Raw genomic sequence first — 1,083,295 nt, forward strand, 5'->3', positions numbered from 1 at the left:
GTTGGAGCTGTGCATTTGGAGGTGTCTACTTGTTTAGTGATTGGTTGCCAGTTTTAACAACATTTATTCATTCACACCTGGTGGAGATGGATGCTGTTGTAATACAGAGCAGATTTAAGGTTCCTTTTAATAAACACATAATATAAGGAGACCTGAACTGGGGCTGCTACAGGGTCAAATATCCTGGATGGATCATGGATCATGACCATATGTATGGTTGTGTGGGGATATTTTAGTATTATTAACAAAGGCCAATGCATGGTAACTGAGAGATGTAAGAGATGCATGCATTCCTCCTGGCACATTTTCAGAGGGTACGATCTACACATGCCAGTATTACCATTTTTTAAACTTAAACATCAATAGACAAAAACACCCGCACGGATCTTCACTAAAAAAAAACAACATTTGAGAATTACAGTATTTGAATAAATGCTACAAACATGTTCACAAACATGAATCCGGAGCTTGTAAAATGCCCCTTAAAGGGAAAGTTTTGCCACCTTCTCTTGCCCAGTCTTTCGGTACCTGGCTGTATTCTTCCTTGCCCGTAACATAAACTGGAGTGTCTGCAGCTCCTCTGTGGCTCTGGGGTAGCTGGGACAGCAGCACTACAGCATTGTGGGTACTGGCCCAAGGACAGCACTGGCACAGATTCACTGCAGGTCTGGACTTCAAAGATAAGAGTTTGATTTTTCTCAACTACATTCTATACTGAGCATAGCAACACAATCAGACAACTTCTAGAACTCAGAGACTCTCTGCTAGGGAGGAATGTTAGGTATAATTTATAGCAGTCATGCACAGCAATCTGTTATTGACTAATTATTAATGGTTACAAAATGATGGCTGCAATCAATGCCACTCTGTTTTGCCCTCCCAGGCTCAGATAAAAGGAAAACAAAACTGAAATCACGATATGAAAATGCAGAATTAAAAACTATATTATCGCAGCTAGTCTCGGCCCTTCAATAAAACCTGAAATAAAAAAGACAGAATCGCAAACTTATCGCCAGGATGCAATTAACTGCCAGCAGGGTAGTCACTGTGCTCAGCAGAAAGTGGGCAGGGGAAAGTAGTCATGTTGCTGCCTCTCTCATTTGTCTAGACTTTCAGAGATTTTTTTCAGAGTATTTAGCACACTTATCAGCCCTGTGTAATAGTTGTTTATGGACTGCTCCCTCTGGGGGGAAAAGGGAAAGGTTCTTGAACTTGGAGGGGAACTGCAAACTGGGCTGCTGTGCTTCAAACACATCTGCACGTCTTCTTTCAGCAGGATACAACTTGGTAAGCAAAGTCAAATGCCGAGCTTACTAAAGCACAAACACAGCTAAGGGAACTCAAGGTTTAGAAAACGGCCAAGGACACCAAAACAACACACTGTTCAGACATTTTGCAACAGAGCAGTTTTTACACAGAGGAAAAGTACTGAATGTTTTCTTCAATTGTTAAATCCAATGGGATGCACCTTTTCCCCATCTTTGACATATGATTAATTACACACACAGTCCAGAAATCACAGACTCAGAAAGGGGCTGAACACTGTGGTCAGGTTGCCCTTGACGTGCCACGCTGAGCTGCTGGATGCCTGTCACTCTCATTGTCTTTAAAAGCCCTGCTCCTCCTCCAGTGGAAACACCATACAGCACCCCTGGAAACACTCCACTCCACCCTCTCCCCCCACACACTCCTCACTCCACCCTCTCCTCTCACACCAACCTGTCACCCCCACACACTCCTCACTCCACCCTGTCACTCCCCACTCCACCCCACACACAAACACCCCACATCAACCTGCCCCCCCACACACAAACACCCCACTGCACACCACACATAAACACCCATCTCCACCCTGTCACCCCCACACAGTCACCACTTCACCCCACAGACAAACACCCCACACCAACCTGTTAATTTATTAAAGGGTAACACTTTAATGGTCTCTACTGTGGTAGAACCATAATAATGTAATGAAAGCTTTTAGCACCTTCGTCCCTTAAAGAAAGCACATTTTGATGATTACGTAATAAAAAGCTATTCTTGCCAGCCAGATTAACATCTTAGTCTCCACCCTTATTGGCTCAAAGTTTACGTCTTTTATTGTAGCAGCTCAGGATCTCAAGACCTGGTCCAGCAACGTCATTCAAACATGCCTTCTGTTTGGACAAATTCTTTTTGATTAAATTCATGAGCTCATCTTTCCTTTTTCCGTTTTACAGGCCATTACATAATTATGAAGAGGTCTTTAAAAAAAGTTACAATAAAGTTAATAATTAAAGAAGTTACTTATTCTGTATTATTTTGATCTCCTGTGCATATATAACCAAGCCCTAAAAACAATTTTACTCTTTACTATTTGACTCTTTTCAAGTGGGATTTTAATATTGCATTTCTTGGCCTTCCTAGCTGGAAAGAAACTTTAATTCATGTTGCACCACGTTTCACAAATATGTTTGGCTTTAATTACAAACAACAGAAGTAATGAAACAGGGTGGGTTTTTGTTTTGCCTTTCCTGGTGCCATGCTTACTGAATTTGGCCCATATTCTTAAAGCAGCAGTTTCATTTGTTTAACGACAGCTGTGTTTACAGAGCTAGTAACATATTCCAGGGTGTTTTCCTTCTCTTTATTCCAGCAGCACAGACACAATAGTGTGGATCCCTTTCTGGACTGCTGGAACAGAATGAAGTCAGTTGGGAGTGAGGAGAGTTGCGTTACGGCGCCTCCAGCTATACTGTATTCTTTAGCATCTAGTTTCACTACACTGGCAAATGTTTATAGCCTCAGGATTTTGCTGTGGAGCAAAATGGGCAACGTGCCATCCAGCATTTGTGTGCAAAAGCCCCAGACTGAATACATGTGCTCATGTGCTGTAACTCTGATGTCCCCATCATAGAACATGCACAATAATGACTCCCGGAGCTCTGAACTACATTAGATCTGAATTCATACTCCAATATATACAGTACAAAGAAACCTCATCCCCCCAGAAAACACAACTCTTAATTAACAGATTTTTCAGTTTTTACTTCCTGCTGTCTGAACTGTTGGTATCTGGCATTCATGTAGGATACAGAGAGAGTAGTCGAATCCAAATCATATTCTCTTTCAATCTCAGTCCTGAGCAGGCAGTCTCACTGTTTTTTCTTAAAGCAGCTTCTTCAAGGCGATGGTATTCAGGATGGTCAGTCAGGCCGAGTGGTCATGAAGATAGTAGACTATGGATTTTTCCCAGCATTTGAAAGCTTAAACACTCATCATGGAGTAATTAACAGTCCATTGTCCCTAGTTTAGTTTCCCCCGACACATCCACACTCTAGAGCCAGAAGGACTATCTACATTGCTCAATGAAATTATCAAGGATGACTTTGCCCTTAAGATATGTGCAATATTTATGTTGAAGTGTCTGCAGATAGATTATACAGTCCAAACCCTGTTTCAATCCTTCTCTTGGGTGAGCTGCATGTCCTGTCTTTTGGGAGAAGCTAACCTGGATCCTTCCTGTTTTTCACAATGTTTCACAACCTCCCATGCCAAGCAGTGTGTATCTTGTAGGTTCCCTATGGATAAATGAGGGATTTTCTGTGACTTTGATTATTAAAGTGTCACCTGTCCTGCCAGTTTTAATTGAATCCAACTGTTTGCAGACACAAGAGACCCTTTGCCTACATTATCATATTTTGTGTACTTGGCTTGCAGTCTGGTACACACGCCAGCCATGTAGTTCCCAAAAGAAACACTTTGAAATGTCCTGGTTATTGAAGTAATGTCGCTTGCTGTTTTCAATAAGTAGTTTCATTTGACTAAAGCACAGCAAAAAATGTTTTTCTCTTCAGAGCATCACATTAATATTATTTCTCTTTTTATAAGCCAACACATGAGCACAAATCACCCAACAGTCTATACTAGTTTCAGCCAAGCTCTGCTGTCTTTACCCACCACTCAGCCCCACTCAATGCTTCTCTAGCTCTGAACCTCACTGCTCTTCCTGCTAAGACTTTACCTAGCCATAAAATAAAACTCCGTGAATATATCATAAAACACAACACAGACAGACATGTCACAATGGTGCTAAAGTGTTAATGCAGCCATGTTTGTGCCCTGTAAACCTTGTCCCCCTTGTCTCCATTGTCTCCTCTGTTGGCTGTTGTATGCGCAGGTTTTCCCAGCTTGGCCTCCCTTGTCCTCTCAGAGCTGCCGGTTGAGTTTCTGGGCCTGTCTCTCCTTGGCCTCGAAGGCGAACTTGGTGTCCTGAAGCTGGACGATGGTCTCCTTGGCCTCCCTCATCTCCTGGCTCAGCTGGCTGTACTTGTGGGCCAGCTCCTTGTTCTCCCTCCGCAGCTCCAGCACCACCTGGTTCAGCTCCTCGCTCTGCTTGCTGCAGCGCGTCTTCAGCTGCTCCACCTCCGACAGCATCACCTCCATGCTCTTCACCAGCGCTTCCAGTTTCTCCTTCGACATCCTGCCCCAGGGGTTTTCTGAGTGCCGGTTTTCTGCGTCGCTACTGAGCAACCTGGAGCCAAAGCCTGAGTTGCCTTTCTGTTTAACAGCTAAAGCTGTGCTCACATAACTCCCCCTAAGCCTTCCACAGCACGAGCTCCTTATCCCACTGCTCTAATCCACTTTAGGATGCTATATCAGGAGTTGCCCACTCAGATAAATCGAGGCACCTCAGATCACAGAGGTTGAGTGAAATAAGTACTACCTGCCTATCTCTTGCCGCTTGAGCTGCAATTTTGATCGATGGTGTAATTTGCTTCCCCTTCAGAAAATAACTTAAACTTGAACTTTATAGCCATATGTCACCAGTACATGTACTGGTTTAATGGAATTTTTACTTACAGAAAGTCTGTCGATTATTAAAAAAAAGTGTAAAACACAAAGTGCAGACAGCGCATCAAGACAATATACAAACAGTAGACAATGTACAAGTAAACAGTTTGAATGTAAACAATGCAGACATGTAAACAATGACTGCAGATGAGCAATAAATAAAATTACAATGAGGTAGATGGTGTAGCTGTGGTCCAAGGGGCATGGTCAAATGTGTTCGCCAATTGCACTGCTTGTGGGTAGAAGCTATTGAAGAATCTGGTGGTAAGTGTCCATATGCTCTTGTATCTCTTGCCTGAGGGCAGTGGGCTGAAGAGCTCATGCCTGGGGTGGTGACTGTCCTCTGTGCTGGCCAGAATTCTACCACTGCAGCGGTCCTCATAGAGCTGTTTAATCTGTGAGACCAGATTGATGTGTGACAACACCAGCTTCTCCAGGTATTTCATCAACACAGATGTTAATGCTACTGGGGGGTAATCATTCAGGCACGTTACTTTTGCCTTTTTGGGGAGTGGAACAATGGTGTTTTTTTTAAGCATTAGGGGACAATGGACTGTGACAGGGAGGAGTTAAAGAAGTCTGTAAACACTGTGGTCAGCTGGGATGCACATATCCTGAGGATGCAGGGTGGTATCCCATCAGGCCCTGCAACCTTACGGATTTTCACCCTGCTCAGAGTCTTCTGCTTGTCCTGTTCTGAGAGTTTCAGAACAAAGTTGCCCTGTACGCCTGAGGCCTTCTCAGCACTGTCGGTGTTCAGAGCATCAAAGTGGGCATAGAAATGGTTCAGCTCATCAGACAGTGATGTTTTGTTCGAATCAATCTCCCGGCTGCAGCACTTATAGCCTGTGATTGACTGTAATCCCTGCCACAGCCTCCAGATGTGGCATAATGAATATAATAATAATGAGGATGCATATGATATTATTCCCTGAAGCCATAAAAATGACATGAAAAAAACCCATGAAATAGGTTTTTTTCACCTTCCCTTTTTATACTCAACACTTTGGATCTGTAAGGTCATGTACATCAATATGAAACCTTTACTTTGCCTAGTAAGCTGCGACCAACACTTCATTCTGGTCGGCACTATCATTCTTTAACAAAAGAAGCTTAAATGATTAGCATTCTGTCAGTGGTCTGTCTCATCCAGGGCATTCATTTGTCAGGCTCATAATGTTCATGAAGAAGTAGCTTTACAGGAACCTATCCCTAGCTTCCCTGTGTTTCATCACGTTTCATCAGCAGCCCTGTCTTCGGATCTCATTCTGCCTGGGAGAGGTAATAGCATTTAATCATACGATTTGGCTCAGTAAAAAAGCTCAGCAGCCCTTACATTTAGATGCTTTATATTCTCTACTTATTGATCATCTTAGGTTCGTGTTTATGCTGACCCATGTGGTGTTCACATTAGGCTTAAATGGCTATGCTCCACAGCTTTTTAAAGAAAAAAAAGGAAGATTGCTATTTAATCAGCATCAACTCTTATTGGGCCTTCTTTCAAGACACTGATGGATGAAATCATTGAATCAATTTGCATAACAGTACAGTATTTACTTGTATGTTTTCTACCATATATCTCCACTCCAAAGCACTTTACAGGTAATAGGGACTCCCCTCCACCACCACCAGTGTGCAGAATCCACCTGGATGATGCGACGGCAGCCATAGTGCGCCAGAACACCCACCACACATCAGCTATCAGTGGGGAGGAGAGCAGAGTAATGAAGCCAATTCATAGATGGGGATTATTAGGAGACCATGATTGGTAAGGGCCAATGAGAAATTTGGCCAGGACGCCGGGGTTACACCCCTACTCTTTTCGAGAAACTCCCTGGGATTTTTAACAACTACAGAGAATCAGGACCTCCGTTTTACATCTCATCCAAAGGACGGTGCCTTTTTACAGTATAGTGTCCCCTTCACTATACTGGGGCATCAGGACCCACATAGACCGCAGGTGAGCACCCCCTGCTAGTCCCACTTACACCTCTTCCAGCAACCTTTTTTTCCCCAGGTCTCCCATCCAGGTACTGACCAGGCTCACACCTAATGAGCTTCAGTGGGCTGCCAGTTGGGAGTTGCAGGGCGATATGGCTGCTGGCTACTGCTGGAAGTTGTGAATTCCCCCACCCACTGGATTTCAACTTAATCCACCTCCCGCCTCTCAGATATAACAAAACACTTGGAAAGCTGCACTAATTGAGCAATGTGTAAACTTCCAGCCTGTTGAAGGTACGTGTCAAGTGAGGCTGAGAGTTTTTCTTAGAAGGAAAGTCTTATAGAAAAGCAAGCCTGTTTTACTGCAGCAATCCAATTTATTGGATCAGCGATCCAATTTATTGGCTAACAAATGGATGTAGCAAAAGCGTCTAGAACAAAGAACACTGCAAGGCGATGGGACTAATCACACTTTCTTTAATTGCAAAAAAAAAGATTGAAACTGTATCAAAATTCTAAACATCCTGTAGTTATAAATTAACAATTCGGAACAAGCAGTCTGAACAGAATCAGACCAGGATTATAAATCAGCAACTTCCTATTTACAGACCAGTGTTGGTATACAGAAAAATAATCAGAGCACGTGGGAATAGGTATAGTGTTTGTGAAGACTCTGTAGACACTCACTCAATGCTACTTCTTCCTGTGCTCTTGTAAATTCTGTTTGGTTACAGTCAGAAGATCCTTGAAATAGGACAGACAAATGGGATTTCGACACTGGGGAGAAGGCCCTCTTACCGTTTCTTTCCAAAGAAATCTTCCCTAGCAGATACTGCTAGGCACTGTGTACACTTCTCCTTTCTACCCTAAAAAGATTAGAACTATGTATCGACACAGCACCACACACCGATGGGGTAATAAGAGAAAAGGTGGATGTAAAGTATAGAAGAGGAAAGGGAACCAAATGTATGAAAAAAAATTAAAAGACTAAAGTGTAACATTAAAAATATCTACCAAAGTGAAGCCTTAGACAAAAGAAAACACATGACTTTCAAGTAGCCTCATACCAGTCAGGATGACATGTTAGGCAACTCATTTCTAAGCAATACATGTGCAGCTGCACATTTATTGAATCTTTGAATTGTGCAGTTTTCGAAACATTCAAACCAACTGTACTGCAAAATGACGTGCAGTGAATGAGTAAAAATACTGAACCTGAATGACACTGAACGATAGGTGTTTGAATTAAATGAAGTTGCAGAGCTATCATTGACGATACTGCCAGATTTGCTACGTCCAGTTATGCTCCAAGTGGTGCTCCAAGTAAGAATTAGCCACTGCCTTTCTCCTTATCTCCCCCTACAGGTCTGTGGGAGGCTAAAAAGAGGATACTGCATATTGCTAAAGTGAGGTGCAGGTCACACGCCTATTGATCATGACATGCTTGTAAGATTAAGAAGTTCTTATCTTTGATTAATAAATTACAGTCAGTGTTTCATTGAAAAATCACCCCAAGGTCACCTCAAGGTCTTGTTAGTTCCAGCTGAGCTATAAATCTCTCAGTTGAATATTACTCAGCTTGCTAAACTGAACAATTCTGGTGCTTTTAAACAAGAGGATATTTAAGAACTACTAAAATTCCTGCCAGCCCTGCAGATCACCGGCTGTCCAATTCTGAAGATCTTGATAAAATTAACATCCATCCTGCCAGCCATGTTCTTCCAATACCCTGCTCAAGAAAACAAATCTCAGTGTACTTGTCCATTCCTTGATTTATTTTATAGTATTCCTTTAAAAAACTGCCTCAGTTCATGGAGTGGATTAGTGTTAAAAGGGAGTGGAGTAGAAGTCAGGTGTTTGCACACCTAAGTACAGAATTCAGTACTGTGAAGCTGAAAAGCATCAATCTAAATGAACTATCTGAACAGAACCCAACAGCCTAAACATCCGCATAGTCACTATCTTACCTCACGAAGCTTAAAATGAGGAAAAGCAAATGACTGCAGAAATCCACCTGACTGGTAATTAAACACACACTGGCAGGATGGCCAAGGCAGTGGGTATAGGGATCAAGTGGTCAGCTCCAGCGCTTCACTGTGCAGAAATGACACACAGGCAATCACACAATTAACCACTGGTTTCAACCACGGAGACCCTGAAATAAGACACCAAGGCCAGCGACACAAAAGGAGCAAATGACAAGAAATAATTAAATGTCCCGGGAAATGTGATCAGAGAAAATGAGAGTGCTCAAACTACAGCTACTAAGCTGTAGTTAAGCATCTGGATATTGTAGGCTAATAAGAAAATACCAATGCATTTTATGCCTTTATGTCCAACCGTTAAGATATCGAACGGATATAAAATGATCTTACATATGCAGTCACACAAAAACCTTATTTTGGGTATTGGACGTGATAAAACAATTTCAAATTCCTTTCAAAAGAACAATTCTCACACTTTTTTAAACATGGCAGAGCAATCAGAAAAACCTCTCGGCTAGACATGTCCACTGTGAAACAGCTATTGAAACGGAATACAGAAATGTGATCGCAAGGTCATTTAAACTTTTTTTTCAGATTTCAGACCATTTGGGTCTGAGCTACTACACCAGCCCAACCAATTCAAGAGCTGTGCCTAGGAGTGAGATGAAATCTTTCTTAAAGCATTTTTGTACATATTGCCTTTGAGGGCAAGCGCATTTACAAAACCCTAAACATAATTTAGAATCAGGCAAGTGATGGAGGGCATTACATTGCAAGGTGATGATGAGGGCTTGAGATGGAAAGCCGTTAATCCATGCCCACCCTCCCTTCCATTCTTACCCGCCTCCCCCACCCCCCAAAAAAAGAATTCCTCCAGTCCAGTCCAGGAACAGACAAAAAAAAAATCTCAGAACCCCAAATGTCCCAGAAGTCCGCAGGAGACTGTGCAGAAGGCAGGGGGGTGAGGGCACCCATCCTGCTAGATGTAGAACTGGTGTAGTGCCAGCTGATCCATGAAAGGCCGCACCAGGTTGTCAGTAGCGAAGTAGAAGACCAGGCCAAAGGTGATGGAGATTGGCAGGGCTGGCAGGGCCTTCTTGAAGATGGCGAGGAGCAGCAACGTCAGGCACAAGCCCTGGGGAAGCAGGGATAATCCGTTATTCACTTCTGAAATGCCCAGCTGAAATCTTTCTCTTATGTTCAAGCGTAAGAACAGACAGGAATAGCCACTGCCAATGCTGCCGTTTCCCTGAAATCAGACTGAAACAGAAGAGGGACAACATCCCGCTGTCGGAAGTACAGAGGTGGACACAACACTGCTTTCTATAAAACAGAAAGTCTCAAAAGCTGAGGAATTATTGGATAACAAATGGCTAGAGCATCTACCCATGAACCTTAAAAAGAATGAAAACAGCTCCTTTAAAAAAAAGTAACTAGAACCTTTGTAAATAAAATGTTCTGCTTTTGGGATGAGCTCCTCCATTATAACAGAAAGTTTGAGTGCCATGTTATGTCGGATATTAATATTCATGTTCCCAGAATAAGCTGAAGAATATCTTGACCAAATATATATGCATAATATTTAAAACACAGTATGTAGTTTTATAGCACTGCACTGGCTGGGGATGGCAGAGGATTCTCTCTGTGATTTCAGAGATTTTACATAATCAATGACAACAAATACATTTCTAGCTATAGATAGCAACAGATATTTTTATGGAGCAAGACAGAATGCATTCTCAGAAAGCTTTTGACAAAGCTCCACACAAAGCATTCTTGCACTGAGAGCTGCAGGAATTCAAGATCATTTATACATTTGGATTAATGACTGTTAAATGGGCAGAAGACAGACAGTACTTATAACAGGAGCTCACTCTGACTGGAGTGAGGGCACTAGTGGAGTACTGCTACTATTCCCATTTTATACCACTGATTTAATCTCTGTTACAATAAGAAAAAGTGTCAGGCCTACAATGATACAAAAGTAGGTGGAGAAGCAAAAACTATTTCAACAATGCAAGTGATTCAGGGAGACAGACACTATTCAGGGCAGGCAAATAAACTATAATATGGATAATTGCAATGTTGTATGTGCAGGTAACAGGAATGTTAGATTTTAAATAGGATGGTGCTGAGACAAAAGAAACAATACACAAAGAAAAAAAATAGGAATTTATGTTGACTCATCACTTTGCTGAGGTCCACAGTGCAGTGAAGAAACAAAAGGCCAACAATATCCATATACAGACAACGCCTACCATTTAAAAAAAAGATGTTTAAAATGATACAATCCCACCAGTGAGCCTGGAAACGTGTTTTCAGTTCTGCTCACAACTTTACAAGACAAATAATCGATGCTCTACAGGCAGTACAACCAAGAGCAACACGACTTGCTCTTCAAGGCATGGAAATGACACATTTAGACAAGCCTGGAATGCGGAAGATTATTTGGAGTCTTGATTCAGCAAGGCAGGATTCACGAGCGAATCCACGGACTATCTCTCAGGATCCCAGCCACCGCGAGGACTGGTGAACACTAAAGTGGAAATGAAGGTTAGGGTAAAACGCACCAGCCCGGCACGAGGCGGGATACTCACGATCAGAATGGCCACGAAGCAGGCCAGCGTGGTGTTCCAGTCCCCGCTGGCCGTGGCTGAGGCCTTGCCCACCAGCACGCTGTAGAAGATGAAGTCCCCCAGGCCCAGCTTCACACCCCCTGGAAGACAAAGCGCGTCGGCGTCACCCAACCCCAGCTCTTTACCAGCACTCGGAGAACTCTCACATCCCAGCTTCTGCGGGGTACTTGTGTGCTCTGGCTAGGAAATATAGGAGAAGCCCAAAAGGCCTTTAAATGCCCACACATTAGAGCTTGAGAAATGAACCACTTCTTTTCCCAAAAGAAAGTAAGACGCTTTCCTAACAACGTTCAAGTCACCATCCCCATGAAGTTGGGAAGATGTAAAGGAAAGAAAATCCCCCCCCCCCCAAAAAATAAGATGAGGATACATTTCAAAGCAGGTAAAGGCAGTTGTGAACAAATTGCTTTGCAAGAAGCACTATTTGTATCCTTAGCCTGAGCAAGCAGCAAGTCCCACTGAAACAGGGAACCATAACAAACATTACAGCCTCTCAGCCTAATCATAGCCCAGGGAGGGGTTTTACCCAATATTTGGGCTTTTAAGTACAGACAGAGATAGGAGCCTAGTAATTTCCACAAATTAAGAGTTCTTAATCTTTTATTACCAACTGTCCTTTCTGTGCCAGGACTCCACCCCTCTGCATAAGGCTTTACATTCCACAGTTTGGGAATATGCAAGAGTGCACAGGCCCCTCAGAAGAACTCCAGCCCAGACCTGTGAGGAAGTCACTCCTTTCATTTGCAAGCTCATTTGATTCCTGTAAGTCACGGCACAGCTCTACACCTTCTGAACTAAAACAGGGAGTTTCATACCCAGGTGTGAACCAGGTACTCCACAGGTATACAGGTATCCCACAATGAAAACTAAAGGAAAAATAACTCAGTTTTCGATTAAAATAGTAGGATTTGTGGGGAAAAAAAGAAGCTCTGTAATTTATTACTTTTACTGGGGAATGCATTGAGATATCTTTGGATTAGAGAAACAGTCGTATTTTGTATGTTCTATGAGAGTTAAAATTTTCACTGGCTATTTCATAACAACATAACAAATTTGACCGAGGGATTGAATACACTCTTTGCTTAACTGAACTTCAATGAAATTGTTAAAACCCTATTTTGACCTGAACTGGAAAGAAAGTTTATTAACTCTCCATATCTAGGGATTTAAAGAAAAAATACTGAAAAAGAACATGGATTAATTATGACTTGTACATAAACAGCTGTCAATGTGGTGGACTATTTCAAGTATTTTGGGCACAGTGTTTTAGATTTTTTTTAATGAACTGATTTAACATTTCACAATAGCACTTACTACAGTATATGATACACCTAAACAAGCGATTATACCTCAGCACCCAACAGCACATGCTAACCTTGGTGCACTTCTGGCAGCATGCTGAACATATGACTGGAGAAGATCTAGCTAGCTCTCTCGGAGCAGAGATTTTTCTTCCACGAAGGAGAAACAAGTGTTTTTTAAAAACATCCAAACACTTGCAGCTCTTCTTAAATACTGCTGCATCCTGTCCTTGTCGGCAGATTCGTTTCTTCTGCATTAATGGTCCTTTTATGTAACACTTTCCTGTTACATTTTAAAATGTTTTGGCTAGCTGGACTGCAATATTCTTCAAGTTTAAGCTTAACCTGAGTGTGAAAGTGAGTGAAGAGGGAAGAGTGAAACTTTGAGGGAATCTATCTTTATTCAACTCATTTATTCTCCATGTCTTGAACCGTACGTTCATTAATATTTACAACCAAAGCAACGTACAGCCATCATAATAAAGAGAAGGTCTATCATAAAGTGTGTTTGACACATGCTAGACCTTCTAAGCTTCAGAGGAAAACTTGGGTTCTGTTTTAAGACAATGTTAATGAAGCTTAACATAAACAACAAAATTGTGTTTTTGTTTAAATTACATTTGATGCAGCCATGAATTTAGTAACAAGGATATTGGGAGATCTTCTTCAGTATCCATTGTTTATACAAATTAACTTACAGTTTACAACAGAAGTGAGGAGACTGATTTGTATTTTTAATTAGCTTTGTCTAGTGCAAGTTTTAAATCTTAAATCACGGCTGAAATCCAATACCTGAGAATAGTAACACTATAGATATGAGTTTCCATAAAAGCCCGACTATTGTCTGTAGGGGGTAAGTTATTTCAAGGTGTACTTATTACATTTATCACCCACTCTAGAATAAACTTAATCAGGTACTTCCAGGATTCTTTTTTGAAGGATTTTTTCCCCACAATTATTCTATTATAAATCCACACATTCTCAGGCTCAAGTCAAGTCTAAAAACCACGCTGCTGCACCCAGGAGAGAATGTACACAGGAAGTGCAGATGAACTCCTCCAACCTGCCCACCTTTGAGCTTCAGCGCCAAGGAAACCACAAGCCCAGAGGAATCTGGATGACTACATCCACCATTACCCTTGCCAACACTCTGCTACTTGCGCTCTGCTGCTTAAGGAATCCTGGCCACAGCGACTCGTGTCGGCTAGTCACCTGGCTCGAACCCTTGACACCTGCATTATAGTGCTCAACCTGCAGTTACTTCACCCCTCCTGAATGAAGAGGCCCATTGGCCCCAGTAAGGCAAGCCTAGCCTGCTGACTCCTGACAAGCCTCCACTATGTACACAGGCCTCCACCCAGGAACTGAGAAGGTGACCATTTTAATCCTGGGGTGAAGCTCTCACCTCGGATAGAATTCACTGACACACAGAAATACAGTTGAAAATTTACAGCCTGGTGGACAAAATGGTAGTCCAACAGTCACATTTAGGATGAAAAGGTGCATAACTGAGAAACAAATTCAAACACAATTAAGAAACACAAATGAGAACAGCACTAGGCACTTTCTGTACATGGGACGTGCCATCCCCTTCGTGGGAATACGACTCGGAAGTCCACTCAAAAAGGACCTGCTGTGCATAAGCCTGCATTGCTCCTGATGTGAAAGGGGCGTCTGACCAAACCACATGTGAATGCAAGCACGGGTCAGGGATGAGTTAATATTGTCACGGTAAGAAATGTGTGTAGCAGCAAAGTGAACCCATTGCTATCCCAGCATCACTTACTCTCCTCCGAATCATCGGTCTGGATGGCCGGCGGTCGGGCAGGTGGCATCTCCTGGGCATATCGACGGGACTCTTCAGTGGACTCCATGTGCCTCTGCGAGTCATCCTGGTTGCCCCTCCAGTTTGGGGAAAACCCCCCGTCGTCTTCATTCTCTTGATCCTGAGCAGGGGTTGCTGGGAGAAGAAGGGGAGCCATCATTACAAGTCAAACAGGACACCACAGTTAAAATAAATACAAGGCCAGATTCCAGGGCTCCTAAGCGCCACAGCCAGTAAAGGCTTATGCTGGGGGAACATATTAAGGCTTACAGTAGCGATACTGCCAACTTTAGCTTGCGCTCTGCCTGTGATCTAGATTCCCCAAGTACAACTGGCTGTGCCAGTGGTCTGAAGGCTCAAGGTGGTCTGAAGCTCAAGAACAGGTTGAGCTTGCATTGCAGTGCAACATGATACTTGATTCAATGATCTCTGAAAGTTGCAATCCCTCCAAAACGTCTCATCTGTTGTTCTGTCCCCAGACTTACAGTGCAGTAGAATGATGCTTGAAGGCAATAACAAAATAATGAAAGAAGGTGAATTTCAACACAGAACCCACATTCCATTTCCCTGTTCTATGCACTATTCTCCTTAGGGATATATTAGGTAGAAGCAAGTTTTGCAATCAGTAGCCGATATTTAATCCCAAAGCACTTTGGGATAAGTTATACTGCACCCCTGTATTGGACAAGGTTTATAGGATGGTTGATAAGATTAGCATCCACATGAACAGAATGTCCTCTTTCCTCTAAACAGGGTAAAAACATGACAGGAAACTGCAACACAGATTTCAAACTAGCTGAAGATTAACTGGAACCTGTGTAATTACCAAGAACATGGTGATGAGTACTCCTTTCAGACATGAGCCAAACAAGACCGTTTTTTGAAGATGAAGGTCATTTCTTAAAGAAGATTTTCAATTATAAATTAGATGAATCAGTAACTGCAAAGATCAACGTCACAGGCTGGAGAACTCAGCAGTATACGGACTTAATGATTCACAACAGAGAAAAGGCCTCTCTTTAGGATAATGTGAGATAAAGAATTTACATTTTCACTTGAATATTTCTAAGATAAAAATAAAAGTCAAGCATATCAAACAAACTCTTGCAAAAAAAATCTCAGTGTTTTAGCACTCTGACCATGCACAGCAGCTTTACCTTAGAAAATTGATATTTTGGTTTGAGGAAACATGCTTGTTATAAAATTGCTCCACTTGGAATTTCAGATTATGTTTTTTCCACATCTTGAAAGCGGCATTGAGAGCAAGGATAAGCAGGCAGACATTTCTACCACTTGGCCAGGTTCAGGCCACTCAGTGTTTAACACCACAGGCTACAAAGTTCCATACGAGACACTCAACAGATATTGGGAGGAGAATTGTGAGTGTGCACGCACAGGCTGTGTGAGCAAGACAACCCCGTCAACTAATCCTGCCCTCCCCTCGGTGGCACACAGCCAGTTGTACACCATCACGTGGGGATGACGGTGAGCCCAGTCCAAGTCTGCTGTTGGCATGACCCAGAATCGAACCCACGACCACAGAGCTCAACCTGTGATCGGTCAAAAGCAAGTAGAGGCCTCACAGCACCTGTTTAAACACCTCTTTCTGAGGTAACCTCAAATCGTATCAAAGGAGCAAATTGGTGATAAAAACAGGAAAAATAAAGTTGACCCCTTTTGGACAAAAAAAAAAAGAATGTGTAAAACTATTATGAAACAGGTTAAAAAAGATTTTTAACAGGAAATAAAAAGGGCTCCCATCAGCAGGCGACGCAGACTGTCTGTGTGTTCTAGACGATTCCCATCTGCTTCCTAATTTGTAATTTTCCCCAAGTCGGATTGTTCCACATCTATCCGCCACTAAACAGAAAGAACTATTCAGTCTGCTCCTCTGGCCCTCTTTGCTGTTCAGGTCTCTCTGGGAAAAACTATTTCAACAGTGGCCACAGTAACAAGGAGGTAGTGTTTTATTTAAAGGGGTTGACTGCGATCAAACAGGTAATCACATTTACCTGCATACCAGCCCTTAAAGCAATGACTCACCTTGGTCATCCAGTTCTGAGGAATTCGGTTCTTCCTTTTTCTTAGCCTGTGATTCACCATCTGCCATGCCCACCAGCCACACCATGGTCGCTGATTAGAAAATACAGTCAAATTGTCACTGCAGAGCTCTCTTAACAGTGCATGCTTAGTAAGTGCCACCTTGGCACTCCAAATTACAGCCAGGTGTAAAACCAACCCAGTACATTGCAGTTGAGGACCAGCTAAGAGAGCTTAAGAAATGTCTAAACCATTTATCTTTTCAATTAATTTATGCAGTAAGAATATTATCAATACTATGGCCTTTTTCTGAACAGTCTTTTAAAAAATGACTCAATTTTAATAACAGTAAGCCCTTTTAAGATAAACACTTGATCAGAAATTGCATTGTAGTTTCATTTTGAAAGCGGAACTGAAAATGTGACGATTTCACAGTGCTTGAGAAAATGATGTAATTTGTATGCATTATCAGCCCGTAGAAAGTGCAGTTTACCTTACTTAAGAAGTAGATAAGAAAATGTTCTAATATTTTCACCTAGGACTTGGCAGTGAGCCCCTAAATTTTTAAACTTTGGCACACATTTGCACCTGGAAATTAAATAGCTCAGAGCCTATCATATAAGTTAAGTTAAAAACATAATATACAGTTTATCATGTTAGACACTTTACTTTTCTGGTGGCTTGCACAAGTAATTCAGGTATAAATACGGCTTTAAATAGTGCAGCAGTGACCAAGTCTTCCTCTTTATCTGCTTCTCTTTAAACCCTGGCAAGTCATGTAATAAGTAGTGTTTATATCATTCAAAGAGTGAAGTGATCGGGAACACATTGACGCACTAATCTGCAAAACCAAACTCTCCTTAGCCTTTCAAGTACATGCCTGGGTAGACCCTCACCCTAATTGTGCCAAGCTTCACTGCTAGGGCATCACAAGCTATGAAGAAGCAGTATCTGATGGATCAAGTCTCATTTACCGATAAGAACTCTTTTTACTCTCACTTAAAGGTTGAGCGAACACCCATAAGGACATAAGAAAGGAAGAGGAAGAGAGCTGACCCATTTTTCCACCCTATGGATAAACAGTCAAACATGTATAAGTCATCTTGTCATGAGCTGTACAAACACTTCAGACCCAATCTGTTTTTGCCTGCATTATCTCAGTGAGTGGTTTCTCAAGTTCCACGTGGACACCCACTCACTGGTAATGTGATGCTAGAGCAGAAATCATGTATTCTGAGTCTACTGACCCCTCTTAGTAGCAATGTGCTTCACCGTAGCCCTCAAGACACAATAACACGCTCATATAACTACAGAACTGACCACAAGCAGTTAGCACAAGCAACCAGGGACACAGATGCGCACATGAAAACATATCTGAAAATGTTCTTTCCAAGAGTGGGCAGTCCCTTGTCCTTAATTTCAATGTCAGCTACAGTAGTATCTGCAATATTGTCAAGGATCTTTGTAAGTCATGGACAAGATATTCTTAAACAGATCTATTAATGAAGGAAACCAATATTATAGAGATTTGCATTTCTGGGCACCAAACAGCTTCTAAAAATAAGCTGTAAATTCAGGATGTGAGTCAGTCCTTCTGTGTATCTGTAGGTCTTATATAGGTCTATTCCTTTCAGCCATAACATAATACTTGATTTTTGCAAGGTATTTATTTTCGATCATTTGTGCTGTTGGCAAATGTGGCGCTAAGCTGTGTCGCTGAAAGCTCGAGAGGAGGAACTTGAGTAACACTCAAGTATTAGCGCGTGCTGTATCGACATAGCTAGGTACATAGGCTACGCATTTGACACAAACTAATTTTATTAAAACAGAAAATATGACAACCCGTCTCAAGTAACAATTAAGTAAATTAAAGATGAAAAATTTACTTAATTTACCTAATTATTCAATTTTTAATGCCCAATTTTTCAGTGCACACAACAAATCTCCAGGGTCATCTGGCGTACCACCTGGGGGCGCTCCGCGTACCACAGTTTGAGGACCACTGGCCTAGGCCTAAGCCTAAGCCTAACTCACAGGAGTAAATGAGGGCCGGGAAAATGGGTTCATTCCTCTCCTGCGCTGTCTCCACCAGCATTCTCAGGGGACCCTTTGGGCACAGCACTGCGATCAGGTCTGCGGATGGGGAGGGAGAAAGGGCAGAGTGAGCACAGAGTTAGCTTTTTCCACAGCTCCTCCTCAGAAGCACATCGGCACACTAAATCGCAAACCTCCCACTCTCCTCAGCCCTCTAAGTACGGGCCTGGGTAGACCCGTCACATTTTAAGAATTATTTTCCAAAGCACCCCTTATGTATTTCAATTTTACGGCAAAGTTCAGTAACGCTACAAAGAACTGAGGTGAGCTTTTAGAGGTTCACTAAACATTTCTGTAGAAAGAATAAAATCTTCCTGTTTCAATACCATGTCAGCGTATTCCAGACACAACCTACTGAAATAGAGGCTACCTTCACCAAAGGTTTTAGTTTTCAAGTCCCTAAAGAAAAATTCAAAATAAACTTTAGTACACCCCTCTCAACATAATACACATTCTACAATAGATTCTGTTTTCTGTGAACTCTTTATTCTTATGTACAGCCTGACCTCCTTAGTTTGGCACACAGGAAACATTTTTATGTGTAACCTTTTAGTGCACCTCAGCATTCATAATTATTTTAATTTAACTCTAAAGACTTCTTGGTTACATCAACATAATTTTGCTGTTCCCAGAGCTATTCCTGTTCCCTAAGAGTTTCTCCAAACCATGTAGCGTTATCTTATATAAACACGACAAAAACCTTGCCAAAACAAACAAAATCAAAGCAGATTATTAACATTTTCAGTTTTTTACACCATCTCCACTGCCACAGACCTCTGAAAAAAACAGGAATAACCATTTCTGAAAATGTATCAAGTTTGAATCACTGAACACTGATTAGGAAAAAGGCAGGGATGTTTTCATAGCCTGAACATAACCCCAAACACTCAATTAAGGGAAATGGGGAAAATAGAAAAAAAACCCTAATTGCAGACAAAACCTCTTCATTCAACCTCAAAGTGAGCCGCTGCTAACAGTATGAAGAGCATATTTACCTACCCATCTACACCAAAGAGCTGAAATGTGAATGTTAAGAAAGTTTTTACTAATGGCTATGAACATAAATCCTGTCAATGTGACAAGTTTGGGATTAACTGATTAGGGCTCTCAGAGAGATACACTGCCGATCCAATTGGTGATGCCTTGCCTGTCAGGCACTGTGGAGACTGCAGTTTCACATGAGTAATGGCCCTGCCCTTAGGCGTGTCCCAAGGCAGTATGGGAGTTGTGGCTGTTCATTTGTGGCACTTGGTACTAGCAATTCCAAACTGTTACAGAAAAACAAATGGCAATTCCAAATTAAAACAAAAAGTCAAAATTGGTTGACTTTGGTCAAAATTGGTTCAACTGGGCTATGACATTACTGTGCAGGGACCATCATGAACGGCAAGCTGAGCTCCAAGTGCAGGTGCTCACAGGGACTCGGAGGAGTTCGGGGGAGGTGAGGCGGACTTGCCGTGGAGGAGAAAAATATGCAGCTCAAAGGGAAAGTGGTGAGAAAAAAGCTCCCTGCCTAGTTAGTGCCCTACAGTGACTGAATAAAGAAAAGTAGTACTTCAGTTCAAGGAAGAGAAACCGAGTGTTAGCTCAATGTTGGAGCGCTGATCCAACCGGAGCTTGAGCTCAATTGGCTGATGAGGGTGCACCACGTTGATCAATTAAAGGGGCTGGGAGACGCATGTGAGTGAGTCTGCACGGGGTTAGACTCGAGCCAAGTCCCTGTGCGAACACCGGGACAAGAGCCGCTAAACAGCCCAGGCGTAACAATTCCTAAACCTTTGACCGCTGTGTGAAATTCAGGCTGAGTTGAGCTCAGCCCCGGCCTCTCACCATAGACGGAGATGACGGCCAGAATGAGCCACGCCGTCCACTCGGGGAGGTACTTGATGAAGACCAGGGCCATGAGGGCGCTGATCATGATGAGGTAGGCCTGCTGGAGCCGCAGGGGGCCCTTCCAGTGGATACAGATCATCCCCACCACCCCGAAATTCCAGATGATCACTGCCAGCGTGATGTAGTCCATGCCCACGTTGTAGGTTTTGAACACCTCGCTGCCGACGACACACAGAGCAGTCAGTGCAAGGCAGTCAATGCTTTTGGCTAACTAACCAATGGAGGTTAGGACAGGACTTGACTAAGGAGACCTGCTTTTTAACCGATTTGTTTCCTACAAATAATTGTTCTACACAGCGTCAACAAACAAGTTGAACATGTAGAACAAGCTTATGAAATTCTGGATTTTATTACCACTCTACTACGTTATCTGCTACAAACACAAGAAGGTTATTGGCCAGAACATTAATCACTTACATGCTTTGGAAACCCCAAATTATGTAGCCTAAGGCAGCCACATTCATTATAGAGGGAATGCCAGTACCAGCTTAAACCTTTTTAAAACATTTTTAAAGACAATAATTGAGGTTTCCCACCATTCTAATCAGTAAAATGCCCACTCATAATAATTGTGCTTTTGGTTCCCTTTCAGAAAAAAACCTGATTTACTGCACAATGCTAAAATTATTTAGTGGTGTTGTATAAAACTGAAAAGGAGAGGTGTTCTCAAACACAGAGGATGGCCATGTGTCAGAACAGCTTAGTTTGATCATTTCCAACTGTAGAATCTACAGAGGATAACATGGACAGACGCATGTTTTAAATGTAATTCAGGAATCAGAACGGTCAAATTTAGGGGAGAAAATGTCACCGAACCCGGCGTCCACAGTCTCATGACAGGAACACCCATTCTCATCTGCGGTCCTGCAGTAGCAGAAAAGGCACATTGTAGTTTACTGCAAGGAGGCAGAACCAGCTTACCCCAGGTAGATGAAAGAGAAGAAGAAAAGCAGCAGCAGGGAAGAGATGATGAGCCAGCCGTGGATCACCTGCACAGAGAGCACAACAGGCTGTGAGCAGACCACACTGCACACAGGAGACACTCAGGCACAGCCCTGTCTTCGCCTGCCAGACCACGACGAGCACGTGCAGAAACACATCACAAACAGAAAAAAGGTCATCGTTTGTGCTAAAGGTGAGTCTGTGTAATAAATGCGAATGTGTTCATAGACAGAATATGCACAATTTCTAACAATTTCGAACTTTGCTTTTTCATCATTAATAACTATCTTTATTGAAGACCAGCAGTAGAAACCCTCCTGTCCTCTGGGTTGAGAAACAGCCCTAACACCGGTCATTTTCTTTTTGATCCCTACACCCACGACACATCTTTCAGCTGCTGTTAAAATGCAATTCTAACATCCAGTCAATGATGCACAGAAATCATGTTGCGTTGAAAAGGTACAGCAATCCATTTTACTTCACAATATTTTTAAAGGAATTGTTCTCAGATTAGAGCTCATTTTAAAGTTCAAGACGACTTTGCAAAACAACATTCCTCCAAAATGCGGGAGACTTACAATTTTTTTTAATTGATACTGAAAGGCATGAAAAGACATGTTTTTTCTTTTGCTGCTCAATCCATTCTCAGTTTATACTGCTGAACCATGACCAGAAATTTCCTTTAATGGCAGTGTTAACAACCAGTATTACTGAGGCTTTAAATGCTTTTTAGCCGAAAACATTTCCTTTGGGTTTATCACCGCTTTGTGTGGGCTCCGTGAAATTGTCTAGTTTCTCTCTTAAGTGTTGTTCCTCTGACTGTGCCCTGCATTTTGAATGCCACTTGCACAGTGGGCTGGCCAGAAACACAGTAGTACATTCACAGTTTTTTTTTTTGTTTCTTTGTTCATTGGAAGGAGTTGGGAAAGGATTGTTTTTTTTATCCCAAACACTGGGAACAGAAAACACAACAATTCAGTGTCTTTTAAGTGTCTGTGTATCCTATAGCCTGGAGGTTACCTCTTCCTTTCCTGGCCGTTACAACAGCTGACTGTCTTCAGGAGCTCACAGGGTGTGGAGATCAGGCAGCTGAAATCCTTGTTTTACAGCCTCCAGTAGGGCATCTACAAGTTTGGGTGTGATCATTAAGGGCTCTGTTTAGCATCCAGAATGCCGTTTGTGTCCCAGGGTAGCAGAGAAAAAAGGAACAGACGGTGTTTCGATGCATATATTTTGGAGACAAATGTGTTGGTAAAATTCACCTTTCTCAGCTGGTTTGGCGGTTGTCTAATATACTCCATATGAGTGGAACTGCAATTTTTAAATCTTCCTTTGAAAATAAAGTCAGAGAGAACATTTAACCAAAATAAAGACCCACAGATGACTATTACAAAGACAAAGTGTTACCATCCCTGTGATGATAGAAGCTACCTACAAAGAAAGGCACAGGAACAGCTAAACCCTGTATAGAACTACAAAACTGATAAAGGTCACTTTTCTCAAAGGAAGATTTTAAAAACAATTAGATTTCTTGGTTAGTCTTACTCACTGAAAGATATTCATTATCTTTTTTTTAGTTTATCTGCAATGCCGACACTTGTCAAGAGATTTCTCAGAACATTCAGATAATAGAGAGGAACAGGCCACTCCACCTAAATTATTGGTTCACCACCTTATTGGGTACACATCCCCTGTGTAGCAAAGTCCTTGCTGGCAAGCTTCAGAAAGCAGGAGTCTCCCTCACCTTGTAGCAGCGGTACTTGTAGAGCACAACCAGCAGCAGGGTCATGACGACGATGACGCTGATCATGATGGCTGCATTGAGGATGGAGTTCAGAGCTCGCTGCCCCACTGTCTCCGTCTCCTCGGGGAAAGGGGTGTAGATTCTGGAAGGGTACAGACAGCACAGGGTTAATTTAGCTGCCTGATGAAAATAAAATGCAATGTCCATACAGTTCTCAGACAAAAATAAACTTATTGAACCTACAGACCTACTGATGAATTTGATTTCTTAATCAATTTTTTCATTTGACTAAAGCAGAAACCCATTTATTACCACATGCAAGTATAAAATAAGTAGATGATCTATAAAAGTCACCACATATTAATATGTCAAGGTTCAAGGTTTGTGATCATACAAATACTTCAAGTAGCAGAGATCAGATACAAAGTAAAGAGTACAGCTTTTAACATTCAACAGACCTCAAACCAGTTTTCATAAGTACTCACTGAGTGCCGAAAAAGAATTATATGCTTTTGGTAATATATTTTGCAGAAAAATAGATGTTAAAGGTTTTATTTTATGGTAAAATTAAAGACCATTCTTTACATGCAAGGTTTCACATTTCACTTTCTTGTAGTGTTTTGGCACAGTACTGTGAATGATTTATAATTTCAGATGCATCTATCTTGAGGACTATAATATACTCCATATTCGTGCACTGTTGTTGAACCCTCAGTAGTGCTGTTAACATCACTTCTGTGTGAGCCTGTCTCACTTGGACAACACAAACAAAAGTGAAGCTTCACGGGCTCACAAATCTGATATATGCAGGTCTAAATGCACACCTACCCGTGTCTTTTCAAATACTCCAGACTTGAGTCTCACGTTCAAGAAAACTGCTTGAAAGACTAAGCTTGGCCATGTGTATCATTGTGTGCAGGGCTAAATGCAACATGGCAGCGAAGCTCCCAAAAGTGGCTCTAACTATAATGGTGCTCATCAGAGTGAAGCTTGAGCTTGATTATTCAGATATTACTGGTTTGCATGTGGACTACATCATAATCCAGATTTGAATGAGACTGCCTGAGTAGCAGGACACTTTTGTCTGTGTCAGTGCTGCCAGGGTCAAAGGTGGTTAGCTAGTTATGATTTTTTCAACTGTGCCATCATGCCAAATCTCTGAAAGGTTATGGTGTTTTACCATTTAGGCCTTTCTTGGGTGACATCACATCTTTTCTTCATTCCTGTTTATGTTGTTACTGTGTTTTTGTCAGACTAGTTGCACTGTAAACAGCAAGACTTCCCATCGCGCAGTGCAGAAACAGATGGAAATTATATTGAAGTTATCTCACTGCACAAACAAGAAGATGCATAAATGTTGAGGAATTGTGAATTTTACACGTTTCATTTGGCACAGTTAATTGAAATACGAGACTAACTGCAGAACCTAACCTTAAGGTGCTTTGATGACATAAGATCAACACAAAGCCCAAACCATAATATGGAGTTTGCACGATAATAGAATGAATTTTGAAATGAATTTAAACCTTCAATTGCGTTACAAGCCGTTGCCTCCACCTAGTGGATCTCTGTTGGAACTACACCTTTTGTACGTGCAACAAGAGTGCATTCGTATGAGTGTAACTGCATAAGTAACAAAAATCTATTGCCTATCCCCACAAACCTTCACCCTCATCTGCATTCTGCGCCTGACCCAACGTTCCGGACAGCTCCCAAACAAAAGGAGACACAAACATCTGTATACACCAAAAGGCAGCATCACAACGTAGAGTGGTACCTCTGCACTACAGTGCCAAAGACCGGCTATTAGACTCCAATAATGCATTTCAGTAATAGCATTGTGCCTAAGGGAGAGTATGAAAACACCATGAGAAGAGTACACTGAATTTATTCACAGACAGAAAGTAATGGGCACTGCAGCAACACTAGTCCAAAGAGTATACCAGCCTGCTGGACCTTAAGTGTTTACGTTCCTTGCTGTTTAGCAAGAGCATGCCAGCTTGAGCAATAGGTGGATTTTGCACAAAAAAAAGTAATACTTCCTTCCTGCCCTGTCGAAAGTTTTTAAAAATACAACCAAAATAGGCTGCGTGACAAAAAAATCACAGCAGTTGCCATTAGGGGAAGTAAAATTATAATTTTGCCTGAAATCAACCAAACGGCCCATCTTACCAATTCACGTGAGACAGCGGAGCTACCTTCTGCACCATCCTCAACCAAACATGATCATGGCAAATGTGAGACATACACGAAGAGAAGGGATTTACTGCATTGTTGCTGATATACTTATTTTAAATATACAAGAAGTTTTGCATGTCCAGAGTTTTCATAAAAAAGGACATTTACAAGAAAAAAAGCTAAATGCATCCTGACTGCTCATCCCATGAGTCTGCAATATAATTGTTCCGAGTAGTAAATGACAATTAGGAGTCATCTGAAAAGGACTGGTATTGCCAGATACAGTAATCAGATGGAGTAGTGCCTGTTTTAAACACAGAGGAAAATAAATGTGTATATTGCTATGAATTAATACAGTGCTAGAAAAAGCAAGTGTGTCATTCTTGGGGGGAGCAGTGGCACTGTGGCTAAGGATCTGTGCCTGTGGCTGGAAGGTTGCCAGTTCAAATCCCGCGGCTGGCAGAGGAATCCTACTCCGTTGGGCCCTTAACCCCAGCTGCTCCACGAGCGCCGTACAAATGGCTGACCCTGTGCTCTGACCCCAAGCTTCTCTCTCTCCATCTGTGTGCCTGTGTGCCTCATGGAGAGCAAGCTGGGGTATGCGAAAAGACAAATTCCTAATGCAAGAAATTGTATATGGCTAATAAAGTGATCTTATCTTATCTTTAGTCTAAATTACTTAAGATTTCCAGACATTTTTCATCACCCATCAAAGAGATAAGTCTAACCACACTGCATTACATGTAGAGAGCTCTAAAAGTGACAAGAGCTCAACATTCCTGTAAGTGTTGTCTTGATTACACAGCAGCCATGCCAGCACCACAGGGGAAACTGATTCAAAATAGTTTCTAATCTGGTTCCCCATGATGAGAGTAAAACAGATCGCTGTCTTCTGATTTTGTACACTGGAAAATCAGAGAAATCTCCCTGTCCTGGGGTGTCTACATGTGACTTCAGAATGACTGTTTAACTCCTTAAGCAGCTCCTGCTAAATCAGCCAGACCCCAGCCTGCACCCACACGTCAGCATAAAAGTTCTCTAAGGCAGACCCCCCTACTCACAGCTGGCCGTCCTTCTGCGTGTAGAAGCTGACAGACTTGATGGTTGCTACCACCACCACCATGCAGAGGGTGACGGGCACGAACAGCATGATGACGTGCTTGGCCCCGTACTTCAGGGTCAGCTCTTCGTCTTCATCTTCCTCGCTCTCCACGGGCTGGGAGGGCCGCGAAGAGGGGGGCTGCCCGTTGAGCTCGGCTTCGCCCCCCTCGGTCCTCCAGCGCGGCTCTCCGCCCTCGCTCTGCTGGAAGAGAGCAGAGTCAGGGGGCATGAGGATCCACAGGGCTCCGTCCTGTCACACACACTGCCAGCTGAGCCAACAGGCAGCGCTCTCCTGTGGGACACCGGCGGCCCCCGAACCCCAATCCCGCTTCACACATGGATAAAAATATAAATACATGTTTAAATATTTAAATAATGTGACACACAAAACTCTTATTTTAATTCAAGATGGTACGCACTCAAGATCTACAGTTAGTGGGAGAGCAGGAGCTTTATTCAGAACTAGAGGCGCGTCCCGCCCTAACTACGTCATGGGCTATCAGCTACCAGCTAAAAGTAGCGCCATAACTAAACTAGCTTGGGAAAAAAGTTAGCCGTCGGAAAAATGGCGGGCACAAGCAGGCAGAGATAGGGACACATTTAGAAACTACTGCAGTGGGTGCGAAAAAGGAAGCAGAAGAGGGAGGATGCAAATGTGGCCCTTGAAGGGTCTTCGGAAAGGTTCGTTGTAAAAACCAGGAGCGAAGAAGAAACAGACACGGGTGGTGAGATCTCGACGCCGACAAGGATGCTGGCGTTGAGACACCTGAAAGCACGGATAGCATTAGCAACGACGACGATTAGTAGTTACGCTCGGTTTTGTATGTCTGTTTGTGCAGGCCAATTAGGGAGATATTTCATCACCTCAACGCTGCTCCCTGCCACCACTACTACACACAAGAACCCCCCCCCGCCCTGGGCCCCGCGACACCCATCCTGCCCTGGGACAGCCCTGCCTGTGGCACCCGGCACTGGCTCCATGTGCCTTTACAATACAGCTAATAAGACCAACAGTTCCTTGCATGCTCACATAATTCCATGGAATCTTACCATTTTTGTATTTTTTGGGTGAATTCTTACAAAGATTCAGACTCACAGGGTTAACAGGAATTGCTCACATTCAATTACCGATTATTGTATAGCGAGCTGCTGAATATGGCCAACAGCGGCTCCCCCCCCAACATAAATAAATAAATGAACTGATATATATATTCACATACACACACTTTTAAATTCTGTAAAACAAACTGATTGCCACTTCGCTAGCAGTTATCTTAATATCTTGAATGCTAATCTCAATATTTTGAATCCTAATATATAACATGAGGACTCTGGTTCAGCAACATCAGATGCAGGAAACATTTTAACAAGTTTCTTAACACATGAACTCAAACGTTTGTGAGTTTTCGTTCAAGGAATTTTGATCAACTCAGATCAGCCTCTATATTGCTGGAGCAAAGTGCCGATTCTGCACAGAGAAAGACACGCCAGAAAAAGTGCTGACAGAATGCGGTCAATCCAGACTGCAGACTACTGTGTCCTTGTAACAGCCTTGCTCATACGAGCACTTTAATCACGTGCCCAGAGGTGCAAAAATCAAAGTCAGGGTGGATCATAACAATTCAAGTTAAACGTCTCTTCTCAAGGCAAATGGACCTTACTAGCATCTTCTGAAGGAAATGAGATATAAATGGTCCTAATTAAGTCATGAAGATGGAAGGGGTTACCTTGACAGGTGTGCCCAGGACAAGAGTTAATTGTTATTTTGACCCATAAAACATTGCAACCATATACTCTTAACACACACCCTATCCTGGAGGAGTGTCTCTTTTATTAAGGATGTGGTGTGGCAGGATAATAGGAAAATATTATCTCAGGAGCTTCAGAACAGTTATGTTAACTACAAAGATCTTATCATTGGCTATGCATACTTTATGACTACAGAAGTTTACTTTGATTATTTAAATAACTTTAATCAGGGCGCAGCAGCAGCTGTAAAACTATTTCAGTCTTAGGTAAAAGGGGTATTTTTCCCAATAAATTAAATCAAACAGAAACTAAGCTGGGGCAAACAAATCACAAGACCCCCTAGGCTCACCAGTAATACAGAATGGATATGACTGAGGTCTTCATAGCATTAAATTAAATAAAGGAAGTTCTAAATCAGAAGACATGACCATAAAATTTGCAGAATGTGTTTCATATCAATCCCTGTTTTAATTCTAAAGGTTTTATGTTCTTAGCCGTGGAATAACCTTGAATAAGGTCTCCTGAAACCTTCAAGTGGAATTTTTAGACTCACTACAGCAAGAACTATAACTGTGTCACAGAAGGCATTCTTTCACATTAGGTCTTTGTTATATAACTAACCCTGTCCTTTGTATTATTTACTAATTATATTTAAGATATTACCTAGTCCTGTGCCTGATTGGCAATGATGATCTGCCTGGGTGAAGTCTGTTCTAAATACTGTAGCCTCCACACCCTTTTGCAAAAATATGGCAATAGCAATTAGAAAATCATACCCTCTACAAACCACTGTGCCTAAAATAAGACTTAATTAAAACGTAATTAAAAATCTTAAGACCTCAACGATAATTTATATTAATTGTAAATATAAGGTTCACACCATGCTCTTCATTAAATGTAATTATCTTATTTTATTCATGTGATGACTCACAGTGGGCTACAATTAACAAATAATCCAGTGATTGTGTTTAAAAAATACCCAATTCATTTTGAGTTGTGAATATTTCTTTCCTCCATCACATATTCACAAATTAAAATATTTGATGCAGCTCTGTTCTTGTCATGGCTTTTCAGAAGGAGTGAACAGTACCTGCTAGGACAGTATCTGGCTGGAGCAAAGACAATGTCTAAGAACAGTCCTAAATGCAGGGATATACTATAGACCTCTGTGACCTAATGCACTACAGTCCTCACCTCTATTCAGAACACAGTGCCACCTCCCAGCCCCTCTCCAGCTACACCGCAGTCTTCCAGCAGTGAGAAAACTCTCACATTCTCCCCCTCTCAGCCCAAACTACACTGCATTCTCCCTTAGGCCACACTGATTCCAAGACGAAGTCAAATCAACAACCCATGCTCTTCCCGGCTCTGTTTTATGTCCTACTACTGTAATAATTTTTATCATCACAAATTTATAGCAGGCCTATGGCAGCTGCTTTTATCCAGGGGAGTTACATAATCGGATTTGCACCATGGAATACGAATTTCATACGAAACCATAACCAAGTTGTAACTTGTGTGCATGAGCAATTCAGATAAAGCCTTCACTGGTGTTCTCTACCAATACATCCAACATTGTTATTAACACAGCTGAGTTTGGGTGAGAAGAAACCCAGCCTGTCATTTAGAACGACGAGAATATGAGAAAATTCAGAAACCTGATCACAACAGCTCCTGGTCAACTATACAATAGCAGCCGATATGAAGTGTTGCATGAGCTGATCCATCACATCAACTAATCTAATCAATTTAACATTCATTGACACCTTTAACTCTTTAACACTTGTTCATCTCTTCACACCCCTAAAGTTAAAAGGCTACTTTCTGTTCTTATACATTTAGATCTATCTGGACTGATAACTTACAAGCAAAATGGCTAAAATGGCAGTACAATATCACAGCAGAATTGTGTTTCTGTACAGAGGAGGAATGAGTGAAAAGAGTTATCACCATCAAATACAGACACACTTAAATGACAGTGTGATTATTAATCGTCAACAAAATATCAAGCTTTAGTGTGCAGCAATTCTAAAAAGCACGTTTCTATATTTGGTACGTTTCTTCAATTTGTTAATTATTTATGTTCTATAATCACCAGGACTGCATCATGTCTGGCCACCTTTCTGTGTCTCCTCAAGACCCACCTGTTCACAGCTCATTTCTGTATTTCTCATCTGTTATACACTGCATGGCTGAGTTAAATTTTAAATTCTAAATTTTCTGTATGCAGTATATAAAACTGACATAATGCAATTTTCCCTATTCAATAATTGTTTTAATAGATACCTTTGATAAACATGTCAGCTAAAATAACTATTTTTATTTACAGAGAATAAGCTGGATATTGAAGAATCTACTATATAACCCGAGGGAAATTTCTACATTCGTGTGCTTAAAGCTATGATCCCTACCACATTGTTCCGATGGCCATCCGTGAAGTCCTCTGAAAGCTGCTCATGCAGCACGCTCGCCAGATTTTCAGCCATCTGGAAAATCCTTTGCTTCCTCCCCACTCATACAAATCTCCGATCCCGGCACCTGACGGGAGAAAAACAGTTATTTCCCGAGGGTTTTGAGGCAGGAAAGGTACAAGGAAGCAGGAATATCCCTAATTTGCAAGCGCCTTCGTGTCTCACAGTTTGTATACATCGCAGACAAACCGTGCAAGGCACAAAGAAAGGTGTGCGGACAAAAAATATATGGGCGTACCTGCATTTCCATGGACGTGAAAGGAACAGACAAAGAGACAACAGGCGTCAAGTGCCTCAATGCATCTCGAAAGGTGAAATATTTGTGAGGCCTGGGTGATAAGTCTCATTTTAACATGCGTCTTGCTTACTGTTGTCCAGTAAGGTTTAGAAAATAAATATAATCAGGAATAAAACATAATTAATACTTGTGTTTGTTAAAGGAGGAAGTCCAAATCCGAGCAGCAAAGTGACTGTCCTATAGCATAAGAAAAGTAATTATTAATCGCATCGCTTACGACGGGGTAAATGATGAAGAGTCGGGATGGGACGAGGTAGAACATTTAAATTATCAGGCAAAACCTCAAGACATATAGGATCTATAGCACAGCACCAATGATGCTTCATAGATTTGCCCGATATGAAGATCTGGATTAGGGGGGAAAAAAAAAACTTGGTTCCTGGAAAACTCGTCTTCAAAAGGGAGGTAATCATTTCATAAATATGAAAATACTACGTGCTATTTAGCTAGATGAATTATGCTTATGGTAATATAAATCCAAACTTTATAAGCCGAACAAATGGTTTGTTTCGTTACATTACCGTCTTTCGGAAAAGACTCAAAGAAAATCAAATGCTAGCAAGACTATTGGAGTTACTCCGTCGGTATTCCTCGTCAATTCACACAATAATAATGAAACTAGGGAATTTTATGTCTGTTTGAGAGTATATTTCTTTTCTAACCTTTGATTAGTCGAACGTAGTAAGATTAATACCTTAAAGACTTTTTCTCTTCGGGATTCTTGAACTTTGGATGCGAATCACTTTATTTTCCCCTCTTGTGCTGCGGTTCTCCTGTTTTCTTTCTCACACACCTAACACTATTCAGGGAAGTCACAAACCATCCGGCTGCGACATTTCCGGTTTAGGTTGGAGAGGAAGTGTGTCATTGTGTAGTCTTTTAACCATATTTTTGTGTTCAGTATGTAGCTTCAGTATGCAGAGGTGTTGTACAGCAGTATGTTATTCGTTATTGGTTATTATGCTGCAGAACAACAAACAACTTACGTTAAATCCTCTTTGCAGTCCCGATAATTAATTACGATAATACGAGTAGAACGAGAAAGACTTGTATTTTGAACACGACAGTTAGTTCAGAAGCGTATTAAAACCAAAGAGAGAAATATGAAGTCGAAAGAAGAGAGAAATAAAGTACTCAAAATCGTGGCGGTATTTAACACAAGTTTCATATCTACATGCAGGGATGTTTGAATCCTTGCGCCACTGTGAATCTATCCTTCAAGGTAATAAAGACCGCAACGTGAAGATATTTCCTTAAAGTACAGACCTCTCACAACCTCTTCAGCTATCAATATTCTGGATTTATCATTTTGGAAAAAGTGACAATGCCATTTTGAGGATTGGGAGAATGCGAATAGGTTTATGGATGCCACAGCAGTTGGGTCTATATGACTATGAAATAACATGGATTTATCATTGACTAATTACTCCATTATAAGATAAGATAAGATCACCTTATTGGCCATATACAATTTCTTGTATTAGGAATTTGTCATTTTCACATACCCCAACTTGCTCTCCACGAGACACAAACAGGGAGAGAAGCTTGGGGTCAGAGCACAGGGTCAGCCATTTATACGGCACCCCTGGAGCAGTTGAGGTTAAGGGCCTTTGCTCAGGGGCCCAACAGAGTAGGATTACTCTGTCGGCCGCAGAATACAAACCGGCAACCTTCCAGCCACGGGTGAAGATCCTTAGCCACTAAGCCACCACACATTATAATAGCATTTATAATGCTATTATAAGTAATAGCATTTCTGACTCTCTTGGGACCCTGGCACGTAAATGCGATCGACACCTCCCAGAATAAAAGCTAAAGGCTACCATATGCCTAACGTATAGCCTTACAACATGATTTCAGTAATTTAAAAGGGCTACAGGTTAAAAAGGGATACATGGAAACTCAACATACTGTACAGTACATCTAGAAATATTTTGATTACTTTCATAAAGTCAAGTAATAAGTAATAATGGGAATACTTATTTTCATATGGTTCACATGTAAAAGCAAACCTTCACCTACTTGGCTGCTACAAATTGCAAACCAAGTTCTGAGTTGCAAGTTTTGTTATTAGAGGACTTGCTGGTTGTGCTTGAAGTCTGTCATAGGTGAGACAAAAATTGATTTAATTCAGACTTGCACTTTGGGCAAATAACCAAAAATTCTACTCAATTCCAATTAAAGCTTCCAGGAAACAGTTCGTAATACTAGCAATGCTCACCCCTGATCCTAGAGAATCACACCTGAAATGCCATCTTTAAAACTTTAGTGTCTAAAGGTGTGAGGCAAATAATGTGAACCACTTGATAATAAATCAAGTGGTATCATTCATAGTGTTACTTGGAAAGTGCCCCTTTATACTGATGGGGTTTTTTTCTGCAGAAATGGGAGTGAAGCATCTTGCTCAAGGATACAAACAGCAGTGTCTCATCCAGGGTTTGCAAAAATCTACTTCCAGTTTAACAACACTATTTCAGATCTATTCTGGGTAAATTGTGACTGAAACATCTGTACGGAAGACAACAGAACAAACGGGGCAGAGCACAAAGCCATTGGGGCAGAGATTTTGTTTCTTTAGAATTGGTTGTAATATTTTACAATCTTTTTCTTCTTAAAACAGACCTGTTTCATCTCATCTTTGCACCACATTGACTTGTTTCCTGTGAAATATAATCAAATCCATTAAACTAATATCTAGTTTACGAAAAGTTACTCTAATATTCCTCTATTTGGTGTTTTCATAATGAGACTAGGGCATTAGATTAATAGACTGGTCGGGCACAGCATTACAACGGAAATCAGCGTGTGGTATGGGATTTAAAACAGTACAGGAAATGAATTTTGCATCAGTATTTATTTTGGTTGTTTTGCTTTTTTTGCAGTTAAAGCGTGTAATTTAAAATTCTGAATTTCTCAAATATGAAACAATTCGTAAACCCCAACTCAAACTGAATCCTTTTACGATCTCAAACAAATACAGTTCCAATCTCTTTTATTATAACCCCAACCCACAATACATTGCTAGTTCCTTGGTTGTACTTCCGGTGGTGAAAGGTCCTGGCTTCTGCAGAAAGGAGGTAGAATCGCCGAGAAGCTCAATTCAGACGAAATCGTGTGTGCTAAGGTGTTTGGAAAAAAAATATGGTAAGGTGATTTATGGTGGGATGTTTTACATAAATCTAATCTTTCAAGATATTATTCAGTGAACGATTAGAGCGTTTCAATTTTTGTAATTTGTGATGTTCACGTTTTTTAAGGCCTACGCTGAAGGCTTTGTGCGGGATTATCTGATGGTAAAATCTGTAGCGCCTTGTGTTTGCAGCGTTAGCTTCCAGTTAACACGTAATTTTTGTCCCAACACATCAAAAGAGATTTACATAGGGTCGCTGTAAAAGCTATGCTGTAATCACTAAAATTATAACATTTTAAAAGCAGACAGTGATGCGTGTTTATCACTGTGGTTGAAATGGCCATTTATCGACCAGTAGTGGCTGTTTTAAACGGCCCAAGAGCAGAGGTCGTGGCTGTTAAACAAATATCTAAGATGGCCCTACTGGTGTCATTATTGTTTTTTTCCCTAGAAATAGAGTATTGAGAGAGTTTCTTGGCTTTTGGGTGAATTTCGAAGAAATCATGTTGGTACTTTGTAAAAACTGTAATATTCTGTAGCTCGATGTCTTGCCAGCTTGCCCCATCGTTTATTTCTCACTTTATATAGGTCTCCAAAGCTCTGTTTGTATACGCCAAGTTTAGAAAACAGAGATGTAAATTCTGATACAATTTAAAATTTTTCTGGGTTTTGTGGTCGAAAGATTACACTTAAATAAGGTCCGTCACATCTAGCTCAAGAAGTGCATTTCTAGAAGTATTTTATTGACCCGAGGATTTTATCCAGCGGCTTCTTAAAGAAATCCCCGGAGTCAGTAATGAGGTATATAAAAAGCTTAAGACACGGTCTTTGTTTAAAAAAAAAATTAAGCATCGTAAATTGGCAGCAACGGGTCATCGGTGTTTGCTGAACTTCATATTAAGTTATCGGTACGGTTTCCGAGTAACGAATAAAAACACAATCATAGTTAAACAATGGGTGCATAATGATATAACGATCAAAGGTCTATACGTTGATTTCTGTATTTCTTCCTTCTCATGAAGCTTATTATTGATACTGCTTGCAGTGGGATGTAATTGGAAGATCTGTGTTTTATTCCTAGTCTCACACAATTCTGCTGGTTCAGCCCACCAAGAGGCCTGAAGGCAGGACGTACGCTGATTACGAGTCTGTAAACGAGTGCTTGGAAGGTAAGTCACTAAAGGCAGACATTTGCACTAGCAATGGCCCATATCTAATTTAATTGTGGATTTCTTCCAGAACATCTGGAAGAATTCCCTGTAGCTGGTCTTACAGCACTTTCTCATCTGTGTTTTGGGGTGTGTTTAGTTCTGGTTTGGTATTTGTTTGGTAAGTACAATGTGGGGTTTTTGGAATGGGGGGAGGGGGATCCCAAATGGCTCAGATGTTAAAGGCTGTTGCGGGGCGTGCAGGTGGGGCTCTCTGATTTCAGTTTTGCGAAGTGCAGCAGGGGCTGTATCTTCGTCGGATTGTGATCGGGATTCTCCAAAGGCCGGGGCACAGTCGGTTCAGTGCCGCCATTAGTAGGGTTGGGATTAGTCGGAAAGGGTCCTTTTCACTCTTGGCAAAACTTGTCGGGCACTTGCCCACTTGGCTAATGCCATGATCAGCGTGCTACTCCACTAATCCGGACCGACCCACTGAGTCCATTAGAGCTGTGCATTGCATCTGCTAATAACCGTGTAAAAATGTATCTGCCAACTTACTTGGCTTAAGATGCACGTTTTATAATGGGACATTAGGCAATTGGAAAATTAGGCTCCACTGATCACAATTAATAGACTTGAATAACAGTGAAATTATTTGGCAGTACAATATTACCTATACAGTTATATTAACCATAAAGTAATATGCATTATTAACATGCCTCTATTAGAATCTTAGTAAGCATGTTGTTAAACTTGGTTCTTTGGATTCAAGATAGTATGTTTTAGTGGCGTACAAATAAGGAATAGATTTTTTTTGTGCTGTAGAATGTGAACAGGCTAGAAATTGATATGGCAAATGTTTAATGCAACATAAAATGCTCTCAACACAAAAGGGTAGTCAGAAAATTCAATACTGACGTATGTTTGATGATTCACTTCAGTGTTTTTTTTTAACACTTGGCATTCTATAGTAAACATGGGACAAACCAAAACTTCAAAATGTAACTGCACATGCATTACTATTTTTAATTTTTCCTAAACCAATGCCTTAAGGTGGAATTGGGCATATTTGTGCTTTGTTGCAATGTATGTTTCTCCTTCTCTTTTTACTTTAGCTATAGCCAGAACTTTTTGTCTAACCACAACATTTTCCTTTGCTAGTCAAAGGACCTGCTTTAGTCTCTAACTGCTATACCTTTGAAGGCTATTTGTGTGACAAACGTGTTTGTTAGTATTTGGACAGGCATTATTTTATGCTCTGTTATTCTGGTACAGTTTGCAGGATGTCTAAAAACTGTCCTAGTACACAACTTGGCTTGCGTTGCTCTGGATTTTTCACTGCCGCTTCATGCATCTCGCACATCACAGTCTCTTTTCTTCTGCATCAACTCTAGATGACATTGTTGCAATGCTAGTGTAGTATCAGACAGATGTGATTTTTTTGTGTTGGTATCTCACAGTGCTGTATTCTATAAACAAGTTCAGTAGAACTACAAGTCTGTGTAGTTGTTCATCACTAAAGTGTAAAAAAAATAACAGGTTTGCCATCTTGGAAAGTTTCAAGTGACAATTTTAGTGCTCAAAGATGACTCTGTGAAGACTGGTTTCTATTTAACATATGATCTTAAGAATTTAATTACACATCTTAAGGAATGTGATTGCATGTTTAGAAGTCTTAATCAGTTGATTATTGAAAGTTTCTGTTTAATCTGCATACCTGGGATTCCCCTAAACCACGATGCACAATTCTTCACCTCAAATCAGTGCTGGATCTCTGGCAGAGCTGTGGTGACTGTTAAAGTATGTTAAAGTAGGGGGTTCAGAGGAACCTACATTTCCTCATTCCATCATGTACCCTGCACTGTGACATTTATACATGACATTGCATGTATATGCATGATATACACCTAATGGAATACAATAGTAAGTTGAGTTTTGTAACATGTATTGTTCATATTCTATTGTTGTGTAAACATCGTGCCATAAAATCTACATCTGATATGACCGCATAGAAAATTTGATTTTAAAGTGCTGTCACCCCTGAAACAGTAGTGTGCTGTGAGATGTGAGCAGGTCTATATCTTGGACATGGCAAGTGGTTTTATCGAGTGTCTTTGTTCTTGTAGGAGTGTGCAAAATGTACGAGGAGCATCTGAAGAGGATGAATCCCAACAGTCCATCCATCACCTATGACATCAGCCAGCTGTTTGACTTCATCGATGAACTTGCTGATCTTAGCTGTCTTGTGTAAGTTTTTCTTTAAGCTTAGCATGTGGATGGGGCCAAACCTTTTGAAAAGGCTTTGAGGACATATGGCTGAAGTTTGTACACACCCTGAGATTTATTTCTGAGATGCAGATTCTGGTTTCATTCCAACATACCAATTTTTTATAAAAATTAAAGTTTGCATTTGCATACTTGATAACTATTTGAGAATATAAATCATTGATATAAATTGGGAAGAGTAGTATACCCATACACATATATGCATACTCTTGATAATCCAGCAATTGCATCGTCATAATGTAAACATTCACCTCTTATCTCTACTCAGTATCTCTTATCTCAGTAACTCGAAATGTAATAGAAGACTTCTCTGTAATTGTTTGCTTCAGTTTTTGTTACCATTTTATGGCGGTGGTACATTAACAATTTTCCAGTCAGTGGGTGCTAACTCCTGTCTTTAGTGGCTGCTGGAAGAGATTTCTAATGACCTACAAATAACTTTTGTAATAACCCTCATTTCCTTTGGTACAATTGGCAGCAAACCGTCAGGGCATGGAGATGTGTGTTAAATGCATCTTGTACCAGTAATTCTGCTTCTACTGTGCTAGTCCTTTTCAAGACCACTATTGTGGAGATTAGTGAGTTGAACACAGTGGTGAGGGTATGGGTTTCTAGTGATATGACAAGACTTGGCTATTGCAAGAATCTACATGCCATTGTGTTTTAGCTTCAAACATCTCTTTCCTTTGTCAGGTTTCGTGCGGACACTCAGACGTATCAGCCTTACAACAAGGACTGGATCAAGGAGAAGATCTACGTGCTACTGCGTCGCCAGGCTCAGCAGGCAGCCAAATAGTGTGGATGGGCATGGGTGTCTTACCGGGGGTGGGAGGTTGGGGTCAGGCAGCAGGGAGGGGGGCAGTGGAGACCATTTTTGTAAAATAGTAGATGAGATCTTGCTGAAACTTGGGATTTGGTTTTTTTTTAAAGATGGATGGGTAGGGGAATGCTGCTGTTTGTTTTTGCTATTTAAAAATATATTTTCACCCTCAAATTTTTTTCTTCAACTGCAACCTAAAACAAGAACGACCGAAAAGTTTCTGCTAGGAGATTGAATTGCGATCTCTTTTTCTTTTTCCGTGTAGGTTTTCACCAGATGGCGCCTATTAGAAATGCAGGTTCAGGGATTCCTTTGCAAGTCCTAATGTAATGTGTGCAGACAGCAAAGCCTTTATCATAATCTTCATGGTTCTGAAAGGAGGTAACGGTTTATCAGAGTGATGTCTGGGCTTAGTTGTACTGAGACGTTTTAGTAATGCTTGTTAAAGCGCAAATAGCTGTTCACCAGTGTTGTTAAGATAATTGGTCAGTAGGATTTCAGAATTGCAAAAGTTGCTCAAAATGCATTCTATTTGTTTCTTACTGATGGGCAATCATACCTTTCCTGTTTTTACTTGTACTAGTTTCGTAAAGTTACTGTGCTGGCATGGTAACTAGAGAGGACCATCCTCATGCTGATTGATTTCCACAGTATTGTGCACTTGGGAGCAGTCTCTGTCGTGTTGTTTCTTTGGGATATGAGTTTGAAGTTGTATTGGTCCCCAAGTAGACGGTGCCTGGGAACCTATCTGGATTAACAGTTAAATCATTAGGACAGGGTCGGGTGGGGTACTAGAAATGACCTAATAATTCACAACTTTTAAAGAAATGGCTAGGACATAAATCACAGGATAAGAGATGACTAGAGAGCAACTCTGTTTTACAGCTACAGGCTATTTGTTCTGGTCATTGGAGGAAAAGGTTCAAGGCTTCAAAAAACACATTCTGAAAAGGTTATCTGGTCAGGCTTGTAAGAACAAGAGGTGAAGTGAAAGGTCAGTTCAAGACTTGTTTTTTACTGTAATAAAACTCAGTAACTGGTGGCGGTAGGTCACTGTCCTAAAGTTAACATAATTAGAGCAGACAACTAACACTAAAATCTGCATTTAACCCGCTTAATTTAGATATGCATAAACATTCAAAATTGTGCCCTTGGTCATTTTATAAAATGACAGTGTGGTACAGATGACATCTTGTGAAATTTGCTGACATTTGAGCCCTGCCGAAAGTGTGAATTGAAGGATAAGTATCTATTTGGCTGTGCTCCCTGTGGAGCATTTTTCTGCTTATTTCGATTATCAGGTTTAATGAACGTGGAAGAGGATTTTATAGTGTATTGTTCCATATTCATTTGCGCCATTTGCTGAAGACCCTTCACAGAAAGTTTTTCAAATCACTTTGGAGGTTCATCTTTTGTTTAACCTTACTCTTGTAAACATTTGTCTCCTTGTTACCCAGTAGACCTTGTCAGCACCCATTAAAATGTTTCTTTTGTGTTTGACAAAATAAATACCTCTTTATCTGTTAATCCTTGTGGTTTGTGTGTGCTTAAATATGACTTAAATTTGATTACAGTATGTAGAGTCTTTTGTATCTCTTGGTATTAAGTAGTGGACTGACTAATCTGGTAAGGTGTTCATTATTTGTAGTCCTCAAACACCTAAAGATCACACCATATTTCCAACAAGGTAATAGGTTTAATTGACTTATTTCTTGTGTGTCAGTTGTTGTAAAACATCTCTAGCATGCTCAAAATGGATAGGTTTTGTACTTCTGTTTTGGTCACTTTGTTTCCAGTGGCTACTTGGCTGATCACTACTGTCAATTCTACTTGTCTGATGTGGTGAAGGGGGGTGGCACGGTGATGCAGTAGTTAGCATTGCTGCCTTGTAGTGCTGGGGCCCTGGGTTCAGTTCCTGGGGTGGTATTTGAATTGGGGTTTGTATGTCTCTACATGATTAATTGGCCCTGGTGTGTGTGTGCATGTCTTGTTTGCCCTGAAATGGACTGGCATCCGCTCTGGGCCATTGTCACCCTAGAAAGGATAAGTGGTTATCCACTTCATCCCAAGAGTACCCAAATCAAAGCCGATAAAGCAGTAGCCCGAATGGTTCAAATAAAGTCAATTGAAAATATACAAAACAAGAAGGTATTTTAAGAATGATTCAAGTTGTCTGCTTAAAGTGAGAATGATCTGCAAGTGTAGGTAAAAGGGGATTTTGGAACACCAGAGTAGTGAATATTGCAGTGGAAGCTCAACATCACAACAGCACATGGAAGCAAACTGTTCTGTGGGAGGAAAACAGCTGATGTATTAAGTGTGTATTTTATCTTTTTACCACAGAAGAAATACCATTCCTCAGGCTGAGAAAAGACCATGTTCTATTCTAAATACTTTCATATAAATGTGTTACAGATGCTTTATATACTTGAGATAAATCTCTCTTATTGTATTATATTATGTATTAAGATAAGATCACTTTATTAGCCATATGCAATTTCTTTTTGCGTACCCCAGGTTGCTCTCCATGCTTGGGGTCAGACAGGGGAAGCCATTTATACAGCACCCCTGGAGCAGCTGGGGTTAAGGGCCTTGCTCAGGGGCCCAAGGAGTAGGATTCCTCTGCCAGCCATGGGATTTGAACTGGCAACCTTCCAGCCACAGGTGCAGATCCTTAGCCACAGTTCCACCGCATCGCCCATTATTGCGATAATATTGAAACTAAATTGCTGTTTATTATAAAAAGCCACTGAAAAGTAAACTGGAAGAAAAATCTACATCACTCTCCTTTATTTACTCATCGGCTCTTAACAAAACTCTTCCAACAGTGTTATAAACTAATATACATGTAATTGTAAATCAGTATGCTTTGCTTGTTGTGAAGATCATAATAATTAGGTCTAAGCAAAGCTGTGCTTAGTTCTAGGAGTACCCCTATTTCTGCTGGAGTTTCTTACATTTTGGCCCTTAATTTACAGTGCTAATTGGTGGCTGTAACTGATCTGCTTTCTGGTTTAGACTTTTTTTCTGCACTCAGTCCTTCATTTCAAAATTACCCTAATTAATGTAATTATTTCCAACAACTTCAGCACACAGAGCCTTGTACGGCAAACCTTCAACTTGCAAATTAAGAAATTGCTTCTTTCTGACTAAACAGCTCTTAATAGGTGATCAAGAGATAATGAACAGACACAGGTAGGAATGACATTGTATCAGAAAACTCCCACGGTGAGTCAGTTTCCTTCTGCTTAAGTCCAATTGGTTATATTTCAGCTAACACATTCAAGTGACAGCGGTAATTAGCATAGGGTTGATTCCAATTACAAATCTGACTACTCTAAAGCAAAAACCAGAACATACGGGGGTTACCTAGTATCAGGACTAAAAACCACTGAAAAGGCGAATCATCTCTAAGGCAATAGGATTCCAGGGTATTATCAACATACTATAGATTTAGAAAAGGTAAGTCTTGATCAAGCAAGAGCAGTAATGGATATGTAGATTTTCAGAAAGTTCCTTATGAAAGATTAATTCTCAATTTGCAGGCCGAAGGCATGAGATTGGATTGAGAATAGTATAAGAGGTTCTCAATCAGATAAGAGGTGAATGCTCCAATTAGGGTAGTACCATAATTAATTGGAGCAGTAGAGAGATCTGTTAGGACCACTGCTCCTCCTAATTTATATCAATGACTTAGATTCTGGTTCAGTTAGTAAACTAGTTAATCATGCAGATAATATTGAAATAGGTTTTGCAAACACTGTAGAAGCTGTAAAGGAAATGCAGAATGGCTCAGACAAAGTTTGAGACTTAAATTTAAAATATGCAAGTGCAGAATGTTAAATGCAAGTAGTAAAAATGAACTATAAATAAAAGATGGGGAACACTGAGCTTTAAGAAGCTATTTATGAAAAAGACAGGTATTTGTTGACATAATTATTAAAATAGTATATTATATACTGAGTCAAAAATGTAGAAAAGGTGATATGTAAAAATTGTACTTTTGCGCTTGCAAAAAAAAAATTAGAATGCTCTGCACAATTGTGGTATCACATTACAAAAAATATATTACTGCTCTAGATTCAGCTTAAAGACGAGCAGCCAGATACACTCTCAGAATCAAAGGAATGTCCTTCATTGGGAGCTTAAAAATCCTGAAACTTCTACAGAGAAGACTAAGAATGAACACATTTCATGTATTTAAAATCCTCAAAGTATTGACAAAGTCATCCTTGCAGTATTCTTCAGAATCAACAGTTAAACATGAATCCAATAGTACATTTAAAACACAGACCAGTGGGCTTTTCTTTACACAAAGGGTTGTGGGAGTCTGCAACACGTTGCCCAGAATTTATGTTCAAGCAGCTACCCTGGTTTCTTACACGAAACAGCAACGTGGGATCCTCCAATCTATTATCTATTAGAAATTAAACTAATTGGATGGGCCATATGACCTCTTGTTATTTGTTACATTTATTATTGTCTCATGTTTGTAGCTGTGAGCTCAAATTCCTGGCTTGAAAACAATCCTGAAAAATCATTAAAAAAATAAAATGTCTTAGAAAACAAGGACAGAATTCCAATGTTTCCAAGCAGGTGTAGTCTGTCCAGATCTGTCCCACATGCCCGTCACCTGGCTGGCATCACACCTGACCCCTATCCTATCCCATCACCCCCTATCCTCCATATAGCCAGTTACTTGCCTGTGAACACAACCCCCAAACCTGCCTTCAGGGGTGAGTCCCAGTGACCCCGAAGTGTCATGGGAATCTAGTTTGGATCGTTTTTTGTCTGGCACCTCCCCTTTGACCAATTTGCCAAAGGTAACCATACCAGGCATGCAAAACTCCCGACAACATACCTCTGAGGCTCCCTGGGTCACTCTAGCCCCTCCACCTTGACAAGGTCATGACCCCCAGAGGGGATCCCCGGGGAGGAGCTAGAGACTGCTGCTGGGGAAAGAGAAGTCTGGTCTGCCCTGCTCAGCCCAACACCACCACGACCCTCGCCAGGAGCAAGCAGTAAGAAAATGAACTGAGATCAGAGTAAGCTACTATGTCCTAAGATGGTAAAAGAACCTGACATTTGCTTTGAGCAACAGCATCCATTTTTAATAAAAAAGAAAGGGCTAGGATCAAATTGTTGTGAGTGCTGAGAATAAAGTTGTAAAATGCCATTGGAAACCACTGAAATGTCACGGAAAAGGCATTGAGTTGGCCTAGAGGGAATGTGAAAACCCTGCCTTCTCTTTTTATTTGTTAAAATCGTTCTTTGAGGGCTGTTGAGTGACATTTTTCACTCAATCAAAGTAAAAGTGACTCTTGAGATTTTCAGAACTGAATGTCAATTATTTGTGAAGATTTTCCATATTTGTTTCTACTGATATACAATATGAAGGTTTCTCATGCCATGAACGTGTATTTTTTTAAATGCCACAACTCTGGCTAGCCCAAGCCATTTCATTGCCAAATCACTTTTTTACTAAAAGCTATATTCTGACAACACTAGCCACACAGCTGGAACAGTTAACAGAACGTGGATATCATTAACTGACAAAGTGCATTTCGATTTTCAGACATTTCACTTTAGAAGTACTGAAATGTAACTGTAAATATTAATGTTGGTTGTAACATTTACTAATGTCCATGTGACAATAATGAAATTACACATTTCAACATTTGTACAGTTGGTACAATGGATACACAGTTGAAAATTCTTTTTTTAAGCTCTGGCAAAACAGAGCTGACTAAACGATTGTATAAATAAAATACCAAAATTATTTCCCCATTTGTGATTTTGTGTTTAAAGTCAGAGACAAAAACTAACATCAGTGCCTAAAAAGTCAAACTTTCACTGGAATGTGCACACATTCCAAAAGATCTTCTACAACATATCTATAGATTGAAAATATTTCACTGGGGAGCTGCTTTTGTAGGCTTTGGCTGCAAAGGAACAAGTAAAGGTTAATTCCACGCTGAAAAATAGAAAGGAAAAATGCAACGTGTTCACCCTTGAGCCTTCCTCATGCATGGAAAATAATTAAGAGCCTTCTTCATTCATTTGTCTTAATCTTTCAGGGTGGAACTAACTTCCTTGTATCACACAATGCAGTAGAAGAAACTGAATAGCAGTTCTCCTTTGTCAATATACAGCCACCATTGTTGTATGTAATGATGTATTGAAAACAAATATGAATTTTATCATGCACAATTTAGTCTAGTCTACTGGTGGTCACATTTATGGGGACTCTTGGAAACATTATTTAAATAAGCTTTGGGAAAAATTAGAACAGACTATTGACTTGTAGTATATAGAATGGGTATTCATTATCTCAAGAGAAATTCCAACAAAGGATGAGAATTCCTGCAATTTAACCCCAAGCATTTAGGAATGGATCTGCCCTTCATTGTGAACACAGCAACATGTTGGTCTGCTCTCTGAATTCCATCCTAAAACATTAGTGGAGTATTTTGTCCATGTGGCTCTGTGTACAGTATTTGCCAGGATTTATTTCAGATTCTTGACATATTTCACCCTTTCTAGTTTCAAGCAATTTCATTTGTGGTCAAGTGACTTGGGAGGCCAGTGCATCAATGTTCCAGCCAGAGCTTTATTATTTAATTTAGAGTTTTTTGAGGTTGTGTGATAGAAGACATTGGATGAGACACTCTGCCCAGGAGTCTTTTCCTGAAGGAACAGCATCATTACAACAGCTGCAATGATGTTACTCCTTTACAAATGTTCCCTGTGTTTCTACAACATCCAGGCACCAGAACGTAGGAGCCTCTGATCTTCATGTCTGCCATCTCTGTGCTTTGGTGTTGAACATTTCTGCAATCTCTCCCTCGGTTTTCTTTTCACTTCCAGTCACAGTTACATTGAAGAATTGTTTGATCTCCAGAACTATTCTCCATTTCTTTTTTAACTGGTCTTCTTAGCTTTACACCTTTCCCTACTACAACAGTATCCTGCTTTTCTTCAGCATTTTCTTGGATATAGTGACATCAGATCTAGCATGAAGATTAACATCAAAAATGGTGTGTTATTCTGGAGTTGATTTAATTATTCTTGTTTTTCTTCTCTCTGTTCCATTTTTCTTGCTATTAAACCACAATTTATATTTATCTGTTCATTTACAGTCTTATTATGCAAAATTGACTTTTCTTGTATTTCCTGCAGAGAATTCTCTCCACTGTGGAGGGTAATTGAGATAATTATAGGTACATGATTTAATATCTTCTTTGAATACTTATCTACCCACCTTTTACGTCCCCTGTTTGGAAAGAAAATGCTGAAACATTTAATGCTTTGTTCTAAATTTGTACATGATCATTTTGACTCAGTTCTGAAAACTGACAGCTGCCTTCTGAGAGAGGAGTTTATAAGGTAAAACGGGGGGAGGGAAGTTTCACAGAGGTAATTGAGGTAACATACTGTATATTTAGATCTATCCACAGTAATATTTTCCTTGAAGAATAAACAAATGGCTTATGTATAATTGTACTGTTTCTGGTAAATTGTAAATTACGAAAATTGACCTGTTCTTAATAAACTGCACTGCATACATTATCTCATGTTTCTCAACAAGACAAGACATTTACGGACATATCCGTGTTAACTCGGTTACAGCACTGTTCCAACGCTTAGAAGTAGCAATTAAGAATTAAAAAAAGTCCAGTATCAATATTTTTGTTGACCTAGTGCCTGTAACCAGACGCCGGTAAACGATAACGTTTACGGTTTTTTTTTCCCAATTTCAAGTATAGTAATCTACCGTTGTTAAAACACTTCGACAGACATTATTTTTTGCACGGAGAATCCTGCTTTGGAAATACTGAGTAGCGTAGTTGCTAAGGGACAACTGACTAGTTTCGCAAAGCTGACATAAAATGATTTCCCAAGTATACTTTAATGTGTCCGAAGAGGCCGTACACATTTGTGAATTGCCTGGGTGAATGCGCAGGCATCTGGACGCTATCCAGTCGATGTCTTCGCTGAGCTACGTGCGGAGGAGAGATAAGACGGACACCATAGCGATGCAGCCACACAGCACCTCTGCACTGTGTGCCCAGTTTAACCTACAGCCGTAGTCCCGCCCATCCCTGCACTTTTAAACACCATCAACTTGTCAATCATCACAGCACTGGCCAATCGCTTAGTAGGGGAGACCCTTGTTGTTCTAAAGAGGTATTGATTTTCACACATGATGGAGCTCGCGGGAGATGCTTATTGATTCACCTATTTATACCTTTATCATTTTTAACCTGCCTTTGATTTTTTTTTGTAAAGCATATTTTACTAGGCACGTTCTTCTATTTTTTTTCTTCCTTGAATCGATTTCAGTCCTTTTCATACAAAATGCCTGCTAGGTATGGTGCATTTTGTACAATACTAATTATGGAAAATGTTAGCAATAGTGATGTTACATGATGTTGTAAAACAGTCACTGTCGTTTATCAATGTGTAGAGGGTGCTATACTTTGATGTGGCATTGTCTGGACGGTGGGGCTCTGATTTGTATATATATATGTTTCCGAGGGGAGTGGGGGGTTAAAACACTTAACGTACGTTACAGTATCCTTAAGAATCGGTAAAGAGAAAAAATCTGAAAATAGATCCAAGACGCTTCCTTTAATTGGGTTTGAAGTTGAATTAGCATAAGATAATAGTGCTCTGGCTTTTCTGTGAGCGGGTTTTTTTGAAGCGTTTGCTGCGTTTAATCTCTGGCAATGAAGGACGCGGCTGCACAGCCCATTTACTCGAGTTTTTTCCACCTTTGTGTTCTGAACTGATCTCTTCTCACTCTTGTTTCTCGCCACCCCCCACCCTTAGCATCTGAAAAGGCTGGTGCCTTTGAGTCGATGGCGCAGAGGCCCCACTGACAGGACAATAACCCACAAAGACGCGGTGAGTTGCTTTAAAAGTTAAAATACAAATTTAGCTGGAGCGGGAGTGAGAGAGAAAGTGGGGAGGGCACAGAGATGGGGAGATAGAGCGTCCTTTGTGATTGAGTAGGCTGCATCGAGCACATCTTTTTTTTTTATTCCTTCTTAATAAGACAGTTGCAAGGATCGTGCTGTTGCTGGTACGACAGACATTCTGCCTCACGAATTTTTTTGCTGTATTCCCCTTGCCTAAATTGCACGACCCCCTCCCCAGACTGCTGAAATGGACTGGAGTTGTCTTGCGGACTTGGTGTTCGTTCGGTCCTCCCTCCCCGATGCAGAATGTGCGATGCAGTCGGTTTCAGTGCAGACGCCGTTGCGGGTTGTAAATAAAAATAACAAAATGCGAGAGTCTGCTGTAGGGTAGGGAGGTCTGCCCGCTTCGAAGGACCTCCCCTGGAAAAAAAAACACAAGAGTGTTCGGAGGAGTTTGCTTGTTATAATTGGAAATGAGCTTCCGTTTTTTCACTTAATCAAGATGCTGATTAAATAGATGACTTGTCCTTGCCAGTAGTGGGAGGATAATTGTATTCCGGCTACTTTAAGCGTTTTGCGCTGCATTGAACTGGAGGTGTAGACCACTGTGTCAAAGCTGTTGACTCTTTGACACGAACAGACATATAAGCTGCACTCTTACATAGGCTCAATTGTTTATATACGCAAATGCCCCTACTTCTATTAGACACGTGTGTGTTTCATAATAGACAATTACACACAGGAACGGATCTTCTGAGCTCAGGTTATAAGGATGAGTTTAAAGTGTTGTTGTTCGCAGAATTAAATCAAATGGCGTATATGTGATATATCTGTAGTTGTTTTCATAAGGGGGGTGAGATAACCCTCATGCACCAACAAAGATGTCAGTTCGTTTTGCCTGGCACAAGCCAAACGCGGTGCGCCTCTGCATTGTTGAGAGAAAAGCGAGTGATAGGGTGGTCGATTTTTAAAAACACAAAATGCGTTATGTCGTGCTACAAACGGATTTTTATTGTTTTTCGAAATCTATTTTCCACTGACAACAAAGTAACAAGATGTCGGCGAAATGTGGGGACCCCGCAGCTGCAGTCTGTGGCGAGCTTTGGGGGGCGGGAGACACTTCCTTAAATGTTTAAACTTAAAAAAAAACCCGTCACGAGTGTTTGTTATATTCTTAAATGATCAACATCAGTACCGGCAGCGGCAGTTCAAAGGTGGGCTCAGAGTTCACATTATTCGGGCGAGATTGACAGAACTGTTTCTGATGCTGGTTGGTATATCAGCGTGCTGGAAGACGTGATACAGTGTCTGGTTTTAGATGCTGTCTGGGGCTGAGATGCAGCTGAGACCCCTGGCAAAATGAAACTGAAATCACAGTCGCCCAATGCTAATTGGCTGAATTTGCTAAAATGTAACGAGAGTCATTCTTCTTATCTTCTTGCTCGGCATCACTTATTATCGGACAGGTTTCCAGGTTAGTAAGATGTGGAATCATTTACAAACCGGCGTATCGGAGTGTCTTTGATAATGGACTCGAATACAGCTCAGTGTAATTTATTTCAAACGCGTATCCAATCCTCTGCGTCACACTGTTTTGTCGGCCCCATGAAACGCATGTGCTCGTTTTGTTGCTTGTTTATAATATCTTTTCATAGCTATCAAATCAAGGGAGCTTTTAGAGTAATTTATTCGAAGGAGAAGGGAACATACACAACAATTCTCCCTTGCAGATTGTTACAGTATTAAATTAAAGTAGAGAATTTTAATAATTTTCTGGAGTCGTCTTTGAAATCGAGTTGACCGTCAGGGTCATTCAGCATCATCCGAATCAGTAATCAAGTAATCCCACACAGAAAGCAGAGTACTTTTGTTTGATAAAGTTCCCAACGGTTGTTACTGTTATGTGTGGACAAGCAAAATGTTAGACATTTTTTTGGCATAGTTCTTTATAAATTGAGCCACGCACCCGTTATTGAACTTACGATGAAAGCCGAGGATTTGCAATCACAATTTAAGGCAGAGGAGGGCTAGCCTGGTCCTGGGGGGCCTGTGTGTCTTCAGTGTTTCATTCCATCTCAACTCTCAACAACCTGAATCAGCTCATTATTGGCTTAATTGGACCGATTTACAAAGCTTCTCCCAGCTCTTTGGGTGCTGCTGCTTTGAAGAGACCTAGAAACCCTGCAGGAACACTGGCCCTCCAGGACCAGGATAACTCAGCCTTACCCTAATGAAAGTTTTTACCTTCCTTTTCTCTGACATTGCGACAAAAATGTTTTATTTCTTGCCTTTCCCTTTTCTGTTTCAGAACAGAAAATATGAAAAATATTCCCCTTAGTCTACCTAAGAGAATAAAACACTTATATCTGCTTTTTTCCATGTTACTGATATTCAGTCTAGGTCCTTGGCCCTGTAGGGCTGTTGTGTTTTTTCTTTTTTATTACACCCCGGGTGTAAAATGATTTGAATCACTTAGTTCCCTCTCTTTCCATGTCTTAACTCGCTGACGATTAAGTCATAAGATGTGACTGAAAATAAAATATTCCCAGAGTCTTAAGAAGAAAATCGAAAAACTGTTTTTGTTTCTTTACAAGCTGAGAAGTGTTGATTCCCTCATTCTGCTAGATCTCCGTACAATATGACTCCAGTAACATGGTTTTTGGGAACCAGTTTGTCATATTCCATGGCTGCTCATATTGTTGAAGTGAATCACATGGTTTCCTCATCTAGATGTAAGGGCACTGAAAAACTACACATCTCTGGGAGAGGTGGTGATATCGACCTTAGCCTTCTAAAAAGAGAGCCTTTCTACATTTTTAGAAAGATTAATATCATATGGATTGAACACAGAATTAGATTTTAGATGTTTTATATAAGTGGGAGTTTGATTTATAAATGTAATCTTTCTAAAGTGATTTTAAATGAGCACTCAGTTTTGATCGTGTTTGTGCTTGAATCTTAAGTGAAACTTATATAATCAGATGGGTCTATTTATTCAGTATGGTTCTTCCAAATGAAAACAAGTTCTTACCTCTCACTGGGAACCAGTTGCTGATTGGGGAATTTCTATATAGAGTGGACCAAACATGTTTGTTCTAATGAAGGCTTTTGTGCTGAAACCTTGACAAGTTTTAAAATAATAACTGTATTTTGGAGTATCTAGTGGGGTGGCACAGTGGTGCAGTAGTTAGTATTGCTGCCTTTAATTCGTGACCTGGGGCACTATCTGCATATCATATATGTTCTCCCCATGTGTCTAAGGACATATTGGTAGGTTTAATTGGCTTCTGTGAAAAACTGGCCTTGGTGTGATTGTGTGCATGCCTGTGTTTGTGTCTGTGTGTGTTCTGTGATGGACTGGTGTCCCATCCAGGGTATATCCTGCCTTGCGCTCATTGCTTGCTGGGACAGGCTCTGTTCCTCCACGACCCTACATTGGATGAAGCGAGAAATTGGATGGATAGAGTATATAGGGTGCAACCAATTGACCTGATTTTTTAATCTGTGTAAGCATATCAGGTGTCTCCCTCAATGACCCACAAAAGTCTTCACATCCGACTACTCCATGTTATCACGTAGGTTTATTCTTGCTTTTTTGTTTTTGGCAGCAATTATACCAGTAACATTTTGAGTAACAACTGAAGTTCAGGGTCACGGTTGTTTGTCATGTTTGTTGTCTCATCAGTTTTGCAGCTTAACATGTCAGGGCCAAAAGTTGAAAGCAGAATGTTTAAGGCTACTATCAACATTTTAATAATTTCCTCAAAATCAAGCCAGATTCAGAATGAAAAAAAGACAGGTATGTTAAAAATTATGTTACTGGAACAGAGCTTTCTTGCAAATGTCTTTTGTTTCAGAAGAGTGAGCAGTTCTGAGCTACACTTCCAGTCATTTAAAAATGGCTGGTAATAGACTGATCAAGCGAATATTACCACAGGGTGTAAGAAAAGAAACTGTAACCTTGTCTCAGTCTGCACAGGGGCCATAATTTAAACCACAGAGGAAAGGTGCTTCTGTTTGTGGTTTACAAACGTGCAGAAAGGACTAATGTTGTTGTAAAAATGTTCTCCAGAAAAGTTTGAGGTATCTCTTACACTCTGAAAAAATGTTTCCTACTTTATAAAATATATTTCATACTCTTTATGGTGCATTTGAAAACAATCCATATTCCTCTAATAGCTCTTGCATAATGTTAAGGGCTATTATTTAAACAGTCCTATACCCCTGTGTGTTTAGGACGTATGGCTACTTAAAGAAGCAAAATGGATTTAGTGTGTTATCAACTGTATTGTAAGCCTGGTATTTTAAAATACCGACAATTGTTATTCAGTATCACCAAGATAAACCCAGGGGTTTGATTAAGTTGTATGTCTGCAGAAAAAAATCCATTGCTCAGTGCTCCAAGCAAAGATACAAATTTCCATTGGGGATCATTACATGAAATAATGCTGTTTCAAAATTTGATCCATATGTTGTAGAAATGGTGTTTTCCGGGCAAGGTAGAGCTGTAACAGTTGACAAATGTCTGTGTCGAACCTTTAGATAGCTCTAGAGAGTAGTAAAAATAGTGGAAGATTGTTTGAAACAAATCAGATTGTGGCTTGTGTAGTAGTTTCTAATGCATCAATGTATGAGAAGACTTGTTGAAGATTTTTTTAAATGAGCACAGTGTCTTCTGGGCTTCCACTGGACTAAAAACTCTGAAGGACAAATGAAAGAAGGGAATGCCACTGTAAAACAGTGGAAGAAATCAGTCCTTGTGTTATTTCACTTGATGGTTTTCACACAACTGCAGTAACACAGGAGAGGCTTAAAAGTAAACAAAAACTGGTAGTGGAAAGTGAACAAAATCATAGAAAAAAAGTTAAAAAAAGACTTCCACATAAACACTTGAAGAGACAAGGTAAGGCAGACAAAGCTTTCTCTATTACCTTGCTTTATTTAAACACTTCTGTTTTCCCACAATACTGTATGTCCTGGTCTGGTTTAAAATGAATGTCTTGCTTTTTTAGCTACAGGTAGGAATCCTATCAAATACAGCCAAGTTTCTTTTTGTTCTAACTATTTTGGCTATTTTTTTGGTTGTTATGTCTCTGAGTTCTATATTCGACCACGCTCTTGGCAACTGTTATGTTATGTTTTATATAGGCAAGTGAGGAATCATTTAGGAAGGTATAATTGTTGGGAAGACTACTGTAGGTCCGTTCTGAAACATAGTTAGGAAGTTGATAGATATCCCTGTTTTATTCGGAATCACCTGTCTCTTGTTTCTCACTTTTCCCTCTATTCATGTTTTTCCCTGTGGTTTTTGGAAAAAGACCTGGTACTGTCCTGACTGGCAGTGTAGACCGAGGGCTAAAGGAGAAGACCATGACGAGGAAGCCGATGCCATTGAGTTCACCACAGGGGGCACTGCGCTGTCCGTCACAAACCCCCTAAGGGCCCCCAGAGCCCAGCCCATGAAGTCCCTGCATGAGCTCAGCACGTCTGCTCTGGATGGGGCCCAGTCCATATGAAGTAGGTCATCCCTTCTGCTCTACTCAGGATTCTCAAACCAGGCACGAAGTCTGTGGAAGATTTTTTTAAATTATGTCTGATTGCAAGTCATTCATGAAATTATATCATAAAGCTAAAGTGGAAGAGGAATAGATGCCATCTTGCTCACACAACAAAGCAATTGCAGCCAGAAGTAATAGTAATCCGTCTTATGTACTTGAGAATAAATTGTGCGATGCTTGTGCAGTTGTTTTCATTTCAATCTGATTGGTGCTTTGCTGATTTCTCCCTGTGGAAGGCCTTGGTACCACGAATTTCTGCTGTGAAAAAGTTGTAACATAGCTTGAGCCTGATTTTCCCATCAAAATGTGTGTTGAAAACAACTGATATATTTAGCGGTGATAGACTGAACATTTTATTTTGAAGTACATATGACAGTTTATTTGTGTTATTCTTTTAAAACTGTTCAGCTGTGACTTGCCAGCACCTAAGGCAGCAAGAATATGTTTTGTGTGGAAGTTGTGTTTATTTACAATATGAATAATTTTGCTGCATATTGTGGCATAATATGTGGTGCAGAAATTACTTCCCTCTGGTTGCACAATAATGTACCTTCTCACTTCTCCTGTACTTTACCTGCCCTGTCTGAGTGGACTTGTCTGTTTCTTCTTATTGTCACCCTAATGTGCTTTCTGTGTTCCAATTTCCCTGTAGCAATTGGAGAGTGGCAATTACTTAAGGAGGGGTGAATGGTAGGGAGTCTGTGAGGCTGGAAGAGCAAAAACTGGTGTACCTAATCTTTTGGCCAAACAGTGTTTTTGAAGTTGAAACACTGGCTTCTTTCAATAAAGTGCTGGATGAGATCCTAACATCAATTATCTCCTGTGAGTCAGGTTAGATGGGCCAAAGTGGCTCCACAAATCTTTTTTCTTTGAATAAATGAACCTACGTTTACAATATGAAAAAGTGACATACTGTACTAACAAAGCGTTAACACCCACACACAAATTGCATTTAAATATTCGTCAAAAAGACAAATTTTTTCCGGGCCTCACTCTGTACTTCCATTTTTTTTTAATAGACTTGCTGACAGGTGTGGGGAAAGAGGTTCTCAGTGAGCTTTAGGAGATCAGTACTAGAATTCACTTGCTCTGTGAATTTCTGTCAGTTAACCAGACTCTTGTCTTGTTTCTTGTCCACTTCGTTCAGTTGACATGGATGATGAAGATGGCACCTGTTTGCTTGATGTTTTGTGGTGAGTAAACCTGCAGTTCACACAGCTTCTCTCATACCTCGACTCTGAGCCGCCTGCTCCTTTAAAGGATTTTCAGTTGTGCTCAAAATGTAATCCATGTAGACAAAAACAGATGACTTGATTTTGAAAGAGATTTTTTCAGATGGCATGCTGGCAAGTGGTTAGCTTGTCTCGCAGTGTTGGGGCCCTGGTTTCAGTTCCAGACCTGGGGTGCTGTCTGTGTGGAGTTTGTATGTTCTCCCCATGTTTGCATGGTTTCCTCTGAGTGCTCTGGTTTCCTTCCACAGTCCAAAACTGGTAGTGTGTGTGTGTGTCCTGTGATGGATTGACTTCCTGTCGAGGATGTATCCTGACTTGCGCCTGTTGTTTGCCAGGACAGGCTCCGACTCCCTGAATTGGGAAAAAGCAGTTAAAAAATGGTTGGATGGATCTAAGCGGATGTAAAACTGTGATTCCCTTTCATATTGCATTCACATATCCGTCCTAAAATTAAGAGCAAGAGTTTCAATAGTGTCATACTTTAGTATAAAAATTAAACTAACTCCATTCTTGCAAAATTGAAGGTTTTTATATGTTAGAACATGAAGTGCTGTGTTTGTGATTTAAATATACTTTACAATAATTTTCATTTAATTTTCGAATGATGCTGTGTTTTCTCCAAAATGATTCAAGGCATGCGATTGACTGAGTGTCTTTGCACTGTGGTGCATTTTCACTTTCCTTGATGCAATTAAACTCTGACTCTAAAGATGCCAACAGATTTGGCTTGGGAAGGTGGATTTTTACTGTAAAATACAGGTTAACTAAAGTAGCCTCTGAAAGAGGGTAAATTGTTAGACTGTGAAAAGAACCTGCAGGTTTTAGTGTTGCTGTTGAGCTTGGAGTATACCAGTTAAAGAAACAAGTCTGTTTCAACTGTTTCAAAAATGCTTTTGTAATTCACAGAGAGTGTCTTTGAGATTAACCTAGTAACACCAAGCTACTCATGTCTTTGTCTGCATTCTTTTGCCTGCAACCATTTCAGTCATTCTTCCTGCTGCTGTTTTCAGCTCTTCGTGTCCCTTTGTCTCATCTTTGTGGGCTTGTGTGCTAAAGTAATTTCTGAATGTTTCTGGCTTGCTTTTCAAATTCACCTCAGGTGTTGTATTTGGAAAGACAATATTCACATAATTCTTAGAAAATGCACAGCTAGACACACTACAACACTAAAGCTACACAGGGATAAGGCTGAACTTAAATACACCAGTGCTGATGTTCAAAGAACATGCCTGTTCTCTCTATCCTGTAAAGGACGCAATGGGCACTCACAGGTTAAGTGTACTGGAAGCTTAACAGAGTTTTATTGTGGACAGTTGGCACTTCATTGCGGAAACGTCTTGCAGGCAGCCGCGCTTAGCTAACCTGTCCTGCTCTGCTGATACATTACACATTACTATGCCGTTACTCTTCTGTGTCTTCTGTGTTCCCAGTGATCCCCAAGCCCTGAATGACTTCCTCCACGGAACCAATGAGGTAAATCTTCCTGTCACTCCAGACAACCTCTCTGTGTAGCGAAGCCGGGTGCACTATTTCAAAAGACCTATTAGCTCCTTGCCTGAGACATAAGCAGTCAGCCACTCGACATAATTTTGCACAGGAGCCTCAAGCAGGTGGAGGAAATATCTCTCGGAAGGGAACTGTGTTGTTTCTTTTGGAAGACTTTGCACTTTTTCACTCTAATTTGTAGAGCAGCACTGGATACGCGCATTGAGGAATGTCCTTGGTGAGGCAGCTGTATGGCAAAGATACAGCGCAAAGATGACAAAGAGATAAACATGTTCTCTCCTGAACTACTGAGGAGAGTTGTTTGACTTTTGCTGAATAAGTCCATTGTGTATGAATGGCTTCATTTGTGTGGTGTGTCTCACATCATCACAGAGGACATAGCTACTTGTATCAAAATGAAAAAGTGCTTATTTTTACAAAACACATGAATTCATGCCCTTATGGGTTTATACAAGTTTTGGTTTACAGCAAGGTAGGGTGGTCTTGCCATTAAAGATGAGGAGAAAGGGGGTGCACATTGTAAGCCATTAAAGCTGGAATGTGCATTGCAGAAATGTTTTGTACACTAGTGTGAGTTAATGGTCTCATGTTCACCTAAGAACAACATATCATTACTTACAACGTGTTATCCTCATTTGTTTTCTTATCCTTTGTTGACTTAGCAGGTATTTGCATCATTTTAATTTATTTATAGATAGATAAATGTGCAAATCTTGCAGCTGCATGTTTAGCAGTGAGCCCAGTCTGGGTCTTAGTGTCATGGCAGCAGTGACATTTAGGGAAATTATTTTGCTGCACAAAAAGGAGTAATTTAGAAAGATATGTTTGCATATTTATACAATTACACAAGAGTGCCAGTTGACAGTTGCACGATTTTGCAAAAGTGACATGGGACAGGAAAACAGTTTAATCCTGGAAAGTGAGTCATAATGAAGGGTAGGTACTATTCTGTTTTTTGACTGTTGTGAGACCTTAACAGCCCTTATATACATTTGTACACAAGTGAAGAATTCAGGTCCTAAAGGAAGACTGATCTGTTTAGAGGTATCAGGTCCCAATGTTCTTCAGTCACACAGTCCTTTGATAACTCTTAAATCCGTCTGTTAAGCTGACACAGCTCTTTCCGTTTTGGCAGCTGGAGAGTGGGGACCTGCTCATTAACCCCTCCGAATCTGACCCCTCCCTCTTTGCAGACAGCACAGTGAGTATTCAGGTGGCCCCGTGATCACATTCCCTGGGCCCCACTAATCAAGGCCACTTTCATCTTCAGCAGATGGTTTCCTTCTTGTCTCCCAGTCACATTTAGTTCAATCTTGGTCACTGCTCCAGTCAGTCTAGGAGAGATGAAAACAGTATACACTGTTGTTTGTGAGGTGATTTATAGGAACTTATGCAGGCGTCAGATGGTCATGGTGGGACAGCCCGTACTGAATATACGACAAAATCTTGGTTACTGGTGCTCAGAATGCCAGGAAATCCTAGCTGACACCATTCCATCTAACAGTAGTGGCATGATGTCTTCAGAGCTCTCACTGACCCTGTCCTCCCTGAGACCATTTAACTTGCAGTGCCAGGAGACTTGTAGGTTATTGCTGATTGCAGATGGAAGCATTCTAGAACTCTAGCACTCTGTATTTTCTAAGTGCCCCACAATTGCAATATGTAGGTTTTAATCAGTAGGACTGATTGGGAGAGATATGCCTTAAATTATTTCAATGATTTCATGGCCCGCTAAGTGATGTGGAGTTTTCTGACGAAGGAAAGAGGATCTGATGGTCAAACTCCCTTGTGTCTGTTGTTCCAGAGCCCGGTCTCCCTGCTGGCAGATGACCCCCCATCCCAAGATGCCCCACCTCCTGGCTGTGTGGACCTGTCCTTCCTGGAGGAGGCGCTGCTGGGGTCCCCTGAAGGGAGCCGGGCTCCAGTGGAGCAGGACAGGGAGCAGGATGGAGGGGTGTCAGGAGAGGCGGAGGAGGAGGAGGCCTGTGATATTCTGCGGCAGAGCTTGCAGGAGGCCGACATCACCGAGCAGACTCTGGCCCAGGAGGCGGGGCTGGCCCAGTCTGGCGAGTCCCTGCAGTACCCTGCAGGCACCCTGCTGTCCGCACCTCCTCACTTCCTGCCCAAGCCACTGACCGCCCAAAACCTGGTGCCAAAAGACACTCAAGTAGCTGTGGAGCCGCCCCAACCGTCTCTGCTAGCTGTGGGGCCTGGATGTCCTTCTCTGAAACCCACTGCCCCTCAGCTCATGGGTCTACTCCCAGGCACTGTCTTCCCTGCCCAGACCTCCGAGCCCTCCTTCTCCCTTAACCCAACTCAGGCGTCTGGCATGCTGATCCAGAAGGCCCTGCCCAGTGTGAATGGGCGTCCTCTCTTCACTGCCCCGGCGCTCAGAGCCAGTCCCACCCCTGGCATTCTGCTCCCCAGGGCCCCCCTGCCTATCCAGCCCAAGCTGCCAGTCAGTATCCAACCCCGACTGGTCCAGATCAGCCCCAAGCCCCCCGGCCAGAAGACTTCTCCAGGCTTAACTTTTGTTTCTGGAACATCCTCCCCTAATATCCTGCTGTCCACTGCCCCCAGTGCCAAGCAGCCACCCCCGCCCTCTCAGGGCTTGAGCAAGCCTCTCAGCCTGCAGCTGCTCAACCAGACGGGCAGCATTGTTATCCAGCAGCAGGGCATCTTCCCAGCACCCAACCAGTTCATCCTGCCAGGACAGCCCCCTGTTCATGGGCCCCAGCCGCCCAGCACAGCCCGCCAACTCCTGAGCACGGCAGGCCCTGCTGGTCAAGCAGTCAGACATGGACCCTCTGGTCAGCTGGTTGATGGTGCCCAGATTCTGACTTCACCTCCTGGGCAGCTGAATTTTAGCCCTGTATTCACGACACCCACTGGCCAGCTTGCTGTCAGACAGGGCACCATTCTCTCTGGACCTCTGCAACTGCAGCCTACCGCCCCTGCAATTTTTCAGATGCCAGCCCACCTAGCTGGGGCCTTTGCCTCTCAGGCCCCAGGTCAGAGAGGCACCCTCCTCCACAGCACCACCTTGGGGAACCAAATCACTGTTCTCAACAGTCAGGGGGTTTTGGGTCCAACTGTTAGTGTCCAGCACAATACACCTCCAGATCTGGCTTCAGTGTCCATTGTGAATGGCCCATCGGTAGTGCAAGGTCTACCCTTTGTGTCTCAAGGCCAGCGAGCAGCTCTTACAGGAGCTGAGGGCTCTTCCAGCCTTCAATCCCCTGCCCTGCTGCTCCCAGAGAGGCCCAGGGAGGAAGAAGGAGTCCAAGAAGTGGAAGGAGTCTCTTCTGAGGAGCAGCTAATTCACCTGCCTCAGGTCCGTATACAGATTGTTTCAGATAAATCTGGTCTCAGTAATAATTCTATTTAATTCATGACACTAAAGCTGTAGGCATGCCAGTTTTTGCTGGAAGATTGCTTATAATTTGCAGTAGATCCTAACAATCACATCCAGCCTAAGAGCACCTTGATCGCTCTTTGGAGGAAGTCCAGACCATTTCAAGGAAGAAATAGAGATATTTCAGGGCTCTGGGTACTGAGCAAATAGTATATTTATCACAGCATTACTTAAATTGAATTTTATAGTGAAACACTTGATTTGTTTGAGTTACTAGTACCTTTAATGGGGAAAAGTCAAGAAGTTGCTCTGCAGTTTCATCAGCGTGATGACTGTGTCTCTTAGACTCAAGAGCAAGAGCCAGCCCAACTCCAGCCAGCCGTTCCTGTTCAAGCCCAGGCCACGCCCCAGCCAGAGCTGCAGCTCCTCACCCCCATGGTTGTGCAGCCCCAGGTCGTGACCTCGCTCCCAGCCCACGCTGCCTTGCAGCTTCAGGACCAGCCCACGCTGCTCCGGAAGGACAGCCTGGCTCCAGAGCCTGAAAGCCAGCTCGGCCTGGAAGAGGGGCGCAGTGTCACCCCGCTGAAACAGCTCTTCGTCCATCATCTGCAGCAGGTGCCTTTTCATGCTGTGAAGAATATTTCGTGTTCTTTACACAGTGACTTTTTGCCTCTGCTCATTAGGCAGTAGGAAGCCCTGCGCAGTGAATAGAGGTTTGTGTAGAATCTGCAAAAGTGTGACCACCTTGTGACACTGACATGGCCATTGTTAGAAACAAAAAATAGGTAGCTCAAAACCTTTTTGGCTCTGTAGGATTACTGTATGCCATCTTCATTTGTTGATTGTCTTAATGTTGGAAAAAGAGCTTTGTGTTGATGCTCCCAGACCCAGAGAAAAGATAACTCTGTTGATCCTTTTGAGTTTTGACTCCTCTACCCTTTTTCTTTGATTAGTTTTACTAAGAAAATCAGTTTTGATTGATTTACCTAAGCAGCTGTTTTCATTAAATAGTAAAATACTTATTTTGATGCTGTGGACTTGAAACAGGTGCCGTACATTAGACAAAGGGGAGCTTGAAAGAAGAGTTGCAGATAGGTTGGAATAAAACTCACATTTGGTGGGGAGTGCATAGTGTTGAATTGAAGATCAGATGAAGTCTTAGCACCGTCACTGTGTTACAGAAAGTATTTTAGGGGATACAAGAAGTCACAGCTCAGTTCAGTGTATTTTTGAAATACTTTTATTACAAAGACCCTCTGGAGAGGTTTTTGTACTTTTGACATAGTCATGGAAAGTCTCCCGAGTTACCATAAATGTTGTGTTAGGAATAAGATTTTATCATATATAAATATGTGTTTCAACCTTAACACAGAATGCAGATTCCAAAGATTATTCAGCTGTTCAGAAAATGTAATTCATCTACAGGTGCCCTAGCCAGCTCAGCTAAAATTCAGAGTTTCATCAGGTGAATGTAACTGAATTTTACAGTATGTTAAACTTTAATGGCAAATTCTCATCCATGATATGTATCTGGTTTTAGTTACAGTAGCTGTCCATGATGCATATGTACTATGTTTGTCTTTTCTTTTTTTCTTGTTCTACATTATGATCTTGATCTTTATCTAAGATCCTATCTTGTCTTTATCACAGCCTTGCCCTTTTCCCCCCTGAAAACATCTCCTCTTCTTGTGGACACTGTAGCACTGCAATCATTACAATCAACCTAGCTAACAAGCCACAGGAAAGCTGAATGGGCTATTGATTGTGTTCTGATGTTTTTCTGCTGTAGTCCTAAGAACTCTATGCCTGTAGTGAAGCGATTCAGTTTGTCGTTCTGGTGATTTGTGATTGTTAAAGTTATTCCTGTGTCTTTCAACAGCAGGTTCTACAGTTGCCATCCCCACCTGCCACAAGCCACACCACAGGCTCTTCACCCGGTGCCCAGGCGGTCACCCTCCCATCCCCTCTGGGAAGTGCTGCTGCCCCCAGTGCTGCTGCCCCCAATGTGCACTTAACAGGGCAGGCTGTCGCCCTCTCCTCTCCATTAACCAATGCGACTCAGGCGACTCCACCTACAAACCCCGGGAGTGGACATACGGGAACTCTATGCTCCCCTCTGATAGGGCAGACCTCTCAGAGTGCACCCCCAGTGAGCTTCTCCTCACCGCCCAGTGGACAGACAGTGACACTAGCAGTGTCAGGACCCGGCCAGGGACAGGTGGTGCCGCCCTTGTCTCCAGTGCCCAGACCCCTGAAGGCAGCAACGCTTGGACGGGTCTTAACACCAGGGGGCGCTGTATCCTGTCCGTTACCCACTAGTCCACCCACGCAGCAGCCAGCATCCTTGTCCATACCAGGCAAGCCTACATCAGGGCTTCGGAGCCAGACGGACCCTGTGCCTCACCCCAGGATGATTAACAGTGAGTATCTACATGGCTGGGCAGTGGAGCCTGAAACCAAAGTCCATTAGGGACAGGAGTGTGAAATGATAGGAAAGACACTTGGCAGCGTAATGGACAAGAAGAAGTGTTAAGTCCATCTTCAAAAACTAGCATTTCCTTTGGCAGCGAATAGTAATGTTTAAATGTGACTTGACCTGACTGCTGAAGGTTGAGCTCTATGATCTGAAATCGCAATAGCAATCGAGCTGTATGACATTGGTGAGGGATGCACCACTCCTCCGTTCAGAGTCAGACCTCCTGCGCATCGCCAAAGAGTTGGCAGAAAGTTAAAAGGTCAATGGCTCAATGGGTGGGCATGTCTGAGGTGTCTTTTTCCCCGTGTGAGTACAATGTCCAAATCCAATTGTCTCCGTAAGTGGCAATTCTCACAATTCTCCATTTAAAGGAAAAGAATCTTGTATGTGAACGAACTTGTGTCACCGTCAGACAAATTTAAAATACTGACCCAGCAAAAGCAAACCTTTTCTGTTCAATCCAAGCCAGTTATTTCATTCAGTAAGTACTCAGGCTATGGGAAGTGGCATCCCCAGAGTAGTATTCCAGTAAGAGTAAAAACCCCACATGCCCTCGCAGTAATAGATGAATTCGTTTTAATGGCAGCTGCTGCTGCTGGTGCAACTCAGTGTTTTAAAAACGGTGTGGTAAGAAAGTCATTCTGCCGCAATGCCGTGCCATAACTGGTATTGTAGGGTTTTCAGTGTGAGACTATCAGCATGGATAAAGATAAGTTAATTATGTCAACAGAATGCAGAAAAACATAGACATTTCCTAAGATTCTAATGTTAGTGCTCAATATGCTTGGATGCTGGTTGCTAGAACCCAGTCAGTTCTGATTCAGCAAGAGAAGACAGTAATAGTAAAGTTCTGCTGTCAGGAGCCATGTAGAAGAAGGGTCAATTGTGTGTGGTGCTACTTGATGTGCTATCTCACAATGAATTTGCTTACAGGTAAAAAACTCCACGTGTCCGTGATGTGGTTGACCTATTTTTATCACTGTCTTCCGAGTTGTTGATTCACAGTCAAATGTATCTATTTTGTTTAATGAGAAAATTCAAATGGCCTTTCTTGACAGTCTTGATTCCCACCTGATATTTAGTTGGGTGGTTATTTCAAGAGATGCAAACATCAAGCACTGCTGACATTGTTTTTTGCAGGGCATAACTGTAAATACCCAGATTCTATTTTACAAAAAAATGTGTATAAGTTATAATAATGCAACTTCAGGTGGGTAGCTGCGTCAGCATGCGTAGGCTGCAAAGGAACAAGTAATAGGTTTATTCCATGCTGAAAAAAAGAAGAAAGAGAACACAATGTTTCGGCCGTGGAGCCTTCTTCAGGTGTGAGAGAGACAGGGCAGTAGGCAAAGGTAAAGTAGCCGGAGAACAAAGGTTGGGAGGAGGAGTGAGAGGCGGGAGCAGGGGACAGAAAGAGAGGCCAATCAAGAGGTGTGAAGTCAGAATGGGTGCAGAGAGGTGTGAAATGAAACTTCCAATGAATGGAGAAAATTTAAAAGAACAGTAGTCTGTCGTTAAGGGAAGGGAGAATGTGTGATCCTAGCTGCAGAATAATTTTGGTTTCGGTAGTCTTTCTGATGTATGAGTTCGGAAAACCGTCTTTGAGAACACAGACGGAGAGATTAGAGTGGTCGTGGCCGTCAGAGGTGAAATGAGAAACAATGGGCTTGGAGAGATCTTTAATCTTCACAGCTCTGACGTGTTCTCTGAAGCGGTCTCCGAGTCTCCTTCCTGTTTCTCCAATGTAGATGGCTGGGCATTTACTGCAAGAGATACAGTAAATAAGGTTGCTGGAGGTACAAGATGCTGTCTGGGTGATCCGGAATTGTCCTGAGGGGCCTTGAATGAGTGTGGTGGTGGCTGTGTACTTGCAGGTGATACAGCGAGCTCTGTTGCAAGGGATAGTGCCAGGTGTGGATGGTTGTTGAGGGCGGTCAAGGGAGCTGTGAACAAGGAGGTTACGCAGATTCATCTCATATTGCCGACCACCTAATCTGCGTAACCTCCTTGTTCACAGCTCCCTTGACCAGATTCCGGATCATCCAGACAGCATCTTGTACCTCCAGCAACCTTATTTACTGTATCTCTTGCAGTAAATGCCCAGCCATCTACATTGGAGAAACAGGAAGGAGACTCAGAGACTGCTTCAGAGAACACGTCAGGGCTGTGAAGATTAAAGATCTCTCCAAGCCCATTGTTTCTCATTTCACCTCTGACGGCCACGACCACTCTAATCTCTCCGTCTGTTTTCTCAAAGACGGTTTTCCGAACTCATACATCAGAAAGACCACCGAAACTAAAATTATTCTGCAGCTAGGATCACACATTCTCCCTTCCCTTAACGACAGACTACTGTTCTTTTAAATTTTCTCCATTCATTGGAAGTTTCATTTCACACCTCTCTGCACCCATTCTGACTTCTGACTTCTCACACCTCTTGATTGGCCTCTCTTTCTGTCCCCTGCTCCCGCCTCTCACTCCTCCTCCCTCCCAACCTTTGTTCTCCCGCTACTTTACCTTTGCCTACTGCCCTGTCTTTATCACACCTGAAGAAGGCTCCACGGCTGAAACGTTGTGTTCTCTTTCTTCTTTTTTTCAGCATGGAATAAACCTATTACTTATAATGCAACTTCTTTTGTTAAACACTTTAAATCTACAACATTGGCAGTGGTAAAAACATTTTTTGTTACATGCGCTATTTACTTTAAGAACCTGTGCCAGTCTTGTTTTGTATTTATGTGTTGTTGGTGACCAATTGTTCTTCTCTCATTCCTTTAGTAACTGGTTATTTCACTTTTCATATCCTCATTTATCTGCAGGTTATTCCTGTGCTCTATTCCATTATTGTACCTTGTAGGACAATCATAGTCACCAGAATTCAGATCTGGACAAATCCGACTGTTCTTTACTGTTCTATGGTATTAACCCCCTGCTATGGACTGACATCCCATCCAGGGTGTATCTTGCCTTGTGTCCAACCCTTGCTGGATGACCCTGTACTGGATTAGCAGATTAGACAATGATGGATGGATGTATAGATGGCACCAACCCTCTAGTGCTTTATAGAGAAGCTCTCTGAATGTGATTAACAAACCAAATAGGTCTTTCTTGAGGATGCTATGCAAACCTTAAGAATTACAAGAAAGCATTGTAAGTTGGGTTCGGTGTGTGCCTAGAGACAGTGATTGTCCTTCAGGGCAGAGCATCAAAACTCACAATGCCTATAAAGTAACTGCTTACATGAAAATGACTTGAAAATCAGGTCGCTTAGTTTCCAAAGGGCACTTTACTGGCTGGGCAGTCACCTGGAGGCAGTTGTCTGCTGCAATGCGATTTACTCTCCCACTGGGAAGAGACAAAATCCTGTTTTGGAATTCCTCAGGATATGGTACAATCTACCTTTTTCTCTATTACTTCTTAAAGGGATGCTGTGTGATGTTCAGTAGTCTGAGTGGTGCAGTGGTTAAGTGAAATGTATGAGGCTAGACCCTGGGTTTGAATGAGGCTCTTGGTCCATCTGGTCTGTTTGGTAGTTAGCAAACAAACTTAATTTGAAACTTTCTGCATTGATAGACTGATTTCAGGCAATGTGGAATTTAAGCATCTATGGAGTGATATTTCCTTTAGAGGTAAGCTGTGAGCCCTGTTATGTCTGAAAAAAGGGTTTTACTGGCAGGGTATGATCTCACTATGGTAATATATTAAACAAGGCATTGCAGAATTAGCTCTTTTGTACGCATAGTTCATTCTTTGTTCTTTCTATGTTGATACAGATGAGGGCATCTGCTCAATAGCTAATTTATGGACTTATTTGTGACAGACAGTAGTAGTTAATAGTAGAATTCTGATTCTTGGTGGTAAAATGTGCTTATTCTTTTCTGTTCATCTTCTGATGGACTGATATCTAATTTTCTTGTCTTCAAAAACATGACTTGCATTACCTCTGTCTCCCACACATACTTTGCTTCTTGAGTAGACTCGTAACCTTTTACAATCTTAATAACACAGAACAGAGCAAATCCATTTTTGAACATCAGTGTTCAGACATATGTAGCTCCACAGCAGCTTAGAGTGAGTCTCTGTTGTTACAGTTGTGACCTTGTGGGTTTCCCTGTCTTACACACCCCTCTCTGTCTCCTCTGACAGAGCCTGCCTCTGTGCTGGCTGTGGATGGGAAAGTGCTGACCTTGGGGCTCCGGCCTGCCTCCCCAAAAGTCCAGGGGCCTCCAGTTCAGGGGCCACTCATTCAGACACTGCTGCAGCCACAGGTGAGAAGGAAACCTGATTCTTCATCATACCCCCACATAAATTCACTATAACACCACACTGCTGACCCCCAGAAGTCAATATATTTATTGCATCTGGTCTTTAAACCTTTTAAAGAAACATAACATGAGAAATCTCCGGGGGCGTTTGCAATATCTGGCTATTTCAGTCTTTCTGTTCAAAATACATATATATGCTTTGCTTTTTGATTATGACTGTAATGCTGGCATCAGCAGTTGAGGTCAAGACTTACAGAGAATCTCACACATGAGAATTGTTAAGATAAGATAAGATCACTTTATTAACCATATACAATTTCTTGCATTAGGAATTTGTCTTTTTGCATACCCCAGCTTGCTCTCCCTGAGACACACAGACAGGAAGAGAAGCTTGAAGTCAGAGCACAGTGTCAGCCATTTATACAGCACCTCCTGAAGCAGTTGGGGTTAAGGGCTTTGTTCAGGGGCCCAATGGAGTAGGATTTCTCTGCCAGCCGTGGGATTTGAACCAGCAACCTTCTAGCCATAGGCACAGATCCTTAGCCACAGTGCCACCACTTCACCCAGAGATTTTGTAATAAACTCATCTCTTGGGCAGTTGGAGGCGTTCGTTATGTCCTATGTTTTTACTTATTAAAGTATTTCGATATTGCCACTGCTTGTTCTGAAGTCTGAAGGCATAATGTTGCTTCTGGTGATTTATGCTGGTAGCTCTGAACTCTTGTGATCAGACAGATAAGTAGAGGAAAAACACCTGTAACTTTCATAGTGTACAGGATTAATGTGTTAACATGTGTCCTGTCACTAAAAAAATGACTTGCATGCAGCTAATATTAATATTTCTTGAATTGCAAGCCCTGATTTTAACATGAACTATCACTGAAAGCTCATATATACTGTAGTTAAAATATGTCAGGTTGCCCAAGTTTCTGTCTTTCGATACTTACAGTACAAATGTTTTCACACCTATGTTATGCAAAGGGTGAAAAAAATTATGTTCATGATTCAAATACATGACTGGGCATTGTGTTAATATTTTCTGTTCTGAACTTAATGAGAAGTAGTCTCAGTTATAAAAAAAAGTACTAGACATGAAATTTTCTCTTTACAAAAATCACTTGGTGTGCTGAATATCAGCTGAGATTGGTAAGAAATGAAATGCTAATTGGACCACATGTGGGTATTTGGTCCATGGTGCTTACTGTATTAGCGACATATGTTGCTAAAATTATGCTTACATTCATTAGCAGGGGTTTAATCAGTTATGTGTACAGTGTACTTACTTGATCACTCTTTTTCAAACAGATGCTATTCTACTGATACACATGCCTATAATCACCAGTTACTTAAGTCATGTTATTACTACTTATACAACTGATAAAGTATATTTCTTATATATTTAATAATTAAAAAATTGTGCATCTTTGTATACACAGGGTTTACAAATCTCTTATTCTGTGAATAACCTAGACTGATACAGTGTCATGTTGTGAAACTTCGTAATTTGTATTTCAGTTTTCTTGCATTCCCTTGATTGATATTCTTAATAAATCACAATTTGAAAAAAATAACTATATTAATGTTTTGCACATGGTATTATCATATAAGCATCCCACTGTAGAAAGATTGGTTGTCTCTAGCAGCCATTAGCTTAGGTGAAATATTGCAGAACTAATTGAAAATATGCAGACCCTGCATGCAAATCTCACGAGAGTTGATAGAATATTAGCTAGCAAATTGAAAAATCATCCCTCCTTTACCCAGGTAAAGGTTGAACAGAGAGCTTATTTGTAACACCCCAAACAGACAAGGGCATTGTAGATAGATTGACCAGTTTAAGATTAAACTGTTTAAGACATATTTGTAACGCAATCTAAAGTATTTGGTAAAACAACGTGTTGAGAAACTATTGGTCATGGATTGGTCTGCACACATTGGACAACCTTTAAAGAAATGGGGTATCCCATTTTCATTGGGACTGTGCAGAGATAGGATCTGTGCATCATGATAAGATGTGTAGATGCTTAAATATGAGCTGTTAAATTTTAACCTGTCCATGTCTTTCTGTCAGCCACCAGTCCAGACAGGGTGCCTGGAGAGACCAGTGAATACTCTGCTCAGGAGACAAAGGTCAGAGTCCAAGGAGATCAGATTGGGGGGACTGACAAGGGTGTTTGAGAATTTTTGTCTAAACATCTAGGGTGATTCGTGGTAACATCATCAACTCTGTTACTCTTTAACTGCCTGTAATTAAACATACAGTTCTACACAAATCATGAAGTTATCATAGATAGGGAACAAGTAATTACATATCTAAAATTCCCATTATTTACCCTATTGTTTTGTTTTATCCCAAAACACAATCAAGATTTCTATGTTCAGTTCTTCTCAGCTTATTTACTTGCAAGAACACAATAACCATATAACTGTATTATTGTGAACCATACTGTATATGTATTAACTGAATGGAGTCTCTCAATAGACAGGCTGCTGTCAGTAACTGAAGGTGAAAGAAAGTGTTTTGCTGAAATCCTGAGTGATAAAATGTCCATACGCAGATATAAAAAAGTCGAATTTTTTATCACCATAGAAGAACCCCTAACCGGTAGCCGGAAAAGAATAATGGCATATTTGGGTTATTCTAATATTTTTCTCTAGCACTTTTTAAAAAAATATATAAAGCTAAGATAAGATAAAAATAAAATATTTGGGCATCTGAGAGGGTGATGTTATTCTGTAACATACTACTTCATGTTTAGTTTTACTGAAACCCTGATACTCTAGATACAGTGGTGTGAAAAAGTGTTTCACACCACTGTATCTGTAATGATTTCTTATTTTTTTGCTTGTTTGTCACACTGAAATGTTTCAGATCATCAAACAAATTGAAATATTAGACAAAGATAACACAAGTAAACACAAAATGCAGTTTTTAAATGAAGGTTTTTATTATTAAGGGGGGAAAAAATCCAAACCTACATGGCCCTGTGTGAAAAAGTGATTGCCCCCCCTGTTAAAACATAAATCAACTGTGGTTTATCACATCTTTGGAAAGCTGAGTTCAATTTCTCTAGCCACACCCAGGCCTGATTACTGCCACACCTGTTCTCAATCAAGAAATCACTTAAATAGGACCTGCCTGACAAAGTGAAGTAGACCAAAAGATCCTCAAAAGCTAGACATCATGCTGTGGTCCAAAGAAATTCAGGAACATCCAAGAGGTCCCAAACAAACCCACAACAACATCCAAAGAACTGCAGGCTTCACTTGCCTCAGTTAAGGTCAGTGTTCATGACTCCACCATAAGAAAGAGACTGGGCAAAAATGGCCTGCATGGCAGAGTTCCAAGACGAAAACCACTGCTGAGCAAAAAGAACATAAAACTCATCTCAGTTTTGCCAGAAAACATCTTGATGATCCCCAAGACTTTTGGGATAATACTCTGTGGACTGATGAGACAAAAGTTGAACTTTTTGGAAGGTGTGTGTCCCATTACATCTGGCGTAAAAGTAACGCAGCATTTCAGAAAAGGAACATCATACCAACAGTAAAATATGGGGGTGGTAGTGTGATGGTCTGGGGCTGTTTTGCTGCTTCAGGACCTGGAAGACTTGCTGTGGTAAATGTAACCATGAATTCTGCTGTCTACCAACAAATCCTGAAAGAGAATGTCCGGCCATCTGTTCCTGACCTCAAGCTGAAGCCCACTTGGGTTCTGCAGCAGGACGATGATCCAAAACACACCAGCAAGTCTGAATGGCTTAAGAAAAACAAAATGAAGACTTTGGAGTGGCCTAGTCAAAGTCCTGACCTGAATCCGATTGAGATGTTGTGGCATGACCTTAAAAAAGCGGTTAAGGCTCGAAAACCCTCCAATGTGGCTGAATTCCAACAATTCTGCAAAGATGAGTGGGCCAAAATTCCTCCCCAGTGCTGTAAAAGACTCATTGCCAGTTATCGCAAACGCTTGATTGCAGTTGTTGCTGCTAAGGGTGGCCCAACCAGTTATTAGGTTTAGGGGGCAATCACTTTTTCACACAGGGCCATGTAGGTTTGGATTTTTTTTCCCTTAATAATAAAAACCTTCATTTTAAAACTGCATTTTGTGTTTACTTGTGTTATCTTTGTCTAATATTTCAATTTGTTTGATGATCTGAAACATTTCAGTGTGACAAACATGCAAAAAAATAAGAAATCAGGAAGGGGACAAACACTTTTTCACACCACTGTATAAGGCCACAAAGTGGCATTCCAGTTGAAATGTAGCAGTTTGAGCAAAAGTTGAATGTTTGCAACCAGGTAAAAAGAATCACTACCAAAAAGAAATTTAGTAAAAAGTATTTTTTCTGCGACACTTCTGAAAATACCACTGAGAGCAGGCATAGGTCAAATGTACTGTGGTCAGCAGACAAAGTTGTTAGATTGGAGCCTCAGCTGGGTGCTTTCACTAGGCCCTGTCGTGTGTCTGTACCCCAGGTTCCAGCAGCAGATCTGCTCGGATCACAGCTCCGTGATGGACCCCGATGTCAGCACTCCCTTTGTCTCCCTGGAGGACAGCCTGAGCCGTTTGCTCCCCTATCACACCTGCGTGGGGGTGCTGCCTAGCACCGAGGACTTTTACAGAGGTGAGTCAGGGCTCGTATGGGCCTGTCATTGTTTTCCAGTGTGGAATCAGCTGTCGGTAGTCAAAAGACAGCGTTCCAGGAAATCTGTGTCGACTAGGGGCATCCTTTTGCATATCTAATAACCTCACTCTGAGGACCTGACTGAAGATGGATACCAACTTGCTATGACAACCAAGGACACTGACTTCTCTATTAATGAACCAAACTCATCTTTTGCTGAATAAGGTAGCTTTTAAAAAACGTTTCACATTTTGAGTCACCTATAACAATGTGTTAAAACATAGCAAAATAATGCAGTGGATCCAAGCCTTTCTTTAAAGTAGGCACTACCTTTAATTCTGGATTTCACTCATGGATGCTTTGTTGACACCCAAAACTGTTTTCAAACTCATTTTGTACGCACAAGTATGCTTGTAGGGGTAAAAACTGAAATGTTTATTTATGATAGCCATTTTTAGTTTCTCCGGGTGGGTGAGCCAACCTGTGTGCTACTTTCTTACACAGATTGAAAAGTATACTTTTTTTCACTAAGTGAAGGTCAGAAGTACGATTTAAATTGCTTTACTCTTTTTCATTTTACTATGAAATATCATATGAAACCTCATTTTGCTTTCATCTTTTTCCATATGACTTTTCCTCTCAGGCTTTGTATTCACAAGTAGCAGATAGATTAATAGAACTGCGTTGTTGTAGAAACTGCTTTGTGCAGCTTATCATTGACCGCAAGTGGTCCATGGACCACAGATTGGGAAACACTGACGTGGTGGACCAGCTGTTTAAAAGCTTATTTGTAGCTTATCTTACAACAGTGCCTACAAGGAACAGGCAAAGTACAATTCTGTTGTTCAGCACAATTCTGTTCTTAAACTCTCAAATTAAATGACCTCTAAAGGAACAGAAAGCATGAATTTGTGTGTCCTACGGGCATCATTTTGCAGAAACTAAAATAGTTCGTTGCAGAGAAGCTGTGGGCATATAATTCTTCATTTTCATTGAACATAAAATGTATGATTATCATTTCAAATAACTGGGACAGTTTTGCAGCAGATAAAAATATGTTAAGACTTAAGGATCAGCCACATATATCTTATGTGGTAGTTTGACCTAGCGAGATTGATGCAAACCTTCCAGATTAATATTTATACTAAGGTTACAGAAAAAAGCATGGGTAATGCTTATCTATGAATCTGCTCATTGTCTTATGAGCATTGTCTGTGTGATTTAAGGGTGGGATCACACAGGACTGACTTTGGAAAAATCATGCCCTGAGTGATTTTGGGATGAGCTACAGTATGTGCAGAGTCCCTTTTTCCTGAGGATCTGAGATCTGGTAATCCAGAGCTTCTGGAGTGGCCCAGTCAGTGCACGGCTGACTGAGGTCTTCTGAGGGCAGAAGTCGACCAGGGCTCCTTTGGGTTTCCGTGCCACAGAATCGCGATACCTACGATGTGTTAAGAGTGGCTCAAAGAGGGCAGATCACAAGACTGCCAAAACTTACTCATTCTCTACATGTGCAGGTGTGTGATTTGTTGTTGAGAAATGAAAAACACAATTGTCTACTCCATATTGGGTGGGTATGACAAAAAATAGAAATATGGTCTATCCATAAATTCTGGAAAAAAATCTTGTTCAACCTTAATATCTTCTAAACATAATGATATATCTTAACCAACCCTTTCCTTTGATATACAGTATAAACCATGTAATCAGAGTTCTTGATTACAGGATTTAGTCCAAATTTGCTGTGATGAGATTTTTTTCATTTAACACTTGGCCATGGTGTGCCCCCCCTAGCCACATTGCTCTGGGTGGTGGACCATGTGGCCCTGAGATCCCAGCCCTTGACCAGCGATCTCTCTTCTGTGTGCAGTGGACGAGCAGTTTGAAGTGGTGTCCAGTCTGCTGTTGAAACGCACTCAGGACATGCTCAACAAGTACCGGCAGCTGCTGCTTCAGGAGGCACAGGTAAGACAGCATCTGGAACATCTGGTGTTCATTCTCTGTTGGCTGATGCCTGCATCTAAGGTGACTTACATTAAGTCTACATAATGTAGATACATTAAGATCTACATAATTCTACACAGCAGCCCATCGTGGTTCTGAGTGTAGGTCAGAGAGGCACCAGAATGACTTTGCAATATCTGACAGAGGAGAAAGAGGTAAGTAGGAGTAGCTGACTCAGTGCTGAATCAGTATTTAAAAGAAAACATGAGAAAGGCTAGAAATGAGAGTTTCTCAGCTGATCTGAGGATCTCACCTAGCTGTTTCTTCAAGGAATCCAGGACATTGGCTTAAACAACAAGGCTGGGTAGCAGGTGATGCCTGAACAGCTGAGGCTTCAGGTGGCTGCTGTTGGCGGTTGAAAATGGTAAAGTCCTGTATGTTTATCTCTAGCAAAAGCACAAAATCATGAAGTGGAGTTGAGCAGGGACTGGTAGCAAGTGAAATGTTTGAATTATAGAAAGAGCATTTAAAATGGCAGGATGAATGCAGAGCAGAAAAATCCCAGTCACGTCTTCAGTCTCCTTTTCAAACTCTCTCTATATTCTTTCACCTCTTTTGTACATATGGACATGTAATCTTCATAATGGATTGGAGCTGTTGAGGCTGTTTTACCATTTGCCTGTCTGTCATTTAGAAAAGCATCTTTGCAAATGCTTTCTTATTCTAACTCCCTGGAACACGCTACTGCTGCTATAAGTTGAATGCACAGGTAATTTTGATCGAAAGTCAATGACTGAAAAAGTAAAAAGAGCACAGCCACCAGATGCTTGCCCTGCTGCTCTTGTAATTTAAATGTGCTACATCTGCTATTTGAACACTGACAGGAAACAGTTCTACACTATGAAGACCTGAGACAAGTAGCCTTCTGACCAAAACATCCTGAATGATCAAAATATTATAATGTACTGTCTGTTTTGACTGGTTCTTTTATTTTTTGGGGTCTCTGTGCAATGTCTGTAAGCCAATGTGTGCTCACTACACTGTCTTCTGTCTGCTCGGGCTATGTGCAGTCACTACACTGTGCTCTGTCTGCTCTGACTCTGTCTGCTTGGGCTCTGTGCACTCACTACACTGTGCTTTGCTCCTCGGGGTCTGTGCACACACTGCTCTGTGCTCTGCCTGCCCGGACTCTGTGCACTCACTGCACTTTGCTCTGCCTGCCCTGACTCTGTGCACTCACTGCACTGTGTTCTGTCTGCCCGGACTCTGTGCACTCACTGCACTTTGCTCTGCCTGCCCTGACTCTGTGCACTCACTGCATTGTGTTCTGTCTGCCCGGACCATGTGCACTCACTACACTGTGCTCTGCCTGCCCTGGCTCTTTGCACTCACTGCATTGTGTTCTGTCTGCCTTTCAGCAGGTGAGTCCATCGGCAGAGATGGTGATGCTGGAGCGCCTCTTCCTGCAAGATGAGAGGGCAGCACTGAGTGAGGAAAAGAGGATAGCCAAACTGGACCCAGGTGAGACCTGATTCGCTCTCTAATATTTTTGTGTGTACGGGGGCAGCAATCAACACAGATTTTTTTAAAATACCATTCATGTTTGTTGTAGTATTATTAGACTGGCTCTTTTTTGTTCCTCTCAGAAAATAGGAATTTATTCAGGGACAAGACATTATGCCCATCTCTTTAGCTTTGGAAACTCATGCTACAGTATACTTGGTGTGAAGAACATTATGAGATTTATTGTATCCTGTGCCTGAGTGACTCTTGACTATAAATAAACCTCTTGAAACCTCTGAAAGTCTGTGATGTCAGACAGATATGGGAGCTGGAGTTAGCTCCGCTGTTCAACAGAAGACTCGGTTTCTTCTTAATTATCAAAATAATCTGCAGCACTGTGGTTAATTGATCAATCAAGGATCAATGCAGTGCTAAACTAATAAGAAGGTTCAAAATCCTGTAATGGCCTGGAATGCTAAGGTTGAGGCAGAAAGACAGTCCAACTGTTAATGCATAATCTTCAATTGGTAGTTATGGGATGAAGATGTGCTGTCTCTCTAAACACTCTGTCTCAGGGCTTGATGTTGTGTTATGCTACTGATCAAATAAATGTGAAAAACTGTCCCTTCACAGTGTAATACAGAAGAAATTAGGGGACACATTTTTATGTACCAACTGGATTGAATCCCAAAGTTCTGCTCTCTTCGATTCTGAGAATCACCACAATGTGCCCAAAGAGCTGTTCAATGTGCTGGATATGTCTCACAAGATGAACAAAAAGCATGCAGCTGGTATATTTCAATTTGTGACCCCTGAGTTTGCTGGTTTTCATTTCAGTGCTGAGTGAATCTCAGGTGCTAACTGTGGCCTTTAATCAATTTGCTTGCTTAGACTTTTATGTAACTTGTTTCTGCACACAGCCTTGAGTTTCAAAGTTCCTGTCTTCAAGGGTACTGTTTCCACCTTAGCATACAGAGCTTCTCCTCTACTTTCTTGCCCTTACTTATGACTAAACAGCTCTTATTGGTGACCAATTCATGATGGTCAGAGACAGGTGAGAATGACACTGTATCCGGCACCATCAATGAGTGTTTCTTACCTTCTGTAGAGGTTCAGTTGGTTAAATTTCAGGGAATACCAGAATAAGGGGAATTCTGAAACTCAGAAATTGGTAGGTTGATATTAATTGCATATTCTGTTTGACCTTTAAAGAAATTAACACAAATTTTAAAATATGCCCCAGAAAAGAAACTGAAATCAATTCACTTGGGATGAAAAACTCAGTTGGAACAAAAAAAAAAGAGAGAGTGTTTCTTCAGGGTTGGGATGATGATGAATTTATGCCTCAAGAGGGCTTTCTTCGTTAGAGAGTGATTGTACCTTTTTTTAAAAGGATGTGGCTTAGATTTATGACTATGATTATGAAAAAAAGTTGATTTTGACTTACCATTAGGTTTAACTGGCCACTAGTTAAATTTGCTGTCATAGTAGGCATATCTTTAGAAGCTTTATAAGCTCAGCTTCTCCAGTGGTAAAGGTGTTTATTCAGAGTTCTGGTTGAGTCCTGTAACTTTGACTTTGCCAGTAGAGGAGCCTGGGCTGTGCCACACGTCACCTGTGACTGGCGTTTTCCCAGAAGGCCATGCAGACGTGTATTAGCGCCACAAGGAATTGGGTTGGCCAGGGCATCTTGGAGTGTTGAGTGTTTATCAGTGAGAGCTGCGTATGTCCCCCATTCACCAGGTGTTTAATCTGGTGTTGTGAATTATGAATGAAAATAGCAAATAGCTCAAAGTGCACATGTAAATGAAAGGAAGGCAAAACAATTTTGTACATGCCTGTTTCATTTTACAGCACGTTGTTTACACAGCCAGCATCCCAGCTGGAAGCTCAAAAATGCAAATTAGGTTTGCAAAAGTTGTTGCTAGTTTATCCTGGGATTGTTAATATTTTAAAACTTCTTTAACTTTTGTCTCTTCTGACCTGTTCTTGGTTCGACAGAATCCTTCATTGCCTCCCTGTACAAACCTGGGGTCCAGTCCAGGTCTCCAGCGGCCCAGTCTCCTCCCTTGAAGGGGAGCAGCTCGTCTCCACCGTGGGCGATGCTTTCCAATCGCCCCCCCGGCCTCAAGACCTACCGATCCAGTAGCCGAGGAGGCCTCAAACTGACCATTAAGCACGAGGCCGGCTCCAGGAAGGTGGTTCACAACTCTGCCTGTGAGTCCAGGGGTGAGGCTGTTTCCTGTGCCTCTGCTGTCCCTGCTGGGAAAAACCAGGAATGCGGGGAGCTTACCAATGGGAACTCATCCCGGGGCCTGGATTTTAGGGAATCCCCGCAGGGCGTGACCGAGTCCCCTTCGGGTGTCTCCAAACAAGAGCCTCAAACGTTCAGCGGCGGGTTCGCTGGGACACAGGCAGCCGAGAACCCGGGTGGCCCAGAGGAGTCGCCCCTCACCGACACCGAGCCGTGTCCACCGGCTGCCAAACGGGCGCGGCCCGGTCCCGCGGAGGAGCCCAGCACCTCGCCAGAGGACAGCGCGCTCAGCGAGCACCTCCAGAGCGCCATCGACAGCATCCTGGAGCTGCAGAGGCTGCAGGGACCCCTGGCCTCCGGGCCCCGCTGCCCAACCTCCCCCCAGGACAAGCAGGAAGCACGGGCGTCCTCCGCCCTGGAGGAGGCAGTCAACAGCATCCTGGATGAACAGGTGTAGCGTTTGTGCGTGAATGTGAGGGTACGGGCAGTGGGGGAGGGGGAGCGGGGGCAATTAGACAACGAATGAGTGAAAAGGAGATACAGTACTTGACAGCACCGAGTTAGCGATCTTGAAAGAAAACTTTTTCTATTTTGTTGGAAAAAAGCTTCTTGGACCTATAAATTATTCAAATATAAGAAGATATGTTTGAATTTCAGTGACGGTCAATCTTGTCCTATGCTTCAAGTAAATTATGTTCACAGGTTATTGCAGGTTGCCATGGTTGTTAATGTATATTGATGTCTGAAACATTCATTCTTTTCATATTTGGAAGGAGACCTTTTTTAAGTCCCAAATGAATAGACAAATTACAAAAAAGCAAATTTGCAAGAGGGGCGTCCTGCCATTCAATTAAGCACTGAATGATCCACTGTTCCAGAAACGTTTACTGCAGAATTTATTTAAAAGCTTTATTATGCTGTAATTACTGTAAAATATCACTCAAACAGCTTAGCTTCCCAATCAGTATGTTTTAATTTGACAGTTGAAAACTTGTCTTTTTTGGGAATTGAATGCAGAGACAGAAGTTTGGTGGCAGACGTTTTGAATCCCTATTTTAACAATTTCTACATGGCAACCACTTGCTTTTCAAAATTTTTAATGTTTTAAAATTATTTTTTATAAATGTTTTACCATTTCTTAAGGTTGTTTGGAATTAAATATCAACACAGCTCTTTCACTTATAGAACTTTTATATGTTCTCCTGAAAACAAATGCCAAAAAAGCACTTAATACACTACAAAAAAGTGGGACTATCCATGTAGCTAAGAGATTAATGCTTTCAGTATGGAATTCCCTCATTTGACTTTTCATCGGACGGCTCGGAGTGTAGGTCCAATTCAGTACAGGAATATTGCCATCATAGTGCATTGAATCTCACCACTCGGAGTCTGCACTTTGGAAAATGAGATAATGAAGTAACTAAAAAAAACTTTAACTGGGTCAAAAACCTGAGTCTACAATTACCTTTTGAACTCTAATTGATGTTAAATGTAAAGACGTTTAAATTATGTAAAAGTATTTTATTTCTAAGACAATACGGTTTTGGATCACAAGGGAAGTCCAGACTGTAATGCAAAATTTAAATGAAATTGAAGCAAATGATCAAAATTCCTTCCAGTGTTTGTAACTTGGTTCTTAGAGCAGCAGGTAGAGCACTTCACAACCATTTTCCTATGTGGAAAAAGGCCTGTTGTGACTTCTGTGACTTGGAATGACACTGATAGTTTGTCCTATTAATATAGGAGAAATCAACAGAGTGTGCATGAAAAAATGACCATATTTTATTATGCATCTGCTAAGAAACTGAAAGTTTCTTTACCATTCTGCTCCCAGTGTCAAATTGCTGATGTCACTGATGTTTGAATGCATTTATTTTGAATTTATCAGGCTTTTTTCATTTACTCTAAATGACAAAATGAAAATGTTTTGAAGTGCAGCTTTTCTTTCTTGTAGTTTTACTAAAACACTCTGCCTCTTTGAAGTCAGAGAAATGGTGGGGAATGTTTTGTGTTGATTTCATTTACAGTCAAGACTGTTCTAATGCATTTCGTGTTGTGTAGCAGGAATGTGGGGTGAATGTGCTAGTTTGTGGTGAATTGAGATCTGATGTCTGCTTATCTACTTTGATATATTTTTTTCCAGCTGCCAATCAGGGAGGAATATGAAATGGACCAGCCCTTTTTCCAAAAGTCACAGAGAGAAATGGAAATGAAGGAAATACACCAGTCTAGTTTTGTTATAATGTAAAATAATGTAATCTGCTTACATTAGGGGACAGTTTCAGTGACAACATCTAAAAAAATGTTTTAAATGGAAACCTACAAAAGGTGCCTCTGTGGTCTGTTTCTGAAGATACATTGGGAGCAGAGCTTCTTCCTATCTGCGGAGGAATTAATTAGGCAATATTTAAGAGTTTCATCCTTTCAGTAATGGTTGGGAACAGTCACTGTGGTGAAGGCGTAACAGTAGTGTAATGGCTGTTCTGTTGGTCTTTCCGTTGTAGACTTGAGCTCTGGAAGCAGTGAGACTGGAACTTCTGAATCAAACTGAAGAGCAGTGACTTGATTTTGCATACTGTAGGTGTGTGTGTTCCTGGGTGTTGAATGTGTGAATATTCAGGAGAGTGAAATGGACTTGGACCATTCCATTTCTGAGAAAACATATCAGCAGTGAGTAGATGTATACGATTTGTTTCAGTGCTGTGGAAATTAGGAAATTATGTTTGTTAATATGGCAGTTTAACTAGCTGTTAAGAGTCCAAAACAACAGACTCAAGTATAATTAATATATGAGGAACAGTCTTAACATTGAGGCATTTGAAAATTTAACAAAAGGTTTGCTTTAATTTAAGTGTTCTGCTTAATGCTAGTGGTTAAGCTGTTAATGACAAGAAAAGCTTTTGTCTCAGTTCTAGATTCCCATAACAGCTGTTTAACATTCATTACATTTACAGCTACTGTATTAAACGACACCAGCAAATAAGAAATCACAATTCTTGTTTTTTAGCACGGAGGAATTTTTAGAAAATTGTGAAAATTGTGAAATTGTAAAAAAAAAAGATACACAAAATGTAGTCACTTTTGAAATTTTAAAAAGGTAGAGGCTATCAATTACAGGTGTTATTTTCTGTTAAGGAGATGTTGAATTCAATATGATAAAATTAGCAATAACAAACTACAGAAAGTATTCCATGTTTAACACATTTAACACATGTTAAAGGCACTAGGATATTCCAAATGGGTGGAAAGGTGTGTATAGGAAACAGGAGACAAAAGATTGTACAAATATTGTCTGGCTGGATAAAGGTATATTCATATCTTTTCAAGAAGTGATGTAGTTTAGGGTTGGAGGTTGTGTGAGGTTAGTTTGTGACAATAAGGATAATGCGCTCATTAAATTTTTGTCCACCTTTGTATAACGGGAATGATATGGTTGGCTGTGTTGTTTCTGAAAAGGAGAAAGATATGTGTTTGGCATTTTACAGCCTGCTGCACAGAATTCAAGCGCACTTTCCATGAGAATCACAGGCCAGTTGGTCAGTGCTGCTTGTGAAAGTTAAAACTTTCAAGGTGAATGCTAAAGTGTAATTGTATTCATTTCCTCCAGAAAAAATCAGAAGTGAATTGTGTTTTTTGAAGTGACAAGTCAACACAAAAACACTGAAGGCTTTTGTCTGATAAAAACCTCTGTGCCAAAATCTCAAAAACTGTTTTGTGGTGGTGCAGGAGAGTAACCCACTTGAGACTTTCTTGTGAGGACTCCAGGTGTTCAAATATATTTTGGGTTGCAAAGAAAACAAGTCCTAGTGCACCTTCCAAGATTCAAATTCAATTTATACCCCTGAATTCGAGTTTGTGCTAAACAGTTTCAACAAAAGTTGAAATACAAGCAGGCCCTCTTAGTGTTAAACACTAAGTTAACAGGGCTGTATGTTAATTTATCCACTCAGTGGACAGATTTTTACTTTCTAGGGATGTGTGTCCAATGTCCACCTTAGCTCCAAGTATAAAACAGATATAATAAGAATTATTTTAATTGGTTGTCAAAAGAAGCAGTTTTCTGGCTCCAGTGATGTGTATGACATGATCCTGGAGGTTTGGTTTATAACTACAGGCCCACTTATGCCAAAGGCAGCTTTTGTTACTCACAGATCATCTCTGAAGAGACACGGTGAAATACCTGAATGGGCTTGGGAATGCAGCTAAGTTCACCCTGAAAGCTGACTGACATCACAGCAGCTCTATGGATTGTGCTTGTCATTGTAGATAATAATGTAAGATGTATTGCAATTCAAAAGGCATTCAACCAAAAATGTCTAATTAGTTGTTGATCATGTTTCAATTACTCATTCTTTAATGTTCTGTGTATCATCTGATCATCATGAGGTTAGGCTGCTTTTATGTTCTGCAAATCTTCTGATCGATAAGGACATAGATGGGGGGATTGTTTAGGAGAGTTCCAACCAGAAACCAATGATGGGTTCAGCCTTTTGTGATCCTGGATTGCACTAATGTAAAATAGGGAACTGTTTTAAACATAAGTATATCATCAGAAAAAAATGTCAGAATACCATGGCTTGTCCTGCTTTTACTGTGTGTGTGTCACAGTTATTTCAGACATAACTTTTGTTTTGCATCCCCAAATTGGGAATGCATTTGCAAAAGAGACCCATTTTTCATGCGTGTTTCGTAAGTGGTATTTTGCCGGGATGAAAACGGCAGTGCCAGTGTTGAGAGCAGTGCTGTACTGTTGTGACCCACACAGACCGTGTGCTGAGTTTTGGGGTGTCTGGGAGATGGGGTGGGGGTTGGTGGGGGGGGGTGGGGTGGGTTTCCTGCATGTTGAGCCATTTGCTTTGTGTTTTTATTTATTCATTTATTTTACTGTGAAAAAGAAAACATTACCTGGGAGCACAGCTCAGACACTGCGTTTTCATCTCAAAAATGTTTTGAGACTGACTGATTGTTCTGTTGCCAAAATCCTGGGGCCTTAATCACCAGAACCAGATTGTAACCATTGTTCTGGCATCAACCCAACTAAAGACTCTCCTTTGGCTATAGACACGGAAGTGTTTAATTTAAAAAAAAAATGTAAAAGAGAAAAAAAATCTTTTGTACACATTTTTTAACAGACTATTTATTAAATTGTGATTTTCTAAAAAAAAAAAGATGTCAAAGATGTTTAATGTTGCTGCTTATTTTTCTCCTTTTGAAAGCAACCTTCGTCGTTTTTTTCCTCCAGGTGTTTAAAGTTAGGTAAGGACAAGAAGAGTGATGGGACATTAGCTCTTCCTACACAAGAGAGCAACCCTGTTCATTTTAACCGATAAAGAGGTTTACCTGAGTGCTCCAACTCTGGATAAATGCATCTCTATAACAACTCAAATAGAAAACCAAATAGAAGCCTGCAATTATAATAAACAATGCAGCTGTTAAGTAGAAAATATCAAAAACAGAAGTGTTGTTTGAGAGAGGTTATAGGCTACTATAAGGTGTTAGTGGGGCCGGGGGGGGCGCTCACCCTGTGGTCCATGTGGGTCCTAATGCCCCAGTATAGTGACGGGGACACTATACTGTAAACAGGCGCCGTCCTTCGGATGAGATGTAAAACCGAGGTCCTGACTCTCTGTGGTCATTAAAAATCCCAGGGCGCTTCTCGAAAAGAGTAGGGGTGTAACCCTGGTGTCCTGGCCAAATTTCCAATTGGCCCTTACTAATCATGGCCTCCTAATAATCCCCCTCTATGAATTGGCTACATTACTCTGCTCTCCTCTCCACTGATAGCTGATGTATGGTGAGCGTTCTGGCGCACTATGGCTGCCGTCGCATCATCCAGGTGGATGCTGCACATTGGTGGTGGTGGAGGGGAGTCCCCATTACCTGTAAAGTGCTTTGAGTGGAGTGTCCAGAAAAGCGCTATATAAGTGTAAGCAATTATTATTATTATTATTATTATTATTACTAGGCCCAGGGGGTAGCTCCTGGACAGTCGCTGCTTCATCCAAAAAAAAAAACATTGGTCTTAAGATGAAACGGCTACCGATTTCAACTGCAGTCCTTGAGGGCCAGGACTCTCCTGTAGCGTCATTCTTCAGAACACAGCCTTTAAGCACTGTACTGTAAGTGATCCATCTGGTCTGGAAGAAGAAATACCATGTCTGTTGTGCTGCAAAATATGTTCATGACAGGATGGAGAGTTAAGACCTTGTAGTAACCCACAACTATAGGCTTTTGGAAATCCTTTTAAACCCCCCTACCTCCAAGCACCCTTTACACATCACACTAATTAACACAGGTCCGTCTTAGGTAGCAGTAATCACTTTATTGGCCATATACAATTTATTGCATTAGGAATTTGTCCTTTCGCATACCCCAACTTGCTCTCCATGAGACACGGAGAGAGAAAAGCTTGGGGTCAGAGCGCAGGGTCAGCACTTCAAAGGGCACCCCTGGAGCAGTTGGGGTTAAGGGCCTTGCTCAGGAGCCCAATGGAGTAGGTTTCCTCTGCTGGCCGCGGGATACAAACCAGCAACCTTCCAGCCACAGGCACAGATCCTTAGCAACAGAGCCACTGCACTGCCCCATGCAATTTCATTATATGAATTGGCAATACAATTTTTGCAAAGAACTAGAAACTCAAAAACTACTCCAAAACACTGGCAGTACATATATGGGTCAAAATGTTTTGTTCAGTGTACTACAATTAAATCAAAACTATTTCATGGTGTAAAGTTGTTAAAACCAGAGGTGAAATCCTGATGTACACAATCAAATCTGATGTGTTGTCCCACTCAGTCTTGTCTACAACCATGAGTTTCAGATGTTGCAAATGAATGTTTACCGAAATATAAAAGAACAAATGCAAATTAGACAAATTTTGGGCGCTAGTACTGTAGTCAATTCCAAAAGCGTAAAAAAAGAGGAAGCTTCGGCTTCAGTAAAAAAAAAAAAATCTGAAGTACAGAGCATACAACTCAGAACATAACTAATGCCTGCCAAGTTCTTATTTGCCTAACCCAAACCAAAGCAATCATGATTGACAAGTAATGCACAGAACACTTCAAACTGGCAAACAAGTACGCGATGGAAAGATAAGTCAAACTCCGCAACTTGCGCATCCTGGACAGGCTTGACATTACTGCAAACCCTTCAAGGGATTAACAGCTTTCATTCATCATTTGAATGGTAATGGGTTGAGCTGACTTACATTCATGAGGTAAAAGTCAATAAAGTGGTCTTTTCAGCCTACACTTAAAATGTATGTGCTGATAAGGGAGTCACCATTTTAACAGGAAACCACATCAGGCCCATTGCTGGATCTCTGTTAGTAAGCTCAACAGCCTGTTGTAATACACAAGTCTATTACTGGTACAGCTGACAACTTATGAGGGAGTTAGAGATTTTGAGTAGCATGGGATGCAAAACTTCAGCCCTATAACCCTTAGAAAAAAACCCTACTAACCTCTTCTAGAAAAGGAAGATATTAAATAAGTATAAAACAGTAAAGATGACTGTACAGGCTCACTACCTCTTATGCATGCTTGACATTTTTTAGTGAATAAAGAATTCCCCCCCCGACCCAGTATTTTATTTTCTGGAACTGACTACAAAGCTGGATGCAGCTGCATAAATTGCAAGTCGACTGTATATAAACTTTGGGAACAGTAACAATTCAGCAATAAGGGAAGCTTAAAATCAGCATCACACAGTAGTAGTTTCCAGCGTTAGACTAACCTAGTCTCAAGAACTACTTTTTTTTGTTTATAGATACTCATTTATAGATTTAGAAGGACAGCATTTGTTTAATAAGTTTGAACAGTAACAATTTAGCTGTATTGACACCAGATGCATCTATACATTTTCATTGGCTAATGATCCAGTCATTCTTGACCATATCATTGTCTTGCTTCCTTCATAATCATTGCAGAGGCTTTACTAGGCTGCCATGGTTAGGGACAGACCCAAATAGAAAATTAATCCGAACCACAGAAACTTCTGTCAAGCGATGAAGGCCCAATTAAAAGAAAGCTATGGCACACTTATCAATGACCAAGCTGTAGCCCACGGCTGGATAGAAGTCGTGATGCAGGCAAGTATCTGACCAAACACTTGCAATAACTAAAGAAAAGCAGCTGCACACAATAAAAAAAAAAATATATATACCTTTAATATTTTATTTATAATGGATTTTAGGTTGTTTAAGGAAACCCTGCAGCTTTCCATTACATCTTGATAAAGAAAGTGAAAAGCAACAAGTTTCTTAGTAAAAGGTTAGGGATGTTTAGTCATCGTAGCAGCTTGTGTAGTCTTTCAGGTTACATAGTGTCATAAGGCAGTTTATAATGGAGATCAAGTCACTCAAGTTACAAAAACATAAAAGAAAGTTGGCACTGCTTTATGGGTCTAGTTTTAAAAAATAAGCTATTGGCAGCTGTGAGCTTTAAAATCTTTTCTGAGTTTACAAACTGACAGCTGCAAGTCCTGTTTTCGTAAAAGCAGTTCCGGTAGATGCTAGAGACAACTGAATTCTCATTTCAAGGTCAAACCAGCTTAGATGTTCATAGGCTGTTTTGCAGTAACCTTTTCAAATCTTTGGAATCAACAGCAGTCTATAGCAACTACCAGAGCTTTCACTGGGCAACATCCAACCTTCTATTCAACTAACAGAGTGCTTAACATGGCTACCTTTTCAGAATATACAGATATCAAATGGAAAGAAGATTTCAGATTCTTGAGGGAAAAAGTTGCAGAACTATTGCATTCAGCAGCAAAAAGGGGACTGAGATGTGGGGCAATTCACTAGAAGTGCCACAAAATAGAAAAAGCTGAAAGAAACAACTAAAGCTGAACTATTGACCATTACAGCTCTAGACATCGTAAGGTCTTAGAATTCTGGTATGAGGAGACCATGCGATACCACCTTATTCTAGCTAGAACTGGTGCTAAAATAACACCTGCACCTGTACTCTGATGGCTACAAACCCACAGGAATTTGCATTACTCATTTATGCATGTAAAATTTAAAAAAGATTAAGTGCAGGTTTGAGCGTCAAGGAATACAAATCCTAAAATTCAGGGTTTTTCTTTAGCTACTGAATTTATCCTGCATTTAAATATTTAAAAAGAAAGGACCAGCAAAGTGCCAAAATTAAGAAAACTGAATTTGTCTAGTCATTGACATAAAAAGTGACCTGCATTCACAAAATGGTGTTGTTCAGCTTTGCGAAGTCTTAAATCTTAACTTCAGTTTATGGATCTTATGACTATTCTACAATGGCACATCAAAATCAGGGTTTACTGCTCCTGTACCTTTCGAGAGGGAAGAGACCAGTGAAAAGTGGTTGCAATGAGAACCCAGATCCACCCCAGGGCCAATACAAGCCCCAAGAAGGCTAAGCAATCTCATCCAGTCCCGTCACAAACCCCCAGGACCACCCTCCACAGCAGGTCCAATACTGCAAACTGGGTTTTAAGCTTCACAATGGAGTTCAGTGTTGAGGTTCGTCAGCTGAGCTGGATTACAAGGTTCTCTCCATACTTGCGCAACAGCTTGGTGTGGTTATGCTCAACAGACCACAGGGGAGGGAGGTAGCGTGGCTGCATAGAAGAGAGGAAGTGCTGCCGCCAGCATTTCTCCAGCTCCATCAGCCCTCGGAGCCCTTTGTGGGCATAGGCTTGGACCACCTTCAGGCCATGTGGGACATAGCTCTCATTGAAGATCCTGCACAGAACAAGCACAAAGTCAGGGGACTACCACACCAAGGAATATCCACTGCCAATTTAAAACCAACAGCCTCTCTTAAAAACACAGGAGGTTTTTCACTGGGTACTTTTGCCAACAATTGCCTTCAATTCTCTACTCATCCTCTTGATTCTGCAGCAGCCCAGTTGCACACATATGCTCGCTTGTAGCCCTCCATTTCACAGAGGCACAACTCCAGTCTTTGAAGGTGAAAAGCCAGCAGGTTCATCCACAGCAGAAGACCTTTGAGAAGTGTTTATCTTAATTGGACCAGTTTAATTGGGTCAATTGGGTTAACAAACCAAGGTTGAACACAAACCCAGAGACACTAGGGCCCTCCAGGACAGGATTTGTGCACCACTGGGCATATCTTCATGCCCAATACTTAGGGAGAACTTCTAAAGACATTTAATTGCCAGGAACTACTGCTGTATTGTTGTGCATTTGATAAAAAATGCAAAAGAACTTCGACTTATTAATGTACTTGCTCCATTACCTAGTTTCCAGGCTGGCGGCCTGCTTCAGCATGTCAGGTGTCACCTCCGTCGTGTTGAAGAAGGCCTTGATGACCGCCAGCAGCTCCTCCTGCCGGCTGTGGGGCAGGCTGTCGGCAGCGTTGAGCAGCGCTCGTGCCGCCGAGCGGACGTGCCGGCGGTCCGAGTCCTCCAGCAGCCGCACACCCTCCTCACAGCCCAGGGGGGCGCCATACTCCTCCGCCAGCTTCTGCTTCAGCTGGTTGTCATGGTAGTTGGAGGCCGCGTGGCAGGCAGTGCACAGCAGCAGGACATCGTGTGAGTTGTGGTCCTTCATCTCCGTGGGGAAGTGCCGGCGGTATTCGTGCGGGACTACATTTTTCCTGAGAGGTCAGAAATCGGCTTGATCACTCAGAAAATGAACAATAAATTACCCGACGAGAGCTCTCTAAAAACTAACGAAGATTTGACTGAACATTACTGCCCTTTAAGTTAAAACATGGAAAAACTGTCTAGGAAAGTAAATGTTGTGTAGGGGTTCCCAACTTAAGTGCATAAAAAAAAAACATGCAGGAGTGCTAAAGAGGCAACTTTTTTGCTCAGGTAAGTATTCAAGTAAAAATGACTGGAAGGAAAACAGACCTTGTTTCTGGGACCTAGAAGTTTACTGGTTAATAAGCAACCTAAACTGAATGAATATTTCATCTGGTAGAAAATGGGAAATTTATCAAGTATAATTCACAAGGTTTATCTATTGATAATTCAAATATTAAAACCACTGTTTTGATGCAAATTGAGAAATCCAAACAAAGAACATAACATCCAAGTTAAACTGAATTAAAAAATAAAATAACCTAGGAGCAGAGTCTTCACCACCTTACACACCTGATGTAAGAATCTGTCTTTCCACAAACCACACACAGATTTTCTTTTGCAGTGAGGTAATAGTCCTGCTGCGATTCAGGGCGTCCCGAGGGCTCAAACTTCAGTCTCACAATGAATGGCTCCTCACTCATTAGCTCTAAGACAAAAAAACAACTCTTGATTACCTCAACCTTGTTTTCAGGGTTCATTTTTTTAAAAACCAATCAGGTCTATCCATTTTCTGTGTTCCATCACATGTTCTTGTCATTGGAACAATCAGAAACCTACTAACCTGGAGTTTAGTAATGAAATTTGGGGGAGAAAGACATCAAACACGGGTTGATATTCCCTCCCACTGTAAGAAGACTTCTTCAGATACACCCTGCCACAATAAGGTCCCCCTGGAGCCCAAAAGGCATTGCAAACATCCAGGGTTACATACTTTTCCTTTTCATATACTATACTTGCTTGTCCCTCTATACAAAACACAAATTTAAGCGTTAGGAAATTGAGAGAGCAGACTGAATCCAGGACAGGATGGACTACATGGGACACTTGTGGCATGACTTTGAGATTGACTGAAGTGGCACCACAGTGGGGCTGCCTTGCAGTGCTGGGGCTCTGGGTTCAAATCCGGGCCTGGGGTGCCATCATCATGGATTTTACATGTTCTCCCCACATTCGTATGGGTTTCCCCTGGGTGTTTCTTCACACAGTCCAAAGACAAGATAGGTTAAATGGCTTCTTGGAAAAACGGCCCTCATCCAGGGTGTACCCTGCCTCATGCTCATTGTTTGCTGGGATAGGCTGTGGTTCCAACGGTGTTCTTGAATTGGAAGAGGTGATTAGAAAAGGGCTGCTGAATTCAAGAAATTAAGAGAGGATGTATCGTAGCTCATTTGAGCCTGCGAGGGCAATGATCATCTGGAGCTTGAAAGGAGTTCTCAGAAGACCCAGCAGGTTAGATAGATAATACTTTATTAATCCCATAGGTTGACCCTACTGCCTTGCTTCAGTCCACACCAGGCACCCAACAACCTTGTCTTCCTAGTCAGACTGGTGTGCCCCCTTATATCTAGCCAAGAAGATTCATGTCCAAGAATGCTGTAAACCTTAAGAACAAAGGAAATGCGTCCCTCTCTCTTAAATCTACAGTGCAAAGTGATAAACTGGTTTACTTTAGGAAGGCAACTCATTTTCAGTGCTGTAATCCATTTTTAGTTATAAGCAGAGTACACTGAATTGCTTTAAATCAAGATGCACAATATGATTAAAAGAGGACTACCTCCAATCCCCTTGTCGAGGTACCACTTGGCCTTCTTTTTGTCACAGGTACAGAGGGGTTGTCCATCCGGAGCGTGAAGGAAACAGTTATCATATAGTGGAGATTTCCTAAAAACAGCCATCACATAAAACAAGCGTGAATAGGAAGATTTAGAGTTTCATTTATCGGATACGTCATTACACTTTTTCTTAAGGCCACCACACTCACTTTAAAGATACCACCTCCTGTTTATTCAGATGTCTTAGGAGCGGCTCAGCAGACATCTTTCCGATGCCGCTCACTGCTGCTGGACAAATGCCTTTTGAATGAAGGGGGAGTCTCCATGGGGCATTTCTCCAGCAGCTGCAAGTAAAGTTATCTAGCTGACAGCCTCAAGCCAATGAGCCCTACAGGACTATGGGCACCAGGGTCTCAAAAGGGAAACATGGCTCGTTTTCTTGCATTATCTGCAATTTACCAACTTGAGAACAATTAAGTTCTTGCACAAAAGCATGGTAATTGAGTTGTCAAAAAACAACCATAAACATCTTTCAGAATAATGACAAAGCACAATTTACTGTAATTCTTTTAATAGTAAAATAGGTGTCAGACCCCAGTCCTCTCACTGCACTCGAATACACTCAAGAGTTAAAGCACTTGGACTACACCTTGCTCTTCCTCATAGTAATGTTTTAGTTTGCCATGCCAACTAGGTACAAAGATTTACTGTGAAAAACCAAGACACTTAAAACACAAAACCTTCTCCTCAAATCTATGATGTTCTTCTTTCCCTAGTCTTTAAAAGCCTAAAACATTTGGTGACGAGGCAGTGAAGCAGGTAAACGTCCAATCCTACCTGGCGGAGTAGCCCACCCCCAGCGGCTTGCGTCTGTTCTTGCGGGGGTCCGGCACTTGCTGGTCGCCGGAGCTCTGACTGTCCAGCGTAGCCCTCTTGCTCCTGCGCCTGCGCTCCCCAGGGCCCTCGGGGCCCTTCTCGTCTCCCTCGCCGCCTCTCCCTCGGAACGGCACGTCCACCAGGCCCTGGCACCTGGACACCAGCTGCTTGAAGCCTCTCTCTGGCATTGTGCCGTTTTGTGTCTCTGGGGAATTTAGCCCCAGCAGGTGGAAGAACAAAGCAACTGATACCTGGGCATCCCTGCCAGCGTATGTCACCTAGAACACAAGCGCAAGGGATAATCATTAACTCCTGGTTAAAAAGAGTGGGAGGCAAATCCCATCTGGATCTTTTTTTGTATTTAATGCAGTATAGAAACACTATTCATCAATTTCATCAAATGCAATAGGGATGTGGGAAAGCTGAAGCCTATCCCAACAAGCAACAGGCATAAGACTAGTGTATCACACAGCAAACTGGCACAAAATACACCAGTGTCCATTTTCTTAGGAGCTAATTAACCTGCTAGTAGGTATTTTAACTGGTGAAAGAAAGCAAAGCACTCAGGATGAAATCCATAGAAACACGGGAAGAACATACAAACTCCATGCAGACAGCACCCCAGGAATTGAAACTAGGGCCTCAACACTGTCCTAAGAAAAAAAAATAGTTCACTACCTGCTCCTGGGAGAGTTGCTCAGCTTCCCAGTCGCTACATCTCAGCTTCAGGGACTTATCCAGAGAGAAATTCAGAATATCTTGAGCTAAAGACTTCAGGCTCAAGCCATTATAGACTGTAACCTGTCTGTACAGCACATGTGAAGAAAAAGAATCACGTCAGAATGCCAGGAACTAGCCACAATTTTTACAAGCCAAAAGTCAAAAAAAGGAACGGAATGCGTGCATTCACATTCCTGATGTGGCATGTGGAGGAGCGTGGCTTTCCAGCCCACACCTCCACAGTGAGCTGCGCAATTATACTCAAGTGATAATGACCTTTGCCTCATGGCCAGGTAGCGCAGATCCACCGTGCAGTTCACCGCCACCCCATAATCCCTTGCCAGCTTCCCTGCGTCTTCGTAGCAGCCCACACCAACTTTCAAGGTGGTCGGGTCCTGCAAGACGTCCAGTAGTGTGCGGGGAACAGGTGGGGTGCTGCTGCGGAACTTGGGGAGCCTGATGAGAACGCAGAGGCCACTGTAAGTGGCCATTTGTAGCAAGGAGACTGGGGCCGCTTTCCCCTTCACCGACACCTTGGAGAGGCAGAACACAGCACATCGGGGGTAAAAAAAACAGGGGAAGGGTCAGAAGGCTTTTACACCACTATAATAAACATGTCCTTGCCAAGCCAAAGCGCCACATTACACACACAAAGTGCTAAAGAGCACAAACAGGCCAGATTATGGTTGGCAGGAGCATTGGCTAACAAAAGTGCATTAAAATAATTCTGAGTTTGACCATGCATTGTGGAGATGCATTTTCAGATAAGCTCACTGTACATGCAAGAGCACTGTGTGGAGTTTAGTTTTGAAAGGACTTTAACATTTTGCCTACAATGGATATGCTCCACTGAGGGACTTTTACACCGACAGTGCAACAGGACAGCTCTACGTCCAGACCACCTTCTGAAAAAGGAACAACCCTGTAAGATGCCCATTAACCAATCAAGTGCACAACAGCTGTTCCCCGGTGCTGGAATGTGCAGACGTGCCCCCCCCCACCAGCCACCACGCTCACGAATTCCGCAAGCCTGCGAAGCAACACGCACGTCGGCCTCTGGCTTCATTTCGCCCTGCTGCTGATGCTGCTCGGTTACCCATTCGCAGTCGAGGCCCAGCACGGGGTAGACCGACAGGTCTCTCTGCACAGCTGGCCAGACCATCTCCCACTCCTCGCACGAGGTCACCAGTGTCGGCTCCACCCCCAGCACCTGCTCGGGCAGGGGCAAGAGGGGCAATTCGGAGGCCTGGGGTTCCACCAAGCTATCCTGCTCGCTCAGCTCCGGCTGCCCCTGGTCTAGCTGTTGGGGGCTTGATCTTCTTCTGCGGGTCCTCACCACCTTCCAGATCACCAAGCCCCCCAAGGCAGCGCTCACCATGGTGGCCACAGCTATGGTCAGGGCGTTTTGCCTGGACATTTTTCTTCTTGGAGGGGGGGGTGGGGTGGGCCTTTTAAAAAAAAAAAAAGTATATCCACACACTCAAGGCTTCCAAGTCCAGTGAGAAAGCACAGAACAAGAGGAACAGATCTTGGCCTAAAGCAAAAGCAAGCCTTGTGTCTTGATGCGATCCCTTGGCTTGTAAGCAAAAACAATAAAGACTCCGTTATACAAGCCCAAGGACAAGAGAGTTGGGATTCCAAGGTAGTAAGCGAAGCGGATTCACACTCGGGAAAAGAAAGAAAACGTCGTCAATCCGGGCGAAAGGGAAACTGCCCCAGAAAGCCCAAACCCTCAGTGCCGCCGAAGCCAAATTCCAAATCCCACATCAGGCACAAGACCATCTTTAAATGAAATCAACCTCCATTCTGAAGCAAGTGATCTCTTCTCCCTGAAAAAAAGAGAGATTCAATCTTGTGTTGAGGAAATAAAACTGACACGAAAGTTACAGAAGCCACAAGGCACAAAGAAATGAACTGCAATGACAGATTTTACTATTCCATGCATTTCCAACAAACACTGCAAGTTGTCAAAAGACAATGAAAGAGACCAGCTCTTCAAAAACATGACAACATTCAAACCTACTTCACCACTTTAAAAAGAACCATCATTAATCGTAATAATGTTAACATTAAGGGTTACGTTTTACTCTGATGTATGTCACGCAGCAGCCCTCAGTCGCTTATTTCCAGAAAACGGTACATGGAGATTTGATGTAACCGCTTCACTAAGAAGTTATATTATTATTGAAATAAACTGCTGAGCTTTGAAAGGGAAAACAACAGAATGGCAAGACACTACACTGGTTTACAGTTTATAAGTTGCATTTTTCTATTTTTGGTAAACACCAAAAGAAAAAAATACGCAAAAAATTAAGCTATTACCCGAAATTCCAAAAAGACACGTTCATCACCGTTTGCTCAAGTGCTCCAAACGCGTGAAAGCTTGGCAAACGAGTTAACACAAGTGCAAATCCACGCAGCGCAGGTATTACAGCAGGCTTGTGCGCCTATTTCAAATCACACCTACAGTGATTGCCGTCGGAACACAGCCAAGACGCTTATTTTGAGGAGGGCACATTCACGGATAAAACAAGAATATGATTTGGTGCCATGTGCATTATTAACAAAGACAGCTAGTTGTTCGATGAAAAATAACCCTCGGCATCAAACTCAAGCGTGTGTAAAAAGCGTGAAAATAACAGCATTAAAAAGCGTACACAGATTCATGCAAACTAAACTCTAATTGCAAGTTACTGCCCTAACAAAAAAAAATCCCTAAACGACCAGACTTTTGGACTGTCACTTTTCACAACACCGACTTCGTAGTTTTACAAACATACACGACGAAATAAGAACCAGACAACTATTCAAAACGACAAGCCGCCTTTTATGTAATTCACTTGATATTAGCTTTGACGGGGAAGAATTTAATTTCTGTTCACTGCCTTTCTCAGCTCTCCAGTCTCCACGCGTTTCTCGTCGTACCTGCAAACACAGCAGCAACAACAACACCAGCCGACTCTTCCGGCTTCCCCTCCGTTGCCAAGCCGGTTTAAAGGAAGCTCCGGCCGGCACGCACCGCGGATAGCGCCCCCACGCACAGCCTTCCACGTGGGTCCACCAGCCCTGCTCCTGCACCGCTGGGTCTCCAGGCGAAACAGGCAACAGCTGCGGGAAAGGAGGACAGACTCTCGGGGAATAAAAAAGACTCTTTCAAACCGCGCAAGTGCTTGTGGGTGTTCACACAGCTATTTAAACAACGTTAAATGCTTAATGCCTTCTTGTCAGACGCTCATTAAGAAAACGAAACGTCTACTCATTACTACTCAGATAGACTATCTCAGAGGAGGTAGTGGATTATTCTTTTTAGGCGATGCATTATGACATAAATGAACAAATAACCAATTAATCTGGTTCCGATAAAGAACCATAAAACACGCAATCTCCACCAGTTTGAAATACACAGCAGAAAGTCTCAAATGATGTGACATATTCCCTGTCTGGGCCGAGTGCGAACTAATGAGCTATAAAACACCAGAACGTCACTACAGGCAGTTATGTTTATCAAGATGACTTAATGACCAGGTAACAAATCACCCGCCCCGCATTCGCTTGCAAATGATCTGGATATGCTGCCGCTAATGTGACTGTGGTGGCTATGACCATGTTCAGAAAACACAGTGTAAATGGTAAATGTCTTTGCACAATGCGTAAATCGGTAGCTAGGGACTTCAGGCACTGGAATTCTTCTTATTAATATGAATTAATAATAACATTTACAAATCTCAGGGGAGGTTAAGGTCACATTGACGTATGGACGGTAGTGTAAAGTGAACTCATAGTTGTTCAAGTTAGGAAATTGGGCCAAATACCTACTCTCTTTTATTTGAAAGTGCAAGATTTTGCAGTAAAAGTTATTTATTTTATTGCTAAGAACTGTGAGAATCTGAACCATTGCCATATAAAACATAAGCATATCTCTCATACAGAGAGGATGTCCATTAGATTTCATTTCTTCATTTTCATGTGTTTAATGTATTATTTTTTGCTGGTTTAAATTAATCTGGTAATACAGTCTGTCACAAAGGTTGTACTGATTTAAAATAGTGCAGGTGTGTGTTTAGGATCCAGTGAAGATTTGTTCAGCGGGAAGCTCTGCAGCCCTGAGGGAGTGTAATGTCCTGAGAGACAGCAGTGTAGGAGTAGGAACTGCACTTGCTCAATGTCACACTTACAGTCTGTGTACAGGACTTGACCACATTCCTGCCGAATATACCACCTCTCACAATATCTTAAGATTGCTTCACTGACAAACCCAAAATTTGGAAATTTCTCCATCTTCTTTTGGAATGTAACATTACATTTAATTGCAGCGTCATTTTACAACACGTATCTGTAGTGGATCATGATTTCACTTCTGTGCTGAGAAATTGGTATAATTTAATTGCTAAAGAACTGTGTTAGACCAAAATAAAGAATAGGTTCTGGAAGACTTGTTTTTTTCTGTGCATCTTTTGGGAAAAAGTGAAAAAAAAGCATTGTAGACAAAAACACAGTGCATATATGATTTTCTTATTTTAGGTGTTTCTGGGCAGAGCAGTGCTGGCTAAGGATCTGCACCTATGGCTGGAAGGTTGCTGGTTCAAATCCTGCGGCTGGCAGAGGAATCCTACTGCTTGGGCCCCTGAGCAAGGCCCTTAACTCCCCCCTGCTCCAGGGGTGCTGTACAATGGCTGACCCTGCTCTCTGACCCCAAGCTTCTCTCCCTGTCTGTGTGTCTCATGGAGAGCAAGGTGGGGTATGTAAAAAGATGAATTCCTAATGCTAGAAATTGTATATGGCCAATAAAGTGATCTTTTCTCAGCTGTGAGATAGGTTTGCTGGGAGAAGTAATTCATGTCAAATGGATAATAATAAGTACACCAGTTGGTGCAGTCACTGTTACAGAGAGGGCCTGTGGCCTGCTGTTCTTATCCAGGCAGAAAGGACTGAAAGCTGAGCATGAGTCCAAGGTCAAGAGACTGACATCTAGCAGACTTCAGAGTGAAAACGTTCCACAGCCACTGACAGAGATCTAGCCACCTGAGCCTCAGTTCAGAACTGTAGTCAACTGCATCAAGCATGGGCTACTGAAATCTTGGAGCTTCAGCAGAGGCTAACATTTCAGAGCAAGTTTTCCTGTATGGAATAGACATCACTCAGTCTGTCAAACCACACTCAGCACCTGATATCAGTCTTCAGTTGAGTGTAAATTCTCCATCAAGTGCGGGCTGTCAAATTTACAATGGCTTCTGAAGGGCATAAGTGCAGATTTAATCTATTCAAGGTAACAATGTTTGTGAATAGAATGGCTCAGCTTCCATCAAGTGTTCTGGTCAAGGGAAAGGTGAAATGATGAAAAGGACTGCCCCTACTATTTTGCACTTCCTAATGTAGATTAAATAACACCAGTGTCCTTCCCTTTTACACCAATGGCCTGTCTGCATACACATTATACACACCATTGCTTGGGAAGTGAAAAATGTCACCCAATGTTCGCCTGTGAAAAGTGTCACATGTCACTCTGGACACCTACCAAAATGACGTTGTGTAGTTAAAGTATTGCACGTGACAAGTTTTTTAGTGGACTTTGAAAGTGTTATTCAATATATTATCCTTCTCTCCTGGTTCTCAGAACAAATGGACTTGGCTGTTGTCCTGTCATTCCAATCTGTTTATAGTATGTGTCAATGGAATACGTTTAACTTAGAAAAAGTTTTCAGCATATTTTGTCCACTGTGATGTGTCCACAGTGTTATTTGTGAGACAGTCGTCATCAGACTACAACTGCGTCACAACCCCCAACAAACATTAGCCAAAGTGACTGATATCCTACAAGGCACTGGTGCCCAGCAGGGAGAGCTCTCCACCCTGAGACACAACACTGAACCGACTCCTTCTGTGCCTCCTCACTGCAGTTCATCATGCTCCTGTTTGTCGCCTCTCTGTTCCTCTCGCTGGCTCGTAAGTAGCGTACCTGTTGTTGCGCAGCTTCGGGGTTAAACATTTGTCTTGACAATGACACAAGATACAGCAGATTCTAACCCTACAAAAACTGAGATAATTTGTAATGTTTTCCTTTGGGCAGCAAACACAAGAAGTGTACAGTTTTACAGAAATGAAAAAAAAAAAGGAAAACAGATCCAATATGAACATTCTCACGTATGTGCCATATGCTGAAAAACATATGCATGCATGAAGCGCGGACATGTTACCAGGCTCCTAAATTAGTTCTTCTTTTCTTCCAGACACTTTGGCAAGGACATCTGTGTGGCAGGAGAAGTTTACAGTAGGACACAGTGGTGAAGCTGTTCATCTGGTGTGCAAACAGAACGCGACTGATGAGTACATGTACTGGTACAGGCAGGATCCCAAGGAGGGTCTGAGGCTGCTGCTCTTCTCCAGGTATGAAGGGATGGAAGCTAAGAATGAGTCTGAGGACAAGAGACTGTCAGCCAGCAGACCTGACAGAAAGAACTTCTTACTGACACTGACAGCCCTTCAGCTCAATGACTCCGCTGTCTATTACTGCGCTAGCAGTTTAGACACAGCACTACAGAGCCACGGAGCCTCAATTCAAAAACCTCTTGGACAGTTCTATCAGTTGAACAGCAGAGGGCAGTGCTTGTTGTGCAAACTTAAAAAATAACCCCAGTAGCATGTCCATATGATTTTCTTTGTTTTGCCTTCATAGATAGATATGATATAGATATAGACTCTGAGATCCTTTAAGAAATGACGTCTCAAAATCCTCACATTTGTAGCTTAATAGAAATCAGACTCCTGGTTTACTGCCATTCTAATGTTGTCAGCAATTCAGGCCATAAAGAGGCCTACAGAAGGCAGTTAACAGACAGTCACCAGACACTGGTGAGGCTTAAAGTCTGTAATAAAAAGTTCAGACCAGTCACTTTACGTTGCAGATCACACTGTATATGTTCACTGCCATTGTGTTTTTACAGGGGTTGGTAAAGTAACCTTGCTTTATTAACACCACATGTACTATAGGATGAACACTGTTATTGAACACATATACTGTTGAATTTAGTGAGGTTGTTAAATTATTAATTAATCAAACTTTGAGAACGAGTGATTGTTTTCCTGTTGTGTAGATCCTAGTTACCATTTTTGAGCACTGGTGGGTAGGTTCCATTCTTCCCTCGGGTCCTCATTGTTCTATGATGCACCTTCACTTGACAAAGTTCTCTGACAGTGTTTTCACCCTGAAAAGGTGTGATTTAAAGCAAAATTACATTAAAAAAACTGATACTTCGATTGAAATGTAAGTTCAATTAACAGGCAAAACAACTTTGGAGGAGGAATCTTGAGTGCCAGCGATAAATCTTCAACATTTTCTTTCTAAATATACAGTACAGTGTTTCTTTACCTCAGTTATAACAACTGAGGGAGTACATGATGAACTGAGTCCAGGTCACTTTCTAAGGGCTGACATTTTACTTATACAGTATTTATATTTACAGTTTATGGAACAATTCATGGAAATTGAAGGAGTTCAATTGAAGGAGATACTATTATCTTTATTGATAGCCACATAAATAAACTGCCCAGACTTGTAACAGATGCAGACTAGTTTTCCATTGGGACTCATCAGGGCAGTCTAACTTTGTTTCGATTATTGCCTTGATGCTGTTTTGTCCTTTGTTTAGTTCTGCTTCTAGCCTAGTGACAAATATCTGGGGATCTCCAACATTAGCAAAAACCTTTACCAGTTTAAATGTTACATTTTAGAAATGAGCAGTTAATATTATAGAATTACACTGCTTCTCTTTATTACCCACAGAATGCCCTCATGTAGTTATTTCGTTCTGTTCTCTCAGTTTATCTGTCCATCTATGTCAGGAGTTTCCAGCATTGGTCCTAGAGAGCCCCAGTCCTGCAGACTTGAAAGGTATCCAGCAAATTTCTGAAAACCTGCAAAAAGTTAACTGTGATCAAGTAAAGAAGTGATTTGTTCAATTAAATAAACTAGAGATGATCTGGAAAACGGTACCACCATCTGGAAAACGGTACCGGAGCATTCGGGCCCAGACTACTAGACTCAGAGACAGTTTTTACCCCCGCACTATCAAACTATTAAACTCCCAGCCTCTGTCCCCTACGATCTGAACCCTCACAGTGCCTTCTCTCTTTATCAAAACTCAAACACACATTGAAATCTACCTCTACCTCACATGTCAAGAAGCTCACTCCCCATAATTTTCTATCCCTTATTTCATTCTGTTGATGTTTGATTTTGCACATCTGATGGTGTTTTACACATTGCCTGTTGTCTCTGTCTATCTTTTCTTATACAATTGTATTGTTGTTGTTTTTGTACATCTTACCATCTGAGAGCTAGCTAAATACCATTTAGTTATACCATATACTTGTATATGAGTATAACGACAATAAACTTGAACTTGAAATGTAAAGAATAAGAATCATGCACAATCTGCACTAGATGGAAAATTGTAGATGTGATCCAGCCCAGTTTCACCTTCACTCACAACCAGTGAGAGTCAGCCTGCTGCAGCCCTGTGAGATTACCTCTCTTGGTTTGAGCGAGACAGCTGCCTGGAATCGAACACTGTTCATTGCTTGTCCTGCACAGCTTTCAGAGTCTGAGTGTTTTGCCTATCTGGGCCCAGCCCTGAAAGGAGGCGTGGAGCTGCTATCTTGCTTAGGGCAGAGCAGACTTACAGAAGCGCTGTTCTTCTAGGCTCTCAAGAAGAGGACCATGACATTCATTTTACTCCTCCTTTCGGTATTTATGCATTGTAAGTTCAAGTTCAAGTTCATTGTAAGTGGTAGGAAGCTAACTTTATCTCCTTTTATTAATCTTTGTGCTCATCTCATTTCATTTCATTTGTTTTTTTATTTTGTGTCACATTTGAATGGAATTCCTGACTCTTTACCACTTTTTCTTCAGATGTGTTTTCCTGGTGGACTTTTGTTGTTCCTGTCTCAGTCTCTTAATTTTCTTTCAATTTATTTTTTGCAGTGACACACTAAGCTGTGTTTTGTCTCCCTTTGTCCATTTTTGAGCTCCTGGTGTTTCTGCTGTGGAAGTTCTGTTAAATCACCTCGTCAGGTCCAGGTGCGATTCTCTAGTCTGTCCTTCAGTCTCCCTCCTCCATTGCACAGCCTGCTGGATCTCAAGCCAGTTTGATGTGCAGTGTGGAAAATTTCAGCAACCCTCAAATGTTGTAGTATAGGCAGAACTCTAGATCAGAACTCGAGTTCCAGGTTCTGGCCATTGGACCAGGCACACATGGGGACCCACCTTTTAAGCCAGACAACTGAATGGAAGTACCTAAAGTCTGGAAACAAAGGCTCTTGTTCAGGATAACAGTGGAGTCTACTACTGCTCATACACTGCACATGGCTGTTCTCACAAATGGAGCCCCACCACAGAAACCTCTGGAGAGCTCTGTTTTGAGCACAATGGTGACATAGCCCCTTGAAGGGGCTTTTATAAGAATGTCATTTTGCTTTAGCTGGTTCTTTAAGAAAAATCTTAAATTGTCTTTTGCCATGTTTTCTTTTACTTTGAAGGCGAAACGCAGCATGTGACAGCTGGGAGACAAAGCCATGGTTGCCATTTAGCACAATAAATAATTGTAAAGAGACTATGTGCTCCAATTACATCTGGAAATAATCAATGTTTTTCATGGAAAGCCCATCTTTTTTGTGCACATTCTCAAGACTCTAATTTTTCAGGAAGAATTGTCTGTCAAACAAGCTGTTGGCTTTACATCTCTTTTTCAGGTATTTCAACAGAAACTGTAATTGAGCAGAGCCCACGCTACATTGCCAAGTTACCAGGAGAGAAAGCTGAGATGAGCTGTACGCTCAGTGGGACCTCCACCCCCTTCCTCTACTGGTACAGACAGCATGGCAGTGGAGAGATGGAGTTCCTCTTTCTCTCCAGGAGCAAGGGGATGTTTGATGACTCTCCGGTGAAAGACTTTATACCAGAGAGAAAAGAAGACCTGTTCCTCAGCCTGCGCACAGACAGCCTGAGAGTGAACCACACTGCAGTGTATTACTGTGCCTGGAGTAGACACAGTGACTGAGGCACACAGGGCCCCTGAACAAAAACCTCATAGGAGCTTACAACTGGCTCCTGGAGCTGGCAGACTGTCATCAGCCTTGAAGTAGTAATATTGCAAGATGTAAAAATGAAAGCACTGCCATAAAACAGAAGTTTAAATATGTTGCACTCCACTATAGTCAGTGACTAACATTTCACTGTCCTTTTCATCCGCATTGTAAGAGCCATAAATAATATTCACATGATGTTCAACCAGATAGCAGTCAGTAGTGGTTTTGTAAGAATGTTACCCATAATTTGTAAAACAGGATATTTACTTTCAATGCGAACAAAACACCTACTTGCCAGATGGGTGTCAGCACTGCCCAACTAGATTTTAAATCTAAATAAAACTAAGGAATACATTGTAGATCTTTCAGAACTGAATTGCAATATTAAAAGGTATCTGAGAAACATTTTTGACACAGTATTTAAATATATATACAGTATAAGTGAAAACAATGTGATTGTGTGTCCTAAAATATTTAAATGTAAATGATGTGTGTGTGTGAGATCAACTTTTACATTTAAAATTCTTCATATCGCCTCTCTGTATGGACAGTGCATCTGTTGTAGAAATAAGTCCCCCTGCGCTGCTAAGTGGAAATGATTTCATTAACAAGGCCATCACAGGCAAGACAATCGATGAAACACTGGAGAGAGCCAAGTCTCCTCCTTCATCGTGAGGGGTGTGGACAGAGCAGAGAGGAAGAGCTCTGAGCTCATACAGGTCTAGACTCCCTCCCTGAGCTCCACAGCGCCCTGCTGCTGTCAGCGCTGAGTTCACACACACCTGTCTGGAGGACCATGCTGTCACACTGTGTGCTGGTGCTGCTGCTGCTGCTGCTGCTGAGGAGTGAGTGGACCGACAGCAACTCGCCGGAGGGGTCACAGGCCGCACGGTTTCAGCTGGGGTGCAGTCAGGAGTACTGTAGCTCCTAACAGGACTTTGAACACCTGAAGATTAAAATACAGTGATTTAGTTAGGATTTAAATGCAACATTCCAAGCTGCTGTATTGTTAGTGTCCCTATTGATAATTCTTACAGAGTGGTTTTCTAAGCTTTTCAAAAGAGGAAAAACATGCTCATCAGTATCTGGAAGAAATTGTTTTCATACAGTGTGTGTGCAAATGTAGGGATAATCAATGTTACTACAAGAAAATGAACAGAAAAGAAATACACTTATACTGTACATGTTCAATTTAATTTACATTTAAAAAAATGATTGCAGTAGGGAATTTTGCATAGAGGTTAGATCATTTTGCTTCATGGTAATTTCAAGCTCACTGTTTTCTACCCTGCTAACAGGTTTCTTTTTCCCAGGTTTCTTAGCGCAGACTGTAATTGAGCAGAGCCCACGCTACATTGCCAAGTTACCAGAAGAGAAAGCCGAGATGAGCTGTACTCTCAGTGGGACCTCCAGTCCCTATCTCTACTGGTACAGACAGCATGGCAGTGGAGAGATGGAGTTCCTCTTTCTCTCCAGGAGCAAGGGGATGTTTGATGACTCTCCGGTGAAAGACTTTATACCAGAGAGAAAAGAAGACCTGTTCCTCAGCCTGCGCACAGACAGCCTGAGAGTGAACCACACCGCAGTGTATTACTGTGCCTGGAGTAGACACAGTGACTGAGGCACACATGGCCCCTGAACAAAAACCTCACAGGAGCTTACAGCTGGCTCCTGGAGCTGGCAGACTGTCCCGAGTTTGTGTGAGGTACAAAATATAATGAGGCACTTCCCTTATTTCAATTAACTGAACTTCAAAACCACAAACCCAAAATCAACAAGTATATGAATCATACAGCTGTGTTTGAAAGTTTATTTAAATGTTACACCCTATTCATCCATCTATTTATTCATCCTATTCCAGGAGAGCCAGAGGTTATCCTGGCAACCAAGTGCAAGGTAGGGGATACCCTGAACAGGACACCAGTCCACTGCATGGCAGACAGATACAAACACGCATCCCCAGGGCCAGCTTTCACAGAAGCTAATTAACTTACCGGTATGTCTTTGGACTGCAGAAGAAAACTGGAACACCCAGAGGAAACACATACAAACAAGGAGAGAATGTCCAAACTCCGTGCAGACAGCACCCCAGGTCTGGAATTGAATCCAGGGCCCCAGTGCTGTGAGGCAGTAATGCTTACCACTGTGTCACCCTCATAAACATAATTCATTTTAATGCAAATTAGTTAGAGTTTGCATTAACGTTTGCAGCAGTCAAACATTAATTAGTTTCTGGGAAAATTGGCCCTGGTGTGAATGTGTGTGTGTGTGGTATCCCATCAAGAGTGTTTTCTGTTTTGCACCTGGTGCTTGCCAGGATAGGCCCTGTGACCCTGTGTTAGATGAAGTGTCTAGAAAATGAAGGAAAGGATACTGGGAAAGTACATTCTTGGTGAAATATTAAAAATACACATACATTAAAATATATATGTGCATGAATACCAATATCAATTTGTACCAGATTTAGACATAAATTAATATATTAACTGTAGTTTTATGTTTTGTTGTATTTAATTTCTGCACTCGTTACAAGTGACTCTCACTGTGCAGCTTTTTTAGGCATATCAGCCAGTGATCTTCTCACATCTTCTGGGTACATTACAAGATTGAAGATTGAACTGTCTAGGAACTATGTAATGAGTCATCAACCGATGAAGCATTGGAGAGGGCCAGGTCTCCTCCTTCATCGCGAGGGGTGTGGACAGAGCAGAGGGGAAAAGCTCTGAGCTCATACAGGTCTGGACTCCCTCCCTGAGCTCCACAGTGCCCTGCTGCTGTCAGCACTGAGCTCACACACACCTGACTGGAGAACCATGCTGTCACACTGTTTGCTGGTGCTGCTGCTGCTGCTGAGGAGTGAGTGGACTGACAGCAACTCGCTGGCGGGGTCACAGGTCGCAGGGTTTCAGCTGGGGTGCAGTTAGGAGTACTGTAGCTCCTAACAGGACTTTGAACACCTGAAGATTAAGTGATTTAGTTAGGCTTTGTTACACAGATGAGGCTTTTAAGGATTTTCCAAGTTATGTGTCTGTATTGGTAAACCTTACAAGGGTGGTTTTCTAAGCTTTTGAAACCAGAAAATGTTTTCACTGTTTTCTGAAAAAAAAAACAAACACAATTTTAAGCATGAAAATGTGGTATAAAATAATATTAGCAGAGATATGACAAATGACATGTTCTATATTTCTTACCTTAAACATACTTTTTAAGAGCAGGTGGAGGGCATTAGTGCAAAACAAACAATTCATGTTTGAAGTAAAAAATGTTCAGAAATACAACAGAAGTAAATGTTTGAAGAATGCCTAAGGTGTATTTCAGTTAAATCTGAGACAATGTTCCTAATGTTTTTTTTTGGCCCTTATGCAAAAGAGGGGATCATGACATTTTGGAGGAAACAACAATATTAATTTTACTGCTCGTCTTTCTAGTAAATGCTCATTCAGTCTAATCAGCTCTTGTTTTTCCATGGTAAATTCAGTCTGGCTGTTTCTACAGAGACCAATAGTTATTTTTCCCCAGGTATTTCAGCACAGACTGTGATTGAGCAGAGCCCACGCTACATTGCCAAGTTACCAGAAGAGAAAGCCGAGATGAGCTGTACTCTCAGTGGGACCTCCAACCCAGATCTCTACTGGTACAGACAGCATGGCAGTGGAGAGATGGAGTTCCTCTTTTGCTCCAGGGGCAAGGGGATGTTTGATGACTCTCCGGTGAAAGACTTTATACCAGAGAGAAAAGAAGACCTGTTCCTCAGCCTGCACACAGACAGCCTGAGAGTGAACCACACTGCAGTGTATTACTGTGCCTGGAGTAGACACAGTGACTGAGGCACACAGGGCCCCCGAACAAAAACCTCACAGGAGCATACAGCTGGCTCCTGGAGCTGGGCACGATGATGCTGTCTAAGTTACTCTTCATTGAAGAATAAGGGGGGTGGGGTTCCTAAAAATCCAGTGGCAGTTTTCGTTGTACATTGCAATATCTGTTCAAATACCATTACTGATTTTTTTTCATTGTTCGGCAATGACTGCTGTGTCTATCCTGACTGCAGTGTCCGGGACACCCCTATGCTTTGAAACATTGGAATTAACCTGGAATTGAGCATAACTGAAAAAGTAAAGCAATAATTAAAAAAAAATCTGCAGAAGGTTTTCATTTAAAAATATAAGAGATCACAGATCAGCTAAGGAGTACTTTTTCAAGCAATAGTTTGAAACAAACATAGGAATGCTCTGAGATGACAGTTACTGGTACTCAAACAATAGTTGCAGAGTGAAGTATGGTTGGGAGGGCTGGGTGTCAGGGGTGGAGTTTGGGTGCTCAGTGCTCAGTGACCCGAACGAGTATTTCTGCTCTGCTCCTTGAGCTCACACACACCTGACTGGAGGACCATGCTGTCACACTGTGTGCTGGTGCTGCTGCTGCTGAAGAGTGAGTGGACTGATGCCAACTCGCTGGCTAGGGTCATAGACCCTCCATCTTACAAAATTGAGTTTACACTGTTAGAAATGATCAACTAAATTCCTTGTGTTTCTTTCTAGCTCTACAAGTCTCAGACAAATGCAACAATTGATATCTTGGACTTAAGAATCCTTGCCATTCCTCGCTCTTTTTTTACTTTTTAGGAATAATATTCTAGAATGTTATTAAGATGATGATTTCATGTTATTTTTTCTGCAGTACAAGATATTTTAATGTAGAATTCTGATTTAAGCTCTACACTGTATACTGTCTACATGTCTGTAAGGTGGGGTAAGTGAAAGCGTATAATTTCTCTCTTTCAGGTGTGGATGCTATGTCTGTGCATCAGTTTCCTCTTTCATTGGTTCATAGGTCTGGCTCTCCAATGAACATAACCTGCTCCATTACAGACCACAGCAATCCCAATATGTACTGGTACAGGCAAGGCCCTGAACATGAGCTGAAGTTGCTTTTTTATTCTATTGGTACTGGACATGTAGATCCCATCAGACTAGACCGGTTTAGAGGAAGCAGACACAACAGCTCCCATTTCACTCTGGAGTCTACAGCTTTGGCAGTGGATGACTCTGCGGTGTATTTCTGTGCTGGGAGTGCCCACAGTGCCTGACACACATTGACTATCAGCACAAAAACCACACCTGCAGTCCTTCCCTGAGCCTTATCTTTCACCGTTGTTAATATAGGAGCATGTCAGCTAGAAGACAGTCATGGCGTTACAATGTTTTTAAGCATAATGCATTTACAGTACATGGTGAATTCCAGCGGAAAAGTATTTCTTAAAGGTATCCTAAAAGTTTAAAGTTGCATTTTGGGACTTGCTGAGCCCAATAACTTATTAGAGGACATATGCTTATTAATTTTATTTCTCCCAAGATGTAACATAAGAGCAAAAGAAAGATAACAAATGAGAGATGGCTATTGGCTCATTTCTGCTCATTGCTAGAAATTGATTGTCCATGAATCCTGTGTTGTTGTCCTTCATGGGCTTCAACAATCTGATTCCCACAGCCCTTTGCATAAAGAAGTACCTGCTGTTCTCAGTCTTAACTGCACCGTTGTTTTGCAGCTGGGGAGGTTTGAAAAATTATGATCTCCAACATTTTCTAAAAGAAGGTACAAACGTACAAGAAAGAATATGAGAAGGTTAAAGAGAAGTGAAATGATCTTTTCTTTAAAAAATGGTTTGGGAAAATAATCAGTTTTTCAAATCTTTCAGTTATCCAGTGGTTCCTGGCCAGAATGTGTTGGGTGGGAACACTGCACCCCAAAACACAGAACTGAACCCAGATTGCTCCCGCAAAGAACACATTGGTACATAAATTGACATGGAAATTAAACCATTGTATACTGATTTGAAATTATCAGCCAAGACAATACATTAATAATAATCTTACTGAGTGGGTGGGTAATGTATGCACACCTGAAATGTCTGCTTGTTAAAAAGCATGCCAGCTAACACATAATTATTAATAAACTCCAGTACATTTAAAATTGGAAACATTAGGGTGAGATTAGGTGCATCAAGCCATTCGTCTAGTGAGATCTGGCTTGAAAAACAGCTTCACAGTGAAAACAGTATCTCTACAAAGTCATGAGTGCATTTTCCTTCTCCATCTCCAGGTGTCTCTGCAGGTCCTCTCAGCAGCGATGTCACAGCTGGGTGAAAAGGAGGCGGATGTTCAGGTGTGAGGTCTTTGACGACCTCTTGCTCTTCCCCAGAGGTGATCACACCTTGTTATGTCACACCAGCTCTCTTCCTGATCCTCCTCTGGAGCTCCCAGCAGACACAGACTCTGACTCAGAGCTGAGAGACAAGTCCTTCGTGTGGCAGCAAGGCATCATGGGTCTCTTTCTCCTGCTGCTGCTGGTCAGGGGTGAGCTGTTACAGTGATTCTATTCATACATATTGACAGTGCTCATTACAGTTTTAGAAGACACTTGGCAAATATTAAGACCAAACAGATTTAGCTTTTTGAGAAACATGCTGAGCGGTACTTATTTCTAAGGTTTGGTACAGAACTCTATTTATTCCCTATATTTAAAAAATACATCTAAATAATAATTTATAAATAATTCTAAAAACAAATCAAGCAGAAGACAGTAGGCTCTAAAACAAGATAGATTTCTAATAGTACCTAAAGAGAGGTAGGACTATCTGAATCAGACTCAAGCATTGAGATTTTGGAATCGCCATGTCAGGAAAAACTTTTCAAGCATTTGCACTGACTCAATTATTTGCATAACAATGCAATTCAAATGAACTGTGCGTGAAATCAAGTAATGTGAATCCTGAGACAGCTTTTAAGGAGGAATGTCTTCCCTGACTAATCCCCAACCTGTTATTTTAAGTAATTGCTTTTTTTCTTTCTTCCAGGGGCTGTTTCTGTGACTGTACGGCAGTATCCTACAATAGAATTTGGAATACAAGGCAGTACTTTAAAAATAAACTGTGAGGTGACAGGGTCAGCTAGTCCTTCAATCTACTGGTTCAAGCAGCAGAGCCATAGTGATCTGAATCCTCTGTTTTATTCTGTTGCTTCTGGTAATGTAGATCCCCCCACACAGGGGCATTTCAGTGCAACCAGACCCAATGGCTCCCACTTCATTCTGGAGTCTACAGCCTTGACAGTGGATGACTCTGCAGTGTATTTCTGTGCTGGAAGCACTCACAGTGCCTGAAACACATTGACTGTCAGTACAAAAACCACACCTGCAGTCCTTCTACAAGCTCAGAGATAAACCATCATTAATTCAGAAGCACTGCAGATACAAAAGAGAGAATAGTCTTCAATAACTCAATAGTCAGTCTCTGCTGTTTTTGTTAGCACAATACAATTTATTTATTTTTACTTAGTGAAATGATTCATGGGAGAAGGAGAACTTAGCAACAGGTAGTTGACTGAACTCATTATTATGACCTGTTTCTCTCAGAAAACTGATCCAATAATTCACATTGAATTGAGAAGGACATTTGAGAGCATTTTTCATGTTCCTGTGGAAAGCTTTTTTACTGCTGCCTTAAGCCTGTTTTTAAATTCATCTGTTTTTAAAATCAAGACTTTCATGCACAAGGAGTTTCTTTGTACAAAGCCATGAGTTAATTTTCCTTCTCCATCGCCAGGTGTCTCTACAGGTACTCTCAGCAGCGAGGTCACAGCTGGGTGAAAAGGAGGCTGATGTTCAGGCGTGAGGTGGCCTCAGGCTCTCTGACACCCACCAGCTCTTCCCCAGAGGTGATCACACCTTGTTCTGTCACACCAGCTCTCTTCCTGATCCTCCTCTGGAGCTCCCAGCAGACACAGACTCTGACTCAGAGCTGAGAGACAAGTCCTTCGTGTGGCAGCAAGGCATCATGCGTCTCTTCCACCTGCTGCTGCTGGTCAGGGGTGAGTTGTAACAATCACAGAAGCTTTGTTTTTGCTGGTAGCTTCGATTCCATCAGTTTGAAAAAATAACCATAATAAAAAAGTAAAACAAGTGTGAATTATCAAGAATATTTCTTATTAATTTTTAATCTGCTCTTCATTGGTTGTCCACAATTTATCTCCCTTGTAAAAACAACAGTTTTTCCATATAAGAGTAGCAGCTTCAGACATTATTTAATATTTGTGATTGTTTGTCAGTGAAAAAGGCTACATGGTAATCAGACATTTCAATGCATGTTGGAAGAGCAAAACCAGTATATTTTTGTAGAATCTCTGCTCTTTAACCAATTAATTACATTTTCAGCATATGCACTTTCTTTTCTGTAAGAATGTAATCAACATTTTCTTTCTGAGCAGTGCAATAGGCTGTTTTTCCATGCAGCGTGCAGTCCCACCTTGTACTCTGGGCCTCTGGAACAGGCTCTGGGTCGCCACGACTCTCACCAGTAATATGTGGCTTTCTAATAATGGATGGAAGGATTGTAAAAGTATTAATTTTAGGATAATGGTGTAAGAGATAGACTTTTGCTGATCTCTACCCTGTTATTTGAATCAGCTGTCCTTTTTTTCCTTCCAGGTGCTGTGTCTGTGACAGTTTGGCAGTATCCTACAGTAATGTTTGAAAGACAGGGAAGTTCTTTAAAGCTAAACTGTGAGGTGACCGGATCTTCTAGCCCTTCAATCTACTGGTTCAGGCAGCACAGCTCTAGTTTGCTGAAGCCTCTGTTTTTCTCTTCTGCTCCTGGGACTGTAGAGCCCCCCACAGTGGACCAGTTCAGCTCAAGCAGGCAGAACTGGTCCCATTTCACTCTGGAGTCTACAGCTTTGGCAGTGGATGACTCTGCGGTGTATTTCTGTGCTGGGAGTGCCCACAGTGCCTGACACACATTGACTATCAGTACAAAAACCACACCTGCAGTCCTTCCCTGAGCCTTGTCTTCCACAGGAGCAGTTCAGCTCATTTTAATAAAATTAATGTTATTAAAGGGTGGCATGGTGGCACAGTGTTTAACACTGCTGGGGTGCTGGGTTCAATCCCTGGGATGATATCTTTGTGGAGTTTCTATGTCCACAGTGAGTGAAACACATTAAATCAGTAATTCTTTCAGTAACACCTTCTTTCAGGTGTCTCCTGGTTTTGAGCCAGCAGTGGAAACAGAATGAATTGGCAAATTATTATATTTATGGTACTACTTCAGAGGCTTGTTTTGTAAGACAGATTGACCTTATGCAGAGGTGTATTCTGTGCAAATGAGATGAGTTACATCTGAACTTGAGGCACATTGAGAAGCAACAGCCAGCTTTCTTTAATACATAACAGGCAGATCTGTAAAAATATCTTTTACCTTCTAAAGTAATATAGCACCACCACATGGAAAGTAATACCAGTGATGCACATATGCACTGCATCGCTCCACGTTTTGACATTTTTGGAAATAACAATTTTCTTTGAGCCCTGACACAATGGTGCATCGCCTGGCGGCATCGTGTTCAGATCTCTCCTAGGGAAAATTTCAATCCTGGCTTGAGAGACACTTGAGCTCTTGGCCATTAGCAGTAACCTTCTGTGTGATGGCATAGAATCTTTGGATTGTAGGGTTCTGATGTATTAGTGTGGCACTATCTACCTCGTGCCAAGACAATAACTGATGCGAATTGTGTTTATCTCTTGCCCATTGTTCACTCTAGGCTCTATACTATATACAGTACCAGAGCAAAGCACAAAGTGTATTTGATATATACAACAAGACAGGGATCATCATCACAGAGGAGCAGTCTCCATGTCACACCTAGTGCCAACCTGTGTCGCTTCAAAGACAGCCCCCTGCCTCGGGTCTTTCCTGTGTTGGAAGTTCCTCCATCACCTGGCCTTATTTATAAAACCTTCTAGAAACATTGAAAATAAAAAGTCATAGGCCAAAGATGTGGATTTTTTCAGGTGTGATACTGTCAGTATCACAGCGGCATGGGCACAGCATCCCGTAGAAAGTATTCACCCCCTGAAGCACAAAGTCATAACATTAATATTTTGTTCAAACTATAATTAATAATAATAATTGCTTACACTTATATAGCACTTTTCTTGACACCCCACTCAAAGCGCTTTACAGGTAATGGGGACTCCCCTCCACCACCACCAATGTGCAGCACCAACTTGGATAATGTATTTCAAATTCATTAAGATGTTAACTTTGCTGTGAGATTTTTAGGTGCTTGTAGCATGTGGCTCCAAGAGGCTCATGAGACTTTGGGCATGTCATGTCCATATCCCACATGTGCAGCTACCTGTTTTTTAGCTAGTTAATGACAAGTGTTTCTTACTCTGTTTTGCTTGGGATGGAGTGGGGTAGATTAGAATAACACATCTTTTTTTTTCATCTGTGTGGAGTTTGTATGTTCTCTCCGTGTTCATGTGGGTTTCCTCCGGATGCTCCAGTTTAATCCCACAGTCTAATAACGTTGCGAGTGTGTGTGTGTCCACCCTGTGATGGACTGGGGTCCTGTCCAAGGCCTATCCAACCTCACACCTGTTGCTGGCTACAGCTCTGGCTTGATTAAAGCAGATAGAAAGTGGATGGATGGATTAAACTGGTAATGTCTGGAATACAGGACTCAGCAAGTGCCTTTCCCCCTTGAGCCACAGGGGGGCTCTCTAATTTCACAGTTTCAACATGTCATGTGGAATTGCCTAAGTGTTCTTGAACTATGTATCTTTTATAACAGGGAGGGAACACAGGGTCATAAAGTGGAGGCTAGAGTATTTTATGCAAAGCATGTTGGTTTATTGAGTTTTACCTTCCCAGTGATGATGTTGTTTGGAATGTAAATGATAATTGTTATTATGCACTCTTAAAATGAAAAAAAAAAGATTAAGATATTATTGTGAAGAGTGTGTATCTTAAGGCAATAAGTTTTTTAACAGCTGAAAATATTAACAATAGTACTTCTACTTGTATATAAGATATATTTAAAAAATATGTATTATAGTACATTTAGAACAAAAGTATTTGATATGCAGCTATGAATGAAATATGTTTTGGATTTTTGGTGACATATGAAAAATATAATCAATATTCTTAATTTGATCTACCTAAAAGTAGATGGGCTGAATGGCCTGCTCTTCTATGTAACTCTTTCTGTTACAGTATATTCATGTTTTCACGTCTTTGTAATTTCATTTGCTCATCAGCAGGTGTCACTAAACACCTCCAGAATTTTACTTCAGTAGCTATCACAACTTACTGTGCTCAAAACGGAAGAGAAATTGATCTCTTTTGATCCTCAAAAATGCTACTCTTGAAAATAAAAAAAATATTTTGAGCGTCTGATGAAAAACATCGGAAACCAGAAATTGGTGACATTTTAGGTAAGAAGGTGAATGAGAATAACCGTGTATTAATAACTAAACACAGGATTCTTACTCACTACTTGAGGAAGGACACCAAAGAATTAAATACTCTAATTGCATACATCACTGTTACAGTTTACATGGGCAACTGGTAAGTCTTTAAAATAAGAGGCAAATGTACCAGCTCAGTCAGTCAGTTTATAAATATTGCATAGTCCATACCTGAGCTCAGAGGCTCATCTGGCTGTAGCCTAAGTCTTCATCCGCAGCATGAAGCAGACAGAGATGGGACACCAGTCCTTCCCAGGCTGACCCCAGCAAATCCTGGAACCTATTTACTTACTCTTACAACTGCAAGAGATGCTAACCTGTGTCTTTACATGCAAGAGCCCAGTGCCATAACTACTCCAAACTTCCCCCAATCTTATCAAAGCAGCTTTTTCTACATGTCATGAGGGACAATAACAGCCAAGAACTGGATGCTTTGTGACTGGGCATTTTAGGAAGGGCAGTTTTGGCTTCATCTGCTTGGTTAAAGGGCAGTAGGAAAAGGAGGCAAGATTGGGGATAGGGTGGAGGAGAGAGGTCGAGACAAATGCAGAAGCAGATGTTTGCGTATCGATATATATAGTTAATTTCTGAATTGATTATGATTAGAAACAGCTGAATGGAATTGACATTTCTCTTGAACTTCAGATAATATCTTCAGTTTAGCAGTCAGTCAGTCGGTAAAATCTCTAAAATTAATAACAAATTGACAAGTCGATTTATAAATATACCAGACTGTTGGAGCCCAGGACTCACCAACAACTCATTACCTAAAAAAAGAAGGAAAAGAAGATTGTACTTATAGAGAGAGGTTCAGTTTTGAACTGTAGAGCACAGTACAAGTTCTAGTAGCGATTATTCAGTAAATTTGTTTATGTTTAAAGAAATATTACTGAGGAATTTTAAGTATCTAAGATAGTCTATATGTCTTTCAGGCTGCCTGGGCTCATCCAGTTTGGGTTAGAACAGGAGTTCTCTGTGAGTCAACACACTAACAAAATGATAAAATATGTAATCTATTTATAATTGACTTATGAGCTGAAGATTTTTAAATTCGCTAGTTTTACAGGGTGACTGAGGACTGGTTAATGATGAGATGATAAATTTACTTATTGTTCAATAAGTACTGATTTTCCACCTAAACAGAAACATATGCTGTACTGTATATACAGTACAGTGTATGTGTGTGTAGACTATGTCTTGTTAAACAAAGTGAAGAAGCTCTTTACCATCCAAATTTCAGCTTTAAGACATTTCTTTATTATTTTAATTATTTGACATTTTGCATGCAATTATGATCTCTTTCAAAACAAAATTTATTTCCTTCATGCTTGTGGGTTTTACTGGCTATAAAGGAAGGGATTTAATTGGCTACACTTTTATTTACTTCATACAATACAATTGCTTAGGTTAATTTTCTCAGTTTATAGGGAAGTGAGTTTAATTCTTCTGGTAATTTTGTAATCTGGGTTTTTAGGATCTGTGCAAACATGGACAAATTTGCTTTTGCTCTGCCCTCCCCACCCCCTCCCCTTCCGATTCAGAAATGCCTTGTGACAAAAAGAACAATTAAGATCAAGAAGCCAACAGCTGCAGCTTCACAGATGTCTCCTAAATATTTCTAGGGCACTGCTCGGTGCAAGCCTAGCTTGTTTGTGCATTCTTTATCACCACATCCTGCGGCTGCCATTGTCCTCCCAGACTCTCTGCCACACGGAACATGAGCTGTGGTTTCACAGCCTACACGCGGAACGTCTATTTTCTCCTCATAAACACAGCAGTACCTCAGATCAAGCCACATCCTCTGCACTGCAAAACTCACAATGCAGAGTGAACTTGCAACTCTGCTGCTAAAGGTCAAATAACAAAGGTGTTTGTGTTTCTCTGTCTTCAACAGTCAGTTTCAACAATACTTTCTCCCCTTTTCAGATTATTATCGCTTCCTGGTGATCTAGTCATAATAAAACACACAAACAAGACAAGGCTGTTTACCATGTATATATCAGTGGTGGCAGGGGACTGTGTCATCTGACTTGATTTGAAGGATCTCAGTATATTACAGCTGACCAGAGAGCTTATGCACCCTTTTTTTCTGTAGCCTTTAATATACAGTACCTGCTTTACTCAATTCTGCCTTTAAGGCGATTTTGAATTTGCATTTTGCATTTTGGTTCCTCTGCAGTGTACATATAGCATTTTAGCCTTAAAAATACTGTTCGTTACAAATAACACAATGTTGTCATAAGAGTTTTCTGATTAGAAACTGATTTATCATTGCCCAGTTTCTGTGAATTGACTAGATTATTTTTGTTGACCAGGGCCACTCAAAGCCAGTGCCCTCTCAATCCACTCCACTGAAGTGTTTCGTAACAGTTCTTAATTTCCTATATCAATACACAATACTGTAAGTATCAGTATGAGTACAGTATATAAGATCAATACAGTTATAGAAGTGCAGGTTGTGAGGACTAGACCAGGACTAGTGACAGTTATTGACTGGCCCTGCTACAGCCTCTAGACCGTACCTTTAGAGTCTGTAATAGAGACACGCTACTGTCGGAAGAATTTCAGCACTTTGTTTTATCTGGGTGACGGTGTTGTGTTTCAGTAATTGATTAATCAATTTCTTTTTGAGCGCCACTGTTGTGGCAAGAGCGGAGTTCTGTGGCAGCTGTGATCTGTGATTAACCATGTTTCTGTTATAGGTAGTAAACAGAAGACTAGGGATAGCTCACGGACATAAAAGAAAGGACTGAAAAGTTAGAAGGGCATTTGGTACTGAAGGAAGATAAGTTTGTGGGTTTTGAGAGTAATTTTGTTTTTGTAATTAGTAATTTTACCCCCTTCATAATCTACCCTTAAGGTTTTAAATCATCACCTCAATTCCGTTTGCTCATTTTTACTGGGAAGTAAGGGAACGTTTCATAATTCTGTACACTCTGTTATACTGTATACTTTGCTGCTAATATTTAATACGTTTTTATATTTTTTTTGCAATATAAAAACACAAAACAGATACAATTATTTTGACAGATTTTTTTTATTTGAAAACCTTTAAAAAACAAAGCTGATTGAAAAGAAACAGATTTCAGCTACATAACACATTTCATTTGAACCTAATCATATATATGAGACAAATATGAGTCAATGATTTCCACTGACTCATATTTCTATATCATTTCATTGTCCCTGTCATTTCTATATTAGTTCTAACCGTAAAAAATATAATCAAAACAAGCAAGATGAAAGAAATAAGAACTTTCCACTAAGTTATCTGTTCAAAAACAGAGGTTAAAGAAGTGACACTGTTACAAACATAAGCAAGCCTCACAAAACATTACTGCTTTGAGTTAAATGAGGGGCACATGGTCTTAAAATAACATATCATGCAGAAGCCTATGCTTAATAACACATTTCACAGCATTGTAACACACGGTGAATGAAAGAGTAAAGGCAAGATGTGATTTTCCAGATTAAATATATTAATGATAAAAAGAATGTGTGGCTGAAAGAATTTCTCGCTATTCCCTGAGCACTGATGTATTCCCAATTGCTTGAAAGTAATTGTAAAAGCTTGGAGATATGTCTTACGTGTTTGTAACGGGGCTACAATGCTGTGTCTGAAGGTTATATAATCAAGATGCACCATTTACAGTGATTTAGTAAAATCCTTGCTAAAACGTTCTAAAAATCTTAACCAAATCACGTCTTTACAGAAACATTTGGAAGTGTTACAATATTTTAGTTAGCTGGGTAGGATCGGGGCTCTGCAAAAAATAGAAAAAAATAATCCATCTGCTATGTGCAATTTAATTAAATCGGATCATACTGGTATGAAATTTTGTGAATTACAAGTTTTAATTCAATCCAGGCTTTTACACAACTCCGAGTGTCAAAACAGTCATGTGAATTGTGTTTATTGCAGATATCACAAGGATTGTCCTATCAACAATACTCATAATAAAGTTTGGATCAGCTCTGATTTCTCTTTTCAAAGCAACAAAGGCAAAGGGGTCCCATTTCAAAAGCTTTTATCTGAATTCTTCCAATCTTGCAGTTTAGGCAAAGGTTTTCTCACATGTAAGCTGTAAGAATGAAAAAAAAACACAGTATTTCAATCTTAGTAACATTTTTGTTATACTATATATGTAGTGCAGAATTATGACATATGACCAAACATATACTGTCTGACTTTTTTCCAACGTTTAACAATTACAATGTACATATTAAAATACTGAACTAAACCTGCCACACAGTAATACTTAGCAACACCATTATCAGACATTGCACTACATATTTTTCATTATACTTCTTTGACTTTCAAACTTCACCCAAAGTTCATACTCCAGTCACCTGGGCCTGATTTAAAAATCCCTGCTGCCCTAAATATCAAAGAAAAAAATCAATAGTCGGCGAAGAATTATGTTAAGCTGCAGATTTTTAATGCCATAAAAATATTTTAGTTTTAATTCTGTGCTTTACCTTTAGTTTCCAGACAAGAACTGTGAGGAGAAGTCCGTAGAGAGTGCTCTTGCCGAGGAACAGCAGGTAGGTGAGGCGTGTCGACCTTAAAGTTTCTACAACTAAGCAGAGCAAAGCGTCGGACAACTCATGGCAAACCTGGGCTTGCAGAGAAACTGCCAGATAATGGAGAAACTATCCATTTGTATAGAACTGACAAAATAGTACATCATAGAGAGAATAATAGAATTCCAGTTAATACAGAATAAATGATGAATGTGAGCAGCAGTAGTAAATGTTCTTCTTTTCTTGTGGTTCAAACATTAAATGCAAAATGTTTCTGTCATTTTCAATGGTGTTACAACATCAGATTTCCCAGTTGAATGATTTTTGAATTCCCCTTTTCCCTGTGTCTGTGACATTATACTTCAATATCAAAAACCATGAAACACTTATACTTCTGTCTGGGGAAAACTATAGAATATTAATTCCCTATCAGTAATTTGAGTAGCATGGCTTAACTGAAGTTACTGAAGAATGAATAGGCTGCAAATACAAATAGTAGAAAGTGCATTTGGCTTTGTAATACAATTGGACTATACTGTTCTTTGAGCTTTATTTTTTAATGAGAGGGTGATAATTCACATTTAAAACACTGTAGCAAACAAAGCACCTACAAAAAGTGAAAGGTTAGATAACAGTTGAAAGAACAGCAGAATACAGTCCATCAAATGCAGTATATCGAGCTTACCTGCACCACAACCTGAAAGACAAAAAAAAAGCTATTTTACAAGCTAATTTGAAATCTTAGAAAAGGAAATATCATATAATACTTATCTGCACAGCAGTTATGATAAATAAATAACATCAAGGCATATACTGTATTTATATAAGCTTGGTATTAGCTTGCAAATCATTAGATACTGTATGATGAAAAAAATATTCTCTTTTGTTTTATGCACATTAACTTTTATATTTTGTTTTTTTTTACAGAGCTTTGAAAGCAGGTCTGTTGTTAGGTATGTAGCTACTGGACTGGTCCAGTAATCGAGAAATTGAAATCACCACATACATTATACTGTCAGTGGTCTGTACTGCTTTAATTATTATTATAATAGTAATTCAGAACTCTTGAGAGGAGAAACAGGCTCACCCTGAATATACTGGTAGTAGCCAGTAATGCAGAATGATAGTATCTACTGTAACTCTTCATGACTTCTAAATGGGACTATTTCTTTAAATACTACCTGCAACTGTTTTTTTATAGATTGAAAATAACCTAGCTGTAAAAAGTTTTGATGGCATGTGCTTGTGTTTTAAATATTTAACAAATTAATGTGTGGAGACAATACAAGCAGAATAAGATCATGGTGTCAAGCTGTTAAAAGTTTGAACGTTTTTGCGTGCGGTTGTAGATTGAAAACTCATTAATTAGATACAAAGCTAAAGTACCAAAGCTGTTACTTACACCCATCCCTATCTAAGCCTGTTCCAGCCTAGCGACACCTACCCTCCTTTCCCTTGATGGATATTTCTACTGGGGCACTTTCATTGAAGAAAGTGGTGACACAGGTGAAGTTTTTCTTTGGAGTGAACCACTCGAGCGCGCTGACTCTCAGCCGGCTGGTGATGCTGTACTTTCCCTCTTTGTCCTTGATTGCTGTATCATCTGTCTTAACCCAGTTTGTTCGGTCCTGTCCACTGACTTTCCAAGAAACAGTGATGTGTTTGGGATAGAAACCTGTGATCACACACACTAAGGTGGCTCTTCCTTTGTCTTTGATTTCCTTTTTCGAGGGCTGAAGGATTTTGACAGTGGGCCTAGTGATATTTTTGTCTGAGGGAGAGGAACAGGAGGTTACCTGACAGCCAGTACTGTTTGTTTGACTTACACGTTCTTAATTAATGATTGCACTTGACAGTGAAGATGCATTTTTTTAAACAAATTGAATGTACCCACTTTCATTGCTGCAATTCTAATGATAGCCCTATAATGAGTATGTTGCAGTTCTTAGTTCAATATTAAATTAAAACATAATGCAATTTATGCTTGAAAAACAGATTTGGAAAAGGTCTACTGACTTTGTCAAACCGCTGCGCTGAGACATTTAATCGCATTTCCGAAGTGCTAAACAATTTCAATAGGTTTAAATGAGTTTAGTGACCCACTAAACTCATTTATACAAATGTTGTTGTTGCTTTTAAAAAACAGAACTACTACAGTTTTGCTGCTTCAACCCAATTTCTCCACCGTGAACGCAGTTGCCCGTGGCCCAGATATGGGTTGTGTCACACACCTGTTCGCCACCAAAAGTAGCTTTATTGTCACACTGGCAGATCGGTGAATTTCAGCATTTGTGCTGGCATGAAACTAATGTTGCAGTATTTGTTTTGCATTTGTCGTAACTGATAATATTAATCTTTTACTGTGCGTTTTTCTAATTGCGAATGTTTTCTATTTATTTTTAACAAGAAAAAACACACATTGAAGTAGATAAATAACACAATAAATATTAACATCGATACTAGTAGACCGTTATTTTCTTCTAAGGTGATGTTTACTAGCTTATTTGTGTCTTGTCTGTAAAGCACAATAAACTATCGGGCTTGCATATTTACAGTTTTGAACTATACAGTAGTTTATATGAACTTCGTCCTAAATTAGACAGTACCAGTTTTATTTTTCAATCTAAAAAACATTGTTTTCGAACAGCAGCCTGCTGCATTTTCAAAATCTGAATCACTGAGGTACAAAAACAGTTACAGACGATTAGAGAAGTACCACGAACGACAGCAAAACGTTGTTTATCTCATCTGAACAATCCACCACAGACGTGTGCTACCCATGCGCTCTTAAATTATTCTCGACATTTATGAAAACTAGTAGACAGTTCCGTATTTACGGCAGCGTCTTGAATTTATCTCGGGATTTTGTATTATAATAGTAACAGTCATATAAAATCACATTACTTTAACTCGCAGTTTATTTTTATAATCATTGCACTTATGCCTGTTAATGTAAGATCATTTTTATGTACATTTTATAACGATAGAATATTACAGGGTCATATTCTATATTTTTATATTGTATGCTGCGCTCGGCTTCTGTACTGAATACTGTATTTCAGATCCTCTAAACGTCTTTTCAGTCATACAGTATCGATTTTTCGTTTTACATATTTCTGGGACTTTTTCCGCAAAGGCCTTACATTTTAGCCTGAATATGCGACCTAGTTTTATAAGTAAGAATTTGCAAACAAAACAAATTAAATATATTTGACTCACCTATGACAAATAGTTGTGTGCCATCGCCGAAGAAAACTGGATTGCCAGAGCACAGTGGTCTGAAACTAAACCAAATCTGTACACCCATTTCTGCAAGGCATGCTTATCTACAGGTGTTTATTTTGCAGAATTTGGGGTTTTCATAGATGAAGCAAAACTAACTCAAATGTATTTGTTATAAAGTGTTGAGTCTGTACTGTGAAACAATAAAATGCTGTAAGACGTGAATTTATTGAAAGGTTTTATACAATATAATTTGCAAACAGGTGACGCTTCAGGAGTTTGATTCTTTATAATTATACTCATTTTTTTAACTGAGTAATTAATAAGAAACTGCTTTCAGACAAATAGTGTGTATCTATACATACAGAGATAACATTTTCAGACTTTTTAAAAGCTGGATATCATACCTAGGACTATCAGTTTTGATCCTCTGCCGAAGTGCTGCTCATAGCCAGAGCACAGTTTCACAACTCATGCACAAAACCTCTCCAAATTCTATACCTAATCTCTGTCAAATACGATTATACATGAACAGGCAAAAATGCCTTTTTTTATTTTAAAGACAAAACAAAGCAAGGGAAGTTTATTGATGTAAAAGTGATCGTAAAATATGGTGGTTACTGTAGCCCTAGTCTATTTTTTCGTAAAATGAAATGTAATCAATGGGAATGTTCTTATCCAGTACTGTCAACTTGGTTCCTTCACCAAAGTACAAAGGTGAGGGGCCAGAACACAGTGACACAAGATGTGTTCAAAACCATAGCCTGTGCTATGCACACATATGCACACTGAAGTGTTGGTCCAGGTAAATGCTTTTGGCTCCAATAGTTTCTGAATCAACTCGCCTTCATGTCCTTTACTCTCTGAAGGTCTCAATCTCAGATAATCATTTGAACTTGAAAATCTCAAGAAGTGTTTAAAAAACATTTTTGTGAACGACAGATATTTCAAGACAAACGTAATATTGAAAATACCTTACCCAAAATGATTAACTTGGTTCCAGTACCAAAACTCAAAGGTGTATAACCTGAGCACAGCGATTCATGACATTACCAAAACTATCACAGCTGACTGCCGCTTTGTTTTCTAGCAAGTGGTTAAACTCACTGGGGGCTCTGCAACTGTCATGAGGCCCACAGAAGTCTAACTTGGTAAAGGACTCTCTGCATAAGCATGTATTCATGAACAACATGACCTAATGTTTAACAGGAGGTATGGGGAGGTGATTGCTGGACATACTGTAAGGCTCCTATATATTATGTATGGTATAATTGCATAAAGATTACAGTTAATCTTGGAATTTGACAACCAAATCAATCAAGTTAGCAGTATCAGTTCACCAGTTCATAATCTAGGCAACTCATGTCATTTGTTTTAGAAAGATACGTTTTGAAATCTTTAACATGTTGCCACAAACTGCTTTAAGACACTGCACACCATTCATGTGGAGAGCTCAGTGGCAGAGTTCACTTTCTGTCAACATGATTAACCACAACAAAAGATACATTTCTAAGTCACACTTTGGTCAAACAAAGAGTTCTGTCAGATATTGTACCAAGACTCCTGTAAAGTGAGACAAAAAGATATTTAAATTTTGTAATGTTGTAAATTAAATGTTGTAAATTAAAAAAAAAAAAATTCTGACAGATCTTAGAACTGAGATTTCAGGTACAATAATTTTCAGGTTATATGTGAATAGCTTTAATTTTGTCAATTTTAATAAATAATGTATAAAATAACATTCTGTTAGTGACATGCAGTAAGCTATCATGTTATTGATCTTATTGTCAGAAATTATTTTTAAATAGTTCTGCTTTTGCATAATAAGTCAGTAAAGCAAAAATAAATATTTCCCTACTTGCAAAAACTGAATCAAAATCCCAAGAACAAAAGTGCTGCATGAAAAGATTGTACTTGATGACAACAAATGTTATAAAAGGTGGTAATTAGGAAGTGCATTTATGAATGAGATTAAGGTTTTAACAAAAAACTCATAAACTGAACTGAATAGGAGTAGTTTTGACATGCATGTTTAGGAGGGATATACGGCAATCAGTACTGCTGTGGTGTCAAGATACATTGTTGGTGACTTGTTCAGTCACATTCCATTGTCCACTGTTTAATTAATGACCCTACATACTGTAAATCATACTTACAAACACCAAATTATGTTCCTTGTAAGTACAATCTCATGTTTCAGTCTATTATGTGCAAAGTATAAAGCACAGGTGTATGAGCACAGCTTTCAAAATTCCATTTAACATAATGTTTTCAGATAAATACCTTGTTAACAACAAGCCACTTCCTTCAATTGTCATTAGTGACAATTTTCCTATTTGTGTCATGTTAAACATATAAGTTTTTATTATTGTTAATTTTTGTGCACTGTATGCTAAGCATCAAAAGAAACAAGTAATAGGTTTATTCCATGCTGAAAATAGAAGAAGGAAAACACAACATTTCAGATGTGGAGCCTTCTTCGAGTATGACAGGTTCCACAGCCAAAACGTTTTGTTTCCTTTCTTCTCTTTTCATCATGGAATTAACCTATTACTTGTTCCTTTGCAGAATGCAGAATGACAGTGATAAACTGTAACATGGCACAACAACCAAATACAGCCTGTCGATGACAGAGCATGATACTGTATGAGCATTGAAGGGGAGGTCCAGGTGTAATGGTCAAAGCCAGACTGTCTCACTGCTACAAAACTCCACATGTAGTGGTTGATGGCAACCTGACTGTATACTGTTACATTGACCAAGTCCTTGGATCTCAATTGCCCAAGGACACCTGGGTACATTGACGTTGTTAAAAAGAGAGGCACAGGAGCATCCATGGCCATACTGGTACAGGATGCTGGCGATTATAGGAAATTGAAGGAGATCATCTTGGCCTAGGTGGGAGATTAATCATTGATAGCTATAGGGCAGATGCCTTTGCTCAGTGCCTGCTAGATGCCAGATGCTGAGGGGTGTACCCTATAGAACTTATACCAGTTTTATAAAAGTGCTCAAGGGGGTCGTCCTAGAGTAACTTACAAAAGAACTGTCCCTGTCCCTGCCTTAAAACTCTCACTGAGGCTGTTGAACTGGCAGAAAATCATTTATCTTAAAGGGTGGAGAGCTTGTAATTGTCTACCACAGTGGTTCTCTAACTGTGGTACGCATACCACTGATGGTACGGGGAGTGCCCCCAGGTGGTACGCCAGATGACCCTGGAAATTTGTTGTGTGCACTGAAAATTTGGGACTTAAAAATTGAATAATTAAAAATTATGTAAATGTTTCTGTGATTTACTTCGGTTTCAGAAAGCTTGAGACGGGTTTTTACGGAAGTGCATTGCTGCCAATAAGAAAACAATTCACCCCCTTATCTCGTAATTACGAGATATGTATCTCGTAATTAAGAGATATGTATCTTGTAATTACGAGATAACAATGCTTACGTCAACCTGTTATGTTGTGCACAGAACACATATAGAAGCTACAGTGAACTTGGCAGGCACTTTCGGTTTAATGATTGAGTCCAGCATTGCGGAATTTGTACAGAATTCGACTGGGGTTTAGTCATAATGAAATCTTGCAATTTTTAGCAAATATGAACAGAATCATTACAAGCATGAGGGCCAGTTTTGTGGGATTTGGAGATCAAAGCAATGATGGTTCCATTATGAACAGTTACACGTGCAATCACTTCCACTGCTTAAAACTGTAAGTCTGCACGTAGCGATATAGGTATTGTAACGGACACGGCCAACATTACAGGTTGTGCGAACTGGTTGCCAGCGTGGTGATGTCACCGCCCTTCCCTGTGAATAGCAGGGACCTTCAGCCGGCTGGTTCCCTGTTGAGTGATGCCAGAGACCCGGGTTTGAGCCCCAGCGTTGGAGGGCTGACCTGAGGCGGGAGCCATGAGGGCACAAACCCATGAGAACCCGAAAGCACTATAGTATTAAAGGAATAAATGAAAGGTTTATTCCATTGTGAAAAGAGAAGAAAAGAAAGACAACATTATGGCTGTGAGGCCTTCTGCCCTCCATCCAAGTGAAAAAAGGGACTTCCACGTTTTTTGAGATGTGCAAGCTACTACCAAAGGACCATCACCAACTACTCCGCAATCACTGCTCCCTTGTCTGAACGACCCAAAAAAGGGTACTCCAGATACAGTCTAGTAGATGGAGCAGCACTAAATCCATGTTCCAGACAATGATGACGATGGAGGACCTGCTGTGTTGGAACGCAATCATGTGCTGTCCAGACTTCTCCTTACAGTTTATTTTGCAGGGACTGGGAACAATGCTGTTTCAAAAGATCCGGGGAGTGGAATGACATGACAGGCTGTCTACCTCAACAGGAAGCTCTTTCCTCAGTGCTACAACCCTATCGAAAGTGATTGCCCAGATATCAAGTGGGAACCACAATACTACATGGCGCGACACCCCTTTACACTCATCGATCATGCTCTTCTGAGGTGGCTCCCTGTTGACAGGCGTGAGAAGATTAAATTCTGCAGACCAGGGCTCATGAGGCAGCCAGTATCTGAAAGATAGATTTTGGGACCATCTGAAGACAGACTGTTTCTGTGCCTCATTTTGTCTTTGTAATTATGAACATTTTGTTTCACTACATGAAAGAATAAGACAGTAATTGTGCTTGTACAACACTGGTGTGCTGTTGATTTTTACCAGTCTGTTACATATTTATTATTGTCAAGAGACCCTGCAAGGCAATTTGATGCTACTTTGGTTTTTGTAGTTTGCTATGGAAGATCTATCACTGTTCCCCCCCTGTCCCCACAGCAATACAGTATCATTCAAAAACTCACAAACGTGTCATTTCCTCTGCTGACATCACAGAGACGGCTTGTTTACACAAATCAGGGCATTCCTTCTCTTGAAGATAATGTAATACTCAACACTGACACGCTTTTCCTGTTTACCTGAATGATCTAGTCTGCGTTGGAGGCTTATGTACAATATTTGATAAGAGTCTCCACCTACAACTGTGTGTGTGTGTGTGTGTGTGTGTGTGTGTGTGTGTGTGTGGGCAAAATATTTTACACTCTTTGTAGGACATGCATTTTTAGTATTTTTCATAAAAAAACAAATTTTGGAATACCCCTTTGTTAATGATCTTTTTCACTTCCTGATAATCCATTATGATCAGTTCAAATACATCTTGGGAAAATCAAAAAAGTATTGTCACAATTAACTAAACATTCTCATAATTTACAAGATGAGCGCATCTGATGTTTGACGTTTGCTTGCCATTCTGTCTGCCTTAAAAATTAAGAAAGTAGTGTTCATTGAAAATCCACTAAAACCATCAAGTTTGAGTTCTTGAACAAAAACAGTAATTCTAGATTTTGTAGCAGATATTATATTGTGTGTTTCCCTGAACATTTGAAGGGTAATTCATGTGTCCTAGCATCCTAACAAAGCAACACATACAGTAAGCGTTTTTGTCTAAGTTTAATCATACCATATCATGTGATGTGGAACAAAGTTTTCTACAGATTCACATGCTCCTATTGGATTTCATTCCAGTTAGGCTCATCATACCTGGGCTCATCATTCATCTTTTTCATTAGTGATGTTATATTTGTATCATTGTGCGTTCATGAATAAGAAAGAATCAATGACCAACAAGAGCAGAGGAATTTGCTGACATAATATTTACATTTCCTTTTGTTATTGGAATTATATCCCTGTACTTTGGGCCTTTAATGACCATAAGAGGTCATTATACAGTACTTATTGACCAGTAGAGCTTTAGAGCTCCTTAGATTTACTTACCTTAAGAAGTAATACAAGGTGGCTGAAATGTAGTTCTATCTGGGTTCCTGCCTGATGTCCAACATATCCTCATGTTTTTGACTTTGCTCTAAGGTTTTTCCTTATTAACTTTAAATAAACATATGGCAAAATATCCGAGAAAGATTTATCGTCAGTACCAAAAAAATAGAAAAGTTACGTCATGTCGCCCCCTAGTATCATCTAAGAATATTGCAAAATTAGGTAAACCGGTAACTGCAAATACAGTACTCTCATGGGTATAATTATGTAACTTTCACATAATTATTTTTGCATGTTTGTAAAATACACAGAATAATGTGATGTGATTTGTTTACAGCTGCTGAATATACGTATACATATTTATTTCTAGTTTATTTTATAATGTGATCATATGTATGAATCAGAAATGAACTCGTGTTTGGGAAGATTTCTACATAATTAACACATTAGGTTTTCCGCAAATGCTTGTTATTGTGTATTTATTATAGTTTACAATACAATATTTTTAATACTTTAACCTTCTTTGTTAATGTTTCTTTTTTGTGTGAAAGAGTGATGCCATATAAGTGATCGCTTGTTCAATTCGTATCAGCAACGGAATTATCTTTTTTGTCTTTGGTGTATCAGTATTGCTTATATTTTCCTTATCAATGAATCACTGCTGGTGAACAGTCTGGGCGATTTCTAGGGGTTGAAGACTAAGTTATATCTGTGAAGATAATAAACTATATTCACTGTTTATGAACAGTACGTTAAATGCATGTCAAAAGAAAAAAAAGAAGCAATATACGAAGCATTTTCATTTTTTTTGGTGACAGAAAACGAAAACCAGCCATATCCAAGTTTCTTTTGCTGTAAGATAGTTCTGTGTTGCGTCATTCAGAAGACAAAAGACAGAAATAGACCCTATGAAAACCTTTGTTTCTGTTTCAAGGTCAGAGGTTGCTCCTTACACACCTGCGCTCACCAGTAACGGTTCTCTGGTTTCTGGCGGTTCTACAATCTCCGGATGTTAAGGTGTAACCGAGTCTCTTTGCGAGTGAAAACTCCGTCATGAGGAAACTATTCACGCGAGCACAATGGTGCGGTTGGAGCTGGCTCTTTGAGAGCACTTTTTGACAAACGCTCCTGCCATAATTAACTGAACACCTGAAAAAATAAACCACCACCACTTGACCACACAACAAAGCTGAAGGAAATAAAAGAAAGAAGAAAAACAATCACTATAGTCAACTGCAAAAAATAGTTTGTTTGAAACAGGCTTACATAATACTCCATAGTGCTTATGTTGTTATGTCTTTCATTTTCTAATAATGCTCTGATAAAGGTTTAACACTTGTGTGGATTTTTTCTTAACAGCACCACAAATGATGAATTGTTTATTTGTTGCAAAGTATTAATTATAAAAACAATACATAAAACATCCCTAATGAGACAGATGAAAATGCTTGAAGGCTTACAGGATGGTGAACAAAGTGACTGTTCCACTTGGTCATGTCTGGGCTACCAAAAAAGGGCTTTGACAAGAACAACAAACTTACTCTTTTTCCATATTTTGTGATCATAGAAAATTATGGGGAGTACTTATTTTCCACTGAAAGAAAATCACAAATTTTAGCTGATTACATGCCAACATACAGTAAATGTTGCAAATATAAGAATTATCACATCTGCAAAAACAAATTGCCGATTTCTGTTTGATCCTCCAAGTATTGCTGGTTGTTTCAAAAACTGTTAAAATGCTGCCTCTCTAATAACAAATCTCATAATGGCAGTAAGAAAAAATGTGGTTGATTTCTTCCTTAGTGAACACCTGTGTGAAATACACATTTAGTACATTAGTAATTTTACTTTTATTATCTATAAATTCACCACTATGCTATTAATGTCTTGGACACATTTGACTTATTTTAAAATGCATTTTTTATCCTAATATTTTTAGTCTGTCTTCTCTGTCTCATTGCCATACTGTAAGTCCCATTGTCAGCTTCACATTTGGATTTTACAGTTTCAAAGTATCCTTCAAAGCATACAATATTATGGTCACAGTTCCCTAATAGTTCTTTCATCTCTGGTTGCTTGTTTGTTTTCATTTGAATAAAATGAGAATAATACAATCATTTACTTTTATACAGTAGGTGCTCCTACAAAAGGATGAAAGCAGTTAGCAGTGTTTTTCATTTAAATGGAAGTTTGGGACAAGTTTAAATTCTAATCTCACACTTCCACTTTCCTACACATTCTGTACAGTATAAATATATCTCTTATATGATGACCATGTTTCTGGTGATTCCAATAACAGAATTGTCAGCAAATTGGAAGCTTCTATCTCATGCATTTGGGTTTCTACTGTAACTACCTGGTCTTTGTTTTGTTTTTCCTTTTGGGTTCTTTTTAAGACTTTACCCTCTCAGGTATCTTTCTTTTAGATTTTCTTTAGATTGAAGCATACATCTTTCAAGGTTATTTTAATTAGCAAAGAGTCCATTCTAGGGATGAATTTCTTTTAAGGTTTCTTGTTGTAATTGGTGGGATGGGTTAGAGAACATCTTAAATTTAAACCAACTGGCTTAACAGCATTTGAACAGAACTGAGTGAAGGGTTTGTTTTGTTATCTCAGTGTTTGGAGGTTTGCAGTGGAACTTCACAGATCTTTCTTATTTTTGTTCATCTTAATCTGTCTTGAAAGTAGTTCAGCAACCTTTTTTCATCTTCAATCCACAGAACACGTGTTTCATGACCTAGTTCTTGAACAACAGTCTACTTTCCACTCACTAATCTCACACAATCTTGATGAAAACAGAGATGGCAAACCACATCCTTTATCTTTTTTGTTCCTTGTATGTTACTGTTTACAAAAATGGTGTTTCAAGAGAAGTGTGAATACAGCATCACACACACATGGTTGTTAAGGCTGAACACATGTTGAATGATGCTGCTGAAAGAATCGGCCTTTGTTGGATCTGTAAACAATATTCTTGAGTTTACAGATGTTTTGGAGAAAAGCTTCCCTTTTCCATTTCTGTTTCTGATTTAATATGAGCTAGGATCTTTTACATGTGATTTGCCCCATCCCAACCTTCAATTCTAAAGTATTTTTGGGGGAGATTGTGGGATCTAGTCTTGCATGGCTTTTGTAGTGTGCCTGCTTAATTATGTTATTAAATTGTCTAAAAATAAGCAGCAGATGATAAGAGTTCTGGACTTGTAACTTCAAGTTTGTAGGTTCAAATCCCAGCTGAGACACTACTGTTGTATTCTTGAGTAAGGTGCTTCGCCCTCATTACTACAATAAAATACCTAGCTGTAAATGAATGAACATGTACATATCTTCAAAAAAGGCCAAACGAAGAGCATAGATATGCTGAAAAAAATGTTTACTATATAGCTGATAAATAGGTATAGCCTCCTTTCAGAAAATTTTAATTCCTATGTGGGAATTCAATTCTACCGTATCAAGCCTTATGTGACTACATACAAGAAAATTAGAAACATGCAATGAAAATTCACACATTCTTCTCTCAACAGTCTTTTAATGTCAGAAACACAATTTGGAAACTACTAAGGAATATAGATGATTCTGCATCTGTATACAGGTTTGAAAAAAGGATTTTCAAGAGACTTGTGAGAAAGAAAATGATTTTAATTCTCTATATAAAGAGAAGGTACAGAAAGGAAACAAATGGTTTTCACAAATTATATTTAACATTTTTTACAGAGTTAAAACAATGTATAACAACAGCAAATATCACTTCACTTAAGGATTAATCTAGATAATGTTTTCTTTTTGCCTTTCAACTTTCAGACACAGTTGAGTTAATTTTTCCTCTTCGTTTTTATATCCTACACAGGATATGAAATATCAGACAGCTGAAAAAGCGCATTGTAGATATTTGGATAATTATATAATTACAGCACAAAATAATAGAAGCATCAGACAGTACAAAACAACAATAACTGACAAACTTGTCAATATCCAGATTGTAGATTTGGCTTTATAAACAAATACATATATTGCCTTAATGATAACAGGAGAGGTGCCTTTACATTTACTACAGTTGTATGGTACTTCAGTTATGAAGGTTTACATTTACTTACAGTTGGATTAGTTTATTTTGAAGATTAATTTGATTGTTTGTCAAGTAATGTGCATTGTAACCACTAATAACATATTGCTTCATAAATTCCAAAATAAATGTCTTTATTGACAGAGTTGCAGAAAACAAATACTTTATTTTTAGGATTTATGACAGACACAGAGTTCATATAGGTAAAACACTCATGTGTAATTCAGGGTATTAAAAAATTCTTTAGTGCAGCAGTAATTCACTTATACACTTCTGCATACCTCATTGCAAGTGATACTGTTCCCTTATAATTTTTTGGAACAAAAGGAAACTGAAGTTATACGATTGGTAGAAGGTCATGTTAGTGCCAGTCCCTAATCCTATAGCACATCATCGTTACCAGAATGTAAAGGAAATATCCTTTTATAAGCAAATAGAAGTTTCACATCTCTTCTTATGTGACTGGTTTTACAATCCTTCAGTTGTAATGTTTTCCTGAATTTCTCTGTGGAATAAAAAACAAACAAATGTCATGAAGCCATAAAGTCTCCCTGTACCAAAACTGAGAGTTATTTCACAATAAAACATGATTCACTACAGTACCTGTGTCTCACATTACAACCTTTCCTCACCATACTATAGAAAATGATAAACTGACTTAAAGAAAAGTGATTTTCATCAGCATTTCCTTATTTGATCTGTTTTGGTATTCCTTTTTCACTGTATTCCTTGCTGTTGTTGCGTCTATTGATTCTTCTGTACCTGCTTTGTAGATTTTTGATTATATTTCTAAAAGTGGTATCCCTTTTATAATGTTTTAAATACTGTAACATTTCAGTACTGTTTACATCTATGTTCATCAAATATTTTCATATATTTAGAATTTCTATGTAACTCTAAATTATAAAGTAAAAAAAACACATAATCCTCTTTTGTCTACAGCTGGAGACTTCATGCGTGGTGAAGTGGCTAATTGAGCTGAAGAAAACTGGAGATGGACATGTGGCAAGAGTTCTTAATTTTCTGGATACTGGTTCTGTCTGTTCAGTTTCCTAAAGCTCTTTCAATGGTAATTTCTACTCATAGTACACAGGTGTTAAATCCGAGTTTAATCTGCTTATCTCACTGCACAACTTGCCGATTTCTAAGGAGAATGTCAATGTGTGTACAGTATATTGAATTTCAATATTTATAAACAGCGTAATTTCCACTGAATTTTACTAGGAAATTGATTGAAATAATCCCAGAACTGTATTAGAGCAAATGAACAGGAGACTTAATATGTATTAATTTTTGAGGAAAACAAAATGAAAGAGAGGGTGAATGCTCAATTCTAGTGTATGGAATGTTTTAGTTGAAATCAACAGTCTTTGTTTGTGTGGAAGTCTTACCTTTATTTTCCATGCTAGAACAGTCACAAACAGCCCATACATGACAGATTTGCCAAGGAAAATTACATAGTATGCGGATACATTTTTTGTGCTTCCCACGTAAGCATCTAAAACAAGATTGATAGAAGAAGTAACAATGAGCTATCAGAGATTAAAACAAAACATCCAAAAAACTCCAAATAGAACGTGATATTAAGAAATCTAAAATATATTTTGTGGATTTAAATATCCACAGAAAAGTATCAACATATTAAGCAGCTTCAGTGATTCATTTAAAAATACAGTAGATATTTCTAATTATGCAGAGAAACAAATCTAAACATGTATGTGAGGGTAATGATTTTCATGGTAATTAGGTGTTTGTGTAAGGGGTTGTCCATCCACAAATCAAATGCATTCTGGAAGCAGAAGAATTTTCTTGGGTTTAGTCATTTGCTCTATGAGAACTAATGTATCAACAACAGCCTTCGTTGAACTGCCATTGATATGGAGACCTAATAATGACACTCAGAATCTTATGCACCAAATTATCACTAAACCTTTATATCAATTAATTGTGTATTATCTAAAAATGCAAGGTAAAATAAAATGTTAGCCAAGATAATGCAGACTTTGTACATTACAGTGTTAAAAGTAGCTCTATACCATTAAAAGATGCTTTGAGTTATATTTAACCTTGGCTTCGTCCTTAAAGTAATGTGATACCATGCATGTTCATGCAGTCCTGACCAGTTGAGGAGAGATCAATGCACCTTATACTGTACCCCCGAGCAGCTGGAGAGGCTAGTAATAGGCTTTAAAAATCATAACAAAAACCTTTATTTCTGTTAATTAGGTTTTCTTTGTTAATTGAGGAAGGTCACATGGTCTTTTAGACACTAAATCATGGAATTCATGATTTGTTATTGATGCTTTGTTATTTAGAATAACATGTAATAAAATGTAAACTTACCTGCAGTGAGGCCACAACCTGCAATTCAGAAAAGAGTAAAGTGTATCAGAGACATGTCAATTAATCACTTCTAATTATTAACCCAAAACTCTAAAACATAGGATAAAGAGGGCCGTAAAGAAGGTCTTTAATACTTCATGGAAAGGATTTATTCAAAATACAGTCTGCATTCTGTTTGTTTTGCAAAGTTTTTTTTCTCCAAACAATGAGTAATCCAGATTTTTTTTTAATATCAACATAATAATATTAATGAAAATAAGTTAAACAGCCTCCTATTTTAAGCTTTATTTGTATTTTAAACCTTTCAGATAAACTATATTCAGAGGTCATGACTCTCTGTGGTCGTTAAAAATCCCAGGGCATTTCTTGTAAAGAGTAGGGGTGTAACCCTGGCGTCCTGGCCAAATTTTCCCATTGGCCCTTATCAATCATGGCCTCCTAATAATCCCCATCTATGAGTTGGCTTTATTACTCTGCTCTGCTCCCCACTAATAGCTGATGTGTGGTGAGCGTTCTGGTGCACTATGGCTGCCGTCACATCATCCAGGTGGGGCTGCACATTGGTGGTGGTGGAGGGGAGTCCCCATTACCTGTAAAGCACTTTGAGTGGAATGTCTAGAAAAGTGCTATGTAAGTGTAAGAAATTATTATAATTATTAATTATTATATTCAAGTTCATAACTTTTTGGTGCACCTGTAGACGGTGCTGGGCATGGGGGAGAACTATGAGAGAAAATGACAGTGCTCTTTTCTTGTTTGTTATATTACTGGATTGTTTTGGCCACCCCAAATTAAAAACAGATTTTATTTAAATAACACCATTTGCCATTCTCACACCTGTGCTGTTTACATCCAGCTCAAGTATGTTTCAGTTCTCCTGTACCTACCCTCTCCATTGATCTGCACTTCATTTTTCATATAGCCGGACCCATTGTAGAAGGAAGTGATGCAGGTGAATTTTTTCTTGGGGTTAAACCAATCTTTTTCTCTGACTCTCAGCCGGCTGGTGATGCTGTACTTCTTGTCGTTGCCCTTGATTGCTGCATCATCTGTCTTAACCCGTTTTGTTTGGTCCTGTCCATTGACTTTCCAAGAAACAGTGATGTGGTCAGGGTAGAAACCAGTGGCCACACACACTAGCGTGGCTTTTTTCTTCTTTTTGATCTCTTCTTTAGAGGGCTTAAGGATTTTGAGGTTCTTGGGTGATGTAACAGGAACACTTGGGTCTGTGAGAAATAAATTTTAGATTAGGGGAGAATAGCAATATATATTTATGTATCAGTGAAAAATTATAACTGACTTCACAATCGGTACCCATTTTGTCACTCAGTAGCAGTTTAAGTTCTTTGCTGCATAGTGTGACTGACTTGTGAAATATGAAATCCATATAATTGTTATTTTGATGTATTATTAAACTATAAAGACATTCCTAATCTCTCTTGCACTGTTAAAATACCTAGGCAATGTTCACTGATTTTTATATCTGCTTTCAGAAGCATTAAATTGGTTGAGAGCATAAAAAAACTTTCAAATATATTATTAATTTCTCCATCGGTTTTATAAAGACTACAATAAAAAATAAAATTATGAATCTGAATACAAACATTATGTTTTTATTATGTTCATATGAAGTTTTTAAATGATTATAGTTAAATTTATTTTGGACGTTTAGTAGCATTATCTTTTTTTAAAAATCGGTCTATAGGACTAGAGCATGATTGTATCTATAGGGGTGTCATAGCATGATACTTCAAAGACATTATGGGACACCTTTGAAATAGTTTTGCTAAACTATAAAATACAGTTGACATTTTCTAGGTCTAACTGTCTGTCGCAAGAGCTTAATGGAATTTTTGTCACCTACAAACTTTTATAATCCCCATACATTTTGTAGCTAGGAGAACAGTAAATCAACAAAATTAATACTGGATAATTCAGGTCAAAAGTTCTAGTAATTAATTAGTTATGTATTTTGGGTTCTACGTTTTTCAGAACTTAAAAAGTTTAAGTTTAGGCGATGTACCAAACATGCTACTCTTTGTAGCAAATAATGTAATTTGCATAAAGCTTTTCATTTCACTTTTAATTGTTGCTTTAATTTATCTAGTATATTTGACTTTTAATACACTCTATCTGTAACTTTCTTTGTATTGCAGATATGCATTTTCCTGGGAATGCAGTATATAAGTTTACATTAGTTTCATATACAGTATAGCACATTACACAGATATCTATGTATTTATTTTGAACTAAGTAAACCAGGATTATTGCACCCGGGAAATTGTCAAAGTAATTTTGTACACTTGAGCAAATTTAGGTTTGCCTTCACAAAAAGGGTGAATTATTATGCAACCATTATATTTTAGCTTTTGATTTGATTTTTTTATAATTGAGCTACTTTCACCCTAAGAAAGTGTTCATTTTGAGCAATTAAAATTTGATTACATTATTCTCTTTAAAAAGTGTTTAGTGCCTATTTCATTCAACAAAATGGGGTATCATTAAAAGGCTTTTTGAAGCGCTGTACATGCCAAATCTGAGTAATACTTCTTTTACTGTAGTTGCTATAGACATTCTTGGTGCTTTCTGAAATTAAGGAGAGAAAAATCATGTTTAGAGAATGGAAGTGCCCTGAAATTGGTTAGGAAAATTATTACAGTACAAAACCAAAACATCCAGTTAAATGTTTTTCAAATGATGACCACTGATACAAGTCAGATACTGTCTCAGTCATATATTGGGAAAGCTTTTAGAGGAACTGACTGAGATCAGACAAGAGACCGTATGTCTTTCTTGCTGCAATTCAAAACAATGAGTCCTTATAAAAAGAAGGCATTAGCCTCGCCACCCTATAACAAACACAACTGTTTTTTTAAATTATCACGAGTCAGAAATATTTTTATAAAACCGTACTTGGCTCTAGGTTTATCGAACTCCTGCTCAACTTTTAAGCTAACTCGATCTAGTGAAGTACCATTAGGATATAGGAAACCAATATTTATCGTTTCTATGACATTTTCTTACTTACCTAAAACAGTTAGTTTTGTTCCTGCACCAAAGTACTGAACATCTGCAGAGCACAGCCATTATATAGTGCATAAAAACCTTTGCTCTCCTCTGCAAAGATAGTGCTTCAAATGGCTGTACTAATGGTTATCCTAAGCAGTCACCATTCCTCACCAAGTCAAAATTAATAATTGTTCCTCATATTGCAATCTTTGCTTCACTCCCCAATGTGGGTAGGATCCAGCTCATTTGAAGTATAAACTACTTTCTAAAAGTTGCCTCTGTGTGAGTTAAATACCCAACCTGTTTTACATAAAGTATCATACCAGTACTGTTCATTTAAAATTTGATTAAACTCATTATTTTTTCAATGAAAATCTAAGTAGCCCAGCATCTGAGTACACAGTCTGTGTATGCAATTTTACCAGCATTGTCTCAAGCCTGTGATTAAAAAACATTCCAAAGCACAGGAATATTCCTGATATAACATAAAATAAGGCCAACCTTTTTAGTAAATTAAAATAATTACATACCCTGCTCGTCAGAGTTTTATCCCAAAATCAACAAATATTTTTTGAGTTACAAACTGCACATTGCTTAGACTTGTAATATTATTTTTACTGAACATAAAAGTTTCATTTAGGCAGCCACTGATTACCAGCATTGGTGAAAAAAGACACAACCATGCCTTTGGATGCCATCCAATAACTACTTTATGTTCTGTAATAATACTGTTTAATGTGACTGAGGTCTTAAATGAGAGCAGCCTTAATTTTTTCCAACCATTTGCTAAATGCTTCGGCAATTATGTAGTATTTTGCTTTCTTACCTAGTACAGTTAATTTTGTTCCTCCACCAAAGTGCAGGGGTGAAGTGTTGGAGCACAGCGCTCTACAACTTTTACAAAAATCCCATCTGCAGTTTTGCATACAATTTGAGAATTTATTTTACTGTTTTCTCTACAAGGGAACAGGTTTTCTCTACAGCTATAACTCTGTGGCAAAAGGTTGAAACAATGCTTTAGTTTAATTTTTTCTTCAACCACAAAGAAACTACAACATTACATAGAATGTTGCTTTTTTAGCCCAGATGAAAGATAAACACCTGCACTCAAATAAGTGCACACATTTCATTAGTCAAAAATAAAGAAGGAGGCCTCTTCAGATAAACATGCAATCTTTTCATTGTTTAAGATCTATAAGATAATGATCGGCATACTGATTAGCATTTTTTCATAAAATACCAAATACTAAGAAGTAAAACATCTTTAAAGCCAATCAAACAATATCTAAATTTAAAGTATACAGTATATAAGTTATATACAAACTTTAAAACATCATATATTCAGTGATTCAAGATTTTAATGATTAGTCTGCAAAGGTTCTTATTTTGAACTTTTTGAGCATCTGACATCATGTGTTATTTGCATAAACTCATTTATTAAATATTTTCTCCATTTAGAAAGGCTGTTTTTTAAATTCTAAAAACACAAATAAATGTAAGACTACATGTATGGTATGGTTATAAATTTAAGACCATACAATATGTCTATTAAATAGAGGTTACCGCAAAATCACAACAAAAAAGTGTAGGTTTTTAAAATTCTAATAATCTGCTGCTTTTATTTTCTATTACAATGTTGCATTATACAGTAAATGCTCTGCTGGTACTTTATGCAATGTGAAAATGTTTATGTCTGCATTAATATAGAAATAGAACTGGATTTCATCTTCTGGTTTGTGTCTGATCAAAGACTAATTTGTCAAAATTACTTACAGTCAGTGAATCAACACTAAGAACATTTGTGCCCTCTGGTAATGCTATTTACCAAGATTTCATATGGTGTAAATATATAGATTTACATATACTTTACTTACAGTGCATACACAAGAGAGTTAATAATAAATATATGAACAGAATATGTTTTTTATGAGATCCACATTAAACCCATCCCACTGGCCAAAGAGCAGCTAGACTACACTGATGAGCCGTTATAAATGTGAGACAGTTGTCTGTGGCAGTTTGCTTTGATTTCTGCTTTTGAGTTAAGTTTTCTAACATTAAGAGTTAATTAAAATTCATACTGTATGTCACTCATACACAATACTATACAGTATGTATGTTTATTTAAAATGAACCAAGAAGGATGACCAAGATCCTTCAGGTCCAAGTGCTGTACATCATAAAGTGAGGCTTGTTTACTGCTTTTGCCTTTTTACTTACCCAGAACTGTTAGCTTTGTTCCCTCTCCAAAGTACAGAGGGTAGCTGCCAGAGCACAATGCTAATATGCTGTTAGAAAACCGAGGAAGTGCCAGGCTATGCTAAAGCTACAGTATACTTTGAAGCCTATTGCATGAGTGACATTAACTCTCACTACTTATTAATATTTGATCATGTACAGTAGGGGCACCTAATGGAAATGATAATTTTGTGAAGTATTATGTGCATTTAATTCAGACTTTTGTCATACTTATCGCCATCCTGTTTTGTTTCTAATAATACTATATATTGAATTTTTTCATGTCATTTTGTGCCATTTCTGGATGTGATTAACTGTTGAGGCTATCTTTCATATTTTGAACTTGCCTAGATGGTCTTTCCTGGTTTTGCTTTTGAGTTTTATGTAATCCAGCTCTCAGATCGGAACCTGGTTTGTATTATAGATTAATGGTTTAAAATCACTTCTCCTAAAGCTAACAGCACATAATGGTTCCCTGCTTAGAAAATGCATTCTTACCTAGAACTGTGAGTTTGGTCCCTTCTCCAAAGTAAGCAGGTTCAGTATTCACATTGTTAAGCAGCTGCAGAAAAACTGCATTTACTCAGAAAATATAAAAGGATTCTGGGCTGTCTGCCAGAGCACCTTGAGTAGGCCTCAAAATACTTGAAATTAGATTACACTGCAAACACAGGGTTTACCAAAGAGCACAATCAAAATATTAATAAATGTTCCTTACTAGACCTTAATCCTGCATAATTCTATTATTATCACGATGCAGTGTTGACAATACTGTAGCAACTATGCATGCCATTAAACGCAGTACTATAGAAACTGATGTAGCCATGTGCTTTTCTTACTTCACAATGTTACATATATTTTAGAGAACCTATTATTCAGGATTCCCAGAAGTGCACTTGACGAAGTGCTCCCGAACACTAAAGAGTGGCTCAGAAGGCATCTTACCTAAAACAATCAGCTTTGTGCCGTTTCCGAAGTACTGTTCTCTGTTAGTACACTCTGTGCTTTACTAGTAGCAAAACCAGCAGCTGCAGGTGCAGAGTTGTGAAATAACTGTTGTGAAATAGGGCACAAGGGTGATTCTCTTCAGCACAGTAGGAGCATAGCTTCTCTCTTCTTTTACAAGCATCTAAACCAAATGCATTCATGCCTTTATAGATTAAAAAAAAACCCATGAGATTTGGTTTACCACTAGGCAGTGTCTGGTTTTACCATAAATTCTGTAAATATAAAGCAGTTTTTAAAGCCCTAATCAAACACCACTCTAGTTTAAAATGAATAACCAGCTAAAGTTCCACAGTGAACAAAGAGACACCGCTGCTGCAGTTGAAGACTTTAAATTTGATCCATCCAACATCTTCCAATCTGTGTATTTTTCTTAAAAAGATATAAAAACAGTTGTGCAGGTATATGTTTTCTAACACAAGGTGATAAAATCTCCATGGTCTTTTAAGTGCCTTTACGATCAAACTATAACCAAAATACAGAGCAAATGAATTTGCATCAGACTAAGCAAATAAGGCAGGGTCTTTATATGTAGTTTCTTAGTAGTGTAGACCAGAAAGTTATTTATTTTACATTTAAATGTAAAGGATCCTGTTTAGCCAAAAAGGGTTAATTTGACAACTATTTCAGCATTAATTTGCCTTAGAATAGGGATTATTATAACATAGCTGGTATAAGTACTTTAATTAAAAAACAGGTCATGGATTTAAACAAAAAAGGCACTATTTTAACTTATTTAAAACCAACTCTTTGTGGATTTTTAACTGATTATTTAAACTATACAGTATAACCTGAGTTAATACCTATTTTAGTGTAGTTTTCCAGTAAGCCATTAATCTCACATTTTCTTTGACATCAGATGTACTTCATTGTACCATATTTCCAGCATTGAGAAACTGACACCAACGTTCAGTTACAGTCCTATATAATTCCTGCTTATATCAGCTCCCTGTGTTGTTCCTACAGTGATTTAATTCTCTTGATAACTAATGACATAGGAGAACTCAAAAGAAGAGAAATGCCTGATTCCCGGTTAAACTCCACTGGGAAGGCATTCCTCGCTGTGGATAAGAAGGAATTTTGTTGTTTTCTTACCTAGAACAGTGAGTTTCGTTCCACTCCCGAAATAAGCAGGTTGATTGTTCACATTGCTTAGCAGCTGCCGAAAAACTGGTTTTACTCAGAGACCAGAAATGGGCTTTGGGCTCTCAGCCAGAAAACACTGAACAGGCATTTAGCACCTGCCAATTTACACTACTGCAGTACAGGGGGCATGAACCTCTGTACCAAACCTTAACAGGCCATTTCATTCTGGTGGCACTGAGTCTTTTCTTCTCAAATTGTCATGAACTTAATTAACTTGCATTGTGGAACTTGCCATTGCAGACACCTGTAAGGGTTGGTCTTCACCTTAGATGGATTCTGAGCCAAAGGAATGCTCAAAAGAATGTCAAAGACCACATGATAATTAACTTCTTATTTAAATCCTCGGTCTTATGCAGCCTCTATGTGATGCCACTACATTCATAATCCTTGTCACTACCCTTCCAAAACACATAGCAAATACATTGGTGTTCAGAACACATTACAAACTGTCTAAATTTGGAATACTGGGGCAAGCAGCCATTTGGCTTACTTGTGCTTAGACTTTTGCATATACTGTTGATCACAATTAATGTCTAAAAAATGTAAAACAAATAAAATGGAGCCATCACCTGTTTCTCTGGCCAGAGAACCTTGTCAATGTGCACTTGTAAATTTTTTCTAATTCAGTGTCCTAAGACATGTGAGGACAGCACAGTCTATACAGGCTATTTACAATCAGACCTATGAATAAAACTACACTGCAGATAGACTTAAAAAGAGTAACTGCTTTCTGATTATAGAGTATTACTGCATTTGTTTTCTTACCTAAAACCGTGAGCCTGGTGCCCTGTCCAAAGAAAGCTGGGTTGGTAGAGCACAGCGATAAAGCTTAGTGTTGAAAAGCTTGGCTTCACTCCCTGCCAGTGAAGCATGACTACTGACACAATCCCCACAGCCTAGTCGGACTTCCAAGATTACTTTGCAAGTTTTTGATAAAAAGATGTTTTCAATTATTTTCTAACATGAATGTTTTGCTAAGTAACAAATAATTAACTGATTTAATTAAGCATTATACTGTAGTTTCCCCTTTTCAACTGTTCGTAAGTAATAAGAGGATTTTTGGCACAGTTGTAGGTTGTTTATTGAATACATAAACAAATCTTCAGAGAACTGGATTGTTGAATGTTTGTTACATCTGTTTCAGGTCCTGTCTATCACTCATCTTAATAAATTTGGTGTATGAGACATGTAACTGAAAGTTTATGACAATAACTTACCAAGAACTGTTAGCTTGGTGCCTTCACCAAAATAAGCCTCCAGGCCAGCACAGTGTTGAGACATCCAAACAAAAATCTCAAAAAGAGTCTCATCTGTGAACTATTCTCCCATCCTCAAATCTGACTGGACTGCAGCCTTACTTGAAGGCATACATGTTTTTTTCATTGACAAAAAGTTATTATTCTATGAATTCGTATACAATCAATGATAAAAGATAACAGAAACTTTAAGGGCATTAGAGAGATTTTGAATCAGAATTCTCACCTAAAACTGTCAGTTTTGTTCCGTTGCCGAAGATAGCTGGATCGTAGTTCACACTGTTACAGAGCTACAGAAAAACAGCCTAGCCACAGAAACCAGACGAGCTTTGGAATAACTGAATAACTGCCAATATCTTACAGTGCTATTTCTCAAGCAGCTTTCTAATCTAGATTACAAACACTGGTGCACATTATCATCATATCTGATTATTCAAAGGCTATAAAAGCAATATTTAAAAAAAAGATTTATCATTCATTATTAACACAAAGATTTTTTTCTTTTTAGCAGAAACAGCATGTCTCTGGCCATCACTAGCATGTTTGACGTTTGAGTTAGAATCCTCTCAGGTTTTCATAACAGCTGTGTACATTCAAGCTATAATCATGAGTAAAGATTAAAAATATGTGTATCACCAAAGGATAGCTATGTCACTACAAGAGTCATTACAAGAGTAAACAAATACACTTTATGAGGAATAAAAGAAAGTGCCGACTGAATTAGTTGAAACTTTTCAGTTTTTAGAATTTCTATTATGAATTATTGTTAATACAGCATTTCTTGCCATCTAACTGATCAATCCAGCAAAGAGGGACATTATATTAAACTGTGTAGCATTTTTACTTTGATTCTAAATTTCTATCATCTCCTTACATCTACCTTAGCCATGATCACTGCCATTCACTTTTCCAACTGCTCATTAGATAAAATATAAATTCTATTTCATGTAATAATGTTCTACTGAAAGCACAGACACTTTTTACAGCTGCTTAGAATCTATTGCTGGACAAAACTCTTTACCAGGCTGACCAGCATTTACAAACAAAATACAAACTTTCTGCTCTTTCAATTGTCAGTCACAAATGGGGCACTGGAGTATCATAACAAGCTTCATTATAAAATCACCTTATTTTTTTGCTTTCTTACCTAGTACTGTGAGTCTGGTTCCATTTCCAAAATATGCTTGAGCGGCATTCACGCCGTTCACTTGCTTGATAAGAACTGGGTAGCTGAGGCTCTGGTGATCTGGGCTGATAGCCAAGCAACTTTTCATAGCTTAGAAATGTTCTGAACTACGTGATCAAAGCCCTGTTCCTTTCAAACTGTTTCCCCTGTTCACTTCATTGTGTCCCTGCTAAGTAATTTCTTTGAATGATTTATTGCAAACTCCAGTCTCCATCAATGAAGTGGACAAGAAGTACTACAATAATTTGATTGCCTTTCTAGGGAACAACAGCTCAATGATTTTGAAACGATCTGCAAAGTTATGTTTCTGTCATAATTCTACATGGTACAATTGTTCCATTCCTCCATCTGTGTATTCAACATGTTTTTCCTAACACAGATTTATTTCTGGTTTCATTCACCAAGCAGACAACTATATAGTGAAACTCCACACATATTTGTCTGTTACTTGAGTATTTGTAAATTTTTTCCCCTTTGTTAGCATCAGCACAAACAATAAAATAACCAGTTACATTCATTTTCTTACCTAAAACTGTTAATTTCGTCCCTGCACCGAAAGTTGGTGGAGAAGATGAGCACAGAGCAATAGGACTATTCCATAAACGTGGAAGTGAGTCAAGCTTCTTTTTACTGCTGTGCATTCATTTTCATTGATTAAACATTTGCATAGTTTAGTATCTTTAGAATTGTATTCTGGTTGTGTGTATGAGATGAAGAATAATCATGATAGTAATTGATTAATCCATGTTTAACCGCATCTTAGTATAACTGGTACGAATTTTAAAAGAAAACTTTCTCACCTAGAACTGTTAACTTGGTTCCATCTCCAAAGTATGCTTCTCTGCCTCCAGAGGCACAGCACTGAAGCCCATTGTTAAAATACAACAGCTGGAGTCTCCCAAAAACTTTTTTACAAGATGTTTGGGAAGTGTTGTTTTTCAAACTGAAAACTGACTAGTCATTTAATCTAAATGCAAACAGCAATTTCCCCAAATGTCCATTTTGAACTACAGTACATAGGATGCAATGTTTGCATTCAAATTATATCAGAAATTAACTTTTTCCCAAATTCACAAAATTAGCTTACAGTAAATTCAAAGATTTACTTACCAAGAACCGTTAATTTTGTGCCTGGCCCGAAATGATATTCTGTGTTTGCACATTGTTTTGTTGATGTAACAAAAAGCCTTGGAGTTTTGAAACTACAGTTTGTTGCAGCTTGTCGCTCAGGATGTATCAGAATTCATTTAAAAAAAAACATAGATTTACTTACCTAGAACTGTTAATTTAGTGCCTTGGCCAAAGTAGGCTTCATAATTAGCACAGTGCAAACTTCGTGTGTCAAAAAGTGCAAAAACATAGCTCATCTGCTTTTATAACTATCGGTAATGCAAAAATGAACTTTGAAATGAAAAAAATTTTTGTACTCTTTTACGATCCAATGATATACTGTCCAAAACCACCAACAGACCATTTTATTTATGTTTTCTAGTTTTCTTATATTTTGATATTGTATTTTTGTATTAATGTAAGGTATGTGACATTTCATAAACACCTTGGTGCTTTTTAGCAGGTACTTTAAAGTGTTCAAAAACCCTTCAGGTGATTTCACATCAGTTTTTCTGGCCCTTAGATTTAATATAGCGTGACAAGTCTGGAAACGTCTACATAATGTGTACCTATTCAGTCTACATAAAGTCACTATCACCAGGTACCACACCCTAAAATTCTAAAATAATTTATAATCCAAATGAAAATACAATGGATTTCTTACCTAAAACAGTCAATTTTGTCCCTTCACCGAAGTATGCTGGGGTGTTGTCACAGTATTATGAGACTGAGCATAAAAATCTCTTGCTCAATTATAGAAAGTTCTATCAAATTAATCAATTTATTGTTTGAACAAAAATAGCCTCGGTATGATAAATAAAATATATTTTAATTTCTGCCTTTCCATTTCAGTTCATAGAGCACGATAAGTGAATGACTGTGTGAATCAATGAGTCGACGAACATTTAATGTTTTCTAAGTTTTCAATATAAATTCTTGGTTTAAGTAAAGCCAGAGAGTTTTACTTACCTAAAACAGTTAGTTTAGTCCCATTTCCAAAGTACACTACATTTCCAGTGTCACACAAAGTAATTCTGTTACAAAAACAACCTATATTCATTTACCATCTCTAAGGAAACAGCTTTTCTTCTTTTTCATAGAAAATTGAAGATATGTCATTAATAATTATTTTATGATATCATCAAATAACCTATAATTATTGTTCCTGAAGTTTTCTCTTATGAATTTAAAAGTAAGTATTCCAGTAGCCAAAGCATCTTCTTCTCAGAGGAATTTGATATAAACATACTGTTGCTTTCGGACATTGGACCAAAAATTGAAAAAGATGGCAGTGAAAGTTAATATTTCCTTTGGCTTCCAGGGGTGTTCTGGCCACTTTCATCCCTCCTGACTCCATACAACTGCTCATACAATAGGTGTTGGCATTTTCACAGCAGCGCTTTTAGCTGGGAGGTTTTTGTACAGCCGGTCTATGGGAATGTATCACCGTGGCCCCCTGTCCCCACAGTGTTAGACTGTCACACAAAAACTCAGCTGCTCTCTGAGTCGACTTCCTCTGCCGGTGTCTGTCATGGAGCTGAGAGCACAGTGGGCTGATGGTTTCTATTTATACATCTCTGAAACAGCCCTCGCAAAGTCAGAAGTGCAGGTAATCTCTTTCCTTCCGGAAGGAAATGGGACGTCTCTCACCCAGAAATAATATAAAGCACGGCACTGTGCCATACCACTGACAAGTCTCTTTGGTAAAGGTGACTCAAGGGCATAGCAGGTTTTGAAATTCATGTTTGACAACCTAAGCGAATGATGTCTGTATTTACTGTATAAATCAAGATGAACCTAAGCTGACATGAAAATATTGTTTAAAAGATTATTTAAGCACTATGATCTTTACACCTTTGTCATATTTGTATTCTTTTGGGAACTGGATATTAGCAACCAAATTCTGTGAGTTACGTTTTTTTCTCTCTCATACTGTAGTTAGTTGTTGGCTTTCAAAGGAACTTTGTCATCATATCAAGAATTATCCAATTATTTTTGTTATTGAAGAAATAGGTTTCTATAAGTTTACATTGCTCACTTTTTCTCTATTTCCACATTTAAAAGTATAAAAAATACATCATCTGAATACCCAGCTTCAAACTGGTTTCTTTTTCTACGGTTGACACAGGCAAAAAGAAACAAGATCTGTATTCATCTGTCAATACAGGAATGAGAGTCTCTTCTTCGACATCCAAACTAGAACTTTAAGAGGCAAAGGTGACGAGTCAGTACTCGTCAGAGCACAGAATATTTTAAATTCCAAATATTGTAAAAGAATGACCAAATTCATTTGTATAACACTGATAACATTTAATGTGCACCAGTGTAAGAGAGATAGTAATTTTGTGGTTGCATATACTCAATATCATTTTAAGCTGTGATGTCATTAAGCAGACAGTTTTATCAATGAGTTTGGCCTGATGACCAATAATTTAACCGAGAGTTGTATACATTTCATTGGGAACAAGCAATGTTGTTTCAGATGTCACCAAGTCCAGTGTACTGTACCTCCCCACGTACTGCACATACAGTATTTGCCTAGGAATGCACTCAGATCACACAAACGTGTTGCAGAGATTGCAGGGAAAAGGTGATCATTAATGATTCATTTATGATGTTTATCAGAGCACAGTATCTGACAGTGTGAGTGCAATTAATGAGCACTTGAGCAATTTTCACAATTACTAAGAAAACATGAATTCTGTTTATGCTGCAGAAAGAGAGCCTTTTGAATCAGAATCAGAAAATGCACTGTAAATCCTGCAGGGGTCGATATTTGATAAGCTACCATAAGCTACTTTTTTACAACCAGTTCCTAATCATACACCTAAATGGTAGCTGTGCACCTGCCGTGCAGCCTTACATCATAATTGAGGTTCAGGAAACTGTGGTATCAAATGAGTACAAAATAGGAACGTTAATAAAAAAATATATATATACTGAAATATATATAATTAAACTCTGGAAATTATTATGGTAAAATTAAAATAACCCAAGTCTATCTTAATCAATATGGTTTGTCTTTTTTCTTTTTTTTTTGCAAAATTTGTTGTATTTTTAAAATATATGTTCTTTATGTTCTTACGGAATGTGAGAAAAATCACACAAAAGCTATAGATCAGGAGCTACAGCAGGAAAAAGGAAAAGGAAAAAACCCATGGGCAAAATGAATTTTCAAAACATATGATTTGAATTTTCAATACAAATACAAACTTCATTTGTAGTTCGTTATGTCCACTGATGATTTTGAAATCATTGAAGAACTTGCCATGCATGGGCACAATCTGCAATATTGCTCTGGAGAAAAAGTGATGACAGAAACTTCTTAGCATTAAAGCCCTTTTGAAAGGCTTGAGAACATTGACAATAAATCTTATCTCTGACCAATTTATCTGTTAAAGTAACCATAGCCCTAACCCTCACTTTGGGCTAATAAAGATTTGAATCTTTTTAGGCTAGAGGTGTTCACTTATCCACAAGGATCAGAGTAACAGTTATTGTGTACAAGATTGATTTCATTTGCAGCTGTGGCTGTATTTCCTTCTTGTTAATTCTTATATTTCATGTGAAGTTTGGGTTTAAGCTGAAACTGGTACTTTTTAAATCACTGAAGATTTTGCTCTTGCTATACAGACTATATAGGGTCTATAATACAGAATATATGGGGTATATTACACTTTAGAAAAAGTGGTGGAAGAACCTGGTAAGCATTAAAATCCTTTCTAGAAGATTTTTTGGATTGAGAAAAAAATCTTAATAAAGGGGTTATTTATGGTGAACACTAAAACTAAACCTAACACTTATCCAGGTTTTTAAACATTACTATACTTTATGTGTTTGCAGCTGTTGTTCTGCTTCATCCTTCTGAATGAAACATATCAACCTTTATTTCTAGTTTAAATTAATATATTGTTATGATATGTTTGACATCATTGAAGCAATGATGTATCATGATGTATCACAGTGGATGTATCTGCAATATAATTCTGTAGAATAGTAGTAGCTGCTTCAAGACGACCACCATCGTGCCAGTACCGAAAAAATCAGCCCCCACATGCCTAAACGACTACCGCCCTATTGCACTCACCCCCATCATAATGAAGTGCTTTGAAAAACTACTTATTCCACACATTAAAGCCAGCATTCCAAAAACACTGGATCCTCTCCAGTTTGCCTATCGCACAAACCGCTCCACAGAGGATGCAATCTCTATAGCTTTACACACCACACTAACCCACCTGGATAAAAGGAACACCTATACAAGAATGCTGTTCATTGACTTTAGCTCAGCATTTAACACCATCGTACCCATAAACCTTTCTACCAAACTCAGGGCTCTTGGTTTAGATACAACCCTCTGCAGCTGGATCCTAGACTTCCTCACCAGCAGACCCCAGACTGTCAGGATTGGCAACCTCACCTCCAACATACTCACCCTTAACACCGGTGCCCCTCAAGGCTGTCTGCTCAGCCCACTGCTTTACTCCCTGTTCACCCACGACTGTACTGCTAAGTTCAGCACAAACACCATCATCAAGTATGCTGACGAAACCACAGTCGTGGGCCTGATCACTGACAATGATGAGACTGCCTACAGGGAGGAGATAAAACAACTTGCAGACTGGTGCCGAACCAACAACCTATGTCTCAACATCAGCAAAACCAAAGAGCTGATTGTTGACTTCAGAAGACAAGGAAAAGTTCACTCCCCCATCTACATAGAAGGGTCTGCGGTGGAGATGGTGAATAACTTCAAATTCCTAGGCGTTCACATCTCTAAGGACCTTACATGGACACTGAACACCTCCAGTCTCATCAAGAAGGCACAACAGCGGCTGTACTTCCTGAGAAGGCTGAAGAAAATACACCTACATCCACTGATCCTCACCAACTTCTACAGATGTACGGTGGAGAGCATACTGACCACCTGCATCACAGTCTGGCACGGCAACTGCACCGCATCCGACCGTAAGGCACTACAGCGGGTGGTCAAAACTGCCCAACACATCATCGGCAGTGCCTTACCATCCATCCAGGAAATATACAACACCAGGAGTCTGAAAAAAGCCACCAAAATTATGTCTGACCCCACTCAACCAGGTCATAACTTGTTTATTCCCCTACCATCTGGCAGAAGGTTCCAGTCACTCCAGTCGCACACAACTAGACTCCAAAATAGCTTCTTCCCCAGAGCTGTCAAGTTGGTGACGACCCCACTCCCTTCCACCTTATTATGATCTCTCCTAACGTCCTCCTGTACCCACAACGACTATACTCCTACACCACCACACACACATGTAAGCCGAAATTGTACTGTCCCCTCGATAGCCCAGTAAAACTGTAACAGGCATAATAATATTTAATATTTATTAATTAACCATACTACTTTTAACCATACTATTTTTTGCACTGTTCCAAGAATTACCTTGCACTGTGTTTGTCCTGTTATATTTTCTCTGCGGAATTTTGCACAGTTTTGATTACTTGATTACATGTTATTTATGTTATGTTATTACATGTTACTGTTATTGCTATTGTGTAACTGTCTATTGTCTTATTTTCTGTCCTATTTATATACTGCACCTGAGTGACTAATGAGAAACACTTTTCATTATACTATGCACCTGTGTAAGTTTAATGACAATAAAGTTGAATTGAATTGAATTGAATTAGAAGAAGTGGTGATCGAACCCTTAAAGCATTAAAATCTCTAGCCCTAAACTTAACCCTAACCCAGGGCATATTAAAATAGGAATCTTTCCAAGCTGGAAATATCAGGGCAATAACTTTTACATAAGTTTAATCATATTTGCAGTTGTGGTTGTGTTTCCTACTTGTTAATTGAATATATTTAACCTGCTGTTCTGGTTTAAATTCACATTGATAATTTAAATAGCAATATTGCCATATAAATAAGTGGTCAAAGAACCTTTAACATTAAATCCATTCATACAGGCTTGTGCACAGTGTGAAAAATATCATAATGGAGGTGAAATTCATTGGGAAATGAACCCTAAACCTAAACCCCGGCATCCTGGCCAAATTTCCCATTGGCCCTTACCAATCATGGCCTCCTAATAATCCCCCTCTATGAATTGGCTACATTACTCTGCTCTCCTCCCCACTGATAGCTGATGTGTGGTGAGCGTTCTGGCGCACTATGGCTGCCGTCGCATCATCCAGGTGGATGCTGCACATTGGTGGTGGTGGAGGGGAGTCCCCATTATCTGTAAAGCTCTTTGAGTGGAGTGTCCAGAAAAGCGCTATATAAGTGTAAGCAATTATTATTATTATTATTATTATTATTATTATTATTATTATTAAACCAGGATCTTGTGAGACAGAAAACTTTCTTGATTTGGACTCATCTAGCTAAGGAATGTTATTTGAATTTGAAGCCATGTTTTCTCAATGCTAGTTACTGTAAGTATATTTCAGCTGTAGCTTGGGATTAATTTAAAACTGAAGCTTTTGACATAATTGAAGAAATTGGTATGGATGTGCACTACTGGTTTGCAAAACAAAGTATGTGTGTGACAAAGTTAGCATTTAAATACTTTTTAATTTTTGTGAAAGTTCTAACAAAATCAGAATCATTTCTTTACGGGGGCAACAGGAGGTTTTGAACAAATGACCTTTTCACATTATGGAAGCCGACTGTGGAATTCTAAATGAGAAGACATAATAAGATTAGCTTATATTTTTAAGCTACTAATTTGTCACCAAAAAACAAGCAAACTAAATGGCACCTCTGTGGTTTTGTAACTGCAACGTTTGTAGTGCAACTGATGAAGAACTGGTTCCATTATGCTGGCTGTGAGAGCTGTGGTTGAGTGTCAGTTGTTGCCCAGCTGTGAGGCTGGTCTGAGTCATTGTCCTTCTCTTGATGCACAGAAATACACTGCTGTGTCTGAGGACTCCAGGTTCTTGATTTCTAAAGAGGATTTTTTTATCTGAGGTCTGGCCATTGTAAATTTGGATTTGTTGAAAGCTGGTTCAGTGTCTGCAGTGCCTGTACCACTAGAATAAGTTATTAAAGACAGTTCTCCTCCTTGGCTCTGTTTATACCAGAAGATGAAGTAGTGAGTACTCTGATCATGTTCACAATGAAATGTTACAGATGCAGCCCCAGGATTACAGAACGTGATCACTGGTTTCTGGGTGATAGTGACTCCTTTTGAAAAACCTGTGAAGAAGAAAAGTATGGGTCAAGACATATACTGTAACATATATGAAAAGTCTATGTATTCCAATACAATACAAGTGTATACTGAATGTATATAAAATAAATGAAATGAAAATTTTATATAATAACTGCACATGTTGATGTATCTTGATTATTTAATACAATACTGTATTACAATGTAGTATTGTACATGATATTGTCCAAAATACATTAAAAGAGTTATTGATATAATGACATAAACTTACTTATAGTCAGGTGCAGTCCCCAGAGCAGGCAGAAGAGCCCCATCCTGTTCCAGCTGAAGACAATTCAGTCTGATGGACTAGTAAAACTGGCGAGATGTTGGCAGTGATGTCATCATGCCTGTTAGCCAATTGGAGCTTCAGACTTTTCAGCTTAATGAATAAAGACTGTGGGTGTGGCTGAGAGGACAGACCACCAGCTGTACGTGCAGACTTTGAATTCTGAACTTGCAGGATTATTTATGAATAAATACATAACATCCCATCTCAGCTGTCACGATTATAGTCCCTCCTCCTTAAGGGTGCTCCAGCCCTTTCACTTCAGACTTAATTCGGTGCACCTGACCCCTTTTCCCAGCCCACCTTAAAAGCTTGTGTTTTTGGATTCCCGCTATGGATTACTTTTGAATTGTTTGCCTCGGCCACACCTACGCCGTGCACCAGCGCACTTTGGACACGCCCCCCTGTTTTCAGCCCCGTATCCCTGCATGACTTTTTCCTAGTGTTTCCCACTTCTTCAGATTGTGTCGTCTGCATAGGGTCCGGAAAGAACTGTTCGTTACATCAGCTGTATTATTAAATAATGACACATTTAATGCATAAGAAAATTACACTTTCACTCTATGTTCTTGAAACAAGGAAGCCCCCGACAATAAAACTCTTCTGACTGCACTTTATAAGAGTTCATTGAAGGAAGAAGTGTAATTTTCTTATGTATTAAATGACTCATTAAAACAACATAAGAATAGTTACAAACGACGGGAGAACATTTGAGCCATCTAGCCTGTTTGGTTGTTAGTAGTTAATAGATCCAAGGATCAAGCTGTTTATTGATAGAAGCCAGAGAATCAGCTGGGCAACTTGCTCCAGACTCCCAAAACCCTTTGGGTAAAGAGTGTCTCCTGTTCTTGGTTTTAAATGCACTTCCATGTAGTTTCCACTTGTGCCATCAGTTTCATATTTCGCTACTCATTCTGGTATCTGGTTGTTCTTCTCTGGACTGATTCCAGAGCTATAATGTCTTTTCTGTTACATGGTGACCAAAATGTTACCACACATAGCACAGTGTAACACAAAATACACCACAAAATGCAGACTTCAGATGTTGGATCACAGAATATTTGCTTGGGGTTGTAGCGGCAAGGCTTATTAATAAGAAAGAATTAAGTGTTTCTGAGCTTTCCCAAATTAGGCCCCATTTCTCTGTTCATCTCTGTGGTGCAGCCACAGAGAGACTATTCATGCAAGCTGATTTAAGATGTTTTCTTTTGATAAGGACAGCTCCCAAAGGGGGATGCACTTAGCTAAGCTGGCTATCATGATCAATGGTCATCCATTGGTGCCTATCTGTCTAGGGAGTGCCAGTTGGACATCTGGACTGCATTCCTAAGTGTCAGGAGTAAGTGACTCATATCTCACCTTGATCAACCAATCAGGGACTGGTAGGGCCGAGTAACCCACGTGGGACTCTGATGCCCATGGAACTTTCAGCCAATCAGCGAGCTGAAGTTCCTCCAGGTAAAAACAGGCAACACAGAGAGCCTGTGAGATTCAGTAAGATTCTGGAGAGGATTCTGTGGACTTTCCTAAAGGGAATTCAAAGGAGAATTCCAGGGCAGGACGGCCCAGGAGCAGAAGGCTCCCAAGGGCAGGACATCCTCGCAGCGCGCATCCTGACCATCCTGAGACTCAGCCCGGACAACCACGGAACGGCCAGTGTGTCCGAGTGCCAGAACTTTCCTTTGTTCTAAGAGTCTAGAGTGGAGGTTGCCAGAGAGTAACCAACACCAGGCCTCGTGAACAGGTCGGAACTGTGGACAGCTGAATCACTATTCAGAACTAGCTCTTCATCAGGAACGAACCGGTCCTCTTCCTGACTTGCTGGGACCCACAGTCATCTTTTCTCCTGTGCACAAACTTTGCTAGTTAAAGCCAACAGTGAGCATCAGCAGCGCACCGTCGCAAGCCGCACAGCACAGCCTGGCACCGAGCCAGAGAGCGCGGATTGGACAGCAACAGCCTGCAACTGTTTCTTTGTGCCCGCAGGAGATCTGAATCCCCAGAAATTGGATGAGAATTCAACTTCAATGCATTACAGCTCGAGAATTCAATTGTTATCCCAACCAGTTGATATCAATTTAATTCCTAAGAGTTATGTACTTGTTTGAGTATCTAATGTAGAAGTTATAACCAAGTTCATTTACGAAACGGTCTTAATGAATGATATGCTGAACGTATGTCCTCTTGATATATGTAACTCTTTGTAACTGACTGAATATATACCTTTTGTATTCTGATAACCCTCTCGATAAGATCTGTTAGGTTTACATGCATATTCTATGTATTAATAAATGTATCCTCGTGTATTAGTACCTGTGTGTGCGTGTTGTTTGAGTTATGTCGCATGGTTGGACTCTAAAGCCATCAAAAGAATCAACTTTGTGATTTACTGCTACAATTAATAATTGTCTCAGTAAATGCCCAAACCCTACAGAACTGGTGCCTTCAGAGAGCCACTATGATTACATATTTGGCGTCCCTGAGCCGGTTTTCTTACAGGGTTAAGTCTGGGCTGTCAGGCTGGGTGATTCAACTGTTGAAAGTCATAAATGTCAGTCTGTGCAGTCCTGGGCTTGTGAACCAGCAAATTTACATTCAACACATTCAATTGGTAAAAGACAAGAAATTTAATAAAGGAAGGATGCTAACAGTGGAAACAACATGTGGGCCTTATAATGGAGATGTACTCTCAAGAAGTGTTTCTGTGAACCAATACAAATTTATACTTTTTGACTCTGTTGTTTACCCTTCAAAACAACAATCATATAGGATAGCAATTCGCTGTCCAGTGTACTCTGTTGCAGAGATTATTTTGAATTGACCGCTACAGTACATGGGCAGCATGGTGGTGCATTGGTTAGCAACCCACGGCCCTGGGTTCAATTCTGGAGCATGTATTTTCTCCCTGTGTTTGTGTGAGCTTCCTCTGGGTACACCGATTTTTTCAGACAGTCCTAAAACATACTGTTAGGTTGCATTTACCTTCAATAGCTTTTTAACTGGATCACAAACCTTGTTTGAGAAGGTTTATCGATATGTTGACAAGGAATCAAACCCAGGTCAGCTACTTGGAAGGAAAGTATGCTCACCACTATAACACCAACCCGGTCTAAACCTTAAAACATACTGTTAGGTTAAATTTGGCTGTGGTGTGAGTGTGTATGTCTCCGTATGACCTGCCATGGACTGGTGTCCTGTCCACGGTGTATTCTACCTTTTTGCCTATTGCTTGCTGGGATAGGCTCCAGTTCCCCTGCGACTCTGTACTTGAATACGTGATTGGACAATTGATGCCTGGATGCTACAGAACACGTGTTTGAAACTTTTAATCATTTTCTTTTAGCATATTTTGAAATAGAGCCGTGGTAGCTCAGACGGCAAGGGTGTCTAGCTCCTGACTGGAAGGTCCTGGGTTCAATCCCATGTTAGGACAAGTGATGTAACTTGCTCTAATTCCTTCCAGATGGCTCCCATTCCCCTCAGCTTGCCTTCCAAATGAATACTGGGGGTAATAGGGTGGTCAGAGTGTTATGCTGACCACATCACCTCCACTTCCAGTGTCAGATGGTCAAGAGCCCTTACCCTCCATTCCCCATTGGCCTTTATGGCCTGATAAGTGACCTGCCTACTTACTTCTACTTTGAAATTAGTTAAATATTTTATCTTGATGTATTCTTATTCATATGATAATAGAGTTTTACACACATGGTTTTATTAATTGTATTGTATTTAGTGTAACTGAATTTGTGTGTGAGTAGTCTTCTAAATTAGGATACCTTTGAAAATAACAATTTAGTTAATTCAGATACAGAAAATCAAAGGTTGCAGCTGTTCATTTTCAAACAATACACAACATTTGATTTTTGCACAAATCTTGCAAGTGAGAAAGATCTCCTTCCTCCACACTGGCTGAGAGAGCTGTGGTTGAGTGTCAGTTGTTGTTGAGCTCTGAGGCTGGTCTGAGTCACTGTGCTTTACTTGATGCACAGAAATACACTGCTGTGTCTGTGTGCTCCAGGCTTTTGATTTCTAAAGAAGATTTTGCAGTTTCTTTTCTGTTTATAACAAATCTGAGAGCATTAAAATTTTGTTCTTTTTCCACACTTCCGGTAGCAAATGAATACCCCATTAAAGACAATTCAGTTCCCTTGATTTTCTCTTGTTTGTACCAGAGTATATTGTAGATGCTGCTGCTCTCATATTCGCAGTGCAGTGTTATGGGGTCTCCAGGACTTCGCAGTGCATTTTCAGGTCTTTGTCTGACATTTATTCCATGAGAAAAATCTGGGGAAAAACACAAGATGGTTAGTGCTGAGAAAGTTGCTTTCACAGACAGCAAATCTTTACGTCACTCATGTCAAAAGGAAAGGGCACTTACTGATAATATAATGCATCCAACTGAGAAGACAGAAGAACACAATCATTTTTTTGTGCTGGAAGGGTGAAGATTAATAAACTCAAGTATCAATGGTGATGTTGTAGACATACAACAAGAGAAATCCAGAGCTTGATGTCATACAAGCTGTTGGCCAATGGGTTTTTTACACATCACAGTACTGTCAGTAAAGGTCACACTGATGGGATCTTTATGATGGCTGGGGGCCATCTCCTACACTACTCCCTCACTGTTTATAGAGTTCATACCATCTTGCAGTAATGGGTGAGTTTTTTACTATTCTGTAATTTGATGCATGCACTTCAGTGCCACTTGGAATTGGAATTGGATTAACTTTAAAAAAACATGAAATGGCAATGGCAAATGTTTATTGAGGAAGTCACACAGCAGCACTCAGAAGTTTGTAAATCCTATATTTACAAAGAAAGAAATGAGAAAGAAATTAAATTTTCAATTCTCAAATTCTTTTGAAACCTTTATTGGTTCTTTGTCATTTTTGGATTTTGTGAAAAACATCTTCATTTGCATATTTTATCATGTATCTCACTGTCGCAGACCAACGGTAAACTGTTTCAGTTATATCACAGACAGTTTATATTGACAATGTCAACTTTGCAATCTAATAGCACTTGTTTAAACGTTCTTATAAAATATACTGTTATCAGGCAAGGTGTGCCTACTTCACATTCAGTTGAATTATTACATGCATTCAGTTGCAATTTTTGTTTTCAATTTGATTAAATGTATGTAATTTTACATGTATTTAACATAACTTACTGTACTTATTCTGTATTAGTACTTAGAGTATAAATTTTGCATTTTGAAGTATATGAGTCTTCTTGCTGCAATCAGTGGATTTTGAATACTTCAGCTTACTAGGGACAAAAACATCCAAGAATTAGATGCTTTGTAAATATTTGGAATATTTAGTAGCAGCAGCCATATCACCCTGCAACTCACAACTGGCAACCCACTGAAGCTAAGCAGGTGTGACCTCCTGGGAAAAACTAAGGTTGCTGCTGGAAGAGGTGTTAGTGGGGCCAGCAGGGGGCGCTCACCCTGCGGCTCATGTGGGTCTTAATGCCCCAGTGTAATGATGGGGACACTATACTGTAAACAGGCGCCGTACTTCGGATAAGACGTAAAACCGAGGTCCTGACTCTCTGTGGTCATTAAAAAATCCCAGGGTGTTTCTCGAAAAGAGTAGTGGTGTACCCCGGCATCCTGGACAAATTTCCCCATTGGCCTTTATCAATCATGGCCTCCTAACAATCCCCCTAAATTGGTTTCATTCCTCTGCTCTCCTCCCCACTGATTGCTGATGTGTGGTGAGCGTTCTGGCGCACTATGGCTGGCTGTCGGTGGATGCTGCACATTGGTGGTGGTGGAAGGGAGTCCCCATTACCTGTAAAGCGCTTTGAGTGGAGTGTCCAGAAAAGTGCTATATAAGTGTAAGCTATTATTATTAATTATTAGTGAGATAGGTTTGGGTTAACCTGCCTGGTTAACGATTAGCCTTCTGGCCTTTAATCATTAATCTGGCCTGGAAGAAGAGGCTCAAACTACATTAGATGAAGATAGATAGATACTTTATTGATCCCTTGAGGGAAATTGCAGTGCAACAGCAGCTTAACACAGACAACACAGCCACAGTGTAATGAATGATACAATAATAATAATACAATACATACAATACAATCAGTACAGTGAGCGGTGCACTAAAAGAGTTACAGTCCAGGACACACAAAGAACAAACTAGAACAGAAAAATCGTATTGCACATATGAATATAAATATAGATATAAATATAAATGTATTGCACGGGTCCCTGGCATATATTGCACAAAAAACGGTTGTAAACAGGAAAAGAAAAAGAACAGATGTAGCAGTAGATGTGTAGATGTGTTCAGTCCAGAAATAGGTCACTGTCAATGTTGTCTCTGCCCAGACGCAAGGTGGATGCGCTGTACAGTCTTATGGCAGGAGGCAAGAATAACCTCCTGTAGCGCTCCCTTTCGCACTGTGGATGAATCATTCTATTGCTGAATTTCTACAAGCCTGTCATAGAGGGGATGGGAGATGTTGTCCATGATGGCCTCTAGTTTGGACACCATTCTCCTCTCAGCCACTACCTCCAAGGGGTCCAGGTCAGACCCAATGACAGAGCTTGCTCTCCTGATGAGCTTGTTCAGCCTTTTAGAATCCACTGCTCTAATCCCAGGGCCCCAGCATACCACTGCGTAGAAAATGGCGCTCGCTACCACCGACTGATAGAACATATGTAGCGTCTTACTACATACATTGAAGGACCTGAGCCTCCTCAAGAAGTAAAGTCGGCTCTGTCCCTTCTTATAGATGGCCTCAATGTTCTTAGACCATTCCAATCTATCGTCGATGTGCACTCCCAGGTACTTGTACAAGTCTACCATCTCCACGCCACTCCCATGGATGTAGACAGTAGTAGGTTTGATCTTTTTCCTCCTGAAATCTACCACCAGTTCCTTTGTCTTTGTTACATTCAGTTCCAAGTGGTTCTCCCCACACCACTCCACAAAGCTGCTGACCAGTCCTCTGTACTCCTCCTCCTGTCCACCCTTGATGCATCCCACAATTGCAGAGTCATCTGAGAACTTCTGAAGGTGGCATGACTTTGAGTTGTACTTAAAGTCCGAAGTATAGAGGGTGAATAGGAATGGAGAAAGAACCGTCCCCTGAGGAGCCCCTGTGTTATTCACTACCTGTTCAGACACACAGTTCTGAAGTCTCCCTGTCAGGTAGTCAGTGATCCACAAGGTCATGGAGGCATCGACTTGCATCTCCTCCAGCTTCCTCCTTAGAAGTAAGGGCTGGATGGTATTGAAGGCACCGGAGAAGTCGAAAAACATTATCCTTACGGTGTTGCCAGCCCTGTCCAGGTGTGAGTAGGCCCTTTGCAGCATGTAGATGATCGCATCCTCCACAGCAACATTTGGCTGGTAGGCGAACTGTAGGGTGTCCAGTGATGAGCTAACCATGGGTCTCAGGTGGGATAAAACCAGCCTCTCCATCTTCATGACATGAGAAGTCAGTGCAACTGGTCTGTAGTCGTTGAGGACAGAGGGGCGCCCTTTCTTTGGTACCGGGACCAGGCATGATGTCTTCCAGAGCACAGGGACTCTCTCCAACCGCAGGCTCAGGTTGAACAGTCGCTGGAGCACTCCACTCAGCTGATCAGCACAGGCCCTCAGAACTCTGGGACAGACGTTGTCTGGTCCTGTGGCCTTACCCTGGTGCAGCCTCTTCACCTCCTTCTTCACCTGGTCAGCCGTGATGGTCAGCCTGGCCTGGGGGATGGTGCTCCTAGCGCTGTCAGTGCTGCAGGTGTTAATGGTGGAGGCGTTGGAGAATGGCAGCTGTGGGGGATGGGGGGGTGAGTAGCTGTTGGGGGTTGTAGCTGTAGGCGGCCATGATTGTGGGGGTGTTGGGCAGTCGCAGCTGTGAAGGGTTAGGGAGCATGTGACTGTGGGGGGATGGGTGTTGAGCCACAGAGGACCCTGAATCAAACCTGTTAAAAAACTGGTTCAACTCATTGGCCATCTCAAGGTTCCCCTCCATTGCAACCCCAGCCTGTTTGAATCCAGTGATCTCTCTCATGCTGCTCCATACATCTCTCACCCTATTCCTTTGAAGCTTGTCCTCTACCTTCCTCCTATAGGCGTCCTTGCTCTCTCTTAACTTCTGCTTTAGTTCCCTCTGTACACGCTGTACATGAAGTGAACAATTGTGTAGATGCAAGGTAGAGATGGGGTGGAGGATGGTTGCTTGAGATGAATTTGAAGGAAGGTGTTTTGTGTTTCATATACAGTATAAACAACAGCTAATTTCTTTATTGATAGTGATAAGCAACAGCTGTATGGTTTTGACCTGTCATTGTAGTGCCACCCATACCGCCGTTAATAATTTCTTTCTGTTGACCTAAAGCAGAATTTGTAGGCCTTAATATTTCATTGACCCATATTTCAAAGTTGATAGTGTTCTTTGATAAACTATGTTCAACCAAACTAGCAACATTAGACAAATTACCTCCTCTCTTTTGTAACCTTTTCATATTTTTTTCAATTAATTTACAGTGCAGCTGGGGTGGATCATTTTCCCTTCCACATCATCTGAGAGCTGTGGTTGAGTGTCAGTTGTTGTTCAGCTGTGAGACTGGTCTCAGTCACTGTGCTTTACTTGATGCACAGAAATACACTGCTGTGTCTGTAGGCTCCAGCCTTTTGATTTCTAAAGAGGAGTTTCTTGTTTTAGGTCTGTGAATTGTAAATTTGGATTTGTCGAATGCTGGCTCTATATCTGCACTGCCTTCACCAGGGGAATACCCTATTAACTCCATTTGGCCATCGGAGTTTTGACTGTACCATGAGATTCTCAGGTGGGTGTCATCATCATGTTCACAGCGGAGGTTCCCAGAGTTATCGTCAGGCTTTCTAAGCATGATTGAAGGCTCCTGAATGACAGTGACTCCATCAGAAAAACCTGATAGAGATATACAGTACAGTAAGCACAGGTCATGAAACTGTATATTAACCAAAAATAGTGTTTATAATTTAATTTCATAATATTGTTTATTTAAGCATGTGTAGTACATATGAAAATATAGCATTGAAATTATTGCAGTAAATAGTATTATATTATTATTTACATGTAACATTACTTTCTCAAAAACAATATCTCTAAAGAATAATAGAATATAAATGTGTTTATCAAATAATCATGTAAAAACTCTTACTAATAGACAGATGCACTGCCAGGAGGAGATAGAGGAGTTCCATCCTGTTCCAGGTGATGACACTCAGTCTGAAGGACCTGCTTATCTCTCTTTGATGAGCAGGTCTATGCAGTGATGTCATCATCGATGGCAGCCAATTGGAGCTTCACACTCTTCAATACAGCCAATAAAGCCTGTGGGTGTGACGACAAGGAGGGGCTAGAACCCATGCTCAGTGTTATCCAGCTCATTACTTGGGATGTAGGTCTAATATTTTACCTGTCAAGTGTCTGTTCACTTAACAGCCAAAGATAAAGTTCTGTCACTGCAGAATGATATAAACAAGAAGTAATTTTGCAAATTAATTTACAGTCAGTTTAATTTTACCATTAAATATTTTAAAAATGATAGAGTAGACTTTGGTGAATCTTTTGTCTAACTTACAATGCAGAAGGCCACAAAGGTATCTATATTTCATATAATGTGATTTATTTGGCTGATGCCAAGGTGACTGGTACTTATACTGTTGGGTATTTTAGTAGAGCTATGTGAGATAAGTATCTTGTTCAAGTGCACAACTAGTGTCATAAGATGGTATCTGAGCCCACAATGTTCCTAGGTGGAACTCCACAATGGCCCCTGACAGTTGTGATTGACAGAGATTGAAACAAGTGAATTTTCCTAAGCTTCAGTCATTAGAAGGTCTCAGTATGATAGTGGAGTATTAATGAATGATTTCTATATTTCTAGTCTACAGAAGAAAGAGCTCCTTTCTTTCCACTCCCTGTGAGAGCTGTGGTTAAGTGTCAGTTGTTGTTCAGCTGTGAGGCTGGTCTGAGTCACTGTGCTCTACTTGATGCACAGAAATACACTGCTGTGTCTGCTGGGTCCAGATTCTTGATTTCTAAAGAGGAGCTTGTGATCTGAGGTCTGGTCATTATAAACTTTGATTTGTCAAAAGCTGGTTCAGTTTCTGCACTGCCTGTACCACTAGAAAAAGCTATTAAAGGCAACGCTCCTCTACTGTCTTGCCGATACCAGTACATTGAAAAATAGGTGCTATCATCATGTTCGCAGTCAAGTTTAACATAATCAGACCCATTTTTAATAAGACAGATTGCAGGTTTTTGTTTTACTGTAACTCCATCAGAATAACCTGTAAGAGAAAAGCGTGAATCAGTAAAGTCATAGTTCACCATATATAATTGCAATAGATAATATGGAGTCATAATAGGGTGCTGAAACATAGCAAATATAATTTCATACCAACATGCACTGAAATGTTTTATATTACACATGCAAATTATATATTACAAGGCAAGGAAGATTAACAACCTAGTTGGGATGGGATAACAGTGCTATCTTAAAAACAGTAATTACATGCTTATGAGTTCTTCATATAATGACGAACTAATGCTTACTAATGCTAAGTTGCAGTCCCCAGAGCAAGCAGAAGAGCCCCATCCTGTTCCAGACTGAATGTGATGGACTTGTTTGTCTCTTTTAGATGAGTAGCGCTAGACAGTGATGTCATCACATCAGTTAGCCAATGGCTTCAGCCTCTTCAGCTCAGCCAATGAGACCTGTGGGTGTGGCAGGGGGTCAGAACCACCAGCTCTGCCTGCAGTTATCTAGTTCTGTACCTTTGATAAAACAATTTGCTATGGGTGTGCTGCCCGTAAAATTGAGTTTCTTTACCTGTTTTCCAAACAATGAAAGATCGGCAAACCAGTGAATGTGTTTGAGACTTGGAAAAACTTTCTATCCATTCTGATGCCTTTATCACCTACATTGATGGCAATTATGGTGGTGCAGAATTGTGTTCATATGTTGCAGGGAGGGATGGAGTGTAGACAAGGGTGGAAGGGAAGAGAAAGGACAGTGAGAAGAAAGGACAGCAGTGGAGCAGACATCACTCTTTACAAGAAAGGACACAATCACAAAAGGGAAGAATGGCCCCTTTTCATCAACAGAAGTGTGAACCTATTTTCATTTACATCATAACATCAGAACAAACAACTATCTCTGTATTGGGTTTCCTGAGTCTTCAGAGACTTTCCCTGGTACACATTCTTTTGATTTCACTGCTACAAGCAGCTGGAGCATACCACAGGAGCATTTGAATTCACCACCTGCTTTTATTGAAAAGTATAAATGAGAGCTGAAGGAGATAGTGGGGAGATTTTAGTATTAGATAAATTCGTATTATACATTCTCTGGCTTTTATTCAGTTAATTGTGTGTTTAATGATCTATAAAAACCGTATATAATAAAATAAATTAAATAATTATACAGGTTTTCAAGGTCTGTTGGGCTCTTGGCAAGACTATGCCCCAAATGGGCCACTCACACATATATACTCAGGTAAATGAAGACAAACCAGTCACCATGGGCAGTATGTGTTTGTGCTGTAGAATGAAATTGAAACACCTGGAGAAAACTCACAAGGATAAGGCAGCAAATTTAGAAGCCTACAAACAGCAGTGTTTCTGTCAGTACAGACAAAGTTATTGACTATTCATCAGTTTTATTTGGCACAAATTAGCTTGTTATCTTCAAGCACAACAGCAATCAGACGTTTTCATTCGTCACTTGATTTATTTAAGCAGCACATTTTCTGTCTGCTTTGCATTTAATGTGGCAGAAAAGAGCTGTTTTCCTTCCAGTGGCTGTGAGCTTTGTGGCTGAGTGTCAGTTGTTGTTCAGCTGAGAGTCACATCTGAAGCACTGTGTCATACTCGATGCGCAGAAATACACTGCTGTATCTGCAGACTCCAGAGGCTGGATTTTCAAAGTGGACTTTTTGGTTTCATTCCTGTTCATTACAAATCTTGATGCTTTAAATTCTGGTTCCTCATTTATGATACCCACACCAACAGAATAGCCTATTAAAGATAACCCTCCTTCACCAACTTGCCGATACCAATAGATATTGTTAGTACTAGTAGCATCATATTCACACTGTAATTTTACAGTCTTTCCAGGATGTTCCAGCACTTTTTCAGGAGCCTGAGTGACATCATATGCGAAGGTTAAATCTGAAAAAATAAAATAAAGCAATAACATCAACATGCTGCTCTTATGACCTTAGTTTATATTGACACAGTAAACATTATAATAACATAATAAACACTGCATCAGGTACAACAATAGCTCAGACAGGAAAGGCACTTACTGGTTATATAGTGTATTAAACCGAACAGACAGAACAATGTGATCATGATTTCAGTTGATACAGACAGGAGCAGACTCACAGTTTCAGGTACACAATGCACACAGGACAAGCTGCACCACAAGTCTGGTCTTTATACTGTATTGACTGTGGACCAATTGGGACTTTACACACAGCACTGCAGGAGGGGAGAGGTGGGGTCTTCTAACTGTTACGAAGATAAGACTATAAGAAGTTTACAAACAAGAGGAGGGCATTTGAATCACTGTGTTAATTTTTTTCCCCTATTCATTTATAGATCTGAGGGTCTTAGAACTGTTTTTTTGTTCATTTTTTAAAATGTATTTACACAAGAACAGGTGATTTACTGGCAAAAATTAATTCTTAACTGAATCATTACTAAAATCTGGACAAATTCCATGCAATCTTAAAAATCATAATTATTGTAATTTCAATTCACACGTCAGATATAATATGTATTTTACTTGCAATTGTCATTGTATTATGCTTTTTTTAAATATCACTTTTCCTTTGTAACTGTTTCCTTTGCTGCGCGAGGATTCCTTGTCCAGCTGGAGAGCTTTGATAAGAAATAATTGGGAACTGAACATGACACTTAAGGCCTAGCTACTGTATAACTGAATGTCTACGTACATGCAAAAATCGGAGTTTGGTTGCAGAACAGTAAAGAGAAGTGCTTTTAACATGGACACCAGTTGACTCGAGACACAGAGGATTTATTGACTTGTTGTCATAAACTTGAGAAAGGGGTAGTTCCACTGGCTTTCCACAGCTCTTCCACTGGCTGTGAGATGTGTGGATGAGTGTCAGTTGCTGAACTTGTATGTTACTGTAGTTTGTGACAATTCTAGGTTAGGCCCTTAATTGCATTCTGTATAATGTTAGACTGAGAAAGAGCTCCTTTCTTTCCACTCCCTGTGAGAGCTGTGGTTGAGTGTCAGTTGTTGTTCAGCTGTGAGGCTGGTCTGAGTCACTGTGCTTCACTTGATGCACAGAAATACACTGCTGTGTCTGCTGGGTCCAGATTCTTGATTTCTAAAGAGGAGCTTGTGATCTGAGGTCTGGTCATTGTAAACTTTGATTTGTCAAAAGCTGGTTCAGTTTCTGCACTGCCTGTACCACTAGAAAAAGCTATTAAAGGCAATGCTCCTCTACTGTCTTGACGATACCAGTACATTCTGTAATGGTTGCCATCATCATGTTCACAGTCAAGTTTCACATAATCAGCCCCATTTTTTATAAAATGGATTGCAGGTGTTTGTTTTATTGTAACTCCATCAGAATAACCTGTAAGAGAAAAGGTGAATCAGCGAAGTCATAGTTCACCATATATACTTGTAATAGATTACTTGGAGTTACAACAGAGCACCAAAACATAGTAAATATAATTTCATACCAACAGGCACTGAAATACTTTCTATTTCACATGCAAATTATATATTACAATGCAAGGAAGATTAATACCCTGGTTGGGATGGGATTATATGGTCACATAATGCTATATAAAAAACAGTAATTACATGCTTATGAGTTCCTCATATAATGACTTATAAGCACTTACTAATGCTAAGGTGTAGTCCCCAGAGCAGGCAGAAGAGCCCCATCCTGTTCCAGCTGAAGAGACTCAATTTGATGGACCTGTTTGTCTCTTTCTGGTGAGCAGAGCTAGAAAGTGATGTCATCACATCAGTTAGCCAATGGCTTCAGCCTCTTCAGCTCAGCCTATGAGACCTGTGGGTGTGGCAGAGGGTCAGAACCACCAGCTCTGTACCTTTGATTAAACAATTTGCTATGGGTGTGCTGCCTATAAAACTGCGTTTCTTTACTTGTTTTCCAAAGAATGAAAGATCGGCAAACCAGTGAGTGTGTTTGAGACTTGGAAAAACTTTCTATCCAATCTGATGCCTTTGTCATCTACATTGAAAGCAATTACGGTGGTGCAGAATTGTGTTCATTCTCTTGGTTTTATTCAGTTAATTGTGTGTTAAGTTCATGTGAGCTAGAAAGATTCCATATGTTAACCTGGTTTTCAAGGTCTGTTGGGCTCTTGGTAAGATTACACCCTAAATGGGCCACTCACACATAAATACCAGGGGCAATTAAGAGAAGCCAGTCAACATAGGCAGTATGTATTTGGCCTGTGAGAAGAAATTGAAGCACCTGGAGAAAACCCAAAAGGACAGGGCATCTCAGGCTGAAATCAAACTCAGAGCACAAGAGCTGAGAGGCAGCAATGTTAACCATCAGGGCAAGCTAAGCTATTGACTATTAATCAGTTTTATTCTGCACAAATTGGTTTATTATCCTTTTACAGTACTGTTCTAAAACAAAATAGCAATCAAACAACATTTAATAGCACAATTGTAATAGCATTTGTCGTTTGATTTACTTAAGCAGCACATTTACGGTCTGCTTTTAGTGTGGCTGAGAAAGAGCCAGTGGCTGTGAGCTTTGTGGCTGAGTGTCAGTTGTTGTTCAGCTGAGAGTCAGATCTGAAGCACTGTGTCATACTCGATGCACAGAAATACACTGCTGTATCTGCAGACTCCAGAGGCTGGATTTTCAAAGTGGACTTTTTGGTTTCATTCCTGTTCATTACAAATCTTGATGCTTTAAATTCTGCTTCCTCATTTATGATCCCCACACCAACGGAATACCCTATTAAAGATAACCCTCCTTCACCAACTTGCCGATACCAATAGATATAGTTTGTTGTAGTACCATCATATTCACATTGTAATTTTACAGTTTTTCCAGGATGTTCCAGTACTTTTTCAGGAGTCTGAATGACATCATATGCAAAGGTAAGATCTGAAAAAATAAAATAAAGCAGTTATATCAACATGCTAGTCTTAGGAAAGTACTTTATATTCTTAAATTAAACATTACAATAACATCATAAACACTGCTTCAGCTACAACAAAAAGTCAGAAAGGAAAGACACTGCTGGTTATATAGTGTATTAAAAAGACAGAACAATGTGATCATGATTTCAGTCAATACAGACAGGAGCAGGCTCTCAATCTCAGGTACACAATGCACAAAGACAAGCTTCTACATTAATAAACGTTACAATGACATACTGTAAACACTGCTTCAGCTACAACAACAGTTCAGACAGGAAAGTCACTTACTGGTTATATAGTGTATAAAACCAAACAGACAGAACAACGTGATCATGATTTCAGTTGATACAGACAGGAGCAGACTCAGTCTCAGGTACACAATGCACACGGAACAAGCTGCACTGCAGGTCTGGTCTTTATACTATTTTGACTGTGGACCAAATGGCACTTTACACACAGCACTGCAGGAAGGGAGGGATCAAGTCTCCTAAGTGTTGAGAACTTAAGACTATAAAAAGCTTACAAACAAGAGGAGGCCATTTGAATCACTGTGTTCATTTTCTTTCTAGCCATTTATTGATCTGGGGGTCTTACAACAGAAGACATTTTTACATTCCACAACTTAAGATACTTTTTTATATTCAGTTTTATTTATTTAGGTGATTTTATTTATCTTAACACTGGCAAAAATTAATTCTTAACTGAATCATTTTTTCAAACTAAAATTTGGACAAACAATACTTAACTCCATGCAATGTTTAAAATAATCATTATTTTAATCTGTTCTAATCTGAAGCCACACATTACGATCATTTATATTTACATGTAACTGTTATTGCATTATGCTTTTTCTGCCATACTGGAAGTATGGAGACTAATAAACGGGACCAGCATTTGAAGCCATAATATTTTGTGAGTGGGAGAATTACTGTACTAACTCATAACAATTAATGATTATCCCAAATCTGAATTTATTTTTTTGCCACTAGCTGTGTAGCAGGCTTTCCAGGATTTCCAAGAATTTAAGACATTAAAGAATTGAATGTCCAAGAATTTTCAAGAATTGTATGCATACATCTAGGTTTTTTGTTGCTTAAAAACATGCCCTCAGTGTTTTATTTCTTAACATAAATGTTGAATGCCACAATATTTTACTAAACATTGATGATATCCCCCATGGAGATCAATAATAAGTTGTTTTTCCCAAATGCTTGATTTTCTTGAAATCCCTTAATGGCTCATTTTCTGCGTTTAACATTTTTAATGTTTTCACTTAAAATATCACTTTTCTTTTGTAACTGTTTCCTTTGATTGCTGAAGGATTCCTTGTCCAGACAGAGAGCTTTGCTAAGAAATAAGTAAGTGGGGATTGAACATGCCACTAAAAGCCCAGTTACTGTATGACTGAATGATACTGACATTTTATTATCTGAAAACTACATATACAGTATAAATTCAAAATGCTAGGTTGCAAAACAGTAAAGAGAATGGCTTTTAACATGGTTAAAAGCTGTCTCAAGACATGGAGGATTGATAAAAATCAATGACTTGCTGTCATGCACGTGGAAAAGGGGTGAATCTCTTCCACTGCCTGTGGGAGTTGTGGTTGAGTGTCAGTTGTTGTTCAGCTGTGAGACTGGTCTGAGGCACTGTGTGAGACTTGATGCACAGAAATACACTCCCTTGTCTGCAGACTCCAGACTCTGGATTTCCAAAGTGGACTTTTGAGCTTCTTTTCTATTCATTACAAATCTGGAAGCTTTAAAGTCTGCTTCCATGTCTGCAACTCCAGTAGCAACAGAATAGCCTATTAAAGATATGCCTGTTTCTCCAACATGTCGGTACCAGTAGATATAGGTGGTTCCAGTTATGTCGTGTTCACAGGACAGGTTTATAGCCCCCTTGGGTGTTATCAATATCTCTTTAGGAGTCTGATCAACATTGATTGCATGACACAAATCTGAAAGAAAAATAAAAAGCATCAGCTAATGATGAAAGGCACATAAAGAAAAATAAAATCCCCATCCTACAAACATTAAAGTTTTTACCAAACACTGATGTCTCTACAGTATGACAGGAAAAGCACTTACCAGTAATAAACTGCATTAAACTAAGCACACAGCATATAATGACCATCATTTTAACAGGTGCAGTGAGGAGCAGGCTCTTGATTCCCTGCAGATGATACTGGCATCTGTGTATCATGATTGAGGTTTTGATATTGTGAAAATTGAGCCATTTGGGCTTCTTTGTGCGAAGTCTATTTCATCTTGAGTGGGCGGATCTTCTTATTTTTAAAACTAGTCTACTAGTTCAGTGTAATGCTTAGTGCTCGTTTCCAGCCCAGATCTTAACCATTTACCAGATAGAGAATTTTATCCTGTTTTTTTTTTGCATCTATCTGAACATTACTCTTAGTTTGACCCTGCAGTTTTATTTAAAGCAAGACATAACTTACTGTAAAGCAATTGTTTTGAGCATGTTTTTCTTAGTACTAGTAAAAAAAGCCCCTATGTCAGTCCATGGTGAGAGGCAAGTTAGACACAGTAATTAAGTGAACTGTTGAGATTGGGGACCAAATACTTTTTATTTGGGGCTGGGTCAAAGTTAGTTTATAATCACTGTGTATCAGTCTTGTGCTGAAATATTTCTTTGAGACAACTGTGCAATGCAATCTTTTTAATACAAGATTTACTGTACATTTTGGCATCTTGCAACAACTTTGCTCCAGCTGTAAAGTTAGAGGGTAATCAGTAATAAAGTACATGTTGGCAACAAAAATAAGAAATGCAACTCCCCAGGCTTATTTGCCATAGTGCAAGTAATACTGGAAATGCGTGATAACTGCTCTCTAGTGCCTGTATTGACACACACAGATTGACAAAGTGACTGCTCCTGGATGACTGATTTTGTAACACCTGGTGAATGTTATCATGCATTTTCTTTTCAATTGGCTGTGAGAGTTGTGACTTGTTGTGCAGCTGTGAGGTAGGCCTGACATAGTGTGTGATACTTGACGCACAGAAATACACTGCCGCATCCTCCTCCTTGAGACCTTGTATTTCTAAAGAAGAGTTCTTGATTTCAGGTCTCAGCATTTTAAATCCTGATTCAAATGCCTTGTCGCTGTACACCATGTTAGGAGCATTGGAGTAACTAATTAAAAGTAAGCGCCGGTCTTCTCCCTGGCGGTACCAGTACATGTAGTCGTGGTTGTTGTCATCATGTTCGCAGTACAGGGTAACAGGATCCCCATTTCTTTTTATCACATTTTCAGGCCTCTGAGTGATTGTGACTGCATCTGAAAAAACTACACAAAAGATAAGGAAAAATGTGATATGGAAGCATGAGATTTCTGATCAGGAGAAACAAAACAGACTTCTTACGGTACAGTGTAGCAGGAGAGATGGTGTGAAAACAGAGCAACAGAAAATCCAAGCCACCAAAAACTGTCTTAAGCTCATTTTCTACAGCTGGGGAACTCTTACTTGAAATAAGAAGGATATGAAGGATTAACTGCAGCCAGGTACTCATCTCAGCAGCTCAGAAACTTAGATTATGCAACTGTAGTTCTCTTGCAGTAGCAGTTGCAGGATGTTACGTTAGAGGCACCACCTCCCTGTGACAATAAAAACACGTCAAAGATCTAAAAAACCAGCTCTGAGTAAACCATAAGCCAGATGATAAAGACATTACATGATGCCCATCAACTGACAACAGACTGTTTTAAATTCATTTTTGGCTAGCTGGGGAATACTTATTTGAAATAACAAGGATGTGAAGAATTTAATGTAGCCATGTACCCATTTCAAAACTGCCTTTTGCTGCCTAAGTCTGTGTTTGACTACTTCTTCTAAAATATATATTTCAAAGGACCTTGAAAGTTTATCTTAATGGTAATGTATTGCCTTGATGCGTGTATTAAGAAATTTCAGACCTGTCTTAAGCAAATTTGAATGCATTCACAAATACAATACAATACAAGCACTGCAACCTATTTTGTTAAGAAGTTTTTAGGATTTTTTTTTGTAATAAACAATAACAGTATTCCTTTTAAAATGGTTCATTATCTTCAGATAGCTTTGCCAAAAATGAAATGAAAAAAGAACTGTGGTTTTCCTGTCTGAGTATGAAGTTATTGCAGAGACAAGAGACTATATGAGGCACTGTGTATACTGGCTGCACAGAAGTATGTGCCGCTGTCTTCAGGTGTTGAATTGGAAATTGTCAAGGAGCCCTTTTGGGTTGTTTCTCTGTTCAGTTTGAACCTTGCTTTGAACTTGTCTTCATAGTTTGGATCCTGCAAGCTGTAACCATATCCAATCAGTTCCAGAGCTCCTTTGCTTTTGAGTTGTTGGTACCAGTACATAATAATATAGCTGCTGTCATCGTGTTGGCAATGAATGTCTACTTTCTGTTCTGATCTTCTGGACAGGAAAGGAGTCTGTTCAAATGTGATACCAACCACAGGACCTGTGGAAACAGAGAGACAAAGAGTAAGGCTGGCAAATGAGAAATAACCTACAATGTCATTTATAACTCGTTATAACCATTTATAACAGGTATTTATCATTTCTTATTAGAGTGCTAAATGTAAGGGTCTCAAAGATTTTATTTAAATCTATTCATCTATCTACATACTGAACTTTTTCAAATAGAAATGTTAACTTAGATATACAAAGCACATTTCTTACATGGAATCAGACTCAGAAATATAGTAAATCCTACTAGAGCTCTGAACATCTTGCCTCAGTGCTGGAGATAAATGAAGTCTTAATGCCATAGACTCAGTTTTCTTTAATGAGGATTGACAGCAAAGGTTGTCAAACACCAATAAGAGCAGATCTGTGGATAACATCATTTAAACCTCATCAGTATTTATTGGATTGTATCTCCCCCTGCTGGGTATATTCAGCCCAGGAATGGTACTAGGCCCATTTCAAAGTGAGAAAACGCATTACCAATTCAACTGTTTACATGAAAATGTCTGTGAAACACAGAAGTCTTTGTTTCTGCTTTCTGGAAACTCTGTGCTCATCTCACTACCCCCTTGTAATGTTTGGTAATACTGTTTTGCAGTTTTATTAATCATCATGTTATATGGGTAAATGATCCATTTTCTAACTGCATCTTCCAATTCTGGGGCACAGGGGAGCTTGAGCCTGTCCTGGCAGGCAACGGGCACAAGGCAGTGTACACCCTGGATTTACCCAGAAGTCAATTAACCTACCAGCATGTCTTTGGACTCTGGATGGAAACCACAGCACCCAACAAAACCCCACATTAACATGGGGAGAAAATACAGCACAAGCTCCCAGCAGATAGCACCCCAGGAAATGGACTCATAGCTCCAGCGCTAAGAGACAGCAATGCTAACCACCGTGCCACTGTTATACCCTACGTGTAAAATGTTAAAACTTTTATAACCACCACCTTAGCTTGAAGAGTAAACTGATTATTATATATTCATTACAGAATAAATATCAGGCAAAATACTGGACATCTATCCTTTTTTCAAAAGCTGTATAAAAAAATCAACTAAAATATACAGTATATTAATGCGTGAGACAAATAATAGACAGTCTAGTTAATATATTGAAAGTTGAACTGTTATAAATATGATAAACAGTTATACATTTTTAATGTATATAACATTAATAGTTTTAATGTATATATTATTTGTTTATTAAGAGAATGCAAAGCTTTGGAATGTCTAAGTGTGTCCGAGGTAAAGTGTTGTTATTACTATTAGATTATTAAAACTTCCTGAAAGTACAGTATAGGAACTTTAGATGTTTGAGAGATGGGGCTCAGCGTTAGTTGTTGTGCAGCTGTGAGGCAGGCCTGAGACAATGTGTGACACTCGATGCACAAAAATACACTGCCGCATCCTCCTCCTTGAGACTTTGTATTTCTAAAGAAGAGTTCTTGATTTCTGGTCTTAGCATTTTAAATCCCTTTTCAAAAGCCTTTTCATTGGCCACCATATTAGCACCATAAGAATACGCTATTAAAAGAAAACCCCCATCTTTTCCTCGGCGGTACCAGTAGATGTTATCATGGTTGTTGTCATCGTGTTCACAGTACAGTGTAACAGGATCCCCATTCGTTTTGATCACATTTTCAGGCCTCTGAGTGACTATGACTGCATCTGAAACAACTTAAGAGGAAAAAGGTGAAATGGATGGCTTAGAATTCTGACTAGAAGGAAATGAATACAAAAGAAGCAAACAAAACAATGAAGCCACTGAAAAAGATTATGCTTATTTTCTGCTAGTTTGGAAAATCTTACTTGTAATAATGTGGATATGAAGGAAACAAAAAAACAATGTGCCCATTTCTCCAGCCCAGCCACATATCCTGGTCCCTCAAGAGTGACAGGAGTACTCTCATAATCTTATGAAAGCAAATTAGAAGCACCACCCTCTCTGTGGTACGCCCCTGTGACACCAGCTGTAGGACAGTTCTCACATTTCTCTTGACTTGAGATACAGCTTAATTTTCCTTATCTATGCCTGTAACATCCTCGAGAGGTGCATCCAAGAAGGTCTGCTCTAGTAACGCTCTATCCTTGGGGAGTCCAACTCTTCTGGTTTTCCAGGTATTTCTTAACAACATGGAAAGGCTTCAACCCATCTAATTGAGCAAATAATGCATTAAATTAGGTAATTAAAGGCTTTGGTAGAAACAAAATATCTGGCCTTCCAGGACTAGAGTTGTGAGTTGCTGTTCTATCCTCATCACAGGAGAGACACAGGATTTTCAGGTTTTGTTCCATTTAAGTCCTTAATGACATAATTGACTCCATTCCATAATTTGATTAGGAATAACGTTGAGTTTAAGTCTTCATCTATTGAGGATGTGATCTTGCCTGTTTTAAGGCTATAAGGTTGTGCCTCTGAAGAACCGGGGTTGGTTTCCTCATTAAATGAAAAACAAAATTAATCCAGAAAAAAACAGTTTCTATTTTGAAGATAAGATTGTGCAGTCATTGTTATTGAAAAAAAAATGTGCATAGCTTAATATGAATCATAATATTAAATTATGGATAATATTAACCAAGTGGAAGTTGATCAGTATCACTTTTAAAATGTCTTGAAAGTTTTAAGAGCTTGATCTTCACTGATATCACTGCAGAGTTAATGCGCATGCTGAGAAACCCTATGAGAAATCTACCATCTTGGCTCAAAACACAGGCCTTGGGAGTGGCCTTGAGCCAGGATTGTCACCTGTTAACTCAGAGAACTGGGAGTTAAGGCACAGCTAGTCTGAATGGGTAATTAAAACTCAGATGGAGTGGAATTCCACATGAGGAAAGGGGCTGTTGGGATACTCTCTGTACGAAACTGACCATTACTTCTGGTCAATAAAGAGGGTTGTAAGACCAGCTAAGAAAAAAATCTGTATTTCAAGGTTTCAATCTGTATTTTGGTTCCAGCTAGGAAGGAGAGGTATAGTGAGAGCTCCTGAGAGTGCTCACTTCCAGTGGGTTGGCTAGTTTGCAGGCCTGGGGGACTCAGGGGGTCAGAAATGCTATAGAAAATAGTTTAGGCTATACTGAGGGTATTACAGGAGCTGTACAGACGGGCTGTGTGGCAGTTTACCAGGCTCAATGGGGCTGAAGTGTGCTGCTGAAGAATAGGGTAGGCTCCCTGAACAACAGCTGTCTCGAGGCATTAGGAACTGGAAATGTTGGACCCAACTAGGCAATGCAACAGTGTACTTTCTTCCTGTAGTGGAGGGAGAAGAGTTTAGATGTTACAGGTCCAGTCCAGACCTTCAGCAGACAGCTGGGTGGGAGTTGGTCACAGTGTGAGATGAGAAACCACAGACTGGCTGCTGCTGTCAGGGTCATGGGATTTAGTTACAGAGACATCCTGGTCAAACAGGATCAGCCAGGAAAGTATCTCTTTACCAATAACCACTAAGAACAGAGTTAGGTTTCAGTCTTTACTGGGTGAAATGGATTAATGCTGTCGAATACCCCAATGCCTGGTTAAGTTGGAATGATTTTAGTTAAAATTACAAGTGGCTGTCACAGACTGAATATGATTGTCCTGCTAAAGTAAGATGATTGGAAGTGTTGGTGAGATGATCTAGTCTCTTCTAGAACAAGGTAAAAAGCAAACACAGCCTTCCCTGAGAAGGGAACAATGATTAAGAGCTAGGATCCTGTAAGGAGTCTAAAAGACTTGGGCAGACCACTTAAAACATGAAATGCAAAGGTGACATGTTGGCACTGCCAGTACTTTGGCACTATGGGGCTGTCCGAAAAGCCCTCATCTTAAAAAAGTTTTGTGTAGCAATTGTTTGCAAATAGGTATAAAATCTCTGTGCATTCCTATCTGAATTCATGTACTGTATTGTCTATTCAAGTTATTTCTGTAAAGAAGAATATAGAAAAAAGAACTCTGTGGTTTTCCTGTCTGAGTATGAAGTTATTGCAGAGACAAGAGACTATATGAGGCACTGTGTATACTGGCTGCACAGAAGTATGTGCCGCTGTCTTCAAGTGTTGAATTGGAAATTGTCAAGGAGCCCTTTTGGGTTGTTTCTCTGTTCAGTTTGAACCTTGCTTTGAACTTATCTTCATAGTTTGGTTCCTGCAAGCTGTAACCATATCCAATCATTTCCAGAGCTCCTTTACTTTCCAGTTGCTGGTACCAGTACATATAGTTATAGCTGTTGTCATCATGTTCGCAGTGAATGTCTACTTTCTGTTCTGATCTACTGGACAGGAAAGGAGTCTGTTTAAATGTGATGCCAGCCACAGGACCTGTGGAAACAGAGAGAGGTTGGCAAAAGCCTACAGGTAAGGTTGCCATTATTGTAAATTAGAGAATGAATTTGTAAAAAGGCAATATTAGTCTGTAAACAAATGTTTCTAAACAATGCTATAACCGTTACAATAAAAATGGTATAAATAAGTATCCAAAGTAATTTGCACCCTATCTCTCATTCCTGTCAGAAAACATGTTTGAGATTCTTACGTGGGATGAGACTCAGTAATGCAGCAACTCCACACAGAGCTCTGACCATCTTGCCTCAGTTCTGGAGAGAAATGAAAATGCAGCCCTACTCTAGGCTCATGTTTCCGTAATGGGAAATGATGTTGCAGGTTGTCAAAACCCGTTTTCATCACTTCCACCAACTGTTGGGAGTGTATCTCCACCTGCTGGGTATATTTAGTCTACATAAGGTACTGGGCCATTTAAAACAAAATATAGAATGTTGTGAGTAGTTTGCTGTGGCTGCCTGGTGGTTAGTATGGTACTGCTGCCCTCTGAATCCTTGTGTCTTAGGTTTGATGCTAGACATCTGTGTGGAGTTTGGAAGATGTTCCAGGGTCTGCGTGGGCTTTCTTTGGGTACTCCAATGTCCTTCAACAATTTGAAGACTTGCTGTCCAGCTGAATGGGCATTGCGCATTTGCATTCTACATGCATGTGTGTCTGTGTGCTCTGTGGCAGAGTGACTTCCTGCCCAGGGTATTGTCCTGTATTGGTCTAGATTAGAGTCCAGCTCAGACTCTCATAGCACAAACCATTTACTGAAACTGGAAGGGTGGATTGATATTATACTATATTTGACTATTTTTAATGTTTTACAAATATGACAAAAATTAAAATTTGAGAATTTTAATAATATATGTTTTTTGTATCCATCCCAAGGACACCTCAGACTAACATGGCAAGAAATGTTAGAAATGTGCTATTTTAAGGGTTGTGAATAGAACCCAACACTATATCAACGCCCCAAGTTTAGTGTCTCCAGTGAACAGTGCTGTTCCTCAGATAGTGAGACACTGGGACTCAGAATCTGCAGGTCTCAGCTGTTTCCTGTCAAAGGGTATTGCTGCTGGAAGGAGCCTCCTCTGCTGGTATTTGACTCAGAGCTGAGCCCTCCTGTGTCACTGTGCTCACTGGCTGCACACAGATACACTGCGCTGTCTTCAGACTTCACACTCCCCACTGTCAAAGACCACTTCTTAGCCTCAGAACTGCTCACTTTGTATCCTGATCTGAAATCCTCTTCATAGGTTGGGTTGTTACCCTTTACGTACATGGCAATAAGAACAAGACCTTTGCCTTTCATTTGCCTGTACCAGTACATATATATATGATCGGTATCATTCTGGTAACAGTGCATCTCCACTGAACTGCTGGGATGACTTAACACATTCTGGGGCCACTGGGAAATCAAAGCATCGTTGCAGCCACCTGAAAAAGTAACCATAAAAACAAAAAACATTTTTAATATATGACACCCTATTAAATATAGGTGAAGGTGTTTGCCTTTGTTTTCCAGTACAGTATATGTGCAATATTTCACAATTAAAGCAGGTTGATTCTCACTTTTCCAATTTAATCTATCATTTAGGCTGTTTCATTATTTGCATTTCTCTCAATTATGCAGCCTGATGAAAATTCACCACTCTCTGAAAGAAAATACAACACACTGCTCCTCAATATGGTCTTCAGTGTCACATTGAGGACACGCTCGAATTTCATCTGCTCATTTTTGTAGCGCAGAGATGTGATGTAGAAGGTATACACAGCGTCTTACTCTGACAAATCCACACCACGACGAGAACAAGCCACACAGCAGCAGTCATCCTGTAACAGAGCCAGCAGGTCTGCGCGAGACAGCAGCCGCTCTTCCTCACTAGTGTACCATGAGGCCATGATCATGACATCAGAGAAGAGGCGGGGTTTATTACATGGGTTAAGGGAGTAAATAATGTAAAGTCATCTTACGGTAAATATATGCTCAGATTTAGTGTCATCGATGAGTTGATTCTTGTGAAAGAGAAAATGATCTTAATAGAATACCTATTAGAGCAAGACAAAGTTTGGCTTCCGCCAATCATCTTAGTTAATCACCATTAACTAAGGTTTATATATGAAACTACTGGACTACGGATCTTCCTTTCCCAGTGTTTGTTTCTAGGCATCCCTCCACCAGCTCCATCAACCTCATATTACTTAAAAGTACATAAATATAAGCAACACGGGAAAAATAAGCATGAAAAATCATTGTTAACGGCAACAGGTAAGTGGTTGTTGCTGAAATCATAAGTACTGATGGTTAACTGGCTTTGATCTTAGGATTGTTGTTTTTTTTTCCAAAACTGGATCATTGTATCATACCATTTAACTAACTCCATATCTGAACAATTGTCTCATTATATTCCTCCATGGTTCTGGCACAATGCACCACAGTTAAGTTACACAGAAAAGGCTTTCACGTCATTTTCCTTGAATTTGAAATATTTTAATATACTCATTTTTTGTGCCATTATATATTTAGATACTGTACTGTGAGGAACCTGTGGTTTAGCTATGTGCAGTAGGTAGATATTTGCTGTTGAACCACCTGTGAGGCTGTGGCTCAGCAGGGTTTCTGTAGAGGAAAGAGGTGATCTGCATCACCGTGTTTACTGACTGCACAGAAATACACAGCACTCTCTGCAGCTGTCACAGAAGAAATTTCTAAAGACCCATTGTTTTTTGCATCCCCAATTAATTTGAAGTTTGCTTTGAATTTCTCTTCAGGATAGGCTTGATCAGATATCATATATCCTACCAGCTCCAAAGCTTCTTTGCTTTCTCTTTGCTGGTACCAGAGCATGCGATTATAGTCAATGTTATTCATCTTATTCATGCAGTGGAGTTCAGCAGGGTCAGTAGCTCCAGAGTTCCTATACAGTGCAGGAGGAGACTGCTGGACATTGAGACAGTTTGAAGGATCTGAGAAAAGAGTTAAAGGCATTAATTAGTAAATGAGCAGAATTTGCAGATGTTTATGAGAACTAAATCAAAATAAATTCAAACTTAACTATATTTCACTTCACTCACCTGTGAGCCAGTGCAGTAACACAGTGACCCCAATGAAAACTCTGAGCATGTTGACACTTCAGTGCTGGAGAGAGAAGAGCAGCACAGCAGCCTTGACCTGGGCTGAGAGCTCTGAATGGGAGGGAGACTGGAAGTGACATCACAGTATTGGAGAGACAGTGAACTCATCATAACTGATACTGGAATTCATTAATTCTCTGTATCTCCTTTTTTACATACTGACAGCTATTTTTTATATCTCTTTAGATGAAACTAATGTAACGGTTTACTTCAGCACTTGTACTATAGACTGAAGTAAAACTCTACTGAAGTAGAGTTTCAGAGAGAATTTTTGGCAAACAATTTGAAAAGAGTTGGTCTTTGACGCATCTCCAGTTATGTTGAATTCTCTTATGAATTTATTTAGAGCATCTACTTGAAATAATTGCATATATTTTTGACAATCTACTACCAGTCCAAAGTGATGTTTTAAAAAATAAGTAAATGTGCAAAATCAATAACCCAACACTATCTCAAAGCTCCCAGCTCAGCGTCCCCAGTGAAAAGTGCTGTTCTTCAGCTAGTGAGACTCTGGAACTCAGAATCTGCAGGTCTCTTCAGGACTCAGCTGTTTCCTGTCACACAGAGGGTTTTGCTGCTGGAAGGAGCCTCCTCTGCTGGTATTTGACTCAGAGCTGAGCCCTCCTGTGTCACTGTGCTCACTGGCTGCACACAGATACACTGCGCTGTCTTCAGGCTTCACAATCTCCACTGTCAAAGACCACTTCTTAGCCTCAGAACTGCTCACTTTGTATCCTGATCTGAAATCCTCTTCATAGGTTGGGTTGTTTCCCTTTACATACATGGCGATAAGAACAAGACCTTGGTCTTTCATTTGTCTGTACCAGTACATATTTATAAAGTCTGTGTCATTCTGGTAACAGTGCATCTCCACTGAGCTGCTGGGATGACTTAACACATTCTGGAGCCACTGGGAAATCAGAACACCATCGCAGCTACCTGAAAAAGTAACCATGAAAACAAAAGCATTTTTAATATATGACACTCTATTAAATACAAGTTAAGTTGTTTGTACTTATTCTTTCCTTTGTGGTACACATTTTTAATACTTCACAATTAAAGCAGGATGATTCTCACTTTCACAATTTAATCTATCTTTTAGGCTGTTCCAGTGTTCTCACGTGTCTCAATTGTGCAGCATGATGAAAATTCATCACTCTGTGAAAAAAACTACAACACACTGCTCCTCCACATGGTCTTCAGTGTCAGATTGAGGCCACACTTGAATTCCATCTGTTCTTTTTTGTAGCTCAGATATGTGATGTATAAGGTATATACTGTACAGTATCTTACTCTGACAAATCCACACTACGATGACAACAATCCACACAGCAGCCGTCATCCTGCAACAGAGCCAGCAGGTCTGCGAGAGACAGCAGCCTCTCTTCCTCACTGTTGTACCATGAGGCCATGATCATGACATCAGAGGGGAGGCGGGGTTTATTAAAGCACGATACACCCTGAATGGGATGCCTGACCATCACAGGGCACACACATAAAAAGGCACATACTCACACCAGGGCCAATTTTCGCAGAAGCCAATTAACCAACCAGCATATTTTTGGACTGTGGGAGAAAATCTCAGCACCAAATGAATTAGAACATTCAACTCCACACAAATAGCACATGAGAAATTGAACTCAAGGCCCCAGTGGTGAGAGACAGCTATGCTAACCACTGCACCACCATGCCATCTGGGTGTCAATAATTTAAAGGAATGTAAATTAATATTATTAAATATATTTATTAGAAGGCCTGAGAGTAAGACAAACTATAGCTACCTGCATTAACTAAGTTTTATATACTGTATATAACAATGGACTACGGATCTTCCTTTCTCAGTGTTATTTTCTCTGCATACTTCACCAGCTCCATCAACCTTATATTATTTGAAAGTACTTAAATATGAGCAACACAGGTGAAAAATATGAAAATTCATTATTAAAGGCAGGAGGTAAATAGTTGTTGATGAAATCCTAATATGCATTAAGGGCTTTGAATTTAGGATTGGTACTTCTTAAAAAAAATTTGGGTCATTGTCTCATGGCTTTTACCCAACTCCTTATCCGAACAATTGTCTCAATATATTCTTCTATTGTTCTGGCACAACACACCACAATTAAGTTACATACAGAGGCTTTCATGCCATTTTCCTTGAGTCTGAAAGATTCTGATATTATTTTGTACCCCATTACTATGAGGAACCTGTGGTTTAGCAATGTTCAGTAGATACAATCGTTCCTGTGTAACCACCACCTGTGAGGCTGTGGCTCAACGGGGTTTCTGTAGAGGAAAGAGTTGATCTGCAGCACCGTGTTTACTGACTGCACAGAAATACACAGTGCTTTCTGCAGCTGTTACTGAGGAAATCTCTAAAGAGCCATTGTTTCTTGCATCTCCAGTTAATTTGAAAATTGCTTTAAAATTGCCTTCATGATAGGCTTGATAAGCCATCATATATCCTATCAGCTCCAAAGCTCTTTAGCCTTCTCTTTGGTGGTACCAGAGCATGTGATTGTAGTTAATATAATTAATCTTATTCATGCAGTTGAATTCAGCTGGGTGTGTAGCTGAGAAAAGAGTTTTGAAAACATCAGTTGAACTGAACACAGTGTGCCAATACTTCTATCAGTCCATTTTCTAACCGCTTCATCCAATTTTGGGTTGCAGGGAAGAAGGAGCCAATCCAGGTAAGCAACGGCACAAAGCAGGATACACCGCACTCCAGTGCAGCGCATACAGTACATAAACATTTACTACACACTCACACCAGGGCCAGATGTCCTGGAAGAAAATTCACAACAATTTAAACACAGGGAGAACATAGAAAACTCCATATACATACTGTATATGGCCATATATGGAAAAACATAAATTTAAGATAACATGGAAATATCACTTTTCCTAAATGGACTGAAATTCCTGCCCGAAAACACAGCCATGTGTTCAAAAATTGCCTATGTTTTTCGGGAAACCTTACCCTAACTCATACAGTACCTTATGGTTAGGATTAAGACGTTTCTCAAAGACGTTCCATAATGCTCCTCTGCTCTGAGTGGAAAATAACCTTCACTGAATCAAGATATAAGTGTGAAGCCAGCTCACCAAACCAAACAGAATGCATCAGTAATGGTGAAAGTTTATTTTTGAGACGTTCTGTGTTATGAGAAATTTTATGTTGAATGGTTTTCTCAATGAGCATGGTTTCAGGCTCAACTAGGCTAAGAGTCAGCAATACTAATGGAGAATTGCTTTCCTTTGTGAATATGCCTGTGCATTCAAAGCAAATGCAAGAGTCTGAACACAAGAATCACTATCTTTGAAGCCTTGGCTTTTAGGGCAAGTTGGACATCAGTCCCGTAAGGAATAATGCAGTATACTGAATATGGCCTCATATGGAAGAAAACAATTGTGAAGATAACATTGAAAAAACCTTTTCCTAAATGTAATTCCTGCAGGAAAACACAGCCATGAGGTGAAAAATTGCCTAAGTTTATTTGAAAACCTAACCCTAACCCTAGCTTTGGATTTGACATACAGCATAGGCATACAGTATATACAAGAAAAAAAATGTGCAGAGAACATTAAAATATCACATTTCCTAAATTTCACTTCTGTCCTAAAACACAGCCTCTATTTTTTTTAATAATACTAACCCTAACCCTAGCTAAGGGTTTGGGTAGTTAGGGTTAGGGATCAGATTTTCTTCAATGCAACCTAACACTCATTTAAGAAGAAAATATAACTCAGGACATCAAAATATTAGTCTGAAAAACTAAGCAGCCTTGTCACATCAAATTAAATGTATCAACTGTGGTACAATTTCTTTTCTTGAATGTAAGTATTCTGCTAATGGAAATTTTGTGTGGAATCATACATTCCATGAGCATGGTATAAGCGTTAAATAGGTTAAGAGCCAGGAAAAATAAATGCATTTATTCAATACCAAATGCAACAGATTAAGACATTTAACCACTTTCTTTCAATCTTTAGTTTTTTGGGGATTTTGACAACATCCCCATTTAGGGTAATGCAGTATATAGAGCTACTGTATGTATGCAAGAAAAAAAAAAGGAAAGAGAACATTAAAATATCACAATTCCCAAATTTCTCTTCTTTTTTTAAAAGAAAAATTGATACAAAATCTTCAAGGCAGTACAAAAAATGTACATTCACAAAATAGACATATTCAACCCATCACTTTTGCAAAATACTGATACAACACATACTGTAGGTCAGAAAAAAATATTTAGAAAACCATCTAAATCAGGTTCTTTTGAACACTTGCTTGTAGGGCAATTCAGACACCATTCTTTTTTGGGACAAAGCACTTTATACAGCCATATAGGTCAGAAAAAATGTTTATAAAACAAAGAAGGAACTATATTTCTAGGTATCCTTTCAGCCCTAAAACACAGCCATGCCATCAAAAACTGTCTACGTTGAATGGGAATAAAACCCTAACCCTAGCTTCGGGTTTTGCTAGTTAGGGTTAGGCTCAAATATCTCTCAAAGACAATTTTCTCAATATTCCACTCATTTGACTTGAAAATGTCCTTCTCTGAATCAAAATATTATTCTGAAAAGACAATAGAACACTGCCAAGACCAAACGAGTGTGTCAGGAGTGGTTCAATTAATTATTGAAAGGTATTCTTTCATTGGAAATTTCATTTTGAACAGAGTGCTGAATCAATGTATGTTTAGGCTTAAGTGGCCTAAAAGTCCAAAACAACTAATACATTTTGGCTTTATCTGTTAATATGCCTATTATTTCAAAGCCCATGGCAAGAGATTAAAAGTTAAATCAGGTTCTTTCGAACTGTTGCTTGTAGGGCAGTTCAGACACCATTCTTTTTTGGGACAAAGCACTTTATACAGCCATATAGGTCAGAAAAAAATGTTTAGAAAACATTGAAAGAACTATATTCCTAGGTATACTTTCAGCCCTAAAACACAGCTATGCCATCATAAACTGTCTACATTGAATGGGAATAAAACCCTAACCCTAGCTTCGGGTTTTGCTAGTTAGGGTTATCGCTCAAATATTTCTCAAAGACAATTTTCTCAATATTCCACTCATTTGACTTGAAGTTGTTCTTCTCTGAATCAAAATAATAGTCTGAAAAGACCATACAACACTGCCAAAACCAAAAGAGTGTGTCAGGAATGGTCAACATAATTTTTGAAAGGTATTGTTTCATTGGAAATTTTGTTTTGAACTGAGTGCTGAAAAAATGTACGCTTAGGTTTCAGTGGCCTAAAAGTCCAAAACAACTAATACATTTTGGCTTTATCTGTTAATATGGCTGTGATTTCAAAGCCCATGGTAAGAGATTAAAACTTCAATCAGGTTCTTTCGAACTGTTGCTTGTAGGGCAGTTCAGACACCATTCTTTTTTGGGACAAAGCACTTTATACAGCCATATAGGTCAGAAAAAAATGTTTAGAAAACATTGAAAGAACTATATTCCAACTGTAGGTATCCTTTCAGCCCTAAAACACAGCTATGCCATCAAAAACTGTCTACATTGAATGGGAATAAAACACTAACCCTAGCTTCGGGTTTTGCTAGTTAGGGTTAGGGCTCAAATATTTCTCAAAGACAATTTTCTCAATATTCCACTCATTTGACTTGAAAATGTCCTACTCTGAATCAAAATATTATTCTGATAAGACAATAGAAGAGTGCCAAGACCAAATGAGTGTGTCAGGAGTGGTCCAATTAATTATTGAAAGGTATTCTTTTATTGGAAATTTCATTTTGAACAGAGTGCTGAATCAATGTATGTTTAGGCTTAAGTGGTCTAAAAGTCCAAAACAACTAATACATTTTGGCTTCATCTGTTAAAATGCCTATTATTTCAAAGCCCATGGCAAGAGATTAAAAGTTAAATCAGGTTCTTTCGAACTGTTGCTTGTAGGGTAGTTCAGACACCATTCCTTTTTGGGGCAAAGCACTGTATACAGCTATATAGGTCAGAAAAAAATGTTTAGAAAACATAGAAGGAACTATATTCCTAGGTATCCTTTCAGCCCTAAAACACAGCTATGCCATCAAAAACTGTCTACATTGAATGGGAATAAAACCCTAACCCTAGCTTCGGGTTTTGCTAGTTAGGGTTATCGCTCAAATATTTCTCAAAGACAATTTTCTCAATATTCCACTCATTTGACTTGAAGTTGTTCTTCTCTGAATCAAAATAATAGTCTGAAAAGACCATACAACACTGCCAAAACCAAAAGAGTGTGTCAGGAATGGTCAACATAATTTTTGAAAGGTATTGTTTCATTGGAAATTTTGTTTTGAACAGAGTGCTGAAAAAATGTACGCTTAGGTTTCAGTGGCCTAAAAGTCCAAAACAACTTATACATTTTGGCTTTATCTGTTAATATGGCTGTGATTTCAAAGCCCATGGTAAGAGATTAAAACTTCAATCAGGTTCTTTCGAACTGTTGCTTGTAGGGCAGTTCAGACACCATTCTTTTTTGGGACAAAGCACTTTATACAGCCATATAGGTCAGAAAAAAATGTTTAGAAAACATTGAAAGAACTATATTCCTAGGTATCCTTTCAGCCCTAAAACACAGCCATGCCATCAAAAACTGCCTACATTGAATGGGAATAAAACCCTAACCCTAGCTTCGGGTTTTGCTAGTTAGGGTTATCGCTCAAATATTTCTCAAAGACAATTTTCTCAATATTCCACTCATTTGACTTGAAGTTGTTCTTCTCTGAATCAAAATAATAGTCTGAAAAGACCATACAACACTGCCAAAACCAAAAGAGTGTGTCAGGAATGGTCAACATAATTTTTGAAAGGTATTGTTTCATTGGAAATTTTGTTTTGAACAGAGTGCTGAAAAAATGTACGCTTAGGTTTCAGTGGCCTAAAAGTCCAAAACAACTTATACATTTTGGCTTTATCTGTTAATATGGCTGTGATTTCAAAGCCCATGGTAAGAGATTAAAACTTCAATCAGGTTCTTTCGAACTGTTGCTTGTAGGGCAGTTCAGACACCATTCTTTTTTGGGACAAAGCACTTTATACAGCCATATAGGTCAGAAAAAAATGTTTAGAAAACATTGAAAGAACTATATTCCAACTGTAGGTATCCTTTCAGCCCTAAAACAAAGCTATGCCATCAAAAACTGTCTACATTGAATGGGAATAAAACACTAACCCTAGCTTCGGGTTTTGCTAGTTAGGGTTAGGGCTCAAATATTTCTCAAAGACAATTTTCTCAATATTCCACTCATTTGACTTGAAAATGTCCTACTCTGAATCAAAATATTATTCTGATAAGACAATAGAAGAGTGCCAAGACCAAATGAGTGTGTCAGGAGTGGTCCAATTAATTATTGAAAGGTATTCTTTTATTGGAAATTTCATTTTGAACAGAGTGCTGAATCAATGTATGTTTAGGCTTAAGTGGTCTAAAAGTCCAAAACAACTAATACATTTTGGCTTTATCTGTTAAAATGCCTATTATTTCAAAGCCCATGGCAAGAGATTAAAAGTTAAATCAGGTTCTTTCGAACTGTTGCTTGTAGGGCAGTTCAGACACCATTCTTTTTTGGGACAAAGCACTTTATACAGCCATATAGGTCAGAAAAAAATGTTTAGAAAACATTGAAAGAACTATATTCCTAGGTATCCTTTCAGCCCTAAAACAAAGCTATGCCATCAAAAACTGTCTACATTGAATGGGAATAAAACCCTAACCCTAGCTTCGGGTTTTGCTAGTTAGGGTTAGCGCTCAAATATTTCTCAAATACAATTTTCTCAATATTCCACTCATTTGACTTGAAGTTGTTCGTCTCTGAATCAAAATAATAGTCTGAAAAAACCATACAACACTGCCAAAACCAAAAGAGTGTGTCAGGAATGGTCAACTTAATTTTTGAAAGGTATTCTTTCATTGGAAATTTTCTGTTGAATGGAGTGTTGAATCAATGTATGTTTAGGCTTAAGTGGCCTAAAAGTCCAAAACAACTAATACATTTTGGCTTTATCTGTTAATATGGCTGTGATTTCAAAGCCCATGGCAAGAGATTAAAACTTCAATCAGGTTCTTTCGAACTGTTGCTTGTAGGGTAGTTCAGACACCATTCCTTTTTGGGGCAAAGCACTGTATACAGCTATATAGGTCAGAAAAAAATGTTTAGAAAACATAGAAGGAACTATATTCCTAGGTATCCTTTCAGCCCTAAAACACAGCTATGCCATCAAAAACTGTCTACATTGAATGGGAATAAAACCCTAACCCTAGCTTCGGGTTTTGCTAGTTAGGGTTAGGGCTCAAATATTTCTCAAAGACAATTTTCTCAATATTCCACTCATTTGACTTGAAAATGTCCTTCTCTGAATCAATATATTATTCTGAAAAGACAAAAGAACACTGCCAAGACCAAAAGAGTGTGTCAGGAGTGGTCCAATTAATTATTGAAAGGTATTCTTTCATTGGAAATTTTCTGTTGAATGGAGTGTTGAATTAATGTACGCTTAGGTTTCAGTGGCCTAAAAGTCCAAAACAACTAATACATTTTGGCTTTATCTTTTAATATGGCTGTGATTTCAAAGCCCAGGGCAAGAGATTAAAAGTTAAATCAAGTTCTTTCAAACTGTTGCTTGTAGGGTAGTTCAGACACCATTCCTTTTTGGGGAAAAGCACTGTATACAGCCATATAGGTCAGAAAAAAATGTTTAGAACACAAAGAAAGAACTATATTCCTAGGTATCCTTTCAGCCCTAAAACACAGCCATGCCATCAAAAACTGTCTACTTTGAATGGGAATAAAACCCTAACCCTAGCTTCGGGTTTTGCTAGTTAGAGTTAGGGCTCAAATATTTCTCAAAGACAATTTTCTCAATATTCCACTCATTTGACTTGAAATTGTTTTTATCTGAATCGAAATATTATTCTGAAAAGACCATACAACACTGCCAAAACCAAAAGAGTGTGTCAGGAATGGTCAACTTAATTTTTGAAAGGTATTCTTTCATTGGAAATTTTCTGTTGAACGGAGTGTTGAATCAATGTACGTTTAGGCTTAAGTGGCCTAAAAGTCCAAAACAACTAATACATTTTGGCTTTATCTGTTAATATGGCTGTGATTTCAAAGCCCAGGGCAAGAGATTATAAATTAAATCAGGTTCTTTCGAACTGTAACTTGTAGAGTAGTTCAGACACCATTCCTTTTTGGGGCAAAGCACTGTATACAGCCATAGAGGTCAGAAAGAAATGTTAAGAAAACATAGAAAGAACTATATTCCTAGGTATCCTTTCAGCCCTAAAACACAGCCATGCCATCAAAAACTGTCTACGTTGAATGGGAATAAAACCCTAACTCTAGCATCGGGTTTTGCTAGTTAGGGTTAGGGCTCAAATATCTCTCAAAGACAATTTTCTCAATATTCCACTCATTTGACTTGAAAATGTTTTTATCTGAATCGAAATATTATTCTTAAAAGACCATACAACACTGCCAAAACCAAAAGAGTGTGTCAGGAATGGTCAACTTAATTTTTGAAAGGTATTCTTTCATTGGAAATTTTCTGTTGAATGGAGTGTTGAATTAATGTACGCTTAGGTTTCAGTGACCTAAAAGTCCAAAACAACTTATACATTTTGGCTTTATCTGTTAATATGCCTATGATTCCAAAGCCCTTGGCAAGAGATTAAAAGTTAAATCAGGTTCTCTCAAACTGTTACTTGTAGGGTAGTTCAGACACCATTCCTTTTTGGGGAAAAGCACTGTATACAGCCATATAGGTCAGAAAAAAATGTTTAGAACACAAAGAAAGAACTATATTCCTAGGTATCCTTTCAGCCCTAAAACACAACCATGCCATCAAAAACTGTCTACATTGAATGGGAATAAAACCCTAACCCTAGCTTCGGGTTTTGCTAGTTAGGGTTAGGGCTCAAATATTTCTCAAAGACAATTTTCTCAATATTCCACTCATTTGACTTGAAATTGTTTTTATCTGAATCGAAATATTATTCTGAAAAGACCATATAACACTGCCAAAACCAAAAGAGTGTGTCAGGAATGGTCAACTTAATTTTTGAAAGGTATTCTTTCATTGGAAATTTTCTGTTGAACGGAGTGTTGAATCAATGAACGTTTAGGCTTAAGTGGCCTAAAATTCCAAAACAACTAATACATTTTGGCTTTATCTGTTAATATGGCTGTGATTTCAAAGCCCAGGGCAAGAGATTATAAGTTAAATCAGGTTCTTTCGAACTGTAACTTGTAGAGTAGTTAAGACACCATTCCTTTTTGGGGCAAAGCACTGTATACAGCCATAGAGGTCAGAAAAAAATGTTTAGAAAACATAGAAAGAACTATATTCCTAGGTATTTTTTCAGCCCTAAAACACAGCCATGCTATCAAAAATTGTCTACATTGAATGGGAATAAAACCCCAACCCTAGCTTAGGGTTTTGCTAGATAGGGTTAGGGCTCAAATATCTCTCAAAGACAATTTTCTCACTATTCCGCTCATTTGACTTGAAAATGTCCTTCTCTGAATCGAAATATTTTTCTAAAAAGACAGTACAACACTGCCAAAACCAAAAGAGTGTGTCAGGAATGGTCAACTTAATTTTTGAAAGGTATTCTTTCATTGGAAATTTTCTGTTGAATGGAGTGTTGAATTAATGTACGCTTATGTTTCAGTGGCCTAAAAGTCCAAAACAACTTATACATTTTGGCTCTATCTGTTTATATGGCTGTGATTTCAAAGCCCATGGTAAGAGATTAAAACTTCAATCAGGTTCTTTCGAACTGTTGCTTGTAGGGTAGTTGAGACACCATTCTTTTTTGGGAAAAAACACTTTATACAGCCATATAGGTCAGAAAAAAATGTTTAGAAAACATTGAAAGTACTATATTCCAACTGTAGGTATCCTTTTAGCCCTAAAACACAGCTATGCCATCAAAAACTGTGTACATTGAATGGGAATAAAACCCTAACCCTAGCTTCGGGTTTTGCTAGTTAGGGTTAGGGCTCAAATATTTCTCAAAGACAATTTTCTCAATATTCCACTCATTTGACTTGAAAATGTCCTACTCTGAATCAAAATATTATTCTGATAAGACAATAGAAAAGTGCCAAGACCAAATGAGTGTGTCAGGAGTGGTCCAATTAATTATTGAAAGGTATTCTTTTATTGGAAATTTCATTTTGAACAGAGTGCTGAATCAATGTATGTTTAGGCTTAAGTGGTCTAAAAGTCCAAAACAACTAATACATTTTGGCTTTATCTGTTAATATGCCTATTATTTCAAAGCCCATGGCAAGAGATTAAAAGTTAAATCAGGTTCTTTCGAACTGTTGCTTGTAGGGCAGTTCAGACACCATTCTTTTTTGGGACAAAGCACTTTATACAGCCATATAGGTCAGAAAAAAATGTTTAGAAAACATTGAAAGAACTATATTCCTAGGTATCCTTTCAGCCCTAAAACACAGCTATGCCATCAAAAACTGTCTACATTGAATGGGAATAAAACCCTAACCCTAGCTTCGGGTTTTGCTAGTTAGGGTTAGCGCTCAAATATTTCTCAAATACAATTTTCTCAATATTCCACTCATTTGACTTGAAGTTGTTCGTCTCTGAATCAAAATAATAGTCTGAAAAAACCATACAACACTGCCAAAACCAAAAGAGTGTGTCAGGAATGGTCAACATAATTTTTGAAAGGTATTGTTTCATTGGAAATTTTGTTTTGAACAGAGTGCTGAAAAAATGTACGCTTAGGTTTCAGTGGCCTAAAAGTCCAAAACAACTTATACATTTTGGCTTTATCTGTTAATATGGCTGTGATTTCAAAGCCCATGGTAAGAGATTAAAACTTCAATCAGGTTCTTTCGAACTGTTGCTTGTAGGGCAGTTCAGACACCATTCTTTTTTGGGACAAAGCACTTTATACAGCCATATAGGTCAGAAAAAAATGTTTAGAAAACATTGAAAGAACTATATTCCTAGGTATCCTTTCAGCCCTAAAACACAGCCATGCCATCAAAAACTGCCTACATTGAATGGGAATAAAACCCTAACCCTAGCTTCGGGTTTTGCTAGTAAGGTTATCGCTCAAATATTTCTCAAAGACAATTTTCTCAATATTCCACTCATTTGACTTGAAGTTGTTCTTCTCTGAATCAAAATAATAGTCTGAAAAGACCATACAACACTGACAAAACCAAAAGAGTGTGTCAGGAATGGTCAACATAATTTTTGAAAGGTATTGTTTCATTGGAAATTTTGTTTTGAACAGAGTGCTGAAAAAATGTATGTTTAGGCTTAAGTGGCCAAAAAGTCCAAAACAACTTAGACATTTTGGCTTTATCTGTTAATATGCCCATGATTTCAAAGCCCTTGGCAAGAGTTTAAAACATCAATCAGGTTATTTTGAACTGTTGCTTGTACGGCAGTTCAGACACCATTCTTTTTTGGGACAAAGCACTTTATACAGCCATATAGGTCAGAAAAAAATGTTTAGAAAACATAGAAAGAACTATATTCCTAGGTATCCTTTCAGCCCTAAAACACAGCCATGCCATCAAAAACTGTCTACATTGAATGGGAATAAAACCCTAACCCTAGCTTCGGGTTTTGCTAGTTAGGGTTAGGGCTCAAATATTTCTCAAAGACAATTTTCTCAATATTCCACTCATTTGACTTGAAATTGTTCTTCTCTGAATCGAAATATTAGTCTGAAAAGACCATTCAACACTGCCAAAATCAAAAGAGTGTGTCAGGAATGGTCAACTTAATTTTTGAAAGGTATTCTTTCATTGGAGATTTTCTGTTGAATGGAGTGTTGAATTAATGTACGCTTAGGTTTCAGTGGCCTAAAAGTCCAAAACAACTTATACATTTTGGCTTTATCTGTTAATATGGTTGTGATTTCAAAGCCCAGGGCAAGAGATTAAAAGTTAAATCAGGTTCTTTCGAACTGTTGCTTGTAGGGTAGTTCAGACACCATTCCTTTTTGGGGAAAAGCACTGTATACAGCCATATAGGTCAGAAAAAAATGTTTAGAAAACATAGAAAGAACTATATTCCTAGGTATCCTTTCAGCCATGAAACACAGCCATGCCTTCAAAAACTGTCTACGTTGAATGGGAATAAAGCCTTAACCCTAGCTTCGGGTTTTGCTAGTTAGGTTTAGGGCTCAAATATCTCTCAAAGACAATTTTCTCAATATTCCGCTCATTTGACTTGAAAATGTCCTTCTCTGAATCAAAATATTATTCTGAAAAGACAATACAACACTGCCAAGACCAAACGAGTGTGTCAGGAGTGGTCCAATTAATTATTGAAAGGTATTCTTTCATTGAAAATTTTGTTTTGAACAGAGTGCTGAATCAATGTATGTTTAGGCTTAAGTGGCCTAAAAGTCCAAAACAACTAATACATTTTGGCTTTATCTGTTAATATGCCTATGATTTCAAAGCCCTTGGCAAGAGTTTAAAGCTTCAATCAGGTTCTTTGGAACTGTTACTTGTAGGGCAGTTCAGACACTATTCTTTTTTGGGACAAAGCACTGTATACAGCCATATAGGTCAGAAAAAAATGTTTAGAAAACATAGAAAGAACTATATTCCTAGATATCCTTTCAGCCCTAAAACACAGCCATGTCATCAAAAGCTGTCTACGTTGAATGGGAATAAAGCCTTAAACCTAGCTTCGGGTTTTGCTAGTTAGGGTTAGGGCTCAAATATCTCTCAAAGACAAATTTCTCAATATTCCGCTCATTTGACTTGAAAATGTCCTTCTCTGAATCGAAATATTATTCTGAAAAGACAATACAACACTACCAAGACCAAACGAATGTGTCAGGAGTGGTCCAATTAATTATTGAAAGGTATTCTTTCATTGGAAATTTTGTTTTGAACAGAGTGCTGAATCAATGTACGCTTAGGTTTCAGTGGCCTAAAATTCCAAAATAACTTAAACATTTTGGCTTTATCTTTTAATATGGCTGTGATTTCAAAGCCCAGGGCAAGAGATTAAAAGTTAAATCAGGTTCTTTCAAACTGTTGCTTGTAGGGTAGTTCAGACACCATTCCTTTTTGGGGAAAAGCACTGTATACAGCCATATAGGTCAGAAAAAAATGTTTAGAAAACATAGAAAGAACTATATTCCTAGGTATCCTTTCAGCCATAAAACACAGCCATGCCTTCAAAAACTGTCTACGTTGAATGGGAATAAAGCCCTAACCCTAGCTTCGGGTTTTGCTAGTTAGGGTTAGGGCTCAAATATTTCTCAAAGACAATTTTCTCAATATTCCACTCATTTGACTTGAAGTTGTTCGTCTCTGAATCAAAATAATAGTCTGAAAAAACCATACAACACTGCCAAAACCAAAAGAGTGTGAGAAGAATGGTCAACTTAATTTTTGAAAGGTATTCTTTCATTGGAAATTTTCTGTTGAATGGAGTGTTGAATCAATGTATGTTTAGGCTTAAGTGGCCTAAAAGTCCAAAACAACTTAGACATTTTGGCTTTATCTGTTAATATGCCCATGATTTCAAAGCCCTTGGCAAGAGTTTAAAACTTCAATCAGGTTATTTTGAACTGTTGCTTGTACGGCAGTTCAGACACCATTCTTTTTTGGGACAAAGCACTTTATACAGCCATATAGGTCAGAAAAAAATGTTTAGAAAACATAGAAAGAACTATATTCCTAGGTATCCTTTCAGCCCTAAAACACAGCCATGCCATCAAAAACTGTCTACATTGAATGGGAATAAAACCCTAACCCTAGCTTCGGGTTTTGCTAGTTAGGGTTAGGGCTCAAATATTTCTCAAAGACAATTTTCTCAATATTCCACTCATTTGACTTGAAAATGTTCTTCTATGAATCGAGATATTATTCTGAAAAGACAATACAACACTGCCAAGACCAAACGAGTGTGTCAGGAATGGTCAACTTAATTTTTGAAAGGTATTCTTTCATTGGAAATTTTCTGTTGAATGGAGTGTTGAATTAATGTACGCTTAGGTTTCAGTGGCCTAAAAGTCCAAAACAACTTATACATTTTGGCTTTATCTGTTAATATGGCTGTGATTTCAAAGCCCAGGGCAAGAGATTATAAGTTAAATCAGGTTCTTTCACACTGTTGCTTGTAGGGTAGTTCAGACACCATTCCTTTTTGGGGAAAAGCACTGTATACAGCCATATAGGTCAGAAAAAAATGTTTAGAACACATAGAAAGAATTATATTCCTAGGTATCCTTTCAGCCCTAAAACACAGCCATGCCATCAAAAACTGCCTACATTGAATGGGAATAAAACTCTAACCCTAGCTTCGGGTTTTGCTAGTTAGGGTTAGGGCTCAAATATTTCTCAAAGACAAATTTCTCAATATTCCACTCATTTGACTTGAAATTGTTTTTATCTGAATCGAAATATTATTCTGAAAAGACCATACAACACTGCCAAAACCAAAAGAGTGTTTCAGGAATAGTCAACTTAATTTTTGAACGGTATTCTTTCATTGGAAATTTTCTGTTGAATGGAGTGTTGAATTAATGTACGCTTAGGTTTCAGTGACCTAAAAGTCCAAAACAACTTATACATTTTGGCTTTATCTGTTAATATGGTTGTGATTTCAAAGCCCAGGGCAAGAGCTTAAAACTTCATTCAGGTTCTTTCGAACTGTTGCTTGTAGGGCAGTTCAGACGCCATTCTTTTTTGGACAAAGCACTGTATACAGCCATATAGGTCAGAAAAAAATGTTTAGAAAACATTGAAAGAACTATATTCCTAGGTATCCTTTCAGCCCTAAAACACAGCTATGCCATCAAAAACTGTCTACATTGAATGGGAATAAAACCCTAACCCTAGCTTCGGGTTTTGCTAGTTAGGGTTAGCGCTCAAATATTTCTCAAATACAATTTTCTCAATATTCCACTCATTTGACTTGAAGTTGTTCGTCTCTGAATCAAAATAATAGTCTGAAAAAACCATACAACACTGCCAAAACCAAAAGAGTGTGTCAGGAATGGTCAACATAATTTTTGAAAGGTATTGTTTCATTGGAAATTTTGTTTTGAACAGAGTGCTGAAAAAATGTACGCTTAGGTTTCAGTGGCCTAAAAGTCCAAAACAACTTATACATTTTGGCTTTATCTGTTAATATGGCTGTGATTTCAAAGCCCATGGTAAGAGATTAAAACTTCAATCAGGTTCTTTCGAACTGTTGCTTGTAGGGCAGTTCAGACACCATTCTTTTTTGGGACAAAGCACTTTATACAGCCATATAGGTCAGAAAAAAATGTTTAGAAAACATTGAAAGAACTATATTCCTAGGTATCCATTCAGCCCTAAAACACAGCCATGCCATCAAAAACTGCCTACATTGAATGGGAATAAAACCCTAACCCTAGCTTCGGGTTTTGCTAGTTAGGGTTATCGCTCAAATATTTCTCAAAGACAATTTTCTCAATATTCCACTCATTTGACTTGAAGTTGTTCTTCTCTGAATCAAAATAATAGTCTGAAAAGACCATACAACACTGCCAAAACCAAAAGAGTGTGTCAGGAATGGTCAACATAATTTTTGAAAGGTATTGTTTCATTGGAAATTTTGTTTTGAACAGAGTGCTGAAAAAATGTATGTTTAGGCTTAAGTGGCCTAAAAGTCCAAAACAACTTAGACATTTTGGCTTTATCTGTTAATATGCCCATGATTTCAAAGCCCTTGGCAAGAGTTTAAAACTTCAATCAGGTTATTTTGAACTGTTGCTTGTACGGCAGTTCAGACACCATTCTTTTTTGGGACAAAGCACTTTATATAGCCATATAGGTCAGAAAAAAATGGTTAGAAAACATAGAAAGAACTATATTCCTGGGTATCCTTTCAGCCCTAAAACACAGCCATGCCATCAAAAACTGTCTACATTGAATGGGAATAAAACCCTAACCCTAGCTTCGGGTTTTGCTAGTTAGGGTTAGGGCTCAAATATTTCTCAAAGACAATTTTCTCAATATTCCACTCATTTGACTTGAAATTGTTCTTCTCTGAATCGAAATATTAGTCTGAAAAGACCATTCAACACTGCCAAAATCAAAAGAGTGTGTCAGGAATGGTCAACTTAATTTTTGAAAGGTATTCTTTCATTGGAGATTTTCTGTTGAATGGAGTGTTGAATTAATGTACGCTTAGGTTTCAGTGGCCTAAAAGTCCAAAACAACTTATACATTTTGGCTTTATCTGTTAATATGGCTGTGATTTCAAAGCCCAGGGCAAGAGATTATAAGTTAAATCAGGTTCTTTCACACTGTTGCTTGTAGGGTAGTTCAGACACCATTCCTTTTTGGGGAAAAGCACTGTATACAGCCATATAGGTCAGAAAAAAATGTTTAGAACACATAGAAAGAATTATATTCCTAGGTATCCTTTCAGCCCTAAAACACAGCCATGCCATCAAAAACTGCCTACATTGAATGGGAATAAAACTCTAACCCTAGCTTCGGGTTTTGCTAGTTAGGGTTAGGGCTCAAATATTTCTCAAAGACAAATTTCTCAATATTCCACTCATTTGACTTGAAATTGTTTTTATCTGAATCGAAATATTATTCTGAAAAGACCATACAACACTGCCAAAACCAAAAGAGTGTTTCAGGAATAGTCAACTTAATTTTTGAACGGTATTCTTTCATTGGAAATTTTCTGTTGAATGGAGTGTTGAATTAATGTACGCTTAGGTTTCAGTGACCTAAAAGTCCAAAACAACTTATACATTTTGGCTTTATCTGTTAATATGGTTGTGATTTCAAAGCCCAGGGCAAGAGCTTAAAACTTCATTCAGGTTCTTTCGAACTGTTGCTTGTAGGGCAGTTCAGACGCCATTCTTTTTTGGACAAAGCACTGTATACAGCCATATAGGTCAGAAAAAAATGTTTAGAAAACATTGAAAGAACTATATTCCTAGGTATCCTTTCAGCCCTAAAACACAGCTATGCCATCAAAAACTGTCTACATTGAATGGGAATAAAACCCTAACCCTAGCTTCGGGTTTTGCTAGTTAGGGTTAGCGCTCAAATATTTCTCAAATACAATTTTCTCAATATTCCACTCATTTGACTTGAAGTTGTTCGTCTCTGAATCAAAATAATAGTCTGAAAAAACCATACAACACTGCCAAAACCAAAAGAGTGTGTCAGGAATGGTCAACATAATTTTTGAAAGGTATTGTTTCATTGGAAATTTTGTTTTGAACAGAGTGCTGAAAAAATGTACGCTTAGGTTTCAGTGGCCTAAAAGTCCAAAACAACTTATACATTTTGGCTTTATCTGTTAATATGGCTGTGATTTCAAAGCCCATGGTAAGAGATTAAAACTTCAATCAGGTTCTTTCGAACTGTTGCTTGTAGGGCAGTTCAGACACCATTCTTTTTTGGGACAAAGCACTTTATACAGCCATATAGGTCAGAAAAAAATGTTTAGAAAACATTGAAAGAACTATATTCCTAGGTATCCATTCAGCCCTAAAACACAGCCATGCCATCAAAAACTGCCTACATTGAATGGGAATAAAACCCTAACCCTAGCTTCGGGTTTTGCTAGTTAGGGTTATCGCTCAAATATTTCTCAAAGACAATTTTCTCAATATTCCACTCATTTGACTTGAAGTTGTTCTTCTCTGAATCAAAATAATAGTCTGAAAAGACCATACAACACTGCCAAAACCAAAAGAGTGTGTCAGGAATGGTCAACATAATTTTTGAAAGGTATTGTTTCATTGGAAATTTTGTTTTGAACAGAGTGCTGAAAAAATGTATGTTTAGGCTTAAGTGGCCTAAAAGTCCAAAACAACTTAGACATTTTGGCTTTATCTGTTAATATGCCCATGATTTCAAAGCCCTTGGCAAGAGTTTAAAACTTCAATCAGGTTATTTTGAACTGTTGCTTGTACGGCAGTTCAGACACCATTCTTTTTTGGGACAAAGCACTTTATACAGCCATATAGGTCAGAAAAAAATGGTTAGAAAACATAGAAAGAACTATATTCCTGGGTATCCTTTCAGCCCTAAAACACAGCCATGCCATCAAAAACTGTCTACATTGAATGGGAATAAAACCCTAACCCTAGCTTCGGGTTTTGCTAGTTAGGGTTAGGGCTCAAATATTTCTCAAAGACAATTTTCTCAATATTCCACTCATTTGACTTGAAATTGTTCTTCTCTGAATCGAAATATTAGTCTGAAAAGACCATTCAACACTGCCAAAATCAAAAGAGTGTGTCAGGAATGGTCAACTTAATTTTTGAAAGGTATTCTTTCATTGGAGATTTTCTGTTGAATGGAGTGTTGAATTAATGTACGCTTAGGTTTCAGTGGCCTAAAAGTCCAAAACAACTTATACATTTTGGCTTTATCTGTTAATATGGTTGTGATTTCAAAGCCCAGGGCAAGAGATTAAAAGTTAAATCAGGTTCTTTCGAACTGTTGCTTGTAGGGTAGTTCAGACACCATTCCTTTTTGGGGAAAAGCACTGTATACAGCCATATAGGTCAGAAAAAAATGTTTAGAAAACATAGAAAGAACTATATTCCTAGGTATCCTTTCAGCCATGAAACACAGCCATGCCTTCAAAAACTGTCTACGTTGAATGGGAATAAAGCCTTAACCCTAGCTTCGGGTTTTGCTAGTTAGGTTTAGGGCTCAAATATCTCTCAAAGACAATTTTCTCAATATTCCGCTCATTTGACTTGAAAATGTCCTTCTCTGAATCAAAATATTATTCTGAAAAGACAATACAACACTGCCAAGACCAAACGAGTGTGTCAGGAGTGGTCCAATTAATTATTGAAAGGTATTCTTTCATTGAAAATTTTGTTTTGAACAGAGTGCTGAATCAATGTATGTTTAGGCTTAAGTGGCCTAAAAGTCCAAAACAACTAATACATTTTGGCTTTATCTGTTAATATGCCTATGATTTCAAAGCCCTTGGCAAGAGTTTAAAGCTTCAATCAGGTTCTTTGGAACTGTTACTTGTAGGGCAGTTCAGACACTATTCTTTTTTGGGACAAAGCACTGTATACAGCCATATAGGTCAGAAAAAAATGTTTAGAAAACATAGAAAGAACTATATTCCTAGGTATCCTTTCAGCCCTAAAACACAGCCATGTCATCAAAAGCTGTCTACGTTGAATGGGAATAAAGCCTTAAACCTAGCTTTGGGTTTTGCTAGTTAGGGTTAGGGCTCAAATATCTCTCAAAGACAAATTTCTCAATATTCCGCTCATTTGACTTGAAAATGTCCTTCTCTGAATCGAAATATTATTCTGAAAAGACAATACAACACTACCAAGACCAAACGAATGTGTCAGGAGTGGTCCAATTAATTATTGAAAGGTATTCTTTCATTGGAAATTTTGTTTTGAACAGAGTGCTGAATCAATGTACGCTTAGGTTTCAGTGGCCTAAAAGTCCAAAATTACTTAAACATTTTGGCTTTATCTTTTAATATGGCTGTGATTTCAAAGCCCAGGGCAAGAGATTAAAAGTTAAATCAGGTTCTTTCAAACTGTTGCTTGTAGGGTAGTTCAGACACCATTCCTTTTTGGGGAAAAGCACTGTATACAGCCATATAGGTCAGAAAAAAATGTTTAGAAAACATAGAAAGAACTATATTCCTAGGTATCCTTTCAGCCATAAAACACAGCCATGCCTTCAAAAACTGTCTACGTTGAATGGGAATAAAGCCCTAACCCTAGCTTCGGGTTTTGCTAGTTAGGGTTAGGGCTCAAATATTTCTCAAAGACAATTTTCTCAATATTCCACTCATTTGACTTGAAGTTGTTCGTCTCTGAATCAAAATAATAGTCTGAAAAAAACATACAACACTGCCAAAACCAAAAGAGTGTGACAAGAATGGTCAACTTAATTTTTGAAAGGTATTCTTTCATTGGAAATTTTCTGTTGAATGGAGTGTTGAATCAATGTATGTTTAGGCTTAAGTGGCCTAAAAGTCCAAAACAACTTAGACATTTTGGCTTTATCTGTTAATATGCCCATGATTTCAAAGCCCTTGGCAAGAGTTTAAAACTTCAATCAGGTTATTTTGAACTGTTGCTTGTACGGCAGTTCAGACACCATTCTTTTTTGGGACAAAGCACTTTATACAGCCATATAGGTCAGAAAAAAATGTTTAGAAAACATAGAAAGAACTATATTCCTAGGTATCCTTTCAGCCCTAAAACACAGCCATGCCATCAAAAACTGTCTACATTGAATGGGAATAAAACCCTAACCCTAGCTTTGGGTTTTGCTAGTTAGGGTTAGGGCTCAAATATCTCTCAAAGACAATTTTCTCAATATTCCACTCATTTGACTTGAAAATGTTCTTCTATGAATCGAGATATTATTCTGAAAAGACAATACAACACTGCCAAGACCAAACGAGTGTGTCAGGAATGGTCAACTTAATTTTTGAAAGGTATTCTTTCATTGGAAATTTTCTGTTGAATGGAGTGTTGAATTAATGTACGCTTAGGTTTCAGTGGCCTAAAAGTCCAAAACAACTTATACATTTTGGCTTTATCTGTTAATATGGCTGTGATTTCAAAGCCCAGGGCAAGAGATTATAAGTTAAATCAGGTTCTTTCACACTGTTGCTTGTAGGGTAGTTCAGACACCATTCCTTTTTGGGGAAAAGCACTGTATACAGCCATATAGGTCAGAAAAAAATGTTTAGAACACATAGAAAGAATTATATTCCTAGGTATCCTTTCAGCCCTAAAACACAGCCATGCCATCAAAAACTGCCTACATTGAATGGGAATAAAACTCTAACCCTAGCTTCGGGTTTTGCTAGTTAGGGTTAGGGCTCAAATATTTCTCAAAGACAAATTTCTCAATATTCCACTCATTTGACTTGAAATTGTTTTTATCTGAATCGAAATATTATTCTGAAAAGACCATACAACACTGCCAAAACCAAAAGAGTGTTTCAGGAATAGTCAACTTAATTTTTGAACGGTATTCTTTCATTGGAAATTTTCTGTTGAATGGAGTGTTGAATTAATGTACGCTTAGGTTTCAGTGACCTAAAAGTCCAAAACAACTTATACATTTTGGCTTTATCTGTTAATATGGTTGTGATTTCAAAGCCCAGGGCAAGAGTTTAAAACTTCATTCAGGTTCTTTCGAACTGTTGCTTGTAGGGCAGTTCAGACGCCATTCTTTTTTGGACAAAGCACTGTATACAGCCATATAGGTCAGAAAAAAATGTTTAGAAAACATTGAAAGAACTATATTCCTAGGTATCCTTTCAGCCCTAAAACACAGCCATGCCATCAAAAACTGCCTACATTGAATGGGAATAAAACTCTAACCCCAGCTTCGGGTCTTGCTTGTTAGGGTTAGGGCTCAAATATTTCTCAAAGACAAATTTCTCAATATTCCACTCATTTGACTTGAAATTGTTTTTATCTGAATCGAAATATTATTCTGAAAAGACCATACAACACTGCCAAAACCAAAAGAGTGTGTCAGGAATGGTCAACTTAATTTTTTAAAGGTATTCTTTCATTGGAATTTTTCTGTTGAATGGAGTGTTGAATTAATGTATGCTTAGGTTTCAGTGGCCTAAAAGTCCAAAACAACTTATACATTTTGGCTTTATCTGTTAATATGCCTATGATTTCAAAGCCCTTGGCAAGAGTTTAAAGCTTCAATCAGGTTCTTTCGAACTGTTACTTGTAGGGCAGTTCAGACACCATTCTTTTTTGGGACAAAGCACTGTATACAGCCATATAGGTCAGAAAAAAATGTTTAGAAAACATAGAAAGAACTATATTCCTAGGTATCCTTTCAGCCCTAAAACACAGCCATGCCATCAAAAACTGTCTACATTGAATGGGAATAAAACCCTAACCCTAGCTTTGGGTTTTGCTAGTTAGGGTTAGGGCTCAAATATCTCTCAAAGACAATTTTCTCAATATTCCGCTCATTTGACTTGAAAATGTCCTTCTCTGAATCGAAATATTATTCTGAAAAGACAATACAACACTACCAAGACCAAATGAATGTGTCAGGAGTGGTCCAATTAAGTATTGAAAGGTATTCTTTCATTGGAAATTTTGTTTTGAACAGAGTGCTGAATCAATGTACGCTTAGGTTTCAGTGGCCTAAAAGTCCAAAACAACTTAAACATTTTGGCTTTATCTTATAATATGGCTGTGATTTCAAAGCCCAGGGCAAGAGATTAAAAGTTAAATCAGGTTCTTTCGAACTGTTGCTTGTAGGGTAGTTCAGACACCATTCCTTTTTAGGGAAAAGCACTGTATACAGCCATATAGGTCAGAAAAAAATGTTTAGAACACATAGAAAGAACTATATTCCTAGGTATCCTTTCAGCCCTAAAACACAGCCATGCCATCAAAAACTGTCTACGTTGAATGGGAATAAAACCCTAACCCTAGCTTTGGGTTTTGCTAGTTAGGGTTAGGGCTCAAATATCTCTCAAAGACAGTTTTCTCAATATTCCACTCATTTGACTTGAAATTGTTTTTATCTGAATCGAAATATTATTCTGAAAAGACCATACAACACTGCCAAGACCAAACGAGTGTGTCAGGAATGGTCAACTTAATTTTTGAAAGGTATTCTTTCATTGGAAATTTTCTGTTGAATGGAGTGTTGAATTAATGTATGCTTAGATTTCAGTGGCCTAAAAGTCCAAAACAACTTATACATTTTGGCTTTATCTGTTAATATGGATGTGATTTCAAAGCCCAGGGCAAGAGTTTAAAACTTCAATCAGGTTCTTTCTAACTGTTACTTGTAGGGCAGTTAAGACACCATTCTTTTTTGGGACAAAGCACTGTATACAGCCATAAAGGTCAGAAAAAAATGTTTAGAAAACATGGAAAGAACTAGATTCCTAGGTATCCTTTCAGCCCTAAAACACAGCCATGCCATCAAAAACTGTCTACATTGAATGGGAATAAAACCCTAACCCTGGCTTTGGGTTTTGCTAGTTAGGGTTAGGGCTCAAATATCTCTCAAAGACAATTTTCTCAATATTCCGCTCATTTGACTTGAAAATGTCCTTCTCTGAATCGAAATATTATTCTGAAAAGACAATACAACAGTACCAAGACCAAACGAATGTGTCAGGAGTGGTCCAATTAAGTATTGAAAGGTATTCTTTCATTGGAAATTTTGTTTTGAACAGAGTGCTGAATCAATGTACGCTTAGGTTTCAGTGGCCTAAAAGTCCAAAACAACTTATACATTTTGGCTTTATCTGTTAATATGGCTGTGATTTCAAAGCCCAGGGTAAGAGATTAAAAGTTAAATCAGGTTCTTTCAAACTGTTGCTTGTAGGGTAGTTCAGACACCATTCCTTTTTGGGGAAAAGCACTGTATACAGCCATATAGGTAAAAAAAAAATGTTTAGAAAACATAGAAAGAACTATATTCCTAGGTATCCTTTCAGCCATAAAACACAGCCATGTCATCAAAAACTGTCTACGTTGAATGGGAATAAAGCCCTAACCCTAGCTTCGGGTTTTGCTAGTTAGGGTTAGGGCTCAAATATCTCTCAAAGACAATTTTCTCAATATTCCACTCATTTGACTTGAAAATGTTCTTCTATGAATCGAAATATTATTCTGAAAAGACAATACAACACTGCAAAGACCAAATGAGTGTTTCAGGAATGGTCAACTTAATTTTTGAAAGGTATTCTTTCATTGGAAATTTTCTGATGAATGGAGTGTTGAATTAATGTACGCTTAGGTTTCAGTGGCCTAAAAGTCCAAAACAACTTATACATTTTGGCTTTATCTGTTAATATGGCTGTGATTTCAAAGCCCAGGGCAAGAGATTATAAGTTAAATCAGGTTCTTTCACACTGTTGCTTGTAGGGTAGTTCAGACACCATTCCTTTTTGGGGAAAAGCACTGTATACAGCCATATAGGTCAGAAAAAAATGTTTAGAACACATAGAAAGAACTATATTCCTAGGTATCCTTTCAGCCCTAAAACACAGCCATGCCATCAAAAACTGCCTACATTGAATGGGAATGAAACTCTAACCCTAGCTTCGGGTTTTGCTAGTTAGGGTTAGGGCTCAAATATTTCTCAAAGACAAATTTCTCAATATTCCACTCATTTGACTTGAAATTATTTTTATCTGAATCGAAATATTATTCTGAAAAGACCATACAACACTGCCAAAACCAAAAGAGTGTTTCAGGAATAGTCAACTTAATTTTTGAACGGTATTCTTTCATTGGAAATTTTCTGTTGAATGGAGTGTTGAATTAATGTACGCTTAGGTTTCAGTGACCTAAAAGTCCAAAACAACTTATACATTTTGGCTTTATCTGTTAATATGGTTGTGATTTCAAAGCCCAGGGCAAGAGTTTAAAACTTCATTCAGGTTCTTTCGAACTGTTGCTTGTAGGGCAGTTCAGACGCCATTCTTTTTTGGACAAAGCACTGTATACAGCCATACAGATGCAGCCATTCAAAATGCGCGGTAAAAACCCGCGGTACGGTAACCTACCCACAAGCCACCGCGGGGCACCGGAGCATACCGCAGGGCAAGTGATTGGCTGGCCAAAATGACCGACAGGGGCACTCGTGGTGCATTGGTTGGTAGTGCAAAGATTGAATCATTTAATGTCTTTACTGTGCACATTTTAATCCGCTTAGTTTTGAATATTTATATGGATTTTACCACTAAAGGGAAATTTTAGTAGCTGAGCATAAAAAGAAGAGGAGCATAACGCATCTGAAGGTCATAAACGATATTAATTTAAAACATTACTGTATGTATGTAAACTGTACTGTGTATGGCTGGTCTTGGTAGTTTAAAGAAAAAATACACACCAGTCTTCCATTTCTCCCTAAACATTTTAAGCATGAAAGTTTTATGAAACGGTACCCAAATATGCGATTGCTGTATAGAATGAATTTTAATTAAAAAAAAATATTTAACACGAACATTAAGCTGTTTACATCTTCCGCCTGAGAACAGTCACCCGTTGCTACCCAACGCAGAATGGTGATTGGCTGACACCATCTGACACCCCTCTGATTGGAGAAAAAAGACGTGCTGGTTTGCTATACCAGGAAGAGAATTTCTTTCAATTCTAAACGTGTATTTTAAAAGTTTAAGAAGTAAAAACCTTACAGCGTACACAGATTTCTAAACTGATCAGGATCGTTATCTTTGTCTTATGCATAATAATGTTCACCGCTCTGTCCAGCAAATTAATAATAAACTTTATTTTATATAGCGTTTTAAACGAATAAGTAATTAGATTGCTCATAAACCTAATCACTTGCTTTTTCTTTTTATTTAGGCTCAGATTACAACTATAGATCGAATTATTAATAACCATAATAACAACCAACCAACAAAAACAACCATATAAACATAATGGTGGTGCTGGACCTTCCAGTTTTATTTATTTATTTTTTAATCGCGTAACATAAACATATTACCGTATGCAAACTGTACTGTATACAATATGTACATGTATATTTAATGTCTTAACTGTGCCCGTTTAAGTATTGAATATTCATATCTAATTTTACCACTGAAGGGAAATCTTAACATAAACATACAGTATATGGCTGGTCTCGGTACTTTAAAGAAAAAAATACACACCGGTATTCCATTTCTCCCTAAACATTGTAAGCTTCGAAGTCTTTAACTAACGTGATACCGGAGTCAACAAGCATACTTTTAGAATTTGATTAAAAGGGAATATAATATGGAATCGCGTATCTCAAGAAATTAATAACGATATAATTATATTCATGTTGCAAAAGAACTGCAACGGACATAAAAACTCCCTTGCATGGTTTCATTACGACCAGAATCGGTCTTGAGATATTTTTAACTTGATTTACAGTATTTGAGAGGTATGTCTTAACACCGATACTACAGTGCTTAAGTACTGCTCACGTATATGTTTCTAGGTTTATATTATGCATTTCATACGGTCAAATTACTTTTGAGCAATAAGAAGCGAGAAACGGTATGCGTTTTACTTTCGTTTTGTGCTGGGACCCGTGGATTGATTAGAGATATCAAGTACATACAAGTCATTTTTTAAATGTTGTAGTTCGTCTTGAAAAAATGTTACGAGTACATCATCTATCAACAATTACACAGGTTCTGTTTCCATATTGCGGATTTTGGTTACGTAATATTATTTTCTAGATTTCACGTTGTGAATATGATGGGATGTCTGATGGGATGTTTCTAAAAATCCACCCTCTGTAAAACGTCTTCTCTAGTTGTCCTGCATATGTATTCGCTAATGAAGCTGTGTGTTCTGAGCCTAGATCTCTACATTTCTGTATGAACCAGCTTAGAGGGCTAAAGACAGCTTGTGTTTAAATTGAGTGTAAGGCAATTTATGCTTCTAAAGTCATGGTCAGCATTTATCTTTGTACTGTGTTGTAAACTTGTTCTGTGCCAAGTCACATTATTTTATAGCGTTTTTAAAGCGTTATCAAATACGGTGTTACTGTAGTTTACTGAGTCCCATGTCACATGGTCTGTGATTGAAACCTGTAAAACCGGTTTAATTCGTCACAGCCAGCACTCTTCAGGTGTGAGGGTCTTCTGCTCAGAATGAAACGCTAAAATGTTTGTGTATATTCTAATGGTAGTGGGGGCGGGGTGTGTGGGAATAAGTTTGGTTGAAACATTTTCTCTGAAAGCATTTTCTTCTTGTAACCGATCTTGTTACAGCATGTTACAGTTTACTATTATTAACCATATTAATTTTAAGTGCTTAATGTAAAATCTTGTAAAAATATATTTTCATTGTTCAAATATACATTAAGTCTGACTATCATATAATAAGTTAAATACAAAACTAAAGAAAAAATAGGGTTAAATATAATTCAAAATATTTTGCTAACAATGTTAACTGTTTATGAATAATAAAATGTATTAACTAAGGAGTAGGATGGCACAGTTGTTAGTATGTTTTTTGTTTTTTTTTAACCCAATCTCCGGGAAACCATTAGTACGATGGTGAATCGGAGATTCTCAACCCTTGCTGCGTACGACTGGAAAAGAATTCGTGATCGGATCAACGAAATGCTTCGTAGGAGGAGGCAGTCTTTTCCTCTTGTCTAACAGTCTGTCCACAAACAAAACATTCCTGTTAGACAAGAGGAATTGAAAAAAAAACAATGTTGTCAATGAAAACCGGTGTGTGTGTCTCTCCCTGCTGGATGTCCCTCTCACAAACTGCTGAATGAATAAAATAATTTTATTGAAAACGAGTTTGCGATTGTCTGGTCTTTAAATTCTGTAGATACGCGATTCCATATTATATTCCCTTTTAATCAAATTCTAAAAGTATGCTTGTTGACTCCGGTATCGCGTTAGTTAAAGACTTCGATGCTTAAAATGTTTAGGGAGAAATGGAATACTGGTGTGTATGTTTTCTTTAAAGTACCGAGACCAGCCATATACTGTATGTTTAAGTTCCAAAATTAATATCGTTTATGGGCTTCACACGCGTTGCAGTATGCTCAGGCACTAAGTAAAAGGAGATGCTTCGTATTGCTTGACTAATTTTAAAAACTAAGTTATAAATATAAAAATTGCAGGCGCTGCTCTGGTGCGTCGGCTCCTACACAGTGCCTGTCTGCCGTAAGCGTTACAATATACATACAGTACCCAACACTGCTTGTACCCATCTGTCATGTAAATAAAACACCTTGAATTGAATTGAATTGAGGGGAGAAGGGGGGGATACTAAAGCCAATACTGGCTCAATGGGCTTTGACGTGCTAATGCGTTAACGGTCCGGGTGTGGCAGGCTTCCAATGTCAACTCGACTCGATTAGAAGACAATGAACGTATTTTAGCCCTAAATGAATTAATAGCAAACATGGTTTACATAAAATACATTTTTCCAAGAAAGTTTATAATAATACGATCTATAGTTGAAATCTGAGCCTACTTTAAAAATAAAGGAAAAGCATTTTCAGAGAGCAATCACGCTGTGTTTATGAAGAAAAAGTGATTAGGTTTATGAGCAATCTAATTACCTATTCGCTTAAAATGCTATATAAAATAAAGTTTATTTAGAGATGAATGATCAGTGTCGCAGTTTAAATAATGTGAGTCAGGAAACTAACACAGCGCCACCGGATTTAATAACGCAATAAAAACGCTATAAAATAATGTGACACAGTACAGCACAGTACAACAATACTGACCATGACTTTAGAAGCATAAATTACCTTACACTCAATTTAAACACAAGCTGTCTTTCTGTATGAACCTCTAAGCTGGTTCATACAGAAAATGTAGAAATGCATTAGCCTGATCATGATTAAAAAACACATAATTAAACACGCGTTTGCGATTTAAATCAGAACACGATTTAAATCAATATAAATGTTTATATTGTAACGCATACTGTCCCGCCTCCATTTCTCTATAAAAATTTACTGTTGCACACACACACACAATAGAAGCAGGAACCACTGTCAGAAGGGAAGATATATTCAAAATATCGCAAATATCGATCATGTTGCGATATTTTGAAATATAAAAGTCAATTGATTGTCCATAATATCGCTTACCTATTTTTTCGAAGAAATGTTTGTTAAAATAAAAGTCCAGCACCAGCTGGATTCGAACACACAACCTACCAGTTGGTAGTCACGCACCTAGACCAGTAGGCTACAAGACAGCTTGCATGTTCAGGTAGGCGAAACAGCCTTACACAGTCCTGCCGCAGTACACGGATATAATCATACCGTTATTAAATTCTTTAGATACGCGATTCCATATTATATTCCCTTTTAATCAAATTCTAAAAGTATGCTTGTTGACTCCGGTATCACGTTAGTTAAAGACTTCGAAGCTTACAATGTTTAGGGAGAAATGGAATACCGGTGTGTATTTTTCCTTGTGATATTTTAAGCTCTAGTTGAATGATAGGTGTCGCATTTTAAATCATTTTCGTAGCTAGAAATTATGAAACGCCGTGTTAAAAGCAAGGAAGTTTTTATGCCCCGTTGAAGTAAAACAAAATGCCTGACAAAGTATGGCTTGGACAGATTCCAAGTGCTTGTACAAATGTGCTAAAGAAATTATACTTTGAGTATACAGCTTGTCCAAAGTCATCCATTATTAATACTATTAGTAATATCTTCAGTAAAGGCTTTGATGCATAAATATTTCTGATAAAGGTAGGTTGTGTACTTCTGTCCAACTGAGCAATCTTGCTTTCATAATATATACCAACATTTTAATGACTGATGATTAACATGCTGTAATACACAGTTCAAAATTAAAGGCTCAAATGCTGTACATGAGAGGTTAAGCTCCCCCTGGCGGTTTTACAAGGCGACGCCGGATAGTTAGTCACGTGACACACGTGAAATGCGTGATACCGCGTGATACTGTGACACGCCCACCGGGGTATGCCGCGAAATACCTCACCCATTTTGAATGGCTGCATCTGTATATGTCAGAAAAAAATGTTTAGAAAACATTGAAAGAACTATATTCCTAGGTATCCTTTCAGCCCTAAAACACAGCCATGCCATCAAAAACTGCCTACATTGAATGGGAATAAAACTCTAACCCCAGCTTCGGGTCTTGCTTGTTAGGGTTAGGGCTCAAATATTTCTCAAAGACAAATTTCTCAATATTCCACTCATTTGACTTGAAATTGTTTTTATCTGAATCGAAATATTATTCTGAAAAGACCATACAACACTGCCAAAACCAAAAGAGTGTGTCAGGAATGGTCAACTTAATTTTTGAAAGGTATTCTTTCATTGGAATTTTTCTGTTGAATGGAGTGTTGAATTAATGTATGCTTAGGTTTCAGTGGCCTAAAAGTCCAAAACAACTTATACATTTTGGCTTTATCTGTTAATATGCCTATGATTTCAAAGCCCTTGGCAAGAGTTTAAAGCTTCAATCAGGTTCTTTCGAACTGTTACTTGTAGGGCAGTTCAGACACCATTCTTTTTTGGGACAAAGCACTGTATACAGCCATATAGGTCAGAAAAAAATGTTTAGAAAACATAGAAAGAACTATATTCCTAGGTATCCTTTCAGCCCTAAAACACAGCCATGCCATCAAAAACTGTCTACATTGAATGGGAATAAAACCCTAACCCTAGCTTTGGGTTTTGCTAGTTAGGGTTAGGGCTCAAATATCTCTCAAAGACAATTTTCTCAATATTCCGCTCATTTGACTTGAAAATGTCCTTCTCTGAATCGAAATATTATTCTGAAAAGACAATACAACACTACCAAGACCAAATGAATGTGTCAGGAGTGGTCCAATTAAGTATTGAAAGGTATTCTTTCATTGGAAATTTTGTTTTGAACAGAGTGCTGAATCAATGTACGCTTAGGTTTCAGTGGCCTAAAAGTCCAAAACAACTTATACATTTTGGCTTTATCTGTTAATATGCCTATGATTTCAAAGCCCTTGGCAAGAGTTTAAAGCTTCAATCAGGTTCTTTCGAACTGTTGCTTGTAGGGCAGTTCAGACGCCATTCTTTTTTGGACAAAGCACTGTATACAGCCATATAGGTCAGAAAAAAATGTTTAGAAAACATTGAAAGAACTATATTCCTAGGTATCCTTTCAGCCCTAAAACACAGCCATGCCATCAAAAACTGCCTACATTGAATGGGAATAAAACTCTAACCCCAGCTTCGGGTCTTGCTTGTTAGGGTTAGGGCTCAAATATTTCTCAAAGACAAATTTCTCAATATTCCACTCATTTGACTTGAAATTGTTTTTATCTGAATCGAAATATTATTCTGAAAAGACCATACAACACTGCCAAAACCAAAAGAGTGTGTCAGGAATGGTCAACTTAATTTTTGAAAGGTATTCTTTCATTGGAATTTTTCTGTTGAATGGAGTGTTGAATTAATGTATGCTTAGGTTTCAGTGGCCTAAAAGTCCAAAACAACTTATACATTTTGGCTTTATCTGTTAATATGCCTATGATTTCAAAGCCCTTGGCAAGAGTTTAAAGCTTCAATCAGGTTCTTTCGAACTGTTACTTGTAGGGCAGTTCAGACACCATTCTTTTTTGGGACAAAGCACTGTATACAGCCATATAGGTCAGAAAAAAATGTTTAGAAAACATAGAAAGAACTATATTCCTAGGTATCCTTTCAGCCCTAAAACACAGCCATGCCATCAAAAACTGTCTACATTGAATGGGAATAAAACCCTAACCCTAGCTTTGGGTTTTGCTAGTTAGGGTTAGGGCTCAAATATCTCTCAAAGACAATTTTCTCAATATTCCGCTCATTTGACTTGAAAATGTCCTTCTCTGAATCGAAATATTATTCTGAAAAGACAATACAACACTACCAAGACCAAATGAATGTGTCAGGAGTGGTCCAATTAAGTATTGAAAGGTATTCTTTCATTGGAAATTTTGTTTTGAACAGAGTGCTGAATCAATGTACGCTTAGGTTTCAGTGGCCTAAAAGTCCAAAACAACTTAAACATTTTGGCTTTATCTTATAATATGGCTGTGATTTCAAAGCCCAGGGCAAGAGATTAAAAGTTAAATCAGGTTCTTTCGAACTGTTGCTTGTAGGGTAGTTCAGACACCATTCCTTTTTAGGGAAAAGCACTGTATACAGCCATATAGGTCAAAAAAAATGTTTAGAACACATAGAAAGAACTATATTCCTAGGTATCCTTTCAGCCCTAAAACACAGCCATGCCATCAAAAACTGTCTACGTTGAATGGGAATAAAACCCTAACCCTAGCTTTGGGTTTTGCTAGTTAGGGTTAGGGCTCAAATATCTCTCAAAGACAGTTTTCTCAATATTCCACTCATTTGACTTGAAATTGTTTTTATCTGAATCGAAATATTATTCTGAAAAGACCATACAACACTGCCAAGACCAAACGAGTGTGTCAGGAATGGTCAACTTAATTTTTGAAAGGTATTCTTTCATTGGAAATTTTCTGTTGAATGGAGTGTTGAATTAATGTATGCTTAGATTTCAGTGGCCTAAAAGTCCAAAACAACTTATACATTTTGGCTTTATCTGTTAATATGGATGTGATTTCAAAGCGCTTGGCAAGAGTTTAAAACTTCAATCAGGTTCTTTCTAACTGTTACTTGTAGGGCAGTTAAGACACCATTCTTTTTTGGGACAAAGCACTGTATACAGCCATAAAGGTCAGAAAAAAATGTTTAGAACACATAGAAAGAATTATATCCCTAGGTATCCTTTCAGCCCTAAAACACAGCCATGCCATCAAAAACTGCCTACATCGAATGGGAATAAAACTCTAACCCTAGCTTCGGGTTTTGCTAGTTAGGGTTAGGGCTCAAATATTTCTCAAAGACAAATTTCTCAATATTCCACTCATTTGACTTGAAATTGTTTTTATCTGAATCGAAATATTATTCTGAAAAGACCATACAACACTGCCAAAACCAAAAGAGTGTTTCAGGAATGGTCAACTGAATTTTTGAACGGTATTCTTTCATTGGAAATTTTCTGTTGAATGGAGTGTTGAATTAATGTACGCTTAGGTTTCAGTGACCTAAAAGTCCAAAACAACTTATACATTTTGGCTTTATCTGTTAATATGGTTGTGATTTCAAAGCCCAGGGCAAGAGTTTAAAACTTCATTCAGGTTCTTTCGAACTGTTGCTTGTAGGGCAGTTCAGACGCCATTCTTTTTTGGACAAAGCACTGTATACAGCCATATAGGTCAGAAAAAAATGTTTAGAAAACATAGAAAGAACTATATTCCTAGGTATCCTTTCAGCCCTAAAACACAGCCATGCCATCAAAAACTGTCTACATTGAATGGGAATAAAACCCTAACCCTAGCTTTGGGTTTTGCTAGTTAGGGTTAGGGCTCAAATATCTCTCAAAGACAATTTTCTCAATATTCCGCTCATTTGACTTGAAAATGTCCTTCTCTGAATCGAAATATTATTCTGAAAAGACAATACAACACTACCAAGACCAAATGAATGTGTCAGGAGTGGTCCAATTAAGTATTGAAAGGTATTCTTTCATTGGAAATTTTGTTTTGAACAGAGTGCTGAATCAATGTACGCTTAGGTTTCAGTGGCCTAAAAGTCCAAAACAACTTAAACATTTTGGCTTTATCTTATAATATGGCTGTGATTTCAAAGCCCAGGGCAAGAGATTAAAAGTTAAATCAGGTTCTTTCGAACTGTTGCTTGTAGGGTAGTTCAGACACCATTCCTTTTTAGGGAAAAGCACTGTATACAGCCATATAGGTCAAAAAAAATGTTTAGAACACATAGAAAGAACTATATTCCTAGGTATCCTTTCAGCCCTAAAACACAGCCATGCCATCAAAAACTGTCTACGTTGAATGGGAATAAAACCCTAACCCTAGCTTTGGGTTTTGCTAGTTAGGGTTAGGGCTCAAATATCTCTCAAAGACAGTTTTCTCAATATTCCACTCATTTGACTTGAAATTGTTTTTATCTGAATCGAAATATTATTCTGAAAAGACCATACAACACTGCCAAGACCAAACGAGTGTGTCAGGAATGGTCAACTTAATTTTTGAAAGGTATTCTTTCATTGGAAATTTTCTGTTGAATGGAGTGTTGAATTAATGTATGCTTAGATTTCAGTGGCCTAAAAGTCCAAAACAACTTATACATTTTGGCTTTATCTGTTAATATGGATGTGATTTCAAAGCGCTTGGCAAGAGTTTAAAACTTCAATCAGGTTCTTTCTAACTGTTACTTGTAGGGCAGTTAAGACACCATTCTTTTTTGGGACAAAGCACTGTATACAGCCATAAAGGTCAGAAAAAAATGTTTAGAACACATAGAAAGAATTATATCCCTAGGTATCCTTTCAGCCCTAAAACACAGCCATGCCATCAAAAACTGCCTACATCGAATGGGAATAAAACTCTAACCCTAGCTTCGGGTTTTGCTAGTTAGGGTTAGGGCTCAAATATTTCTCAAAGACAAATTTCTCAATATTCCACTCATTTGACTTGAAATTGTTTTTATCTGAATCGAAATATTATTCTGAAAAGACCATACAACACTGCCAAAACCAAAAGAGTGTTTCAGGAATGGTCAACTTAATTTTTGAACGGTATTCTTTCATTGGAAATTTTCTGTTGAATGGAGTGTTGAATTAATGTACGCTTAGGTTTCAGTGACCTAAAAGTCCAAAACAACTTATACATTTTGGCTTTATCTGTTAATATGGTTGTGATTTCAAAGCCCAGGGCAAGAGTTTAAAACTTCATTCAGGTTCTTTCGAACTGTTGCTTGTAGGGCAGTTCAGACGCCATTCTTTTTTGGACAAAGCACTGTATACAGCCATATAGGTCAGAAAAAAATGTTTAGAAAACATTCAAAGAACTATATTCCTAGGTATCCTTTCAGCCCTAAAACACAGCCATGCCATCAAAAACTGCCTACATTGAATGGGAATAAAACTCTAACCCTAGCTTCGGGTCTTGCTAGTTAGGGTTAGGACTCAAATATTTCTCAAAGACAAATTTCTCAATATTCCACTCATTTGACTTGAAATTGTTTTTATCTGAATCAAAATATTATTCTGAAAAGACAATACAACACTGCCAAGACCAAACGAGTGTGTCAGGAGTGGTCCAATTAGTTATTGAAAGGTATTCTTTCATTGGAATTTTTCCGTTGAATGGAGTGTTGAATTAATGGACGCTTAGGTTTCAGTGGCCTAAAAGTCCAAAACAACTTAAACATTTTGGCTTTATCTTTTAATATGGCTGTGATTTCAAAGCCCAGGGCAAGAAATTAAAAGTTAAATCAGGTTCTTTCAAACTGTTGCTTGTAGGGTAGTTCAGACACCATTCCTTTTTGGACAAAGCACTGTATACAGCCATATAGGTCAGAAAAAAATGTTTAGAAAACATTGAAAGAACTATATTCCTAGGTATCCTATCAGCCCTAAAACACAGCCATGCCATCAAAAACTGCCTACATTGAATGGGAATAAAACTCTAACCCTAGCTTCGGGTCTTGCTAGTTAGGGTTAGGGCTCAAATATTTCTCAAAGACAAATTTCTCAATATTCCACTTATTTGACTTGAAATTGTTTTTATCTGAATCAAAATATTATTCTGAAAAGACAATACAACACTGCCAAGACCAAACGAGTGTGTCAGGAGTGGTCCAATTAGTTATTGAAAGGTATTCTTTTATTGAAAATTTTGTTTTGAACAGAGTGCTGAATCAATGTATGTTTAGGCTTAAGTGGCCTAAAAGTCAAAAACAACTAATACATTTTGGCTTTATCTGTTAATATGCCTATGATTTCAAAGCCCTTGGCAAGAGTTTAAAGCTTCAATCAGGTTCTTTCGAACAGTTGCTTGTAGGGCAGTTCAGACACCATTCTTTTTTGGGACAACGCACTGTATACAGCCGTATAGGTCAGAAAAAAACGTTTAGAAAACATAGAAAGAACTATATTCCTAGGTATCCTTTCAGCCCTAAAACACAGCCATGCCATCAAAAACTGTCTACTTTGAATGGGAATAAAACCCTAACCCTAGCTTTGGGTTTTGCTAGTTAGGGTTATGGCTCAAATATTTCTCAAAGACAATTTTCTCAATATTCCACTTACTTGACTTGAGAATGTCCTTCTCTGAATCAAAATATTATTCGGAAACGACAATAGAACACTGCCAAGACCAAACGAGTGTGTCAGGAGTGGTCCAATTAATTATTGAAAGGTATTCTTTCATTGGAAATTTTCTGTTGAATGGAGTGCTGAATTAATGGACACTATGGCTTAAGTGGCCTAAAAGTCCAAAACAACTTAAACATTTTGGCTTTATCTTTTAATATGGCTGTGATTTCAAAGCCCAGGGCAAGAGATTTAAAGTTAAATCAGGTTCTTTCAAACTGTTGCTTGTAGGGTAGTTCAGACACCATTCTTTTTTGGGACAAAGCACTGTATACAGCCATAAAGGTCAGAAAAAAATGTTTAGAAAACATAGAAAGAACTATATTCCTAGGTATCCTTTCAGCCCTAAAACACAGCCATGCCATCAAAAACTGTCTACATTGAATGGGAATAAAACCCTAACCCTAGCTTTGAGTTTTGCTAGTTAGGGTTAGGGCTCAAATATCTCTCAAAGACAATTTTCTCAATATTCCGCTCATTTGACTTGAAAATGTCCTTCTCTGAATCGAAATATTATTCTGAAAAGACAATACAACAGTACCAAGACCAAACGAATGTGTCAGGCGTGGTCCAATTAATTATTGAAAGGTATTCTTTCATTGGAAATTTTCTTTTGAACAGAGTGCTGAATCAATGTAGGCTTAGGTTTCAGTGGCCTAAAAGTCCAAAACAACTTAAACATTTTGGCTTTATCTTTTAATATGGCTGTGATTTCAAAGCCCAGGGCAGGAGATTAAAAGTTAAATCAGGTTCTTTCAAACTGTTGCTTGTAGGGTAGTTCAGACACCATTCCTTTTTGGGGAAAAGCACTGTATACAGACATATAGGTCAGAAAGAAATGTTTAGAACACATAGAAAGAACTATATTCCTAGGTATCCTTTCAGCCCTAAAACACAGCCATGCCATCAAAAACTGTCTACGTTGAATGGTAATAAAACCCTAACCCTAGCTTTGGGTTTTGCTAGTTAGGGTTAGGGCTCAAACATCTCTCAAAGACAATTTTCTCAATATTCCGCTCATTTGACTTGAAAATGTCCTTCTCTGAATCGAAATATTATTCTGAAAAGACAATACAACACTACCAAGACCAAACGAATGTGTCAGGAGTGGTCCAATTAATTATTGAAAGGTATTCTTTCATTGGAAATTTTGTTTTGAACAGAGTGCTGAATCAATGTACGCTTATGTTTCAGTGGCCTAAAAGTCCAAAACAACTTAAACATTTTGGCTTTATCTTTTAATATGGCTGTGATTTCAAAGCCCAGGGCAAGAGATTAAAAGTTAAATCAGGTTCTTTCAAACTGTTGCTTGTAGGATAGTTCAGACACCATTCTTTTTTGGGGAAAAGCACTGAATACAGCCATATAGGTCAGAAAAAAATGTTTAGAACACATAGAAAGAACTATATTCCTAGGTATCCTTTCAGCCCTAAAACACAGCCATGCCATCAAAAACTGTCTACATTGAATGGGAATAAAACCCTAACCCTAGCTTTGGGTTTTGCTAGTTAGGTTTAGGGCTCAAATATCTCTCAAAGACAATTTTCTCAATATTCCACTCATTTGACTTGAAAATGTTCTTCTATGAATCGAAATATTATTCTGAAAAGACAATCCAACACTGCCAAGACCAAACGAGTGTGTCAGGAATGGTCAACTTAATTTTTGAAAGGTATTCTTTCATTGGAAATTTTCTGTTGAATGGAGTGTTGAATTAATGTACGCTTAGGTTTCAGTGGCCTAAAAGTCCAAAACAACTTAAACATTTTGGCTTTATCTTTTATATGGGTGTGATTTCAAAGCCCAGGGCAAGAGATTAAAAGTTAAATCAGGTTCTTTCAAACTGTTGCTTGTAGGGTAGTTCAGACACCATTCCTTTTTGGGGAAAAGCACTGTATACAGCCATATAGGTCAGAAAGAAATGTTTAGAACACATAGAAAGAACTATATTCCTAGGTATCCTTTCAGCCCTAAAACACAGCCATGCCATCAAAAACTGCCTACATTGAATGGGAATAAAACTCTAACCCTAGCTTCGGGTTTTGCTAGTTAGGGTTAGGGCTCAAATATTTCACAAAGACAATTTTCTCAGTATTCCACTCATTTGACTTGAAAATGTCCTTCTCTGAATCGAAATATTATTCTGAAAAGACAATACAACACTGCCAAGACCAAACGAGTGTGTCAGGAGTGGTCCAATTAATTTTTGAAAGGAATTCTTTCATTGGAAATTTTCTGTTGAATGGAGTGTTGAATGAATGTACGCTTAGGTTTAAGTGGCCTAAATGTCCAAAACAACTTATACATTTTGGCGTTATCTGTTAATATGGCTGTGATTTCAAAGCCCAGGGCAAGAGATTAAAAGTTAAATCAGGTTCTTTCACACTGTTGCTTGTAGGGTAGTTCAGACACCATTCCTTTTTGGGGAAAAGCACTGTATACAGCCATATAGGTCAGAAAAAAATGTTTAGAACACATAGAAAGAACTATATTCCTAGGTATCCTTTCAGCCCTAAAACACAGCCATGCCATCAAAAACTGCCTACATTGAATGGGAATAAAACTCTAACCCTAGCTTTGGGTTTTGCTAGTTAGGGTTAGGGCTCAAATATCTCTCAAAGACAATTTTCTCAATATTCCGCTCATTTGACTTGAAAATGTCCTTCTCTGAATCGAAATATTATTCTGAAAAGACCATACAACACTGCCAAAACCAAAAGAGTGTGTCAGGAATGGTCAACTTAATTTTTGAAAGGTATTCTTTCATTGGAATTTTTCTGTTGAATGGAGTGTTGAATTAATGTACGCTTAGGTTTCAGTGGCCTACAAGTCCAAAACAACTTATACAGTTTGGCTTTATCTGTTAATATGCCTATGATTTCAAAGCCCTTGGCAAGAGTTTAAAGCTTCAATCAGGTTCTTTCGAACTGTTACTTGTAGGGCAGTTCAGACACCATTCTTTTTTGGGACAAAGCACTGTATACAGCCATATAGGTCAGAAAAAAATGTTTAGAACACATAGAAAGAACTATATTCCTAGGTATCCTTTCAGCCCTAAAACACAGCCATGCCATCAAAAACTGTCTACTTTGAATGGGAATAAAACCCTAACCCTAGCTTTGGGTTTTGCTAGTTAGGGTTATGGCTCAAATATTTCTCAAAGACAAATTTCTCAATATTCCACTCATTTGACTTGAAATTGTTTTTATGTGAATCGAAATTTTATTCTGAAAAGACCATACAACACTGCCAAAACCAAAAGAGTGTGACAGGAATGGTCAACTTAATTTTTGAAAGGTATTCTTTCATTGGAATTTTTCTGTTGAATGGAGTGTTGAATTAATGGACGCTTAGGTTTCAGTGGCCTAAAAGTCCAAAACAACTTAAACATTTTGGCTTTATCTTTTAATATGGCTGTGATTTCAAAGCCCAGGGCAAGAGATTAAAAGTTAAATCAGGTTCTTTCAAACTGTTGCTTGTAGGATAGTTCAGACACCATTCTTTTTTGGGGAAAAGCACTGAATACAGCCATATAGGTCAGAAAAAAATGTTTAGAACACATAGAAAGAACTATATTCCTAGGTATCCTTTCAGCCCTAAAACACAGCCATGCCATCAAAAACTGTCTACATTGAATGGGAATAAAACCCTAACCCTAGCTTTGGGTTTTGCTAGTTAGGTTTAGGGCTCAAATATCTCTCAAAGACAATTTTCTCAATATTCCACTCATTTGACTTGAAAATGTTCTTCTATGAATCGAAATATTATTCTGAAAAGACAATCCAACACTGCCAAGACCAAACGAGTGTGTCAGGAATGGTCAACTTAATTTTTGAAAGGTATTCTTTCATTGGAAATTTTCTGTTGAATGGAGTGTTGAATTAATGTACGCTTAGGTTTCAGTGGCCTAAAAGTCCAAAACAACTTAAACATTTTGGCTTTATCTTTTATATGGGTGTGATTTCAAAGCCCAGGGCAAGAGATTAAAAGTTAAATCAGGTTCTTTCAAACTGTTGCTTGTAGGGTAGTTCAGACACCATTCCTTTTTGGGGAAAAGCACTGTATACAGCCATATAGGTCAGAAAGAAATGTTTAGAACACATAGAAAGAACTATATTCCTAGGTATCCTTTCAGCCCTAAAACACAGCCATGCCATCAAAAACTGCCTACATTGAATGGGAATAAAACTCTAACCCTAGCTTCGGGTTTTGCTAGTTAGGGTTAGGGCTCAAATATTTCACAAAGACAATTTTCTCAGTATTCCACTCATTTGACTTGAAAATGTCCTTCTCTGAATCGAAATATTATTCTGAAAAGACAATACAACACTGCCAAGACCAAACGAGTGTGTCAGGAGTGGTCCAATTAATTTTTGAAAGGAATTCTTTCATTGGAAATTTTCTGTTGAATGGAGTGTTGAATGAATGTACGCTTAGGTTTAAGTGGCCTAAATGTCCAAAACAACTTATACATTTTGGCGTTATCTGTTAATATGGCTGTGATTTCAAAGCCCAGGGCAAGAGATTAAAAGTTAAATCAGGTTCTTTCACACTGTTGCTTGTAGGGTAGTTCAGACACCATTCCTTTTTGGGGAAAAGCACTGTATACAGCCATATAGGTCAGAAAAAAATGTTTAGAACACATAGAAAGAACTATATTCCTAGGTATCCTTTCAGCCCTAAAACACAGCCATGCCATCAAAAACTGCCTACATTGAATGGGAATAAAACTCTAACCCTAGCTTTGGGTTTTGCTAGTTAGGGTTAGGGCTCAAATATCTCTCAAAGACAATTTTCTCAATATTCCGCTCATTTGACTTGAAAATGTCCTTCTCTGAATCGAAATATTATTCTGAAAAGACCATACAACACTGCCAAAACCAAAAGAGTGTGTCAGGAATGGTCAACTTAATTTTTGAAAGGTATTCTTTCATTGGAATTTTTCTGTTGAATGGAGTGTTGAATTAATGTACGCTTAGGTTTCAGTGGCCTACAAGTCCAAAACAACTTATACAGTTTGGCTTTATCTGTTAATATGCCTATGATTTCAAAGCCCTTGGCAAGAGTTTAAAGCTTCAATCAGGTTCTTTCGAACTGTTACTTGTAGGGCAGTTCAGACACCATTCTTTTTTGGGACAAAGCACTGTATACAGCCATATAGGTCAGAAAAAAATGTTTAGAACACATAGAAAGAACTATATTCCTAGGTATCCTTTCAGCCCTAAAACACAGCCATGCCATCAAAAACTGTCTACTTTGAATGGGAATAAAACCCTAACCCTAGCTTTGGGTTTTGCTAGTTAGGGTTATGGCTCAAATATTTCTCAAAGACAAATTTCTCAATATTCCACTCATTTGACTTGAAATTGTTTTTATGTGAATCGAAATTTTATTCTGAAAAGACCATACAACACTGCCAAAACCAAAAGAGTGTGACAGGAATGGTCAACTTAATTTTTGAAAGTTATTCTTTCATTGGAATTTTTCTGTTGAATGGAGTGTTGAATTAATGGACGCTTAGGTTTCAGTGGCCTAAAAGTCCAAAACAACTTAAACATTTTGGCTTTATCTTTTAATATGGCTGTGATTTCAAAGTCCAGGGCAAAAAATTAAAAGTTAAATCAGGTTCTTTCAAACTGTTGCTTGTAGGGTAGTTCAGACACCATTCATTTTTGGACAAAGCACTGTATACAGCCATATAGGTCAGAAAAAAATGTTTAGAAAACATTGAAAGAACTATATTCCTAGGTATCCTATCAGCCCTAAAACACAGCCATGCCATCAAAAACTGCCTACATTGAATGGGAATAAAACTCTAACCCTAGCTTCGGGTCTTGCTAGTTAGGGTTAGGGCTCAAATATTTCTCAAAGACAAATTTCTCAATATTCCACTCATTTGACTTGAAATTGTTTTTATCTGAATCAAAATATTATTCTGAAAAGACAATACAACACTGCCAAGACCAAACGAGTGTGTCAGGAGTGGTCCAATTAGTTATTGAAAGGTATTCTTTCATTGAAAATTTTGTTTTGAACAGAGTGCTGAATCAATGTATGTTTAGGCTTAAGTGGCCTAAAAGTCAAAAACAACTAATACATTTTGGCTTTATCTGTTAATATGCCTATGATTTCAAAGCCCTTGGCAAGAGTTTAAAGCTTCAATCAGGTTCTTTCGAACAGTTGCTTGTAGGGCAGTTCAGACACCATTCTTTTTTGGGACAACGCACTGTATACAGCCGTATAGGTCAGAAAAAAACGTTTAGAAAACATAGAAAGAACTATATTCCTAGGTATCCTTTCAGCCCCAAAACACAGCCATGCCATCAAAAACTGTCTGCTTTGAATGGGAATAAAACCCTAACCCTAGCTTTGGGTGTTGCTAGTTAGGGTTATGGCTCAAATATTTCTCAAAGACAATTTTCTCAATATTCCACTTACTTGACTTGAGAATGTCCTTCTCTGAATCAAAATATTATTCGGAAACGACAATAGAACACTGCCAAGACCAAACGAGTGTGTCAGGAGTGGTCCAATTAATTATTGAAAGGTATTCTTTCATTGGAAATTTTCTGTTGAATGGAGTGCTGAATTAATGGACACTATGGCTTAAGTGGCCTAAAAGTCCAAAACAACTTAAACATTTTGGCTTTATCTTTTAATATGGCTGTGATTTCAAAGCCCAGGGCAAGAGATTAAAAGTTAAATCAGGTTCTTTCAAACTGTTGCTTGTAGGATAGTTCAGACACCATTCTTTTTTGGGGAAAAGCACTGTATACAGCCATATAGGTCAGAAAAAAATGTTTAGAACACATAGAAAGAACTATATTCCTAGGTATCCTTTCAGCCCTAAAACACAGCCATACCATCAAAAACTGTCTACGTTGAATGGGAATAAAACCCTAACCCTAGCTTTGGGTTTTGCTAGTTAGGTTTAGGGCTCAAATATCTCTCAAAGACAATTTTCTCAATATTCCACTCATTTGACTTGAAAATGTTCTTCTATGAATCGAAATATTATTCTGAAAAGACAATCCAACACTGCCAAGACCAAACGAGTGTGTCAGGAACGGTCAACTTAATTTTTGAAAGGTATTCTTTCATTGGAAATTTTCTGTTGAATGGAGTGTTGAATTAATGTACGCTTAGGTTTCAGTGGCCTAAAAGTCCAAAACAACTTATACATTTTTGCTTTATCTGTTAATATGGCTGTGATTTCAATGCCCAGGGCAAGAGATTAAAAGTTAAATCAGGTTCTTTCGAACTGTTGCTTGTAGGGTAGTTTAGACACCATTCCTTTTTGGGGAAAAGCACTGTATACAGCCATATAGGTCAGAAAAAAAGTTTAGAAAACATAGAAGGAACTATATTCCTAGATATCCTTTCAGCCCTTAAACACAGCCATGCCATCATAAACTGTCTACATTGAATGGGAATAAAACCCTAACCCTAGCTTTGGGTTTTGCTAGTTAGGGTTAGGGCTCAAATATCTCTCAAAGACAATTTTCTCAATATTCCGCTCATTTGACTTGAAAATGTCCTTCTCTGAATCAAAATATTATTCTGAAAAGACAATACAACACTGCCAAGACCAAACGAGTGTGTCAGGAGTGGTCCAATTAGTTATTGAAAGGTATTCTTTCATTGAAAATTTTGTTTTGAACAGAGTGCTGAATCAATGTATGTTTAGGCTTAAGTGGCCTAAAAGTCCAAAACAACTAATACATTTTGGCTTTATCTGTTAATATGCCTATGATTTCAAAGCCCTTGGCAAGAGTTTAAAGCTTCAATCAGGTTCTTTCGAACAGTTGCTTGTAGGGCAGTTCAGACACCATTCTTTTTTGGGACAAAGCACTGTATACAGCCGTATAGGTCAGAAAAAAATGTTTAGAAAACATAGAAAGAACTATATTCCTAGGTATCCTTTCAGCCCTAAAACACAGCCATGCCATCAAAAACTGTCTACGTTGAATGGTAATAAAACCCTAACCCTAGCTTTGGGTTTTGCTAGTTAGGGTTAGGGCTCAAACATCTCTCAAAGACAATTTTCTCAATATTCCGCTCATTTTACTTGAAAATGTCCTTCTCTGAATCGAAATATTATTCTGAAAAGACAATACAACACTACCAAGACCAAACGAATGTGTCAGGAGTGGTCCAATTAATTATTGAAAGGTATTCTTTCATTGGAAATTTTGTTTTGAACAGAGTGCTGAATCAATGTACGCTTAGGTTTCAGTGGCCTAAAAGTCCAAAACAACTTAAACATTTTGGCTTTATCTTTTAATATGGCTGTGATTTCAAAGCCCAGGGCAAGAGATTAAAAGTTAAATCAGGTTCTTTCAAACTGTTGCTTGTAGGATAGTTCAGACACCATTCTTTTTTTGGGAAAAGCACTGTATACAGCCATATAGGTCAGAAAAAAATGTTTAGAACACATAGAAAGAACTATATTCCTAGGTATCCTTTCAGCCCTAAAACACAGCCATGCCATCAAAAACTGTCTACGTTGAATGGGAATAAAACCCTAACCCTAGCTTTGGGTTTTGCTAGTTAGGTTTAGGGCTCAAATATCTCTCAAAGACAATTTTCTCAATATTCCACTCATTTGACTTGAAAATGTTCTTCTATGAATCGAAATATTATTCTGAAAAGACAATCCAACACTGCCAAGACCAAACGAGTGTGTCAGGAACGGTCAACTTAATTTTTGAAAGGTATTCTTTCATTGGAAATTTTCTGTTGAATGGAGTGTTGAATTAATGTACGTTTAGGTTTCAGTGACCTAAACGTCCAAAACAACTTATACATTTTGGCTTTATCTGTTAATATGGCTGTGATTTCAAAGCCCAGGGCATGAGATTAAAAGTTAAATCAGGTTCTTTCAAACTGTTGCTTGTAGGTAGTTCAGACACCATTTCTTTTTGGGGAAAAGCACTTGTTTAGAAAACATAGAAAGAACTATATTCCTAGGTATCCTTTCAGCCATAAAACACAGCCATGCCATCAAAAACTGTCTACGTTGAATGGGAATAAAGCCTTAACCCTAGCTTCTCTTTGCCTCTTCTCCCCTTTATAATGCCGTCTCACTGTGGTTTCAGAAACGAAGATGTCCATCGAAGCCAACTGCTGTACAATGTCCCGTGTTGACTTCCCATTTCTTTTCATCCTCATTATTTGGTGTGAGAGAGTCTTCGTGATTTTGGTTATTGTCCGTCCCCTTACCAAAGCGATACAGTGGTGCAGCTTGAATTCTGTACCTATATATTGTATGGTATGGTACAGATAAAACTTACACCATACCGATGAGCTAATGCCAGGGAAAGACACTCCTATTTTATTTAAAACACAATACGCCAGGAAATGTGTCTGATGCATTAGCAAGTTAAAACAATTGGGTCGAAAACCTGGGCGTTACACCATTTCCTTTTTCTGATCACTCGCTTTCTGGATACACATCTCACCTGTCCTGTTCTTTGTTTTCCTGGTTTGCTGATTATGCCTGCTGCGGTCCACTCCTACCCTCACACCTAAAGAAAACTATTTTAAATTTCTTGGCGCAGTTCATTAACCCTTGTATGTGCTGTCCGCGCCCAAAATGCAATTTTAAGAAAGTCAAAAACCGTGCTCAAATGCAATTTTCAAAGTGCAATGAAATACAATATTGTTGTTGCTGCTGTTCTGGTTGTTTTTATCCCGTAAAGCGTTTTGAGAAGCCACCTTTAAAGGCGATATATGTTGTAGAACCGCTGATTCTTATGGAATGTGTTCCGCAGGAGATTCAAATTTTTATTTATTTTTTAATCGCGTATCTAAGGAAGTCTCAGTATAACTTTGTTCATGAACAAACAGTGGCATGTTACATTGTCATTGTTTTTTTAACAAGGCTCGCCAGCTAATTTGAATCGAAACCTGTCTTGCTAGCTTTTAAAGTCGTGCATGTGTAAACGACAATTGAAAAAGAGAAAAAAAGACCTGACTGACAAGCCGATACATACTCTTAGAGTTTGATTAATAGGGAATATAATACGAAAAAACCGTAAGGGACTTAAAAGCTAAAGGGGATGCTTCATATTGCTTGACTAATTATAAAAACTAAGTTATAAATGCAGACGCTCCCTCGGTGACGCGCCGGGTGTAAATATCAAAGTATACATTCCCAACAAGAATGGTACCCATCTGTCATGCAAATAAAACACCTTGAATTGAATTGAACTGAGGGAGATAGGGGGACAAATATACTGTAGACAGGCCTCAAGACAAATAAGATACTTATGGGTACGCAGGCATTCAAGACAGCAACATACAAAACGTTTGCACGTACTGAGTTAAGTTATTACTTGGTTTTCAAAGTGCAATGAAATACAATATTGTTGTTGCTGCTGTTCTGGTTGTTTTTATCCTGTAAAGCATTTTGAGAAGCCACCTTTAAAGGCGATATATGTTGTAGAACCGCTGATTCTTATGGAATGTGTTCCGCAGGAGATTCAAATTTTTATTTATTTTTTAATCGCGTATCTAAGGAAGTCTCAGTATAACTTTGTTCATGAACAAACAGTGGCATGTTACATTGTCATTGTTTTTTTTAACAAGGCTCGCCAGCTAATGTGAATCGAAACCTGTCTTGCTAGCTTTTAAAGTCGTGCATGTGTAAACGACAATTGAAAAAGAGAAAAAAAAGACCTGACTGACAAGCCGATACATACTCTTAGAGTTTGATTAATAGGGAATATAATACGAAAAAACCGTAAGGGACTTAAAAGCTAAAGGAGATGCTTCATATTGCTTGACTAATTATAAAAACTAAGTTATAAATGCAGACGCTCCCTCGGTGACGCGCCGGGTGTAAATATCAAAGTATACATTCCCAACAAGAATGGTACCCATCTGTCATGCAAATAAAACACCTTGAATTGAATTGAACTGAGGGAGATAGGGGGACAAATATACTGTAGACAGGCCTCAAGGCAAATAAGATACTTATGGGTACGCAGGCATTCAAGACAGCAACATACAAAACGTTTGCACGTACTGAGTTAAGTTATTACTTGGTTTTCAAAGTGCAATGAAATACAATATTGTTGTTGCTGCTGTTCTGGTTGTTTTTATCCTGTAAAGCATTTTGAGAAGCCACCTTTAAAGGCGATATATGTTGTAGAACCGCTGATTCTTATGGAATGTGTTCCGCAGGAGATTCAAATTTTTATTTATTTTTTAATCGCGTATCTAAGGAAGTCTCAGTATAACTTTGTTCATGAACAAACAGTGGCATGTTACATTGTCATTGTTTTTTTTAACAAGGCTCGCCAGCTAATGTGAATCGAAACCTGTCTTGCTAGCTTTTAAAGTCGTGCATGTGTAAACGACAATTGAAAAAGAGAAAAAAAGACCTGACTGACAAGCCGATACATACTCTTAGAGTTTGATTAATAGGGAATATAATACGAAAAAACCGTAAGGGACTTAAAAGCTAAAGGAGATGCTTCATATTGCTTGACTAATTATAAAAACTAAGTTATAAATGCAGACGCTCCCTCGGTGACCCGCCGGGTGTAAATATCAAAGTATACATTCCCAACAAGAATGGTACCCATCTGTCATGCAAATAAAACACCTTGAATTGAATTGAATTGAGGGAGATAGGGGGACAAATATACTGTAGACAGGCCTCAAGGCAAATAAGATACTTATGGGTACGCAGGCATTCAAGACAGCAACATACAAAACGTTTGCACGTACTGAGTTAAGTTATTACTTGGTTTTCAAAGTGCAATGAAATACAATATTGTTGTTGCTGCTGTTCTGGTCGTTTTTATCCCGTAAAGCGTTTTGAGAAGCCACCTTTAAAGGCGATATATGTTGTAGAACCGCTGATTCTTATGGAATGTGTTCCGCAGGAGATTCAAATTTTTATTTATTTTTTAATCGCGTATCTAAGGAAGTCTCAGTATAACTTTGTTCATGAACAAACAGTGGCATGTTACATTGTCATTGTTTTTTTTAACAAGGCTCGCCAGCTAATGTGAATCGAAACCTGTCTTGCTAGCTTTTAAAGTCGTGCATGTGTAAACGACAATTGAAAAAGAGAAAAAAAAGACCTGACTGACAAGCCGATACATACTCTTAGAGTTTGATTAATAGGGAATATAATACGAAAAAACCGTAAGGGACTTAAAAGCTAAAGGAGATGCTTCATATTGCTTGACTAATTATAAAAACTAAGTTATAAATGCAGACGCTCCCTCGGTGACGCGCCGGGTGTAAATATCAAAGTATACATTCCCAACAAGAATGGTACCCATCTGTCATGCAAATAAAACACCTTGAATTGAATTGAATTGAGGGAGATAGGGGGACAAATATACTGTAGACAGGCCTCAAGGCAAATAAGATACTTATGGGTACGCAGGCATTCAAGACAGCAACATACAAAACGTTTGCACGTACTGAGTTAAGTTATTACTTGGTTTTCAAAGTGCAATGAAATACAATATTGTTGTTGATGCTGTTCTGATCGTTTTTATCCCGTAAAGCGTTTTGAGAAGCCACCTTTAAAGGCGATATATGTTGTAGAACCGCTGATTCTTATGGAATGTGTTCCGCAGGAGATTCAAATTTTTATTTATTTTTTAATCGCGTATCTAAGGAAGTCTCAGTATAACTTTGTTCATGAACAAACAGTGGCATGTTACATTGTCATTGTTTTTTTTAACAAGGCTCGCCAGCTAATGTGAATCGAAACCTGTCTTGCTAGCTTTTAAAGTTGTGCATGTGTAAACGACAATTGAAATAGAGAAAAAAAGACCTGACTGACAAGATTTAATTAATGCAGATCAGTAAATCAAGGGACAGAACAACTATTGCGCCCGGGTCCTCAATGCGCTTTGACGTGCTAATGCGTTGGTTTAACAGTCCGGGTGTGGCAAGCCCCCAGTGTCTCCCGACTTCGGCAAAAGGCACCCGCCTTTCATTGGAAGACAATGAACACACTCTAGCCGTACATGTGAATATAGCATAAAAGACACCAAGGGATTGGGTGAGCTCCCATCACAAAAAAAAAAAACTGCGAACCTGCACTACAGCGACCATAGTACAGTATGGAGACCAAGACCTTTTACGGGACGAGACGGGGTGCTTCTGCCGCCCCAGCTTCCAAAGAGCGAAGGGTAAGCAAATACAGCAGACTTAATCTGAAATACGCGATTACAGCGCATATTACAAGGTATTATTGCCGTTTTGAATTTTAAATTCAATTATAATTATTTCTTCGTAGCCTGTTCTTCAAGAAAACACCGCACGGGCGAAGCGATCTACCACCAGGACAGTAAAAAAGAAAGCGGTAAGACGGAAAAAAAGAAAAGTTTATTTTGACTTCTGTTCCGCGACTGATGAATACTACTGTGTGACTGTATTTCTTACATGAATTATGTTATTTTGCCACAGGCCGTGGGTCTCTGCTCTCGGCCACTGGCCAGGGTGCCAACCTGTAGAAGCAGCACCTGTATGGAGACATTTCGGCAGCAGCGGGAGCAGTACGATGCATTACTGGGGAGGATTGGGAGGCTAGAGACACTCCTGAAAATGCAGAGGAAGGAGACAGTATGTTCCAGCAGTCAAACAGTTGAGCAGCTGTCTCCCGAAAAGTGCCTCTCCCCGCCGCGCAGGTTGCAATGCCTGGCGGAAGCTCTGCCCCCCGCAGAGCACACACCGCCTCAGGACACTCCATCCCGGCCTCTCAGTTCACAAACAATGTTGTCAATGAAAACCGGTGTGTGTGTCTCTCCCTGCTGGATGTCCCTCTCACAAACTGCTGAATGAATAAAATAATTTTATTGAAAACGAGTTTGCGATTGTCTGGTCTTTAAATTCTGGAGATACGCGATTCCATATTATATTCCCTTTTAATCAAATTCTAAAAGTATGCTTGTTGACTCCGGTATCGCATTAGTTAAAGACTTCGATGCTTAAAATGTTTAGGGAGAAATGGAATACTGGTGTGTATGTTTTCTTTAAAGTACCGAGACCAGCCATAACTGTATGTTTAAGTTCCAAAATTAATATCGTTTATGGGCTTCACACGCGTTGCAGTATGCTCAGGCACTAAGTAAAAGGAGATGCTTCGTATTGCTTGACTAATTTTAAAAACTAAGTTATAAATATAAAAATTGCAGGCGCTGCTCTGGTGCGTCGGCTCCTACACAGTGCCTGTCTGCCGTAAGCGTTACAATATACATACAGTACCCAACACTGCTTGTACCCATCTGTCATGCAAATAAAACACCTTGAATTGAATTGAATTGAGGGGAGAAGGGGGGGATACTAAAGCCAATACTGGCTCAATGGGCTTTGACGTGTTAATGCGTTGGTTTAACGGTCCGGGTGTGGCAGGCTTCCAATGTCAACTCGACTCGATTAGAAGACGATGAACGTATTTTAGCCCTAAATGAATTAATAGCAAACATGGTTTACATAAAATACATTATTCCAAGAAAGTTTATAATACGATCTATAGTTGAAATCTGAGCCTACTTTAAAAATAAAGGAAAAGCATTTTCAGAGATCAATCACGCTGTGTTTATGTAGAAAAAGTGATTAGGTTTATGAACAATCTAATTACCTATTCGCTTAAAACGCTATATAAAATAAAGTTTATTTAGAGATGAATGATCAGTGTCGCAGTTTAAATAATGTGAGTCAGGAAACTAACAAAGCGCCACCGGATTTAATAACGCAATAAAAACGCTATAAAATAATGTGACACAGTACAGCACAGTACAACAATACCATGACTTTAGAAGCATAAATTACCTTACACTCAATTTAAACACAAGCTGTCTTTCTGTATGAACCTCTAAGCTGGTTCATACAGAAAATGTAGAAATGCATTAGCCTGATCATGATTAAAAAACACATAATTAAACACGCGTTTGCGATTTAAATCAGAACACGATTTAAATCAATATAAATGTTTATATTGTAACGCATACTGTCCAGCCTCCATTTCTCTATAAAAATTTACTGTTGCACACACACACACAATAGAAGCAGGAACCGCTGTCAGAAGGGAAGATATGTTCAAAATATCGCAAATATCGATCATGTTGCGATATTTTGAAATATAAAAGTCAATTGATTGTCCATAATATCGCTTACCTATTTTTTCGAAGAAACGTTTGTTAAAATAAAAGTCCAGCACCATCTGGATTCGAACACACAACCTGCCAGTTGGTAGTCACGCACCTAGACCAGTAGGCTACAAGACAGCTCGCATGATCAGGCAGGCGAAACAGCCCTACACAGATCTGCCGCAGTACACGGATATAATCATACCGTTATTAAATTCTTTAGATACGCGATTCCATATTATATTCCCTTTTAATCAAATTCTAAAAGTATGCTTGTTGACTCCGGTATCACGTTAGTTAAAGACTTCGAAGCTTACAATGTTTAGGGAGAAATGGAATACCGGTGTGTATTTTTCCTTGTGATATTTTAAGCTCTAGTTGAATGATAGGTGTCGCATTTTAAATCATTTTCGTAGCTAGAAATTATGAAACGCCGTGTTAAAAGCAAGGAAGTTTTTATGCCCCGTTGAAGTAAAACAAAATGCCTGACAAAGTATGGCTTGGACAGATTCCAAGTGCTTGTACAAATGTGCTAAAGAAATTATACTTTGAGTATACAGCTTGTCCAAAGTCATCCATTATTAATACTATTAGTAATATCTTCAGTAAAGGCTTTGATGCATAAATATTTCTGATAAAGGTAGGTTGTGTACTTCTGTCCAACTGAGCAATCTTGCTTTCATAATATATACCAACATTTTAATGACTGATGATTAACATGCTGTAATACACAGTTCAAAATTAAAGGCTCAAATGCTGTACATGAGAGGTTAAGCTCCCCCTGGCGGTTTTACAAGGTGACGCCGGATAGTTAGTCACGTGACACACGAGAAACGCGTGATACCGCGTGATACTGTGACACGCCCACCGGGGTATGCCGCGAAATACCTCACCCATTTTGAATGGCTGCATCTGTACATTCAATGGGAATAAAACCCTAACCCTAGCTTTGGGTTTTGCTAGTTAGGGTTATGGCTCAAATATTTCTCAAAGACAATTTTCTCAATATTCCACTTACTTGACTTGAGAATGTCCTTCTCTGAATCAAAATATTATTCGGAAACGACAATAGAACACTGCCAAGACCAAACGAGTGTGTCAGGAGTGGTCCAATTAATTATTGAAAGGTATTCTTTCATTGGAAATTTTCTGTTGAATGGAGTGCTGAATTAATGGACACTATGGCTTAAGTGGCCTAAAAGTCCAAAACGACTTATACATTTTGGCTTTACCTGTTAATATGCCTGTGATTTCAAAGTCCATGGCAAGAGTTTAAAACTTCAATCAGGTTCTTTCAAACTGTTGCTTGTAGGGCAGTTCAGACGCCATTCTTTTTTGGGACAAAGCACTGTATACAGCCATATAGGTCAGAAAAAACTGTTTAGGACACATTGAAAGAATTATATTCCTAGGTATCCTTTCAGCCCTAAAACACAGCCATGCCATCTAAAACTGTCTACATTGAATAGGAATAAAACCCTAACCCTAGCTTCGGGTTTTGCTAGTTAGGGTTAGGGCTCAAATATTTCTCAAAGACAATTTTCTCAATATTCCACTCATTTGACTTGAAAATGTCCTTCTCTGAATCGAAATATTATTCTGAAAAGACAATACAACACTGCCAAGACCAAACGAGTGTGTCAGGAGTGGTCCAATTAATTTTTGAAAGGAATTCTTTCATTGGAAATTTTCTGTTGAATGGAGTGTTGAATGAATGTACGCTTAGGTTTAAGTGGCCTAAATGTCCAAAACAACTTATACATTTTGGCTTTATCTGTTAATATGCCTATGATTTCAAAGCCCTTGGCAAGAGTTTAAAGCTTCAGTCAGGTTCTTTCGAACAGTTGCTTGTAGGGCAGTTCAGACACCATTCTTTTTTGGGACAACGCACTGTATACAGCCGTATAGGTCAGAAAAAAACGTTTAGAAAACATAGAAAGAACTATATTCCTAGGTATCCTTTCAGCCCTAAAACACAGCCATGCCATCAAAAACTGTCTACTTTGAATGGGAATAAAACCCTAACCCTAGCTTTGGGTTTTGCTAGTTAGGGTTATGGCTCAAATATTTCTCAAAGACAATTTTCTCAATATTCCACTTACTTGACTTGAGAATGTCCTTCTCTGAATCAAAATATTATTCGGAAACGACAATAGAACACTGCCAAGACCAAACGAGTGTGTCAGGAGTGGTCCAATTAATTATTGAAAGGTATTCTTTCATTGGAAATTTTCTGTTGAATGGAGTGCTGAATTAATGGACACTATGGCTTAAGTGGCCTAAAAGTCCAAAACAACTTAAACATTTTGGCTTTATCTTTTAATATGGCTGTGATTTCAAAGCCCAGGGCAAGAGATTAAAAGTTAAATCAGGTTCTTTCAAACTGTTGCTTGTAGGGTAGTTCAGACACCATTCCTTTTTGGGGAAAAGCACTGTATACAGCCATATAGGTCAGAAAAAAATGTTTAGAACACATAGAAAGAACTATATTCCTAGGTATCCTTTCAGCCCTAAAACACAGCCATGCCATCAAAAACTGTCTACGTTGAATGGGAATAAAACCCTAACCCTAGCTTTGGGTTTTGCTAGATAGGGTTAGGGCTCAAATATCTCTCAAAGACAATTTTCTCAATATTCCACTCATTTGACTTGAAAATGTTCTTCTATGAATCGAAATATTATTCTGAAAAGACAATACAACACTGCCAAGACCAAACGAGTGTGTGAGGAATGGTCAACTTATTTTTTGAAAGGTATTCTTTCATTGGAAATTTTCTGTTGAATGGAGTGTTGAATTAATATACGCTTAGGTTTCAGTGGCCTAAAAGTCCAAAACAACTTATACATTTTGGCTTTATCTGTTAATATGGATGTGATTTCAATGCGCTTGGCAAGAGTTTAAAACTTCAATCAGGTTCTTTCGAACTGTTACTTGTAGGGCAGTTCAGACACCATTCTTTTTTGGGACAAAGCACTGTATACAGCCATAAAGGTCAGAAAAAAATGTTTAGAAAACATAGAAAGAACTATATTCCTAGGTATCCTTTCAGCCCTAAAACACAGCCATGCCATCAAAAACTGTCTACATTGAATGGGAATAAAACCCTAACCCTAGCTTTGAGTTTTGCTAGTTAGGGTTAGGGCTCAAATATCTCTCAAAGACTATTTTCTCAATATTCCACTCATTTGACTTGAAATTGTTTTTATCTGAATCGAAATATTATTCTGAAAAGACCATACAACACTGCCAAGACCAAACGAGTGTGTCAGGAATGGTCAACTTAGTTTTTGAAAGGTATTCTTTCATTGGAAATTTTCTGTTGAATGGAGTGTTGAATTAATGTATGCTTAGGTTTCAGTGGCCTAAAAGTCCAAAACAACTTATACATTTTGGCTTTATCTGTTAATATGGATGTGATTTCAAAGCGCTTGGCAAGAGTTTAAAACTTCAATCAGGTTCTTTCGAACTGTTACTTGTAGGGCAGTTCAGACACCATTCTTTTTTGGGACAAAGCACTGTATACAGCCATATAGGTCAGAAAAAAATGTTTAGAAAACATAGAAAGAACTATATTCCTAGGTATCCTTTCAGCCCTAAAACACAGCCATGCCATCAAAAACTGTCTACGTTGAATGGGAATAAAACCCTAACCCTCGCTTTGGGTTTTGCTAGTTAGGGTTAGGGCTCAAACATCTCTCAAAGACAATTTTCTCAATATTCCGCTCATTTGACTTGAAAATGTCCTTCTCTGAATCAAAATATTATTCTGAAAAGACAATACAACACTGCCAAGACCAAACGAGTGTGTCAGGAGTGGTCCAATTAGTTATTGAAAGGTATTCTTTCATTGAAAATTTTGTTTGGAACAGAGTGCTGAATCAATGTATGTTTAGGCTTAAGTGGCCTAAAAGTCCAAAACAACTAATACATTTTGGCTTTATCTGTTAATATGCCTATGATTTCAAAGCCCTTGGCAAGAGTTTAAAGCTTCAATCAGGTTCTTTCGAACAGTTGCTTGTAGGGCAGTTCAAACACCATTCTTTTTTGGGACAAAGCACTGTATACAGCCGTATAGGTCAGAAAAAAATGTTTAGAAAACATAGAAAGAACTATATTCCTAGGTATCCTTTCAGCCCTAAAACATAGCCATGCCATCAAAAACTGTCTACGTTGAATGGGAATAAAACCCTAACCCTAGCTTTGGGTTTTGCTAGTTAGGGTTAGGGCTCAAATATCTCTCAAAGACAATTTTCTCAATATTCCGCTCATTTGACTTGAAAATGTCCTTCTCTGAATCGAAATATTATTCTGAAAAGACAATACAACACAACCAAGACCAAACGAATGTGTCAGGAGTGGTCCAATTAATTATTGAAAGGTATTCTTTCATTGGAAATTTTGTTTTGAACAGAGTGCTGAATCAATGTACGCTTAGGTTTCAGTGGCCTAAAAGTCCAAAACAACTTAAACATTTTGGCTTTATCTTTTAATATGGCTGTGATTTCAAAGCCCAGGGCAAGAGATTAAAAGTTAAATCAGGTTCTTTCAAACTGTTGCTTGTAGGGTAGTTCAGACACCATTCCTTTTTGGGGAAAAGCACTGTATACAGCCATATAGGTCAGAAAGAAATGTTTAGAACACATAGAAAGAACTATATTCCTAGGTATCCTTTCAGCCCTAAAACACAGCCATGCCATCAAAAACTGTCTACTTTGAATGGGAATAAAACCCTAACCCTAGCTTCGGGTTTTGATAGTTAGGGTTAGGGCTCAAATATTTCTCAAAGACAATTTTCTCAATATTCCACTTACTTGACTTGAGAATGTCCTTCTCTGAATCAAAATATTATTCGGAAACGACAATAGAACACTGCCAAGACCAAACGAGTGTGTCAGGAGTGGTCCAATTAATTATTGAAAGGTATTCTTTCATTGGAAATTTTCTGTTGAATGGAGTGCTGAATTAATGGACACTATGGCTTAAGTGGCCTAAAAGTCCAAAACAACTTAAACATTTTGGCTTTATCTGTTAATATGGATGTGATTTCAATGCGCTTGGCAAGAGTTTAAAACTTCAATCAGGTTCTTTCGAACTGTTACTTGTAGGGCAGTTCAGACACCATTCTTTTTTGGGACAAAGCACTGTATACAGCCATAAAGGTCAGAAAAAAATGTTTAGAAAACATAGAAAGAACTATATTCCTAGGTATCCTTTCAGCCCTAAAACACAGCCATGCCATCAAAAACTGTCTACATTGAATGGGAATAAAACCCTAACCCTAGCTTTGAGTTTTGCTAGTTAGGGTTAGGGCTCAAATATCTCTCAAAGACTATTTTCTCAATATTCCACTCATTTGACTTGAAATTGTTTTTATCTGAATCGAAATATTATTCTGAAAAGACCATACAACACTGCCAAGACCAAACGAGTGTGTCAGGAATGGTCAACTTAGTTTTTGAAAGGTATTCTTTCATTGGAAATTTTCTGTTGAATGGAGTGTTGAATTAATGTATGCTTAGGTTTCAGTGGCCTAAAAGTCCAAAACAACTTATACATTTTGGCTTTATCTGTTAATATGGATGTGATTTCAAAGCGCTTGCCAAGAGTTTAAAACTTCAATCAGGTTCTTTCGAACTGTTACTTGTAGGGCAGTTCAGACACCATTCTTTTTTGGGACAAAGCACTGTATACAGCCATATAGGTCAGAAAAAAATGTTTAGAAAACATAGAAAGAACTATATTCCTAGGTATCCTTTCAGCCCTAAAACACAGCCATGCCATCAAAAACTGTCTACGTTGAATGGGAATAAAACCCTAACCCTCGCTTTGGGTTTTGCTAGTTAGGGTTAGGGCTCAAACATCTCTCAAAGACAATTTTCTCAATATTCCGCTCATTTGACTTGAAAATGTCCTTCTCTGAATCAAAATATTATTCTGAAAAGACAATACAACACTGCCAAGACCAAACGAGTGTGTCAGGAGTGGTCCAATTAGTTATTGAAAGGTATTCTTTCATTGAAAATTTTGTTTTGAACAGAGTGCTGAATCAATGTATGTTTAGGCTTAAGTGGCCTAAAAGTCCAAAACAACTAATACATTTTGGCTTTATCTGTTAATATGCCTATGATTTCAAAGCCCTTGGCAAGAGTTTAAAGCTTCAATCAGGTTCTTTCGAACAGTTGCTTGTAGGGCAGTTCAAACACCATTCTTTTTTGGGACAAAGCACTGTATACAGCCGTATAGGTCAGAAAAAAATGTTTAGAAAACATAGAAAGAACTATATTCCTAGGTATCCTTTCAGCCCTAAAACATAGCCATGCCATCAAAAACTGTCTACGTTGAATGGGAATAAAACCCTAACCCTAGCTTTGGGTTTTGCTAGTTAGGGTTAGGGCTCAAATATCTCTCAAAGACAATTTTCTCAATATTCCGCTCATTTGACTTGAAAATGTCCTTCTCTGAATCGAAATATTATTCTGAAAAGACAATACAACACAACCAAGACCAAACGAATGTGTCAGGAGTGGTCCAATTAATTATTGAAAGGTATTCTTTCATTGGAAATTTTGTTTTGAACAGAGTGCTGAATCAATGTACGCTTAGGTTTCAGTGGCCTAAAAGTCCAAAACAACTTAAACATTTTGGCTTTATCTTTTAATATGGCTGTGATTTCAAAGCCCAGGGCAAGAGATTAAAAGTTAAATCAGGTTCTTTCAAACTGTTGCTTGTAGGGTAGTTCAGACACCATTCCTTTTTGGGGAAAAGCACTGTATACAGCCATATAGGTCAGAAAGAAATGTTTAGAACACATAGAAAGAACTATATTCCTAGGTATCCTTTCAGCCCTAAAACACAGCAATGCCATCAAAAACTGCCTACATTGAATGGGAATAAAACTCTAACCCTAGCTTCGGGTTTTGATAGTTAGGGTTAGGGCTCAAATATTTCTCAAAGACAATTTTCTCAATATTCCACTCATTTGACTTGAAAATGTCCTTCTCTGAATCGAAATATTATTCTGAAAAGAGAATACAACACTGCCAAGACCAAACGAGTGTGTCAGGAGTGGTCCAATTAATTTTTGAAAGGAATTCTTTCATTGGAAATTTTCTGTTGAATGGAGTGTTGAATTAATGTACGCTTAGGTTTAAGTGGCCTAAATATCCAAAACAACTTATACATTTTGGCGTTATCTGTTAATATGGTTGTGATTTCAAAGCCCAGGGCAAGAGTTTAAAACTTCATTCAGGTTCTTTCGAACTGTTGCTTGTAGGGCAGTTCAGACACCATTCTTTTTTGGACAAAGCACTGTATACAGCCATATAGGTCAGAAAAAAATGTTTAGAACACATAGAAAGAACTATATTCCTAGGTATCCTTTCAGCCCTAAAACACAGCCATGCCATCAAAAACTGCCTACATTGAATGGGAATAAAACTCTAACCCTAGCTTCGGGTTTTGCTAGTTAGGGTTAGGGCTCAAATATTTCTCAAAGACAAATTTCTCAATATTCCACTCATTTGACTTGAAATTGTTTTTATCTGAATCGAAATATTATTCTGAAAAGACCATACAACACTGCCAAAACCAAAAGAGTGTTTCAGGAATGGTCAACTTAATTTTTGAAAGGTATTCTTTCATTGGAAATTTTCTGTTGAATGGAGTGTTGAATTAATGTATGCTTAGGTTTCAGTGGCCTAAAAGTCCAAAACAACTTATACATTTTGGCTTTATCTGTTAATATACCTATGATTTCAAAGCCCTTGGCAAGAGTTTAAAGCTTCAATCAGGTTCTTTCGAACTGTTACTTGTAGGGCAGTTCAGACACCATTCTTTTTTGGGACAAAGCACTGTATACAGCCATATAGGTCAGAAAAAAATGTTTAGAAAACATTGAAAGAACTATATTCCTAGGTATCCTATCAGCCCTAAAACACAGCCATGCCATCAAAAATTGCCTACATTGAATGGGAATAAAACTCTAACCCTAGCTTCGGGTCTTGCTAGTTAGGGTTAGGGCTCAAATATTTCTCAAAGACAAATTTCTCAATATTCCACTCATTTGACTTGAAATTGTTTTTATCTGAATCAAAATATTATTCTGAAAAGACAATACAACACTGCCAAGACCAAACGAGTGTGTCAGGAGTGGTCCAATTAGTTATTGAAAGGTATTCTTTCATTGAAAATTTTGTTTTGAACAGAGTGCTGAATCAATTTATGTTTAGGCTTAAGTGGCCTAAAAGTCCAAAACAACTAATACATTTTGGCTTTATCTGTTAATATGCCTATGATTTCAAAGCCCTTGGCAAGAGTTTAAAGCTTCAGTCAGGTTCTTTCGAACAGTTGCTTGTAGGGCAGTTCAGACACCATTCTTTTTTGGGACAACGCACTGTATACAGCCGTATAGGTCAGAAAAAAACGTTTAGAAAACATAGAAAGAACTATATTCCTAGGTATCCTTTCAGCCCTAAAACACAGCCATGCCATCAAAAACTGTCTACTTTGAATGGGAATAAAACCCTAACCCTAGCTTTGGGTTTTGCTAGTTAGGGTTATGGCTCAAATATTTCTCAAAGACAATTTTCTCAATATTCCACTTACTTGACTTGAGAATGTCCTTCTCTGAATCAAAATATTATTCGGAAACGACAATAGAACACTGCCAAGACCAAACGAGTGTGTCAGGAGTGGTCCAATTAATTATTGAAAGGTATTCTTTCATTGGAAATTTTCTGTTGAATGGAGTGCTGAATTAATGGACACTATGGCTTAAGTGGCCTAAAAGTCCAAAACAACTTAAACATTTTGGCTTTATCTTTTAATATGGCTGTGATTTCAAAGCCCAGGGCAAGAGATTAAAAGTTAAATCAGGTTCTTTCGAACTGTTGCTTGTAGGGTAGTTCAGACACCATTCCTTTTTGGGGAAAAGCACTGTATACAGCCATATAGGTCAGAAAAAAATGTTTAGAACACATAGAAAGAACTATATTCCTAGGTATCCTTTCAGCCCTAAAACACAGCCATGCCATCAAAAACTGTCTATGTTGAATGGGAATAAAACCCTAACCCTAGCTTTGGGTTTTGCTAGATAGGGTTAGGGCTCAAATATCTCTCAAAGACAATTTTCTCAATATTCCACTCATTTGACTTGAAAATGTTCTTCTATGAATCGAAATATTATTCTGAAAAGACAATACAACACTGCCAAGACCAAACGAGTGTGTGAGGAATGGTCAACTTATTTTTTGAAAGGTATTCTTTCATTGGAAATTTTCTGTTGAATGGAGTGTTGAATTAATATACGCTTAGGTTTCAGTGGCCTAAAAGTCCAAAACAACTTATACATTTTGGCTTTATCTGTTAATATGGATGTGATTTCAATGCGCTTGGCAAGAGTTTAAAACTTCAATCAGGTTCTTTCGAACTGTTACTTGTAGGGCAGTTCAGACACCATTCTTTTTTGGGACAAAGCACTGTATACAGCCATAAAGGTCAGAAAAAAATGTTTAGAAAACATAGAAAGAACTATATTCCTAGGTATCCTTTCAGCCCTAAAACACAGCCATGCCATCAAAAACTGTCTACATTGAATGGGAATAAAACCCTAACCCTAGCTTTGAGTTTTGCTAGTTAGGGTTAGGGCTCAAATATCTCTCAAAGACTATTTTCTCAATATTCCACTCATTTGACTTGAAATTGTTTTTATCTGAATCGAAATATTATTCTGAAAAGACCATACAACACTGCCAAGACCAAACGAGTGTGTCAGGAATGGTCAACTTAGTTTTTGAAAGGTATTCTTTCATTGGAAATTTTCTGTTGAATGGAGTGTTGAATTAATGTATGCTTAGGTTTCAGTGGCCTAAAAGTCCAAAACAACTTATACATTTTGGCTTTATCTGTTAATATGGATGTGATTTCAAAGCGCTTGCCAAGAGTTTAAAACTTCAATCAGGTTCTTTCGAACTGTTACTTGTAGGGCAGTTCAGACACCATTCTTTTTTGGGACAAAGCACTGTATACAGCCATATAGGTCAGAAAAAAATGTTTAGAAAACATAGAAAGAACTATATTCCTAGGTATCCTTTCAGCCCTAAAACACAGCCATGCCATCAAAAACTGTCTACGTTGAATGGGAATAAAACCCTAACCCTCGCTTTGGGTTTTGCTAGTTAGGGTTAGGGCTCAAACATCTCTCAAAGACAATTTTCTCAATATTCCGCTCATTTGACTTGAAAATGTCCTTCTCTGAATCAAAATATTATTCTGAAAAGACAATACAACACTGCCAAGACCAAACGAGTGTGTCAGGAGTGGTCCAATTAGTTATTGAAAGGTATTCTTTCATTGAAAATTTTGTTTTGAACAGAGTGCTGAATCAATGTATGTTTAGGCTTAAGTGGCCTAAAAGTCCAAAACAACTAATACATTTTGGCTTTATCTGTTAATATGCCTATGATTTCAAAGCCCTTGGCAAGAGTTTAAAGCTTCAATCAGGTTCTTTCGAACAGTTGCTTGTAGGGCAGTTCAAACACCATTCTTTTTTGGGACAAAGCACTGTATACAGCCGTATAGGTCAGAAAAAAATGTTTAGAAAACATAGAAAGAACTATATTCCTAGGTATCCTTTCAGCCCTAAAACATAGCCATGCCATCAAAAACTGTCTACGTTGAATGGGAATAAAACCCTAACCCTAGCTTTGGGTTTTGCTAGTTAGGGTTAGGGCTCAAATATCTCTCAAAGACAATTTTCTCAATATTCCGCTCATTTGACTTGAAAATGTCCTTCTCTGAATCGAAATATTATTCTGAAAAGACAATACAACACAACCAAGACCAAACGAATGTGTCAGGAGTGGTCCAATTAATTATTGAAAGGTATTCTTTCATTGGAAATTTTGTTTTGAACAGAGTGCTGAATCAATGTACGCTTAGGTTTCAGTGGCCTAAAAGTCCAAAACAACTTAAACATTTTGGCTTTATCTTTTAATATGGCTGTGATTTCAAAGCACAGGGCAAGAGATTAAAAGTTAAATCAGGTTCTTTCAAACTGTTGCTTGTAGGGTAGTTCAGACACCATTCTTTTTTGGGACAAAGCACTGTATACAGCCATATAGGTCAGAAAAAAATGTTTAGAAAACATTGAAAGAACTATATTCCTAGGTATCCTATCAGCCCTAAAACACAGCCATGCCATCAAAAATTGCCTACATTGAATGGGAATAAAACTCTAACCCTAGCTTCGGGTCTTGCTAGTTAGGGTTAGGGCTCAAATATTTCTCAAAGACAAATTTCTCAATATTCCACTCATTTGACTTGAAATTGTTTTTATCTGAATCAAAATATTATTCTGAAAAGACAATACAACACTGCCAAGACCAAACGAGTGTGTCAGGAGTGGTCCAATTAGTTATTGAAAGGTATTCTTTCATTGAAAATTTTGTTTTGAACAGAGTGCTGAATCAATTTATGTTTAGGCTTAAGTGGCCTAAAAGTCCAAAACAACTAATACATTTTGGCTTTATCTGTTAATATGCCTATGATTTCAAAGCCCTTGGCAAGAGTTTAAAGCTTCAGTCAGGTTCTTTCGAACAGTTGCTTGTAGGGCAGTTCAGACACCATTCTTTTTTGGGACAACGCACTGTATACAGCCGTATAGGTCAGAAAAAAACGTTTAGAAAACATAGAAAGAACTATATTCCTAGGTATCCTTTCAGCCCTAAAACACAGCCATGCCATCAAAAACTGTCTACTTTGAATGGGAATAAAACCCTAACCCTAGCTTTGGGTTTTGCTAGTTAGGGTTATGGCTCAAATATTTCTCAAAGACAATTTTCTCAATATTCCACTTACTTGACTTGAGAATGTCCTTCTCTGAATCAAAATATTATTCGGAAACGACAATAGAACACTGCCAAGACCAAACGAGTGTGTCAGGAGTGGTCCAATTAATTATTGAAAGGTATTCTTTCATTGGAAATTTTCTGTTGAATGGAGTGCTGAATTAATGGACACTATGGCTTAAGTGGCCTAAAAGTCCAAAACAACTTAAACATTTTGGCTTTATCTTTTAATATGGCTGTGATTTCAAAGCCCAGGGCAAGAGATTAAAAGTTAAATCAGGTTCTTTCAAACTGTTGCTTGTAGGGTAGTTCAGACACCATTCCTTTTTGGGGAAAAGCACTGTATACAGCCATATAGGTCAGAAAAAAATGTTTAGAACACATAGAAAGAACTATATTCCTAGGTATCCTTTCAGCCCTAAAACACAGCCATGCCATCAAAAACTGTCTACGTTGAATGGGAATAAAACCCTAACCCTAGCTTTGGGTTTTGCTAGATAGGGTTAGGGCTCAAATATCTCTCAAAGACAATTTTCTCAATATTCCACTCATTTGACTTGAAAATGTTCTTCTATGAATCGAAATATTATTCTGAAAAGACAATACAACACTGCCAAGACCAAACGAGTGTGTGAGGAATGGTCAACTTATTTTTTGAAAGGTATTCTTTCATTGGAAATTTTCTGTTGAATGGAGTGTTGAATTAATATACGCTTAGGTTTCAGTGGCCTAAAAGTCCAAAACAACTTATACATTTTGGCTTTATCTGTTAATATGGATGTGATTTCAATGCGCTTGGCAAGAGTTTAAAACTTCAATCAGGTTCTTTCGAACTGTTACTTGTAGGGCAGTTCAGACACCATTCTTTTTTGGGACAAAGCACTGTATACAGCCATAAAGGTCAGAAAAAAATGTTTAGAAAACATAGAAAGAACTATATTCCTAGGTATCCTTTCAGCCCTAAAACACAGCCATGCCATCAAAAACTGTCTACATTGAATGGGAATAAAACCCTAACCCTAGCTTTGAGTTTTGCTAGTTAGGGTTAGGGCTCAAATATCTCTCAAAGACTATTTTCTCAATATTCCACTCATTTGACTTGAAATTGTTTTTATCTGAATCGAAATATTATTCTGAAAAGACCATACAACACTGCCAAGACCAAACGAGTGTGTCAGGAGTGGTCCAATTAGTTATTGAAAGGTATTCTTTCATTGAAAATTTTGTTTTGAACAGAGTGCTGAATCAATGTATGTTTAGGCTTAAGTGGCCTAAAAGTCCAAAACAACTAATACATTTTGGCTTTATCTGTTAATATGCCTATGATTTCAAAGCCCTTGGCAAGAGTTTAAAGCTTCAATCAGGTTCTTTCGAACAGTTGCTTGTAGGGCAGTTCAAACACCATTCTTTTTTGGGACAAAGCACTGTATACAGCCGTATAGGTCAGAAAAAAATGTTTAGAAAACATAGAAAGAACTATATTCCTAGGTATCCTTTCAGCCCTAAAACATAGCCATGCCATCAAAAACTGTCTACGTTGAATGGGAATAAAACCCTAACCCTAGCTTTGGGTTTTGCTAGTTAGGGTTAGGGCTCAAATATCTCTCAAAGACAATTTTCTCAATATTCCGCTCATTTGACTTGAAAATGTCCTTCTCTGAATCGAAATATTATTCTGAAAAGACAATACAACACAACCAAGACCAAACGAATGTGTCAGGAGTGGTCCAATTAATTATTGAAAGGTATTCTTTCATTGGAAATTTTGTTTTGAACAGAGTGCTGAATCAATGTACGCTTAGGTTTCAGTGGCCTAAAAGTCCAAAACAACTTAAACATTTTGGCTTTATCTTTTAATATGGCTGTGATTTCAAAGCCCAGGGCAAGAGATTAAAAGTTAAATCAGGTTCTTTCAAACTGTTGCTTGTAGGGTAGTTCAGACACCATTCCTTTTTGGGGAAAAGCACTGTATACAGCCATATAGGTCAGAAAGAAATGTTTAGAACACATAGAAAGAACTATATTCCTAGGTATCCTTTCAGCCCTAAAACACAGCAATGCCATCAAAAACTGCCTACATTGAATGGGAATAAAACTCTAACCCTAGCTTCGGGTTTTGATAGTTAGGGTTAGGGCTCAAATATTTCTCAAAGACAATTTTCTCAATATTCCACTCATTTGACTTGAAAATGTCCTTCTCTGAATCGAAATATTATTCTGAAAAGACAATACAACACTGCCAAGACCAAACGAGTGTGTCAGGAGTGGTCCAATTAATTTTTGAAAGGAATTCTTTCATTGGAAATTTTCTGTTGAATGGAGTGTTGAATTAATGTACGCTTAGGTTTAAGTGGCCTAAATATCCAAAACAACTTATACATTTTGGCGTTATCTGTTAATATGGTTGTGATTTCAAAGCCCAGGGCAAGAGTTTAAAACTTCATTCAGGTTCTTTCGAACTGTTGCTTGTAGGGCAGTTCAGACGCCATTCTTTTTTGGACAAAGCACTGTATACAGCCATATAGGTCAGAAAAAAATGTTTAGAAAACATTGAAAGAACTATATTCCTAGGTATCCTTTCAGCCCTAAAACACAGCCATGCCATCAAAAACTGCCTACATTGAATGGGAATAAAACTCTAACCCTAGCTTCGGGTCTTGCTAGTTAGGGTTAGGGCTCAAATATTTCTCAAAGACAAATTTCTCAATATTCCACTCATTTGACTTGAAATTGTTTTTATCTGAATCGAAATATTATTCTGAAAAGACCATACAACACTGCCAAAACCAAAAGAGTGTGTCAGGAATGGTCAACTTAATTTTTGAAAGGTATTCTTTCATTGGAATTTTTCTGTTGAATGGAGTGTTGAATTAATGTACGCTTAGGTTTCAGTGGCCTAAAAGTCCAAAACAACTTATACATTTTGGCTTTATCTGTTAATATGCCTATGATTTCAAAGCCCTTGGCAAGAGTTTAAAGCTTCAATCAGGTTCTTTCGAACTGTTACTTGTAGGGCAGTTCAGACACCATTCTTTTTTGGGACAACGCACTGTATACAGCCGTATAGGTCAGAAAAAGATGTTTAGAACACATAGAAAGAACTATATTCCTAGGTATCCTTTCAGCCCTAAAACATAGCCATGCCATCAAAAACTGCCTACATTGAATGGGAATAAAACTCTAACCCTAGCTTCGGGTTTTGCTAGTTAGGGTTAGGGCTCAAATATTTCTTAAAGACAAATTTCTCAATATTCAACTCATTTGACTTGAAATTGTTTTTATCTGAATCGAAATATTTTTCTGAAAAGACCATACAACACTGCCAAAACCAAAAGAGTGTTTCAGGAATGGTCAACTTAATATTTGAACGGTATTCTTTCATTGGAAATTTTCTGTTGAATGGAGTGTTGAATTAATGTACGCTTAGGTTTCAGTGGCCTAAAAGTCCAAAACAACTTAAACATTTTGGCTTTATCTTTTAATATGGCTGTGATTTCAAAGCCCAGGGCAAGAAATTAAAAGTTAAATCAGGTTCTTTCAAACTGTTGCTTGTAGGTAGTTCAGACACCATTCCTTTTGGGGGAAAAGCACTGTATACAGCCATATAGGTCAGAAAAAAATGTTTAGAACACATAGAAAGAACTATATTCCTAGGTATCCTTTCAGCCATAAAACACAGCCATGCCATCAAAAACTGTCTACGTTGAATGGGAATAAAGCCCTAACCCTAGCTTCGGGTTTTGCTAGTTAGGGTTAGGGCTCAAATATCTCTCAAAGACAATTTTCTCAATATTCCGCTCATTTGACTTGAAAATGTCCTTCTCTGAATCAAAATATTATTCTGAAAAGACAATACAACACTGCCAAGACCAAACGAGTGTGTCAGGAGTGGTCCAATTAATTATTGAAAGGTATTCTTTCATTGAAAATTTTGTTTTGAACAGAGTACTGAATCAATGTATGTTTAGGCTTAAGTGGCCTAAAAGTCCAAAACAACTAATACATTTTGGCTTTATCTGTTAATATGCCTATGATTTCAAAGCCCTTGGCAAGAGTTTTAAGCTTCAATCAGGTTCTTTCAAACTGTTACTTGTAGGGCAGTTCAGACACCATTCTTTTTTGGGACAAAGCACTGTATACAGCCATATAGGTCAGAAAAAAATGTTTAGAACACATAGAAAGAACTATATTCCTAGGTATCCTTTCAGCCCTAAAACACAGCCATGCCATCAAAAACTGTCTACGTTGAATGGTAATAAAACCCTAACCCTAGCTTTGGGTTTTGCTAGTTAGGGTTAGGGCTCAAACATCTCTCAAAGACAATTTTCTCAATATTCCGCTCATTTGACTTGAAAATGTCCTTCTCTGAATCGAACTATTATTCTGAAAAGACAATACAACACTACCAAGACCAAACGAATGTGTCAGGAGTGGTCAACTTAATTTTTGAAAGGTATTCTTTCATTGGAAATTTTCTGTTGAATGGAGTGTTGAATTAATGTACGCTTAGGTTTCAGTGGCCTAAAAGTCCAAAACAACTTATACATTTTGGCTTTATCTGATAATATGGCTGTGATTTCAAAGCCCAGGGCAAGAGATTAAAAGTTAAATCAGGTTCTTTCGAACTGTTGCTTGTAGGGTAGTTCAGACACCATTCCTTTTTGGGGAAAAGCACTGTATACAGCCATATAGGTCAGAAAAAAAGTTTAGAAAACATAGAAGGAACTATATTCCTAGGTATCCTTTCAGCCCTTAAACACAGCCATGCCATCATAAACTGTCTACATTGAATGGGAATAAAACCCTAACCCTAGCTTTGGGTTTTGCTAGTTAGGTTTAGGGCTCAAATATCTCTCAAAGACAATTTTCTCAATATTCCGCTCATTTGACTTGAAAATGTCCTTATCTGAATCAAAATATTATTCTGAAAAGACAATACAACACTGCCAAGACCAAATGAATGTGTCAGGAGTGGTCCAATTAATTATTGAAAGGTATTCTTTCATTGGAAATTTTGTTTTGAACAGAGTGCTGAATCAATATACGCTTAGGTTTCAGTGGCCTAAATGTCCAAAACAACTAATACATTTTGGCTTCATCTGTTAATATGCCTGTGATTTCAAAGCCCATGGCAAGAGATTAAAAGTGAAATCATGTTCTTTCGAACTGTTACTTGTAGGGCAGTTCAGACACCATTCTTTTTTGGGACAAAGCACTGTATACAGCCATATAGGTCAGAAAAAAATGTTTAGGAAACATAGAAAGAACTATATTCCTAGGTATCCTTTCAGCCCTAAAACACAGCCATGCCATCAAAAACTGTCTACATTGAATGGGAAAAAAACCCTAACCCTAGCTTTGGGTTTTGCTAGTTAGGGTTAGGGCTCAAATATCTCTCAAAGACAATTTTCTCAATATTCCGCTCATTTGACTTGAAAATGTCCTTCTCTGAATCGAAATATTATTCTGAAAAGACAATACAACACAACCAAGACCAAACGAATGTGTCAGGAGTGGTCCAATTAATTATTGAAAGGTATTCTTTCATTGGAAATTTTGTTTTGAACAGAGTGCTGAATCAATGTACGCTTAGGTTTCAGTGGCCTAAAAGTCCAAAACAACTTAAACATTTTTGCTTTATCTTTTAATATGGCTGTGATTTCAAAGCCCAGGGCAAGAGATTAAAAGTTAAATCAGGTTCTTTCGAATTGTTTCTTGTAGGGTAGTTCAGACACCATTCCTTTTTGGGGAAAAGCACTGTATACAGCCATATAGGTCAGAAAAAAATGTTTAGAACACATAGAAAGAACTATATTCCTAGGTATCCTTTCAGCCCTAAAACACAGCCATGCCATCAAAAACTGTCTACGTTGAATGGGAATAAAACCCTAACCCTAGCTTTGGGTTTTGCTAGTCAGGGTTAGGGCTCAAATATCTCTCAAAGACAGTTTTCTCAATATTCCACTCATTTGACTTGAAATTGTTTTTATCTGAATCGAAATATTATTCTGAAAAGACCATACAACACTGCCAAGACCAAACGAGTGTGTCAGGAATGGTCAACTTAGTTTTTGAAAGGTATTCTTTCATTGGAAATTTTCTGTTGAATGGAGTGTTGAATTAATGTATGCTTAGGTTTCAGTGGCCTAAAAGTCCAAAACAACTTATACATTTTGGCTTTATCTGTTAATATGAATGTGATTTCAAAGCGCTTGGCAAGAGTTTAAAACTTCAATCAGGTTCTTTCGAACTGTTACTTGTAGGGCAGTTCAGACACCATTCTTTTTTGGGACAAAGCACTGTATACAGCCGTATAGGTCAGAAACAAATGTTTAGAAAACATAGAAAGAACTATATTCCTAGGTATCCTTTCAGCCCTAAAACACAGCCATGCCATCAAAAACTGTCTACGTTGAATGGGAATAAAACCCTAACCCTCGCTTTGGGTTTTGCTAGTTAGGGTTAGGGCTCAAACATCTCTCAAAGACAATTTTCTCAATATTCCGCTCATTTGACTTGAAAATGTCCTTCTCTGAATCAAAATATTATTCTGAAAAGACAATACAACACTGCCAAGACCAAACGAGTGTGTCAGGAGTGGTCCAATTAGTTATTGAAAGGTATTCTTTCATTGAAAATTTTGTTTTGAACAGAGTGCTGAATCAATGTATGTTTAGGCTTAAGTGGCCTAAAAGTCCAAAACAACTAATACATTTTGGCTTTATCTGTTAATATGCCTATGATTTCAAAGCCCTTGGCAAGAGTTTAAAGCTTCAATCAGGTTCTTTCGAACAGTTGCTTGTAGGGCAGTTCAAACACCATTCTTTTTTGGGACAAAGCACTGTATACAGCCGTATAGGTCAGAAAAAAATGTTTAGAAAACATAGAAAGAACTATATTCCTAGGTATCCTTTCAGCCCTAAAACATAGCCATGCCATCAAAAACTGTCTACGTTGAATGGGAATAAAACCCTAACCCTAGCTTTGGGTTTTGCTAGTTAGGGTTAGGGCTCAAATATCTCTCAAAGACAATTTTCTCAATATTCCGCTCATTTGACTTGAAAATGTCCTTCTCTGAATCGAAATATTATTCTGAAAAGACAATACAACACAACCAAGACCAAACGAATGTGTCAGGAGTGGTCCAATTAATTATTGAAAGGTATTCTTTCATTGGAAATTTTGTTTTGAACAGAGTGCTGAATCAATGTACGCTTAGGTTTCAGTGGCCTAAAAGTCCAAAACAACTTAAACATTTTGGCTTTATCTTTTAATATGGCTGTGATTTCAAAGCCCAGGGCAAGAGATTAAAAGTTAAATCAGGTTCTTTCAAACTGTTGCTTGTAGGGTAGTTCAGACACCATTCCTTTTTGGGGAAAAGCACTGTATACAGCCATATAGGTCAGAAAGAAATGTTTAGAACACATAGAAAGAACTATATTCCTAGGTATCCTTTCAGCCCTAAAACACAGCAATGCCATCAAAAACTGCCTACATTGAATGGGAATAAAACTCTAACCCTAGCTTCGGGTTTTGATAGTTAGGGTTAGGGCTCAAATATTTCTCAAAGACAATTTTCTCAATATTCCACTCATTTGACTTGAAAATGTCCTTCTCTGAATCGAAATATTATTCTGAAAAGACAATACAACACTGCCAAGACCAAACGAGTGTGTCAGGAGTGGTCCAATTAATTTTTGAAAGGAATTCTTTCATTGGAAATTTTCTGTTGAATGGAGTGTTGAATTAATGTACGCTTAGGTTTAAGTGGCCTAAATATCCAAAACAACTTATACATTTTGGCGTTATCTGTTAATATGGTTGTGATTTCAAAGCCCAGGGCAAGAGTTTAAAACTTCATTCAGGTTCTTTCGAACTGTTGCTTGTAGGGCAGTTCAGACGCCATTCTTTTTTGGACAAAGCACTGTATACAGCCATATAGGTCAGAAAAAAATGTTTAGAAAACATTGAAAGAACTATATTCCTAGGTATCCTTTCAGCCCTAAAACACAGCCATGCCATCAAAAACTGCCTACATTGAATGGGAATAAAACTCTAACCCTAGCTTCGGGTCTTGCTAGTTAGGGTTAGGGCTCAAATATTTCTCAAAGACAAATTTCTCAATATTCCACTCATTTGACTTGAAATTGTTTTTATCTGAATCGAAATATTATTCTGAAAAGACCATACAACACTGCCAAAACCAAAAGAGTGTGTCAGGAATGGTCAACTTAATTTTTGAAAGGTATTCTTTCATTGGAATTTTTCTGTTGAATGGAGTGTTGAATTAATGTACGCTTAGGTTTCAGTGGCCTAAAAGTCCAAAACAACTTATACATTTTGGCTTTATCTGTTAATATGCCTATGATTTCAAAGCCCTTGGCAAGAGTTTAAAGCTTCAATCAGGTTCTTTCGAACTGTTACTTGTAGGGCAGTTCAGACACCATTCTTTTTTGGGACAACGCACTGTATACAGCCGTATAGGTCAGAAAAAGATGTTTAGAACACATAGAAAGAACTATATTCCTAGGTATCCTTTCAGCCCTAAAACATAGCCATGCCATCAAAAACTGCCTACATTGAATGGGAATAAAACTCTAACCCTAGCTTCGGGTTTTGCTAGTTAGGGTTAGGGCTCAAATATTTCTTAAAGACAAATTTCTCAATATTCAACTCATTTGACTTGAAATTGTTTTTATCTGAATCGAAATATTTTTCTGAAAAGACCATACAACACTGCCAAAACCAAAAGAGTGTTTCAGGAATGGTCAACTTAATATTTGAACGGTATTCTTTCATTGGAAATTTTCTGTTGAATGGAGTGTTGAATTAATGTACGCTTAGGTTTCAGTGGCCTAAAAGTCCAAAACAACTTAAACATTTTGGCTTTATCTTTTAATATGGCTGTGATTTCAAAGCCCAGGGCAAGAAATTAAAAGTTAAATCAGGTTCTTTCAAACTGTTGCTTGTAGGTAGTTCAGACACCATTCCTTTTGGGGGAAAAGCACTGTATACAGCCATATAGGTCAGAAAAAAATGTTTAGAACACATAGAAAGAACTATATTCCTAGGTATCCTTTCAGCCATAAAACACAGCCATGCCATCAAAAACTGTCTACGTTGAATGGGAATAAAGCCCTAACCCTAGCTTCGGGTTTTGCTAGTTAGGGTTAGGGCTCAAATATCTCTCAAAGACAATTTTCTCAATATTCCGCTCATTTGACTTGAAAATGTCCTTCTCTGAATCAAAATATTATTCTGAAAAGACAATACAACACTGCCAAGACCAAACGAGTGTGTCAGGAGTGGTCCAATTAATTATTGAAAGGTATTCTTTCATTGAAAATTTTGTTTTGAACAGAGTACTGAATCAATGTATGTTTAGGCTTAAGTGGCCTAAAAGTCCAAAACAACTAATACATTTTGGCTTTATCTGTTAATATGCCTATGATTTCAAAGCCCTTGGCAAGAGTTTTAAGCTTCAATCAGGTTCTTTCAAACTGTTACTTGTAGGGCAGTTCAGACACCATTCTTTTTTGGGACAAAGCACTGTATACAGCCATATAGGTCAGAAAAAAATGTTTAGAACACATAGAAAGAACTATATTCCTAGGTATCCTTTCAGCCCTAAAACACAGCCATGCCATCAAAAACTGTCTACGTTGAATGGTAATAAAACCCTAACCCTAGCTTTGGGTTTTGCTAGTTAGGGTTAGGGCTCAAACATCTCTCAAAGACAATTTTCTCAATATTCCGCTCATTTGACTTGAAAATGTCCTTCTCTGAATCGAACTATTATTCTGAAAAGACAATACAACACTACCAAGACCAAACGAATGTGTCAGGAGTGGTCAACTTAATTTTTGAAAGGTATTCTTTCATTGGAAATTTTCTGTTGAATGGAGTGTTGAATTAATGTACGCTTAGGTTTCAGTGGCCTAAAAGTCCAAAACAACTTATACATTTTGGCTTTATCTGATAATATGGCTGTGATTTCAAAGCCCAGGGCAAGAGATTAAAAGTTAAATCAGGTTCTTTCGAACTGTTGCTTGTAGGGTAGTTCAGACACCATTCCTTTTTGGGGAAAAGCACTGTATACAGCCATATAGGTCAGAAAAAAAGTTTAGAAAACATAGAAGGAACTATATTCCTAGGTATCCTTTCAGCCCTTAAACACAGCCATGCCATCATAAACTGTCTACATTGAATGGGAATAAAACCCTAACCCTAGCTTTGGGTTTTGCTAGTTAGGTTTAGGGCTCAAATATCTCTCAAAGACAATTTTCTCAATATTCCGCTCATTTGACTTGAAAATGTCCTTATCTGAATCAAAATATTATTCTGAAAAGACAATACAACACTGCCAAGACCAAATGAATGTGTCAGGAGTGGTCCAATTAATTATTGAAAGGTATTCTTTCATTGGAAATTTTGTTTTGAACAGAGTGCTGAATCAATATACGCTTAGGTTTCAGTGGCCTAAATGTCCAAAACAACTAATACATTTTGGCTTCATCTGTTAATATGCCTGTGATTTCAAAGCCCATGGCAAGAGATTAAAAGTGAAATCATGTTCTTTCGAACTGTTACTTGTAGGGCAGTTCAGACACCATTCTTTTTTGGGACAAAGCACTGTATACAGCCATATAGGTCAGAAAAAAATGTTTAGGAAACATAGAAAGAACTATATTCCTAGGTATCCTTTCAGCCCTAAAACACAGCCATGCCATCAAAAACTGTCTACATTGAATGGGAAAAAAACCCTAACCCTAGCTTTGGGTTTTGCTAGTTAGGGTTAGGGCTCAAATATCTCTCAAAGACAATTTTCTCAATATTCCGCTCATTTGACTTGAAAATGTCCTTCTCTGAATCGAAATATTATTCTGAAAAGACAATACAACACAACCAAGACCAAACGAATGTGTCAGGAGTGGTCCAATTAATTATTGAAAGGTATTCTTTCATTGGAAATTTTGTTTTGAACAGAGTGCTGAATCAATGTACGCTTAGGTTTCAGTGGCCTAAAAGTCCAAAACAACTTAAACATTTTTGCTTTATCTTTTAATATGGCTGTGATTTCAAAGCCCAGGGCAAGAGATTAAAAGTTAAATCAGGTTCTTTCGAATTGTTTCTTGTAGGGTAGTTCAGACACCATTCCTTTTTGGGGAAAAGCACTGTATACAGCCATATAGGTCAGAAAAAAATGTTTAGAACACATAGAAAGAACTATATTCCTAGGTATCCTTTCAGCCCTAAAACACAGCCATGCCATCAAAAACTGTCTACGTTGAATGGGAATAAAACCCTAACCCTAGCTTTGGGTTTTGCTAGTCAGGGTTAGGGCTCAAATATCTCTCAAAGACAGTTTTCTCAATATTCCACTCATTTGACTTGAAATTGTTTTTATCTGAATCGAAATATTATTCTGAAAAGACCATACAACACTGCCAAGACCAAACGAGTGTGTCAGGAATGGTCAACTTAGTTTTTGAAAGGTATTCTTTCATTGGAAATTTTCTGTTGAATGGAGTGTTGAATTAATGTATGCTTAGGTTTCAGTGGCCTAAAAGTCCAAAACAACTTATACATTTTGGCTTTATCTGTTAATATGAATGTGATTTCAAAGCGCTTGGCAAGAGTTTAAAACTTCAATCAGGTTCTTTCGAACTGTTACTTGTAGGGCAGTTCAGACACCATTCTTTTTTGGGACAAAGCACTGTATACAGCCGTATAGGTCAGAAACAAATGTTTAGAAAACATAGAAAGAACTATATTCCTAGGTATCCTTTCAGCCCTAAAACACAGCCATGCCATCAAAAACTGTCTACGTTGAATGGGAATAAAACCCTAACCCTCGCTTTGGGTTTTACTAGTTAGGGTTAGGGCTCAAACATCTCTCAAAGACAATTTTCTCAATATTCCGCTCATTTGACTTGAAAATGTCCTTCTCTGAATCAAAATATTATTCTGAAAAGACAATACAACACTGCCAAGACCAAACGAGTGTGTCAGGAGTGGTCCAATTAGTTATTGAAAGGTATTCTTTCATTGAAAATTTTGTTTTGAACAGAGTGCTGAATCAATGTATGTTTAGGCTTAAGTGGCCTAAAAGTCCAAAACAACTAATACATTTTGGCTTTATCTGTTAATATGCCTATGATTTCAAAGCCCTTGGCAAGAGTTTAAAGCTTCAATCAGGTTCTTTCGAACAGTTGCTTGTAGGGCAGTTCAAACACCATTCTTTTTTGGGACAAAGCACTGTATACAGCCATATAGGTCAGAAAAAAATGTTTAGAAAACATAGAAAGAACTATATTCCTAGGTATCCTTTCAGCCCTAAAACATAGCCATGCCATCAAAAACTGTCTACGTTGAATGGTAATAAAACCCTAACCCTAGCTTTGGGTTTTGCTAGTTAGGGTTAGGGCTCATACATCTCTCAAAGACAATTTTCTCAATATTCCGCTCATTTGACTTAAAAATGTCCTTCTCTGAATCGAAATATTATTCTGAAAAGACAATACAACACTACCAAGACCAAACAAATGTGTCAGGAGTGGTCCAATTAATTATTGAAAGGTATTCTTTCATTGGAAATTTTGTTTTGAACAGAGTGCTGAATCAATGTACGCTTAGGTTTCAGTGGCCTAAAAGTCCAAAACAACTTAAACATTTTGGCTTTATCTTTTAATATGGCTGTGATTTCAAAGCCCAGGGCAAGAGATTAAAAGTTAAATCAGGTTCTTTCAAACTGTTGCTTGTAGGGTAGTTCAGACACCATTCCTTTTTGGGGAAAAGCACTGTATACAGCCATATAGGTCAGAAAAAAATGTTTAGAACACATAGAAAGAACTATATTCCTAGGTATCCTTTCAGCCCTAAAACACAGCCATGCCATCAAAAACTGTCTACGTTGAATGGGAATAAAACCCTAACCCTAGCTTTGGGTTTTGCTAGTTAGGGTTAGGGCTCAAATATCTCTCAAAGACAATTTTCTCAATATTCCGCTCATTTGACTTGAAAATGTCCTTCTCTGAATCGAAATATTATTCTGAAAAGACAATACAACACAACCAAGACCAAACGAATGTGTCAGGAGTGGTCCAATTAATTATTGAAAGGTATTCTTTCATTGGAAATTTTGTTTTGAACAGAGTGCTGAATCAATGTACGCTTAGGTTTCAGTGGCCTAAAAGTCCAAAACAACTTAAACATTTTGGCTTTATCTTTTAATATGGCTGTGATTTCAAAGCCCAGGGCAAGAGATTAAAAGTTAAATCAGGTTCTTTCAAACTGTTGCTTGTAGGGTAGTTCAGACACCATTCCTTTTGGGGAAAAGCACTGTATACAGCCATATAGGTCAGAAAAAAATGTTTAGAAAACATAGAAATAACTATATTCCTAGGTATCCTTTCAGCCCTAAAACACAGCCATGCCATCAAAAACTGTCTACGTTGAATGGGAATAAAACCCTAACCCTCGCTTTGGGTTTTGCTAGTTAGGGTTAGGGCTCAAACATCTCTCAAAGACAATTTTCTCAATTTTCCGCTCATTTGACTTGAAAATGTCCTTCTCTGAATCAAAATATTATTCTGAAAAGACAATACAACACTGCCAAGACCAAACGAGTGTGTCAGGAGTGGTCCAATTAGTTATTGAAAGGTATTCTTTCATTGAAAATTTTGTTTTGAACAGAGTGCTGAATCAATGTATGTTTAGGCTTAAGTGGCCTAAAAGTCCAAAACAACTAATACATTTTGGCTTTATCTGTTAATATGCCTATGATTTCAAAGCCCTTGGCAAGAGTTTAAAGCTTCAATCAGGTTCTTTCGAACAGTTGCTTGTAGGGCAGTTCAAACACCATTCTTTTTTGGGACAAAGCACTGTATACAGCCGTATAGGTCAGAAAAAAATGTTTAGAAAACATAGAAAGAACTATATTCCTAGGTATCCTTTCAGCCCTAAAACATAGCCATGCCATCAAAAACTGTCTACGTTGAATGGTAATAAAACCCTAACCCTAGCTTTGGGTTTTGCTAGTTAGGGTTAGGGCTGATACATCTCTCAAAGACAATTTTCTCAATATTCCGCTCATTTGACTTAAAAATGTCCTTCTCTGAATCGAAATATTATTCTGAAAAGACAATACAACACTACCAAGACCAAACGAATGTGTCAGGAGTGGTCCAATTAATTATTGAAAGGTATTCTTTCATTGGAAATTTTGTTTTGAACAGAGTGCTGAATCAATGTACGCTAAGGTTTCAGTGGCCTAAAAGTCCAAAACAACTTAAACATTTTGGCTTTATCTTTTAATATGGCTGTGATTTCAAAGCCCAGGGCAAGAGATTAAAAGTTAAATCAGGTTATTTCAAACTGTTGCTTGTAGGGTAGTTCAGACACCATTCCTTTTTGGGGAAAAGCACTGTATACAGCCATATAGGTCAGAAAAAAATGTTTAGAACCCATAGAAAGAACTATATTCCTAGGTATCCTTTCAGCCCTAAAACATAGCCATGCCATCAAAAACTGCCTACATTGAATGGAAATAAAACTCTAACCCTAGCTTCGGGTTTTGCTAGTTAGGGTTAGGGCTCAAATATTTCTCAAAGACAAATTTCTCAATATTCAACTCATTTGACTTGAAATTGTTTTTATCTGAATCGAAATATTTTTCTGAAAAGACCATACAACACTGCCAAAACCAAAAGAGTGTTTCAGGAATGGTCAACTTAATATTTGAACGGTATTCTTTCATTGGAAATTTTCTGTTGAATGGAGTGTTGAATTAATGTACGCTTAGGTTTCAGTGGCCTAAAAGTCCAAAACAACTTAAACATTTTGGCTTTATCTTTTAATATGGCTGTGATTTCAAAGCCCAGGGCAAGAAATTAAAAGTTAAATCAGGTTCTTTCAAACTGTTGCTTGTAGGTAGTTCAGACACCATTCCTTTTGGGGGAAAAGCACTGTATACAGCCATATAGGTCAGAAAAAAATGTTTAGAACACATAGAAAGAACTATATTCCTAGGTATCCTTTCATCCCTAAAACACAGCCATGCCATCAAAAACTGTCTACGTTGAATGGTAATAAAACCCTAACCCTAGCTTTGGGTTTTGCTAGTTAGGGTTAGGGCTCAAACATCTCTCAAAGACAATTTTCTCAATATTCCGCTCATTTGACTTGAAAATGTCCTTCTCTGAATCGAACTATTATTCTGAAAAGACAATACAACACTACCAAGACCAAACGAATGTGTCAGGAGTGGTCAACTTAATTTTTGAAAGGTATTCTTTCATTGGAAATTTTCTGTTGAATGGAGTGTTGAATTAATGTACGCTTAGGTTTCAGTGGCCTAAAAGTCCAAAACAACTTATACATTTTGGCTTTATCTGATAATATGGCTGTGATTTCAAAGCCCAGGGCAAGAGATTAAACGTTAAATCAGGTTCTTTCGAACTGTTGCTTGTAGGGTAGTTCAGACACCATTCCTTTTTGGGGAAAAGCACTGTATACAGCCATATAGGTCAGAAAAAAAGTTTAGAAAACATAGAAGGAACTATATTCCTAGGTATCCTTTCAGCCCTTAAACACAGCCATGCCATCATAAACTGTCTACATTGAATGGGAATAAAACCCTAACCCTAGCTTTGGGTTTTGCTAGTTAGGTTTAGGGCTCAAATATCTCTCAAAGACAATTTTCTCAATATTCCGCTCATTTGACTTGAAAATGTCCTTATCTGAATCAAAATATTATTCTGAAAAGACAATACAACACTGCCAAGACCAAACGAATGTGTCAGGAGTGGTCCAATTAATTATTGAAAGGTATTCTTTCATTGGAAATTTTGTTTTGAACAGAGTGCTGAATCAATATACGCTTAGGTTTCAGTGGCCTAAATGTCCAAAACAACTAATACATTTTGGCTTCATCTGTTAATATGCCTGTGATTTCAAAGCCCATGGCAAGAGATTAAAAGTGAAATCATGTTCTTTCGAATTGTTACTTGTAGGGCAGTTCAGACACCATTCTTTTTTGGGACAAAGCACTGTATACAGCCATATAGGTCAGAAAAAAATGTTTAGGAAACATAGAAAGAACTATATTCCTAGGTATCCTTTCAGCCCTAAAACACAGCCATGCCATCAAAAACTGTCTACATTGAATGGGAAAAAAACCCTAACCCTAGCTTTGGGTTTTGCTAGTTAGGGTTAGGGCTCAAATATCTCTCAAAGACAATTTTCTCAATATTCCGCTCATTTGACTTGAAAATGTCCTTCTCTGAATCGAAATATTATTCTGAAAAGACAATACAACACAACCAAGACCAAACGAATGTGTCAGGAGTGGTCCAATTAATTATTGAAAGGTATTCTTTCATTGGAAATTTTGTTTTGAACAGAGTGCTGAATCAATGTACGCTTAGGTTTCAGTGGCCTAAAAGTCCAAAACAACTTATACATTTTGGCTTTATCTGATAATATGGCTGTGATTTCAAAGCCCAGGGCAAGAGATTAAAAGTTAAATCAGGTTCTTTCGAACTGTTGCTTGTAGGGTAGTTCAGACACCATTCCTTTTTGGGGAAAAGCACTGTATACAGCCATATAGGTCAGAAAAAAAGTTTAGAAAACATAGAAGGAACTATATTCCTAGGTATCCTTTCAGCCCTTAAACACAGCCATGCCATCATAAACTGTCTACATTGAATGGGAATAAAACCCTAACCCTAGCTTTGGGTTTTGCTAGTTAGGTTTAGGGCTCAAATATCTCTCAAAGACAATTTTCTCAATATTCCGCTCATTTGACTTGAAAATGTCCTTATCTGAATCAAAATATTATTCTGAAAAGACAATACAACACTGCCAAGACCAAACGAATGTGTCAGGAGTGGTCCAATTAATTATTGAAAGGTATTCTTTCATTGGAAATTTTGTTTTGAACAGAGTGCTGAATCAATATACGCTTAGGTTTCAGTGGCCTAAATGTCCAAAACAACTAATACATTTTGGCTTCATCTGTTAATATGCCTGTGATTTCAAAGCCCATGGCAAGAGATTAAAAGTGAAATCATGTTCTTTCGAACTGTTACTTGTAGGGCAGTTCAGACACCATTCTTTTTTGGGACAAAGCACTGTATACAGCCATATAGGTCAGAAAAAAATGTTTAGAAAACATAGAAAGAACTATATTCCTAGGTATCCTTTCAGCCCTAAAACACAGCCATGCCATCAAAAACTGTCTACGTTGAATGGGAATAAAACCCTAACCCTAGCTTTGGGTTTTGCTAGTTAGGGTTAGGGCTCAAATATCTCTCAAAGACAATTTTCTCAATATTCCGCTCATTTGACTTGAAAATGTCCTTCTCTGAATCAAAATATTATTCTGAAAAGACAATACAACACTGCCAAGACCAAACGAATGTGTCAGGAGTGGTCCAATTAATTATTGAAAGGTATTTTTTCATTGGAAATTTTGTTTTGAACAGAGTGCTGAATCAATATACGCTTAGGTTTAAGTGGCCTAAATGTCCAAAACAACTAATACATTTTGGCTTCATCTGTTAATATGCCTGTGATTTCAAAGCCCATGGCAAGAGATTAAAAGTTAAATCAGGTTCTTTCGAACTGTTACTTGTAGGGCAGTTCAGACACCATTCTTTTTTGGGACAAAGCACTGTATACAGCCATATAGGTCAGAAAAAAATGTTTAGAAAACATAGAAAGAACTATATTCCTAGGTATCCTTTCAGCCCTAAAACACAGCCATGCCATCAAAAACTGTCTACATTGAATGGGAATAAAACCCTAACCCTAGCTTTGGGTTTTGCTAGTTAGGGTTAGGGCTCAATTATCTCTCAAATACAATTTTCTCAATATTCCGCTCATTTGACTTGAAAATGTCCTTCTCTGAATCGAAATATTATTCTGAAAAGACAATACAACACTGCCAAGACCAAACGAGTGTGTCAGGAATGGTCAACTTAATTTTTGAAAGGTATTCTTTCATTGGAAATTTTCTGTTGAATGGAGTGTTGAATTAATGTACGCTTAGGTTTCAGTGGCCTAAAAGTCCAAAACAACTTATACATTTTGGCTTTATCTGTTAATATGGCTGTGATTTCAAAGCCCAGGGCAAGAGATTAAAAGTTAAATCAGGTTCTTTCAAACTGTTGCTTGTAGGGTAGTTCAGACACCATTCTTTTTTGGGGAAAAGCACTGTATACAGCCATATAGGTCAGAAAAAAATGTTTAGAACACATAGAAAGAACTATATTCCTAGGTATCCTTTCAGCCCTAAAACACAGCCATGCCATCAAAAACTGTCTACGTTGAATGGGTATAAAACCCTAACCCTAGCTTTGGGTTTTGCTAGTTAGGGTTAGGGCTCAAATATCTCTCAAAGACAATTCTCTCAATATTCCACTCATTTGACTTCAAAATGTTCTTCTATGAATCGAAATATTATTCTGGATAGACAATACAACACTGCCAAGACCAAACGAGTGTGTCAGGAATGGTCAACTTGATTTTTGAAAGGAATTCTTTCATTGGAAATTTTCTGTTGAATGGAGTGTTGAATTAATGTACGCTTAGGTTTCAGTGGCCTAAAAGTCCAAAACAACTTATACATTTTGGCTTTATCTGTTAATATGGCTGTGATTTCAAAGCCCAGGGCAAGAGATTAAAAGTTAAATCAGGTTCTTTCAAACTGTTGCTTGTAGGGTGGTTCAGACACCATTCCTTTTTGGGGAAAAGCACTGTATACAGCCATATAGGTCAGAAAAAAATGTTTTAAACACATAGAAGGAACTATATTCCTAGGTATCCTTTCAGCCCTAAAACACAGCCATGCCATCAAAAACTGCCTACATTGAATGGGAATAAAACTCTAACCCTAGCTTCGGGTTTTGCTAGTTAGGGTTAGGGCTCAAATATTTCTCAAAGACAAATTTCTCAATATTCCACTCATTTGACTTGAAATTGTTTTTATCTGAATCGAAATATTATTCTGAAAAGACCATACAACACTGCCAAAACCAAAAGAGTGTTTCAGGAATGGTCAACTTAATTTTTGAACGGTATTTTTTCATTGGAAATTTTCTGTTGAATGGAGTGTTGAATTAATGTACGCTTAGGTTTCAGTGACCTAAAAGTCTAAAACAACTTATACATTTTGGCTTTATCTGTTAATATGGTTGTGATTTCAAAGCCCAGGGCAAGAGTTTAAAACTTCATTCAGGTTCTTTCGAACTGTTGCTTGTAGGGCAGTTCAGACGCCATTCTTTTTTGGGACAGAGCACTGTATACAGCCATATAGGTCAGAAAAAAATGTTTAGAAAACATAGAAAGAACTATATTCCTAGGTATCCTTTCAGCCCTAAAACACAGCCATGCCATCAAAAACTGTCTACATTGAATGGGAATAAAACCCTAACCCTAGCTTTGGGTTTTGCTAGTTAGGGTTAGGGCTCAAATATCTCTCAAAGACAATTTTATCAATATTCCGCTCATTTGACTTGAAAATGTCCTTCTCTGAATCAAAATATTATTCTGAAAAGACAATACAACACAACCAAGACCAAACGAATGTGTCAGGAGTGGTCCAATTAATTATTGAAAGGTATTCTTTCATTGGAAATTTTGTTTTGAACAGAGTGCTGAATCAATGTACGCTTAGGTTTCAGTGGCCTAAAAGTCTAAAACAACTTAAACATTTTGGCTTTAACTTTTAATATGGCTGTGATTTCAAAGCCCAGGGCAAGAGATTAAAAGTTAAATCAGGTTCTTTCAAACTGTTGCTTGTAGGGTAGTTCAGACACCATTCCTTTTTGGGGAAAAGCACTGTATACAGCCATATAGGTCAGAAAAAAATGTTTAGAACACATAGAAAGAACTATATTCCTAGGTATCCTTTCAGCCCTAAAACACAGCCATGCCATCAAAAAATGTCTACGTTGAATGGGAATAAAACCCTAACCCTAGCTTTGGGTTTTGCTAGTTAGGTTTAGGGCTCAAATATCTCTCAAAGACAATTTTCTCAATATTCCACTCATTTGACTTGAAATTGTTTTTATCTGAATCGAAATATTATTCTGAAAAGACCATACAACACTGCCAAAACCAAAAGAGTGTTTCAGGAATGGTCAACTTAATTTTTGAACGGTATTCTTTCATTGGAAATTTTCTGTTGAATGGAGTGTTGAATAAATGTTCGCTTAGGTTTCAGTGGCCTAAAAGTCCCAAACAACTTATACATTTTGGCTTTATCTGTTAATATGGCTATGATTTCAAAGCCCTTGGCAAGAGTTTAAAGCTTCAATCAGGTTCTTTCGAACTGATACTTGTAGGGCAGTTCAGACACCATTCTTTTTTGGGACAAAGCACTGTATACAGCCATATAGGTCAGAAAAAAATGTTTAGAAAACATAGAAAGAACTATATTCCTAGGTATCCTTTCAGCCCTAAAACACAGCCATGCCATGAAAAACTGTCTACATTGAATGGGAATAAAACCCTAACCCTAGCTTTGGGTTTTGCTAGTTAGGGTTAGGGCTCAAATATCTCTCAAAGACAATTTTATCAATATTCCGCTCATTTGACTTGAAAATGTCCTTCTCTGAATCAAAATATTATTCTGAAAAGACAATACAACACTACGAAGACCAAACGAATGTGTCAGGAGTGGTCCAATTAATTATTGAAAGGTATTCTTTCATTGGAAATTTTGTTTTGAACAGAGTGCTGAATCAATGTACGCTTAGGTTTCAGTGGCCTAAAAGTCTAAAACAACTTAAACATTTTGGCTTTATCTTTTAATATGGCTGTGATTTCAAAGCCCAGGGCAAGAGATTAAAAGTTAAATCAGGTTCTTTCAAACTGTTGCTTGTAGGGTAGTTCAGACACCATTCCTTTTTGGGGAAAAGCACTGTATACAGCCATATAGGTCAGAAAAAAATGTTTAGAACACATAGAAAGAACTATATTCCTAGGTATCCTTTCAGCCCTAAAACACAGCCATGCCATCAAAAAATGTCTACGTTGAATGGGAATAAAACCCTAACCCTAGCTTTGGGTTTTGCTAGTTAGGTTTAGGGCTCAAATATCTCTCAAAGACAATTTTCTCAATATTCCACTCATTTGACTTGAAATTGTTTTTATCTGAATCGAAATATTATTCTGAAAAGACCATACAACACTGCCAAAACCAAAAGAGTGTTTCAGGAATGGTCAACTTAATTTTTGAACGGTATTCTTTCATTGGAAATTTTCTGTTGAATGGAGTGTTGAATAAATGTTCGCTTAGGTTTCAGTGGCCTAAAAGTCCCAAACAACTTATACATTTTGGCTTTATCTGTTAATATGGCTATGATTTCAAAGCCCTTGGCAAGAGTTTAAAGCTTCAATCAGGTTCTTTCGAACTGATACTTGTAGGGCAGTTCAGACACCATTCTTTTTTGGGACAAAGCACTGTATACAGCCATATAGGTCAGAAAAAAATGTTTAGAAAACATAGAAAGAACTATATTCCTAGGTATCCTTTCAGCCCTAAAACACAGCCATGCCATCAAAAACTGTCTACATTGAATGGGAATAAAACCGTAACCCTAGCTTTGGGTTTTGCTAGTTAGGGTTAGGGCTCAAATATCTCTCAAAGACAATTTTCTCAATATTCCGCTCATTTGACTTGAAAATGTCCTTCTCTGAATCAAAATATTATTCTGAAAAGACAATGCAACACTACCAAGACCAAACGAATGTGTCAGGAGTGGTCCAATTAATTATTGAAAGGTATTCTTTCATTGGAAATTTTGTTTTGAACAGAGTGCTGAATCAATGTACGCTTAGGTTTCAGTGGCCTAAAAGTCCAAAACAACTTAAACATTTTGGCTTTATCTTTTAATATGGCTGTGATTTCAAAGCCCAGGGCAAGAGATTAAAAGTTAAATCAGGTTCTTTCAAACTGTTGCTTGTAAGGTAGTTCAGACACCATTCCTTTTTGGGGAAAAGCACTGTATACAGCCATATAGATCAGAAAAAAATGTTTAGAACACATAGAAAGAACTATATTCCTAGGTATCCTTTCAGCCCTAAAACACAGCCATGCCATCAAAAACTGTCTACGTTGAATGGGAATAAAACCCTAACCCTAGCTTTGGGTTTTGCTAGTTAGGTTTAGGGCTCAAATATCTCTCAAAGACAATTTTCTCAATATTCCACTCATTTGACTTGAAATTGTTTTTATCTGAATCGAAATATTATTCTGAAAAGACCATACAACACTGCCAAAACCAAAAGAGTGTTTCAGGAATGCTCAACTTAATTTTTGAACGGTATTCTTTCATTGGAAATTTTCTGTTGAATGGAGTGTTGAATAAATGTTCGCTTAGGTTTCAGTGGCCTAAAAGTCCAAAACAACTTATACATTTTGGCTTTATCTGTTAATATGGCTGTGATTTCAAAGCCCTTGGCAAGAGTTTAAAGCTTCAATCAGGTTCTTTCGAACTGTTACTTGTAAGGCAGTTCAGACACCATTCTTTTTTGGGACAAAGCACTGTATACAGCCATATAGGTCAGAAAAAAATGTTTAGAAAACATAGAAAGAACTATATTCCTAGGTATCCTTTCAGCCCTAAAACACAGCCATGCCATCAAAAACTGTCTACATTGAATGGGAATAAAACCCTAACCCTAGCTTTGGGTTTTGCTAGTTAGGGTTAGGGCTCAAATATCTCTCAAAGACAATTTTCTCAATATTCCGCTCATTTGACTTGAAAATGTCCTTCTCTGAATCGAAATATTTTTCTGAAAAGACAATGCAACACTACCAAGACCAAACGAATGTGTCAGGAGTGGTCCAATTAATTATTGAAAGGTATTCTTTCATTGGAAATTTTGTTTTGAACAGAGTGCTGAATCAATGTACGCTTAGGTTTCAGTGGCCTAAAAGTCCAAAACAACTTAAACATTTTGGCTTTATCTTTTAATATGGCTGTGATTTCAAAGCCCAGGGCAAGAGATTAAAAGTTAAATCAGGTTCTTTCAAACTGTTGCTTGTAGGGTAGTTCAGACACCATTCCTTTTTGGGGAAAAGCACTGTATACAGCCATATAAGTCAGAAAAAAATGTTTAGAACACATAGAAAGAACTATATTCCTAGGTATCCTTTCAGCCCTAAAACACAGCCATGCCATCAAAAACTGTCTACATTGAATGGGAATAAAACCCTAACCCTAGCTTTGGGTTTTGCTAGTTAGGGTTAGGGCTCAAATATCTCTCAAAGACAATTTTCTCAATATTCCGCTCATTTGACTTGAAAATGTCCTTCTCTGAATCGAAATATTATTCTGAAAAGACAATACAACACTACCAAGACCAAACGAATTTGTCAGGAGTGGTCCAATTAATTTTTGAAAGGTATTCTTTCATTGGAAATTTTCTGTTGAATGGAGTGTTGAATTAATGTACGCTTAAGTTTCAGTGACCTAAAAGTCCAAAACAACTTATACATTTTGGCTTTATCTGTTAATATGGCTGTGATTTCAAAGCCCAGGGCAAGAGATTAAAAGTTAAATCAGGTTCTTTCGAACTGTTGCTTGTAGGGTAGTTCAGACACCATTCCTTTTTGGGGAAAAGCACTGTATACAGCCATATAGGTCAGAAAAAAATGTTTAGAAAACATAGAAAGAACTATATTCCTAGGTATCCTTTCAGCCATAAAACACAGCCATGCCATCAAAAACTGTCTACGTTGAATGGGAATAAAGCCTTAACCCTAGCTTCTCTTTGCCTCCTCTCCCCTTTATAATGCCGTCTCACTGTGCTTTCAGAAACGAAGATGTCCATCGAAGCCAACTGCTGTACAATGTCCCGTGTTGACTTCCCATTTCTTTTCATCCTCATTATTTGGTGTGAGAGAGTCTTCGTGATTTTGGTCATTGTCCGTCCCCTTACCAAAGCGATACAGTGGTGCAGCTTGAATTCTGTACCTATATATTGTATGGTATGGTACAGATAAAACTTACACCATACCGATGAGCTAATGCCAGGGAAAGACACTCCTATTTTATTTAAAACACAATACGCCAGGAAATGTGTCTGATGCATTAGCAAGTTAAAACAATTGGGTCGAAAACCTGGGCGTTACACCATTTCCTTTTTCTGATCACTCGCTTTCTGGATACACATCTCACCTGTCCTGTTCTTTGTTTTCCTGGTTTGCTGATTATGCCTGCTGCGGTCCACTCCTACCCTCACACCTAAAGAAAACTATTTTAAATTTCTTGGCGCAGTTCATTAACCCTTGTATGTGCTGTCCGCGCCCAAAATGCAATTTTAAGAAAGTCAAAAACCGTGCTCAAATGCAATTTTCAAAGTGCAATGAAATACAATATTGTTGTTGCTGCTGTTCTGGTTGTTTTTATCCCGTAAAGCATTTTGAGAAGCCACCTTTAAAGGCGATATATGTTGTAGAACTGCTGATTCTTATGGAATGTGTTCCGCAGGAGATTCAAATTTTTATTTATTTTTTAACCGCGTATCTAAGGAAGTCTCAGTATAACTTTGTTCATGAACAAACAGTGGCATGTTACATTGTCATTGTTTTTTTTAACAAGGCTCGCCAGCTAATGTGAATCGAAACCTGTCTTGCTAGCTTTTAAAGTCGTGCATGTGTAAACGACAATTGAAAAAGAGAAAAAAAGACCTGACTGACAAGCCGATACATACTCTTAGAGTTTGATTAATAGGGAATATAATACGAAAAAACCGTAAGGGACTTAAAAGCTAAAGGAGATGCTTCATATTGCTTGACTAATTATAAAAACTAAGTTTTAAATGCAGACGCTCCCTCGGTGACGCGCCGGGTGTAAATATCAAAGTATACATTCCCAACAAGAATGGTACCCATCTGTCATGCAAATAAAACACCTTGAATTGAATTGAATTGAGGGAGATAGGGGGGCAAATATACTGTAGACAGGCCTCAAGGCAAATAAGATACTTATGGGTACGCAGGCATTCAAGACAGCAACATACAAAACGTTTGCACGTACTGAGTTAAGTAATTACTTGGTTTTCAAAGTGCAATGAAATACAATATTGTTGTTGCTGCTGTTCTGGTTGTTTTTATCCCGTAAAGCGTTTTGAGAAGCCACCTTTAAAGGCGATATATGTTGTAGAACCGCTGATTCTTATGGAATGTGTTCCGCAGGAGATTCAAATTTTTATTTATTTTTTAATCGCGTATCTAAGGAAGTCTCAGTATAACTTTGTTCATGAACAAACAGTGGCATGTTACATTGTCATTGTTTTTTTTAACAAGGCTCGCCAGCTAATGTGAAACCTGTCTTGCTAGCTTTTAAAGTCGTGCATGTGTAAACGACAATTGAAATAGAGAGAAAAAGACCTGACTGACAAGATTTAAGTAATGCAGATCAGTAAATCAAGGGACAAAACAACTATTGCGCCCGGGTCCTCAATGCGCTTTGACGTGCTAATGCGTTGGTTTAACAGTCCGGGTGTGGCAAGCCCCCAATGTCTCCCGACTTCGGCAAAAGGCACCCGCCTTTCATTGGAAGACAATGAACACACTCTAGCCGTACATGTGAATATAGCATAAAAGACACCAAGGGATTGGGTGAGCTCCCATCACAAAAAAAAAAACTGCGAACCTGCACTACAGCGACCATAGTACAGTATGGAGACCAAGACCTTTTACGGGAAGAGACGGGGTGCTTCTGCCGCCCCAGCTTCCAAAGAGCGAAGGGTAAGCAAATACAGCAGACTTAATCTGAAATACGCGATTACAGCGCATATTACAAGGTATTATTGCCGTTTTGAATTTTAAATTCAATTATAATTATTTCTTCGTAGCCTGTTCTTCAAGAAAACACCGCACGGGCGAAACGATCTACCACCAGGACAGTAAAAAAGAAAGCGGTAAGACGGAAATAAAGAAAAGTTTATTTTGACTTCTGTTCCGCGACTGATGAATACTACTGTGTGACTGTATTTCTTACATGAAATATGTTATTTTGTCACAGGCCGTGGGTCTCTGCTCTCGGCCACTGGCCAGGGTGCCAACCTGTAGAAGCAGCACCTGTATGGAGACATTTCGGCAGCAGCGGGAGCAGTACGATGCATTACTAGGGAGGATTGGGAGGCTAGAGACACTCCTGAAAATGCAGAGGAAGGAGACAGTATGTTCCAGCAGTCAAACAGTTGAGCAGCTGTCTCCCGAAAAGTGCCTCTCCCCGCCGCGCAGGTTGCAATGCCTGGCGGAAGCTCTGCCCCCCGCAGAGCACACACCGCCTCAGGACACTCCATCCCGGCCTCTCAGTTCACAAACAATGTTGTCAATGAAAACCGGTGTGTGTGTCTCTCCCTGCTGGATGTCCCTCTCACAAACTGCTGAATGAATAAAATAATTTTATTGAAAACGAGTTTGCGATTGTCTGGTCTTTAAATTCTGGAGATACGCGATTCCATATTATATTCCCTTTTAATCAAATTCTAAAAGTATGCTTGTTGACTCCGGTATCGAGCGTATTCGCATAAAAGCTTATAACTACCACTTTTTATACATGTTATTTCACACGTTAGTTAAAGACTTCGATGCTTAAAATGTTTAGGGAGAAATGGAATACTGGTGTGTATCTTTTCTTTAGTACCGATTTCTGGAATCTGACTGGCTGACACCCTTCTTTAGTGATACCATAATCTCTGTTATACGGTAAAGAAAGCGTAGATAAAAAAGCTTTGATTCTCATGTATCTGATACAAGTATCTTTTAATACAGTCTCTGCTGTGCTATTGAGGATCCTTGTGATATTTTGAGCTCTGGTTGAATGATAAGTTTTGCAGTTTAAATATTTTTCGTTGTTAGAAATTATGAAACGCTCTGTTAAAAGCAAGGGAGTTTTTATGTCCGTTACAGTAAAAGAAAATGCCTGACAAAGTAGGGCTTGGACAGATTCCAAGTGCTTGTACAAATGTGCTAAAGAAATGAGCAAAAAAAGTCATTTATTCCTTTATCATATTGGCTAGCTAATGTCCTGTCCTCGTTAGTTAGATCAACGAAATGCTGTGGTGTTAGTCAAACAGCCATATAGGTCAGAAAAAAATGTTCAGAAAACATTGAAAGAACTAATTCCTAAGTAACACAGCCATGCCATCAAAAACTGTCTACATTGTACTGGAATAAAACCCTAACCCAAGCTTCGGGTTTTGCTCGAATATTCTTCTGTCCATATCTTTGGAGTTGAAACATAGAAAACCTTCAAACCAAATGCATTTTGAAGACCACAACTTGTGAAATTGTTACAGCCTCCACATAAAACTATCAGTGAGCTAATTCTCTTTTTTTAAACCTCCGGTATTTCATTGATGCGTAATCACGCACTAACTGGAACCAGGGAGGACTGCTGCCCCCCCTCCAAAAACCCTTTTTTTTGCTTACAGTAGTAGTTCTCGCGTTAAGAAAGTTAGGTGTTAGCATAAACTATTAGTGAGAAGCTCTGGTGAAATTTCGCTGTGAACTGAAGAGTTAAAGTGTAAGGTGTCTCCTCTTTTTAACGGGAAGAGACGTGGTGCTTTAACAAGAGAGTGTTTACTTTTTGTCAATGAAAAAGTGTGTGTGTTTTTTTTTAATCCCTGGTGGAAATGGGCTTCCATAAGTATCAAGTAATAGGTTTATTCCATGCTGAAAAAAAGAAGAAAGAAAACACATTCCATAAGAATCAGAATATAGAATGTAATATAATATAAGAATATAAACGCTTTAAAGGTGGCTTCTCAAAGCGCTTTACAGCATAAAAACAACAATAACAACAACAACAACATTGTATTTCATTGCACTTTGACAGATCGTCTTTAAATCAATTGTTGATTTAAAGTTTGACAGTAAATGTTTATATTGTAACGCATACAGCCTCCATTGCTCTTGAGAGTCCGCTTACCAGCGCAGTGGCATCACCGCTCTTCCCTGGTTCTAGCAGGGACCAGGCTGAGCTGAGTGGAGATTCCCCTTTGGCTCAAGAGGCTGGGTCCCTGTTGAGTGATGCTGGAGGCCTGGGTTTGAGTCTGTGATGGTGGGGGGCTGTCCTGATATGGCAGTGGTGAGGGTGCCCATGTGAACCCAGTAGTGATACAATATCATTCTATCTAATTTTTTATTTCTTTATAAAAATTAAAAATCGTTTGCGCAGCCTAAGGGGGGGTCTGCTCTCATTGACAGCTGACACTCCTCCATACACTCAAGTGAAAAATTAATAACGCCAATGTAAATGTCGTATTTACAATTTGTTGATAATAAAATGTTAAGTTCTCTAAAGCTTTCTCAGTCAAGTATGATAGTTTAACCAGGGTGCTGTGTAAGCATGCGTAGGCAGCAAAAGATCAGCTAAACTGGGAAGATGTGACACCGAAGATATTATTAATAACCTTTTAAATCTGAAGGGAGATCTAAAGGGATCCCCACACAATATCAGAGGGAAAGACGTTGACTATTCATTGTTATTAAAAATGACTTAGATTCAAACATGTTGTGATATTTAGAAATATTAAAAAGTCAATTAATTGTCTATAATATTGGTATTTTATTTTTTCAAAGAAATGTTTGTTAAAAGAAAATTCATGGCGCTAGCTGGATTTTAACAGCCGACCTCCCACTTATCAGTCAGGCACTTAGACCATCACGCCACTAATACAGTCACGTGATGAGTGGTGACACAGCCCTACACATATCAATAGAGATTGTATGTGTACAGTATATACTGTACTTCTGTTTGTGTTGCATTACATGTTTATAATTATATCGTTATTAATTTCTTTAGATACGCGATTCCATATTATATTCCCTATTAATCAAATTCTAAAAGTATGCTTGTTTACTCCGGTATCGAGCGTATTCGCAGAAAAGCTTAAAACTACCACTTTTCTCACAGAGTACTGTATGCACATGTTATTTCACATGTTAGTTAAAGACTTTGATGATTAATATGTTTAGGGACAAATGGAATACTGGTGTGTATTTTTCTTTAAAGTACTGAGACCAGCCATATACAGTTTACATAATACTGTATGTTTATGTTCCAAAATTACTTTAAATAGGTTAAGAGTCAGGAAAACCCAATAAATATAAGCTATACCTGTAAAAATGCCAGTGCATTCATTGCCAAATGCAACAGATTAAGACATTTAACCACTTTCTTTCAATCTTTTGCTTTTTGGGGATTTAGACAACATCCCCATTTAGGGCAATGCAGTATATAGAGCCATATATGCAAGAAACAAAATGTCAAGAGAACATTAAAATATCACATTTCCTAAATTTCTCTTCTGTCCTAAAACACAGCCATACTGTACCATCAAACATCCTCTATGTTTTCTAATTATACTAACCCTAACCCTAGCTAAGGGTTTGGGTAGTTAGGGTTAGGGTTCAGATTTTCTACAATGCAACCTAACACTCATTTAAGCAGAAAATATAACTCAGGGCATCAAAATATTAGTCTAAAAAGACTTAGCAGCCTTGCCACAACAAATAAAATGTATCAACTGTGGTACAATTTTATTTTTTGACAAGTATTCTGCTGTTGGAAAGTTTGTGTGGAATAGCACTCTCCAACAGATTAAGACATTTAACCACTTTCTTTCAATCTTTTGCTTTTCGTGGATCTAGACAACATCCCTATTTAGGGCTGTTACGACCCCAAGTGTCTAGGGGTAAAGGGGTGTAACATTTAGGATAATTTTGGGATGCAGGTGGGTTCTGGTGAGGAACTAGGAATCGTGATAACAAAGGTGGGTGCAAAAGTGATGATCTGAAGTTGAATAAGCGACTGATAAGACACGATAACACACAGGGATAGGAACTAGAGTGGTACCAAAGAAAAGAAAATAAACAAAATGGAGCTGGCTAGGAAAGTGAGGGAAAGCTATCCTGACTACAAAAGAAAACCCAAGACACACAATCTTCACCGTCTTCAACACCCTAGCTAACCTCCATTGACTACCCATAACCATACAAGACAAATGGCATTCACCCGTACTAAACTAGTGTACCAATACAAAATCAACTAAGTGTGTAGAATGTACCCAACAACCTAAACTAACCTTATACACAAAAGTTCACACAAAAACACAAGTGAACCAGGAATACAAATAAGGGAAAACAAGAGTAATCAACAGGAACAGGGTACAAAAGAATACAAAAGCTGAACATATAACACGTTAGGGCAAGGTAATGGCAAAACAAGGATAAACACACAAACAAACGAAAGTACAAAAAAACTAACAGAAACCAACAAAAGAACAAAGCCAAGCTATACAAAAATCCAAGCCAAGCCAAGCCAAGCCAAGCAGGACCAAAGTCAAACAAAAGGTCTCTTCTTCCTGAAAACCTCAATTTTATATAGTAAATAAAATGAGTTCTGATTGGCTGAGAGGCTGATTGATGATGATGATGTCATACAGAACAGTGGTGTTGGTGGGCCAATGGGGGAGAGAGAACAATCAAAGGTCAGCATTGTGGAACATAATAAAAACACACAGACCACACACTAGGACGTAAAAAGGGCAATGCAGTATAAAGAGCCATACTGTTATCACTTTCTTTCAATCTTTTGCTTTTTGGGGATTTAGACAACATTCCCATTTAGGGCAATACAGTATATATAGGCATACATGCAAGAAAAAATTTGCAGAGAACATTAAAATATCACATTTCCTAAATTTCACTTCTATCCTAAAACACAGCCATGCCATCAAACAACCTCTATGTTTTCTAATAATACCACCTCAAACCCTAGCTAAGGGTTTGGGTCATTAAGGTTAGGGTTCAGATTTTCTTCTATGCAACCTAACACTCATTTAAGCAGAAAATATAACTCAGGGTATCCAAATCTTTGACTGAAAAGACGTAGCAGCCTTGCCACACCAAGCAGAATGTATCAACTGTGGTACAATTTCATTTTTTGACAAGAATTCTGTTATTGGTAATTTTGTGTCGAATCGTACTCTCTATGAGCATGGTATCAGCGTTAAATAGGTTAAGAGTCAGGAAAACCCAATAAATTTTAGCTACACCTGTTATAATGACAGTGCATTCAATGCCAAATGCAACAGAATAAGACATTTAACCACTTTCTTTCAATCTTTTGCTTTTTGGGGATTTAGACAACATCCCCATTTAGGGCAATGCAGTATATAGAACCATACTGTACGTTAGGGTTAGGGTTAAGTGTGTTTTCAACGACAATCCATAATCCTACACTGCTCTGAGTGGAAAATATCCTTTACTGAATCAAGATACAGTATTAGTCCCAAGCCTAACAAAACAGAATGCATCAGGAATCGTGAAAGTCTATTTTTGAAAAGTTCTGCGTTATGGGAAATTTCATGTTGAATGGTGTTCTCAGTGAGCACGGTTTCCAGGTAAACTACACTAAGAGTCAGGAATACTAACGGAGAATTGCTTTCCTTTGTTAATATACCTGTGCATTCAATGCAAATGCAAGAGTCTGAACCCAAGAATCTTTGTCTTTGAAGCCTTGGCTTTTAGGGCTAGTTGGACATCAGTCCCTTATGGAATAATGTAGTATACTGAATATGGCCTCATATGGAAGACAAAAAAAATGTCAAGATAACACTGAAAAAAACGTTTTTTAAATGTCAATTCCTGCAGGAAAAGACACCATGCAGTCAAAAATTGCCTATGTTTTGTTGGAAACCTAACCCTAACCCTAGTTTTAGATTTGACATACGTTAGGGTTAGGGTTAAGTGTTTTTTCAAAGACATTCCATTATCCTACACTGCTCTGAGCGGAAAATATCCTTTACTGAAACAAAACAGTCCCAAGTCACCTCAGCTAACAAAATAGAATGCATCACGACTGGTGAAAGTCTATTTTTCAGAACATCTGTGTTATGTTCTCAGTGAGCATGGTTTCCGGCTTAACTAGGCTAAGAGTCAGGAATACTAATGGAGTATTGCTTTCCTTTGTTAATATGCCTGTGCATTCAATGCAAATGAAAGAGTCTGAACACAAGAATCTCTGTCTTTGGAGCTTTGGCAAATTTGACACCAGTCCCTTATGGAATAATGCAGTATACTGAATATGGCCTAATATGGAAGAAAAAAAATGTGAAGATAACATTGAAAAAATGTTCTTTTCATTAATGGAATTTCTGCCAGAAAACATAGCCGTGCGATCAAAAATTCCCTACATTTTTTTGTAAACCTAACCTTAACCCTAGCTTTGGATTTGACATATGTTAGGATTAATACTTTACTCATTCATAATTGTCTACTGATCTGAATGGAAAATTGTGGCATGGTGCCTGTTTCTTTTCCCAACTGAATGTGAAATATTCCAATACTTTGGTCTACCCCTTCTCTATATTTGTGTATGTGATACATACATGAAATGTGAATAATACTCACCTTTTTCTCTTCCCTAAATCACAGCAGTAGTGTTGGAGTTGGAGTATTGTGTTGTTTTTGGCAAGATGACCACCTGTCATTCTTCTGTTTGTTGTTTCTTTCTCTGCCACATCAGCAGTACTTAAAACACTGCTGATCTTAAAGGGGAAGGTTACTGGTAGGCCCTCTATAATTTACTGATGTATGATTGTTTTGTTTTGTTTAAATGTATAAATACTGTCGCATGACTTTGTTAAGGTTTATAAGTTATTCTGGCTTTTTGATATGAACTTTATTTCTTTAAACATTGTCCACCTCTGTTAAAAAATATGAGCCCTTTTTAGACCCTTTAAGAGAGGATGGCCCTTGGCAAGGAGGAGCTATAAAAGGGATTGGGAGAGCTTAGTAGAGCCATGGTGACTTGGAGGGAAGGTGGGTTGACAGGTTGGTTTGTGAGGTTTGTGAGGTTTGTGAGGTTTGTGAGGTTTGTGAGGTTTGTGAGGTTTGTGAGGTTTGTGAGGTTTGTGAGGTTTGTGAGGTTTGTGAGGTTTGTGAGGTTTGTATCCAGTTTATTTTGAAGATTGTTGTTTTGTGAGTTTCTTGTCTTTTAAGCCAAACCTGGTTGCTTTGTCGGCGATGAACATATCCTTCACTGAATCAAGATATTAGTCCCAAGCCACCTCACCAAACCAAACAGGATACATCACTAATGGTAAAAGTCTATTTTTGAGAAGTACTTTGTTATGGGGAAATTTCATGTTGAATGATGTTCTTAATGAGCATGGTTTCAGGCTTAATAATAAGGAGTCAGAAATACTCAAGGTGTATTGGCTTCATATGTAAATATGCCTGTGCATTCAATGCAAATGCAAGAGTCTGAAAACAAGAATCATTTTCTTTGAAACGTTGGCTTTTAGGGCAAGTTGGACAACAGTCCATTATACTGTAGGACAATGCAGTCTACTGTACAGCGGTGCCCCTAGTCTAGAAGTGAACCCAAGGCCCCAGCACTGCAAGACAGCTGTGCTAAATATTGTGCTGCTGTACTGCCTCTCTATAAATACTTATCAAATCAGAGGGTTTTGCTGCTGGAAGGTGCCTCCTGTCCTGGTTTTTGACTCAGAGCTGAGCCCTCCTATGTCACTGTTCTCACTGGCTGCACACAGATACACTGTGCTGTCTTCAGACTTCAGACTTTCCACTGTCAAAGACAGTTTTTGGTTCCCAGAACTCCTTGTTAATTTTAAATCTGATTTGAATCCCTCCTCATAGGTTGCTGAAGCAGCATAGCTGGCAATCATTGTTGGCCCTTCACCTTCCAGTTGCCTGTACCAGTACATCCAGCTATAGTCGGTGTCGTTCTGGTAACAGTGCCTCTCCACAGCGTTGTTGGCTGGGCCAATGGGAAATCGGAACACCATCAAACCAGTCTGTCAAAACAGAATTTTATCATTTAAAACTTCAAAATTAATGTACAATAATTACTTTAATGTTAAATTCTAGAGTGCTTCTTTATTATTTTCTGGAATTATAGTTATCTTAAGCACAACTTATATTTGTTGCATATGTGGTGTTGCTAGGGGAAAACAGGTGTAAAAGAGATCTAACTCACACCCCACTGGTCTTCTTTGTTCTTCGTTGGTACATCTCTCCAAATCCGATCCGCAATCCGTTGCCAGTATCCTTAAACGATCCAAATTCCTAAATCCGTATGTCCACACTACTCTGCGCCGTATCCAAGCCATAATCCATAATCTTAGTCAAAACCGTATCCAATAGTCCGTTATTCTTTAATTCCTTTCCGTACACTCCTAAATCTCTCCTTCCTCCAAAACGCTTTCACCTTATCGGCTTCCGCGCCGGCTCATCGCTTCTGAGGCATTTATATCCTGTTTCCTAATGTCGTTCAGCTGTGTCTTCCTGTTTCGCTGCATAGGCTTTTCCTAATAGTGGGTCAGCTGGTTATCCTGGGTGGCCATCTTGCCCAGGTCTATATTGAGTATTTTCAGTGTTTCGTTCTGGAAATACCGGTTATGAATGACCCTTCCCCGGGTCCTCTTACATACCCTCCCCCTGAGATCAGCCCCGTCCTCAGGCGAGCTAGAAAAAACAGTGCATTCGGAAAAGGGCGTCTACATTTCCTTGTTTCCTTCCGGGTCTATATACCGTTTGGAATTGAAGCCTTTGCAGACTAAGACCCCATCGTGTAATTCTATCATTTTTATCCATATTTTGTAGCATCCATGTTAATGGTGCATGATCTGTGTATAATATAAATTGTCTTCCCAACAAATAATATCTCAAATAGCCTAGGGCTCATTTGATTGCTAGACATTCTTTCTCTATGGTAGAGTAGTGTTTTTCAGCCGGATTCAACTTACGGCTGATATATAGAATAGGATGCTCCAGTCCTTCAATTTCTTGTGAGAGTATGGCTCCAATTCCAGTGTCCGAAGCATCAGTTTGTACCATGAAAGGTTTATTGAAGTCTGGTACCCGTAAGACGGGTTGAGAAGAGAGGGTTGTCTTTAAGTTTCGGAAAGCCCTCTCTTCCAAGTTTGGTCCATTTTATTTTCTCCGGACAGCTAGTCTTCGTCAAGTCGTGCAGAGTAGCGGCAATGGAGGCAAACCCTGGAATGAAACGTCGATAGTAACTTGCCAGTCCCAAATATGTTCGGATTTGTTTCTTTGTAGCAGGTTTGGGCCAGTTCTTAATTAACTGCACCTTCTGATCTTGGGTCATGATCAATCCTCTCCCGATCGTATACCCCAGATAATTGGCTTCCCGAGCCCCCAGAAAACATTTATTTGGGTTGGCTGTTAATCCTGCTGCTCGCAACGCTCCAGTCACTGCTTCCAGGTGTTGTAGATGTTGTTCCCATGTCGTGCTATGGATCACGACGTCATCCAAGTAGGCGGCTGCAAAATCACGACAAGGTCTCAGTATTCGGTCCATTAGGCTTTGGAATGTTGCGGGAGCGCCATGCAAACCGAAGGGAAGGACCCTATACTGATATAGCCCCTCAGGTGTGGCAAAAGCGGTTTTGGCTTTGTCCTCTTCGGCCAGCGGTACTTGCCAATATCCCTTCGTAAGATCAAGGGTGCTGATGTATTGGGCGTTACCTAATCGCTCGATTAGTTCATCTATACGGGGCATGGGGTATGCATCAAACAGCGAGATCTCATTTAACCTTTTGAAATTGTTGCAAAATCTAATAGTTCCATCTGGCTTGGGGATCAGAACTATCGGGCTAGCCCACTCACTATGGGATTCCTCGATTATTCCCATCTCCAGCATTTTTCCCCACCTCTTCTTTAATCAATTTTCTTTTGGCTTCTTGTACTCGATACGGGGGTAGTCTTACCTTCTTCCCTGGTTCCGTGATAATCTTATGTCGTATAAGATGGGTTTGACCAGGTGTCCGGGGAAAAAACATCTTTGTTTTGGGTTAGGAATTCTTGTAATTCCTGTTTCTGAGCCGGAGCCAGGTCTCCCACGGCTACCGCACCCGTTTCTTCTTCCAGAGGGTCCAGGGAAAAGTGAGTGAGCAGAATTTCGGAACCATGCCATTTCTTCAGCAAATTGATGTGGTAGATTTGATGCTGCCGTCTCCTGTCATGTTGCTTGACCTTATAATTGACCGGCCCCACCTTTTCCACCACTTCATAAGGCCCCTGCCAGGATGCCAAGAATTTACACTCTGGGGTTGGAACTAAGACCAGTACTCTGTCCCCAGTCTGAAATTCCCTCGCAACCGCTCCCCTATTATAGATTTGTTGTTGTTGAGCCTGGGCCTTCTCCAGGTTTTCTTTCACTATGGGAACAATAACATTTATTCTTTCTCTCATCTGTTCCACATGCTCAATGATAATTTGTAAAGGGGAAGGTTGATGCGCCCACGATTCTTTGACCACGTCCAATAGGCCCTGTGGTTTCCGAGAATATAATAATTCAAATGGGGAAAATCCGGTCGAGGCCTGCGGTACTTCCCGAACTGCAAACATGAGATACGGGAGCAGCTGATCCCAATTTTTCCCATCCTTTTGCATAGTTTTCCTCAGCATGCTTTTCAGGGTCTTATTAAAATGTTCTACTAGACCGTCTGTTTGAGGGTGATAGACTGAGTTTCGGATCTGCTGTATACCCAGTAGCTTACATAAGTCTCGCATGACTTTAGACATGAAAGGAGTTCCTTGATCAGTTAAGATCTCTTTAGGAATTCTGACCCTAGCGAACAGTTGTACTAACTCCCTAGCTATGTTTTTGGCGGTGGCAGCTCTTAACGGAATGGCTTCGGGGTACTTTGTAGCATAGTCCACTATTACTAAAATATACTGGTGACCTTTGGTGGTTCTGATCAGGGGTCCCACCAAATCCATCCCAATCCGTTCAAAGGGGGTTTCAATAATTGGGAGGGGAATCAAAGGGTTTTTATAGTAGGGTTGTGGCATGCTTTTCTGATACTCGGGGCATTCCCAACAATACTTCTCGATGGCCTTGTAGATCCCTGGCCAAAAGAACCTAGAGAGGAGTCTCTTGGACGTCTTCTTTACCCCCAGGTGTCTTCCCAGGAGGTGGCTATGAGTCAAGTTGAGGAGCTTCATCTGGTAGGCCCGGGGAATAAGGAGTTGTTCCACTTCCTCATGTCCCTTCTGCTGCACCTGATAGAGGAGATTATTCTTTGTCATGAAATATGGGTAACTTGCTGTGCTAGGATCCATACACCACTTCCCATCAATTTTCCTGACATGTCCCCACGCATATCTCAAGTTTCTATCCTCTAATTGGGCCGTCTCAAACTTACCACGACGTTCAGGGGGTTCACAGTCCGGTAAATCCATATTTTCAAACTCATCTCCAAGTTCAGCTCCTCCTTCTTGTGGGATCGACTCATCAGGGTCGTCGTTAGGGGCGTCACCCTGGTCTTCAGGGTAGGGGATTGGTCTTCGCCTAGCTGTTTGGACAGTGTTCCAAATCTGGAGGAAGTGGGGACAGTCTCGTCCCAGTACGACAGGGTAAGGCAACTGCTCAACCACTCCTACCGTTGAACGGTAGGTCCCCTGTTCCGTAGAGATGCTCATTTCTACCGTCGGATAGACCTTGGTGTCCCCGTGTATGCAAGTAATAGGTATTCCCCCGGTTCTCTGGATCTCCAGTTCTCCCGGAAGTATTGTAGGGGTCACAGTACTGCCGGAGTCCAACAAGGCCTCGCCGGGTTCTCCCTCTATCTCGACTTTCGTAACATGGGGATCCTCGCAGGAGGTAGTTACATTTGGCTTCGTCTCTGGGTTCCACCTGCATGGGTTCGGACAGGCCAGGGCAAGAATGTCCTTCTTCCTGACAATTAAAACATAGTCAGGTTTCTTTCCATGGTCGGGGCCTTGAGTCTGACCTTTCCCAAAGGGGTTTCTTCAATTGTATAGGTCCACGATAATCACTAGACGTTATCGGCCGATACTTCATTTCGGTTTCCAGACTCTTGGGACTTCTTCTCTCCTCTTTCCGAAAGTCCCCCTTCTCCTCCCTAATCAGGGCATCTGTGGCATGGTGTCTGTCCACCAAGTCCACTGCCTGATCTAGTGTCTGGGGGTCCCCTTCACTAACTTTCCTTTTCAGGTGAACAGGCAGAATCCTCACAAAGTGATCCAACACCACCCTTTCTACCACCTGTCCTGGGTTTAATTCCTCTGGCTGGAGCCATTTCTTAGCCAGATGTACCAGGTCAAACATCTGAGACCTTGTGGGCTTGTCCATCTGGTATCTCCAATTGTGAAACCGGACTGCTCGTATCGCCATGGTTACCCCTAGTCTTGCTAATATCTCTTTTTGGGCTTCTCCAATTAAATAAGGGGCTACTCTCCTGGCCCATTGCTCTTTGGGCCATGCATTTCAAGATGCAGTTCTTTCAAAGGTGGTTAGATACGCTTCCACATCATCAAGCTCTGTCATCTTTTGTAGTGCAATTTGTTCACCCTGAACGGTGTCTCTCCCCGCTACTGGGGCCTGCCGGATTTCTTCCCCTAATTGGTGCAATTCTTCCCATACTAATTTTTGCTCCTCTATAATTCGTTCGTTAGTTTCGCTTTGAATTTGATTCGCCTCCCGTTGCGCTTGGATAGCTTCTTGTTGTCCTTTTAAAGCCTGAAATTGGGCGAGGGTGGCCTGGAACAATTGCTGTATTAATTGTTCCATGGTTATTCTCCACACATGCAAAGCGAAACCCACACACAAAAAAAAAAACTTGCTTTCTTCGATTCTCAAATCCGAGCGGGAGTTGCCCGCATCCTCCACCAATTGTGGTGTCGCCAGGGGAAAACAGGTGTAAAAGAGATCTAACTCACCCCACTGGTCTTCTTTGTTCTTCGTTGGTACATCTCTCCAAATCCGATCCACAATCCGTTGCCAGTATCCTTAAACGATCCAAATTCCTAAATCCATATGTCCACACTACTCTGCGCCGTATCCAAGCCGTAATCCATAATCTTAGTCAAAACCGTATCCAATAGTCCGTTATTCTTTAATTCTTTTCCGTACACTCCTAAATCTCTCCTTCTTCCAAAACGCTTTCACCTTATTGGCTTCCGCTCCGGCTCATCGCTTCTGGGGCATTTATATCCTGTTTCCTAATGTCGTTCAGCTGTGTCTCCCTGTTTTGCTGCATAGGCTTTTCCTAATAGCGGGTCAGCTGGTTATCCTGGGTGGCCATCTTGCCCAGGTCTATATCGAGTATTTTCAGTGTTTCGTTCTGGAAATACCGGTTATGAATGACCTTTCCCTGGGTCCTCTTACACATAGCATCAGTACAGGCTAAGAAATAAAAAGTGTTTGTCTTCAAGCAGCATGTTAGAGTATTAAGTTGGATCTTGAAAAATCACAAAATAGGTCAGTGCAGCTTGTCAAATGCACAGCTGCCATCTCCTGAAAAAGGAATTATCATGTCTATAGAGCCATTAAGCATATTTAAGATGTGAAGTCATACTCTGTAAGACCCATATTTCAGTAAACAACCACAGAAGCAATGGCATCTTGAGGCTTAGCTGAATGCAATAAGATAGGAACTGTCTGACTGACATACTGTACTGTAGCAGAGGAAGTGACATCACAGACACTTGCAAGGGGACTAAGGGGAACCATGGGCCAATTGAAACCAATTGGCTTCATCACTCTGTTCTCCTCCCCAATGATAGCTGGTGTGTAGTGAGTGTACTGGCGCACATTGGTGGTGGTGGAGGGGAGTCCCCAATACCTGTATAGCGTTTAGAGTGAAGTGTCCAGAAAAGCGCTAAGTGTAAGGAATTATTATTATTATTATTATTATTATTATTATTATTATTATTATTATTATTATTATTTATGTATTTTATTATTATTATTATTATTAAAATACCTTAGAAAGATGATTTATACAGTCTGACAACAGCACATCAGAAATAGACAAGCTTAATCTTCACAACTCCACATGTGAGCTTATATTGTTTTTAATGTCTTTTATGCATACAGAAATGGACAGTTACTATTTTCTAGGGAACAACTGCTAGGCATCATGTCATATATTTAAATGAGCAGCCAAATTCAAAGAAAATATTTTATACAAAAAGGAAACTGGGCCACATCTCTTCATATCCAGTTGTGTTACTGTGTAGGTTATGGTGGTTATGTTTGGAAACTGCACAACTCCATGTCTTGGCCATGTTTGCCTTTCTGTTTATCACTTCTGCTGATATTATAAAACAGATCATTATAAAGTCATGTTTTATAATATGTTATACCCTTCATTTGATTAGGGGCCATGGCTCACCTAAGGAGAGAGTTCAAAGTTTAAGTTTTTTATCACTCTTGCTAAATAGTAAATATATTGTAAGATATACTTTTAACAGGGCTGGAAGTTTTATATTTTCGTGTAATATGTGTTACCAGTACTCATCTCCTGCAGTTTTGTGATGGTGAAGCACAGAGTCTGGGAACAGATGTGCTGCAGTTTAATGTGTTGGAAGTTCAACAGAATAGTACAGAGCCTGGTATCTGTATCCAAGGATGTGTCAGTATATCATTGCATATCATTGGTGTGAAAGAGCAGATGCATCCTGTTACACTGATATAAGATACAGGAAAACTGTCATTTATAGATGACTGAAGGAAACAAGGAGGTTAAAAGCTTCCCCTGCACACTAAGAGGATGTGGTTCACAGCGATTTATTGTAGGGCGAAAAGCTGATGTACAGCACTGTGTTAACTGACAGCACAGAAATATACAGCACGGTGGGTGGCTGTTATTAAAGATATATGCAAGGCTCCAGTGTTAGTAGCATCACCAGAAAGGCTGAAATTTCCTTTAAACTGTTCTTCAGGGTATTGCTGTGCATAATTTAGATATCCAATGAGTTTTAAAGCACCATCTCCCATTTGCTGGTACCAGTACATGTAGTTATAGCTACTTTGAGGATTAATGCAATGGAGGTCAGCTTTGTCTCCAGGGCTTCTGAGCATCTCTACAGGGGTCTGCTGAACAGTAATACTGACTGAAGGACCTGGGCACAGAAAAATAAAACAAAATTAAAAACATATTTTAATAATTCACTGAATTAAATAAATCTTAATAATGACTTAAAATAGATCTTAAAAGTGGCTACCTGCAAAGAGCCAGTGCAGGAACACAGTGACCCAAATGAAAACTGTAAGCATCTTGACTCCTCAGTGCTGGAGAGAGAAGAGCAGCACAGCAGCCCTGACCTGGACTGAGGGCGCTGAGTGGGAGGGAGGACAGGAAGTGACATCATAATTATTGAATTATGACAGGTGACAACACAGGCCTGGAGAGAGAGTTACTCTCTCAGTGGAACTCAGGTGTCAGTGGAATATACAGTACCAGCACAGTACAAAATCCTGTACAATTTACTGTGGGTTTGATTTACATACTGCCCTCTACTGGGTCCTGTTGACAAAGACAGCTTACTTTTATGGTACTGTATATACAGTACAAGGAGTATATGTATATGTATGGTATACACAGTGCATGAAAAGAAACGCATTGTTCTGGTTTTGCATACATGTTTTCAGAAAATTATAGAAATTCTGGATATTGATTAAGTGTTTTTGGTGTCCTCTTGATTAATTCATCATTTATGATAGTTATACACGTAACTATATCATTAGCACTAGATCACCTCTTTATGCCATTGATATGCTGGAAGCTGGACTAGGTCACTGTAAGTGGACTCACCAGCAGTGGAGCGGCAGAGTCCACAATGATGAATCTAAGCTTTGTGTCGACCACCCTGAAGGATGTCAGTGAGCGTGGTGCAGACCTGCAGACCCAGATGTCCAGGTGTGATGACCTGGACAGGAGTGTTTAGTTATAGAACTCAATGTGACTGCATGATGCTACATTGATCAAGTCCTGAGATGTCACCTACTGCACTTCCTGTGGGCTCATCCTGACGTGACAACATTCCAGCAGGTTAATGCATGTCCTGATGCCACTTCTGTAACACTAGTTCATGGCTTCTAATGATTTAATTCCAGCCCAGAGAAGAGGTCATCTGCAATGCTTTGTTGACTGGGTTCAATCAGTTGATCGTCAATTACAATATCTTCAGCATTTGGATTTTATATTCTAATTGCCCCTATTGTTATTGTTGTTGTAAAATTTGATGCATAAAATAAAAACATTTATCTGATTGTATAACTATATGGATTTATACTGTATAAATGGTAATGGAGGTACTGTATTTAACAGAAAGCCATAAAAACAGAACTTTATGAAAGCAGTTTTCAAATAGACATTAATTTAATGTACAATTGCTTTGAATGCTAATAGTACATACAAACTTTTTCCATCTTTGACATAGAGTCAAATATTTGACTGTAGTGAAGCAGGGGCAGCACAAACGTGGATTGCGTGGGAAGGAAGACTGAAGTAAAACTCGTGACTCAGTAGTTATTTGTATTCGAAGATGTGTGTGTATATAAAAAAACACCCCCTGCGTGTTTCATTGTCTGCACTCTTGGGATAATCTAAACCATTGTTACTCAGTGACAATGTCTTTTGAAATTAGAATAAAAAATGTATTGAAAATGTTAATAGATCTATAACAGCAGAAAATATCTGTTTCAGTGCAAACAAATTATATTAAATTTAACTCTTGCAGGCAACAATATTAATGAAAGGAATTTTTCTTTATTAGAAATACAATTTGATGTATATGAATTTATCTCTTCTATCTCTGAAAAAAGGAGACAGACAAATGATGAAAAACAATTTTCTTATATTTGTGGTTACAAGCTGAAAATCAAATTTTAATTAATTCTGAATAGCTGCTCTTTTTTCTTTCAGGATGTTTTAAAGCAGGTGAAGACATTGTGTGGTGCACAGTGTGAGAGTTGTAACTCAGGGATTTTGCACAGAAATACTCAGCACTGTCTACTGCTTTTAATGAGGAAACTTTTAGGGTGGTGTTTTTACTCCAATCTCCACTCAAAGAGAATCTTTTGTCAGCATTGTCTTCAAGAGTTGGGCTTGTGGTGGAAACATAGCCAGTGAGCTTCAGAGAACTTTCTCCCCCTATTTGCTGGTACCACAAAGTGACATAGTAGCCTGTGATACTGTGGCTGCATTTGAGTTCAGCAGTTTCATCTGGGTGCATGAGCAATATGGGAGAGTTCTGCTGAACTTTTGTACTGAGTGAAGCACCTGCAAACAAACATGGGAGACTGCAGTTTAAATTAAAACAATTTGAGCAAAAAAGAGAAATTAAAGCTTGATATGTTAGGATTTAAATTAACAATGCTTGAATTGGACCCAAGGCATATTGTGTTGTGTACTCTTCCAGTTTGATCCAGTGGTTCTTACCTGTGAGCCAGTGCAGCAACACAGTGACTCCAATGACAACTCTGAGCATCTTGACTCCTCAGTGCTGGAGAGAGAAGAGCAGCACAGCAGCACTGACCTGGACTGAGGGCTCTGAGTGAGAGGGAGACAGGAAGTGACATCACAGTAATGGAGAATCAAGCAGCACATCATAACTGATGGTGGAGCACAACTGGCATTCATTAACTCACTGATTTTTCACTTACCTACCATCATATTTGTTTAGATGAAACTAATATGTCATTAGTTTCATATGTCAGTCCATACAGCCATACAAATCCAGAACACTGAAGTCTGACGTTCACAATCAAATCAGCTGTATACCTGCAGGGAGAACCTTTGGAAAACAATTTGAAAAAATATTATCTTTGTTGATTCTCCAGTTAAATTGAATTCCCTATTTATTTTCCACAGTATCTACTTTCTTTAATTATATTTACCTTTGACAATCTTTAAACTTCCAATCCAAAAAGAAGTAAGGTTGAGGCAAGTAAAGGAGAAAGAACCCTATTGGGATACTACCCTTCAAAACAGGAAGTCAATGGGATGGCAAAGTGGGGAATTGCTGTTTATGCAATATAAAAACAAAACAAAAATAAAGTTAAATAACATGTTATCCTGTGGATGAAGCAAACATCCATGCATACAGTTCAGTTATCCAAATGTACAGTACATGTTCTACATCTCTTCATCTCCATAATATACATTTGTATACAACATAATATAACATACATTTTAATTTACATAGGTGTAAATGTCACTCATTAGTTAGTATCTCGCATGGCCATGTTTATCATCAATGACTGCAAATTTCAAATTGCTATGTTCTAGAGTGGCAGCTGTCAGGTGATCCACATGCCACTCATCCATCTGTCTTATGCTATTGTTATAACATGTGAGCATCCTAAATGGGCTACATTATTGACATTGTTCTTGTCAATGATGACATGTCTCAGAAGTGCACGCATGGTGTTTATTTGGCATACTGTACAATGGAGTTTGCAAGATTTGAATTGAACACGATAGTGTTTCCTGTGTTTCATTACAGTTATCATTGAGTAATTGTAGCACCACTATTTACAGGGTGGAGACTATTGTCTTTATACTCTATATTTTTTAGTTCCTTGGTGTGTCTTCGTAAATGCAGAACAGTCTAGCACGTGATCCAGTGAATTCCTAGAATATGTACTGCATGGGCAATCTGAGGAATTTGAAATATCATTGAACACTTTGCTTTATCTCCAATTTTATTTTTAAAAATGTGTTGGCTTCTGGAACATTCAATTGATGAATCCCAAAAATGGATTGATTTGTTAATACATTCAGAAAATGTGTCACAGTCATTGACCTTTCAGGAACAATGTACTGTCTACCTATAAAGAGAAGACCAAAGGTGATATGATGGAAAATGGATTCTATCAACATTCACTGATAGAATTCTTACTATTACAATGGTTGGATTTAGAAATGAAATAGTCTTACATACTATTATCCAGCCATCCATTTTCTAACCACTTCTTCCATTTCAGCATCACAGGGGAACTGGAGCCAATCCCAGCAAGCAACAAGTGCAAGGCAGGGTACACCCTGGATGGGACTCCAGTCCAAGGTGGGCACACAGACACATACACTGTGGGAGGAAACTAGAGCACTTGGGAAAAATCCAGGCAATGATAATCATAAACATCGCTCTTATATGGTAATATGAAATTAAAAATAAAATAAAGCTATTTTGAAATATTAAAAAGCTCATCAGACTATCAGATTATTTTGAGTCTGGTGAAAGTAGTTGCATTCTGTAGTAGAGAAGCTGTGGCTTAGGAGGGTTTTTGTAGAGGGAAGAGTTGATATGTGTCATTGTGTTGACTGGCTGCACAGAAATACACAGCACTGTCTGCTGCTTTTATTGAGGCAACTTTTAAGGTGGTATCTTTTCTCCCATCTCCACTCAAAGTGAATCTTTTGTCGGTGTTATCTTCAAGAGTTGGGCTTGTGGTGGAAACATAGCCGATAAGTTTCAGAGATCTTCCTCCTCCTGTTTGCTGGTACCACAGTGTGGTGTAGTAGCTTGAGATACTGTGGCTGCAGTTAAGTTCTGCAGTTTCACCAGGATTCAGAAGCAGTACAGGTGGAATCTGCAGTACCTTATTGCTGACTGAGAGACCTGAAGACAGACAGAGGAGATGGCATTACAAATATCCTCAAAAGCATCAAATATAAAAAAGGAAGAAAGAAATCCTTTAGGATCTCAGTTACTGACTGTGGTACCTCGGAATTAAAATTACAATCATTAATAGAAAATCCATAGGAATTCGAAGAAAATAATTACCACAAACATTGTCTGATTATCATGAACATTGTTAAAATATTTTTTTAAAGCTCACTTTCCTTTATCACCCTTTCAGAGAGGTCCTTACCTGTGCGCCAGTGCAATAACACTGTGACACCAATGAAAACTCTGAGCATCTTGACTCCTCAGTGCTGGAAAGAGAAAAGGCAGAACAGCAGCCCTGACCTGGACTGAGGGCGCTGAGTGGGAGTGGGAGGAGAGAGGAAATTATATAATCATACTGTACTGACAAGTATACTATATATGGAAATTAGCTTGAAACATCATACTGTAAGTATTAAACATATTTAATTCACTCGACACTATAATTTCTTAGGGTACTTCACCCCCTGCTGGTTTCTGCTGTAACTGCATCTTAGCACTTGGTGAAAATTTGGAAAAACTGTAATAACAAGTAACATACCATACAGTCAGTATGTGGATCCCTCAATATTCCAAAGCCTCCAACTCAGTGTCCCTGTTTTTCTTCAGATAGTGAGACTCTGGGGCTCAGACTCTGTAGGTCTCTTCAGGACTCAGCTGTTTCCTGTCACACAGAGGGTTTTGCTGCTGGAAGGAGTCTCTTGTGCTGGTTGTTGACTCAGAGCTGAGCCCTCCTGTGTCACTGTGCTCACTGGCTGCACACAGATACACTGCGCTGTCTTCAGGCTTCACACTCTCCACTGTCAAAGACCACTTCTTAGTCTCAGAGCTGCTCACTTTGTATCCTGATTTGAAATCCTCTTCATACGTTGGGTTGTTACCCTTTACATACACTTATATAAGGACTGGACCCTCAATTCCCTCCTGCGTGTACCAGTACATCCAGCTATAGTCAGTGTCATTCTGGTAACAGTGCATCTCCACAGCTTTGTTGACAGAACTGACCACGACCTGGGCCACTGAGAAATCAGAACACCATCATAGCCATCTGTCAAAATACAATGTTTGAAAAATATAAATGAAAAAGACACCAGACCAAAAAAACTGCAAAAACAGAATGTTAACATTTTCACTTGTGGAATAAAAATAAAGTTTATATTTCATATAATATAACCGGGTTACTTCTTAATGTCCATCTTAAATATTTTTAGTATCTAATATTAAAAAATGAGAGTGGTGAAGAATCACAAAATGCCTGTGAGTAGAAAGCAACAGCTGGAACACAGTGACAGTGCAAGAGAACACCAATTCATCAATTGAGAGAGCACTCATTGTACATGATTCAGAATGTATTCTCCTAAAAGCCCATAAAATAGCTTTAATTTCTGTGAAATAATTAAGTAAATTGTATGTGATATCCTACAGTATAAAATCCACATCACAGCCAAGAAGAGCTGAATGCCTGGCATCTTCAGGAGCAAATGAATGTGGCAAGAAGGGAAATGATCTCTGTCTCTGAACGCAGCAGGACAGAACCCAATAATGAGTGAAAGACTGGGTGGACACAGGGGAGTGGCCAGTGAAATTCATACTGTTCGGAAACTCTAGGGTTATGAGCACACGACATGGAGATCATAACAGTTGTGTTTGGGTGTGCATTTTACTGTGCATTTATAATTTTCCCAGTTCCTAATTTGCTTTTAGTATTAACACAGATTATTTGTATTTTAAGTATGCAAATGATTACTGGGATCATATATTTGTAAATTTGACTGTGATCACGGTGCTCTCTTACTCATCCAACTGATTTTAATTTTAATAAAATCCAAACTATATCACAGGCTTGGGTCTCAAAGCTGACAAAAATCTTTTATAGATTTATTTGCTACTTAAATTAGTTATTGTCTAGAGAATATATGTGCTCAAGGTTGGCACAATGGTGCAGTGGTCAGTACTGCTACCTTGCAACTGTGCTGCCCTGGATTCAATTCCAAACCTGGAGTGTTATCTGTGTGCAGTTTGTATGTTGTCACCGTGTTTGTGTGGGCTTCCTCTGGGCACTCAGGTTTCTTCCCACAGTCCATAGACATTCTGGACTGGTAGGTTAATTAGCTTCTGGGAAATCTGGCCCTGGTGAGTGTAAATGTGTGTCTGTGTTTGTGTCTGTCTTCCCAGACACAGACTGATGTCATATCCAGGGCATATCCTGCCTTGTGACTTTTGTCTGCTGGGATAGACTGCAGCACCCCCCAGCCCTAAATTGCATCAAGTGGTAAGAAGATAGATGGATATGAACTCAATATAATACTCTATCCAGGTAACATGGTTGAACGTGCATTTAACATGTGGCTACCCAGATCTCATGATGTCATTCAGACGGTCAAAGAATTTGTGTATCCTGTTGTGCAAGACAATAGCAGAAATATCTTACTCTCACTTTATATTGAAATTCGTCATAATACAAGTCCAACTTGGATCTTTGTGGTTTGTGACAAAACACCAAACCCACCATGAAATTAGAAGCCACCACATGCTGGACCAGCTGTGATCTGTTACACTGGCATCTGAGTCAGTTAAACTGGCCTTTACAGAGGACCAGAGGAAATAAAGGAATAATAATTTACATTTTCTATAAATACAACTCAGAAGGGTTTTTGTAGAGGAAACAGGTTATCTGAAACACTGTGTTGACTGACAGCACAGAAATATACAGCGCTGTGTGCACCTGTTATTGAGGAATTGTGTAAAGAGCCATTGTTTTTTGCATCTCCAGAAAGAGCGAGATTTCCTTTAAACTCTTCTTCAAGATTTTCTTGTGTGTGACTTAGATATCCAATGAGTTTTAAAGCTCCATCTCCTGTTTGCTGGTACCAGTACATGTAGTAATAGCTACTTTGAGGATTAATGCAGTGGAGGTCAGCTTCATCTCCTGGGCTTCTGAGCATCTCCATGGGTGTCTGCTGAACAGTAATACTGAAAGAAGGACCTGGGCACAGAAAAATAAAACAACATTAAGAACAGTTAAAAATAAATTTTCTATTGTTTAATAATTCACAGAATTAAATAATCTCAGTGTTGAACTGCAATTATTAAGCGATTACCTGTGAGCCAGTGCAGTAACACAGTGACCCCAATGAAAATTCTGGACATCTTGACTCCTCAGTGCTGGAGAAAGAAAAGCAGCACAGCAGCCCTGACCTGGAATCAGGACTCTGAGTGGGAGGGAGGACAGGAAGTGACATCACAGAGAGGAAATGAGGTACAGTATAAGTGACAGTAGAACACACATGTACAATAAAATTCATTCAAATGCCATAATGATGATGATTTACTTACTTTACTCTACTGGGTTACAGTAAATTTACAGCATTTTTTGTTAAAAAAGGAACTTTTAACATACAATATAGACACATTTACCATATACAGTATACTGTATGCTAAAAATAAAAATGTTACTTTAAATAGCTAGCAATGACAAAACTGAAAAAGTCTGAAGTATACTCATAATCTTTATTGTCTCTTTGTATAAAATACAAAAAAGAAGGGAAAGATCACAGAACTGATCAGGATTTTAGCTAAGCATGTGTCCTTTCAAATATGGTAGTTTAAACAATGAAGTGTTTAATTTTTTCTAATTTGTTACCTAATTTCTGAATCAGGTTTATATGGAATTGTTATTACAAAACTCAAGTAGAATTCTTTTGCAGTATTTAACACCTGCACACTGCTACCAGTTGAAGTAACACAGGTGTTTCGATCTGTGATGTGGTGTGATAAGGCATCAGATAGGTAGTGCTGTGAGGCGGGTGGAGAATGGTTCTTCCATGCACACTGCTGAGCCTGGAGCTGTTTGCACAGGTATGGTGTAGGGCAGAGGTGATCTGCTGGAGTGCCCACTGTCACGACAGGACGTACGCAGAATCTGTTGTTTCTGCTGGGAAAGCTTTTATGTTGCTTCTTTTGCTTTCGTCCCCATTTAATGTGAATCTTTTGACTATATTGTTACATTATCTGAGGAACTGGTTTTATGGAGGAATGATAACATCAGAGGTCTTACACTCTCATCCACTGGTATCACAGCAAACCATGATAGTCATTAATAAACCAATATTTTAATTTTAGTTCAGCATTTTCAAGAAAACTATAGTGAAGCCTATATTTCCCTGGAAAATATTATTCAAGCTTTGCCATTTTTAAGGGGCATTTTAAAGATGCTAGGTTCCTACAATTCATGTAACAGTAATAATCTTGGTGAATACTTACGCCACAATTCAGGTTTGGTTTCTCCATTTTAGGGTGCAGTATTCTGCAGTGTTAGAGACAGTGCTAGAGTTGTGGCTCAGGAGTTTTTGTAGAGGGAAGTGTTGATCTGTATCACTGTGTTGACTGGCTGCACAGAAATACACAGCACTGTCTTCTGCTTTCAATGAGGAAACTTTTAAGGTAGTATCTTTTCCCCCATCTCCACTCAAAGAGAATCTTTTGTCAGTGTTGCCTTCAAGAGTTGGACTTGTGGTGGAAACATAGCCGATAAGTTTCAGAGATCTTCCTCCTCCAGTTTGCTGGTACCACAGTGTGGTGTAGTAGTCAGTGATACTGTGGCTGCAGTTGAGTTCAGCCGTTTCACCTGCATTCATAAAGAGTACTGGAGGGATCTGCTGAACTCTGCTGGTCACTACGGAATCTGGGAACAGAGCACATAAATGATTTTATAGCAGAAAAAAATATTGGATGTAGAAAAACAAGTCTCAAAATTGTATATTTTCTATTAACAGTGTTAAAAGGTTTCTGCCATGTCACTTTCTCTATGTTTTTCAGTGGTTCTTACCTGTGAGCCAGTGCAATAACACTGTGACCCCAATAAAAACTCCAAGCATCTTGACTCCTCAGTGCTGGAGAGAGAAGAGCAGCACAGCAGCCCCGACCTGGACTGAGGGCTCTGAGTGGGAGGGGGGACAGGAAGTGACATCAGATACCTCAAACATACAAATAAAAGTGATGTCAATATATGAAGAGTTTGAAAAAAATGCATTCATGTGAGTATAATGGATTTTTATGCTGAGTTCATTTCTTTAGCAGATTTCACTTCCTGCTGTTCTCTTCCTGTACGACCTTCAGTGATCAGCAAGGAGCATGTTAAACCACCGAGATTAGAGCTCTGCAGTGAAACAAATGCCAAAAAGGAAAGCTGTGGGAATCCAGAATCCCAGACCAGGGGTTCTCTCCCAGAGCTGAACAGACTGACCACATTAACGTTTTTAATCATTTTCAATTTGTGTTGAAAATAATTGCTTTGACAATTATGGAAAGGTACGTATCAATCAATATATCATTAGGATGATTCATATGTTTAGAATTGGTCAAATCTGTCAGATAATTCCATAATTGTGGATACCAATGCATACAGTACATGCTGTAAACACCAGTGAGACTGTCACTCACATAGGTTTCTGTAGAGAGATGAGATAATCTGTACCACTGTGCTCACTGACAGCACAGAAATATACAGCACTGTCTGCCGCTGTTGCAGAGAATATTTGAACTGTTTGTTGTGGCATCTCCTGACAGAGTAAAACCATTCTTGAAATCTTCTTCGGGGTTTGGCTGTGAGTCTTGTAGATACCCAATGAGTTTCAAATGTCCATTTCCTGCTTGCCGGTACCAGTACATTTAATGAAAGCTGCTGTCCTTATTAAAGCAGTGGAGTTCTGCTTTTACTCCAGGATTTTTAAACAGCCCAGGGGGGATCTGCTGAACAGAGCCACTGACCGAAAGACCTGTGTGAAGGTTAAAGCATTGCAGCATGAAAGACTAAAATCAAGAAATAAAATAAAATTGTTAAGGAATTTGAAGGGGGTCCTGTTTCTACTAAAGGAGTTCATTACCTATGAGCCAGTGCAGTAACACTGTGACTCCAATGAAAACTCTGAGCATCTTGACTCCTCAGGGCTGGAGAGAGAAGAGCAGCACAATAGCCCTGACCTAGACTGAGGGCTCTGAGAGGGAGGGGGATAGGAAGTGACATCATAGGAGGCAAACAAAACAAAAGTCAATGTCTACAGAACACTGTAACTTTTTATTCTTACCATATTGTCTTATTTTGCGTTTTGTTCTTGTGTGTCTAGTAAGTTTGTAGGTCTATGCATGTGTTCTTGAGACTGACACTGTATTTCTGCTCTTTGGATTTAAAAGAAATGCAATTTGCTTTCTTAAAAATCTTTATTAATTAAACATCATGAAATTTCTTCCATTGTATGGACATTCCCACATTGTTTGTCCACAGTTGCTGTTTTTTCGGGACATTTTTCCAGATTTCAGAAACAAGCAGGCTATACAGTATATTAATGTGTTCATTGGAAGTTTAGACGACTAAGAAACATTCAATCAGAAACAGTATTACACAGTCATTTGGGTATATTGTTCAATATGTACATCTTGGCCTTGCCAAACATATACTGTACGTTTGATAGTATTGTAATGCATACAGCCGACAGGTACTGTGTAAGAGCCGGCTTACCAGAGCGGTGATGTAACCGTCCTTCCCTGTAATAGCAGGACCACAGCCCCTGGGCTGTAGACAGATCTCTCTTTAGCTCACCGGGCTGGGTCCCTGTTGAGTGACACGGGAGTTCCGGGTTCGAGCCCCCGACGGTGCGGGGCCGACCTAATGCGGCAAGGACGCCCACCTGAACCCCGTTGCGTTACAGTATTTTATAATGTGAGCCTTTGAAATTTTCAAGCACAGTAAACAACCACAGAGAACAAAGATAAGTCTAAATCACCGCAGCACAGTTCTTTAGGTTTTGAATTGACCATTACTTATTCCTTTGCAGCCAACACATGATGATGCAGCTCCTCACTCAAATTTATTAAATCACTTCATGAATTTCTCCTTCCTTCAGTTAGAAGACTCAGAAATAAAGATGTTCTCAAAAACTTTTCAAGGTATTTTCAGTCAGTTTTAACATAAATTTAATAACCACTAGTCTTCTACAGGCTTGTCAGATCTACTGAAACACTAGTCACATCTGCTGATGTTGCTCTGCAGGGTTTCTGTAGAGGAAAGAGGTGATCTGTAGCACTGTGTTTACTGACTCCGCAGAAATACACAGCATTGTCTGCAGCTGTTACTGAAGACATTTCTAAAGAGCCATTTTTTTCTGCATCTCCACTTAATTTAAACTTTGCTTTAAATTTGTCTTCAGGATAACCTTGACGTGATATCATATATCCTATCAGCTCCAAAGCTCCTTTGCCTTCTCTTTGCTGGTACCACAGCATGCGATCGTAGTTGATATCATTCATCTTATTCATGCAGTGGAGTTCAGCAGGGTCAGTATCTCCAGAGTTCCTATACAGTGCAGGAGGAGACTGCTGGACATTGAGACAGTTTGATGGATCTGGAAAAAGAAAGAGAAGAGCTTTGAAGTTGTTATTTGTTTAAAAATACAACCTAAAAACAAGACTTTGGTGCTAGTACGTTCTGATCAGAATTATAAACTGAGATAAATATATCTCAGAATAGTCTTTCCATTTTAGAGATTGTCACCTGTGAGCCAGTGAAGCACTGTGAGGCCAATGAAAACTCTGATCATCTTGACTCCACAGTGCTGGAGAGAGAAGAGCAGCACAGCTGCCCTGACCTGGACTGAGGACTCTGAGTGGGAGGGGGGACAGGAAGTGACATCACAGTACTGGAGAGAAACAAAGAAATCAACACTGTCAGTGGAGCACCAGGGCACATTATTTAAAAGCATTGCCAGGTACCTTCTAGTTTTATACCCAAACATTCTGTCATTCTGCTCTTAAAAAAGTGACTTTATCTATTGAATTACTCATGAGCCCTTATACTGTGCATTAATTGTTTGTATAAATGGCTCCATAGTACTGTAGGTGTCTGAAAATATCTCTGTATAAAAACACCCACAGTTCTGTAACTATCTGTCAAATCCAAACCACTGACTACAACCACTAACTGACAACACAAACAGTGTAACTCCCAATTAACATTTCTGTAGATCTGTAAAAAAAGAAACACAGTTTCTCAAATAGTTCATTCTGTAACATACAGTTACGAATAATGTATTTCTGTTTTCCCAAAGAATAAGGCAATATTTGAAAAAACATGACAAATGATAGGATTGTCTTGACTAAAGCTTAATTGCATCTTTATATATTGTTTATATTATTATTGATGTTTATTTTTATATTTAAATAAAAGAGTAAATCTACAAAATAGGTTAAGACAAGCAAGGGAGATAAAACTATATTGTTCAGTTTTTGAAAAACTGTAGGTTACTAATTACAAAGTTTATAACTTGCTTTCCAAATAATTTAAATTTAATTCCATCTTTTTACAGTCTTCCACAGTAATTTCAGTCCAAACTTCAAGTGTAATTGTTTTAAAATAAAAAAACATTGTTTATTGCTGCTTTTACCTGTACAATTCAAATTGAACTCTTTTGCTACAGTATGTAACCCTCCTAAACTTGAAGTTTGCTCAGGCAGGTGTTCTATCATACATGATGCTGACATCTGTGCTTAGAAGGGTTTTTGTAGAGGGAAGAGTTGATCTGTGTCATTGTGTTGACTGGCTGCACAGAAATATACAGCAATGTCTGCTGCTTTTATTGAGGCAACTTTTAAGGTGGTGTTTTTACTCCCATCCCCACTCAAAGAGAATCTTTTGTCATTGTTTTCTTCCAGAGTCGGGTTTGCATAGTTAATGAAGCCAATGAGCTTCAGAGATTTTTCTTCTCCTGATTGTTGGTACCACAGTGTGGTGTAGTAGCTTGAGATACTGTGGCTGCAGTTAAATTCTGCAGTTTCACCAGAATTCAGAAACAGTGCAGAAGGAGTCTGCTGCACTTTATTACAGACTGTGCGATCTGCAGAAGACAGAGAAGAATTCATTTTTAAAAAGAACAAAGCAAATATAGAAAGAACAAAGAAATGAAAATGAGTCTGCTGAACTCCAGTACACATGGAGGAACCTGTTGACAAATAGGAAACAATTAATTCTAATTTACAAGAAAACAAAAGCAATTTGAAAAAGGGTTTAAAATATAATTTAAAACAGATAATATACAGTATTATTAACTGGTCTTGGATTATTATCACTCCATTTTGAGTCTAAACTCACCGTCATGGTATGTTCCATTTATTCTTACCTATGAGCCAGTGCAGTAACAGTGTGATCCCAATGAAAACTCTGATCATCTTGACACCTCAGTACTAGAGAGAGAAGAGCAGCACAGCAGCCCTGACCTGGATGGAGGGCTCTGAGTGGGAGGGGAGACAGAAACTGACATCATCACACTGCATTGTGCTGCATTTCACATGCTTTGGAAATTTCTCCCTCTGCTGGCCATGTCTGCTGTTTAGCATCCTGCCTACAGCAAATAAATAATGTGCAACTTTGTTAAATCTTCTCCAGATTGCAATAGAAAATTTGCAAAAGCTGTTTTGTAAACAAATTCTCTCATACTGCTTCCAAACCCCACAGATCAATGTTCCTGCCAATCTTAAGACAGCAAGACTCTCCAGGAACCCTCTTCAAGTCTCAGCTGTTTGCAGTCTTCACACTCTCCTCTGTCAAAGACCACTTTTTAGCCTCAGAGCTGCTCACATTGTATTCTGATTTGAAACCCTGTTCATAGGTCACTAGATGCTAAACTTGCAAAAATAGCCCTTCACCTTCCAGTTGCCTGTACCGGTACATCCAGATAGAGTTAGTCATTCTAGAAACAGTGCATCTACACAGTTTATCAGAAGTGGTCAGAGCCCTGGGCCACTGGAAAATAAGAGCACCATCACAGCCACCTTCAAAACAAGATGTTTGAATCTCATTCCTTTCTGCCTTAAGCATTAAAAGACTCCATCAGAGCTGAATTGCAAAAAAATAGAGGATTGCAGATCAGATGGAAAAATCCTAATGTCTGTCTTTCTCATTTATTATAACAACACTTTGGTCTGCATCTAATTTTATACTATACAACAAGCATAAATGCTTCGATTTCAATTAAAGTAAAACTTTGGTGAAGTGTTTAACATCAGTTTAAACTGTTGAAGTGGTCTTAGACAGGTGTTCTGCAGTACACAGTTGTGACATTGTGGCTCAGAAGGGTTTTGGTAGAGGGAAGAGTTCATCTGTGTCACTGTGTTAACTGGCTGCACAGAAATACACAGCACTGTCTTCTGCTTTTAATGAGGAAATTGCTAGTGTGGCGCTTTTACTCCCATCTCCCTTCAGTAAGTATCTGTTATCCTTATTTTCTTCATAAGATGGGTTTGTATAGGTAATGTAGCCAATGAGATTAAAAGATCCTAATTGTTGGTACCACAGTATGGTATTATAGTTTGAGATACTGTGGATGCAGTTGAGTTCAGCAGTTTCCCCAGGGCTCAGAAGCAGTGCAGGAGGAGTCTGCTGGACTTTACTACAGACTGTGGGATCTGCAGAAGACAGAAAATAATTCATTTTTTAAAAACAACATACCAAACATATAAAGAAACAAATGAAGACAATCCATCAATTCAGAATATGCTGTGACCCATATTAGTGCCTATTGGGGGTTCTTACCTGTGAGCCAGTGCAGTAAGACAGTGACTCCAATGAAAACTCTGAGCATATTGACTCCTCAGTGCTGGAGAGAGAAGAGCAGCACAGCAGCCCTGACCTGGACTGAGGGCTCTGAGTAGGAGGGGGGACAGGAAGTGACATCACAGCAGGCAAAACTGCCAATAAACAGTTAGATAAACTGCACTGGTGCACATACTGGTTTTATTTCCATAAATTTTGCTGGACTCCTCCATCTGCTGGGTACCATTATGGTCTCATAGAAAGTTATATTCTTATCTAAAATGATATTCTTCAAGAGTTCTGAAGCAAGCACTATACAGTATACAGGAAACTTGATACACAGAGCCATAAACTGTAAACACCCAGCTCCAGTTTTATATTCAGATTATAATACAGTATATCTAACTTGAAATATTTAGCAAAAGTCCCGCTAATAGATGGTCATTGTGCCATTGACAAGAATATTAGCAGACAAGACAAATTCACCATTCTAGAAACTTTCATTTACCATGGCACACCTCTTCCTGGACTTTCTGGACTTCTTTCACCAAGCTGCTCAGCTCTTCCTAGGCTGCACTCATGCAGGTAATGCTTGAGCTCTGCAGCTCAAGTCTCCCCTGGAGAGCCCATCCTTTCAGAGATGTCTGCCTTTGCTCATTGTGAATCAACCGAGCAAGAGGGGACAAGCCTATTCTCTGTCAACTTCTTCCTTCATTTCTTCTTGTGTTTTCTTGAGTTTTTTTCATTGCCTTCATGCCGATCTTGTCCAAATATAAAAAACTACGAAAAACACATTTGACTTTCTATAGAGCAGGTAGGTTTTTATTTTTAAAAATAGTGAAAAATCATTTCAAAATTAGTATTATAGGACTGGTCATTTTCTTTAAGATTTGACTAGACTGTCTTGCAGACTTAGATTACGGAACATTGTTCTATAAAAGAGAAGACTCAAACATGGGAATTTTATTTATTAATGTACGGTATATGATTGTCATTTTGCACTATATTCATCCAAGTACAGAATGTGTAATTGCTTTTAAAGTGGCTTAGTGTACCCAGCAAGTTATGTGCTTTCTCATAGTGAATTGCACATTCCCAAAATTCATGTGTTTAGAGAGTCTGAAGTCCTGTGTTAATGGTCTCCGGTCCTGCTACAGAAAGGCAGTTAGAGCGTCCTGCACTCACATTCAATTAAAAGACACCAGGATGAGACAGGGTGTCAGCCTCTTTGTCAAGTGATAAGGTGTCAGATACACAATGAGATCAAAAGCATCATTGTGACTGAACAGGTGTGATCTACTACATACAGTTTGATAAACTTTTATTCACTGTGCACTGAGGAAAACAAAGAAGGTTTACAGTACTGTATGTATACAGAACTGATTAATTTGCAAGAAAGGAGAAAAATGTCATGTTGTGGAAGTTTGTGTGTTTTCTTTCTATTTCAGTGAGAGTGAATTTCAAGAGAAAAAAAGGTTTGATCTACCAAAAGAGAGCTAGAGTTGCTACTGCAGTGAATTCACAGTCGTGCAGAGTTAGACCAACCAATATTTTGAAATGTCAAAATGTCGAAAATCCTCCCTCTACAATACCTTTACCCTTCTACTTATTGTTTTTTGCAGGCTTGTGCTGACTGTAATAAAACTAGAATGCTGAGTGAAGAGGCAAAATACTACCTGTCTCTCTCACAGTTTCAGTATGAAAGTTTGAATCTCACTCCATTCTGTCTGATAACATTGACAGACTCTATCAGAGCACAAAAGGAATTGGAATCAATATTTGTGTTAAAGTGCTTGACACAAAATGATGTGCAGAGTGAGGAATGAAGAGGCAAACAATGGATATGGAACTGAATTGTTCTGTCTGGAAAAACAGGTTTGAGGATCAGAAGAAGTAATCGCAAATCTTGTCATTTATCACTTATTATCACCACCCTTTGGTCTGCACCTAAGTTTATATTCTACTTTAAAAAATTGTGCTAATTTGTCATTCAAATAAAGGTGGAAATTTCATGAAATATGTATTTATTAACATCTGTATAAACTGTTGAAGTGGTATCAGGCAGGTGTTCTGTCGTACACAGTTGAGACATTGTGGCACAGAAGGGTTTTTGTAGAGGGAAGAGTTGATCTGTGTCAGTGTGTTGACTAGCTGCACAGTAAAACACAGCACTGCCTGCTGCTTTTATTGAGGAAATTGTTAGTGTGGCATGTTTGCTCCCATCTCCCTTCAGTAAGTATCTGTTATCCTTATTGTCTTCATAAAATGGGTTTGTGTAGGTAATGTAGCCAATGAGTTTAAACGATCCTGATTGCTGGTACCACAGTACAGTATCATAGCTTGAGATACTGTGGATGCAGTTGAGTTCAGCTGTTTCCTCAGGGTTCAGAAGCAGTGCAGGAGGAGTCTGCTGGACTTTATTACAGACTGTGAGATCTGCAGAAGACAGAGAAGAATTCATTTAAAAAAACAACAAACCAAATATATAAAGAAACAAATGAAGAAAATCCATCAATTCAGAACATGCTATAACCCATATTAGTACCTATTGTGGTTTCTTACCTGTGAGCCAGTGAAGTAAGACAGTGACCCCAATGAAAACTCTGAGCATCTTGACTCCTCAGTGCTGGAGAGAGAAGAGCAGCACAGCAGCCCTGACCTGGACTGAGGGCTCTGAGTGGGAGTGGGGACAGGACGTGACATCAGAATAATGCAGAATCAGGAAATATTGCTGAGAAAATGCACCTTAATGGACCACTTGTTTTTCATATACAGGTACTGTATGGATAAGCAAAGAAAACAAATTCACCATATGAAATTAGTTTATAAAACTAAACTAAATATTTGTGTGTTACAGTAAAATCGTCTTTTATTTATTTTATCTTCTTTATTTTATTTCTTATTCTTTTATGCATTTATGGGAAGTGGTGCATGTTACAGCAGTTGTGCACCAGCTTTCCTACAACACCTGAGAAAATTGTTAGATAAATCATATAAATTGTAGGTGGACCTCTCAATATAAAGAAAGACTCAGAACCCAAGCGTTGCATTACTCTTCAGGACTCAGCTGTTTCCTAACACAGAGGGTTTTTGCTGTTGGAAGGAGCCTCCTCTGCTGGTATTTGACTCAGAGCTGAGCCCTCCTGTGTCACTGTGCTCACTGGCTGCACACAGATACACTGCGCTGTCTTCAGGATTCACACTCTCCACTGTCAAAGACCACTTTTTAGCCTCAGAGCTGCTTACTTTGTATCCTGATTTGAAATCCTCTTCATAGGTTGCAGCACCAGCTGCATAACTTGCAATCATCTTTAGCCCTTCACTTTCCAGTTGCCTGTACCAGTACATCCAGGTATAGTCAGTGTCATTTTGGTAACAGTGCATCTCCACAGCTTTGTTGACAGAACTGACCACGACCCTGGGCCACTGAGAAATCAGAACACCATCACAGCTATCTGTCACAATACAATGTTTAAAAAACATAAATCAAAAACATACCAGTACAAAAAACAGCAAAAACATTATGTTAACATTCTCACTAGTACAGTAGATTAAAGAAATGTTCTGATTTCATATAATATAATATAATATAATAATATAAGCAGGTTTGTTCTTAATGCATTAAAATATTTTAGTACCTTACATAAAAAATGCACATGTGCATATCTATTGCTCTTGGAATAGAGTTAATTGACTTGAATGAGATCTGCTAGACAATAAGGTGAATGGTGAAGAATCACGTAATGCCTGTGCGTAGAAAGCAACAGCTTGAACAAAGTGACAGTGCAAGAGAACACCAATTCACCAACCGGGAGAGCACTCATTCTACATTATCCTAAATGATCTTAAAAATATATTTTAATTCTGTACAGTAATTAAGTAAATAATTATTTGATATTATTTCCTACAGTATAAAATCCACATCACAGTCAAGAAGAGCTGAATGCCTGGCATCTTCAGGAGCAAATGAATGCAGCAAGAAGGGAAATGATCTCTGTCTCTGACAACAGCAAGACAGAACCAATGATGAGTGAAAGACTGGGTGGACACAGGGGAGTGGCCAGTGAAATTCATACTGTTCAGAAACTCTAGGGTTATGAGCACACAACATGGAGATCATAACAGTTGTGTGGGTATTTGTGTGCATTTACAGTACATGATTTTACAATTTTCAAATTTGCTGTCTGTGTTAAAGCCGATTATTTGTATTTTAAGTTTGTAAATGATTACTGGCATCATATATTTGCAAATATGACTGTGATCAAGCTGCTTTCTTACTTATCTAAGAGTATTTAACTGGGTGTAAAGTATGAAACATAGCACTTAGGTGAATTTGTTTCTTAATGCTGGAACATTCAAGATTGCTAACTGACTTTATGCTGGATGTCCTTACAAATGCAGTGCAACCAATTTAAATTTTCCAAAAAGACATTCCATTCTATATGACAGACTAGGGTTCCAAAATAACAAAAAATCTTTCTCAATTTCTTTGCTAGTCATATGCATATACCGTACAGTATGTACTCGGTGCACTTCTCTAGGCAGGTGATCTGTGCTTTAACATGTGTTTAACATCTGCCTACTGAGATCTCACAATGTGTCTTTCAGAGGGTCAAAAAATGTGTGAATTCAGTTGTGCAAGTCAATAGCAGCAGAATACATGTTTTTTGTAGAGGAAATAGGTGATCTGCAATACTGTGTTGACTGACAGCACAGAAATACACAGCTCTGTGTGCACCTGTTATTGAGGAAATGTTTAAAGAGCAATTGTTTTTTGCATCTCCAGAAAGACTGAAATTCCCTTTATACACTTCTTCAAGATTTTCTTGTGCATCACTTAAATATCCAATAAGTTTTAAAGCTCCATCTCCTGTTTTCTGGTACCAGTACATGTAGTAATAGCTACTTTAAGGATTAATGCAGTGGAGGTCAGCTTTATGTCCAGGGCATCTGAGCATTTCAGTGATTGTCTGTTGAACAGTAACACTGGCAGAAGGACCTCGGCACAGAAAAAAAAATGACATTAAAAACAGGGGACAAAAAAAACACTTAAAAGAAATTCTTATTTTTTAAAATAATTCAGTGAATTAAATAGATCTCAGTAATGAGCATCTTTCCTTAAATGTGATTACCTGTGAACCAGTGCAGTAACACTGTGACCCCAATGAAAACTCTGAGCTTTTGACTCCTCAGTGCATGAGAAAGAAGAGCAGCACAGAAGCCCTGACCTGGACTGAGGGCTCTGATTGGGAGGGGAGACAGGAAATGACATCACCACACATTCATTTTCAGGAAGCGCTTATTTTGTGCAGCATTTCAAATACTTTGCAAATTTCTCCCTCTGCTGGCCATGTTCTCCGTTTAGCTTCCTGCCTACAGCAAATAAATAATGTGCAGCTTTGTAACATCTTCTCCAGAATGTAATAGAAAATTTGCAAAAGGTGTTTTTCAAACAATTTCTCCGATACCGTCTCCAGAGTCAAAACATCACTTGTTAATGTTCCTGCCAATCTTAAAACAGCAAGACTCTCCAGGAACCCTCTTCAGGTCTCAGCTGTCTGCAGGCTTCACACTCTCCTCTGTCAAAGACCACTTCTTAGCCTCAGAGCTGCTCACTTTGTATCCTGATTTGAAACCCGCTTCATAGTTTGCAGAACCAGCTGCATAACTTGCAATCATCTCTAGCCCTTCATCTTCCTATTGCCTGTACCAGTACATCCAGCTATAGTCAGAGTCATTCTGAAAACAGTGCATCTTCACAGCTTTGTTTGCTGAACTGACCACTACCCTGAGCCACTGAGAACTCAGAGTACCACCATAGCCATCTGTCAAAATAAGATTCTTATTTTTTTGCTAGCATTATTTTGGTTTGATAACTTCACATAACATAAGAAAACAAGAAAATGGGCAAAAAATATACCCCTTCCAAAATCAGGTTTACTACTAAACAGCATCAAGTCAAATCCCAGAGAACTGAAATAACACAATAATTTATGCACAGTAACCAGACTCCGTGTGTACCCTTCTTTAAACAAGGATAATGTGTTTTGTAGAGTAATAAATGAGATTCCTTACATTGTAAATCTCACATGAAAGCAAGGAGCCACAGAATGGGTGATATCTTGAGGGGCAACTGAACGCAGCAGAAGAGGAAATGAAATATCCCTCTGACACCAACATCAGACAATCAACAGTGAAAAAGCATGGGCATGGGTGTAGCTTGTAAAATGTGGTGGATTTTTACACAACAAACAACAATCTTCACAATTCCACCTCAACTATCACAATATATTAATTGGTTTTAACCAGATGATAGTGTTTTTACTTCATGGAGATCTGGACTGCTGTCTTGCAGTTCAAATTTTAAGTCATATGTTTTTCCCCATTCAACATAGAACAATCTCCTCTTAATACAGTATATCTAAATTCTACAATGTCATACAATATTACAGTCTTTTCAACACAATACTATGTAAGTGGACTACTCATTTATATTTTAAAATGCCACAACAGTTTCCATTTTGAGGGTCAAAAGAATTTGGTGTATGGCATCTCATACTGCTAGAGAGTAGAAGCATTCCAGGTTGGAAATAACATCTGATCTCAAGCCTTACATTGGTCCAAACTCCTGCCTCTGAGATACTTTTCCTTCCTGCTTTACTGTATGTGTTTTGTGGGGATTTCTTCACTCTAATAAATCTTGAATGAATGATATACTGTATGAGGTAAAATACTGCCTAAACCCCTCACAGATTTAGTACAAAAGCCTGAATCTCATTCCATTAGATCTGATAGTATTGAAAGACTTCATCAGAGCACAGAAGGAACTGGAATCAATATTTGCTTTGTGATAAATGTGTTAGAAACAACACAATGTGCAGAATAAGGAACAATGAAACAAACAACTGATGTGGAACTGAATTGCAAACAAATAAAGGATTTAATATCAGAAGGTGAAATCACAATGCCTGTCATATTTTATTTATTATCACAGCACCTTGGTCTGCTCCTAATTTTATACTATACAACAAGCATCAATGTTTATTTTAGATTCAATTTAAGTAAACATTTCGCGAAGTATTTAACATCTGTTTAAACTGTTGAAAGGGTCTCAGACAGGTGTTCTACTGTGCACAGTTGTGACATTGTGGCTCAGAAGGGTTTTTGTAGAGGGAAGAGTTGATCTGTGTCACTGTGTTAACTGGCTGCACAGTAATACACAGCCCTGTCTGCTGCTTTTATTGAGGAAATTGCTAGTGTGGCATTTTTACTCCCATCTCCCTTGAGTAAGTATTTGTTATCCTTATTGTCTTCATAAGTTGGGTTTGAGTAGCTAATGTAGCCAATGAGTTGAAGAGATCCCGATTGCTTGTACCAAAGTATAGTATCATAGTTTGAGATACTGTGGATGCAGTTGAGTTCAGCTGTTTCTTCAGGGTTCAGAAGCAGTGCAGGAGTCTGCTGGACTTTATTACAGAGTGTGGGATCTGCAGAAGACAGAAAATAATTCATTTTTAAAAAACAACATACCAAACATACAGTATAAAGAAACAAATGAAGAAAATCCATCAATTCAGAACATGCTGTGACCCATATTAGTGCCTATTGGGGGTTCTTACCTGTGAGCCAGTGCAGTAAGACAGTGACTCCAATGAAAACTCTGAGCATCTTGACTCCTCTATGCTGGAGAGAGAAGAGCAGCACAGCAGCCCTGACCTGGACTGAGGGCTCTGAGTGGGAGGTATGGCAGGAAGTGACATCACAGTACTGGAGAATCAGGAAATATTGCTGAGTAAATGCACCTTAATGGAACACTTGTTTCTCATATATACTGTAGTTTAGGAAAGAAAACCAATTCAGCACATGAAATTTGTTTACAAAACTAAACTAAATATCTGTGTGCTACAGCAAAATTGTCTATTTCTTTCATCCCCTGCTGAGCTGTTTCAACACTGCATTTACAGCAGCTATGTGCCAGTATTCAGGATAGCTACAGTATGTGCCAGCAGATAGGATTTTCACAAATAATGAACAAAAAACAAACTCTTTCTGTTGTTACTACAAGACAACATCAAGTTGAATGCAAAGAACTGTAGTAACACAATAATTTGTGTACTCTGTTTCAATCTCACATGACAGCAAGGAGCCACAGAATGGCTAGCATGTTGAGGGGCAACTGAACGAAGCAGAAGAGGTAATGAATATCCCTCTGACACCAACATCAGACAATCAACAGTGAAAAAGCATGGGCATGGGTGTAGCTTGTAAAACATGGTGGCTCAGAAATACACAACAAACAGCAATTTTCACAATCCCACCTCAAATATCACAATATATTAATTGGCTTTAACCAGATGATATTGTTTTTACTTCATGGAGATCTGGACTGCTGTCTTACAGTTACAAATTCTAAGTCATATATGTTTTTTTCCCCATTCAACATAGCACAATCTCCTCTTAATATGTCTAAATTCTACAATCTTTTACAATATTACAGTCTTTTCAACACAATACTATGTAAGTGGACTACTCATTTGTATTTTAAAATGGCACAACAGTTTCCATTTTGAGGGTCAAAAGAATTTGGTGTATGGCATCTCATACTGCTAGAGAGTAGAAGCATTCCAGGTTGGAAATACAGTAACATCTGATTTCAAGCCTTACATCGGTCTGATGAGAACTAGATGTGTTGTTGTAGTTAATTCACACAGTGGTAACCACCTGGGGCAAGCAATATTATACATCTCCAAACTCCTGCCTCTGAGACACTTTTCCTTCCTGCTTTGCTGTATGTGTTTTGTGAGCATGCGTTCACACTAATAAACCTTGAGTGCTGAGTGATGTATGACGTAAAATACTGCCTAACCCCCTCACAGGCTTAGTACAAAAGTCTGAATCTCATTCCATTAGGTCTGATAGCATTGAAAGACTCCATCAGAGCACAAAAGGAATTGGAATCAATATTTGCTTTGTGATAAATGTGCTGGACACAACACAATGTGCAGAACGAGGAAGAATGAGACAAACAACTTTTTTTAAAAAAATGAATCGCAAAAAATAGAGGATTGAATATCAAAAGGAGAAATCACAATGCCTGTTTTTTTCATTTATATTATTACAACCCTTTGGACTGTATCTACTTTTATACTATACTACAAGCATCAATGCTCATCTAAACAAGACATTTGGCGAAGTGTTTAACATCTGTTTAAACTGTTCAAGAGGGCTTAGGCAGGTGTTCTTCTGTACAGAGTTGTGACATTGTGGCTCAGTGGGGTTTTTGTAGAGAGCAGAGTTCTTCTGTGTCACTGTGTTAACTGGCTGCACAGAAATACACAGCACTGTCTTCTGCTTTTATTGAGGAAATTGCTAGTGTGGCGTTTTTGCTCCCATCTCCCTTTAATAAGAATCTGTTATCCTTGTTGTCTTCATATGATGGATCTGTGTATCTTATGTAGCCAATGAGTTGAAGAGAACCCGATTGCTTGTACCACAGTATGGTATAATAGTTTGAGATACTGTGGATGCAGCTGAGTTCAGCAGTTTCCTCAGGGCTCAGAAGCAGTGCAGGAGGAGTCTGCTGGACTTTACTACAGAATGTGGGATCTGCAAAAGACAGAGAAAAATTCATTTTTAAAAACAACACACCAAATATATGAAGAATCAAAGGAAGAAAATCCATCAATTCAGAACATGCTGTGATTAGTGTCTATTGAAGATTCTTACCTGTGAGCCAGTGCAGTAACACTGTGACCCCAATGAAAACTCCGAGCATCTTGACTCCTCTGTGCTGGAGAGAGAAGAGCAGCACAACAGCCCTGACCTGGACTGAGGGCTCTGAGTGGGAGGGGGATAGGAAGTGACATCATAGGAGGCAAACAAAAGTCAATGTCTACAGAACACTGCAACTTTTTATTCTTACCATATTGTCTTATTTTGCATTTTGTACCCCTTTGTTATGGTATTTTCTTTTGGACTTTTTAAAAACTTTAATTCCTTTTTACAGATACAGAATACTGTACTGTAAATACTAGGCATCTAATCTAGTCCTTTGTTTGGTCCTTTAGTATCTGGTGCTATAGCTGTGTAAGCCTCAAGACTACCTCATTGGGCTTGCAGGATTGCGGTGTGAGTTTGTTGTATACACCTCAAAAAGCATGAATATGTCTTTGAGATGTCAGATAACCGTGTAAGACTATGAGTTATCAATTTATCAGTTTATTTTTTATAAGACTATGAGTTATCGTACATAAACATAAAACATAGGGAAAATTAATATAGCAAAAAAAGAAGTTACATGACATAAGAGAGATGTTGATTGACATGTGCTTATTTTGCAAGGCTTAAATATTTTTTTTTCTATAAATACCCATCTGGTTTTGAACCGTTTGGAGAGTCGGGTTTGTGGCAATGATTCCTCAGAGACAGGGGACCAGCTGACCTGTTTCTGAGAAGCCACAGACTCCTCATCTGTGAGGAGGAATATTGTGTCTCTCACTGTTGTCACTTCCAAACCTGCAGATGCCCCATTAAAGTTACTACTTCACCAAAGACCATGAAACTTTTGGACGATTCACTTCTGGACCATATACTATCATTCCAGCTGAGATCTGAGTGAGTGTCTTTAATAGAAGCTATGTACAGTACGTATTCTGACTTGATTTTGTGTATTACTTTCTGAACACAAAAACTTTATGAGAGAAAATGTTAAGGTGCCTAAATAAACTAAGTTACAACTTACTCCCATTGCTGAGTCACAGAGCTGTGGCCCTGGGTTCAATTGCTGCAGTGCTATCTGTGTGGAGTTTGTGTGTTCCCCCATGTTCACATGAGTTTCCTCTGAGAGCTTCGGTTTCCTCCCAGAATCCAAAGACATGCTGGTAGTTTACTGGCTTCTAGGAAAAATGGCTCTGAAGTGAGTGTATATGTCCTGTTGTGGACTGAAGTCCTGTTCAAGGTGTATCCTGCCGTGTGCCTGTGGCTTGGTGGGTTAGGCACCAGATCCCCGTGCCCCCCAGTAGTGGATAAAGGGGTTAGAAAATGAAGGGGTTGTTAGATTTTGCTGCTGGGAGGAGTCTCCTGTGCTGGTTTTTGACTCAGAGCTGAGCCCTCTTGCGTCACTGTGTCTACTAGCTGCACACAGATACACTGCACTGTCTTCGGGCTTCACACTCTTCACTGTCAGAGACAGTTTCTTGCTCCCACTGTGCTTTGCCTCATACCCTGACTGGAAACCCTCTTCATATGTTGGTTTGTTGCCCTCTATAGATACAGACATGAGCACTAGATGCCCATCTCTTTGCCACCTATACCAGTACATATATGTATGCTCAGTGTCATTCTGGTAACAGTGTAGCTCTGCAGCTGTGCTGGGGGCCCTCAGCAAATGTTCTGGCCACTGGGAAATCAGAGCACCATCACAGCCACCTGAGAAAAAAATACAAGGAAATATTGAAAGTGAGTATTTTAATGACAGACTATTTTCATTTTTGGTCAGTGGAAAAGATTGGATAATTTCTGTCTTCAATGAATCAACTGTGTCAACATAAATAATGCGAGTAAAAAGAAAATTAAAAATTCTACACTGCAGATTCACAAATCTGTATCTTAGAAAAATATACCTCAATTACTTTTAGAAACCATCCTTAGCAGAAAACAATGTACATTCACTGACAATATTAAATACTAAAATTAAACAACAAATATTAAAATAATTTTGATTTCTTACTCTGGAGACTCCATGTCACCACAACTATCCATAGAATGGCTGGCATTGTGACAAGGATACAGATGTAGTGAGTTCTGAAAAATGACACGGTTTTCTCTTTTACCCTGAAGTATGGAAGGAAGTGACTTCACAAAGGAGGCAGGATATATCTACAAAATAGAAAGCTTTTCCTCAGATTCAGATACAGAGTCAGATACAGAATACCAGCTCTTGATGTTAGAGAGATCATCCATGATCTATTATGATCAATGGACCACAATCTGATTGCTTGGGGAGGGGAGGGCTTGGGACTCCCAGAGGTTTTGGAGAAGCTGTTTTCCTCTCCTCCATGCCCACAAGGGCAACTGTTGTTTTACAATATTGTGGCTGCTGCATAAGTCTGTAAATCACTCTGTGGACACAAATAAAGACTAGCAAAAGACTGATATCACAATTGATTTGAAAAAAATTCAGAACTAGAGTTGCTGCCTGCTATAATCCATCTGTCCAAAACACAGACCACACAGAAGGTTTAGTTTTACGTTAGAAATACTACCAGGAGGAATCAAGTCTTATTGAATTTTCCCTCAAGGTTCGACACATTGGTAGTGGGAGTGTCTCCTTTTCTCTTCTTCTTCCCTACAGATGGCTCCTTCAGACCACCACACAATTCAGTGGTAACTTGTTAACAGTCTTGAGCTTTACTGAGCCCTTGTACATTAACAAAGCAGTCAACTAATCTGAGGGGAAGAAGAAGATATTTGTATACACACTGATGAGATTTGGCACAGCAGGGTTTTTGAGCAGGGATGTGGAGATCTGAATCACTGTGCTGACTGACTGCACAGAAATACACAGCGCTCTCTGCAGCTGTTAATGAGGTAATTTCTAAAGACCCATTGTTTCTCGCATCTCCAGAAAGAGTGAATTTTCCTTTAAACTCTACTTCTGGATTTGATTGGTCATTGCGTAGAAATCCCAGGAGTTTTAGAGCTCCATCTCCTGGTTGCTGGTACCAGTACATGTAGTAGTAGCTCTCTTGGCTGTTAAGGCATTGGACTTTGGCTCTTTCTTCAGGCTTGCTCAACAGGTCACGAGGGGACTGATGTACAGTGACACTGGCTGAAGAACCTGTGCACATTCAAAATCACGGATACAGGAAAAAAAAAGCGATTGAAAGAATTATTATTTAAATAAATATCCACAATGAATTCATTATTCATTATTTTTGTCATAACTGGAAAATGTCTTTCAAACAATCCTGTCTCTGCAGATCTGCTTTTCATCCTTTGGAGTGAGATTCAGAGGTTCATACCTGTGAGCCAGTGCAGTATCACAATGACTCCGGTGACAACTCTGAGCATCTTGACTCCTCAGTGCTGGAGAGAGAAGAGCAGCACAGCAACCCTGACCTGGACTGAGGGCTCTGAGTGGGAGGGGGGACAGGAAGTGACATCACACCAGGTGAGAGTGACATACAGTAATGAGAAAAACATATATGGTTCAGTTTGATTTCATTGTTAAATTTCAGATGGTACACAGCTGTGGAATTTTTCTAATGCCCATTATTATTAAGTGTTTCTCTGTCAAGGTGTGTGAAACCTTTATTGTCTGTCACTACAGTATTGGTTGTTGGGTCTCTCTTACAAAAAATGCAATTACAGCAACACTGCCTCATAGATCTTTAGTCCTGGGTTCAGGGTTCATACAGTATTTCATGCATGCTCAAGTGAAATTTATTTCAATTACAATGTATTTAAATTTATATATTATATAAATTCATATATATTCATATATATTGTGCACATTAAATACTACTTTTGCATTAAAACGCATGTGCTCATGGGGGCTCACGCAGGTCCAGCTTTCTTTCCCCACTTGAGTGAATGTGTCAAAATGGTTCTTGTAGAGGGATGAGCTGATCTGCAACACTGTGTTGACTGACTGCACAGAAATACACAGCACTGTCTGCAGCTGTGATAGAAGAGATTTGTAAAGAGCCGTTATTTTCTGCATTTCCTTTGAAACCAAATTTTCCTTTCAGGTGTTCCTCAGGGTTTGGTTCTCTTATATACAGATTGCCAAGATACTTCAGAAATCTGTCTCCTGCTAATTGCTGGTACCAGTACATGCGATTGTAGTTGCTGATGCTGTGTCTGCAGTGAATCTCAGCGTTGTCATTGGGCTTGTTAATAATCAGAGCAGGAGGAGACTGGAGAACACTGCTACTGTCTGAGGGACCTGTGAACAGAGAGTAAAAAACATTCAGAGTTCTTTATATAATGGGGAAAAGACCATCCAAATAGGTTAATTCACAATGAAGTCACATTCTCTCCCTCTCAGTGAGATTCAAAGGTTTCTCACCTGTGAGCCAGTGCAGTACCACTGTGACCCGAATGAAAACTGTGAGCATCTTGACTCCTCAGTGCTGGAGAGAGAAGAGCAGCACAGCAGCCCTGACCTGGACCGAGGGCTCTGAGTGGGAGGGGAGACAGGAAGTGACATCACAACAGGTGAGCATGGCATAAAATAATGGGAAACACTATTACTGTACTTGATTCCTTATTTCTTTGCCATTTATTTTGAATTTCATAGGATACACAACTTTATATCTTCTGGAATATTGACAGTTATGTCGCTTATTAAGTATTTCTCTGTCAAGGTGCGTGGAACTTTATTGGAATATATCTCTGTGCTTCATTCCATCTTGTTGAACAAGATTTTTGAATGCCATTTTTTTATAAAGTTCATTTCCTATAACATTTTCTGGATATTCACTTTGCAAAAATATTTTATGCATGCTAAATTGATTTTTTTTTTCAATTAAATGTGTTTAAATTCATATATATTGCGCACATTAAATATTACTTTTGCTGGCAATATGGTAAATCTAGCACAGTAAATGATCACTCTAATTTTTCATCTGGCATGTATGTTTCAGAAATGCCACCATTAAAATGCATGTGCTCATGGGGGCTCATGCAGGTCCAGCTTTCTTTCCCCACTTGAGTGAATGTGAGTCAAAACAGTTCTTGTAGAGGGATGAGCTGACCTGCAGCACTGTGTTTACTGACTGCACAGAAATACACAGCACTGTCTGCAGCTGTGATAGAAGAGATTTGTAAAGAGCCGTTATTTTCTGCATTTCCTTTGAAACCAAATTTTCCTTTCAGGTGTTCCTCAGGGTATGGTTCTCTTATATATAGATTGCCAAGATACTTCAAAAATCTGTCCCCTGCTAATTGCTGGTACCAGTACATGCGATCATAGCTGCTGATGCTGTGTCTGCAGTGAATCTCAGCGTTGTCATTGGGCTTGTTAATAATCAGAGCAGGAGGAGACTGGAGAACACTGCTACTGTCTGAGGGACCTGTGGACAGAGAGTAAAAAACATTCAGAGTTCTTTATATAATGGGGAAATGACCATCCAAATAGGTTAATTCACAATGAAGTCACATTCTCTCCCTCTCAGTGAGATTCAAAGGTTTCTCACCTGTGAGCCAGTGCAGTACCACTGTGACCCAAATGAAAACTGTGAGCATCTTGACTCCTCAGTGCTGGAGAGAGAAGAGCAGCACAGCAGCCCTGACCTGGACTGAGGGCTCTGAGTGGGAGGGGAGACAGGAAATTACAATGTATCAGATAAGACAGGCAACAAATCATTCAAGTGTGGAGATTACAAACATTTCTTACTTCTGTTTCTGCCTTTCTTATTTCACTGTGAAGTGTTACATCATGCTGCCACCTGTTGACCTTGTTCTGCATGTTCCTAACATGAATAAAGCAAGCACAATATTGGAATTTAGTATGTTATCCATGGAAAACATGCTCGATACAGGACAACCATTTTAAACATACACAAAACTTTGATACATTTTTTTAACATAAACTTCAACTTGTTTTTAAAGGAAGATTTTCTGACTCATAATCTATTACCTTTTTTAATATCAGAATTCATGAAATGAAGCTGTATTCCTCAGTGGACTGAATAATCCTTAATAGCTCTTCCTCTAAAATCATGTTTTATTTTATTTTCTAACACATTTACAGTATTTTGCTCCGCCACAACAATTCAGGACCAATAAAATTTGGTGCACTCCAGTAACCATTATCAGCTAATATGATGCAGTTGGAAGTTGGTTATAGTAAAACTGCCATTTGTGACAAGCTGCTTAATCATGAGATACAGTACAGTAGAATGTCTATAATGTGTAAATGTGTGCCTTGAGTTTTCACAATGATTACAGAAAGTCTTTGAGCATGTCTGTCAGAGGAACCAATTAGTATTATCTCATGTTTTCAAACATATGTCTATGAGTGTCAGGCTTTCTAAGAAATTATTTCTCTGTCCCTCTCAAACCCTGAACAGTTTGTCTGGTGAACATAATGAAAATGCTGAGCATGCTGATACCCCAGTGCTGAAGAGAGAACAGCAGTTCATGCTTGGAGTTACATGGAGACTGAAGCAGGGGCAAAGTAGTGCCATTTGTTGTTTGCACTGCTGAAGTTGTGGCTCAGAAGAGTATTTGTAAAGGAAAGGGAGGATCTGCAGCACTGTGTACACTAGCTGCACAAAAATACACGGCGCTGTCTGCAGTGGTTAACTCAGAGATATGCAAGGATCCACTCTTTTTTGCATGTCCAGATAAACGGAATCTCTTGTCAGTGCTGTCCTCAAGAGATGGGCTTTCATGGTAAAGGTATCCAATTAGCTTCAGTTGCCCTCCCCCTCCTGCCTGCTGATACCACAGCATGGTGTTGTAGCTGTCAGTTCTGTGGCTGCAGTTCAAATCTGCAGATTGACCTGGGTTCTTAAACAGTGCAGGAGGAGACTGCCAAACACTAGTACTGCTGTCTGAGAGACCTGTGGAAGGAGAGAAAAATGATTGTTGCAAAAGCTGCAAAAGTCAAGAAAGGACAATTTATCATTACAGTATGACTACCTGTGAGCCAGTGCAGTAAGACAATGATCCCAGTGAAAACTCTGAGCATCTTGACTCCACAGTGCTGGAGAGAGAAGAGCAGCACAGCAGCCCTGACCTGGACTGAGGGCTCAGATTGGGAGGGGAGACAGGATGTGACATCATAGTGCTTCAATCAATGAACCAATGATGCTCTCCCAGACCCAAAGCACACATGGTTGTTTTTCATCTCCATATATTCTTGATATTCCTGGTGTCTCCTCCTGGGCTGGTTCGGTTTGTGACACAGTCTTGGAGACTAGCACCATGAATATGCTGCAGTTAATGTAACCCCAGAGCACCAGTGGCCTCTCTGTTGAAGTGTGATAATGTGTCAGACAGATGAAGTGTCCTGAGGCAGGTGAGAGCTGATATGTTCATTTTTACATGTGGTGAAGCTGCAACCTTGAGGGTAATTTGTAAGGCAGTGAAAGGATCTGTATCACTGTGTTGGCTGATGGAACAGAAGTATAAAGCGCTGTCGGCAGTTGCTACTTTGGAGATGTTTAAATATCCCTCTTTCGTTGCATCTCCGGATAAGAACAAACGGCCTTGAAACTCTTTCTCAGGGTTTACATTTCTTATAATAAGATGACCGATGAGTTTCAGAGCTCCTTCTGCTGCTTGCTGGTACCAGAACATGTAGTTATAGGTATTTTGGCCATGAGCACAGACAAGTTTAGCATTTTCTCCAGGTTTCTTTAACAGTTTGTGAGGAGATTGCTGAACACTGATGCAGTCCACATGCTCTGTGAATACAAACAATGACAAAACACAAAGGTTAGATAATACTTAATTTGCTTCTTTAATCAGCCTCTCTTCTAACCTTAAACAGAGCCAGTTTACCTGTGAGCCAGTGGAGTAACACTGTGACCCGAATGACAACTCTGAGCATCTTGACTCCTCAGTGCTGGGGGGAGAAGAGCAGCACAGCAGCCCTGACCTGGACTGAGGGCTCTGAGTGGGAGGGGGGACAGGAAATGACATCACAGTGGAGTAACGTAACGGTAAAAACTGCAAAGTAGGCCAGTAAAGGGACACAAATGTGTCTGGGCCTATACTCTCTGCAGAGATCTAGAGCCCATCTGCCAAAAGACTTAAATGACTGAAATCAAACTGGAATATAGTGAAATGATGCCAATGCAGGAGCTATTTTGCAATGTAGCAAAATAGCTCATTATATATTTTACAATATAATGAGCAAATCATGAGCCACAGTGGAACACATGGGTACAATACAGCTTCCTTAACATTGTGATGTTCTGTATATTACATCAGGATACAGTATAAACACATACAGCCCCCTGCTGTTACCTTTCTAGTCAGTTTCCTAAGCTGGGAGAGAGGAAATGTGATGTGCTCTGCTGTACACTGATGAGGCTCTGGCGCAGCGTGGTTTTTGTAAAGGGGTTAGGAGTTTATACTACACTGTGTTTACTGATGGCACAGAAGTAAACAGCGCTGTCTGTAGCTGTTATGTCAAAGATCTGTAAGAAACCCTCTTTTGTTGCATCTCCACTTATTTTGAAACGGCTTTCAAATTCTCTTTCAGGACTTGCAGTTGTTGTGTAAAGATACCCAATCAGCTTCAGGGCTCCATCCCCCACTTGTTGGTACCAATACATGTAAAGATAGCTATTTTGGCCATTGCACTTGAGTGTATCAGATTCTCCAGGATGCTTTGCCAGGAACAGAGGGGATTGTGCAACACTTACACTGGCTGAGGAACCTGTGTACAAAATAAGAAAGACACTTTAAAAAAGACACAAAATTGAAATGCACATTTTATCATTCCTTAAGTATTTTGCCTTGTCTCTGCAGGTTGTCCAACATTTCAGGATTTTTTAAATTCTTTCTTACCTCAAAGCAATTCAGAAATTCTTACCTGTGACCCAGTGCAATAACACAGTTACACCAATGAAAACTCTGAGCATCTTGACTCCTCAGAGCTGGAGAGAGAAGAGCAGCACAGCAGCCCTGACCTGGACTGAGGGCTCTGAGTGGGGGGAGGACAGGAAATGACATCATAGTGGAGTAACGTAACGGTAAAGACAAAACACAAAGGACTATGTGTGCCGATATTGGAACACCAGTCTTTTATTCTGATTAAACACCTGGGATTTGAGTCAGGAAATAACAAACACTGTACTGGCAAATTAGTCAGGAAATCATGAGCCAGTCCTATATTCCTGGAGGTTTTTGGAAGAACCTTTAAATTAAAGTACAATTTATACAAAAAAAAAATATGATGTGACTTATCCACTTAATTAGCTCAAATAAATAATTAGGTCTGAGATGGGGTGAAAACAAAAAATATAGCACTTGAAAATTGCAGTTAACTAATCCTGTTGTTTTCCATATACATGTATGCCACCAATTGGGCTCCTTTGGCCATTTTTAAATGATTTTGGAATACAAAAGGATAATATTTACTTAGTATCTGAATGCTGTTGATCTGTCTTAGAGATGTGCAGTAAACTGTTCTGGAACAGATGAACAGGTGATGTGCTCAGGCATCATTGAGGTTTTTGGTCAGAAGGGTTTTTGTAGTGGAAAGACATGATCTGATGCACTGTGTTTACTGACGGCACAGAAATATACAGCACTGTCTGCAGTTGTTACTGCAGAGGACTGGAACAAACCCTTCTTCTTAGCATCTCCAGTAATATTGAACTTTTCAGCAAATCCACTCTCAATGGTTATTTGCTTGTAATAAAGATATCCAATAAGTGTAACGGGCTTTCCTGTGTTCTCTCGTTGATACCAGTACATTGTGTCATAGCTGCTATCATCATGACTGCAACTGAGCTCAATTGATGCTCCAGGTCTTCTGAGAAGTGCAAGAGGAGCCTGGAGAACTGTGATGCTGTTGGAGAGGCCTGTGTAGAGAGACAAAAGAGACATGTTTATGTAGAGAGAAAGGAAAGAAAATACACGCTAAAGTCAAATGATTTTTTATAGCAATTAACAGAAAAGGTGCATATTTTGTCTATATATTATTTTTGCCTTAAAGACAGTTAAAACAGCAAGCATTGTTATTCAAATGGCTTTACCAGTGAGCCAGTGAAGTAAGACAGTGACCCCAATGAAAACCCTGAGCATCTTGACTCCCCAGTGCTGGAGAGAGAAGAGCAGCACAGCAGCCCTGATCTGGACTGAGGGCTCTGAGTGGGAGGGGGGCCAGATGTGACATCATATGTATTTAATAAAAGAACCAATGAGTGCTCTCCTAGACCAGAGGTAGAGTTTACAATTGAGTTTGGTTTTCATCTTAATTTATTCTTGATTAATCCTTGTGTCCCCTTGTGCTTTTCAGTAATGCATGGAAAATATACAGACCTAACCATCAATGTGATTTTGTTTTAGTTTATTTTATTGATAGTGGGGATCCTATTGGTTTTTTTCAGGCCTCTGCTTTTACTACTGCAACATTATAGTTCTGGTTTGTGATACAGTCTTGGAGACAAGCACCGTGAATATACTGCAGTTAATCTAACCTCAGAGCACCTGTGGTCTCCATTTTAGGTGTGATAATGTGTCAGACAGTTGAAGTGTCCTGAGGCAGGTGGGAGCCGATGTGCTCATTTTTACATGTGGCAAGGCTGCAACCCTGAGGGTATTTTGTAGGGCGGTGAAAGGATCTGTATCACTGTGTTGGCTGATGGCACAGAAGTATACAGCGCTGTCGGCAACTGTTACTGTGGAGATGTTTAAATATCCCTCTTTTGTTGCATCTCCGGATAAGAACAAACGGCCTTGAAACTCTTTCTCAGGGTTTACATTTCTTATAAAAAGATGACCGATGAGTTTCAGAGCTCCTTCTGCTGCTTGCTGGTACCAGTACATGTAGTTATAGGTATTTTGGCCATGAGCACAGACGAGTTCAGCACTTTCTCCAGGTTTCTTTAACAGTTTGTGAGGAGATTGCTGAACACTGATGCAATCCACATGATCTGTGAATACACACAATGACAAAACACAAAGGTTAGATAATACTTAATTTGGTTCTTTGATCAGCCTCTCTTCTACCTTTAAACAGAGCAAGTTTACTGTACCTGTGAGCCAGTGCAGTACCACTGTGACCCGAATGAAAACTGTGAGCATCTTGACTCCTCAGTGCTGGAGAGAGAAGAGCAGCACAGCAGCCTTGACCTGGACTGAGGGCTCTCTCTGAGTGGGAGGGGGACAGGAAATTACATTAACAAGAACAAGAAAACAAGGCTGTGCATTTAAAACCTTAACAGGTTTAACTGTCTTTGTTAGAGTTACTTCATAATACAAAAGCTATCTAAGACGAGTGAGGTCACACACATACTGTAAGGGGTACTGACTCCCACAGTCACAAGGTCACAGAGCACCTGGGTCAGTGTCCCTGCTGGACTTCAGGAAGTGTAACACTGGAACCCTTCACGGCTCAACTTTGTCCTTTCCCAGCAAAGGAAGCGTCACATTCTGCTGTTTACATTTTTTTCTCAGAGCTGAGCCTTCCATCTCCTCACCACACATTGATACACTATGATGTCTTCAGGATTCACACTTTGAACTCAAAGGGGAAACAAAGCTTCTTGTTCTCTCCATTTTGGCCTACTTAGAAATCAGTTTTATTGTTTAGACTCCTGCCTTTCAAAATAGAAACAAATATTGATTCCTAATTTTGTAGCTGCAGCAGCCAGCATAGTTGGAATCAAACTGAAAACCGTTGGAGTGGGGGGAAACATAAATACCTGTGAGATATAAGGTAAGTTTAGTACCAAAATCCAAGTTTTATCCATGATTTAATGAGGTGCACCCTGACACCGACTACCTTTGCAACTGCTGAACAGCAATACATTTTTCGGATGTACTTCAATATGGTTGGAGAGTTGGAAAGTTTTCAACTTCCTTAAAAAAGGAACCTAAATCCTTGAGAAAAACTAATGTTCATGCTTAAAGTACATTTCATTTCCATTATCTTAGTTTACACATTGCTGTACATAAATATGTCTATTGTATGTACAATATATATAAAATGCATTCACTGAAAAGATCAGTAGTTACATTTTGGTCTTCTAGTGTGTCTCAATACAATACAAGTTCTACAGCAGACTGGAATCTTATAGTTTCATGTTCAGGCAGTTAAAGGTACTTTGGGTTGAGGTCTAATGTATTTTGTGGTACACTCTGGTGAGGCTGTGTCTCTGAAGTGTTTTTGTAGAGGAAAATGGGGGTGTAGAGCATTGTGTTTACTCGTTGCACAGAAATACACAGTGCTGTCTGCAGGTGTTACTTCAGAGATATTCAGGAATCTGCTCTTCTTTGCATCTCCCGTCACATTAAATCTCTTGCCAATATTGTCTTCGAGAACTGGGTTTGCATAGACAAGATATCCAATTAGCTTCAGAGAACTTTTGCTTTCTGCTTGCTGGTACCACAGTAGGGTATTATAGCCACTGAAGTTCTGGCTACAGCTAAATTCAGCAGATTGGCCAGGAGTCTTAAAGAGCACAGAAGGAAACTGCTGAATGCTGCTGCTGTTTAGGGGCCCTGTGGATAGAGAGCACAAATATGATTTTAGTTACAACATAAACTTAGGGAAAATTAGGGAATAAAGCAAAGAGAGCCGGTAGCACCCTGCCCCACTATTCCTGCTCTCAGTGAAATTGAGAGGATCCTACCTGTGAGCCAGTGCAACCACAAGGTGACCCCAATGAACACTCTGACCATCTTGAAGCTTGAAGCCTCAGTGCTGGAGAGAGAAAAGCACCACAGCAGCTGTGTCCTGGACTGAGGTCTTTGTGAGTAGAGGGCTGGGAAAGAAAATGACATCATTCGTTTGTGTGGAAAAAAAAAAACTTGGTGTGTCACAATGATTTCCACATTGTTGACTTTGGAAACTGCGCCCCCTTCTGGATTTGTGTATTCTAAGAAGAGCTGTATGCAGCCTGGTTTTTATGTGGAACCTTCTTGTTATCAGAAGCTGAATGCAAAGTTTAAAGAACAGTTTGAGGTGCTCTAAGGAAGGTGCGAGGGTGTGTGTTCTGCTCTAACTGCTGATGAGGCTGTGGCTTATGAAGCTTTTTGTACAGGAGTGAGGGGAATCACTAGTGCTGTGTGAGCCGATAGCACAGAAGTACACAGCGCTGTCTGTGGCTGTTAATTTGGAGATTTGCAAGGAGCCTGCTTTGGTTGCATCTCCAGTTAAAATGAAACGCTCTTGATATTGTGGTTCAGGCTGTCTACGGGTTCTGAACAGGTAACCAATGTGTTTCAGTGCCCTGTCTCCTGTCTGCTGGTACCAGTAAATGTAGTCTTTGCTTTTGTCACTCTGAGTGCAGTTGAGCTCTGCTTCTTCTCCAAGGTTCTTGTACAGTTCTCGTGGTGACTGCTGGGTACTGGCACAGTCCAGACTGTCTGTGGAAGGAGATGGCATTTAAAACCCATAAAAAGCGAAGCAATCCTGACAGAAATTTAAAAATATATATACTTGTGTTTGTATTTAGTTACAGTTTACTTGCTTAACTCATTTTAAGTTCATGAATCCTACCTGTGAGCCAGTGTAGTAACACAGTGACCCCAATGAAAACTCTGAGCATCTTGACTCCTCAGTGCTGGAGAGAGAAGAGCAGCACAGCAGCCCTGACCTGGACTAAGGGCTCTGAGTGGGAGGGGAGACAGAAACATCACACTGTTTTATCGAGCTGATAAATAATATTCTGCAATGGTAAAAAGACTATAAATGGATATTTTATGGTTTTCTACTACAAAACAAATTGCCATTCTGTGTTTTTTCTTTTCGCTATGAATCAAAGACATTGAGATCTGTCCTGTCAATGTTTTTTTACTTTTAATTTAGTGTATTAATAGAGGCCATTCTCTGTATTAAATTACAAAGGAGTGTTTAAGCTAGTATTTTAGCAGTATTGTTGCACCAGCTGCTGGCATTAATATTGCACATCTGATATGAACATGTTCATTCAGGTTTCTCCCTTCAATGGATTTCTAAAGTATTTAACTAATTAATGGCAAGTGGGAAAGTTGTTATTATCATTAAATAGTCTCACATACCCTTTAAATTTGTCATTAGCAATAAAAGGTTGTTGTGCTTTTCAATTAACTGCTGGGTACCTGCTGGGTTTGTGCGCATGTATGTACATCTAAGCTCACAGCAGATGAGTTGGGTTCTGAGACTCTCCGAGTTGGGTGGAAAGATATGTTTTGCTCTGCACAGTTGTGAGAACGACTTGGAAGTGGTTTTTGTAAAGGGGCAAGGGGCTCAGCATCACTGTGTAAACTGACAGCACAGAAATATGCGGCACTGTCTGCCGCTGTTATGTTAGTGATTTTATGTTATAGATGCAACAAATCGGGAGATTTGTTGCATCTCCCGATAAACTGAAACGATCTTCAAATTCCTTTTCTTGGTTTTTGGTTGTTGTCAAAAGATATCCAATCAGTATCAGAGCTCCATCTCTTTTCTGCTGGTACCAGTACATGTAATGGTTTTGACTGTTGATGCAGCTGAGCTGAGCTTCATCCCCAATTTTCTTGTAGAGCCTAGGAGGGATCTGTTGAACAGTAACACAGTCCAAGCGATCTGTGAAGGTAAGAAATGACAAGAAAAACTAAAACAAGTAAATTAAAACTACAAAAAAGTGAAGAATGTTGAATTTCTTCAGAATTATTTTTCTCTAGCTACAATTCTGAGATTTATACCTGTGAGCCAGTGTAATAAGACAGTGAACCCAATGAAAACTCTGAGCATCTTGACTCTTCAGTGCTGGAGAGAGAAGAGCAGCACAGCAGCCCTGACCTGGACTGAGGGCTCTGAGTGGGAGGGGAGACAGGAAGTGACATCACCCTACTGGAGAAAGGAAGTGGAGTTACACAGTGGTCATAAAAAATGAATGCACAAGACACCATTTTATAGTGTTCTTCCTCATTACTCATTACTTATTGTTATACTTGTGCTTATCTACAGTATATGTAATTTCATTTATCAAGCGTACACTTGGTCCCTTGCTTCCCTGTATCATCAAATTGTATGACCACAATGAATCTCCATAAGCAAATCAGTTTTGTAGGGATCAGTACATCCCATCTGTTTTTGCAAAATAATTCATGATTTATTTATATAAACCCTTTCATACCAAGTAATTTCAAAACACAAGGAAAAAAAAGAAAATGAAAATAACACTGAGGTCTGGGAACTCTACAACAGAAGGAGCCTTCTTTCTTTTCCGTTTTGTACTTGAAATGCAGAGATGGCCAGTAAAGAGACACAAGTGTGTCTGGGCCTACACTCTCTGCAGAGATCTGGAGCCTATCTGTCAAAAGACTTAAATGACTGAAATTATACTGGAATACAGTGAAATGATGCCAATGCAGGAGTTATTTTACAATATAATGAGCAAATCATGAGCCACAGTGGAACACATGGGTACAATACAGCTTCCTTAACATTGTGATGTTCTGTATATTACATCAAGATACAGTATAAACACATACAGCCCCCTGCTGTTACCTTTCTAGTTAGTTTCCTAAACTGGGAGAGAGGAAATGTGATGTGCTCTGCTGCACACTGATGAGGCTCTGGTGCAGCATGGTTTTTGTAAAGGGGTTAGGAGGTTGTACTACACTGTGTTTACTGATGGCACAGAAATAAACAGCGTTGTCTGCAGCTGTTATGTCAGAGATCTGTAAGAAACCCTCTTTTGTTGCATCTCCACTTATTTTGAAACGGCCTTCAAATTCTCTTTCAGGATTTGCAGTTGTTGTGTAAATATATCCAATCAGCTTCAGGGCTCCATCCCCCAATTGTTGGTACCAATACATGTAAAAATAACTACTTTGGCCATTGCACTTGAGTGTATCAGATTCTCCAGGATGCTTTGCCAGGAACAGAGGGGATTGTGCAACACGTACACTGGCTGAGGAACCTGCATACAAAATAAGAAAGACACTTTAAAAAAGACAGATTGAAGTAAGACACAAACTTGAAATGTACATTTTATCATTCCTTAATTATTGTGCCTTCTCTCTGCAGGTTGTCCAGCATTTCAGTATTTTTTAAATGTTTTCTGACCTCAAAACAATTCAGAAGTCCTTACCTGTGAGCCAGTGCAGTAACACAGTGACACCAGTGAGAACTCTGAGCATGTTGACTCCTCACCATAGCTGGAGAGAGAAGAGCAGCACAGCAGCCCTGACCTGGACTGAGGGCTTTGAGTGGGGGGGGGGATAGGAAATGAGATCACAGTGGAGTAAAGTGACGGTAACAACAAACCATAAAGGATTGTGGGTGCAGCTATTGAAACACCTGCCTTCTATTCTGATTATACACCTGGGCTGTAAGTCAATAAATGACAGCACAGCACAGGCAAAAAAAAGTCAGGAAATCATGAGCTAGTGCTGTGTTCCTGGATGTTTTAGAGGCACTTTTTGATTCTAGTATAATTTATACTAATGTGACTTATCTACTTATTTAGCTGAATTAAATAATTAGATCTAATATAGACAGATATGGTACTTGAAGACTACAGTTAACTAACCATGCTGTACTCCACAGCATGTCACCAACTGGGCTCTTTGGGTATTTTAAAATGATTTTGGAATACAAAAAGATCATATTTACTTAGGATCTGAATGCTATTGATCTGTCTTAGAGATGTGCAGTAAACTGCTCTGGAACAGATGAACAGGTGATGTGCTCAGGCATCAGTGAGGTTTTTGGTCAGAAGGGTTTTTGTAGAGGAAAGACATGATCTGATGCACTGTGTTTACTGACGGCACAGAAATATACAGCACTGTCTGCAGTTGTTACTGCAGAGGACTGGAACAAACCTTTCCTCTTAGCATGTCCAGTAATATTGAACTTTTCAGCAAATCCACTCTCAATGGTTATTTGCTTGTGATAAAGATATCCAATAAGTGTAACGGGCTTTCCTGTGTTCTCTTGTTGATACCAGTACATTGTGTCATAGCTTCTATCATCATGACTGCAACTGAGCTCAATCGATTCTCCAGGTCTTCTGAGAAGTGCAAGAGGAGCCTGGAGAACTGTGATGCTGTTGGAGAGGCCTGTGTAGAGAGACAAAAGAGACATGTTTATGTAGAGAGAAAGGAAAGAAAATACACGCTAAAGTCAAATGATTTTTTATAGCAATTAACAGAAAAAGTGCATATTTTGTCTATATATTATTTTTGCCTTAAAAACAGTTTAACCAGCAGGCATTGTAATTGAAATGGCTTTACCAGTGAGCCAGTGCAGTAAGACAGTGACCCCAATGACAACTCTGAGCACCTTGACTCTTTAGTGCTGGGGAGAGAAGAGCAGCACAGCAGCCCTGACCTGGACTGAGGGCTCTGAGGGACAGGAAATGACATCACAGTGGAAAAAAATAATGATAAAGGCAAACCACAAAGGATTGTGGGCGCAGATGTTGGAACACCTGTCTTTTACTTCATCTTTTATATCATACCGCCCCCTGCAGACCTCTTTTTAATTTTTATATGTGAAAACTGGTAAAAATATTTGGGTAAACACCCCCCACACTAACAGTATGATTTAAAAAAAATGTAAAACCCCAAATAAATCAGCATTTATAAAAACCTCATGGTCAAACATTATGCTATATCTGAATCAATTACTGGGTATTTCTGTAGCTTAAGTAAATTAGACAATCTTTTGTAATTGATTCTGGCAAGATAAAATGTGCTGTTTTGGCACTTAGATGTTTGTAGTTTAAATACATTAAAAATGTAATCAGGGGCCAGAGCACATTGCAGGACACTGTACATGGAGGTGATGTCTACCTTACTCATTATTTGTGTATTGTGAAGAAATGGGGCTGTGAAACATTTTTATGCAACTCTTCTAGTTGTCAGTTACATCCAAGGGCATTATTGCTTATTTACACTGATTTCAGTTTATTTAGTTAAACACTTGATCTCTTATTTTGTAAAAATAGCTCAAATTGTATTGCTGCCTTGCCTCTTTCCAGATATCATCAGATTTACCTTTATGAATTTTTTTTTAGTTCTGTTTTGACTGATTGAGTAATCGTTGTTTGTTTCAGCATTTTCTTTTTGCCCATTGATATTTATTGTAACACAGGAAAACTTGTGAAGATACTGTCCATATAAGTTAATGTGTAAGAACAAAATGTGTATAATAATATTTCATTGAACAATTGTCTATATAAAGCATGTATGCTAACATTGTTGTTGTTCTGAAAAATCTGACCATCCTAAAACCTTGAGATTCTAATATAAATTCTACACATTTGTGCTGGTTATCATTTTAACTAAACTGCTAATGTTGAGTGTCCTGAAGAAACAGATCATATTATTAATACTTACAATTGGATGAGTCAGACTATAACAGCTGAAAAGGTGAATAAAAGTTCCTTATGTAAAAATCTTTTTGAGATTTTTGCACCACTGTATCTGAAACCTGTTAGCATTATACACAAGCAGCATAAATTATGATATAAAAGACTTCTGTATTTGACCCTAATTGTGTCAAGATATTGTGTCTTTATTAAAGAATGTTATTGTTAAAGCATATTCATAATGTCAAATGTCAGCACTTTCCAAAAACATAAAAACACAATGTACAGTACTTTGCATTACAAATTAAATAGTTCCTCTAAGCAATTCTCACAGTGAACTCCATCTTCCCTGTGCTCTGAGGTGCAGGTGGGCAGAGATGTGATCACACTGTATACACTGGCAAGGCTGTGGCTCAGAAGGGCTTTTTGTAAAGGAATGTGGAGATCTGCATCACTGTGTTTACTGACTGCGCAGAAGTACTTGCCGTTGTCTGAGGCTGTTAGCGCAGAGATGTGCAAATAGGCCGTTTTTTTGGAATGACCTGTTATGTTAAACCGTGTTTCAAAAGCCTTTTCAAGTTCTGCATTTTCGTAGTGGAGCTTCCCAATCAGTTTCAAAGCTCCTTGCCCCTGTGCCTGCTGGTACCAGAACATATAAGGGTAGCTGTCATCTCCATTGTCACACTGGAGGTCAGTTTTCAATTGGTTGGGGGTACGCAGGAGATCATGGGGGGACTGCTGCACACGGGCACAGTAAGATGGATCTGTGGAAAGAGAGAAATGTGCAGTTAAAAAAATGCTGTTGATGTGAAGCTGTGTCATGAGTTCCTCTGCCACTGAGATTCAGAGGCTGATTGTACTGTATAACTTTTTCAGTGTGACTGAGTGGTTCTTACCTGTGAGCCAGTGAAGTAAGACAGTGACCCCAATGAAAACCCTGAGCATCTTGACTCTTCAGTGCTGGAGAGAGAAGAGCAGCACAGCAGCCCTGACCTGGACTGAGGGCTCTATTTGGGAGGGATGGCAGGAAGTGACATCATAGCGTTGGCATGGGGATCAAATCAAGAGCCACAAGAGACGAATGGGTACCATACAGCTTCCTTAACATTCTGAAATGATGTACAGTATACTGTACCAATATATACATATATACAGTACATATTGCACACTACTGGTGTATTTCTAGTCAGGTTTAACATGCAGTTCTTTTGCAGCATTTTTTGACTGTTTGAATTGTGGAATGTCTGTACAATTATTTAAAAATCTTACTTATGTACAGTCACAATTAAACTCATGTGAGGCAGGTGTGGTGAGAATGTGTTCTGCTGTTCATGCCGGTGAGACCCAAGGGTTTTTGTCAGAGAAAAGAGGTGATCTGTAGCACTGTGTTTACTGACTGCACAGAAATACACAGCGTTGTCTGCAGGTGTTACTGCAGAGGTCTGCAAAAAACTTTCCTTTTCTGCATCTCCAGTTATATTGAACTTTCCACTGAATTCAGGTTCAGGGAATACTTGCTTAAAGCTGAGATATCCTATGGGTGTAAGGGTTCCTTCTCCATTCTCTTTCCGGTACCAGTACATTTTGTCGTAGTTAGTGTCATCATGACTACAGCTGAATTCAGCAGATTCCTCAGGCTTCTTAAACAGCTCAGAAGGAGACTGCAGGACATTGAGAACCTTGGAAGAAGCTGTAGGAAGAGAATGAGGAGTCAACAAAATGGAATCAAATGAAAGTTATAGAACTAAAAGACATTGTCTTCTTCATGAAACAGGGTATTTAGTTTGCATGTGAATTGTACCTACCTGTCAACCAGTTCAGCATCGCTGTGACCCAAATGAAAAGTCTGAACATCTTGACTCCTCAGTGCTGAAGAGAGAAGAGCAGAGGGCTCTGACTGGAAGGACAGTTCCAACATGTTAAATTATGACTCAAGATAAACATGTTAATAAGTTCTATTTTCTTGTGTTTTCTTGGCTGATGCCCCCTGCTGGACATTTTTGAGAATTTAAAAAATAAGCAACATACTTGTATTTCACTAGGGACAACAACATCAAAGAAGTGAAAGCTTTAATAATAATAATTGCTTACACTTATATAGCACTTGGACACTCCACTCAAAGCGCTTTACAGGTAATGGGGACTCCCCTCCACCACCACCAATGTGCAGCACCCACCTGGATGATGCGACGGCAGCCATAGTGCGCCAGAACACTCACCACACATCAGCTATCAGTGGGGAGGAGAGCAGAGTAATGTAGCCAATTCATAGATGGGGATTATTAGGAGGCCATGATTGGTAAGGGCCAATGGGAAATTGGCCAGGACGCTGGGGTTACACCCCTACTCTTTTCGAGAAACACCCTGGGATTCTTAATGACCACAGAGAGTCAAGACCTCAGTTTTACGTCTCATCCGAAGGACGGCGCCTGTTTAAAGTATAGTGTCCCCGTCACTATACTGGGGCATTAGGACCCACATGGACCGCAGGGTGAGCACCCCCTGCTGGCCCCACTAACACCTCTTCCAGCAGCAACCTTAGTTTTTCCCAGGAGGTCTTCCATCCAGGTACTGACCAGGCTCACACCTGCTTAGCTTCAGTGGGTTGCCAGTTGTGAGTTGCAGAGTGATGTGGCTGCTGGCTTTGAACATGATTGGAATACTTGGTGAGATATGCTTGGCTTAATTGGTTAATGGGCAGCCTCCTGGAATTAGGACAAGAGGATCAAACCCCACTCAGGGTGGACCAAGGGCTAGTTGTAAGATGGAGATGGGGGAAGGAAAGATGCTTGAGACGAATACTAAAGTAGATGTATGTCTTCGATATATATATAGAGATAATTTCTATGTACATTTGTGTGTGATTGACATGTCTTTGTTAAACTACCCAAACTTCAACTAATAAATTCCACAAAGTGATATGTCTTCACCCTTTTAATTAGTTCACCAGAGATGCTTTTCTTGTGTAATGTGATGATGTGACAATCATCATAAATCAATAAATATCTAAAGAAAATTAAACTAAAGAAAATTTCATTTTCATGGAAGATAGCTTTTAATGTGTGTATTTTGGCAACCTTTTGCATTACAGCGCCTGGGTGGACGTGTTGTGACCATAACACTACTACAGTTCACCTAACACAGTTACTGAAATAAGAAATGTATAATTGCAGGATATTTTAATGAAAAACATGTTATATTTTTCTTCTGGAAATAATTTTAGAAGTTTAAGAGAATGTTATATAACATGCAGGAAAATGCTTCTGGTTTATATGAAATCCAAATATTAATAGGAATAAGATAAATGTTTTTATTAGCAAGGATTAGACCAGGTAGTTGCAGTTTAAGAAGTCTGTTGATATTTTTTTTAAATACAATATGAATAAAGGGAAGATTTGTAAGTAAACAGTGAAATTTACACTTTCTGTAATCATTCATTTTCATACTGTGGATTTTTATTTTAATTAAATTAAGAACACAGGGACAATTAAGGAAGAATATAATTCTCAAACATTCAAGGAACTTTAAATTAAACTGATGTTCACTTAGTTTAGTGTATTTCTTCACCTTTTCTATTTTCCATTTATATGAATGAAATGAAAATACAGGGAATTATGCACATGATATGGCCCTAGTAGGATTGTTTACTGGGGATGATAGAGAAGGGGTGGATAACTGCTTTGAACAGATAAATATATTTGGAAGGGTAATGTCTGTAGGCTTCATATTAATATTGATCAATGTCTATTACTATCACAAGAACGGGCAACTTGTTATATGTCAAATTTTTAACCTCATTAGTCCAGTATTAGTCGGTCTGTGGAGATTTTTCAGTGTTTGAAATGCGTAGGAACAGTAAAAGATGAACATTTAAAATTTGCAGAAGAAGGCTAGCAGTGTACATTTTTGATTAGGAACCTGAAACGTTTTGGAATGAGTCCAAACATTTTAAAGGTTTATAGAATATTGGTAAAAAGCATCCCTACTTTTGGTATCACAGTGTGGTATGATAGTCTAAGTATTGAAAGAAAAGGAAAATTAACCAGAACTGTCAATATTACTAGTAAAATAATTGGTTGACCACAGAACAGCTTAAAGAGACATGTTATACTACAGTTCAAAGGAAAGCTTAGTTTATCGTCGATGACCCCTCCAACTCTTTTCATTCCCATTTTCAGCTTCTACTTTCAGGAAGGCATCCTAGAATGCCTGTGGCAAAGAAAATTGTATACAAGAAATCTTATGTTCCCATGCAATCTGTATATGAAACGCAGTTAAGTCTTTCCTGTAAGGAGCTGTTGGTTTATGTACAGTACAGTATAATTGTAGTGTACAGAAACATGTGTATATCGATTGTTGCATATCTAAGACTGTTGTTTATTTTTTTATGTATTTTTACCATTTCTGTGTTATTTTGTTTTTTGTAGTTTTGTATGGTAATGCCAAAGACAAAATTTTACTCTTTTGGATGGACAATAAAGTTATATCTTAACTTATACTAAAGTGATCGTGTAATGTGTCAACTGATCTGTTAAAAGGAATTAAAATATGAAAACATATTTAGGAACACATTTACAGTACATGTATGTACCTCTTAAGATTCATTATTATCAGCATTACACCACAACTTTGATCTCTCCACCATGTGACAATAAGCAACACAGTCACAAGTGCTGGCATGCAGGTGTGGGAAGTGATCTGTTCTATAGCACTTTATTAGGGTTGTGTCTCAGAGGGGTTTTTGTAGAGGTAAGAGCTGATCTGTAACACTGTGTTTACTGACAGCACAGAAATACACAGCACTGTCTGCATCTGTTACTGCTTTGGATTGCAAAGAGCCCTTTGTCTGTGCATCTCCGGCTATACTGTACTTTCCACTGAACTTATTTTCCATGGTGTCTGCTTTGAGAGTTAGATATCCAATGAGATTAAGAGCTGCTCCATTAACCTGCTGGTACCAGAACATTTGGTTGTAGCTGGTGTCATCGTGACTGCAGCTGAGATCCAGGGCTTCTCCAGGCAGCCTCAGCAGTTCAGGGGGAGCCTGTTTAACAGTGACGCTGTTGGAGAGACCTGTGTAGAGAGAGGAGATCATGACAACAGTGGATTGCAGCCAAGCCAAAGCAGATGGAGGAGGAAACCATAAGCAAAAACATTCAGAATTCTAAATAGCATGTTCAAAAGCTAGAATTTATCACATTTTTTCTAAGACAAGGATCATGTTCTTACCTATGAGCCAGTGCAGTAACACAGTGACACCAGTGAAAACTCTGAGCATCTTGACTCCTCAGTGCTGAAGAGAGAAGAGCAGCACTGACCTGGACTGAGGGCTCTGAGTGGGAGGGGAGACAGGAAGTGACATCACCCTACTGGAGAAAGGAAGTGGAGTTACACAGTGGTCATAAAAAATGAATGCACAAGACACTGAGTGTGAGGGGGGACTGGATGTGACATCACCATGCTGTAATTTTCCCCACTAAACTTTATTGGTTCATGATGTACAGTAGAGTATATAATGAGAGGGCATGTGTTTTAGAAAGGAGTTGCATCTATCCACTTTCTGACCACGTATTCCAACTCAGGGCTGCAGAGGAACTGGAGTCTATTCTGCCAAACGAGTGCAGGGTGGAAAACACCCTGGACAGGACACCAGCCCATACCAAGACACACACAGACAAAAACCACACACTCACACCAGGGGCACTTTTCCCAGAAGCCAATTTACCTACTTGTATGTGTTTTTGAAATGTGGGAGTAAACTAGAGCAGCTACAGGACACCCATGCCAACACACAAACTCCACACAGATCAAGAATTGAACCCAGGACCTCAGCACCAGAAAGAGGAATGCTAACCACTGCTCCATCATGTTGCCTTAAGGAATGAGATACCCTTCTCAATCTTCCATACGCTCTCCCATTCTCTGTGCAGTGATTACTGAAAAACAGGGTTTCTCAGATTACTACCCTTCAGATTGTGTTTGTTATTGATGAATCTTTACTGATAACAAGGTATGCCAGTTGTTTGAATTCACATATTTTTTCCAAAGAGCCTTTGTAATAAGTATTAATGTGATGACCATCGGCAGCTTTATCATGTGTGCACATAATTCTCCAGTGATAGGTTATTTCTGATCTATTTAATGGCATTCATAAAATGTGAAGTAAGCGGGAATTCTTTTGCACATTTATGTACCTCTTCAGATTCATTATTATCAGCATTACACCACAGCTTTGATCTCTCTACCATGTGACAATAAGCAGCACAGTCACAAATGCTGGCATGCAGGTGTGAGAGGTGATCTGTTCTATAACAGTTTATTGGGGTTGTGTCTCAGATGGGTTTTTGTAGAGGGAAGAGCTGATCTGTAACACTGTGTTTACTGACAGCACAGAAATACACAGCACTGTCTGCATCTGTTACTGCTTTGGATTGCAAAGAGCCCTTTGTCTGTGCATCTCCGGCTATACTGAACTTTCCACTGAACTCATTTTCCATGGTCTCTGCTCGGACAGTAAGATATCCAATGAGATTGAAAGCTCCTCCATTAACCTGCTGGTACCAGAACATATAGCTGTAGCTGGTGTCATCATGACTGCAGCTGATATCCAGGGGATCTCCAGGCAGCCTCAGCAGTTCCGGGGGAGCCTGTTTAACAATGAGACTGTTGGAGAGTCCTGTGTGGAGAGAGGAGATCATGACAACAGTGGACTGCAGCAAGCCAAAGTTGATAGAGGAAGAAATAAACAAAAAGATCTATTCAGAATTCTGAATAGCATATTTAAAAGCAAAAATGTATCACATTTTTTCTAAGACAAGGATCATGTTCTTACCTGTGAGCCAGTGCAGTAAGACAGTGACCCCAATGAAAACTCTGAGCATCTTGACTCCTCAGTGCTGAAAAGAGAAGAGCAACACAGCAGCCCTGACCTGGACTGAGGGCTCTGAGTGGGAGAGACAGGAAATGACAACAAAGAAAAAATAAATCACGAATACAAGAACAGCAATAAAGTGAGAAGATATACAGAGACTTAAAAGTGTGGCAAGACAACAATATTTTATATTTCCCCAGCACTTGTTTATCAATATCACCCCCTGCTGGATATTTATTTTACTTACAATCAACTACCAGCTGCACTAATACTTCTGTCTGGCTTTAATAATAATGTCTCTTTATTAGCCCTATACAATTTCTTGCATTAGGAATTCATCTTTTCACATACCCCAGCTTTTCTCCATGGAGACACAGACATGGAGAGAAGCTTCGGGTCAGAGCACAGGGTCTGCCATTGTACAGCACCCCTGGAGCAGTTGGGGTTAAGGGCCTTGCTCAGGGGCCCAATGGAGTAGGATTTCTTTGCCAGCCATGGGATTTGAACTGGCAACCTTCCAGTCACAGGCACAGATCCTTAGCCACAGAGCTACAGTACCACTCCATGATGCGCATGCTGTGAATTTACTTCACTTTGACATTTTGTTTTCCTACAGTTTCCACACTTCTGTATGCTTTTACTGCGATTTGCTTACAGTGAATTTACATTGGGATACAAGATTGCAATGTATACTGTGTCAAGATTTTTATCTCCAGATAGTGTGTTCCTCTAAAAAAAGAAGGCACATCTTCAAACAAAATATCACCCTTATTTTCATTTTGAAATAAATGCCCTGATATTCGGCCATATGTTCTGGAGGTCAGTACATTTTACATGAGAAAGAACCCATAGATGTTATACATGTGCAAAGTCTCCACACAATCGCTAACGCTGTGGAGAGCAGCAAAATACTGATGCAAAAGTGAAGAACAGCTAGAGAGTCTGTAGACAGGAATCCACTGACAGAATGAAGCTGTGTTGTTGTGAAGGTGGAGGCTGGATGTGGGACATTTGTTTTAATCTTGAAGGTTGTGGCTCACAGGGTTTTTTTGTAAAGGAAAGAGGTGATCCGCTGCACTGTGCTGACTGACTGCACAGAAATACACAGCGCTGTCTGCTGCTGTTATGTTCGAGACCTCTAAGGTTCCATTAAGTGTTGCATCTCCAGAGATTGTGAACTGATCTCTGAATTCCTCTTCTGGCATTAGGTTTTTCCTGTAAAGGTGTCCAATCAGCTTCAAAGCTCCCTTTCCTCCTTTCTGCTGGTACCAGTACATGTAGACATAGTTCTTGTCATGATTGAGGCAGTGGAACTCAGACTATCCACCAATTTTCTCAAGCAGATCAGGAGGAGACTGATAGACACTGTGTGACTGATCTTTGGATAAAGAAAAGAGTAAATGCAATGAAACATATTTTTAGAATACAAATTAGGTGCACTCAAAACAAGAAAATGTTTCCTTGTTATAAAATAATATTTTAAATTAAGGCTTATATTAGACATCTCCTTTTGAACTTAGAATTGTGTTTCTCCCTATTAACCCATTGGAGAAGGTCCCTACCTGTCAGCAGGTAAAGTATGACAATGACCCCAGTGACAACTCTGAGCACCTTGACTCCTCAGTGCTGGAGAGAGAAGAGCAACACAGCAGCCCTGACCTGGACTGAGGGCTCTGAGTGGGAGGGGTAACAGAAACTGACTTCAAAGTCCTGTGATTTTCCTCACTGAAGTTCATTGGTAGTACAGGACTCAATTAGAGAGCATTTATGTAAGGTTGGGGGTTACCTTTCACAGTTTCATATAACCTCTCCCAATCTCTGTGCAAGGATTACTGAATAACAGGTGTACATCAGAGCAGTACCTTTTAGAGTGTGTTTATTTATTGTTTAGGAATATTTATTGATAAGTAGGTTTATCAATTGTTTAAGTCCAGTCATGATTTTCACAGGACCTTTGTAAAACAGATTCAGGGTATAACCATTTACAGCTATGTTATATGTGTACAGTACATTAGTCCTCCGTGGTAAGTGCTTTCGGGCGGCACAGTCACATATTGTTAAGCATTGCTGCCTCACAGTACACGGTCCCAGCCTCAACTCCAGACCTGGGGTGCTCTTTGTGTGGAGTTTGTATTTACTCTCCATGTCCATGTGGGTTTCATACGAATACTCCAGTTTCCACCCAAAGTCCTGGAAGGTTATTTGGCATTTGGGAAATTGGCCCAAGGTGTGTGTGTGCATGTCTGTGTTTGTTTGTCTTTGCCTGTTGCTTGCTGAGATAGGCTTCAATTCCCTCACAACCCTGAATTGGGAACAAGAGTTTAGAAAATTGATGGATGGTAACTGTTTTTCTGGTCTATTTAAAGGAATTAAAAACACATGAATAGGAAGCAGGAATTCTTTTGCACATTTATGTACCTCTTCAGATTCATTATTATCAGCATTACACCACAGCTTTGATCTCTCTACTTTGTGACAAAGTGCAACATGGTCACAAGAGCTGGCATGCAGGTGTGAGAGGTGATCTGTTCTATAGCAGTTAATTGGTTTTGTGTCTCAGTAGGGTTTTTGTAGAGGAAAGAGCTGATCTGTAACATTGTGTTTACTGACAGCACAGAAATACACAGCACTGTCTGCATTTGTTACTGCTTTGGATTGCAAAGAACACTTTGTCTGCGCATCTCCAGCTATACTGAACTTTCCACTGAACCCATCTTCCATGGTCTGTGCTTTGAAAGAAAGATATCCAATGAGTTTAAGAGCTCCTCCATTAATCTGCTGGTACCAGAACATTCGGTCATAGTTGGTGTCATCATGACTGCAGTTGAGATCCAGGGGGTGATCAGGCAGCCTCAGCAGTTCAGGGGGAGCCTGTTTAACAGTGAGGCTGTTGGAGAGACCTGTGTAAAGAGAGAGGAGATCATGACAACAGTGGATTGCAACCAAGCCAAAACAAATAGAGGAGGAATCAAAAGCAAGAAGATGCATTCAGAATTTGAAAATGCATGTTTAAAAGCTAAAATGTATCACATTTTGTCTAAGACAAGGATCATGTTCTTACCTGTGAGCCAGTGCAGTAACACAGTGACGCCAGTGAAAACTCTGAGCATCTTGATTCTCAGTGCTGGAGAGAGAAGGGCAGCACAGCAGCCCTGACCTGGACTGAGGACACTGAGTGGGAGGGGGGACTGGATGTGACATCAACATGCTGTAATATTCCCCACTAAAGTTTATTGGTTCATGACGTACAGTAGAGTATCTAATGAGATGGCATGTGTTTTAGAAAGGAGTTGCATCTGTCCACTTTCTGACCGCCTATTCCAATTCAGGACTGCAGAGGAACTGGAGCCTATTCTGGCAAACAAGTGCAGAGTGAAAAACAACCCTGGACAGGACACCAGCCCATAACAAGACACACACAGACAAAAACCACACACTCACACCAGGGGCACTTTTCCCAGAAGCCAATTTACCTACTTGTATGTGTTTTTGAAATGTGGGAGTAAACAAGTGCAGCTACAGGACACCCACCCCAACACACAAACTCCACACAGATCAAGAATTGAACCCAGGGCCCCAGCACCAGAAAGAGGAATGCTAACCACTGCTCCATCACGTTGCCCTAAGGAAGGAGATACCCTTCTCAATCTCCCATACGCTCTCCCATACTCTGTTCAGTGTTTCCTGAAAAACAGGGTTCGTCAAATTACTACCCTTCAGAGTGTGTTTGTTGTTGATGAATCTTTACTGATAACAAGGTATGCCAGTTGTTTGAGTTCACATATTTTTCCACAGAGCCTTTGTAAAAAGTATTAATGTGATGACTGTAACAAAAGCATTCTTAAAGGACTCTATTCAGACGACACGATCTGGGGTAGAGTGAGGAAAACACAGGGGAAAAGCATGTGGGAGTTGGGAATGAAAACAGGGGGCATGTCCATGCTGCACTGGTGTTCGGGAGGTGTGGCCGAGGCAAACAATCCAGAAATAAGTCCAAGGGGGAATCCAAAAGGAGGCAAAAGTCCAAAGCCGGGCGGTTCATCCAAGACAAATGGGGTTAAAAACAGGAACCGGGTCGGGACCGGGACCAGGAACTGAAACCTTGACGGGACCAGGCGCTTCCAGGTGCCACCACATTTGCACAGAGGGTTGTGGAAGTCTGGAATCTGCTCAGTCATGTTAATTAAGCAAATATAGTACACTTGTGAATGACAAACAGGAATCAATTACCTTCATGCAACCAAATGGGCAACATAAGCTTTCATTTTTAATGTTTTTATTAATTAGGAGAATAATTGGTTTAAAGTGATCACAATATACAATAATACATGTATAGTTATGCATTATTCATTTACAGCACAACAGCAATTGTTCTATGATACACCTGGTTAAACAGAGAGAGGAAATTCTTTGAAATGTGGTGTGATGAGGCTTGTTCACCTGTTCACACTGTTGAAGTTTTGGGGTTTCTGTAGAGGAAAGAGGTGATCTGCAGCACTGTGCTTACTGACTGCACAGAAATACACAGTGCTGTCTTCTGTTGTAATTGCAGAAGTTTGTAAAGAGACTGTCTTTGTTGCATCCCCGGATAAGCTGAATTTGTTTTCAAATTCCTTTTCCATGGTAAGTGCTTCACGATAGAAATATCCGATGAGGCTCAGAGCTCCATTTCTATCCTGCCGGTACCAGTACATTCGGTCATAGCTGCTGTCATCAGTGCTGCAGTTGAGTGCAATAGACTCTCCAAGCTTCTTATACAGAGCAAGAGGTGACTGATGAATGTTGAGGCTGACAGAGAAACCTGTGTACCGAGACATGAAAGGTTATTCATAGGCACACACACTAATGGAAAGAGAGTCATGAAATAAATTAAATAGAATAAGATCAATTATAATTGTTAATAATAATAATAATAATAATAATAATAATAATAATAATAATAATAATAATAATGTAAAAAAAACTTCATTCACTCTCTCTTAGACACTTAGCAATGATTCAATCAGTAAAGTGAGCCTATTTTGTCACTGTGAGGTCCTAACCTGTGAGCCAGTGCAGTAACACTGTGACCCCGATGAAAACTCTGAGCATCTTGACTCCTCAGTGCTGGAGAGAGAAGAGCAGCACAGCAGCCCTGACCTGGACTGAGGACTCTCAGTGGGAGGGAATATAGAAAGTGAGATAGTGTTCATGGGAAATGATAAGGGCATTAGTAATTTTCTCCTTCATGTGTGAGTCAATTTCTCCCCCTGCAGGTATAGTATCTATCTGAATTGCAGTTACAGCATCTAGATCTGTGAGAATCCTGTATGAGTTGAATATGAGGTACAGGTATTTACAGCTACACCTATTCCAGGCAGTATAAAAAAAAATTTGACAGATATTTGAAGATGGATTTTCTAGGCTGCAGGTATTTATTAATATGTGTTATAAATTCTAATCTACATTGTTTATCTCAACCTGACCTGGGAGGAATGAAGCAACTGAGAATTAATTCAAGCTTCAAAGTGTTTTCATCATTTTATCCATTCTTTGCTGTTACAGACGTGAAAAGGTCAGAGGTCACAAAAACTGTCTACTGCAACAATTTCTGTTTATAGTTCACTTTCATCCCCAAAGTATACCATCTCTTTTTTCTCTAGTTTCAGTTCCTGTACAGTATTTGCAGAATACTGAGCTTCCATCTCATGAACTATAATCCTGTATGTTGGCTGACATCTCTCATTTACAGAAATGTGTATCGTAGCCCCAGTAAGTTCAAGGACAATGAATCCTGTAGAGAAAGATATCACTTAGTTTTTGACACTGAATAAACATAGATTAAGACCATACTGTATATTTGCGGTGTGTGAGAAATACAAGATATGAGAGTGCTCAGTTCCACTAATAGTAATTTATACTTGTTGTTTCATAAATAAAACTAAGACTCTCAGTAGCTATAGAAATGCCCAGGGATGTGTTGCCTCATTTCGTAATGGAAAAGTAAACTACAGTCCTTGTTAAAGTCTATTAATATTCCCAGGCTCTAGTACCACGGCAGTGCTGGCAGCTGCTGCACCACGATATAGCCTGATCTTGTCAGATCTCAGAAGACAAGCAAGGCTGGGCCTGGTCACTACTACCATAAGAGACCTGTAAGGAAAAACAGGCTGCTTATACACATCTGTGTTGGTGTATTATTACACAGTACTATTTCCTCTACACCAGAATTGACAACACCAGCGCCCCATTATGGTTACTGGTGACACTGTGCTGTATTAAGTGCTGCCTCACAGACAAGACATTAAGCTGAGATCCTAACTTCTTGGTTATTAAAAATCTTATAACTGTCCATAAGAGTAGTGATGTTGACTCTGTTGTCCTAGCTAAACACAACTGTTCTCTGGCATTCAAATGCTCAGTAAATGCAATTATAATTGATTATTATTATGATTAAGAGGTGTGACTATAACAAACAGATGGCATTTCCTACAGTGATGCTCAGTAATAAAGCAACAGGTCTCTTTATATAGATATACAGTATCAGAAAGTTTGTGGTTTTCTGCAGGTGGGGAGGCACAGAGTTCTACTGTACACAATGGTAAAGATGTGGCTTAGGAGAGCTTTTTGTAAAGGACCATCGAGAACTGCAACACTCTGTTGACTGACTGCGCAGAAGTAAATGCCGCTGTCTGAAGCTTCTACTGAGGTTTGCAGAAATCCCTTCTTGTCTCCATTTCCAGTCACATTAAATTTCCCTTTGTACTCATCTTCAATAGTTGGTGCAGCGTACTGAAGGTATCCAATCAGCTTCAAAGCCCCTGAGCTCTGTGACTGCCTGTACCAGTACATGAATGGATAGCTGGTGTACGTGTTGGTGCAGCTGAGCTGGACTGATTCTTTTACTTTCTTAACCAGAGCAGGAGGGTCTTGATCAACACTGGCACTTTCTGAAGAATCTGAAAATAAAAAAATAACATAGAAATGATAAACAGAACACACATATTTATGATGACATTTTTTTTTCATTCAGTCATTCTCACCTATGAACCAGTACAGTAAGACAGTGACTCCAATGAAAACTCTGAGCATCTTGACTCCTCAGTGCTGGAGAGAGAAGAGCAGCACAACAGCCCTGACCTGGACTGAGGGCTCTGACTGTGTGCAGAACAGGAAGTGACATCACAGCAAGTGAAAATGGCAATAGCATGCAAAACAAAACCAAGCATAGTTAAACAGGAGGCAACACTGCGTTCTGTTCTATTTGCTAAAATATTTCATCCTGTGACGAGGCACTGCAGGCCTTTGTACTGTACCTGAAGACCTCTCTTGAAGTTATAATTTGTTGTTCACTGGTCCTGTTTTGTCTTAACTATGTGGACTCACTGTCTGTCCTTGCTGGTTGTGCCTCCATTTTAAGTCAGGTTACATTTTATTGAGGTTGCTTGCCAATCAAGGGAAGCTGGGGGTGGAGCCAAAGGCATTTAGACCCATCACTGATGGTGGGGAAGGCAGTCTTGTCTGTGTGGGGTTTGTTTTATTATGTTATGGATATTTTTTTATTAAATATTTTCCCTGCCAGTACTGATAATTTTTTTTCTATGACCCTGTATCCATCCCCAACTTACTTGCAAGGTGGTTGATTTCACACACCCTCTACCTGTTACACCTTATCACCCTTCCTGACATCAGACATTACAAACCCAAGAGCAAGAGTGTTACAGTCCACGGATATTGGATTACACACAACGAAATGCACTCTGCTTCATAGTCACAGATGGAGAAATTTGGACAAGGCAGGTATGGGCTTTTTGGAGCTGTCCCATAGGAACACATCATCTTAGTGGTCTGCTTAGAGTATCACCAGGAGCCAGCCAGAATGGTGCACATGCTCTCAGGTAGTCCGCCCCAGAGACTGGACTGAGCGCATGCTGTTAGGATGGTCAGCAGGAGGTGTGCCAGGATCCAGGCCACCCTAGGCTTGCCTTCAGGGCAGTCTTCGCCAGAGACCAGGCTGAAGTGGACATGTGTTGTCAGGGCAGTCTGGGGCAGGTGCACCAGAGACTGGGCTGAGCTGTGCATGCTGTCAGGGCGGCCTACTCCTGAGGCCAGTCTGATCCAGGCGTGCACTGTCAGGGCAGCCCTATGCAGGACAATGAGTGTGCCCACTGAGGGAGGACCAGAACCAGTGCAGAGTCCTGGGGGCAGGTTAGGACATGCAGCATGCAGAGAAACTGGTAAGTTGAGGCAGAGTCCAAAGGGCAGTGAGCAGGCTGACAGGGAACAGAGCTAGAGTACAGGCTGGACACTGGACTGGAGAGCAGGCTGACAGGGAACAGGGCCGAGTTCAGGCTGGACACTGGACTGGAGTTCAGCCAGATGTGTATAGGAAGGACCACCAGGGCCAGCAGCTGGGCTGAACTTCAGAGTGCAGGATTGAGCTGCCAGGACCCTGGCCAGCAACAGCAACACACAATGACTGCGAGTCCGGCGCTGGAGAAGACCCCACCACAGCACACACACCAATGGGAACAGGAGAGCCACTAACACTGTGGGAAAATGCAGTGGACACTAGGGGAACAAAAAATGATTCACATCAAGTGCAGAACAACTTCAGTACAATGTGAGTGCCAGTGGTACAGAAATATGCGCTCAGATGGCAGACAGCCGAAGCAGCGAACCCTCAGCCACACACTGCTCTGCCTCCAGCAGAGACCCAGCAGCACCAGCAGGCTGGAGCAATGGAGGCAAGCCCAGCAGGGGACGGGGTCCCTGGGCGAAATCTGGGTGGGTCAGGATACAAGCAGATGACTGGGAAAAATCGAGGAAGGCAGGGAAACAGGATCAGATGGATTACAAGAGGAAGACAGGAAGGACTCCGCTGGGAAAGGCTGGCTGGTGGTCCAAAGCTTGATTGCTGAAGAGAATCAGGGCTTAATTAATTAGGAGCACCTGATGCAGTGTGACTTGTCATTACCACCAGCTGCTCTGAGTATCATGTCTCCATTGGCAATCAGTGCTGAGCAGGCAGGAGGGTGGAGGAGTGGCCCGGGGCCTCTGGTGCAGCACACACTCTGTGGCTTTGGCACTGGGACACCATGCCATGACACATGACACAGTGCAGCACCACTGTGACCCCAATGAAAACTCTAAGCACCTTAACTCCTCACTGCCCTGACCTGGACTGAGGTCTCTGAGTGGGAGGGAATATAGAAAGTGAGCGAGTGTTCATGGGAAATGATAAGGGCATTAGTAATTTTCTCCTTCATGTGTGGGTCAATTTCTCCCCCTGCAGGGCTCTATCTGAATTGCAGTTACAGCATCTAGATCTGTGAATCCTGTATGAGTTGGTATAAAGTATTTACAGCTACACCTGTTCCAGGGATTATAAAAAAAGACTGAAAGATAATTGAAGATGGATTTTCTAGGCTGAAGATATTTATTAATATGTGTTGTGGATCTACACTGTTGTCTCAACCTAACCTAGGAGGACCATACCAGTGCCCTGTTGTGGATACTGGTGACACGGTGCTGTATTAAGTGCTGCCTCACAGATGAGACATTAAGCTGAGATCCTAACTTCTTGGTTATTAAAAAACTTATGACACTGTTCATAAGAGTAGTGATGTTAACTCTGGTGTCCTAGCTAAACACCACTGTTCTCTGGCATTCAAATGCTCAGTAAATGCAATTATAATTGATTATTATGTTATGCTCATTGGTGGAGAAGAGGTGTGACTATAACAAAAATATGACATTTCCTACAGTGATGCTCAGTAACAAAGCAACAGGTCTCTTTATATAGATTTACAGTATCAGAAAGCTTGTGGTTTTCTGCAGGTGGGGAGGCACAGAGTTCTACTGTACACAATGGTAAAGATGCTCTCTTAGGAGAGCTTTTTGTAAAGGACCATCGAGAACTGCAACACTGTGTTGACTGACTGCGCAGAAGTAAATGCCGCTGTCTGAAGCTTCTACCGAGGTTTGCAGAAATCCCTTCTTGTCTCCATTTCCAGTCACATTAAATTTCCCTTTGTACTCATCTTCAATAGTTGGTGCAGCATACTGAAGGTATCCAATCAGCTTCAAACCCCCTGAGCTCTGTGAGTGCTGATACCAGTACATGTATTGATAGTTGGTGTACGTGTTGGTGCAGCTGAGCTGGACTGATTCTCCAACTTTCTTAATCAGAACGGAAGGGTCTTGATCAACACTGGCACTTTCTGAAGAATCTAAGAAAAGACAAAAAATGACATAGAAATGATAAACAGAACACACATATTTATGATGACAGTTTTTCTCATTGGTTCCATTCTCACCTATGAGCCAGTGCAGTAAGACAGTGACTCCAATGAAAACTCTGAGCATCTTGACTCCTCAGTGCTGGAGAGAGAAGAGCAGCACAGCAGCCCTGACCTGGACTGAGGGCCCTGACTGTGAGCAGGAACAGGAAGTGACATCACAGCAAGTGAAGAGGGTGATAAACTACAAAACAAAAACAAGCAGAGTTACAGAGGAGGCAACAATGTTCTATTTGCTAAAACATTCCAGCCTCTACTTGTTACACCTTGTTGCCCACCTGGACAGCAGGAGCAGGCTAGGAGGTGTTACAAACCCAAGAGGAAGGGCGTCACAGTCCAGAGTAGTGGCTGGTATGTAAAGAATAGACTCTGCTTCGCTGGGACAGATACAGGGAGGAGAATTAGGGACAGGGCAGGGCTGGAGCCAGGAATAATAGAGCACACATCATCCTGTTGGTCTGCTTAGAGTCTCGCCAAGAAGCAGGCTGAATGGAACGCATGCTCTCGGGAGCACTGAGCTGAGTATCCTCCAGAGGGCAGGGCAGGTGTCCTCCAGAGACCGGGCTGAGCCAGGTGAGAGCTGTCAGGACCTGTCAGGGACATGAGCCATTAGACCACTGAGGACTGGAACCAGTGCAAGTCTCAGTGGCAGGTCAGTGCATGGGGCTGGCAGAGAGGCTGGCAGGCTGAGGCAGAGCCCAAAGGGCAGTGAGCAGGCTGACAGGGAACAGGGCCAAGTGCAGGCTGGACACTGGACTGGAGTGCAGGCTGACAGGGAACGGGGCCAAGTGCAGGCTGGACACTGGACTGGAAAGCAGGCTGGTGGGGACAGGAAGGACCACCAGGGCCAGCAGCTGGGCTAAACTCCGGAGTGCAGGACTGAGCTGCCAGGACCCTGGCCAGCAACAGCACCACACAATGACCATGAGTCTGGTGCTGGAGAAGACCTCACCACAGCACACACGGATGGGGACAGGAGAGCCACAGGGGGAAAATCCAGGGGTACAGAAGTGTGCGCTCAGACAGCAGTTAGCTGAACCCTCAGCCACACCAGCAGGGACCCAACAGAACCAGGCTAGATTGGTGGAGGCAAGCACAACAAGGGACAGGGTCCCTGAGCAGAGTGTGGGCAGGTCAGGATACAGGCAAGTGACCAGACAGGCAGGGAAACGAGATCAGACTTTGCCACTGGGGAGTCATGACAGAAAGTAGTTCAGTTCAGTGTTCAGTTGAACAGGTCAGTGTTCAGTGGCCCAGTGCCCTGTGTTTAGCCATGTACTGTAGGTTTCCTCTGTGTTCTCATTCAGTAACTGGGGCTGATATTTTATGTGTAAAGACAACACTCGATTTCCCTCCTCCCAGAGCCCTACGAAGACTCAGGACGCTGACATTGGGTACAGCAGCAAAGGCAATGTGGCTGCCCCAAAGTCCAACTCCTCTGAGTCCAGTTCTGAGTCTGAGAGCCTGCACTGTGGATCACCTCATGGAAGTAACTATTGCCCTGCGTTTCCCTTCGTGGAGTTTTATCCGACAACACAGTCCCTGACATGAAATAGGCCAGGGACACTTTAATCTCAGTCTTCAATTATGATTTGATTATGCAGAACTGTGCGGTACTACTACTGGGTCCCTGTAACTCAGAAACCAGAAGGGACATTTGGGTTCATTTGTTTCAGTTGGTTGCTGGCAGGTAGCCAATCCCAGAAGGTTACCCAGCAGCCCTGACCTGGATTGAGGGCTCTGAGTGGAAGGAGAGACAGGAAATGAGGTGAAAATGACAGCAAAAAACAAAACAGAAATAAAATTATTAAAGAACATGCTTTAACATGCTGGCCTCTAATGAAGAATTTAAGGCTATGTTAATCATCTTTGCATTGTATGAACTGAACTATCCCGGTGAGAATTATATGAGACCTGTTCATCAAATACTTAACATGACAAATTAACAGCATTTTTCATTATGAAGACAAAACTTGCTTTGACATGTTGTGATGATGAACCCCTATATTTCCTAATCAAAAGTAATTCAGTGTAACAAGGTGTGAAATGTAAAGAAATGTTAAAAAACTTTTTGATGCTCTTAATAGAATACATACTGTTGTTAGTTTCTATATCTTGTGTTGTATTGCACCCCAGAGGACAAATGATTTACTACATCCCTGTAACATGCACTTGTGCAGGAGCAAAGGAGAAGTTTTTGACAAGCTGTGCAGGAGCTCTATATCACTGTGTTTGCTAGCAGCGCAGAAATATGTGGCACTGTCTCCTGGCTCCAGATTCTTCACTGTGAAAGATCCATTTTGAGCAATAGTTTTATGGACTTCATATTTCTCTTTATTGAACTCTCCGAAATCAGGGTCACCACCAGCAGTAGAGTAGACAATGAGCTGAATTCTCTCCCCAAGAAGCTGTCGGTACCAGTACATCTGATAGTAGCTGCTATCCTGGTGTTCACAGCGCATCTCTGCAGACCTCCCTGGTTCCTTCAAGAGAATGAGGGGAGTCTGGGTGACACTGATTCCCTCAGCAAGACCTGACAGAACAGAAACAAGAGGGTCATCACAGGTAGAGAAAACACTGGAGAATTCTGGAAGATTTCACAGCTGCTACTGTACATGAATTATTGTGAATCAAGCTGAGTGGAGTCCATTGTCAAGCAACTGTCAGGGGCTGATTAATAACATGATTAACTGATTAATAACAGTAAGTATTCTCTGTTACTGCAGACACACAATGGACAACTTTCAATTATTTTGCTCCAGGCCACAATTTGCTCCACATTTCTCTGAGAGATAAAAGATTACATTGCTTTCTATGTAATATTTTACACTTTCTATTTCCAATAAGAGACAAACAAGGAAGAAGTTAGATTTACTTGATAATGTGTGCAAGAAAAGGAACAAACTGAGTAAATGTTCCATCTCTCCTCTGCCGTGCTGTGGCTCATTGCTCTGATGCAGAGAAACACGAAGAGAGTGTGAAAAATAAGACCACTGGAGTTCTTATTGGCAGAGACTCTGCACAGGAAATTACACAGCTGAGGTTTTAAAAATACAGGGAAACGAATGAGGTCAATAAATTGTTATACTGAACTTCCCTGACAGAACAGAGCACTAGCATTTATCATTATTGATTTTCAAGGCATGTCCAGTCTTTTCTTTAATAGTGAGTCAATGTTAAATGATCCTCAGATGCAAAATAACATGATCACATCACAAGATTTTTCAACCAGTAAAACACCTTCATACGATCTGTATTTTCAAGCTCAATTTAAACAATTATGTGCTAGAAACTGTTCTAGGTGTAATTTCTTGGTTGTTCTCAAGCACAGTCTGTGAAAAACTTGAGGACTTTGTCCACTGTTCAAAGCATGTTTATGCGTGGTTTGGGACAAATTAAGCCCATCAATGTTTTTCTTAAATTCTGTTTTAGATGTCCCGTGTCTGGGGATATTATAAATGGATTATTTTTAACCACAACAATGATTTTTGACTCAGTCTGTTTGATAACACATTCTTTTCACCATTACAAATAATTTCTGATGATGTTTGCAGTATACCTGCAGCTGTGGCGAAACACAGACATCCTTTTTCAATAACCTCTTACTCCAGAGCAGGGTCACAGTGAGCCACAGCTTACTCTGAAAGACATTGGGTACAAGGCAGGAAACACCCAAGAGCATGTCCATTTTAGATATGCCACTGAACCTAGACAACATGTCTTGGGTTTGTGAGAGAAAGACTATCTCCTAACCCTAACCCTAACTAGAGCACTTGGAGACAATCTGTCCATATGTAAATTATTTCTTTAAAAAGACACTTGAATATGTGTCCATGCAGTAATGTACTGTAAGACTTTGATGCTTAAAATGCTTACGGAGAAAATGGAATACTGGTGTGTATTTTTTTCTTTAAACTACCAATACCAGCCATGTACAGTTTACATAATATGTTTATGTTCCTAAATTAATATAGTTTATGACCTTCAGATGCGTTATGTTCCTCTTCTTTTTATGCTCAGCTACTAAAATTTCCCTTTAGTTGTAAAATTCCATATAAATATTCAGTACTAAGCGGATTAAAATATGTACAGTAAAGAGATTAAATGATTAAATCTTTTCACTACAGACCAATGCACCACGAGTGCCCCTGTCGGTCATTTTGGCCAGCCAATCACGTACGGCGGTACGCCTTGGTGGCTTGTGGGTAGTTGCGTGCGTTACGGGTTTGTACCGTGCATTTTGAATAGCTGCATCTGTATGGTTACAATCTTTTAGGACTTTTAGGTTATTTTGGGGCTATTCAGTCAGCTCCTACTGTATATAAGATATTCACCATTCCTGGTGCTACGCTCCCCCCTGCAGGACTGATGACTCACTACACCTTTTTCACGAGTATGCAGTAGAGCAGGAGAAGTTTTTGACAAGCTGTGCAGCAGCCCTGCACCATTGTGTTTGCCAGCTGCACAGAAATACATGGCGTTGTCTCCTGGCTCCAGCGTCTTCACTGTGAAAGATCCATTTTGAGCAATAGTTTTATGGACTTCATATTTCTCTTTACTGAACTCTCCGAAGTCAGGTTTGCCAGTGGTATCAGAATAAACTATTTGTTGAATTCTCTCTTCAGGGAGCTGTCGGTACCAGTACATCTGATAGTAGCTGCTATCCTGGTGTTCACAGCGCATCTCTGCAGATTCTCCTGCATTTTTCCAGAGGATGGGGGGAGTCTGGATGACACTGAACCCCTGGATGTGAGCTGTTGAAAGAGAATTAAGAGCGTCTGAATCTTCAAGGAAAAACTATTGCTTATGACTGTGGTTTTATGACTGAATGAACATTTTTGAAGTTTGCTGTTAAACAATTATTTATTATTGTAGATCATGCCAGATATTATATAAAGGTTAATTAATTTGCTAGAAAGGAATGTATTATTTAAAATAAAAAATACCTTTTATCAAAACACTGGCATAAAAATTGTATTCATTATGTCATAGTAATAGTAATAGTTGTATTTCAGCACCTTACACCTTACAGAGTGCAGCTGTCATTCTACAATATTTTAAGCCTACAATCTACAATCATTGTGAAGAATTGAATTTGACACCTATTGAGGATAAGATTTTAAATTTCTTAAAATTAAATAAAAATGGAAAGGAAAATTTACTTATTAAGAAGTGGAAGACAAGCAAAAAAGTCAAAGAGCATCTCATCTCTCCTGTGCTGCCCTATGGGTCGGTCTGGAGACACAGATGCAGGTTTGAGAGTCTGGTAGTTGCTATGTCCTGATTGGCAGGAGCTCTGCACAGGAAATGACATTGGCCAGTAATCAAAGCAGGAGGAAGTCAGTATGGGAAGTGTGGGAGGTTTAGGCCAGGAGCTACCTACTCTGCTCCAGAACAGCCCAGGTTTTATAGGTTAGCATGTTTTATAGGCAGCCTTTAAGTCATCAAGTCCTAAAGGCCTGGAACAAGATAGCTGTAAGCTATTATTATTATTATTATTATTATTATTATTATTATTATTATTATTATTATTATTATTATTATTATTAGTGTATGTGTATCTCATAGTGCTAAACAAGTAAGACAATTTTCAGGAATGTCACTGAAAACATCAATATTATAACATTTTCCAAACTCTCAGAGAGGCAAAATGCTTTGAGGCAGGGGGAGAGCAGATGTGTTCTACTGATCTCACTTGTGAGGCTGTGGCTCAGAAGGGTTTTTGTAAAGGAAAGAGATGATCTGCAGAACTGTGTATACTAGCTGCACAGAAATATACACCACTGTCTGCAGCTGTTATTGAGGAAATCTCTAAAACGCCTTTGTTTCTTCCATCTCCTGTTAACATGATTTTGTCTTTAAACTCATCTTCAGGGTTAGGGTTGTTCAGATTAAGATATCCAAGGTGTTTGAAATCTCCTTTTGTATTTTGTTGGTACCAGTACATGCGGTTATAGCTGTTGATGTTGTGGCTGCAGCTGAGTTTAGCAGTTTTATTGAGTTTTGTAATGAACAGTGCAGGAGGATCCTGATGAACACTGTTACAGTCTGCCAGTTCTGTAGACAGAAAGAACAAACAACCCAAGTTATAAAGTAGCTGCACATAAGCAAAGGAAAGAGATTGTGAAAATATGTTAATCTACAATGTATTATGATTTATTCAAAACTCAGTTTTAGGGAGATTTGTACATACCTGTAAGCCAGTGCAGTAACACTGAGACCAAAATGAGTCCTCTGAGCATCTTGACCTCTCAGTGCTGGAGAGAGAAGAGCAGCACAGCAGCCCTGACCTGGACTGAGGGCGCTCAGTGGGAGGGGGAATGGGAAGTGACATCACAAACAATTACAGTGCCAAACAATGACTTGCCAGTCTAGAACTAATGTCATAGCAATCTACAGACTGGAGTATTCTTTTAAAAAAGCTTCCTATCATGCTCTGATATTTGATTCTCAAGGGGACAGGTGCTTCTTATTCTTAAAGTTGCTACTGTACATCTCTGTGAGAATATAGGAACTGCAGTTTAGTAACAATGCCACCTGGTTGGAATGCAGACCTCACTGCATAATCAGCCATAGTGTAACTAATGTGTTCTACAAGTTAGCATTCAGCATGCATTAGGAGATATGGACAGCATAATCATTGTTTTGACTCCACCTGCACCGTGTTATGAATGTTTTGAGAAAACAAGCAGCTGTCCCTGGGTGTAGAGTCATTTCTTTTGCCCAGGAAAATATGAATGAATAAAAAATCACTACAATTTAATTACTAAAGGTCATTAACTGAATACAGGTACTGAAGGTACTATGTAATTTTTGAATGTTTAGAGTATTTTGTTACTATGTTTCAGGGATAGTTAAATACTACCAGTTTCTCCAGTAACTGGACCAGTTACTCCTGGTTCCAGCTCCTTTATCATAAAAGATCCTGTGGAGCTTCCAATCCATTCCAGTGCAAGGCTTAGATACTGCTTGCTGTTCAATTCTATGATTGATCAAATTATGTTCTTAGAAATCCATATGTAGGGTTTTTCACCATTCTTTGTGTTGTAGCCTCCCCTACAGATCAAGATGAGTTACTGTACTCTTGACAGTAAGCAGTACAGACTTCAGTATGGCAAGAGTGGTTTTTGACAATCTGTGCAGCAGCTCTGCATCACTGTGTTTGCCAGCTGCACAGAAGTATGTGGCAGTGTCTCCTGGTTCCAGATTCTTCACTGTGAAAGATCCCTTTTGAGCTTCAGTCTTTTTAACGTCATATTTCTCTTTACTGAATTTTCCAAAGTCAGGGTCACCACCAACAACAGAGTAGACTATGAGCTGAATTTTCTCCCCAGGCAACTGACGGAACCAGTACATAGTACTATAATCAGCACCCCCCTGGTGTTCACAGCGTATCTCTGCTGACTCCCCTGTCTTGTTCCAGGCAATGGAGGGGGTCTGGGAGACACTGATCTTTTGACAGTTACCTGCTGAAACAAAAATCAAAGACTTGTAAAACTGCACAAGGTTTTGCAAACACTACTTTGACCAGTACATACTGTACAAATTCAGCCAGAATGCATACACATTCACCCAATAAAATTGAAGTGTTCCTTGGATGGCAAAGACCCACCAAAAGCTTAATTTGACTCCTCTAATTGAGGACAAAAATGTATTGCCTTTCAAATTGAAATATTAGGATTCCTCCATTTAGAAAATAATTACAAGACAGCAGGTTTACTTGATAAGATGTGTAAGAGAAGGAAGAAGGCTAGAAAAGATCTCATCTCTCCTGTGTGGTCCGGCGGTTCACTCCACCAATAAAGATGAGCACTTTCAGAGTCTTTCAGCGCCTGCATTTTTATTGGCAGAGATCTGCACAGGAAGTGACACAACAGGAGGAAAGCATTTTGGGAGTAGAATGTTTGAGAGTTGATAAGCCCACCAGATAACATACAAACAAGGCAGGATACAAACAAGAAAAGGCCATTAAGCCTAACTTCACATCTTAATAAAGAACAATAATCTTTATTAAGCACCTGTGAATTACTTGTGTTCTTACTGGCCACAGGAAGAGATGCCAAAGAAATGGAGAAGGCGTTTCTTCAAGAATGCTGGAACAGTTCAGGGGGATGAGGCAAATTGTCATGGAGGAATTCAGAGAACTTTGCACATGACATGATTGTAGACTAACAGTGTTTTTTCGTGTTACAAACTGAGCTAATTTCTCTAGCAATAAAAGACAATTGTATGTTAAATTCTGTCATATGTTTTTAAACAAAAACCTTATTGGCATATTGGTAGTCTCAGAAGAATGCCCGCCAAAAGTCAAAGTAAGCAACACCACCAAACCACTAAGATAACGACTGCTTTGGGGAACAGAAACTCCTAGTTCAGATAATCATTTATTTTCTCTCATAACACCAAAATTATATGACTTTTATGTTTTGTTATAATAACAGCCCTGAGGCTGTGGTTGCAGGTGCATATTGACATGGATCTGTTTTTGTCTGGGCTCCACATGCAACCAGCTTATTGTGTTTCCTGCTTTGCACAGAAGTACACAGCACTGTCAGCAGACTTCAGCTCCTGCACAGTCAGGTACAAAGATGAATCTTTCCGCTCTGACAAGAATCTTCCTTCAAACTCTGGACCCATTGTTTTCAGTTGAACATAGTAATGCACTATGAGCTCCAGATGTTGTCCAGGCAGCTGACGGTACCAGTACATTCCATTGTAGCTGGTGCCTTTCTGAGAGCAGTTCAGAGTCACATTGTGTCCTTCTTCAATCATGACATTGGGAGACTGGTCAACTGCTAGACCTGAGGAGGAAAAACAGTTTCAGAACATGACCTGAAATTATTTGGAGCACTTTCCTTTCTACATAGACTTAGTCCAACATAAAACTTTGCATAAACTGCTGGACAGTCCATAAATGGTATTTGGAAATATTTTAGCATTGCAGCTACAGTATCAACCGGCATTTCACTGTGCCCTGGAAGAAAAACTTTAGTTCCAACAATTTGAAATGGAAAGGCAGTCAGATGAACAGGAGCAGAGCTGTTTTGAGCTGGTAGTCACAGCGATCGGAACAGCTGTACCTAAAGGGATCAGCAGGAGAAGAGCAGTGAGAGACATATTCCTCAGAGGATAGAAGTTCTCATCAATATCTAGAGGGACAGCAACTGGTGCAGCCTGTTGCAGGCTCTGTTCAGGAAGTGATGCAGCATAGTGATCTGTGAGGTAATGAACAGCGACAGAACTGGGGGAATAGAAAGGGGAATGATGAAGAACTGTCCAGTTTCACAAGTACTTAACTTTGCAATTCTCAACTGTCATATTACTAAATCAACAGGGAAATTTAATGACTCTAAGAAACACATCAAAATGCAGACATCAACATTTGTAAAACAATACATTATAGTACAACTTCTAAATGTTAACAGTTTGGAACAAATCAATTGCCAAGATTTGCTTTATTTGTTACTGTAAGTTAAAATCCCTGGCTTCTTCAGGACATAACTTTTTTTAATTCTCTGGAGTGTTGGTTTTGTACTAATATAAATATTCACTATTTCTTGTGTTGTGTCTCCCCCTACAGGAGATACAACACACACCCTACTGTACATCTCTGCAGTGAAATGCAGTAGGGCAGGAGGAGTTTTTGACAACCTGTACAGCAGCTCTGGATCACTGTGTTGGCTAACTGCACAGAAGTATGTGGCGCTGTCTCCTGGCTCCAGATTCTTCACTGAGAAAGATCCTGTTTGAGCTGCAGGCTTTTTAACACCATATTTCTCTTTACTGAATTCTCCAAAGTCAGGGTCACCACCAACAGCAGAGTAGACAATGAGATGAGTTCTCTCTCCTGGGAGCTGACGGAACCAGTACATAACATTATACTCGACACCCTCCTTGTGTGCACAGTGTATCTCTGTAGATTCCCCTGTATTGTTCCATAGAATGGTGGGGGTCTGGGAGACATCAATCCTCTTACAGTAACCTGCCAAAAAATAAAAAAGGGGTTAATCATTTGGAATGGAAAAACTGAACAATGTATCTGGAGCCCAATGGAGGCAGCAGCTGTTTTGTTGGATTAGATTAAACATGTTGTGTTAGTGGAGACAGTGTACACTATAAGACTGTATCATGTTAAGCAGTTTCCCATTGAAATATTAAAATGTACTGTACATTAACAGTTATATTAATAAAGACAGATTTGTCCATCATATTTGTGTAACCTTGCTCCTAATATTTAGAGATTGTTTCAAATCAGACACAGATAACAGACAAAAATCAGGTTACTTGTTAAAATGTGTAAGAGGAGGAAAAAAGTTACAGATTGCCTCATCTCTCTTGAGTCACAGTCTTGTGCTTCAGTCCACTGACACAGAAGAACTTTTTGAGAGTTCTCAGAGCATCCTGGTTCAAAAACAGGAAATGACATTTCAATGAGCAGTATAAAAAACATCAGAAGAAAATTACATACAAAAGAACAGCTACAAATGTGCAGTGCCTTTCAAAAGTGTTTTAGCTTTATCCCTGAGTTGTTTTGAAAGCTGCTTAGTCCTCATGTTTGAATTTTTGCTTGAAATTCACAATGTGACTGAGGAACCTTACAGAGGCGGGTGTATATATTCTGATCTATTGTGAACTATAATTTTTGCACATAGAGGGTAATCAACTAATTGTGTGACTTGTAAAATAGGAAACCAAAATTTGTTCTCCTGAACTCTTAGATTTGCTATTGCGAATGGGGTGCATACTAATGCATTAACATATTTCAGTTTTTGATTTGTCTTTGAAATTTTTGGTTGAAATTTAACTCTTTTCACCCAAACAACTGTTCATTTTGAGCTTGCACGTTAAATAATTATTTATGAATAGTATTCCCATTAAAAATGTGTATTATTGTTTAATTTGTAATTCAGCAAAATAAGATATCATTGGAAGAGGCTGAATATTTCTGCAAGCTGCAGTAGAATCGTGGGAACCTGTTACTTTGTTAATGTAACCATGTGCCAAACATTTTTAGACCTACTATTTACTGAAGCAACTGCCAAGGTTGTAGTCTACTAGGTACTGAGTATTTCTTGTGCTGTATTTATCTCCTCTTGCCCTGCCCCAAGGCCCATAGCAGAGAGAACTTTCTGATGGTATTCAATGGCCAAGGACTCACTCATAAACTATGCTTTACCAAGGCAGCTCTTCATAGCTGCACAGAAATACTAAACATGCCACTGTGTCAAGGATCAAAGATTATATTTTTCTTCCCCAGAACAAATGTATTTTGAGGTTTGTCTTCAAGGTTTCAGCATTCAAATAAGATATTCCATTAGTATAAAACTTCTCTTTCCCCTGTGCTGTTACCAGTATGTGGTGCAGTTTATTTGTCCTTAAAAAAAGCAGGAGTAGACAGTTGATTACTGTTGCTGTCTGATGGACCTGGAGATAATTTTCGATAAGCCTCTTAGAAAAATTGTTGTGCAGCTCTTTTTGAATCTCCCTCCCAGCATTATTTGGCCTTACCTCTGACCCAGTGCAGACACATGGTGACCGTAATGAAACCTCTTACCATCTTGACAGTGAAAAGCAGCACAGCAGCCCTGACCTGGACAGAGGACTGCGAATGGGAGAGGAGAGAAAAAGTGACGTCACAGCAGGTGAGAATGTCAAAATCAACCAGTCAGCATAGAGCAGTGTCTCAAATAAGAGAGGCATTGAGTTTCATTGCTTTTCTATCCAGCAGTCCACATGCTGGATACTTTCGATATTGTGACAGAAACAACTTAGATTTCCCAACACCCTCAGTGTATACACTGTGTCTCTCTTCACATCGATACACATCGATTTTTCTTTTTGCTTGGTCTCAGGACAGGAATCTGATTGCTAATGGTTTGCAATTGGAGTAAATTTAAGTTCATATTTTAGGTTTCCGCTATTTGTGGAGTTGTATCTCCCTCTATAGGACAAATGTTTCACTGCATCCCTGCAGTGAAATGGAATAGGGCAGGAGGAGTTTTTGTCAAGCTGTGCAGCAGCTCTGCATCACTGTGTTGGCTAACTGCACAGAAGTATGTGGCGCTGTCTCCTGCCTCCAGCTTCTTCACTGTGAAAGATCCCTTTTGAGCTTCAGACTTATTAACTTCATATTTCTCTTTACTGAACTCTCCAAAGTCAGGGTCACCACCAACAACAGAGTAGACTATGAGCTGAATTCTCTCTCCTGGATGCTGATGGAACCAGTACATAGCATTGTAGGTGATGTCCAGCTTGTGTTCACAGTGCATCTCAGCAGACTCCCCTGGTATTCTCCAGAGGATTGGGGTCTGCAAAACTTTACTCACCTCACAGAGACCTGCTAAAAGAATAACAAAGCAGATCAATTCTACCTTAGCCCATTTTCAGAAGTATAGATAGGGCACACTAAAGGTAAGGTTATTTGTAAATCTCAAATTATTGTCATACAATAACAAAATTCAATTTGTTTAAATAAAATAAAATCTAGATATTAAATAAATTCCACGTATAACAAGGTTGCAGTTATATCATATTACAATGAAATTCAAACATAGGCTTACTTGTAAAAATGTGTAAGAGAAGAAACAAATTTAGAAACCATCTCATCTCTCCTGCTCCCAGTCCACTGCCACAGAAGAACATTTACAGAGTCTGTCACTGGTTGTATTACGATTAGCAGGAACTTCGTGCAGGAAATGACATGGTCAGAGACACTCTAGGCATCAAATTTAAAGTTCCAAGGATCAGAAATAAAGGTCTACAGGTACATTTGGAAAATGAATGGTGATATATTTTCAGAACCTAATGCTTATTTTAAAAAGATCCATGCAAGTGTATTTGAGCTCTATTTAAAGAAGTTTAGACACTTTCTTAAAGATCTGTTTCCTAAGACCAATAATGAATGTTAAAGATATCTTGTGTTTGATCACCTCCTATAGGTCTGTAGGTCTGTACTTTTAAAAGTTGTTTTATATTTTAAATGTGTCATCAGTGTGGCCACCTTGACACTTTTAGTGGGGCCCCCATGGTTGTTTTTGCGTGCTAGGTGTTATGGGAGTCCACATTAGCAGGCTTTTGCTTCTCTAAGAGGCTCTCACAAAGCTTTCGCAGCATTCCTTATCCCATTCTCAGATTGTACTCGGGCATGTGGGTCAAAAAGCAGTTTGTTGATCTACAAACCAGTCAAGTGTGTAACACTAGTCATCACTGAAATCTCCAAAAACAGGCTCACCACCAGCAAGAGAATAAACTGTGAATTCCCAGTCCTGGGTATGACAGGACCAATACTGCAACAGACAACCTGCTACAGGAGAAAGGATTAAGTGAGACTTAAGAAACATCTCAAACCACTGCAAATGACTGATATTTTGTGAAGAGGCCTGTAGTGTGCTCTCACGTGGCACCTGTTCTGTAGGGTTTGGGCATTTACTGGGACAATTATTAATTGTAGCAGTAAATCACAAAATGATTCTTTTAATGGCTTTAGAATCCAATCATGTGGTATAACTCAAACAACGCACACACACAGGTACTAATACACGAGGATACATTTATTAATACATAGAATATGCATGTAAACCTAACAGATCTTATCGTGAGGGTTATCAGAATACAAAATATATATATTCATTCAGTTACGAAGTGTTACACATATCAAGAGGACATACGTTCGGTATATCATTCATTTAGACCGTTTCGTAATTTAACTTGGTTACAGCTTCTACATTAGATACTCAAAACAAGTACATAACTCTTAGGAATTAAATTGATATCAACTGGTTGGGATAACAATTGAATTCTCGAGCAGTAATGCAGTGAAGTTGAATACTCATCCAATCTCTGGGGATTCAGATCTCCGGCAGGCACAAAGAAGCAGTTGCAGGCTTGTTGCTGTCCAATCCACGCTCTCTGGCTAGGTGCCAGGCTGTGCTGTGTGGCTTGCTCTCTGAAGACCGGCTAGTTAGTTTTGGCTGAAACTAGCAAGAGTTTGTGCACAGGAGAAAAGATGACTGTGGATCCCAGCAGGTCAGGAAGAGGACCGGTTCATTCCTGATGAAGCTAGTTCTGAATACTGATTCAGCTGTCCACAGTTCCGACCTGTTCACAAGGCTTGCTGCTGGTGCTAACCTCGGGTGGATCCTTTGGTTACTCGTGGCAACCTCCGCTCTCAACTCTTAGAACAAAGGAAAGTTCTGGCACTCGGACACACTGGCCGTTACGTGGTTGTCCGGGCTGAGTCTCAGGATGGTCAGGAGGCGCGCTGCGAGAATGTCCTGCCCTTGGGAGCCTTTCTGCTCCTGGGCCGTCCTGCCCTGGAATTCTTTAGAATAGTCTCGCACCCCTGGAATTCTCCTTAGAATTCTTCTTAGAATTAGTTCCCCCAGGCTCTCTGTGTTGCCTGTTTTTACCTGGAGGAACTTCAGCTCATTCATTGGCTGAAAGTTTAATGGGCATCAGAAACCCACGTGGATTAATCGGCCCTACCAGTCCCTGATTGGTTGATCAAGGTGAGATATGAGTCACTTACTCCTGACACTTAGGAATGCGGTCCAGATGTCCATCTGGCACTCCCTAGACAGATTGGCGCCAATGGATGACCATTGATCATGATAGCCAGGCTTAGCTAAGTGCATCCCCATTTGGGAGCTGTGCCTTATCAAAAGAAAACATCTTTAAATCAGCCTGCATGAAGAGCTTCTCTGTGGCTGCACCACAGAGATGAAGAGAGAGATGGGGCCTCATTTGGGAAAGCACAGCAACACTTAATTCTGTTTTATTAACAAGCCTCGCCGCTACAGGCCTAATCTGCTGCTCTGTGTGAATGACAGGGTGAGACTAAACAACTCTGAGGCCACAGCAAGGAAAACCCAGAAAGATGGCCTTAATCTGGAAATAGAAGTCACTGTCAACACAGTCCAACACCTGAACTCTCAGACTGTTTTAAGATGAATAGAATTAACCCCAATCTTTGAAGTAGTAACTTCTTTTTATTTGTTGTTAATTATTACCTGAATAAATACCAAAAGCATGAGGCAGGATTATCACTCTCTATAAAAGGGTCCATTTCATTGGCAAGTTTTAAAGTTGTACTTAAGGTCGGAAAGTCTTTTAGTGATAGTTTGGAGATGTTTAAACAATGCCATTATTTTCACTGTTGCAGAATATTCAATTCAATTCAACTTTATTGTCATTATACTTACACAGGTGCATAGTATAATGAAAAGTGTTTCTCATTAGTCACTCAGGTGCAGTATATAAATAGGACAGAAGATAAGACAATAGACAGTAACACAATAACAATAACAGTAACGTGTAATAACATAACATGTAATCAAAACTGTGCAAAATCCGCAAACAGAGAAACTATAACAGGACAAAAACAGTGCAAGGTAATTCGCGAAACAGTGCAAAATAGTATGGTGATTAATAAATATTACAACTAATACAGTTTTACTGAGGGGACAGTACAATTTCTGCTTACGTGTCATGTGTGTAGTGGTGTTGGAGTACCGTCCTTGTGGGTATAGGAAAAAGTTAGGAGAGATCATAGTTACGATCAATGTTACGATAGCTAGTGCTGTTACACTTTCTGAAGTCCCACAGAGACAAAATGCTTTGAGGCAGGGAGAGAGCTGATGTGCTCTACTGATCTCATTGGTGAGGCTGTGGCTCAGAATGGTTTTTGTAAAGGAAAGAGATGATCTGCAGCACTGTGTATACTAGCTGCACAGAAATATACACCGCTGTCTGCAGCTGTTATTGAGGAAATCTCTAAAGCGCCTTTGTTTCTTCCATCTCCTGTTAATATGGTTCTGTCTTTAAACTCATCTTCAGGGTTAGGGAAGTTTATATTAAGATATCCAAGGTGTCTGAAATCTCCTTTTGCATTTTGTTGGTACCAGTACATGCGGTCATAGCTGTTGATGTTGTGGCTGCAGCTGAGCTTAGCAGTTTTATTGAGTTTTGTAATGAACAGTGCAGGAGGATCCTGGTGAACACTGTTACTGTCTGAGAGACCTGTTGACAGAGAAAACAAGTAACCCAAGTTAGAGCAGCACATAAGCAAAGGAAAGAGATGAGTAAAGTATCTTAATCCTGATTGAAGTATTGTACACATACCTATGAGCCAGTTCAGTAAGACAGTGACCCCAGTGAAAACACTGAGCATCTTGACTCAGTGCTGGAGAGAGGAGAGCAGCACAGCAGCCCTGATCTGGACTGTGGGCCCTGAGTGGGAGGTGGGGCAGGAAGTGACAGAGCAGCCAGCCGAAAACTGTTTTTCATCACAACTTATTAGATTTCTTCTCCATTCTGTCAGAAATGTTACCGTTACTTCCTGACATGTTCTGGTGCCCTTGAAATCTTTGTTTCCAACACTAGAATGTAAAGTTGTTCTCCTGTGAAGCAAAACAAAAATGAAATTCTATTAAAAGTTTGGTATACTTAAAAATATTGTATTATTGATATACTATTTAAAAAGCTGTGTCATGCCACTATGCTAAAGGATTTTAGTTTTTTCTGGTAATGAAAAACATATCCATTTGAATATGATGAACAGTAAACTTGTTAGCCCAGAAAATTTCTTCTTGTTTAGTATCACTTTATTCTTCAAAAGGAACAACGCAGGGGAATGTGGAAAGTTCAGGAGATCTTTTGGAAAGGTCATGACAATAGTGAAGCTTCCAGTCACAGATGTGGGTTTACCTTAGAAAATGTCTTAAATATGCAGTTACTGAAGCAGGCAGACAGGGCAAGAAAAGAAAAAGAAAAAGAAAGTGTCGTGCATCCAAATACAGTATTTTAGATTTGAAAGATGGTGCTGCCACTGACACCTGAAGCTCATCAGCTGAAGCTGGAGTTTAAACTTGAGTAGTCAAATGTTCGTTGAGTCAGTCAGCTCTTGACCGCTCTCGACTGCTCTCGTTGCTCTAACTACAATTCCTGTGCATTGAATACTTCCAGCTCAGCTCCATCCTTAGCGAGGATGCCTGCTGGTCTCCCACAAGGGACATCTGAATGGTCTCCTTAGTCTCTGGGGGAGTCTACTACAGCTCTGCTGTAATTGTCATGTCAAATACCCAAGATTGTACAAGAAAAGACGTTTAGCAGCACCATCATTAGACAGACAGCTAGATGTCAGAGACCAGAACTCACCTCTTCTGAAATACCTGTCACAGTAATGGTGTAACTGAGATGTTGAAGTTAACACTTAATACCATTATAGGCCACAGTCCTTTATTTGGCTATGGAACATGAATTGAGTAATTAGTACAGTAGTCAAAGATGTTTTTAAAAAAACTCATTAGGAAAAGTGTTCCTTTCCACTGTTTAACTGTTTAAAAGACTTGAGCAGGTTTTTACCACTCAGTGTTTAGGTTCTTCACCATTTCTTGTGTTGTAGCCTCCCCTACAGATCAAGATGAGTTACTGTACTCTTGACAGCAAACAGTACAGACTTCAGTATGGCAGGAGGAGTTTTTGACAAGCTGTGCAGCAGCTCTGCATCACTGTGTTTGCCAGCTGCACAGAAATATGTGGCGCTGTCTTCTGGTTCCAGATTCTTCACTGTGAAAGATCCTTTTTGAGCTTCAGTCTTTTTAACGTCATATTTCTCTGTACTGAATTCCCCAAAGTCAGGGTCAATACCAACAGCAGAGTAGACTATGAGCTGAATTCTCTCTCCTGGGAGCTGACGGAACCAGTACATAGCATTGTAGGTAACACCCCCCTGGTGTTCACAGTGCATCGATACTGACTCTCCTGTATTGTTCCAGAGAATGAGTGGGGTCTGGGAGACATGGAGTTCTTGACCACGACCAGCTGAAAGAGAATAAAAGAGCTAATGTGAGAAGAGAAATAAAAACTCCCTAATATTGCTTCCCTTGCAAAAATTTAGAACTAGTCCTTATATTCTAAGCCAGAAAACAATTGAAACAATCCATTTAAGAACATAGATTTCTTTTCAACCAAAAATACCTGTTCCAACATTTTTAAGTCAAAGCCGTTTTAACTATTTTAGAAGATTGCTTGTTCCACAAAACAAGTGTATACTTTCTCTTAAAAACTGAAGAACAAATAAAAGTCAGCAAGTTTACTTGTTATAATGTGTAAGAGAAGAAGAGAAGCCAGAGAATATCTCATCTCTAGTATGAAGTCCAGCAACTTATTCTACTGACACAGACAATGAGCACCTTCAGAGTCAACCAGCATCTTCTTCCTGATCGGTAGGAGCTCTGTACAGGAAGTGACACAGACAGTATGTCAAAGAAGGAGGATGTCCGGGAGTAAGGGAGTGGGATGTTTAATTGATATACGCTCACTGTATCAAAAACCGCAAGAACCTAAAACAAGTTACAAAACAGAAGACCATTCAACTCAGTAAATCTACTACAGGGCTGCATCTATTATATAAATTGGTCAGGAAATCACTTTCCCATATTCAGAAGATATACCAACGACTGCAGAAATGGAGTTTATAACGAACCTTAGGGAGGGATGACAACCAAGTTCAGTCAGACTTGGCTGTCAGTAATTAGCAAGCATTTCTGATGTCATTTCCTCACCTATAACACTGTAAATACCGTACGTGATTCCCTTCTCTCCCTAGCATACATTTTTGCCTCACACCAACCCCATCTCCACCTCTGCAGCTGCCCCTTGGTCACTCCTCACTCTGCATGGGGGTCCTACTGTATGGCCAGGAGGTTAGCCCTCATTCATGTGTGGTTGACTACATACTCCATACTCCTTTCAGGACACTTTATTCTTGGGTGTTGTTTTTTCTAATGAATTGAACATGGGATTTCTTTAAAAAGTCTTTTAAAGATCCATATTAATTCTGGAGGGAAAATAAAAGTTATTGGACACCAAGAGGATGGTTACTTGTCTGTCTGTATCTGCTCTGTCTCTGGAATGTTTTCCTCCATTATATTATACTGTATATCAAACCAAGTCTGAAACAACTGAATGTGTCATGCAGTCAGCCGTGTAACAGCTGGTGTCAAACAATATTCAGAGTGTTGCCAATTTAAGTGTGTCTGCAGTCAATTACAACAACACAAAACTGTCAGACAGCAGCTGGTTTGAGGGAAGAAAATGGATCTTGGATATAGTAAATTGATTTTAATTCTGATAACTTTAAAATCACATGTGGTGTTGGAATTTGAAATGCTAAAAATAACTCTGTGGATGGTGCTACATGTGCAAAAATACAGTTTGGCATTGATCTGTTTTTGTCTGGGCTCCACATGCAGCCAGCTCACTGTGCCTCCTGCTTTGCACAGAAGTACACAGCACTGTCAGCAGACTTCAGTTCCCGCACAGTCAGGTACAAAGATGAATCTTTCTGCTCTGAAGAAAACCTTCCTTCAAATTTTTTTTCCATTGATTCCGTGTCATAATAGTAATATACTATGAGCTCCAGATGTTGTCCAGGCAGCTGGCGGTACCAGTACATTCCCCTGTAGCTGGTGCCTTTCTGAGAGCAGTACAGAGTCACATTGTGTCCTTCTTCAACCATGACATTGGGAGACTGGTCAACTGCTAGAGCTGAAAAGGCAAAACACAGTTTCAGAACATGACTTGAAAGTAGTCCAGCAGAAAAAATAAACTGCTGGACAGTCCACAAATGGTATTTGGAAATATTTTAGCATTGCAGTTACAGTATCAACCAGCATTTCACTGTCCCCTGGAAGAAAAACTTTAGTTCCAACGATTCGAAATGGAAAGGCGGTCAGCTGGACAGGAGCAGAGCTCTTTGTGGAGTTGGTAGTCACAGCGATCGGAACAGCTGTACCTAAAGGGATCAGCAGGAGAAGAGCAGTGAGAGACATATTCCTCAGAGGAGAGGAGTGAAGTTCTCATCAACATCTAGAGGGACAGCAGCTGCTGCAGCCTGTTGCAGGCTCTGTTCAGGAAGTGATGCAGCATAGTGATCTGTGAGGTAATGAACAGCAACAGAACTGGCGGAATAGAAAGGGAATGATGTAAAACTGTCCAGTTTCAGGAGTACTTAACGTTGCATTTCTATTACTTTACTGACAGGTTTATGGTGCTAAGAAAAACATCTAAATGTAGACATCAACATTTGTAAATCAAGATATTATAGTACAACATCTAGGTGTTAACAGTTTTGGAAGAAATTATTTTACTTTACTTTAACTGCCCTGTTTCTTTTAGGTAATAACAGGATTTTGTTATTCTCTTGAAATTTTGTATTATATTGATGCTGCTCAAGTATTCACTATTTCTTGTGTTGTAGCTCCCCCTATTGCAGTAAAATGCAGTAGGGAAGACAAGGAGGAGTTTTTGACAAGCTGTGCACAAGCTCTGCATCACTGTGTTTGCCAGCTGCACAGAAATATGTGGCGCCGTCTCCTACCTCCAGCTTCTTCACTGTGAAAGATCCATTTTGAGCAATAGTTTTATGGACTTCATATTTCTCTTTACTGAACTCTCCAAAGTCAGGGTCACCACCAACAACAGAGTAGACAATGAGCTGAATTCTCTCTCCAGGAAGCTGATGGAACCAGTACATAGCATTGTAGTTCATGTCCAGCTTGTGTTCACAGTGCATCTCTGCAGACCCCCCTGGCTTTCTCCAGAGGATTGGGGTCTGCAAAACTTTACTCACCTCACAGTGACCTGCTAAAACAATAACAATGGAAATTAACTCTAAAGGAGCCCTGTAGCCTTATGTTATGCATTGAATTTCCTTATTAAGCATTATCAGAACTACATATAGTGCACATTAAATGTAAGTTTATTTAGATATCACAAATTAGTGTTATATATTCATTAAGATTAAATTTGTACTGATGATACAAAATATTGAAATTAAATAAATGTTTTAGACTCTTCTACGTATAACAAGGTTGCAGTTATACAGTATTAGAATGGATCAAAATACAAACATAGGCTTACTTGTTAAAATGTGTAAGAGAAGAAACAAATTCAGAAGCAATCTCATCTCTCCTGCTCCCAGTCCACTGACACAAAAGAAAGTTTACAGAGTCTGCCACTGGTTGTATTATGATTAGCAGGAACTCCATGCAGGAAATGACATGGTCAGAGATACTCTAGGCATCAAATTAAAACTTCCAAGAATCATAAATAAAGGTCTACAGGTACATTTAGAAAATGAAATACATTTTTTTTATATCTTGTGTTCTATCACTCCCTGCAGGATAGGTCTTTTTTTACGTCATTACAACTGGGACTCATAATGTCATGCAGTTTTCAACTCAGTGCTATACTGTAACTCTGCAACACCTTCCATCAGCTCAGAAATATTTTACATGACATAATGTTGTGGCTCCAGCTTCATAATCTAAAAATAACACCCGTACTGAGAAAATATTTTTTTACTTTAAATATTTCATGGGTTAAAAAGCAATCGTAGCCATTGCAGTTAATTATTTCTTGATCAAATGCCAAAAGTATGAGGCAGGATTATCACACTGTATTAAAGGGTCCATTTTACGGGCAGCTTTTAAAGTTGTACTTACTGTAAGTTGTGCAGTTGTTTAGTGACAGATACAGTAGGAGAAATTTAAGCAATGCGATCTTTTTCACTCTTGCAAAATATCAATGTTGCAAGAACAGCTATTGGTGTTACACTTTCTGAAGTCTCACACAATGCTTTGAGGCTGGTGGAGAGCTGATGTGTTCTACTGATGTCGCTGGTGAGGGTGTGGCTCAGAAGGGTTTTTGTAAAGAAAAGGGATGATCTGCAGCACTGTGTGTACTAGCTGCACAGAAATATACACCGCTGTCAGCAGCTGTTATTGAGGAAATCTCTAAAACGCCTTTGTTTCTTCCATCTCCCGTTAAGGTGATTTTGTCTTTAAACTCATCTTCAGGATAAGGGTTGTTCAGATTAAGATATCCAAGGTATTTAAAAGCTCCTTTTGCATTTTGCAGGTACCAGTACATGCGTTCATAGCTTTTTATATTGTGGCTGCAGCTGAGCTTAGCAGTTTTATTGAGTTTTGTAATGAACAGAGCAGGAGTATCCTGGTAAACACTGTTACAGTCTGCCAGACCTGTGGACAGAGAGAACAAACAACCCAAGTTATAGCGGCACATAAGCAAAGAGATGGCAAAATGTGTTAATACACAGTATATTATTATTTATTCAAAACTCAGATTTAGGGAGATTTGTACATATAGTACCTGTGAGCCAGTGCAGTAAGACAGTGACCCCAATGAAAACTCTGAGCATCTTGACTCCTCAGTGCTGGAGAGAGAAGAGCAGCACAGCAGCCCTGATCTGGACTGTGGACTCTGAGTGGGAGGGAGACAGGAAGTGACAGAGAAGCCAGTAAACAACAGTTTTTTCTCACCACTTTTTGGTTTCCTTCTGTATTCTGTCAGAAAATGCCCTGTTACTTACTGACATGTTATGATGTTTTTGTAATCTTTTATTCCAACACTAGAATGTAAAGGTGGTATACCACAAAACATAAAACAAAAATAAAATTCCATTGAGAGTGTAATAGGTTTCCTGTTCACATGTTGCCAAATGGACCTGTGGCGATCGCTAACTCTGGTCAATACCGCTTCTTGTAGGCAGAAGATCAGCAACGGGATCTCTTGGGGATAATTACGCTCCTTGAAAAGCAGTGGTTGGAGTTGTAAAAAAAGAAAATGTATTTTCTTCTTTTGAGCGGGAAAAGGAAAGAGGTATGAGCCTTAGCTATAGAGCTTGGACAAGGTTCTGCAACTATTACATTCCCATGCAACTGTCAGATAGCTGAGTCCGATCCTTGGTCTGAGGATGTTCTCAGCAGATAGTTCGAGCTGAAAAACATCTACTATGGCACAAGAACAATTTGAATGATTTGTCAATTACTGCCCAGCGGCACTCACTTCAGTGGTCATGAAGTGCTTGGAAAGCCTTGTACTATCCTATATGAATTGCACTATCCCAGACTCCCTTGACTTACTTCAGTTTGCTTACCTCCTGAATAGGTCATTTGACACAATTGTACCCACCAAGCTGGTCCCAAAACTCAGGAATCTGGGCTTATGCAACTCTATCTGCAACTGGATACTGGATTTCCTGATGGGCAGACCTCAGGTGGTGAAAATTGGCAACAATATCTCCTTTACAGTGAGCCTAAACACTGGAGCTCCCCAAGGCTGCTGCCTCAGTCCTAGGTTGTACTACTTGTTCACCTAAGACTGTACAGCCACTTACAGCAGCAGCCGCATTATTAAGTTTGCAGATAGCACCACAGGTATCGGGCTGATCAGGAACAACAATGAGTCCACATCCAGGAGTGAGGTGGAGAATCTTACAAGATGGTGTCTTGACAACAATCTGGCCTTGAATGTCATCAAGACATTGTGGACTTCAGGAGACCCAGAGGGAGTCATGCCCCAGTCAGCATCAATGGCGCAGCATTGGAAAATGTCAGCTGCTTCAGGTTCCTCTGCCTGCAGATCTCCACTGATTTGGCTTGGTCTCACAACAGTGTAACCAGTCTGAATAAGGCTCCTGCACTTTCTGTGATGTTTAAAGAAATGCGGTATGGGGAAGCAGCTACTCATGATCTTTTACCGCAGCACCACAGAAAGTGTCCTTGCTAGTGATATCACTGTGTGGTACAGCAATACTACCATGCATGACAGAGACACATTACAAAGGGTTATGGCAACAGCACAATGGATTATAATATGTGATTTACCATCAATCAGTGAGATTCACACCACTGTCGGAATGAAGCCCAATCCATCATTCAGGATCCCAACCATCTCGGCCACAAACTGTTCCCCCCCAGCGCTCTGGCAAGCAGTACAGCACTATTAAAGCATGGACCACTAGGCTTAAGAACAGCTTCTCATCTACTGCAGTGCACATCTGCACTATGCATTTTTTACATGGTCTATCATGTTTTTTCTTCACTACTACATATTTATTGTTCTATGGTTATTATTTATTATGTTTGTAATGTACTGTCTACATTGGAACAAGTCATAGGTTTATTCCATGCTGAAAAGAGAAGAGAGAAAACACAACATTTTGTGAAGCCTTCTTCAGGTGAATGGTCTCCTTAGTCTCTGGGGGAGTCTGCTACAGCTCTGTTGTAATGTTCATGTGAAATCCCCAAGAATGCACAAGAAAAGAAGTTTAGCAGAGCCACATGTGACAGGAGGCCAGAACTCACCTCCTCTGTGATACCTGTCACAACCACAGTGTAACTGAAATGTTTGAAGTTAACACTTACTGTAACACCACAAGATGCTGTCTAACAAAGCCTTGTGTGTCAATCACAAGGATTGCCACTGCACAGATTATAATCATATTCATGTCTCCACCTATAACTTAACTGTGATTTTGTAGGTTAAAGGAGCCGATGTTTCCACAGCAAAATATTTTTATTTTGGACTACAGTCCTTTCTTTGGCTCTGCAATGTAAGAATTTAACAATTATCATTACTGCCAAATACATATTTTGTATGGGACACACCCCACAAGGAAAAGTGTTTAACTGTTTAAAAGATTTGAGCAAGTTTGTACCACTCAGTGTTTGGGTTTTTCACCATTCCTTGTGTTGTAGCCTCCCCTACAGATCAGATCAAGATGAGTTACTGTACTCTTGACAGCAAACAGTACAGACTTCAGTATGGCAGGAGGAGTTTTTGACAAGCTGTGCAGCAGCTCTGCATCACTGTGTTTGCCAGCTGCACAGAAATATGTGGCGCTGTCTCCTGGTTCCAGATTCTTCACTGTGAAAGATCCCTTTTGAGCTTCAGTCTTTTTAACGTCATATTTCTTTGTACTGAATTCTCCAAAGTCAGGGTCAATACCAACAACAGAATAGACTATGAGCTGAATTCTCTCTCCTGGGAGCTGACGGAACCAGTACATAGCATTGTAGCTAATACCCCCCTGGTGTTCACAGTGCATCGATACTGACTCTCCTGTATTGTTCCAGAGAATGAGTGGGGTCTGGGAGACATGGAGTTCTTGACCACGACCAGCTGAAAGAGAATAAAAGAGCTAATGTGAGAAGAGAAATAAAAACTCCCTGATATTGCTTCCCTTGCAAAAATTTAGAACTAGTCCTTATATTCTAAGCCAGAAAACAATTGAAACAATCCATTTAAGAACACAGATTTCTTCTCACCAATAACTGTGTTCCAATATTTGTCATTTAAAATAGTTTTTACAATTTTAGGAGATTGCTTGCTTCACAAAAGAATTGTGTTACTTTTTCTTAAAAATTCAGAAACAGATAAAAGTCAGCAAGTTTACTTGTTATAATGTGTAGGAGAAGAAGAGAAGCCAGAGAATATCTCATCTCTCCTATGAAGTCCTGAGGCTTATTCTACTGACACAGACAATGAGCACCTTCAGAGTCAACCGGTGTCTTCTTTCTGATCGGTAGGAGCTCTGTACAGGAAGTGACACAGATAGTATGTCAAGGAATGAGGAAGTCATTAAGTTATATTTAAGTGATAATACAGTCACTGTATCAGAAACTGCAAAAACCAACAGTAAAAGAAGTTACAAAATAGAGGAAGACCATTCCGCTCAGTAAATCAAATGGTCAGGGAATCAATTACAAATACCCAGAAGACATGTCAAAGACTCCACAAATGAAATTTCTTCAAAAAGTCTTTTGAAGATCTGTTGCAATTGGGGAGAGAAATAACAGCTAGTATCAAAAAATATTCACAAAGTGTTGCTACTGTATATTGAGCTACAGCAATATCACTGATTGGCATCAGTCAGAAACATTAATTTTCAAAACTGCTACACAGCACCTGGCTTGAGGGAAGGAAATACATCATGAATACAGTTAATTTCTTTTAATGCTGATAACAATAAAATTTCATGTGGTTTCCCTCTCATTTGGAGTAAGAAATAACTTTGTAGCTGGTGTTGCAGGTGCAACAAAACAGTGATACTTACATTGATCTGTTTTTGTCTGGGCTTCACATGCAGCCAGCTCACTGTGCCTCCTGCTTTGCACAGAAGTACACAGCACTGTCAGCAGACTTCAGTTCCCGCACAGTCAGGTACAAAGATGAATCTTTCCGCTCTGAAGATAACCTTCCTTCAAATTTTTTTTCCATTGATTCCTTGTCATAATAGTAATATACTATGAGCTCCAGATGTTGTCCAGGCATCTGGCGGTACCAGTACATTCCACTGTAGCTGGTGCCTTTCTGAGAACAGTACAAAGTCACATTGTGTTCTTCTTCAATCATGACATTGGGAGACTGGTCAACTGCTAGAGCTGAAGGGAGAAACAGGACAGTCAATAAATTTCAGAACCTGGAGAATATCAGTGAATCTCATACTTATTACGCAGTTAGCCCAGTCTAAAAGGTCCTACTGAAGACAACACTTGTGAAATATGAAATGATTTCTCTTTTCCAGCCATTAAGATGCATTTTCCTATGTCTTGAAAGCCAAACATGCTGCTAAAAGCTTTTTGAAATACACTGTGCATTAGATTCCTCTCAAAAGAAATTACAAGATATGAAAGTATGTATGTTTTTTGCACCCATTTCAAAGCAACAGAAAAAGAAAAAAACAAGACATAATTTTTAAAGCCCTCCCCTAAATGTCTCAAGTGCATTGCAGTCGAGTTAATTAAACATGGACGATCTTCTTGTTGAGTGACACCCTGATTATAAGGTTTGTACCTAGAGGAATCAGGAGCAGGATGATGGCCAGAGCCATGCTCTTCAGTGGTGTACATGAAGAGAGCATCAACATCTAGAGGGACTGGAGCTGCCCCTGCCTGTTTAGGGCTCTGTTCAGGAAGTGACTCATCCCGCTGATCTCTGACTGAGAGGTGAATGCTTAATTGCAGATGTCTTAAACTTGTTTAAATAGTCTATCATAAAAACACAAGTGTGTTTGCAAGCATTCACAGAAAGGGCATTCATATATCCTGCTCCAGTGGGTTTTTCATAACCTCACTGCTGGCCACCGTATATTGAACTTTTCTCTTTGCAAAAAAATATACAGCTTACAACTCAAGAAAACAAATGCACTGTTAAACATGTCTTCGGTGTTGTATGGAGTCCAGACCCCAAGCATCTTTTATTTATTGAGCTCCCCAGCAGCATTCTATACATCTCCTGAAGAAGGCTCCTCACAGCTGAAAACATTGTGTTTCTTTTCTGCTCTTTTCAGCATGGAATAAACATTTACTTCTTCCTTGTCTCTTTCTCTCCCCCATGGACAGTAAGTGAGGCAGTGCTTTCTTTATCCATCCCCAACCTAGTCACCAACCCGACTGGCACCCTGTTATAGTGTGCCCAGATAGTAAAAAACAGCATGACTAACAGCACACCTGAGACTGAAAAACAGTGAGTCTCAGCAAAACCTCAGCTTTCTGGATGTCTGAATACTTTTGGCACATATATATTCCACATGGCTAATTCCTGTCATGGAAACATTCACACTCTCCTTTTTAGGGGAATAAGGGTAGTGCCCTGTCTAAAATAAGTCTACACAACAAGGATAGAATATATGAACAACAACGAGAATATATGAACCATTAATATACATTCAGTTTATTAGTTTATTACTATTAGTTTATTCAGTTTAAAATGTTGTTTTTGGGAAAGGGTTTTTGTGCAAGGTCCTATGTTGGGAATTTTCCATTTCTTGGATTCTCTCGCCCCCTGTAGGACAGAGAACAACAGCATAACAGCTGAGCTGAGAGCTCTGAATATGTTTTTTTTTATTAAACATGTTCATCTAATCAGCACAGGAAGATGTAGTTACACACTTTCTTTCTACTTAGCAGGGTGAAATGTAAAAATGCTGCAATGTTGCTTTTCATCATTTTGTATGATTCCTGCAGATAGTGATACTGCACTGTGCTGTGCACTCCTCCCCTTGCTGTTAAACTCCACTATGCCATGCATTCAGAGAGCTGTCACATCTCACAGCTAAAGCATTCAGCAGCTGCTTCATACTGTATGTCTGTGCACTCCATGTCTGGGTGCACCCAGCAATTGAAAGTACTCCCTGCAACTCTGTTGAGAATGTATGGCATGCAGACCATGCATTGGTACACCTTGGTGTAGCCTCAGTTGGTGTATTTTCTGTGTTCCTATGAGCTTCATGACCCATGTACGTCTTGCATTAGTCATGCACTCAGTATCCCAGTTCTGGGAAATTCAGTATCCTGGTGTTCTTCTGTCCTACGAACTTTACTCACTTGCGTGCTGCATTATGTTATATTGGGTCAGTGCTCTTCAGTTAAGTGCTGTCTATGCTCTAGATTCTAGAGTCTAGAACTTGTGGTGCCAATCATACATTGCACTCCTTTAACCACGGCATCCTCAATTTCTGCAAAACATGTGCCAATACAGTCCATTACCATCCAATGCTATGAAATTATCCCTAGAGGATACTATGGCTTGTCTTAGATCTGTTACCCCTCCAGTACTACAATAAAATAATTTTGCCATGAAGTGGATTATCTGAGAAGTCCTTGAGTGAATTTATGTACAAGCATATCAAAAAGAAAAGGGAGGCCTACTCTATTTCAACAAGCATAAGAATATGCAGCAAGTAGCAAACAAATCATTCACTGGGTACTAGTAAATCTTCATTAAAGTGAGTTGCATTCTTCTTCTAAACAGCACCATATACAGTGCTGTATAGTACAAGTACAGTCTGTATATTGTACCAGGTGTAATACCATATGCTACATCATCTTGCTTCCCCAGTTCAAGGGAGTGCTTGACTTGTCAAAACTGTTAGATTATCAAATTTGATTTAAGCTAGAGATAATGTAAACTTTATCCCCAGCAATCAGTCAAGAAGACTATTTGCTACATGTTATAACAGCCACAGATGCTCCAGATTCTTTCTGTGCCTCTCTCCAGCCAAGCTGACTGGAGTGGAGAGAGCTCTCCTGGAGATGAGTGTTTGAAAGTAGACACCTCCGTCTTTTTTAAAAGTTTATTTTTAGAGCTGCCAATTGGTAGAGATTGCTAGGGAAGTGGTGAGGGTTTGTGTGTGTGTGCGTTTTTTCGAGAGCCTGCATGGGCGTGTGTGTCTGAAGAAACTGGAAGCCAGCAGAGAGAAGGGGAAGTTAAGGGAAAAGATTGAGAAAAAGTTGTGTCGGTCATGCGTAAAAGAGAGGTCTGCAAGTGCAGAGCTTGGGACTGTCAAATTTATAAGGTGGGGGTGGAGGGCACAGACACAAAAGAATAAAATTAAATTTTAATTTTTCAGCCTGGCTTGAGTGGAACTTTCTGACAGACAGATTTCTCCTTAGCAGTTGAAGCCGTTATCTGTTTTATATATATACGGTATACATACTTGCTCTTTTTTCTTTCACAACTCTGCTGTGGACTTCACACAAGCTGCCAGTTTTGTGGAGTTTGTTAAGAAGGAAAAATGGCGACAAAAACACCTGTTACCGTGGCAACCAGGACGACGGCCTCACCAATGCCTCAGAAGAGTGCCTGCCCTTCGGGGACACCTGGTGGGATATACTCGGCCATCTTGAACCGAAACCACACTATCATCGATGCCAAGAGGCTCAAGAGCTTCTATGAGCTGCGTGACAAGTACGTGAAAAAGAAGGTGCTCTTTGAGGACCCCACTTTCAAAGCAGATGACTCCTCTTTGTTCTACAGTGGGACATACCCCATTAAATTTGAATGGAAACGTCCACCTGTGAGTATACAGCTCATACACTCTGCAGAGTCTGAACAAAAAACAATAAATAAGATAATTGTCTAGTTATGACAACGCATACACAAGTTTTGCAACAGCATTTTTAAATAAACATGAGAAGGCTGTATCCGTCATGTCAGGAGTAATCAAACGCCAGCTGCGTTGGAAATCTCCCATTCCACTGCAAGACAATCAGCTTTTCTTGATATTGCTCCTTGCAGACATCAGTAGAATGGATAGGAAAGGTAGACAGGAAAACATTTGTTGTCACTTTCTAAATTTTGGTATAATAATACAAATGCATGTGATACATAATACATTTGAAACACCAAACGTGTTTATGTAACGAAAAGATCAAGCTAGAAGTCATCGACTAAATGCTGGGGAAAGGGTAAACTCATTTGGGTCGCAATCAGCCGTTATGAAAATTCTGTGATTCCATCCTTAGCGGCTGATTTCCACAAGGGGGCGCACCTGCTAGCAAGGTTCTGTGTTAGGAACCTGAACATCACAACCTTGCCTTTCGTACTTCTAACAGATGTTTTATATTATTCCTCTGAAAAAACGTTATGGTGTCTATTCCTGTTTTTAATCAGTGATATTGTAAGGAGTGATTGTAAAGCTGGCTGGCATCTCGGAGCAGTTGTACTGCTACACAAAATGCATTTACTGCTTTAATATATTGAGTTTTTTGCCGACCTTTTGTGAATTCACACAGGTACGAAAATCGGATATGGGCGTTAAGAAAGGTTACAAATGAGAGGAGATTGTGTCGGTTTGACTACGATATATTATGTTGCTTTCAGCGGTAGGTGTAGTCTTGCATACACTATCCCTGTTAGGATAGTTGAGTACAGAGTACTGTTATCAGGAATGTGTTTAAAATGCTCAAATTTTAAGTTTAGGCTGCAGAAATGCGTCTTGCATTTTGGCAACTGCGCACACTAGAATTGCTGTGTTGTGTATATTAACTTAATTGCATTGTTCTTTACAATAAATATTATTTTTTAGATATTGACAACCAACTTTGGCTCCTGTCAGTAGGATACTGTTTCGGGACTTTCTGGGGTATGCAGATTGTAAGTAGGTACTCGGACTCCTACTGTTTCCTACAAAACTTGCCCCGCTACGCGTTTCACTGTCCAGAGCTTCACTGAAACATTTTCATTTTCCGAACACGTTTATCCGGCACTGCTTTAAAGTTTTGTCCGTCCAAATGGAATGCGGTTTTAGAGTTCATTCAAGAGCTTTTTCGTATCCTTTGTACTGTTAGGTCTATTTGTGGAAGGAACAAAGGACGATCGCCATACAATATAAATCGAGCCGAACCAGACTAACATTGAATGTAAACTAAATGAGGTACTCTGATATATATATATGGAAGCCCGTTTCCGCCAGAGAGTAGAAAACAAAACGCGCTATGGTATCTCAGAATTCCGACTTAGTATCTCAGAATTGCGACTTAAAAAAAACGTTTTACTAAGTAAAAACTAAGTCGTCATTTAAAAAATTAAATTAAACTTTAATCTACCTATGAAATGCAGACATTTTTATTGCCTTTTATTGCCAATTAAAATGCCTTTTAATTGCCTATGCTGGTGTCCTAATTTGCCTCTTCCTGTTGATTATGTAATCAGATGTGCACTGTTTCTTTTACAGATGAATCTGTTCGTAGAATATATTTTATTCAAAAGTAGTCACAACTATTGCGATAATTGCAAAACGTTCATGTCAAATACATTTACTATGAAAATTAAAAGATAACGGATCCATTTACACTTTAATTTGGTTAGGTTTCATGGCAAATTTGAAATCCTGTTCAGTCTCAAAGTGTCCAAGAATCGTGGGTGTCATTGGCAACCATATTTAGAAATTCAGTTGGGTAGCTGCGTCAGGTTGACACCTGAAGAGGGCTCCACGGCCGAAATGTTGTGTTTTCTTTCTTTCTCTTTTAGCATGGAATAAACCTATTGTTCCATATTTAGAAATGAACTCGGTACAGCTGAGCTAAAGTGAATGTGATGAACTAGCACATTGATGCGTTGTTTCAAACCAGGCAACCCCAATCGGGTTTATTTGCATTGAACCTACTGTAGTATGAATACACCTTCCACCTTCTATGAAACAGCTTCTATTGTTGAGATATACAGTAGTGTGGAGTATCAAGCGAAAACAGAGCATTTGATCATATTAAACTGCCCTCTTGATGCTTATTCACTGCCCACATGTACAGTATGTAAAGACGGAAGGTAGGACTACAGCAGAAGCAGTTTTGTCCACAGTAGTACTGTGTATTTTGTTTTCCAGACTCCGGTGATCATTTTGGGATGTTTTCTTCATTAGTGTTTGTTTATTTTGGTTTGAAACTCTCAATCCTGACTGAAACACTTTACAATAACATTAAATTAAAATAATTTCACTTCTGTTTATTCCAATAAGATTGCAATAGACACAGTTTGCATTCCACTCTTTCAAGCATCTTGCAGTTTTGTGCCAGGCACTCAGAATTAAAAGGGTGAAAGGGAGTTATACAAATGATAAAGATCTCTGATCTAAGGAAGAGAGAAAATTGAAGCAAATGTGATCTTATTATTAGTGTTATATTAGAAGTCTGAAATTCACTCAAGATTTTTTAATATGCTTTTTTCCCCATAGAATTAGTTTGTTCCCTCATTACCTTTTTTGTTATTTTGGGTTTTTTTTTTCACATCATGCGGATCTCTGTCAAAATCTATGCCACATGCCAACTTGATTACATATTTGTGCAGCATGCCTGCATCTGTGTTCAATTCTCCAAAACAAAAGCATGGCTGAACTCACAGCCCTGTTGCAGTAAAAGAGAGTTTGTCTCCATAGGATTAGCTCTTATAGTTGTACAGCGACTGCTCAACAGAGAACTCCATTGAGGACAGGTTTAAAGGCCATGAATGCCTTCTGCTGAGGTAGGGTAATCCTCACACAGTTCTTTAACCCACCAAACCTGATGTTTAACTGCTATTGTGTGTCTCAACATTGATGCTGGTAACAGTATAGCAGCCGTTGCTGACTGGGGAAAGGGGGTCCCAAAACTATTGTCCCCAAGCCAATGACAATGCAACAGCAGGAAGACTTTTTTGTATGCGCGTGTCCATTATGGCAAGCAGATGACATCATTGAACTGTGGCCAATCAGAGATTAGCTGTTTGGATTTATGCCAGGGTTTTTAGGCTTGTTAATGTATAGTGGAAGTGGCAAAAGCCAGTTTTGAAAAAAAAAGGTGAGATCATGCCCTACACACCATCGGGTTATTTCTGCGACCGTCTAATCCACGAGAGGGAGAGGAAGGATGGTGAAGGCTCTCTCAGCAAGCCTCTGCGCTTCTCGGGCCAGGACTTCTCCCTCCTGAAACAGGAGAGCTTGAGCAAGAAGGTGCTGTTTGAGGATGACTGCTTCCCAGCCACTGTGGAGTCCCTGGGCTACAAAGAGCTCGGGCACAAGTCCAATAAGGTCAAGAACATCATCTGGAAGAGGCCCAAGGTAGGACCTTACAGTTCTGGAGTGATGCTCTTGAGGAAACCTGTTGTGAGGGGAGAGGGACAGTGCAGTTCCATCAATCTAAGGAACCTTGCTGTGTAGCGAGGAAAAGTCAAGGTCTGCAAGGCACAGGATGAGAGCAGTGAAGGGAAAATGCTTCTCCTGGGACTTTAACAAGGGTTTCCGAAAGAGAAGAAATAAACATGCTTTTCTGCAGGGTTGATGCAAATATATCTGTAGTGCTGTTTGAAGGCTGTGGTTGTATATAGTTTGTCTTTGAGCTGCTAGTAAATTAGACATTTCTCTTTTATAAGCTTGTCTCCAGCTGGCAAGAGGAATTTTTGATCCATGAAGTGCAGTCGTATAGCTAAACAGTCCCTGTGCAACATGAAATTGGTGACTTGATTCACAGAGCTAATTATTACTCCAACCATTAATTGACCTTTTACCTTATAAGCAACTGTTTTTTATAATGAGCATCTTACAGCAGCCTTTTCCTTGAAATGCATTAATTATTATTGTTATAATTATATACTGTGGTTGTAATAATACGTTTTTCCAGTCCTGCATGTTTAATATTACTGAAATTAACCACTGGTATACAACAGCCAATAAAACATATTCTTACACTGACATGAATGAATTACCAAAAAAAATAAACATTCGAAACGATAACTGAAAATACGAGAAAGAAAGTTAAGTCCATTTCTGATGCCATTACAATGATTAGAAACTTAAATTGATTCTTCATGTGTTTCAAAGTAGAGAAGAAAATATTATGTAATCTTTTCATGCTGTGTGAGCAGCTTCTGTTTGATGAAAGTAATTAACATTTCATGTGCATTATAGAAGTCTTTTTATGCTTTACAAATACAGTTCTCATACGAACACATTGTCACACATTAAATTTGAGAAAAACGTCTTCAGCTGCAACCAAACTTAAAAAATACAACATTTTCAAGGCCATTTACTTAGAAAGTTTAAGAAAACATACCTTGATAGATTAGTAACTTCTTGTTGTGAAAAACTCTGTCATGAAGATCCCACTCATGCTATATTGTTTAGATTAAATAAATCTCAAGTTTCAGCTTGTTCCAGGAAGGCACATTAGCATCCTGTTTCTTGTGGTAGCTCTTCCTGCCATCTTCTTTCACAGACAGGCAGGCAGGGAAGTTGTGGCGCTGTGGCTAACTGGCCAAAGGTCCAGCTGCAGTCAGCAAAGGGGCATCCTGACTCTGAACTACACATGCCAGGTCACCCAGCAAAGCCAAGCATGATGGACACTGCACGTAATTAGGTTTTAATCACATAGATGGACCTCAAACTACTGTAGCAAAGCACAGGAATCGTCTCTTCCCCACTGGGCTACAGAAATTGAGTGGGTTTTTTTTCCCCAAGCCAACTCAAACTCAGAGAATTCAGAGGTTTAAACTGAAGTGAAACTACTGTAGGCACAGTTCCCCCCAGTAAACATTCAGTATTAGGACTCCTGAATTATTTTGAAATGGAAGTCCACAATGGCTCACTATTTAGAACCTGTGTGATCATGACATAAGGCTTGTAGACACCATCATAAGTCATTCTGTACTGTAGCACTAAGCTTTTATCCAAACTGACTTATATTTTCATCTGTTTATACAGCTATGCATTTAACTAAAACACTTTAGGTAAAGAACCTTGCTCAAGAGTATAAAAGCAGTGTCTCAATAGGGCTTAGAACCTTAAACACTGCTCCACCTTTATAGTTGGTGGTGGATGCATCCTTCTTTCTGAAAAATGTCTATTATTATGCAAGGATGTCATCTGGAGAAACAATATTGATATGGTATGGAATTTTTAATTCATAGGTAAAAGTTTCTTGCCATTTGTGTCTGGTAAATATAAGAGCAGGTGGATATTTGATCTTGGGATACTTTTTGTTTTAATGATTTTGTTCCTGTTTATCTGTGATTAATATAAATCACCTATACTATACAGTACATTATATGTTATATTTTTTGAAGATCTGCCTTTACCTTAACAGCAATGGATACCATTCCTCATGTGTCTTGTTTTGAGCATCATGTTAAAGACAGGAATGGATGCATTGCAGCACAAACAGAATTGACAGTTTCAGTAATAAAAGTCTGGTTTCCTATAATTACTGATAGGTCTTCCCCTTTAAAGACTTCAATTCAGCGTTGCCAATTGCTAGGCAGCCATGGCTTGTCATTGCAGTCTGTTGCTAAACTGGGAGATCATAAGACGTGAGCTGCTGCTCTTGCATGTTAACTTGAGGACCTGCACAGCTGTTGTTGGGACTGGCTAGCCATGCAGAGAGGTGCCCTTCAGAAAGTTCAGTGTCACCCTAGGTTGCCAGCTGGATAGTCAGCATCATCACATTCATGTCAGTGTAAGAATATGTTTTAGTGGGATTATTCATCGTATCCAGTCTGGACAAAATTCAGACTCTTGATTTTTGTGCCAGCAGCCATATCACCCTGCAGCTCACACCTGGCAGCCCACTGAAGCTAAGCAGGTGTGAGCCTGATCAGTACCTGGATGGGAGACCTCCTGGGAAAAACTAAGGTTGCTGCTGGAAGAGGTGTTAGTGGGGCCAGCAGGGGGTGCTCACCCTGTGGCCCATGTGGGTCCTAATGCCCCAGTATAGTGACGGAGACACTATACGTAAACAGGCGCCGTCCTTCGGATGAGATGTAAAACCGAGGTCCTGACTCTCTGTGGTCATTAAAAATCCAAGGGAGTTTCTCGAAAAGAGTAGGGGTGTAACCCTGGCGTCCTGGCCTAAATTTCCCATTGGCCCTTACCAATTATGGCCTCCTAATAATCCCCATCTATGAATTGGCTTCATCACTCTGTTCTCCTGATGTGATGTGATTGCTGATGTGTGGCTGCTGTCGCATCATCCAGGTGGATGCTGCACATTGGTGGTGGTGGAGGGGAGTCCCCATTACCTGTAAAGCACTTTGAGTGGAGTGTCCAGAAAATCGCTATATAAGTGTAAGCAATTAGTATTATTATTAAAGGCAGATGTGCTCGGATTTGCTACAGATAATTGTACCTCGATAGTTTGGAGTCAGCTTTTGTTAAAAAAAACAAGTGACAAAGCAAATAAAAGCAAAAAAATGAAATCCTGTGATGTTGTGCACTTATTGTCTGCTTTTACCAACAACTGTGATCTTATTTGAAAAAAAAAAGAGAAAAGGACAGACTGCTTTTCAGAAGTATGGTTTGGCCATCTATAGAAAATCGGCAGAATCACTGTGTGTTCCGTACAATGCAATTTTCTGTTCGATCCTATTAGCCTTTCTGGCAAGATGATAGACTGGAGTTTCGTAATCAGGATGTTAATGGCCACCCAAGCAGTGCTACTGATTGTTTTTTGTTTTTAAATGTTGTGGATCCACAGTGTTGTCTTTGCCTGTTTGTTCAACCATTTTGTGTTGAGTTACAGACAAGTTCAAGTTCAAGTTTATTGTCATTGTACTCATATACAGGTATATGGAATAACTAAATGCTATTTAGCTAGCTCTCAGACGATAAGTAGTACAAAAAACAACAATACAATTGTATAAGAAAAGAAAGACACACACAAAAGGCAGTGTGCAAAACAACAACAAGCAATGTGCAAAACAACAACATGTAACAGGTAATGTGCAAAACAACATCAGATATGCAAAAATCATACATCCGCAGAATGAATAAAATGATAGAAAAATTCTGAGGAGTGAGCTTCTTGACATGTGAGGTAGAGGTAGATTTCAATGTGTGTTTGAGTTTTTGGTAAGAAAGAAGGTACTGTGGGGTTCAGATCGTAGGTGAGAGAGGCTGGGAGTTTAATAGTTTGATAGTGTGGGGGTAAAGACCCTGACTGTCCTGTGATTTGACTGACTAGCTGTCCATCAAGAGGAGCTGGGTGTGGGGTTTAGGGTGTTTAACCTCGCAGTCATGGTGCAGCAGACTAGTCATGTCTTAGTGGAGTGTAATTACACAGCCTCACTGATTGTAGGCCTTATAATTAAAACTGCTAGTAGGGAATCCCTTGGAGAAGTTGCAGTTCATTACTTTATTTGAATGGTTTGTCTTTTTCTTCTGTAAATATTTTTTGCACCAGAGCACATTCTGCGCTGTAATTTTTGGCCTTTATTTCTTAAGAATTTTCTGGCAGCCTTTAAAGAATCTGGACTTTTTGCCAGGTGGATTAGTCACATCTGGCTTTCTGTTTGAAATCTCAAGATACCAACCGAGATGAAAAATCACCAAGTAACTGTGAATTTAATTTCAATTCTTGTTCATCTGCAAACTGCTTGGCTCTTTAAATGCAGCAAAGCAGACTGGAGAGAGTCATATCCTTCTTCATTTTTTATATACAGTATGGGTGAGGCATTTCTGTCCCAGCTAGGTCATTTATAGGGCACGTATTAAAAAGTGTCACATCAGTTCTTGAATTTTGATTTTAATTGCACAATAGACCAGCAAAATGTGTGATTTCTTCTTTATTGGTGTTAAAAATTTATCATTGTGTTTAAATTAATCTTCAAGTCTTGCTGTCTCTTGCAGCACCACTATGCAAGTATATTCCAAGATTGTAAGAAACCTCCCAGTGAAGAACTGCTTTTTTCATTCTTTGCATTCAAAGATTGGGTAAAAGATCAGATTATTTTCAGTTGTTTATAAGAAAGACTCCATGAAGATTTGACTGAGATATTGGAAATCCTGAAAGGGATTAATCACGTAGCCCAATATCACAACTTTAAACTTTTACTCATATGATGGCTGAAGGGCAAAAATTAAGTTTAAGAAAATTATTTAAAGCTTTCTAAAAAGAGTTGTGGGTGCTTGGAGCAAACTGATCAACTGTAACTAATAACCTGTGATGCTTTAAAGAGGTGTCTTACTGAGGATTTTGAATCAAGAAGCCAGCATGTGACCATTCAACAAAAATGAACAAGGCAGCTTAATTTTGTAAACAGTACTGTACATTTCCAATCCAATTCAAATGATTAAATGAGTAAAAATCAAACTTTCTTTTAACTAAGATTATACAGAGCTAACATCAATCATGCCACCTCCACATGCTGAATTTGCTTGCCTGAGCCATGTCACATGTGGAGGAAATGCTAACAAAAGCAAGGTCACACAGTAGCTAGACTCTTATTACCACTTATTTCTTCTCCTGTATCCATCCACCCGTTTTCCAATCGCTTTATACCAACACATAGCCATGAGGGAGTCAGAGCCTATCCTGGCAATGGGCACAAGGAAGGGAACGTCCTGGGTAGGATGCCAGTCAATCACAGGGCACACTCACCAGAGCCAGTTGTACCAGAAGCCAATTAACCGCCCAGTGTGTTGTTGCACTGTGGGAGGAAACCGGAGCACCTGAAGGAAAACCCACTCAAACATGAGGAGAATACACAAACTCCACGCAGATGGATGTAGACCCTAGGTTTGGAACTGAAACCTGGTCTGCAACACTAACCACTGCATGATTATTTGTTTTAAATTTGCAAAGGCCATGTGGTTCTTCATGCTGCCTTTAATTGTTGCTGTTCATTTCTGATGCTGTGATTATGACTGAGTTACCTTTTCCAAGTGGCTTGTTTTAAAATGTTATGTGGTTTTGGATCAAATAATTGTTTTGCCTTAGAATGATATCCAATACACGTAGGCCTACTCTGTTTCTATTGTATCTGACGAGGGTTACCACCTTTCTAGTAAAGAAAATTGCTTTCCTGCTCTACCTCACAACATTTTCAGCCCCATAGCTTTTGCTGAATGTTTTAATGTACTGTATTTTTTCACTTTACTTTGGCAAAACAACACAACATTTGGAAAAAAGGCTTATTTTTTACTTTTTCCATTGGTTCAACAAGAGCACAGGAAAACAATCCAGGCAGGTCAAAATCTGACTTGGTGCTTTCTTATCAGTTACAAATACTGTATATAGAGTATTCTAGGGGTTTGAGGAGCTGCATAGCAGAGCACAGTTTATGGTTATGTTAGCTGTACAGTGCTATTTTTACTTACATTTGCCCCTCTATGTATGCTGCTGATTATAAGCTCGTAACTGCTCTATTACAGCACTTAAAATGTTTAAGATACCAAAAAGAGACAGCCCATATCACTGCAACTATGGAAATGTGAATAGCTTTTGTCTTTTTCACATTTCATCTTACACGTTTATTATAAGGGAAATGTTCTTCAAAACTAAAAATACAGGGGTGAACTAGTCAATATAGTGAGACTGTCTTGAGCTTTTTCACCCACAAAAAGTTCTTTCCTGGAAACAATGGAGTGGATTTGTCTGCAATTGTTTTGGTAATTACTGTTAACATAACTTGCTGTTTGATCTTAAGTGGTCAGTCTCCTATCTACCCTCTGGTTTGCAGTCTAGGGACTGCATCTTGACAGTAGGAGTGCCAGATGGTTCCAGTGTTTCTGTAGACCAGTTTCAATCAAACTCTTTGCACTGCAGTCTAGGAGCAACTGAGGTTCACTTGCCCTCCAATCTTGCAGGCTCTTCAAAAACAAAGATAGAATGTTTCCATCAGGCTTACCTGCTGAGATAAGATCCAGAATATTCTTCTTTTTCCTGGTCGTTAAGTGGTAATCATGCTAGATTTTCAAGGAGTGTTGTGAGGTTCTGTTTATGTGGTTTCATTTCAAGGAACTGTTTCACTTTAGAATGTCATCTCTATCACATGTCTCTTCCTGAGATAATACTTTAAAACTAAAAACAATCTGAAAAGCAGAAAGTTCCTCCTTGCCCTTCTGGAGCTGTAAATCACTTTGCTGGTTTTCTATCCTGGCAACTTGAGCCCTGATGTTCACTTTAAAATAAGTTAATCTTATATGTACTGTCTTTGCTCTTTTTGTTAAAAAATAAACTTTGTATCATACAAACACCATTAATTTCTGAAATCTGCAGTCTTGTAGGTATTAACTGTATTTTTTTAACTTCTCAGGTACAGTACAGTACTTGTGTTTTACCAGAGCTCTTTTAGAAGTGGGCTCAGCACTGGTTGACCCCTATAATCTGAGCACAATTAGCCAGGGCTGGGTGAGCTTGACTCCTTGTCTTGCTGTCCAGCAGTGACTCCTGAGGAAGAGCACCTGTGAGTGTCAGTGAGAGATGCGTCGGTCCTCTGACTGATGAAATCTCTTCAGTTAGGCCCTGCAGAGCTGAAGCATGTGAAACAGAAAACAGCTCTGATGGACAAACACACTAGAGCAGAGAGAGCATTTCTTGTTGCCCCTGTGCTGATGCACACTTTGCAGGAGTCAGTCAAGAGAAATAGAAAAAAACTGTCACTCGTGAATTGGGAAAGCATGAAACAGAAATTCCAACTTTAAAAAAGAAACTAAATCAGCGTTCCAAAAGCAGAGAATGGTTCAAGGACATAATTGATGTTGTCCGTTTGACTGTTATCAGAAAGCTGCTTATTCCAGTTAAGGGCCGTGGTAACCTGGCATCTATCCAGGAAGCACAGGGTTTAGAGCAGGACTACACCCCAGACAGAACTCCAGTCTATCGCTGGGCAATTTATGTCACGTGTCTGCATTCCAATTCTGCCTGCAAAAGACTCTCTTTATAAAAATTCTGTATGAATGCAAAACCAAACCAAATAAACTATTTGCTAACAATTGAGTTCAGTGCTTAAAAAAAGCACAGGTGTCAACAAATGTATTTAACCCAAGAGGCCCTTCATATGACATAGGAATTCAGATATGACACAGGAGCCTGGGATTTGCAGTTTAACTTGGCACTGTGCCTTTACTGCAGTGGACATACTGTGATGCCTAAGGAAATGGATCGGGGAGGAGGCAAATTGAAAATACAAGTTGAATTTTGCAAAGCTGCTGGAATATTGTTGCACGGGTGAAATAATTTTGAAGTCTCTCATATTCCTTTTTCTTTAGTATTTGTGTTTCTAAGCTAATCAATGGGCATTCCGCAAGGCTTATAACTGCGTCTGTTTCTCAAACAGGAGATCTGTGAGAATCCTCAATTCATCGTTGGAGGAGCCAACAGGACTGACATCTGTCAGGGCGATCTGGGTAATAGATTTTGTTCACTTTTTTATTTTCAGAATATTTCCTAAATGTAAAATAGCACTCTCTCCTGTTGTAAGTTCAGTTCAGTCACTGCAGTGACTGTGGCTCAGTACGAAGTTGTTCAGCTACTGCAAGTTACATGATTGCGTCCCAAATAATCCTTGGTTTTACATCTGTTTTTTGCGTTTCAACTTAGAATACTAATAGCACATATAGCACAGCGGATTGAAATTGCTTTCCTAAAAAACCCGTTAGCCCACCGTCAAATTCCCCCCTCCTCTCCCACAGCCGTGAAGGCTCAGGTGCAAAAGCTCTTCACGCGGCTGCACGGAGGTTCGCGAGCTGACCCCCGGAGCCCAGGCACCTCTCCCCTCCGCGCCACAGTGCGCATTCGTTTCTCTCGCTATCAGAAGCGCCCTTAAAATCCAAATGCATTTTCAAGCGCATATTTTTATTTTCCTATCCGAGCACAGAGCTCACTTTTGTTACACCCGCTCTAATGAGCGCAGTTAAGAAACCCTTTCCGCCTCCTACGCTGATCTCACGCCGGTGCCTCTGCCTACCACAGGAAGACTTCGACACCAACCGGCATGATTCATTTTTAGAGACAGAATCAGCTTTTGCTTTTTCTGGGGGCCACATTGATTGGTTTGCTTGAGCACAGAGTTCATAATGCTAGTACCAATGTCTTGGTGCTTTCCCATGGTGCACTGTGACAGCCTGTTTGATTCGTTGGCATTACTAGTGCTTCAGCTTGCCTCACCATGTGACCTCTCTAGAGGCACAATGTCTTATTCAAGTCAGTTTGTCTCTGCACTTGCAAGAGCAGGTGGAAAGGGTCTCAGACCTATATGGGAGGAAACAGTTGGGATCATAATGCAGCTATTTTCATCATCCTTTTTAAGTATGTTCAGTTCAGCACACTATTCTAGATTTCTTTGCTCCTCATAGCAAGCCAGAACACATCAGTAATGGAGCTGCATTTTGTTAACACTGAACTACAGAACCTTAGGGCATAGGAAAGGTTACAGATGAGAGAAGGGCATTCTTGGTCTTATCTATTCAAGATTCTTCTCAATGCAATCTGAAAAGACTCCATACTATTAGCCTCAACAATGTCATTAGTTGAGACTCAAAATTCTCTCTATAAAGAAATGTCTTACAATGTCTGTCCTGAATGCTGCTAGTCTTAATTTAAATTTAAAGGATCTCTGGATCCTTTTTGTGGGTGGCACAGTGGCGCATTGGTAGACATTGTCGCCTCTCAGCCCTGGGTTCAGTTCCTGGGCTGCTATCTACATGGAGTTTGTATGTTCTCCCCATGTTCGCCTCCCACAAGCCAGAGTCATGATGGTAGGTTAATAGGCTTGTGTAAAATTGGACCTGGTGTAAGTGTGTTCACAGGTGTGTCTGTGTAGGTCCTGTGATGTGAATTGCCTAGTCTGGTTGCACTCCTGCGTACTGTATCTAGAGCAGCCATATTACTATTCTAAGAGTTTTAGTGATGGAAACTGGCCACAGTATTACAAGTGAAGTTCAACTAGGGCAATATATAAATTTGCATCTCCCCTTTTTTCTTCAAACCTGAAGATGCAAACCACCATGTGATACTGTTGTAACTGCTAACGGCTCTCCAGGTCAAGGTACAGTAAATGCCTTTATCAGCACCCTGCTTTCTATACACCTTACCCAGTTCTTTATTCATGTGCATAATGACAGACCAAGAACATTGTGATAACCAGCAAATTTTTATTTAGTACCAGACAAGAATATGTTTAATAATCTCTCATTCTTGTAAATCCACCCACTTTGGAATTTCTAGCTGTGTGTTTTTATTGCATCTTTCATGAATGATGAAATATTACAAAGTTCCCAAGACTTTGAGCAGCTATGTTGTATGATTTAAACATGGGTGTTGAATTGTATTTTTTTCACTATTGCCATCAATCGATGACTGCTTGTTCTTTTATAACTGGATCCTGATTATACTAGGACCTGCAGTCTCTAAAACTCCATTTGGCCATCAGCCTTGCCTAGGGAGTTGGATAAAAAGTGTTGCTGGCAAGATGAGTGACCCAGGGAACAGCAGGGCTGGAGCACACCTTATCAGAGGCCTCTGAGGCCTGACTGGGTTGTGGTTACTCTGCTGGAAGGGAATCTCACTGGCAGCAATTCTCATTGTTCCACCCCTGAGAAAAGAACAAAGGGGCAGACTAAGTCGCAGGCCGCTATCCCTGATCCGGCATTGTTCCAACGGGGGTGACAGACCCTGGCACGTTCCTGGGCACAATTGAAACTGCAGCCATCAGCAGAGCAGGCAGTAATCTCCCGAGACAGGCCACCCCTCCTCTTGGACCTAGGCCCCACTGTCGGGGTGTGATACTAATTATAACGGTCAACAACTTGTGTTCACCTATTGCATTCACCACTAAACTGATGATCTGGCCGTTCCCCTGCTCTTTACATTTAGTGTGCTGCAAGTTGCAAAAGCCAATGAGATCAATGAGAAACATCTGGCAATCTTTTAAAAATTAAAAAGCCGTAGATGACAAAAGAGTAATACAGAAAGATCAGATTTCTATGGCTGTGTTATTATATTTCTGAATAGTTTCTGTGAAGTCATTTTTCTTAATGTATATACTGTATAGCGCTCAAAGAGAGTTATTCTTTAAAATTACACAGCTTTGAAATACAGTACATACTCAAATAAATCAATCTTAATTAGTATTCAACAGGAAATGTCAGCATCTAATTAAGCTTTTCTTAATTTCACTAGGAGATTAGTGTGGTATTCTATTCTGCCGTTTTTACATCTGAGGAAGAACACAGTAAATAATTGAGTACTTTTCTGCTAACATCACTCAGACTTTTAATTAATGAAAAGATTTCTCATGGTCTGATTGTTTGTGGGATGTGTTGGGATTTCAAAGCGTTGTGTCTGTGTGGATCAAGACGAAACAAGCATGGTTACTGCTCGTCTGATAATGAATCTGGCATGAAAATAACTTGACGCCTGAAAATGATTTTAGCTTTTAAAAAAATGAAAAGAGTTTACTTCTATATTACAAACTAAATCTACCTGGGTATAATATCACATTAGATATTACTTTATCCAATATTGTGAATTATTATTTTAAAAAAATCTCGGTATTGCCAGTTGTTCTCTGGTGACTCTTCCTGTACATATCCGGGAGATAATAAGACACACTCTTCTGGTACTGTCACACACAGCGAGCTCCACAGCTCCTCACCATGCAGTTAGGAAAGATGGACCAGTGCATGTCTTAATGGGGTCACTGCAAGCCTGCAGGCACCTGGCCAGCAACAGGAGATACTGTTTTCCAGAAAGCTGAGAGAGAGCCCTGCCAGTTCCCCTGGGGGCTCTCTGCCAACTGTGAGACACTGCTGGGAGAATCCCAGACTCAGACTTGCCCTTGGATGTTGCCACTGCAATTGGAGATTTGTCTCAGTCCTTTATGGAAGATTAAATCCCAACAGTTTACCTTGTAGGTTAACAGTCTTTATCTCTTCTACGTGAGTGAGGGGGTTCTAGCAGTGTCTAGGGTGGATTATTTATTGGCTACTGCAGCCTCATGTTTATAAAAAAAGGCAGAAATAACTGCATACAGTATAAGAAATATCTATTTAAATGCAATTCAAATATGTATGGCATAAACTTGAACACCCACTAGGCCGCTTAGAGAGGCAAGGTCAATGAAATCGGTAGCTGGAGATTATCAACAAAGCAAAAGCCAAGAGAAGCAGCTGTGCCCGTGAACAATTGTCGAACGGCGGAGAGAAAGAGGTGGCTTGAACAGCTGGTCAGGTTTGGCTGCCATGAAATGGGAGCTCAGATGATAGAAATGTTTAATGTAGGGTGACCAAAATAGGAATGCCATGCTATCCAGCCTTTACTGAGATCCGGTTTCTCTCAAATTGCTTGGCATTACACCATGCTGTTTACCTCCCAGTCCCTTTATGGCAATTAGTGACACCAGTTAAAAGAGAGGCAGGGTTATGAGTCAGCCATATAGTACCAGATATATAGAGAACTATGTTAATGGGAAACTTTCTTGAGAGATAAGCCAGCCTGTATCCTTAGTGCATTTCTCTCAAAATAGTTCAGCTTAGGTAGTGAGCTCACTTTTGAATGGTAATCTAATTAGCTATCCTACCCTTTCACCATTTGCTTCTATCTAATGTATGTGCAATATTTAATCCAACAGTGTCCCATTTCCTCCCATCCACACGCACAAGTCTTTGGAGAGCATGCATATGGCAAATCCTTGGCTCAGGCTGTAATATGACTCCAGAACCAAAGAGCAAAGACAGGAGAAAACTGACCACTCATACGTAGAGCTCCCAGAACAGATACATGTAGTACTGACTGAGCCAGTCTTTGTCTAAGGCACAGCACACAAGCAATCAAAATGTGTTTATAAAAAAACTTTAAATTTGTTTTGTGTTTGAGTAAAGGCATTACAGAGAGACCAATTATGCTACTGAGCACGGCCCTAACCTACTGTACCAACTGGATAGCCACACGTTCTTGTTATTATAGCATTTTGACAATTCCTAATTGCACAGGCAGTGACAATTTTTTAAATCTTGCAGCCAATGAAGAATATTTTGAATGTTACAGTTGTTGTAGAGGACTGTGACCATAAATATGAGTACTAATGCTATTTTAACAGCTTTGAGGTCTTGCTAAGTAGGAGCTATGAGTCCTCCACCATGTCAAGCAAGAAACGTAAAGGTAGCATTTGCATACATTTTGCTTTTGTGGAAAGGGTAAATTGGTACTATAGCTAGAGCAGTGCTGGCTTGGTTCCCTGAAGGGCAATGTCATTCTTGATCTAAGCCATTTGTCAGATTAGCTCAGGAAAAGACTTATATTTCAACCAACATTTTGCTAGAGGTTGTTAAAGGCCATTTAATACATGTAAATAGGTAGAGTAGAGGTAAATATGATAATTATTTGATATTTGGTGAAGGGCTGAAAATGCCACATTTGCACATGGGTTGAATTAATTCTGTCTGGTACATAAAGGGCTTTGTGGTTAAGTTTTTCAAGAACTTACTTTGTGTGTAGTTATGAAGGTTTTTTATGAAGGCAACAAAAATCATTTTGTTAGGATTTAATGTGCTTGGGCCTTGTGAGCCATCATATTTAGGTTGGGCCTGTTACAATATATTCAGTCACTGATAAGCAATTTACTGCTCAACATAATCACAGAGCTTGAAAGGAATCCTAACATGAGGCACAACCCTTACGTCCCAACCCACATTCTTAACCTCAACCAATACCCCAGCCTTAGCCCTAAGAATGTACCCATTAACCCAACCCAAGACCTGCTTTCCATTGACACTTGGAAGTTCTCAGTGTTTCCCAGTAGTGCTTGACTGAGTAGAAGCTCATGTAGATGCTCCACTGATGACCCGGGGTGACTCTCTTGATTGCAGGGGACTGTTGGCTGTTGGCTGCCATAGCCTGCCTGACTCTGAATGAGAAGCTACTGTACCGGGTCATCCCTCCTGATCAGAGCTTCACCGAGAACTACGCCGGCATCTTTCACTTCCAGGTGAGGATCCTTGAGCTAGCTTGCCACAGAGGTAACAGTAGTCCTCATTGTTGAAGGTGGGATCCCTGTAAGGCTTTGAGCATCAGTCCTTTGTGTTTGTCATGCTGTGGCTTATGAATAGACTCAAAAACAGCTTTTTCTGTGTGTGACATCTACAGGATACCATTGTATCATAGACACAGTGAAACAGTGTTGCAGTACTGCCTCTCATTTTGGTATCAAAGCAAATGAATAAAATGATTGTCAAGGGTACCTACTGAAAATGCAAAATCAAATGTTTCTGTAAGTTTTAAACAGTTTTAGCTTCATTCAATGACTTGTACATTTTGCAAACTTGCAGATACAGTACTTGAAAATGATTAACTATAAATAAGTAGGGATGGTAATGTTAGGTCTTTAAGTCTTAGAAAATCTCTTGTCTGCTTTAAGAATAGTTTGTATTCTTAGCTTTGTATCAGTAATGTGAACTTACAGCTATACTATACTTTACAGATATGCTTTACATTCCTGCCTGTGTTCATTTGCATTATATACGGACTGTTAGGACCCCAGGTCTGTAGAACAAAGAAAAATGACCCAATTGTTATTATACATTGATGTTAGTTAACACCAATACCACCATGTCAGGATTGATTAACATCTTGTAGAAACCAGATCTTTACTTATTCAGGTTGCGGTTATGTTCACCACAGGATTGGAAATATTTCCTTGAGGATCAGATCATATCATTGTCTCTTTCTTTGAATTAGAAAGGAACTTAATAGTGAGATCAGAATTTCATTTTTTGTCAATGACAATGAAAAACCCCATTTGGATTATAAGATTTTTTTTTAAGAAACATGAACTAGTGTGTAATACTTGATTCATTGATTAATCCATTCAAGAGTGTACAGTAGATAGTGAATGCCAAGCTGATGGGGTTCCCAGATCACAGTCAGGGCTAAATCCTACAGTATTTTGTAGGAATGAAAGTGATCAAAATTACACTTTAAATATATCTGCCTTCGATGTTTGTAGTATACCCTGTTTGTGGTGTTCATTAAAAAAACTCTCTCTGTTTTGCAGTTCTGGCGCTACGGTGACTGGGTAGATGTTGTTGTTGATGACCGAATCCCCACTTTCAACAACCAGCTGGTGTTCACCAAGTCAGCCGAGCGCAATGAATTCTGGAGTGCTCTACTGGAGAAGGCTTATGCCAAGTAGGAATGATAGAGCAAAGTGTATCTCTACTGAGTGAAACACAAAATGGCAATAAACTGTCCCAGTCAAATGTGCCATAGTGCTGTAGTGAGTACACCAAGAAACTCTCTCTGGCCAGGACCAATACTAGAAATGGAAAGAAGAAAACTACATAATTATGGGCATATATACCTTTGTTTCTGTTGCAGGGTGCCAAACTCAGTTCCTGGAAGGCCCATAGTCCTCTGTGTTTTTATTCATCCTGAGTAGTCATTTGCACAATTAAGCTAATGATTTTCTTCGACGTATACAATTTTTTTAATGTCTCCTGCTGTTGTTTACTCGAAGTATTGACATCACTATAAAGTTACCTACAGTTAGATATAATTGCCCCAATTTTCTGGTTAGATTATTATTACAATCAATTTTTAATTACATGTTTAGAACAACTATGTAACTGATTGCTTGGAAACCTAGAAAACTGTAGGCCCCCCAAGAATTGAGTTTGACACCCCTGTTCCATAAAGAGCCACCCAGTACCTCACAGCTCCAGGGTTCTGGGTTCGATTCCAGTCTTGGCTGTGCTTTTTCTGAGTTTTCCAGACCATGCGCCAGCTTGACACACTCCTCACCAACATGAGCAGGTTCCTGATAATGAATGCATGAATTCAATACATACTGTAGTTAACTTGGTCCCCTTTTTCTTGACTTAATTAGTGCTTGATAACATGTTTTTTTAGTCACTTGCCAAATTGGTCAACCAATTTTATACCTGATGTCAAGTGATTACTATTATCTGTACACATAAGGTGGAAGATTTAGGGAGTATGAGGTAGTATAAGATGTATTTTCAGTATAAATGTTGTTAATAACCTTAGATTGTTCAAAATGACTGCTAGTAAGATATTAGAATGGGATAAAACAACTAATTCCAACTTGATTACAAGTATCACTCACTAGTAGTCTGTTATCTACCAATACTATTTACAAAACGTGACAATAAATAAAAGTTGATCTTACTGCTTTATTGCTGCACTTGCTTACCATGGACATATCTGAGCACCAGTGCCAGAGTAATGGGTTTCATCATGGTCTGTTCCATACCTCTGCCCTCTCTCTGCTGCCCCCTGCAGGCTTCATGGATCCTATGAGGCCCTCAAGGGAGGGAACACCACGGAGGCAATGGAGGACTTCACAGGGGGGGTGACGGAGTTCTTCGAGATGAAGGAGGCCCCCAAGGAGCTCTTCAAGATCATGAGCAAGGCCCTGGGGAGGGGCTCTTTGATGGGCTGCTCCATTGATGTGAGTCCTCAGTCCTCCTCCTGCAATCTTTCTGCACTGCACTCTTTTTTCCAATAATCGATCCAAACAAGCAAATTGATTATCCTATCGACTAGCCTAGTTCGACTGCCACCTCTTTGAGAATTGGAGCTGACCAGCTAGGATTCCACGCGGAAGTCAGGATTCCACTTGGCTTCAAGCGAGAATTTAAAAATAGATGTTAAAACACCCAAATGGCAATTCCCATGCAAGTCACCAGTCACCGTCTTTGTGAAATGGAGATTGGTGCCCTAATTTCCTCTTGAGTTTTGTCTTAGCAAGAGTCTGTAACTGCAGGAGAATTAATGTGCGATTACTGAAATGAAAAAAAATGAAAATGTTTTGGAGTCATATGGAGTGGATAAAATTGTTTTTTAATCATATAAATAGCAAAAAGTTAGAAAATGACATTTTAAGTAACATGAGTTAAAGTTGTTATTTTGGATTTATTATTATTATTATTATTATTATTATTATTATTAGGCATGTTATATCTGAAATGCTTACTTGCATTTGGAAGAAGGGCACACACAAAATGTTTTCTTATCCTGTTTTTGCGCCCATGTCTTTTTCTTCTATGAATCTTTCCTTTCCATGTTCTCTTGCTCTCCTTCTTAATTAACCTCTGTTGTCCAGACTTCAGATGCACCTGAGTCTCACTTGTCCTCATGCTTTCTCCTTGTCTGTCCCTGTGCCTCTCTCTGTCTCTTCAAACATCTCTCATTGTGTATCTCACAATTCAAATTTACAACAACAAACGCTGTTGACATGACTGATGAATTCATGTTTTGCCAAAGCAACACCATTTATCAAGACAATTACAACAAAAGCAAGTTCTCTCTGTTGCTCAGTCTGTGACAGGAGATCACATACTGAGCTGAGTTTCCTCTCATTGTAGGAGTGGAAGCTGTTCTGATTCTGGCAGGTGTGGAAATTTTCAGATTCAATTTGTTATTTTAGAGAAGAGTGTAAGTCTAATCCTAGAGTATTTGTCTTTAAGTGCAGTTGAAAGTGTATCTCCATCTTTGTTTCTTCTTTCTTGCTGTGGTTACTGAGCCTGTCCTCTCTGGACAGCCACGTCAGCCTGTTTCTATGCCCAGCCTTTAGCCACTGAGTCTGTCTTTTACTGTGTGTGTCTTTCTCTGTGTCCCTCTATGTCTCTCTGTGTCTCACCCACTGCATCTCTCACTTTCTGACCTCTCTGTCTTCACTCTGAAAGGACACAATGGGGATAACCCCAGGTGTCCCAGCTCCAAATGCTCTTGGCACACTCATTGACCGGATGATCAGCCAGACAGAGGCTGATAAGAGCAAGCCTGGGGAGCCGCCAACAGGGGTTGGTATTGACAACGGCACTCCACCTGGCATGGCTGTAGACAGTTCTGTGGCTGCAGTGCTTCTTAGAAACTAAATCAAACTTTCCCGGTAAAAAGAGAAATTAACAATCCCTTATGGAAAAAAAACATAAACCCATTTTCCAATTCAGGGTTACAGGGCAGCTGGAGCCTGACCCAGCAAGCAGCGGGCTCAAGGCAGGGTACATCCTGTATGGGACACCAGATACAATCACAGATGCTCACACCAGGGCCAGTTTTCCCTGAAGCCAATTAATCCACTAGTACAGTATGTCTTCGGACTGGGAGAGGGAACTGTAACACCTGGAGGAAACACACGCAAACATTGTGCAGAACATACAAATTCCACACAGATAGCACCCCAGGTCCAGAATTGGACCCAGGGCCTCAGCGCTGTGAGGCAGCAGAGCTAAACACTGCTCCACCATGCCACCCATGGAAACAGTAATACATTCTAAAATGGATATCCCTCTGAAACATTTTATACAGTATAGATTATGGATGTGTTTAAAAAACATTACAAAGAATCCAGTATATTCTAATTATGCATTGCAAAAATCAGACACGATGGCAATGAATTAGATAGATCCATACTGTATCTTAGATAGACCATGTTGTAGAATATACTGTATACTGCATGTACAGCCAAAATGGCAAAGTAGGTTTTTATACTGCCATAACTGCTGTTCTTGATCTTAATCAGTTTTTATTTACTGAAATGCAGGTCCAGACAGATGCTAAAACATTGTAAAGCACATAAATGCCTTTTGCTCATTTTAAAACGATGACGGTTGCCTATATAACTGGAGCCATGATTTTGCCGAGTGCAGAGAGGTAAAGTGACTTTCGCTTTCAGTCAGAGGCTGTACCACGATACATATCTAAATATAACAATGTATGGAACTTTTCCTGGAATTACTATTTTCCATATCTATTTTAAACAAAAAGCTGCATGCATATAACCATTATCAGTCCTTATAAGAACCTCAGCAAGCAGAACCCCTTACTAGAAACAGAGAAGGATGCAAAAATCTACAGTTGTCAGAACTGTATTGTAGGTCCTGAGTCACAGATTTGAAACATTTACTGTACATGTGTAATCTGTTATCTTCTTTATAAAATTACTTGTACCATGTATGTAATGCTACACATTCATTGTAAATTGTTTACAAATATCATAAATATCAAATTATATTCAGGATTATGCAAGTATATGGTGTAGTACTTTGCAGCCATTTATTAATATAATATTATACATATTAACATTTATATTAACATTAATAATATAATAAATATTAACATATTCCAGTATACACTGACATTTTCAACACATGGGTGTAATATATTTTCAAGATGGGATTTTTTCATAAGGGATTTGATCGTTTCTTCAGCACTATATATATGAGAGACCATTCAATTCAAAATTAACAAAATTATTGATTTCACAGAACAGAAGTTTTTTGTGTACTACAGAAATCTTCTCTGCATGGCTTATTTATTCAATTAATTCCACTTGAGAAGCCTCTCATGCCATTCATATAAAATATGCATGCAATGGTTTGGACTGCATGAGGAATGCCGGTCTCTTAAGACAGAAGAGTGCATATGGAATGCTTTCGCCATTAACTTTTTACATATCTGGAATCCATACAATTCCATAGCTTGAGTGATAAAGCTGAATAAGACTATTATTAATATACAGAGCAGGGATATGGGTTTATACAAGCCTTATAGGTAATGGAAAAGCCTTTAAAGCAAAAGGTTAGACTTACTCAAAATACAGACAAGAAGATCATCCAGTATGTAAAGCAGAAGCATCAAAGAATGTTGAAGTTCAAGGCCCAGTTTGAATCTTAATCTTCATACCACCATCCTGCTGTGGATTTCTCACCTTGAATATCTCTGGAGTGGAGGGAACAAGTATTGGGTATGTAATTTGGGATTGCTGGGTGGGCTGAAGGTTTGATTTAATCTAAAACTGTGCTGTCTGTTTAGTATAGTCTTAGCATGATGGTATAATTTAGCGGTTCCCAGCTCTGGACCTTGGAGTCTAGAATCCAGCAGGTTTTTAGTATTTTCTCTTGAAATAATCACCAGCTGAAGACTGTGGAGATGGGATGAACCAATGCTGGTTATCCCTAATTAGATCTAATTAACATTCCTCCCAGTTAAATGGCTCTTTAGATCTTAAGGAGACACAAAAAACTTGCTTGATTCCATACCCTGAGAACCCTGTTATAATGTGTGGTAGATTTTCCAGAGTGCCAAAGACTCTTTTTGTATTTCTTTAAATTGAGCTTTACTGGCCCTGTTGCATGCTTTCTGAAAATCTTTCTTTAACCATCTATCAAAAATTGCTGTTGATAGTTCCAAGCCTGACTTCAGCTGGTTATGTATTGCATTCCAAACTCAGGCTGTATCTGGTGTCATGGTGTAAGATGGTTATGTGAACATCACTTTGCAACATGCTCAAGATTGTTCAAGTTCCTAGGGCCAAAGACCTGGCATTTTGGCAGTGTATTTGGGGCTTTTTGTTGCAGAATATTTACTAGGAGGTGTGCCTGAGATATGTAAGTATTGGCTCTGACTGAGAACACCCTGTTTTCAGCAATGTGTTTAGACATTGAGGGATTTTAGTACTGTATAAATAGTTCATAGTTTTAATTTTTTTTAAATCACACTTTAAACAGTTTATTTCAAATTGAAATTTCAATGAGAAATATTTAACTTCACTTTTCTGACTTGAATTTCATGTGCAGTGTGATCTTGTTTCGATGAACAGATATTCCATATTTGGTTCAGAGCCAGAAGGAGCTACACATAGCTCCCGATTTGCACTTTTTAAATATAATTCCTTTTTACACACACTTGAGACCTTTCTGTGGCACACAGTTTGAAAAGCCCTGCTCTAGATAAGTCTTGACAAGTTTATCTCGCGTCAAGGGACAAAATCTCTGCTGTTGCAGGTTAAGTGCAGATAAGGAATTCAAATTCTGCTTTGTTAAGAGCAAGAGATGGAAGACCAGTTATATACTGTAAATGCTTTAAGTCTCACTCATGAAATAATAAACAGTGGTTCACTGTCCCTTTGTCTGCTTCTCTACCATCTGCTATTTTTCTCCCTTTTTGTCTCTCTTTTACAGTCACTGGTTCCTGTTCGCTTTGAGACTCGTACTGTCACTGGATTAGTAAAGGGTCATGCTTATTCTGTGACAGCAGTAGAGGAGGTGAGGATGCTTTTGACCTATGGCAAAGTGCGATACATAAGGGCACTTTGACCACCCACTACATCAGACATGAGAAAACTGGGTGCCCTTTCCTCTTCCCCAAATCTTGGGGGTGTCAGCTCTTTCTCCTGCTTTTAAGTGGCTTTTTTCCCCGATGCTAACATCATAATCTGAGGAATGTTTCTAATAAAAACACAAAACACCTTCACTGATAAATCTATATGGTATATATATCGACTGGTATATCAGTAGAAGGAAAGAAAACAGTCATTTCAAGGTGCAACTGTATGTATAATTTATTAAGGCAATACATATATAGAAAAAGTTTCTTTAAAATCAGACTGTTCTGACAATGGGCTTTCTGTGTTACTAAGATGAGGTGACTGACACTCAAGCGATAAAGTGATATCAGTATTTTCCACAATTATTCCCATATGTCTCCAGGCGAAGCTGGCCCAACAGAAGGAGGGCAAGGTGAGACTGGTGAGACTCCGTAATCCCTGGGGCCAGGTGGAGTGGAATGGACCCTGGAGTGACAAGTGAGTGCCCGAACCCCATTCCCTATTGTTGCGTCAATGGCTTGTTTCTAGAAAGACCAGTGATTTTAAGAAGAACGTAATGAAATTAAGACAAATCCAAATAGAATGCCAAGCACAATATGGAGGAGACAATAACATGTAAGCTGTCACACACTGCACTCTCCCTCGCAAACACTGTTACATTCCCAAACCCACTGTTTCTCATTCCTAAACTGAACCCATCACATTCTCACATGCACCAGATTCCACAAATTCTCACTCCTGGACCAATTATCCAACCACGCACCTTTCCCTTCAGTATTTAAAGTTCCCTCACGCACGAACCCAGCCTCCTGTAGTATTCTTTTGTGCGCGTTTCAACCTTCTTGACTGATCTCCCGGTTCCTAATCTTAGTTCCTGCCTTTTTCGACCACGGTCTTTGGATTTTGTTTTTTGGATTGTCTTTCTTGAATTTACCTGGTTATTCACTCATTGCTTCTCCAATCGACCTTGCCCCTGGATTACGTGTTTTGGATATTGTCCCTGTGCTACTCCACATTCTGCAGGATTCACGGTTACGCATAAGGATCCTCCTATTCTACCTATCGGTTCCCTAACATAAGCATCTGATCTCTTGGTTTTCTGGATCACACAGGACTAAAAGTAGATCGAAAAGGCAGATACTTCTCCTGTGGATGTTCCAACTTTTTTAGGGAAGGGGACTGTTTTAATATAGGGTGATGTACTTGTGGGAGGAAAAAAAACACTTTTTCTTGGAGTAAGTGGCTCTCTGACAATAGATGATCACAACTGATGAAAAACAGAGGTCAAAAGCATAAGGAATCCCCAACATCTGTGAGGTTTTGCACTCAGGTAGCAGTGGGGAAGCCTATTGGTATTTGCATCAGGATCAAAAGAGTTGGTTTCCTCATACACTGTACGTTATACTGTATAACAACAGATGTAACTGTGTAATGCTACAGCAAACATCTATTTTTGAACTTTTATAAGCTCTTATAGTGTATTACCTTAAACAACAACTAAATAAATAAAATCACTGATAAACCAGACATTTACTTTTCTTTAGCTCACTGGACTTTCATTAGAACATTGATAATATGAATATTTTCTTTTTTCCCCACGATATCTTTATTTCCTGCTGACTGACTCAAAATAACTGTGTAGCTCCAAGGAATGGGTCACAATTCCAAAGTCAGAGAAGGACAAACTACAACATCAGAGTGTGGAGGATGGAGAGTTCTGGTAAGATGGCTTTCAGAAAGCTCTCACAAACACAAAGAGTTCTGTTTTTATCAGGATTCCCATTTGTTTTAATAGCCCCTGCTAATTTGGCATGGCATTTTACATTCTGAAGCAGAAGTTTGAATGATTTAACATATAAAACAATGATGCTTTTCCACCATGGATGATCTACTGAACGTGAGTTTACTCACATTTTGAATTCAGTTCATTAAACATAACATAATTCATTCATTTCTGAAAATGAAGTGTTGCTTGAGATTTCACAGGAATGTATTCTATACCTGTTGATTGTGAAAATTGCAGCTTACTAAATGCTAACTCAGGTTAGCATATCTGTGGAGTATACAGTATGCTGGTCCTGTTATTGTCCTGCTCCCTGTCAGTTCCTTGTTTTCAACACTCTGGTATTTTTTCCAGGATTTGCTCTCAGCTGGTTGTCAGTGTAGTTGTCTGATAGTCCAGTAGGCACTTGACAATTACAGTATGTGTCTCATGAATCTGGGAGATGTTTTGGGTCTGTACATCATTACAGTGGTCATTGGCATGGGTTAAAGGTGAACAGCAATTGAGATAGTTGCAGATTTTAAGTTAATTAAAAATTGGTCTCTATAGAGCAAATTTTAAATAAGCAGAAGAAAATATATATCAATTATGCTATTTAATATATTAATACTAGTTGACCATGGTTGTAGTTCTAAGTGTGTTCCACAGTTTAGAAAATATTTTTTAAACTAACAAGCAATACCTTGAAAGTAGTCTTTTGGTCTGGAAAATCATTTTCATCACAATGTACTGTAGTACACTTAAGGGGTCAATGTGTGTGCAGCATTAGCTTGCTATATGAAGATTATTTAATCAATGGATTATTTACATTGAATGGAGAAAGGTGTTCAGTTGCAGCTGCACATTGATGTTAATGTGCTTCATTGAGTATCCAGACGTTCACTGCCTTGTAGTAAAATAAAATACATTTTTACTTCCCAAAAATGCACTGTGTTATTGTAATGTCATGCAGAATTATGTTGTTCTACTCTTCTACCCAGGATGTCATTTGAGGACTTCAAAAAGAACTTCACCAAGATTGAGATCTGCAACCTGACTCCTGATGCCCTGGAGGACGATAAACTCCACAAGTGGACTGTGTCGGTGAACGAGGGGCGCTGGGTGAGGGGCTGCTCTGCTGGAGGCTGTCGCAACTACGCAGGTAGGCTGCATCAAAGCATTTGACTCAATCATGGATTCAAATCCTCTAACAGTTAGAACTGAAAAACATACCGTACATCTGCTTAAGAAGTTCTTTGCTCAGAGAGTGCAACATGACCCTGGAAACTCTGACTTAAATCTGTGCAATGTCACTGACCAGCAGTACTGAGGAGAGCCTTAGCGGTAAGGTGGGTGAAAAATGGCAGATGGCTTGTTAATAAACTCATATAAGTATATGTTGTTTGTCTGCAGCGGTCAGCAGTGTGAGGATTTTGTAGATGAAGCTGGAGAGCAGTTATCTAATTCAAAGTGGTGGATGCAGAAGGGGCAAAACCATTGCTAATGATATATTGAAAAAGTAAACAGTTTATTGTGATCAATCATAGTATTTACTGTACATGGTCAGCTATAGTAATGTACAGAAAACACTTGACAAAACCATAGGAAGGCAATGTGAAAGTACTGGAGATCAATACAGTACAACAATTCCCAACATACCATGATTCTATAACAAAGCCGATCCTTTAACGATACGCCCCCCCCCCCCCGCAGACACATTCTGGACAAACCCACAGTACCGTCTGCGGCTTATGGAGGAGGATGATGACCCCGACGACAATGAGGTGGCCTGCACCTTCGTGGTGGCACTTATGCAGAAGAACCGCAGGAAAGAGCGCAAGATGGGTGCCAACCTGTTCACCATTGGCTTCGCCATCTATGAGGTTTAGACTTTCATGTACATAACCTACATACCACACATAGCCCTGCAAGCTCATACACATATTGCCCCATGTGTGCTGTCTGTATTACTGCAGACAGGCAGACAATGATGAAGACACAGGCAGGCAGCCAGTGCAAACACAGACACACACATAGCTGCTACATACTCCGTCACAGTATCACTGCTCACAAACCCTGTGGGTATCACTGGTAAGTGTTTCAGGATCTTCTACAGACAGAAACTACAAACACCACTGTAAACATCTTCGATGCCTTATTCTGTATTTCATTTAAATTCTTATTGTTTACATAAAATCCACATATTGTACAAACTGCCTTCTGACACATCCTGTGTTGTTTATTAAAAATACACCTAAGAGCTGATTATACCTGGGACTAGGATTGGCATTAGGGTCTGGTTTTCAGATGAATAAGGATTTTGGGATAAGGATAATTTTAGAATTAAGGCTAGGGTTGGAGTTGTAGTGAACTAATATTTACAGTTACAGTAGGTTTGAATGGCTAATAATGCTAAGTTAGGGTGGGGAATAGGATTTAAAGAATAATGTACTGTATACTGTAGAACAAGGGATAAAGTTATGAAAAAAGTAAAGTGGAAGAGTTGGTAAAGCAGAGAACAATATTCTGAAAAGTAATTATTTCTCACATTGCAGACATCACTATAGTTTTATCTGAAAAAAAAAATAGAAAAGATTACATCTAACAGAACTTCATTACACAGTTTTCTTTACTGACACCAGTGAAGACAACTATTTCCACAGTTACAGGCACCCTCTCTCTACAGTTTCTTACTTGTTTTTTATCCTGTTTGATCACTGATCACTGACACTGAAACAATTTAGTGCCACACTGGTCATCTGAGCAGGAAAAGTAATCTTTTTGCTCCAGAGTAAAATTTCCCTCCCATCTAAAGTATTTGTGGACATCTAAAGATGCAAAAGCGGTGTGCGTGTGGAAATACAGAAAAAAAATAGCTTTGGAAAAGAAGCTACATATTTCACGTAGAATAGGAGGGGTAACAGTGTAAAACAGTTTCTTGGTAACCTGTCCTGAAGTTGTTTGTTTTCTTCACTTGTTCTTCCTCAGGTGCCAAAGGAGGTATGACAGTTTGAAGAGGAGAAGAGTACTAGAAGAGTACTAGCTCTACTGCTGGCAGAATAATGCTCTACTGATAGCAGAATAATGCAAGAATAATGCAGGATAATATAGGTGCTGGTTTGCTGTGCAGACTGACTTTAGTCAACTAAATTCCACGTGCAGCTATTTAATCCTTCTCCCTCTCCCCTCTCCCCTCAAGACTCAGCTGCATATTTTCTGCATCCTATTTTTGTGGATTTAAAGGATGTACTGTAATTCACCCTTACATTTTTTTAATGAAAACAGAGATAGGGGTTTCCCTGCATTCCAGGAGAAGGATTTGAATGAATAAGAAAACAACTGGAAAAATTCTAACCCAGCCAAAAACAGGACAGAAACAGCATTAAAAAAATTGCAACAAAGGCCCATTTTCACAACATTTTACTTCATTGCTGTACCATGGTTGTTGATACAATTCATTCAAATTTATCACCAAAGCTACCTCACTGGCAAAACATCAACCATTGTGTCAGAATAGAATCATGTTCAATTGTTTTGCCTGTTATTTCCACCACTTCTCCAAAAATCCTGCATTAGCATTTTCATTTAAAAATCCCTTTTTTAAAATCATCAATGCCTGCATAGCTCACATCATATCATAGTTGGTTCTGCCTTTGATTTCCAGGAGTAAGTTTAATACTTTTAAACAATTGAAAAAAATAAGCCCGTGTCTAGACCCAAAGGACTCTTTTGACGTTGCTCCTGTACAGCTTTTTTGGTCTGAGTCTTTAACACGGCAGCGGCTTCCTTCTTCCTCCCTGGCTGCTGCTCTCTCCACCACTCCTCCTTCCTCCTCTTGCAGATGCACGGCAACAAGCAGCACATGTCCAAGGACTTCTTCCTGTACAACGCCTCCAAAGCCCGCTGCAAGTCCTACATCAACCTGCGCGAGGTGTCCCAGCGCTTCCGCCTCTGCCCGGGCGAGTACGTGATTGTCCCCTCGACCTACGAGCCCCACCAGGAGGGAGAGTTCATCCTCCGCGTCTTCTCTGAGAAGAGGAGCACCTCAGAGTGAGTGGCCCCCCCTGCTCCCTGGCAGGGTGTGGAGGGGGAGAGTCGCAGGGTGTAGGGGTCACTGCTACGCAGGAATCTAGCCATTTAGGGGAAGCGGGGGCACAATGGGACAATTTTATAATCACCCAGGTCTGGTTCCCTTATAGCAGCAAAACAATGCAACTACAGTTAGAGGCCACGGACAGAGTGGTGTTCAAACACAGAGCTACTCTATGTTCCCCTGGCTGCGACTGGTACCATATCTATCATGTTGATGTGACAAACCCTTTTGACTTGTTTGTGAAAACCAGGAAGCTTTGAATAACAGAATCATGGAAAAGCTATTTGACAACTTCATGATTTTTTGGTGCACTCAGATGACTCAGAACCAGCTGGAAATTAAGACCTCAGACAGACCTTTACAGAGTCACAGAAAGCACTTACTGTATATTAGGTAATTGACTTGAAATCTTAAAAGGTCAGGATTGAAAAATACATCAATCCAATAAAATATAGATCATAGGAAATATGGAAATATTCAGGAGTTTCAGCAAGGGCAAAAAATTTTAGATGTAGAGAGACTTTTAGCGGTGCCTGTATTTCTGTACAATATTCTGGCTTTATTGCAGTGCTACTCAAATTGCAGTGTGTCAAAAAGTGAAAACTTACTGTAAATATTCTAACTGTTCAAAAGTGAGCTGTTGTACCCTTGGATATTTGGAGGACCTTTTGTTGGTAAAATCTTTAAGGGATGTTCTGTGTAGCATTTTAATTCTTAATTCACAATTAAGACTAATTGCTTTCACCATGGGTGGCACAGTGGTACAGCGATTATCATTGTTGCCTTGTAGCACAGGTGCCCTGGGTTCAATTCCTGGGGTGCTATCGGTGTGGAGTTTGTATATTCCCCCTATGTTTGTATGGTTTCCTCCCGCAGTCCAAAGACATAATAGTAGGTTAATATTCGTCTGTAAAATTGGCCCCAGTGTGAGTGTGTGCCCTGCAATGGACTGACATCCCATCCAGGGTGTATCTTGTCTTGCGCCTGTTGCTTGCTGGGATAGACTCCAGCTCCCCTGCAACTCTCAATTGAATAAAGAGGATAGAAAATGGAAGGATGGCACCACTCTGTTACGGACAGGGTCTGCAGTCCATGTCAGGTTTTGTAATAGACCCTATGCGATGGGATAAGAGCTGGAGGAAACAGGAGGTGTGGTACGGGAAAACACACAGCGGTTTAATGGTGCACAAAATAATAGTGACAGTCCATGAGACAGTGAGCGGGGGAGACAAAGAGTGGCATCCAAATCCGAGCCGGTCCGAAGGAGGGTCAGGGCAGTCCAAGAGTCCATTAGCAAAAGATCCATCCTGAGACATGACAAGGTTAAAATCCCTGGGAATGGGAAAAACACGAACAGACAACCAACATGGAGATCCTGGGATAACGGGGCAAGGTCCTCCAGACCCCTGGCTCAGAACACGGGAGGTGTCGGGGATGAGGCCTATTCCACTTAGGAGACAGACATAAGGTATCCTGGTGCTAGGCGGGCCTGGTGACATCCTAATGTTGAGCCCTGAGCCCTGGAGGAGATAAGAATAAATAGGGGGAGACACAACAAGGCACACCTGGAACACATACAAACGATCATAGGGAACTATTGACAGGAGTAAAATGGAGCGCCCTCTAGGGGAGGGATGTCAACCGTAACACACTCTTCATCATGCAAATCGTGTGTTCTTTTTATTTTAAGGCATTTGCCCTTTGGTGCAAAACTGATTTTAGAAAGTTTTAGATTTAATTTCACCTGAAGTCCCTACATCTTTCACTAAGCTGTTATGAGTTATCTGACTGCACAGGGTTTTCAACTCCAACTTAATGTCCTTCACATGATAAAATATAATAAGCTAACTAAAATAACTTGAATTTTAACATAATAGTGGTCAGTCAAATGCAGTCTTGGCCACTTCTGAGATTTCTGCTATGATTATTGTCATATACAAAATCCTGCCCCCACCCCAGTGCAAAAATGTTTTGTCCCATTTTGTCCTGAAGAGCTTTGTCTCATATAAGGGTGTCATTGTGGATTTTTTTTGTTGCTTTGTCAACTGTTTCTGTCACATTTAACACCTTGAGTATGTTTAATAAGTAGTTAGTATTTTTATTATGAGGGTTGTACAAAAGTTGTAAGGGAGCAACTTCACAGAGCTACAAATGCAGAGTAGAAAATCTTTCTATAGCTAAAATTATTTCTGCTTCCTTTTTATTGATAGCTACAGTATCTGTTTTCTTTTCAGAAGAGATCATTGATAGACAAGGCAAGATTCTAAATATTGGTGTTGTAAAATATTTTTTATAGCTTAATAGCTTTCCTTTGCCTTTCCAACAGTACCATTGCTGTGTTTGTCAGGATTGGTTCTTTGTGATTGGGTCAAAGCCTTTTCTGTCATTCATTTTTGGTTTGAGGTGTTTTTTGAGCATACATCAGGTCATTCATACCTTCTAAAAGGTGTGTTTTAAAATATTGCATCTGTATCTACTTGATTGAAGTGACACTGTACCAAAAGATGTCCTGAACAGGATTATCACACAGAAATCATGCTTTGGTCTTTTCACAAAGCCATAAAGACATTTCACTAAAACTCATACTTAAAAGTCCCAGATGAGGAAGATTAGAGTTGATAAAATAGTATGTTTTTTACCTTAAAAAATGCAAGATGGTTATTTGTTGGGCTGTATTTAGGCAAAGTTATGTGTAGGTTGGTGAGGCTGTTAAAGAATCCCCTCATTGTGGGAATACAAACTTGTTTCAACCATGGTTTGGTTCCCAAACTATTGTTTTGGGTGGGTATCTGGGGAGATAACAAGGACAAACAATATTAACAAGAATTTAATTTGTAGAGTTGGAAGAAAACGATCCCAGTTCGAAGCCGTTATGGAATCTTTTTTAGGACAAGTGACTTCAGATTCGGGCATGCAGTGGTAAACATTTTGTTCCAGTATTAACTCCCCTGGCTCAGATTCCTTCTGGACCTCAAACAGGACCTGACATGCCAAACTCCTTGCGGTCCATACCTGTCCTCCAAGCTTCACTTCCTGTGACTTGTCATCTAAAACTCCCAAGTTTTAATTTCCTAAGAAATGTGCTTGTCTTCAATAGTTTTAGCATGTGTAAAAAGCACAGCACAGGTAAGTACCTTTCAAGGCACTGTAAATACATTGCAAAATAAGCAGACAGTTACCCTATCAGGCCCTTCATTTTAGTAGGGAGTCTCATTGGGAGAAAGGGTATTCCGTGCTTTGTTAAACCGTTTAGCTCTTTGCACACCTGCCTCCCATCGGGTTCAGCTTTTCACCTGTCTTGTACTCCTGACAGCTCCTATTTAGAGCAAAGAGCTCACAATAATGTTCAAAAACAAACTGAGAAAATCATGCAGCAACTGATCAGTATCTTATCCACAGGCCAGTCCCACCCTTGTTGTGTTACCTGCAGGACAATGTGCCCAATGAACATACCTGTTATTAGGAATTTTGTGAGGTGATGACGGAGGTGGGGGTATTATTATGAGTCAACTGTTGTCACTGAAACGTGCTGTGTTTTGTTTATTGGGGATACTGTCCATCCATACATACATTTTCTAACTGCTTTATACAGGGTCACAGGAGAGCCGGAGCCTATCCTAGCAAGCAATGGCACCCCAGACAAGACACCAGTCCATCACTGAGCAGACACTCACACATACTCACACTGGGCCAGTAGCTAATTATATAGCTAATTAACCTATTTTTGGACTTACTTTTGGGGGAAAAAAACAGAGGGAACATGCAAACTCCACAGACAGACAACCCCAGTAATTGAAACCAGGGCCCCAGCGCTCCAAGGTACCACCCTGGCCCCCCTGGGGGTACAAGGTCATTTGCAATTCACTAGTAACAATGAAATTGGCAATGAGACCATCTAAAGGTTCAATCAGTTAAAACACTGGACACTGGAATAGCTGGGGCTGGGACTGTGGAAACTGCGGCTCAGGGAGATGGAGGGTTTAGGATGTTGAGAGTCACAATGTGGCCCTGGCCCAGTTCGGCCTGCTTTGACTAATGGTTCTGAATATTCAAGTGCCATGGTGCTGACTGCTGTTTACTACTTTTTACTCAGGGAGATCGAAAACAGGATTGAAGCCGACCATCCAGTGGTGAGTACTTCCCTTACTCCAGTACTCTCTTCTCTTCTTTTTCAGGACAGAGCGGAAATATTGTCCTCACAGCCTATCAGCCAAGAAAATGTCAAAATGTCTTCATTTTTTTTTGTTGCTGGTTTGCTCTTGTCCAGCACAGTCCAACTCTTTAAATTCGGGAAACAGATTGATGGTGTGAGATAGAGTAGAACGTGACATTATACAGTATATATTTGGGAGGTTGGCCTCTTTTTTTTTGAGTGATTTCTTTGGCAGAGGTGTTTATTCATGTTTATTCATGCTTGCATGCCATTCATAACGAGACAAGGGTAGAGCTCTCTTTTGAAAAAGGACAATGTCCACAGAGCAGGTCATGAAAATAATCCTGTGTTCTTTTTCTCAGGAGAAACTTGTTTGAAAATAATAACTAGTACATAAGCCCTAGCTCTATGCCCTAACATGATTGTAAATACAGTAGTAATCATTGGCTTTGTTCTCTCTTTTTTTTCTGGTGTCCCTTAGACACCCAAGAAAAAGCTGAAGGTATGTGTACTAGCATGCAAAGTGTGGTCTGGTGTGTGCACTTGAGATGTCTTAGAAATCAATCAAAGTGGTGAATCAACCAATATGAGCTTATTATATTAAATTCAAGCAGCATTTAGAAGCACCTCCATATTTCAGCCTTCCAAGTAATTTGAGTGGTTCATCTAATGGTTTGATCATTCGTAAATGCCAGCTGAAAAAAAAATTTGATTCCACTCAACACACAAATTCAGCTCCACCTGGGGTTCTGACTGCTTTTATGGCTTCATTTATCAAGACCAGTGCAAGTTACACTGGCTCCTGCCCAGGAACTGCCATACTGTAGACACAGGTGTTGATGAGTTACTGCCAGAGTGTAAGTACCCTTCTCAGAAGCATAAGGTTACACACAGTGATTCCATTATGTCAAATGGCTAAGGCCACATGTGCTCCAGACTGAATGCAGAGCCTCATCAATGCAGGCTAATGCTGCCATCTGTTGGCATATTTCTGTATCATATGGCAATAAAGCATCATTTGCATAATGGCAAGAGATGTTTACCAGTTTCTTTGTAGACCTTAGGTTACAAATGAGAGGAGGCCCTTCCGCCAACAGACCAATTCGGTAGTTTGTAGTTAGTTGTGATCCATTTAATAATTATTTAAATAAAAATTGTGTTCACCACCTTTATATATCAGAATGTTCAAAAACATGTTACATCATTAAATGCATTCTGAATGCAATCTTTAAATAGAAAGCAAGGAATGTAAACCTTACCACCAAGCTGTCCTACTGTAATCTTGTGTCATTGCAAAATCAGCTATACTCATGTGAAAAATACGAAATGGGAATTTTAGAAGTTCATTCAAAATAGTCTTTTGCACTGGAGCAAAAATTTGGCTGTGAAGCATGAAAACCACAGCAAATGCTATTTTCTTTGCTCTCGGTAGGTGTACAAGTGCAATGAAATGCTAATAACATACTTCATACTTCATATGCTCACACACACTCTCAGATCCAAAGTTCTTGTTTTTGAACTGTGGCAATTAAAAAGAGAGCAGTTACAAAGTTTTTATCACGATTTCCAAACCCATGTTAAAGTACTGTAATGTCTGAAGAACTACCCTATCAGGCTATGCTAACAATAAGTGAGGACCTTGAGTGTATTTTAACGAAAGAACAAGCATGTCTGAATAGTGTAAATACAAAACAGTGACCTGTAATGTGAAGCTCATCTCAGAGTGTTTAGAGCTAAAATCAGTGGGTGCGTGTGCCTTAAATGATGTGCTTTAGTCATGTCCAAGTCCAATCAGTGATTTGTGTTGGACAGAATTTGTATAGAGTGAAATAACAGTAACTCTGGAACATGTTCTGAGAATAAGTAGACTATTTAACTGTTCAATGTTGGATTTTTGTAAGGTATTACAGCCCATAATGCTATTTGTGCACGCTTTCTTACATATCAAAATGCACTCCTTATGTTGAAGAGTAAACAGATTAAATCAAATGCTGTGCACCCAGAATGCACTGAAGCAGTGATTTAAAAAACACAAATCAGTAGATGTGCCTGTGTGTCTGGGAGTTGTTTTGTGCCAGAAGTCAACATCATGTTTTCTGACTCCAAGTAACCCATCCCTGTCCTATTCCTCCCCCAGCCCATCATCTTTGTTTCTGATAGAGCTAATGCCAATAAGGAAATAGAGCCCGAGAGCTACGTGCATGAAGAAGAGGAAAAAAAGGATAAAATGAAGGTTTTTTTTTTCCTGACAGGGGAAGGGGGGAGAGCTTTGTGAGATCTTCATTGTCTCTGCTCCCCCTGTGACACAGATTTACTGTCAGCCTAGAACCAAACCATGCCTTGAGTCACATATCTTGGACACAGAAAGAAGCATCTGATTTCCCAATGTGCAGACAAAGGTCAGAGGTTACCAGAGTCTTGACATCTAAAGGTGCTTTACTTTTTCTTTACTGCAATTGCACTAATGCCATTGCGATACATTGTGGGGTGTAAATCTAAAACCAGACATTAGGATGTAACAGTGGCAGAAAGGAGAGATTGAAAGATTTAATAAATAGGATTATTTCTAAGCAATGCACAATCACAGGTTTGGTTCTGAGGCACAGTTCAGCATCATTTACCCTGCTGGCATGGTCTTGGGAATGAGGATAAAGCAACAGACTCTGAGTGCTCCAATACAGGAATCTGTGACTGTTCCTTGGCTTGATTTGCTTCTGGAGCGCATGCATGTGTTCGGCAAGGAAGGCAAGCTGAGGGTCCTACAATACACTAGACGAATTAAGAGCCTCTCTATGTACTGTAAATACACCATACTGTGATAGTAACACTGTTTGGTTAATGCAATACACAATGTCTAAAATAACTATACTGAAGATATAGAATATACAATATAAAACACTCTTCAATCTTTCTGACAATTTTCTCAGAAGACTTTCAATAACTATCACAGTTCGTGTTAGGTGCACAGTACGATATTGATCAAATACGTTTAGAATTGTCCTGAATTATTTTGTCCTGAATTATTTAAGTTGTGTAACTGGGTGAAGTTCACAACATGACTACTTAGTAGTGTTAAAAACCTGGGGTCTTGCATGAAGCTAGCAGCAGGTGCTGGATATTGCACAACTTGATAATACAATAGGCAGCTTTTAAAACCTGGCATAGGATGTGTTGCTACTGTATGTCGGTTTGGAATGAAGAAAAACCTGGAGAGGCACGGGTAAACATTGTAGTGGTAGTACATGAATAAAGCCCTATGATATTAAATCAAAGCACCATGACATACTGTAGCATGTCAGAGCTGGAAAACAATGCAAAGTTGACTGCAAAGCATGGCATGGTGGGGCACAGAAAAGAAATCACAGCAGGGTACAGTGCTGTATGAGGGTGCATGAGTGAAGCACGGCTGAATTTGTGGTACAGTAACAAGTGTCGAGATGAGATCGCAATGTACTGTAAACCTTAATATTGTGAGTGGTGCACAGGGAAACTACAGTGCCTTGCGAAAGTATTCGGCCCCCTTGAACTTTTCAACCTTTTGCCACATTTCAGGCTTCAAACATAAAGATATAAATTTTTTATTTTATGTGAAGAATCACCAACAAGTGGGACACAATTGTGAAGTGGAACGAAATCTATTGGATTTTTGAAACTTTTTTAACTAATAAAAAAATGAAAAGTGGGGCGTGCAAAATTATTCGGCCCCCTTGCGTTAATACTTTGTAGAGCCACCTTTTGCTGCGATTACAGCTGCAAGTCGCTTGGGGTATGTCTCTATCAGTTTTGCACATCGAGAGACTGAAATACTTGCCCATTCTTCCTTGCAAAACAGCTCGAGCTCAGTGAGGTTGGATGGAGAGCGTTTGTGAACAGCAGTTTTCAGCTCTTTCCACAGATTCTCGATTGGATTCAGGTCTGGACTTTGACTTGGCCATTCAAACACCTGGATACGTTTATTTGTGAACCATTCCTTTGTAGATTTTGCTGTATGTTTGGGATCATTGTCTTGTTGGAAGATAAATCTCCGTCCCAGTTTCAGGTCTTTTGCAGACTCCAACAGGTTTTCATCCAGAATGGTCCTGTATTTGGCTGCATCCATCTTCCCCTCAATTTTAACCATCTTCCCTGTCCCTGCTGAAGAAAAGCAGGCCCAAACCATGATGCTGCCACCACCATGTTTGACAGTGGGGATGGTGTGTTGAGGGTGATGAGCTGTGTTGCTTTTACGCCAAACATATCGTTTTGCATTGTGGCCAAAAAGTTCGATTTTGGTTTCATCTGACCAGAGCACCTTCTTCCACATGTTTGGGGTGTCTCCCAGGTGGCTTGTGGCAAACTTTAGACGAGACTTTTTATGGATATCTTTGAGAAATGGCTTTCTTCTTGCCACTCTTCCATAAAGGCCAGATTTGTGCAGTGTAAGACTGATTGTTGTCCTATGGACAGACTCTCCCACCTCAGCTGTAGTTCTCTGCAGTTCATCCAGAGTGATCATGGGCCTCTTGGCTGCATCTCTGATCAGTCTTCTCCTTGTCTGAGCTGAAAGTTTAGAGGGACGGCCAGGTCTTGGTAGATTTGCAGTGGTCTGATACTCCTTCCATTTCAAGATGATCGCTTGCACAGTGCTCCTTGGGATGTATGAAGCTTGGGAAATCTTTTTGTATCCAAATCCGGCTTAAAACTTCTCCACAACAGTATTACGGACCTGCCTGGTGTGTTCCTTGGTCTTCATGATGCTCTCTGCGCTTTCAACAGAACCTTGAGACTATCACAGAGCAGGTGCATTTATACAGAGACTTGATTACACACAGGTGGATTCTATTTATCACCATCAGTCATTTAGGACAACATTGGATCATTCAGAGATCCTCGCTGAACTTCTGGAGTGAGTTTGCTGCACTGAAAGTAAAGGGGCCCAATAATTTTGCACGCCCCACTTTTCATTTTTTTATTAGTTAAAAAAGTTTCAAAAATCCAATAGATTTCGTTCCACTTCACAATTGTGTCCCACTTGTTGGTGATTCTTCACATAAAATAAAAAATTTATATCTTTATGTTTGAAGCCTGAAATGTGGCAAAAGGTTGAAAAGTTCAAGGGGGCCGAATACTTTCGCAAGGCACTGTATGTTGTATGCATCTGCAGGAGCAAATTTCTGAATGAATTTGCAGGATCGTTACAGCAGGCAAGGCCTGTGCCAAAGAAGTAAGAATCCTCTCTATAGAATTGCATTCATAGTCTTAAATTCGAAGACCAACAAGAGAAATAATAGCTTTTTATGTGCCCCAGTTTTTTGTGAATGCAAAATTACAGTTAAGGAAAAGCGGGCTTTTGTATCGTCTTTTCTTTATTTCAGTTTTCAACCCGATTTTGCAAATGACACCTTTGTACATTAAGTGGATTTTCACCGAAAGAAACAACATTGTTGCAGGACAAAGAGATTATCATGTGTATCTGGTCATTTCTCTTGTGTTTTTTATGTTGCATATAAGACAAAACACATAGGTTGTGTCCGGCATCTACCAGAAGAGATCTGTATCACCCACCTCTTCTATTTAATAGGGTGGTTTTGCTGGGACTTCCTGAAATGTGAAGCCTATTCAACTGTAGCAGCTGAAGGGAGGCTAAGGCTTCTGTTCTACCACTAGACCACATTTATAATCTTTTCTTCCAAAGTGTTTATTAGCGCTGTTTTCCTTCCCTATAGAAAACAACGCTATTCAACTGTTGTTAAGCACTAAAATAATCCTGAAAAAACTTAGAATCATTAGGCATTTTTAATTCCTCTTGGGTTATAAAGCTGTTATGTTAGTAATACCATTAAACTCTAATTGGACAGTAACTCTGATGTCACTTTAAAAAATGTCCCTTGTCCCAGGTAATGTGTAGGTCAGGTGTTAAAGCATTGATTTTTCTTGGGCAGATTTTCTATTTAAGCCACTTATAGAATATAACATCAATATACATGATGGATTTACCACAAGTTTGCTATTACTGTCACTTTTCCTAAAAGTAATAAAATATACAATACATGAAAATTCCAATGAGGTAACTCACAACACATATGGTTTATTTTATCGATGCTTTGTGCCTGTTTTTGAGACCATTAGCCTGTGTCGTTTCAATAAAAACACTATCACACAACCTGAAAAGTCCACGTTGACTAGGAGAAAATGTTTCATCATTAATTATAGCAATGCATGGCACAGAATCTATCTCCTTTGGTCAACCATTTTATTTGATTTCCCTCATAGAAAAGCAAACAGACGTACTGCATGTATGTCCGCAACTCCTTGGCTACGGAGAATTTTCCAACCGAATGTAGCAATGATTGAGGGCGCTGAAAGTCATGCACGTTCCTCACTCTGTGCACACAATTTGTGAATGAAGGCATCAAAATAAGGAGCTTCATAATATTCCAACATATTTCCTGATATCACAACAGAACTCAGCTATAAGGCACCATGAAACTTAAATGCATATGGCTGTTATATATTGTCAGGTGAACTAAACATTTTCTTTGGATGTTGGCGTGGACAAAATCTAAAAATGTCTGCATGTTTGCATGTTGCTGTCAAGCAGGCTCCTGCACTGAGATCATAATGCAGTCATCCTGCACGCTCTCTCCCTGACACCACTTCATTTTCCCCACAGCCAGCTCCTGCTTCAGCAGGAGAGGAGACTGAGGAGGACAGGCAGTTCAGGACCATCTTCCAGCAGATTGCCGGAGACGTGAGTACCGAAATGTCTGTTCTCACATTGCAGAAATCAGGCAAAGACAGACTGAGCCCCTGACAAACACAAATGCTTTAATGGTGCAACATGTTCTGGTTGGAGATTTGAGCTATGAATTGCTTGTGTCTTTGTGGTTGTTTTTTTATTTTTAAGTGCCGGCATTTTAATGCATTTGATTCACCTGCTCTAGCCATGTACCATGTTACCATGTAAACAAAGTGTTGATTGATTTAATTCTCTTGTTGTTAATTTCATTTGTCTGAAATGCTTTATGCTCTAGAAATTATAATAGTATTGCATTAAAAGCGTTTTGTGTTTGTTTATGTGCTGTGAACTCTATCTCCTTTTACACGCATTAACTGACCTGATTTGCATTCTCTTTCAAGGATATGGAAATAACAGCTAATGAGCTCAAGAATGTGCTCAACAGGGTGGTTGCAAAACGTAAGTTCATTCTACATTTATGTCATAGTTCTAAAAAGCTGTTGTTCTCAGGCTTGGAACTATTAAGCCATGAATAAGAGAAAGACTAGTGTTACGACTGTTGATGTTCAGGACAAGGGCTGATCACTAATTCTCTTGGGCAATTACAGTACTTCACTCTTCTTTTTTTGACCAAATGATTCTATTAAATTAAGAAACACATGTTGACAATATCCGTTGGGATCTTGGCATCACAAAAGAATCTGGAGCATTTCAAACTGTGGAGTGAATACTTCCTGCCAACTGGCTAGAAAGAGAATGAAAACATTGCAAAATGATACTTCCAGAGTGCTGTGCCACAATAAAAGCATTAGAAGACATACTGTATATTTTAACACATATTGGAATACATATGAGAAGTTACAAGCAATAGGAAGCCACTGAGACCATTAAAATCATTTGACGGCTGCTATTTAAGTTATGTGAGGATCTTGTGCTTTTTCACAACAGACTTTGTGTATTTTTTTTCTACAATGGAATTGTCAGTCAGGAGTAGCCTGGTTTTGAGCAGATCACTTTTTCTCTCTGCAGACAAGGAGATGAAGACAGAGGGCTTCAGTCTGGAGTCGTGCAGGAGTATGATCGCCCTCATGGATGTATCCTTGTCGTCATTGCATTCACCACCATTTTCAGGGGCTTATGATTACGTTACCACACCACACATGTAGTTTCTGATCTTGGTTTCCAGAGGTCATGTGGCTTTCTCTCATGTAGTTCACGTGAACTTTCTCTCCTGTCTTCTTGATGAAATAATTGGCTCCAGAATTCTCATTATATTTCATTGTCTGTCTGTGGCCACAGTGGTCCATGAAAATGGCACTGCTTTTTTCCCTATGTACTTATACTGTATATGTGTACATTGCATGTCACAATTTCTCCAGTGACCAACCAGCCTGGTATTCAGCCTCGTAAAGCAGTTATTAATCAACCACAGTCGTTGCTTAATCGTAAAAAAGGAACCGGAGTGAGAAAATGAGCCAGCTGTTAAGGTGGTTAGACAGCCTCATAGCAGCCCAAGCTGATGTGGGTATGCAATTTAAGATGCAGGATCGGAGTTGACCAGATTGGCTGAGGAAACCAGAGGTGGGTCAGGAGGGCTATCACCCACCCATCAAGAGGTGGAATGAGAGAAAGGAATACAATTAGATGAAAGGAAGAATCTGAATGCTGGGAAAGAGGGATAATGCTTTCTGGATTTACACATATTCAGAGAAGATCAGATGTTTTATCTTCCTTCCCCAATTTTTTGTTTAAAGAACGTCAATCAAAATAACAACGTACAATACAAATTTTACATATAAGCAGGGCTCAGCCTGAGGCCTCTCACTCTCTGACTCCATTAGTGAAAAGTGTTACTGGTCCTAACTCTGTTCCCTACAGACTGATGGTACAGGCCGGCTAAACCTGCAGGAGTTCCAGCACCTCTGGAACAAGATCAAGCAATGGCAGGTAACAGCACTTCTGGCTCTAGCATTTAACCTACAGTATTAATGAACACGTCAAGGCTCATTTCAGAGGGGGCAGTCAAAAGCTGGAATGCCCAATCCATTGTATTGCATATGGGTGTATGATTGGTAGATCAAATTATTAAGTTCAGGAACATTGATTTATTTATAATTATAATTGCTTACACTTATATAGCGCTTTTCTGGACACTCCACTCAAAGCGCTTTACAGGTAAATGGGGACTCCCCTCCACCACCACCAATGTGCAGCATCCACCTGGATAATGCGCCGGGAGCCATAGTGCACCAGAACGCTCACCACACATCAGCTATCAGTGGGAAGGAGAGCAGAGTAATGTAGCCAATTCATAGAGGGGGATTATTAGGAGGCCATGATTGGTAAGGGCCAATGAGAAATTTGGCCAGGACTCCGGGGTTACACCCCTACTCTTTTCGAGAAATGCCCTGGGATTTTTAATGACCACAGAGAGTCAGGACCTCGGTTTTACGAAGGACGGCGCCTGTTTATTACAGTATAGTGTCCCCGTCACTATACTGGGGCATTAGGACCCACATGGACTGCAGGGTGAGAGCCCCCTGCTGGCCCCACTAACACCTCTTCCAGCAGCAACCTTAGTTTTTCCCAGGAGGTCTCCCATCCAGGTACTGACCAGGCTCACACCTGCTAAGCTTCAGTGGGCTGCCAGTTGTGAGTTGCAGGGTGATATAGCTGCTGGCTATTTAATTAAGAATTTGGCTTTCAGGTTTGATAGGGTAGTGCAACAGTTAATTTTGCAACCTTGTAGCTATTGGGATTTGGGTAAGGTTCCTGTGTTGAATTGTTCTTCTTGTGACCATGTGGGTTCTGAAAAGGTGTTCCTTTGTCCTCCCATAGTTCACAGACATGTTGATTGGGTTAAACAGGATCTGTATTTAAGTCCTTCAATGGGCTGAAAATAGATGTGTGGGTGGTGTTGGCTTTTCTACTTATAGTCATTTGGAAGTTGAACTGAACTTTAAGTATATTGTTTTCAAATAAATCTGCAAAGTATCTTCTGCAGATAATGTTACAGAACTATGGATTTATAACCATCATGTTTGTAAATTACTATTGCATGGACCATTAAAAGAATAACTTTCCTTTTGAGATGGTCCTTAGGTAGATAAGGACAAGCCAAAAGTCTGCCATCAAGAGAAAATCCCAACCTGCACTGTCAAAGAGGTCAATGCTAATGAAGTGAATGTTGTTCTTTGCTTCCAGGGAATTTTTAAACACTATGACGCTGACCATTCTGGAACTATCAACAGTTATGAGATGCGCAACGCTGTAAATGATGCCGGTGAGAGGACAGGGGGCTTGCATATGTCTTAGTATCTGTGTACTGAGAGCACTGTGATGTGTGCTACAAAAGTGCAATCGCAATGAAGCATGTATAGTATTTACTAAACATAAAATCTGGTGCAAACTGGGGGGTAAACATAGTTAATATGTTGCAGTTGTTCACCAAATTTGTTTGCTCCGACATTTTCAGCTTGTGGTGTTTGGTATGTAGTAGTTCTCTAAAAAATCATCTTTCATTCCACCTCACAGATGGGAGACATGAAGTCCCTTAACAAAGCAAATGCTGCACATTTACCTCTCTTCTACCCCTCCCAGGCTTCCGTCTCAACAACCAGCTGTATGACATCATCACGATGCGCTACGCCAACGAAAACATGAATATGGACTTCGACAGCTTCATCTGCTGCTTGGTCAGACTGGAGGGGATGTTCCGTAAGTGACCCCTGTCAAACCCGACATCCCTCCCTAGAGGGCGCTCCACTTCTCTCATTATTGCCCTTGTGCTTGTTGTGCTCCCCAGGTACATCCTCTTAGCTTTAGTATTTAAAGACTTTCGGACTGTACCCTGACCTGCCTTTGGACCCGTTTGGATTTGGATGCCGTTCTTTGTCTTCCCCGTTCACTGTCTCACAGATTGTCACTATTATTTTGTGCACTATTAAACCCCTGTGTGTTTCATTTTACCACGCCTCCTGTTTCCCCAGCTCTTACCGCATCGCATAGGGTCTTCTACAAGACCTGACACGGATTTCAGTCCGTGTCCTTGACAACCCCCTTCCCACCACACAATGAGATCTCTGGTCTGGGTCTCCATTCTGATCAAATATTCTCTATTTTCCTAGGAGCGTTTCATGCCTTTGATAAAGATGGTGATGGAATAATCAAACTCAGTGTGTTGGAGGTAAGCAGAAAATATGGCTATAGCAATTTCTAGAAGTACAGCTAATCCAGCTCATGGAGTATCATATTTTTCTTACTGGGGTCTTTTGAAAAACAGCTTAATATGGTCTACTGTATATAGTAAAATTGCAGACAAAGTGAAAAAATGGTTATACCCAATAGCCCAATTTACAATTACAAATTTAGCCATTCTGAGTCAATGTGAGAGCCTGTACATGTACTCCTTCAAAATGTTGAACACACCCCTGCCTCTCTCAGCTTTAATCATACAGACCACTCCAGGTATTTACGTCAAGCCAGAACGTCATTAATTTAGGTAAAGCTCTCACTTGCAGCTTTCGTTGAAAATGCTTTCGTTGACATGGACCTGCTTGGCAAAAGCCTGTAAAGCAGAGGTCAACAATCTGGTTCTGGTGTGCTGGTGTGTCTCCAGATTCCAGCTGGGGTAATAACAATCTGAATCATCTTATTATTTGCTTAATTGGACCAGTTTCGTGTCTTTTCATAGCTCTTAAGGCACTGGTGCTTTCAAGACACCTAGACTTACTGAGCCTCCAGGACCAGGACTGGGGACCCCAGCTGTAGTTGATGTAGTGCCCTTCTTGTGACTCTGGATGTGTGTTTTTTTGCAGTGGCTCCAGCTGACCATGTATGCCTAGAGGTGAACTCCTGCATCAGCGGCAGTAGGTGAGCTGGGCTCTCCGAACACTTCTGACGACAGACGGCACCAGCCTTTACCTCATTTTTTAACAGCACCAGCCTCAGCTGTGCTTCAGACTCTCCCTCCCTTCCCCTTCCTGCTTCGCTCACTGCAGACCCAGCACGTTTCTTTTCTCCATCATATACCTCACACGGGCAAAGCCATTGCCACCACTGCCCTCTGCCATGCTTTCTTTCTTTCCTCTGTGTGACTAGATCTGGGACTCAGTTTCTTTAACGAGCACCCATGCACTGCAGGCCCTGTAGGACTTCCAGTCTAAACCTTAAACATTGCTCATCTGGAAGAAGAAACCATCTCCATCTGCCTTTTTAAAGAGCTAAGGAGTATACAATTTAGTTGAAAATGCTTTCGAAATACAATTTCTGCTTTTTTATTCTTGTGAACTGCTGTCAATAACCATCAGTATACCTACAAAAGCAATGTGCTTTTTGTGTTTCTAAGGAACTACTTTCATTTTGTGCTGAAACTGTCTCGATGATCTAGGTGCCAATAATAACCTCTACTGAAACCCACTGCTAATGTTTCTACACACACGCCTCTTGAGTGTTTCCTCAGACATGACCTCCTATAGCAACAAGGTTTATTTGATAACAAATGAGTATTTTGACTGAAAGGCCAGTGTTGAACCCTTGAAAAACAAGAACAAAGAAACAGCAAGAGCCTCACTGAAGATTCGCCGCCGTCTTCTGTGCCTGCAACTAAAAAGTGATTAAATCCATTGGAAGTAACTATTGTCTAATAGTCTGACTAGAATCAGACAATCTACTTATGATTCCCATGACTCTACAACTTGCTCCTTGTGATCAAAATGTGTAACAAAATGTGTTCACAGATTCACAGAATCTGTAAAACACTGAATAACAGCTCTTGTAACAGTGGGTCGAAATTGGTCTAGAAACAAAGTTTGATTTCCTAGCAATAGCTGCAGTAAACTTTGCTAATTACGATTAGAAATCTTACAGAAGCACAACCCACTCTGTAATTTTAGTCAGTTTTAAAAAGGTACCCCTAAAGTTTGAAAATATGATAGTATATTAAGCTTTAGAGGTTCCCACAAAAGGGTATAAGCTTCTTCAAAACTGATTTTCAAGTTTTAAGGAGAATTGTTTGTGGAATTCTGAGCTGTGAGGACAAAGACCAGTCTAGTTGTTACAGTACAAACAACTCGGGACATGGTCCTACTGAAACTCCAAGCCTCTTCATGAAACCTGTGAATATTCCACTCCACCCCCAGCCTCTCCCCTCCCCTAGGTGCTTTTGATGCTAGGGTAACCATCGTGAATGAGGAAGGGTTGGAATTCTGCTTTGAAAGATCGGGTAAAATGTGTGTAGTGCATTTTTAATCAAATAAATAAGTGTTGGCTGAATTTGCTTTGTTGAGTCCTCCTGTGAAACATCTCATACCACACAGAATCTTCTCATGAAATGTGACTGTCATAATGAAATCATATAATTAATCCTGCTAATGTGCGAGTTCCTCTCCAAGACGTTCCATGGTGTGGCTACTCCGGTCTTAAGATTCCTCAGGTGATGTGATGATTCCAGGCCAATCTAGTAATCAAATGCCTCCCAGAGCCTGCTTCCTTCCTTTCTCAAATGATTGTTTAGGTAGAATATCTCATTCGCTGGGCAATGTCTGCCAGCCAATTGCCTTTAAGGTCAATAACAATCAGGCAATCTTCAAAACTCAAGCAGGGCATTGTTTTTGTACTGGATCTTTCATTGCTCGTACAGTTTAGTCATGTTTTGTTGAATAGCTGTAAAAATTCCGAATCAACCAATTGTAGAGATTTTAATTATTCAAATGTCAAACCTTGAGCACCTTATATTTTTGTTAAACATGACTTGATTACATTTTTATCTGAAGGAACAATAATATTCAATCAACAAACATATCTCCTCACTATTTAAAATTTAAGTAGTTTGCCTAATGAGCCATTGATGTAAAACCAGGAGACTATTGTTTTCATTATGCATCATTAAATATCTTTACTAATCTATCTTACTGTAACCCAGGCTAAAATGCTGAAGCAATGCCTGAATCTATGCACAGATCTTCTGAGACATTCAGTTAAGACTATTTCATTGAAGTAAAGAGGATATCATCCTAAGGTGTAATGATGCTTTTTGTTTTTCAATTAAAAAAAGACAAAAATCTGTACTCGTTAATGAAAACACTAATAGAAGGTAATATCAAAAGAATTACAATGAAAAAGGAAATGAACCTGAAAGAAACACGCAAAGGCCAACAGTTAAATATCAGGAAAGCTTCAAACTTTACTTTCTTTTGCAGGTTTCCTTTCTTTTATAAAATTTCAACAATTTCACAGCTTTGTACCTTAAATGAAAAGGTATTGTCAAGAAATGATGGAAAGGCAGCACTGAAACTGCTGCATTGTTTTCTCAAAATGATACCCCAAAGACAAGGTTTTGCACATCAGGAAAATAATGTGAGACTTAACAGAACCGGACGGTTATACAAGCCAGTAACGAAAATTTTGAATCACAACAAATACCTTTTAAAAACTTAAGGATCAATAACTGGTGCTTAGGAGAGAAATTCAGCAGAATGGCAGGGTAACTCACAATGCACAATATTTCAAATACTCATCACTTAAGTAGTCTGATTAAAAAAACAATTTTAAAATGTCAAGGCTTCAAGTATGTAAGTTTAAATGATCTTTTCTTACTATATAAAAATGATACTAAAAATACTAACCAAAGAGTTTCTTAAACAAAATATTTCTGCTCATGTTCCAAGTACAGTATGGAAATCTGTGTTCATATTCCTGATACAGTCTTTTATTCACCATTTAGACTTCAAGAAACAAAAGAAGCCAAATGCGAAGGGCTGTGATCTCACAATCTGTGTTTCATGCTTGAAAATACTCTTTACAGGATTAACACTGTAAACAAATACAGAAAAGTACAAAAACACTCACACAGTTAAAAAAAAAAAAACTTTCATCTACACTTTCATCGTTTATAACGTGTTGTAACTGTCATCTAACATCTGCAGAACTTTAGGCTCCCAGACGTGTATGAGGAAAGAAAAACAGAACAGAGAACTAAACCGGTTTTGCTATGCATCTACGTGATTCGCTGCTCGAGAAAAGAGATGGAATAGTAAAAGACGGCCGGAGCCCTTTCTTTTATGAAGCTACAGTGCCAATGGCTTCAATCCTACAGCACACAACCATGAACGCAACTTTTCAAGTGAAAACATGAATCTGTGAGGGGCAGAAAAGAGATGAAGGCATTGGTTGTCTGCAGCACATGTGCTAAGTGGCCGTTTGCTATTCTCTCTAATCAGTATCCACTAGTGAGGAACGTGACAATCCAAAGCTGAGTGGAGAAATGGCACCCGGAGATACCCACTCTAATGGAAGACTACAAGAAACTAGGAAAAGAAGCAGTTTACATTTTTGATGCGTTCTATATGCAACACTGAGGCACTTCACGTCACAGATGTGAAGGAAAAGGAACTGATTTCCGACTGCTGATCTGATTCCTCCAAACACACAAAGTAAATGAGAAACCACACAGGAGGTTCAACCTGGTTATGGTATGGCACCGATGCTGCCAATAAACAGCATTTGTATGATGTGACATTTGAAAATGGCATCACTGGGGACATGGTGAGTACCATGTGAGTAAAATAACATAAGGAAATATAACAAATACATACAACAACAAACTCGAGTATGGTGTTCCTTTTCATGACTCAGGTGCAATACTTATTCACCACTGAAATGTTCAGCACAAGCAGAGGTATTAAACTCTACACTAATACCCATGGCTGCAATGAAACCACACACACACTGTAATCGTGCTCTGTACCATCACTGCAAACAATTTCCTGTCATAAAAACTCAACTTTAGGCACTTCAAGACCATAGCACTTCAGGTATGCGGCCTATTCTTTCACACCAACTTGTAGTTTGCAATCTCAACACAATCTAAAAAAAAACAAACAGAAAAACAACAGAAACCCATTCAAACCGATCAATATATTTCTAAGTAATTAAAACAACAAGAAAGAAAGAAAGAAAGAAAGAAAGAAAGGAAGCAGCTTTTTTAAAGTGGATTTAAATCCACAGATTTCAGTATTCTCTTTAAAGCTGCTCAGCTTAGTCACTCTGCTACAGCCCAACAGACAGTACTGGGACACAGCAGGATTGGTAGGAAAGGTATAGAGATATTTAGCCTCAAGGAAACTCAGAAACATCAGTGTTCACAGCTGGTGCGATGCTGTTGCTAAGGCCCTTGTCACGTTCAGTATTAACAACACAGGACCATGTCTCTTGCGGGTGATGTCAGCAAGACAACCAGCAATTTTGCACAGCATTATGGTTTTACATAGGCATAGGTTTGCAGGACATTTTCTGCTACAGAAAAAAATTTAAAAGTTCTAATTGTTCTAAAGTACAAAAACAATCCTTTCAACTGCCTACAAAGACCCCGTTAGTCAGGATCTTAAACAATTTATCAATATTATATGATACATTGTAGTTATCCAGTTAGCAATAAACTTAGTTTGTGTTTAACCAATTTGTAAATACTACTATCAGTAAGGTGTCAAATCCAGGAAATGAAGAAAAATTCAATATTATTTAAAACCAGGATGCACTGCTCAGAAAACTGTTTCATACACTATAAGTGTAGTTTTTCTAACCCCCTACCCATACAGTTGGGCAAATAGGTTTCTGTGACATTTCCTTCAGTAAGTAACTGCTATGCAGACGACAACACCTGTGCTTAAGTTTCTCTGAAACAAAGAGCTGACTGCTCAGTTTTACTTTTTTGGTCTGTATTAAAAAACAACAACAAAAAATGTCAGGCAACAGAATTTTAAGAAATACTAGCACAGAGGGAAAAAAGACGACAAATATGCCTGAAGAGAGCCCTCCAACAAGAACAGCTGAGCTCTTTTCAGTCATATTTCTGGATGAGGGTTCACGGGGACAGCCTCTGTTTTCCTCTGCTAACCAGGGATTCACAATACAGCAGATGAGTGACAGCCCTGCCTCCCACAGCCACAGCGCAGGTGTTTCTGAGGAGGTGGACTGAGCCAGCCTTCAGCTGGGCCTCCCTGTCCCCCTTCACATCTAATCCATTGGGAATAAGACTGTCCCTCCTGGGCCTCTGGGTCAGGTGAGGTGGAAAGGCTGACAACGCAAGGAGGCCTTTTTCTTTGGGTTTTCCAACATGCTTCCCAATGTGGGAAAGTTTCGTCATTAAGGATCCACTTTGCTGTCTTCTTCCGCATGTTTCTGCATGTGCCTGGGAGCGTCCTGGAGGAAAATGGAAAAAAAAAACCCATCAATATTGAGGACAATATATACTTCCTTCAAAACACAACCCAAAGCATTCCCTTTGAAACTATCCGTCCTCAGGAAAGAATGACGGTCATCTACCATTTTTCTCTCAATAGTCAGTTCTGCTCGGGACTAATAAAACTGCACACACTATTGACACGTAGCAGAATGACAAGATCAAATAAAATCTTTTTCTGTAATCGTGGCTTCAAAAATACCAGAAAAGTATTATGTATTATCTTATCAGTCAAAAGTATTTTCTGCCATTCTTGTTATTTTAAAGCAGTAACCATTCAAAAAGGATGATTTTTTAGCTTATATAAGGCTTATATAGAGGGAACTGTTCTTAATAGCATTCAAACTTTACAGGGGAATTCTCATTACTGACCTAAGAGACTAATGACAGTGAAACACCTCCAACAACACCTGTAATAATCAGGTATTTTGGTGTGCAAAACTGAGGTAATCAACCTTTTTGTCACATCATGACAAGTCTGAACTGCAATTAAATGTGTGCATGCAAAGGACTGCAAATTGTACTACGAAGGCCTGAGCCTGGTTACAGAACGTACCAGCTTGGACCCATTCCTGACGGTGAAGAAGGCGTCGCAGTTTCTCCAGCGGCATTTGAGGGTCTGGAAGTTGGGGTTGGTGTGGTCTGTCAGGAGATGATGCTTCAGGTGATCCACCACACCAAAAATCAGAGAGCAGCCGTGCCACTGGCAGGGTTAAAGAAAGAGGGAAGAGACAGTCATCTCCTGAGACACACTCCTATAGTAGCGCTTTAATCAGAAAAGGGCAGACTCAACAAAAAATAGAGTTGATTAGTGCAAAATATGACTTCTCTGCACTGCCAAGTGTTTAGTGTCAAGTCTCTCCTTTAGATCTGTTAGATCTGTGAGAGATGTTATTCAGGAGGATTACTGCAGTAGAATCATATCAAGCAAATACAAGCAAATCCTGTGGCCCAAAATAAAATATTGTATCCAGAACTGTACTTGTCAAGACACCATTTTTAATTTGGAATGCTGAACTTTGGTAACGGCATTTGTTCTTTTTTATTAGCACTGGAGTTCAAGGGTTAAAGGGTTTTTGGAGCATAAATTCAGTCTTCTAAAGTGGTGGTATTCTCTCTTGTCTGTCCTGTCCAGACAATTTAATTAAAAATTGTTAGACATAAATCTTCCACATACCATAATTTTGAATATATACATATTCTTCCCAACTGAGGTAATACTGTATATGTTGTTTGTAAAAGCTAACATTTTATATTTATATATTTTACATAGTATTCCCATAACTGAAATGTAGAAGTACTATGAATACTTTTCATCCAGTATAGTACACACATTTCCTCAGAAATTGATAATATCAATGTGATACAATTTGTATTAAAAACACAGAAGGACATGCAATCGTCTCCTGTAAATTGCATGGTGTCAGTAGTTGTAAAAAGATCAAGGGCTCTATGTGCGTCTTTGAGGAATATCCTACCCAACAGCGGTAGTTCTGCATCAGGTTCAAGCGTACTGCTTGGACACTCCCGTCATAGCAACCCGTGTAGATCTGAGAAAGAAACATTCTCCATTACATTCTGATTTTCTAAAACATGGGATTGATTGATATTAAGGAATGCATTTATATTATTCTTAAGAATTATTTAAAGGGAAAGCATCTCATAATCATATGAATCATTTTGAATCTGATCATTAATAATGATTAAAAGTCCCCACTTCTTGATACAGTCATCTACTATATTCATAGTGGAGTGAAAAGTAGCTTACCATGCTCTTGTGAATCGCCATGCACATCACCATGTCCTTGTGTCCACCATAAACCTGCAGTCGATCGTGAGACTGAAAAACAAGTTTTCAAATAGGGAGAAACTGCCTTAAAATACTCTAAGACCTCTAAGGCAATTATATCTGGAAAATTACATTTGCTCATATAAAACCATTTCTTTAACTATAGTCACCGAAAGGTTGCTTACTTATAGCGACAGGCTTTTCAACATACTTCCTCCATCTTTTACCCAGCAGTGACCTTGGGACTGCACACTTGAAAACTGCTGCGTGCTCCACATCCATATTTAAAGGAAAAACATAATGTACTTCATGCTTGTGATCTATATACCACTCTTAAAATGGTTGATTCCCTCTGGCCCTACAGCAAACATGAGTTATCAGATAACCATCTGCTGAACTTTGCACTTGGTGTTCTCTAACATTACCGCTCTCAAGTGTGTTTAAACTAAAATGACAGGGGTGAGTACTTGGACACACCTCTTCTTTATTCATTTTGAACATTTCAGAAAAGCAAATTCATTTCTCTTTTTGTGTATATGTGTGTTGATAAAACCAAGCACAGTTTTTCTTTACTTCCCAAAAGACATAAAAAGTTAAACATGCCAACATTAGATAAACTAAGATGAAGAATTATTTCAGCTTAGCAATATTTTTGCTGTGTAGCTCATGTGTTAGGCACCACTATCTGTCCCTGTGTTCAGTAAGTTCTCTGGGCAGTATTCCAACGTGCCTGCTCCTTGACAAGTTTCTGTGCCTTAAAGATTCTCAAAACAACAAATATAATATTTTGTTCTTTTTAACATTTATAAAGCTGGTACTTCAAGAACCCCCAAAATTTACCTCATTATATAGCCAAATACAAATGTTCCAAATGGGTTTACTTAAACCCAATCTATGCATGAGCACTTCATAAAAGAAACAGTTGTTTAGTAAACACAAAAATGAATTTAGTGCTGTGTCTCAAACTGGAAGAAATGTTAGTGAATAAAGCCTGTGGAGAGGCAGTGCGTACTACATCAACAAAACTTCAAGAGGCCTGCAGGGCAAGGATTACGTAAGGGATGAGCCAAACAGACAGCTTTTTATGCACAAGTGTATCACTAGTTTTTAAGGATGATGCATTTCCAAATCAGCATGTGGTTGTTTTTTTAACAGGACATAAGAAGAGCACACTCAGCCCATCAAACACATTTGGTTGGTAGCAGAATAATCTAAATAATCTGATTTATAAATTTGTAATAACTGACTTAAAACTTTCAGGATTCATTTATAGCTGTTTCCCTGGGATTTGAAGAGTCTCCTGAGAAACAGAGCTAGTTAAATAGCTCATGCTAGAAAACCAGAAAAGTTTCTTCTTTATCCTTAAACCAGGGTAGGATTTGGCCCAGCTGGCTGGAATTATTGAATGTGCTTACCTGCAGTTCATAGACGCGCACCAGTTTATCCAGACAAGCTGTGACCATGACGTTCCCCAGGATCGTCACTACGGTGACGGCGTGGCTGTGCCCTTTGTAGATCCGCACAAGCTCCCCGGTCTGAATCGACAGGGTGGGCAAAGAAAGCAGGAGATCAGTACAGGAAAAACACAAATATGCCAATATGGGAGTGCACATTACTCACACTTCCGCAGCCTCTTCCCTTACTGCACATGTCTTCTACACTGTGGAAAAAGTACTGGGGAACAAGACTACAGACTTAGGCCTGTCCACATTGGTGTGCTAACACTGTGTTAGAGATTCAATGACCTTTTTTAAATCTTCTTAACCTAGGTAACACAGTGCTGAATTTGGCTCTTGAAGACAAATTATATGAATGATGTCTGTTCACAAACAAAAATACATATATTTGTCTATTTTGTTGCAGAATATGTATCTTCTAAGTTTTTTTCTGCTTGACAACTTAAAGCAAATATGTGGTTCCAAATATGACATTCACTAACACTGTAAAAAATGCATGGGCACCAGCAAACCCTTCCCTGTATTTAATACATATGACCACAAAATACTACAGCAGTTATGTTGTACTATAAATCAATATACTTAGTTACGTTGGTCATTAGTCTGTTTTCAAATGATGGACTTGATTGAAATCCTTAATGTAGAATAAGGAGAATAAGAACTCTTTTCCATTACTATTCACAATCCCACAGACATAACTCACTTACATGGATGTTGTGAGCATGGACTGACTGGTCACTGGATCCACTGAAAACCAGGTCATTCACAACCTGAAAGCAATATTTATGTAAAGCTGTTAAGGAGAGGTAAACGTTCAGGAAACCATTGTCTACCGAGAAACAAAACTAGAAACTTCAGGCAGCAAAGTCCCCTCTTACTAGTTATACATTTAAAAAACGTCACTCTCAATAATGTTGCGGTTCTCATGCAATGAGGTAATAAGATAACACAAATAATGTGCACATACTATGACCACAAGTAGAATTCCTAAAAATTCTTTGACTTTCCAAGATTTTCGAATTTTCGTACTAAAATATTTGATGGGAAATATTTTAAAAATTAACCGAATTTGTAGGAATCCCATTTCTGGACACTCTACTCAAAGTGCTTTACAGGTAAAGAGGAATCCCCTCCACCAATAATGCAGCATCCTTGTGGATAATGTGAAGGCAGCGATAATGTGCCAGTACACTCATCACACACCAGCTATCAGTACGAAGAACAGAGTGACGAAGCAATTCATAGATGGGGATTAGGAGGCCATGACTTGGAAAGGACAGGGGGAAATTTGGCCGGGACGCCGTGGTAACACCCTTACTCTTTTAGAGAAACGCCCTGGGATTTTTAATGACCACCGAGGGTCACGACCTCGTTTTTATGTCTCATCTGATGGACGGAGCCTTTTTACAGTATAGTGTCCCCGTCTCTATACAGGGGCATTAGAAACCACACATGAGTGCCCCCTGCTGGCCCCACTAACACCTCTTCCAGCAGCAGCCTTAGCTTTCCCAGGAATCTCCCATCCAGGTACTGACCAGGCTCACACCTGCTGAGCTTCAGTGGGTTACCAGTGGTGAGTTTCAGGGCAACATGGCTGCTGGCAAACCAATACTAAGAGTGGGAAATGAGTGCAGGAACGCCTTTCAGCTGGCTGGCCGTGAAGCACCTTCATGCACAGCACCGTCTTGGTGTGACCCTCCAGGGTGCGCAGCAGCAGGCCGCTCTTGGCGTCCCGCACGCTGATGGTGCAGTCGTACGACCCCACCAGCAGGATCCGCCGCGCGCCCTCCTGGGCGGTGGCGATGCAGCTCACGGCCCGCGGGGCGTGGCACTCGAACACGTCTAGCTGCTTGTTGGTCTGCGGAGAGCCGGGGAGAGCAGGGGGTTACAAGAACCGAAGCATGAACAGCAAATGGCAAATTGAAGCTGTGTTGGTGTACACTGTTCGTGGGGAAAGGCAAAGCAGCAGTTAATAGTTCAACAAGGTAGCCGAGTCAGAATGTAAAGGCTGCAAAGGAACAAGTAAAAGTTTATTCCATGCTGAAAAGAGAAGAAAAGAAACACAACATTTCGGCTGTGAAGCCACACCTGAAGACAACAAAAATCGTTGTGTTTCTTCTCTTTTCAGCATGAAATCAACCTTTACTTGTTCCTTTGCATCAGTTAATAGAACACTTTTATAAGAATTACCTGCATTATTCAATACCCAATTTAAATGCAGTTGGCTACACCAGCACACACAATACATCCATCCATTTTCTAACCTCTTCATCCAATTTAGGGTTTAGAGTAGCCGGAGTCTATTCTGGGCACAAGACAGGATACACCCTGGATGGGACGCCAGTCCGTCGCAGGGCACACACAGACACAAACGCACACACTCACACCAGAGCCAATTTTCCCATGTGCCAATTAACCTACTAGTTTGTCTTTGGACTGTGGGAGAAAACCGGAGCTCCATACAAACATGGGGAGAACATAAAATTCCACACAGATATACACATCACTCTCCCCACCTCCGCACCCTGGGAATTGAACCCAGGACCCCAGTACTACAAGGAAGCAATGCTAACCAGTGTGCTACTCTGCAGCCCACATAAAATACAATATAAAACAATGCACAAAAGTGGACATATATGATAGTGTGCCTCAATTTGATATTCTCAGTAAAAGATTCTTACCATAAAACCTTCCACTGCAGCGCAATCCCTTCTCAATTTGAGCCCAGCTTGGAAATGTACCAAGGGCTGTTATAGGTGTCTTACCTTCAAGCTGATGCTGACCACCGTCCCATTTGCCAGCCCAGCGTACAGCACTTTCCAGCGACTGTGAAGACACAGCACCCGGTCCAGCTGGCAGAACTGCTCCACGCACTCGAAGGTCTGCATGACAGACAGCAATCATCAGGTACAGGGGGACCTCCAGCCGGTCCACACTCAGGGATTATTACGCCCTAACACGGTGTGCAGCTCTCTTTGTGAAACCCAAGGCTTGCTTGTTGTCACCTCGGTCTTAAATGTTCTAGGTGTGCATGTGCCTCATCACTGAAGGGCTTTGGAAATTACCTGTGCCTATTCAATCTAATTAATTTACAGTACAGATGCCACTTTGTCCTAGACTGGTCCTCATTAGTGACGACTCCCAATTCATCCTTAACCACTAAGCAAGACCAATGTACAGTAGCTTGCTGGGCTGTTTCATGGGTGTTCATCTACAGCATCTGGCTTACTGGTCTAGTCTTAACTGAGTCTTAATCTTCAGTGCACATGCTACAGGACAGTGAGACCTGCTAGGCTCCTATAATAACTCAGTAATCTTATTCCAGACCCTTCTGTACTGTAGTGGTTTCAATGGCAGTATGACTTTGCCATCACTCCCATGACCAGTTCGTTTTCACATTCCATTTTGTCTACTGCACATGAGATCAACCTAACACTCGGGGGTGCATGAAATTGGTACACAGGTACACATAAGGATCTGGCAGTCTAAAAACCCTGATCATGCTGGGCCATGAAGTCTAACCCTACCATCCCTGAATCGCCTGCTGGATATCAATAAAGATATATGTGCCTGTGCAGACACACTGATACAGGTAGTGCTTGCATAGTATGAATTTTAAGAGTACAGTGGACATTACTTTTGTGCTAATATGTGCACGGCTGGAAAAACAGAGAAGAGTAGGCGTGAACAGCTTCTGCTGCTGGGTACCTTGACGTTATAGCAGCGGATCGTGTGGTCGCTGGCGCCGGTGTACAGGTACACAGGCATCCCAGGACCCTGGGACACCATCAGGCAGTTCACTTTGGTTGTGTGCCCTTCAAACACAGCCACACACTTGCGGGTCTGAAATACACAAACATCTGGGTTCTTAGGCATATCACATTGAAGTTTCATTATATAGATAAAAGCTTTTACACTATGAATGCAAAATAATCTTTCTGTCTTATGGAGGAAGTAACTACAGGTATATTTCCCAGTGAGGTGGAAGCTTGTAACTCTCACATCAGTGTTCAAAAATAGCTTAAGTTAGGCACCTAAAGGCTGGATCTGGAAAGGTCTGTATTGTCCCTGACAAATCAGGGTTAATCCAAAGTACTGACAGTTTAAATCACACACTCTGGATTTTAAAACAATGGAAGAACACTAACCCCACTGGACTACTGATACTGACATTTTCAGTTGAAATACAGTAACCATAATAACACATAGAACAATACCATCATCATTATTACAGAAAATTAACCTTACTACAAAATCTGTGGAACATCTGTGTAAGAGCTTGTACTAAGAGGATAGTTTTCTGTTTATCCCAGAAGTACAATTTAATCCTCAGGTTGGATATGTTGGGCTTCACCGGAAAATACTGCTGATTTAATCACATCACAACTCTCCAGGTGAATCCCCAGAGCCCTAGAACATGTGTATTGAGGTAATTCTGTCTGACATGGTATCTCAGGAATATATTTAGCAGAGTTGGCAGCAATGTTAAATAGTATGTTTCAATGCCGTTGGCCACTCTGGCATGCGTTTGTGATTCAGCATTGCAAAGTGGTCCTCTGTCCCCTCAGTCTCCCCTCATTCACTCACAACCAGGCTGAAGGCTCGCACTGTCTTGTCCCCAGAGCAGGTGTACAGCAAGCCATTGTGGATCTGCATGGAGTTCACAGCAGCCTGGTGGCCCTCAAATGCCCCCTCTGTGGGCTCCTCCTCTTCGCCAGGCTCCGATGACACCTCTAGAAAAACGACACTTCCCTTTGTTTCGCTCTTACACAATCCATCAAGAGCTTTTAAGAGAAAGAAGCTTAAGAAAAGGACTGAAGTCTGCATAGTGCTGAAGACTCTCTGGTATGATTTGTAAACTACAAGAAAACAGTTGTCCTTGCCTGTGTTAGGCCTAGTTTAAAAAATAAGCTGACGTTCTAATAGGAGCTAGGGTTTTTTGCATCAGCTTCTCCTTTTTTCGAATAAATACTAGATCATTTTCAGTTTGACCCACGGTCATTTTCTGTGTTATGGACGCACCTATTCTAAAGATCCTAACATTAACCACCCATGTACTGTATATATATTCATATACATAAAGACATGCCAAAGGATTTTTATTTCGCCTAGGAAGGAACAAGCAACTGTGAAATAAAATAAAGCGTCATATTACAATGTTCATGACCATGTTTTATCTTTATGTGTATAAAGTACGTAGTGTCCTCTAAGCACTAATTCTTATGTTTTTTAGCAACTTTCAATGACGATATTTCCCAACTTTTTTTAAGCAGATCCCTGAACATTATCTGAATTACTGGTCTCTATGCTATGCCCCAAATGAACATTTATGCTGCTTGTGCCACTCATAAATAATTTTCCACAGAGAAAAAAAAATGTTCTTGTTTATATGAGATAGTACTGCGTTTATACAAGTAACGCTGTTCACAAATTAACTATTGCATTTAAATGGAATATTTTCTTGTATATAAAAGAGATACTTTTCTCACATGAAAGCAATACTATCTCGTATAAACAAAATCATTTTTTTCTCCATGGCGCTTATAAGCTTCCATAAGCTTTTTTAAATTCTAATAAATAAATAAATTCTAATAAAAAACACAAATCCAACTATCAATTATTTAGCAGCTTTCAGCATTAGCTTTCAGTGCATTATCTTACTATGTAGCAGTTATTACAACACTTGGATATAAAGTAGGTGGTGGTAGGCAACAGTGTCTGGAACATCAAGGGGTTGCATTTACTACTGCTGGCTGTGCTCCCTGGAAAAGAGTGCTATGATACAGAACATACAGAAAACAAATGAAGAAATGTATCCTCAAAACAAGGGTGAAAGGGCACTCTTCCATTACATTCTGGACTTGCAAAGATAAATAATACTTCAGAGAATGTTGATATAGCAACATTATCCAGGTGCCTTCTTATGTAAGCTGCATAGTGGCAAGTAACCAAATACCTACGGTTTAGAAAAAGCCAACCAGATGTCAGTCACAAGTCTAACCAGACATGCAGAGGAAGAACCAGGAACTTTTCTCCAACTATCAGTGTATTTGATTAATTTTTCTGCAACATACTTGTACGCAGCGTGCCTTTAAAACCTCTGTCGATATAAATAATAATGTAGCGCCTCAGTTACTAATACCATTCCCATAAGCAGTAATTTCAGCCCTCACAGGACTATTTTTATCAAAGCTAATGTGTACTGCACTAATTTCGTCCTGGGAGAATGGAGTTTGTAACATGCTCCGACTGCTGTGGGCTCTGTCAGCATGCTGAGTGAACACTGGGCTCTTACAGAGACATGGACTTTAAAGACACAGGGGGGCAGGAAGCTATTGAACATTTTTCTTCTAATTGATGTGTCGAAGAGAACAAATGAGAACCGTAAAAACTACAAAAACGTTTAAAACTTAATGTCAGTGGCAGTGGTTTGAGCAATTTGGCTCTCTGATCCTTACGTGTCAGGACTCTACTTTTTCAACAATAAATGGAAAGTTTGAGAGAAAAGGTGTTGGTGTTCTCTGCAAAATTACAAATTCAGAGCAAAACAGAGGATAAAAGGGAGAGAAACTCAATTGTTAAATTGTTCTATTCCCATTGCTAGCAGCATATGTACAATACTAACAACAGACATTACATACCGGCCATTAAAAACAAAAAAAAATGAGGACATACACAGTAGACTCACCTGAAGAATTCTTTGATCCTTTCACAGAAGACAAAGGTACCTGGGTTTTACTGGAGAAACAAAAGAAACATGAACACTTTTATACTAAGGTCTGTAGTTGTTGTTGCTTGCTTTGAAAAGTCAATATGAATTGTGTCGCTGAATAATAGAGAACAGTAGAGAAGCTAATAGCATCTGTGCACATGATTACTAATATCAGTGTTATCCTGCATACTGAGTACAAATTACCTTGTTGCACAACATTTTGGAGAAAGACACTATCACTACATTTAAATCGCTGTAGACTGAAGCCAAAGCCCAGGTGCTGTACTGGCTGACTATGAGCTTGAGCACAAGACGTGAAAGAAATATCCTCCTTCTATTTCAGTCATGTCAAGGCTTTACAACCTAAAGGCATATGTTTTTTGAGGTTTTATACAAATATATTTCTGAGGTTTCATATAAAAACAAAATGCATTATAGGTTTAATGAGGTTGATGAGGCATATGATTAAAATTATCAGCATACGTTATATTTTTGTACATATACATTCACACTTCATTGTGATGGTTATGGTATGTGGATAATACAACGCCCTGAAAATTGGCTTTGCAGCCATCTATGCTCACATGACTAACACACTTTGTGGCTAAGTTCTAGAACTGTATGTTGCTATTAATAAAACGACTCGCAACTGACCTTCCCTTGTTCTTGCCCCTGCTGTTGGTGCCCAGTTCACTGGTGGAGCTGACTTCGTCACAGCCCAGTTTCTGGGCTTCCTGCTGTTGGTGTGTAGCCGCAGAGGAGGACTCTCCCTTGGCCAGGGACCCTTGCTTCTCATCCCCGGACGAGTCTATGGAGACCACCTCCAGCTGCGTGCGTGGGACCTCCATCACCTCCAGAGAGGAGTCGCTGTCCGCGGTGCCCTGTTCCAGCCCCACAAGGAGAGACGTGCCGCCCTGGCCCGGCCTGGCCTCCCTGCCCTGCTCTGCCTCCTCCTCCCCCAGGCCCAGTGAAGTTGACGTGCTCACCCGCCCTCCTTTGGGGATTTTTCTGGATTTCGCCTTCCTGGTGGGCCGCGTGCTGTCACCATCCTGCTCTGTGTCACTGTTGTCCTGCACGTCGCTCGCTTTTCTCAAGGATTTCTTCTTCTTCAGTTTCTTCACCCGCTTCCCACTCTTGGTCTCCGGTGATGGTGCCACCACGGAAGACTCTGCCACAGGTTCTGGCCTCTTGCTCCGGTGTGCTGGTTCTCTGCTCGGACAGGCCAACGTCTGGACCCGGGTGCCTGGCCTGTCTGGTGCCACAGAGGTTCCCAAGCTCGTGGGAGAGGCCTTCTCCTGCTGCCGGGAGCCCGGCGATGGCTGAGACAGGCTCGGGGAGCAGCACGAAACGGGCTTCACGCAATCTGGTGAGGGAGATACATCTACGGGAGTTACAGCACTGGTGAAAATGAACTGACCTCTATTTTAAAAAGTAAATTAAAAATGTCTTACTATACATGCTTACTGGGTTACTTATTAGCTTCCCTATTTATATGTCTACTAATCTTGTGATCACATTTCAGTTTAAAGCCTTGGTGTTGTGCTCAGCATTTTTGCATAACATATTTCTGGCTGAGCTGAATTGGAAAGTGAAGACATATGCAGTTTACAATTACAATACAACTTCTATATCCGTTGACCATGTTTTGGAAGTACACTCCTTTAACAAAAAGGCCACCTTATTTCTGGTCAGACTAGACCCACCTCTGGCCATAAGTGTAATTTATTTCTCAGGAAAAAGTAACATGCCCTGCTCAACCCCCTCTGAAAAAAGCAGGATTCCCCAGTTTTCGCAGTGTTGTCCCTTGAAAAAATGTGCAGTCTGCGGCCTGCAGGGTGAGCTGTGAGGCTGACCCGCCCAGATTACCTTGGCTGGCGGAAGAGGGCCGGGGCTGCGGGTCCTGGGGGGCGGCTGTCAGGAGAGGCTGCCGTCTGCCTGGGGAGACGGGCTCCTGCTTGACGCACACCGTGAGGGCGACGGCGGCTGGATCGGCTGGCGAGAGGGGGGCCAGAGGGGCAACGTGCAGGGGTAAGGGGGTGAAAACAGAGGGAGGGGGCTGGCCCGCGGGACCCGGAGCGCCCTCAAGCGTGGGAGAGAAGGGGGACGGATGTGTGGCAGCTGCTGGTCTGTTGTCTCCCGCTGCCAGCTCCTCTCCCGCTGGGCCGTCAAATCCCTCTGCCGGACAAAAGCAGAAGAGTGCAGGGGCTGAGAGCAACTCTGCTCGCATTTGACACGCAAAGCAAACCCCATTTTCGAAATGAAGAAAACACAAATAGCCAAGCAATACCAGCTCGCATAAAAGAATAATAAACCAATGTCATAATAATAGTCAGCCAATGGGTCACTTTCTGAAGGACAGGGCAAGGTCCAGTCTTTTGGCGGATCTGTCAGATGCATCAGTTAACCATAACCCGGCCGAAATGTGGCCCGATATGTTGCTCACAGCCTGGAAGACAGTCTGAAAACAGCATTCACTGGGGAAAGGAGAGATCAACGCATGTTTAAGAGGTGCCCGTCTTACTGTAAACAAGACTTTTCACATCTTTGTCGAGTGGATACATTTGGTTATGTACCAGTGTGGTGAAATATCAGTGTGACATTTTAGCTCCTACCTTGCATTCCCTGCAGGATCTCAATTCTTTTAGTTCTTAACGTACTCATTTCCATGGTGACCTAAATGAAGAAACAGTATTACAGGTAAAGCTGTTCTCTAATTAGACATATATACATGTATGCAGTTTCTTTAGCATTTATAGCTCATAAAACACTTCCACTGTGCAACACAATTTACATCTGTTTTCTAATTTGTCATATTTAGTGAATGTACTGTGATTCAAATGCATGTCCTTTTGCATTTAGAAAACTTTATTTGAGTGTGTTATACACAGAATATTCATTATCCAATGTACTGTACTTGGATTTTGTCTATAAGGATATTGTATCATATGGTGTGCTTTATAGCTGCAATCTAAATTAGGAGTGCATGCTATTAAAGTTTTTGCAAATTAAATGCCACAGTATTACTCTGTGTGTTCATGTTTTAGATCCAAAAAAATCATTTATTCACATCCTAACAATTTTATATAAAACTTTTTGTTTTACATTTCCCTAAGCATTGCAAGCTTTCCTTGCTTAAATCTTACATGAACTGAAAACTATAAGTGCAATTCAAAACCTTTTTGAATGTAACTGGGGTCTTGGAATATTAAATTGTCCCATGAGCTTCTGTTCACATGCATTGTGGACTACACCAAGTACAGCAGTAAATTGCTCAGTAATGAGCCTATCTACTTTGTGAAGATGACAGATACCACATTTATGAACTTATGCATGCCACTTGCTGTTATGTGCCTCTTTGAGTGTAGTTACTTATATTATATGTGTGACAAACTAAAAGAATAGAAAATCAGCAATATTCTTATTCCAGCCAACTTTCAGTTCTGTCAGTAATAAATGTCAACTTCACAAGTAATGAAAACTGCTATATATAATAATTTGATGTAGTGGTATATAAACTACAACAGCATTTAGTTTTTCTGCTAGGTTTGCATGATAACAGCATTCTGCAAACAAACTTGTCTTAAAGCATAGTTCAGGATGGCTTTGAGAACTTTTGCTCTGGTCAAAACTATGTGCAACAGTAGCACAAGTGAATGTGAACATGAAATGCACTTTGCTGTAGTGCTTTATATACTGTAAAGATCCTTAATGCTGAACTTCTGGGGCTATAAGTGACCCCTGCCTGACTGTGAATTTGCTTAGACCAATTCCCTAGTGCTGCCTCTTTATTACCACATCCACGTCAGGACTGAAAGTCCTAAATCTTCAAAGCACTGCTGACTTGTCCATTTTCAGACTAATAGAAACCTTTCTCCATCAGTTGAAACCTACCCTTGCTAATAGAAAACACAACGCACTTAAGTCACACACTATTCCTTAAATCATAGAAGAGGATAATTTACAACTGATTCTGTAATGCTAAGAGCTTGTTTTTCTTGCGGGGAGGACAGTGTTGTGAAAGCGAGGCCTGCATGTTGCCCAGGTGAGTGGGCAGAGTGGGCAGATGGCTACCTGCTGCTTGAGCACGAGGAGCTGCTGCACCTCAATGTAGGCGGCCTGCAGGGCTGCCCGGGCCTGCAGCAGACTGGCGTCCACCCCCTGCAGGGAGCTGTTCAGTTCCTCCTCCCTCAGAGAGATGCTCAGGAGCTGGTCCACCTGGGTGCGCTCTGAAATACACATCAGAACAGGGGGGTTAGTGCTGCAGACAGCCTGCTCTCCAGTACATTTGAGCTAAAATCCTGTCCAGAGATCCTGATTCCAAACAAACCATGATCTAACAGGGTCTAATGAAATTCCTAATTCAACCACAACATGCAGACTTACCTGTATTTCTTGTATTAACTAGGAGATGGGGATTGGTTTCCCAGAGAATAAAGAAAAATGCACAGAGCTTCCTGGTTGAAGCCCTGGCTCTAATAATTATTGGCTGAGAAACCAACACTTGTTTGCCGTCTCTTAAAGCTACTGACATGGCCCAGACTCAAACCAAAACCTTCCGGGCCACAGAGTTCAAAGATGCCCTCTAAAGACAACACTTTCATTGGTTGGTGTCCTTGGAGCCACACAACGGTATCTGGACATTCCTTTCCATGGTAGCCCAACATTATTTAACAAGAATATGAAAAGTGCAGCAAGAAACAAAATACCGCCATCTGTAAAAAATATGGAAAACCAGAACTGAGAACTTCCAGATAAAATCTACTCTGAAAGGAAGTAGGACCTCACTGTGCACAGATCTTAAGAGCTGTTTAGGAGACTCCAGAGCCTGAAGTAAAACCAAGAGAGGATCATGTGAATTATTCCTGCGCTCACCCTTTTTGGACTTGATTTTCCTTCTTTTATTCTTCCTCTCTAAAGCGGGAACTTCTGGGGACGGAACATCCTTGAACAAAAGAAAGAAAAGTCAGTCAAATAGAAACACTGTCTGTAGTGAAAGTTCACTATGAAAAGTACTTTAGGGAAGGAACAGTAAATTGCCTCTAGATGCAAGATTTATCTTACAACAAAATGAACAGATCGCTTTCCCTAATGTAGGGTGCAAACAAATTTTGGGAAAAAGACTCATCTAAATACAAAGTCAAACACTAAGATGCCAAATCTTCCATATAGATTATTATGCTTGTTAACAGAATCATCAGTCTTGAGTTATGTGAGCTGCGGCTCTTATACAAACTGTGCAGGGCAAGTGGGCATACACGAGAGTGCACACACCCTGGGTATTAACAATGCAGAATCTGATGCTGTACCTCTGCGCCCCATTACTGCCGTGGCTACAACCTAGTAGACACTTCAGCACCATAGACACGCCTCTTAGCTGAAGGTACCAAGCATATAAGCACTTAGATTGTATGCCATAAGCTTCATTATCGTATTATCAAAGTGTTACCAACTAAAAGGGAAAAAGAGGACTTTTTGGCTGGACTGCAATATACTGTACTGAATAGTCAATTTACTGAATCCATCAGCCTTCTTGTTCTGATGAGCTCTTAAAATGTATTATTCATAGCCATGTAATACATAAATGGTGAGAACACAACCATAAAACTGTGCAGGCCACCGCCATCAAGAAGACACACAGCAATCTCTCACTCATGCCATGGAATTACGGCACAACTGAAGAATTCCCAGATTTCAGGGCTGCCGATGTTAATACAACAAGGCCCCGTGTGATTTTGTTTTTTTTTTGCAGACTGAAGTCATCTTTAACTTATATTAGTTGTTGTAAAATGTTTATAGGTTCAAATTTTTATTGAAATCCCTTTTACTAGAGCTACTGGAACAAGACCTAAAAGCTCATTGTTTGACTACAGGAGGCTTCTGCACATGTCACTACTCACGGCAGCTGCTCTGCGTTTCTTCCCCACTCCTTGTGTGTCATTCTGCTCGGTCCCAGAGGTGCAGCTGCTGTCTCCCTCCAGGGAGTCCGGCCCCCGAAGTGTTCCCTCCGCTCCCTCGGTCCTGGCCATACTCTCGCTCTCGGGGCCTAGCGAGAGGCTCCAGGCCTGCTCCCCCTCTCTCTTCACAACGGGCATCTCCTTCATGACAGAAGTGCACTCGGTGGCTTCGGCCTTCTGCTCCTGCCCAGTCTCGGGCTGCTGCCTTGCCTTGGAAGTCTGCCATCCAGGTGGACACAGCTTGAGGTCGGAGGTCACCCCACATGGTGGTGGCCCATGAACGCCATCGCCCTGCTCTGTGCCAACCTCGGCAGACCCGTCTGTGAACAGGCAGTAGGAGGAAGTGGGCCTGTCCATGACCACACTGCTCTCAGACAGGCTACGCTTGCGAGTGGTGGCAGTCTGCATTACAGAAATATCTTCCCACTGAAAGCCTTCCAGACAAGGAGGATCAGCTCCCTCCTCCAAGTCACTGGGCAGCGGAGTCACCATCTCTATGCCAAACCTGTAGGGCCAATGAACAACAACTCATTACCTAAATTCAGGACATGGGCACAGAAAAAAAACTGTTTTCATTGCAAGGATTATAAAGATTTTCTTCTAAGACTGGTTTGAGTAACACACCAGAAGTGTCAATAATAACAAACCAAAGTTCCCAGATGATGGAATTCATCAATTCAATTTGAATTGGAATTAAATTTTAATGACATATTTTAGAGTACATTCGTGTGTTCTGTGAATGACTGAGGACATGATTATTTTTAACTTCGCAAAAATGTTGTTTTATGCTGAAAAACAAACTAAACTAACTAAAAATGAAAAGGTAAAGAATCTTGTCCTACACAAAAGGATAATTCAACCTTGCCTAGTCTATCATAACATTTCTTATGCGAGTAAATTATGTTTGAGAGTAATTTCTCTAATACATCTGCACACAGAACTGTTTTCTCCAACAGTAAGGTCTGCATACAGTGAATAAACCCATATAATTACTGAATATCACCTGGGTTAAGAGGTGGCCAAAGCCAACTTGTAAATGAGAAGCAATATACACCATTAACACCAGAAACGTGGGCCTTAATGTAAAGGCTGGTTTTCCAGTTGATCTCACCTTGGCTGTCCTTTTCCCTGCTCCTGTTTCTTCCGGCTGACTTGTTGGTACACTTGGTCCCAGTTGACGTTTCTGCGGGATCCCGAGCTGCTAATCAGCTGGCGCAGGGTGGGCTTCAGCCCTGAGTCCTTCTCCGACTCGCTCTTACGGGGCCCACTGATGTTACGGATGCGTCGAGCAATGTTGAGGTTGGGCTCATGGGTGCCAGTCTTGCTCTTAGGGGCGATGTGCCGCGTCAGGTCCCTCTGCAGTAAGGCAGGCAGGCCCAGTTTGCTTAAGTCGGGCACCTGAGACCCAGCAGGGTGCTGACCATTCCCCTTGGACAGATCACAGTCTGAGGCTTGGCTTTCTTCTCCTTGCATGCTCTGCTCAACCTCTTCGCCCTCAGCATACTCCTGCTGCCCTCCATTCTCTGGGGCAGACGTACAAGAGCCCTGAAGAGCTGTGCTCTCTGTGCTGGATGTGCTCACATCTATCGATTGTAAGGACATGCTTTGTGATGGGGTTGCTCTTAAAGCTGAAGGAGATAATCTGTCTGTCGACGTTTCTTTGGCAGAAGAGCTTGCATTTTTATTTTTAGGCTCCTTGGTCTGGGCTTTCCCACAGTCAGAAAGATCTCCATCGCTGATGTCTTCCAAAAGGTCAGTCTTTTTGGATTTTTCCTCTTTGCTCACACTTTTCTTGTACCTTTCTGGTAGATCTTTGCTGAAGTGGAAAGCCTGTTCTTCCATGGCTTGGTCAGAGGGGGTATCCTGCGATTCATCATCCTTAAGGACCTCCTTTGCCTTTCTGAGCATCTCTGTTAATGAGCTGTCATGCTCCCCAAGGACACTGCTGTTCTGGGAGCTGGCACTCCGAAGTTTGGAGATATAAGACGTGTTCTTGCCTGAGCCCGTTTCCAGGTTGAGGGCACTCAAGTTAGACTTGGGGTCAGAAGAAGCTTTGAAGAGAGATTCGTTTGCTAAAATGCTTGACTGCTCACTGGGTGCTGCAACACCAGACTTCACTGAGGGCATGCACACATTGTTGCTGCTTCTTCTGGGGGATTTCCCTTTTGGTCGTACTGCTTTACTGTCTTTAGTGGTCACTGCTGGGTCACTGGTGCTTTTAAGCCCTGCCTGATCCCTCTGACATACTGAATTTTGCTTGAAGTCAAAGTTAATTTTTAGGTCATTCAGTCTTGGTGGCACAACCTGAAAATGCTGTGCACCTCCTGGCCTGCTTTCAGTCTCTTTGGATTCTGTGCCCTGGAATTTTGATGGAGGATATGGAGCCCAGCGGTGCGGTTTGTCTTTGGGAGCATTATTCAAGTTTTTCCCATTGCTCCTTTCTGATGTGGTGGCTGGCAGGTTCTCCGTCTGACGATAATGGAAAGAACATCTCATAGGGATATTGTCAGTGGTGAAATCGAAATTGGAGGTCCTGTTCATTCCTGGTGTCGCGGAACCTTGGTTCCCATCCTGTCGATCCCAATAGAACCTGTTCCAACCATAGTTGTTGTTCATCGGCTGGGCTTTGTCCCTTAGGGGCAGGAATCCGTTAAAACTCCACTTAGATCCCCAGTTGCCCCCTCCTCTGCCAGGATACCAATTAGAGAAACCTGCAGATCCTTCAGGGTGCCAGCTGGCATTCCTGCCCTGCCTGTTTTCATGCCAGTTTCCCTGTCCTTCACCCGGATGCCTACCAGAGGGACCCCCACCTGACTGCCAGCAGGGGTTTCCCCAACCCTTACGGTTTCCCGGGAATCTGCTGTCATCCCACCCCCAGTTCCTGGGCGGAGGCCTTTGGTGATGCCAGCGAGACTGGTTTTCCAGGTAGCTCTGTCTCTCTTCATTTCTCTGCTGGTGCCTTTGGTTTTCTTCATTCAAAGATGCTTTTGCTGCTTCCTCTTTCTCCCTACTGAATCAACAGACAAACAACATGACTAGAAACTATCCTAGGACAAGCAGAAGATACATTCTTAAACTTCTGTCTGTATATGCTTCTTTAGACCTAAAACAGTACAGAAAAAGCAACTCTAAAATTCTAAAATATTTACATTTTTTTAAGGAAAAGGATTTAGTAAATATATATATAGAAAGGGCAGTCTAAGGAAGAAAGGAAGTTGAGTGTTTCTTTAAGTCTTTAAGTGAAAATGTTTTAAATTTTAATTCTGCTAGTGTCTTACTGCAGCATTCATGACACTAGTGTTTCGTTGTTTGAGAGCACTGCAGTGGCAATGACCTCACTGCTCTGTGCAAAGAGCTTGTGCCATGTGATCTGAACAGGTGCACACCAAGCCCCGCTCCTGACAATCGGCAAAGCTGTTCTCTGTGTTATATCACTGACAGCTTTCAAACTATCTTCTCAGAGAAGAACCTTCAGCTTCAAAGCCTTCTTTTCAGTCTACTTCATATACGCCATGGTTTGGACACTTTTTTTTTAATTCCAGGACAAATGTGTGCAAACAAGTAATGTTAAATTTGGTACACTGTGGCATTACTTGTTCCTGTGTACTAAAGCATGGTGAACTCATAGGAAACCACAGCTAATTCAGGTCAACCATAGTGTGGCAAATCAGTCTTTGAAGTGACTGTTTTAACAGCTAACCTGTCACCAAATTATATTTAGGCTGTTAATAGTTGCAAACAGACATGCTGGGTAAAGTCTTGTTAATGAATTAGTTAACAGGTGGTTGTCTATTCCACCTCAATGGAGGTCAATTAATGACATGTGTGGGTATATAAAGGACCTCATGATGCAAGATTTCTATAATAAAGTCGTCTGGATTGTCCAGTATTGCCCTGTGAGTTTTTATTGTGCTCATTCGCCTCAGTTAAAGACACAGCAAAGGCACCATAGCTTGTATTTTGAATTGAATTTCAAGATCTGTAATTATCTGCAAGCTTTTTTTGTACTTCTCTTAAAAAATAATTTTGCTGACTGACGCTGATTAAAGTGTGTTTTTAAGTCTCCTGTCTTACGTCCTTATTACAGAAATCTCAAGGTATCTCTGAAAAGTGACAAAGACAATACTGGGTAGTGCAGGAGGCTTTATTTTTAGAGATCTTAAAAAAATAAAAATAAAAATCACATTTGATTTCCAATGGCAGAAGTTTATTTTAACACAAATTGTACTTCAGCAGGCAGACAACCGGCATTTATTCTTGCCCTTTGGCAGGAAAATGCAAATGTTTTCTGTCACGCTGTTTCTAAGTAAAAAAAAACTCTTCCTGTCCCAAAAGCCTGTTCATATCAGATTTTGAGTCCCGCCTCTGTGTTGATTTTCTCAGACTCCTGTCTCATTAGCATGGGGGGGCCTGTGTCATGAAAATGTTTAAAAATAAACAGAACAAACCGTGTCAGAGCTGCCAATAAGCAAAGAGCCAGTCTTCAAATGTACATTGTCTGGGAGGGCCTCTATCAGTTCTGGCATGAAACCAAACAGCAATAATTCTTAACCTACAGCTTGGAAGCATGACGAGTTCTACAGCTTACTGTGCCATTAAAGACAAATTATATTTTCTAGCCAAATTAGAAGGTTGCAATACCTCCTACTAATACGATGCAAAAGGCAGAGCTCTGCAATGGGTCTGGTTGTGTCTGTTTTAAGCCCCATCTCATGATATATGATTCTGGGTCCAGCTCGTGTACAGCTTGGCCTTAATTTAGAACCTTGTTCACAGCCCCACACTATGCCATTAAAGGAATAACGGCTCCTGTTATTAGAAAGAATAATCAGGTGCTGGAAAATGAAAATTTAAGTCATCAAAACTTTTGATCATCTGTCTTTATGTATTTTAGGTGCATTTTTCTCATTTTTAATGGCAATAAAACATCACTGAAAACCTTATATTAACTTAGTTAAAAAGGTTTAGAAATGCATAGTAAGGTTGCTGACTTTTCAGCTGTAACAAAATGAAACAAGCAAGATCTGAATAAGACGGGAAACTGAGAAAAACATCAGTATTGTGCTGGAAGACTGAGAATATTAAATCTGAGTTAAAATGAAGATAACCAAACTTAATCTTAACTTTATATCTTATCTTTAATATTATATTATCTATACTCCTACTTAATTGATCTACTGCCTCAAGCAGAGTGGTGGTTTATGCTGATGTTACAATAAAACTGGATAATCACAACTACCTCCATAATGATTCTTTGTGTGAAAGAGTCCAAATCATGGATGCTACATAAATCATGAGCAACATATTAAACAAATCTGTCCGATAACTGGGTTTCGATTTTGTTATTCACCTCTGGAGATCTTTGGTCAAGAAGAAACAAAAACAGACAGACGGACCTCAGATGCAAACAACAGCTCAACAGAACCAGAGTGAACTCCATGGCTGCCCTTACCGGATCTGCTCTCTGCGCTGCTCAATAAGCTGGATGAGGTCCCTGTCGAAGTACTCTTCTTCACACTCATCCTTCCCCTCGTCCTCTCTGTCCCGCGCCTTCACTGCGCTCTTGTGCAGGGGGCTGGAGATGTGGTTGGCGTAGGCGGTGAGCCCCACCACCTCCACCCCACAGACGCGGCACTCGTGGTCACAGTCCCTAGGACGCGAAGGGGACAGGGGGCGGTCAATACTTCCCACTGGCATGGTCAGGCCGAATCCGGGGGAGCCGGTGTGGAGCTTGCCTTCAAACTCGTCCGATCGGGGCGGACTTCCGTGGGGACTGATCTGACCGGAAGGGAGAAGCGCCGCCACCGAAACGAGCTCCTTTGTCCTATGATCCGCAAAGATTTGTCAACATTCAGGAGGCAAAACGACTTTCTGGTTTGTTTGATTTTTTGCGGGATGAGGAATGGTTCTTCCTGAACTGTTGCGGTCAAAATCCCGGCGGGATAGGAAGCATGGCGAGGCCTGAAGGAGCACAGACAAGCGCGCCCGCCCGCTGCCGGACAGCCTAGCGCTCTCTCATGATGGTGCTGACACTGTGGGGCTGCCCAGCGACTGGGTCTGTTTTTGATCTGTGACACGCAAATCTCCCCCCAGACACCCCTAACATGAAGTGCTGAGCAGGCATGGCCCCTGACCAATCCTGTTCCTCCTGTAACTGGAGCTACAGCAGCTGCTCCCCCCCTCCCTTCCTCTGCCCTATTCAGGAATGCCAGGACTCCAAAGAGGACAGATAGAGAGACACCGTTGTTTCTTCTCATGAGCAGACACAGGGCTGCATTTGTTACTCAAACTGAGCAATGCAACGTGCATTAGACCTTGATCCTGACCCAAAGATTTGATGAAATTCAGTCATGCAGCAGCAGTTACTTTATATATAGAAGCCATGACAGTTATATGTCAGTTTAGAGCAGAGACAGGTTTTTTGAAACCAGAATAAAAATATCTTCAGTTGTAACTAACCCTTGTCTATCTTCTTTATGTTATCTGGTTGTCTTAATAATATGCAACTAATAATGAGCAACCCTTAAACACTCCTTGTTTTGTTATCTTGGTTTTGTTATCTCTTTCTTAACAGCCATTTATCTTTCTTGATTAATGCATAATGAATTATGGTAAAAAAAAATCAAATTCTGCCAAACATACAGTACATTGCATACCAAATCGTGAGTGTTATATGTTAAGTCAACATACTTAACACGCAGGCCAACACCCATGCAGCCTCAAAGACACGCGAATGACATGCGTAATCCACAAGTGGGTGCACTGCTTCCCTGGAATGCAAACAGCGCAGCCCCAGTACCAGCTGGGAGCTGGGCACAAGGCTCTCACTGACAGCACACACCCCTGTCGCTGCCCAGGTCGCACGTGCTGCAGGGCGGGGAACCCCAACCAGCTTCAAGCCACCCAAATTCCAAACTCCCCGCTCCGTGTAAACCTGAAGACTTCAAAACATCCTTCACAGAGCCAGGGCCCTGTTCCTCTCGGTTTCCTTCAGCATCCTTCACTGGCCCCGTTACTCCCAGTTCACATGACTGTACAGTATAGCTTCTGGCTGTATCCAGGCTTCTGGACAGTTATGTGAACTGAGAGTAACACCCCAGCAGAGCTGGTACCTGTTTAAACAGCTGGGCTGATCAGAGCAGGCACGGTCAAGGGCCTTATTCAAAGATACATCATCAAATTAGTGATCTGATCTCCAAAATCCACTGACATTGTGTACGCAGTCCTACGCAGTCCTACGCAGTCCTACGCAGTCCTACGCAGTCCTACGCAGTCCTACGCAGCCCTGTTGTGCAATACAATTGTGTGCTTCTCCCTCACCTGCCTTTTAGGTTCTCCAGCTCTCGGTGGTGCAGCATGCTTCGCATGTGCTCATCCATCTCCTGAGAGAGACAGAGGACAGTCAATGACACACAATGGAGAACAAGACTCAGCTTTTAGACACCTTTAGAACAGACTGTAAATCAGACCCACTCAGTTCAATACAGAAATCAATAGTCCTGTCAAGTCCCTTTCAGTCTATTCTTTTCACAGTTGTGTTACCTTCTTTGAGTTGTAAACGATGTGGCAGAGAATGCACTTCCGTTCTTTTCCCATCTTGGAGCTTCTAGATAGACATCAAGCCATCACCTTGGGAAGCTGTGACAAAAAGCACAAGCCATATTAAAACACAGGTCAAAGACTCCGTTGGACAGAACCTCAGGACAGCTGCCCGGCTAAGCAAGTCATTTTCATCATATGGGTACAATGTGTGCTTTCTAACTAATAAACATAAGGGAGCTTACAAACAAGCATCCCATTTAGCAGCAAGTAGCTCACTGGTCAGCAGATCAAAAAGGCCTTACAAAGAACATTTATTTCTAATCTGAAATCAGGTATTTTGGATTATATGTTATAGTCACTATCATTGCAGACAGATGCACAGATTTTATGCAGAACAGTCCTGATACATAACGCTCTTGAACTGGTGAGCCAAGTCTGCAGCCCTTCTGGACCTCACAGAATGCATCCTGAAATGGCTTTTGGGTGATTTCTTTCAAGTCCACAATGAAAAGGCATTAGAGGCAGTAATTACAACACTGAGGTACACATGGGTTTTCTTAAAAAGATCATTCTGCAATTACTTCCCTGAACAAATCAGATAGGTGACTGTTACACTACAGCTCCCCATGTAGAAGGGCGGAGGAGCACTTACAGTAAGACTTTTAAACAATCTAAATGAAGCTTAGAGAGAAACTAAGAGGACGAGCAGAGCACGCTACCGTAATCTTACTGTGTCTGGACGAATCCAGCTCTAGAGCCTGACATTGCCACACTTCTTATCAATACACAAAGAAACACACAGCTTTCAAACAGAACCAAATGGGAATATAGCAAGTGGGAAATAGTGAAAAATAGAAACTACTACATTTTGCGGTATATTAACCAAAAAAATAAGTTTCAGGTACAGAATGCCATTGGGAAGCACGGCAAGCAACAGTCACAACATCTTTGCATCTTTATTTGCAGTGTGAAAGGTGAGAACTACCGCCTTCGGTAACAATTAACAACAGAGTTTAATAAGCTGTCCCTCTTAAACCCTCAAAGACTAAGCTAACCAATATACATTTCCCTTAGTAGGACCCTTTATGTCCTTACAAGCAAGTTAAGGTCACTTATACATGTAATTGGAAGCAAATGCTTCTGCTATGAAGCAGCCCAACCTAATTTGAAAAAATTTAGCAGCCATCCCACTCACATTACTCCTGCTAACACAAGGGAATACCCAGCAGAGGAGACACATTTTCATCTTAGGAAGTGCATACCAAAAATAAAAACTGAATTCAACTTCTTTTTTAATGATTTTACGGGCAGTTCAAAGTTTCTTCTTTAAGATCTTGACCCATGTTTTGCACAGAGTTCTACTTCTAGCATACTACAATAAAGGCTCCTTTAAAGAAAGAAAAACTACACAAGAGAGATGCGCGATTCTGCCCTCTTGTTCATTTGGCTCGGCACAGCTTCACAGTGGGAGAATTCCATGTGCACATAGTGTCGACAGTCTTTCGCACGACGAATGTGCTTGTGTCTTCCTCACTTATTGTGAGGGGTGTTTCACAGCAGGCCTACACTCACGGCAAGGTGCTATATAAGATAAGATAAGATCACTTTATTGGCCATATACAATTTCTTGTATTAGGAATTCGTATTTTCGCATATCCCAACTTGCTCTCAATGAGACACACAGACAGGGAGAGAAGCTTGGGGTCAGAGCACAGGGTCAGCCATTTTTAGGGCGCCCCTAGAGCAGTTGGAGTTAAGGGCCTTGCTCAGGGGCCTAACGGAGTAGGATTCCTCTGCCGGCCGTGGGATACGAACTGCCAACCTTCCAGCCACAGGTGCAGATCCTTAGCAACAGAGCCACCACACCACTCATATAAGTGTTTGCTCTCATTTCCTATGCATTTAAAAAGTCAAATCTCAAACAAAAGGCATGTTCGATAGCCCACCCATTGTAGCAGACCTTCAAACTCTGTTACAGTAGGTCACACTGACAGAATGCCCTCTGCTACAAGTTAAGGACCAAATCCTAATCGGCAACTCTGTCCCTCCAACATCTGAGGCCACAGCTATTTTCAGCTGCAATAAAGAGAGTGAGATCATTCCTGGCATTTCTTTCGGCTTTCCAGTCCCCAGAGTGGCACCCAAGCAGCCCGCTCACACACTTTGAAAGGAAATACAGGGACATCTGATTTAACAAATGGCTACTGTACTGCTCAGGGATCAAACCAGGATCGGGTTTCATCTGCAGCTGAAGCGTCAAACCAGAGAACAAAGATTTACTGATGTAAAATGATCAAAAAGCATGTTTCCTACTATGCAGTATGTGTGCAGTGCTTTGTGTTTATCCAGATTACATTTCATTTGCATAGTATCTCCACCTTATGTTTCATTAGTTATAAACAAGATAGACACTTAATCTTAGAATTACTCCTTTTAAATCTAAAAACTATGAAAAGAAAGAAAATCAATAAACCGGTTGTATGATGCCAAGAAAAAAACACATCATGATTATTATTTACAGGTTGAGCACTCTGCTAATAAAAGCAAAAAGAATGTAAAGCTGTCACATGTATTACGGTTACTTCACTGTCACCTCTACTCTCATTATTTTTCACACTCACAGTGGGGAAACAGAGCCACAGTGCTATAGGCCACATTCGGTACTAAAAATCAAGGAAAAGCATGAGTGTGGATGTTAAGCTGTAGGTTATGAGTGTGGAGGCAGGTGAATGTTAGGTGGATACTGGTTGTAGAATTTGATATGGCAACGTCAACCATACAACCCGCACTCAAGAATGAGGATAACATTAGGATGCCTGTGCTATCGGCTTCTTCGTCAGCTGCAACCAAGACCTCCATGCAAGATAGAAAGATGACTCTATGGATAGCTGAACAAAGCCACAGAGGCATATGCTCTTAAGCCAGCTGGCCATCAGGGAGCAGATATTCCAGACCCTTATTATAATTGTGTAATGCTGCTATATCCTCTTTTTCCTTACTGTAAAACGTGTTGAGGAGTCACTTTCAAAGTCGCTATATAAAATAGTTGTTCTCTACCATTATTTAAATATGTAATTTCCTATAGGAAGAAAAGAAGAGGGTATTTGCACTATCCTATTGCAGGCTGCAAGAGGCAAGTAAGTATAAATGAGTAGAAATGGCACAGTACACTATGCAATATATCTCTGGTGAGGCTGTGAGAGCAACAGTGTTTAGCCTGCATGTGAATTCCCCAACACCTCGCAACCAATCATCAACCACAGCCACTGACCTCCCCCCGCTGTCTATTTTATCATAATACAGCCAGAAGATTGCGGGGCGTTAGAAACTACAAGAAGAGATCAATGCACTGAGTACAACAGGATTTTCAATGTCGGCATGTCACATTCTCCACTTGAACTTGTTAAGGATTTAAACTCATTTTATCTGCCTGAATAATTGAGCATCTTGAGGTGCTCGCTGCAAGATCAACTTCGTTTTCTTCGCAATAACCCGAGTCGACGAAACTTCTTACAAATACGTAACAGAAAGAGCTCCAATCCGGTGACTGGCCATTGGCCCGCCAATTTAAAGATAAGGGTCAGTTTTGATTTTCTAATCACTTAATCAATGGATTTATTCTATCAAGGGGGCTGCAGGGTATTTTGATGTTTGTACTTAATAGTCCTGGACTGTACCAAATGTTTCACTGATCAGTTAATTGTTTCCAGGTCTGTGGAAGTGACCCCTTATAAACTTATCAATGGGGAAGAAGGAAGGCTCCGGGACCAGGTGATTTAATGCAGTCCATCTCTAGTAGCACAGTTATTTTTGTGATTATGGTTTAACCTTTAATTTATAAAGACTGTTTTTAACAAAACGCTGCACTTCCTAAATACTAACGCTAATGAAAAAAAACAATCACCAGTCACCGAGCACGCAACGAAATAATTTCATGAAGCTAGAGGTAGCATTGTGAGTGTTCAGGAAGCGCAGATAAGGACCTTAACATCGCCACGTATTGTACGTATAAACTCTGCAAAGCACTGTACTATTCGCTTTTCTTCAGCGGTAAGCAACTGAACTATGTCGCATCCCTGACAACATCTGGGCGCACTGAGCACCAAACTCGTACACGCCAGCTTCCATTTGTCCTACCTCGGAATTGCCTTTAAGAGACTCTCCTAGAGCCCATGGTCTGTAATCAGAAATCTGCGTCGTAGACTTCTATGCCACAGTGCACGCGCTTCCTGTTTAAACTGATATACTGTACTTAGTCTTAGCGGAATTATAACTATTCCCAGCACATTGCTGTTTTCGCCGCCATATTTGCGCGCGTCGACCCCGCCTCTTCCTTCTACGCAACAGAACTGAGGAAATACTGGGAGCGAATCGTGCTCAAGGAGCTCCTAGGAGCGGGGATTCAAGGCTACATTTTTCTAGGACTTTGTTGTCTACGTGGAATAGGCATTTTTATACATATTCTGTTAAAAAGCTCTGCGTTTCGAGTCTCACCTCCACATCCCGGGCGGGGAAAGTAGGAGAGAAGACACGCTAGAGGTCCCCCGTCCTGCACCAGAGCGCCTGCTTTCGAATTGTTTACTGTTGTAACTCTGATTTTATCTGTTCCGCAATCGTTTATGCACAAGGCACCGCTTCAAGGTTTGTAATATTATATTTACAACCAATAGTTTGTTTTTCCGCAATGTTCGTTTGCATTGTAATTGCATTGTAATTGATCTTTTTAGTGGTGAGTGCACTACGGTGCACTATGGCTACCGTCACATCATCCAGGTGCGGGGTGCACATTGGTGGAGGTGGAGGGGAGTCCCCATTACCTGTAAAGCGCTTTGAGTGGAGTGTCCAGACAAGCGCTATATACTGTAAGTGTAAGAAATGAGTAATTACTGTCGTAGTATAGCTAGCTATATACAGTTTCCATTGTATTATATACACGTCGTGGTGTTCATCAATGTTTTATGCGTATTATATGTAATTTTGAAAAACTGTTTTAAGATTTTCAACTGGTTTTGACACTCATCACGAAAAACGATTAACAGGTCTTAAAAATATAACAATGGGAAATGTTTAACACATCGGCATAGCAGCGTATCATTTTACTACACAACATGCTAAGTGTTTTAACATGATTAAATGAAAAGTGAAACGGTTTAATCTTCTGTCGTGACGACTAATGGAATTCTGCTGCTGGTTTCCTTTCACTACCAAACGTTCACAGTTGGCAAGATACATCTGATATTTGTACATTTTTAGTCTCATTCTTCAATAAATTAATTGCAATTAAATTAATTATATGCAACACCAATAGCGTACTAAAGGTATGGAGTATTTCAAAATTCCGAATGTGTGTGTGTATAATTTGAATTAATAAAATAGTATGAAAGTATTATTGTTTCAGGAAGTGTTTTGTGTACTTTTTCTTTATTTCTCCATAAAAACATCTGTACAGAGAAAAAAAGAATACCGTTTATGGAAGTTATTCATAGCCCACTTCCAAGAATACGTCAACGAAACGTTCAATCTTCGTAAATGCTTAATTTCGTGTGAAAGTGAAATATACGGAGGAAACCATTACAGCTCAAGAGTCATTCATTACATACAACTTAGTCTAATCATTAAAATCATTTTGGTATATACACAGTGATGGGGGCGGGGAAAGTGTAAAAAATGTTCTTTGTGTAAATTACAATTGATCATCCAGTTTAATTCCAAAACTAGATACAGCATGTTTGACGGGATTCATTTCTAAAGCACTTCCCTTTATTGGTGTTGGATAGGTTGTTTTCCTACTCTGTAAGGGAATGACGTAATTCAAGTTTCCCAGCACTGGGACGCATGCTCAAAGCGGCCGCTGTCCTTAATCAGATCTTCGCATGCGCAGTGCGAATCAGTAGCCGACTGAAGGAATTTATTTCGACTCTGTACCCCCGCCTGGGAGCTCTGAGTGTGTTTCAACTGAAAATCACAGTAAGTATTATTTAATCCATCTGCGCTTTCTACCACCTTTCTTCAGCTGTCAGGGGCTCAGGGTAGTCATTTTAAACTTTGTGAGAGGCTGGACTTGGTTATTTCTCGTCGCGGAAGGGTGTTCCGCTGCTGAAATAGCAGGGAAAGAACAACTACACAGCTGTAAGCAGCGTTTGAGCTAGTTAGAAGTACAAAGCAATAGTCTGCTAGAGAACGGAACATGAAGAATAATTCTCTATGAATAAAAACAGCGAAACGCCTCTGTTCGTGGCGGCTGCCGGTATCAATCCACCCACTACAAGGAAAAATAAATGTTTTCTGCTCGAAACGTTCACGGCTCCTTTGGAAGTCGGTAAAACTCGACCCTTTCCTATGATAATAACATGCAAAGAAGCGAAGACTCAGATCGGTTGTGGGGATTTTTCTTTTCGGCCTCAACATGAGGCATTGAAGAAATGGGGCTCTCCGCCGAGTGGGGGCTTCGCGAGTGTGGTGGGGGTGCTGTGGGTTTCCAGTTAAGGGAGATTCAGGAGTCATTAATTTTCAAGACCGCAACACAAGAGTGCTCGTCTATAGTTATGTTACTGGGAGACGGTTGTAAAAGTTGTATGTGAACACTTCTGGAGCAGAAGTATCCGACACGTACTTACTCCTTTGTGTGTTGGAAAAGACTAAACTTCTAAACTTTGGAATTAAAAGATCTGAAAATGTTTCGCTCTCTAACGTTATAGATATCGTTATAAAACTATTCCACCATCGTTTTTTTAGCTACAACGATTCTCAAATAGTCTTTTTCAGTTAACTTTTTTTATTTACATATTTCTTTGGCTCCGTATCTGACGTAGATTAGTAAAAGTACTAGTAAAGCCGATATCATTTATGGATTTTTACACCCCAGTGGCTTTAGTTTGTTTACTTAATGACCCTAAGTATTGAAATAGATTATTTACAAATGTTTTTTTAAGATGAAGTTAGAATACCTATTTCATGGCTTCTAAAGCAGGGAAATAAGAGATCCAGAATAAAAACAAATATCGTTCAAGTTGGAATAATGGTTTCTTCGAACCAATCATGTCGATTCCTGGACAGGAACACCTTGTGTGTGGAGCTTGCATGTTGCTCCCCACTGGCTTCAGTTTTCTCCAGGTGCTCCAGTGTCCTCCCACCTCACAGCGATGTGCTCGCTGGGATCATTGTCATCGCAAACTGGGGCGTTTCTGTGTTAACATACACTGCAATGGTCTGGTGTCCTGTCCAGGGTATAGTTCCTGGAGGCCACTGACCCTGACTGGGAACAACTATATTTCTGTTAACGGACTGATGGGTCTCGGGCAGGAGAGCTGCATTGCTCTGGGCAAGGGTGGGTTAACTATAAACAAGGAAGCGGAGGAATCGTTCCAAGGCCTTGCTGTACCTCATCTGATCCACAGGCTTTAATCAGTAAGCCGACAAACTGCTGAGTGTGCGGTGAACACAGTATCATCCTGTTTTCCTACTGTTTTAGCAGTTTGAATCACTCAGGGCATCCGGCAGCTAGTGATGGGGGAAGAGAAGGGGGAGCACTCCATGAGAGAAGATATGGCATGCTTCAGTTGACGGTTTCACTCATCCCATTTCCTGTGTTATAGGGAAATCCAAACAACTCAAGGCCTTAGCTGAGTGATTGAAGCCAACATTTCTTCTGCTTTAGAGCCAACAACTAGCTTTCTTGTGGTCATTGTAGAAATGCATTATAATGGAATCGCCTTCGTTTGCTTCATAGGAATAAATAAGAGCTTTAGTAGTTCAGGTGGTAGCTGTGTCAGCATGCGTAGGCTGCAAAGGAACAAGTAATAGGTTTATTCCATGCTGAGAAAAAGGGAGAAAGAAAACAACGTTTTGGCCGTGAAGCCTTCACTTGACACCTGAATGTTTCTCTCGGCCGAAACTAATCTGTTATGAAACAAGCAACTAAGATAAGTTTTAGTCCTCTTTTTGCTGGATGGGAAATCCATTTTTTTAGCCCTTTGCTGAAGACCGCAGCATTTTTGTAAAATTATTATTTTTCCCTTTTAATGCATAGTTTCGAGGGGAATGTGACACTTCCAAGTGTCTAAATGTTTTGTGGTTTGACAGGCAGTGTTAATGCCCCCTTTGCTTTTTCGAAAGTTACCACATCCCTTTGATTAATGCACAGCTCCTCTTCGTACCCCTCCAGGTGTTTTTGTAGTGCTTTGTAATGCTTTGTTTAGATTAGATTAGAGCATTTCTTTTGAACCTGCGAATGGCATTGGAGAAGGTGAGAGACATTATAAACTGAAATGATCTCTTAATGTGTTTAGGATCTTATTCTTCACACAAAGAACAAGGAAGATTAGTGCAGCCACCAGTTAAACCTGTTAAAGCGCAGGGTAAATGTCCAGATCGTCTACACCTGGGCTGTAAAGAGAGCTGCTTTATTGTTTACATCAGCCCATGTGTGATATAGATGCCCCATTCAGAAACTACAGTTTGCGGCTGTTCTTTCTTGTGCCTGTGCGGAGTGTCGCATATTGCTTTGTCACGGCTGCTCTGTTTATTGTTTCGGGGATGAACGGGTGTGGAACTTCCTTCAGAGTTTTTTGCTTGCCTGATTAGAAGTCAGCCGTGAGCTGAGAGAATAGACTAAAGGAAACAAAACCCAATATCCTATCAGATGCAGCACAGCTACACAGGAATGCCAACGAAAAAAACATGTGGTTCCGACTGAAACTGCAGGCGATTCAAGTTAGGACTTTTAAAAGATGTTTTCTCTTCCATTGAAAAAGTATAAAGAGCCACAGATGACTTCTGAGTCGCTTTGTTCCTTACTGCTGGAAAACAGGTTTTTGTGGACTAGCTGGAAATGTTTGTAGCCTTAAGCAAATATACCAGCACTCTTAAGCTTAGTGTAATGCGACAGGAGCAGGCATCTGGTCTGATGGCTGTGTGTGAAATTGTTTTCACAAATAAACAGGGAAAAAAAGGCACAACATTTTTCTTCGTGGGGTCTGTTGCTGCCTTTGTGAGAAAGAAACGGAGACTAAAGCAGCTTTTCACAGCACGGAAGTTGGAGAATGTCAAGTTTCTGTAGTTGCCACCACAAGGAAGTCACACTTTGATGCACACAGTTTTCACCATTCTTACTCGCATTCATTTTAGCATTGTTCATCAGGGGATAAGAATGTAAGGAAGGCTCGGTCGTATTTCAACTATTTCACATGATAAGGCTAATTTCTAGTTTCTCAGGTACCAAAGAAAAAGCTATACAAAGTGGGTTGAGAAGGTGGCAGCTATAGTATTTCATTTGAGCTGCCGCTGTTTGAATTTCTGTGTACTTGCCTCTTATGGGCAGAAGTGATAAACTCACATGTCATTCTTCAGTCATGAGGTCAGCAGCAAGTCCTGCCTTGCAAACAGTTAATTTGACTGATATGAAAGATATCTAGCTGACATACACAATGTGATTGTGTAAACCACAAGTGTTCTAGCCAAAATTCAGAAATGAACAGATAAATGGCAAGTTAAATTTCGTGTAATTTCATGTAGGAATTGACATGCAAGAACTTTGACCATATCTATGAAGTGCATGGCAGATCAGTCCGAGAAAATCTAGCCATTATGTTGAAACCAATAGGATGTCCAAGAATTAAGGGCAGTGTAGATCTTCAGGGATAAAGGTATTCAGTGCCCTGGGTTGGGTATCTTATCATAAAAAAAGATGTTATAGAAAAACCTTAGAGCTTAGACAGACTTTTCCAGGCCTGAATAGAATGCAATGTGAAGTTAAACTGAAAAAAACCTATAAATATGAAGACTTAAAAGTTACCAATTAAAAATTCTAAAGTATATTCTTCAAGATATTTGAAAACCCATCAGCCATTTTGTGCAAGGGCTTTAATGCAGATTGTTAACATAAGGGTGTTGATCAAATGCTTTTTTTGAGTCATTAAAATATTAAACAGTTTTCTGGATCCTTCAGCATCCCGGATAAAGCACACATGAACATTTAAAGGATACGAGTGATCTCTTCTAGTCCTGTGTAAGTGAAGATAGTATCTAAAAAAAGAGGATGTGGTAATCTGAATTGGGCTTCCTTAGAAGTACAGTGAGTCCAAGGAAAGTTATAAACCTTCTTCTTGGTGGGGAAACAGAGAGACAAGATGTTGCAAGTATGGCCAACAAAGTGTAACATGACATTAGTTTGAAGGGGATAAAGTCTCCATTGCAAATGTGGCTGCAAATGAAAAGACACTGCCTGTTCGCACTGTCCTTTGCAAAGGAAAGTAAGCTGGTCAGTGGTCAAAATGGCTTTGTGTGTATGACTGCAGGACTGATGCCTTGCAATTTCACTTCAGGCCTGGGGCAGAAGGGTGATCAAGAGGGTCGGGGACAAAGGAGGAAAGGGAAAAGATGGCTCATGCTACAGAGGAAGGCAGAGTTCAGTGTCTTAACCTTGCTAGATCTAAATCTCTCTTTAATTGCAGTTTTCAGCTTTTAGCTAAATGATAACTGAGCTCTGCCTCTCGGTTTCTGTTCTGTTTTGGGCTAATGTGCATTAATACAGAATTCTTCACTCTTTTTTTGTCACGTCTTCTCGAATGCATCAATATTGCACCAGAGAAATGCAATTTCCCTTGATGTCTTTACGTCTATGGAACAGGGGCTGCAATAGGATAATGAGATTTAGATGAAGGGACACAGGAAGCAAGGTTTTAAAAATAAATGAAGTATTGCATCACACTGTTGCCAGGGTCCCCCCTCAATTGCCCCAATCTGTCATTTTGTTTCTTCTGTTCATTGGTTTGAACAGAGGGAAATTCCTGGTGCTAGATCACAAAGTTATCAACACAGTATGCTGTGGATTGTGACACCAGGGCCCTAAATACCATGGGTGGAATCATTCTTTTTAAGCCTCCTTAAGTCAACGTATTATTCAGTAACCTTGCAAAGGTAAGTATAAAAACCTAAATTGTGCAAGGTATTTTTATGGATTACTGAACGGTGATCAGGAGAATTGAATGATAACTGTAGTGTGGAGTACAAATAGCTGGCTAAAGAGGGTGTAAACTGTGTATCACTGGTCAGAGGGCTAATTTAACAAAGTACATCACTTGACTCGAAGGTTTTGCATGGCCTGACTATAGCATAACAATTCACCTTGTACTAGGATATCTGTGGCTTTTCTAAATATTTGTCACCTTTGCAGTTTGCTTTGTGGTAGCATCACATGTTTATATTCCAGGAGTGGACATTAATTCACTAAACTTCAGGTAAAAAAATCCTGACACTGAAGCATCTAGTTGTGTCAATGAACAGCTTAGGGGTTTAAGGTAATGGGGTGGAAAGGACTGAGCTCAGAAATGGGAGAAGGCTATTCAGCCTATCTGTCCTGTATGGTAGTAGCTAATTGCTACTCCCAGGATCTCACCCAGCTGGTTCTTGAAAGGAGACAGAGTATTGGCTATTTAATTCAAGCAGGAGGGTTCTGCTTTTCTGGGATTGTATGATTGTTAATTGATTATTGAATTCAGACTGTAGTTGTACTCAAGTTAGTCTTTGAAGTGACCACAGGAAAAAAATAAAGTATTCCAGAACTAGCCATCTCATCCCAAATGCATTTGCCATGGGCAGCAGAGAATGCTAAGAATGATAGGATCTGTGATCCAGAGTGTGAAGTGCAGCAGCAGAAAATGCAGATGAAAGCCTGCTGCTTTAGCAGATGTAATGGCAGCTGTGAAATTACCACACAGTACATAAATATTCATGGGCAGCAAGCTGAAAGTGTGATCACAGATGGTAAAAAAAAATACCTTAACTGTAATACATAGGCTTAGTGCGCAAGGCATTTTAAAAAATGCAGTTCAAGCTTGGAAAAATGTGTAGAATTTCAAGTCGGAAGTAATGATAAAGTTATATATTGCAGGAGCTGTATTTTTTTTACTCTCATCACGCTAATAGGTTAGCAACATGAGGCTAATGCGGCTTCCAAACTCGTAGAATTAAAAGAAAATGTTTGAAAGCCATAAGCATCGTGAACAAACTCGAACCTGGGCCACTGCATCCTAGAGCTCCTGTTGAGTTTGGGCGAGTGTCTTTCCTGGTCGAGTCACTCAGGGGCCTCCGGCTTCCAGCCTCGTTTCTTACCTGTCTTGCATAGTAACACCTAGATCCTGCTTTCTCTCTCCACAGACCACAGAGTGCACAGCTGGTGGGTATCAGCAGAGCGCCCCAGAACTCCAGCAGCATGGCGGAAATGTCAGTGGAGGATATAACCATGCGGGCCAACCAAGTGACTGACGAGGTAGGCCTGCCTCTGTGCCTCTGCACCCCGCACAGCCTCAGCAGAGAGTGTGTGGCTGGCAGGACTCTTGAGATTCTGTCCCTTTTTAAAATATTCTATTAAATTTGTTTTAATGATGTCATCATTATATACAAGACCTCCTGTATATCTTCCAGTAGACACATGCCTATGTTGTCTACCCATGTGTTTCAAAATATCCTGAAAAACAAGACTTTGAGAGGTGTTATTTGGACAACAGATATCAACCAAAAGTTTTTTTTGTACTGTTGTATGGTAATGAATTACTCAATGTTTTTTGTACTATACAATAAAAGTTACTAGGCTGGGAAGTCAAAGGAAATGGGCTCATGGCTCTTTTTGTTTTGAACCTCATTGTTGGTTTTGTTTAATAAAAACAGCCATTAGACTGGTACTTCTGCACAGCTCTGTCCTTGATGCATAACTGCACACTAGCATAAAGTAACTCATTTTCAGTTTAGTTTGTTCACGCCTTCTGTTTTGCAATTTAGTTTTGCAGATTGCAACAGAACTTGGTGTTACTAGCTAGGATGGTTGTAGACAACTTTTTTATTGTTTATGAGGGAACAAAAGAAGAGCAGATCTTTCCCTCATTCGTCTAGATTTTTCAATACAAAAAACAACCCATGCTAAATTAGAGAAGTGTATACAAAAGTCATTGGTATTTCCATTTTGAATATTTTCTTCATCTAGTTGCAGCTGAAGTGGGGGAAAACATTTCTTTGGTTCAATAATTTTACTTCCTCAAATTCATAAAATACATTGCCTGCAATAGTGGTGTTCCCCAGAGTTTAATATCTGAATTACAGGTTTGAGTCAGGCTCAGTGTTTGAAAGGTCATGCTAAGCCATTATTCACTCTTAATGAGAATGAGACAAGCAGACGGTAACAGCAACACTGCCTGGATTGACTGGATTCCAGTATGACATTCCACTGTGGTGTCACTGATTCAGCTGGTGCAGTAGTGTTCAGGATGAGAGGAACTGTGGCTGCAGGTACAGATATTTGGTGTCAGTGCTTGTCTGAGAAGCCAGTGTTGCAGGGCTACCATTTTGTGGAATTGACTACCTCTTAAGTCGGAATCCCCTTAAAAGATTGCCTACTTAATGGGTCTCATGGGTGTGGTCCCATTTTTCTATACCCCCGTCCTGAATTTTGGAGTCATCATCTTGGTATGGTGCTTCAGCCTTCATGCTAGCGCAGGAGGAGTGTGAAGAGCAGGTAATCACAATTGTGTGCCATCTGCTAATTTGTTCATGTCAAGCCCCCTAGCTGCAACAGCATTGCATGGAGGAAAGACCCTGCTCTCGCTAGTAACACAACAAGCTTGCAGGAGTTAGTTGTACACCACCTGGAAAGTTCATCTCAGTGGGCCAAAGTGCCAAAAGTCTTTCCCTAAGTGGGGACTTTTCCCTCCTCAAACTGTGTTTGTTTCTCCATGAAACACTTCATTAATACAGAGGGAAAGTAGCAGCAGCCTATTCCTATGGTTCAGATGAGCCTAACACATCACTTAGGCTTGAAATAAATGGCGTTTGGCCTTATTCGTTTACAATTGCAAATAAAATTCTCCAGCTGGTTAACTTTGGTTTACAAGAGGAAATAATGTTACTGTGTTTTCAGTATCCATATGCTTTTATACTGCAGTTTTTATTGTTCCTCTGTGTTTTTGTCCTCAGTTGTCGGTGTACCTGTTCCAGGGTGTTTGTATTCAGTGCAACTTGCAAACAAGCACCCTGAGTGTACTGTGAAATCTGAGTCACTGTTAATCAGGGTTCTTCCTGAAAGTGGAATAATGACACCTTCACCTTCACTTTTCAGCATCATAAACCTTGTGTGATTTGAAAAACAGCCCTTGAAGAATCAATTAAAAAGAAACTACAAATTAATTAACACAATTGTGTATTGTATACCATATAGCTGTTCATAGCTTCCCAGCTATAGAACTTATGGATTTTCTTTTTCAGTCACTGGAAAGCACCAGGAGGATGCTACAGCTGGCAGAGGAGGTAAGCCTGTATTTCTTTTTTCAGTTTTTACACTGTTGCTATTGTTGTGGTCTCTAGATTATTCTTAGATGGGTTGAAAAAGTGGCGTAAAGCTGCCGTGACAAATTACATTGGTTTATTTAAATCTTCTTCCCAAATGTGTGGTGTCATTTGTTCACAGTGGTACAGAGCTTCTCCTTTTCAGTATTTTGTACATTCAGGCCTTGAAATTTCAGAGATCTGAATCATACAGACATCAGGACATTATAGAACCTGTCTTTTTTTTCACAAATTAATATAAAGCATATTGTGTCTTATTAAAAGAAAACTGTCAGTCTTCTGTAGTGCAAATGAGGAACAAGCGTTTTGATGCTTTTATGATCTACACAGTTTAAAGAAGTGTTTAACAGAACCACACGCACCAGTGGTTTTGTAACATGATTTTTTTTCCTGTTCAGCTAACCAGAGCCTTTGCTGATTAGAAGTTGCAGACAGTGTCTTGACCTGGTATAAAGACATATAGGAGGTTACAAACAAACTATTTTGACCTATGTAGGTTCTTTGGTTGCTATGATTATTTTGCTAAGTTGGCTGGCACTTTTAACAAATCCAACTTACATGCATCCATTTATACAGCTGGGTATTTTACTGGAATGATTTTGGGTGAAGTATCTTCCTCTAGGGTAGAACAGTTCTGTCTTAATTGGAATTTGAACCCACAAGCTTACAGTTTTAAGTTCAGATCCCTAACCACTGCGCCACACTGTTACACCTAGTATTTGTAGGTTGCTAGTAGCTACACTGATTTCATTCAGCTGTTTCTTTAAAAAAATATATAAAGAATGCTATTTTTTATACCATGCCCCTTTCTCCTCGAGATGTCTATAAAATGTTTAAACGTTGTGAAAATGTATCAGAAATTACATCTGATCAGAAATTATCAACTGCCAGGCTCAAGTGCAAAGTATTCTAAATCCTTTGGTAAAACATCTTTCACAAAGCAGCCTTTGAAAATGTAGTCTTTTTAAAGCTTTCCATTTGCATACTAAAAAGACAAACAGCAGTCAATGGAATACAAGGTAAAACATCTGTTACACTTAAATATACTGTGTATATATAAATAAAGTGTAACACTATAGTTTTATACAGCATTTATTGTAATGATTTTGTAGTGGTCATTTGCCATCTGTCACCTGCTTAACTGCAGCTCTTAAAGTTACATGATACAAATGCTAAAAAAACTGCTTTATTGTGATGCAGGAAAAACACTTTTTTTCTCTTGTAAGAAGAGTTTGTGTAGCAAGTGTTTAAGATAACTAATTTAAGACACAAATTTACAGGGCATGTTAGTATCTTTTGCCCACTTTACCCTCGCTATTTCATGTCTGCATTGTGTCATTTTCCCTGTGGTCTGTGGTGTGTGTTCTGTCTAGGTTGTTTTGCATTAGAATTTCTAACTAGTGGACAGATTAGAAAATATCTGCCATGCATTTTCTTTGCTCAAAGAACATTATTAGAACATTATTCCGTTTTGCTGAACAAATCACTAATTTTAATTTTCCTGAACCATATATTGAATGAGAAACATTTCCCATGAAAACTCTGCACACCTTGTGTTGTGTTCTCCATGCCTTGCTCAGTTGTCTGTGTGCTGGTGCACAACCTCAGGAATAGCAAATAAGACAGTGAAATCTACAGTGTAGGCATAAATGACACACTAGACATGATGTGAAGTTTGTCCCTGAAGGCTTTAAAAGGTCTTTATAACCACTGTATGTATATTCTTTATTGTCAAAGCACTGACAAACATACAGTTAGGCATAAAATTAATATTAACATAAGTGGACCTCAGAGTGTTTTGGACTTGAATGTGAAAACACACATAGAAAGAGCTACAGTACTCTTGTCATCTGGTTCCTTCTTTTATGTGTAAAGTGTAAAAGGAATGTGTTGCACCAGCCTTCCATGGACTAAGGTAATGTGAATCTCCCTTTATTTGCAGAGCCAAGAGACGGGTGTGAAAACTATAACAATGCTGGACGAGCAGGGGGGTGAGTTTTTTGTAGGCTAGGAGTGTATTTGTTTTTAATAACTTGTCTTCAACTCTCAGCTAAAGATTCTAACACATCTCCTCAAAAAGTCTGGAATAACACACAGGTTTACATAAAATGTTAAACACTGATTGTGTTGTGTGATTTCTATTAATATTTAACAGAAACAAACACCACAAAAGGTTTAATGCTTTTTAATGAAAGTACTGAGATAAAAGAAAGCTTTTTGTAAAGTGTTCAGAAGGGAGTAGTCCTTTAATGATAGCTGCAGGCCTTAATAGTTGTTCAGATAGACAGTTTCTATCATGCTGCACAGTTCTTTCTGCAGAGCAGTTGCTAGTGAAGCAACCATCATTTTCCATTCAAAATGTGTTCTCTTGCAACATGCCAGAAAATGTTTTTAGTGTCTGTTTTGAGTTATTTAGTACTGCACTGTACACTATTAAGAAAAAAATAAAAGATCACATAATAAAAAATATTTATTCTTCTTTTGAAAATGTCATTGTTCTGTGATTCTCCTTGAATCATATTGCTTTGTTATATGGTTTGTTAGCTAAGTGATGCACAGGTCCTCACCTCACAAAATGTCAGAATCATCTAAAATGTCCAAATACACACTAGCAATAAAAATATCTTTAATCCTAATACTCTTAGCAGCTTCTACATAGAAGAACCTGTGCCCTGTGTATGAAAAGGCTCTCTTGGCTCTTGGAAGCAAATGGTCTAGAGTGTGGGACAAGTTGCACCCCCACTGTTCTGTAACCCCTCTATCCAAGGTCTTGGGGAAGTTGTCTTGGTATGTTCACACATGTGATCACTGACTTGTGGGATGTTTCCATGACATTCAGTTCTTATGTATTCCATTTCCTGGATAAGTGGTCCCCATAATTTTCAGTCCATCTGAGCTCTAACTTGCCAGTGGTAATGATGACTTAAATTGGTCTGCTTGAACTTGAACTTTATTGCCATATGTAAACGGTACTGGTACAATGGAATTCTTACTTATAATAATAATAATAATAATAAACTTTATTTTATATAGCGCCTTTAAAGGTGGCTTCTCAAAGCGCTTTACAGGATGACAATAACAATAAATAAGAAGACTACAACAATAAATAAGACAATTTCACAAGACAGGACACAATTATAATTACAACAATACAACAATAACAATAGAGGAGACCGTGGAAGATGGTATTAAGAAGAGCAGAGGGGTGAAGAATGGAACCAGTTAAGTAAAGGCTTTTCTGAAAAGGAGGGTTTTGAGTCTGGATTTGAAGGAGTTTAGAGAAGGTGTCTCTCTAATATCCTTGGGCAAGGAGTTCCAGAGCTTGGGGGCATAGCAGGAGAAGGCCCTGTCGCCCATACAATGTAGACGGGCTTGGGGGACAGTAAGGAGGGCAGAATTTGAAGAGCGGAGGTTGCGAGGTGGGGAGTAGGGCGATAAAAGTTCAGACAGGTATTGAGGTGCCAAGCCATGTAAAGCCTTGTAGGTGAGCATGAGGATTTTAAAGTCTACGCGGAATTTGACCGGAAGCCAGTGCAAGGACTCCAGGATAGGAGTAATGTGAACACTTGCACTAGATCTGGTCAGGATTCTGGCTGCTGAATTTTGGACATACTGCAGCTTGTTCAGAGTAGATTTAGATACCCCAGGGAGCAGAGCATTGCAGTAGTCAATTCGAGAGAATACAAATATGTTGATCAGCTTTTCAGCCACAGTTAATGATAGCATAGGGCGTAGTCTTGCGATATTTCTAAGGTGAAAAAAAGATGTTTTGACAGTATGCTGTACATGTGGGTCGAATGTTAAGCCAGAATCGAATATAACCCCAAGGTTTTTCAATTTTGATTGGAGCTCAAGTACAGAGCCATCTACAGACAGGGTTACAGGACTGGCTTTACGAAGTTGATGGGGGGTACCAATAAGCATGACTTCAGTCTTGTCACAGTTAAGATGAAGGAAGTTTTGAGTCATCCAAATTTTTATGTCAGAGATGCAATTAGATAGAATAGAGACAGCCACATCAGTGTCGGGTTTGGTATGGATGTATATTTGAGTATCGTCAGCGTAAAAATGAAAGCTGAGGCCATGTGATCTTAAAAGCTGACCAAGTGGGAACATGTAAATGCTGAAGAGCAAGGGGCCCAGTATTGAGCCCTGAGGGACACCAGACTTGACAAGACCAATTTCAGACCTGTACCCATTGAGAGAGACAAAGTGACAGCGATCAGTGAGGTAAGACTTAAACCATTTGAGGGCAGTGTCAGAGACTCCAAACACAGTCTCGAGACGAGAAAGCAAGATGTTATGGTCAACAGTGTCAAAGGCAGCACTGAGATCAAGAAGGATGAGTATGGAAAGAGAACCAGAATCAGAAGCTATTAGGAGATCGTTGGTGACTTTGACTAGGGCGGTTTCTGTGCTGTGAAGTTGACGGAAGCCAGATTGGAGGGGTTCGAAAAGGTTGTTTGTCATGAGGTGGTTATATAACTGAAGTGTGACAGCACGTTCTAGAATTTTAGAGAGAAAGGGTAAGTTGGAGATGGGGCGAAAGTTGTTAAGATTGTCGAGAGCCATGTTAGGCTTCTTTGGCACTGGGGTAATAGCAGCAGTTTTGAGGACCGTTGGTACAATGCCGGTGCTCAAGGATTCATGTATTATATTGAGGACAATGGGACAGAGAGAAGAGAAACAGGACTGGAATAAAGTGGTGGGTATGGGATCTAAAATAGATGTGGTGGGTTTCATGCGCGTAACTAGTTTGTTTAGGGATGCTGAGTCAAGAAGAGAGAAGCTGGAGAGACGGGAACCAGAGAAGTTGGATGAGTAGGGAGGAGGTGTGGAAATTATATCCGTAGTGGAGAGAATGTGATGCCGGATGTTGTCAATCTTAGAACTAAAGAAATCTAAGAATGTGTTGCAAAGTTGTGATGAGGCAGGTAATGTGGTGGGGCAGTTTGGCTTGAGCAGTCTGTTGATGGTGGAGAAAAGATGTCTGGGATTGTTTTGGTGATTTTCAATGATGTGAGAGAAGTAGGTGGATCTAGCAGACTCTATAGTAACCTTATAATCAGATAAGTAATCTCTCCAGGCCTGATAATGTACATTTAGGCCGGAAAGACGCCACCTACGCTCAAGTTTGCGAGAGGCTGCCTTCATGAAACGCAGATGGTCATTGTACCAGGGGGCAGGGCGAGAGAAGGAGATGGTTCGAGTTTTTAAAGGAGCAAAGGTGTCGAGGGTAGATAAAAGAGCATTGTCAAGTAACTGTATTTTGTCCTCTAGAGGGTCAGAGGAAGAGAAACAGGATAAGGAGGACAGAACAGAATTTGCAAACCTTGGGTGATCAATTGATCGCCAGTTGCGGAAATTTACAGAGCGTGAGGGGGAAGTGTTAGAAACAGGTAATTCCAGATTGAAGAGAATGGCTAAGTGGTCAGAGAGGCCTAGATCAAGGGGGGAGCAGTGGGAGATAAAGGAGTCATTTGCAATAATTAGATCTAAGGTGTGTCCTTTGTTATGTGTAGGGGTACAAACAAACTGAGCAAGGTCAAAGCATCCCAAAAGAGAAAGGAAGTCTTTAGCCAGACTGGAGGAAGTTGAATCAATGTGTATATTAAAGTCCCCTAGAATAAGGATCCTTTTAAATGTAAGGGATAAGAATGAGAGAAAATCAGCAAACTCACCTAAGAAGACTCCACTGGGTTTGGGTGGTCTGTAAACTGTGGCAATAATAGTAGATTGGGGGATAGAAACATTTAAAACAAGACACTCAAAAGAAGAGGGAGGAGGTATAGCTATAGGACTTAGACTGTAAAAAAGGTTGTAAATAACAATGATGCCCCCGCCTCTGCCTGAAAGACGCGGAAGGTCAAAGAAACCATATCCAGGAGGAACTAGTTGGTTGAACAGGAGTCCATCGTTTTGTTTGTGCCATGTTTCGGTTAAGCACAGAAGGTCCAGTTGTTTTTCTTTGATAATGTCACATAAAAGAAGAGCCTTGCTGTTAACGGAGCGGGTGTTGAGTAGCGCTGATCTGGCCAGTCTCGGGGATGCGGGGGGAAGCGGAGTGCGGTCCAGGTGTGGTAGTGAGAGGAGATTTTTTAGATCGGCGCCGGTACGTGATGGACTTACAGACGTGCGGCGAAAGGCAGGGATAGAGACTCCGCAGGCAGACGAACGTAGAGAACGGCGTCCTGTGCTGCGATGGATGTAGCGAGTCGGTCGTAAAATCCCAGTAAAACGGCAGTAATCGAATGTGTCTTTGACCAGGAAGTAGCTTTGTTTTAGTTGAAGAAGTTGCAGTGCAGTGTACCTCAGAGACATGATTGATGAAACGAGACGGGAAGGAAATCCAGAGAAGGCGGTAGCAAGAGGTGAAGGTCTTCAGTTGAGTAAGTTCACAATGCAGTGGAAGTCGCATTTGTGAATTTGTAACGTGAAGCGGATGAAAATAGATAAATTAGAAATCAGTGTAATCGAGGAGAAAAAGGGAAAAAAAAACCATAAATAAGTAGATAGAAATGAAAAACTGGTGAGAGGAGCGGCAGCCAAATGCGCCAGCGTTCCCTCTCGACCGGAACCGGATCAGAAATACTTACAGAAAGTCTCTCGATTGTAAAACAAGTGTAAAAAACAAAACAAAGTGCAAACAGTGCATCAAGACAATATACAAACAAACAGTAGACAATGTGCAAGTAAACATGTTTACATTCAAACTGTCTACAATACAGACATGTAAACAATGACTGGAGATGTGCAATAGATAAGAAATCATAAAGAGGTAGATGGTGATGGTGTAGGTGTGGTCCGAGGGGGATGGCTAAATGTGTTCGCCAATCTCACTGCTTGTGGATAGAAGCTATTGAAGAATCTAGTGGTAAGTGTCCGTATGCTCTTATATCTCTTGCCTGACGGCAGTGGGATGAAGAGCTCATGCCCGGGGTGGTGACTGTCCTCTGTGATGGCCAGAATTCTACCACGGCAGCGGTCCTCATAGAGCTGTTTAATCTCGGTGAGACTGCAGCCGATGATCTTCTGGGCCATATTGACCATTCTCTGCAGTGCCTTTCTTTCTCCCGAAGAGGTGTTGCCATACCACACGGTGATCCCATTGGTGAGGACGCTCTCGATGGTGCAGCGGTAGAAGTTCACCAACACATGTATTGGCATCCCCCATCGCTTGAGGCACCTCAAGAAATAAAGGCGCTGCTGAGCCTTCTTCATGATAGAGTCAGTGTTCACAGTCCAGCTTAGATCTTTAGAGATGTGAATTCCCAAAAACCTAAAGCTGGTGACTGTTTCCACTTCCGTTCCATCAATACTGAACTTGCCTGTTTACACATCACACTTACAATTTATTTCTTTAGTCTTGAGTGTGAAAAATACTTGACTTCAAATAACTGTTTCCAACAACTTCAGCATACAGAACGTTACATAGCCTCTGCACATCTTGTTCGCCTTTATTAATACTGACTGAACAGCCTTTACTTCAATGCAAGATCAGAGAGAGATGGGAATGACATTGTGTCAGACAAGCCCAAGGTGAGGGTTTTGTCCTTTTGTAAGCCCATTGGGTTACAGTTCAGGCAGCACACAAGATTGAGGGCAATTAGGACACTCAGAAATCGGTACAGGTACAAATCCTGTATGCCACACAGAGAAAACTGAAACCAAGCTTGTGCTTAAGAACTTAACTGGGGTAGAAACCAGACGAAGCAGTGTTCCTTCATGACATGAGTTGAGAAACAGTGCCCTAAACGTCTTCCACACAGGTGTTGCATTCATCTCGCACATGATGGCTTTTGGAAATACGTCACTTTTATATTTATTGGTAAATATTCATTTTCCATATTCACTGGCATTGATGGGAAGTACCTCTTAGCATTTAACACATTTCCAAAAGGAAATTGTTCTTCAGTGAGACAATAGAATTGCCCTGCAGAAACAGTAGGGAATGCATAACCAGCGGGTTTTCTCATCTGGTTGGATCCATCCACAGATTTACCAGTTAGAGAATTTGTGTGGAGCATAGTGGTTCAGTTGCAGCTCTGGAGCCTGGGACCTAGGGTGCTCTCTGTGTGGAGTTTGTATGTTCTCTCTGTGTTTGCATGGGTTTCCTCCAGGTGCGCCAGTTTCTTCCCACAGTCCAAAAACATCCCAGTAGGTTAATTGGCCATCATTTGAGTTTGTGCTCGTCTGCGTTTGTGTCTGTCTACTCTGCGATGGAACGGCGTCGCATCCAGGGTGTATCCTGCCTTGTGCCCATTGCTTGCTGGGATAGGCTGAGGCTCTCTTGTGACCCTGGATTGGAAGAAAAGGTTAGAATATGGATGAATTTGTGTGGTGAACATGAAAGCAGGCATGATGCACAATTCATGATGCAGGACAATAATGGATTCGGCTCACCACTACTTGAATGATGCTAGCAGGCAGGAATTGGTTGCAGTGCTGATTTTCTCTCATCTGCATAAGGAAGATGAGGTGTTAATTAACGTTGCAACAGATAGTGGCAGAAAATCCTGGTTTGTGGCAAGATGTTCCGTACAAAAAATTGTGATGACTGGTGTATTTTGACTGCAACAGTAGATATATATAACTTTAGATATATGTGTCATTTTTCACCATATGGGGTATATTGCAGAAAACATGGAACTTCTCTAGGATATAGCACATGCATCTCTCAGCCTTTATGGAAAGAAGCCCTTATCATGCTACACTGGATAAAGAACAAATGTTCCCGACTCATGCACAAGGGCAGCAATGCAAATCTTTGTGAATGTAGCTTTATTTGAAAGCTTTTGATGCAGGCCAAGGTAAGAAAGGGATTATGCCTATATGTATTTTGAAACGATACTTGCTAACTGGGCTCACTCCCTGCAATTTCAGTAGGTTCTTGTGTACGTTAGATGTCTGCAAATATTTGCTTAAAACAACAGCATGTAGCCAGAGTCAAATTGATAAGATCTGACATTCTCAGTGGATTGGACAGAAAGCTTCTGGTTGTGTTCAGCAATCCAGGTAATCTGTTTTTATAGCTTTCTAGGATCATTGATCAACATTTAATGCTCTCTACAAGATGAAAGGATTTCCTTATTCTTAGCAATCAGACATACAAGGTCGTCTTCATGTGTTTTTTGTAAAACTGGCTGACATACATTTATAAAGTTCTGCCATTAATACCTTTATTATGATGCAGTGTGGAACCATGAAGCTTTGAAATTATGCATCCTTTACTCCATAAGTGACAATCGTTTCACAATGAAAGTTTACTAAAAGTTGTGAACATCTGTTCACAATTGAACATCTGTGCTCAATTGTTTAGACATGTCTGTCAATATAGTTGGAAAATGGAGGATTTTTAATTCAGTGTACTACAAGTTGTAAATGTATTACTTTATTTCTGTTTAATAGGAAAATGTGTTTGTTCTTTGGTGGAAAAAAATGGGCCTCCTATAGTGATTTTGTTTCTAGTCTAGCACCTCTTGCTAATGGAAGCCACTACAATAAAAATTATGCTGACATTTTCACACAAAAACTGTCTTGCTAAAACGGTGACCACCTTTGAGAAAGTTCATTCTGGGATGAGTCTTTAGACAAAAGTCCCCATTGTGTGCTGTGAAAGTTACTCTCTTGGTATGTTGGTCCTCATGAAGTTTATGGGTGGGAAAGAAAGGCACTTGAAGCCGTTAAGTGTAGAAAAAAAACAAGTGTAACCTGTTGTTTTTCCAGAACAACTGAAACGTGTGGATGAGGGAATGGACCAGATCAACCAGGACATGAGACAAGCTGAAAAGAACCTGACAGACCTGTCGAAGTGCTGCGGTCTGTGCGTCTGCCCCTGTGACAGGTACTTCAGACATCTCAGTGAAAATATCCCCCCCAGATTACAGGAGGGGAACCGCATCATGTGTTCCGGATTTACTAAATGAGATCTTTCCCATTGTCTCATCAATAAGATGCAGAGGGACATTACTGTGGATGTAAGAACTGCCTTTAGCCTGTAAATCTGAAAGAAACGTAATGCAAGTGATCTTTTTTTCCCCCAATGAGGTGCCTTGTGCATCACTGTTTACATACCTATTAGTGGTTCAATATAATCTTAGTTCCATTGCTAATTTTAAATGTTCAGACTACTTTAATTGGTACTGTAGAACATTTAATTACCTTGCTAAGGCCCTTCATGGATCCTTCTGGAATTTTGGTCTCGGGACCACATCGTAAACTAACCTACCTTGGTTATTGTTGTGGAGGGCCCACCTGTCTTGTGATCTTCACTCCACTCTGGACTCTTTAATACAGTCAGTTGCTCAATCAAATCCTAGGTTGCCATGAAATGTTCATGCTCCGATGATCATGTTTACCTTTGAATCTGGTGGGCTGCAGCTCTCAGGACCAGGAGTGGAAAGCATTTCTCTAGAATCTAGATGAAGACCTTTGAATGGCTCCAGACCCTCCCAGTCAGCTGCTAACAGTGCAGCGTAGTTTCAGGGAAAACCCAGACCTTGCTAGACACCCCCTGTAACTCCAGATGAGAGCAGACAATACCACACAGAGTAACACCTCTCTGCATAGGCTTGATACCCCCACATATCCCAGGATGTCTCCAGACAGCTCTAGACAAGCCATGATTGTGCCAAAGAGCTCTAACATAAATGGGAGTGCTATTCTGTGCAGTGTACCAAACTCCACCAGAAGCCGCATGGAGATGTGGGGTCGACTCTCTGGGGTGTATACCGTGTACATAAGGGATATATTTACAGATATACTTGCCCATATATGCTGTATATCTAGATTTAGGGCAATAAGTTTTAAGGCTTACTTGCCAAATATTGTGGTCCTATGAAGAACCTGCTAAAGGATATGTGCTTTTCTGTAGTCAGTATAAATAATTCACTCTGTGAACCCCAATGTTTTATTCCAGAAACTCAAGTTGTTAAAATAACACTGCAAACCAAACTAACGAGCTGTAGCTGCAGAAAGCCAGGTATTGACTGTATAACCATCTTAAATTTCATTTCAAGGTTTATCAACACAAGTGAATGCAACATTTTGAGTTGAGTAGACATTTTGTCCTAAATAAAACTACAGACTAGAGCCCTTTCAGAATAGTGTGTCCATTCCATGTGCAGTCAGTACCTCGACTGTTAAAATGGTAATTGGCAGGACCAAAATAACCTTTAAGATGTTGGCTTGGAAACCATTATTTGTTTTATGATGCAAATGTGGAGTAACCAAACTATCAGGTATGGACACCATAAACCCAGTGATAAAGACTGCCTTCATCATAGTGAGTGTGAATAGGATATTCATGTCAGAATTTTAAGAAGTTAGCTACTGTAAAGTTAACCCCGTATGTAAGAGACAGTGCTTGCTTGTAAAATCTGCATTTGAGAAAAGCAAGACTTGTCACTGGCAGTTCTGATAAACTGAACCCTTGAACATCTTAAAAGTTTCAGTCTCCAGTTGGTTGCACAGTGTACAGTGCATGACTTGCCTGCTACCTATGGCAGCATTCCATTTTACAACATTTTGTGTTAAAATCTAGACTTGATTAAAACACTGGATCTCTCTCAATACTACTAGTAGCCATTGTTTAAAAAAGTAGACATTATTTAGCAGGGCAGCAATTTTCCTTAAATATACTCCGATGTGGTTGATTGCTAATACAGTACATTGATTAGTCAGACCTTGTCATTATTTTGGCAGTTCTGTGGACCCCTGGCCATCAGCGATCGTTCACTTGACTCAGACTGTGAACATCTTACAGCTTTTCAATGCATATGTGATGAATTTTGATTGTAGGACTGTTGTTCACCCTCTTTACTGTTTTATTAATATCATTGCCTAGGCAGGCTGCCAGGCTGCCATTTAGATCCTTAGGTTGCCTCTAACTACTGCTCTGTACTAACCCTTAAGTTGTGTGTGCGCTAAAACTATCCTTTTTTCATGTTTTCTTTCTCTCTTCTTAACTGCTGCCTCTTTTGGACGGTAGAGCTCTTGCTAACCTGTATGGAGTGATGCCTGTCTGCCTACTGTGAAAACACTGGTTCTACACACAGTGGGCTGGAGTTCCTTTACTGCGTAGGTGCCAAGGTGAACACTGTCTTGCTACAGCTCCAAGGTGTAGCTTAGCAATACAGTCTAATTCAGAAGAGTAGACTTCATTCAGTGTGATCTAGTAATGCAAGAGATGGCACACTGTACAACAAACACTTCTACTGTTCTTTGCAAGCATGTGCTAAGAACTGAATGACTTCAGCAACTAAACTCTCTGTCTTACAACTGGTTCAATGTAGGATGTTGGTAATGCACACATGAAAAGCCAAATGGAATGCTTTTTCTTTTCCAACGTTCATTGGCATTTAAATGCTCTGTTTGTATTCAGACAGATGTTCCTCCAAGAAGTTTTATTTCAGTGCATTAAGGAAAATTGGAAACTCTGAAAACATCTCTTGGTAAAGGTGCTGAAAGTATCTTGAAATGCGGACTTATTTTCTTGAGTAATAGTAAAATTTAAAAGTGTGAACTGTGATTTGCCATTCATTATAATCCTAAATCCTATTTTTAGAAATATCTGTCGTTAAAATCCTTTGAACTAGGTATTTCTGTGTTTTTATTTCCTAATTAGTAAAAACAAATCAATGCAGCAATTAAATGCATTTACAAAATGTTTTCATATTTTGTGTGGAAATTGATGCATCTCCCTAAAGACATTTCTAGAAGTTTGATAAAACGTTTGTAAGTTTTTCTATCCGTATCATGCAGATACAGTGCCTTGCGAAAGTATTCGGCCCCCTTGAACTTTTCAACCTTTTGCCACATTTCAGGCTTCAAACATAAAGATATAAATTTTTTATTTTATGTGAAGAATCACCAACAAGTGGGACACAATTGTGAAGTGGAACGAAATCTATTGGATTTTTGAAACTTTAACTAATAAAAAAATGAAAAGTGGGGCGTGCAAAATTATTCGGCCCCTTTACTTTCAGTGCAGCAAACTCACTCCAGAAGTTCAGCGAGGATCTCTGAATGATCCAATGTTGTCCTAAATGACTGATGGTGATAAATAGAATCCACCTGTGTGTAATCAAGTCTCTGTATAAATGCACCTGCTCTGTGATAGTCTCAAGGTTCTGTTGAAAGCGCAGAGAGCATCATGAAGACCAAGGAACACACCAGGCAGGGCCGTAATACTGTTGTGGAGAAGTTTAAAGCCGGATTTGGATACAAAAAGATTTCCCAAGCTTCAAACATCCCAAGGAGCACTGTGCAAGCGATCATCTTGAAATGGAAGGAGTATCAGACCACTGCAAATCTACCAAGACCTGGCCGTCCCTCTAAACTTTCAGCTCAGACAAGGAGAAGACTGATCAGAGATGCAGCCAAGAGGCCCATGATCACTCTGGATGAACTGCAGAGAACTACAGCTGAGGTGGGAGAGTCTGTCCATAGGACAACAATCAGTCTTACACTGCACAAATCTGGCCTTTATGGAAGAGTGGCAAGAAGAAAGCCATTTCTCAAAGATATCCATAAAAAGTCTCGTCTAAAGTTTGCCACAAGCCACCTGGGAGACACCCCAAACATGTGGAAGAAGGTGCTCTGGTCAGATGAAACCAAAATCGAACTTTTTGGCCACAATGCAAAACGATATGTTTGGCGTAAAAGCAACACAGCTCATCACCCTCAACACACCATCCCCACTGTCAAACATGGTGGTGGCAGCATCATGGTTTGGGCCTGCTTTTCTTCAGCAGGGACAGGGAAGATGGTTAAAATTGAGGGGAAGATGGATGCAGCCAAATACAGGACCATTCTGGATGAAAACCTGTTGGAGTCTGCAAAAGACCTGAAACTGGGACAGAGATTTATCTTCCAACAAGACAATGATCCCAAACATACAGCAAAATCTACAAAGGAATGGTTCACAAATAAACGTATCCAGGTGTTTGAATGGCCAAGTCAAAGTCCAGACCTGAATCCAATCGAGAATCTGTGGAAAGAGCTGAAAACTGCTGTTCACAAACGCTCTCCATCCAACCTCACTGAGCTCGAGCTGTTTTGCAAGGAAGAATGGGCAAGAATTTCAGTCTCTCGATGTGCAAAACTGATAGAGACATACCCCAAGCGACTTGCAGCTGTAATCGCAGCAAAAGGTATTAACGCAAGGGGGCCGAATAATTTTGCACGCCCCACTTTTCATTTTTTTATTAGTTAAAAAAGTTTCAAAAATCCAATAGATTTTGTTCCACTTCAGAATTGTGTCCCACTTGTTGGTGATTCTTCACATAAAATAAAAAATTTATATCTTTATGTTTGAAGCCTGAAATGTGGCAAAAGGTTGAAAAGTTCAAGGGGGCCGAATACTTTCGCAAGGCACTGTAAGAGGTTCAAAGATGAAGAGACAAAAGGTGAAGTGGAGTAATAAATGAATAGCACATACATATAAAAATGTCTTACACCAAACAGTAAGGTGTTCCAGTGGTTGAATGTCTTGTCCTCTTTGGATTATGTGGTGCCTAAACAAGTTCTCTAAATATGGATTACATTGCGAAACTGTAGAAGCACTTGAGCAATTGGGTAGTGTTAGAAATGACTCAATCATACATACTATCACATATGACATCTTTGCAGCCTACAGATCTGGTGATTTAACTACATAAAAGGAAGTTAACCATGCTTGGAACAGTAAAAAGAAATGTGTATTTCCACTTGAGGTTGTAGAAATGCAGAATCAAAGTCAGCTATTTTGATAAATATTACAGCATTTGTTAAATGTTATACAAAAATGCCTCAAATGCATTATTGTGATGAGCCTGATGCAAAGATTCAGCAGTGAGTACTTGGGATGCTGAACACGAATGTATGCAGTAATTATGGTGATGTCATTGAGATTAACTGTTTTTAACCCACACATTTCAATGCATGACTTGCCTGCTGCCTACTGGTTCTCTTGTAAACAGATGAAGCACCACCAAGAATATCCTTTGGTCTTCAGGACTTCACTGCTGGCAAATTGTATCAATACAGTGTTCCTGGAGACAGTGAGCTCCCAAAGATCAGGCACTAATACACACTTGCTAAAATGACTGTGGGCTCATTACAGCACAAATTTCTTTTCAATTCTGTCATTTAACTAGCATGAGAGTGTAAAGTCTATTTGCAAAGAAATTTGTTCAAGACTGTTTATTCCAGATTAAATCAGGTCCGTGACCTGTAATCTAATACGTGAACCTAGATTCTAAAGGAAACAGACCAGAAGAATAAAAATGCAACTTCACAATGTTTAAGTTTAGCAAGGAGAGTTTTACTTTTCTACATCTTTTATTGTCCACTTGAGTGAAAATTAGGGTGAAGTGTTGAAGTAAAATGTGTACTTTTCTACAATCTAAAGATTGTAGAGTGGTGACCTACTACAAGATCACAGATTACAACCTCTTTATGCAAACAGACATTTTTGATAGTCAAAAAGGAAAGCTGAAAAGATACAACTCCTCCGACGTCAGTCTTGCAATCTTTCTGAATTGGCTTTTTGTGCTTCTGTCTGCTCGTAACGAGGGGAATTGTTTGCCCCCCTACAGAGTGAGGAGTTTTGAGATGGGCGACCGCTACAAGAGGACCTGGGGCACAGGGAGCGTCAAGGACAATGCCAGCAGCGGCGGCACAGATGGCACTGTGGTGTCCAGTCAGCCCGGCAGAATCCATAACGGGCATGCGGGCACCACCCAAGCCCAATCTGGGCCCTATATCAAGAGGTAACTGAGTCCCCAGAAACTAGACACCTGCGATATCAGGCTTGCTTAGGTGAGCTTTAGCTGCAAAGCTAATTTCACTGTCAACACATCTGATAAGTGTGTGAGTGCAGTATGTTTTTTTTTTTACTCCAACCTGGATACTGAGAAGGTTGCAGGAGATAGTGTGGACACTCAAACTGCACTTGGAAGTCCCAAGGTGTAAGAGTGCCATATTATGGACCTGTAGTATTAAGAGCTTCCTCCCAGCTCTGTGCTGTATTCTGTGATTGACTAGTGCACTGCGGTTCTCTCAGGATAACGAATGATGCCCGGGAAGATGAGATGGAGGAAAACCTGAATCAGGTGGGCGGCATCATCGGCAACCTGAAGACCATGGCCATGGACATGGGCTCTGAGATAGACAAGCAGAACAAGCAGATCGACCGCATCACAGATAAGGTGAGCAACACACTCGCACCTCTGTTTCACATCTACTGACACGGTTCCGGACACTCCTCCTGTTGAGGATCACTTGATCACTACGCAAGGTTCAAAGTTGCAATCTGGGAACATTGATTTTTTTATAAATATCCTGAATAGGATTAAACTGGGTTCCCACACTATTATGATTGAAGACATTAATTATTCAGATTACTAACTGCTGGATTGGTAAGTAAATATGTACTTAATTTCTACAGGTAAGCAATAGCTGCAGTATTGTGATCATCTTTATAAGAGTATTTATATGATAGTTTTTTTTAACTGATGGTCATCTTACATGCTGAGCATAAACCATTTTAAATAATGTAAATAAGACTTAAATACTTTATAACTCCCATGACAAAAGCTTGACAGAATACTGTAGATAATGTTGCTTCTCTCGTCAGTGCGTCTCTCACATTAAACAACTTTACAAACGCCACCAGTTGAGGATTTAGCCATAGAGGGCACGCTGTGTCAATGTGATCGTCATTCAGTGCAGTTAGTAATTGTATAGGTCACAGACACACCCTAGTAACCCATCAGTCTGTATTGGAATATCTTGCAGGAATGTGATCTATTGTGTAGAGGGTCTGTGCAAGGTACCTGAGTGTACAGGGGGAGTGTACTGTGCTTACACAAAATAACTTGGGAAAAATATTCAAGTTTTTAACTAGTGATCAAATGATAGATCCATTAGTTAAGCCTTGCTCAAAGCATTATTAATTCAAACTGTGGCAATACTCCTGAATGCTCATATGCTAGTTTTCACGAATGCTATATTGTGAGCTTTTCTGCCAAGCCCTCATGCAAGTCTCTGTCTTCTAGGCTGAAGTGAATAAGTCCCGCATCAATGAAGCCAACCAGAGAGCTAACAAGCTCATCAAGTAGAAAGAGAAGACAGTGCTGGAACCTGTGCTGCAGCTCAGTCTGTGTCTGGGACAATCTGGAAGGTTTCGATCAGTGGAAGTGCACAACACAATGTCAGGGGACATTGAAGCTCTGAGTGCTGATGAATCTTAAAGCTTTTCTCCTTCATCTGATGTTTTTCATGTTGAAGTGATCATCTCTAGAACCCTTAGGAACACTTCTCTTTGTCATGAAGACAGCATAAATTCAGTATAAACTGACTGTAAATGCAGGGTGGCTAAGGTTGGTCCCTTGTTTTCTCATTCATTAAAGCATAGGTAAATGAAAATAAAATTCAGATATTTAAAGTCAAGATGTGGAGTTGTGATCTTTCAACCATATAATTTATTACAATTGAGGTACAGCACGTTAGGATCCAAAAAAAGGGACCAATTTAAGTCACTTAAAAAAGTCTGAACTATGCAGCACTAAGGATTTTGTCTTGTAATCAACTGATTACTCTGTTTTTTTGCAGGTGCATTCTCTTAATCTACTTTAAGTCATTTAATTCAGGCATCGATGGGAAAAGCTTGGAATAAATATGCCTTTGAAAGAAATGAACTGGGCTGTACTAGTGAATACTTAATGCATATTATTTAACTTGGGCCTGCAGTTGATTTTCCACAAATCACCAGTATCCGTCAGTTGTATCCATAAAGGTTTTGTATATAGTTGTTCCACTGCTGATAGTGATAGTCCTGATGTAGAATGCTCAATAAATATACAACTTATTAGTAATCTTAAGAGGATTTAATTAAACAACCCTGCTCTTTAGGTAGTAATGTTCTATGCTGGGCTCCAAAGTTTAGTTATGCACTGTCAATGCCAAAAATATTTCAGCAAGTTGATCTCTAGTCAAGGACCTGTTAGAGGACTACAAAATACATGATATATTTTACTTAAGCTAACCCATTTCTTAATTCCCAGTTTTATACCATTAATTATCAGCTGTTTGAGGCAGTTGTTCCAGTCAGCTGTCTTCAGTTTTGTTAATTTGTGAAACTGCAGTTTTGAATAATATTTTTTCAGTATGGTTATACTTTCTAAATTTCTAAATATATGGATGAACATTTCTCAGTATGTGAAGTCTGATTGCGTACTCACGGGGTTAAGCAGTCAGATTTGAGGCTGCTGGTTCTGTTTTAATCCTTTTTGGGCTTTACCACTTGTGTTTTTAAACACTTTCTGTATGCTGTATTTCACACAATAAAAGGATGTGCATTTTTATCTAGTAAGTTTTTTCCCCACACTGAATTTTTGTGCTCTGAAGCTGAATTGCCCATTTGTAAGTTACAACTATACTTTCTCTCCTGCATTAAAGAGAAATGTCTGCTGATGCTGGATACTGCCGAGTTGAAGCCTAGGGGTATTCTAAAACCAGAAGTAGAGGAGAACTAAAAAGATTAGTTGACTCACAATAGAGATGGGGTTCAAGATATTCTGCAACAGGTAGAAATTAGACATTTGAAGATTGTATGTATTGAAAACCATATACTACAACTGGAGTGTAATCAGCATTACCAAAGTATAAAAATAGTTTCACTATAGCAGCATAGTGCTATTTAAGGAGAGTGCTGTTTAGAATAAATCTACACATGTTAGCATTGTGATAAACAAGTAATAGGTTTATTCCATGCTGAAAAAAAGAAGAAAGAGAACACAACGTTTCGGCCGTGGAGCCTTCTTCAGGTGGTCTCTCTCACACCTGAAGAAGGCTCCACGGCCGAAACGTTGTGTTCTCATTCTTCTTTTTTTCAGCATGGAATAAACCTATTACTTGTTCCTTTGCAGCCTACGCATGCTGACGCAGCTACCCACCTGAACTATTGTGATAAACATACTGATAGCAACCAACAACACAAGCAGACACTGTAGACCTAAAACATTCTGTGGCTAATAGAATGCTTTCTTTTGATTTTAAAAGGCGATCTTGCCATCTCTCTGGCTACACAACAGTATTAAGATCTTTCTGTGTGCAGTGCACTTTCTCCCTCAGTTATTGTGATTTGGTTGTTACAAACAACAGGAGAGCAGTGAATATTTTTACCTTCATCTTTCAAGCAGGGGTGGCAACCCTACAAAACCAGGTAGTTCTAATCCCTCTTGAGATTAATGACTTTTTTAACCCAAGATTGCCCTGTGATGTCACGGCCTGTTAGCCCGAGATGTATTGAGTTTCCTCTTTCTAATCTGACAGAGCTGTTAGTACAGGAACAAAAAGAGTCCTTTAACCTGTGCCAACATTCAGCAATCCCAGTCACTCTCACCAAGTGTAGTTTTTAAGGTTGTTAAACACAAATCAATAGATCATTGCTGGAGATTCTTTAGACTTTGTCAAATCATATCACATTGTATTTTGTAAACGTATTAGGCAACGTTGTTTTTAAAATAAAGGAGAATTGGAGGAACTGGGAAGAAGTGAAATGGGCTGGCAGAATGTTTCCTCACTTGCACCCGAGATCAGCCAGGGAATGTAACAAGTTAGAAATACCTAAGAAAATGCGCTGGGCTTTCCTAACAGGATGTAAAGATCTTTGTACAGCAGAATACAGTATTGCACCTTTTGGATGCTCAGCCTAGTTGACTTGTTCTGATGCTCTCTGTCAATTCAAATGGTTTTGCATGCTACTTAGCATCGTGCAATTATTTTTACTTGTTCCTGTAACTAAGGAGAGCCAGTCAGCCTTTCTTTAACGAATTTGCCAACTGTTCAAAAAAGGGTAACTCGCTCTTTCTTCTAACAATTACAGGTGTCATGTAATGGCATTCAATGATGAGGCAGTGGCCAGGCTGTCTTGTTTTAAGTGTATTTATCTCTATACTCTTGTCTTGATTTGAGGAATTGTAGATGACACTTCAAATAGTCCATAGTATGTTCTATTGAAAGGTAGAAGTTCAGAAATGGTATTTTAAGTGGTATAACCATTTTTCCTGTAAAATATTTGCATTTGTCACATGTAGAAAGTTAATTTTATTGCTTTTTGTTCTTCATGTATAAATTGATTTTTTTGCCTTTTGAATACACTAGTGTTTGTTTTTCTTTTTTCTGGGTCCTTTAAATGTATACTGGCATATTTGTATTCTTAATAAACAATCCATCAATCCTCTTGTCCCATTTTTCAGCTTTCAGTTTTCATATACTACTGTTTAGCGACTAAATTAGAGCTTTGTTCTAAGGCATGTTAATTACCACAGTACATTGTTAATAATTAAATGTGCTATGTGTAAGGATGTTTCGGGAAGTTTAAAATATGATCGCAATAGCAGCTCTGGCAGCTATTGACTGTTCTGCAGAGTATACTTGGCCAACTTTGAGCTGCTTTTTAGAGCCTGGAGTACACCCAGTTCGATCTGGTCAGCAAACGTAGGTGGATTAAAAATAGAGTAAATCTCATCTTGCGCCTAAAAATAATTAATATGTAATTACCACTTTAATCAATGCTGGTAAATACCAGTTTGTTGTAAGATGACCCTCCAACAGAACAGTAAAGACCTTTTTTATCTAAAAGATTTAATCATGCTGTATCCTAGGCTAAAGGTGGAAAAACTAATTTTTCAGTAGTTTTTTTTTCAAGGATTGACTAGTTAATGCTCTACTTGAAGGTATCTCTAGAACTACGCCTTGCAAAAGTATTTACACCTTTTTCAATGTTTTCATACATTTTTTGTTAGAGCTTTCAGTCATTACTGATATTTTTATTTAAACCTTTTGCTGTGGCAAACCTAAATTGATTAAGGTACACAATTATCTTAACAAGCCACACCATTAGTATTGTGGCTTGTGTGCCCAACACAAATAATTCACACTATTTCAGAATAAATACACCTATCTCTGTAAGGTCATTCAGTCAGGTAGTGAATTCTGCTGTGATGACCAAGGAGCTTTTAAAACTATTGAGATTTAAATCTGAATAAATGCAGAGGGTAGGAGAAGGGTGTGAAACATTTCAAAAACCCTTAATATCGCATTAAGATATCAATATCATTAAGAAGTAAAAGACTCCCAACAATGCCAAGATCAGGCTGAGCTCAACACTATTTCTGCTTTCAAATATTAAAGTAAATTCAAAAAGTGTACACCGCAGTTTGTAATTTTACAAAATGGTACATCTGAGGAAGGGTCTGAATATTTTTGCAACTAGTCAGGCATTTTCCAATGGTCAAGGAAGAGTTTAAGTCCACTCACTTTAATAGAAGCACAACTGATTATTGAACAGTTCCTAACAAAAAAAGGGATAACGGATGTTTCTCTGATCTTAATGGCTGACGGTCCCACTCTTCACTTTGAGTCTCAATATCCTTTGCACCATTGTACCTTTGTATGTTTCATCCTGAAATATCTTTATTATTAAATGAGCTTCAATAAGAAGATAGACACTAACTTGCAGACTCCTACGCTAGCCTAGCAATGAGATTAGCAAGGAAAACCCTTACGGACCTTTTTAATGGATCACATTTTTAAGTAATACAAAAAAAACTAGTTCAGGCAGTTCTTTGAAACCTACCAGCCTCCTCAGAAAAATAACAGCATTTACCATACAGTACTTTCTCACTTTCCCAAACACATCTATAGATTTCTAACATGACCTCCCATTGCTGCATTATTATAAGCATGTTTCAAATGTATTTCCCCTTCCATAGCCTTTAAAGGTATTTGAATTCTACACACACAACCCCAAAAAACTGAAAAGAAACTAGTACTTATCACTCCCAGGCTTCTTTAAAATGCAGAGCATTGGGGTAGAAGAAGTTCCCACTCCAGCGGTCTAGTTTCTTCATACCCAGCACTCCAGTACTGGGATTAAAGTATACTACACACTGCTAAGGTACATTGGAGGAGTAAAGAGCAATAAAAGAAACTAACTCTAGAAAAGAGCATGGAATAAACAGCATCGAATAAACCTATTACTTGTTCCTTAACTCTAGAAAAGCCCACTCCTCTGCTCAGGCACAGCCTGAATCAATTAACACAATCAGCAGACAGGCCTGTTGGCAGGCAATTGCAGGTGCAGTCTGTAACTTGTCCTGCTTAGTACCTTAACAGAAGTTTAGAGAAGGGCTCCCAGAAACAATAATAGGATTTTTCTTGCATTGAGTGAATGGGATGATTACTAAGGATAAGTCAATTAATACACACTGGTCAAATGATTTGCAAAACCTCAGAGTTCAATATTGCAGGGTGGGGTGTGGTATGTAAGTTTAACTGTAGGCAAATCACTGGATTTCTGTCACTCTAGCACAGAAAGCATATTATACTTAGTGCTTGGTGAGTAACCACCAATAACTACTGATCAGTGACATGTCCTGTTTAGTCACACAAGGTCGAGGACGTTGTGTTTTTCTGCTTCAAGGGTAAATGATATTACATAACCAAATCATCCCAACTTTCACAAAGAATGCTGAAACATCTTGGGTAAGTTGCTGTTCTTCAATTTGTTTTATTAATTCTCAGTTGTATTTAACTTCTCAGAAAGTCTCCTGAGGATAAATACTATATTTTCAAACATTTTGAAAATATGTAAAATGAATGCTTTAAAAAAAAGAAAAGGAAGAAAGCATAGGAAAATGGGCATTGTGAGTATTTATAGCTTTAAGTGGAGAAAACAATGCAAACAGCAAGAAACAACTGACAGAAATAGTGAACACTTCATAGACAGAAAGGAAACAACGCAAGGCATTGTTGATCAGCCATTGTTAAGGCAAACAATTCTAATGCCCTTTAAAGAGAACTAAATAAAAACGGCGATTTCAATCATTTGGTAAAGAGCAAATTCAGTAAATGGATAATAAATATAAGAAGTCTTAATATCAATGCATATTCCAAATAGAATTCCCTGTATTTTGGAGTTCAAAAGCTCAGTAGTGGTTCCCCCTCACTACTACAGTCTTTGCATTGGCTTTGGTGCTCTTTTCCCTACAGAAAAACTATACTGTATCTGTAGTATAAAGAAGAATACAAATATTTTTATAAAATAAAAAAAAAATACTGGAGTGGATTAGTTGAACTCCATACAATTCTTTGTGTGTGCCTTTAGCCTGGAATTCTTGTGGTAAAGCCAGTGACAGAACAGCAACATTTTTCAAATAATTATTTTTTTACAATGTTAACTTCAGCATCTTCAGGTTTTTCTCCACAGCTCAAATCCAAAATTTGAAATAAAAACAAGGAGTGTTAACTTCTCTCGTATCGCCTCTAGCACCAGTTAACAGTTGTCCCCTTGATCATTAAATGAACGATTGCCTTGCTCTTCTGTTCCTTCTGAGCCATTTTGGTTTTAGCTGAAAACTCACAAAAGTTTTTTTTCTTTGTAGACTTAGTTGCATTAAAGAAGTCTTTAAAATGTCTTTTAACCCACAGCTGTTACTAAAGAACTGCCTTCTGGTGTGCATTTTACATTAGTTTAAATTGAAGTTGAATTTGAAATAACCTTGATATGTGGGACAATCTTTGAATTATCAGAGTGCTACCCTTCCAGAATCTTCCTGTAAATCCGATTGTTTCTCTTTGTTTGCTAGAGAACGGAAAAATATGTTTAGGTTGTAGTGGTATCTGAAAGTAATGGGCAGTAGAATTGTACACTACCGCTTATTGGGGTCTCTGTTCTAGACAGCGCTGTACAGCGCTGCTTCACTTGCAGATGGGCTGTATGTTGACATGAATTATTCCAGAAAATCCCTCTTAATATCTTGTAGAAACTGCATTTTACAAATCTACCAAAGCCTGCCCCAGGTTTTACTTTCGAAGCTGACAGTACAGCATTACATTTTACAATCATTTCTTTCTAGGCGAGTAAGGCAAAACATTGCAAGTCATATATTGTAGGTAATAACATCTTGCTTCAGCATGCGATTCTTAAGAAAAAAGGAAAATTCCTTAAAATGATCTTTGGTTGTTTGGCTGTGAAAACATTTCTTGACCCTTCAAACTCAAAACCAGTGTTGTCAAGTGAACCTAGCATTGTAGGTTTGAATACAGAGGACAAAGTGTGGGTTCCATTCTCAATCACCTTACAGGTTTAATTCTAATAAATCATTGGTAATTTAAAAAGAAAAGGCAGTGCACCATGGTTTTCAATATTCACTGTCCGAGTGGGGCGGGTGGCCCAGGTGTGAGCAGTGTTATTTCTTCTTGGTGAACAGACTAAACCTCTTTTCCTTGTCTTTCTTGGCACTGCCAGTGTCGCCCGCGGTGCTGGAGGAGAGGGGCGGCAGGCTGCGAGCACGCGTCCCGTAGCTGCTCTGGGACTCTCCCTGAGGGGCTGCAGCGCTCTCTAGTGCCTGGGTCCAGTTCTGCAGCTCCTCCTGCAACACACAGGCAAGACGGTCAATTAGCTCAGCTCTGTTCAGTCAAATTGCAGTTAAGTTCTCACACGGAAGAACAGTTGTAATGGATGCATTGGTAAAAAGGCCTTCTGTGTCTTTATAACCAGAACATTTTCAAGCTTGTTCCTGTATTAGTCTTCGATGTTTTAAAGCCTACCTTCCTTTAAAAGGTAATGAGCCATCTCTGAGTCTTCACCTTGTACTAACTTAGTAAAAAATATTATTCGGTCACCATGCCTAGGATGACTTTTTTAATCTATAATGACTACAAAAATTGTATACTCCTTCTCCATTCTGTTAAAAAGCATACTGGTTTGAACACCTTGTTTAACCACCAGCAAAAATAAAATAGCCATAACGATCCACTAGGTGAAACTGGTAACTGTAGAGCTGAAATGCAGGTTAAACAGGTGCTGGACTGGGATCAGCGATCTGTGTTTCCTGGATCAGTCATCTTTGTCTCCTGCTTGAGGGACTGGAAGCAAAACACTCAGTGGTTCTGATGTGAGATGTGTACTTTCTATCTAACATTATTAAAGTAGGGATTTTGTGTTTTTAACTGGCAAATAGAACTGGCTTACTGTAGGTTTAAGGTAGGTTTTGTCATCTGCTTACATATAAATACCCAACTAAAGAGCACTTAAACAGGTGATAATTGATTTGAGACAACAAACCTGGCAAATCTGAAGCTTGCTATTTAAAAATACTAGCTTGTGTGTGGTTCAGTTCAGCTTTTATTTTTCCATGTCTTTTTCCGGCTGTAAGAGATACTGTCGACTCAAGGGGCATGGGAGGCATCTTCAGTTTTCACAATCCTTCTAATAACTCATATAATGAGAGCTGTCCTCACCCTGCAATGACTATAGGGTCATCACATGACCACATAAAGGTTTTTTTAAATTTTTAGATCACTGGTTAATTCATTCTCTTTTCAATATTATGAAGCAGCATTACAATACAAAAGTATACAGTATTATGTACAACAACACCTAAAGAGGAAAGTCCTTGGATGATCTACAACCAGAAGCACATTGACAGAGGATGCAAATAATTATATACATTCATTCCGAACATCCTTTGGGATCTAAGTAGAATGAATATTGTATGTTAAATATTCAGCACGCTCTCTTAATTTGCAAAAATCCTGCCCATATAAGCAGTATTCATCAGCTAGGTACACGAGTTTGCCTATAGTTTCTCAAAGACTCACCTCATCTTTGCACTGGAAGAGGTACTCACTGCTATCCCTAAGCCTGTGTGAAAGAACAGACACAACAGGTTTACCTCTGCACACAGTTCAATATTATTCTCCCACTAACAAACAAACCACAAAAACAAGAAAGTTTATCCTTTCTTCCATGGCAACAAATGCTACAGAGCAGGAGTGGCAAACCTCAACTCTGGAGGACACCCTTGAATCATCAGACATAAACATGTGGGTTTTGGTGACTTTTGGAAAATAACTGGTCTTATGAAGTCAGAAACAGCAAGCTGTGGTCCTGGAGAGCTACTGGGTGTTAGTATTTTCATTTCAAATGGGCTTTTTAAACTAGTTAGTATAGCAAAACACAATTTCGTGCAAAGACGGAGATTAAAGTTTTGGCAGGCTACATGGGGTAGCCTCCTCATGTTTTTGTTTTTGAACTTTTTGTTTAAATTTGTAGGACTGAACTGAAGGCTGAGGCTGATCACTCCTATTATAAGGAGTTCTAGTGTGGTATAGAGAAGAACTGTGGTCTGAGTAACTGGAACACAATCTCATTAGAAAGAGGTATTAACCTAGAAATTTAATTCATATAAAACATAGTTTCTTTTGACAAATACTGTGTATGCAATTCAAGAATAAGTCATTTTTAACAAAAGGCTGATTTCAAAATGTTACCCTTGCAGGGAAGCAAACATTGAATAAGGAAATGGCTTTGAAACATAAATGAACCAAATAAAAACTCTAGAAAAATTAGAATTCCTACCTCAATTTGAACACGTGTTTTTTCTTTTTGTAATTCATTAGAATTTCACAGACTGCATCGCTGAGAGACAGAGGATCTTCTCCATGGTATGTAACTCCCAGATAGAAGCTCTTTGCATCTTTATAGCAAGACAGTTCACCAGGTTTCAGCACACAGTACAGACTGTTCCATGATCTAAAGGAAATAATATGCTTAATTTACTTTAGGTACTGTACCTTTACATGAGAACATAAAGAAAAAGATCCCAATTGTATCTTATTAATCCTACATTCAGCCATTTGACTGTTTCAACAGCATGGATGGGTGCTTTGTTCCAGACCTCCAGGACTCCCCATAAACAGATGCACCCTATTTTTAGACCGATTCATAGTCCATTTGTGAACCCCAGGTCCCTGACTCATTATGAAGCCCTGAAATTCCCATGGGTAGGCATTTTCATTGCACTTGAGAATTGTGAATGCCTGCAATACCTTTGCAACTGCCTCTACCCATATTCAGACTCTTTCTAGATAAGCAATCATTCTTTCTGTAACACTTAGACTAAAACTGAACAAAATAATCAAACTACAGCCCAAGAGAAAATAGTCTCTACTGAGAAGATTACACGGAATTAATGCCTTAAAACTCGAAAATGTGTCATTAAGTGACGATCACTTTCAACAGTGGGTAAAGGATTTTTCCATTTGTCATCCTATTACTTAATGAACTGCAAAAAAAAGAGTTAACTTAATGAATTGTTGAAATTAGGTTTGCTGAGAAAAGCTGCGGAGTAAATCTACTATACAAAGAGTAGGCAGAGAAAACAGAGCATCTTATATAAGAGCATAACTGTTCCTTTGCAAACACTTTGTGAAAATTGTTAGTTTAGTGAGTCAGAGAGACTGCAGGACATTTACTGGTGCTCAGCACACTACTCACTGGCAAACTTGGTCTGTGAGATGTCCTCTTGTAATACACTAACAATTAAGATACAGTTCTAGCAGTTTCACTATTCAGACTTTAAACTATTCATGAACACTTCAGTTCCTCTTACTGCATGAAGCACTAATCTTACCAGCAACACCACCAATTGAAAGTCAAGGATAAAAGTCTTAAATCATCTCAAGAAAAATATTTTTCTCTTAATGTTCATGTTCGATTTTGCCTTTTCCTTCTCAGTCTCCTCTCTTCTTTAGTTGTGCTGAACCCTTTGTCCACGGCTAGACACTAGGCAGACTCACCAGGCAACAATATGTGACAGGCCACAGACTGAGGCCAAGGACAATAACGAGTCACACCGCAGTTTGGCTTTACACTGATATAAATGGCTAATCCAGCCCACAAAACTGAGTTTGCATTATGGTGTCTGCTGGCGTCCAGCTGAGGCTCCTACCTATTGGAGGCTCTCTTGCCAGGCCCTTCCAGGCTGTGTTTGCGTACAAGCATCCCCTCCAGCAGTGCAGGCTGCACAGACTGAGTCTCCGAGGGCAGCGTCGCGGCTCTCTCGCTCTCCACAGGGGGCGGCAGCGGGCCAGGCAGTGACGGTCTCTTTCCTGAGCTCGTCTCCGGTCTGTCTGGGGCTCCGGTCTCATCCAGCGGAGCGGGCCTCTGCTCTGCTGCAGACCCCGTCTGTAGAAAACCAGTAGGTCACTGTTAGAGGAAGCTCTCAAAAGAGTTTTGGAGGCTCACAATGCTGGACTGTGGGGATAGTCTTGCCTTGCACCTTGTGACTCTGGGATAGATCTCAGGGTAGCACACTCTAGGTTTTTCTTTTCTTTTTTAAACCATTTCAATAAATCAAAATGCAGCAATGCTGTATCAGCACACCCAGGTCTGCTTCACTTCAAAGTCCTTTTAGTCAGTTTAGATTCCCTTTTTGTTTTCTTCTGCGAGTGTCAAACAGGTATTTAAGATATTCTGCAAAACCTTGTCCTTTTGCTGCAATACTGAGTAAAACTGTATTTCAGCTGTAACGTTTGAACATGTCTTAAATTATAAATTTGAATTATGCTGGCATAAAGATTCAGAAATATTCTGGACACCTGAATCAGTGCAGCTGAAAGATTTACTAGAAGCAGCAGGAGAGTAAAAAAAAAACATGCCAGAGCTGATCCAGCAGTTTCAAGACTGTGCTCTGCCAGGACTACTTCAGGCTTCATCTTGGAGATTTAATATTAATGAGAAGCCTGAACTCTCCAGTCCTTCTAAAATATGATGCAGCACATTGGGAATTCATAAAATATGAAGGAGAGCTGTGCCATAAAGATAGTAAGAACCTATAATTACTGTCAAACAGCCCTAGGCTTCCCATAGCATTGTTTATGATCTGCAAATGGATGTGCGAAGACCAGCTACAGTACATTTTGAATGGGACAAATCTTTAAAAAAATACACACTCGATAAAAACTTTTACAAAGCCATTAAGTGAACATTGGGTTTCATGGAGACTGCTTGTGTTATTCATGTCTCAGCTCATGGCTATGAATCCTACTGCCGCACAAAGGGGAGATGGGAAGTGCAGCCCCACTCCTTCACCCTGCTCTCTCATCTTCAAGTCACTTGTCTATTTACAGCCCTACACAGGAGGTTCAGTGATGACTGGCGATTTGGAGGTACGTGCCCTAACCCACAGCACCAAAAGCATGCAAACATTTGGGAACTCTCGATTGTCATCATGTTGCTGGATTCCGACCCTTGGAGGCAATCAGCCATGTGTAAGCACTCTGGGAATCTCAGCAACAGGATTTGTGAAATGTTCCACATCCACAGTCTGGAAAGGAACTTGGTTGAAAGTTTTATCCGAAAAAGATGGCACCTTCTACAGCATAGCACCACCAGTCATATGCCAGAGTGTCTAATCTGAATGCATATCAACATCCTTCCATGTTTTTCAATTCAAGTACTGACCCTAGCCCAGCCTTGCTGAGCTTCTGAGACTTGAACAGGTCAAGCTTCAAGGCACGGCTGATAAAATTAATAAATGCATCCAGGCCACTGTCGCTCCCCTCCACTGACACAAGAAAATCAAAGGTACAGCTTTTCTGAGACATTTGTCTCTATCAGTGAACCTACAACAGTAGTATTTTGAATCCTTGAAGACGCCAGTAACAAGACAAGCATTCCAAAGCCAACAGATCATGGGCTTTGCTGGGCACGGTTACCTAGTGGCACCATCTAGAATCTGTGTCACACTCTAGACACACTGTACTACCAGCAGAAGCACCTAGGCACACCATGGCAACCGACACTCCTGCGGCTGCACTGGTCAGTCAATCTATTACCATGACAACGCAAAGTGATGGAAATCAGTCCCAACTAACTGTTACTAAAATCAGTCCTTACCTTGCTTCCACAGGATAGTTAAGACCCGATTTTCCAGTTATCATCGTTCTTAGAGAGTGTTTGCTGCACTCCCAGCATTCCCAATTTCCCTCTGTGATTTACTTTGGATATTCTCTGCGCTCAACTTGATTGTTTTTCTGGCTTTTGATCTGTGTTTGTGTCCTGGCTACGCTCCTGGATTTCCCCGCTGCCTTGAACACAGTTTGTTTCCTGACCTTGGCTTGGATTTCAGTTATTACCAACATCTGGCTGCCTGCCTGCCTGCCTGCTTGCTCTGCCATGGGTTCACCTCACTGCTTTAAGACGCTCTCAGTTTGGTAGGAGCAGCGCTTATTACACTGTATGCAGCAGGGCTCATCTTTCTTCCAAAGTAAAAAAAAGAAACTCTCAAGCCTCTCAGGTGACAAATAAGAAATTTAACTGAAAATGAATTACTGACCAAAGACTGTTCCTCTGGGGTGTAGAGCTGTAAGGTGTCCGCAGTATCGCCCATCTCTCTTCTCCTGGTAAAAGTCAAGCATAGAGGAGTGAGCAATATTACAAGCAGAGTCATGTTCCTCTCCATAAGATTTTACTAAGACACAGATCCTTGGCACTTCCTTGGTGTTATGACAAAACAAGCATACACTGAAGCAGACACAAGCACATGCATAACATGTGACATAACATAACTGACTATGTAATTAAGATAGTACCCAATGGGCAGCACCATTTCTATTTTCCAACAGCTTGTCTCAATAATTAAAAAGAGCACTGCATTTTTAAATGATTTTAATAGCTAGAACTGGATAATTGTGTTTTGCCAAAATAATTGCTTTGTGTTGGCTGAACTATTGAATTATGATTCAATAGTTCAGAAAGCATAAAATAATAAGCCCAGATCACTTATCTTTTTGCTTCTCCTGCACCATCTTAAGATGGATGGGACTCATTCAGTTTATTTGAATGTAAATGAATGTAATCAATTCTGTCAGGGCTAACACTGGTCTAAGAGAAAGATGCTTACCTCATCTCCTCTTTAATCCGCTTTTCCTCCTCCTGTCTCATTTGACGTATTTGCTCTTGCTTTTTCCGAATTTCAAGTAATTCCAACTGGAGAGAGAAAAACATTCAGAGTATTGAAGGAGATTTAAACACTGGCGTGATTCTTAGATTTTAGCCATATGTGAAATATACATACAGTAGGTTTGTTCATTTCAATAGTTTTTTAGCCTTTTGTCATCCAAGTAAAGGCACAGCAAAGCTTAAAATTCTTAGAAGTATGTCAGTTTCAAGAAATTCAACATTTAAAGGCATCCGCTGATAGAAAAGGCCACCTTATTTCTTCTTCTACTTTCTGGCTGTCCTGCTACATAACCACCATATAAGGGTAAAAGGAAAGCTAGTTATCATTTACTGCATGATGTCTCCCTGCAGTCCCCCTGTTCTCTGACAACTACATTCCAACAACTCATGGGTACAATCATGGGTGAATCTTTCTGGGTGCAAAATACAACAGAAATGCCCATTGGACCTTGTGGTTACATGCAAATGTTTGGCCTTGGAACCTATTGTTCATCATGAGATAAAAATCAGATGGGGCACATTTCTAACAGCATGGAGATTGTAGCTGTCGGATGTGTGATCTCTCATTGCCATGCACCAACAGGGCAGCTTACGACAGTCTTCCTGCTGTGTTCCAATAGATGGCTCCAGGTGGCTCTCAGCAATCACAATACATTGCAATGGTATCTGTGACTCTACTCCATGAAGTGAGCAAAAGCGTGTCAGTAGAAGTATAAACTCCTTGAACAGACTGAGCTTTGAATCATGTTCTCCCTACAGTCCATCAAAGAGCCACCCGGAGAAACAGGAGGATTATATAGCTAATATATTACTATTGTATAGCTGGTCCATACTATATAACATAAATATCAATCCATACTATATAACATAAATATTAAACCATACTATATAACATAAATATCCAGGGAGGACTCCTAGACAAGCACAGCTTGAATATGATCATACCGTTGTCAGCCGCTCCAGAGCAGAAAACCTCTCCTCCCAGGTGGCTGTTGACTTTTCAAAGGCCTCATGTCTCTTGAGCAGTTTCTCCACCTCATCCACTGTCTGTCCAAGGTCTCGACTAGCCATGTAGGGCTCCTGAGCAATGAGCCAGGCCTCAGCCACGGAGGCGTCTCTTGCAAACTGGCACACCTCCAGCACTGCCAGGGAGACAACGCAGGGCAGGCAGTGGAGATGAACATAGGGACACCAGAAGGGTTACACATGAGAGATGGCCATTCAGCTCATCTTTTCTGTTTGATAGTAGCTAATTGATATGAGGATGTCAACCAGCCATTTCTCTTTGTCTTAAAAATCTTCAGATAGAGATAGTAATGCATAGTCGTACTTGTAACAAGTAAACTGCACCTGACGTACCCAGGTATAAGAACGTCTTTCCTGCGTATACTTGTGAACTGTAGAAAATAAACTACAGATTTAAGATGTAATTAGTGATCTTAAAAAAATATACTAATATGTTTATGTTGACATCAATCTAAGGACAAACAATGGTAAATTGTATATATTACACTAGTAAGAACTCATTGGGGATATTTAGCACATCTTTATTCACCTTGTTACAAAATGATATTTCTGTTCTGGAATCTGTCCAAAAAAGACCGACCAGACACATCCCTAGGAATAAAAGAACATTCTATGCTGACATCCTAAAAGAACCGAGCCTTTTTTCGTTTTAAACAGACAAGATTGTGGATTGGCCTTGATACAAGTACAATTGGAAACTACAGGGAGGTGCATTTAGAACAGAGAACAGAAGGCGCTTCTAGAACAATTTCCCCACCAATGCTGTCAAAAGAGATCCACTGGTTACATACAAGTTAAGATCCTTGGCTCAATTAGCTGCTAGCAAACCAATAGGCCTCCTCTAGTCTGTTCTGTTTTTTAATGTGGTATTCGGCACTTACAGAGACGAAGCCAGTCCCATCTGTCATCCCACTTGCCCATCATCTCCCTGTTCTTCTCGGTCAGCTGGATCAGCTTTTCTTTAATCTGTCGAAAGACAGACAGAAGGTATGTTTTGTGCTGATTTAGCATTTTTTCCATCTCTGGAAGGTAGAGTGGATCAATCTACATCACAGAGTCCTACTATCCTGCTGTACACTTTTTTAAAGAGTACAGCTCTCCATCTACTGCTTAAACAGCACTCAACTTGGTACTGCCACTTATTGCACACTTCATAAACTGTTAACTAGGACATCGTCCTCTCCACTATACGCCTGACTGGCAGGAACGTCAGACAGTTACTCTTCATTTACATTTCCTCAGAGTTACAGATAATCAAGGTCTGCAGCTGACTTACACCACATGCTGCATTCCCAATGTGGATTGTATTTGTTTTCACTTAATTTAATTCCTTCACAAAGTGCAGGATATAATGTAATCTTCTGTTCTCCGCTATTACTGCACTAATATTGCATCATGTAAGATTAGATATATGAGTACATTGTTTCAATGTAAACCTTTGTAAATCAGCTTGGACAGACAGGCAGTGATGTAGTCCGTCCGATAAGACAGATTTCAGATTTGCATTATTTTTTGCTTTTCCTCATAACAATACGTGGAAAGACAATATTTCCACAACTGAAAAGCCTTTGAAGAGACGACAGCATTTTAAAGTTAAAGCCCTAGCATTATCAACACATATGCTCGAGGAAACAGCTGTTTGGCCTCACCTGTACCCTCACTGCACCACTCTTGAATATTTATCTGAAATATCAGAGACTCCACATGACTGGCCTTTATTATTCAAGTCATTCCAGAAGAGCTGCCCAAGAAACTAAGTCATACCCGGTTTGTCCAGCATTATTTGTGAGACAAAAATGAAACAAAATGTATAATTCAGACCTGGATAGAAGTTTTTAACACAGAGAGGAAACTAGGCAAACATGCTCTCATACATACCGTTATTTCTCCTTAAAACTCTTGGACATTTACCTCTTCAGATTCCTGGTGTCTGCGTGCCAAAAGCGCTTTCCCCAGCTCAATACACGCTGTGAATTTGGGGTTCCTAGTTTCGATCTCTGACTTGATGCCCTGGTGATACTTCATAAGGAGCTCAACAGATGATACATCCCTGCCACAACAGAGAAAATTATAATTTGAGTCAAATTGTAAAAAACTAATTGATACATATTAATCCTATTAAGCACCCAATGTCCATCTTATGATTTATGAACATAAATCATAATCTTCTCTATGTCCATCACCATCTTAATAATCCTTTTGCTTAAATGGGAAACTATCACCAACAGATCAGAATGAAGTCTGTTGTAATATACATGCTCTAAAGAGAAATGGAAAGAGTGAAAGTATTAATGTGTACGTTGTGTGGAAAAGACGGGAAATTAATTGTTCTGGAACAGGCAGATTCTATGCAGCTTAGATATTAACAATGTTCCCAATCTACTCTTGGTGAAATCGGTCATCTGATATATCCCAAACCCAGTATTCAGCTGAGCTATTCCTTAATTTTTTAGAAAAATTTGTCTCTAAGAGTAGATATTTTAATAATTCTTTTCAAAACCTTCTGTACTCAGTTTTGGGTTTCAGAAAGACTTTCCAGTAGTTGCACAGTTGCCCAAAAAGTTAGCAAAATTCATCTGTGGTCTGTCCTCAGCTTGTCTTAAGTAGATTGTTATTGACCTGTTGTTGTCTAAACAGCCTTAAATGTATCATTACTGATGCACCGAAACCCAGATGGAGGGGAGTAAACCTAACTAAAAAGTCTAGCAGTAATTCTCGGCCAGGGTCAAATCAAAATTAGAATCAGGCTGCAGATTCCAAATTTCATACATGGTGCGTTGAGGTGCATTTGTGTGTGCAAAAGTCTTTTACTATCAACCTACTGGAAAGCCGCTCTTAAGCGGGTTTGGAATTTGCAGTTCATTTTGCATAGGAGATGCATACGGAGCCTGTGTAATGAATAGGAGGAGGATCCTTCTCCTTATTCAATTTGGAATTATTAAACACCTGCCTGGGCGCTTCCTCTCTAGCTTTCCAGTGCACTCTGGGTGAGGCCTACCTGGGCTTCTCCTGTGTTTCTATCTGCTGGATGATGCTCTCCATCCAGGCCATGAGGTCACGCACCAAGCTGAAAAAGCGGAACTTGTCGGCGGTGTTCACCAGCTGCGCGCGCCGCCCGTCGCAGGCGTCCAGCAGAGCCTTCCACGCCTCCACCACCTCGTGCTCAGTGGCCTGGATGGCGGCGGCCTGGTCCCCAGCGTACTGCGCATGCAGGCGAGCGGCCGTCTCCTGGAACTGCTTGACCTGGGGAATGGGGTGGGAGTTGGGATAAGATACAATGTGCCTGAACTCAGCCAGCAGTCTTTTCCTTCCCAAATGTTATTCCAGCAGGCCCTTCTGCATCATATTTCACACAATTGGTACCTTTCTTACCCAAAGGCTTGTGGGATTGTGGAACAAGCTTCCCAGCTATGCTTTTGAAGTCCAGGTTCAAGAAACATCTGGATGAGGTTCTTAGGTCAATTAACTACTATCAAAAGGCCCAATGGGGTAAAAGGTCTCTTGTTTGTCTTATGTTCAAATCTAGTTGTCAGCTTTTGTCACTGTGTCTCTGTTGTCTTTGTATACAGTATGTATGTTTGTGTGCAGGACCCTCATACTATACAAAGAATTAGGAGTAAATGAGGCTTCATTAATTTACATTGTGTATTATATTCAATGATTACTGAAGTTCAAGAGGGCTCCATAACAGTAAAGTTGCTACAGTAGGTTTATATTACTTGCATGACCTCCTGCAATAAGAAAAAGTGCAATTCTCCTGACTGCTAATAGTGTAAATACTTAGAGTGACAATAACCCAAAAGGCAAAAGACAGACTAACTGAATTTACAGAGCAGGTCTCTATTTACCTATACCATGTTTCAGAAAGCAGTGACAAAATGGGTTATCTCAGATAATCAGGAAAAGGACAGTGGCTGACGGGAGAGGTGATTTTTTAATGTTTAAAGGGAATAAAATTGGTGATATTCCAGAGGATGTTCAACCAATAAAGTGAGAAAATGAGCAGAAATGGATAGAGAGGAGAATGTCTGAGCTCATCCTAGTAAAGGGTGGCTCTGATGGACACCAGTCTCAGCAGGGAGGTCGTACCTGTTTCCCCAGGGAGTGGATGTCTCTCTCGAAGGCGGCGTGCATGCGGTGGAAGGACTCGGCGGTGCTGACGTCCCCCCCCAGGTCCATGGGGAGCTGGGTGTGCTTCTCCTGGATGAGGGCCACCAGCTCCTTGCCATCGTAGAAGTACTTGTGCAGGTCGTAGGAGGAGTTGAGCAGCTGGGTGCGAGTGTCGATCAGTTCCAGCAGGTCCCCCCAGCTCTCGTTCACGTTGTCCTTCCACTCCGCCATGGTGGCTGCCTCGCTGTGCCCGGAGTCGATCAGTTCGTCGATCAGCAGGTTCACGTTGTCCACGCGCTCCTGCCCGATGGTGCCCGTTTCCCGCGCAAACTCCCGGAACTTCTCCCTGAGCAGCTGCCGGGGGAAACGCATCCTGTCAGCTTTCGGTTTTTCAGAATCTACTGCTTAGAGTTGGGCCACACGGCGGTTTTGCATTCCTGCCTCGCACAGCTGGGGAACTGGGTTCAATCACTGGAGTACTATCTGTGTGCAGTTTGCGTGTTATCCCCATGTTTGTGTGGGTTTCCTCTGGGTGCTCCTGTTTCCACAGTCCAAAGACACACTGGTAGGTTAATTGAGCTCTGTAAAAGCTGGCCCTGGTGTGAGAGTGTGTAATGGACTGGTGTCCTATCCAAGGTGTTGTTTGCTGGGATAGGCTCCAGCTCCCCTGCGACCCTGAACTGGATAAAATGGATTAGAAAATGGATGGATGTTCAGTGTTTAGGGTTCGGATGGGGAGTGGAGAGCGGTATCTTGAATGCACCTTCTCTAGCTTAAAAGGAATTTCTGTCCATTTGCAAATGGTTACTTTAACCGGAGGGTACGAGACTGTTTGAATGGAATGTTAAGAGAAGGTAACAAAAAGTAGAAGGGGATTTTGATAGGAGAATACAGTGAGAAATGGGAGTCTCACAGTGACGTGGTCGATGTCCTGCCCCATCTCCTGTGAGGATGCCAGGAGGTCACGCTCAGCGATCCACTGCTCCAGGTCTTCCACCTCACGGCTCAGCTGGAATAGGTGGTAGGTGTGATCCAGCTTCTTCCTGCGCTCCTCTGCCAGCTCTTTCAGACTGGCATACTGCTTATCCACCTGCCCTTGACATCTGATGACCTGCTCTCTGGTAGAGACAAACAGACCCTTATCAGCTAGGGACACTCAGCGTTTTTCACCTAGTCTAGTGTGATAGAGCACTGTGAGGTCTATTTGGTCATAATAAAAGCGAACAGAGTTTCCCTAGTAAAGACCATTAAAGAATTCTGAAAGTAAATTAAGAAACATAATAAGAACACGACTGAAGAGTGAAACTTTCATGCAAATATACTCTACATAGTTCTGTGACATTTCACGGCGAAGGAGCATACCCCTCTGGGTGGCCCTCAGCCAACATTTTTTGGGCCCTGTCAGCCAGGTTCTTGACAGAATTGGCATAGTTCTCCACAGCCTGCTGCTGGATCAGGTGTCTCTTCAGCATCACCACTGCACTCTGTTCATTCTGTAGACACAATGCTCACAGTTAACATACAGTACCAAAGCACTACTTATAATGCATGGTCTATATTCTCACACTGTTGACAGTGCATAGTCCACATACTCACACTTCAGCCCCCTCCGCACACTGTTCACTGTGCGCAGTTCATACACTCACACTGCCACCCATACACTCACTGTTCACTGTGCACAGTCCATACACTCACACTGTTCACTGTGCACAGTCCATACGCTGATATGGACGTTCTAACACAAACGAGAGGTGAATACAGCTTCCACACTGTTACCTTAGCTGTTTCATCAGCAATCATGTACAGCTCCTGCTCGCCAATCCAGGCCTCAGCCTCCGCTGCATCATTGTAGTACTGCTGGGCTTCTTGAGCCCCCCGCAGGCGCCCCTGTCTTTTAGCTGTCTCTTCCTGCAGCTTCACCCAGATTTCCTGAAGCTCCTTCATCTGTTGCCTTATCTTCTCTGATTCAGGGTTCTCAGCGGTGGCCATCCTGTCTCCCCTCTCCAGGACCTCATCCACTCGTGGTTGGTGCCCCTCAATCTCCCTCTGCAGGGTCTGGTACAACAGATTAAGGTCAGCTCCCATTTGAATTATTACTCCAGATGGAGAGCCCAATCACTCTCAAGTAACCTGCTCCATTATTGTTTCAGGCGTTTAACAAAAAGGTGTTGTCATTGTGCCAAGGCTGCTCATTTTACAGTCTAACAGTTTACAAATAAGTTCCTGTACAACATGGGAATAAGCATGTTAGAAATATTATGTTAGAAATTCTATACATTCAAATGAAAATCCATTTACAAATACAGAAAAACATCCATTAATAAATCCTTTTAAAAATACGTTTTTACACTTTTTAAAAAAATCATGAGAATTAAGTCAGAATTCCACTGTACCAGTACATGTACCTGTTACATATGGCAATAAAGTTCAAGTTCAAGAAAACACTGTTTTGACCTATGTAATTGGAAGCATACATACTAATAAAAACAATACCTAAAAATTATTATTCTAAATCTAGATCTCCAAAGTAAAGCACTTCAATTTAGGGCTCTGAATTTCAGTCTCTTACTATTGTACTCTTAGAGATCGATCTCAGTTACAAAGCACCAATACATCTTGAATCAGGAAATGCCTTCAAGTAGAATGTTTTGGAAAGAATTGTATATCCTAAAAAGTAGAACAGTAGAAAAATTAACAGACACTTAATTTGTTCCCAGAAGCTTCCAGACGGACTTTCTGACAGAGCAAAAAACTGTAACTTGTGCATTTATTATGCTGTTTATGCTTCTGTGCCTGTGAGCTGCTGTTACTGTGTCTTAAAAAAGTTTTTAAAAGTTCTCCTAAATTAAGTTTATAAATGACAAGTGGATATGCTGGCTTTATGGCCCAGAGTATTTCACTCCAACACTGTTTTAGATTTTTGTACCACAACCCCTGAAACACATCTAGGCCTTTACATATTAAACCTGAGGTTGTGTTCCTGCATGCAGACAGCTGCTGTGAACACACCTGGTTCTTCTTCGTCAACAGCTGGACAGCCTGCAGGTTCTTCCCATGGTTGGTAGCCTCGGCCAGGGGCAGTCGCTCTTCCACCCAAAGCTGCAAAGATGAAGACGTCATGTCAACACAGGAAAGAGCAGAGTGTCACAGTAAATGCAGCTTAAATACAAAACCTACGTTGAATTTCCTCAAAAGTAAGCTTAGTTAAAGACAACCTTCAATATGCCATCGAACAAGTTAATTATTTCCACGCTTCAACTTACTGTCTCTCAGGGAAGCACAACAGAGCCACACTGTACACGTCCTAAAACTAAATATTTTTTATATAGTTTATGAACTTTCTGCATTAGTTTAGGAACATTCACATTAGATTCTTGCATTTATAGAATTCTTCAAATGGAAATATAAGACATATATATGGATCTATATAGAACCGATCCACCAGAACGACACACAACAGCCATTCTTCATCAGCAGCACCACCACACAACTGATCATTGGGAAGAGTGACAAAAATGAGAAACTGCTTCACCATTGAATTAATTACCAAAAATCTGTCACTGCCTTAAAAAAAGGTTTACCAACTAATTTAACATTGTGTTAGACCCTACTGTTTTTTATTTTAATTCAGATGGGAGTTACTTAGTTATAGAAAAATACTTTTGGAATTGCCATTTTCCAACTTTATACACACCCAATCTGGAATTGCTAACCCCGTTTGCCATTTCAGCACCCTGCAGTTGCCACATGGAGAGAACCTGTCAGTGGCACGTCATTGGCCACTGTAAGCTCTACAGTGCCTTACAAGGGACTTAGCACTCCATGAAATTACTGTAAGCTCACATGCTTGGATGATCCCGGGAGTCACTGCTGCAAAGTGAACAACATGCAAACCCACTCAAAAGCCAGTTACTAAGCCCTGCCTTTTTTGACGAACGCTATTCACAGTTGGCTAATGAAAACTCTCAAGAATGTAAGACATACACATGAGTATTCATAGCTCTTGAATGTTTTAAGTCACTGGAATCCTCTTCCTACCGGCCCTGACAAATGTTCCGATATACCGATATCAGACGTCCGCTGGCCAGTGTCTAAAATCTTGCATAACTGAAGTTTCTAAGTCTCAATATACAGCACAGCAGGTACAGCTAATGAATTTTCCTGAAGTTATCTTGTATAATGTAAGAACATGGCTTACTGACACGAATCAATCACACCAATCAGGACAGTAACATGAACTGTCTCAGTCCTGTAAAGCACACTGCCGGGTGAACACAAGCCTGTCTCAGTCAAGAAGGAATGAAGCTTACTCACAATTTCGTCAGCTAAGTCACGGTAGAACTGATGCACAGCCTTGGCCGCCAGCAGTTTCTCCTTTCGCTCCTGGAGGGGGGTGAGGAGCTGCTGAAACTTCTGCTCCAGGGTCTTGTGCTTAGTCTCCATCTCTGGCCTCTCCTTCCCCAGTGGGGCATGAACCTGAACCTGGGCCTGCAACTCCTCCAGCTCTTTCTGGTGCTCTTGCACCTGGTTCTCCATCACCTGGTGAGGCACAGAAGAGAGACAGTTCAGCCACATGGACCAGCAACAGAACAGAAAATTGAAAGGAAAGCTGTGAAGCCATAGTTGTTCTTGGTCAATGGCAGTCCCACTGTAACAACAACTAAAATTAAAGAGAGCACCTGAAGTGGTAGCTTGGCTCTGAGTGTCATGCAGGACCTGAAGCAGACACACATAGACAAGGTTTAAATGGATGTGAAGCATTGTATCAAGTAGTTTGGGACAACCATTCATCTATTAGATATCTGAGTGGGAGGGGGAGGTGGATATGTTGAAGATACAGTAAGCAGGACTCTGTAAGTACGATAAACCTCTAATTGGTTGATGCTAAAATTTGTTTCCACATGACTTTGTTCTACAGCTCAATGGCAATGTTTTATGTATAGTATACTTCAGTTTTACACAGAAACGTAGGTCAAGTGCTTATGTACAGTACCAGAACAGGAGGGGGGTGTTGGATAGGTCTTCAAGCATTCTCTGCTTTGGATTAAGTGGAGATCCCAGCAGGAGATGCTAATGAGCATCATATCGGTCCAGAGACACTTCTACAGATAGCATTGATCTTTTTACAGGCTTATAAACTAATAATATAAAGTGGATTTCACTGGCAAGAGCTGTTCTGATAAGTGTGATCATTTACAGTAACGTGTTCATACAAGTGGCTTTAACTTGAGGCAGTTATGACTTTAACACTTTAATTTCAATTTGATAAAACAGGAAAGATAACTGCATAATGTGCCCTGAGACATTTGAGTTCATGGGGAAACCTGAAAAAAATAATGCAGAATTACAGAACATTTGTATCATATCTCATTACATTTAGTTGCTTTCTTAAACTATGAAATGACAGCATTCTGTGATTATTTTCATCGCAGAAATCCAAACTTTTTCTTCCGTTTTTTCCCCAATCCCATTTTAATTGATTAGTTCATAGTCAAGTACATGGACTTAGGTTGTGTAGTGTAATAAACTGGGCCAACCTGTTGCTTCTTAAGCAGGATATTGGCACTCGTGAGGTCCTTGATGTCTCCATCCCCTTGTAGCTGCAGAGTGGTCTCTCGCAGCCACTTGGCGAGGTCAGCGTAGCTCTGGTCGAAGAGCTCGGAGCGGTTGGCGTCGAAGAGGGTCTTTGCCTTGTCCTGGGTGGTGGTCTCCAGCTCGTCCCACAGCCGGTGCAGTTTCTCCAGGCGCTCCGTCACAATGGGTTGAAATTCCGGCTTGGCACGCATCAGCTCCTCTCCTTCCTGAGCACACACCACCAACACAAAAGAGGGATGCGTGAGTTTGCCCACGAATCAGAATCGTCCAAATCACGTCCACAGAAAAACATGCCCTTTTTTTCCAACCCAAGCAATTTCTTACTGACATCATAACTCTAACTTTTAGTGTATTGCTACTATGGCAAAGGATTTAATTTATATGTCTTGGGAGAGGTAAAACAGGATTTTTAACCCCAAATTTCAGCGGGGAACACTGATATATTCTCACAATCAGTCAGAATTGTTCAATCACTGGTTAGAACAATAATCTGGAAACATTTACTAAAACTGCACAGCAGAAAATGCAACACCCAAGCAAAAAAACAGCTTCTGCTTAAAGAGCAGCTTATCCTACACTACTAGTCAGAATCTCTGTCTAGGATCAACACACACATTTTCATGTTCTTGACTAAAAAAAAAGGTTTATGAGCGGTTTGTAAGCATTGCATATGTACAGTAGCACTACCAGAAACATGGGATCTTCTTTTCTTCACTGTTTTTGTGTTTCATCAACTTGCACTGCTTTAAAGTAAACTTTACAATTTATGCAGAAACGTGAATCTGGTAAAAAGAGGCTGGGAATAGTTACTGCATAGAAAGGCTACTGCATAGAAAGTGATCTTAAATTTACTCCAAGCAAACACCACGGGATAAAAAGGGAGAAAATGAAATTTTGGAACATTAAGTTAAAATAAGAGCAGATAACAAATGAGAGGAAGCCTGTCCCATTTGGATGTTAGCAGCTTATCGATCCAAAGAACTCAATCATCTTCGCATCTTGAGAGTGTTTGAAATGATTTGGCCGCCAGCAGTCCCACTGTCCTCACCTGGTCGATCTTGTTCAGCCAGCCCTTGTTGGAAGCCAGCTCTGCCATGAAAGCCTGGTGCTTCTGCCACTTGCTGTGCAGATTTCGGGCCTCATCGTACGAGGTGTCCTGAGCCGTCAGCATCTTCTCATTGATCCACAGCATGAGCTGGAGGAATGAGGAAAGACGTAACAGCACAGCTCCAGCGGTTATAATGTCACAAAATGGCAAACTCCCAGCTCGAACTCACAGAAATAGCCAGTTCTGACCACACTTACATCCTGGGTGTTCTGCAGGAAATGCTGAAGGTCTCGGTTGTCTTTAAGTTTAGCAGACACCTCCTTGGCTTTTCTTTGGTTAGTCTTGTACCTAGAGAAACACAGATGAGCACATAAATGTATTATCCTCATATCCTGTGTTTGCTCATGTTTCAATGAATATATACATACCATGATGTACAAGTATGAACACAATCCCATTGAGACTTATAATGTAGACTATAATACAGATACTTAACACATGGAGCACCTAGTATAAATACTTAGCTGAGCCACTCAGTGCACTTTAAGATCAATACCCATTTTAATGGGGGATTTGTATAGTGCTGCAGCAAGGCTTAAACCAGTTCGACTTACTGGAAACAGTAGAACCTTTCTAGCCTGACGTCAAATTAGATTATAGAACAAGAGACCATCAACAATGTCTAGACAAACAGCACTTTACAATCTGATGATAGACGGAAAACATGATTATTCTTACATCTAAATATTCATTCAGTAATGGAATGCTGCTTCAAAGCCTTCAAAATGAAATAATTTAGTTACTCAACACAGCATGGTGGCGCAGTGGTTAGCATTGGTTAGCATGAGAACATACAGACTCCACATGTGTTTTCTCCAGGTGCCTTGTTTTTTTCCCCCCACAGTCCAAAAACATACTGGTGGGTTAAGTAGCTTCCTGAACACTTGACACAGGTGTGAGTGTGTGCGTATCTGTGTTTCTGTCCATGTGTACCCTGTGATGGACTGGCATTCTGTATTAGAAGAAGCAGTTAGGAAATGAACGAGTAGATAAATTCTCTCAGCTCTCTATTTTGGCATTATACTGACGAGCGTGCACAGAACAGGTAATTGCAATATGAGTAATTTTAAATAAATATTACCAGAGTGAATGTCAAACATTTTGTTCTATAGCAAAATGTGTTCCTTGTTATGCAAATCCAGTAACTGACATCAGCCAAGTGTAGACAGGTGTAGACAGTAGGTGTGGAGAGGAATGTTTAAGTAGGGCAGCATGCAGTAATAGTCAAAAGCTGTGGACTCCAGACTGTGAAGGACTTCAGGTTCAAATCCTGAGTGGGACAATGTTGTTGTACTACACTCAAAGGGTGTACTACATGCTCTGTTCACAGTATGTCCAGGTAATCATCTTAAATAAAAAATATGGTTTAAATCAATGTACATATTGTTTCAATAAAGGATTAATTAACTCTTAATGAGGAGGAACACTTGACAATGAATCTATTAGATATTATAAGCAAATGTGATGGATAGCTAATACAACACTTCATTTTGGCTGCTCAAAAAAGTGATCTTCAGTTGTTGTGATCAAGGGCTTACTGTAAATGCACAGACACATTTGGGTATTAGATTACCACTTTGGACTTTACCAGAATTAAAAGACAAAGATCTAAATAAGAAAACTGAAATGCAAGAGCAATAGAGCATGCAAACACACATTATTTTGAGTGAAATTCCTGTTTCCGTGTAGTCAGTTTAAGTTCTTCCCTGGAAGCTGGCATAATACTAGGACAACAGATAGTGTACCTGTCTTTAATTGACTGAATCTTATCCTTAACCCTCTCTGAGTAAATGTTTCCACTGTCTACCAGTCTTTGCCCACTGTCAACGGCATCGGCAATCTTTTCTTCATTGGCAGCCATGGTGTTCATGAAATCTTCATGCTTTCGCAAAGCTGTCTCAGCACCATCCAGAGTGTCTGGTCGCTCAGAGTGCGCAAGAGTGTATTCCTGAAACAATGAAAATGGGTTGGAGCTTCAAAGAAGAGAGCGGGTTTATGAAGATGTTACAGATTTATTAATTTGTACTAAAGATATAGGTTTACAAAACCTTAAAGATCCAGGTTCTTGGATACTGACCATTTTAGCTCTTTTGCATTAGGAATTCAACTTCTCATACCACACATGAACCTTTTCTCTAATTTTAAGAATTTAAGAAAGCTACTGCAAAAGCCATCCAAAACAGAAAGACGGGACTGACAATGGACAGTACCTGGCTGTTTAGAATGGACTCTGCTTGCTTGGCGTCTCTGAGGAACTGCTGGAAGTCCAGCCCCTGGCCCAAGAAGTTCTTCCTACTGGCCCACATCCTGCGCAGCTCGTCCCAGCCAGTGTCCAGCCCCTTCAGCCTCTGTTCTAGCTGCTGGTACTGAGGGTCGGTCTCCCCTTCGGTCACCACGGCACCCGTGTCCTTCACCCGGTGATAGTCCTCCTCGTGCTGGTCCATGTCATCTCTGATGGCGTCGTGGAGGCTGAGAAGCTGCTCGGCCTCCGGGAGGGAGTTGGGCATCTCTTCAGACGCGATGCCCTTCTGCGTCTTAAAAAGCCAGGCCTGGAAGTCATCCAGATCTTGGAGGAAGGTCTGCAGCTTGCTGACCTCACCCAGGGACTCCCCCCGGTCCTTCAGGGTCTGCCGCAGCTCCTCCCAGGCCCTGTCCAGCTCCCTCTCCCGGCCCAGGATGTCCTTGGCGTTCTCCGGGTGCTCGGCCGTCAGCCGCTGTGCCTCCCCCTTGAGGAAATTCAGCTTGTCTTGGATTGCTGCCAGGTCTCTCTCCATGCCATAGAGCTTCCTCTGGATGGTCATGACTGCAGCGAGGTCATTACCCAGGTACTGGGTGGATTCAATCACCCGCGTCTTCTCCTGGATCCAGGTCTGAGTCTCGTCGCACTCCAGCCCATAATTGTGCAGACTGAGAGCAAAGTCCACGTTCCTCTTCTTCTCCTCCACCATCTTCTTAAAGGCAGCCCACCTGCAATCACAGCGACAAAGCTGCATAAATTCGGCTGAGCTTCCCTAGAGCCCCTAATACTTTCAACCGGAATGTATCATTTTTAGAATAATCTATTAATGGCGGATCGACATAATTCACATCGACCGTCTTAAAGAAAGAATAAGTGAAAAAACTATTTATGCTATATACATTTAGATATTATACAGCACAAGTTTCAATCCTTTAGAAATAGGCTAGCAAGGGATTACTGCCATCATTTTTCACCTAATTATAGTAATCATCTATCTAAGTTGTTTCTAATAGGAGCAAGGTGTGCCTTTTAGTTCAGTTCCAACATCAAAGTTATAACCAGAGCCATTAAAAACCCACAGAGCAGCATTTTAGTATGCTACTTTGGAGAATAAGGATATATATACAGTGTACAAGATATCCCAAATACCTATTCCAGACAGTGCTGTTGCACACTCGAGGAAGCTGATCCAATTTACATTGAAAGAGTGCAGCATGTTAAAATAAAATAGTAAAGAGAAAAGAGAATTGACAATGCACTGGTTCTACTGCAATACTTTATCAATTCACCCTCTATTTCAAACATAAGAGTCAAATAGTTATATTAAGGGGCATAGACTCATGTGCAAATTGATAAAAGAGCTAAGAGAGACACACATGCTTCATCACCACCCAGCACACAGTTCTGCTTACCTCCTGTTAAGATGGTTCTGACAGTCTTTCACCTCCCTCATACTGGGGTGCCGGCTGTCCTCTAGCTGTTTGGCTGCTTTGTTGACATTTTCAACTCGGGACTCAACGTTGTCCATTTCCTGGCCCAAAATTTCCAACCTTCGCCGAAAAAAAAAGAAGAAAAAATTAAGTTCCAAACAGGGTTGGAATCAAATCTGCCCCACAAGCCTGAGTTTGTATTTAAATCCTTTTCCCCCGGATATGAACACGAAGTGGCTAACCAACATGTGTTGCTCGTTAACAATCTCCAAGACCCCCGGAAGAAGAAAGGCTTCTTAAATGGTTTACTTTTTTAGAATGCTGTAAAACCTGTAATGTGATGATCAAGGCGACTAGTACCTGTTCTGGACCACTTCAAGGTCCTCCAACTTCTTGGGGGTCTTTAGCCCCACCAGCCACGTTTCCTTCTGGTTCATCCACAATTCACAGGCATCCGTGTCGCTGAAGATAGTGTAGAGTGCCAAGGCATCCTGCAGTTTCTTCTTACGCAGTTCGGACCGGGACAGAAGGTCCACATACAGATCCCCGATGTCGTTCAGCCGGCGCTGGATGTCAGGGGTGTTGCGGAGCTCCTCTGGCAAGCTGTCTGCCTGCTTGCTCAGGGTTTCGAGGGTAGCCCCGTTCTTCAGCACTTGGTCGTGAAGGTCACTGTGCTTCTTCAGCAGGAGCTCCGTAGAATATTCGTCATGACCCACGTCATCGCTGGACATGAGACGGCTGGCGTCCAGCAGCCAGGCCTTCAAGTCATCCGCGTCCCCTTGGAACTGAAAGTACCTCTGGGTGTCCTGGAGGTTGCGCCTACGGAAGGCAGCTAGGTCTTCCAGCTGTTCCCACTGCTGAACCACGTCTGCCGTGCGCTGCTTGACCTTGGGAGCCCCAAAGTGCTTCGCCTGGACCATCCTCTCGCCCTCCGTCACTGTCTGCTGTAGATGAGCCCGCCGTGCCGCCAGCTCGTCCTCAAAGGCGCTGTGCTTGCTCTGCAGGATCAGCACGCTGGTCAGGTCCTTCCCGTAATCCAGGGAGGAAAAGATCTGCTCCTTTTCCTTGATCCAGCTCTCAATCTCTGCCATCTCCCAGAAGAAGTTCCACAGCCTCCTCGACTGCTCCAGTCGAGCCTTGCGCTGGGCTGCCAGGGCACAGAGCTCCTGGTAGCACAGGTCCAGGTGCTGTACTCGGTCCCGGATCACTTGGGGATCACACGGCTTGTAGCCTTCAAAACGAATCACAAAGGTTGACGTGTTGACAAATATTTTCTCTGATGTTCTTGGCAGTGCGCACTGCAAGATGGTGATCTGAACTAGTAAAAGGTTTGTTGGATTTTCTGTATGGCTCTTCCATATTCATGGGTTTATGCAAACACACACATGCGTAGTACTATTGCTTCCAAGAGCCACTACTGTGTGAATGGGCCCAAATTACGTTTTAAGTGTTTAATTCCAAGCTTCCAAGCTTCTTTAATCAACAAAATCCTAAAGTGTCAGCTTTAAAAATGGTGCTGTCATACTTCAATAGGTGTCATTCATATGTGATCTGTAAGACAGCTGCTTCCCAAAATCACGTCTTAAGAAGAAATTTTAAGTCTAACAACATGGACCGTTGAAACATGCAAGAGAAAGAAAATTATTCTAAGCACTTTTAAGTTATTCTAAAATGCTGATGAGTTAGAAAACACACCTGACAATGTCACCGCAGATGTAGGGGGATGATGAGTGAAGAGGAATGACGTTTGGAAGTTACCACTAAATGATCTTCTGTGTTTTTCTGTGTTTATTCTGTATACTACCCCTCTGTGCTGTTCTTTTAATTGCATATTTAATGTGTAGTCACTGTAGCATACAAAGCTGAAAACTCCCAGCTCTTGAGAATGCAAGGAGGAGGCTGTGCAGCCCCTCTAGCTCACAGGGTTGCGAATGAAGACGGGCGATGCTGCTCCGTACCGTCTCCCTCGGCGAACTGGAGGCTGGTGGCGTTGGCTGACCTCACTCTGTCTGCCTGCACAGCGATGTCGGCCTCCACCAGCGCATGCTTCTGCAGCAGGTCCTCCACTTCCAGCAGGTGCTTCCCAAAATCAGGGGACAGGAGCCGAGCCTGAGAAGCGCACAAGCCCAGGAATATGAGCACCATCGCAAAAAGAGCTTTGCAAACTCCTCTGTCCTATCTGGAACTCAAGGTTTTTCATTGTTATAATGAGGCTCACTGGGCACAGGGAGATCTAACTGTTCCAGAATAGGTGGGTGAAGTGTCCCCTTCCTACTTCAAGAAGTAAACAACTTTTCTGATTTTAGGTTTAGGCAAATTATAAGAATAACTGGTTGACAGCTTTTCCGGACCAGGTTATCCCTATTTTAAGAAATTTAAGCAGAAAGGCATATTTCAAAATAATTAAATATTAAGATAAAGAATACATACTTGTTATCATCATAATATATTAAAATCTAGAAACATATGATGAGAATTTTGTTTTAAAAAAGCAGAATAATGTGTCTGTAAACACCTGTGCAGTATTTAAGATATAATTCTCTAATGAAATTTGTTTACTTTCTACAGTCATCCCTGAAGAGAAAAATGTCTTAGAAATCAGATTTATTTTTAGATAAAATGATTAAGTCTTCTGGGCAGCACAGTGATGCAGTTAGCATTGCCATGCCACAGTGTCCCGAGTTCGAAGCGTTGTGTCTTAGGTTCAACTTCAGACCTGGAATGCTATCTGCGTGGAGTTTGTACTGTACGAGTTTGCATGGGTTTCCTCCAGTCCCACAGCACAAAGACATACAGTATTGGTAGGTTAATTGGCTTCTGGGTAGATTGGCACTGGTGTGAGTTCGTCGCATTTGTGTCTGTGTTTGTGTTCGCTTTGCCATGGACAGGTGTCCCGTCCAGGGTGTACCCCGCCTTGTGCTCATTGCTTGCTGTTCCCCTGCGACCCTAAATTGGAAGATGTGGTTAGAAAATGGATGCAATTTCTTCTAGAGTGAAGTGTTAAATGACAGACGTGCCTCAATCAAACACACAGTGGTTCTTTTATACTTCTGTAAGATCAGCCTAGACTTTTTTCACCCCAAACAGCACACACCATTTTGTGTCTTACTTTCTATGTGATGTGTTCACTTTCTGGGAGCTGTGTTTATAACTAAAGGCCAGCACCAAAAAGCCGCAGTCCTGCCCTCGACAGTACAGCACCTTCATCTCGTCCATCCAGCCGATGATGTGCAGCATCTCTTGGAAGGTTTTCTGCAGGGTCAGGTTAGTCTCCAGACGGCCGCGCCGGGCACTCAGGAGCTCCAGCAAGTACTCCCATAGCCTCAGGATGTTGTCCTTCCGTGCATTGATCCGCTTGGCATCATGGTACTTCTCAGCCTCCAGCTCCTCGGACACCGCCACTAAGGCCTGCACTCTCTCCTCGTAGGCTGCGATGTCCGTCTCAATGGCCTCGTGCTTCTTCTTTGCTGCCTCCACTGCAGGCAAGTCATAGCCAAAGTTATCCTGAAAGGAAGGAAATGAGGCCGGTTCTGTTTTATCCCTTGAAAATAAAGATTTTGTCAGTTTTCTACTGCCGTGAAAGCATGTACAAATAGTAGTACTGTATATTAGTATTAAAAGAATTACAAAAAGAAAACCTGTTTGAGAAAGGTCCCTTAAGACCTACAGTAAACATGGTCCTTAAATGGTGTGCACATAAACCTTATTTCAATAGTGTCTCAACACTCATGTAATGGCCAGCTAAACCAGACTACTGAGCAAACACTGCTACAGTACATCATAAATTATTCTATGTCCTTGTTCACTTAGCCTCTGGATCTGGGTCTACAACCTTCTTGCTTGAATTCCCGTAGTCCATAGACTCTGCAGATACACACATTTATTTAACACACTAACAGATGATGACATAGGAAGAGGTGCCTCCTCACTCCCAATAAAACAGACCCGGGAGCACACTGACCTCGGTTCACGAGTCTGGCCATCCGTAAAGAGAAAGGTAAACAAACCAATTTCATCTTCACCAAACAAACACGATTTCTATAGTTGCTTACTCTAAACAACTCAGGAATTTTCCATCAAGACCGGTCTTGTTTTTTGGCGATGCAGCCTACAGTACCTGCGCCACCAGCCTCTGGTTTTCCACAAGCCAGGTCTCTCTCATGGCGGCTTTCCTGTCAAAGCGCCGGGCAAGCTGCTCCAGCTTTTCCTGCCTGATGAGCTCATTCCTCAGGATACGCTCTCTCTCATGCTCAGCCTTCTCCAGATTCTCCCAAGCCTGGAGAACACAGGGCCGCACCGTAAGGACAAGGTGAACATCAAATTCATTACCGCAGAGTTAACTAGTCCATTCAGCAAGTTTCAACACTGATTTTCAGTAGTATGCCTGGCTCAGATAATTAGTTTGCCATCACATACTACTCCTCCTCAGACATCTGCTCAAAGTTCACCTTGTTGATGTCAGACACAAGGGCGCCCTCTCGAGGTGTGTACACTTTCTGGTTGTTGGCTCTCATTCGGCTCTGGATGGTAAATAACAGAACCTCAAGGTTGCCTTTCTCCTGGAACCTGAGGAAGAAATGTAGGGTTGAGGGTGCGGTTTCACAGGATTATAGCATAGCTTTTAGAAAATAAATATTAAATAAGCTTCAAAAAACACGTAATCAGACTCATTTGGATTTTGGAATCCCACATGCAGAGATGACATGCTCAGAGGACAGTGAAGTGACTGTTGGACATTGTTACTGCCTGTAACAATGCTGGAGAAAGTTCGTCTTACTTTGGGGGCTTCTCCACGGTGCGGTAAGAGTTGAAGGCCTGCAGCTGCTGCTGTACTCCAGTCAGCGAGTTGGCGAGCTTGCGGCTGTTCAGAATGACGATGGTCTGCTTAATCCAGTTCAACAGGTCTGAAGCCAGAGATTCGTACTTGTCGATCATTTTCTCTGTTTCAATGGCATGATCAAGCACCTGAAACACAAATCTTTATCAGACAGGACATGTAATAGTCATACTGCAGTGTGATTATGGGTGTCAGTACTAGGCCACTGCATCTCTAGAGAGTTGAGATGACTGGACATGAATGATCTGCTCAATTTGTATGCAAAAAAAGAAGTACAGACCCCCGCCATGTTACAATGGACAATTTCACAGTGGACCTGTCCAATTATGTCCAGTACTTCGGCACTCAAGGCATAAAAAGCAGCTTTCTGCATCACAGTCTCCATCAAATCAAGAATGGTGCTCAGGTCCAAACTAGCAGACTCATGCGCTGGCGTCTTTTCTTTCTTGTCCTCTGTGGTGAGCTGCTGTTCTATCATCTCTATGTGAAAGGCTGCTAATCTATACATGGTAGAGCTCTGCAAATGTAATAAAACTCACCAGAAAAGAGCCATGCCTTGACATCTGTTTAGGCGTGTAATTAAAAATGGAGCAGGTGATAACAAAATCCCCAATATTAATGTCTTCTTACCCTGCCAACCCTCCTTCCTTCGACAGCCAGCGCCTTCATCCTGGAGAAATAGTGGTAGAATGCCACAACGTAGGTGATGATGGACTTTTCATCAGGGTTCTCCGTAAACACATCTGTAGAGGGATTTAATCCACAATGGTTGGAATACACAAGACAATCAAATAAGACAGTGTATCACTCCATTATGTCAAAAGAGTTTTGCCATCAAGCCTCAATTGAATGAAAGCTGTCAAATTAACCTTAACATCAATGACAGAAACTCTTTAGATTTGAGGACGAGCTGGCAGTGAGTGCCTAATACACACACTTACTAACATTTCAATTAACATGTAGAAGTGCATCACAGGATAAGATGAAAGCTAAGTGTTACACCAGCACAGAAATACATGTACAGTATGTAGATAGTGATCTAAAACATAATATTAACCATCTACAGTATGTTACAGTCCCCATTTAATGAGTGAAAGTAACTAAAATTAAAAGAGTTCAGCAGATTGCAGACTGAGCCCAAACTGAGTCACGGTGCGCTTTCCATGAACAGTACAATGAGTTTCTTGGATCTGTAAGGCTAGTAGTAGGCAAATTTTCCAGCTTTTCAAAATGGATTCTGATAACTAGTTAATTTCTTAATAGCAACACTGACTTCCAGGCAGGTTAAGGCTTCAGCCATTTTGTGTGCTGTTCTGTAGGGAATAATTACACATAACTCAAATGGCATATCAAGTCAGCTTACCCTCAGGATCAAGCAGTTTTGTGATGCCTAGTTTCTGTTCCGCGACCTGAAATGCATGCTGTAGGTTGTGAGTGGGGTTGGATCTCTGCAGCTTGTTAAAATCCACCAGGTCCGGTCTGACAGGGAAAAAAATAGAAACCAAGGGTTATTTCTGCAGTGGCATGCATTTCATTTTTTATTCTTCGGAAAGAAATTCATCACAGCATTATACTAGGCATAGGCAGCTCGTTAAAATTTTAACAAGGTTATTGCATTTTAAAGAAAGCCATTTGCGCCTCGTCAGACCTTTTTAGGATTTTTAGTTTAATGCAGGAGCACGAGGGGAGAAAGATTTGATTATTAAGACTGGGAGTACAGTGGTGTGGAGGCAGTTTCACGGTCCATGGGGTTGATTTCAGATTGGGTGCCTGTCTGACTGGGGTTCATGTGTTCATGCGGGGTTGTAGCTGCAGGTACAGTTTCCTACCCCTTCTCAAAGGCATGGAGTAAGGGTTCAATTGGCTATGTTCTCCCTTTCTGAGGTGGGGGTGGTTCCCAGTACAACCAACCCCCACCTCAGAAAGGGAGACCATAGCCAATGTTATGTACTGGCTGCACTGGGTGGTAAGGGAATAATGACTAATACTTGGTTCGCGTATGTTAAAAGTACATTAGCAGCAATATATACAGGAGTACTTGGGCACTTTTTTGTAGCCCATCCATCTATGTGGATGCAAACATCCATCATTAATGAACGGTATCTGTAACTCCTGTCTAAATAAGTGAACTCTGTTAGTGCTTAATGGCATTGGATTCTTTTTGCTGCATGGTCTAAGAATGTCATGATTATGTAGAGCCTCTCTAGCAATAAGAATGGCTATGAATGGGAGGGGTCATTCAGCTCACAGTGCTCACTGATCTTCTTTTCTATAACCTGTTGTTGCCTATTGTGTGCTATTAATAGCATGAATTAATTCATTTTTTAGGTCTGCGTTATACTGTACATACTGTATAAATCAGCATATAGTATAAATGTATATATATGTATACACTACCAACATGCTTTGAAAGTGTTGTTTCTATATATTAAAGATAATCCATTAGCCACTGCAAAGAATACATAATGAAGCTCTACAGCTCTTTAAAAAGAGCAAAATAATCAGCACTGCGTCCAGTACAAAGACCACAGCATTGCACATTGCGCATGCATGGGGTATTCTGGGGAGCAATGTTTAGAATGGATGAATCTGTGACTTCAGCACCTGTGCCTGTGGATGAGAGCGTTGAAGGCCATGCCATCCTTCCAGCAAGATGTGAAGTTGGTGATGTTTATATTCGGGTACCTGCAAAACAAGACCATTAGAACAGACAGGAAATGCGTATCTACAGATGTGCAAAATCTACTTTAGGTTAAATGAAGTAGTCTGTGAAGAAGTCTGAGAAATGCATTAGGCAGTGAAGGAATGTGGGAATGTAGGTAGATAAATTAGAGAGGGCAGGGTATTCACAACTACATGATTGTACTGCAGATCTTTTGCTCATGTTACAGGTTTTGTATAAGTATTTACATGTTTAGAATGTAAAAACATAAAAAAGTCTCCCTAACCCCAATACAACCACTCACCTTTGACAATTTGGCCTGCAACTAATTGTGTATTTTTAAACTTTAAAATTTGCAAACCCTGTCATAGCTGAAGTGTTCATTTGGGTCCAACTGCTATAAGCATGAACAACACTATAATAATAAATAATAGAAGTAATACTTTAAAAATTTAGAAATTCAATCTAGAATTGTCATTTTTCCATTCCTTGGTTGTTAATGTAGCGAGGGTCTCACTGCCACCTAGGTTTTATTCAGCACAGAAGAGGAACAGACTGCAACGTCACATCCACTCTCCCTCACACTGCGAGCCCACAGCAGAGTGGAGCAGTGGGAGGAGGACCCTCTCTCCGATAACTCAGCACGCTCACAAGACCTGGGGCAGCCACAGGGTCTCAATTCAAATCTGCCCAGTCCCTGTCCTATGGGACCCCGTCACTGCTTCAGGGACCTTGATGGCTTTCAGTCTTAGTCCCGACTACCTACCCCGCTGTCTTCATCTGGCACCACAAGAGCAGAGCATCCTTCGCTGAGCGCGTCTCTCGACTGTCTTGTGTTTCCACTATAATATCTTGAATCTGGAAAAAAGAGAAATAGCACGTAATAATATTAAGGTTCACATCTTATATTTACACATAAATAGAGTTTTAAAGTACTGCTTCACACAAACATATTTAAAAAAAAACTTAGATCTAGTGCAATGTATGATACAATTATGTTTCACTTTGGTTTGATTTAACAATTGATTAAACAATTACCTAGTCCAGCATATGGTTTCAGCAAGCCATAACCTAACTTGACAAACACTGGGCACAAGACAGGATACACCCTGAAGGGGGTGCAGACAATTTAGAGACACCAATTACCATGGACAGCAGAAACTGGAGAACTCAAACAAAACCCACATGGCCATGAAGAGACCATGCTAACTTCACACAGAAGGTGCCCCAGGCCTGACCTGAACCCAGGACACAAGAGCTGTGAGGGAGCACTGCTAAGTGCTACATTGCCATGACAACCCTATTCATGATGTTTTAAAAGATATATTGGATATTAAGCAAGTATAAAGTAATGAGTTTGTCAGAATATGGCTTACAAATAGATGTAACTGGCAGCACCAGCTTTTCAAAATGGTTCTCTTTAAGCTCATCGGGTTTGAGCGTGATTGATTTATTTCTACTTTTATAACTTCACCCTTGAGATTATTATTGAACCACCAGAAATGAAGAGGAACTATTTTTGAAATTAATTTGAAATACATGCAATTTAATTTTTTTCTCCGGCTGAATCTCGGCTTCTCCTATGTATTGTCAGACACATGCCAGAGCAGGCATCTGACAACTGATGATTCAGGCTTGTGCAACAGAACTTTGACCCACATTGTTTGCCGAGCGCTTTAAAAAAAGAAACACTTCATTGTTCACGTTTGCAACGTCTCAATAGTGCACAAGTGATCCGGACCTTAACAATGCACTGACCAGCTATGATTACAAGAACAAACAATGCAAGCTAAAAGAGCTAGAAATGGAGCAGCATGCAAAGCTACCTGAATACTCAACATTACAGAGCATCTGAGGCCTCTCTGTGACACAGAGAAGGAAGGTAGAAAATGCAGGGGTGAGCTTGTATATGAATAAGAGGTCAGCCGTGCAGCTCACCTGGAAGCGGAGGATGATGGTCCAGATGAGGCCCAGGATGAGGCGGTGGTTGCCGTCGACGATGTCATGAGAGCCCATGTTCTCCAGGTGGACTCTCTGTTCCTTGAGGAACTGCAGGGCCTTGTCCACGTTCTCCAGGCAGTGGATCCTCATCCGGCCCTTCGTGGGCTTGGGCTGGGACAGGGAGGATTTCCTCTTTTTTATTTTGTCTTGTTTTGAACTTTAGCTAAGTCTTTCTTGCAAGAGAAATTCAAACACCTGGCAGGTGATGTTTAAGTGCAGAGTATTACAGGCCAGTGGCAAAAACACAACTGTACACACAAAATGTAAAACACTGAGCCAAAATACTTCTTAAAAGCACAGAACTGAAATTAAGGAATATTATGTTATAATCTCTACACTTTTGGACACATATAGCGTGAGGGAAGACATCAGTTTTGATTTTCCTTTAACTTGTTATCTTTACTGTATATATAGTGCTACTATATATTGTTAAACACTACTAACTATACAGTCTAGGTATTTTGTGATAATGCTTTAAATGTAGTTAAAAGTGTACTTGAATTGTGATCATTTCAAATGCAAAGAACAAAAACTCTTCTATAGGTCTTTGATCTGGAAATGTCTTGACTTGTTGCTACTGTAAAATGCTTTGACATATTGCTCACCACTAAAAGGCACTATATAAAAAATCAGACTGTGAAAACTACAGCAGTGTCTTGGGGGACCCTCTGTGAGTAGTGGGTCTACTTGTGGGCTGTGGAACAGGTCACAGGGTAGGAATTCTCCAGGGAGAGTCAGCGATAACACAGCTGTCAGATACCAATACGCACCAGTCGCTCCCCGGAGAGGACCTCCAACAGCTTGATGAGCATGCGACCGTCTCGCAGGTCCAGGTACAGGTCCGAAATCCGGCAGCTCACTCTGGCCAGGTGAGAGTTCACCCATTTCGTGAAGGTTTTCTTCTGTACAGCCTCACGCTCGTCTGTGAAGGAGCCGCACATTCATGAGAATCTTCAGAAGAAAAGCTTTTGCACCTGTCACTCAGCACTCGCATTACTGTGAGACGTCTTCCTCTTCCTCCTGCCAATTAGTGCGGCCTCTAAAAGACCAGTTTTACACGGCAGAGTAAAAACCAGTCCCAGCTGAGAGAGACACGGAGAGGGCACATGCTCTCGGCTAATCTATCTCAGAAGTGGTATGATCCCAATGTCACAGGAACCTGATACAGGGCAATAACTTCTGCTGCTTCTTGTAGTAGAATGACATGCACCTAACAAGGGTAAGTTCTCATGGGTAATAGAGTTTGCCCCTATTTCTGATCACAAAAACAACGTTAAAACTCAGACCCTGGTAGTACTCATTGCATCACTATTTATACAGCGTGGCTATTTTCACTTCCTAGTAATAAATAATCCCTGAACATCTCATACACATGACACCTTGAGACATGAGACCTTGAAGTTTATTAAACTATATTCACAAAGTAATCTTAACATCACATAACGTGGGCCAAATGTTCTGTTAATCAGACTCCGTCAGTCTTAGAAGCCTTACTGCATAGGGTACTTTTTATAAGAGGAATAGCCATCCATCTATCCATTTTCTGAATGCTTTATCTAGCACAGGGTGGCTGGGGAACCTATCCTGCCAGCAACAGGCACAAGGAATACACACACACTCACACCAGGACCAATATTACAGAAGCCAATTAACCCACCAGTATGCCTTTGGACTGTGGGAGGATACTGGAGCACTCAAAGGAAACCCACACAAATACAGGGAGTCCATACAAACACAGAGCTGCAAGGCAGCAATGCTAACCACTGCACCAACATGCCACCCCAGAAGAACAACACTGGTTAAGAAATGGCTAATAGACTGATGCTCCCAACGAATGATGGGACCCATCGCCTCACTCCAACACAGGGGGGCTGCTGTTCTCAGTAGGATTGTTCATTGTGTGGAGGTCAGACAGCGGTTTGACAAGCTTTATTTACAAGGAATCCACAGCTATTAGTGACAAATATTAACTGTTTCTTAATTTTGATATGGTTATTTTATAGTAGTTTCAGATTCATGTGGGAGTCATTTCAGAACCTGCGTCAACCATGGACTGTATTAACAGTATGCTTTGGATTATCTCCTTGTTGTATAAAAATCTAATTAAGTTTCTAAAACTGAAATAAAGCCAAACCTTCATGTACATCTTAATTTAGGTTCATTCATTAGAACTTTCAGTTTTAGTCGTTTCAGTTTACTCATTTTTGTTGTCAGTAGATTACTGTATATAAAGCCACTGCTGATCAAAAGTACCACAGTGTACAGCTAAGATACTTAAAAGAGAATCAGGTGATGGTATTGACATTTATTATGTACATACAATAATTATTATTGCAATCCATCATCTTCTGTTAAATTCAATCTCTAAAAGCCTATCTGTGTGCTTGATTGCCAAACTGTCAGTAACACCACCAACAATAAACCAACAAGCACAGCTCTGCAAAATTCCCTGAAAACAGTTATTGGTCATTGTTCACAGTAAGGATCTGAAGTAATGCACAAGTCCACAGATAACATAATAAAAAGCTTCTGTCTGTCGGGAGAGATTTTTTAACAGAACTGCTCTGCACATGAATGAGGCTAATAAACAGTTTTAACTCCTTCATAAACAGTACACAACATGATAAAACAACAGGCATAAAAACATCCAGAAAAATGAAATGAAACATAAATGTATCAGGACCACTAGTACTGAGCTGTGCCTACAGAAAATACTTGTCAGTTCTCAAATCCTTCACTGAGTCTTCCATCATTTTCTCCTGACTTCTCTCTCATGTTCTCAGTTTTTGGTTGATGCTACTTTTTGTTATGAACCATTATGAATAAGCGCGTGGCTGTAAAGACATTTGCACAAATGGTTGTAAAGGATTGTGAACTCAGCACTCATAAAGAAGGAAGAAGGAATGTGTCTTTTAGCCTCATTCAAGTAACGCATTAGAGAAAGTTACCGACCTTGCCCAGGACCACTCTTCCTGCCAGCTCCCCGTGCCCTGTCCATCACTGTCCACAACACAATCCTCCTGTCTCCACCGCACCCTGGCCATAGTGTGATGTCAGCCTCCTAACTGCACAGTCAGTTGCCAAAATATATATCAACATGGGCATGGAGTGGGGGCTGCTTTAGAGAGTAAACCTCATTATTATTCTCTCCCAGACATCCCCATGTCCTGGCAAGTTTGGAAGGGCACAATGAAAGCATTGTGCCTTTGAAGTAATCTGATGTAAAACAGAACTCGGGTGCTCAAATATCCGAGACGAGCAATGGAACCACTTGTGTGGATTTTCATACCAGTTCTTGGAAGCATAATTTTTTTTTTTAAAGGCAAACAAGCAAAATGTCTACTCATTTTTGCTCGTGAAGAAATCAGCAAAAGTTTATCACCTGAAACCCACTGATTCGGAGTTCAGATCCTATAAACCAAGGGGAATTTATCAACTTATGGGTCTTACAGCGCTTAGGAAGTGCTAAGTTCTTGAAGATCCCAGGCTATGAGCATTAGAATCAGCATTTCACTTTCCCCAGTTCCTTCTTATGCCAAGCACTGTAACTTTACTAGGTCTAAAAATCAGCTTCAGAGCATATTCAATTTTGAATCCTTTTACTACAAACTCACAAGTGAATGAACTTTTCAGTTTTCAGCTGACATTGATGATAAAGACACTGTCCACTGTAATACTTTAATGAAAGCATGGAAAGAATGAAAACCCACTGAATGACAGAAAGTTTCCACATCTAGACACAGTACAAGGATGCAATATGGCATCATTCATAAATTGTCATGTACTAAGAGACAGGGAAAGAACATCATTCATGGTTCTTCACTGTAATCCTTACATTGATAAGGACATTGTGTGAGGATACCCAGCTTATGCTATCGCAACCCCTGTGGCGATCTGTCCAGATGTGTGCTTCAGCCTAGAGAACCCCAATCACATTGGGTGAGGAAGAGATTTGAGCCAGCAAAGTCCAGACTCCAGGACTCAAATCAAGTTCCAGAACAGCTTCTCATCAATTCAGGTATCAATGTCTCAAGAACTGGTACACAAACTGGTCCAAGAAGACTCAAGCCCCCCCAAATGTCTCGTTTTTAAAAAAAACTAGTTTTTAATAAATAGGCGTTATGGGCGTTATACCACCTTATTTCAGTCTTGAGCAGCTTCATATTAGATTATTTTTACACAGATCTCCACAAAGTAAAAAACACTTCCTTGGAAGATGGGTGAGAGGTAACCTCACCTCCAAGATCCATTGTGCTGTAAGTGCACTGTGGAAATCTTTCACACAAGGAGCAGATGAAAGGCACTATATACAGTAGCTTTAAACTGCATGCTTTTCAGCCTCATTCAGATTCTACCAAGAGAAAAGAAACACAACATGCTCTTCTGCAGTAACGCAGGAAACTGTCTTTTACAGCACCGCATTATAAAATATTTAAACCTAACTCAACGAACAACTGGGGCACTGCCACTTCAAAACGCTGCTCTGCACTCCTGTGTCAGCTGAAATGTTTCACACCCGCACCAGCAGAAGAAAAACTGCACACGTCACAGCTCTGGTTGTACCTTGCAACTGCCTGAACCGTCCGTCCAGGAGCGAGATGAAGGAGATGTGTGAAGTGCTGTAACTCAGCCAGCGGGCTCGTCTCATGGCGGCAGGCGGTCCCAGGCAGCACAGCACGAGCAGGGCTCCCTGGGAGCAGGAGAGTCCCGGCCTGCAGGTAGCCTTACAGAGAAGCTCTCAGCAGGCAGCCTCCGCACTTCACTCCACTGGCACCACGCTTCGCAAGGGGGAGGGGTCTGGGAGACTTTTTTGTTTGCTTTCAAGTTGATCTTTAATTCCTTTTGCCTCGGCCGGCTATAGCGAAGGCTGACATAAGCACACATCATCCTGCACCATGAGCTGAACTTGCTCTGATCTTTTTTTTTTTCCTCCACTACGTGTGTTTCAGCTGCTGTAATGCCTTCGGTCCTTCATTTAACAGCCACATATAAGACACGTACATGCACGGAATGTGACAGAGAATCCTCGTTCTGGTCCTGAGCAATGATGTAATTCGGGTCTGAGCGCAGGCAAGCCTCAGAAGTAGAATAGGTGCAATACTCAGAAGTAGAAAATGTGAAATATTGTGGCAGGGTTCTCTTTCTGTTACATAAAGAATAACATGAAAGTATTAAAGAAATTTAAGCTTATAGGGAAATGGTTAAAATCAATTTCTAATTCACATTAGTAATTCAGGCACAGAGACAGTATAGCTCATCTTAAAGGTCTTATATTGCGACCACCTGACTACTAAATAACAGAGTATTCAGTTAGCTTCAGACTATTCCAAGGATTGAGCAACGTAGTGGGTGGGGAATCTGGGATAAAGGGAATCCGGGATTTCAGCCTGCATGGCCAAGGGACTGACAGCGTGACCAGGAAGAAGGAATCTTCCCCATCCTCCCTGCCGTGCTCTATGGAAGATGAGAGATCCACTGGCTGCAGGAGTGGCAGACAGAGAGGAGGGAGGACTGTGAAATGATGGCACAGCCAAGCGGTTGAAGGGTTTCAGCTCAGAGCTCTACAAGGCATTTGCACCGTGTTTGCATCCCACATGCTCATGTGCCTTTGCACATTCTGTAGAACAATTCTGAATGATGCACGATCAGACATTTTGTCTATCTACAAACTGATGTGTCAAACTGGAAAGTAGAGAAAATCCACATATTCTGTCTCTCCCACCCTCACTCTATATCTGGAAAGGAAATACACTGTGAGCAGAGATTTGATAACCCTGTTCCTCTCAGATTTGTAAGCAAGGCTGCCCGATTTTACTATTTCCAATCTCATTTCAGCTGAGCCTTGTGCATTCATGGTTGTTTTTTAATTAGATGAAGGTTAGGTAATGACAACAAAATAAGGTTTGATGTTTTCTAGTGGTACGTTCACTGCACACTTTAACATTAATAAGATACTGGTATCCTGGAGACACACCTTGACAGAATAGCACAACTGCAGAAACAACAAAAGGAGTAGCTGGGAGAGTGTACTGCCATTGAAAAAGGGTGCTAGTATTGTAACTGACTGTGGAGTAGCGGTGCACCTGCTGAAGTAGTGAAACAACCCCTCAGTTCCTTGTCTTCTACTGCTGGAAGCGAAGAGAGTTTAACTGAGCCGCCCTTCCTTTTATCAATGTGTTTTGTTTGCACAAGAGACATTTAGCAAACAAACATCACAAGTTCCCCTGGGCCCTTCAAAGGGAGTAGTGACCATCAATAGTAACCAGACTTCTAAGAGTGGTGCTCTTGAACTTCAGCATATCTTTTTTGTTGTTGTTCTTTTAGTGGCACAGGTTCCAAGTGGTTTAAAGACCACCCCAGTAAAGAAGGAAATAAAGCATGAAACTTTAAAATAAGGAGCCCAATCATGGCTTTCCTTGTAAATCAATGAGACACATTTGTTATTTCATTTGGAGTTCAGGCAGCAGCCAGTACTTTCTTTAGCCACTAAAGGCTTGCAAATTTTAATGAATCTCAGAAGATCATGATCAGTAAGATGTTGTCAACTGTGAAAACTGTTCAATCTAACATTTTTTAGTACTAGTTGTAATTCCCTCTCCAATATTGTTAGCGTTCTGTAAAGCACAGAGAACTATCATTGCTCTGATGTACCACAGGATGGAGAACATAGTGCACACATCTTATCAAGTGCACAGTGTTGCTTTGTTATATAATTAGGTTATCAAACTCTTTCTTATTAGAGTTTCTAATATAGAAATGCCCGATTACCCTAACTGGGGTTACAGCATTGTAGATCACTTTACCCTACCATAGATGTTGTATTTATTGGACTAATCGCAAAGTAACAACGTGGAATCACGGTCATTTGTTTGTTTGATAAACTCAAGATCTATTCCTACTTGACATTTTAATAATAATTCTGAATGTCACTGGATCTCTGGTCTTGAGAGATGTATTAGGTTCCGGACCAAAATTAGGCAAAGGGATTGTCAACTAAATTAGGAAACAAACTAAAGAAACAACACTGATCAAGATCTCTACAGAAATCACTATACTGAAGTTATGCCAGTCCAACATAGTACTAGAAAGAGGACAGATAATAAAATAATAAAGAGTGTCATACTGTGTACAACAGAATTATTTTATTTGCCTCTAATTTGTGGTTTTCATATGCCTCTCATTAATACTATACAAATTGTGAACAACATACTGTATACATAATGTGCCAATTAAAAAAGTAGCTTGTAACTTGTAGCCTGTGTGCTATTGACCAAATGCCCACTACTCTTTAAAGTTTTGTTATTATCAATGAATTGAAATAACTCTACTGAATTTGAACTACTTTACATGTGTATTTGAATAGACATGCTCTGCAGACACACCCACCTGCAAAGTTTTGTCACATACTGTAAACTCCACAGTACCTGATAGGAGAGCTCGCTCTGACTGGGGGAGTGGCACTTCAGTCAGTGACATCACTATAATCTAGTAGGCATCCAACAAAACATAGTGCTATTTACCAGAAAGCTCCTTGTTAACTATAGTTAAGCCCAAACCATGAGGCACGCTGCCAATTGCTTCATTTTGGTAGTGCATTTAAAGTCAACTCATGATGCTTTGATCTGAACAGCCAGGTGTGTGAATCATTTTAATCCAATCCCTACCTGCCAGCAGCCATATCCCCCTGCAACTCACAGTTGGCAGCCCACTGAAGCTAAGCAGGTGTGAGCCTGTCAGTACCTGGATGGGAGACCTCCTGGGAAAAACTATGGTTGCTGCTGGAAGTGGCGTTAGTGGGGCCAGTAGGGGGCGCTCACCCTGCGGTCCATGTGGGTCCTTATGGCCCAGTATAGTGACGGGGACACTATACTGTAAACAGGCACCGTCCTTCGGATGAGACGTAAAACCGAGGTCCTGACTATCTGTGGTCATTAAAAATCCGAGGGCGTTTCTTGTAAAGAGTAGGGGTGTAACCCCGGCATCCTGGCCAAAATTTCCAATTGGCCCTTATCAATCATGACCTCCTAATAATCCCTGTCTATGAATTGGCTTCATTACTCTGCTCTCCTCTCCACTGATAGCTGATGTGTGGTGAGCGTTCTGGCGCACTATGGCCAGAACCACTAAGGTGGATGCTGCACATTGGTGGTGGTTAGGGGAGTCCCCATTACCTGTAAAGCGCTTTGAGTGGAGTGTCCAGAAAAAGCGCTATATAAGTGTAAGCAATTATTAGTATTATTACCTTTTCTTAATGTCTAAATACAAGAGCTATAGACTCAGTTTGTTGACCACCCTGAGACTTCATTCAGCAGAGTAAACAGCGTATGATTTTGTAATCCATTACGTTCTGTAATATGTAAAACTTTGCTGTGCCTCATAATCAGACGTCTATCAGGATTAAGGAATTTAAAGTATTTAATTTCTCAGGTATACAGTCACTTTCAGCCAAACAGCTTAATGGTGGAAAGGTCAAATCTAAAAATATTGTCAAAATTGTTCAAACAGCTTCAAATGAAATCTCATCTCAGTTGGAAATTAATTTTTTCAGCTGGTTTAAAGTAATTCAAGGCAAGTTAAGGTTAAGGAACACACAGGATTCGGGAAAAGAATAAGAATTACATTTTGTTCATGGCAGTGCCATTACAAAAGCTGAACCCTTTTCTCAATTCCTTAGCTCTTAAATTGCTGGTTGCTAGGCAAAAGCCATTTGCTGTATTCTCCCTGTAAATTGTAAAGTGTGTGGAATCATTGCATGGGGATGCAGATTAAATAGTGCTTTACACTCCTGAATAGACTTGCAAAATTAATGTGAGTTTCAGTTTTGTTCAGAGGATTTCAAGATTTATAGCAATTGCTTAATACAAAAATATGTAAATGTACATTAAGTCTCAACTACAAGGACTGAAACAATAATTTTGTGGGAATATTGGATTTGAATGCACTACTATATAATTTTTTTAAACTGTCAGTCACTGTCTGGGCAGCAGGTAGATTTGATTTACACACCTTTGCTGTAAAAGTGAAGATTGGATTGCCTAAATGCAGAGACCTGTATGACATGAAGTTCACAAAGTAATTACAACCAGCTGGCCCTTTTCAATCAGATGCTGCTGAACTGCGGAAGACAAATATATTGTGATCAGAACTGGTCAGATTATCTAGGCTTACTGTACAGGTAAATGTACATAAGACACATTTACACCAAATATTTTAAAGCTCAGCTGCCTTCAGGAGGTCCTGTTTTAAAATGTCGAAGCAGAGTCACATTGAAATGACTTCTGATTTTTATGCGGTCAGTCCATTGGCAAGGCTGAATTGAGAAAATGCTTTAAAACCTCAGGAATCTGTTAGGAGAAACAGCTCCACTCTATTTAAAAGTGTTCCTTCACAACTGACCCACATGTGTGCAGGAGATAACCAGCCCAGCAACAATGCGAGCAATGGCCAGTGTGGAGAAACAGCTGCTATGATCCATCACTGAGCAATGTGAGGAACGCACAGGCCATGTGGCCTCTGTCAGTGACCACTGGCACAGCTGGTGGCTATCCTCAGTGCACTCCTGCACCATTGGGCTCTATTAAAGGATCACGACACAAGGTGGTGCCAAACTAAGCTTTCACATGATCGATTAGTTCCATGTGAAATAAAACAACAATATCAATTTACTGATTTGGGGACCCCTTACCAAATTTTCTACACGAGTCTACAAATTTTAACTGTAGTAAAAGTAAGTTTGCAATCTAAAATATATGTTTTAATATTAACAATACCCTCTGGAGACAGAATTTGAATCCTACATACAGTATTTACCATATGCTAATGTGGCAATAGCAAGGATAAGTGTGTCCCATTCAGCCGTGTGAATCCTGGACTTTCCAGACTTTCTGGACTTTCCAGCTTTGAGGACCACCAGAGGTCTCCACATCCTAATCCCAGAACCACTGTACTTCTGTGAATATCTGGCCTTTGTTTTACTAAAACAAGAAATAAATAATTAGTTTTTCTTGACAAGTTCACTGTGCAGCAGAGAACAAATGCAGCAGTCGCTTCCTTATACGAGCACAGACCACGAACAGTAAAGACTTATTTAACTTTTAAATCTTCTGTTAATCATCAAGTGTTGCTGCATACAAAGCTAGTCATCCCTTTGGGACACATGAAATAAAAGATTACCCGCAGACCATCTTAAACCAAATGCAGCTGACATGAACTGAGAAAGCTGACATGAAGTTGACAATTTTGTGTCTCCTGACTCTTCTAGAGCAACTACAGCACCTGTGTTTGCTGTCCAGGGACAACTCTGGCTCTTCAGATGGCTGAAGGTCCCCTTCAAATGTCACTAAAGCAATTGGATGATACTGCATGCTATTGGGTGTTGTATATAAATCTGGTGGGGTATTCATAGGGTTAATTCTGAAGGCAGATCAGCTGGGGTATGAAGGGGTATTGTGAGGCTGAAACACTGCCCCAGAGGGCAACAGAGCTTAATTGACAAGAGGAGAGGCACTCCCACCCATGTTTTTTTTAAAATGTTTTTTAATGTTTCTTTATTAGCCCTATACAATTTCTTGCATTAGGAATTTGTCTTTTCGCATACCCCAGCTTTTCTCCATGAAGACACAGACACATGTTCAGATCCTTATTCCAGCATGAAGTATGAGCCACTGGTTTTTAAAGTCAACACCAAAACACAAACATCAGCTGTCTTGCTAGGTTACCAGCTGGTTGAGTCCCAGGCCCTGCGTCAGTACAACACTGAAGAATACTGACACAAACTGATGGGATACTGAAGAGCTATCCTCTACAGCATGTCTCCTTTTTAAAAAACACTTACTAGAGGGAAAAATAATTGCAGTGGGAGTAGTGCTCTAAAACCACTTGTCTCTACCTGGGCTGTAATGGCATTGTGAAGAAAATCCAGGACAGGAATCTTATCAATTCACCTATTTTGCCAGTAGACTGTCAGCAATTCCCTGTGATTCAGGTCCATTAAAACTAAGAAACAGCACTAAAATGGGAACTAAGAAATAGATAGCACTATAGGGGTGTACCCCGGCGTCCTGGCCAAATTTACCATCGGCCTTTATCAATCATGGCCTCCTAACAATCCCCCTCTATGAATTGGCTTCATTACTCTGCTCTCCTCCCCACTGATAGCTGATGTGTGGTGAGCGTTCTGGCGCACTATGGCTGCCGTCGCATCATCCAGGTGGGCCTGCACATTGGTGGTAGTGGAGGGGAGTCCCCATTACCTGTAAAGCGCTTTGAGTGGAGTGTCCAGAAAAAGCGCTATATAAGTATAAGCAATTATTATTATTATTATTATTATTATTATTATTATTATTATTATTATTATTATATAAATGAAAGTTTATTTTAAAACTCTTGGCAGGAGAATAACTGTAATGCAATTCTCTTTGATTCTATTATTATTCTTCACCATTATTAGTCTACAACTTCTTAAAAATCAATTCATTATGCTGTATTGAACATTCAAAAGTTAATTTGGTATTCAAAGCAGTACAGACTACATGTTTAATGAAGAGTATCTTCCTTAAAAACAATTTGGTACAGTATGTGCTAATGAAACAGCTATTTTAACTTAAAACCCTATCTGTTTTTTTTTATTATAGAGGCACAGGCTCTAGACTGCACAATTAAAAATTCTACCATCCTTCCTCATCTTCACAGAAAGCGCCAGAGAGACACCAAGTATACTCATTATCTTGCAATGAAGAACACTCACTTGTCCAGTTCACAGTCTGCAGATCGTTCACTATTTTAAAACGTAGCCTGGGCAGACCTGAACAAGTTCTATTTCTGGTAGCTATTTTCTATTTTGGATCCAGCATCACCAGTATGGGGAAAACACATAAAGATTTGGCAAGGCTTGGCAATCAACTTTATAAAGCACAGACCCACTGGATTTAGTTATATTGCTGATCTACAGGATCTTCTGAGTGGCTGAAAACAGGGTTTTGCACATCTTCAGCAGACACTGAAGTGACTGGTAACCACGCTAAGCAAATTTCTCATTTCTCCCAGAAATCAGGCAAAGTCTAACTAAACTAAAACTTAAGAGGTTGGATGGCCACACTAATGCGGCATTAGCTAAAATAGAAAGTAGCTGCACAAGGAGATCCAACAGACCAACAGCAAATAGCATCTATATTTAATAACTCATAAGTCTTAACTTAAAAGCCTGTCACAGATTAAGCCCTAAAATATTAGGCACAAATGCAAGTTGTGCTAAAAAAAAACATTGTGCCCACATTTTCACTCCACATTATCTGGCAACACTTTATCTGCTGAGGTTTCAGATGGAGCTGAAATATTGTTAAATTTTCTCATAGATAGAAGACTGATATCAAACACTGTAAACAGTCTTACAATACTGGCTGCAGCTAACCCACTATGAATACTGAATTGGCTTATTTGTTACGTGATCATGCCATTCCACCAGTAAAAAAAATAAGAAATTTTTGCTGGGTTTCCAATAGCAGAACCGCCCATTAGCAAAATTGTTGATAGCAGAATAGCAGAACATTAACTTCATAGCAGAGCAAGAACACATCACTTTTTTAAATAGATATAAAACAAAGATCCTGAGATGAGAGAAATCTGGTAATCTTGTATGAATATAACATCCATAACTTATCTGGTATGTTATATTCATACCAGATTACCAGATAAGGTACGGATGTTATATTCATGTGTACCTTAACACCAAAATAGCATTTTAACACAATCCTATTAAACACTTGAAAAGAGCCCTACATTATGTTATGTGTGTTTATAAATGTATTTATAAATAAGAACTATATTTTTATCATTACTTAGACCAACTTTAGGGGACACAAGGCCAGAATTAAAGTGCTTGACATTTCAAAAACACAGCTGAGTGATGTAAAGTTATTGCCTTGGCATCACAGTTTTAGGTTCACTGAATTATTATTAGTATTATTTAGATTTTCATCACCCTTCAAAGGATATGGTAGAAAGCACTAATAATGATTCCAGCACTTCAGTAGGCCCAGTAGGAAAGAGACTCCAGAGAACATTAGCCACTGAACAGGCATTTACACAAGCAGTTGTGGATGTGAAGAGCAAACTTCTGATATCTTGAACAGATATCAGATAAGTTACGGATGTTAAATCCTTGGGGGTGTTCAACGGTAATCTTAATGGGCTCGGGGATGATTAAAATACAATCAGTTAGATTAATAAAACGGACTAAGCAGCCACGTTTCATTTGTGACTTTTTATGTTCCTATTATCTGCCCCAACTTTACAGTATGTCATCTTCACGCCGTCTTTCACAAGCGATTGACCAGCACGTCCCCCAGCGCACCACGGCACAGCTCACCTGCGAGCGCCTTGATGCGAGACCTTTCGAAGACCCGGGCCGAGCTGTTGTCATTGTCCAGCTCCTCGTCGCCCAGTTCGAAGCGCGTGTTGATGCGAGTGTACTGCTGCTGGATCTCCACGTTGTCGAAGTCGGTGGTGGAAGTCATGCTGGCGCGGACGTGGCCCTCTGGGAAGAGACACACATGCTTATCATTCTGAAGGCCCAGACCATGTTTTAATAGGTTAGGTTCGGTGATGAGTGTCTCTTCTTTTATGCCCTTGCTGTTCCTGTCTCTGTAATTCTGAGAGTGCAAATAGTAGCATGGCACTCAAAGACCAATGCGATCGCCAAGAGATCCCTACTCTACTTGGTACTAGGAGTGAAACCAGTTCTATTGGCAACTGCAAAGAAAAAAGGCTATTACACTAAAGTGGCATAAACAGAACTCTCCAACCTATGGACAGTGGTTATTGGTAACAAAAGGAATTTGTGGGATGGAGAAGATGACCTTTGTTGTTGAGATTGCTGATGAAGAATTTCTCTGAAAGATGGAAGCCGCTAATAGATAAACTAGATAAATGATATATTTTGCAGATTTGCATTTATCATTTTATTTTTCATTTAGAATGTTTGTGAAACCTTTGTAATTTGCTGTTGTCACTGGTGGGCTTGGAAAACGGAAAACCACAATCAAAAAGTCCAATACATAAGAATGGAAACTGAGTTCCTGAACCCATTAATCCACACAGCCAGGAGTGTGGGTTGATGTTGCTGCGAGTGCTGGATTCTCTTATTTGACATGTGATCTTGCCCCTCGGCCAGTAAAGGAATTCAGAAATCTCTGCTGGGTTTCCAATAGCAGAACCACCCAGAAGCAGAAGCCGTCGTAAGAGGGGACTGAAGAATGATGGTGATTCACCTGCTTTAAGCAAACAGTTCTTTCAATCAAAGACTATTGGGGAACATAATATTTTCTCTCTGTTTTGCGATTCTCTCTCTGATGACTTCAAAAATACAGATGACCCAAGGAAAAGAAGATAATTAATTCCAAATGCAACCTTTTTATTACAAAAATGTGTTTTACGGTTTATGCAATGTATCAGCTGTTTTTATTCCATCATACAATTGGTGCACAGCAGCTGTTATAGGGTATTTATAATACTTTTAATTTTAGATATACTGTTACTACTATGTAATTATTATTTTTTGATAAGGAAAACAACTAAACTGAAAGCAAACTCCAATTCCAAGCCAGCCTAACTAAAAAGAGCCCATGACTAACAACAGATTTGATATGAGTACTGTAAGTGAAGTCTATGCGTCTTCTGGGGGGGAACATCTGATTGAGTGCAGGAGAGCCTTTCACCACCTCCAGAGTCTCCGCCTCTTGCCCAGACCACACAGTAACGGCAACACAGAGTGCAGGTGAAAGTGCTTGATAAGTCTCCGTCTCTTATCTCTCATGGCTGGGCTGTCCAGGCCGTTGGTTATCGCGGTAGGCCAGTTGCATGGCTCTCCACGGCAGGCGTACCAGTGTGGAATTATTTATAAAGAAGACTTCTTCTTTCTAGCAAAAGTGTTTTTCACAGACCCATGACCCTTAACTCCAAAGAATGTTACTGTGCACCGCACAGTATTGGTCTAAGAACATAAGAATGGTAACAAACAAGAAAAGGCCATTTGTCTTGCTTAGCCTGTTTGATAGTAACTCATTGATACAAGCCTTCCAGCCTTCCTTTTCTTGTTAGAAGTCTACTTCAACAACATTATTCATAGTTCTTTGCATAAAGAAGTGCCTCAGTTTTAAAACCACTTCCACATAGTCCATATTCATTTTTGGGCTGAAACAATGTTTAAAATGTTTAATAAAAAATAAGAAAGGTTTGATTATGTGATTTTTAAACTACAGAAGCATAAATTGTACATGTTCTTAAGAGTACTATATGTCTTCAGATTTGGTTTATCTATTATAACAAATCTCCTGAGTTCAAGTGCACATTTAAGCAGTCTCTTGTGTGTGAAATGCAAACTGACATAGATGTAGTTTCTCACATGAACAAAGTACTCAACAATGAATTCCATAATTATTTACCAAAAATATATATAGGGAATAAATATTTTTGGGCATAAGATATTGTGTGTATTATGTATCATCCATCCATTTTCTGACCACTTGTACGAGACACCAGTCCATCACCACAAAGCACACACAGACACAAACATGGACCCACACACTCACACCAGGGCCAGTTTTCCCAGAAGCCAATTAACTTTCTGGTATGTTCTTCAACTGTAGGTGGAAACCCACCAGAAACACGAGGAGAACATGCAAACTCCACACAGATAGCACCCCAGGTCCAGAATTGATCCCAGGGCCAGTGCTACAAGGAAGCAATACTAACCACTGTGCCACCGTGCCATCCTGTATTATGTATAATGAATTTTAATTCTGAATGTTTTTTCTTTGTCAGAATTGTGATTCAAAATAGATTATTTGATAGCAGTTCGTGGATTCTTGGTCCTTAAAGCAAGAATAAGAGGAAGAAACAAGTCATTTAAAAGCATATTTGAACATTTACGTTCTCTTGTAAGACAAAAGGTAAAATAATCTGACAAATTTTAAGAGCAGATTCACTGAGACCAGTATGGTGAAAAAGTGTTAAATGAAAAAACAGATTTTCATGAAGAAGTCTGATAACGTTAAACACATTGATGCCTGATATGAATGTGAAAATTTGATTAATTCAATGTAGAATCTCAATAATAGGAGTGATTAATATTAATTTCTTATTAAACTGCTTTGACGGATTATACCCAAGAATTGAAATTGTTGGACTTTTTTAGCCTGTTTTGTTTGAAAAATTAAAATGTTAAAAAGTTAAAAAACATTAATTGTGATTTAAATGTGTAATTACCTAACTGTGCCCCTGCTCTGTTCTTTGATACAGTATATTCATTTTGAATAAGTGATTAGTATTAAATGTACATTATGACAATGAGTTCAGCTTTGGAGCCGCAACATAATTGGTTGAGTTTCTTTAAGTACTGTAGTTTAGTAAAAAACAATTTCATATTATTGCAGGACACAGCTTATCAAAGAGAATGCAATGCTACAAATAAGAAGGTTTTCTAGGATTACAAATGGACAACCCTTAATTATACCCACTAGAACTCTTTCTTCTGACACTGCAGCGAGCAAATATGACATCACCATAATGTAAACATCGATAACATAGGACGTTACTCAGCTGCATCAATTTTTTTGCTTTGGTCTCGACTGCTTGCCGAGACCACCTCCCTTCTTTTAAAATAAACCCACGGCACTCGGTTCATAAACAGAGCTGCACTGAGCAAATGCTAAAGATATTCCCACTGCAGTTGCCACACTCCTTTCTCAAGCACAGCTCCTGTCTTAAATATCCCAACAACTGCAGGTTCAGCAGCAGCTGTCTGCCCTGCCCACTCAGTGTCTTGAAACCAGGGGGTTAGGAGGTCACCTCAACAACACGCTGCTAAACACACTGCCTTCACAGACACCGTGGCTACGGACAACAATTGGGTCCAAGTTCAGAGGAAGACAATGGAAATTATATGTATCAGCACTCTATAATATGACACTGGTTCTTCTCAAATTAGTTGGCTTTGTCAAACAACTGTACTGTACAAGCTGTGCACCATTCAGTGTACAAATGACAACAGGGAATGCACAATGACGAACCACCACACAATAGGACAGATGTAGAATAAAGCTAAAACCAAACTTGTCAGAAAGCTATGCCTTCATAGTGCAAGGATATATTTAAACTAGACAAGACATCTGCCAAGTGAACAGCTTGTGTGATCTCTACTGCTTTTCTTAAGAGTCCTTCCAGAGAGACTATGGAAGTTGCATTAAGTTTCACATTAGTAGTGCTCAGAGTTCTGAATGGCCAGCTTGGCAGTCTTTTTCAAGCGCTCTTCAGGAAGGTCCTTCCAGGCTGTATATCACTGACTCAGAGCTACTGCCGGAGAACAGGAGCTGTTGGTACGCTTGTGGTGACAGTACCGGGGAATTTTATCAGGCCACAGCAGAGTCCTGTTATCTGGCCACTCGTATTCACCCCCCTGCTCCACCCACAGCGGGAATCCCCTTATCTACAAAGACGAGCTCGCAGGGGTCCCCCTCAGCAGCGAGGTGACTCAAGCCTACCCGCCTGGGAAGAGCCAATCGTTTTCTCCGAACGATCTCCTGTCATTACCTGGACCAAGGAGCCCAGTCCTTATGAACACTGAATGATGAAAATTCAAAGGCAACGTCTCCATTTACCATGGTTTTCCTCACTTAGGCTTTCCTTCAACATTTTCACTGTGAATTTCACTAGTCTGAGATAACATATATTTCACACTGCGAATGTTTGCAGGAGTCATATCACAAAGGCACGCAATGTAATAAATTGTGCTGATATCACAGTCCTAACTATTGCCAGAGTTTAAAATTGTGCAGACCCCATTTTAACTCTTGGCACAAGCAAGGTTTTAAGAACCTGGTCTGCTCAGAAATCGGGATTCTCCCACCCTGGTCCTGGAGAGCCCCAATCCAGTTACTCTTATAGGTCATCCTACATAACCATCTGTTCAAAAAGAAGGAATATTTGTTGAAGCAATCAGTCAATTAAGCAAGTAATGTTTTAATGGAGGGAACACTGGCCCTGGAAGGTTTAAGGATGTTGTTCATTTTTTTCCAAATTATCTCTGAATTACATAATGGAACACCACTCTTTAAGAAATTGATGGCTTAAAGCACGAATGGGCTATCCTGGTTCTAGTGGGCATGTGTGTCTGTAGGTTTCTGTTTGATTAATGGCTTAATGGGACAAATTTATCAGCTTCTCCCAGCTCTTCAGGGGCTGGTGCTTTGAAGAGGCACGGAAACCCTACACACACACCAGCCCTCCTGTACTAGAATTGAAACACCCCTGATTTAAAGGATACCTACAAAAGCAGCTCCAGGAACAGTGTTGGAGACCCCTGTTATTGGTCACGGCCTCGACAGCTGATAAAATTACAGTAATCTCACATAAATTAATGTAAAATCATGAGGAAATTCAGTACCATGATAAGAAAAAAGAACGAAAAAAGCAAGGAGTCACTTTGTTGCCCTACTGGCTTTAGTGACCTACAGCCTGCTCATCCATCTCAATCTGACCACAGCCCACGGCCCCATTAACACTCCACAGGCTACTCAGGGCAGTGCCTCAAAACACTTCAGCGAAGTGTTTCAGCGAAGACCAACACACATAGCATGTACTCAAGTGCTCTTGAATGTCTTCATTTTGAAAGTCTAGTTCTTTCTTAATTACCAATGGATAACTGCAACTTAATAAATATTATAGAACTAAGATTGCAGCTCCTGGCCAAAGATGCAGAATATCATGTAAAACAATCCGTTTTTAACCCTAAAATGCATGCTGAAGAACATTTCTTCCTTGATGGGTGAAAACCCAAACACACACGCTAAGGCTATGATCCTTGGTCCAGGTAATAAAGAAAGAATTCTAACTGGCACCATGCTGCACAACCTTGCACCTTACTTGTCAGTAACCTCTGCATTGGCCACAATATCGGTCCAGATTAGACCTCTCAGCCAATGACCAGGTCTCTCCACTAGTTAGATGTTCTCATTCTGGTCAGCTCACAGACCTGAGAGCTACATTTTGAGGAAGCTACTTAGTTATAATAATAATAATAATAATAATAATAATAATAATAATAATAATAATAATAATAATAATAATAATTGCTTACACTTATATAGTACTTTTCTGGACACTCCACTCAAAGCACTTTACAGGTAATGGGGACTCTCCTCCACCACCACCAATGTGCAGCATCCACCTGGATGATGCGACAGCAGCCATAGGGCGCCAGAACACTCACCACACATCAGCTATTAGTGGGGAGAAGAGCAGAGTGATGAAGCCAATTCATAGATGGGGATTATTAGGAGGCCATGATTGGTAAGGGCCAATGGGAAATTTGTCCAGGATGCCGGGGTTACACCCCTACTCTTTTCGAGAAATGCCCTGGGATTTTTAATGACCACAGAGAGTCAGGACCTTGGGTTTACGTCTCATCCGAAGGACGGCACCTGTTTACAGTAAAGTGTCCACGTCACTATACTGGGGCATTAGGACCCACATGGACCGCAGGGTGAGCGCCCCCTGCTGGCCCCACTAACACCTCTTCCAGCAGCAACCTTAGTTTTTCCCAGAAGGACTCCCATCCAGGTACTGACCAGGCTCACACCTGCTTAGCTTCAGTGGGTTGCCAGTTGTGAGTTGTAGGGTGATATGGCTGCTGGCTAGTTATGTGGCATTCTCACTGCTATCTGCTCACGAAGAGGTTTCCCCTGTCCCTGTTCATATCTACAGTACACTGATGACACACCTCGTCTCTCTGGCTCCAGATACCTTTACTCCTGCCCACTGCTCTCTCTAATCTGTCCCTGTTCATATCTAGACTGATGACACACCTGGTCTCACTGACCAGATTCTTAATTGTATTGAAGCTCAACTTAAAATTTTGGCTTCCTGCTTTTTCTATAAAGCTTGTAGTAAGCCTCAAATTTTAGAATACCTTCAACCAGCTCAGACGGAGACTCTATAAAGCACTGTGACATGGTGCCCAGCGTGAAAATGCTATAATGCTATGAAGATGCTATATAAAACAAAACAATACATAATTTGAGTTGCAATACTGGGAGCTGCTCAACAACTTGCTCTATACTACGTGTATTCCTATGCATTTGGTTTCAAATCTCAGTTGTGTAACATGGAACATCTCAGAGGCAGTAAAATGAAATCTAAAAGCATAATGCACCAGTAGCAGTTTCAGGGAAATAAATAGAGAGATGATGTTGTGGTTACGAGAAAAATATTGCAAACACTCCACAGTTCAGTGTCAGTGGTGTTTTGGAATCAGTCTTTGTTTTTAATAGATAGCTCCACAGCTGCTATGTTTAATCATGATGTCTCTTGCAGTGTCATTACATACCACACTAAGAACAACTGTGCAAAGTTCACCCAGGCCCATGCAGATGAAGTCGTATTTGAAATAACTTCATTATTTTGCTAAGTGTCCGCAATGCTTCACACAAAATAATTCAAATACATTTTAGTTTACTAAGATAAAGTCTAAACAATACAAAATAGGCACTTTTCAAGCCCAGAGAAATCCATCCATTTTAAGTACACTTGTCCTGGTGAGCCTCATGGCTATAGACAATTCTGCTTGTCTAAAAAGCACCTCCTCTCACAGACACGCCCTGGTTGTTTGCTGACATACTACAGATAGTGATGTTGGCTCATTTCTGGGCCACTCCCTTTCTTCCACTGTAACAGGGTATAGAGAACATGTCACACACAAGTAAAGGGCAGATCTGAATCTGATCTCACAAATTTGCGCAGAATAGGAACCTTTGAAACCATGGTGAAAATTTGCACTGGATACAGTGTTAAATCTTAAAATGTCTTATTCTGGATCCATAATGGTTTGAAGCCATTTCAAGAGATTAGTCAACATCACAGAAACACACCAGGTCTGGTAATATCTGCCTACACCGCTCAACAGGAACTCAGGAAGCTGAATGGGACTAAGAAACATGTCTGTAGAGGTGATGAGTGGAAGAGGGGAAAATAAAGGAGCAGACAGCAGGAATGGCAGATGTGTTTATATCTAACAGAATGCTCTGCAAGATGATAGAGCGGCAACAGTAGTAATGTAGAGCTGCAGTACAACAGCAGCCTGCAGGTTTTTCCAGAGAATGTTACTGCTCTATGAAAACGCTTTTGTAGTGGCAGTGTGGCACAGTGGTTGGGGTTCTGAAGCTTGCAACTGTTCAAATCCCAGCTGAGACACTTCACCCAAGTTGCTCCAGTAAAATACCCAACTCTACAGATGGGTGCAAATGTCCCTTTCAAGAAAAAATATATACATTTGGAGGAGTCTAGTACATAAGAATACAAGAAATAAGAAATCCTTTGCTACCTGCATGTAACACTCAACACCCGGCAATTTACCATCCAAGGCTTGTGCATGCACGTCCCATGTACAGTATAATAACACCTGAACATAATCTGATTCATAACAACAATACAAGATAACCTGCCTAATTGGATTTATGTCTGGATATTACTGTCACCTTTGAAATACCTTGGCACACAGCTACATTACAGCTAATCCCTCTACAAACCCTGCTCTTCGTATGTCATTCCAGCTAAAATAGAAACAACAATCCGCAAAGAGCCAGCCTGCGACATTCCGCATCGATGACCTCTAATCACCATTGTCTTCCATTAACTCAACAGCTTGCTCTCACCATCTGGCTGAAGCCCCAACACTGCCGCAAAAGTGGGTGACGTGAGGCTTCAAAGGGCCACCTGTCCCTCCAAAGGGCTCACAACACAATTTTAAGATTGCGAAAACCACGGTGGAGTTTTACCATGTGCAATCCTTTTGGACCCATTTTGTACATATGGACGGTAGCAGCAGATTGCTTCACGAACCTTACAAAGATGCTTTTATGAAGGGTCATGGAACCATCTTCTACAATATGCAAGACCTCTGTGTACAATATAATCTTATATATTGAAATGTTTTTCCACAAACTAGTGACTGCCCTCAAGTCTCAGTCTCCTTGCACTTCATTTCTACATATCCACATGGCCCTTGTTCCTATACCAGGTTTAAAAATAAGTTCAAAAATACTTCTGGTGTTATGCAGGAATCTTAGACACGAGGTAAAGCAGGGGAGGAACTCCTCAGGAAAATGAATGACGGGAAGAAGGATATTTTGAGAGGAGGAGAGGGGGAAACTGGAGCTGAGACTGTCTCTGCTCCAGTGTGTGTGCTGGTGTGTGGTGGAGCCTTAGTGAACCCGACACAGCAATATTGATCACATCATCCGCTGATTGTATCTAGTTTCTCTCCATTTCAGACCAAAAAACATTGTTCACTCCTTGGCCCCCTGTGCCTTATCGACCATGTGTCAAACTTTTTGCAGCCCTTTTCTAGACAACTAAAATCGCAATGAGAAAATAAAAAAATGTATCCAGTCACCAAAAAGAAATTTCAATTAAATGGATCAGTGTTGGCATTTTTTCTTTCCCCATGGGCTTGCTATGCCAAATGTGAGCTGCGATTTTAAGGCAGACCAGATTTTTTTATTAAATCCTGGGATAAAGACTGCTATATCTGTTCTTACATTTAAAATAAGAATAAAAAAGTTTACAAAAGTAATTTGTTCCTTTGTATGTTAGCAGCTAATTGATCTGAGGATCGTGTGCAGCAATTGCAAAAAATGTTAATTGGCATGCTTTACTGTTTTACAGTTACCTGAAAAATAAAGGTACCAACAGTAGCTTCCCGTGTAATAGTGCCTTTAATCTCTGTGGAAACAAACACCTGAGAATCCAACAACACTTGGCATCACTTCATGTTTTGAGGCAATTTATATTTTGTGCTAGCAGACAAATAACAGCCTTCTCAGATTACTACACTATTCAATTGAAGTGCATATAGAAAGAGAAATGCTTTTGTAATCGATACCAACATTAATGGGTAATGTGAAAGGACATCCTGTACTGTGTTTTTCATACTGGTCGGTTTCACTGCTTTAGAATGGCTCTGTTTTGAACAGATTTGCGTTCGTGTTTTGAGGCTACCGTAGGGTTTGCACCCATTTTTGAGTCCGAACAGCATCTGTGCAGAGACCTGGAGTCATGGAGGCAGCTTCCACGTTTTTACACATCTCTGAGCAAAACCTTGAAAGCCTCACGTAATTTCCCATTAGCTCAATGAGCTACACTGAGGGGCACTCATCTATGGGCAGTATCTTGTCAATACAAGTCTATGAGTTTGGTGAACTAGAAGCCAGTAACCTTTCACTTCCTTTCAGAACGTCAAAAATTCAGATTCACGTAGAACGTCCTCTGGTCCTTTCACTGAACAGTCTGTGGAGTTACAGGAGAGACTCAAAAAGCCCACAGCTAAAATCTAGACTTTGCTTTCGGGATGTACTGTATGTCAGTTGCCCCACTAATATTATGATAATTATAAAAATATAACACTTATAATAACACTTTCTCTAAGAAAGCAATACAGTACCAATCTATCTCCTGCATTATATTATGACATTAAATCAAAGCACATCCAAAGGTTTCCAGCCTGATTGTCACGTAACAAAATGCACACCTTTGTTAAGCATTAATGAACTGCACTAAAATCCATTACCAAGGGTCGAGGAATCAATAAAGCTTTAATGCTTGAGTTATGTTAACGACACTGAGAGATGGATTACAGCATTCCTGGACACAATCTCAGGGCTATGGGATACTAAGATACCAAGTTTTTATTATTGCACCTTCATGTTTCTTAATTCAATTTAATTTAATATACTATATTTCATCCCCAAGAGGGTAACTTAAGAATTTAAGTCTGGAAATAATAAGGCTGAACTTATTATGATATCCCCAGCTCGGAGCTCATTGTTTCTTCAGTCTAGGAACATTTGATGCATTACAAAGTGAAGAGCAATACCCCAAGCATCTGTCTGACCCCCTTGCCATCCTATGCAGAGTATATGAAGTCTTTCTTCACTCTCATTTGTATCCTTGTAATGAACTCATCTTTTCCAACTGAGTTAAAATCACATGCCCAAAACACACTGTGCGAAACTGGAACCTAACAGCTTGTGATTTACTAAGCCAAAAATGAGAGATTGAAAAGGTCAGCTATTGCATTAATCCTTCTATTCTCTTTTAACATTTCTGTGTCATACACACTCGTCTAATGAAATGATCATGGACAACCACTTCAAAACATATCTACAGTATCTATCATGAAGAATGCAGTCTGAATCCCACAGAGAAAACATTTCCCTGTTAATGTAGGTCTAACTTGGGGTGTCAGTCATGGATGGAGATGGAGAAGGACTACATTTTGAACTTTCAAAACTGTCATGATTTAAGAATAAGAAAAAAAAACAAAATGCATCCTAAATGGATGAGGCAAAACTAACAGCTAGATTGCAGAGCAGTTGTAGAAGCCACATTCTTGGGTCTTAATTTAGTATAGGACGTTTAATATTGGACACTATCACATCCTCCATTATAAACTCAGTGTGCCTGAGAGTCTTTAGATAGGTAGACCCTTCAAATGCAGAGTTCCACATGTAAGAATTCCATTAGAACATGTGATGTGAGAGTCTCTCATATGCCCACTGGTTATACTTTACGTCAATGACACATTTGCAATGCAAATGTGTGCCAGTGACACCACTGAATGGGTCTGCTAAGACCCGCTGTAAGACTAAGACACTTTAGAAATGGGTTTTGAAACCCTAGTTCACACGTGTCTGACACGGTGTTCAAAAACATAATGGGGAGTTGATCTTCCACAAGGTTAACACATCAAGGCTGTACGTCTCTATGTGAGCAGTGTGATAATTTATATTTTCAGGAACTGACAGTCTCCATTGCTGTCCCCTTAAAAAAGGAACAAAAAAATAACTAAATGCTAAACACATTCAAAACATTATAAACTTATATTACTGTATATTGTATTATTGTATGCCAGTACACTGGTTCAGTATGCAAGGCCTTTTTTGTCATTAATCTTTCAGTTTAATCAAATTTATATGTAAGTTTGCCCATATTTCTATCAGCCTGCAGAAGAAACAAAATGTGTAAAACGAAATCTCACTTAAAGATAAATTACAAGATAATTAAGATAATAAAGACAAAATTGCTTCTTAATATACACCTTAGAAGGCAACAGCACAACATGCAGGACTTAAAGAAACTGTAGAATAACAAGAGGTATCAAATACCACAAACACCTTCCCATACTAAAAATCATTAATGGTACAGTGTGCATAATTTTTGACTCATGATGTCAAACGTAATGATGTTGATATATTTCCCTCAGAAAAAATATTTGGAAGCATGACAACAGCAAACATTTATCAGCAGACTCATACCTTAATTAAATGAACAGATTTAGAGTCCACACTAAATGCCTACATCTATTCTGCTTCTTAGAGATGTGGTCTTAATATAGCAGAGTTGGAGTGTAACTGTGCTTTAGAGGCACCTTATGCCTTGAATGCACTTTATACGCTGTTCTAAAAGCAAGCTGCATGATAGAAATATGTAGTCATGCTAAATTCCATTAACAAAAGTGCAAGCGTAAATACCATTCACATCCAGTCTAAAATGCCAAGGGTGCAGTTCTCGATTAATAATAATGTACTGTAGGTTTCTTACTCCTTAAACATATGTACACATGAATCAGTGTCTCGATATCAGGGGGGTTACTTTTTTTAATGCATGATGACCTGTATGAGATGGGAGGGGAAGTATTATATTGTTGTGCGCCTTCGTGCGGAGTTGAAGTTCACGTGAACGCTTTGCAGTTCTGGTGTTCCTAAGCCATGGTTTGGTCCTTGAAAGCAAATCATTACCGCTTTCATACACGGTTAATCAAAGGCTATCTATCATAATGTCAAAGTTAACAGGTTCACATTATGGAAAGAGTAAACTGTTATGTTATTGTATTTCAAACATCCCTAAATATTTTCCATTACTGTAACTCTAACACTGAACTGTCTAGTGCTGTTAATGAAAATCGATGTTTCTTCTTTTGATAAGGGTCCTTACCCACATACAGTAGCTGTATTTATATGTATTTCATATCAAGTGCATTAAAGTGGAAAAACGTATCAGTCAGGTATCCACATCGTAGATGTACATAATTTAAAAGGTTATTAATAGAGGCGGATATAAGCAAAAGGACTAAGAAAATAATTATATAATTCAATCATTTTTTACCATGAAATACAGCAGAACACTTATATTAAAACATTTCATATCAAAGAAGCATTATTTTGAATTCAAATAAAACAGGGACAAGACGTTTTCGCTTCATATGTTGTAAACGGGTCAGTTAGAACTTTGCAACTTGGCCATCGTAAAACAGTACTGTTAAAGCAATTAAATCTAGAAGAAAATGGTCAAGAATTAATTAGATCAGCTCTTAGTTCTTGCTTATTAAGGTGTGTACAACGGAAAGGTGTAATGAAATAACGTTATTTTCTGTCGGATTCTTCTTGTTCGTTACGAAGTTAATATCTTCAAAATTTTACTTAACTCCTTTCTTTAACAACCACAACAACATCTTGTTAACACGGTGCATGGTTAACTTTTACAATCTGGAATTCCGAATTTCAAAATTTTGGAATTTCCAAATGGAGAGCAGTACGAACTATTAGCAACTATCCACAACACACCTTACAGACAACTTACATTTTTAGATATTTTTACTAATCCGATACTATCAAAATTATAAACTACCAACACACAAACATATAGTTATCATAATTAAATATTAGGTAGTAATATTAGCCTCCATAGTATTAATTTCCTGTGAGTTTACACTGGACTCGAAATATTAGTTAACAATTCTAACTCTGTCAACAAGGATATACACGTCTGAGAAAAGTAAGATACTTACATTTGGCTGACAGAATCCTTATTTTCCCCGTGTTTTATCGATACAGACAGCTTTCACATCAGGGCAGAAGACAAGAGTACCCTCCGGGATGACAGGCATGAGCTCAGTGCGCACAGCATTCTCGCAAGCGCCGGCCCGCCCAGTGTTAAAAATAAAAATAAGACAGCGAGAGGTTGCGCAGGGGGACAGACATTCCTAACATAGGCACTGCCTTTAAATGGCAGGCACTCACCGCAGCCCCACCGAAATGTCACCTCCGAACTGCGGTCATTCAGCACAAAGATACAGAATGCAGGCTAGTGGAAAGAGAGAGCGGAGAGTTTGGGGGCTCAATGACCAGGGAATTAGTTGGTTGGATTCTTCAAATTAATAACACACAGTACATCACCTCGAGTAAAAAAAAAAAAATACCATTCAAATGTAACAGTGTGTATTGGATATACTGTGTTTGGTCTTTTTTTTTTTGCATTTTCATGTTAACTGATCACTGAGTCGTACACTGCTATTTCGCTCATTTCTTCAGTGACTCGTGACTAAATAAGCACCTGTTACTTTCACGTTCCTCTTTGTTTGAGAGAAGGGCTATCTGTGCTGAGAGGAGTGAAGCTGGGGCATGTGGAACTTGCTGTTTAATGGTTTACTAATAATTACGTAAAGTCAAAGGTATGGCACAAACTGATGAATTAGAATAGGATAATGCAAAGGTAAAAAACAAAGCTATGAAACTCACTTCCTGCAGGTCAGTGTTTCTGGGGTTTGCTCCACTTGATTAGTCAATTAAACAACAATTATTTTCTTTAGACATATTTAGGATTTTGCTCAAGATCTTTTACAGTTACTGAAAAGTACATGTCATTAAAAGTACAGGTAATTCAAAATTGCTTCAATCCTGGTTTAATTAGCAATTATGTAGTTAAATAATTATAACCACAATGTAACCAATTCCAGGTGAAACAAAATCCAGAAGACCACACCAGGAACACATTTAACACACCTGGTTTAACTGGTCTCAAAGTGAAACTGCAGTGCAGCTACTCCAAAATGTCCATCCATTCAAAAATTAATTTGTAACTTTGACAGCAAACAAAAACTTTATAGACAGGTTATAACATGTTAAAGCAATGAAAAAAAAAATAACAGCCCTCTCTGTCTCAGGTTCTTTTAACTCAAAAAGTCTTAAGTTCCTTTAAGGGCATCCAGGTCTTGTTCTTACAGGCCAGTGTGTTTGTGAGTGTTCCCCAAGTCTCTTTAAAGACGACCACCTGATGAGCTTAGGTCTCAAGTCTGCCAATTAAGCCAATAATGAGCTGTTTTTTTATTCAAAACTGAGTTTGAATGAAAACCTGCAGACATTAATTACCACAAATTGGTACCAGGACCACAGACTAAAGGAGAGACAGCTTCAACAATATGGCTGGCCAGACATTTCTCAGGCATCTACAAATCTTTGTGTAACAAAGTATGTCTGAATCTTCACTTGTGATCCCAATGCCTTGTCTAAAAGCAGGGGACAAAAGTTATGAAAAGAAAATGGGGCTTAACAGTCAAAATGGAGAGTCTGAGGTTCATCCTTATACAACAGACATTTAATCATCAGATACCTGTAAGATGTAAAAGTTATAAGTGCAGTCGTATGCCATAGCACAAAATTAAATCTGATCGGAACCGTTCAACCAAGTTCAACCAAACTGTTCAAGTTTGATAAGGTATTAGCAATTACTGTCTCCACATGATTCCACAGCATACATACTTTTAATATAGTATTCTACATTAACCACAGTTAATTTTAAGTTATTTAAATGCATTTTAAATTAGAATATTTAGAAGTAATTTTATAATTAAATCCTTACCTTCTTTTACAAAGTTCAGTTATTGAAACAGAACATCTACTGTACATATCTTGGCCAAGTAACTGGGCACGGCACTCTGACAATACTGACCTGGTCTATGGTTTTTAGTAACAGGCAAACAACACTTCATACATGATTAATATTTGTTTAATTAAGTATATTGGTCCTAGTGAGCTTTAACTTAAATCCAATTGACTTATGAATTAACCTTGACAATCAGCCCAAATGTACAATTAATAATCCAGGCACCAAGAACACATCAAGACAAATATTTACTTTAAAAAGGAAAGCAGAAACAATGATGCTCCCAGGCTAGAAATACGTGTTATCTTCTTTGTCTTTATATCAGAAGTCAAATATTCTAAAGTTTTCTCAACATTTCTCACAGCAAAAACCATCTTAGTTTTTCATTTATTATACTTAAATTGAACTCACAGTACAAGGCATAACCTAATATTCATAAGGTTGTATATTATATATTGTTATATATGTTATGCATCATCATTTAATAATCTTAGAATACATAATGAAAGCTTACATCTTCCCCCATTTACCAAATTCCCATTTATAAACAAAAAAGCAACACCCTTTCTCCTCACCCACACTGGTAATAATGCAGCACCAACACTTCAAAAGTTAAGTAAATCTCAGTGGTGCTCCTGGGTTGTATTTAAAGAGTATTTCAAAATACATAACGATAAGAAAACAAAAATACATTTTCTTTTAAATCAGAAAAGTCCCACCACTCTCAATGTACACACAATGCTAAATATGAGTTCATAAACAGTATTCTTTCTGATTTAGCTTTTAGCTTTCAATTATTACACTACCAAACATTTAATGTCAATTTTAATTCCCAACTTAAAAAAAAAAACACGTTTTTTAAACTGGAAAAAGAAGACCAGCATGTTTTACTAGACCTTCAGTGATACATTTGAAAAAGTGGACTTTACACAGTGATTACAGTATTTTCATAATAAATAGTAATAAGATTTAACTCTTTCTGCAATATTGCAAACAGGACTAGCTCCCTACATTTCACTTTACTAATTCTGCAAACAAACACAGTATTGCTAGACTGCCAAATGTAAACCCACTGACTGCTACTGTAACAGTGCAATAATCATCATAATACAGCCAACTGTACTTCTATATTCTACTTCAGGCAAAATAATACAGTAAACAAAAAAAAATATATATAATAGATTGCCTTTATTACCTCCCCTGGAAATTCACTAATAATGCAACGTTCAGAGATAAATATTATAAAACTCCGGTGCACTGAAGCCCTCTATTGGCACCTGTCTGTAGACATGCAGCAGGACACACGTACAGCATAGGCAGGATGAATGCTATGTATATATGCTGTATGATGTGCCGCTAGTTCTCCCGCTGTGTGATGTTCTAGAAGAGAGGGGCTGTCTGCCGGGGGTCGTCGGGTAGAACGCTGATAGAATCCTCTGCTTTTCCACACAGCATACAGAGCATGGTGTACTCCTACAGCACAGAGGGAACACAAAGCAGTCAGCCCCACACCTTCAAGTCACACCTCACACTCACAAACACAAACACCAGAGAAAAGAGATCAAGGTGCTTGATCAGAGGTAAGGCACTTCGCCGGGGAGGCATCAGTTTGCACATTCTGGAATTCATTATGAAGGTCTACTGAACATACATGGGTGAGAAAACCAAACCAAACCAAGCAATGACATACCAATACTGGACGTATTACTTGTATATCACATACAGGACTATATAAATAAGAATTAGAACTTTAATAGAGGATCATCTCTATGATAGTATGAGTCACAAAGTTAGCTAAAATAGATTTAGAAAAACTAGATCTTGTTAAACTAACATGTTAGGAGTAACTTGAACAAGTTACAGCAGTAATGGGCACAAGATGAGCATTCAATGGGCAGCAAGAAAGCTTTTGGTAAAAGGTATCTTTTTTGAGGAACTTACATGCATGTATTTGGATATGGTAATTAAGGAATATAAAACAGTACACTTAAGAAGAAAAAAAACACTCAAATTAGGGGTGATGTAATTAAAGGAGAAACACACGGATATGTGCTAGGACCACTGACATTCCTAATGTATAATAACATAGAAATTCTTGTATAGTTAGTAAACTGGTTACAATTGAATATTATAACAAAATAGAAGGATTAACAAACAGTGTAGAATCTGGAAATGAAACATGGAAATTCCTAAAATTTCAAACTGGGCATACGTCTGGCAGACTGCATTTAATGTAAGTGTTGAGTTTTACAAGCAAGTTCTGTAGGAGAATCAAAATACAGATAAAAGAAGATGCTACAGTATCTTGGGAAAAGACTAAAGCGTCTATGAGGACAATTTCATCTTCTGATCCAGGGCTTTTCAGCCATGGGCCTGGAGACCTACTCACTGGCTGAGCTGTCAGTTACAGAAATGAGCTGTTAATTGACCAATAATAAGAATAATTTCAGTTCTTGAGTTATTTTCCTAAAGCAGTTTGAGGCTATTTTAACTATTGTCTTGCATAATTAAATTAAGATTGCATTATTTTCTACTCACTAACAAGTAAGAAAAATGTCCAATCAAGTGACTTGTTAGGACATTTAAAGACAGCGCTCAGCTGGTACAAAATCAGCATTAATGTGGGTCTCCAGGACCAAGGTTGAGATCTCCTGTTCTAGACAATGTAGGGAGGCAATACAAATGAAGTTTTGGTATATAGATTTGGTATATTTGGTATACTTAAATCTAGTGTTGTGTTGAAAATGTACAATGCATAAGTAAGACTTCATTCAGAGAGAAGTAAGAACAGATACTTCCGAACCTAAAAGTTTTTTGCCATATTTCTTACGCTCAATGATTTAGGGTGTGGAGAAAAGAGGGATCTAAGGTCTGTAATATAGGGTATTTATAACATGGAAACTTGGTTCAGTTGTTTATCTTGAAAACACTTGTAAAACCTCAATTAAAAAATTGGAACTAAAAGCCCATCCAATTCTGAGAAGCTACAAGAAATTAATCTTTTTAGTCTTGAACTGGATCTGATTCAAATATTCAAAAATCCCACTGACAAAGTCAACCTACTTGATTTCTTTATATTTGACAGGGAAATAAACATTCAACACTGTAGTTTTATTAAGAATATGAAGAAGTCCAGACCTAGGTTAAATGAAATTTATAAAATATGTAACCTTTCTTCAAGTTCACATGAATGGTTCTGTACAACTGTGAGATCCATTCTGCCCAACTAGTTTGTTTGGATGTAGATAGGTAACTGATCCAATGATCTCATCCAGCCATTTTTTGAAAGAAACCACTGTGTCAGCTTCCACAATATGGCTGTTAATATAACTTGCTCTAGACTCCCATGAGGCTTCATGCAAAAAAAGCCTCCTGTGTATAATACACAACATTCTCTGAGGACTCAGGACTCTTCTGTGCTCTGTGTGTACATAACAGCAGAGTAACAGCACTCTTAAAACTACTTAGTTCATTACAAAATCTTGCTTTATACTTGCCAAAAATAATACGTGTTCAGATAAGGAAAACCATTTCTTACACTTAATAAATTGGAGAATATCTTTCACTCACATAATTACTGGTGTTCACAAAGAATGAAAGATTATAGGTACATACCTGGTACTCATCCACAACAGAAAAGGTGTATTCATGCCTCGCGATGATGTGATGACAATTTTTACACACATCTGTTAAACCAAGAGTGAGAAAAAAACAGAGCAAGAGATTATGGAGGAGAAAGGAGGGCTTTTGCCCCTGCAAAAATCTTTGGATCTTTTAGGATGAAAGCAAAATGTAAATACAAAAAATCAATTTTATCATAAGTTTCAGCACAATTTCATCCCATCCCAGCAGGGAGATTCACCGTTGCTTAAAATTACACAAGGGTAACTGCATGTGGGGTTTAACTGGGGATAAGATCGTTCTTCCCCCCAACACAAACTGCCTGCCACTGAGACAGTTCCTCTGTCTAAATGGACATTCCTCTCTGGGGCAATTTGTACATCAAAGACATAAACTCACGGTCATAGGTGACAATTTCTTCTCCATCGTCATCTTCTGTGACTCTGTTGTCGATCATCACAAAGTCCCGCTGGTTGCATTTTGCACAGCCCACATAATTCAACAAATAGGAGCCATTTTCTAAACATGTGCTACCCTGGAAATGAAGGGGAGGTAGGGTGAGCAAATCTGAATCCTTTGAGATATCTCAAAAGGTGACTAATTTTAAGATAGTCAATAGTGTAATACTCCGGAGTTTTGCTCGAATTTGAAAACAAACCAAAGAATTATGATGTATGTAAAGAACATGATGCTGTGTAAAGATTAAGTTAATCCTATGAGTCCCACCTCATCTGTCCTTCCGGTACTTTTGTCTTAAATTATTTATATTACAGGAGCACAGTAATCTTTAATTTCTGAGGTGTGCAGCAATTTTTGCAAACGACAACAGGCTTTATCAGTATAAATCAACGTCTAGGAGCAATGCTTACGGTAGTATGTGAGTGGCAGTGTTTTTTTTTTCCGAAAGAAATCGTTTTCATTTTATTGCACTACAAAATCTTTTGTGCTACTTCAACTATCAAACCACATTAGATTTCTATTTAAGTGAGCTCCTTTGCGCGTATAGTACGTTAATCGCAACCATTTAAAATACCTTAGGAAAAGTAAACAAATACATGAACGAGTTTTATAGTTTCCGAATTCAATGTATTTTAAAATATGAGCCTTAATGAATATTGCTGAATAAAAGACGTGAACATTCAAATCCGTGAGAACAAAACCAATACACATGCACTAAAACATTTCTTTAAAATGTAAACTAGCCAAAACATGGTTTTAACCACGGACGAACTTTAAAAATCTATTTTTCTTACCCTGTCAGGGTATTCCTTCTGTACACAACCTCCACACATACTTTGTCGACTAGATATTGCTAACAACTTAAACTTCAACTTGTTCTTCCTAACTGGGAAGTTCACTTATACACGAACTGCACCCACTTCCGCTCTGTCGCGGAACAATGACGTTTTCATTCTTTACTGGATGCAAAAAAGGTTTTAAAAGAATCAACCTTCTAATAAAATTTCATTTAACATTTTTTTTAAACAGAAAAATTCTGATATTTTCCTTGTTTTGAGTCTTGCTTATAAGCATATTTCTTCAGGTAATAGTCACTATTGTTCGTACTGTTTATAATTCTATTTTTAATAATACGAATACAGTAGGCTATGTACCAAAAACATAGTGTTTCACTTTTGTACCAAGTTTTAAACCTAAACATCTTTGGATTGAATTGCATTGGTTTTAGATAGAGATGCAGTATATAGTGTTTCTTGAGCACTGCCACTTCGTTTTCAGTTCCTTTCGCTTCAGATGGACAACCAGCTATTTTGTAAAACAGTGGCAGTACAAGACAGTGTTGAAAACAAATAGATGCAGGAGCAGGACACCAGACTGTGCCTCGGGCCCTGTTCTGCTATGCAGTCAATCCTGCAGCAGCTGCCCCTGTGAAAACTGATCCATGCATGCTTGAAGTTTGTAGTAACTCAGATGATGTCATTCCAGTCATTCCACAAATGTCCTAGAGCGATCTCCCAACGTTCCTGGACCCTCAATCACATGCCGTTTGCAGAAAGGTTTAGTTACCAAATGATACCAGCGTGACCCGCCAGATTCTATTGACCCCAAATTGCTATGTTCCACCTCAAAAGTGAGGCACCTCATGAGACATCAGGTCATCTTCTTGCCAGTCTGGAAAATAACCAATTGTTGTACTTATAGCCTGGATCCATATTGGGTCAGAGGCAGTGCACATCCTTTGCAAGCTTCCTTGTAAAATTCTGACCACCCAAGTCAAAAGCCTGAAAAAACTGCATTGGACTTTACGTATACTTCACCACAGAGTTCTCTGAAAATGCTGCCTGGTTTAATCACAATTAATGACTGCTACAGCAGTCATGGTACTGATGTAATTTTGTGAAATACAGAACAGCTCTTTCCAGTGCATAGGGCAGGGTTGTGTTCTTCATTTCAGGGAGAATGGAATCCATTTATTGGAATAGAAAAGAGGGATTAGTATTTTTGATTTTTTTTCTACAGCTCCATTTCCAGCCTAATAAAAAGTATTTAGTCCAAATTTTTATACACCAAATGCAGAGTAGTACTTATGATTCTTCCAATTTCCTTTTGTTGGTAGCTGCATAATTTACCTGAGGTCTAAAAGCAATCTGTGAAATCTATTTTCTATCCGTTTCTTCCAAATCAGGGGAGCAGGGGAGCCTGAGCTGATCCCAGCAAGCAAGGGGTGCAAGGCAGGGTGCACCCCAGATGGGGTTCCAGTCCATTGGCAGACAGACAAAAACACATAGATAAACATGCACCCACTCACACCTAGGGGCAATTTTCCAGAAGCCAATTAATCTACTAGCCAGCAGCTATATCGCCCTGCAACTACCAACTGGCAGCCCACTGAAGCTAAGTAAGGATGAGCCTGGCCAATACTTGGGATTTGAGACTTCTGAGGAAACCTAAGGGATAGGTGTTAGTGGGACAAATAGGTAGCACTCACCCTGCAGTCTGTGTGCTCAAATATAGCAGTGTCCTTCGGATGAGACGTAAAACCAAGGTCCTGAATGCGGTCATTAAAAATCCTAGGGTATTTCTTGAAAGAAGTTGAGGTCTTATCCCCAATGTGCTGACCAAATTTCCCACTGGCCTTTACCAATCATGGCCTCCTAATATTTTTGTAAGACAGGGAGAGAGAAGCTTGGAGTCTGAGCACAGGGTCAGCTATTTATATGGCACCCGTGGAGCAGCTGGGGTTAAGGGCCTTGCTCAGGGGCCCAACGGAGTAGGAGTCCTCTGCCAGCCGTGGGATTTGAACCGGCAATCTTCCAGCCACAGTGCTACCACTCTGCCCCTAATCCCCATCTATGAATTAGATGAATCACTCTGCTCTCTGATAGCTGATGTGTGGTGAGTGTACAGGTGCACTTTGGCTGCCATTGCATCCAAGTGGGCCTAGACATTGGTGGTGGCGGAGGGGAGTCCCCAATACCCCATTACCTGTAAAGCTTTCTGAGTGGAGCATCCAGAAAAGTGCTATAGAAGCATAAAGCAATTATTATTACCAGTATTTTTTTTTGGACAGTGGAAGGCAACCTGAGCACTTGGAGGATACCCACACTAACACGGGGAGAACATACCACATCAACACAGATAGCAGGTCCGGAATTGATCCCAGGACCCTATTACTGCGCGGCAGCAATGCTATTCACTGTACCACCATTCCATGCCCGATCTGTGACATGTTAACTTTAATTTTTGTTCAGTTTTAAGGCTTTCAGCAATTTTAATTAAACATTGCACTTGTGTTGGGGGCAGCACAGTGGCAGAGTGGTTAGCAAAGCTGCCTCGCAGCACTGGGGCCCTGGGTTCAATTCCAAACATGCTATCTGTGTGGAGTTTGTATGTTCACTTGAGTTTGGTCCGGGTGCTCTGGTTTCTTCCCACAGTCCAAAGACATACTAGTAGGTCTGGGAAAATTGGTCCTGGTGCGAGTATGTGTGTATGTGTCTGTGTGTGCCCTGTGATGGACTGGTGTCCCATCCAAGGTATATCCTGCTTTGCATCTGTTACTTGCTAAGACAGGCTGCGGCTCCTACGTGACCCTGAACTGGATAAAGTGATTAGGAAATGAATGGATGCAAGTGAGTAGCATGTCGCTTTTCACTTTTTTGTCAGCTATCAGATGGGAGATTGAAAAATAAACTGATTTCAAACCATCATATGTGACTTGGTCACAGCCGGTCGTGGCCAAGTACGTATCAGGTCTGAATCTATTCATTATTATTGTTGTTATTAAGTACCTAAAAAACAAAGAGCAAAAGGATTAACCCAAAGTTGACTGAAGAATTGTTAAATGAAATATCCAGTTACAACGGGCATTACAGCAAAACTGGTGTTTACACAGAGAAGAGCTTCAAACCCGAACTGGCACCAGTTCTCAAGGTGGATGGTCAGAATTACTGAAAATGTTTTCGCACAAAATATTTTAAACGTATACACTGTTATTGTTAACATGAAAATGTTAGGTGTTTTTACAAAAATCCTGAATAGCAATTTTCAATGCAAGAGAGGTCTTTAAGACCATCAGTGGCAGAAGGACACAAGTAGGAATTATGAGGAGTTTTCAGGACACAAAATAAGATGCCGTCTGGAAAAAAAAAACACTTGTCCCACTTCAAGAAATAGCTTGATAGGACTCTTGGATCAGTAAGCTGATGGTCACCAAACAAGACAGTTTAGACTCCACTGGTGAATGTTTTAAAGACCTTTTTGACAAATCTGTCAGGCTCTTTAATAACCACAAGAATCCTGAAACTTCTCATTCCTCATTTAAAAGACAAATACATACTGCTATTGGATTAGAGGCATTTCAACTACAGAGCCTAAGTACAACCACAGCAGAGAACATAATGCAGATATTTTATACATTATAAAACACTTGCACACAGGATTTTTAAATAAAGCAAATATATTGTGGAAAAAATATATACGTTCATAAATAATTTCCAAAAATTAAAAAATATTAAATGCAAATACAAAAATGCTTGTGATACGAATTTTAAAAAGCAGAACAGAATACAAAAAATACAAAATCCACTCCAACACATAAATAATCTTTGTTATTTTGAACTTGTAAACATTCTTGCACACATATATATTTATAAAAATAAAACTATCTGTACATCCTTCTTTAAAAGAGATCAGCCTTCATTTATCCCTTCCAAGGGGAAACTGTCATTTGAATTATTAATTTTAGGTTCCAAGAGTAACCCAGTTATGTCAACATTAATGTGTTGTAGCATGCAGCCTTCAAATGAATCAACAATAGGGGAATTTTTTTTGGACTGTTTGATCTCCATATTTTATCATTGTCCCATGTTATTCTATCACATCCCTATTATGCTTTCAGACACTGTAGATTAGGTCAATCTAGAGGGTATTCTAACATCAGAATTCACAGAGTGGCAATGGGCAATTATAAACTGCTCTTTCAATCAAAGGGGGAGATCCCAGTGTTCTTGTCTTTGAAAGCCATAAGCAAATGTCTTTTTATGAGCTTTTCCACAGTCAGGAGGCGTTCATACTTCATATACTACTTGTTTTCACCTCAGGTTTGATGCTATATTGGTAACACAGTGAGACAGTTCGCTATTGTTTTAATACACACACCTAAAAATAAAAGATTAAATTTACAAATTAAGGCTTTACTATAGAAGATGAGGTGAGTACAAGTACAGCTGTAACAATTTACCCAGAGACACCTTTTCACAACATTAGCACATATCAGATTGAAATCTATAGTGTGTTTTGAAGCTACAATATTAACCCTGTAGCTGGCACTGTAAAGTACATAATGTATAGCCTATTTGTTCCTCTGAGGTACAAGCTTAATCTGGTCTATCCTACACAAATTTCTAAATTTCAGAGTCTAACCCTGCAATATTAAATGCACAGGGATGCAGTCTTTTGAACTGACAGTCCTGTTAACACCACTTACTCTCAAAGCAGTAGATTTTTCCAAGCCTGAAGTCAGTTAAATGTAAAACTATGTACAAATTATATGTACGGATTTAAACAAATGTGTTTCTCAATCTATTATATAGATTATTAAACAGTTTGTACGTATTTGTATGGCTAATCATATCGTATCCAGGTATCCCCTCCATATTGCAATGCCTGAAAATAGTCTCAAAAGGCAGGCAGCTGGTAAATTGTTTTAGTAAGAGGAAGTGTGAAAGCTTGTCAGACAATGAAGTAACACCAAAGTAAATTTATAGGAATTTAAGTGATTTTCTAATAAGGCTTGCTGTGTCAGGAATATCGTAACATTTTTTGCATAAGTGAATGAAAATAGTAAATAACCACATATACATATAAACACAAAGATACTTATATACATAATCAGTTCAGGTAAAATTCACGTTTTAAATAAGTTTTTTAGGTCTGATAAATTACATAACATTCTTGGTGATGCTTATTTGCTGACCTAATCATTGAATCGCTGACTCTAAAGCACATTTTGCACAGATGAATACTAGACTTAAAGGACTGATATATGTCATCAGTACTTCCCTGTTAATTTCTGCTCAAGCTTGTTTAAAATATTTTCCATGTCACAAAAAAATAAGGATTCTGAAATTAAAATTCTCAAAAGTAAATATCAGCTGTTTTACTGTGCAAACCTGGTTTGCACAAAACTGAGTCATTCACTGTGTAACTGTGATTCTCCACCACTTATTGTTTGAATTTCAATTCAGTCTTTTCTGATTCACTACAAAGGTGTTTTTTGCAGCACACCACTTAATGGAGTCTTTTTATTACAACAGCAACAGAAAATCATATTTGAAACATGTAATAGGACATCAGACTAGTAAAGCAGGAAATCACAGTGAAGTGCCGATGTTATACGCAGATCTCTTTAAAGACTGAGCTGCAGGGTATGTAGTTTATATTTAGTGGTTTAGACTTCTAACAAAATGTTTTGTGAAAGGTCCAGTATGACAATCTGTGTTCCATGTGCTTTCAAGAGTTTGCTTATCTTTGGCACAATATGTTCAGTCCACAATATCTTAGATATCTGCAATGAAGGTACTGCTGACTTGAATTAAACACAGCAGTGCTTAAAAATAGTATTAAAAACTACTAACCACAACTGAAATAGAAACCAGGATTTTTTTGGTCTCTGTGAACTTAGCACTCTTTGCTTGAGAGGAAAATGTTCCCAGTCACTGAAACGTTCTCTAAAAGCTTTGTTTCCTCCTCAGAGATGACTGCTGGAAAATAGAGACTGAAGCAGCCCTAGTAGGCACAGCAACGCAGCAATTTCAGTAGAGCAATTGTCCGTATTATATACTGTATATATATTATCATGGGTTGTTATCTGTCCATCATGACTAAGCACTGAAAGTTAAGTGTTTAAGGTATACTCTCTGATCAAAATAAACAGAAACTATCCGCTTAATATTTCATATGGCAAATACATCAAATGGTTTTGCCTTGTGATTAGTGTCTTTACATCCCTGTCTGCTTTATGGCTTCTATAAGTAGCAAATCATGAAAGGTATAGAGTAAATGCAGAAGCACTTTCTTCAAATGGGTCTTAGAGGTGCATCAGTGGCTGCATGGATCCTGACCTTTAGGTCAACCTGCAAACCATGCAAGCACACTTAGGAGGATTTCCTTGTCCATCTTGGCAGCCCTGCTTGCGGATGAAAGCTGCTGGTCTCAGAAAGAGAAGAAGCTGTCCAGATCTGCTATCACCATCGCCTGCCTCTTGGCCACTGAGCCCAGCAGGCGCTGTGGAAGGACTGGAGTCCCCAGATCGACCTGCAGAGAATAGGGGAGGAAAAGCATACATCCTGAGCAATGAAAGCAAGACTCTGTCCGAGAAAAACAGCCTGACCCTGTTGGATGACTGAAGATCCTGCCAATGTACAGTACAGCTCACACACAACCCTGAGGAATTGGAGTTATCGCTAACATATTCAGTAATGTGTACTGATTTAGGGGAAAAAAAGGCATGTTTAGCTAATATCAAAGGTAAATGAGGCACTATCACCCACTATAACTCAGCCACTGGAGGGTGAAAGGCTAGCTAATAATCTGTGGTTTTGACTGTCCATTCTTATTCATGTTCTTTTTTTTAAGTCTTACTGTACCTTGATTGGTACTTTTCAATTATTCTTTTGTCAAATCTACAGTTGAAATTCATGTTCATTTTGATCTTCATATTTCTACTCAGTCACAGGATGAGTGAAACTCACATTTAAAACTTTTAAACAGCTGACTTTTTATTCCACTGAGAAGCATTTATCAACATATTTCAAACACATACAATAAACCCGTAGTTGTAAACCCTTTATCTGAACATGTTACTAAAAGTTATAGCAATATTGTTATTTCATGGTGATTTTATCACTATTCAATCATTTAGCTGATGCGATCTTGGAGGGAGAAAAATACAAACATGGTTTTCCGACATTTCTCAACTGCTAATTGTTTAGACTGACAGCTTGTTTTTTAAATGTGACACGCACCTATTTAAATTAAAGTGCAGCAACCTAAGGATTTAACAGGTGGCTAAAGTCAGCACTCTTAAGAAAGAAGACCCCAGGAATGAAACTGAATGAATTAGCATGACAGAAACCCAGGAGTATGTCTGTGAAATCCTGGCTTTAGTGCTCGAATATGGTGGTGGGTGGAGGAAAAGAGAGGGCGTACCTGTGTCATGTAGATGACCCTGGTGACCTCTTTCCCATCACGGGTGTGGGGCTGCAGTACCCAGGCGCTGGGCAGCAGCTCTCCACGCACCATCTCTGTGCCAGGGCGGGGCAGGCTCTCATCGTATACGGAGCGCATCGCCAGCACAAACTGGCCTTCCTGAGGGGAGGGGTGAGAACACTCTGAAGCCACACATCTCTGCCACACCAAGGGTACTACGGCTTTCAGGAAACAAAAGCATTGAGCTTTGACTGGCCCCATCTTGTTGTCAGTCATCCTTCATGTTACAACTGGGAAGGTAATAAGAATCTCACTGCCTAGCAGTTTCTTTAATTTCGGGTTTTACAAGGTGTACAGTATATAATCCAGTAAGTTCATGCTTTCTACGCTAATACACAGATATATACAAATGACTGTATACACATGTGCATATACTGTACACACATCACAGAACTTCAGCTACATGTCTCTGGTAAATCATCCTGGCTCTGAATGAGGATAGGGATTTATAGTATGTGGTCTGTAACAGAGCCACAAAAGAACTGATTAAGGGTATTAAAAGATGAGGTAGAATAAGCACCAGCAAACATACCAGCCCATTCCTGGACTGTTGCAGGACCAGCCTGGTCTATAACATCACAAAAAGAATATAGATGCATGACTGAAGTTTGCCAGACAACACCTAGGTGAAGATCAGGGCTATGTGAACAATGTGCTATGGACGGGTGAGACAAAGGTAGAACTATTTGGCCACAATGCCAGACATCATGGGAGGCCATCAGTCAAAAAGCTGAAGCTGAACCATAAGTGGACCTTGCAACAAGACAATGACCCAAACCACTCAGGCAAATCCACAAAAGAATGGCTCAAAAAGAAGAAATGGAGGCTTATGGAATGGCCAAGTCAAAGCCCAGAACTTAACTCCATACAAATGCTTGTGGGGGGGACTTGAAGCGGGCAGTACACGTAAGAAAGCCCTCAAATATCACACAGTTGAAGGAGTTCTGTAAGGAGGAGTGGGCAAAAATATCTCCAAGTCGATGTAGGAGACCGATAGATAATTACAAGAAACACCTACAAGAATGTCTGCACTCACGCTGGGACACACAACTCTCTGCACACCTACTGTACCAGCCTCGGGATACCAGGCCCATGGCTGCCTTATTCAGGACTCACCTGCTTGTCCTCAGCGCTGATGCAGCAGAAGTCCCGGGGCTGTTTGAGGTAGCACACTGAAGTGTCCATCACCACATACACTGGGGAAGACATTTTACCTTTATTTCCTGTTTTGTTTCATGTGAATTTTTATTTGCTTTGGCAACACTGATTGTACCCATCGGTCATGCTAATAAAGCACCTTGATTTGAAAAAACTGAAATTGATAACTTGCTGTTCAGTCATGTTACTAGACTACAGAAAGGACTGTTTGCTTGACTGTTCTTTCTAGGTATAGTATAAAAAAAACAATATTCTTCGTACTGATGAAGGAACAAACTCAGGTAGGATATTTTGACAGTAAAGCAGTTATAAATACATTGTTTTTAAAAGTGGCAGTGTGTGCCAGTGTGAGAGTGCCCATGTGTGTGTGTATGCACGTGTGCGTGAGAGTCGTCACCCAGCTGTGTGGTGCTGTCCAGCCTTTTGGCCTGTGCTTTCCTGACAGCTCTGTGGTAAAGGTGAGTCTTGGAGTGGTCCCTGATCATACACCACACGCTGTATAGAGGCTGCTTGATCACAGCTGCCCCAAGGAAGCCGTGCATGGATGGGCTGGAGAAAGGCTTGTAGTACACCAGCACCCCTTGCTCCAGGCCTTGGTACCTGGTGTCAAGACAGAAGAGCGGATTTACTATAAATAGGCATAGTTATTGAGCATTAAAACATGTAAAAAAGAATTGAGAGTGGCTGAAGATTTACCCAAGAAAACATAAGAATAATTGAACTGAGTATTGCAAAACCTGGAGCACTCCATAACTGACAGTGTCCTTGTAAATTGGAAGCACAGTGTTCCTCTCCATATGTGCACTGTCCAGAACAAAACGCAACTGATCCCAATGTGGGCTAGAGGTAAGACAGTTAGCAGCCAGCTCTGCAGGGCTGCTTTTGTGGCTACTGATAACCCAGCTAGTAAAATACTCCTCTTAGTTACAGTAGGTTAAGATGAAATGCAGAGCGGTCACACTCGGAGATGCAGGCTCAGAAGAACATCAGTGTCAATGAGACCAGACAGAATAGTGACTACACTTCCCTGGAAATGCTTGACAACCTGACAGGCCGGAGGTAGGTGTCAATCTGTCCTATGGAGCTACTGGATTAAGTCTGTTTGCACTTGATTTAGAAATATTGCTTGTGTTTCTGGTCTTCACATTTAGATATAGGGCACCTCTGTCGGAAACCTAATTAATTATTAATTAAGAACAAGGGGTATTATGTCTATTCTACATAATTTAATATTTTATTTTACATCTTGTGCCAGAAACAAGTTAACTTGTCTTTGTTTAATACAGGTGCAGAACCAGGGAGGAGCTGAGTTGTCGTATTGTAAAATGCTCTACACCAGTCAAAATATAGCTTTTCATGAATCTGTGTACAAGGAATATACTGCAATGGCTAGTCTGTGAAAAGTGATTCCTGAAGATTTCAGGTGAGGACTCTATAGAAATCCAACTTCTTAAGCAGCAATAAATGGATTGAATGTGCTGCTGGTGAGCAAAACCCACATTGAAGCACTTCTGAAGGAAGAGGTATTGTGGGTTAGGTGGTGCTCCAGGTTTCTTGTTTGATTCCAGAGCAAGAACATTGTGGAACTATTAAGTGATTTTTTATTTCATGCTCAACGTATTTGTATTATTATCACATTTCAACATAAAAAAACTTGTCTTGCATTAATCCAAAGCATGTGTCCTTAAATGCAACCTTCTACAGACCAAAGCAAAGAACCTTCCTAAGCCATGTGCTGAAGACACAGTTTTAACTTTAGCCAAAAATAAAAGGATTAAGTAAAGCTACAGTACTGTACAAATAAGATGACAAATTAATAAGACCCTGGAATGAGCACTTCTTTTTAAAACATCATAGCCTATGCCATCCACTGTTCAATTTTTAGAATAAATAGAGACACGAGCCTTTGACTCCTCTTAACCTGCTTACTGTGCATGACACCCTACCCACACAGCTCTGGTCAGATCATAATCTTGCTTTAAGGCACAAAGTAAACAACATTCAAGAAGGTCACCAGTGTATCCAGACTTACTTCCAGCCTCCCAAAGAGTTCCCTGAGAATAAGTTTCCCAGGTCTCCTTCAGAAGCAGATCGGATCTGAAAGGTCAGAATTAGACTGGTTAGGTCTACTCACATTTAAAACTTTGGAAATCTGAATGTGACATAAATCATCACCTTTAACCCATATTATGTGTTGGAATAATGATGCAAAAATGAAATTAAAAGTGTTATAATATATAATGAACTGACTGAACTCTGAGTTCTTTTAGTTCATATTTTAATAACACATGATAGAAAGCCTGCAAAAGGAGAGCTAAAAACTTAGCAGTGCTGTTTTAGTTTTACAATGTGTTTCCAGTTTAATAGGTGGCTTTTTTTTAACTGCCAACATTACTGGCACAACGTTACAGCCATATTGTAAAGGCGGTCTACTGCTTCCTCTGCTTCTTGAATCAACTAAGCTTGCTGTATGTCAGCATTAATAAGCTATCATAACACTAACTGCTTTATTGAGATAAAGATAGTAGTATCTAATTTGGTAACACAAGGCAACAAATGTGTCTCTTTTATTGAGGAATAAAATTGTTTTTCTCCTTTTTGCACTGTTCTAAACAATGATATTCTGTACTCCTCCCAAATACTTGAACTTAGTGATGGCTTGAATCTTGACCTCTCACAGTTACAGAACCAGGTAAACAGGTTTGTTTGGCTGGTTTCAATGCTACTAAAAAATGCTGGCAGTGCTGGGGACAGATGAGTGTCAAGGTCGTGTGCTCCATTCCTAACTGTGCACTGGTACTTAGGGACAGAAACATGGAAGAGGTACTAGAAAAGCACGTTTGTGCTAGACTGTCTAATTCACATTGATTCTAAACTACTCCACAGTGAGCAGCTAAATATTTAGTCGTGGTTAACCTTGAATTCCCCCCAGATTCTACCTCTGCCATAGCACAGGCAACTGTACATGCGGCTATCTCCTGATAGGCTCCCGACACAGACGAGATCGAGTTGACAGACCGGGTCCTCTCCCTGACTCTTGGGACCAGAGGCTGCCGGGCACTATTCTCAGGGCCCTCCAGACGGACATCTGGGTTACACAGAAATAAAAATGAACAAAGGTGGCCATTGCAAAGTCACAATACAGAAAATGGAAGTCAGTTTGTTTATCTTAAAGGTGTTTTCAATATGGCTCATAGACTGCAACCTAAATAATAAATAGCTAAAGTTCAGGTTTAGAGCCTATATGTTGCTAATACAAAGACACCTCATGTAAAAAGGAGCACCCAAGAACAGGGTGGACACGCCCAGTTCTCCCAAATCATTTTCTCACCAGTGGTCTCATCATAAACCTTCTGCACAAGCATCTGCATAAGGCCCTGTTGAACACAGGATCAAGCTATAACTGGGCTACATCTGTGTCATCTGTATTTTCTGCTTGTACCTGCAGAATATACTTATTATCTCAATGTCACAACTGCTCACATGAAAAACTATGGGTTTTTTTGTGCTTTCTGTATTAATGCTGTATTGGGCAAGCTAAACATTTTTGTACACGCAGTGCAATTCTACTTTTACCTAAAGCAATGAAAGACTGTTTTTTAAGTGCTTACTATCAAGAGAGATCAGAAAACCATTTCAAGGTTGTTTCTATAACAGTGCCAATCAGGAATTCAAGTGTCACCTTGCCTGTAAGAGCACTCACCGTGAGCAGACAGCCACTGGCGCTGGGCATCCGGGCACTGGGAGCCCCTCACTGTGGGCCGACCCCTGACCCTCTCTGCCCGCTCCTCTGAGGACTCAGCAGCCTGCAGAAGAAGAGACAGACCAGTTAACACTAGGGGCAGAGAACTGCATCAAGGACTAGTCTGATCTTCAATTCCCTAAAATTTGTATTTACTAATTTAGTATTTTGTTTTTCATCCCACTTTATGTTTAAATCAATGTATCGGACTGTTGCCAGTGCCTGCCTACAGTCCCTGATCTGCAGGGTATTCATTGCGCTACTAATGTAAGAACAGCCCAGCCATGCTGTTGAAAGACACACTATGCAATCCTTTCCAACACGCTTTGAAGGGATTCTTGGACCATTAATCTTATAGCACCCAAACCAGCAACTTTACTTTGCAACTTTTCACATGGCCTTAGTCATGCAATTAATTTTAACCCAACTGTCACCACATCTTCACTTTTAACATTTTGCTACTTATTATGGTCGGACTGTTAATTGACACTTTGTTTCAGACATGATTTCCCATAACCTTTAGGAGAGGAAATCAGCTTGACAGTGTTCAGTACATGACCCCTAACTCATATTTGAAAGCACAGAGAAATGGAAATTGAATTAATTAATTCATATTAGTGAAATGTTCGCACATACTTTTTAACATCTACTATGCTTTCCAGATTAACTGAGTCAGAAGTATTAGATTGGAGACCTTCATGTACCTGCAGTGCTGGTGTGGTGCCCTCTATTGGCACAACAGTGTTACTGCTGTTGTAGCCTGAGGTGGGGCCAGAAGACAGACTTAAGCTAGATCCAGTACAGAGTGTGCTAGTGCTGATCCTTGTCCTGAACCGCAGATCATCCTGGGCCTAGGGAGAGAGATAGAGGGTGTGCATGTCAAACAGTAGCTGCCTGGAGCTGGCTCTGGGATACCGGAGTTCTTAAAGATATTTCAGTACTCTAGTACTATATATAATTTATTCTCACAAGAATCAGTAAATCCGTATTGAGCAGAAACTTATAGCAGACTATTCCATTAGAAAAAGAATAGAAGTGTTTGCAAGAAGCAGTAAGCCATCCATTTTCTAACTAATTAATGTCCACAATGTCATGGGGTGTCTATCCCAGAAAGCAACAGGCACAAGACAGGATACACCTTGGACAGGACACCAGTCTGTCGTAGGGCACACACACAAAGACACAAACTTACATCAGGGCCAACTTTCCCAGAAGCCAATTAACCTACCAGTATGTCTTTAGAATGTGGGAGAAAACTAACACAAACACGGAGAGAGCATACAAACTCCACACAGATAGCACCTGTAATTGAACCCAGGCTGCACCACCATGCAACTTAGTAGCTGAATTTCTTCTTAGAAATAATTATAATGTACTCTTAACTACTTCTTTTTCTTATAAGTTGTGATCACATTTAGGGTGAAAGCAGTGTCATCAAGACATTCTGTCCAGAACTAATCTGACAAGGATAAAATCTTATAGCTTTCACCTCATTCATTTTGTATCATTTTAGAATTATCTTTGACATACAATTATGAAAATCTGGGACAGGTCCTGTAATGGACACTCACCATGAGCCTCTGGGACAGGAAATCCTGATAAACACTCACCCTGAGAATCTGGGTCAGGGCCCGAGATGGACACTCACCCCGAGAGTCTGGGACAGGGCCAAAGATGGACACTCACCCCGAGAGTCTGGGACAGGGCACGAGATGGACACTCACCCTGAGAATCTGGGACAGGGCCTGCTGCTGCAGACGCTTCTTCTCTTGCTCTGTCCTTTTTCTGAGTCGGTCTCGGGCACGAGCGATCTCTGTCTTTGCCTCTTCACGTGCCTTCCCATAGTCCCGCAACAACAGCTCTATCTCAGAGGGGCACTGTGCCATTAGCCTCTTGGGCTGCAGGACCCTGGCAGCACACAAAACAGTGAAGATGGACAACAGGGCACGTCTGTATCTCCCAACATCGTCCCGTTCCTAAAAACGCCCTAAAGAGTGTAACTCTCTGAACTCTTATACAATCTGTCTACCTATATTTGGCCTTCTCTCTATTCTCTCAAATCTACGTTTTTAAATAGATTTCATTCTCTTACAGAGAACAAAATGTCACATACTATACATGCTTTAAAAAATCATTTTTTTACATGTTAATGAATTATAATCAGTGAGTCGTGGACTCGCCTCTTTTCTCTCCTCCACACCTATCCAGTGTAATACGTGTCCTGTCTTTTTTTATTAGTACCTTTAAAGTGTGGTTTTAATTCTCTTCTTCAATATATTTCATAAGTAACAGGCAAAAGATCAAGAAAGAGCAGTTTATGATCAAAGCCAAGAATTTTTTTAAAGTTCTTAATCACTGGCTCATTTGTGTCAGTTTTCTACATGTGGCATATTTGTAAATTTGCTTTGAGCTCCCAAAAGGTCAGATGGGATATACAGTATCACTGATATGAACCTTGTATCAATTGCCAGATTTCACAACTGTCCTCATTCTGGTGTAATGCCTGAAATGTGACCATTTGCAAAAGCAGAAGGAAAAAAAATGCTCACTGTAAGCACAATGTTATTTCCATCTGTCTCATCTGTTCACCATGGAGAGACTAATCCATGTCTGTTTAGTCAGCTTTCATAGTCAGGGCTGTGCAAAGCTTTGTGTGCTGAAGTTCTTTGACACTGTTGTTTGAAGTCAAGTATTTCTGACATTCAGGACTGACTAAAGAAACAAGTTAAACAAAAGTGTAAACAAGCACACAGATCAATTAGCACTGGGGATTTAGAGCTCAGCTGGAATGAAAACAATCCACCAGTGTTCTTTAGAAATGAATCAAGTGCATTCATAGAAGTAAGTCTCCTGCATGCTGCTGTCTGCCTGTAATCATTACTTCAATCTGGTTACTTCAAGCTGTGCCCAGCACCCCCAGCCTCACACTGCCGTACCGGGTGCTGTCCACAACGCCCTGGCGTAACTGCTGCAGGTATTCCCTGTGCCGGCTGGGCGTGTCAGGGTCCTTCGGGAGCAGCGCTGCACCCTGTCCCTGGGCAAAAGGATGCTTGCTGGGGCTCAGGCTGCGGGCTCGTCTGCATCTCTGGAGCTGAGTCTCCCTCTCCTGTCGCAGACCCTCAATGCTCTTCTTGTGTCTACAGACATGGGGAACACAAGTCTTTAACAAGTGCTGGCTATAACAAATACAGAATCTGCCCAGTAGAGAGTGATCAATATGAAGCATCTATATTGCAAAACGAGGCTAGTGTGGAAACATGTCAGGAAAGCCGACAAAGTCATGTGAGAAAGTTATTGAATGACGATTCATAAATGTATGTTTCTGGTTTTCAATTAATTGCGTAGCAATGTTCATGATATACAAATTTACAGACATGCAAATTGATTTAAAAACATGACTAATGGCTAAAGCGATCTTATTTTTTCATCCAGGTGTGATCAGAAATCAGATTTATTATGAACAAGAAAAGGTGCCATTGCAGATGCTGTTCAAATATGGGACTAGTGCAGTGGTGGACAACACTTCAAGAGTTTCTTTCTGTCCTGTTGTGATATCAAGTGCTCTGTGATGCACCAGGAAACAAGTAAAAACTAAGAAAAATAGGCCAAAAGGTCATAATCTTTGATCAATTATTATTACTCAGCTGTTGAACAATAACAAAAAAGTAATAAAATCAAGAATCACCATCATTTGCATAAGCATTCTGTTTCGCATTTCTCCATATAATCTGAATTTTAAGTCTGAAGCGACCCTTTATTTGCCTATGTGTGAATATACATAGAAAATTACAGTCCAGTTTACCCAGATGCTGCTGAGCTTACAGACTGATAAACACAGAGCATCAAAGAGAATTTTCTAGTTTACTCTGTCTAATTAACTTCTTGTCATCAGTTCAGAAACACAACTATAGCAAGAGACAAGAAAAGACAAGGTACGGAAGGAAAGGAACACAGAGAGAGAAACGGAGAGAAGCAGCACTGTCTCTTGTTCTACATCCTTTGCAAGATCTTGTTCTGATTACTCTTGGAGACCAGATTCTGGCTAAGCATCTTGAAGCTTGTTCAAACGAGCTTGGTGTCTTTTATTTAGGGAAATTCTGATTTACTTTATTGTGGAATCCTCTGGCTAAAATACTTTCTCTCCTAGTTAGGTATTGATCCATCCCTGTCCAGTTCTCTATTGGGCATTCATGTTGTAGGAAGGGAGATTTAGTCCTGAGATATATTTTTTTATTTGGGATGCAAGGTACATCTCTTGCTGGCATGTTGAGGCATTATATAGTGTTTCAGGTTATAGAGGTTAGCATGCTGGAGTTTCTGGGTCTGTAGAGTGCAGGCCTTTTGGACACCTTATTTTGTAAATAGTGTGATGCTTAATGTTGTGTAACATTGTATCACTTAGTTTGAGTTAGTTACCTATTAATAAACATTTGTCCTTGTTTGCCTCTGATTTATTACGTTTTCACTAGAGCTGTGCCAGAAAATGAAGAACTTACATACCTCGAATTATGCCTACTGCTCAGGTTTATTTATTCTATTTACTACTCCCATTTCTCTATTTTCCTCCCCCCCCCCCCGATTTGTAACAACATAGCTTACAATAGAAGTATAATGCACATACTTATTATTAGTCAAATTTACATAAATTGAGTCTCACTTAACCCAGGCAGAGTGTTTATATTCCTTTATAAATAACCGTATTATTGCTACTGTCACTTTGTCAGCCTCAGCCTGAAATACAAGAGAACTATAACTATCATGAGCTTTGAAACCAGACAATGCAAAACAGAAAATAACAAAAGTATTAAGTGACTTGTTGAGATCAATGCTATTAAGATTAATTCATTTTCAAGAGAATGAAACATTTACAATGAGTAATTCAGAAAATTACGTCTATGTTTAAATGCTTAAAATGAAAGGGCATCAGTACTGCTAATAAGAGCTGAATTTTGCAAAGGGAGGGCTCACTCTTTTGGGAAAGGCAAGTTGCACCCTTTAATTAATCCTAAATATTAGAATCTGCACACCATGTTTTCATTTAAAAAAAAAAGATGTTCACTTTTTAAAATCCTCTCTACCGCTATATGATTTTATATTTGGTTCTTTTTCCAAATATTTCTGATTGATATTTAATTTTTGGTTCTATAATTTATCTAAAAAAATCAAGTTTGCTTTTAAAATTAAATTTAAAGAAATAAATGGGATAGTATCTTAAGTTGTCTTAAAAATGGCACAGTCTTTCTCCGTGTTATTTATCTTGTTCAGGCCAGACTACATTAAATATATTCTCCCTAGTCCTGTTCAGCTACCACATTTGTTTAAGAAGAGGAATGGACCTATCACCCTGTTTCTCATAAAAGGTGTCCTCTAAAACAATACACCCACCTATCATACAGCTGCTCTTTGGTGGGCATTGGGCAGGACTCTTCAGCAGCCCCAGTGTGCAGCAGCTTCAGAAGAGTGTCCGTCTCTCCCAGGCCGTAGTTGAGCTTGGCCTCTGTCAACTCCACTGTCAGCTGGTGAGGGTTCAGATCTAAGCGAACTGCTGCCATGACTTGTGCCCTCTCCTTCCGCAGCCTCTCAATTTCTCTGGCCCTCTCATCCTTTGGCTCTCTTGAATCCAAACAGCCACTAGCTATGCTACCAGATTTCTCCTTCTTTGTCTGCCTGGGCTGGGATTTCCCCGGCCCCATCACACTACTGTTCAGACTTGAAGGAGGTCGGTAGTGAACACCTGACCAGTTGGTAAACTTGTTGTGCATTGGTAAATCTTCAGGCAACCTGCAGTTTCCCTGAGAGTCCGGAGAGTCATCTGCCAGAGGGTTTATATTGAGAAGGACGTCTGTGTTGCACTCGCTAGGAGCCACTGACATGGTGTCATCATCCTGAAGATGGATGGCTCTTTCACTCATTTCAGAAGGCTCACATGGGCTCCTCCATCGCTCCCCATCTTCAGATGAAGTCTGGTATCCTTCACCACTCCTGTTATTTAGTTCGCATTCAGGGCCAGAAAACTGTTGTGGTTTCCTCCTGGGCTTTTCCTCCAGCTTGCTGGACAGGAGCTGACTTTCAGCTGGTTTTTGTTTTGAGAGAGCAAGGTTTTTTGTGTTCCCACTTTGTTGCCGAGACCAGGAAGACACCCTTGACTGTCTAGAACTCAAGTTCCCTATCTGGCACCGAGGAGGATGAGCAATACACTGGGACCTATTGACAATTTTCCTCCCATGTCCATCTAGAGTGTAATTTGATCTGTTGCCAGAATCTTGTTTTGTAAAGCCTCGCATGTGAATAGTATTCACAGAAGAGTATTTTTCCCTCTCTCCTGTACATGGGTTACTGAAGTTGTCTGCAGAGGAGGTGTTGGCGATGGGTCTATTTGCAAGCCTCTTACTTAATTGATTGCTATCATGATAATGGTCTTCTGACACTTTTTGCTCAGATGGGATTCTTCCATCTTTATGTCGGAATCCATACCATGAGGCTGACCGATTTCTCTTTTGCTGCCTGAAAGAGTCTTCTATGAACACTTGTTCAGACGTCTCGTGGTTTGCAAGGCACTGAACAGATTTGCTCCTAACCATACAAGAGTTAACTCCAGCCTCAACTGTTAGAATGGGTGAAGAAGCACGATCTATCAAACATACTTGTCTTGAAGATGTATTTCTGCATGGACTGTTGTGTACAGAATTTTCCCTTGGGTGCATCTGGTTGTCAGATCTAGTGAACTGTGAGGAACAACTGGTCATCCTAGAGACTTCAAGATTGGTGCCATCTTCTGATGCAGAAATACGGGCGGGGGATGTGACAGGAGAGATTCTGGGACTGAATGGCAAGTGATTCTGGTTAACAGTCTCTAGAGAAGGTGTTGAAGTTCGAATACTTAGTGGGACAGCACCCATTGTTGTTTCTGGCAGCAAAACAGCAGAGCTGCTCTTGCGTAGGTCTGGCATGCTTTGGATCTTTACCGCTGTCCTTTTTTCCTGGTCTTGCAAGGCTAGTGTAATGTCTTTGTTTTCCTGAGAAATGTCAAGTACCTCTGAACCAATCACTTTTACGATAACGCTGACTTCCGGTGGTTTTGTGCGTTCCTCAGCCAGCACTGTTTTGTTCGTTGACTTACTAGTTGATTTGAAGATTTTCTCTGTCTGAATACCAACATCAACTGTAGTCTGTGTGGAGCTGTCCCTCCTTCTACTTCTCTCTGAAAATGCACCAAAGAGCTTAGGCCTGCTAGGTGTGAGGTGCGAGGCATCTTTGACTTGTACATTTTTTATATTTCCAAGCAGATCCGAGGTGTTATGAATAAGCTGAGAAAGATGGAAAGACATGTTCTGCAGGCTTGCCCACGAAGTAGGCTGTTCATCACCATTCTCCTCAGGTACTCTCTGAGAAACAGGTACCTGAGTGCTGCTTCTTTTGTGACGGTTTTTCTTTCTTTTCCAACAATCAGCTGAAGTCTGGGTGCCATGCTCACAGGTCAACCTAGGAGTGCCTTTGCAGGAACCTACTGTCGACTCAGGCTCTGAGGAATAGAGGACCATAATTTCATCGACTTGAATCGAGCTGTTCCCAAGATCTCCAGAGCCAATACTACAGCTCCCTGAATCCAGTACCTCTTGACAGGAAGGATAGCTGCCACCTCTATGGTTATATTCAAAGGTGTCTTGCCTCTGAAAGTCTTCCATGCTACTAAGGGTGCTGGAAATTCCTCTAGTGTTGGCAAAAGAGCTCAAATGGGAGTGAAAAGGAGAGTTCTGAATATTTAAGACATTGTCGACACTACAGCACCGTGTGACTCCTTGGGTACCACAGTCTAATGACTGGGAAGAGAAATCACTGACACTCCCAAACGGTTGATTTTTAAAGGTCACTCTGTTGGCCTCTTTCTCCTGCCATGGGTGGACAAAGGGGTTGATATCACTGGAACTAAAATGCATTGCATCCTTTACATCAGGCAGATGCACTCCTCCTTGATCTTGGGATTTTGAGTTTTGTCCCTGGTGATTAAGGTAGGGGTCTGATCCATCACCTATTGAACAACAAGGTAGAGCTTTTCTCTCCTCATCTGAGCTCACAGACACAGAGAGAGGCCCAACAGTTGTGTAGTCCTTTATTTTGTTTGTCGATAACTGAGCATTTTCTATTGAAGATGTCCTTTGAATTCCTGTTAGTATAAGGCTTGGCTTATGCTCCGTCTTAGCGTTGTGCTCTACACAACTACCTTCATTGGCTTCTGAGTTAGACTGTGCACACACAATACGGGAACTCTGGTGTGAGTTTGTGCTAGTTTCAAAAGCAAAGCCACCTTCATGGGGTGTCACAGAAATTACAGGGGATGACATTCTGTGGATATGTAGAAGAGAGCAACATTCTTTCTTGTAGCTATCCACGCTGTGCTTCTGAGCACCATGCCTGGACGAGGCCGCTAAGGGCCTGTCTAGAGATGGCTCCTCGGATAAACTGAGACTGGACTCTGGTGATGAGGAGCTCTCTGTCAGTGATGCCTGTGGATCAACTCTTTTCAGTTTCTGCTTTGTCTTGTGGTGGTCACCACTGTTGTCTTTTTTACACTGAGAGATTCTCGTCTGATCAGTGTCCAAGGAATCTTTTTTTCTTACACTGCTATAATGCACTTCAGTTTGTGATTCATGGCTTTCCATGGCACTATCACACTGTGAAGAAGAAAGCAGCTTGGGTGGAATAATACTTCCCTCTACAGGACATGCAGTGGCATTGGCCACTAGTGTGCTACTTGTAGGTTGTTCACAGCTCTGTGTAGAATTGTCAGTTTGTGGACCACTCTCCATGATTTTTCTCTTAAAACTTTGTGTTTCTCCAATAATGTGGTCACCTGCCCTTTTCAGATGGTACTTTTTTGCCTGGGCACTACTGTGCTCTTCAGAGCCATGCCCACAAAGTAACAGTAGGCTATCATTCTCTGCAGCACTGATGTGGGAGTCAGGAGATGAGCTGTTGGCTGCAGTCCTGGGGAGAGTAGCAGTCAGATCCAAAGAAACTGGTGAATCCTGTGCTGAACAAGTAGACTTGCTGGTCTCCTGAAGCCCAGTTGTTCTGTCCTTCAAGCAGATTCTTTCATAATCTGATACTTGAGAATTTAAAGATGCTTCAAAAACATTCAACACCTTAATATTCTCATCTAGACCTGGCTCCATAACATAAATACATTCTTTAGCTTCCTGGTTCTTATGGCTTGAGCAGTAATTGTGGGATGAAACCTGACTTTCAGGGAAATATGTAACAGGTGTTACATGGATAGATGGTAGTTCGTTATTAAAAGGCCTATTTTCAGCTTGGGTAATATTACCTTTGGAGTTGTGAATGTGACCTTCCGGGAACTGCTCACTGCTGATGTAAGCAGGACTAGTGATATGACAGGAACTCTGTAGTTCATCTCGGTTTTTTTTGTCTCTCTGTTCTTCCATATTTTTGGAACTTCCTAGGTCCTGTCCTGGAGAGGACCACTGACCATTTTCAGCATTGCTATCTATCACTGACTCACCTGCATCCTGAGCAGGTATAATATTGTTCAAATCAGAGATGTGGCATGAATTTATCTGTGATTTCCTGTGTGCTCCTCTTAAGATTTCTTTTCTAAGTACCACTTCAGATTCAGCTGCTAATAGGTTATCTTTTTTACTACTCAGGAGCACGTTACCAGCACAGCTTATTTTATTAGAAAATACATCACAAAAAGAATCGTCACTGTTAGTCCCTTCCTCCGGAGAGTTCAATGCACATTCACCACCATTTTTGGCCATGTCTGCACACCCATATTTTGCAAAGCTTTTGTACGATGAAGATTTCAGGATCCGATCAAATTCAGTTTGAGCAGTGAAAGCTGGTGATTCTTCAGGCTCAGGCTTAGACTGTATCCTGAAATCTGTTGACAAAGAAAGTGCTTGGGAGGATCTGTTAACCATAGGCTGGACAGCCTGATCAAATGGAACCGTCCAATTTGACATCCTAATATCTAAATAATCTTGGGCACCTGGGCCATTCTGTGTATTGCTGCTTGACAGTGGCATAGAGGCATTCACATCCAGATCTCTCTTAAACTCCCAAGAATATTCTGGGTTGGATGAACTGGCGACATTTTCTAAATAGAAGCCCTCTGGTTGTAGTAAAGCTTCCCTGACACCCTCTGGTCTATCCAAGTCTTGCTCTCTGTGATCTAAGGATTCATTCTTAGCGACATCTACAAAAGGACACAGAAGGTCTTCTGATAAGTATTCTTTACTTTCCTCCTCACCATCTCTTTCCCACTCCATTATATTTCCTGTTCCTCCTCTGAATTCCTGTGTTCCTTCTATACTTCTCTTTTCATCTGAGGTATTGCTTTCCGCGGTGTGCACTGAAACAGGTTTTAATCTGGTTAGAGTGCCTTCAATATTTTTTCTAAAACTACTGCTGACTTTACCCGTGAATTTTGTTAAGTGTTGGAAATCCTTCTCAACAATACTAGAGATCTCTTTTGCTTTCTTTGTTGGATAGCCCAAACCTTGAGACTCATTTCCTTCTGGGGCTTTGGGGTGGCTCTCTTCTGTCTCTTTTGAGTTTGAGTCTGCAGATTCTTGGTTGTCGCCCTGTTTTGAAACGCCATGCTTTTCTTCTGCTGTATGCTGAAACACATTTGTACTGCTATTTCCACTGTTTCCAATCTGAACGTAGTTCATCCTTTCAGAAGACTGGGGTTCTTTCTTTTTCGGAGTGTTTTGGTCAGGCTTGTTTACCCTGTCATGTCCTTGTGTCAGACCTGCTATGTCTTTTTTCACCTCCAGGACTTCCTGGTCCTGGGAAGAAAGTGGTAAGCTGGAAAGATCTTTGCCCTCAAGGTCAAAATTTGCCATATCAACTCTGACGTATGCATCTTTAAGGACACAAACAAGAGGAGAATGTGATGTTTGGAAATGTGAATGGCAGGGCTGTGGAGAGCTACACAAATCATCAAGATCATTTTCTGGAGAAGCACTAGAATCACAACTGTCAGAGGAAACAAGATTCCCCGCAAGAGGGGGTCTGCTTTCTCTTGAGAAAGGACGGAGTTCCTGTTCACTCAGGACTTCATGTTCGCTATGATGATTTGACTCACTGCAACCCATCACCACCTCATGTTCCCCCTCTTTTCCATGAATAATGTCTTCCTTGCTCTCTTTCATTAAACAGTCCATATGTTCTTTCACTACTTCAGAGATCTTCTGGTCAACTGAAAAGCAGGCAATCTCTGGGGTTTCTGACTTGGAATGTTTTAAACCTGATGTGCTTCCTTCTTTGTTAATCATCATTTGAATCTTGTCTATGTCCTCTCTGCTTTTTAGAGTCTTGTTTCCATTTTCTGGGTTTGCCACTGAAGGTTGTTTCTTCGTTGGTGCGAGCTCTTCCTTCTCACACTCCAGTACACTTTTAATTCTGCACTGCTCCCCACGAACATCCTGAATTTCACCAGGATCTGTTAGTGTTTTCTGGAGAAGACTATCAGGTCTACTAGTGGTGTCAGACTTTTGACTGTCACTTGTAGTTGCAGTTGCTACCACCCTGGTTACTCTGGGCATGTCTTCTTTGCTACACTCACTTAATTCATTTTGTTTTTCAGTGCTATCTAATATCACCATGCAATCCTTTCCAGTGACTTCTGCAGATACCTGACTGTCCTGTACAATAGTACAACAGTTCAGAATATTCACTCTTTCTGTAGTTTCCAGATTTGTCTTTATTTTACTACATTCCACTGGGTTTTTCCAGCTGTCTTTTCTAAATTCTACTGTAGTATTTTCCAGATGGGACACCTCAGGAGCTTTATGTTCTGATGTGTTGGAGCTCTGACCATCAATTCTAGTTGTATACATTATGCCTGGACCAGGCTTACACTGCTTCTCGGCTTTTCCCATTGAATCATCTTTGAGTTCTTTTGACTCGCAACTGCCTTTCTCTTTACTCTTGGAAACATCCTCTCCCTTGACTTGTGTTCTATCCAAGCTACTCTGCAGAATTTTACACTGTGTCTTAGTCTGCTCTTTTGGGTTTTCCTTCATTACAGCTTTCTGTGCACCTTCAAAGTTCCTAACTCTTGCCATCTTTTCCTTTACTTGCTGTATTTCACTGCGACAGAGAGCCAAATTGACAGGTGGAGACTCTTGGTACTTCTCTTGTGACAGTGCATTCTTTTGGTCTGCATCTTCCTCAGTATTACTCTCCAGTGGGGGTGTGACTACATGTGACCCTAAAGAGAAATCACAAGCAGCAGGATGGAAGGAATCGATCTGGTCTTTGCCTGTTGAGGTATAATCTGGACTTGCTACATTTCTTGAAGTCATGGGAATGACTCTATTATCCTGCAGATTCCCAGTTCCATTCTGCAGTTCACTCATTGCATCCTGAAAGTATACGTCCTTAACGATCGGACTGCTTTGATTACTGAGACAGTTAATATTAGAGTTAGTGTTAACTTTCATGCTGACCTGAGGGCTCGATCCACTAAATACTGTATTAGAATGAGATTCATGCCACAGAAACCTTTCTGTCTCTTGTTCATGGGATGATAATGGAGAATCCATGCTCTCATCTATGTTTACATCTTTAAAGGTCCATTGAGACTGTATCTGCCATGCAACTTTGGTGATCAATTGAGACTGAGGAATCACATCATTATCCTGTGCACTAACATGTTTTTGAATTGCTTTTTCTGATTTAACTGTACAATCACTCCTCATTTTACTAGTGCCTCCAGAAACAGATTGATTGTCTTCATAAGAGGATTCTGAAAGATTGCCACTGCTAGAATGTGAATGAGTATCACCAGCAGGATCAATGTACAGTAAGCCTGAAGAAATAAAAGCATGTAAATGCTCAGAATGCTCCATTGAGACTGTCCTATTTGATGCCTGGGGGTCATTATTGCTGGAACCAAGAGATGGAAGGATCACTGAGGAGCATGTGAGCTTTGCATGAACCTCTTTCTCAGGGTGATTCTCCTCAGCACAGTTTGAATCAGAATTGAATTTTGTAACTTCAGATTCTATGACAGGAACCTCTTTTGCTGTCGATCTACATTCTGCTACGGCTGAACATTTTTCATTTATTCCAGGTTCAGAAGTCAAAAGCTGCCCATGTAGTGCAATCTCATTTCCGAATGAACCTGGAATCGATGGCAGAGTCTTTGATTTCAATGTATTGCCCAGGATGGTTTCCATGTTAGTGCAATACTCTAAATCCCAGTAACTTTGTTCCTCTAGGGTTGTGTTACTGTCTAATGTACTGGCATTAGATATATCTCTTTCAAATCCAGAACTAAGCAGACTACTCATGGAATCTGACAATTCAGCACCTCTCTTTGGGCTGCCCTTTACCATGTTGGCAACCTCTTGATTTGTATCTTGAAGAATCCTGGGGCTTTCATTAGTCTCAGATGAAGACCAGGCATCTGTAAGAGCCAGCAAACTTTCCTCCTCTCTGGAATATGTCCGCCAATTGGCTGATGATGGACATGTTTTCAAACAGGGATCATCTCTCAACTTACAAACCCTCTCTCCAGTTTCCTCCTTAGTTTCTCCTCCTTGGTAAAACAAGGGCTTCATCTGCTGCAGAAACACGTTTTCCTTAAGAGCTTTGGTATTAATGCCAGCTTTTATTGGTGGACTCTGGCGTTTCCAGTAAATTTCAACAGGCATTTCATCAGATGTGGCAGAGCCAAGGGGGGAAAAGTTAATATCTCTTTCTTCATCACCAGCCAGACTATCCAGTGAGACTCTTCTCGCTTGCCAGGAATGAGAGTTACCTGCTGAACATGGGTTACCGAAAAATGAACAAGGTTCTGTATTTGACAGAGCCACCGCTGGTCTCTCAGATTGCTTCCTTTCTCCATTGGTCACCAAGGAGTCTTGTGACATCTGGCTGTCAATGCTCTCTTCATCGCTTTGTTCCAGCTGGTCTGCGTCTTCCTGTTTTAGTTGCTCAGCCAAGGCTTTGGTATATGCTGATGAAAGGGAATCCAGCGAGTACATGCTGTCAGAATCAGAGGACCTTTCTTCTTCATTCTCCTCACCCAGCTCCCAACCTGTACCCTGTCTGATTCCTCCAGTCAGGAAGTCTGCACTGTGCCAGCGCTTATGCCAGCAGTCTGCTCCAGCCTTGCTAAGATGGTCCAGATCTTCACAAGATGCCATTTTGGTGAGGCACTTCTCTGCAGTCTTGCTGTCCAAACTCTTAGTCAACTTGCAACTTATTTTTTTAACAGACTTAGCACCTCTATTTATAAATATACCTGTAGGTGGTTTTCTAAATACTCTAGACAGTGCAGTTCTGATTCCTGGACTTACTGATTGTGAAAGTGCTTTTCTTATTCTTTCCAGGCCTTTATTGCCTTTTGTAGAAATCCTTGCTCCCTTGGATGAGCTCCTCGTGGGCTCCTGACATTTTGTTTTGCTGCTTTTGGATAAAGCTCTTCCTTTACCTTTGCTGGAATCTGGGCATGGAGAAGTTGTTTGCTGGGATTTCTGGTTTCCCACTGAACCCATTTCACATCTCAAAACCTGACCAAGTCCTGTGGTGGATGTCTCAGAACAATTCCTCATCCTCTTTGCAGATGCTGCTGGAAGGCACTCTTCAGACAGCCATTTCCGTAGGGCAGAAGACTTAAACTGACCAGAGGGAGGAGGTAGTTCAGTGGACTTGTTCCTTGCAAGGAAATGGCTGTGGAAAACAAAGGAGAGCATTATCACATTTTAATAAGAACTCAAATTTCAAAGTTATTTTTAAAGTCAGATTTTTCCTTTCTTCAATGAGGAATAAATGCAAGCACTACTAATGGACTAGGACAATGATTCAACTAACGCTTCAGAGAAATCTGGAAAAAAATAGGAAAAGGTTTTTACATCTGCAGTAACAGATATATGTACTGTCACCAACCAACTCCAGCCATGCTAAATATACTAAATTATGATTCATGTCTCCGCTAGGTTTATCGAAAGCTTATTCATCCGAGCAATTGGTATTTGAGTTTTGTAGTTAATTGATCTATTTAAGATACATGAATGGAAACACTTATTTAAGTAATGTTATGTAAATTGTACAAACAAGTAGGCTTACTTTGTCTGCAACTGTATAGTTTCTTATTGAAATGCTTCTGTAAATGATTTATAGCAGTAAACAAAACCATCTCTCTGCTTCAGTTTCAAGTCAGCTAAGCATTGTCACGTCAGTTACAGCATTGAGGTGCAAGTTGGCCACACTTTTTCTCAGGGCCTTGATTTACTTTAGGAGAGCAGTTCGGTTATTCATTGGAGACGGCTCTAACCTGTGTCACATGAATAGGTAAGTGAACTACATCCAGGTCAATATATTCTGCCAAGGAAGATTTAAGTTTGCTAATTTGTTAGATCTCCTTGTGCTGTAAGTTTCACAAGTTGACACTTTTGGTCAGCTTTACTTTAGGACTGAAGTTGGACATTAGAATTTATCTCAGAGAAAATGCAGAAAACTCACTCCATGGCTTGAGACTCAGTGACCTGAGGTTCAAGACAAACGAGGCTGAGCTAAGAGCCTTATCCACCTCTGTGTTTCCCACTAAGCACTTATGAAAGGAAAGGAGGCAGACCTGTAGATGGGGGTTTGGTTGGGATAGAGACGGGAGAGCAGATCCGCGGAGAAGGAGTGCCGGCGCAGGAGAGGGACTGCTCCTCCGAGCTCGGTCGTGAGATCTGGAGATGTGGGGCTCTCCCTGCTGAGGGCAAAGGCGCTCTCCAGTAGCTGCAGTTCCCTCTTGGCTTCCAGAAAGTGCCGCTTGCGGGCAATCTTCTCCAGCTGGTATCTTAGCCTCTTCCTGCGAACCCTAAACTCCGACCTGCGGAGCGCATGGTGCCGCAGCAGCTCCTGCTGGACCAGCTTCTTCCTCTTGCCAAGAGGGGTCTCACATACCCCTGACCCTTGCATGACCTGGACCCCAGCCTCCGAGCCCCAAGTGGGGTCCGTCTGCACTCCCAGCTCACTTGTTGTCCTCTCCTCGTTGGCCAGCCGCTGTGACTCCTGCTGAATCCACTGCTGATCTGCAAGGAGAAGAAAAAAGAGCAGACGAATTAGACACACATTAGGGAATCAACAATCAGAATTAATTTCTACAATTTCATTACACTTTTATCCATCCATTTTCTAAGAGCTTTATCCAATACAGCGTTGCAGGGGAGCAGAAACCTATCTTGACAAGCAAAGGGTCCAAGGCAGGGTACACCCGGGATGGGATGCCAGTCCATTGCAGGACAGACAGGCACAAACACAGACTCACACCAGGGCCAATTTTCCCAGAAGCCAATTAAACTACCAGAATGCTTTTGGAATGTGGAAGGATATCGGAGCACCTGGAAGAAACCCACACAAACACAGGGAAAACATACAAACTGCATGTAGACAGAACCAGAGGAATTGACACCGGGGTTCTAACCAGTGCAACAAAATGGATGAATGGAAATGCTATTAAATTTGATAAGTGGATCAACTGTACTTTGAATGTGAACGCACTGACTGGAATGTCTCAATATTATTAGTATGATTCTTTACTTTTGGTGAAACAATGGTTTTCTTTTGTGGTGTGCTGCTGAGTTAATAGGAACCGCTCACCCTGAAGTTTGTGTGGGACCCAATTGACCCAGTACAGTGATGGGGACACTATACTGTAAAAAAGGCACCGTCCTTCGGATGAGACATAAAACAGAGGTCCTGACTCATTAAAAAATGTCGAAAAGATTATGGAACGTGTTACCCAGGTGTACAGGCCAAATTTCCCCCCGGACCTTACAAACCATGGCCTCCTAATTATCCCCATCTAAGAACTGGCTTCTTCACTCTGTTCTCCTCACCACTGATAGTTAATGTGTGGTGAGCGTACTGGCACATTATGGCTGCTGTCACATCATCCAGGTAGGTCCTACACATTGGTGGTAGAGGAGGGGAATCCCCATTACCTGTAAAGCGCTTTGAGTAGAGTGTCCAGAAAAGCACTATAGATGTGTAAGGATTATTATTGTATTTGGTTTGTGAAAATGATTAAAATTATTCAGGTACTGAAATTATTCAGATTCTGTACTTAGCTGAATCTGAATGTGAAATGAGGCCTAGGGATCCTAAACAAACCCCAGAACTGAACAGCACATCCTCCAGAGAGAGGCCGGGCCTTGCTGCACGAGCTGCACGCATCGGGGGACATGTGTAGCGAGGCCGTCCTTACTGTCCCTGTGCTGCTGCTGGAGGTGCGCCTGCTCCCACTCCAGGTCCCTCTCCGCCCTGCGCTGCGCCGACTGGATCTCCTCCCGCAGGCTCTGCACGTAGCGCTGCTGCTCCGCCAGCTGCCGCCTGGGGGCGCCCCCCGCCCCAGCCTCGCTCCGTTCCCAGCAGCCCCCTCCTCCGGCCCTGCAGAGAGCACAGCAGGTGAGTCGCTTCGGTTATATAGCTAGAAGGAGTCAACACAGCTGTACTACATGTAACAGAGTCTGCATATAACACATACTGTACATACACATCCAGTAACTAACATTCCAAAAAATATCGAGCTGATTATATCCAAATCAGTATGTTTATGATCATCGGAACCTCCAAAGGACCTTACATTGAAGTTACTGGTAGAGAGTCTTTTATTGCTTATCTTCATTTAAACATTTTAAGAAAACGTATTCAATGTAACCAAGATAACAATATCAAATTGAAAAATTAGTTATGGTTTTAATCATAGATTACACCACTAATAGGTTGAGAGGCTAACAGACACTGTGTACAATCTTGAGTTTTACAGAATACACCAGTTTGCTTCAAAACAATTTTATTAACTTGTGAATCGAGAAACAACAAACGTCAATGGGACACAATCTGTTCACAGCACTCAGTGTGCTATACAAGTGAAGATTGCTTGGAGAAGAACAGTAATCTCTGTTTTCAGTGTTAATACGATGTTGTAACAAGAAACCGATCAAAAAGGCAACTTAACTGCAATACATTTTTTATCTTATCCAACTTTACTAACTACTAGATTAATCACTCTTGGTTGCTGCATTTTGTATAACTGAACCCTGAGATCACTATATATGTGCCTGGCAACTAATCCACAGGCCGTGATTCAGCAAGAAAAATAAACTAAATGAAGGAAATAACTTTAAACAGCAAGATATCCTGTGATTAAGAACTACTAATCTGTTCAATAACCTCGAAGGATATGTATGCTATAAAGCTCCTGATTTTTCCACAATGTTAAGTTTTAGACTTTTTTTTAATTACAACTCATTATCATAGGTTCCATATCCATCAAAGTAAACAACAAAACAATAAATTTAAGTTCTATACCAAATACATGCATGGTGTGTTCTTCATTAGTCAAGACAAAGAAACATGGTGTACAAGTCCGATAATGAGCAGTATTACAAGAAAGATAATGTTAACATGTTAACACTAGTTAATGTGCTGTCATACGTTTGCTGATCAGGAACATGAGGGCTTGTATCATACTGTATTTCCTAGTAGACTTCTTTGTTATTCTCAGTTGCTAAGCTGTTCTGATTAAGTCTCTTACTGCAATTATCAAAGTTTATTAACCGAAAAGAAACTATCCACAAGAAAAGGGTAAATAACACTTACTGTATAAGAATGCACATACCAGTTCTTAGCTTCATGACATATACCTTACCTTCACTAAATGGAAAGCTCTACAAGGCAAATATCCAAGTTTGGACAATTGTTATATCCTCTGAAGACAGACTCGCGCATAGGCTGAATTTATTTGTATCATGTACAAAGGCAGCACTGGAAGGTAACTAAGCAACCTCTCAGTTAGACGTCAAAACCAAGGCCACAGTAGTTTCCTAGGGACTCAGGCAGGGTTCATCAACTGCATAGATTTTCACAATACTTGCATTTTGCACAAATGAAACAGGAGAGCACAACATTTGGCAGTATACTGACTCCACACATTCTCCTGTGCAAATATATTGAAAATGCTCTACCATGTTTGAAATTACATACCACCTACAGTGCCTACTGAAAGTCTACACATCAATTCCAATGCAAAACATTTTGTGGCCTAACCCTCTGAAATGAAGACGTATTAAATCAGAATTTATTTTACCTTCATTTACACATTGTAACACACAACCTCCGTGTTATAAAGAAATGTTCAAACACTCTGAAAAGTCATTAAAAATAAAAAACTAGAAAAACTAGAGTTAAATATTTCTGAAATTCACAAAGGCGCTAATTCACTTTCACATGCCCTTGCTTCCCAGTGGCTAGTTACATATGTTATAAAATTCTTTCATTTCATTCAGCCAGAACTAAACAACCCACACTAAATTGAAATGTTATCTCGTCGAAAATGAAATGACATTTCATCTTAACAGGTAACGCAGTTGTTTAAAAATGGATTCATTTGCCTTAGAAACGGGAGAAACAAATTGAATGGACAAGTAAAATGCTAATTTTGCTGACAATTCTGAGGTGTTTGGGATAGGCTGATCTCCCTCCTTCTCACTCCTTTACCCTGGGCTTTGTGACTGGATTCTCAACCATGACAGCTGGGGACACCTGCTGGACTGCAGAAGCAGCCAACACAACGGGAGCTGTTCTGAACAGAAGTGCCAGGGCATACCTCTCAGCTCCTGTGCATGTTTCAGGTCGCACTGTTGCCTCTCACTGGGCACTGGCAAAATTCACCATCCATGTAACATACTGTAGACAACACCAGCTTGCGCTGACAGAATCATGAAGTGTCTTTAACACCGACCTGTCAGTTACTGCTACCGTAGCTCTACCTAGTATGAATTAATGTTGGTTTACTGCTTGTTGTTTTTCAAACATCAAAAGAATAGTGCTGCAGAACAATGGTGAAAAGCCATTCTGAATGATAGAAAAATCCATAAGATAATACTGACAACTACAGTGGTTATTGATAGCAATCCAAAGAAGGTTTTGAGAGAAATAAATAAAAATAAAAACATGTTGCTTACCCAGAGTCTTCAAGACCCTTCCCTGGAGGTGCCAGGACAGATTCTCCCCTGCTATAGAAAGACAGGCGAATTTTACTTTCATTGTAAGTCTTTGAATCCAAGGCTGTAAAGCTTATTATGCGCAATGTATTCTAACAATACGTCCAATGCAATTTTATTCTATGTATTAGGCATGCAATTTCATCTTTGATACTGCTCTAATATTAACGCTGGAGGTCCTATATATTGCTGATCTACTTATAGCCATAGGCTCTTTTAATAAACCAATCTAAAAGATTTAAAGGGCAGTGACACAGTATAGATTAATAAAGGAATTCTCAACTTCATCACAATGTGGCCAAACAAATGGAATCAAAATGGAACTGTGTTTCAGACGGAGAACGGGACATGCTTGTTTACAAAAAAAGGACTGTGGGAGCAGGGAACAAACTACCTAGATATTGTCAAAGCTGATGCCCTTGTTTCATTCAAGAAGACAGTCTGCTGTCAATGGGAAGCCCCTACAAATACAGGAGTACAAATGTGTGCACAAGTTGTTGTACCTACCTGTCCCAGGGAAGACTGGGTCTAGTCTCAGGGTGGCGGGACAGATGCTCTCTGGAGCTGAGGAAAACCTTACTGGTCTGAAGGAAGAGAGAACTTTGTCAGATCTCTGGTCACTCACACAGTCCTTTTAATTATCCCACTTTGGGGAAAAAAGGCACTTTTCAGGCATGAAACCATTTGTTTTCAAATGTCTTTCTAGCAAGGAAAAAAACAGATGCCGTTTGTTTTTGTAGGCAAGGACTGTATGAGTGTTTGAGTTAAAGAGTCATATGACATGAAAATAAAAACAAAATATGAAGAACATGAGAAAACTATAACAGCAATAAAGCAAAGGAGAGAGTAATATAAACCTCCACAGCTGTCTAGGGGAATTAAAGGGTATCTATTTACCAAATGTAATCAAACTCAGTCAGCTACTGCTACAAATACTGTACCTACATTACCTAATTCACATGTGAAGCAATATGAAACAAATGAGAGCTGATTCTCATCTAAACACTATGTGAGTTTCAAGCAGACAAAACAACAACAACTTTCAGCTTTGTCAAAAGACTCCAATTCTACAGTAATGCAGAGTGGGCTGGGTGCCCTCCGTGCCCTAGCGGGCGATGGACAGCCCCTCACCTGTCTCCGCTGCCGCAGGATGGCTGCCTCTGCCGGGTGGTTGAAGCGGAACCGGTGTCCCCCCCCCAGTACAATCACCGCCCCTGGGGAGACGCATGAAAAGCAACACTGCAGGCGCGGTGTGAACTGGACGCACGGCGACGACGAGCGACACGATGCCGAGCCCCTGGAGCACGTCATTAATCACAGCTGACCACGCTCGGATCAGGCAGGCCAGCAGGCTGAGCACTTTGGTAAAAGTGCCCCTTACAATCAACTCAACCAGATTTTAAAAAGAAACGATCACACTTCACTGGTGATCTAAATCTTCTCTTTGAGAGTCAGGACCTCGGTTTTGCATCTCATCTGAAGACCAGCACCTTTTTTTTTTACAGTGTAGTGTCTCTATCACTACACCAGGGCATTAGGACCCACACAGACCGCAGGGTGAGCGCTCCCTACTGGCCCCACAAACACCTCTTCCAGCAGCAACCTTAGACCCAGGAGGTCTCTCATCCAGGTACTGGCCAGGCTCACACCTGCTTAGCTTCAGTGGGACTCCAGTTGTGAGCTGCAGGGTGATACAGCTGCTGGCCAATGTTATTAGAAAACAGCACCTTATAGAATATATGTTGCTGCTCTGGAATCATTCCAGATAAGAGCAACTAGATACATGCTGGTTGCATTACGGGAATGACCATCACTGACAGGCTGAAGGACCTGATCCATTTTTAGTCTTGATGAGAAAAGATCTTGATGATCGACCTGAGACAAGTAAACAAAACCATCCATGGCTATGACCAAATCAATCTAGTAGTGGTGCAGTGTAACACGAACCACAGGAATCAAAATTAATTAATTGGAAGTGCATTTAAAAATCAAGAACAGGAGACAACTCTTTACCCAAAGCGTTGAGGGAGTATGGAATAACCTTCCTAGCCATCTAGTTAAAGCTGATACTCTTTAGGCTTTTCTTGAAGGCTTCCTTCAAGAAACTGCTAGATGAGATCCTTAGATCGATTGCCTACAAACTGCCAAACAGGCGAGGTAGTCTGAATGGACTCCTTGTGTTAGAAAGCATTCTTATTGAAAGAAACAGATTGCTCATTACATAGCATACAGTACTACAATTGCATTTCCAAGACAGATGAAAAAATAGAGTGTTTTGATTTTTGATTTGTGATTTTTTGGAAAGCCATCTATATTTTTATTTCAAGTCTATACAGTATATTCCAGCAAGAAGAATGGAAGCGTTTCTGTTACGTAATTCAAAACATGATCTGATTTTGTGTAAAATGTGCTTGATGAAATGCAAAAAAGCTGCCTAGTGATTCTGGAAAAAATAAATGTGAGGTAGTAGAGAGAAACAAAACCGTATACTTTTTTTCTGTGAGTTGCAAAAGTAAAATGCTAGAAAACCAGTAAGAATCCTTGAAAAAAACTACTGAGGGAAGATGACAGCTTAGAACGCAGAAGTGAAGAAAAGTGTGATGGACCAACTTAAGAGAGGCGGCAGGAAGTGGTTACCTTGGGCCAGGCGGCTTGGTTCTGTCACCTCTCGCTCATTCACTACGCAGACGCTCCCTTTCACAGGCCGCAGGGTCACGACCCCTCCCTCGTTCACGATCTCACAACACACTCCGTCCACGGCCGGACCCTGCAGAACTAAACAACCCCAAGGACAGTTCGTAAGACCTGAACGAATCGGGTCCCATTCCCAACGTGTGGCAAAAAGTTGCACGAGGGGTTAACACATCATAAATGCTCCAATTCCCAAACTGACAAAAAAAAGTTCTGCAAATTGCTGGGAGTGAGAAAGAGATCCTCATTTGTGTGTTCAGAAATGCAAATGGTGACACTGGAACAGCAGAGGTAATTGTACCCCTGGGAAATACAAGGCAAGAGCTGGGATTTTGGTTTTGCTTAAAGCATCGTACCTATGTGACCTTCATCTTGTTCATCATTTGAACCAATTCTGGTCACTCCTTCCTGAAACAGAAACAAAACTGTGAGGATCAAAGAAGAACACAATGAAAAGACATACCATAAATAAATGTTAAAAGCAAATTGGATTAACACATTATGTTTAACAAAAGCCTTAGAAGTGTACTAAATTAAAACCTATAATCTTCCTTATTTACTTATTTAAGTACGGGCTTGACTTATTGTGTATAATTGAACCCTTTCCAAGTGTGTCTTTGCCAAATTCAGTCACATTGATTACATTGATATATTTTCACAGAAATTAGGTGAAATGTATTCACTTTCTGCAAAGAACAAAACATTTTGCATTATTTTTATTTGATAGAATTGTAAATCTTTCTATTCCAAAATATGAACTTTGTAAAATGAAAGTATTATTAAATTTACACTAAAAAGCTTTCTTCTCACTTATCAGTATCATCTTCTTGCAAAGGATCTGAGAACACCCCTCATTCACACTGCTGTACTCTACTCTCAAAACTGACCTCATGCTTTTCAGTTAGTACCTCAATTTAGAGTTCCACCACCCCAGAAAACCATTTCTGTTTGCAGTGGACAGATGGTTAAACATGCTTCACAGTACCATGAAAAGATGGAAAGGGCAGAAAAGAGGACACAGAGAAGCAAAGCAAGAGCTACCTGATGTCCAGGCTACATTACCTGTGGTCACACCTGAACGTTTGGGAAACAGAGCGAATCGGGAAGAGAGAGAGAGAGAAGACAATCTACTTGAAAGACAAGCAAGAGATGGCACTTCGTTAGTGACAGAGAAGGCAGAGTTCAGACGTACTGCTAATGAAAATGGCTTCAATGCATAAAGTGTTTTGGGATACATTAGCACATTATTGTATTATTATTCACTCAACAGTATGGTACTTTCGCTACAGTTCACCTGCTTTAGTAAAAACTCTTTAGTCAGAAAGAAATTAACAGAAATCACTTTGTACATCTATGAATGAAGCAAATAGACGGACTGAAATTCATCATGGCACAAAATGATCCTAATGTGTAATTTATTTCCAATATAGTAATTAGCCTTAATATTATGCCTAATAAAACATTACACATATTCTAATGCAAGATTTTTCAAACATTCAAAACCAGCACTAAGTACAGAATGGTGCCCTCAACTGCAGTGTGGGGAAAATCAGATCTGGGTAGGAGTGTGCGTGCTCCACCCCCTGGTCCTGACTCCTGTCCTGTTCACATGAGGACATGTGTCTCAGTTTTAGCAGCTTGGAAGGCAGCTTGATAGCTTGGAAGGCTATCATACGATGCCAAGACTGATGCCACATCAACTTCTCTCATTTCTTGAATTGTGTTACATTCAGGAAATAAAAAAAAGCAGAGCAAATATTGAAAAGTTTTGAAAAAAAGAAAAACTACTAGTACACTGCTCTTCAGTAACGGCTAATATTTCCTAAACTTGGATTATATAGTACATACTTGGGAGAGAAAGCCATGAAATACAGGGTAAGGTATTCATGCAAAGCACAGGAAGAGACAAACTGTTATGGTTCAAGCTGTGCCATTAATTGTCAATAGTAATTCTCCTGCCAAGCACTGTGTGACACACAGCATGAACCATGGCTCTGATGTGCACAGACGTTCTGGAGGTTAGCATGCAGGCCCTCTATGGTGCATAAGGGACTGACAAACATGCTGGGTTGAGGCTTTACAACACCTGGCATCATACTAAAACAACAGGCTGCTATAAGCCCGAACATATTGAGAACCCTGAACTCTTGACCAATAGCTGTGCAGCTCAGTGATATCCAATGACTACCACTGTCAGGCTCTCACCTCCAGCGATAACCTTAAATAACGTTTCTGATATTCTGAAATACTGCTTAAATAATTTCTCATCTTACACTAACCCTTAATTCCAATACTACTCTCCGAGCTCTTTCCCTTAGACTTTCATCATAATAAAAACCTTTTTCATCATCTTGTTCCGATGTCTCCAAGTCTGACTCTAGATTAAACAGCACAGTAAGGAATGGGTTGCTTGGGGGTATTCCCACAAGAGGAAGTAGACACAAATGCAGATGCAATTTAATGCACATGATTCCTGGCCTTACAGTAGTAACATATGGTGAACAGCAATTCCAAATTGTTAGATATGAAGGACAATTATCAATTCCAAATTTAGACACCCAAATAACAGGATGAAATGACATTTCTCATAATTGCTACTGAGCACTATGAAAATTGATGAACTGTTTCTGTTTTCTGCAGTACTCACAGAAAAACTAATCACTGTTCTGCAAGGGAAGGACAGAGTCTCTGTACTTAAGGCAGCCTAACTTATTCTGAATTGTCAAGGCACCAAAACACAAACCCTTAGCAGTTCCACAGCAGCACAGGCAGGCCAGACAGCTCCTTACCCTGAGGTGGTAGAGCGTGACACCAGTGCTCAGGATGTCCCCCTCCAGGGCGATGAGGTGAGGTAAGTGGGAGTCTATCTGCACTCCGGCCCTGTCCCTGTTGATGTCCACTCTGTACTGCTCCAGCAGCTCCTGCCTGTCCCGCCACTTGTCGCTCCAGTCCTTAGTCAGCTGCTCGATCTAGATTGAATCACACAGGACAGTCACTCACAGCAGCGTTTGTAAAAGTACCCTAAACAATCTTCCTCTTTGACATTTCACTTGACAGCAGCTTCTCCGTGGAAAATACAGCTTCTGTTTTTAGTACTCTCACCTTCAGTTCGTTCTGCAGCACAATGTCTGAGAGGTTGCCATCCCTGTCTTCACTGAAGGAGGGGCTAGGGTTCCGCTGTTGAAGAAGGAGAGCAGAGCTGAGTGCCGCACAGCAAGGTTCAGCACAGGCTTATTAAAGCACTAAGAAACTAACGAGGTGCAGCAGCACAGAGACATAAACTGATAATCTAAGAAATTAATGGCAAAATAAGATTATGCTTAAAAAACAAATGTAGAACCTGAAGCAACATTTCTGAACTACAGATGGAAGACTGATACAAGCTGGTGGGTGGAGTACGGAGGGCTAGGTAGAGTGGTGAAGAAGTGGTGTCGCAGTCCAGTACAGAACTCAAATACAGTACAAGAGCTGTTTGGCAGCAGTCATTACTGCCACAGCACACTTTAAGTCACATTGGTAAAATCTGGTGTTTATTAAGCAGGACAAATTAAAGCATATGAAAGTAAAACATTTTATCACATAATCAAACTGCAAAGAATAAAAAAATTATTGCAGTTATTCTTTTAGTGCAGTAGTAATATCAGTAGGGCTTCAGTGAAGCAAAATTGCAATCTAAAGAACAAGATGAAAGTTTAGAGAAATAGCTACTGGCAGCAATTAAATAGTAGAAAGCAGACAAAGGAGATAATAGGACCACTTTCATCAAAATGGTAAAAGTCCTTAGTAAACCAGCATCCTTCTTCTCGTAAAGAATACCATTTCAAAGCTCATCAGCATGGCCTTCAGTCTGTCAATCTCCTCACGCAGCTCTCTGATCAGTTTCACATTGGCATCCTGAAGAGAAAAGACAACTATTGTTCAGTCCCACTCTTTTCAGTCAGTGTGGGGTCACTACAAAGAACAGAAGTCTACAGTGTGCTACCACAGGAACAAACAGAGGTCAATCCTGGAGAGTCGAAAATCTGTCCTGGCCTCTAGACAGGTGTTCAAGAGTTTAGGTATCTTTTTGTCCTTCATATCGCCCCCCTGTATTAGGAAAACTATTCAGTATAGCCCAGAACCCACCTGGAACTTTACAGAACACCAGTGATGGAGTGGAGTTTATGTGCAATAGTTCCCTAACACAGGCAGGGATGTTCTGCATGTACTTCAGTGTACATACTATATACATGCTCTTTAAAGTTGCTGTATGTTGTGTGTGAATCTGTACACTTTTGAAATGAAGAAACAATGAAAGTGCTGATGACAACACGCAGATCACGGAGGCTCACCTCGTTGACGCGGGGCTTGTTCACAATATTTCTGGCGTGGGCGGCGTAGCGCAGTGTGCTGAGTGTCTCGCTGTAGCTTCTGCTGGAGGGGGAGACAGCTGGCGTAGAGAGGGAAGTGAGAGGCCAGTCAGAAGAGTGGCTCTTTGCTGTGGACTATCCTGTCACAAAGCTCCCACCTCTCCCAGACCCCCCGATGAAAACAACAGCCACAGCAGAGACGGCTGAGACAAACCACTCACTGCCTTGACAACAAGATCTAAACAAGTCTGGAACACCTCACTCCACTGTGCTGTCAGACTGAAACAAAAACATTTTTTCTTCCTTGCTTCTGTTTATGTTTTTAATTAGATTCAAGGGCATGAAATGTTGCTTTATCAATTAAAATATGGGTTTTGCTTAAAGCATAACATTGTCAGCTTGTATTGAAATTTTTTATGTATAGGTGGATAGGGCCAATATAGCAAGTTGATGCATTTCCTATTTATGACTGAGGTTTAATTTGTATTACTGAATGGCTGCTAAGATAGCTGCTTTTGCGATATATCCACTGAAGTGTGATATTTACTGCAAAGGCAGCATGACATTTCAAGTACAGAGATAACCAAGAAAGACTACAAGGAGATTTTATTCAATTGCCCACTGAAAATAAAAAAGATTCAATAAAATCAACCCAATTCGGGATCAACCGCCCAACATGCCTCAGAGGACAAAACTGGAAAACTATAAGGGAGGGCACGTAAGACAAGAAGTCATTCTCTAGACAAAGGCTTGTATTGGAAGAGTTTGAAGACAAGGTCTTTCAAGAAAAGGCTGGATTAGACCCTTAAATATTTAGTTACTAAAAACCAAACAGGTTAGATAGGCCTCCACACTCAAAAGAAAAAACTTGACACTTCCTTTAAGTCATATTTAAAGCCTGACAGGGGTATCGTGGTGAACATAATCTAACTTTTATTTGTCAAACTGAGACTTGACAACTTATTTTTAATTGTATTTTTTCAGACGATTAAATGTTTCCACACCCATCCAGCATCTCAATAACACAACTTAAAATAGTTTTTTTTCACATTTCAGTATCTTATTCAATCATCAAGCTTGTTATTTGAAAAGGAAAACCTGTAGGAATCCATGCCAAGTCAATTTAACTTGTCTATTGTCAAAAGCCCTCATTTTCCATTGCACAAATCAGAAAACAATGCTGTTACAGAGCACAAACTTTTGTTTTTCTTAAGGCCCACATTTTAAAAGTCACTGCATTGCTTTTTTTTCTGTATAAGAAGAAAATAATGTTTGAAAGGATAAAAATGATCTATTTTAAAATCTCCACTCATTATTTCAAGGATCTGTAAGGAAACCAAATCATGTAACAAATACAGAGATTGCAGTATGAGACCGCATGCTCCCCAAAAACTCATTTGTTAAATTCTGCCACAGTACTTCTGCATCAGTTTGTGTCCACTCCGCATTTTCTGCTTGGTGTTTTGCCTCAGTTTATTTTACCCCTTTCACAAGGCCATCCCTTTAATACGGGACAAGCTTTCGTATTCAACACAAAGCATGCTGCCCGCGGGCTATTGCACATCTTGAGATCGGGCGACTGGGAACTGCAGGAGGCACTCACTGGCTATCATGATGGTCTTGGAGTTGCCGCCCAGGCTGTCCTTCAGCAGCCAGGTGAGGACAGAGTCCCGGTAGGGGATGTAGCAGGAGCGCCGCCCCCCGCCCGAGAGGGAGCTGGAGTGACTGCCTGCCGTGCTGCCCTCCCCCTCGCTTGCCACACTGTTGATGCTCTGACAGCTGCTGAACATCTGGGAGTTCTGGGCTGGAGATTAAAGTGCAATTAACAAACGTGATTAATAGCAATATCAACAGGAAGTTTTATCTATGGTAAAAACTGTTTTGTTTTTTTTAAAGACGGAGCCATATTTCACAGATCACCCCCCCCCACACACACACAAAAAAAATGAATCTCCAAGCTCCAAGAATCCCACAAAACTTCATTTTCTGACTCCCCAAAGTGATACTGTCAGATAGGGAGGGTATGAGAGCAATGATGAGGAGAGGAATGTCACAGTGTCCTGTGCCTCTCGCCCACCACCCAGCAGGCACCCACCCAAAGAAGAGATGACAATTCCCAGGGTGACCAGACTCTTGTTGATGTTGGAGCCTTCTGTGATCCGGTCCCGGCAGTAGTGTGGATCAGCCCTCTCACTGGAAAACAACAGTTTCACACCTAATAGCACCGAAGTGTAAAAACATGAGGACTCCGGGAGACGATTGAATATTAGTACCTCTTTTAAATCATTTTCCAAAACAAAAGGCTACGTTTTCACGACATTGGTACAAGGATACAAAAATCGGACATGAAAAAGTCTGTCAGGGAAAGAATGTACAGTATTCCATCAGTTTATGCACTAAAGCATATCAGATCATACTGTAAACCTGATAATCTGTTGCAAAATGTTTTTGAGCAGAGCCTCTGCCTTCATCAGGACAAGCGGCCTGAAAATAAGTGAATGAATCTCTGCTAGTTCTCCACTAGGGGGCAAAGCAGCATTGGAAATTACTCTTTAAACAAAGAACAGCACATTTGATGTTTTGACTTGTAATTCATCACAGCTGTCATGTCAAAAAGAATTGTCAACAGAGTGACGGTCGGCCGTGGGCACATTGCACAGCTTTATACTGGGCAAGGACAGAAATTAGCTTATCAACCTCCTTGTCGCGCCATACCTTACCTCCCAGCCAGGTCCACCAAGTTAATTTTGCTGACAATTTCTGAAGGCAGGTTGTTCTCAAGTATGGCCTGCACAGAACAAAACAGCAAACACGCTCAGTAAATAATTGGTACAAACGGGTGGTTAATACCTATAAGAGGGGGGCTTGTGAAGCCACTTGCAGCAACAGAAAAGTACCTTTGCTACCCCACCTTATGATATGTTAGTGCTGGGGTTTAGTCAAAAAATAATCATGTAGTCAAGAGCTCCCCACAACATAATAATTCTGTCATACAAGTGACTTGAGTTAGTAAGACTATTAGATGATGGAAAAGTAAGACTTTTTTTTAAGATAGACTTCCTTAATCCGACTTCTGGGAATACACCACATTAAATAATTCTGCACCAGCGCTACAGTGTTTTGCAGACAGCTCTCGTCCTCTGGCATCCTACAGTACACTTTTCACACCTGATGGCTTCCGCACAATGTGAGACACTCTTCACTTTTGTTATGAATGACGACAAAGGTACACCTTGGTAGAATCTTTTTACACGTGAGTGTGAAGGATTGACTGCTTTGCGTTTGAGACTGACAGTGCTCTTATCAGCTGACCTGGGTGTAGTGAATGGTAAAGATGGCATGAGATCGGCTGCTGGCATCATGGACATGAGTGGCGGCCGTGATTCTACAACAGAAGAACACAGAGCACATTGCAGCTCAGACACAGGGAGACACAGCTAAAGACAGAGATACCAGGACACAGCAAAGCGCCTCTACCACCTCTAGCATCCATGCAGGTGGATGCTGCACATTGGTGGTGGTGGACAGGAGTCCCCATTACCTGTAAAGCGCTTTGAGTGGAGTGTCCAGAAAAGCGCTATATAAGTGTAAGCAATTATTATTAATTATTATTATTATTATTTCAATGCATTCAGAGGTTTTTCTTTGCTCTGTTTTTCTGAAGAGGTATGGTAATCTGTGTTATTGAGTTCTGTAGAAGTACAGCATATCACAACTTCTCTTTTCAGCATGGAATAAACATTAACTTGATCTCTTGAATCCATTTATCTGGGTGTAGGGTGATAAATCCATTTTGGATTAGTGAACAATTTGTTGTTCAAAATGAAAAACATAAAACGAAGCGATAATGCTCCAATTAATTGAGTAGTTTCGCTCACCTGTTTGCAATTCCCTCCTCCAAGAGCTCCACTGCCTGTTTGTAATCTGAAACAACATGCTGAGACAGGCCTGCGGGGAACAGTAGGAAATAGTAGAAAACACAAGAATTGCACACTAATGTTGATGTCTAAGCACAGCTACAATCAAATCAGCTCGCTCATTGTTCGTTTTAAGTTGATCACGAGCACTATTTGGAAGAATTTGGTGTAAAAATGGAAAAATACTGCACTCACTGTTTAAGGTGACACACACTTCAACAGAAGCCCTAAGACATTTCATTTGCTGTGCTACATGACAACTTTCATCCAGCAGGTTTAAAACTTCATAGAATTCAAAGCTAAAAGATTACAGTAGTATGATATTTTTAAATTCAACATTGACTAATAATGTCTGTTTGTGAACCAGGAACTTAAAAGGCCCCTTTTCATACTATTCATTAAATAAACATGCCATATTTCTTAAAGACAAAGTAAAACTTACACTATATAGGTGATAAAGACCAATAAGAAATGTAGGCCCTGGTATCTGTACTAGACATTACTGCCTGAAATGACTATAACACTGACAATTTAATTAAAACTCCTGCTGAAGTGCAGTCAAAATATTATTAACATTAATATTTGATTGGGTCATTCTGCTGCTCTCCGAGAAGAATAATCTTCCATCAGTGTCCCTCAATGTCCTGGATAAATACTATGACTGGCAATGAGCATGTCAGATTGGTGCTGAGAGGTGGCACAAAGAGCCTCACTGAGCTCCGTGTGAGAGTTGCACACCGATGTAGCTACCCTCTTCCAGAAAAATAGGAGAATAAATGACGTTGAGATAGGCTCCAGTGATGCAGAGGGTTGCCGTGTTAGCAACCGTTTAGCTGTGGCTAGAGCAGCTAATCAAATCCACTTCTGTTGCTGAGAAATGCTTACATTACAATTAACATGTAATCAAAAGACAGCTGTGTTCTTCCTACAAAAAACACCAGCACACCACAGTTTTTTCTAATTAATTTGCAAATTTCTGCAGATGGATTTCTTTGACCTCAGCAGACTCCCTGGTCAGATTTCCTGTCCCTTTCTTGACAAGTTATAAAGACACACAATGCACACTCTGCAGCAATCACATTTCAAGTGGGTTTTGCCAGGTTGAATTAATAGTATAGTGTAAGTAATACAGACATGTTACTGTCTGTCCAACATATCAAATCTCTTCTGAATATAAAGCCGGATTTACGCTTTTCTGTCTCATAACATTTTTACCAATGATGCCAAATTAACACTTCAGACAGAGAGGATTGAGTGCTATTAACCATTCCATTTGGCTCCTTATTCAGCTCTAAAAGAGAATGCCGTATCAGGCTGCTTGTTTACCCATTTCAAGGTCCATCAGATTTGCCTGACGTGTCACAACCAAGTGCAATTGAAGATGCATGAGCAGCCTTTCTCATTCCATTTCATTAAGGCTTTGAGAAGCACAGCTTTTTAAAGTCATGAGTCGTTGCGCTCGGGGAATAAGATATGTGCTATAGCATGTTCTAGTGGCAGGGAAGAAACACTGGGTCCTGCAAGCAAAAACATATCCTCTTGCAGGCTCATCATAATTAGACTTTGGTAATGTCATGTCTAGTATAATCATATTGTATCCAGCTCCACGGGGTGTGTTTTAGCCAAACTAGTCACATTGTACATGCTGATTTGAAAGAGATAGTCAACACAGTTCAAAATAATTGACCATGTCAACCAGAATTAAACTCATCAGATTTTTGCTCAAGGGAAAATGAACATTTCATCAACCTCTGACTATCCAGAATTTGTATGGAGTTCAGAGAAAAAAAAGTAGCACAGTTTGGCACTGGAGCTAAAGGCTTTGAACATTTACGATAATCCGCACAAAAGGCCGAAAGAGAATGAGCTCTGCTTAAATCTAAAGGTCTGGAAAACTGGAGATTTCTTCATGCTCTGCCTGATTCGGTTCATCTAAATCGCTTGCATTAGCTGTGCTGGGCTGCGCCAGGCCTCTTGTGCAATGTCCAAGCAAAAAGACCACAGCCGTCCCTGTATATAGGTCATTTGTACATCATTAGCCGAAGCGATTACACACCAGTGTATCACAAGGAAGTCAGGCCCTCTAGTAAAGAGGCTATTAATATAAAGCACTCTTCAGAGAGCCAGGAACCCCCACCCCAGGCCATCGGAGTTGTGCTCTGTGCTGCTGCACAGCTTCCAAGAGGATGATGTCACTTCCTCAGCTCAGTCCCCAGTTCCCCAAGATTCAAACAAAGCCAAAGTGTGGAGCTGCAATACGGAAGGCTTTAACCCTGTAACTGCTGAGCCACTGTTCAAATCAAACTCTAAAAGACTATAAAGTAACATCCAGACACCATCACATGTATAAATACTTTTACTAAGTCATTTAATCTTTTTTTCCATATGCTACAGTAGATATAGTCAAAGATGGGTGCATACTTGCAGCTTTCAACACCTTTCAGCTGGGTTAATGGGTGCTGTGATGGGGCAGCGCTATAGTAACCACCACAGAACAGCTGATCAGCCCCCCTGTGATGGGTGGGAGGGACTCACCCTGCACATAGGGTCCCTTCTCCGGGTGCTCCCGGACACGGAGCGTGAAGGGCTTCTTCTGCTCCGGGCGCCTCAGAAGGTCTCGCACACGCTCGTTGTAGATTTCAAGAAAGCTGAGGAGAGAGGGAAGGCACTGATGAGCAACAAGCTGGAGTGTGGAGAAGAGTTGGTATCTGACAGAGCTGAAGAGCGGGGCCAGTGGGGCTGAGACAGCTGAAGGCAGAGTGGGGTAGCTACTATGGCAGAAGGCCTGAATGAGCTAGGGCTAGGGCTGAGAGCTTTAATCGGAAAAAGTGGAACAATGAGCTAAGAACAGCAAGACACAAATCATGGTATGGAAACTGAGGATATACTGTAAACTTCATAACTGCAGAACTCTCCATTCTAATCAAGCTACAGCAATTTATTGTACTAACTACAGGTGCACCTTTTGATTTGTACATGCTTTATCCTGTATATGGTCACTAGTCTTTTAAATTAAATTAAACTCTGGCTGTGATTTCACAAACTATCTGTTCCAGTGTGAAGGCTAACATTAATAAGGTCATCAAAGAGAGAGCTCTGTGACTTTCACACACTAGACGCATATAGACAATTAGGCAGTTAGGGTATTATCCTCCAGCTTTGGGACTGTGCAACGCCGTCTCACCTGATTTCGACTCTGCAGGAGTTCTGTCCCTCAGGGTAACGGTCATCTCTTGTAAAGAGGCCCTGGAGAACCAGAAGCAACAGGCTGATGTGAATAAAGGGTTTCCAGTGGCTCTAACCATCACAGTTTTCTATGGGACACTGACATTGCCGTAACATTTTCATTGCCCTCCTGATACAGTGTACTGGATTCATTTGAGATCACTCATTAGAAGACACTTTCCTTGTCTAGGACTCTTAACACAACTCTTTTGACTCCCTGTTCCCCGGTCTCATTTCTGCACCAAGCTTCAACTGCAAAAATTGAACAAAATAAAATAAAACGTGTTTTTAACAGTTAAGCAGAATGACATTCTGTCAAAATATTACCTCACAGATCCTGGGAGTCAGTCCTACTGATGTCTGAAAAGAAGATGAAATTATATATAAATGTCATATGACAAATATCACTGTGCCAACTAAGCATTTTTTTGCGAACGTAGATATCACTCGGATTCCAATTTCATATATACCAGCATAATTACTTTCCATTTCTACCCTGAGCTGATGTCAGTAGCATTCTTTGATAATTTGTTCACGCATTTCATGCTCTCTACTACTAAATACAATTTAAAAATGAAAGTATCAAATCAAAGATAATCACGAGTGTATTACATCAATTTAACTTACTTTGTGTGTCCAATAATATTAGTGTTTTATAAAATACAGAAGGACCATAAAGAAGAGTTAAAAATAGTGCTTATTATTCTGTCAGATCACATCAGTTTTTATGTATTTAGATTTGACAGATTATTTTAAATGTATTTTTAAATTATACGATTATTTTTCCAGCTGTTGATGAGTACAATTTAACAAATATGTTATAGGTTTTAAATTATTTTTTAACACATTCACATAACATAATACTCAACAGCTTCAGATGATAACCCAGGCATCTATGACATAACATACGCCATCCACAACCAATATTTAACTCAGCTACACAGTTTAGAATTATAGCATAGCTGCGTCAATATGAACCAGACAATACCCCAAACAACAAGGCCAGTCTAACTGCAGATGCTTTCTGCCTGAAAATGAGACGGGATGCCAGCCTTACCGGTGTGCCTATCATGGTGTAGGTCTTGCCTGAGCCGGTCTGCCCATAGGCAAACAGGCACACGTTGTAACCCTCAGCTGCCCCTGCCAGCACGGGTGCACCAAGGTCCCGAAACACCTGCGCAACAGTGACACATCGTGTGACTTCCCATTTGACAGAAGGAGAAAAACGTTACACACATCCTAATCCTACCGCTGGCAGATTTGATTACAACATGCAAACGTATAGGAACACCACATGGCGTCTACTGTTCTGACTTGATGAGCATGGAAGTATAGGAAATCCTACAAAGCTGTCAAAACAGAAAAAAATGTTTTTTCACAATACCCGGTGCAGGACAGCACCTTAGTTATAACAGTAAAAAAAATAACATCATCCCAAATCTCTAAGCAGAAAATGTGGAATTTAAATCAAAGTAAAATAATATCAAAAGGCCCAATGTATTAGATATACTACATAGAATACTGGAACAGATAAAGGTTTATTCCATGCCGAAAGGAAAAGAAAATAGACACGACATTTCCGCTGTGGAGCCTTCTTCAGTGTCACCTTTTAACATGGAATAAATCCTTACTTGTTCCTTTGCAGCCTACACATGCTGACACAGCTACCTACTTAAATATTGAGAATATTGGCTCCACACATTACAAGATAGATATTATTGCTTGAGAAAAGAAAATGCCAAAAAAACAAGGTAATTCCTGGTCTGAAATGAATACAAGACTCAAACTGACTAAAGGAGCTGAAGTGTTTAAGCATGTGAAAGATGGTTATGTGGAAAATTGGTATTAAGTGTTAAAAGTCTTATAATACTGATATACCCATTCTGAGGAAACATTCTTCAAAAACAATGGCGGGTGACTGGAAACATGAAGGAGTGTTCAGGACAGAAAGCAGGAGACTTTTCGTCTTGGGGGAGAGCAAAGATCTTCCTGGCAACATTCAGAAGGCCAACTCTGTGGTCAGATCCTTTGGCGTTGGACAGGGGCTTGAAGAGAAATGTTCACATGGGCTGTATGCTCTTATTTTCCTGTCTTTGAAGGTTTAAAAAAGTTATTAAAGAGGCTTTAACAAAACACCGCAGGTCTGCCAACAGACTGGAGCTGAGTGAGTTGATCCATCTTCAGTTCATGCAAGTTGGTATTTTGCCCAGATTATTTCGACAGCTATTACAGCAGAGCAGGCCAGACACGGTGTGAGGCCTGCAGCCAGCGTGGGCAGGCAGCAGCACTTCCTGGTGAGATGATGCTGTTGACCCAGGACAGCACTCATTTCTGAAGAGTTGATATTGACTGAAGCAATGGAAATGTAAGGTAAAAAATGGCTTCCCTTAAAAACCTGAAGGGACATGGAGGCATAACAAAAAGCCTCTGGTACGAAGTGTTAAGGACATCTGTGGGAAATTTAATTTCCATTTCAAGTCTGGACAGATATAGCACATGTCAAATTAAACACAAATAATCAAAGATTGTTTTCAGAGAATGATAAAGATGACTGCCAAATAATTTAAACTGATGATAAGTAGGCAGCCTAATAGAAAGACTGTCAGTATTTGTATTGACTACCATGTTTAACTGTGGGAAAGCAACAAAGACAAACAATGATTGAACTTACAAGAAAATATAAAAAGGTCTATCTGATATAAATTGTTACAAATGTTCAACTGCAGTCCTGTTAAGAGCAAACTGTCAAATACTGACTGAAAAGCAGCAGGTAGTGCTAAGAAATAATTAAATATAGTAATTGTATTCAGTTTATTTTTATCTTAAATGCATGGTTACTCCTTGTACTAACATGGTGTAAATGTCCTAATTGTAACTCACCCTAAATAAGGACATCTGTTAAACACATAAATCTAAACTTGTGTACTATATTGTATATACTGTATATCATCATCATTAGAATAGTGCTAATACTTACGATAGCAGCAGTAAAGCAAACAGCACTAACAGGTCACAGTATGTCAAACTGCACAGACAGACCAACAGAGCTGAGCATTTTTACCTTGGAATACCAAAGATTTGGAAGAAATTTCATTTTGGAAGTGAAATTTGAATTCAATATAGTTACAAAATGAAATACTAATTTTTAAGTTTTAGTTACCTTAAAAATAAATTTAGAAGTGTATGCAGTACAAGACAGCAGCGTGTCATGTGCCACAGTACCATTTCAGGATGGGAACTAGCCCATAGAAGGCATGTGCTGCAATGGAAAACATTTGACTCCCTAAAGCCCATTTCTTTGCAAGAACATTAGGACAAAAGCACTAACCTTTATTGCTGCAATGAATTAACACAAATTGTAATAGAAACATTATTGCAAGAAAGGGAGCTTTTCAAAATTCTATTTTTTTCAAACCATCCTCTCCTTTCATGTCAGTGCTTTTGTGTTAAAACAACACTCTTCCTTCCAGAAAGCTATTGTTCAGTTTTATAAAGCAGTCTGTTTCCCGTAACATAAGAACTAAATTGTAGACCATACAAAACTAGCCCATGAACCACATGAAAACACTCTGCATTCCAAACCAGACAGTTTAATGTTCTAGACACCTACAGTACATTTCTCTGATCCTTTTAAATTCAGAAGACCAACATAAAATATTCAAACTTTGAACATGCATCTTTTAAAAGCTCCTGTGAATATTTAGAAGCTAGAATGATTAAAAATAAATAACACACTTTTAATTTCATCTACAATCATGAAAATGTATGACAGACGGTGCTTGAGGAAAGCTCTAAGCATAATCAAAGACCCCACACACCCCAGCTACAGACTTTATGATCTTCTACCATCTGGAAAACGGTACCGGAGCATTCAGGCCCGGACTACCAGACTCAGAGACAGTTTTTACCCCCGCACTATCAAACTGTTAAATTCCCAGCCTCTCTCACTCTCACCTCACCTCTCACCTATGATCTGAACCTCACAGTGCCTTCTTCCTTTCTTTCTTACCAAAAACCCAAACACACATTGAAAATCTACCTCTACCATACATGTCAAAAGCTCACTCCCCATAATTTCTATCCCTTTATTTTATTCTGTTGATGCATATTTTTGCACATAACCTGTTACCTTTTTGTTGTTTTGCACATTGCCTGTTGTTGTTGTTTTTTTGCACATTGCCTGTTGTTGTTGTTTTTTTGCACATTGCCTGTTGTTGTTTTTTGCACACTACCTGTTGTCTCTCTTTCTTTTGCTACACAATTGTATTGTTGTTGTTGTTTTTTTTCTCTTTGTACTACTTATGTCCGAGAGCTAGCTAAATAGCATTTCGTTATACCATAAACTGTACCATGTATATGAGTGTAATGACAATAAACTTGAACTTGAACTTGATAACACTGATCCCTAAATGTTTAGAAAAAAATACTCCAACACTATTACCAATCCATGAATGAAGAGTTTTTTTCTTACTTAATATAGATGTGATCATCATTTTATACAATCTATAACTGCCCGTGACAGATTTAGCTAGTACTTTGAGTTATTTTATTGTGGGGCACTGAGTGGTTAGCATTGCTGCCTCTCAGCGCTGGGGTGATGAGTCAGTGGCAAGCACTGGGGTGACTCCCCCCATGTTCATGCAGGTTTCCTCCTGCAGTCAAAAACATAGGGGTAGAATAACTGGTTTCTGGGAAAATTGGCCCTTGTGTGAGTGTCTGTGATTAGATCTGTTTGTGCCCTGCGATGGATAAACCCATCCCGTTGTTTGCTGGGATAGACTGTGGCTTCACCGCAACCCTGTATTGGAGGAAGAGGTTAGAAAATTGATGGATGGATTATTTAATTGCTTGTGTTTCAGGTCCAATGTATCAGTATATGTATTAACTAAAAAAAACATTTATATTTAGTTTTATTGGACAGGGAAGGTGCAAAATGAAATAAAACTAAAAATATCCTAAGATGGACCCATAGCAACATAGTCACTGGTGTACTTAAACCAACACTTTAATAGTCATCTGAGATACTTGTGTTCTTAAAGAGTTTTGAATGCATGGAACATCTTGTCAAAATAAATTCTGGAAACCACCTCTGGGATCTTTAAATAACTGTATTTGTGCTACTCTTGTATTAATAAGTCTCGTCATTATCATCTAATTGAAAACTGCTTGTGAATCCTTTTTGAAGGTTGAATTGAGTTGGTAAAGAAGGCTTATGAGCCAAGTGAACCCCAAATTCATGTCCCCCACCCAATGTCCAACCAAGGTATGAATAGGATAAGCTAGGCCTTTCTTCCCAGCATTCACTGCTGCACTTCTGGCTTCAGTTAGTGTTTTACTGGAGGCTACTGTCTTGGTATGTTTGAACCAAAGTATAACTTTAATAACCTTTACGTAGGCTACTGTCAACAAACTGCTAAAATGCACTGGGGTATTGAATGTTGTCTTTTCTCCCACTGTATGTAAAATATTCCCAAACAAGCTTTCGATGAATCCATGGAAAATAATACATTATATCTTTGTAAAATTACAGAGCAAAGCTCAGCTGAAGAGGAAGCACATCTCCTAGGCCCATTAAATCCATTAAATCTCCTACAGTATGCAAGCTAGCCTCTTATACTCTCCTCCATTCCCTACTGACAGTATGTAATCGTAATTATGATAAAGTCAATATTAACACCGGGAAGTGAAAGCTGCGCTGTTAGTGCAGAGATTAAGCCAGGGTGGAGACTAACACCAAAATAACAGTTGGGCATGTCACAGTCATGACAAAGCAATGTGTGTAAAGTACACACCTCACACAGTAACATATACAGTGTTTCCAGGGAGCGTGTGCATGGTACCATTCCACAGACGTCGATAAGAGTGAGTGGTGGCAAGGCATGCAATACCACTGGCTGCACCTCTGTGTCAGTTCAAAGACCAAATACATTCATGATCCTCTGCAGAAAGGTTCCCCAGCAAAATTATCCTCCTCTCCTTCCCAGTGTTATTCCACCTTTACTTGATAGAGAAGAAATCCAAGGACAGGGATATGAAGGGTGCTGTGACAAACCTTAGACTTTAACTATTTAAAATTCTCAAGTACCTGTTCTATTCTTGCCTTGCTAAAAGACAAATGTTCCTACCTAAAATCAAATTAAATATCACTGCAAAATAACCAAGAAAAAAGGTACTGTTTAAAAGGGATAGGAGATTGAAATTAAATCTAAATGCCCTGATCATGAAAACTTTTCACCATTACATTAAAGGGTCTCATTCTGCACTTGTCACAACTAATGCAATGCCTACGCACCATTATACGTGTTTGTTTAAGCATACATAGTTGTTAAAAAGAGCCTGGCATACACAGCACAGGAGTCCTTTGTCCTCCCTATCAGAATAAGCACAAGCCATTTCAGCACTTATTAACTCTCAGTGGCAATGCTGAAAACTCCATTCACCCTCGTGCTGCAGTTGGCACACTGACTGCTCACACACGTGCACAAACAGTGGAGATTACACAACAGATGCAACATCATGAACTAATTCAATCCTTTTTTTTCTGCCCGAGAAAGTTTTTTTTTTTCTTTGCAAAGAAGCACTGTCACTGTGAGTCAATAAAACCTTCACTCTCTTTGCTGGATTTCTTTCAGTGGCTTCACAGACAGGGGGTTCTTCTGCGCCCAGTCTTTCCTGTCAAAAGCGCACAAAGGAAGACTTCTCCCACAGCGCTCTTGGGCTTTGGAGCTCAGTGGTGAATTACACAAATCACTCTTTTTTGTATTTAGACCCCAAACTCAAGGGATGGAACACTGCCACTAGAAAAGCCCCAAAAGGCTCCGAGATAGAGTGTATCTTTTTTTTCTGGGCCTACAGGACTTTATTGTGCGAGCCTTCATGAATTGCTTATATTATCCTTTGTCCATGAAAGGCATATAGTTAACAGGCACAGACAAGAGATTGTCGGTACCCCTGTCCTCAGAGTGCCCACCAGGGGCACATAGTGAGCAACTGAAGACACAAGACTAACTACCAAAACCTTCCTGCACACCTAAACTGTCACCTCTTCTTCCACACCTGAAATTGTTTCCACTAAAGTAATAAAAGACATAAGACTGAATTCAAAGTCAGATAACAATCCACACTATTATGCCCTTTCCTTTTCAATGGGAAAGCTAGAGACACAGTGGGAATTAACCTCATTAAAAAAGCCATCCTTGAACTGACCCATCTTTTAAACCATCTTGGAATGTATGTATATAAGGACCACAGGTGCACCAAAGCGTCTAATGCAAGTCAATGATTTAATTGTGACAGCTACTAAATCACCCAACAGGTGACAAGATAAAAGAGTCACATACCAGCATGTGCCTCACACTACCCATCACGAGTCCCTTTCCAGGTTCCCTTCAACACAAAATATGTGCACCCCAATCCTCTAAGATTAATTTACTGAATACCTGAATACATTAGATCGTGTCTTCTGCCCTAATAGGACAACATATTAGGATCTCAATTGTGTTGAGAGCGAGTGGTGTGCACAGTTCATCTTCTTAAAGATCAATAAAAACCACCAAATCTTGGATATGAATGTCAAAAGTAGTCAACTTATTTTTGTTTAGAAATGCACCAAGAATTTGCTTAACATATACAATCAGCACTTTGAAAAACACACATAACTTACATTTACAGTATTTACATTTAAGAAGATAATGTGCAATACTTCCTAATCAGCAATACTATTATTTCTAAAAGTGTCCCATACACTGACCAGTTAAGCATTTTGGTATTAATATTTCATCGCAGTAGCAATGTAACATAATAAGTAGTAACTTAGAATTTAAATGTGACACTACCAAGGTCACATTTATCCAGCGCAGGTATAAAAAAAAAATACCGCTCACAAACCACAAAATACAACAAAGATCTTTAGCACAGATATAAAATGACCAAAAAAAGGAAAAGAAGAAAATCAGAGCCAGGAGTTAATGGAGAATCCAGCCCTTCTCCTGCATCTCCCAGAAGACTAAACAGTAAAAACAACAGGAAGTGTGCTCTGGAGCAGGACACAAGGGACAGGGGTCCAATCGGAATAGAGCTGTTCATATCAATGCACAGAGGAAACAGCCACAAACAATGAAGGCTGTTTTTTTTTCTGAAAACCCAAAATAAAACAAAAAAACACAGATTGAATTTAAAGCTCCTGCTGATCATATGACTAAAGGAAGGGGAAATCCAAACAGCCTGAAACCCAGCAAGTCACTCTGTAAATAGGGTCAACAATGAGAGGTCAAGCACCAAGCTGGGAAACAACTTGAGTACTTCGCAGAGTGATTTATACGGTATAATGTGTACAGATGTGTTGTCCACACTGTGTATATTTTATAGTGAAATGTGACAAGGTCAACATGTACTGTATGACTGCTCCTCCGCTTTCATATCGTGAACATTCAGCAGAGCTGATGGCAATTTGTGAAATATCAGGACACTTCTAATATACAATACTCGATACTGTGACCAGCTCTCTGACCTGGAATAGGTACATGAGCTGTTCCTGACCTATATTTCTGTGTTGCTCTAAAGGATTATGCAGAGTTTAAAAAAATAACTCTCCACCCCATGATCGTTAGCACATATGAAATTCCTACTTCCTATAATGGCTTGAAGTTCTAGTAGTTGCCCAAGGCTTATTTCTGTAACAGCACATTTATCAGGCTTTAAACTACGTGGAAAAAAACGGGAACTCTGGGAACTCATGCGTTCAAATTTGTACCATAACCAACATAAACTTTGCTCTTCCATTCATTAAAACATTTAGTCTAGCTTAAACTATACACGTTTCCTGCACACAAACTACAGTAATACTCACCTGTAACTCTCAAAAACAACCACTCTTTCACCCTATCTTTCCTTATATTTGTAAAATACTCCTATTGACATTTTATTGTTAAGATTTAATATTGTGCTCTACCTCCTCTATTCATAAAAATAACATCCTTGTGCTGCTCTTGAAACTCATTCTTCCTGTTTGCAGCTGGCCTTGCCTTCAAGGACATATGAAAATTGTCCACCCAACCCCCAACTCCACCACAACAAAAAAAAGGTATGTATATGTTTCTACACTAAGGTCAACTTATGCATGGAGATAGAAGCAATAGTGTTAAGCCATGAGAAATTGAATTCTCTTTTAAAATATCACAACACATCTGCCCTATTGAGTTCATATCATGAGAACTGATAGTAGATCATCATTCAAGCCTAAATTTATTCTCACAATGTAGACACTCTTTTAGTTTTAGAAGTGAGTAATGGACATAAAACACTTTGGGGAAAATGTTTGTAACTTTCTTACTTTATAAAGCCTATTTTATTATTTCTTTTTTTAGTCTTCGAGGCTTTTCGAGACAATCACCCTCTGAGGTTGCGAAAGTGCAGAAAACCCTTCCCAGAAGCCCCGGCTTGAGCTACAGACAAATCTGAGCTTGTGAAGAAAATCCCCCGATCACAGGCTTAGGCTTCCCAGGTGTTCAAGAGCCTTGCACAACTCCATGACAGCCATGCATAGTTTCCAAAGTGCTGTTGGATGAAACACCACTGGTTTCTCAGAAAGTAACAAATCAATTCTTTTCTGCCTTGAAAACAAACTGCATCAAATTAACACATAAAACCTTATACTGTATAAACTCTTTAGAAGCACTTTCGAGTCTAATTCAAAATTGGCATGCCTGGTTAGTATGGAGCCAGTCCTTCCCTCATTGTGAGAGAAAGTAGGACTAGACAGAGTTTGTGGAGCATCAGAAACTAAAAACATGGTATAAGAATTAAAGTAATAGAGAAAAGGTAAGCAATTTTACCTGCATGAATATACAACTGGCAAAACTCAAATTCAAACTTAAGAGATTACCATTAATTAAGGTAGAAAGTGTAACTGTGTATAAAAATCAGCTCTTTTGGTTTTTTTTTTGTTCCACACACTCTGTCCAGTCCTACTGTTCTGTACTTGAGCTTCAATCAAAATTGAAAAACCTTGGGGTTATATTAGATTCTGGCTTAATATTTGACCCACATGTGCAGCATACTGTCAAAACATATTTTTTTCACCTTAGAAATATCGCTAGAATACGCCCTATGCTATCATTAACTGTGGCAGAAAAGCTGATCAACACATTTTGTTCTCTCGAATTGACTACTGTAATGCTCTACTCGCTGGGGTATCTACAGTAACTCTACTCTGAACAAACTGCAGTATGTCAAAAATTCAGCAGCCAGAATCCCTACCAGGTCAAGTGCAAGTGTTCACATGACTCCTATCCTGGAGTCCTTGCACTGGCTTCTGGTCAAATTCCATGTAGACTTTAAAATCCTCATGCTCACCTATAAGGCTTTGCATGGCTTGGCACCTCAGTACCTGTCTGAACTATTATCTCCCTACTCCCCATCTTGCAACCTTTGCTCTTCTAATTCTGCTCTCCTTACTGTCCCCCAAGCCCGTCTACATTGTATGGGTGACAGGGCCTTCTCCTGTTATGCCCCCAAGCTCTGGAACTCTCTCCCCAAGGATATCAGAGAGTCACCTTCTCTAAATTCCTTCAAATCCAGACTCAAAACCATCTTCTTCAGAAAAGCCTTTACTTAACTGGTTCCATTCTTCACCCCTCTGCTTTTCTTAGTACCACCATCCACGGTCTCATCTATATATTGTAATTGTGTTTTATCTTGTGTATTCTTCTTATTTATTGTTGTTGTCATCCTGTAAAGCGCTTTGAGAAGCCACCTTTAAAAGCGCTATATAAAATAAAGTTTCTTCTTCTTCTTCTTCTTCTTCTTCTTCTTCTTATTATTATTATTATTATTATTAATTATTATTATTATTATTACTACTGTCTCTCACAATGAGGGAAAGACACATCAGTCACAAGCCTCAGTACAACATACAACTACTCATGCCTGCAAGTCAGCTGTAGCTGTTCAAGTCGATTGCCACGAGGATACTTTAAAAAAATGGATTTATTGGCTGTAGAGAAAAAAAACAGAAGGGAAGAAAGAGAGGAAATACTTTGGCAGTCATTCAGCTCTCTTGTTTGTCTTACTTTTCTAAAATTTGTAGGTCAGGTTTCTGTGGAAGGGGGAGGATCTCAAATCCATCTGCTGTTTCTCTTCTCTTATTCTCCTGCTCAAACTATACTCAAGAATCAGCTGTATACTTTCAGCAAGTGTCCTGCATCAGGACACTGTAGCAAAGGCTAGAAAGCTCAAAAACAGTAAAAAAAAACTAGCTTCAATGCTAATGCAAAATCTTGGTCTACACCCAAGCCAGTAAAAAAGCCAACACTTTAATGAAATCTATGGGCAGCTGCTACTCTGTTCCACATAACTATAAACAATTTAAAAACTAATTTACAAGACATAAGGGTAAAGTACAGCATGGTCTTTCAAGATGACGCTGTTAGATGAGCAACTGATATCAAAAGAACAGTACCATTTCTCAATTTGTAAAATATTATTTCAAAGTGACACATATCTCAATTTTTTCAGTTTTTGCACCTGGAAGACTTCCAATATCTTCTTCATCAGTGCTGTGAACCAGTAGATCTCTAAAACAGCTGTGAGTCAGTCATGTTATAATTGTTCACAAATGCTTTCATCATCGAAATATATAAAGGGACCACTCTAAAATGACATCTCAGCCCTCGTAACTACAGCAGAGTAGTAGTAGTAGTTGGAAATGACCAACTGTACCTGTACAGAGTTAATGCTGTATGTTAAACTATAAACAATGAAAATTGCAGCAGTGTGATACAGAGAAAGATGGTCAAAAAGAACAAGTTAGCAGAATGAGCCCTTTGTAACAAATGGAGGCCTACACTCAAAGCCAGAAATCAGCGCATAACAAAGTCTTTTCCAGAAAAGAACTGTACCAAGAGAAAAGCTCTTACTTCATCTGATAATGAAAACCAGATTTGTGCAAGGCTCAGAAATGACGTTCTCCGAGTACAATTTCAGTGTGAAGAAAAGAAAAAAAAATGGCCATCTAACTGAGGCAGCTGTGCTTTTGGCAAAAGAGTCAGCTCTTATGCTCTTGCTGCCCCTTCCCCCAAACGATAAGCAGTCTTAAGACGTGCTCAGAGCCCTTCAGCTACAATACCGCCAGCTTCCATTACTGCACAATAAGGCCTTTTTGTCGTCCTTTCCACTGGCTTAGTCTCACAAAGTCAGATTGCACTGGAATGTGTGTGAATCTGCAAATATTCCAGATCTGCACGCTGGGCCAAATGCCCACAAATCCAGCTGTGAAAAATGGGTACTCATGTTTGGGGCTCCCTTTTACATGGAGAAAAATCTAGAATGAATAAAGGCTTTCAGGTCATCTTGCTTTTGACTACAATAACTATATATTGTATATGTTATGGTGATTATATCCAAAAGGTTTGAAATGCATTGCTGTATTAAGTCACTGATTTCATATGTACAGTAACACCAGACTCCACATACAGCTGCCCTCTAAAATACCCGGGACAATGCTACTGTTACTTAGTGTCAGAGGGCTCCATTTGCTTAGGGGTGTGCTTGGAGCCTATTGCAATAAAAGATCCAATATTAAGGTGTTGTGTTATTCATAGAGAGGTCAAGTAAAAGGTTACATTACACAACAGTACAAAAACAATAGGCAGTGTAAAATAGACATTTGGCAAAGTCTGAGTAAAGAATATTAACTTAAAGTCTTGCAAAGACAACCCTGAAGGGCAAGACAGTAAGACATTACTGCTTTCCAGAACACCTCATCTCTCCTTACAGGTGTGAAGGCCAGTGGTAGGTCCACATGCATTCTCACCGGTATAAGGACCTTTGGAACGACAGCTCGTTCTTCTGTGATTGTAGGTTTTGAGGACATGCATTCAAAGACTGGGATTGATGGAGAAGACCCAATCTGTGGCCCAATCTTTTACAGTGGCTCATGAATCTGTAGCAACACTGGGATAGGTGTCTCATTTACTATTTTTTTCACCATTTCTACAAGTCTTTCACTACCACTTGGTGTCTTCCACAAAATCAAATTAGTGAGTCTCGTTCTCTTTAGAGTCTTTGACAGTCACCGGCTGCCACGGGGGCATCTGGAAACTCCCTCCTCTCACTAGCAGGGGGGCATGTCAGATATTATAGATTCCCTAGATTCCATGGTGCTAAGGTGACACTGTAGGGGATCTCATTTTGTTGGACCAGCACAATCTACCATTTTGTCTACTGCTAATCTGTTACCAGTGAGGTTCCCCAGTTTCTATCTTATTAAATTCAATGATGGTCTCATGCATTTTCTAAAAGAAAACTTTAGTAATTCACAAAATGTGCTTAGTGTTTATCTGATACTCTTTAACCCTCTCGAATTGACTACTGCAATGCTCTACTCCCTGGGGTATCTAAATACTCTGAACAAGCTGCAGTATGTCCAAAATTCAGCAGCCAGAATTCTGACCAGGTCTAGTGCAAGTGTTCACATTAATCCTATCCTGGAGTCCTTGTACTGGCTTCCGGTCAAGTTCCGCGTAGACTTTAAAATCCTCATGCTCACCTATTAGGCTTTACGTGGCTTGGCACCTCAATACCTGTCTGAACTTTTATCGCCCTACCCCCCACCTCGCAACCTCCGCTCTTCAAATTCTGCCCTCCTTACTGTCCCCCAAGCCCGTCTACATTGTATGGGCGACAGGGCCTTCTCCTGCTATGCCCCCAAGCTCTGGAACTCTTTGCCCAAGGATATTAGAGAGTCACCTTCTCTAAACTCCTTCAAATCCAGACTTAAAACCTTCTTCTTCAGAAAAGCCTTTACTTAACTGGTTCCATTCTTCACCTCTCTGCTCTGCTTAATACCACCTTCCACGGTCTCCTCTATTGTTATTGTTGTATTGTTGTAATTATAATTGTGTCCTATCTTGTGAAATCTTCTTATTTATTGTTGTAGTCTTCTTATTTATTGTTATTGTCATCCTGTAAAGCGCTTTGAGAATCCACCTTTAAAGGCGCTATATAAAATAAAGTTTTTTATTATTATTATTATTATAACCCAATGGGAAAATGTATTCTTTAAATTCAATTTAATATACTACCTCCAACAATCCAGCTACAGTAACACGATTTTGTGAAGCTTGTAACATCAAACCCTTGCTAATAATGTAAGGCCTTAATTCTAACTTTTTTTAACTATTTCTAGAATTTTTAATTACACTTTATATTGATACCCACCATTTGTCTACTTTGTTTTACTGTGGATATTCTCCATAGATGATAGATAACTGAATTTAATATCACAACAGGCTGTCTTTTGAGCTTTTCAATCATCCTCAAGTCCTAAATGGAAATCTCCATTATTCCTGACATAAAGTAATAATAAACTTCTACAAGTTCAATGGATCTTCTGTGGTCAGTACAGGTTCTACTTTTTCTGAAAATAATAAATGGCCCATAAGAACACTAGAAAAATTACAGACAAAAGGATGTGGCGCATCTTTGTAGACAGCTATACTACATTGTGAAGCCTCACCTTTTCAGATCTCAGAAACTAAAAGAGTACTGGCTAGGTCAGTACTTGAAAGGGAACAATCTGAGGAAAACCAGGTTGCTACTGGTTGCAGTGCTGATGGCCAAGTACGTGGTGTTTGTCTATCAAAACAAGAAATTTCAATTTTGTCATACAGGATCCATCCTTCCAAAAGACATGAGATTAGAGCTACTGGCAGCAGAGAATACGGCCATTAAACCAGCTACCCAAGCTCAATCCCCATTCAGGTATGCTGAGTCTTGCTCACCTAAATTTCACCCTCAGCTGAACTGATTAAATCATTACTCCCTTCTGCACCTAATGTGTTGCCCAGTCAGAAAGAAACAAAGCTTCTGTCAAACTTAATGCCATAGGCACTAAAATATTCTTCCCCCAGAAGACTGTTCCATCTAGATTAGTGAAAATGAATATTTATTTTTCTGTAACAAACAGGGTTCAAATATGAAACCAAAGTGGCCAGTGCTGGCGCTCTGCATGAAAAGTCTCTGATGTGGCAGGGAACAGGCGGGACACAAGGGCTGAGGCAACGTTGCTGTATGAGTCATTGTTTTTCAATTCAAACATTTTCAGCAAATTCCAGAAAATGTAAGGGAAAGAAAAAGACCTCTGTTAAAAACTTCCTTTCTTTTCAGACATTGTATACAAGGAAGGGTAATGAGCTCTTTGCAGCAAAAAAGATGTTTAGTATTATTCAAGGGTTTTTATATTAAAGAAGACCTTACACATCTGAAGCTTCATTATTTCAAATGATTAACTTTTACAAATGATGCGTAATATAACATGTCTCACTAACTGGAATCATCTAAGCTGCCTAAATGAATGATGCACATTGGAAACCACTGTAAAGCTATAACTGCGTGATGGGTCTTCTTTTGATGGTCCATGTCTGTTTAAAGTTTCCCCCACTTTAAAATAATTTCATTACCAGCAATGCAAAGAATGCCTTTCAAGTGCAATATGATGAGCAAAAATACCCTTGAGACACTCATGAAACATAGAAGAACGGTGCTAAAGAAATAAAACATACAAGCTGGGTTAAACACAACAGAAAGATATACAACTCTAATGACTTCACTGAAACCCCCAATGTCACTGTAGTCAGATACTGATGGAGTCAGAGCTAGCTCATCAGCCACACGGTACTGGAGCCTGCCTAAAAAGGCATTGACTATTGTGCATGGCACTGCGAAGGTAAAATCCTGTTAAAATCAGGAGGATTATTTCAAACAGATCTGCACTGCATATTCACAGGATCACACTAGCAGTGTCGAGAGAGGGTTAACATTACGTGCAAGCAAATCTCCAATGAATCTCAAGCTCTGAAGGGCACTTGACTGTAAATATAAATCGTTTCTCCGTTCTAGGGCTGAGTGGCATGATACTATCAATCCCAGAAGAGGGTGCAGGAAGCTGAGCTAGAGGAAACTTTTCAAGGACATTAGAGATGGTAGAAGACGAGAGCGGACTTTCTGGTGAGGACCACAAGCAGGCATGAGGAATGTCAACCAAAATTAAATTTAAGCAATGAACATGCTTTAAGAGTTCCCTAACTCTTCTCACTGCGGGAACCCTTTTCAAACAGAAATCCTTAATGATGACATTTAAACATTGTATCGTTCTGCTCATAGCAGAGACTACATAACAGCCATCGATATATAAAAATTATTGCAGTTACGATTCAGTAACCATCACCTAAGACAAGGTTTCTCAAAGCCATCGGCTTCATTTAATATTGACTAAAAATGTAATATTTAAAGAGCCAATAATTGTCTGTCACTTATGTGCACAACAACAGTTTTAATCCCTGTCAAATGCACTGTTCAGCTGTAGAACACTAAGCTCTTTCTTCAGAATGACGCCGACTGCTGACTATGCATTTGCAAGACCCATGCATGGCTTAAAAAGCAGAATTCAGAAAATGCTGTTTTCCTCAGTTCAGACCTTGTGTGGGATTTTGTTGAATGTTTTATTCAGCCCCTGCTTGAAACAAAGCAAAATGTGTCAGCTAGAGAGAGTGCTTACAGTTTAACCACTGAATCTCTTAGTTTTCCTCACTAAAAGACAGGAAGAAGTGCCTTTTTATTCTGCATCATTGATTAACGGACACTTTACCGCCACGGAGGGAGATCTGAAGACCATGTGAAGTGGTTGATGTTCTCCCACCTCAATCCCTGGTTCTGGGAAGATAATAGTTTGTATAATGTAAAACCTTGGACCACCTCAGCTCTCCCCAAAATGTGTGCATATGCACTACTGAAAGTCTAGCCCACACTGAGGAACTGAGAATGTGCTATCAAAGTAAGCTGGGAAAGTGGATAAATGAATTTGGAATTAGAGACAGTAAATAATAATTCAATAGTATGCAAACCCCATGACTCTACATGTATTTCTCCAAAATAGTTGTTTCGTGCCAAATGACAGCTCAATGGTACTAGACATCTTGAAAGATCTGAAAGTTAATAAAAACGTATTGTTCAGCAGGAGGTATCCGAACATTATTTCTTTATCTGACGTAAGAGCTCTTGTTTGAAGAGAATTTCTTCAGGCACTGTAAAACTTTTTCCAAGTGTGAGAAGCGTTATGAAAATAGCTAATTCTGTCTAGTAATGGGCAAACACCTCTTGCAAAGGAAGAAGATAAAAATCTTCAATGAAAGTACCTAAGAACAGTCTTGACAAACTGCTGAGAAAAAAAAACTGCCACAGAAATGGAGGAAAAGAGAACCATTGATTTAACCAATGTCATGATGCAGTATTATTCCACTGGATCTCTACTCAGGACAACCTTAAATTGGAATAAGAGGTAACTGAAGCCCCTGAGCAAGGCCCTTAACCCCAACTGCTCCAGGGGCGCTGTACAATGGCTGACCCTGCGCTCCGACCCCAAGCTTCTCTCTCCCTGTCTGTGTGTCTGTGTCTCATGGAGAGCAAGCTGGGGTATGAGAAAAGACGGATTCCTAATGCAAGAAATTGTATAGGGCTAATAAAGTGATGTGATGTTATGTTATGTTAAAAACTGGTAATTTATCCAATTACTGTAACAGTATGTGAATGGCTTTTTACCCTCCCCACAGTTGGAAATTCTGGGGAACAAACATAACTCATTTTGTGCCATTTTTTTGTCACTCATTTTTTTCAAAGAAACAAACCCATCTGCAAAGGAAAAATGGTTTGATTTGGGTTCAAGGGAAAGAGCCAACAATTCAGTTGACAAGGCTCAAGGAGATCACTGAATTGAAAATACACACTTGGCCGAGGAACAGACATGGGCATATACATCTGAAGCACATTAACTTAATCTCTAATTCAAACGCTTCCCCCTGGATGCGAGTTGAGAACAGTCCTGATTGTCACTCATGCACAGCATTGGAAAACTGTTCAGGAAGCCCTGTCCATGCTTGCCCTAGCATCATTAATTAAAAGAAATTTAGCCTGATTAGCATGTAGGAAAGGTGGTGCCAGGCACAACTGAAATGCACAAACATCTAATCATCCAAACTGGTGAACAGCATCCCCTTGAAAAATTAAGTGATAAAAATCAGAGCACACTGGCTTTCAAAACAAGCTACTTGGAAAGTTCAAGGACAGAAAAGGGTGTCCTCTTGGAAATGTAGTCCTTCTTCTTTATCTGAAAAACAAGCTTCAGAACACCAAAGAATTATCTATTTGTTTTTCTCTTGAATTTTGTTGGTTGCAAGGTCACATGGTACAGATGGAAAAATGTCTGACATGATTTATCTTGATTTCTGGCTTTGCAACACAAAAACCTGCGATTTCAATAAGGGTGTGTAGATTTTTTATGTCCACTGTAGATCAGGACCAAAAGTCATTTACTCAGGGATCTCCAAGAAAACCAGAATCATCTCAAATGCCATGAATCATCTCACTGCCCTTGGGGAATCCCTCAGCAGGCTAAAAGAACAGCCTCAGTTTCCACCAGTCCGTCTGGACTACAACAGAACTCAACCTGCACTTTTTATAGAGCATTGATAAAGCATCCCAAGATTTCTTTTAATCCATACAAAGAAAGTGAGTTGTGAGTCAAAAAGTAAATTTGTGCCCTAGACATTAGACACACAATCTACAGCACGTCTCCTCAAATCAGAACACCATATAGTCTGTGATATACTGTACATCCCCCCTTTAATCTCTCTTTAGAATCAAAGCTAATGCACTTCATAACAACACAAAGGTTCTCAAGAAAACAGTGACAATAACAGGATACTAAAGATAGTCACACTAAGACACCGTATAAATAAAAATTAATCATAACCGAACTCCCATTAATCTCAACTCCCTGGAATCCACTTAAATTAATTAGAATTAAATATATACACACTAAAATAGAACTGCCCAGGACTACAGAAAGAAGCCAATAAAATAAAGACAATGTTCAAAGACTCTGAACATCTAATAGACTTTCAGGTCAAATCAGCCAAAGAGGGTGTGTGGCCGCCATTGAAAGCATGCAATCGCTGTCTTGAAGGCAGCAGGGACTGGTATGTTGGCAACTAAGCTGACTGGAATAATCTGTCTATTCAGAACCCTTCGGCCTGCAGTCCTCCCCACCTCGCCAAGGACATTCACGACCGTTGTGCGCTCTGTGAGGAGGGGACACTGTGGCAACAGCAGGCCCAAACTCAGTGTCTTGTCTGTCGTTTTAGCATCCCTGACAAATTTATCTGGATTTAAATGCTAAATGGCCCTATTATAATACTTCCTAGAAACCTCAAGTGAGGTGCCAAGAAACCTCTTCATGATACTAAGAAAAGAAGGTCTTTAATTAAGAAAACAGACCAGTTCTGAATTCTGAAACACTTTGTTAAAAGAGTGCACCACTGAGTCCCTCAGTATCTCACAGATGAAGCGACTAGCCTTGCTGTGTTTTTCCGGAAATAAAACCATTACAATTTACTCAAGGCAAGGGGTCTCCAACCCTGGTCCTGATGATCCCCACCTACTGTACTTATTCTCATGGGTCACTCAAAATTACCTGTTGTTTGAAGACTAGGAAGATGTGTTTAAGCAACTGATCATTAAGCAGGTGATACAGTATTTCAATGAAGCAACACTGCTCCTTAAGGGGCTTAAGGGATCCAAATGATTACTTTGATCATGATAACACTGTTCCAGGTCTTCAGAAACTGGTGATTTAAAGACTATTAAATCTGCTGGACTCAGGCTCTTAAGGTCAACACTGTACTCAGCTGCAATGGATTTTAAAACTTTTCTGCACAACAAATAAAAGTCTTAGAAAAAACCCCAACGTAACCATGTTTTCACTTTCCATTGTAGCTTCCTGCCCTTTTTTAACCCTAGGCCAACAGATTTATTTTTCGGATATGGAAAAAGAGTCCACACTGGGGGCAAACCTTACAACGTACAGTAATCAGGAGGTGACAGCAGTACAAGTTCAGGCCTGCCTGTTGGTATGGACAGTGCGATGCACACAGGCCTTGGTGAGGAAAACCACCACTTGCGCAACACCCGCTATCTCAGTTTCAGCCACCTGTTCCTCTAATACAAGGACGTTTCTTTATGTTAGAAGGAACGTTCTGACATTGCTTGTTTTGCTATTGTGCCACATAGAGTTACACAGTGCTGCACTGTGACTAAACAAATATCACTTCATCCTCCAACACTGCCCACTTGCCAAAAGTTATTCATAAGAAAGTCAGGTTTTCTTATTAAAAATCACTTAGAAAAAGATAGTCTAGTCATGTTTAATTTTGCCAAGTTTAAGAACTGTACTTACCTCTGTATTAAATTTTCTTTTACTTCTCTCTGCTCTGTCAAACAAGCAAGGAAGCTCACAATGTTTGGTTGTTAATTTATCTATGCAACACTTGTATTATACTCATATTGGGGATGGATATCAATACTAGCAAGAAGTGATAAATCTTATTAAACACAAGACATAAGATTCTTCTTTTTCAACCTATTGATTTTGTCAGCAGTGATCAATGATCAATCTGAATTAAAATCTCTCCACATAACATGTCATGTAATGACGAGCAGATGTCAAAGGAGGCATTCCAGCAGAATAGAGCTCCTGGGAAAAGGTTTTTAAAACCTAGACTTTGAGAATGAAAAAGTATGGATACTCACCACCTCCTGAGAAGCATAGTCTGGGGCCTCAGGATCAACAGACCAATAGCAGTAGTCAAACCCGAACTCCATCAGCTTCTCCCTGGAGTCCCCTAGACCATCTATTCGCCCATCCAGCTGGGTCAAAACAACAGGAACACTGGTTAGAAATTTGTGAGCACTCAGCTGCTTTTTTCTGCTGTGTGCACTGGACATTGGTGCATGTATACTGGAAATTCACCTGTGCTAATTGATTGTTTTGTCCAGATTTAGTACAATTTTGACAATTTTTGTTGGAGACCCAACCTAATCTTTGAAATGTAGAGCGAAGAATACTTCTTCAAGCCAGTCAATTTGTACTCACTGCAGATTTCATGACTCAAGGCAGACATTAGTCAAACAAGAGCTCATCTTGCTGGATTAGACCTCAGACCAGTGGCAACCAAGTCTGATCCTGGAAAAGCACTGACTTAAATTATCAATCTCCTTTCTTAGACTTGTTTCTTCAGTCACTCCTGAGTATCAAAAATACAGTAGCAAACGTCAAAAAGCTTCAGCACACACGCGATTAATTCATGACGAACAGAGACAGATGGAAATGACACTTAATCAGCCATGCCCATAGTTGAAAATTACACTGTATCAGGCACACCCACAGTAGGAATAACACTATCACCCACGCCCACAACAGGAATCACACTGTATCAGCCATGCCCATAGTGGGAATTACACTGTTTCGGTCAAACCCACAATGGGAACAACATTATCAGCCACGCCCACAACAGGAATGACACTGTATCAGCCATGCCCATAGTGGGAATTACACTATCGGTCAAACCCAAAATGGGAATAACATTATCAGCCACACCCACAACAGGAATGACACTGTATCAGCCATGCCCATAGTGGGAATTACGCTGCAATTCCAGCCATGCCAGACAGTGTTTTCTTCCTTCTGGAGGTCTAATTGGTTACATTTCTGGCAACACACCTGAATGAGGGCTGTTTTTAATCTCAAAACAGGGTGGATATTAATCACAAATGTAATCAAACATTTCAAAAGCTGAAACTGAATTTACAAATCTGCCCACTACAGAAATCTGCAATTAACCAGTCCATGAACTTGGCTTGAGTAAAACCCAGAAGGCACAGTGTTCCTCCAGGACCAGGTTTGGGAAACATTGCCTTAGGCAATGAGAATGGGTGTTTGCTTTTCAAAATGGGATACGTACTACAAGGTTTACACATTTCCTGCAGGGTTACACGGAGTTAGAACTGGGGATGTCATGTAGTTAAAAATAAATTGAAATAAAATGAAAATGGTGAACTTAAAGAAAACATATTATCCCTTATAACCTATAAACATTCTTCAAGCATAACAAACACTCAAACTTCAAATGAATACACTAATTAATATACTAATATATTGTATAATCTGGTAATCCTTAACCAAATATTTTTGTAGATTACCAAACAGCTATTTTCTTAATCTTGCTATCAACCTTCATTTTCTCATCAAAGGGACTAGTGTAATTGTTACTCTTTGATCTCATGTCTGAATCTACTTTCTTCCTTAGTGCGATAAGGTGCTCCCAAGTGACTGGGCCGCCAAAGGCATCCGTCCACAGCTCCGGCTCTGGAGCCTATCGTTTGGCTTGAATCTGTGCCGTCTCATGCACTGACTGTGAGCCGGATTCACCAGAAGGCAGTGCACAGTTGGCCAGGCACTGCCCGGGCTGAGCTGGGTTTGAAACCTGGCGGGGTTGCCCTGCACTAGACCCCTGTGCTGCACGACGAGCGTTCGCAAGCATCCACAAGACCTTTACCAGTCCCCGTTCCGTATGACATAGCTGGTCAAAATTACTCCAACTGCCTGTGTTTCTTAAAAAAACAACCATGGTTTATACATTACGTTTATAAACATGGTTAACTGATCTTGGGGGGTCTTGGTACATACTTCCAATATGATTAAATGAAGAGGACTATTCTAAAAGTAGGGACTAACAGCCCACTGGAAGCTCAGCAGGTGTTCAGAACACAGCACAGCAAATATAGTGTGATGTGAGGCCAACACAGAATGTCTGGAAATAATTATTTAGAAATGTTTCATTATGTAACAAATCTGATGTTATTTAGATGTTAGGATGCTACAGATCAGTGATGGAAAAATAAAATGACTTTCTCCACCTAAATCCAGGAATATCAAAGCTTAATTTCCTGTTTATTATCACTCCTGAAGTGTCATTTATCATTTCCACTATCTGGCCTGCTGTTGCTGAATGTGCTTGTGTGTTACTTGCTGTTGCCCCCGGTGACAGCAGCACTGTGACTCCCCAGGAGAGACCCACTGGGACAAAGCCAACAGCATGCACATTGCTCTTCTCATAATCCTTCACAACCCTGAGCAGGAGAAGATATGATCAACACTTCAAGAAAAAAGCAGTTTGTTCGCAGCCCTACGCAGTACATCTACACACAGAATTTCCTGAGGAACAACATTGCTATCGTCAACTGGAAGGTTATTCTACAATGGATGGAAAAACTCCAATGGAAACTCAGCACCTGGAATTAAAGTAGGAAAACTGATTCATGGTGCTTCTACACCTTCAAGTCTAGATGTCAGTCTTCTGCCTGACCATCACCAACAGGTCCTGTGCTTGAGGTTGAGCCACCAGTCGCAGAGAAGTTTGTGTCCGCAGCATACGATTCGTGTTGACACAACAGACCATTTCACACTAGAAGGCTCTACCTGAAGCATGGGATCATACCTGTGGTGACCAGGTGGCAGGGTCAGGTACTGCACTGTATCTGGTTTCACACTGCAGTTTACCTTCTCCTGCTTCTTTCAGGAAATTTTTAAGAAATGTTTTGTTCCTATCCAGTTAAACTGAACACCCCTCTCTGAACTTGATGGCTATCTCAGATGTTAATGTGCAAAGAATTCCTACAGTGACTGCTACATAATATGTTAAACTGTAAATAAAAACGGCATGGTTTTCAATTGCTTTCCATTTATTACAGGAGCAACACAGAAGTACTTCCAAAGATGTGTGCAGTTACTTACTACATTTGCTGTGAGCAAATAACTAGCAGTTTTTTATAATGATCAAAAAAAGGTTTCTATAAAAATGTGTTAGTTTCACCTTGGCTGATGAGCTAAAAGATTATTTAAATTATCCATTTCCAGTGGTCCACTCACTGAAAGAAACCTCACCCCGATACTGTAGCAAAAAAGTATGATTTGCATTTTAACACCACAGATTATTTAACTTGGGTTTGGTTTCCAGATTTTCTATAAGAAACATGAGAAACAATCTTCATTTGTTCTTCGCTTCTGAACATGACCTGGATCCTGTCCACTCCAGCCCAGACTTGTGCTTTTACATCTCCGATAGTTCAGCCTGGGTCATATAACCTGGGACTGAGCCTGTGTTGGAATACCAGTGTATAAGTCCATGACAATAGTGTTCATTTTAAAATGTCGGGCTCTGCTCAAGTTGCTTGGCCTCCCTAGTGGTTCAGCTGATAAAGGAGTGCATTTAGGCTCAGGTTGAGCTGTACTGTCACGGGTTCAAGGCCAGGAAATGTCAGTGGACTTGACTTTTCCGAAGCAGCGATGCACAATCTGAGTTCTCATGACAGGAGGGAAGTGATTTGTGGACAAGATAATTAGATTAGACGACAGTAGCAACCCCAGTGGCGACCCATGTGTTTGCAGGCATGTGGTGATGTCAGTGAGGAAGGCATCCCACCACCAATCAGAGCTACACTTCCAGTATGACACTGTGATGCCTGTGACCTGTTACAAGGCGAGTGTTTCGAAGGTGGGCAGATCATCAGAATCTTTCCACCCTTTCTCATTCACCCCTGAATGTTTAAAAACCATGAGCCAAGATACATAAAACACATGAATGTTCCAAATCAGGAAGGGTACTGTATAACAAACATAACTGGCGACAATCAAGTTGTTCTGCAGGTAATTCCATTTTTTTTTTAATTATTCCAAATATCTGACAACTTTTGGAGGCTAGATTTGTGGCGATCTGAGATTGGCAGTTCCTCTCAGTCTACTTGAGGAGCTGTGGGGGCCAGCTCAGCGAGAGGACTCAATTAAACACGCCTAATTGCTCGGGCATAAAGTACAATCTGGCTGGCTGTTCCACTGTTGCCCCAGCAGTTGGGCTCCGCATTAAGGGCTTAGCTGAAAAGAGTGGCGATTGTGTGCTCTAATCTTGTAAGAGCAGAAGCCTTTTGGAGCCAAGCCTCCCTCTTTTTCCCTTGTTCAGGAAAACGACTGATCCATTGAGGGATGACTGGTTTTTGAAAGAGCTCTGTCCTGGGCTGAAGACTATGGAACTCCCTGCCTGAGTAATGGACATTGATCTCTGTTTTTAACCAATCAGTTTACTTTGAAATTCGTGGCAGTCATCCAATGCTGTTAAAAAAGGTTCTCCACACCACCACATATTTCAGGACAAGCTGGAGACGTCTTTAAATGCAAATGTTTTAAATTTATAAGGAGCATCAAACATCAAACTACCTTATTTTCAGTCACCACATAAGATTGTCTATTAAACTACACTACCCCTAAAACTGACATTTTATAGAGAAGTGACCTACACTGTTAGGAAAGCACACAAACATGCTGCAGTTCAGAAAAAGGAAAACTGGCTTCTAGTCAGAATGCTGTTGTAGACAAGCAAGTTATTACTAGAAACAGGGCCTACTGATTCTCCTTGGAGTTTCCAATGGGACAGACACATTCCCAACTATCTGAACCTGGCTTGAACAGTCAGTGCTGTGGACAAGTTCATAGCAACAGTGCCTGGCAGGGAGAGGAGAACCAGGGAAATGTACTTGGATGGGGAAACTGTAAGCACTGTGTGGTACTACTTTAGGCTAATGGAAAATAAGTCAATACCGAGAACTTTCAGAATCTATTTTTCCAATTTTTTTCCAAATATAGCCCAATTTTTCAAACTATAATTAGATATATACAAATTACCACACTCAGCTAGATGGGCTGGGAGGCCTGCTCCCATTTTTAACTGTTCATTTTTAACAAAAATAATTGATTTGATTGTACTCTAATTTGTACAATTATTGCATTTTAACTCGGACAATCTTTGCACAATAAAGTTAAAGTATTTATATATGTTATACTTAGGTAATGCAAGAGTGAACAAATGAAAGGTAATTCATTTAGGTAAAACCTTTAGGATAGCCTATATTTAACACATTATATAATCTGTGAATGTCATCAACACTACTGACTTGAGGTAAACAGTGAATGCAAGCATAACAACAAAAAAGGAGAGAGACTTGTAAAACAGTTCACTTTTATGATTGCAAATACCACAACAGAAGGACTAAAATGGCAGCCAGAAACAACACACATAATGTACACTCAGCCTGAAGGCTCTTGCCGAAAGACGTCTCATTCTCTCTCCCTGCACTCCTCAGCTGAAAGGCTGCTCTCCCCAGTGACCTCATGACAGTCTCTCCTGTCATTTTCCCATGTGTACAAACACCCCAAACCACCCCACTTTCCAAAAATATCTCCAGAGAACAACCAGGCCAACCAGAATTGGCCCTAGCCATGCATGCCTAATTACAGCGCTCTCTAATGCACAGCAGTTGGGCTCTGACTGTATTTACTCAACTTGCGTTTGAACTTCTTAAACAGAAAAATATGTTTCTTTTATTCTCTCTGCCTCTCTTCTATAGTTCTCACAGTTTACACAAGAAGCTGTCCCGCTCTTTTAGTTGAATGTGCAAGTTAAGAGGAAACCTTTACTTTTGTTTTTCTTCAGTTCCAGTGAAACCCTACCTCACTTTTAGCATTAACAAATGGATTTCCCACACTATTGTAGTCAATCTATACTGCGGCACATGGCTTCTAGGTTTTAACAACTGGCACATTTTAAGGGAATAAAAGAAAACAGTTAAATCCAGACTTAAACCTTGAATGTTTTACCATGTCTGCAAAGTATCAGCTTCCAAATTGCAAACTTCAGATATTTTTACACCTGAAGTATAGATCAGCACAGCTCTTCAAACGAGCTCTCATGAAGGGATACAGAAGCTTGGAGTAGAAAGGCGACTCAGTGATGCTGAAGAGCTCAGATGTAATGCTGTCAGAATTACAGTATGACAATCCCAAGAATTAAGCATTTGCACACTGAGAAATCATTCCACCTTTTTTCTATTCTACTGCACTGAGTGTGGAGTAAAAGAACATCCAGCTAGGCAATGCATTACTTGAAAAAAAGGATAAACAAAAACAGCACTCCAGGTACTCAGTGACCCTTGCTGTAAACATCCTGCAGGAGACAGAATTCCACCTGCTCTTTGCGTTAAAACTGTCACATTGATCCAACTTCAGATCACTACTCTCTCCAGACAGACCGGCAGTGCACACAAACCCCATTTCAGCACGTTCGGAGATATGAAGAAAGGGTGGGCTTGTAACTGAGCTCACTGTAGAACTATCCAACACAGATAGTTGAGCGTTATACAAATTTAAAGATGGTGGTCTTCTGGAAAAAGCTGTCACGCAACATTGTTGAAGCCGATTCCATGAGATCTTTCAGAACTTGTAAGGGATCCTTGGATCAAGAAGCTGCTAGTATACTATTAATGACGCAAATGGGCCAAATGGGGTCCTGCCACAGGTCACTAGTGATGTATCTTGTCCAGAGAGCGTTCTGCGATCCTATCGGGAGTCCACTGGGAACAGAGGATGCTGACAGACAAAATTCTCACCTTGATGTTCCTGATTCGCACCACTTTGTTCTCAACCTGCACCGAGATCTGTCCCCCATCTGCACTCTCCCTGTGGAAAGCAAGAGAGAGGGAGTCAGACATCTGCCTTGGACAGCGACAAGGGCAGCCTGCTTCATCAGCACTTGCACAGACCCTGCTCCTGAAGCCGGTCCCGAAGCACTTTGGAATAACACAGATGCCTTAAGTGATGTATACAGTATCAGTTTTGCCACTTCTAATAGTTTTAAAACAATTTGTAATGCTGGTTGACTGAATTCTTAAGACTTTCAGGGGTCACAAAATCACTATTTGCCGGAAACTGAGTCACGCGTTTGCTGTTTTTCATTTTTCATTCTCACACAAAGAAAGCAGTATTCAGGGCTCTTAAATGTGCAGGATGTGCTCACTTTGTGTTTTGTAGGATCATGTTAGGGCTGTGCCACTAGACGATGGGGGGTTTGAAGCTACTTGCCCAGATGTATGAAAACATTTACATTTTATACAATTAATAATTAGAAATTACCCAGAACAGCAAATTCTTCAAGCTTTTATCTAGGACCCCTATAAAGAACATAAAACAAGCTATAGTCTAGGATATTTAGACTTTTGTGAATATGACACTGTACAGTATGTTTACTCTAAGATACTGGAACATTAAAATTCAATTACAGTAAATTAGATAATTGAAGGAAAGCTAACTCTCGTCCTCCAGAGAGAGGATTTGGTAACCATTGATCTCCCAGTTTTTTCAAATCACTGTTGAAGTTCAGCTTGAAATGTAACCAAGACATAACACTGAAATCCAGTATTGACAGAAGAAACAACTCCCTCAAAAGCACACTAAATACAGGCCTGTCCTACAGAAATCGCCCACTCCCATTCACTGCTATTTGTGCTTGCTTACTGTGGCTTTGTATGGAAATCAACTGAGTATGGAAACTTTCTTTTCTTGTACACAACCCAATCGTATTCGTTCCCTATGCATAATGTATCAGAACATGTTTCAAGACCCCAGAAGAAGAACATAATGTCACTCTCTGATGTCTCATACTGTATGAGTGCAAATAAGCAACAATAAAGGATATTGAAGTAAACAATGCTCCAAAGAATACGTTACTTTATCACAGGTGTTGGATACACGATTCATATTCATCCTTTTACACTAAAGAAAATAATCTCCCCTTTCTCATTGTTGCTTGGGGATAACTGCCAGAAAGAGGTGACCCACCCTAAAATATTAATCCCACTAAAACAGAGCAAAGTTCCCTGTCAAGGCAAGAACCTGCTGGAATCCATGAAATATATTTTTTTTAATTTTGGGGTGATGGAAACCCCAGCTACTCGACACTATGAGCGATCACTTGCGATCAAGCATAGGGACCCTGTTTGATACTCCTATTTGAGATTATTCATTCTCAAACCAAGTTTCAAGTTTCTTATTCGGTGAATCTATGTGTATACAGTACATATAGTACTGGGGAAAAAACATACATGCATTTTGATTGCATTATTACATTTCTTACTAAAGATATTAATTTCATTAATGCTGTTAATGTGCTCCTGCTGTTTAGATTCCCCAGTAGATGGACATTTCTCAAATAATGTGATATTGCTATACGGATGGTGAAGGGGTGGAACATTACAAATGCTGGCATCGAAAACAGCAGCTGAACTCGGATTAGGACCCGCTTAGTTTACATGGCAATGACCATGATAAACCACGATACAGGTCCTCAGACTTGTATCTGTCACAATAGAAGTCCTGAAAAAGATGCTTCCAAAGCATGAGATCATGACCTTGCACTACAATTAGCCCATATTTTAAACAATGAGAAAAGAGACCAATACAAAACCAGGGGCTGCAATCAGTCCATGAAACACAACTGTGGAACATAAAGCCTAGCCAAGTAAAGAACGAATACAACTTAATGACATATTGTACATTAAACTTGCCAATCATACACATGCAGAAGCCTACAAAAACTGTATACTCAAACTTCGCAACACTGCCTACTGTATATATGTGGGGGGATTCTGCCAGCCACCAAACACAACAGGGAATACAAAGCCAACAATAACAGAAAGGCTATGCCTGATTGGAAACCAAACCAAAAGGAACATCTTGTGAAAAACACAGCGCAACTTTCCAAGATACAGGATGGGCTGTGAACAGGCTTACGTCTACGTTTGATCCTCGTATTAATGGGAGCTCCAGAGTAAGCACTGAGAACTACACACAGATATTTCCTGCACAGCACAGCATGGGACATTCATCTTCTGTGTTGGTACCGAAATCCTAGTGTGACCTGAGTACATTTTAAAAGTGCTTTGTATGGGAAAGGCACATTGCAGCTATACTGCGAGAGATCTTTCCAAAAGCTTTCCTCAGTGAGACTGTACTCTCACATGAATTACATTTAGCTGCTGTTTTGTAAAAACAGATTTAAGCTCCTCTAACAAAACAGATAATTTTCTTTCTTCTTAAAAAAATGAAATAAGAAATTTCTACTATTTTATAGACTTACAAAATTGACGCTGTCTGCCTTATACTATACTTACTTATAATATACTAATGAAACTTCTGGCTCAAGGTCATCTATTCCAGAATGTTTTCACTACAGTTTCATAAATTGCCATGCATTAGTAGGCACTGGATGAAAAGATTTCTCATGTCTCAACTTCATGGCAACCACGAAGAGCTTCATGCTGCAAAACCAATTGCTTAAAAAACCCAATTCTATTGGGATTTTCAGTTACAAAAAACCATACAAATTGTTTAGAAAAACCAATTAACATTAAAGTATCTGGTCGTCTTTGTTCCTATTATAAACTAGTGAATCCACACACAAACAGATGTACATCTGACTTCGACCAAATCCAGGACTGCTGTTATTCACAGGGAAAATGAGGACGCAGAGAGGAAAACCCTGGGAACGATCAGGAACTCCAGACCCATCTGATGCAATTGAGTGTAATCAGAGGAATGTCTGCAGCGCTGTAAAAAGTCAGTTCATACAGAAAAAAATTAATACGAGAGGAAGTGAGGATTTCATTCTCTTGGCCCTGCTATAAGACATTGAGTTTCACAGAAGTTCATAAAACTTTGCAATGTCCATTTGCCAGTTTCTCCTGTGTGCTTTTTTTCAGTCTGAAAACTGACATTTTCTCATTTAAAGCATCTGAATAACTCCAGAAATATTAATTTCTTGCAATAAATAATTGCAATAAAAATTAATTGCAGTTACAGCAGGTTTAACAGTTTGACATACGATTCACATAAGCATACATTTTATGAAGACAAGTTCGTATACCTCATTGTGAAAATATGAGCATTAATAGTAGTTTGTCAGCTTTAATAATACACCACATATTTTTAATAGTGAATCTGTACTTCTACTGTTTTGCTTCCAGTCAGTACTCCAGAAATACATGTACTATATGACCTGATACAACAGATACTGGTCAAGACAGACAACATTCCTAAGGATACTGCCCTTACATTCAGGGGGTAGTTTGCAGAATTTAGGAATTTAGATCATGCACAACGCTTATTTGCAGCCATATAGACTGTGCAGAGCTAATCAGTGAGTGACCTGTAGTATTCTGTCCCTTCTCAGCTCATGTTGCTAAAGATTCTGACATTGTACAGTACATGGGGTGGCAGTTAAACATTTGATTTAATCTCCAAGTCAACTTCATCGCCACACCATCAAATCTGTATCAGGCCAGGGAGGAACTGGGGTGTTCTCTCAAAGCACACACTCCACGCACACACAGCAGAGACATGAGCGCAGATTGATTTATGGGGAAAAAAAAAAAGGTTCTGCCATCCTACTCACTACTCCAGCAAAGGAGTAGAGGTGTCTGATGATGGCACAATTACAGCCATTCTGTAGACAATTGTATTCCTCAAGGTTTTAGAGCAGGGGTCCTCAGTCCTGGTCCTGGAGGGGCTAGTTTGTGTCTACAGTTTTCAGTCCAGCTGGGCTTCACCCAGCTCTTCAGGTCCTGGTGCTATAAAGAGACCTAGAAATCCTGCAATGAAACCAGCACTCCAGGACCAGGACTGGGGATCCATGGTTTCAAGTGACTTTTAAATAGTATTTGATAAAAAATATATATTTCTAAAATTATTCAATTCAAAAAGTGTATTCACTTCTGAAATCAAACCTACTGAGTCCCATTCTGAAAGACTACAGTTAACATCCTGTTCATGCAGTTTTCATAGGGATCTTTAAACAGTTAGTGAAAAACTGAATATTATACTAACTACAGTATAACCTGAACTGTAGCCCATAGGCCAGTGGCTTCCAGCCCTGGTCCTGATCCTGGAGGAACACTGTATCTTCCAGAGTTTGCTCCCGCCGTGTTGATTATCACAGGCTAACTGATTTCAGTTTGCTATTTAGAGCATATGTTTCAACTTGCTTTCAGTTCTTAAAGGGTCAAGCTGGTTTTGGAATTGATCTCAACCCTATATCAATTTCTGATTCCCCCCCATTTTGGTTCTGCTTCCCTGACATTTAACCAAAGTGAGCCCTGAAGAAGGAACAAAATGCACACAAAATGAGGGATTGTTTGATACATTGTCCAAACCTTGAAGTGGGATATTTTCTCAAATTCCAGAATGAAGTCAGAAACAATTTTACCAAAATTCGTGGCCTGATAGTTATCTCTGCTGCCTCACTACTCCAGGGTCCTGGGCTTGATTCCAGCTTTGGGTCTCTGCCTGCGTGGAGTTTGCAGATGTTCTTCATGACCATGTGGGGTTTTCTCTGTGCGCAGTAATTCACACCAACCTCCCACATACTGACAAGGGTTAATGAATGATCATATGTGGCACTGAAATGGACCAGAGTCTCACCAGATATGCTCTCTCAGTGCAACCCTGAGCTTCCAGGATGTACAATCTATTAGGAAAAGTGCGTTTCTACTGATTGATGGGTGGGCAAATTTTCATGAATAATTTCAGATTTCTGTATGCATTTTTTTATCCTGTAATGTGGAGTCTAATTGATGGCGTTTATTTGAATCAGGTTATAATAATAATCATAATAACCAGAAGAAGAAGCAGAAGAAGCAGAAGAAGAATTGCTTACACTTATATAGCGCTTTTCTGGACACTCCACTCAAAGCACTTTACAGGTAATGGGGACTCCCTTCCACCACCACCAATGTGCAGCACCCACCTGGATGATGCGACAGCAGCCATAGTGCGCCAGAACGCTCATCACACATCAGCTATTAGTGGGGAGGAGAGCAGAGTAATGAAGCCAATTCATAGACGGGGATTATTAGGAGGCCATGATTGATAAGGGCCAATAGGAAATTTTGGCCAGGGCGCCGGGTTACACCCCTACTCTTTACGAGAAACGCCAGGTGAAGGTGTTAGTTCAGTAAAGGTGAGACAGCAATCTTGGGGAGAACAAGAAAAATGTCTTCCACTAGTTTATTGCCAGTATAACGTTTCTGCAAATATTCATGCTGTGAATTAAGAAAAAAAAATAAGAACAATTTTTTCGGACATGTCTGAATGTATAAATCACCTGAAGCTTGAATTCCCGGGTATCAAATATCATATCTTTGTATGAGTATCATAATTATCAGAACTTGCAAGGTGCACAAATCCTATTTCTCAGACAGTGTTTGTGGTACTGTACATATTACCCATTTCTAAACGACAACACGAGGAAAGAAGAAAATAAGGACTTAGGGAAACTGAGGTGGGATCTTCCAGTGTTTTCTTGAAAAAATTGCCTAAATGGATTTATGGATGACTTTTGACATGCTTTGATGTTTTTAAAGTCCGCAGAAGCAACAGCTGAGTTAGTGGTAGGACAAAAGGAGAGATAACGTGGCAAAACAAGGAGAGCCCTACTCCCTGCTACCAAAAATGAGAGCTGAGTTCTGCTTCTCAGGAAATTAATAACCAGTGACCAATTAGACCCTTCTCATTCCTAGCCCCTTTGGCTTCTTGACAGCTCCTAGCAGCTCACAGGAAGTGCTGTGATTTACTTCTCCCCCTGTGTGTGAGGGTTGCCCTTCTGCATGTGTTACACTGTCACCAGGCACGGAACTGGGAGAATCCAGTTATGTGCCCTCTTTCGGCCCAGCAGGTAGGCAGAGCAGTCCAGACAAGAACGGCCACGTCTCACATTTGCATAACACTAACAGTAAATTATGTCAGACTTTGTCATGTAAATCAGTGCTATGCTTTATCTCTAACAATTTATCTGCACAGAAAGCCACACAAAGGCATTTAATGGTGTTTCCACCAGCCAACCTGCCTTCAGTGTTCCAGCTCCAATGAAATTATACCTAACATGCAGAAGTAATTTCCCCTAATTGATGCCAGCCATATTCATCTCTTCTTCACTACTCTTCTTACTGGAGTACTGCCAGCTGGGCCTTCACATGCATAGATGTTACTACATACTGTATTTTAAACTGTAAAACACATCTCAGTGTGTTCCAAAACAGCGATCCAGTCTTTATCAGAGGCAAGTGACAGAAAACTATACCGTAATAAAATAATACACATTTGTTAAATTAAGCAAGAAAATAAAATATTTAACAAGCGACTACACGACTGCGCTGAGGAGTTGTTACTCAAGACTCAAAAGAAACTAACTTTTCAGTAGTCCCTACAGAGCCCTGTCTGCGTTGCTAAGTGTGGGAATTGTAAACTTGTTGCCTAGAAAACAGGTCCGCTCTTGCAAGAGACTACTCGGGCTACTGCAGTGAACAGTACACCGAAATAGCTTCATTAGACATCATCACTATCACACTCGTATAGTTTTGCTGTTTACCGTGCCCGAGAAAGCTTGGATACTGCACTGAAAACCGCAGCCAGGCACCAACTGCCTTTCCGCTCAAAGAACATAGGAACCAAAAAGAAGACACTGACATGTTAACAACACCAAATCTCAGCGCTGAGTGGTCTGAAAGTCACAAAACCAATCTTTAGAGTTCACTGCATACCACTATTTAGTTCGCATTACAAAAAAGCATTTGGTTTTCGAGCAACAGTGCGTACCGCGATCCTATGGTTTTGAATCTTTATATACCGTTACAGTTACGTGCAACGCGCATAAGCCACATACCACAACCAGAAACCAAGATAATTATTTAATATCACCTATCCAGCCTCCACACGAAAGTCAAAGTAGTCATCCCACACCCTTAACAAAAACATTTTCTTTCGATTGAATGTATTGAGATTACTACCACGGTTGCTACAAAGATGCGCCCAGTGTAATATTTACACTAGTTTTAGTTTGTTTTTATCAACACAGTATCAATGCATGTCTCTTTGTAAATATACGTAAGTGTACACTACAAAACTAAGTTAATAAATATTGCAGAGATAAGTAACGTAATTTCAAAATTCCCTTTACGTCCCAAAACTTTTTTAAGAAGGGCTACTTTCTCGCCTACCTTGTGCTGAGGGGCCGGACCCGAATGGCCACTTTTACGTTGGCCATGGTGCGAGGGAGCCCGGCCAGCAAGGCTGCTGGAGAGTCGGTGGAAATACGCGTTAGAGCAAGAAGCGAAGAAGTTGCCGGGGCTCAGAGGCTCTCGCCCCCAGCCTCTCATGTCATTTTCGCCGCAGCGAGGCTCCGCGGTTCCTGCGACTGAGTACGGGACGATCTGCAGCCACTTCCTGCGGGGAGGGGAGTCGCCCCCGCGGGAGGGAGCCGGGGCTGAGGTGGGGCCGGGAGGCGCCTACTAACACTGTACTGGCGCACAGAGTTTACAACTTCGTTTTCATCGGACTGCTTACATTATTACAGTAATATTATTTCAGACTTAAAATACATGGAAGAAAAAATAAAGATCGTAAATGCGCTTCATTATTTTTCAGATGCGATGGTTTATGTGGAAAAAAGTAAACTTCACAATTAGTCTCAGATATAGTGTATAAAGTATAGTATACCAATTCTGCAATTCGCATTTAGTGCTTGTTTTTCAGGTTCAGCAACCCCGAGAGCAAGGGGCAGGCGGACACTAGTTCAGCGTCAGCTTTTCATTCTTGTAGCCACTCAAGTCATTACAGCGTCCATCCTCCATGTAATCCAAATGCATAATTTCGAGTGGCTTTTGTGATACTGCGCCTCCATTTCAAGACGTATACAAACTGATGGATGAAAATTATCATGAAAAGCCACTTTTTTTAACAAAGAACCTGCATGAAAGATGAGAATGTACCCATCTTACGTCTGCCATAAATGCCATCGTTTTCATAACTTGACAGTCATGTTTTCATGTTGTTTGATGTGCACCCAATGACCACAGGGAGCCTGTTTGGTCTCCAAGCTCGTTAAATTGATCTTGGTCAATAGCAACCAAAGCTGGGGTCAGAAAACTTCCACGGAGCACCGAAAACGAGACGTGTCAAGTCCCTATGAATGACGTTGACCAGAATGGGATGTTATTGATGCCAATGCTGATGATAAACCAGGGATTGTATTGATGTTAACTGAAAATGCAGACCTCTCTAGCAGAAAAGCTGTGACGTCCGTCACCAAGTAAGAGAACTGCAGATGCGATATTTTTTATGTCCCTCAAAGGAGGGGCTCTGGTAACCTTGATTTGTAAGGTGTTTTGTTAACACGACTCGCTGAAAGTCACTAAGTGCTCCTAGAGGACACACTTGAGGAACCCGGCTACCTCCTCATCTGTACTATGTACAATCTCAGCTATCGCTGTTGACAAGCGTGTGTGGCCAAACTACCATGGGATTGTCAAAACCACTTCCAAGACCAGATTTCTGGATGAGACGGTAAACAGCCGACAGATCATCGGTACCCCTGTGGGTTTTTTTTGCCTGTGTAAGTCTGTCAGCACTGAAGCAGTATTATTATCTGCCTGGAAGTCACGTTTTCCGAGAAGCTGTGAAGTCAAGGCTATAAGTGTGCCAAAACAATAAGCAGTGGCATTCCTTAAATCGCACACACATGGGTACAGCGACACCTAAAGGAGTTTCTTTTTATGGGCATGAGAAGAGCTCTAGGAGTGGAAGATGTCTTGATACAAGATACTCTTGTATTTAATTATCTGGACAAACACACACAATGCCAGTATCCCCAGAGCTCACCCATCAGATCTCAAAAATTGCCCTAGTCTTATTGTGTAGAATCCTTTAGGTACAGAAGTATATCTATTGTCAGTTTGAAATGAACTGCCAGGGGAAGCTAAGTGGGAGCACATTTAAAACTGAAAAAAAGAGGCAATTCTTTACCTAAACGGTTGTAGGAGTATGGAACAAGCTTCTCAGCCATGTTGTTGAAGCTGATACTCCGGCTTCTTTTAATAAGCGGCGGGATGAGATCCTTGGATCAATTACTACCAAACAGGCTAGTTGGGTCAAATGGCCCCTCTTGTTTGTAACTCCTCTTATGTTCTTACATCTGTCTCTCTGGTGTTTCAAACACAGTGGAGGAGATTTTTCAATCATATATAAATCTCAGCTTTTCATATCTTGTCCATCAGCAATTTAGTCATGCTTAAAGGGGATCCACCACATTAATAAATGCTTCCAGAAATTATTTTAATCTTAAGAGTCTTTCTTTCTGGTGCATGATGACTTGAATACCCTTAAAATGCAGAGAAGTTTCTGTGCACAGTATTAAAAAGGAAACTACTTATTGCTTTGAGTTACATTAATATTTCCTTAATTTCTTGCAATCTGCAAAGCATGTGTCTCCAGGATCTTTGAAGTTCAGGAAATCGCTTGAGAGGTAACTTTTTGTTTTGAGTTCTGCGTGTCCACACATACTGTATGCATTCAGGAAGGTTTTCCATACTCATAGAGAATGTCACAAAAGCAGTTCTCGCTAAAATCTACCGAGGGAAAGGTAATCAGAGACAAAAACTAATTGTCTGCTTTCAGCCTGGCTTGATAATGGCAGATAAGTATAATTTGTAGCGCACCTATAAAGAAAACACTCAAAGTGAACTTGAGGAGAATGTAGTGCGATCCCAATGCAGATTGATAAAATGTTTATTGTATGTATGGTCATTCAAAAAAGGACAACATTTTTCTCATTTAACATTACCTTTTTATTTTTATTCAATGGTTTCAAAAGTGAACATCTTAAAATCAGTACATAAAGTATACAGTACTTAGTCCAATATGAACCACAGGAAATCACAAATGTGATAAAAAGGCATTCATGAAACAAGCAGCAGAACAGAAGGCATTTTTCTTTCTGTAAGGCTTTTTCACAGCCAGACGATGCCAGACTAGGCGAGGGACTCAGCAGACAGAGAACACAGCGGACTCACTCACTGAGCTAACACTTGCAGTCTGATCACCAGCTGAAACAGCTGATATGTGGAACCGGGGTGGTTATCACTTACACTGTCCACACTAATGAGTTTTAATTCAAAATTAATGATCATTCTATAAACAGTGTTCCCCTTCCAAAATGTAGGATTTTTAATTTAAGTCTTATTTTAAAAAACGATACCTGTGATAAGAACACCGTGGCATGCAGAACAGACACTGGAACTGTACAAGACAAAGCATCTCTCCTTCCCTCTGTCTCTCGGCTCCCCTTGCCTGATTTCGGCTTACTGGGAGGTATTCAGAGCCAGGGCAAAACAGAGGTGCTCCAACTCAGCACCAGTGCTATACTTTGCTACGGCAGGTACCAGCAAAACTCATACGTCTGAAATGCGGGTCTCTGGAAAGTATCCTGTACCCTCTTAGACACCCTTAACTTCCCTGGCAAGTTAGTCTCAACACAGGAATGCGGTCATGCTAAAGAGTAAAGAACAGGATTAAAACACCAAATGCACATCTACCACAACGTCAAGTGTGATTAAAAAATAAGAAAACCCTTTTAAACAAACATGTGCTAATGATGGAAATTCTCCATAAAAGAAATCCAACATGTGCCAACACTGTAAAGGAAAATGGTAAAGAACATTTTAAGCATGTTGACGACTAATGCAATAGTTTCATTTTACCTTATCTTACAGTTGTACAAGTCTAGTGTACTGTCATTGACTTTGGTTTGAAGTGACATGATAGAAATGCAACATTACATATGTTGCTATAACATATATTCAATTTTATTTGCTTGTGAGGCTTTTATGGTGTTGTCCTGAGATTCTCCTCATTTACACCACAAGCCTAGTACATGGGTGAAACCCAAGCTGTAATTATTCTGGTAAATGGTGCCCCCTACTGTTCAATCTGTGCTCTGTAGTGCATCTTCATGATTTTGCTGTGTGAGGCTTAGCAGCAAAGATCCAGTACACACTCCTTCTGGCTTTCCCTTACAGTCCTGAAACACAGTACAACAGAATCTGGTTAAATGGACAGTTAAAATGACTAAAGGCGTTTTAAAACCAGGTAAATTTAAAAGTACATGGTACAGCTTTTATGGTAATTGTTTTGCAAATGGGATCAAAATTATATAGTTTGAAAAACTGTTTTTAACATTACTTAAAAAGGGCACATACTAGGCAACATTATGAAATTGAGCATTTTGATACTGTTATATCAGATTCAGAAGAGAAATTTAAAAATTGTTTTAAATGCTATGGTCCAATCTCCAGGCCAAAATATTTACCATAGATATGAAGACAAGGATGTGCTTTTGACACTGTCCATAGTTTTAAATAAATATCAAGTGTCCATTTTCTTACTAGTGTGAACAACACAGAAGTTTACCCATTTGTTTCTTATTTACTTCACAACCAACAGAACATAAAGATCAGAATGACAGTATGAAATGTTAAAGAATACATTATAATAAAGATGATTCTACTTTGCTGAAATTAGTAGTTTTGAATACCTGCGTTGCAATATCTGTTCTCTGCATCACGTTTCCCCAGTACAGGTTTTGCTTAGCATGCTTACTGCAACTTCAGAGCTCATTATCAACCTTGTTTCAGAAAAAGGCTTCTCAAAGCTTTGATGGGTCCATCACTGACTCACCGTGGGGCAGGACAAGTCCGACAGCTCCTTCCAGCAAACACCTTCTTCCTCCTGTCCCAGCAGCCTCTTCCAGGAAGCAGCTACCTCCTCCTGTCCCAGCAGCCCCTTCTTCAGCAGCTGCTTAGTGAGGAACAGGAAGTGGCTCCTCTGCAGACAGACAAAAAATGCCCAGATCAGAGTTGTACTGCAACAAAGCTATTAATGAATAGAAGAGAAGTGATGTTTTCATCCCTATACAAGTAACAAATTTTGTCAAACAAGCAGTCATTAATTGTTTTCATCTACACCTTTCATCAACACCCAGATAACATGGCTCTTTTAGTTACCCCTGGTTCAAAGTGAGGTTGTTGCAAAACAGCCACGTGTCAATTTATCTTTATATTGTATTGTTTTAGCAGCAGACAAGACAACACAGCTTTCTTAATACTCTGAAGTCAGCACCAGTAGCATAGCATGAACTCAAGATTAGTTTACCTTGCCTAAGGTTATTCTATTTTAATTGCAATTGCAACTGCAGCTGCCTCAGAGCTGTTAATTCCAGACTGTGAATATGCAATTTTTCTCCATGTGTTAGTTTGGGTATATTCCAATATAATTCCACCTTCTAAAGACATACATGCTAGGTTCATGTGGCTCTATGAATTGCCCCTTTGTGTATCTGCATGCGTGTATGTCCTGTGATGGGCTGTCCTATATCTGTGAGAGAGGCTCCAGGTTACTGCAAGGAATTTATTATTTGTTAAATGCACAGTCCCAGAGCCAATTGATCCAAGCTTCTGGTCTAGCTGTGTTGAGTCTGTGGATTGGGCAGTCCTCTGGGATAGTTTGCTCCATCTCACAGAAATGAAGAAGGCTGCACCAATTCCCCCCAAGAAGGAGGCCATGTGGCCTAGTTAATGAATACAATAAAAACAATTATTGTTTGGAGCTTAAAGACCTAAGATTTGGAAAGTAAAAGAGAATCAACTACTACAACTTGGTAATGTAAGAAGAACTAGAGCCGCAACAATATGTTTCCATATACACTGAAGAAGTGCCTCCACTTTAAAATCCTAAACAACCACTGCCTTGCCGTCTTAAGTTTAGCTGACTGTATTGTGTTGCGGTTATTAATTACATGAAACAATTCCAAAAACATTTATTTATCCTTATTGTACAAGACGCACTTGTCACTAGGACTGCCACTGGCAACCCTTCATTTGTGAGGGGTCATCTTCAGTTCACCCTTACATTTATCTGATCTCATCTCTGTTATGACACCAAAAGCAAATCTTGAGGCACCTGTCCTCCAGCACCACCCTAATGGCAAGCCTCCTATCACCCTCTTTCAAGCTCTCCTACTGCTAAGCCTCCTGGTCACCCTCTCCAGCCTCTCCTACTGCAGAGCGTCCTGGTCACCCTCTTCCAGTCTCTCCCACTGCTGTACTTCCTAGACACCCTGTTTCAGTTACTCTTACCTGAGTGTCTCCAGCCCTGAGGATGGCTGCCAAGTTGTACTCAGTGAACAGGAGCTGGAGGGGAGCTGGTGTGCAGAAGTCCTGACTCCAGAGGTTGAGCAGCAGCTCCAGCAGGCCCTTCACCGGGTCAGCTCCAGGCTCGGACACAGTCTCGGGAAGGTCAGCGGATCTCAGGGGAAGCTCACCAGACACTGTTAAGAAAATGGATATCTCCAGATCACAATTGCGTCAGAAAGTAGGGAGGAATTCCCTATGCAAGACTGGTGGCATCAACAGCAACCAGACATGATCTCATACACAGTCCACAAAAAAGACAAACGTTCTTGATATTATAGACATTTACAGTATAGCTTCCAAAATTTGTATTAATTAGAGTGAAATGAAATATTAATCAGCTGTACTATTATTAGATATAAACTCTGGCAGTAGCCCACCTCTGCACCAGTAATAGAAATATGACACGCATATCTCCTCCTGATAAATAAACATATATTGATTTTTGAGTGCAGGAATGAAATACATTTGCAAAACCGCTGTTGAAGTTCTCACGCTCATTCTCTGAGCATGCAGGCACAGATAGTGTAATTTTGTAAATTATATGCTTTCATCAACTTAATCCTAATTTACAACACAGAAATATTAATACAGATGTTTTTTACATTAAACTTGAAAATATCTGGGAAAGGATTTCATTTTTTTGTAGGAGGGTTAAGATAGTCCAGTCTGACAAAAAAACCCTTGATAATGTAAACCATCTCAAGAGAATTCTCTGTTGCTTATCCTTGCTCATAGTCTTCCCATTGACAAGCCTATCAAAATACCAGTTTGTCCACTTTTGTGCATTTTAGATGCAGCTTTATAATACCAGGAGAACTGTGAAAACTGACTTCCCCCAAAGCAAAAGCTTAAGCTTGAAAATTAAACTCAATGTCTGGGTAAAGAGGTCTCATATCAGGGTGACACAAACATACTGTACCTGGAAAAAGCCTACGAGGTTTTATGGTGGGAAAAACTCCTGCTTCACTGTGTACCATACAAGCTGTTCCAGATCCGAACAGAAACTTTTACTCACCCAGCTTACTGGCAAGCAGGACTGTGCAGCGGGCAAGCATCTGTTCTGGGACGGCAGAGACAAACTGGAGGAAAACAAGCGCTTTCTTTCATTCTCAAGTCTCAAAACTGGCACACAATCTGAATGCCACACATGACATTGAAAGATTTATATTCTGCACAGATTTACTTGCACCTCAGGTGTATGTAGGTGTATAAAAATGAGCATCTCAAAATTAAAATAAAAAAACAGAGCTGACAACCTTCTGAGACATTCAGGACCTGCAGCAAATGCTCATGCAAATCTCAGTTTCTGACCGTAGTAATGGAAGTGCTGATCATCAACTTTTTCAGTTCTATTAGTTGTGAGCGTGGCAGGACTCAGCACATACAAATTATAGTACTCCCAGCACAGGCTCTCCCTCCAGCCCTGTGCCCAGGCAGTACTGGCGGCACAGCCTCTCCCTCCAGCCCTGTGCCCAGCCAGTACTGCCGGCACAGGCTGTGACAGACTCACCTTCCCGCAGTGAAGCGCCTCCCTCACCCCCAGGAGCAGATCCCAGAGCTGCAGGAAGCCCACCTGCTCCTCCTCTGTGCGCGGGCCGAATGCAAAGCTCAGCACCTCCTGCAGGCACATGGACACACATCACTCACCAATCAACAGCAATTAGAGGACTCCTAGAACAACTGGGCAATGTGCCACATAAAAAAACCATCCCACTGCTTGCGTAATCCTGTAGATGACTGTAGTTTTCTCATAGTAAGGCCAGCTATGCGTCTCCTTAAAGCTAAAGCATTGGAATAATACAACCACAAATAAAACACATACCTATTAGAACTTTTTAAATCCCATGTTTAATGTTCCCAGCTAGAACAGTAACAGATGCATTTTTTTATTAATTTATTAGTCTGTCTGGATTGCTGTTAGATGTCTGTCACCCTCTGTGTCCAACCCCAGCACTTCACGAGGTAAGAATGGGGCAATACCTTGATCTCAATGATGAGGTCAGATGGCAGCCTGGCAGTGTGCTGGCAGCCTGCAGGGCATCTAGACCCTGTTGCCCCGGTCTCACTCACTACAGAGGGCAGCTGCTCCTTCACAGCACCCATATCTCCTTCTCCTGGCACTGAGGAAATGGACTGTGCCTTCGTCACCCGGTCGAAAGCACTTTTTAACTCGCGCTTTATCAGAGCTGGAAAAAAAAAAAACAATGATTTTTGTACCTGTGCAAACAGAGATCTCAGCTCTTCAAAAAGTAAATCTAAAGCTACAGTACAATCTTTTGCTGTGCAATGTCCGACGTTCCAAATCTAGTAGAAGGCGAAGGTTTACAAAATACAATTTTCTCAGTTTACAGTTTACAGTTAAAAGCTAAGTACTTGGACAGTTTGTCGTTTTGGCTGCATACCCAAGTTCATATGATGAATTTCTAGAAACATTAATGGCAGTTTAAAAACAATGTACATTGAGATGCTAGAACTGGATTCTGTCAAATATCCAACATGTTGAAACAAACAACCAAAAAGGATGAGATGCTTTCACACTTGCTGGACTATTTGTATCCAGGGAAGGTATCCATCAATGCTTGGGGTAGCTAAAGACCTCACAGTTTAAAAAAAAAGCCACCCCACCATAAAAAATGTCCACCATTGTAGGGACCCTGCACCTCACAGAAACCTGAAAAAAAAACTCTAAGGGTACTTCAGCTTATTTCTGATTTTCCCGATAGGCTTGAGAATAGTGCTGCAGAAAGAACACAGTGAAAAGCACCAGAGTTGGCTGAGGATATATGCCTTTTTGATTTAAAGCACAACATATGCTTTCTGTGGAACATGGCGTAAAAATTTTGAAACTTTTTGCATCAACTTTGATGCTGACCTATGAAAGCCTCCGTCTGCCAACATTTTAAGTCTTCCTGCTAGATCAGATTGACGTGTGAAACAGAGTGGTGCAGGACTTTTGGCAACCTTACACTGCTACACCAGGGGCAACACTTCATTCTTTAAGAGTCTCTCGTTTGTATTACCTGCTATGTTAGTGGAGAGCCAGTTGCAGGCCTTCTCGGTAGCCAGCCGCACTGTGATATCTTTGGATGTCTGGAGAACCTGCATAAATTGGGTTACTGTCAGCTTAATTAAAGCTATTAATACAACAGATTCACCACGGGAAGGCATTACATGACACAATATATTACTGAATAAGTGTAAGCTATTCTACAGCACTTTGTCACTGGCAGTGATTGGACTGGAACCAACAACTGAAAATACAGTAGACTCATTTTAACGCAAAATATTGTTACAGCTTTAGGTGACTGAGAAGCGTCTCTTGGATTTTAGATAAAGTCTGTTACACTTAGAAGAGTAAACACTTCTAGCTTCAAAGCAGAGAGGATGTTTGCTGAGGTCTAGGGGCTCCCTTGAGCAGAAACAATTGTAAAGTTGACCTTTGTATACCTACTGTACTGTAGGTAAGTTGTGGGTTAATGATTATCAAGGAGCAGTGCAAACACACACCACATAACATTACATTAAGAGCACAAAAAAGAGGGAAAAGAAGAAACAAGAAGGAGGGAACAAGGAGACAAGAGTCCGGAGGAGTTGGAACTTGAAGCTTGCACCAGGGGAGAGTCTCTACTTCATGTTCATACAAACCACACCTGACTGGAGCTAAGTATTTCAATCTTGCAAGAGAGAGTGTGCTATTCTGCGTTTTTAGGAAACTTGGTAAAGGATACCTCAGTTAGAAACATCTTTCCTGCTTAGGGTGTATTTTTATGGATAGGAATATAGGCTTCCATTTATTTTGTGGCATTCGGAGTGCAGAGTGAGTGATTTAAATGCAGATTGTATTATATTTAGTGAGAAGGCAGCTTATCTCTTACGTGGTCTCTGTAGGTATTGAGGGTTTAATGCTTAGTAGCAGTCTAGGGTTTTCTGGGTGACCAGAAAGTTAGGGCTCTGAAATGTTTTGTTTGTAAATACTGTACACAAAATAACTTGTGTGTTGGATGTTTTATTGTGTGTATTGTAGTTTGTATCTTGTAATTACAAATAAATATGTGTTTAACCAATTGTGCCTGTATTATTACTCTTTTCAACAAAGCTGTGCCAGAGAACAAAGAAATCACCTGCCTCTAATTATACCGACCGCTTGGGTATATTCTGGAGAAAACACTTACAAGTTGGGGCTTATGAATAATTATTTAACTTACTGACTGAACCACTTGGTCAAATCCTGATTTTCACCATTTTCGTAACCCATTTGTCACTATTTTTAAGTGAATTTGTGTATACATGGTCAGCGCCGAAAAAATAAAATAATGCAGAAAATGTCATAAATTCATATCTGGTGCAGCTTCAAGAACAAGTTACAGAGCCTGTAGCACTCGGGTGCTTCTTTATCGCGCAGCATCACCCTCAATATGGCTTGTAAACCAAAAACAAGTACGAAAGGGATATAAATAAGTACGAAGGGAAAAGGCAAGTCAAGAAAAGTGCCTGATTGGGAGTTAAAAAACAGGATTCTGAAAATGTTGACAGTGACCAGTTTGGCGCGTATGAATGGCGAGACTGAATCTTTGATTCGTGCAATTAGAGACAGAGAGGAGGCTAATCGTGAGAGGTATGCACCTGCTGCATTCCCTGCATTTTATCATGATAAACTTTTATCTGATCTATTCTGTACACTGTATAGTACTGAATTTGCTTCATTACTGTTTTCACAATGCTTTAAACTACATGCATACAGTACACATACTAATACAATTCTGATTGATTGTACTTGTTGAAGGGAGGGGAACTGGAGTGTCTAATTTAACTCCCTCCTGGAGCAGGCTCGTCGTTAAAAATGTTTCAGGTGACAGCCTTCCAGCTGATTTTGCTCTCACGGAAGAGGAACATGTTCTTCAACAGAGACTCACCGCTGCCGAGGTCTCTTCTGGGAGCAGCACTCTGATGGCTTCAGGGCCTTTCGCTGCGCAAAATCTGAGGGACAGGGGGGCAGGTTCAGTGTCACTGCTTCCAGCGGTACAAGCCTTCCAGAGCTCAGTTCAATCCTTTCCCTACATAGCAGGAGCTGAATACCACCTGCACTCAGAGTGAAAGCCTTTGTCATGTACTAACAGCAAGGGCAGTTTCTGGATGGCAGCAGATCTCCAATATCAGGATCTCACATTAATGGAAATCCTGTTCTCTGTATATAGCCCTCTTAAAGAGAAACTCCTGTTACAAAAATCCATTGTGAACGCACATATTGTAACTACAGACATTAAGGAGTAGTACAATTTAATACCTGAATTTTATGAGTTTTAGAATGTGATACACTTCAGTAAAACCTTGATTGATAAACCGCTCTGTCTGTTAAGATAATTAACACCCACACTGGAAATGAAAACTGTAGCCCAGGGTGACCCTAGTTCTGTGCAGGTCAATGAAGAATCAATTCAGCTATGATGTCACAGTTGTGGTATTTTACACATGAAGGAAAAAATGTAATACCTTTACGACAGGACTGCTACATACTGATATGTGGGATTAGAGATCATTGCAATTAAAATAAACGTCTTTACTCCGTGGTGTGAATATGTCTCTCATGCAAAAGCAGATACAGCCTCTCCTGCCGATGCAGATGTAGCCTAGAGAGCACACTCACTGTCGTCCACAGTCCAGCGCCACCCTGCCCTTCTCACACAGCTGGGTGCAGATGGAGTCGCGGAGCTTCAGCACACTGGCCTGGTCCTCACTCAGCCCCTCTCTCAACATGGCCTCTCCTCTCTGCACCAGTTCCGACACTAGGGTGGCCCTGGGGCGCATGAGCCAAGACAAGACAGAAGTCAGCAACCAGGGCACAAGCCCAACCGCAGCACTGGTCTCTAACAGATCAAAACATGAGCAGCAAGGATCTCGAAGCATTCCATTGTGCAGCTTGATCCATTCCAGGCTTTACAAGCTACCGTCTCTTGTGCAAATTGTCAAGGTCTATGTTGAAGGGATCTTAACACTATGGAACACACTAAGACCCAGCTATGCTGCTGAAGCCAATAAACCTGGATTCTTTCAAAAAGTGGCTGGATGAGATTCTTAGATCGTTTACCCACTAACTACCAAACAGGCTAGCTCAAACGACCTCTTCTTGTTAAGAATCTTTCTTCCGTTCATATGCAGATTTTGTCTATTTTATAAAAATGACTGAAACACAGTGAATGAAAAAAAAATTCAAAAAGTGGAACACTTAATTTTGTTTCAGAATTTTGGAAATCAGGAGCAGCATCAGTTTTTCTAGTCATCAACATGAAGTCTACAAAAAATAAATTTAGTCAGAAAGCCCCTTGTTGAACAGGATCATGCCTAGTGGCAGTATACGTTTTTTACCGTCTACAAATTGAAGATTAATTTCTTTATTTGTTCTTTTGGTGTTTGATATCTTAGTTTTGATGGGGAAATGAATTTAACTCTCATTGGGGCTTTTTTCAAAACACTTAAATTATCATGCTTTTCGATTTTGTCAAGTTTTGCTTAATCAGGATCCGGTGAAGTTGCAACATCTATTATTTTTTAGATGAAGGCTGTTGCTGTAAAGCTGTGTATAACATGATTGTAGTACTCTTTGATTGTCCGCACCAAGAGCGGAAAACCGAATCTGCAGTGTTTGTTCTGCCTGTCGAGTAAAGAGCGAGATAAACAGAGACTGAACTCACTTGATATGCTTGACACAGTTGGAGCCCACCCTCTCCGCCACAAATTCCACTGTCCGGCGCAGAGAGGGGGGCTGGTTGTGGAAGAAGGCCTGCTCCAGCTCTGCCTGGACACAGTCGGACACACGGCCGAGTGGACAAGCACATGGAGGGTCATCAGTGCCCGAGCCACCAAAACCACACAAACACAGAACAACGACCCACATCAACACAGAGGAACAGAGCACATCAAGCAATTGGATTTAAAATTTTTACTAAATGTGTCCGTTACTAAATGAAACTGGCTTGCAGTAAAAGTATCACTGGTTAAATATACAAATATTCTCTTTTAGTGAGTGTAAGTCTTCAGTCTCATTGTATTGATGCCAGTAAATGTTAATCTCAGGGTTGTAGCTCTTCCAATAAGGCTGTGGCAGGTGCATCATTTCTATCCCAGGTTTTCATAAAGTCAGATTACTGCCGCAAACTCTACAGAACAGCACTTACAACATCAGCACATCACCACTCACAAAACGCAGTCTGACAGGCTGTGATTTATACCAGAAGTGCTTTGACAAATTTTGAAAACATCGAATTTACATTGAATAAATAATTACATCGAATATATAATTTCTAAGGATGATTAAAAAACAGAACAATAAAATACTTAACTCCAAGGTCCAACAGTGGAATGTTTTTCTGTTTACAGCCTACTGTATATCTTTCACTTTGACCTTTAAAGTGGAAAGTTTGAGGCTTCTGTAAATGAGCATTTCTATTATTTATTATTCCATGTGCTTGCAATTTACAGTAATTATTTGTTTACCAAATTATCTTCCATTCAAGAATGATTTGTGCTAAATATTGCCTGTATGTTTCCATTTGGAGTCCTATAGAAGTTCTGTACACTTGAGCATCGACTATCTAGTCAAAAGAAAGTAGGTGCTCTGCTAAAGGCACAGCTACAGTAAATAACCCTGTGCTCTCTGTAATCAATACCATCTGTTTATATTCACACCACTGCCAAGAGTCTTGCAGCCAATAAAGAAGACATCAATCATTATGTTATTTTCCCTATATGGATACTGGTATAGGTGTTGTTGTGTAACTAGAACTGAGTCTGAGTTTCATATTTTTGCCTGATTCGGGCATGAATCTTTGGATAGTGGAGATGTAATTGCCACAGGTCAAGTCTGTGGAAAGAAGTCTCTCCTAGACTTTCTCTAGCAAAAAAAAACTCTTTTCCTCACTATAGCTTCCTGAGTGGTACTTTTGTCTATAACAGTGAAAGTAGGTGAAAAGGATTACTGTATTTCTTCGTTCAGAAAATGATTAGTTATTAAATGAACCTAAGGAGCGTGTTCCAGCTCTGAGGATTCAAGAGTGAGCTGTGGGTGAGCGCAGTTGTTTGGGTTTGTGAGGGAAAGTATGAAGGGACAGAACTGTACCACAGCACAGTAACACAAGCCAAGCAGATTTGTCTCCATACAGGAAGAGCAGGATTCGGAGAGACGGAGGTTCACCTGCAGTTTCTGCTGTGACAGAGGAACAGGGGGCTGCTGGGGCTCAGCCGAAGTGGGCGTTATCTTACGGATTATACCCCCATTTTTTGCTGTGCTTCCTGCTACAAATGCAGCCAGCAGTTTCCGAAATTCACCTGGGAGGGAGAAACAGAATCAGTATGAGCATAACAGCTGGTGGCCATCGGTCAGCACGCTAAAATAAGGATCCCCTATTGTGATCCAAACATGTAATATTCAAGTTAGCCAATGTAACAAAAAATTAATTCCTATTTTCTATCAATTGTCACAGCCTGGTAGTAATCTGGATTTTTTTTAAAGTCAGTGACGTTCAAGGTTTTGGATTCCTTCACTACAGAAAATGCCATCAGGGCACGCACACATATAGTCTTCAAGAAAAGAGAAGAGTTTCTCTCAACAGTCTCTCAACAAATCCAAGATCCCCATTTTTAAACTTTAAATATATACCCCAGAAAAGATCAGACACATTACAAAAGCTTTTGCTAAACAACGTTCAAATTTCACATTCTTTTTAGAACGGTTTTCTAAATGTTGAAAATACCATGCGTAAAGGTATTGTGTTGCTAATTCACAATGAGTGGCAATGACAATCAGTTTGCCAAGATCTGCCTATACAGTGTAAATGCTGCAGAAGGTCAAAATACTAGTCAATACCCAAAGGAAACCCACACAAACTTGGGGAGAACATTCAAACTCCACACAGCCCAGGAATTGAACAAGGGCCCCAGCACTATGAAGCAGCAATGCTAACAAGTGCACCACTGTGCTACCACTCTTCTGACCCAGAAACGTCCAAAACAATTTCATTTAAAGTTACTTTTGTGCCATTTCACTTGAACAATAAAGTCAAGTATTGCGCCTAAAGCTAACAACGGTAGTGCCCAACCTGGTATTTGAACCCACAACCTCCCAGATATCCATCCAAAGCCATAGCCATGATCACTGAATACTCACTAAGGTAAGGGCAGCATGTGTAGAGCAGGTGCTGGTCCACCAGGCTAAGGCAGTCCTGCAGTGGGAAACCAAAAAATATGTCTTCAGCTCAGCTCACACCCTCGTTGGCTATTAAAAGGATTGTGTTATCAAGCTGCTGAGTTAAAAAGCAGAAACATTATTCTTATTCTTCTTTTTGCTTATGTTTGACTTCAGTGCTCCGATATCTTTTTCTAAGCATTTCTTCGATCATCTGTACAAATGATTACAGATGATCAATCTGTTAAAGAACAAATACAGCAGTGCAGTGGCTCTGTGGCTAACGATCTGTCTCTCCCTGTCTGTGTGTCTCATGGAGAGCAAGTTGGGGTATGTGAAAAAATACATATTCCTAATAAAATAAATTCTATATGGCCAATAAAGTGATCTTAATCTTATTCAAATGGAAGTTTGGATTTTTAATTGCTGCTCAGAACAAATTACAAAAAGCACTGCTGAATGACATGGATGACACAGGGATAAAACACCAGAGGCCAGAATAGATGGTGTGACAGAAACCAACTAGCTGATAAAGACTAAGACAGAGTGTGGTGCTGGTTGGAGAGTTCTTCTCATAGGTCACCCTAAGTTAAATGTCAAGTTCCTTGCTTGATTGATCAATAACGTTTCAATGAAGGGAACACTAGTCCTGGAGGTCTGAAAGATAGATTATCGTTCTAAATGATTTTTAATTTACTTAGGTGTTTAATTGACCAGTTAATCTGTTCCAGGACAGTAAAAATTGATGATGTAAAAGGGTATCTATAAGACATGCTGTACTTGGGCACTCCAGGACCAGGGTTCGAGACCCATGGCTTAAGTAATGTGCAAGCAGCTGAAGCAACAGTATCTGACTGCAGTGTTTTCCTCACCAGTCCTTCAGAGGCAGCAGATCTTTCCACAGTCTTCAGACCCTCCTCAAATTCACTGCCAAAGAACAGTTCTTCCGGAAAAGCTGGAATCTAAAACAAAGAGAGTGAATGCAGACATTCTAACACATCTGCAGTAGCAGTACAGTGGCTTCAGGAGTGATCCTGACCGTCTATCACAAAGGCCCTCTCCCGGCCCTCTGACCTGGAACAGCCAGCCCAGCACAGACACAAGCAGCAGCCGGTTAAGGTAGGTCATCTCTCTATGGCGTCCCAGGACCATCTGCCTGCAAGAACAGGAAAACATGCCTCTTTGAATTTGTCCACCGCTGCCATGAAAATGATACACACTGCAGATATTGTTCCAAGTGTTAAAGATCTTTAGTGAAATTAAAGTAAAAATGTTTACAGCCCTCCCCTCCCCCTTAGAGCATACTACATCTGAAAAGTGATTGCGATCTGTGAAGCACTCTGCAGGCTGTGTATGCATCTGTGTGTGTCTCCGAGTCCTTGAAACCTGGTCCGTTTTCCCTGTGTCTTGTACTGTAGATGTTGCAGGCTATATTCATAAAAGCATCTTCATGAGAAAACCGCACGCACAGCTTCAGAAATGAGAAGAAAAGCATAACTTTAAAGCGGCAAAGCTAGAGAGAAAGATAGTTTATGACTCCCCAACTTTTCACATCAAGAAGAGTTTCCAATATAAAAAAAAAATCAAACGTGTTTATTAAATGCCTACCCAATACGTATCGCCGGTTTTCTCAGACACGGCATTACACTCTGACTACCGGTACTGTATTGTAAAGGTATTGCCTGACTTGACACCCACCTTAGCACACTGGTGTTTTACCTATTGTGCTTCCTGTTCCCTGTCACAGTGAACAAATGTTTCTTGGCGGTTTCTTTCTTTTATGAATAATAGGTGAAAACATTACAAGGAGGGACATCCTTTATGGTTTATAATATGCATCAGCGTAGAATCTCCAGGTGATCACACCCAACTCTTGCTTGTATGTGCATCGTAATTATTTAGTCAAAGTAGCAGCATTGGATCCTGAAGCAATCAGAGTAAGTACCTCGATCAATAGTATGACAGCAGGGCCCCAGCTGGAATTCAAACCCACAACCTTGAATCTACAAGTCCAGAGCCCTCCCCGCCTCTCCCCACCTGTAGACCTGCAGCAGCATGGCGAAGACGGCGCGGTAGTAGAGCAGGAAGGGGGTAGTGTAGTCCACCATAGACAGGAACTCTACCAGCCAGGGGACTGTGAGCACAGTGCGCTGCTTCTCCACCGCGCGCCTCAGCACGCTGGACACATCCAGCACAGGGGCACTCTGGAGCAAAGACACACAGTGTCACACACTGTCGCACTGCTGACAGACCACACACGTGCTTCAACACTGGCACACAGAATCCATTTATACCCTGGGTATATACAGCACAGTTTTAGGTATTAGAAGAGGGAGTTCTGATGTGCCAATCCATATTTAAGATGATTTTAAACTAAGTTAGCCAAGAAATCAAGTCCATACTTTCAGTGAGAGAACTGGCACTGGTAGAATACCTTGTTGCGAATGGCCACAGCTGACTCCTGAATTTCTCTGGATGGTGTCTCTGCGGTTTGATACGGCAGGAAAGTGATGAAGCCCAGAAATTTGGCCAACAGACGGGTAGTCATCAGCACTGAAGTGAAGCGAAGCTTCTCATTCTGGCAGAGAAAAAATAAAGGCCAGGGTGCTGATCCATGCATCATATAGCCACTTTTTACTGATGAGGCTAAAGGTGTGTCTCCAGTAAATTAAAATAAACTATTAGTGATGAATCAAGAAAAAGCAAATCCTAGCTGCTTTAATCTTCCTGAAGACTCAATCTATGCCCTATGATCAGCAGACCACCTCCCATCTAAAGTGTTCCCCAGTCCTCACCTGCTGCTCCATGTCTCCCTCCCCTTCATCCTTGGCACAGCCAGGCCCCAGGATAGCAATAGAGTCCAGCTCCAGAATCTGTTGGCAAAGGCTGTCTGTCAAGTGCTGGTTCAGCTGGCAGCTGCAGAGGAAAACAGAACCAGGGTGCTGAGGCTTAGTGGCTTCTGCTCAGAACAAAGACCTGCAGCTGCACTTTGGTAGATCTGTAGTGTAGACAGGACACTACAGTGTCTCATTCGTGCCCTTAGTGCAGCAGAAAGCCTGCAATTACAGCCTAAGAGCAGAGGGAAAGCAAAAATAATATTTTAAAAATAACACCACCAAACTAGAATGATGGGTAAAAACGGTTTTAAAGCAAGTGTCCAAAAACATGAAGAGTTAAAAATGAAGAGGTGGGTAAAGAACATTTCTAAACATAAGTGGCTCATTTGTCTGACCTACACCATGAGTTGGATGTGAAGTAATACTGTAAGAAGGAAGAATGGACCTGAAGGAAACTTTCCCTTTTTGTTGTTGCAGAGCATTTTCACCTGCGTTGTCTGTGTAGCCTCTAAGAGTCCTAAAGTTCTTGAGTGCTGAGTTCTGCTGAAACAGAAAAGCTGTGCATGCCCTACCTGCTTGCAGCCTGCAAGAAATCCCTGAAGAATTCCTGATGCCCAGGGAATGAAGGTGGAGGGCAGGGTCCCATGATGCTCTGCGGCTGGATAAGGCGTTCCTGAAGTCTCTTCAGGCGGCTCAGGTTGTCTGCACCCAGCATCCCCAGCAGGTCTGCGTCCGGGGCCTCGTCACCAGCCCCAGGAAGGTGAGGACCTTTACACATCTACAGGGAGAAGAGAGAAGAGCCATGTCGCTCCAGCACAACTAAAGCAATAAGAGAACCTGCTGCTAACTACTGATGAGTAGAGATGCGCGGTAAAAATTGGTATACCGGTAGACCGCAGTTCTTTAGTCACGTGGTATGTTTTAGACTGTACTGGTCCGCTCGGTCATTTCCAGCAATTTCCATCAGCGGTTTTATTTTTCAGATTTTAAGAAAGATTTTCTACTGTTTACATTCCTAAAATCAAATTTGATTCAAAGAACAAAATCACGCTAAAATAATATCAGCCAATTGGTTCAGGACGACCTTGACTTTCATCGATACGGGCATTCCCAATCAAACAAAATGGCGGAGTATGAGATCGTCAAAACCACAAGGGCCAAAACTGACATATGAAAGGATTTTGGGCTGAAAAAACATAAATCTAGATTTGAGGAAGATATCAAAGTTTGTTGTCACTGTGACATGACAATCAAATGTACCACTGGCGGCACGCCACAGCAATGTTTTAAGCAAGTATTGAGGATTCTTTGAAGTTTTAGATGAAATAGCCAAGAGCAATCGAACATGCTAAACATGTTTCATAAGATTGTGAATGTCAACTTTACTCACTGTAAAGAACATTTTTTACAACTTACAAGCACCTGTCATATTGTGAATTTTACATTAAATTAACCTCTAATACCTTGTGAAAAAAGATTTAATCATTTAATGATGGGTATAAATCTGCATGTTGTTCTGTTACACTCTTCAGTGTTATTTCTAGTTCTTTGGTTCCAATAAAACAACAAAACAACAATTTCCATTACTTTATTTTGCATAAAACTCAATATGCTTTACTAATCATTAAATCAAACAATGACAGAGTCTCCATATAAAAACATGCAAAATAGTTTGCGGTATACTGTGGTACATGCATGTGTACGATGGTAAGCCGCGGGATGTTTTCCAGAGGCAGTACCCAACCCTACTGCTGGGTGATCAATTGGCATAGTTACAGGTACAGAGAAGAAGAAAACACCTTCCATTAAACATCACGTCTTACTGTCTGTGATAAAGTGATGTGTGGAACTATAAGGCTGTAAAGAAGACTTAACAAATTAAAGGTCAGTTAAAACATTCTGCTTCTGATGAATTACGCTACAATGATATGAAACCACCGTCGCATAATTCAAAAGAAAAGGGAAATTATAAAGAATGTGATTCCTTAAAGTTGTAAAGTCAGATTTCTTTTTTACCTATTAAAAGCATCTCCTCATAATTCAATAGGCACAGCACAGTCATATACAGTCATGATATCCATGAGTTCCTGCTTCTCTCATCGCCATTACCTTCTTTCACACGTATTTAACAGGCAATGAATTAAAGAGATCCCAGTAACATGTAGGACTTGCCTAACACTGGACAATACTGGCATAAAGATAACAGGATTCTAGTTCCTGCAAGCTGTTGTAAAGATGATACCATCTTCTCCAAAACCACTGATAAGCCTCTGCAACATTCTTACTAACAAAGCATTCATTTACAGCAGTTTTCTCCTAGCACTACATGCAGTGGTGCACTGAACAACTTTCAAGTGTTGAAAAGTGCAATTATTACTGCATGTTGTATATACACCTAGCAAAAATGTATGTGGTGCTGTTGCCTGTTCATTATCACTGCCTGGAGGACCACACCAATACATTTGCCACACAAAGCACAAACATGTTCTCCTCAAACGCCACCAGGTCTGGGCCCTGATCCTACCCACCTGGAGGAGCTGCTTCTGGAAGAGTCTGGCGAAATGGCTGTGGTTCCCAGCAGCAGTCAGCTGACTAACCATAGCCCTGCAGGAGACACACATACAGAGAGCACGGTAGAGCTAATCTGGAGGAAGAAAGGCTGGCATTTGCCATCTTTGATGGGTATTTTCTTCCCCCACAAGGAACAAAAAGTCTTGACCCACATGAGCAGCTGCAGGGACCTTCATTGTACTGAAAACTTCTTAATAAACAGTGCAATGCAAAATTGCAATGCATTAGAATTGGAATATAGCCTTTTGGACTGCATTGGAAGTGCATTTAAAACCGAGAACAGGAGACACTTCTTTATGTGCACAGGGGTGGGAGTATGGAACAAGCCACCCAGCCATGTTGTTGAAGCCACTATCCTGGCTTCTTTCAAGAAAACAGCTGGATGAGATTCTTCAATTAACAAATTGGTTTGATGGGCAAAATGACCTCTTCTTTATGTGTCATCTTAATTAAAGGAAGACAAAAATCAACCATTCTGACACTTGATATAACAGGTTTTGTTTACTTTTATTTAGATCTGTATAGTCATAAAAAATAAGGTTACAAAATGAGGAGGCCATTCCATCAAGCAAAATACACTATTATTTTGTTACATTTTTATTCAGTGTGAGCTGAAAAGTGCCATACTTTCTTGTGAATTATCTGACTTACTGAATAATAAGAAAATATCAAACTAAAACTAACAGACTTGTAGAACTGGGAGACAGAGGGAAATTCCTACATCACAATTTTGATTAGTGATCAATCAATAAGCATGTCTTCACCTCACATGTTTTGAATTATTTCTGGAGTTCTTACCTGATTCTGTTTCCCAGCACTCGGTCAAATTCCCACTCTGGTTCCTTGTGATAATCTTCCCACTCTCTCAGCAACTCATAGAAAATATCCCTGAACACAACAAGTCACAGCTGATAATCATGACCACACACTGAATATCCACGGTGTATACAGAACAGCCTCTCAAACAGGTTCAAAAACAACATTCAATACATTCTCCATCATCTATAGTGTTATACAGGGGCAGGGGGTAGAGAGAGGCTCAATCGCTAGATTCGTCTCACAATCTTAGTTTGTTGCATGTCTAATTTCAAAGTTGCTCTTAACAACTTTCAGCTCGGTTTCATCTCACTCTGCTTCTTTTTAACACAAGACCCCCATCAGTCAGAACATATCACAAATAAGCAAATTTGCGAATGTTACATTCGTGGACATAACGACCCTACTCTACTACAACTAGTGTGGTTAGTCAAAGACTGCTAGTTAAAACATTGTTTAAAAGAGGATTTGCAAGTGCACTGGTACATTATAGCTATCGAATTCCAGTAAAATATAACCAAATCCAATTCAGACACTGTAGGGAATACTAACCAGCTTATCAGACCTGTAATGTACAAAACAAATATGTGATTTACAACAATGTTTTTCATTAAATGGGAACTGGGTTTGTACTTACACTAAAATCAACAGTTTCGATTTCACCAAAATCTCAGATTTAGGTTGATGTAAGTATTGACTTAATCAGCTGCATGCTTTATCACTGTGAAGTTTGATACATTTTTAACAGCTATGGATAATATTCAAACAGGTGGAACAAGTTTGCTGGAGGGCTCTTAGCCTACTCTTCTGTTGCAGGCATAACAGCATTCTGAAAGCCATCCCATCAGGGCTGAGCCCTAAACAAACACAGCCTTGACATGCTAATCCATTCACAACTAACTCTGTGATAACTCTGACATCGCACCCAGCTGAGGCAGCACCATCGAGGTCACTTGTGTCCCCAAGAATGAATCCACACTTCTGTTGACACTAGATTTCCATCCAGTCCACTCCTGCCCCCCTACCTCTGTTTCTTGAAGATATGGAAGGCCCTTTCGTTGGGAAAATTGGAGCGGTTGTCAGTGTCAGGCTGGAAGGAGACTGACAGAATGACAGGCAGCAGAGTGGGGGACACCTGCATGAGAACATGAGAGCATAAGAAAGGTTATGAACACGAAGAGGCCATTAAGCACATAGAGCCCATTAGGTACTGTAGTTAGTGGCTCATTAAACTGAACATTCAACCATTGCTTGAAAGAAGCCAGGTTATCAGCTTCAACAACATGGCTGGGTAGCTTGTTCCACACACCCCCCCCCCCACAATCTTTTGTGTCAAGGCGTGGTTTTTAATGCCCTTTTACAAGGCCTCCACTCCTGATGTTCTGTTATCTCATGTGCAGTGCAATGCTGCATCCGTCAGACCCTGCACAGTGCACAAAAGTACAAGACAACCCACTACTGCAGTGCTCTCGGTTTCCACCTCAGAGCCACTCTTGTGTTACTGAAGCTGCTCTCCAGAGCCCCCGATGGAATGACCAGCCCACCCACCTTGGCAGTGCTGTTCTCATGGGCATCCATCAGCCGGTCCCGCAGGGCGGGCGAGAACAAGGCCACCCTCTCGTTCTCCGCCAGCAGTCGCAGTGTGTCATGATCCAGGTGCGACACCAGCCTGCAGCACATAGCACACAGCCAGCCAGTCACTTAACCCTCTCGTGTCTTCAACAAGACCGGCGGACAAGAACGGTCACATGGTTCAACGTGAGGTCCCAACTTCTTTATGTTTTCCACACGCTTTGTATTCTTGGTTTTGGAAGTTTCTTGAATTATACTGTCAAATGATGTATTTATGTATTGTCAAGTGTTTTGTGATGACTACTTTCAAAGGCACTGTATAAAATAAAAGTTCATTATTTCAAAAGCCGAGTTCTGTTGTTGAATCTGAATTGGATTTGGTTATAGTTTACTGGAATTGGGTAGCTATTATGTACCAGTGCACTTGCAAATCCTCTTTTAAACAATGTTTTAACTAGCAGTCTTTGACTAACCACACTAGTTGAAGTAGAGTAGGGTCTCAATGTCTATGAATGCAACATTCGCAAATTTTCTTTGATGATTTGTTCTGGCTGATTGGGTCTTGTGTTTAAGAGTAGCAGAGTGAGATGAAACAGAGCTGAAAGTTGTTAAAAGCAACTTTCAAATTAGATATGCAACAGACTAAGATCGTGAGATGAAACTAGCGATTGAGCCTCTCTCTACTCCCTGCCCCTGTATAACACTATAGATGAAGGAAAATGTATTCAATCTTGTTTTTGAACCTGTTTGAGAAGCTTTTTTGGTGTACACAGTGGATATTCAGAGCGTGAACATGATTATCACTTGAGACCTGTTGTGTTCAGGGATATTTTCCATGAGCTGCTGAGAGCGTGGGAGGATTATCACAAGGAACCTTCATTATTTCAAAAGTTGAGTTCTGTTGTTGAGTCAACAGGTGGAAATCCCTGATTTTTTGTGAATAGTCTATATTCCATTATTACACAGAAAATTTCCTAAGTCATTTAAACATTTAATTACTTTGTGGCATTTGTAACAGTTTCTGCTTAAGATCTGTTTTCCCCAGGCAGACAAGACAGAGATTTCCTGACTTAGGAAAGGAGCTCAGTCACTAATTTAACCTCCACCTTGTCTCTGATTATCCCTTACACTTGTCCCACGTGTCCCAGGAAGGCTTACTCAAACTGATTTTCCAAGACTCTGACGGCGAAGAAGACACAGTTGTGCAGAGTCCCAAGGTAGTGCCTATCCAGCACATCTGAAAAGAATACGAGAATTGGATTGAAAGGCAGTCATCATTGCCGATTCAATCTAAGCCTGAAATAGAAAAACAGCCTTGCAGTTCCCCTTTAAATCAAAGGACATGAGAATGAGAAAAGAAGTGGATTTAACCGACTACAGTCCTGCTACAGGCTGCAACGAGGGAAAAAACACAGAGCTCGTGGGAGAAACGGAGCGCTCACCATTGGATTCACCCAGGGACAGCTTCCCTTCCTTGGCAGGGAGAGGCGCTCGAGACGTCAGCAGCTGTAGCACGAAGAAAAGCTCCAGGATCACACTGGGCACCAGGTTCTCTGCACAGAAAAGCACAGCGTGTCCAGGCCTGCAAGAACTCCAGCCACTGGGCTGAGGCTCGTTTCCACTCATCCGGGCTGGACAATTCAACTCCAGGGGAAGCAGCCGCACGTTTCCTTACAAATTAATTCATTCATGTACAAATTCCCCTGATCCTTGATCCGAACAGTGTTTCAAAATTATCACAGAAAACTGCTGAAATACCCGCTTTTACAAACTTAAGAATGGCAAAACAGACAAGAAACCGAGGCCTTGTAGTCTCTTGCCAACACAAAATCATTTTTTTAAAGCAACTTTAGAAGTTTAGTCAATTGATTACAGATACGGTGATGCACAGCATCAATATATCTCATAGGTGTTTTTGTAGTTAAAAAAGTTCAATAACACTGGCAAATATACCTATTACGTATGGTGCAATTTAAAAATGCCAATGTTTAAAATACAGCCCAAGACAGTAACTCAATGTGAATAAGTAATTAAGACTATTTTGCAGGTTCCTTGTAGTGTAAGGAGGTATACCTACTGGCTGGGAAACTGCTAACATCACTAGAAACGGCACAGATCCAGGGTAGTTCCGATTTCGACTGTAAGTGCTGGGTTGTAAAGGACTTCTATTCATACAAAGGTAAGAAAACTGCACAAGGCCCCCATGTCCCCCCAACTCCGCAGACCCTCCCAGCCTCATACCAGCGACACAGGTGCAGTATAGCTGAGCCAGCAGGTCCAGCTCACTGGAGAAGGTCACTTTGCTGAGGTCAGCACAAGAGGCCAGGGGGTCGGCCTGCACGTGAGAACTTGCTCTGCTCCCGGGCTTAGTGGGGGTACAAGGATCCAGGACAGGGGAGGCAGGGGAGAAATTCTGCTGAGCCAGTTTGGACCTGGAGAGAAGTGGAGGGAGACAAGAGAGAAAGAGTAGATTATAGGAGTTAGCCATACAGTGAAAATAACATCTTGTTTTACCACGTCGAGACAGAATTAAAGTTAACAAGACAGCATAAGAGGTCAATTATCCCACAGAAATTCTACGTTACCGTCTGCATCGGGCCCCACAATGAAGTAATTACTGGTTTGTATCAGAGCCATATTGGCTCAGTATTGTGCTCTTTGACAAGTCGACTTGCCTGAATGTTAGACCTGTATTTCAACTGGCACTAAACTAAAACGTGCACAGTTACGACCACCTAAACTGAAAAGTTTCAATGCAACCACGGCTTCAATGAAACAAGAAAATATTTTTCCACAACATCTTTTTTAGAAAAGGTCAGCCTTTTCTCTCAAAAGAAATGGAAGATTATCTAGTATGGGTTTTTCAAAAGTTTGCCTATTTTTACCCTGTGTTCTTTTATGTGATCAATAAGTAAAATCCACAAGAAAATTAGACAGTGTGTAAAAGACACAGTGCTGATGCCACACACTTAGACCGTGTCCCAGTAGGCACACTTGCAGTCTTGCCCCCTTCATATGCGCATTCTCGCTCAAGTCTGCAAGGGCTAAGGGTGTCCCAATTGTACATTTGTGTTTCACGAGGGTGCTCACAAGCACCCCCCAATGCACCCTTCCCTTAAGTCCGAGCAGACTCTGCTGAAGAAAAATAACATTGTAGCCTATCAAAGCAGAGAGAAGTTGCCATGGAGAACAAAATATTAAAGCGTTAGTAAAATCTATCTTTTTTACAGCTTTAAAAACTTGTAATACTTTATGGAAAAACAAAATTTCATAGGCTACTTTAGATTCATGCTGTATGTATTCTTGGCACATGGTTTTGACATAAAGTTTTTATTTTGTCACCTCATTTCAACTGATGAATATTAATTTACCTGTGGTGTATTTTGTACATGGAATATTTAATAGTACAAAGCTTTTTGACGTACTGCCAAGTTTACCTTATGTAGTTTACTTTGAATGAACGTGGATGAACACGTTATGTTCCACGTACTGTCATTTTTGTACCGGGACAGATGACATGAAATGCATTTAGTGGTACAAAGAATAAACAGCGGTATCGAGCCCACTCAACATGAATGAGCATGATGTGCAAGTTCAGACGAGATGAAATTCAATTTCAGCAAACTATGGGCAGAGAATGAAAAATTATTTGAAACTGCACTTGGCTGAGGTTAGCTACTGGAAAAGAAGCATCAACAACAGACAGCACTTGGCCCCTGAGCTGTGTACCCAGAGAGTGCTGTCACGCGGGTGTGTCCCATTACCCTTTTTATAACGACGCCCCCTCGAATACTTGCGCACAATTGTGCTACGTCACAGAAGTGCTGAACCTTAGGGTTCAGTACGGGAATTGGGACATGGCATTACTCGTCATTAGGCTGCTCTCATTTATCTCAACTCAAAGAAGAAAATCTCCAAACCACTTGTCTGTGACCATTCTCTCCACTCTGGGAGCCTGACGGTCCATCACTGTACCTCTCTCTGCGCAGCAGCTCCCTCTCTTCCTGCAGCGCATTTGGGGTACCCCTCTGTGGAGCGGCCCCGGGGGATTCTGGGATAGAAGGCGGGCTGGGCGGCTTGCTGACAGGTGTGGAAGTGAAGCAGTTCTTTGGCTTGGAAAGCGGGCGCTCTTGGCTCACTGGCGTCGGGTTGATCCGGCGAGATGGCTTTGTCCGTCTGTGAGGGGGCGGACAGGCGACAAGGAAGCACAATCATTCTCTCAACCAATCATTAAGGGGACAGATGGTCCCGCTACGTAAAACGGTCTTCTCATGTCACTTTCCACAAGCTCCTACGCGTTCTGCTGTGTAACGCTTGCCCAGCGTCGTAACTTGTCATTTCAACCAATTACTAAACCTGTAAAGCTAACAATGTCTTAAAAACTGAGATCAAGTGTGTCAGCGAGCACTTCTCGGAGCTACTGAATATTGGGATTATGTAGGAATAGGACTCAAATTAGCCACTTTACAGCAAGTTTTAAACAAAAACATACACAGTAGTGCATATCTGTGAAATTCTCCACAGACCCTGAAACGACCTGAGACTTGATTATTAACACAGTAGCTCTCATTAAAAAACTCTCAGTCTTGCATCCTGAAAGCTTTCCTACATCTACAAAACCGGAGACCAGAAAGATGACCGCTTACATTTATCAGTCAGTCGCTTGGGAATTTAAAGAGATTGTCCTGGGAAGCCGATCTAAACGCACAGAAGAGACTCACACAGGGGAGGCAGGAGAGGCACCGACAGGAGGGAAGTCCTCCAGGTTGTTGAGGTTGAGCTGGGGAGAGACAGGAGGCTCGGCCTTACTGCCGCCACTCTTCCTGCCAGCCCCGCCCACCGGGCTATCCCAGCGGCCCTGTTCCTCGCTCTGGCCCCGCCCCGCCGGGCGCCCCGCCCCCCCGCTCCTCCTGCGCCCGCGGCGCTGCGCGGGCTGCTGCTCCGGCGGCGACAGCAGGAAGTCTCCCAGACTGGCGCGCTGGGCAGACCGCCTCTCGGGCGCGGAGGGGCGCGGGGCGGGGCTCCACCCCGAACTGAAGGATGGGCTGCTCAGGGCACTGATCCCACTCAGGGAGTGGGCTCCCGGAGGGTCCTGCTCCGCGGGGCTGCCGCAGGGGGGTGGGGAGAACAGCTGCACCCGGGACGCTCCCTTCGAGGGCCCCCTGCAGCCCCGCCGCTCGCCGAGGAAGCCGGGAGTCCGGGTGCCCTGCGGGCCGGGCGTCTTGGCTGGCGTGGAGGGACCATTGGCCAGGACGTGGCAGGCCTGCTCCCGCAGGAAGTTCAGAAGAAACGGCACAAAGTCCTTCCGCTGAATCCCGATGCTCACCAAAGCTTCTGCCCCATTCTTCTGCCAGGACAAAAGACAAGAGGTCTCAGATGTTCCACCAGCATCTTTACAAAAGACGGCAGCTTGCGCTCTTGCCGTGACCATTCAGAATATTTAATGATAGCTGTGAGCTCTTGCCAATCACTGGCACTGGGTGGCAACGTCACCCAGCGTTGAGTCAACCAGCACAGGCTCTTCTCAACATGAAATGATTCAAATCTGCTTTTCGTCTTCATTTCTACAATTTGTAAAAGAGCCTAGTGCTCCTCTCGCCTAAAATGGATCTTATTTCAAGTCTCGCAGCTCTCAAGTGGAAACGGCTGCCTTATGATTTGGCAGTGAAATATAACCTGGTAACTGCACACGAGCGCACAAAATATATCCCAGAACAATTGAACTGCACAATTTTTGTAAAAAAGTTTTTTTTGTGTATGTGTGCTTTTTGTTGCCGTTCTCATGTGTAACACATCAAGTAGATCTGGCATTGATAGTTACAGATGATGACAAACACTCACAGAATGCCCAGTCATGAAGAGTAGGTTAGCATTGTATCTTATCACACATCCCCAGACAGCGGGGAACTCTGAGCACACACTGTTGTTGGATCATGAACACCAAGAACAGCTGTAATGGTGTGCAATATAGGGCAGAATGGTGGCATAGTGATTATCATCACTGCCTTGCAGCTCTGAGGCCCTGGGTTCAATTCCTGAGGTGCTAAATGCACAGAGTTTGTATGGTTCTCCCAGTGTTTGTGTGGGTTTCCTCCCCCAGTCCAAAGACATACTGGTAGCTATTGGATTCTGGGAAACCTGAATCTGGTATAAGTGTGTACTGTGTACGTGTCTCTTTGTGTGCTCCACTGCAACCCCTTTTAATTGGATAAAGCAATCAGAATGTGGATGTATGGTGTGCTATATAGTTCTACGTGGGGTGTTAATGCACTGTGGACAAGAGAAAGGACAGCTAAGACAGCTTCCCTATTTCCACAGTGCTTGGTCATTAGTGGCACCAGAAGGGCTCTCACTTGAGCTTAAGAAACCCCTAAAAGAGGGATCCCAGTGATTACCAGTCTTACAGGTGACTATAAACCATCTGTATTTAATGATATACAGAGCATACTGACTGTTGTTCCAAATGATTTCTAGACTACTGAATTTATCAAGTCACATTTGACCACTCACAGCTCAGGCAGACTCCTGTCCTCAAAGGTGATCTTGCACAGTGTAGCACATTGGGGGCACTTCTCTTTTATGAGCTGCTGTCTTTCGATCATCTCCCAACACCACGTGCTTCTCGTTTCATGCCTATTACTAGATTTTGCATAACCGATATGCTGACCTAACTTAATGGCGAGATATGTCTGCTGCAAGGCAGTACAATTTCATAAAATATAATTTGCAGGTTAAACATGATTTGTGCAATCCAATGCACAAATCTGCATTGCACAATATCGATTATATGGATCTACAGAAGTGAACCAAACACTGAGGACTCTTCAATTTAGGCTGTTTCTGAGGGATGTCGAATGTGTTATGTCGGACATGTAAGTGCAGAAACTGTCACCCTGCTACAGTGAGGACAACACTGCTGCCACACGGATTTGAGGCTGGGCTGCCTGTCCATGAGGAGTCTGCATGCTCTCTCCAGGTGCCAAGGACAGACATGCAGGCTGCCTGGCTACTCTGATTAACCCTTTGCAGACCAGGGTGTTGCTGCCATGACCACCAGCACTTGAGCTTGAAGGGGTGAATGGCCTCTTTACTGCAACCATTTCTGTTACAGATGTATGTTGATATATGCAGTTATTTAGACCAACTTTCCTCTAAGAACAGGAAAACAGGTTTTGTCTGCTCTACTGACATCACAGTAGCATATAAAAACGGAACCTGAACCTGTCAGCAATATACTTGTACACAGCATTTAGGTGGAGGCTTTCGGCTACTAAGCGGATTACAAACAAGGAACCCTCTTACAAAGATTCTGAACAAGATCTAAGTTTAAAAAAAAGCCCGCTACACAAGTGACAAGAGGGTAAACTAAAGTTTCTCCACGCTTAAGAATAAAAGCGTCAGGCAAAGGCGACCGGAAAAACTCCGCGTCATACTCATGTTGCCATCCGCCAATCATTCTCATTATGTGCTGACTGGCTCCAGGTCCGGGTGTTCATGCCCTGCACAGCTGAACCGCGCCATCCTGTTTGCAATGTGAACATTCACAACTTCTGCTTTGTCTTCCATGCCCGGGCCCAATGTTGCTGTGTAGTGCTCGCTACAGCTGATACTGCAAATCCCAACCCACAAGCACAAGTATAGCCTTTGCAATCAGCATCTTTGCATAGCGGTTTGCTGCCTCCTCTTCCCCTAAATCGCCGGCCACCGTTTCTGACCTGCTCGTTACTGATCCACCGCACGGCCTGACTCGCCTCCACCTTCCTCTGCAGCACGGATTCCAAAACAGCCGCCATTCCGCACTGAGCACGCGCAGCACGACGGGAGCGCGCCTCGGTGCTGCAGACGCACGCAGTGCGCAGCCGAGAGGTGCACGGTTAGTGAAGAAAATAGTTTCATTTACTGTATGGCTTTATAAGATGCTAGCCGAGGATGTTTTGTTCAGCTAAGCACGGAAATTAAATGCGGTGCGATGAAAGTTACACGCTTCGCCTCTTCTGTTAATTCAGCAGTTTTAGCATTATTTCCAGAATCTAAATATTTCAGATTAATGATAGTTTTGAGTATACACCGGCATTAATACAGGCTTCCGTTAAATAACACAATGTGGTAGTCCAAAGTGCTCGCGTAGGGTCTGAAAAAATGAAAATATAATTTATTTGTATAGTATATGCATGCTCTGCAGTTCTGACTCGCAGCATTTCAATCCCCACGACACGGTAGGGGCAAATCCACTCACTGTGCCTCACAGCAGCGTAGAAGAACAGATTATTCACTGCTAATGTACACAAAACACTCCTGAACGACACATCAATACCCAAACAAACATTACATAGCTTTATGTCATGAAATAATCCGGTCCTAGTACGTCTTCGTTCCACAGCTCCCCCGTGCGGCGGATACAATCATAAATAAATGTTGCAAGACCTTTAACAAAGATGAACAAAGGTATTCCGTACAACTCCGTGAATTTTCCAACCTTTAAAAACAGCACAATGACTACCGATGCATTGTCTATATATCTGCCAAAACCCACCCCATGCGATAGTACGACTTTGGCCAAACCTGTCATTGATCAGCAAGTCATCAGCTGGGCAGAAGAAAAAATAACTGTTTGTATCTAGGAAGCTTTTCTACAAAGAGTGGAGGTCTTTATTTTCATATTCTGAAAAACAATAAAAGTATCATACTGTATATGTCTCGGGTGTGTTTGTACAGTGTGCATGCCTGAAAATGTTTAAACAAATTATATCCCTCAAACATAAATGCTGTCAAATTACACTGGAGATGTGCAGTATTATGGGTGTTTATGATGATGAGGTGGTTAGCATTGCTGTCTTGCACCACCTGGGCCCTGGGTTGGGTTCAGTTCTTGACCTGGGGTGCTGTCTGCATGGAGTTTTTATGTTGTCTTTCCATAGGTTTCCTCCCACAGTCCAAAGACATACAAGTAGCTTAATTGGCTCCTGGGAAAAGTGGCCCAGGTGCGAGTGTGTGTGCCTTGTGCCTGCTGCTTGCCAGGATAGGCTCTGGCCACCCTGTCACCCTGAATTGGAAGAAGGGGTTAGAAGATGGATGAGTGCATGTTATTTGGCAAGGTTTGAAAGGAACCTGCACACTGCAATACATCTAAATGGAATAAAGTCCTCTGATATGTCTGCAATGACATGAGACAACAGGCTTCATCCAACAAGGTAGAGGTGGGTGTTATACAGTAAATTTCCCATCCAACACATTCAATGGCTGCTCACCCAGTGCCAGTTTCCCCACCCCAGCACGAGCTCCTGCAGGACTTGTAGAGCATTTGTGAGCAAGTGGGGCAAGTGCAGTCTTGCAGATCCCTAACGCTTGTATCTCCTCAGTCATAACAGACTTTGGACAACACAGGCAGCTGATCGGGTAATTACCCAGGTGAAGAACCTGACTTCTCAGACAAGATGAAAGCCAGACACCACTGTGGCTCTGACTCCTGCTGAGCTGGTCCCCCAGTCATGTGCTCTAGCCCTTAAGGTCTTTGGATGCATTGGTTGTTTATTCTTTTTCAAGTCTTTAAGATCATAATAGAGATGTGCTAGTCTGGCTGGATATACTGTACAGTAGAGTATGACAAATGATCAAACAGCTTAGACAGTTTTTTTCCAGCACGCTATTGGCAACAGTCTTCAAAAATATTTAAATGGCTTATGTTCCTTGTAAATTGAAATTGTCGAGAAGGGACAAGAGAAAACTTGATTTTTGCATTGCATAAATGGTTATTTTCTTTTTTTGTGGCTGTTGTCTTTGTCCCAGTTTCAAGGTTGTGCCATGTTTCTCAACTTAAAATATGTTGTTAAATAAAAGTGACATAATCAGATAAACAGATACTGCAGTATTTGACTTGCTTGCACAAATATCTTTAAACCAATGTTTCATACTTAAAAACACAGTGTACAGTATGTAGGTCTTGGTGTTTCAGTGCTGTTTTTATGTCTAAATAATAACACTGAGTTTCCTTCATTCATTCAATTAAAGAGTACTACAAGTTAATATGGTTAATATTGAAATTCCAGAAAAGAGCTCCAGGCTGTCCCTTTAAAGCCAAAAGGTCAGTATTGCTTGCGAGTGATAAAGAGAGAGATTTGTTTTTGTCTGCATGCTGAATGAATATTTTATTTATAACCAGTTTATAAAAATAAAATACAAAATAATTTTAAAACAAAACATAAAACACTGTACAAGGCATTGATATGATACAAATGAAAGAAACATAAATAATTACAGCTTGTATGTACAATGCAATTCTTCCGGTGGATACATTCTTTCCTATACAATTCAACATTGCAACATGACTAAATAAAGCACTGCAAAAGAAATACAGCCAGTGGCAGGGAAATGTACAGGTCAGAGTTTTCAGGATTTTTCCATGTTTTAGCGTACAGAGCAGGGATATATCGGATTGGAGAAGGAATAACAGAATGTAAGAGAGACGAAACGCACTCAGGGATAGCCTTAAAAGAAAACATAGCAGCATATGCACAAATAGTTTCAGACTATTTTTAAGACTCCATCAGAAGATGGGATCTTTTCATTCTTCATAGTTCGTTGGGGATTCAATAGTCTAGCCCAATGGCGTGCATGAAAAGATTACCTTTTCAACTGTAAAAAAAACAGTGTCCATTTCCGTGCCTGATCGGTTTATACAGAACTGAAAGGCAAAATCAGAGACCAATGCACGTGCAGTGAAAGAGCATAGACTATGACAAACTGATTTTTAGCAACACTAAGCAAAGAAATTCACTGGTTAATGAGACTTGGCATTTAAAAAATAAACATCGATTTTAGTAAAGATGTTCACTAAAAAAAACATGTTATAAAAAGAGCATGAGAAGGAAACAAAAAAAACATTAGCTTGTTAGGGACAAATACATACGGCAGAAACCGAAACCAGAAACCTGAACAGAACTGAGGTTTTACATAAAGAGCAGAAAAGTTTCATTTGCTTTTTTCACCATTCTATATTACTGATTTTATAAATACAGACTTTTTTTACAGTATATATTAAATTTTCTGAGCAACTACTTGTTAGGTAAGCTGACTTTTGAATGTGTTAATTAAAACGATGCTGTTTCAGAGGAGGGACAGATATGCCCCCAATTCCCCCTCGTTTCAAAAACAAAGCAGGAATAGATCAAACTGTAGGTCTACAGTATACTGAAGCAAAAAGTTGAATCCACAGTACACTCCATTAGTCATGTACAGTTACTGGTATAAATATAGAGGAACAATGTTACTCTGGACGTTTGCTTTTGAACTACTGTTCTGTATGTGCATTGGAACTCCACACAAGCCACACACTTATTTCTCCAGCAGTCCTGCAGGAGAAGTAATAATAATAATAATAATAATAATAATAATAATAATAATAATAATAATAATTTCTTACACTTATATAGCGCTTTTTCTGGACACTCCACTCAAAGCGCTTTACAGGTCATGGGGACTCCCCTCCACCACCACCAGTGTGCAGCATCCACCTGGATGATGCGACGGCAGCCATAGTGCGCCAGAACGCTCACCACACATCAGCTATCAGTGGGGAGGAGAGCAGAGTAATGTAGCCAATTCATAGAGGGGGATTATTAGGAGGCCATGATTGGTAAGGGGCAATGGGAAATAAAAATGGTGCTAAAAAACTTCTGTAACTGTGTTTTAAGGGTGCTAAAATATTTTAAAATCTCCATCCATCCTATGAAGGGTTAGTAAAGTACTTAACTTTTTCAGACTTTTGCCAGGGCTATATCTCAGAAATAATTATAGAGACATTTAGCTCAAATACCAATCAGGCTATTTTAACAATGACAGAATTCCTGCGTGACTAGATTACTGTACATTACTTTTCCAACAAGGACCGTTAACTCAAATCAAGGTGCAACTTATGAGAACATATTTTAAATGTGCGGGCAAGTGCAAATATCAAAATGGAGTATCACATTCAGACCTTGCTAGTAAAATAAGAAAGCTCACAGTGAGACAAAGACTAGTTTCTGATTCATGGACTAGCTGATCATTATGTAGATCTTTAACTAGTATGTTGACTGCAATTACTGGGCAAGTTGCTGATCAAAAACACATTCTCATACTACAAGATCAGCATTTGCTCAGGAACGCAAATGCACTTTGTGGTAAATAAATTCTTCAACTACAAGCATACAAAATTCATAGATCCTCCCCACAAGCTGGCCTCCACAGCAATGCCACTACGGTAAATGATACCATAGCAAAACAGAACTCTTTTGTTGTAAAAATAAGTCTACAGTCCGCAATTGTGAGTATTTATATACAGTCATTAAAAGATTCTTCTATTTTTCCCCAATCATTCAAAGTAATGGAAAGATTTCTGGGGTTTTGTAATGAATCTACCCTAACAAAAAATGAATGATCTTTTTCTCCTGAGATACTGGCTAAGTGTCTCTTCTTTATTGTAGGGATAAACCAGCACATAAATTGTAATTGCAAGCTGGAGTTTGTACTTATCTGCTTGATGCAGTGGACATAACATGAACCAGGAATGCAAATGTCTCTGCTGAAGTCGCATTTTAATAGTCAAAGTTCTTACTTTGCTAGGTACTTTATTACATGCAAGAAAGTAACTTCAGCCTCCTGTGTTGAGATTCATCGGGACAATCAGTAAAGGTCCTCAGGCATGCTTTAGTCTATGGCTCTAGCAATCTTATAAACTGTAAATAAAGTTTAAGACTGAAAGGCTTTAAGTCACTTGATTTATCTCCACGTTTTTACTTCCGATGTATTCACAATATTCCTTACAGGTAAAAAGCAGCTTTGTCTCAGTTATTTGAACTGATTTATTTGACAGTGAGAAATGGTACAATCTGATCTGTCTGGATAAATAAATGTCCTAGTAGTAGTTGCTCATTTAAAACAAAGTTGAACAAGTAGAATATTTCTATTAATAAAATACAGTAAACAAGGATGTTCTAGGTATTCGAAGGACACATTTCTTAGAAAAAGTAAACTTTAAAGTAAAAAGGGTAACACTTCAGGATAACACTAATTTGTAGTGTAACGTTTTTCTTAACACTGAGGAAGCCCTGTTCCGAATCAGCCACTGTATACTTTCAGCAGAGCTAAACGTCTTCGAACAAGGCAGAGCTACTCAAGCTGGCCATAAATAGGTTATGTTTGCTTAGTGGAATTTCATAGTCTTGAGGGAAGCAATCACACATGCTGAGCTGAAGAAGTGAGCATGTTTCATATTAGCAAACAAACAGTACACCTTCAGACAGACTGACATACAGGAAAAGTGTCCACAGCTCAGTAAACAGATTGTTTAAAAAAGTTTCTATCATGTTAGCAAGTCCCGAACACTACCATACTTGAGTCTATTTCCAGATTTTACAAATGACATCTGTGTGTGGAGCAAACAATCACATTCAGATTGTGTTAAAACACTGTTGGGACTGGATGTAATGTGTAATTTTGGTACAGCCAGTACCTGTTCAATGATCTAAGAGATGGTTTTATACAGTTATCACATCTCTTTTACTATGTTACTGAAGGTCTTGCTATATTCAGTCTTGAAAATCCAAAACTTTATCATCTACAGTAAAACAGATTCACTGGAAGGTGTGATTATGTAGTCATGCAGTGAGGGGTCCTCACATTCAAAGTCTAATAAAAATTAACAGACACAGGGGTTCCTGATTTCAGTTAAAAAAATGGAAAAAAGTAAGGACACTGCAGACTGAGTAAAATGGGTATTTAGAATAACTACACCGATGATCATGTTGTTCTGAAAGGACACAAGAGCCCTATTTTGAAGAAAGCTCAATGTCAGAAAACATAAGAAAGCAGAAAACAGGGACTGACCGTAAGACGATTTAAAGTATTGATGTTTGATATATGAGAAACACTTACAGCAAATGCTATTTTCCTTCAAATGTGGAAATGAATTTGGGTTCATTTTAAATGGAAAAAATGTGATTGTTTCTCACACTGTAGCAGTGTATGCACAACACAGGCGTTTGTCAGAATAGGAAAAATCTATTCGGCAGCAAGAACACCAGGAATAGGAGCATTTTTTGTGAATTCTGCCAGGCTCAGCCCAAGCCCAGCCACATTTTCTAGCGGAACGGTCTCCAAATGAGGAGGGGCTTATAAACCTGAACCTCATTTCTCATCTATATTTTCAACAGGACTGAGATCTAGAGTCATTCTGACCAGAGGATTGAGGAGGAAATTCCTCAATCTTCTCAAACAAATCTTTTGCCTGCCAGTGATTAATCAATGCATTCATTTGAGTGACAATTTTATTTACAAGTTACAGATTATCTACTGCAGTTAGATACAACAACATGATGCAGATGTATCAGCAGACAGGAGGAGCATGGTACTTTCCCCCAGCCAAGAGCTGAACTTTCAAGCCCAGCTGGTAAGTGTTTCATATGGAAGTGCTAAGGCCACTCTGACAGAAGGGGAGCTGTCAAGGACACTCTGACCTCAGGGCGCTCACATGGACTGGGATCCAAACAGAAACAATACGGTACATCTATAGCTTATTCCTTCTTAAGAGTCCAGTCTTCTGAAAATGGCAAACCTATGAATAATTATACATTAGTTACGTCTTGTTGTGCATGCAGATATTATTTATTAGATCCTATAGTACAGTATCTTACAAATTCAAAAGAAATAAAAACAAATTATGGTTGAAGTGTGTCAGTACTTGCAAAGTAATGTCCTGCTTAATCAAACTTCTGGAGTGTTCAGAATGCTGGAATGCCCAGCTATTATTTTCAGATGAACAAAATGTAAACTGTCAAACTACCCCACCTTAAATTCAGAATATCCATTCAGAAAATCCACAGATTGAAATGGGCATCACCTCATTCTGAAGCATTTTCATACTACTATCTCTCACAGTGAAGACTGCATTGGATGGGGTTAATGTAGTGTGTGGTAATTAAGTGCAATGTTTATCATTTGTACCTACAAAAAGGCACCAAACTAGGATCTTTTAGCATATCTGCTTTTAAACAGGCTCTGTTTAGTTATAAAATGCAGTCTTCAGTGTGCTTATTAGTTCTTAACTTTTGTTGCCAAAATCTGGCAAAGATTTTATTTTCTGTTTCTGCAAAGATCTAAAGTCATGTATTGCACAAATTATTTCAACACAGACCAAAATGCAGGCATGTGATTTCTAACCCATTACTTATGTTAGAAGAAAGGCTGAAAAGACATGTGGGAGAGAGAGGGTTTTTAAGGTCTTATCTTTCCCAGAAAAAAAGAATATTCTCCAAGATAACTAGCAGCATACCTTTCTCTTAGGGTCAGATAATTGCAGTACAGACACAGTTTGACAATGAGAATGCTTCCAATTAAAGGAGTCTTTTCACAGGATGGAGGCAGGCATCTCTATTCTAAGTGCTAGCAGAGTGCTATTTAATGTTAAAGTGCAACGCATGTCACCACAGATTTGTTCCTATTTTTGAAGCAGCAGGGCAATTTCAGTTCTACACCCCCTTCGTTTTACTTTTATTTTCTTCAAGATTGAGGAGCAGATCTGTTTCCCCACTTCTTTATTAAATTGTGGGAAAACTGCACTGTAATAGAAAAAACTGAACACTTGAAAGGATGGATAACTACTGAGTGAACAGATGAAAGAGGGATGATCTTCCTTTTTTTCCTCAAGCCAACTGGACTCCTCCATCCTAAACATGGGATTGATTTTCTCCAAAAACCAAAGCAGGAATAGACTGCTTTCAAATGTACAAAGACTAAGGTCTTCATCATGAACATGTCTGATAAATACATCAATAAATAGCTATCTGCCCACATAATGGAATACTGGAAATACTTGTGTGATGTGTAGCAAATACCTGGGCATATGCATCTATATATTAATATGAATACTGTAAGCACATGTAATATTAGCTACATAAGGGGTGCCCAGTTGCAAGAGAGTTCTGACATGGAACAGGAGGTGGTCTGACTCTACACTGTACCCCCTCAGCTTTCTCCTGACCCCTGTTGGACATCTGGGAAGACAGCAAGCTGCTTTTCCTCCCAAAGCACAGCTCTACAAAAATAAATACAGGATTAAGTGTTGTCTGTGACAGCATCTGGCATTTCATTATCCTCTGTGCAAAGCAGGAATGAGACAGACTACACTGGATGTTCATCAGCCTGTTATAATCATGAGCTGAGACAGTGCTGATGCGATATAGTTTATGTGTGTATCTTAGATGCTGAGCAAAAGAATTTAATATTCAGGTTTGGAAGTACTACAGCTTTGGGTCTGAAGTGCCTGAACAGGACTGTTGTTGAGGTCAGCTCACTAACACATAGAGACTGGTATTCTGGCTTGGCAATAAACACAATTTTAAATGACCACGGATGACCGTGCATTGATGGCAGACATGATGTCAAAACAGCAAATCAGCCCTACATGACCTCTTTTGAGGATATTGGTACGATCAGTCTCCACACTGTAAGTCTAAGTGTTCAGAACCCAGCCTACCTCCATTCTGGAAATTGGACAGGAAAAAAAGACATAATATTAACTGCCCAGTTAGTGTTTTCCATGTTTCAGTAGCTGTATCGTAGAACAACATTCTGATATTTTGGTTCCTTCATAATTCTTGATCCTTAAGCATGAAAGGGGTGATTCCTTTCTCCCATTCTCATTCCTGCTTTTCTCTTTGATTTCCAAACCGATTTTATTGCTTCTGCACTGTGTACTCCAATGGTAACTGTACAGCGTGCCGCAATTCATTACTGAAACAGGAAAGCTGGGACTTCTGCTTTCTTCCACAAGGCCCACTCCCTATTCCTTAGGCTGTGTTTTTTTTTCTCCCAGGCCTGTATTTAGCGAAGCGTCCGGCGAGGACCCCTTCGGACCTCTTGGAAGTTTTGGAGAAGCCGTGCAAGGAGAGAAGAGCAGGAATGAGGGGGTGAGAGACGGGCACAGTGCGTATCGCATTTTAAATGCGAAAAGAGAGTGGAGCAGAAATGCGCCAGCGCCCTGTGTGGGGCGATCGAGCGGGGCCTGGGAATCGAACCCGGGGCTCGGTCCGTGCTGCGTCATTATCTGCTGAGCTTGCTGGAGCACTTGCCCTCGCGGCTGGAGCCCTTGCCCCGGGGGCAGTGGAAGGAGCTGGAGCGGGCCTGCCGGCCGCAGCAGGTCTCCTGGGGGTAGGCCCGGCGGGGCGGGGGCGAGCCCGAGAAGCTGGGGGGCGAGCGGCTGCGCCCCAGTCCGCCTCCCCGGTGTTCGTGGCGGGACGGGGAGGAGCTGACGGAGCGCTGCAGGGAGGAGGAGCTCCGGGGGGAGGCGCTGGTGCTGCGATGGGGGATGGACGGGCTGCCGGCAGGGATCCTGGCGCTGCTCCGGGTGGCGGCCGAGCCCCGGGTCCTGGGTCCGCTGCCGTTCTGCATGATGTGGGCCAGGCAGGAGAGCAGGTCTGAATCGCTGGTGCTGCTCGCCCGGATCCGGTACCGCCGCAACCTGCAACACCGATACAGGCATCAAGGGCTGGGATTTACCATTACCCAGTAGATCCAAAAAATATGCAGAACTACTAAACACGCGTGCAAGTCAGAAACATGCACTGAGAAAATGGAAATCCTGCACTTGTGCACCAAGCAGGACCTGAAAGAGACAGCTGTGTACATACAGTAGTGCAAGATAGCATAACTTCACTAGTGGGAAACAAACGGAAGTAGATTTAAAACCATGAATGGGAGGTACTTCTTCGAAGTATTGTAGGAGTATGTAAGAATCTATGCAATCATATTGTTCAAGCTAAAGTATTACCCTGACGTCTTTCAAGAACCTGATGGATGACATCAGATCAGTTGAGATCAGATCAGATCAGTTAACTACAAACAAACTAACCTCTTGTTTGTCAACTGTTCAAGCTCATAAAGGTGAATAGCACTATTCTGAAATCTACAGGAGCCAAGTCAGGGACATTAAAAAGTGTGATCTGCTTTCATGTACTTTAGTTTTAGTTATGATTCCTGCAGCTGAGCTCCAAACATGTAACAATGTGTTAAAAATACATTTCAAAAGAACAGCAAGCACTGCATTACAAGAATTAAGCCTGGAAAAGACTAAGACATACATTATCTGAACAATAAAAACTCACATGCTACTACCTACAAAAACACCAAAAGCCGACAAACTGCTCTACTGACTAGAAGAAGGCTATAGCAGAACAAAAACTGCTATACACTACAACAAACTAAAGGTATGTCCCGCTAAATCCTGAGCAAATAAGAACCAACCGAAAGATATAGAATTGGAAAATATCAAAGGAAATTTATTACAGATGAATTTAACTTGCAAAAGATGAATACTAAATACAAATGAGGACCTCTCTATTCACATTCTCCTTCGCCTGTAGAGGACTGTACAGGAATAACAGAGGGAGGATACAACACCGCCTGAATGACATTCCGGCTCTCACCTGCTGTCCACTGCGGACCGGCTGGGAGGCTTTCCCGGAGGAGGATGCGGCACGAACTGTCCGGACAGCGGCTCGGAGGCCGGGACGGGAACTGGCCGGGGGATCTTGCTCTTGCGGGACAAAGGACCAGAGGAGGAGGAGAGGGAGAGAGGATCCTCGCCTTGCCGGTCCGAGCGGGAGACCAGGCAGGACTCGTCCTCCTGCGAGCGGTCGGACGCGGAGGACACCTCCCCGCGCAGGTTGGACGCCGGACGCCGCTCGGAGGCGGGGCGCCCGGGTTCGGAGTGATGCGCCTTCTTCTGCAGCAGCTTCTCTTTCGCCGAGCCGGGCGGGGGGCACTCGGAGAGGCCGGGCTCCAGCACGGGAATCCGGCTGAGCCTGCGGGCGGGATCTCTGCGGGGGGGCGCCGGGCCTGTGCCAGCAGTCCCGGCAGGAAACATACCCCTCTCTCCTTCCTCCGCTCGCTGGGCATGGGTCTCTGTGGATCCATCGGGATATCCAGAATCGCTCTCCATGTCCTTGAGCTCAGGGAAGGCACCCATGCAGCCCGGGCCATTCACTGGCGGGGACAGGTTGCCATTGGCGATCACTGGACTCCGTGGAGGGCTGGGCGAATGGTGAGCCAAGACCTGGCATGGCACTGGGCTGGGAGCCTTTTTCTCAGGTTCCTCGAAAACGGAGTCTGCAGGCCTGGGAGTTGCGGGAAGAGGCTTCTCATCAGGCTGTCGCTCCGCATACCCTGCGATGCACAGGTCCCCGTGGCGGTCCTGGGGAGAGTGCATGTCAGCAGTGGTGTCCATGGGCTGGCAGTCTCCCTCCCGTCTCTCCACCAGGAGGCACTGTGGCACACTGTCCGAGGCAGACTGGGAGGACAACACTGAGGGCCGAGGGGCGGTGAGCTTCAGGAGACAGGAAATAAAAAAACGCCCGTGTCAGAATGGAAGAGACAGGGGCACCATGCCCTTCGTATTTACCTTTCAAAAAAGGGACGGCAAGATTGTTTGAGTACATTAACAGGACTTACTGGGCTGCTGCTTCTTGAAGGATTTGTGTGGCTTTTTCTGTCCATGACAATCAATGAGGTTTCTTCGATCATCATTATTTTTTTAATATTGAATGATCAAAATATACCATCAAAACTTTTACTGATACACACTATGACAAAATGTGGGGCTGCTTTCCAGAAATTTCTTAGCTCCTTCGGCCTAATACATCCCTCACCTATACCCTTCTCACGTTTTCTCATGGTGTCACATTTCACAACCTCTCTGAGATTTCTACATAAAACAAAATCAGCGATACTCACTCCTAGTTATAGGCTTCTACTGTATCTTTGTTCCATCTTGAGCTCTTAATGACCTTACTAAAACAATGCCTGACAATTAAATGGAATTGCCACTGTATCTAGGATATTATAAAGCAAGCAGAACCACAACCCTATAAGAGAGCTGTGAATATTTAGTACAAGAAAATTAAAGAAAACACCTGAGAACGTATTTCTCAATAACTGAACAAGGCGTGCAAGTTGCAAATGCAAAGCAGTTTCCAGTACTAACACTGCTCCAAAATTGCTTTCAAAATCTACAGGAGTCAGAAAATCACAAAAGGCAGAGAAACCAGGGAACCCACCAGATGCAATGACTCCCAGCCTTCATGGGTATTTTGTATTGAACGGTGGGTCAAGCATAAAAAAGCATGCACTGAAAAATGCCAGAAACATTTGCTTCTGCAAGAGTTCCTTTACAGAACCAATGTGACTTGAAGTCCAAATACAATGACATTTTCTTTACAAAAATGTGACATTCTTAAGCCAGCACCAGAAATGACAGACACGAATTGAAGCTCTAACACTAATCGGTTGTCGCTTTAAATCCCTTTATCGTTACATGAATAAATATGGTGAAATATAAGAATGGGGACTGTGGTGTGCCCCTCTGCAGTAACCTTTGACCCATACTGCAAGAACAACTATTTTTTCCTTCCCTTCGCGATGATGGGTCGCCAGTGTGGTCCCCTACCTGTTGATGAAACTGTTCCTCTGGTAAGAGGTAAAAGACACCCAACACTGTCTGAAAAATCAAAACCGAGGAACACTTTTACTGTACAAGCAGAAGGTTCAGAGGATGAAAACCTTTACAAAATAGCACACATGGCTTGTGCCTCTGTGCTTCAACAAGACAAAGCACCTTGGGAAGAGTTCAACCATTGGATCAGCAAAGGAAAGGAACCTGAATCTGTCATGTGTCTACCTATCATGTGATTGGTTGCGCATCCAGAGCCCACATGGGCTCCCTCACAGACTGATGAGCTGCAAAAATTGTCCAAAAAAAAAAAAAACATGAAGCAAGGAAAGAGTGAACCCAACCAAGACGAAGGTGATGAGGGTGTGCCAGGGAGGGCAGATAGTCACCTGCTGGAGCTGGGCGCGGGAGATGCGTATGACAGAGGGGTACCTGGCACCCCCCGGGACAGCGGGCAGCTTCCGGTGGCCCGGTGAACGGGAGAGGACAGCGGGGTGCTCGGCCGACTGGCTCCTGCGGAGGCCGGGCGCTCGCTGGTGCAGGGGGTCCGAGAGGGTGGACAGGAGCGCGAGCGGGCTGGGGGAGCGGCTGGGCTCGGGCAGTGAAGGAGAGGTGGGGAGCTGCGAGGACATGAAGGATGGGGAGAGGAATGAGAAGCGGATCTTGTGGTTGCCTGAACTGAGGAGTCAGCATCTCCTAGGCAGACCTTTACCTGAAGACTGTGAGGGCAAAAAGATATTCACATACTATACAGTACCAGTCAAAGGTTTGAGGACACCTCCTTGAAACCCGGTTTTTCATGATTACCTGTGCTTTCAACTGTATAAATTTGTCTTTAAACACTTAATATTTAATCACATGATATGTGTACTTATATTCTGAAGTGAACTGCATTGAAAATGTTAATTTTTCATTTTCAATAAAATGAACACCCAAGGCAAGCAGATTTCTAGTTTGAAGCCCAGGTTAGTGAAAAGTCAGAAATGTGTATAACATGGTGTTAGAACACTTAAAGTAGTTTAAAATTGTCTTTGTTAGATGTTCTTTTACCATCATTTACCTTTTGTCACCAATCAAAACTTTTCACTGGTACTGTATAAAGTCATATGTGCATATGAGAGGAGGCATTACAGCCCATCTAACCTGTTTTGTAGTTAGCAGTTAATTGATCTGAGGATCTTAGCCAGTGGCTTCTTGATAGATTAACTTAACTCTGATTCCATTTTCATCAAAGCCAGAGTACCAATGTACAATGATGTGGCTTTGTAGCTTCTTCCATACTCCCACAACCCTTAGAATAAATAAATGTTACATTAGGTGGTCAGACTCCAGGACCCAATGGATACAGGATATTCTGGTTTGAGCTTCAAAATTCTTTGAAGCTTCACAATCAATGCAATTGACTTGATTAGTTTATCATTCAACCCCCCCCCCCCCCCCAAAGTTTTACTAACTTTGTCTAATTCTTTAAAAAATCAATTAAGTGACTATACAAAATGCCAGGAAAAATTGTGGTTGTCCAAGTTTAAGTTTGAAACCTAGGATGAATGAAGCGATAAAACATTCTAAGTTCTGTATGAGAGACATGGGTGCCTCATATTCAAGTGATCCTGTGTAGTGGAGATCTTAACTAACAAAAAATGACTTAAGTGAAGTGATGCTAAACAAACAAAGTAAAAAAGAAATAAAGTTAAAGCAAAATCTAAAGGATAACAACAAAAATAAATGTTTAGAGTGTTTCAGATCAGACTACAGACAACCAGCATGTTAACAAAGATACACACAAGAAATTACTGGTTTTTAGGCCAATAAACGCATACTCCAACCGAAGAAACTGAGCAATGTATAAGAAATAATATGTCAAGTGAATCTATTCAAACAGCACGGTCTACATGTATGACTATCCAGCATATAGACTGATCTACTCCTGGCCCTGTCTGCATTAAAACAGTAAAATAATAAAGAACGTTATGATGATCAGCTTGTGGTATTTGAATAAAATGAACAATGATGGATCTGATCACACTGTATTGGTTGTACAGATTACTAATTGTGTGCTATGTGATTTTCCTGCACTTATACTATTAAGTCTATTATACCCATACTAGTTATCTTCTCCAGCTAAAACAGGAGGAGCACATTAGTACTGCACTTGGTCAGCTTCATTTCAAGCATACAGTAGAGGTGACAGAGCTGTACTGTATTTCCAGAAATCAGTTTTATATACAGTAGATACTAAAAGGGGTTATGTAATTATATTCCATACATATATGCAAGACATCTTACAAGATCCACCAACAGTTTCAGGGACCATTTCAGAGGAGGATCAGAGCTCTCCAAGCCTGGAGACGCATTTCCCCTCTCCCAGCCATGATCACACTGACCTTTCTATCTGTGGTCCTTTCCAGGGTTGTCAGGGAAACACATCAGAAGCCATAATTATTCTCAAACTAGGATCGCACCTTCCACAAGTTCTCATTGATAGACTAAGTGCTTTTTAAGACCTCTCCATTCATTTATAGATTTTACTCTTCTCCTGGAATTTCTTTCCCCGATTTCCATTTGTTTGGACACTCTTGCTGATCTGCCATGCCAATTCTCACCTGTACAATCTTTTGCTCTCCTGTTCTTTATATGTCCCTGTGCCCTTTGCCTCGCATCTGAAGAAGGCTCAAAACCTTCTCGTTTTTTTCCTTTCTATTTTTCAGTATGGGATTAACCTCTGTTTCTTTCTTATATTCAAGAAAATGCCTGGTTGTCCTCTGCAATTGTCACACTTGTTTTCAAGTTGAACTGTTTTTAAGTGATGTACTTAGTCATCCAAAACCAGGACAATCAATAAGAAAATAGAGAAATCAGTAATGGTGATTCTACAACCAATATGACTAGAAATGTTCACTTGAGCTCTTCACTTCCATTTTGTAAGGAATGAGGGGTAGCCTCTCTACGCTGACGAAAAGAGCGCTGGTACATTCTGTTATGCTCAAGGGCAAAATTAAAGATGTATTAAAGACAGCTTTACATGCTTTAGGAATTTCAATCAAAGCTACGATTAAATACTCATTGGACAAGCAATAGGCTACTGCATAGAGTATAAATACACAATAAAAATACAGTCTGCTTCACAAAACTAAGAGTTAATTTTTCATTCATCACCAGTTCTTCCCTTCATCCAGAGACAGAGACATATTGAAAAAGAATGCTGTACTGAACTTCCACCGATAAAACAAGGGCTGAAACCCTTTGAATCACAAACTCAAGTGTCTCCAAGAAAGAGTCAATTGAATGGATAGGACAGCAACCTGCACAAATTCACAATCTATATTACATGCCCAGGTCTTCTTTCAGGTATCTGTCTATAAGCATCCAGTACACTAAGGCAAGAACCTTTCAGACCATTATGAAGCCACCAACCTCCTGTGTTGGAAAGGCCCTGGATAATGGCCTTCATAAACATGAATTTACAAAAGGAACTATGTGCCTTGAAATACAACCTGCAACAAACCCTATTCATCAGCACCTGTTTTCATGTATCCAACTCTATTACAGGTGTACAGGTGAGTTCTAGTAAACTGCTGCTTTGAGTCCCAAACTCTCACACAAAGGACTGCAGTAGAGTTACACAATTGCAAACACAGCAAGTGTTGAAATGCTGATATTCATTGTATTCTCCTATCCATATACAGTACGAAATGCTTTCAGGGTTGCAGGGCAGGTCTGGAGCCTATCCCTGGCGAACAATGAGAGCAAGGCAGGATGCACCCTGGATGGGGTGCAGGTTCATTGCAGGGTATGCACTGACATAAACACACACACTCACACCAAGGCCAATTTTTCCAGAAGCCAATTAACCTACACATTAATCTGGACTGAGGGAAAAAAAATGGAGCACCCGGAAGACACCTACAAGACCACAGGGAAAACAAACTCTACACAGATCATAGCCCTGGAATTGAATCCAGGGCCCCAGCACTGAGAGACAGCAATGCTACCCACTACACCACTGTGCTGCCCATCGTGTTCTTCCATATAAAGCTCTCCTTCACACCTGGATGCATGTACCCCAATATTCCAACTTACTTAAGAATTAAAAGGAAATGATGCTTTAGTTGAGGTGAGAGCAAAGTTTCTGAAAAGCCTGAAAATTGTCATGGTAGAAGATGGCTACAAGAAAATTCTAACCGAGTTCTTGCAAAACTAAAGCCCTGGATCTACACTCCCCCCCTGCATCCTGTAAAACAGGAATAACAGTTTCACTCGAATTCTTCCCCTCTATAACCAATAATAAATTGGAATTACTAGTTGTTCCTAATCGACAATACATGTACCACATGGGCAGAATAAGATCAAGCAAGCTCATCACGCTCACTAACCCATTGAAACGCCTATCTTTTGACAGGCTGCACACACAGCATCTCACAGGAGAGTGAACGCCACGGGCAGGAGATCCCAGCACTCTCACTGACATCACCCCACAAGTGTGCAGAAGCAACGTCTGGACCACACAAGTCAATCTCCACTCAGCGCAAGCACCTCGTTTCATTTTCACCCCGAAGTTTCAGGAACTCCAACGTGCACATACCTGCGTGAGGACACCCTCTGCCAGGGCCTCCGCTGGACTGGTGGGGGTGGCAGCCGGCAGGAGCGCAGGCTGGCCCACGCCGAGTTCTAGCCGTTCCACTTTGAGGCCCGGCTCAGGCCCAGCGCTGACCCTCTGGGCAACGGGGGGGCTGGTGCTGAGCCGCTCTTGGCTGGGCATCTCCTCGACCAGCTGCAGAACCTCGGGGTCTTCTTCTGAAGGGCTGCTGGTGGCTTTGGCTCCTGGCCCCCCAATGCCAGCCCGGAAATCCAGCAGGTCCTGCTCACGGTCCACCACGACCCATTCCCGCGAGTCCACATCCTGCTGCCCAGAGCTTAAGTTCACGGCCACAAAGCCGCTGCTGGCTGCTCCCTCGCCCTGCTCCGGGGAACCTGGGGAGCCCGGTTTGGACCCACCTGGCAGGAACTCCTCATCATAGTGCCACACCCGCTCAACACGCCCTGCGCTGCCCATAACAGCTGGGTTTCCCTCCTTGTCCTGGGCCAGGCCTCCCTGCTGCTTTCCAGAGCTGTGGAAGGAGAGGGAGGGGCAGAGGACAAGTGAGAAGACCAACTAAACAAGAGAACAGAACAGAACAGAACTTTAAAAGCTAAATTCCACTGAAATGGAAAAAGAACATATTTAGCATCTGGTGGTTCTGCCAAGAGCAGCAAGCCGGGTCTAATCTGGACTCGGTACAGTGAGGTACTGTGTGACACACACCAGGCTTCGAGGAAGCGCTCCGTGTTGGGTTTGGGCTCCAGGGTCAGCCTCCTCTCCAGCTCGAAGCTGTGGATGGACCGCAGCTTCCTCAGCAGGGGTGGGTCCGACTGGGCCGTCTCCGAGCGCACCCTGACAGGAGACCCTAGGCTGGGCCCGGCATATGGGCTGTGGTTCCCCTGGTTCTGACTGTTTTCCTCCTCAGTCTCGACCTGATCAGAGCAAAACAACCAAGGTGTGTCAGAATATTGATCTGTTCTTAGACTCGCTGAGCAAGACAAGCAATCCAGGTTACTGTCCTTATCTGTACAAGACAATTAAAGAGAGGCACTAAAAAGAGTCACATTAAGTGTTAGTCCATTTTTGTGCTTATTAGTGCTGTGAACATTGAAACTAAAGGAAATTTACTCACTTGCATGATTTCAGTGAAATCAAGAAATGTCAATAACGACTTAATGCACCTGTTCTGGTCCGTGTGCAGCCACCTGTTTGAGTAACTTGTCTCCAAGGTGGCGTTCTCCTCATATTAGGCCCAGAGAGTGCTAGACCCCCTTCTGCACGCTTGGAGTGCAGAACCTGGCTGCCCTGGAGCGACAGAGGGGCCAGACTCACCTTCCACCCCGCTGTTTTCACCCGGTTGCGGTTCCGGTCCAGCTCCTCCCAGACGTCAGGCTCCTGTGGGCGGCGCGGCAGCCCTGGCGAGCCGGGCAGGGCCTTGTCCAGACCATTCTCCCCGTCACTCAGTTGCTCGTCCTGTAGCACCTCATCGGTGTTCTCTTTCATGAGGTCTCCCGGCATCAGAGAAGCGTTGGCCATGCTGCAGGAAACCACAGTAACACAGCGTTATTCAACACCACCTTCTTTAAACACCAGGGTAGGTAGACAGTTGTGTATGTAACAGTGTTAATAGAGAGAGAATTCTGTTTGCTGTAGAGCCTAGTTGTACTTGAGTGACACCAGTGTTGTTTTCTCTACCAGCTCTTCCACAGAACACTTTCCGAAACGTATGAGAGGAAATTTCTTGAAGAACTCCAGAGGTAGCTCGTCAAGAAAGAGGATTCTTTAATGCAAGTCTAAACTTTAATATTAAGTCCTCATTGCCATGTATCACAGAAACACAGAAGAGGAAAAAAAAAAGATTGATTAGTTGAAAAAATTACCTGTTTTGCATTATTTATGGTAATTCATTTAACAAACTCCCATTAATAATTTAGGTGCTTGAGTTCTTTTATGAATGAGACAAAATTATCAGTAACAGTTCAGAACAGCTCTCCCCATGATCAAATAATTATTGTTTTACAACAGCATAATTTTTCAAATGTTTCTTTTATATACCAGACAGCAAGGTTTTGTTGGTGGGTGACAAGTTTCTATTTCAAAGCATATGCACAGCGTGTAGGATGTTTGTAAAAAACACCATTCTTTTAATTTAGTACTCAATTCACAGCGCACAGAAATATCAAGTGAAAACTAGTCAGAATCAGCATTTAGAGAAGATAAATATCCATATATATTAGTTCTGTAAAGGAGATGTTAACTGTGTACTGCACCTAGAGTACGATGCATGTAACAGGTTCTCAAATGCAAAGAAAAACTAACTCTTCCATATGCTTTCTGAAACCTTTGAAAATAAAGATGTTTTAACATCTGTTATGAAGTAAAATGGCAGTAATATCCTTACAAAATATATGAACATTCAGTTGCCACAAGTGGATATACCAATGTATCACACAGTAGATCTTCCTTTTTTTCCTTACACCACCTTAAACAAATCTAAGTTTTTGGAATGACTGAACTTCATGGTTTTCTACAGTGACACTGATTCTTTATATTACAAACATTAAATATTTCATCAGTGGAAAGCAGACAGCAAGCAAAAAATATAGGAGCTGGTTACCAAGGAACAAAGACAGATTAATTCCACACTGAAAAGCTCAAGGAAAGATGAATAAGACAACTTCTTAGTGAAGCCCTCTTACAGGTGTGAGTTTCACTTCCTCTGAGTTATCAAGTTAATCTGATAACAATGCGGCTTGCTGGTGGTCACTAACAGCACAGGATTTATCATGCTGACTGCACTGCCTATTAGTTTCAAATGTGATTGGTATTTGTTATGCTTCTTTTAATATAGTGTCTGGCAAAACAAAATTAAACATGTAATCAAATGCATATGACAATTGTTTGATTATATTGTGTGAACATAATGCTGGAGAGCTCAGAATATTACTCAAATGCACATGGTATGTCTTCTAACACACCACCCCTGCTAAATGAATCACAAAGGGGAGATACAATTCTTTCAAATCTTCAATTCACTGTAATGATTTCAGTTTCACTTGCCAGCAGCCCCCCTGAGTACTGATGTCTTCAGATGCCAGCTGAGGAAAGGCTGCTTCTACAAATCCGTCTCCATTACTACAGCAGTGTCAAAGACAGGACTAGCACAGTGGAATACTAGTTTCATGAAGTGCAATTGTATGGAGGCAAGAGACAAATTATGCCCCTTCAAATACCTTTACAACACAGATCATGAGGAACCTGTAGAAATTCCTCTATCCTTCCAGCTGCTGTCAGTCTGGGAAGCGACTGGTACATACCCCAGCTGTGCAGGAGTGAGACGGGTGTGCTGCTGAGGTGTGTTAGATGTGGTGGCAATCGTCAGTGTGCCATCCAAGCCAGTCCTCTCCCAGTCATAGGGGTCATTCTCCACCACACCAAAGGTCCTCATGCTGTTCTCAAACACCGACATCAGCAGCTGCAGAGACAGAGAACAGCCATTAGGCATGCATTACCCAGCACTGACACACAAACAGGGCGCATCATCAGTAGAGTATACAAAAGCATAGGAATGTAGGTAGACAGACAGGCAGTAATGTGGAGAAATGGTTAGGGTTCTGGGCTCATAATTAGCAGGCTGTGGGTTCATATCCCAGGTGGGACACTGTTGTATCCTTGAGCTTCATTTAATTTGCTCTAGTAAAATGCCCATGATTGGATGCAAATGTAAGTTTCATTGGATACAAGTGTAAGCAAATTAATTTAGTAATTTGTGATAATTAGATGAGCAGACAGATGCATAGATATACTTTACAGTACTTTAAAAAAAAACCACAGCACACATGGAATTCTAACCTACAAAGGTCTTGAGGACCCACCTGGTAATCAGGTTTGGTGAAGTAGTCCAGGCTGCAGATGTGATCGAGGAAGATGCTGAACTCTGGAGGAAGATGCTTCAGCATAAGCCTGTGGTCATAGGTTTCTTTCAGCTTCCCCACCTGCTCCTGTAAGGGACAGTAGGAACATGGCATCAGTAAATACCAGCATAAGCAATTAAGAACATCACGACAGTTACAAATAAGCAAAGTCACTCCACAGGGAACACAGCTTTAGAATATGTAAGTGCTTCCTATTTCCAGGCCTAACTGCACTTGTTCTTGTACATTCATGCTTTCAAAACACAAGATGTCCGCTTAAACCCTTTTATGATGCGTTTCTAGTAATTCACTTTTTACCAGACTGGTGCTTTTAAATTGATAGAACACAAAATGATCAAACCTTATCTTTGATCTTCCTCCAGGGTAACTGACCAATCATAAATTCCACCAGCATGTAGAAGAGGGACCAGAGGTCATCATGGCGCCCCATCTCCTACAGGTACATAGGACACAGGAAATGTATGCTCAGTACAGCACAGCCTTCACCATTTCCTCTGGAGCATCACAGAAGAAAGGAAAAAGGTTACAGTTCGATAGCTATTGTTTCGCGAATGGAGTCTTAAAGGATCCTAGAATCCACCTGGTTTTAGAAGATTGTGTTGGTGAATATGCCTACACACTTCATGACCGAATGATGTAAGATGAACATAAAACATAAGAGAAAAGCCCATTCTGTTCATGTAGCCAGTTTGGCAGGTAGTAGCTTTAAAGATGCCAGGATATCAGCTTCAACAACATAGCTGGGCAGCATATTCCTGACCTCCACAGCCCTTGTGTAAAGACATGATTTTAAATTTAAGAGTTAAATGGACAGCATCTACTTATGTCTGCTCCTTTGTGTTTACTGTTCATTCTGAAGAAACCTGTATCAGGTCCTCTCAGTCTTCTCAACTGAAGACTAAAAGGTTTCAATTTCTTCAGCCTGTCAGTGTAGGAAATTCAAAAGGACCCATGTAAATCTCTATTCAAATCATAAACTTATGCACGCTATAGAGTAAAGAATAAAACACAAATACATAAGAAAAATAAATGTTAAGACACCATTCAGCCCATTATGTCTCCCTATTATGCAATTAAGTTTAGTATCTTAGTAATCTATCAATTTTATTTTCAAGTTCATAGTTATTATATTTATATACTGGTATATGGTATAACGAAATGCTGTTTAGCTAGCTCTCTGATGGTAGATAGCACAAAAAACAACAGTACAATTGTGAAAGAAAAGAAAGACGGAGACAACAGGCAATGTGCAAAACAACAGTTGTGCAAAATCATAGCTCAACAGAATGAAATAAAGGATACAAAATGATACGGAGTGGACGTCTCGACATGTGAGGCAGAAGTAGATTTCAATGTGCATTTGAATTTTGATAGAGAAGACACCATAAGGGTTCAGATCATAGGTGAGAGGCTGCTGGCAGTTTAATCGTTTGATAGTGCGGGGCTAAAAACTGTCTCTGAGTCTGGTAGTCCGGGCACAAATGCTCCGGTACCGTTTTCCAGATGGTAGAGGGTCAAACAGTCTGTAGCTGGGGTATGTGGGGTCTTTGATGATGCTTAAAGCTTTTCTCAAGCACCGTCTGTCATAAATGTCCTGGATGGATAAGAGAGCAACCCCAGTGATGGACTGGGCAGCTTTCACCACCCGCTGTTGGGCTTTGCGGTCAGCAATACTGCAGTTGCCATACCACACTATGATGCAACCTGTCAGTATGCTTTCTGTAGTGCATAAGTAAAGGTAAGTGAGGATCTGGGGAGATATCTTAGCCTTTTTTAACCGTCTTAGGAAGTACAGGCACTGCTGCACTTTCTTAATCAGACAAGTGGCATTGAGAGACCATGTAAAATCCTCGGTGATATGGACACCAAGGAATTTGAAGTTACTGACCCTTTCCACTTCAGTCCCATTGATGTATAAGCGTTTTGCAGTTCTCTGAAATCAACTATCAGCTCCTTGGTTTTGCTGACATTGAGGGTGAGGTTGTTGTCTTCACACCACATTGTAATGAGATTGACATCCTCCCTGTAGGCCCTCTCATTATTGTCTGTGATCAGACCTACAACTGTGGTTTCATCAGCAAACTTGATGGAGTTGGCTGTTTTTTTGCAAAAAAACTGGTAACTTACTGACCTCAAGTATGTTTCTGGTTTTGTCCTACAGTTCTGTGCACAATTTCAAATAATATCACTCCCTCTTGTTTATTTCCTTTTAACATATGGAAAATCTTATTCAAGGTGAGAAGTCATGTTCTACTTAGACTGAAAAAAGCTCCTAAGATCCTTCAATGTACTGTAAACTCATAACAGATATTGAGAGCCCTAAACGGAGTCTTCCGGCTCTTTTCTACATTGTATGGGTCCTATATGCATTTTGTATCATATGCAGCATACGCAGTGTTTAGTTTTCCAGATTATAGTCTAATAATCACAAAGTAATTTAGAGCAATCAGACAATTTCATCATAACCAGTCATGTTACTAAAATAATGAGACTTCAGAAAAGCATTTCCACATTGACATCCAACTTCCCAGCAAAACTAAGTGAAAATGTCTTGGGGTTTTTTTAATGAGATTTTCAAAGATGTCAACACTGGATTTTTAAGCAGTTTAGTCCTTGGCATCAGGAGTGTAGGCAGAAATTCACTGAAAACGGGAACACAAGGGCCACTACATACCTTATTCTTGTGCGCATTGACGGAGGCGTACCGCACTGTTCCTCTGAACCCTGCCACAGGCCGAGGCTGCAAGACAAAGAGCCAGTCTATCAACATCCCTCTATCCAGAACCCATCAGGCGAGGCCAACATAAAGCCCTTGTTTTTCAGCACGTGATTCGTCAATAACAGGGTGTCCTAGCAAAACCAAGAAAAAATCATGCATACTGACGCATCTTCAGCAGATTATGTATGATTCCTCGTGACTAGGACTTGATTAGGATTGTTATTTTGATAGGCCACTTTTATTCCAAGGAGGTTCACATCCTTAGATGTTTACCAGAGAACTTGCTTCCTTTTTTCTTCAAGAAGGACATGGTAATTCATTTTGCAGAAATATGGTAGCTATCTAGTTTGTATATAGGAGGTAAAATCTGCCATTACTGAGGCAGAGGCAAAACATATAAAGATTTTCATCATCCTCCATTGCTAACAGGTTAAACGGCACCATATTGAAAAAGCCATGACATCAAGCTGATGAGGCAATTACACTGTACGACTGTTGATTTGCCGAGTCTAAGGTCAATGGGAACATTTGTCACAGCTGGGAAGGAAGAACAAACCTCTGGAAACCCCCAGGGTTAACTTCAGAGCAGTTTGCTATTGTGTGCAAACAGTGCCCCTGGGGAAATGTGCTTGCTACTGCCCAGGGATTTGCATGCTTAAACCTACTGGATAAAAATACACTAGAGACATTCCTAGCTATTTTGTTCCTAGAGTCCAAGCCTAATGACATCTTAGGCTTGGATTAATTTTTACAGATTTTTGTAAGTACATCAAAGACAAGTGTAAATGTTTTTTTTTACATTAGGCCGAACACGGGTTTGGGTGCTAGATTTCAACTGCAATCTGTTTGAATAATAAATTTCCTTATTATCTGACAAACATTTCCAATTTTGTTGCATCTTCTAAGAATTAGAAAGGGCTGTGAGCATAGTGAACCCTCTACAGCAGAAATAGCAAACCTTTCACAAGTTATGAACAAATTCTGTAAGCAGAAAGTGCAATTGAAAGCCCATGAGTCTCCAGTGAAAATATTTCATTATTAACAGAACGTGGGCAGAGCCTTTTTCTGTCTGAAAACATACTGACTTTTATGCCTGTTTCTATTCATGTAAATTCCCCCGAGGAGCAGAGTCAGGAGAATTATGCATTTGACGGCAAAACCGCGAGAGGAAGACACTGAAATCTGGCCATCATGCTCCTGTGTTATCCAGAGCAAAAGACATTCCATTTGGAGCTCTACATCGGCACTGCAGCAAAGCGCTATCCAATCCAGGCAGCCAGCCCCCACTATTCAAACACTAACACTGCACTCGGGAAAAGCTGATTTATTATTACTCCTGTTTCACATATCACAGTGCAGGTTCTGAATATGCATAGAGTTGTGAGCAAATAAAATACTAAGTAAACAGCACGTTGGCTCTAAACCTCAAGCGCCATCTCAGAATGCTGCTTCCACTGAAACTATCAAATTGCTCATCTCCGATTGTTAAAAGCATGAATAATGCCCCTCTTATAATTGTTCAATGACATGTTACTCATAGGTAATGTAGACAGACAAAAATAACAATGGTCACTTAAACCAGAAGAAAACCACTTAACTTGAGAGAGGATTTTAAGGCTGAGATAATCAGAATACAAACCAGTGTTCTTAAGTTACATAAACCTCCAACCACTTTCTTCTACAATTCATGCAATTTTGGCAGCATTACTCTAAAACCAACCAGATCTGACAGAGATGTTCAAATACACAATCTTTACACCACCTACTACTGTACAGGTGCTCCTCACATAGGATTTCCCCAGAGAAACAGCTCATTCTGCATTCCCTCCCCAACGTGCGCAGAAGAACAGAACTGGTCAGACTCTGCTCCTTGGAGACAGGAGATTGCACTTTCCCTTGAACACCACACCCATCCATTAACCTGCATGTCTAACCCCCACTTACGCTACCTATTCTCAAAGAAAAACATTGCATGCTAATTGTAAAATTAATTGTTTAATAATGCATATCTTGTATGAATACACCCTGTTACTATGTTTCAAATGTGATTTTCTTCCGATAGACTGCAGTGCAAGATGTAGGAGGTCTGCTTCATTGGACACAAATGATGTGTTAGGCCTCCAAATATGCCTCTGCAGTTTAAGACTAATTACTGCCTATCTCTAGTTGAGCTTTCTATTGGAAATTCTTCTTGGACCTGAATTGATTTCCAGGGACGTCCAAATAAGCCTGAGAAATATTGTACATTTTTATAATAGCCAGGCCACATTCCTAGATTTCAAATGAACTGGAAAAATCTCAAAATGAATTTAACAGTTTGTTGCTTGCTGTTGTTATGCTTTAAAATTTCTTATTTGTTAACAAGTTCATGTTGTGTTAAATGTATTACGTATTGTACACATGTATTGTGCTATGTTTTCTACTGCCTGTAAAGCAAATTTCCCAAATCTGGAACAATAAAGGAAGTTCCTTTATTAAGTAAGTTGCTGTAAACCCCACTCCTCTCCAATTCTAAACTCTGCACTTCTCGATAGATGTATTAATTACCGATTAAGGTCCATTCAAGAGGCTGTTGCATTTATCATGTCAACATTTTTAATGTGTCAATTAAAAAAAAAACGGATGTACCAATGCACACAAAATAATCAAACCTCACCATGTCATTTATCCAACCCACTATATATAAAATCAATGAGGAGCTCTGCTAGACTGCACTTAAACAAAATTCTTACCTCTGGACACAAGCTGTCTCTGCCTTCCCTGATCTCTCCCTGTCAATATAGCATACACTGTAACACTTGCATTTTTATAATATCTGTTACATGATAATTACAAATTTAACTACTGCACTTAAACAAAATTCTTACCTCTGGACACAAGCTGTCTCTGCCTTCCCTGATCTCTCCCTGTCAATATAGCATACACTGTAACACTTGCATTTTTATAATATCTGTTACATGATAATTACAAATTTAACTACAACTGTAAAATGAACAGTGCTGATCAGGAAAGAAGTGTGCTCAAATGTTTGTTTCCAATGATCTCAACATAACTAAACAGATCTCCTACTTGACTGATCACAATTAAATTGTTCCAAGTCTCTAGAAACTAAGAAAAATCAAAACTAACTCTTACTGCACCACTGCTGACCCTTACTGTACATCCTTTTCTTCTATTTTAAGAATCCTAAGTCATGAATTTTACAATTACTTTGTGTGATTTTTTTAACATGAATACATCTATAATTCCTTCACTGCTCACATGGTAAAACAGTCAGTGAAGGGACTTCAAAGAGCTCTGTTTGACGGGTTAATGCTTTTTAGTAATCCGAGTTGCTGTGTGAACCTCAGTCCAAAACTGATTTTTTCCAATGACTGACACATTCTCTCTTACCTCAGACATGTCATCTCCATGGTCACTGATCTCTCTCTCTTAAAACAGCGTCTGTCATTCTTAGCAATATCTAAATATTTGCTCCTTTCATAGAAATGTTGTAAGAATCTGTTATGCAAATCTGAAACCATATTCTTAAAAGTATTTTACTATACCTTTGTTACAGGAAAAGCAAACCAAGAATAAAGAACTACATACTGTAGCATCATTGAAGATTTTCCATCTACCACTATGCAAGTTCACATTGTTTTTTTAAAGAAGAAACAAGGTATACATTTCTTGTGGTGATAAATGCTTTATGTTTGATTGGGCCTTATTAATTTGTCCTGAAATACCTAGTAAGCATTATACCTAAGTCACATTACTTTCCTCCTGCACAGAACATGGCAGACAAGGACTCCTCTGGCAAAACTGTCAGGTTTCACGTTGCTATCTGCAGCAGGAGCAGCCACATTTAAATGCTGACAGGGGCAGACAACGTGGCTCGTGCTGAGATTGTGCTGTAGGGCAGGAAACCGCCGAGTGACAGCAGTGCAGAGAGACAAGGCTCGAGCCAGTTCAGTCACAGCACCACCCCTGGTTCTGTCAGCATCACTGTTTCCCAGATCCAGCTTTACTAGTCCAGAGTCCAGAACCACATCATTAACTGTTTGGGTAAATTTTTATTTTTTAACAGGTATGATTTACAGCTTCACGTCACATGCAATAGGCCTCTAGACTGCAAAACATCCGCAGCTACTGCATTCTCGAAGAAGACCCTTAAATCCAGCTCATCCACATGGAAGACCTGTGAAGGAACAGAGCCCCCTTCAGAATATCAAGTCCTAGATTCCGAGTTCACTATAAAAAATGCAAACACACACCTTGTCCTAACAGGAGCAATGTCCTGAGAAAGACCTGAACATAAGCCCTTTTGATACAGTCCATGAAACCCTCTAAAAAAGAATTAATGGTAAAACTTCTGACTTTCTTCAGGTTTGTGCTAAATGGGTTTCACTGTTGGTCCACAGATATTGAACTCCAACTATCCTAGTCTTACATGCGATAAACTGTCTTCACTGCCCTCTCCCTGTTGTTAAAATAACATTAGAAACAGTCATTCACTCACTTTCCTGCACACTTTCACTCTGAATTGTGTCCAAAACGGCAGATAATGTTACTGAATAAAATTCATTTCAGTGAACCAGCTCATACAGAGAATGACAATCTGGTCCAAGCAGCACAGAAAATAACCCTGATATACTGTAGATATACTAATACATAATAATCTATATTTTCACTCAATTCCTTATTGGGTACATGAATGCTATTTACATTTAAATGAGTTTGTTGAATGTTAAGAAATTTGTTGAATGTGATGACAAAATATTGAACTCTAGTCATGTGATTTCATAAAAAAATAGACAATCAGTGTATCATGCTTCAATTAAAAATGCCCACACGAGGTATTAAGAAACTGTATAAGTAACCTAAAAAGGCCAACAGCATGTTAATATCTCATGAAACACCAACAATAAAACAAGGAGCAAAATCAGGCCAGATTTTTAGTGGTGCACACACCGAAGATTGTGAATGCTTTTCTATTCTTCAACATTATCCAGTTCGCAGTGAATACCTTTCTATTCCTCAACAACAATTATGGCCGGAATAGTTACGGATGGTCCTGAAAACTCTGGGACGATTCCTTATTTAAATCACATCCTCTTATTCCTTAACTCTTCCTTTCAAGTGATCTTTTAAAATATGCTGTTTTAAAATATTCCAGTTAAACTGCAAAAGCTCATAAGGTATGGCAGAGAAGCAGCTGTGAGATGGATTGCAACAAGCTGATGTCATTGTTCTTAAGAGATAGGGATGAAATCAGAAAAGGCAGGGTCTCGGTAAGCTTCAGCACACTGTCCAAGTAAAATGTCATTAACAGGGATGTTGGGGTGGGGGGATACATGCAACATTGTTGATAGAAGATTTGAAATGCAGAAACATTCATCCCTCCATTGAGTAGACAGTATTGTGGCATTGAAGTAGACAGTATTGTGCTTTCCCTCTTATGCAATTCATCACGTTGTAGAGCCCTCTATTTAATCTGGCTGATGAAGATCCTTGTGCAGAAATCAATCTCAATAAGGACCCAAATTATTAACAGAAATTGTCACTCAGTGGTTTATATATAATTTAAAAGGCTATTTTCTTTTAAATGGTGGCAATGGCAGTTAGTGCTACCACCCCAGAGCTCCTGGGTTAGGATTCAATTCCAGAGAGAGGAGCCCACACTGTGTGGAGTTTGCACGTTTGCCCCCAGACTATGGGATTTTTTCCAAGTGCTCCAGTTTCGACCCACATACCACATCCACACTGACTTGCATCTGCTTACACTGCCATGTGCGTGTACGTGTAACGGCCATGTGATTGACTTGCTTCCTGGCGATCCCGAGTGTGTGGTCCCTGCTTGTGTCTCCCTACCTTGGGTTAGGCTTTGGTTCACTGAAACCAAACTTACTGAAAATGGATGTATGGTTGTATAAAAGCTGAATTTAAAATCTACAGACGCACCAGAAGCATTGACAGAGGGGGGCTACTATGCGAGTGAGAAAAGGGGAGTGAAACCTTCCTCTCTATTTCTATTCCTGGTGGAGATCTCCAGCATTAAGCAATTCTTTACCAGCTGTGCGTTTTTCCCTCAGACTCCCTCATTTATCAGTATTTATTAGCTGAATGTCGACATTACATGGGGAAAAAAATGCAATAGGTTCAGATTTCTACATTTTGAGTCTGGTTTTCTTCACTTTTTCCACCTACAACACGGTGAACTAGAGCAAGATCCAATAAAATAATTAGCTAGCTTGGGCAATCTTACTCTAAGCAGAAAAGATCAGGGAATCTGGGACCACCTTTTGCTCTTTTCAAATAGTCGATTCAAAGTTTTAAAACTAATTAGAAGATTCCTTTGTATTCCACACTTGTATCCTTTTGAGCAAAAAACATAAAAAATCCTCCTGCTGGTGGATGAAGAAGTCAGAGACAAAATAGTTGGACATGGCGAAAGGGAAAACATAAGAATCAATTAAATAATTGCTAACAGAACAGGATTGACTAGTACTAAGTACTGTGAAACAGCTACAAAGTCAAATGAAAGAAGCACATCCCTGTCTACAAGCCTGGCCTGGAACTACACGCCAGACAGCTCATGCAGGCTGAGTGCAGACAGTCATGCGGCAGCCTGATATTGATACCACACGCATCTCAGTTGGTTTACTCGATAGGACTGGTGAGTCAGAAGAGTTGCTCTGTAAAAACAGATAATAAGGCAAAAGGACTGACCGGTCTCACTTCTTGGGTGACGGTGGTAAACTGGCGTGCAAGGCCGAAGTCCAGCATGTAGCATTTCCTGTAGGTGCTGGAGAAACGGCCCATGGCAAAGTTGGACTGGAAGAGAGCACAGGAAATGGTCCGGTAATGTTCCCAGCCACTGCCGCTCCTTGAGCGTTACTGAGGTGACATGAAATTAACTCAAGAGCTAATTTTGCTAGCCTGCTGAAACAGACCTGCTGTTTGAGAGCACATCAATACATGTATCCATTCGAAACAGATGACCTCTAACCAAGGCATCTTAAAATATAAAACATTGAAAAATGAATGACAGCAAAATCAATGTGTTTAAAATATCTGCTATAAGTTTACATGTGATATGAATTGACAGGAGTGGGGGAATAAAGTGGACACTTCCACACTGTTCCAGCACTACACTAGGAGTCAAAGTCTTGCAAGCACACGTGTATAAGCCCAGTCTGAGCTCTACAATCCCGGGTTAGAGCCTGGGTTAAGTCTCTAGTCATTTGTGACTGGAATTCCCCCAGCACAATTGGCATGTTACATAGCGGCTGTGGCATGTGAAAAATGAGTAGCTGGATGGCGTGTGGGTTGGAGAAGTCTGATTGCACTTCTTCATTCTCTGTTGTGTGTGGTCACAGGAATCGTAGCTGACGCACAACTGGCGACTCCAACTTGAGTGAGCATAAAACATATTTGGCCGCACTAAATTTCTAAACAATTAGCTTCCAGCTTAATCAATTCTAAAATCGAGGTCTTGACTCTGTGGTCATTAAAAACCCAAGGGCATTTCTCAAAAAGGGTAGGGGTGTTACCCCGGCATCCTGGCCAAATTTCCCATTGGCCTTTACCAATCATGGCCTCCTAATTATCACCATCTCTGAATTGGCTGCATCACTCTCCTCTCTCCACTGATAGCTGGTGTGTGGGAAGTGTAGTGGTGCACTACGGCTGCCGTCACATCATCCAGGTGGATGCTGCACACTGGTGGTGGTGGAGGGGAGTGCCCATTACCTTTAAAGCTTTTTGAGTGGAGTGTCCAGAAAAGCGCTACATAAGTGTAAGGAATTGTTATTTATTAAACAAATTTATTTATCAAAGCTTACCCCAGCATTACAACAAACACTTTAAGAATAAACATTTTAAGAAATAAAAAGTAATGCAATAGAGATATCTTACATGACGATATGGCAACCCAGGGCTGTTTTTCTTCCATATGGGTCTTTGTCAGGTTTGAAAGAAAATAGCACTTGCATACTTTTGCAAATAAACAAATGATAGAATTATTTATTTTCTAACATTTGCTTTAAAACTTTCTCATTTAATTATGATGGCCAAGAAGAGCAGTACACAGTCATTCTGTCACATATGATGGGACACAGAGACACATCTCTATAGCTCTTGTGAACTCTTCTACTTTAACTTACAGCAAAAAAACAATTACACCCATCAGGTTCAGCTGCAGTTACTGTCCACTCCTATTCTCAGCTCTTAATGCCAGTTCTGGCTGAAAACAATGCTCAGAATGTCATTGAAAAGGTCCTTCACCTCCCTGCCCTGAATTAAGAAGCCATCTGCTAGCCCTAACTCACCGGCTTGATGTCTCTGTGCAGGAAGCCCACGGAGTGGATGCTCTCTATGGCCTCCAGGATCTGCCGGCCCAGCCGCAGGGTGGTGCTGATGGTGAAGGTGCCCCGGGTCATGCTGCGGCGCAGATCTGCCAGGTTCCGGCCCTGTGGGATGAACGGACACATGCCGGAGGACTGTGGCCCAAACACATCACCGTCACGCATGCTCTACGGTCACGTCTCGCCTGCGGACACGCGGTCAGGTCAGCTCAGCTCACGCAGCGCCGTGCACATGCTGACCCGCAGCACGGAGAAATCCAAACGCTGCAGGAAGCACAGCAACCAGCACAGACAGCAGAGGAATGTGCAAATAAGAAGCTTTGTCACCAAACTAAGCTTTACAATTCACCAAACATACAACACAAAAGAACAAGTACACTCGTATCCGGTAGCATGGCCTTGTGTATATTTATGGTGATAGCATGGAAAGGTACTCGTTTTAAGATGGCAGAGCTTGATAAAATACAGAAACCAAAATGCATCATTTTAAGGTTCTACATTCCATCCACTTTCTAACTGCTTTTTCCAATTCAGGGTCGTGGGGAAGCCGGAGCCTGTCCCAGCAAGCAATGGGCGCAAAGCAGGGTACACCCTTGACGGGACGCCAGTCAATCGGAGGGCACACACAGACACAAACACACGCACACATCAGGGCTCATTTTCCTAGAAGCCAATTAATCTTCCAGCATGTTTTTGGGCTTTGGGAGAAACGGGAGCACTTGGAGGAACATACAAGTTCCATACAGATAGCACCCCAGTTCTAGAATTGAACCCAGAGCCCCGGAGCTGCAAAGCAGCACTGCACCACCATGCCACCTAGGTCCCATTATTGTCACTTAAAATACCTCCAGCAGTAATAAATTTGTGCAGTGCACTGCCCACAACAACCAAGAGAGAACAGCTCATTAACAAAAGTGCAGGTAGCTAATTAAATCCCATAATACTTTGCATCACAGCACAAACTTGAAGCTTCTTCAGAACCGCGCTCCATCTCCCCAGTGGGCCAAAAGCCTTCTCCTTCCCATACCTGCAGCTCCATCACCACGTAGTTGAAGCGATCATTTCTTCCACACCCGATGAACCGGCACACATGGTCCTTGCCTGCCAGAGAGGAAGAGGATCAGCACTGCTTTGAAAACTGATGCTAGCAGCACAGTATTCACGACGATAAAGTCACTAATTCGGTCAAATGCAGCCTTCCTGGGAAACCGCAATTGCAATAGCCACATTAAGAAATACTTGCCTTCATAAGGAAAAGTATACATATTAACACACTCTGAATTGTGATGACAACCTGCAGCAGTTGAATGGGGGTATTCATCCACCCATTTTCTAACTGCTTAATCCAACTCTCGGTCACAGGTGAGCTGGAGCTTATCTTAGCAAGCAATGGGTGCAAGGACACACAGAGACACAGACACCAGGGCCAGTTTTCCCAGAGGTCAATTAACCTACCAGTATATCTTTGGATTGTGAGAGGAAACCGGAGCTGAATGGGAGTATTGTTTTACAGAAAAACACCATTTGAACTGCAGTGCAATTTCTGTGAGGCGACTTTCCCCATTGGGACAGCATCAACAAGAGAAAATGGTATAGAAATCTATGTTTAAGCCACTGGTTTCCCTTTTAACCAAGTGTATCTTAAATCTCTCCTGTTCATTAACTTAACATTGTCTTTGAACCATCTTATTTGCATTTTTCTTTCGAGTTAGGACTGAAAATAATCATGCAAACTAATTGAATTCCGCAATTTTATGATGCATCACATATACTAATGGATTTGTGCTAAGAACTGGTTTTCTGAGCTTCTTGAATGCAAGAAGATTTTTAACAATACATTTTTTCTTTCTTAAACACTTTTGCTGTAAGTCATTAGCAGCTGTGCAGGTCATTTTTCATCAGGTCCTGAAAAAGGCCAATGGACGTTTGCTTCACTGCTGCAAGAGCTGGAGAAAATGAAGCCAGACAATTTATGAAGCAGTTTTACAGCTCCTCAGGTACTCTGCACCCCAGAGCTGTGCCAGAGATGAACAGGACTGAGTCATTCATTACAGACTGCAGCAAGCAACTGTAGCTGACGCTCTGTCCTCTCCTTGGGGGCTGGGAACGTCCTTTACTCCTGAAGGACTAGTGGAAGGAGCTTTTAGTCTCCGCTTCACCCCCTGTGACAGGCGGAACGATCCAGGCCTGATGCAGGAATCAGACGCGATGGACTGTTCAGCACAGAAACGCGAGGAGGGCGTGTATTTCGCTGCCCGATTAATCAGCCAGCTGTCAGGCTAGGGCAAACAGAACACTGAAGGGAGGTGGGGGGAGACAACAGTGCAACACAAACCACAGCCGTACACATAAGAGCAGCAAAATTCAGCACTTGGCAGGAGAAGACTGTCCTATGTTAAATCATTTTTCTTTTAGTCCACCAGTCTCACAGCCAGCCTGTTTCGCCACACTGAACCCTGACTCCAGACTAGCATGGACAGACCACCTGCTGTTAGTTACGTTAGGCTACACAACACAACAAACAAAATGACAAGGCAGTTGTGCTAGATTTCATTATGTGGGTTACATTTGATTTTCTTTTTTGAGTCTTTCTAATCTTTGCCACAGACCCAAAGCGATGCATATTCCAGGCAGGCTCAGGGGGAAGACAGGCTGACATACAGAGGTCACCCTTCTCTGACAAGCCACAGGCTCACTCAGGTGAATAAAGACACAAGGATGGAGCTGAAGGGCAGAATGAACAGGGCTGAGCTCGGTTGTGAACTCGTCACAAGCCAGCCCATCATCTTGGGTGGTTTTTACACAGCAAGGCTTCAAGGTCATGAAAAACACTCAGATGTTTATTTCCCACACAGCTTTCAAAGATTCATTCTGATATTTCAACACAAATAAATGCCCAAATAATCTAGCACAATCAAATAACCCAAAATCTTAAGATGCATAGGATAGTATAAATTGCACAAAGATTTAGACGACATATTTAAGGCAAAAGCAGGTAACTTAGTCAGTGTTCAACATTCTTCTCTATAAGACCATCAGCTGTCTAACACTGGAGAAAAATATTTTTATGCAAGTAGTGTATGCGTAGCTTTTACCATTTCACAAAATGATAAATGCCAATAATCATTTGATGTTTCTTAACATAAAAAGAGTACATAATGGCTCTAGGTCACACACAGAAGCTGTCTTCACTTGAGACTCTTCCAATGTGAAAGTACAAAAACACTCATCCAGTACATTAATCTGAATAGTCAACAATACCTAAATGAAACAAATAGAAAATGTTTGATATTTCTTAATGCACTGATGCATTAAGCTCTTTGCACTTAAAACACTGCAGTACAGCTGTTTAAATGACTGCTGGAGCCCCCCAGGAATTACATTAGGAAGTCCAACTGGTGTGTAAACACTGTATTCCGATTACCCTGGGCAGATACGCGGAATCTCACTAGCCCGTGCCAGGTAAATCTACAAAGGGTAAGGAAGGGGTGTGCGATAAAGTAAAAATGAACTGAATGCAGACAATGCAAATTGGACAACTTAAGAGTGCATAAAATATATAATAGCAAATGTTAATTTGGCATACACCATTAGATTCTGTATCTGAAACACAGCAGGTAGTTAAGATTTGGAAAATCACAAAATCACATATTCTTCAGACCCTGAATAGGATTTCAAAAAAAAAAAATCTCATCTTTGACAGCAGTGCCTGCGCAGGCACAGGGAGGGGGAGGATTCTAGTGTTTCAATCTATTACCCTCAGATGAGTTGCAAATTGACCTGCAGTGCAGCATAACTTCTAAACATATTAGTGCTATTATATAAGGCAAACCTGATCCCAGGGCATTGATTTTCTGCAGCACAGCAGAGAAAAAGTAAAAAATGGAGATAGCTAAATGTCTCCTTTCACCACTTAGGAAATCTAATTGGAGTCTTGATCTGAAGCCCAGGTGCAGAAATCTGGAGCCTGTGGCTTTATTCCCACTGGACCCATGAGCTGTAGGATCCACAGCAGCTCCTCCATTCCTGAACCCTGTCCTGACGGCGGCCTTCTACATTATCTTGCCACAAAACGTGAGAGTTCAGGCTTTAATGAAGGACTGAGAAATTTAAATCCATTAATTCATAAAACATAATATCCAGGAACTGGTGAAGAACACTTTACAACATTTAGACTTTCAATAAATAGGTAATTACAAACCTTTGCCGTTTTTTCCCCCCATTTCTCATATTTCTAAGGCTACATTGATCTTTCTCTGTTGATTCCTACACAATCCACTCTTTTTTGTCCATGGTATTGCAAGTATCCCACTGTTATTTTTTGGCTATAATGCACAAAATCGATGCTTTATAGACAGAGATAAGATCCTCAAGGAGCAGGCTGTTAGTTTAAATGTCTCCTGGAAAATCCTACCTAGCTAATCCTGGAAGAGGTTCTCAGCAAGGTACTATTAAATCCGACAGCCCGCGAGCGTGATGAGAACACAATTTCAGAAGCACCAGTAAACTTCCCCCAGTCAGCTTTGACAAACATTTTGATAAGCCACTTCCTACAAGACCATTTACAGTGTACAGCCCAGCAGAACTAAGCTGAAACAAAAAAAAACACACGTTCAATTATTAAGGACACTCTGGAGGGATGGATTAGCTTACATGAAAAGATTTCTGTGATGTCATTCTATGATCTTTTAGTGGATTTTTTTCACCTTAGCCAACCTTGACCTTCGAATCCCCAGTTTTAATTAAAACCAGTATCTGCTGCATAGCAGACAGAATTCATAACAAAGCTTTCTCGGTGAAAAGACATTTATATATTAGAAGTGCCAAATATATCTCAAATTAAGAGGCAAGGAACTGTATCGGGCACATATACCCAACTTACAAATCAATTATTCACAGAAGAGCAGACTGCCAATTAGTAAAAATCACTTAGATGAAATGTCATAAGTAGCATAAAGAACCGAGCTGCATTGAAAAACAAGAGAAAATAATCTTGAGTACCTTTTTTTACCAATCGTACATTCTCTTTCTTATTAAGACCACTCTTTTTGGTCATTTTTGAAACATGCACATTTCATTGTTCCATTTAGCGCTCGCTCAACTTCTGTCACTTAGAACTGCGAGAGCTACACTAATCTTCAATATGCAAGACAACAGCAGAGCCTGTACTAGTTGTTTCTACAGCAGCTATAATCGACATGAGGCAAAAGCTCCCTTTCAGATATAAGAAGAAAACCCTATAGGATGGCTTACTAATACACGGAGAATGGTCATAGCATAGTGATGTGTAACCGTATACTGTATGTAGAAATGTACTTATAAGGTTATGCCACTGAACTAACAAATAAAACTGCCTCTGAAATGCCTCTAATCAGTCACAGCTGCTGCTTCACATGCCAAGCTGCAGAAAAAGGAGATTCTTTTTTCATTCTTCTCCATTATCATTTTAAGTTATTCAACACCGTTTCTGCTCAGAATGATATTTGGCATGGTCATTTACAGCTGACAAAGCCACTGTTAAACATTGATTTAATAGATAAGTACATAAGTACAAGAAAAACAATACGCTGATTGCTTATTTTCCAACAGGACAACGCAAGTGTACACAATGCTGAAGCTTTGCCGGACATCTTTGTCCTCTGACAAAGGTCCAACAAATATCTGTGTGGGATCTACAACATCAGACAACTGTGCCAAACCCTGCCAGGACTGAGTTAATGCTCATGGAGGTCATACCTTATATTAACTATGGAATGCTTTTATTTTTACTGTATGTTATGTTTCTTTAATCTGCATTTGTCTTCTCCTTTTCAGTGATTTCATTTTATTTTTATGTTTAAAATATTCACAGTTAATTAAATTTGAAAAGACCTGGGTACCGTCTTTCTTTTGTGCATACAACTTGATAAAACTAATTAAGAATTACTATTTTTTTTGTCAGAATAACCCATTTAGATTGGTTTCTGTATACTGTATTGGATACTGTAGGCTGGCAAAGTATACCAACTACAATTATTGTACTTCTGAGAGGGACAGTCTAGTATAAGAAAAGGGTATTTTTATATAACTGTTTGGTGATTGATGGAATTATGAATAATTTGTATATTTGTACCTTTATGTATTACGAATAATACTGTCTTACCATAAATATTCCATATTTTTCATAACAGACTTTTTTAACCATATCTTTAAATCACACTAAAGCCAATAAATACAAAGCCAGAAGGGGATACTGACCTTGCAGCTTCTTCAGCACGGCCACTTCCATCTTCAGCACCTGTTTGGGCTGCTGCGCCGACTCCACCTTCAGCGCCACATTCTCTCGCGTCAGATGGTCCACGGCCTCATAGATTTCCCCAAAACCGCCCCCGCCAATCTTCTTCAGCTGGTGAAAACATGGCAGCATTAAAACCTTCTGGTCGGACCCCAGAAGCTCAGCAAGCCTGGGCCTGCTCAGTACTGGGACAGACTTCCCAGGGAAAACCAGGCTGTAGTTGTAAGTGGTTCTGGTGGACCTGTAGGTGGTGCTCTTTCCTCCAGAGTGCAATTTGACCATTAAAGAGCCTATAGTACTGTATGGAAAAGCAGGCATGTTTAGTTCCACTGTGGGACTAATGCCTATAGCAAATTCTCCTCAGTAATCATAAAAATATTTGTATAAGCTGCTAGGGGACCCTTTAAAATTAAAAGAGCTTTATAAAAGCAATGAAGTGTTATTATATATTAATCCAAAACAGAGGAAGCAGACAGGATAATTTGTGCCAGGTCTCTCAACTTGAGAGCTAACTGACTGTTCTGCTTTGACCTTACAAGAGTGTTTGTTTTCCACCTTCTAGAAAACCTTTTTGTTTTCTATGGTACTTTCTCTCTGAGCTTTGGTTGGCTTCTAGCTCTTTTCCTGCAGGATAGGAAACTGCTATAAAAAGCCTTCTGGCTCAACAAACTAGAATGGTTACTTCATGATTTTAGCCATAATAAAATGTAACAATGTTAAGGGAGCTTGCCATTCTGTTGTTTTTAGATAACCGATTCCCTTCATAAAGAATCCCTAGGTTAAAAATGGTCTCTGCTGGTAAATGGATGCATTTTTTAGAATAGGAAGACAGGTTTCTCATTCACTTGGCATACAGATTTCAGACAGAGAGAGATTTAATAGTAGGTCTTATTTAGTTTAGTGTAGAACGCAGATTTACTGTATCTCTCTTGTTGGCCTGTGTAGGTGTTATAGGATTTGAATACTTGGTAGCAGTGTGGGTTTTTTTTGGGTAGTCAATATGTAGGTTACTGGGATGCCTTGTTTGTAAACAGAGTAACTTGTATGTTTTATGTTTTGTTTTGTCTTGTTTAGTGCATTTGTTACAAAATATTTATTCAACCCTGCATATCTGACTTATTATTCCTTTCACCAAAGCTCTACCAGAGAGCAAAGATCTCAACTGCCTCTAATTATGCCAACCGTTTGAGTATAGTCTTGGCATAATCAATTTAGGTGTTGTGATTACTTTAATTATTTATTATCCTTCTCGGTCTATAAAATGTAATTCCCTAATTTCCAATCGTATTATTTGTAACAATACAGCAACAAAATAATGGAACTGTTATCAAGCTGTAGTACTGCTGTTTCAAGACGGCTGATTTGAAAAGGCCAAGGCTCTGTACACAGCAGCACATGATTGAAGGATTACTGTTTGCAAATAAAAGCATTACAAGTGACAATCCAAACTCATAAAAGAACATAAAACTCTCAGCGAACACTGTGCAGTGGTTAAAACTAATATTGTTTACTGTACTTATACAACTCTGGGTATAACATAAGATGACAACAGTAACACAAGCTTTGTCATTGAAGAATGACAATGTTTTAAGCATTAGGAATAAAACAAAGAACAGAAAACTTTTCTTTGCCATTTCTGATATTAAAGCCTGAATAAAAACCTCTCATTGATGCAAAGTCTGCCCACAGGGGTCTGGGGCTTGCTGTGGAAAGCAGATTGTGTGCAGATCAGCATTTTAATGAGCAACATGTTCCTGCTCAGTACATCATTTGACCATTCCAGGCTCCAATTACCTCTTGAAAAGCTGCCCAATTGTTCAGATGGGAACAAATCATCCTTAAAAAAAACGCAAATTGCTTCAATGTAGGGGGGGTTGGTTGACGACTCCTATTAAGCATAAATAAGCCATTTAACTCAATGGAGAAGAACAAACTCCATATCCAGCAACAAGCAATGTTAAGTGTTGCAACTTAAATGAGGCTGTTCATAATACAGGTGTAAACCCTCAATTTGCATTTACCATTTGCCAAATCACCTTGTGTATCCACTGCGACCTTTGACGTATGACATATGTCTCTTCCTCTCCAGCCTGCTTACATTGCACAGATGGCAAACACAAGATTGCTTGTACCAGTGAAGAAAGGAGAAGAGATATACATCTTCTCCTCAAATAATTTCAAGGAAATCTGCGAGGTCATCTTCAGGACTTTTGCCGACAGGACACAATGATGTGAAGCTGGGTTCACTCTTCCAGTCCATGAACTGGTTACTTTTGTGGAAACACTACATGAAAATATCTGTCCCTATGGGCACTGTAGCTGAGCCCATAGGCACCAACCTTTCAGACATACTACTAGGGGTGCTCATCCTGAAATGTATTCACATTAAAGCACTTCTCTACCCACTCACAAAAAATAAATCATTGCTTTCTATTAATTAAAGCTTCATCTACAACAAGAATGTGTTTCTTAGTGTGGCGCTCCTGCTGATGAAAATATTTATTGTCTCTTCAGGTGTTCAGTGAGACAGAATCTCCATGAATGAGGCATTTAAATATTTCACTTAGCTGAACCTATCATCACTCACATTAATTTGGAATAAACTTCTCCTTAGTGAGACAAAACCCGTCAAATCTATTCGCAGCAAATGCACATGCCACCTTTAAAGGAGAAAACTATTAAGTCCCCATCTTCTGCATCTTAATTTTTGTAAAATAGCATTTCCTTCTTGTCATGAAAGACTGTATTGTGAAAATAAGACAGCCTCCCCACAAAATTTAAAAATGCCCCATCTGGGTAGCTGGCATCACCCACAGGGACTCCCTGGTTTTTTGCCTTAGAAAAAGGCAAACTCCAGCCAGCAGGTCCATCTATCTTAATGACACTTTTCAACTCATGACAACAGCAAATCTGCTGCACAGTCCACATATACAGGTGAACCTTTGACTGCAAAGGAAACCTGGGGCCAATTTCCTAAAAAATGTGAAAAAAACTAATACATAAGAATGCTGTTCACACTTGTACAAAAAGCTTATTTTTTCACATTACATTGAGCATACTACAGGTGAAAATCTCTGCTACTTTCTGTTAAGATTTTTATCTAACATGTCTTTCAGGAACTGCTTAGGAAGCATCTCAAAGCTGAGTGCATCTTTCAGAAGTTGAATGAATCACAAACCTGCAGCGGATCGAGGAAAGTTTATTTGCTTCCCTCGACACTTTTCAGCAAATGGGCTTGTTGAAATATTTTCTGAACGCATTATTTCTACAAACCACTTGCCAAAAATAAAAGGAGACTGAAGGCAAATTAAGGTACACCACCTGATAAAAAAATCCCTTGGCAATATTTGCTTGTGCATGGCTTCCTGAGCAGTGATCATCTCGAAGGCTTCAGACAAACACAAAAGGTTTCTTTTATAGAGAGTGAAAAGCACAAAGGCTGATTGTCTGGCAATATACCCACCACTTTCCATCGCTCCTTGACCAGGAAGCCCACCGAGAGGATATCGGCCTGCTCCCCTCCCCCGCTCATCCTGGCGTCCCCGGAGTGGACTGGGCGCTTCCCCTAGGCACTGCCCAGGCCACACGCTGGCATCGGGACCACCCGCTGCTCACTGCGGAGAAAGGGCACAGTCAGCAGTCAGCATTGCAGGTATCACGCAGCTCGGAATGGTCGGGTTTTAAGACCCATTACAAATGAGAGGAATAATCACTGATCTCAATCAGATGTCTCTTGAAAGTCAGGATATCTGCTTCAACGACATGGCTGGATAGCTTGTTCCACACTCGAATTCGAACATCGAAGTGAAAGCAATGAAGAGTCTGGCATTCAAGTAGGTGATCATCTTTGACAGAGACTCCATATCACTCAAAACACTATCTTAAAATAGCAGCCAGAATCCTGACCAGGTCTAGTACAAGTGTTCACATTACTCCTATCCTGGAGTCCTTGCACTGGCTTCCGGTCAAATTCCGTGTAGACTTTAAAATCCTCATGCTCACCTATAAGGCTCTGCATGGCTTGGCACCTCAGTACCTGTCTGAACTATTATTGACCCTACTCCTCACCTTGCAACCTTTGCTCTTCTAATTCTGCTCTCCTTACTGTCCCCCAAGCCCGTCTACATTGTATGGGTGACAGGGCCTTCTCCTGTTATGCCCCCAAGCTCTGGAACTCTCTCCCCAAGGATATCAGAGAGTCACCTTCTCTAAATTCCTTCAAATCCAGACTCAAAACCCTTTTCTTCAGAAAAGGCTTTACTTAACTGGTTCCATTCTTCATCCCTCTGCTTTCCCTAGTACCACCATCCACGGTCCCCTCTATATATTGTAATTGTGTTTTATCTTGTGTATTCTTCTTATTTATTGTTGTTGTCATCCTGTAAAGCGCTTTGAGAAGCCACCTTTAAAGGCGCTATATAAAATAAAGTTTATTATTATTATTAAAATACATCAGAGCAAGGTAAGGCATGTATTTTAAAACGGTGAGCTCACCGAGTATACAAAACATAAGAGGGCTCTGGAAAATGCCAGACTTTCCGAATGAAAGTGGATTTAAACTTATTTTCTAATTACTGTTTCCTGAGAGCCTCAACTGCTAAAAGAGCTCACCTAATGGCAGGCTGTGCCATGTTGGCTGACGTGTGACTGCAAGTGGGATTCCCTAAGTGGTGGCACATGAGAGTCTGAACACCTCTGAGAGTAAGGAGAAATAAATCAGCTGTCACTGCAACTCGGAGCCCCCCCAGTTTCTCTGGTGCCTGCCGGCTAAGTAAAGGATATGCCTCTCCTCCAGTCAGCGCTGGCCCATGTGCACTGGACTGCGCAGCCTGTGATGGTGCTAAAGTAGACGAGTGGCTGTAAAGTGGGTGGGTTGGAGGGGTCGGCCCACACCTCCTCATTCTCCCCATGGATGCGTGTACAGAATTCCAAACTAGGGGGTTCCCAAAAAACCTGAGACAAAAGTACTGCACAGACCTAAACAAATCACATTATGTTCTGCTAAAATGAATGAATTTCAAATTGCTGGTCTTGCATTTTTTTTTATATATTTTTTTTTTACAGTGTTTGACAACTTAAGTGGTGCATGTCTTTAATCTGTGAAACAGCAGGCTTGTTCTCATTATTTTAAAAGGATAACATTTGACAATGAGATTGTCATTAACCATGTTATGACTAGCTACATCACACAAAAAAAAAAAGAGTATCTGGGATGCCCTCTCAGAGAAGGTTAACCGAGAATTAATTAGAAAGATTGATATTGAACAGCATACTAAAGATCATGGACAATTCAAGGTCACACAATACCGAAGCACTTTCAGGCTCCAGTCCTGTGTCATGCAGAGCCACAATCCAGTTATTCTTATAGGTCACCCTGTATCACCTGTTATTTCAAGATTAGGAACGTGTGTTTAGGCACTCAATCAATTAATCAAGTTATGTTTTAATTAAGGGAGTACTGATTTTTCAGGGCTCACGGATATTATGATTCTTGTTCCAAATTAGCACTAAATTAGATAACAGAACACCACCTGTTCGACTTATCATACTTACATTGATCCTGGGCCTTAGAAATTGCCAATTTCAAGACTACTGGATGGGGCCCCTCCAGGACTAGGATTTGAGACTACAGGTCTGCAATGATCATTTTCAACACAGGATTCAGGGACACCTGTGTGTACCTGGGGACTGTAGAAAGCTCCAGGTAGCCAAGAGAAACCTCCCAGCCTAGCAGAATGAAAAACCAGCACTCACACACCAGATCAGTTCTGAAAACACATACAGTGGATCCATTTTGTTTTTTCACATTTCACTATTTATGATAGCAACAGACTTCATTTTGATTGCATGTTGAAAATCTTCATGAAGGCTGAAAACCTATGACTTAGCGAAAAGTTCAATGGATGCTCCAGTTGCAGGCCAATTTATGGGTACCCTCCATCTCCAATAATGTTAGTTGCTAATTTAACAGACACAGGGAATACAACAGATCTGCAGAAATAAGTTTTAAAACACAGCATCTTACATTTTTGTCATATTGCTTAAAATCTGAACTATATAGGATAAATGAGTGTTCAATGTACTTATAAAAGATATCACTGTCCATAAGTATCTTTAATGGACAACATTTACTACAGTTAACAAATTAGTCAAGAACACTGTCAGCATCAGTGAATGTCTGTGACAATAGTTATAGTAGAAACAAATGTAAAATAACAACCCTTGCAGATAAAAAGTAAGCACCATGAATACCATAATATTTCTACTATTAATATTTTACATTAAAAAATCCACCTAATCACCAATCTACCTGCTTTTTTGTAAAACATTCATCCATATTAGGTAAACATTTCAGCTGGCAAAAGGAGCTCCTAATTAAAATGTATACACCAGATGATGCTGACAGGGCACAGCGGTGACATGTTCCCACACTGTAAACCCCTGTTAATACAAAGAAACACTTGCAACACTATGCTGAAGAAGGGAAACGATTTTCAAACCTGACAGTCTTTCACAACAAGAATCGGCCACAATTCTTTTACATTTGTAGAAAGCAGATTATGTACAAATCCTTACCAAAGTGTCCCTTTTTTCACCTTGCTTTGCAGCTCTGTGCCCGTCAAAACCCGTAGAAGTGCTCAAATAATGAATACTATTTTAAGTTTTAGGATATAAACTATTTTAAGCCTTCCTAAGAAAATGAAATGGTACTTTGGAATGGTGGACAAACTGCAGAGGAATCTTTCAATTCTGCAACTATGAAAGCTATTTGGGTCAAAGTGCATGTCCAGTGTCCAGTTTACGATGTGAAAAAAAAGGCTGAAAACACTGGCAATTTAAGTACAAAAACATAGTAAAAGTAACAAAAAAGGGGCAAATTAACAAGAAAGCTGTCTGTTTCCATGGAAATTCACAAGGATTCCTGACATGATGCCTTGAATCCAAGGACTCTGTAATGAAGGAATAAAAGATTTTCCCATTGGTTTTCTATTCCTAAACACAGCAGTGCATTGCACAGGTCATGGGTGAAATTTGTCTCCTTTTTGTCTTAGTCATGCCACGGCTCAGCTGTGAATGAGGGAGTCCACACTTGTTCGAAGAATCATGCATGCTGAAGAGTAGCCTACAATCCCTTTAATCCAGGCTAAAGGTCAAAGAGCAGATTAAAGGAGAGCAATCTGAGATCACTGGTCATTTGGTCCATCTAGTTTGGTAGTTTGTAGTTAATCGATCCAGAAACTCATCCAGCCATGTCTTGAAAGAAGCCAGAGTATCGTCTTCAACAAAAGAGATGCATAGCTTGTTCCATAATCTCTTTTGGGGAAAAGAAGTGCCTCCTGCACCTCCACATTAGTTTTCACTTGTGTCCTCTACTGTTTCACTGTTGTTTTAGCAGGGTTGCCTTTGAGAATTGAGAATACTTGGGTCCTGTTAGCGTTTCCTCTGTCCAAGACTAAAATGGTTCAGTTCCTCCAGTCTTGTCAGTGGAATTCATCTGGTTGCTCCTCTCCCGAATGATCCCATTCTATAATGTGGAGACCACATTGTACACTATATATAAATGAAGCTGTACTAATGAGCTTATACACTTTTAAAAGCTTGTCCTTTGATTTGGATTCAACAGGTCAAACTTTATATACACTAACATTTTGTTTGCCTTTTTAATTGCTTTCCCACTGGACAATTCCATTGGATTGGTTCATCAGCTTGTTCTGCAATCACCACCGGACACAGCTACATTTAGTGTGTAACACTTGGACGGACAACATTAAATCTGCTTCAGGTTTTGCAGGTATTCATTGCCATTTACAGAGCTTTTGTTAAGTTTAAAGCCAGCAATGTACTGCTATCAAAGCATGCAATGGAACAACACCTAGCATTACCATAAGTGATCACAAAGGCTATATGCATCATATTGTACATCGTTTTGTGGCACAATCTCAAACAGAACAACACAGCAAATTCCCAATCTTTTTTTAAAATGATACTTTAGGTCACAAGCATTGAACCAACAAAAAACAACTTACTATAAAGGTAAACAAAGATGTTCTTTGTAAGGTTGAAGACTATCCTATAGCAAAATGTCAGATCTGTCCAATTTCTGTAACTCATATTTTTTAAAAAACCTTGACGTATGCATCAAGTGACAAGAACAAAGTAATTGTTGTTTAAGCTGGGCCACTGTGGTATAAAACTGCCCTGCAGATTTAATCATTAGGGTGGTAAAACTGAAACGTGGGTCAACCATCTTCAACTGACAGTTATTCAAATACCATTTTAGAAGATGTGGTAATCAGATAGGAACGGCAAGCCACAGCCAGGATAAGAAACGCATAATTAAATATTGCTCAGCTTTCCCTCATTATGAGCCCCAGGATGCCATTAAAACATCAGTTCCTGCATCAACAGCAGAAGCTTTTGGCATGCGGCACTGGTCACTCTTGCTATGTAACTGTGTACCTAAAAGAGCTTAGGAACAAACAAATAGCCAATATGATTAGACCCTAGCTTTGTGATCACCTCAGATGACTTAAGAAAGATAAAGAGATTGCAAAAACAAGAAAGCAAATTGGAACCAATTGCCCAGCACTAAATTAAACAGACTGTTTGTGATCTCTTCGCTCTAAGTTTTTTTTTTCACAGTTGGCTTGGAATGAACTGAAAAACACAGCAAATACAGAACACACACAGCTGGTGATCTCTGCGGTCTGTATCTTAGTGGTTTGAAGAGTACAGGACAGATCAGAGCACAGGACTGCTCATCAGGTGCGAGTGTTTGTTAGGGACACCTGCTCATCACCATTACATTTTCACACATTATTGTATGCATCTGCTACTAGCAGGCCTTCTCTGACACTCTCCACTCCCGACAGGGGCACCTCAGCTGTCCGAATGTCTACAGGGGACAGCTTGAACTTGTGCAAGCACAAAATGGCATTTTCAGTCTGGATAAACATTGCTCTTGCACCATGTGTTTGCATACTGACAGCAGCTCTGGGACAAATTCACTGCAACTGTCATCTCTGCTGGTTCTCAGGATTTTAAAGGGTCTCTCATTTTGCAATTAAAACCTATTTACTTAGCAGCATGATTTCAACACAACTTGATAAAGTTGTTACTGTCGAGACCACAATTTGCATTGACTGAAATTCACTTCAGCATGTGACTAAACATAGTATAATATATGAACATGTCTGGGATCACAGGAGTTTTTTGGGTCACTGATTCTTTTTCTGAACTAGATCTCGAGTGACTAAAAGGGTCCAAGAAGATATCCACTGGAAAATGACAAGACAAAATCAATGAGTTCCAAGGACCCAGCTGCATGAGAATCACTAGACAGGAGATTTCGGGAGAGGTCTTAATCTAGCAGTGGAAAAATAAGGTGTGATGATGTTTACTTTAACAAGATGCTGAAAGTCAGAAAATGATTATAATTTAGAAAAAATCCAGTAGTTTGAATGCAGAAACTTGCACCCTGTAATGTAGACCTGTGTATAGGTGTCTTTAGGCTGCCGTTTCTAGCACCTTTGATCCTGATCAGAAGATATGATCACTCTAGCTGGAATGACTTTTACTCCATCACTGTAGCTGTGGTGACTGTTAGCACACAAGCTGGACTCTCAAATAAGTTACATTTCCACAGACCTCAAAATAGAAGAGGAATATAATGGAATGAAATGCTACCGATGCTTTTGATTGTCATGAGAAATTGAAATTCTCATTCAACCCAGTCCTTGTGAAAGCCCTTGGGAAAGGGATTCACGCAGTGCACTTCTGTGGACACAATGAGTTGGTAACAGGCTATCCATCACCTGCAGTGACCCCTGTGGCCTGCAGGCTAACCGTAAGGTTGCACTGCCGTCAGTGACGTGGTGCTAGAATTGCAATTGACACTGCGAGGCCTGCAGAAAGCCTAAATTACAGTGCCCTCCTGTAATGACAGGAAAAATGCAAACAAACTATAGCCAGTTTAGCTATAAAGCACTAATTGTGTTCCTATAGAATGCTGTGTTTTGGAAATGTTGTGTTACATTAACCAATGAGTAATACTACATTTGCCATTTTTGATACAAATGGCTCAATTATTTTATATATTACTTTTTTGATAATTGTTTCAGTGAGCCAACAACCCTTATTAAGTGAATACAGAATGAATAAAAGTAAATTGCCCTAACATGATGTAACCACAGCAGTTCAGGTGGGTAGCTGCGTCAGCACGCGTAGACTGCAGAAGAACAAGTAAAGGTTTATTCCATGCTGAAAAGAGAAGACATTTGTCTCGTGAAACCCACAACAATGTTCATTTTTAGCATTCAGGTTTTTGATTATTCACTTTAAAGATCATCATTACATCATCAAGTATAACTTAACAAAGTGGAACATCACTGGACTAAGAGGGAAGGGGAGTACCATTTGCAAGGCACTGTATATTTTAAGATATGTGAAAATGAGCAATCTTCTGCCACACCCAGAAGAACTGTGGTATGGTTTTAACCATTACATTTTCTCAGTGCACACTTAAAACAATAACACAAGGAAGCTTGCAAATTCAATCAAAATGACTTCTTTTAGCGCAGAGAAAAGAAAAGTAGCAAAATCAGAATGACTCAATGATTTCAGCCAGCATTAATAAAAAGGCACACAAACACCACAGAGTTGCAGAAAGTAATTCTTTTTAAACTAACACACACAGTAAGAAAGGCATAAAACCTTGCTCCCATGTAGCTTCAGAAGCAGACAAAAAAGTCCCTTCTGCGGCTTTAGAAAAAAACACGGCTTCTGAAATATCCTCCCCAGTGACGGAGGTATTTAAAAATCCATTCACATCTCAGCGACTGCAGGTTCTGGTGAGGAGGGCTGCTTTGTCCTTGGGTCACTTGAGCTCTTCCCAGATCACTTGAATCATTTCTGGGAACGTTAAAACCAATGTCATTATTTAGTCCGCATTATGCTGCCAGCTGTGCATTATTGAACATTATCCATACCTGTCAACATTAAGCTTTTAAAATCCTGGAAGGAAGATTCTGTAGTCACAGCTCTCAGTTCCTTGACTGGCCTGCACTGGAGATGAAGTAAACCAGCACTACTTATACTGTACATTTTACATTACAGTTCACATTTCTTGACTGTGTTGTAGAATCATGCCTCTCAGCAATGTGCGTGGTGTAGAAATTTCTCTTTACAATAAAATAGTTTGAGTACTTTAAAAAAACTATTCAGGAGACTTGGGAGGTGTATTCGACTTGGTCCGTTTTGCTTTCTTTCATTCTTCCAGTGGATGGAGAAAGAAACTATTTGGAACTGGACATACTGTATAAACAAACACAGCTGTTATAAATCATAATGTTTCATCTCAAAACCACAGAAAGTTTTACCCACAAAAGATTAATTAATTTGTACACTTTAAAATGTTGCACAATTCATTGCCGTGAAAGTCTTTTTTCACACAACCCCCGATACGACAAATCCAAATGAGTCATCAGGTAGATCAACAAGAAATGATCATTAAAATTAAGTCAATACTTATTTACTATTTCTTACATACTAGTGCAACATTGTTCACTACCTATTTCTCAGATTAGGAGTAAAATATTTCTCAGTAGGTACCAAGGGATCCCAATGCTCTATACAAAACTACAAAAACAGAGCTTACATGTACTGTAACTCCACCATCCTTTTAAAAGAACACAAAAATGGTTCTAGTGCAGATGAAGAAATTTAATGTTAGGATCCCTTATGTTTATCACAAGGAATGAAGTTACTACCTACAGTATGTACTGTACTTAAGATCATCCTAAATAAAAAGTGTCATTAAAATACCAGACAGAAAACCCAAGCATGGATCTTTCAAATGTCAAATAAAGATTTAGTGACAAAGGCACCAGTTTGCTAACTACAAACATTAATATCTTCATTCCAGGAAAAACTGGATTTGCTTGCATAGATATTGGACTCCAAAGCTTTAGAATGGTGTACTGATAGTACTCATGGAAGCAACACGTGGTTTTCAGATCACATTTCTTTTTGTGCATTTTATGAGAAGCTAGAAACATTTATCACCTGGCAACAACTCATGAAATTCTGCAGAGTCTAAGTTTGAAATGGGAGCCTCCTGAATGGCTGAACCAGTAAAGGTGCTACACAATCACAGTTTCAAGGTTGTGTTGTGTCACTAGTCAACTGTGAATATGAAATCACAGCCACACAACTCAACCTTTTGTAACACGTAACAGGAGGATAGATTGGGAGTAGTTGACCAGGGAAAGCAGCAACATGGCGCCCCCTGCTGATTCCTGGGAGATTACAGGTTTGTAGCACTGTTGGTGAGGGATGTGCCTCTTCTTTGGAAACTGGACTGTGGGGTGTGCGACACAATGGAGGAGTTTGCCCCCACTTTTTTTGATTCTAAAAAAAAATAATAATTGAAAAGGATCAAACTGCCATGGTTCCCCATTTTGTGAAAGTGGAATAGATTTACTAAACAACTCAACAAACTCAAGTATGCATTAAGTGTGCACACACACAGACACACACAACACTAGCATTCTGTCAGGCTCTAACAGATGCCTGCCTCAGACTTCACTCTGTTGTGCAGAGAGGCTGCTACTCCTCCCCTGACAAATGCATAACTTCCTCACACAGATCGGGAGGGTCAAGGTCAAAGAGAGAAAGAATCGAGATGAAAAAAAACGAACTATGATTATCTCAGCAGGCCTTCCAGAACAACAACACTCATTAAATGAATAGATTAAAGGCCCCCAAAACCCAGTGTATTGAAGTCAGGCATTCGTCTATGTCAAGCTTGCAAGACACTGCCAAAGCCGGCAAATCACCACATAAGAGGTTTAAGAAAGTGCAAAACTGCTACTCATAGAGATGTTTTCTCACTTTAAATTGCCAAGTATGAGGAAACCGAGTAAAATGTCACTTCTGAGACGGAAGGTTCCAGAACAAAACACTAGGCTCCCATACGGATTAAAGAGTTTTTCCAATTCTATAAGCAAGAATGCAAATCAAAACGGCTGTCATTAAACATCAACTTCACAAGACAAAAATCAGCTAAATGTAGGGCGCTTGGCGCTCACGAAAAATGAGGAAAGGAGAAGTGGTAAGGCTGTCTTGATAGCGTACAGAACCATTTTTTAGAACCAGCTTATTTCCCCCTTTTTATTGGAATGCTTTGGAACTGCAGCTGTGCCCCATTACTTGGGATACATGAAGGCCAAACACATCCAACACGTGTGACCCGCTGTATGAATTTACATCAGCACTGCTTTAAACAGTGATGCTGTGCACAGTGAATGTCAGCCTTTCGCATCACCGTCTGCATCAGGCCCTGCACAGCAAAGAGGCCAAGCTAGCTGATACAGGAGTGCTTGTATTTTCTCCTCATTCTGTTGCTGCTGTTTAAACACAGGCTCATTGTAATGCATGCAAGACATCTATGAAACCAATCAAACATTTGCAAAATTACATATGAAACACTGCTGATGAACATAAAAACACCATTGACCATTTATTAATGAAGGCAGCAATGCAGTTTATAGCAGTCTTATGACAGTGATATTTACAGAACTGGAGAGGCTGACAAGTAAAGAACTATATAACCAATTAAATCTAGAATAGTGCAGCACTTCACAAGTCAAAGACAAGACATGAAAAGCGGGGAAAACAGATTTTTATGAATAATGAAAATTGGACAATGCGACCTAGGAAAGTATCGAAACTAACATATTCTGCTCTACCATGCCAGAAGGACTTAATAGAAAAATTGTTCCTGCTAATCTACCCCTTTAATTTTACACCAATTCCAAGCTACAGTATATGACTATAAACCAAACTTATGCATCATTGACATTTGTAGTCATATACTGTAGCCTACCATCATTGTAAATATGATTTTCTGTGCTGCAGTTTGGAATGACTCACAAATATGCCAGCAGGTCCCATATTAAACAGTCATTGTCTGTTTTTGGCTTGTAGAAAGCTCCTAATTAAACCTCCTTCAACAGCGTAAGATTTGCCATTGGAAGGTACTGCACATATTACTGTTTTGTTATTAACACACCAATTTATAGTGCTTAAACAATCATTCCGATTTCTTATAAATGTTACTATGTATGCATCATATCCTGCAGAGGCATGCTGGCGAGGTGTGACTGTCTTGCATGCTGTACATCCAGGACAGGATAATGAGGGTGATTGCACACATCAAGAGTCTTTCTGATGCTGGACAGATGGGTAAGAATCAACCTAACCTGAAGGGAGCAGCCTGAGAAAAATGTTCAGCGTATTCACTTGGTAGAAAAGACAGGAATAGCCCAATTCTAACACAGAAAGAAATAACCGCTTATGATAAACATAGGTCATCATGTTTAAGCTGGGGCACCACCTATGTTGAGCTTTTGTTATTCTTTTCCTTGTGTTTTTGTGGGGTTTCCCCCTCCCCCCCGAAATGCTTCAGTTTACGCCAGTCTTCCAAAGATATGGCGGCTATGTTTACTGGTCATTATATTGTTATATTCTCCCTCTGTGTGTGTGTGTAGATGGACTGGCCTCCCAAACAACAGCAGCCCAGGATGAGATTTCTGCTTTCAGGGTTTGTAACGACTTTCACCAACAACAAGCACCTTCCTTATGATGGACTGAAGCATGATGCCCATGTTTACTCCCCCACCCCACTGGAGAACTGCTAAACCCTAATTAACAAGCCAGCTCCTGCAAGACCTGGAATTGTACCACAAGCTCTCAGAAAATCTGTCTAGATTCCAGTGGCCTGATGGGTAAAAAGGTCTACCTCAGATCACTGTTTTAACACGGCACAGCTGCCAGTAAGGGGGAAAAAAAAGCGCCGTCTTCATTGACTTTCATAAGGCATCTGCTGCCACAACACAGGAGCTCTTCATCTCCAAAGCAAACATTTCAGCATCGCCACATTTGCTCCAGTTTGTCTGAGGCTGAAGTCCTCCTTTTCACAGTTTCGGAAGTATCTTTTGGATGCACACATATATGGCTTTTTTAATTTTTCATTTCTCTTTGTGAAAATAAAATATACACATATACTCTTTTCATAAATTCCCTAAACGGTCTCTTGATAGAATGTTTTAACACACTAATAATCATACATATGATGTTACTACTTTTTCCCCAAGGAAACTAAAACGATGGTTTTAAAGTCAGATGTGCGTAACACCATCAAACAAACAGATGTTCAGATGCATGCTTGGGATTCTAATCTTGTTGGAACCATAATTTTACACCTGATCTCCTAACTCACTCCTTTAGATTCCACTGGATATTTCTCTACTTGTGGCGCATTCCGTTATAAGGTCACCATCGCCATTTCTAGATCCATTCATTTGGGTTTTCTGGATTCTGGTTTGGATCCATTTACTAACCGCTTCATCCAACTCAAGGTTGCCTGGGAGTTGGAGCCCGTCCAAACCAGAAACAGGCGCAAGAACAGGATACCAGTCCATCGTGGGGCAGACACCGAGGTGTAGACACAATAGGGCCTATTTTTCCCAGAAGCCAATTAACTGAGCAGTATGTCTTTGGACAGTGGGAGGAACATGGGGAGAACATACAAACAGACAGCACCCCAGGTCTAGAAGTGAACCTAGGGCCCTGCAAGGCAGCTACCCTAACTGGTGTGCCACTGTGATCCCCCCGCCCCCATCAACTTCAGATCTGGACGACATTGTGAGAGCCTAGAGTGGAATTCAGGCAATTCAGTGAGGTGGATACCCCTTGCTCTTACATACAGTACCATGGGACCATTAATGGCCAAATAATCAGAACCTTGCTGTCACTATTAAAAGGGCACTTCATGGAAAACAGTGTGTTCAGTAATTATACAGGGGACCTTGCATGGAAATTCAAGTCTGAAAGGAAGAGCACCACCTGCTGGTCCACCACCATCACTTACTGGAGTAACATGGCTTTCCTTGCAGGGCTCCATCCAAGTACTGACCAGGCCCAACTCCCCCCTCTGGAGAGCTGACAAGATCAGGTTACAGGGTAGCAGGACTATTGTCACAGACGGCAGACAGCAGAGAAATGAAAGAAGCCCATAATACAGACAATTCATTTCTTCCCTGGCAACTCCTTCAAACAAAAACTTTTACCTACAGCTACTGTAAATGTTAAAAAAAAACTCAAATAAATTATATAAGTGAAGCACTATAAAATGCTCAAACCTCCTCAAGCTAGGTGCTAATAAAGGCTCTGTGCTTTTGTCAGAGTTCTTTCTACTTGAATAAGGATGATGATTAAAACCACACACTGTAAAGGACTCAAGGATCAAATAATTCTATATCTTAAATGATTCATCAAAGCTTATACATTTTTAATAATTGGTAAATATGCAAAGTTGGTGTACAAAACACATACATACATGTTTTTTTTAAAGGGAGTTATTTGCACAAATGGAAAAGAACTGATTTTCAGGGTTATATTATTTCTGTAATCTCTATTTTATTTAATAGGAGACCACTTCCTTTTGTCTTGATTTTGTAATATAAGATGTGGGAGTTCTTGATTGCACTATAAGGCCTCATACTGCCAGAAACCTTACAATACACCTAATTTTAAACTACGACTGAAATAATGAATATGTTCACAAAGGAGTTTTGTAGCACAGGTATTGAATATATTTTTAAAGAATTAACAGCAAGATCTTAGCTAAGAAAATTACTCAATCAAAACTGAAAGGGGCTTTGGAGTTCTATACCCTGAGGTTATTTACTCTGAAACACTAATGTACTTATGTTCATTTTGGTGTTCCATCACACAAAATAGCATTGGGTTCCATTTCATTGGAGAGATGTGACTGACATCTTGAAATATATGACCAAACACGAAGTGTAGTGGTTTGAATTGTGAATTCTTGTGTTCCCATCTCCCTAATCTTAAGAATACAAAATATAAAATACAGTTAAAAAATAAAATATAAGTAGCAAGCACATCAATAATTTAATTAATCTCAAACTGCTGAATTTCTAAACATAACTATGCAGCATATTACCTACTGCACTAACAGTAGCACACAAAAAGAATTATCCCCTCAGATCAAACCTTGGCATCCGTCTACAAAGTCCATCTCCATATTCCAGCCTTGCCCTCCACACAAATAAAAGCCCTCACAAGACATTCAACAAACTGAGGAATAGAACGACTCTCATGACACTGATCCATTTCCGTTTTTACAAGCTGTAGACTGCTAAACATGTATCTTTATATTTCAGCTAATTAACATGATCGGCAAATTTGCACTCACATGACAAACATATGAGGTTAAAAATGAAATACATGAAACAGATCGGACTGCTATGCATTAGGAGTCCTTTTTGATTTCCCCCATACGTTTTTTTTTTTAAATACTCCCACAAAGGCTTACTGCACACATGTGCATTCTTCTCCCAATATCCTGTTTCACGATATTTTACTGCAGAAATGCATCTATCCCGAACTGGCACTATGCAACCTTTTACCAAGAAGCTGCTGACGAGCCGATTAGATCTCTCTCATAATCCCACTCCCTGCTAGAAACATTCCTATGGACAAAGACTCTTTTTCAACAGATACACCCCCACGTGGAATGTACTTCGAGTAACAGGAATATTCATAACATTTAAAAAACCTCTGTCACACACCCCGTCTTTGTGGGCCTGTAGGTGACACACTTCCCCCTGGTTCAGAAATTGCACTACGATGACAGGCGCCACTCCGCTGGAGGAGATATCATTCTTCAGATGAGATGTTAAATTAATTAGTCATGTCTGTCTGTGATCAGTAAAATCCCATGGACCTTTGTCAGATAGGCCACTAACACTATTTAAGCTCAATCTAGCTTAAATAAATGCTCCTCTCAATTAAATTCTTGCTTGTCTACCTGATCTTTTGTAAGCCTCCCAGGCGGGTGCTGGATTTAAGTAGTGACTAAAGTAAGTTCCTTCCTACAGGCTAAAAACTTTAGGTCCTCTTGAACAAAAAAGCACTGTTCCAATACAAAACATCATTAGGCACAATAATTATTACTAATCAATACCGGCATCGCAGTAAGGCCTACAAGCATATTTCCATTTCTCATTTTTTGCGTAAACATGCTCTGTTTATATCTCGATCAGATGTTGTTAATAAATTCATCTTTCCTGGCTTATCGGTCCCCACACCATGTCACACAGTGAGAGCAGTTCTGGTTTCTCCTCTTCACTTCTTGCCCAGTGTACACAGAGTCTCTGTTTTACTCATGGTTCAGTCCTGATCTGTTCTTGATGATGATAGAGTACAGTGGCTATTTCCTTCTGCCTTGCACCCAGCTCTGGCCCTCCTTGCATCTTTTAAATGGGACCTTTGTTTCCTTTAGATTTCCCTGCAGGACAAGCCCCCCCTGTCGATCGCAGCCAGGCCTGGGCCAGGCCAACGAGTGGTGTGTTTGTGCGTCAGTGCCTCTCTTCCTCCTCCTTCATGAGCAAATACAGCAGGAGAAAATACTCGATTTTGTTTAACAATAGAGCTCCTGCCATGTGGACACACCACTCAACCTGAGCCAGAGCTGTCCTGTGTCTGGATCTTTTCACCTCTGTGTGCACATACCCAGGGAGTGTTGCTCTTTTCCTTGATGAAACTTTGAGCACTTAAGAAAGGACTTTTTAAGACAAATGTAGCCAAGGAGCAGAGCTGACAAACCTGTGTCTCAGCATCTTCCCAGACTCAGTCACAAACCAGGATTTGCTCTTTTCTGAGGGCTACCTTTACCAATTAGCTAATCACTGCATATGACCCATATTAAATATCACTCATCCGAGGCGAAACACATTACAGAGTATAATGCCAACTCTTTGGATTCTGTGTGACAGGTCCTGAAAAAGAAAGAGGTTGTTCTCTCACCAGTGAGGGATACTAATTTCAGCCTCCTTGGGAAAGGAATTATGTTCCTACTGAACCTTAAGAAAATGACTAGGTCACACTCCACTCAATGGCACTACACTTCATTTACGTTCTTCCATGTTTGAGGTTTTTTTAATGAAAAGGTGCTTAAATATTCTGTCCAAATAATAACTGAAAACTGTAAAACCAGGGTCTAGGTTCAGTTTTTGTCTGTATGTGTGGCCTTGTAAGACTCCAAATTAGTCTCCCTCACTAATTTACAAGTTATGCAGCTAAAATGTTAATTTGACTAATGATCCCAGTAAAGACAGAGATCCCAATGCCATGTTTCCTTGTTTGAGTAACTTTATACTAACAAACAACATTATTTTAACAACCACTCTATTGTTTATTGTATTTTCTATATTTCATGAGAACTTACAAAGCACTGTACGTGATAGCAAACAAAAAACAGGTACATGTAAAGTTAAAGCAGTACATTAATCAAAATCTAGAGGATAAGATTGAGTTTTTAAGACAGGAGTTGAAAGTGCTGAGTGACTTGCAATATCAGATAAGGACTGGGAGATCATTCCACAGTCTGGGAGCAGCAGAACAGGAAGTCTGGTCTCTTGGGGTCCCACAGGGTTCAGAGTCCTGTACTGGGAATTCAAAGAGGGCCAAAGCACCAACAGTGCAAATAACACGGACCTGCACAGAGAGTTAACAGCTCACTGATGTAGCCAGAAGCCAAACCATTCAAGACCTTAAAAGGTAAGTAGCGGCACTTTGAATTTCATTCTGAAAATCCACATATTCGGTGTCCCTTCTAGCAACGTGGTGACTTGTCCAAGCAGTAACATTTACACAAAGGCAACAATCTTACAGATCAGATTCTGTTGCTTCTTGAGTTTTAATAGATGCATAATGGCTTTGTTAAGATTTAATTCTGAACCACATTCACGACAGAATAACATTTAGACGCATACTCGAAATTGGATTACTTCACAATAACCATTTAACGCATTCCTGTGCAACTCCTAAATTGGATCAAATGAATAAAAGCTATTGGACTAAGGAGAGAGGAAGGACAACTGTAAAATTAACTACGAAACAACTCGCATCCAAGAGTGGTCAAATTATTTTACGACGTTCTACTGCACGTATTGTACTGAGACACGTCAAATTTCATCTGAATATCAACTCGAAGGCTTGTCTGCCAAGCAAATACACAGAAGTCAAAGCAGGAATGCACTCCATTCGACTGTCATGAAATACTCGGCTCAGCTATGTGATTTTTATTCATCTCCAGACTGTGGAATGAGACCAGCTGCTGTCCCCCGGCATGAACAGACAGCAGACCGAGGGTAAACTGATTTACAAAGCCAATCGATACACTTTCCCCCGTACCTCCCCTTCCTTTGAATTATTTACAATTCGAGGGCCGGGGACAGATGCAGTACAAGCCCGTATCTGTAAAAAAAAAATCCAAGGCATATCTTAGCTGCTTGAAAGTCGTTTTCTTACCACAAGTTTGCAAGCGCATTAAACGGTACAAATCAGCCCGGAATGACGATTTAGTCTGCGATTCAAAGAAACCGAGAAAACAGCGTTGAGAGCTTCGCAGCCGGTCTCAGCCCCGGACTCCTGCAGTGTTAAATACCCTTGCACCTAGCGTTACTTTCGCCTCCCACTCGACTTGCTAGCAACGGAGTGCAGATTTATTTCCAACCAACAAACCCCGGACTGTGGACAACGCTGTTCCTGCCGGACATTTCTGAGAACCGTGCTCTGCTTCACACAACGACCTTGAAGAACCCGTGTCCGACTACCCCCGTGATTCCTTGCCATTATAAAAATCCCCGGTTTCCCAAACGGGTCCATATTTGTTGTCAAAACAGCAATTCCTCGGATCCCCCTACCTTCGCTGTGCGTGTATCCCTTACAGGGACACGGGTGTGGTGAGGAGACCTCCTTGGCTCTGCTTCAGTGTCGACGACGGTGTAAAATCCCCATGGTTAACGGTGTAGTCAAGACGCTGGATAGCAGTTGCTTATTGTTTATGCTGGCATCTAGATGTGTAAAAAAAATCGTCCCTTTTCTCCTTCTCCGCTGTCACCTCAGCATCTCCTGCGGCTCCGTGGTGACGTCACGGCCTACCCTCTCTGCCACCGGCTTGCGCGCGCGCTCCCTAGCATCGCAACAGCCGGGTCGGAGGCGCGCGCCTGTGCTATTCAAACGTGCCCGCGCTTTAAACCCTTCCCCTCCCGAACATCAGGACAGCCCAATGACCAATGAGAGAGAGGACTGTGGACTAACGCCGCAAGCGATTGGTCAGAAGCGAGTTTTCAGTTCCTGGTAAGGTGGCTGGGCTCTCTCCAGAGTCCAACGCATTAATTGAATGAAGGTTTCCTAAATTGTTGGGAACGATACATGGAACTGTACACAATTTCCCGGTGACAATTTAAGATTTGACTGTCTTTCCTCCATAGATAATATATGGCGGTTTTCTATAGTTAAGCCCATATACCTGTTCTAGGAAAATTAATTACATAAAAATACAAAACATGGTTTAAAAACTATGACGTCGCTTTTACAAAATGGTATATTGCTGTATTTACAACGTGGCTCTTCAGGAATCTAAATTATTTCCTAAACGTTATTGAAAAGTATGATTTTGAGATTAGTTTAAATTGTCACTTCTTGTAATTCGAACCTGGAACTGAATCCATGCATGCTGTATCTTGGTATCTTCCCTTTTGCTGTAATATGTATATTAATTTAAAAATACTTTTTTAAAGGAAGTCCCATTAAAAGCGCGTTCACGCTGCACACGCAGTTTCAAGAAGGAAACATACGCTTTGTTTTATCAGGTTTTTAAACGCTAATACGTTAGGGGGTACCTACTGGGATTTTTTAACTTATTTTCGTCTAAAGAGTGTCGTCTTATTCAGTAGCAAAATACACTGCATAAAGGAAACAGAATTACGAAGAACTGTTTCCTAGGCGACAGGATATTTCGTAGCTAGGAATACGCCTTGGTACGATGAGATCCCTGGGAGTCGTAGTGCGACTGAAGGACAGGAAGGCTACTACAGCGGCAGCACCCCGGGTTCTGTGCTGCCAGACCGACCCGAGATCCCTGAACACACGACAGACTTTCAATGGCAAACCATTTAATTTAATTTAATAAAGTAATTTAATTTACTTGAAAGGTCCGCAGAATAAGCTTCGAAAACAATTTGTTAATGCGTAAATACAGCGTTAATTAAATGTGATGAATTCACAGCGTTGATTTACTTCCACAATGAGGCTGTAGTGAGCTTCATTTTTAAAGTTTACCTTTATGATTTACATGTATAACTACCTGTTATATACAGTACACATTACTGTCGCGTTCCTTCATTTACAGATCATCCTTATTTGCACACATTCCCGAAATATGAGAACTCCAAACGATTTTTTTTTTACAGCAACACACATTGAATAGGTTTTATAGTTGCTTGATTATAAGAGTCATATAATCAAAGTACTGTATGATATAGAGTTATGGCGCTCGAGAATTCATTTCACGTCGGAGGTGCGCACAGGTCTAAACAGCAATCCGCTAGTTATTTTTTAGCAAAAAAAAACAAGACGATGTATTTTTACATTGCACCTATCGTCACCACATGAAAATACAATCCTCGGCAATCAGAAATAGGCTTGGATGGGTCTGAATTACTTTTTATGCAGCTTCAAACATTTTTAGTCAAAATCTGTTACTATACGTCCTACAGTATATTCAATACTGTAATTGTGAATTAACAATACTTAACAAAAACTTTCACCTGAGTCAAATATTCTTATTTAACGGCTCTTTCGTAGGACTAATTAAAAAGTCCAGATTTTACTTCTGTTATAGACTCAGAACATTCTGATGAGTGCTGATATTTTTCCTGCATGCTCTCCACTTCAGGTGTCTGGCACAAACATCATGTTTCTTGATGCAGGAGTCCCAGTCTTAGTCCTGGAGCTCCGTAACCCTGTTGGGTTTCATTCCAGCCGAGGCCTTGGCTGAACTAACAAGGTGATTTTTTTGGGGGTTATTTTACTAAACAGCTAAAAGGGTGATATCCAATATATTAAAGAGATTAAATCAGCCATTCCTATTATTAAGTCAATCGCTGGTTCAATTGTGGAACCGAGAGCTTTTTCCAAATTGCAAAAGTTCAAGTAGGTAGCTGCGTCAGCATGCGTAGGCTGCAAAGGAATAAGTAAAGGTTTATTCCATGCTGAAAAGAGAAGGCTCCACAGCCGAAACGTTGTTTCTTCTCTTTTCAGCATGGAATAACCCTTTATTTGTTCTTAACTGATAGTTTACTACCTTATCTAATCATTCCCTCATTTAGACATTTTTCAAAAGTACGGCTCGAAAACACTCAGAAATGTCAAGCTACCTAAGATATCTGGAATTTGAAAAAAGCAAAAAAAGGTGTTTCAATATGACGTTCAAATAAGTAAGGATAATCTAGAATATCCCATTCGTTCGTTGTTGCGTGACTTTAAAAGACCTAACTTCAAAGTTTCCCTTAAATGTAGTACGATAATTAAATTTAAGATGGTAAATTGAAAAGGGCTACGAGTTCTTCACTGCGTTTTACTCTTAAAATAATCTGACAGTGAGTGAAACGAGAAGAAAACGCACCCAGGTCACCAACCCATAGAATGGGTTTAGATCCAGCAGTCAACAGCGCGCCCCCCTCTGGCCAACATGCAACAGTGTGGAGTCCTGACTAGAGCTCTGTCTGATTAATCCTGGGTGTATCATGAATGCGGTAACCTCGACCTACTGTAAATGATCGGCACCAATTGCTCCTGTAAAATGTTAAACTATATCAATCAATGAAAACGTCAGTCGCTTTGAATAAAAATAATCAGTATTTTGCCAAAACCTTTTAATGGTAATAACTATGTTGATCGGGATTGCTGTATTCAATTGTAAACGTTCATATTGTTGTGTATATTCAATGCGACAAGAAGATAAATATATTATTTGTCTTTTGTAAACGTTACTATTAGCTGTAAATTAGTTTGGTTACTGATGAGTATCATTCAGTTTAAACTGTGGTGACGAGAGCGACATTCTGCGACCGGAGGACTTAATTACACGCTAAAAGGCAGAGACCAGTGAAAACAAGATGCAGGAGCCCCAGAATGCGCGTTCTCTTTACGAATATTGCATTCTTTTGCCAAAATGGTAATTCTCTTTACACTATTCACATGGGATAGTGGCACCTCATTTTAGTTAATAATAAACCACCTTTTCCATAAGTCACTAAAACTAAACACAACTACAACAACACAAAATATAAATAAAATGTTATTGTAATCGGTGGTCGTGAATTTCAGATTCATAGGGTTTTAATCCAGTTATTCCCTGAGCGAAACAAACGGTTAGGAAATGTGTCGCCACGTTACGACGCACAGGCGGCGTCCTAGTTGCTCAAGGATGTCACACGCACGGCCAACGTGAGACGTCACACGCAGCTACTCCAGATTAAATAGGATTTTTGATTAAAACTGTTAAGACGTAGATTTTAGAGCAAATACTGTAGGCGTATAAAAATGCCTTCAAAATAAACAATTGAGTAGAAAGACAGTTGTTAGTCCGCTGCATAATATTTTGCAGCTGTGGGTTCTTTTTAAAGCTGCGCCGATCTGCAGGTGATCTGCGCAGACTTGTGCTAAAATAACTGCACAACAGACGGTGCGCAACAGCTGCCAGGCGAAAAACTCAAACTTGTGCAGAACTGTGGGCATCTGCGCTACAATAACGTAATCCTAGTGTCTATTACGTTTTCCATAAATCGGGACTTGAGTGCAACATCTTAAAAATAAACTATTTTAGGTGGTAGGAAAACTATGACGTGCTTGTCGGTGTCATCGTATTATTATGGAAAAACAGAATGACGGTACGACACTGTGCAGCTTGTGGGGACAATAACAGTAACATTTGGCCCGCTGTTGTTGAATAGGGACTGTGTTGCGGAAGCAGGAAGCGCCATGTATTGAAGGCTTGCGCGTGCCGGCGAAGCAGAGGGCATGCCCACATATCACAAATGGGGACGCTTTAGCACTGCTGTGATTTCACCTGCTGTTCCCGGCGACCGGAGCTTGCTCTGTCCCCGCTTTGCTCAGAGTCTATTATCTGCCAGGATGCTCAAGATATTCAGCGGCTTGGTCATTGGAGGTCTGGTGTTCGCCTGCTTGGCATCATTGCTACTGGATGTGTACGATACCTCACGGTTTCCTAAGCCGACTCGCAAAACAACCAATGAGACAGACTGGAATACCATCCCTCCTTATCCCGGCGAGGAGCCGGATAATATCTTCTGGTTTCTGCAGGTAAGGATCTGCACACAGTACGTATGTGCGCTGAGCTCATAGAACTTACGTCAGCTCAACCTAATGTGAAGACAGTTTGGGCATGTCAGGTCACTATACACTATAACTGATATGTTATTGCAGGTGGTTTCCTCGTAGTACTTACAGTAACACGATTAGATTGAGCAGGTGAAGCCATGGGCTAATGACATCTCTGTCAACCAAAACGAATAAAGAAACTGGTAATAATAAATTATCTGTATCGATCTTTGAGAGTACAATACACAATCTATTGTCAGCGATTTGTTGTTTTTAAAATTAGGAACTAACTACGAAGTCTTACTGAGATCAGGATCTCTCAATCGCAACATATTTCCAACTTTTAAAACAGGAGAATAATATATTTAAGTAGCCACGATTCATTTTAAACAAGAACATTTGTTAAAAAAAATGCCATAGCCCATGGGTGGCATGGTAGCACAGGGGGTTAGCATCCCTACCTTGCAGCGCTGGGGCCCTGGGTTCAATTCCTAGGGTGCTATCTGCATGGAGCATGTGTTCTCCCCTTATTCATCTGGGTTTCCTCCAGGTGATCCTGGTGTTCCTTCCCAGTGTTCAAAGACACAGCCGTAGGTTAATTGGCTTCTAGGAAATTTGGCCCTGGTGTGAGTGTGTGTGTGTTTGTGTCTGTCTGCCCTGCAATGGACTGGAGTCTGTGTATCCTGCCTTATCCCGTTGCTGTCCAAGATAGGCCCTGATCCCCCAAGTCCCTGAATTGGAGGAAGTGGTTAGAAAATGGATGGATGGATGTCTTTAAAATCTTTGTATGGAAGAAGAAGGTTCGTAATTAAGATGAAGGTCTAAAATCAAAACCCAGTTTGTCTTCTGGAAAGATTATCTGTTTGAGGTTTGAAAATAAGAGATTCATCTAACCTCAATAGTTTAAGCTTTTTCATTTTTCTTAAGACATGGTGAATGACAGAAGTTCAGTCTTATATGATTTTTGCAATCCTTAATTCAGAATGGCAATACTAATTAAAACTGATCTGTGTTTTTGGTAATCTTCTAGTGACCTATTCCCAAGTAGGGATACAATCTACTGTCATTATCAATGTTGCCTGTGTGCAACATTGGTACATTCTGGCCTATATTATTAATGTTTAGTAAATAATAATTAGCCTAAACTGGAACCACATGGCTTTCCTTTATGCTGATTTAGGAACAAAAAGATTTCAGTCCTGAAAAATCAAATTTTAAATAATCTGGAAACCACTGTACAGTATTATAACTTAATAAGTGTAGGCAATATTAATGTACAGTATTGTCTATAATGAATCTAAAGCTTTGGAAAGATCATTTATATATATATTCAATAGGCTACAGTGGAGAGTTATTATCTAATTCTTGGAGAATTGACTTTATTCTTGGTAAAAACTGAAATTTGAATTCTTGTTTAATTGTTAATAAAATTGTGAATGACAAGTAGAATTGTTCAAATATCTCATTATTGTGTGCATTCATAGAAATTATATTTATTGAGTCAAGTGTCTGTATTATTTATGTGAACATAATATGTTATACACTGCTTTGTCAATGTATTTGTAATCCAGGTGTCGGACATCCATATTAGTCGTTTTCACGATCGCAGAAGAGTTCCAGACTTTGAGAAGTTTTGCACAGAAACAGTGGACATCATTAAACCCGATCTAGTTCTCGCAACCGGTAATCTCTTCTTCATGAAAATCTCAAAGTGTGGAGAGAAGTCATAAAATGTTATAGACCACCTAGGGAAATATTAGACTCCATTTCCTGTTTGGTATAGATTTCTTCTGCTAAACTGTATTGTGAATACAGTATGTATTGCCTAAAATTCCATTCTTGGTAGTGTTGGGTCTTGGGCTATGATCGATATCCATTTTTATTTATTTGATGACTCAGAGCCCTTATTCAGAGTGACATTCAGAATAAAACGTAATACATAAGACTGACAGTCCTGCCTTTGTTAATAATTCAGCATCAGCTGAGTCCTGTTGTAACTGGTTCATCTCTCCAGGGCATAGGAGGGGGAAGGAGGCTGGACTGGACATAATTATATGAATTATTGAGACACAGAACCATATGCATCAATCAATTAGTGCTGCCATATTCCATATTTTAAAGTGTTCAGCGTCCATGAGTCCTGTGATTACATGGTAGCATACACCTACAGTATGATTGGAGTAACACTTAGCAGATCAGAATTCTGGGACAGGTCAGAACTGTTCAGAGTGGACACACACTGTTCTTTGTGTAAAGGATTCGGACTTGAGGCACCTCTTTGTGTTTGCTTTCCTGTGTCAGGGGACCTGACAGATGCGAAGACCGAGAGCAAGGTGGGCTCTCTGCAGCACGAAGTGGAGTGGCAGGCCTACCACAACGTCCTGAAGCGCTCGAGAGTTCTGGAGAAAACCAAGTGGATAGACATTCGAGGGAACCATGGTACGAAAAGCAAATGCAGGGTGTCATTGCTACAGGCACGCACTACAGGCGAACATTAAACCATTACCTCCATCTTCTCTACCTGTTTTAATTTACATTGACTCTAAATTAGATCCTGTCCAAAGCATGATTGAAGTTATGCTGACGAGGAGACAATCTGTAACGTTTTTCAAGCTGTTCTTTTTATAGAACACCAATGATATAGTGTAATTACCACATGCCAGCATTTTAGATAAAAGAACGTATTTCATCTGGGTGCATGCCAGAATTTGAATTTAGCCAGGAAGAAAATATGCAAAAACAACAATCAAAAAAAGAGGGTGGATTCATGTAAATGAAGAAGGATGTTGTTTAAGAACACGATGGAATGTTATGACTTGAATCTGTCATAACATTACGTCACAAATTTCAGATGAAGTGTGGGAGATCCCAGAATATGTTTCCTTCTCTTGGTAATCTGCTTTCATGCAGTGCAACCTACCCTTCAGCCTTCTGTATTCTCAATGTGGGTACTGTATACCTAGGACTGGGGTGCCCAGCTCCAGTCCTGCAGGACCAGAAGGGTTCAGGTTTTTCTTACTCCTAAGCCCATAATTACCTAATTGAAGTAATTAATTTCTTACTGTCCAAGTTGAAGCGTTTCCTTGTTCTTAGGAAGATGGAGAATTAAAGAGACATGTAAAATCTGAACATCGGCCTGGTGTGCTGGAGTTAGGCTCCATTGAAGAAAGACATATTTGGTCAAATGACTTCCTATTGTTCTCATGTGTTTAAAGAAACACTAGGTCCATCTCTAGGTCTACAGCATGTAGAATTCAGGTAGAAGTAATTGTCTTCAGGAAATAAGAAGGCAATGTACTTTGCCTTTCATCATTTAAAGACTTTAAGTACTCAGAACTATACATTATTATTTATTTATTATTTGTTTTTTTCTTCCTCTTGGCACTATTGATTTTAAGAGGGTTTGTTTCAAAGAGGGGAGGTGAAGAGTCATGGTTAGGACTTGGGGCCCCCAGCTGGAAGATTGTGAGCACTGCTGTTGTACCCCAAACAATGTCCTTTACCCCAGTTACTCTAGTCCATACAACTGTGAAAATGGACACCCACATTTTCTGGGGATAACCCTGCCATGAACTAGCATCACAGTTGGGGGTGGGGTTGTCATGGGCTCTCAGTTTGCTAATTGCCATGGAAACTAGAATGGGCTCTAGTCAGGTGATGAGTCCTACACAGTTCCTAGCTGGTTTGCAATACAGGTTTAGCTTCAGCTAAGCTGAAGCACAGAGCTGTAGCGCTGTAGGGTTGCCATTTACTGTACTATCAATGCCACCTTTCATATTCCACAGCGAAAACTGAAAATGAGCTTGGTATTTACGTTCCTGCTGTGCATCAAAGACCCTAATTATAAAACCTCTTTGACAGCGGTACTCAGCAGAAGATCTGGTTTCATTATTATTAACCCAAATCAGCAAGCTCCTTGGCTCAGGACAGCAGGATAAGGCAAATAATTGCCTGCACATATACTCCTGACGAGTCACAGACTTTGGGTGATTGCACGTGCTTAGTTCAGGAGCCCTTTCTCCCCTTAAGCCAGAATGAAAGACATATTTCCACAAGAGAAGAAGCCTCCCAAGGCCTTAATCCATGCATCAGTAGACGTTGCAATAAATTGTATTAATAAAATGAAGATGTGACATTGTTAGATTGTTTTGGGGGGTAATGTGAGATTTTCCTCTTCTGTGCCATTTTATTTTTTTCAGGAAGTAGCATTAGCCTTCTAGAATTAGCAGCAAAGTTCCTTAAAATGTAATCGCAAGATTTGCTGGATCCCTAAAAGTAGCTTTGTTCTGTTACATTTTCCAGCTCTAAACCAAAAATGATGGTCCCCCATACACCCCACATTCCTTTACTTACCACCGGTATGAGCTTTCAGATGGGCTAACTGAATTACTAACTTGAGTAACTTGACTTGAGGAGAAAAGATTGATTTTGATGAAGAAACAAACTGTTATTATTTGGTATTAAAATCACGAAAAGCACATGTAGCTGATGCACAATTAGGAGTTTCATTTCCTTTATAAAACACAGCCTACTGTAGTTCAGATTTTAAAGCTGTCTGAATATTTCCCTCAGAGTACAGTTAAGATACACTGCTTACGGAGGAAGTACCAAACACTTATGTACCTGTTTGAGTGTAAAATGAAGCATTTGATAAATCGTGATTAATATTTCATCATAAAATTGAAGAATTTCATCAGCACAGAAGTGGCATGATTTTTAGCTCTGGGCCTGGCTCATTTGAAATGCAGCCTGTCAGTTTGCACAGGGTACTGACATTTATATAGCATTTACAGTATGTGCATGTGTATTAATGTCTCATCCGAAGAATGATGCTTCCTATAGAGCTGTATTCATGTTCGTCATACAGAGACATTGTTTTTGAAATTCCTCCAGAGGGAAGAGTGCCACCTACTGGTCCACAAGCACTTCTTGCAGTGATAGCCAGGATTTGTCTGAAGGTCTCTGTCCCATCCAAGTACTTACCAGGCCCAGCCTTTCTTTCTGGAATTTAGCTGTTTTGTAACTTTTGAATTTTAGAAGGAAATGTGCTGAGGACAGCACTTTTTTTCCAAATAGTTGTCTTTCTTTCTAGATGCTTTCAACATTATATCTGTGGACAGTGTCAACAACTACTACAGGTAAGAGGCTGGTCCTACCTTCTCTTTGCATGCATGTCTCTAGCAATGCTATAGAGGCAAAGATAATTTATAATTACTTGTTAATAGAAATATTGCCAAGAGGTTCATGAAGAAAGACTCGTACCTCAAAATACTTTAGAACGCTGCACAGACACATTAATATTCAGGAACACCCGTGCCAGTCTGAATTTTTACAACAGTCTGTCTTCATTTCCAGTAACCTATGTTGCTGTTTTGTCGATTCAGGAAATACTCTTCTAATCAGAAAGTGGGCTCCTTTCACTACATCCACCAGACCTCCTTTGGAAACTACTCTTTCATCTGTGCTGATGCCACTCTAACACCAGGACCCAAAAGGCCCTATAACTTCTTTGGAATTTTGAATCAGGTAGAGCTAAATTTTTCTGGCTTTCCGGCACACCAACCACAGTGCCTAAAAGTACAAAGGCTCCGGTTTTTATTCACTGCAAATTTGGAAAAAGAGAGCATAGCAGTGGAAAGAAAGTAAGGTAGTTTAATTCACAATTGTTTCACACGGGCTTGGAAAATGGATAGGTGCTCATTTTTTCTTAGCACCTGAGCAAATGTTACTGCAGTGCAAAGCATTGTGGTGGTCAGTTTTTTTGAAGGATGTACTAGACGAGTGGGCTGTGTACCCACTGAAGAACGTTATGAAGGAGGGGCACAAGGCGGGTATGTTACACACTACTACACTACACACAATAGATGGCAGATGCAAAATATTGGAAGCAACCTCGTCCTGATCTTTAAACCAACACCTGTCCATTTGTCAGAAGGCAATTTGGTTGGTTTAAAGATGAGGATGGCAGGTCAAGTATGATTGCCTTTTGGGAAATATGGTTAAGACATGAATTGCCATCTTGTCTGCACCTCCTGCCTTCTTACCAATAAGAGGAGGCCATTCGACCTACAGTATCTAGACCATTTGATATTGGCTGACAGATCTGAGATTTCATCCGGCTGTTTCTTGACAGAAGCCAGCCTCAACACCATGGCTTAGTAGCTTGTTCCATATTCCCACAAACTGTAAAGTATGCTTTAATTACAAAACAAAAGTCCTTTGAAATAGGTCTGGATGTACCACAGAAAATACAAGTTAAACAACCTATTAAGAATCAGTTTATATTACATATATATAATATATGTATAATATGTTTATATAAGAGGTTGACAGAATGAAATATTATTTTAGATGTCCAAACCTGTAATGTCTCTCACACTGCTTAATACTGATTCTGATGCAATTGTTGTGTAATCTGTAGTTGAAACACTGTTGTCTAGGGGAAAATATGGAAAAGTAATAAAACATTTCTTGCTGTAGAAAATTCTCATCCCACAAAAAACATAGACTGAAATAAATAACTAGACCCTTTAAAACTCTTCACCTAATCCCATGCCATACAATGGTTTTTAAGACCAATTTATCTAATCAAGTCCATTTAATATCTTTGAAGGCTCAATGAACAGATCTGAAAATAGTCTCTTTATCCCTTTTTAAAACTGTATCTTCTGTGACCCAAATAAAGCTTTAGAATTTACTTGTGACACAGTTGTTTTCTCCTTGCTGAAAATCATGCAGTAACTTAAAATCTGCAACTTAAAAAGTGGTTTTATTTCTTTAGAGGGCTGAAAAGTAAGCCAGTGGCTTTGTATTGTTTAAATTGTAGTAAGCAAATATTTTCCTTTCAGACTCAAATGGATGAGCTTCGCAGCTTTGAATTAGAGAGCCAGAAGAGCAACCAGTCTATCTGGTTCGGACACTATACCACGTCTACCATTATCTCCACCTCTCCTGGGATCCGACAGGTGATGAGGTAATCGGACAAGACGAACGTGTTTGGTTTTGTACAGGTTGCAGCTGAAGTGGTGTTTGTACACTGTAGATGGCATTATTCCCTCAGACTCCAATCCAAAAGTGATGTAGGGGCTGTTACAAGAGGGTGACAAAATGTTAATCCAGTTACCTCTATTCAAATCAATAAGATTGAAAATCACATTTAACTACCATGTTACGGTGAAATTCAATAAAAAAGATTATAAAAAGGCCTACATGAAGTCGTCTTAATATAATTCGGGTCACTGTCTGTTTGCTGTCACTAGGCTCAGTCAGCAAAGGTGCTGGTTGAGTGGTTGGGCCCTGGGGTCCTCCTGGTTCATTCACAATGAACATTATCTTTGACAGTTGCAGACGGTTACGAAATGTACCATGAGGCATTAAGTTCCTTTAGTACATAACATAGACTTTAGAAATTGCCTCACTGTCTTTTATTCTAACATACAAATATCCTCAACATTGAAGACGCCATTGGAGATTAGAAGTTGAATTTCTTCAGAAATGTTAGGAAAACATCAAAGAAACATAGGGAATGCTAATGTGAAAAAATATCAGTTTCAAATATCAGTCTTGCTTTTTCATAGCTTCACATGTCTTCCTCACTGCCAGTCCCAACTATAAAAGGCTCGTATTAAACTGTATTTAGTCTCCTGCTTTTTGCTCTTGCTGGACACATTTGAACTGATAATACAGACAGAATAAGTTCTTAAAGTGTTTGGCTTTAAAGTGAGATAAACGTCCCACTAGATTGGATCTGGAGGGGAATCTGGGAAAGCTTTCCTCAAACCGTCCCGGCCCTGAGTGCCCATTTCTGTCTCGGCTCTGCAGCTCGGCTGTGGCATACCTGTGTGGGCACCTCCACACGCTAGGGGGCCTGATGCCAGTGCTGCACAGCCGGCACCCGCGGGGCACCCTGGAGCTGGAGCTAGGAGATTGGATGGACAACCGCAGGTAAGACCACGCTCGTCTCCACACAGTACTTCGTTTGAGCCTCTGGAGGAACGGCTTTTGAACTGGAGCTACACAAAAACTCTCTCTTTTCTGGGAAGAGGGTGATAATGGCTGAATAATAAGACACTTTAAGGTCTCATGGCTATCCATTAACAAATGATCAAACAGTGGTTCTTACGTCACAGTTTCCCCATATTTTTTCAAAATCCATGGCATTTTTAAAAATTCTTTGCATTCTAACTACAATCTGAAAGGTTACAAGCCAGACAGTAAGCCCTTTGGCCCTTCAACCAGATGTTTCTTGAAAGATGACAACAACATAGCTGAACACCATACACCCTTTGGATAAGAGGTGCTCAAAACGCACTTTCATGTAGTTTCTACTGGATTTTTGGTTTGTGTTTCACTGTTCAGTTTACAATGATTTCTGAATGTCCCCGTGGCCTGAATTCTGTTTGGCAGCACACCAGAGTGGCTCTAAATACTGGCTTCTGAATACCTCCTTGCCTTTGTTAGGTACCGTGTGCTGGCCTTGGACCACGACATCCTGAGTTTCTCGGACCTGCGGTTCGAGGAGTGGCCAGTCGTCCTCATCACCAACCCCAAGGCTGCTCTGTATGCCAACCCTGACACCGAACCCCTGGGCAGGATCCGGCAATCCACACACATCAGGTTTGGGGAATCGGTCTCCAGAGCACCGCATTCATGTTCCCATGATCACCAGGACAAAATAACAGTCAAAGGAATTCCCCCTTACAACTGTATGATGATTGATTTTAATACACCTGGTCATGTTTTCACCGCAGTTCCGAGTGTTACAGAAATAAGGCTCAACAAATACACTACAAAGCCAGTGGGTCAGAGCCACAGTCAGTGATGCCGGCAGATTGGCTGAGGTTTTGTCATAACTATTTACATGTTTGGAAACCTTTGAAAATCTGGGTATAATTCAATGTCTGTGGGACTTTTTTCAGCCATGCACAGGTTACAGGCCTCAGTGATTGTTTTCCCCCCTACCTCAGAAAGTCAGTTAATCTTCATGGTATTCTTTGAGTGGCATTTTTCTGTTTTTAATTTTGCTTTAGCAACATATTTCTGCCTCTTTGGGTGCCTTGCCCCATATCTGGTCTCTTGTCAAGAGGAGAACTCCCATCATGAAACATAAACCCCTTCAAATAGATTGTGAATATGTTAGAAATTAAAGCTAGGGTTCTAGGTGCAAACAGTCTATGTAAATGTAAAACCGTCCATGCAAAGTTGTCAGACATACAAAACATAGGTGACCATTAGTTCACAAGCCCACACTGAAAGTATGTGATCAGGATTAGGAACTGTGGAACACTGTGGGGCACGTCATCGGGCTGTCCTTGTGTTGGATCTCGTCAGAATCTTGGCTTTCTCGGAAGCCCCGATCACGGCGGTCTACGTGAGCATCGACCAGAAGCCCTTCGGTGAGGCTCATCCTGTGAAAGGACCGCTGTATGTGCTGGCCTGGGACCCCAAGAGCTATTCCAAAGGGCTCCACTCCATCAGGGTCAAAGTGGAGGTAAGTGCAGTCGCTGCGTTGGGTTGTGTGGAGGTGTCCTCTTCACTTACTGTACTTACTAGGTTGTAAAAACAATTTTTTCATTCATTGCAGTCTTTGAAGACACAATTTTTCTCAATTACAGAGCAAGAGATGTCGCTCCTTGTAGTCCCGGCTGGTTTTAATGTGAAGTATTTTCTGTTGAAGTTCATATTGGGTGTCCACAGGGTGTGTTTCAAAATCCCAGTTAAAGGAGTAGGTGCCAATTTTGCACGATGTGGTGAACTGAACTGCTCTCAAGATTAGCGTAAAGAAGGACAGGACACTGATGTCACGTGGGCAGGGCTAGCTTTTCTGGAGACCATTACTGGAGCTCAACAACACACTGATGGTGCTCTCACGCTGCTGAAAACAGTATCTTATCATTTTTCAAAAATGCAATTGAGAAAATAACTAAAACTAGCTGAAAGGCAAATGGTCCATTTGTTATAATGGGTAATTGTAAAAACAGCATAAAAAAAATATTATGTATAAGTGCATTTAAAACCAAGAACTAGAAAAAGCTACTCAGTCACGTTGTGAAAGTCGATGCCCTAGCACTAAGTGCTAAGCTGCTCATTTCACACATACAACACAGACAGACGCATAGACAGATACAGTGCCTTGCGAAAGTATTCGGCCCCCTTGAACTTTTCAACCTTTTGCCACATTTCAGGCTTCAAACATAAAGATATAAATTTTTTATTTTATGTGAAGAATCACCAACAAGTGGGACACAATTGTGAAGTGGAACGAAATCTATTGGATTTTTGAAACTTTTTTAACTAATAAAAAAATGAAAAGTGGGGCGTGCAAAATTATTCGGCCCCCTTGCGTTAATACTTTGTAGAGCCACCTTTTGCTGCGATTACAGCTGCAAGTCGCTTGGGGTATGTCTCTATCAGTTTTGCACATCGAGAGACTGAAATTCTTGCCCATTCTTCCTTGCAAAACAGCTCGAGCTCAGTGAGGTTGGATGGAGAGCGTTTGTGAACAGCAGTTTTCAGCTCTTTCCACAGATTCTCGATTGGATTCAGGTCTGGACTTTGACTTGGCCATTCAAACACCTGGATACGTTTATTTGTGAACCATTCCTTTGTAGATTTTGCTGTATGTTTGGGATCATTGTCTTGTTGGAAGATAAATCTCCGTCCCAGTTTCAGGTCTTTTGCAGACTCCAACAGGTTTTCATCCAGAATGGTCCTGTATTTGGCTGCATCCATCTTCCCCTCAATTTTAACCATCTTCCCTGTCCCTGCTGAAGAAAAGCAGGCCCAAACCATGATGCTGCCACCACCATGTTTGACAGTGGGGATGGTGTGTTGAGGGTGATGAGCTGTGTTGCTTTTACGCCAAACATATCGTTTTGCATTGTGGCCAAAAAGTTCGATTTTGGTTTCATCTGACCAGAGCACCTTCTTCCACATGTTTGGGGTGTCTCCCAGGTGGCTTGTGGCAAACTTTAGACGAGACTTTTTATGGATATCTTTGAGAAATGGCTTTCTTCTTGCCACTCTTCCATAAAGGCCAGATTTGTGCAGTGTAAGACTGATTGTTGTCCTATGGACAGACTCTCCCACCTCAGCTGTAGTTCTCTGCAGTTCATCCAGAGTGATCATGGGCCTCTTGGCTGCATCTCTGATCAGTCTTCTCCTTGTCTGAGCTGAAAGTTTAGAGGGACGGCCAGGTCTTGGTAGATTTGCAGTGGTCTGATACTCCTTCCATTTCAAGATGATCGCTTGCACAGTGCTCCTTGGGATGTTTGAAGCTTGGGAAATCTTTTTGTATCCAAATCCGGCTTTAAACTTCTCCACAACAGTATTACGGACCTGCCTGGTGTGTTCCTTGGTCTTCATGATGCTCTCTGCGCTTTCAACAGAACCTTGAGACTATCACAGAGCAGGTGCATTTATACAGAGACTTGATTACACACAGGTGGATTCTATTTATCACCATCAGTCATTTAGGACAACATTGGATCATTCAGAGATCCTCGCTGAACTTCTGGAGTGAGTTTGCTGCACTGAAAGTAAAGGGGCCGAATAATTTTGCACGCCCCACTTTTCATTTTTTTATTAGTTAAAAAAGTTTCAAAAATCCAATAGATTTCGTTCCACTTCACAATTGTGTCCCACTTGTTGGTGATTCTTCACATAAAATAAAAAAATTATATCTTTATGTTTGAAGCCTGAAATGTGGCAAAAGGTTGAAAAGTTCAAGGGGGCCGAATACTTTCGCAAGGCACTGTATCTGTTTTTGGCACTAAACGGGACTATCTTTGGAGCTCACAGGATCCCAATAACTGCAAAGTATAGTATTAAATGGAATTATTGAGAGGTAAAATGGAGATGAATTGAGAGATACTTATAAATTCACTGTCCCGTCTTCACTGCATCCTTGCTCCTCTCAGGAGGAGAGAAGAGCTGATCCGCATATCTGACCACAGAACCATCTGCTATTGATTAGCCTGATCTGGTACTAGTCACAGGGCTATCAGTCCCCTTATTTAAGTGTGTTTCATAAGTGCAGTGCTCGAGGCACTTGTTGGGTGGTATTGTGCGACGTTTGTCAGAGAGTAGATTGTATTTGAAATGTTTGAGGCTCACAGGCATAGCACAGCACGGCTTGTGAAACACGTACAGACACAGTTCCGTGACCTCTGTTTCAAATCAGGGCTTGCTTTAGCTCGTACTCCAGAATGGGGAGAAGCGAAACAGGGAAGATGAGTAGGAGCACAGCACAGCGTGGCGTGTGTCACTCGGAGTCTCTCTCTGGACAGGACTCTGCTGGCCGCTCGACAGTGAGAGAGCAGCAGTTCACGCTGGACGGCAAGGTGACTCTGGGCTTCGGGTTCCTGCAGTCCTTCATACTCCTCACTGACCACTACATCCTGGTGAGAAGCTCTCCTGCTCGCACAGCTGCCTACAACAGCACTGACTGTTTCCTGTGTGTGTTTGTGACTCATTTCCTGTCTACATTCCTACCCTGAAGGACAGTCCCTTCTTATGAACAGATGAACTGCAGTTAAATGGGAAATGATCATCTGAAAGTGGGGTCTAGGCCATGTCCATCAACAATGTTATGATCTGCAATCCTAAAATATGAAAACTGCTAATGTCACCAAATCAAAAAGAGACCTTTCTTCAGCCTTGTAACATTCTGAAATGTGACATATTTACACCATAAAGGTTCTTTATTTTATTTGGAACAAACCAGTGGATTTTATAATCACTTATACAGCCCTTATATAAGGTATTTACTTAAAGAATTCTTTCAAATGTTTGTCTGGTTTGCCTTTTCCATACACGTACAGTCCCATGATGTCTGCAGAGGTAAGTTCCATATGTGCTTATAGAAGTTTATTATTTAAAAAAGTATATAATTTAAGTATTTTATTTCACGTCCTGATTCATCTGTGCAACACTTCTGTGACATCAGAAGAACAGCTGAATTTAATTGAATGATTCTTGACAGTGAGCAGTGTGAAAAGTGTGTGTGTGTGGGGGGAGAGTTTTGTCTTTTAAGAAAAAATAATGAAAAGTATGCAAACACCCATATCACTAAAATGACAAGATATATGTGACATACTAGGGAGCACAAAAAACAATAGTAATTGTGTGCTATGCAGGGCCTACACCAGATGCTTAGACAGCTTTTTATTATGTTTCTAATACAGATATAAACATGATCTGGCAAAACTTGGCTGTCTCTATTGGTGCAACTGTACAGCATTTTGTTTTAAAGCTGTGAAGTAGTTCAACATTCCCACATCAGGCAATGAAACCAGGGATTTAAGAACTGCAGCAGATCTTTCTTCAGGAGAAATCGATTCTTCCCTCCCCACAGTGATAACCTGTAATCTCTCTGATGCGTACCTGCTTGACGACTCCCAAGCGTGCTGGAACCGCGGTTTGACAGCATTCTTCGGGACTTGTTTGTTTTTAGGCTAGAGTCGCCTTTGTGTTCCTGGTGGTGTTTAATGTTGCCCTGATTGTGGCTTTCCGCTACCTGGGAACCCCCTCTCTGAGAGGTAAGACGCAGGCGTTTGTCCCAGCTCCTCTGATTTCTGTTCGGCACAAAGCACACCTTCTCTCCACGCACATTTTTCTTGCTCCCCCGATACCTGACAGAAACACATTTGCAGATTTTGGGATGTTTTCCAGCTTGTCGTTTAATACCCCTGTTCAAATCTGCAGTCTTATGAAGTCTTTTTTAGAAATTCCTATCATGCCATTTATTTTAAATGGGGACATTTAAAAGTATGGAGACCTTCAAAATTACCTTTTGATTTATTAGCGTTTTTTATTATCTCTCATTATTTTAATCATGGAAAAGCTTTCATTTAACTTTATGAAGTTCAAATTAGATCATTCTCGATTGCAAACTTAAGATTTAAGTTCCTGCTCTGGCATGAGTTTACAAGCACAGATCGAGTAGCATATCCTTCTGATTTTCCATCTTGCTCTGCAGTCCTGAAAACCTATTTTAAAAAATAAAATTGAAAAATAAAGTCAAACATTTCCCCCTTAAGTTGTTTTTTACTAAGTTGCAGAAAATGGCTGGGTAACTTCATAAGCTGAGGAAGAATGAACACAATAACTCCCAGAACAAGTGGCAGGCAATGCAAACATTAAATATTAGAAGTAATTGTTTGAACCAGAAAACAATAAATGCAGAAGAGAAAGATTATAAATGAAAGCAGGTTGTTTGGGACTGTGTAACAAACACAGCAGACACTCAGATTCTGCTCAGACTCTACTGTTGCTCTTTTTTTACTTGATGTAATTACTGATTTGGTCCTTCAGTTCAAGACCCATAGAAATAACAGCAACTTGTATTTCTTGAACAGTAATTGTAATTGTGCTGTAACTGTCTGCTCCTGAACTACTTTAAAACATTCTAAAGTTTTTATTGTATTTGTTTTTTGCCAGGATCTACAGGTTTCTGCTCCCAGGCATGTCTGTCTCTTCATGTTTTCAGCAAAGCCAACATGTTCTACTACTCTTTACTGCTCTTCAACCTCTACACTGCCTTTGGTGAGGCCATAGTACACGTTGCACTGATGAGATAAGAAGATAAGAAGAGTCCAGTTTAGTGCCCTTTTTAGACATTCCAGTCGCACATTCTCTTTGCTGTCTTTCACATAGTTTAGTCCAATACCATAACTCAGGCCATTGAGCCCCAGTGTTTATTTTCACAGATTAAAGAAAAGTGTTCTAAATGCAGTCTACCTTGGGCAATTTACATGTTCACCTGTCTGGACTTTAAGGCTCCTGCAATATCTTTGCTGTTTTATTCCATCATTAGGAAAGAAACTGTAAAGTGTTGTTAAAATGCTCTTTTATTTTCCATTAGTGTTGGTGTAGTTGGTAAGTGTTGTCCATACCAAGGAATTTTTCTGAAATAGTAACCGGCTGTAATGTCTTGTTTTTCTTCCAGGTCCCTGGTTTGTTGGCGATGTGATTGATGGCCACAAGGGGGCATGCTTTGCATTTGGGGTGTTTGTGGATGGCCACTTTCTAGAAGGAAGCTTGACGTTTGTGGTAGGAATCTTTCAGGTGTGTGAATTGAATTGTTTGATGGCTAGTAGCTAATTATCTGAGAATATCTTCCTCCTGCTTACAGTGGGTATCAAGTCATCAGCCTCGACAACATAGCTGGGTATCTTGTTCCAGATTCCCATAATCCTTTGTGTAAAGATTATACCTTCTCTTTTTAATTTTAAACAATCTGCGTCATAATACTTGTATGGGAGTTGTAATATATACTTAGAAGGCATTCCTGAACTAAATTGTAGGGGTCACCTTGGACCAGAAGGAGAAGAGCAGAAGTAGTTGAATCTCTTGTTATGTATGGCCAGTATTCGCTAGGAAGCCAGTATACAATAATTAAATAAAACACAGCTAACCCAAATAATTTATATTAACTCTGGCACACAAATCAAGCTTCTTTAGGACATTCATCCCCTTTCCACATGTTTGGAATGAGATGGGCATGTTTCTTTTTACATTTTTAACAGAGAAAACACTGACACAATTGGCAAATGTGCAGTCTCATCTGTTTGTGCTTACGAGGGTCCTTCAGTTTTTGCTTCATAGGCTATTTAATGTAATTGTGTTGTAAAGCGCAATAAAAATGCTGCACCATGTATTTAATTGCAAAGCGCACGATTAGAATACAAACAGCTGCTTAGCACTGCCTGGTAGGCCCCTCCTGGGCTGCCCCTGTCATGGGTGTGGTTGTGTTTTTATGAAAATCAGCCCCACATTATTACTCTCCCGCCCCTGAATACTGGCCTGAGCAGGGCAAAGGTCAACAGGACAGTTGCTGGGCAGATCCAGATGATAGCCCTCTTTAAAGACATGAGTATCATCAGAAAATTATATGCCGTCTTTAATCATGTCCACAACAAACTCTGCAGAAATGTGGTGTTACTGTGTCTTCATTTCTTCTCATTTAAGTGAACACTGCAATTTTATATTGTACATTCACATTTCAGGTCAACCTAACTGACAATTTGTGCTCAGTTTTACATAGACAATACACACAAGAAGTAGCCCAGCTAATAGCCCAGCTAAACCATTAGCTACCAGTACTCATTATTCATATAGCAGATTCTGTGATCATAGAGGCCATTCACTGCAATGGTACTGCACTTTCACTGGGCACTGGAATGTTTTTGTTCATACTTTTGTGTTGTGCGTGAGTTTACACTTATGAGCTTCATGTTGTAGTTTTAATAAAAAACATTGGTATTTATTGCCTTTTTTATCAAGATTTATTTAGTATACCTACATCATCAGTTACATAACAAGATAATATATCAAGAGTTACATAATTTAACAATATTTGATAAAGTATGTGCAGAGTTACATTAAAGTATTTCTAATACCTCATAAAAATGAACTTCTGTCCTTAGACACTTAAATTATCTCTGAAAGTATAAATTTTTTTAATTGACCTTCAAGAACAGAAATATTCTTTTTTTTAATTGAAATCTTACAAAGTTATACGCCACTGTATTTTTTATTTCCATAATATTATAGTTAAGGTAATTCCCAATTAAGTTGAGTTTTCTTCATTTTGTGTCAAAAGAATAGTAGTTCAAAACATTTTTGAAGTAATGGTGGACTTAAAATAGCTTTGTGCAAATCTTCTTTCGAAATAAAAATTAAAACTCCCACTATATGGTGCTGTGCTGTGAATTGCTATGTCTTCTAAAAAACAGTTGTGTTCTTTGTTTTGTTTCAGGTTGTTTTCTTCAACATGCCCCTGACTTGCTATCTCTGCTGGAGCCTGAACCTGCGTTGTCGCGGCAACTGCTTTCGCTCCCATTTCCAGCGTGCTGGCAGGATGCGGACGTTGCTGGTAAACCTGACCATGCTGGCGCTGCTGGCCTGGCAGGCGTACTCCTGCATCTTCCTGCTGGAGACATACGGCCTCCTGGCCTTCCTCCTGTCTCCTGTTCGCACCTGGTCCCTGGCCCTCGGCCTGCTCCTTGCCTATAGGGCCTGGACATGTCCTCCACCGCGCCTCAGTCAGTACACTGCGGGCACCAGGGCCAGCTCAGCCTCTTGACAGCTGCTCATTTGCTTTTTCTGTACGTCCGCATTTTCCTTCCAATACTGAAAACACAGAGATTTTCTACAGACTGATAATATTTATACTGTATTACCAAAAGTCTTGGGACAACAGCCTTAGTAACAAACTATACCTGTTGACATTGTATTTAACATAGTGCTCAAGTTCACTCGTGGCCTTACCAATGCTGCAGTCCTGCCAGGGATACTTCCCACTACCTCCTGCAGAGTGTTTTTTTCAGTGCAGCAGGAGAAGTTAGTTTCTTGCTGTTACAGTTCAACCCACAGGTGTTGTACACGAGTGAGGTCAGTTTTCTCTCTGAAATATTTTTAGTTAAGTTCTTCCGGAACTGTTGTGTTAAACTCATAGCTTTGACACAGAATTGTGCCAGTAGATGTTCCATACATACTGATCATTTTCGCTAGAACTGTTCAGAATGTCCTAATACATGAACAGGATCAAGGCATCCATTACAAAAAAGTGGCTGCCCTGGACCAAACCGTGAGACTACGTAGCACCACAGCATCTCCTCCACATTTAACTATAAGCCTTTTGCGTCAATGCAATGACAGACACACACTTTGGCTTGTGGATGCCTGTCCTGCGACAAAGTTTATGTACGCATTGCAGTTCTTAGCATAGAAAGAATACAGACAAATCTGTTGGTGTCTTGATCTCCAGTGTGGTGGTGGTTTTTAGTCCTGACAGACCAGTTTGTTGTTAACACGTTTTATGGTTCATACTGTAGGACTTAGTTTCTTTAGTCTTACAATTTTCTCCACAGGGGACTTTAGAAATCATAATGTCTCTATAGCCTTATGGACTCTACCATTCCTTAGACTAACATGCCACTATAAAGCACTTGGCCTCTGACACAGTCCCAGTACTTTTGGTAATGCTGTCTTTATCCATAAAGATTTGTTACATTCACTGACACTGTGAAACACACACCACTGAATGATTTTTTAGAAGCCCCTATTTAAATATGAAAGGCAAAATGAAAAATGTCAGTCTAATATCCACAAATCCCTGAAACTTCAAGGACCAAATGTGGGTGATAATATAAAGGCACAGTTACTTTATTATCATGTCTAAAATTGTATATAAAGGATGAGTCATAACTAATAAGGGATTTTCTTTTAGATAATTGCAGGTTCTGCTTGCAATATTTCAGTGTTTTTTTTAAGTGCACGCTTTCCTTTATCTACACCATATAGGGAAGACAGTTTATCAGTGAATATTATTTATAATAATGTGACTTTATGTAAAGCAGGAAGTCACATTGACATTCCAGTTTTTTGTTTTGTTTGGAATAGCTTGGGTGTGCACTGGGAACAATCTTTAAAAGTAATTGAGACACAAGGTCTTTAGGCAGATACAAGATACAAACCATTACCTGGTTTTAAACTTGGCTCTTAAGAAAAAGGCTGTGGAATCTTCTGAACTGTGGACAAGGCTGCAGTTTAAAGTCTAATGTGAAAGGTACTTCTTGTGCCCTGCTGGAGTACAGAACTAGTGTGGAATTTCTGGTCCAGGGAGATGAGTTACCCTGTCTCTCAGGATTGTATTTCATCTCTCATCACTGTTGTTTACTTGATTATGATATCACGTAAGGAATATTCTCTATTGACTAGATTTCAATTGATGGAAGTTATACTTAGTTAAATGAGGAGATATTGTTTCATCTTAAGAGTTTTAAGTGCTTTCACCTCACTACATCATGTATATTCACGTCTGAAGCTGCACACAAATGTCAATATATTGCTGTTATTTTCTCCTATACCAAAATATGGTGTTATGCGATATTAGCAACATTAAAATAATTGTGTTATATGATACACAAGAGCATACCAACTCTTCAACTAAGTTAGGTGCTTAGTTTCTTTCCGTTTCACAGAGCTATCAGAGATCTCCGTTCAGAAAGTTGAAGAATCCCTCTGAAATTGTAAAGTATCTCTGTGAAACTTTGTGACTTACTGAGGTATAAGATAATGCCACATTTTCAAAACCAAGCGTCATACTTTAGATTTTATTTTTTGATAATAGGACTGTAAGCAATCTCAGAATTGTAAAGGCCTTTTACAAAAGTTGAATCATTTAATTAGGGGGCTTTTCAACAGTAAGGGGAACATACTCTCCTCCCTTTTGATTGCTGACTCATCCTCTAGTATACTGGATGTCAAAACCAGTAGCGTTAGTCAGTTCTCTGAGAAGGCACTTTTGGTTTTTTCTTCAAATGTTTTTTTTAAATAAAAAATATAAATTATTCATATTTGGATATATCTGACTATGCTGCAGATAGTAGAGAAAATGGCTTAGTAGCCTGGTCCAGTGACATAAAAAGAGAAACAGCACTGGAAAGAAATGTATCGGTGACTAGAGACAGGAACAGATCAGTGGGAATCTGGTAGTGTGAATAAGAGAAGAAATCATTTGAAATTGACAGAATTACTTAGATCTCGGTTTTTCCTGTAGTTTAGCTTCAATAGGCACTATTCAGTATTGATTAATAGACTACCTTCATACCTATAAAGCAGCATTTAAGGCACATTAGCCCAAGCCAACTGCTTGTATTGAGCAATTTTTAGACCCCACATGTTGCTGGTGAGTAATGCTGTTATGTCGTAGTCTGTCCTGCCTTAACTGTTCAAACATTTAAGATGCATCTGAAAAAATGCATTGCATTTCTTGTCACACACCTCACTTGTGTAAGTTAAAATATTGTAATGTACATTTCTTGTATGTATCTGTTGCTTAAATGCAAAACACATTCATACTAGAGGGTTTGCTTGTCAACCTCTCACCTACAATTTTCATCAGGTTCTCTGACAAAACACGGCCATATAATCCACCAGTACAATTCGAAAATCAGACGGCACCAAGTGATCTTTTTGACACATCAGATCAGCTAGTAATTGTGTTTTGTAACATGTAGATGTGCTTGTGGAAACACTTGTTAGGTCATTACTGTATGCTTGTGGAAATCACTACTCCTGCCTAGTGTGGCAAATGTTCGTTGTTGTGAACAAATTTAGCAAATTGATTTTACAGGGACTGAAAATCTTGCTGCTGTTATAAAATTGACAAAACAAATCAGCCTTCAGACACTTTTGAAGTCAAAATGGGTGACATATTCAGTTACAGGTGTCTAAATTGTGGTGTTATTGTGTACAGAAATTGAGAACTTATGCTTCTGCATAATGGTTGCACAATCCTGCAAAATGCATTATATGTGCAGAAATCTGAAGTATTTCCTGATCTTGAGTTGCATGAGCAAATGTGCAGGTAGCTGCATGCTTGTGCAATTCAGCCAGTTTCCTGTTCACGATTTACTGTAATTCTCGATACTACAACAAAGTTGAACACTTTCTCTTTGGCCTTGTAGCACGAGGATAGAGAAACTGCTTTACAAAAATTGCTAAAAATGAAGAACTCATTGATGCAAAGTCTAGTGTCTTTTAAGATACTGCAGTGATCTTTAATTAAGACTATGGGGGGAAAGCAGGCACTTTGCTTAAGTTGTCCCTCTGTTTTATGTTCACTGGCATTGTGACATAAAGATCTCTAGATTACTTACTCTCCAGCATCTTTCATACTTGGATGCTAATAACTCTATAATAACACTCAAGGAAATAAATTCTGTATGATACAGTTATTTACAGAAGGAACCTCTTTATTTCCATTAGCAATCCACTTGAAATGATAAGTATAGCAGACTCAATGTCATCTTCTACATTATGTTGTCAAGGTTTTTGATCAAACACATGTCAAACCCAAGTGAAGGAGTGAATATCCAATTTTATTGCATTGATAATAAATAGTTGTGTATGATATTTCTCCAAAACTAAGCAGACAAGATCAAGGTGGTATTCAAATAGCACTTTGTTCCTGACAACTCTGAAGTTTTCATTAATTTTTTTGTTAAGCCAATCTATATTTGATGGAATAATATATAAGATATTGTGAGGGATGTTAGTGATTATCTTAAGAATACTAAACTTGCAGTGCAATCTTGATTTTAAACATTTACTGTGATGTGTAGTTACTTGGTTTTAATGTATATTACAATTATGGGTAAACAAAGCACAGCCATTGGCATAATCACAGGGTTTGACTGTGAACAGAGTGCAGAGATGTTCACTTATAAGAAGGTAGGAAAACAAAATCATCACTACTTACAATCTGGTTACAATCCCAGTTTGTAACTGCCTTTAATAAACTGCCTGAGAATGCCCAAAAAAACAAAACAGGGCGCTTGCACACTGCCAACTAGAGAGAACAGTAAATCAGCCTTCAGTAATGAGCATGGTGGACCCTGAACCCTGTTTTTCTAGTGCCTCACTTGTAGCCTGCCATAATCCTGTCACAAGCACTAATGCTCATGGACCATTCACCTCATTCTGAACCACAGTTGTCAAGACACCACAGGACGTTGGCTATGAAGAACACATGCTGCTGTGTTCCTGGTTTAAAGCTGAGGATAGTGGTCATCTCCATGAACAGCACAATCATGTAACACATGATTCACAGTAAAAAAGCAGTAAAATAGCTGATAACTCACAATGGAATCGTATGACGTGATGCTGCACTAAAGCCCGGAGGTGAATACAGGAATTATATTTCTGCCAATGTGTTTTTGAACATAGGTATGATATTAATAAATCCTCTGTGCATTTTTAAATTGTGAGATCGAGTGCTGTGATTGTAATTTCAATTAAATTTTTATTTTGAAATGTATTCTGCTTTTTGTGTCAAATCTGAATGCCCTTTGCTTTGCGGTTGTTGTGATAGCAGCTAGTCCCAAGTGCAGCTTCTGTCACTGTCAGGACTGAGGAATTGAAGGTGGAAGTCGAAAGGCTGGTCACCAACCAGTTTCGTATTGTTTTTAGAAACTAATGCTGAAACTAAACTGGGTGGAAAATATTGCTGAACATTCAAAAACAAATAACACCAGGTGTTTGTACTGTTAACTTGTTTGCATAGTTGTTCAAATGAACTTTTTTGTATTTTAGAATAGAAAATGAATACCCTAATAATCACAGCAGTTCACATTATTACCAGAATAGACCATTTTATTACATTTTAAAGTATGTTTAAACATTTCATTTTTAGACAATGTTGCATACAAATATGATGACGGACAGACAAAATTATAGCCATCCAAAAATGTACTCAACACAATTTTGGGGGAAGGGTGTTAATGACAGTGATTGGTAGTATGGTGAAACATTGCGTTCTTTCACGGTCTTTGAGAAGACAAATACCCAAACCACTGTTCATAAGTCTCCCCTTCTCTCATACCCCACTGGTCATAAGGCACTGTTCTGGGCATTTCAGGCTGCTCGGATGCGTCTCATCCTAGGGACACTGATATCTGCACTATCTGCTTACCAATGTTCCCTCCTTCCATCATGGAGCAAAATGTCTCTACAGAGAAAGCAAAAATGGTGCCATTATTCACATTGTCTACTTCACCCTCAGTTAATGGTAATACCCTTTCTTTACACAGAACAATGATTCAAGCAGTTCACTCATTAGAACAGTTCCAAATGAGAGGAGGCCATTTTGCGGATCTTGCCCATGTTCAAGTAAGTAGCTAATTGATCTAAGGCTGTCATTCAACCATTTCTTGAGGGAAGTAATGGTATCGCTTTAACAACATGGGTGGGTAGCTTGTTCCACACTCCCACAACCCTTTGGGCAAAGTTGTGCCTCCTGTCCTAATCAGAGGTTGTCATCCAGCTTTTTCTTGAAAGAAGTCTAATCTAATGCTAACAGCTGAGTAGCATGTTCCATATCAATTAGATAAGTTAATTGATTAAGTAAGGAATGGTCAACTATAATCCCTCACCAGCTTCAGTGCTCAAAAGACAATTGTCCCAAGTGTTTAGGAAGTGATGATTCAAAGGTGACCCTTTAAACTTACTGCTTAGTGTCCCTCTGGGGCCTCATGCCTACCTTAGATGTTTACGTTTTTTATATTGAGTGGTTATTATCTACCTGTGAAGCAAAGACTGCAGCGCTGCTTTTTGAAGTGGAATACTCCATATATTTAAAAACACATTAAAACTACCAAAGATGACCCAACCCTGCTCCGGTCTTTTAATTACTTATTAATTCCAACTACTTCCCAATTGAAAGACCTGGCTTCTCTCTGGGCCTCCACAGGCACGTGAAATATATTGATATCCCACAACTACACTCCCTGAACACTGTAGCTGAACTGGTAGCTCTGTAGACCAGATGTTTTCAAGGACACGTCAAGCTATTAGTTGACAATTCTTACCTCCCATGGTCTCAATCCCCTGTACAACAGTCTCCAAGGCCTGTGAGACAAACAAATCCACAGTATATTTCAAGGGAAAGGTACTGATTCCACATTGATGGTTGAAATGGATAAGGTTTTAAAACATCTTTCTTACTTTCAATTTCCCAGTTTTTATCCACTGGCTCAGCTGCATAAGGCCTTCTTCGTATTTCTCCACATAGCTCAGCACAGTAAACCGCTCCCTGCAGAAAGGACACATTTTTGTGAAGGTCAGGCAGCCCCTGTGCACTACTGTTCGGTTTTCAGAACCGAATGACATAAACGTCACCATTTCTTCTCTTTCCACTAGCTAAGGGCCCCAGTTACAGTCCTAGAGACCAATGTCTACGATTCAGGAAGCACTTTAAAATAATACATTCTAGAGTGTTTTACATTGCAATTAAAACGCTCTCATGCTCTGGGAACTTTTCATAGGTGACCACCTCGCAACAGATATTTATACTTGACATTTTTAATAACTTGGAAAGAGAAAGAAAACTCTGGACTCTGTTACTGGACCCACAGCCAAGGCCTGGGCTACACCCTTCAGACCTCCTGTCAGTAGCTGATTGTAAAGGTGGTACTTGATCACAGCTTTCTGCATAGGACTTCTTTGCAACCCCGAACTGATGCAAAGAAGTTAGAAAACGGATGGATGGACATCAAAGATTGTCAGATTACCTATTGTGCTCCCTAGGACAGGGGGTCAGTGCATGAGTGTTGTAATGTGGATCCCTACTTGAAACATCTCAGCTCACCTTTTTTATTTACTCTTGTTATCTGCAAATTCCAAACTTACCAACCCAGCACAAGCCCTGCTGAAGAAATCACTGAAGAAGTCATATTGAATTGGCTTCTCTTTGTTTCAGTGTCACACAAAACATCAGTGAGTTTGCGTGTAGAATAATATGCAAAGTCTGAGGTCAAATAAATATGGTTCATTAAAGAAAGGAAGAGGAGGATGAGAAATGAAGAGGGTACGAGGATGGTAAGAAATGCCCAGCACTGGGAGGAGGTACCTGATGATATTCTTCCTGAACAGCAGCTCCTGGGTAGAGGCAGTCAGGGGAGGGGGGTAAGGGACATCCTTGTTGTATTGGGAGATCTGACCACAAAGGATCACATGGCTGTCTTCATTCATCTGCAACGGCAAGACATTCACACGTCTCGCGTCAGAGCCTCGTTGCCCTCTTCACAACAACACAGCACAGGGCAAAAACATCATGTCTTTACTCAAAAGTTGAGAATGGTGTACAAGGTAGGCAGACACTTAACTTTAAACAGAAGTGAACATTTCTACTGCAATGCAAAAAACCTTACATTTAATTTAATTAGACGTGGGAAAAAAAGAAGAATTCCTTTCCTGCATTGCCAATTAGTAGTTCCTTCTTACAGAGTGCTGATTAATGAGGAACAATGCTCGCAGCTGTTCATCACCTCAATGTCATCAAACCTTCTCCCCGAACACAAACCACTCTGCCTGTAGCTTGCATCTTTGTGAAAACATTTACCTGTAACATCAGTAGGAAACCTTATCTTTGCACTGGTCCAGAGACTGGCTGTACTGTCACAGTGGAATCACGCCTGCATTTGTGGTTGGAACAGCATTTTCAAACAAAAAACAAAATCATGACATAGCAATTACTGTATATTTTAGGGGAGTCAAGCCATGTAATTATCTGAATACCTTGTAGCCCTTGTCAGTTTGTGAAATCCAGATTGCTTTTAGCTTGTTGAGCTTTATTTTTCTGGAAATGTAATATTAAAGTGTGATCCACTGGTCTAAACAAGGCGACTGCTGGCAAACTCATTTTAGAATAACAACTTTTCTTGATCATTTGGCTTTAAAATCCAAAGAGGGATATGGTGTTTTACCTGGGCGATCACGGTGTCACTGATGGGTCCACCCACGTTGTCAAAGTAAATGTCCACTCCCTCGGGACAGCACTCCCTCAGCCGGCTGGCCACATCCTCGCGCTTGTAGTTGATAGCGGAGGTGAAGCCCAGCTCGGACACCAGGATGCGACACTTCTCGTCAGAGCCACAGACTCCTACGACTCTGGAACAGCCATCCAGCCTGCCAATCTAGGACACCAGGACAGACGGCAGGGCCTGAGGGATGGTATATAGCCCAGCTCCCATCTGTTACTCACTACAGCCCACACCGAGTCAGCACTCAAAAACAGGAAACCACATTAATAAACAAGTGGTTTAGAACAACTCCCGTTGTGTCTAAATAACTGTTAGAATTTTGATTGTGCAGGTTCCAAGTTGCTTAACCAATAAAGATTTTTGCTCCAAATGCTGGTATTTTCCCTATGAGCTATACTTGATCATACCCAAAGGGCAGAGAAGTCTGCCTAGTGGGATAGACACTGTAACCTGTTTCTTGTCACTAGCCCACTGTGACTAGGATTTCTTAAGGGACAGTTTACAAATGATGGTGAAACAGTGCCTCTCTCTGGCAGCTTGCCAGGGCACACACTGTTCCTCCAATCAGTGCTAACGCTCCTATAAGTCACTGTGGAGGGGTCAGCACATCAGATGAGTGAGCTTTTCAGAGGAGCATGTCTGACTTCGCTCATTCTCGGGTGTGTGTACAGTGTCACTGATAGCAGCACCTTTTGTTGATAAAGAAAGCCAGGTTCGTTACTGAAATGTCCAGTTAAGCAAACGGAACTTCCAAACTGTGCAGGTATACAATAAAAAAGTAGTTCAAGTAGATAGTTGTGTCAGCATCTGTAGGCTGCAAAGGAACAAGTGAAGGTTTATTCCCTGCTGAAAAGAGCTCACACCCGAAGAAGGCTCCACAGCCAAAATGTTTCCTTTCTTCTCTTTTCAGCATGGAATAAACCGTTACTTGTTCCTTTACAATAAAAAGGTTATTGATTCCAAATTTAAAGACATGAAGTTGATAAGCCCGACGGTATGTGCTGGCTCTGTGTTGCAGATGTACAACTCTCAGCTGTAGGACAGCATGTTTTCCAATTTTGATGTCAGACATTTGGAAACTTATGTTGAGAGATCACAGCAGCACAAAAAAATGTTTCTTCAGGTGAGAAGCCCAGTTTTGATGTTGCTCATTTGGTTCTTAATACAAGGCTTCCCGAGGCATGATAGCAGTCCGAATGTTTCCTGCTGTCTAACAGCTAATGTCTGGAGTATTCGTGCATTTTGGACTGGGCATGCATTTTCTTAGATGGAGTCATTGCCATACAGTTTGGAAAGTGATCTTGTTGTTCTTGTCTAACTCCTTTGAGAGTGAAGTCAGTGTAAATCAATTTCAAAAATACTATCCAAGCTTTTCTCAAACTGCCAAAAACCTGGCCACACATCATCCCCAGAATCCCCACCTGGCATGATGGGAGATCTCACAGCAGCAGGTGTGTGCCTAAAGGACATTGTGTTGCATGAGCCTACCCTCACAAGAAGGACACAGCTTTTATTTCTAATGCTCTGTCACTAAGCTGCAGCACCACTGTGAAGTACTACACACAAAAACTACAGGGCTTCTTTAATTCTGTGTCCCCCAAAACATGTCATGTGATCCATGTAGTGGCCACTTGTAACTCATTCACATGTTGCCAGGTTTTCTAATAATGCATACTGTCATCAGAAATGCCTCACGTGAGACGTTTTGTAAGACAGTTATCGTAAAGTGTGAAAGAGGTAATGAGACTGGAAACACTTGGTCCCTGCAATTTTCAATGTTCCCTTATTTCCAGGGCAAGTCATTAAACCAGTGTCAGGCTCCAGCAGGCACCAGGCAGGACAGAAAACGCCAAATTCCAATTTGTAAGATGGAGAAAATAAGACCTGTATTCTGGCCTTGGGGTGGCCTTCATCCAGCAGTGGGTTAAAAGGGCAGTGGTTGCTGATGATGACAGGCACGTACAGTTTCAGTCCGTAGGAGGCCTCTGAGTGCTGCCCAGAGTGACAGTAAACTCTGGCCTAAATCCAACTCCAGGCGGGCTGTGTACCTGTCCAGCCAGAGAGCCGCACGCTCCAGCTGCTCCGCTGATCACCATGGTCTGACCAGCACCGGCGGTCACATGACCCTTCTCCCTCACCCCCAGCAAAGCTGTGAGTCCGGGCATGCCCACAGCGCCCAGGAAGTAGGACAGGTGGCCGTCGACCAGCTGAGGGTCCAGCTAGCGTGTGAGAGAGAGAGAGAGATACTGTATCAGCAGCACAATCACACAAGTAAATCTCCCAAGCGTAATGGACCCTGAAAATAAAGACACCAGAAACCAAGCGCTGTTTTGCTTCACACTTTGCAACGCAAGAACACTGAAGCTCCAGAAATAGATGCATACACGCAAGAATCGTTTTCTAAAATAAAAAATGTAACTAGTTTTTAAAGTTTTGGTGCGTCTTATGGCCCAGCTGCAGCAAAGCAGAAATAAGCACCACAAGCACGTTACTGTGCCTGGAGAATAAGACATGAGAGCTACAAGGACCTCAGTCTTTCCCCATTAGGATCAGAATGTCTCGAATCCAGACACTTGTGAAAAGCTAACAGTGAAAACTCTCTACACACTACTTTTATGCATCTTAAGAACGGCACACTAAAAGAAAGAACATGTCCAAGAAACCGTACACGCTGGAAAACTAGAGATGATTAATGTTACCTCAAGCCTTAATTTAAATTTTCAAACTGAACTGCACACACATTCATTTACATATGCGAGTCTGTGAGCAGTACCTGAAAAAGCAAAAAGAACCAATCTTTAGGCCATTGAAATCCAGGGACCATTTTATTTAGGAGGGCTTTTAAATATAAGAAGACAGTAGGTACGACAACACACTAACATTGTATTTACAGTCAAAAGTGAAACACAGTCCTGTGAACACAAATGGAAACAAAGGGGAAACGCAACTGAAACTAAATACAAGTACATGAGGCTCTTTCACTGCACAAAGGGTTGTGGGAGTATGGAACAAGCTACTCAGCCATGTTACTAAAGCCAATATCCTGGTTTCTTTCACAAAAAGGTTTATGAGTTCCTCAGATCAATTTGCTACTACTAACAGGCTAGACGGATCGAAGAATACAAACGAGAGGAGGCCTTTTCTTGGGTTTTCGGTGTTTAATCGGTTTATCAAATTGTATTTCACTAGGAATAACAACACCCAAGTATTAACTGTATTCAAAGCCTTAATGAGTGCTTTAATCACAATAGAATTTGGCTTAACTTGCTTGGCTGAGTACTATAATGCATACGGCCTCCATTGCTTGCGAGAGCTGGCTTACCAGAGCAGTGACGTCACCGCCCTTCCCTGTGGATAGCAGGGACCGCAGCCGCCGGGCCGACGGGAGATTTCCCTTTGGCTCAAGTGGCTGGGTCCCTGTTGAGCGACACCGGTGGTCCGGGTTTGAGTCCCCAACGGTGGGGGGCTGACCTGATGCGGCAGCGGCGAGGGCGCCCACGTGAACCCCATAGCGTTACAGTACTAACCTCCTGACCATAGAAAGAGGCTGGGACAGCCCCGTACAGACTGAGGAGTGACCAATGGGCAGCTGCAGAGGTGTGGAAATGGGGTGGAGGGATGCAAAAGACGTATGAGACAGAATGGGATTACGCAGAGTATTATGTTGTAAGTGGAGAAATGACAGCAGGAGGACGTAACATGCTGGAATTCATAGAAGAATCAAGTCATATCTTTGACAATAGATTTCTGCCAAAAGACTGCTGGCCTTTTTATTTGAAATACATTATAAAAGTAACACGTTAAAACGTGCGCTAACTAAATACAGTGTTGAGGAACTGCGCCTCTCACAGCGGGCAGAGCTCGATTTACCTTCTGCAGCCCTGCGCCATCCACCACGTCCTCGGTCTGCCAGCGCCAGTTAAATGAAGTCACGGTGTCTCCTTTCGAGAGCGCAGCGTGCTTGCTGTCCTCCACCACGCCCACACCCCCGCCGTCCACGCACTCCGACAGCTGCCACGGCAACAGATAGTCCGTGCCCGTGTCCTCGTTCATTCGGCAGCGCTGCAAGACACACGCAGACGCCGTTTTCCCATCTCTTACTCCTGGACTGTCGTTGTTTAATACGCGTCCCATCCCGGAGAAGCTCTTCCCGGGAGGCCCCACGCCTGGATCACAAGGCGAACGAATTAGCCTGCGAGTGCACAATTCTTACAGCTCTGAAGTGCTCCTCGGTAACGTTCAGATGACAACCAAAACACACTGCAACCTCAACAGCAGTATTGCATTCTAATAAAACTGAATTCCTCATAACCTGAAAGAAACGACTCAGTAATATAATGTATAAAATATGAAAGCATACAGCCTTCTTCATAATTTCTTACCTCTGGAAAACATTTTCTGCCAAACTTGGTATTTGCATGAACAGGGAATCTGATTTACTCTTCCTAATAACATTATACGTTACCTTAATAGCTGCACATGAATGTCCTTTGAGATTTTTTCTGTGCTTTGGGAGAGGACAGACAACTTTCATACGATGTCAGTGTACTTTTAGGATTATGATGAAGGCTGAGGTTCGGGCCTTGTGCTCGGGGTTAGGAATAGGGTTTGGAAAGGGCTGGAATGCCACAGTATAGGCTATAGTCACTGCCGAACAGAAACACAACACAATCACAGAAAGAACTACAAGAGGGGTTTACATCATATACATATGGTTTATAAATATAAAACTGATTTAAATTTCTTGTTTATTCATTTTTATATTTTATCAGGACTTTTAAAAAGAAAAAAAGTGTGTATTGTGGTCATTCCAATCTGCGAATATATACTTCTGCAATTTAAGAAGAAGAATTTGAGTCTCATTGTTACTTATAACATTTAACAATGTCCTAAATAGGCGGCCCTGTGCGTTTTGTTAAACGGTAATGTTCCGGGGTGAAGGCGTGTTGCAGCTTGTAAATGTTGACACTCGCAGTGCCGCAGCAAGCAGCGTGGGGCGCCCACTCACCATGTACGGATCCACCGAAAGGAACAGGGTTCTTACGCGGACTTGTCCCGGCTTTAGATCTGAGGGCAGGTCGCCCTCTTCCACTCGGAAATTTCCTGGAACGGGCTGTCCATTGTTTCCTTAAATACATTAAAAAACATGTGATTTTATCAAATTTTAAAAATGCATTTCAGGTTTAGTGTTCAATCTAGTGCACAGTGACCGACACCAAAGCTTTACCGTCAACAACCTACCCGGTCGTGAATTCAAGACCACTTTTCGTATCATGTTAGTGTTAACTTTTAGTCCAATAAATCGAGCATGCGTTAAATATATCAGGAAGACCACGATCACCGTGACTCCTGAGAAAACCGGAATTGCCCTTTTCTGTTGCGGTGAATTTCATCGAGGTTAATCGAGCACTGTCAATGTCTGAAGCAAGCACTTTACGCCTCTCTGTATCGAGGTTGTTTAAAAGCAAGCGAGCGCCCCCTGGGGGGTTCGGTGCATATTGTGTACGGGGATTCAACGTGTACGTGAAAGTTCCAACTATGGAAATAAATCCTGGCTATATCAAAACCAAACCACACATGCATGACTACTTTTCGATTTAATTTCTGATCTTACTGTTGGGAGGAAAACGATCTAATCGTCTACTTGTTCTGTTTGCATAAGACATTTCAATAGAGATGCACATAACAGTAAATATAAAAATATTGAATATACAATTTTGTGCCTAATAAAATTGCATTGACATAGTGGTTAGGACTGCCACATTACAGCTTTTGTGTCCTGGAATCCAATCCATTCTTCACCGTCGTGCCTTAACACTGTTTACGCGTTTTTCTTGAGGTAGGTTGGAGTATGCTTGATTTTTTGCTTAAGGTAGTTTGGAGTTTGCATGTTTATTTCTCCGGCTAGTGTGGTGTTTGCGCGTTTGGATTATTTTCCTCGATTTACCTTCGAGATATTTAGGTAGTGTGTTTACATGTTTGCATGTTTTTCTCCAGGTAATGCGAATGTTTCATGTTTGTTTCTCCAGGTAGTGTAGAGTTTTCATGTTTGTTTTTTTTCAGGTATTCTGGAGTTAGCACGTTTGCATGTTGTTCTCCAGGTAGTGTGAATTTTTCATTTTTTTCTTAAGGTAGTGTGGAGTTTACATGCTTTTTTCGGGGTGTATGGAGTTCGCGTCTTTGCATGTTTTTGCTCCAGGTACTCCAGTTTTCTTCCACTTCCCAAAGTCTGTTTCACCTTTTCGTTAACGGCTAAATAACAGAATATCGGCGTGAATTAATCTTTAATAAGAACATGAGGATGTGTAGACCTCCGTGATCGAAAACAATAAGCGTGTCGGATACATACAAATCAATCAATCCGTATGGTGAATGCCAATTCCAACAAAACTAAAAGCCGTGATGAAATCAGAAAGGAAGCTGAATGTAAAATATATTTTCCAAGATTTCATACCAGAAGCAATCCGTCTGAGGGATAGGCATTCACGCCTTATAAAAGGGTCACACCTGTTTCTTATCTTTTTTTTCCAACTCGTGGAACTTGTGTTGAGCCAGTTCAAAAGGCGGTGAATGACAAGTGTGTGTGTGATAGCCAACACTGCCTTTCAACAAAAGCCAGCTTCACTTCAGAGTGACCTTGAATCCGTTATAACCCCCCTGCTGTAACTCCCCTGTGTGCTCAGGAAACCCCCCTGGTCCCTTGAGACAGATTGATTACCTGTCATCAGTTTAAATTGGAAATCCCCGAAGTTCCCGATTCTTTTCGATTTCTACCTCTCGGGGGGTAAGCTTGGACTCCTGGCAAATTTTGACACTATCTAGATCTGAAATGTTCAATCCGCAAACTTATTATGGGGCACAAGCTATCATGATCTCAGGACGAAAAAACCCTATTAAACTAATTTTAAATATCCTGTATTTACACTGAGTGAAATCTTTTGCTTAGGCACACTCGTCGAGCCCCCTTTTAAACTTTTGTGTACACTGGTTTACATTTCCTTCCTGCGCTATAAGTGAATAATAATGTTAAGACTCAAAGCAGCACAATGCCCCAATAACACCATTTGAAAGCGCTGGGTTGTGACGTCACAGGAGTGGTTACAGTGTGCAACATTCACACACTGGAAGCATTACCAGCGCAGCACAGTAGGAAGTGACGACTTCGAAGGGAAAAAAAGTTTTTGTTTGTAGGAAAAAAAAAGTCTCACTGGAGTGAAGTTTACGTCGCCCGATGCAGAAACTTAAGGTAAGGTATGTACGTTTCTAACACAGCGATTTTATTTTTTTTCCACGTTTGCACACGTAGTAGATTGTGAATGTCGAATGCCGATGGTCGCGGTGTAGTTTCGGCGTTTTTGAGTTTTGTTTTTTTGACATTTGCTCGGTCGTGGAGGGAGTTGGGGGAGCAATTAAAACGCACTGCGTAATTGACAACAACAGCTGATTTGTTTGCAAAATGCAGCGGCCGAAGAAAGAATCTGAGATTAAATGTAATGCTTAACTCCCAGCACCAAAGCACCACGCTTGTGGGTCCGGTACGGTCCCGTGACGATTCAAATCTCTGCAGCAGCCTCTGAAGGAAAAGGGACTGTAGCAGTTTTCTTCTGAGCCAAGGGTGGAGGTTATAGTCACGAAAAGTTTCTGCCGGTCTCGAGTTTGCGTGACAGAAAGCCGTGCTGTCCGTCATTGCTAAACCATTTTCAAGCCCCGCTAGTACAGAGGTCTTGCTGCACTAACACATGAAACTGCTGACTAGACCACCATTTCATCATTTAACTCTCGCCCTAAACTCCGTCGGTTTTCGGGGAGAATCCAGTCCCCCAGAATCCGTTGCTGCTGCGAAGTCCTGCCACTTCTGCTGTTTCGAACTGAAGTAATGGCGCTTTTTTTTCTTCTCTCGCCCTCAATTAGTTTCACTTCTCTCGATACCAGTGCTGCGAGCTAAAGGTGTTAGTGCAGAACATGCACCGCCGTGCAGCTGAAAAAGATCAACGTAAATTTTTAGATGGTATCTTCAAAATCTGCTAGGCTTACAATGCTGTGATATTTACAATCCAGGCGGCGACAGACGCGGCACTGAAAACTGATGCGAGCCTTCTGACTGGATCTGATTTACAAATTACATTACACTGCTTTACGACACTTTGGAATAGAAGTTAAGAAATACTGTACATGTACACTGCTTTGCAGCCTAGAAATGTCCTCCCGACGCCAGGCAGCAGTGCACAAAAATGACACTTTAATTTTCATGGTCTTTTTTTCTCAGATTTTGCGATGTTAAAGCAATTTAATCTGATTAAAATACAGTGGCTTTGTGAGTCCTTATGAACGCCTTAGGAAACTTAATCGCAGTAATAAAATAAAAGCTACTCTTAAAGAGAACAATGCCAATCGCCATATTTAAATTTCAGACTTTTTACAACGTTAAACGTTGGTACTTCTCCATAATCACGGCATTTGAAGGATTATAACTTTATTTAAAGGATATGAGTGTAAAGTGCTCGGAAGCAGGTACTGTATCCAATTTCTACTGTGTAGAAGGGTACATGGAATTATGAACTTAAATTTACATGTTGGAAATAACCTGTAATCCACATTTGAGGGGTACTTCTCTGCCTCTTTCATTTTCTGTGGTGAAGAAACGAGAAAGTTGTAATATTCAGACTCATTATTGTATTCAGCAATGCAAAAACATAAGCTAGCAGATATCGAATAGGGTTTGAGAAACGGATATCCTTTTGCTGTGTCCTTGGATATAATTTGAAGGCTTTGCTTTTGATGCATGAAGGTAAATTTGCTAAACCACTAGAAAAACACTTTCCTTATTTCTCTGAGCAGTCTATGACATCCTAACCACTTTTCAGAACTTTAAACCACTGCCTTCCTCATAGTCAGTAAGAGTATAAAAACTGTGCTCCACGAACACAACCTGTCACATTCACCTTCATTGCAAACTACTTGGTTTCGGTAGTGAGTGTTGCTGTCAAAGTTGGCACAGATCTGCTTAAGTGGACAAGCATGCAGTCTTTCACAATTAGTCACTTGTCTGCATTTCTGACTACCCCACAAACACAATTATCAGGGCTTACACACTTGGGATGTCAGGTAGTTTTCCTTTACTCATTTATTTTTGGGGATTGAACTTTTTAATACACTTTCACAGTCGGATGGGTTCGGGTAAACTTGATTCACTCAGACAATTAAAATACCCAGCTATAAAAGTTAATGATTGCATTCTTTTCTTCCAAGCAGAAAAAAATCTAGATTGGGGCAGCCCTGATTGCATAAAACATTTTAAGGAAGTTGAATATAGAGTTGGTATCCCTCAAAGCAGATAAATGACTCTAATGTGTTCTACTGCTCTGTGCAAATCTATTTAAACACAAACTCACACTGAAAGGGCAAAACCAAGGGGGAAAATAACTAACTGTACTTTATATAGCTCTCCGGTGGTCTTCAAATGCTGTAATCGAGCTGGTTAGGTAAATCACCCATCAGGTAAGCAACAGGCACAAGGCAGGATACATCCTGGAGGGGAAGCCAGTTCATTACAGGGCACGCACGCACGCAGAGATACACATCAGAGTCAATTGTTCCAGAAGCGAATTCACCTGCCAGTATGTCTTTGGACTGTGGGAGGAAACTGGAGCACCCTGGGGAGCACAGAGAGAACATTCTAACAACAGATTCAAACCCAGGTGCACAGTGCACTGGGAAGCAATGCTAACCACTGCTCCACTGTGCTGCCCCTCTCTGTAAATCATCAATAGCTTAAACACAGAGAAGGGTGAAAATAGTTCAGACAGCTTCTCTGGTCCTTAAACTGTACTGATTATAGCAAACCTGCTAGATTATGGTCATCAGAGGTCAGAGTTCACAGGTTGGTGTATATTTTCTATTGCTGAAAAATATTGCAGGCCATTGTAGGATAAATGTACAGTAATGAGCTACAATGCTATTTTAATAGCTGGGTATATCTATGTAGGATATACAACGCCTATAATTCACGTGCAATATAGCAATGTGTTTTATGACTTACATTTGTCAGTGTAGATTGAATAATTTGAGTGTAAATTATAATGTGAAAAAAACCTAATGGTGCTATGGTACTTAACCAGAGCTTAATAATAGTGTTTGGTGTATAAAGCATGCAGGGGTCTCAGGAGAAACTGCAGTAGTGCCCCGAGTCAGAGAAAGTGATGATAAAGTACAGAGAAACTAATTTGTGTTTTGTGTTTATGTAAACGAAAACAATATGCATGTTTTTTTTTCCTCCCTGAAGTCACGCAGTCGAGGCTTAATTGACGCCCCGCGTGAGCGGCCGCTTTAATTTCAGTTGATTATTAAGTGAAACGGTGTCCCTTTTTACTCCTGAAGAGAAATGCCGATCGTAATTTAAAACCGCGATTAGTATATCAGCTTTCCCCCACTTTTTAGTATTTTGTTTTTTAATTGCCTGCGCCCAGATAACCGGGCCAACATGAGGAGAAAGCACTCCGTCTTGTTTGCATGGTGTGTTTTTGCCTCCTGTTTCTAGGCCTCTCGGATGGCGGAATTTCCCTGAAGGGATAGTGTACTGTAATTTACAGGACTCCACATGGATGGGAAGCGCCTTATATGGAAGTGGAAGTGGGCGTGGGGAACTGAGTGAAAGGATCACAAGACTACTCAAGAGAGTGTTCGTGTATGTGTGTGTACTGTGGAAGGGGGAAGTTGCAGAGCTGGTTTTTTACAGTTGTGCAATCGCAACGCAATAACGTGCAACGCAGGAGCGATTTAACCTGGTTTTTGAATTGCTGTCCCCTCCTTTCCACGCCGGCCTCGCAGGGTCCGCGAGGATCTTGAGGAAGAATGTAGTGTGAGGTCACCGAACCATGAGTCAACCTTGGCGATGCGTGCAGTCATTTTGATGCGATTGCAAAGTGGGTGCGTGGAGGAATACAGCCTCTTATTACAGTTAGGGGGAACAGAAGCGAGGAGGAGTGGAAAATGACGAAAACGGTGAGGACGGTTAGCATTTTAAGTCGGTATATTTTGCTCCTGAGCAACATCGCTTGAGGTGGACGCAAAGTTGCTAACGTTTTGTGTCATTTAGTCTGTTACGAGCGCCGGGAAGTCGGCTCAGCCATGCAAAGCAAGATTGACGTGCATGTTCTTTTCCTGAGTATATTTTCAACATATATTTTGCCCTTTTGCGAACATGACGTAGTTCCAGAGTTGATGGATGGGGAAAACGCCGGGGCTACAATGTTGCAGCCTGCGCTTGCTTCGAGAGCTCCTTGCTGTTATGTGTTGGAGAGTGTTACAGTATTAGCAGTGCCAGATAATCCTTTTCTGCAACAAAGGGCTTCTGGTAAATAGCGCCGGGTTGGCTGATGAGAGGGGTCCGGAAAGGATTTACTAACATTGCGGCGTGCTGTTTTCATAGAGTCGTGGTCTCCAGGCACAGCAAAGAAATCGTTGTTTTAGTCTTTAATCAGTTGTATTTAACCGTTTTACTACATCAAAGTCTTGGATGCGTGTTCGGACAGTAGACACTGACTCAGGTGGGTTGATGATGAGGTAATTTCTTGGCGTTACATGTCCTTAATACTTGCCATCGCAGCCTGCCCGTGGGATTGAAATCTATGCACTGCTTCACCACGTCTGCAGACTCAATTAGGAACCTGCTAAGAAAAAAACGACAAATTGTGCCACCTGGTTTTGTTGCATGTGCTCCCTTCGTGACTTTAATGGACTTTAAAACACACCATCCTACCAGGGGATCGTAAATGTGTTAGCTAACTGCTCGGTTGCTGTTTTTTTGCTGGCGGAAAAAGTGTCATTTTACAAACGAAACTGCACGCACTAGTAAAAAAAACGTGTATACATTGTTGTGACATTAAGTGCATTATTTGGCGGTGTTTGTCTTTAAACCAGTGGGTGGACAGGAACGAAATGACACGTAGGAACACATTTTATGTTGCTGCTTATGCTGGAAAATTGGATTCGCCAATACCTTCGGATACCGCCAACCTAGTTTGTCTGTCCCCCTAGTCTGCCTTAAACATTAGTTCAGACTCAGAGGTCTTATTCTCGGATTGCATTTATAGAGCTGTGAGGATTCCTGCCTAGAATTATCTGATAGGGCAACTGGTAGCAGGCTATTTTCAGATGGCTGTGTGCGTGCTTTCTTGTGTGCAAGCACTCGTGTATTTTTTCTTATAAATAAGTTTTAACATAATTGCGCCAAATGTATGCGATGTCTTTGCAAACCTAGACAGCAGACATTAGTAATCATTGACAGTAAGGATGTCTAATTATGTATTTACGCATGCAATAGCGTTAAGTAGTCGTACTTTTCTACTGTACAGAAGGTCGGTGATGACAGTTTTATCCACTTACGTATTTTTCCGCTTCCGTGTTGTCTTAAACGATATTGTTTTACTTTTAAAAGCATACCGATGTTGTTAGACCTAGTTTCTGTGTCCAACAACTGTGCTGATAGTTGGTAGTTGATGCAAAAAAGAGGAACTGAATGATGGGGAATCATCATCGTTTATTATTCCCCCCGAATACGTCCTATCTACACTGAAGACCGAGATTGTAGTCCTGCAGCTCAGATCCCGAAATGTGGTTTAAAAAATGTCTCTCTGTCAGCCCTTTTAGTGTCCTAGTGTTCTTGTTGTGAGCCGGAGTGGCGTCATTTCTGACGAGATAAGGGACGTGGAACAGATCACTCTCTGTTTCGAGTTCACTCCCAGGATGTAACAGGGAGGGCCCGGGACTAGTACAATAAGCATTATGCCCTCCACACTTTCCAGGGACACACAATAGCTCAGGCTGTGTTGGATTTTGAAATCTGGTGTGCAAAGTTAAAAAGTCAGTTTAAGAAGGAAGCTGTCAAAGTTATTTATAAATGTAAGCTTTTAAAGATTTTAAGTTGTTTTTATACCAGTTAAAGATGAGTGTTTTCAATTTGATGCTGATTCTATATATATAAATGGAGAACCCAGGCTTACAGCCAATACATTTGAGATTGTAGACAGCAATGTCTGCTATACACGATTTCTATTTTTTCTGATGTTTTCTATGGGGGCCAGAGTCCTTTAATTTAAATTTCTTGGATAGGTTCACCTAAAGCTTGTTAGGAGGCATAGTATCAGTGAAAGATGCGTTATCAGGGTGTAGTTCAGGTCCAGTACAGTTCAGTTGTGTGAGCTGTAATGCCAAACTTAAGAGGCCAAACTCTGAAAGCAATGGAAGTCTCCCAGAAGTGTTCCCATTTAGCAAAGTACGGAATCCTGTGTGAAGATGCCAGCCATTTCCATTATAATTTAAAAGTTGCGCATTTCATATATTTAGCTTTTTTGTTTTTTACTCATTTAATCACTACAATATACTCTTCCTTAAAAACATTTGATAGAGTTCAGGATTGTTCTTAGTAGTTTCAAGTGAACTTTTCAGAGATTGAAATACAGGTTGCAGAACATCGCATGCCAGACACTGTAAAAAGGCTGAACTAAAATACAAATATGAAGACTTCAGTGTCCAGTTGCTGCTGTACAGTGTACTAATATGGATTTGGGAATTGGGAGTGAGCCCTCTGACACATTAAGGAGTTCAATGTCTTAATAAGGATCAGGTTTGGCTCATCTGAGAAAAGAAAAAGAAATCTGGATGATGCAGTGTTGCCATGGAGAAGTGTCTCCATCTGTGTGTTCAAGTGTGCATTGACCTGTTGTGAGCACAAGCTGAAACATATGCTAAATACCCTTGTCAATATTCCTTTTACAGAAATCTTTGGGTTAATGATGTACACATAACTGTCTGACAAACGCATGCTGTGTTTGAGATTAAGAAAATGCATATTAAATGGTTTCTATGCGTGCAGTGTCTTGTGTGTGCTGTTGTTAAGAAAATACATGTCTTTGATTGGCATGAAGGCATTTACAATATACTTGATTATGCTGTTCGTGAAATGTTTTGTGCATTTTTTTTATCAGTTCATTTTGACTTGCTCCATTAATTTCGTGGCCTTTCTGAAATTTGGTTTCATTGTCTTGCATCTAATTAGGCCGCGTCTCCTGCAGGAGCAGGACAGCTCGGAATGAGCAAATTATACTTATTTTCTTTTAGAAGTCTCTTTCTTTAATTTTCATTAGCCTGCTTCATTAATTCTTGGTGTGACACTGGGATTCGGGTGGTTGAAAAGGCTTATTATCTGTGTGGTTGCTGAGGGATTGCAGTGCGTTTTGATGAAGATATCTTGGAGTTATTTGCCACAGTGTGTTGCAGTGCTTCCTGTTTTTAAGTTGCTCTCCAGTCGCAATATGAAACTTAAGTGTGGTTTTCTTCCAAAGACCCCACCAAAATAAGCCCACTGGTTTACAGTGGTAGTCTCTGTTAAATTCCTTGATTAATGACACTACCATGCTGGATATATTTTGTAGTCATAGCTCACAGGAAGTCCATAGTTGTGAGTAATTTCCCTTTTACAGAGATTTGTGAGTGCAGTCTAGAGGTACCTTTGCAGACTCTGTCTGTGAATAAAATATCAGGCTGGTGGCAGGAATGTGAAGAATGTGAAGTCTTGGAAAGGATTTGAGGTTGCATGATAAAATATACGTAGCCCATACATAAACACGTAAATCTGTCCCTCTGTGTTGGCTGGCTAGTTTTATTTACATGAAAAGGTCAGTGGTTTACAGGGGAGCCACTCAGGAAGGCATACACATTTTAAAAAGCATTCTGTGTTTGAGGGGGCAATATTGGGCTGCCGTTGCTGTTTCAATGCTTCATCTTCAGAGGAGTGAGCTTTAAGCATAGGTATACAGGTAGCCAGTGATGACCCTATCCCTTGATGTGTAGGATACGAAATTCTTCTAAAATCTATGACAAATGTGATGTGTTGGTAAGCAGTGATTGCTTATCACTGCGAGTTGTTTCCGATATGCGGAGGCCTCGTTTTCACAACTCCGTGCAGCGTTTGAAAGTCGTTGGCGATTGCACAAATGTCTGAACAAATGCCAAGGGTGTCCTGTTTCGCTCTTGTGCAAGTAGAGCAGCTGGGGAAACTGCAGAGTTGCGGTGGGTGATGTTGTTGTCCACGCTCATCCCGAAGGTGACCTGCCCCTGTTGTGCTGTGTAAAAAGCCCAGGCCAGGGATCTGCAGGGGGTTTCTGAGGTGGCAGGCACAGTGGACAACACGACTTCTGGCCACGTGAGCCTGTGAAGATCCATGTGGTCTGTGTCGAAAATGTGCTCCAGAAGATCACGTGTGGGGCTCTTCTAGAGCAGGTTCTCCAGTCATGTCAGAACGGTGGCATCGTTCTGTCCATGAATATTGTCCTTAGAAGACCGGAAGCACATGAGAATGCAGGACTTCCTGTCATATTTACTGTTTTGTATTTATTTAGCTGTTTTAGGTGCTTTCGGCTAGTCGTTCTGAGGATTTCACCTGGCCTAAACAACATGGCTGGAAAGCTTGTGTGAACTTTCACAACCCTGTAAAAAAGTCCCTTCTGTTTTCCACTTGAAGTGCACTTTCTTGTAGTTTTTCTTGTAGTGAACGATGTTGTGCTGTAGGGTGTTCTTCTCCAAACCAGGAAACTCTTTCTTTGTAAATTCTAGAAGGGCAACATTGGCTGACCAGAGCAGGTCTGAATAGCCTTACAGTGGTAATAAATATCCTTGTATAAACTGCACTGCAACCATATGTTTTCTGTGTTTTCTTGACCCAAATGCAGCTGTTCCATAGCTTTGAGTTAGATGTCAGCAGTTATACAGCAATGTCTGCAGCATCGGGTTTCTGCATGGTGAATGAGATGGAGCTGCCGGACACTGTTTGTGACCCCTCCTGTTCTTGTGTAATTTATCTTTAGAAAGATATCTTTATCTTTAAATCAAGGGAGATGGGCTCAGAATTCGAAGCCTCATATATTAGGATTACATCACAGTGATGATGTAATGATTTACCAAAAGACTGAACAAACTGTCATTGTGCTGTGTTCCGAAGATCCTGAAGGCTTTACGATGGGGTGCACTTCAGTGATTAAATCTGAAGGGAGACGTTTAACAAAAGGGCACAAATCTGTGACTGGGATGTATGTGGGATCACTAATGTCACACAGTACTAAAATGGTGTGTATTTTTTACAGTTTATTTTTAATTGCATGAGCTAAACCACTAGTGATAATGATTGCCTTTCATTGCAAAGAGTTGCCAAAAGATATTTCACTGATGTGAAAGATGTTGCAGCACTACCTTTACAAGCTCTTTTTGCATTGGGACACCCACTGTCTCCTAAGTACACACTGACTGTTCTTTTCAGCCCTGGTCTTTTATTTCCTTGCAGGATCCCAGTGATGAATGGAGGGCGTGACTGACTCCCAGACGTCTCAATCCCTCAGTGGCTTTGGAGCTCCACCTCAGTCAGAGGGGGGGTCTTTTAATTCCTTGGCCATCTGCGCTTGATCCCCCTCCTCTCTCAACGCCTCACATCCCCTGCGGTGGAAATCCGGTCAGCTATTTTCTAAAGGGAAAACAAACGAGAACAAAACTCCAGAACTTGGCTAGTTGGCACTTAACCCCAGCTGCCCTTCTTTCCTACTCTAGCCATGAGCCTGCCACCTCAGCAGAAGGGCACAGCCAAGAGGACAGGCAAGCGCATCTCTTTTTTCAACGAGGCGGGCGCTCAGAGTCAGCTCAAAGAGCCGCTGCAGCACGTTGACGGCCCCTATTACACCTTAGGAGCCCAGGGCCAGGAGCCAGTCCATGGCGAGCCAGGGGCCCTTCCCACTTCGGAAGTTCCTACAAGATATCTCTCCTCGGTGATCTTCAGCCCAGAAAAAGGAGATCAGAACCGTGGGCACTACCAGCAGACCGTCCCCATGAAGTGGGGTCATCAGGAGCAGGGTAATGCTAACTGGGCTCAGGGCATTCCCATGGGAACCTGGGGACAGACCTTTCCTGCTTATCTTGGCGGGGTTAACGTGGACATGAACACAGCACTCCAGAGTTACGGTAGCCAGGCGTTCTCCAAATCCGGCCACGAGGTGATGCAGCAGTCCAAACGGGGCCAGGAGAAGCAGCTCCCAAACCCAGCTGAGGCGTACCGAGACCCAGCGAAGGTCCGGAATGTGGAGTGGGAGCAGCAGCAGCAGGCTGCTATGGCCAGGCACCAAGCCCAGTTGCAGGCATTTCAGCAGGGACAGAAGCAAGGAGCAGCTCTTGCACAGCCAAGTTCAGTCCTCCAACCCTTCCAGCTGGCTTTTGGGCAGCAGAAGCAGCAACTCCCATCAGGATATTACCAGGTCTTTCAGACCAATAGGACTATGCCAAATCTGAATTATAGCGGACAGCCTAAATCTCAGCACCAGCTTCAGCAACCACAGCAGTTACAGCAGCAGCATTTGCAACAGCAGCAGCTACAACAACACCAACAGAACCAACATTTTCTGGACACTTACTACCAGAATGCCCATCATCATCATCATTTACAATCACAGCAACTGGCTTCGCAGGGCCTAGGACCCCAGTCTCATCAACCAGAGCCCAATGTCCAGTTTCAGCAAAGCAGTTTAAACCCTGATATGCAGAAGTTCCCAGCCGGTACACGGCAGACAGAGACGGCTTCCCAACAGCCTCTACCCCGCAGGTCGCGGCGGCTTTCCAAGGAGAGTGTCCCTCCATCAGGGGAGCAGCCCGGGAATCCATTCCTCACCCCTTGGAGCCAGGCCACCCAGGGGTCCCAGGCTTCTAGTGTTAGCATTGGAGCACCCCAGAATGGCGCCCCGGAGGTCAGAGTGAGCAATGTGCAGGAGGATGTCCCAGCAGCCCCTTCCGGAGTGATCCAGAGCACGCGCAGGAAGAGGAGAGTCTCTCAAGAAGTCAATCTAGAGACCTTGGCCCAGAAGGCTTCGGAGATGGAGTCTTTACCTCATAAAGTGGACAAGGTATGCCTTTTATTATTTCATGTCTTGTCACAAAGGCTTTGAGCTGCTTATTTTCATGTCTCCTTGGCAATTTAGAAAAGGAAAAAAGCACTTGACATATCCTTCAGTAAAAACACAAGGGTACCTAATGTGACGAATGGCTGAAAAAAACAAGTACGAACATCACCATGTTAATGCTTTGAAAAACCAATTCCATGCTTATTTTCGTAAAACATTGGGCTGAATTAATACACTTTATTATATTGTTTTTATTTTGCCAACCATTTTTAAAATAAACGTGCAAACTTCATCAAAAGTGAAAGAGACATTTTAATATCTTAACATCCTGAATGATTTGAGTCCTTTTCAGAACTGTTTTGGAGTTTAGTAAATCTGTGTTTCTCAAGCAGGGCTGTCACAACGTGATAAAGGCCATAGTAGTTTCAAATAAACTAAAAGTACACCTTTGCGCTGTAGTGCTGGGCTAGTAGCTTTAGACATTCTGTGCTATAAACCTTAAGAAATAAGCAGGGCTTTAATTGAGCTGTTTATGGCATATGTGAATATGAGTCGGTGTGTTGACTATCTGTTCTTTTATGTTCAGATCATGGTCATCCTATTTTAAAAGTGTAACTTCATTACAGCTTGGCTGACCTGATGGCTGTTGACTTAGGCACTTTTGCAAGATGCGTTTCTCAATGAAAAGGGAGCACCCACACAGACATGCTTTCAGTGCAGGTTTGCTTAAAACTTGAAAGCCAGGATTCAGGCGACTGAAGGGTGGAGATTTTACTAGTCTTGCGTCACGTGCATTTCTGTGAAGATACAAATCTCCTGGTTATGAGAATGCTACCATGAGATGGCATTCTCCCTCACATACTAGCAACACGCTGCACTCTGTGCGTGGAGTCTTGACAGCAGGGGTGGCTGCACGTGTTTCTTGATTTACTCGGGAGAAGGGGGAGTGGTTTTTTCCCAGTCAATTTTGATCTGGTAGCAATTCCTTTGAAACCACAAGGAAGTTAGTGTGAAAGGGGAAATAGTTAACTCTTCGAAGGAAACAAAATCCACTGCTTAGAATGTAAATGGCCAAAGTTGCCAAGTGGCAGACAGGGAGTCTCCCTCCCAGTCAACCTTCCAGAGAGACCCTGGAGAGGAGGGGAGGGGGTGTTGGGCCCATGGTTGTGCTTAGGGCTTCAGTGATCTGTGAAAGAAGACTTTTTCACCTTTTCAGGGATGCAAGTCTCACTAAACCAAGGACCAGGCTCAAGAAGAATAATTTAGTCTTTTCTTGCTGCACTAGTTCCTACTGTATAACATTCCAGTTAACTATTTATCTACACACCTGAACCTGTCTTACTGTGTGTGAATGGTAAAGCTCATTTACGTGCATTACTTGATTTTCAACAAATTCTATACACCTGTTATGAAGTATGGGCTTAAGTGGATTTGTGACCCCGTTTCTTATGATAAATGACTGCTACCTGTTACGCAGTGCTCTATTGTTGGGTGTTCTACAAGTGCTGTATTGATGTGGATTGAACTGTACACATATGTGATACATAAATTCAGTATCATATTGCAGATGGCAACACGGCTGTTGGGGACGTGCACAGACTTAAGCAGGGTTAAGGAAACTTAATAGACCAAGTTATTCATTGGATTCATATTTGATATATATATATTTATCTGTAGTAGGCTGTACTCGTGTACTCATGTGGAGTATCCAGAAAAGCGCTATGTAAGTGTAAGCTATTATTTTTTATATATATGTATATACAAAAACACTAAAGCAGCTTTGAAAATCTGTTATTTACCAGGATTTCCCAATAGTGATATAAATATTGGCCTTAATTTTCTTCTATCAGCATAGAAAACATTCACGTGAAATGTGATGGAATTTTATTGAGACATCAGTTGATCAGTATATATTCTATATTTAAATCACTATCAGCTGACAAAACTGTACATTGATATGTTAATACTTTGGATTTTTGGGAAGGCGACATACAAGTAATAAATATACTGAAAATATACGTATATAGCACACTTGTATGCAAAATATATATTACTATAAATTGATTGCAAAAATCGGACCCCAGCCTTACCATATGTGCTCCATTTTGTGCTAGGTGTTGTAGTTAGCAAGATGCTTGCCTTTTCAGCACATTCGTGTGCAGCTGCAATGGCATAATTTAACTGAATGCAGCACAGTTAACTTGGTATTGCTGTAGTTTGTCCAAAGCTGCCAGCATCTGATGTTAATTAGAATAAAGTCATTTTTGGCAGTGCTTGATTAAGAATAACAGATGTACTGGGCAGTTTCTTGATGTCCCCATGTATAGTGCCAGATTTCTAGCTGATAATGCTGCCTTGAAGATAGAAAATGATGTATAGAAAAAAACTTTTTTATTATTTTTCCATTTTGTTTGCAGTATTGATACTGCAAATATTTTGTTTTCTTGTATGAGTGCATTATTTTTTTTTATTGAAGATGTGACTGAAAGGTAAAGTGGTTGGTCTGATGACTGTGGTTTGATAATTCAGGGGAAGAGGAGACGCTAGAGAGAAAGGGTTCATTTTCCCAAGATAAAAGGCTTTGTTCTGTAGCACGTCATGTTACTTACAATAACAGTTTGCACAACTGAGTCTTGTAGCCTATACATTATTAAACAGTAATCTGCATGATCAGGATTATCAGTAATACATTCCATGCATTGTTTTTTTTATGTTAGGTTACCCATTTGCTTGGCATAAAGCTGGTGACAATACAAATGAGTGTTACGCTGCTGTACAGAAGACATAGACATTGTACTCAAAGAATTAAAATGTGTGTTACAAACATCAGCAGTTTACTCAAAGCCTGCACGAGTGTTTTTGACTATGATGACCTGAATTTGACTTGTCATTCATACAGCTAGAATGGCACCATGGCGCAGTTGTAAGCACTGCTGCCTCGCATCACTAGGGTCCTGAGTTCAATTTCGGGCCTGGGGTGCTATCTGCATAGCGTTTGTATGATCTCCTTGCGTCTTCATAGGATTTTGCCACTTTGTACCCATTGCTTTCCAGAATAGGATCTAGCTTCCTCCCATCCCTGTATTGTATAAAGCAGATAGAAAATGGATGGATTAATGCAGCCTTAAATTCACTTTGGTCATAGTCTTCAAAACCACAGCAACTCAAGTTAAACTGTACATGAGCAGTGAACGTGAAGTCTTGTAATAGCTATGAAATCTCACAGTGAAGTCTGAATGGTTAATTATCAGGTGTTCATGGTTATTTCTTTCTTTAAACATGTCAATAAAACTAAAAGGCTACTTCTTGTACCACAAAATGGATCAATCAGGATTAACTGTTATTTTTAAAACGGAATGTCTAAAATGTCAGTGGATTCACCACTAGAATTGTGTGTCTGCATAAAAGAGGAAAGAACGTAAAATAAAAAGAACAGTGCAGAATATCTGTGATTTATGCACAACAGTGTATATTGGACACTTCTAGTCTGGCCGTGTTTTCTGATGTATCCGAGTTCTCATTTACTAAATTAAGCAAGTCATTAGCCAATTAGCCTAAGCTTATGTTTCGTAATGTTCTGTTTAAGTTTATCTTTGAAACTATTTTTGATGTTTCAAGCTGCCTATTAAAACTAAGAATATGAAATTCGTTTTTAAGAGCTAAAATTTTGGATGCTTAATTTAGTGAAACGCTAGTAATTAAGAGCTCAAGTCAGATAAAATTTACAAGTTACCTGTGATCCTAGGGATTGCAATAAAATATTTAAGAAGGTGAGTTTGAGTACATGATATTTAGTTCCTACAGCTTAGGGCTACAGTGTATTAAAAATTATTCAAACATAGTCCTTTGTTAAAAGACTCACAACTGTTTGATAATCAAACTGTATTAAATTATGATTATTTCGATCTTTGTTTTAAGGACAGTGTCTGTTTTGAAAATTGTTTCAAGGGGTAAGAGTCCTTGATATTTTTCAAGCAAATATCCGGTGGCTTGAAATTAGCTGAGACACTTTATGACTGAAATGCAGAAGTAGGAATCTTAGCTGTTTGTAATTCCAGATGAATTACGAGCTCCCACATTTTAATGGCATTTTAATTGTATTTATATAGCTCTTTTGATTCCACAAGATTCTAAAGCATTTTATACTTACAGTGCCAAGAAATTTTTGAACCATATAAGATTTTTACACATTTTACACATTTGAAACCTAAGATATTATGATGACTAAGATTAAGACTTCATTATAGATAAAGTTAATCTGATGAAGCAAATGAACCAAAATGATACTCTTTCAGAATGTATCTATCTTCAAATGCTGCAACATTCAATATCCATGTGTGACAAAGCAAATGAGCCTTTAGATTCAGTAACTGGGGCTCCCCCTTGAGCAGCAATGACTGCAACTTCATTCCCTGTAACCGTTGATCAGTTTCTCAGATCAGTTTTGAGGAATTTTGGCCCCTTCCTCCAGGCTAAGCCCTTCAACTACAGTATGTGACATTTGAGGGCTGCTTTGCATGGACAGCTCTCTTCAGGTCCTGAACATGTCATCGAGCTGTCGTCTGGACTTTGACTAGGCCGTTATAAAATTCAGAATTTCTTCTTTTGCAGCCATTCTTTTGTAGATCTGCTTGTATGTTTAGGATCAGTTTTGAGCAAGATCCACTTTCAGTTCAGCCTCAGGTCATGGACAGATGGCCTGCCATTCTCCTCTAGGATCTTCTGACGCAATGCCTAATCCATGGTTGTGTCAATGTCAGCAAGCCATCCAGGGCCCGAGGCAGAAAGACAGCCCCAAACCATGGGATGAGGTTCTTCTGTTTGAAAGCAGCGTTTGATTTTCTCCAACCATAATGTTGTTTATGCTTACTGTCATTCGAGGATCACTTGTGCATTTGACTTCTGATAGATGAGACAAAGTCACATTAGTTAAAGCCAGAGTCTCCTTGGTGTTACTCTGGATTTCTTTGTAATTTCCTTTGACAGCCTTTCTGTTTTCAAGGGAGCATCAGCTTTCATGTTTTCAGCTACATTTCAAGGAATCAGATTTGAAATTGTTTTCCTTTTGCAGAAGGAAATGTGAGCTAACCATAATTTGCACATTGTCGTATTGGATCAGCTCTGACTTGACTGCCCAAACCTTTGTTACACTTTGAAACTTCCTTTCTGTGACTATAATGAGTATGCCAAAATCTGAACATTTAAAAAAAATAATTCTTGATTGATGAAGACACCCACCACAGTGCAGGTTGAGCTTTATGAATTAGGCATTGCAGGTTTGAGCCTTGGTTTATGTCCCTAGCTGACTGTGAACATGATTGCCCCACATGTATGTACAGCTTAGGGCTGGGATTAGTCAGCCAGGGCTCTTGGTTCATGTGGACGTGGTGACACATGTAGCCTCCCAGTTGATGCCAGTGGATGACAGGCCTGTCCTCTAATCAGCAGTGATCCTCCTGCACAGGGCGGTGCTGTTGGTGAGGGACAGGCCTTTCCTCCCATCAGCTGTGGTCTTCCTGTAACAGGGTGGTGCTGTTGGCGAGTGACAGGCCTGTCCTCCAGTCAGCTCTGATCTTCCTGCCCAGGGTAGTGCTGCCTGTGACAAATTAATAGATATTTGGCTGGAAGATGAGCGGGTTAAAGGACTCTGCCTGCACTTCCTCATTCTCCCCCTGCGTGAGGCCACGGGGTTTGTAGCCATAAGCCGAGATATGAAAAACATACAGTTGTCTATCCCAGTTTGGGTAAAAGTACATTTTTAAACAGTCATTTTTAGCAGTACTCCCTATCTGTGACACTCAAAACATTTTTCATATTTCTTTTACTATCATAAAAACCTTTTGAATGCTACAATGTGTTTGTCTTCAGAAATGTAACCAATCACAGTTTTGAATTAATTTTAAATGGATTTTAACTTCTGAAGATATAGAAATATCTTCGACATTCATTTCTGGTACTACTCTATTAGGCCAGTTACATGTTTTGAGCATTGCTGAGAGAAAAGCGATCATGACATGGTCAGCCCCACAGTCTATTAAGCTATACTGCATGTTGACGTTTTACTTTATCAGACCAAAATTTTGGGGAAAAAAAACTCCCACTAAGACTGGAATGCTTGACTTGTAGTGCACTGCATACCAAGTGCAAAGCATGTCTGCACACACACAAATTCCATCATGACTCAGTGTGTTTTTCACAGGTCCCTCTCATAGCCTGGATTGTAGGTGGAGTTTGGATGTGTGGCAGGGGTCTGTATTGCCCCATGTGATAGGGGACAGTTAGACAAATTGTTTTGCCAAAAGGCTAAGCTCCCTTGATGTAGAAGGGGGAAGTAGTACCCCCCTGTAATTTTTAGAAAAGCAGCACTGCTTCTTTCAGTGTCTTTTTTTTCCCCCATGCACAACCAGCAATTGAACAACAGATTGAATTCCCAGATTCTTGAGCCTTTTTCCGTTTTCAATGATAACTGCAGCCGCAGAGAAGTGAGCCCATGGAAAAGGAGATGTCAGAGTTTGTTTTTTTTCCTCTTTCCAAAAAACAAGCGAGAGTTTTGGGGTCTTTTAGTTTCTCTGGGTTAACCGAGCCCATGCTTGTTATTGTGTTTTGATCGGGCATTCTGATATTCACTCCAACACTTTCACTTCTTTCAGACACAGTAATACCTTTTATGAGTCACACATACTTTCAGCACTTTGCAGTTTTTTTAAAGCATTTTTCAAAAAGAGCACAGCAAAGCACGTTCTGTTTCAAATCAAATGCCAGGCTTTTTTTCTTTGAAGAAGAGGAAGCAGACTGATATTTGCCATTCGGGGGGTTAGGCCATGTGTTGTGTGTGAGCGTTCTTGATGTAATATGGAAAGGAGGAGTGGAACACAACTACGTTGCACTCGTGTGGAAGCATGTTATGATTTCTCTTGCCAAAAAGCTTTTTTCGAGTGAGTTACTGTTTTGAGACCTGCATATATTTTCATTTTACTTTTCATAATTGAAGAAGATAAGTTTTCTGTTTGCTTATTATACATGCACAGACATTACTTAAAATGTATGTGAAGTATTTATCTGGATTTAAACCTTCTCACTATCTAGCACATGCAAGCTTAATATACTTAATATACTTTTAAAGACTACTTACTGTAAAAAAAATGTAGTTATTTGCATCGGTTGCAGTTTGGTATGAAATGGCTTCGAATTCATAGTTATTATAGTACTTGAAATAGATGTCCAAACCCTCACCTGTTTGAGTGTCTTGGCCAAAGTATCAATCTGCTTACATATTACAACAGGCTTAAGAAAAGACGAGTGCCTTGGGAAAGGAAATAAAAAGAAATGGAGATAGAAAGGGGGCAAAGATATGTATATCTAGTTAAAATGCCAACTACACAGACAAAACGCTGGCCTCTTCAGCTGCTGAACTTCTAATTTCCAGGACACGGGGAAATTCAGCTTAGCAAAGTGAACACACTAAACACGCATTGCCAGCAGTGTTTCAGAAAGGAGGGTGCAGTCATGCAAATGCTGCTCATCTGCTGTCGACAAAGGCTGTAACTAAAGCAGCCATCGTCAGGGTCAGGAGGAACAATGAAGGATTCACTGCCCTGATGCCATCTGTAGCATTTGCCTACTTGGCCAGCACAACAGTCAAAACCCTTCAGTCGCAGGTTTCCAGTGCCACTTTAGAATGGAGTTGGATTGTCCGGATAACATTTGCGCAGATGTGATTTGGCTTTAGTTAGTCTGTGTATGAGATTATCTCTGTCATCGCATCCTCTGTGGAAGATGATCATTTTGCATGTGGTTTTTCACAGATAAGAGCTGGTAGTAACACCAGATGTTGTTGTTTTTGTGCGCGTGTCTGTGTTTTCCCAGACACAGGAGGCTGAGGATGATAGGGCCCGGCCCTCCGTGGTCCTTAGCAGCGCCGACGGAGACGCCACCAGCGCCAAGCGGGCCCGGGACGAGAGCCTCGTGCCGCTGGTCATCCCTGTGTCGGTGCCGGTCCGGCAGGTGGACAGAGCGTCGCCGGGCAAGGAGCAGGGGGAGGCGGGGTGGGGGCAGAGAGGCGGCCAGCAGGACCAAGCGCAGCCCGAGCACAAGGCCTCGGTCATCGTCACGCGCCGGAGGTCTCTGAGGAACTCCCTTTCCGAGAGCACCGTCCAGGTCTGACCCACTTTCCCTGCCCTTTTCTCCGGTTGGGGGAGTACTCCATAATCTCTTTTCCCTCCGGTCAAGGCTTAGTGTTGTTGTTATAATTCCAGCCTCAGACGGGCTGTTTGTGTGGCTCATTTTATCCAGATTTATTTTTATTGCTCCTGGTGTGATGCCTTTGTGTTTGACCGTACTGAGGATTCTGATGATCCTAGCTTTCAACCTTTTCTTGCTCTGATGTCTGATTGGTTGAGCGCTCCAGATGAAGTTAGGAATCATTTTAGTCCGGCTGCTCTATAGTGTGATTAAAACAGGGCCAGAGCAGAATGATCAAATTCATGCTAGACTTACTCATCAGAATTAGTAATTCACAGAAGGTTATTTCACATTGACATTCTGAAGAATATATACTTTAAAAATCCACCATTCTGATAAAGGAAGCTAATAAATTCTTTGAATGAAAACTGACTTGTTAACAGACTGTTTAAGGATTACTGATAAAAGCTCGCTGGCTGTGATAAGTAGAACGAAGCAGAAGTTAAAAAATGTACTATAAGTGCACTTTGTGCAGTCAGTTACGTGTGGTGTTTTTATTTTGCATGTTTTGTCCCAAAACTAAAAATAATCCATTCTTAAATATTGATATTTGGTTCTGTTATGTTTAAAAATGAACACTCCCAAGAAGAGTACACGCAGTAAACAGAAGCCATTTGCTTAGTATCTTGTGTCTCGCCCTGCAGAATGCAGAAGGCCACTCTATGTGGATGTGTTGGGTGTGCTCTGTTTTGTGAAAGATGTTTTGTTTGAGTCGCTCATTTTGGTAGAGGGGTTCTGTACACAGTGCACGCATCCCCTTTGCCTTTGCCAGTCAACGGATGAGAAGCCACATGTCGTCTTTTGATCTCTGTCCTCTAGGACGGCGAGGGTTTAAAGGAAGATGAAGGCAAAGGGGGGGCCAAGTCGAAGCGCCGACCTCGGCCGGAGCCCCTCTTCATCCCTCCCAAACCAGGCACCTTCATCGCCCCCCCGGTCTACTCCAACATCACCCCCTACCAGAGCCACCTCCGCTCCCCGGTGCGCCTGGCCGACAATCCCCTCACCATGCCCCCTTACACCCCTCCGCCCATCCTCAGCCCCGTACGCGAGGGCTCTGGCCTCTACTTCTCCACCTTCCTGTCCACGGCCTCCAACAGTCACGCCGCCCCCCCGCCCATCACGCCCAAGTCCGCCACGCGCAGCCTGCTCAGGTCCAGTAAGTACCTCTCGCCGCGCCCGCACTACTTGCAGTGGAGCTCAGCCACTTTCTTCTCCAGAGGTGTTTTTATCTTAGCTTTACAAAAGATTGTGACACTATGGTGGCGGTTGAAGCGGCAGTGATCCACTTTTTGTGTGTGCGCCTAATTAATTCACCACTTTTTCAAGACTGGCCGCTTTAATACAGATGTTACAAATGAAACCTCCTTGAGAGTAAATTGGGAGTTTTTTTTCCCCTGACATCATCCTTTGGTTTCAAGACAAAGAAAGTGAAATTATAATACATTTGTTGAAAAAGCTCTGGGAATGCCAGCTGAACATGACTTTTATTACTATACTTCCTTTAATATAGCAATTATAATGCAGGCCTTTTGCTAATGGATTTAATTACCTTTGAATATATTTAAAGGTATTAAGCTCCTCAGCAGACTGCAGTGCAGTCTTTTCCATCTACATAGTTTATAGTACATAATAGAAGTTCAGTGCAGAGCTTGCATGAGCAAGTCTCTTATCGCACGTGTGTGTATATCATCAGTTCTCAGTATCAGTTGCCCAGTACAAATTTGTGTTGTGCTTGCTAGTGTATTTTACAACAAATCATCACTGATTTTACTTTCATTTTGCAATTGAGTATCGGTGACCTGCTCCCTCGAAACTGGCTTCATCAAGGCTGATTCTTTAGGCTACACTGGTAATCTTTACTTTGAGCTCTAAAATCACTTCAGATGAACTGCAGCAGACAATTTTGTTTTGCATTTACAGCTTGGCTATGGTCTTACAAACTTCAATATTGGCAGTACCTGGTTCTGGGGGCAAGGTCACTTTTAGAAATCTTGTAATGGTTATATATAATGTTCCCATTATGTTTTGTTGAAAGAGAGCTAAATGGTTTCTAAACCATCAGATTTAGAAACTCATTATTCTCATTCTATTATGCATAATCTACCAAAGTTCAATTAAGATCCATTAATATGACATAGTAAAATTGTATAGATGTACATATCCAAAGACCACAATAACTAGTGTAGAATATTTTTCTATATATTTAAAAATGTTTGTTTTGAAAGCGGTTGGAAATATGAGTAGAAAGTATAAATAAAGTAAGTCAGTAGTGAGTATACAACAGGTATTTCTCTTAATGATAGTAGTTTTGTTTGGTATGTTGAGGATAGGCTAGCACCAAACTCATACAGGACCCCAGAACTGTTGTTCTAGATGTGTGGAGTATTCAGGAAGTTTAGAGGGATTCAGTTCCTCCCTGATAATTGGCTTTCATCTGTGTACCTCTGCAGACAGCTCTGACATCACCCCTCCAGTTCTTCCAGCAATGGGAGAGGCCACCCCTGTGAGCATAGAACCGTAAGTGAAGATTGTACCACTTGTATGTTTACCTGTGAATCCAAATGTCCAAACCACTGCTTCAATGTCATGACCATGGACACAATGCTGTAGGGGCAGCTGTCTTTCCTATTAGATATCAACCCAAGGTCCTGCTTAATAGGTGATTAAAGATCCCACTGCACGTTTTGAAAAAGCAAAGGTGTTAACCCTGTCTAAATTTAACTCTGGCTTGTACAATGTATCAATTGAACTAATGAAGTCACTTCTCACTCCCCCCCGATCTGCCCCTGTCGTGGGGCCACTGGTGACAATGGTGTGTCAACCAGGAGGTGGTTCAGTGGTGGGTGAAGTGGTTCCTCTCCTAAACGTAAAACAATTCAAGGCCCTTTGAGATTAAAAGTGCTACGCAATGAGCAGCCTGAACCAGCAGGAGTCTGTTCTTCTTGTGTCAGAAGGCACAGCATACTCAGTCTACATAGTAATTTTTGTTGTCTCCTTCCTGTTGAAAACAGTGTCTCAAAAAAAAAAAGAGAACCGTAAAGGCTTGTTTGAATGTGTAGATCTTCACTGATCCATGTTTGGTCCAAGTTTGAATCTTTGTGTTCGTGTGTTCGAAGACGACGGTCTGTAGCTGGACAAGCCTGTAGCTGGTGGTGTCTGTCTTGAGCAGTTGGCACATGGGTGCCACGGCTGTCGGCAATGGGCATGCCGTAGGGTGGCTGTAAGCCTGCAGAGCCTTGCAGAGCATGGAGCTGCTGAGTGGAGTGAGTCACACAGCTAACACTTTCGCAACACGAGCTGTTGATCTTGTTTTGTAAGACCAACTTGAAAACCAGGCTGGTGTTCCTGCATATTAATACAGGCCAAAGACTAATTGTCCTCGACTTAGTATGAAACAATTTGCCACAGAAATTCATTGTGCCTCGCCTTATTGTGTTTGTGGCTCTTAGAGAGCTTGAGTGTAATTCTGAACAGTTCATTTTGCTTTCAGCTAACAACAGAGCTGTTTTAATGTAATTCAGAAACAGAATTCTCACCTGAGTGAGACATCGGATAGCTTTCTAGCTAAGTGTTTTTATGCGTTTGGACCTTAGTGATTGTAACTGCACTACCCCAGCACTTATTTATTCCTCCTGCAGTGCTTCAGTCTTTTCTTTCGGTTCAATTCGGGTGTAGATGGCCTTCCCCGGTTATTGTACATGTGGAGGTATTTTTCTGAGCACAATGGAGACGTGAGCTGGCCTGTGTTTCTGCCCCTGGCAGGCGGATCAACATTGGGCCGCGGTACCAGGCCGAGGTGCCAGAGATCAGAGACCGCGCAGCCGCGCAGAGAGACCAGCACAAGGCGGAGCTGGTGTGGTGCCCCCTGCAGGAGCCGGAGGCCAAGCCGCCGCGGGAAGAGAGCGGTACGGATTTCCCGCTGATGGGTTTCCTCAATTGCATTTCAGCGTTGGACAAACCCAGTCTGGAAACTAGAGCGTTTTTTTTTTTGTTACTTTTGCAATACAGTACCCAGTTGTAACGGAAATCTGTGCATTGACATATGAAATGTGGCATTTTTTTCTCTACTGGAGCAAACGTGCCAAAGCACTGCCTGTCTAAGACGACAGGAAATGAATACTCAGTGAAAGAAAATTGTTGTATTATAACTTGTGATTATTAGGCTTTTTAGCAAATTACCCTAGACACAATCTTGGCGGTCAGCCTGTTTAGTAACTCTAAGCCCAGCTAAGGTTGTTTCAGTCAGCGGTCATGTTCTGCTGTGCACCAGTAGCAGCTCATTTACACCAAGCCACTAAGGAGTTTTGATATCCCTTGACTCTTGTTTAGGCTTATCCTGGTGTCCAGGTTGAATTCTGCAGGTTTTCTCACTACCCAAGTCTCCCACTTGAGTTATGTTTGTTGAGTCTTCTGCTTGTCTGCGTTGTGGTTGAGTTCCTGTTGTAGAAAGCCATCTGCGGAACACTTTTTAGGTCCTTCAGGATTGCGAGCACTACACGGTGCTGTGATTGCAGTGTTGGGTAAACAAATGTCAGGAGTCTCTGCACACATCCTAGTCTTGAAATTAGTTTAGCATTTTTAGGATTGGTACATACACTGTAGGGGACCACCCTTCTCCGACTGGGAGTGGTTTTCGGATTTGTGATGGTTCTTTTTGGGCATTGCAAAGTTCTATTAGTTTCAGCCTGGATTGTTTTTCATTTCATAATGTCAGACAATACTTAATGATAGTAGACCTAAATCTGAATATTTTTATTTAACAGTCCAAAAGATACAAAAGGTCATCGCAACGAATTGCCAAGTCATGTCATTTTTTGCAAAGAAATTGCAGGGAGGCAAACTTTATATCTCATAAAAGTGGGTTTACTTTATGTTTTTCAAATTGACCAAAAATGCTTATATGTAGGATCTCTTAAACATTTATCAAGATGACCTAGATCAGCCCTTTTACAGATGCTGAACTGTAGAAAGCTGTAAAACATCTACTCAGAAGGCAGATTTATCTGCTGTGTTTATCGAGGACTTTGATCTAAGGCGAACTGGTAATGCTGGTGTGTTGTCGGTTGCTTCCCTCCCAGTGGCTGACAGATGTAATCACAGTTTGTCCTTCAAAAAAGATGCTAAGAAAGTTCTTACTGGCTTTGACATGTGCTTTTACTCATGTATCGAAGAACTGCCTTTGGTCCGAACCTGCCATGAGCTTTTGCTCCTGGTTGGACTGGGTCTGAATGCTGTGTGCTCCAACCTTCCCTTTCTGTAGTCTGTGGCGGAGAGGTGCTGCGCTGTTGGCCTGAGAGAGCCTTGTGTTCTGATGTCTCCTTCCTGATCCAGAGTGTTGCTGCTGTGTCTGTGTTTGCAGTGGAGAACCTCATGAGTCTGGCCTGCTCCAGTGCACTTTGCGGGGGAGGTACCAATCAGGAACTAGCCCTGCACTGCCTGCATGAAGCCAAGGGAGACATCCTGGTAAGTGGGGGATGCGGAGAGGGATGACCTCTAATATTTGTAAATACTTTAGTGTGTGTCCAGCCCAATGGGGCAGTATGTTACTTCTCTCCTGGAAGGGGATAAACCAGGCAGGGTGAGTTTAGAGCTTAATGTCTTTATCTTTACATAACACTTTTGCTTACACACTGATTTTCTTCCAATATTGAATTTAGCTGTTTTTAGTTTCAGCTGTGAATAAGAATCTGGCCTAACTTGTCAGATTCTCAAGTAAAATTACTTTCTTCGATATCAAGCATTGCCTAGGAAAAGAAATGAACAAACTTGACAGTAAAGGCAGCTGTTTAAGTCAGATCTCTCTAGGGACAGGTTCTGTTCAGGCTGTTGCACTAAAACATTTTAGTAGGCATTTAATGGAAAAATGTGAGCTGCATAAGATAGGATATGTTTCTCAGTTAATCAGAATATGAAAAATCCAAAATCCGATTTGTCAATATTTTTCCCTGTGTGATATATTTTTTTTGTTTTTCTTTTACTTTATGACAATCTTAGTAAAAAATGTATGTATTTTATAGATCAAATGCAGAAGCATCTGTATCAGTCTGAAAAAAAAAAGTTTTCTAATCCTTCCTCCTGTTAATCTGAATCTATATGTGTCAGATTTGCAGATTTGGTTGAGTGGTTTTTCAACAAAAATAACAAAATTAGGGTGAACGGTAGGATGTTTTTGTTTACGAGCAGGATTTTTTACAGCAGCACTAGTCAATACTTTTGTGCTTCAGCACTTTTGTGATGACATGAATGTTCTCCAGGAAATGTTTTTCTGTCGTCTTCAGCTTTCTTGTCACCCTTTTTAGAAGAGCATACAAATGAATAATGTGCTGTTTTGCTTCAATGTTTTTTTTCACCAGTCTTTTCTGCAAACAGGTTTGTGCTTGTCTAGGAATTTGTACAACAAATTGTCATTTACACCACATTCAATGAGCATGTAATTTAAAAATCATAAATTTTTTTAATACATTTTATAACCTTTTCTGTAAAGTTTTATCTGATTTAAAATCCCTGTCAAATTAAAAACATCCATTTAAGCTATGAAATTTTGTTAGAGTTGAACCAAGTTTTTTATTACTAGCATTAGTGAATTTGACAAAATTAACATTAAATATTGCTTAATTCCAAAATGCTTCAGTTAGTTTAACTCGGCAGTTTCATTCAAGCATTTTATTACTGTTGTTTCCTTGCTCAGCAAGGACCCTTATCTAGAGTGACTAATATCCAATAATAATATGGGGAATTAAAAAAAACTCATTAATTTGATCGTTAATCAAGAACATTATAAAAGTTGAAAAAATCACAAGAAAAAAAGTGATGCAGCTAATTTTTTGTAAGTGCAGTACTTACTGTATGCACAATATCCACAAATTGGGCCTTTATGTTTCAGAACTGAAGCATTTTTGAGGGAGGAGCAGTTTCCAAATATGATGTTAAAGTGGCTTTCGATGTCCAGTACCCATCATTCTGAGTTTTAAATAATCAACCTTATTAAAACTTAATAATGAATGAAAATATAATTAATTACTAATAAAAGAAAATCCTAGACAAGGACAAACTCACAATTCTCTAATTAATCTGGCAATAAAATCTAGAAAATAATTTGGGGTGGTTCCCAGCCAACACCCAACGAAACAGAGTGTTTTGGCAGTGCGCTGGTTGATGTGGCACCTCACTGTAGGCCTGCATTGGTCTCAGCACGGTGTGTCTAATCCATCTACATTGTACAGTGGACAGTAGATAAACATGACACCTACACTCCTCAGAATGAGGGAATCTTGTTCACGTATGCCTTCAGCAGCATTTTATAATGGCTTTTCACATGACTTGGTCAACTGGAATAACAGTGTGAACATGTGCTGTTCCCATTGGGTGGTTCCCATTGCTGTGGTTTTCAAGTGTGTTTTCTTGAAATTTCAGGCATGGATGCAGTTAATTTGCAGGTTGATCAAGTGGGGAAACAAAAGTTCCTTGTTTTGTAAATCCCCGTTAAAGGCAGTTCTAGATTTGTTTCTTAACAGGTTATGCCTTTTGTAAGAAAAGAAATTTGCTCGATTATTTTATTTTTGTACATCTCAAGGTTTGTATTTGTATTGTTCCAGCATTTCAAATCTTAACTACATATCTTCCTTTATGGCTTTATATACTTCATAGCTAACTTACTGTAAAAAAAGGAAATGCATCTTTGCTTTGACACTTGAAAACTTTGGCCATAAACAAAACATCATCATCAAAACATTTACAAAATTAGTCTTTTCCATAGATTTATTCAATTCCACTGTCCCACAGGATCCGCTCTTACCAAACCTTAAAAGACTTAATGAAGAGGCTACAGTGCATTTTAGGTTCTACTCTCAAACAAAACACCATTTAGAAGATGAAGTGTAATTGCACTGCTGCTATAAAGGAAGCCTTCCTTTGAAAAACAAAAAGCTTTTCAATTGTTTAAATATCTGTGGTTAGGGCTCAGAATTACTAAAGTTTTTTTCAAATCTTTTTTTTGTCAGTCTGGATTTTGGTTTTTTTTGTACAGGTTTTTAAACTGATCTTCCTCTCATTTATGTGACAAGTACAGGCCTGGGCAATTCAAAGATGTGTTCCAGAGGTACTGTAAAGTGAGGATTAGGATTTGCGCTTATAAATTTCATGTCTTGAAAAGCAGCTTTCACCAGAGATACTGCTCGTTTACTGGCTATGGTCATATCATATATAGGTCATCTCTGAGCTCTTTTTTCCTCTCTGTGTTTGTGGGGGTTTACAGGACTAAAAGAATTAATTTCAAATCTAGCACCTAGTTAACAAAATTGATCATGATCCGTCATGTTCACTTAGTTTTGTAGGATACAGTCTTTACCTCAGAGTAACCTACATGCTCACTAAGGCCCTCACTACCTAGAGAAACACTAGCACTATTGTTGTCGGTCAATGTACCTCACCTCCCTAGTTGAAGAAACGTAGATTGTAATTGGCCACAGAACAGCCAGTGTAGCAGTAAAGCAGTTTTCTGGGTGTTACTGATGGGGTTAATCCAAATGTGGTATGGCTTCCACTTCTATTTCTTATGTGGTTCTTTGCTTATGGTGTCCTGCCTTAGTTCAGTTCAAACATCTTTATTGGCCTGAATTACAGTGTTGCCAAAGCAGATGAGATTAAAATAACATCTACAGACATTTACAATACAAACACATCATAAAACGTAAGATGTACAATACAACACATAGACCAGTAGAGAGACTGGCTCACTGTTCCTCAGGTTGTGACAGTTGCTGCTGAGCTCAATTGAGTGCCCTCCCCTCCAACTCCCAGTAGGATTGGGAGCTGTTTTGATTCTGGCAGATGTGGGAATTCTGGGATTAGATTTGTAATTTCGGGGAAAAAATATTTGTCTAATCCCAGAGTATTTCTTAGAGTGCAGCAGAAAATGCATCTCTGTCTCCGTTTCTGCCCGCTGGCAGTGGGAGCACAAACTTTCCTCTCTGAGCAGCCAGGTCTGCCTGTGTTGCCCAATTTCTATGGTCAGATTGTGGTCACTGAGCCTGTACTTTGTCTAGGTCAGTTTCTTTTTGTTGTTTTTTACCTTGGTCAAGTATTTGGCAAGTATGTATTGTCTGTACAGGGTTTTGCAGCATTCCAGTTGATGTTGTGTTTGTGTGTTTGATCTGTGCTGTGGTGTTGTTGATTCTGATTTGGGGGCACTCTAGCAGTGCGGTCCTGAGGTCGGGTGGTATCCGTGTGCCTTGGTGCAGTGAGCTTTAGGACCAGCTAGCTCAGAGGGCTCTTCTTTATGCTTAGCTCTTGGCTCAGCAGGGCCTTGTTGTGATAGGAGTTTTGGTCACTGCTTTTGAGATGTAGGCCATAGTTTATTACTCTCTTCTGTATGTTGTGTAAAAACATCCCACGTGTGCAGAGAAAAACTACTAACAATTAATGCAGGGCTGAATATCTATAGGGTGTTTATTCTATTTTATGTAATCCTGATCTGTGAGTGGACCCCTCATTTCACTGCCATATAGGGCAATGGGTTGGATTAGACATTCACATAGTTAGAGCCAGATTCTTGTAAAAAAGAGATGGTATTGAAAAGAAAGAACAATGTACCTTCTCCCTCAGTGCCTTTACTGCCAGGTCAAAACTCCTATGAGCTGATAGTCAGACCAAGATATGTGTAGGTGGATGTGCGTTCCAATGTGTTGTTGTTCAGTGTGAAGACTCTGGTCTTGTCCAGATTGACTGTCAGCCCCCAGGTCTGACAGTACTACTCCAGCAGTGCCAAGCTCTGCTGCAGCCTCTGTTCTATGGGTGACTCTTGTCTTGTTTATTATCTTCATATTTACAGTTGAATAAGATTAAATAATAGTGTTATTTTGTTTCTCACGTTATTATGCATGACCAATAAAAATCAAGGTACATACATGCAAAAATATAAATTGTTCTTTACTACTTTGAAGTACACGAAAAACTGCTTTAAGTATCTTTCCTTTTAATAACCATTTACTATCTTTCATTTAGCAGCAGCTTTCAAATGTTTACTTTTGGAAGTGTTTGTAAGCATCCTTACAATCAATTCTAAAAGAGTGTAGGAGTATGTCTGTTTATGAACCAGATTTTGGAATTAAATCAACATCTCTTTCAGCCTCTGCATTCAGGTGTGTTTCTTGTCTTGCCTTCTTAGGAAGCCCTGACACTTCTGCTCTTAAAGAAGCCCATTTTCTCCAAGAATCACCCTCTTGGCAACTATCACTATTCAGGTACTAAAACCATGTTACCTTTTGTGTTCTTCTGTTGCTGTTTCATGCTTGTTTAGCACGGTTGTTTGGTTGGTGGGTCAAAGCAGGATGTTGACCCACCACGCCATTAAAAAGCTGTTGTACTGCGGTTTTAATGAAAAAAAAAGCTATATGTGGTTGTGTTTAAGAGGTTTTTTTTAGATGCATAAATTGACATAAAAAACCGTCAACAGTAGAATCTGGCTATGTTGCACTTAGCAGCAGTCTAAGCAATGATAAAATTGTCCAGTCATCCTACAACACTTCCACAAGCTTTCGGGATAAAAAGCTGTGAGGCAGTTGTACTGCAGTGTTTGAGCCAGTGCCGTTTTGTGCTTGGCATTGTGTCATGTTTTGATATTGCATCTGTACAAAGACTGTACATTTTATGTGTGACATGGCTGTGGAAAATGCTAAATGTCTTTTCTTCTTTCAAAAATGTAGAAATACAAATTATTTTAATTACACCCACTTGTATGGTTTCCCCATCTTGCTATGGACCTTGTGACCACACACAGGGTAGAAAGCAGAAGTGCAGGAAAACTCCTCAGCCCTCCCGAAAGCCTAATGGCACCACAGCCCTGTAGCGGAGGTTCAGTGCCTAACGACACGTCGCTCCAGAAGGCACCACGTGTCTGAAAGTGCACTGGCCGTCACAGGGGTTGCTGTGTCACCGAGAGCCGCGACAGTCCCTGGCCAATTAATCCCCCTCCTCCCCACCACACCAGTGGTGCATGACCTCTTGGGCGATCGCTGTTACAGTCAAGTGCCTCCGCTGGTTAGCCACCTGAGAGGAACCACCATGCAGAGTGGTTAATCGTTTATAACGTGATCTGGCTGCAGTTCGTAAAAATATGTTCCTCTTTTTCTGTCATGAGATAAGCTCCTCCTTAGGAAAACCAGGACAGACAATTAAAGGGTGGAGTGGCTGCCATCTTGGTAGTGTCGATGGAGACACTCACACACAAGAGCTTTGAAACTTGGAAAAACTTTGACCATAAACTCATGATGTGCGTTTTCAAAACTTGTCTTTTTTTAGAGATCTATTCAGTGCCGCTGTCCTGCAGGTCCCACTCAAGCCACTTCAAAGTAACTTGGCGTTAACTTTACGTCAAAGACGTAACTAAGAGGCGACAGTGCTTCTTGGGTGCTGCTCTCATAACAAAACCCCATTTAGAAGTAGACAAAGTATAATTGCACTGCTGCTGTAAAGGAGGCCTTCCTTGGAGTGGCAATCTTCCCGTGGTGAGGAAACCTGGACAGTTCCACTATGTTTGGGGATTAATATTAGAAGGACTAGGACTATTTTGAAACCCCTGTGTTTTTCAAAAATGGCAACCCCTGTTCACTGACTGTGAAAGTGATGGAAGAGAGTGTGGTGTGTGTGGCTTCCGGTCCTGTCATGGATGAGCTTTATGAGCAGTGCAGAGCCTGCGTGTCTCCTGAAGCAGAGCAAGCGGCCACCTGGTCAGGCCCGCTCACTCTCTCTTCCTTCACAGGGTCAGACAGGTGGACCTCTGCAGAGAGACGGTATTTCAACAAAGGAATCACTGCTTATAAGAAAGACTTCTTCATGGTACAGAAGCTGGTGAGCTGGAGAGTTTTTTCTACTTGTGTTTAAGGGCCATGTTGAATAAATGGCCACACCCTTCACCATGACCTCCTTAGATACCAGTAGCTAGTTTTACAATTCTCTGTATTTCTGGGTTTTGACATTTCCTGCAAAAATGTTTAGCCTTTTCACAGTGAAAACATTTCTGTGTTAGTTTGAGAAAACTGTCAGACATCTTTGTCATATCATTTCTTATCATGACCGTGAGACATTTAAGGAGTTTATTTGGCAAAACTAAGCCTGTTGCTTCTGTTCTCCAAGTCCATGTTTGGCTCTTGCACTTGATTTTTTTTTCAATGCTTTAAAGGGACAAATCTTCAATAACATTGTAGAATATTTCAAAAAATCCATCGTTTTGAAAAATTAAATGCAAAAGTTGTTAAATCGTTTAGTTTACACTTCTGCATATCTTAAGTATTTGTAAAAAAGGGCGGCGAAATACTTTCAGGTGCCATTGTGATCTTGCCACATGTACATCATGACAGAATCACAAATCATTACCTTTTACCTTATGTGGTTCTCTGAGTATTATTCTGTGTAGGTTTTTCAGGCTAACCGTTGTTCAGATATCCTACATAGGCAGGAAACGCTTTTAAGAGTCAATATAAAACAAGTGCATTTTCATCTGATTTTAATCCACGCAGCACTTAAAGCACCCAAGTCTCAAAATTGTGCATTACGTTGTTTTTCAGAGCTAAAACTTAATGGGAAATAATAAATGCAGTTGTTTTTTCACACTCAAGAGCAGCCTCTCGCATATTTCTAGTGCAAGAGAGCTCTGAATCACAAGCAGTTTATGCCTGAATTGAAGTATTCCCTGCCATCAAAGTCCAGTGTCTGCACTCTGGTTTGTGTATTTGTGATGTTCAGTATGCAGTATGGTGTACCTGCAAAAATAAGGAGGAAAGCAACCTAAAATATCGCTCCTTGGCTGTCTAAGAGGAGCAAAACAACTTAAAATGTTGTACATTTTCTGTCAGACTGTACTTAACATGGGCATACTCAGAGCAAATGGCCTCTAGTGGTTTTCCAGAAAGATCTGAAAACAGTTAAAACATGTATCTGCAGAAGGGGGGTCACTGTCTGCTGGCAGTAAAATGTGGTTCTTTGTTCAGGTGAGGACGAAGACGGTGGCTCAGTGCGTGGAGTTTTACTACACCTACAAGAAACAGGTGAAGATCGGACGCAACGGCACGCTGATTTACGGAGACTCTGAACCGGCAGAAGGGAAGAGTCTGCAGGATGAGGTGGAAGTAAATGTGAAGGTCAGTTTGGGATGTGGTGTCATTTCAAAGTGGATGTTCATCTGGCCCTCACAGGAAAAAAAAAAGCACAATTTATCTTTGAAGAGTAGTGCAGATAGTGGACTTGCAAAATGCTTCACCAACAAATGGTGATGTAATTTAAGTTTTTTTTTAAGTGAAAGGCTACGTGTGCTGAAACAGGGTGATGATCAAGTCCTCTAATAGTGTGCTGTCAGCGAGGTTGCTACTGAGTGGGTGAGGGACATTTATCATGAAGGTCTACTGGGCCATAGTGTCTGAGATTCCTCAGATTGCTAATCGATACCCACAATTAAGATGTAGGAAGCGATCTGTAAGGATGAGTAGATGAGACATTTTGATTAAACCAACTTTCCCTTTTGTCATCACCACTGACCTTGGCATTTTGCACAGCTGTGATTTTTACGTTGTACAATGAGACCAAGCCTCTTGGCTCTCTGGCCTACAGAGTTCCCAGCGGTATGAGCCCGCTGTCAGGGACACTGCACAAGAGGAAGATGAAGATGAGAAAAGGAAGTGGGTGGAGCTGGCAGACAAGAGGCAAGGCCCCAGCCCTCCGAAAGTGACACAGGCGCTCCAGGCCTGCGAAAACGTGAGTGACGAGCTGCTCCCCAAGTTCATAGGTCTCACTGTCACAGCTGTGTGTCACCTTCATTGATAAGACTGGGGGTTAAGAAACGTCTGAAATGTTGTGAGTTTTTAATGGTGTCTTATGTGTTTCTGAGCTGTTTGAGGTTTTTTATATTAAATCCAAGACACCTTCTTGAACACAGCTGTTCTGAAATTTACAAAAATCATACATCTGACAGATAACTCTGCATCAGCATGAAGAATCAGACAGTTCATGATGCATACATTTATTCTTTCAAATGACACTGTGTGAGAAAGGGATGTAAAGCTGAAATCACCTGAAATCAGAACTTATATCAATATGGAGAGCAGCAATTAAATAATTTGTTATTGTGAAAGGCAGGAATGCTACTCTGCTGAATTTGATGTCATGTCACCTTCCATTTGAAGAAGTTCTTAAGCATTTTTAAGCAGTGAATGCACGACGTCTTGTACATTTTATACATGAACTGGAGTTGGTTGATTCCTGTGCATAATGCTCTGTAGGGATACTGCCCTCTAGTGTTGACTGATTGTAACTATTGAAATAATCTAGATCCTTCAGAATGCACTGGGGCAGGGCTGCCCAACCCTATTCCCTTTTCTTTCCCAGTTAGGTCACTTGCCTGGACTAGCTCACTGTTTTGTTAGACCTTTTCAGGTTTTTCACTTCCACAAATAATGCAAGATTTATGTATGAGAAACTTCACCAAAGGTGAAAATGATTTTAAACTGAAAACTGTTGCAAAAGACTGAATTAGATTTTTAGTTAGGCTAAATAATTGGAGACTGAGGAATGGAGCAAGCAACCCTGTAAACCAAAGCAGGTTTGGCCTCGTTTCCCCAATACAAACAACCCTCATGTTATTTCAGTGCACATTCCATCAACTCTGTTTGCACCACAGCTGCATAGCTAGCTCACCGTTCTGTTCATACCCATACAAGCCAGTCCATGAGCTAGATAGGAAAACGATTTTGTTGGCAGCCAAAACAAATATATGTTATGCGGTAGGGTGGAGACCAAGATCATACTTGGTTGCTCATATTTACAGAAGTGTTCTTGTGGAAGGAAGTATATAGGTTACATTTTACTATTGCAAAAACTGTGACAGCATTTTCTGCAAAACCTGCATGGGTTTTTATGCTCTCTCATTTCTTAGTCTGTGAGCTGTCATTATCTGTATTTGGTATTGGGTTTTACTTTTCTTGTTTTTTAACAAATAAAACAAATGCTCCTATGACACTCCTAATTTTAGCCTTTAAAAAATGTAAATTGGATTGTCAATTCCAATATAATTATATAAATTTTAATAAGCTGTTATTTTTGTGCCCATCATCATACCAAGGGCATTTTGGCCCAGTAGTGTGCTGTAGCTGTGAGGCACATTGTGCAGGCCTGTTCTCCAAATCTCCGCGAGGCTGATGGCGTTGTGTGTCGGCTGTTTCAGGCCGGCGAGGTACTGGTCTTGAGGAGTCAGGAGGCGCCCGGCGAGGAGAAGAAGAGAGACCGGCAGGCGCCCCAGCCCCCACCTCCTGCCCCAGCGCCGAAACCACGCCAGGAACCTACTGCTGCAGACAAGAAGAAAGCTGCACCCTCTACCGTCAACAAAGGCCAAGACCAGGAGAATATTTTCCCCTGCAAAAAATGTGGCAGGTGAGTGACCAGTACCATAGCTGGGGAGACATTAATGGGCCAGATTGCAGACCCACGCTATCATCTAATCTAGGGGAAATCAGTCCTGACCCTTGACCTTTTTTGGAAGTTTCAGAGTTCAGTAATGAAATGCTCTGGTAATGTCCTCTGTTATTTTACATTAATCACCCAACACCCAAACTGAGTAGAACAGCACCCCATTTCTGTCCTCTTCTTGGTAGCTCTTGATAGCTTAAACGGCAAAATCAAAGGGCGCTGTTAAGTTCAAGCAACGTAGGCAACATATGACTCTAGTTCATAAGTTTGTTTTTTCATTCATCAGTTTTCCGTAAACTTTCCTGTTGTGGCTAGTGGTCATTAGGAAGAGCAGGTCTGCTTTTGTTGTCCAGTAACAATAACTGTGATGACTTGTAGGCAGATATTCGCACTCCGAGTTTCTGTGGAAGTTAAGAATAATCTTAAACATTAAAACTTTTATGATGGCCTCTCACCATTGAATCGTCTATTACATTTGCAAAATATGTTCTGCATTTCCTGTTCTCCTGTTTGCTGAGGTCAGATTGTCACATGTTAGTGGAGAAGCCGGGTCACTTGTGTCTGTGAAATTGCCATTCAGCACACACTTCACTGACGCACAGCACAGGTCAGGGCTGAAGAGACCCTGTGTATCCCACTGACTTACTGTACCTCAGAAGCAGCATAGGTTGAGGTCAGCATTCCTACTAAACCTATTTAGCACTTTAAAAAATGTGTATGTTGTGAAAAGGCAGGGAATGTAAAACAAACAAAAATGCATGAATGACTCGTTTAAACTTCTTTCCAGTGAGTGTCAGTTTTTACATTTGGCGAGCTCTAGGTTAGTCACAAATCCAAGTGGAGATTGCATCACAGATGTTTTTGGTGTGTGCTACATCCTTTGCCCCCCAACAGCTGAGCAATGATAACTCTGGCGTCCGGGAAAGCTGGAACATTTTGATGTTTTTACATTTAGATTATACATATACATACAATAAGACCATCTCTTATTCGATTACATTTATGTAGGGTGTAGAGCAATCAGCATGTAATCCTGTTTGTTTGTTGACATAAACACTTATTCCATTTTGACTCGTTTGTCTTTTTACAGTTCAATGCTGGTTTCACTCTCGTATACGAGCGGTGTAAAACAGCTTTCCCTTATAAAGATTAATTGATCTGTTTTGACATGCAATAAGCATGTTATTGTGTTCCATGTTTCATGGTAGGTTAACCTGTTTGGATTATTCCTGGCTACACTGAACAATAAATCCACACTGACTGATCTTTTTCACATATGCTAAGAGAGAAAACAGTACTGTATTTATTGTGATAAATTAGAAAACCATTCCCCTTAAATTCTCAGTTCTGCATACGAAAAGTGATCAAATTTAAATACAAATCTGGACTGCTCTGTATGGTATATAAACCTGCAGTGAAGATCTTGCTTGCTGTAGAAATTAGTTTGTCTGTTGTCACAGGCACTAACTACTGCCTTCTAATAGGAAACTGTCATATTGCTAGTTGTAAATGATGAGTAATGGTTTATGTTCTTCCCCACCCCTTTCTTAAACCTTCTCTTAGAAGAGCTCATGGCAAGAATAGACTAGGGCATACAGATTCTTTAGTGTTTCAGTACTGTGCAGAGAACCTGTTATTAACAACCGTTTCCTAGCAACTTGAACACACGAGAAGGAAACAGAATGGCATGTCAGCACATCCACTTTGCTGCTTTATTAACTGGAAGAAACAAAAGTAAATAATTGTACCAGAATATGGAGGGAAAAGTATTATATAAGGTAACATTCCACCTGAATTACCCTCAACTGTATCTGAATCAGCACAGCCTTTTCACCTTGTGTCTGTAGATTTCAGTATGGCAAGCTTTTTGGTCTGATGTTCCTAGTTTTTGAATTGTCTTGCACAATAGATTCCTGGTAATGAACAATTCAATGGAAGAAATAACCCTTTAGACTACTATAAACCTAGGGCTCAAAGTCCTGTACAGGGCCCTGGGAGTTTAAGTTCTCATTTTATGAGACAACAACACATTGTGAACTAATGGGAAAAGGGTCTAAAGTGTTTTTTTCATGCCAGGTACAAAACCAAGCATCTCTTTTTTCTAATCATGGCGGGGCAGAGGAACTGAGGCAATATTACAAATCAACTTTAGATAACAAGCTGAGCTCTCATGTTCTATGTGAGGTACAAACACTTTGTTTTATCATGATTGGTACAGGCAGACGTTTTAGTAGATAATTGAATTTTTGGAGTGTGTAGATCATAAAAACCTGCTCCCTAATGTTTAACAGCTAACTGAAATTTGCTACATGGCAAGATTCACAAAATAATTGATGGTATCTGGCAACGTATTGCAAAATTAGCAACTGAATACTGCCACAGAGCGAAGTAAATGTTAGGGTACCAATTCAGCTGGGCTTTTTTTCAGCTAGGAAAGGCGCTACAGAATTGTACGTCATTGTGCTTTCTTGATTGAAAGAATCTAACAGTACTCTAAGTTTCTGCCTTGTCTCCTTTCTGGCCTTCAATTGCAGCTATGTTTAGACTAATTGACCCACTTGCTTGGATGAACCTTTTTTAAACATATGCTATAGATGGCTGGCAAGAGATTTAGCAGACAGAGTTTATGTTCAGCCTGTCCTTGGCTTCCTTCTTTTGTTGTTGTTTGCTTGCGGCTCTCTAAACGACCCTTACTAGCTTACCAGTCAGTGACCTAAAGTACATACTCTGGTGGAAATTCAAACACTCTCAGAATAAACCCTGTTTATTCTCCACAGTCCAAATTGCTTAAATTAAAACTCGCCTAAACAGTGGGAGTTCTCAAACTTGTAAACTGGGACAGGCTAGGTGCTAATTCCTAACCCTATCCAGCTTTTTAACAGCTAAAAATAGGAATTAAAAAAACGCTAGGTCTCTGGGCAGCTCACACAGTAAAGAGCATGGGGTTGAGAACGGAGGCCCAGATGTTCTGAGCTGAAGCTTGAGTGGTGTCGCCAGACAGTGGGCGATGTTACTACAGTGGGACAGGTTTAGGATAAGTGGGCTAGAAATCTCAACAGATAGACACATTGGGGCTTCAGGAACTTTCTGTGCACTTGCAGGACTGCAGTGATGCCATCGAGCTGCACTTCCATTCAGGTGATGCAGAACTTGCAGGGTCAGATGACAAATATTTTTGTAAGCAGGCCAGTCAGTGAAACGCTTCGGGCCTCCTGAATGGCTCAGTCCATAAAGGCACTGTCCCTAGCGCAAGCTGAACTCTGTGATTCAGGTGCCAGCGCGGGTTGTGTATTAATAAAAGCCAGTCGTGACTGGGATTCCCCAAGGGGTGACACAGAATTGGCCAAGTGGCGCTAAGGGGAGGGAGGGATTTGTTGGTCTGGGCTCTCTCGGCTCTCAACAGCACTCTTGTGGCCTTCTGGGCACTTGCAGGCATGCGCTGCTATTGGCGAGGACCCCGCCTCTCCTCCAGTAGGTTCTTAACAACTGGTATGGGGATGCAAAGCTGAGAGGCTTGAAGGTGGGCAAGCCGGAGGAGTCTGTCCTCACTTCCCCATTCCCTGCTGAGAGCAGCTGCAGGGGTCGTCGCAGAGAGCCGACATGGAAAATACAACTAGAGATTCCACATCCTGGGGGGGGGTTAATAATAATAATTAATAACAAAATTGTCAACCCTGGCCTACCCTTTTAAGAAAGGGCCTTCCCAGGGGGTGCAGCTGAAGTCATTCGTGAGGCTCAGCTGGCGTGAGAACGAGAAGGGCCCCGGGTGAGAAAGCGAGAGTCCTGCTGTGTGACGGCCGCGGCCTGTGCTCCTCTGCAGGGTCTTCTACAAGGTGAAGAGCCGCAGCGCCCACATGAAGAGCCACGCCGAACAGGAGAAGAAGGCCGCCGCGCTGAGGCAGAAGGAGGCGGACGAGAAGGCGGCGGCCCTGGCGGCCGCGGCAGCCCGGCAGAACGGAGCGCAGGCGGAGGAGAGCAGCAGCGAGGAGTCGTCGGAGGAGGGCGAGGACGAAGACGACGAGGACTGGCACTGAGGCCCAGCGTGGAGGCGGTGGGGGTGCCGTCACCATGGAAACCAAAAGGCGCGCTGGGAGCCTGGAAGGTGCTTTGCACCAGCCAGGCAGAGCTGCGTGCGGCTTGGCCTTGTGAGAGGACAAGGGATATCCCCTGCACAACCGTGGAAATTTGTTTTTCATAGCACAGAGCACAGCACAGAGCCTGCTTCCCCTCCTTGCTCCCATTTTTGGTCTGGCTCCTTCAGACACTTTTGTTTATCTGTGAAATTTTATAGCCTGGTCTATTTTCCAGCCTGTCCTGCTCCCCCTGCTCCTCTCAGAGCTTAATGCTGGCTGACACCATTGCACGTCCGGATTACATTTTTACAGGTCCACCTAAAAAAAACATACACCTCTGTTTGACTGTGTTTTCAAGGCTGTACTCTCAGACAGCAGAGTTGGGGACCCCCCCACTCCAGTGAGCACTTTAACAGTGTTGCCTCGAAGGCTCAGAAATCGCAGTTAACCCTAAACCTGTACTGGAGCTCCCCCTTAATTCGGAAGGGTTTGGTTAAGACACGTGGAGACCAACATCCTCTGGACTAGCTCATGCAATGCTTCAGTTGAGATATTGTTCCACTTTCAATGCAAAAAATCTTGACTGAATGGAAAAGGATTGTTTCTTCTCCTTCTGGGCTAGAAAACTGATATTCTCAGTAGCTGACCCTTTAAGCAGGGGACTGCCAAAAAAGAACAATGTGATTTGGTGTGTTGAAAAGTGCTGTAATTTCCTTTTTATTTTGTCACTATTGATGCCTTGGATGTTTTTAAATGCTTTTTATCTCTACAAGACAATCAATGTATGAATGCCCTTTTATATTCCTGAACTTATGGTTATTATTATTGTTGTTGTTATAATATTGTTATTTTATTAATATTATTATTTTGTGTAATTGTATTTTGCAGTTCTTTTTCTCATTGGGCTGTTTTAGTTGGTCTCATGTTCTAGAAAAACTGAGGTTCAAGAACTGATTTGAAAAACAGGAACTGAAAGTGACATTCAGTGCAATATGAAATTCTCCTTTTAAAATCCAAGGGCCTTAGTCTTATATGACTGTTTATTTCTTGGTTCATTTATAACTATTTTTGAAGCAGACATCATGGTTTTATAACTATAACAAAGGTAACACTGTAACTGCGTTAACAGTACAAACAGCACATTCAGCTCTTTACCCACAGGTGTATACGGCAGTGGTCTTTAAAACTCTGCTCATGCCAGTTGTTTTTGCAGTTGTCAAAATGGTGCTTAAAAGGGTTAATCTATCACATATGAAATTGATCAGGGGTTAAAAGTTTTGTCTCTTGCTTGGATTTAAATTATAGTCTCACCCAAAAGCTTGGCAATTATGTTTGCATTGTAGGAAATAGGATTCTCAGTTGTTCTGCTTAAATTAATTGGCCATTGTGAGATAAGGATGCTTTGTGTTTTTCCTGATTCTTTTAAACAAGCAAAGCTCTAGCTTTCCTTGCAGTCTAAGTGCATATTAATACTGAATTCGGCATCCTCTTCAAATTGTAGGGAGAAAGATGAAGTACATTTACGGACAAATGTACAAGCTTTAAGTTGTGTGGTTTCAAAACTGCGCCTTGCTGTTCATTACTGTGTATATAATTGAATTTATTTGCGATTATATGTGCGATATTTAAATTATGTAAGGACATTTTTCTTTTATTAAAAGCTGCACATTTTAAAAATGAAATTACTTCATATTGAATGCAGTATTGCAGAGTGGAACCTGTAACCAACAGGTTGCCAAAGTGATCATCACACAAGCCTGATCCAACATTTGTAAGATGCTGAATTTTAGTTCATGAGATTTGAATGAAGTTCAGTACACTGGACATTTAATTTACTTTGCTAAGGTGTTACAACAGGGCATCTCTCCTGCTTGGAACCAAAGCTAACAGTTTTGGTCTGTTGCGCCCAGCAATTACGCCTTGTACAGTTCCTTTACGGGAATGCTCAATGAAACTTCCCTTGTGTTTGTAAAGGCCTAACCCAGCTAGGCTATTATAAGCTCGTTTCCATGGTTACTTAAACAGGAGCTTCCTTGAAACCTATGCTATTTATTTACTAGACCAGGAATTGAGGTCAGTCACAGTGGGGAAAAGAGGTTGAAACCAAATTCAACAGCACAAGTATTGTCTGTTTCGCTGTGGTGTTTATGCACAGTGCTTTTGTGTGTCCATCTCTCTAGTAAAAAAGATGCCCAGCCTCCTACTGAAATTCAGAGCTGCTTGAGAAAAAGAAACTGCCTGTTTTGTATTTTTTTATAAATATATTTGCGATTTAACATTTCTGATCGCCGAAAAGGCATTCTGTGATGATATTGTTGTAGACTGTTTTTATTTAAGAGAGGTAATACCCAAATGATATGAACGCTAAGCTTAAAACGCTAAATGCTTTCATTCTGTACAGTTGTTAAGGGATTTGAGAATTGAAGGTTTATATAAATATATATACACATTTTCTATATTATTTTGATAACGAGCAAAGATACACTAATGTTTGAAAAAAATAAAAATAAATTTCTCAAGTGCATTTACTCCAGTGTAACTTATTTGCATTAATTATTTGATGTCTTTTATTAAAATGCTTAAAATGCTTAAGCAGTGTTGCTCTTCTGTTCCACCACTGAGTTGGCGGTGGATTAACGATCAGGGTTTCTTTAGATTCTTTACGGGTATTAAATACGGCTCGGAGGGAGCTGAGCTTTTGCAGAAGCTCAGCATGTCGAATTTAGCAGCATCCCCAGTATTTCCACATGGTTTGTATGTCCTGGTGCTGCATGGCTGTCTGCATCAGGCCATGCATGATGTCCACGCAGCTAGACGGGTGATTTCTTTTCTCAAGATTGAAGGTAATCGGGGAAGAGCACTGTGATATGGGGCAGTCATCTTTGAAACGGGGACAGAGTTCTGGAGAACATTGTACTACTTCGAACAAGGTGAATGTTTCAGTTTTGTGAGGCAAATTGCTCATTCGAACAAAGAAGGCCACCTTCCCCCTTGGTTTCCAATCACACTGGATAGATAAATAAGACTTTATTGATCCCGAAGGGAAATTGATGAAATTATGTTTGCGTATGGTAGATTTTGTGCTTGGAAATTGTCCATAGCATTAGTATTTTTAAAGGAACAAGAAATAGGTTTGTTCCATGCTGAAAAGAGAAGAGAGAAAACAACATTTTGGCTGTGAAGCCTTCTTCAGGTGTATATTCTGCCATCTGCCATGAATATGGTTTGGATGTTCTTTGCGTGGTCTGCAGTGGGGAAACGTGCTGCTGTACAGACTCGCCCAGCAGCTCCCGGCGGCTGCAGCCCCTCTCTCGGTCAGTTGCTGTAGTTTCTGTGGTCACGGGAGTATTTCAACAGGTCACACTTGAAGAAGGCTTCTCTTTTCAGCATGGAATAAACCTATTGTTCCTTTGCAGACTACGCATGCTGATGCAGCTACCCACCTGGTTTAGTATTTTTAGTCAGAGATGTTCTTGTTTATATGGTTCAAGACCTGTTTGGCTCGCCATCTAGTGCTTTGTAGATGAGGCAAAAGCCACTGTTGTGTTATGTGATTAAGTATCATGTACATGTTGGAGCAGCATCAAATGCCCTTTTGTACCTGACTCTCCTGGAGGCGAGCTAAATGGTGCTGAATCATTCTGGTGTGATACTGCCCATATTTGTTTGTTTCTGCCTTGCCCATCCACAGCGGGAAGGATTTCTTAACTGCCTACACGTGCTGTGTTATAATGAAATTGGCTTTTTGGGTCATGAATTTCAAATCTCCTACTGTGTAGTTAAAACTGAAAGTCTTCTTGCACTGAGACACCCGAGCCTTAATACAACCACTGAGGATCTCTGCAGGACAGCCCTTCAGCAAGTCACTGGAATAACTCATTAGTGTCCTACTCTCTTAACCTCCTGCTGGAGGTTATTGATTAGTTTCTTCATAAAAAAACAAATACTCTCCTCATCTGTTGTCTTGAAATGTTTATTGGCATTTAGTTGACCTTAAAATATAAGGGGCGTTTTATTATGACAAAATGCAATAATTGAAAAAAGAAAGGGAATTTAATTCACTCAGAAAAAAATTACAGGCATTGAAACATTGCCACATCCAGGTTCAAAGTATAGGGTGGTGTGACAAGTTGTTTTCACAAGACGTCAGAAAGTCAACCATTAGCAGCATGGCAGGCTAAACAGCAATAACCAACGCCTCTGGTGTGGGGATGGCGCTGTGCTTGAGGGTTCTGGTGCCATTCCATTTAGAGAACCAATGCCCAGCTCCTGGATGAGCTGTGGAAAAGCAGATGTTTAGGACCGGTTTTTGCAGACGTTACATATATCACAGTCATCGGTCATATGACATGCTAGCAGTTCCACAACACCTGTCAGGAGAAAGCCTGTCAACTGATGGAGCAACATGTCTCTCACTGACTGTCACTGAAAACCAAGAGGCCTTCATTCTGAAAATTCCCCCTGGGAATCGGATGTTCCCTTCTTCTTCAAAGATATCAATCATCGGGAGGCCAGTCCAGGTCAGAGGAGGTAATGTGAAAAAGACCAGAGTTAATTTGACTGAAGGTGGAGTCTGAAAGCACTGGGTGCCAACTACAGTGTTTGGGAAAGGACACAGTTGAATATCATGCAAAAAATGTTTCAGTTATATATTCACATAACATAAAATTGCCACAACTGGAAGTAGTTTGAAATTATAGTAACACACATAATCTGTACCTTGATATGCAGAGTACAGTATGTGGAGTTGTAAAACTCTTCAGAACAGATAAAATATTAGTCCTTATTGTTGTGGGTCTAATTTAATTCAGTAAAACTATTCAAAAGCATTAAAACAAAGAAAAGGCATTTTCTTAGAGCTGGCAGTTTACTATTTAAAATATCTACAGATAAGTACAGTAAGAAAGGTCACACACAAGTTATAGTAAAAAATACCTTCAGTGCTAATAATGTGATGTTAGTGTAGTGTTTGTTGCATTCATCATTGTATCACTGAAAAATAAAGTAATGTAAAAAATAATGTTAAAAGGCAACACCGAATTTTTCTTGCATTATAATTGGCCTGAAACCATTTATATCAAGACTTTCAGAACACATTGTCTTTTGGCATATCTTTGAAGACAAACGTTTCCTTGCATTTTGTTTTTACAATATCATCATTTGGGAACTGTGGAAACATATTCTAGTTAGTTTACATTAAAATAATGGTTCCAAGGTAAACTAAGATGTCTAATCCTTTAACATAATGCTTATCCTTAGTAAGAATTGTAGGAACATCTAAACATAATGGAAAATTTACCATAGGGTGGCAGTATTTCACTAGGAATCATTCACAATGTACTGTTGAGTCAGTAGTTTTTTTAAATCTGTCAGTGGGTGGAAATAGCCAGGTTACTTGGTCTAACTGCTTGATTAAAATCTAGATTCCCACCAAGAATTATCACTTGTCAGGCAGGGCTTAAACACTCAGCACAAAGAACAGTATTCCTCTAATTTCTGTCATAGAATACAGCCTTTGTTCTGTGAGCTCGCCAAGTAATAGGTAATCAAAAAAAAAATCTGTATAAAATAAACAATACAGGTAATGAATTATACTGTAGTTTTACAAAATTTGGAATTTTTATTTAATGGAATAAACCAGAATTGATCATTTGACAAATTATCCAATTATTTTCTGAATCTTATAAATCCTCCATAAAATTATTTTTCCAGGACCTTGATATCCTTCAGTGTATGTATGGACTGCCCCCTTCAATTCAGACTACAGGCTTTCAATGGGGTTCAAGTCTGGAGACTGACATGGCCATTGCAAACTATTGATTTTGTGGTCAATTAACCATTTCTTTGTGGATTGTGATGTTTGCTTGGGACCACTGTCTTGCCGGAAGCCAAAGACCAGCGGAAACAAAACAGCCCCAAACATACAAAGATCCAGCACCATTTTTAACAGTAGCTATTCAATTGTCCTTAAACTGCCCCCCCCCCCCAGGGATGAATGAAGTATTTTGAATTGAATTGATATGATGTTCTTTTCTGCATATGCAGTGGTGTGTGTGGCCAAACAGCTCTATTTTTCTCTCATCTGATGATAGCATCTTGTTCCAATATCATTTGGCAAGCTCCAGGCGCTTACATTTGTTGGTTACTCTCAGTATTTTTTCTTCTGGCAGCCCTGCCAAAAACCCTATTGGTATGGCGGTTCGCCTCTAATTGTAGATTTGGAGACCTGGTGACTTAGCAATTTCTCTCATTCTCCAGCTGTGGTCCTTGGTTTTTCTCTATAGATAAACCAGGCAAATTTACCACTCCTCCAGTGGTCTCAAACTAGTGGTTTAATTAATATACCTAGGTTTTATTTTTTTGTACCCATTTCCTGATTTATGAAGGTCGACAACAATACAGTACGTCACGTTTCGTTTGCGAGTTCTTTGGCCTTCCCCATGTTGATGGATGTCAAAGGGATTTTTTTGTGTGTCTTACCTCATTTGCATACCCCAGTGAAACAGGAAGCCATGATCGGCCCCAATGCAGTTCCTTTAGACTGAGTTGAACATAAAATTAGACTGTTAATGTATATTTAATTTTGTTTGATTATATTTAGAATAATCTTTAGGGATGTTATTGACACATTTTTGAGAAATAAAATTAATACTTGTTAACAAAAACCTTTTTCTCTGAGCAATGGCAGAATACAGTAATATGTTTTTTCTCTGCATACTTTTAGCATAAAATATAGCTCATTACCTATGTTGTTTATTTTATACAGACGTTTTTGCTCATCTTTATCAAGGGTGCCAATACTCTTAGAACTCTACACTTAGCTACTTCTATATAGAGTATTATTACCATTAAAATACAAATATTTCAATGTTCCTGGTGTGTGTATTTCATAGAGTTTTGATATTCAGTTTCAGTTAGTACAGTGTCTTGTCGTCTCTACTGCAGTCAGAAAAATAGAAAAGACAGTTTTTAAAACTCTGAAAATTTTCTACAGTTCTTGCTCTTATTCTACACCATCTTATTCCATTTAAAACAGAGCTTATCCAGATCATGTTACACAGCTCAACAGAAACATACAGCTCTGTTAAAACGTCATGTCAAATAAAGTCAGATAAGCAACTCAGAAATGGTGTGAAGCTGGCAGAACAACAAAATTCTTCTTAATAGAAAGCTGCAGCTGTCTCCACAAGATATTGTGCAAAAACCTGGTATGGTTTACAGAGTTGGCCAATCAAATCTGCAGTGATCAGACAAAGGCAGGGTGGAAGAAGAGCATTGATGTTGAAGGAAGGTCACAAACAGCTAATGACGTCTGTTTAGTCCAGAAAAAAGTGATTACTGGTTTCTGACCAAAAGGCAATGGGTTTCCAAGAGGGAACATCCCCAGGTTACTGTTGCATCAATCCCAGGAGAATCTAAGAATGATGGTCCAAGGAATTATGGTAAACCTTGCAGTACTATACAGTGCAGCTCGCTTCCAGCTTCATTGTCAAACACAAGGGGGGGCTATTTGTTCATTAGGCTGTTCAATGTTTGCTAGCAGCTTCATAGACAAGTCATTCTTTTTCCCCTTAAGCCTCTAAAATTGTCCTAATGGAGAACCAAAACTCTCCAGAATATCTGTCCCATTTGCAATTCCACGAGGGTGGAACTGCCTTTCCAACAGGGCTGCTGTGAAAGCAGAGGGGACATGTTCTTCTCCTTATTCCATAATTCCTGACAGCAACTTCTACACTAAGCCAGTACTGTTAGCAGCAGCCACTCCCTTGATCCTGTGGCCTGGTTTGTAATGCAAAATGTGTTGACCAAAGTGGAACACAGTGTTGGTTTAGCTGCTGAATTAATTTGCCTACACTCTATGGACTGTAGACCTCAGGCTAATTTTTTAAATGGGTTACTAGGTGGAAGTCCACCGAAATATAATAATAATAATAATAATAATAATAATAATAATAATAATAATAATAATATAATTTCTTACATTTAAATATAAATTTTCTGGACACTCCACTCAAAGCGCTTTACAGCTAATGGGGACTACTCTACACCACCACCAATGTGCAGCCCCCACCTGCCATAGTGCGCCAGTACACTCACCACACACCTGCTATCAGAGGAGAGGAGAACACAATGATGAAGCTATTTCAGAGGTGGGGAATATTAGGAGGGCATACTTGGTAAAGGCCAATGGGAAATTTGGCTAGGACGTCAGGATAACACCCTGGGATTTTTAATGTCTCATTTTTACGTCTCATCCAAAGGACAGTGTCATTTTACAGTATAGTGTCCCTGTCACTATACTAGGGCATTAGGACCCACACAGACCACAGGATGAGCTCACCCCTACTAGCCCACTAACACCTCCTCTTCCAGCAGCAACCTTAGCTTTCCCAGGAGGTCTCCCATCCAGTTATTGGCCAGGCTCACACCTGCTGAGCTTCAGTGAGCTGCAGGTTGTGGGTTGAAAGGTGATATGGCCGCTGGAAAAGAAAAAAAGAGTTTTGAAGACCCCATGTACACAGATAATCAGCTCTTTGCAATTATTGCTGTACACCCATCTGCCACACCTCTCTTTCACTCTACCAGGCCACACACACACACAAAGCTGCTCTTTGGCAGATTCCTCTTGTGGGGCGTGACTGTCCTGTATTCAAAGAGTTTGAACCGGAGAATGTAATTGCACTCACATTCCCACAAGAAGCAAACTCTATAATAAATTAAGTTGTGTGGAGTAGCCTGTGTTCAAATCCATTAATGTTGAATTCAGGCAGGAATAATTATGTTGGTATTTTTCTTTGAATACTTTCATAAGAAAAGCTTATTTTCTTTGTAACATCCCCTACTCATTACAACTTCAGAGAAATGCTACTCACTGAAACGCACTCAGTTGCCTTTCTTGTTAAGGAGTCCAAGACAAGAGATTTGCCAAATCAAACAAGGCCTCTTCTCTTCAAATCCGATTATTTGAGAAAAAGCACTATTATAATGCAGTAGGTACCCATTAATCACCTTAATAAAGTTATTAGAACTTGGTGCAGTGTTGCAAATTAGCACAAAGGTTTAAATGACCAGGGTTACATGTGAGGAAGGATTGTTGAATTTCACAAGGAGAAGTAAAAATTGTCTCTGTGAACTGAGCAATGCATTTGAGAACTGAATGTTAAGAAAGGTGAAGCAGACATAGAACAAGACAAGAAAAAACAATGTGATGTCTGTATCTAAGGAGATTCTGCGCAGCATAATATAAAAATGTAAGATCTCCGGTTTTCAATGTTTTCTACTGCTGTTCGTGTGATTGGTATCCCTGCCTTTCTGTATGTGTTTGACACACCTGCTGTGAGACAAATATCAAAGGAGTGACCAGAAACTTGTGTCCCAGATAGGATAAGGCTCTTCAGATTCCAACTTTGGTTCATGGTTAAGTTTGTGACTTTTCTCTCCATCACAAAAGGTCTGTGTTTTTGGTATATCTGGCTGCTGGAATTACTGTATGGTGGTATGTGGGAAATTCTTTCCTGTTGCATAAATCAAACAAGCAGACAGCCATCTGCGGCCTCCTGTTACAAACATGGAGGTGATAATTTGACCAAAAATGGGAAGGAAAGGCCTGGGAAATAGCGGAGTCTTTTTGGTTTCAACCATCCAAAACAGTGAATCACATTAATTAACCACTAAACTGGCCCCAGGCTGTTTCTTTTGCTAAGGCTCAATTCATCTCCCAAATATTCCGCACATAGGTCAGTAGAAACCTCGGATTAATAGAGAAGGAGCGTTTCAGAAAAAGTGTGGGGAGCCTTTTGGCTTGAACATGTAGGCACTTGGAAAGCCAGCCTGAGACCACAGACTGAGCACAAAGCCAAAGCACTTGGCAGCTTCCTGTTCTAACCCTTGATGCCAGGCCAGGCCAAATAGAATAGTTTAATAAGCGTTTAATGCACACTCCTTTAAGACTGGTCAAAACATATTTCATGGGTAGGTGGTCTTTATTACCTCACCTCACCACAGAACCACTCTAACGTGACATTATTCTATAGAATTGGGGTTCAGCATATCTACTGTGGTACTGTGGACAGCTAAGCCAAAAAATTTGGGGGCTTATAGCAGTGCTTTATAGTGCCGGGTAAGTGCTTTCTTTATTACTCTATTTAGTCACGCTTGACAGACCACCACAAGCTTGTGTACTTGAGCATCATGGTCTGAGTTATTCTACTGGAATGCCTCTTTAAAATCTTTAGCTGCTCTTTTTTAATAAAGGTCTAGATGTTTAAAATGCCACACTGCGGTCAAATTTGTTTTGAAAAACAAAAGAACAACAGCTTCACCGAATACCAGTCATTGAAGTCGAGAGAGTTTTCTGTTTCTCGTTGCTATGTTGGGACCACCTGTTTGTGCACTGGAGCTATGATGTAAATAGCACACTGTAGATCCTTTGTGGTGCTGCCCTTTTGTCTAATGCAAAGCAGCGGGGTGTCTGTGCATTTGGGGGAGTAGGAGACACAGATCTAGGCTGCGAGAATGTAGCCCATCCCTTGATTAGAATGTTCATTAGTGAATCCCAGGATGTGCATCAGCTGGGATGGTTTTGCAGGGAGGGGTCAAGGCACCCCACATGTTCATGGAGGACCACATCCATACAGGACTGAGGGGGAGCCAGAGCTGACGAGACGCCAGTACAATTTATCCATCTAAGGGCACACACAAACACAAATGCACCTACATCATTGAGGCCAGCAGGGGGCGCTCACCCTACGATCTATGCGGGTCCTGATGCCCAAGTATAGTGACGGGGACAGTGTACTGTAAAAAGGCACCATCCTTCGGATGAGACATAAAACCTAGGTTCTGACTCTCTGTGATCATTAAAAATCCCAGGATTTTCTTGAAAAGAGTAGGGGTGTTGCCCTGGTGTTGTGGCCAAATTTCCCATTGGCCCTTACCAATCATGGCCTCCTAATAATCCCCACCTCTGAATTGGTTTCATTACTCTGTTCTCCTCCCCACTGATAGCTGATGTATGGTGAGCGTTCTGGCGCACTATGGCTGCTGCGCATCATCCAGGTGGGGGCTGCACTTTGGTGGTGGTGGAGGGGAGTCCCCATTACCTTTAAAACACTTTAAGTGGAGTGTCCAGAAAAGTGCTATATAAGTGTAAAGAATTATTATTATTATTATTATTATTATTATTACATTGAGGCTAGTTTTCCCAGAAGCCAATTAACCTGCCAGTATGTCTTTGGACTTTGGGAGGAAACCGTAGTACTCAGTGGAAACCACCCAGTTACAGGGAAAACATACAAACTCCACACAGATAGCTCCCCAGGTCTGTAATTGTTCTAGATTAAGGTATTTTTCTTTTTTTCCTTTTATTAAAAGAAGCATTTGAGATATTTTTACCATGTAACACTGCTTTGCTGGTAGTGAAGGTGAACAATCATCAGACTCATTAGCATCTTAATAATAATAATCATAAACTTTATTTTATATAGCGCCTTTAAAGGTGGCTTCTCAAAGCGCTTTACAGGATGACAATAACAATAAGTAAGAAGACTACAACAATAAATAAGAAGATTTCACAAGATAGGACACAATTATAATTACAACAATACAACAATAACAATAGAGGAGACCGTGGAAGGTGGTATTAAGAAGAGCAGAGGGGTGAAGAATGGAACCAGTTAAGTAAAGGCTTTTCTGAAGAAGAAGGTTTTGAGTCTGGATTTGAAGGAGTTTAGAGAAGGTGACTCTCTAATATCCTTGGGCAAAGAGTTCCAGAGCTTGGGGGCATAGCAGGAGAAGGCCCTGTCGCCCATACAATGTAGACGGGCTTGGGGGACAGTAAGGAGGGCAGACTTTGAAGAGCGGAGGTTGCGAGGTGGGGAGTAGGGCGATAAAAGTTCAGACAGGTATTGAGGTGCCAAGCCATGTAAAGCCTTATAGGTGAGCATGAGGATTTTAAAGTCTACGCGGAATTTGACCGGAAGCCAGTGCAAGGACTCCAGGATAGGAGTAATGTGAACACTTGCACTAGACCTGGTCAGGGTTCTGGCTGCTGAATTTTGGACATACTGCAGCTTGTTCAGAGTAGATTTAGATACCCCAGGGAGTAGAGCATTGCAGTAGTCAATTCGAGAGAATACAAATATGTTGATCAGCTTTTCATTATTTGCCACTCTCTTTGATTAAAGGAACAAAAATAATTATCTTTAAGTAATGAGCACCATGGTGATTTATTACTGGAAGAACTTATATTAAAAACAAATCTTACTGCAGCATGATCTGAAATGGTAATTGAATGGATGGTACAGCTGATCTGTTAACGGAGAAATAATTAATTCGATGAGTTGTGAACATTTAAAGAAAGGTATTTACCCTAGCTAGAGGGTTTTTAAGTTGCCATGTAGCACCAAACCAAGCTCATTCATATAATTATTAAGTGTGGAGCTAGCAGAAGGTGGTTAAAATTAGGTGGAACTGAGGATGTATCTATTAAATCTTTAATGACCAGGTCGAAGTCATCATCCATTATAAGGATGGCATCCTTATGGATGGAATCCAATTCACTAAAATAGAATTAAAAAATTGTGAATTATCTTCATTGAGACCATACAGGTTGACAATCGTAACTAGTTCAGAAAAAATACTTCCATGAACAATAAAAATCCCCAGGTCTGGAATTGAACCCAGGAAACCCAGCAATGTTAACTACTGCAACTGTGCCATCATGGTATCCTAGCTTCTTAATAGAGTACACGATGTCTAAGACTTCTGTCCAGTAGTGTAAAACTCTTTCGTGTTGTCAACAACTTTAATCTTTAAGTGCTGGGAGGCACCAATGTTAACCAATACACCACTGTGCCACAAAGGGAACTCATGTCCAGTCAAAGACTGCCATGCAACTAGCCTCTTTGTTGTAAGGTTGAAATTTGAGCCACTAATATAACATATGAACTCTGAAGTCTGTTACAACACTGTAACTCCATCTTGGAATTAGGTCACTGACTGGAGTCTGACTGAGAAGGAGGCTTTGAAATGGGGTGTAATTTAATGAAAGGATGGCTAAGTTCACATGATGATTAGAGGCTCCATTCTTTCCAGTGTTATTGAATTTGATGATATTTGAGCATCCCAAATCACTTTGCTATTGGACTTAAACTCATTGCATCCCTGTTGCATTTTAACATTCCAGTTTCTAACACAAGATGGTAGTCTTTGTGTCCTTAACAATGCTTCAGAAAGTCTGGGTGCAGATTTCTTATGAAACAGAAACCATTTAATAATTACACATTAGGAAAGTTGGATCTGTCTTCAGAAGCCCAAAGCACTGAGCCAGATTATAGTTTCCCCTATTAGTGATGATTGCAGTGCTATTTTTGCACACAGACCATCTGTAAGTTATTTTACTAATATTCAACTATCAGGAATAACAATTTAACATTTTCCTCAAACTTTATTTGAGAGATGAGTGACATTAAGTTTAAAAGCAAAATATATGTACAATAACTGACATTTTTTGACTTAATAGATCTGTGTATTAGACCTCAATCTGTGTTCGGTTGGAGGTAGAAGCGTTTCTTCTCAAGATCTCTCTAGCAGTCCTTGGGATCTCCTATTGTCAATAAAAACTGTCTGCATGTGGCTGATTAAGAGCTTGTGCTGTGGTTTTCACATAGCTAGAATTGCACCACTGCAATTCTTCTACATGCCTGTGTACGTTCAGCCACTGACGCTGGTTTTATAATCACTAAAACTGAAGCCACTGACACTGTTTTTATAATCACTGAAACTAAAGTGTGGTTACAAAAGAAAACTTTAAAATGTACCTTCTTTCTTCTGTTCAAAGGGGGCTTTAAGGCATGTAAGATGTGTAGAATGCAGACCATTACAAATAAGTGTAGGAGGAATTTGGGAATATTTTATAGGAAATTGTCTGAAGGAAATGCTGAGTGTTTCTGGGGTGCAGTCTCTTTATAGGTTGAATATGCTGATATTCTTTCCATAATTATTCCTTTACTGCAGAAATAGCTGGAACACATATACTTTTAACATAGACTTTTCTACATATGTCTTCTTACAATTGTTTAAAATAACTGCCAGTTTTCCAGTGTGCTGTTGACAGTAATTAGCAACACCAATTACAGTTGTCAATATTATGTTGTCAGTTAGACCTGCCAGTAAAAAGTCCTTCTGAATCTGCAGTTAGATATCTTGACAGCACATGGCAGATCCTTCAATGAATAAGTCAGTCAATGTCCAGCAAGCTGTGCTTGGGGCCTAGTTCCTGTCTCATATGGATCCAGACTTGAGCAGTGTCCCAGGAGCTCCTTTGTCAAACATACAAAATGTTTTTATTTTCAGAGAAGTCCGTCTCTGAAGAGTTTGTTTGTTTGAATCAAACAACATTTTTTTAGCTTTGTCTAAAGCATTGTGCTTACTATTAACTTCTCTGTATTAGATTAAATGTGTAATTTTCTTCCATCTATCTTTAAATCTACTTGATGTTTTGCACAATTAAAAACAATAGCACAAATGCATCAAATCCTTTTGAAGGCAGGTTAAAAAAGCTGCCTAAAAGCTACAGATCATTAAGCAAAATGACAAGAATTTGAAATGTTTAAGATATCTTTGCTAATCTATTCAACCATGGAATAGCTCTGTATTAAAATAATTTTCCAAGACATACATGAAAGGCAGAAATTGTTTGTTTGTCCCCTTGACTTTCTTAATAAATATGAGGATAATTGCTCCATGAGAGCCTTATGTTTGTTGCTACAAGGCAACATAATGTCTGAATTCAAAAACAATATGAGAATGAAGAGAAATTTCACATGCCCTCGGGCAAAACAGATTTGTTTATCTAGTACAGGGAAGAATAGAAATTACTTTGATATAAATTATATATGGAATAGTCAGACCTGAAAAAGACATGCCTTGTTTTCTGTAGTCGGTCAACTGTGAAACCAAACACAGACATAACACAACAAGTATTTGCATTGCATTTCCATCTTCAATCATTCACTTTAGTGAATCACAGCATCCTACTAATTAAAAAAAAACATTTTTTTTCACTTCTCAATCTTCTTACTTCCTAAAAAATATATTTATACTTCTTCTTGATTTTTTTACTTCCTTAGAGTAAGGGTGCCTTGCCACAACATATCACACCAAAGCCTCTTTCACTAAATTGCTTGACTAATGTTTTATTTTTGGACATTCATGGAGTAGATAAAAAGGAAATTGAGAAAAGCTGGAACAACTAAATAGTACTTTACATAATCTGTAGCAACTTTCATGTGAGTGTCTGTTTTTCATTTAATCTATTCATGCATTGAACCTTTCTTTTTACTGAGCATGTCCTAATCAATTATTGTTGTTTGTGTGCCTGGGTGGTGTCTCCAATGCAGTTTTGACATGTTGTTTGGAAGTACAAAAAAGTATGAATAACCCACTTATACACTCTTGAACAAATTCCTGTAGATTTCCTGTAGAACAGATCATACCTTTTCCTCAGTCAGTTGTGATTTTTATCATTGAAGTGCTGCAAAAACAAGCATAAATATACAACTATAAACAAGTACGACAGTACAAAAATCCGTAAACCTGTAGGTGTTAAAATGACAAAATAAAGAGGCTATTCTATCAGGTAATAAAATCAGGCCCTGACACCAGCCTGCTGTAAGCAAATAATAAAGATGAATGATTTCACCTAAAACATCTGGGAATTCTGGCAAGTATGTTCTTAATTTTTTGTATTAGCACTAAATACCCACTATATAAACACACAATGCTACACAACACGCAATGGGTTATGAACAGATATTTACAGGTCTATGGATTTTTTATAGCCCTGCCTTTTAGAGATGGCTCTGTACTCAAAACACTAAACACTTTTTTGGGCCAAGAGAGGAACCTGAATCTTATTAAATATCATGGATCCTAACCAGGACTGAATCATCCTGTGTAAACAGATGTTCATAAGTGAAGTGGAATGAATTTCCCCATTTTAACAGTGGCACCACTAAAGACGGAACGCTTTAAGCCTGTGGATTTCACAATAAAGGAAGTCGGGATTTTTAAGTAAGTAAGACAGCAAGATCACTCCTATAATAAACTCCTGACCTCATTCCGTGTTCAGATTACCAGGACAGAATCTGGATTTAAATCTGATTGGAAAGAGGAGCTCATGGCACAGCTTCTGATGACGAGGCTTGCCATTGAGACTTACACATCAGTGTTCAGGTTAAAGGTTTCGACAATGTACATTTTACACACCTCTTTTCAGGCCAGAACTGAACAGTCTTGTTCCAAAGCACTGTAAAGCTGCCATGTGTGTCCGTGTGAGAAAATGTGATTAAAGTCAGAAGTAAACACCAGGAATTTCTGTATGCTGGAAAATGTGTAAGAAGTATACAGATTCTTTTGAAACACTGACATGGTTTTAATCTGTGTGCTTTATATCCTTTTTTATGCGTTATTCAAAAAAGCATGTGAAATGGCAAGAACTGTGAAAGAAGACAATCTCCAGAGCATGAAGCACAATGCAGACTAAATTCAAAACACATTTCACTCGTGTGTTCCTCAGCGTTTCCCTTCTTTGGGTTCCAGAGCTGATTTAAGCGATGAAAGGAGTGTAGACTCACACTTGGGGGCATCACGATGGAGTGCTCTGAGATCAGTCTATCCATTCGCCATCGGCTTGGGGAGACAAACCCGCGCTGAGGACTTGCTGTTAATCACAAAAACACGGGCCCTCGTGTGCTCTGACACTTTGTCTTGACAGGAAATATTTTTTGATCGTACATACAGTATGTATAGGCAGACTTTCAACAAAGAGCACCTTCATGCTGCATTAAATGAATGGGTGATCGTGATAATGTGCACTGTAACTTGTGGGAAGTGGGGCATGATTAACTCAGCACTTAAAATCCTTACATGGATTTAGTGACAACAAAAAGTGACTCTCTGTCTAACCCTGATCGCCCCACTTTTAAAAATTCAGTTCTAAACTAAGTTTTTTAAAGTCAGTTTTTCGGCAATTAGCCTACTGTAAGACACAAAGTCAATTTTAAAAACAAAAGCAGACTCAAAACCTATGTGTTGGTTTGCTAGCTAAACCTGTGCGTAGGCTGAAATGTCCTACGTATATTTACATGCACAATGTATTGTTGTTTTTTATCAATTGTTGAAAGATTCATATACAACACTAATAATCTAATGATGCCTTTTTTTTGTTACATTATATTCCGTGAGATCCTGTACACACATCTCAGTCACGTCTGACCAGAACATGCTGAGAATATCAGCAGTAATAGGGCTAATTCTTCCAGGCAGTTGCTTATTTGTCACTGGCAATCATCCATCTATGCACAGGAGCCAAGTCTTGTCCAGAGATGTCAACGTAAATCTGCTGAATTCCTACTTTCTGCTTAAGGTTTTGGATTACAAAGGCAGGGAAGCCAAGATCTATGATCTGTATTTGGCACTGATTGGAGTCTGTAATGTGTGAAAGAAATCTTTGGCAATGAAGCTAAGCCAACCATGTCAAATAAACTACAAAGTAGTTAAGAAGTGACAATATTTTTGCTCTACCACACCACAGACCTCTTTTGAATACATATCATTTGCAAACAAAAGGATATTACTGTCAGATTTCTGGGCATTAGCCTTCAATCAACATCTCATCAACATCCATACCATTTTTTATCTGAAAGTCCCGAGAACTGAGAGATAATTGATGTCCTTTTGGTGATTCTTGCTCATGTTATGTTTGGTGTGTTACCATTACTATAAATATTCGTTCCCAAATACCCATCTGTTTCATTTACTTCACAAAGCAAACATTGACATCTAATCATTAATCATTCATAAAACTCATCGTGTGTGCTGGGATAGCAATCACTATCCATTGCCTCTGAACTGGGTGAAGGAGTCAGAAGATGGATGGACAGAAAACCCATCATTTCTTATGACCAAAAATTCATGCACAGCTTTTAGAAGTAGAAGTGCTACACACCCAATCTCTAAAGCATCACATGCTTAATTGAAAGCATGTATATAGAGTAAATCTGGTTTACTCTAGAAGCATGTATATGTACTGTGTGTATATCTTGTACATGGCAATTGTTCCTTTTGTGGCAGGCTTGCACCTGTCAATCGGTTTTATACATTTTATAAAAAGAGCCATTCATTTAGAAATGTCTCAATCTTTTGTATCTATCCATCCATTTTCTAACAACCTTATCCAATATAGGTTTGTGGGGGACATGGGGCCTATCCCAGCAAGCAACAGGCATAAGTGTTACGGGTGCAGCTGGTGTCAATGAACTCTCATTATGCAATTTCCATTCCATACCCCTTCCTTCACTATTTAAACCCCCTGCTCATACCAAATCATCGCTCGGTATTAGGAATCAATCCACCTCCTAACCTTGCATCGTACTCTACCTTTGACCACCGTTACGAAGACTCTTCTAGCCTCGGACCTCTCGACATCCCTTTCGTCTCGCCCCTCTTTGTTTGCCTTGTTATTCTCTCTATCCGTATTTGACCTCGCCCCTCTCGGACTCGTAGCCATTTGGACTCTCTTTGAGACCCGCATAGGTTTCGGAATAACTCGCCGTCACAGAATACCGAGCCTACAACATGAACCCCGCAGGTCAGAACAATCCCTTTTCTATCCTCCAGCAACACTCCCAAACCATGGGTCAGCTAACGGCAGCTGTTCAGGAATTAGTTACTCATGTTGCTCGATCCCCTCTATCTCCACCAAGAGTACCCCGCATTATCAACGGACACCCCGCTTACACAGTCAACAAGCTTTTGGATTCTCATTGGTTCCGTGGTTCCCTGCAATATCTTGTAGACTGGGAGAGCTATGGCCCTAAAGAGAGATCCTGTGTCACGATCATAATCCCTCCTCTTAAGGGCGCTCCAGCTCTTTCACATTTTGCTGATTCCATGCACCTGCAGGATATGCACTGGATTGAATGCCATACAAAGACATAATCAAACAAATACTCACACACTCACACCTGGGCCAATTTGTCCAGAAGCCAGTTAACCTGTCAGTAACTATTTGGACTGTGGAAGGAAACCAGAGCACCTGGAGGAATCCCACACGAACATAGGGAGAACACACAAACTCCATACACAGAGCGCCCTAGGAATTGAAGTCAGGGCCCCAGTGCTGTGAGGCAGCAGTGCTAACCACTGCACCACCATGCTAGCTGACCTTTTGTATCCCTCTGAGGATTTTTAGTCAGCACACTTGACACTGCGAACAAGCCTGGAAATTTCTAAAAAGAAGTATAAAGGTGTTCCCAGTAACAAATATCTCAAACCTTAATTGTAAGTTGTATTAATACTAGCTGAAATGCAGACCCTTATAATTAAGCTTTCATCTGGCAGCCCTTTTAATATGAATTCCATGACTTATTGTATAATGAGGTCTAATTTTTGTAGCGTAATTTATTCCATGGCAGAGGAAAACTAATAAAACCTAGATTGCATGTTGTATTTCCGAGAGTAATGTCTTTTTTTATGAGGGTAACGTAGGAAACATCCTGTCATAAAAGCAGGGTAAATAAATGCCCTCGTGTTATAGTTTTAGTTACTTCTAGAACGCTGGCTTTAACAGTGTTATAAGCACCCTAATTGGCATTGTTGAGACATTTGGATGCATTTAAATCTGAACCCTGTCATGACTTGAATATTTCACATAATGTTAGGCAATCAAATTCTTCATAATACTAAAATGCACCGTTTTCATTTTGCTTTCCTAATTATCTCAAGACTGAAAGTTAATGCTCCCGTTGCTCGTGTGACAGATCTCTGGCACCCTTCAAATACAGCAGGTATGAGCTGTTTTGAGTGGTACTTGGTGGTTGTGGTCAAACAGGATTTCTTAGCTGTGGTTGTTGTGTTTCATGGGGGAGTGGTGCTGTCAGTTGTCAAAAGACTGGTGAGCCAGTACATGCTGTTTCAGTTCACATTGCAGCAGCACATCAGTTTATAATAATAATAATTCCTTACACTTATATAGCGCTTTTCTGGACACTCCACTCAAAGCCCTCTACAGATAATGGGGACTCCCCTCCACCACCACCAATGTGCAGAATCCACCTGGATTATGCGACGGCAGCCATAGTGTGCCAGTACACTCACTACAAACCAATTAACAGTGGGGAGGAGAACAGAGTAATGAAGCCAATTCATAGATGGGGATTATTAGAAGGGCATGATTGGTAAAGGCCAATGGGAAATTTGGCCAGGACGCCGGGGTTACACACCTAATCTTTTAGAGAAACGTCCTGGGATTTTTAAAGACCACAGTGATTCAGGACCTCGGTTTTATGTCTCATCCAAAGGACGGTGCCATTTTACAGTATATAGCCTCCTGCTAGCCCCATTAACACCTCTTCCTGCAGCAACCTTAGTTTTTCCCAGGAGGTCTCCTATCCAGGTACTGACCGGGCTCACACCTGCTCACACCTGCTGAGCTTCAGTGGGTAGCCAGCTGTGAATTGCAGGGTGATATGGCTGCTGGCCATGTGTATAAATTATGCCAGATATAAGACGGATAAATATATATGTGTGATGAAGAGATCGGCACCAAAAACGTGGTTAAAGCATGGCTAGCTGAAATGACAAGCCAGAAACACGGTGAAACCAGTTGGTAGCAGCTGTTTATCAAGTCTGCAAAGTCTTCCAAAGAAGATAATGTACAGATAATATATATGCACTACAGATATCCTGAGCTCTATTGTATACCATCATCCTCACAAGGTTTATTATAACCTAGTTTATAGGGGTTCCCTATAAAATAGGGGCACAGAGTTGTGTGTCTGACACTGTGTGTCCTCTCTAGTTTGCCATTGTAAGCTTGAGTAAATAAAGTACATGGCAACGCTCATCTCTGTACATAATGTCAAATAATTCCACTGTGAAGTTGTGTCTTAAAGACACAATAAGTAGTGGCACTTTGAATTTCAGAAGTGGGTCAGAATTCCCTTGCTTACAGCTGGTGCCAGAACTGCTATTCAAGAACAAGGGTTGCCCTCCCCTGCCCTAGGATATGTCCAGAGATTGTGTTTTAGTGATTCCTCACCCTCTGTATATTCATGGCACATGTATATTCATAGAAAGGCAACATCACATAACTGCACTTTGGAATATGGGTGCATTTGGACCACTTTGAATTGAATCAGCTAATGCCTTGCATTGACAGATCAGGATTGGGCCCTTCCAAACCACTTCTGGTAATCTGATGTCCAGTTTCGACCTTCCATATGTTTTTAATGGTTTCTGGAGTGTCATTGTGTCAGAAAAAAAATCTTTATTTTGAAGTGTCTGCAAAACATTGGTGTGGGAAGGGAATAGGTTCTCTGTGTAATGACGTGCCCCTGAGGTGGGACTCAGCGCGGTCCAGGAATGTTAGAGGACCCACTGTTACTGTTCCTGCATTTCTTCAGGTCAACACCATCTGACTCAGAAGGTAATCACAACAAATGGGGCTATAAATTAAAATGGCGGGTACATTAAAATGTCACTTCACATTGCTTCCATGAAAAAAACTGATGGGAAGACATCTTGCCAAAACACCAGTGCCCTTAATTTATCAGCCCGGTCCTAATCCTGGAACTATGACAATCCAAATACAATAATAATAATAATTGCTTACACTTATATAGCGCTTTTCTGGACACTCCACTCAAAGCGCTTTACAGGTAATGGGGACTCCCCTCCACCACCACCAATGTGCAGCATCCACCTGGATGATGCGACGGCAGCCATAGTGCGCCAGAACACTCACCACACATCAGCTATCAGTGGGGAGGAGAGCCGAGTAATGTAGCCAATTCATAGAAGGGGATTATTAGGAAGCCATGATTGGTAAGGGGCAATTGGAAATTTGGCCAGGACACCGGGGTTACACCCCTACTCTTTTCAAGAAGCGCCCTGGGATTTTTAATGACCACAGAGTCAGGACCTCGGTTTTACGTCTCATCCGAAGGACCTGTTTACAGTATAGTGTCCCCGTCACTATACTGGGGCATTAGGACCCACATGGACCGCAGGGTGAGTGCCCCCTGCTGGCCCCACTAACACCTCTTCCAGCAGCAACCTTAGTTTTTCCCAGGAGGTCTCCCATCCAGGTACTGACCAGGCTCACACCTGCTTAGCTTCAGTGGGTTGCCAGTTGTGAGTTGCAGGGTGATATGGCTGCTGGTATACAGTCCAAATCCCCAACACATGTAGGCTAGGCCAGATGTTTTTTTTAGATAGTCTGTATGAATGGTATTATCATAAAGTCTAGAGATGTTTAAAAGAACATAAGAAAGGTTACAAACGAGAAGAGGTCTTTTGGTCCATCAGCATGTTTGATAGTAGCTAATTGATCCAAAGATCTCATCCAGCTGTTTCCAGGAGGAATCCAGGGTATCAGCTTCAATAACACTGTTGGGTAGCAGTTATTGAAGACTCTACCCAGTTTGGGTATTGGGTATTTATTCAAGAAGCAGTTTTCCAGACTCTCACAACCCTTTGGGTAAAGAGGTTTTAATAGATAAAGCTATAAATCTATGTTCTATAAAGCTTTAATAGATATACCGTTTGAAAATAATTTCAGCAGCTCATTGGAATAAAACCCTGGACTGGTAGTGAGTTCCAAACCAAAATGAAAACACTTTGTAAGTTTAATGAATGAATGGTCTATAAGTTGTCATTTGCTGAAGATGCATGCAGGCAGTGATGTGAAAGATTAGAACAAGCTACAGCTTCCTGTAGATAGCGATAAAATCTTCTTTCAGGGTGAAATGATGTTTCCTGGGGCTCCAACTTACTGCATCCTTCCTTTTACTTACTTTCAAACTCATCTAAAGCACGAGTACAAGATCTACACCCTCCCTTCAAGAAAGTTGCATTCATCTTGCAAGTGTGCCGTGAAGTTTTATTTCACTTCTCATCAGCCCTGACTTTGGTTATATGTTCACTTTTTTAAAGTAAAACAGAAACTCCATTCACTGCTTTTGTCAAAATGACATGCAAGGATTATTGCAACTGATTCACAACAGCAAATTTCAAACCATCCATCACTGGCAAAAAAAATAACCTGCATCTTAATTATTTGAAGAGACACGATGACCCCGTTGTTAGCTGTGCTACCTCCTCACAATGCTGGGTTTCTGGGTTCAATTCCATGGGTGTTGTCTGCCTGTTTGTATGTACAGTATGTATACATGTGTATGTGTATGTAAATGTGTATGTATATCTGTATGGGTGTGTGTGTACAGTATATGTTTATGTGGTGATGTTTATGTGTTTGAGTATGTACTGTATACTGTATGTGTAGGTATATCTGTTTGTGATAATATGTTGTGATAATGACCCTGCTCAGTACAAAAGGAACCACATGTTCGGACATTTACTGTCTGTGGTTGGCAGAAGAGCCAATGGTGTGAAGCTGCCATCTGTGAGTTTATGACTGAACACCTCTGAATCAGAATCCCCCCTAAAAGGTGGCGGCTGTATTTGTGTGTGTTTCCTCCCACAGTCCAAACCTGCTGGTAGGATACTTGGATTCTGTTATGAGTTTGGCCCTGATCTGAGTGTGTGTGTCCTACAATGGACTGGTGTCCCATCCAGAGTGTACCCCTACATAAGGTTCTGGCTCCCACCACAGCCCTAAAATGGTTGTTGTTGTATGGGCACGCTGTGCAAAAAGCCACAGACAAAACGAGCACTTGAGAAAATAAAACTGAGAAAACAATTGGTAATATTCATTATACATCATTATACTTAATGAATATCATTGATTCATCACTTTATAGTCATGTCATCAGACATAGGAGGGCATCATGCTTTGCATTGAGGTCAAATAAAAGCGAGTCATTGAGATAGCAGATAGAAAGTGGGATATCTTTTTTTTTCTGTAGCTTTCATGTAAATTAGATTTAATCTGAATGATTTGCAAAGACAGATTAGTTGCACTTCCCTCCTTCAGTGCAAGTGAGTACTCAACAGGCTGGCTTTGACATGCCAAGTAAAGAACTACAAATTTGTTTGCGTAACAAGCTTCACTTGTAATGAATGTGTTACTGAAGAGACTTCACTCTCTTGGAACCTGGATAGGGTTCTGAATTCTGCCAGGAGGATGGGAGGTTTGGTCTCTTGGCACTGTGGGACTGTCCTTTTTTTGTGAAGTGGGGCTGTGTGGCTCTGAAGCCAGATTGTGGCTTCTTATCTGATTCCCTGAGAGGGCCTAGCTGCTTGTGACACCGGCGCCTATTTTTTATCATTATCCTTGTGAATATGTCAAAACATATTGAGAGATCACGGTGCTTGCACTGAATTCCAAGGTTTTCGGTAGCTGATTTAGAAGTCATCTTTATTAATTTTCAATGTGGCACTTAAAGTGTAAATCAAATTAAGTAACATCACCTGACAAGTACTGCCATAGGTCTGTATTGTCTGTGACAGCAGTCTGAAATGTAAACGTAAATATGTATGCATGAAAGTAAAAATGTTTAGTCCTCCAAGAGTCCCTTGGATTTTTCAGAATTATACAAACTTGTCATTTAAAAGAATGTTTTCCTAAATTTACTTTTTTGTTCTTGAATTTGTTCTCCCTGGGGAGTACCAATTGCTGGATCACAGACTATAAGGATTTACCTCACTTATCTGTGAAAGCATTCCTCTGCATTTTCCTCCTACAGATCCTGATCTGAGGGACAGCTGGTTATTACCATCCTCTTAGACAAGTGAAATAATTTGTCATGTTCTTGCTCCAGACTTCTTAAAGCTCATTCCTGGCTATATAGCGTGCTTACAGATATTTTAAAACCTAAATATTTTGGTAACACATTTGTAGCATTCCTTGCCAAACATATGTATGATGACCATTGTAGACAGAAAACCAAGATTCAACACATGCTTTCAATAAAAGGCCTGCTTATCTTTGTTATTTCAGTTTGTAATTAGTCCGAAATAATAACACATGAGAATCTCTGAAGCCAAAACAAGTGTGTGCAGTCCTGCCTGAAGCTGTGTTTTAAGAGCAAGTAGTCGTTGTGAATTATAGGAATGAATATTATGAGTTCTCAACTTTTCATAATGTTTGGAGGCAGAACTGTCTAAACAGACTTCTAATTCTGCTTTTACATAGCCGTACACATACATAGGCCCATTTCACCTGTCAAACTTATCTATACCCCCTTAATGATCCCTAACACTGGTGAAGCTGCTGTCCATGTCTGTTAACTTTGATATACTGGAAACAAAAATGGAATTGGAATTCTTTCAGAAGGTTCAGTCTCCAAGTGCAGTGAAACAGTGAGAGATAATTCATGTTCATTCATTTCATAGCGACTGCTTCCTTAAAAATGCAGCACAAGCTTGAAAAGAGTTCCTTGTAAGACACATCTTTCAATGCGTCTGTCTACCCAGCTGCTAAAATGACAGTGACCTCTTTTGTGTCACTTTTTTAGTGTGTGTTGCATTAAATGTATTTTAAAGGTTAGTTGAACTTTGACTGTGTGATAAAAAAGTAGTTTGTGGATGACTAGGATTGTATTGATCACAAAAATAATTCCCTTGGTTTACTCAAGTGAACTGCTTTAAAACCAGACTGCTTCATTTGTTATTGTGAGGCTGAATATACCCTTTTTGGTATATTTTAAAGTTTTTTGGGTGTTATGGGAATAAGATTTGGTCGGACAACATCTGATAAGGAGAAGATTATCATCTGCTGTTAGATTTGATAGAGGAGATCTGTATGCCTAGGCTTACAGAAAAAATTCTGATTGCAAAATGCAATTTTCTTGAGTCCATCTGTACTTAAAGGTTGAGGCCCTACTGTATATACTATAAATTGGATGTAAGGATTATGAAAGCCTTGTAATCAGTTTCCAACTGCTTGTTAGATCTCTTCTGAAACAGATGGTGTAGGCCTTGTCCGTGTTATAGATGGTATGTGTCCAACTGGGAGTTTTCCTTTCCCTCCTGAAGATGGAGAGCAGACAGTGCAGCTCTTTGTCAGTATGTCGCCACAGGAGGACAGCCGTGGGAGTTTTGAGTTTTGTTTCTGTCTGTAACCATGGTCTCTTCAGTCTTATGGCAGCAGCTACAGCAAGCAAAACGGCTCTAGTCAAAAATGAAAATGCAGTGGAAACACAAGGCCCTCAGAGAGTTGGGTATTTTTGGTCATTAAAGAACCGAAACAACTGTGGCTTATGTTGTCATGAGAGGCCATTTGTTAAACTTTACATTCTATAAGAGGCACTGGTGAGGGGAGCAGAGGTTTCTGAATGCTTTTCACCATTACTGAAACTCTTGAAAAAAAAAACCCAAATAATATTTAGTTATAATTGTACAGAATGGCATTCTCTCAATGAATCTTTATCCTATATAAGAAAGTAGACACATTGACTTGTAATAAGACAAAAATCAAGATAATATGCATTCGAATTTTAATTAATATTAGATTTCAAAAGCTATTTTCTTGAACACAAGTTGCATTTAACATACAAGAGAGCACCAACATGGTTTACAGATTTTAATCAAATTTGAAAAGACTCATCAAATTATGTTATAAAGCCACAAGATTGCTTCAAACATCTAAATACAGATGATAGTCTGCAGACTTAAATCAGGGAGGGGAAACTCCACATCTTAAGGGATTTATAGGTAGTGTTCAGTTAGCAGATGAGTGACAACTACAAATGTGATTTGACTTCAAACAGTTCACTGCAATTAAAGTAATCAAGGTGCGAGTTGGAAAAACAGAGAACTCTGCAGCTTTGGATAACTAGGGTTGTTCATCCCAAGCTTAGTTGCTTGCAGTGGTTTTGTAGCGGCTCGAAGACAAAGCAGGAATGTTACATTACCAGTTTCACACACAGCCATGTTGTGAAAGCCAATGTCCTAGAGTTTTTCAAGGAACGGCTGGATGAGATCCTGGGTTCAATTAGTCACTAACTCCCTAACTGGCTAGATGGAACAAATGGCTTCCTCTCCTACCGGTTCTTATACTTTTATGTTACAGAAACAGATTAGAAGACCATTATTATCCCAAACCTGGGAAATTCATTACATACTGTAGGTGTTTGGCCTCCAGAACGTTACTGTAGTTATTGTTCTTGGTTAATGCCAAAGATTTGACATTTTCTGGCTCCCTCGGATTGAAGACAGTTCTGACATGGATATCATTAGAAAAGGCATTGCATTTAGGAGCTGTTTTACTACAGTATTGTTTTATACTTTTGTACATACTGTATCAAGAGCACCTGTATGGCTATTGTGTTATTTTTTCACACCCACTGATGATTAATTATTCATTTTTTTTCTACTTCATACACCATGTGTCGCAAAAAAAACACTGATTTGGTCAACTGATTTTATTTATTCGTGAAGACCGGTTTCCATTAAACAAGGGTAGTAAATTGCTGTTAGTGAACATGTACAAGAAACCGTTTTTCTCTAGTGTGACCATTCAAGTCTTGCAGGACAATCTTGAAAGATTTAAAGTGGGCAAGGGGATCCCCCCCGAAGATATGAGGCATCTCCATGCACTTGAATGCTCAACACTGTCTACTGGCAATTTGTATCTTCTTTTCCTTTAAGATTTCAAAAGAATTAAAACAAAGAATACCAATGTCGTGACAATGCAAACCCATTTTATTTAGAAAAGAGAACAATTCAACTTTACTGCAAACACTTCATTCCAGTTGTCAGTGATCAGAACAATGCGGACGGAATATTGCAAGTCCTACATCTTTGTAAGGAATGCAGATTTCGCTAAATTAGATTAAAAGGCCCAGTATGTACTGTATAAGGATTTAAAAATAAAGGTTTGCTGAAAGTTGCCTTCTTTCCACCTTCTGAATTTTAACTCCTGCGGACAGCCTGAAAGAAAAGCAACATTTTTAAATGTTAAAAGAAGGCAGACACCTCTGCACAACTTTCAGTAAATCAGTCCCATTCATCCTGCCTTTATTCCTGTATTTGATTAAAATAAAACCAAGAAAATGCTGCCCAGATATCTCATCAGTTGTAGTAACCTCCACAACTTCAGAACCTCAGGTCATCTTCGCTGTTAAACACATGAGTATACTTGCACAGCAGCAGGAACTAAAGCTGTATCTCAGACAATCACAGCACAGCGTTTACCTGCGTTGTGGTCTATTTGAATGTATGGCTTTCAGTGCCTCCGCGTCCGAATCCTGAAAAGGAAGGGAGAAGAGTTTGTATTTGTAGTCGGCGAGCAGGTGAACTGGTGAATTCCAAAACCCTTTGAAACACTCAATGACTAAGCTGTACAATAGAACACTTTTTTAACAAGGTGACGTAACAGTGGAAACTTCAGATCTGCATTCTTCAGAAAAGAGAGGGTGACAGAGTTCTGTGATATTAACTAGACTTTGCAATGCTTACATGATACCATCAGTCATATGTCAGTGCATTCCTACGCATGCATCACTTACTTATAAATGACATATTAAATGCCTAACAAGTTCCTACACACATCACTAAATACCTACTCTACATGAATTGTGCTTTAGGAGAAGTTCCTTAATCTGACAGATGGGTTGTTATGATCTGTTTCACATATACTGTAGGGTTTGTATGACATCTTTTGGTCTCACTTTCAGATGTGTGATGGACTCCTGCTATCATTAAATTCAGAATTCAATTTTCCAGATATTTTTATTGTTATCCTAATTGACTTGGTATCCTTCTGTTACATCTCCTAGCAACAGCCAGGCGAGACAGTGTTGCGTGATAACCGGGATCAGACGGTATTAGATAAGGAATCAGGAAGTGTGGGCCAGTGGTGTATTTTTAGTTTATCACCTGTCCCAGTAATCCCACAGTGGCATTGTGAAGATGTGGAAAAAAATAATAAGGATGACTGAATTGTAACGCACTAACATCACATTTTATTGGAAAGGTACCAGGAAAAGAATGGACTCTCTATCTCTGACCTTACAGAGAGTAACCTGGAATCACACTGCCTTGCCTCCATAGCTCAAACATACTGTTTAATTCCCACTTCAGTGTCATCTACTAGTAATTTATCTCATACGTGAATGTCATTGTTAAAGTGGTGAATATTGCCACTGTATCTTCAATACATATAGCTAAAATACACTGATCAGGTCACTCAGCATGCTGTAGACCAGGGGTTATCAGTCTGGTCCTGGGGACCCAGTTTCATTCCAGATGAGCTCTTTACTTAACTTAACTCAATTAACAGGTTACATGACGTGGAAGCTTCAAAAGTCTTTGTTTTCCACTCAGACGTTGGAGTTACTTAGGAGATGCTATGCTAAAAAGGCAGCCTCCAATGTGAATTGGAACTGAAAACAATCATCCTGTTATTAAAGGATTATAATAAGGGTTTAATTAGCTAACAGGGAGGTCAAATGGAAAAAGAACCAGCAGGTGTGTGGGTCCCCAGAAATATAGTTGGAGACCCCAGCATCTTATTTATACTTTTTTCATTTTACAAGTATAATGTTAAAAATTGTGCCGTCCAATACAGTGCTTGTTGGCAGAGAAAATATTTTATATGTATGCGTGAGATCTCTTAGCTATAAGCAGTTTTTCGCTTTGGTGAACTGATGACAGCATGATTCTTTTTGGATTTTATTTTTCTCCATCTATTAGGATTTGCTTTCAAAGGACAAAGCATAAATTAGGAATATCAGCATTAAAAGCAGAACTTGTAAGAATCCTTGACGTGGATCATACTGTAGCACAACTGGTTTCTGGGGTATCCTTCCGAATTGGGCTCAGCAATTTCCATTCCACTCCGTATATCCAACACATAGACTGTTTAATCTTGACTTTTTCTCATCATGCCATCTGGATTTGGGTTTTCAGATCAAATGAAGCAGCAGTGCTACAATCCCTATACCATCAAGTGGGAAAGACAATAGTGCATTGAAGTGCGTAATTGTTAGATCCTCTGCTATTTTTCATGCTACAAGCCTTCTAATGCCAAAAGGACAGTTTGCACCAACTAGAAGACTGAAGCAGCTCTCACTGGGAGCACTGCAAGATCAGAGGTGCCCAGCAAGTCACAGGGCATTGCATGGATAATCCAGGCTGACAATAGCCCACCCAGGGAAAAGAGGGTACTGAAAGACATCATTATCACTGAAGAATCACCTGTTGCAATCTCCGACTTTCACAAGATGGGAAGTGAAAGGGACTTCTGATAGGACAGAAAAAAAGCAGGATCCCTTTTAAGGGTATTTTGTCTAAGGTGACTTTACAGAAACATCTCTCTCAATTTATCTTCTCCTGCATCCACTGGCGTGGTCTCCAAAATTCTGGATTAAAAGATTATCTGTTTTTGTTCCTTTTTTCCAAGCCATTGATTCCTGTTTAATCTACCCACACTGTACTTCTGGCACATGACTTGCATACTTGCTGCCTCCATAAAACGCCTCAGTTATATCCTGATGGGAGCGTAGGTGTCAGCAGACATTTTCATGTAAATATGGATTTGTTCTGGGTTTTTTTCTGGCAGAGGGATGTGATCAGTGCTTCTATTTTGTTCTTGATTTCCTCATGGTGTATCATTAACAAATTATTTGCAACTGTCAATTGCCATGATTAAGTGAAATGGCTATTCACAGAAGCACATCGACAAAATACAATAACCTGTCTATTTTCACCTACTGTCTTTTTGCAGACCTTTTGATTATTATGCTTTATGATGTCTTTTTAAGGTTAAAGAGGTAGATCCTTTCTTGAATTCCCTCATCTGATTGTGCCCCTATATTAGTTAGCATTAATTATTTAAAAGAAATAAAACCACATACCTTTTGGCCCAAAGAGTGCCGAGTAACAGGGAGCATTACAGTAGGGCTTCCCCTCATGCTGGAAACAAGATTTAAAGAGAAAAAAAGCCATTAATGACCTGTACATTATGAAAGGTATCACAGAAATGAGAGGAGGCCATTCAAACCATTCTTGCATTTTAGGTTGCTAGTGGATTAATGATTCAAAAACTCCATAAAGCCATTTCCTAAAGAATTCCACAATTAAAAAAAAAGTAAGAAAGAGATTTCTGTCTCTGTGACATCTTTTCATAATTGGTTGCAGGCAGTTTGAAAACCTAGGTATTATATTAAGCTCAGATATTATTTTGATCAAGTAGAAAATCTCACCCATGGTATAGGAGACATCTTAGGTGAATCTTAGTGAAATGAAGGAGTCTTCCTAAAAACGTTCTGGTTTACAGCTTAGTTGGGAGTTGTGAAAACATACCCACTTCAAGCAGTTTTCTGCTTCTGAAAAAGTAATCATTTTGTGCTTTCATCCATTTGACTATCCTGTAATTATCAGCTCATTGGTCTGTGTGTAAAAGGACAGCTAGACTGAAGCACCTCAGCTAAGGAAACTATCAGAAGAGAAGACAGTTCTGTAGAATCGCTCAGGAGCAGGTCTTGCTTACATTGCACTTAAATTAGATAGCCCGTTTAAAGTCTGTGCTATTTACAGAGAAGATCTTAGATCATCTTAGCTTAGGTAGTTCGTAGATCAATTTTGCATGAAATTTAGTTTTGAATGGTGAGCATATTAAGGATATTTTTGCCATTTTGTCATTACCTGAAACTATAGGCTCCTACCAGTAGGACCTACCTCTGCATGAGAGCCTGGAGACAAGGTCTTGTTACATTTCTCACATTTCAGACAGGGTCTGTGCCAGTCTTTGCCAAGGGATGTCACTCTCTCAGCTGCAAAGGTCCAACACACAGATGAAAATTAAATATTATACACTGTACAATCCTCACCAATAGCATTTTGCTTATCCGAGCTTTCATAATCTTTGACACCAAGCTGCATTAAGAAAAAATGTCTATTGCAGGTGGAGAAAAGAGGGAGATTCTTGGGTGAACTATGTTCCTCAGAGACTAATGGGGAATGACCTGCCATCCTCTGTCAGCTGACCAATTGGAGAAAAAGACTACTGGTCAGGTGACATTTAAAAACCAGGAAGCAGAGTCTTCAATTCTCAGTCAATATCTCCTGTTGACCACTGCTGGCTAGTAAGATAGCAGAGTCTCTGTTATGTACAGCACTGAGGAGAAAGGACCAATTAGGTGACTGAAGAATAGACCCAGGTTGAAACATTTATTATGAAGCCAGTATGCGGTTTACCTACCTGGCTATTTTTATGCAGTAGGAGTTTGGATAGAGTTAGGTTTTTGTTTCTCTGTGTTTTTATGAGGGGGGGTTTCTGTTATTTCCCACACTGTAAAACAAAAGGAGCACTATCTTTTCAACCTTATGGCTCAATTTGTGTGTCTGTCTCCCAGAGACTCGCCAGTTCAAAGGTTCTGTTATAGCATCCTGCCCCTTGGTACTGTATAACCATCCTATCTTCATGGCATATATCAGAAATCATGTACATAGAGGCAGAGGTTTGTCTGTGATATTGTATGATTGAGGCTTAGCAGTGGTATGTGGTACAATGAATTTTTCATGGTGTGATTATGAATATCATTAAATCCAGTCATTAACACTGTGTTTTTGAAACTAAGTACTAATATTACATTTGTAAAACTGCAGTTAAAAACTGCACAGCTCTTCCAACCAAAGAAAAAGGATAATGAAAAGTCCTAAAATAACTTGGCTTACCACCCACAGCAAAGATCATATTAACCTCAGTCAGTAAGGTTGGCAGAAAAATGTCACCATTCCGGCCTCTCCTGCCATAAAATTCTCTTGTGCTAAAAAGCTTGGGCTGAAAAAATGATATATCACATTCCTTTAGTAAGCTCCAGTACTAGGTTTAGTATCTGTGCACTTTGTTTCCTGCAGTAAAGATATATTGTTCTTCTGTAGGACTTGCGTATGATTAGGGAAAACCATGGTGAGAGACAATGCATTGATCTATCATTGGGATTTCACAGCATATAAACTATTCTCAAGAGCCTGATCAGACCTATGGCTGGTGGAAAGGGTGGCTTTCCCCCTTCAGAATCTAATACAATTTTTTTGGGTCCTTTAGCAAAGCAATTAGCAAGGACAGAGTTCTCAGCAACGTGGTTCTTGGAAGACACACTCTCCCTAAGGAATTATTTCCATGTCAAAGCCTAATAAAAAAAACGTTAATCTACTGCACTCCACATTTGTATGAAATTTGTCTTGGGTGAAATTTGTCTTGTGCCAAAATAATTTCAAACATTCAGTGATAAGATTGGATCCCTTTATCATGGTTATCATTATCAGCATTACAAACGTGAATTATCTCAAGCTGCGATAAAGTCCTGGCAATTTCTTTAGAGTTTTTCATAGAAAAGAAAACTGCTGCCACTGATTTCATACTGTATCCATGAGATTTATCTACTTAACTGTGTTTGGTTTGGTGTTCAGAATTGGTAAGCAAATAGGAAAAAAATCTTTAAGAGGAAACTCCTCTCCTGCCCATTTTTAAATAAAATTCAATTTAAAAAATGAGCTTTATTAACATGACATGTCAGAAAGGTCAGAGCTTTTGGATCAAAACAGGGTAGTATTACTGGACACAACATGGAGCAGCAGCCCATGTCTCATTGTGGGTCTGGCCACTATCGCCATTGTGTTTAGATAAGCACATCCTGGGGCACAGCAGGGTGTGTTTTGTGTTTATAGATCTTGAAATTGCATTGGATTTTGCCTTGGGCGGTTGCTCATCTCCCTTAGTCAGATTTATACCAAGATCCCAAAGAAACACAATGGGTGGAGTAGTCTATAGTCCATTATAGTCAGGAACAGCCCATTCTGAAGTAATCATTTCCAACCCCCTCCCCCCCGTGTCCCAACAAGATCTACTGCCCTCTTTTACAGCAGGGTGGATATCAACCTTAACACACAATGAACTGAAAAATATAAAAGCAAATTCCTGAAGCATGTCTCCTTCAGCTCCACCTAAAAATCCTTGATACTAACCCATTATGCTACAGTACAGCTTATTGGGCTGGAGAGGAATTTATGTATTTATTGAAAGCACAGACACTCCTGTGTCTTCTGGTTTCCATTCTCAAACAGTTAAGCTTATTAAACTCTTAACTGCACCAATTGTTAGTGTTTTCTTAAAATGTTCTGCACTCAGGACACAAATCTCCATTATGAGTTTAATTTCTGAGAAATATGAGCCAAACTGTTTCAGCTCAGTTTAAAATTTTTGTTCTGCTTTAGGTGGGTTTAACAGTGCCAAACCTTCTTATAATCAGTATTCGTGATGCTGCATGAGCCCACTAGTTTGATTAAACCAAGTCAATGAAACAAACCTGAATGAGAGAAGTGAATACAGGCACCACGGTTCAAGCTAAGCGATAACTTGTTTCACAGTTTAAAAACTGAATCAGTTTTGAAAATAAAAGCAATTTAAGAGCTAAAATAATGAAATCCAGTTGGGAAGAAAACCTGAAGACACTGGAAAGTTAATCCATTTACATAGGGTATCTCTTGCTCTAAGCAAGGGTTATGAGTACCTCCCACTCTGTGCAAGATATAATCCTTTAAGGGCAATACTCTTGAGGCAAATTTCAAATACAATGTTTGAGCCCTATGGCTGGCGGTGGTGTCATTGAATGAAAGCCACCCCAACAGTTGGCACTATTTGTTCTATATGAAATTTGCTGTGGAGGCTGCAGTGTCAAAAGATGAATGGTCCCAAGAGGTGAGCGTGGGCATCATCCTTAAAGTTACAGTCGGGCATGAGAAATGATTCTGAGTTGTACACTCGGAAGTGTAGCAGAAGTACCGTACAGCAGGACAGTGTAAAGACACTAAATTCATTCACCACAGAAATGTACTGTATCTGTTACGCAGATGATAGTGGCATCCCCAGTGATGCATATTACGGATCCTTCCAAAAAACCACAATCGATCAAAACCAAATGGTGAACCATTCATTCACTGGACAGTGAATAAATTAATTAAGGAAAAGAGTGAGTTTAGGTGCTTTGCAGGGACAAAATAAAGTGAAAAGACACGAGAGCATTTGTTCACATTGCTAGATAGAAAGACTTCAGAAGCCATTAAAAGTTCTGTCAGATTAGTCCTAGCCAAGGCCTAATGTACAAAACAGAAAAATCGCTTATATTTTGCTTATGAATTCTTTCAAAATATTTTTCGGCTCACTTCTGGAAGATTTCAGTGGCAGTTCTCTTGTATTAAAGACAACACAATACTGTTTGACAATAACAGAATCAGGATTTATTTTAAAGGTCCAACATGCATCCTGCTTTGCTTTGTAATTAAAACAACTCATCTTTGTATCAAATAAAGAAAAATGTCTGAAATTCCTAGCTGTCAGGCCTGTACTATAAACACTGTTAGTAACTTTTCACCATCAGTCTGTGGGCACAGCACACAAAATATGTTTAAGACATGCATTTAGCAAACCTCAGCTTTATGCCTCTGGTTTTATGCCCAAATGTCAAAACAATTTGAGGCCATCTAACATTCGAGTTTTTTCTTTTCTCTTAATTGACAACCTTTGTAGATGTTCCAAAACTTGGAAGAATTTAAACAAAATCCATCATTTAACCATCAACTCAGAGATCTTGTGTTACTATGCTTTGAAAGTGAGAAAAGGTCCGTTTTTTTCTCACACAAGAAAGTTCCATGGATAACAAAATCCTTTCACATTTTGGAACTGTGCGCTACCATTTTTGCATCTGCTTATTAGAGCCTTCCTTACCAATGTTCGTGTGTTTATGGAAATACATTTGGAAAAAAAAATAAGCGTAAATAGCATTTCCTTTTTTGTTTGTGAACACTGATTTGAAAGCAAGATGTTTCTGGCTTAATAGCAGTTCTCATGTGTACAAGTAATTTCACTGAAGCACACAGTACGTTCCTCAGGGTGTTTCCAGGAGAGAAACAAAGCACCTCAATCTCGAGAGAATTTGAATTCCGTTTTCATATCACAAAAAATTGTCTCTCGCTGGCAATGTTTTTAGCTGTTTCAGTATATGGCGGAAACACAGGGACTCTACTTCACCTAACGGAACAAAAGTACCATAATTTCCAAAGCTGAATAAGTCTTAGGGATTTTCAGCATATATTGGTAATGTTATGTTATTTGTTATGCCAAACAAATTTGCAAATCCACACAAGATGAAAAGAAAGGTAATACCCACTCCCTAGTTTTGAGTGCATGATGGTGAATTTAATGTCTTCATTTTAACCTCCAGCACTCTGAGTACTTTGAGTGTTATATTAGAAAAACAATAAGAAAAGTATATTTCTTGAGGGCCTGAATATGAAAAAGAACTGTACTGTTTATTTGCAAAAACATATTTTTTTCAGAATAAAATGTAAAAACAGTGATCCCCATATTTGTGTAGCAGATGTATTGCACCGTAGAGCACATAATTGAATTAAAATGCATGAAATTTGTGGTTTGGGTATTTTAGTTTGTATGAAGTTTTGGAAACGTGCCACAAAAAAAGACACATTATTGTCTAATTGATGACAATATTGATGACTTAAATGTTATACATACAAAATCGATGTAAATTAGTAAGCTGTACCATGAATGAATGGTACAGCTTACTGATTTAAGTAATGGTAAGATGCATGCAGGGGATGTCTTCAAAAACTTGGTGTTGGACAAGTTCACACTGTATATGGAATACATATTCATATACTGTACATATACATTATAGTCCATCATGCCCCTCCGTCTCATAAGAAAAAATATGTACAGTATATGGGTAAAATGACACAAACCACCAGTATCAGTAACTGCAAACTGTGCCTTTAATTATGAAAAGTCCAGTTTCTGGAGTAAATGCACATGAAATGTACTTGATTGCCTGTTCTTCGCAGAAGGTGAAGGTCTATACAACATACTGTACGGTACGTGCCGTGCCTGAAGAAGCGCATTAGTCAATATATAAATATCTACAGAGACCGCTGCATACTACAGAAGGCTGAAAATCCCATCAAGGTTAGAAACACACAGTGGAGCACTGTTGACCAGATGTTCTGGAATGATCGATTTAACTATTGTCCAAGAAAATACACCGAAACTGGGTGTGGACACTCCAAACACTGCTCATATTTACTTAAAATATCTGATTATGTGTCATGTGAATGAGTTAATTGTTAAGCCTGTATGATATTGTTCACTTACAATATCTAGTATGAAAGGTTGCACATATATAACCACACAATCAGGTGCTCGCTGACAAGGATAGATCCGTTCTTTTTTAAGAAGATGATTAAATATTAGGATTTTGATTGTTCTTGTGATTGTGCGCGATTGTATTAGAATTATTATAGCTTTTAAGTCTCTGAAATTGAATTACTGTTGGTATTAATTAACTGTGATGATTATAAAAATTCAATGTGGAAGAATTTGAACATCCTATTTACAATTTGCCTTAAGTGTTGTTTTTTAAAAAACAATATTTAACCAGAAAAACCCGTAACAAATCGTGCAAATCTAGTTATTATTTAAAAAAAAATTCTTGCTAAAATGCACTTATTTTATTTTCATACGTACGCTTTTTTCCAATATTCGTTCACAACTCACATTTTACAATAAAGCTTTGTGTGCTGCTGTTGTGAAACTATTTCACAAGATCTCACAAGACCGTTAATTTCTTCACTTATTTCACGCACAACACTTTGACATTATAAAGCACAAACATCATAAAAAACACAGTATGACCAGTTCTTTAGATGTACACAGCACGCATACTGTACCTTATTACAGCCTAACTTTTTAACATTTTAAGGAGGATGTCAACAAGGCATGATTTCATTGTAACAGCTACAAAAGCTTTGGTTATTTTTGGACCAATGCAGCTGTATTCTTATTATACAGTATGCCGCACGCCACACTAATAAACTAAGAGAAAAAAAGTTTTGTGTGAACTGTTCAAAAAGCACCATAAGAAATACTGCGGTAAAATTAAAACAAAAATCTTACCAAAATACACTTCTTTCTGGCACTTAGGACACTTGGGCATGTTTGAAAAACTTGCTGATGTCTTGTTATGAGTTAAATATCCGCTTTTGAAAAGCGCCAAGGTACCTGCCTAAAAACCACGCCTAACTTGCTTTAACCATGCAGAAAAATCAACCCGTCCCCTCTTATTTATAGTGCGAAGAAGACAGTTTGCACACGGGAATAGCTAAGAGAGGGAGAGGCTTGAACTTTTTCTGCACACGACCCTGTGTAAACGAAGCCAGAAAATATTAAAAATGCAAAATTTGTTCATTCAAAGTAGAATATAGGAACCGGTCACAATCAAACAGCGGAAAGGGAAGATGCAGTACTTGTGTGCTAACGACTGTTTAGAAATGAAAGTGCTGCGCAGTGCTAAAACGAAACCTGACAACAAATGGTTTCATAGGTACTGTATATGTACTGTATTAATGTTGTAACATAGCTATCAAAAGGGTTTAAATATTATTCCCTCCCTGTAGTTTTAACAGTAGCCCACACTTACAACAATCGTTTTGACATTCGTTTCAACTTCCAGTTCAAACATACAGTATCGTCATACTGCTTATTATACATTTCCAGAAGAGTAGTGGTGCACTAATTAACGGTTAGACTATTTTCAAATTATATTTACGATTACATTTTTTTAATTTTATTTTTTTTCTGGATAAAAGCCTGCGGCGCTTTTAGATACATATACTGGTCCTGCAAATTTGCGATTTCATGGCTTATTAGTGAATTAAACACAGTGGCGAGTATTCAGTCTAGACTGTAGATCTTGTTTCTGTCTCTATGTATTTGACATTTTTTTTTTGTTTTCAAGAACAATAATTATTTTGGTAGTATGTGGTAACCGATTTATTTTCTTAAGCTATGATTTGACATTCTGTACTTATCAGGAAATGGGTGTTGTCAGGAAGTGGTTTGGGCACTCGTAGAGCAGAAAGGAATTGAGCGAAAATGTATTAGTGGGGACTTCCAGGGTCATGCCCTGTCTCACCTTTGCACATGGGCTTTTTTTAGTAGTGCAAATACTACACTTTGGTGGTATCCACAATGTCAGGAAAATGTGGCACTACACTGTATTTGTATTAAGAAAAAAAAATACTGTTTTTGAAACATTTGTTAAAAACATCTTTGGGGAAAGCCCCACCTGAGTTTCTGAAATATGCTTTCACTTAACATTTTAGCTGCTTTGTTTTGTTTTCATTTGATAATGAAAGGTAACAAAATATGCAGGGTCCCAAAGTGTTCTATGTAGCAGGTGTTATACTGTAACCTGGGCTCCCTGGGTGACTGGGCCCAATCAATTCATGCTCAAAGGTGCTCCTGCATCATCTTTTCATCTTCGGAGTTTAATTGCCTAGGCTGCACAGGCATGCACTGAAGACTTTTGAAAAGAGGCAAATGTTTGTAATTGTTATTGGCATGTTTGTTAGTTGTTGAAAACTGAACTGCAGGGTTTTACGAAACAAGTTAGACTTTTAAAATCAATCCTTTCCTTTCGAGTTTCAGACGAAAGCCACATTAAAATAAATCAGTAAAACTAATTTTACCTTCATTGGCATTTATGCAAAAAATAGATGTATTTAGATATCAGTTGAAGTACCTGAAAAATGCTGTTGTGCTGCCAGGGAAGCTTATTAGGGCAAGATCTACTATATGTACTGTAAGAAGTATTCATTTAAATGGTGAAACATTGTCTGTAAGCTCCTGAGTAATTATCACCAAGTTTAACCTCATTGTTCACTCAGATTTCTTCCACTTACATCAATTGGTAGTTTGAAAAGAACACATTTCTTCAGAATGCAAAGGCCTGTTGGTCTCAGAAAGATGTTTCCAGTCTTCAAATCCCTTCCAACAACAGAAACATGATTTCTCTATGTAATCAAATAATAAGCAAAAAAAGCAAACCTTAGAAACAAGCAGTTCTGAGCATGATAGCCAGTGCTGAGTTACTGAATGTGGTGAATGGAGGAGAACATCTATGAACTCCATCATGGGAACATCATTATATAAAAAAGAACAAAAAGTAGGGTCTACCAGGGTTCAGAGAATCCGAACAGTGCAAACAACTAACTGTACAGAGAGTTAACAGCTCACTGATGTAGTCAGGAGCCAAATAATTCAAGCCCTTAAAGGTGAAGAGCAGCATTTGGACTGCTGTTCTAAATTCCATAGGGAACCGATGCATGGAAGTCGAAAGCTTATATTTAGTTCTGGCTAAAATAAGTTTTTATTAAATAAAACTAATTTTATTTTAGGTTTTAGGTAGGATCTTGAGAGAATTAGCTGTGCACTGCCTGTGTCATATGAAAAGAATCCAGATTTTTTTTTCCCACAATCACAATACATGACGTCTGTTCTGCAATGAACTGGTGTCCTGTCCTGGGTGTGCCCTGGCTTGCACCAGTTGCTTGCTGGGATAGGCTCCAGCTCCCCTGTGGCCTTGAACCAGAAAAAGGAGTAAGAAAATGGATGGATGGATGATACGTGGCCAGCGTACAGGAAATATGACTGGTGGGGGGTGGATTAATAAAATGATACTGCTGTGTTGTGCATCCATCGTTTCACGACACTCTTGAGGTTCATGCCTCAATCAAAATGGTTTTCTTTTCTTTTTTGAACTACTGGTTCTGTTTTCAAATTTAAACCCTACCTCTGAGAAGTGGGAACAAGAGAACTATAGTTGTGTATTCTCCTGGGGTACTGACAGGACAAAAACATTGCATAATTCAATGCAGTGCTGAGTACAATGACAGGCGCTAAACTAGAAGTTTGGAACATTGTGTAACAGTGCAGTGTCCCAACCTGACATCGAGGAAGACAATGCTGTTACAGAGCTGTGGATCTTTCTAGAAGCAATATCTCATAAAGCTGACCAAGGAGCAACTCATTTAGAGGGGTTGAAGTCCCTGGTGGAAGGGAAACACCCTCTCGTATAGTTTTTGGCTTGCTTCTTCCCCTGTACAGTGAGTTGCCAAATGTTGTCTTGAAGCAAGAGGACATTGCAGACAACAGTGCTGCTGTTTAATTGTGTTTAATTTTTGCGCTGTGATGTCCTGGGATAGGGGTTGCTGGTACAGAATGCATTGTTCCCACTAAGAATGAGAATTCAATGAGAAACATTAGAAAATTTAGTGCTGAGGGTGCTGATCTGAATATTTGATTTTTGTATTTATTTTCCATTTTCTTAGCACCCACCAAGGCTGTAAAAATGTTTTTAGGGTCTCTCTTCATGATCATAAAGAGAAAAGTATTCAATGGACATGTATTTTTGGAGTACAATGATAACTAAATTATAATCAATCTTGTTAGCTTGCATTTCATCTCAATTTCTTTATTAAAACCAGTATATTCCTTTCTTAAACCACCAGTATATCCCTTCTTAAGCTTTTCATCTCCATTTACCAGTTAAACTAGGCAATGATCACATCCCCATAGATATTTTTCATTGTCTTATTAGTGTTACAAGCTCTTTGTAGATAAAGCTCTTTAATATGAGCATTTGTTTTCTGGAGGTTAGCTGACATGCTGCACAACCAACATGGCTGAAAAATGCTTAAAGATCTGAACAGAAAAGCAGCTCACTTCATTTTGAAACTCACTTTCACCAATCCATTCCCCTAAACACTATGTATGCTTAACTAGCAGTTTTATATTTGTACCCTTAAAACTCTTGTTTTTATTAAATGTATTTTGTACCTGAAATAAATAGACTAAAACCACCATTTTTGTTCTCCAATATACCAAATTTTAAAAGGAGTGGCAGCCACAACATTTAAAAAATAGAGATTTTGAATTTAACAAAAGCACACAGACATCCTTGTAACAAACAGCAGGAGATGGATTGAGCTGCTTTCAAAACCTTCTCGTTTATTTGATCTAATTAGTAAATGTGGAGCTCTGGTACAAGTGAACACAGTGCATAGCCCTTGGGTTGTGAAGGTTAGTGTCATTGTGTGTTAATGATGCCTCCTGGTTGTTTTCCACTCTAAGTAAAGAAAGCAGCAATATTCACATATAAATGGAATAGGGAAAATTTAGAGACACAAAAGCCAAAACACTAAGTGGTTGCATACATTTAAAACATACAGAATCACCTGAGGAAATAAAATACCCCATTATTAAATTTCAATTGACAGTACTCAAAAGAACTCAGGCCTTTCTTGCACTTTCAGAACAGAGACTATATAATAAATAAGGTTACAAATGACAGGAGGTCTTTTGTCCCATCTGTCCTGTTTGGTGGTTAGCAGTTCATTGATCCAAAGATCTCATCCAGCCATTTCTTGAAAAAAAAAACAGGATATCAGCTTCATATCAACATAGCTAGGTAGCTTGTTCCAGACTCCTACTCTCTGGGTCAAAAAGTGCCTCCTGTTCTTTTTGTCCACCTAATTTCCCCTTTCATTTCTGGTTTGTGTTTCACTGTCGATGTCATTTTTCGACTTTGTCTATGCCCTTGAGAATTTTGAATTCTTGTATCAGGTCCCCTCCTAATGTTCTCTGTTCAAGTCTCAGAAGGTTCAGTTTCTTTCAACTCATTTTCGTAGGACATTCCTTTAAGTGCAGGAATGTATTTGATTTCTCTTCACTGGATTGATTCCAGAGCCGCAACATTTTTTCGATACAGTGGTGGCCAAAAGTGAACACAATACTCTAAACGAGGCCTTTCTGGTACTTTATGTCATTTTAGCATAATATCCCTTGATTAACATGCTGGGCTTTTAACTGTTTATCCTAGCATTATGTGCCTTTTTAATTATCCACAGTGTCCAGAAGATGTACAGTAAATGTTCAGTAAAAAATGTACAGTATATGTTCAGAAAAAAAATGTACAGTAAAAGTGTGTTAACATAAACACCTCAATCCTATTCATTTAGTAGTTTTTTCTAGCGTTTCCCATTTGTATTTATGGATGTGTTTTGACTACCTGCATGCAGCACCTTGCACTTGTCTACATTAAACATCATCCGCCAGGTGACTGCCTAGTTGTGGATATGAATCAATGAATCTGCAACAACAGGATGTTCCCACTTAAAGAGCTTTGCGAGTTCTGGCAGGATTCTCCCCCCCTCTTCACTCAGGACAGTGAACAGCTGTGAAATTGCCCTCAGGAAGACGTTGCCAGGATGTAGCATGTCTTCTAAGTGCACCTTAGACAAGGCCTCCCATCCTGGTTACAGCTACATTATAGGAATGTTGCCGATCAGCCAGGTTAAGGGGCAGCGCAAGAGTTATTGCGCTTCACAAAACAGAACGGTCAGACGGCAGATGCCGAAAGTGGAATTATGGCAAAAGCAGTCAACCCCGATATGTTAGAGCAGTTACTACTCCTTAACTAAAGAACAGAGATGTCTTTCCCTCAGGAACTCTTAATTCTCCTGGGCTCTGCAGCAGACCTTTTCGTATAGCGAAAATTCATCAGAAGAAAAACCTATTTCCGTTATTTCTTATGGGGAAAAATTACAATCCGTTCCGAATCCCAGGAATGTCACCCCTACCTAGTTAGTGGACTGTGATGTGTACACTCAATATGAAATGAGTCCTATGATGCCTTCCTCTTCACTCTCTACATTTGGTAGAGATTTAGAATTTTTTCTTCGTATTGCTTTTTCATAGTTTTGAAGTTGTCTTTCGTTATTCGAAGTGTGGGTAACAATTCACATCCTTTCTGATATCAACTTTTCATAAAAAGAACATTCATAAAAGATTATGTCCCTGTCTTGGAAATAGTCTGGGTCAGAGTCTCTTGACACAAGTCTCTGTGAATGGCCATGCATACTCCACACAGAAGGTGCATAGCCTGAACTCCCACTCAGGACCCAAGAACAGCAGGAGCAAGACAGCATCTTCCTCCCAGACCACACATGATGCCTCTTGCTATTTTATGTAAAACAAAAATGGATGAATGGATTGTTTTAGTAAAGTTTTTTTTTCTATTCCCTTGTTTCTTATATTCTGAAATGCAACCTTATTTGTTTTCTTTTCTTCGGGCGGCTGATTTGAATTGAGTGCAGACCACATCAAGGGCTAGCCTGTTGATTGCACAGTCCATTATGGTGATTGTTTCTGTATATTATAGGAGCCACTGTGCTTAATGTGAGCCTTGAAACTCTATTGCTACAATGTGTCTTTTCAGACTTTGACACATAATAAAGCGGAATGAAAGAAGCATTTACTCATGATGTGGTTTCTGGATAAAAAGAAGCTAGATTTTTTTTTGGCAGAAATGTACTGTACAAAAGCAGGTGTATGCTAGAAGAGCTGACCTGTTCAGCTTGTCTTTTATTCACCTCGCCCAGTCATGTAGGCAATAAGTGCTGTTTCCTAGTAACAGTGTCAGTGTAGTTGGGAGTGATTAAACAATGAGGTCATAAGGGCCTTGGTGATGTTAGTTGCCTGACTTTATCTAAAGGCAGGGCTTGAAATCTTTGAGCAGTTCAGCTCTCTATCGTTTTTATCAGGCATACTCCAGGGCCACGCAATGCATATGTGAACAAAGGAAAGACACATCAGTTGGACTAGTGTGAGAAAGCACTAGACCTGCTCTCTGAAAGACAGGACTAACATGAAGTTAATTGGTAAGATAAATTGTTTGATTCTGGCCTACAGTACTTGCATTTGCAAGTATGCATTATGAAGTATGTTTGCAATAGAAAACATTTGTCAAGTGCATGATGGATATTAAAATACACAAATTGCCCTCTGTCATGTAGAAGTTCAAAAGTATATTATCCCACAGCTTTTCCCGGTTTTGAGTGCACATACCACAGCAGTAATAAACACTGTGGAAAAAAAGCAATAAACATAATGAATTATTTGTTTCCAAAACTGAATTTTGTTTAAGAGGCCCAATAATAAGGTACAGTATTGTTCTAAGTACATCCAAATTGCTTTGGAAAATTAAGATGGTGGTGTGTACAGTATGTTTGCTCTGGCTTCACAGTTCTCTGGACCCTACAGATTTTAAATTTTAGAAGCCAATTTCCATAGCCGTCGTTTCAAACACCTGTTTCATTGCTTTACTTGTTGCCCAGGTAACCAAACAAGGAGGTTTTAACAGTGGAGCAGCAGTGATAAATTATGTGCTGAACTTTTTAAAAGTTATTAGCCCTGAGTCATTGACTCCAGAAACTCCTAGTTCTCGATAAGTTGTCGCTGATATTCACTGATGTATAGTAAAAGCTGATCATATTTATCTAATACTCATATCAAGAGTATTTTTTGTATTCTTTTGTTTTACCAATGCCAATGGAGAACAAGTTTCCAATGACAGCCTAGAGGCCAGTTTGTTAACTGGGCCTTTTATTGGAGCAATTTCAGTGTAGTAATTTGGTCAAGGTTACAACAGCTGTGTCACTTGGATTTGAACCCACGACCCCCACGTCAGGAGTCTAAAACTTAGGACCATTGCATCTGATACTTACCTTTGAATACATATTGAGGTTGATGAAAACTGTGTCACATTTCTCCCATATAGCAATTGTATAGTTTTTCAGATGTATGTGTAATATTGGCATACTGTAATTTTAGAAACACTGTTGAGACACTAATGAGATTAAGTTCTGAATTTTTCTTATAGCAATTTTGTTCAGTCTGGTTTGTCTACATGTTGGATGATGTGGTTAGAAAGTGGATGGATAGATAAAAAAATCTAATCGTTTATTTCCCATTGTTTAAGTCTTAGACTATGGAAATGTGTCTATTATTATACACCCTAGCTTCTCCACATAGCTTACATCAGATTTAGGAGGGATGGAGGCAATTAGCTTGCATTGTTTAATACATACAGTACAAACACCCTCCCCTCCACAGAAGTGCACACAGCAGAATGTATTGGTTTGAACCAAAAAGAACACACAGCTTTGACTCTAATGGAATGTGCTTCATGCCACAATGAACAAGGGTCAAAGTGACACACAGTAATCTCCAGACTTTAGGGTCAACTCTACACTCCAGACTTTAGGATCAGCTCTACAGGAACCTTCTGCTTGGGATTTGCCCTATCCAGAATTTTCACGTCTGGAAAGCCCTCTGTCTGCAACTGATATTATTTTCTGTATTGGTCTTAGCTGATACATCTAACTCATGTTGGCAATGCAGGATTGATTAAATTTAATTAAAGTACATACAGGCCAGTACTAACCCAGAACCTTTCATTCTGATACTTTCACTACAAAACATCAGGAAGAGATCAAGATATTTTGACTTTCTTTACTGTAAACCTTTAAAATCAAGAGTTAGGCTGTAGTTACCATTTAGGATTAGAATGTGTGTGAAATCCCTATTTTTCCATTTGTCATTTGATCTTTAATTTGTAGAGTTCTTTGTGTGTAATAACACTTGGATTCCTTTGCTGTTCTTGTTAGGTCTGTAATAGCTGCCCATTCCAGACCTGTCTTGACTCTCATTAGTGTGTGGATTAAGTGCTCATAACAGATAAAGAAAAACCATCACTATCTCAAATCAGGCACAATACCAGCAGATATCTTGCTTCCTCCTGTATTTCAGACTTTAAAAAACTGAGCATCAGCACTTACATGGATGCCCACTAAAAGCACAACCCTGGACCAGTGTCAAACGACAACACAGCACTGCCTACAGTATCTGAGAGCTGCCATCTGTGATGAGAGGAAAAAATAATGATCAACCAGAGGAAGTGCAGAATCGACAAGGATAGATTGTCTCTTGTAATCAATTCTTTGCAATCAGTGCTTGGTTTAATACAATCCTAAGTGGGGAAGAGAAACTCCAGTGAGAACTTAAATATGATTAAGTAAGAAGAACGTATGATAACAAGAATGAAGGGTTTCATCTGTTATTAATACATCTAATTTTTTTGCTAATGCTTTACACTGCACAGAGGGTCCATGACAGGGTATTTAGTTTGAGGAAATGGCATTTCGCTATGAACAAAAAATGCAAAGAGGAGGCATCTCACGATAAACATTGGTCATGGAAGAGAGGCGAAATGAGCTTTCTGTGATTTGCCAAGCAATTTCATTTGATTAAGTGAGGCTATTCTTTGAGATTTTGCCAGTATTTTTCAGAGATTAGGGAGGTAAGTAGATGTTGAGGGCTTGGTCTGTCACAGTCTGTTGCAACTGCATAGTTGGCCATTTTCCAATCTGCCTAGTTAGCAGGAGGACCTATTTTCAGGTCTCTGAAAAGCTCTGAAAGCTCTTCCCTGGTCGAAAAGCTCTCAGTGTTTTAGGGTCTCAGCATTCCTGATGTCAACTGACAAAAGTTGTACAGATGAGGGTCCAAACTCAGTCCAAATCTCTGTGACCCCAATTCCTACTGGTTTTCCTGATGCGTTCTTGATATTGTGGTGTTCTGGTAAGAGTCACTGCCCTGTAGAACCCCTTCAAGGAAGAGAAGGACAGAAGGAGGGTCTACACCCGAGAAGGGACACAAGTCCATTGTGGGGGAATACACACAAACAGAAACACACAAGCACTCAAGGACAGTTTAGAGACACCATCTTACACAGCCAGCCAGCCAGCATTGATTGAAAGGTGTAATAGATTTCAAATGTACCTATAAATGTTTGCAAGTAACTTGAAAAACACAACCTTTTAGGAGTCAAAAATCAAACTTGTTATTAGTTTGGTTCAGCGTTCAATTAAGGAATCATTAAGTGCAGCTGAAATGAAGAGCAGCACGAGAACCAGAAATCTTCTGACCTAGTACATTGAGTGCACTGTTGAGGAATCTGTATTTCCTAGATAAGATGTCCACAGCAAATGATAGACTTAATATATTGTTACAGACACTTTGAAAAAATATTTTGAACACTTGTTGTTAATTCCTGCACTTGTATATATCTTCAGATAGATGGATGTGACTGACAAGTGTGCTTCAGCAGCTTGGTCAATTTTAAGTTAATCAATTTAGAAAGAGTTGTACTTTACAGTATATTTGTATATAAAGTATAAATTTAGAGGTTAAAATCACATAATCAGCTCTATCAAGAAGAGGGCTTCAGATCTTCAGGAAATTAATTTATTGAAAAAACATTGTTCTATTTACAAAACATATAAATAGAAAACAGATGCTCAAAGAAAATCACCCAAGTTATTCACTCTTGTTTCCACTAAAAAATATGTAATTTGCTCTACTGAGGAATGTTCAATATTGTTACCAATGATAGTTTTATCATGTTAAGAGATAATAGTATAAGGGCCATTTCTAGTGATAATTTGAATTCTATATTTGCTGGTTTTCATAAACATCAGGTACTACAGTAAAACAATTTATTGAAAAATGTAAAATAACTAGATGGGTGATTTTTATTTTTCAGCTATTGCCTCTTCTTCCTTGTTCTTCAAAATAAATAAACTCTTTACCTTTCAATTAGAGTTTTGAGACTTCTCTGATGCTGTGAAAGTCTGAGATACACCTTACCTGTAACCAAGTGACAGATCAGCATTGGCTTATGTACTGAAATTAAGTACTGATAATCCTTAATCAAGCAACAATAGATTGTATTATTAATAATAATAATAATAATAATAATAATAATAATAATAATAATAATAATAATAATAATAATAAACTTTATTTTATGTAGCGCCTTTAAAGGTGGCTTCTCAAAGCACTTTACAGGATGAACACAACAATAAAGGAAGATTGTAGGAAGATAACAGAAGTATTGAGGTAACAATTCAACAATTCAACATATGGGAATAAAATCAAAACAGGCACTGACAGAAAACATGTGGGAACATAATAACCTGTTTCAGTAAGGAGAAGGGATAGTCATAAATTGGGTAACACTATCAGCTGTCAGACCAGCATGAGAACTGCAGAGTACAATGCAAAAAACTATCGCCCAGGCACTAAAACTGTGGTCCTTGGCCACTGGAAGATTGTTCAGTGCTGTTAAACACCAGTTCAAAGTGGAAACCTGAGAATGATGCCTGCATGTCATGTCATGGCCCTCTAAAATAAAGTGACACCAGTGGAGGCCACTCTCTGGGTGCCATGTTTACAGCAATAAGCCTCAGATGGGGTCTCCAAGGAAGAAAGTCTAGAGGTGTTCTACTGCACATCATAGTCATTCCTGATGTCACCTCTTGAAGCTGGTCATATCAAACTCACATCCTCTTCTTTTCTCATTTCATCTTAAGCTTCCCTCCTCCACCCCATCTTCACCTGTGCACATGCCCCTTGGTTCACTCCCCACTCTGCTAGGGGGTCCCAGCCTCCTCTTCCTCTGTCCAAAATGCTAAATACTTAATAAATGCATCTACTTTTTTGGTATTGCTATTTCCTTGTGATTTGTTGTTTTTGTCGTTGACCATCTTCTCCTTTAAACTGCAGTGATCAGAATTGAAGATGTATCCTCATCAGTTTTGAAACATACAAGACATCCAGTTTTTACTTTTGTCCTGCCAAACATTTCTGACCTGAAGGGGTCATTCTATTAACAATACTGAGGCGTACTGAGTAGATTTCATTTGTAGGTGATAGTAGGTGTCATCTACAAATCTAGAGCCTCCCCATCTTGAAGCTGTGGTTCTCCAGGATGAGAAGTGTGCTATAATATAAGGCACAAATTTAAAATAAGCTTAATCTCTCCTTGTGCATTACTTAGATGCTTGGCAGAAGGCATATGTTTATACCAAAGACACAGTGTTGTGGTAAAGCTTGTGTTACATTTGGGAATGCTCACTGTAACACAGCAGGGCCACTGTAACACAGCAGAGATAATTGGAATACACTGTACAAAGCTATGTCCCCAGTTAATATCCTTTGTATTCAGGTTCTCTTTGTTTCTAGTTTCCATTCATGTGTTTACAGTACATACATTAACTGTCTTACTCTCCCTACTGTTTCCCCTGTGGTTCTGCTGTAATTGTTGCTAATGCTTCAGGGGAAACTTAATATTCCCATTGTGCCAGCAATGTGAGTTATTTACTGAACATACAAGAGGTTAATTGATGCTCTATTGGTAGGCTTTCATCTGGGTTGACTTTGGCTCCTGTGGATTCATTTTCTGTAGTCTCTTTGACATCTTCCCAAGTCTTGCCTTCAGCTTCATTTGTGGTAATCTCCTATCAGTAAAATTAAAGCATGATGTAATTGTACAGCTAGGGTTGCATGCTCCTTTTGGTATGAGATGTAACCAAAATCACTGTAAAAGATGCACCAGTGGGGTGTCAAGAGTGGTGAAAAATGTGAGACCATAAGATGGGGACTGAGGGTGCTTTTTAATGCTCGCAGTCTTCAAAAGTGTCATTTTATGCATTGGCAGTTTCTTTTCTTTTGGTCCCTGTAATTTTCCAGCAATATAGGTAATTAATTCTGATTTATTTTTCATCCAAATGACTTAGGACAAAATAAGCAATTGGCAAAAGATTCATTCCTTCCCTTCGCAACAGGTTACAACAGAGTGCTTTGCAGTTATTTGCACAGAGAGTCAGAACCTCAGGTTTTTATGACTCATCCAAAAGACAGCGCCTTTTTACAGTACAGTGTCCCCTAAATGATTATCTGTATGACTCTGCTTAAAGTGAAGGAAGTGAAGTGAAGGAAAATTGTATGAAATTGCATGACACTTTAGATGTTTGAGGTATCATTAAACTATTGATTGGCTGTCTCACACTCTTTGGGAGGCTTCTAGTATCTACTGAAGGCAGCCCTGGTTTCTTGGTTTTCAACCAGCCTGAAATTACCCTAAGGATCCTTGTAACAACCCCACAGAGGTCTTTGAAACAACTCGCACAAGTCTTATTATTGGAAAGTAAGGTTATGGAAACGGAGTCCTCAAAGACTGTCCTGGGGTCCCCAGACACTGGAAAACTTTCACCCAAGTCTAACAGTGGGTACAACTGGAGCTCATATACTGTATAGTGGATCTGTTAACACAAAGTACCGTTTTTACTATTTTGTATTTAACAATAACATTACTTATAATTATTACCCTCTTTAATTTGATTTAGAAATTGAGGGCCATCACTGAGCCAGTGTTCTTGGAAAAAAAAGTCCTCCAGACTGAAATGCTTAGAAAAAGGTGTGACGTACATTTAGGTATTAGCATGTTTTTGATCTAGCAGGGCAGAAACAAGGGGCATGGTATGTTATCTGGTATGTGTGAATACTAATAGACCCTGAAGCTTATGTGATATATTCTACAGTTCTGAACCATGAGATGCAGCCAGTCTTGTATGTCAGCTTCTGTTTTTGTGACTCTGGAAACAGAAACCAATTAAATTGAAGTTAATTGCTACACTAGAGAAACAATATCCACACTGATTTTTTAATAGTTTGTTTCATTTGTTTTCATCCTTTGTTCATGGAAATCACATCGGATTTCCCGCATGTTTAAACTCACTATTTGGGCAGCCTATATTGTGTAGATCTACAAACTGCTTTCACATGATAGCAGCTGGAAATAATTCCGTGATAAATAAATAATTCCACAATAAGTAACAAATGGACATTAACAGAAAGAGAAGGATACTATTTGGCAATGGTTTTGCTGTGAATATCTTTTTAACCATGTGCAGCTGACTGTAACCTTCATCTGGTTTTTCACTAGAGATTCTCATTGTTTCCAACAACGACAACTGACTTGTCATTTTTTGTTTTTTTTAAACATGCCTGCTACTTCAGAGACACCCACACCGCAGATGACGTCCCATGTGTTGACAGGTTCATCCTAAAAGAGAAACCCTAATGTTGATTAATAGTTCTAAATGTCTGTGTTGACCATATGCATGTAGGCTGTAGGCAGTCAATCTTAGCTGTAAAACAGGATTAGCATGCCTGTGGCCTGACTAGCAACATGGGTGGTGTGCTGATGTCCTGATTTTGTGATGAAGTTAGTAGCTCACCTTTGCTACTGTGAAGCCATTGGATCATTCTGAGCCTCTGTTTTCTAATTTATAAAATTTGGCATCTGTTCTGCTATTGTAGCTTGTATACAGTAAGAATAAGGCACTTCATGGGGAACCCAGATAATTAGTTGAATAGTGTATCTGTATGTCAGTGTTTCTTTGTTACAGCATACAACTGTCTTTGCCTTAATAAATCTGAAAGAAAAAAATGCACAGAACAAAAAGCTTTAATATGGCCAGCCACTAGCTTGGGCTTCAAAACTGGGCAAGACTGAGTTTCCTAAAATGAAAACTAGGCAAGATTTTCTTCTTAGGAATTCTCATCCTCAATTAACTTGCAAGACATGTGCTAAAACTGTGCTCCTCACCTAAAGAAATATTTGAAATTAGAAATATATTTTAAGACACTTTAAAAATAATAAAAAATACCAAAAAGTCAAGGATATGTTTGCATTTGTTGAGTTCCCAGCAGATCCAAATTATTTTAACAACAAGCAAAACTGTGAAAGGATGACTTCCTATTAGTAAGAAGTAGTAAGAGAATCATGTTTGACATTTTGTTTTTGTAAATTATGTTTCTACAGTAAAAAGCAGTAAGAGTTGTATGCAATGTATTTTAAAAGGTTCTTCTCAGTTTAACGATGAATACCTTCATTCAACCACTAACAGGAAGAAAATATAGTTTTCTGATGGTGGAATGTGTGATATTATCTCAGTTTAGTGAGTGATTAAAAAACTTCAGAATGAGGGTGAGGAAAGTAGAAGCAGTTTAGAGCAGATGTCAGAACAAGCAAATTATTTCATTATGCAGTGGTTTGAAATTTTGTCTTAGGATGCAGGACGCACCCATAGTCTAAGTGCCAATAAGAGAATGAGACAAAATAATTCTGTACAAAACGAGCATGTGAAGCCACTGAACCCAAGAAACCTAACTGCGTTACACCACATCCGGAGAGGGTACATCTCTGGCAGTTACACAGCAATTTCCAAACCCCATTACCATGACAACCACCTCTTGATGTTTGCTAACATTTTCCTCCTCTCCATGGCGACGAGAAATCAAAAAATAAAAACAAGCATCAGATTCTCGACAGTGATTTCCTGCTGCTGTCATTCGGTAGGTAGGAGTGGCTGACAGAAAAGAAAACAACACAAACACTATCTGCAGCAACAATCCCCTTAAAATAGCTTCAATAAACAACATTCACAAGCCTGTCAGCTAGACATAAACATGCCAAGAGTAAATGGAATTCCTCCTGAAATTCTCTGGCTTTTTTCTCATAAAACTGTGGGACCCAGATCAGAAAAAGTGTTTTAAAAAGTGACATGCAAGTACATGTAAGTACTGTTGCCTGCTTAAGACATTTTTTTTATCATGTGCTGCAAGTACAATAGTGTTTTTGTAAACAGTTGTTTTCAGTTCAAAACACCGGACTTTTACCATAAACAAGCTTCCTATTAAATATGCAGCACTCCTGTGCTCCAGAAGTACTAATCTAGTATGTTCCTAATGTGACCTAGATTAGTTATCTTGTTAACTTTGCAGATGCCAAAATAAGGAGTGTTGCAAGTGGCTATCCAAATTCAAAAAGACTTACAGAATATTCAATAGACGACTGACAAAAAGGAATCAAATGTGAACTTGCACAGAATTTGCAGCAGGTAGCAAGGATGCTTGCAATAAATTTAAAATTGGGTGCTTGGAAAAAAGATACTTTGTGTGTTTGTTTTGACTTATCTTTGTGGTTTCCTAGACATTGTGAGGAAACAATAAAAAGCTAAAGAACATAATTGGCTACAGAGTGTAAAAGGTAGCATCTATATTAAGGCAAGTTATGATAAAATTGCATAAGTTATTAAGTAACTAGAGGGCAGCATGGTGGTGCAGTGTTCTGAATTTGTTGCCTTGCAGCACTGGGCCCTGGGTTCAATTCTAGATGTTGGGTGATACATCTTTGTGGAGTTTATTGTATATTCTCCCTGTTAGGATGGGTTTTGCTGGGTGTTATGTGTTATGGTTTCCTTTCACAGACATACTAGTAAGTTAATTGTTTCTGGCAAAATTGGCTCTGGTGTGTGTGTGTGTGTGTGTGTGTGTGTGTGTGTGTGTGTGTGTGTGTGTGTGTGTGTGTGTGTGTGTGTGTGTGTGTGTCTGAGTGTCTGAGTGTGCCATGCAATCCTGTCCAGGGTGTATCCTGCCTTTTACCAGATGCTTGATGGAATAGGGTCTGTGTTGGTTGAAGCAATTAAAAAATGGATGGATTAAGTAGCTACATTTCTGAGGGGAAGTACATAATGTATGTAGTCTTCCACAACAGGCAAAGTCCATAACATTTTTGTTGAAGTTTCTATAAAACATGCAATTTAAAATCCATTCTCTTTTTTTTACAACTGAGAAAGTTTATCGAAAACCAGATGCTCTTCTGGGAATCATGTTATCTTTTATTCATTGCAGTACAGTGGTCATGAGCAAAGTTAATTACTTCAACATCCCCCTCTGAAAAAAAAGCACAGAATGTTCTGGCAAGCTCTCTGATCTTACAGCCCATACATTAACATCTGGTCGATTTCTGTTGGCCAAATATTTCATCTCCTTGAGTCTCTGTGTTGTCATGTTTTAACTTTGAAAAACCTAGTAACACAAATAACTTTGGACTTGGATAAATCTTCATATTCTACATTAAAGCGGTGGTTTTAGCTTCTCAGAAACCTGAAGTGATTCTCACTGAATAAGATGTTGTTTTTCATAAATTGGGTATCTAATGCTTAAGTTCCCTCACAATTAACAGTTTTAAAATACAGTAGTCTGCAGCACACTGGTGTCCCATGAAAAGCTCTCAGGTGTGATGTGGAATCGGAATGGGATTGTGTTTAAAAAGTGGGGATCGGGATCAGGAACCAAATATTAAAAGTATCATGTTCACTGAAAGAGCTTGTACTTCACATTGCACTTCTGGACTAAAAAGACAAGTCAAATATTTATCAATTAATTGTAGTGTATGTTTCAGTTTGAAATTTTTCAAAATTCCAGATTGTTATTTCTTCCAATATTAGTGCTCATTATTTTAAAAGCAGTTGCTGTGCCAAAAAGTCAGGGAAGTTAAAGTTATGTTACAAGCTGAAAAGGTTAGAGAAACAGTGTTCTAAGGTGATGCCTAGATTTTATTTGTAGTGATGTACAATAGCTACCAAAGAGAAAGTCCAAGACCGGAAAGCATGGCAAGAGATGGCCTATAGAATCGCCGAGAGTCGGATCCGACTGACCGGATAACATCATCATCATCACAATAGCTACATGCCACATTGTTCTGTTTTTTATTCATCAATAAGAAGCAAGTTGTGACAATAATGGCCACCACTCCTCCATGCTCTTCAGTAACTTTTCACTCTCAGTGCACCTTTCTCCCCTCCATGGCCTGTCTCAGACCCTGCCAGGAACTCCCCTTACTCACTGATACCCTCTCATAGAAGACTGAACGGACACAACCCATGTCTAATAACACTCTTTCACTCTTGCATTCACCTTTCTATTCTTGGTTTTTCTCTCATTACTCAGTTCACCAGGCAACACAAGAGAGACTAAAACAGAATTACTAGACAGCATTCATGTGCAGCCCAAATAAAGAAGACTGGTTCTCAGTCTACAAAGGTGATAATTCAATTTGAGATCTACTCTGACTCCAGGCTTAGCTCCAAGCTTTTCAGACCCTGAGCCAAGTGGCCTAATCAAGACTACATTGACGACTGGCCAAGGGATGTGAAAAGTTTGGGCATTCCTGAGAAGTAAGAGAAGTGTGTTTGCCTGTAACTGCTTTGTCATACACGACGATACCTGCTCGTAACACCCAGTCATCAAACTGTCCAATTTCAGATTCACATACCTCACCTTTGCAAAGAAAGTCCCTATTTATGAACAACTCATTACTGTCCTTTGTTAGTCTCTGAAGAGACTAAACCCCTACTTTTAAATACAAGAGGGAAATGTAGCAGCTAAGATGTTATGTCGGTTAATAAAACAGGCAGTAAAAGCAGTGGTTAGAACCACTCAGATACCTCTCCCTTTCCTGAGAACAGTGTGTGCATTATTAAAACATAATTGTATCCATGGGAAAAAAATATAATGCGTGCAACTATTATTCTGAAGAATTAGCAAAATAGCGTAAGCTTTATTACTTTTGTCATACTGAAAGAATAACATATTTGAATAATGCTGTTTCATGTTTCAGAATATGGAAAAAGACCTTGTGAAAACACATTTAATTTAAGTGACTCAGCTGTGAGTTTTATTTTGTTACCTTTGGAACCCTTAATACTGTCTTTCTTACAAAGAAAAACAAAATTGTGTCATTATGGAAAGCCGAGCATTCATTTTATTTTGGACAGCTTCTAAATCTACCTTCACAGCTTGGTTTCCAAATATCCCTAGAGACTGTTACATGTGAAGAATGAATACTTCATTTACAGTTTGCTTGTGAAAGAAAACAAACTTTGAAAAATGGAATGTCAAATCCTGTCGATGTATTGTGTTCTAACATTCATAATTTTATTGCATTGGGTGACAAATCATATTGCTTGTTACTACATCTTTCAATTTCCTTCCTAAGCATTATGTTGTCCAATTATTATCAGGGGATAACTCCGTTGGAAACGTGAGAATTGAACAGCATGCTATTTTAATGTCTGGCTGGTACCTTGACGTTATTTAGGTCCTGATGCAAGCTCTCAAGTAGGAGTCACAGGTGGGGGCTGTGGATGCAGAAGAGTGATGGGAAAAAATGAACCATCATCTGTTTGGTTAGAGCTCTTTTTTCCTCTCTGTTCATCCACCCATTTTCTAACTCCCTTACCCAGTACAGGGTCATGGCAGAACCAGAGCCTATCCTGGCAAGAACCAGGCACAAGGCAGGATATACAGTACCCTGGATGGGACACCAGTCCATCACAGGGCACATTCACATAAACACACATACTCACACCTGGGCCAGTTTTTCCAAGGCCCAGATGTCCCATTTCCAGTTAAGCTACACAGTCTACACATACTGTACTACAAAACTAGATCACCCGAAGGAAACCCATGTTAACACATGTAGAACATACAAACTCCACACAAATAGTAGCCCAGGAAATAAATGCAATGATACTAATCACTGTGCCACCATGCTGTTCCTTTTTCCTCCCTGCATATGGTCTAATGTTATTACTCTAAAGGCTTACACCTTGCCCCTGCCTTGAGGAATGGTTCACATAGCAGTGGTCTTCTTTCCTCTCCTCCTAAACTGGTGCTTAATGACAAAATGGGGTGGATGGGCTCATTGGCTTACTTTCTTATGATCTTATTTTCATTGGTTATCCACAGCGTACTGCAACTTTAAGTAGTATGTAAAGAAATTACCCATTGCTCAATGTCCAGATTGTATCTGTTTCTACACTTTACACTTGGTCTTTGTCTATTTCCAGATGCATAGACAATAATCCTTTCACCAGAACAGGCTGATTTTTCCTTGTCCAATACCATATATTCTTGAGTGACATAGCATATGCTTACTGTTTAAAATCTGACGTGTTGGAGATTTGCCTTTGCAGGCTTAGGAACATTTTCCAAGTATACACACCCATTATTTTATTCAATTTTTACCGCTCAGTAATAACCTTATTTTGGGAACAAAACTGCATCTGTTTTATCTCTTGTTTCATGCTGTATGTAGTCTGCAAAGATTATTATTTCTATTCACCATGAATTGAGGGCCTTTAAAAGCTCACATATTGTATGCAGCCTGTGAATGGCTGTTGCAATTTAGCCAGAGACCATCCAAATATGATATAATCCACTTCACATACAAAGTACTTAGCCAAATTATTATATCATCAGATCAATGACAGTTTTCTACAATGATTTATATAATCAACACAGCATTTTCAGTGCTTGATTTCACATTTGTAATTTGCATTTGTAATTGATGCCATTAATCATTCTGGCCAATCGAGTTGTTAATTTTGTAACTTAACATCTCAGCGTGAGCCAGTCATGAATCAAATGGTTTTTAAGTGTATGATAGTTCAAAGCTGTCCTTTTAGTTTTATTTCAGTCATCACATTAACTGTTGTACACAAACAGCAGATTCCAACAATTAAGATCAGAAGGAATTTGTCACCTGAATACCTGAATGTGGAAAGGATGTACTTGTCCTTGCCATAACAGGTAATATAATAGAACTTCACAGCTTGAGATCACAATTACTTTGCCAAATCGCCATGGATGTGCCAGCGAGAGTGTATTTCTACAGTAATTGCATCTATGGTACAACAACACAAAATAGGAAAGAATATTTGCTTCTTGGGAGAGATGATAAAGTAATCTTTTAAGAAAGCATTCAGACAGAAGGCCTTAATATTATTATTATATACAGTACAAACATAGGTAAAATTACAGGACTGAACCTATAGTACCTGCCTTAGGGTTTTGTCTGCTCTGAGTAATAGCTCTGCTTTCACAGGGAGGTTTATGATGTACATGTCTCAAGGACTTGATTGCTCTGCCACTGAGCTCTTTTCCAGACTGCTGTACCTTCCACTCCTTCACTAATTGACTCCCACTGCAAATCACTACTGTGGCATCGTTCTTCACAGAAAGCCCTAAATCAGGTTCTCTGAACTGAATGCCTCCTACCAAGGCCGCAATATCATTATTTCATTATGTGGTCATTATGTGTATATCCCACACTCCCTATCAAAATCAACAAAACTGCTCTTTGCTTATTGATCTAATTTTCTTGCCTCGTGAGTTTTTAACATGTTGTTGTTTCTAAAGCTTGTTTCTGTTCTTTGCATGTCAAAGCAATCTTCTTTCAGTGTTTCTTCTTTCCTCTCCAGTGATGTCTAAGAATTTCCAAATACTCCTTTTCCTTTCTTCCTTGGGTTTTTCCTTATAAAAAATTACTTCAGAGTAAAACTAATCAAAAAAGGAACAGGGTATGTGTGATTTTCAGTGTGTGCTGAATCATTGTCAATACATTTGTCATCTGGAAGTGGAAAAGTAGTATAGATTCAATACGTTCTTCTACCAGAGTAGATACGGAAGTCTCAGTTTGAGATTTGCTGTGTTCTGCAGATGAACTTAGGGATATGTATTTGTCAGAACTTTCGTTCTCTAGTCCAGACTAGGAGTACTGCAGGCTAGGAATCAGGTACAAGACAGACACCTCTACGCCACTTCTTTACAGTCCTGTACGCACTTGGAACGTCACTGTCACACTGTCAGAACTGTGTATTCAACTCAAACATTCTTTCTGTGGTGCTCAGCCAAGTGTAGAACATGTACTTTCCAAGCCACCTCACCAGTCACTTAAAATCATGTATCTGCAGTCAGGCACACTTCAAAACTAATCTTTTGGCCATAAAATTTTCTCCACCTAGCTTCAGATTTAATTCATAGCAACAAAGATGGAAAATTTGAAACAAAGGTTTATGGATGGATAAGACCAAGATAACTTTACCAAAAGTGATGGAAAGGTTAAATTGTGGAAAACAAAAGGAAATGCAGATGCTCAACATTGCTTCATATGTCAAGCATGTTACTCTTACTTATTTTTATTTATGAAGTAAGTATAGAAGGTATTGGCAAAATGAACTTTAAAGTTTATACAATCATTTGTCTGCTTATATAGCAGGAAAAGCTTCCAAAATTATTGGTTTGGAAGAAAAGAAACTGAAGAAAAAATTGAAGTTAGAACATCTCAAAAAGAGGCTGCAGCAAAAATATGTCAAATGATCACACAAAGATTTTTGTGAGCTCACAAACTTTATACAGTTATCGCCTTAAAGCGCTCTTCAACCATATACTGTCATTTACTCTCTGAAATGTACTTAAAGTGAATGTGCCCCAATCCTCGTGGACACAAATACACTTGCTTGACTGTAAAGCAAAAGTAGCAGTTTTGATTTTGCTGTCACATTGTTTTTGGAGGGTCTTGTACTGCCAGGCACCAAACTATAGACTTTTTTTTAAGGATCCTTCTGGAACCATTTGGTGGTGTGTTTAGAGTGATAAGCAGCTCAGCAATCGGGGACAGAATTTTAAATCTATTAAAAAGGTGTGACAATCTGACATCAACTTTCAGGGCAGAATTTCCACATAGAAGCATATCTGGGCGATTGGTCCTGACAAACACTGTCATTGGGAACGTACCATTGCGCACTTCCTGTACTAGGCGCAACTTCATGCAGTATGTACAGTGACTGTAATGTGACCTCACGGTAATGGTCAAGGGATGCATTTAGACTCCCTGTTTTCATGAATAACACAACAACATGTGCTTGTTTTTCTTTTGATCTCTAAAAATGCAATTTGTAGTTTAACTTAAAATTGTCTTTAACATGTGAACAATGTTTTTGATTTTCTAGGCATCTAATTTTAGTTTCAGTGCATTTTTGAAGCTTTCATGACCACAAATGTCTGAATATACTACAAAGGAAATATAAAATACATTCAGTCAAATATATATTTGGCATTATAATGGTCCTATTCTGTTAAAGAAGGTTGAAAACTACATTACTTCACAACACTCCATTGAATGTTACTTTGAAATTAATTTTGTCTGTTTCTACAACAATTTGTATAAATTTACAAAACCCTCAAGAATTGTATCAAAATTTTAACAGGATCAATAACCCTGCTTGTTCTTCCTTCCTTCAAAATGAGAAAATCTCACAATTTGGAATCCAAGACTTCTATGTTTCCTTAGAAACAGTCTCCCAAAATATAAACAAACACGGATTGTAGTGCAGACAAAAAGTGTTTTTTCAAGTGATAGTCAAACCGGCACGGGATCACAGTTGTTTTATTTCTGGAATGTACATTTGAGAATTTATCTAAGAACAATTCTTTGCAGCTGTGGAGATGCAGCAGGGTGATCTGTAATACGGATTAGTATTTTTTTCATAACATCCTTTAGATCTTTCTAAAAGAACAACTGGAATGAGTGTTCTAGGAGTTTGCAAAAAAGAAAAGAAAAGTGAATGCATTTTGTCTTCAGCTGCTGGGACGTGGTCCAGACCAAGCCCTTTTGGTAGTTGAAAACAGATCTCTTAGGATAATATAAAAGCAAATATTTCTTAGGGTTTGGAAAGATACATCTTTGCTTCAGTCATCTTTTGAGCTCCTGTTGATATTAAATCTTCTGAAAATGATGGTCTTGTAATGTTTTATCCAGTCTAAAACTACAAAATAGAAGGCCTGGGTGATTTTCAAATACGATGGACCTCACAATCTCTTTAAGCTTAATGGCTGAAGTTCTTTTACAGGATTGTTTCTTGGGTGCATTGTGTTTTTTTATGGAACAATGTTTGGCATCCTTGACCATGATCTTTATTTTATTGATTAATTGTTCTTGTGTAATTTGGCCTATTAGAGACCAGAAGTGGATGGAGTCTTTATGTAGTATTGTCAGTCTCTTATTTTTACTTTAGTATTGGCTTTTTTGCTCCTACTCCTTACTATTGAACTTTAGTTGGGGTTCTCTCTCCCACAATGGTAATAGGCTACAGCAAATTGAGCTGGCAATCAAGAATGCTTAGTTGAAACTAATTATCATGGGCTTTACTTTGAAGAAATGAACTAAGGTCATTCCTTATTCACAAAATCAGGTTTTGTTTTCTGGTGGGTGCAGAGTTTCTGCTTTGAGGGTTTATACTGTATTGTACTGAATATGTGGGTCCTTCGAGCTGTCAGGTTAGAAGGATCTTCCACAATGTCCTTTTTAATTGCATCCCCACAGTGTCTAGAAGATATAAATGTCGTTTCAACATGAACACCTAAGTCTCTTTCATAAGTAGCCTCTTCTTGCTCAGAGTTTAGAATTTTGTACTTATAGTTTATGTTTTGATCACCTGCATGCAATACCTTGAAATCTTTTAATGTAACCGTCATCTGCCAGGTGTTTGCCCAGCAGTGAATTTGAGCTAAATGTTTTGAAATTTCATTTACTAATCCTCCTAATCCGAAAACTTTACTAGTTTTAACCCTATATTCCCAAGTCTAGATTAATTATATAAATTAAGAGCACTACTACAGTACAGATCTAGTACAGTACTGATTGTCTTAGTACAGATCTCTGTGTATTCATCCATCACCCTGATATGTAAAATGTTTTCTGTTTTATAACTAATTCTCTCTCCAAACACTTATGTTTTTCCTCGAATGAATACTGCCTGCACGTTGACAGTTGAGAATTTTACTTTATGATAAGCCTTTGGAATACCTAAATATACCATATCAAATGCTCTATGTGTATCCTTGCAGTGACTTCTTATTTAACTGTAACATTCGTGTTAGTGGTAGCTAACGCTGTTTCTAAACATTGTATAAACAGAATATATTAAAAACATATCAATAGAAGGACATAAATGCGATAGTAACTAACTTCTATTGTATATTAATTGCATGTTAGTAACAAAGCACTAATCATGGCCACAGCCTAACCAACACCCCTAATACTTGCCCTTGGGGCTATTTGCTGTAGGTTGTTCCATCTATAATGCTTTTATAAATGTACTGTCAGCTGGTTCTTTATCCATTTATAAAGTGTAATTCTCTTGAACAAAAGGGTGGATGTTATATCCATCACTCAGCCCTGATATACCTTGGTTGGCAAAAGAAGGGCCCATAAAATATGCCAGCAGCCATATCATCTTGCAACTCACAACTGGCAACCCACTGAAGCTAAGCAGGTGTGAGCCTGGTCAGTACCTGGATAGGAGACCTCCTGGGAAAAACTAAGGTTGCTGCTGGAAGAGGTGTTTGTGAGGCCAGCAGGGGGCGCTCATTAGGATTAGGGGTCCTAATGCCCCAGTATAGTGACAGGGACACTATACTGTTAAAACGCACCATCCTTTGAATGGACATAAAACTGAGGTCCTGACTCTCTGTGGTCTGTGGTCTTGAAAAGATTAGGGGCTTTACCCCGGCGTCCTGGCCAAATTTCCCATTGGCCCTTACCAATCATGGCCTCCTAATAATCCTCACCTATGAACTGGCTTCAATACTCTGCTCTCCTCCCCACTGATAGGTGATGTGTGGTGAGCGTTCTGGCGCACTATGGCTGCCATCGCATCATCCAGGTGGATGCTGCACATTGGTGCTGGTGGAGGGGAGTCCCTATTACCTGTAAAGCACTTTGAGTGGAGTGTCCAGAAAATGAATTTATATAAGTATAAGCCATAATAATAATAATAATAATAATAATAATAATAATAATAATAATAATAATAATTAATATTATTATTATAAAAGCCAGAGAGAATGAACACACGGGGATGTGAAACACAAGAGCAGGAATAAGACCATTGATGCAGGCTATCCTCAGACTTGGCAGTGATGTTGCCAATGGTTTCAGATCGAGGAAAAGAAAAGCATGAAGAACGTAATCTTGATTCTGTTTAAAAAATATTATACAATCATAAGTTTTTATTTTTAAACCCCATCATTTTGCTTCAATGCTTGCTTCCTTCCTGTGTGCTACATCATTAGTGTAGAAGATAGATTTATGTCAATGTGTTGCAGTGGCAGCGGTGTGCAGATCTCAGTAAGATGCCACATTCCACTGTCAATCCATATCGAAGCACTGTGGTTTTCCTACTGCTCTCTCATTCTGGCTCAAGTCCCGCTGCTCTCCCGTGGTTAAAATGGAAAATGTACACAAGGCGTTGGCAAAGACATTCATCAAGACCTTGGATCGTTTTCTCAAGGGTGAGGCTTAATAGTGTGCGCCAGGTTTGGGTTGCATATGATCCAGAAAAAAAACCTGAAAGCTCAAGGTCTGTGGGCTGTTGTTTTATGAAATGGAAAATTAAAAAAGTGTGCAGTTCCACGTGTATTAGACATGCATTCAAATTCACATTGCAGGACAAGAATAGCTATGTTCATTCCTAACTTAGGAAACTGCTGTGCTAACCCTGGGCATTATGACAGGGTTAGTAACTTATGCAAATAAACAGACTTGTAAGAAGACAGTAGGTGCAAACAAGAGGGTGGATGTTGTCTGGACTGCATTCCCCAGAAGGTCATGAGCTACATCCTGATATCTTATTCAGTTGAATACGATTGGTCAGTTAGTGCGTTAATGAACCTGGAAGTGGAGGATTCCATGAGCTGTGTATCTATTGTCTGCTAAACATCATTAACAGTAGCATGGGGGTCTCCAACCTTGGCTCTAGAGCATTTTGTAAACCCTGGTATATTGATGGGCAATTAGTATTTTCCTTGTATCCATTTAAGTAGTTCAATGATGTTATCACACTGTGAACATTGCATGGTGTGTTGTATGATGTGTTCATTTTTAGATGGGATGGAGTAGGGTATATAAAAGATAACAAAACCGCAGGAGTTTGGAAGTCTCTCTGATATTTGTGTATCAGCTTATCGAAACACAAGGCCTCACTAACAGCTGCACTTCCATCTTCTACAGTAGTCTGATATTTCAGATCTCAGAAGCTAAGTGAGCTGGGCCAGGTCAGTAGTGGGATGGAACACCACTAGGGAAAATCAGGTTGCTGTTGTAACTTGGTGGACCAGTAGGGATTGCTTTATCCACTGGAGCAAAATGTCCAAACCAGGACCCCAGTACAGTGACCGGGGACACTATGCTGTAGAGGATGCTGTCCTCTGGATGAAATGTTAAACTGAAGTCCTGAGTATGAGTATGAGTAGTGTCCTGGGTTTGCACAATCTGGCCTTGCTTAAGTTCCCTTTTGAGTCAGTCGGTCAAATAAATTCTTACTCCTCCTAATCTGCTTTGTAGTAGCAGATAGTAGTCGAGTGTAGTAGAATACTGCATGTCATGCAGATCCTCTGGGATGAACAGTGCTGTATAAACACAAGGAATTATCATTATACTGTTTTTTAAACCTAGCCAAAACATTTGGCAGACAATGTTGAGACATACTTGGTGGTATTTGTCTGAACTAAGTGACAGTGAATTGAAAAATGAACATCCCAGTGCACTAATTTCCTGTACAGTTATAATATAAAAAAGACTGTAAAGAGGTTAATGTATACTCTTATCTCTGTTTCATGTAGTTAACCTTCACATCACTTTGCTCCGATGCCACCTTGTTTCAGCTCAGGTGATGTCCATGGTCTGATCACAGCAGCTCAAATGCCAGGCGTTATTGTTGGCAGTCACAGTCTTCTTGCCTTCATCCTAGTTAATCTAGCAAAGCGGTGTTTTGCTTGGCAGCTCTCATGGAATATTCTCCCCTAGCTTGGAAAAAGCGAGGTCTGGGAAGCACAAGAAAGAGTTTCCTCTGTTATGCTATCATGGTCTCAAGGGTCTGGTTTCCAGATCAACCAGAGTTGCACCAGAGTTTAGAGCTGAGTGGGGGCTATGGCAGCTGTGAAAGCCCTGTCCGTTGTGGTAATTGAATGGTACTGCAGCACATATCTCACAGCATGTACAGTATGGAGCAGAGGCCTATATAGAAAAGATGGTCTCCTTGCTATACACTTGATAGCCTCCTGCTGAAGAGCTCTGTGCTTGAGAGGCGTATACCCCCAAGATTTTTTGTTTTTTATTGTATCCCACAAGTCTGTCCAAAATGCAGCCATCCCTTCAAATCACTAGCTTGTTCTGTATATAAAGTTTATGTAAGGTATAATCAACTCAAGAGTGTTGAGTCAGCAATGCACATTTGATTATATTTTACCCATTCAGCCCTTTCTGATTTGTTCATTCTTGGGAAAAAAGCACTTGTTTAACATTTCATATTTAACCCTGGAACCAAAACATTTTCTTTGAGTCTCTACTCTTTTCTATTGCCTGGGCAATTACAATTTAATTTGTGATGAAAAGCGAAAACTAGTGAATTGCAGGAAATAGCTTTGTAAATGGGCCTCCGCTTGTGAAAGGAATGTTTTTCTTGCAGGCTGTGGTACGGCCCTGGAGGTCAAGAGTTTTCTGAGACATGTAGCTTAGCCGGTTTTGAACTGACACGTTAACAGCTGTTGAAACCGTGCACTTGTTCTGTCAGGTGCATGGTAGCACAAACATTAGCAAAAGTAACGCTACCCTGAATATTTCACACAGTATGAGACCTTGAACTAGGGAGCGAAATGATAAATACTTCAGAAGTCTACCATTTGCATAGGCATTGCACTGCTAATATTTTAGTTCATACATAGCAAGTTCTTATTTTTGAGTAGGCCTTCGTGGCCTGAATGGTGAAATGTCCTATAGTACTTCTGAAGTTATTTTATTTGCTGTGCACACAACAGAGTAACCAGTAACTCTGCAAGTCAAAGTCAGTCAGTAGAACATAATGCAGATGTGCACATGGAGATGTAGGTCTTATTTGACAGCAGTTTAAATGGCATTGGAGATGGCTTTCCCTTGTTAACAGGGCTTTTAGCTGACATGCTAATCAAAAGAAGCGAATTGAATTGTTGGCTCGTTAGTATGTAAGTTGCTTTGTATCCGATGTCAGCTAGGCCATTTGAAATAAGATGGGCAGACAGAGACTGGTTGTTCGGCTATAGACAGCTATTGACCTCTGAAAAACAGATTTGTGTCAGTTATTTTCTTATCCACTCTTACTCTTGTAGCATACAGGGTGTTGAGTCTTGTTGAGTTCTATCATTTACTGAGTAAAGACATTTGTTTCCTCGACTAAGTACTGCAAGATAAAGCATTATGCATAAAAATGACTAAGAGTGAGGATGCCCATCACTCATTGTAAGATGATATTTGTTGAATTGAGCTGTGCGTGACAAAATGCAACATGACCTTCGGAAAGTTAGCATAAATGGAAAGTTAACAGTGGGGAAAAAAGAAACATTTTCTTATTTTTGACTCTCCAAAAATGTTTCAATCGCTCTTTTGAGCAATAAAAGGTGCTGTAATAAAAACAAACCCAAAAGGTGTAGAAACTTTAATTGGGATTAAAAAGACAAAAGCAGACATTAACCGGGCAAACAAAATTAAGCCCAGAATTCTTCAAGCCACACTTTACATTACTTATAACTATAAAGCACAAATACAATTTTTTAGAGTCTCTACCCTGTCAGCTAAATGTTCTTAGGCCCATTTTAATAGGTACACATTTTAATTTAAGAAATACAAGAATGGCTGTGAATTAAAGTCCAGGTAAAAACAATCATGTTCACCCAAGCAAAACGTATGTCAATACCTTTTTCTAGCAACAAGCCGTAAAATACTCTTGTAAACCCAGCTCTCCAGTTTCACCCCAAACCAGAACAGGTAGTCTGCACCTAAAGCTACTGTCAGCTGTTTTCAGCATCTAGGGAGCACTGTGCTCGCCTGGGGAAGAAAAAAAAAACATGCCAGCCTTAAATTCAAAGCTGCATTCTTCATGAAAAGAATAGTCGTATTGTCGGTCTGGTACTCTTGAAAAGTCAGACTATATGCAGGAAACCAGCCAGCACAGCACACCAAAATGAGATAAATCTGAATTTAGACCTGTCAAGATAATCTGGATTCCAGCTTTGCAGTCAAATGCATTTACAAATTGCCCTGCCAATGTTTTCGGATAGACCTTTTTCATGCTATGCTCATTTTCTTTTCTTTTCTCTTCTTTTCTTTCTGTCTTTTTGAACTTTGACAAATGAGTTCATTTGTTCCGAGGCAGCCTAGGCCTGAAAAACTCATGCAGTAAGCTGTCATTCGCGTACTGTTATTATTTAATAAGCCAGTGTGGTAATACACTGGAAGGTGAGGGGGCCAAAGTACACAGAACTATCCTGGTAGACCTTCGTATGAAGTCATTAAATATTTATTTCTTAGTACTGCTTCCTACTGCTGGAAAGGCTTTCCAGAAACAGCAGTAAATTAACATGCACTGAGCGCAGACAGACCACAGGGGGGAGCTGGAGAGCTGTGTGCTGGACTGTGAGACGCTGAGGCTGTTAAGGCTGAGCTTCTGTGCTGGGCTCCTTGTCGTAGATATAACTCCCGACACCACCCGTGTTCACCCCTGTAAAAGACAAGCGGGGCCCCTCAGATCACAGCTCAGACAGTAAAGCAGGGTAGTTTTCAACTCAAGTACTGTAATTCACTCTGTCCCGAACAAGTGCCTAAATACAACTCATTGCTCCGAATTAAAGGTTGTGTTTCCAGGCTGTGTATTAACAGTGCATTCAGAGAAATGGTCTTTGTCACAGATGTACTACACAGATCATAAATTCATTTTAGATAGTCATACAACCAGATGGAAAATTGGTGTTTTAAACATCTCATTATTGGTTACACGTGATACAGCTGCTTAAATCCTGTTAACCAAACATCTTGAACTGTTCTGAAAACAGTTGCGCGCACTCCAGAGCTCCTGTCCAATGTGGATGTAGCTTAAACCTGGAACTAGCTCCACCTAGTGGACTGTATACCACTGCATTTAATCGAGGCCTGCAGCCCATCTACAACTAATACGTTTTCATAATCTCCGCTCATACAACCTCCTACAACCTTTACTGCCATATCCTGCCCTTCCATGGTTTGTCTGGTGCATTTGTAATAAGTACTGTACCTTTAGGCCCAAACAGGACTGCATAGCAGGGCTTGTGGCAGTAAGGTTGTCCGTCATGCTGTGAAAGAGAATGAATAAATGTCAAATCAACAGTACAAAGGATATGGGCTAAACCTTGCCAAAGCAATTCCATTTCTGAGCATTTGTGTGGCAGAAGAGTGTGGACTAGTACCACTGGTACCTTGATGGTCTTCAGTGGTATAATCAGGCCATTCAGAATGGCTAATCAGAAGAGCCTTTAACTTTCAGGCACATACAGTACACTGAAGAGGTGGCTGCAGATGACCCGTTTTTGTACAGTACTGTAGGTCAAAGAGATGGAGTTACTAGAGAGGGTCAGGTTGATCGTGAAGCTGCAGACGATGAGAGAAGATAAGCAGAGGGAGCTGGCTTATGAATTGGAGAATGTGAAATTCCTCCATGACTCTCCCCTGCTGAGAATGGGTTTCCACAACTGTCTTAGTGGGAAAACAATACCGAGGGCCTCAGCCCCCTCCGCACACACCTCCGCGTGGCTGCCTGGAGCCAGGGTCTTGCTGCAGCGCTCGCAGCGGAGACACGGGCGATGCCAGTCCTTCCCCAGGGACGTCACCTTCTCCGCTGGAAGAGAGACACCCACACATCAGCCGGCACTGTGCTCCGCTCCCTCCTCTCCCTCACAAGCTGTCCGCTTGTGCAAAATGCCCCGGACTATAAACAGAGGCACTGTCTTTCGCACGGTGCCCTGCTTACATACAGTACTCTTTTATTTCAGGGAATCAAACTGGTTTCTCGACCCACAAAGACAAAAGCTAGGGTTCGCATACACCTCAGCTAAGAAGCACAGCCCAGTCTAGGTGGGATATTGTAACAGCACCTGATGTCTCATTTGTTTCCATTGTATTTTATAGGAAATGGGCAAGTGCAAGATTTAATATAACTTTCAATACAGATTGAAATGTTGCCCCTTCCACCTTCTCAGGCTATTTTTTTCAATTGCTGCTTAAGATATGATAATTTCCCACATTACTTCTATTTCTAAGGTAAGACATTGATATAGTCTATATAAAGTATATATATATCCCCAATTTATGTATTCAATTTTCTGTTCATAGTTTTTATCTTGTGTTGCTATGTTAAGTGGTTGAAGATCCAAGAAGGTATCACCATAATGTTATAATGAATTACTTGTTGCAATGTTACATTTGTTGCTATATTACCCAGCAACTCACAACTGCCAGCTCACTGAAGCTAATCAGGAGTGAGCCTGGACAGTGCCTGTCTGGGAGACCTCCTGGGAAAACTAAGTTTGCTGCTGAAAGTGGTGTTAATGAGGCCAGCAGGGGGCCCTTTGTGGGCATTAAAAACCCAAGGGCATTTTACCAACCATGACCTCCTAATATCCCCATCTCTGAACTGGCTCCATCACTCTGTTCTCTTCCCCACTGATAGCTGGTGTGTGGTGAGAGTACTGGTGCACTATGGCTGCCGTCACATCATCCAGGTGCGGGGTGCAGATTGGTGGTGGTGGAGGAGAGTCCCCATTACCTGTATAGCGCTTTGAGTGGAGTGTCCAGAAAAGTGCCATCTTATTTTTATTATTGTAAGACTAGACTTCAGTTCGTTTAGGATGCATTTCACAACAAACCCAGAAGAGGGCAGTAAAAGCTATACAGTAGATGCATCCTTGTGATGTTGCTACCAGAAAGTCGTCTACTGACAGCTTCCTGAGTCTGTAATTTGTTTTATTTAATTAGCTTAATGGCATTTAAAAGAGCGGCTTGAAACAAAACAACTCTGAAAAGACATTTCACCTCAAGTATCTATTCCAAGGGGGGGGAAACAAACAACTTTGCATATGCACTATGACTAGTGTGTAAAAGCCTGGTAAAAGTTCAGACAGATATGCACTTAAACTACTGGAAAATCATGAGAGCTCTGGGCCCTCAAGGGATCGCTTTTTCTGCATCCACTATGTCTCTAGGAAAATAACCACAGTTAGCCTCTACTATTGCACAGTGACGCAGTTTCTGATTTAGGTCACCAGAAGAAAATCAATTACCCAGTTTAAAAGCCACCAATGTAAACTATATAAGAGCCCTAATGATGCAATGCTTTCAGGTTTCTCCCCAGTCAGCTGTGATACTGATCAAATAGAAATTTCAGTAGGTTTAAACTGGAACAGATACCCACAATGAGTAATACAGAGTAATTGGCTGACTTTCAGGCTAACAAAACTTACCAAAATACACCTTCTTGTTGCACCTGGGACACATGTTGGGCTCCCCAGAGAAAGTGGTGATGCTTGCCGCTTTAAAAAAAAAAGGTAAGTGTTTATTTCTCATTTGGAAAGCTTGCACAAGAGAATGGTGTCAATAGGTTTGAGCAGAAATGGTGTATTTCAATAATGTTTTTATCATTATCATCAATAATAATTTTTATTTTGTATTATGTAACACACTAAAAAATCACAATTGTGTATTTTAGTAGCCTTTATTAACACCAAAAGTATATCCCAATATTAAACATTACTAGTTATTTCAGATGCCACTTATTCTTGTCACCTTCTCCTGCTATAAAATGGAGGTGTTATAATTTTACGATATTAAATGTTACATATCTCAAAGTTGTATGTCTTCAACTGTGTATTTATTGAAAACCTGACACTGAAGACTGATGAAGGATGCTTTTTTTAGAAAAAAAGGATATTTCACTAATTCATATAGTACGTAAAACTCTGTTTTAATGAGAATACCATTTGTGTTGTGACAGTAGAAACCCACAATGATACGATTCTGAGTTATTGAGGTTAGTATGTGAAACTACTGTATAAGAAAATCTGATTTTTACACCTTGTATCATTAAGTTTTCTAATTCTTTATTCTTATAATAGCTTATCATCTGCTGCCTATTTTCTGCGTGTGGCAGTTTAAAAGTCAAAAGATCTGAAAGACAAGGTGAACTACAATAGGACAATGAAAACTCAGCACTAGGAATGCTCTGTTTGCTCTTCAAGAGTGCAGTACTGTGGTCTGTAGCAAGCTGTTAGTGTGGTGTACAGCTCTATTAACACTGACATTTTGTAGTTGTGTCAGTTGTGTCATTAGGAATTCAAAGCATTTTTCCAAGGTGTCCTGTGTGTTAATAAGTGCTTCAACCTCGATAATACAACATATTGGTATTATGAAATAGAAAAAAATGCACATCTTACAGTCTTTCACTTCTTCACCTGTTAAAATAGAAATAAGGCAGTTTGATTTAGTCCGTGGGAAAAGTTCTGCTACGCCCTGGTGTTGCAAGGAAGATGGAGAAATGAATTCACAGTTCAGGCCAAACGCCACAGCAGCAGAGCTGTCAGGAGACAGCACAGGGCTTTTATTATAAGATAACTAACAACAATCTGTGGGCCAGAACACAGGAATGTCATTGAACGGCAGTTGGCCGGACCGTATCAGACAGGAAAATGGGATTTTCTATCTATAGGGACAGGAGGGTTTCCAATACTCTGAAGGCCAGTAAAAAGCATGCAGTAAGCTTCCTTAGGAAAAATGAGAAAAAGCAGGATGAAATCCTGGCTAAACACTTAGGTTCTTATCAAACTGCTGAGGCTCCTTATCACAGCTTTGAACTATAGATTTAAGTGACAGAAACTCTTGAGACTTTTAGATCTCTGTTTAATTTCATGTGGGTGTCAGATACTTCTTTCCTGCACACAAAACCATTCTATACTCTCTCTTGTCCTGCGAAGTAGCACGGAAGGGTAAACTGTGACCTTTAACCCCAGTGTACTGATGTTACCTTTCACAGGGCCTCTGGGAGGTGCAGACGCCTTCTTCTCCTCAGTTTTGGGGGTGCTTTCCTCCGGAGCGCTTGCTGGAGGTGGGTTTGATGGGGCATCGTAGATGTACGACCCAGCACCCCCAATATTGACACCTAAAACAAAAAGATTAGCTCAATGTGCTTTAGGATTGCTACAGTAAATGGGTTTAATTAGCGCTAAGAACAGGAAAAGTTCTCTTGGTTTTTCTAACAATTTATATGTAGACCTTCTAAAATAAAGAAGTTCAAAGTCTTTCTCCCAATGGTATTTGCATCCACATAATATACACCACATACTGTAGCATCTACCACATTTTATATAATTCCTTTTTAGTATATATTGTGACAGAGTAAAACAGGAACAATAATAGTAAAATGTGCTTGCTGGGATCCACAGTGATTCAACCAGTAAAAGTGCTCTCTCATGACCCAGATGGAGCTATTTGGCCCAGAAATCATATGTTCAACACTGCTTACCTGTGTTGGGGACTCCTTGAGTGGACAGGGTGGGCAGATGAGTGTCAAGTTCCTCATAGCAAGATAGAGACTCATGCAGCGATGTCAGAGAGAGCTGTACTGCTCCTCCAATGAGCACTAGCTCTCCTGCAGGACACCGCTGAGCTTGCAGCCTGGCCACAACTCCTTATTCTCCCCTCACGGATACCACAGCTCTTACTAGAGTTCTTCAACTATCAGTGCTTCCAGATTGGGGTAACATCAAATAAGAAAAATTGAAATTGGAGATTCCAATATTTTTACATGAAAGATGCTGCTTGCCTACTGGCCCCTCCATGAAGCCAAAGCAATTACGCACTTTATTTGTGCTTTGTCATTTGCAAGAAGACAATTTAAAATAATTATGAAGCACAGACCTACCGTACATGTAATATTTTTCACACCTTAACACTCTAAACTTCTGTTTGGATTCCAAATATGTGGGATCAATTTATTCCCAGTGCAACCAGTATTAGAGAAACTGAAGAACAACAGGCCAATGGCTCTTCTTATGTGTGGTTTCAGCTGTGGGATCAAGAATTTTGCAACTTTGCTGTTTGAGCTCTAGCAATATTTGCTTCTAGATGCTAAACCAGCTAGTGACAATAGTCTTCATGTGTACTGAGCATTTAGCCCTGCTCCTTCACTAAAAAAATAGGTACAAGGCATACAAGATCTCCTTTCTTGCAGGACACATTTTACTTCTTAAATTGTCAAAGTCTACAAGAAGCTGGGATGAGGTGGAGAGACACATTGTCTTCCATGCTCTTAAACTGCAGTAGTAAATGATGGACACCTACCTTTCGGCCCATAAAGAGCAGCATAACAGGGTTTGTGGCAGTAGGGCTTCCCATCATGCTAGAGAAAAGGAAAACCACACTGTGATGAGTCAGTCACAGGAAGAGAAACATGGCTGTTCATCACTTTACAGCTCGACTGTCAGAGGAGACAGAATCCTCTCTCACTCTAGAGAAGCATCTCTGGACTCCTGTAGTCTACCATATTTGAAATACTCTAGTGCTTGCGGAAATGAACGCTATCAACAAAGAATTTTATTTTTTAGAAAAGAGGGACATACTTTTCCTTTTTAGACAAGCCGAACTAAGCTCCTTGAAGGCGCTTGCTGTGTTCTACACTACTGATCTGCAAACCTAAGCTCTAGCCGAGACAGTTTAAGAAACAAGAGATTATTACCCTATTATTGAGCACAATAATATTTATTTCAGCGAGAAACAAAGTGCAGAAACCAAGAAAATATGGTGTTGATTGTTTAACAGACCACATAGCACACAAATCCAAGATAAAGATAACACTGTATGTATTGCTTATACAATCGTGTCTGGACGAAAGCCGCTTATATTATCACGATTCACAATTTACTTCACTGAGAGAGAATGGTAAAATCACAAGAATAATGATTTCAAGCAGGACAGGGACTGGGAGGAGACAGAAAGATTTCCCTCCCTTCTCCTGTAATGGAGTGTAAGGTAGGATTTGTTACCTCTTAGTTGTAAAAATGAGGCACAGCTGATCTGAGAAATTTGCACTCAGAGACACTGAGTTACGCTACCATGTGAGAGAAAGGAGCTGTTGGGGAGGCTCTTTGGGGAATTAGTCACTCCCCTGAGCTTATAAGAATATATATGAGGATAAGGGTTTTAGTATGTTTTGGGGCTCTGTCCTGGGAAGAGGGAGCTCTAGGGAAGAGCTTTCATTAGAAAGATTATAGATCTATGGCTCTCAGTGCACTAAGGATACTTGAGAAAATATACATGCGTTTCAATGTAATCTGACCCATAATGCACCAGAAGTTGAAAAAGGGCACAACTAAGGTCACTCAGACAGGCCTGGGGTAGCAATTAACTGCTCATTTTTTCCTGCTTTACTCAATCTCCAGATATAACAGGCACAATTTCAGCAGTACCTTAAATGTGATTCTTTTACTCCTACTATGGAACAACTGGCCGGAACTTCTATTTTCCACTTTAATCCTGAAAACCTTGTTTCTTGCCAAAATGTATCTACCACAACTAAATGAACACTGAACCCATTGTTGTCTATAATGGTACTGCCAAGACACTGGCACTTAATAGTAAAACGAATGTGCAGCTGCAATTGTGCATTGATAGGTAGTGTATAATTTAGGTCTTATTATAACTCTGATGGGTAGGCTGGTCCGGTTTGTTTAAAGGATATTTGGATTACTCATTTTATTTTCATATCCTCTTATATGTGCTCTTTATTTTCGTATATACTATATTGTTATTTAGCATTTTCTAAATACATATTCTAGTAGAGATTTCCCCTCACAAGCTAGCAGGAAAAGCACAAAAATAAACAGCAATATTTAAAATACAGGCCCTAACCAAATTATAATACTCTTTCAGTACACCAAGTCAAAACAGACCCAAAACATGGCGGGAGCTCTAGTTTTACATATTGAAAGTACAGGTTTAATAACAGATGTTAAAAGAACCTGTCTCATTCTGATGAGGATCTTATTTCAACCAGGGAATGAATATACAAAGCTAGCTAACAACATACACGCTAGCTCCGGTTCAAGAACAATTGTAGCAGGATCTGACACAAATAATTAATGTTTTTGCAAAACATTAATCCTGAATTTTGCCAGATGTCTGTACGGTGGAACCCCTTTGTGCCAGTTCTTCTTATATCAGTCGATAAGGATTTCCATCCAGGTAAGGTGTCCCCTTGGGGAGCAGTTGCCATCTGCCTCCACCATCCACCAGAATTTCTTTAGCGTTAGCTTTATCCTCATGGCTTGGTCCACATGTTATCCTCCACCACAGCTCCCACAGCTCTGGAGCAGAAATGGAGCCAGTCCAGGGAGGCACCTGGCTGATTTTGGGCAGATCAGCAGGAAAGGATGCAGTGTATGTCTGCATATTCAGAGAAAAGGCAGCCTCTTAACGTATCTAAATATGAACTCTGTCAAATTACCCCATTTTGATTTCAGGCCACTGGAGTAAAGGTACTTCTTTGCTGTGGATTTCCTCTGATTCAATTCCCATCAAAGAGCTTTTAAAATAATAGGTATTTTGTTGCTTTAACTGTGGTTAATAAATATTTACATTCCCATAATTCCTTGTGACTACTTGCTCTTAAAAGAATAAACCTCAAAGGATCCCATAGTAAGATGCACAGTTTTTGTATTGGTATTTATCTTTCTTTGATAAGTCTGCAATGAGCTGCACAGAAACCATAGAAACGTTCAATTTAAAAGTGCCTATTTAACAGAATATTATTCACAAAATTGTATTTTCTGCTGTGCTGTAACATGAAACGTAATGTTAAGAGAAAGAAAAACAATAGCTACAAGAACTACATCATCTTGTAACCTAATCACCTAACCTTTGTTTTGGTACAGCCTGGTATTTGCAGAAAGTTGTTATTTTTCAATCTTAAAGACTAAATTTAAGACTTGTGAGCTACTGTATGTGTGACACCTCTAAATTGCTCTGGGGTCTTCAATTTGTTTCTACCTGGGGTTCTGCATGGAGTCTGAATGGTTAGCTTTGTTTTTTTTCTGGGTGCTTCAGTTTCTTTCCAAAGTCCAGAAACTAGCATTGCATCCAGGATGTGTCCTGCCTAGTGCCCATTGACTCCTAGTGCCTACTGGGGTCCAAAGGCTTCATTCTTTTGAAGACCTGTGAGTTAATGTTTCACTTCCATAAAAATTCAAATTACAACTGCCCATCTCTGCTCTTCTTTTCATTTCCTAATCAACAGGAATCCTAAGATGGGATTTATGTGCATTGCCTTGGCTTCCTTGCTGAGTGCTTGTCTTCTGTTTTTAAAGCTTCAGTAATGAACACAAGCAAGGTTACAAACAAGAGAAGTTCATTTGGTCCACCTAGCTCATCTGCTAGTACAGTAGCTACTTGAAATTGTGAACATCCATCCCTTCTAACCACTTTATCTAATATACTGTAGGGTGAATGGGGGAGCTGGAGCCTAAACTGACAAGCAACAGGTGCAAAGCAGGATACACAGACAAATTTCAAAGTAAAGTCTTTCTCAAGGAAAAGATTAAGCTTTCACAGAATCGAATAAAATCATGGTAATGAGTGCGGCATTCTTGAACTAAAACAGGATGCAGTACCAGGACACTGTATTTTGTGCCAAACTTTCACTTTAACACAACTGCAAAGGAAAAAGAGGGGTAAATTGCTTAATGGTAAGAGAAAAAGGAAGAATAATTTGAGCTGTTTTAAAAGGAAGACAGGCCATGGCAGTGGTGACATTAACTAAAACACAAAACAGGCCGTATGACCAAATCCTCAACTCTTATAAACCTGTCAGTATGGCTCTGAAGACAAAGTGAAAGGGGCATTGCAGATGGCCTCTTTGAGAAAGATTAGAATATTAAAAAATACGTTCTGATGAGAGAAACATCACAAGATATTCCTCATGACACTTAACTTATAACCGTCATGCATTGTGTCACTATTATAAAGCACTCCAAGGGACAAAGAGAGCCCCGAATAGGGGCAAGGCTCTCTAGAATGTCAGAATCTGGACTTTAAAGACTGGGAATTGTGTGGGCTGGGACATGGGAATTCCGGGATTACTCGTAAAACTTGTTTAACCTGAGATATCTGTTTCCACATGGGTCAGTGAGCAGTGAGACCCTAAGGATACGTGTGCACAGAGTCTGCCTCTGTCTGATAAAGCAATTAGATCACAGCAATACAAGGTACTATATAGCCCATTATTCACTTTGTGGAACAGTTGAGATCTTACATACAGTATATAAAAATATTACTGGCATTAATAACAGGCAGCAGTGCTATTCATCCCAAAGGATCCCATTCGTAGTAATTATCAACAAGAACTCAGTATCCTATTTTCTTTTTCAACTCGTCTCCAGATAAAGATGAACCTAAAGTTTAAACTCCTACTAAATCAGTAATGACAGACAGTAGTAAAAAACGCAGGAGACCAGTATCTTTGATTAACTGTCACAGTTGAGAGAACAGTATTATTGCTTTAAAATGCTTTAGTCTATATATTCCCAAGTATTGATCACCTGTTTTAATAAGTTTATTTTCACTGTCCCTTTTAATTCAGTGTAGTACCTGTTTAGCACAAAGCCTGACAGATGTGACTTATTTCATTTTGTGTTGCTTGGCAACAAGAGTATATGTTTTATCTTACATTGTTTTAAATAGTTTGGGAGGACATGTTCTAAAAAAAGTAGTTGCCTTGTCTGAAATGGAAGTACAATGATAAAGAGCTGTGAAGAGCACTCTCATACGACCTTTACTGCAGGACGTTGTCAGATTGGAAGAAAAAAAACATAGTGGCAAGGCATTTAAGGGGCCTTTTACAGTATATGTTTGACCAAGGTCGGTCTTTAACAAGCCATTTTACCATTTTTCTTCACAAATGGTTAAAAGCAGGATTAAAGTGAAAATGTTTTCATATGAAATGCTTGTTTTTGGGTATCTTAAGGAACTAGATTGTTGTTTTCTGCTCAGGTATTTAACATCCGGAGAATTAGTATTGCTTCATTCAGACCACAAAATTCAAAATATGCTCACTGTATGAGCTGAGAGAATTTTAAACAAATTTTGTTTCATCAAGGAAGATTGTTCAGCAGACCAGATTCTTTTCCACCTTTACAAAAGCAGTTTCAATCAGTGCTTCACACTGATCAAAGACCCCTCATTTACAGTTCTTCACAATGTGTCATGGAAACTTGTTCCATGAATTGGTGTTTTTTCTGTTGTCAGCTACACTTCTATGGTCAAGACGAACATATGTGTTGACAGTGTTACCACTAAGCAAGTTTTTTGGGGGTGTAATACAGTATTGATACAAAATCAAAATCTAACAACTTGTGCTCTAGCACTGATCTTGAGATGAACGAACAGCAGAAGTCAACTGATAAGACTCGACTGTTAAGACTGAGATACTGTGTCCTCAGTTTGTTTGCATGCACCCACAAGCTGCTGTATGAGACTTGCATTGTGGGATTTCTGTCTGTATTCTAAAGGTTATTAAATTCTGTACATGAGCACGGAAAAACACACTTGTTGTGTTGAATATTTTCAGAAAAATGTATGTGATATTTGAGCTGTGTAAGACATACCACCATCCAATGGTGATTTGTGTTACCATTAAAGAGTAGTCTTGAATATATATCAGTTCTGAAATACATGCTCAAGAAGCAGCTCTAAAACTGACACTTATGGTAACTGAGTTAGATGTTTTAAAAATATATAACTGCTTCTGATCATCAATGTGCACACCAGATAGGGAGAGACAACTTTATGTCTCTGTTCTCCACAGACCCCTTTTCATTACAGATTAAACCTCTTTTCAAACTTTCACGAAACAGTGCCGTAACTTCTTGTGTCCCTACAGCATCACAGATGAAGACAGCTGACAGCCCCTTGAGCTCTTATGGTTGATCTCTGCCAAGACGAACGGTCCAGACAGCAGCTAAGAGTACCTTTTCCCTGGTTGGCGAAGGAGGTTGTGTGCCTGGCAGGACTCACCTCAGCGTGCCCCCCAGCCGTCAGAGTCTTGTTGCAGCGCTCACACTTCAGGCAGAACTTGTGCCAGTCCTTCCCGAGAGACGTCACCTTCTCGGCTGTGGAAAGAGAGGGGGAAAATATTCAGGAAACACCCTCATAATAATGCCTTTTCTTCACACACTTCCAGATCCTGTCCACTGCTCCATCACCATCACATGGTGGGGACTCATCATGTAAGTCTGAGCTGGGTGCTAGATGCTTTTATATCACTATCTATCCTTACCACTTCATCCAATAAAAGGTTGCAGGGTATCTCAGCAAGCAACAGGTGCAAGGCAGGATACATCCTGGAGGGGACACCAGTTCATCACAGCACGCACACCAGGGACACCAGTTCATCACAGCACACACACCAGAAGCCAGTTAACCTTTCAGGATGTCTTTGAGCAGTAGGAGGAAACCAAAGCTCCAACCCATGCAAATACGAGGGGAACATGCAAACTCCACACATCTGGCACCCCAGGAACTGAACCCAGGGCCTCAGCACTGAGAGGCAGCAACGCTAACCACTGCACCACTGTGGAGCCCACACTATCAGTAAACTAAACACGTTTAAAGCATTACGAAGTGATGAAATTATTGACCGCATCACCAGCGTGGAAGGCTTTTTGTGGAAAAGAATGTAATCGATTCGCCCATACAGTCTTGTCATACAGGACAATACAAGATGAGAGGATATGAGCAATGATGTGGTTAAAAAAACAACAGAAGCTGTAATTTAGATTGATATTGTATTTTTCACACTGAATGAGGAATGATGGGCGATGCTGAAGTGACTCAACGCTGGAGTGACTCAGAAAAAAACAGAATGGAGCTATTTTTGCAAATTCTCTGTGATACAACAGATAACAGCCTCAGAGCTAAGGGTTAAAAACGCAAAATGTTGGAGCTCATTTCAGATGACCTGGAATGCATCGATAACATCCTGAAGCATCCTGAAATGTATAATTTTCCCCCTGCATTGTGTTTAATGTGGAATAAAACCTCCACTTTTTCCATCTGTTTCCAGGTTAACAGCAATCCTGCCTGATATAAATGCAGGGTAGCCTTTGTCAATTCCCTTTCCGGTGTTAAAGTTCCATATGAAATGAAGGGATGTGAAACGCATATGAACTTCCCACCTGAACCTGCATTTTTTCATATTCCTGTCACGTAGCCAGCATGCCTAAGAAACCTCTCTACTACTGTCCTGCACAATGCTGAAATCTGAAACTCCATGGGGCATTATTTCTTTTCACATCAGATTGAATTCATACATGAAGAGAAAAAAAAATGATTGCATTCATTTTTAAGTCCTTCCCAGGGTTACGGAGGTCTGAGAAATTGTTTGGAAGAATCCAATTAGACAAACTGCACTTGACAGCTTGTCTTACTATCAGCGAGGAAGGTAAAACACACGCCACTGGAGTTACGCTCCAATGAAAATGAAGTTGTTGCCTTTCACAGAGTACAGGGGGAAAATACAGGAATCCAGGGAATGCAATGTTGTAGGAGGACCACAGCTCTAATCCCTGTGCAGGAGATGTGTGGAAAAGGACCATCAATCATCCCAAATAATAGTATCTGAGCAGAGCTGCCTGGTGGTGTAAACAGAAAGGGCCCTTTGTGTGGCTTGTAAAATAATACTCCTTCCTTTGGGTTTACAACAGAAAACAGTCAGCAGTATGAAGAAATGACCTTTGGTGAGATGTTTATTAGGGTTATCAAATAGCAGTGGGGTGAACTGGGTGTCTCTGTAGTCCAGGGATTCTAAACACTATATCCATGATATACATGTAAATGTAAAGTAAGAAAACAATGATTTCCCTTCAAGTCCCTCTTTCCCATTCGGTACGTGACTCCCCGAATGTTTAAAAACGGGTTGTGGCCACCTGTTACTGACATTATAAAGACTCCAGCAGGCCCTCCAAGGGTTGGGTCTCTAGTCTCCTGTTAGACTTCATCAGAAGGTTATGAGGAATGTGATTACGAAATACCTCTGGGAACGTCTCTACAGGAAGGAGTAAAGGAGCAGCAATTAGTAATGGTATGCCTACTGCAATCAGGCATTTCATTAAAATCCTTTTTGCTGGAAGTGATACCAGATAAAAAAGAATTTGATCCTTGTACATACTGTATTTTCTACAGGATCGCTCCTTCATTAATCTAAAGAAAATTACAGGATACAACACCATCCCGGTCCATTCATTTTTTATTGAAGATGTCTGTAATTGTCATGAAAAACCTTCTTAGAGTAGCATAGCTTATTTTATGCATCTCAAGACAATCAATAAATGATGCGTAGTTGAAGGCCTGTTCTTTAGTTCCAACATAATGATTACAATTACAGTAAATGCAACAAGCTTTCCCCAAAGTTTGTTTGAAGTTCATGCTCCATGTTACTGACCTAAACCTAAACTTGATCTTTAAAAGGGTCATAGCCAACTGCATTCTCATTTTTTCTTTTGAAGACACGTCCTTGTAAGGCAAGAAACAAAAACAAGTTTGCCGTCTCAGACTTGAATCCTGAGAATCAACCTCAAACATTCGGGTTTTGGGAGAGGATAGAAGCCAACAGACAGCCACAGAGTTTGGGAAAAAAGATCTGGACTTCTGCATCTGTGCTGGAAGTCTGCTGCCACTACAAAGTAAGGCCTACACACAGATAAACGAAAGAGTTTAAACACCCATCCTGGCTGAAGCTAGGCTCTTGTCGGACAAAGGTAGGAAATTCTCACCCACAGCTGGAGAGAGCAAGTTAACAGTTTCAGCTTTTACACAGTTGTGTCACCTGGCTGAGGTCAACAGACACATTTAAATCCCCAGTCAAGAGTCCTTCTAAATATACCACCACACTTAACAATAGCAGCCAAAGGTCCCATGGGGCTTCTCTCAGGAAACACCTTTTCGTTATCTGAGGGGATCCAAATGGGAGGACTTCAGTGTTGACTTCCTCAACGTGGACAGCTGTAAAATCAGCATGAGGGAAAACTTCCTGTCATTCTCCAGCTGGAGTTCTGTGGTGGTTAATTCTGGATAGGTCTCAGAATGGGCGATTGTGAACAAAGAAGCTAATTGGTCAGGAGATGGGAGGTAATTCAATCAGACTCAATGGTAGAATAATGGTCCTGTTAAAATAAGGCCTTATCTCTTTGAGAGATGAGATTGTATTGCAATCACCTCTTAGGAAAATGTATCCTGACTGGATCAATATCCAGTGTGTGCAGTTTCCTCATCTACAGTTATCGCTCAGCTACCTTGATTCTGTGCTCCAGCAATTGTGTATTATACTGTGTAGTATTCTCCTGCTGGGAAGATTATAAATAAATCCAAGACTCTAGACTGATTTCACTTTTCAAAGTTCTAGAGAGTTTATCAATTTTCACAGTATCCCCTATATCTAGCTTAACATTACCCTTTTGTTAGTAGTTTGTCAAAAGTTTGTAATATGAAGTTACAAAAATTCTGCTTTCAATGTGCAAGATAACTAGGTTTTTTAAATATATTATTTTCCATGGCTGAGTGACACCACAACTATTTTGGAAAGTGATGTTAATTTTCCAGCCTCCCCATTTGGAATTAACTCTTGTTCAAACTTCTCAGACCGGTTATTAAATCTCGGTAACAAAATAGATTCACATTCTAGAAAAAGTTGACAAATTTCAAATTAAAGACAAAATTGTGAACTTTGTAAAAGTACCATAAGTTGCCCTGTTCTCGCAAACCCCCGATTGAGAATTCCGACTAATTGTGACATGATCCAGCTCTTCCTGCTCACTAGTCACTGTAATGACTAGTGTACGGCTACGTATGAGTGAATAAGTACAGGTTGTGCAGCAGACATTTCACTGCAGAAATGTTCCAACGTGATCTGCAGGCAGAGTTAACAAGTAAGTAGTACTTGTCAACAAGTTCTATTGTATTAAAAGAGATGTATTCATAAGCCTGCTTGTTTACAATCTAATAGTAACACAACGCATTATCAGACGTTTTTTTGCGTGGTTCTGCATCACAAAATATGGCACTGTGCCTATCTGCAAATTCATCTATTTTGTGATGTAAATTGGAGGTTTTTGATGTTGGAGGTTGCTGTGTACATTTTACTTTTAGTGTGGTTTGAAAGGCACTCCTCAATGCTGATTGACATTCAAGTCCACATGACACTGGCGTTGTTTGAATAGATAAGACAAGATAAGATCACTTTATTAGCCAAATACAATTTCTTGCATTAGAAATTTGTCTTTTTACATACACCAGCTTGCTCTCTATGAGACAGACAGACAGACAGACAGACAGACAGACAGACAGACAGACAGACAGACAGACAGACAGACACTGGAGCAGTCAGGGTTAAGGGCCTTGCTTAGGGGCCCAATGGAGTAGGATTTCTCTGCGTTTGGGGAGACTGCAGTCTGGAACAACAAGGCCCAGGATAGAACAAAGTAAGGTGGGGATTGCGGCTAGCAAGCTAAATCAGTAACTTCACTGGTTGAGCCACGCAGAAGCCCTCATGATTTTACGTTTGAAAAAGAGGTAGCAGTGGAATGTGAAGAAGAAGAAGGGGTATAGGCTTCCACAGGCAAGCAGAAGAACCAGAGAAAGAAAGGTCACTGATTGTAATTTTCTTTAAAAAAACTGGAATTCTGCTCTCTCATGCCTTATCCATCCAACAAGGAAAAGCATGTCCAAACTGCATACTGCTTAAAAAGCAATCTAACTACAGAGAAAGCAAAATTAATGCCTTTCCATTCTGGTGCAACAAGACCTTTAATACAAAAACCAGATACCGCCATCCTGAGCAGAATTGAAGGCATCAAATAACAGCTCAAAATGCAGAGGAAGATAAGGTCTTAATCACTGCAGAAACCTAGCTAAAAATATCACAGAAAGAGTTATAACAATTCTTATTTATTCACAAGAAGCTTAAATTAAGAACCATTACCTGTACCTTTTGTAGCTATAAATGTTTCCTGAGCTCTAGCTGTTTTTGTGCTTGACAAGACAGAAGTAATAATCAGCTCTTACAATGCAGACAGAGATGGATGGAATTGAGAAAACGTGTATCTTCATTTCAACACAGTTTCTTTTAAATTTGTATTTCAAAGGCTGTCGTGCAAGAATTATAGATAAAAAAGATTTAGTCCCAAGCATTTTGCATTTGAGAGGCAACATATGGGGGGAGAAATAATTATGGCTCTGTACTTAAACTGGAATTTTCTGGGCTCACATCTAAGCTGTGACACTGCTGTTGTACCATTGGGCAAAGTTCTTGACCAGTATTGTTCTAGTAAAATATCCAGCTGTATAAATGGGTGCAAATGTTAATCACTTTTGATAAAGAGTGTCAGCCAAGTAATGAATAAATGTTACTTTTGCACTCTGAAATGCCAACTTCAATGGGAAATCGGGGCAAGTTTTGGGTGTGCATTTAGTTGTGGAACCAGGAGCCTGGGTGCCACCAGCAGCTACAGTACATCCGTCTCCGTGGTGATACACAGGTTGTGTTGTCATGGTAACATATTGTTTTAACTCTCAGGCTGTCAGGGCAGCGTGGGAGGTGTGTCACAATGGCAAGATTCCTTAGATGGCAGCTCCAGATTAGGATGTTGAAAAAATGGGCCACACCAGGCAGAAAACAAAACACTGAAACAGAAGGGAGTCCAGTCCTCAATACTACACTCACTGTCCCCAGAGTGGATATGACTGATAAAGAGCCTGTTTTATACTAATCTTAAATTAAATGCTTATCCATCTTTTGTTATTGTAGAACTGACAGGTGTTTAAAGGCATGACTTATGGGCAGCTTCACTGTATCAGTTGTTTACATGCTGGCCTGCTGTCAAGCCATTACTTAGTAGGCTAATGGCATTGGCTCAGGGGAAGCTGACAGGAGGGGTTGAAACAATGTTCCTGTCGATTTTGATCAAAGTGCTCCACGCCAGCTCCAGAAACTTCTTTAAGCTGCAGTGCATGAACTGCTTTCTCGACAAAATTGTTCCATTTCTGCCCTTCTGGCACTTCATATCTCAGAACACAGAACATCTTAACTTTTTAAAGTGAATCATCAGTGTCTTTTCAGTATGGTCTTATTCGCATCTATTTCGATAGCCCACTCTCTCACACACACACACACACACACACACACACACACACACACACACACACACACACACACACACACACAGCTCATGGAAATTTCCCCCTGAAACTGGCTGCTGTTGACTGGAGCTGGAACACATTTTCTAGGTATGTAGTTTTCATTGTTTGCAAAGAAAGGTGTCATCGTAACGCATAGACACATTTCACGATCCCAAAATATCCTAGGGATCCTAAGTTCCCCCCAAAAAATAAATTTCCATGAGGTATACTGTTGTTTTTTTTCAAATGAGCAATTCCAAACCCTTTAGTGTAGGTTAATATACGATTTTAGGTACTGTCTGCTGCAGTGCTGGAGGACAATCATAACACAGCAGTACACACCAGCAGCGAAAGCAGTATGTCACCACAGAACGGAACCCCAAAGAAAGGAAAATGTGACCTTTAAGGAAAAAGAGACACACCTCACAGATCCCAGCTGGCAGACACAAGATAAGCCCAAGGAGGTTTCCCCTAGAGTTATTTTTCTTATGAACTAAGACAAAGGTGAAAGATGGGGAGGGGTTCTGGTCATTTCAGCTGCACTCAGTCACTCTTGAGAATGAGAAAAAATTACTTTCAGTTACATCCCTTGTCTTTATACTCATGTGGTGCGGCAGCCACAACCCACTGTGCTCCTCCTGACTCCCAAATACCAAGTGCCATGGCAACCATGCGGAACAGGCGGTTTGGTTGTCATGGAGACAGCAGGATCATTTTTGTAGCTCAAAACTGCCGTTATCAAATATTCAGAATCTGTCTCAAGCAGAGAGGCACTGACAGGTAATGTCAGGGGCCTGGACTACAGCAATCTGCCAAGTCACCCTTGAGACTTAAAAAAAAACTAATTAGAGAATTAAATAAAACTGCTATCCAAGAAAGAACCAAAAGAGACAATTTAAAATAAAAAAAAACCTCAAAAGAAAAAGGAAATTGCACTCACAAACAGGAGATGGTCGTAACAGTAGCACAAAATACTCTTTTATCTTACTCAGCCTCCTCACCCATCAACTATCACCGGCTATTGTTCCTTCATATCAAACCAGACGCCATAACAAATTATTCTGGCATTTAACCAAACTCAGATTATCAAACTAAAAATCTGCATCTAATCTCTGGTAGCAGCACCGCATTCCAAAAAGGTACTTTTTACTGCACATACTCCTAAGGGTAATTACAAATAAGATTACAAAGCGCTGTCTCAAAAGGCATAATTGATTAGCTGGGGCTTTTATTCTTAGCCTAATTTAAAAGAAACGAAAGAGTGCAATTTTAGAACAAGCCTGCCGTGATGCAATCGCACAGGCCGGACAGGCAGTTGTTTCTAATCTTCAGGAACACTTGCGTTGGATCAAAAGAGATAAATTGTTTAAAAACAAACAGCTGCAATCAAGTGGGTATTAATGAGGGAAAATAATCGCCTGGAATCTGAAAATTAACTAAGAACCACTGAAGGCCATCAGATGTGCTGCTCTTTCATATAGGGTAATTACCAGTTGCTAATTACCAACTAGGAAAGAAAGGAATCCAAATGTCAACACTGTCAGATCACCATCTACACAGCACATTACGAATAGGCTCCAGCTATGCACAAACCTTCAGTTTCTTCCTAGGACACTTCTAAAGGATGACACCAAATTTAAATGTCCTAAAAAAGGTTTTTTTTATTTACAGCTGAAATTCAGGTTAAAAGCACAGGAAGAGGATCAGCTGCAAATGTGTTCTGCAAACAAAAATTTGGTTTTATTTAGGTAGATGAAATACAGCACCTCAAAGTGCCTTCAAAATGGTGAGTGACTTTTTTAAAGATACGGCATTGTAATTAATTTTAATCCGAACTGCTTAAAGCACCAAGGACTAAGATCCTACAGCTACACTAGCTGAGCTGGCAACTGGTGGAATTACCTGGCGTTTTTAAACTGGGCACCTTTGTAAAAATGTCTCATTTTTACTAAATTATTTTACTAACTTTGAACATGATCGGTGTTCCTGTAGAATTGTTTTCATCTCCCTGTGTCTTCCGGTCATTGCTCTATCAGAATAAGTGTGTGTGTATGAGAGAGAAGGTACACTGGAACAGTTATCATACACATGTCCACTGTGCATCAAGGTTTCTGGTGCTGTAAACCAATGGATTATGTGGACACACATGACTCTCTTGTTGCTGCTTTGACGAATCTGGGATCCCCAGATTGTTGTTTTATTTCATATTTGAGCAGAATACTTAATTTCTTTACAATTCTCCCAAATACTGCATATAATTAATCACAGCTTAGCCAGAAATCACACACAATGGCTTATGAACAATTGGTTTCCTCCACTAACTAACCTATTTCCTATAACATAAGGGTTTTTTCATGAAGTACTGTACAGACACTTTCACTGATTATTTCTTTAGCTAAGCTGAGTTTAATTTCTTTCCCACTCTTTCCAGTAACTTTAATTATGGTAAAATGAACAGAGCCCCCAAAACAGTGGGCACTGGCTAAGGCTCAAACAAGGCAGAAGTCCATAATGGAGGAACCATGTGCAGGGTGTTTTATTTGTGGTCAGGAGACCAGTGAAGTAGCAGCACGTCCAATCATTTTGGAATCAACTGCATGAGCTGGAGATACATTTCCAAACATGTGAGAGATCAGGGCCAGTGGACCAATGAGAGCACGCAAGCATGAACACCACTTCAGCTGACAATCGACCTACAGAACTGGATGCTGTGAGATGGAAATATATTTTTGCACAGGGTGGTTATGAATAATAACTGGTGTCAAGACATCACCACAAACTGGTACTAGCTATAGTACTGATCCTAGCTATAGAAGTGTACTGTATACTACTAGCACTAGCTATAGTAATTAATAGTAACTTCTTAAAATTTAAGGTAACACACAGGCAGGAGCACAATTATGGTGGACGGTGGCCAGTGCAGTCACAACCTTAAAGGTAACAATCAGAAGCATTTGAAAGTTGAATACATTCATTGATCAGTAGAGTTTTAAATGTGTTCATTTAAGGGACGGTGGCCCTTAAGGGTTGAAAGCTATTGAGATTTTTCTTCCACATGAGCTCTAAACTACTTCATTTGACAACTCACCTGTTCAACTGCTCACAAATTGTTCCAGCTCTTTAGAAACGCTAAAACCTGCTGAACTGAGGGCTTCCCTAACCAAAGTTGCTTTATTCATTAAAAAGTCTGTATTTGCATCTAGTAAACTGCATTTTTGTCATTTCTTCTGAGTAAGAGTAGCATTAAGAGGATGAGCAATCGAGAAGAATTTCTGCACTAAGAATTTGAGTATTTTGTCCTTCAGCGTTTTTGCTTTGCACACTGCTGATTAAAAAGAAGTTTGTTTTTGCAAACGATCCTTCATGCTGCAGCAGGGACAGGCACAAGGCCACAGGCCTCTCTAGTTTACTGTACATTTGAATAATAACTAAAATAAAGGAGGACTCCTTAGCACGCAATCAGACCAGATGACAAGTGTTTTGTTTTTCTCCATACTTGATCAGGAAAACCAATAAAATACTTGTTGCTGTGGTTATCAAGCAAGACATCTGGAAGTGAGTATTCAGTCTGTGGACTGGGGGCTTGATTTATATCGAATGTTTCCCCTCTCATCCCTGCTTCTGGTCTATTCTGTGGCCTCCAAGACTATTTAAAGACCATTTATTAGCTTACAGCCTTTAAGCAGAAAACAGGCTTCTCGATTCTTTAAAGAATCTTCTGTTCCACCCACAATTAAAGAAATGTGGTCTTTTATATTTCTGACATTTTTTACTGCCCACAGCCCAGGACTAACTATTGCCACAGCAAAGGACAACATAAAAGCCCTAATAACCAGCAACCATGGTCTCTGAACATTACCTAATAAGAGAAGGATGATTTTTTCATTTATGGTGGGAATTCTGAGCTGCTTTCTGAATTCAAGTGCTAACAAGACACATAAAACTCAGGTTGGAGAACCACCCCCTATGAAAGAGGACAGTGTGGCAATTATAGCGAAGGCAGGGGAATAAATCTGGGTCAATGACATAACGATGCTGGGCTTGCAGACCTAAAATCTGAGAAGGGTGGTGCACATCCTGAAATTAGCAGAGAGAGGGTGGAGGGAACAAATCCATGCACAGCTGAAGCCACGGCTGACGTCTTGCGGTAGTCCCTGTGAATTTCTAGTAACAATCATAAGCCTGGTGCTTGTATTAGAATTCAATGGCAACCGTCAGTGCACTGCTGATTTTTACTTGAGAGAACTGTCTTAGGTACTGCACTGTTGTACTGCAGGTAATTATGCATTACCTATGGTACATGATTCGCTATAACTTGGTGTCCTTATTGGCTAGGACAGCTTATTTTCTGGGAGAAGATAAATACATCCCCACTTTTAAACTGTACAAAGATCTAGATGAGATGAGCTTTCTGCTTCCTTGTCCTCACAGCTGAATGCCTTTGCTGCTCAAGAATGTAAAACTCACAGAGTGTCATTTTGTTTGCCTGTGGTGGAGCTTCAAACACTCTGCCACATCTAGATATAAAAAGCTGGTAAATTGCTTAGCAGGGCTGGATTCTTCTTGGTCATAATAACAACATTAATAATTATAAGAGTGAACAAACACCAATAAAATTAATTTTGAACAAGACATTTGCAAAGTACAAACTGTACTAATGGCCACAACACTATCCCTGCATGAGCAACTCGTTTGTCCGAAGCCATAAAACACTACCTGAAAAAATCCTTTGATGCTCAAAAAGCTTCCTTCAAGTCTCATCTCAGTTAAAAAAATTAATTTCCTGCCTGGACTGCAAAGGAAAGAGCCCTCCAAACACGCAACGGCAGATGAGCGGAACAATTTATCCACAAAGCACGTACTGTGCTGTCTGCCCAAATCGGAACAAAGAGATCCTTAAGAACTGGCCTGACGCTCTTGTGGAAGGTATCGACAACTGCACCTAAAGAGCGAATCACCCAGAAATGTTACAGCAGAGCCTTTGTTGTGATAGCATAGCCATCCAGATGGATCCCGACCAGCCCTCCTCAGCTTCCAAAGGCTGATGCAATTCTACAGCAACAGTGTACAAACGTCGCCTCTCCATTCAACCAAAGGTGGGGTTTCCTCCTGCTATCCCCCTCTGTCTGAATGTTGACTTCATCTGGCAATGGTTCTCTAAACCCTTCCTTCCAGAGCTGGTCAGAAAACGTCAAGCCAAAAAATAGGCATGGCCTCACTCTTTGTCCCTGTTGGAGGGTGCCTCAGGGGAAATCCCAGCTGAATAGGAGACTTTGGGTCTCTTGGCAATGACGCACATTCTTTTTTAAGAGAATGTTTTGTTTTGGCTTTCTGTGCTGGTATATGACAGGACATAACTGCAGCTCAGATGTTCAAAAAACTTTCTTGGATGCCCTTGAATACAAAAACAATAAACAGTGATGAGAAAATATAGTATCTTAATTTTTGTTTGAGCAGAATACCTTTGGCGTGACACTCTCATGCAATAAAAATCATACTCTTGCAGCAGAAAACGGTCTGTTTCTTCACAGTGTAAAGTTAAACATGATGTTTTTGTAGAGAGATCTGTGAGTATGGGCAAAAGTTATAGGTCAGAGAGAATTACACAACCAGACAGATGATGGTAACATAGTCAGACAGCATGCAAAAAAATAAAAGGTCTTACATAATGCAAAAGAAAGTTAAATGATGTATGAAGGAAATGTAGCAGAAGCTTGCTCAATGCATTTACTGTAGTAAAGTCCAGGGAGCTAAATTCAAAAGATATGTCAGCACGTATTTCAGTGCATGAAGTATTTTTCATTCTGTGTTAAAAAAGCAAGTTGTATTACATAATCTGCCTACAAAGGTTGGCTGGAGACTGTTGAGAGCACTAGTGCAGGGAGAATCAGGTGGAAAAGCCAGGGTTAATACGGCCTTCACTAAAGAGAACGCCTTCACAAGAGAACTCTGGGTAGCATTCAGTCCCAAGGGCAAACAAGACGACAACATGTTAAGGGTGGACAGCTTTCTCCAGTGAGAATGGATTGGAACATGTCTTGGCCTGCAGTCCTTTCTCATGCTCCAGTGTAATCACTCTTAATATCAGCAGCAGAGCCCTGCCTCTCCGTATCCATTGGGCTGACCATTCCTCAACTCTCCCCATCTCTCCGAACAGCTGTGTGGCACAGTCCATCCTCCTCTGGGAGCACTGCTCTCTTTAGGTAGTGTTTATTGGAACTGTGTTTCTTAAACAACAATTCCCTTCCATAATAGGATAGGAAGAGGATAGGGAAACTGCTCTTATATTGTATATTACTGGCAGGCCCTAATGTGTTTAAGTAATAAAAATATTATGTTGCACTCTAAATTTTTTGCCACATTCCAAGTTTCATTACCTTAAGGTACTAATATTTCAGGTGGTTTACACACGACATCTAACGTGGATGAATGAGAAGGAATAAGTAATAGGTTTATTCCATGCTGAAAAGAGAAGAAAGAAAACACAATGTTTCGGCCGTGGAGCCTTCTTCGGGTGCCACGCAGCTACCTACCTGAACTACATAAGGAATAAGTGCAGTCAAACCAGGATATTTACAGTTACGATACTTATTCCTTTTCTTTAAACGCACCTCATCAGTTTTTATAAAAAGATGAGGATAGGTGCGGGTAACGCAGGAGTGAGTCATTTGAACGGCTGAAGAGGTACGATCGAAATAAATATTGCAAGAAATTGTGTATAACACTTGGGCTGAGCTCTTTTTTTCTGATTTGATCACACATATAAATCGCATTTAAACCACACAGCATTGCTTCGTGCAACTTCGTGTCACAGCTGCATATGAGTCACGCCGCCGTAGATGATGGCTTCTATGGCAGAGCTCGCTCACAGACGTGTTTCGCCCCCTGTTCTGACCTCACACTGGGCCCTGAAGTCCCTGTAGCCGTCAGATCGTGTTATCATTGTTATTTACTTATCTGTTATGCAATCCCTTTAATCGGTCGGTTGCTTTTATTATTATTATTCCACCAAGCTCTCCAGGATTTTTCCAAGGAAATTGGATATGAAAGTACTGTATCTGATCCAAAGAGATAAATCTCTGGTCTCCTTCGTCCAAGGTCACTAGGTGTAAACCCTCCTGCCTAAACTGCTGGGGCAGAGAGAATGCTATGTGAGAGTGTTCAGTGAGAAACAAGCAAACAAAATAATTGTACATGAGGGGAAGAGGGCTAATTTTTTTGCAAACTAATTGAATAGGGGAATAGGGAACACCTGTTCTAAAAATGCACAGTACGACACTACAACCATCTTGTAGCTGGTAGCACATTTTCTCTATTTTGTTATGTACTGCTGTTCCTAACCACCTGCTGAAAGGAACTCCTTACACACACCATCTGGTAATGGCTGTAAATCAAGGTTTTCCCTGTAACACTCACAGACCAGGGTTCTTCTGGGATGTAATAAACTACTGATATTTAGGGTCTAATACGACAAGTATACCCAATAAAATAAATGCTCAAAGTTGCAACCTGACCTTACAGCTCACGTTCGTTTAGACGAGTTACTCATGCCAGTTCTCTCATGTCCCTGATACCCAGCTGTCTGAGGTTTGGGGATATACAACATGGCAGACACATCTCTAGATACCAGAAGTAACAAAGCATTGTGTAAAACTCTGAAGGAATGATTCACCATGACCAGCTCTACCCAGGTTGCTACAATGCAGACAGCTATTCTGCTTCCCTCTATCGCTCAGTCAGTGTGATGGCGCTCTCTTAGAAGTGGGTGAAGCTTATGCCACAGCTCACACCACCTGCCAATGCAAAGCAATCTACCTGCTTGGGTGTGATACAGCCTTACAATTCTACCTCCCTGGGAGCTGTCCTGTGGAACTAGTGCTGAAGTCACCAATGCTGTCTGACCCAGAAACTTGAGACTCTTATTGATCGCCTCTGGGAGACATGCAGGAATACATCTGGCAGTGACCTCATGCTAACAAATGGAGATCACTGCCCCTGTCATGCTGGAATTGCTCCACAGCATAGGAAACTGCATGAATCTTAAACTCCTTTTGTCTTTCTGTATTCATTTATGCTGTTGAGATAGCAGAAATAGAAAGATTGTCTGTTTGAGAGAAGAGACAAACTGACGTTTAAAAATACCTGCCTATGTATCCCATCAACCCACAAAATGCATAATAATAATATTCTGCAATAGATACTTCTAAACAGCTTCAGGTTATGAGATGGAATTGACTGACGTGTCCATCATATTACCTGGTACTCCTGTACCACACAGAGTTGACAAGGACCTGTGTAACCAGGGAGCTGTTGTTTTCAGACTGTTCCAAATTGCCACATTTAGCTAACATGTCTAGAGACAAGAGTAAGGCCCCTAACTTGCAAATGAGAAGGTATTTTAGAATCCTTGTTTTCTAGAAATGGAATCTAGAATAAACAGCAAATGAGCAAACATGAACCAGCTCCAGACGGAGTTCTGATGAGTTCTTGTCAAGTGGCACTCAAACACTCGCACGGTTTGGTGTTGTACCCTGATATTTCTAATTATTTGTCAAGACAAGTGCAGCGCACTTTTTTTGCAGTACATATCCCACCCAAACCGTGCAGTAGGACTGTTATGTGTAACTGTAATGTACATGTGCTTACAGCTTCAATAAAAGCATTATTAAGTCATGGTTCTAAAGTTCTTTCCTCCTCAGAAGAAAAACAAAACAACCCGCTTATAAAAAACGCACATGTGCTGTTAACAGCACTGCATAAACTTTGTTGGAGACTCCACCCAAATATCTTCCTGAAACTACTGTACTTTCTAAGAACAATAAAAACGACTTTATAAAATTACAATAAAACGAATTAAAATCTGTGGTGTAAATCATTCAGAATAAAAAGACAAGTAAATTTAGAGCAAATTCTGCCAAGCCTAAAACACACAAAAACTGCCTCTGAACCCACATATCTAAAGGGTTTTTTTCTTCTAACAAGATTATGTTCTGCAATTTGCAAAGTAAAAAAATAACACAATGAAGGGGTTGTGGCCCTGGGGCACTGCCTGCAAGAAGTTTGTAAGTTTTCCCCATGTTCGCCTGGGTCTTCTCCAGGTGCTCCAATTTCCTCTCATAGTCCAAAAACATACTGGTAGGTTAATCGCTTCTAGTAAAACTGGCCCTGGTGTGAGTGTGTGCATGTTTGTGTCTGTGTGAAACAGAAAATGGACGAATGCTTAAGATAGCTCATGACAAAATGAATCACATGATCCTTTAGCTTTTCCATCAGCTGCTGCGATTGAAATATGTTCAGGGAGTTATAAGATTGGTTCACCTAATGCTAATACAGGCTTTAAGCCCCTGATATCATGTCCAATATTTTACCTTATTTTAGCAAGTCTTCATCCTGTGTGATTACTTCCTTTAAGGTGTATCCCAGTGAATTATTCACATACAGTAGTTTTGACAACCTTGTGTTTTTAAGGGACAATCACCAACAGACAGCCTTGCATTTTTAGGGTATATAATTTAGGTTATATGCATATTATTCATGGCATTGTTTTCTCTGCACAGCTTAATCAATACTTAGGGGATTTGAGGGGGAAAGGAGAATAAACCATCCATATTTACACAAAATTATAATACCAGATAGTCAATAGACAATCATCACAAACTAAACAAAGATACAACTGTGAATAGCATTGAGGAAAAGCAAAATACAGATATGTTGATATGTTTTTCACTTTAAATATTGAATTACAGGGGGGACTACTAATACAGTAAAACATACCAGAAAACTCTTTAGAAAATGTTTTCTTCATTGAGATGTGGATCTTGAGCCACATAATTTTGATCCAAACCAGGTGTCTGCGTGCATAGTATTGAAGGGGCAAAAATCAAGAAGCGATTTTTGTTCTATAATAAAAGAAAGCTCAGTACACGTTTCTATGAAATATAAGTAGAGATACACAATTCATGCGCTTCAAAATTATTAACGAAAATCTACAGTGGTAATAACATATCAACAAGCGTCAACCAGCCCTCAATAAAAATGCATCTTTCTCTGGCTTCTTGTCAATTTAACGTCTCAGAAACAGACACTTGATCAACTGGCCTCATATCATTCATGTCGACATTCCATATTTTCTAATAAGGCTCAGTGTCATTTTGTTAATATTTTTATGGAGCACACCTCTGGTATAAAAAAATCAAGCTGCACTGTCTTTGAGCTAGTTTTTTGGGAAACTGCGCTAAAAAATAGATCCTAACGTGCTTCCTAGCCTTTTCCCGAATCAAACACAGCTTTCAAATATATAAGTTGCATATGTTTCAGCTATGTACTGTAAGTATTTTCATTTTTTTTGACAGCGCAAACCTTCTTCAGAAATGCATCCTTAATACCTCTAGTTCAGCCAAGCCGTGGAAATAATTCTTTCATGCATAGTCTTCGTAATGAATTGTGCCACAGCTAAAAATGAATAACGTGGGAAATTAGATAGCCTAATCTATTATGTTTCTACTTAATATTTAAAAAAATCCAACACACCACATGCACGATTAATCACAACCCAATTTTGCTATCCGACTCCCACAACCGAAAATAAATCGCAGAATCGCACGGACCCACCTAACATCTTTAATGGGGATTACAGAACAGCTTGCAGGTGTGAAAGACAAAAATGCCTACGCTAGCCATCCCCTTGTTTTACATGAATCTAGTACATCTCGCTTGCATTTCTTACAGAGAAGATGGCTTATGTCGAAAATAACAAAATACATACAATATTTAATAAATGTTTTTTTTAATGTTCGCGTATAAAGTATTCTTGGAAAAAAGCGGGGTACCAGATAGCACCTTCACCGAGACCTAATATACCCATCTTGTAAAGATGTCACTTACCGAAATATACGGTTTTGTCGCATTTGGGACATTTGGATGCCATGATTTTGAAATTCAACGTCACGGTCTACTTTCTCTGACTGCTGCTTGCTATCTCCCTATCCTCCCAGGCACAAGCGCTTTTTTTCCAGGGAGAGCAGCATCACTTGCGAAGCCCTTCTAGGTTTGCATAAACACGCCCAGTACTCCCTGTAGACCACGCCTCCTCCGACGCTGGTTGGTCACTCTTCGGCCAGGTTGGGGGCGAAATGGACAACGACAGTGGGTTGGGCCGGTTGCTGAAATTCAGAAGAAAGCAATGGGGTCTTTCACTTGGTAATGAATAACGTTTCAAACGAAACAAACCGTTTCAAACCGTTACGTTTCGAATTGCTCTAGCTATTGTAGGAGACGAACTTCACATTTACTTCATGGCCAGAGCTGTACACGTGAGGTACTATGAAAATAGGAAAACTGAAATTCTAACATTCAAATATGAGCAGTAAAAAGACATGTGGCTAGCTATAAACTACTTAAATAAACTTAAATAAACTGTTAAATTGCTTTTTATGAATAATATATTTTATTTGCTGGGGATATTTTGGCTTTAACATGATAACGTAATAAAAGATCCGTGTTCTTATTTTTCCCATGAGAAAATAAGATAGTTGAACGCTAAAAGAGCAAAATCTGAATGTCTTTCTGTGATTCGTACTGTGTTCTGGGAAAAAGACAAAGGGTGAAGAACTTTAATCCTGAACATTAGCAATACTTGCGGTCTTATGCAGTATGTCTCTGCATATCCCCGCTAAAGTTTGGACATCCAGGATACTGTAGGGTTCAGTTCGCTTTGCTCAGACCCACAGCAGCTAAGCGGAGGGTTTTGGACTCCTGGCCGTCTTCATTGAAAGATTCCATAGGTTCTATAGGCGATATCAACGTCTCCACTTCATTAGTGCTAAGTCATCCGTGCGTGACCTCTGCACATACCCAGTCTTTAGGTTCAGCAGTCCTTTTATCTCTTCAGAAATTCATCTAAAGCTTAGTGAGGCTCATGTATAGAAGCTCAATACATATAACAAGCTCAGTCAACTTTAAATCCGGTGAACCTGTAGGGGCTATACTTTATCATTTTCCAATGAGTGAGTACAGAAACATGTTTGAGTTTACCTCTGTGCCACTAATGTCGCTGAACACTGCTACACAGCTGACTATATTGGGTTTACTGAATTTAAGTGGAGGCTGAAGAAAAATATTTGTGTGGACAGGGAGAGACCAAGGCAAGGCAAACAAGGACTGAGAAAGCAGACTAAACCTGCAGTTTCCAGCCCCACTTCCAGGAAACAGCTGTGCCTTCTGTTATTATGCTGCAGCAGAGTTTTTAATCACAGTCTGTATCATATCAACTTTCTATTTAGGGGGTATTTTAAAATTTGGTTTCTAATCTGTTTAAACCTTTGCTGTGACGAAGTTGTTTGGAATAGTAAGAGTGCAGGCTTACTTATTTCTGTATATGAATTGCCTGCATCAATGAGTTCTTAATTTTAGGATAAAAAAAATACAAGAGAATGTTTTGCAGATATGGGCCTGTTTACTGAGGGCTTGTTTATAAAAGCTGAACTCCCCACTCTTACAGACGTAGTCACTGACAGAAGCTAAGAGATTTGTCACAAGGGCTTTAATATGTCAGAGGACATTCTGTTTCCTGCCCTCCATAGCAGACAAGAAGAAATATAGGTAAGGCTTTACTTGTTATCAAAGCCTGGTTGGTAATAAGTAAAGTGGTAAAATGTTTTATTGTATTGTGTAGTAATTATGAAGAAGTTAAGTATGAGTGTTTTTTTTACCTTCATTCAAGTTAAGTGCTGCCAAAGTACTTGTGCCTTTTATCGACTGGGGTAATAGGCAGACCTATCACCAAGACACATTTTGAGTGAACAGCTTGATAGCATGAAGACATGAGTGTCACTCTATAAAACATGCCAGGCAATACACACTGAAATATATATTTTGTCCTTTATTTTAAAATTTTGGCTTTCTGCTATTTACTGTATTATTTTTTGTCTGCAACTTGCCATAAATATGCCATAAACTTTGCAGTAGAAAATAATGAAACCAAAGCAAAAACAGTTTTTAATTCATCATAGTTAAATGTAATTAGTCTTTGAAGGTTCAGATTATTTAAATAAGAACCATACTCTTTGTAGCTTCACAACACACTCATTAACTTTAACACATAGCAATGTTTATCAAGCACAAAAGAATTTCATACAGAAAATAAAATCTGCAAAACAGGTTTAAATGACCATCAATCCAAAAAGTTTGCATTTCAGTTTTACATACACAACAGTCTTAATACCTTTGACATTTTAGATCTGTCTCATCAATGTGAATATTTGAAATATTCTTCTAAAATCAGTTTAATATCAGATCAAATAAGGAGGTTTTGTTCATCATGTAAGATAACAATTGTTGAACAGTGTGAACAAATTAAAACATTGATATACCATGCTTTGAAGATTAATAGTTTTAAACACTCATAATTAAAATTAAATTTAACCTCATACATTTTGTTATAAACGGGGGGTTACGAAAATGGAGAAAATCGGAATTGACCGAGCGGATTAGTCAATAATAAAATCAATATTCATAACCCCCAACTTGTAAGTGATTTCTGCAGAATATACCCAAGCGACTGGTATAATTAGAGGTATGTGAATTCTTTGTTCTCTGGCACAGGTTTGGTGAAAAGAGTAATAATCCAGGAATACTTGGTTAAACAAATATTTCTTAACGATGAAATTATTATAAACACTACACTTCACACAACATAAACATACAACACACAGGTTACTGTATTTACAGTCTATACAGTCACGGCGTTTCAGAGGCCTAAAGTTCTAATCACGCAGAACACCCCAGACTGCTACCAAGTATTTGATTCTTCAATTATGCCAACAGAGGCCAAAATAAGAGATAAGCTGCCTTATATGGAATACAACCAGCAGTAAATCTCTCTCTCATCAAACTTGGATGCCACAAAAAACTGGGTTTCTTTAAAAACGAAAATAGCAAGGTCTCTGCGTCAAGGTCCAGATACCTAGCTCCAATCGCGATTTGTTTAGATGATCGTGAAGATCATGAAAGGGCTCTTGCCTGGTGCAAGCTTCAAGTTCCAACTCCTCCTCACTCCTCTGTCTTTTGTGGTCCAATCTTCTCTTTTTCTCCTTTTTACTTTCCTCTCTCTGTGGTCTTGATCTGATCTTATATGGTTTCTTTCTGGACTGTTGATTGGTAATCATTAACCCAGACCAAATGATTGGTAATAATTTACCCAGAACTTAATTAACTAGGTAAACCAAGGTAAACTTTATGATTGATTTTGATCACAGGAGCTGGACCCCCTACATCCCACCAAACATCCTCTCTGGAAATGGAAATGTTTACGGAGCCAGGTGTTACACACTTCCTAGTCAACCAGATGTGTATATTATTATTATACTGACATGCAAGAACATCACTATTTGATAGGCAACCCAACAGAAAGAAAGACAGGAAGTGAACCCCCTGGAGAGTTTCTAAAACTTGTGGTGAACTAAAGGACAGAATCAGAGTTTTAATTACTGAAGACTACTCTTATCAACAATTGAAGCCCATTTTCATGTTTTAGGGGGCTGTGAAATTGTAATTGTAATGTGGTAACTTAGATATTAGAACATGTTGAAGAAGAAACCAAATTCCCTAAAATGAATGTCAGTTTCCAGCATGAAAAAAAAAACACAGTTCTTGGAGAGAATTCATCAAGAGTTCTATCCATTGCGCCTCTAATTGAATCCTAAAGTATCTCAATTCATAACATTTGTTTGATTTGTACATGCAGCCGTTAATACTAGTGTTCTATCACTGAATGCCAGAGGCATTCTTTTAAGTTTATTACACAATTTAAGCAAAAATAAAAGCACACAGAAAACAGAATATAGAGACTTTTAAAATTTTCGTTGATGTTTTGTAAATATGACACTCTACCAGAGAGCTTTGAGTGACTAAGAAGCCTGGCTTATAATTCTGTGAGTCACCGTGCAAACATTAATGCATATCAGGATTTAAATCAGTTGACCTTGAAAGTGTAAACATTTTGTCTTAATGGAACAGAGGTGCTTCACTGTTATCCCACTTGGACTGATTTCAACATAGACACTATTTAACTGGTGCTTGTAATATTTAGTTTAACAGCACTTTGTCAGAGACATGAACATCTTGCCAAGGTAATCATTAAATACCACCAGATAATAATCAATGAATGCATGTTTTTATACGAAGTTACCAATGAGAGGAGGGTATTTGGCCCATCTAGTCCATTTGGTAGTTAGTAGTTAATTGATCCAAGTATCTCATCCATCCTTGAAAGACACCAGGGTATTGGCTTCCGCAACAAGATAGCTTGTTCCACACTCCCACAACCCTTTGCGTAAAGAAGTGCCTGCTGTCCTCTGCTTTAAATGCACTTCCATGTAGTTTACAATTATGTAAGTATCAGGATATACATAAACAGTAGCTTGGACTTATTCAGGGAATTGTCACATTGTGGAACAAGGCAGTGTCTTCTTTATGCTGTAATAACAAACATAGATCACCGCTGTCTTAGTAGTCTTTAGACTACTTCTTAAGTCTAGAATAAACATTAATGACCTAGTCAAACTAGTTGTGTGTGAATGCATTATGAAAATACATGACATAGAATCAACTTAATAAAAAACTGTTACCTAAATACAAAACTTCAGCAATTAGTGTACCTATTTAGATATTGTGAGGCATATCTTCTTATAAAAAACTGTCGTTTTTACATCTGGGTACAAGATTTTAGCCCTGTACAGGATGAGCCCTATACAGAATTAATGGATTACATCTGAGATGTATACATCTTTTTACACACCAGTATTAAAACTTAATACATAATTGTACAGTGGGAGACTTTCGCTACAAATATACTATATACAAACAAAAGGAACAATTAAAATCCTACAAGAAATCCTAACAAGCTTACAAAAAACAGCAATAAGTAATAAGAGGTTCTATATATATTTCAGTATATACAGTACATGTAGACTACAACTGTTCAAAGTTCTAGTATAGCCCCATCTGTAATATTGTATTTGCTGTATATGTGATCTCTGTCTTACAAAAATCATAAACAAAATATGAGACAAACACAACACCTTCTAAGTGAAGAAAAATATTAAATGGAAAAAAATAGATTGTCTGTGGTACATAGTTTTAAATTGCGTGGCTAGCAGAAAGCTTAATAGAATGCAATTTCACGCCAGCAGTATTTTTAGACAGAATTAGCAATAAATACAGGCCTCCCTAGAGACCCAACCAATGAAGGTGTTCACAACAGCAAACGCTGAGCTCTGTGATTTAGTTTCCGCAGTTCGATGGGATGGGATTCTCCAAGAAGTGTTGCACAATTGGCTGAGCATGGCTGGGTGAGATTAGTCAGAGATCAGATCGACCCCTGAGGTCTCCCAGGGACTTTGCAGTCTTGCCAGTGCCATTGGTGAGGAACACAACTCTCCTCCAATCAGCACTTGTCCTGCATAAGAGGGCAGTACTGCCTGTGATGTGTAAAAGGCAATTGGCTTGTAGTGGGGTGGGACAGAAAAGGAAAATGTATAGCTTACATAGCCTAAATGCCTTGCTGTTGTCATAATGTTTTTCTGTCTTTTGGGCTTGAGCCCTCTTCCCTGCTGAGTCTTTCTCTGCGTTGGTAGAAAGGAGACTACAATAATATACAGTGGGCACCACCCCTCCACACACACATACACATTCTCACGTACACAGATGTGAACACTCCAGATGTGAATACTTTTCTGAGACTTGGGATCTTTGTGGTATAATCTGAGAAATCCTAGCGGTGCCTTGTGGTCTTAAAAATATTCTCCCTTTCACACTGCTTGCTCTATTAGCTTGTTGTTGTAGCTTGTTTGAACTGAGCAAAGAAAGCTTTATGTTAGCATTGTCAATCATCTTGGTTTCGTACAGAATTTAAGATTATTTAAAGTATCAAGAACTAGGATCGCAAACCCTAGGAATTATCACCCACATATTACTATGAATCATACTGCCTGAATGCCTCCATATTAAAATAAGCATTATTACATAACCCTAAGCACAGAATGGAACAGGCACAAACACTGCAAAATCTGGTAGGATGGCCTTGTGCAAGACCAGACACAGAAACACGTGTTGAATCAGTACTGCAGTTTTGTATAATGAGTGGAAAGTTCCTGGATAGCCACTGACATCTGTAGCTAGGTTATTTCACTAAAAGCCCAGTTCATTAAGATGTGATGCATTATGATTCTATTTTTTCTGGCCTCTGGCAATATACAGTCTCATGACTTGCTGAGTCAGTGTCAAATGTAAAGAAAATTATATTTGAAATAGCCCTGTATTTCCCAGTAAAAGCCACTATTCTCAGGAACCCACTGTTCCCATTTCATACTTGCATTACAGATATTTCAGCTAGCCAGTTAACCTAGAGAAGAGCAGGGAGCAGACTGCCCTTGCTCTCATACACAGTAGACTGTATGACTCTCAATGGAATGCTTTATCTACAGCATTTTAAGTACTTTCCATTACCAGCAAGCTTTATAAATAAAATGTGTTTGGAACACATGTCCTTTAAGGTTTAAGGAATGGACAATGGCTTTAACTCCATGTTGACTGATACTGATGGTAAATATCACAATTCTCCAGTGCAGGTTTAAGAATTGGTGTTTCTTAATTCTGGGCACTTTCAAGAAACAAAATGAAAACTGTGATTCACTTACTATCCTTCTCCCTCTATGAATTGGCTACATTACTTTGTTCTCCTCCCCCCCCCCGACAGCAGGCGGAACGACGCGCCGGTTGGAGTATTCTCGGTCGCATTTAATGGCAATGTCAGCTCAAAGATTTGGTTCAAACCACCAAATGGAGACGGGCGTGCCGACAAGCGGACCCTGCTGATGCGGGATTAACGCTAGGATGAGAGAGATTCACTTACTATCCTTATCCTTTCTTACTATTTGGGTGGACACCAAACTACCAATGAAGCAAGATGGTCTGAATGACATCCTCTCTTTTCCAACATTTCTGTAATTAAGGCTTAAAATAGGAAACAGAAATTAACCAACTATATGCTTCTTGACTAATTAATACCTTTGTAACATTCAGTCCATAATAAAAGAATAATTGTTTTGAATGTGTGCTTTCCTTGTCTTAACTGACTGAAAGCCCAGCACTAGAATATGTGGGATGAGTGTGCAAGGTTGATATATTTTGACTGTGGAAATTAACATGGCTCTATAAATGAAACTTAAGGAGTTAAACTTAAACTTAATATTGACAAACAGCCGATACAAGCCAGGATACACCCTGGACAGGACGCCAGTCCATCACAGGACAAACACAAACACACACACTCACACCAGGGCCAGTTTTTCCTGATGATTATCAACCTACAAGAATATCTTTGGACTATGGGAGGAAACTGGACCATCTAGCAATGTGAAGATGGGGAAAACATACAAACACCATACTACCATGCCAAAATAATGTAACAAAAAGGCAAAATATAATTAGCAGCATTTGCATTCAGTAGTTAATTACACATGTATGCATAGAGAGATTAATTATGTGCGTCACACAGTGTTTTTGGTAATATTCTCCATACTGACAAATATGTACATTTATTTATTGCTTGAGTGTGCGACTGTCTTCAAAACTGAGCTGTTACAAATGCACGCTACACTATTAGGATTACAATCAAGTCTTAGCTGGGCTGCATGGTTACTGAGATGGTTCACAATTTGCATGTCAGTAGTAGATGTGAATAAGTTTCCTTTTCACAGGCCCCAAGAGCTGGTTCAACATTGTTGATTTATTAGCTAGATATTTCCATTATACTTGTCCACGACTGCACAAACAATGTTCATTTTTCACACGAAGACATGGAGCTCCCACTGGGGTTTTGGAATGTTGCATATCTTAAAATAAACGATCTGGATTTTTAAACATGGAAGCGGGCTGTCAGATGGAATAATTGGGCATACAGCTTGGAGAGACTGACAATTTTCCAGCCCAGATATCACCTTTCCCTCTCCTGATAGCTGAGTCCACTTGCTGGGGAAGCAGCAGATGGATATCTATCAATGGGTTTATGAAACCCAAGGGCTTTCTTTCCCTTTTAGAGCTGTACAGCCAATATGTAACAGAAAAAGAGAAGCCTGCTGATTCTGAGCTTATTTCAGTGGTTTTTGCAGTCCTTAAATCCTCTCCTCCCAGCAGAAAGCAGCTTTTTGCATAAAGCACATTTGAATAACATACGTAAGTAGTGGATTTTTTAATTTATCAAACCTGTTCTGTATTTTATGGTCAAATTACCAGAATCAGGGCATTGTTAACAGCCTTGTAGCTCACAGTAGTTTGATTCATGATCTCAGGCCCTGCAACAAAAATGATTTTTCAAAGCTTAGTGTTTGTTTACAGGGTAAACTGTGCAGAATAAAATATCCATGGTGAAAACAGTAAAAGAACACCCATATTCGAGCCACCACAGCTCATTGGGTCAGAGCCCAGTCCTATACTGGTTGCCTGGCAGAAAAGAGAGCAAATCACTTCCTACTGTATTACCGCCACAGCAATGCTGGTTCCCACTTCTGCAGCTGGGTGAACTGGAGCAAATGGGGTAAAGTACTGTGCCTCTCACTACAATAGCATTCCCGGTAGCAGAGACTTGGACCCACAACCTGCAAGTCATGAGATCAAAGACTTACCCACTACTCTATGCCACCCTCAAAAATTGTAAAACTACTTCCTCAAGAAATATATCACATCATCACATCACTTTCAATTACTGCTTATCCAATTCAGGGTCAAGGTGGCCTGGAGCCTGTCCCAGAAAGTACTGGGCACAAGGCAGGATACACCCTGTACAGGACACCAGTCCATCGGAATGTACACACAGACACAAATATACATACACTCACACCTGGGCCAATTTTTATAGAAGCCAGTAAAAATATCAGTATGACTTTGGACTGTAAGAGAATCTGTAGCACAAAGAAAAGCCACATGAACACAGGGAGAACTTGAAACATCCACACATATCACCCCATGAAATGAACCTATTGCTGCAAGACAGCAATGCTCACCACTGTGCCACGATACTGTACTGTATCTCAAGAAACACGGTGTGTATTACACTATAATGCGTTTTGTTATGAGACAATGATGGATGATGCACATGAAGTACACAGATACAGTCATATACTGTAGAGTGAAGAGTATTTATTTGTCCGCAGCTGGATGAAATTGCCTGTGAAACTGTGGGCTCTTTTAAGCCGTATTTTCAAGCATGTCACAAAAAAACAAACTGTCTTTAATCAAAAGCCTAACCATAAAGATGTTTTAATTCAGGAGCAAAAGCTGAGGTTGTCACAGAAGTACAGAGGCCAGCGTGCCTGAATGTTTACAATGTCTCAAACGCGAGAATGGGGATGCTTTGGATAACTGATGGTGTCTGATGAATGACTGAAGAAATTGCCCTGTCGTCGCGACGCTGTGATTCACAGACCCCAGGCTTTCTTCCAACTCTTTTCTCTAATGTTCCTCCTCTGCCACCCGCAAAGAAAGAGTTCTGAAGACACAAAGACATGACGCCCTCACAAGTGTGCCGTGTCTGTAGGACTGGAATCCTGCCACACAGTTGCTCGGGACACTCTTTTCCTTTTAAGTGTGAAACCTACACATTGCTGGGGTGGGGGCTGGAGAAAAGCTCCCTGTGTCTGAGCTGGCAGTTGTTCGTACCCCTTCTCAGTGCCAATTCCTGTGTCTTGGCATCTGCACACTTCCCTTCCCAAAGACTGCTGTCTGCGTAAGTATTTACAAGCGTCTGGCAGTTGTCTGTCACCCAAGTTACAAAGAAAGTCTCCTCATGTTCAGAATACTCCCACTCTAGGGTGGGGATGCCATGTAAAGCTATCTTTAAGGACACAGTAGCACACGTGTTTCTGCTAAATCTCTTACTATAGAAATTTGGCCACCTCCTGCACTTTCATCACCCCCAGAGACTGTAAATCAGTCAGGGTCTGTCTCACTTACAATGCTTCTATTTTCACCCTGTTTTGTCCTGGTGGTGACATTTAATTTGGGCTGTTTCTACCTTTTGTGTTCTGACAAATTGGCTTTGTTATGGAGAGCAAAAACGTTTTTTTTTTTTCAAATGTGCTTTTCACCTTCCGGAAGAACCATTCTGTGCCACTTTTCCTTGTTAAACATTGAGACATTGTTTTCAAATACCCCTGGTTTTGCTTTCTGGATAACAAAGTCGGTACATGAAAATCTAAATCATGGCACCCGCTGTTCTTAAAATTAAAATGCATTATCAAAACATACACACCAATATTTTTATGTAAAATTAAATTTGGACACTACAGAACCTGAACACCAAAGGGAAACTTCCAAACTCAGAAGTTACTATGTGGAAATCGATGCTTGTACTTCTTATTTTCTGTACTTGGTTGTGGTGAATCTAAACATTGTGACTTAGCAGTTTAAGCATTTTCATTACCTCCAGCCCTCAAGAGCAACAGTTTGGCAGGTTTTTTAGATCTTATTATTCCTTGTAGATGTGAGGGAAGTTACTGTACATGATATTCCAATTAAGAGCTTTGGTGGAATTAAAATTGGAACAAGCTTTGGCCCACAGTAAAAAAAAAAACGCACCACATTTGTGTTTTTGTATTTAATACATATCTCGTATGATTTTTTTTTTCTATACTATGTGTGGACTCCATCTGCGTTGCAGTGGCTATCACTGTTCACATATTAGATTTCATGAGGACTTCAATCCACCCACATCATCAAAAATGTACTCATAAATGTAGAGTACGAGCCTTTGCCATGAGCTATCAAATATCAAGATTTTGCTGATACAGAAAAGAGATAAGTAGTTGGGCACCATGTGTGTGTTTTTGGTCACAGGGACTGAAGATCATGTTGAATTGCAGCATGCCATTATACCGTATGCTCTGTGATTGAACACTCAACATTTCAGCACGTTTTCTTGCTCAAAATAAATGCTTCCGCATGTGCCAGCAGGAGAGGAAATTAAAAATCACACAGCAAGATGAAGTTAAGACTAGTGTCCTCAATTAGCACATTCATTTTGCAAAATGGTATGAAAGTTCCTAAAACCTTAAAACCCTTATGTACAGTACAAAAAACAGTCGAGATTATATTGTAAGAATCCTTAAAACTGCAGCAACATCATTCTGTAACACTGTATGTGGCCATGTTGTATCATATAAAAATACAACCTTAACCACTTGTTGCTGACATTAAATGTGCTCTATATGTACTGTATGTCCATATTTTCAAGAAGAAACCAAATGAAACCATATTTGAAGGTTGAAGTGTAGCACTGTATCATACCTAATTTAGCCAGTTAAGCAGAGCTTGTTAACACAGCATTAATAAAGAAATTTGTGAAAAGTGATTCATCTATCATTTCCCAGGAACATTTTTTATTTTCTGGGAAAATTAAATAAATGAAACAATAATAATTCCAAATCGGTTTCATTCAGAATTGGGCATACCAGTGAAGTACTGCCATGTTTTTATAGTATAGTATATGCGTAGTTATTCATCTGTGGTTTCAGCTGGCTACTCTGTTCATCAAAAACAACCAAGATACTCACAAGACGTTGAGTTACAGTAGGTATGAACTGAGAGAGATAATAAAAGGTTTGTGTTTAACCTTACCTGCTGAACACACAAGCAAATTGGCTTAAACAGCAGTATATACAATGCAATATACAGTATGCAGTGTATATATTACGGGTCCCAGAAATTACAAAAGTGGGATCACCATAACTGTAATAAAGAATATTAAGAGGAGATGGTTAGTCTTAGTGCTTTCATTATCTTTGTTTATTTAAAATGAGAACGCGACCTGCCAAAATATACACAGTGTATAGTTAAAATAAACTGAAAAAGATCCTTTCAACAGAATAATGCGAAGGCCATCAGACCAACTTTCTTTTGTTTTTTTCCAGGTCACATTTTTGTGACTCTTTCATATGACATGCAGGACCAGACCCTGTGTCCTAACAGTGTATATCCCATGATCAGTGGAAGACCATGCCTGTGATGCTGGAGGATATGTTGTTCGCTGCAATCATAAACTGGGCAGTGAGCTGGCTGTACGGGACAATTCTGATCAAGCCCCTCGTGACATTGCATCACAGTGGTTTCTTCATTTGTAACCCCTATCTGTGCTTCATTTCCATTTCTTGCATAAATACAAGCTTTGGAAGATCTTTTGTCTCCATGCTAGACCTTGCACAGTAGAGAGATTTGGCTTTTCAATACCACATACTGGATCACAACCAGAACTCCTTAAAAGGAAATTTAAATATACATCTGCAAGTCTCTAAGGTCCTCTACAAGACAACCACTAACTTCCAAGTTGCTTCCCAAATACTTGTTTCTCACAAATGCATTAAACAATAATTTATTAAAGTATTAAAACAACATCAGAACAGGTAACTTCTGTGATTAATTCTGTCACAGCTATATTCATCTCTCTGGAGGCAGTTCAGTCATGTGAACAAATGCCATGGGTGCATTTTGAGCTCTGTTGCTGTTGCAGGCAATCAGCTGCAGAGGAAGTATATAACTCTAATTTCTCCCCCTCTGTTTGAGGTTTTTTGGTGAACTGTGAGAGACCCCGCTGTCATCATGCTTCCAGCGCCGCCAGCGTTGCTCTCTTCACAGCTTGCCTCATCATCCTTCACATTTTCAGTAGATTTTCATGTTCAAAAATAAGCATGTCTCTTGGATGTGCTTTTTTGTTGCATGAAAGGTTATTAACAATTCAAAGTTAATTTGTCATCTTAAAGGTTGTTTCAGCCTAAATATGCCCCAATATACTCCTTTTTTGTACTTTATGGATGTACCAGCATCACAGTATTATTGTTAAGATCTAAATTATGTTTTTGATGAATCAGCATCATTAATGCTGTTGCTGGTAAACAAGCAGATGTTAAGTATAATTGGCGATTAACAGGAACTTTGTAATAACAGATTTCCAACATAATTTCTTGCACGCTTAAGTAAACAGTTACTTTAGTTGTTTTTCCGAACTTACTTTTTTTCAGGCTTACTTTTCTATTTCTGAATTCAGTACATGTCCGTGCACTGCAAAGGACATCTCTTTTACTTCAGGAATTTCAGTTTTATTTTTAGTATTTTGCAGCTGCATAATGTTCCCTGTCTACGAGCTATTTTTTTTAGCTTTGAAATGAGAAGTCCCATCTGCTTTGAGATCTGAGGCTTAAAATCCTCAAGGAACTATGTATCTAATGCTCAAATGCTCCTGTCTTTGCCATGCATGAATATTTCTCTCCTGTACCCCGAAACAGGTGTGTCAAAATCAGCCCTCGATGGATGTGCAGTCTTATAGTTTTAATCCATAAAAGACTCATGTTATCACAGTTTGATTGTTGGATTGAGTGGGTAGGATTCCCGTTTATTTTCAGGACTCCAGATGTGGTAGAGATTTGCTACAGACAAATGAAGAGTACAGTAAGTATGCTTTATTAGGCAAACATTTAAAAACTATAGTATGTGGCAACTGAAAGCAGGAAATGAAATGAAAGTGAGCCTAAAACCTCTGAAATCCAGTTTCTGGGTAGAGATACTGTCATCTTTAGGCACCTCTGCTTCACTATATAACAAAGATACATATATGAGTACTTCATAAAATGAATGTGGCTTTTCCTCCTTATTTTTTGTATTGCTTATCTGTTTCTTATACAGTATATGCATCATTATTACTCGGAGAGGAATCACAGGCACTCCTGCACATTTCAAAGTGCACTATCAAGTATTCTAAGTCTTCTTTGTTGATGACAATGTTTAATGTGGTTGGGTCCCATGCTCCTCATTTTTCATACTTTTTACATTAAGTTTGTATGTTGTACATACATTTTGTACCACACAAAAGTCATGCTTTGAAATCAATCCTTTTTCCAGTCTTGCGTCATAATGGATCATATCCTCCTCTTCAGATTGTAAAAACCATCCACAGTGCACAGGGCTTATCATTCCCATTCCTCTACACACCCAGACTGCCTTGCCTCTTAACTGGTCTATTAATAAACCTATTCAGCAGCAGGAAAATACCAGTCTCCCCACCCACTGGACCTTTTATCTGCAGCTCTTACACTCCAGGCACCTGATAAAGTGGAACGCAGTGTCTTTGCCTTACATGGCGCTCAGCTCTTCCTCAATCCCAGCAGAAGCAGCAGCCTCTGGGTCCTGCCTCATGCACAGCTTAAAATGCAACACCGAGTAATACAACAAACAACAGGGAAAACCATTCACGATCAGACACATCCGTTGATTGCTGGCTCTCAGTAAAGGGACATTGCTGTGGTCCACGCATGAATCTGTTTTCTTAGTGCCTTATCCAATACAGTGTTGAGTCCAGTTTTCCCAGAAGCCAATTAAAGGGGAACACACAATAACTTGTAAAACCTCCAATTTACATCACAAAATAGACTACATTTCAAGGTTAAAGAATTACCATGTTCTGCGATTCAGAACGAGGCAGCAAAACTTCCTGTAAACTGATGTGGCCCTGTGACATTGTAAAGGAGCAGACTTGTGAATACATCTCGTTTAATCCAATGAAAATATTGCTCTCAACTTTTTGACGTTTTTGCCAATAAATAATACTACCTTGTTAAAACTGCATAAAGAACCATGGAATGGAACGTTTCTTGCAGTGAAATGTTTGCTGCACAACCTATACCTTTTCTCTCCTACATCACATTGCATTAGTCATTACAGTGATTAGTGAGCAGGAAGGGCTGCATCACATCGCAATTTGTGTGGAACTTGAATGCGAATTTGTTACAACATGGCGTAACTTACAGTACTTTCACAAAGTTCATGATTTTGTGCTCAATTTTGAGTTTGTAAAGTTTTTCTATAATGTCAATGATTTTATTTTGTGACTGAAATTAAATAACTGGTCTGAAAAATTGGGACTGTAGTTCCACCTTAACCTACTAGTACTGTATGTCTTTGGACTGTGGGAAGAAACTGGAGCACCTGGAAGAAATCCACACAAATGAAGGGAGAACATACAATTCCATCCAGACTGCACCCCAGGAATTGAACCCATGGCCCCAGCTCTGTGAACCACAGTGTCACCTCATTGCTATAGTCATTTGCAAATGAGCAGCCTGGGATCCAAAAGGATCAAGACAAGGATCCAAACAAAGCACTATCCCAAAGCTTGGCTTTGTACAGTATATCATACAGGGCTTGATGCAGAAGGCAGATAATCTAAGTCCATGCAATAATTGCTAAGGGAAAGTGACTTTGTGTTTTTGGAGGGAAGTCACTCAACAGGGAGCTGTGTTAGTGAAATGATTGTTCTGATGTACGGCTGATGTGCAAACACTGAAAACATGATTGTGTATGCAATCGCACTCCAGAGCTCCATTGGGTATTGTAAAATAACTTTTTATAGTTCTTCACATTCAAAGTGTGTGTACTTGATGAAAGTGTAACACGCATTTGGGGGAGTTATTCAGGATTTTCTTTCATTCAACTATTTCCAGACCCATTTTTTTCAGATGTTGTAGTATACGTGAATAATGAAAGGCCTTCATATTGCACAATGAAGGAATGACTTCGCAGGTGTGAAGAATAAAAGATTAATTCAGCTCACTTTGGGGAGTTTCACAATGGCCCTCCTTATAGAAATGTGGGTTTGATTAAAGGAGTGAAGAAAAAGCACTGAATAATATTTGCTTTTGTAAACTTAATCATCTCAAAATATGGTTGAAGAAATGAAAGAAATTGAAGAAGGTTAAACATAATCCAAAACGTATAAGGTCAATTTAAGTACAACCAGAATTCTAGTGTTTATGCAATGCATCTGTGGGTTGATATGAAATACGGCCGTACTTAAACTAAACGAGGTTATCGAGAGCATACAGTATTCTGAGTACGGCTGTGGCCAGTTGTACTGTGAACTGCGAGGACCGTATCTTATCCTGAACTGGCTGTGCGAATACCGCCCTCTGCTGGCAGAAGGAATAGATTACAACGGCACTGTATTGGCGATTAGTCCTATTGCTAGAATATTGAGACAACAAGGAGTCCGCGGAGTCAAGCAATGCTGACAAAACAAGTACCTGAAATTCAATATAATTTTGTGTATAAATAGGTGTGAAATTCTCATGTACAGTGGTATTCATGGATTCCTTACACAAGCAGCCGTTGTTATGATACTTTCGTAATCTGAATATAAATCTGTTATCTACTTAAAACTGTAATTATTGAATAGATTAATGTCTTTGAAATGCTTCATTAACGGGGCAGTTTCCATGTTCGGAAATGTTTTATTTTGATTGCTGATTGCTAGATACTGTATGTTTAATAGGCATGCTGTTAATATTTTCTACAAGAGCCAAATAAGACAGTTATGCTGTAGTAAGTTATATATACGTTATATAACATAAGTTATATTTTGTTCTGAGGTCAATTTGAATCTCATATTAAATTACTGGTGTCCTTTTATCTGAGAAACACTACCTGATTGATCACCTGATGCCTAGAAATTAGCATGCACAGTAGAGCAGCGTTTAGCATTGCTAGCTCACAGTGCTGAGGCCCTGAGTACACTTCTGGACCTGGGGTGCTATCTGTCTGGAGCTTGTATGTTCTCCCCATGTTTGCATGAGTTTGCTTTGGGTGCTCCAGTTTCCTCCCACAGTTCAAAGAACTACTGGTAGGTTAACTGGCTTCTGGGATAATTGGTGAGTGTCTGTGTCTTCCCTGCAATGGACTACCATCCAGTCCCGGGTATCTCCTGCTTATTACTATCTGAGGCTCTGGCTCCCCCGTGACCCCGCGACCCCCTGACCCCCTGACCCTGAATTGGATGAAGCGGTTAGAAAATGGGTGGTTTCTGTTATGCTCTGGTCATGCTCTGCCATAGCAACAACTTGTAAAAAATGCAGATGCTAGGATTTAACTCAAAGAAGGAGCTCAGATCACTGTGTTGGCATCACTGTACAGGTGTCCGGTGTGTTTTAGAACATATGTTAAAATCTTATTTACTAACTTCTAGACTTTTTACCCCCCATATCAGCCTGCAGGTGCACAGTGGTCTGTGGACACCCTCCTTGCTCTGTCGTAAAACAGGAAATAAAAACCAACTGGTTTTGACTTTAATGCACTGAGACTGTGGAACTCACAGAACTCTCTTGTCAGAAAGGCAGCTTCTAACAGCTTTTAAGTGAAGACTAAGAACACTTTTCTATTTTATTAAAATAGATTATATATGTTTTGTTTAAATATATGTTATAAATGTTAAAATGACAGCTCGTATAAGCTTGTATTTTTACCTTTCGATCATTTTTATAATTGCTTTGAGTTGCTTTTACCATGATATACAGTACAAAATATGAGGTGTTGAACTTGTCTAAAGTTTTAAAGCGCTTTATGACGTAAAGTGTGATGACAGTCCTTGGCGGTCTACAGTGTGTAACAATTCTTCTTGAAGTAGGTCATCGGGACAACAGTATATAAACATTACAGCTCAAGTGCTTTTGTATCTGAACGCTTTTAGGTAAGTAATTTAGCAGCTGCGGTATTAATAATGATTTTAATAGCAAATTCAATTGCAGGTAAAATAATAATGGCGGATAACTTTCTTTCTAGCTTCGTGAGCGGTCGCGCCATATTATACATATATACCATAATAGAAAACATAATATGTACAGTAGAATTTTTCACTTTAAGCTGACATAATCCAGAACCGGGTCTGGGCCTGGACCCGGACCGTGCAGTGTGGTCCGTCGGCCTTCTAAAGATGTTTAGGAGATCGAGGCGCCCTTGGATTTGATTAGAAACTTGCATAATTTCTTAACTTGACCCCATTATCTTAAAAAAAAAAACGGCCAGGCCAAGACCAAAGCATGAAGGCTGCGAGGATCGGGGGACTCTCATTTTTGGTCACAGCGTACAGTAGTAGATCAGTAACCTCTGTTTATCGTGATAACCTTTAATTATTTTCCAGTACTTTTTTAAATAATAAAACACATTGTCTCGCCAGTTTTGCTAAAGATACGGTTTTAGTGTTTACGCATAAATTTGTAAGCCGTAGGCTTAAATCTCGTGTTCTTATTTTCTGCATTTTCATCGTAAGGGAAGGCGCTCGTTTGCGATTTACGCGCTGAACATTGTAAGCAGTGGAGCCTTAAGGCACAGCCTCGCCTTAACACCATCGTTTGCATTGTCATTGTCATCCAGAAAAGCAGTCGTAAGAAAATGAATCTGTGGCGGCTCCGAACATTAAAAAAACTATGTCTAGACTGCAAATACATCCCAATCTTACTATCAACACGTTTTAAGAGCCCTCTCCTTTCCACCGGTATACAAGCTAAGAGAGAAATAGTGGAAATCCCATCTGAAGTAGCCCTCGTCTCACCTTCGGAGCTGTGAGCGATGGGGATAATAATTAAAAGGGGTACAGTTACTTTGAAAATGTGTATGTGATACTTAAATTTAAATAAAATAAAAAGATAAATTATATAACACAACTGTGCTATCTACGTCCATGTGTTTAAGACGTATGAATCGGTTTTAAAACAGACACACCCCTTTACTTCTCACAAATCCAACTGGAGTCTCAGTCCGTCGCCGCGATGAAGTAGGAGCTCAAATGATTGCAATTTACTTATTTAAAAGAACCACTTCAAATCAAAAGGGAGACATTTTGTAATGGTAGTTATCGTATTATACAGTATACGTAATTGTAGATATACAGTACATAAAGGGTATGAATAGGTGTGAGCTTATACTGTATATTTAATATTTTATCTGACCCATTTGTAGATACCGCCTACTCAGATTTAGTTAAGTGGTCTGCCACCATAAAGACAGAAAAATATAATGACATCCTGTTACATTAACTGTAAAATAAACGCCGTAACTGCGGCCATATGAAAATTTGCATTAAGATTATACAAACATCCTAAGGAGCTCTATGACATATGAGCGTCGTAATAATGGTTGGTGACCTGAATTACGTGATCTGTATATACCCAAATACAGATATATCACATAGGGAGATCCAGTCAAACATTGCATTGCTATCGTCGTGGTGAACTATTTCTCCGCTGTTTAAAACTTGTTTGGTAAGTGTCATCAAATATGCTTGTCAATTTGTAGCGAAATCGATATACTTTATCATAATCCTTCAGCTATCTATAATGTAGTGAAACGGCTAATTAATATTGATAAATTCCCTTATTCACAGTGACTTTTGCTCAAACCCCTGTTGCATAATGGGTTAATTTTATATAAAAAACATTTATATCATAGATATAATACAAGCTTTGAAATGAAATAGTACATTTCCAGGTTTCAGTTACACATTTTTTAAAAAGCTCATGACTTTAAGCATTCTGAACATTGAGAATGTTATTTGGGAAACAAATGTTTATTATAATGTTTATGTTTAGGATCTGTCTCCTACTGAGTCAGCATGCAGCATTCAACACCATTAGGTTTAATATTAAAAAGTTGTGTATTTCCTGAATTGTTTTTTTTATTCTTTTCTATTAGACCATACTAGACTGTGCAGGATATCACTTATTTGCCATTTTTGCCTTTTCCAGATACCTGGGAAACAAAGCTCATATCTCATTTGCCAATGGAGCCCAGTCCTAAGCCTGGTGCTCTGTCCCCCTCCCCGAAGGACACAGACTCGAATCGACCTGCGCCCTTAAGGCGACAGGATCTGATCTCCACGTACTGCCCGCCTCCCAAGATACAGCTTCTGAAGGACACCTTCCAAGAGAAACTGATGCAGGAAAAGGAGAAAAAAATGATCGCCATGTACAATCGGCGGCAGGAGGCCGCTCTACAGAAGATGAGAAAATCTTTCCAATATGTCAAATACGCTGCGGAGAAGAAGACGGGGAACAGCTATCGCTTCCAAGCCCAGCAGGGCCCCGAGAAGAACATTGTGGGGTATGATCGGTCTTACCCCCTGAAGCCTATGGGTAACAGGAAAGTCTCCGGCCCTGGTGAGGTTCGGGCTGTGGACCGCCCGGAAGCACAGAGAGATTCCTTGTTTGCCCCCACCCCGCCTCAGGATGGTCATGAGAGGCCCTGCGAGAGGCCGGGCAGGAGGGGCTCAAGAGTACGCAAACCTAAGGACAGGACTGTCCTCCCCATGGTGGCGACCCCTCCAGGGGAATGCCCTTCTCATGCCAATGGGAAGGAGCACTTTCAGTCGCAAGAGGAGCTACGAAAAGTGGCCGAGGCAGAGGCCGCGCTGAAGGAGGAGCATCGCCGGAGGGAGGCCAGCCTGCAGGATGAGATGCGCCGGAAGGAGGCCATGATGAAGGACGAGATTCGCCAGATGGAGGCCACGATGCAGGCGAAGCTCTTCAGAGCTCAGGAGGAGCTGAGGATGGTTCAGAGAGAGATGGAAGACTCCAGAGAGGTGGCCGTAAGGGAAAATAGAGGACTCCTGACCCGAAGGAAGACACTCCAGGCGAGGCAGAGCGAGCTTCGCCCCAGAGGACCGTGGGCCAACCACCGCTCTAAGGCCGTGCCTCTTCTGACCTGCAGAATGGAGAAGCAAAAAGCCTTCGCTCCAAGGAAAGCCCTTCCTTTCAGAGGAGACAACCTTGATTATGCTTCTCCAATGGAAGATGGCGGATGCGCAGAATCGCACTTTCCCTCTGCGCTTTCCCATCAGGAGAGATGTCAAGTGAGCCCTTGCAGCCGTGGGCTAGAAGACGTCCCCTGTGGAAGGAGAAAGTATCTCAAGAAAGCAAGGCTCCCTGAAAGCGACGTTTCAGCGGCACAGGCCTCGCAGGCCCTCTTCAGAAATAACACCTCATGTCTGGATGAACAAACTCTGTCAGTGGAAAACAGATATTTGTCCCCTACAAGTCTGATGTGCCCTACCGCTGAGCAATTTCCATATGAGAATAGCCAGAGTGGAAACCCTCAGCTGGTGCCCTGTGAACTGTGTCACAGGAAGTTTGCTGTAGAGAGGTTGGAGAAACACAGCAAGATCTGCAAGAAGCTTCAGAATTCAAAGAGGAAGGTTTTTGACTCTTTCAAGCACAGGGCCAAGGGAACAGAACTGGAGATATACATCCATAAGAAGAAGGTTAAACCGCCAATCGTGGTAAGGGCTATCCTTAAACTCTTTCCAAGCTTCCCTTGTTTTCTCCTAGAGTCAGACTCAGCTTATAAATCAATGTAAACAATAAATAAGTGTTTAATGAAGTACTCTTCTGAAAAACTGCCGCAAAGGCACATTCGCCAGACAGAATAAATGGATCTTAGTGACTTCTGAATTCTGTTGTTAAAATCTACATGAGATATCAAGCAAATAGCACTCACAGGAAACAAAACTATAACTAAATTGTACTCTCTACCCAATGACCTGAAAGGTAGCCCCAGTAAGCTAAGTTATTGCTGTATTGATATTTTCTTGCCTTGTGAATGGTTTGTGACTAGACTGTGTACGCAGTGCTAGTCTGGACTTTTTCTGGAAGCTGTTTTATTGGTTTCATTTCCTGTTCCCAGCTGAGAAAGAACAACTGGAGGCAGAAGCACGAGGATTTCATTCGGAGCATCAAACTGGCCAGGGAGGTGCAGCAGGTGATCACGCAAGGAGGGAAGGTTGTGAACCTGCCCCAGCCCCCGGCGAATCCAAACCCCGACTACGTGCCCTGCCCTCACTGCGGCCGGCGCTTTGCCCCCAGGCCGGCACAGAGGCACATCCCCAAGTGTCAGCACATCAGGAGCCGCCCTCCTCCTCCTCCTCGCAGGTGAAAACTGATGTGAAGAAGAGCAAAAGAGTCGTGATCGTGGTTCATGACTCACGTGTCACGATCGTTACTCCTCCTCTTAAGGGTGCTCCAGCCCTTCCTCGTTCTGTCCCATTCCCCACACCTGTTTCTTATTCCAGCCCCTCTTTAGTTCCACCTTTAAAGCCAGACGCAGGCGATTGCTGCGTCTGGCTCCGTTATGGTTTTAGTTTCCTGTTCCTGATTCCCTGTCCCGCCGGTCCCGACCCGGTTCTGGTTTTTAGTTATTTTGGATGGATACCCTGGTCTTGGACTTCGCTTCCCGTTTTGGATTCCCCTTTTTGGATTTCTGCTTGGATTGTTTGCCCCGGACTCACTTCCCCTGGACACCTGCTCACCTCGGACACGCCCCCGTCTCCTGACCGACTCCTGCATGATATTTTTCCCTCTTGTTTCTTCACCTTTCGGATCGTGTTGTCCGCATAGGGCCCAGAAAGAACTGTTTCCTGACATCACATCCTGCCTTTTTCTTTTTAGAAATATATTTAGCACAGTTCATCCGTATGATGATAAAAAAAATGTTACTTTGTTTTAATAAAATGATTTTTTTTGGTGGACTGGTGTTTGCGTAGCTGTGGTTATTTCAGTTTTTTTCCCTTATGATAAATGTGTGTCGACCGTGAAAAGAAATTTCAAGCTGTTCTTATCATTCATACACCTTGACCTCCGAAAAATAGTTTTTCAACCTGGAATGTACAATTAGCAGGCAATAGAACAGGTCACATTGGCCTTGGAACCATCAAAAAGTAGTATTCACACATTCTCGGCATCAATTTTCCTTAAAAACAACTGAAAAAGCAAGGAAAAGAGTGATTTTTTAATGAAAGTTATTTGATTTAATTTATTTAATTTACATAATATTTGAAATATGTTGGGATTAATGTGACTCAATATTATCTGCAGCTCTTACACTCCAGGCACCTGATAAAGTGGAACGCAGTGTCTTTGCCTTACATGGCGCTCAGCTCTTCCTCAATCCCAGCAGAAGCAGCAGCCTCCGGGTCCTGCCTCATGCACAGCTTAAAATGCAACACCGAGTAATACAACAAACAACAGGGAAAACCATTCACGATCAGACACATCCGTTGATTGCTGGCTCTCAGTAAAGGGACATTGCTGTGGTCCACGCATGAATCTGTTTTCTTAGTGCCTTATCCAATACAGTGTTGAGGCCAGTTTTCCCAGAAGCCAATTAAAGGGGAACACACAATAACTTGTAAAACCTCCAATTTACATCACAAAATAGACTACATTTCAAGGTTAAAGAATTACCATGTTCTGCGATTCAGAACGAGGCAGCAAAACTTCCTGTAATCTGATGTGGCCCTGTGACATTGTAAAGGAGCAGACTTGTGAATACATCTCGTTTAATCCAATGAAAATATTGCTCTCAACTTTTTGACGTTTTTGCCAATAAATAATACTACCTTGTTAACTCTGCATAAAGAACCATGGAATGTAACGCTTTTTGCAGTGAAATGTTTGCTGCACAACCTATACCTTTTCTCTCCTACATCACATTGCATTAGTCATTACAGTGATTAGTGAGCAGGAAGGGCTGCATCACATCGCAATTTGTGTGGAACTTGAATGCGAATTTGTTACAACATGGTGTAACTTACAGTACTTTCACAAAGTTCATGATTTTGTGCTCAATTTTGAGTTTGTAAAGTTTTTCTATAATGTCAATGATTTTATTTTGTGACTGAAATTAAATAACTGGTCTGAAAAGTTGGGACTGTAGTTCCACCTTAACCTACTAGTACTGTATGTCTTTGGACTGTGGGAAGAAACTGGAGCACCTGGAAGAAATCCACACAAATGAAGGGAGAACATACAATTCCATCCAGACTGCACCCCAGGAATTGAACCCAGGACCCCAGCTCTGTGAACCACAGTGCCACCTCATTGCTATAGTCACTATAATTAATGTCAAAACTCATTTGCAAATGAGCAGCCTGGGATCCAAAAGGATCAAGACAAGGATCCAAACAAAGCACTATCCCAAAGCTTGGCTTTGTACAGTATATCATACAGGGCTTGATGCAGAAGGCAGATAATCTAAGTCCATGCAATAATTGCTAAGGGAAAGTGACTTTGTGTTTTTGAAGGGAAGTCACTCAACATGGAGCTGTGTTAGTGAAATGATTGTTCTGATGTACGGCTGATGTCCAAACACTGAAAACATGATTGTGTATGCAATCGCACTCCCGGGCTCCATTGGGTATGGTTAAAATAACTTTTTATAGTTCAACACATTCAAAATGTGTGTACTTGATGAAAGTGTAACACGCATTTGGAGGAGTTATTCAGGATTTTCTTTCATTCAACTATTTCAAGACCCATTATTTTCAGATGTTGTAGTATACGTGAATAATAAAAGGCCTTCATATTGCACAATGAAGGAATGACTTCGCAGGTGTGAAGAATAAAAGATTAATTCAGCTCACTTTGGGGAGTTTCACAATGGCCCTCCTTATAGAAATGTGGGTTTGATTAAAGGAGTGAAGAAAAAGCACTGAATAATATTTGCTTTTGCAAACTTTATCATCTCAAAATATGGTTGAAGAAAAGAAAGAAATTGAAGAAGGTTAAACATAATCCAAAACGTATAAGGTCAATTTAAGTACAACCAGAATTCTAGTGTTTATGCAATGCATCTGTGGGTTGATATGAAATACGGCCGTACTTAAACTAAACGAGGTTATCGAGAGCATATTCTGAGTACGGCTGTGGCCAGTTGTACTGTGAACTGCGAGGACCGTATCTTATCCTGAACTGGCTGTGCGAATACCGCCCTCTGCTGGCAGAAGGAATAGATTACAACGGCACTGTATTGGCGATTAGTCCTGTTGCTAGAATATTGAGACAACAAGGAGTCCGCGGAGTCAAGCAATGCTGACAAAACAAGTACCTGAAATTCAATATAATTTTGTGTATTGATTACAAATAGGTGTGAAATTCTCATGTACAGTGGTATTCATGGATTCCTTACACAAGCAGCCGTTGTTATGATACTTTCGTAATCCGAATATAAATCTGTTATCTACTTAAAACTGTAATTATTGAATAGATTAATGTCTTTGAAATGCTTCATTAACGGGGCAGTTTCCATGTTCGGAAATGTTTTTATTTTGATTGCTGATTGCTAGATACTGTATGTTTAATAGGCATGCTGTTAATATTTTCTACAAGAGCCAAATAAGACAGTTATGCTGTAGTACGTTATATATACGTTATATAACATAAGTTATATTTTGTTCTGAGGTCAATTTGAATCTCATATTAAATTACTGGTGTCCTTTTATCTGAGAAACACTACCTGATTGATCACCTGATGCCTAGAAATTAGCATGCACAGTAGAGCAGCGTTTAGCATTGCTAGCTCACAGTGCTGAGGCCCTGAGTACACTTCTGGACCTGGGGTGCTATCTGTATGGAGCTTGTATGTTCTCCCCATGTTTGCATGAGTTTGCTTTGGGTGCTCCAGTTTCCTCCCACAGTTCAAAGAACTACTGGTAGGTTAACTGGCTTCTGGGATAATTGGTGAGTGTCTGTGTCTTCCCTGCAATGGACTACCATCCAGTCCCGGGTATCTCCTGCTTATTACTTTCTGAGGCTCTGGCTCCCCCGTGACCCCGCGACCCCCTGACCCCCTGACCCTGAATTGGATGAAGCGGTTAGAAAATGGGTGGTTTCTGTTATGCTCTGGTCATGCTCTGCCATAGCAACAACTTGTAAAAAATGCAGATGCTAGGATTTAACTCAAAGAAGGAGCTCAGATCACTGTGTTGGCATCACTGTACAGGTGTCTGGTGTGTTTTAGAACATATGTTAAAATCTTATTTACTAACTTCTAGACTTTTTACCCCCCATATCAGCCTGCAGGTGCACAGTGGTCTGTGGACACCCTCCTTGCTCTGTCGTAAAACAGGAAATAAAAACCAACTGGTTTTGACTTTAATGCACTGAGTGTGGAACTCACAGAACTCTCTTGTCAGAAAGGCAGCTTCTAACAGCTTTTAAGTGAAGACTAAGAACACTTTTCTATTTTATTAAAATAGATTATATATGTTTTGTTTAAATATATGTTATAAATGTTAAAATGACAGCTCGTATAAGCTTGTATTTTTACCTTTCGATCATTTTTATAATTGCTTTGAGTTGCTTTTACCATGATATACAGTACAAAATATGAGGTGTTGAACTTGTCTAAAGTTTTAAAGCGCTTTATGACGTAAAGTGTGATGACAGTCCTTGGCGGTCTATGTAACAATTCTTCTTGAAGTAGGTCATCGGGCCAACAGTATATAAACATTACAGCTCAAGTGCTTTTGTATCTGAACGCTTTTAGGTAAGTAATTTAGCAGCTGCGGTATTAATAATGATTTTAATGGCAAATTCAATTGCAGGTAAAATAAAAATGGCGGATAACTTTCTTTCTAGCTTCGTGAGCGGTCGCGCCATATTATACATATATACCATAATAGAAAACATAATATGTACAGTAGAATTGTTCACTTTAAGCTGGCATTATCCAGAACCGGGTCAGGGCCCGGACCCGGACCGTGCAGTGTGGTCCGTCGGCCTTCTAAAGATGTTTAGGAGATCGAGGCGCCCTTGGATTTGATTAGAAACTTGCATAATTTCTTAACTTGACCCCATTATCTTAAAAAAAAACGGCCAGGCCAAGACCAAAGCATGAAGGCTGCGAGGATCGGGGGACTCTCATTTTTAGTCACAGCGTACAGTAGTAGATCAGTAACCTCTGTTTATCGTGATAACCTTTAATTATTTTCCAGTACTTTTTTAAATAATAAAACACATTGTCTCGCCAGTTTTGCTAAAGATACGGTTTTAGTGTTTACGCATAAATTTGTAAGCCGTAGGCTTAAATCTCGTGTTCTTATTTTCTGCATTTTCATCGTAAGGGAAGGCGCTCGTTTGCGATTTACGCGCTGAACATTGTAAGCAGTGGAGCCTTAAGGCACAGCCTCGCCTTAACACCATCGTTTGCATTGTCATTGTCATCCAGAAAAGCAGTCGTAAGAAAATGAATCTGTGGCGGCTCCGAACATTAAAAAAACTATGTCTAGACTGCAAATACATCCCAATCTTACTATCAACACGTTTTAAGAGCCCTCTCCTTTCCACCGGTATACAAGCTAAGAGAGAAATAGTGGAAATCCCATCTGAAGTAGCCCTCGTCTCACCTTCGGAGCTGTGAGCGATGGGGATAATAATTAAAAGGGGTACAGTTACTTTGAAAATGTGTATGTGATACTTAAATTTAAATAAAATAAAAAGATAAATTATATAACACAACTGTGCTATCTACGTCCATGTGTTTAAGACGTATGAATCGGTTTTAAAACAGACACACCCCTTTACTTCTCACAAATCCAACTGGAGTCTCAGTCCGTCGCCGCGATGAAATAGGAGCTCAAATGATTGCAATTTACTTATTTAAAAGAACCACTTCAAATCAAAAGGGAGACATTTTGTAATGGTAGTTATCGTATTATACAGTATACGTAATTGTAGATATACAGTACATAAAGGGTATGAATAGGTGTGAGCTTATACTGTATATTTAATATTTTATCTGACCCATTTGTAGATACCGCCTACTCAGATTTAGTTAAGTGGTCTGCCACCATAAAGACAGAAAAATATAATGACATCCTGTTACATTAACTGTAAAATAAACGCCGTAACTGCGGCCATATGAAAATTTGCATTAAGATTATACAAACATCCTAAGGAGCTCTATGACATATGAGCGTCGTAATAATGGTTGGTGACCTGAATTACGTGATCTGTATATACCCAAATACAGATATATCACATAGGGAGATCCAGTCAAACATTGCATTGCTATCGTCGTGGTGAACTATTTCTCCTCTGTTTAAAACTTGTTTGGTAAGTGTCATCAAATATGCTTGTCAATTTGTAGCGAAATCGATATACTTTATCATAATCCTTCAGCTATCTATAATGTAGTGAAACGGCTAATTAATATTGATAAATTCCCTTATTCACAGTGACTTTTGCTCAAACCCCTGTTGCATAATGGGTTAATTTTATATAAAAAACATTTATATCATAGATATAATACAAGCTTTGAAATGAAATAGTACATTTCCAGGTTTCAGTTACACATTTTTTAAAAAGCTAATGACTTTAAGCATTCTGAACATTGAGAATGTTATTTGGGAAACAAATGTTTATTATAATGTTTATGTTTAGGATCTGTCTCCTACTGAGTCAGCATGCAGCATTCAACACCATTAGGTTTAATATTAAAAAGTTGTGTATTTCCTGAATTGTTTTTTTTATTCTTTTCTATTAGACCATACTAGACTGTGCAGGATATCACTTATTTGCCATTTTTGCCTTTTCCAGATACCTGGGAAACAAAGCTCATATCTCATTTGCCAATGGAGCCCAGTCCTAAGCCTGGTGCTCTGTCCCCCTCCCCGAAGGACACAGACTCGAATCGACCTGCGCCCTTAAGGCGACAGGATCTGATCTCCACGTACTGCCCGCCTCCCAAGATACAGCTTCTGAAGGACACCTTCCAAGAGAAACTGATGCAGGAAAAGGAGAAAAAAATGATCGCCATGTACAATCGGCGGCAGGAGGCCGCTCTACAGAAGATGAGAAAATCTTTCCAATATGTCAAATACGCTGCGGAGAAGAAGACGGGGAACAGCTATCGCTTCCAAGCCCAGCAGGGCCCCGAGAAGAACATTGTGGGGTATGATCGGTCTTACCCCCTGAAGCCTATGGGTAACAGGAAAGTCTCCGGCCCTGGTGAGGTTCGGGCTGTGGACCGCCCGGAAGCACAGAGAGATTCCTTGTTTGCCCCCACCCCGCCTCAGGATGGTCATGAGAGGCCCTGCGAGAGGCCGGGCAGGAGGGGCTCAAGAGTACGCAAACCTAAGGACAGGACTGTCCTCCCCATGGTGGCAACCCCTCCAGGGGAATGCCCTTCTCATGCCAATGGGAAGGAGCACTTTCAGTCGCAAGAGGAGCTACGAAAAGTGGCCGAGGCAGAGGCCGCGCTGAAGGAGGAGCATCGCCGGAGGGAGGCCAGCCTGCAGGATGAGATGCGCCGGAAGGAGGCCATGATGAAGGACGAGATTCGCCAGATGGAGGCCACGATGCAGGCGAAGCTCTTCAGAGCTCAGGAGGAGCTGAGGATGGTTCAGAGAGAGATGGAAGACTCCAGAGAGGTGGCCGTAAGGGAAAATAGAGGACTCCTGACCCGAAGGAAGACACTCCAGGCGAGGCAGAGCGAGCTTCGCCCCAGAGGACCGTGGGCCAACCACCGCTCTAAGGCCGTGCCTCTTCTGACCTGCAGAATGGAGAAGCAAAAAGCCTTCGCTCCAAGGAAAGCCCTTCCTTTCAGAGGAGACAACCTTGATTATGCTTCTCCAATGGAAGATGGCGGATGCGCAGAATCGCACTTTCCCTCTGCGCTTTCCCATCAGGAGAGATGTCAAGTGAGCCCTTGCAGCCGTGGGCTAGAAGACGTCCCCTGTGGAAGGAGAAAGTATCTCAAGAAAGCAAGGCTCCCTGAAAGCGACGTTTCAGCGGCACAGGCCTCGCAGGCCCTCTTCAGAAATAACACCTCATGTCTGGATGAACAAACTCTGTCAGTGGAAAACAGATATTTGTCCCCTACAAGTCTGATGTGCCCTACCGCTGAGCAATTTCCATATGAGAATAGCCAGAGTGGAAACCCTCAGCTGGTGCCCTGTGAACTGTGTCACAGGAAGTTTGCTGTAGAGAGGTTGGAGAAACACAGCAAGATCTGCAAGAAGCTTCAGAATTCAAAGAGGAAGGTTTTTGACTCTTTCAAGCACAGGGCCAAGGGAACAGAACTGGAGACATACATCCATAAGAAGAAGGTTAAACCGCCAATCGTGGTAAGGGCTATCCTTAAACTCTTTCCAAGCTTCCCTTGTTTTCTCCTAGAGTCAGACTCAGCTTATAAATCAATGTAAACAATAAATAAGTGTTTAATGAAGTACTCTTCTGAAAAACTGCCGCAAAGGCACATTCGCCAGACAGAATAAATGGATCTTAGTGACTTCTGAATTCTGTTGTTAAAATCTACATGAGATATCAAGCAAATAGCACTCACAGGAAACAAAACTATAACTAAATTGTACTCTCTACCCAATGACCTGAAAGGTAGCCCCAGTAAGCTAAGTTATTGCTGTATTGATATTTTCTTGCCTTGTGAATGGTTTGTGACTAGACTGTGTACGCAGTGCTAGTCTGGACTTTTTCTGGAAGCTGTTTTATTGGTTTCATTTCCTGTTCCCAGCTGAGAAAGAACAACTGGAGGCAGAAGCACGAGGATTTCATTCGGAGCATCAAACTGGCCAGGGAGGTGCAGCAGGTGATCACGCAAGGAGGGAAGGTTGTGAACCTGCCCCAGCCCCCGGCGAATCCAAACCCCGACTACGTGCCCTGCCCTCACTGCGGCCGGCGCTTTGCCCCCAGGCCGGCACAGAGGCACATCCCCAAGTGTCAGCACATCAGGAGCCGCCCTCCTCCTCCTCCTCGCAGGTGAAAACTGATGTGAAGAAGAGCAAAAGAGTCGTGATCGTGGTTCATGACTCACGTGTCACGATCGTTACTCCTCCTCTTAAGGGTGCTCCAGCCCTTCCTCGTTCTGTCCCATTCCCCACACCTGTTTCTTATTCCAGCCCCTCTTTAGTTCCACCTTTAAAGCCAGACGCAGGCGATTGCTGCGTCTGGCTCCGTTATGGTTTTAGTTTCCTGTTCCTGATTCCCTGTCCCGCCGGTCCCGACCCGGTTCTGGTTTTTAGTTATTTTGGATGGATACCCTGGTCTTGGACTTCGCTTCCCGTTTTGGATTCCCCTTTTTGGATTTCTGCTTGGATTGTTTGCCCCGGACTCACTTCCCCTGGACACCTGCTCACCTCGGACACGCCCCCGTCTCCTGACCGACTCCTGCATGATATTTTTCCCTCTTGTTTCTTCACCTTTCGGATCGTGTTGTCCGCATAGGGCCCAGAAAGAACTGTTTCCTGACATCACATCCTGCCTTTTTCTTTTTAGAAATATATTTAGCACAGTTCATCCGTATGATGATAAAAAAAATGTTACTTTGTTTTAATAAAATGATTTTTTTTGGTGGACTGGTGTTTGCGTAGCTGTGGTTATTTCAGTTTTTTTCCCTTATGATAAATGTGTGTCGACCGTGAAAAGAAATTTCAAGCTGTTCTTATCATTCATACACCTTGACCTCCGAAAAATAATTTTTCAACCTGGAATGTACAATTAGCAGGCAATAGAACAGGTCACATTGGCCTTGGAACCATCAAAAAGTAGTATTCACACATTCTCGGCATCAATTTTCCTTAAAAACAACTGAAAAAGCAAGGAAAAGAGTGATTTTTTAATGAAAGTTATTTGATTTAATTTATTTAATTTACATAATATTTGAAATATGTTGGGATTAATGTGACTCAATATTATCTGCAGCTCTTACACTCCAGGCACCTGATAAAGTGGAACGCAGTGTCTTTGCCTTACATGGCGCTCAGCTCTTCCTCAATCCCAGCAGAAGCAGCAGCCTCCGGGTCCTGCCTCATGCACAGCTTAAAATGCAACACCGAGTAATACAACAAACAACAGGGAAAACCATTCACGATCAGACACATCCGTTGATTGCTGGCTCTCAGTAAAGGGACATTGCTGTGGTCCACGCATGAATCTGTTTTCTTAGTGCCTTATCCAATACAGTGTTGAGGCCAGTTTTCCCAGAAGCCAATTAAAGGGGAACACACAATAACTTGTAAAACCTCCAATTTACATCACAAAATAGACTACATTTCAAGGTTAAAGAATTACCATGTTCTGCGATTCAGAACGAGGCAGCAAAACTTCCTGTAATCTGATGTGGCCCTGTGACATTGTAAAGGAGCAGACTTGTGAATACATCTCGTTTAATCCAATGAAAATATTGCTCTCAACTTTTTGACGTTTTTGCCAATAAATAATACTACCTTGTTAACTCTGCATAAAGAACCATGGAATGTAACGCTTTTTGCAGTGAAATGTTTGCTGCACAACCTATACCTTTTCTCTCCTACATCACATTGCATTAGTCATTACAGTGATTAGTGAGCAGGAAGGGCTGCATCACATCGCAATTTGTGTGGAACTTGAATGCGAATTTGTTACAACATGGTGTAACTTACAGTACTTTCACAAAGTTCATGATTTTGTGCTCAATTTTGAGTTTGTAAAGTTTTTCTATAATGTCAATGATTTTATTTTGTGACTGAAATTAAATAACTGGTCTGAAAAGTTGGGACTGTAGTTCCACCTTAACCTACTAGTACTGTATGTCTTTGGACTGTGGGAAGAAACTTGAGCACCTGGAAGAAATCCACACAAATGAAGGGAGAACATACAATTCCATCCAGACTGCACCCCAGGAATTGAACCCAGGACCCCAGCTCTGTGAACCACAGTGCCACCTCATTGCTATAGTCACTATAATTAATGTCAAAACTCATTTGCAAATGAGCAGCCTGGGATCCAAAAGGATCAAGACAAGGATCCAAACAAAGCACTATCCCAAAGCTTGGCTTTGTACAGTATATCATACAGGGCTTGATGCAGAAGGCAGATAATCTAAGTCCATGCAATAATTGCTAAGGGAAAGTGACTTTGTGTTTTTGAAGGGAAGTCACTCAACATGGAGCTGTGTTAGTGAAATGATTGTTCTGATGTACGGCTGATGTCCAAACACTGAAAACATGATTGTGTATGCAATCGCACTCCCGGGCTCCATTGGGTATGGTTAAAATAACTTTTTATAGTTCAACACATTCAAAATGTGTGTACTTGATGAAAGTGTAACACGCATTTGGAGGAGTTATTCAGGATTTTCTTTCATTCAACTATTTCAAGACCCATTATTTTCAGATGTTGTAGTATACGTGAATAATGAAAGGCCTTCATATTGCACAATGAAGGAATGACTTCGCAGGTGTGAAGAATAAAAGATTAATTCAGCTCACTTTGGGGAGTTTCACAATGGCCCTCCTTATAGAAATGTGGGTTTGATTAAAGGAGTGAAGAAAAAGCACTGAATAATATTTGCTTTTGCAAACTTTATCATCTCAAAATATGGTTGAAGAAAAGAAAGAAATTGAAGAAGGTTAAACATAATCCAAAACGTATAAGGTCAATTTAAGTACAACCAGAATTCTAGTGTTTATGCAATGCATCTGTGGGTTGATATGAAATACGGCCGTACTTAAACTAAACGAGGTTATCGAGAGCATATTCTGAGTACGGCTGTGGCCAGTTGTACTGTGAACTGCGAGGACCGTATCTTATCCTGAACTGGCTGTGCGAATACCGCCCTCTGCTGGCAGAAGGAATAGATTACAACGGCACTGTATTGGCGATTAGTCCTGTTGCTAGAATATTGAGACAACAAGGAGTCCGCGGAGTCAAGCAATGCTGACAAAACAAGTACCTGAAATTCAATATAATTTTGTGTATTGATTACAAATAGGTGTGAAATTCTCATGTACAGTGGTATTCATGGATTCCTTACACAAGCAGCCGTTGTTATGATACTTTCGTAATCCGAATATAAATCTGTTATCTACTTAAAACTGTAATTATTGAATAGATTTATGTCTTTGAAATGCTTCATTAACGGGGCAGTTTCCATGTTCGGAAATGTTTTTATTTTGATTGCTGATTGCTAGATACTGTATGTTTAATAGGCATGCTGTTAATATTTTCTACAAGAGCCAAATAAGACAGTTATGCTGTAGTAAGTTATATATACGTTATATAACATAAGTTATATTTTGTTCTGAGGTCAATTTGAATCTCATATTAAATTACTGGTGTCCTTTTATCTGAGAAACACTACCTGATTGATCACCTGATGCCTAGAAATTAGCATGCACAGTAGAGCAGCGTTTAGCATTGCTAGCTCACAGTGCTGAGGCCCTGAGTACACTTCTGGACCTGGGGTGCTATCTGTATGGAGCTTGTATGTTCTCCCCATGTTTGCATGAGTTTGCTTTGGGTGCTCCAGTTTCCTCCCACAGTTCAAAGAACTACTGGTAGGTTAACTGGCTTCTGGGATAATTGGTGAGTGTCTGTGTCTTCCCTGCAATGGACTACCATCCAGTCCCGGGTATCTCCTGCTTATTACTTTCTGAGGCTCTGGCTCCCCCGTGACCCCGCGACCCCCTGACCCCCTGACCCTGAATTGGATGAAGCGGTTAGAAAATGGGTGGTTTCTGTTATGCTCTGGTCATGCTCTGCCATAGCAACAACTTGTAAAAAATGCAGATGCTAGGATTTAACTCAAAGAAGGAGCTCAGATCACTGTGTTGGCATCACTGTACAGGTGTCCGGTGTGTTTTAGAACATATGTTAAAATCTTATTTACTAACTTCTAGACTTTTTACCCCCCATATCAGCCTGCAGGTGCACAGTGGTCTGTGGACACCCTCCTTGCTCTGTCGTAAAACAGGAAATAAAAACCAACTGGTTTTGACTTTAATGCACTGAGTGTGGAACTCACAGAACTCTCTTGTCAGAAAGGCAGCTTCTAACAGCTTTTAAGTGAAGACTAAGAACACTTTTCTATTTTATTAAAATAGATTATATATGTTTTGTTTAAATATATGTTATAAATGTTAAAATGACAGCTCGTATAAGCTTGTATTTTTACCTTTCGATCATTTTTATAATTGCTTTGAGTTGCTTTTACCATGATATACAGTACAAAATATGAGGTGTTGAACTTGTCTAAAGTTTTAAAGCGCTTTATGACGTAAAGTGTGATGACAGTCCTTGGCGGTCTATGTAACAATTCTTCTTGAAGTAGGTCATCGGGCCAACAGTATATAAACATTACAGCTCAAGTGCTTTTGTATCTGAACGCTTTTAGGTAAGTAATTTAGCAGCTGCGGTATTAATAATGATTTTAATGGCAAATTCAATTGCAGGTAAAATAAAAATGGCGGATAACTTTCTTTCTAGCTTCGTGAGCGGTCGCGCCATATTATACATATATACCATAATAGAAAACATAATATGTACAGTAGAATTTTTCACTTTAAGCTGGCATTATCCAGAACCGGGTCAGGGCCCGGACCCGGACCGTGCAGTGTGGTCCGTCGGCCTTCTAAAGATGTTTAGGAGATCGAGGCGCCCTTGGATTTGATTAGAAACTTGCATAATTTCTTAACTTGACCCCATTATCTTAAAAAAAAACGGCCAGGCCAAGACCAAAGCATGAAGGCTGCGAGGATCGGGGGACTCTCATTTTTGGTCACAGCGTACAGTAGTAGATCAGTAACCTCTGTTTATCGTGATAACCTTTAATTATTTTCCAGTACTTTTTTAAATAATAAAACACATTGTCTCGCCAGTTTTGCTAAAGATACGGTTTTAGTGTTTACGCATAAATTTGTAAGCCGTAGGCTTAAATCTCGTGTTCTTATTTTCTGCATTTTCATCGTAAGGGAAGGCGCTCGTTTGCGATTTACGCGCTGAACATTGTAAGCAGTGGAGCCTTAAGGCACAGCCTCGCCTTAACACCATCGTTTGCATTGTCATTGTCATCCAGAAAAGCAGTCGTAAGAAAATGAATCTGTGGCGGCTCCGAACATTAAAAAAACTATGTCTAGACTGCAAATACATCCCAATCTTACTATCAACACGTTTTAAGAGCCCTCTCCTTTCCACCGGTATACAAGCTAAGAGAGAAATAGTGGAAATCCCATCTGAAGTAGCCCTCGTCTCACCTTCGGAGCTGTGAGCGATGGGGATAATAATTAAAAGGGGTACAGTTACTTTGAAAATGTGTATGTGATACTTAAATTTAAATAAAATAAAAAGATAAATTATATAACACAACTGTGCTATCTACGTCCATGTGTTTAAGACGTATGAATCGGTTTTAAAACAGACACACCCCTTTACTTCTCACAAATCCAACTGGAGTCTCAGTCCGTCGCCGCGATGAAATAGGAGCTCAAATGATTGCAATTTACTTATTTAAAAGAACCACTTCAAATCAAAAGGGAGACATTTTGTAATGGTAGTTATCGTATTATACAGTATACGTAATTGTAGATATACAGTACATAAAGGGTATGAATAGGTGTGAGCTTATACTGTATATTTAATATTTTATCTGACCCATTTGTAGATACCGCCTACTCAGATTTAGTTAAGTGGTCTGCCACCATAAAGACAGAAAAATATAATGACATCCTGTTACATTAACTGTAAAATAAACGCCGTAACTGCGGCCATATGAAAATTTGCATTAAGATTATACAAACATCCTAAGGAGCTCTATGACATATGAGCGTCGTAATAATGGTTGGTGACCTGAATTACGTGATCTGTATATACCCAAATACAGATATATCACATAGGGAGATCCAGTCAAACATTGCATTGCTATCGTCGTGGTGAACTATTTCTCCGCTGTTTAAAACTTGTTTGGTAAGTGTCATCAAATATGCTTGTCAATTTGTAGCGAAATCGATATACTTTATCATAATCCTTCAGCTATCTATAATGTAGTGAAACGGCTAATTAATATTGATAAATTCCCTTATTCACAGTGACTTTTGCTCAAACCCCTGTTGCATAATGGGTTAATTTTATATAAAAAACATTTATATCATAGATATAATACAAGCTTTGAAATGAAATAGTACATTTCCAGGTTTCAGTTACACATTTTTTAAAAAGCTCATGACTTTAAGCATTCTGAACATTGAGAATGTTATTTGGGAAACAAATGTTTATTATAATGTTTATGTTTAGGATCTGTCTCCTACTGAGTCAGCATGCAGCATTCAACACCATTAGGTTTAATATTAAAAAGTTGTGTATTTCCTGAATTGTTTTTTTTATTCTTTTCTATTAGACCATACTAGACTGTGCAGGATATCACTTATTTGCCATTTTTGCCTTTTCCAGATACCTGGGAAACAAAGCTCATATCTCATTTGCCAATGGAGCCCAGTCCTAAGCCTGGTGCTCTGTCCCCCTCCCCGAAGGACACAGACTCGAATCGACCTGCGCCCTTAAGGCGACAGGATCTGATCTCCACGTACTGCCCGCCTCCCAAGATACAGCTTCTGAAGGACACCTTCCAAGAGAAACTGATGCAGGAAAAGGAGAAAAAAATGATCGCCATGTACAATCGGCGGCAGGAGGCCACTCTACAGAAGATGAGAAAATCTTTCCAATATGTCAAATACGCTGCGGAGAAGAAGACGGGGAACAGCTATCGCTTCCAAGCCCAGCAGGGCCCCGAGAAGAACATTGTGGGGTATGATCGGTCTTACCCCCTGAAGCCTATGGGTAACAGGAAAGTCTCCGGCCCTGGTGAGGTTCGGGCTGTGGACCGCCCGGAAGCACAGAGAGATTCCTTGTTTGCCCCCACCCCGCCTCAGGATGGTCATGAGAGGCTCTGCGAGAGGCCGGGCAGGAGGGGCTCAAGAGTACGCAAACCTAAGGACAGGACTGTCCTCCCCATGGTGGCGACCCCTCCAGGGGAATGCCCTTCTCATGCCAATGGGAAGGAGCACTTTCAGTTGCAAGAGGAGCTACGAAAAGTGGCCGAGGCAGAGGCCGCGCTGAAGGAGGAGCATCGCCGGAGGGAGGCCAGCCTGCAGGATGAGATGCGCCGGAAGGAGGCCATGATGAAGGACGAGATTCGCCAGATGGAGGCCACGATGCAGGCGAAGCTCTTCAGAGCTCAGGAGGAGCTGAGGATGGTTCAGAGAGAGATGGAAGACTCCAGAGAGGTGGCCGTAAGGGAAAATAGAGGACTCCTGACCCGAAGGAAGACACTCCAGGCGAGGCAGAGCGAGCTTCGCCCCAGAGGACCGTGGGCCAACCACCGCTCTAAGGCCGTGCCTCTTCTGACCTGCAGAATGGAGAAGCAAAAAGCCTTCGCTCCAAGGAAAGCCCTTCCTTTCAGAGGAGACAACCTTGATTATGCTTCTCCAATGGAAGATGGCGGATGCGCAGAATCGCACTTTCCCTCTGCGCTTTCCCATCAGGAGAGATGTCAAGTGAGCCCTTGCAGCCGTGGGCTAGAAGACGTCCCCTGTGGAAGGAGAAAGTATCTCAAGAAAGCAAGGCTCCCTGAAAGCGACGTTTCAGCGGCACAGGCCTCGCAGGCCCTCTTCAGAAATAACACCTCATGTCTGGATGAACAAACTCTGTCAGTGGAAAACAGATATTTGTCCCCTACAAGTCTGATGTGCCCTACCGCTGAGCAATTTCCATATGAGAATAGCCAGAGTGGAAACCCTCAGCTGGTGCCCTGTGAACTGTGTCACAGGAAGTTTGCTGTAGAGAGGTTGGAGAAACACAGCAAGATCTGCAAGAAGCTTCAGAATTCAAAGAGGAAGGTTTTTGACTCTTTCAAGCACAGGGCCAAGGGAACAGAACTGGAGACATACATCCATAAGAAGAAGGTTAAACCGCCAATCGTGGTAAGGGCTATCCTTAAACTCTTTCCAAGCTTCCCTTGTTTTCTCCTAGAGTCAGACTCAGCTTATAAATCAATGTAAACAATAAATAAGTGTTTAATGAAGTACTCTTCTGAAAAACTGCCGCAAAGGCACATTCGCCAGACAGAATAAATGGATCTTAGTGACTTCTGAATTCTGTTGTTAAAATCTACATGAGATATCAAGCAAATAGCACTCACAGGAAACAAAACTATAACTAAATTGTACTCTCTACCCAATGACCTGAAAGGTAGCCCCAGTAAGCTAAGTTATTGCTGTATTGATATTTTCTTGCCTTGTGAATGGTTTGTGACTAGACTGTGTACGCAGTGCTAGTCTGGACTTTTTCTGGAAGCTGTTTTATTGGTTTCATTTCCTGTTCCCAGCTGAGAAAGAACAACTGGAGGCAGAAGCACGAGGATTTCATTCGGAGCATCAAACAGGCCAGGGAGGTGCAGCAGGTGATCACGCAAGGAGGGAAGGTTGTGAACCTGCCCCAGCCCCCGGCGAATCCAAACCCCGACTACGTGCCCTGCCCTCACTGCGGCCGGCGCTTTGCCCCCAGGCCGGCACAGAGGCACATCCCCAAGTGTCAGCACATCAGGAGCCGCCCTCCTCCTCCTCCTCGCAGGTGAAAACTGATGTGAAGAAGAGCAAAAGAGTCGTGATCGTGGTTCATGACTCACGTGTCACGATCGTTACTCCTCCTCTTAAGGGTGCTCCAGCCCTTCCTCGTTCTGTCCCATTCCCCACACCTGTTTCTTATTCCAGCCCCTCTTTAGTTCCACCTTTAAAGCCAGACGCAGGCGATTGCTGCGTCTGGCTCCGTTATGGTTTTAGTTTCCTGTTCCTGATTCCCTGTCCCGCCGGTCCCGACCCGGTTCTGGTTTTTAGTTATTTTGGATGGATACCCTGGTCTTGGACTTCGCTTCCCGTTTTGGATTCCCCTTTTTGGATTTCTGCTTGGATTGTTTGCCCCGGACTCACTTCCCCTGGACACCTGCTCACCTCGGACACGCCCCCGTCTCCTGACCGACTCCTGCATGATATTTTTCCCTCTTGTTTCTTCACCTTTCGGATCGTGTTGTCCGCATAGGGCCCAGAAAGAACTGTTTCCTGACATCACATCCTGCCTTTTTCTTTTTAGAAATATATTTAGCACAGTTCATCCGTATGATGATAAAAAAAATGTTACTTTGTTTTAATAAAATGATTTTTTTTGGTGGACTGGTGTTTGCGTAGCTGTGGTTATTTCAGTTTTTTTCCCTTATGATAAATGTGTGTCGACCGTGAAAAGAAATTTCAAGCTGTTCTTATCATTCATACACCTTGACCTCCGAAAAATAATTTTTCAACCTGGAATGTACAATTAGCAGGCAATAGAACAGGTCACATTGGCCTTGGAACCATCAAAAAGTAGTATTCACACATTCTCGGCATCAATTTTCCTTAAAAACAACTGAAAAAGCAAGGAAAAGAGTGATTTTTTAATGAAAGTTATTTGATTTAATTTATTTAATTTACATAATATTTGAAATATGTTGGGATTAATGTGACTCAATATTATCTGCAGCTCTTACACTCCAGGCACCTGATAAAGTGGAACGCAGTGTCTTTGCCTTACATGGCGCTCAGCTCTTCCTCAATCCCAGCAGAAGCAGCAGCCTCCGGGTCCTGCCTCATGCACAGCTTAAAATGCAACACCGAGTAATACAACAAACAACAGGGAAAACCATTCACGATCAGACACATCCGTTGATTGCTGGCTCTCAGTAAAGGGACATTGCTGTGGTCCACGCATGAATCTGTTTTCTTAGTGCCTTATCCAATACAGTGTTGAGGCCAGTTTTCCCAGAAGCCAATTAAAGGGGAACACACAATAACTTGTAAAACCTCCAATTTACATCACAAAATAGACTACATTTCAAGGTTAAAGAATTACCATGTTCTGCGATTCAGAACGAGGCAGCAAAACTTCCTGTAATCTGATGTGGCCCTGTGACATTGTAAAGGAGCAGACTTGTGAATACATCTCGTTTAATCCAATGAAAATATTGCTCTCAACTTTTTGACGTTTTTGCCAATAAATAATACTACCTTGTTAACTCTGCATAAAGAACCATGGAATGTAACGCTTTTTGCAGTGAAATGTTTGCTGCACAACCTATACCTTTTCTCTCCTACATCACATTGCATTAGTCATTACAGTGATTAGTGAGCAGGAAGGGCTGCATCACATCGCAATTTGTGTGGAACTTGAATGCGAATTTGTTACAACATGGTGTAACTTACAGTACTTTCACAAAGTTCATGATTTTGTGCTCAATTTTGAGTTTGTAAAGTTTTTCTATAATGTCAATGATTTTATTTTGTGACTGAAATTAAATAACTGGTCTGAAAAGTTGGGACTGTAGTTCCACCTTAACCTACTAGTACTGTATGTCTTTGGACTGTGGGAAGAAACTTGAGCACCTGGAAGAAATCCACACAAATGAAGGGAGAACATACAATTCCATCCAGACTGCACCCCAGGAATTGAACCCAGGACCCCAGCTCTGTGAACCACAGTGCCACCTCATTGCTATAGTCACTATAATTAATGTCAAAACTCATTTGCAAATGAGCAGCCTGGGATCCAAAAGGATCAAGACAAGGATCCAAACAAAGCACTATCCCAAAGCTTGGCTTTGTACAGTATATCATACAGGGCTTGATGCAGAAGGCAGATAATCTAAGTCCATGCAATAATTGCTAAGGGAAAGTGACTTTGTGTTTTTGAAGGGAAGTCACTCAACATGGAGCTGTGTTAGTGAAATGATTGTTCTGATGTACGGCTGATGTCCAAACACTGAAAACATGATTGTGTATGCAATCGCACTCCCGGGCTCCATTGGGTATGGTTAAAATAACTTTTTATAGTTCAACACATTCAAAATGTGTGTACTTGATGAAAGTGTAACACGCATTTGGAGGAGTTATTCAGGATTTTCTTTCATTCAACTATTTCAAGACCCATTATTTTCAGATGTTGTAGTATACGTGAATAATGAAAGGCCTTCATATTGCACAATGAAGGAATGACTTCGCAGGTGTGAAGAATAAAAGATTAATTCAGCTCACTTTGGGGAGTTTCACAATGGCCCTCCTTATAGAAATGTGGGTTTGATTAAAGGAGTGAAGAAAAAGCACTGAATAATATTTGCTTTTGCAAACTTTATCATCTCAAAATATGGTTGAAGAAAAGAAAGAAATTGAAGAAGGTTAAACATAATCCAAAACGTATAAGGTCAATTTAAGTACAACCAGAATTCTAGTGTTTATGCAATGCATCTGTGGGTTGATATGAAATACGGCCGTACTTAAACTAAACGAGGTTATCGAGAGCATATTCTGAGTACGGCTGTGGCCAGTTGTACTGTGAACTGCGAGGACCGTATCTTATCCTGAACTGGCTGTGCGAATACCGCCCTCTGCTGGCAGAAGGAATAGATTACAACGGCACTGTATTGGCGATTAGTCCTGTTGCTAGAATATTGAGACAACAAGGAGTCCGCGGAGTCAAGCAATGCTGACAAAACAAGTACCTGAAATTCAATATAATTTTGTGTATTGATTACAAATAGGTGTGAAATTCTCATGTACAGTGGTATTCATGGATTCCTTACACAAGCAGCCGTTGTTATGATACTTTCGTAATCCGAATATAAATCTGTTATCTACTTAAAACTGTAATTATTGAATAGATTTATGTCTTTGAAATGCTTCATTAACGGGGCAGTTTCCATGTTCGGAAATGTTTTTATTTTGATTGCTGATTGCTAGATACTGTATGTTTAATAGGCATGCTGTTAATATTTTCTACAAGAGCCAAATAAGACAGTTATGCTGTAGTAAGTTATATATACGTTATATAACATAAGTTATATTTTGTTCTGAGGTCAATTTGAATCTCATATTAAATTACTGGTGTCCTTTTATCTGAGAAACACTACCTGATTGATCACCTGATGCCTAGAAATTAGCATGCACAGTAGAGCAGCGTTTAGCATTGCTAGCTCACAGTGCTGAGGCCCTGAGTACACTTCTGGACCTGGGGTGCTATCTGTATGGAGCTTGTATGTTCTCCCCATGTTTGCATGAGTTTGCTTTGGGTGCTCCAGTTTCCTCCCACAGTTCAAAGAACTACTGGTAGGTTAACTGGCTTCTGGGATAATTGGTGAGTGTCTGTGTCTTCCCTGCAATGGACTACCATCCAGTCCCGGGTATCTCCTGCTTATTACTTTCTGAGGCTCTGGCTCCCCCGTGACCCCGCGACCCCCTGACCCCCTGACCCTGAATTGGATGAAGCGGTTAGAAAATGGGTGGTTTCTGTTATGCTCTGGTCATGCTCTGCCATAGCAACAACTTGTAAAAAATGCAGATGCTAGGATTTAACTCAAAGAAGGAGCTCAGATCACTGTGTTGGCATCACTGTACAGGTGTCCGGTGTGTTTTAGAACATATGTTAAAATCTTATTTACTAACTTCTAGACTTTTTACCCCCCATATCAGCCTGCAGGTGCACAGTGGTCTGTGGACACCCTCCTTGCTCTGTCGTAAAACAGGAAATAAAAACCAACTGGTTTTGACTTTAATGCACTGAGTGTGGAACTCACAGAACTCTCTTGTCAGAAAGGCAGCTTCTAACAGCTTTTAAGTGAAGACTAAGAACACTTTTCTATTTTATTAAAATAGATTATATATGTTTTGTTTAAATATATGTTATAAATGTTAAAATGACAGCTCGTATAAGCTTGTATTTTTACCTTTCGATCATTTTTATAATTGCTTTGAGTTGCTTTTACCATGATATACAGTACAAAATATGAGGTGTTGAACTTGTCTAAAGTTTTAAAGCGCTTTATGACGTAAAGTGTGATGACAGTCCTTGGCGGTCTATGTAACAATTCTTCTTGAAGTAGGTCATCGGGCCAACAGTATATAAACATTACAGCTCAAGTGCTTTTGTATCTGAACGCTTTTAGGTAAGTAATTTAGCAGCTGCGGTATTAATAATGATTTTAATGGCAAATTCAATTGCAGGTAAAATAAAAATGGCGGATAACTTTCTTTCTAGCTTCGTGAGCGGTCGCGCCATATTATACATATATACCATAATAGAAAACATAATATGTACAGTAGAATTTTTCACTTTAAGCTGGCATTATCCAGAACCGGGTCAGGGCCCGGACCCGGACCGTGCAGTGTGGTCCGTCGGCCTTCTAAAGATGTTTAGGAGATCGAGGCGCCCTTGGATTTGATTAGAAACTTGCATAATTTCTTAACTTGACCCCATTATCTTAAAAAAAAACGGCCAGGCCAAGACCAAAGCATGAAGGCTGCGAGGATCGGGGGACTCTCATTTTTGGTCACAGCGTACAGTAGTAGATCAGTAACCTCTGTTTATCGTGATAACCTTTAATTATTTTCCAGTACTTTTTTAAATAATAAAACACATTGTCTCGCCAGTTTTGCTAAAGATACGGTTTTAGTGTTTACGCATAAATTTGTAAGCCGTAGGCTTAAATCTCGTGTTCTTATTTTCTGCATTTTCATCGTAAGGGAAGGCGCTCGTTTGCGATTTACGCGCTGAACATTGTAAGCAGTGGAGCCTTAAGGCACAGCCTCGCCTTAACACCATCGTTTGCATTGTCATTGTCATCCAGAAAAGCAGTCGTAAGAAAATGAATCTGTGGCGGCTCCGAACATTAAAAAAACTATGTCTAGACTGCAAATACATCCCAATCTTACTATCAACACGTTTTAAGAGCCCTCTCCTTTCCACCGGTATACAAGCTAAGAGAGAAATAGTGGAAATCCCATCTGAAGTAGCCCTCGTCTCACCTTCGGAGCTGTGAGCGATGGGGATAATAATTAAAAGGGGTACAGTTACTTTGAAAATGTGTATGTGATACTTAAATTTAAATAAAATAAAAAGATAAATTATATAACACAACTGTGCTATCTACGTCCATGTGTTTAAGACGTATGAATCGGTTTTAAAACAGACACACCCCTTTACTTCTCACAAATCCAACTGGAGTCTCAGTCCGTCGCCGCGATGAAATAGGAGCTCAAATGATTGCAATTTACTTATTTAAAAGAACCACTTCAAATCAAAAGGGAGACATTTTGTAATGGTAGTTATCGTATTATACAGTATACGTAATTGTAGATATACAGTACATAAAGGGTATGAATAGGTGTGAGCTTATACTGTATATTTAATATTTTATCTGACCCATTTGTAGATACCGCCTACTCAGATTTAGTTAAGTGGTCTGCCACCATAAAGACAGAAAAATATAATGACATCCTGTTACATTAACTGTAAAATAAACGCCGTAACTGCGGCCATATGAAAATTTGCATTAAGATTATACAAACATCCTAAGGAGCTCTATGACATATGAGCGTCGTAATAATGGTTGGTGACCTGAATTACGTGATCTGTATATACCCAAATACAGATATATCACATAGGGAGATCCAGTCAAACATTGCATTGCTATCGTCGTGGTGAACTATTTCTCCGCTGTTTAAAACTTGTTTGGTAAGTGTCATCAAATATGCTTGTCAATTTGTAGCGAAATCGATATACTTTATCATAATCCTTCAGCTATCTATAATGTAGTGAAACGGCTAATTAATATTGATAAATTCCCTTATTCACAGTGACTTTTGCTCAAACCCCTGTTGCATAATGGGTTAATTTTATATAAAAAACATTTATATCATAGATATAATACAAGCTTTGAAATGAAATAGTACATTTCCAGGTTTCAGTTACACATTTTTTAAAAAGCTCATGACTTTAAGCATTCTGAACATTGAGAATGTTATTTGGGAAACAAATGTTTATTATAATGTTTATGTTTAGGATCTGTCTCCTACTGAGTCAGCATGCAGCATTCAACACCATTAGGTTTAATATTAAAAAGTTGTGTATTTCCTGAATTGTTTTTTTTATTCTTTTCTATTAGACCATACTAGACTGTGCAGGATATCACTTATTTGCCATTTTTGCCTTTTCCAGATACCTGGGAAACAAAGCTCATATCTCATTTGCCAATGGAGCCCAGTCCTAAGCCTGGTGCTCTGTCCCCCTCCCCGAAGGACACAGACTCGAATCGACCTGCGCCCTTAAGGCGACAGGATCTGATCTCCACGTACTGCCCGCCTCCCAAGATACAGCTTCTGAAGGACACCTTCCAAGAGAAACTGATGCAGGAAAAGGAGAAAAAAATGATCGCCATGTACAATCGGCGGCAGGAGGCCGCTCTACAGAAGATGAGAAAATCTTTCCAATATGTCAAATACGCTGCGGAGAAGAAGACGGGGAACAGCTATCGCTTCCAAGCCCAGCAGGGCCCCGAGAAGAACATTGTGGGGTATGATCGGTCTTACCCCCTGAAGCCTATGGGTAACAGGAAAGTCTCCAGCCCTGGTGAGGTTCGGGCTGTGGACCGCCCGGAAGCACAGAGAGATTCCTTGTTTGCCCCCACCCCGCCTCAGGATGGTCATGAGAGGCCCTGCGAGAGGCCGGGCAGGAGGGGCTCAAGAGTACGCAAACCTAAGGACAGGACTGTCCTCCCCATGGTGGCGACCCCTCCAGGGGAATGCCCTTCTCATGCCAATGGGAAGGAGCACTTTCAGTCGCAAGAGGAGCTACGAAAAGTGGCCGAGGCAGAGGCCGCGCTGAAGGAGGAGCATCGCCGGAGGGAGGCCAGCCTGCAGGATGAGATGCGCCGGAAGGAGGCCATGATGAAGGACGAGATTCGCCAGATGGAGGCCACGATGCAGGCGAAGCTCTTCAGAGCTCAGGAGGAGCTGAGGATGGTTCAGAGAGAGATGGAAGACTCCAGAGAGGTGGCCGTAAGGGAAAATAGAGGACTCCTGACCCGAAGGAAGACACTCCAGGCGAGGCAGAGCGAGCTTCGCCCCAGAGGACCGTGGGCCAACCACCGCTCTAAGGCCGTGCCTCTTCTGACCTGCAGAATGGAGAAGCAAAAAGCCTTCGCTCCAAGGAAAGCCCTTCCTTTCAGAGGAGACAACCTTGATTATGCTTCTCCAATGGAAGATGGCGGATGCGCAGAATCGCACTTTCCCTCTGCGCTTTCCCATCAGGAGAGATGTCAAGTGAGCCCTTGCAGCCGTGGGCTAGAAGACGTCCCCTGTGGAAGGAGAAAGTATCTCAAGAAAGCAAGGCTCCCTGAAAGCGACGTTTCAGCGGCACAGGCCTCGCAGGCCCTCTTCAGAAATAACACCTCATGTCTGGATGAACAAACTCTGTCAGTGGAAAACAGATATTTGTCCCCTACAAGTCTGATGTGCCCTACCGCTGAGCAATTTCCATATGAGAATAGCCAGAGTGGAAACCCTCAGCTGGTGCCCTGTGAACTGTGTCACAGGAAGTTTGCTGTAGAGAGGTTGGAGAAACACAGCAAGATCTGCAAGAAGCTTCAGAATTCAAAGAGGAAGGTTTTTGACTCTTTCAAGCACAGGGCCAAGGGAACAGAACTGGAGACATACATCCATAAGAAGAAGGTTAAACCGCCAATCGTGGTAAGGGCTATCCTTAAACTCTTTCCAAGCTTCCCTTGTTTTCTCCTAGAGTCAGACTCAGCTTATAAATCAATGTAAACAATAAATAAGTGTTTAATGAAGTACTCTTCTGAAAAACTGCCGCAAAGGCACATTCGCCAGACAGAATAAATGGATCTTAGTGACTTCTGAATTCTGTTGTTAAAATCTACATGAGATATCAAGCAAATAGCACTCACAGGAAACAAAACTATAACTAAATTGTACTCTCTACCCAATTACCTGAAAGGTAGCCCCAGTAAGCTAAGTTATTGCTGTATTGATATTTTCTTGCCTTGTGAATGGTTTGTGACTAGACTGTGTACGCAGTGCTAGTCTGGACTTTTTCTGGAAGCTGTTTTATTGGTTTCATTTCCTGTTCCCAGCTGAGAAAGAACAACTGGAGGCAGAAGCACGAGGATTTCATTCGGAGCATCAAACTGGCCAGGGAGGTGCAGCAGGTGATCACGCAAGGAGGGAAGGTTGTGAACCTGCCCCAGCCCCCGGCGAATCCAAACCCCGACTACGTGCCCTGCCCTCACTGCGGCCGGCGCTTTGCCCCCAGGCCGGCACAGAGGCACATCCCCAAGTGTCAGCACATCAGGAGCCGCCCTCCTCCTCCTCCTCGCAGGTGAAAACTGATGTGAAGAAGAGCAAAAGAGTCGTGATCGTGGTTCATGACTCACGTGTCACGATCGTTACTCCTCCTCTTAAGGGTGCTCCAGCCCTTCCTCGTTCTGTCCCATTCCCCACACCTGTTTCTTATTCCAGCCCCTCTTTAGTTCCACCTTTAAAGCCAGACGCAGGCGATTGCTGCGTCTGGCTCCGTTATGGTTTTAGTTTCCTGTTCCTGATTCCCTGTCCCGCCGGTCCCGACCCGGTTCTGGTTTTTAGTTATTTTGGATGGATACCCTGGTCTTGGACTTCGCTTCCCGTTTTGGATTCCCCTTTTTGGATTTCTGCTTGGATTGTTTGCCCCGGACTCACTTCCCCTGGACACCTGCTCACCTCGGACACGCCCCCGTCTCCTGACCGACTCCTGCATGATATTTTTCCCTCTTGTTTCTTCACCTTTCGGATCGTGTTGTCCGCATAGGGCCCAGAAAGAACTGTTTCCTGACATCACATCCTGCCTTTTTCTTTTTAGAAATATATTTAGCACAGTTCATCCGTATGATGATAAAAAAAATGTTACTTTGTTTTAATAAAATGATTTTTTTTGGTGGACTGGTGTTTGCGTAGCTGTGGTTATTTCAGTTTTTTTCCCTTATGATAAATGTGTGTCGACCGTGAAAAGAAATTTCAAGCTGTTCTTATCATTCATACACCTTGACCTCCGAAAAATAATTTTTCAACCTGGAATGTACAATTAGCAGGCAATAGAACAGGTCACATTGGCCTTGGAACCATCAAAAAGTAGTATTCACACATTCTCGGCATCAATTTTCCTTAAAAACAACTGAAAAAGCAAGGAAAAGAGTGATTTTTTAATGAAAGTTATTTGATTTAATTTATTTAATTTACATAATATTTGAAATATGTTGGGATTAATGTGACTCAATATTATCTGCAGCTCTTACACTCCAGGCACCTGATAAAGTGGAACGCAGTGTCTTTGCCTTACATGGCGCTCAGCTCTTCCTCAATCCCAGCAGAAGCAGCAGCCTCCGGGTCCTGCCTCATGCACAGCTTAAAATGCAACACCGAGTAATACAACAAACAACAGGGAAAACCATTCACGATCAGACACATCCGTTGATTGCTGGCTCTCAGTAAAGGGACATTGCTGTGGTCCACGCATGAATCTGTTTTCTTAGTGCCTTATCCAATACAGTGTTGAGGCCAGTTTTCCCAGAAGCCAATTAAAGGGGAACACACAATAACTTGTAAAACCTCCAATTTACATCACAAAATAGACTACATTTCAAGGTTAAAGAATTACCATGTTCTGCGATTCAGAACGAGGCAGCAAAACTTCCTGTAATCTGATGTGGCCCTGTGACATTGTAAAGGAGCAGACTTGTGAATACATCTCGTTTAATCCAATGAAAATATTGCTCTCAACTTTTTGACGTTTTTGCCAATAAATAATACTACCTTGTTAACTCTGCATAAAGAACCATGGAATGTAACGCTTTTTGCAGTGAAATGTTTGCTGCACAACCTATACCTTTTCTCTCCTACATCACATTGCATTAGTCATTACAGTGATTAGTGAGCAGGAAGGGCTGCATCACATCGCAATTTGTGTGGAACTTGAATGCGAATTTGTTACAACATGGTGTAACTTACAGTACTTTCACAAAGTTCATGATTTTGTGCTCAATTTTGAGTTTGTAAAGTTTTTCTATAATGTCAATGATTTTATTTTGTGACTGAAATTAAATAACTGGTCTGAAAAGTTGGGACTGTAGTTCCACCTTAACCTACTAGTACTGTATGTCTTTGGACTGTGGGAAGAAACTTGAGCACCTGGAAGAAATCCACACAAATGAAGGGAGAACATACAATTCCATCCAGACTGCACCCCAGGAATTGAACCCAGGACCCCAGCTCTGTGAACCACAGTGCCACCTCATTGCTATAGTCACTATAATTAATGTCAAAACTCATTTGCAAATGAGCAGCCTGGGATCCAAAAGGATCAAGACAAGGATCCAAACAAAGCACTATCCCAAAGCTTGGCTTTGTACAGTATATCATACAGGGCTTGATGCAGAAGGCAGATAATCTAAGTCCATGCAATAATTGCTAAGGGAAAGTGACTTTGTGTTTTTGAAGGGAAGTCACTCAACATGGAGCTGTGTTAGTGAAATGATTGTTCTGATGTACGGCTGATGTCCAAACACTGAAAACATGATTGTGTATGCAATCGCACTCCCGGGCTCCATTGGGTATGGTTAAAATAACTTTTTATAGTTCAACACATTCAAAATGTGTGTACTTGATGAAAGTGTAACACGCATTTGGAGGAGTTATTCAGGATTTTCTTTCATTCAACTATTTCAAGACCCATTATTTTCAGATGTTGTAGTATACGTGAATAATGAAAGGCCTTCATATTGCACAATGAAGGAATGACTTCGCAGGTGTGAAGAATAAAAGATTAATTCAGCTCACTTTGGGGAGTTTCACAATGGCCCTCCTTATAGAAATGTGGGTTTGATTAAAGGAGTGAAGAAAAAGCACTGAATAATATTTGCTTTTGCAAACTTTATCATCTCAAAATATGGTTGAAGAAAAGAAAGAAATTGAAGAAGGTTAAACATAATCCAAAACGTATAAGGTCAATTTAAGTACAACCAGAATTCTAGTGTTTATGCAATGCATCTGTGGGTTGATATGAAATACGGCCGTACTTAAACTAAACGAGGTTATCGAGAGCATATTCTGAGTACGGCTGTGGCCAGTTGTACTGTGAACTGCGAGGACCGTATCTTATCCTGAACTGGCTGTGCGAATACCGCCCTCTGCTGTCAGAAGGAATAGATTACAACGGCACTGTATTGGCGATTAGTCCTGTTGCTAGAATATTGAGACAACAAGGAGTCCGCGGAGTCAAGCAATGCTGACAAAACAAGTACCTGAAATTCAATATAATTTTGTGTATTGATTACAAATAGGTGTGAAATTCTCATGTACAGTGGTATTCATGGATTCCTTACACAAGCAGCCGTTGTTATGATACTTTCGTAATCCGAATATAAATCTGTTATCTACTTAAAACTGTAATTATTGAATAGATTAATGTCTTTGAAATGCTTCATTAACGGGGCAGTTTCCATGTTCGGAAATGTTTTATTTTGATTGCTGATTGCTAGATACTGTATGTTTAATAGGCATGCTGTTAATATTTTCTACAAGAGCCAAATAAGACAGTTATGCTGTAGTAAGTTATATATACGTTATATAACATAAGTTATATTTTGTTCTGAGGTCAATTTGAATCTCATATTAAATTACTGGTGTCCTTTTATCTGAGAAACACTACCTGATTGATCACCTGATGCCTAGAAATTAGCATGCACAGTAGAGCAGCGTTTAGCATTGCTAGCTCACAGTGCTGAGGCCCTGAGTACACTTCTGGACCTGGGGTGCTATCTGTATGGAGCTTGTATGTTCTCCCCATGTTTGCATGAGTTTGCTTTGGGTGCTCCAGTTTCCTCCCACAGTTCAAAGAACTACTGGTAGGTTAACTGGCTTCTGGGATAATTGGTGAGTGTCTGTGTCTTCCCTGCAATGGACTACCATCCAGTCCCGGGTATCTCCTGCTTATTACTTTCTGAGGCTCTGGCTCCCCCGTGACCCCGCGACCCCCTGACCCCCTGACCCTGAATTGGATGAAGCGGTTAGAAAATGGGTGGTTTCTGTTATGCTCTGGTCATGCTCTGCCATAGCAACAACTTGTAAAAAATGCAGATGCTAGGATTTAACTCAAAGAAGGAGCTCAGATCACTGTGTTGGCATCACTGTACAGGTGTCCGGTGTGTTTTAGAACATATGTTAAAATCTTATTTACTAACTTCTAGACTTTTTACCCCCCATATCAGCCTGCAGGTGCACAGTGGTCTGTGGACACCCTCCTTGGTCTGTCGTAAAACAGGAAATAAAAACCAACTGGTTTTGACTTTAATGCACTGAGTGTGGAACTCACAGAACTCTCTTGTCAGAAAGGCAGCTTCTAACAGCTTTTAAGTGAAGACTAAGAACACTTTTCTATTTTATTAAAATAGATTATATATGTTTTGTTTAAATATATGTTATAAATGTTAAAATGACAGCTCGTATAAGCTTGTATTTTTACCTTTCGATCATTTTTATAATTGCTTTGAGTTGCTTTTACCATGATATACAGTACAAAATATGAGGTGTTGAACTTGTCTAAAGTTTTAAAGCGCTTTATGACGTAAAGTGTGATGACAGTCCTTGGCGGTCTATGTAACAATTCTTCTTGAAGTAGGTCATCGGGCCAACAGTATATAAACATTACAGCTCAAGTGCTTTTGTATCTGAACGCTTTTAGGTAAGTAATTTAGCAGCTGCGGTATTAATAATGATTTTAATGGCAAATTCAATTGCAGGTAAAATAAAAATGGCGGATAACTTTCTTTCTAGCTTCGTGAGCGGTCGCGCCATATTATACATATATACCATAATAGAAAACATAATATGTACAGTAGAATTTTTCACTTTAAGCTGGCATTATCCAGAACCGGGTCAGGGCCCGGACCCGGACCGTGCAGTGTGGTCCGTCGGCCTTCTAAAGATGTTTAGGAGATCGAGGCGCCCTTGGATTTGATTAGAAACTTGCATAATTTCTTAACTTGACCCCATTATCTTAAAAAAAAACGGCCAGGCCAAGACCAAAGCATGAAGGCTGCGAGGATCGGGGGACTCTCATTTTTGGTCACAGCGTACAGTAGTAGATCAGTAACCTCTGTTTATCGTGATAACCTTTAATTATTTTCCAGTACTTTTTTAAATAATAAAACACATTGTCTCGCCAGTTTTGCTAAAGATACGGTTTTAGTGTTTACGCATAAATTTGTAAGCCGTAGGCTTAAATCTCGTGTTCTTATTTTCTGCATTTTCATCGTAAGGGAAGGCGCTCGTTTGCGATTTACGCGCTGAACATTGTAAGCAGTGGAGCCTTAAGGCACAGCCTCGCCTTAACACCATCGTTTGCATTGTCATTGTCATCCAGAAAAGCAGTCGTAAGAAAATGAATCTGTGGCGGCTCCGAACATTAAAAAAACTATGTCTAGACTGCAAATACATCCCAATCTTACTATCAACACGTTTTAAGAGCCCTCTCCTTTCCACCGGTATACAAGCTAAGAGAGAAATAGTGGAAATCCCATCTGAAGTAGCCCTCGTCTCACCTTCGGAGCTGTGAGCGATGGGGATAATAATTAAAAGGGGTACAGTTACTTTGAAAATGTGTATGTGATACTTAAATTTAAATAAAATAAAAAGATAAATTATATAACACAACTGTGCTATCTACGTCCATGTGTTTAAGACGTATGAATCGGTTTTAAAACAGACACACCCCTTTACTTCTCACAAATCCAACTGGAGTCTCAGTCCGTCGCCGCGATGAAATAGGAGCTCAAATGATTGCAATTTACTTATTTAAAAGAACCACTTCAAATCAAAAGGGAGACATTTTGTAATGGTAGTTATCGTATTGTAACGCTTACGGCCGACAGGGCGCTGTGTAAGAGCCGGCGTACCAGAGCGGGTGACGTCACCGCCCTTCCCTGTGATAGCAGGACCACAGCTACTGGGCTGTAGAGAGATCTCTCTTTAGCTCACGGGGCTAGGTCGCTGCAGAGAGACGCGGAAGTCCCGGGTTCGAGCCTCCAGTCGGGATGGGGCCGACCAGATGCGGCAAGGGCGCCCGCCTGAGCCCCCGTTGCGTTACATTGGTGTCAGAAGCGGGGCGGGATAGCCCTTCGCCGGGGACGGCGATTTAAGCGGGGGAGAGTGTAACGCTTACGGCCGACAGGCGCTGTGTAAGAGCCGGCGTACCAGAGCGGGTGACGTCACCGCCCTTCCCTGTGATAGCAGGACCACAGCTACTGGGCTGTGGAGAGATCTCTCTTTGGCTCACGGGGCTAGGTCGCTGCAGAGAGACGCGGAAGTCCCGGGTTCGAGCCTCCAGTCGGGATGGGGCCGACCAGATGCGGCAAGGGCGCCCGCCTGAGCCCCCGTTGCGTTACAGTATTATACAGTATACGTAATTGTAGATATACAGTACATAAAGGGTATGAATAGGTGTGAGCTTATACTGTATATTTAATATTTTATCTGACCCATTTGTAGATACCGCCTACTCAGATTTAGTTAAGTGGTCTGCCACCATAAAGACAGAAAAATATAATGACATCCTGTTACATTAACTGTAAAATAAACGCCGTAACTGCGGCCATATGAAAATTTGCATTAAGATTATACAAACATCCTAAGGAGCTCTATGACATATGAGCGTCGTAATAATGGTTGGTGACCTGAATTACGTGATCTGTATATACCCAAATACAGATATATCACATAGGGAGATCCAGTCAAACATTGCATTGCTATCGTCGTGGTGAACTATTTCTCCGCTGTTTAAAACTTGTTTGGTAAGTGTCATCAAATATGCTTGTCAATTTGTAGCGAAATCGATATACTTTATCATAATCCTTCAGCTATCTATAATGTAGTGAAACGGCTAATTAATATTGATAAATTCCCTTATTCACAGTGACTTTTGCTCAAACCCCTGTTGCATAATGGGTTAATTTTATATAAAAAACATTTATATCATAGATATAATACAAGCTTTGAAATGAAATAGTACATTTCCAGGTTTCAGTTACACATTTTTTAAAAAGCTCATGACTTTAAGCATTCTGAACATTGAGAATGTTATTTGGGAAACAAATGTTTATTATAATGTTTATGTTTAGGATCTGTCTCCTACTGAGTCAGCATGCAGCATTCAACACCATTAGGTTTAATATTAAAAAGTTGTGTATTTCCTGAATTGTTTTTTTTATTCTTTTCTATTAGACCATACTAGACTGTGCAGGATATCACTTATTTGCCATTTTTGCCTTTTCCAGATACCTGGGAAACAAAGCTCATATCTCATTTGCCAATGGAGCCCAGTCCTAAGCCTGGTGCTCTGTCCCCCTCCCCGAAGGACACAGACTCGAATCGACCTGCGCCCTTAAGGCGACAGGATCTGATCTCCACGTACTGCCCGCCTCCCAAGATACAGCTTCTGAAGGACACCTTCCAAGAGAAACTGATGCAGGAAAAGGAGAAAAAAATGATCGCCATGTACAATCGGCGGCAGGAGGCCGCTCTACAGAAGATGAGAAAATCTTTCCAATATGTCAAATACGCTGCGGAGAAGAAGACGGGGAACAGCTATCGCTTCCAAGCCCAGCAGGGCCCCGAGAAGAACATTGTGGGGTATGATCGGTCTTACCCCCTGAAGCCTATGGGTAACAGGAAAGTCTCCGGCCCTGGTGAGGTTCGGGCTGTGGACCGCCCGGAAGCACAGAGAGATTCCTTGTTTGCCCCCACCCCGCCTCAGGATGGTCATGAGAGGCCCTGCGAGAGGCCGGGCAGGAGGGGCTCAAGAGTACGCAAACCTAAGGACAGGACTGTCCTCCCCATGGTGGCGACCCCTCCAGGGGAATGCCCTTCTCATGCCAATGGGAAGGAGCACTTTCAGTTGCAAGAGGAGCTACGAAAAGTGGCCGAGGCAGAGGCCGCGCTGAAGGAGGAGCATCGCCGGAGGGAGGCCAGCCTGCAGGATGAGATGCGCCGGAAGGAGGCCATGATGAAGGACGAGATTCGCCAGATGGAGGCCACGATGCAGGCGAAGCTCTTCAGAGCTCAGGAGGAGCTGAGGATGGTTCAGAGAGAGATGGAAGACTCCAGAGAGGTGGCCGTAAGGGATATAGAGGACTCCTGACCCGAAGGAAGACACTCCAGGCGAGGCAGAGCGAGCTTCGCCCCAGAGGACCGTGGGCCAACCACCGCTCTAAGGCCGTGCCTCTTCTGACCTGCAGAATGGAGAAGCAAAAAGCCTTCGCTCCAAGGAAAGCCCTTCCTTTCAGAGGAGACAACCTTGATTATGCTTCTCCAATGGAAGATGGCGGATGCGCAGAATCGCACTTTCCCTCTGCGCTTTCCCATCAGGAGAGATGTCAAGTGAGCCCTTGCAGCCGTGGGCTAGAAGACGTCCCCTGTGGAAGGAGAAAGTATCTCAAGAAAGCAAGGCTCCCTGAAAGCGACGTTTCAGCGGCACAGGCCTCGCAGGCCCTCTTCAGAAATAACACCTCATGTCTGGATGAACAAACTCTGTCAGTGGAAAACAGATATTTGTCCCCTACAAGTCTGATGTGCCCTACCGCTGAGCAATTTCCATATGAGAATAGCCAGAGTGGAAACCCTCAGCTGGTGCCCTGTGAACTGTGTCACAGGAAGTTTGCTGTAGAGAGGTTGGAGAAACACAGCAAGATCTGCAAGAAGCTTCAGAATTCAAAGAGGAAGGTTTTTGACTCTTTCAAGCACAGGGCCAAGGGAACAGAACTGGAGACATACATCCATAAGAAGAAGGTTAAACCGCCAATCGTGGTAAAGGCTATCCTTAAACTCTTTCCAAGCTTCCCTTGTTTTCTCCTAGAGTCAGACTCAGCTTATAAATCAATGTAAACAATAAATAAGTGTTTAATGAAGTACTCTTCTGAAAAACTGCCGCAAAGGCACATTCGCCAGACAGAATAAATGGATCTTAGTGACTTCTGAATTCTGTTGTTAAAATCTACATGAGATATCAAGCAAATAGCACTCACAGGAAACAAAACTATAACTAAATTGTACTCTCTACCCAATGACCTGAAAGGTAGCCCCAGTAAGCTAAGTTATTGCTGTATTGATATTTTCTTGCCTTGTGAATGGTTTGTGACTAGACTGTGTACGCAGTGCTAGTCTGGACTTTTTCTGGAAGCTGTTTTATTGGTTTCATTTCCTGTTCCCAGCTGAGAAAGAACAACTGGAGGCAGAAGCACGAGGATTTCATTCGGAGCATCAAACAGGCCAGGGAGGTGCAGCAGGTGATCACGCAAGGAGGGAAGGTTGTGAACCTGCCCCAGCCCCCGGCGAATCCAAACCCCGACTACGTGCCCTGCCCTCACTGCGGCCGGCGCTTTGCCCCCAGGCCGGCACAGAGGCACATCCCCAAGTGTCAGCACATCAGGAGCCGCCCTCCTCCTCCTCCTCGCAGGTGAAAACTGATGTGAAGAAGAGCAAAAGAGTCGTGATCGTGGTTCATGACTCACGTGTCACGATCGTTACTCCTCCTCTTAAGGGTGCTCCAGCCCTTCCTCGTTCTGTCCCATTCCCCACACCTGTTTCTTATTCCAGCCCCTCTTTAGTTCCACCTTTAAAGCCAGACGCAGGCGATTGCTGCGTCTGGCTCCGTTATGGTTTTAGTTTCCTGTTCCTGATTCCCTGTCCCGCCGGTCCCGACCCGGTTCTGGTTTTTAGTTATTTTGGATGGATACCCTGGTCTTGGACTTCGCTTCCCGTTTTGGATTCCCCTTTTTGGATTTCTGCTTGGATTGTTTGCCCCGGACTCACTTCCCCTGGACACCTGCTCACCTCGGACACGCCCCCGTCTCCTGACCGACTCCTGCATGATATTTTTCCCTCTTGTTTCTTCACCTTTCGGATCGTGTTGTCCGCATAGGGCCCAGAAAGAACTGTTTCCTGACATCACATCCTGCCTTTTTCTTTTTAGAAATATATTTAGCACAGTTCATCCGTATGATGATAAAAAAAATGTTACTTTGTTTTAATAAAATGATTTTTTTTGGTGGACTGGTGTTTGCGTAGCTGTGGTTATTTCAGTTTTTTTCCCTTATGATAAATGTGTGTCGACCGTGAAAAGAAATTTCAAGCTGTTCTTATCATTCATACACCTTGACCTCCGAAAAATAATTTTTCAACCTGGAATGTACAATTAGCAGGCAATAGAACAGGTCACATTGGCCTTGGAACCATCAAAAAGTAGTATTCACACATTCTCGGCATCAATTTTCCTTAAAAACAACTGAAAAAGCAAGGAAAAGAGTGATTTTTTTAATGAAAGTTATTTGATTTAATTTATTTAATTTACATAATATTTGAAATATGTTGGGATTAATGTGACTCAATATTATCTGCAGCTCTTACACTCCAGGCACCTGATAAAGTGGAACGCAGTGTCTTTGCCTTACATGGCGCTCAGCTCTTCCTCAATCCCAGCAGAAGCAGCAGCCTCCGGGATCCTGCCTCATGCACATCTTAAAATGCAACACCGAGTAATACAACAAACAACAGGGAAAACCATTCACGATCAGACACATCCGTTGATTGCTGGCTCTCAGTAAAGGGACATTGCTGTGGTCCACGCATGAATCTGTTTTCTTAGTGCCTTATCCAATACAGTGTTGAGGCCAGTTTTCCCAGAAGCCAATTAAAGGGGAACACACAATAACTTGTAAAACCTCCAATTTACAACACAAAATAGACTACATTTCAAGGTTAAAGAATTACCATGTTCTGCGATTCAGAACGAGGCAGCAAAACTTCCTGTAATCTGATGTGGCCCTGTGACATTGTAAAGGAGCAGACTTGTGAATACATCTCGTTTAATCCAATGAAAATATTGCTCTCAACTTTTTGACGTTTTTGCCAATAAATAATACTACCTTGTTAACTCTGCATAAAGAACCATGGAATGTAACGCTTTTTGCAGTGAAATGTATGCTGCACAACCTATACCTTTTCTCTCCTACATCACATTGCATTAGTCATTACAGTGATTAGTGAGCAGGTGGTTAAAATAACTTTTTATAGTTCAACACATTCAAAATGTGTGTACTTGATGAAAGTGTAACACGCATTTGGAGGAGTTATTCAGGATTTTCTTTCATTCAACTATTTCAAGACCCATTATTTTCAGATGTTGTAGTATACGTGAATAATGAAAGGCCTTCATATTGCACAATGAAGGAATGACTTCGCAGGTGTGAAGAATAAAAGATTAATTCAGCTCACTTTGGGGAGTTTCACAATGGCCCTCCTTATAGAAATGTGGGTTTGATTAAAGGAGTGAAGAAAAAGCACTGAATAATATTTGCTTTTGCAAACTTTATCATCTCAAAATATGGTTGAAGAAAAGAAAGAAATTGAAGAAGGTTAAACATAATCCAAAACGTATAAGGTCAATTTAAGTACAACCAGAATTCTAGTGTTTATGCAATGCATCTGTGGGTTGATATGAAATACGGCCGTACTTAAACTAAACGAGGTTATCGAGAGCATATTCTGAGTACGGCTGTGGCCAGTTGTACTGTGAACTGCGAGGACCGTATCTTATCCTGAACTGGCTGTGCGAATACCGCCCTCTGCTGGCAGAAGGAATAGATTACAACGGCACTGTATTGGCGATTAGTCCTGTTGCTAGAATATTGAGACAACAAGGAGTCCGCGGAGTCAAGCAATGCTGACAAAACAAGTACCTGAAATTCAATATAATTTTGTGTATTGATTACAAATAGGTGTGAAATTCTCATGTACAGTGGTATTCATGGATTCCTTACACAAGCAGCCGTTGTTATGATACTTTCGTAATCCGAATATAAATCTGTTATCTACTTAAAACTGTAATTATTGAATAGATTTATGTCTTTGAAATGCTTCATTAACGGGGCAGTTTCCATGTTCGGAAATGTTTTTATTTTGATTGCTGATTGCTAGATACTGTATGTTTAATAGGCATGCTGTTAATATTTTCTACAAGAGCCAAATAAGACAGTTATGCTGTAGTAAGTTATATATACGTTATATAACATAAGTTATATTTTGTTCTGAGGTCAATTTGAATCTCATATTAAATTACTGGTGTCCTTTTATCTGAGAAACACTACCTGATTGATCACCTGATGCCTAGAAATTAGCATGCACAGTAGAGCAGCGTTTAGCATTGCTAGCTCACAGTGCTGAGGCCCTGAGTACACTTCTGGACCTGGGGTGCTATCTGTATGGAGCTTGTATGTTCTCCCCATGTTTGCATGAGTTTGCTTTGGGTGCTCCAGTTTCCTCCCACAGTTCAAAGAACTACTGGTAGGTTAACTGGCTTCTGGGATAATTGGTGAGTGTCTGTGTCTTCCCTGCAATGGACTACCATCCAGTCCCGGGTATCTCCTGCTTATTACTTTCTGAGGCTCTGGCTCCCCCGTGACCCCGCGACCCCCTGACCCCCTGACCCTGAATTGGATGAAGCGGTTAGAAAATGGGTGGTTTCTGTTATGCTCTGGTCATGCTCTGCCATAGCAACAACTTGTAAAAAATGCAGATGCTAGGATTTAACTCAAAGAAGGAGCTCAGATCACTGTGTTGGCATCACTGTACAGGTGTCCGGTGTGTTTTAGAACATATGTTAAAATCTTATTTACTAACTTCTAGACTTTTTACCCCCCATATCAGCCTGCAGGTGCACAGTGGTCTGTGGACACCCTCCTTGGTCTGTCGTAAAACAGGAAATAAAAACCAACTGGTTTTGACTTTAATGCACTGAGTGTGGAACTCACAGAACTCTCTTGTCAGAAAGGCAGCTTCTAACAGCTTTTAAGTGAAGACTAAGAACACTTTTCTATTTTATTAAAATAGATTATATATGTTTTGTTTAAATATATGTTATAAATGTTAAAATGACAGCTCGTATAAGCTTGTATTTTTACCTTTCGATCATTTTTATAATTGCTTTGAGTTGCTTTTACCATGATATACAGTACAAAATATGAGGTGTTGAACTTGTCTAAAGTTTTAAAGCGCTTTATGACGTAAAGTGTGATGACAGTCCTTGGCGGTCTATGTAACAATTCTTCTTGAAGTAGGTCATCGGGCCAACAGTATATAAACATTACAGCTCAAGTGCTTTTGTATCTGAACGCTTTTAGGTAAGTAATTTAGCAGCTGCGGTATTAATAATGATTTTAATGGCAAATTCAATTGCAGGTAAAATAAAAATGGCGGATAACTTTCTTTCTAGCTTCGTGAGCGGTCGCGCCATATTATACATATATACCATAATAGAAAACATAATATGTACAGTAGAATTTTTCACTTTAAGCTGGCATTATCCAGAACCGGGTCAGGGCCCGGACCCGGACCGTGCAGTGTGGTCCGTCGGCCTTCTAAAGATGTTTAGGAGATCGAGGCGCCCTTGGATTTGATTAGAAACTTGCATAATTTCTTAACTTGACCCCATTATCTTAAAAAAAAACGGCCAGGCCAAGACCAAAGCATGAAGGCTGCGAGGATCGGGGGACTCTCATTTTTGGTCACAGCGTACAGTAGTAGATCAGTAACCTCTGTTTATCGTGATAACCTTTAATTATTTTCCAGTACTTTTTTAAATAATAAAACACATTGTCTCGCCAGTTTTGCTAAAGATACGGTTTTAGTGTTTACGCATAAATTTGTAAGCCGTAGGCTTAAATCTCGTGTTCTTATTTTCTGCATTTTCATCGTAAGGGAAGGCGCTCGTTTGCGATTTACGCGCTGAACATTGTAAGCAGTGGAGCCTTAAGGCACAGCCTCGCCTTAACACCATCGTTTGCATTGTCATTGTCATCCAGAAAAGCAGTCGTAAGAAAATGAATCTGTGGCGGCTCCGAACATTAAAAAAACTATGTCTAGACTGCAAATACATCCCAATCTTACTATCAACACGTTTTAAGAGCCCTCTCCTTTCCACCGGTATACAAGCTAAGAGAGAAATAGTGGAAATCCCATCTGAAGTAGCCCTCGTCTCACCTTCGGAGCTGTGAGCGATGGGGATAATAATTAAAAGGGGTACAGTTACTTTGAAAATGTGTATGTGATACTTAAATTTAAATAAAATAAAAAGATAAATTATATAACACAACTGTGCTATCTACGTCCATGTGTTTAAGACGTATGAATCGGTTTTAAAACAGACACACCCCTTTACTTCTCACAAATCCAACTGGAGTCTCAGTCCGTCGCCGCGATGAAATAGGAGCTCAAATGATTGCAATTTACTTATTTAAAAGAACCACTTCAAATCAAAAGGGAGACATTTTGTAATGGTAGTTATCGTATTATACAGTATACGTAATTGTAGATATACAGTACATAAAGGGTATGAATAGGTGTGAGCTTATACTGTATATTTAATATTTTATCTGACCCATTTGTAGATACCGCCTACTCAGATTTAGTTAAGTGGTCTGCCACCATAAAGACAGAAAAATATAATGACATCCTGTTACATTAACTGTAAAATAAACGCCGTAACTGCGGCCATATGAAAATTTGCATTAAGATTATACAAACATCCTAAGGAGCTCTATGACATATGAGCGTCGTAATAATGGTTGGTGACCTGAATTACGTGATCTGTATATACCCAAATACAGATATATCACATAGGGAGATCCAGTCAAACATTGCATTGCTATCGTCGTGGTGAACTATTTCTCCGCTGTTTAAAACTTGTTTGGTAAGTGTCATCAAATATGCTTGTCAATTTGTAGCGAAATCGATATACTTTATCATAATCCTTCAGCTATCTATAATGTAGTGAAACGGCTAATTAATATTGATAAATTCCCTTATTCACAGTGACTTTTGCTCAAACCCCTGTTGCATAATGGGTTAATTTTATATAAAAAACATTTATATCATAGATATAATACAAGCTTTGAAATGAAATAGTACATTTCCAGGTTTCAGTTACACATTTTTTAAAAAGCTCATGACTTTAAGCATTCTGAACATTGAGAATGTTATTTGGGAAACAAATGTTTATTATAATGTTTATGTTTAGGATCTGTCTCCTACTGAGTCAGCATGCAGCATTCAACACCATTAGGTTTAATATTAAAAAGTTGTGTATTTCCTGAATTGTTTTTTTTATTCTTTTCTATTAGACCATACTAGACTGTGCAGGATATCACTTATTTGCCATTTTTGCCTTTTCCAGATACCTGGGAAACAAAGCTCATATCTCATTTGCCAATGGAGCCCAGTCCTAAGCCTGGTGCTCTGTCCCCCTCCCCGAAGGACACAGACTCGAATCGACCTGCGCCCTTAAGGCGACAGGATCTGATCTCCACGTACTGCCCGCCTCCCAAGATACAGCTTCTGAAGGACACCTTCCAAGAGAAACTGATGCAGGAAAAGGAGAAAAAAATGATCGCCATGTACATTCGGCGGCAGGAGGCCGCTCTACAGAAGATGAGAAAATCTTTCCAATATGTCAAATACGCTGCGGAGAAGAAGACGGGGAACAGCTATCGCTTCCAAGCCCAGCAGGGCCCCGAGAAGAACATTGTGGGGTATGATCGGTCTTACCCCCTGAAGCCTATGGGTAACAGGAAAGTCTCCGGCCCTGGTGAGGTTCGGGCTGTGGACCGCCCGGAAGCACAGAGAGATTCCTTGTTTGCCCCCACCCCGCCTCAGGATGGTCATGAGAGGCCCTGCGAGAGGCCGGGCAGGAGGGGCTCAAGAGTACGCAAACCTAAGGACAGGACTGTCCTCCCCATGGTGGCGACCCCTCCAGGGGAATGCCCTTCTCATGCCAATGGGAAGGAGCACTTTCAGTCGCAAGAGGAGCTACGAAAAGTGGCCGAGGCAGAGGCCGCGCTGAAGGAGGAGCATCGCCGGAGGGAGGCCAGCCTGCAGGATGAGATGCGCCGGAAGGAGGCCATGATGAAGGACGAGATTCGCCAGATGGAGGCCACGATGCAGGCGAAGCTCTTCAGAGCTCAGGAGGAGCTGAGGATGGTTCAGAGAGAGATGGAAGACTCCAGAGAGGTGGCCGTAAGGGAAAATAGAGGACTCCTGACCCGAAGGAAGACACTCCAGGCGAGGCAGAGCGAGCTTCGCCCCAGAGGACCGTGGGCCAACCACCGCTCTAAGGCCGTGCCTCTTCTGACCTGCAGAATGGAGAAGCAAAAAGCCTTCGCTCCAAGGAAAGCCCTTCCTTTCAGAGGAGACAACCTTGATTATGCTTCTCCAATGGAAGATGGCGGATGCGCAGAATCGCACTTTCCCTCTGCGCTTTCCCATCAGGAGAGATGTCAAGTGAGCCCTTGCAGCCGTGGGCTAGAAGACGTCCCCTGTGGAAGGAGAAAGTATCTCAAGAAAGCAAGGCTCCCTGAAAGCGACGTTTCAGCGGCACAGGCCTCGCAGGCCCTCTTCAGAAATAACACCTCATGTCTGGATGAACAAACTCTGTCAGTGGAAAACAGATATTTGTCCCCTACAAGTCTGATGTGCCCTACCGCTGAGCAATTTCCATATGAGAATAGCCAGAGTGGAAACCCTCAGCTGGTGCCCTGTGAACTGTGTCACAGGAAGTTTACTGTAGAGAGGTTGGAGAAACACAGCAAGATCTGCAAGAAGCTTCAGAATTCAAAGAGGAAGGTTTTTGACTCTTTCAAGCACAGGGCCAAGGGAACAGAACTGGAGACATACATCCATAAGAAGAAGGTTAAACCGCCAATCGTGGTAAGGGCTATCCTTAAACTCTTTCCAAGCTTCCCTTGTTTTCTCCTAGAGTCAGACTCAGCTTATAAATCAATGTAAACAATAAATAAGTGTTTAATGAAGTACTCTTCTGAAAAACTGCCGCAAAGGCACATTCGCCAGACAGAATAAATGGATCTTAGTGACTTCTGAATTCTGTTGTTAAAATCTACATAAAATATCAAGCAAATAGCACTCACAGGAAACAAAACCATAACTAAATTGTACTCTCTACCCAATGACCTGAAAGGTAGCCCCAGTAAGCTAAGTTATTGCTGTATTGATATTTTCTTGCCTTGTGAATGGTTTGTGACTAGACTGTGTACGCAGTGCTAGTCTGGACTTTTTCTGGAAGCTGTTTTATTGGTTTCATTTCCTGTTCCCAGCTGAGAAAGAACAACTGGAGGCAGAAGCACGAGGATTTCATTCGGAGCATCAAACAGGCCAGGGAGGTGCAGCAGGTGATCACGCAAGGAGGGAAGGTTGTGAACCTGCCCCAGCCCCCCGCGAATCCAAACCCCGACTACGTGCCCTGCCCTCACTGCGGCCGGCGCTTTGCCCCCAGGCCGGCACAGAGGCACATCCCCAAGTGTCAGCACATCAGGAGCCGCCCTCCTCCTCCTCCTCGCAGGTGAAAACTGATGTGAAGAAGAGCAAAAGAGTCGTGATCGTGGTTCACGACTCACGTGTCACGATCGTTACTCCTCCTCTTAAGGGTGCTCCAGCCCTTCCTCGTTCTGTCCCATTCCCCACACCTGTTTCTTATTCCAGCCCCTCTTTAGTTCCACCTTTAAAGCCAGACGCAGGCGATTGCTGCGTCTGGCTCCGTTATGGTTTTAGTTTCCTGTTCCTGATTCCCTGTCCCGCCGGTCCCGACCCGGTTCTGGTTTTTAGTTATTTTGGATGGATACCCTGGTCTTGGACTTCGCTTCCCGTTTTGGATTCCCCTTTTTGGATTTCTGCTTGGATTGTTTGCCCCGGACTCACTTCCCCTGGACACCTGCTCACCTCGGACACGCCCCCGTCTCCTGACCGACTCCTGCATGATATTTTTCCCTCTTGTTTCTTCACCTTTCGGATCGTGTTGTCCGCATAGGGCCCAGAAAGAACTGTTTCCTGACATCACGTCCTGCCTTTTTCTTTTTAGAAATATATTTAGCACAGTTCATCCGTATGATGATAAAAAAAATGTTACCTTGTTTTAATAAAATGATTTTTTTTTGGTGGACTTATGTTTGCGTAACTGTGGTTATTTCAGTTTTTTTCCCTTATGATAAATGTGTCGACCGTGAAAAGAAATTACAAGCTGTTCTTATCATTCATACACCTTGACCTCCTAAAAATAATTTTTCAACCTGGAATGTACAATTAGCAGGCGATAGAACAGGTCACATTGGCCTTGGAACCATCAAAAAGTAGTATTCACACATTCTCTGCATCAATTTTCCTTAAAAACAACTGAAAAAGCAAGGTAAAGAGTGATTGATTTTTTTAATGAAAGTTATTTGATTTAATTTATTTAATTTTCATAATATTTGAGTCACATTAATCCCAACATATTGTTTTTAAATATTGGACTCTTTTTTCACACAAACCTTGAAATAAACAGCTTTACTGTGTTGTTGAAGTAGAAGTTCCCTTAAATCCTAATAAGAGCTCAACTGATCCTTGAATGAGTTATTGATGATCAAATGAGCCAGAACAGTCATAGGGGCTCTTTAATTCTGCAGTTTTTCTTCTTGTTGGTATACTAGTTTATTGGTATACAACCTGCAGACAGCTGGTATGTAGTGTTGTAAAACTGTGGCTTTTGATAAATGGCCAAATGACAAATTGCACAAAAAGAATTAATTACTGACATTTGGAAACTTGTCAACACTTGTCGAGTAGAGATTTAACAGTGGGCATTATACAAGAAGACCTGAATACTGCTTGTATCTGGGAAGTATTGTGGCTGACAAAGGGAGACGGTTCTTTATATGAGGAGCTGTGGAAATCTATAACACAATTTCATGCTTTACTGTTGGAGCTGACTCTGGAGGAACCTTTCATAAAGGACTTCCAGGGATGTAGTGAATCATTAAACCAGCAATAACCAAAAACAGCCCAAGGGGCTGAAGGACCTCCCTCCTTTGTGTCTTTTTTTATAATATGTTCAATATCCATCCATCCATTTTCTGACTGCTTCTTCCAACTCAATATCACGAGAGAGCCAGACTCAAGGCCCTGGACACAGGACACTTACAGACACCAGTGTCAATTTTCCCAGAAACCAATTAAGCAACCAGTATATCTTTGAACTGTGGGAGGAAACCGGAGCACCTGGAAAGCCTGGAACGCCACACAAACACAGGGAGAACATACAAACTCCACACAGATAGCACCCCAGGTCCAGAATTTAACACAGGATGCCAGCGGCTCCAATGCAAACCTCTGTGCCACAGTACTGCCCTTTTATCTATGTTATGTTTATTGTAATCATGATAAAGTCTGTCTTTATGACTTTCTCAGAGTTATCCGATGCTCTCGAAAAAAATAATAAAGATCCCAGTTTATGCAATTGGAGGACCTTATGATGGAAAGTTGCACTACGTGTCAAAAGGCAGTGTAATGGATCATAATTATACTGAAAACTTGTACATAGATGCGGGAATCGTAAAATATAATGATGATTGGAGTTTCATCATGGGATGATTACAGAAGATCTTCAGGTGCTAACAATCTGCTGATGATCTAATTAGGATAATTACTCTGTTGGCTAACTTCAACTTGAACAGCTGGAATGATACAAATTGCAGCATTGCGTTTGAGTGGGTTGGTCTGAATTTGTAAGTGCAGTTTAGTCTTCATTCTGGGTGGGAAAGCTTGCAGTAGAACAGCTAATTGGAAAAAGGATGCTGTCTGGTAAATCTGAATTTCAGTTTACAGAAACTTTCTACCTCTCAATTACCAAAATCATGTGTTTGAAGTCTTTATTTCACCCTTCTTTAAACACCACATATTCATGCAAGTCTGTGGCCCTAAATGAACCTTGTGATGTTCTGTAGTTTCATCATAGCCAAACAGTTTTTTCAGCTTACAATTTAACAGTGCTTGAGAGATGTGTTTTTTGTGACTGCAGCATTTGTTGTGACTGTGAGTATATAGGTATGCTTTAGGCTTTTCTTTCCCTCTGTTTAAACTATGTTGAAACACAAAACTCACTGCAAGAAAGCGAGTGGGCTGTTATTAAAGATGCCTTCATGCATCTTCATGGAATGTTGAAAGGTAAAATAAATAATTTGTTATTTGTTATTTTGTTAATAAATGTAAAGATAGCTGTTAGCCATCAGAGGGAAAATAAATATCGGAAGTACTATCGAAAATATATACAGTATACTGTACATTACAACACATACTGTAGCTTGTAAATCTGACTATACAGAAGTGATGTTTTCATGACTGATAAACCAGTCCTTTGCATTAAAGTAAACATGTCAATCTGAAACTTAATTCCTCATTTGACCAACAGATGGAAGTGCTGAGAAGACACTGCATATTGTACAAAGTGAAAGAAACGCCCTATTCCTTGGGCCTAAGACATTCTGTTCAATAGCAATAATATAAAGAATTACAGTTTTAATTGTGGAATATTCTGGGTTTTCTGTGTGAGAAAAATGATAGGTGATATGAAAACGTGGTATATAGTAATAACAGTAAAAAAAAATATAAGGCTACCAAATGATAAATGTCCACATTGTTAAAGTGACAATATTCAGAATAGTAATTAATGCTATTTGTTATGGCTTTTGGTTACCAAGGTGATGATTTAAGTGACCCAATTATTTTAACCCTGGAGAGTTAATGCAGCACAAACGTTAACAACCACTGCTGGAGCCATTGAGAGGTGTGACAAAATGAGAAGTCAAAGTGTTTTACAGTTCAAAAAGCATGATGAAAGAGGGGAAGGATGGGAGAATAAACAGTCCCTTACAGTCGTCATGGCCTCCAACTAGAGTAAAGATCTTAAACGTATACCACACAGGGGCAAAGAGCCCTGTGGAGCTGGATGAAGCAAGCTTTGCACAATACATACAGCCTGCTCTGCGTATATTTTGTTCTGTGTCTGACTGAAAAAAATACACGTGACAGAAAACCGCACGTCCAAACAAAAAATAACAGCTAAATTTTGTTTCTTAACAGATGCAAAATACTCAACACCATGTTCTTGTGGGTTTCATCCCACAGCCCAGAGACCATACTGGCTTCTGGGAAAATTGCCTGTAAGTGTCTATTTGTCAGCCCTGTGATGGACTGTGTATCCTGTGCTGGGTGTACAATGTCTTGTGCCCATTGCTAGCCAGGATGGGCTTTGGCTCCCTTGTAACTCTGAATTGGAAAAAAGTGGATAGAAAATGGATGGAGGGATATATTTTGAAATGGCATCATGATGCATCTTAATATAAACTAGATACACCGGCCTTTTTGTTAGTTCCTTGAATAACTTCCAGTTCTCTGCAGTACGGAAACTTTCCTAATTTATAAGGCATACAAGCAATTCCCAAACGTATGTTTGAAGTATCAAAAGATTGGAACAGTCCAAATGAAACCGTTTCTCTTGTTTGTTATGTTATGGTGACGTGTAGCTGTTGTGAACGATTCTTTAAATAATTGTTCGCAATTTATTACAGACTCTTGATTCTCCACCAAACCAAACTGGGGCTGAACCCAGCAATGTGACAGAAGAGGGAGGGAAGACTGCAACAATAGCTCTATTGAGGGTGCCTGCACACAGAAGCTGGTTGTAATTATAAGAAGAAACACCAAGAGCTTGGAAGGGTAGCTGCAAAGCTCTAATTGATTTCTTCTGTTCTTACCAAGCTGGCCACTGCAGGGAGCAGGCACAGACGTCACAATCTGGGACACCACAGTCTTCGAGTCACCCAAATCGAGTTCCAGCAGTCACCCATCTTTCCTAGTGCACTGTGTACACACAGTAGTGTCTTAAAAAGGCAGGGTTAGTCTGTCGGTCACTGTCTTAGTAGAAAAACCAAGCGGGTTTCAAGAAAACAGTCAGCAAGCTGCTTTTAATGGTGACATGGAAAATACTTAACATATTCCAATATGAGTATGTCTCTAACCCCATGTTTTAAATGAAGACATATTGTAAATCATATTCAATCATACAAATCATATTGTAAGACGCAGCACATTTTGAAGATATTTCTAATCAAAAGACATTAGAAATTATTTCCGAATGACATGCTCTCATTTATTTCCACTTAAAAGCTCTCCTCGAGAACCTACAGAATTATCCATAGATCTTATCCCTCAAACAGAATATTAACCTTGAAAATAGTTCTAACCCTTCCCTTAATCCCCACAGTAAAATTGCAGGAGTTGTGGGGACTTAGAGACTCTTCTTCCAGACAACAGAGTAGATGCACATGGTATATTTGCTATTAGCTTGGGAAACCTTGCAACAGTGGAGCAATGCTGGAACCCTGGGACCTCAGTGAGCCTCTCATAGTTTCTCCTGCTTCCTGTGCCAGTAAGAGATGAATCAGAGAGCTGAGGTTTATCAGGAAACACCACTCTGCAAATAACAAATTGTTATCATCAACAATAAAGCACAAACTGGAGCTGTATAGCCCAGTGATATTGAGTCATGGCATTGTAGAGGTACCTGATGACTGTAATCAGGTTTATGCATTTTCAAGGAAGCCTAGTTAGGTAAGATTGTAGTTGTTCCTGTGCGGAAATGATCTATTAGCCAGCCCTTGCAAATCTGATCCTTTTGATCAGATTTTCTCATTACATTCAGTTAAACAGGTCTAGACATTGCTGGAGCATGACAGAGGAAGATGGAGAGACACTGAGTGCTTTAATCACTTCATGTTATAACTTTCAACAACGCAAAATTCCTAGATTTCATTCCATTCCTGTTTTGATGAGCCTTTTCATTGATGCAACATGACTGAAATGGGAAAAATCTGTGCTTTTTATTTGCACAGTGCACGCATCACTTTTTCATTTGCATACTCACAAGTACATTTCCCATCATGCTCGTGCCACCTGACTCCATGTCATTTCATGGTCTGGGGGTAATGAGGATTGTAAAATGGAGATGTGAGCTCTAACATGTTGTGCAGCGAAATCCCTCAAACAGATCAGCTTGGAGGGAACAATCCATATTTAAGGCTGAAAGAACCACATTTTGAAAGTGTATCTGTACTTATTTACATTCACTCACCACGTTCAGTAAAGTGCTGCATGATTTTGGCACCAGTACAGCTGCACAGTGTCACACTTGGGCTGCACGCAGTCTGTTGGCCACGTGACAAGGCCAGGCAGGGAAGCACTGAGGTATTCTAGTGCTGCTGCAGGTGCTGTACAAACTCTCTCTCCACGTGAGCACATGCACTGTCACACTGGGCTTCATGAAGGTATGAGAAAAAGACTTCATCGTCACAGTCACAATATGAGAGGGGCATCTTCTTAAAAAAGAGAGGAGGCGGCAGAATATAACAGGATACCTACACTACTCCCTTCTCCCTGTCTGTTTAGGAATAGCAAAGTGGATTAACTAGAGCAGGGCATTTTCTTCCAACACCTTTCCATTGGTGAAGATCCTGCTGATAACCCAGCACAGACCTCCTCTGGCCCCTTTTCTCATCACTCCGTTGTCATAGAGACCACCTTCCCACAACCACCAGGGGCACTGGGTACAGCCAACCCATCAGTGAAAGTTTTCTTTAATCAGCTGTGTCAGGGTTACTACATTTCCTCCTACGGCTCTCCTGTTAATACAGTCATTTTAAAGTGCTTTGAAATGCAAAATCACTCTCCCTTTCAGAGCCTAGTAAGCATAGTTAATACTGCTGCTTATTGACAACTGTTTTGGATATTATAATACTTTTAATATTATTAACTCTGATTCTGAGAATGCATGTGTACAGTACATATGTCATTTGTATAGATACTGGATATACAGTACATGGCAGGTTGCACAGAAGCATTGTACAAAACAGTGATGGACAAAATCCCCCAGTGTCAGTGATTCTGTGATTCATCAGCTAGTTAATGATCTGATATTATTGCAGTGGGCTTTATGAAAAAGATGTAATTAAAAACAGGGAGACTTGTAATGGAGCAGACAAGAAGCTCCTTACCAGCCACCCCCAAACACTGAACACAGAACAGTTGTTCTGACACACTGCCTGCTGGGAAGGGAGCCTTTGACACAGTTAACAGAGGCAGTTCCAATGATGCGAGCAGCAGTTTTGTACACCACATAGATCACAACATGTAGCAGCATTTTGTAAGCGTGACCAGACAGGAAGTTACACATAATTATAAGGTAATCAAGCAGCTTATTATCTCTGAAGAAACTTTTTCAAAGAGATTTTCTAATTGAGTTAAAATACATGCTCTGTGACAGCTTTTTTCCATAGGTTTCTCTAGAATTGCTGCATCACATTCCATAATGAGTTCATTATTTTTTTCTATATTATGACAGGAAGCATTGCAGTTCATTTTAGGTTACTTAGCTGATCCACAATTAGAAATACTCTCAAAATACAGATGGGAAGAATATAGTAGACTATATAAGAGACAATGATTTGAGTATATTGTGTAGCAAACATGGTAGCGTATCTGTAAATTCACCATAGCTTGTGAATTTCTTCTGGCAAAGATTGATGTTTTCACTTCATTACCTAGTGTGAAATTCAAAAACAGACTTTTCTGAGAATACTGATGGCTTATTTATGTCTCCCATGAAATCTGCTCTTCTCAGACGTTTTGGTTTGCATAGGTTACAGTCTCAGTAGATCTTAGAGTCAACTGACTCTCAGTTATATGTCTCTTATGTCTAACATGACACTGTTCTCAATAATGTGAAAATATGTGATTCTTGTTGTGTATTCAAACTGACTCAAACAAGGCAGTAAGTATAAAATATTTTGAATCTTCAAGGGCTTCAAAATGTCTCTTTTATTCCATGGAACAAACTAAAATAGTCTTTGGCAAAATATATACTCATCTGGAACACAAGGAATGAAATGTAATATTTTCTTACACAATGTTATATTAAATATATTATATATATTAAATGTTCATAAGTAATATAATCATAATTTCCTTGATAATGTTTTTTCATTTTCTTATTTTTAATATTTTGAATTATTTCTCCTAAAGTAAAAACTATTCTGAGATTTTGAAATAAACAGCTTGGCAATATAACTTTTTTTTTGTGGGTGGAGGTGGGGTAAACCATTTTGACAGCTACATTTGATTATGTGTAAAAATTCTAATTTTGACCGAGTCTGAACATTTGAAATGAAACTCCTCACATGGTATATGTATACCACCAGTTACCCGATGAATGAAAATTGCAGCAACTTTCTTTAGCAGGAGGACTCATAGGTTACTCATTTTAAATGTCTAGTTAATGTACAGTAAGTCTATGTTGCTGTAAGGGCAAAATACTATGAATAGCTAAATCATACTCCATTATAAGTATGAATACAGACTACCAACACTTTTGATATTATAACTACTATAACAGATCATAACCAGGTACCATGGTCTAATTTCCCTACAATCAGATTGATTTATTACAAAAATTAAAAAAAAAGATTTAATTGCAGTTAGTGGTTAACTAATGTCTCAGATGTCAAACAAGTAATGCTCTGAGCTGAACTACCTATGGTAGGTCTTACATATGAAAGCTTAATTTGCATTCTTTTCCAATTTTGATAATTTCCTGAAAGCAAACATATTCCAGCGGGATGGAGGGATAAATTAAGAATGCAGAGGAGTGTTCCAGTTCAAGAGCACCAGTGACATTGAATGTTTTATTCTATTTTCACACATAAACAGAACTAAAAATACAGTGAAACCATTATCCACAGTACTCGACGCATCCCTTTTGAGAATACAAAATTACTGTGCAATCACCACAAAAACAGGACACCCCAGATTCTGTGGAGGTTTTTAAGAGTGGATACAGTTTTTTTTTAAATTTGGCTTATTGTTGTCACCAAGGCTAGATAATTAATTTCCAAACAGTTTTCAGTGATTAATTTCATGTCAAATCTAGACCTAACTCTGAGGCATGCTCAAAATGTCTTCAAATCTGTACAATGAGCTGATGGGTGTGTTTGTTCATGGGGTCCAACTCACTTTTTGAAGTAGTGAAAAATGGCTTTAGGCACTGAGGGCCTATTAAATTGTTTTTCAGGATGAACAAGAGAGAAAAAAGGACTAATTTCATGGAGGGTCAGTGCTTTCCCAAAGAACCACAAAAAACAGTCTATCAGCACTGTGCTCTTTTTGTAATAATTAATAATGTCCAACGTTCAGGGAATTTCCAGGCTGTCAACACCCAGCCTAACTGGCAAAATATGGCTCAAGAAAAATACTCACTCTAGATGACCTTGATGCTTTGACATGCTGTTTTCATATTTTTGTATCACCCAAAAAATAGATGACTAATTTCCTTAAAAAATTATTTTGTCTGCAATTCAGTTTTCTTCACTTGCTGCACTGATGTTGTTTTGGCAAAATGATTCTACCTGTGAGGTAGATCAATTGGTTTCTGGGAAAATTGTCTCTAGGTGTGAATGTGTATGTGTCTGTGTTTGCCCTGTGATGGACTGGCATCCCATCCAGGGTATTCCTTGGGCCTGTTGCTGGGATAGGCTCCGGCTCCACCATGGATGTGAAGGTAAAGAAGCAGTAAGAAAATGGATGGATTCTATGTTTGATTAACCAGACACACAGAGCAGAGTCAGGGCATGGCCGAGTAAAAACTTCTGTAATACGTATCAAGCCACACAATACTAGTTTATTTCTGTATTATTGGTTTGTTCCATGTCTGACAGGCAACACTTACGTGACATTTCTTTGTGCGACAAAATGATACCTGATTGTTTAAGAGAGATGTGGTTTTCCAACGGATGTTTTTCAGATGGTACTCCTTATGTGTGGAGTCTGTATGGTTCCCCATAAGTCTACATCAGTTATCTTAGGGTGATCCTTTTTCCTCCCAGTGTCCAAAGGCATGTATGTTGGGAAAATTAGAGTTTCTAGATTTTCTGTGTTAGTATGTGCCCTGCAGTGGGTTTGCATCATGTCTATGATATGGTTCTGCCCTGTGCCCTGTGCTTTATGGTGCTCTCCATCTTATGAGCCTTGCCAGGAATAAGCAGTTTTCTGATTATTAATGGATAAATGGGTTTCCCAGCATTCCGAGGGAATTTCCCAACCGCTAATGCGTCTACAGTGACCAATTTGTACTGTAAATTTCACTAATCTAATGGTTTAGACAGTAAAACCAGACGTGTTGCCTCTGTTGCATACTCCCTTTTGGTATTTTAACACTAGCTTACAGTTATAGACTGTAAGAATTTGGGATTTCTAAGATCTTAATGATGGGGCTCTGGATAAATCATCACTTGTTCATTGAAGAAGAGCTAATCTTCCACCAATTTACCACCAATACATGTAGGGGGTGGATGATTGTGAGGGGTCAAGAAACACAAGTTTCTTGTGTAAATTAAGGTAGAACAAATTCAAATGGGTCTTAATCTTTAATGCCCTATTCTAGGCAGAAGAGAGTCACCAACTGATACCTTAAATTCTCATGGGAGTATAAACCAGACCACAGGTTACATAAAAAATACCTAAGAGTGGTTAAAATAATAGGAGGTCTTGTGACCACATCCAGCTTCAATGTGGCAAAGGTACTGGCGTAAAATTGAAATGGGGACATCTATCGTTCTTGTGTGTAATACTGCCATAATTTGAGAATTGTGCATTCGGAGAAGACTGCCTTTTCAGGCATAAAAAGTTCCTAAACTGTCTTTCAGACATTATAGGTAGATGTGAATTTAGATGCTTATGCTTAATATTTTTACAGTAGTTTGGGGAAGGGGGGCAGGGGAGTTGAGAACATTCCAGATTTTTGTCATTCCAGATTATGCTGAACTGAATTGGACTCTGGGAATGAATTAATCATGACACATTATTATATGCTAAAATCACTGAATAAAACTTGTAGAGAAAAATAATGGTCAAAGCAGTTGTGTGAGCATAATTATTCATTTAGAAAAATCCATCTGTCCATCCATTTTCTAACCACTTTATCCAATTCAGGGTTGTAGGGCAATTGGAACCTATCTTGGCAAGCAACAGGCACAAGACCGGGTACACCCTGAACAGCCATCGCAGGGCACACACAGAAACAGACTTGCACACACTCACAGCAGGGCCAATTTTCCCAGAAGCCAATGTATCTACTAGTGTGTCTTTGGACTGTAAGAGGAAACCAGAGCACCTTGAGGAAACCCACTCAAACATGTGGAGAACATACAAACTCCCCTCAAAGAGCAGCCAAAGAACTGAACCCAGGGCCCCACCGCAGCAAACCACAATGCCATACCATTGCCATCCCACCACCATTGAAAAATATAAACAAATATGACTTATTCTAGAACATGTTTTGTCCTCCTGAACACTACATACAGAGTATTACTCTGTGTAAATACATCTGAAGGAAAAATAACGTATTGGTCGACCTGTAGGTGACACTCTTCCTTCTGGAAGAATTTTCAAGCTGATACCTCTTATAGTGAGTTGGTACACTCTTGCCACAAGGAGTGCTGCGCTTTGGATGAGATGTAAACTTAGGCCTGGACTCTTGGTCATTAAAAATCATATGGACCCTTGAAAAGACTTTGGGTTTAACACTGGCATCTTAGCTAAATTTCACTCTAGCCTTTTACCATAGGGCTTGCCTCAGGTTTGTCCTTAGTTTAACTGCTGAAGTCATTAATCACTTTTCCACCTGTTTTGCTGTGTTTGACCCAGGTGGAACTTCACTTTATAAGTGAACGGCTTTGGGACACTTCTGAATGACAAATGCTTTATAAATACGATGATAATGAACTAATTAAAGGTAAATATGTCTATTTTTTTAAATGGATCCCTATATGTGTTTGGTATGCACAAACAGGTTAATACTCAGATACATTACATGGGTATTGACACCCAGATCTGAAACTGAATAGGGTAGGCCACTGCATCAGCTTGCTGACACGAAAAGAAAAACACTTGATGTTGCTTTTAAAATACCAAAAGCCCAATAATGCTGTGCGCATGCTGTTTAAAGAACAACAGTAGTGTGATAATAATCTCAAGAACTTGGTAGGTTCAGCAGGAAATTCAGTGTGTTAGTGTTATGCACAAAGGCCAGTAATGGATTAAGTTAGTAAAGGTGATACAGTGTTGCAGTCCCCACTCATTGTTTCCACCCATGACAGAAACATCACCAGATCACAGCAGGGCCTCATTTCAGTGCTGGAGCTCTGGTCAGGAAGGGGAGATATAGGCCTCAGCCAGGAAGACCAAGCAATAGAAACTGGGGGAGATCAGAGACCGGGGGGAGACTCTACAGAGAGCAGAGGAAAGCTCAGAAATCATCTTCCAGGGTTGCTGGAGCATAATGGGACATATTCTTTGGGATTGGCGGAGTTGAAGGACTTTGTGGAATTTCGTCCTATTCTCCGGTGTGATGGAAGGAAGCGGCCCATGATACTGGACAACACTTATACATGAGAGTGGGGCTCTTGGACTTTCTTTTTCACTGCTGGGACTTTTCTTTGGGTTACTGGGGTCTATGAATCTCATTTGTATTGAGTGTGAATGTATATTTCTAGCAGATGCTTCTGTGTCCATGCATTCTGTCTCTGGTCAGATAGTGATGTATTGTAAATGTTAGAAAAATAAAAAGGGCAATTATACAATTATGTAGCACTAATAACTTGTGCTGGACTGGGGTACAGAAGTGGTTCTGGAAGATACAAAGAACCTGTTGCTGGAGGAAAAGTGTCCTGGCACTCTTAAAATTTCTAGGTGGTGTATTCGGCTATAAATTCAATTATCCTGCATGTTGGGGTCACTACCTGTGATAAATACTCAATGCTGGTCCTTCTAATAAGTGTAGTTCCACATGAAACAGAATTATCTTTTATATCTGTTCAGGAGATTGCTCAATTTAATACACTTACTTCAGTGGTCAGTGGTGAGCCAATTTCATTGAATGCAATACACTTTATATTCTGAAGTACAGTGAAACAAATGGAAGTACAGTTCAACTCTTTGTACAACGGTGTCTGTAAGACAAGCTCATCCTTGGGCACATATTAATGTTAATTGTGTTACCCAATACACAGAGGATGTTTTCAGGAAACATTGCTTTAAATTCAGAAGGAAATAAGGGGATGAAGATATCCTTTGAAGGCGTTTATATTGCTTTGGCGAAATAAAAACGGGCAGAAAGCTTGGCTCATGAAGGTCCCTAGGTGTACTTAAACAGGATAAGAGTGCCACTGGTGAAAACGCCAAAAAAGTTTACTTTGCAAATCGTTTTTGTAAAACGTACGCGAGTAAAAGGTTACATGTTGTCCCACTAAATCAGTTATTCACACTGAACCATATTCCAGCGAAATAGAAATTGGGGAAATACATGGAAAATACCCCATGCGCCTCCAGGTACCTTTAATTTAACAAATAGGCCCCGTTTTAACAACCCCGACAAGGAGCGTTAAAAGCAACGGTAGCTATATGTTATGTCCCCAGCTGGGGGCAACAACACGTACAACCGCATGCTCTCTGTTAGCATTTGTTAATGCCCACAAAATGCACCCCCCCCTCACGATAGTAACGAAACGGGTATTGGGCTTTGAGGCGGACTGTGTATCCAAATTTATGCGGGTCCCCCGGGCTGCATTAATTCTACGTGATACCCGGATTGATTTAGTAATATGTGTACTGTCGCTTTAAATACCCCTGCCTGGTGCGCTCTCCATTGATCAATCCACCATTTTCCAACACTAAACAGCAGCAGCAGAGACCGTAGCGACGGAGAGATACCCCTACCTGGAGACACCAGGACCCGGGGCAGACATGGCTGCGAATATGTACCGGGTCGGAGGTAGGAGAAGATAGTTTTTGTGTCGTACACGCATATACATGTATTCTGCACGGCGTGGACTGCTTCTGCACACTCGCAGTCTTCCTCTTTTATTTCTTGTGAAGTGTGCGGCTCCAGTGAGGATGATGAGGGTGACTGAGGAGGATGAGGATGGTGGTAACTGGGACCTCCGGGTTTCTCTATTGTGAAATGTTTCACGAACGATCGACCAAACCGAAGTCCGTGTAGGTTTTTGTAAAGGCACATTCACACTCTTCTTGCGTGTAAAGTTTAGTTTGATTGTTGTTTCACGGATATCTTCTTTTTAAGCGAGGCTTACTTGTGCCATCGCATGGTTTTTAATTTTTTTCAAAAGTGAATCTCCTGTCTCGCCTCTTAGCCTGTAAGGCTTTTCGGGTGGTGCTCTCTCTTCAACAAGAAAGTCGAAGGGCAGTCATACATGGTTGAGGTTCGTGTTTTGGGACTTACTTGTGAAGGACAACACACACTATTTACTGTATTTTAAAAGTTTTTTTTTCTGCCTTCCTCTCACTTCGCTCCCAACCCCCACCCACCGCCAATAGAAATGAATGGAGGGAGAAATTGAAACATAAATATTGAATCTTTGAAAATAATCCACATATATAGCACTAATCATATTGTGAAGACTTTTATTTTAATTCCATCTGCATTTTTTTTCTACCTGTTTGGAGCTTCCCCGTTATGAGCTCGAATTTGTCGTTTCGTTTTCTCTTCACTGGGGGGCTTAGACTTTGGAGTTCGGGGTACTTTTTAAAATTTGCTCTTGAAACGTTTTTCACATTATTATATAGTTACTCTGCTGCAGTGAGAACCATTTGTTGTCCCGCAGAACTATTTTCTTAATGCCCTAACATCGCTATTAAATCTCACGGTGTACTTAGTGTAATTTTATTTTTGACTGAAAGTTAATTTGATTATTTTTACTCAAGCTCTGAATTTGGCGGTGCAAAGAGTTCGAGTGGTTTTCAGGCTTAGGCTGTATTTTTATTTTCTGGGGGAACGGGGTGGGGGTCTTTATTGTTGCCCTTAAAAGACTCTGCAACCTTTAGATTTTAAATTGTACCAAAACATGAAAATACAGTGCTCCTGGCAAGATGTTTGGGAGTGCTGCCTTCTGAGTCTGTTTTGAACCGTGCTGAAGAAGTGAAAAACTGAACAGAGTTACAAACTGACTTATTAGATACATTTATATACCCTCCTTCTTTTTTCAACATGAGGGACTATTGATGATCATAAAGATTGCAACTTTGCAATTCACTACAGCTACTGTAATGCCTGGCCGTCCAGTCCTGATCGTGGGTGGGCCGGTGTGTCTGCTGCTGTGCATTCCAGCTCTACTCTTGATAAGCTGTACCATCTGGTTACTGGTTTAACTGGACCATTTAACAGCTTCTGCCAGCTAAGAGACATTGAAAAACACTATGGACTATGCAGGCCTTCTGGGACCAGGACTGGACAGTCCTGCTGTATCATGCTGAACAGTAGGTCATTTTAACAGGCTTTAATTTGACCAAAAGCAGTAAGTAATAAGTTGTGAGGGTTAGTTCTGAAGAACAGGATGCCATGGTGAAAGCCAGCTTGCTTACTTGATACTCCATTTGCGTGTTATTGATTGGTTAGACTTTTTCCAGAAACCTCCCCCCAAATCCCTTGGTTTTGCAATCCCTGCAGAATTGAGCAGTTTCAGGGGATTGTTGGACAAGTCCTGAAAACCATGTGTGATTTTCAAGAAGACCGAAGTGTGTCATCCTCCAGTTGCACAGAAGTGAAGGATCACATCATTTTGAGATCATGGTGCTTTACTTAGGATGCTGTTGAATTATGAAGTCTAGAGAGATTTGTGCTTGACTTGGGTGATATTACGTTGGCTTTGGTGGTGCCAGCTTCCTAAGGGATACGTAGCTTAAATTGTAGCATTGGCTTCGGTAACATTTTTCCTCTTGTGCCAGCAGTTCTAGCAAAGTTAATAGAGTTATCCTGAGGTTGTCCCGGCTCCTGCTTGCAATCAAAAGGCAAATATGCAATCTCTCCTTGAAGGAGAGTTATGCATTGGATTATTTCAGGGTTTTGAGTATCTGATGTAATATCTGTAGGAACAAAAACTCGCTGCATTGAATTTATTCTTTCATTTGGAGATTTTGAATAATATGGGGTCACCTCATGGTCCTCTCTTTCAAAGACTAAAAAGGTTCCGTTTCTTGAGCCTGCCGGTGTAGGATGTTCCCTTAAGCCTTGGAACGTATCTAGTTGCTCTTTTCTAGGTTGATTCCAGAGCGTCAATGGCTTTTATGGTCTAAATCCATGGTAAAGAGGTTTAAAACCATTTAACTGACCACTCATAATTAAATTAAAGATACCTATTGTTCAGCAGTTTAAGAGATTTCTGGGGATGTCTGGTAAGTGTGTTAGTATAGGTTCATACTGTCCTCCACTCAATTATAGGTTCAGGTTCTCCTTTGGAATTGCTCTGCCTTGCTCTTAAAAATGTAGTTTTTATGTAGCTGTCTGTATGATGACCATTTGGAGAGTAAATGCTTCACTCACTGGCAGGTTAATTGGCTTTTGGGAAATTTGGTGTGAGTTGTGCCCTGGGACGGACTGGCGTCCTGTCCAGTGTGTATCCTAGCTTTTGCCTGTTGCTTGCTGGGATAGGCTTTAACTTCCCCGCAACCTTTCACTGGAGGAAGTAGTTTAGAAGATGGGTGGATTAACTTGTGAAAAGGCTCCTAAAAACCCTAAAAGCCCTATACCTGGGGTTATTCAAGGCAAAGTTAATTTTGGGGTGTTTCACCAAAGTGGGTGGTTTTTGGAAGTGCAGGTCAGGTTGCTTTTTTAAATGATGTATAATAAATTGTGTGAAATATGGTCACATTTCTTAATAGACTAGAGCTCAGAATCATATCGTGTTCAAAGTGATCCTGAAGTTGGTTTATTTAAAAGTTGTTTTTTAGTATTTACTAGGAAAGTGAGGCCTCTGTCTGAATGAAAAACCCAGTTTCAGTGCCTCTCGTGGTTGTTGGCATCCATGAAAGAGATCTTCTGATGAAGGTTTAGATTTTATTATTACTGCATTTTGTTGTCTGAAAGGCATAAATGACCAACTATCTTTTTTTTTTTTTTTACTCTGCCTGTCATACTGAATCCATCAATGGGAACAGTATATGGGCTTCTTCTGGTCTTACGGTGTACCTTATATTTAAAATATAGCGTCTGAAACTGCTATGCTATGCTGATCATTCATGGTGTCCATCAAAACAGAAGCGATAGAGAATAGAGTGTGTACTGCAGCTGCTTCTGACACTTTATTCAGAATAGCATTTCTCAAGGATGAGTACCCAATGACATCCTTAATATGTATTATGAGCAACATATAATGGGAGTGTCAGTGCCCAACATGTTGGCCATAAATAAGCAAAAACCGGCATTAATGCACCCAGTAACTCAGTGCAAGCAAAACAATTGCTGTGGTTTAGTACCTTATAGGAATCTAGATCATTAAATGAGCACTTAAAGCTTATTGAGGAGGCTAAGAGAGATGCCCGGAGAAAAAAACAACTCCTGTGTAGTGTGAGAAGCACATTGGATTCTTCTTAGCAATGTGCAGAGTTTTGAAGATGAGACAGGGTTTGGTTTGTACATATTGCTTCGTACAGAACGTACATAGGGCTGGGCAATATATCGAAAATGTATTGATACCCACGTTGAGAATCTCTCACCGACCTTTTTTTTCATGAGCGGTCCCCTTAAAAAACTACAACACCCAGTCATCATATCCAGTCACATGCTTCTGCCTCGTCCAACCTTCATTCTTCATTCCAAACACAGAGAAGCGTGCCGGGCATGAGACAACACGAGCGCTCATGCTGAACCCCAGTCTCAAGTACTAATGAAGACCAGCTGGTATCTAAAAAAGATGCAGTGTCGATCGTTTGGTCATATTTTGGCTTCAGCAAACCGGATACTGAGCAAAGAGAAGTCGGATATAAACTCTGTCAGAAAACCGTTTCTGCGCCCAAAAGCGACACGAGCAACTTGTTTCTTCACTTGAAACACAACCATGTCATGGTATCCGAAGAGTGCATGGCCAAAAGAGAGAGAGACTGACAAACGCACTCATGGCCGAAGTGATTCCCCCAAACAGCTCTCTGACACAAACATTTACTGATGCCACTCAATATGCAAAAGATTTACGCAGATGTAACGAGACGACTAACGCCACTACATAGCGAAGGACATGGTTCCCATAGCTAAAGTGGAGCATAGTTGTTTCAAAAGACTCGTTCAAGCCCTTGACAAGAGGTACGTTGTGCCCTCAAGAAAATATTTTTCTCAAACTGTGGTGCCTGATATTGACCAGGTTTCATAGTTTCGCATATTTAAAATGTGATCTTTCAGCAAATCATGTAATCATATAATTTCAAGGGTTTCAAAAAATATAGTTAATTTATCATTATTGAGGTAAATGTGGGAAATTATCGCGATATTGATTTGAGGTCATGTCACCCAGCCCTTGCAGCTCACACATGGTTAGGACTGGGGACTGTGCCAGGATAGTGGTGTGGGAGGGGCAGGGATATTGTCTTCAATTACCTCACATTGTCACAGTAACCCTTAGTGAGCTGGAGAGGCCAGCCCTGTGACGTGTCCAGAGTTTGCTGCAGTCACTCAGAACCATGGATCCACTATGGATCCATCTACTGGAGGCTCTTCAAGACGATTGCCAATGCCAGCCAGGATTAACCCCAGGCTGGTTTTAGTCTGTCCCATGTTTTAGTAAGGAAGACCTATTGATATTGTCTGATTTCTCTTATGGACCTCAACTGAGCATGGCTTAAAAGTTTTGGATCAGGATAAAGTTTGATTTCTTTAGTATTCTGTCGCTGAACCATATCCCAGTCTTGTTACAGTTGTGATGGTGTCATTATGACTTATGCCATTCATTGGTCTTCCTCAGTCTTTATTAACCTTCAATGGGTCTTTGCAAGTCTTGAATATGTACAGCGAATATATAGTCGGTATGTTCAAAATAGATACTTCTTTTTATATTATTTTTCACAGTTCAAATAAAAAAACAACGGGCTCGGCTTCTGTATTTGTAAAACAAGGTTATCGCATTTTTCAAGGATTAAACAATATCTAAAATGTGTAGGATCTTTATACACTTTTTAATTTTTACATTGTTGGTTTTTAGTCCAGTGATGACCGTAAAATTGTTCATTTTCAGGCTTAACAGGCTGCAGGCTCTAGTATAAATTTTACAAAGGAAGTAGATCTTTATTATTTTAAATCATCCCACCTATCTTTATAGATATACAGGAAATTAGGCACTAAGAGTGAAATACCTGGTGCCTGGTGCTGAATTGTAGGCAGACAAGATTTTGCCCAGGTCCTGAAGAGGCTCAGGCTTGGGCTACATCTTGTTCGAACCCAGATCGCAGACTTGGCTAATGAAGTCTCTTAATTTTTCTCCATGGCTTTTCCAAAAATGACATGACCCTTCTTAATGGGAGTTAACATTAGAAAGCTTTTGGGGAAACCTTCTTGCTCATTTGTTTGCTGTTGATCTTGGTGTCTGGCATAAAGGATCCCAGGAAGGAAATCATCCTCGACAACATCCAGTTGTTGCAACGCGGTATTGAGCTGGAAAGTATAGTGTCTGTATGACAGGCTGGGGAACCCACTTGCTAGGTCCTGGTGAAGGCAAGTGGATAAGTAGAGCTTTGGATGCAGTGTGCAGGCAGACAGAAGATGGACAAAACAGGAAGTGCAGTTTGCAGGCGAGCTGAATATGACGGGGAAGGCATGGCACAGCTGAGCAGCTCTGGTGAACAGGGAATCCACACAGTAACAATCGAGAGACTTTCTGTAAGTAGGAATTCCATTGTACCAGTACGTGTACCGGTTACATGTGGCTATAAAGTTCAAGTTTATGAAGGTTTGGTTGGTTGCTGTGGAGGCATAGCTGTAATAAGACAGATGGGGATCGGTCTTGAAATTGGGATCGTACAGTCAGACAGATTTGGGCAGATTCCTAATCATACTGACAGGCAGGTTAGTGCAATGAGTATTTCCCTAAATCAGTAGGAAGCTCAATGACAGAGCATCGGACTGTGGACAGGGCATAGTTTGACATTCTGGAGCTGATGAGCTAATTCAGGTAGGTAGCTGCGTCAGCATGTGTAGTCTGCAAAGGAACAAGTAATAGGTTTATTCCATGCTAAAAAGAGAAGAGAGAAAACACAACATTTCAGCTGCGAAGCCTTCTTCAGGGCTTCTTCACACCCGAAGAAGGCTTCACAGCCGAAACGTTGTATTTTCTCTCTTCTCTTTTCAGCATGGAATAAACCTATTACTTGTTCCTGATGAGATAATTACCTGTTAAGTGGGGGAAGGTGGCATGAGCAGCCACCCCGATCGAGCTCTCAGGGCACTTAGAGGTGTTTGGCTCCGTGTGTAAACGTGACCGTTTGCCGTAGAGTCTGAGGACTGGGAGCTCTGGCTTGCCTGGGCATAAAACCAGTAGAATCTGCTTTGGAACTCCCAGGCTGGATGCTTTTTAAGGGGACTGATGCATTCCGACACTAAATTCTATGCAGAATATTCCCTTTATTTCTGCAACAGAAGCTCTTCCTCATACCCTGTGCTGCTGCCACATAGTTCCTGTTTTATTCCTGAGACGCATCAGATACCATTAAGAGTGTTTTCCCTGTGGATTTACTGATTTGCTGTAGGCCTGGCATACCTGCCTTGTTGAATATATGTAAACAGGCTTCTTTGTAGATGGCGACCTGTTGCAGATTCCTTGACAAAGACATGGCAGTGTCTTCTGAAACTGGCTGACTCGGTGTAATAAAGCATGGGATGCTACACTGACCAGCTCCAGTCCATGGACGCTGCATACTCTTTGGTCTAGCTCAAGGGCATTACATGCATTTTCTCATAGCTGTTTTTCCTTGTGATTGCTAGGTGTTTATTACTTGTAATTCAAGTCTTGTGAAATCCCTCTCTGGGGGAGGTTTATCGATTCAGGGAGGGTGAAGCCGAATCTCTTAAGATCTCGGGTGCCGAGGAAATCTCAGCCTGGTCGTTGCTTTTACTTTGAAGACGGGGAAACAAAAAACATGTTGTTACTTGGAGTGGGAGTGGTGGACATGACCCTTGGGGGGGGGAAGCCCAACGTATTACACCAGTGTGGCAGCAGGAGGTGCTGTCTCCTGGGACAGCATGGTGGTACAGAGGTCAGCATTGCTGCCTGACAGCTCTGGGATCCTGGATTCAATTCTGGACCCGAGGGGCTCTTTGCCATAGTCAAAAAACATACTGGTGGGTTAATTGGCTTCTGGGAAAATTGACCCTGGTGTGAGTGTGTGCATATCTGTGTGTACCCTACAGTGCTCTGCTGGTGAATCCTGCATTGTGTCCCTTGCTTGCAGAGCTGGGTTCTGGCTCACTTGAACTGGATGAAGTGGTAAGAAAATGGAGGGATGATAGCACTCTGGCTCTGTCTGCCAATCAAAATGATTAGGAGTCCTGGCTGAACTCCAGCTCGGGCTTTCTCGGTCCTGTCTACCTGAATTTCTGTCAGAGCTTATCTGGATAAGGAGCTAATTACACAACCGAGAAGGCGAAGGAGTAGTGAGCTGCTGGTGCACAATGACCGCTCTGCACCAATGCAAGCTGAGTTCCTTTTCATCTCATGCACTTGGAGATGCTTTGGTGCTGGTTATTATCATTATTGATGCAAATGCAAAAATGCAGTTCATAGTGATCTTGAGCTACACGGTTGGCGTCAGTTCATGTCCTCAGAGCTGCAGTCTTGTTGCAATGCAAAACAGGGAAGTGATGGGACGCCCCTGTGGTTGCTGGGATGCTGGATAGCAGTTTTCTTATCTAGGATCCTTTCTCCAGCAGCTGTGCAGGACGTCAGTCAATCAGACACACCCTCTCCTGCACTGCACATGCTGCTCCATTCGACATGCAGAAAAATACATTACTTACCTTTTAGCAATGTGTAGGGTTAATGGAAAATGGAAACGCATGTAAAAAAAAAAGCAAAGTGGATCAACTTGATTGATGGAGGTGGCATTCCAGAATATCCTGTAAAAGATTGACTGGGTTCAGATCTGATGACGGAGAAGGTAATCGCATATTAATAACATTCGTGTCATGCTCATGCAACCACATGCTCTGTGGACTGGGGGCATTGTCAATCCTGGAAGACAGTCCAGGCAAGAAAGAAATGTTGCATCATGAGATGAAGCTGATCACTTGGTACTACCAAGTAATGATTCACATTGACCTTGCCTTCTTAGGAAATAAGTGCGCCCAAACCACCAACATTAGGGAACCACCAGAACCCTTCACTATTGGAACCAAGCACTCGAGGTTCTTGACATCTATAGTTTAGTGCCACATATGCACTTGTCTGCATCGTCAAGAATATACTGAAGGTCAGTTCTTCTGACCATATTGTATCTCTCCACTGCTGTCTGTAGTCCATTGCATTGTATTGCAAATGTGCATTGCCAAGGATACTGAGCCTTACTATAGTAGAGATCTTGGTGGACCAGTGTTTGATTAAACTGGCTGCCCATGCTCTAGATTAAGTCAAGTTGATCTGCAGTTTATCACCTGTTTTGCCTTGCACTTCAAATGCATGAATATCGTGACCCTTGAGTATGTGTTTATGCCCACAGTTACTCTTTGCAGGTGAAGTCTTTCCCTCAGAGTTCCTTGCCCATATTGCCTTAAACACCGTTTCTCATTAAAAAAATTGCAAGTTGAGTTATCTTGGTCGCTGAAGCCCCAATCAAAAGTATTCGAGCAGTTTCCATTTTATTTTCAAACTCAAATGGCTGAAGTCTCCTCTTGCAGCCATGGTAGACTACCTATAGGCAAGGTGTTTCCAACTTTTTTATTGTCTACTATATCCGGCAAAGCTGGGCCTGGTCAGTACTAGAATAGATGATCTCCAAGTTGCAGCTAGAAATGGTGTCGGGTGATCTGAGATGGTGCTCTACCTCTGTGCTATCCTGACTTGATCCTAAAATCCCTTGGCTATTTTCGAAGGAAGCGGAGTGTTAACCCTGGTGTCCTGCTTTAATTCCTCTCTGGGTTTGCACAGTCTGACCTCCCCAAAGCTCCCCTTGACTGTACTGGTGTAGCTCTTGCTTCAGTACCAAACTGCTGGTGCAGAATGGCTGCTGCATGTCACCCAGTCGGGAGATGTACCAATGTGGTAGATGAAAAGTATCTTTTGAAATCCTCTGGGGTGACAAGTAATGTATAAATGCAAGGGATTCTCAGTAGTGCTGTGGTTTTTGACATACCGCTACTTTTAAGAAGCATGTAAATTAATTTCAGGATTTTGAAATCTGCTGTAACAAAAAGCTCTTGAAGATGAACAAAGAAGAAAGGTAGGCCTCTGCCCTTTTAGGTGCTTTTGCTGTTTTTATTTGCTTGTACTTTTTCCTCTGTTTTTTGCTAACTTTGATGGCGGTGTTGAACTTTAAACGCTGTTACTGTATAAGGAACTCAGCCACGGTAGAGGCCCTTCGTACTGGCTTTACAACTGAAGTGTACTGCAGCTCAGAACTGCACTGGGACTGAAGCGAACCCCTCATCTCTTCAACGAAGCTGAGTGCTCAAATCATCCTCAGCAGGCAGCCCAGCTTCAGCCGTAGCTACTGGGGAAATTCCAAGAATTAGCTCACATGCAGTGCCACGTGTCTTAAATGAGACCATGCTGCTACCACCATATAACCTATGTAAGTAAAAATAACACTTCTTCTGAGGAAATGACATCACATCTCTTTCTAGAAGAATTGTATACATTAGGTATCTTTCTATTGTAATTAATGATAGAGCTGGCAGGAAGAAGAAAATCTGATGACCTGAAGGTTGTGGAGTGTTCTGTTAGCAGCTAATGACACATTGCAGGCAGTGAAACCAAATTATTTTGCAGTTAATTCAGAATACTACTGTACAGCACAGTATTTCTGATGTAACTGCACCTGAGGGATGTGTCACAAATGGCTTTCAAAGGGAGTTTGATTTTTTGTGTGCAAAGATCCAGTGTTATTCCTCTGACTTTCTTTATAATGACACCCAGCTCATTTCCCATTTTAAAACTGTGAAAGACCTTCAGGGGGTGCCTTTAGGAAATCCACTTGCTTGAACCATGTTTTTCTCAGAGGGGAGCTTGAAAAACCATATGGAGCTTGAGCTGGGTCAATTAACGCTTCCAATTACCTGTCGCTCAGATTTGATAAACGATATTGGGTGTTTACTTGCAAATCGAATTGGATGGTTTGGATTGAAACACATCATTTGGTGCCTTTTCTGCTTTTTTCAACTTTGTCAGGAATAGTTTTTGTATGCACTAATCTGTTTTCTGCTGTAAGGGTCTGCTGCTGATACGGTACAATGATGCCTCTTGTTTACGTACCTAACATTGTCTCATAGAAAGTGAATCTCACACCACACCGTAGCACAGGATATGTGCTACGTCTGTGCTACATAGTCTTATCAAACTCGCGGCCTCCCTAGATAAGCAACATTAAAGTCTGCTTAAAAGCTCTTGGAAACTGCGTATCTTGGTGCTGCTACAAGATCTAAGTCTCAGAGGCATTTGCACGCCTCATAGCTGTAAAGCTCCAGAAGTGTGCAGTCCCCATCTCAAATGGTCAGTTTGGTTCATGGACTGTGCTCTGTTTCTGATGAGAAACAGCTGACTCAATGTGGAGGTAGTCACAGCACCAGAGCAAAATGGCCATGAGTGGCCTGTCCTGCCCATTTTCTAGAACATCCATTTTGTTCTAGTTATTCCCTTTTCACTGTTAGTACACGACAGGCCATGAAGTATCAAATGGCTGTAACTGAAAGACGTGTAGCACTCAATGCGGTAGATTGACTGACGTGACCTTGATTTAACAATTCACTCTTGAAGTCTTATAGTAATGTGAAGTCTTAAATAAACTGTACTGTACAGTACTGATTGTTGTGTTGCCCAGATTGTGTACTGGAGACAATGCTGGGGTGACGCAAATGTTTGCCTATATCGGGGGTCAGCAACCTTTGCAGAAACCAAAGAGGTAGCTGTCAAGAGATAGCTCATGCACTTGTTTTTACAGATTTGCCTGCCATTCATACTTTATATGTCAATAATTGCCCTAGTTATATTTGATTAATACAATTTGACATTGAACTATAATAATATCTAAATAAATTAATATGCAAGTATTACCATTTAATATGCTTGCCCTTGCTTTCCCTTGCTGAGTTCTCAATTCTCAGGCTTACAGCAGAATTTGAAATTCACTGTTTTTGCCACTATAAGTCATCGTATTATTAAGCTCATCATTTTAAATCTTATACAAACATTTTCCTGATGAGTAATACAATGAAAATTTACCATGCAATGTTCCAGTGAAATCCACAATAACCTCTATGAATCCCTTCTGTTTTCTGACCATAGCAGCACCATCAGAAAACATTTTCTCAATTACCTTTTTCTCAGAATGATTTAGCTATATCTTTTCCTGTAGTGGTGCCGTGCATGGGTTTTAGGCAGCGCAACTCTTCTCAAAATCCATCTGAGTCATAGTATCTCACAAGAATTGCGGATTGTGGATATAAACAACATATCACAGACTCAGACCACATAGTACAATCCTGATGTTGACTATCCATATTCATCTCGCCAGAAGGACTGAAATAAGTAAACGTTTAACTTTCCTTACTTGGCAATTACCATTTTGTCCAAAATGTTCGACTTTATGCATAAGTTTGAAAAGTGTTATCAGTGGCAATGAAAGCAATCTTTCCTGTGAAAACAATAGGCTAGCCCCACTAAAAATAATGCAGTAAGTAAGCCAAATGAATAGTTTTTTTTTTTACGCCAAAGAGCTTTCATTGGGTTGCGTGTTGTAGAGAATCGCAGAACAGTCAAGCATAGTTTTTATTGTTTTTTGTGGCTTATTAGTCTTTTCTTGTACAAGCCTCTTTGATTTCACATGCCATTTAAAATCCCTTGCCGTAGGCTGTAGGCTCCTGGGCTATATGTATTACTTTTAAGACTTTACCTTTTTGTATGAAGGTGCAGCAATTAAAATATTGCATCTTGTGGACACCTCTGTCTTCTGTGCTGTAAACTATTTATGTATTCCTGTTCCTCATTATACCACCATCACCCGTTGTATCTAAAATTACTTGTAAACATCACTGTTCACCATATTTTTGTGGTAGATCTGTACGCTGATTTTAAAGCTGGGATGGGGCTGGTGGTTCTCTGTGATGTGATGTTCATTGAACGACAGTGGCTTGTTGGTGCAGATACTGTGGCAGGGTGTTTCATGGAAGTTGGATCATCAGATATTTTTTCATCTTTTCATTATGTCTTACGGAAATTGATCTTCCTGCTTCATGCGCATTGTAGAACATTGACTTCTTCTGTAATTATATTGTGGTGTCCAGAAAGGCATCCATCACCTTGAACTATGGGGTGTGGGTGTGTGAACGTGGCTCACTGTACCCCAAAGGGCTAATCCGCAGTGCCAGATGAACCCTTTCCAGAAAATAGTGGATTCCATTCTACAGTACAGAAATCCTTTTTGCTCTCATGATCTTCGCATACAGAATTAGCTCTGAATCCTGATACATCTACTACAGACCACGATGAATAGTGTTCAAGAATGTAGATTGAATGTTGTATTTTTTTTTACATGAGAGATATTTGTACTCTATACCCACATGATTTGGAGTCATTGATCGATGCAAAGCTCAACAGACTGGCAAAAACTGAGAAAATGAGATCCTGGGGTGTGCTTCTCCGACATGCCCAACTGCAACTGCATTGGTTCTTGACCCTTTCGAAGCCTCGCAGCTCCTGGCGGCACAGTTCACTCTGGTTGGTAGAGTGGCGCGTCTCTATCTGCTGCTGCTGCTGACTAGAGAGGCCAGGTCGGTCAGTCCCAGCTTGCCATTCACGCTAGTGCAGTCTGGACCACACAGCTCGGCCCGCAGTCCCACCAGCCACCCTCCCCTGTGCATTCGACTTTTTGAACAAACAAATTCCATGTCCTGAGCGGTTTCATTCATCCCGAGAGCCGTTTAAAATGACTTTGCAGCCTGGGCCGTGTTTGTTTTGCAGCGCGTAGATCCTGGCATTTCATTCCCCGGGATGGAAAACCAAAGAGAGGGAGTCTAGTTCCACACGTTTTCTTGACCCGAAAATGTAAGGTCTTAAAATGTCAGAAATTTCAACAATGGAACTTTTTTTTCCCATCTGAAGGTCCTGCTATAAAGTGTGATATAAAGTTCTCTTGTAGTCCTTGATGGTTTTTATTTCATTCTGATTAACTACGGTTAAGGTAACATTTGTCACCCGATATTATGGGGACAGCAGAAGAAATTTGAGGCTTCTGCCTTGCCTCTGACACCAGTTTTCAGTCGCGCAAGCACTGGTTATCACATTAATTGTTAAACTGTGTGTTCCATTCATTTTTGGTAAACTGCACAGTAGTACCCTTTTGGTTCCTCTTGGATTCAAAACCACGTACAGGCCTGTGCCATAACATTTATCTCCCCCCTGTTCATGACGGCATACTGTAATTGTGGGGCTTTTCATGGTGAGTGATGATTGTCAGTTTTTCCACAAGACAGCGAGTTTGTGCCTTTCTTGTTAGCATTACATACAGAATAAGTGCCTGTCCCTATTCACATACCATTTTCTCCCTATGGCTTTCATTTAAGGGGGGAAAACAGTCTGAATTAAACATAACACAGAATGATTGGCTTTATAGGAGTGTTTTAGGCAAATTAACATCTTCATTAAATACGAACGTAGCGATTGCAGTGCCAGTGTAGTTTCGGGATTGCTGTAGCAAATGGAAATATGTGTTACGGACCCAGAGTTTGAAACAAACAGCCTCAGGTATAAAAGGTCTGAACAACGGTCTTCAAGGTAATACTTCAGACAGATTTAGGCAGAAACTTTAGTATTAAATGTCGAATGGTGAACGTATGGCATATGGCCATTTAATTACCTGTACTGAACTACTTTGCGCAGAAGAAAATGCTGCTCGAGAGACAGACTTCAACAGGAAGGTGGTTTCCCTGACCAGAAAGGGTACCTCGCTCTGTCATCTGAATTTTGTTTTTGTATGGTTTCAGAATTAAGGTACAAAATGGAATTAATAATGTGAATAGGTAGTGGGCTGTGTAGTGTTCCTTTTAACAAACCACATTTTTCTGTATATTACATTGTGAAACTGTAAAAGTCAAAATGTCTTTTTCCATAGCAGTTTCTTTGGATCTACAGTATGTAATTTTTTAACCCAGCCCAAAAGAGATGGTGTTTTTTTTTTGTTAGAAAGTAGGCCTTGACGTATTTAATGTTTTTGTGAAATATTTTCTTAATGTGAATTTATTTCTGCATAGTTCTGTTTCCTTGTTTCCGGAATATGTCAAAATTGACATCTGGACCTACGTGTCTCAAAGAGTCTCAGAGTCTAAGTGAATATTGATGTCTTAGTGACTTTCACAAAGCTTCTGAAGGGAACCCATGTGTTTGGTCAATCAAGCGGTTGATAAGGTGAGTCTATACATAAGATGTATAGACTCTGGGGGATAGGGGAAAGGTGGGACGATGGCACAATGGAGCGCTGGGTTCAATTCTGGACCTTGGGTGCTGTCTGTGTGGAGTTTGCATGTTTTCCCTATGTTCAGTGCTCTGGGTGTTCTGTTTTCTCACAGTCCAAAAAAATACTTGTCGATTAACTGGCTTCTGGGAAAATCGGCCCTGTTGTGGGTGTGTGTGTGTGTCTATGCGTCATTTGACTGACTGGTGTCCTATCCAGGGTGTACCCCACCCATTGCGATCCTTCACGATTCTGTATTGGAGGAAGCGTTTAGAAAATGGATGGATGGAAGGGATGGGGGAATGCAGGTCTTGCATTCAGTAGAGACTTGATTTCAAATGAGTCCGAGAGTTGTTACATTTTCCGATTTCTGTCATGTTAAGGGTCACGTTTTTCACCCAAGCACCAGATAATTATAAAGCTGCTTACAACTTCTTTGGAAGTAATACAACATGTTTTTTTCCATCTTCAGTACTGTCTTGAGTTTGAAGAAGCACAATAATGGAAAGACAATGTGGAGAAGCAATAAATATACTAAGCAACACTACAGTTTATAGTCAGAAGTGTAGAGTTCAGATCACGGGTTTAAATTGTATAATGCTCTAGTTTAGATTCTTCATTTAGAATATTGTATACATTGTTGGTCAACCACATTCTAGAAGATATTGCTGCTCTGAAATCAGTGCAGTGAGAGCAGCTAACACATTTCCGGTCTTATGGGAATATCCTACACTGACAGGCTGGAGGAACTCAACCAGTTTTAGTCTTGAGCAAGACTACACGGTGACCTGGTACAAGTATTCAAAATGCTCACATGCATTGACACAGTCTAACTACCAAACGGGCTGAACTTTTCCTATGTCCTTCAGTAACAGGATTTGATTTCCCAGTATTTCTGCCCAAGAGGTGGCATCCGCTGCCTGCGTGTTGAGGGCTGGGATTAGCTGCTCAGGGTCTTTCTCGACTTTCGGTGCAACGGTGACTTCTGCAACTTCCAGTCCCCCTTCAGGCTGATGTAGGCGTTAGTGAGAGATGTGCTTCTTCTCCCATGGGAGCCGGGTCACTTAAGCGACTGAGAAACTTGAGAAGAAGACGAGTCCCAACCTGCTCGAAGGATGTGCTGTTCGCCCCCCCCCCCTTAGCACAGGCGCCATTGCTGCGACCGCAGAGGTGAGGGAAGCGGTTGGCGATGCCTGCGTGAGGGGGTGTAAAATTGAGAACCCAGAAGTCCTTCAGAGGTCATTTTGGCGCAAAGTGGAAAGCAGCTGAAGTCAGCCCCACGGGCCTTTGAGAATGAGGGCTCAACAGCGGTTGTCGCTCAGCAACTGCACGTCCGTGCGTCAGCCTGAGCTGGCTGTGGCTCGCTTGGCAGGACTTCCACAAGCAGTCAGTCTGCATGTGAAATGTGGGTCGTCTTAGTAAGTTCTTCATTAACGCAGTTTATTTAATTGAGTGGATAATTGCAAACTGCGAGAAAGCAGTACATCTAATATATATGTGTGTTTATATGACCATACTGCAGTATTGGGTGGTATGATGGAGGTGATTATATATATATTTTTTTTTTTCATCCCTAGGATACACACAGCACATTACGTACAGGAGGGTGCCCGTTCATTGATATGTAGGCCCTACCTGGGTGACACACAGCAGACCCAATATAAAGCAGAACAGGTGGAACAGAGACAACTTGCTTCACTAATTTGAATTAAAGAGATTCATTAGATGATGCTTAGTGATCGGAGTTCAGTGGTGCAGCAAAATAATTTGATAATTATAATTTTGCTTTATTCACATCAAAGAAGGCCCCTTTTCTACCTTTTCAAGTGTTTATGTGCACTGTATTATGAATGTCTGTCCATTGTTTAACTTTTAACGGGACTTGAAAGCTCTTGAAAATGTGCAGTATAGCTACATATGTTCAAAATCATGCATATGATTTTGTTTGAATACCAAATGGTCCCGGTGTTTTTATAACAGTGATATTAAACTTTTCGAACAATAATGTTCCTGAATTGTTCTTTTTATGCTTTTAAATCGGTGATCCTCTGAACAGATTCTTTACATTGTTGGTTTTAAGTCCAGAGATGGCAGTGAATCTTATTTTCTCTTCTAAGTTGATGCTTTTCAGCTCGAACAGGCTGCAGGATCTTATATGATTTGTACAAAGGATTTGGTGATTCCATGTACTGCTCAGACCCAGTTCAGTGCTGCCACTCTGACTTAACTAATGAGCTTTTGGTCCAATTCCCAGAGGTTCTTTATTTTTTTCCACACCTTTTCCCAAAATGATCTAATGGTTGTTAAACCAATGTCCTATGCCATAGTAGAAATTAGCCTGGAAATCTGTTGTATGGTTTCTGTAAAATTTAACAATTTGCATTTTGTGTACAGAGTTTTAATATCTTTTCATCTTTGCATAGGTATGCATTTGACAGTGATGCATTTGGAGTAGACATTGGCGATTGTGGTGACTCCTGAAATGGGTAACCCTTTGGGTACCTTCAGTTTGTGAGGTTAATCTTTTTTTTTTTTGCACTGACGTTAAGGTTTTGGCAGTCTTAAATATCATTGTAACAAAAAGGCACAATGTCCAATGCAAGGTTATATTCTTTCCTCCCCACACCCTGTGTTTTGACCTCTATCGCAATGCTGTTTGCAAATGCTGTTTTAAACCTCTTGCAAAAATCCAAAGCTTTGGGTTCTGGAATGTTTTGCTTTGTGTTGGTATATCTCATCATCTATACAAAAATACAAAAAAAACCTAAATCTTTTGTGTACCTGGCTTTCCACTTGAGTATTTTGGCCTAAGCTTGGTCAGTATAATAAAAAGGACCCTATTGAGAGAGACAAAATCTGAGACTGATCCCTAAAGTTCGTACAGCAACTCTTAAAAAAACTATTAACTCCTTGTATTGTAACTTGCCAGAACTGTGTCCTTTCCTATAGGTAAAGTGCTTTGGGATCATTGTGATAAGTAGCACAATCTAAAAGCAAGTTATCGTGCCTTTAGAGTCTTAGTTGATACCAGGCTGGTTTTATTTCTGGTCAAGTTCTGATACTTCAGGCTGATGTGTGAGGTCACAGTTCAAAGGGAAATTTTTCTTTCAAACTTGAGGTCATCTACCCAAGTATCAAAATGCTCCCTTTCTGACCTGTTTGTTGTAGAAGGAGTCAGTATTAATGGTAGTCTTCAATTCTGTGTGTACTTTAGACTGCTTTTCTGTTAGGTTCCTGGGAATGACATGAAGTAGAAACTCTAAAGGTCTATTTTGGCCTGCGTGTGACAGGTGAGATTCATAGCAACTATTGAAGTTTTGGAACCACATTAATTCATAGCTGTCAAATTTAAACCATTTATAATGACTGAACAGATTTTCCGTTTAATTTGTAGTATTGTGAGCTGCTGTTAATACCCATGAAAGCATAGGTGTATTTTGTTGCTTTAGTTCTTACAGTCAGTATTTCACTTGTCCTTGATTAGCTTTGGGAATAGAAGCCTCAGTGCAGTATGGCAGCCCAGCTGAGCCTGTGGAAAGGAGATTGTACAGGGACTGTGAAGTGAGTTGGATCATTCAACCGAATGTGTGGTGACAACTATACGCTGTGAGGCAGTGAAGTTTGGAACACATTGAAATGGGACCGTAGGGAAGTCCAGAGGGCCCTCTTGTTACTGGCATTCACCAGATAGTCGACTACAGCAGAATGCTCCATGCCTTCTGGTCAGTAATGGTGATGGTGCCCTCTGGTGTGATCTGGTCCTTGTCCTTGGGGTACATGTTTTCATGGTTGTATGCTTTAGTGACGGGAATAGTAAAATCAGTTGGTTTACTATGACCATTACACAAACAAAGGTGTGTGTTTAGCAGCCCAGTTCTGTCAGAGACTGAAATCCACTGGTATTGACCAGGAGGCACTGGATACGGACTGGTAGTACTGAGGCCACGGGGTGGCGAATCCGTGCGTTCCAGGCCCCTGAGGACTGGGTAAGACCAGGCTGCTCTTGGCCATTCATGGCTCTGAAGGGAGAGGCTGGATGGCAGCCAGTCCTTTATAAATAACTGTCAGGGGAATATTCGTCAAGCAATTTTTCAAAAGCAGATTGAAAGTGCTTCTTGCAGTACACCACCATGTCATGGTGAAGGAGTCATAAGTGTTTATGGAGATGCATAAAGTTGGATTTTGTTGTCACTGTTGTACATAATTTTAACATACTGTCAAAGCTATAGGTGACTAGGAAGTGTCTCTAAGAGTTTAAAGTATGTAACGCCTGGCAGTGCAAACACTACCAGCTGCAAAGCAGAGGGGATGCTTGCGGAGACGTAGGGGATATCTGATCGAAAACAAACTAATGTAAAGTTTACCTAGTTAATTAGGTTGTGGGTCAGTGGTTGTCAGTGAGCCCTCCAGAAACATATAATATAAGATGACAGAGAGGGAGAGGGAAGGAGAAGAGAAGGAAGGGCAGATCACAAGAGAGCAGAGTGAGGAGGGGTTGGAGCTAGAAGCTTGCGCCAGGTAAGAGCCCCGACTTCATGATCATCCAGACAAAACCTGATTGGAGCTAAGCATCTGAACCTTGCTAGAGAGAGCTTGCTTTTCTGTGCTTTTAGGGAATATGGGTTTCCTAAGTAAAAGATACCTTGGTTAAAGACAGCCTTTCCTGCCTTGTGTGTGCATTTTTAGAATAGGGAGATATGCTCCCATTTATATTGTGGCATCTGGGTTTGCAGAAAGCGAGACTTAACTGAAGGTTGTTTTAATTTATTTTAGAAGACAGTGCATTTCTTATTTAGACCTCTGTAGATAGGAGTTAGGAGTTGAATACTTGGTAGCAGTCTGGGGTGTTCTAGGTGATTAGAATGTTAGGCCTCTGAAATGCCTTGTCTGTATAGACTGTAAATACAGTTACTTAAGTGTTGTATGTTTTTGTTGTGTGTAGTGTTTAACCAAGTGTGTCTGGATTATTACTCTTTTCACCAAAGTTATGCCAGGGAACAAAGAATTCACGTGCTGCTAATTGTACCAACTGCTTGGGTATATTTTGCAGAAATCACATACAAGTTGGGGGTTATGAAAAATGATTTTACTTATTGACTAAACCACTGATATTTACCATTTTAATTTGTAACAATACAATGGAGTAAATGACTTTGTCCGTGTCCTGTAGGTAGAGTTTTAGTGGCAGCAGTTCTGCATGTGGGAACTGAATTGTGATCCATTTACTTTTCTGAAATATTTAATAGCTTGGCTCTGCCTTACAGCACTGGGGCCCTGGGTTCAATTCCCGGGATACTACCTGAGTCTAGTTTGTGTGTTCTCCCCGTGTCTCCCACAGTCCCAAGACATACTATTATTCATAATATTGGCTTCTTGGAAGATTGGCCCTGGTGTGAGTGTTTGTGTCTGTATGTGTCCTTTTAACGGATTGGTATCCTGTCTAGGGTATATCTTGCCTTGTGCCCATTGCTTTCCTGGGTAGGCTCTGGCTCCGCCGTGACCCTGTATCGGATGAAGAGGTTTAGAAGCGAGATGGATGGTTCTGCAAGAAAGTGGATGTTTTAATCTTTTCCATCTTGCTAACCTACTATACCACTACTTTGCCTCAAACTGGCAGGGACAAAGATTACAAACATTTTTACAAGAATTTATTTCAGTGACCTGTGCAAAACTATTAAATTAAGTGCAGCTTTAATATGACTGATCTGTTCCCTGTGGACACCCTACTGTCACAGCAAACAGAGCCTTATCTTTCATCTGTGTGCTTAAAGTGAGTAATATGACATGCAAATTAAGTTTTGGCCAAATATAGAAGGCAAAGGGAAAATATTTGGTCACATCAATATTTCAGTGAATCTTGTGAATTCCAAATTAGTTTTAATCGGCTTGTTTACATAACATTTAGTAGCCTCTCACTGTCAACACGCAGGTATAGGAGAAAACGTGTTGAATCAGTATGTGTACGAGCTTATTTGTAACGTACTAAAAGGGTCACTAGTGATTGCAAGGCTAGAAGTGTCTGTTCTGGAAAATATTCATTCTTAAATCTGGGGAAAGGAAGTTCTGAAAACAGAATTGTGGAAATTCAAATTAAAAATCTTACTGGACTGTCAAAAGGATAATTCTGAGGATTCTGGACTAGTTCATCACTTTGGAGGGTTTTTTTTTAAAATTGAGGCCGGTGTGTTGTATACGTACCTGTTCTGTCTTCATTACTAATGACAGAGCTGTTTAGCAAAGCACAGTGCACACAGATGGGGGGAGTAGGAATACATCCTACTGAGAATTGTTTGACATCACAGTAGTTGGCAGGGAAAATATATTACAATAAATAACTGCATAGTGATCATTCTTTCCTAGAAAGTCAGTGCTGTACATATTGAGGTGCACAGAACTGAGTCATAACTGAAGGAAGGGTAGTCTCTTGAACTACTTTTCCTCTCATTGGCCTAAATATTAGCACTTATAGCCAAATAGCTCACGAGACAAACAGCTTGAACATGACTTGGGAAGCATTTCATGAACGTGGAATATTTGCAGTCCCATACCATTCGATTCTTCTAGCCAGATCATCTTCTGAGGTCTCCGGTAGGGGTGTCTGTAACTGCAATTTGTTCCACAGGTTTTCACTAGGAATGAAACCTGGCCTTTGTTCTGATTTTGAAAGTCTCTCTGAAGCTCCTCAAGACAAGTTCATATCCGTTCAATAGTCCGTATTATTTGTGCTTTATGTTTCACATTGTTAATTTTTTTTTATTCAGCCTAGGATAAATGGATATTTGGGGTTTCTTAAAACATCACCACAGTACAGAGTGCCTATTATTACTGTTATGCATCCGGGTAGTGTGTGTGTGTGCTTCTGAAAACAGCTGCCCATCTTCCAGTTCCTTTCTGTCACAAGGTTTTGGACAAGCCTCTGGATTATTAACCTCCCCGCAAGTCAATATACCACAGGATAGATTCCGATATCCTTTAATGAAATGGATTGGATGACTGGAGCAATTGAATTGATTATTGAATGTGCTTCCATCAAAGGGTTTTGGCCTAACAGTTGAGCACAGTGCAAATTCCTGTGATCTATTTCAAAGGGAAACATAGCAGATGAGGTGCTAATTAAGTCACTTTATTTCTGTAAAGTGCGAATCTCAAACCATCTAAACTTCAAAGCATGCTGATGGGTCTATTTGATTAGCTCATTTGAACGAGGAATTGTTACTGTCAACTGCAGTTCTCGGATAAAATTATAATAGTGTTTGCAGAGTTTAGCCTTTTCAACCTGAGTGCTCCTGTGATGAAACAGAATAGCAGTTTTAGCGTTTCAGCTTTGCATCTTTTCTCACTGACATGAATTTAAGGAGGCATGCCTGCCATCTAACACCTGGTGTTGACATGTAAATAGAAATCCGTGCAGCTGATGAAGATGAAATGGCTCAGACTGCTGTGCAATTGGGAATCCTGTTTTTGTCTCCGGACACAGTAATGGTGACATCGGAGTACTGAAGAGTCCTCCGACTGCCCATCCTGGTGCAGAGCTTTACTGTGAGCAATTGCAAATGACCGTCTGCTCTTTATTTTAACTGTTCTCTGGGGAAACTGACCACTTCCTAGACCCTTCTTTGTGCTTGGAATCCTTTAGAGGTCTTGGCAACTTTATGCGGATGTCCTAAATAAAACTTTTAAATACATTTAAAAGACAGATTTTCTCCCACCCTCTTGTCTGATGTAGTTTTTTATATTTTTTTTAGATTACGTCTACTTTGAAAATTCATCGAGTAACCCCCTTTTGATAAGAAGGATAGAGGAACTTAACAAGGTAGGTGACTTATACCAGATTTCCTTCCTTCACAGACTCCTACAGTGTGTATATCCTGTCCAGAGCCTGGTGTTCTACATTGGAAAGGATAAAGGATTAATTGAAATTGAGAGTTATTACGTGATGAAAATACAGAATGCCATCCACTCTACTTGGACATAAACACAAGCCACACCAGTGTCCTGGATCCTACCTCCCTGGGCAGATAAATAATTCAGGTTTACAGTAGGACACACCCTCTGCCTCCTGAAAAGGAGCATCTGCTCAGACTCACCATTTTCCTTTCTGCACATTTTGACCTAGTTTGTATTTTTCTGGGCCTTTCTTAACACGTGCAGTACTTCTGTGCGTCCTGAAGCCACTGTGCAAGCCACGCAGCCATGTAACTCTAGCTGTTTAACTTGCTTCAGGATCTAAAGATGACGGCTGTGCCAATACAGGTGAGGCAAGAAGGCACAGTCTCAATGATCATTCTTGATCACCGGTGGCACGTTTGCCGAGACATGAAACGGTGTCAAAACATAACTCACTGCATTGGCTTTTTAGATTTGGACGGCTCTTTTCCAATACGCTGTAACTACCACCCGGTATTTGGACTAAAACTTCAACCTGTTCTCTAGGGTAGTGGCTGTCAACCCTCTGCACCTCATGGGCCACTTAGTGTCAAATAGCAGTAGTCAAAACCCACACATGTGATTGATGACTTTCAATAACATGCACATTTCTATCTATGTATCATATACAGTATATATACTATGTATAATATATACTGTATTAGAATTAATTATGGAAAATAAACATAATGGATGGATGGTACAAATTATAATTCTGAAATATGCACAATTTATTAATACAAAAATATGCAAAGACAAATGAGCCTTAATATCTTAATATGTTCTCATACAATTTATGGACTGTGGAATATTGTTCTTAATATCCTGTGATACTTTCTTCAGTTCCTCCACATTGTTTGGTTGCCTTTTGACTTTCTCAGCATCTGTGTAAACCAGTATGGCTTTCATATTTGTATCAGGACTTGCTGCAGACCTCAACATCCGTAAATAGTGTATAGCTCAGACTAGGTTTGTCACCACAGTGTCTGTATGGGGTCATGGTCAAGTTGAAAGCCCAACGAGACACGTTCACGTGGGATCAGATTCTGCGTCTTCCTTTTGGCAGTCAGGGTGACTCCAGTTTCATGCTCCTGGCTGTCATTAAACCCTGCACTTGTAATAATCTTCTTCCATGCTATACTGTAGCTGGTTTGCAGACTGTAAGTCTGCTCTCCAGTCTGCCTATGAAGGATCTGTTGTTGATTATAGCCAAACAGTTCAGTCTTGGACCTGGCAGTTAAGTGTTTTTTTTTCTAGATTTCTTCATTTCACTGTCTCATTTCTGTTGCCCATTTTATTTGGAATAGGTTTCTAAACTGCTTCATGCCCATTGAGGTTATTCTGCATTAATGTGCATTTTACTGTTCCTCGGTAGCAAGCAAGATCATGGCAATGTTAGAGCCCTTTCATTGCCTGTAACAACCGGGAGTTTCAGCGTAAATCCCGTGTTTTGTGGTGAAACACAAAGTCAGGCACTGCTCTGTTGATAGGAGACACTGTGAATTCCTCTGTTGTTTGAATAGTTCTTCCCAAGAACCATCACGTTTTCCACAATCGTTCCTTCTATCCATTATTGTAAAGCCGTTTCATCCTGGTAAAAATCAGATCATCCCACTAATGTAAGGCAGAGCACGCCATTTCACCGCAGGGCACATACATAGACAGGGACACCAGTTTGCCTTTGGAAGTCCGGATCCGGGAAGAACATGTATGCCCCAAATAGAACATCAGGAATTGAATTCCGGAACCAGGAACTGTGAGGCAACAGTGTTGATACCCACCCACAGAAAAATGCTACCATACCCACCCACGGAAAAAGTAAAAATTTGATTAATTCTTCAAAGATCCCAAATGCGATTTGGTACAGGTAGAGAAGATGTCCAAGAACTGGAATGGAGTTCTAAAAACAGATCAGCAAGACTTGTATATGTGTGAGTTGAGATATTTTCTATTAAAACTTTTAAAAACATCTTTAGTAGGAGTAATACTATGGTGGGCTAAAGTAGGTGAGCAGGGTTCTAAGTAAAATGATTGTTTTCGTTTTGTTTTAGCTAGAGGCAAACCTAACAAAAGCTTTAGGCAAACTAGCTGTCGCATCTTTCCTTTCCTCTATCTGTTCGTGGGTTTCACTGTTGTCCAAGCCTGCGGCCCACTGGTTGAGAAGCTGTGGTCTAGAGTGCTGGTGAAACAAACCGAGAAAAGTCTTTTTCAGCGGTAAAGAGAATATCGGCTACGCATCACTGGAAGCAGCATCCACTGGAAAAATGAATCAAGGGGATCGCTTCTAGACTGTAAATGCGTGTGTTTTTTTTGTCCATCTTAAACACCGTAATCCTTAGGATTTTGAGTCCTTCTTTCAGACCGCAAACGGTAATGTCGAAGCCAAGGTGGTGTGCTTCTACAGAAGGCGGGACATCTCCAGCACCCTCATCGCACTGGCCGACAAACATGCAAGTAAGTGACAATTCTGCAAGGGGCTGGGATTCCCCTCCATGTGCTCTTCCTTATTTCCGAACGAGCTGGGTTCGAGCCTGTGTACGTGGATGAAGGGACCCAGCCTCATAAAATCTTAGTGATTTGAAGTCCCTGTCAAGGCTGATTAGGCGGATGCTAGGTCATTGTGTTTGACAGTGCTCCTCTTGTCTTCTTGCATTAAACGTTACCCTGAGGTCAAGTGTCAACTATCTTTCAGTCTCGTAAAAGTGCACAAAGGTTTAAATGTTGACAAAGTATAGAAAGAGGTATTTGGATCATCTCCCCCAGTCATGTGCTAGTGATCTGGGGTACCTCATTTGTCGTGCCAGTGCAGCCAGAGTGCCCTGTTCCAAAAGGCCTCTGCAGCTTTCTCAAGCAATCTCAAGTGTGCTTCTCCTCTGTACTGAGAGCATTGGGTTTAGCTCCTTTTTGTAAGTGTGGCTGTTGTGGATCATTGCAAAGTTTAGCCACTCGGATCTGAGAAGAATTTTCAAGTCAGGTCTGAAGGGCTTTCATATAACCAAGGTGTAAACACCTGTACATTGTAAAACATTGTGCCACTTTATGTAAAGATGAACAAATGCTCATATGTTCTCAGATATTTGAAAGTTAAGGACTTGTTTTAGGCAGACTACTGTATGTAATAATTAAGAACAAATTTTAAAAGACCTGATCACGTGATGTTTGGATCTAAAATCTGATATCGTAAAGCAGCTTGTGAACACATTTAGAAAACTGATCTGTGAGACTTCAGTTTTTTTTTAACAATCTGTAGCAGTCTTTCCTTTCATCCTTCTGTTAGTGTGTTTCACAGTTGCCCCAGCCTGTGGACCTTTGCTTCATGTCCTGTAAGGTGGAATGTAAAAATTGCCTCTGGGATCTTCAGTGCAGCAGGTGAAAAGCCTTGTTTAGACCATTCAGGTCGTCATTGCCCATCTGCAATGTTTGCCAGCAGGGGTGGTCCTTGGTCAGCGGAATTTGCCCTCCGGTCCAGTGGTGAGACTTGGGCCGTACTCTCAGCTACCACTTCCTGTTCCTGTGAGGTGACGGTGACCTGGAGCGTTCCACTCTGAGCTGGAGCACTCTCCCCTGAGTGTGGACAGGAAGGAAATATAGGGTGTGTGAGGCGCAAAGCGAATACCTTAAACAAGGCCTGCTGTCCTGTCCCCTAGGTGAAGCGTCATTTTAGAGATAAAACCCTGTGACATTCATGAATTGACAGAATATTCTAGTTAAAATAAAGGCAGGTTGGGCCATAAAGAGTTAAATTTGGGATTCAAAGCCACTGCCTGCCAACTTAAACTGAGCTGCTTCTGTGTTTTTGTTTCTTTTTTTCAAAATGTTACAAAGAACACATTGCACAAACAATGACACACCACAAGAGTATCGACCGTCTCCTGTTTCTGTTGGGTAAAGTCTGCCAAGGTTAATATATGGGGAACTGGCATTATTACAAGCCTTGACTGTTTGGTGGCCTGGAGAGAAGGTTTATAATTCGATGATGAAGTGTTTGGGTGCACTTGAAAAGAGTAGTAAAGGCTCCAAAGACGCCTACATAACATTTGAAATGACCGTTCTCCAAGTGAGAGCATCGGGAATTAGAAAAATGGTGGCTGGTGAAGCCCGGTAGAGGGGAATTTTAATTTTGATGAGGCTCCCTCCCCCCCTCTCTCCCCCTCCTCCCTGCGCTGGCTCGGGAAGAGGGAAGGGAGAGACAGACGCCGCTCCCTGCAGCAGCTGGCTGTGCCTGGGGTTCCCCACCCGCACCCGGGCCCAGCCAGGCTGCATGGTGGTGACAGGAGTCTAGTGCAATGCGCTGTGGTTGCTGGCTTAGCATCCCGAGGGGCGTTGAAGCAACCACTCCTTCTTTAATGCATTTTTTTATAGGCTGCTGTAAAAGTTTTAAATCCTACGTTTAGAGATTGGGAGTGGCTCTTGTTTTTGTAGCTAAATGTACAACAGCATAGAACAAGAATTCTATGCAAATATTAGAAAGGTGTGATGGGCGTTTTGTAACTAAGTGTCGGCCCCTCATGGCACCAGCAGTGCATCTCTCCCGCCTGCTGCAGACGGCTTGGAAACAGGTCTTTGTGATTTAACACTTTGCAGTGTTAAGATATTAGTTTTAGTTCACAGGGCAGGCCATGTCTAAACCAGGTCTTTGAGGCAGTGTTAGCTGGCATGTTTTTGCCTGCTGGGAGTGTTTTCCTTCTGTCAAATGGCTTGTCATTGGAGATATGACATTTTACATTTACATTTTTTAAAGAGTTAGATCCCATTCCCATTCATTCAGCTGTTACCAAGATGTCGCAGCTAAAATCCTAAAAAATCTACATTTTCATAATCAAATAGTACTACTGCATGCTTATTGTTAATAATAGTATTATTATTACGTCTACCTGATTCTTAATTTCCAGTTGTTTTAAAACAAGACAGAACTGCCATACCACTGAGACACATGGGCCTGCTCCCAAATTAAGGATCAGTAGACTTTTGTAACCAGAGATCAATGCAATTGATTTAAATTGTGTATTGATCTTAGTGGGCTTCCTTTTTCAGTATGGTTTACAATTGCTCTGTAGGCCTAATACTTGTAAAGCAGTGTGGAGCAGCAGGTAGGATTCTGGCATTATAGCTTGAAGATTGTGGGCTCAAATCCCATGCGACACAATGGGATTCACCCAGAATTGTTCCAGTAAAAACTACCCAGGTATGGAAATGGGTGTAAATAAAAATAACTTTGGATAAAGGCATCAGAAATGATTAGAAGTTATTAGTCAGGGTAACTAATGTTAATTTTTATATAAGTTGCCCTGATAAGGGTGTCTGCTAAGCAAATAAACATAATTCAGTCAGAGTCTAGAATCTGATGTAGGAGGAATGTCTGCAGCAGTGTAGTTTCGCAAAGAGAAACTCTCTGTCCTTCTCTTTCATTTTACTTGTTTGATATTTACATCCAGACTGCAATCTTCAGCCTGGTGGTGCTAGCTTACAGTTAGGACAGCGATGGCTTTATTAAATAAAACTAAAAGTGTTCGTTGTTAGAGCATAGTTGTAGTTTCTAAGAACAAGGCATTCTGTTCTGTGTGTGTTTGCAAGGCCTGATAGCTCATTGACTATATTTGGCAGACAGAGTACAATTAAAGTGAAAGAAACATCCCGTCTAAGAAGCAGTTCCAGGCAAAGGAGTTAAGGGCTAATCATGCTACTGTATATACGCCGCAGGCTTGCATTAATGTTAGTGAGAGATGTCCTCCAATCACGTGTAAGTACAGTGGAGCTTTCAGTGATTCAGAAGATGAATGCTCCTGGTCAAGTGGGCGTCTGAGGAGCATGTGTGCAGGTAATTTATATTCCAGTGCTGTCCTGGAGTCTTTCTTGGAAATTTGAGACTTAAGAAGAATTTACATACAATAATTTAAATTTGCATGAATTCTATAAAATCTGCACATAACCAGAATGGCTTACCTAATAAGGTACCATAAGTTTTGTACAGTAGATTACTAATTTGATTTTAATAAGACAGCAATCGGATGCATTGCCTTATAGCAAATAGTATAAACTGTTGTGAACAGATTAAATTGTTTATACCTTCCAAAACATGCATGACACCATAAGACTTGCGTGGCCTGTAGCTATAGCTTTAGTACATTCAAGGTTATTTCTGAATAAAAGCTTGTGTTCTTGAAACATAACATTTCAATATTAAGAAGAAACATTTTCATGAACTCGTTCATGGTTACTGCCGTAAACGTATGAACAGTACATAAATTAATTTGTACTCCAGAGTCTTGGCTCCTTGCTTGCTCTAAGCGCTGTGCCTGTTTGCCAAACTGGGAGTAGTTGGACGCCACAATCCTTCATTGATGGCAAGCATGTACTGTGTGCAGAGCTACATTTAACTGAGCTGAAGATTGTTGACCACAACTTTCAATTCAGCTGTGCGAAAAACTGGGATCATGAGACGAATCTAGCCCGTGAGTGAGCCTCTCCGTGCTGCCTGCCCTGGAACCTACAGTACCACCCAGCATCTGCATCGCGCCACGCTCATTCTTTTTTCTGTTATGTATGAACACTCCCTGTTCCGTGTCAGCAGTGTGGGGAATGACAGGCTGGAGACGACTCTACAGACTCCCTGGTGGTTTTGTTGCCAGTTTCATTACAGTGCGGCAGGATAAGCACGGAGGCAGGGATGGAAAGTGCATGCTGGACCAGAGGAGAGATTCATGTTTGTTCTGGATGATTCTGGTGTTTGTTTCTTTCACTTCACCAATGTTATTTACATTTATTTAAAAGCCAATGCATTAGTACTTAAATTATCATATAAGGGAGCATTACTTGTATCTTTTAACTATACATACAGTACTACATACTAATGCACTGCTATAGAGGTGGATTTGGTTATATGAGAATTTGGCTATTCATAGCGGTTCTCTGCCCCAAACCCACACAGGTCGAGACCCTACTGTACTCATTTCACTACTACTGTCATCCCTTTGTTCAGCTGTATGAAGCACACTTTATTTTTACCCTTTTTAGTTTTAAACCCTCCAAAATATGTGTCTACTAGATTATAAACCCGAAAACAAATAGAAACGTTTGCTGCAGAAATTCTGAAAGGTCCAGGCTCAATACAAAGTAGAGAGTATTTGTCTCTAGTACTAACATGGTTGTTGCAACAAGGATTCTTTTACTAGGAGTCTTGTCTTGTCTTTACAAAGCATTACCTATATTCCCTAAACTGTAAAAAAGTGTTGGTCGTTAGGTGAAAGCAATAGTGGTTTTACAGAAGAGTCTGCACTCAGAATATGAGGTTTATAAAACTCTTCATTAGCCTTCATTTTAGTTTTAAATATTTTTATTATATGGCTGTTATTGATGTTTCTTGTGCCCTGGTTGCATTAAAAGCACACATTTGTTCATTACAATCTAATTTATAATCCATTAATGCAATTTTAATAGAATTCATTTACATTTGATTTATAGATTCACTGGATTAGCACAAAAGACCAACTTGGATCCACAGAAAATTACTCTACAAATATGCAGTTGATTTCCTGTTCTTTAGTCCATGGTTTTCTTTCTGCAGATTTATGCTCTGTGTTAATCCTAAAAATGAAGTCGAGCATCACATTTCATGGATCGTGCTTTTAGTGTCTGAAACTTTAAATGGACCAGCTGTAGTCTTTGGCCCTCAAGCATAATGTTGGTTCTCCCTGGTAGAAATGAGGCTCTTCCCTGAAGCAGGAGCATCTGATTTCTGGTTCATGTATTAATGGGCAATGTTTGCCTCAGCCCAGGAGAGGGGAGGGAACCTGGCTGCTTCTTCAAGAAACCTCTCGGTATGGAGCACTTTCTTCTAGCCTGACAACGCCAAGGAAAACGGGAGACGCTGGGCTTCCGGTGAAGGATTCTAACCGATAAGGCACTGGCCTCTGCCAAGCGTTTTCATCAATAATTAATAATTAGTTCAGACAGGTGAGATGGAAAGGCAATTTGTTAAGTGTATGGGCTGTATCTGATGCCAGGCAGCCCTGTCAGGTAATGAGAAATGAGGCCGGGTTGAGGGTGATGGGCCTGCCCCTCTGTCTGGCTCCTGGTGCCTGATATTCAAGGGCATGTTTATTATTAAATTGAGGCCAGCAGCACAGCACAGCCCAGCTCGGCTACTCGTCTCGGCTGAGCAACTTCCTGAAATCCTCATTTTGCAGCAGTGCTGTTCTTGGTTAGCAGATAACTAAAAGGCCTTCTAGAAGCTGAGGTTGCTTTTCATTTTTTTTAAATTAGCTACCTTAAGATAAATACCCTTCTTAGATGTGTTTTTCGGGTAATTGTATTATTTCTCTCTATTTGACTTGAATGAGCATCTGTGTCCTTATAACTGGAAAGTAATTGTTCATTTGAAGCACAGGCTAGAGAATAAAATGGTCAAATGCAAACCTGTAACTGTCCTTGCACAATGCATGATGTCTAAAACCATAAGAAACTCAGGATTGAGTTTGTACAAATGAAGACTTGAATTGCTCCCTACAACTAGTAGAACTTAAATTGTTCTGGCTAAGGTTATATTGACATGCCTTGTCTGACAGTACACTGAACACACCAGTGTGTTTTTTTCTGCCAGTGTGTTTGTAGGTGTTCTGTGCCTCTTAAAAGCAATAGCTGGAGAGCAGGAAGAAGAATTTGTTAAATTGGTCCAGTCAAGCCATAAAGCTGAAATTTGCAGATTGCAGCCTTTTAGGACCAGGATTTGGTCACCCTTGGTTGAGCTTCTTTATGGTCAAGTCCTGTCACTTCTAGTATATGGACTTGTGTAGAGTTATAAAAAAAGAAATTCTTGAGACTTGTCTGAACACTGAATATTTTAGTTGACTTAAGATTTATGATGGTTGCAGCAAGAGTCTTGTTGCAAACTAGCCAGTTTCAATTCCTGACATAGTGCACGGTGCTCTTTGATAGCACGTTGTCTGTTAATAGGAACTTGTGTGAACATAATGATCAGGCTTCAATGTTAAGACCGAAATGCACAACTCACAACCACATTCTGATAAACGAGGTTTAAATGCAGAACATAGTGAAGCTAAACTTAATGGGTTCAATTTGCGTTCAGTAAGAGGCTCAACACTGTATTCCCTGATGTGGGACGTTTCCTAACAGGTGTGAGAAACCACAAAGTTTTAGAAAAAAAACACTGCATCTTTTTTAAAAAAGAGGTCAACAACATGACTGGACTACCTGTTTTGATACTTTATCAAGCCTTTCACTACACAAATTTATTTTATAAGAACTTTGTATTTGAAATAATATCCAAATCGATATCCTTTTTTGGGCAGGGATAAGATTGGAAGGTTTATGTGCTTGCTTATAAAAAGTGAAAGTTATTTTTCCTTCTTACTTCACAGTTTTGTTGAGTGTCTTAAAACAGTTAAATTCAGTATCTTTGGATGCATGTCAGCTTTCAGAATCCACATTACAAGTGCTATTTAAATGCGTAACAATTATTTTCTGTCACATTCCAACATCTTTGAGATGCACATTGATTTGTGCAGCTGTTATTTTCACATCAGTGAGGGGAAGGCCTCTCCAAACTGGTAATTTTCACTAAGAAACTCCGCATGTGTCTATAGTGAGCTATCTAGCTATTTTTTCTCTGAATTTTAGCAACAGATTGCCGACATACAAAGGTGATCAGATATTTCAAGATTCTTTTCTTTTGTACTCGATTCGAGCCTTTTTAAGTCCCTTTCATTCCATTTGAAATGAGGATCTTATCTTAGATTGGTGTTGCAAAGAATACTGCAGCCCTTGCTAGTGGCTGGTGTCCGTGTGTGTAGCAATTTATCAGCGCTGACAGGGCGTTGTGGCTCAGGTTGTGGGCGATGAGGGGCCAGCTAGATTGATCTGCCCGAACCTCAGAGATTTCTTAATTGCCTTTGTTGAGCTTCTAAATGAAGCTGTAAGGCACCTAGAAAGAGGGAATTTTCTCTTCTCTTTTTGCCTGAATCCCCCTCCTCCATCCAGTTTTCTTTAATTCAGTAAGTGATTGTGGAAATTGATTTCCTTTCTTCTCATTCTGGATCAGCCCTGACGGCGAGCGAGGGCTGCCTTGTCTCGGTGATGCGGGCAACGCTTCGGAGCTTTTTCACGTCCAGGAAAAGGGGTCTTTCTTTGTATCGCTAGCTAGAAAGGTTTTCACCTTCTCCCGAGTGCATTCCAACCCTCCCGAGCTTTTGCGTTTCTGGGTTGCTTCACCAGAGCAGCTGCAGCTGTAGCTGTGGCTCTGCCAGGTCGTGGTCCTCCCCCATCCCCCCCCTAACCCCCCTTGTGGGTCACGGCGGGCTTGCAGCAGCCCTGCTCAGTGGCGTGAGGGATCTTCCTCTCCCCGAGGATGTCCAGGAGCAGCGAGACACAACGGCGCCTCCTGATTTCATTGGTTCATCTGTGTGGGCCTTTTTTTTAATTTGCTCATAACAGCAGTGTGTGCAAAGCTGGTGACTCATCAGTCTCTCTTAATGAAATAACCAGACGCATGCCCCAGTATATATTTAAAGAAATTGATTTGCAGTAGTCCCTCATTCCCCTCTGACCCAAGAGCTGCATTCTTCTATATTTTGTTGGCAATGAAAAACCTGATGTCGGCAAACCTCCGTTAATGTCACAATAACAAAATGTTTGTTACTACAATTGTGTTGATGGTTGATACTGTAGATCGCCTCTATAACTTGCTGACATCAAGTAATGTGAAATCCATATTGTATGGGAACAGCCTGCACAGATATTTGCTTTTAAGAGGGTTGTCAGTATACAAGAAAGGACATAAGAATGCTTACAAATGTGATCCACTAATTACTAATTGATCCAAGGATCCCATCCAGCTCTTTGTTAAAAGGAGCCAAGTTATCAGTTTCAAGAACAAGGCTAGGTAGCTTGTTCCATACTCCTACAGCTCTTTGGGTAAAGAAGTGCTTCCATTTAGTTTCCACTTGTGTCCATTGATTTACAGTATATTTGGCCTTTCATTCTGAAAGAGCCCACTGGGATGATTTTATCAATGCGGTTTTGAGGATCTTGAATGCTTATAGGAGGACGGTAATTTAAAGCCAATTCAGTTTTTAAAGTCCTGCCAACACATTCACAGCAGCCTCGATTGCTTTAAATAGTGTAGTACTCATTAGTGTTTTCTAGCATCGGTATTTCCTGGCAATTATAAAAGAGTAATTTTGAGAGATTCAGGAATTTCATATATACGTTATGTAAGCATGGACAGCAGATAACTTGGACATGGAAAGCATGCAGAAGAGAAACGCCGCTAAATAGTGTTATATTTGAGATTATAGAAAAAAAATGTATGGGGAAAACATTTTAAACGGTGATATTTGTCTGTAACAGTGTGTTTTATGAAACAACGTACCAGTGCAGGATTATCTATATTCGGACAAACTACTACAAACTGCTTTCAAGAAATTTGTTTTTGGTAAACCCTAGCCTACTATTTTAACAAATGTATACTTATTGGACAATAATTCAGATGCATTTAGAAAAATGTCTGTCACTTGTATGTTTTGTTATTGTAAAAGTTACTGTTCTCTCAATACACACGTCCCACATTAGTTTATATGGTACATATCCCAAAACTAAATATCTAAATATCTTTAGAACGGCTTTATCCAGTTCTGCTGATGGTGAATCACTTGAAGAGATATTTGGAAGAATAAAGTAATTTTAGAAATGACATATTAAAATAAACATAGTAATTTTAGACTTTTATGGCCCTAAATCAAACACTGGACCCTAGTGATTGTGGGTTTTTTGGGGTGGAAGTTTTTTCTGTTTATCTTTACTACCAATGAGCCATTTTTAAAGAAATAGTAATTGTGATGTATTCAGAGGCCAGAGGCCTTCGACTTTGTATGTGACCAAGTGACAACCTTATGGAAATTAAAAACAACTTAAAAAAACTGTTATCTTGCAAAATATACATGAACAGATCTGTAGCAATCAGGCAAGGGCTTTAGAAACAAGAATCTTGTTTGCTGGGTCAGGGGGCCGAGTGTGACCCTTGCAGACGTTTTTTTTTCATTCTTTGACTTCTCACGTGTTCTTTCTCGTCTGCTGTGTTTCACCCCAGGGGAGATGGAGGAGGAGATGGAGAACTCAGAAATGGTGGACCTTCCTGAGAAACAGAAACACCAGCTGAGACACAGGGAACTCTTCCTCTCACGGCAGCTTGAGTCCCTGCCGGCCACACACATCAGGTAAGGCTCCCAGCCTCACGTTAAAAATACTGTGCATGGCCCCCTGTTTCTCTTCCGTCGCCTTGTGAAGAGTGTCTGTTTCCTTTCCTACTGTATGTGTACAGTAAATGTCACACGGTGTACAGTGTAAATATTTTCACAGTCTGAGGTGTAGGGGCCTGGTTCTGTTGCAAAGATGCAAAAAATCTAGAAAAAAGCACAAAATGACTGTGGATTGAGATAAAGTGAAATATGAAAACGGATGTGAAATCTGTGTATTGCTGACATATGTCACCCTGTCTGCTGCAAAATTCTGACTTGAGGCCCTCACGGTAGTGTTCAACTAGTGTCTTCCTTGCTGGTGCCATGCTGTACCTAAAAATGTTTTGCATTTTTTAATTGTTTTTTTTTTAATAAACATACAGAATTATCTGAAATAAAGTTACCAGTCATCATAAAACAACGTATTCCAAATATAAATGAATATAAAGTCTGCTAATATTCTTTTTTAGTTCGACAGAGAGTGTAGTGCTAGGGAGAAAGGAGGGAGGAGGAAAAAGAACATGAAATTCAGAAACGTAAAGTCAATATTAATATTCGGTAGTAGAAATAATCCACCTAGATCTCTCAAAGACCTCCTTCTGGAGGCTTAACAGATAAGGAGATATTTTGCATTTTAATCAAATTTGAGAGTTTTTGTGGCAGAAAATTAAATGCTATATGACGTTAGATAGCACAGTTTGTCAGATTGTTCTTCTTTGTAAGAATTTTGAACCTTAATGTTTTTAGCTTCTTGTGCAGAAACAGCTTGCTTCTGTCTTCCTTAACGGGGTGTACAGAAGGATCAGGAGGATCGCACTGCAGTTTTAAAGACCTCTGAGAACAACATTCTGGTTGTCATGGAAGGATCATTTCACTCACCAGTTACAAATGTCTGGATAGTTTCTGGATGCCCCCTGCCACCAGGCAATACAGTAGCAGGATTTTCAGAGCATGACGTTGGGCATTCTCAGTTGATACACAGACTAATAATGTGAGCCTCTTTAAGATGTCCCTAAATTCAGTTTTCAGTTACCTAAATTTTTTTTGCATTGATAATCAAAATTTCTGCCACACATTAATATGTAAACTAGGTTATGGATTAAAACACCTCATTCTAACTTGATTAACAGAAAAGTGTTATTGTATTGTTAAAAGTGTTTGTGGCCACTTTGTGAATTCTAAGTAAGGGTCGCTGTTAACAGAATGTGTTCAGTAAATTCAGATTTGGAATGCAGTCCTGTATCTTCTTGTTGGCAATACTGAAAAACATTTTCACAATTTTTTAAAATTAAATGCATTAATATTGAGGTCCATCTTGTGTGTAAACACATGAGTTGAATTCAGGCCTAGATCCACAATGGATAGCTGATGTGTTTCTTTATAAAAAATTAAACGCATTAATTGAGAATAGTCATATGCATTGTTACTTCCTGTCAAGTTCCATCTTTTTGCATCTACGGCAAGCTGGAATACACAGCTCTTTCACTGTTTCTGGGGGCCATGGAAACCAACAGGAAAAAAAGGAAGCATTTAATTGGCAAGGGGGGAAATGAGGTAGTAGGTCACATGACCTGTTCTCACAGACTGTGCCAAAGCTGAGTGAGTCAGTCAGCATGAGGCATGCAAGTAACTCTTCCTCTGACCATCGCCCGAGACATCATGGCTGTGGTCCGAGAGCCCCAGTTAAGTTTAGCCAGATTCTGTTTCTCATCTCTGCTGTTGTCACCTCAGCTCTTACAGCAACAGATTAAGTTTCTTCCCTTCTGGTCTGGTCAGTCTGTTCTGGCTGTGATTATGAGATGAAAGTGATGTTATATACAATAACAACACCACAAGAGCTCAGGAGACTTGTAGGTAGTAGGCAAAAGAAGTGGAAACACAATGGATTTAGGACTATGCATTCCAAATTCAGACTGACATAAACTTGTTAAAAATCCAGCCTCATTCTTTGCTGCATTATTAAAAGAGCACACTTTTTTTAAACAGTCTTAATTAATGTCTGATACTTTATTGTTTGTGCATTGATTTTTTTTTTATTCGCTCTTCTTGAACTTTCCTATTTCCTGTTATTCTGTTTAGATACTGTTCACAATTTTCCACTGCTTCTCAGTTAATCTACCGGTGATGAAAAAAATCTGGGGGGGGATATCTTTATCCCAAAGCAAGGCAAGACTTTGTTTCAGCAGATTGCATCCTGAGGATAAAATACATTGCCATAGCTGCCAGATGAGGGATGATTCCAGCCAGCACTACCATGCCTCAGCCTTGGGTTCTGCTGCAGGGGAACAAGACGCACGCAGAGACACATGCACAGACACGTCTTATGTTTCTCTCCCTGCTGCCAGTTTTGCAGTGTCCTAAGGGTTTTATTTTTCTAAGACCTGCCAATCTCAAACCTCAGGCTTGTCTCTACGTCGTTGAGAGGACTTGTGAAAGCTGCTAATTGAATATGGCGCAGGGCAGCCTAAGCAGGGCTCGTTTTATCCCGGGCCCCCAACCTCTGGTCAGTCACGGATTTTTGCTTTCCTTGCATTGATGAGTGATTTGCGTTTCTCCTCTTGCCTCCCAGAGGAAAATGTTGCGTCACGCTGTTGAATGAAACTGAAGCACTGACATCTTACCTGGATCGCGAGGTAAGATCAAGCGACACCTTTCAAACATTAGAATAGCGCTGATGCTGTAAGATGTTCAAACACTTGGACATACACTCCTAGATACACTCAAGTCTGCATGGAAAATGCATGTCAATCTACAGTACTCATACATTTTGCTTTCTTTCCTCCAAATTGTCCAAGGCTCTGGTGTGATATGGCATGTTAAACTGAAAGGTGAGTTAAAGATTTAGTGACAGTTAGCACCTTATTGAAACTTATTAGACTCATCTGACTATATTCATCTCATCTGATTATAGTATGTTATTACATGGGGGCATGTCCAGTGTGGAGGCGGAGCCCTGGCAGAAGGGCGACGCCCCGCCTTTGTAGTCCCAGCTGTTTTGGCTTCCAGCTGATGAGCCCCAGCTGGGCAGGTCCTATAAAGGACTGTCGGGGAAAACTCCCCCCCCTCTTCCGGGGGTAGCCCTGCTTGTCCCTTCGGAGGGTGTCCAGTGTGCCTTTATAGGACCCGCCCAGCTGGGGCTCATCAGCTGGAAGCCAAAACAGCTGGGACTACAAAGGCAGTGCGTCACCCTTCTGCCAGGGCTCCGCCTCCACACTGGACACGCCCCCGCTTAACACCACAATAGGAAAAGAGATCTGCCCAAGTCTAGGAATGATGTTTATTGAAAAGTTAGTGTGATCACTCAGTTTACAAAAACACAACAAATACACAGAGCTAGTTGCTTAGGTTGGAGAATCTGGAAACACCTGGTACAGTAGGTTAGTCTTTACATAATCTTTTAATTCACTGTGGAATGGTGCATGGATAGAATCTACACTTTGCTGTAGATTTAACCTTATTATTGTTAATGAACAATCCACTTATTAGATGATGAATAAGACTTTGAAATGTATTGAATATTTTCTATATAGTTATTAACCACTATTCATGTAACCCTGATGTAATGTCTGCTGTAATATATACTGTTTTATATTCTCTAAGTGAGAAGATTCAAATTCAGAACCCCAGCTTTGTTGTCTAATGATTTGTAACTCCTATTATCTGTAATGGTTTTAATACATATAACTTGTTGCCTTTTGAGTGCACTCTTCTACTTACCTAGAAGATTATTTAGAAAGGGATGTATCTGAGTTCATAAGCTTTTAATAGGATGTTATTCATCTATTGATATTATACAAATAGCATATTAACTGCACTAGATGATAATAAAGTATTAGTGTCATTCTCTACAGTTTGAAAATCAACTACATTAATACATTTATGTTCTGGCGTGGCTGCTTTTCCTGTGCGTCTTTATGAGCAAGTGATTAAATAAAACTAAAAACCCACCTGGCATTCCCCCAGTGCTCATACCGAGGCACGGGTTTTCCTTTATGTACTGGATTGAAGCATCACTTCTGTTTATTTGCTTCTGCATATCATGTCTCCCTTTCTATTGATGTATATAATCTACTTATTTTTATTCTTCACTGTTAGATTTCAAATACAGAATTAGGATTTGAAGACTTTTTGAGAGAATATTGAGAAGCTGCAAGGTGGTATACACTTGTGGTTCTTTAACTGTTAATAAATATTTTGGCTTTGTCAGATCTTAATAAAAACATTTCCAAAAGGTGGTGGTTGTTATTATTTGCTTTTGCAGACACCCATATGTAGGGCGACCTGCTGTGTTTCTGTTTACTGAAGTCCAGAGGGGAGTGATATTTAGAATTTAGAATTTTTTATACATCTGCCCAAACCCCACATCCGCGCTCAGAGGAGATTAAGGAGGTGCATACAGACTCCTCCAGCCTGTCCACCTTTAAGACACGTGGCCTTAACATGTCCCAGGCTGTGCTGTCCCATACTGGAGGTCCTGTGCTGATTGGAGGACAGGTGTGTCCCTCACTGGCATCACTCCAAGCCTGCAAGCACCAAAGAGGCCACAGGGGTCGCTCTATCCCCGAGATCTGAATGAACCCTGGGCTACTAATCCCACCCTCCCCTAGCCGGCGCTCGGTCAATTGTGTGCCATCACTCAGGGTATCCTGATCACAAGTGGGTAGTCTGATGAGCCAAGCTCGAACCCACATTCATGTATCCCAACCTGCACTCAGGTGAGCGCCTTTACCAGGCCAGTTACTGAAGGGGCCCAGAAAAAAATATTCTTTTGGGTCCTGGTACCATCTCTTCCAGGGAAGTCAGTGGTTCTGTCACTGTTGGGTAAATGCTGCACTGAAAGAAGCATTACAAAAATTAATGATGCAGTTATGTTCTGCTTTAGTGATCATCATTTCATCATGGTTCCAAGTCTAAATTTGAGGGATGCCAGTGTTTCTACCTTCATATATTATCTTGGAAATTCATTCCTTGTATTACTAATGACGTATGTTAACAATTTTGTTATTCAGGTGTACATTTAAATTTAAACAAATATCCAGTTATGGCCTTAGTGGTCTGATCATTAGACCTAATTTGAAGTGACTTTATTCAATCACATTTAATTCCCATTTTGAAGACCTCACCCAAATCGACCTTAAAAACCCTTTCACTGAGTAAGTTCCTACAATCTGTCTTCATCTTTTTAAATTTACTCAAACATATGGAAGACACATACAGTATAGGAATCGGCAGCAGTAGTTACAAAATGTTTTGGAAAAGAAGAGGCTGGGTCATGCAGATATTACTAGTTGTATATCTATTGTTTTTATTGTAACTGGCACACTGTGAATTATTGAAGCTGCTGACCTAGAATGTTACACTTGTTTTTAGTAATGAAGAAAGTGGAGAATTGGGTTGCTCATGGCCAGAGTAAGAATCTGCTCTCAGAAGACTTTGCAGCTGATATCCAGTTAATTTAATCTTATTAATTTCCATGTAGAAATTATAAATATTAAAAATAATGGAGCTAATTTGTATCCTACACCCATAATTAATGCTATATTATATAATATGTATTTAATGTTTGCCAAGTTGCATGGTAAATTAAAGCTGAGTAATAAAAAAGGGAAATAAACAGGCAGCTTTTAGTAATTAAAACAAATCATGTAAAGGATATTAGGTGTGCTCCATTGCAAACACTTAGATTCTCATACGGTTGGAGGCAGTTCTTTGACAGCACATGGGCTGAACATGTCAAAATTCCAAAAGAGTGGGTTTGTTTTCTTATGTTAAGAAAGGTCTTCCTTGGGTGTGAATGTGTATTTGCATATGGAAAGGGGCCCATATGGGAACAAATACTCACAAACATGAAATCTAGAACCCACGTTTTTAACTTTCTCCAAATTGTCGAATGACTTCATGATTTCACAGGTGAAAACCAAGGATAAAACTGAGATATTCAGAGAGATTTAAAAGGGGAGCAGTGGCTAAACACTCATTTGAACGTTTTGGTTTTGTTTCCCTGTTCAGGACGCCTTTTTCTACTCTCTAGTGTATGATCCCCAGCAAAAGACCCTTCTGGCAGACAAGGGAGAAATCAGAGTGGGGAACAAGTATCAAGCCGATATTACTGACCTTTTAAAAGAAGGTAGGTTGAAGATCCTGCATTGAAGAGGAATGAGTGGTGTAAGAGAACAGTGTCAACAGCACAGAGAAGATCATGACAGAGCATGCACACATCAGGCCATTTATATAAAAGAGAGAAAGGAGAAATGCATATACTGGACCATTTTACAGGGGGTATGGTCTTATTCATTCCCGTTTTGAATGGAGTGGGGAGCTGCGTCATTACGCGAGTTTCAGAAGTAGAGGTTAATTCCAACACTGGAAAGCTAGATGACTTTTCTGCTGTAAAGCCTCTTTCAGGTGTGTGGCACAGGTGACTCTGCCTGGAGAAGAAACCGCAGGACTCGTGTGATGAAATGGCTAAACACTGCAGGCCCATGCAATGGACTGCTGGGTCATCTGCAGGGCACTGGTGACTCTGGGCGCTTTGCACGTCGCTGATGGCAAATTACTTATAGTGAAACTCGAAGAAGGCTCCATGAGCCAAACTCTGTTTTCTTTCTTTTTTACGTGGGAGTTGACCTCTGCTTCTTCCTATTTATTTTAACAACTCCAGTTCTGTCGCCAAGATAAGATGGTAACAAGAAGGGGCAGATGCTGTAATTTATGTATGATTAGATGACTTAACAGTGTTAAAGATTTCATGCAGATCAGTGAAGACTGGGCTTCTTAACATCCTTGTTATTTCAGCTGGCAATAAAGTAGCTAATTAAGTAGATCTGTTTGTGGAAAAGCCAAAGTGATTTTCTAATAAGAGATTCTAAGTAGTGAAGAAGCTGATTAGCATGTGTTTCTTTTAGAATGTTTCAAAGAATGAATAAGGTATTGGTGGTTCTGTAATTTGCAACATTAGTCATGTCATCACATTTATAGAGTTGTATATTTTTCTGTTGAGAAGTGGGGAAAGACATTTGTAATTTGATGAGACTTGATGAGTCAAATGTCCATCCCATAACAGTTTACAGCTTAAGAGCTATTTAATGACTGAATGACTTGAACTCTTGAACAGTAAGAGCTGCGATTCAAACAAAATGAATTTTGTAAAGCAAAAATATTGGTGAAATCAGTAAGAGAAACAGGAATGAGATCTGAATTTGACTATTATTTGTAGATGTAGCAGGATTTGCTTGGATATTAAGTGTAATTGTATTATTTGGTTCATGTTACTTTCTTTCCTAATAATATCAATAATAATATTAAGTTATCCAGAGTTCTTGTGTTTGAAATTCATGCATTAATTTGTTCTCGATAGTATTGCCTTTTCGTATGACATTTTTGAATGACATTTCTTTGTAGTTGTTTAACTTGCTGTCTGTAAGTGGTAGTGTGGTTTGTACTTATTTTTAATTCTGATAATTATTTTTAACATAATGCTTGAGATCCAGGGTATGTTTGATATCTAGATTCAAATTTAATATCCCTTGGTATTGTTTTCTTTGCAACAGTTTATTCTTTTTTAAAGTCAGTAGAGAATTTCTTTAGGAATAGCTAAGTGAACTTATGAATATCTTTGATTTGTTTTCATATATCTTAATACTAGCCTTTGGCTTCCTGTATGTCATTATTAATTGATAACTGTGTTGTAAATTATCTTGGTTAGATTTGTTTTAATGGTGCAAATATGAGTGATCAGAAATTATTGTTCAGAGAACAATGTATATTAAGTGCTAATACAATTTATTAGTGAAAAATAACTTGAGTAGTACTATTGTGTTATTAAGGTAGTTTTAGTCATCAATAGTTTTAACTCTGGTTTCCAATGCTTTCATTGGATCTGAAATTTCACTTGGTCTTTGTCTTCAAGGAGCATATAATATTTTGTTAGGTTTGCAAGAATGTTCAAGAGAACATAGCTGAAATGTTAGTAAGAAATACTATTGGGATGGAATAAATTACAATAAATTGAAAAGTCTTCTTTCCAAGTGGAGTGAGAGATGAAAATCAGAGGCATTAAGCATATTTGAACATGTTGAAATTAGATCTTGTGTTATAAACACACTACTGCTGCTGGATGGAAAGAGTTAATAGCTCTTGAAATGTGCACTCTTTATTTCAAGATTTTTTAACTTTTAACTTTTAACTTGACCTGCACATTGTACTTCTTACGTTTGTACACCAAATGATGAAAAGAAGGCAGAAAACAGCTAACAAACAAGGCTAATGAGTTTGTGGCTTTTGCTGACAAAAATCAATAGTGTGTTAATACTTTGGACAATCTCTAATAGGTTTGAGGCACCTGGATCTAATGATATTGCAATCCCTAGAGAATCCTGTATATATTGAGAAAACTGACATCTCAAAACAAAACTGTTGGGTGCAATCTGAAGGCTCATATTTGTGTTACTGTCTGAAATTTGTAGAACAAATATCTTAAAGTGAAATACAAGGCAGTCAACTTTTTAAGTTAAAATACTTGCCTACTGGCATATAACTCCTTGCACTAGACAAATTGATGTAATGTTTTCTGTCTAGTTAGTGCTATCAAAGGTATTTTTGAATTTTATTTAGCCTATTACAGCTTCTATCGTAAATGACAGATTCAACTTATTGACACACGAAGTCTGAATCTGTGGTATATTTCTGCATTTTGAATTATATTTTCAGTGTGGACATGTCTTCTCTTTGGCCTGCAAGATGATCAGGGGTTACGGTAGCAACAAGGCCTGCTTCCGAATTGCACATTTCCAGTTGTGCGGAGGAAGCTGAGATACGAGCCATGGTGTCGATGAGCTGCTTAAATAGTGAGGCTGTTGTAATTTTACTAGGTGAAGATGACGGAAGGGATCAGTCAAAACTGGAGACCAAGGTGTGGGATCCCAACAGTCCTCTGACAGAGAAGCAGATCGATCAGTTCTTGGTGGTGGCACGGTAAGGGCATTTCCTCGCCAACAGGAATGAGAGATCAAAATCAGGAGCATTTAGCATATTTGAATTAAATGTTTAGAGATTAAGCTGTAAGACCAAGGCAATATCCCCTCCTTACTATCACTTGGATTTTTTTTTCCTTGTGATGAATGGCTGTGGCTCAGGTGAGGTTGTCTTTATCTGTTTGTTCCACCATTCTGTGTTGGGCTACAGACCCTGACTCACCTCTGGTCTAAATAGGGGCTCACCTGTCCATCAAGAGGAGCTGGGGGTGGAGCTAAGGGAGTTTGAACTGGTGTTCCTGGTGGAACACGAGTTCCTTTAGTTTTTGGTTAGTCTTAGTTTGACTTCAAGCTGAGTGTCTGTATGCTGTTTTGTTTTGCAGGCTAGCTTTAACTGTCAGTAGGAAGTTCCCTGGAGGAGCTGCAGTTATTTTTCTTGAATGTTTTTTTTCCCTTTTGTAAATATTCTTTCTTCTTTATTTGTCCTATATTCTTATGATTTCTTTGACCACAGCTGGACGTAACTGCCAGGTGGTTTAGTCACATCCTTATTATGTAACCCCTCAATTTGGAATTGCCAACTCTTTTAAGACTCAGTTGTGTGGCAAAGACCTCTGTGGCAAAGACCTGTTCTGGAGAGAAAGAAACACAGGTATGCCCTCCTGTCAGAGCCTTTTGCCTTTTGATACTTGTCTACATGCTCCTTAACATCCAGAACGGAGAGCTTGTGTTATTTGGAGAAATGGCATATCGTTCGGGGACATCACAGCTACCCTGGCCAGTCACAGGAAATGTTCAGAAAGCCTCGTCTTACTCATAGCTGTAACAGGATGAGAAAGAAACTCCCAAAATAGTACTCTGACAACAGTGGTAGCAGGGTTTGGACCTATGGTCACAATGTTGTGGGTGGAAATCCCTAATGCAGAGACTGCTGATATTTTACCTCAGTGCCTCAATCAGCCTTTCCTGTCTGTAGATATAGGGACCAGCATCTGTAGGGAGGGTCTCCATGCAGTAGACGGGTTCTTGTACACTTGTTTGTCACAATGCTGCTGAAACTGATCAGCTTTGGGTACACTTGAGTAAAGGAGTTTCATCTCTTTCACAAGGTTAGAACAGATAAGTGGCCTGACCTTCCCTCAGGAAAACATTAAATGGCATTTAATAAAGGGTATCGCAATGGCGGTTGTAAGAACCAGAGCATTTATTTCAGTGATGATAGCTGCAGAGGACGTTTCAGAAGCATGTCCGTGCCTGGGATTCCTCCAGTGCTTTACAGAAACCATACAGGTTTTCCCATAATTCAAAAATGTGTTTCAACCGATAAAAGAACCTGCTTTGTTTAATGTTTAGTTTGAAGAGCATTTCCCTTGAGGGGGTTGAGGGTGCAGAATGTGTCTGGCCCCTGCAGGGACATGTGTCACCCCTCTGCGCACAGCACCCCCCCCCCTGGCTGTGGGGGGGGTTGTGTGCTGAGCTGCCACACCGTCAGTCACAGGTGTGCTGTTCTCTCTTGTGCTTCCAGCTCCGTGGGCACGTTTGCTCGAGCCCTGGACTGCAGCAGCTCTATCCGGCAGCCCAGTTTGCACATGAGCGCCGCCGCTGCCTCCAGAGACATCACCCTGGTGAGCCGCCGCACCTTCCTTACCTGACAGACTGAGTCACGCCTGGCTCGAGCGCTTCTGCTCAGCTGCAGCCAGGTTGCCATCGCATCTAATGGAGATTGCCTTAACAGAAAGATCATTACAACGCTGCTCTAAAGCCTATATTATCCTAATATATCCTATATTAGGATATAGGGCTAAATAAATGTTAAGTTCCCCTTTACATCATCCATGTTTTATTGAAGACTGGAACTTTTATCAAGTTGATTCTTCCTGATCAAAAAACATAAAGACCACGTGTATTAAATTAATGTAAATAATGTAAATTCATGTTTTTAAAGAACATTAGTCAGCTTATGTATCCATGTACCAGAGAATGCTGACCATGCTGAGCACAGTGCCACCCACAAATGATATCTGTTGTCTTTAACTGATAGGCAAGCTATCACACACACACAATACTTAATATTTATGGCCAAAACTGGTTTGAATAGCCAACTTGATTTTCTATAGAAATAGTGCTTAAAAAGGACAGCTGCAGCCTTGGGATATATGTTGAACACATCTATCTGGGGACCAGCAGGTGCTGCTTAGCAAACATATGACATGTCATTTGAAATACATATTTTTCACATTTTCTTCAGCTAAACTGTCTTTACTTGCAAAAAAAACTGTAATTGCTATGCAATTAATTGCTTAAGAAGAACTGTATAAATCCTTTGAAACAACTGTAGCTTGTATGGGAGAAGTGTTATTCAGTGTCTTCATCTCCAGATTATAGTCTTCTGCTGTAGTGCAAAATTTTCTCCAGATATCGGACAACTAAAACCAGAACCTCTCCTTAGTACTCAAAAATAATGTTGATTGATTCCCCCTTTACCTGATTATTTCCTCCTGCTTACTCCTTGTACAGTAGATGATGTCAATAGATGCCAGTGCTTGTTTTCATTGTCTTTTCCATTGCATGTGGAATTACAATGGAATCTGTGGTGACAGAGATGTTGAATAATGAATACTGGCCAAGCAGTTCTATTCACCCAGAATTCCAGAATTGGAAGAAGCAGTTAGAGAATGGATGGATGTGCGTGTGGCTGATGTTCTTCTCTTTTCCTTTCTTTCTTCAGTTCCATGCCATGGACACGTTGCACAAGAACGGGTATGACATCTCCAAAGCCATCTCGGCGCTGGTGCCCCAGGGCGGCCCGGTGCTGTGCCGAGACGAGATGGAGGAGTGGTCAGCGTCGGAGGCCAACCTCTTTGAGGAGGCGCTGGAGAAATATGGCAAGGACTTCACCGACATCCAGCAGGACTTTGTGAGTCACGGCCCCCGCTCTGTTCCTTGTGCATTTGCACAGTCTAGACAGCCCTTGGGGGTCCTCTCTTTTTTATTCTTAACATTAAGAAATGTGGTGGTCTTGATCTTTATTGGAAAAAGGAATGTGGTTTGTCATCAAAGCAAGTGATGTACAGTAACTGGACAAAACCTCTATAAGTGGCTTAGAGCCATGTGATGAGAGGCAGCCTTTGTGTTATACTGACATCTAGTGGTGGAGCACGGACAGGGCAGTGCCTCTACTCTCTAATGAAGTACTGTATTTACAAGCCTTTCAGCTCTTGAGGTCCAAAGAGTTTGAAAGGTAAAAAGAGCTTCCCTGAGGTTCATTTGGTTAGACACTTGCTTGGAGCCAAGATGTTGCAGGTTTCTGCCTGGGTCATGTCGTAGGCTGACTGACGGGGAAGCCCTGTGCAGTGAACAACAATTAACTGAGCATTAACTGTCTGTGAGTGACTGAGAGCGGTCACCCAGCGACTCGCTAGGTGCCTGCAGGCCTGCAGTCACGTTGGTGAGAAATGCGCCTCTCTTCCAGTCAGCGCCAACCGGCCTCCTGTCGTGGCTACATGTCTCATTCTCTCCCCGAGCAGTGCAGGGGCCTTACTGGAAAGGACTTGTCTTTAAACAAATGGAAATTTCCAAAGTGGTTAAGCATTTGATGGAAACAAATGGCAGTTTTAAAAAAAAATTTTCATAACATGTTTGCCAGTCAGAAAAGTGGCACAGCTCTGGCAAGGTGAGCTTTGGCACTGGTCCCACTGCCCTCAGTAGCTCTTCTTCAACTGCAGTTTACTGGCAGCAAACAAAATTCAAAAACTGCCCTCAGTTGCTGGGCTTGACTCTTTTCTTTTTCCTCCTCCTCCAGCTGCCGTGGAAGTCCTTGACCAGCATCATTGAGTATTACTACATGTGGAAGACTACAGACAGATACGTACAGCAGGTAGGCCGAAATTATTCTGGACTTCAATGCAGAGAGAATGTTTAGAATCAGACTGATGTGAATTAAACTTGTGTGCTTTAATTTTTCCTTTTATATATGCAAGTGTGGGCAGCATGGTGGGGCCCTGGGTTCAATTCCGGGCTTGGGGTGCTATCTGTGTGGAGTTTGCATGTTCTTCCTGTGTTTGCGAGGCTTTTCGCCAAGTGCTCGAGATTCTTCCCACAGTCCACAGACATACATAGGTTAATTGGCTTCTGGGAAGAGTGGCCCTGATATGAGTGTGTGTATTTGTGCCTGTCTGCCTTTGGTGGACTGGTGTAAGGTATCCTGCCTTCTTTCCCTTTGCTTGCTGGGATAGGCTCTGGCTGCCCTGCAACCCTGAGTTGGGTTAAGAGGTTAGAAAATGGATGGATATTCAAGTGTAGTTATACAGTATTTCATTTATTCATGTCTACGGCAATACTAATGCTCTGTTCCTAATTCTAAAGACAGAAATGCATTTTGTGGTTTGTTCTAGGATAAAAAGTGAAAATGTCACTTTTTGAAGAGGTTTTTCATTCAGCATTTTTATATGTAAAGTGGTAGGAGGTGCAAAGTGGTACTTACTGTAAACAAATTTGTTTCAGCTTCTGTTTGAAAAAAAAACCAGAAAAGCTTGTTCCAACCTAAACCACTGAATGCCTCATGATTCTTTAGTAAATAAGCCAGTAGTGTCCTTTAATACAATGCAAACACACTCTAGCATGTGGCCTTTTATGTAAATGACTCATAAGTTGATTTTTGCTGCCTGCCACCTCTAATTTGATTGTTTTCCATCCTCCTAGAAACGATTAAAAGCAGCTGAGGCAGAAAGCAAACTGAAACAGGTCTACATCCCAAACTAGTAAGTGTGATTAAAAAACAGAGCTACTGATTCAATGTGTTACTTTATACTGTTGTGTGCTGTTTTAAAAGTGTTTAAAGTGCTGTTTTAAGGTGGAAGTGTGACATGCGACATCTATAATATATCAAATTATAGCTAATCCCACATTTCCAGTATCATTAATTAATAATAATTAATAATTGCTTACAGTTATATAGTGCTTTTCCGGACACTCCACTCAAAGCGCTTTACAGGTAATGGGGACTCCCCTCCACCACCACCAATGTGCAGCATCCACAATTACCACAGTGTAGGAAAATCAATTCTATTCATTTTGGTTCATTTTTTTGTATTGCCCAATTTCATATTAAACATTTCATATAGTACCAATTCTGTGCCATTTTGCTATTATCAACAACAAAAAATGTGAGTGCAAAAAAAAATAAACAATGGCCCAGCTCCAATCCCAAGAACATTGCAGCTGTACATCTATTTGTGTGATTTAAGTACTCTTGTACATGAACCACTAAAAAACAAATGCACAATCCCCAAATGTAAAAATATTTTTTTATGAAAGAATATCTAAAAATAATCATGTGTTACAGAAAATCAGATAACCTTTTTCCCTACTAACACCAGACAGTCAATGATCTACTGTACACTAGTCTGTTTTGCCTGTTGCATCCAAACACTTGGGTGAAACCTTTTTATTCCATTGCTTTAAGACTAGTTATCCTGTGTTTTGTGCAAACTCCTTTCTATCCCTCCACAGTAACAAACCGAATCCAAACCAGCTGAGTGTGAATAACGTCAAGCCAGGGCTGGTGAACGGGGCTGGAACCACAGCTGGACCACAGGGGCAGAGCGCTGGACTGGGCCGAGCCTGCGAGAGCTGTTACAGTGAGTCCTGGACACGCACACACCCCACTGACTTTCAAACAACGGCTACCAACCAGGGTCATGTTGGGCGATTGTATATTGTCCACGGAGCCAGAGCTGGGATTTCATTTGGGAAAAAAAAGCTTTGCTGATACTTTCTGAAGATAAGTGGGCACCAGGCAGAAAGCTAATTTCAAGCACTCTTGGGAAGACCATTATGGTTTTTTTAATTAACTTTAATGTGGGAAGAAAAAAAACCTTAAATAGGAAAACCATTGGGGTTTCAAAGAGAAAAATGCCTTCTTGAAATGAAACATTTCTTTTGATTGCATTGTGTATTCTCCAGTGGTCACTGCCAGTTAATCTTGGAATAAGTGGTCATTTAAACCAGGATAACTGTGTCAAGATGTGCTTTGTTATTAGGGTAATGTGGAGAGTGGCTTTTTATAAGGGCCTAGCCCTTCAAAGATCGACCAGATTTGTGTACTCTTCCAACAGTTACAAGGAATATTCACGAAATCCCTCTATTAAGGACAGACTTTAAATTAAAATCTTTTTTTGACACATGAACTAATCTGATGGATTCCATCTACACATGTGATCAAATCGCTGTCCAAACAAGCATTTACTATACACAGTCTGTGTTCCATAAAGCTGCGATTACTAGAAATTCCCAAGCAACTGTCACACAGGGGATTTGCAAACTTTGTTTATTTTTGGATGAGTTGCTGTTGGGTCTGTTTGCTGTTTGCGAACAAATGTCTGAAACAGATGTTAAGAAAAAGACAGAAGTAGTCAGAAAGGTCTCTGAATGTCAATTACATGGATACTGGGTGTCAGCAATACCTTCATTCTTTAACAGCAAGAAGATGAAGCTATGGAATGCTGGCAGGAACTGAACACCTAATTCATCAAACATTTACTGCCTTAAATTTAAACCTGTTTTTTTCTGGTGTGATTAAAACACTCAACATGTTAGTTGTAGCAAAAAACACTCAGAATGTTATTGTCACCACCTATGGAGATACTTTATTATTATGGTATTTGACTGAAACTTTTATCCAAAGAGATTTGTACAGGTTAAATTTACACCAGCTTTCCATAAAGGAAATCTTAAAGGGTACAGTAAACAATGTACAGTATGTACCTGTATAGGTACTACCCAGTCCTGGTCCTTGAGGGCTGGTTTGTCTGCTGGATATCTCTAAAGGTTTCCTAAAGCAGCAGCACCTGAAGACCTCAGAGAAGCTGGTAAACTGGTCGAGTCAAACCACTAACTGGTCTAGCTCTTTAAGAGCTGAGTTATAATGAAAATTTACAGATACACCGGTCATGCAGTTCCTCTATTGGACGGCCTTTCTATGCAACCTTGTGCCTTATGTTCTTGAAATGTCACATGGATGAATTGACAGCACTGGAGAATTTCGGCATTAGTGAAATCAGATCACTGTGATGGATTAACATCCTGACCAGGATGTACCCTGCCTTGCTCCCATTGCTCCCCCCGTGACCCTGAGTTTGAAGAAGCGGTTAGAAATTGGGTGGATGAAATCAGATCACTGTGGAGTGAAGTGCTCCTGATCAAGCTGATGCATCTGCCTTTTAAAGCCACCAGCTCTTACCAGTGGTACTCCTGGGGACCTCCCAACATGCAGTGCCGCCTCTGCGCCACCTGCTGGACATATTGGAAGAAATATGGAGGACTGAAGATGCCAACGCGATTGGATGGCGAGAGGCCAGGACCTAACCGCAATAACATGGTAATCTTTGATATCCTTGTCTGCCTTACACATGGATGACAGTGATTCGTCTAATTATGTTGAACTTTTATTTATCCTGTGGGTAGGTACAGCTTCTAGCGAATCAAGGGAATTAATATAGTAAGCTTGAGTACATATTTGGACACTTCTGTAGAAATATGTGGAGCTATGGAAACATGTGTCTAAAATAATGAAAAGATATTGTTGACACGTACTGAAGGTGCCAAGGAGTAGACTTGGTATCTTGCTGTTTTTCAGCAGCAGTGTTAAAGAAGTGTTCTTAGCCCAGTACAGTGGGACTTCCTACTGCTAAATGTGCAGGAGCACTGGTGAATCCTTCCACTTGTAACCAAGTCATTAAGCACAATGAGTACAGTACAGTGCCATCCGTGATACAGAATCACATGGATCCAAGCTGTTAGATTGTATGTGCCAAGTTGAATGTTTTCTTCCCATTATTGTGCTATTTTTAGGGATTTAACTAATCTCCACTTGATCTGTCCTTGTCCTCTTGCAGAGCCCCCACGGATTACCTGTGAGACACAGCGGGAGCCCCAAATTTGCCGTGAAAACACGGCAGGCCTTCTACCTGCAGACTACCAAACTCACCAGAGTCGCCCGGCGGCTGTGCCGCGATATCCTGCGGCCGAAGTACTTGGCCAGGCATCCATATACACCAGTGAACAGCGCTGCCGTCAAAGCCGAGTGTAAGGAACCCTGCGTCACAGTGATAACCCTATTCTGACACCGGTCTGCAGAGATCTGCTCTAACAAAACGTGCAGCCCTGGTGGAGAGAGGGGATGCAACGCAGAACCTAGCACACAACAGTGTAGATATTAACCAGTCGCAAACAGTAACTTGTACATTGAGCAGGACCCGACACAGAAGCAGGCATGAATACCATGGATGTGGAAGAGTTGTTGAAAAACAGACAGTTCCTTCGTAATTTTATAAAGGGCTGTGTAGGTCTTTGGCAGCGGTTCCTTACGTTGATCAAGTAAGGTGCTGTTAAAATCTGAGTCCTCTAGGTGATCTTTTCAGATCTGTGTCTGGAGGGCCAGATGTAGGAGATCACTACTGGTTGACCTTGGCCTGGAGGTGACAAGTAGTTGACCTTAGAATTGCCAGGGTGGAACCAGTAGAGAGACTCTCATTTTTGGCATTCATTCAGCAGCACCTAATTTTTTTTGGAAAGATTTTGCATTCTTGTCTCTGGCCTTTGGCTCTCCTAAAGTCCACTCATGTAACAAAAGATGAATAAGAGATGTTGCTTCTTGCATTAATGATTGCTGCATGTAACACTGTTGGCTGTAATATGCAGTGTAAGTCATAACCTTTACAATTTTCTCCTGTTGTGCTGGCAGGCTCACTCCGATTGCCAGAGGGATCCAAGAGCCCCTTGACTTTAAAACAAGCAGTCCGAAAACCTTTGGAGACAGTAGTCAGGTATTTAGGTAAGACACAGCTGCGTATTATTAGGAAAATGTCTCCTTCTCATGTTTTGAAAGACAGTGCTCCATAAAACAAACCTTAACATTTAGATGTTACATAATGCCTTAAGGGCATGTGTACTTTCTGTTTTGTCATTGTTCTTTCCAAAGGAAAGAAATAGTTGTAAAAATATATGATTTCATATGATGGATGCTTTCAGGAAATAGAATTTGGCCAGATCACTTTTTGAAGAGTGATGAACTTATGTAGAATTAACTGTATGTACATTGAGCAGGAGAATAAACATACCCAGAAATGAAACCAGTTTGTATTGGTGAGCTGTGTTATAGGCTAATCGCTTTTTGCCCCTGTAAACCAACGGTTAATTAAATAATTTTTCCGAATCAAAATTAATTATGACAAGATCCATAGTATTTAAGTTTTGTCTACTTATTTTTCGATATTCCATGCAAAAAACTTAAGACTGCTTTAAGATTAACACGGTACTGTGACTGAAGTGTGACTGCTTATTCATCTGATATTCACGGTCTACCCTCTCAACCATGGTCCCTGAAGAGGCCCACCCCTGTCCCAAGCCAGACCCCCCCAGGAGCGCCACCATCTCCATGGGGAGTCTGACGCCCATCAAATCCACGCCCATCCTCAACAACGGCTCGCCCACCATCCTGGGCAAGAGGAGCTACGAGCAGCACAACGGGCTGGACGGTGAGTGGCCCTCCGGTGTGCTGGTGCAGGCAGAGGGGGAGTGCCGTTCACACGCCTTACACCCTGAGGCTTTGATTGGCCGAGACTGGTAAACAAACGTGTACGTGCAAGAGACCTGTCTTACCACACTTTCTCATGGTAGGTAAAAGACGGCTCAAGGCTGGCTCTTGTTATAGGAGCCACTATAGCCTTAAATTAAAAAAAACACATTGCACGTGTGAGACAAGATGTACATATATTTTTTTTTAATTTCTGCAGTTTTTCAAGTTAAGATCAGTTATTTTAATTATTGATTAGGAATGGACCTGTCTTCATGTTAAATTTTAAGTTCCCATTTTGCACAGTAGTACCATTACTTGAATTCTTTGATTGCTTTTTTGTCATCTTTGGCGTATATGTTTTAATTAATTACCGTGTTTCTTGTGCTTAGTAAGCCCTTGATCAGCAGGAGAAATTCCAGCCCCGTGTGGCAGAAATATGAAGTGCAGGTTTTAGGTGGCAGCAGCCTGGTTAAATCACTGCGATCAGTTTTGGAATCGAGGGTTTCAAATGAGAGGTGGCCACTGGGCTCTTCCTACTCATTTGATTCCAGCAAATTGATCCCAGAATGTCATGTATCGTTTCTGGGAGGATCCCACAAAGTCTGCTCCAGCAACATGGCACGGTAACAAGTTCCAGCTGTGTTTCTGCAGGCCCAGCTCTGTTTCTTTACAGCTGGCCTAGAGAATGTCTGCTGTGGATCTCACACAGCTCAGGGAATTTAGCGCAGAAGCCAGGTGGGTTGTTTGTCTGTTTTCTCTCGGTTCAAGACCTGGTCCTTCGTAGAAAAACCTCTTTAGACTCCATAGATGCAGCAGTGTTTATCAGACCTTTCCTTGGACCCCAACTGTCACCTCAGGAAAGATAAGCAAATATTTTATTCAAAATCCTTATTGTATAATCTCTGCTTTGACAGTCAATGGCCATTAAACTGTTCACCAGTTGAAAGTTTGAATGGAAGTCGTTTCCAATATTTGGTTAATAAGAAGGCGATAGTATAGCTCCCTCCTCCAGACTTCACCTGTTTTGCTGTTTTCTAGACAGGTGTTGCTTTAGTTCCTTTTGTTGGCGCCTATCCAATGAACATTATATTGAGAGATTAATTCTGCTCTTCATGAAAACAAACACTTAATCATAACTCTTTGCACTCTGGCCTGCATTTCCGAATGAGTGATCTGCATTGTAACTTTGGTTGATCGCCCATACACATGCATATAGTCACCCGTACAGGCTGTGATTGTGGTGCAGTCTGGACTTGGGTCAGATCCAGGCCTATGTGTGTGAAGTCGTATGGCGTTGTGCAAGTCAGCGAACTATTGTGCTCATGGGTCATCATAGTTAGCTTGGTTCAGCTTGTGTTCCTCCTGCAGTCTGCAAGAATGCTAATCTAAGCAATCTGTCTCAACAAAAATCCAAAAGTTTCTTCCATGAGATAATTATTCATCAACAAAATTCATCATCCCCTGTGTTGTCAATGAATTGTGACAGGAGTTTAATAGCAATTTGTAAAAAAGGATTTGTTCTTTGCAGTTTATCCTGTGCCTATGTCTGTGATGAAAAAAGCTCAGAAATGGTTTAGATTTACCTTATCTTTGCTATCTATGACAGTCAGAAGAATATTGTAAATATAGGAGTACTACATATGAATATATAGGAAAATTCTTAAGCATTTTGTATTGAAAATGGCATTTTAGTTTTAGGCTAGAAAGGCCATTTGAACTTACTGCTGCACTGGTTTTATGTTAATTAATTCATAAATAAACACAAAATGCTTCTATGACAAGGGTATCAGACTCACTTTGTGGAGAATCTAGTGTATGCTCATTTTTCTTCCAATCTGAGTCATCAGTTAAGCTAATTATTCTGGCAAAGTTGTTACTTATGGTCTTTTGCTCAAAACCCTTCATTAAAGGTCATTAAAACCTTCTAAATCTATATTGGAAACGTATTGCCTAGTTGCCTTCAGAATTTGCACAGTATATAGATTGGAAGTGTTTAACCATTCTGAATGAGCACACCTATCATTATAAGGATATATATATATATCCTCTTTGTGTGAATTTCCCACCATTGGACATGCAAAGCAATATGAAGACAAGCTTCCATAACAACTAAGGATCAGAGTTCTGGACAGGCACAAGTTAGGCGCGGGATATAAAAAAACATTAAAGTATCCTGAGTATCCTCAAAGCAATCAATTATCAGAAATTGGAGGATACATAGAACTTGACAGAATCTTCAATAACCAGGTCGTCTCCCAAACTTCAGCAGCAGAGCAAGAAGGACACTGGCCAGGGAAGCAGTCAAGAGACCCACAGAGACCTACAATATCTCATTATTGACATTACAAAACTGTGAGTGCGTTCTCAGTAGCTCACTATAGTACTCAACAAATCTGGGTTGTAGAGTGGCAGGGAGGAAGACATTTCACATGAAATCCCATCTTGACTATGCAAAAAGGCATGTAGAGTAGGAGCACATGAGACAATGTGAAAAGACTGTGCTCTGATTAGACAGAAATTTAGTTATTTGGCCTTTTTTGCCAAGCAACGCGTCTTGCAAAGAAAAACAATGCTCTTCATTTGCAAAACACCATTCTTACATTGAAGCATGGGTTGTGGGTTTGCTTTTCCTCAGCAGAGACTGGTATGCTTGTCAAAATAGAGCACAGAATGAATGGAGCAAAGTATAGGCAGATCCTGGAGCAAAACCTGGAACAACATCAATCTGGTACAGAGATTCATATTTCAGCAAGACAGTGACCCCAAATACAAAGCCAAAGCAATCCTTGAGAGGCTTAAAAAAAGTAGAGTAGAGGTCCAAGAGGGGTCAATATGTTCTACGTCCACTGTATTTATACACTTCTGAGCTGAGTTCCCAGTTCTACACTTATGCAGTTTGTTGTAATTAGACCCACTATGTATCTCAGAGCTCAAAGTGGACAAAAGCTAGAGGACCCCTGTTCTGTTCCCACCTGGCTTTGTAACTTTTTCAAACACATCATTCACCTTTCTTTGTGTCCCTAAGTGCTCCAAACCTAACTGGGAATTATGTGAACCAGACTGTGTTTCAGTGATAAATCATTATCCCAAGACACCCGACAAATCCATCTCCACAGGTGCTGTTAAGTGGCTTCTGCATCCTGTAAGCGCATCACATCTGTGAGGAATGACACTGTGCTGTCAGCAGGGGTGAACTGATGAACAGTCAAATTTGGAAAAAAATGAGTTAACTTTAAAGGCAGTGGCAATTACAAAACTATGTACTGTATGCTAGGCAAATATCAGCCAGGAAGGGGCAGTAGTGTTCATGTTTCTGTTACATTCATACAGAGAAGCATTTACAGTGGATTGAGTTTGCTATTGATGCCTCCTTCTACCTCTTTCACACCCAGTGGGTTGCTGCTGGGATTCTATGTTGCCTTAATTCAAAGCGAATAAGAGGCTGTAATGGGAGGAAGGGGGCATTCTTTGTGTGTTTCATGGGGAGATGGTGTTGAGGCCCTGGCATCGGGCCAGAAGCTCAGTGCAGTCTCTGTGATTGATCACAGCGCATTGAATGCCTGTGCCAGTGTAGTGCTCTGCCCAGGCTGCTTATGCAGTGTTCAGAAGGGCGTTCTGCCAGGTTGTGTTCCACACATGCTTGAGTTACTTCACAAACAAGAAACTGCCCCTGCTTTATATTCAGTCACCTTGCAATATTACTGCTTTCATGTGCTGGAATAACCTGAGTTTGAAATAGCTTCTAGCAGTTTGCTGGCCACTTTCATTTTGTAGATTTTTATTTTAACGGTAAAAAGACATTGAAATAAGATTATTCATTTTTGGGAATGTAAGAATATAATTCCTGTAATATGATCATATAATTCCTTATATGAATTTCGATAGATTTAAAACAGATGATGCACCCAATTTGTAACTGGTCATAGGATCCTGTCTGTTGTTTAAAGGTGAATTGCAGTTCTCGTTTCTCAGACTGGTTACTAAATCTTGGTAAAGAAATAAATTCATTGAGGATCTCGAAAAACCTTTCACATCATGAACTTTGTGAAAGTACTGTAAGTCGCCATGTTGTTGCAAACCCCTGGTCTCGCCAGGGGCGAGAGCGAGAGTTCCCACGAACTGTGAAGTGATCCGGCCCTTCCTGCTCACTAGTCGCTGTGATGTACAAGTGAATTAAGTACAGGTTGTGCAGAAGAGTTTTAACCACAAAAAGTTTCCAATGTGATCTGCGTGCAGAGCTAACAAGTAAGTTCCATTTATCAGCAAAACCATCTCTTGAAGTCAAGGGCAATATTTCTATGGGATTAACAGCGATGTATTCACAGGCTGGCTCCACGTCACCTCACTGGAAGTTTGGACCTCTTTAGTTACAGTACTGTCTGCCTAGTGGCTAGGACCTAGCATTTGTCTTGGCCAAGTGACAACGATCAACCTAATCTCATTTACAGTAGACTTTCCATCACCTTCTGTTCTCGTATAGAATTAAATCTTAATACTCTCTACATTTTCCAAAACGATGCTTGTGTGAAAAGAGCTTTTAATTTATTTTACTCAATATCTGTTTTTGTCTAAAGTCTCATTTTGCTTTTTTTGTAATTTCAGAATCTAAAGAATATTTAAATAACTGACATTTCCACAGTTTGATAAAATGTATATTTTATCTAACATTTCGTCAGTTAGATAAAGTATCTCGTAATGGACAGTTGATACATTCAGGCATAAGTGGAGGAAACTACAGAATCTCTGCTTCTTCTTTGTGGTATGGCAACTAATATTGATTCTGCACAAAAAAATCTCATTGGTCAGCTGTTTACTGAGATCTACACCCCACCCCTACAATAGTATTGGTCTTCTGTTTAAAAAAACGTAGAGATAGCTGCCCCCAGATAATTCACTTTATATTGTTTTTTAGTTTTATTAATATACTGATCCTGTTTTATTAAACATAATGAATATTATATTATACTTCAAAGGAACAAGTAATAGGTTTATTCCATGCTGAAAATAAAGAAGAAAGAGAACACAACGTTTCGGCTGTGGAGCCTTCTTCAGGTGTCGAGAAGACAAGAAGACACATGAAGAAGGCGCCACATTAATGCTGACGCAGCTACCCACCTGATTATATTATACTTGCTTTACTAGGAGTGAATAAGAACATTTTCAACTTTTTTTAGAAGTAGTTTGTTACTAAGTTACTTTAGCCCATTGTTGTGTCCTGAAACGTGCATTTTTTTGGAATGATCGTATTATATTTTGCAGCCTGCCTTTGCCAGCTTCCCACTGTTTTAGCTGTTCTCACAGTACTTGAGAATAAGCTGAATAACCTGACACTGCCTCTGTCTGCTGATCTAGCAAGTACTGCAGGTTATCTGCCAGCATTCCCTTAGCTGGAAGGGCCTGGGAGAAAGCGGCTCTCCCACAGTTATTCTAAAGAATTCCACCTCTGTGTGGGCACTTTTAGACACTAATCATTTAATTTGCTGCACAAAGTGGCTGCATTGTTGCAAGGAGCAACTGCTGGGATGAATTGACGTGGCGTCATTCAGTGCCAGCAACCTCCAAAGGTCTTATGACAGAAGTCAACACACAAATGCATGCCTGAGGGTGTTCAAATGACTGGGCCATGGTCTCACTTACTGTACACAGGAGAACTACTGTGAGAGGCCTGTTGAATTGCTGTTGTATCAACATCATATTGTCTGACCTGTGGGAAAGTTTCCTTTCTCGTTCACAAATGCACGACGTCACACTGTGTCAAATGAAAAGGAACATTCTTGCATTCCTCCTGCAACGTCAAAGTTTTCAATGTGGCCGCCATGGTAGGCTCTAGAGGAGTCCTGTAGCACTCCTTTTCCTTTTACTGTAACTTGGAGCATCACAGGCCACTGAATTCCACACATTCCGAGATATTTCTAGATCCACTGCAGTGATGATAAGTTTGGTATTTTCATTTTTCCTCACGGTGCGCATTTTTTAGTTTAGGGTGTTGTGATCCCAGTTCACCGTTGAAGTTTCCTTTCAGCTGAATTAGTCTCCATTTTCTCAGTTCCTCTATGACCTGCAATACATGAATTCAAGATTAAAAGCATTGCAATCATGTTGAGCTATGATAGCTGTGCAGCACATGTTTCTAGGATTAGAGAGTATGTTCTTTTACAATTTGAAGTCAGGTTACAAGTGAAACTGTAGCTTCCGTAGTCTTGAATTTCTACTAGACATTTGTTGAACAAGCACCCTCTGCAAACAACAGTTTTACTTGTTCTGCACAACATTTATTTGTGTAGGGAAGTGTCTCCTGTTCTAAGTCCCTAACTGACTTGTACGGAACTTATACTAACTTGCCAGTGTGCCTCGTTGTCCTAACCTATGTTACACAGTCTCTTTGTGTGTTGGTCCCTTTCAAGATTTGGATAACTTCTATTTAATAAAATCATGATAAGCTGTTTTCCTCAGCATGCCACTGTCTCACATTAATTCCTTTATGACCACTCCGATCTTGAAACAGGTGGAAACCAGAGCAGATACAAGCACAGCAGTATCCTGCAACTTGGCTTTTTGCATGACACAGGGCTGCATGCAAATACAGGTGCAGAAGGATGAAGTATTGTATACGTTGAAGCCACAGACGTGTTGTAAGAGAATGGGCCAATTCAAAAGTGTTTGATCGTGGTAGCTTTAGTGTGGCCGAGCTCTTTACAGACGCATAATAAATGAAGTGCATGGATTTATGTCCATTGGTAAAAAATTGTATGTTGATTGTACCTTAAAAATATTCTTAGTGGCTTTGATCAAGATCAAGTACTTTTTTTTCAATACTGAAAAAGCAGGGGTTGTATAAAGCCATTGCAAAATATTTGTGTTTAAACAGTCTGTGTTGTCAGACATTGAATTGTCATCTAATGCTTAAACACATACTGTAACATTTAATCTGCAGGATAAGTCTTATGAATGCTGTAGCATACAGAATAAAATAATAGGGACCAGACTGTATCTGTTCCTTTTACACAGGTACTGAGATTCGTTCACAACATAAGGAATAGGAGATAAGTCAGATTAGAGTGCTATGGTCACGTATTTAGTCTTCTTCAATGTGGTACTGGTTTTGTTTTGGTTGTTTTTCTTTAATCTGGACTCACAAGATCTATTCTCTTTCATGTTGTTAGGTATACCTAACCATGGACAAACCAGACAGATGGTAAGAGAATGTTCTTCAACACTAATGGGCTGTTCTGGCAATGCTCGGTGGTGCTTTAGCAGTAGAAAGACCAGGAGGGGGCGCTATCTCTGCACAGGTGCATAGCGGGGGCCTCTCTGTCCAGACAAGAAGCCCTGCTGTAGACTCTTGGAGTCTTTACTGCTTCAACCCCTTCCCCTTTGAGGAAAATTGACTCAGTTCTGAAGCATCCCCACATGTGTAGTGCAATATGTATAGGAAAAAAACCTGTAAAAGCTCCTTTTATCTTGTTAAATATTGCACACATTTTTGTGGTTTTAGCGCTTTGGCTCGTTTGTCTGGTTCCATCTGCAGTGGTGCGCAGGGGCACTTGGTGTCATGGTGCAGCGAGAAGACGGCAGGTTTGAAGTCTTGCCTTTGCTGTTTTTCACAGGGTTGCAAGCGGACTGTCAGAGACGTTGTGTTCCCGATTATCTTGAGGTTTCTGAGCATTTAAGATCCCACTTGGACTACGCATTCACACGTGTATCATTACCAAATGAGGCACTGTTCGTCAGTACCAGTCCGTCTCACTCGACTCGAAGACTTGGGGTCTTCCACGGTGCTTCACCGGGAGTGCCGTTTCATTGTCATAGTACATGGGTGTGATTTTGCTCCAGTAGGTGGCAATGTGGGGCACATTTAGTCAGCTCAAGTCTGGGAAGACTCCTCTTCTTCAGCATTGCAGGCAGGGCTATGTGGGCTCTTGCTATGTACTTTTTCTTCTCAGCAAAATGTACGATGACTCATTTCAATCAGTCATTTTTGTCTTTGCCTAAGTAAATTCCAGCCCTCCCCAAAAGAAAACTATCATGGTAAAATTCTGTCCATGCAAGTGTATGGTTATATGTATTGTGTTGCATATTATGGGATTTTGACTAACATATAAAGGTACAGTAACAATAATGGGCTACATCTTGTGTGTGGGGCCTTGAACACTTGTGGTTTGAATCTCCTGGTGGGTAATTGCTATATATCCCAGCAATGTTTCTATTAGTTAAAGATCTAGCTGCCTGTTTTAAAGTTTCTTTTTCAGAAACGTTCCTCAGGTTAGTACTAAAAACTGTGTTATTGAGTAAGGCATATGAAAGGAATTTTTCTTTCTGCTGAGCAGTCACCTCAGTTGTACAGACTCTCGCAACTGAAAATGTCCTCATATAGACATACATGTTTAAAAAAGAAGCGAGGTCCGCCACCACGTGGCAGTGTAAGAGTCCAGAGGGTGATTCACGGCATGTGTCTGTGAAGGTGAGAGGACAGGTGAGGAGGCTGGGCAGTGACAGAGTGTGTTGGACATACAATATGGGGCGTGACGTTTGTTTCCACTCGATCTTCTTGTGCCACAGTATCTTAGATGCCACAATAGCCTAAGGCTCTAAAGCTCTGGTCATCATAATCAGTTAAGGAGGAACAGGCTCAAGTTGCACTTAAAAAGTCAACCCAGAATATTTCTTCAGAATCAACAGTGAAATACCAACTGTAAGGCACAAGTGGAAACTATGTGGAAGTGCGTTTAAAACCAAGAACAGGAGGCACTTCTTTACCTTAAGTGTTGTGGGAGCGTGGAACAAGCTGCCCAGCCATGTTTGTGGATCAGGTCCCTGGATCAGTAAGCTACTAACTAAACCAGGTGGATGGGCCGAAGGGACTCCTCTCGTCTGTGTCCTTCTGTTTTTAAAAGGTTTAATGTTCTCTAGAACTAGCTTGGGTTTGAAGTGGAGAAACTTTCCAAAATGTTGTTGGTACTACTGGCCACATTATACTGGATCCACATAAAGGTGAAAGGTGAGAGGTGAGAGGTTTTTTACAGTCATTTTATTGCACATACTGCTGTTACACGATGACAGTAAGAAATAAGTGAAATACGTTTTTAAAGCATCTGAGAAAGAAATGTGATAGCTAAGTCATAACAGAACATACCACAGCATATTCTCCTTAGATGGTGTGACCTTAGTTGTGGCCTCAGTGTGAACATAGGAATTAAAGCAGCAGATGAGAGGATGCCTTTTGGCACATGTAGCTCATTTGGGTTTGATTTAGTATGAGATTAGATATGCGAAACTCACACTTTAAGAAGAAATTAAGTTAGTTTATCTTGGTAATGTCCCACATTCACACCACGGGGGGGTTTCAGTGTGCAGGGAAAATTCTTAAAATATTTTACTGTTTTAGCTACATTCATTATTTTTCTTATTTATGAAATTTGCAGGCTAATGTGAATCTTGATGGAAGTATTCCTTCATGGTCTCTCCTAGACATATAACCAACTCTCTAAAGGAATAGTGAAACAAAATTCTGTTGAAAGTAGTTCTTATTTAGGAAGACATTGTGGACATGGACTTTCCTACTTTTTTCCCATAGTTACTTGGTAAAAATCGTGGCCCGTGGTTCCAAACGTATATTCCTCAAATTTTTAATTTACCCCCTACTGTCAAGCACAGGAGAACAGGACACAACTTGACATAAGCCCATTTCAGTTATTTGCATGCAGCTGTCTTGTTGTTTTCATTCCATTTTAATATTTTCTTAGATTCTTTTTTTTTCAGTAGATTGATTAAATGGCAGAAAGAGTGGCAGCTCAGGAGTTTGTTTTGATTTGATTTTACGCGCACCCATTTTCAGTTGACTTTCTCTCTCGGCCCCTGTTAGAGTGGCTGAGCCCGAGTGCTGAGCTAGCTGAGAGTGTAGGCGTCCATTAGCCTGGTGGGGATGCTCCACAGCTGAATTAATTTTCCCTTCAGCATGTAAGCTTCTGTTTTCTTTTTCCTTACAGTTTCTGTGTTCTCATTGCTCACTCACTTTGTGCAAAACGTTCAGAATTTTGCAGCTCTTGTTTTCATTGGTGATTGATTTGTGTTTGCTGCTTTTTTGTCTTTATTTTATTTATTTTATGACAGTTAGACATTTTAGATTTAGAGAACCCCTCCTAAAACTGCCAACAATTTTTAATGTCTTCTTTGGTTTTTCATGACAACCTGAAAGACTGAGGAATGAGACTGTTTTGAAGTGACTGGCAGGGAGGGGTTCTGAGGTTGGTGTTACCTCACTGCCTCTTCCTTTGGTTTTGTTCTGCTGAATTCATTTTTTCTGCTCTTCCCTCTATTTGCTCTTCAGTCTGTTGTGTATGCGAAATTGAACACAGTGTAGAGAGGAGTTGATACCAAAGGTTTTTGAAAGTTGCTTTAAATGCAAGGGTTTTACAATTGGAGAAGTAGATCCGCAGCCTTAACCTTATCACCACAGTGTGCTGTAACTGAAGAATGCCCAATATTTTTTTTCTCATTTACTTTTTCTATTTTTCACTGGTTTCTAACGCCTGGAAAGCACAGCATGGAGGGCTTCTTGTGTGCAGTTCCTCTTGCTGTTTATCACATCTAAAATGTGTTCTCAAAGTCCTGTATCCCCTGTTTCTTCTTCCTACAATGCCTCTGAAATGTGGAAAACGATAGTTTGGCGTCAAATTTCCATTTGGCAACATGTTAATTAATGTAATTGTAATTGAAAATCCTGACAATGATTTTGTTCACTTTTATCTTCCTGGGATTTCCTGGATGGAGTGGCTTTGGGGATATGCACAACAACTTTACACAGCAACATTTTACTCTGCAAATCAGAAACATAATTTTTAACAAGATGTTACTATAGAAAAAAACCTTACAGACATCTTCTGTTGAAAGTATTCAGAGTCAACGTAAGTTGTGAAATAAGTAATGTTCTCTAATAGTCATGTCAGTAGTCAGTATTGTGTTTTTCTTAGTTGGGTTTCGTTTTTACATGTAGAACGTAGTTTAAAAGTTTTATCCATTGAGTTTTTTTTTTTAAAGCTAACTCATGCTTTCTGATGCTGCAGACACTGAACCACAGAAAACTTACAAGCACACGTTGAGTGCTTCCTAGTGTAAAACCATAAGATCTAGCACAATGCTTGATTTTTTTCAACACCTTCTGATCTAACTGTAAAAAACAATGCGAAAATAAGGAACAAGTCAATCCTGAATACTGTAGCTGTTTGAGTACCCACAACACTCGCAATACATAGCCTGAGCACGGTGGTCTCAGATCTTTCCTGCTTTACTGGCCCTGGAGCTTTTCAGGCCAAGCGGTTATGTTCTGTATTTATTTCGGGATTTGCAGTGCCGGATTTCCCAGGGCCTATGAAATTTTTAGGGCTACGAAGGAGGGAAACACTAGTGACTTACGATAAACAAGCTGAAACAACATGCTTGCGATCGACTCTAGGTGCTCCAAATCAATAATCATACACCATCTAGCGGCTGTTGTACAAACTAGAACTATCGAAGTGATGGTCACTCGACTTGCTCCATCAATCACGTGGTTTAGCATTCGAAAAGTTTAATGTACATCATGTCAATCGACGTCATTCAATTGGCATTTACCCCTCTTTTTGCACATTTCGAAGTGAAAGTGCCTGGGGCCTAGAAACACCAAAATCCAGCCCTGGGGATTTGCATAATCTTCCTCCAGTGTTCTTCTCCCAGACATGCCCGCTGTGCTCTACTGCCATGGTGGGAACTCTAACAGGAGAGCTTCCGCTGTGTCCTCATGGTTTTCACTAACAATGCTGCTCTCCGCCAGGGGCCAAGCCCAAAGCTGCGCCTCAATGGGAAATCCTACCCAAGCGCACGGCTGATTCGGGGCGGCTCCCGGCCCCCCATCAAGAGGAGGACCATGAGCTGGATTGACGTCCCCGATGACCTCCTCTTCATGGCCACCAAGGAGACAAGGTGAGAGACAGAAGAACCCCTGGCATTGTTCTGATGTATGAACAGGGGGATTGTTAAATTAGCTGGCCTATTCAGACAAGTGCATGTTATAATCTTCAAACTATCTAGAAATTAAATCCGGTCTACATGCTAATGTGATGAGAGTATCCACCACAGGGTTATTAAATCAGTTAGTGCCCTCTGGTGTGTGCACTAAATTTCACCTGTTGCACAGGGCAGTTTTCACAATGCAGTCACTTGAATAGGCTGAAATACCAAATCAAATATTGCATTAAATTAATAATATAACAAATATGATATTGTTTTGTAAAATATAAATGATGAATGCATTAGCATATCCTGAGTGTAGTCATTTCTTCATTGATGTAGTTTCGCTGTGAGACCTGTGGGTAGATGCTTGAAAATTGTGCTGTGGGAACCTTTTTTCTTGGATTGGTCCCAAATTGGTTCTAGTTCCTAGGTTAAAAAAGGCCAAACATTTTTTATTTTTTTTTAAAAAATCCATCTCGAAATGATGATAATAAAAGCAAACTGCCTTCTGGATTTTCACGTCGTCTCTGTGAATTCATGATCTGTATTACAATAAAAACAGTCCAGTTTGTCCTTGGATCGCAAGTGTCTGGTGGGGTTATAGAGTCAGCCTAAAACCTAGGATATGGTTAAAAAGTGGGAAAGAGCAGTGTTTTCCACTCATGTGGTTGAAGCCTGGATGAATGAGACCCACATATTGATAAGCTAGTGAAATTCATGTGACCTGGATGGCAGAGAGACCTTCTCTTGTTCGTAACCTTTATTACATTGTTACATGTAAAACACTAGTGTCATTTTCAAATACTGAGTTTAAGATCATTAATTTGCATAATCTGTTTTTTCCTACAGCACTACTGGCGTGAGTCTCAGTTGGTGGTGCTGATAAGATTGTTTGGGATAGTGAAATGTCATGTCTGACAGAACTCTTGATCCAGTAGACTTGGAGAAAGTGACCAGAGGGCGTACAGTAAATTACTGTAGCACAAGGATTAGAAGTGCTGGTCCAGGCAATACGTAATCCATCAGTCATATAGGTCATCATTAACTTATTCTTACATAAACTCAAGCCTCTGTATCCATCAGAGATTTAGGTCAGTTTAGCAAGTTAATTTGGTCTTGCTTCATTTTCATTACAGCTCCGGAAATCATTTGATAATGTCTTGTAAATTAAATCGTTCCAATGGTGTAGGAATTGATCGTTTAAAGGGTTGATTTTCGATATAAAAGGCTGTCATGGTTATGGCTCTCCAGATTCAGGATTGCCTATCCTTACACTAAACCAGGTGTAGTACTATAGACACAGCTCCTTGTCTTATCTCATTCAGCACTTTTCAGATTTTCACTTTGCTGCAGTGGAACCATAACATGGCAATTAAAGATTTTAAGAGGAAATTTGAATATCAAGAAGATAGGAGCATCCCATGTGCTTTTACTCTACGCATTAGTATAAAAACCAAAGGGTAACATCTGCTGCTGTAATCGTGCTTTCTGTCTTGCACAGGAAAATCCGAAAGCTCATTGCAACTTCAGAGACCAAGCGAGCTGCGAGGCGACCCTACGCTCCAATCGTCATCGAGCCAAGCCAGACTGGCCAATCACTGAGACCGCCTGTCAATGAAGAACCAATAGTCATTGAAGACTGAACCTTGTTCTGGCCAATCACACACACTGAACCTGACTGTGTTTATTATTACTGTTATTATTGTTTTTTATTTTCCAACCTTAACCCTGACAGATCAGTAATTGTGGATCAACGAAGAAACACTTTGAGTTTCGTGAAATGCTTGTATTCCCAAAGATGGGGGAAGGGACATTTACTTTGTAATATAAGCCGCGTGAGTATTTTTTAACACGTTAAAAATGATAAAAAAAAGACAGTTAACTGCAGTGACATACTGTAACTCCCTTTGTTTCTTTTTGCTTTTTTAAGCTGATAGTTTCTGTTTTGTGAACAGGCTTTGCTGTACCCTTTCTGGAACAGCCAGTTTAACTTATTGAGAAAAATATCCAATGTGCCGTCTTTTGTACCTTTTTCTTAACTGACATCTGCGCTTGAATGATGTAATTAAGAATAAATCAGTTCTTTCTCTTTTGTGAATATATAAATAGAAAACAAGACAAAGGTCTGTTTTTTTAAACCAATATTTTCTTTCTGGGGTTTGAAACATGAAAGCAAGATTGTGACTGCCATGCTCAAATCCATCCTATGTATCACTCATTTATCAGCAGAAAAACAAAATTAATTTAGTCTTGTTTGGTCTGCTTGAAAAACAGGGAGCAGTTTATGCTCAAAGTACTCCACTCTTATTTTATACAGCCATGGCTTAAACACTGGTTCTAGAGCCATTTATCATATATATTTTAAAGAAGAGTAAATACACTTGAAAGGTGTGCCTTAATCAAACTGAGCAATCTCTGCAAAGACATCGTATTACTTGGGCACAACACCAAGCATTAAATTGAATTGACTTAAACACAGCAATGTGGCATTGTGACACCACATATATATATACACACAAGGTATGTACCATACATATTCCCCAGAAATACAGTATGTACAAAAGAGTGCACATGTGACAGTATAGCTTAAATATAATGTGATATTAAAGAAGTCTTTTTGCTAAAATATTTAATCATGCTGAAAATGTTTCAGTACTAAAAATACTTCTGTGAGATTAATCTAACAGACATAAGATGCCAATACCGTACACCAGATGCCATTTTCACATTTGATCCGTCTGTTTACAGTAGTAATCTGAAGTGAATATGTTGCCACTTTTATTATACTGTAAACAATAAGTGCAGAAAGAATAGGATTATTTAGGCAAATGCACACTTTAGATACTGTACAAATGTGTTTTTAATCAGTTTTAGCCACTTTCTCCAAATTGATTGCATTTTGAATTGGAAACTGGACCTAAAAAACATTTTTATGTCACTCTAAACGAAGGAAACCACTGTTAAGTTTAACTTGGGTTTCAGTACTTGGACGTCTGTGTGTGTGGTGTCTTCTCCTGCCGAATTGCACAAATTACATTGTCTTGGTATCAAAAACAATCTCAAATTCTGGCTTGCATCAAACAAATCTGTTTTTTTTTTTACTTTGTCATTAAATATTCCAGCAACTAGAGCTCAGTGATGTTGTAATGAATATTGTGCAAGGATTTGCATTTTTTTTTTTTACATTACACATCCTTTATGTGATGCGGTCTTAATTCTTGTTCAGGGCTGTTTTGCGGATGTCATAAAATCATTTATCTCTTCCCTTTAAGGTTTCGCATTCAGGTGAGTTTGTTAACCCATCTATGTCCATGACCATTTAAAGCCTGCAGCTTTAAGTTGGGTAAACTTTGCTGTTTTGCCAAGTACAATACTGTATGTTTAAATCTTAATCTTACCCTTTCTTGAAATTATCACACTCTCTGAATGTGCTTTACACCTAAGGTAACACTGTGAGGTGTATGACTGGGAAAGGTGTAAAAAGAGCGGGGACATGCTAAACTTAGAGTTCAAGTCACTTCATAAGATTTGTGGGGCTGGAGCTTGTCCTTGATTCTGTGGTATAGCTTAAGCCTATAGTACAGGGCTCCCCTTAGATGGGATTTGAATTCCATTGTAGGCTGTCTTCTCCAGCATTGTTGGTATCCTTTAAAACTGATTACTAAAACAATTGCTGTGAAGTACTCAAGGATCCAACAGTGCAGAGATCATGGCCCTCTAGCAATATTTCAACAACACTGCCCACTATCCCACGCTGCCCCTTAAGTGTCTGACACCAGTTTTGCTTCATACTGGAGGTGAGTACAAGAACACAATTTGAAAATTACCCCAGCCATCAAGCCAAAATTGGATCAGTGCTTGCGTTATGTGCAAAAACATGTTTTCTTTTGTGCACTGGGCCACATCACTAAGATTAATATTGGCACAGTAAGGAGATGGCAGTGGAATTTGACTTGCATCAAGTGAAACGTGATCACTCATTTACAGTATTGCTGAATTTTTTACTATTTGAAATATCCATGCAAGTACTACAGCCTGAAATCTCAAGTAGCAGGTACTACTGCCTGTTGCTATCACTGTGCCCCGTGATTATCATGTGTAGGCTAAAATATGACCGACTGCTTGTGGTTTGAACTTGTCTCTATATTACTTTTGCTGATTGAAATCACACTTCACCATCCACAGTGACTCATTGCGGTGCTGTTTCTGGCTGCACTGTTGTTACAGGAGATTCTCAGTGACTTGCTAATATCAGCATTTTACATCATCGTTGTCCATGTCCAACTGTTTTTACTTGTCAGTTTATAAAATCTGGTATTATAATTTGCTGTGAAAAAAGCATTACTAAAGTGAGGGTGATTTCCACCTTTCCTGTCGGTTTAAAGGCAGGATGAGGTGTGCCTTCATTTGGACTCGCATCAGGTTGGGAAAGCCTCAGGACATCAGGATCGGGGTGGACCATTGGTGGTCTAACTCCTTTAATAACAGTTTTGGTGTAGATTTCCACTGCTGTGCTACGAGCCAATGGGAATGTGTTACATTGTCCCATTTTATGCAATTGCAAAATGGCACTTTTTTATACTTTTTATTCAAAACCTGAATGTTCAAACTGGAGATTTCTAAGTGTAGAATATGTTACAATAAATGCCAGCAAAACCAAAAATATGTAGGCTGCATGTGTAAGTATTCAAACCCATGAACTCAATATCTGTCGCCAACTCCTTTTACGACAATTATTGCCCCGAGTCTTTTTTAGGTTTCTACCAAATTTGCACACTGGCTTGGTGCAGTTTTGACCGGGAGGTTTGTTTAAACTCTCTTAGGTTGCCAGGGGATAAGTTCTACACAACTTTCTTTCCACAGATTTTCAATAAGGTTCAAGACAGGACTTTGACTGGGCCTCTCAAGCACTCCAGTGTTGCTTTAAGTCATTGATTGTTGTGCTGAAAGGTGAATTTATATCCCAGTTTTGGGTCTGAAACATGTTTTCCTCTAAGATTTGCTGGAACTTTGCTCCATCTATGTTCCCATCAGTCTTGACAAGCTTCCCAGTCCTTGCTGATGAGAAACGGAACTAGAACACATTGCTACCACAACCGTGTTTTACAGTGGCGATGGTGTTGAGTGTGCTCTGTTCCGTACCCTATCTGGGATTTGAGATGTTTTTCCAGTTCCATTTGTGGACTGACTTGGATTTTGTGGAATGACCCTGTACAGTAACTCTTTCACCACTGGCTTCACTGTGGCATCTCTAATCAGTTTCCTCATTGCTTGGCCTCATTGCAGTTTGAATGGACAGCCTGTTCCATGTAGTGTCAGTTTGCCCTTACTTAATGATCAACTTCATTACCCTCAAAGAGATATTAAGGGTCTGTGAAATATTTTTATAACCTTCTGATTTATGCCTTAATAGAACTTTATTCCAGAGTTGTTTTGAAAGTTCCTTTGTCTTCAGAGTTCACGAAGGAAGGATTCGGTTTTGTATGAGATTTACTACCTGACTGAGGGAGTGGTGCATTTATTTGTAAAGTCATGTGAACCACTTTTATTGCACACATTCAGGCCATCCAACTCTTTGTGGACTGTAATTAGTAGTTAAGGCATTTTTGTGCACCTAAATGAATAGTTTTGTTCCAAGAAAGGATTTTAATATGTAATGTATGCACTCATTATTTCAATTTTTCATCATAATTACTTTGTTGTTTTTTGCTTTGCATGTGTGTGGTAAGTTGTAATATTAATTGTTTCTTTAAAATGTCAGAATGGCAGGCTTTATTGGGAGAACTGCAAAGGTCTGAATACTTACGCAAGGCCCTGTACAGGGAGGCATCGGACTGATGGATAGTGCTCTCTGAAAAATTAAATATGATACCACCTCTCTGAGCCTTCATACATCTTTTGTCTTCTCCACCCGACATGTTGTTTTTCTATACATTTGTAGTCATGTTCAGGCCTTAACTACTACTGTTCTGAAATAGGTCAGTTTTGCTTTATTTTGGCCAAAGCACATGGGTACAAGTGTTACGACCACCAAGCATTACGTTTCAGGACCACAGGCAGATCAGGGTTTATACTGTAATGAACTTGAGTTAACAAAATGATAATCCAGGTTGCTGGGACAGCTCATGGGACTCCACGTGTGAACACTGTGAGCATGGTGTAACACTGACCTGTTGGCAGGTCTTTGTGAATGTCACCAATGCCATTTAATACTTCTCCAATCCTAAAAAAGAACTTTCATGACTTTATGAATTTCAGAAATGTCCTGACATTATTAATATTTAAGGTGAAGTTATGTAATAGGAATTTATAGGAACAGAGTTTTATGCAAATATTAGCTTTCTGTCACGAGCGCGGACTGAAATCTGTGTCAGATCTTGTAGAAGACCCTATGCGATGCGGTAAGAGCTGGAGAAAACAGGAGGCGTGGTAAAAGGGAACACACAAGGGTTTAATAGTGCACAAAATAATAGTGACAGTCCGTGAGACAGTGTACGAGGAAGACAAAACGGCATCCAAATCCAAATGGGTCCAAGGGCAGGTCAAAACACAGTCTGAGAGTCCATCAACAAGGAATCCATCCTGGGACACGACAAAGTTAAAATCCCCGGGAGGGGGGAGCACACGGACAAACAAAACATGGAGGTGCAAGGGTGACGGGGCGAGATCCTCCAGACCCCGGGTTCAGGAAGCGGGAGGTGTCGGGGATGAGGCCTATGCCCTCAGGAGACGGACGTAGGGTTCCCTGGTGCTAGGCAGGCCTCGCGACATCTTACCCCAGTGATGAGCCCCGAGGACTGGAGGAGCTGGTCTTTAAATAATAACGCTAAAAGGGTACACCTGCGGAGCTTAATCACACGGACAATAATGGGAGCAGTGGAGCGCCCTCTAGGGAGGGATGTCAGGCATGACACTTGCATCAAATTCTGTTGTCAGGGAATTTGTGACATTGAATAAAGAGATTGTTGCTTTTATACCGCAGTTATTTTCAGTTTTTGCATGAGAGAGAATTCCTTACATTTCACTTGACACCATCTTCTAAAATGTGACATCAGCTACTAGAGTTTCTCAGCCAGCAAAGATTCATTCACTCTGAACATCAGGAACTGGTCAACTGTGAACAGTGTCCAACAGTGACAGAGCTGTTTAGAATGAGTCCATTAGGGTTTTCTCTCGGCTAACCCTCTAACCAGATCTCCTACAGTTGGCCGTGTTCAGTGACAGCAGTGAGGGACACGCCATGGCATCAATCAGAGTTAACTCTCCTGTCAGGCGCTGTGGAGCTGTCAGCACACAAGTGGAAGGAGTCTGTCCTAACTCATTGTCCTGTGTTGTCCAGGAATCAAGAAATGAAGAAGCGATTAGTACCACTGAATTGGATAGGTATAACTTTAAAATACAAATAATTGTTCACAACAGTTCATGGTAGTTTGACACCTCAAACTTTTTAAGGGGGGCTGTATGAGAGTTTTCAGCTCTGTAAATGGCTGATCATGTTTCTTTCTCATACCTCCATAGAACTGCCACTACACCACAGTTTGAAGTTGATCGTACAGATCGTTACAGAAAAAGACAGCGTAAGACAACATGCTCTACAGCTCTATGTTTTTTCCAGCATTCAGGGATACTGGCGCAGACAGAATTTCTGTTCCCAGGGGGGGTTAGAGAGCCACCTACTGGTCCACCAACGCCATTTCTAGCAACAATGTGATTTTCTTAAGAATGCAAAGATTGCTCTGAGGCTCTGGGGTGATTTCATTCCATTTCTCATATTTTTGTTCATTGGGCTGTGTTAAAATTGGTGTAGAGGATGTCATTGCCCACATTGCATTTATCTGTATTCAGACACTGCCTCACGAGTTGACACTAATCAATTTTGCTGTTGGGAACACATTTATTGTTCAGAATGTGATCAGTTCAATAAGCATGCTACGGGTATGTGAGCGTGCTAGGAAGTGAAGTCTTAACGGTTCTTAAGAAGGTAAACTCATACAGAATACAAATTCTGCTACTTTATCCCTAGTGTTTATTACATATTAAGCTACCACACCATAAGGTGGATCAGTCGTGACCCGTAACGTACTGTACATTTTTCAAACATAGCACTTCGTAATAAAAACAGGTGTTTGTAGTTGAGTCCAAATTGCTATTGTTCAGTCTAGAGCGTGATCTCTCTCTCTATACCTTTCTGTATATAAATATCATTGTTCATGTTACTGTTACCAAACTATTTAATTTAAAAATAATCATTGTGACGGTTTTTCCTGCGAATAGAAATTCGGCTCACAGCATTGAAAAGGCATGCATTTTGACACTGCGAAGGAGAAACGATCCGTTTTACCATAATATGTCAAGTACGGTTCAGGACGTTGGTTGTGGTATTTATTATTGTGCTTGTTGTTTCGAAAAATCACCTCTATATCTTTCCTATTTTCGTTGATTCCCCCCCCCCCCAATCATGAAAGGTGACAACGGTTTCGGAACCGTGAGTGAGGTCCTTTCGCTTTTCTGACCGGGACAGAAACGGTTAAAGCGGAGCAAGGTCTGTGTTGCTAGAGAGTCTTTGAGCATGTGCTGTTACTGCAGTGAAATCCAATGTGTCAATTTTCATTCAGAGAGCGGAGCCAGAGAGCGGTTCACCAGGGATGAGAAGCGGTGCCGGGGCGTTTGGCCGTGCATCTTTTTTGTCCAAGAGACCCTGCGCTGGACTGTTTCATAGGTCAGACTTAAAAACGTATTTTTAAGGATTTTACTCACAATAGTTTGCATTATTACGGGTAAAATAGAGAAAGAGACGGTGCAAATAGAAAGAGTACCAGAATTTTGAAAATAAAGATGCATCTGGCATCTTAATCGCTTCCACGTATTTTTTTTATTGTATTGTGATGGCATTCTAACGGGTTAGTACTCATATTATTAGTCAAAACAGTGCAAAACGAACAATAAAGTGTTTGGTTACTATTTAATTGTGATTCATGGCTCTGACCGGCATCAGCCGCCAGGTCCTGAGAATGTTGCTGGGCTTTAAATAATCGAAACCCACGTTAGCGCTTTTTCGCCTTAAGGATGTCAAATGCATTATTGTGGATGGCCTGTCGATGGAAATCTACAGTATGTATGGCATAACCTGCATTATCTCTGTGTTGATAATGTAGCTGTCCCATTTCACACCGTGTTAAAGTAGAAAGGGTGTTCGGATCTCCGTGTCAGAGAAGGCGAACTGCCTTTGGTGTTACAACAAAAATATTTTAAATAGAACCTTAATCGTGCGTATGATGCCCAGATTTGGCGGAGTTGTTGTGGTAATTTTGGTTTTTATTTTGAAATAAGTAAACCATCATTGCAAGAAAAAAACAACAGCATTGTGCATCAATATCTGGATGGTGCAGAGCTTTTACGGCTGTAGCTTAATGTAGAGTAAAATGCTATAATGGAGGAGGAAGGGAATATTAAGAATTGTGTGATTTTCTATTCTCAATTCCATTTATTAAACCCGTTCTACACAGAATTGTGCTTAATACACAGTGTTGTTAAAAAGAACAGAAAGGTCGAAGAAGAAAACAGTACATCTACAGTATACGCTGAGGTGGAAAAAAATATTAAAACGCTTCTTTCAGCAGCGTTCGGGCAGCCAGACAGAACAGTGTGAAATAGCGTTAGCTCTTTCATCTCCTTGAGTGCTCCAGCCACCGGAATTCTGGTCTTGGGGCTTCCCTCATAATATTGCGCAACGGTGCCCTCCTCACCTGCTCCATGCGCACTGGAAGCTTCAGTCTCCCACACTGTGCTTAATGCACTGTGCCGTGATAGCGATTCAAACTACAGAGGCATCGTGTTCTTAATACTCAGGCTTTAAGATGGGCTTGTGTCTGGACGACTGGGATTGTTCAGTTGGTTTATGTGGCTTTCCATGCAATGTGACTTGAAACAGGTCTACAATAACTCATATTGGTAATGAAGTGGGCAGGGGGGTTAGACAGATCTCCCGATAGACTGCGCTAACAATATTCAACAAGAGTCATTGTGAAAGAGTAGAGTTTGTGATGCAAAAGCAAACTGGTGTGGTTGTTGACAAACACCACTGGTCGGGATAGGTACTTTTTTATTGAAAAAAATCTGGACTGTGTCCTGTTATTTGAGGTCTCTGTGCTTTTGGAGGATACCTGTTGCAATAAAAACATGTTGTAGAGTAGCGTATCATTTTCTCAGGCAAAGGGAGTGAAGTTGTATCTGGAATATACATGACATCTTTAATCTATACAGTAGTCACTAAACAAGAAGCTTGCATTTGCACAAACCGAATGGAAAACAAGATTAAATCACCGAACTATTTAAATGTGGAATAAATAAACATGAAGATTTTTTGCATTCACCTCTCATAATGGGTGCAATTCTGTTGGAAGCAGAGAGTACCTTTAACACTCAAATGATCCCAAACAGCAGTTTGTTGCTGAACCAGACTGCTAAACTCCTTTAATCAAATCCTTCAATCTGCTGGATTCCTATTGATGCAAAGAGCAGCAGGCATGTATACTGAAACAGAACTTACCTACACAGTCCACAGGGAAGACTGTAATGGTCACTTTGGATCATGGGCAAAATGCTAGCACAGCATTTATTCTAAACCAGCTACAGTGTTGCTTGTGCTGCTTGACATGGTGATAGAAACTCCCATGAATCTACTGTATATCACAGGCTGCATTGCAGCTAATGTCACTGTTGTGTCCATGCTGGACATCTGCATTGGCCATACACTCTACAAACCATTGTATTCGTCCATATTTGGCCTCATCACTGACCAAGCCTATCTTTTTGTAGAGCATATGTGCAACAAAAAGCACTTTAATGAAGAGTCCTGCTTAACTTTGCTGTAGGAATATTACAGCACCAGAGTGTTAAATTGCATACTGTAGAAGGTGCAGTCAAGCAATCAGTAAGTTTATAAGATTAATTGCAAATAATGTTATTAATTCCCAGGTTGTTACAACCATTTCCAAAACTCAACCTACCTGTAGGCATATGTCTATAAGTCTATGGCAGTGTTACTGTAAATGCAGACTGCATTCTTAAAATCTGTTGTTGTCAAAGTAGTTGTTACAGCATGTCTTATCTGTTTTGTATTTGGTATTTTCAGAGTACATGGTATCAACTCATTCCACTCTACAAAAGGACATACAATACCCTGCTTGGGATGCATGTTTTCTGCAAAAACACCAAAGTAAGTTTTATTAAGGAAATGTCTTACTAGTCATAACAACCTAAGATTGTCCTCTTCTCATTTTCAGCTTAACCAGATCGTTTGGTTTCACCTACTGTACCTATGATTTGTGTTTCACTGTGGATTGGGAAGAAGTTCAGTTAGATGACTTTATCAGTTATCTTGAGTACTATGAATACTTGGTCACCTTGTAGTTGTTTCTATTCGAGACTAAAAATTGTCAGTACTTTTAGCCTGTCTGAGCAGGATTTTCCTTTGAGCTTAGAAATGTACCATATGTGGTAGCTCTTCTCTTGACTGTTTGCAGAGCAGCAATATCTTTTTGCAACATGGTGACCAAAATTGCACACATATTAGGTCACCTCCTGATTTAAATTCTATACTTCTACTGTTATGCTTAAGTTCTGTTTGCCTCTTTAATTGCATCCCTGCATTGTCTAGAATATAAACTGTATATATTGTCAGCACTAAAGCTTTTTAAGTAGCTTCTTAAAGCTCACCAGTTTACTGCTCGGATATATTCAATGCCCAAATACAGAACTCCGAATTTGTCTGCATTAAATGTCATCAGCCAGGTAATTGCCCAGTCTTGAATTTTGTCTGTTCTTAGGATTTCCCTTTCTTGCTTCAACAATTTTTGCTTATTCTTCATTTGGTGTCACCAAACAACATGTATGAAAACATACTTAGTTGACTATCTGTATAACAATTTAGGTCATTTATATGACCAGAGGTCCTAATACAGGCCCCTTTGATTGATTATTAATGTCAACCTAATTCAAGCATTCACTTGAACATAGCAGTTCATCTTGGAATATGAAATAAACATATACAGTAGTAAGATATTTGTTTCTCATGAACTGTCATTTATGTGTTGTAATAAGTCCAGTTCTGTTCGAAGCAAACAGTACTTTTAACACTCTACAATGAATCCCAAACAGCTGTTTATTGTTGAACCAGACTGCTAAAACCATGCACCTTTCTGGTGGAGTCCCATGAGATTGAGAGAGCAGCAGGCACATGTACTAAAAGAGAGCTTAACTAAACAGTCTATAGGGAAAACTGTAATGTTCACCAGAGCTCCTAATACAGTCCTCTTTGATAATCTATTAATTGTGTCAGCCATTCACTGTAGTGTAGCAATTGGTACACTTCCTTTTCTTTTGTGAACTTTATCAAAAGCTTTCTGAAAATCCAAATATATCAAATCATATGTTTGTATTCATTAATGCTCTTGCTTGTTTAAAGAATTCTGTAAAAGTAGCTCAGTAAGACCAGCCTTTCCTAAATCCTTGTTAATTCTCCCCAAGAATCTTATTTTCATACAGATAATCCACTACTTTAGCTGTAAGACCTCCTAGCCTACAATTACTTCAGTTTTGTCACCCTTTAACTGGTAGGTGCTATCTTTACAGTTTATTTATTTTTAATGGATGTATTAAGCCATCCCTGCCACTTCTTTCTTTTTAATTATACAGTATAATCTTGGGACAAATCTGTTCTGTACAGTGTGTCAAGCAATATATCTTTGAAGTGATGCTAACCATTCTTTTCTCGTTCTGTGTTTATACAATCCTGTTATAGGTCTCTTAAGCTTGTCTCATTTCTTTGCAGCCTGTTTTCTTGAATTGAATTTCTTTGTTCTAACCTGCGCAGCTTTCACTAAATCAACACAGCCATTTCTTCAGTAGGTGCTCAGATGAACTGAGTAAGAAGGCAGATGTTAATTTTGCTCCCAATCTGAGTGAGGAAAATTGAAATCTACCATCATACTTACTTCCTCCTTTTCAAATAATGTACATTCATGATTAAACTGCTCCTTCCAACACTATGCTCTTTGAATATTTTGCTTTTTAAGCCTGAGCTTTATTGATTCTGAGAACCTTGATTTTTTTTTAGGCTATGTTTCTGTACCCGAATGCTCTTTTAATGTGCGGTTTTACACCTATATTTCTCCCATTATTCTCATCTTTCCAGATTGCTTTGTATTTACTAATGCTGAATGCCTTACCATTACTCTCTGATGCCATTTTTCTGTTATTCCAATTACATCACAGGTCTTTGTTTTGTGTATCGTACCTGATCATGGATAAGTTCAAATAGAAATGAATCTGAATTTAAGAAAATGTTTATTTTTATATTCATGACAACTACACTTTGATGGCAACCTAAAGCTCTCCTGGAAGCACAGGGCACATGGTGGGACTGCACTCTAGGTGAGTCACTAGTCCATTGCAGGGCACAAACACACCGGGACAATTTAAAGATGCCAGCATGTATTTTGAAATAGATGCAAAGAAAACCCATCTGAATACCAACTTCACTCTGAACACCATAAACCAAACGACACTTAATTTATTTGATTAGAGGAAATTAAACTAAAAAATCCTGTGGTTTTGAAGGACCAGAGTTTTAGTCTCCTGTTTTGAGACTCTTTACTAGTAAGAGATTTGAGTTTTTTATGTTGGTTAACCAGAGGAATCTCATTAAATCTCTGCACAGTCATTTTTGTGCTGAATTGTTTATCCCTGCCAGTCAGAGCAATGACCTGCCTCTCCCAAGACTTTAATTGAAAGACCGTACTCCAATTGCTAGTTGTCAAGTACCTCAGAAATAAAAACCCCCTGGTGAGGATAGCTTTTAAAGTGCGGCTGTGGAATTGTACTGTACTGTAGGTCATTGCTGAAGGTCAGTAATTTTTTTTAAAGTGAAAACAAGGGTCACTTGCTGTGAGCCAGTATGTAGAACTCTAGAGGGCAAGCTAAAATATATGTTTGCTTTTATGCAACGAGCACAGGATGACTGGATTGAAGTGTTTCATGAAGTTTCAGCAAAGACAAAAAATTGCTCTAATTTGATTTGTGATTTGTTGTAATGCACAAGCAGTCCCATAACCAGTACAGGATGCCGGAAAGGGAAAGGCACTGTATTCACTATTCTCAACTGTAGCTGATCTGTGGTAGTCACCCTGTGAAGCACTTTTACCAATACCCACTTAAAATCTGCTATTACAACCAAAAAAACAATTAAGCATATTTCATATATTTTCCTATGCGTTCAGAAATGGTAGCACAGAAATGTCCCTCAGATGAAACAGCTCTTCAAAGGGGGGAAACATTGAACAGCAGAGACAAATGCTTCCAATAAAGCATTCTATACAAACCATCTAGGTATCCAGATAAAAGTTTAAAATCATCTACACTTTTATAATATCCTTGCTAGGGTTCGCTTCAAACAGCAATGAATGCTAATGAATAAATATCTCGCTCTTGTAGGCTATACATCAGTCGCTTGTTCAAAGGCTGTTCTTTGGGCTGCAGTACTTGGATCTTTCATCTTGGGAAAGAAAGTGCTTTAAACAGTACTGCCTGGTACTGCATCTAAGTTCCTTTCCTAAGTTAGTTTTTAAGAGGTTTCAAAATTGTAAAATGATGGACACTGTTGGCATTGTTCTCAGCCTCAGTAGGTCAAGGGTAAACCAGGGAAGTAACACAAGCATCTTATAAACTGAACCGGCACTCAAGCTTGTACGAACAATTGAATGTAGAGAGCAGGTTTCAGGTTGCAGTAGAGACTCAAAATCCTTTCATTGCATAATGAATAGATGGCATGATCATTCCTTTTCTAGGTAACCCTATGATGTGCAGGAATAGTGCATTCGATTGGTGTTGAACCATTGTTCTGAAATCTTGAAGGTCATTAAGGTTCTCAAAAGAACTCCAAACTGTTCCATGTCTTGTTTTCCACTTAGCAGAGCACAGCTGTGGGTGGAGATGATATTCATTACGTTACCTTTTTTATCCATTTAATCGGTTTAGTTATGAAGACACCAATACCAGATGCTCTGTCAAGAAACTTACCTGCAATGAAACGGTGACAGGAAGCTGCAAGAGATTGTATTTAAAATTAGATCTATTGAGTTGTGAAATAGATTGATAGAATAGATTTGCACAACTGAAGACGTAATCTGTCATTTTATGTGTCCCAGGCTGCCTTTGTTTAGTTGGGACATACAGTATAATTGGAAGCATTTAGGGTGCGGCTTTTGGACCAGGAAGAGGTCAGTTATCTCTGTCCTCTGGACCAGGTTTAACTTTTTGTAAACTATGAGGGTTAATAGCTTTTTTTGCATTTTCTGGCATTTCTCCAGGTCTTCTTTAGGGACTAGCTTTAAAGTCTAAGTCGGCCTGGAACATAGTATTATCAGCTCTGATCTGCCTCATTTTTTTCTATTAACATTTCAATGGACTATAATTTTTTATCATTGCAGTTAGAGTGGATGACAGAAGTTTAACTTGATTTCTGAGCTAGGTTGTTGCGGCTTGTTAGGAAGGTCTTAATGTTCTTAGCGGTTACTTCACTTACCTTCAAACCTGCAATCCAGAGCTCAGGAAATTGCATGGCACGTGACAGATTTCTTCAAATTTTGAGATGAGCTGTGATTCTTTTATGCATGAGTATTCTTCTCCTTTAACCTTTGCAAATTGACTTTCCACTACTTTTGGGACATTAGCAAAATTCTTACTAACTCAAAGGTAACAAAAACACTAGTAGCTTGCTCAAAACCACATATTTTAATCATTGGCTTTATCACAACTTGCATATTGAAACCCTTAACAAAAAGAATGAATTAATACATTAATGTGAAGGGGGAAGGACAAGGACCGAAATATAATTAGATTTAAGTTAGGGCATTATTGCATTATTGCATTATTGATTTGACGCTGACACTGAGGTAATTGCAATGTACATGCAAAAGGGACACATTATTTTTACCCACACTGTGGACTCTCAAAACAGGGAGACCTGCAGCACAGTATGTCATGTCCCATCCTGGATCACTGATTTGGACTTTCAGATACAGAGGAAAGTGTTTCTGCACTGCAACAACACAATTCAGAATCTGCTGTAGCCAGAACAGATAGACTAGTGATGTCTTTGTTGTACCTTCAGGTCTTGTATCACTGGTAAGTCCTTATAAGCAAGTGAAAGCAGTACATAGAATTTAAACTTGTTCTTTTTCACCTGCAGACTCAGCATTGTCGTCTTGGCTTTATGGAGGACAAATTAAATCCTCGTCTTGGGTGATTTAGCTCGAACTTTATTCATGCGTGCTGGTCTGCGGAACTGAAGCATTCTGTGTGCAGCTCAGGGATATTGCATTAATCAGTTTAAGGCAAAATAGAAGGTCTTGTCAGATGATTAATGCTTACTCCTCTGCACTGTTTTCAGAGAGCAGCAAATCAGGGGAAGTACAATGTGAGCAATGCACCATATAAAGAAAACATTTACGTGTACATGTGTATTTTAATGTAGATTTTATATAGTGATGTTTGCTGCTCTCAAACACTGCTTTTATTTCTCAGTGTAATTGTCAACTCAACTGACTGAGACCATTTGTCTTTCAAACCCCTTGATAACAGGTTAATAACCTAACTCTCAATGCCTTCTCAATGGTAGATTTGAGAGAATCTTCATGCTGAATCCATGTCCCTTGCAGCACAGACTTCAGATGCCAGAAGAATCGATGGGGTGTGACCAGAAAAGCCATGGATTTGCAGTGAAATCTGGAGGAGAATATTTTGATTGCTTGAGCAGGTTGTGCTGTAAGGAAGTGGTAACCAAACGCAGGAATTAAGTAGAAAAGATGTGAGTTGTGAGTAAAAAGTGTTACATTCCAAACTTCTCCACCTACATCCCAACCAGTTCTGACAGCATGCAACCAGACAGTTGCAGATAAAAGCAGGTGTTTTTACTGTTGCAGACTTGTCTGGTGATTCGTTCTTGTACTGTTTTATTGTTAATACAGTACTATGGACCTTCTTGTGAAATTTGCCATTTAAAATTCAGACTATACACGTTCAGTCTTAACATCGGTGCAGTCCTAGGCTTTTCAACTGATGCATTGTCCACAACAGTCAATCATGCACCAACATTGCCAGCTATTTTTCACTGTTGGCTTTATTCAGCTGGACCAACATTGGATTGTCCAGTAGAGTTGTGTGAGGCCTGTAATTGATTATCAAAAGATATTGGCCATAATCTTGGCTGTTAAGACCAGACTTTGGAACTTCTTAGGTGGAGGGGGAAATGTTTCGGCCCGTTTCTTATTCTGAACTCAGTTTTCATCACCAACTACCAGAGGAGACACGCATTTTGCTGCAGAAGTGTTAATGAGGTCCAGCAACTGTTGACAAGTATCTTTTCTCTGGTCGCAATATTGTAAGCACACCTGTTTGGCAGCAACCTTTGACACATCAGAGAGTGAATGGATAATAGTATCAACTCCAAGCTCTTTTTCAAGTTTAGCAGCTATATTCAGTGATTAGGCATTATCACGTGCTCCACAGCAAAGATTGATTCTGAATTTGTCTTTTCAGTATAGCAGTTACAAAACAATTAAGGGATTGCTTTAGAAACATAAGAGACTACAAATGACAGGAGGCAATTTTGGTCCATATGGCATGTTTTATTGCTAATTAATCCAAGGATCTCATTCCGCCATTTCATGAAAGAAACAAGGGTATCAACTTTGGCAACATGGCTCGGTGTCTTATCCCCTACACTCTTTGTGTAAAGAAGAATCCATGGCAGCAGTTCCTGAGCACAGGGCAGATAGGTGGGCAGCCTTTGTTCTGCTGTGACATGGACAGCAGATTTCATGTTCAGCCGCAATTTCCCCTGCTCTGTATTGACTCTAATTTCCACACTTCACTCAGATCTTGGCAAGCCTTGTGATTTTAAAATGCTGGAAAAACTGAGAGCACTGGGTAGTCCAGGCACCAGAGATCAGAGTACAGGGTGCTTCACAGGAAATGAGAGGAACAAGACGCTGTGTCAGATGATCTTCAAGTATTGCCATCTGTCAGTGCTGAGCAGGTTATGACTTCTGAAACACAGACTGGAAAGGCAGACTTGACGCTTGGTAGAGCGAACTTATTTCTACATCAGAAAGTTTGTTCCTGGTTAATTCTGATAGATTGATCAGGGAGTTTCTGAAGAATCGTCTCGGTTTGGAGTCATTGTTATGGTACTTCAAAGGCATTATCTCCAAAGCCAGATTTTAGGATGATTTAAACAGTGTAAAAATGGAGGAATTCTCTCTGTTTTCTAAAGCTGTTTTATACACTGAACTGCAAGTCTCCAGTAAATTTATCTCTGGAGAGTAAAGTTGGTCTCTTTCTCTTCTTGAGTAAGTTGCTTGCTAGGCCTGTTTTCCCGAAAATCCAGAGGTTTATTTTAAATTGTTATGCGTCTTATGACTTTTTGGTACTTACACATGCTGTTAGAATACAAAATTAAGTTTGATTGTGACATATTCCCTTTATTCCAACATTTTAAGTTTGATTTGGGATAATAAGGTGCTGAATTTAAGGTTCATGGACTGAAAATTCAACATTGAAAAGTCAAATTATGCCCCTGTTACTTACAGTAACACATGATAATGAAGATTTTGGATTCTGCTGCTTGTTTTGTAAGCCCTGATAAGAGATGCTCTGTTAAGAACATAAGAAAGGTCAGACTCCCCTGATTCTCTGTTCCATAACACATCCATCAGTCAACTGCATCTTATAACAAGGGTTAGTGGGCACACTATATAATCTGAGACAGATGGAGCTCAAGTTTTGAAATAATTTAGATTTTTTTTACAATTGTGATCACCACATGACAAAATAGATTGTTGCTTTTGAATAAGTTCACCAAACTGTGACTGTAGCTACTGTAAGGTACATTCCCAGGATTAAATGATATCCTACACTGGCAGTCTAAAAGAACTGAGCATTTTTAGTATGGAGCAGAGAAGACTATCAGGGGGCTTGTAAAAATCCTTGTAAAAAAGGCACTGACCCACTGGACATTTTCATGATCCACAGTGAAACACAAATCAAAGTACACAATTCAAACTGCCAGGAAGAACATTTTATACATTTATAGAATCTGGATTATTTCTCCTTGGTGCTGATCTAGTGCATGGTATCTAGTGCATGGTTACAATTGTGATCACCACATGACAAAATAGATTGTTGCTTTTGAATAAGTTCACCAAACTGTGACTGTAGCTACTGTAAGGTACATTCCCAGGATTAAATGATATCCTACACTGGCAGTCTAAAAGAACTGAGCATTTTTAGTATGGAGCAGAGAAGACTATCAGGGGGCTTGTAAAAATCCTTGTAAAAAAGGCACTGACCCACTGGACATTTTCATGATCCACAGTGAAACACAAATCAAAGTACACAATTCAAACTGCCAGGAAGAACATTTTATACATTTATAGAATCTGGATTATTTCTCCTTGGTGCTGATCTAGTGCATGGTATCTGAACCCCCCTGTTCAGATCAGTACACTAATCCCTGACCTATTTCAAGGCTGCCTTGTCTCTGCAGTCCCTGTTCTGTACCCACTTGGAATGCTAAGCAAGTACTGCATTTAAGGTGTTACTCGGTACTTTACATTCTAGTGGGATTTGCTGAAATCTCGGGGATGGGAGATGATTAATAGGTCAAAGTCTTTCCCTTTTTCAGATATGTGCAAATTTCTTTGTACTTACAGCTCAAGTCAGTGGCTCTGGAAGTACTCTCTGAGATTCAGGATTCAACAAGAAATTGCAGAGACACGGGACGCTTTTAAGGTTGGTTGAATAAAGCAGAAACTGCAATTTTGTTACTGCTGACCCAAAAGAAAAAATCACCACCATGCTAAACCAGCTTTTGACGTATTGATGTATGTCTTTGGATAGACTGCTGTGTGCATAAGTGTGGGGGCTGAGGGGAGCCAGGAGGGCTTAGTTTATTTAGCTTATAAACAAATGTAAGTTAGAAACAAACATTTTTGAGAAAATGTTTTTTTCTTTGAGAAATGTTTGGAGAGAATGTTTTACCACTGCCATTGACCTAAGCTGCTGCCCAGGGATAGAAACATCAGCTCTTCATCAGCATCCATCTGCTCCTACACATGAACCCCACAGACCCCCCACTGCTGACTTCACCTGGGGTTTTGACTGCGTCAAAGTGCTGACCCACAGCTGGGTGTTCTCGAACTTTTGTATATCCCACGATAACCCACTAAAACCTCGAGTGAAGAGAAGTCGCACCAAATTATGACTCGACTTCCTAGCTTTTACTGGACAAACACGGAACTGGTTGGTGCAGGAGGTATTTTATACCTTTTATCTCTGCTACAGAGGTGGGACTAAGGCAGCTTATTTGCACGGCATGCAAATAAGGCTGATGGCCTACATTGATAATTTATTTAGTTGGAAAAACTAAAAAAGGGAAAACAAAATGGCAAAACTGATTTTAACACATGGGCTATGTTTTAACCAGAAACGATACGCAACCATTTACTTCTGTGTTAAAACTGGAGTAATCAAGCAAATGATCTTCCAGGTGACTGAACATGGTTATCATTGTATAGAGTGTACCAGGGACTGCTGAGGCTGAATTGAATAAGAGAATACTTAACCAGTTTAGGTTTAGCTTTATACTGTAAGTCCTTGGCCTACCACTGGCTCACACTGATGTTTTTTTTCTCTCATACTGCTTGATTGACTTGTTTTCTAAGTTGTATGTTATTTAACTTGCTGTTGTTGCTGCTGCTCTTCTGTGTTTATGTTTTTGGTGATTCCTTTAATGTCTCTGTATTGGAACACACATGCAAAGCATTTCATTGCACTTGTACCCTGACCTGCTCTGTTGGTAGAGCCTGAGACTCATAATCTCAGGGTAGTGGGTTCGTGTCCCATGTCAGGTGCCAGGTCCTCCATGTTGGAGGTTGGGCACAAGGCTAACAACCCTGTCCTATAAAAAACCAATGTTATGGTAACAGCAGCAGGATTGTGCCACCCCTACATGCCAGAAGCCATAACAGGTAAAAACCTCCATCCATATGACAAATAAACTGAACTGAGAAGTTACCTGCACTGCTCTATGGAAGACTTCTGCTTAGCCTGAACTGAAGCAGCTGATGTTGTAGAACTGTGGGGCTGTGGCCATCATGGACCAATCAAGGAATCTTCCTTCTGGGATGTGTTCCTTTGTCGTGGGTTTGAATGGATGCATGGTCTGCAATGCTTGCTCAGGAATATGAAAATGTAATGAAAATGCAGCGCAATTCATTATCTGTGGCATGGTTATGTAATTGTCCTGTGCATTATTAGTTTTAGGAGGTCTGTGCCATGCCCTTGGGTCCCTGTGTTTGTTGAGTGCTCTATTCTCCACCCCTCCTCTGAAGACACGCTCGTCATCTCCGAGTTGGTCCAGCAATGGACTGGTGTACTGTTTAGGTTGTAGTCCTGCCTTGCGCCCTGCATGTCCATTAAAGATTTCAGGCACCCACACATCTTACCAGCAGCTTTCTTTAGTCACAATGGGCAAGTGACAGAGTGTCTGTAGATATCCAGAGGGTGATGTTTTTCATTCATTTTAATATTGCCATAGCTGTGTCACAGATATATAGTGGACATGTCAATAAGCAGGAACTGTAGCCAACTACAAGCAATTTTAAGAGGCTGACCCTGCTCCCTGTAACAGGTTCTTTTTATCTCCCAGAATCACCACTATTTCAATAACTGTCACTGTCTACTCCATACAAGGAACACTAGAAAACAAGGTATCCATCAGGGACACATACAGAAACACATCTGAACCTTATATACCCAAGTAATCAAAACAACAGTGCAGAACAATCCAACAGCAGCACTTTAAAAAAATGGTCCAGTATCCTGAGGAACCTCCTTCTTCCAACATGAAGGAAGAGACTAAACTCCTTCTAGTCCCTCTATTGCCAATAGTGTTCTCTCCAGACCCCACAGTCCCAATTAGTATGTCCCATTATACTCTCCCTGCCCTGTCTCTCTGTAACACATACAGCACTGGGGGAGGAAGATAATGCCTGAGCCTTCCTCTGCTCTCTGTAGAGTCCCCCTCTGGTCGCCAAGTCCTCTCCTGTGTCTAGTGGTGCAATGTGTCCCCCAATTTCTATTGCTCGGTCTTCATGGTTCTGGTATCTCCCTTTTGTGGTCAGAGCTCCAGGACTGGAATGAATGAGGGGCAGGAGTGTCTGGTGATCCTAGGTGAGAGGGGATAGGCAGACCTAATGAGTGGGGGCTAATTACTGAACTGCCTGTATGCCGATTGGCAGCAGTTGTGGAGATTTGTCTTTTCATGCCTTGTTCCTTGTGCTTTTCTTCTATCCCAAGTCCAAGTAAGCCTCTTTCGTAATCCCAAATCACCACTGATTGTGGGGTAATTAACGGGCATCGAGGAAAACAGCGTGTTGTTCAATCTTTGCTGATTGCCAACTAACATAGAGTTTGCCTCACGAAGGCTTGGAGACCTTGATCAAAACAAGCCGGGCTGGCAGACCAAGAAAAATGTACACGTCAGATCTGAGAGAAACATTATATTTATGCTCAAAGTTACTACCCCCACTTTGGTCACTCTGTGACCATTTCTTTACAGTACTTCAATGAGAAGTCAAATTTAATTCCATCTACATCTTACATCTGAATAAATACCAGGAAATTCTAAGATATGCCTCTTTTTGTAACTAAGTTATGGTCTCATTGGAAAACAACAATTTGCACTGTCCTCAAGTGTCACGTACTGCACATGGGTCCGTTCCTTGACTGGGCTTTGAAAGACGATCGTGAGCGTGGGGCTCTGGCACAAACTATGGGTGTGTTGTAGGTGGCCATCAGCTGCAGGGGCACATAATCAGCAGTGGAGGCTGCCGTCGATTCCTGGAGAACAGGAACCGACACTAAGATGGGGAGGGGAGGGAAACGTGAGCTGGGGATCCAGCTGCTTTTGTGAGCGGTGAATGAATATTTAAAGCACTTCTGCACTTTCTGCGCGGACAGCAGCTGTAGTGTGCCTGGGCCTTCTCCATACCTCAGCCCACCAGTTGCTGTTTTTTTTTTCAATTCCTCCCGTTTGGGATCCCCATTATTGGCCAGCTGGCGCTCTTGCTGGGAGAGGAATGTCAATATCACGGGAAGGGCACGCGCAGGGGCTGACACAGCAGTGTTGCATGGGAAGGGAAGGCGATGCAGGACTCCAGGGTTAACGCTGGGGGGGAGGGAGGGGGGGAGATGGATTGACATTCAGGCCGCAAAGCAAATACCCCTGAGAGCAACGTGTGTAGCATACTTAAAGGAAAGGATTTATTTAAAACGTATGCTTCCCTTACTTCTACTAGACTTCACTTGGACGCCCTCTAAAACGGTTTAATGTGAGCTGTTCATCTTGTTCCACTTTCAATTTTGCTACTTTTGAGAAATAGGAGGTTATCCAGAGCACAAAATGAAATTGCGAGTGATTTGTAACACTGTCGGTATGCAAACAAGCTGTTGTTTTTTTACACAGAGCAGTATAATGCTTTATATAGAAAGGAGAAGACAGAGACAGAAAGGTGGGTTTTTGGTTACATCAGGGAGAGCACAATCTGCTTTGGGAGTAAGGGAAAGGGCTTTGGTTACCAGGGCTGTCAATCCAGCACATCGTATGAAATATTCAATAATTTTCCTAAAAAGAAAGACATGGAAACAGGCAGCAAAGCCACAGTGGGGAAATATGGAGGTTGAAAACATCCAGTATGCAGAGGTCAAATGCAATGACTGCAGTGCAGCCAGGGCAACATGCAGAGGGAGAGAGAAAAATGTGTTTGTGCTGTGCATTTTTGCCAATATAGTGTTACTCTTTATTCTCCTCCTTGGGTTATTTATGTGCTAAATTGTAACCTCAGCTTCGAGCATACTAGAGTGGATCTTTAAATAACACAGTAGGAGCAGTGTCTTAATTAAAGACAAACTAATTGCAGCTTTAAAACAGCTCTGAATTTCAATTCTGCCTCATTATATTTACACAGCAATATCAGTTCAACTGAGTGTTGCTGGAACCAAGTTCATATACAACTGAAGCATGAAACAAAAAGCATTTAAAGCATTTTCTTTGTATGGCTGTTTATTTTGGTGCTGTTGCTTTTGTAGTTTGATGGGGTTTAAAAACAGGATTGCTATTTCCTTTGATACAAACATGGGCACTGCACAGCTCCAGTAGAAACCATACAAATTCAGAAGGTCTGTATATTTTTACTTCCAAGTTGCAGCCCATACAGTATGTAAGCGAATGAAAGTGGATGAGAGCTCTGAAGCCTCCCTGATCCGGAAAGATCCTCTTTGCAGGACTATAGACTACATTTTGGGGGACCCGCTGAGCCATTGAGCCCCATACCTCACACCAGTGTGTCCCCAAATGGCCTGATTGTATTTTTCCTCAAAGAAATGAACTCCACACAATTATTCCCCTCTCTAAGATACAGGATTGCAGAAGCCAGATTCACACCTCCTGCAGCTGCCTTGTTGAGAACAACATCGGATCACAGATGTGTGCCCAGTCAGCCAGTTCCTGAATGCCAGATTCAGATGCCATATCGTGTCCTCACCACGGTAAGGAATATGTGATTTCCTGGAAGCATATCGCTAATTGAATTAATTTATTAATGAGGCATGTTTCATACCATGCTCCTCAATCTTATTAACACTACAGCATTGTGCTTTTCTAATATGTGATATGAATGTTGTAAACACAGTGTAACACAATGGAAGCTAAACATATTATGATAAAGAGGTGTATTTATATATTGGCTGGCAATTAGATCTGAGCTGTCCATGGTGTTCTACGGAATAGGTTTGGACACTGAGAAGGACTGTCTTGTGAGTACCGATGCCCTTTTTACTGCGTCAGCAGGATGATTGTTCAAGCCACGATCTGCTGTTTGCAGTGAATTGGTAAGGTTTCTTTGCCTTCGTTATTAACAAACATTTAATAGAGTATTCTGTGTATCTAGGTCAAGGGGTATGAAATTGTGCAGTTTCTCAAGTTCTATCTAATATTCATCCACTTAAAAGTTCCTAAATGATGAATAAATCTACATGTTCTAGGTACATCTTAGTAAAGGCTACTGAAAAATACAATACATGAAATGTATATAAGGATACTCGCTCATTATTTGTACTGTCTAGGGAGCAATTTCATGGATTTACATACCAGTTTGGAATCTGTCAAAAGTCACTTTGCGACTACTACATTCTCACACCTGCTCGACCGAGGGGATGAGGGTCTTCCTCTGACAAGTGTATGGTCAGTCGTCCATCTTTCTTGCTCTCTGGTTGCTGCCACAGCTACAGGAGCACTGACATCAAATGATTGCAGCTCTTACAGTCAGAACCACAGACTTACAGTTGCACCCTGCCTAACCCAAACACAACACCACCCAAGTGGCTCTTGCCAGCTGTTTGCCACTGACAAGGGAATTCTAGTCACTGCTGCCCATTTCTTTTGCCCACACTCCTAGGAACCAGGTCTGGACAACCTATCCTGTTATTTACACATGAAACCTTACCGCTTTGTCCCCTCCAGGTAGTGTTTTTTATTTTAAATTTCCCTCAATCCCTTGTTGCATAGTGTTCATTAAAATATCTTCTCTTATGTTCACATTACACCAAGGGTAGTGGGAGTCTGGGTCGAGGTACCCAGCCATGTTGTTGAAGCCACAGTTCTGGATTCCAACAGTAGCTGAGACCCACTAAGGAATAAATTACTAATGACTAAATGAGCAAGATGCGCCAAATGGTCTTTTCTTGTTTGTAACCTTTCTTAAAATTCTATATGTTAACAACTTTATAAAAACAAGGGGCCTGTGACTCTATTATATCCATTTACAAAGTTATTAAGTTGCAGATTTTATGCATTTAATATTATTAGTGTCTGACTTGGAAATCACATCCTCTTTTGGAACTGTTACAATAGTTTGACTTTTTCTAAAAAAAGCCATACAATACCTATTTATACTGTCTGTGGCATCATCTTGTACATAACAATGGTCTAGACTCAATGTTTTGCTTTTTCTTATGAGACATCTTAACTTCAAGGTTCTCCCTAGGACAAAATAACCCCAGACATTTAATTGTGCCAAATCTTTTTCAAGGATCTCAGCAGCTGAGACACTGAACCTTCTTATTGATTAGAATACATTAATGCCCCTCTCTGTGTATATTAAAGACCTTACTGCTGCAATTGGGAAATCAGCACATTTGAAAGCACTACTTTTGGCAAAATATAAACGGAAGCATTTGATAATACTATTTATGAAATAGTAATGGGAGCCATTAGCTATAGATCAATACATTGTTGAAAAGGGTTCCACCTGAAGAAGCCAGAATTTCACTATAAAGATACTACAGAAAGGGGAGTACGGTGGCCCTGTCAATGGTATTGTTTTTTTTAAGGAATTCATCATTTCAAAAACATTTTTTAGCTGCCCATTTAAAGCTTGGGCTTTAGTTAATTGCAATATACTGACCAGGGTCTTTTTGTTTGCCAACCAAAAAAGCATGTCAACAGTGACAGGCAGATGAGTAGAGAAATAATATTATTTGAGGTCCTTTGGCAAAACTGGTGTTTTTGCATCTGGCCCTGCTCATTTAGCAGTTTTCTTCAGCAGTACAACAGTGAGGTAGCTCCTGTGAGTACTAATTTGTTTAGCAAATACTTTTATCTAAAACAACTTCTGTTTGCACTCATTTACTGTATACAATACAGCAGAGTATGTTATTGTTGCAGTTTTGGGTGTCTTGTACAAAATTCGTACAATCCCTTACTCAGGATTTGAACTCACAGCCTCCTTGTTATAGAGTCCAGTGCTCTATCCACTGCTCCACATAGCTACCCTCTTATTATTTGGCTTTGTAAGGAGGGAAGATTACAAAGTTATTGTTTTCATGTCTGAATTTTTCTGTGTTAAATAATAATAATTGCTTACACTTATATAGCGCTTTTCTGGACACTCCACTCAAAGCGCTTTACACGTAATGGGGACTCCCCTCCACCACCACCAATGTGCAGCCCCCACTTGGATGATGTGACGGCAGCCATAGTGCACCAGTACGCTCACCACACATCAGTGGGAAGAAGAACAGAGTGATGAAGCCAGTTCAGAGATGGGGATTATTAGGAGGCCATGATTGGTAAAGGCCAATAGGAAATTTAGCCAAGACATGTCAGTCATTGGTTGGCGGATTTGGTGACGCACATTGAAGCAGTTGAAGCAAGGTCTGACAGTGACAATGGTTGCACTTTTCTGAAACTTTCTGCTCTACATTGTCTACCTCTCTCACAGAAAAAAGAAACCAAATCCCCAATCACGCCATAGTCCTGGTGTAGACATCTGTCAAGAGCGCCCGTGCTGTATAAGAGGACACATCCTGACACTACATCTTAGTGAGAAAAGTGATAGATGTATATCCTTAGGAAAACCGACATTTGATTCAGTTCTCTTTGTAAAAAGTGCATATAGAAAATACATTTTATTTTCTGCATTAATCTGAATGCCAAATATAAGAACATAGGAAAGAAACATTATAAATGAGACAAGGTCATAGTTAACCAAATCTAGCTCCCCTGGGTCCATGGGTCTCATCCAGTTATTTCTAGAACGAAGCCTTTATGTCTACATGACTGGGTAACTTGTTCCAGACCCCCACAGCTCTTTGTGTACAGGTGCTCTTGATGTCTGTTCTTAATGCATTTCTGCTTGTATCCTCCAGTTCCTGTTTCAGTGTTTCATTGTTAAAAAATATGTTTTCAATTTAAAGATTGCCACTGGGATTTTGAGTATTCAAATTGCACCCCCCTCATGAACTTCTCTGTTCAAGAGTAAAATGGTTTAGTTCCTGTCTGTCAGTCCAGAGCATTTCTTCAAGCCCCAGGAAGAAACTATTCATTCTTCTTAGGCCTGATTACATAGCAGGAATATCTTTTTTGTGAAGTGGTGTCACAGTATTCAATAACTAAGACTACTTTATTCAACACAATATTCAATATAGAAAACTTAGGAACAAGTAAAGGTTTATTTCATGCTGAAAAGAGAAGAAAAGAAACACAATGTGTTTCGAGCTCCACAGCCAAAACTTTGTGTTTCTTTTCTTCCATTTTCAGCATGGAATAAACCTTTACTTGTTCCTTTGCAGCCTATGCATGCTGACGCAGCTACCTACTTGGACTAATTCAAACTTAGGACTACTTTGAAACCAGGAATGTATCCAGTTGCTGTTCTCTGGGCTGATTCCAGCACAGCAATATCTTTTCTGTAATGGCAGATTAGAGTTGCCTGAATACTTTGCTAAGTGTATTATGCCAGTGAATAAACAATGAAGAGATGCTTTTTCGATTGCATTATCTTTTTATTTCCCAAAACAATTTCTCAGTCTCTCAGACAAAAAAGATGAATGATCCTTTTGAAATGAGTTTAATTTAAAAAAAAAAGTTTTGTTAGCTGTCAGTCCTCACAGCTGTAATGGTATCCTAAATAGGATCCAAAAGAGTAAGTCAGGTTTTCAATTATTAACGCGTTGTAATTATTCTGCCTTAATCCACATATAATGCACAAAAAACATAATGTGTATTCAATGGCACAGGTGTGTCTTCGTCTCAAGGGATGTGAAGCATCAGAATGTACCTGAAGTTCTACCTAATATTCATCCACTTCACAGTTCCTGAATGATGAATAAATCTACGTGTTCTAGGTACACTGTTAGTAAAGACTACTGGAACCCACATATAAGAATATAAGGATATAAACGTATAAGGATTCTTGCTCGTTATTTGTGCTGTCTAGGGAGCAATTTAATGTCATGTGAAGCACCCTGGAATGAATCTGAAGTTCTATCTAATATAAAAGGTGGAAGAGAAAACACAGCAGCACTGTCAAACTGACAAGAGTGAAACATGTATATCCTTAGGAAAACCGACATTTGATTCAGTTCTCTTTGTAAAAAGTGCATATAGAAAATACATTTTATTTTCTGCATTAATCTGAATGCCAAATATAAGAACATAGGAAAGAAACATTATAAATGAGACAAGGTCATAGTTAACCAAATCTAGCTCCCCTGGGTCCATGGGTCTCATCCAGTTATTTCTAGAACGAAGCCTTTATGTCTACATGACTGGGTATATATATATAAGAATATAAGGATATAAACGTATAAGGATTCTTGCTCGTTATTTGTGCTGTCTAGGGAGCAATTTAATGTCATGTGAAGCACCCTGGAATGAATCTGAAGTTCTATCTAATATAAAAGGTGGAAGAGAAAACACAGCAGCACTGTCAAACTGACAAGAGTGAAACATGTCTGGAATGTGTGTGCATTTTGCATTTCCATATGAAGTTTAACCTTTAAAGAAACAGCATATGACTAGAGAGATGGCACACAAATTTGGAAGTACAGTAGTTGGTCAAACATTCAAAGACAAACCTACTTATTCCTTAAGATGAATTCCTGATCTTTGGCCTGGTCTCATTTCTTACCTGGCACAGCATTAAAGATGTTAAACAATGCCAGTTTGGCTGCCTTGCTAATTTGCCTGGAGTAATGGTTTATTTAAGGTCAATGCTGGCTGGTTCATAGAATGTCAATAGGCCTCGGGCAGGGCCTGATGAGAGTTTTAACTACAAACCAGCAGGCATAATAGATCAATACGTGATGGTTTTGTGTGATGGATAATGAGCTTTGTTATTGCACAGCTAACACCAGCAAAAATTCTCAAGCTGGTGAGAGAAGGATAAAACATCATCATTGACATTTAGACCACACCAGGAATGAGTGGGTACCTTGAGTCTGAGAGCTTGATCATCTTTAGAATTAACTAAAAATAATTGACTAATGGAATTGCTGAGGAGGTTCATTTCAGCTCATGGTTGATCTTTGATTTGCCCTGTGTCTAAATCTTGCAGCTTTTAGTACATCAGGTTTTATTCTGAATAAAATGGGATAAAAAAGATTCAGATTTAACCTACTGTATCTAATTTATTAATTGAACATATTTTACAGATGAGAAGGACTGTATTTCATTGTCAAAGAACAGGCAGATAAAAGTTGAAACAAAGCAACATGTTATTCTTAGGTGAATAAATCTGAAAGACCTGTTTACCATAAACTTTCAGATCCTAACCTCTGCAGAGGCCTAATGTTATTTGCAGCACCCCAAGTTCCTCTCTGATGTCTGCAGTTCTCATCTAGTTGCATGTTTCACTCTGCCTCTTCAGTGGACTGTGGTGTCTCCCTCATACTTAGTTCTGTAAAAAAACCTATGTCTTTTCTACAAACAAGTAACCCACAGCTGAGCTGCCACTCAATAAAGAGAGACTCCAATACAGAACTATGCCTTGAAGAAATTCTCATTTATACTTTAGCTGCACTGAAAACTTCCTCAGCCTCAGCAGTAACAGATAGGAACGCTTTAGAAATTAGGTCATATGCATTCCTATGTTTTTTTGATTCTTAATAGAAACTCTTTCATTGAAGATGCTTTCTCATTATCACACAGTGGGACTGAAAACTTGAGTGGGTTGAAAATGACAAAAATGAAATAAATTTTGCCTTGAGGTTGCCAAATTGTTCCTAATTCCTCCTCCATTTTTAAGTGACACACATTATCTTAACAATCCATGAAAGATATTTATTGGAAAACTAAAATATGGAGTCAGGAAATTGGGAAGCTCTCTCATACTTCATAGTTAGTGTTATTCTTTATGTTTTTTTAAATTATTCAAGAGATTTGTTTTAAGTTGTGAATCCATTATTTCAGCAGGATTCAGCAGTTAAGAGAAGATCATTTGCAAACTGCCCAAATGCGTAACATTCAAAAGTACATCGTGCAAGTCTAAAGCTGAAGAAACTGAACATTATTGTGGGTTGGTTATATCAGTATTAGTAGTCAGTGCAACCTTTATATTATTACCTTTATTGTCTATCCAAGCAGGTGGAAATATGTCTTTGGCTTCACCATTAAAAAACTATAAAAACAAATAACATTCAACATAAAGTAAATACACATTGATAAACACACATCTTGCTTTACCCATAATACACTAAACCAATAGCTTCATACAAGTGAGAATCGGTAAGCTGCATTTAATACTGTATATTGATTGCACAATATACAAAAGAAGAAGAGAAGATTTCTTGTATACATTTGTCTTGGCCATAGGCATTCTAAAATGTCTCCCTGAAAGCAGCAGTTGAAAATGAGGATGAAGAGGGTGGGAGAGGTTAGCAACTCTTCAAGCTGTTTCTGTGGTCAACCAATTATTTTACTAACAATATTAACTAACAATTCTGGCCAATATCCCCTTACTCTTGACACTAATGCTACCATACCCCACCTTGATACTGTACCAAAAGTAGGGGTGCTTTCTGCCAACATTCTATAACCCCTCTCTAAAATGTTTTGACTCATTCTAAACCCTTTCAGCTTCCTGATCAAAAATATACACTGACTAGCCTTCTTCAAAATGCAGTTGCTATTCTCTGCAAAGTTTAAATGTTCATCTGTTACTGTCCCTAGGCATTTCAAACACTGGTCCTACTCCAGTTCAAACACTGAGGTTGAAAATGTTACATATTGCTATCACAGGTCACCGGTTCTTTGGTTTTTGTCATCATTGATATGAAGAATGCTAGACAGACACCACCTTTCCAATTAACTTATCTGTTCAAAGTAATTCTTCACCTCTTCTCTATCATCCCCAATAATCAATCCTGCTAGGGCCATCTGCAGGCTTTAAAAGATTAACAAAAGTTCCCTGTATTTTTATTTCAATCATATAAATGGAAAGTAGTAAAGATTACAAAACACAGCCCTGGGGATCACCAGTATTTAAAATAATTTCATTTCAAAACATCCAAACCTAACAATAATAATTATGTGTAATAATTCCTGCGATATGTAGATCTGGACTGTATTTTTTCATTGTCGTACTGGCAACAACTAGTCACAATAAATCTTGAATAACTGAAGTTTAAAAGAGGATTTTAAATTGAAAAATTGAGTAATAAGTTAAAAAAGTAACAATTGAAACTCCACAGTATTGGCACATCTCAAAATCAGTTTCATATCTATGCTATAACACTGTCTTCTTGTTCATGTCTTATGGTACGTTACATCAGTACTGCTTTGTAAAAGTGTTTTTTTTAAAATGATTTTTAACTTGCATTTCAACTTTTCAAGCTTCATTTTAAGCATACTGTTTTAGTTCTGTTTCATCCAGTAAAATATTTGACGGCATTTTATTAAATAATTTACTAATAAAATAGCACACATTTCTGTAAGTTCATCCTGCACAAAATTGTTCACTTCATTCACTTTATCCATTTATACATTTATACAGCTCGTCTGGAAGAGATAATTGAGTTACCAGTAATTTTGAAGTAGCGATGCTTCTGAAGGAGGGAGGAACATTCCTTTTAAGTGCTTTGTGCTGAAAATAAACACGGGCCTTATCCCCTGTAAAGAAATCAATACAAAAATGCTTTTGTGCTTTTTTTGGTGGAAATAAAATCAGCATAAATTAAAAATGACAAACAAATGCCTTATACTTATCAGCTTAGACTTTCTTGTGAGTCTGCATTGTTATGTGTACAGTACTTTAGCTATCCAAAAGCCTTACATTTCTTTTGAATTTGAATCTCCTAAAACAACAACTCTTATCAGAAAGATTAATTTGCAATGGAACAGCTGGGCACAAAATGTACGTGGTGTTGAAATGTACATAGCTTTTATTGTCTAAACATCATATTTAAATGCCATTGTAATGCTGTATTTGTACCTCATATTATGTAGCTCTCTGTGAATGTATCACATTGGTGAAAAACATTTGGCTTATACCATCAGTTTTCCTCATTTTTGAGGCAAACACTGTGCCACCTTGCGTTTAGATTAAAAAAAGTTAGTTTGAAAGTTTTTCTGTGTGTTTTTCTTTTGTTTCAGGGCAAATTAAAAAAAAACATAAAGGCCCTCAGCTGGGACTGACTTAACATACCCCGACCCTACTGGACATTTCCTTCAACTGACCAGGAGGTCAGTCTGACTCTAACAGGTACTAATAACCAAGCTATTAATGTGCTTTCCACTGTTGTTCCTATTTTTCTCTGCTTTACTGTTACTGTAATCACATTGTTTTCTACTTCCTATGTTCCGATGTACAGAACAGAGTATTTATCATGTAGAAGTCATACAGTACATGTCCACATTTCCCAAAAGTGTTTCTCAACCCTTTGCAGGGACTAACGTCATTGTGTGTAACTTTCTTTTGAATTTATGTTTCTCTTTTTTTTTTAGACAGCACAGACTAGTTACAGAATAGCTGTTGTTACATGTAGACTTTTAGATGAAGAAATTCAATGAGGGGTGCTGTGTTTCACAGACGTAAATATTTAGAAACTGTCTCACAAAGTTAAAATATTTGTTTGGATGCCCTGAGATATTTGTTACTTCTTTCAGCAGAAACACCACAGCTTTACAGTATATGGCTGGGAGCTGTAGAATCCCTGCATCGTGCTCATAACTGCAAAATGAGAATTGTAAAAAGTTTTGAAAAATATATATGGGGAAAAATGAAAAACACATTCACAACTTTTTAGAACATGTTTGGGATCTTTTTTTGACTGTTTTGAATTATATTTGCAGGAAAGGACATCACAGTTACAGACATTTAATCACAGACCTTTTTCATCTGTAGAGTATGAGGTGTTTGCTGTCTGGCTCAAGTCAGAAGAGTTGCCTTACAAAATACTTCCTGCACCATGACACCATGAGAGGAAAGTGGCAGAGAATATGATGATAGAAAAGAGCAGCAAAATCCTGGAATTCTCTTATGGAAAGTGCAATATGAATCAGTTCAGTTGAGCTGAAGGTCTTTTTCAAGGGTAAAGTTACTCAGTCAGACCAGATGTTCATCCATTATACATGACTGTGCTGAGGAGGAGCTTCTGCAGAAGACTCTACTTCCTGTGGAGCTCTGTCTGAGAGGAAGGCTGCTTTCATCTTGTGGCATCACATTGTTGCCACTTTCTCACGTATGGAATATCAGAAACTCTGAGGGTGTTTAATACCAGTCCTGAAAGATGAGAATTAGCACATTCATCTGTAGTTCTACCAAGGGCAGAGCCAGTGGGTTTGCAGTTAACTCAAATGACTTGTGAACAATTAGAATGCAGGCATCTTTTTCTTCAGCTTCCAGCTTTGAACAATTCTAGTGCTGCAATGATGAAAATAGCAAGACTGGCAGTTCCTTGGATCAGTGGAGCATGACCCCCTCTAAACACAACAGTTTATGGGCTTTAACTTGAGGAAGTGCAACACTATTTTTTTTATTTTGGGGTTAGAAACAATCAGCATTGATGAGTTCATTTCAAACCACAATAAAAGCGGCCCTATTACATTGTAAAGAAGCAGGCATGTGAATACATCTCTATTAATCCAGTAGAAATATCGCTCGTGACTTCAACACATTAGTCATTATAGAAAATAGTGAGGAGAAAGGGCTGCTTTAAGTTACAATTTGTGCGAACTCTTGCTCTGACCTGTAGTTAGAACAGGGGTTTGCAACACCATGTCGGCTATACGGTACTTTCACAAAATTCACAGCATTGTGCTAAATTCAGAATTTGTACAATTTTGCAATACCATCAATTAATTTAGATGCTGAGATTTAATAACCAGTCTGAGAAATTGGGACTGTAGTTCCTCTTTAAAGCAGCCTCACAAGGGAGAGGGAGAGGTGTCTCATAGGAGAACAATGCAAATTCTTAACCCCACAAGCAGAGCTAAATTGTTTTCAAAGGGGGGAACACACTTTCTGGTGATCCCTGCTGTCAGAGTTCAGATTCCAGCATCCTCGATCTCCTTGTGCTCAGGGTACATGTAGGAAACTTGACTTGCATTGACCTTAAAGGCCCCTTAATATCTAAATAATATCTAAATATCTAAATATTTAGATATTAACATGAATTCACAGAAGATAAAAGAAATCCTTGAAAAGTGAGTGGTGGTGGATGAGCTATATCATACCAAGAGCCGTATTTTTAAGAGTTGTGAATTATATCAACAATGGTTAATGTATGCACTAGAGCAAGGTATTTGAAACACAACCATGCTTTTCTAAAATTACTTTCACAGTTTTTATTTGCTAAATAGTTTTTTGTCGTGAAACTTTCTTCTTCCAAAGCAGCTTAGAGAAACCAGGGGCTTCACTCTGTATTCGAAAATGCTGCTGTAAAGTCACTTAGAATGAGAGTTCAGTCTTAATATAATCTGAGAAGATCAGAGAACCAAAAGGTTTAGGAAGTCAACCAGGGTGAAAAACACTGAGACAGGGCAGAACTGTAAACTTGTAACAAGCCCTTACACAGTATGTATGCTTTTGCTATGTTTATGAAATATACTATGTTTACTAGTAAAATTATGTGAGATATTTAAGTGTCTAGAAAAGGTTTGCTCATTTATTAAGCATATGCATTCAACACAGGTTCTGATTTACATTCATTATAATTACATTATAAATAGGCCTTTTCAAGATGCTGAAATAGCAAAGCGTCCAAAAACTCCCATCTTATTTTGAGTGCGCAGCACTATTACCTTGAGTAACAGACAATATCAGGCAAACACAAGTATAAATGCTGCAGGAAGCTGGAAGACACATTGATTGTGCCCCCAGATGTTTTTAATGTGGTAATAATAATAAAACTAATAATTGCTTACACTTATATAGCGCTTTTCTGGACACTCCACTCAAAGCGCTTTACAGGTAATGGGGACTCCCCTTTACCACCACCAATGTGCAGCATCCACCCAAATGATGCAACGGCAGCCATAGTGCACCAGAACGCTCACCACACATCAGCTATCAGTGGGGAGGAGAACAGAGTAATGGAGCCAATTCATAGATGGGGATTATTAGGAGGCCATGATTGGTAAGGGCCAATGGGAAATTTAGCCAGGACGCTGGGGTTACACCACTACTCCTTTTGAGAAATGCCTTGGGATTTTCAATGACCACAGAGAGTCAGGACCTCGGTTTTAAGTCTCATTGGAAGGACAGCGCCTGTTTACAGTATAGTGTCCCCGCCACTATACTGGGGCATTAGGACCCACAGGGACCGCAGGGTGAACGCCCCCTTGCTGGCCCAACTAACACCTCTTCCATCAGCAACCTTAGTTTTTCCCAGGAGCTCCCATCCAGGTACTGACCAGGCTCACACCTGCTTAGCTTCAGTGGGTTGCCAGTTGTGAGTTGCAGAGTAATGACTGCTAAAATCACATTGGTCTTCTTAAAACGTGATCAGAGTGTATCCCTAAATGTACCTTAAAATATATTGTATTTTTTTGCAAATTCAATGAAAAAATCACATAAATAATGTGGCAGACTAGTTTGGAAATAGAAGGTGAGGGCCAGTGAGACTCAGCAGACTTTCCATGTTGCTGGAAAGGTATACTTCCTTTACCAGAGCCATCTTCATCCTCCCCACAAGGCACTAGGATAACAGGAGAGACTCCCTGGCCCTGTTAGCAGAGCCTGGCTCACTGCTGGAGGAGGCAGACGGGGGGCAGGGAGCTGGAATTAGAGAGTCATGCAATGATAATGAAGGCAGGTGAAGGGAGAGAAACCACATCATGTCACGTTCGCTGACTCAGCAGTTTTGTCAATTCCCTCTAGGATATGAGTTTTGCTACCACGCTGATGGGCTCTAATCTGCCACCATTTTGCTTAGGCAGCTTTAAAAAATAAAAATAAGAGAGAAATAAAGTCGAATACCAGTAACCAGTAACCCATTTATGCACACCCAGGGAGCTGTTGGTGAAGAATGAAACATTCTCCATGTTTTCTGATAGTAAATTTAAGGTCTTGTATTGAGCAAAAATAACCCTTCAAAAATAGAAATACACATTATTCCATATTGTTTTCATTTAGTTGTGTCATGGGATTAATTTGGAGTTAGATGTCAGTTGGAGTATTAAAGGGCAGGAGAAATGGCAGTACTGTAAGATTACTACAATCAAATAGTTAAATTGTATTTGTTACTGTAAGTGCTGTAATTGTATAATAATGTAAGGACACTTTGATATGTCAAATTGTCCTATCCTTTCCCTGTTAGTGGGAAGAAAGTATATTAAAAAGTGGTAAAAACAATTGTGCCGGAATTATTTGTGTCTTTAAGGCCTTTATAAGTGGGCGGCATTGCTTCCTTGCAGTGCTGGCATCCTGAGTTCTGTTCCTGGGGTGCTGTCTGTGTGGAGTTTGAATGTTCTGCCTGTGTTTTAGTGTGGGTTTTCCCCTAGGTGCTCCAGTTTCCTCCCAGAGTCCAAAGACATCCTGGTAGGTTAATTGCCTTCTGGGAAAAATGAGCCCTGGTATGAGTGTGTTTGTGTGTCTGTGTCAGTGTGTGTCCTGCGATGGACTGATGTCCCATTCAGGGTATATCCTGTCTTGCGCCTATTGCTTTGCCAGGATGGGCTGTGGCTCCACTGCGACAGTATTGGATAAAGCAGTTAGAAAATGGATGGATGGCCTTTGTAAATACCCACTAGAGATATCTTTTACCGTATACTGTGTATCATTTTGACATAACTTCCTGAATCCACTCTACTTTGGCAGCCTTCTCAAACACATGCATATAATCTGCTTGCATTACCAGCATCAGTTACAATGAAACCAAGACACTGGCTTTTATTGTAAGAGTGCTACTGTTTAAAAGCCTGTTGAAGTTTTGGGTTTTTAATAACATTGCACTGCAGCAGCTCTTGAAATGCTAAGGGAAGTACAATAGATTTGACTGAGCTCAGCATTACTTTCATTTTTTTTTTCCTGAGAGTTCTTAAGATTCAGAGGGCTTGAGAACAGAGTCTGAAATATAATGCAAAACAGAACAAAGGACATAAAGCCACTAAATCCATGGCCTGCTGAGCTGGATGATGTTATTCATCATAATCAAACTTGTTAAATGCTTGTTTTTTTTAACCCAGTTTGTAGTGCATTCCCGGAAATAAAACATCTTTCAAGCATTTTTGTTTCAGTGCAACATTTGCTCATTCTTTCCTCAAAACAGACATCCATTCAATCTCAGAACTACATTAAAATGACACCTTCACGCATCCAGCAAATTAAATGCAACCTCTGCTTTGGCGCAAAACCCTTTGGAACCGCCCTGTAATAATGTAGTTGATACTCTTGAAGCTCAAACCTCTCATGCTTCTTCATGCTGTACAGCCGAGATAACCAACATAAATTGACCAGTTCACCTGCCCATCTGTTCAGCTAATGGTCAGTATCACCTTGTTCTTCAAACCTTGAAGTTAAACAGTTTACAAACACCTAGGAATGTGTGTTTACAGTGTATTCCTTTAACTTATGTCTTTTGTGCAGCAGGTTGAGAAATGGAGCTTTCCTACTGTTCATGTATGAAGCAGGCGGAAAAAACTTTGCCCCTTGTGGTAATCCAGAGGTTTTCTCTCCCTTGTCTTTTGTTTAGCTACCCCACTCTTCCCTCTCTCCCTTTTTCCCCCAGCCCCTCCCCCTCACCCCCAAGGTTGGCCTTGGCCCATCCTGGAAGATGGCGGTCCCGGAGCCCCTGACAGCCCTCTCACGTTGGTACCTCTACGCCATCCATGGTTATTTCTGCGAGGTGATGTTCACCGCCGCCTGGGAGTTTGTGGTCAACTACAATTGGAAGTTCCCCGGCGTGACCAGCGTGTGGGCCTTGTTCATCTACGGCACCTCTATCCTCATCGTGGAGCGCATGTACCTATGTCTGAAGGACCGGTGCCACATCCTGGTGCGCTGCCTCATCTACACCCTGTGGACGTACATGTGGGAGTTCACCACGGGCCTGCTCCTACGCCAGTTCAACGCCTGCCCCTGGGACTACTCGGATTTCGACTACGACTTCATGGGGCTCATCACGCTGGAATACTCTCTGCCCTGGTTCTGCGCTTCCTTCATTGTGGAGCAGCTGGTCATCAGGAACACCCTCAGGCTTCGCTTCGACGAGAAGGCCGACCCCAGCGCCGCCATGGCAACTGGGGGGACGGCCAATGGCTATGTCAAGATTGACTAAGAAGATACTTGCTCTCTGCCTTGGCTTAGGGGTTGATAAAATTGAAAACAATGCTAACAAACACAAAAAAACGGCTCATTTGAGGCCACATGCCATTTCACACCAAGGGTTCTTTTTGTCTTTTTCACATCAACGAGCCAGTCTGTATCAGTTTGAACCAAAGTAAGAAATGGATAACGTGAAGGAACATTTTGTAGGTCATGTTGGACGGCAATCATAATCATAATTCTGCTGCCCTTTGATCAGCTAATATGAGAATGAACTTGGCGCTAAATGTCTTTAATAAATATGAATGAAAACTTTAACATTTTAATTTGTTAGGAAAATGAAATATTTATGAATAATATGCATTTTAAAAATATTTAAAGGCCCTTATAAAAACATTTTAAGGTAATGCCAGTAAAGGAACATGAGATTAAACCATTTCAGTAACCACAGAGATATTGTACCTTATAAAATAATGAAGGTTGCCTTTTAATGTTTTTATTTTGTAAATAATTTCTTATTTTAGCTTAATGCTATCAGTATATATACAGTACAAATTCAACTAGAGTATTACAATCTCTCTGGAAGCAATGTGTATACCTTGAATAATGTGTCATGCAAAAACTCTTTTTATACTTCAAAGACAATTTTAATATTTTAAAATGCATGAAACATTAAAAAAGCACTGGTGTCTCCCAAACGTATATCTGTTTTATACTGTGGGATGTTAAAATGTACATGAAGGCTCTAATGCATTTTATCTGTAGTTTTAGATATAAAATTTGACAAAAAAATCTACCTGCTAGCCCAACTAACCAGAACAATAAATCAATCTAAATTTAATATTTATTTGTAGTGTTTGCTGTAATGAAAAACAAAGAAAGCTTTATTCTTTTCTTATTAAGGATATATTTAATATTGTGTCTACAAAAGGTAAAAGGATTAGAATAAAATACCAAGACTGACATGAATAATATGTGCATTGAACTATTGTAAAGGTGGCACACAAATGTTGGCGGACATTGGGGGTGTGGAAAAGAAACCCAGTTCTTTTCTGAGAAAAAGGCAAGCCAAATGAAAAACATACTGCATGCTTCTAGAATTCGTCTACCAGGAATGTGTCCCAAAATCCTAATCAGTTAAGGAGCTTTTATATAGCACATACAAATTCTGGTACTACTAATATAATAAACATACTGTACAAGTAAACATACAGAAAAACAACCCAACAAACAGAAGGGTACTGTGCTGTTCATAAACAATATTTCACCCTAGTTACAGTAGGGTTCAATGGCTTGCCTACTCAATAATTCTCCAGAGTAAGAGTAGCTGTAGTACTGGGATTCTGAAGTACCTTCAATACTGCATATCCTTCCAGCATTTCTGCAGACAGTCCTCAGAGAATAAGAAAGGGCACAACAGAAGAGGAGGCAATTCGGCCAGCTAGTAGTTTATAACCAACTAATTTGAGTCACTTTTCAGCCATTTCATGAAAGATGCCAGAGTACTGTCTTAAACAACATGGCTGGATAGCTTGTTCCAGACTCCTGCAACCCTCTTGGTAAAGAAGTGCCTCCTGTTCTGGGTTTCAAATGTACTTCCACGTAGTTACCACTTGTCCCCTCTGGTTCACTGTTCATTAGGAAGAACTCCTAGCTGGGCTGGCTTTGCCGACGCCTTCTGAGGGCTTTGAATTCTTGTATCAGGTGCCCTTGTAATCTTCTCTGTTCAGGGCTGAAAGGATTAAGTTCCCTCGGGCAGCCAGTAGATACTGTCTGGGTACAGTCTCTGTTATTTTATTAAGTGATTAGACATTACTGTAATTAACAGGAGATAGAGTGTGTGGTTCTCATGCTGTTACCTTAATGAGGGCATTAACAAAGCCCTCTATTATTTTAGCATGTTTGTAAGTAAGATAAAAAATAACTTAAATAAGGTACAGTATATAGATTTTCTTGGAAGGCACAATACTGCAGGGACATGAACTTATAAATTGGCAATGAACTTTAAAAAGAAAATCCAAACAACTGGACATCTTATTGCCAAAACAAACGGAGTGTTGCATTGCAATTCTCTGTGTTTAATCTGTGGTATTCCATAGACACAAGTCTGTTTTATCTTTATAAGAACCATACAAGGTCCTAGAACCTAGAAATAACAAATAAGAACACACATTGTCTGATGTGTGACAAGAGGAGGGCATAGGGCTTAGTATCAGCAGTGAGAGGTGTTCTCTCAAAAAGCAGGATAACCTCTGGTCTATTAAACAGTTGTGGCTCGGCTGTGGAACTTACCTACTCAGACTGCTAGACCTAAAGAGCAGCACGCTAATTTTTAAATTATGAATATTTTTACAATGTATTGCCATTGTAGGAAGACACTCAAAATCAAAATTCTAATTAAAATAAAATGTAGGAATACAGAATTAGTAAGTTATTTCTTTTTATATATTTATTTTTGTGAACAAACCATGTTTTCCTAATTTACAGAAGTTCAGAATTCATTTTCACACTGAAATATAACCTTTAAATTTTCTCTAAGAATGTGAATACTGGCACTGATAAAGCTACAATAGGTTTTGTATATTTTTTCTCCCTTTGAAAATAGGGTATGGACATATTTTACCTTGTTTGTTGAATTATGTTCCAGTTTAATAGTTTATGATATTCGATGACATAAAAAAAGGCCACATATGTAAAACAGCATAAAGATGTTCCTGCTGTTATGAGGCAATAAGAATTTGTTTTTGTATTGTATCTTGACATGAAAAAGATATGGGGGTGAATATCATAGCAGCCTTCAAGTTCAAAGATGTTACTACAGTATACTGTATGTAAAGTCCCTAAGAGTTATTACAGAATTTGGCGTATGTTTGCATGTAGAATTTCATTTGAAATACGAATCTTCCATAGAGGAGCTCTGAAACCTAAAGAAAGAAGCTTTTGTACTGTATATGAAACTTCCTAAGAAATTGTATCTTCCTTTAAAAATATATGTATAATTCTTTCATATACAGTACATTAGAAAATGAAGACTTGGCTTTGTTAATTGATGATAAAAGTATATTTACTGTTACTTTAAGGAAATCAATCAAATTCACAGTACTATGCTTAGGATTATATATGGGGAAAAAACTGAATTTTTTGGTACTGGCATAAACAAGATAAAGGTATTTTTAATCTTTTCAGAAAAACGGGACAGGTTTTCTGAATTCACACACTTTTATTGACAGAAGAGGTCTAAGATGAGAACACTCTGTACCAAGCCAGTTGTCAATCATTGCTGGGTTTGTACAGTTAAGGTAAACACAACAGCTTCAGTAGGTGTTTTAAATCAGAATCTATTCTGTAGGATGGTCCAATGGTGCAGTGGTTAGCAGTGCTGGGGCCCTGGGTTCAATTCCTGAGGTGCTATCTGTATGGGGTTTTTATATTTCCCTTTCTGGGAAAATTGGCTCTTGTGTGACTGTGTGGGTTTGTGTCTGTGTGTGCCCTGTAATGGACTGGTTTCCTGTCCAGGGTGTACACTGTCTTGCGCCCCATTGTCTGTCAGGATAAGCTCCAGTTTCCCAGAGAACCTGTGTTTGAGAAATTGGTTAGAAAACGGCTGGACGGATCCGCTCAGTATACTCGTTGCAGTCTCAGCATGAATGTGTTTAACTGTATATGGAGTAACAGGGTGTTGTAGACTCTGCTTTAAACCTCCATTATAATGACTCCTGGGGGAGGGGAATAATCAGTAGAACCAATCTAGCAGGCTTTTTGCATTCCCAGGTGACACAAGAACTGCAGTTTATGGTTTATTTTACACTACAGACAACAGTATTACTGCTATTTATAAGCCTGTGTTCAAATCAGGTTTACTGACCTCACTGACATACTGTAGATTGCAGAATGTGTTTGGAGCTCAAAGGCAAATACATTTTTACATATGGTTGCAAACACTATTGTACAGAGGTGTGTAGTGTCCATGTGGTTCTTCTTAGATGTTTTCTATCCCTCTGGAAAACTTCTACTTATATTTGTACGGAGTAATTCATGTCTGGGTAAAATAAATCGGCAAATAGAATGTGAAAGGAAATCTATGTCAAAATGATGTTCTGTTTGTCAGCACAAACTACAACAAACATCAATAACATCAAAGTCAGATCATCCTCCTAGTTACAAATGTTAGACTGAATCCTGGGAAGACAGAAACGGTCTTCAGCACGCAAAAATGTCCCATTCATTTTAGAATTTGCAATAAGTGAATAGACACAAATTTTTATTTAATCTGGGCTTTTTTAAAATGGTAGAAATATGGAATCCATTATCACGAACCTGTTAGTCTGACAAACACGGAGGATTTTGAGAAATATATCCTTTCTATTTCTATCCCTTTCTATTTCTATTTCTATCCCTATCCTTTTTGGTACTTTAAAAGTTATGCACTTATCTCAATATGCAAAATATGCTATGTTGTATATGCAGAAGGTTTATCGGTAAGCTGATTTTTTAAATGTATCTGAACTTCCCATAAGTCATTAGTCACGCTTTTACAGTGAGTGGTTTGGCAGTTCAGGGTTATGTGAGCAACAATTCTCACATGTTTATGTCTTCAGAAAACTGTTTTTCTGAGGATCTCTGTTAGGCCGTCCTTCAACAGTCCATCTACAGTACAGGTATTTTGCTCCGAGGAAAGACTCGCAATGAAGATCTCTTAAACCACAAAAAGTACCACTCTTTAATTTTAACTGACATTTACAGTAAGTTCCTTTTTTTCTGACAAGCTCTTGTAAATCTGCATTCTTTCATGAAATTTGCAGATATTTAAGTGTTGTGGCTAACACCTCTGAGACATTTTTTTTCATTTTGTTAATAAATAATGTATACATATTCCTTTTGTTCTGCACTGTGTGTTATTTTGAATTCACAAAATATTTTCTACAATTGCATAGGTGTTTCCCCCTGATTTTGCTTTTAATTTACTTGAACCAAAAAATTATACATCTGAGGATAACGTAAACATTCCAATTCCTTGTAGTTTGCATTCTGAAACATGTTGGAATTTCCTTTATTTATCCCCTTCTAATTATTCCCCAAAACACTTAAAAGATGGGAAGGAACTTTTAGATAAAGCTGCTATTTTTGTAAAGAAACATACATCTTTAGAAACTCCTTTCCCTTTACCCTTTGTTTCAAGTGTTAATTCTTTCTTTCTACAATCAACTATCATTTCCTGTGTTTTGTTTTTGTTTAAAAACAGTGAATTATTGTGACAGCAATTTAAAAAAAAAGATTTAGCTCCTGTCTGTAATTGTTTTCATCGTCATTCAAAAGCCCAATCAAGGCAACATAATCTGCAAACTTTAACAATAGAAGAGTTGTCATTGTGGCTGACAGTCACTAGTGCACAATGTGTAAAGCAATGGGGACAGCTCACAGCCTTGGGGTGACCTCCTGCTGTTGCTGAAGATGAGAGAATTCCTCCCAAAGAAAATTGTATACTGTAAATTTTATAGAATTATTATCCCCGTCAGAAACATTTTTTGAAAGCTATTACATTGAAATTTCCAATTGTGCAAGTACAATGAACGTCCTTGTGCAGGTACTGATGCTCGTACTGTAATCACAACTCTGATGTTACCCCTAGTACCATAGACATAACATTTCCCAGCCAGGGAAGCTACCATCTAAACATAAAAAATAGAGGGTTCCAGAGAGACTCAACCTGTTACAAATGGTTACACTTCTCAGAGTGCAGGTTGGGCCCTGTTTTCTATTTACATTTCAGTGTTTACATTTAACTGTCCATTCCAGTTAATATCATTAGCACCGATTAACATATTTTATCTTCAATGAACGTGTTTAGTGAAACCGCTTTTGAATATATGACTCAGTTTTAAAAAGGTGAAACTTATCTTGCGGCAAAGTAAAGAATGTTGACCCTTTTCTCTCCTTAGCTTTCAAAATCAAAGGGCTTTTAAGGACAAAACTCTGGGCTTTTCAAGCCCATCAGCATCTCCTATAAGACACCGTACAACACAGTAGGGTCTCAACCTTCACAAGGGCTCAGTGTAGAGAGCCATTACAAAACCAAATTACCATATAAACAAAACTGTCCCTATACCATTGCATAATGTATTACCGTATGTAGTGTGTACAGTATGATTAAAATCATAGACATAATTAAGTATGCCTTTTAACCATCCCTTTTATTTTCAGTATTATTAAGTAACAAAGTAAACCTCCTTTACATGATAATTAAAGTACTAGTGCATTGGCTTTAAGTTAATCCAAATAACACTGATCAGTGTCTAGCTCCTCCTGGGTGTTTTTTTATAGCAAGCAGCCATGCAACTCACAACTCACAACCCACTGAAGCTCAGCAGGTGTGAGCCTGGTCAGTACCTGGATGGGAGACTCCTGGGAAAGCTAAGGCTCTTGCTGGAAGAGGTGTTAGTGGGGCCTGCAGGGGGCATTCATGTGTGGGTTCTAATGCCCCAGTATAGTGAAGGGGACACTATACTGTGAAAAGGCGCCGTCCTTCGGATGAGACGTAAAACCGAGGTCCTGACTCTCTGTGGTCATTAAAAATCCCAGGGCGATTCTTGAAAAGAGTAGGGGTATAACCCCGGCGTCCTGGCCAATTTACCTTACCAATCATAGCCTCCTAATAATCCCTATCTATGAATTGGCTTCATTACTCTGCTCTCCTCCCCACTGATAGCTGATGTGTGGTGAGCATTCTGGCATACTATGGCTGCTGTCACAACATCCAGGTGGGTGATGCACACTGGTGGTGGTGGAAGGGAGTCCCCATTACCTGTAAAGCTCTTTGAGTGGAATGTCCAGAAAAGTGCTATATAAGTGTAAGCAATTATTATAATTATTATTATTTTTCCAGGTGCCCCTAGGGCAGTTCACAGATATAATCCTTCCAGTGTATCCTGGGGTCTTCTCCCACTGGGCCTCGCGCATTACACTTCCAGCGAGGGACACTTGGGGGATATCCTCACCAGATACCCAAACCACCTCAACTGGCTCCTCTCGATCCACAGGAGCAGCTCCTTACCCTCTCACAGGGAGAACTCTTCCCAGATCAAGGACAACGGGAACCAACCCTTGTTTGGCCAGGCATGGGGGTGCTGTTTGCCGCAGAGCCCCTGGCCCACAAGCTGTATTATGGGCTCACCACTTAGAGCAAAGTCTAGAGGTCAGGCTGGATGCCACTCAGGTGATGGGCATGAGTGGGATGGATCTGAATAGACTAGACCCAACATTTTATGTGAACACATTTTATTTGTTCAGTTTACTACAGTAAATACTGGTACTGCCGTCTATACTATACCTATCTACAGT

The 1,083,295-nt window shown here is 40.2% G+C and overlaps 27 protein-coding genes, 7 long non-coding RNA genes and 2 gene segments (V, D, J or C); 17 read left to right on the forward strand and 19 right to left on the reverse strand.

The window, feature by feature from the left end:
• Positions 1 to 7,234: 7,234 nt before the first annotated feature.
• On the reverse strand, positions 7,235 to 31,865 carry psen1 (presenilin 1). Of its 2 annotated transcripts, none has more exons than XM_088648696.1 (11): positions 31,726 to 31,865; positions 30,674 to 30,800; positions 26,474 to 26,712; positions 23,235 to 23,376; positions 21,470 to 21,537; positions 20,486 to 20,706; positions 18,596 to 18,694; positions 16,565 to 16,654; positions 14,483 to 14,656; positions 11,357 to 11,475; positions 7,235 to 9,894 (listed from the first exon to the last, which is right to left on the reverse strand). In XM_088648696.1, the coding sequence occupies exons 2-11, from the start codon at positions 30,746 to 30,748 to the stop codon at positions 9,739 to 9,741; spliced, it is 1,383 nt and encodes a 460-aa protein (XP_088504822.1). In that variant the 5' UTR covers positions 30,749 to 30,800; positions 31,726 to 31,865; the 3' UTR covers positions 7,235 to 9,738. The 2 variants fall into 2 exon arrangements, with proteins under 2 accessions (XP_088504822.1, XP_088504821.1); XM_088648695.1 differs by having other exon boundaries at positions 26,474 to 26,715.
• erh (ERH mRNA splicing and mitosis factor) lies at positions 31,356 to 39,942 on the forward strand. Of its 2 annotated transcripts, none has more exons than XM_088648697.1 (4): positions 31,356 to 31,436; positions 35,243 to 35,330; positions 37,436 to 37,556; positions 38,289 to 39,942. In XM_088648697.1, exons 1-4 carry the CDS (start codon positions 31,371 to 31,373, stop codon positions 38,389 to 38,391), a joined length of 378 nt encoding a protein of 125 aa, XP_088504823.1. In that variant the 5' UTR covers positions 31,356 to 31,370; the 3' UTR covers positions 38,392 to 39,942. The 2 variants fall into 2 exon arrangements, with proteins under 2 accessions (XP_088504823.1, XP_088504824.1); XM_088648698.1 differs by lacking the exon at positions 31,356 to 31,436 and adding an exon at positions 34,064 to 34,175.
• Positions 39,943 to 46,602: 6,660 nt separating this feature from the next.
• LOC148653546 (BRD4-interacting chromatin-remodeling complex-associated protein) lies at positions 46,603 to 81,353 on the forward strand. Its single transcript, XM_088648699.1, has 15 exons — positions 46,603 to 46,784; positions 47,248 to 47,322; positions 52,655 to 52,853; positions 54,042 to 54,087; positions 55,557 to 55,599; positions 56,768 to 56,833; positions 57,437 to 58,966; positions 59,333 to 59,602; positions 60,867 to 61,407; positions 65,610 to 65,731; positions 67,800 to 67,858; positions 70,205 to 70,353; positions 72,224 to 72,318; positions 73,716 to 73,818; positions 75,802 to 81,353. Exons 4-15 carry the CDS (start codon positions 54,047 to 54,049, stop codon positions 76,509 to 76,511), a joined length of 3,729 nt encoding a protein of 1,242 aa, XP_088504825.1. The 5' UTR covers positions 46,603 to 46,784; positions 47,248 to 47,322; positions 52,655 to 52,853; positions 54,042 to 54,046; the 3' UTR covers positions 76,512 to 81,353.
• Positions 81,354 to 84,205: 2,852 nt separating this feature from the next.
• On the reverse strand, positions 84,206 to 93,189 carry exd2 (exonuclease 3'-5' domain containing 2). Of its 2 annotated transcripts, none has more exons than XM_088648700.1 (9): positions 92,938 to 93,189; positions 91,061 to 91,841; positions 90,289 to 90,545; positions 89,971 to 90,097; positions 89,254 to 89,570; positions 88,419 to 88,525; positions 87,155 to 87,290; positions 86,293 to 86,652; positions 84,206 to 85,775 (listed from the first exon to the last, which is right to left on the reverse strand). In XM_088648700.1, exons 2-9 carry the CDS (start codon positions 91,427 to 91,429, stop codon positions 85,559 to 85,561), a joined length of 1,890 nt encoding a protein of 629 aa, XP_088504826.1. In that variant the 5' UTR covers positions 91,430 to 91,841; positions 92,938 to 93,189; the 3' UTR covers positions 84,206 to 85,558. The 2 variants fall into 2 exon arrangements, with proteins under 2 accessions (XP_088504826.1, XP_088504827.1); XM_088648701.1 differs by having other exon boundaries at positions 91,109 to 91,841; positions 92,938 to 93,188.
• A 2,440-nt stretch (positions 93,190 to 95,629) lies between these two features.
• LOC148653548 (uncharacterized) lies at positions 95,630 to 101,730 on the forward strand. Of its 2 annotated transcripts, XR_015941695.1 has the most exons (4): positions 95,630 to 95,955; positions 96,240 to 96,396; positions 99,760 to 100,940; positions 101,409 to 101,730. It is a non-coding gene; the product is annotated as an uncharacterized LOC148653548 (long non-coding RNA). The 2 variants fall into 2 exon arrangements; XR_015941694.1 differs by lacking the exons at positions 95,630 to 95,955; positions 96,240 to 96,396 and adding an exon at positions 98,582 to 98,768.
• A 4,437-nt stretch (positions 101,731 to 106,167) lies between these two features.
• LOC148653549 (uncharacterized) lies at positions 106,168 to 108,895 on the forward strand. The gene is made up of 3 exons (XR_015941696.1): positions 106,168 to 106,451; positions 106,952 to 107,963; positions 108,580 to 108,895. It is a non-coding gene; the product is annotated as an uncharacterized LOC148653549 (long non-coding RNA).
• Positions 108,896 to 114,420: 5,525 nt separating this feature from the next.
• Positions 114,421 to 119,535, reverse strand: LOC148653550 (T-cell receptor beta-1 chain C region-like). The segment is given in 4 exon segments: positions 114,421 to 115,484; positions 115,882 to 115,982; positions 117,365 to 117,697; positions 119,146 to 119,535. Coding segments are annotated over 4 exon segments (549 nt in total).
• Positions 119,536 to 128,564: 9,029 nt separating this feature from the next.
• On the reverse strand, positions 128,565 to 348,035 carry LOC148653551 (T-cell receptor beta-2 chain C region). Of its 16 annotated transcripts, none has more exons than XM_088648719.1 (7): positions 347,972 to 348,035; positions 303,853 to 304,137; positions 135,188 to 135,247; positions 132,240 to 132,578; positions 131,353 to 131,370; positions 130,401 to 130,507; positions 128,565 to 129,514 (listed from the first exon to the last, which is right to left on the reverse strand). In XM_088648719.1, the coding sequence occupies exons 1-7, from the start codon at positions 348,018 to 348,020 to the stop codon at positions 129,488 to 129,490; spliced, it is 885 nt and encodes a 294-aa protein (XP_088504845.1). In that variant the 5' UTR covers positions 348,021 to 348,035; the 3' UTR covers positions 128,565 to 129,487. The 16 variants fall into 16 exon arrangements, with proteins under 16 accessions (XP_088504845.1, XP_088504844.1, XP_088504843.1 ...); XM_088648718.1 differs by lacking the exon at positions 347,972 to 348,035 and adding an exon at positions 331,460 to 331,523; XM_088648717.1 differs by lacking the exon at positions 347,972 to 348,035 and adding an exon at positions 304,270 to 304,333.
• On the reverse strand, positions 283,883 to 285,715 carry LOC148653552 (uncharacterized). Its single transcript, XR_015941698.1, has 3 exons — positions 284,297 to 285,715; positions 284,067 to 284,193; positions 283,883 to 283,949 (listed from the first exon to the last, which is right to left on the reverse strand). It is a non-coding gene; the product is annotated as an uncharacterized LOC148653552 (long non-coding RNA).
• Positions 297,451 to 300,659, reverse strand: LOC148653553 (uncharacterized). The gene is made up of 4 exons (XM_088648720.1): positions 300,559 to 300,659; positions 299,897 to 300,105; positions 299,213 to 299,323; positions 297,451 to 299,086 (listed from the first exon to the last, which is right to left on the reverse strand). Exons 1-4 carry the CDS (start codon positions 300,602 to 300,604, stop codon positions 299,036 to 299,038), a joined length of 417 nt encoding a protein of 138 aa, XP_088504846.1. The 5' UTR covers positions 300,605 to 300,659; the 3' UTR covers positions 297,451 to 299,035.
• Positions 307,190 to 311,118, reverse strand: LOC148653554 (uncharacterized). Its single transcript, XM_088647337.1, has 5 exons — positions 310,722 to 311,118; positions 310,277 to 310,598; positions 309,770 to 309,783; positions 308,379 to 309,488; positions 307,190 to 308,077 (listed from the first exon to the last, which is right to left on the reverse strand). Exons 1-4 carry the CDS (start codon positions 310,768 to 310,770, stop codon positions 309,043 to 309,045), a joined length of 831 nt encoding a protein of 276 aa, XP_088503463.1. The 5' UTR covers positions 310,771 to 311,118; the 3' UTR covers positions 307,190 to 308,077; positions 308,379 to 309,042.
• LOC148653555 (uncharacterized) lies at positions 347,199 to 352,142 on the forward strand. The gene is made up of 3 exons (XR_015941697.1): positions 347,199 to 347,253; positions 351,359 to 351,755; positions 352,058 to 352,142. It is a non-coding gene; the product is annotated as an uncharacterized LOC148653555 (long non-coding RNA).
• An 8,894-nt stretch (positions 352,143 to 361,036) lies between these two features.
• LOC148653556 (T cell receptor beta variable 5-1-like) lies at positions 361,037 to 361,610 on the reverse strand. The segment is given in 2 exon segments: positions 361,037 to 361,326; positions 361,574 to 361,610. Coding segments are annotated over 2 exon segments (327 nt in total).
• A 9,155-nt stretch (positions 361,611 to 370,765) lies between these two features.
• On the forward strand, positions 370,766 to 418,738 carry LOC148653557 (calpain-3-like). Of its 8 annotated transcripts, none has more exons than XM_088648721.1 (24): positions 370,766 to 371,443; positions 382,948 to 383,017; positions 388,478 to 388,596; positions 389,662 to 389,795; positions 390,909 to 391,077; positions 392,315 to 392,431; positions 395,594 to 395,677; positions 396,122 to 396,216; positions 397,382 to 397,459; positions 398,503 to 398,663; positions 399,215 to 399,384; positions 400,490 to 400,501; positions 401,343 to 401,551; positions 405,688 to 405,724; positions 406,229 to 406,249; positions 407,885 to 407,980; positions 412,400 to 412,477; positions 412,867 to 412,924; positions 413,495 to 413,559; positions 414,344 to 414,412; positions 415,670 to 415,748; positions 416,066 to 416,182; positions 416,593 to 416,651; positions 417,283 to 418,738. In XM_088648721.1, the coding sequence occupies exons 1-24, from the start codon at positions 371,162 to 371,164 to the stop codon at positions 417,307 to 417,309; spliced, it is 2,406 nt and encodes an 801-aa protein (XP_088504847.1). In that variant the 5' UTR covers positions 370,766 to 371,161; the 3' UTR covers positions 417,310 to 418,738. The 8 variants fall into 8 exon arrangements, with proteins under 8 accessions (XP_088504847.1, XP_088504849.1, XP_088504850.1 ...); XM_088648722.1 differs by lacking the exon at positions 370,766 to 371,443 and adding an exon at positions 374,513 to 374,959; XM_088648723.1 differs by lacking the exon at positions 407,885 to 407,980.
• Positions 418,739 to 419,623: 885 nt separating this feature from the next.
• On the reverse strand, positions 419,624 to 450,476 carry LOC148653558 (zinc finger protein 106-like). Its single transcript, XM_088648730.1, has 22 exons — positions 450,297 to 450,476; positions 446,160 to 446,255; positions 445,938 to 445,999; positions 444,070 to 444,267; positions 439,729 to 441,627; positions 438,561 to 439,122; positions 437,536 to 437,605; positions 436,735 to 436,889; positions 435,276 to 435,336; positions 434,530 to 434,838; positions 433,318 to 434,026; positions 432,640 to 432,689; positions 430,539 to 430,684; positions 429,660 to 429,794; positions 428,717 to 428,833; positions 427,618 to 427,809; positions 426,659 to 426,721; positions 425,910 to 426,029; positions 424,474 to 424,545; positions 424,184 to 424,255; positions 423,262 to 423,408; positions 419,624 to 422,665 (listed from the first exon to the last, which is right to left on the reverse strand). Exons 2-22 carry the CDS (start codon positions 446,211 to 446,213, stop codon positions 422,609 to 422,611), a joined length of 5,250 nt encoding a protein of 1,749 aa, XP_088504856.1. The 5' UTR covers positions 446,214 to 446,255; positions 450,297 to 450,476; the 3' UTR covers positions 419,624 to 422,608.
• A 90-nt stretch (positions 450,477 to 450,566) lies between these two features.
• LOC148653559 (synaptosomal-associated protein 23-like) lies at positions 450,567 to 478,840 on the forward strand. 2 transcript variants are annotated; one of them, XM_088648732.1, is made up of 8 exons: positions 450,567 to 450,800; positions 458,316 to 458,427; positions 460,413 to 460,454; positions 462,436 to 462,484; positions 470,220 to 470,337; positions 476,072 to 476,245; positions 476,539 to 476,683; positions 477,533 to 478,840. In XM_088648732.1, the coding sequence occupies exons 2-8, from the start codon at positions 458,371 to 458,373 to the stop codon at positions 477,593 to 477,595; spliced, it is 648 nt and encodes a 215-aa protein (XP_088504858.1). In that variant the 5' UTR covers positions 450,567 to 450,800; positions 458,316 to 458,370; the 3' UTR covers positions 477,596 to 478,840. The 2 variants fall into 2 exon arrangements, with proteins under 2 accessions (XP_088504858.1, XP_088504857.1); XM_088648731.1 differs by lacking the exon at positions 450,567 to 450,800 and adding an exon at positions 451,972 to 452,126.
• Positions 473,123 to 475,760, forward strand: LOC148653560 (uncharacterized). The gene is made up of 2 exons (XR_015941699.1): positions 473,123 to 473,260; positions 474,877 to 475,760. It is a non-coding gene; the product is annotated as an uncharacterized LOC148653560 (long non-coding RNA).
• Positions 478,841 to 483,027: 4,187 nt separating the features above from the next.
• On the reverse strand, positions 483,028 to 543,390 carry sptb (spectrin, beta, erythrocytic). Of its 2 annotated transcripts, XM_088648733.1 has the most exons (36): positions 543,197 to 543,384; positions 529,667 to 529,834; positions 517,071 to 517,222; positions 516,238 to 516,411; positions 515,066 to 515,157; positions 514,242 to 514,322; positions 513,001 to 513,116; positions 512,268 to 512,380; positions 511,578 to 511,765; positions 511,249 to 511,366; positions 510,918 to 511,076; positions 510,002 to 510,304; positions 508,759 to 508,909; positions 507,161 to 508,031; positions 506,783 to 506,920; positions 505,342 to 506,098; positions 504,877 to 505,079; positions 503,329 to 503,419; positions 503,072 to 503,218; positions 501,966 to 502,229; positions 500,743 to 500,967; positions 499,438 to 499,527; positions 498,205 to 498,483; positions 497,791 to 497,921; positions 497,342 to 497,546; positions 496,408 to 496,782; positions 495,317 to 495,561; positions 494,230 to 494,368; positions 493,200 to 493,284; positions 492,238 to 492,434; positions 491,234 to 491,319; positions 490,667 to 490,730; positions 488,279 to 488,514; positions 486,907 to 487,080; positions 486,147 to 486,189; positions 483,028 to 484,915 (listed from the first exon to the last, which is right to left on the reverse strand). In XM_088648733.1, the coding sequence occupies exons 2-36, from the start codon at positions 529,812 to 529,814 to the stop codon at positions 484,733 to 484,735; spliced, it is 7,023 nt and encodes a 2,340-aa protein (XP_088504859.1). In that variant the 5' UTR covers positions 529,815 to 529,834; positions 543,197 to 543,384; the 3' UTR covers positions 483,028 to 484,732. The 2 variants fall into 2 exon arrangements, with proteins under 2 accessions (XP_088504859.1, XP_088504860.1); XM_088648734.1 differs by lacking the exons at positions 483,028 to 484,915; positions 486,147 to 486,189; positions 486,907 to 487,080; ... (2 more) ...; positions 491,234 to 491,319; positions 492,238 to 492,434 and adding an exon at positions 492,785 to 492,909 and having other exon boundaries at positions 543,197 to 543,390.
• A 2,055-nt stretch (positions 543,391 to 545,445) lies between these two features.
• churc1 (churchill domain containing 1) lies at positions 545,446 to 550,084 on the reverse strand. Its single transcript, XM_088648735.1, has 4 exons — positions 549,945 to 550,084; positions 549,091 to 549,226; positions 548,686 to 548,756; positions 545,446 to 546,543 (listed from the first exon to the last, which is right to left on the reverse strand). The coding sequence occupies exons 1-4, from the start codon at positions 549,981 to 549,983 to the stop codon at positions 546,451 to 546,453; spliced, it is 339 nt and encodes a 112-aa protein (XP_088504861.1). The 5' UTR covers positions 549,984 to 550,084; the 3' UTR covers positions 545,446 to 546,450.
• Positions 550,085 to 553,389: 3,305 nt separating this feature from the next.
• stard9 (StAR-related lipid transfer (START) domain containing 9) lies at positions 553,390 to 631,606 on the reverse strand. 4 transcript variants are annotated; one of them, XM_088648737.1, is made up of 34 exons: positions 631,355 to 631,604; positions 623,918 to 623,987; positions 617,174 to 617,290; positions 597,591 to 597,707; positions 596,861 to 596,893; positions 596,493 to 596,554; positions 595,844 to 595,956; positions 593,270 to 593,339; positions 592,704 to 592,776; positions 592,112 to 592,179; positions 591,487 to 591,584; positions 590,995 to 591,195; positions 589,374 to 589,471; positions 588,859 to 588,936; positions 588,145 to 588,219; positions 587,832 to 588,011; positions 585,399 to 585,450; positions 584,989 to 585,126; positions 583,483 to 583,565; positions 582,859 to 582,935; positions 582,313 to 582,360; positions 579,552 to 579,733; positions 577,929 to 578,376; positions 567,704 to 577,024; positions 565,255 to 565,455; positions 564,043 to 564,226; positions 563,023 to 563,169; positions 562,280 to 562,382; positions 561,516 to 561,664; positions 560,609 to 560,673; positions 558,974 to 559,176; positions 558,535 to 558,614; positions 557,359 to 557,517; positions 553,390 to 556,464 (listed from the first exon to the last, which is right to left on the reverse strand). In XM_088648737.1, the coding sequence occupies exons 1-34, from the start codon at positions 631,399 to 631,401 to the stop codon at positions 556,363 to 556,365; spliced, it is 13,242 nt and encodes a 4,413-aa protein (XP_088504863.1). In that variant the 5' UTR covers positions 631,402 to 631,604; the 3' UTR covers positions 553,390 to 556,362. The 4 variants fall into 4 exon arrangements, 3 of the variants coding, with proteins under 3 accessions (XP_088504863.1, XP_088504862.1, XP_088504865.1); XM_088648736.1 differs by having other exon boundaries at positions 582,313 to 582,363; XR_015941700.1 differs by lacking the exons at positions 553,390 to 556,464; positions 557,359 to 557,517; positions 558,535 to 558,614; ... (3 more) ...; positions 562,280 to 562,382; positions 563,023 to 563,169 and adding an exon at positions 564,868 to 565,030 and having other exon boundaries at positions 564,096 to 564,226; positions 582,313 to 582,363; positions 631,355 to 631,606.
• A 2,349-nt stretch (positions 631,607 to 633,955) lies between these two features.
• Positions 633,956 to 662,574, reverse strand: cdan1 (codanin 1). 2 transcript variants are annotated; one of them, XM_088648741.1, is made up of 28 exons: positions 662,071 to 662,574; positions 659,077 to 659,699; positions 658,331 to 658,531; positions 656,597 to 656,787; positions 655,798 to 655,908; positions 655,514 to 655,592; positions 654,332 to 654,452; positions 653,809 to 653,918; positions 652,766 to 652,855; positions 651,925 to 652,000; positions 649,969 to 650,174; positions 649,355 to 649,475; positions 648,994 to 649,137; positions 648,597 to 648,763; positions 647,634 to 647,715; positions 647,432 to 647,521; positions 646,542 to 646,596; positions 645,570 to 645,703; positions 644,071 to 644,174; positions 643,026 to 643,175; positions 642,295 to 642,358; positions 640,402 to 640,480; positions 639,362 to 639,567; positions 638,892 to 638,999; positions 638,397 to 638,460; positions 637,325 to 637,515; positions 635,868 to 636,014; positions 633,956 to 635,211 (listed from the first exon to the last, which is right to left on the reverse strand). In XM_088648741.1, exons 1-28 carry the CDS (start codon positions 662,146 to 662,148, stop codon positions 635,116 to 635,118), a joined length of 3,888 nt encoding a protein of 1,295 aa, XP_088504867.1. In that variant the 5' UTR covers positions 662,149 to 662,574; the 3' UTR covers positions 633,956 to 635,115. The 2 variants fall into 2 exon arrangements, with proteins under 2 accessions (XP_088504867.1, XP_088504866.1); XM_088648740.1 differs by having other exon boundaries at positions 659,077 to 659,702; positions 662,071 to 662,572.
• A 1,895-nt stretch (positions 662,575 to 664,469) lies between these two features.
• On the reverse strand, positions 664,470 to 721,778 carry LOC148653565 (tau-tubulin kinase 2-like). 4 transcript variants are annotated; one of them, XM_088648749.1, is made up of 19 exons: positions 721,485 to 721,778; positions 704,153 to 704,303; positions 700,653 to 700,800; positions 695,443 to 695,516; positions 694,380 to 694,520; positions 692,779 to 692,883; positions 690,500 to 690,529; positions 689,461 to 689,496; positions 688,935 to 688,973; positions 686,023 to 686,088; positions 683,689 to 683,781; positions 683,289 to 683,414; positions 682,731 to 682,888; positions 680,746 to 680,950; positions 680,137 to 680,345; positions 679,417 to 679,942; positions 675,224 to 675,454; positions 672,814 to 673,712; positions 664,470 to 671,849 (listed from the first exon to the last, which is right to left on the reverse strand). In XM_088648749.1, the coding sequence occupies exons 2-19, from the start codon at positions 704,219 to 704,221 to the stop codon at positions 671,432 to 671,434; spliced, it is 3,573 nt and encodes a 1,190-aa protein (XP_088504875.1). In that variant the 5' UTR covers positions 704,222 to 704,303; positions 721,485 to 721,778; the 3' UTR covers positions 664,470 to 671,431. The 4 variants fall into 4 exon arrangements, with proteins under 4 accessions (XP_088504875.1, XP_088504876.1, XP_088504877.1 ...); XM_088648750.1 differs by lacking the exon at positions 721,485 to 721,778 and adding an exon at positions 721,090 to 721,465; XM_088648751.1 differs by lacking the exons at positions 688,935 to 688,973; positions 689,461 to 689,496; positions 690,500 to 690,529.
• Positions 664,470 to 818,759, reverse strand: LOC148653566 (uncharacterized). Its single transcript, XR_015941702.1, has 2 exons — positions 818,672 to 818,759; positions 664,470 to 665,769 (listed from the first exon to the last, which is right to left on the reverse strand). It is a non-coding gene; the product is annotated as an uncharacterized LOC148653566 (long non-coding RNA).
• Positions 725,058 to 744,902, forward strand: tmem62 (transmembrane protein 62). The gene is made up of 14 exons (XM_088648745.1): positions 725,058 to 725,949; positions 727,539 to 727,650; positions 728,269 to 728,406; positions 731,060 to 731,105; positions 731,352 to 731,493; positions 732,816 to 732,940; positions 733,789 to 733,911; positions 734,428 to 734,583; positions 735,298 to 735,457; positions 738,255 to 738,368; positions 739,421 to 739,505; positions 740,407 to 740,511; positions 740,915 to 741,033; positions 742,727 to 744,902. The coding sequence occupies exons 1-14, from the start codon at positions 725,647 to 725,649 to the stop codon at positions 743,051 to 743,053; spliced, it is 2,055 nt and encodes a 684-aa protein (XP_088504871.1). The 5' UTR covers positions 725,058 to 725,646; the 3' UTR covers positions 743,054 to 744,902.
• Positions 748,108 to 756,753, reverse strand: ptgr2 (prostaglandin reductase 2). 2 transcript variants are annotated; one of them, XM_088648746.1, is made up of 11 exons: positions 756,537 to 756,753; positions 756,304 to 756,422; positions 755,166 to 755,357; positions 754,191 to 754,207; positions 754,069 to 754,138; positions 753,344 to 753,514; positions 751,239 to 751,448; positions 750,383 to 750,504; positions 749,479 to 749,566; positions 749,343 to 749,382; positions 748,108 to 748,483 (listed from the first exon to the last, which is right to left on the reverse strand). In XM_088648746.1, exons 1-11 carry the CDS (start codon positions 756,568 to 756,570, stop codon positions 748,410 to 748,412), a joined length of 1,137 nt encoding a protein of 378 aa, XP_088504872.1. In that variant the 5' UTR covers positions 756,571 to 756,753; the 3' UTR covers positions 748,108 to 748,409. The 2 variants fall into 2 exon arrangements, with proteins under 2 accessions (XP_088504872.1, XP_088504874.1); XM_088648748.1 differs by lacking the exons at positions 754,069 to 754,138; positions 754,191 to 754,207.
• On the forward strand, positions 758,388 to 799,517 carry mideasb (mitotic deacetylase associated SANT domain protein b). Of its 3 annotated transcripts, none has more exons than XM_088648743.1 (13): positions 758,388 to 758,541; positions 767,632 to 769,231; positions 777,095 to 777,385; positions 778,289 to 778,625; positions 779,920 to 779,986; positions 781,232 to 781,374; positions 782,829 to 782,932; positions 787,635 to 787,710; positions 789,228 to 789,316; positions 790,456 to 790,605; positions 791,072 to 791,215; positions 792,681 to 792,886; positions 796,743 to 799,517. In XM_088648743.1, the coding sequence occupies exons 2-13, from the start codon at positions 767,894 to 767,896 to the stop codon at positions 796,954 to 796,956; spliced, it is 3,159 nt and encodes a 1,052-aa protein (XP_088504869.1). In that variant the 5' UTR covers positions 758,388 to 758,541; positions 767,632 to 767,893; the 3' UTR covers positions 796,957 to 799,517. The 3 variants fall into 3 exon arrangements, with proteins under 3 accessions (XP_088504869.1, XP_088504870.1, XP_088504868.1); XM_088648744.1 differs by having other exon boundaries at positions 758,395 to 758,546; XM_088648742.1 differs by lacking the exon at positions 758,388 to 758,541 and adding an exon at positions 761,979 to 762,296.
• LOC148653570 (uncharacterized) lies at positions 762,756 to 763,971 on the reverse strand. Its single transcript, XR_015941701.1, has 2 exons — positions 763,680 to 763,971; positions 762,756 to 762,961 (listed from the first exon to the last, which is right to left on the reverse strand). It is a non-coding gene; the product is annotated as an uncharacterized LOC148653570 (long non-coding RNA).
• Positions 818,760 to 824,643: 5,884 nt separating the features above from the next.
• Positions 824,644 to 835,094, reverse strand: crip1 (cysteine-rich protein 1). The gene is made up of 5 exons (XM_088648753.1): positions 834,935 to 835,094; positions 828,643 to 828,737; positions 827,820 to 827,877; positions 825,157 to 825,209; positions 824,644 to 824,892 (listed from the first exon to the last, which is right to left on the reverse strand). The coding sequence occupies exons 1-4, from the start codon at positions 834,972 to 834,974 to the stop codon at positions 825,169 to 825,171; spliced, it is 234 nt and encodes a 77-aa protein (XP_088504879.1). The 5' UTR covers positions 834,975 to 835,094; the 3' UTR covers positions 824,644 to 824,892; positions 825,157 to 825,168.
• Positions 835,095 to 849,907: 14,813 nt separating this feature from the next.
• On the forward strand, positions 849,908 to 914,756 carry LOC148653572 (uncharacterized). Of its 7 annotated transcripts, none has more exons than XR_015941704.1 (4): positions 849,937 to 850,140; positions 876,016 to 876,361; positions 883,977 to 884,091; positions 884,737 to 885,620. XR_015941704.1 is itself a non-coding variant. In XM_088648756.1 (3 exons), the coding sequence occupies exons 2-3, from the start codon at positions 884,058 to 884,060 to the stop codon at positions 914,524 to 914,526; spliced, it is 1,641 nt and encodes a 546-aa protein (XP_088504882.1). In that variant the 5' UTR covers positions 849,908 to 850,140; positions 883,977 to 884,057; the 3' UTR covers positions 914,527 to 914,756. The 7 variants fall into 7 exon arrangements, 3 of the variants coding, with proteins under 3 accessions (XP_088504882.1, XP_088504881.1, XP_088504883.1); XR_015941703.1 differs by lacking the exon at positions 884,737 to 885,620 and adding an exon at positions 900,064 to 900,414 and having other exon boundaries at positions 849,938 to 850,140; XR_015941706.1 differs by lacking the exons at positions 876,016 to 876,361; positions 884,737 to 885,620 and adding an exon at positions 900,064 to 900,414 and having other exon boundaries at positions 849,908 to 850,140.
• On the reverse strand, positions 863,707 to 893,457 carry LOC148653573 (cysteine-rich protein 2-like). 2 transcript variants are annotated; one of them, XM_088648758.1, is made up of 9 exons: positions 893,190 to 893,448; positions 876,150 to 876,244; positions 870,426 to 870,483; positions 869,110 to 869,244; positions 868,523 to 868,540; positions 867,554 to 867,622; positions 865,838 to 865,932; positions 865,333 to 865,390; positions 863,707 to 864,783 (listed from the first exon to the last, which is right to left on the reverse strand). In XM_088648758.1, the coding sequence occupies exons 1-9, from the start codon at positions 893,230 to 893,232 to the stop codon at positions 864,716 to 864,718; spliced, it is 639 nt and encodes a 212-aa protein (XP_088504884.1). In that variant the 5' UTR covers positions 893,233 to 893,448; the 3' UTR covers positions 863,707 to 864,715. The 2 variants fall into 2 exon arrangements, with proteins under 2 accessions (XP_088504884.1, XP_088504885.1); XM_088648759.1 differs by lacking the exon at positions 868,523 to 868,540 and having other exon boundaries at positions 893,190 to 893,457.
• A 15,641-nt stretch (positions 914,757 to 930,397) lies between the features above and the next one.
• LOC148653574 (zinc finger C2HC domain-containing protein 1C-like) lies at positions 930,398 to 932,890 on the forward strand. Its single transcript, XM_088648760.1, has 2 exons — positions 930,398 to 931,692; positions 932,097 to 932,890. The coding sequence occupies exons 1-2, from the start codon at positions 930,418 to 930,420 to the stop codon at positions 932,343 to 932,345; spliced, it is 1,524 nt and encodes a 507-aa protein (XP_088504886.1). The 5' UTR covers positions 930,398 to 930,417; the 3' UTR covers positions 932,346 to 932,890.
• Positions 932,891 to 938,190: 5,300 nt separating this feature from the next.
• On the forward strand, positions 938,191 to 940,531 carry LOC148653575 (uncharacterized). The gene is made up of 2 exons (XM_088647339.1): positions 938,191 to 938,302; positions 938,786 to 940,531. The coding sequence occupies exon 2, from the start codon at positions 938,821 to 938,823 to the stop codon at positions 940,390 to 940,392; it is 1,572 nt and encodes a 523-aa protein (XP_088503465.1). The 5' UTR covers positions 938,191 to 938,302; positions 938,786 to 938,820; the 3' UTR covers positions 940,393 to 940,531.
• Positions 940,532 to 947,350: 6,819 nt separating this feature from the next.
• Positions 947,351 to 948,808, forward strand: LOC148653576 (uncharacterized). Its single transcript, XM_088647350.1, has 2 exons — positions 947,351 to 947,462; positions 947,946 to 948,808. The coding sequence occupies exon 2, from the start codon at positions 947,981 to 947,983 to the stop codon at positions 948,806 to 948,808; it is 828 nt and encodes a 275-aa protein (XP_088503476.1). The 5' UTR covers positions 947,351 to 947,462; positions 947,946 to 947,980.
• A 6,491-nt stretch (positions 948,809 to 955,299) lies between these two features.
• LOC148653577 (uncharacterized) lies at positions 955,300 to 958,669 on the forward strand. The gene is made up of 3 exons (XM_088648765.1): positions 955,300 to 955,411; positions 955,895 to 957,423; positions 957,828 to 958,669. Exons 2-3 carry the CDS (start codon positions 955,930 to 955,932, stop codon positions 958,074 to 958,076), a joined length of 1,743 nt encoding a protein of 580 aa, XP_088504891.1. The 5' UTR covers positions 955,300 to 955,411; positions 955,895 to 955,929; the 3' UTR covers positions 958,077 to 958,669.
• A 12,493-nt stretch (positions 958,670 to 971,162) lies between these two features.
• On the forward strand, positions 971,163 to 1,042,671 carry mta1 (metastasis associated 1). 2 transcript variants are annotated; one of them, XM_088648761.1, is made up of 19 exons: positions 971,163 to 971,419; positions 993,825 to 993,892; positions 996,366 to 996,459; positions 1,006,109 to 1,006,235; positions 1,008,826 to 1,008,889; positions 1,012,266 to 1,012,383; positions 1,015,127 to 1,015,229; positions 1,016,754 to 1,016,853; positions 1,017,957 to 1,018,145; positions 1,019,031 to 1,019,105; positions 1,019,930 to 1,019,988; positions 1,020,740 to 1,020,867; positions 1,022,455 to 1,022,606; positions 1,023,124 to 1,023,313; positions 1,023,972 to 1,024,061; positions 1,024,615 to 1,024,764; positions 1,031,969 to 1,032,000; positions 1,036,615 to 1,036,763; positions 1,038,295 to 1,042,671. In XM_088648761.1, exons 1-19 carry the CDS (start codon positions 971,392 to 971,394, stop codon positions 1,038,434 to 1,038,436), a joined length of 2,058 nt encoding a protein of 685 aa, XP_088504887.1. In that variant the 5' UTR covers positions 971,163 to 971,391; the 3' UTR covers positions 1,038,437 to 1,042,671. The 2 variants fall into 2 exon arrangements, with proteins under 2 accessions (XP_088504887.1, XP_088504890.1); XM_088648764.1 differs by lacking the exons at positions 1,031,969 to 1,032,000; positions 1,038,295 to 1,042,671 and having other exon boundaries at positions 971,164 to 971,419; positions 1,036,615 to 1,036,764.
• A 2,725-nt stretch (positions 1,042,672 to 1,045,396) lies between these two features.
• On the forward strand, positions 1,045,397 to 1,076,798 carry tmem229b (transmembrane protein 229B). 8 transcript variants are annotated; one of them, XM_088648780.1, is made up of 6 exons: positions 1,045,397 to 1,045,512; positions 1,047,928 to 1,048,011; positions 1,053,512 to 1,053,660; positions 1,056,566 to 1,056,644; positions 1,061,330 to 1,061,462; positions 1,075,422 to 1,076,798. In XM_088648780.1, the coding sequence occupies exons 5-6, from the start codon at positions 1,061,439 to 1,061,441 to the stop codon at positions 1,075,968 to 1,075,970; spliced, it is 573 nt and encodes a 190-aa protein (XP_088504906.1). In that variant the 5' UTR covers positions 1,045,397 to 1,045,512; positions 1,047,928 to 1,048,011; positions 1,053,512 to 1,053,660; positions 1,056,566 to 1,056,644; positions 1,061,330 to 1,061,438; the 3' UTR covers positions 1,075,971 to 1,076,798. The 8 variants fall into 8 exon arrangements, with proteins under 8 accessions (XP_088504906.1, XP_088504904.1, XP_088504907.1 ...); XM_088648778.1 differs by having other exon boundaries at positions 1,061,336 to 1,061,462; XM_088648781.1 differs by lacking the exon at positions 1,053,512 to 1,053,660.
• Positions 1,076,799 to 1,083,295: the final 6,497 nt, after the last annotated feature.

This window comes from Lepisosteus platostomus, chromosome 10 (assembly GCF_059453375.1).
Source record: "Lepisosteus platostomus isolate fLepPlt1 chromosome 10, fLepPlt1.hap1, whole genome shotgun sequence".
In the NCBI taxonomy this organism is placed as follows: domain Eukaryota; kingdom Metazoa; phylum Chordata; class Actinopteri; order Semionotiformes; family Lepisosteidae; genus Lepisosteus; species Lepisosteus platostomus.

Bases quoted from the DNA above. Each gene is read 5' to 3' on its own strand.
- LOC148653558 (XM_088648730.1), bottom strand. From the start codon at position 446,213: ATGGGAAAAGAACGGAAGTGCATTCTCTGCCACATCGTTTACAACTCA. The intron at 434,027-434,529 runs GTAATCTGGGCG...CTCCCTCACCAG, and splicing joins GCCCTCTTCCGCCAGCCAAG to ATTGCGTGAAGCCCGTTTCG. The intron at 426,722-427,617 runs GTGCTTCACGGC...TATTGCTTTCAG, and splicing joins AGACGGTGCTGTGCATGAAG to GTTGTGAATGACCTGGTTTT.
- LOC148653565 (XM_088648749.1), bottom strand. From the start codon at position 704,221: ATGAGCGGGGGAGGGGAGCAGGCCGATATCCTCTCGGTGGGCTTCCTG. The intron at 694,521-695,442 runs GTATGGGAAGGA...TTCATCCCACAG, and splicing joins ACGTGGTGATGGAGCTGCAG to GGCCGGAACCTGGCAGATCT. The intron at 683,415-683,688 runs GTTTGATCATTT...TGTCCCTTACAG, and splicing joins GGAGGAAGATCAAAGATAAG to GAGCAGGTGGGGAAGCTGAA.
- cdan1 (XM_088648740.1), bottom strand. From the start codon at position 662,148: ATGGCGGCTGTTTTGGAATCCGTGCTGCAGAGGAAGGTGGAGGCGAGT. The intron at 659,703-662,070 runs GTCAGAAACGGT...TTGTCCTGGCAG, and splicing joins GGTGGATCAGTAACGAGCAG to AAGAATGGGGCAGAAGCTTT. The intron at 655,593-655,797 runs GTGAGCGCTCCG...TATTCTTTTCAG, and splicing joins GTCCCTGGGTGAATCCAATG to ATGTGCTGGATAGGCACTAC.
- erh (XM_088648697.1), top strand. From the start codon at position 31,371: ATGAAGATCTGGATTAGGGGGGAAAAAAAAAACTTGGTTCCTGGAAAA. The intron at 35,331-37,435 runs GTAAGTCACTAA...TTGTTCTTGTAG, and splicing joins TGTAAACGAGTGCTTGGAAG to GAGTGTGCAAAATGTACGAG. The intron at 37,557-38,288 runs GTAAGTTTTTCT...TTCCTTTGTCAG, and splicing joins GCTGATCTTAGCTGTCTTGT to GTTTCGTGCGGACACTCAGA.
- LOC148653575 (XM_088647339.1), top strand. From the start codon at position 938,821: ATGGAGCCCAGTCCTAAGCCTGGTGCTCTGTCCCCCTCCCCGAAGGAC.
- LOC148653553 (XM_088648720.1), bottom strand. From the start codon at position 300,604: ATGCCAGGCATTCAGCTCTTCTTGACTGTGATGTGGATTTTATACT. The intron at 300,106-300,558 runs GTAGGAAATAAT...GTATTGTGACAG, and splicing joins TGTGATGTGGATTTTATACT to ATAGCTGTGATGGTGTTCTG. The intron at 299,087-299,212 runs GTAAGAAACCAC...TGTCTTCTGCAG, and splicing joins CTTACTTCACTGGCTCACAG to ATCTCACAGTCTGTAATAAA.
- LOC148653577 (XM_088648765.1), top strand. From the start codon at position 955,930: ATGGAGCCCAGTCCTAAGCCTGGTGCTCTGTCCCCCTCCCCGAAGGAC. The intron at 957,424-957,827 runs GTAAGGGCTATC...TCCTGTTCCCAG, and splicing joins AGGTTAAACCGCCAATCGTG to CTGAGAAAGAACAACTGGAG.
- tmem62 (XM_088648745.1), top strand. From the start codon at position 725,647: ATGCCCACATATCACAAATGGGGACGCTTTAGCACTGCTGTGATTTCA. The intron at 727,651-728,268 runs GTAATCTCTTCT...TTCCTGTGTCAG, and splicing joins CGATCTAGTTCTCGCAACCG to GGGACCTGACAGATGCGAAG. The intron at 731,494-732,815 runs GTAGAGCTAAAT...TTTTCCTTTCAG, and splicing joins TCTTTGGAATTTTGAATCAG to ACTCAAATGGATGAGCTTCG.
- stard9 (XM_088648736.1), bottom strand. From the start codon at position 631,401: ATGGCCAACGTAAAAGTGGCCATTCGGGTCCGGCCCCTCAGCACAAG. The intron at 591,585-592,111 runs GTAAGGTATGGC...GTTGTTTTCCAG, and splicing joins TTGGTGGACCTGGCTGGGAG to TGAGAGGGCTGATCCACACT. The intron at 589,472-590,994 runs GTGAGTGCCTCC...TCTCTACGCCAG, and splicing joins CAAGACCATCATGATAGCCA to CTGTCTCCCCCTCCAGCAGA.
- mideasb (XM_088648743.1), top strand. From the start codon at position 767,894: ATGAGCCTGCCACCTCAGCAGAAGGGCACAGCCAAGAGGACAGGCAAG. The intron at 777,386-778,288 runs GTCTGACCCACT...TCTGTCCTCTAG, and splicing joins TTTCCGAGAGCACCGTCCAG to GACGGCGAGGGTTTAAAGGA. The intron at 787,711-789,227 runs GTACTAAAACCA...CTTCCTTCACAG, and splicing joins TGGCAACTATCACTATTCAG to GGTCAGACAGGTGGACCTCT.
- LOC148653551 (XM_088648703.1), bottom strand. From the start codon at position 176,877: ATGCTCAGAGTTTTCATTGGGGTCACTGTGTTACTGCACTGGCTCACA. The intron at 138,764-176,415 runs GTCAGTAAACAC...GTTTTTCGGCAG, and splicing joins GTGCTGTGTATTTCTGTGCA to CTGCTAAGCAATGTGAACAA. The intron at 132,579-138,699 runs GTAAGAAAACAA...TATTTCTCACAG, and splicing joins AACGAAACTCACTGTTCTAG to ACCCAAGTGTTCCTGTTACA.
- LOC148653559 (XM_088648732.1), top strand. From the start codon at position 458,371: ATGGCGGAAATGTCAGTGGAGGATATAACCATGCGGGCCAACCAAGTG. The intron at 470,338-476,071 runs GTACTTCAGACA...GCCCCCCTACAG, and splicing joins TGCGTCTGCCCCTGTGACAG to AGTGAGGAGTTTTGAGATGG. The intron at 476,684-477,532 runs GTGAGCAACACA...TCTGTCTTCTAG, and splicing joins TCGACCGCATCACAGATAAG to GCTGAAGTGAATAAGTCCCG.
- LOC148653554 (XM_088647337.1), bottom strand. From the start codon at position 310,770: ATGCTCACAGTTTTCATTCGGGTCACAGTGGTACTGCACTGGCTCACA. The intron at 310,599-310,721 runs GTGAGAAACCTT...CTCTGTTCACAG, and splicing joins GGTACTGCACTGGCTCACAG to GTCCCTCAGACAGTAGCAGT.
- LOC148653573 (XM_088648758.1), bottom strand. From the start codon at position 893,232: ATGGCATCCAAATGTCCCAAATGCGACAAAACCGTATATTTCG. The intron at 870,484-876,149 runs GTGAGTCCTGCC...CCTTTTCTCTAG, and splicing joins CGGCTGGGGGGCACGCTGAG to CATGATGGGAAGCCCTACTG. The intron at 869,245-870,425 runs GTAGGTGTCCAT...TTTTTGTTTTAG, and splicing joins TGCTCTTTATGGGCCGAAAG to GTGTCAATATTGGGGGTGCT.
- sptb (XM_088648733.1), bottom strand. From the start codon at position 529,814: ATGACTTCCACCACCGACTTCGACAACGTGGAGATCCAGCAGCAGTAC. The intron at 512,381-513,000 runs GTAAGCTGACTT...ATCCCTCTACAG, and splicing joins AAAACTGCTTGATCCTGAGG to ATGTGTTTACGGAGAACCCT. The intron at 490,731-491,233 runs GTAAGCATCTTT...GACTTTTACCAG, and splicing joins CGGATTAAAGAGGAGATGAG to GAGAAGAGAGATGGGCGATA.
- LOC148653576 (XM_088647350.1), top strand. From the start codon at position 947,981: ATGGAGCCCAGTCCTAAGCCTGGTGCTCTGTCCCCCTCCCCGAAGGAC.
- LOC148653546 (XM_088648699.1), top strand. From the start codon at position 54,047: ATGGATGATGAAGATGGCACCTGTTTGCTTGATGTTTTGTG. The intron at 54,088-55,556 runs GTGAGTAAACCT...CTGTGTTCCCAG, and splicing joins TGTTTGCTTGATGTTTTGTG to TGATCCCCAAGCCCTGAATG. The intron at 65,732-67,799 runs GTGAGAAGGAAA...TCTTTCTGTCAG, and splicing joins AGACACTGCTGCAGCCACAG to CCACCAGTCCAGACAGGGTG.
- LOC148653574 (XM_088648760.1), top strand. From the start codon at position 930,418: ATGAGAAAATCTTTCCAATATGTCAAATACGCTGCGGAGAAGAAGACG. The intron at 931,693-932,096 runs GTAAGGGCTATC...TCCTGTTCCCAG, and splicing joins AGGTTAAACCGCCAATCGTG to CTGAGAAAGAACAACTGGAG.
- churc1 (XM_088648735.1), bottom strand. From the start codon at position 549,983: ATGTGTGGAGGTTGTGTACAGAAGGAATACCCTGACAGG. The intron at 549,227-549,944 runs GTAAGAAAAATA...CTTCATTTCCAG, and splicing joins AGAAGGAATACCCTGACAGG to GGTAGCACATGTTTAGAAAA. The intron at 548,757-549,090 runs GTGAGTTTATGT...TTGGTTTAACAG, and splicing joins AGAAATTGTCACCTATGACC to ATGTGTGTAAAAATTGTCAT.
- psen1 (XM_088648695.1), bottom strand. From the start codon at position 30,748: ATGGCTGAAAATCTGGCGAGCGTGCTGCATGAGCAGCTTTCAGAGGAC. The intron at 26,716-30,673 runs GTAGGGATCATA...GCTCTCTTCCAG, and splicing joins ATGGCCATCGGAACAATGTG to CAGAGCGAGGGCGGAGAGCC. The intron at 14,657-16,564 runs GTGAGTCATTGC...TTCTTCTCCCAG, and splicing joins CTCAGAACTGGATGACCAAG to CAACCCCTGCTCAGGATCAA.
- LOC148653572 (XM_088648756.1), top strand. From the start codon at position 884,058: ATGAAATACAGCACCTCAAAGTGCCTTCAAAATG. The intron at 884,092-912,919 runs GTGAGTGACTTT...TGCCTTTTCCAG, and splicing joins CTCAAAGTGCCTTCAAAATG to ATACCTGGGAAACAAAGCTC.
- crip1 (XM_088648753.1), bottom strand. From the start codon at position 834,974: ATGCCCAAGTGTCCTAAGTGCCAGAAAGAAGTGTATTTTG. The intron at 828,738-834,934 runs GTAAGATTTTTG...GGACCTTTGCAG, and splicing joins CCAGAAAGAAGTGTATTTTG to CTGAGAGAGTGACATCCCTT. The intron at 827,878-828,642 runs GTAGGTCCTACT...TCTTGTTTCCAG, and splicing joins CTCCAGGCTCTCATGCAGAG to CATGAGGGGAAGCCCTACTG.
- exd2 (XM_088648700.1), bottom strand. From the start codon at position 91,429: ATGTCCAGGCAAAACGCCCTGACCATAGCTGTGGCCACCATGGTGAGC. The intron at 89,571-89,970 runs GTAGTGAACTAT...CTTGTGTTCTAG, and splicing joins AGCAACTCTCCCAGGAGCAG to GTGACATACGCTGGCAGGGA. The intron at 87,291-88,418 runs GTAGTCCTCTTT...TTTTTGTCTTAG, and splicing joins CCTCGACAAGGGGATTGGAG to AGCTAATGAGTGAGGAGCCA.
- tmem229b (XM_088648775.1), top strand. From the start codon at position 1,045,439: ATGAGAAGCGGTGCCGGGGCGTTTGGCCGTGCATCTTTTTTGTCCAAG. The intron at 1,045,513-1,047,927 runs GTCAGACTTAAA...TGGTATTTTCAG, and splicing joins TGCGCTGGACTGTTTCATAG to AGTACATGGTATCAACTCAT. The intron at 1,048,012-1,061,329 runs GTAAGTTTTATT...CCCCTCTCTAAG, and splicing joins TTTTCTGCAAAAACACCAAA to ATACAGGATTGCAGAAGCCA.
- ptgr2 (XM_088648746.1), bottom strand. From the start codon at position 756,570: ATGATACGAAAAGTGGTCTTGAATTCACGACCGG. The intron at 750,505-751,238 runs GTAAAACACCAT...TTGCCGTTGCAG, and splicing joins GTGACACCGTGATCGCCCAG to ATGAATGAAGACAGCCATGT. The intron at 749,567-750,382 runs GTACCTCCTCCC...TCCTTTCTGCAG, and splicing joins TTCAGGAAGAATATCATCAG to GGAGCGGTTTACTGTGCTGA.
- LOC148653557 (XM_088648721.1), top strand. From the start codon at position 371,162: ATGGCGACAAAAACACCTGTTACCGTGGCAACCAGGACGACGGCCTCA. The intron at 391,078-392,314 runs GTGAGTCCTCAG...TCACTCTGAAAG, and splicing joins TGATGGGCTGCTCCATTGAT to GACACAATGGGGATAACCCC. The intron at 392,432-395,593 runs GTTGGTATTGAC...TCTCTTTTACAG, and splicing joins CTGGGGAGCCGCCAACAGGG to TCACTGGTTCCTGTTCGCTT.
- mta1 (XM_088648761.1), top strand. From the start codon at position 971,392: ATGGCTGCGAATATGTACCGGGTCGGAG. The intron at 1,019,989-1,020,739 runs GTAAGTGTGATT...ATCCCTCCACAG, and splicing joins CAGGTCTACATCCCAAACTA to TAACAAACCGAATCCAAACC. The intron at 1,024,765-1,031,968 runs GTGAGTGGCCCT...TCATGTTGTTAG, and splicing joins GCAGCACAACGGGCTGGACG to GTATACCTAACCATGGACAA.